This window comes from Salmo trutta, chromosome 19 (genome assembly GCF_901001165.1).
Source record: "Salmo trutta chromosome 19, fSalTru1.1, whole genome shotgun sequence".
Taxonomy (NCBI): Eukaryota; Metazoa; Chordata; class Actinopteri; order Salmoniformes; family Salmonidae; genus Salmo; species Salmo trutta.
This window is the reverse complement of record NC_042975.1, coordinates 36,753,168-37,878,973: the sequence shown is the minus strand read 5'-3', so window position 1 is coordinate 37,878,973 and position 1,125,806 is coordinate 36,753,168. Positions and strand designations below refer to the sequence as shown.

At 42.0% G+C, this 1,125,806-nt stretch overlaps 37 protein-coding genes, 2 long non-coding RNA genes and 1 other non-coding gene across 74 annotated transcripts; 22 read left to right on the top strand and 18 right to left on the bottom strand.

Annotated features, from left to right (window-relative positions):
- Positions 1-28,511: 28,511 nt before the first annotated feature.
- On the bottom strand, positions 28,512-29,736 carry LOC115153753 (extensin-like). The gene is made up of 2 exons (XM_029699336.1): positions 29,693-29,736; positions 28,512-29,181 (listed from the first exon to the last, which is right to left on the bottom strand). The coding sequence occupies exons 1-2, from the start codon at positions 29,734-29,736 to the stop codon at positions 28,512-28,514; spliced, it is 714 nt and encodes a 237-aa protein (XP_029555196.1).
- Positions 29,737-45,042: 15,306 nt separating this feature from the next.
- On the top strand, positions 45,043-55,263 carry LOC115154539 (tumor necrosis factor receptor superfamily member 19). Its single transcript, XM_029700846.1, has 9 exons — positions 45,043-45,376; positions 45,950-46,046; positions 48,772-48,950; positions 49,144-49,232; positions 49,590-49,754; positions 49,954-50,055; positions 52,699-53,291; positions 53,658-53,706; positions 54,428-55,263. Exons 2-9 carry the CDS (start codon positions 45,963-45,965, stop codon positions 54,736-54,738), a joined length of 1,572 nt encoding a protein of 523 aa, XP_029556706.1. The 5' UTR covers positions 45,043-45,376; positions 45,950-45,962; the 3' UTR covers positions 54,739-55,263.
- An 11,790-nt stretch (positions 55,264-67,053) lies between these two features.
- On the bottom strand, positions 67,054-67,920 carry LOC115154538 (uncharacterized). The gene is made up of 2 exons (XR_003867911.1): positions 67,787-67,920; positions 67,054-67,426 (listed from the first exon to the last, which is right to left on the bottom strand). It is a non-coding gene; the product is annotated as an uncharacterized LOC115154538 (long non-coding RNA).
- A 20,599-nt stretch (positions 67,921-88,519) lies between these two features.
- On the top strand, positions 88,520-123,512 carry arhgap20b (Rho GTPase activating protein 20b). The gene is made up of 15 exons (XM_029700845.1): positions 88,520-88,840; positions 94,450-94,532; positions 104,445-104,609; positions 104,856-105,005; positions 105,103-105,144; positions 105,239-105,323; positions 105,522-105,596; positions 106,002-106,068; positions 107,377-107,562; positions 116,592-116,764; positions 116,949-117,110; positions 117,299-117,405; positions 118,700-118,889; positions 120,955-121,069; positions 121,172-123,512. The coding sequence occupies exons 1-15, from the start codon at positions 88,766-88,768 to the stop codon at positions 122,812-122,814; spliced, it is 3,318 nt and encodes a 1,105-aa protein (XP_029556705.1). The 5' UTR covers positions 88,520-88,765; the 3' UTR covers positions 122,815-123,512.
- A 3,364-nt stretch (positions 123,513-126,876) lies between these two features.
- Positions 126,877-128,360, bottom strand: fdx1b (ferredoxin 1b). The gene is made up of 4 exons (XM_029700844.1): positions 128,087-128,360; positions 127,608-127,735; positions 127,323-127,452; positions 126,877-127,044 (listed from the first exon to the last, which is right to left on the bottom strand). The coding sequence occupies exons 1-4, from the start codon at positions 128,311-128,313 to the stop codon at positions 126,939-126,941; spliced, it is 591 nt and encodes a 196-aa protein (XP_029556704.1). The 5' UTR covers positions 128,314-128,360; the 3' UTR covers positions 126,877-126,938.
- Positions 128,361-148,232: 19,872 nt separating this feature from the next.
- LOC115154535 (moesin) lies at positions 148,233-182,987 on the bottom strand. Its single transcript, XM_029700843.1, has 13 exons — positions 182,693-182,987; positions 168,820-168,903; positions 164,621-164,716; positions 164,234-164,508; positions 164,045-164,128; positions 157,862-158,008; positions 157,607-157,703; positions 155,116-155,279; positions 154,559-154,689; positions 154,110-154,270; positions 153,673-153,765; positions 149,524-149,754; positions 148,233-149,328 (listed from the first exon to the last, which is right to left on the bottom strand). Exons 1-13 carry the CDS (start codon positions 182,702-182,704, stop codon positions 149,164-149,166), a joined length of 1,740 nt encoding a protein of 579 aa, XP_029556703.1. The 5' UTR covers positions 182,705-182,987; the 3' UTR covers positions 148,233-149,163.
- A 17,030-nt stretch (positions 182,988-200,017) lies between these two features.
- On the bottom strand, positions 200,018-219,475 carry zc3h12b (zinc finger CCCH-type containing 12B). The gene is made up of 6 exons (XM_029700841.1): positions 218,964-219,475; positions 205,740-206,530; positions 205,448-205,587; positions 204,836-205,070; positions 204,644-204,750; positions 200,018-204,544 (listed from the first exon to the last, which is right to left on the bottom strand). The coding sequence occupies exons 1-6, from the start codon at positions 219,159-219,161 to the stop codon at positions 203,100-203,102; spliced, it is 2,916 nt and encodes a 971-aa protein (XP_029556701.1). The 5' UTR covers positions 219,162-219,475; the 3' UTR covers positions 200,018-203,099.
- Positions 219,476-231,008: 11,533 nt separating this feature from the next.
- mtmr8 (myotubularin related protein 8) lies at positions 231,009-236,734 on the top strand. Of its 2 annotated transcripts, none has more exons than XM_029700839.1 (14): positions 231,009-231,372; positions 231,842-231,964; positions 232,271-232,433; positions 232,549-232,706; positions 232,883-233,011; positions 234,079-234,213; positions 234,308-234,440; positions 234,625-234,734; positions 234,921-235,046; positions 235,181-235,230; positions 235,419-235,619; positions 235,743-235,871; positions 236,023-236,149; positions 236,240-236,734. In XM_029700839.1, the coding sequence occupies exons 1-14, from the start codon at positions 231,349-231,351 to the stop codon at positions 236,447-236,449; spliced, it is 1,818 nt and encodes a 605-aa protein (XP_029556699.1). In that variant the 5' UTR covers positions 231,009-231,348; the 3' UTR covers positions 236,450-236,734. The 2 variants fall into 2 exon arrangements, with proteins under 2 accessions (XP_029556699.1, XP_029556700.1); XM_029700840.1 differs by having other exon boundaries at positions 231,349-231,372; positions 236,243-236,734.
- A 9,338-nt stretch (positions 236,735-246,072) lies between these two features.
- Positions 246,073-248,479, top strand: asb12a (ankyrin repeat and SOCS box-containing 12a). The gene is made up of 3 exons (XM_029700838.1): positions 246,073-246,173; positions 247,018-247,789; positions 248,040-248,479. The coding sequence occupies exons 2-3, from the start codon at positions 247,024-247,026 to the stop codon at positions 248,195-248,197; spliced, it is 924 nt and encodes a 307-aa protein (XP_029556698.1). The 5' UTR covers positions 246,073-246,173; positions 247,018-247,023; the 3' UTR covers positions 248,198-248,479.
- A 2,456-nt stretch (positions 248,480-250,935) lies between these two features.
- amer1 (APC membrane recruitment protein 1) lies at positions 250,936-255,526 on the top strand. Of its 2 annotated transcripts, none has more exons than XM_029700837.1 (2): positions 250,936-251,142; positions 252,014-255,526. In XM_029700837.1, the coding sequence occupies exon 2, from the start codon at positions 252,023-252,025 to the stop codon at positions 254,795-254,797; it is 2,775 nt and encodes a 924-aa protein (XP_029556697.1). In that variant the 5' UTR covers positions 250,936-251,142; positions 252,014-252,022; the 3' UTR covers positions 254,798-255,526. The 2 variants fall into 2 exon arrangements, with proteins under 2 accessions (XP_029556697.1, XP_029556696.1); XM_029700836.1 differs by having other exon boundaries at positions 250,937-251,142; positions 251,913-255,526.
- Positions 255,527-272,568: 17,042 nt separating this feature from the next.
- LOC115154529 (rho guanine nucleotide exchange factor 9) lies at positions 272,569-293,273 on the top strand. 4 transcript variants are annotated; one of them, XM_029700833.1, is made up of 12 exons: positions 272,569-272,740; positions 272,999-273,164; positions 276,296-276,475; positions 277,394-277,483; positions 284,393-284,611; positions 285,909-286,088; positions 286,343-286,575; positions 286,907-287,036; positions 287,740-287,871; positions 290,580-290,823; positions 290,911-290,979; positions 291,079-293,273. In XM_029700833.1, exons 2-12 carry the CDS (start codon positions 273,156-273,158, stop codon positions 291,246-291,248), a joined length of 1,656 nt encoding a protein of 551 aa, XP_029556693.1. In that variant the 5' UTR covers positions 272,569-272,740; positions 272,999-273,155; the 3' UTR covers positions 291,249-293,273. The 4 variants fall into 4 exon arrangements, with proteins under 4 accessions (XP_029556693.1, XP_029556692.1, XP_029556694.1 ...); XM_029700832.1 differs by lacking the exon at positions 272,999-273,164; XM_029700834.1 differs by lacking the exon at positions 272,999-273,164 and having other exon boundaries at positions 272,569-272,757.
- A 275-nt stretch (positions 293,274-293,548) lies between these two features.
- gab3 (GRB2 associated binding protein 3) lies at positions 293,549-311,199 on the bottom strand. Of its 2 annotated transcripts, none has more exons than XM_029700831.1 (10): positions 310,866-311,199; positions 307,073-307,382; positions 298,477-298,678; positions 297,921-298,369; positions 297,660-297,712; positions 297,173-297,422; positions 296,718-296,808; positions 296,517-296,598; positions 296,017-296,136; positions 293,549-294,742 (listed from the first exon to the last, which is right to left on the bottom strand). In XM_029700831.1, exons 1-10 carry the CDS (start codon positions 310,935-310,937, stop codon positions 294,626-294,628), a joined length of 1,746 nt encoding a protein of 581 aa, XP_029556691.1. In that variant the 5' UTR covers positions 310,938-311,199; the 3' UTR covers positions 293,549-294,625. The 2 variants fall into 2 exon arrangements, with proteins under 2 accessions (XP_029556691.1, XP_029556690.1); XM_029700830.1 differs by having other exon boundaries at positions 297,660-297,715; positions 310,866-311,198.
- An 8,056-nt stretch (positions 311,200-319,255) lies between these two features.
- Positions 319,256-343,068, top strand: LOC115154527 (SWI/SNF-related matrix-associated actin-dependent regulator of chromatin subfamily A member 5). Its single transcript, XM_029700828.1, has 24 exons — positions 319,256-319,425; positions 320,300-320,389; positions 320,749-320,915; positions 321,120-321,220; positions 321,507-321,607; positions 329,596-329,775; positions 329,901-330,056; positions 330,189-330,320; positions 330,880-330,948; positions 331,806-331,915; positions 332,048-332,274; positions 333,473-333,594; positions 333,873-334,025; positions 335,547-335,679; positions 336,643-336,788; positions 337,449-337,577; positions 338,024-338,134; positions 339,859-339,972; positions 340,598-340,720; positions 340,855-340,987; positions 341,159-341,277; positions 341,531-341,743; positions 342,377-342,487; positions 342,713-343,068. The coding sequence occupies exons 1-24, from the start codon at positions 319,369-319,371 to the stop codon at positions 342,779-342,781; spliced, it is 3,066 nt and encodes a 1,021-aa protein (XP_029556688.1). The 5' UTR covers positions 319,256-319,368; the 3' UTR covers positions 342,782-343,068.
- A 143,641-nt stretch (positions 343,069-486,709) lies between these two features.
- LOC115154524 (teneurin-1) lies at positions 486,710-671,648 on the top strand. 8 transcript variants are annotated; one of them, XM_029700822.1, is made up of 32 exons: positions 486,710-487,082; positions 537,484-537,757; positions 551,586-551,831; positions 587,555-587,798; positions 593,089-593,327; positions 604,554-604,700; positions 607,952-608,160; positions 610,385-610,598; positions 613,752-613,853; positions 620,845-621,039; positions 622,377-622,577; positions 627,244-627,429; positions 628,467-628,493; positions 628,828-628,974; positions 633,459-633,675; positions 633,927-634,046; positions 634,155-634,416; positions 635,228-635,495; positions 636,954-637,097; positions 637,351-637,600; positions 637,962-637,982; positions 640,260-640,492; positions 650,283-650,437; positions 654,650-655,016; positions 655,421-655,931; positions 656,793-656,968; positions 657,726-657,961; positions 661,567-661,860; positions 661,991-662,381; positions 665,305-666,525; positions 668,152-668,294; positions 668,425-671,648. In XM_029700822.1, the coding sequence occupies exons 2-32, from the start codon at positions 537,541-537,543 to the stop codon at positions 669,178-669,180; spliced, it is 8,139 nt and encodes a 2,712-aa protein (XP_029556682.1). In that variant the 5' UTR covers positions 486,710-487,082; positions 537,484-537,540; the 3' UTR covers positions 669,181-671,648. The 8 variants fall into 8 exon arrangements, with proteins under 8 accessions (XP_029556682.1, XP_029556681.1, XP_029556679.1 ...); XM_029700821.1 differs by having other exon boundaries at positions 604,551-604,700; positions 656,793-656,965; XM_029700819.1 differs by having other exon boundaries at positions 604,551-604,700.
- An 838-nt stretch (positions 671,649-672,486) lies between these two features.
- agtr2 (angiotensin II receptor, type 2) lies at positions 672,487-678,090 on the bottom strand. The gene is made up of 2 exons (XM_029700827.1): positions 677,927-678,090; positions 672,487-675,420 (listed from the first exon to the last, which is right to left on the bottom strand). The coding sequence occupies exon 2, from the start codon at positions 675,370-675,372 to the stop codon at positions 674,263-674,265; it is 1,110 nt and encodes a 369-aa protein (XP_029556687.1). The 5' UTR covers positions 675,373-675,420; positions 677,927-678,090; the 3' UTR covers positions 672,487-674,262.
- A 12,523-nt stretch (positions 678,091-690,613) lies between these two features.
- On the bottom strand, positions 690,614-697,647 carry apool (apolipoprotein O-like). 3 transcript variants are annotated; one of them, XM_029700817.1, is made up of 10 exons: positions 697,593-697,647; positions 695,169-695,273; positions 694,796-694,915; positions 694,414-694,468; positions 694,228-694,326; positions 693,809-693,900; positions 691,975-692,082; positions 691,311-691,748; positions 691,070-691,274; positions 690,614-690,791 (listed from the first exon to the last, which is right to left on the bottom strand). In XM_029700817.1, exons 1-10 carry the CDS (start codon positions 697,602-697,604, stop codon positions 690,703-690,705), a joined length of 1,323 nt encoding a protein of 440 aa, XP_029556677.1. In that variant the 5' UTR covers positions 697,605-697,647; the 3' UTR covers positions 690,614-690,702. The 3 variants fall into 3 exon arrangements, with proteins under 3 accessions (XP_029556677.1, XP_029556676.1, XP_029556678.1); XM_029700816.1 differs by having other exon boundaries at positions 691,070-691,748; XM_029700818.1 differs by lacking the exon at positions 697,593-697,647 and adding an exon at positions 697,513-697,579 and having other exon boundaries at positions 691,070-691,748.
- Positions 697,648-697,922: 275 nt separating this feature from the next.
- Positions 697,923-764,912, bottom strand: LOC115154522 (connector enhancer of kinase suppressor of ras 2). 3 transcript variants are annotated; one of them, XM_029700812.1, is made up of 24 exons: positions 764,507-764,912; positions 753,840-754,003; positions 748,021-748,223; positions 747,669-747,756; positions 747,323-747,364; positions 734,909-735,028; positions 734,599-734,658; positions 731,634-731,702; positions 715,526-715,672; positions 709,605-709,738; positions 709,295-709,509; positions 707,574-707,660; positions 706,375-706,622; positions 705,955-705,989; positions 704,386-704,434; positions 704,208-704,283; positions 703,888-704,060; positions 703,537-703,610; positions 702,622-702,693; positions 701,864-701,934; positions 701,558-701,658; positions 700,883-701,432; positions 700,471-700,682; positions 697,923-700,278 (listed from the first exon to the last, which is right to left on the bottom strand). In XM_029700812.1, exons 1-24 carry the CDS (start codon positions 764,571-764,573, stop codon positions 700,057-700,059), a joined length of 3,279 nt encoding a protein of 1,092 aa, XP_029556672.1. In that variant the 5' UTR covers positions 764,574-764,912; the 3' UTR covers positions 697,923-700,056. The 3 variants fall into 3 exon arrangements, with proteins under 3 accessions (XP_029556672.1, XP_029556673.1, XP_029556674.1); XM_029700813.1 differs by having other exon boundaries at positions 704,235-704,283; positions 764,507-764,910; XM_029700814.1 differs by lacking the exon at positions 707,574-707,660 and having other exon boundaries at positions 764,507-764,911.
- Positions 764,913-766,789: 1,877 nt separating this feature from the next.
- On the bottom strand, positions 766,790-769,014 carry LOC115154518 (uncharacterized protein CXorf21 homolog). 2 transcript variants are annotated; one of them, XM_029700804.1, is made up of 3 exons: positions 768,732-769,014; positions 768,339-768,476; positions 766,790-768,177 (listed from the first exon to the last, which is right to left on the bottom strand). In XM_029700804.1, the coding sequence occupies exons 2-3, from the start codon at positions 768,466-768,468 to the stop codon at positions 767,501-767,503; spliced, it is 807 nt and encodes a 268-aa protein (XP_029556664.1). In that variant the 5' UTR covers positions 768,469-768,476; positions 768,732-769,014; the 3' UTR covers positions 766,790-767,500. The 2 variants fall into 2 exon arrangements, with proteins under 2 accessions (XP_029556664.1, XP_029556663.1); XM_029700803.1 differs by having other exon boundaries at positions 766,796-768,177; positions 768,916-769,008.
- A 60-nt stretch (positions 769,015-769,074) lies between these two features.
- On the bottom strand, positions 769,075-785,111 carry LOC115154519 (SH3 domain-binding glutamic acid-rich-like protein). Of its 5 annotated transcripts, XM_029700805.1 has the most exons (5): positions 776,609-776,756; positions 776,307-776,460; positions 772,871-773,056; positions 769,824-769,904; positions 769,075-769,491 (listed from the first exon to the last, which is right to left on the bottom strand). In XM_029700805.1, exons 2-5 carry the CDS (start codon positions 776,349-776,351, stop codon positions 769,456-769,458), a joined length of 348 nt encoding a protein of 115 aa, XP_029556665.1. In that variant the 5' UTR covers positions 776,352-776,460; positions 776,609-776,756; the 3' UTR covers positions 769,075-769,455. The 5 variants fall into 5 exon arrangements, with proteins under 5 accessions (XP_029556665.1, XP_029556668.1, XP_029556669.1 ...); XM_029700808.1 differs by lacking the exons at positions 776,307-776,460; positions 776,609-776,756 and adding an exon at positions 784,526-785,111; XM_029700809.1 differs by lacking the exons at positions 776,307-776,460; positions 776,609-776,756 and adding an exon at positions 778,877-778,968.
- Positions 776,796-780,382, top strand: LOC115154521 (uncharacterized). The gene is made up of 2 exons (XR_003867910.1): positions 776,796-778,215; positions 779,181-780,382. It is a non-coding gene; the product is annotated as an uncharacterized LOC115154521 (long non-coding RNA).
- A 263-nt stretch (positions 785,112-785,374) lies between the features above and the next one.
- LOC115154520 (non-histone chromosomal protein HMG-14A) lies at positions 785,375-788,359 on the top strand. The gene is made up of 6 exons (XM_029700811.1): positions 785,375-785,549; positions 786,379-786,405; positions 786,693-786,722; positions 786,887-786,934; positions 787,121-787,219; positions 787,415-788,359. Exons 1-6 carry the CDS (start codon positions 785,535-785,537, stop codon positions 787,442-787,444), a joined length of 249 nt encoding a protein of 82 aa, XP_029556671.1. The 5' UTR covers positions 785,375-785,534; the 3' UTR covers positions 787,445-788,359.
- Positions 788,360-792,300: 3,941 nt separating this feature from the next.
- Positions 792,301-823,654, top strand: LOC115154511 (bromodomain and WD repeat-containing protein 3). Of its 2 annotated transcripts, none has more exons than XM_029700793.1 (40): positions 792,301-792,521; positions 792,684-792,742; positions 792,843-792,872; positions 793,053-793,112; positions 796,007-796,157; positions 796,321-796,419; positions 796,795-796,955; positions 797,072-797,293; positions 797,467-797,567; positions 797,703-797,773; positions 797,961-798,061; positions 798,239-798,279; positions 798,366-798,470; positions 798,595-798,745; positions 803,188-803,322; positions 803,409-803,537; positions 803,668-803,893; positions 804,004-804,150; positions 804,804-804,984; positions 805,158-805,251; positions 807,108-807,275; positions 807,372-807,445; positions 808,051-808,243; positions 808,453-808,569; positions 808,752-808,859; positions 809,012-809,136; positions 809,207-809,289; positions 809,545-809,656; positions 809,848-809,909; positions 810,165-810,320; positions 810,951-811,071; positions 811,299-811,424; positions 811,526-811,598; positions 811,701-811,754; positions 811,893-812,036; positions 817,088-817,240; positions 819,606-819,778; positions 819,914-820,002; positions 820,113-820,250; positions 820,498-823,654. In XM_029700793.1, exons 1-40 carry the CDS (start codon positions 792,488-792,490, stop codon positions 821,235-821,237), a joined length of 5,307 nt encoding a protein of 1,768 aa, XP_029556653.1. In that variant the 5' UTR covers positions 792,301-792,487; the 3' UTR covers positions 821,238-823,654. The 2 variants fall into 2 exon arrangements, with proteins under 2 accessions (XP_029556653.1, XP_029556652.1); XM_029700792.1 differs by having other exon boundaries at positions 811,526-811,613.
- A 2,790-nt stretch (positions 823,655-826,444) lies between these two features.
- On the bottom strand, positions 826,445-830,504 carry LOC115154513 (uncharacterized). Its single transcript, XM_029700794.1, has 2 exons — positions 830,335-830,504; positions 826,445-828,875 (listed from the first exon to the last, which is right to left on the bottom strand). Exon 2 carries the CDS (start codon positions 828,847-828,849, stop codon positions 826,519-826,521), a length of 2,331 nt encoding a protein of 776 aa, XP_029556654.1. The 5' UTR covers positions 828,850-828,875; positions 830,335-830,504; the 3' UTR covers positions 826,445-826,518.
- Positions 830,505-832,773: 2,269 nt separating this feature from the next.
- Positions 832,774-835,972, top strand: LOC115154517 (charged multivesicular body protein 1b). The gene is made up of 8 exons (XM_029700802.1): positions 832,774-832,948; positions 833,769-833,866; positions 833,971-834,117; positions 834,329-834,397; positions 834,556-834,663; positions 834,856-834,899; positions 834,989-835,061; positions 835,313-835,972. Exons 1-8 carry the CDS (start codon positions 832,933-832,935, stop codon positions 835,355-835,357), a joined length of 600 nt encoding a protein of 199 aa, XP_029556662.1. The 5' UTR covers positions 832,774-832,932; the 3' UTR covers positions 835,358-835,972.
- A 16,541-nt stretch (positions 835,973-852,513) lies between these two features.
- Positions 852,514-877,007, bottom strand: nup62l (nucleoporin 62 like). Of its 3 annotated transcripts, none has more exons than XM_029700799.1 (13): positions 876,974-877,007; positions 857,152-857,407; positions 856,258-856,649; positions 856,054-856,137; positions 855,788-855,886; positions 855,532-855,651; positions 855,261-855,357; positions 854,968-855,112; positions 854,772-854,821; positions 854,539-854,673; positions 854,322-854,433; positions 853,800-853,866; positions 852,514-853,670 (listed from the first exon to the last, which is right to left on the bottom strand). In XM_029700799.1, exons 1-13 carry the CDS (start codon positions 876,990-876,992, stop codon positions 853,579-853,581), a joined length of 1,668 nt encoding a protein of 555 aa, XP_029556659.1. In that variant the 5' UTR covers positions 876,993-877,007; the 3' UTR covers positions 852,514-853,578. The 3 variants fall into 3 exon arrangements, with proteins under 3 accessions (XP_029556659.1, XP_029556661.1, XP_029556660.1); XM_029700801.1 differs by lacking the exon at positions 876,974-877,007 and adding an exon at positions 864,511-864,600; XM_029700800.1 differs by lacking the exon at positions 876,974-877,007 and adding an exon at positions 857,852-857,952.
- A 5,509-nt stretch (positions 877,008-882,516) lies between these two features.
- On the bottom strand, positions 882,517-898,458 carry LOC115154514 (cyclic nucleotide-gated cation channel-like). Its single transcript, XM_029700795.1, has 7 exons — positions 898,051-898,458; positions 885,790-885,912; positions 885,415-885,534; positions 884,971-885,147; positions 884,559-884,666; positions 884,288-884,394; positions 882,517-884,109 (listed from the first exon to the last, which is right to left on the bottom strand). Exons 2-7 carry the CDS (start codon positions 885,894-885,896, stop codon positions 882,623-882,625), a joined length of 2,106 nt encoding a protein of 701 aa, XP_029556655.1. The 5' UTR covers positions 885,897-885,912; positions 898,051-898,458; the 3' UTR covers positions 882,517-882,622.
- A 3,271-nt stretch (positions 898,459-901,729) lies between these two features.
- Positions 901,730-917,019, bottom strand: LOC115154515 (plastin-3). Of its 2 annotated transcripts, XM_029700798.1 has the most exons (17): positions 916,910-917,019; positions 915,912-916,056; positions 910,728-910,832; positions 910,292-910,443; positions 908,853-908,982; positions 907,897-908,029; positions 907,655-907,736; positions 907,123-907,288; positions 906,730-906,872; positions 906,105-906,200; positions 905,758-905,953; positions 905,571-905,649; positions 905,328-905,445; positions 905,023-905,156; positions 902,993-903,116; positions 902,635-902,759; positions 901,730-902,379 (listed from the first exon to the last, which is right to left on the bottom strand). In XM_029700798.1, exons 3-17 carry the CDS (start codon positions 910,786-910,788, stop codon positions 902,247-902,249), a joined length of 1,872 nt encoding a protein of 623 aa, XP_029556658.1. In that variant the 5' UTR covers positions 910,789-910,832; positions 915,912-916,056; positions 916,910-917,019; the 3' UTR covers positions 901,730-902,246. The 2 variants fall into 2 exon arrangements, with proteins under 2 accessions (XP_029556658.1, XP_029556656.1); XM_029700796.1 differs by lacking the exon at positions 915,912-916,056 and having other exon boundaries at positions 916,910-917,018.
- A 15,261-nt stretch (positions 917,020-932,280) lies between these two features.
- Positions 932,281-980,599, top strand: LOC115154510 (transcriptional regulator ATRX). Its single transcript, XM_029700791.1, has 35 exons — positions 932,281-932,481; positions 943,360-943,469; positions 943,555-943,610; positions 943,717-943,760; positions 944,069-944,190; positions 944,325-944,441; positions 954,285-954,394; positions 956,945-957,012; positions 957,131-958,947; positions 959,096-959,162; positions 961,857-962,008; positions 962,244-962,408; positions 962,529-962,643; positions 962,771-962,870; positions 963,103-963,285; positions 963,446-963,590; positions 963,699-963,808; positions 965,726-965,869; positions 966,444-966,621; positions 966,730-966,867; positions 967,062-967,237; positions 967,374-967,491; positions 967,613-967,743; positions 967,854-967,891; positions 972,151-972,296; positions 972,458-972,614; positions 972,746-972,846; positions 972,961-973,069; positions 973,276-973,453; positions 975,608-975,802; positions 978,263-978,406; positions 978,646-978,768; positions 978,900-978,995; positions 979,123-979,251; positions 979,357-980,599. The coding sequence occupies exons 1-35, from the start codon at positions 932,462-932,464 to the stop codon at positions 979,471-979,473; spliced, it is 5,919 nt and encodes a 1,972-aa protein (XP_029556651.1). The 5' UTR covers positions 932,281-932,461; the 3' UTR covers positions 979,474-980,599.
- A 4,826-nt stretch (positions 980,600-985,425) lies between these two features.
- On the top strand, positions 985,426-987,439 carry LOC115154509 (cysteinyl leukotriene receptor 2-like). The gene is made up of 2 exons (XM_029700790.1): positions 985,426-985,686; positions 986,057-987,439. Exons 1-2 carry the CDS (start codon positions 985,650-985,652, stop codon positions 987,109-987,111), a joined length of 1,092 nt encoding a protein of 363 aa, XP_029556650.1. The 5' UTR covers positions 985,426-985,649; the 3' UTR covers positions 987,112-987,439.
- Positions 987,440-992,136: 4,697 nt separating this feature from the next.
- On the top strand, positions 992,137-1,005,602 carry ccdc61 (coiled-coil domain containing 61). Of its 3 annotated transcripts, none has more exons than XM_029700786.1 (13): positions 992,137-992,308; positions 998,707-998,884; positions 998,976-999,058; positions 999,486-999,646; positions 999,745-999,897; positions 1,001,403-1,001,610; positions 1,001,864-1,001,964; positions 1,002,081-1,002,310; positions 1,002,586-1,002,664; positions 1,002,909-1,003,112; positions 1,003,400-1,003,433; positions 1,003,517-1,003,586; positions 1,003,750-1,005,602. In XM_029700786.1, the coding sequence occupies exons 2-13, from the start codon at positions 998,737-998,739 to the stop codon at positions 1,003,839-1,003,841; spliced, it is 1,563 nt and encodes a 520-aa protein (XP_029556646.1). In that variant the 5' UTR covers positions 992,137-992,308; positions 998,707-998,736; the 3' UTR covers positions 1,003,842-1,005,602. The 3 variants fall into 3 exon arrangements, with proteins under 3 accessions (XP_029556646.1, XP_029556647.1, XP_029556644.1); XM_029700787.1 differs by lacking the exon at positions 992,137-992,308 and adding an exon at positions 998,092-998,261 and having other exon boundaries at positions 1,001,864-1,001,946; XM_029700784.1 differs by lacking the exon at positions 992,137-992,308 and adding an exon at positions 998,092-998,261.
- Positions 1,005,603-1,006,647: 1,045 nt separating this feature from the next.
- Positions 1,006,648-1,026,444, top strand: itpkca (inositol-trisphosphate 3-kinase Ca). Of its 2 annotated transcripts, none has more exons than XM_029700788.1 (7): positions 1,006,648-1,007,569; positions 1,009,894-1,009,993; positions 1,010,417-1,010,630; positions 1,013,564-1,013,768; positions 1,025,101-1,025,202; positions 1,025,550-1,025,621; positions 1,025,722-1,026,444. In XM_029700788.1, exons 1-7 carry the CDS (start codon positions 1,007,204-1,007,206, stop codon positions 1,025,926-1,025,928), a joined length of 1,266 nt encoding a protein of 421 aa, XP_029556648.1. In that variant the 5' UTR covers positions 1,006,648-1,007,203; the 3' UTR covers positions 1,025,929-1,026,444. The 2 variants fall into 2 exon arrangements, with proteins under 2 accessions (XP_029556648.1, XP_029556649.1); XM_029700789.1 differs by having other exon boundaries at positions 1,006,650-1,007,563.
- Positions 1,026,445-1,033,475: 7,031 nt separating this feature from the next.
- On the top strand, positions 1,033,476-1,041,903 carry LOC115154506 (signal-induced proliferation-associated 1-like protein 3). 3 transcript variants are annotated; one of them, XM_029700782.1, is made up of 8 exons: positions 1,033,476-1,033,538; positions 1,034,610-1,035,044; positions 1,035,568-1,035,876; positions 1,036,132-1,036,291; positions 1,039,626-1,039,854; positions 1,040,005-1,040,131; positions 1,040,400-1,040,475; positions 1,040,591-1,041,903. In XM_029700782.1, exons 2-8 carry the CDS (start codon positions 1,034,713-1,034,715, stop codon positions 1,040,747-1,040,749), a joined length of 1,392 nt encoding a protein of 463 aa, XP_029556642.1. In that variant the 5' UTR covers positions 1,033,476-1,033,538; positions 1,034,610-1,034,712; the 3' UTR covers positions 1,040,750-1,041,903. The 3 variants fall into 3 exon arrangements, with proteins under 3 accessions (XP_029556642.1, XP_029556641.1, XP_029556643.1); XM_029700781.1 differs by having other exon boundaries at positions 1,033,509-1,033,538; positions 1,034,587-1,035,044; XM_029700783.1 differs by lacking the exons at positions 1,033,476-1,033,538; positions 1,034,610-1,035,044 and adding an exon at positions 1,035,117-1,035,365.
- Positions 1,041,904-1,043,282: 1,379 nt separating this feature from the next.
- meiosin (meiosis initiator) lies at positions 1,043,283-1,050,779 on the bottom strand. Of its 2 annotated transcripts, XM_029699305.1 has the most exons (13): positions 1,050,725-1,050,779; positions 1,050,573-1,050,603; positions 1,050,248-1,050,299; positions 1,050,025-1,050,127; positions 1,049,750-1,049,861; positions 1,049,543-1,049,656; positions 1,049,122-1,049,364; positions 1,048,883-1,049,015; positions 1,046,915-1,047,144; positions 1,046,532-1,046,614; positions 1,043,731-1,043,987; positions 1,043,543-1,043,632; positions 1,043,283-1,043,456 (listed from the first exon to the last, which is right to left on the bottom strand). In XM_029699305.1, exons 3-13 carry the CDS (start codon positions 1,050,289-1,050,291, stop codon positions 1,043,303-1,043,305), a joined length of 1,563 nt encoding a protein of 520 aa, XP_029555165.1. In that variant the 5' UTR covers positions 1,050,292-1,050,299; positions 1,050,573-1,050,603; positions 1,050,725-1,050,779; the 3' UTR covers positions 1,043,283-1,043,302. The 2 variants fall into 2 exon arrangements, with proteins under 2 accessions (XP_029555165.1, XP_029555166.1); XM_029699306.1 differs by lacking the exons at positions 1,050,573-1,050,603; positions 1,050,725-1,050,779 and having other exon boundaries at positions 1,050,248-1,050,416.
- A 358-nt stretch (positions 1,050,780-1,051,137) lies between these two features.
- LOC115154504 (glutaminyl-peptide cyclotransferase-like) lies at positions 1,051,138-1,057,438 on the top strand. Of its 3 annotated transcripts, none has more exons than XM_029700779.1 (7): positions 1,051,138-1,051,939; positions 1,052,243-1,052,389; positions 1,052,563-1,052,865; positions 1,053,362-1,053,523; positions 1,053,626-1,053,725; positions 1,054,130-1,054,246; positions 1,056,854-1,057,438. In XM_029700779.1, exons 1-7 carry the CDS (start codon positions 1,051,706-1,051,708, stop codon positions 1,056,997-1,056,999), a joined length of 1,209 nt encoding a protein of 402 aa, XP_029556639.1. In that variant the 5' UTR covers positions 1,051,138-1,051,705; the 3' UTR covers positions 1,057,000-1,057,438. The 3 variants fall into 3 exon arrangements, 2 of the variants coding, with proteins under 2 accessions (XP_029556639.1, XP_029556640.1); XM_029700780.1 differs by having other exon boundaries at positions 1,054,130-1,054,176; positions 1,056,854-1,056,973; XR_003867909.1 differs by having other exon boundaries at positions 1,053,626-1,054,176; positions 1,056,854-1,056,876.
- Positions 1,057,439-1,061,411: 3,973 nt separating this feature from the next.
- Positions 1,061,412-1,062,939, top strand: sdhaf1 (succinate dehydrogenase complex assembly factor 1). The gene is made up of 2 exons (XM_029700778.1): positions 1,061,412-1,061,661; positions 1,062,070-1,062,939. Exon 2 carries the CDS (start codon positions 1,062,102-1,062,104, stop codon positions 1,062,441-1,062,443), a length of 342 nt encoding a protein of 113 aa, XP_029556638.1. The 5' UTR covers positions 1,061,412-1,061,661; positions 1,062,070-1,062,101; the 3' UTR covers positions 1,062,444-1,062,939.
- Positions 1,062,940-1,068,060: 5,121 nt separating this feature from the next.
- On the top strand, positions 1,068,061-1,070,216 carry kcnk12l (potassium channel, subfamily K, member 12 like). Its single transcript, XM_029699335.1, has 3 exons — positions 1,068,061-1,068,397; positions 1,069,016-1,069,617; positions 1,069,684-1,070,216. The coding sequence occupies exons 1-3, from the start codon at positions 1,068,061-1,068,063 to the stop codon at positions 1,070,029-1,070,031; spliced, it is 1,287 nt and encodes a 428-aa protein (XP_029555195.1). The 3' UTR covers positions 1,070,032-1,070,216.
- A 1,213-nt stretch (positions 1,070,217-1,071,429) lies between these two features.
- On the bottom strand, positions 1,071,430-1,088,378 carry ppm1nb (protein phosphatase, Mg2+/Mn2+ dependent, 1Nb (putative)). Its single transcript, XM_029700777.1, has 6 exons — positions 1,087,564-1,088,378; positions 1,086,403-1,086,974; positions 1,073,578-1,073,695; positions 1,072,543-1,072,657; positions 1,072,348-1,072,411; positions 1,071,430-1,072,172 (listed from the first exon to the last, which is right to left on the bottom strand). The coding sequence occupies exons 1-6, from the start codon at positions 1,087,958-1,087,960 to the stop codon at positions 1,072,143-1,072,145; spliced, it is 1,296 nt and encodes a 431-aa protein (XP_029556637.1). The 5' UTR covers positions 1,087,961-1,088,378; the 3' UTR covers positions 1,071,430-1,072,142.
- A 1,260-nt stretch (positions 1,088,379-1,089,638) lies between these two features.
- On the top strand, positions 1,089,639-1,100,543 carry rtn2b (reticulon 2b). Its single transcript, XM_029699304.1, has 7 exons — positions 1,089,639-1,089,745; positions 1,097,702-1,097,912; positions 1,098,299-1,098,437; positions 1,098,729-1,098,798; positions 1,099,036-1,099,082; positions 1,099,948-1,100,006; positions 1,100,226-1,100,543. Exons 1-7 carry the CDS (start codon positions 1,089,733-1,089,735, stop codon positions 1,100,332-1,100,334), a joined length of 648 nt encoding a protein of 215 aa, XP_029555164.1. The 5' UTR covers positions 1,089,639-1,089,732; the 3' UTR covers positions 1,100,335-1,100,543.
- Positions 1,100,544-1,101,645: 1,102 nt separating this feature from the next.
- LOC115154501 (ras-related protein Rab-4B) lies at positions 1,101,646-1,112,282 on the top strand. Its single transcript, XM_029700775.1, has 8 exons — positions 1,101,646-1,101,799; positions 1,102,136-1,102,216; positions 1,102,734-1,102,848; positions 1,107,791-1,107,853; positions 1,107,961-1,108,115; positions 1,108,212-1,108,307; positions 1,108,431-1,108,597; positions 1,111,553-1,112,282. Exons 1-7 carry the CDS (start codon positions 1,101,784-1,101,786, stop codon positions 1,108,547-1,108,549), a joined length of 645 nt encoding a protein of 214 aa, XP_029556635.1. The 5' UTR covers positions 1,101,646-1,101,783; the 3' UTR covers positions 1,108,550-1,108,597; positions 1,111,553-1,112,282.
- On the bottom strand, positions 1,107,397-1,107,472 carry trnat-ugu (transfer RNA threonine (anticodon UGU)). Its single transcript has one exon. It is a non-coding gene; the product is annotated as a tRNA-Thr (tRNA).
- Positions 1,112,283-1,125,806: the final 13,524 nt, after the last annotated feature.

Genomic DNA, 1,125,806 nt, shown 5'->3' with positions numbered 1-1,125,806 from the left:
TGAGACTTGTCCCAAAGCCACTCCTGCGTTGTCTTGGCTGTGTGCTTAGGGTCGTTGTCCTGTTGGAAGGTGAACCTTCGCCCTAGTCTGAGGTCCTGAGCGCTCTGGAGCAGGTTATCATCAAGGATCTCTCTGTAATTTGCTCCGTTCATATTTCCCTCAATCCTGACTAGTCTCCCAGTCCCTGGGAGAGGTTCTTCCATCTCCTCAGAAGAACTCTGGAGTTCTGTCAGAGTGACCATCGGGTTCTTGGTCACCTCCCTGACCAAGGCCCTTCTCCCCCGATTGCTCAGTTTGGCTGTGCGGCCAGCTCTAGGAAGAGTCTTGTTCGTTCCAAACTTCTTCCATTTAAGAATGATGGATCCCACCTGTATTTTTATTTATTCTTATTTCACCTTTATTTAACCAGGTAGGCCAGTTCTCATTTACAACTGCGACCTGGCCAAGATAAAGCAAAGCAGTGCGACAAAAGCAACAAGATCAGAGTTACACATGGGATAAACAAAAGTACAGTCATTAACACAATAGAAAAATCTGTATACAGTGTGTGCAAATGATGTAAGGAGGCAAGGCAATAAATAGGCCAATAGTGGCGAAGTAATTACTATTTAGCAATTTACACTAGCATTGGTAGCATTGCCTTTAAATTGTTAAACTTGGGTCAAACGTTTCGGGTAGCCTTCCACAAGCTTCCCAGAATAAGTTGGGTAAATTTTGGCCCATTCCTTCTGACAGAGCTGGTGTAGCTGAGTACGGATTTTAGGCCTCATTGATCGCGCACACTTTTTCAGTTCTTCCCTCAAATTTTCAATGGGATTGAGGTCAGTGCTTTGTGATGACCACTCCAATACCTTGAATTTGTTGTCCTTAAGCCATTTTGCCACAACTTTGGAAGTATGCTTGGGGTCATTGTCCATTTGGAAGACCCATTTGCGACCAAGCTTTAACTTCCTGACTGATGTCTTGAGATGTTGCTTCAATATACCCACATAAATTTCCTACCTCATGATGCCATCTATTTTGTGAAGTGCACCAGTCCCTCCTGCAGCAAAGCACCACCACAACATGATGCTGCCACCCCCTTGCTTCATGGTTGGGATGGTGTACTTCAGCTTGCAAGCCTTCCCCTTTTTCCTCCAAACATAACGATGGTCATTATGGCCAAACAGTTCTGTTTTTTTTTTTTCATCAGACCAGGGAACATTTCTCCAAAAAGTACCATCTTTGTCCTCATGTGCAGTTGCAAACCGTAATCTGGTTTCTTTATTATGGTTTTGGAGCAGTGGCTTCTTCCTTGCTGAGCGGCCTCGATATAGGACTCGTTTTACTGTGGAAATAGGTACTTTTGTACCCGTTTCCTCCAGCATCTTCACAAGGTCCTTTGCTGTTGTTCTGGGATTGATTAGCACTTTTCGCAACAAAGTACATTCATCTCTAGGAGACAGAACTCGTCTCCTTCCTGAGCGGTATGACAGCTGCGTGGGTCCATGGTGTTTATACTTGTGTACTATTGTTTGTACAGATGAACGTGGTATCTTCAGGCGTTTGGAAATTGCTCCCAAGGATGAACCAGTCATGTGGAGGTCTACAAATCTTGGCTGATTTATTTTTATTTTCCCATAATGTCAAGCAAAGAGGCACTGAGTTTGAAGGTATGCATTGAAATACATTCACAGGTACACCTCCAATTGACTCAAATTATGTTAATTAGCCTATCAGAAGCTTCTAAAGCCATGACATCATTATATGGTATTTTCTAAGCTCTTTAAAGGCACAGTCAACTTAGTGTATGTAAACCTCTGACCCACTGGAATTGTGATACAGTGAATTATAAGTGAAATAATCTGCTTGTTAACAAATGTTGGAAAAATGACTTGTGTCATGCACAAAGTAGATGTCCTAACCAACTTGCCAAAACTATAGTTTGTTAAAAATTTATTTGTGGAGTGGTTGAAAAACAAGTTTCAATGACTCCAACCTAAGTGTATGTAAACCTCTGACTTCAACTGGTTTTGTCTTGTCTTCCATCACACCTGTTTCCAATCCCATGAATTACTTGTGTATTCAACCCTCTGTTTCCCCTCATGTCCTTGTCGGTGATTGTTTGATGTTATGTTACGTGGGTTTGTGTATAGGTGTGCGACGGGTATCCTTTACCCATTTTATTTTGTATTTTGTTTTGTGTTTTTGGAGTGTGTTTTTTATTTAAATACTCCATATTTAACCAACTTGGTTTCTCCTGCGCCTGACTTCCCTGCCACCTACATACACGAATATGACAGAATCACCGACCCGAATATTGAAGTCAGCAGGAGATGATACCCCGGACATGGAGGTGGAGGAGCGCGTCCAGGAGCAAGCGAAGAAGCTTCACCATCTGTGCGCTGCCATGGATCGCGTTGTCCAGAAGATGGACCGCTTGGAGAGACAGGGAGTTCTTCCAGCACCTCCACCAGCCCAACCTGGGCAGAGATAGCTCAGAATTCGCTCCGCCACTCCGCCACTCCTCCACTAACCTCTCTCCCTTTCAGTGCGTGTTGGGGTATCAGCCGGTTCTGGCCCCTTGGCATCAGAGTCAGACTGAGGCTCCTGCGGTGGACTATTGGTTCCACCTTCAGCATGCCGTTCGACGCCAGAAAATTGGTGCAGACCGTCACCGCAGTGAGGCGGACAGGGTCTGACTCTCGACCAGAAACCTGCCCCTCCGCCTGCCCTGCCGGAAGCTGAGTCCGCGGTTTGTGGGGCCGTTTAAAGTCCTGAGGAGTGTGAACGAGGTATGTTATAGGTTAAAGCTTCCCCCCAATTACCGCATTAACCCCTCGTTCCATGTGTCTCTCCTCAGGCCGGTGGTGGCTGGTCCGCTCCAAGAGAATGAGGTGCGGGAGGTTCCTCTGCCCCCTCAATGTTGAGGGGGCCCCGGCGTACTCCGGGGCCCCCTCGTACTCCGTTCGATCCATCCTGGATTCGAGACGTCGGGCGAGGGGCCTTCAGTACCTCGTGGACTGGGAGGGGTACGGTCCGGAGGAGAGATGCTGGGTTCCGGTGGAGGATGTGTTAGATCCTTCCCTGCTACAAGTTCCATCGTCTCCATCCGGATCGCCCTGCACCTCGTCCTCCGGGTCGTCCCTGAGGCCGGTGTCGACGCGCGGCTACCGAAGTCGATGCCCCTCCTTGCACGGGTGGTCTTCTAGCCAGCATTGATCAGTTTTTCATTATCCATTGGTTTTGCCTTGTCTTCCATCACACCTGTTTCCAATCCCATGAATTACTTGTGTATTTAACCCTCTGTTTCCCCTCATGTCCTTGTCGGTGATTGTTTGATGTTATGTTACGTGGGTTTGTGTATAGGTGTTCGACGGGTATCCTTTACCCATTTTATTTTGTATTTTGTATTTTGGTTTTGGAGTTTGTTTTTTAATTAAATACTCCATATTTAACCAACTTGGTTTCTCTGGCGCCTGACTTCCCTGCCACCTACATACACGAATATGACACTGTCAGGAAGAATGGGCCAAAATTCACCCAACTTATTGTGGGAAGCTTGTGGAAGGCTACCCGGAACGTTTGACCCAAGTTAAATAATTTAAAGGCAATGCTACCAAATACTAATTGAGTGTATGCAAACTTCTGACCCACTGGGAATGTGATGAAAGAAATTATTATTCTGACATTTCACATTCTTAAAGTAAATTGGCGATCCTAACTGACCTAAGACACAGAATTTTTACTAGGATTAAATGTCAGGAATTGTGAAAAACTGAGTTTAAATGTATTTGGCTAAGGTGTATGTAAACCTCCAACTTCAATTGTATAACTGACATACTTAGGCCATAATTTTGGGTTATCCTTGTTATAATACACATTTTAAGCCATTATTGGTCTTATTACACCAATTATTTATTCTGTTATGGACATGCAAATTCAATGCAGTTCCTTCCCATTGAATTTAATGGTGGCCATCTTGAAAATAGGCTGTTGGGACTGATTATTGACAAAATCTATGACGACTCTATATAGCTAAAAGTTCTTGGGTCTCCCAAATGGGTCTCCTTATTCTGTAAAATTTGGTGTATTTAGCAGGGTACAATGTGATAATAGAGCACATCCCAATACTGCCCACAATGGCGCGATATACCCCAAAATGCATGCATGTATGACCTTTGACACCCCAAGGTGGGCCCATAGATGTCATTACCATTCCAGTTGTTTCATACCTTAATGTGTTGCATTATGAAGTTCTTAACATATCAAATAGCCTTAGCTTGAGAAAAGTGTTCCCTGATAATACAAAATTACATTTCATACCCTGATCCTGTTGACCCAACTAACCGCATCAGGGTCATAACATATAATGCAGTCATAGCCACATTTATCTACCTCCGATAAATTTAATTTTTTAATTTTAATTTAACTAGGTAAGTCAGTTAAGAACAAATTCTTATTTTCAATGACGGCCAAGTGGGTTAACTGCCTTGTTCAGGGGCAGAACGACAGATTTTTTTTACCTTGTCAGCTCGGGGATTCAATCTTGCAACCTTTCAGTTACTAGTCCAACGCTCTAACCAATAGGCTACCTGCTGCCCCGGCATTCCATTTTGGAATGGCTATCATTCCAAAATATAATCCACAGACATGGACCTTAATGAAAACCATCATTAGACTTTGCCACCCCAAAGTGGACAAGTATGTGAAATTTAGCCCTCTGGTCAATGCAATACATAGGGTATTTTTGAATAGCAAACGGAGTTCATTGTCTAAATTCTGAATATTTACAGAAGTACTAATGTAACGTCCGTCGTTAGGAATGGACCAAGGCGCAGCGGGATTGTGGACACTCATGTTTATTTAAATAAAAAACACGTAAAGCATCCACTTGAAAAAACAATAAACAGAACTTATGACAGCAACAGACTTGCAGGCTCCTACAACGCAGTGTAAGGACAACCACCCACAACCCCAAAGAAAAACACACACACCTATATAGGACTTCCAATCAAAGGCAACTCAACACACCTGCCTTCAATTGGAAGTCCCAATCACCAACACAACATTTAACAAACACAAACCACCTGCCACATCCTGACCAAGACTAACACAATTATGCCCTCTGCTGGTCAGGACGGGACAATAACCCCCCCCCTCAAGGTGCAGACCCCGGGATGCACCTAAAAAAAAGAAAACACAAGAAAATCCCCAATACCCCAACAAAACCAACAAACAATAACCCCTAAACAATAAGGGAGGGAAGGGAGGGTGGCTGCCGTCACCGACGGCACTGTGCTACACCCTCCCTCCCCAACCCACCTATCCTGGAGGTGGCTCAGGTGCAGGACGTGGACCTCGCTCCACCTTCGGTGTCGCCCACTTCGGTGGCGCCGCTAGCTGCGCCGGGCAGACGGGCCACTTGGGCTGACCCTGGCAGACGGACCACTCGGGCTGGGCCGGAGGACAGGAGGGCCACTCGGGCTGGGCCGGAGGACTGGAGGGCCACTCGGGCTGGGCCGGAGGGCAGGAGGGCCACTCGGGCTGGGCCGGAGGGCAGGAGGGCAACTCGGGCTGGGCCGGAGGGCAGGAGGGCAACTCGGGCTGGGCCGGAGGGCAGGAGGGCCACTCGGGCTGGACCGGAGGGCAGGAGGGCCACTCGGGCTGGACCGGAGGGCAGGTGGGCCAGTCAGGCTGGGCCGGAGGACAGGAGGGCCACTCGGGCTGGGCCGGAGGACAGGAGGGCCACTCGGGCTGGGCCGGAGGACAGGAGGGCCACTCGGGCTGGGCCGGAGGGCAGGCGGGCCACTCGGGCTGGGCCGGAGGACAGGTGGGCCACTCGGGCTGGGCCGGAGGACAGGCAGGGCACCCTGGCAGATCCGGGCAGTCGGGCCACTCTGGCAGACCCGGGCAGTCGGGCCACTCTGGCAGACCCGGGCAGTCGGGCCACTCGGGCTGGGCCGGAGGACAGGAGGGCCACTCGGGCTGGGCCGGAGGGCAGGAGGGCCACTCGGGCTGGGCCGGAGGGCAGGAGGGCCACTCGGGCTGGGCCGGAGGGCAGGAGGGCCACTCGGGCTGGACCGGAGGGCAGGAGGGCCACTCGGGCTGGACCGGAGGGCAGGAGGGCCACTCGGGCTGGGCCGGAGGACAGGAGGGCCACTCGGGCTGGGCCGGAGGGCAGGCGGGCCACTCGGGCTGGGCCGGAGGATAGGCGGGCCACTCGGGCTGGGCCGGAGGACAGGCAGGGCACCCTGGCAGATCCGGGCAGTCGGGCCACTCTGGCAGACCCGGGCAGTCGGGCCACTCTGGCAGACCCGGGCAGTCGGGCCACTCTGGCAGACCCGGGCAGTCGGGCCACTCTGGCAGACCCGGGCAGTCAGGCAGCTCTGGCGACTCCTGACTGGCAGGCAGCTCTGGCGACTCCTGACTGGCAGGCAGCTCTGGCGACTTCTGACTGGCAGGCAGCTCTGGCGACTCCTGACTGGCAGGCAGCTCTGGCGACTCCTGACTGGCAGGCAGCTCTGGCGACTCCTGACTGGCGAGGCTGGGCTGACACACTAGACGCCTGATGCGTGGGGCTGGTACTGGACGTGCCAGCCTGGAGACACGCACCTCCATGCTAGTGCGTATGGCGGGAAACACCGGACAGTAGAGGCACACTGGCGGTCTTGAGCGCAGGGTTGGCATCACCCCTTCCGGCTCAATGCCTACTTCGCCCTGGCACATGCGGGGCGCTGGTACTGTGCCTACCGGCCTGAAAATCCCAGGCCTCACCACAGCCCCAACCCCAAAGCACGGGACCTGTCCAGTCTGCCCTAGAAGGGTACGGGGAGCTGGCTTGGGGCTCCAATCTCGCCCCGCCAAACAGCCCTTGTGCCCCCCCCAAAAAAAATATTGGGGCTGCCTCTCGGGTTCCCTTAGCTCCCTTAACTTGTCCTCCCAGAATCGTCTTTCGTCCTGCCATGTCCATTCATCCACCCTGTTCTCCTGTGGCTTCCTCCTCTTCCGCTGCTTGGTCCTTTGGTGGTGGGTGGTTCTGTAACGTCCGTCGTTAGGAATGGACCAAGGCGCAGCGGGATTGTGGACACTCATGTTTATTTAAATAAAAAACACGTAAAGCATCCACTTGAAAAAACAATAAACAGAACTTACGACAGCAACAGACTTGCAGGCTCCTACAACGCAGTGCAAGGACAACCACCCACAACCCCAAAGAAAAACACACACACCTATATAGGACTTCCAATCAAAGGCAACTCAACACACCTGCCTTCAATTGGAAGTCCCAATCACCAACACAACATTTAACAAACACAAACCACCTGCCACATCCTGACCAAGACTAACACAATTACGCCCTCTGCTGGTCAGGACGTGACAACTAAAATATGTATCATCATATTTATCAACTCCATTAACTTTCTATACAACATCACAACCCCACCCATCCATAGACGCGGGAAGTAATTTTGGGGTAGGGGAAGGGAGGGCTGGACAAAAGCTTCGCTGCAGATGGCTATATCGGTCCGCTAATACAGGACTATTAAAGGCTCAGTATTATCTTTTTATTTTTTATTAATATTTGTTATTTATTTTCCTATTTTTCAGGGGGTGTTGCAGCACCCTCAGCACCCCTACTTCCCACAGCTATGCACCCATCTATTCTAGGCTAGGTCAAAATCTCTAATTATCTTTCTGATTATTTGTCCTATGTATGTACTGTATAAGGATAATGAAACCTTAAACTAACATATTTCTCAACATGCTCACAACCTGCCATTGGATACAAATTATTTCTTTTTTTAAAACGGCATGTCAAGTTATAGACAAATACTCTATGGACAATTATATTTATTATCTCCAATTCTTTCTATTCAGCAATTCAAAAATAACAGTTTTGAAATGTGTATCTTGTAGTTTTTGCTATTGGATTAAATGGAAGTTAAAATGCCTAAATGATGAGCCTATCATTATCTGAATATTGGGAGCTAAACTAAATGTTCTTATGGTGTTTCAAGGAAAATGTTGATTTTGCCTGAATGACTCAGGGGTGAAAGATGTTTGAATGCACAATCAAAAGATTCTGAACATGGACATTACATGTGTTATCAGTTTAGAGTTTTGTACTTAGAGTTTAGAAAATATATCATTTACATCTGAACATTTTGCAAAAGTGATTGAAAGAAAAACTGTCATTAGATAATATTGCTCCAGTTTATACCTAAACTGACTGTTCAAATATGTATAGTCCTCCACCATTTCTTGCCTGAGAGGTAAGAACAGGGAGTTCTATTATGTGCAAAATATAAAACATGCAGGCAATAACCCAACAGGGAGTACTGATTAAGTCAGTGAATCAAGAAGAGCTTTCATCTATGAATTACAATTATATGATTGAAAAACTATTAAAATAATCATATTTTGTTTCTCCAGCTGAGTCCATGGACTATCCAAACCACCCTGAAAAATACACAATATAACCAGCTACAATGCATGCACTATAATTTGTAATTAATTATGTGATTGACTTCAAAGAACTATATTTCATCATGTCTGCTGTATGATGTCCACAGCTTTGTCCCGACACCATATGTAGTATTTGTTTAATGAGATGTTCTGAATTTTGTGCCGGTACATGTACATTATTTTCCATTTAAAAGTCCTCTTTTCACAAAAGTCCCCTTTTCATATACTGTGAATAATTAAAATCAACTGTGGTATTCTCACACAAGTCATTGAAAAATACCATCCCACGCACAGTATACGAGCTCCTGTATCATTCTGTGTATTATGTTCTAAAAGGCTATATAAACGGTTGATGTTCTTTGTCAATTTAACCCAGTAAGTACACATGGATTATGGTATTGATTCTGGTAAGTATTGGTAAATATAGATAAGTATATAAAAATGGTATTTGATAGTGGTAGGTATCTCAAAATATAGCGCATCATGGTAATTGGTGAATAGAGGATAGCTAGCTATAATTCAAACGGTTTGGCTGATAATATGAAAAGAAGAGCAAAGGCTAAAGGAGAAATATTACCATATTTATTGTCTATTGGAAACTCATTAATTTTCTTAGGACGAAGTGGCCAGGAAAAAAGAGTGGGATGGTAATAAATTCAAAATGTTAAGAAATTAAAATGGTGTCATCATCCTAATCAAAATCAATTTAGATCTTGAGGTGCAATCAATTAAAATATATCCTCAAGGAAGATAATCTATCTTGAATATATGGACCGAATAATGACGACTCAAACTTCTTAGAAAATATTTGTAATAATTGTATTAGTCTCCAAGATATAAATAATTATATTGTAATGGTAGGGGACTACAACACAGTATTAAGTACATCTATAGACTGTAAAGGTAATCATACTACCAACTATCACCCTCAGGCGCTCAAAATGATCGCAAATATGATGAAAACATTGGAACTAGTTGATATAAGAACGCTTAAAAACCCGGACCTTGTAAGATATACTTCAAGGGCCTCCCGAGTGACACAGTGGTCTAAGGCACTGCATGGCAGTGCTAGCTGTGCCACTAAAGATTCTGGGTTTGAGTCCAGGCTCTGTCGCAGCTGGACGTGACCGGGAGACCCATGGGGCGGCGCACAATTGGCCCAGTGTCGTCTGGGTTAGGGGAGGGTTTGGCCGGCAGGGATATCCTTATCCCATTGCACACTAGCGACTCCTGTGGTGGGCTGGGCGCAGTGCACACTGACACAGTTGCCAGGTGTATGGTGTTTCCTCCGACACATTGGTGTGGCTGGCTTCCGGGCTAAGTGTGCATTGTGTCAAGAGGCATTGCGGCTTGGCTTGGATGGGTTGTGTTTCGGAGGATGCATGGCTCTCGACCTTTGCCTCTCCCGAGTCCGGGCGAGAGTTGCAGTGATGAAACAAGACTGTTACTACCAATTGGATACCATGAATCTGGGGAGAAAAGGGGGTAAAAAAAAAGAAAAAGCTAGTCAGATTGATTATTGTCTGGTATCTTTTTCTATTGTGTTGAAAGTTTTAAAGTATTGATGGAAGGTCAAATGTGATCGGACAATCAGCTTTCTGTCATAGTTATACATGTAACTATGACACATTTTTCATGAGGACAGGGATATTGGAAATTGACTGAGAGTATATTCTTAACAAAACTAAATCATTTTTTCTTGCAAAATATAGGTTCAGCGGATCCACTTATCGTATGGGATGCTTCTAAGTGTGTCTTTACAGGCCATTCAATTACATTTTTATCCCATTGTATTTGTCACAAGCGCCGAATATAACACACCTTACAGTGAAATGCTTACTTACAAGCCCTTAACCAACAACGCAATTTTAAGAAAATCCCCTGAAAAAGTAAGACATAAGAATAACAAATAATTAAAGAGCAGCAGTAAATTACAATACCGATCACATTTGAAAGTGTTGTGGTCAGATGAGACCAAAATGGAGCTCTTTGGCATCAACTCAACTCGCCGTGTTTGGAGGTTGAGGAATGCTGCCTATGACCCCAAGAACACCATCTCCACCATCAAACATGGAGGTGGAAACATTATGCTTTGTGTGTGTTTTTCTGCTAAGGGGACAGGACAACTTCACCGCATCAAAGGGACGATGGACGGGGCCATGTACCATCAACTCTTGGGTGAGAACCTCCTTCCCTCAGCCAGGGCATTGAAAATGGGTCGTGGATGGGTATTCCAGCATGACAATGACCCAAAACACACGGCCAAGGCAACAAAGGAGTGGCTCAAGAAGAAGCACATTAAGGTCCTGGAGTGGCCTAGCCAGTCTCCAGACCTTAATCCCATAGAAAATCTGTGGAGGGAGCTGAAGGTTCGAGTTGCCAAACGTCAGCCTCGAAACCTTAATGACTTGGAGAAGATCTGCAAAGAGGAGTGGGACAAAATCCCTCCCGAGATGTGTGCAAACCTGGTGGCCAACTACAAGAAACGTCTGACCTCTGTGATTGCCAACAAGGGTTTTGCCACCAAGTACTAAGTCATGTTTGGCAGAGGAGTCAAATACTTATTTCCCTCATTAAAATGCTAATCGTTTTATAACATTTTTGACATGCGTTTTTCTGGATTTTTGTTGTTATTCTGTCTCTCACTGTTCAAATAAACCTACCATCAACAGGGGATCAAATACTTTTTCCCCCCACTGTAGGTTGGAGTCATTAAAACTTCCACAAATTTCTTGTTAACAAACAAGACCTCAGAAAAACAATCGGAGACCTCAACAAGTCTGGTTCATCCTTGGGAGCAATTTCCAAATGCCTGAAGGTATCACGTTCATCTGTACAAACAATAGTACGCAAGTATAAACACCATGGGACCACGCAGCCATCATACCGTTCAGGAAGGAGATGCGTTCTGTCTCCTAAAGATTAACGTACTTTGGTGCGAAAAGTGCAAATCAATCCCAGAACAACAGCAAAGGACCTTGTGAAGATGCTGGAGGAAACAGGTACAAAAGTATCTGTATCCACAGTAAAACGAGTCCTATATCGACATAACCTGAAAGGCCGCTCAGCAAGGAAGAAGCCACTGCTCCAATAACGCCATACAAAAGCCTGACTATGGTTTGCAACTGCACATGGGGACAAAGATAGTACTTTTTGGAGAAATGTCCTCTGGTCTGATGAAACAAAAACAGAACTGTTTGGCCATAATGACCATCGTTATATTTGGAGGAAACAGGGGGAGGTTTGCAAGCTGAAGAACACCATCCCAACCGTGAAGCACGGGGGTGTCAGCATCATGTTGTGGGGGTGCTTTGCTGCAGGAGGGACTGGTGTACTTCACAAAATAGATGGCATCATGAGGTAGGACAATTCCACATAATTTGTGGATATATTGAAGCAACATCTCAAGACATCAGTCAGGAAGTTAAAGCTTGGTCGCAAATGGGTCTTCCAAATGGACAATGACCCCAAGCATACTTCCAAAGTTGTGGCAAACAACTATGATAGTTTGTTGGTGATGTGGACATCAAGGAACTTGAAGCTCTCAACCTGCTTCACTACCGCCTGACGATCAGAATGGGGTCGTGCTCGGTCCTCCTTTTCCTGGAGTCCACAATCATCTCCTTTGTCTTGATCATGTTGAGGGAGAGGTTGCTATTCTGGCACCACTCTGCCAGGTCTCTGACCTCATCCCTATAGGCTGCCTCATCGTTGTCGGTGATCAGGCCTACCACTGTTGTGTCGTCGGCAAACTTAAGGATGGTGTTGGAGTCATGCCTGGCCATGCAGTCATGGGTGAACACAGAGTACAGAAGGGGTCTGAATACGCACTCCTGAGGGTCCCCCGTGTTGAGGATCAGTGCGGCAGATGTGTTGTTACCTACCCTTACCACCTGGGGGCGGCCCATCAGGAAGTCCAGGATCCAGTTGCAGAGGGAGGTGTTTAGTCCCAGGATACTTAGCTTTGTGGGCGCTATGGTGCTGAATGCTGAGCTGTAGTCAATGAATAGCATTCTCACATAGGTGTTCCTTTTGTCCAGGTGGGAAAGGGCAGTGTGGAGTGCAATAGAGATTGCATCATCTGTGGATCTGTTGGGGCAGTATGCAAATTGGAGTGGGTCTAGGGTTTCTGGGATAATGGTGTTGATTTGAGCCATGACCAGCCTTTTAATGCACTTCATGGCGACAGCCGTGAGTGCTTCGGGTCGGTAGTCATTTAGGCAGGTTACGTTAGTGTTCTTGGGCACAGGGACTATGGTGGTCTGCTTGAGAAATGTTGGTATTAGAGACTCGGGTCAGGGACAGGTTGAAAATGTCATTAAAGACACTTGCCAGTTGGTCAGCGCATGCTCGGAATACATGTCCATCCATCTGGCACTGCGGCCTTGTGAATGTTGACCTGTTTAAAGGTCTTGCTCACATCGGCTACGGAGAGCGGGACCTCACAGTCGTCCAGGAACTGATGATGTTCTCATGCATGCTTTAGTATTGTTTGCCTCTAAGGGAGCATAGAAGTTATTTAGCTCGTCTGGTAGGCTTGAGTCACTGGGCAGCTCGTGGCTATCCTTCATCTGCAGCCCCCATACTGCAGAACGAACAATGTCGAAGTGTATCACGAGTGGGGTAAACTTCTCAAAAACAAGTAAAATTGCTAAAAAAGTGTCTGTAGCATGCCATTTAGATTTTTTTTTAATATAAATTGGTTAGAATACCACTCCTTGAAAGCGGTAGCTCTACTCTTTAGCTCAGTGTGGATGTTGCCTGTAATCCATGGGTTCTGATCGGGGTATGTACATACGGTCACTGTAGGGACGACGTCATCGATGCACTTATTGATGAAGCCTGTGACTGTGTTGTACTCATCAATGCCATCGGGAGAATTTCAGTCTGTATTTCAGTCTGTGCTAGCAAAACAGTTCTGTAGCTTAGCATCTGTCATCTGACCACTTCCGTATTGAGCGAGTCACTGGTACTTCCTGCTTTAGTTTTTGCTTGTAAGCAGGAATCAGGAGTATAGAGTTATGGTCAGATTTGCCAAATGGAGGGCGAGGGAGAGCTTTGTACACATCTTGGTTTGTGGAGTAAAGGTGGTCTAGAGTTGTTTTCTTCTGGTTGCACATATAACATGCTGGTAGAAATGAGGTAAAACGGATTTAAGTTTCCCTGCATTAAAGTCCCTGGCCACTAGGATGTGTCCCCGGCCACTAGGAGTATCGCCTCTGGATGAGCATTTTCTTGTTTGCTTATGGCCTTATACAACTTGTTGAGTGTGTGCGGTCTTAGTGCCAGCAATGGTTTCTTGTGGTATGTAGACAGCTACAAAAATTATAGATGAAAACTCTCTTGGTAAATCGTGTGGTCTACAGCTTATCATGAGATACTCTACCTCAGGCGAGCAAAACCTTGAGACGTCCTTAATATTTGATTTCGTGCACCAGCTGTTATTTACAAATAGACACAGACCGCCACCCCTTGTCTTAGCAGAGGCAGCTGTATGTTATCCATGTTGTCGTTCAGCCACGACTCCGTGAAACATAAGATATTACAGTTTTTAATGTCCCGTTGGTAGGATAGTCTTGATCAGAGCTCCTCCATTTTATTATCCAATGATTGCACGTTTGCTAATATGAATGATGGTAGAGACGGATTACGCACTCCCTGAAGATGTACAAGCTCACCACAATCCATAGACATCATTCTCTTTATAGCGTCATTTGTGAGTACACATTGATTATCATGATTTGAACATTTACATGTTGTCATTTAGTCAACATTTTTACTTTTACTGGAATTAGAAGATCGTTATTTATGATTGGAGTAGCACTCCATTCAAATTAATGGTGTGTAGCTAGGAAGTTGGTTTTCCAAATAAAATTAATGCAGTTGTGCTAGCTTGTATGATTATGAGTGTGCATGAATACAAATGTGTTTTTACTTACCTCTGGTTGATTTTCATTCAATACACTTCTCTCTGAGTTGTCTGCTTGTCTTAATTGTGAAATGTTTCCACTTTAAAAAAAGTAGATTACTTTATTATATTGCACTGCAATAAACTTGAAAGTATTTGGTATTTACCTAGTAAAAGAAACAGCTTCCTTTTACAGCCTTCATACCCGTACCTACCCTGTAAGTGTAAAGGTGGCATCATGTACACTGAACAAAAATAAACACAACATGCAATCATTTCTAAGATTTTGCTGAGTTACAGTTCATATAAGGAAATCAGTATATCAAAATAAATACATTTCTATCGATTTCACATGACTGGGAATACAGATATTTATCTGTTGGTCACCGATACCTTTTTAAAAAAGGTTGGGCTGTGGATCAGAAAACCAGTCCACCATTTGACCACCATTTGCCTCATGCAGAGAGACACATCTCCTTCGCATAAAGTTAATCAGGCTATTGATTGTGGCCTGTGGAAATGTGCCCCACTCCTCTTCAATGGCTGTGGGAAGTTGCTGGATATTGGCGGGAATTGGAACACACTTTCGTACACGTCGATTCAGAGCATCCCAAACATGCTCAATGGGTGACATGTCTGAGTATCCAGGCCATGGAAGAACTGGGACATTTTCAGGAATTGTGTACAGATCCTTGCAACATGGGGCTGTGCATTATCATGCTGAAACACGAGGTGATGGCGGCGGATGAATGGCACGACAACGGGCCTCAGGATCTCGTCACAGTATCTCTGTCATTCAAATTGCTATCGATAAAATGCAATTGTAATTGTATTACCTTCTGCCTACCTTACCTTCTGCCTAACAATATCATAACCCACCACCACCATGGGGCACTCTGTTCACATTGTTGACATCAGCAAACTGCCATCTGCCCAGTATAGTTGAAACCGCGATTCATCTGTGAAAATCACACTTCTCCAGCTTGCCAGTAGCAATCGAAGGTGAACATTTGCCCACTGAAGTCGGTTACGATGCCGATCTGCCGTCAGGTCAAGACCCTGGTGAGAATGACAAGCACGCAGATGTGCTTCCCTGAGACGGTTTCTGCAGAAATTCTTCGGTTGCGCAAACCCACCGTTTTATCAGCTGTCTGAGTGGCTGGTCTCAGACCAGGTGAAGAAGCCAGATGTGGAGGTCCTGGGCTAGCGTGGTTACACGTGATCTGCAGTTGTGAGGCTGGTTGGACGAACTGCCAAATTCTCTAAGACGATATTGGTAGAGAAATTAACATTCAACTCTCTGGCAGCACTGGTGGACATTCCTGTAGTCAGCATGCCAACTGCATGCTCCCTCAAAACTTGAGACATATCTGGCATTGTGTTGTGTGAGAAATCTGCACTTTTTAGAGTGGCCTTTTATTGTCCCCAGCACAAGGTGCACCTGTGTAATGATCATGCTGTTTAATCTGCTTCTTGATATGCCACACCTGTCAGGTGGATGGATTATCTTTGGCAAAGGAGGGGTTGTAAACACATTTGTGCACAAAATTTGAACAAAATAAGCTCGCATTTCTGGGATCTTTTATTTCAGCTCATGAAACATGGGACCAACACTTTACATGTTGCATTTATATTTGTGTTGCAAGCAACAAATTATGTAAGCAATGCTATCTGATATAATTTCAATTGTACATATCTGCCCATTTCAGAGCTGATCTATCCCCTACATATTCTTTTTTTTAAAGGACAGTAAGTAAAGTTTCACTTAGCAAACTGTTGCTGAAGATGTACTTTTTCAGATGCTTTTCCCCTAGGTGGATAACCCCAACTGTTCCAATGCCAAATGTTTGATGCACTTAAAAAGTCATAAATATATCAGATTGTCTGTGATCTCACATCGTAAGTCATTATATATTTTTTGCTCAACTTCAGATCAGTTTTGCTCATACTGTGAGCATCATTGGGAAAATCTTCTTACATCACTCTGACCATCAAATCATTAAAGCATTGTTTCATTTCTGTTACATTAAAAATTTAAGTCAAATAGACCCAGAACTTCAAATGTGTCACTTTTTAACTGTTTTTGTACAGGTTATATATACAGTGCATTGGGAAAGTATTCAGACCACTTGACTTTTCCCACATTTTGTTACGTTACAGCCTTATTCAAAAATGTATTAAATCGTTTTTTTCCCTCATCAATCTACACACAATACCCAAAAATGACAAAACAAAAACAGGTTTTAAGAAATTATTGCAAATGTATATAAAAACCCTGGAAATATTACATTTACATAAGTATTCAGACCATTTACTCAGCACTTTGTTGACGCACCTTTGGCAAGGATTACAGCCTCGAGTCTTCTTGGGTATGACGCTACAAACTTGGAGATTTTGGTGGTTCCAAACTTATTCCATTTAAGAATAATGGAGGCCACCGTGTTTTGGGGACCTTCAATGCTGTAGACATTTTTTGGTACCCATCCCAAGATCTGTGCCTCGACAAAATTCTGTCTCGGAGCTCTACAGACAGTTCCTTTGACCTCATGGCTTGGGTTTTGCTTTGAAATGCACTGCCAATCAATTTAATTTACCACAGGTAAACTCTAATCAAGTTGTAGAAACACCTCAAGGATGGTCAATGGAAATGGGATACCCCTGAGCTCAATTTCGAGTCTCATAGCAAAGGGTCTGAATATAAATAAGGTATTTCTGTTTTTTATTTTGAATACATTAGCAAAAATTTCCAAAAAACAGTTTTTGCTTTGTTGTTATGGGGTATTGTGTGTAGATTGATGAGGGAAAAAAACAATTTAATACATTTTTGAATAAGGCTGTAACGTAACAAAATGTGGGAAAAGTCAAGTGGTCTGAATACTTTCCCAATGCACAGTATATGTAATAATTAATTTATATATATGTATATGTAATAATTAATTTATATATATATATATATATACATACTGCTAAAAAAAATTATGGGAACACTTAAACAACACAATGTAACTCCAAGTCAATCACATTCTGTGAAATCAAACTGTACACTTAGGAAGCAACACTGATTGACAATAAATTTCACATGCTGTTGTGCAAATGGAATTGACAACAGGTGGAAATTATAGGCAATTAGCAAGACACCCCCAATAAAGGAGTGGTTCTGCAGGTGGGGACCACAGACCACTTCTAAGTTCCTATGCTTCCTGGCTGATGTTTTGGTCACTTTTGAATGCTGGCGTTTCTTTCACTCTAGTGGTAGCATGAGACGGAGTCTACAACCCACACAAGTGGCTCAGGTAGTGCAGCTCATCCAGGATGGCACATCAATGCGAGCTGTGGCAAGAAGGTTTGCTGTGTCTGTCAGCGTAGTGTCCAGAGCATGGAGGCGCTACCAGGAGACAGGCCAGTACATCAGGAGATGTGGAGGAGGCCGTAGGAGGGCAACAACCCAGCAGCAGGACCGCTACCTCCGCCTTTGTGCAAGGAGGAGAAGGAGGAGCACTGCCAGAGCCCTGCAAAATGACCTCCAGCAGGCCACAAATGTGCATGTGTCTGCTCAAATGGTCAGAAACAGACTCCATGAGGGTGGTATGAGGGCCCGACGTCCACAGGTGGGGGTTGTGCTTACAGCCCAACACCGTGCAGGACATTTGGCATTTGCCAGAGAACACCAAGATTGGCAAATTCGCCACTGGCGCCCTGTGCTCTTCACAGATGAAAGCAGATTCATACTGAGCACGTGACAGACGTGACAGAGTCTGGAGACGTTGTGGAGAACTTTCTGCTGCCTGCAACATCCTCCAGCATGACCGGTTTGGCGGTGGGTCAGTCATGGTGTGGGGTGGCATTTCTTTGGGGGGCCGCACAGCGACCTCGCCTGAGATCGCCTGACTGCCATTAGGTACTGAGATGAGATCCTCAGACCCCTTGTGAGACCATATGCTGGTGCGGTTGGCCCTGGGTTCCTCCTAATGCAAGACAATGCTAGATCTCATGTGGCTGGTGTGTGTCAGCAGTTCCTGCAAGAGGATGGCATTGATGCTATGGACTGGCCCGCCCGTTCCCCAGACCTGAATCCAATTGAGCACATCTGGGACATCATGTCTCGCTCCATCCACCAACGCCACGTTGCACCACAGACTGTCCAGGAGTTGGCGGATGCTTTATTCTAGGTCTGGGAGGAGATCCCTCAGGAGACCATCCGCCACCTCATCAGGAGCATGCCCAGGCGTTGTAGGGAGGTCATACAGGCACGTGGCGGCCACACACACTACTGAGCCTCATTTTGACTTGTTTTAAGGACATTACATCAAAGTTGGATCAGCCTGTAGTGTGGTTTTCCACTTTAATTTTGAGTGTGACTCCAAATCCAGACCTCCATGGGTTGATAAATTGAATTTCCATTGATTATTTTTGTGTGATTTTGTTGTCAGCACATTCAACTATGTAAAGAAAAAAGTATTTAATAAGATTTTCATTCATTCAGATCTAGGATGTGTTATTTTAGTGTTCCCTTTATTTTTTTGAGCAGTATAAAAATATATATATATATACAGTTGAAGTCGGAAGTTTACATACACTTAGGTTGGAGTCATTAAAACTCGTATTTTCAACCACTCCACAAATTTCTTGTTAACAAACTATAGTTTTGGCAAGTCGGTTAGGACATCTACTTTGTGTATGACACAAGTCATTTTTCCAACAATTGTTTACAGATTGTTTCACTTATAATTCACTGTATCACAATTCCAGTGGGTCAGAAGTTTCCATACACTAAGTTGACTGTGCCTTTAAACAGCTCTAAAATTCCAGAAAATGATGTCATGGCTTTAGAAGCTTCTGATAGGCTAATTTACATTATTTGAGTCAATTGGAGGTGTACCTTTGGATGTATTTCAAGGCCTACCTTCAAACTCAGTGCCTCTTTGCTTGAAATCATGGGAAAATCAAAATAAATCAGCCAAGACCTCAGAAAACAAATTGTAGACCTCAAGAAGTCTGGTTCATCCTTGGGAGCAATTTCCAAACGCCTGAAAGTACCACGTTCATCTGTACAAACAATTGTATGCAAGTATAAACACCATGGGACTACGCAGCCGTCATACCGTTCAGGAAGGAGATGCGTTCTGTCTCCTAAAGATGAATTTACTTTGGTGCGAAAAGTGCAAATCAATCTCAGAACAACAGCAAAGGTCCTTGTGACGATGCTGGAGGAAACAGGTACAAAAGTATCTATATCCACAGTAAAACGAGTCCTATATCGACATAACCTGAAAGGCCGCTCAGCAAGGAAGAAGCCACTGCTCAAAAACCGCCATAAAAAAGCCCGACTACGGTTTGCATCTGCACATGGGGACAAAGATGATACTTTTTGGAGAAATGTCCTCTGGTCTGATGAAACAAAAATAGAACTGTTTGGCCAAAACGACCATCATTATGTTAGGAGGAAAAAGGGTGAAGAAAAAACCGAAAGCAGCATCATGTTGTGTGGTGCTTTGCTGCAGGAGGGACTGGTGCACTTCACAAAATAGATGGCATCATGAGGTAGGACAATTCTGTGGATATATTGAAGCAACATCTCAAGACATCAGTCAGGAAGTTAAAGCTTGGTCGCAAATGGGTCTTCCAAATGGACAATGACCCCAAGCATACTTCCAAAGTTGTGGCAAAATGGCTTAAGGACAACAAAGTCAAGGTATTGGAGTGGCCATCACAAAGCCCTGACCTCAATCCCGTATAAAAATTTGTGGGCAGAACTGAAAAAGCGCAAGGAGGCCTACAAACCTTACTCGGTTACACCAGCTCTGTCAGGAGGAATGGGCCAAGATTCACCCAAATTATTGTGGGAAGCTTGTGGAAGGCTACCCAAAACATTTGACCCAAGTTCAACAATTTAACTTCTCTAGGGTAGGTGGGACGGTAGCGTCCCACCTGGCTAACATCCGGTGACATTGCAGAGCGCTAAATTTCTAAATACACCATTCGTAACATTAAACATTCTTGTAAATACATGTATCTTACATCATTTAAAAGATTAACTTCTTGTTAATCCAGCCACTGTGTCAGATTTCAAAATGGCTTTAAGGCGAAAGCAAACCATGTGATTATCTGAGGACAGCGCTCAGCACACAAAAGTATTACTAGCATTTTCCAACCAAGCATTAGCGTCACAAAAGTCAGAAATAACAATAAAGTAAATCGCTTACCTTTGAAGACCTTCCTCTGTTGGCAATGCCAAGTGTCCTAGCTACAGAGTGAATGTTTGATAAAATACATTTTTATAGCCTAACACGAAACATTTGTAAACCACTTGCGTCGTGATTTCCGTGTCATTCAACTTTGGACGAAACATTTGTGGTAATTACACACACTAAACAAATGTTTATCAAGTCATGGTTTGTTTCTTTGCAACCCTCTGGGTGTTAGCAACATAACCAAACTTAATGGTTATTTTCCCGGGGCGTATTGACCGAAACAAACCGATTTGAAGACACGAATCAATGACCTCATTGCGCACCAATGGTAGGACCGGTCTATCATTGATTGACTGTATTTTGGCCCAATGACCACTGATCATCTTGAAATCTAGCTTGGAAGATAGCCAATGAGCTGAGGTAAACGGCAATAGGTAATGTTTATACGTTCGAAGACCAGCCATTGTCGTAAACTCTGGCGTAAAAGAGGTTCATTCGCCATTGCAAATCCTACTTGACGGAGCCACGAGTGTTACGCATAGCAGTACATAGTCAACAGCATTTTCAGCAATTTTATATATTTATATTATGGCGAATAAATCAGGAAAATCTACAACAAGGTCTAGGTATACAGATTTAACCCAAATTATATAGGAAATTGATAGAGAAAGCGAGACCGAGTTGCTTCAGGAAGATGAATCTTTCAGCGAGGCTAGTTTTGACTCACAAGCGGAAGACATGTTTCTCCACGGAGAGGATGCTATTTTGGACTGGTAAGAGTTATTCTCATGCTAATGCCGTTTTTTGACATTAATAATATCAAAAATTATTCATTTGAGATTTTTTTTGTTGATTTTCTTATTTTATTTGCAATATATTAAAATATCATTAGTAATGAAAACGTGTAAAGTACACTTTGGCTATACATTGTGGATGAGTGTGTGATATATTCTTTACATTTATTTTATATAAACATGGAATGGAACAGCACTTCACCATAGTGATTATGTTCCCTGTACTCTATATATATAATACATCTGTTAATTTTACGTGTTGATACAGGGCTCATACGTGAAAGTATTCTTACTGTTTTTTTTTCTTTCTTTCACAGTGGCAGTGACTCTGATTATGAGCCTCCAATGTCTAGGTGTCCATCCCCCTCTGAAGCTGGTTCATCCAGCCAGACCCCTGCTGTCTCCGGCTCCAGCCGGACCCCTGCTGTCTCCGGCTCCACACCTACCCGGCCATCTAGAGGTGTGAAGACAGTTACAAAGAAGCGGAGGTGGGGAAGAGAGAAACCTGCAGACAGAGGGGCAGAGGGTCGTTGGCACTCTGTGCTAGAAGATGATGTGGAACCAATTCCACCAGTATTTAGACCAAAAAGGCAGCCAAGACCTCAACTAGACATGACTGCAAAGTAAAGCCCCCTTCAACTTTTTCAACTGTTTTTCACCTCGTCTGTTATTGATTCCCTGGTGTCTAACACGAATATGTATGGTGCTAAGAAGCAGGCAGGAAAGAAAGAGGTATGGAAGACCATTTCCATGTCAGATCTTTCCTGCTACCTTTCACTGGTCATTTACATGGGCCTGCTGAAGTTGAAAACTCTGAGGGACTACTGGAAAACGTCAGCTCTCTATCAACTGCCTTTCCCCATCACTGTCATGTCTTGTAAAAGATTTCTGGCTATCTCACGGGCGCTTGACATCAGTGACTCAGAAGTTGATGGGGAGAATGACAAGAAGAGTGGCACACCAAGGTTTGATAGGCTCTGCAAAATCAAACCTCTCTACACCAACATCGTTGAGGCCTGCAAGACCTAAGAACCTGTCCATAGATGAGAGGATGGTAGCCTCAAAGGCCAGAATTAGTCTCAAACAATACATGCATAACAAACCAACAAAATGGGGTTACAAATTGTTTGTTTTGGCTGACTCTGTGTGTGCCTACACTTGCAATTTTTTGGTTTATGAGGGGAAAAACTGTTTTGCTACCGGTAATGGACTTAGTTATGATTCCGTTATGGAGTTATTGGATTTTCAACTGCTGGGGAAGGGCTACAAACTGTTTGTAGACAACTGCTAAATAAGCCCTACCCTGTTCACAGACCTGAGGAAGCGGGATGTGTGGGCTTGTGGCACCATTCGGACCAACAGAGTGGGTTTTCCAAAAACAAAGGTGAACGACATGCCTAAGCGGGCTGAGCGGGGTACCATGCGACGGATTCGTGAAGATGGCCTGCTCTTTGTAAAGTGGATGGATACCAGAGAGGTGGTCATGTGCACAACCATCCACAAGTCCTTCAGTGGCGATCACGTCGTCAGGCGTGTGAAGGACGATACCGGGGCATGGACCACAAAAAAATGTCCTCATTCCAGCTGCTGTAAAGGACTACAGCAAGTGCATGGGAGGTGTGGACCTGTCAGACGCACTGATAGGATACTACAATGTTCTCCACAAGACAACGAAATGGTACAAGACATTTTTCTATCATTTCATCGACATTGCTGTGGTGAATGCATTCATCCTCCAGAACGAAATGGCTAAGAGCTGTGGACAGCCCCCCATCTCACAGCTAGCCTTCAGGGAGCTGCTCACCCAGGAGCTTGCTAGCTACAGCAAGTCCACTGCATCACCTTCTGTCCCCTCTACCTCTGTCCCTTCTGCTTCTTCAACCAGTGGTGTTCACCTGCCCAAATTAATCTCTGCAGGCATGAATGTGCCTCAGGGCAAAAAGGGCACAGTAGGGAGGCGTCGTTGTGCGCTTTGTCACAGGAAATGCCCCATCACCTGCACCACTTGTTCAGTAACCCTCTGCTTTACAGCAGAAAGAGACTGCTATGGACCGTGGCATCAGCAGCACAATTTTGTGTAGAGGACTGAGGGTCTCCACAATATTGTAAATAGAAAGTGTGTAAATAGTTACCCTTATTATTTTTTGATTTACATTTGTTTGGGGGGGGGGGTGTTAGAATAGCATTTATGTATTTTGTATATAGCTATTTGCTTCAAAATGTATCACTGTACAAATTCGGCCACTTGGGTACATTTGTGTGGGACAACTGGGTGACTTCATGCTCAATGTCATGTAGCTCGCTCATTCTTGAAGTTATCTGTATGAAAATTGCTCAACTATTGTTGCCCTCTTATGTTCTTCATTCAAATTATCCCCTGCATCCTATCTGAATGTTTGGCTGTTATTGTTCCTTTGAAAGATGATGCAACAACAAAAAACAGAAATCGTATGTTTTTTCCTTGTACTATCTTCTACCAGATCTATTGTGTTATATTCTCCTACATTCAATTAACATTTCCACAAAATTCAGAGTGTTTCCTTTCAAATGATACCAAGAATATGCATATCCTTGCTTTTGGGCCTGAGCTACAGGCAGTTAGATTAGGGTATGTCTTCAGGCGGAGATTCAGAGGAACGGGGGCTACCCCAAAGAAGTTAAAGGCAATGCTACCATTGTATGTGTATGTAAACTTCTGACCCACTGGGAATGTGATGAAAGAAATAAAAGCTGAAATCATTATCTCTACTATTATTCTGACATCTCATATTCTTAAAATAAAGTGGTGATCCTAACTGACCTAAGACAGGGAATTTTTACTAGGATTAAATGTCAGGAATTGTGAAACTGAGTTTAAATGTATTTGGCTAAGGTGTATGTAAACTTCCGACTTCAACTGTATATATACAGTACCAGACAAAAGTTAGGACACACCTACTAACAATTTTCTACATTGTAGAATATTAGTGAAGACAAAACTATGAAATAACACATATGGTAGCATGTAGTAACCAAAAAAGTGTTAAACAAATCAAAATATATTTGATATTTTAGATTCTTCAAAGTTGCCACCTGTCACGTCCTGACCAGTGAAAGGGGTAATTTGCCATAGTAGAATGGTCAGTGCGTGGCAGGGGGGGTTGTTTTGTGTGTTTTGGGGTTTTGTGCTTCTAGGGGAATTTGTTCTAGTTTCTATTTCTATGTTTCGTTTTCCATGTTTGGCCGAGTATGGTTTCCAATCAGAGGCATGTGTCTTTTGTTGTCTCTGATTAGAAGCCATACTTAGGCAGCCTGTTTTCCTTTGGGTTTTGTGGGTGGTTATTTTCCGTTTAGTTGTTGTACCTGACGGAACTGTTGGTCATTTTGTTAATTTTGTAAAGTGTTACTCATGAAAGAATTTAGAATGAGCACTACTCACGCTGCGCCTTGGTCAATTCAATACGACGCCTGTGACACCACCCTTTGCCTTGATGATAGCTTTGCATACTCTTTGCATTCTCTCAACCAGCTTTGAGGTAGTCACCTGGAATGCATTTCAATTAACAGGTGTGCCTTGTTAAAAGTTAATTTGTGGATTTTCTTTCCTTCTTAATGCATTTGAGCCAATAAGTTGTGTTGTGACAAGATAGGGTTGTTATACAGAAGATAGCCCTATTTGGTAAAAGACCAAGTCCATATTATGGCAAGAACAGCTCAAATAAGCAAAGAGAAATGACAGTCCATCATTACTTTAAATATTATTTAAATATTTATTTTTTTATTAAATAACTTTGAACGTTTTTTCAAGTGCAGTCACAAAAACCATGAAGCACTAGGATGAAACTGGCTCTCATGAGCACCACCACAGAAAAGGAAGACCCATGGTTACCTCTGCTGCATAGTTTAAGTTCATGAGAGTTACCAGCCTCAGAAATAGTGGTTAGAGTGTTGGGCCAATAAGGTGGGTGAATTTTGGCCCATTCCTCCTGACATAGCTGGTGTAACAGCCAGGTTTGTAGGCCTCCATGCTCGCACACACTTTTTCAGTTCTGCCCACAAATATTCTATAGGATTGAGGTCAGTGCTTTGTGATACCTTGACTTTGTTGTCCTTAAGCCATTGTCCATTTGGAAGACCTATTTGCGACCAAGCTTTAACTTCCTGACTGATGTCTTGAGATGTTGCTTCATATTATCCACATAATTTTCCTTCCTCGTGATGGCATCTATTTTGTGATGTGCACCAGTCCCTCCTGCAGCAAAGCACCCCCACAACATGATGCTGCCACCTCCGTGCTTCACGGTTGGGATGGTGTTCTTCGGCTTGCAAGCATCCCCCTTTTTTCCTCAAAACATAATGATGGTCATTATGGCCAAACATTTCTATTTTTGTTTCATCAGACCAGAGGACATTTCTCCAAAAAGCACAATCTTTGTCCCCATGTGCAGTTGCAAACCATAGTCTGGCTTTTTATGGCGGTTTTGGAGCAGTGGCTTCTTCCTTGCTGAGCGGCCTTTCAGGTTATATCGATATAGGACTAGTTATACTTGCGTACAATTGTTTGTACGTACAGATGAACGTGGTACCTTCAGGCGTTTGGAAATTGCTCCCAAGGATAAACTGGACATGTGGAGGTCTACGAAAACATTTCTGAGGTCTTGGCTTATTTCTTTTGATTTTCCCATAATGTCAAGCAAAGAGGCACTGAGTTTGAAGGTAGGCATTGAAATACATCCACAGGTACACCTCCAACTGACTCAAATTATGTTAATTAGCCTATCAGAAGCTTCTAAAGCCATGACATCATTTTCTGGTATTTTTTAAGCTGTTTAAAGGCCCAGTCAACTTAGTGTCTGTAAACTTCTGACCCACTGGAATTGTGATACAGTGAAATAATCTGTCTGTAAACAATTGTTGGACAAATGACTTGTGTCATGCACAAAGTAGATGTCCTAACCGACTTGCCAAAACTATAGTTTGTTAACAAGACATTTGTGGAGTGGTTGAAAATACGAGTTTTAATGACTCAAACCGAAGTGTATGTAAACTTCAACTGTATATGTATATATATAACTCAGCAAAAAAAAGAAATGTCTCTTTTTCAGGACTCTGTCTTTCAAAGAGAATTCGTAAAAATGAAAATAACTTCATTGTAAAGGGTTTAAACACTGTTTTCCATGCTTGTTCAATGAACCATAAACAATTAATGAACATGCACCTGTGGAACGGTCGTTACAACCTAACAGCTTACAGAGGGCAGGCAATTAAGGTCACAGTTATGAAAACTTAGGACACCAAAGAGGCCTTTCTACTGACTACTGACTCTGAAAAACACCAAAGAAAGATGCCCAGGGTCCCTGCTCATCTGCGTGAATGTGCCTTAGGCATGCTGCAAGGAGGCATGAGGACTGCAGATGTGGCCAAGGCAATAAATTGCAATGTCCATACTGTGAGATGCCTAAGACAGCGCTACATGGATACAGGACGAACAGCTGATCGTCCTCGCAGTGGCAAACCACGTGTAACAACACCTGCACAGGATCGGTACATCCGAACATCACACCTGCGGGACAGGTACAGGATGGCAACAACAACTGCCCAAATTACACCAGGAACGCACAATCCTTCCATCAGTGTTTAGACTGTCCGCAATAGGCCGAGAGAGGCTGTACTGAGGGCTTGTAGGCCTGTTGTAAGGCAGGTCATCACCAGACACTATCGGCAACAACGTCGCCTATGGGCACAAACCCACCGTCGCTGGACCAGATAGGACTGGCAAAAAGTGCTCTTCCCTGATGAGTCGCAGTTTTGTCTCACCAGGGGTGATGGTCGGATTCGTGTTCATCATCGAAGGAATGAGTGTTACATCGAGGCCTGTACTCTGGAGCGGGATTGATTTGGAGGTGGAGGGTACGTCATGGTCTGGTGCAGTGTGTCACAGCATCATCTGACTGAGCTTGTTGTCATTGAAGGCAATCGCAACGCTATGCGTTACAGGGAATACATCCTCCTCCCTCATGTGGTACCCTTACTGCAGGCTCATACTGACATGACTCTCCAGCATGACAATGCCACCAGCCATTCTGCTCATTCTGTGCGTGATTTCCTGCAAGACAGGAATGTCAGTGTTCTGCCATGGCCAGCGAAGAGACCGGCTCTCAATCCCATTGAGCACGTCTGGGACCTGTTGGATCGGAGGGTGAGGGCTAGGGCAACTCTGGTATTTCTGAAACATTCCTCACCTCAAGTTCAACTATCGAAGTCAGTTGGAGCACCTGTGCACACTACCTTCATATCATTGGCTTGCAGTAGCTAATGCCTAACAATACCCACACCAAACTTTCTAAACGTTATTAGGGTAATATCAAAAGTATGTCAAGCCATTGTTTATAGGGAAAATATGAGGAGGCAAACACAGTATTACAGTTGGAACTGTCACTCCTGCTCCCCCTCTCTGGCGCCCGAGGGTGCCAGGCTGCCCATCATTACGCACACTTGTCACCGTCGTTACGCACATCAGCGCTTCATTGGACTCACCTGGACTCCATCACTTAATTAATTGCCTCTTTATCTGTCCATTCCTCAGTTTGGTGTTAGCATTTAATGTCGTTTTGTTCCCCCTGTCCAGACGCTGTCTGTAACAGCTGTCTGTAACGATTGTCGTGTGTGGAGGACCAAGACGCAACAGGGAGGTGCATACTCATCTTCTCTTTTTAATATATAAGAAGGAGAAACAAAATAAACACGTATACAATTAACAGAAACAACACTAACAGTTCTGTCAGGTGACAAGCACAAAACAGAATACAATTACCCACAATCCACAAACACACCCCTAATTATAGGACCTTCAATCAGAGGTAACGATAGACAGCTGCCTCCAACTGAAGGCTCCTAATAAATCAAATACCCCTCTCTACATGGACACATACACACAACCACCCTGAACCACATAAAACAAATACCCCTGCCACGTCCTGACCAAACTAAACACTAACAAATAACACCTTTACAGGTCAGAACGTGACAGTACCCCCCCCAAAGGTGCAAACCCGGATGCACCTAACAAAAAGAAAATACAAAAATAAACCCCCCCCAAAGAAATTCCCAGCTTATATGGGAGGGAAGTGAGGGCGGCCACCGTCACCGATGATGCCTCTGCAACGCTCCCCCCTTCCCGCATACTAGTCCCTACGGAGGTGGCTCTGGAGTGGGACGTATCCCTCGCTCCGCCACTTGCTCACCCCTCTTCTTTGCAGACTCTGGGGCGAGGTCCCTCTTTGTCAACCTCAGACTTGGGATCCTCGCTACGGGCGACTCTGGCTGCGTCGGACTGGAGGGCGACTCTCTCTCGGGCATAGGTGCCGGACACTCGGGCTGAGGCACTGTCGTCGGGCACTCTGGGTTAGGTGCTGTCGCTGGGCACTCTGGGCGAGACGCTGTCGCTGTGCCATCTGGGCGAGGCGCATGCACTGAAGGCCTGGTTCGTGGGGCTGGCGTAGAGGACGCCGGACTAGGCCCACGTACGTCAGGGCTAGTGCTAGGGGCAAGAGTAGGATGAGTTGGGCTGGGCTGCCGCACTGGGAGCCTGGTGCGTGGTGCTGGCTTCGGGGGAGTCAGACTAGAGACACGCACCTGTAGGCTTGTGCTGGGAGCAGGGGTAGGTCGAGCTGGACTAGGCTGCCGCTCGGGATGCCTGGTGCACGGTGCTGGCTTCGAAAGAGCCAGACTGGATACACGCACCTGTAGGCTTGTGCGTGGCTCAGGAATAGGTCGAGCTGGACTGAGCTGCCGCTCGGGAAGCCTGGTGTGCGGTGCTGGCTTTGGAGGAGTCAGACTGGAGACACGCACCTGTGGGCTTCTACGAGGAGCAGGAGTAGGATACACCGGGCCTTGAGTGAGTACTGGAAGTCTCGAGCTCACCTTCTGCACAACCCATCCTGGCTGGATGGCAGTAGTAGCCCTGTACGTTCGGGGTGCTGGTACAGGGCGGACTGGGCTATGCAGGGGCCTGATGGTCGCCGTGCGTAGAGGAGGTGTCCTGTAGCCTGGACTTCGGAGGCGTACCGGTGGCCAGACGTATTGGGCTGGCATCCTCCTTCCAGGCTGGATGCACACTCTAGCACGGCCTTTGCTTGGGGCTGAGATCATACGCACCGGACTGTGCGTGCGCATGGGTGAGATCTTGCGTACCTCTTCGTACTTCGGCGCTCTCCACTCCTTGTGCTCCCCATAATAACCACGAGGTGTTGGCTTCAGGGGCATCCTTTGCCCAGCCACCCACCCTGTGTGCCCCCCCAAAAACATTTCTTGGGGCTGCCTCTCATGCTACCTTGCTAGCCTCGTGCCAACGTACTTCTCCCGGTCCTCACCGTTCCTTCGCCACGGACCTTCTCCCGCCAGGATTTCCTCCCATGACCACGATTGCCTGTAGTCCTCCTGCTTCCTTGGCTGCTTCCTCTTCTGTTGCTTGGTCCGGTTGTGGTGGGTAGTTCTGTAACGATTGTTGTGTGTGGAGGACCAAGACGCAACAGGGAAGTGTATACTCATCTTCTCTTTTTAATATATAAGAAGGAGAAACAAAATAAACACATATACAATTAACAGAAACGACACTAACAGTTCTGTCATGTGACAAGCACAAAACAGAATACAACTACCCACAATACAAACACACCCCTAATTATAGGACCTTAAATCAGAGGCAACGATAGACAGCTGCCTCCAACTGAAGGCCCCAACACCAATTAACTAAACATAGAAATACAAATGACTAGACAGAACATAGAAATAAACTAACGTAGAACAATAACCAAAACCCTGGACTAATAAATCAAATACCCCTCTCTACATGGACACATACACACAACCACCCTGAACCACATAAAACAAATACCCCCTGCCACGTCCTGACCAAACTAAACACTAACAAATAACACCTTTACAGGTCAGAACGCGACACAGTCCTTGTTTTGTTTCATGTCGGTTATTTATTAAATATTCACTCCCTGTACTTGTTTCTCATCTCCCAGCATCTGTCCTCACAGGAACTTAATTTGGCCAAAGAAAATGGCTCAACAGAATGAAACAAAGCAGTTATGAACTGGTTGAAACCTTCACAAAAGTTTTGTACAGGCTATATTGCAGCAATTACCAGTAAAGGCAAGTGCCTACCATACCCAACAAATGACAGAAATAGGCTAATGTTGTTTATTTTCGATAGACCTACTTGTAACCTAGAGTATCTTAAACTAAATAAGGTAGCCTGTATTCTTCTCATTTTAGTCCACTACAATATTAAAACTTCCCCTTGCAGGCTTTTCACTACAGGCATACTCTTTTTCTCTAACTTTTGTTTTTCTTTAATGAAAAATGCCTCCATCATCGCAATCAACGGTAACCTTGGCCAAGGCTCCTCTGTTGCTCTTCTAAGCAGGCACACCTGCATGCAAGGCACACCTGCATGCAAGACTTGAGAGAATGGTTCTGAAGTGCAAAGTTGGGGTGTAGGCTATGATAGACAGCCTTTCCTGGACAATTTGGCCCGCTACAATTTAATTTCATTGCTTTAAAAAGAATTATCAGCCACCTGGCAATTACCAGCTAGGGGAAACCATGGGACGTTTTCCCATTGGAGTCGTTTCCATCAAATTGACTTGTAGCAGATAAAAGTCTGTGCGTAAATACATAGTACACATAAAACTAACTTGAGGTTATTCCCATGTAACGAATAAAATGAACTAATTAAATGGGTTTCCATCACATTTTCAACTCTAGGCCTACTGATGGTTTTGTCACTTTTTTTTTGCATAGGTATAGCGAATATGCCAACTCTGGTATTGCCATGTGTGCTCTATGGACAAAACTGCAAGAGTATTTTTATTTGTCAAATGGCAGCCTAGCATCGATCATCGCATCACCAGAATTAGACCCTCGATATTGCTTGAAAGGAGCATCAACCTCATCACTGTGCACAACTTATTTCATCTGTAGCTGAATAAACTGCATGCTTTCCCATGTGGTGACATTTTTTATCAGACATGTAGGCTACTTTACTTGCATAAAAAGGTTGGAGGGGAAACCTGGTTAATGTCAAGCTAATTTGAGGATGCTGGAATTATATTTTTGGATGAATATTGCACATTACTACAGGAGACTTTTGAAGTAGCCCAATGCTTGACTTGGGCAGAAGCTCACCTGAGCTGAGTACCTGCACTTCAAATGTTCTACTGCTTGAGCTCCTGTTCCTCTTCTAGATTATTAGCTAAAATGTATTGTGGAGCTCCTGCCCCTAAATATAAACAGCACCGGCACCCAAAATGAGTACCAAAACCTATTTCAGTCCAGGTAAAGCACTGAAGTAGCCTAATCAGATTAAAGCACTGTGACTGTGTTTATGCCACATATAAAAAGTAATTCATTAGATAAATGATAAATATTTAGGCTATATTGAAGCGTTCGAATCTAGGTGCCTGAGGAATAGCCGTTCGGATTGGAGAGGAGGCAGAGCATGTGTTAATCTTTCCTGAATAACTGGGCCTGTCAGGAGCATATGTGGCCACATTATTATACCACGACTTGGGAGAATGATGATCTGCAACAGACAGCGTATTCAGTATCAGAGGATACTAGGTCTTATAAACTGTTGAGAGTAGATCCACAACTGATCCAAATTGAATGAAACATTCAAATCACTGGGCTTTTGCGCTGTTTTTACAGCAGCCTATAGTAGAATGTTGTACTCACTTGAAAACAATAATGCAATTACTCATTGCATTGTGGTGTTGTAGGCTAGTCTATGTAGGATACTTGTATTGTCCCTAAACAACTGTTCTTATATAAGAGCCATGATGCTCCTGTCCTCTCTAATGCCTATCAGCAATTCCTATTTGTTCTTGTCAATTCATATAAAAAATGTACGCAGCTTTGAATGTTTTTGTGTGGTAGTTTGACAACCATCCCCTATTTTACACAACCCTTCCCTATTTTGGAAGCCCCCACTCCCCCCCCCCCCCCCCATCCCTCAGCTCCTCTTATTTACTCTCTGACCACATCTCCATGGGGACAGTCCAGTTTCCTAGCAAATATGTGTGACTGAGGTCTGTGCTCATTAGGCTGCCAGTAGCATGCTGGATAATATATTAGGTTTACTTTTAATTCTGTTTTTAAAAGGGAACCCTCTGGAGGCAACAACCTTCTTCCTCTTGTACCACACAGCTGAAAAGTGAATGGATAAGATGTACAATCAAGAAGCAGGTGGCAAGACATTGGTTTGACATATCTGTAATTTGATCATTGCAGAACCAGAGCCACAAGTTCTGTTGCTAACCAAGCTATTTCTATTAGTACATTCGTTTTTACCAATTTAGAATAGGGAACAAAATGCCCAGATTTACACTAGGGCTGTTCCACGAATAGAGTGTTTTTGTGTCCCTTTAAAATGTTAAGTTGAAATTGTGCACTAAATATCTAATTTTAAAAGCCTATTATATTAAAGGAAGTACCCTTTAATATAGACCACATGGAAAAGTCAATAAATCTGATGTTTAATATGAATTAAGACTCGATAAAGTGTTAGGGAGTGTTTTACGACTTGTAGCAAGATTTTAAACATTAACCCAACAACTTCCTCAAGTTTTCACCATCATTGTAAAGCCCTAGTTACTTTGTTGCTTCGACAAAGTCATTTCTGAGGATTAGTGATTCATTTACATTTGTCTACCCTGTTACATGAACTGAAGTCTCGTTTTAATATGGTGAAACTATTCCTTTTTAAATTATTTTTTCAAAAGGAACATTGAACATCTAATAGTCAAATTATAGGGTAAAAGCAGGTGAGCTACTTCTAATATTTTTGGCTATTGTCTGGTGTTTTGTGGTGGAAAACTAAACGGGTCAAGCACAACACGTCAATCCTGTTACCAATAGATAGATAGGTAGGAAATGTTTTAACAATTAAAACATTTTGTGAAGCTTGCATTCAATCGCCCCTCGCTGTTATACTCAACAAGCTTCCATTTAACCTTTTGAAATAGGAAAAGGTGTTTTTGTGAAGTTGAATGTGCTCTTTATGACAAAATGTAAAAATTAAGTGAAATAAATATATATTTATTTTTTACCAAATTACACTACCCAAAAGGCACTATATTGGTGGAATGGCCCACTAGACATTATTTTGACACCCACATTCACTTAAATTGTACTTTTCATTTTGACTTACACCTGAATTTTCCTAAATATTCAGTCACTCTAACACCTAAATGAATGCCTTTTTCTGGAGGGAACTGTTATTTATTGCTCTTAACTGGAGACAAAGGTGTTCATCCATTTCTTGATTCACTTATAATAGGCTACTTTGCCACAAATACTCACCCTTAAGTACCCAGATGAAACAGACCATTGAAGTTAAGTTAATATCAAATAAAATGTTATTTGTCACATGCTTCATAAATAACAGGCGTAGACTAACAATGAAATGCTTACTTTATGGTAATTTTCCAACAATGCAGAGTTAAAGATAAAGATGAAAAAAATCTAGAAATAGTTACACGAGGAATAAATACGCAGTGAATAACGGACAACAATAAAGATTACATGGTTATATACAGGCGTACCAGTACCGAGTCGGTATGCAGGGGTACGAGGTAATTGAGGAAGCTACAGTGACTGGACTTTTTCTACATTTTGTTGTGTTACAGCCTGAATTTAAAATGGATTACATTTAGACTGTTTTGTCACTGGCCTACACATAATACCCCATAATGTCAAAGTGGAATCATGTTTTTCTAAATGTTTACAAATTAATTCAAAATGAAAAGCTGAAATTTCTTGTGTCAATAAGTATTCAACCCCTTATGTTATGGCAAGTCTAAAAAAGTTCAGGAGTAAAAATGAGCGTAACAAGTCACATAATAAGTTGCATGGACTTACTCTGTGTACAATAATAGTGTTGAACATGTTTTGTTATGACTTCCTCATCTATGCATCCCACACATACAACATCTGTAAGGTCCTCAGTCGAGCAGTGCATTTCAAACACAGATTCAACCACAAAGACCAGGGATGTTTTCCAATGCCTTGCAAAGAAGGGCACCTATTGATAGACATTGAATATCCCTTTGAGCATTGTTGAAGTTATCAATTACACTTTGGATGGTGTGTCAATAAACCCAGTCAATACAGTGATTTCCCCATAAAGCCTATGGTGACTTTAAAACAGTTAGAGAGTATAATGGCTGTGACAGGAGAAAGCTGAGGATGGCTCAACAACATTGTAGGTACTCCACAATACTAACCTAGTTGGCAGCGTGAAAAGAAGGAAGCTTGTACAGAATACAAATATTCCAAAGCATGCATCCTGTTTGCAACATGGCACTAAAGTAATACTGCAAAAGATTTGGCAAAGCAGTTAACGTTTTGTCCTGAATACAAAGTGTTGTGTTTGGGGCAAATCCAATACAACACATTACTAAGTACCACTCTCCATATTTTCAAGAATAGCGGTGTCTGCATCATGTTATGGGTATGTTGTAATCGTTAAGGGCTGTAGAGTTTTTCAAGATAAAAAAATAAACGGAATAGAGCTAAGCACAGGAAAAATCCTAGAGGAAAACCTTGTTCAGTCTGCTTTCCACCAGACACTGGGAGATTAATTCACCTTTCAGCAGGACAATAAACTAAAACACAAGGCCAAATCTACACTGGCGTTGTTTACCAAGAAGACAGTGAATGTTCCTGAGTGTCCGACTTACAGTTTTGACTTAAATCTACTTGAAAATCTATGACATAAACTGAAAATGGTTGTCTAGCAATGATCAACAACCAATTTAACAGAGTTTGAAGAATTTAAAAAATAATAATTGACAAATGTTACACAATCCAGGTATGGAAGTCTCTTAGACAATTACCCAGAAAGACACTGCCAAAGGTGCTTCTACAAATGATTGACTCAGGGGTGTGAATACTTACACGACCGTTCAAAAATTTGGGGTCACTTAAAAATGTCCTTGTTTTGAAAGAAAAGCAAATTTGTTGTCCATTAAAACAACATCAAATTGATCAGAAATACAGTGTAGACATTGTTAATGTTGTAAATTACTATTGTAGCTGGAAACGTCTGATTTGTTATGGAATATCTACATAAGCGTATAGAGGCCCATCATCAACAACCATCACTCCTGTGTTCCAATGGCACGTTGTGTTAGCTAATCCAAGTTTATCATTTTAAAAGGCTTATTGATCCTTAGAAAACCCTTTTGCAATTGTTAGCACAGTTGAAAACTGTCGTCCTGTTTTAAAGAAGCAATAAAACTGGCCTTCTTTAGACCAGTTGAGTATCTGGAGCATCAGCATTTGTGCGTTCGATTACAGGCTCAAAATGTCCAGAAACAAAGAACTTTCTTCTGAAACTTGTCAGTCTATTCTTGTTGAAGGCTAATGAAGGCTATTCCATGTGAGAAATTGCCAAGAAACTGAAGATCTCGAACAACGCTGTGCACTACTTCCTTCACAGAACAGTGCAAACTGGCTCTAACCAGAATAGAAAGAGGAGTGGCAGGCCCCGGTGCACAACTGACCAAAAAGGACAAGAACATTAGAGTGTCTAGCTTGAGAAACATACGCCTCACAAGTCCTCAACTGGCAGATTCATGAAATAGTACCCGCAAAACACCAGTCTCAACGTCAACAGTGAAGAGGCAACTCCGGGATGCTGGCCTTCTAGGCAGAGTTGCAAAGAAAAAGCCATATCTCAGACTGGCCAATAAAAAGAAAAGATGAAAAAGAAAGAACACAGACACAGAAGTATTGCTTCTCAAACTAGACACTCTAATGTACTTGTCCTCTTGCTCAGTTATGCACCGGGGCCTCCCACTCTTTCTATTCTGGTTAGAGCCAGTTTGCACAGTTCTGTAAAGGGAGTAGTACACAGTGTTGTACGAGATCTTTCTTGGCAATTTCTCTCATGGAATAGCCTTCAAATCAAATCAAATCAAATTTATTTATATAGCCCTTCTTACATCAGCTGATATCTCAAAGTGCTGTACAGAAACCCAGCCTAAAACCCCAAACAGCAAGCAATGCAGGTGTAGAAGCACGGTGGCTAGGAAAAACTCCCTAGAGTTTTCTCAGAACAAGAATAGACTGACGAGTTTCAGTAGAAAGTTATTTGTTTCTGGCCATTTTGATCCTGTAATCAAACCAACAAATGCTGATGCTCCAGATACTTAACTAGTTTAAAGGCCAGTTGTATTACTTCTTTAATCAGCACAACAGTTTTCAGCTGTGCTAACATAAGGATCAATTAGCCTTTTAAAATGATAAACTTGGATTAGCTAACACAACGTGCCATTGTAACACAGGAGTGATGGTTGCTGATAATAGGTCTATGTACGCCCATGTAGATATTCCATTAAAAATGAAGGCTACATTAACATTGTCGACACAGTATTTCTGATACATTTTATGTTATTTTAATGGACAAAAAAAAAGTGCTTTTCTTTCAAAAACAAGGACATTTCTAAGTGACCCCAAACTTTTGAACGGTAGTGTACGTAAATGACATATTGTTGTATTTTGAATTCAGGCTGTGACACAACAAAATGTGGAATAAGTCAAAGGGTAAGAATACTTTCTAAAGGCACTGTACAGTACATACTGTATAGGTAGTGGTAAAGTGACTAGTTAACAGGATAGATAATAGTAGCACCGTGTGTGTGTGTGTGTGTGGGGGGGGGGGGGACCTGAATGCTGAATGTGGTAATTCTGACATAGTATTTAGGGACCTGAATGTGGTAATTCTGACATCATAGTATTTAGGGATTACCATGTGGTAATTTCCATAAAGAAATCACTGGTGCTTTTTACCTCATGTGACCATTTTCTCATTGGCAAAATACATTTCTAGAAACTTCACCGCTTCAGTGGTTGTTTTATATTTGAAACTATCCAAGTGGAACATGGGAACTATGGAGCACAATTCACATGTTGAAGATAAGGTGACAGCAATCTGGTTTCCTCCTTTCTAAAAATGCTCATTGAGACTGACCGCTTTTCTATTCCCCAATCCAAAATATGTTACTGTCTGTAGTAAAAAAGTGAATTTAAATTGCACTTTGTCTTGCTCCGCTGGCATACTTATGCACTGGTTAGAATGTCAGCTCCAGCGAAGTATCTAGATTTCTGTGGATCCCTACACTAATAGGCTATAAAGACATTGTTATTCACACATTTAATCAAAAACAGTGTGTCAACGGAAATGCCTTCTCTCTGTACCCTTTAAATGTATTTATGGATTCATCTCACTTCTCTCAATTTAGCTCAGTATGATGTATCTGACAGGAAAAAGAGTAATGTATTTTCTCATGTGTCAGTGATTTTTGTTCTTCACTGTAAGGCTGGCCAGCTGAAATGGGGTGAAGGGAAAGGAGTGAATGTGTGGGAGCGGGAGAGAGGAAAAAGGCAAGGTTTCCAAGAGGAGAAATGCCAAGGCTAAAGCATTACGCTCCTTTTTTTATTTTCAAAATTCAAGGTTACAAACAGAGAACAGAGTAATAAATTGTTTTTCCATACAGTCGTACCACTGAAATAGGTTTACTGGAAAATATCAGGGCTTCGCATATTATGAAATATCAAAGATAAAACAAACAGTAAGTGACAGCTAGATATTCAGAGTTAACTGGAGTTAACCAGAGTTATACTGTAATACATGTACAGCATTCCACATTATCCAACCTGATTCACAGAGGATGTTGGCCAAATGCCTGTAGGCTATTTAGACATAACCATTGAAAAATAGGACAGAAGAAAGCTCACGTTAAATGTATTTTCTTCCCCTGTTTCTATTCTAATATTTGTGAGTAATAAGACTACGAGGCTTCCATACTCTACTCCTTTTTAATAAGCTCCACCTAGTTTGGGATTGTCCAACTATGTGGTAGAATTTCCAAGCCAACATCTGTCTGTGATGCTGGTTTTGTACATATTTACAAAATGTCAACAAGCCACTAGCATGTTTGAATATGGATAAACATTTTAATCAATCTATTTTTACTACGAGATTACCAAGTATTTACAGTTCATGAGCTGATGATTTTGAGATACCTTACTCTTTTTTTCCCCCAAAACTATTCACTTTACTATCCATTACTCACATGTCATTTCCTACTCAATTTCTGTTGTTTCTTTTCATAAACAAATGCACATTTCTTGTGACTGCTCTCATAAAGGATTGTGATTATATGTTGCATAACACCTGGCAGGTAGCTTTTGGCGAAGGGACGTTGGGATTTGGGATTTGTTGTCTGATATCATTAAAAGCTTGGCTTCATAAACTTCTTAAAAGATAAGCAGGATTCTGCTGAACGTCAACGATTTTGCTCAGTTCAGCCTGTTATAAGCAGGAACAGTGTAATTCCATTGTTTTAGGCAAAATATCCTCCACCAACCCATGATGGAGGCTACTGAGAACTCTTCAGTTTGGTTCTGGTATTGCATGTCACCAGCGCCAGCAACAGAGGTAACTTGTGTTTGTGAAATGTTAAAGGGCAGTGCATTGAGCTATTGGTAACCAGTGGCTTACTGCCACCCTTCCTGTAAGCAGTGGTTTCCAAACATGGGGTCGCTTGAAATTGAAATAGTGTCACCTGAGAAAATCTGTAATTTTATCAAACAAATTAAGAACTTTTTTTTAATCTTCAAATGGGTATAGAATACAACATTTTAGTGTCAACTAAGGACCTCTTACACTATTAGAATGTGCTTTCATGACATTATTATGTGTCAAGACAGCCTGCAGGACCTAAAATTGACTGAATATGAACACACAACATTAACTAGGGAATATAATTTTTCCAAGTGGGGCCCCCTGCATTTTCTGGTGTCAATCTGTGGTTGTGTTGTGCCATACTCTGAGGCTACCCACAGATTAAATATTAACATCATCGGTACGGTAGCCATCCACCATACACTCCTTTCAAAAGAGAAGAAGTCTGATATTCCACTGAACTTTTGGCCATTCCTGCCAAGCCACGTCAAACATGTCTGGTTTGTAAGAACTGTGGACCTTTTGTGTAAATACCCTTGTGCCAATCATTGTCTGCAATGGGCCTATGAGAATAAAGGAGATGCAGTCAGATGGAACACGAGAATTTATCAACAGTTTCTGGTTAGTGTTCACTGTGCCAGTGGATGATCTACAGTTAGTCACATACAGTATCTCAGAGATTTGATGTGGTAAAAGCAGAAATGAAGTAGACAATATCTTTAATGGATTTGTACAACATTAACCACTAACTCTGCAGTGACAGGCATGCTGCAACAAAGGAGTATAAATCCACCCAGGGGTAACGTTAAATTCCTGTATGTCTTGTTATAGTACATTTCAAAGACACTGGTGCCCTTTATTATGCACTGTCTGCTGACAGTCCAGACACTAAAAGGCCCTTCATTCAACCAAAACGAAGACAACATAGGCATCTTTTCTTTGTTAAAGTAATAAGGATGGACAAGTACAGTACTAGTCAAAAGTTTGGACATACCTACTCATTCAAGGGTTTTTGTTTACTTTGTTTACATTGTAGAATAATAGTGAAGGCATCAGAACTATGAAATAAAACATGGAATCATGTAGTAACCAGAAAAGTGTCAAACAAATCAAAATATATTTTAGATTCTTCAAAGTAGCCACCATTTGCCTTGATGACAGCTTTGCACACTTGGCTTTCTCTCATCCAGCTTCACCTGGAATGCATTTGCAACAGTCTTGAAGGAGTTCGCACATATGCTGAGCACTTGTTGGCTGCTTTTCCTTCACTCTGCGGTCCAACTCATCCCAAACCATCTCAATTAGGTTGAGGTTGGGTGATTGTGGAGGCCAGGTCATCTGATGCAGCACTCCATCACTTTCCTTCTTGATCAAATAGCCCTTACACAGCCTGGAGGTGTATTGGGTCATTGTCCTGTTGAAAAACAAATGATAGACCCACTAAGCGCAAACCTGATGGGATGGTGTATCGCTGCAGAATGCTGTCGTAGCCATACTGGTTAACTGTGCCTTGAATTCTAAATAAATCAACAACAGTTTCACCAGCAAAACACCCCAAAACCATCACACCTCCTCCTCCATGCTTCATGGTGGGAACCACACATGCGGAGATCATCTGTTCACCTACTCTCACAAAGACAAGGCGGTTGGAACCAAAAATCTCACATTTTGACTCATCAGACCAAAGGACAGATTTCCACTGGTCTAATGTCCATTGCTCGTGTTTCTTGGTCCAAGTAAGTCTCTTATTATTATTGGTGTCCTTTAGTTGTGGTTTCTTTGCAGCAATTCGACCATGAAGGCCTGATTCACGCAGTCTCCTCTGAACAGTTGATGTTGAGATGTGTCTGTTACTTGAACTCTGTGAAGCATTTATTTGGGCTACAATTTCTGAGGCTGGTAACTCTAATGAACTCATCCTCTGCAGCAGAGGTAACTCTGGGTCTTCCTTTCTTGTGGCGGTCCTCACGAGAGCCAGTTTCATCATTGCGCTTGATGGATTTTGCGACTGCACCTGAAGAAACTTTCAAAGTTCTTGAAATTTTCTGCATTGACTGACCTTAATGATGGACTGTCATTTCTCTTTGTTTATTTGAGCTGTTCTTGCCATAATATGGACTTGGTCTTTTATCAAATAGGGCTATCTTCTGTATACCACCCTTACCTTGACACAACACAACTGATTGACTCAAACGCATTAAGCAGGAAAGAAATTCCACAAATTAACGTTTAACAAGGCACAGCGGTTAATTGAAATGCATTCCAGGTGACTACTTCATGAAGCTCCCGAGTGCTGCAGCGGTCTAAGGCACTGCATCTCAGTGCTTGAGGTGTCACTACAGACACCCTGATTCGATTCCAGGCTGTATCACAACCGGCCGTGATTGGGAGTCCCATAGGGTGGCGCACAATTGGCCCAGCGTCGCCCAGGTTTGGCCTGTGTCTGTCGTCATTGTAAATAAGAATTTGTTCTTAACTGACTGGCTACTTTGAAGAATATCAAATATCAAATATATTTTGATTTGTTTAACACTTTTTTGGTTACAATATGATTCCATATGTGTTATTTCATAGTTTTGAAGTCTTCACTATTATTCTACTATGTAGAAAATAGTAAAATAAAGAAAAACCCTTGAATGAGTAGGTGTGTCCAAACTTTTGACTGATACTGTATATCAGACAATAGCACATCCTATCTTACTTGTATAAAACACATTCTGTGACGTGCTCAGTTTTTTGCCGGCATGAAGCTTTCATTAGACCAATGAAATTGCCGAACGGGTTAAGGTCAAACAACTTTTTTGTTTACTGTTTAGATTAAATCGAGCGCTCTCAAACTTCCCATCATTCTGATTACGGTAGTCATTTTGTCACCCTCATCATGGCAAAGACACAGAGAAATACATATGATGCAGCTTTCAAGTTGAAGGCGATTGATCTGGCTGTTGGAAAAGGAAATAGAGCTGCTGCACGGGAGTTTGGTCTTAATGAGTCGATGATAAGACATTGGAAACAGCAGCGTGAGGAATTGACTCAGTGCAAAAAGACAACTAAAGCTTACTGCTAATTTTTTGTTACAAGCCGTGTTTCGTTAAAGCCTATTTATTTTTGTTACAAGCCGTGTTTCGTTAAAGCCTGTGTAAAGTTCATTTGTTTCAATGTACCGGTAGGCACCTGCGGCTTATAGACAATACCTGTCCTTTGGCGGGAAACAAAATAAAATAATCCATTCTTAACACCACATGACAGTAGACTAGACATAAACTTGTTGGTGAGCACTGGGTGACAGTCTGGGTTGTAGTAGGTTGAGCCACTGACGTGGTCTTCCTGTCTGGGTTGGCGCCCCCCCCTTGGGTTGTGCCGTGGCGGACATCTTTGTGGGCTATACTCGGCCTTGTCTTCGGACGGTAAGTTGGTGGTTGTAGATATCCCTCTAGTGGTGTGGGGGGCTGTGCTTTGGCAAAGTGGGTGGGGTTATATCCTGCCTGTTTGGCCCTGTCCGGGGGTATCATCGGATGGGGCCACAGTGTCTTCTGATCCCTCCTGTCTCAGCCTCCAGTATTTATGCTGCAGTAGTTTATGTGTCGGGGGGCTAGGGTCAGTCTGTTACATCTGGAGTATTCTCTTGTCTTATCCGGTGTCCTGTGTGAATGTAAATATGCTCTCTCTAATTCTCTCTTTCTTTCTTTCTTTCTTTCTCTCGGAGGACCTGAGCCCTAGGACTACCTGGCATGATGACTCCTTGCTGTCCCCAGTCCACCTGGCCATGCTGCTGCTCCAGTTTCAACTGTTCTGCCTGCGGCTACGGAACCCTGACCTGTTCACCGGACGTGCTTGTTGCACCCTCGACAATTACTATGATTATTATTATTTGACCATGCTGGTCATTTACGAACATTTTAACATCTTGACTATGTTCTGTTATAATATCCACCCGGCACAGCCAGAAGAGGACTGGCCACCCCTCATAGCCTGGTTCCTCTCTAGGTTTCTTCCTAGGTTTTTGGCCTTTCTCAGGAGTTTTTCCTAGGGAGTTTTTCCCAGCCACCGTGCTTCTTTCACATGCATTGCTTGCTGTTTGGGGTTTTAGGCTGGGTTTCTGTACAGCACTTTGAGATTTCAGCTGATGTACGAAGGGCTATATAAATAAATTTGATTTGATTTGATTTGATTTAGAAATAATGTCTTAAAGTATTTCCTGACACCAAAAGAAAATTGTGTGTTTAGAAAATGTTTTCCCCACTAAACTCTTGAGTCAAATTATTTAAAACATTGTTGAAGTTGGGAAGAAAAATGCTTATTATTAACAACAGCAATATTTGAAAACCAAAATAAACTAATTGGCTACAAAATAACATTCCACACTATACAAAGTCTGCCACTCCATTTATTAGCTGGTCTGAATGCTTCTTCAGAATAAGAGAAGCACAGTGAATGAGCCAGTCTCCCGGCTGGGTTAAAGGGAGACATTGCAGACACTCTGAAACAGTGGCAAGAGCTGCTTTCCATAGTAGGATACAGTGGTAGAAAGTAACATCACTTACATAATCAAACTAGTTGCATACATTCACACACAAAATTTCAATCAGCATATGAGGAAAATGTATCATAATTTGTGTTTTGCATTCTTATTAAAAGACAAAATGTTATGGAAGGAAAATGATGTTGCAATGAGCACGAAAGTGTAATATCAACGTCACAACATTCACTGCAAATTGTTGAGATTATGAATGTGAGTGAATTCACTATCTTGCTGTCTACTTGAATAGAGAAGGCTGCTCCAACTGTAATGACGACGTCTAAGTCTGGGGTGGACTGTCTTGTGCATTGACCTCTGTTTCCTCGTCCAATGGAATTCTCTAGTTCTCACAAAACATAACAACACCTGTTCAACAGCTAAAACATACATATCGGCAACAAACAAAACTTTGCTTCCCATAACTTCCTTGAAAAGATACGTCTAAAAACGAAAGATTATGCAAGGCATATTCAACAATCAGACATGTCTATGTCATCCATGTCAAACAATGGAATTTGTTGGCTTTTCAGACAAACATTTTGTCATGTCTATTGAACCCAAACCCTATAGCAGCTGTGGTGTAACTGACCCGATATTTGAAGAAGGTTATCTACTTGACTTACATAATGTTGTGTTAGCCGACTGCTCTGCCTAGTTGCTGCTCTAAGGAGATGACGGGAGTCTTCAGGTCTAAAGTAAAGATTACTCATTACACCAACACAGTTCACCTCCATCACCACTCTGACCTGCTCTGCTCCTCTCCACATCGCCCTCCACAACTGATAAACATCAACTGGGCTACAGTATGTGATATGAGTCACTTCAACATTGTCTGGCACCTTTAAAATAAAGGATTTAGTCTACAGGTAAAATGAGAGGATTGAGCATTTTGATTTCCTCTTACAATAGGATATTGATGTATTCTCTGTACCCCAAAGGTTAGTTTGAGGGATTTATGAAAACTGTGTGAAAGCTGATGTAATATGAATCAACCCAAACTCTAATGTTTGATTACTCCCTGTCCTTTGTGATGATAAGTATGTAGACTGAACAGTGCTTTGCTTGGAAAAAGATAATATGTTACAAGCAGTAATCAGGTCAGCCTGGCACAGCATGGAAGAATGTAGTAGTAAACAATGGAGATGGCACATATTGAAAGTACACTACTGAGAGAAGTATCAAACATTGACAGAGGTTTAGGCTACTCTGGATAAAGGTAAAACACTTTGTCCCAAATTGGCCTACATGCTGGTGTGTTTTGTTGTAAATGTATGAGGAAAGGGTATTATGTCACAACAGTTTTGATCCTACTGAAAAGTACATCTTAACCTCTTTTAAAAATGGTAGGTTTAGTTTTAATTCTGTGACAACAAGATCAAAATAAAATAAAAATTTGCCATAATTCTCTAATAGAGATAAAAATGCAAATGTATTAATTGTTGTCACAAAAACAATTTAATAGAATTATTTTTGATTATTTAAATACACAGTAAAATAAAGTAGAATGCGTAAAATAAGTGATTACACAGAGCCAGCTCTTAAACTACTAGCCTACACAAATCATATCTATTACACATATTAGTATAGGCCTACTACATTGCAGTTTATTACATTGCTATTACACAGACATACATAACAGGCAGGCATAGACATGGAGGCTACACAGAAAGATAGGCTACTGTAGGCAGACAGACAATCAGTCTACTACCATGTGTTTATTCTCTGTAATTAGCCAATATCCAGGACCACTAAAACAATAGTACTGGGCCATATTCCATATCCGATAATTGCAAGCACAATTTCAGAAGTTACCTAATTAGTGCGCACTGATCCTGGTTTTGGCAACCAGACGCGCAGCCCGTGAGGCATGTCAGGGCATGTCCAGATCGGATGAAGTGGCACTGCAAAGACTATCGATAGCGTGCACAAGTATAGACCCGTGAAAACGATAGAAAAAGGTGCCCTTAAGTATCTTCGCCAAACTTATGGATTGAGGTAATATTTTTTTAAACTTTGAATCATTTGATGTGATACTCAGGGTGGGAAATTCTTATTGGCTCGTAATGCGGTGCGCACTGCTGGTCATGAATCATCTTTCCAGTTGCTAATGTCTGAGTTGTCCAACCTTGGTGTTTTTGCTTTGTGGTATTTCATAAAACATTTTAGTAATTCTTCGTCAATATTAGTAGCAGTGTTGTAAGTTAAAGTAGAGGACAAGTTATGCTAAAAGCTCAGCATGTATTTTTTCTCAATGTTATTATTTAGGTTTTTACCCCTCAACAACACAGGCTCCATCCATCATCTCTATCTGATTTAAGATTTAGAAATCCTTTGCCTGTAACAGTATATCCTCTTGTTGTGTTGTGTCTACATTTTTTGTGTTCTTTAGTGACATCAAGTGATAGGATATTGGTTCAACATGTGCACAAGCAATATATTTGATTCAATATTCAATGCAGTGGCTGAGAAACAGCATTATATTCATTTTGTTTCCATTTTAATCACTGTTCATTATAAAGATTTCAAAATGGGCTAACTACTGAGCTATTATACATATTTTTATTTTAGTTACATTGCTGTCATGGATTGTTCTGAAACCCAGTACTACTTGAATGGGGACTGCCACCCTTGTCTGCAATGTGGACCAGGACAAGAGCTGTCAGAGGTGGGTATTATAAAACTATACAGGAATATTGAAAGAGAAATTACTGGATTTTTACGAAGGTCAAAATATAGATAGGCCTGGGGCTGGCTACACAGACACTGATTCATCTCCTTTCCACTGCAGCGATGTCCAGTAGCCTATCAGCTCATCTGAGCAACAACAGAAATTACTGCAGAACTGGGATTTGTAATTAACATTACTATGAAACCACAAAGAGTTTGGTTTGTCTGTGGCAATCTCTCACTCTAAAAGAATCCCACTGGAAAGAGAACTTTGTTCCAAGTTTACAAGTCCACTTGGCAGGCCTGCTAACCCAGCTACAAGATAACGTTCTGAGAACCATATGTTTCTTAGAGCTTGGTGAGAGAGTGGTTCTCCTATGTATTTTTCTTTTGCATACAACCTTCCCACAACTTTCTGGAAATGGTGTAGGATAGTTGCTTGGCTTTGGAACATTCTCAGCACATTAAGAAATTTGACAACAAAACTAGATTTACTTGGTATTTCATTACTTTAACAGAACGTTTCCTAAAAGTTCAAACATGGTTACATTTAATTTAAATTTTGCTAATGTTCTAGAAACGTTCTCCAACAGGTTTGACATTGGGAATGTTCTCATAGTTCAGAGAAAGTTACGGAACAATGTTCTTCTGTGGGAATTGCAGTACTTTAGCGTAACATTTCTTACAGATTTCCTCACGGTTCCATTTAAAGTCATGTTCTCAAATTGTTCCAAGAACGTTAAGAAAACTTTCTATAAAAACCACAAGAAAAAGTTTAGCAATGTTTAAATCGTATTTTATTTGTCACATGCACCAAATACAACAGGTGTAGACTTTACCGTGAAATGCTTACTTATGAGCCCTTTCTCAACAATGCAGAGTTTAAAAGAAAGAAAAGATTAGCAAAAATAATTATACAAAAAACAGTAACACAATAAAACAACAATAATGAGGCTATATACAAGGAGTCATCTTTTCAGCCTCCTGAGGGGAAAGAGGCGTTGTCGTGCCCTCTTCACAACTATGTTGTTGTGTTTGGACCATGATAGATCCTTAGTGATGTAGACACCGAGGAACTTGAAGCTCTCAACCTGCTACACTTCAGCCCTGTTGATGTGAATGGGGGCGTGCACAGCCCTCCGTTTCCTGTAGTCCACGATCAGCTCCTTTGTCTTGGTGACATTGAGGGAGAAGTTTTTGTCTGACCTCCTTCCTATAGGCTGTCTGATCATCGTAGGTGATAAGGCCTACCACCGTTGTGTCGTCGGCAAACTTAATGATGGTGTTGGAGTTATGCGCGGTCACGCAGTTGTGGGTGAACAGAGAGTACAGGAGGGGACTAAGCACACACCACTGAGGGGCCCCTGTGTTGAGGGTCAGCGTGGCGGATGTATTGTTGCCTACCCTCCCACCTGGGGGTGGCCCGTCTGGAAAACCAGGATCTAGTTGCAGAGGGAGGTGTTTAGTCCCAGGGTCCTTAGTTTATTGATGAGCTTTGAGGGCGCTATGGTGTTGAACGCTGAGCTGTAGTCAATGAACAGCATTCTCACGTAGGTGTTCCTTTTGTCCAGGTGGGAAAGGGTAGTGTGGAGTGTAATAGAGGTTACGTCATTTGTGAATCTGTTGGGGTGGTATGCGAATTGGAGTGGGTCTAGTGTGTCTGGGATGATAGTGTTAATGTGAGCCATGACCAGTCTTTCAAAGTATTTCATGGCTACAGATGTGAGTGCAACAGGGCAATAGTAATTCAGACAGGTTACCTTGGTGTTCTTGGGCACAGGGACTATGGTGGTCTGCTTGAAACATATAGGTATTACAGACTGTTCAGAGAACATTCTAAGAATGTTATTTAAAAACATTTACATTCCGTTCTCAGCATCAACAAAACTCTCTATCCTCTATTTTAAGATTGTAAAGGTGTGTTGGCCGCGCCCACAAATTGGCCACACCTGATCTTAATGAGTGCTTGTTTCCTCAGAAATGGGGTCTGTTTGAATAGACTAAAATGAACAGCTTTGTAAGGGTAAAAAAACATGGCTTGCTATCTCCATCCTGGTGTTGCCTAAGACTAATTCCATGGATAGAGAAGAGAAGATTATAGGTTTGAATCTCACTGATGCCTTGTCATAATAAAAAAGAAATGTGTTTGCATGATTAATGCCTAAAGAAATTAATTTGCATGTGTCCTATCTGTGCTTACAGTTAAAGTGTACCCAAAATAAGATAGCAGTGTTATTAAAAGTTTATTGAAACATTCAGTGAAAGTTAAGGAATAAAAAAAAAAAACTCAAAATAACCTAGAATTTCTGTTCTCAGAGCGTTAATAAAACGTTCAAGAACCAGAGTAAAACACTCTCAAAACTTCAAAATAAACATTCCCAGAACAGGCTAAATGTTCACTTCTGGTCTCGGGGCGTTTAAAAACATTTAATTTTACCTCAACCAATGTGAAACTGAAATCATACGTTCCCACAACTTCCAAGGAACCAAATTTGCTAGCTGGGAAGATCTTACCAATGGAGGTTTACCCATGACCTAAAATAACCCCATGTGGTCATTGAAAGGGGAAACTGTCATGTACTTTGTAATCTAGACCTCTAATCATCATATTAATTTATATTTCTGTTTTGCAACTGTCTCCTTAACAAATTTACTTCAGTGAAATCCTTAGCTGTAAACAGGTCTAATGTGTACTGTATATTTTGATTATTATTTCCCGCCAGGACTGTGGTTATGGAAGTGGATGGTCGGCTTCTTGCATCCCCTGTAGTGTCAAGACTTATAAAGAGGGCCGGGGTTACCACAACTGCAAATTCTGCCAGTCGTGTAAACGCATAAACAGGCACCAGAAGTCACTGTGCACCTCTAAGAGCAATGCTATCTGTGGGGAGTGCTTGCCAGGGTTTGTACCTGTACATGATCTAATTGCATTCTTACGTATAGTATCTACAGATCTTTACTTAAGACGTAGCTGTGCTTTTAAGTCATAAAAGCTTTCCATCCAGAACATGTGGACTTTGAGTTTTATAAGCTTGTTTACTTGAAATACAACTATTTCCAACTTTTCTTTCTGCTTTAATTTGATCTAATTGCAGATTCTACAGTAAGACACGGATGGATGGCTTGCAGGAATTGGAATGCATGCCGTGTGGTCCCTCCTCCACTACTGAGCAGCAGTGCAGCCGTAAGTCTCAGAAAAGCTTGGCCCAAGACTCTGAGAAAGAAAAACCACTTCAGAACCGCTCATTATTGTATGAGTCAGTTGTGTGGCCTACTGTTATATTTCAAAATTTCCTCCATGTACTGGAAACATAATTACCCATGTTTTTATTTTGAGATTTGTTGCCGTAGAGAATGCATTGTTTGGGTTACGAGATATTCAATAATTAGAACACTGTTGTAATATTCTATTAATAGAATAGTGTTACTGTCATTATTTGCCAATGGATCAAAGTCAGAAATGTAAAACATAAAATAAATGCTGTGTGTAAGCATGCGCTCAACCTTGCGCAGCACCGACCTCAATCCTTCTATTTTGCAGGAAGCAGAAGAGTTGATGTGGGAAAAGTCTGGAGCCCAGAAGGCCCAGCCCAGAATGCTGCTGTCATCACTACCATTTCTTTCGCCTTGGTTACCATGACAATCTTCCTCTCAGCTGCCTTGTTTATATACTTCAGACATACCTTACTAAAGAAAATATTTAAAGGTATCTCATGATCTGCATACATATCTCCTTTAATGAAGTGTTTGTTGCATGAGATTTTCACACAACTACTGATCAAGCTGCAATAATGTGGGTTCTGTCAATGTGTTTGTTAGAATCGCTTTTATAGTAACATGCAGGGTACAGGTAATCCTCAAACTGTGCCTCGTCTAGCTCATGAATGATATTCTCTCTCTGAAAGGATGCCTGGCTCCTCAAAGCACAAGTCAGAGTGACATGGAGTGTGCAGCATCCCCAGTGAACGTGGTCACGCTGAATCTGGAGCAGCAAAGCCAGGACTCGGGTAACTATAAGAGTAGAACAGCACCCACCATGATGTATTGAACAGCACATTATTTACACTGAGTATACCAAACATTAGGAATACCTTCAGTTGTGTCAAGTTGGCTGAATGTCCTTTGGGTAGTGGACCATTCTTGATACACACGGGAAACTGTTGAACAGGAAAAACCCAGCAGCGTTGCAGTTCTTGACTCAAACCGGTGCTCCTGGCACCTACTGCCATACCCCGTTCAATGGCACTTCAATATTTTGTCTTGCCCATTCACCCTACGAATGGCACACATAAACAATCCATGTCTCAATTGTCTCAAGGCTTAAAAATCCTTCTTCAACTTGTCTCCTCCCCTTCAGCTACATTGATTAAAGTAGATTTAACAAGTGACACGTAAGTACGCTCTGGATAAGAGCGTCTGCTAAATGACTTAAATGTAAATGTAAATGTAATGACACCAATAATGGATCATAGCTTTCACCTGGTCAGTCTACTGTACGTCATGGAAAGAGCAGATGTTCTTAATGTTTTGTGTATATAGTGTATATATTGCTACAACAGACAAAACACATGATGAATAAGGGCTTTAACCCTTTCCACTCACAGCCCTTGTCATCCCGTATATGTGTTGAATATGGCAGATTTTGTCATTGATAAGCGCCTAAATTGGAATGCAGTGGCTGTACAGTAACATGCTATACATGACGTCAGACCTCAGGTTCTCCACTTCACAGCGCTGTGTGGGTTCTTCTGTTAAAATAATTTCAATTTGGCTCTATGGGTCCCTTGTAGCTCAGTTGGTAGAGCATGGCGCTTGTAATGCCAAGGTAGTGGGTTTGATTCCGGGCAGTGGTGGAAAAAGTACCCAATTAGTAAAGTAAAGCACAAATACCTAAAAAAAACAACCTACTTAAGTAGTACTTCAACCTGTTGAGGACAGACGTTCCGCCAGCGGAACCCCGTTCCGCCTGCGGAACACCTAGCCAACAGCCAATGCCATCGCACATCGCGAAATACAAAACCAACTAAAATACCACAATTCAATTTTCTCAAACAATCAACTATTTTACACCATTTTAAAGATAAGACTCTCGTTAATCTAACCACATTGTCCGATATCAAAAAGGCTTTACAGCGAAAGCAAAACATTAGATTATGTTAGGAGAGTACATAGACACAAATAATCACAGAGCCATTTTCCAAGCAAGCATATATGTCACATAAACCCAAACCACAGCTAAATGCAGCACTAACCTTTGATGATCTTCATCAGAATGACACTCCTAGGACATTATGTTATACAATACATGCATGTTTTGTTCAATCAAGTTCATATTTATATAAAAAAACAGCTTTTTACATTAGCATGTGATGTTCAGAACTAGCATAGCCACCGAAAACTTCCGGTGAATTTACTAAATTACTCATGATAAACGTTGACAAAATACATAACAATTATTTTAAGAATTATAGATACAGAACTCCTTCATGCAAACGCTATGTCAGATTTTAAAATAGCTTTTCGGCGAAAGCACATTTTGCAATATTCTGAGTACATAGCTCGGCCATCACAGGCTAGCTAATTTGACACCCACCAAGTTTGGGACTCACTAAACTCAGAATTACTATTAGAAAAATTGGATTACCTTTGCTGTTCTTCGTCAGAATGCACTCCCAGGACTTCTACTTCAACAACAAATGTTGTTTTGGTTCCAAATAATCCATAGTTATATCCAAATACCTCCGTTTTGTTCATGCGTTCAGGTCACTATCCGAAGGGTAACGCGCGAGCGCATTTCGTGACAAAAGAATTCAAAATATTCCATTACCGTACTTAGAAGCATGTCAAACGCTGTTTAAAATCAATTTTTATGCTATTTTTCTCGTAAAAAAGCGATAATATTCCTACCGGGCAACGTTGTATTCATTCAAAGGCTGAAAGAAAAAAAATTGAGAAGTCTCGTCAACGCGCATCTCAGTCTCACTGTCCCCAGGCTGACCACTTACAAACTCTGCTGCTGTACTTTGCCCAGAGACAGCAGACACCCCATTCCACTTTCTGGCGGCTTTAGAGAGCCAATGGAAGCCTTAGAAAGTGTCACGTTACAACACAGATGCTGTAATGTCGATAGAGATGCAACAGAAGGACAACAAATTGTCAGACAGGGCTCTTCCTGTATGGAATCTTCTCAGGTGTTGGCCTGCCATATGAGTTCTGTTATACTCACAGACACCATTCAAACAGTTTTAGAAACTTTAGAGTGTTTTCTATCCAAATCTACTAATTATATGCATATTCTAGTTTCTGGGCAGGAGTAGTAACCAGATTAAATCGGGTACGTTTTTTATCCGGCCGTGAAAATACTGCCCCCTATCCCAAAGAAGTGAAAGTATTTTTTACTTAAGTACTTTACACCACTGATTCTGTGGACCACCCATATGTAAAATGTATGCACGCATGACTGTCAGTCACTTTGGCTAAAACCGTCTGTTAAATGGCATATTATTTCATCCATATAGGCTAATTTCCACTAGCGCAGCGGGTTAAACATTCCCTAATTGACTCATATTATAGTAAATTTGCGAATGCACGGTTCATTTGGGGTTTGTTGGGGTACTAATGTAACCATCTGATGACGTGTCTTCTTACAGGTGCGTGTGATAACTCTACCACCACTGCAGACACGTTGGCCAGACTGCAGTCCAATGTGGACATGACTGTCCCTCTGGGGTTCATTCTACTAAACCCTGACCTTAAAACTCAGGACCAAATCAACCTGCTGGAGACCCAGCCACTGGTGCGTAACTCCACCTGCAGTAACTGCTCCTCTGGGTTTGTCTCTCAGATATCCTCTGAGCCATCCTCAATCAGCAGTGATGTCTCACTCACAATGGAGACCCCTGTGGGTCCAGTAGACAGTGGGGAGTCTGAGGCAGGGTCCTTTTTCCTGCCCCTGCAGAGCAGTGAAGGCTACAATGCTTCTGAGCTGCAGGATAGCCCTCCCCATCGGCATGTACCAGTGGAGTGCACTGAGCTAGACTTCCACAGCACTGCAGCCCTCCACAGTGCCACAGACCCAGACTGTAGCTCTGTGAGCCTGGGGATTACTGCGATATCCGAGATTAAGGATGGCCCCTCCGGAGACGGGTCAGGAGGAAGACAACTGAGGAGTCCATCTGCCTGCCGAGAGGAGCAAACTGACAGCTGTTGGAGCAGCCATCAACCCTGCTACAGCAGTAATGCGGTAATTACCCTTAGGAAAGACAGGGCTGTGTCACCAAGGACCTTATACTCAGCAGTAGAGAGTTGGAGTAACCAGTCACTAGACTTAGCTGTCTTTTATGCTCATACAGCAAATGTTAAAAGTAAATGTCACCTTTAATTTTACTCTTTAAGGTGTGGCACACGCACACTAATCTCATAAAATATGACTTGTGATATCCTCTTAGTATAGGCAAGATAATGGATGCCTTTTAAAGATATTTTTCACACTTGTCATTTCACACATAATTAGCTAGATGTGCCAAATTAAGTTTACAGCTTCACTCATTTACTAGAGGATGTTTCCCTGAACAAAGCAACAATGTACTCATAATATTTCTATTTGTAGATGGAAGAAACACTGAGCCTGCTGAAGAAGTGTATCCGAATCATGCAAGGTGGGATATTCTTCAGTTGACTATCTGAAGCCTATTTTAATGCTGGAGCACATCCAACAGAAACAAAATGAAACATTGGGGATTGTCAAAAGACCAGAATACACATATTTGTATTAGGTGAAGTTCTGTTGTTGTTGTTGTGGCTAGGGATTCAGTAGAGATACATATTCACAGAACCACAATTTTGTTCTGGATGATTCCGGATTTTAATGTAGCCATTTCTAACAGGACTGGTTTTTAAAAGTTGTTTTTCATTAAGTCTTGCTAGTTTTAAAACTTTTCTTTGTCTTGGCCAAGAGGTATAGTCCAATATACATTGTCTTACTGTTTCACAAGCCACATGGAAAAATAGACAATCACTGTACCAAGAGACTTAGCTGCATACTTGGCACCAATGGCAAAGTTTTCAAGAAGAGAACATTTTTCCCTTTACAGCAGGGATGGGCAACTGACCCCTTTTGAAGGCTCTCAGATACATTTGTATGAATTATTTTGGAACTCAGTCGGAGTCTCAACTACTGTTGCAAGTTAGAATAGTAGAATACATTTGCACACTGTCACTGTCCACGAGACATTCTCAAATGTTGAATGTAGAAACAGAATAGTTCACCTCTGGTGGGAGGTTAAACAGTTGTAGGTGGGCAGTGGGATCTGTACTGTGTCATAGCTCTGCTTTTTTAATGCCATAATTTCCCCATTGGCCTGTGTATCTTCTGTCCAGGTGTCCATCTAGGCAGGCTGCCACAGGCCTTGGTGGATTCTCTGGCTTTGAAGCTGGACCCAACATTCCCAGGAGTACAGAACTACCAGCAGGTGGCGCTGAAGATGGGCGTACCTCATGAGTTGCTCAAAGGCCTGTGCGGGTTTGATCACGTCTTTCGGTACCTTTCCTCCTGCACTCTGCTAACAGTACCAGACCTGCTCCACACGTTCTACCTGCTGCAGCGGCTCGACACTCTGCTCCTGCTGTGTGAATATGCCACGCAGAGCCAGACTCAGCGCCAGGTCACAGGATGCACATTTTACTGTTAATGCTAACACTTCTGCCAACACAGCCCAGAGGACTGACATAATCAGTATGCGTACTACTGAACTAGAACCCACCTGGAACAACGAAATTGCTCAAACTCTCGGGTGGGGATGTGTAAATATTTGTTTTTAATTCTGAATGGATTATATTTTATTTTTTACCTGGTTTCATATGTAGTGTATGTGAATATTAATGTGATATAAGCCACTGTACGTTTCAATTATTTTGTCATGCAGCAAATGCTATGCTGAAGAATTATGCATTCATATTTGAAAAGTTGTCAGAAGATACATTTTAAATGCATAAGTACTGTACTAACAGTGTTAATTTGTCTACTGAATTAATCAAGTTATATTAGTGTTACTTTTTATACATGTCTTGGACTTTTATAAACAAAATAAAAATGACATTCAGATTCATGGTTATTTTGTTATGATGTAGTTTGTCAGGAGCAGATGATTTCAGTAAGTAATCGCATTTACTGTACATAATAAAGAATATGGTCATAGACACATTTCAACAAAAAACAGGGCCAGTTACTGTATTTCTGCAAGGCAAAATTGAAAAGCAGGACTAATGCCACACTACTGACATTTCTACTAAACTTAATTCTAGCAAGGTATCTACATTGTTTAACAATATCAAATATTTTTGTTATGAAATGAAACATTGTTTTTTCCCAGCAATGTTCATTTACTTTCAAAACAAGTATAACATACAAGTTACAAGAAATAGATCGGAAGACATCACAATCCACAGTCAAAAATAAGAAAAAGTACAATAATTGTACATCTGAAGGAGACAGGATATTGATTTATTTTAAATTGAAATGATGTTTATGACATAGTTACTATGCATTTCCTGTCTGGTCAAATAAAGCTATATTATGCTCATAAACAAGCTTATGCAGCCCTCTGATGTTCTCTATTTGAATTACATTAAATATCATGTTTTCAGACACGTCAATGAGACAACCAATTTGTATTTGCAACCAAAATAATTATTTGTTTACCATGCTAATATCAATGGCTTATATACAGTATCTTGTGTTCTTTGTTACAGTACAAATTGTAAACTACTACAAAGCTGACTTCCAAGTAAAATCATCTAATTTCAGATTGAGAAACATGCTATATGATACAAAATAAGGCTGTCTTAATTTGTGACATGACATTTCTAGTTGGTGCTCCAATGAAAAATATTCAAACTATTCTGTCTCTTTAACTCATAATATTGTAGCAAATTTTGGGCTAACCCAAGACAACACCTTAACCATTACACCAAGAGGTTCGAACCTCTTGATGAGGTTACGTTAAGGTCACTACTCTTCTTTTGGGAGAATGTGCCCCAAGCTTTTCTATACCAAGTCTTTCACGTGTACATGCCACTCCAATGGCCTCATGGGTGCCATCACACTTCTGACAACAATGTTTGTCAGAAGTGTGATATTTTTGGAGTTGAAACCTTTTGCTGTTGAAAACCATTATCTCAAGTTTAAATACAGTAATGTACACACATTTAAGGGTAAAAAAATATATTAATTGGAAGCAAAATTGTGTTTTTTAGACAACTGTACATTTCAAGGATAGTGCCATTAGAGTTGGTCAAATGTCATCCTCAGTGGCGCAGTGGTCTAAGGCACTGCATCTCAGTGCTAGAGGTGTTACTGCAGAACCTGATTCGATTCCAGGCTGTATCACAACTGGCTGTGATTGGGAGTCCCATAGGGCGGTACACAATTGGCCCATTATTGTTAGGGTTTGGCTGGGGTAGGCTGTCATTGTAAATAAGAATTTGTTCTTAACTGGCTTGCCTAGTTAAATAAAAATAAATGGGCCTTCACCCTTACTTGTGGGAACAAAAGAGGACAAAAGAGCAAAGGTCCACCCCGCACACTTGTGCCATGTCATACTTACACCATCTATTGACATGTGCCTTTTGTTAAGTAAATAAATGAGGTGAAAGGAGACTGGAGTAGGACTTAATGTCCCTACCATGGTGAAAATATGATAAATTCAAATGTGAGGTAGTTCACAATATTATGCACCAGGTGGCATGAGTAAGATGAGTTTTTCTCAGCTGCTTGAAAACATTTATTGGAACAATGTATATGTTTTAAACAGTGTAATGCAAACAGTAAATCCATTTTCAAAATGTAGATTCCTTTTCAAAACAGCAAATACTTTCAGCAAAACTATATGATACCCTCAAAACTGTAAATACATTCACATTCTGCCCCCCCAAAAATCCATAAAATCAGATTCTTTGTATTCACTTGATAACAATCCAAATAGTAATTACTATCCACATCAAAGAAAATATTTTTCTTGATGAAATAACATGGGAAATAAGCATTTTTTGGCAGGATTCATTCCTTTTACCATCATTACAAACCACTTCATAAAATGTACGCTATTACTGTATTGTAGCCAACATAGGCTGGTCAGGTAGGTTTGTACATGTAGGCCTAGACCTTTCATCACCAATCAGAAAAACAATGTACGCCTACAATGTAGTAATTGTGTACATCAAGACATGATGTGGTTTGTGATGTTAAAAAGAATGAACCACAGACCATAGAAAATCGTAAATGCACAGCAAGCATTTATCAATAATCTACAATTGACATGTGAGGTGAAAAGATATTACAGTTTTTTTCTCAATCAATTTGGTGCCATTTGGTGCTAAGTATGTGGTACATTTTCACAAATCTAAGCACAAAAGTCATCAATATGGCTCATCTTTCAAAACTCTAAGCACGTTTTCAATTGAGTACAACACTCTTAAGAAAAAAAGGAGCTATCTAGGGTTATTCGGAGGTAAAAGGGTTATTCGGATGTCCCTTTGAAGAACCCTTTCTGGTTCCATGTAGAACCCTTTTAGTTCCAGGTAGAACCTTTTTGGGTTCCTGTGGGGACAGCCGAAGAACCCTTTTTTCTAAGCGTGAACAAACAAATTCACAAAGTCACTTGTTCACTGCACCAAATCACACTTTCAATTTGGATACATATTCAAGCTAAGTAGCTGCTTTTCAAAATGCGATATTCATTGCACTTTTGATATGATTGTCATTTTTTAACAATGCAGTTAATAATCACTTAATCAAACTTCTCAAAAATGATGAATCAAATCAAACTATATTTGTCACATGCGCCGAATACAACAAGTGTCGACTTTAACGTGAAATGCTTACTTACAAGCCCTTAACCAACAGTGCAGTTCAAGAAGAAGAAAATATTTACCAAGTAGGCTAAAATAAAAAGTAATAATAAAAAGTAACACAATAAGAATAACAATAACGAGGCTATATACAGGGGGCACCGGTACCGAGTCAGTGTGCAGGGGTACAGGCTAGTTGAGGTAATCTGTACATGTAGGTGGGGGCGAAGTGACTATGCATAGGTAACAAACAAACAGCGAGTAGCAGCAGTGTACGGGGGTGGGGGTAAATTTGGGTGGGGGTAAAATGTAAATTGTCCGGTGGCGAAATTTATGAATTGTTCAACAGTCTAATGGCTTGGGTGTAGAAGCTGTTGAGGAGCCTTTTGGTCCTAGACTTGCAATGCGGTAGCAGAGAAAACAGTCTATAACTTGGGTGACTAGAGTCTCCGACAATTTTCTGGGCTTTCCTCTGACACCGCCTATTATACAGTGGGGGGGGAAAGTATTTGATCCCCTGCTGATTTTGTACGTTTGCCCACTGACAAAGAAAGGATCAGTCTATAATTCAATGGTAGGTTTATTTGAACAGTGAGAGACAGAATAACAACAAAAATATCCAGAAAAACACGTCAGAAATGTTATAAATTGATTTGCATTTTAATGAGGGAAATAAGTATTTGACCCCTCTACAAAACATGACTTAGTACTTGGTGGCAAAACCCTTGTTGGCAATCACAGAGGTCAGACGTTTCTTGTAGTTGGCCACCAGGTTTGCACACATCTCAGGAGGGATTTTTGTCCCACTCCTCTTTGCAGATCTTCTCCAAGTCATTAATGTTTCGAGGCTGACGTTTGGCAACTTGAACCTTCAGCTCCCTTCACAGATTTTCTATGGGATTAAGGTCTGGAGACTCATGTGGTACCCTTCCTGCAGGCTCATCCTGACATGACCCTCCAGCATGACAATGGCACCAGCCATACTGCTCGTTCTGTGCGTGATTTCCTGCAAGACAGGAATGTCAGTGTTCTGCCATGGCCAGCGAAGACCCGGGAACTCAATTACCTTTGAGCACGTCTGGGACCTGTTGGATCAGAGGGTGAGGGCTAGGGCCATTCCCCCCAGAAATGTCCGGGAACTTGCACGTGCCTTGGTGGAAGAGTGGGGTAACGTCTCACAGCAAGAACTGGCAAATCTGGTGCAGTCCATGAGGAGGAGATGCACTGCAGTACTTAACGCAGCTGGTGGCCACACCAGATACTGACTGTTATTTTTTATTTTGACCCCCCCCCCCCTTTGTTCAGGGACACATTATTCAATTTCTGTTAGTCACATGTCTGTAGAACTTGTTCAGTTTGGGTCTCAGTTGTTGGATCTTGTTATGTTCATACAAATATTTACACATGTTAAGTTTGCTGAAAATAAACACAGTTGACAGTGAGAGGATGTTTCTTTTTTTGCTGAGTTTACATTTACATTTTAGTCATTTAGCAGACGCTCTTATCCAGAGCGACTTACAGTAGTGAATGCATATTTTTCATTTGATCTGATTCCAAGATGGCGTAGCAGTTCAGACGTCCTTTACCCTCCTCTTGTCGTGTCCCGTGTATATATATATTTACATATTTTTCTTCACATATCTTTTTACATTTTTTCTTCTAAAAACTCAACCTCAAAGCACTCTCCTGCAACCCGCCTCACCAATTTAAAAAATAAAGTATTATTTACCTCATCTGAAATCCACAACAGAAGCTAGCCAGAGGTTAGCCATTTTCGCTGGCTAACGTTGGAGTTCAGCTAGCCACGGTTAGTTGTCCTCAGCTATCCATTAGCTCGAAAAGCTATCGCCAGTTTTTGTACAGCGCGACTCAGACAAGAGCATACCGGACCTATTCTCTCTCCTTTCCCCGATTTCTACCACAGGCTCTGGACATTTACACCTGGATCTTGCAGCTAACTAGCTGCTACCTGAGTGACTATTGGCAACGTCGGTCCCGGAATTAACACACATTATTCCGGAGCTAGCCAGCTGAAGAGTTCCGTCAGCCACTCGTGGGCTTTTCCTGAGCTAGCCAGCTGAAGTGTCTCCTGGGCTACAATCACCTATCCTGACCCGTTTTACTGCCGATGTGGAGCCCCATCGGGCCTTCACGACTGGACCACCGACGTTATCTGCCCGAGGGAGTTATCCAATTGGCCCCTCCATCGCGACGTAACCTGATCGCCCATCTGCGGCCGGCTAATCATTAGCTGTCTTATCGGCTGCGATCTGAATAGGTCTATCGGACACTTTTCTTGGGCCACTATACCTAACTATTTTGCCAACTTGGACAGGTCCCCCCTTCCACACGGAACCCCACTAACCCACAGACGGAAACGCACGAGGTGGCTAAAAACAGACCTCCCTCCATCTTCCACCAGCTTGCTACCTATGGCCCGGCTAACTGTCTGAATCTCACTGGACCCTTTGATCACTCGGCTAAGCATGCCTCTCCTTAATGTCAATATGCAATGTCCATTGCTGTTCTGGTTAGTTTTTATTGGCTTATTTCACTGTAGAGCCTCTAGCCCTGCTCATTATACCTTATCCAACCTCTCAGTTCCTCCACCCACACATGCTATGACATCTTCTGGTTTCAATGATGTTTCTAGAGACAATATCTCTCTCATCATCACTAAATGCCTAGGTTTACCTCCTCTGTATTCACATCCCACCATACCTTTGTCTGTACATTATACCTTGAAGCTATTTTATCGCCCCCAGAAACCTGCTCCTTTTTCTCTCTATTCTGGACGTCACAGACGACCAATTCTTATAGCTTTTAGCCGTACCCTCATACTCATTCTTCTCTGCTCCTCTGCGGATGTAGAGGTGAATCTGCCCACTGCACTGAGGATAGGAAACTCTGTCACCACCGATAAGCCCACTATAATTGAGAATTTCAATAAGCATTTTTCTACGGCTGGCCATGCTTTCCACCTAACTACTCCTACTGCATTCAACAGCACTGCAACCCCCACAGCTACTCACCCAAGTCTCCCCCATTTCTCCTTCTCCCAAATCCATTCAGCTGATGTTCTGAAAGAGCTGCAAAATCTGGACCCCTACAAATCAGCTGGGCTTGACAATCTGGACCCTTTCTTTCTAAAATTATCTGCCGAAATTATTGCAACTCCTATTACTAGCCTGTTCAACCTCTCTTTCGTGTCGTCTGAGATTCCCATAGATTGGAAAGCAGCTGCTGTCATCCCCCTCTTCAAAGGAGGTGACACTCTTGACCCAAATTGCTACAGACCTATATCCATCCTACCCTGCCTTTCTAAGGTCTTCGAAAGCCAAGCCAACAAACAGATTACCGACCATTTTGAATCCCACCGCACCCTCTCCGCTATGCAATCTGGTTTCAGAGCTGGTCATGGGTGCACCTCAGCCACGCTCAAGGTCCTAAACGACATCGTAACCACCATCGATAAGAAACAATACTGTGCTGCCGTTTTCATTGACCTGGCCAAAGCTTTTGACTCTGTTAATCACCACATCCTCATCGGCAGACTCAGTAGCCTTGGTTTCTCAAACGATTGCGTCGCGTGGTTCACCAACTACTTCTCTGACAGAGTTCAGTGTGTCAAATCGGAGGGCCTGCTGTCCGGACCTCTGGCAGTCTCTATGGGGGTACCACAGGGTTCAATTCTTGGGCCAACTCTTTTCTCTGTATACATCAATGATGTCGCTCTTGCTGCTGGTGAATCTCTGATCCACCTCTACGCAGACGACACCATTCTGTATACTTCTGGCCCTTCTTTGGACACTGTGTTAACAACCCTCCAGACGAGCTTCAATGCTATTCAACTCTCCTTCCGTGGTCTCCAACTGCTCCTAAACACAAGTAAAACTAAATGCATGCTCTTCAATCGCTGCCTGCACCTGCCCGCCTGTCCAGCATCACTTCTCTGGATGGTTCTGACTTAGAATTTGTGGACAACTACAAATACCTAGGTGTCTGGTTAGACTGTAAACTCTCCTTCCAGACTCACATCAATCATCTCCAATCCAAAGTTAAATCTAGAATTGGCTTCCTATTTCGCAACAAAGCATCCTTCACTCATGCTGCCAAACATACCCTCGTAAAACTGACCATCCTACCAATCCTCGACTTCGGCGATGTCATTTACAAAATAGCCTCCAATACCCTACTCAAGAAGCTGGATGCAGTCTATCACAGTGCCATCCGTTTTGTCACCAAAGCCCCATATACTACCCACCACTGCGACCTGTACACGCTCGTTGGCTGGCCTTCGCTTCATATCGTCGCCAAACACATTGGCTCCAGGTCATCTACAAGACCCTGCTAGGTAAAGTCCCCCCTTATCTCCGCTCACTGGTCACCATAGCAGCACCCACCTGTAGCACGCGCTCCAGCAGGTATATCTCTCTGGTCACCCCTAAAGCCAACTCCTCCTTTGGTCATCTCTCCTTCCAGTTCTCTGCTGCCAATGACTGGAACGAACTACAAAAATCTCTGAAACTGGAAACACTTATCTCCCTCACTAGCTTAAAGCACCAGCTATCAGAGCAGCTCCCAGATCATTGCACCTGTACATAGCCCATCTATAATTTAGCCCAAACTACTACCTCTTCCCCTTCTGTATTTATTTATTTTATTTATTTTGCTCCTTTGCACCATATTATTTATATTTTAACTTTGAACTTTCTTCAAACTACAAATCTACCATTCCAGTGTTTTACTTGCTATACTGTATTTACTTTGCCACCATGGCCTTTTTTGCCTTTACCTCCCTAATCTCACATAATTTGCTCACATTGTATATAGTCTTATTTTTTTCTACTGCATCATTGATTGTATGTTGTTTTACTCCATGTGTAACTCTGTGTTTTTGTATGTTGTCGAACTGCTTTGCTTTATCTTGGCCAGGTCGCAATTGTAAATGAGAACTTGTTCTCAACTTGCCTACCTGGTTAAATAAAGGTGAAATAAAATAAAAAAATAAAAAATTTCACAGATTTTATTTTTTATATATATATATATATATATTTTTGTACTGTTTTCTACTCATTAAAATCGCATTTTCAATGATATAATGACTGATAAAGTGTTTTTTGTGAGGGAATGAAATGGTATGGGGATTTTAAAGTAATTGTTAATCAATATGATCACTTAGTACCAACATTTTAAAACAGCCCCAGCTGGGTTTTGAACTCGTAAACCTCTGGATTTATGGTATACTGCTCTTTCTGCTGCGCCACATAGTCTATAGCATTCCTCCACACATTTATAACTTATAATACATCACTGCACTTAGCAAAAAGTTTGCCATCTGCACTGTTATTTTTGTTATCTGTTATTATGACTATTCTCTCATGGATTTCATTTAGTTGTTTCAGAAATGTTTTTCGGTATAGTTGCCTAATGTTGGTTGGGCCTATTCTTTTGGTTTAATGGTACTTCTGAATCAGTATAATATAATAGTTTGTTTTGAGTGTGTTTTCAACAAAGCTGAAATCTACTTTGAAGTCCATAGTGTAGGAATACGGGTGAAATCGCTCATTGAAAAAGACATGGTGGCGAAGCAGGAAGATCGGAATGCCGTTGTGAGTTCAAATCCCAGGAGGAAGGGAAGCGCTGCTAAAGTATACAATAGTTGATTTTGGTAAGTGAGGACATGTTGAATAATAATTACTGTATAAATAAACATACACAATGTGTATCAAATATGCAAGTTGAAAAAACACTGTGTATCCTACCTGTGAAATCTCATGAAAAATATTCAGGTGAAAATTTGAATGAATATGGGAAAGGTTGTGATCACAAAATATTATCACGTGAAGTGTTCCAAAAACACATTGTAATCCCTACAGTACATGGAGCTATCACCCATCATTATCATTTGTCATCAACACTGAATATCTGTCATAGGCGTCGTATGGAGTGGACCAAAACGCAGCGGGTAAAGTGCTCATCTTCTTATTTATTAAAGAAAACACTTAATCAAAATAAACAGACGACGAAAAACAGTCCACTAAGGTGCACAGACTATACTGGAAACAACCACCCACAAACACAAGTGAAAACGAACACACTTAAATATGGTCTCCAATTAGAGACAACGACAACCAGCTGCCTCTAATTGGAGGTCATTGAAAAAACACAACATAGAATTAGAAAACTAGAATTAAACATAGAAATAGAAAATATAGAACATAAATCAAAAAACCCGAAACACACAAAACAAACACCCCCTGCCACGCCCTGACCAAACTACAATGACAATTAACCCCTTTTACTTTTTTTACTTTTACTTAATAATAATTAACCCCTTTTACTGGTCAGGACGTGACAATATCATTGTAATCTACCGACATGGTAGTGATTTTCCATGTGAAAATCATGTGGCTCTTTTGTAAAAGAAGAAAGTAAGCATATACAGCAAGTTAGTTACTTGATATCTGTCTAGGGCAAATGACACTAGGGACAGCACTGACACATGAACAGAGCAGTACTGCATGAATCGGCTGACATGACGTATGGTCTTTCCCAAAGACCCATGTGCTTTTCACAAATCTGGCCTGAAAAACAGAACATATGTTACAGTAACACAAAACAATCCGAGTTTTCCTAAAGTAAACATTTCCTTATAAATATATAAAACAAGTGGTAGCCAACACTTACAATTATGCCAATTTGGATGATCATCCGATGAAAAACAAATGTCAAACATAATCAAGTGCGCAGACATATTTTAATAATAAGTCAATTAGATCATCTGGCCACAGTAGCCGCACACCCCCAGGGCACAGATGCCATGCTGATCATTATGCAGTTGATTTGCATTTAATCAAAGACTAATTCATCACCTCTATGAGAAAGATACAAGTGGTGATAGAGTTTAACAGGAGAGAGTGAAAGCTGTAAGGGGGACTGAACTGAATCCCCTACGGTGCAGAGATGAGTGCCTAACAGTCTGTAGCCTACCACAAAAACCTGGACCTCTGTGAGGCAGTACAACATTCAAATACTGTGCACCTGTTACAGTATTCCCCCTCTTTGGAGAAGAGTCCTCAAGCATAAAACCTACCTTTGAACCGGAGAACACTTCCCTGATGCCTGAGACAGGACAAATCCCAACTCTGCCACCGGTGTAACAGTAGAGAGTGAGAGCTATAACAGGGACTCAAATTGAGAGCTGTAACAGGGACTTCTTGATGATATATGTGTGAAGAAATTCTCCAGTGACAACAAAAATAAGAACAAGTTGAGGTTCTAGGTCCTTAGAATTTTGGTAAGGTAAGACAGTTGTAGGTTACTAATCTTAATAAGGTCTTTATAAGTCAAAGCCTACTCTGCAAAATCTAAATATATTTCATTATTTATAATTACAGAAAAATACAGACTGTGGCTTTAAGGACTGCACAGAAATTATGCACTAAAAAACAACTAACAGTCATAAACAGGTAAAGCCCATATCTGTGACATTTTCTATTTAGCTGAGTTAACTTACCAGAATAAAAGGAGTGTTGAGTAGAGTAATCACTAAATCAGCAACTGACAAATTAATAATAAACAAACATGTGACAGAATGCATCTGCTTCTTTGTCACAATGTGGCAAGCAACACTATTCCCATTTAAAGTGAAATTATGATCATGACTGAACAAGCTATAATGAGTAAAGTCGTGGTTGTTGAATTTTGTGACTCAGTCCCATATTTGGTTTTGTTTAATGTTTTTTCCTCTCATACAGGAGTAGTAAAGCCCTAGTTCACACAGGATTCCTCAGAACAGCTTCAATTAGTCGGGGAATGGACACTTCAAGATGTTGAAAGCGTTCCACAAGTTGGCTTGATGTCCTTTGGGTGGTGGACCATTCTTGATACACATGGCAAACTGTTAGGTGTGAAAAACCCAGCAGCATTACATTTCTTGACACAATCCGGTGAGCCTGGCATCTACTACCATACCCTGCTCAAAGGCACTTATATTTTTCTTGCCCATTCACCCTATAAATGGCACGCATACACAATCCAAGTCTCAATTGTCTCAAGGCTTAAAAATCCTTCTTCAACCTGTCTCCTTCCCTTCATCTACACTGATTGTGTTCATAATGTTTTGTACACTCAGTGTAGTGATACTGGGTTGTTTTGGTACCATGTCGGTAGATTACAATGATATTCAGTGTTGATGACAAATGATAATGATGGGTGATAGATAGCTCCACGTACTGTAGGGATTACTATTTTTACAAAAAAAATTTGGTGCTTTATCTGCATTTTGTATATTCCATCAGGGACCACGTTGGAAACAAGTTAATTTTGCTTTAATGTGTTATCCCCTGGGTTGCATCTTTTTGCCCAATAAATCAGTCAATCGATCTGTTGCCGTTGCTATGCAGTATGTGAGTCAAACACTGCTATCTAATCACAAGATAGTACAGATATCCGCTCTTACTCAAGCGTATGTGGCTTTGTGAGCACAGGAAGGCATGTGGGTCTGACAGATAAAGGGTGGTATTTTACAGAATTATCCAAAGGCAGGTTATTGAACATAATAATAGGCCTTGTAAAAGCATAGATTGCAAGATAAATAATAATTTGGTGCGTGCTTATATTTGTCCTATTTCACACGTTAATAAGCATGTGTGAATTGTAAATGTGCATATACCATCTGTCCCTGAGACACCCTCAGAGTGTGGTCACAGCCAAGGTCTGCCATTATCAAAAGCAGCCCTGGAGCATTTAGGGTTAAGTGCCTTGACGTCGACAGAATTTTCACCTCGTTGGCTCAGGTCTAAGGCTCTAATCGTAGGATACCTGCCGCCCTATAAATAAGTGATATATCTCCAACTGCTCTATATCTCCCTTAATTGAAAGCAACGTTTTGTTTCATATTAGAAGAAACTCTCCTTTAATTTCTTCCATGATAACCAATTTGTGCTGAGCATTGTAGAGCAATGTGCCATCGCTCGCCGTGCCAGTGTGTCACCCAGTGATTACTTGACATTGGTAGTGGGTCAGTCACTTAATACTTGTACTTAATTTAGGCCTACAAAAAATGTATTATAAACCTGATGAAAAGTTATCTCTATTCCATTTCTATGTATTTGTCTAAACACATCGTCTTTACATATGCTAGGGACCTCAAGTTTACCCAGTACTTATGCAGTATTTAATACAGGGACACACACATTTGTTACACAGTGTACCAAGTGTCATCATACAAACTTACACGAATACATGAGACATTAGTGACCGTGCAGGATCATGTACACTATCACAGTACATTTTCACACAATCAAATGTTTTGCCTGAGAAAGTCTAACGGGGTAACAGTGAAAGTCACTTGAAGGTTTATGAAGTGATCTTCTTTGAAGCCAGTCTGGTGGGAGATGCTCAGCAGACAAGTGACCCCTCACTTGGGGTATTTGACAAACTGACACCCTGTCATACTGAGTGTCCAACTCAGCTTGTCAAATACACTAAGTGGGGGGCCTTCTCTCACAGTTGCAGATGATGAGCCTGTAGTAAGGAAATAATGGACATTTGTGTAATGTTTAAACATTAAAATATTCCCTGACCAAACATTTACCTCCAGGCTCCAGGTGATGTTTTGTCCTGATTACCTTTTTTGTTTTGGTGTACTTTACTGTAACCAGTGGAGTATCCAGGACCTCCACTATCAAATGTTTGTTTAGGGTAGATAACAGTTCCATTGATATTTTTGGTGAAACCATAAATCCAATAGAAACAATAACCAAGACCCATTACGTTTGGAAATATCAATACATTATACTATACGATGTATTCCAAAGTTGTACAGATTTGTTATGTCAATTGAATGAATTATCAATAAAACCATGAAACAATATCATGTCATACCTTTGTGATCGGACCTCTAGTTGAAAAGGTGGATGTATAGTGCATGCCCCAATGATTCCTTCGTCGAGTTCTCTCCTTTGACCAAACAGGGACAGAGACGCTGATGATACTGTGCATCTGACAAAACATCTGATCGTTAATAACTAAGCCTTGACACAAAGAGGAAGCTAAAATGAGGAAGATAGCGGCAAGGCTAGCTAGCAGGAAATATCTGAAACCAAAGTGACAACATGTCACGGTTGTGAAACGCTTCAGTTGGCAGTTAGAAATTTAGTTAAGGCCAATTGCATAGTTTGACAAAGTATTCCATTATTTCAGTCACTTTGTCAATTCAGTTTCAGAGATCCATGCATATAGCGTGGAAAGAGAATTATCTCTTGATGAAAGTAAAAGCACACTGTTTGTTTTTCATTCTCCTGTGTCCACTGTTCAGTCCACAGCTATTGTGACAAACAATAGATTGCTTATTCGTTTGCAGTCATTGAAGTACTATTTGTCAATGCAATGCAATAACATTACAGGGACTCAATACTATGGTGATAGAGTGTGGGTCGTGTTTGTGTCAACATGTCAGCCATATCAGATTCAACACAACACAAGTCATTTTCTTGGTACTTAATTATACTAAACACAAATATGAACACAACACGTAAAGTGTTGGTCCCATGTTTCATGAGCTGAAATAAAAGATCCCAGAAATGCTCCATACGTTCAAGAAACTTATTTCTCTCAAATTGTGTGCACAAATTTGTTTACATCCCCGTTAGTGAGCATTTCTCCTTTGCCAAGATAACCCCTCCACCTGACAGGTGTGGCATATCAAGAAGTTGATTGAACAGTGTGATCATTACACAGGTGCACCTTGTGCTGGGGACAATAAAAGGCCACTCTAAAATGTGGATTTTTGCCACACAACACAATGCCACATATGTCTCAAGTTTTGAGGGAGCGTGCAATTGGCATACTAACTGCAGGAATGTTAATTTCTCTACCATAAGCTGCCTCCAACGTGTTTTTAGAGAATTTGGCAGTACGTCCAACCGGCCTCACATCCGTAGACCACATGTAACCACGGCAGCCCAGGACCTCCACATCCGGCTTCTTCACCTGTGGGATCATCTGAGACAAGCCACCCAGACAGCTGATGAAACTGAGGAGTATTTCTCTGTAATAAAGGCCTTTTGCACGGAAAAACAGATTCTGATCGGCTGGGCCTGGCTCCCAAGTGGGTGAGCCTGCCCTCCAATGCTCACCCATGGCTGCACCCCTGCCCAGTCATGGGAAAAAGTTGTCGCAATTGTTGCATGTTGCGTTTTATATTAATTGTGTTCAGTGTACCGTATAGCAAGCCACGGCCACGTGACTCGCTGTCTGTAGGAGTGAATGGGGTGGTGTACATAATAAACTGGCCGTACCATGACATTCATGCAAGTAATATAATATACACTGAACAAAAATATAAGCACAACATGCAACATTTTTTAAGATTTTATTGAGTTACAGTTTGTAAAAGCCAGTCAATTGAAATACAATCAATAGGCGCTAATCTATGGATTTCACATGACTGGAAATACAGATATGCATCTGTTGGTCACAGATACCTTTAGGGGCGTGGTTCAGAAAACCAGTCAGTAACTTGTGTGACCACCATTGACTAAAGGGTCTGAATTTTATATTTAACCTTTATTTAACTAGGCAAGTCAGTTAAGAACAAATTCTTATTTACAATGATGGCCTATACCAGCCAAATCCGGACAATGCTGGGCCAATTGTGCGCCGCCCTATGGGACTCCCAATCACAGCTGGTTGTGATACAGCCTGGATTCAAACCAGGGTGTCTTCAGTGGCACCTCTAGCACTGTGATGCAGTGCCTTAGACCGCTGCGCCACTCAGGAGCCCCCTGAATACTTATGTAAATGTAATATTTCAGATTTTATTTTTAATACATTTGCAAAACAGTCTAAAAACCTGTTTTTGCTTTGTAATTATGGGGTATTGTGTGTATTTTCTATATCCTTTTTAGAATAAAGCTGTAACGTAACAAAATGTGAAAATTACTTTTCGATTGCACTGCATATTGAACCATAGAAGGCCACAATAGCTACAGAATTACCCTGCTTATTATCCTGGTGATTTTTTAAATCAATGGTACCGCAATCATATAACTGTCAAAACGAATGTGTAGTCAGGCACAGCTTAGCAGCTTCTACTGTAGTATCTTTCAGTTGCCTGCTTTTTAACTTATATCATTTGTAGGTTTTAATGTGTCAGAGATACATAAATAAACTCACAGCTTCATTTCACAGGGTGTGTGAGTGTGAACAGTCAGTTAACATCTAAAAGAAAAAACACTTCCTCAGAACATTCACTTCCCTCTCTTAAAACACTGTTTGGTTGAAGTGAATAGGGCAACGCCTCCACTTTTAACATTTGGGTTGTTATAAAGTATTTAGTGATGTCCTACACCATTTTAGTGTAATTTTAGGATTTCATTTCTATTGACTGCTTAGGGATGAGCAAAACCAGAAATTGCTTCTCTGTGACATTTTCAAGTAGGATCCCTGAGATGACTAACAAGAAATTTGGACAGTCATTTACAGCTAACTATATAACCCGTCTGTAGTTTTCTGATCAACTCCCTGCTATACGTTTCTCTGGTTGTCTTTGTCTAATAACATCTGTAAATATTTTTAAACCTATGATATTTATAGTCAGCTTGCTCCAATATTTTTCTGTTGTTCAAGGCTCAAACTACCATGATTCCATTCAGCAAAACCACTCCCACCGAAGTTGCAGCTCCGGCAGCAATTGTGTCCTTTCCCAAATAGCCTAAATTTCATATTGAAATACTTGTAAATGTCATGCTTTTTATTAGTTCCAATAGGCCTTCAATGTTGTTGGATGGTTGCTTGGACAGTCGCTGTGGTTGTATTTGTCTGGTATCATTGAAAACACTTTATTTCAGATGCAGCCAGTTTAGCTACTTAGCTAGCTAGCAATGCTAACGTGAGCGCCAAAGGCAATTAAACAGGCTGAGAGACTAGAATTCCGACTGGCATGTACATTTCATAATAAATGTTGTGTTCTTCTAACAGACCTAGACGTTGTTTGAGTCTCTAAGATGAAACTTGGCTGTTATTAGTGCAAGCACTATTGTTTTGAATGTTGCAGTCGGACTAGCTAGCATGATAACTAGAAGGGAAGGGCTACATGGACACGCCTGGTGGCAAAAATGTATTTTGTATGTCGTACAGTGAGTTGAGTTGGGATGAACGGATTCAGTTCAGTCAGTCGTTCTCATGAGCCCTCCCCATGTAGTTTGATTATGCTTGTGGCTAGAAACTAACGCAAGACTTTTCAGAATCATTCAGTAATGGTTAGTATTTTCTTTTATATAAAACTGGTAGACGTTAATGCCGTAGTTGTACATTTTTGGTGAAAATCACTACAATAACCCACTAAAGTCGATTGACGCACCAGTCACTTTAAACTAGAGATATATCTTTTTCACGTTGGATGCGTCTCAAATCAAAATCAAATCAAATTTATTTATATAGCCCTTCGTACATCAGCTGAAATCTCAAAGTGCTGTACAGAAACCCAGCCTAAAACCCCAAACAGCAAGCAATGCATGTGAAAGAAGCACGGTGGCTAGGAAAAACTCCCTAGGAAAAACTCCCTAGAATGGCCAAAAACCTAGGAAGAAACCTAGAGAGGAACCAGGCTACGAGGGGTGGCCAGTCCTCTTCTGGCTGTGCCGGGTGGATATTATAACAGAACATGGTCAAGATGTTAAAATGTTCATAAATGACCAGCATGGTCAAATAATAATAATCATAGTAGTTGTCGAGGGTGCAACAAGCACGTCCGGGGAACAGGTCAGGGTTCCATAGCCGCAGGCAGAACAGTTGAAACTGGAGCAGCAGCATGGCCAGGTGGACTGGGGACAGCAAGGAGTCATCATGCCAGGTAGTCCTGAGGCATGGTCCTAGGGCTCAGGTCCTCCGAGAGAAAGAAAGAAAGAGAGAATTAGAGAGAGCATATTTAAATTCACACAGGACACCGGATAAGACAAGAGAAATACTCCAGATGTAACAGACTGACCCTAGCCCCCCGACACATAAACTACTGCAGCATAAATACTGGAGGCTGAGACAGGAGGGATCAGAAGACACTGTGGCCCCGTCCGATGATACCCCCGGACAGGGCCAAACAGGCAGGATATAACCCCACCCACTTTGCCAAAGCACAGCCCCCACACCACTAGAGGGATGTCTACAACCACCAACTTACCGTCCTAAGACAAGGCCGAGTATAGCCCACAAAGATCTCCGCCATGGCACAACCCAAGGGGGGGGCGCCAACCCAGACAGGAAGACCACGTCAGTGACTCAACCCACTCAAGTGACGCACCCCTCCCATGGACGGCATGGAAGAACACCAGTAAGCCAGTGACTCAGCCCCTGTAATAGGGTTAGAGGCAGAGAATCCCAGTGGAAAGAGGGGAACCAGCAAGGCAGAGACAGCAAGGGCGGTTCGTTGCTCCAGCCTTTCCGTTCACCTTCACACTCCTGGGCCGGACTATACTTAATCATAGGACCTACTGAAGAGAAGTCTTCAGTAAAGACTTAAAGGTTGAGACTGAGTCTGCGTCTCTCACATGGGTAGGCAGACCATTCCATAAAAATGGAGCTCTATACGAGAAAGCCCTACCTCCAGCCGTTTGCTTAGAAATTCTAGGGACAATTAGGAGGCCTGCGTCTTGTGACCGTAGCGTACGTGTAGGTATGTACGGCAGGACCAAATCGGAAAGATAGGTAGGAGCAACCCCATGTAATGCTTTGTAGGTTAGCAGTAAAACCTTGAAATCAGCCCTTGCCTTAACAGGAAGCCAGTGTAGGGAGGCTAGCACTGGAGTAATATGATCCAATTTTTTTGGTTCTAGTCAGGATTCTAGCAGCCGTATTTAGCACTGAAGTTTGTTTAGTGCTTTATCCACCGCATCAGCCTATGTCGCACTTCCGAAAATGAACTTATTTTCTTTGCATTATTCGAGGTCTGACAACACCGCTCTTTTTTGCTATTTTGACCAGTTGTGATTTTCTGTAAAGAAATGCTCTAAATGACAATATTTTTATTGGGAATTTGGGAGAAATGTCAGTAGTTTATAGAATAAAACCAACATTTTCATTTTACCCAGCATACCTATAAAAAGTAAAACCAGAGAAACTGATAACTTTGCAGTGGTCTCTTAATTTTTTTCCAGAGCTGTATATATTTCCTTTCTTATATCTCCTAAATATAGGACAGACACTTTAAAACTGTGTTTCTTATGATTTAACTGTCTGTTTTGCCATTTATGAATGTGATACTCAAATACTCAGTGGCGCAGCGGTCTAAGGCACTGCATCTCAGTGCTTGAGGCGTCACTACAGACAACGTGGTTCATTTCCATGCTGTATCATTACCGGCCGTGATTGGGAGTCCCATAGGGCAGCGCACATTTGGCCCAGCGTCGTCTGGGTTTGGCCGGTGTAGGTCGTCATTGTAAATAGAATTTGTTCTTAACTGACTTAACCAGTTAAATAAAAGGTAAAAAGTAAAATAACAAATCTGGGCTATAGAAGTAAAGGCCACATTTTATTCCCCAAAAAATTATACCAAAGGGGTCCTAAAATTCAAAATCAAACAGATAAATGATCCGTGGTATGACCATCTTAAAACAATTCCATATGTCAGCAAACTCTCCCCGTTGAGCAGTAGACTATCACAGGGACATCCAGATGTTTATTTACTACCAATATTACAAGTTATTTTTGTGTAGGCTTTTATTCTACTCAAAATATAATCAAGTGGGATGGAACAAATTGGCCACGTTAGCTACTGTCAACGACGTGATACATCTGCCCGGTGAAGCAACTGCTGCCCAGTGGAAAGCACCAGGGGAAGCACCTCCATACAACACCGTTGCACACTGGTCATTCACACCAGCTTGTCATTACATTAGCTAATTCGCATGTCCAGGTGAAATCCAGATGGTGACCAATGGTACAAGTTATGCCCATTGAAATAAACATAACTTTCTTTTACAAGTTTTAACTAGCGCATTGCTGCTGTTGTTGCCCGCAAGCCAGCATAAACTAGGCTTATCAGGATGACTGACGGAAGAACTGTTAGTGTCTAAATTCGAATTATGTTTGAGTGTATTGCAATTACTTGGTGACAATTACATGAACATAACTTATGATATGTTGCTTGGACTGTGGTTCAAGACAGTCACGAAGATGAAACTCGACTGTTATTGTTGCAAACACTTTACTTTGGATGTATTGTTCGCAGTTGGGCTATCTAGCATGCTAACTAAATACTGTAACTCTGTGTTATGGTTAGCATAGCTAGTTAGCATCTGAATTGAATTGATTGCAGTTGATTGAATTGATTGCAGGTGATTGGTGACAATGACATGAACATACACTCAATGTATTAGGTACACCCATCTAGTACCGGTCAGACCCCCCTTTGCCTCCAGAACAGCCTGAATTCTTCAGGCCATGGAAACGTTGCTCAATTGGTATCAAGGGACCTAACGTGTGCCAGGAAAACATTCCCCACACCATTACACCTCCACCAGGCAGGATTGGGCCATGGACTCATTCTACTGTACGCCAAATCCTGATTCAGCATCAGCAAGGATTTGTCGGACCAGGCAATGTTTTTCCACTCCTCAATTGTCTAGTGTTGGTGATCAGATGCCCACTAGAGCTGCTTCTTCTTGGTTTGAGCTGATAGGAGTGGAACCCAACGTAGTCGTCTGCTGCAATAGCCCATCTGTGGCAAAGACTGATGAGTTGTGTATTCCAAGATGCCGTTCTACACACCACTGTAGTACTGCACCCTGATTTGCCTGTTGTGGCCCGCCAGTTAGCTTGCACGATTCTTGCCATTCTCATTCGGCCTCTTATCAACGAGCTGTTTACGCACACAGGACTGCTGCTGCCTATATGTTTTTAGTTTGTAACACCAGTCTTGGTAAACCCTAGACCAGGGGTCTCCAACCTTTTCTAGCATGAGAGCTGCTTTAAAAAAAATAATACATGTCATGAGCTACAATTTATTTCCCAGCTTTCAAATAGGCACATTCTTTTTTTCTCCTCTCCCCTGCAACTCTTCCCCTGGTCCTTAGTGTAGCCTACAAGAGAAAGTAGTGCACTGTTTTCTGTCAATATACTTAGTAAAATAATGGTTAATAAACAACTCTTACCAAATAGCTTTCTCAGTTTTCTTTTTCCTGGTTTTAGATTTTGTTCTTCACTCTCAAAATTACAATTGTTCATAGAGAAACAACCAAATTGGATGTTCTGAGTCCATGTCAAATCTTAAATCACATCAGAAGAACATTCTTTTTTGGTCTGGAAGAAAAACAAATGTAGATTTTTTAGGGGAATTTCCTTTATTTGTGTATCTGGCCCTTTAATTGTGCTTCTAGACCAGGCCTGGGCAATTTTCCATGGAGGGCGTCAATAGAACATATTTTTGCCATTGCGGGCCAGAATCAAATTACAGGGTTATACATAATGAGTATGACTGTGTTGACAGATACAGTTGAAGTCGGAAGTTTACATACACCTTAGCCAAATACATTTAAACTCAGATGGTTTTGGAGCAGTGGCTTCTTCCTTGCTGAGAGGCCTTTCAGGTTATGTCGATATAGGACTCGTTTTTCTATGGATATAGATACTTTTGTACCTGTTTCCTCCAGCATCTTCACAAGGTCCTTTGCTGTTGTTCTGGGATTGATTTGCACTTTTCGCACCAAAGTACATTAATCTCTAGGAGACAGAACGCGTCTCCTTCCTAAGTGGTATGACGGCTGCATGGTCCCATGGTGTTTATACTTGCGTACAATTGTTTGTACAGATGAACGTGGTACCTTCAAGTGTTTGGAAATTGCTCCCAAAGATGAACCAGACCTGTGGAGGTCTACAATTATTTTTCTGAAATCTTGGTTGATTTATTTTTATTTTCTCATGATGTCAAGCAAAGAGGCACTGAGTTTGAAGGTAGGCCTAAAAATACATCCACAGGTACACCTCCAATTGACTCAAATTATGTAAATTAGCCTATCAGAAGCTTCTAAAGCCATGACATAATTTTCTGGAATATTCCAAGCTGTTTAAAGGCACAGTCAATTTACTGTATGTAAACTTCTGACCCACTGGAATTGTGATACAGTGAATTATAAGTGAAATAATCTGTCTGTAAACAATTGTTGGAAAAATGACTTGTGTCATGCACAAAGTAGATGTCCTAACCGACTTGCCAAAACTATAGTTTGTTAACAAGAAATTTGTGGAGTGGTTGAAAAACGAGTTTTAAGGACTCCAACCCAAGTGTATGTAAACTTACGACTTCAACTGTGTCTACTGTAAATCACGTCCAGATTTGCTACTTATTTTACTTTTTTAACATGCACAGAAATAAACCACATCAATGTTCTCCTTTTGGTAGGTATTTTCATTATTAAACATGCAATGAACTACACAGAGGGAAAAGTACACTGTGCATTCAGCACCACGGACAGAACTCTTGTTAGCGGGTATGCACAAAAACACAAGAAAGAGAGAGAGCTCGACATTACATTTAAACTATTCAATCAGTGTGAGGAGTGAAGTCTCTGTTGGGCATTGACTAGAGCAGTGAAGTCAGGTATAGTTTCTGATGTTGCTATTCGCAGGATTGCTGAGAGGTGAGAGTCTGTAAGAGATGATCTGTGCCTTGACTTGTTATATTTCATCACTGAACATGTCTGTTCACCACACTATCTACCTAGAGAGTTTTCATCTGTATTTTTCGTAGCTGTCTACATACCACCACAGACCGATGCTGGCACTAAAACCGCACTCAATGAGCTGTATACCGCCATAAGCAAACAGGAAAACGCTCATCCAGAGGCGGCGCTCCTAGTGGCCGGAGACTTTAATGCAGGGAAATTTAAATCTGTTTTACCTCATTTCTACCAGCATGTTCAATGTGCAACCAGAGGGAAAAGAATTCTAGACCACCTTTACTCCACACGCAAAGACACATATAAAGCTCTCCCTCGCCCTCCATTTAGAAAATCTGACCATAATTATATCCTGACTCGCTCTATAAAAAAGTGGTGAGATGAAGCAGATTGTCACGACTCCCGCCGAAGTTGGCCCTTCTCCTTGTTCGGGCGGCGTTCGGCGGTTGACGTCACCGGCTTACTAGTTTTCACCGATCGATGTTTCACTGTTCGTTTGGTTTTGTCTTTATTGTGTACACCTGTTTTTCATTTCGCTAATCATGTTCATTATTTAACCTCTGCATTTCCTGTCTGTCTTGTCGGTGATTGTTTGTCTGTTTTGTGTAGTTGGAGGTGTTTCTCCAAACTATGTATTTTTCTATGAGAAGATTTATTGATATTTTTAGTAAACACGTTTGTTTACCTTTATCCCTGTGTCCTGCGCCTGACTCCTCCACTTCTCTAAGAAAACCATTACAGAATCACCGACCACACAATGGAGTCAGCAGGAGCAGCCAGCCCTCCTATTCATATAGAGGAGCGCGTTCAGCAGCAGGCGAGTATGATCCAGAATCTTATGACTGCCATGGATTGCGTGCTGCTGACCGTGGAGAGTAAAGGATGTCCCGTCGACCCAGCCACACCACCGCCCGTCGCACCTCTGGATCATACCCAACCGCCGTCTATATCCGGTGGGATTCTGCTCTCGCTCCCGGGAGCGTATGACGGAGCAGCTGCCGGGTGTCAGGGGTTCCTACTCCAGCTGGAGCTCTACCTGGCGGCTGTCCAGCCGCCGCCCTCGGGACGCGAGAGAGTGAGCGCCCTCATCTCCTGTTTGTCTGGTAAAGCCCTGGAGTGGGCCAACGCCATCTGGGAGGTGGAAGACCCGACTCGGGATAACTACGAGGACTACTTCTCAGTATTTGATCATCCACCAGAAGGAAGAGCGGCGGGAGAGCGCTTGTTACATTTAAGGCAGGAGATGAGGAGCGCTCGGGAGTTTGCACTGGATTTTAGAACTCTGGCGGCTGGTGCGGGATGGAATGAGCGGGCCCTGATCGATCACTACAGGTGTGGTTTGCGAGAGGACGTTCGTGGGGAGCTAGCCTGCAGGGACACCACCCTCCACCTGGACCAGCTGGTGGACTTATCTATCCAGCTGGATAACCTGCTGGCTTCCCGCGGACGTCCGTATCGGGGTCCGTTGGTTCCATCCTCCAGTCCCTTAGACCCAACACCGATGGAGTTGGGCGGGGCTGCTACTAGGGAGACCGGAGGGGAAACCGTTCCATGCACCAGAGGTGACCGCAGAGGACACACTGCTGGTCGGTGCTGGGGAGGTTTTCCAGGTAGTCGAGGTGGTAGACGGAACACTGGTGGTTCATCTCAGGTGAGTAGGCACACGACTCACCCAGACCCCCCTGTTGCTCACATGTGGTTATCTATAAGATTTCCGGGGTTTGCCCCGCATTCCCAGCATAAGGCGCTAGTAGATTCAGGCGCAGCTGGGAACTTTATTGATCGTTCCTTGGCCAATAGATTAGGGATTCCTATTGTTCCCGTTGATGTTCCCTTCCCTATACATGCCCTAGATAGTCGTCCTTTGGGGTCGGGGCTGATTAGGGAGGTCACAGTTCCCATTGCTATGGTAACGCAGGGGAGTCATGAAGAGAGTATTGGTCTCTTTCTGATTGACGGTCCTGCGTTTCCCGTTGTGTTGGGGCTTCCCTGGTTGGCTTCTCATGATCCTATTATTTCGTGGCAACAGAGGGTTCTCAAGGGATGATCCTGTCAGTGTTCAGGGAGGTGTTTAGGTGTTTCCTTAGGTGCCACTATGGTGGAAAGTCCAAACCAGGTTTCCACCATGCACATTCCTCCCGAATATGCCGATTTGGCAATCGCCTTCTGTAAAAGGAAGGCGACTCAATTACCACCCCATCGACCGGGGGATTGTGCGATAAATCTCCTGGAGGGTGCTGCACTTCCCAGGAGTCACGTGTATCCTCTGTCACAGGAGGAGACGGCGGCTATGGAAACATATGTCGCTGAATCTCTGGGACAGGGATACATTCGGCACTCCATTTCACCGGTCTCCTCGAGCTTCTCTTTTGTGAAGAAGAAGGATGGAGGTTTACGCCCGTGCATTGACTATCGAGGTTTGAACCAGATTACTGTTAAATACAGTTACCCGCTGCCTCTGATCGCCAGTATGACAGAGTCATTGCTCGGGGCCCGCTTCTTCACAAAATTGGACCTCAGGAGCGCGTACAACCTGGTGCGTATCAGGGGAGGGGATGAGTGGAAGACGGCATTTAGCACTACTTCTGGGCACTATGAGTACCTCGTCATGCCGTATGGGTTAATGAATGCTCCATCCGTCTTCCAATCATTTGTGGATGAGATCTTTAGGGACCTGCACAGGCGGGTTGTAGTGGTGTATATAGATGATATTCTCATATACTCCACCACCCGCGCTGAGCATGTGTCCCTTGTGCGTACGGTGCTTGGTCGACTGTTGGAGCATGACCTTTACGTCAAGGCGGAGAAATGTCTGTTCTTTCAACAGTCCGTCTCCTTCCTTGGGTACCGTTTGTCCGCGTCAGGGGTGGAGATGGAGACTGACCGCATTTCAGCCGTGCGTAATTGGCCGACTCCAACCACGGTAAAGGAGGTGCAGCAGTTTTTAGGGTTTGTCAACTACTACCGGAGGTTTATCCGGGGCTTTGGCCAGGTGGCGGCTCCCATTACCTCCTTACTGAAGGGGGGACCGGTGCGATTGAGGCGGTCGGCTGAGGCGGACAGAGCTTTTGGTAACCTGAAGGCTCTGTTTACCACGGCTCCAGTGTTGGCGCATCCTGATCCCTCCTTAGCATTCATAGTTGAGGTGGATGCATCCGAGGCTGGAATAGGGGCTGTGCTATCTCAGCGCTCGGGTAAACCACCAAAACTCCGCCCCTGTGCTTTCTTTTCGAAGAGGCTCAGCCCGGCGGAGCGAAACTATGACGTGGGGGATAGGGAGTTGTTAGCTGTTGTCAGGGCTCTGAAAGCGTGGAGACATTGGCTTGAGGGGGCTAGACCCCCTTTACTCATTTGGACTGACCACCGAAATCTGGAGTATATTCGAGCAGCGAGGAGACTGAACCCTCGCCAGGCTATGTTTTTCACACGCTTTTCTTTCACTCTTTCCTATAAACCAGGTTCCCAGAACGTCAAGGCAGACGCACTGTCCCGGCTGTATGATACAGAGGAGCGGTCCACAGAGCCCACTCCCATAATTCCAGCCTCATGCCTGGTGGCACCGGTGGTATGGGAGGTGGACGCGGACATCGAACGGGCGTCACGTGCAGAACCCACTCCCTCCCAGTGTCCTGTTGGGCGCGTGTACGTGCCGTTTGATGTTCGCGATCGTTTGATCTGTTGGGCCCACACATCACCCTCCTCTGGTCATCCTGGTATAGGTCGGATGGTGCGCTGCCTTACGGGGAAGTACTGGTGGCCCACGTTAGCCAAGGACGTGAGGGTTTATGTCTCCTCCTGTTCGGTATGCGCACAGTGCAAGGCACCTAGACATCTGCCCAGAGGGAAATTACAACCCCTTCCCGTTCCGCAACGACCGTGGTCACACCTATCGGTGGATTTCGTGACGGATCTTCCCCCGTCACGGGGTAACACCACGATCCTGGTCGTTGTGGATCGGTTTTCTAAGTCCTGCCGTCTCCTTCCTTTGCCCGGTCTCCCTACGGCTCTACAGACTGCGGAGGCCCTATTCACCCATGTATTCAGGCACTACGGGGTGCCTGAGGATAGAGTCTCTGATCGGGGTCCCCAATTTACGTCTAGAGTCTGGAGGGCGTTTATGGAACGCCTGGGGGCCTCGGTCAGCCTTACCTCAGGGTTCCACCCCGAGAGTAACGGGCAGGTGGAAAGAGTCAACCAAGAGGTGGGTAGGTTTCTGCGGTCCTATTGCCAGGACCGGCCGGGAGAGTGGGCATCATTTATCCCTTGGGCGGAGATGGCCCAAAATTCCCTACGCCACTCTTCCACTAACCTTACCCCTTTTCAGTGTGTGCTAGGGTATCAGCCGGTCCTGGCACCATGGCATCAGAGCCAGATCGAGGCTCCTGCGGTGGATGAATGGTTTCGGCACTCGGAGGAGACATGGAATGCTGCCCATGTACGTCTTCAACGAGCCATCAGGCGGCAAAAGGCGAGTGCCGACAGCCACCGCAGTGAGGCCCCGGTTTATGCACCTGGGGATCGGGTCTGGCTCTCGACACGAAACCTGCCCCTTCACCTGCCCTGCTGGAAGCTGGGTCCGCGGTTTGTGGGGCCATTTAAAGTCCTGAGGAGATTGAACGAGGTTTGTTATAGGTTACAACTTCCCCCTGATTATCATATTAACCCCTCGTTCCATGTGTCTCTCCTCAGGCCGGTGGTGACTGGTCCGCTCCAGCAGTCTGAGGTACGGAGGTTCCTCCGCCCCCTCTGGACATCGAGGGGGCCCCGGCATATACCGTACGAGCCATTATGGACTCCAGACGTCGGGCGAGGGGCCTTCAGTACCTCGTGGAGTGGGAGGGGTATGGCCCGGAGGAGCGAAGCTGGGTACCGGCGGAAGACATCCTGGATCCGTCGTTAATCCAGGATTTTCACCGCTTCCGTCCGGATCGCCCTGCTCCCTGTCCTCCGGGTCGTCCCCGAGGCCGGTGTCGGCGCGCTGCTGGAGCCGCGCGTCAGGAGGGGGGTACTGTCACGACTCCCGCCGAAGTCGGCCCCTCTCCTTGTTCGGGCGGCGTTCGGCGGTCGACGTCACCGGCTTACTAGTTTTCACCGATCGATGTTTCACTGTTCGTTTGGTTTTGTCTTTATTGTGTACACCTGTTTTTCATTTCGCTAATCATGTTCATTATTTAACCTCTGCATTTCCTGTCTGTCTTGTCGGAGATTGTTTGTCTGTTTTGTGTAGTTGGAGGTATTTCTCCAAACTATGTATTTTTCTATGAGAAGATTTATTGATATTTTTAGTAAACACGTTTGTTTACCTTTATCCCTGTGTCCTGCGCCTGACTCCTCCACTTCTCTAAGAAAACCATTACACAGATGCTAAACTACAGGACTGTTTTGCTAGCACAGACTGGAATATCTTCCAGGATTCTTCCGATGGCATTTTCGGAGTTATCACATCATTCACTGACTTAATCAATAAGTGCATCAAGGACATCGTCCCCACTGTGACTGTACGTATATACCCCAACCAGAAGCCATAGATTACAGGCAACATTAGTATTGAGCTAAAGGATAGAGCTACCGATTTCAAGGAGCGGGACTCTAACAAGGAAGCTTATAAGAAATCCTGCTATGCCCTTTGACGAACCATCAAACAATACAGGAGTAAGATCGAATCGTACTACACTGGCTCCGACGCTCGTCGGATAAGGCAGGGCTTGCAAACTATTGTAGACTACAAAGGGAAGCACAGCCGAGAGCTGCCCAGTGACAAGAGCCTACAAGACGAGCTAAATGACTTCTATGCTCACTTCAAGGCAAATAACACTGAAACAAGAATGAGAGCATCAGCTGTTCTGGACGACTGTGTGATCACGCTCTCCGCAGCCGATGTGAGTAAGACCTTTAAACAGGTCAACAGTCACAAGGCCGCTGGGCCAGATGGATTACCAGGACGTGTTCTCCGAGCATGCGCTGACCAACTGGCAAGTGTCTTCACTAACATTTTCAACCTCTCCCTGTCTGAGTCTAATATTTCAAGCAGACTAGCATAGTGTTTCAAGCAGACCACCATAGTCCCTGTGCCCAAGAACACTAAGGTAACCTTCCTAAATGACTACCGACCCGTAGCACTCACGTCTGTAGCCATGAAATGCTTTGAAAAGTGGGTCATGGCTCACATCAACACCATTATTCCAGAAACCCTAGACCCACTCCAATTTTTCTCACTGTTGGATACCGCACCAACAGATCCATAGATGATGAAATCTCTATTGCACTCCACATTGCCCTTTCACAGATCTGCATGACCCTCTTCATTGACTGCACTGAAGTAAGCTCCTCTGTAATGTCAAAGTCTGGGGTTATGCCTCGTTAGAATATCAACAACTGTGCCATGTCACATGCATCACTACTCTCATCCAGGGCCAAGGAGAAATAGGTGAAATCCTTTACCTTGTCTTTCAGCTGTTGTTCCATATTCCCTGCGATGTCCTCAACACGCCGTGTCACTGTTTGTCTTGACAGGTAAACATTTTCAAACAGCTCTTTCTTGTCAGGGCAAAGTATTGGTGCAGAGTCAGCGAATGGCTTGCTATGTTTATCAATTTTGTGGGACAGTACATAGCCAGCTCTCGCAATTCCGTCATTTGCTGAATGCAGTTTTGTGAAAAGTCCTTGCTGCTCTTGCAGCTGAGAAAGCAACTCTTTCAATACACTTGCCTTCTGCTTAGAAGACATATTCCTAGATTTCTCTACATGCTGTCTGGAAGTGTCGGGACAAGTTGTAGTCTTTCAAGACAGTGATGCTCTCTTTGCACACTAAGCACACAGCTTTCACTGATACCGCAATAAATAAATATTTCGATGTCCACTCTTGCTGGAACACCCTACATTCATCATCTACTTTCCTTTTCTTTGAAAAACAAATTTTTGCGCAGTTTCTTGCTAGCTACTATTTGTAACTGTGACATGTGTCAGCCTGTGCCTTCAAAATAAATCTCTCAGAAGCACTAGCGGTTCTGGGGGGGGGGGGGGGACCAGGGGGGGCCAGTGCCCCTGTGACAACAATTTTGGACCCCCTTGTGGGCCCCCTGGAGTATGAAATAATCTTTACATCACTCATTTTTTTTTACATCCGTTATTAGACAGAAAATGAAAATAAATTGTTGAATGATTATGAACATGGTCTTTTGCCTGCTAATGCCTGCAATGCAGTGAAGAAAACGATATGACAACAATAACATCTAATGTAACTGGCCCCTCTAACAGTACAACTGGCCCCAGCTTGGCCCCCCCAGTTGAAATGGTCTAGAACCGCCACTGCCCACAAGCGGTGGGAGTTAAATCATTACACAAAGGCGAGTATTCATTGGCCTTTAATTTGAATAACATACGTTTATCAAAACGTTACTATTGGAAATTCTTTATGTGATCTGAGCATGATTCTGTGGGCCGTATTAGATCAGATTGGATTTCACTGCTATGTGGATGACACACAGCTGTACATTTCAATGAAACATGGTGAAGCCCCAAAATTGCCCTCGCTAGAAGCCCGTCACAGACATAAGGAAGTGGATGGCTGCAAACTTTCTACTCTTAAACTCGGACAAAACAGAGATGCTTGTTCTAGGTCCCAAGAAACAAAGAGATCTTCTGTTGAATCTGACAATTAATCTGGATGGTTGTACAGTCGTCTCAAATAAAACTGTGAAGGACCTCGGCGTTACTCTGGACCCTGATCTCTCTTTTGAAGAACATATCAAGACTGTTTCAAGGACAGCTTTTTTCCATCTACGTAACATTGGAAAAATCAGAAACTTTCTGTCCAAAAATGACGCAGAAAAATTAATCCATGCCTTTGTTACTTCAAGGTTAGACTACTGCAATGCTCTACTTTCCGGCTACCCGGATAAAGCACTAAATAAACTTCAGTTAGTGCTAAATACGGCTGTTAGAATCCTGACTAGAATCAAAAAATTTGATCATATTACCCCAGTGCTAGCCTCCCTACACTGGCTTCCTGTTAAGGCAAGGGCTGATTTCAAGGTTTTACTGCTAACCTACAAAGCATTACATGGGCTTGCTCCTACCTATCTTTCCAATTTGGTCCTGCCGTACATACCTACACGTACGCTACGGTCACAAGACGCGGGCCTCCTAATTGTTCCTAGAATTTCTAAGCAAACAGCTGGAGGCAGGGCTTTCTCGTATAGAGCTCCATTTTTATGGAATAGTCTGCCTACCCATGTCAGAGACGCAGACTCAGTCTCAACCTTTAAGTCTTTACTGAAGACATATCTCTTCAGTAGGTCCTATGATTAAGTGTAGTCTGGCCCAGGGGTGTGAAGGTGAACGGAAAGGCTGGAGCAACGAACCGCCCTTGCTGTCTCTGCCTGGCCAGTTTCCCCTCTTTGCACTGGGATTCTCTGCCTCTACCCCTGTTACGGGGGCTGAGTCACTGGCTTACTGGTGTTCTTCCATGCCGTCCCTGGGAGGGGTGCGTCACTTGAGTGGGTTGAGTCACTGACGTGGTCTTCCTGTCTGTGTTGGTGCCCCCCCTTGGGCTGTGCCATGGCGGAGATCTTTGTGGGCTATACTCGGCCTTGTCCCGGGATGGTATGTTGGTGGTTGGAGATATCCCTCCAGTGGTGTGGAGGCTGTGCTTTGGCAAAGTGGGTGGGGTTATATCCTACCTGTTTGGCCCTGTCCGGGGGTTTCATCGGATGGGGCCACAGTGTCTCCTGACCCCTCCTGTCTCAGCCTCCAGTATTTATGCTGCAGTAGTTTATGTGTCGGGGGGCTAGGGTCAGTCTGTCACATCTGGAGTATTTCTCTTGTCTTTTCCGGTGTCCTGTGTGAATTTAAATATGCTCTCTCTAATTCTCTCTTTCTCTTTCTTTCTTTCTTTCTCTCTCTCTCTCGGAGGACCTGAGCCCTAGGACCATGCCTCAGGACTACCTGGCTTGATGACTCCTTGCTGTCCCCAGTTCACCTGGCCGTGCTGCTCCAGTTCCAACTGTTCTGCCTGCAGCTACGGAACCCTGACCTGTTCACCGGACGTGCTACCTGTCCCAGACCTGTTGTCCCAGACCTGCTGGAACCCTGACCTATTCACCGGACGTGCTACCTGTCCCAGACCTGCTGTTTTCAACTCTCTAGAGACAGCAGGAGGAGTAGAGATACTCTCAAAGATCGGCTATGAAAAAGCCAACTGACACTTACTCTTGTGTTGCTGACTTGTTGCACCCTCAACAACTACTATGATTATTATTATTTGACAATGCTGGTCATTTATGAACATTTGAACATCTAGGCCATGTGCTGTTATAATCTCCACCCGGCACAGCCAGAAGAGGACTGGCCACCCCTCATAGCCTGGTTCCTCTCTAGGTTTCGGCCTTTCTAGGGAGTTTTTCCTAGCCACCGTGCTTCTACACCTGCATTGCTTGCTGTTCGAACCCACAACCCTGGCGTTGCACACACCATGCTGGCGTTGCAAACACCATGCTCTACCAACTGAGCCACTGGGAAGGCTATGCTTTGGGGGTGTTTTTCTGCTAAGGGGACAGGACAACTTCACCGCAACAAAGGGACGATGGATGGGGCCATGTACCGTCAAACTTGGGTGAGAACCTCCTTCCCTCAGCCAGGGCATTGAAAATGGGTCGTGGATGGGTATTCCAGCATAACAATGACCCAAAACACACGGCCAAGGCAACAAAGCAGTGGCTCAAGAAGAAGCACATTAAGGTCCTGGAGTGGCCTAACCAGTCTCCAGACCTTAATCCCATAGAAAATCTGTGGAGGGAGCTGAAGGTTCGAGTTGCCAAACGTCAGCCTCAAAACATTAATGACTTGGAGAAGATCTGCAAAGAGGAGTGGGACAAAAATCCCTCCTGAGATGTGTGCAAACCTGGTGGCCAACTACAAGAAACGTCTGACCTCTGTGATTGCCAACAAGGGTTTTGCCACCAAGTACTAAGTCATGTTTTGCAGAGGGGTCAAATACTTATTTTCCTCATTAAAATGCAAATCAATTGATAACATTTTTAACATGCGTTTGTCTGGATTTTTTTGTTGTTATTCTGTCTCTCACTGTTCAAATAAACCTACCAATAACATTATAGACTGATCATTTCTTTGTCAGTGGGCAAACGTACAAAATCAGCAGGGGATCAAATACTTTTTTCCCTCACTGTATAGTGAATTGTTGTGCCTGCACATGTGAATTGAGCATGTAATTGTTGATTCCTGACCTGTGCTATTTAGAATATGATGGTGACTGTTAAGTGTCAGATAGTCAAACCAGGGCAACCATATTGTGTGCAATTTAAGTTTTAACACAAGTTTGGGGTCCCTCCCTCATATCATAAGGGAAGTATCAAACCACTACCTCTCTTTAGTGTTGTTTGAAGGGTTGTTGGTTTGTTGCTTCAGAGATGCAGGTGGTTATTTTCCATTATGTACTTCATTAACAATGAACTTCCTATAACACTAATGTACTGTACTTTTGATTTTCAGGTCTTAGGTATCCTGAGTGTTAGCATTTTTCAAAAATGTGCTAACACACTACCGGTCAAAAGTTTTAGAACACCTACTCATTCAAGGGTTTTTTTTTATTTTGACTATTTTCTACATTGTAGAATAATAGTGAAGACATCAAAACTATGAAATAACACATATGGAATCATGTAGTAACCAAAAAAGTTTTTAACAAATCAAAATATATTTTATATTTGAGATTCTTCAAATAGTCACCCTCTGCCTAGATGACAGTTTTGCACACTCTTGGCATCAAAAGTACAGTACATTAGTGTTATAGGAAGTTCATAGTGCAATTGTCAAATCATTGAATAAATTGCTAAATGAAAGCTTCTAAACTGTGGACATATGGATGGAGAGTTAATCCATGAAAATGTCATTGTTCATGTTTGGTTGGAGAAGCACATCTGTTGTGGTAATTAAATCCATATCAATATTTGCCTGGCTACCCAAACTCCTAGCTCCAGCCAAACACAACGCCACTCCCACGGTCGTTAGTTTCTACTCCGCAATGAGGGGGTTCGATTAATCTCGCTCAGGTGCCTGGGTTAGGCCTATGCCAGAACACACGTGGGTAAAGCTACATTTTGAAAATGAATCTCTTATTGGTTAGAGATGATCCAGTCACTGATTACTTTGTTTTGTACAACCACCCTCATTTTGACATCACCACCACAAACAACTTCAACAATGGCAGTAGGAGACTGAAATATTTAAAAAACATAGAGCAGTGGAAGGATTCAGTTTCAGAGTCGTCAGGCAATATCAATATACCCTCTCTCATTAGTACACAGAACACAAACAGGATTGTATTCCAGCAAATTCACTAACTGATTCTCATCAGCTGTAACTGTAGTTTGCCTAAGGTTTACTTGGAAAGTTTAGTTCGTTGTTAAAATTGAATTTACTGTTAATTTTGGCTTTAGTGTAAACTTAAATTGGGAATAAATTATTTGATCCTTTATGGAAAAAACACTGGAATTTCTGGTGACCACATGTGAAGTGTTCCAAAAACACATGGTTTCACATGTGATTTTCCACATGTGAAATCATGTGGTTTTTCTGTAAGGGATACCAAGCTACAATATATTTTCTATATTTCTATATTTCAATTGATGCATTGATGAAGGGCAAAGGTAGGCCTAACGTTAGTACAATCACAAGTCGTTTAGGTGCCAAACAACCTTAATGGACTGTACTAGTGTAACACAATGAGCTGTACCTGTTGCATTAGGAAGAGGTTGAGAGCACTGTGCAGCCTCAACTCACCACAACTCCCTCCTTAGTGCCCCCTGGGTGAAGGCTGGATAATAAAGTGTAACCTGAGAAGGTCCTCCTGACCGACTGTCTGCCCCATCCTCAGTGAGTTGCACACTGGCTACTGTGTGAGGAGACTGGGATGGGATATCCTTATTTAGTCAGTGAGGAGGAAAGAGGGAGGCCCAGCTCAGAAAGCAGTGAGATTTCGGAAAGGGCAGGAAAAGGGTGCCTCTTACGGTACCACTGTAGAGGGCTCTCAGCACAAGCAAATTATTTTGTCAAACAAATTGTGACTATGATTTTTTGCTACCTTTAAAAACGTTCCTCTGTAGTGAACGGCAGCATCGAAGTGCACCGGGACATTACACTGTGACTGCGTTTGTGACCTGCTGGGCTTAAAAAGATGACCCCTCAACAAAGCATTGGCTCACACTCCGAAGTAAACTGCAATGAGTCAAGGATTCCAGAGAAGGAGAAGGTAAGTTCTTCTTACTTCATTTTCTTTCACTTTCTACATTAGGTACTGTGCAATCTCAAATCATTGTGTGTGTGTGTGTGTGTGTGTGTGTGTGTGTGTGTGTGTGTGTGTGTGTGTGTGTGTGTGTGTGTGTGTGTGTGTGTGTGTGTGTGTGTGTGTGTGTGTGTGTGTGTGTGTGTTAGGGTGCACGTACATCGTCAAAGTTATTTGTCAAAGAGTTGATGAATATTTAGAATGTAGATGAATGTTTTGTATTAATTTCTGTAAATCAGGCTTTTATATAACAAGTCCTACAATGTAGACTTACAGTGCCTTCACACCTCTTGACTTTTTACACATTTTGTTTTATTACAGCCTGAATTTAAAATTGATTAAATTGAGATTTTGTGTCACTGGCCTACACACTATACCCCAAAATGCGAAAGTGGAATTGTATTTTTAGAAATGTTTACAAATGAATTCAAAATGTAAAGCTGAAATGTCTTGAGTCAATGAGTATTCAAGCCCTTTGTTATGGCAAGCCTAAATAAGTTCAGGTGTAAAAATCAGCTTAACAAGTCACATAATAAGTAGCATGGACTCACTCTGCGTGCAATGACAGTGTTTAACTAATTTCTGTACTCCACACATACAAATAATTGTAAGGTCCCTCAGTTGAGCAGTGAATTTCAAACACAGATTCAACCACAAAGACCAGGGAGGTTGCTATGCAAAGAAGGTCAGCTATTGGTATATGGGTAAAAAAATAAAAGCTGACATTGACTATTCCACTTTGGATGGTGTACCTCTACACCTAGTCACTACAAAGATAGAGGCGTCCTTCCTAACTCAGTTGCCGGAGAAGAAGGGAACCGCTCAGGGATTTCACCACGAAAGAGTTTAATGGCTGTGATAGGAGAAAACGGAAGATGGATCAACAACATTGTAGTTACTCCGCAATACTAAACTAAATGACAGAGTGAAAAGAAGGAAGCCTGTCCAGAATTTTTTATATTCCAGAACACGCATCCTGTTTCCAATAAGGCACTAAAGTAAAACTGCAAAAAACGTGGCAAAGAAATTAATTTATGTCCTGAATACAAAGCGTTATGTTTGGGGAAAATCCAACACAACACATCACTAAGTACAACTCTTCATATTTTCAAGCATGGTGGTGTCTGCATCATGTTATGGGTATGCTTGTCATTGGCAAGGACTAGGGAGTGTTTTTTAGGATAAAAATTAACTGAAAAGAAGTAAGATAAGGAAAAGTCCTAGAAGAAAACCTGGTTCAGTCTGCTTTCCACCAGACACTGGGAGACAAATTTACCTTTCAGCAGGACAATAACCTAAAACACAAGGCCAAATATACACTGGAGTTGGTTACCAAGATGACATTGAATGTTCCTGAGTGGCCTAGTTACATTTCTGACTTAAATCAGCTTGAAAATCTATGACAAGACTTGAAAATGGCTGTCTAGCAATGATCAACAACCAACTTGACAGAGCTTGAAGAATTTTTTAAAGAAAAATGGGCAAATATTTTACAATCCAGGTGTGCAAAGCTCAGAGACTTACCCAGAAATACTCACAGCTGTAATCACTGCCAAAGGTGATTCAAACATGTATTGACTCACTGGTGTGAATACTTATGTAAATCAGATATTCTGTATTTCATCTTCCCTAAATTTGCTAAAATTCCAACAACAACAAGAAATTCACGTTGTCATTATGGGGTATTGTGTGTAGATGGATAAGAAATATAAATGTAATCAATTTTGAATTCAGGCTGTAACACAACAAAATGTGGAATAAGTCAAGGGGTGTGAACACTTTCTGAAAGCACCATATCAACAATGGCAGTCTCAATGTATTATCCTCACTTACTTAACATGTTAATGGATTTGTTTGTGGTCTCTTTTCATCACTCGGCTTGAAAATCCAAGGTTGAAATTGTATGCACCACCCTACACAATACTGTATATACAGTGGCTTGCAAAAGTATTCTCCCCTTTGGCATTTTTCCTATTTTGTTGCCTTACAACCTGGAATTAAAATTGAGTTTTTGGGGGGTTTGTATCATTTGATTTACACAACATGCCTACCACTTTGAAGATGCAAAATATTTTTAATTGTGGAACAAACAAGAAATAATAAGGAAAGGAAACAGAAAACTTGAGCGTGCATAACTCTTCACCCCCCCAAAGTCAATACTTTGTAGAGCCACCTTTTGCAGCAATTACAGATGCATGTCTCTATAAGCTTGGCACATCTAGCCACTGGGATTTTTGCCTGTTCTTCAAGGCAAAACTGCTCCAGCTCCTTCAAGTTGGATGGGTTCCGCTGGTGTACAGCAATCTTTAAGTCATACCACAGATTCTCAATTGGATTGAGGTCTGGGCTTTGACTAGGCCATTCCAAGACATTTCAATGTTTCCCCTTAAACCACTCAAGTGTTGCTTTAGCAGTATGCTTAGGGTCATTGTCCTGCTGGAAGATGAACCTCTGTCCCAGTCTCAAATCTCTGGAAGACTGAAACAGGTTTCCCCTCAACAATTTCCCTGTATTTTGCACCATCCATCATTCCTTCAATTCTGACCAGTTTCCCAGTCCCTGCCGATGAAAAACATCCCCACAGCATGATAGTGCCACCACCATGCTTCATGGTGGTGGCATGAAGGGATGGTGTGCTCGGGGTGATGAGAGGTGTTGGGTTTAGGCCAGACATAGCGTTTTCCTTGATGACCAAAAAGCTACATTTTAGTCTCATCTCCCCAGAGTACCTCCATCCATATGTTTGGGGAGTCTCTCACATGCCTTTTGGCAAACACCAAACGTGTTTGCTTATTTTTTCTTTAAGCAATGGCTTTTTCTGGCCACTCTTCCATAAAGCCCAGCTCTGTGGAGTTTACGGCTTAAAGTGGTCCTATGGACAGATACTATGCAACTCGAAATTGAGCTCAGGTGCGTACTGTTTCCATTGATCATCCTTGAGATGTATCTACAACTTGATTGGAGTCCACCTGTGGTAAATTCAATTGATTGGTCATGATTTGGAAAGGCACCAACCTGTCTATGTAAGGTCCCTCAGTTGACAGTGCATGTCAGAGCAAAACCAAGACATGAGGTCGAAGGAATTGTCCGTAAAGCACCGAGACAGTATTGTGTCACAGATCTGGGGAAGAGTACCAAACATTTCTGCAGCATTGAAGGTTCCTCAAGAACACAGTGGCCTCCATCTTTCTTAAATGTAAGAAGTTTGGACTCTTCCTAGAGCTGGCTGTCCGACCAAACCAAGCAATTAGGGAAGAAGGGCCTTGGTCAGGGAGGTGACCAAGAATCCGATGATCACTCTGACAAAGCTCCAGAGTTCCTCTGTGGAGATGGGAGAACCTTTCAGAACGACAACCATCTCTGCAGCACTCCACCAATCAGGCCTTTATGATAGAGTGGCCAGACAGAAGCCACTCCTCAGTAAAAGGCACATGACAGCCGCTTGGAGTTTGCCAAAAGGCACCTAAAGGACTCTCAGACCATGAGAAACAAGATTCTCTGGTCTGATGAAACCAAGATTCAACTCTTTCACCTGAATGTCAAGTGTCACGTCTGGAGGAAACCTGGCACCATACCTACGGTAAAGCATGGTAGTGGCAGCATCATGCTGTGGGGATGTTTTCAGCGGCAGCGACTGGGAGACTAGTCAGAATTGAGGGACAAATAAACGGAGCAAACTACAGAGAGATCCTTGATGAAAACCTGTCCTAGAGCGCTCAGGACCTCAGACTGGGGCGACTTTCCAACAGGACAATGACCCTAAGCACACAGCCAAGACAATGCAGGAGTGGCTTCGGGACAAGTTTCTGAATGTTCTTGAGTGGGCCAGCCAGACTTGAACCCGTTCTAACATCTCTGGAGAGACCTGAAAACAGCTGTGCAGTCCCCATCCAAACTGACAGAGGTTGAGAGGATCTTCAGAGAAGAATGGGAGAAACTCCCCAAATACACGGGTGCCAAGCTTGTTGCGTCATACCCAAGAAGACTCAAGGCTGTAATCACTACCAAAGGTGTGTCAACAAAGTACATAGTAAAGGGTCTGAATACTTATGTGAATGAAATATTTCCTTTTTTTAATATAAATTTGCAATAAATTATAAAAAAACTTTTTTTGCTTTGTCATTATGAGGTATTGTGTGTAGACTGATGAGAAAACAAATCTATTTTATACATTTTAGAATTAGGCTGTAATGTAACAAAATGTGGAAAAAGTCAAGGGGTCTGAATACTTTCCGAATGCACTGTATATATAAAAGGTTGGAGAAGACACTATGAAAACCCTACACAAACGTTACCCAATTAATTCTTCTATATAACAATCCATGTGCACTTATACCGCATACCGAGCTGGATTGTAAAGTAGGAAATGTTTAAATTGCACATGGTAATCATGCAGATGGACGAACCAACTGAGGAAATATTGGACTTCCGCTTTCATTTAAGAATAGAAAAAGAAAATGAAGGTGAATAAATCAAATGTAAATAGATTTGCAATACCATAGAAAATACTTGCACATCCCATAACACAATATCTCAACCACACAGATTCAATATTGAGGAGTTTAGAACCTCCCTGCAGCATTGTGTAGCTCTACCCCAATGGGCTAATAATACTGGCATGGTGGAGAGGGCTTCCTTCACCCCACAGCTGCCTAGCAGAGGCAGGAAACAGATGCAACTATACCACATTCTGCTTTCCATCACTTATGGAAAAAACATGTAATTTTTTTTATTTATGCAGTGCTACAATTATATTGTATTGTATTTTATGAGACGCAGTAGCCTACATGGATGATGAGAAAAATATATGACTAACCATGTACCGAGTAGGCCTACAGATATCAATTCCTGGTACTAACTATTTTACAAGAGCTCTACCCAGTGGGCAAAATTTGTTGAAAAGACATCAGGCTTAGCATGACTGCTGGACTTCACTAGAAATTACATCAGTATGATGTCTCATGTGTACATTTTCTCAATTCTAGCCAGGAGAGAACGTAGTCTGCAGATCATATTTCTTTACTTCTCTGCCACTGACATCCACGTCTTCGGCACCTGGGGAACAGTGTGGCTCAGTTGGTAGAGCATGGTGTTTGCAACGCCAGGGTTGTGGGTTAGATTCCCACGGGGGACCAGTACGGGGGAAAAACATTTATGAAATGTATGTATACACTACTGTAAGTCGCTCTGGATAAGAGCGTCTGCTAAATGACTAAAATGTAATAAATTACAGTACATGGTCAAATCAAGGCTCTCCTTGGTAAAATTAGATAGATGAAGGTCATTGCAAACCAAGTCATTATGAAACACAACCCAATGCTTTGAAGGTTGGTCATGTGTAATGAAATAATAACAAAATGCACTAACTGTAAATCGCTCTGGATAAGAGCATCTGCTAAATGACTAAAATGTAAATGTAAACGGTCTCTCCTGTTCCATAGACTACGTTCACAGTAGGGAATCATCTCTTGTTGTTAATTTGGAGGAACTACCCCTTTACCAAGCCACTTTTGGCTCCATGAATGAACAATCTGTTTATTTCATCCCTGATTGGAAAATCTATGTTTTTCTCACAGAAAATGAGGACAGCACTTCAGCGAAGACATTCTGGCCAATCAGCCATCACGAAGGCATTCAGCAAACCAAAGGGCCACAGCAGGTCAGCCATATTAATAATGCCAAACCGTCTGTCTGTCTGTCTGTCTGTCTGTCTGTCTGTCTGTCTGTCTGTCTGTCTGTCTGTCTGTCTGTCTGTCTGTCTGTCTGCACACTTGTCTCCAGACTTGTTTTCCCTTTTTACTCATGCTACACTACATGACCAAATGTATATGAACTCCTGCTTGTCGAACATCTCATTCCAAAATCATGGGCATTAATATGGAGTTGGTCCCCCCTTTGCTGCTACAACAGCTTCCACTGTTCTGGGAAGGCTTTCCACTAGATGCTGGAACATTGCTGCAGGGACTTGCTTCCATTCAGCCACAAGAGCATTAGGGAGGTAAGGCACTGAGGTTGGGCGATTAGGCCTGGCTCGCAGTCGTCGTTACAATTCATCCCAAAGTTGTTCGATGGGGTAGAGGTGAGGGCTCTGTGCAGGCCAGTCAAGTTCTTCCACACCGATCTCGACAAACCATTTCTGTATGGACCTCGCTTTGTGCACGGGGGGCATTGTAATACTGAAACAGGAAAGGGCCTTCCCCAAACAGTTACCACAAAATTGGAAGCACAGAATCGTCTAGAATGTCATTGTATGCTGTAGCGTTAAAATTTCCCTTCACTGGAACTAACGGGCCTAGCCTGAACCATGAAAACATCCCCAGACCATTTGGGGCAGGTAGCATTCTCCTGGCATCCGCCAAACACAGATTCGTCCATCAGACTGCCAGATGGTGAATCGTTGGTTCATCACTCCAGAGTCCAGTGGCGGTGACCTTTACACCACTCCAGCCGACGCTTGGCATTGTGCATGGTGATCTTAGGTTTGTGTGCGGCTGCTCGGCCATGGGAACCCATTTCATGAAGCTCCCGATGAACAGTTATTGTGCTGAAGTTTCTTCCAGAGGCAGTTTGGAACTCAGTAGTGAGTCTTGCAACCGAGGACAGACGGTTTTTACACGCTACGCACTTCAGCACTTTATATAATGTTTACATACCCTACATTACTCATCTCATATGTATATACTGTACTCTATACCATCTACTGCATCTTGCCTATGCCGTTCGGCCATCATTCATTCATATATTTTTATGTACATATTCTTATTCATTCCTTTACACTTTACACTAAGGTAGTTGTTGTGAAATTGTTAGGTTAGATTACTTGTTAGATATTACTGCATGGTCAGAACTAGAAGCACAAGCATTTCGCTACACTCGCATTAACATCTACTAACCATGTGTATGTGACAAATAAAGTTTGATTTGATTTGAGCACTCGGCGGTCCCATACTGTGAGCTTGTGTGGCCTATCACTTCCCAGCTGAGCTGTTGTTTATCCTAGACCTTTACACTTCACAATAACAGCACTTACAGTTGACCGTGGCAGCTCTAGCAAGGCAAACATTTTACAAACTGACTTGTTGGAAAGGTGGCCTCCTATGACGGTGCCACGTTGAAAGTCACTGAGCTCTTCAATAAGGCCATTTTACTGCCAATATTTGTCTATGGTGATTGAATTTCTGTGTGCTCAATTTTATACACCTGTCAGCAACGGGTGTGGCTGAAATAGCCGAATCCACTAATTTGAAGGGGTGTCCACATACTTTTGTATATATAATGTATTTGTTTTCATAGCTCCATTTTTTCTCATGTCAGTGACTGATTGTATTTCCTCATGGTTCAGCCATAATAACTGTCTCATCTGACAGGAAAATGTAAGTTTTTCCAGCCATTGTAATTGCTCAGTGATACAATATTTGTATTACTGTCAACTTTGCACAGGCCCCGTCGCTGCATTTATCAAGAAAGCAAACTAGAAGCAGACTGGTGATAGGCTTATGTTGCCATGAGTTATTGAATGACATTATGCCATACTGGATATGATATGGTACAGTATATTTGTTAGTGTACAGCATAAGAATGCATATGCTCCATATGACCATAGCCACGGGAAGTAGGGGTGCTGAGGGTGCTGCAGTACCCCCTAAAACATGCAATTATTATTATTATTTTTTTATTTATTTTCTCCAAAATGTAGTGCACTGGGCCTTTACTAGTCCTGTATTAGTGGACTGATATAAATGTCTGTAGCACCGGCAAACATTTTTTAAATCCCCCCCCACAGCTATTTCCAGCGGCTATACAACCTATGGATAGCCTATGGATGTGGTTTTCTATTCTCTCATTTTAATCCATTTAATTTTTCCAATGACGTTTGTACTGCTCTTGAGCTGTGGAAGGGCTAACATTTTGTTTCCATGTTTGAACCTCTCTTCTCCAAGCCCTGCTCTAGCTCACTGTCTCAATGACGCATAACGACACGGCACTCCACAGTCCCAAGGTCTTTAGCGCTGCCATCTGCAAAGAATTCCTGCCTTTATTTGGTCAGAGCTTCTCTATCATGGTAACAGCAGCTAAATAGTGAGGAGTAACAAAAACAACCCCTGTGAAATACGGCCTGTGGGGCTCTTGCCATCACGGATTAGCTCCTACAAAAAAATGAAGATAATTTAGTCTCTATCTACCTTTTGGTTGGCTTTGTTTACAAAAGATCACTATTAATTGACACTTAATTCTGTAGACATCTAGATTCCCTCCCTCGCTAGGCCTTTTTTTGTGTCATAGTCATGAACACTGTAGTACATGCTTCTGTATTTGCAGCAACGATCATAAAGATTTCAACATTGATACTATCTTAATCATTGCCATTTGACACCTTTGTGTATGTGCTGGTAGTCCCAGGTGGTACTGGTAGCTCCGTTGTAGTCACTGGCACACCCCGCACAAGCTTTTGGGGGCCCAGATAGCATATGAACACATCATAAACCATGAAACATTTTTTAGAATGACAGGAAATTAGCTTAGGGATTCTTTAAAGTCTGGACAATCCTTGTCCGGTAGGAGAACTTTATTTGTATAATTGAAAAAATATTTTGCATTATTTGAGCTTAACATTTACAGTTAGGGGAATTTTATATTGAAAATATTTGTTTTGGGAATTTTCAAAATACTTTCAATATTATTAATTTCCTTGTCAGCTTCATGCTTGGAATTGCCCTTGTCCGGAGCAAAGGATCCAAATTTCGCTCTTCAAAAAAGTGTTAAAGTGTCGTTTCTTGCAATAGCCATCTGTGACTTTAAAGAAGATTTCTCTTAAAACTGTGATTCCTAAAAGATTTGTCCAGAGATTTGGTCAACTCAATATATTAAATTAATAATTTAACAGTATATGCATTGATTTTAATCTGACTAAATTGATCTCAAAACCCACATCGCTAAATGTGAAAAATCCTGTTAACTGATTGATTTCCTTTTTACTAATAACCCCCATAAATATTTGTCTCGTGGAGTATTTGCATATGATCTCAGTGATCATTGTCCCATTGTATGTATTAGAGTTACAAAACAGCAAAATACTAATCATCATTTAATTAAGAAGATACATATTAAAAAGTTTGTTCAACTGATTTAGCCACTATTTCCTGTATTCCTGACCCTGAGTTGGCTCTAGAAAATGTATCCTCCATATTTATTCATCTGGCAGATAAACACACCCCTTTGAAACAATTCAGAGTCAAAGATAGATCGAACCCTTGGTTTTCTTCTGAATTATCTGAGCTCATTCAGAGGAGAAATCAGGCCTGGGCCATAGAAAAAAAAACGGACTGTAGTGTATACCTAGTCAGTTGTACAACTGAATGCCTTCCACTGAAATGCGTCTTCCGCCTTAATCGACATCCACGTCTTCGGCGCCTGGGGAACAGTGGGTTAACTGCCTTGCTTAGGGGCAGAATGACAGATTTTTACCTTGTCAGCTCAGGGATTCGATCCAGCAACCTTTCGCTTACAGGCCCAACAGGCCCAACGCTCGCTTTTGGAAAACAGTAAATGCACTTTAATGTACAAATTCCTCTTCTTCCCTGCCTAAGCAAGTTCTGTCTGACTCTGGCATCATAACTGAGTTGAATGGGATAAGTGTTGCTTTTAATCATTTTTTTATCTCGGCAGGCTTTTTATTTTGTCAGTCAATCGACTGCTCTTCCCTCTGCCAGCCTCTAGCTGACTCGATGGTTAACCTGTCAACTTCTAGCGAATCTCTGTTTTTATTTCAACAATTTACTATCTGTGATGTGCTAGATGCGAGAGCTGATATGCTTGGTCCATTTTTTCTGCAGCTCTCTGCCTCCCTTATTGCTGAATCATTAACCCATATTTTTAACCTGACGATTATATCTGGTACTGTCGCCAAGGTTTGGAAGGTGGCCCGTGTACTCCCCCTTCACAAAGAAAAGGTTGTGTCCTAAATAATTATCAGCCTATTTCTAAACGTTCTTGCCTAGCTAAAATATTTGTGTTCTTAATTCATTCTCAGCTAAGATCTTTATCTTTGAAATGTATTCTAAATGTACATCAGTCGGGTTTTAAACCAGGTCATAGCCCTATCTCTGTTGCATCCTTAGTTATTGTCACATGGAATGATGCTGGAGAGACGAAGCAGGTACGAGGAGTCAAACATTGAATAAATAACGGACATGGAACGAGACAGGAACAGCATCAGCAAACAAGTAACACAAACAAAAGACAATCAATGCAGAAGCGGGGAACAGAGCTGGGGAACTGACAAATATAGGGGAGGTCAGCCTGGCGCCATCTGCGGGAGCGGACGTGACAGTTATAAATTATGAGGTTAACTGTATGGATAAAAGGCTACATTGTGCTGTTCTCTTCATTGACCTGTCAAAGGCTTTAGATACTGTTGATCACTCACTGCTAATTCAGAGGCTTTTCTCAATTGGCCTAGGCTCTATCTAACTACAGTCTGCCTTCACTGTATACAGAAAAACTTTATTGACCTGAAATTAGTTCTGAATGCAGGTAATACTAAGTATATGTTGTTCTCTAGAGCACATAATAAGTCTGATTTAAGCATACTGTACTTTGGATGGTGTCCATACAGTGCATTTGGAAAGTGTTCAGACCCTTTGACTTCTTCCACATTTTGTTACGTTAAAGCCCTGTTCTAAAATGGATTACATGTATAAAAAATTTAAAACTGAAATATCATATTTACATAAATATTCAGACCCTTTACTCAGTACTTTGTTGAAGCACCTTTGGCAGCGATTACAGCCTTGAGTCTTCAGGGAAATGACGCTACAAGCTTGGCACCACTGTATTTGGGGAGTTTCTCCCATTCTTCTCTGCAGATCCACTCAAGATCTGTCAGGTTGGATTGGGAGCAATGCTCCACAATGATTTTCAAGTCTGTCCAGAGATGCCACTCCTGCATTGTATTGGCTGTGTGCTTAGGGTTGTTGTCCTGTTGGAAGGTGAATCTTTGCCCCAGTCTGAGATCCTGAGCTCTCTGGAGCAGATTTTCATCAAGGATCTCTCTGTACTTTGCTCCGTTCATTTTTCCCTCGATCCTGACTAGTATTCCAGTCTCTGCCGCTGAAAAACATCCCCACAGCATGATGCTGCCACCACCATGCTTCAAGGTAAGGATGGTGCCAGGTTACCTCCAGACGTGACGCTTGGCATTCAGGCAAAAGAGTTGAATCTTGGTTTCATCAGACCAGAGTGACCATCGGGAACTCTGGAGCTCTGTCAGAGTGACCATTGGGTTCTTCTCCCCCAATTGCTCAGTTTAGCCAGGCAGCCAGCTCTAGGAAGAGTCTTGGTGAGAGTCACTGTGTTCTTGGGGACCTTCAATGCTAAATAAATGTTTTAGTACCCTTCCCCAGATCTGTGGCTCGACACAATCCTGTCTCGGAGCTCTACTGACAATTCCTTCGACCTCATGGCTTGACTTTTGCTCTGACATGCACTGTCAACTGTGGGACCTTATATAGACAGATCTGTGCCTTTCCAAATCATGTCCAATCAATTGAATTTACCACAGGTGGACTCCAGTCAAGTTGTAGAAACATCTCAAGAATGATTCATGGAAACAGGATGCACCTGAGCTCAATTTTGAGTCTCATAGCAATGAGTCTGAGTACTTATGTAAAAAAATTTTTTTTTTTTTTTTATACATTTGCAAACATTTCTAAAAACCTGTTTTTCCTTTGTCATTATGGGGTATTGCATGTATATTGATGCGGAAAAATATTTATTTGATCAATTTTAGAATAAGGCTGTAACATAACAAAATGTGGGAAAAGTAAAGGGGTCTGAATACTTTCCGAATGCACTGTATATACAGTACCAGCCAAAAGTTTGGACACACCTTCTCATTCAAGTTTTTTTCTTTATTTTTACTATTTTCTACATTGTAAAATAATAGTGAAGATATCAAAACTATGAAATAACACATGAAATTATGTAGTAACCAAAAAAGTGTGAAACAAATCAAAATATACTTTATTTTAGATTCTTCAAAGTAGCCACCCTTTGCCTTGATGACAGCTTTCCACACTCTCGCTCTAGCCTACACCCGCAGTAACATCTGCTAAATATGTGTATGTGACCAATGAAATTGTATTTTATTTGGTACTGTATATCGTGTCCACGCTTACAAATATCTGGATAGTACTGTATATTGTTGAGTTAGTTAAGAAGCTGAGAATAAAAATGGGCTTCTTCTATAGAAACAGGTCCTGCCTCTCGCTAAATAGTAGAAAGCAGATTATTTAGTCAACGTTCCTATCACTCCTAGACTATGGCAACATCATCTATATGAATGTAGTGCGCTGTGCTTTATTACGGAAGACAATTTTAGTACTCATCACTGCATTTTCAAACAGAAAGTTGGATGGCTGTCTTTGATGTCACGTACATTGCTATGTTTTCATTTATAAAGCCCTTTTTCATAAAGCCCCACTGCACCTAACATCATAACTAAACTTTAGACATATGAATTACCACGCTCTGGAAATTCCTTTGGTCTTTACCGAGTTAGGTAAATCAGCTTTTAGTTTTCATTCACCTTATTTATGGAACAATCTTCCAAATGTTCTTAAATGTGATGTTCTGGTGCCACTAGGGCAATTCAGAAAGCTGATTGAGGAACTTATTACTGATGAATTTGTTTGTATTTCACTTTTTTTGTGTTTTACTTTCTTTCTATGTATTTATATGTTGATGTGTGTATGTTCTGTAATTTATGTAATTCAGGGCTCATCTGTAAAAGAGACATTAGTCTGAGTATGACTCCCTGATAAAATAAAGGTTAAAATAAAATAAAACATTTAAAATAAAAAAAGCTAATTTGTCCTATTTAGCAAGCTTGCTGTTGCTAGCTTGCCTTAATCAATATCCATGTCTTTGGCATCCAGGGAACAGTGGGTTAACTGCCTTGCTCCTGGGGCAGAAAGACAGGTTTTTACCTTGTCAGCTCAGGGATTCAACCCAGCAACCTTCCGGTTACTGGCCCAACGCTCTAACCACTAGGCTACCTGCCACCCGGGGAAGCTCTAACCACTAGGAAGCTCTAACCACTGGCAGATAGCCAGTCACAAAAAAAAAGGGGGGGGGTGGAAAGGATTTAAATATAAAAATCTATATAAAAATAAGACTCATAAATATCAAAAATAAGAAACAAAGACAAATAGAAACAAATTGTACTATATAAACACAAATGAAAAAGATAATCAAATTATTACACTATTACCCTATTGCTAACAAAAAAACACACAAATAAAACTAAATTGCACAAATCGTATATCACTCAAATACACAAATAGAATAACACACTTATAAAGAAGAGAACCTGATTATTACACTATTACACTATTACACAGAAACAAAAACTAAATTGCACAACTAATTGCATTAGTACTGTACAAAGTTAGAGGTGTGCTATTTGATAGATTCCCCCGCTCCCCCTACCTGGGCTTCCAGTGGGGAGACCTGAGGTCAACCTACCCCACCCCCCTCCCCATCTTGTACTTCTGAGTAGTAGACCTTCCCAGGCAGTAGCCTGCCTAGCTTACAAACTAGAATCAGGGTTCCCACTCCGACAAGGTTAATTGAAAGGTTAATTGACCCACAGTCCCACACAGTGACATGATATCATTGACGTGACGTGCAAATCAGCGATAGAAAACCGATCGCGCAAATGTCACCATTTCGAATATTATTATTATTTTTAATGCGGGCGTTCGTTCTGTGCCGCCCCCGGCAAGATGCCACCCTGGGCGGTTGCCCATGTCGCCTATACCTAAATCCGCCACTGAGTGTAGGTGCAATGTTTGAATCAGCATGTTAGACCGCTGCGCCACTCAGGATCCCGAGTGTAGTGCACATGTGACAAACTCTTTCCATGGAGGGCTGTGTTTGCAGGTTTTTAGCTCCTTCCTTATACTTGATTGATAAATTAAGGTCACTAATTAGTAAAGAACTCCCCTCATCTACAAAGTAAAATGCATTCATACCCCTTGACTTTTTCAAAATGTTGCTGTGTTACAGACTGAATTTAAAATTACATTGAGATTTTGTGTCACTGGCCTACAAACAATACCCCATAATGTCAAAGTGGAATTATGTTTTTAGAAATATTTCTCCAAATTAATAAAAAATGAAAAGCTGAAATGTCTTGAGTCAGTAAGTATTATTCATGCTTGTTATGGCAAGCATGAATAAATTCAGGAGTAAAAATTGCTTAACAAGTCACATGATAAGTTGCATGGACTCACTCTGTGCGCAATAATAGTGTTTAAGATGATGATTTTTTAATGACTACCTCACCTCTGTACCCCACACAATTATCTCTAATAAGACCAGGGAGGTTTTCCAATGACTCACAAAGAGCACCTATTGGTAGATACGTTTTTTTTTAAATGCAGACATTGAAAATCCTTTTGAGCATTGTGAAAATTATTAATTATACTTTGGATAGTATAACTAACTCAGTTGCCGGAGAGGAAGGAAACCGCTCAGGGATTTCACCATGAGGCCAATGGTGACTTTAAAACAGTTACATAGTTTAATGGCTGTGATAGGAGAAAACTGAGGATGGATTAACAGCATACTCCACAATACTAAATGACAGAGTGAAAAGAAGGAAGCCTGTACAGAATAAAAAATATTCCAAAACATGCATCCTGTGTGCAATAAGGCACTTAAGTAAAACTGCAAAACACGTGTGTCCTTTATGTCCTGAATACAAAGCCAACACATCATTGAGTACCACTTCATATTTTCAAGCATTGTGGTGGCTGCATCATGTTATGGGTATGCTTGTCATTGGCAAGGACTAGGGAGTTTTTAGGGTAAAAAGAAATTAATGGAGAAGAGAATGGAGAATGGAGCTAAGCACAGCCAAAATCTTGGAGGAAAACCTGGTTAGTCCGCTTTTCAACAGACACTGGGAGACGAATTCACCTTTCAGCAGAACAATAACCTAAAACACAAGGCCAAATATACACTGAAGTTGATTACCAAGACGACATTGAATGTTCCTGCGTGGCTTAGTTACAATTTTGACTTAAATTGACGGCAAGACTTGAAAATGTCTGCCTAGCAATGATCGACAACCAACATGACAGATTTTTTTTTTAAGAATACTGTGCAAGTATTGTACAATCCATGTGAGCAAAGCTTACCCAGAAAGACTCACAGCTGTAATCGCTGCCAAAGGTGATTCTAACAAGTATTGACTCAGGGATGTGAATACTTATGTAAATTAGATATTTCGACGGGTGAGAAAAAAAAATGTCATCCCTTTTGAATTCAGGCTGTACTGTAACACAACAAAATGTGTAAAAAGGGAAGGGGTCTGAATACTTTCCGAATGCACTGTAAGTCAAGGGGTATGAATACTTTCTGAAGGTACTGTATGTAACCCCTGTGTGTTTTTTGTGTGATGTGATGAATGTATTGCAAATGCCTGTTTGATGGGAAACAACGTCCAGTATCATGTCTCATTGCCAGAGACATGATACCCCCTTTACAGAGTGTTTTTTGTCTTTAGGGATGCCGTCCCAGTCCCATCACCAAGAGCAGCGCTGATCCAGAGCCTAACGTCCCAGAGTGCAGAGTTTGTGATGGAAGAGCACGTGCAGCTCAGCACTGGACTGCAGACCCAGGAGAGACACTTGTTCCTCTTCAGTGACACACTCATCATTGCTAAATCAAAGTTAGTCCTCAGCATATAAAAATAATGTTCACTTACTGAACAAGATGAATAGAATAGATGAGAACTAACAATGACTTAATAGAAGTTATCATTTTCTCCATTATGTAAATTGTACAGATGTATCTTAGGACGAGAGGGGCACTTTAAAAAAAATGAAAATATAAAGGGGAATTGATGATTGCAATTACTGTTGTATTTGTCCTGATAGATTGCTGATATCGTTGTATTTACCCTGTTGTCTTGCAGGTCTTCCACAAGCCGCAAACGGAAGGAGAGAGTGAGGCTGTGTGAGATGTGGTTGGCTTCCTGCATGGAAGAGGTTGCAGAGAGAAAACTGTGCTCAAAGAACTCCTTTGTCATTGGTTGGCCTACCACCAATTACGTGGTAACTCTCAGGTAGGCTACTCCAATCTAATCATTTTTGGTTAGTACTTGACATTTAATAAAATTCCTATTTTGGGGAAATAAAGATGACATTTGTTTTCCCTATCAGTTCATCGGAGTCAAAGGAGAAGTGGCTTTCCACTTTACAATGGTAAGGAAATACTCACAAACCCCAGATGTACAATATAGAAAATGACTTCTGAAATAAAATGTATAGGATTATGTACTGTACCTATTTGGCACAGGCACATCACCAAATCCAAGGAAGTGGAATATCTCAGTAATCTCACCATGAAGGTTGTTCTCATGGACATTGGAAATAGTGCAATGGTAAGACAATTCACTCATCTACAACTACTGCTACTTCTCGGATAATTATTGATTATTTTCCCCAAATGTTCACATTCTAAATGAAATATGATTACATGTATGACTATTTCTAGTTAACATAACATTTATTCAAGTAACCTCAGAAAATATTGTTCAATTCTATAAGATTATGAAGGAATTATTTGTGTTTTAATCTAGACGACTGTGAATGTGGACAATACATGTGACGTTGACAAAGTCATCAGAATCCTCACCCAACAATTTAGACTCACTGTGAGTTGTTGCCACCAATTTCGTCTTTGTTCTATTATTAGAAGTAATCCAAATGTTCTGTTTGGATTATGTATGGATAAACATTTTACCATAATTATAGAGTAATATATCATTATTATTATTACTATTACCAAGTTCTGCAATATTACACCTGTTGTAAATCATTTGTTTTGTTTTTTTATGGTTTACTCTTTAGAATTTAGATCAAATTCTGCTACCACTAGCTTACATGTTTACTCATAAATCTTTAGAAAAGACAGGAAGAGTATCAGAAAAGGAACACAAGTATCATTGACAACATTTTATGCTTTACAATGGCATTTCCTGTCTCTGACCATGCCTGGGCTTATAGATTACTCTGAGTTTCCTTTCTTCATTCTAAACATAATTGTTCTACTCCCATAGGGCAGACCCACTGACTACCGCCTCTGGGTAGTCTCAGGGAGAGAGGAAGCCCCATATCCTCTTATCGGTGAGGAAATGTGATAGTACTATCACTATGCACTGAAACACGCCTCCAAAAACAGTCAGGATGAAGGCACACTTGGCTTGGATTTTAGACCATAGTTTCTGTCTAGTCAAAGGATTACCCAAACCAATATTTCAGTCGGGCAGGTTCTGTCTGTACTCATCTTAGTGTGTTCACATGGAGCGTTTGTGACTTGAAACTGTAATCTGGCGACCTGGCTACAGGAGCCCTTCACAAAGCCAAGGCATATTAGGAATCCTGGGGATCGGAAAAGGGATTCATGAGGGCCTTTGTGTGTCTGGAATTAATGTCTCATACAACCGCATGCTATTCTGTCTAAAGGGCAGATACCTATTTTTCTCAAGTCAATGCTGGTAGAAAATATATAATTTAGTCAATGCTCATTTTTAGATTGTAGCAGACACTCTTATCCAGAGCAACTTACAGTAGTGAGTGTATACATTTTCATACTGGTGACCTGTGAGAATCAAACCCACAACCCTGGTGTTGCAAGCACCATGCTCTACCAACTGAGATACACTGGACTACATTTAAATCAGCAGCAACAAAATAAATGTAGGTGATCTCAGTTTACATTTTTTTTGCTTAGGACTGGTACTACAAGCATTTTTATCTAACATTTGCTTTGTCTTTAAGCCCATGTAATTATAAGGAGGTTGTGATTCATCATGTATCTCCCATATAATTTAATCACTCCTTTCGATTTTTGTCTCCTTGCCTCTTGACTCCTTTCCACTCCTTTCGATTTTTGGGGTTTATTTGAACAGATAGTTCAAGCTAATGACAGATTACCAGGAAAGATAAAATGATAATGGGTCACAGAGCAGTATAGGCCCAGATTCAGTCCTACTGTGACAGCGGTATGTACGTGTACCAGGAGCAGCAGCACTAATCACTTGACTATCCAGGTCATATCATCAATCATTCATGATTATAAACTGGGTGATTCAAGCCCTGAATGCTGATTGGCTGACATTCCCGTATACCACGGGTATGACAAAACATTTATTTTTACTGCTCTAATTACGTTAGTAACCAGTTTATAATGGCAATAAGGCACCTTGAGGGTTTGTGGCATATGGCCAATATACCACGGCTAAGGGCTGTATCCAGGCACTCCACGTTGCGTTGTGCATAAGAACAAACCTTAGCCGTAGTATATTGGCCATTACCACACCCCTTTGTGCCTTATTCCTTAACTAAACAGAAATGGTAGCAGCAGGGAGTGAATGCATTTTCCAATTCTATACAAAAAAAACTGATCTGATCTACATGTGTCATGTCTGACAGGTCATGAGCATCCCTTCAGTATTATCCTGAACTCCTTGAGGGAAATGGACCGCCAAGCCTCGGCAGTCACCAACAACATTCTGACTGTAGATGGGAGCCTCTACCTTGATCACCTTCTTAAAGACGCTTCCGGCCCTCGCTTCATCCTTAGGCTAAAGGCTGAAGGGGGAGGACATGGTCGAGCAGGTGAATCATTCATTAACTTTCACAGAGAGAGAAAGATGCTGGCATGTATTGATTTTTAAGTTCCACCGATATACACCACGGGTAAACAATGTAATTTTCTTTAGTGCATTTTGTTTCTACTTTCTACACGTCAATTATCTAGCCCTCTTTACGGAAGTGGTTTATTCATAATGGAGATAGTAAATAACTTCCTGTCACGCTAGCACATGTAGTTCTACAGATGTTATCAGAATCTCCATCCTGTAATTAGAATAATTACAGTGTTCTAAATGTTCCATTGCTTGTTGGAGGCATAGCATACAGTCTCTCTGTCATAGCATACTGTCTCTCTGTCATAGCATTCTGTCTCTCTGTCATAGCATTCTGTCTCTCTGTCATAGCATAAAATTGTGAGAAATAAATTATACAAATTATTTTATAACTGACCTTTTTGCTGCTCTTTATAATGAATCATGTATTCTCAAATGCCAATTGAATTGTTTTGCACAGTCATTTCTATGCGCAAATGCGGAAAGTATATCTGAAAAACCATGCATGCCGATTTCTCTGCATGATGCCTTATTAAGGGTGTTTTCAGCAGCTGTCTTGTAATATCAACATTTTCTACTGAACAATTTATGGCAAGACTCATGTATTTAACTTTTTCCACCATACATCAGTGCTCACATCTCAGGAACGATAAAATGATAATGGGTCACAGAGCAGTATAGGCCCAGATTCAGTCCTACTGTGACAGCGGTATGTACGTGTACCAGGAGCAGCAGCACTAACCACTTGACTATCCAGGTCATATCATCAATCATTCATGATTATAAACTGGGTGATTCAAGCCCTGAATGCTGATTGGCCAACATTCAAGTATACCACAGGTATGACAAAACATTTATTTTTGCTGCTCTAATTATGTTAGTAACCAGTTTATAATGGCAGTAAGGCACCTCAAGGGTTTGTGGTATATGGCCAATATACCACGTCTAAGGGCTGTATCCACACATCAGTTCCTCACATCCCTGTCTTTTCATGTATGCCTTTGTGGCTGTATTGTCCCTGTCTGTGTCTGCATACTTAGAAAACAAGGTTCTTCAAGAGTTAATTGGTAAGGGTGATGGTTCTATGTGCAACCATAATGACTCTTTAAGTGGTAATTTAGCTGTGCGACCTGGAGTTTCATTTTGGGAGCACCAGTGGGAAAAAAAATACTCTTCTCTACACTGCTCAAACAAGACAGGATGTCTCCCGCGGTCGCTTGCTTTATGCTCCTCGGCCACACACAGCAAGCGCCACCCTCTGTCACTCATGCAGGTAGCACACAATTCCTCCAGAGAAGGGTGCAATTGCGACCGGAAATTCAGGGCATTCCTACATGTGGGCATTCCTGCATCTGCAGGAACCCCTCTTTATACTTATATTGGTAGATGTTTTATTTTGGACAGACATAGGCAGGGGCACTCCAGTAGAGTAGGTGGCATAATGCACAATAACGTTGGATTCAAGTTGCCGATAAACCCCACAGAAGAAGGGGAGGGGGCGACAACGGTAGCTAGCTAGCCATATACCAGTAGACAGTGTTTGCGGTCCAAACATTTAAAAGACACACCCTCGTCCACTTACCCTCGCCTTATGCCCTTGGAGGAATCCCCGTCGCCATCTTGGAGGGTGGTCCAAATGATGAGCCAAGCAAGGGAAGTTTGCAACGTAAGCCCCTCAGCCCTCGTATTTAGTCGTCTTTGCGAGTGTACAAATATGTTCACTCCGGGGCCTGAAACTCCCCATAATTCAATTCGCAACGATTGTACATCCGCTAAGAAAAGTCAGCAAAAACTTAAAAACCACATCAATGGAGAAGTCACCATACAAGTGTAAGTAAAAACGAATGCAAATAAGTTAGAAATGATGCTACTAATGAACATGACGGCCCAAACACGTCACGTAAATATGTTTTTGTTTGGTTTGGAAATTGTAGAAATTATACATTTTCCTTCTTCAGAAGTTCCAGCTAGGCAGGCTAAAGTTAGTTAGCTAATTAATTTACTAGCTATCATACAGTAGGCATATATTAATAATTATATATACACTGCTCAAAAAAATAAAGGGAACACTTAAACAACACAATGTAACTCCAAGTCAATTACACTTCTGTGAAATCAAACTGTCCACTTAGGAAGCAACACTGATTGACAATAAATTTCACATGCTGTTGTGCAAATGGAATAGACAACAGGTGGAAATTATAGGCAATTAGCAAGACACCCCCAATAAAGGAGTGGTTCTGCAGGTGGGGACCACAGACCACTTCCCAGTTCCTATGCTTCCTGGCTGATGTTTTGGTCACTTTTGAATGCTGGCGGTGCGTTCACTCTCGTGGTAGCATGAGACGGAGTCTACAACCCACACAAGTTGCTCAGGTAGTGCAGCTCATCCAGGATGGCACATCAATGCGAGCTGTGGCAAGAAGGTTTGCTGTGTCTGTCAGCGTAGTGTCCAGAGCATGGAGGCGCTACCAGGAGACAGGCCAGTACATCAGGAGACGTGGAGGAGGCCGTAGGAGGGCAACAACCCAGCAGCAGGACCGCTACCTCCGCCTTTGTGCAAGGGGGAGCAGGAGGAGCACTGCCAGAGCCCTGCAAAATGACCTCCAGCAGGCCACAAATGTGAATGTGTCTGCTCAAACGGTCAGAAACAGACTCCATGAGGGTGGTAGGAGGGCCCGACGTCCACAGGTGGGGGTTGTGCTTACAGCCCAACACCGTGCAGGACGTTTGGCATTTGCCAGAGAACACCAAGATTGGCAAATTCGCCACTGGCGCCCTGTGCTCTTCACAGATGAAAGCAGGTTCACACTGAGCACATGTGACAGACGTGACAGAGTCTGGAGACGCCGTGGAGAACGTTCTGCTGCCTGCAACATCCTCCAGCATGACCGGTTTGGCGGTGGGTCAGTCATGGTGTGGGGTGGCATTTCTTTGGGGGGCCGCCCTCCATGTGCTTGCCAGAGGTAGCCCGACTGCCATTAGGTACCGAGATGAGATCCTCAGACCCCTTGTGAGACCATATGCTGGTGCGGTTGGCCTTGGGTTCCTCCTAATGCAAGACAATGCTAGACCTCATGTGGCTGGAGTGTGTCAGCAGTTCCTGTAAGAGGAAGGCATTGATGCTATGGACTGGCCCGCCCGTTCCCCAGACCTGAATCCAATTGAGCACATCTGGGACATCATGTCTCGCTCCATCCACCAACGCCACGTTGCACCACAGACTGTCAAGGAGTTGGCGGATGCTTTAGTCGATGTCTGGGAGGAGATCCCTCAGGAGACCATCCGCCACCTCATCAGGGGCATGCCCAGGCGTTGTAGGGAGGTCATACAGGCACATGGAGGCCACACACACTACTGAGCCTCATTTTGACTTGTTTTAAGGACATTACATCAAAGTTGGATCAGCCTGTAGTGTGGTTTTACACTTTAATTTTGAATGTGACTCCAAATCCCGACCTCCATGGGTTGATAAATTGGATTTCCATTGATTATTTTTGTGTTATTTTGTTGTCAGCACATTCAACTATGTAAAGAAAAAAGTATTTAATAAGATTATTTCTTTCATTCAGATCTAGGATGTGTTGTTTAAGTGTTCCCTTTATTTTTTTGAGCAGTATATTTAATATAAGTAGACATGCACTCATAATTGACTGTAGCGCATATAAAGCACCCACAAGCTACCGGTGGCTGAAAACACAATCATCGCAGGATGAACGAGTGACGAATTTCTGGCCAATTTCCATTTAAAAATCCTTCCTTCTTCCCTTGCCCTGCAAGTGTATACTGATCAGATGTCATGATACGTCATCAGAAGTGTCCACCTAATTTGACAGTGTCCTACGCCCCTGGCTATCGGGCACTGTTTTTCTACAGTTCTATTAACAATGACAAGGGCAGGTGTTTGTCAGGTGGGAGTGACAGACACACTGATTGCTTAGCCAGCTAGTCCTAAGGAGGACTACGGTACACAGTAAGTGGGAGGCTAAATAGCAAGCTAGCACACCGTGTTGCTAACTATCAAGCTAGCTAGCACACTGTGTCGCTAACTATCAAGCTAGCTAGTACACGTGTTGCCCTAGCCTCCTGTCTGCTGTGCTATCGGGAGGTGGGGATGACCGGTAGACAGTGTAATTTGCCCCTGCCTGTCAGGCACAGTTTTCTCCGGTACACAGCAGGCAGGAGGCTCGAGCAACACTGTGCTAGCAAACTAGCAAGTTAGTACACGGTGTCGGTAACTAGCAAGCTCTGTGATAAGAGTCACTGACTCAAAGCCACAAGAGGGTAGAACATATTTCAAACATTACATGTTAGGGGAGGTAGTTGCAAAAACGTTGGAATGGTTTAGTTCAATTCCTCAATAGTTGGTCCAGATGATCCACTGCCTCCAATGCTAGCGGGGAGACCGGTAGACCGTGTCCTTCGACCCCACTGTTTTCCCGCTGCTCTGTTAATGACGCTGAGAGCAGGTGTTCAGCAGGCAGAGAGCGAAGAACGCTGTTTATCGGTGTCATTCCCGCTAGCAAATATTTTTATTTATTTCCCTTTTGACCAACATTCAAAAGTGTCACACAAGCATGAAAATGTCTTGCTCTCAGCATTCTGTAAATTCATGCATATGTTCATGCTACAGTATATAGCATGAACATGAGATATATATATATATATCAAAACATAACAATGCTGCTTTCCATGTTGCTTCTAAATATGAATCCACATGTTTTCTCTATTATACTATTAGCTTGTGTATCTTACCCTCTCTAAAACGTGATTTAGTTAGTCTAAGGAAGCTTGCAAACACGTTTGGTGTTTGCCAAAAGGCATGTGGGAGACTCCCCAAACATATGGAAGAAGGTACTCTGGGCAGATGAGACTAAAATGTTGCTTTTTGGCCATCAAGGAAAACTCTGTCTGGTCCAAACCCAACACCTCTCATCACCCCGAGAACACCATCCTCACAGTGAAGCATGGTGGTGGCAGTATCATGCTGTGGGGATGTTTTTCATCGGCAGGGACTTGGAAACTGGTCAGAATTGAAGCAATGATGGATGGTGCAAAATACAGGGAAATTCATGAGGAGAAACCTGTTTCAGTCTTCCAGAGATTTGAGACTGAGACAGAGGTCCATCTTCCAGCAGGACAATGATCCTAAACATACTGCTAAAGCAACACTTGAGTGGTTTAAGGAGAAACATTGAAATGTCTTGGAATGGCCTAGTCAAAGCCCAGACCTCAATCCAATTGAGAATCTGTGGTATGACTTAAAGATTGCTGTACACCAGCGGAACCCATCCAACTTGAAGGAGCTGGAGCAGTTTTGCCTTGAAGAACAAGCAAAAATCCCAGTGGCTAGATGTGCCAAGCTTATAGAGACATACCCCAAGAGACTTGCATCTTTAATTGCTGCAAAAGGTGGCTCTACAAAGTATTGACTTTGGGGGGGTGAAGAGTTATGCGCGCTCAAGTTTTCTTTTTTTTTCTTTTTTTTCACAATTAAAAATATTTTGCATCTTCAAAGTGGTAGGCATGTTGTGTAAATCAGATGATACAAACCCCCCAAAAACTCAATTTTAATTCCAGGTTGTAAGGCAACAAAATAGGAAAAATGCGAAAGGGGGGGTGAATACTTTCGCAAGCCACTGTACTGGTGCTTTGCTTGTTTGATGGGCGTAGCGGGATTTCTTGTAAGTGCCGGGTTAGTGTCCCGTTCCTTGAACGAGGCAGCTCTAGCCTTTAGCTCAGTGCGGATGTTGCCTGTAACCCATGGCTTATGGTTGGGATATGTATGTACATATGGTCACTTGGGGGATGACGTGGTCGATGCACTGATTAATGAAGCCAGTGACTGATGTGGTAAACTCCTCAAAGCCATCAGATGAGTTCCGAGAACATTTTTCAGTCCATGCTAGCGAAACAGTCCTGTAGCTTGCTATCCACTTCATCAGACCATTTCCGTATAGAGCGCATCACTAGTACTTCCTGTTTGAGTTTTTGCTTGTAATCATGAATTAAGAGGATAGAGTTATGGTCAGATTTGCCAAAAGGAGGGCGCGGGAGAGCTTTGTAAGCATATCTGTGTGAAGAGTAAAAGTGATCTAGAGTTTTTTCACCTCTAGCTGCACAGGTGACACGCTGGTAGAAATTTGGTAAAATGGATTTCAGTTTTCCTGCATTAAAATCACCGGCCACTAGGAGCACCACCTCTGGATGAGCATTTTCTTGTTTCCTTATGGCCTCATACAGCTTGTTGAATGCGGTCTTAGTACCAGCATCGGTTTGTGGTGGTAAATAGACAGCTACCAAAAATGTAGATGAGAACTCTTAGTATGGTGTACAGCTTATCATGAGGTATTCTAACTCAGGCGAGCAGAACATCAAGTCTTCCTTAATATTAGAGATTGCGTGCCAGATGATGTTAACAAAGAGACACACACCATCCCCATGAGCTTACCCGACGCTGCCGTTCTGTGCTGCCGACGCACAGAAAAACAAGCTATTATCCATGTCCTTGTTCAGCTAAGTTTCAGAGAAATTGTAGGCTATTAAAGTTCTTCAAAACCTCTCCTCGGCGACAGATTGCCATTCAATGTATTTGATCTATTCCAGTGCTAGCACACCTGATTCAACTTGTCAACCAACACAAAAATAACATCTAAGGATTTTTTATTCAACACAAAACAATATTATATGGCAAAAACGTTTTTATAGAACCTTTGAAATTGAGAATAGTTCTTTAGAGAACCTTAATAAGAATGTGTACTTTACAGCACCATACAACTTATATATTTAAAAAAATACATTAAAAAAGGCTATTTGTAGTACCAGAATAAGGTTGTAACAACAGAACAACAAAAATATAAACACAACATGCAACAATTTAAAAGATTTTACTGAATTACAGTTCATATAAGACCTCAGTCAATTGAAATATATAAGTATATTAGTCCCTAATCTATGAATTTCACATGACTGGGAATGCAGATATGAATCTCTTGGTCCCAGATACCTTTAAAAAAAGGTAGGGTCATGGATCAGAAAACCAGTCAGTATCTGGTGTGAACACTATTTCCCTCATGCAGCGAGACACATCTCCTTTGCATAGAGTTGATCAGGCTGTTGATTGTGGTCTGTACAATGTTGTCCCACTCCTCTTCAATGGCTGTGGGAAGTTGCTGGATATTGGTGGGAACTGGAACACGCTGTCGCACACGTCGATCCTGGGCAATCCCAAACATGCTCAATGGGTGACATGTCTGGCGAGTATGCAGGCCATGGAAGAACTGGGACATTTTTAGCTTCCAGGAATTGTGTTCAGGTCCTTGTGACAGTGCATTAACATTCTGAAACATGAGATGATGGAGGCGGATGAAAGGCATGACAATGGGACTCTCATCATGATATCTCTGTGCATTCAAATTGCCGTTGATAAAATGCTATTGTATTCGTTGTCTTTAGCCCACCGCCACCATGGAGCACTCTGTTCACTACGTTGACGTCAGCAAACCGCTCGCCCACATGACTCCATACACGCTTTCTGCCATCTGCCCTGTACAGTTGAAACCGGGATTCATCCGTGAAAAACACACTTCTCCAGCATGCCAATGGCCATCGAAGGTGAGCGTTTGCCCACTGATGTTGGTTACGATGCTGAACTGCAGTCAGGTCCAAACCCTGGTGAGGATGACAAGCACGCAGATGAGCTTCCCTGAGACAGTTTCTGACAATATGTACAGAAATTCTTCAGTTGTGCACACCCACAGTTTCATCAGCTGTCCGGGTGGCTGGTCCCAGATGATCCCGCAGGTGAAGAAGCCGGATGTGAAGGTCCTGGGCTGGCGTGGTTACACGTGGTTTGTGGTTGTGAGGCCGGTTGGACGTACTATCAAATTCTCTAACACAACGTTGGAGGCGGCTTATGGTAGAGAAATTAACATTCAATTCTCTGGCAAAAGCTCTGGTAGAGATTCCTGTGGTAAGCATGCCAACTGTACACTCCCTCAAAACTTTAGACATCTGTGGCATTGTGTTGTGTGACAAAACTGCATATTTTACAGTGGCCTTTTATTGTCCCTGTTTAATCAGCTTCTTGATATGCCACACTTGTCAGGTGGATGGATTATCTTGTCAAAGAAAGGCACACGAACAGGGATGTAAACTAATTTGTGCGCTATGGAACATTTCTGGGATGTTTTATATCAGCTTGTGAAACATGGGATCAACACTTTACATGTTGCGTTTATATTTTTGTTCAGTATAGAAACTTTTGGTAATGGTTCTTTATAGAACCTTAGGAAAGAGTTCTTTACATCACAAAAAAAGGTTACATATAGAACCTTATGAACATGGTTGTCACGTCCTGACCAGTAAAGGGGTCATTTTGGTATTGTAGTTAGGTCAGGACGTGGCAGGGGTGTGTTTGTTTTGTGTGTTTCGGGGTTTTGTTGTATGTTCTATATTTTCTATTTCTATGTTCCATTCTATGTTGTGTATTTCTTTGTGTTGGCCTGGTATGGCTCTCAATCAGGGACAGCTGTACATCGTTGTCACTGATTGGGAGCCATACTTAGGTAGCCCTTTTTCCAACTGTCTTTTGTGGGAAGTTGATTTTGCATTGCTGTGTGTGTAGCCTGCAAAACTGTCTAGTTGTCGTTCGGCTTTTTGTTTAGTGTTCAATAAAAGTTAAAGATGAGCACTCAACCCGCTGCGCCTTGGTCCATTCACTACGACGGCCGTTACAATGGTTCTTTTCAGATTCTTTGAAAAGGGTTCGACAGTATATACAGTATATACACCAAAAAGGGTTCCGCTATCGTTACGAGCCAAATAATCCTTATTTGGCATTATATGTCATTTTTTTTGTGTGTTCCCCTCTGTTGATTCGTTACTCAAAATGACATTTTAATATTTTTGTTTGGCTGAAAGCAGGTTTGATTGAATGACAACCACATATCTGTCACTCAAAGAGTTTCTAAAGAATGCGCTGTTCATAATTTCCAACAGATTCCTTTCAGAAACACATAAAGAGAAAGAAGTCTCTTTTAGACTGGGCTCTGAGAAGAGGACATGGCAGCCAAGGAGGTGGATATCCTGAATCCCCCACAACTCCTCACAAGCTCTTTGGTCTTTCATTGTCCTCCATCTGTCATCATGGAAACCTACCCAGACCCATCATGGTGAGTTGTGATCCCCTCAAATATGAAAAATTATAAAGTATTCATCTCTACTGCTGGGAAAGCAGTGAGGATAATTCCGATCATGATGGGCAAATTAGGATAATATCAGTCATGGTGGGCAAATTATTCACAGCTTGTAATTGCGCCTGCAAACTACTACATGTCTGGTCTATTCTTCATACAGGACATGCTGTATCTGTTGTATCATGAGGGCCCCACCACCACAGGGATCTTCCGGCGCTCAGCCAATGCTAAGACATGCCGGGAACTGAAGGAAAGACTGAACTCTGGCAACAGTGTTCAGCTGGAGGGGGAGTCTGTGTTTGTTGCTGCATCAGTCATCACTGTAATTGCTTTCTGAAGTCTCACTTGTGTTTTAGATTATTTACTAGCCTGCATTGGATTTTAAACTGAAATATTATGGCCAGCAGTAACAGTAACATGTTAAAATGGAGGAACAAAAGTAAAAAAATAACTATTTTCATACTGTACTGTATAGATTTTGATTGCTAGGACTTATATTTGAATGAACAGGACTTTCTGCGCAACATCCCTGGCAGTGTGCTAAGTACTGGTCTGTATGAGAAGTGGATGGAGGTCATGGCGGCTGATATTGAAGACAAGATTGAGTTGATAAAAGGGTGAGAGATTCATACATCTGTTTATTTGTTACCAACAATAGATTAGTGGCTAAAATAAATGAGTTGTCATATGGTCCTTGATAAACTGAGACAATTGTGTTAGAGCAGGAATGAAACAAAATACTCCACCCTCTGCACCCACCTCTGATATAATGGATCTGCTTACAGTTGTTTTATTGAGATTTTCCCGCTTGAATGATTGTCCGGTGTCTACCTATTCTATGGGATTTGGAGCCTCCTGAGAGGCACAGTGGTCTAAGGGACTGTATCACAGTGCCACTAGAGATTCAGCTGTGCCACTAGAGATTCTGGGTTCGAGTCCAGGCTCTGTCGCAGCCGGCTGCGACCGGGAGACCCATGGGGTGGTGCACAATTGGCCCAGTGTCGTCCGGGTTAGGGGAGGGTTTGGCCAGCAGGGATGTCCTGGTCCCATCGCGCACTAGAGACTCCTGTGGCGGGCCGGGCGCAGTGCACGCTGACACGGCCGCCAGGTGCACAGTGTTTCCTCCGACACATTGGTGCGACTGGCTTCCGGGTTAAGTGGGCACTGTGTCAAGAAGCAGTGCGTCTTGGTTGTGTTTCGGAGAACGCACGGCTCTCAACCTTCGCCTCTCCAGAGTCCGTATGGGAGTTGCAGTGATGAGACAAGACTGTAACTACCAATTGGATACCATGAAATTGGGAAGAAAACCGGTCAAAAATGAATAAAAAATAAATAGATGTGAGCAGAAACAGAACAATATTGAAAATTGTACAACAGAATAACATCCAGTTATGTGTTCTGTCCTGTTCATATACCATTCTTTAGTCTGTCTCTGTCTTTAGTAAATTCCACTTCTGCACAGTACATACAGTAAATTTCCTTGGAAGAACACATCAATAAATGTATCTCTTCAAATTGTTGAAATTGCTCTAATGTGCCTAATGTGTGTTTTTCATAGGTATTAAGATAAAAAAACAGATATTGAATGACTTTGAAACAGGACATGAAGTGCTGAGAAGGCTATTGGAATGGAAAAACAAGCAATACAGTTCTGTGTGTTATTCTAGATTTACAAAACGATTTAATGAATTTAGCTGAATTGCAAACTACTGCTCTTCTATTCTATTGAGGGCATTTAACCTCTATTAAAGACTATTCTTTGATATGTCCTTTTATTTAACTTTTCTGCCAGTCACAGGTTTCAAGGTTTGAATCATTGTGTGCATCAGCCACTCACCCATTCCTCTCTACATTACTGGCCTCAATTAGCCGTTCGGGTATTAATGGTACTCCATTTTCTGTCCCCTTCAGGCTATTGAGCCAGCTTCCAGAGGATAATGTTACCTTGCTCCGCTACCTGTTCGCCCTTCTCTATCACATCCAGGAGAGCTCGCAGGAGAACCAGATGAACGCTTTAAACCTGGCTCTCTGTATCGCTCCCAACATGCTGTGGCTGCCCGTGCCTACTGGGCCAGAGGAGGAGAGTCAGTCCACTAAAAAGGTAGATCTACTTAGGGATCCCCTGCCCAACAACAATATTACCCTATAGACATTTTATAAGTACCATAAATAATCTTCAATAATTCATGTATTCTTTTATTTCTCTGTATTTCTTACACAGATAACTAAATGAATTATTGAAGATTATTTATTGTGTGCTGACCATCTCTATTGCTATGGACTATGAGAATCTAGCACCTGACAAGTTCTGAAAAATAATATGAGAGTGAGCATGTTATCTATTATTCTATTTTATAAATATAGTCAAAGATATAATATTTTATTAAGGCTTCAATGAAACACACAAATGCAGTAATAAATCCCTAGTGAATTGCTGAGTTTATGTATTAATACAAAATATAATGATTATTCAAAATATACAATTCAATGTATATATGCTGAAATTGTCAGTTCCCACTGGGCACAGATGTCAATTCAACATTTATTCCATGTTGGTTCAATGTCATTTCATTGAAATTAAATGAAAACAACTTTGATTCAACCAGTGTGTCCAGTGGTTTCGTATTTGGTACAGCTTTTGGAATAGGCATCATCACATTTTGGAATAGGCATCATCACATTTTGGAATAGGCATCATCACATTTTGGAATAGGCATCATCACATTTTGGAATAGGCATCATCACATTTTGGAATAGGCATCATCTCTTCAGTAGCTTATTGCTAAAATAATCATTTTAAAAGGCAACATGATGTCAAGGTTAAGAAATCAATTAAGTTTAATTTGCAGAGGATCAAAAAAAGTCTAACTGGTATATTTTTGTCTGCGACACAATTTGGCCAATGCGATTCTTATGCCAATTAAACGTCAGAACATTGATCTACTGTTTGACGTTTGTGTTGCTGTGAAACATCACAAAGATAAAAACAGTTCTCAAGAGTTCTTAAAACATCAAAGTGTAATTTATAAACTACAGTGAGCTCCAAAAGTATTGGGACAGTGACCATTTTGTTGTTGTTTTGGCTCTGAGGACTATGAGGTTAAAGTGCAGACTGTCAGCTTGAATTTTCATCCCCCATTTTAGGGGACCAAAAGTATTGGGACAAGTTCACTTATATGTGTATTAAAGTAGTAAAAAGTTAGGTATTTGGTCCCATATTCCAAGCACGCAATGATTGCATTAAGCTTGTGACTGTACAAACGTGTTGGATGCATTTGCTGTTTGATTTGGTTGTGTTTCATATGATTTTGTGCCCAATAGAAATGAATGGTAAATAATGTATTGTGTCATTTTGGAGTCACTTTTCCGTAAATAAGAATATAATGTTTCTCAACACTTCTACATTAATGTGGATGCTACCATGATTCCGCAAAATCCTGAATGAATCGTGAACAATTATGAGTGAGAAAGTTACAGATGCACAAATATCACATGATATCATTCACGATTCATTCAGGATTATCCGTAATCGTGGTAGCATCCACATTAATGTAGAAATGTTCTATTCTTATTTACAATAGAAGTGACTCCAATATGACACAATACATTATTTACTATTCCTTTCTATCGGGCACAAAACAATCTGAAACACAACCAAAACAAACAGCAAATGCATCCAACAAGTTTGTACAGTCATAAGTTGATGTAGTCATTGCGTGCTATGAATATGGGACCAAATACGTAACATTTTACTACTTTAATAATGCACATAATGTAGATTTGTCCCAATACTTTTGGTCCTCTAAAATGGGGGGACTATCTACAAAAAGTGCTCTAATTTCTAAACGGTTCACCCGATATGGATTACAATACACTCAAATTAAAGCTGACAGTCTGCACTTTAACCTCATAATCATTGAATCATTTCAAATCTGAAGCCAAAACAACAACAAATATTTGTTGTCCAATACTTTTGGAGCTCACTGTATAAGTAGTTTTTTTCTGTGTAAATTGGAATAATACACTGAATTGAAAGTAATTTTCATTGGACCCCATTAATGACTCTGGTGTTGTAGTTAGCATGAGCAGATACTGTATGTTCATCTCCTGTATCTCCTATTTGTTAACGGTTTCTGTCTCAATGTGTTTTCATGTCTCCATTGCAGGTTGCAGCTCTCATCCAACTACTCATTGAAAACACCCCAGCCATTTTTGGTAAAGATGTTGAGTGCATTTTTACTGAGACAAATTGTGAACAAGGAACTGTAGAGGATGTGATGGGTGAGATCTTTGTTAGATAACATATGGTTGATTTTTTTTTTTTTTGCATTTTCATGGTAACCATGTGGTCTCGCTTTGATCTTTTCGTGTTTTTTCTTTCAGTGGAGTCTTACCAGCAGCTCTACTTGTCTGATGATTGGGACTGGGAGAAGCAAGGAGGAATTCACTCTCCTAACAGGGAACCTTTATTCCTGTCTCCAGGGAAACTGGTCTTGAAAGAGGATAAAGAGATTTTGGGCCTTCTGAATGAGGTTGACTCCTTGAAAAAGCAACATGTGAGTGAGGAAAGTGCTTATAGCTGTGGAAATCTAGACTTCATGTCTTCACTCTCCAGTGGGTCTATATGCTCCCTGATGGGGACCCAGAGTCTTCGCTCAGCCCGCTGCTCCTCAGAACCCAGTGTGTCTCTGGCTTCTCCCCAGTCAGGGTCCCAAAGCCAGATCCACACTCCTGTTGCCCGTCAGTCCAGCTGCGATGCGGCAGTGATGTGTGGCTGTGCAGACCACTCCCAACACACACACAAACCCCACGCTAAGGGACTACTAAAGGGGGACAGCAGCCCCAGGGTAGGTGGCAGCAGATCTAGGTATGCCTTCTGGAGGTCCCCTCAGGTAGCTTCTAGGTTCTGGCACCCTGCCCAGAGGCTGGCCATGTCCAACAGGTCCAGTTTCTCCAGCCTGTCCTCCACAGCCACCTCCCCGTCTGCCTCCTCTCTGAGCTCCATAGACAGTGCCTTTTCCTTCTGCTCTGACTCTGTGTCCTCTCCCAACGAGCCCAGCTCCCTACCCTTCCTGTTCGGCACGTCGGCACGGTTACGCCCTCTCACCCCAGACACCCCGAAGAAATTCCCAAAAGACTGGAGCATGACATTCCCAGTGGCAGTTGCTCAGGCACCCGAGGTTTTGGACTTGTATAATAAGTATGATGAGAGAGAGGAAGACAAGGAGCATTACCGTTCTATTAGCATTCAGAATAGAGAAGACTACCAGTTGAGTACGCAAAGCCTCTGTAGTTTTAAAGGTGAGAATAGTCAAAGCCCTGTCTCTCAACCAGATGACAGTGAGAATTTTATCTCTGATTGGAGTGGGGAGCAGGTGCACCAGAGCCAGAAGGATAAAGTGTTTGAGACGTCAGAGTCAAAAGGCCAGACCAAAGAAATATCCATTACACACATACAGCTGAGAAAAACAAACAACCAGGCTGTCAACAAAGAAGAGGTGAAGAGGACAAAAATTACATTTTACACCTCCTCTAACAGAATGCTGGTGAAGAAACAGTCTGATCAACCTGTGGAAGAGTGTGGAGTCTCTCTGGTGTCTGACACACGGAGAGAACATCAGGAAAACGAGGAACTGCTCGGTCAGAGTGTGCAGGTCCACATACCCCAGACAGTGTTCTATGGTCAAAACACTCCACTGGTCCTTCAGTCTGTGTCAATCAGACAATCTGTAAACAACAAGGAGAAAGGAGAAAAGACTAAAACAGAGATTGACTGTGGTGAGGTGGTCCCTGAACAGTTGGGTGGTGGATGCACCCCTCTCTCCCAGGCATCATCTAAAACCAATGCCAAAACTGCAAGCACAATCAGCCACAAGACTGCAACCACAATCAGCCACACTATAAGAATAAAACTGCCAGCAACTGTCAGAAACACTGTGAGAGAATACTTCAGCTCAAGTGATAACAAGAATGGCAACTCGGATGCAAAAGCAATTGAAAAAAAACGTGTAAGTAAACTCCAGTAGCAAAGTAAAATGGCTGAACCAACAGAAAATGCCACAAAGCTATCACATGGTGAGTAATCAGATGTCTGATTGTACAAATGCTCATCATTTGGTGTTTTATAATGGGTTATCAGAATGTGGATAATCATGGGTTACTTTACCTCCCTCTTTGTGTGTAAATATCTATGTATTTCTTGCTAAATTCTAAATTAAGAATGGTGCAGATTAAATGCAGGAATTAGGATTAGTGATGAATGCAGATAAATGTATGACGAATGTTTAATGAAAGTTAAGCAAGGGAGTAAGACCGTGTCAGATGGTAAAGACTCAATGGGTTAGTACTTGCAGTTCATTTTGTCAAACTAGTCAGCTTGATAAGCAATTTCAACAGTCTCTGCAATGTCCTGTGGGTTGTTGCTTAGAGGAAATGAATGGTATTTATGCAAACCACTCAGACAGAGCACCTCCTCCAACTGAATGGGGATGCTTAATGCTTTTGTATAGCAAATGACTGAAGCTATGAATAAGGACCAGACATCTTGCCTTCATTGTCATGTGTGTGTTTACTGGAGGGACTGTGACATGTTCAAGAAGATGATAGGGATAATATGTCAGGGGAAGAAAATAAAAGTGAGGCAAATTAGGTATAACATGCACAATTTGTATACGAGCAAACACTTATACAAATATAGTTCAGCTAACACACAAAAAAAAAAAAAGCCGTACAAAATGTAAATACATGAGATGGAATATTATCCAAACTGAGTCCAAATACTGTTAAGCGATTACATGGTGTTCACATTTTCCTGATTCAAACTTTTATCGTTAAAGAAGAATTACAACATAAATCGCATTGAATAGTAGTGAGTTAAAAAAAAATGTTGATGTTGTTTTTGAAAATTTCACTGCCATTTTGCATGTGCAAAATGGAGCACCTTATGTGTGTGTGTGTATGTATGTATGTGTGTATGTATGTGTGTATGTATCTGTGTATATATATATATATATATATATATATATATATATATATGTATATGTGTATATGTGTATGCATTGACTTTTCCACGTATTGTTATGTTACAGCCTTATTCTAAAATTGATTAAATTAGTATTTTTCTCATCAATCAACACAAAATAACCCATAATGACAAAGCAAAAATAGCTTTTTAGACATTTTTGCAGATGTATTCAAAATAAAAACAGAAGCACCTTATTTACATAAGTATTCAGACCCTTTGCTATGAGACTTGAAATTGAGCTCAGGTGCATCCTGTTTCCATTAATTATCCTTGAGCTGTTTCTACAACTTGGTTGTGGTAAATTCAATTGATTGGACATGATTTGGAAAGGCAGACATCTGTCTATATAAGGTGCAACAGTTGACCGTGCATGTCAGAGCAAAACCAAGACATGACGTCGAAGGAATTGTTCGTGGGGCTCCGAAACAGGATTGTGTCTAGGCACAGATCTGGGGGTCGGTACCAAGAAATGTCTTCAGTATTGAAAGTCTCCAAGAACACAGTGGCTTCCATCATTCTTAAATGGAATAAGTTTGGAACTACCAAGACTCTTCCTAGAGCTGGCCGCCCAGCCAAACTGAGCAATCGGGGGAGAAGGGCCTTGGTCAGCGAGGTGACCAAGAACCCGATGGTCACTCTGACAGAGCTCCAGAGTTCCTCTGTGGAGATGGGAGAACCTTCCAGAAGGACAACCATCTCTGCAGCCCTCCACCAATCAGGCCTTTATGGTAGAGAGGCCAGACAGAAGCCACTCCTCATTAAAAGGCACATTGAAAACCCACTTGGAGTTTGCCAAAAGGCACCTAAAGGACTCTGACCATGAGAAACAAGATTCTTTGGTCTGATGACACCAAGATTGAATTTTTTGTGTTAAGTCTGGAGGAAACCTGGCACCATCCCTACGGTGAAAAATGGTTGTGGCAGCATCATGCTGTGGGGATGTTTTTTAGTGGCAGGGACTGGGAGACTAGTCAGGATCGTTGACAGAGACCCTAAGCACACAGCCAAGACAACACAAGAGTGGCTTAGGGAGAAGCCTCTGAATGTCCTTGAGTGGCCCAGCCAGGGCCCAGACTTGAACCCGATCGAACATCTCTGGAGAGACCTGAAAACAGCTGTACAGCGACACTCCCCATCCAACCTGCCAGAGCTTGAGAGGATCTGCAGAGAAGAATGGGAGAAACTCCCCAAATACAGTGGTGCCAAGCTTGTAGCGTCATTTCCCTGAATACTCAAAGCTGTAATTGCTGCCAAAGGTGCTTCAACAAAGTACTGAGTAAAGCGTCTGAATACTTATGTGAATATGATATTTCAGTTTTTTTATCTGTTATGCATTTGCAAAGAATTCAAAAAAACTGTTTTTGCTTAGTCATTATGGGGTATTGTGTGAAGATTGAGGGGGGAAAAAATGATTTAATCAATTTTAGAATACAGCTGTAACGTCACAAAATGTGTAAAAAGTCAAGGAGTCTAAGTACTTTCCGAATGCACTGTATAACAGCCTTAAACACATACAGTAATAACTAGGACCCTGTGTTATGTGCAATCATGTGACATGCCTGGATTTTAACCTTTATTTATAATGCATGTATACTGCACCACTTTAATCACTGTCTGTTTTTATGCATAGAAGTTTCACAATGTATTTGGATGAAAACACATTTGTTTTACTTATTTAAAGGGAATTTTATGTGGTTTAGAAAGTGCCTTCAGAAAGTATTCATACCCCTTGACTTAGTCCAGATTTTGTTGCGTTACAGCCTGAATTAAAAAAGGAATTAAAAATAATAATTCTCACCCATCTACACACAATACACCATAAGGACAAATTGAAAGCATGTTTTAATTTTTTAACATTTATTGAAGATGAAATACAGAAATATCGCATTTACTTAATTGCTTTGCCACATTTTTTTACAGTATTACTTTAGAACTTGTCGCAAACAGAATGCATATTTTGGATTATTTTTATTCTGTACAAGCTTACTTCCTTTCTCTTTGTCAATTAGGTTAGTTTTGTTGAGTAACGAGAATGTTGTTCATCCATCCTCAGTTTTCTCCTATCACAGCCATTAAACTCTGTAATTGTTTTAAAGTCACAATTTACCCCCTGGTGAAATCCCTGAGCAGTTTCCTTCCTCTCCGGCAACTGAGTTAGGAATGACGCGTGTATCTTTGTAGCAACTGGGTGTATTGATACAACAGTGTAATTCATAACTTCACCATACTCAAAGGGATATTCAATGTTTGCTTTTTACATTTTTACCCATCTACCTATAGGTGCCCTTCTTTGCGGGGGATTCAAAAACCACCCTGTTTTTTTTGGTTGAATCTGTGTTTGACATTCACTGCTCGACTGAGGGACCTTACAGATAACTGTATGTGTGGGGTACAAAGATGAGGAAGTGATTCAAAAATCATGTTAAACACTATTGTTGAACACAGAGTGAATCCATGCTACTTATTATGTGACTTGGTAAGCAAACATTTACTCCTGAACTTATTTAGGCTTGCCATAACAAAGGATTTGAAATACTTATTGACTCATTTCACTTTTAAAAAATGTATTAATTTGTACAAATTAAAAAATAAATAAAATAACATAATGCCACTTTGACATTCTGGGTTATTGTGTGTAGGCCAGTGACAAAACATCTCAATTGAATCAATTTTAAATTCAGGCTGTAACACAACACATTTAGGAAAAAGTCAAGGAGTGTGAATACTTTCTGAAGGCACTTTGCAGAGAACTGCTGAATAAAGATGGTCCACTTTAATGTGCTTCCATATTTCCAATGGTTTCCTTTTATAAAGCCAGCATGCTAGGTGACATGTCATAGAGCTACAGGCAATGTTTGTAACATTTAATAACTTACTATTTATAATTACAGGAATGCCTTCTTAACGCATGCCACTTTAGGCCATTTTGTATGCTATGTTCCGGTAATATGTAGTTGCGACAACCGATTCTCCAACAGAAGCTAGTTGATTGGTAGGGCAAAGGGTAAATACATGTCAGAGTGGTCCTTAGTGATATGTTTCTGGAGATGTTTGATAAAGATTATGATGATGATGATGATTAGACTTGGTACAGTAGGTGAGAGGTGTAGCAGGTTGCATGAAGGATCACTGGCTGCCTTTAGATCCCACAGCATCCCTCACGTCTTGGGGCACTTGGACAGTCATACCATCCATCCACTTCTGCACTGTCACCTGGCAACCAAGACGGGACCTGTCAATCAGAAGCAGATTAGAGGCAGACAGATGATTTCAGAGCATTTATATAAACTACTCCAGATTTGTTTTACTGAATTACAGAATTTCCTGCACTTTGTTGTGTCTATGTCAGTTCAGCAGTGAGGCCGTTCCACTTGTTTCTGTTTTGACCGGATTAAATCAATTTATTGTGTGTGCCTGTTTAGATTGAGCTGGGATTGCGTATGTAAATCATAACATTTCCACAAGCGAAGGAGAGCGAAGGACACTTTATCTTTTCAAAATGAAACTCACGTCTTGGTAAGCCCGTAAGCTAGATCTAGCATATCCATCTCCTCATCCACCATTGGTTCCATCTTCTCATAAAATGTCTTGTCAAAAATGAGATGACAGGTGGAGCATGCTAATGTCCCCTCACATGCACCTGAAGAACAACAGACGAGACAATAAAGGGACATATGTGAAAATCCTTAGACACCTGGATAGTAGATGGCTTTTATACTGTAAATGCAACATACAGTGATACATATTTGCTAAAGATATTCATATTTTACTTGTCTATTTTTCCTGTTTACATACCAAAACCACTTATGTCCAAGTTTTTGTTTACGACAACATCCAACAGGGTCTGTCCTTCAGTAACAGCAGTGGTGGTTTTGATGCCATCTTGGTTAATAAAGTGTATTATGACTTTTTCCTCCGACAAGCTGTAAAAATCAGAGCTTGTTATAAACCATGACTTTCCAGATAAAGAGTACATATTATTTATCTTAATCAATATGTTTGAAAAGGTCGAACATTTAGCGGTCTTTCTGGATGTATTGTATCAAAGCCTATTAAAAGATTTTCATCTTCAGCGAACTGAATTAACATTTATCAGCAGTTTTTATATTATCACCCATTGTAGAGGTACTCACTATAATATGGCTCTGGGTAAGAACAGAGAAAGAAGAGTATGAATACATAATTAAAATGTACAGCAGATTATAAAATATATGGTTTAAAGAGACCTATAAACTAACCTTAGCAGATAATGTTAGAAATTTCAAATCACCTACCTGTTATTTTCAGAGTCGGAGTGTATGGCCGAGTGGATGCTGATTGCTTTGCCTTGGCTGTGTGGGGTCCAGGTTTTAATGAGGCAAGTTTTGACTCCCATTGAGATACGGGGTGTATTGACCATCTTAGTGAAAAGGAAGGAGCCGAGATGCAAACACCTTGCCATGTTGGCCTGTGGCGTGTCGATTGTGGACTGAGTGGTAAGGGGGCCTCTGGTGAATACCATCAGCCTTGAGTAGAACTCAGCCCACAAGAAGGGCCAAGGCCTAGCATAGATAACCTAACGTCAGTTCTGCAGGTGACAGAGAATGGTTTAACTAACATCTATAAGAATTATACATCTCATCAACCCTAAGTTCAAACTGTAAGGCATCGTAGATCTTCAAGTATGCATCCTCAATGGCTTCCTACACTGTTTACACACAATTAACACATTTTGACTTCTGATGAGAGCTATTTGTTCCTCATAAGAATATGCTGTTGTTTTTCATTGAAAAAAGAATGCGATCTCTGTCCAGAAAACTTAGTCATAGACCTCATTTAATTGCATTAGGAGCAGCCACCTGTTATGTGACTATATGGATAACCTATAAGACTTTATTACCTACAAGATGTTGAACATCTGTCTCATCTACTGTCTGTATGATGATGTGTGGGCATTGTAAACCTGCTTTAAGTTTTAGAATGTCTTACAAAAAGGTAACGTTTTATAATTTCATTTAGTTCTACTCTTGTTGCTGGAGGTAACACATTTTTACAGGAGCGCACAGAAAACTGGCCCACATATCATCCTCTAGGAATGTATATATAAGTACATTATGTGCACATTAGGTTGTACAATGGTCAGGGTTAGCTCTTAATGTTTGTTAAGAGAATAATGGGAGGAACTCCAAAAATTCAGGTGTGCCAAGTTTGTAGTGTCATACTCAAAAAGACTCGAGGCTGTAATCGCTGTCAAAGGTGCTACAAAGTACTGAGTAAAGGGTCTGAATACTTACAGTACCAGTCAAAAGTTCGGACACACCTACTCATTCAAGGGTTTTTCTTTATTCGTACTATTTTCTACAATAGAATAATATTGAAGACATCAAAACTATGAAATAACACAAATGGAATAATTTATTAACCAACACTAGTGTTAAACAAATCAAAAGATATTTATTTTTGAGATTCTTCAAAGTAGCCACCCTTTGCCTTGATGACAGCTTTGCACACTCTTGGCATTCTCTCAACCAGCTTCATGAGGAATGCTTTTCCAACAGTCTTGAAGGAGTTCCCACATATGCTGAGCACTTGTTGGCTGCTTTTCCTTCACTCTGCAGTCTAACTCATCCCAAACCATCTCAATTGAGTTGAGGTTGGGTGATTGTGGAGGCCAGGTCATCTGATGCAGCACTCCATCACTCTCCTTCTTGGTCAAATAGCCCTTACAAAGCCTGGAGGTGTGTTTTGGGTCATTGTCCTGTTGAAAAACAAATGATAGTCCCACTATGCGCAAACCAGGTGGGATGGTGTATCGCTGCAGAATGCTGTGGTAGCCATGCTGGTTGAGTGTGCCTTGAATTCTAAATAAATCACAGACAGTGTCACCAGCAAAGTACCCCCACACCATCACACCTCCTCCTCCATGCTTCACGGTGGGAACCACACATGTGAAGATCCTCCGTTCGCCTACAAAGACACTACGGTGGAACCAAAAATCTCAAATTTGGACTCATCAGACCAAAAAACTGATTTCCACCGGTCTAATGTCCATTGCTCATGTTTCTTGGCCCAAGCAAGTTTCTTCTTATTATTGGTGTCCTTTAGTAGTGGTTTCTTTGCAGCAATAGACCATGAAAGCCTGATTCATGCAGTCTCCTCTGAACAATTGATGTTGTGATGTGTCTGTTACTTGAACTCGAAGCATTTATTTGGGCTGCAATTTCTGAGGCTAGTAACTCTAATGAACTTATCCTCTGCAGTAGAGATAACTGACCTTCATATCTTAAAGTAATGATGGACTGCCGTTTCTCTTTCTTTATTTGAGCTGTTCTTGCCTTAATATGGACTTGGTCTTTTACCAAATAGGGTTATCTTCTGTATATCACCCCTACCTTGTCACAACACAACTGATTGGCTCAAACACATTAAAAAGGAAAGAAATTCCACAAATTAACTTTGAACAAGGCACACCTGTTAATTGAAATGCATTCCAGGTGACTACCTCATGAAGCTGGTTGAGAGAATGTCAAGAGTGTGCAAAGCTGTCATCAAGGCAAAGGGTGGCTACTTAAAATAATATATTTTGATTTGTTTAACACTTTTTTGGTTACTACATGATTCCATATGTGTTATTTCATAGTTGTGACGTCTTCACTATTATTCTACAATGTAGAAAATAGTCCAAATAAAGAAAAACCCTTGAATGAGTAGGTGTGTCCTAACTTTTGACTGGTACTGTCTATAAATCCTTGATGGCAACTGGTGTCCTTGTTACCATGCAACCCTGTCCTTCATGACCAAGGTCTCTGGAGTTCTCTCCCTGACAAACTTGCTCAATGATAACAACATGCTAACAAAACATTGATTTTACCCTTCATTAGGTAATTATAGTTGAGTACAGTCTTTATATTTTGACTTTGCGGGACATCAACTGTAGGCGGTGATTTTAATAAATTGGCATAGCATTTAATAGAAGTATGTTTATGTTTTCACCTCTCCCCTCTCATAAATAGGAGACTCATTACAGAAAGATTTGCTAAAGGTTAACAACACGAGGCAGCATAAGCAAAACATAATTTACGTACAAATTACAGCTGTGTCTATGTGATGCCCAATGACGTGTGGAAATATGCACATGCTACCATATATGCACAATGACATTTGTGTGGGTAACTACAACAGGCTGCGATGCAGGACATTGAATGCAATAACCTTCAAAGACAGACATCAGATAACACAGCCCTGTGTTTCAGCTTGTTGAACAATGATCTCCAGTTATGTTTTTCCATTCAACTCACTGCAAAACAAAAAATAACTACAGGAGAGTATCTTCCTGGGTGCAGATCTAATGCACACATCTTATGCACCCATATACCAGTGTCTGTAACACTGGATCAACTACTCTCATCCAACCAGGTAAAGATGCATGATTGAATCAACATTCTCTATGTGTGATATTTCATTTCCCCCCCAACATACTGATGTTTACCATCCATTGAAGAAGTAGTAAACGTACATAGTTGGTGTTGTTATGTTGCTTTGATGATAACACTTTATATGTAGGGTATCCATAAGTTATTCATAATATTTTTAGAAAACCGGTCATGATACTGTACCTTTATGAATGTTGCAGTGTCATTCATGCAACATTCATAACACATTTATTCAACATAATTCATAAGCGGCCTTTAAAATAAAAGTCCCTTTTCATTATAGTACAACAACAAAAAACCTGGTTAATGGTGGTACAGTAGATGGTTGCTAGGTTACTGACTAGGTGGGTTCAAGCTCAGTTCTTCTGCATACCACAAGACTGTGTTAGCCGGCTGAGCTAGGGGCTAGGCGTTCGTTTGTGGAGCTAGTGTATGTCTTCAGGTCTCAGCTAAGGTTGTATACTACTACACTACAATGGCAAATAATTGCTCTGTTGCCACCCAGACCTGGGTTCAAATAGTACTTGACATTTTTCAAATACTTTTAGCGTTTGCTTGAGCCTGCCTGGATTGCCAGATGGGCGGGTGGGGTTTGCACTTTTGGGACTTATCAATTGATCCATTGTGCCAAGCAAGCTCAATCAAGCCCAGCTAGCTTATGTATGTAAAATATCTACACCCAGGGCTGGTGCCATTCCATACCACTCTTGTGGCCTTGAGCAAGGCATTTAACACCTACACTACTACAAGGGTTATGCTATAAGGCCTACCCTGTGCTTCTCCCAGCCTGATGAGTTAATAGTGTATCAGGAGGTTGGGTACAAAGGATGAATACAATTTAATTCAAGGGAACTTAAAAATAAAAAAATATGAATGATGTTGAATAAATGGGTTGGGAAGGTTGTTACGAATGATACTGCAACACTCATAAAAGTGGTATGACTGGTATCATAAAGGTGTTATGTACTGTATTCCCCCTTCATATAAAGTGTTACCGATTTTATATTTCGTAAAGATTTTGCCTGGAGAGATCTCTTTATGCTGCAGAAAATAGTGTCCTAAATATATGTTGCCCTATTTGGTTTGATGTGAGAATACTTTAGATGCATGATGTATTTGGCCACTGCTGGAAGAAAAGGAAGTCGTTCTTAATTAATACAAATCATTATATTGAGCTGAACCGTAAGTCAACAAGTCATCTGTCCAAGTGTTAAAACAGGATTTGATTTAGGGGTTTAACATATTCTGGTAGCCTACATGCAAACAAGAGAAGACTTTTCTGAGATTCTAGTGTGCTGAGAATTAAACACTTTCTGAAGTTTTGAATACAATTCTTGGTCAACCAAGGACCTCTAGTGTCCCTACAGGATATTGCATTCCTTGAAGTATATTGCATCTACACTGAACAAAAATATAAATTGAACATGTAAAGTGTTGGTCCCATGTTTCATGAGCTGAAATCAAAATTGTCATAAATGTTCCATAAGCACAAAAAGCTTATTTCTCTCAAATGTTGTGCACAAATTTGTTTACGTCCTTGTTAGTGAACATTTCTCCTTTGCCAAGATAATCCATGTGCTGGGGACAATAAAAGACCACGCTTAAACGTGTGTTTTGTCACACAAAACAATGCCACAGATGTCTCAAATTTTGAGGGAGCGTGCAAATTGCTATGCTGACTGCAGGAATGTCCACCAGAGCTGTTGCCAGATAATTTAATTTCTCTACCATATGCTGTCTCCAATTTAGTTTTAGAGAATTTGGCAGTACATCCAACCAGCCTCACAACTGCAGACTACATGTATGGCGTTGTGTGGACGAGCAGTTTGCTGATGTCAAAGTTGTGAACAGAGTGCCCCATGGTGGATGTGGGGTTATGGTATGGGCAGGTATAAGCTACGGACAACGAACACAATTGCATTTTATCGATGGCAATTTGAATGCACAAAAATACCGCAATGAGATCCTGAGGCCCATTGTATTCCCAGTCATGTGAAATCCATAGATTAAGGCCTAATTAATTGACAGATTGACAGATTTCCTCATATCAACTGTAACTCAGTAAAATCTTTGAAATTGTTGCATTGCGTTTATATTTTTGTTCAGTTTATTTCAAGGGCTTTCTTACATGCAGGCCAAAATGAAAGCAGACAGGGACGGACTGGGACCAGAAATTGGTCCAGACATTTCTAAGGGCATTTTCAATCATAGTTCTGAGCTATAATTCAAATCAGAGTTTGATAATATGTTACATTGTATTGGTTTCACATTGCCATTGATTCAACCAAAACCCCAACTCCACACTACTTAAACACACAGGCAGTAATGCTACTGACACATAACATAGGCAGTACACTATAGTACAGCGTTTATCAACTTTTACTGTACCAGGGACCGGTGAAACATAGTCCTCCTCCTTTTTTAACCACTTATTTTTGACCAGCTCCTGGTTTAAGACAAATACAACAGATAAAAACACAGCTGGAGATACAACTTACAACTATAATGGTGCCTCTGTTGCCTCCCTGTAGTGTAGTCTGTCTCTGCATCTTCTCTGCAGTCACTCTGTCTCTATCTGTCTGTGCTTCTCCTTCTGCTCTTCTGTTGTCACTCTTTGACACTGTGTCATGCTGTCTGTCTCACTCTGTCTGTCACTCCTAAGTGTTCATTGCTATTACATATAGAGCCAACATTTTAAGGAACTGGCAGTACATCTGTGTCTGTGTTTTTTCCTACACTCTTAGAAAAAAAGGGTTTCAAAAAGGTTCTTCATAGGAGAACTCGTTTTTTGGTTCCAGATAGAACTCTCCATGGAAAGGTTCTCCATAGAACCCAAAAGGGTTCTACCTGGAACCAAAAATGGCTCTTCAAAGGGTTATCCTATGGGGACAGCCAAATAACCCTTTTAGGTTCTAGATAGCACCTTTTTTTCTAAGAGTGTGCCCCCACTGCACTCATCTCTGAGCTGTCTCTGCTAAGTCTAACATCTTTTCCCACAGAACTGGTGCCAGAAGACCAGGGACCACAAGGTGTCGAAAGCGTTCCACAGGGATACTGGCCCGTTTTCACTCCATATCTCTCCAGTTGTGTCAAGTTGGCCAGATGTCCATTTGGTGGTGGACCGTTCTTGATACACACGGGAAACTGTTGAGCGTAAAAAAAACACCAACGTTGCAGTTCTTGACACAAACCGGTGGCACCTACTACCATACCCAGTTGAAAGGCACTTAAATATTGTGTCTTGTCCATTCACCCTCTGAATGATGCACATGCACAATCCATTTCTCAGTTGTCTCAAGGCTTAAAAATCATCAATAAGGGATCATAGCTTTCACCTGGACTCACCTGGTCAGTCTGTCATGGAATGAGCAGGTGTCCTTAATGTTTTGTATACTCACTGTGTATTTTCCTTAAACATCATGTGTTGTGTGCTTATTCTTTTACCAGGTACTGCAGGATTTGGTTACCAATGGCATGCCCATCTTTTTGTGAGAAATTAAACTGGTCAATCAAAACATTTATAAAATATAAAAAGCACTCACTTTAGACTAGGGACTGGTAAATGGTATATTAATGTGGGAGTAATAATTAATAAATGATGAACACACAATTTATAAATGCCTTATGAATGGTTATAACGTAGCCTTAAAATAAAGTATTACCCATCCTAGTATAAAGTATTACCCATCGTAGTATAAAGTACTACCCATCCTAGTATAAAGTATTACTCAACCTAGTATAAAGTATTACCCATCCTAGTATAAAGCATTACCCTTCCTAGTATAAAGCATTACTCTTCCTAGTATAAAGTATTACACATCCAATTAGTGAATGAATGAACACATAGAAGAAAGCAGAACATCAATGAATAAATTACTAATAGATGATTACTTGTCGTGTGTATGTACTGAATGTGTAACTGATAGATGCACACACACACTACATGTTAATGTTCTTAAAAGTATGTAAATTGTAAAGTATTTTGTCTGTAATGTATTTTTATGTGTCGGACCCCAGTAAGACTAGCTGTCGCCATTGGCGTCAGCTAATGGGGATCCTAATAAATAAAAATACATCAAAATCACCGCCCACTTACAGTGCATTTGGAAATTATTCAGACCCCTTGACTTTTCCACATTTGTTACGTTACAGTCTTATTCTAAAATTGATCAAATAATTGTTTTCCATCATGAATCTCCACACGATACCCCATAATGACAAAGCGAAAACAGGTTTTTAGAAATGTTTACACATTTATTAAAAATACAAAACAGAAATGCCTTATTTACGTAAGTATTCAGACCCTTTGCTATGAGACTCGAAATTGAGATCAGGTGCGTACTGTTTCCATTGATCATCCTTGAGGTGTTTCTACAACTTAATTGCAGTTCACCTGTGGTAAGTTCAATTGATTGGACATGATTTGGATAGGCACACGCCTGTTTATATAAGGTCCCACAGTTGACAGTGCATGTCAGAGCAAAAACCAAGTCATCAGGTCGAAGGAATTGTTCGTAGAGCTCCGAGACAGGATTGTGATTGGGGGAAGGGTACCAAAAACAATGTCTGCAACATTGAAGGTCCGCAAGAACACAGTGGCCTCCATCATTCTTAAATGGAAGAAGTTTGGAACCACCAAGACTCTTCCTAGAGCTGGCCGCCAGCCAAACTGAGGAATCGGAGGACAAGGGCCTTAGTCAGGGAGGTGACCAGGAACCCGATGGTCACTCTGACAGAGCTCCGGAGTTCTTCTGAGGAGATCGGAGAGCCTTCCAGAAGGACACCCATCTCTGCAGCACTCCACCTATCAGGCCTTATGCTAGAGTGGCCAAACAGAAGCCACTCCTCAGTAAAAGGCACATGACAGTCCGCTTGGAGTTTGCCAAAAGGCACCTAAAGGACTCTCAGACCATGAGAAACAACATTCTCTTGTCTGATGAAACCAAGATTGAACTCGTTGGCCTGAATGCCAAGCGTCACGTCTGGAGGAAACCTGGCACCATCCCTACGGTGAAGCATGGAGGCAGCATCATGCTGTGGGAGTGTTTCTCAGTGGCAGGGACTGGGAGACTAGACAGGATCGAGGGAAAGATGAATGGAGCAAAGTACAGAGAGATCCTTGATGAAAACCTGCTCCAGAGTGCTCAGGACCTCGGACTGGGGCGAAGGTTCACCTTCCAACAGGACACCGACCCTAAGCACATAGCCAAAACAACACAGGAGAGGCTTTGGGACAAGTCTCTGAATATACTTGAGTGGCCCAGCCAGAGCCCGGACTTGAACCCAATCGAACATCTCTGGAGAGACCTGAAAATAGCTGTGCAGCGACTCTCCCCATCCAACCTGACAAAGCTTGAGAGGATCTGCAGAGAAGAATGGGAGAAACTCCCCAAATACAGGTGTGCCAAGCTTGTAGCGTCATACCCAAGAAGACTGTAATTGCTGTAATTGCTGCCAAAGGTGCTTCAACAAAGTACTGAATAAAGGGTCTGATACTTATGTAAATGTGATATTTCAGTGTTTTATTTTTAATACATTTGCAAAAATTCCTAAAAAGCTGATTTTGCTTTGTCATTATGGAGTATTGTGTGTAGATTGATGAGAAAAAAACGATTTAATACATTTTAGAATAAGGCTGTAACGTAACAAAATGTGGAAAAATCAAGGAGTCTGAATACTTTCCGAATGCACTGTACTTCCATGGCATAAGGGAATGATGAGCGGATAAGAGGCTATCCGTAATTTCAATTAAGACATTAATGAGCCAGCTAGGACAGACGTAGGAAATATAACTATTTGTGTAGCACTTTTGAAATGTACAGTGAAAGAATTCCGAACATGGGCCATTCTTACAGTATTCTCCATCCACATCAAGTCATAACCGTAGGATAAATAAAGGGGTCATGTAAGCAGACAATAAAAGCTCTCAATGATTACATTTCTCTGAAACAGGCTATAGACTACATGTGCACCACCAAGTCAGAACAGTAGGCTAAGTTAAGAGGGGGAAAGGGATCAAATGATTAGGGTGAGGCACATGGGTTACTAACAGCTTACTACACAACATACTTAGTATTACTTTCTTAGCTACAGAATACATATCTCCCTGGCATATTACATAATTTATGCAGCAGAATACAATACCTTTTTGGTCTCACCTTGTTGTGCTGTGCTCACTTGACTAGGAAGTTGGTGCGGCGGTCCTTCGTGGGCAAACTTTGTCTTCAAAGTCTGGCATTCTCAATATTTATGATGCTTTCAAGAAAACTGGGAATTATGAAAAAACAAGGTCAAATCATGACATCAGTGATCTTCAGGCCTGAGATCTAGAAAGAGGCCAAAATTCACAACTTGGAATTCTGAGCTGGATGACCATTCAAAACGTATTTTCCCAGTTGGAGCTAATTTTTTTCTGAGTTCCTAGTTGTCTTGAACTAACTGAAGTCTGAAATTTCGCAGTTCCGAATTTTCTGTTGTTTTGAACGCTGCAGAAGTCATGCTGGATTGACAGCATGCCCAATGTATTCAACCTTTTCTGACCCAAGGCATTGCATGTGAATGTTTATCCTTTAAAGCTTGGAAACTCAGACTTGGACCACACACCCACTCCACTGAATAGCAGGCTAGTGATTGCTTTGCCACACTTGCAGTTAGCCACTGATTCCTTCCAAACCACTCATTGCTGAATTTGCGATTTCCAACTTGTTGTGCAATGTTTATGTCCAACGGCCGATGAGCACTGATACGTTTTATCTATAATTTCTCGTCATATGACAAGGATTGACAATTTGATTCATGATGATGACTGGTTGTCTAGCTTGCTAGCTAAGATTTTGAAAGTATGATGTTGACATGATCAGTCCAAGCAAAGCTACGGTAGATATAACGTGATTTGACGTCATTTTATCTGTGGCCAATGACCTTGAGCCTTCTTGTATGGGCATTTCTAATGTAAATCTATGGCAGCACCCAAGGGAGTTACATTTTTTTGCTATCCCCGTAGATTTTGCGGTGACGTAGTGTCCCCATGAGTGACAGAACACTGAGCCAATCACGGCGCAACTAGAGAACATTACCAACCCTTATGCTCCGTATTTTCCGCTGCTGCCCCACCACCACAGAAAGCACTGAACTAGGCTGAAACACCTGCATTTCGGAGCTGCCTTACTCAAGAAAGTAAAAAAGAGACCATGTTTGTATTCGGCTTTATTAACTCCATTTTTTTACATTGTTTGCAAACTGATATGTGAAATGTATGAATGCCAAAATAACATGCAAAACAGGCAACAAAAAAATAAAAAACAGGCTCTGCCCCACCTGTCCTGAATGATGGGTTGCCACTGCTTGTATTTAATAAAAAAGCAGTAGCACCGTATATAATGTATAAAAGATGGCTTATGGCTTATGTGTTATAAAAGTATATCTAACAACTTTTTATGCTATTGCAAGTTGGGGCGGCAGGGTAGCCTCGTGGTTAGAGCGTTGGGCTTGTAACCGAAAGGTTTGAATCCCCAAGCTGACAAGGTAGAAATCTGTCGTTCTGCCCCTAAACAAGGCATAACCCACTGTTCCTAGGCCGTCATTGAAAATAACAATTTGTTCTTAACTGACTTGCCTAGTTAAATAAAGGTAAAATAAAAAAGTTGATTGTCTGTCATATGTGTTCTCCCAAATCCCCTGTTCCCTAATTAGGCCTACGTGTTAATTAGCCTACTATTTCATACAATATACAGCAAAAATATCAACACTGACACAAGCTTAATCTGTGTCAGTGTGTGTGTCTTTCTGTTTTTTCCCTACCTCAACTGCATGGTCTTTTGCAGCAGCCGCTGATCAGTCACTGCTAAACCTAGCATAATTTCTCAGCACAGACACAGTCACAGCACTTGGACCAGCAGAATCTTTTGATACGGTAGACCATTCCATTCTTGTGGGCCGGCTAACAAGTATTGGTGTCTCTGAGGGGTCTTTGGCCTGATTTGCTAACAACCTTTCTCAAAGAGTGCAGTGTATAAAGTCAGAACATCTACTGTCTCAGCCACTGCCTGCACCAAGGGAGTACCCGAAGACTCGATCAACAACACAGCTCAGGCAATAGGAAGCTCTCTAATCCATTTATATGCAGATGATAGTCTTATACTCAGCTGGCACCTCCCCTGATTTTGTGTTAAACGCTCTACAACAAAGCTTTCTTAGTGTCCAACAAGCTTTCTCTGCCCTTAACCTTGTTCTGAACACCTCCAAAACAAAGGTCATGTGGTTTGGTAAGAAGAATCCCCCTCTCCCCACCGGTGTGATTACTACCTCTGAAGGTTTAGAGCTTGAGGTAGTCACCTCATACAAGTACTTGGGATTGTAGCTAGATGGCACACTGTCCTTCTTTCAGCATATATCAAAGCTGCAGGCTAAAATTAAATCTAGACTTGGTTTCCTCTATCTTAATCGTTCCTCTTTCACCCCAGCTGCCAAACTAACCCTGATTCAAATGACCATCCTACCCATGTTAGATTACGGAGATGTAATTTATAGATCGCCAGGTAAGGGTGCTCTCGAGGGCTAGATGTTCTTTACCATTCAGCCATCAGATTTGCCACCAATGCTACTTGTAGGACACATCACTGCACTCTACTCCTCTGCAAACTGGTCATACGTGGTCTTACGTCTCTCTTTATGTAGTGTTGTGGTGTCTCTCTTGTCGTGATGTGTGTTTTGTCCTATTTTTATTTATTTATTATCCCAGCCCCCGTCCCCGCAGGAGGCCTTTTGGTAGGCCATCATTGTAAATAAGAATTTGTTCTTAACTGACTTGCCTAGTTAAATTAAGATTAAATAAAAAAATATAAGAACTTTTAGAAGAAAAAAAGTGTCACATATTTAGCAGCGTCGGCCTCAAGAAAATGCACCACCTTTACGTGTTTCATGATCCATTATCTGACTATGAATGTGAATTTTTTGCGCATCCTCAGCTCAGCCAATCGGAAAACCGAGCCGGCCCATCTGATCAGGCAAATGTTCAAAATACATATATTATTATGACAGAGAGAACCACGCAAATATAATAATAAAAAATAACTTTTTGTTTTTTGGACGTTTTTTATTTTTTTTGACCTGCCCACCAAACAAAAAGATGGTCCATCTTGGATTTGCCAGATGGCCAATCCGCCCATACAGTAACGTATATCCCGGTATAGCTCCCATCTCCCCTAATCTACATCAGATGCACTCATATATGCCCTGCTTTTTACAGTCTATGGCTGCTACTCACAGAATGTTTCAGTGCAGGCAGAGGCAAGAGTGACTTTGAAATTGGAGGTCTATCCATGTCCCGAGGACGTCGGGAAATACCTTCAAAACCGGTCAATAGGGGCAACTGTGAGCGCTATTACCATCAAGTAGGCTTGACTGCAGGGGCGAAAATCTGATATCAACTTTGGAGGGGACAATTACATGAAATTTTCTCAAGAGCAATTCCTGAGGGGGACACCAAAAGTAGTGCTGTAACACATAGCCTACATTGTAATATGGTAAATGTATATTGAGGAACCAAAGAAATAAGGTGTTTGCCGTACTCCTAACTACCGGTACCCAAAACTACACAACTAATCACAACAGCAATACCATTGCCTTTAACAAATCTTAGTTCAGTCACCAGTTTAAGTTGAGAGTGGCATTTTCCAATTATGTTCCTATTTTACAAGTCAAAAAAATGGAGAATCAAATCAAATCAAATCAAATTTATTTATATAGCCCTTCGTACATCAGCTGAAATCTCAAAGTGCTGTACAGAAACCCAGCCTAAAACCCCAAACAGCAAGCAATGCATGTGAAAGAAGCACGGTGGCTGGGAAAAACTCCCTAGGAAAAACTCCTGAGAAAGGCCAAAAACCTAGGAAGAAACCTAGAGAGGAACCAGGCTATGAGGGGTGGCCAGTCCTCTTCTGGCTGTGCCGGGTGGATATTATAACAGAACATGGTCAAGATGTTAAAATGTTCGTAAATGACCAGCATGGTCAAATAATAATAATCATAGTAATTGTCGAGGGTGCAACAAGCACGTCCGGTGAACAGGTCAGGGTTCCGTAGCCGCAGGCAGAACAGTTGAAACTGGAGCAGCAGCATGGCCAGGTGGACTGGGGACAGCAAGGAGTCATCATGCCAGGTAGTCCTAGGGCTCAGGTCCTCCGAGAGAAAGAAAGAAAGAGAGAATTAGAGAGAGCATATTTACATTCACACAGGACACCGGATAAGACAAGAGAATACTCCAGATGTAACAGACTGACCCTAGCCCCCCGACACATAAACTACTGCAGCATAAATACTGGAGGCTGAGACAGGAGGGATCAGAAGACACTGTGGCCCCATCCGATGATACCCCCGGACAGGGCCAAACAGGCAGGATATAACCCCACCCACTTTGCCAAAGCACAGCCCCCACACCACTAGAGGGATATCTACAACCACCAACTTACCGTCCGAAGACAAGGCCGAGTATAGCCCACAAAGATGTCCGCCACGGCACAACCCAAGGGGGGGGCGCCAACCCAGACAGGAAGACCACGTCAGTGGCTCAACCTACTCAAGTGACGCACCCCTCCCATGGACGGCATGGAAGAACACCAGTAAGTCAGTGACTCAGCCCCTGTAAAAGGGTTAGAGGCAGAGAATCCCAGTGGGAAGAGGGGAACCGACAAGGCAGAGACAGCAAGGGCGGTTCGTTGCTCCAGCCTTTCCGTTCACCTTCACACTCCTGGGCCAGACTATACTTAATCATAGGACCTACTGAAGAGATAAGTCTTCAGTAAAGACTTAAAGGTTGAGACTGAGTCTGCGTCTCTCACATGGGTAGGCAGACCATTCCATAAAAATGGAGCTCTATAGGAGAAAGCCCTACCTCCAGCCGTTTGCTTAGAAATTCTAGGGACAATTAGGAGGCCTGCGTCTTGTGACCGTAGCGTACGTGTAGGTATGTACGGCAGGACCAAATCGGAAAGATAGGTAGGAGCAAGCCCATGTAATGCTTTGTAGGTTAGCAGTAAAACCTTGAAATCAGCCCTTGCCTTAACAGGAAGCCAGTGTAGGGAAGCTAGCACTGGAGTAATATGATCAAATTTTTTGGTTCTAGTCAAGATTCTAGCAGCCGTATTTAGCACTAACTGAAGTTTGTTTAGTGCTTTATCCGGGTAGCCGGAAAGTAGAGCATTGCAGTAGTCGAGCCTAGAAGTAACAAAAGCATGGATTAATTTTTCTGCGTCATTTTTGGACAGAAAGTTTCTGATTTTTGCAATGTTACGTAGATGGAAAAAAGCTGTCCTTGAAGCAGTCTTGATATGTTCTTCAAAAGAGAGATCAGGGTCCAGAGTAACGCCGAGGTCCTTCACAGTTTTATTTGAGACGACTGTACAACCATCCAGATTAATTGTCAGATTCAACAGAAGATCTCTTTGTTTCTTGGGACCTAGGACAAGCATCTCTGTTTTGTCCGAGTTTAAAAGTAGAAAATTTGCAGCCATCCACTTCCTTATGTCTGAAACACAGGCTTCTAGCGAGAGCAATTTTGGGGCTTCACCGTGTTTCATTGAAATGTACAGCTGTGTGTCGTCCGCATAGCAGTGAAATTTAACATTATGTTTTCGAATGACATCCCCAAGAGGTAAAATATATAGTGAAAACAATAGTGGTCCTAGAACGGAACCTTGAGGAACACCGAAATTTACAATTGATTTGTCAGAGGACGAACCATTCACAGAGACAAACTGATATCTTTCCGACAGATAAGATCTAAACCAGGCCAGAACTTGTCCATGTAGACCAATTTGGGTTTCCAATCTCTCCAAAAGAATGTGGTGATCGATGGTATCAAAAGCGGCACTAAGATCTAGGAGCATGAGGACAGATGCAGAGCCTCGGTCTGACGTCATTAAAAGGTCATTTACCACCTTCACAAGTGCAGTCTCAGTGCTATGATGGGGTCTAAAACCAGACTGAAGCGTTTCGTATACATTGTTTGTCTTCAGGAAGGCAGTGAGTTGCTGCGCAACAACTTTTTCTAAAATTTTTGAGAGGAATGGAAGATTCGATATAGGCCGATAGTTTTTTATAATTTCTGGGTCAAGATTCGGCTTTTTCAAGAGAGGCTTTATTACTGCCACTTTTAGTGAGCTTGGTACACATCCGGTGGATAGAGAGCCGTTTATTATGTTCAACATAGGAGGGCCAAGCACAGGAAGCAGCTCTTTCAGTAGTTTAGTTGGAATAGGGTCCAGTATGCAGCTTGAGGGTTTGGAGGCCATGATTATTTTCATCATTGTGTCAAGAGATATAGTACTAAAACACTTTAGTATCTCCCTTGAGCCAAGGTCCTGGCAGAGTTGTGCAGACTCTGGACAATGAAGCCCTGGAGGAATAATGATCATGATCTTTTCCTCAAAAAAGTTCATAAATTTATTACTGCTGAAGTGAAAGCCATCCTCCATTTGCGAATGCTGCTTTTTAGTTAGCTTTGCGACAGTGTCAAAAAGAAATTTCGGATTGTTCTTATTTTCCTCAATTAAGTTGGAAAAATAGGATGATCGTGCAGCAGTGAGGGCTCTTCGATACTGCACGGTACTGTCTTTCCACGCTAGTCGGATGACTTCCAGTTTAGTGTGGCGCCATTTCCGTTCCAATTTTCTGGAAGCTTGCTTCAGAGCTCGTGTATTTTCTGTATACCAGGGAGCTAGTTTCTTATGACAGATGTTTTTAATTTTTAGGGGTGCAACTGCATCTAGGGTATTGCGCAAGGTTGAATTGAGTTCCTCGGTTAGGTGGTTAACTGATTCTTGTCCTCTGACGTCCTTGGGTAGGCAGAGGGAGTCTGGAAGGGCATCAAGGAATCTTTGGGTTGTCTGAGAATTTATAGCATGACTTTTAATCTTCCTTGGTTGGGGTCTGAGCAGATTATTTGTCGCAATTGTAAACGCAATAAAATGGTGGTCCGATAATCCAGGATTATGAGGAAAAACATTAAGATCCACAACATTTATTCCATGGGACAAAACTAGGTCCAGAGTATGACTGTGGCAGTGAGTAGGTCCAGAGACATGTTGGACAAAACCCACTGAGTCGATGATGGCTCCGAAAGCCTTTTGGAGTGGGTCTGTGGACTTTTCCATGTGAATGTTAAAGTCACCAAAAATTAGAATATTATCTGCTATGACTACAAGATCCGATAGGAATTCAGGGAACTCAGTAAGGAACACTGCATATGGCCCAGGAGGCCTGTAAACAGTAGCTATAAAAAGTGATTGAGTAGGCTGCATAGATTTCATGACTAGAAGCTCAAAAGACGAAAACGTCATTGTTTTTTTTTTTTGTAAATTGAAATTTGCTATCGTAAATGTTAGCAACACCTCCGCCTTTGCCGGATGCACGGGGGGTTTGGTCACTAGTGTAACCAGGGGGTGAGGCCTCATTTAACACAGTAAATTCATCAGGCTTAAGCCATGTTTCAGTCAGGCCAATCACATCAAGATTATGATCAGTGATTAGTTCATTGACTATAACTGCCTTGGAAGTGAGGGATCTAACATTAAGTAACCCAATTTTGAGATGTGAAGTATCACAATCTCTTTCAATAATGGCAGGAATGGAGGAGGTCTTTATACTAGTAAGATTACTGAAGCGAACACCGCCATTTTTAATTTTGCCCAACCAAGATCGAGGCACAGACACGGTCTCAATGGGGAAAGCTGAGCTGACTACGCTAACTGTGCTCGTGGCAGACTCCACTAAGCTGGCAGGCTGGCTAACAGCCTGTTGCCTGGCCTGCACCCTATTTCATTGTGGAGCTAGAGGAGTTAGAGCCCTGTCTATGTTCGTAGATAAGATGAGAGCACCCCTCCAGCTAGGATGGAGTCCGTCACTCCTCAGCAGGCCAGGCTTGGTCCTGTTTGTGGGTGAATCCCAGAAAGAGGGCCAGTTATCTACAAATTCTATCTTTTGGGAGGGGCAGAAAACAGTTTTCATCCAGCGATTGAGTTGTGAGACTCTGCTGTAGAGCTCATCACTCCCCCTAACTGGGAGGGGGCCAGAGACAATTACTCGATGCCGACACATCTTTCTAGCTGATTTACACGCTGAAGCTATATTGCGCTTGGTGACCTCTGACTGTTTCATCCTAACATCGTTGGTGCCGACGTGGATAACAATATCTCTATACTCTCTACACTCGCCAGTTTTAGCTTTAGCCAGCACCGTCTTTAGATTAGCCTTAACGTCGGTAGCCCTGCCCCCTGGTAAACAGTGTATGATCGCTGGATGATTAGTTTTAAGTCTAATACTGCGGGTAATGGAGTCGCCAATGACTAGGGTTTTCAATTTGTCAGAGCTAATGGTGGGAGCCGTCGGCGTCTCAGACCCCACAACGGGAGGAGCAGAGACCAGAGAAGTCTCCAGAGAACCTTTCATAATGTTGCCAAACAAAGACTCAACAAACTTACCTGAGACTCCCTGTCTCTGCCAGTCTGTCCCTGCATATCTGTCCCCAACTCTGCTGTCTGTGTGCCATCTGTTGCCTGCTCTGCCTAATGACATCATTGTGAAACATTTCCATTAGAATTTAATTTCTTTCTTATGAACATTTTATCAACTAGTCTTTGAGATATTAGGCTACTAGGGTTCTTACTTTGCGTTTTGGTGTACTGAAAAATACTCTGATGTCCGTCTTTTATTTTTCTGCCATTTTTCTACCTGGCTGGCTGGCTACACACACACACAGTGTGTAGGTTATTTACAGTAGGAGATGGGCTTCTATAATCTTATCTTTTATCATTCTATTTGGGCTTCGATCTAAAAGGTAGCTAGCAAATGTGAAACGGATTAAAATGACAAGAGTTGACAGCTGTATGAGTTCACCATTTACACAACATATGCTGCAACCTTTTGTAATTTTAATAGTTTGTTTCATATTGGCTGGCTTCCAACAATAGCTGAATTTGCAAAGCTAGCGAGCACCAATTCCGTTTCAGTGGTGTTTGCTATAATCTTTGCTACTTGGGTTAAATAAAGGTGAAATAAAATAAATAAATAAAAGTTCCCTTGCGACAATTTAGCTTTTGCAACGAGACCATTAAATATATTTAAGACAATGGTAGAAGAGAGTGTAGTTCTGTTCAGTTTGGACTTCAGTTTATCGCTAACCTTATCACAGGGACTTTGAAGCACTAACTTACATCATATGCATGCTGATCTTGGAATAAATTGACGATAGCAAAGATTCCATCTTTGATGAGGCCACATAAATGGAATAGGTACTAGCTAGCTTAATAGTTCATATTTGCGCGCTAGCTCTGCATATTCAGCTAGTGTGTGTGCGCGATTGACTGGATTAACCTCACGTCAGTTACGTTCATTGAGTGCCTTTCAGACAGTGGATACGACCCCTCTGTTACCTTGCCAACTAAGGAACTGGCAGTGGATCAAACCATTGTGAGGCAAAGGGTGGGTGGCTCGCAATCTTTTGAAACTTAAAAACGTGCTATTAAGTGTCTATAATCAGCACAATTGCTTTCATTGTGTATTATTAATATTATTTAAATTACATAGTTATGTTTCAGTGATATATAGGGGGGGACAAATCATATTTTTCCCAGGATGTGGGGGTCGTGTCCCCCCCGTGATTTCCGCCCCTGCTTGACTGGATCTGAAGGTTGCTTGTTTGATCCCAGAGGTTAACACTAGTTTATTTTTTTACCCTATCCAAAACCTTAACCCATAACCTTTTAAATTCGATGGTTGGACCAACTCAAAAAATGGATGTTTGGAAAAATGGAATGATACTGAGCAGGAGTCAACCCACGGTGTCAAAAACACGTTGAAATTCGACATTTGGAGTAACCTAGAAATTTGACATACAAACCATTTTTCTTTTCTTTGAGACCCAATTATCAGCCAAATAAAGATACATCTGCACAAAAACACATATTTGGACATTCCCACTAGCTAAAGATGGACCAGCCCATCCGGCATTTGCCCAAAATTCCTGTTTCTGAGATCATAAAAAAAAATGGAAAAGGGAAAACATAACACATAAAACTGTGTAGTTTCTGCTTTTAATGACAGTTGAAATGAAGACTATCAGCAAATGTCTGCTGAAGACAAAGCACTGCCTTGTACTTTAACATCCTTGTTTTGATTCTGGCTGGTGGCTTCCAGTCATGCATATAATTGAATTGACAAAAGGCTAGCGGGACACTTAAGACATCTGCATACTAGGTTCGGATCGCTCCAAGGCGAAGTGAACGTCTGTGCCTCGCATACTCCCTTTAAAAGACATTCGCTTGAAAAATGAGAACGTAGCGGCAATATGGGCACGTGACATGTGAGCGCGTTCCTATCTCACGTTGAGTCGCAAACTAGCGCGAGGACGCGCTCTTTGAAAGGTGGAAGTAGTGTAACGACCCTGGGTTTATAATGTAATGAAACTGCCAGGGAGCAGGTCTCGAACCCTCGACCTTCCAGCCCGAAGTCCAGCGCGCTATCGACTGTGGCGCAAAAGCATGCTCAAGCGGCAGAGTCGATTTCCCCTCTTATAAAGCCAGGGTCGTTACACTACTCTTTGTCCCCCTTGGGCGCCGTAGCCAGTGTACAATTTCTCAAAATAATCTGAATTAATCTTAAGGTTTTAGTGGCGAGGAGGTCTTAGTGGCGCAATTTTACATCTAAGATGTTTGTTGTAGTATTTCTCAAGTGATTTTGTTTTGCATGAAAACGAGTTGTCTCACGCTGACTGCAAACAAACACTTGATTGAAGAATCCCTACTGTTGACCAATGATGAAGGCGCATAGACTTCAGTTACGGAATTTCAGTTTACCTCAAGAAACTAAAATTGTGTGCACGAACTGCCCCCCAAAAAATATTGCAGAAGACCAAAACGTCACAACATGTCGTCATAATATATACACAAACTATTTTGAACTGTTTCGGGATGGGAAGCATGCAGACAACTTTACATTTCATAAGACATCCATCTTTTTGCACATCATAACCTGTTTTATTGAAAAATCCAAATTACAAAATAAATCCTTCAAGGCAGGCCTTAGAATCATATTTCTTCAAATGCCATATAATAAAATATTTAGCAAAGGATTGATATACAAAAAGAAACTCCTAATCATGGTAGCTACTAGTGTGCATGGCTATATGTCATAGCAGATACACTTGGTCTATAAAGAGTCATTCAGAGGTATGCGTCTCTCTGAAAATGGAAAATGTGGTATTCCAGCGCTTATTTCATATGGACTTAATAAAATCTTATGTAAAAGTAATACTGTTGAGAGTTTCCAAACAAAGATGTCCTTCTCTTAGAAAGACAACAATCTCTTTAAATGCCTAAAATTAGAATATAATAAAAAACTAAAATCTAATTACAGTTTGATGTTTTCTCTTAATTTGTGGAAAATGCTTACAGTAATAGGTCCACTTCAAAACAAACAAGCCTGCTCTGAAATAATGACACCTAAAATGTGGCCAACCATAACGTAATTGCAGCTGTCCTGCATTGAGTTGTTTTGTTCATTTTTAGTTTAAAACAGTGTGAGAGATGAATCACTTAAAAATAACTAAATTATAATCAATAAAAACACCCAACTATAACCCAAATTCAAAGGCTGGAAAAATGTATAATCAAATTTTATTCACTTTAAACCATTCTTCTATAAAAAATGTCCCTGATGCATCCACTTATTTCATCATTCTGAATAACATTACTTGTAATGTGATTTGTGCACTATTATTCATATACATTTTGCTGTACTTTTTTTGTGCTTTTTGATATGTATTCTGGTCTTGTTTGGGTAAAAGGCACTGCACTGTAGCTTGTGTGAGGCAGGTCTGCAGTCTAGAATGAATGGACCAAGTATGGCACCGCTGTGGGGGTTATAGTAGTTGCAAACAAGATACATCACATACACTCAAACTCGTCTATACGCTGCTTGGTGTTGCCCGACCGAATCTGCCGGAGGGTCTTGTACTTGTCCCGTCCCGCTTTCACATTATCCGCATGGATGATGTCATTTGCGGTTTTCTTGGTCTCATCCCGAGCGATGGCCAACTCCGAGCTCAAAGCCTGGTAGAGGAAAGATAACATTATTGCCAAGTCTCACTACGGCTCACACAACAACACAGGCATCCAGGACATGTTTATAGGCCCCATTCTTGTAATCTCTACAATATCATAAAGAGTGATGCAACCCCTATAAACAGCTGTGTCTCTAGTGCTGGAGGTGTTTGATGTAGACAGCAGCCACAGTTGGTCACTCACCAGCAGGTGTTGCTGCACACGCTCGTTCTTCTCGGCTTCGGTCATACGCTCCTCCTCGCTGCGGTCTTTGTAGGAGATGCCGCCCGTGAACTCGGCACTGGCCTGGTCGCTGGTCTCGTCGTTCTCGTCATGCTCGTTCTCGGCCTGCATTGGCTCCTGTATGTGTGATGCCATGATTTTGCTGTTCAGCTCCTCTTTGGTCTTCTCCAGGTCCTCCTGCACCATGCAGGCCTAAGGGGGCAGCCACTAATGTTAATGACTCATGGTATGAACTGATTCAGGAGAAGGAATATCAATCAATAGGTTATGTGATACAAACAAACATAGGGGTGAACTTCAGGTGAACTACAGTGTTAGCTAATGGTTTAGCCGAGTCCAGTATAATCTAATATATCCATAAAGGATTTTGTGTCACCACAACACAGTATTAGCCAATCTTTCACCTGTCTGATTCTGTTAAAATCAAATCAAATGTTATTGGTCAAATACACTTGGTTTGTAGATGTTATTGCGAGTGTAGCAAAATGCTTGTGCTTCTAGTTCCGACAGTGCAGTAATATCTAACAGTATTCTAACAATTCCACAACAACTACCTAATACACACAAATCTAAGTAAAGGCGTGGAATAATAATATATACATATAAATATATGGATGAGCGATGACCAAGCGGCATAGGCAAGATGCAATAGATGGTATAAAATACAGTATATACATATGAGATGAGTAATGCAAGATATGTAAACATTATTAAAAGTGGCATTATTAAAGTGACTAGTGATCCATTCATTAAAGTGGCCAATGATTTCCAGTCTGTATTTAGGCAGCAACCTCTCTGTGTTAGTGATGGCTGTTTAACAGTCTGATGGCCTTGAGATAGAAGCTGTTTTTCAGTCTCTCGGTCCCAGCTTTGATGCACCTGTACTGACCTCGCCTTCTGGATGATAGTGGGGTGAACAGGCAGTGGCTCGTGTGGTTGTTGTTCTTGATGATCTTTTTGGCCTTCCTGTGACATCGATGCTGTAGGTGTTATGGAGGGCAGGTAGTTTGCCCCTGGTGATGCGTTGCGTAGACCGCACCACCCCCTGGAGAGCCTTGCGTTTGTGAGTGGTGCAGTTGCCGTACCAGGCGGTGATAGGATGCTCTTAATTGAGCATTATGTAAACGTTTGGGAGGGTTTTAGCTGACAAGCCAAAAAGGGGGGTAGGGGGGTGCTCCCTCTGCTGTTTCCTGAAGTCCACAATCATTTCCTTTGTTTTGTTGACGTTGAGAGGTTGTTTTCCTGACACCACACTCTGAGTGCCCTCACCTCCTCCCTGTAGGCTGTCTCGTCGTTCTTGGTAATCAAGCCCACTACTGATGTGTTGTCTGCAAACTTGATGATTGAGTTGGAGGCGTGCATGGCCACGCAGTCATGGGTGAACAGGGAGTACAGGAGGGGGCTGAGCACGCACCCTTGTGGGGCCCCAGTGTTGAGGATCAGCAAAGTGGAGATGTTGCTTACTACCTTCACCACCTGGGGGCGGCCCGTCATGGAAGTCCAGGACCCAATTGCACAAGGCGAGGTTGAAACCCAGTGCCTCAAGCTTAATGATAAGCTTGGAGGGTACTATGGTGTTGAATGCTGTAGTCAATGAACAGCATTCTTACATAGGTATTCCTCTTGTCCAGATGGGATAGGGCAGCGTTATGTGTGATGGCGATTGCATCGTCTGTGGACATATTGGGGCGCTATGCAAATGGAGGTGGGTCTAGGGTGGCAGGTAAGGTGGACGTGATATGATCCTTGACTAGTCTCTCAAAGCATTTCATGATGACAGAAGTGAGTGCTACAGGGTGATAGTCATTTAGTTCAGTTACCTTTGCCTTCTTTGGTACAGGAACAATGGTGGCTATCTTGAAGCATATGGGGACAGCAGACTGGGATAGGGAGAGATTGAATATGTCCGTAACCACACCAGCCAGCTGGTCTGCACATGCTCTGAGGACACGGCTAGGGATGCCGTCTGGGCCGGCAGCCTTGCGAGGTTTAACACTTCTAAATGTCTTATGTCAGCCACGGAGAAGGAGAGCCCGCAGTCCTTGGTAGTGGGCCGCGTCGGTGGCACTGTATTATCCTCAAAGCAGGCAAAGGTGTTTAGCTTGTCTAGAAGCAAGACGTCAGTGTCCGTGACGGGGATGGTTTTCTTTTTGTAGTCTGTGACTGCCTGTAGACCCTGCCACATACGTCTCGTGTCTGAGCCGTTGAATTGCGACTCCACTTTGTCCCTATACCGACATTTCACTTGTTTGATTGCCTTTTGGAGGGAATAACTACACTGTTTGTATTCAGCCATATTCCCAGTCATCTTTCCATGGTTAAATGCGGTGGTTCACGCTTTCAGTTTTGCGCGAATGCCGCCATCTATCCACGGTTTCTGGTTAGGGTAGGTTTTAATAGTTACTGTGGGTACAACATCTCCAATGCACTTCCTTATAAACTCACTCACCGAATCAGTGTATAAATCAATATTATTCTCGGAGGCTGCCCGGAACATTTCCCAGTCTGTGTGATCAAAACAATCTTGAAGCGTGGATTCCGATTGGTCAGACCAGCATTGAATAGTTCTTGTCACGGGTACATCCTGTTTGAGTTTCTGCTTATAGGACAGGAGGAGCAAAATGGAGTTGTGGTCAGATTTGCTGAAGGGAGGGCGGGGGAGGGCCTTGTATGCGCCGCGGAAGTTAAGGTAGCAGTGATCCAGTGTATTGCCCTCATGAGTGCTAGAATCAATATGCTGGTAGAATTTATGGAGCCTTGTTCTCAAATTTGCTTTGTTAAAATCCCCAGCTACAATAAATGCAGCCTCAGGATATGGTTTAGAGTCCAGTGAAGTTCCATGAGGGCCGTCGTGGTATCGGCTTGAGGGGGGATATACACGGCTGTGACAATAACCAACGAGAATTCTCTTGGGAGATAATATGGTCGGCATTTGATTCTGAGGAATTCTAGGTTAGGTGAACAAAAGGACTTGAGTTCCTGTATGTTGTTATGATTACACCATGAGTCGTTAATCATGAAGCATACACCCCCGCCCTTCTTCCCAGAGGGATCTTTATTTTTGTCGGTGCAACGCATAAAGAATCTCGGTGGCTGTACCGACTTCGACAGTATATCCCGAGAGAGCCATGTTTCCGTGAAACAGAGTATGTTACAATCCCTGATGTCTCTCTGGAAAGCAACCCTTGTCCTAATTTCGTCCACCTTGTTATCTAGAGACTGGACATTGGCGAGTAGTATACCCGGAAGCGGTGGGTGGAGTGCACACCTCCGAAGTCTGACCAGGAGGCCGTTCAGTTTACCTCTTCTGCGGCAACATTGTTTTGGGTCAGCCTCTGGGATCACATCAAATGCCCTGGGTGGTGGTGCGAACAAAGGATCCGCTTTGGGATAGTCATATTCCTGGTCGTAATGTTGGTAAGTTGACGTCGCTTTGATATCAAATAGTTCTTCCCGGCTGTATGTAATAACACTTACAATATTCTGGGCTAACAATGTAAGAAATAATACATTAAAAACAAAATACTGCATAGTTTCGTAAGGACTAGAAGCGAGGCGACCCTCTCTGTCGGCGCCATCTTGCTGTTGCCCCCTGGCAGAAGAAATATGAGGTCTATAAGATTCTACAGTCCTAATGGACCCAAAATATACATTCATTCCCTGGGTGACAGGTGCACCAATCAGTGACAGTCTAAGCTCATTAATCCATCGCATGAAAATGGGTTTGTTCTAGACAGCACAATCACAGGACATTTGGGACCTGCCATTTAGATTTGCATTCTTTCAAATGCTAAAATAGGGAAAATAGCACAATGGGGTGAAAGATATCCTCCCAGGCAAACAGGATTTCCTTAACGTAAAGACAGAGAACCCTCCCCTTACAGCCAGGCCCACACCACAGCATGAGTCACCATGCTCACAGGGAGGAGAGGAGGGGCCCTTCCTATGGAGCAATGCCCTGCACCAGAGGGAGTCTAAGTATGGTATCTTAAAACAAACAGTGCCCAACTGCTATAACATTGACTATAGTTTAATGACACATGGGACTAAACCACTTGAGAAGGTGGGGGAGGTCAGAGTGAATGAAGAGAGCAGTAGCTGAGACCACACCTTCTGTTGCCACTGCGTTGCCTCATCCTCCTTTTTCTGCTTGGCGTCTTCCAGTAGGGAGATCTTTGAGGTCAGCTCAGCCAGTTCCGTGGCCTGTGGAAACAATTTTTTTATTTTCACTTTCTTTCCATGAATTTGGATTTGAAAGTTTCAACAGATGTTTGCTTACTTTCATTTCCAAACCATGTGAAGACTACCACAGTTAGAAAACTAGAAGTTAAACAATGATTTCCGTACATGTCACAATTTCTAGAATAATATTAACTATCATGATAATAGATGTTTCTATACAATACAAATAATAATTGATGTGTTATATTCCAATGAATGAACTACAGTAATTAATAATCATCACTTTAATCAGCTCATCACTTTGTAGCACAATGCTACGTGCTGACACTGCGTGTGCTGTTCATTAATGTGTGTGTGTAACTCACCAAGTGTTCCTGGTTCTTCATCTGGTTCTCAGACTGCTGGAGCAGGGCGGTCTTGGCCTCCTCAGCCATCCTGCGTTCCTTCTCCAGACGCTCTGCCTCCTCCTGAGCACGCTTCCTCTCCTGCTCCAACTCCAGGGCCCTCCGTGTCTGCTCCTCCAACTCTGCACACACAGTAATGATGATAATAGACAGAATGAATTACGTGTACTGTAGCTAGGGCTTCATTAATCTCTCTTGCAAAATATGTTTTACCTCAACAAGACTAACTTGCATAAATAAAGGTTAAATTAGGCCTTACAGTGCTTTACATTGTATGAGGTGAACACACACAACTTATGCATATTTAGACAACAATCAATAAAAAGCCATGAACAACCACACTTAAGACTCCCAGATTTAAGAGTAAAGATAATAGTTTGTTCATACTACAGAAATAGGGTATTTCCAACCTTGCTGAGCTTTTTTTGTCTGTTCCTCAATCTGTTTCAATCTCTCCATAAGCTCCTCCTTCTCCTTTTCAATCTTTTCCTTTTCTTTTTCAGCAAGTTCTCTCTTCTTCTTTTCGTTCTCCAGCAGTGCCCTGGTGGACAGAGGCCATAGAGTAAACAGGGATATAGAAGGGAGGGAACATGGACAACTTCCTAACATTGTCAAGCCTTCTTTATCAGACAATAGGCCAACCTAAACATTAGCTAAATAGATCTGTCATTGTTCTGATGGCTACTGAAGTTAGAGGGAATTTCTTAAGAAAAATCCTCTCATAACAAAGACCCTCATGTGTGGCCAGTGGCCACCAGTTGACACCCACAACAGTCTGCTGATTTTAATGTTATAAACTATCAATTGATGCACAAATGCCCTTCATGTTCAGCTTTCTTTTTGAGCATTGCTGTTGGGCCTGTACAAGGACGACACAAATACAGAGGCAGGAGTAACCAAAGGTCTGACGTCTTGAAATAGACTCATGTTAGCAGTAGCTTGAGTGTGTGGTGGTGGCGACACTGACTTCTCCATCTTCTTGTGGTTCTTCTCCTCTCTGGCCTGGGCCTTCATCTGCTGTACCTCGATGGTGTCTGGTTTGCGGCGACGCATATACAGCTCATGGTTGCCCATGCAAAGTGCCAGGATGCGCTTGTTGATACGCAGTCGTGGAGCATAGAATACAAAGTCCTAGAAGAGAAAGCATGTTTGACTATCCAACGTGGTCTCAGAGCATTTCGTATTATTTTATACATAAATCTCAGACACTCCATTTAGTATGAATTGTTACGTTTCGTACGGTATGTATTAAATTGTGGATGTCCATCATCCATTTTGTATAATATGTAACGAATTGCAATTCGTACAATATGTTACAAATTTCTAAAACGTACAATATGTTATACATTTGCAAAATGTACACTGCTCAAAAAAATAAAGGGAACACTTAAACAACACAATGTAACTCCAAGTCAATCACACTTCTGTGAAATCAAACTATCAACTTAGGAAGCAACACTGATTGACAATACATTTCACATGCTGTTGTGCAAATGGAATAGACAACAGGTGGAAATTATAGGCAATTAGCAAGACACCCCCAATAAAGGAGTGGTTCTGCAGGTGGGGACCACAGACCACTTCTCAGATCCTATGCTTCCTGGCTGATGTTTTGGTCACTTTTGAATGCTGGCGGTGCTTTCACTCTAGTGGTAGCATGAGACGGAGTCTACAACCCACACAAGTGGCTCAGGTAGTGCAGCTCATCCAGGATGGCACATCAATGCGAGCTGTGGCAAGAATGTTTGCTGTGTCTGTCAGCGTAGTGTCCAGAGCATGGAATCGCTACCAGGAGACAGGCCAGTACATCAGGAGATGTGGAGGAGGTCGTAGGAGGGCAACAACCCAGCAGCAGGTCCGCTACCTCCACCTTTGTGCAAGGAGGAGCAGGAGGAGCACTGCCAGAGCCCTGCAAAATGACCTCCAGCAGGCCACAAATGTGCATGTGTCTGCTCAAACGGTCAGAAACAGACTCCATGAGGGTGGTATGAGGGCCCGACGTCCACAGGTGGGGGTTGTGCTTACAGCCCAACACCGTGCAGGACGTTTGGCATTTGCCAGAGAACACCAAGATTGGCAAATTCGCCACTGGCGCCCTGTGCTCTTTACAGATGAAAGCAGGTTCACACTGAGCACGTGACAGACGTGACAGAGTCTGGAGACGCCGTGGAGAACGTTCTGCTGCCTGCAACATCCTCCAGCATGACCGGTTTGGCGGTGGGTCAGTCATGGTGTGGGGTGGCATTTCTTTGGGGGGCCGCACAGCCCTCCATGTGCTCACCAGAGGTAGCCTGACTGCCATTAGGTACCGAGATGAGATCCTCAGACCCCTTGTGAGACCATATGCTGGTTCGGTTGGCCCTGGGTTCCTCCTAATGCAAGACAATGCTAGACCTCATGTGGCTGGAGTGTGTCAGCAGTTCCTGCAAGAGGAAGGCATTGATGCTATGGACTGGCCCGCCCGTTCCCCAGACCTGAATCCAATTGAGCACATCTGGGACATCATGTCTCGCTCCATCTACCAACGCCATGTTGCACCACAGACTGTCCAGGAGTTGGCAGATGCTTTAGTCCAGGTCTGGGAGGAGATCCCTCAGGAGACCATCCACCACCTCATCAGGAGCATGCCCAGGCGTTGTAGGGAGGTCATACAGGCACGTGGAGGCCACACACACTACTGAGCCTCATTTTGACTTGTTTTAAGGACATTACATCAAAGTTGGATCAGCCTGTAGTGTGGTTTTCCACTTTAATTTTGAGTGTGACTCCAAATCCAGACCTCCATGGGTTGATAAATTGGATTTCCATTGATTATTTTTGTGTGATTTTGTTGTCAGCACATTCAACTATGTAAAGAAAAAAGTATTTAATAAGATTATTTCTTTCATTCAGATCTAGGATGTGTTGTTTAAGTGTTCCCTTTATTTTTTTGAGCAGTATATATGTTAAGAATTCCAATTTGTTGTGGCCAATGTTAGCTAGGTGGCTAACATTAGCTAGCTCCAGGCTAGGGGTTAGGGGTAGGAGTTAGGTTAAGGTTAGGGTAAGGGTTAGCTAAAAGGGTTAAGATTAGGGGTAGGGTTAGCTAACATGCTAAGTAGTTGCTAAGTAGCTAAAAAGTAGTAGCTAAGTAGCTAAAATGCTAAAGTTGTCTTTGATGAGATTCGAACATGCAACCTTTGGGTTGCTAGACATTCGTTTTTGCCTCAAGTAACTTATGTAACCATACCAAATGTAACTTATGTAACCATACCAAATGTAACATATACTAATTACAGTGTCCGAGATGTATGTTTACTACGTTATGTCTGATCTATGAGACCAGTCCATACCAGTAATCTTTCTAAAAAGAATTATGGCAACAATAATTATTTTTTTGTCTCTAGGAGATACTGTATAATACTGTATAACCTTATAAACTATGGATGAGTACAGAGAGGGCATTGGTGGTTACATACTGGTGCTTTCTTGTCAATGGGTTTGATGACAAATTTCTTGTCGTTGAAGGAAATATTCCTGATTTCACTCCATGGGAATCCAATTTTAGGTGTCATCCTGTTGAGGCAAAAATAACATATAAACAGTGATATTTGCACTTAGTCATAATCAGAAAACAACCATTGTACCTAAGTTTGTACAGCATATGTTTAATATATTTCAGTCCCATATGTGTGAGTACCCCTGTGGTGTATATTTCGACATTAATCACTCACTTATCATTTTGTTCGTAAATGTTGAGTCCCAGGGCGTCTACTCCTAACCACAGCTCTGATCCTTTCTTGTTCTTGATGCTGAAGTAGTTGACACCGTACATCTCCAGGTCCTGGGCGATCTTCAGGTACTCCATCATTGAATCCTCTCTGTGGAAGTATTACAAATTACATTAAATCCTTTCTTTTTTTTTCAATGACTGGTGCAATGTTCACAAGTATGTGGTACATTTTCACAACGGTAAGCACAAAAAATCAAAACAGATGTTTCAAAAACTAAGTACATTTTCAATTGACTGAGTACAAAAAAACTAAGTCAAAGTAATTTGTTCACTGCACCAAATCACCCTTTCAATTTGCATACATATTCAATCTAGGTATCTGCTTTTCAAAATGTAATATTCACATTACTTTTGATATAATTTGTTTGTCATTTGTTAACAATACATTTAACTATCACTTAATCAAACTGTTCAAAACTGATAACTACTGAACCAAAATTATGTAGTGCCTAGTTTACGTACATGTACATAGTTTGATAACTGCTGAACACTGTAAAATAACTATCAATTTGACGTCAATTTATGTTGGAAAGTAAAACCAAATCATATATGGGTGTGGCTGTAAATACTACATCATAATTATCCATCAGCCAGTGTGTTTCAATAGGACAAAGTGGAACGAGTCACTGTATGTGCTAGCATTTGGAATTATAGTGTGGTGTACAATGTACTGCTGAAATAAATGGTTGTATATAGCAATATATTCCACTCATCTGAATTTCATTGATGAATCAGTTAGAGAGAAAGGCGATACTGTATCTATCAGTTGTCAAGTCATGTAGAAAAGGTTCTTGTACAATGTTGCATGGGGCAGAAATAGCATTCAACACCATGCTACACAAACATACATTTTTAAAATCACTTATTTAAGTTTTCACATTTTACAATCATAATAGGCTAGTTCATATACATACAATTTAGCTTTCACATCAATACATGCGTTCATAATTACATTACATGGTTTACATATTTAATAGTGTCCATGGAAGTTTCTGTAGGCCAGCTTTCTTCTTTTTAGTTTACATTTAAATCATTTAGCAGATGCTCTTATCCAGAGCAACTTACAGGAGCAATTAGGGTTAAGTTCCTTGCTCAACGGGACATCGACAGATGTCGGCTCAGGGATTCGAACCAGCAACTTTCCGGTTACTGGCCCAACGCTCTTAACCGCTAGGCTACCTGCCACCCTAGTTCTGTGTTGATTTGTTTAAAAATAGAGTTCGAGGGAACAAAAAGTTGTTTTATAGTCAATGCATCTTGTCTTCCAAATCTTATTGTTCACAATGCATATTATTGTCCACCATCATTCTTTAGTATTGTCATCTATGAGTATCGAAGACACCTACATCAAAATCAAAACTTGTCATCAGATCCCATATTTCTTTAGTTCTGTAGCAGTTGCATAAAAAGTGTTCTAAACTCTCTTCATCAAGACAATTAGGCATAAGACAAAATGTACTTTTAGCAAAACAGCTCCACTTTACTACAGCCCGCACTGGTAAACGTTGTACAGAAATCAACCATGCAGTATCTCTGTCAATTGTGTACTGAGTAGATTTTGAATGCACTCTTTAGTTTCTGCAGGGATCAGGGTTGCGGTATGCAACTTCACCACCATACATTTAATCAGATATCACTTTATAAATAGTTTTGTTCGAGTCACTGTTCCAGAATCCTTAAGAGTCTATTGACGCACCCGTGTCACGGGACTTGTCTGAAGGTAAACGGTACCAGTTTAAAAAAATGAATGGACGTACAATGCCTTCGGAAAGTATTCAGACCCCTTGACTTTTTCAACATTTTGTTACATTACAGCCTTATTCAAAAAAAAAAGTGTTTATCCTCATTAATCTACACACAATACCCCATAATGACAAAGCGAAAACAGGTTTTTAGAAATGTTTGCATAAAAATATAAACTAAAAAACTAAAACAGAAATACCTTATTTATATACAGTGAGAAGAAAAAGAATGTGAAACCTTTGGAATGACCTGAATTTCTCCATAAATTGGTCATAAAATTTGATCTGAACTTAATTTATTTTTAATTGAACCTTTATTTAACTAGGCAAGCCAGTTAAGAACAAATTCTTAATTACAAACCCGGACGACGCTGGGCCAATTGTGCGCCGCCCTATGGGACTCCCAATCACGACTGGATGTGATGCAGCCTGGATTCAGCACTGTTGCTACTCTCCGTAGGAGTGGCCGTCCTGCAAAGATGACTGCAAGAGCACAGCGCAGAATGCTCAATGAGGTTAAGAAGAATCCTAGAGTGTCAGCTAAAGACTTACAGAATTCTATGGAAAATGCTAACATCTCTGTTGACGAGTCTACAATACGTAAAACACTAAACAAGAATGGTGTTCATGGGAGGACACCACGGAAGAAGCCACTGCTGTCTAAAAAAAACATTGCTGCACATCTGAAGTTTGCAAAAGTGCACCTGGATGTTCCACAGCGCTACTGGCAAAATATTCTGTGGACAGATGAAACTACAGTTCAGTTGTTTGGAAGGAACACACAACACTATGTGTGGATAAAAAAAGGCACAACACACCAAAATCAAAACCTTATCCCAACTGTAAAGTATGGTGGAGGGAGCGGCATGGTGTGGGGCTGCTTTGCTGCCTCAAGGCCTGGACAGCTTGCTATCATCGACAGAAAAATGAATTCCCAAGTTTATAAAGACATTTGACAGGAGAATGTTAGACTATCTGTCCTGACCTCAACCCGATTGAGATGCTGTGGCATGACCTCAAGAGAGCAGTTCACACCAGACATCCCAAGAATATTGCTGAACTGAAACAGTTTTGTAAAGAGGAACGGTCCAAAATTTCTCCTGACCGTTGTGCAGGTCTAATCCGCAACTACAGAAAACGTTTGGTTGAGGTTATTGCTGCCAAAGGAGGGTCAACCTGTTATTAAATCCAAGGGTTCACATACTTTTTCCACCCTACACTGTGAATGTTTACACGGTGTGTTCAATAAAGACATGAACACGTATAATTGTTTGTGTGTTGTTAGTTTAAGCAGACTGTGTTTGTCTATTGTTGTGACCTAGATGAAGATCAGATCAAATTTTATGACCAATTTACGCAGAAATCCAGGTATTTCCAAAGGGTTCACATACTTTTTTTTGCTTCTGTAGGTATTCAGACCCTTTGCTGAGACTCGAAATTGAGCTCAGGTGCATCCTGTTTTCATTGATCATCCTTGAAATGTTTCTACAACTTGATTGGAGTCCACCTGTGGTAAATTCAATTGATTGGAAATTATTTGGATAGGCACACACCTGTCTAAATAAGGTCTCACAGTTGACAGTGCATGTCAGAACAAAAACCATGCCATGAGGTCGAAGGAATTATCCGTAGAGTTCTGAGACAGGATTGTGTCTAGGAACAGACCTGGGGAAGACCAGGATTGTGTCTAGGAACAGACCTGGCCACCTGGCCAAACTGAGCAATCGGGGGAGAAGGGCCTTGGTCAAGGAGGTGACTGCAGGGGCAGGGGAAGGGAGGCTTTGGGACAAGTCTCTGAATATAGTTGAGTGGCCCAGCCGGAGCCCGGACTTAAACCAGATCAAACATCTCTGGGGGGGGGGGGGGGGGGGGGGGGGGGGATCGCTAAAACTGTTTTTCTTTTGTCATTATGGGGTACTGTGTGTAGAATGAGGGGGAAAAAAATACATTTTAATCAATTTTACAATCAGGCTGTAACCTAACAAAATGTGAAAAAAGTCAAGGGGTCTGAATACTTTCCGAAGGCATTGCATATAGATCCCGAGTAATTTCATTTCATATTTAATTTCTATATGGATGGGAGGTTTAGAAAGCTCATCAGTCATCCAAACTCCTGTTTTTACCATAGCCAACTACTTAACAATACCCCTAGTAGGATAATGAAACTGTATTTTTCAACATGCTCACAACATGTCATTGGATTAAAATGATAAAAATTGTGGTTTGCAAACAAATAACTGTGCATGTCAAGTTATGGTAAAATGCTCTCATGGTATTTCACAAAAGATTCACAAAAACCTAGATTTTGCATGAATGACTCAGGGGTGAAAGATGTATTAAACGCCAATGAATACACAATCAAATGTTTTGAACATAACATAGGGGGCATTACAAGTGTTATCAGTTTAGAGTAGTGATTGGACGATTGATACCAGAGCTCCGACGCTCCGATGCAGTTTTCAAAGCACTACTGATTGGACACAATGTAGCGATGCTTGTATCAAAGTAACAATACCACATGATGATACTGATACACTACTGATTTATTACTCGTTTCGAAGCATATACCAATGATGGATAGTTTCAAAATAACATTACCACATGATCAATGGCATCCGAAGCTTCGGTTGATCACATGCTTTTTCGAAACAGGTGTTGCAAAATGCGAGATTCCACTGATTTCGCTGTGGTGCTTTCTTTGATGCAAAGTTGCTTTCAAACACCAACCTCTACTGGACACCTTATTTACCAATTTACTTAGATATTTTTCCGTTTACAGCACCTAAACGGTAGCTCAGCAGGTAGGGATGGAGATTTGGGATAAGACATCAGCATAGGTACAAGATTGAATCTTGGCTATAGTTAAAAAAGAATTTACTGTGAACCATCTTCCCACTGTTGTTCAAATAATTTGTTTTATTTAGTGTAGCCTATGATCATCTTCTGTCTTCAGCATCCTAAATAATACCACGGATGCACAGTTTTGGAAAACATAGAGTACCAGGAGGCAAAAAGGGTAAGTAGAATGTGGGATGCAAACCCCATATTCTAACTAAATTTAGTTTACCAACACTCACACCTATCCATTGTGCCACAAAGTTTTGATAGATGCAATGGGAAAACAAGTCTATATAAACATAAAAAAACACTAATTTATTCCTGTTCAGCAGATGTCAATAATGTGTTAAAAGATCAGTGTAATAAAAGAAAATGTCACTACAATTTGGTGAAAGCCCCAAAAGGGTTTAGAAAGCCTTGATTTCCCATCACTAGTTTAGGGTTTTTAAAGGTCCAATGCAGACGCTTTGATCTCAATATCAATGTCACGACCTGACCATAGAGAGCCTTTTTTTCTCTATGTTGGTTAGGTCGGGGTGTGACTAGGGTGGGTTATCTAGGTTGTTTTATGTCTATGTTGGCCTGGTATGGTCCCAATCAGAGGCAGCTGTTTATCGTTGTCTCTAATTGGGGATCATATTTAGGCAGCCATTTCCCCACTGTGTTTTGTGGGACCTTGTTTTGAGTTAGTGCATGTAGCACTGCTGTCGTTACGGTTAGTTGTTTGTTTCCTTTTTTGTTTTGTGAGTTTCATTAAATAAAAGATGTGGAACTCAGAGCACGCTGCGCCTTGGTCCGTCTCTCCATACAACCGTAACAATCAAATCATTTCCAGGTAACAATTAAGTACATTACTGTGATTGATTTCAATTAAAATGGTAAAAATAATTTACAAAATCTGAGAGTGGTCTAAGTGGGGAGGGAAAAAGTGAAATCTAGCTATTATTGGCAAAGAGATTTGGAACACTCTTTCTTATTGGTCTATTAACTAATTTACCACCTGGTGATGTCACCAGGCAGGCCAAAACTCCATCCCACCAAAACAGGCTGAAATTTCAGCCGGTCTTTTCTAACAGCTCTTACACAAAAAGGGCATTATCATTATTTTCACAACCTCATAGTGTGGAAATATACTGTACATATAACACAGGAATATCACGTTATTGACTGCACTGGGCCTTCAAGAGTTTAGAAAATATGCCACTTACATCTAAAAAAATGCACCAAAGTAAGCACAGAAGGAACACAAGCAGTTAAGTTATTTGAAGACTACCAGCTAGGTAGCTGCCATAGTTGTTAATAGGAGTTGATGGTCAAGATGCTTCAAAACATCACAGCACATGCTTTCACATAATCAAGCTCTCAGAGTGAATAGATTTGCACTCTATGAGAGAAGCTTAAGCAATTTTCACCATGATGTGGTATGTCCTACTGTGCAGACATACTCAACTTTCAATTGAAACCAATAGAGATGTTTCTCAGGCCAGGGACAACAGAGCTAGGAGGGGTGAGTAAGTAATGTCTGTGTGTGTGTGATTCAGTACCTGAGCATGCCCTTGTGTTCCTCATGCCACACCTGGATTCTCTCCTCCCACTGCTCCTTGTTGAGCTTGTGCTGGTCCAGGACCCTAAAAACACAAAGACAAAATTATATGACACCATAAAAACATGAGAGAGTACGAAGGTGCAATCAAAAAGTGTTATGTAGACTCTATAGATGGTGGAGGCCTCACCTCTGAGGCAGCAGTTTTTCACTGGACAGGTATCCTGGCAAGTGAATGTCCTTGTTGTAATCGGCGTACTTGGCCTGCACGGCGTAGGAGGCCAGCAGCACAGCCGTCTCCGGGGGGCAGTAGATGTCATCGTTGAGGATCCCTTCCTTTACCTGCAGGAAGAACAGCCTCTGGGTGGCCTCCTGGATCAGCTCCTCTGACACATCCTCAGGGAAGAACTTGGCCCGGAACTTGAACAGCAGTGGGCTCTCCTTCCTTACATCCTGGGCTGTCACCTAGGGTCAGGGGTCATAAAGATGAGTGGAGGCGCCAGGAGCAGTTTCTCTTTTACTTAAGGTGGCATGGAAGCCTTGTTCACTATATCCTTGTTTAAATGGAGGCGCTCACCTTCTTATTGAGCTTGAGCCATGTCGAGAAACCCTTTGTATCCTGGTACTGCAGACCAAAGAACCACACCTCCCGCAGTCCGATTGTCTTCACAACCTTAGGGCACACCATTTTTTTTAAATGTAACCCAACTCTTAACAGGGGTTAACTGTGTTAAATTGTTTGTGAAAACAGTGTTACATGACATTCTTGTTTCAGGTCAGGTTTTAACTTAGGTAATGGTGCATGATGGTTGAGTCATTAATTTAAAATAATCGAAAGATTTAATCCTCTCAAGTTTAGTCTTTCTATACAGTTATATCAAATTATACTGAGGAAATGAATACAGAAGCATCTTAGCTTAGTACTTAGATATTCAACTTATCTTTCAAATTAATACCGTGCTTGATTTCATTTTCAGATGAAAACAAAAATACAGAATCAAATACCCATTTCAAAGCTAAACCTATCAACAATGCTAAAATAGTAAGCTAACTGCTTGAATTTTTAAACACACTGAACTCATTCACAAAATTGGATATAAATGATTAAATGCTGGCCTGAGGGATAATGCAGTTGCCAGCCATTTCCTAAGAGTAATTGCTTGGACCTACATGGTTAACAACAGTTTAAGCTCAACATAACTTAACTCCTCATGTTCTACCCTAGACATTGGTACTCTTTGTTATATCAGTAGATCGTCTCTCTCTCTCACACACACACACACACACACACAAACAAACAGAAGATTTGGATCCATTAGGCTAACTAGTGAAAGGCACCCATTGTCTGTATTATCAAAACTAGATTGAAATAAGAATTAAGTCACACGTTAAACTTCGTGCTCCAGCATTTCTCCCCTTACAGCTCTCTGTCTGATAGACCGAGTAAAAATACAGTGGAAACTCTTATCTAATGGCTGTGGAGGGAGTCATCTAGTCCCCTGCCCAGATTGCCCACTACACCAACTGCCACTTACAGGGAGGGGTCTGTAGGCCGTCCTGACACAGATATGTCAGGACAGCAAAGTCCACACTTCATTTAAAAATCTCTCATAATAAAAGTAAGAGAAACAAAAAAAATCTGATTATAAGCATGAAGTGAAATAGGGATGACACAACAGCCATAATAAGATTGGTGATGGATGCCTTGGGGGTGATTCGAGAGTCTGGCCCTTCTGCTAAAACAATAGAGACATTCTCTGAGGCCAGGCTGGCCTGCCATATAGCCATGACATATTTCTGTCTGAGAGAGCCACTGTAAAACTGGTGGGACCAAAACCTCTCCTCTCCTCACACAAACCGGCATGGCAGAAAAGTTTGAGACGGTTAGGGACTGATAACCACCCATGCATTACATTCCTTGGAGAAAGGAAAGGGAAAGGGGGATACCTAGTCAGTTGTACAACTGACTGCCTTCAAGACACATCTGCTGTGTTTACATTGGCTGTGTAAACAGCCTGGTAGGGATGTTTCCCATTAAGAAGACAATGTTTATACACACTACCACTGCCTGCACATCACACCATCACCAAAACTCAGTCAAGGCAGTTTAGAATCACGATGTACAATATATATACTAAAGTATGTGGACACCCCTTCAAATGATTGGATTTGGCAATTTCAGCCACATCCGTTGCTGGAAGGTTTATAAAATTGAGCACAAAGCCATGCAATCTCCATAGACAACTATTGGCAGAAGAATGGCCTTACTGAAGAGCTTAGTGACTTTAAACGTGGCACCGTCATAGGATGCCACCTTTCCAACAGGTCAGTTCGTCAAATTTCTGCCCTGGTCAACTGTAAGTGCTGTTATTGTGAAGTGGAAACGTCTAGGAGCAACAATGGCTCAGCTGCGAAGTGGTAGGCCATACAAGCTCACAGAACGGGACCGCTGAGTGCTGAAGCACGTAACAATTGTCTGTCCTCGGTTGCAACACTCACTACGTTCGTGGGCAATGAATAATAAATTACATCATCTCCCCCCCTCAACCAGTATTCTACAAGAAAACAGACACAAGGGACAACAGACACACCGGTCTCTACATTGCAGATGAGCTGAAGGCAGTCATCAATGACCTTGGACCACAGAAGGTATTTTCACTGGTGACAGACAATGCTGTGAATATGAAGGCTGCTTGGTCTAAAGTGGAGGAGCCCTACCCTCACATCACACCTATTGGCTGTGCTGCTCATGCATTGAATCTGCTCCTCAAGGACATCATGACACTGAAAACAATGGATACACTCTACAAGAGAGCCAAGGAAATGGTTAGGTATGTGAAGGGTCATCAAGTTATAGCAGCAATCTACCTCACCAAGCAAAGTGAGAAGAATAAGAGCACCACATTGAAGCTGCCCAGCAACATCCGTTGGGGTGGTGTTGTCATCATGTTTGACAGTCTCCTGGAGGGGAAGGAGTCTCTCCAAGAAATGGCCATATCATAGTCTGCCAATATGGACAGCCCCATCAAGAGGATCTTCCTGGATTATGTATTTTGGGAGAGTGATAAGCAGCCTGAAACTCCTGAAACCTATAGCAGTAGCCATTGTACGGATTGAGGGAGACAATGCCATCCTGTCTGATGTTCAAAATCTGCTTGTAAGAGAAGAAATCCGTAGTGCCCTGCCCACTGTTGCCCCAAGCAGAGGAAACTGCAGTTCTGAAATACATCAAAAAGACTTCTGCCTGAAGCCCATACACGACGCAGCGTACATGTTGGACCCCAAGTATGCTGGCAAGAGCATCCTGTCTGGTGCAGAAATCAACAAGGCCTATGGTGTCATCACTACTGTGTCTCGCCACCTTGGCCTGGATGAGGGCAAGGTTCTTGGCAGTCTGGAGAAGTACACTTCCAAGCAAGGGCTTTGTGATGGAGATGCAATATGGCAGTCGTGCCAACATATCTCATCAGCCACCTGGTGAAAGCGACTGTGGATCTGAGGCTCTTTCTCCTGTTGCCTCCATTCATCCTCCAAATCCCACCAACATCAGCTGCCTCAGAGCGCAACTGGTCCTTGTTTCAGGTGCCCATCCAGGCAAATTTGAGGCTTTTTGAGCCTGACAACGAGCCATCCTCAACAAGGTTGGAAAGTGACAGTGAACATGAGGCCTCAGAGTCTGATGTTCAAGAGGTGGACATTGAAGAGGTCCAGGGAGAAGACATGAGAGGAAGACAACCAAAGCCTTAGTTTCTAGACTATCATTTTACAGATGTATGTTGAAAACCTTTTTGGGAGATACAATGGATCATTGGGGATCATTCAATATTCTCTTTCTTTTGTTGTTCAGTGAAATCATCCCATGTGAAGAGTCAACTCACTTAATTAAAGTTTAATTCGTAACTAAAATGTTTTTTTTTATTTCTATTGGAAGGATTTCATAATTTGCAATTATGTCTACTTATGATAAGCTAAAAGGTTTATGTTTCTGTCTCTATATGATATGATAAATATATCCAATGCAAAAGAACATCTACATTTAAATGGTATTGATATTAATTTGCATATATTTCCTATTAATTCCCATATATTCCCGTTACTTCCATATATTCCCGTTAATTCACAGGGAAATTTTCCACCTCTGAATATTCCCCAAAATGTGCAACCCTAGGCGTGACACTAATTCTCGTGGCTGAACGGAAGCAAGTCGCTGCAGCAATGATCCAACATCTAGTGGAAAGCCTCCCAGAAGAGTGGAGGCTGTTATAGCTGCAAAGGGTGTACTGTATTGTAAAATAAGAATTTGTTCTTAACTGACTTGCCAAGTTAAAGGTTAAGTAAAAAAATACAAATAAATAAAAGAGGGGACCATATTAATGCCCATGAAGCATATTTCTAATGGTGTAATTTCAATGAGAGAGCACATGTTCACCAGGGGAGATTACTCCGCCCACATGGAAAGCAAGTGCAAATGAAAAGTTAACAGGACAAAGCGTGCCTTTATTGTCTTGGAAATGGAGTTCCTTTGTGCTGCCAGTGGATTCTATGACTAACATTCTGTCTGCAGCTGAAGAGAGACCAGAGCCTACGCCATAGAGCACAGCTTGACTCAATGAAAGGAACAGTGAGAGAGTGAGAGTTCCTCTTAAAATAGACCACTCCAGTCCCCCCACTGGGCTCCCATTCCCCTGCTTGCAATTTACACTGATTGGCAATGAATGAAAGCACAGCAAGAACATGTAATTTGCCTTGTTTCAGTAGAGCAAGCAATGTTCTTACCTGGTCGAAGAGTTGCTTTCCCGTTGTGTTGGCCTGGATGGCAAACTCCAACTCTGCATCCATTGTGGTAACTCGCACACTAATCTGTTGAGGAAACCAAAATAATAGTTAGTACGCTATGACTGACAACCAATGAATTCTGTCAAAATAAATGTTTCTTTTTACATGTGATGGTATAACTGATTTACAACAAATTTGCTTATAAATTTGATGCCGCCGACTGAGAATTTGAGATTGATTTGAGAATCAATCTACATTATAGAGACTGTTATAGAGTTCCTTACAGTGATTTATGCAAATACAAAAGTACTTTTTTGATTGATCAATGGGGAATAGGCCTTATAGGCATTAGCATGAACCATCACCTGCCTATGACCCCAGGCATTAGGGTTTTTACAGCAGGTCAGGAGTGGACCTACATGACAATACAGGGCCAGGAAAATAAGCACACTAACTTCGCAAAAACTATTTTTGATTAAACATTTTGTCAGAGTAACTTATAACATCTCTTGAAAGATTTACAGTTATAGCAGGGTGGATACACATAGTTCCAGAATAAATGGTGTCCAAAATATCACAGTGGAACAGATTAATGAGCAGGCAGCTAATGCATCATAGTACATCAGTTAGGTTCCAAATACCACTTCGACGGCGGTAACCAAAAGCCATAATACAACCATAACAGATCATACAGATATCCCTCTAGTGGTGTGGGGGCTGTGCTTTGACAAAGTGGGTGGGGTTATATCCTGCCTGTTTGGCCCTGTCCGGGTGTATCGTCGGATGAGGCCACAGTGGCCCTGTTGGTCATCTATGAACATTTGAACATCTTGGCCATGTTCTGTTATAATCTCCACTCGGCACAGCTAGAAGAGGACTGGCCACCCCTCATAGCCTGGTTCCTCTCTAGGTTTCTTCCTAGGTTCTGGCCTTTCTAGGGAGTTTTTCCTAGCCACCGTGCTTCTACTCCTGCATTGCTTGCTGTTTGGGGTTTTAGGCTGGGTTTCTGTACAGCACTTTGAGATATCAGCTGATGTAAGAAGGGCTTTATAAATAAATTTGATTTGATACGATTTAGGCTGATATTCAACCACAACTTTAATCAAAGCAGCATGTAACATTTGTCTTAATTCGAGATACTTTTTGCATGTTCATACTATTCCATTAAATACTCTTTGCATGTTAATTTACACTCCCTTACTCACTAGAGAGGGGAGGGTGGGGCAGACAATAACAATGTTTCAAAGGCATGGGAGAGAGGAGATTGCACTAAAATTATTGATCAGCCTCAAACCCCCCAAAAATGTTATAATAATAATGTCAGGAAATCTACTGAGGGAGGTATTATCAGCTTATATTAGAAAAAGAGGCACACTGACTCCACAGAAACCAAAGGGAAAATATATCAGTCTTTTCTCTTAATAATTAAAACTTGTCCACTAACAGAAATTTGATAACAGAACATTGAACAGAATTTATTGGGAGAAGATTTTACACAGAAGTAAAAACAATCTCTATATAGCTACTATACTGACACTGTGTCAAATGAAAGAGTTTAGCCACTGAGTATACCTCTCCGAATGAGTAGCTTCAGCAGAAAAACATTTTTGGTTTTAGCATACTAAGGAGACATGTTTTCCCCCAGCTCTCTTTCTCTACCAAGCTGCTCCACTACAGGAAGTAACCACATCCTCTGGTAGCTGGGCCTCGCAAGGCGAGAGCAAGCCACCCAACATGGAGCTCACTGAGACTGCATCCTGTAATTCATCACATTTCTGCTTGCCTGCCTGCCTCTCAAGAGATCACTTGTGCTCAGTGATTACACCAGCACAATTTCTCTTTTAGATTTTTTTAACACCCACACACACGTACATGCATGCAAAGAGGATAGCTCTCTATCTCACGGTTCTGCCCTCATTCGATATTTACTGTAGACTAATATGTGATTATGAAAAAACGTTGCTCTAATACCTGTGCAGTAACACAGTAATAATATGATACTTTTTGTAACAGCAAGCTGTACCATTTCTGTAATTACACAAGCATTATAAGGAATAGTAGCCTATTTAAAGACTGTTTTTACCTCTGGAATGTTGAAACACATGATGAAAGACTATCTACAGAGTCATATAAATGAGCAAAGTAACAAAAAAACACTTATACTAGCTTTGGGTCATTCAACACATATATTAGTATTGGGTTATCTTAATCATGACACCAAAACTGGAATTTAAAAAATGAACAAATTTGACCATATTTCTAGAATGATTCATATAACAGCAGGCATACAAAACCTGATGAGTTAGCCATCATGGATACCTCGATCCAGACAACTACAGTGCATTTGGAAAGTGTGCAGAACCTTTGACTTTTTCAAAATGTTGTTACGTTACAGCCTTATTCAAAAATGTATTAAAACAAAATTTTCCTCATCAATCTACATACAATACCGCCTAATGATACAATACCCCAAAGCAAAGCAAAATACCAAAGTAATTTTTTTGCAAATATATATAAAAAAAAGAAATCAGCATCCAAAAAACTGTTAGACAAACCAAAATATATTTTATATTTGAGATTTTTCAAAGTTGCCACCCTTTGCCTTGATCACAGCTTTGCACACACTTGGCATTTTCTCAACCAACTTTTTTTAACCTTTATTTATCTAGGCAAGTCAGTTAAATTAAGAACAAATTCTTATTTACAATGATGGCCTACCCCGGCCAAACCCAGACGACGCAGGGCCAATTTTGCCCCGCCGTACGGGGCTCCCAATCACGGCCGGATGTGATACAGCCTGGAATCGAACCAGGGACTGTAGTGACGCCTCTTGCACTGAGATGCAGTGCCTTAGACCGCTGCGCCACTCAGGAGCACTGAGGTTCATGAGGTAGTCACCTGGAATGCATTTCAATTAACAGGTGTGCCTTGTTAAAAGTTCATTTGTGGAATTTCTTTCCTTAATGCTTAGAGCCAATCAGTTGTGTTCTGACAAGGTAGGGGTGGTATACAGAAGATAGCCCTATTTGGTAAAAGACCAAGTCCATATTAAGGCAAGAACAGCTCAAATAAGCAAAGAGAAACGACAGTCCATCATCACTTTAAGACATGAATGTCAGTCAATACGGAACATTTCAAGAACTTTGAAAGTTTTTTCAAGTGCAGTCGCAAAAACCATCAAGCGCTATGATGAAACTGCCGCTCATGAGGACAGCCACAAAAAAGGAAGACCCAGAGTTACCTCTGCTGCAGAGGATAAGTTCATTAGAGTTACCAGCACCTCAGATTGCAGCCCAAATAAATGCTTCACAGAGTTCAAGTAACAGACACATCTCAACATCAACTGTTCAGAGGAGACTGCGTGAATCAGGCCTTCAAGGTCGAATTGCTGCAAAGAAACCACTACTAAACAACACCAAAAAGAAGAAGAGACTTGCTTGGGCCAAGAAACACGAGCCATGGACATTAGACCGGTGGAAATCTGGTGCTTTGCTGGTGACACTGTCAGCGATTTATTTAGAATTCAGGGCACATCACAGCATTCTGCAGCGATACACCATCCCATCTGGTTTGCTCTTAGTCCCACTATCATTTGTTTTTCAACAGGACAATTACCCAACACACCTCCAGGTTGTGTAAGAGCTATTTGACCAAGGAGCAGAGTGATGGAGTGCTGCATCAGATGACCTGGCCTCCACAATCACCTGACCTTAACCAAATTGAGATGGTTTGGGATGAGTTGGACCACAGAGTGAAGGAAAAGCAGCCAACAAGTGCTCAGCATATGTGGGAACTCCTTCAAGACTGTTGGAAAAGCATTCCTCATGAAGCTGGTTGAGAGAATGCCAAGAGTGTGCAAAGCTGTCATCAAGGCAAAGGGTGGCTACTTTGAAGAATCTCAAAAATAAATATTTTGATTTGTTAACTGATTCCATTTGTGTTATTTCATAGTTTTGATGTCTTCAATATTATTCTATTGTAGAAAATAGTATGAATAAAGAAAAACCCTTGAATGAGTAGGTGTGTCCAAACTGTTGACTGGTACTGTAAGTATTCAGACCCTTTACTCAGTACTTTGTAGCACCTTTGACAGTGATTACAGCCTCGAGTCTTCTTGGGTATGACACTACAAACTTGGCACACCTGTATTTTTGGAGTTCCTCCCATTATTCTCTGCAGATCTTCTCAAGCTATATCAGATTGGATGGGGAGCGTCGCTGCACAGCTATTTTCAGGTCTCTCCAGAGATTTTCGATCGGTTTCAAGTCCAGGCTTTGGCTGGGCCACTCAAGGACATTCAGAGACTGGTCCCAAAGCCACTCCTGCGTTGTCTTGGATGTGTGCTTAGGGTCATTGTCCTGTTGGAAGGTGAACATTTGCCACAGTCTGATGTCCTGAGCGCTCTGGAGCAAGTTTTCATCAAGGATCTCTCTGTACTTTGCCCCGTTGATCTTCCCTCGATTCTGACTAGTCTCCCAGGCACTGCCGCTGAGAAACATCCCCACCTCATGATGCTGCCACCACCATGCTTCACCGTAGGGATGGTGCCAGGTTCTCTCTAGATGTGACGCTTGGAATTCAATCTTGGTTTCATCAGACCAGAGAATCTTGTTTCTCATGGTCTGAGAATCCTTTAGGTGCCTTTTGGCAAACTCCAAGCAGGCTGTGATGTGCTTTTAACTGAGGAGTGGCTTCTGTCTGGCCACTCTACCATGAAGGCCTGATTGGTGGAGTGCTGCAGAGATGGTTGTCATTCTGGAAGGTTCTCCCATCTCCTCAGAGGAACTCTGGAGCTCTGTCAGAGTGACCATCAGGTTCTTGGCCACCTCCCTGACCAAGGCCCTTCTCCCCCGATTGCTCAGTTTGGCCGGGCAGCCAGCTCTAGGAAGAGTCGTGGTTGTTCCAAGCTTCTTCCATTTAAGAATGATGGAGGCCACTGTGTTCTTGGGGACCTTCAATGCTGTAGACATTTATTGATACCCCTTCCCCAAGATCTATGCCTCAACACAATCCTGTCTTGGAGCTCTACAGACAATTTCTTCGACCTCATGGCTTGGTTTTTGGTCTGACATGCACTGTCAACTGTGGGACCTTATATAGACAGGTTGGTGCCTTTCCAAGTCATGACCAATCAATTGAATTTACCACAGGTGGACTCCAATCAAGTTGTAGAAACATCTGAAGGATGATCAATGGAAACAGGATGCACCTGAGCTCAATTTCGAGTCTCATAGCAAAGGGTCTGAATACTTACGTAAATAAGATATGTTTTTTTATTTGTAATATATTAGCAAAAATGTCTAAAAACCTGTTTTTGCTTTGACATTATGGGGTATTGTGTGTAAATTGACAAGGATTCTTTGTATCCACTTTAGAATAAGGCTGTAACGTAACAAAATGTGGAAAAAGTAAAGGGGTCTGAATATTTTCCGAATGCGCTGTACATCATAGCCCAACACTCACAGAAGACTTAACCAGTATGCCCATAAAAGGAATGCAAAAAAGTGTGTAAGTCTTATGTCTGTTTTATGGTATTCAAGCTTTCTCCTGCTGTGTATCCTAAACATATTTCCTATGCTGTGAGAGTGATTAATACAGCTATATTGACAAGGCTCCACGTTCTCTTTCCTCTCAAAAATGTAAATGCACAATCAGCCAGCCTGTATTTCAGTGTGTGGGGGGACGGGACAGTACGCCTGAGCTGAGCCACAACAGCATGCCTTATTTTCCAGTTGTGTGGCTGATTAGTGCTGCGTTCTTTCCCCTCTGTGTCAGCAGGCCCCGATTCGCTGGTCAGGCCACTTGTCACCCTGCCACTTCCTGTCATCACCGGCGGGCCGGTGGGACAGAGCAGAGGGCTGGAGAGGGTAAAGCTTTGGCTGGAATGAGGCCTGGCGGTGTCATACAGACAAGAGGGCTGTATAGTAGAGCTGTGACTGGGCCAAGGTCTGTAGGAGCAGGAACTAACTAGGACCCAGACACATTCAGCCATCTACAAGTGAATAGTACAAACCCTTGACATGGTTGGTTTTCAAACAAATACAACTCTACTTCAGCAGTGCATATTTGAATTCCTTGTTTTCTTCAAATGTATGATTTAACAATATCTGGGACACATTTCTCATAAAGGTTTTACCTAACTTTGTAGGGGGAGAGATGAATAAAGCAACTGTGTATTTCTGACAAAGTCAGAGCCCAGTTTTCTATGGAGTGGTTAGCCTGAGGATGTTTCATAATTTCCTCTACCATGTCTTGGCAACATGAACATAACATTTGCCAGTGAAATTAAGCTTTAAGTGCATTTGCAGCGCACTGGGAAATATTTCACCATGATTAAGATACAAGGCTATTCCATGAGTGATAACATATTTATAAACAAGTTAGGGCCTATAACTATCTATTACCATAGCCATTTATTTTACAGTATAAACTATGAACTGAGTCACACCACAAATGTGAGTTGAATCTAAATTCAGTGATTCTTTGAACTTTGTTAATTGCCCTACAAGATCCAGTAAAACATTGATAAAAGTAGATTGCATGTAAGACCTACATTGTGTCCCACTCACTATGTTAAAAATGGATTTGTATTCATGATTTGATGAATCACCTAAATCATACACGATACTGTCTATTTTCCCAGCCAACCAGACAGACTGCTTAACATGACATAGCCTACTGATTAGACATCATTTCATTGTGTAGTTCAGGCCAACAGGTTCTTGGCTGCCAGTCATTGTTAAGAAGTGACTTTTCTGGGTAAAAATAGTTCATCTCTCAAGTGAAAAAGGAACTAAGAATGTGCAGTTCTGCCTGGTAAGGGTGGGTCTCACATGGCCAGAGTTCAGAAAACTTCTCACACACTATTATTAGAACAGCAGCAAAACATCACTCATCATAAGAGGACCAAGGATACACGTTAATGTTTCCATTTTGCCCTTCGGAACATTCAATGCCTTTTCTGTCTTGTAAAGGGAGTTTGATCATACTGAGCAGAAAACAAAGCTATAACAAACCTTAGCTATAGACTGTATTTCAGTAAAGTATGCACACTTTATGATAGCAAATTATTATAAACTGGGACACCAATCACTAGAAAAAAATAAAACATTTCTTTCCAACATTTCGGAATGCCTCCTCCTTTTAACTATCTCCTCGAGACATCTGTCTTTTTCAATTCGGCAAAGCCAAAAAGCCAACTATTTCACTGATATGATGATTGAAATACAAACAAATAAACTTCGAATGGGATTTTAAAAATCCTAAATATGTGGAAGTCAGGAACTGATGGATAATCCCTATACAGTACTATGTGGTTAGATTCTTGGTAACATATACTTTTATCTGTTTTGGGGTGAATTTTAACCATTCACAAAGTAGAAGCTAAAAGCTCACTCTAATTCCACGAAATTCTGAGATTTAGGTTAGCCTCAAACTATTACCTCTCTTCTCCATAGAGCAAACATGTTCTAAACTACTACTAAAGTCAGTTTTACAGAATCAATACATTTTCAATGATGTAGATTTTTTTCAGGTTTAATGTGTGAGTCTCTATTAGATTCAAGTTTGTTAAACTCACTGTACTATGACTTATCCTTTTTCCAAAACAGGTTCATGAATCACAGATAATGCCATCTCCTGTGTATTCAAACATCTTAAAAGCAACTACTTCAGCACATATTGATAAGGTCATTATCAGAATCATTATTGTTCACTTACTAAGCAATAATGCAGTGCTTTATGCTAACCAAGGGTGAGATCCTATGTAAAACATGAGGTTTGTTAGAAACAAAACTACATCTAAATCAACAAAAAACACAAAAAACAACAAAAGACAACTCACTGGTTGGTTTTCTGCAGCCAGGAAGAGAAGTTTCAGACCTGCCACACAGTTACTCTCCATTTACAGGCTAAAGCCCCCCAAAGGTTTGCATAATTTCTGCCTTTCACACACTCTACCGCCTGTGGCTTAGTTTATTACAAATTGTTAATCTCAACTCTGCTATGTGCGTTTACAGAGCTGCTTAATCTCTTTCTTACATAGCACTGGTCTTTCCACTTCATTTGTTTCTGTTTCTTGTTATTTGTGAAGAACTAACACTTCAGCTAACACAATTATACTCAAGCCAATATAGTAGTTCACTTCATGGATGGTAAGAAGTAGAAATGGCTGTTGATTAGAATATCATATTTCTGAAGGAAAGTAACCTCATAGAATACCAACACATTTCTTAGTGATGTGTAGAGTTATAGAGTCTAAAGGTACATCAAAAGGAAAGTTAACCAGAGTGCAAGTCACTTTTTATTGATGAAAGGGTCTTATGAATGTAATAAGATGTTTTATTTGATGTAAAATAGCATATTATAACATATGTACTATAACATTATCTGGGTAATCTGTTAACGAGACAGGAGTCAATTTGGTTTCTGACATGGGGTGACCTGTAGAAGTGCTTAAAAACATTAAGGGTCATTCCACATCAAAAAGCACAAGAAAGAGGCTTGACACCAACCACCTCAGATTGTGCTGAAATCGTTTCTGTAGTTAGAGACAAATAAGATTAGCATTTTATTTAAATATAATTTGATCTCTGAGAAATTAAGCTAATTGATTTGCACCTAGGGATGCACGGTAGTGCATATCGGAATCGGCCGATATTATTTAAAAATGCCAACATTGGTATTGGCAGATGTCTAGTTTAATGCCCTGATGTGCAAAACCGATGTCAAATCTGACGTGCATACCTATATAACGTCGGTGCATGACGTAATGATGCCACGTAAAATGTTGCGCTATACGTGCAACACAGCATTCCTAAACTAGCCCACAATGTCTGCTGTGTGGATCGAGCAGTCATTTGAAAGAGTAACAAAATTTCAGCGAGACAACTCAAAGGCGAAACCCATTAAAGCCAAGATATTGTCCTTCACAATCAACCGTTCTCTGTCGTGGGTGATGTTGGCTTTCACCGACTGGTCGAGCACCGGTACACAGGTGTGCTATTTTTCAGATGTTGCCCTACCGGAGTTACACAGTAATGGCGTCACTGCTATTAGCTTCACGACATACACACTACGGAACGCCGTTTGGGTCTTTGCGTGTCAAAAAAGATACTGTAGCACTGTCAAAGCTGTACAAAAAAGTCTGCAAACAAGCAAACACCGGCCACGATGTGTTTACAATACCCTGTTGGTAATAAAGAATAATTTGTTCAACCGCAACTTCTGGGGTAGCTAGCTTTAGCTTGGTACCTAGCTAGCACCAATACAACCAGCCTGAAAACAATGACCAGTGATTTAGGAATCCTTGTGAGTAAGTATTAGCTAGGTTCCCACTTGTTGTTCGCCAATTGAAATTGAACTTCAGTTCATGAAAATAAATAGCTAGTCAGCAACTTAACTCTGTTGCCCAAAGCTAACGTTATAAGCAGCCAGCTAGCTTCATCTGGCTAGTGAGGCTTGACCGCACCAGGTTATGTGTTGTGAAGCTAGCCACAATAAGGATTAGGCACAACAGTGGAATTTGCGGTTTGCCTTCCAAGTAAAAGTATGTCATTGACAGTAATGCAAATGAATACAAATAGTAGAATTATGCCATACTTTTATTTTGAAGTCCACTATTGTGTCTAATCATTATTGTGGCTAGCTTCACATAGATGGGTCCGACCACCATTAATCTAATAAGAACTCTCTTATAAACTAGGGTTATTTTAGATGACACCTAGCTAAATAGTTAGCTAGCTAACTATAGCTATTGAAAGCGATGTTGCGTTATTTGACACGTGAAAGTGTTATTTGACGTGTATCGTTTTTGACATGCAAAGACCCAAACGGCATTCCATAGAAATCCTTGTTGAGAATGAAACAACTGAACAAATGAACAACGAAACAGCACAGCAAGTAAGTGAAAGAAATAGGTTTGGATTATGGTTTACTGGTAATGGGGACATACGTAAATGCCAACAAAATAACTTTTTGGCCAGTGTGTGTGTAAACTTTATTTAACTAGGCAAGTCAGTTAAGAACAAATTCTTATTTACAATGACAGCCCGGACGACGCTGGGCCAATTGTGCGCCGCACTATGGAACTCCCAATCACGGCCGGATGTGATACAGCCTGGATTCGAACCAGGGACTGTAGTGACGCCTCTTGCACTGAGATGCAGCGCCTTAGACCGCTGTGTCCATGTGTTAACTATTTAACTGTACTAGAATGCTTAAAAGGCCGCTAAAATTGTAAATATCGGTTATCGGTATCGAGGTTTTTTGTCAAGGAAAATATCGGATATCGGTATCGGCCAAAAATGTAATATCAGTGCACCTCTATTTGCACCCAAATTGTCCTTTTAATTTATAGGATTCTTAAGTAATCTTAAACAAATATAGTACCTAACATCTGATTCTCAACAAAGAATAAGACTTGAGGAAGCCAATAAAATTACCAAAAACCAACCCCGGACACACCACACCACATGCCAAACCCACCACAACAACCAGTATACAGTATCAGTTCGCTATGTCTAACAAATAGTATAGAGCTGTGGCTTGAAGGATTGGTCTTCATCTTATGTAATGTATTTCCTGTGAATCTGGTGATGGTTTCATGGAGGACTGGCTTGACTTGTGAGGATGACTACACAATTTATTTTCATCATTAGCAAAAGCTATTTGTTTTCTACCCAAAGTCGCAAAGAAAATGTTGTGTTCCATCTAATAAACACAAAAGACCAGCAACATTGATAAAATTATGTAGCGGTAGCAGGAACAGCGGCACCTAGCGGGAAAAAAATGGGTGCTTTCACACTAATGCGAATACAATGGCTAATCTCTTTTAACAGGAGAAAAAAACAACACCAGATTCAAAGGAAATACATTTCATAGGATGAAGAAGTAATACTCCAAGCTGCAGCTCCATTCTACTTGTCAGACATAGAGACCTTATACTGTAAACTGGTTGTTGGGGTGGGATAGCAGTGGGGTGTGGGTGGTCCACTGGTGGCCATTTTATTGTATTCCTCGTGTCTTACTCAATAGTAGGAAGAAGTTTGATCTAGTACTATAATTATTAAATATTATGGGAATATTATGGGAATCACACCCGTTGTGCGGGCGTGATTTAAGACTTTTAACAACATTTTTAACATTGTGTGTTTGAGCTACAGACTTATTGGTTGTACAATTGGATTCATCTTTTTCTTCTGTATCCATTGGGGGCTGAGATAGAGAGGTGTTTGTGAGACAAGGGCTGATCCCGAAGGGGCCCGAGTCTTTGAGCTAAAAACTATTACGCTATCTATGAAAAGCTGAGACTCTCACGAACACGTACGTGTAACATGTTTGCTCTATGACGCTCACAAGCTACACAAGAATTATTACAAGGTAAGGGGTTCTTCTACATAGAACACCATAGGAAACCTCAGGACATAGTGTCATAATACTGTAATAAGCTCACATAGTTGCTGTCATAAACTCCACACAGTTGTCACTGACTAGTTGGATATTCATTTCCCACTGAGCAAACAATTTCTGTACTTACAGCATTCATATTAATGTATTTTATCAGGTTTTTGCTTTGGCAGACCATGACTGCAACTGTTTATGTCAAATTGTTTTGCGTTCTACTAGTAACCCAATCTTATCTCAATCTCTTCATTCAAAGACTCAGTCATGGACACTCTTACTGACAGCTGTGGCTGCTTTGCGTGATGTATTGGTGTCTCTACCTTCTTGCCCTTTGTGCTGTTGTCTGTGCCCAACAATGTTTGTACCATGTTGTGCTGCTGCCATGTTGTGTTGCTACCATGTTGTGTTATCATGTGTTGCTGCCAAGTTATGTTGTCATCTTAGGTCTCTCTTTATGTAGTGTTGTGTTGTCTCTTGTTATGATGTGTGTTTTGTCCCATATTTTTATTTAATTTATTTGTATTTTTAATCCCAGCCCCCATCCCCGCAGGAGGCCTTTTGCCTTTTGGTAGGCCGTCATTCGAAATAAGAATTTGTTCTTAACTGACTTGCCTAGTTAAATAAAGGTTAAATAAAATTAAAAATTAAAAACCCTGGCTGTCCTAGAAAGAAAATGGTAAAACACTTCAGTGTGAGGCTAAATATAAGGGCTGCAGATAAATGAAAAGCCTGGGTTTTGCTGGGGTATCGGGACTGATATGGCTAAAAGTGCCAATTCGGGGACAATCAACTACCTTAAAGTTATGGTAAATAATGCAATACATAATGTTGCAGAAATACCAATCTTATCTGTTTCTAACTACAGAAGCAATTTCAGAACAATCTGAGATGGTGGGCGTCATGGCTTGCTGAAATTACATGGAACGACTCAAGTGCTGAAACGATGGCTGAGGACCGCGCAGTTGCAGTTGTGCAGGGCGGAGAAGGGGGAGTCTGTGCTGTGAAACACCAAATAAGGCTTTCAGTGGCAGTGTCAAGAGACTGCAGGCCAGGAAATAGCTAAAAAGGAACTGACGTAATCTCAGAAACCTTGAGTCACTAGATTACAGTTCCTTGGGAAACTAACAATGCCAAAAGAAGCAAAGCCTACACTAATGGTAGGGGGACACATGAATGACTGGTGTGAAAAGACATGTTAATACAAATACAAAGATAAAAAATAAATAAAACTATAATCTTCTCATGAGTTAAAGTCTTATAAGCTAATTGTCACAACACCACACTTTATTTTACTGTCATTACCTGAGGTGCATTTGATCGCAGTGATTCTTTTTAAATCCTGGTGTCTTACTTTTCTGTCTTCTGAATCATGTAGTAGGCCTATGCTATGATGCTACACATAATGGCATATTCAATGTTCCTAATTTGATGTAAATACTTGATAAAGATAATGTAGAAATTATATCAATTACAGATGCAATGCAATGTTACATCAATAGAACTGATTCAGTGGATTCTACATTGAACTAAATTTCCCTGGGCTGGGCTATGTAGGAAAAACCTAATCACACAGGCCTGGTAAACTTAACAAAGGTTTGCCATAGATCAAACTTTAAGTACTATTAGATTCTGTATAGACTACATTTTGATAGAGCAGATTGCATGTGACCTGACCTGCATCATTCAATAGCAATCCTATAGGACAGACTACCATAGGAGTTCACTGTTGAAGAGTGCATCTGTCAGGCCAGCTGTTGTACTACTGGGTACCACAAAGACAAACACAACGTCAACGAATGGGCCATGGGAACCTCCGGTAAACACACAGCAAACAAAACCTAAACTAATAGGCCGCATTGATATGAATAATAACGTAAAGAATGTCTGACATAATTGTTTATGAACAGGGATAGAGTCGATATGAACACAACGAAGCGTCATTGAACTTCTTTTAAAGTTCATTCGGAAGCCAATCACGTTCCAGGAAGAGGGGGATTGTCGATAGCGCATAGGTTGACACAAAATAACGGTTAATAGAATTGACACAAACATAGGTTAACAAAAAATAACTCTGGGCAACACTGTAAGCTATCAATTCATTGAAATCGTTAATAAAACAAGTTTTGGAGATGCTGCAGGGAAAATATAGCTAACAGCGATATAGACAATAAACGTTTCATTCATTTGATGCGCGCGAAACTTTTTCAGAACCTATAGCCCGAGGTTTCTTTAGGATACAAAGTCAGACAAATTCAGTATCCTAACTTAGTTTATTGCGTCGAATAGATGCTTATGAAGACATATAGTGTAGTCAATCCAAACATTTCACCTTCTATCATGGGTTAAATTATCTTTCTCGACCTAACAAGACCGGAATACATTTTGACCAGAGTTGGCGTTTTAAATAACGCCTATGTATATGTAAACGTTGGAAATAAACTGTTCCCAAACTCTAAAAAAAAATACTCACCGTCTTTGGCATTTTTGCAGTTCTCGGTCTTTAGTCACTGATGTCAGGAATTGGATGAAGGCAACAATGGAGTCAACTAAAACGTTTGTCCATTAGATAAGGTGCGCAATCTGAAATAGCGTCAGTTCAGTTAATCTTTGATTTCAAACTTTTCCCACAACCTGAAGAAGGCTACTCGTATTTTACTATTTCTTTGTTTCGCCTCAAAGTCGTGGTCCAGAGCTTGATTTCCTGCTAATAGCACTGTGACTGAAAAACCACACCCAACGCAATGAAGACATACTAAAAGTAGTTTTCAGCAGACTCCGCCTGTATTCCCATGACCCGTTATGCCTTTGTAAAACTCCTGTTAAACGTAAACATTTTAACTCTACTGAACAAAAATATAAGCGCAACTTGCAACAATTAACGATTTTACTGAGTTACAGTTCATATAAGGAAATCGGTCAATTGAAATAAATAAATTATGGATCTATGGATTACGGATTAAATAAAGGTTAAATAAAATATATATAATAATCTATGGATTTCACATAACTGGCAGTGGTGTAAAGTACTTACGTACTTATTTTTGACAACTTTTACTTTACTACATTCCTAAAGAAAATAATGTACTTTTTACTCCATACATTTCCCCTGACACCTAAAAGTACTCGTTTCATTTTGAATGCTTAGCAGTGCAGGAAAATGGTCTAATTCACACACTTCTCAAGAGAACATCCCTGGTCATCCACTGCCTCTGATCTGGCGGACTCACTAAACACAAATGCTTTGTAAATTATGTCTGAGTTGTGGCGTGTGCCCCTGGCTATCCGTTAATAAAAAATTTTAAACTAGAAAATGGTGCCATCTGGTTGGCTTAATATAAAGGATTTGAAATGATTTATACTTTTACTTTTGATACTTAACTACATTTTATCAATTACATTTACTTTTGATACTTAAGTATATCTAAAACCAAATACCTTTAGACTTTTACTCGAGTAGTATTTTACAGGGTGACTTTCACTTTTACTTGAGTCATTTTATAATAACATATGTTTACTTTTACTCAAGTATGATAATGGGGTACTTTCCCCCCCACTTATAACTGGGCAGGAGCACAGAAATACTCCTCAGTTTCATCAGCTGTCCGGGTGGCTGGTCTCAGATCATCCTGAAGGTGAAGAAGCCGGATGTGGAGGTCCTGGGCTGGTGTGGTTACACATGGTCGGTTGTGAGGCCAATTGGACATACTGCCAAATTCTCTAAAACGATGTTTGAGGTGGCATATGGTAGAGAAATGAACATTCAATTATTTGGCAACAATTCTGGTGGACATTCCTGCAGTCAGCAGGAACCCTCCCTCAACACTTGAGACATCTGTGGCATTGTGTTGTGTGACAAAACTGCACATTTTAGAGTGGCCTTTTATTGTCCCCAGCACAAGGTCGTGCTGCTTAATAAGCTTCTTGATATGCCACACCTGGTCAGGTGGATGGATTATCTTGGCAAATGAGAAATGTTCACTAACAGGGATGTAAACAAATTTGTGCACAGAATTTGAGAGAAATAAGCTTTTTGTGCGTATGGAAAAATGTTGGAATCTTTTATTTCAGCTCATGAAACATGGGATCACTTAACATGTTGCGTTTATATTTTTGTTCAGTATAAATTCCTGGACTATAAATTAAAGCCAGGATATCCCTCCGAATTCTGATTGATGTAATTTCCCACATACCCTAAAACTAGGCAGCTAGACTACTAAGTAGCCATTTAATTTGGCTTAGTTTATCAAGCTATAATAATGCAATTTTTAAAGTCACCTACGCGACACTAATGCCAATTGCTTATTCTTTTCAACAAACACCTAGAGCTCTATTTCTATAATGGATTGAATATAAAGAACAGATTTACAAAAATGATTCAACCTCAGAGGAGTTTTGTCTTGTGACACATAGTCAGGACTACACATGTGTACCACCCATATGAAAAACAGGCCTATTGAAGTCGACTTTCAAGCAATACAAACATCTGAATTTCATATGAAGTGAATTTTTGTGTATGCAAATACCTCATTGCATCCAGCCTCATTCCTCTTCCCCATTGTCACAACGTCCACAGGTGGCGCCTCTCCCCGTTCGGGCGGTGCTCGGCGGTCGTCGTCGCCGGCCTACTAGCTGACACCGATCTACGTTTCTGTTTCGTTTGGTAATGTCTGGTTAGAGTAGCACCTGTTTTGTGTTTAGTAATTAGTTGGGGTATTTAGTCTGTCTGTTTGTGTTTGGGGTTGTGCGGGATTGTTTTGTGTCTGTTGCTGTAGGTTTGGGGGAATTTATGTTACTGTTCCTGAGTTACGTTACGCGTTTTGGGAATTAGGTTGCTGGGCTGCGTCCCGCGTCTTTCTTGTTCGTGTTGGACTTGCCTTCTTTATTAAACACGTTAAACGTACCTGAGTCTCCTGCGCCTGACTTCACCCCTCCTGCAGAACTATTTTTATGACAGAATCCCACACCACATTTGGAGTCAGCAGGAGCCGAAGCGCCAGCCCCCTCCGTGGAGGAACAAGTCAACCAACACGCCAACATCCTTCATCGGTTGGGGACAGCGATGGATCAGGTGTTGGCGCGCCTGGAGAATTGGGAGAGACGTGCTCCTCCACCTACTGCAGCTACTGTCCACCACCCTGAGCCCCCCTCAGCGCCGACGGAGTCCAGCCCGAGTGGGATTAAGCTCGCGCCCCCGAGGGAGTTCGATGGGACAGCCGCTGGGTGTAAGGGGTTCCTACTCCAGCTGGAGCTGTACCTGGCGACCGTTCGCCCCCTCCCTCTGGAGAGGAGAGGGTGAGTGCCCTCGTCTCTTGTCTCACAGGTAGAGCCCTGGAGTGGGCCAACGCCGTCTGGGAGGGTCCAGATTCAGCCAGGGACGACTACGCGGAGTTTGCCCGCCGCTTCCGGGCGGTATTCGATCATCCCCCGGAGGGCAAGGCGGCGGGTGAGCGACTGTTCCACCTGAGACAGGAGACGAGGAGCGCCCAGGACTTCGCATGGGAGTTCCGGACCCTAGCCGCTGGAGCGGGGTGGAACGAGAGGGCCCTCATCGACCACTACCGCTGTAGCCTGAGGGAGGACGTCCGTCGGGAGCTGGTATGTCGGGACACTGCCATCACCCTGGACCAGCTCGTCGATCTGTCCATCAGACTGGACAACCTGCTGGCTGCCCATGGGCATTCTCCTCGGGCCCTTTTCGTTCCACCTCACAGTCCTCCTGCTCCAACGCACATGGAGATAGGAGGGGCTGCAGCTAGGAGGACCGGAGGGGAGGGCCTCTCCTGTGCCCACTGTGGTCGCAGAGGGCACACGGCCGATCGGTGCTGGAGAGGCTCGCCCGGGAGTTCAGAGGGCAGGCAGAATACCACGTCGACACCCCAGGTGAGTCAGCACCAGTCTCACCCAGAGCCCCCTGTCGGCCACATGCATGCCTTAGTTTCTTTCCCAGAGTTTTCCCCGCACTCCCAGTATAAGGCGCTAGTCGATTCAGACGCGGCTGGGAGTTTATGGACCGTGCACACCCTAGACAGTCGACCACTTGGGTCGGGCCTGGTTAGGGAAGTTACAGCGCCACTGGTTATGGTGATGCGGGGGGGTCATGAGGAGCGTATCAGCCTCTTCCTCATTGACTCCCCGGCATTTCCGGTGGTACTGGGAATTCCCTGGCTAGCCATTCACAATCCCAACATTTCGTGGAGACAGAGGGCTCTTAAGGGGTGGTCGAGGGAGTGCTCGGGCAGGTGTATAGGGGTTTCCATCGGTGCTACTATGGTGGAGAGTCCAGACCAAGTCTCTCCCGTGCACATTCCCTCAGAGTATGCCGATTTGGCTATCTCAATTACCACCTCATCGACGAGGAGATTGTGCGATAAACCTCCAGGTTAACGCTGCATATCCCAGGAGTCGCGTGTATCCTCTGTCTCAGGAGGAGACAGTGGCTATGGAGACATACGTCACTGAGTCCTTGAGGCAGGGATACATTCGGCCATACAAATCACCTGTCTCCTCGAGTTTCTTTTTTGTGAAGAGGAAGGAGGGAGGTTTGCGTCCGTGCATTGACTATAGAGGTCTAAATGCCATCATGGTGGGTTTCAGTTACCAGTTACCTCTCATCGCTACAGCGGTGGAGTCATTTCACATGGCGCGCTTCTTCACAAAATTGGATCTCAGGACCGCGTACAATTTGGTCCGTATCTGAGATGGGGACGAGTGGAAAACCGCATTTAGTACTACATCTGGCCATTATGAGTACCCCGTCATTCCATATGGGTTAAAGAATGCTCCAGCCGTCTTCCAATCCTTTGTGGATGAGATTCTCCGGGACCTGCTTGGTCAGGGTGTGGTGGTGTACATCGACGACATTCTGATCTACTCCGCCACACGCGCCAAGCATGTGTCTCTGGTGCGTAAGGTGCTTGGGCGACTGGTGGAGCATGACTTGTACGTCAAGGCTGAGAAGTGTGAGTTCTCCAAACGAGCCGTCTCTTTTCTGGGGTATCGCACTTCCACATCCGGGGTGGTGATGGAATGTGACCGCATTTCGGCCGTGCGTAATTGGCCGACTCAGACTACGGTTAAGGAGGTGCAGCGGTTCTTAGGGTTTGCCAATTACTACCGGAGGTTTATCTGGGGCTTTGGGCAGGTGGTGGCTCCCATTACCTCACTGGTGAAGGGGGGCACGGTGCGGCTGCAGTGGTCGGCAGAGGCGAACAGAGCCTTTTGTCGGCTTAAGGCCCTGTTTACCGACGCTCCGGTGCTGGCTCACCCGGACCCCTCTTTGCCATTCATAGTGGAGGTGGACGCGTCCGAGGCAGGGGTTGGAGCTGTGCTGTCACAGCGTTCGGGCGCGCCCCCCAAGCTTCGCCCCTGTGCTTTCTTTTCAAAGAAGCTGAGTCCGGCGGAGCGAAACTATGATGTGGGGGACAGGGAGTTGCTTGCTGTGGTCAGAGCCCTGAAGGTGTGGAGACATTGGCTAGAGGGGGCGAAACACCCTTTCCTCATCTGGACTGATCACCGTAATCTGGAGTACATCAGGGCGGCGAGGAGACTGAACCCACGCCAGCTATGTTTTTTAATAGATTCCAGTTTACTATCTCGTACCTCCCAGGTTGCCGGAACGTCGAGGCTGACACACTATCTAGCCTCCACGACGCCGAGAAGCGGTCCATCGACCCCACTCCCAAACTTCCAGCCTCCTGTCTGATGGCACCGGTGGTCTGGGAGGTGGATGCGGACATCGAGCGGGCAGTGCGGTCAGAACCCACTCAGTCTCAGTGTCCCACAGGGCGGAAGTACGTTCCGCTCGGTGTCCGCGATCGCCTGATCCGGTGGGCGCACACGCTACCCTCCTCGGGTCATCCTGGGGTTGAGCGGACAGTTTGGGGTCTTAGAGAGAGGTACTGGTGGCCCACTTTGGTGAAGGACGTGAGGCTCTATGTGTATTCCTGTTCGGTGTGCGCCCAGTGTAAGGCGCCTAGACACCTGCCTAGAGGGAAATTAAAGCCCCTCCCCGTTCCACAGCGGCCATGGTCCCACCTATCGGTGGATTTCCTCACGGATCTCCCACCATCTCAGGGGAACACCACGATCCTGGTCGTTATGGATCGGTTCTCTAAGTTCTGCCGTCTACTCCCTTTGCCCGGTCTTCCTACGGCCCTACAGACCGGAGGCCCTATTTACGCATGTCTTTCGGCACTACGGGGTGCCTGAGGACATCGTCTCTGATCGAGGTCCCCAGTTCACGTCCCGAGTGTGGAGGGCGTTTATGGAGCGACTGGGGGTTTTGGTCAGTTTGACCTCGGGTTTTCACCCCGAGAGTAATGGGCAGGTGGAGAGAATTAACCAGGATGTGGGCAGGTTTCTGCGGTCCTATTGCCGGGACCGGCCGGGAGAGTGGGCGAGGTTTGTACCATGGGCTGAGATGGCGCAGAACTCTCTTCGCCACTCCTCCACTAACCTGTCGCTCTTTCAGATGGTGTTGGGGTACCAGCCGGTCCTGGTGCCCTGGCATCAGAGCCAGACTGAAGCTCCTGGGTACAGCGCTCTAAGGAGACCTGGAGTGCCTCCAGGAATCCCTTAAACAGGCTGTGGGACGGCACAAGGAGAGCGCTGACCGCCGCCGCAGTGAGCCCCCGTGTTCACTCCGGGGGACAGGGTCTGGCTCTCGACTCAGAACCTGCCCCTCCGCCTGCCCTGCCGGAAGTTGGGTCCGCAATTTGTGGGGCTGTTCAAAGTCCTGAGGAGAATAAACGAGGTGTGTTATAGGTTGCAACTCCCTTCATATTACCGTATTAACCCCTCGTTTCATGTGTCTCTCCTCAGGCCGGTGGTAGCTGGTCCACTGCAGGACGCTGAGGTGCGGGAGGTCCCTCCGCCCCCCCTGGACATCGGGGGGGGCCCCGGCGTACACAGTCCGGTCCATCTTGGACTCCAGGCGTCGGGTAAGGGGCCTGCAGTACCTCGTGGACTGGGAGGGGTATGGTCCGGAGGAGAGGTGCTGGGTACCGGTGGAGGACATCTTGGATCCTGCAATGTTGCGGGAGTTCCACAGCCTCCATCTGGATCGCCCTGCACCTTGCCCTCCTGGTCATCCTCGAGGCTGGCGTCAACGCGCTGCGGGAGCCGCGCATCAGGGGGGTACTGTCACAACATCCACAGGTGGCGCCTCTCCCCGTTCGGGCGGTGCTCGGCGGTTGTCGTCGCCGGCCTACTAGCTGACACCGATCTATGTTTCTGTTTCGTTTGGTAATGTCTGGTTAGAGTAGCACCTGTTTTGTGTTTAGTAATTAGTGGGGGTATTTAGTTTGTCTGTTTTGTGTTTGGGGTTGTGCGGGATTGTATCGTGTCTTTTGCTGTAGGTTTGGGGGAATTTATGTTACTGTTCCTGAGTTACGTTACGCGTTTTGGGAATTAGGTTGCTGGGCTGCGTCCCGCGTCTTTCTTGTTCGTGTTGGACTTGCCTTCTTTATTAAACACGTTAAACGTACCTGAGTCTCCTGCGCCTGACTTCACCCCTCCTGCAGAACTATTTTTATGACACCCATGGACAAATATGGACACCTACTGAAATAATTACAGAAATAGGATAGGCCAAGGCCTAATATAAAGGCCAGTAACCACTCATGCAAATATGGGCCAAATGTCGATACCAGTAAGATAGACTGTACTGTACAAAAGCTATAATAATAGTAGCCTACAATATATTTGATTTCCTGTATAGGCCTATAATCCACAACAGCCAGCAGGCGTATGAGAATAAATTACACCTCATTACTGTATGATTGAATAGCAGACTAGACATTACATGTTATATTTGCTTATTATTTCTGGGGTTTTATTCAAAATTCAAGAAATATTAGAATTGGGGACTACATAGTGGACTACATTTTGTAGACTTTACCCAAACGTTTAAAAAAATGCAGTTTAGAAGGAGTGGTAAAGGCAAATTGAGTTATTGCACACGCGCACCTCACATAGTAGGCGTTCCCTAACGGAAATATGTAAATGATTGCTAGAATGTGCCAATAGGATCTCGCAAATTCAGGCTTGACTCTGTCCACCTCCTTGCTTGTTCTGCCCAATATGACTCATGTGTTCCCACTGGAAACAACAGGCTGTGGTCTATCTTGGGTTCGTTATAAAAGTATTTGGTAAAGTATGAAGCTAAAACTGCTTCTCCAATAGAAATCCCTGATCACACTTGTAGGTGATGTCATGGCGACATTGGCTAGCAAAGCTCATGTGTAGATTTTGAGGACATTAACAACTAAGGAAGAATTTTTCAATTCTCTCATTGACTTCTCAAACCCCGGCCTGGTCTGTGGCAAGCATTCCCGGAAGTCTCGCAATGTTGTGCCTCTGGGTTTAGAAACTCTGTAGTGTTAGCACAGCCAGTCACCCAGTACCGGCTGGCCCGCCAGATAGCTAGTTCCTGCCGTCCGTCCGGCCAGACACCTAGTTCTGACCAGATAGCTAGTTCCTGCCGTCCGGCCGGCCAGACACCTAGTTCTGACCAGATAGCTAGGTCCGTCCAGCCGGCCGGCCAGATAGCTAGTTCCTGCCGTCTGGGCCGGCCAGACACCTAGTTCTGACCAGATAGCTGGGTCCGTCCGGCCGGCCAGACACCTAGTTCTGACCAGATAGCTAGGTCCGTCCAGCCGGCCGGCCAGATAGCTAGTTCCTGCCGTCCGGGCCAGCCAGACACCTAGTTCTGACCAGATAGCTGGGTCCGTCCGGCCGGCCAGCCAGATAGCTAGGTCCTGCCGGCCGGCATGCCAGAAAGCTAGGTCCGGCTGGCCGGGCATATAGAGGTCAGACACCTAGTTCCGGCTGGCCGGTCAGCTACATATCAAGGTCCAGCATATCAGAAATCTAGATCCGGCCGGCCGGCTAGATAGCAAGGTCTGGCTAGGTAAGGGATACACGTATTTGATCTTCAGATAATGTTATCCTGTTGCAAAATTACTATTTTGTTAGATAATCACAGAATAGTTGATCTGTGTTAGCTTAGCTTGTAGCTAGCTTGTGTTCAGGTGAGGTTGCACTGCTGTTTTCCAGTGAACAAACAGCAGTTCCTTAATGTAAAATATTATCACATCATTTAATTTATTTTGTCAGGTATGCTGACAACACCCACATCAATCTAGAAAGCACAGCAGACCTGGTCAGATGTCAGATACTTGACAGATCAGGATAACTTCACACTGGTGACCTGGTTTTGCTTTATCGAACAGCGCTCGTGAGGTAGGAATCGCCATAGTGTCCTAATTCTATGTGAATCGCTTTGTTAAATTGTTTCAATATTCAAATGTTACATTATGTAACATGACAGGTTGGCGGCTGTATTGTTTGCAATCGTTGTTACAAATAATACTCACACAATCAACAATGTAGGGTGATTGCAGGGCCGGAGGCAGAAATAATCAGCTGGATGTGCATTTGATTTCCATAGGGGGGGAACGTTTTTTTCACGGGGCCTCTTATTTGTACACTGCACAATAAAAAAATAAAAATAAACTAGAACCGCCCCTTCAAGCTAATTCTAACAGTGTAATTAATACATGTGATATTTGCTAAAGCAAAAATAACTATTTGGTTGTGTTTGTGAAGGTCTTAGGTAACAGTAGAATACGATTTTTTACACAAATAACACAAAAGCATTTTTATTAGTTTACGTTACTGTAAGATATGTAAAAACAAAAACACAAATTAAAGTGTTCAATACATTTTAGTGACTTTTGTTAATACTATCAAACAGAAAGCATATGTGTTGAAACACCAACCACCAAGAAATATGGTCAGCAAGATGCTCGGTCAAATGATGAAAACATCAGTAGCCGAAACATCATTACAGTATAAGTGCCAAGTGTGCTTGATTAATAGTGAAAATCATCACAAAAGCAATAATGGCATTATAATGAATATAAGTGTCAATATGACACGACAGCAGTTATTGTCAGATTGTGTCTTCACGCAATGGTATCAGTTGGAGCATGTGCATGATACAAACAACAAAATCTGGTGAGTGCATTGCTGATGTTGTTTTTTTGCTTTATATGTAGGGCCTGCTCTCTCTTTTGAATAAAAGTGTGTGCTAAATGGCGTATACTATCCAGTGATTACATTTTGTGTTTATAATCCTGATAATCCAAACGGTGCCACAGTTTAATTTGTTGGTGGCACAAGGAGTGCGCACCGTTATGTCTTTTTTGTGCTAAGGCCTCGGAGGTGTATTTTATTTATTTATTTTTATTTAACCTTTATTTAACTAGGCAAGTCAATTAAGAACAAATTCTTATTTACAATGATGGCCTACCCCGGCCAAATCACGTCCGGATGTGATACAGCCTGGATAGGTTTAGGCTGAGGCTCAGAAAAAGAATCATCAGAGATATGATTATTAAGTATTCAGACCCCTTTTTCCACATTTTGTTACGTTACAGCCTTATTCTAAAATGGATTAAATAAATAAAAATACTCAAATCTACACACAATACCCCATAATGACAAAGCGAAAACAGATTTTTTGAATTTTTGCAAATATACTGCTCAAAAAAATAAAGGGAACACTTAAAAAACACAATGTAACTCCAAGTCAATCACACTTCTGTGAAATCAAACTGTCCACTTAGGAAGCAACACTGATTGACAATAAATTTCACATGCTGTTGTGCAAATGGAATAAACAACAGGTGGAAATTATAGGCAATAAGCAAGACACCCCCAATAAAGGAGTGGTTCTGCAGGTGGAGACCACAGACCACTTCTCAGTTCCTATGCTTCCTGGCTGATGTTTTGGTCACTTTTGAATGCTGGCGGTGCTTTCACTCTAGTGGTAGGATGAGACAGAGTCTACAACCCACACAAGTGGCTCAGGTAGTGCAGCTCATCCAGGATGGCACATCAATGCGAGCTGTGGCAAGAAGGTTTGCTGTGTCTGTCAGCGTAGTGTCCAGAGCATGGAGGCGCTACCAGGAGACAGGCCAGTACATCAGGAGACGTGGAGGAGGCCGTAGGAGGGCAACAACCCAGCAGCAGGACCGCTACCTCCGCCTTTGTGCAAGGAGGAGCAGGAGGAGCACTGCCAGAGCCCTGCAAAATGACCTCCAGCAGGCCACAAATGTGCATGTGTCTGCTCAAACGGTCAGAAACAGACTCCATGAGGGTGGTATGAGGGCCCGACGTCCACAGGTGGGGGTTGTGCTTACAGCCCAACACCGTGCAGGACGTTTGGCATTTGCCAGAGAACACCAAGATTGGCAAATTCGCCACTGGCGCCCTGTGCTCTTCACAGATGAAAGCAGGTTCACACTGAGCACATGTGACAGACGTGACAGAGTCTGGAGACGCCGTGGAGAACGTTCTGCTGCCTGCAACATACTCCAGCATGACCGGTTTGGCGGTGGGTCAGTCATGGTGTGGGGTGGCATTTCTTTGGGGGGCCGCACAGCCCTCCATGTGCTCGCCAGAGGTAGCCTGACTGCCATTAGGTACCGAGATGAGATCCTCAGACCCCTTGTGAGACCATATGCTGGTGCGGTTGGCCCTGGGTTCCTCCTAATGCAAGAGGAAGGTATTGATGCTATGGACTGGCCCGCCCGTTCCCCAGACCTGAATCCAATTGAGCACATCTGGGACATCATGTCTCGCTCCATCCACCAACGCCACGTTGCACCACAGACTGTCCAGGAGTTGGCGGATGCTTTAGTCCAGGTCTGGGAGGAGATCCCTCAGGAGACCATCCGCCACCTCATCAGGAGCATGCCCAGGCGTTGTAGGGAGGTCATACAGGCACGTGGAGGCCACACACACTACTGAGCCTCATTTTGACTTGTTTTAAGGACATTACATCAAAGTTGGATCAGCCTGTAGTGTGGTTTTCCACTTTAATTTTGAGTGTGACTCCTAATCCAGACCTCCATGGGTTGATAAATTGGATTTCCATTGATTATTTTTGTGTGATTTTGTTGTCAGCACATTCAACTATGTAAAGAAAAAAGTATTTAATAAGATTATTTCTTTCATTCAGATCTAGGATGTGTTATTTTAGTGTTCCCTTTATTATTTTGAGCAGTGTATATTAAAAATGAAAAAACATACCTTATTTACATAAGTATTGAGACTTGATGAAAAAACCTGTTCCAGAGCACTCAGGACCTCAGACTGGGGCAAAGGTTCACCTTCCAACAGGACAATGACCCTAAGCACACATCCAAGACAACGCAGGAGTGGCTTCGGGACAAGTCTCTGAATGTCCTTGAGGGGCCCCGCCAAAGCCTGGACTTGAACCCGATTTAAAATTTCTGGAGAGACCTGAAAATATCTATGCTGCGACACTCCCCATCCAACCTGACAGAGCTTGAGAGGATCTGCAGAGAAAAATTGGAGAAACTCCACAAATACATGTGTGCCAAGCTTATAGCATCATACCCAAGAAGACTCGAGGCTGTAATCGCTGCCAAAGGTGCTTCAACAAAGTATTGAGTAAAAAGAGATTGAAATCTTATGTAAATGTGATTTTTAAAAACCTGTTTTTCCTTTGTCATTATGGGGTATTGTGTGTATATTTATGAGGGGGAAAAAAACTATTTAATCCATTTTAGAAGAAGGCTGTAATGCACTGTGCCTTCAGAAAGTATTCACACCATTTTAAGTTTTCTACATTTTGTTGTGTTACAGCCTGAATTTAAAATGTTTATTTTGTGTCACTGATCTACACACAATACCCCATAATGTCAAAGTGGAATTTTTGAAATTAACAAACAGTTCAAAGCCTTTGTTATGGCAAGCCTAAATAAATTCAGGAGTAAATATGTGCTTAACAAAGTTGCATGGACTCATTCCATGTTCAATAATAGTGGTTAACATGATTTTAGAAGGACTACCCCATCTCTGTACCCCACACATATCTGTAAGGTCCCTCAATTGAATAGTGTATTTTAAGCACAGATTCAACCACAATGACAAGGAAGGTTTTTGAAAGAACATTTAAAAAATAAATGCTGAATATCCCTTTGAGCATGGTGAAGTTATTAATTAGGCATGGTATGGTGTATCAATACACTCAGTCACTAAAAAGGTACAGGCATCCTTCCTAACTCAGTTGTCGGAGAGGAAGGAAACTGCTAAGGGATTTCACCATGAGGTTAATGGGGGTTTTAAAACAGTTACAGAGTTTAATAGTTGTGATATGATAACTGAGGATGGATCAACAACATTGTTGTTACTCCATAATACTAACCTAAATGACAGATGGAAAAGGAAGTGTCACGCCCTGACCATAGAGAGCCTTTTATTCTCTATGTTGGTTAGGTCGGGGTGTGACTAGGGTGGTTATCTAGGTTGTTTTATGTCTATGTTGGCCTGGTATGGTTCCCAATCAGAGGCAGCTGTTTATCGTTGTCTCTGATTGGGGATCATATTTAGGCAGCCATTTCCCCACTGGTTTTTGGGGGATCTTGTTTTGAGTTAGTGCACGTAGCACCGCCGATGTTACGGTTAGTTTTTTGTTTCCTTTTGTTTTGTAAGTTTCACAAAATAAATATGTGGAACTCAGAGCACGCTGCGCCTTGGTCTGTCTCTATACACTACCGTAACAGGAAGCCTTTACAGAAGGAAAATATTCCAAAACATGCATCCTGTTTGCAACAAGGCACTTAAGTAATACTGCAAAAAATGTGGCAAAGAAATTAACTTTTTGTCCTGAATACAAAGCGTTATGTTTGGGGCAAATCCAACACAACACATCACTGAGTACCACTTCATATTTTCAAGTATAGTGGTGGCTACATCATGTTATGGGTAGGCTTGTCATCGGTACGGAGTAGGGAGTTTTTTAGGATACAAATAAACGGAATACAGCTTTAAGCACAGGCAAAATCCTAGAGTAAAACCTGTTTGTCTGCTTTCCAACAGACACTGGGAGACGAATTTACCTTTCAGCAGGATAATAACCTAAAACACAAGGCCAAATCCACACTGCAGTTGCTTACCAAGACGACATTGAATGTTGTAGTTCTAGCCTAGTTACAGTTTTGACTTAAATTAGCTTGAAAATCTATGACAATTCAGGTGTGCAAAGCTGTTAGAGACTTATCCAAAGACACTGATATAATCACCACCAAAGGTGCTTCTATAAAGTATTGCTTCAATGGTGTGAATACTTATGCAAATTAGATATTTCATTTTCAATACATTTGCTAAAATTTCTAAAAACATGTTTTCACTTTGTCATTTTGGGGTATTGTGTGTAGATGGGTGAGGAACAATCTATTTAATCCATTTTGAATTCAGGCTCTACACAAAAAATGTGGAATAAGTCAAGGGGTACGAATACTATATTTATATTCCAGATTCTGACATTTCTCATTCTAATATTTCTATATTTCTTTATTCCTTTCTTTTTATTTTTGGGATTTGTATGTATATTTTTTATTTAACCTTTATTTAACTAGGCAAGTCAGTTAAGAACAAATTCTTATTTACAATGACGGCCGACCCCAGCCAAACCTGGACGACGCTGGGCCAATTGTGCGCCGCCCTATGGGACTCCCAATCACAGCCGGATGTGATTCAGCCTGGTATTACTGTACTTTTGGAGCTAAGAACATAAGCATTTCACTATACCCATGATAACATCTGCAAAATATGTGTACGTGACCAATAAAATGTCATTCATTTATAACCACATGCACTCAACTCAATATACTATATTAATAGAGGGTCAAGACGTTCTGTCTGTTCTCTAGTCGTCACAGCATCTCCTCTCCCCCATCTATACACAAGGGCCTCTCAAGAGAGACATTTTGTTATTAACATCACTCTAGAGTAATTTTTATAGCATATGGTTGCATCCCAGCCTTTCACTGTGATGCCATTAAGTTGTGTTGAGGGGTAGGGTGGGTACAATAAACAGGTGGCATGTGTGTGTTTCGGTTGTGACGCAATAGGGCTCAAAGCAATCGTAGACTATACTTCTCTTTTCAATTCTATGATCTATACATTCAGTCCCAGAACATGAATTGTGAGCTTGGTCATCATTGCTGTGTTATTTTGTTGTGTAGACGTTTGAAGGATTTCTAGAGGAAGACAAACCGAAGAGCTTGTGGCCAGCACCCTCTGCAGACATGAGCTGGATCCTTGCCCAGATCAAGCACTTTGCACTCGAGTCTGGGTCAGTTAACACATTCATTGGTATTGTAGTGATTATGTCAACTCGACAAACTGCATCAGATTGTATTGAAATGGAAAAGCTCCAGGCCCTCATTGTTCTTTTTCCCACATAGTGAAATACTAATATATGCATTGATGGAGGATGGAGTCATGGTTCCAACCATTGAACAGCTGGAGTCACTTGGTGTTGACCCCTCAGGTAAGACTGGGATTAGGTTGTTTCCCCCAATAAAGTTCTTAAAATAAATCTGTGTAAATTCTATGATGAATTTATTGATTAATGGATGTTGTAGTAATACTGGGGTCATGTCAACAATAGTATAAGCCATACACACTTACCTTACTAAGAGAAGAATGCCTTCGTTTTTTAAGAAAATGCCTACCCCACTGCTCCCGGCCTTCCTCGAGTCGTCCTGCATTTATGGCTGCTCCTCCTGAAGGCTCTCAACTCTCAGCTCTTTATTCACCTCCTCCTGGAGAAACTGTTTGTGGAGCTGCAGCAGCTCTCTGAAGAAGTCCAGAAACACAGATCCTTCTATATTGCTGGGTGGATCTCTGAGGTCATCCTCTGCAACGCCAACTGTACAATCATGTTCTACCACAATAATAAACTAACTCCATTTAAAGACAAAACAGTGCCCGATTTACCTGATAACATTATGAATCAAAAAGCCAAAGGAATGCCAGACTGGAGGACAAGATCTTCATGAATCGTATCCAGCTGAGGTGGCAGCAACTCCTTGCAGCATGTCTGAACGCTCCGTGTGGCCATGCCTCACCTGCTCCAGCAGTAACTGACTTAATTATGTACACACATCACTTATTGTATTCTCTACTGCGCTGTACCAGTTTATGAAAAATATTTTCTGCCATTATGTTTGAAAATGACTTACTGTTTGAACTTCTGGTATCCTGGTGGACATGGAGCACCTGATGCCTTTGGACACCTGACAGAAGCTACTCAGACTGAGTAGTATCTACACCCAGGGAGCAGACTCAGGGTATGATCCTTCCATCAGCCTAGCTGCATCTCTGCCTGGCCTAGCTGCATCTCTGCCTGGCCTAGCTGCATCTCTGCCTGGCCTAGCTGCATCTCTGCCTGGCCTAGCTCTATCTCTGCCTGGCCTAGCTCTATCTCTGCCTGGCCTAGCTCTATCTCTGCCTGGCCTATCTCTATCTCTGCCTGGCCTATCTCTATCTCAGCCTGGCCTAGCTCTATCTCTGCCTGGCCTAGCTCTATCTCTGCCTGGCCTAGCTCTATCTCTGCCTAGCTGTATCTACACCCTGAAGAGCCTGCATGAGAGGCTGCGGCTGCAGTCCAGACACCAGGTTCACATGATGTGTCCAGGCACCGTGTCTGACCCATGCAAGGCCCAGCCAGAGAGGATGGAGGACGTCCAAGAGTACTTGAGCCCATTTGTCCTGGCCGAGAGGGCCGCGGAACTCAGGGGATCTCCCTGGCAACTTTGCAAAGGTCAGTTCAGTTGTCATGCCAATTTGCAGAACATGAATGTGATTGGATATTCTGATTCCATGTTATTTCATTATATCTAGATAGGATTGTATTAATAAGCAATAATCAACTTACAATGCATTTTGTGTTCTCCCCTCTTTAGACAAAGTCCAGTGAAAGAACACTTGGGAAAGTCCCAGGCCAGTCCGAGGACCCTTCTTGCCTGATGGTGAATAACTTCTCTACCATGACCGTGTTTGACCATCAGGTGGAGATGGAGAATACCAGTCAGCACAATGCACATGCAGGCTAAGAAACAACAAAACAATATCAGTTATACTCTAAATCAGTTGGCTTCCATAGAAATATAACTAGAAATATAGATGGGTTGGTTGTTTAACAACAAAAACATTGCGTGCTTCCATGGGGCAAAACAGATGAGGTTGGCTGGCTTACATTGTTGACAACATGTAAGCTATAGTTCATCTCCACAGTTTATTGAAAACAAATACATTTGCACAATGACCACTTGTCTCTCAAATACATCGTTACAGTTGTTGGTTCGCTAGCTAGCGAATTTTAACATTGACATGAAATCACTCAACACCTCAAAACAAGACATGGTAATAATAAGATGAAACAAGCTGAAACGAGTCACTTACGATTGCACACATTGCAGTTTTTTGTCATTATTGCTATCAATCTGGCCAGTCAAATCACAGCCAGCTGACCTCTGCCCCATGGAAGCACGCACATCGTTTGTGACGTTTTCAACCAACCCATCTATGAGTAAGCAATAGATCAATGCAAACATAAGGCTCCCCTCATCGCTTTTATGCCACTAATATGTATCAGAATTACAATTGACAAATTCTTATGAATTATAGTCAGTCCGAACACAGTTTATTTTAATCTAGTGGCATATAAATCAAAGTTAATTTGTCATAAGCACAGGATACAGAGGAGTGTACACAGTACACTACTTTGCAGACACGAGCTGGATACTTGCAAGCTCTCCTCAGTGATTATACAATGGTGACTATTTTCAGCAGCCATCCTGCACCCCTCTGCTGGCCCTTGGATGAGGGAATGCTGTAGAATATCAAAATGCTGTTAAAAATGTGACATCTGAAAGAAGATCATGCTTGATAGGGCCAACAAAATAACACTGTATAAACATAGTTTTGCTTTATTTGAGGAAACAAACACTCTTGGTCATAGAGACTTACATTTTGTTTGAGCCAACAGACCCAAAGAGTTCAGTGTTTTTGTCTTTTTGTAATTGTTTTCTTACTTAAAACAATTTTAAAGCAATGCGTTTCATTCAACATAGAATAGAACAAACTACTGCAGCTCATAACACATGACCTAGTTGTCAACTCACTCTTATAACCCTTTTACATTGCAAAACCACAATACAAGACAGTTCAATTTAGCTTTAGGACATGAGACCTGAACTAATTCACAAATCTGACTTTGTAAGCGCATTTATCATTTATAGTAATAGCACACATCAATAATATTGTTTCTGAAGTAATTCATAGTAAATCTCATAGTACCTGAGAATTGCTATTGTGGTGTATAAGAGAATTTACAATTTCAGGTGAGCTGGTCTATTTAGAACATTGATTCAAGGTTAATCTACACATTGAAAATATCTGTAGCTTTTCAACCCTATCTGCTGTGTTCAATTCCAACAATAAAATCAACCGCAAGCCTAGTTGCTGAGACCACCAATATGAAGATAAAGAAGAGTGAAATCAGTCATCACAAACATAGGCCTATCTTTTAAATTCAAATGTAAAATGCTCAGGGCTAAAATAACATTTCTCATTTGAAACATATTATAACTAAAACCAATATAATCTCACATGCTTTAAAATACTTGAGGCTAGATCAAGTGCCATTTGTGAGAATGACAGATTTACCAAAGTAAACCATAAATCAATAAAGATATAATCTTGTTACCAAAAAAAGGTTATTCATCAAATCCCTTTCCACACGTTTTACCCTTGTCCAATCAGAGGTAATACAAATTACCTATCTCATAAATACTCACTTAATCATACTGACACACAGTCACTTGACTTTACTGTGTCAGTAGACTAAGAGTTGAATGTAGTATTATCTGGGTAAAATCCTTTTTTCTTTATAGAATTTAACAAATAACCCCCGAAGTTTCGTAACCCAAGCAATTATGACTGGCATTTCAATCTATTCAATTTTCTGTGAAGCAACTAAAATGTAACCAGATTTGGCATGTTTTTCAATGTCTACATGTCAATACGGATGGTATCAATGCAGGAAAAGAGCAGAAAATATATATTTTTTTATCATGCTGCTTGGGTTACAACACAGCAAAAAACTTTAATAGCACATTAAAACTGTACATAGAGTGGTAATTTCAGTATATATATATATATAAAAATATGAGAGAGAGAACACAATGCTTACAGCTACACACAGGGTATCTGTGCACTTCTATGTAGCACGTAAGTGTCCTTGTAAATAAACTACTGTACCCAGTAAGAAATAATACATACCAATGGGCTACTCCCAGTGACACATAGTGTCACAAACATTATGGCATTGTATTTTTTTCTTCTTAAATAAAACTATTTTTTTATAATATACTATACATTTCATAAATATATTTTACAATCAAGAAATAGATACAATTTGTATCAACAAACAAATGTCATTTCTAGACATTTTAAGCTTTGACGTTTGCGGCACTTCAAAAGGCGAGGGTGGGGGGGGGCTTTCTGCGATCATCAAAAGTATGAAACATGCACATGCCATGTCAAAATAAACTAAAAACTAATGTGCATTGGATATGGCCCAAGACCTTGATTTCAGATCATGATATTTTACTCACTGAGAAAAGAAACATGATTCCGTGACAGATTACATTATAACCAACACATTTCACATTTCAGTAGTCTATTCCCACTTTTATGTCACTTAGTGTAAGTGTGGGGGGGTCTTTATTACTTTACCATTATGAAGCCTTTCAAACTTGAGGGAAGGTAGTGAGGGGAAAGGTAGGCACGCAAACTTAAGCCAAATGCCAGAAACAACCCTGACGGCAGCCTCGCTTTCTGAGTGTTTCACAGGAAGAAACATTTAGGCAGTGTGTCACACCTTCTCATGAAGAGACAAGAGGCCCAACATGGCCTGCTCTTAGTTCATGAAAAAACAAACTCAACAAAGCCCGAAAAATATTTTGGGCAAATAACATTCAGAGATGTTTTCGTTTTCTTTACGTGTTCATTTACATGGCTCGTCTCTCAGCATAAATAAGGAAACGGATGCTTTTCTTTAAAGCATTTTGCAGATGAGACTTCACCAGTTCCTTAGTAATTACAAATATAAGTCACGTTAAACACTGGATGTGCCATCAAGTCACATGCCAGGTCCCAAGGTGCAAGACAAGGATATATACACGCTCAAAAGTGTTCCCAATCATTTCCATGTAACAGTTACATTAAGGTAACTAATCATCACAGCCAGCCATACAATACATCAACGGTTAAGTCTTACAGCACTGATGTGATGTTACACTACTACCCAATCAATTGTCTGGATCAAAACTACGATCGCTTTATAATGACAAGGTTCATTCTCAAAATTTTTGGCATTATTTCAGCAGCTTTGAAATGTCTTTTAAATGGCTTTCATGTGTTTTATATGTGCACAAATGTTTTAAGTATAATCTTTCCCAGTTGTAGTTTGGCTTGCTTATGTACGTGCACTCGCAAGTTCTACCAAAATAGTAGCTTTGTAAAGTGAGATTGAGAAAATATATATCATTCTAAATACTTAGTGCTTAACATTTAAAACACAAAGGAGACTGAACTTAACTACATTAGGATATTAATTGAAACCCGTTAAACAATGACTGGAGCAGTGAGGTCATTCAGATATAAGGCCATTAAACGTGAAAGTTCATGCTCTGAGGTATGCTTGCACTCACTTCCCTCTGTCTTTTACCCCAAAATAATAATTGCACAATAAACAACAAAGTCACGTAGTATTTACAGCAATGTCAGATATGCACAATATGATCTACGTATAGTGAAATAATTCTGCTCTGTATTAAAATGGACGACTTCGGTCAAATTCTTAAGTTTTCGCTTACATTAGTGAATTTCATGAGGACAAATTGTTTGGATGACAATCAAATAACTTACTTCAAATGTAGAGTACTAATACTATTCAGACAATTGTAGATTCAAAAATAAAATGAAAATACTCAATGGCAAGACCTCAGCTTCGTGACAATGATGGCAGCGAGTTGTTGTGGGTCTGTCAGATGAGGGTTTTTCTCCATGACAGAGTGCACCACGAAAGCGGGGAAGATGTTGCAGAGGTTACGGTATGTTTGGTAAAGGTGCTCTGGGATGACATGGCGCTCCTGGTGCTCGGCTTGAGGCGGGTTCTCCCAAGGATACCTCCAGATCTGCTCCATCTTGTCAGGCATGCTGCGGACCATCACCCGCTCACAACACGGCTGCATCAGGCTGTTACTCAGGGGGTACGAACGGTATCCATAGGACTCACTGCCACAGGGCAGCGGGTCCCAGCTGGCGTGCTGCTCGCGGCACAGTGGGGGTCTGCGCTGCCTCATGGGGTTACTCTCGTACAGCCTGGAGTCTGAGATGCTGTCCATACGTGTCATGCCCAGGGAGCGTCCCGGCTGCGAGGACTGTGATGGGAGGACATTCTGAGGTAAGGGGTAGTCCCCTGGGCAGCTGGACCTGGCCCCAACAACAGGGTGCTGGACATGAGGTGCCAGGTGGGATATGGACTGCTTCCTGCATGGACCTTGCTTGGGCTCCTCATGGCCATAGCTCTGCACCCGGGTCAGGGCCTCATGGTGGAACCCCCCATGGGAGAAGGCCTGGAGTCTGCTCTGTGCAGGAGACTGCTGTCCCTTCATGCTCTCATCCAGGCTACTGTCCACTGAGCTCATGTATAATTCCCCATAAGAGGAAAAGGAGTCACTGTTAGAGTGGCTGAGGCAGGGCTCAGGGCAATGCTGGCTGGGATTTCTCAGATAAACCCCGTGCTCATGCTCCATGCTACAGAAGCTGTCCACGTTGTGCATGCTGCTCATGCTCATGTTAGAAAAATCACTAAGCATAGAGTAGTATCCGTGGTCTGTGCTCACAGAATCGTACTTAGGAAACTGTTCACCGTAAGTGACAGAAGCGCCATGGCTGTTGGTGACTAGGATGGGTGGATGTGGGTACTGTACACTAGACATGTGCTCCAGAGAGCTGTGGGTGAACTGGAGAGAGCCGGGTACTGGGCTGCTGGCTGATCGTGTGTTCAAGGCACCAGCCGCGTGGCTCTTTGCAGGCTGCATGGTGGGCACGCTGAGGGCAGACACAAGGGAAGGCACAGAATTTGCCTCAGGCTTACGGACAGCAGACAGTCTCTCCTCTGGCTCGCAGGCGACTGAGCGGATGCTGGGGTCAGACTGGCGCTTCGGGGTCACACGTTTAGCCTCAGAGCCACTCTCCCCCTTAGCTGTGGCGGGTCCAGTGCCACACTTGGCCAGGGCCCCCTCGCTCATTGTCTTCACAGCAGACAACTTGGCAAACGCCCTCAGTTCATCAGCCACTGACCGTTGGGGCTGGTTTGCACGCTCTGGGTGGTAGTACTTGCACTTATGTCCATAAGTGCATTTTTTCCCTGTTTAAGGTGATATAAAAGAGAGCACAAATTAAACAATATATACATCAGCAGTACAACCACAAAAATACAATATAATTATTTGTTGAGACTACCTACCATATGGACAAGGTTGCTTTTTGTGCTCTGGAACAACAGGACGCTTGCGGAGAAAATTCTCTAAACTTGGACCGTGTCTTCCCAAAGGATCATCAGGTGGCATGAATCTAAAACATAAAACGGGAATATGCTTAGTTATTGTGTAGTTAATTAAACTCATTACCCAAGTAACTAAGGGCTTTGATGACTTACTTATCATTGACAAACGAGTACATCAGCAGCCGCTCCTCTATGAACTTCTTCCACTCCGGCTTCTCGTTCTGTAAGTCCCTGTAGTTGTCATTTGACACAATTATGCCATCAGAGTCACAGGCCAGTTTCACTATAAAGCGATCATCATAGCACACCACTCTCCTCCCCTGGACTCTTCTAGATGGGGTGAACACTAGGATCTTTTCTTTCTCCAGCTTCCGCAAAATGTCTTGGTCTGTGAAATGAAAGTTAAAACATCAGTCAAGAACAGCAGTGTACAAATTGTTACACAGAACTCTGTAGGCCTATGTACCTGTGGTTTGCGTGATTACACATTGAGATTTTCATATCCATTACATTTGTAAACAAATGAATTGCAGTCCAACGTAATCCAAACTCAAATAATTGTTCATTTAAAATTATCTATTTAAAATGGTAACAATAATCTCACTGTGGGTGCTTTTTTTGCACTGGAAAATTGAGCTCAACGTTCACACACACACACACACACACACACCCACCCTCCTTCCCCCCAAAACATAGACAACCTTTTTAGAAAATATCTCGGGCTTGTACGTCTAAATGTGGCTAACTGAAGTAGAGTTTTAGTACCTGTAATGGGGGCGTCAGGTCTCGACTGCTCTTTCCTCCAGGCAGGAACAAACACTGTGATGTCTTTGTGCCCTTTCTCCACAAACCAATCAACAGCCAATTGGATACCAAGGCAAGAGAAAACCTCTTTGTTTCCATGGCTACAAAACAAAACAACCACATAGTAAAAAGGTCTGCTTGTAAAGTTAATTCAAGTACAGCCGTTCAAAAACAGATGGTTCAGAACACATTTTGCACGAGGTAAGGTACAAAATGAGACTTACCTCATTGCCACATTCTAATAGAGACTTACCTCATTGCCACATTCGATCCATCAATGACAATAGGCCTGAGATTATCATAAGGATCCACGGAATCATCTTCAAGTGACACCTCCGGACTGACAGCCTCTTTGACACAGGGGCCTCCACGGGAGACTAACGTGCCTGTGTTACTGCTGGCTTGAACTTCCAGTTCACCTTTATTACCAAGCCTCACAAGCTCAGCAAGAATATCATTGATGAGGGCAGCAGCCCCTAACTTGTTCAGCACTGTCTCCACCTGTTCACCGGAGTATCCCAGCTTCAAGGCAAACTCCATCTTGGTTTGGTACACCTTGTCGCTGGCCTGTTTGAGGACTGCGGCGGCCTTGGTGTCGTCAGGGCGGAGCTCTGGTAGAGTACTGCTCTGGGAGAAGCTGGGCCGGTCCAGGCATGGAGAGCGACAGAGCTGACGGTGAGGCTTTGTGGCACTGAAGAGCTCCGTCCTCTTACAGCTGCCACTGTTCACTTGCAGCTGATGCTCTGACTCACTCTCTGAACTGTTCCCCTCCTCCGACTCCCCACTGGGCTGCTGGGCCTCAGTCAGCTCAGAGGCCTCTTCCCTGCAAGGGTGTTTCTCCATTTTGATCTTCTCCACCATCGACCATGCCGTCATCACGTTCCTCTCGCCACCGGAGATGTCCACCACATGCTCCCTCACCTCCACCACAGCCTGAGAGTCATACTCAATGGCTGGCTTCAGTGCAACCAGCTGTTTGTGTTGAGCCAACGTTAGATGCTCTCTCTTTCGGTGAGCTGGCGAAGTTAAGGAAACTATGTAATCCTGGAAAAAAACAAAGGGTGATTGTCGATAAAAACGCCAAACGTCATCCCTGCCTACATGTAAAAAATTCAATGCATGTCTAATAGGGCTGGGAATTGCCAGGGACCTCACGATATGATATTATCACGATACTTAGGTGCCGATGCGATATGTATTGCGATTCCGTCCTGCGATTTTATTGCGATTTGAATTTTGAAACATATTGCTCGCTATATGTCTGCTGCAGAGACAAGAGAGAGCATTATAGTTTATCAGTCATGGAAATAAAAGTGTTGAAAACATGATGGCTCACCATTTAAAAAAGAAGATCAAGAACAAGATATAGAATGACAAATACAGTAGTTTTGTCCCAGGTACAGCTGACTAGCGCTAGCTAACATTACCTAGCCAAAAAGTGGAGTCAAAGTATCGAAACAAAGTATCGTCCAAAATAATATTGTGATATGTAACCGAAATAGATTTTTCCCCCCCATCGCTAATGTCTAATGCATGTATAAATGTTAAGAAAGAGCTGGGACGATAAAATGAAAAATTACATACACTGACATCACCTTCCTCTTTACCAAAGCATATATTGCGCAGGTCGGTAATTTCCGGTGATTAGGCTACACAACGTTCCTGCATATTTTTGGGTTCTAAAACCCTTATTTGGTGAACAGTAATGCCTATTATCCTGATTCTTGCAATGAAAGTATCTGCAAAGTAGGGCTCTCTGTTTTACTGCCAGCTCTCACTCCCTCTCTCCACTGTGAGTTTAGGACTGAACAGAGACACGGGAGAGGTGGTAGAACTGTATACATGTATTAATGCACACCATTACATGTCCTCCTTTTTGTGAAGACGGATTTAAATCAAGACACTTTTTAGGAACTCTTGAGATAAAAATGTTTTTACAGGGCAGATACATTGGGCTCCCGAGTGGCGCAGCGGTCTAAGGCACTGCATCTCAGTGCTAGAGGCATCACTACAGACACCCTGGTTCGAATCCAGGCTGTATCACAACTGGCCGTGATTGGGAGTCCCATAGGGCGGGGCACAATTGGCCCAGTTGTCGTCCGGGTTTGGCCGGTGTAGGCCATCAGTGTAAATAAGAATGTGTTCTTAACTGACTTGCCTAGTTAAATAAAGGTTCAATTAAAAAATACATTTTTAAAAAAGGTGCACTATGCAGAAATCGCTCTACCATTTCTTGGTTGCTAAAATTCTAATATTTTGACCAATTTCATTTTGTGACAAAACAAGCAAGTACCACTGTGAAATATATTTTCAATAACCAAAAATATTGTATTTTCAGCTGTTTGAAGCTGGTGTACAAAACCCAAAGTAAACTTAAGAATGGAAGCATAGAAATAGCGCACATAAAATAGATCTATCGCTTCTTAGACTCACTTTCAATGAGAATGACATCTCTATAACTCACATTTCTATGTGAATTTGGTCAGGTCACCCAAAATGTTACATATTGCAGCTTTAACCAATTTATTTTTCAGGAGCTCTTTTCTTTTCAGAAGCCAGGGTAGACTACCTGAAACTCTAAGCTGTGGTAGGGGGTTATTCTGGCCCTCATTTGTCTCTATAAGTTCATCCTCAAAGGAGGTCTTATGATGCAACCAGAACTTGTGGTCGTGGGGTTGTCTGGTAGGACGCTCTGTGGGATGACATGTAGCTGAGACCTGTTTCTTCTCAGGCTGCCTGTTGGCATCTCGATGTTGTAGGATTTTAGAGTCTGCCGAGCTGCTGACCATGTCAATGCTGGGGACCTTCTTGATACAGACTCGTTGGAACAAGATTTGGTAGTTCCTGCGCTCTCCGTTGTCTGTTGAACCAGGCGGCTTGTTTGTCCTTCATATCCCTATCCTTCCTCTCAAAGGACTTGAGGTCTGGCCACTCAGGTTTGAGTTGAGATGGACTGACTGGCAAAAGAGTGCTGATGTTGCGCCACATTAGCAGCTGAGCAGGGGATGCACCATGAGCCAGAGGGGTGGCATGGTACGCCATGAACGCTTTGTGAGGATCATCTCAATTTTTATCAAGGCCTTCACAGTTCTCACCGTCCGCTCTGCAATTGCTCTGGGGGGTAACGTGGACTACTTGTCACATGAGAATTGGGGTCCATTGTCTGTCACTATGGTCTCAGGGACCCCATGTCTCCCAAAGATTGCTTTCACCCTCTCTGTAACAGTTGTGGTCAGAGTGGCTACCTCAATGTAGCGAGAGAAGTAGTCCACCACTACTTCTTCAATTGGAAGTTATTTTCTGTCGTGGTCGTGAGGGTAGAGCCAGTGTTGGGCCAGCAACCAAAAGGTTGCTAGTCCGAATCTCCGAGCTGACAAGGTGAAAAATCTGTCAGCAAGGCACTTAAGGTTAATTGCACCAGGGTCACCGTTGATCATGGCTGAACCTGGTCGTGACCCTTCTCTCCGAGGATGTCTCAGGGAGAGTTGGGAATTACATTTCCAATTCACACACGCGTATAATACACAATACATGTGTCTAATAGGACAAATATAAGCACCCACCAAATTATTATTATTATTTAGAGGCGCATCAGAGGTTCTGCCGCATTGTAAATTTCCTTTGCACAAGTTTTACATTGGCTCAGTCTCCTTTATCGGTTTAGACAGGCTTGGCCACCAAACTGACTGCCGTGCATTCCTTGTTGTCCTTGCTCCAGAGTTTCCTGTTGCACTGTTGACTATTCTGTTGCCCTTCATTAGCAAGCCATCCGCCATCAAGAGGTCTTGTCTGTGTTGCTAGCATGGTTGAAGTTGGGGTGGGGCTGCTTTTCTGTTTGTCCACCTTGTCTGTATTTTTTTTTTTTTTTTTAACATTTACACACCTCATCCTCTTCTTGGGTTCTCTGTAGTTCACTCCGATTTGTGTCTGTTGCAGGTAACTATTGGATAATGTGGTTGATGTAGGTTTGACGTCCTTCTCCAGTGTCATGTCTTCCTTAGTAAATGCCCCCGGGAGTGGAGCTCGAGAGAGCATCGGCCTGCACCAAATTCTTGCCTGGGATGTGCATGATCTGATACGGGAAGCGTATTAGCCTGGGTCAGAATCACAGTACGCAAGGAGGTAGATCATCCAGATCTATGTATGCAAGGAGGTAGATCATCCAGATACGCACAAATTCAGCGTATCTGCACTCCGTCTCTATCATAATGCATGATATGAAGGCCACGGGCTTCCACTCAACCGACTGTTGCAGTTGGGAAACTAAGGACTCCGTCCAGTCCATATGAGGGTACATCTAGACACTTGTCTGCTTGTCAGGGCAGTATTGTGCAAGAACTGCAGGAGAACTCTGTTATGTTTTCACTTTCTCAAACACTGTTTGCTGTGCACAGTCCCACATCCAGTTCTTGTCAGCTTTTAGGAGGTCCCTAATTGGGTTTGTCAGCTCTGCAATGTTTGGAGAGAACATCCTGACGTAGTTTACCATGCCCATGAAGCATTGAACATCTGCGATGTCTTTTGGCACTGGCATCTCAGCGATGGCTTGGATTTTCGGCCTGTATGCCCTTGGCACTGATGACATGATCCAGAAACTTTACCTGCTCCACTGCAAACTGACATTTTTTTACTGAGTGTGTGGGGTCACCGTTTGCCCATTCTCTGGAATCTCAATCTATTCATCTTTGCCTCTTATGTCTGAACTCAGTGCTACACAGTATTGGCTGCTGCTTTTTGATTTTGTCCAGTCGTCTTCTTTTTGTGATGGCTTTTGTGAGAGTCAACTGAGTTTAGCTACAATCTGACAGCTCATGATCCATTATGCCTACTAACAGTCTGCCTCTGATCATCGCCTCTTGTAGTATCCCCCCATATTGGCAGTGCTCTGCTAGTTTATGAACTGCAGTGATAAATGTCTCAGCTGACTCACCTGGCTCGACGCCATGTGTTGAATCTAGCCCTCTCAGATTGTGTTTGCACACAAAATTATTCTCAGAAGATCTTTTTGTCTTCACTAGTTAAGGCTAACGTTGACAGAATCTTTTTTCAGGTGAACTTTTTCATTTACTAGCTTAGCTGTTATTGTCAGCTTCTCCCAGGGGAGAATGACTGCCCCCTCTCATTGAAGCCACGGAAGTTCAAGGCCAACCGTGTTACTGCAGGCATTGTTCGTAGAAAACAGAATCCCCAATATTTGTGGTCAATCTTCATGTAAAAAATAACATTTTTGAAGACAATCCTGGTAGCAATAATTGCTTTAAATACACCAGATGTAGGTCCTTGAACCAATTATATTAAAAGCACACAGAGAAAACATTAAGGATAATTTAGTTGCTAATGGCAGTAAACCGGTCGGCCTTCAACTTGAGTTACTCAATGTGAGGGGGCAGCACAGCTAGCCTGCAATGTCACTTCCTGGAGTAGCTCAAACTGCGCACGTTATGTCACCATGACACGCCATCTTAACCAACTTAATTTGCGCTATTGAGTCTTCGCCTATTTATATATGAATGGTATCACATGATAGATGGCTTTGTCCATTCATATATATATACATACATACATACATACATACATACATACATACATACATACATACATACATACATACATACATACATACATACACATACACACATTACCAATCAAAAGTTTGGACACCTACTTATTCAAGGGTTTTTCTAGATTTGTACTCTTTTCTACATTGTAAAATAATAGTGGAAGCATCAAAACTATGAAATAACACATATGTAACCATGTACTAACCCAAAACACTATTAAGCAAATCAAAATATATTTTAGATTCTTCAAAGTAGCCACCCTTTGCCTTGATGACAGCTTTGCACACTCTTGGCATTTTCTCAACCAGCTTCACCTGGAATGCTTTTCCAACGGTCTTGAAGGAGTTCCCACATATGCTGAGCACTTGTTGGCTGCTTTTCCTTCACTCTGCGGTCCAACTCATCCCAAAAATCTCAAATTCAGACTGAAGGACAGACTTCCACCAGTCTAATGTCCATTGCTTGTGTTTCTTGGCCCAAGCAAGTCTTCTTCGTGTCCTTTAGTAGGGGTTTCTTTGCAGCAATTCAACAATGAAGGCCTGATTCAGTCTCCTCTGAACAGTTCCTGTTGAGATGTGTTTGTTACTTTAACTCTGAAGCATTTATTTGGCCTGCAATTTCTGAGGCTGGTAACTCTAATGAACTTATCCTCTGTAGCAGAGGTAACCCTGTGGTGGTCCTCATAAGAGTTTTATCATAGCACATGATGGTTTTTGCAACGTACTTGAAGAAACTTTAAAAGTTCTTAAATGTTTTGCGTTGCCTGACCATGTCTCAAAGTAATGATGGACTGTCATTTCTCTTTGCTTAATTGAGCTGTTCTTGCCATAATATTGACTTTTACCAAATAGGGCTATCTTCTGTATACCACAACTAATTGGCTCAAATGCATTAAGGAAAGACATTCCACAAATGAACTTAACAAGGCACACCTGTTAATTGAGTCAAATCAAAAAAAAATATTTGTCATACGCGCCGAATACAACAGACCTTACAGAGAAATGCTTACTTACAAGCCCTTAACCAACAATGCAGTTAAGAAATGTATGTGTCAAGAAAAAACACAAGTAAAAAAATATAATTAGCAAATAGTTAAAGAGCACAAGTAAAATAACAGTAGCGAGGCTATATACAGGGGGTACCGGTACAGAGTCATTGTGCACGGGCATAGGTTAGTCGAGGTAATATGTACATGTACGTAGAGTTAAGTGACTATGCATAGATAATAACCAGAGAATAGCAGCAGCGTAAAGGGGGGGCGACAAAGCAAATAGTCCATTTGATTAGCCGTTCAAGAGTCTTAGGGCTTGGATGTAGAAGCTGTTAAGAAGTCTTTTGGACCTAGACTTGGCGCTCCAGTACCGCTTGCTGTGCGGTAGCAGAAAGAACAGTCTATGACTAGGGTGGCTGGAGTCTTTGACAATTTGTAGGGCCTTCCTCTGACACTACCTGGTATAGAGGTCTTGGATGGCAGGAAGCTTGGCCCCAGTGATGTACTGGGCCGTACACCCTACCCTCTGTAGTGCCTTGCGGTCGGAGGCCGAGCAGTTGCCATACCAGGTAATAAATGCATTCCAGGTGACTACCTCACAAAGCTGGTTGAGAGAATGCCAAGAGTGTGCAAAGCTGTCATCAAGGCAAAGGATGTTTACTTTATAGAATCTCAAATATAATATGCTTTGATTTGTTTAACACATTTTTGGTTATTACATGATTACATTTGTTATTTCATAATTTTGATGTCTTCAATAGTATTCTACAATGTAGAAAATATTTAAAATAAAGAAAAACCTTTGAATGACTAGGTGTGTCCAAACTTTTGGTACTGTACGTACATTGATGACGACTTCAAAATGCACATCAGAATGAAAAGGGGCACCTTCCAAACCCTCTGCGAGGAAACAGCTACCCAAATAACCAACCAGGCAGTCTGTTTGCCATTCATTCTAGCAGACAAGCAGCTCATGATTGTGCTGTGGTTAGTAGGAAATCAGGACTCATTCAGGTGAATATTGTTGTGCCGTTTTAAAATAATCATGAATGTGGCAGAGGCTCCCGAGTGGCGCAGCGGTCTAAGGCATTGCATCTCAGTGCTAAAGGCGGCACTACAGACCCTGGTTCGATCCCGGGCTGTATCTCAAGGCGCACAATTGGCCTAATGTCGTCCGGGTTAGGGGAGGGTTTGGCCAGGGTAGGCAGTTATTGTAAAATAAGAATTTGTTCTTAACTGACTTGCCTAGTTAAATAAAGGTTACATTTTTTTTTAAAAGGTACAGAACTTGACAAAGTTGTCAATCTACAGTACCACACCATTGATAAGCAACATAACTAACATAACCATCAGAGCTAGCCACTGTAGTCCATACACGTGCACAGACCAACAACATACAATTAGACCTACAGTTGAAGTCGGAAGTTAAGTTTACATACACCTTAGCCAAATACATTTCAACTCAGTTTTTCACAATTCCTGACATTTAATCCTAGTAAAAATTCCCTGTCTTAGGTCAGTTAGGATCACCACTTTATTTTAAGAATGTGAAATGTCAGAATAATAGTAGAGAGAATGATTTATTTCAGCTTTTGTTTCTTTCATCACATTCCCAGTGGGTCAGAAGTTTACATACACTCAATTAGTATTTGGTAGCATTGCATTTAAATTGTTGAACTTGGGTCAAACGTTTCAGGTAGCCTTCCACAAACTTCCCACAATAAATTGGGTGAATTTTGGCCCATTCCTCCTGACAGCTGGTGTAACTGAGTCAGGTTTGTAGGCCTCCTTGCTCGCACACGCTTTTTCAGTTCTGCCCACAAATGTTCTATATGATTGAGGTCAGGGCTTTGTGATGGCCACTCCAATACCTTGACTTTGTCCTTAAGCCATTTTGCCACAACTTTGAAAATATGCTTGGGGTCATTGTCCATTTGGAAGATCCATTTGCGACCAAGCTTTAACTTCCTGACTGATGTCTTGAGCTGTTGCTTCAATATATCCCCATCATTTTCCTACCTCATGATGCCATCTATTTTGTGAAGTGCACCAGTCCCTCCTGCAGCAAAGCACCCCCACTACATGACGCTGCCACCCCCATGCTTCACGGTTGGGATGGTGTTCTTCGGCTTGCAAGCCTCCCCCTGTTTCCTCCAAACATAACGATGATCATTATGGCCAAACAGTTCTATTTTTGTTTCATCAGACCAGAGGACATTTCTCCAAAAAGGACAATCTTTGTCCCCATGTGCAGTTGCAAATCGTAGTCTGGCTTTTTTATGACGGTTTTGGAGCAGTGGCTTCTTCCTTGCTGAGCAGCCTTTCAGGGTATGACGATATAGGACTCGTTTTACTGTGGATATAGATACTTTTGTACCCGTTTCCTCCAGCGTCCTCACAAGGTCCTTTGCTGTTGTTCTGGGATTGATTAGCACTTTTCGCACCAAAGTACGTTCATCTCTAGGAGACAGAACACGTCTCCTTCCTGAGCGGTATGACGGCTGCATGGTCCCATGGTGTTTATACTTACGTACTATTGTTTGTACAGATGAACGTGGTACCTTCAGGCGTTTGGAAATTGCTCCCAAGGATGAACCAGACTTGTGGAGGTCTACCATTTTTTTTCTGGGGTCTTGGCTGATTTATTTTGATTTTGTCAAGCAAAGAGGCATTGAGTTTGAAGGTAGGCCTTGAAATACATCCACAGGTACACCTCCAATTGACTCAAATGATGTCAAGTAGCCTATCAGAAGCTTCTAAGGCCATGACATCATTTTCTGGAATTTTCCAAGCTGTTTAAAGGCACAGTCAACTTAGTGTATGTAAACTTCTGACCCACTGGAATTGTGATACAGTGAATTATAAGTGAAAATCTGTCTGTAAACAATTGTTGGAAAAATTACTTGTGTCATGCACAAAGTAGATGTCCTAACCGACTTGCCAAAACTATAGTTTGTTAGCAAGAAATGTGTGGAGTGGTTGAAAAACTAGTTTTAATGACTCCAACCTAAGTGAACTTCCGACTTCAACTGTAGATACTTCAAACACTTTAATAAAGTTGTCATAATGCTCAGACAACAGGTTAACAGGGCCAGACTATTACTCAAAATATTTTATAAAATAAACAGCAAGCGATCTGCAATAAAACTCACCAGAAATCCATCCTGCTAAATGGTCAATCGGTCTTGTTTACATTATATTGACATGACCTTTCAACTGTCATAAAGCGCTGTAGTAAAAGGCACATGGTAGCGCTGACGCCTTATGGTGGTAATGACAAACTGCATGTTACTGCAGCATCATTTGGATTTGATCTCAAATCATGACTGATAGGCCTAGTTGGCAAAGATTGAATTGCTTCAGCGTTATGTTATTATAACAGTTACATCATAATGTATATAATATCATAATATACATTATATTCCTTTGTGCAGGGGACTCGGCAACAGGTTTGATGTCTCTAAATCTACGGTTGAAGCCTGCTTGCAAAAGGTGATCGTAGCTGTATCTCATCTCTCAAGGGCCAGAGCATGAGAAGTCATCAGTGGCATCACAAAGGCAGCTAAGTTCCCTGGGGTGATCGGAGTCATTGCGGAACACACATTGTCATCAAGGCCACCCGAGAATACCCTGAGACAAACTGCATCGTCGTTCCATTCTATGCGACAACAAAATGCTTTTCACCAGTGTATTTAGTGCCTATCCCAGCACAGTGCATGATGCAAGGGTCTACCGGAACTCAGAACTGCACCAGATGATTACCGCCAACCCTCAGTCTATGTTGCCCAACGCCTCTCAAGAGGAAATCTAAGGCCCCTGAACTCCCCCTGAAAAGTAAAAACTGAAATATAATAATCAAATAAAATTGTTACATGTGCCGAATAAACAGTCAAATACTTACATGCCCTTAACCAACAATGCAGTTAAGAAAAATACCTAAAAAAAATAAGAAATAAAAGTAACAAAAAAATTTAAGATCAGCAGTAAAATAACAATAGTGAGGCTATATACAGGTGGCACTGGTTAGTTGAGGTAATATGTACATGTAGGTAGAGTTATTAAAGTTACTATGCATAGATAATAACAGAGAGTAGCAGCAGCGTAAGGGGGGGGGGGGGCAATGCGAATAGTCTGGGTGCGTCTTTCTTTTTCCCTACGCAGTTAAGCCAAAACCACGCCCCGGGGCGTTCTACTGCGCTCCCATTGGCTAGCTAGCGTTGTCTCACTCACAGGCGATCAGCACAGAGACAGTGGCCTTCCAAGGTAAGGATGGAAAGTGTAATTTAACAATTAGCTGCCTACCGTAATGCAGCCCTATTATTATCATGTTTGGCAACATTTGCCCATGTATTTATTTTAAGAGTTTCAATGAGTTGTAAAAATGTCTCAGAACTCTGCTGGATCAGTGCAAGCTAATGCATGATGGTGCCAATGTTGCAATTGTATAAAATAAAAGATTGAAATGTATATTTTTTTATTTATTTAAATAGGCAAGTCAGTTAAGAACAAATTCTTATTTACAATGACGGCATACACTGGCCAAACCCTAACCAGGACGACGCTGGGCCAATTGTGTGCCGCCCTTAGGGCTCCCTATTACAGCCCGGGATCGAACCAGGGTCTGTTGTGACGCCTCTAGCATTGTGATGCAGTGACCGCTGCGCCACTCGAGAGACCCTAAATGAAACAATGAATAGCTCAATCTTATCCATTGTAAATCAACAGAATATAAAGGCTGAAATGCATTTGAGATTACATGAGCATTTAAAAACCTTTATTAATTTGTATCCAAATATGCATACAGATCCAATTGCTTAAATAAGAAAAAATGGACACCAAATGAATGTGCTACTGAAAGCAGTACTTCCCCAGGTCTTGCAGATAGTAGATAGCTACTTCCATTCGTGCTTCAAGAGGCTCAGCCCATGACATTGGTTGCCTAGCAACGCAGCCCTGTCATCAGCTAACTGCTTTTTAGCAGTCACGACTAACACAAAACAGAGCCCATCTTTCTCTAGGCAGCCTGGCAAACACGATTAACGTAGCGTGCCTCAAAATATGAGAATTACAATGTTAAACAGAGGTAATAATTTGCACACAAGAAACAAACAATTCAGTTCATAGCTACATCATTCCCCAGTTTTGTACAGATTGCATCATCCTATTTTCAGATTTAACCTCCACATTATGAACAGGTATTTGATAACCACTTAACAGGAAATGTCCATCTCTAGTAGTCTTTCTATGGAAAGGAACATGGTATTTTATTCTGTGCTTTTCTATCAATGGGTAAAAATCATGGATTTAGTAATATGATGAGCCTTATGCAGCTAACGTCCTAATGAACATGTGCACAACAGCTTAAAACCTTGGATAGCCTAAATAATACTTATTTAGATAGCCTACTTATTTCCCCACCTCTTATTATAGAAAGTGAGAGTCAGGACACTACACAAAACCTAAGATAATGGAGTAGATCTGGCTTGAGAAAATTGAATGAATGAAACTACAGTACTTCATCCTAAGGACAAAGTAGTTTATTTCCATAAGAATAACTAGGCTATACATTATATAAAAAGACAACATATTGGGAAGAGGCTAACCCATTCTATAACAAAAGTGGCAAATATTGTATAGGTGTCCTCACAAAGTCAACACAGACATTTGTGTATTTGCAGGAAACCCGGTAGCTACCTCACAACAATACTGATGTGTTGGAATTTCCTGGAACAAAATGACATAACTGTCGAGGAGCAGAGCAGCATGAAACAACAAAGAAGCCCCATCTTTTTTTCCCTCCACCTCCACATCACAGGCTGAGACACAGCAAGGCCACTCAAGCACTGCACATGCACAGGCTTGTGCAGCCCTGTATCATAGCAACAAGTGGAGCATGTGCATTCAGAAGGACTAAGATGCTTGGCCAAGCTGAGGCCCCACAGCAAGGATGCAAAGTACAGATATGCTGCAGTAATGGAGGTACACACCTGAACATTGTTCTGAAGCACACAACATTAACGGTTCAACACCATGAGTAGCCTAAGTCCTGGAAGTCAAACCCCATAAAAGGTCAAATAAGGGGTATTTTGAAGTAGCTATTAGGTGTGCGGAATTTGTTAGAAGTGTTCATAGTGCTGATTACATAGACACCAACTATTAATAATAATATAAGATTAGATAACTACCTAGCTAACGTTGGATTCGAATAGTTTATTTTGCATAAGCTATGTTTCAGCAACATTTCTGCAAAAGGTAGCTAGGCTAACGTTAACTCACAATCATAGTTTATCATACAAACACAAATATACCTAGTTAAACAGTATTAACGTTAATTATTCATTCTGATTACATTGGCTAGTAGCTGAGACATGTAAAGACTAGCTTAGCCAGTTAGTTTGCTGGAAAGCTTCCAACAGAAACATTATTTCAGCTCTGTAAAAACATTTTTTTATTTAAAAAAAATACTCAAACAAGTTAACTTAGCTAGCTAGCACTTGTTATAGCACAAAACAATTAATGTTGCGCCTCATGAAAGTAACGTTAGCTAAGAATGTTGTTGGCAGTAACGTTAGTTAAACTTAGTAGCTAGCTACCTACCTACCAGAAAACAATAACTAACGTGAACGTACATGTAAACATGAAGCTCTAGTCATACATTACCAAATCCACCACAAGCGAAATAACGTTAGTTTAATATTAGCCTAGCGAATCTAGTAGGGGGCTAGCTAGTTAACAGCAAACACTAGCCTGCAGTGAAAGCTAACTACACCAGTCCAGAGTAGATAAACTAACGTTAGCTTGCTAGCTGACTTATCTAGCTAACTAGTTGACCGCTTCTATGCGGCTAACGCGTTGCCGGTAACGTTAGCTAGCTAAAAAACACGAAGCAAACATTAACAGTAGCGTTCCAGCAAAGTTATCTTACTTTTGCCTTGGTGCAGTCATCTTCCTTGCCCTCCGCGACACGTACTATTATGATATTGCTGGTGCTGACATTTGCGCTGTCGCAGCTTGACTCCGCGGATCCGTAGCTGACCCTCACCCGGAAAATACGCTCAATGTGGTGGATGGAGCGGTGAAGCAAAGGGCCTGCATTTGCGGGCACTGCCAGCTCCAAAACCATTTATTTATGGTAAATCAACGATCCACGAATATAATACACTCAGCCGTCAAACGAATTTATTAACCTTAGCTATGATGTCTTGTTCAGAAAGTTCAAAATTGAGCTAGCTATTATAGTCTATCTACGAGCATTACAGCAAATAATAAACACAGCTAGCAAGCTACTATAGCTAAATATCATTCATCATCCCCTCCCTTCATCATTTTTGTCTGCCTCCCACAGACTGTATCTTAGCAACAAGTCATACACCCGGGCAGGCCAGTGAAACGGAAAAGAAATAATCTGGTGCCGTTCCAGGTCGTCTTTTTACTATCCCGCTGTGCAGACGATCAGATTTGACAATGCCTGGAGAAGGAATTGATCATCACTACCGCCTCATATAGCCAGGCTACTTTGATCAACATAGACAGTTTCAACTGCATGTTGAAGTTGGTTATTTATGTATTTATTTATTTTCAGCAAAATGAAAAAAAGTAAGCTATGACTTGGCTGACTCATGTGTGGCATCAAAGTATATTACAATAACTGAGTTTGGTGGGCATTGTATCTAAAGACTGTTCTCAGCTGAGATGTGCATGCTGAACTAAAATGTTTTTCCATGTCTCACATAACAGAAATAATGTGAACACTAAATACTACCCCCACCCATTATATAGGCTATAGGCCTACTGTATCACAACTACAGTCCTATGTAAAAAGTGTTATTGTCTCAACAACACTAATGACTGTCATAAGGTAGTTGATTATGTGTGCATCCTTTTAGCCCCCAGCTGTGCCCTCTTATGCTATTTACTTATTCCTCATTTGCCCAAACAAATTTTCAAGAGACAAGGCCTACCAATCTATTAGTAGGCTAAGAGACTTGCCTAGATAAATAAAGGTTAAATAAAAAATACAAATAAAAAAAAAATCTCCTCTGTGTGAAGAGATTGTCCTTCCCTCCCACACACCAGCAAGGACACTATTTTTAAAACATATAGGATAGTATACATCACAAAATCCTTCAACTCCAAATCTCCTGGCTATCCTGAAGATATAGCTTGTTTGCAGCCCAAAACATGGGAAGGCTATTGTTCTAGCATTCTACCATGGCATTAATTTTACAATGTCATGAGTCATTTTGTCAATATAGGCCTATGGGATGATTGTCACACTATGTATTAGTCACCTTTATTACGGTGGGATTTTAGACAGTTTGGAATCATTATTATAGGATCAGTTAGGACAAAAATGCTGAAAATAATTTTATTTACACATAAATATGCACTGAAATCAGTGGATAATAAACATGTTACCAAAATGTACTGTATGTACTCTCTACATAGATAACTCTTAGTACAACAAGTGGGGATTCACAAATGACTGTACGATGCAGTGTCCACCAATATGATCAACTATGTTTTTTTTCTTCCAAATACCATTTTAGTCTTGCTCGTTTCTGTGTCATGTGGCAAAAAATGTGTCTATAGAGGTGTAATCGCATCATATCGTGACACCTGTGTACAACTGTTCTGTGTGCATTGGAGACTGAGGGATGGAATGGACCAGTTGGTGTCTGTACATGTAGCGGCTATCTAAGACTGTTGGACCATTAGCATTGTGTGCTCTGGAGGCATCAAATAGTTTACATATGGCTGATAGACTGGACCAGGTGGCTGCGTGTGAGGCACATATTGGTTAGACTGTGTACATTTTTATAATTTAATTTAGGCAAATTAGCTGGCTAACTCGTTGAACCTGCTTTGTAGAATACCCCTCTCCATTCAGTGCAAACAAAAATTGTGAGGAGGAGTTTAGGGAGGATGTGTTTAATGCTACAATGTAGACTTTCTTTCAATCTGCGATTGTTACATCCATTTTGTTACTTTTAAATTAATGATATGTACCCATTGATTCTTGAAGAATACAACTTATTAATGCTTCACGAGCTGAGTTCAACTGTCTTACATCATCAAAACACAAAATATAACCTTGTTTTACTCTGTTCTTGCATCCAGAGATCGAGAGTGGTTACATTTCTCCAGCTCCATCCCTCAACTGTTTACTGAAAACAGTGCTTGGGTGGGGTGGTGGCACTTTGTTATAGTTTGAACTGCAGATTGCTTCTTTAATATTGATCCAATTTACTATGGTGGTTGCTTGCACAGTTTAGGTTTTCATGGACTGGCCATGTCAATGTAGGCCTATGCTTGGTCTGTCTGATTACTATACTAACTGGATAGCATAAGATAAAGGAGTGTAATCACTAGGCAGGATAAATGCTGATTACATTTAGTCATTTAACCCTCCAACCCCCAACCAACCGGGTAGAGTAAACAAACTCTGCAAACAGCATGCTTGTCAGAGGTCAGGAGCCGACTGGGGTGGTGATAATGAGTCTGTTCATCTTACCACACATTTTTCAGTCAAGGTTTAGGAGGTCAACCACAATCTGTAGGCTGCCACACCAGGAGAAGTGCTGCATTCCCATGGACCCAATTCCACATTAAAAAATATTATAGTATGGTATAAATACTATATTATTCACTGTAGTGTTTTTGCAGAATTCACTTTAGTATTCACTGTAGTGTTTTTAAGGGCTAAAGTCAGCAAAAACACTACAGTGAATAGTGTAGTATTTACTGTAGTACTGCAATTAATGTTGTGTTTTTGCGGATTGCAGTATGCTTTGGTATTTACGGTAGTGCTTTTGGACTGTAGTATACTGTAGTGTTTTGTGGACTGTAGTATACGGTAGTATTTACTGTAGTATTTCTGCAGAAAATACTGTAGTATTTACCATAGTGTTTTAGTTGTATTATCTTTTACATAGAAGTGGAGGCTTTCTACTTGAGGAAACCTACTGGGTAAATACTAAAATATCAAATTTTCCATAACCTGTAGGTTGGTAGGACTGGGGTCTGAATGGATAGTTCAAAGCTTTTGATCTTTTCTATAACCTGTAGGGAACAAAATATATGATCTATACTTAGCATGTAGGTTTCTCACTTATGGGTGGCACAAATTGGCATACGGGGAGGGGAATGGGCAGATAAAAACAATTTAGTGTTTTTGTGGACATTACTGTAGTATTTACTACATAGTTTTTTGCAGATAATACTGTAGTATTAGTATTTTACAGTATACTACAACTTTTTATAGTAAGTACTACACATGATCAAGTGATACTACAGTGTGTAGTATAGTATTCTACAGTTTACTACAGAATTCTATATTAAGTACTGTAGTATATTTTCATGTGGGATGAGCTGAAGAAAAGTGACATTGTTTTGTGTATGCTTTCTATATCATAAACACCTAACTAACCTAATCAAATGTTGTTGCAGTATTGTAATAATAGTGTTTCAGAGAGATTTCTTCTTGATAGCAGTCAAGATACAATATATTTTCTATGCCCTTATAGGATTACTACTATAGAAATAAGAATGAATAGAATGGGTTTGGAACCTCTAACCCTTGTAATTTGTCAGTGATGTAATAATTTCTATGGTACTGTAGAATGTTCATTCAAATTATGCTAACTGATTTGGCTCATGCAATGGAATGTATTTTTTTTCATGTAATTTGAGCTGATTCAACAAATCACAGCACAGATTGATGGTTACACTTCCTGCTTTTACTTCATGCTTTGCTCTAATGGATACACTCGCAATGGCCGCCAGTCCACCCATTATGCCATCATTCACTTAAATGGAGACACCTGTTATATTCATTCTTATTTCTATGATCACTACCCTCTACATTTAAATGTATCATACAGCAGGGAAAAATAATACATATTCTATATGCCCCATCCGAGAAATCCATTGCAATGTTAAGGGACATTACTAGCAAGTCAGCCTCAGTAAAATCAAGTTTGCAAATTATAATCCAAAATCCTATACTGGCTAGCATTGTTAGTTGAATGCTAATGGTTTGCAATTTAATCTATTTGTGCTATACCAAATCTCTGCTAATAACATGGTGACCAATGTTCCCTGTAATTTCTTTTGGCACTGAGCAAATTTCTGGTCCCCTGAGCGCAAGCTTGAACGTTGTGAGAATTCTGTGCAACTGCCAGCATGTGTTTACTGTGAACACTGAGGCTGTACCAGCTTTATGTACCAGCTTTACAGTTTTAACAGTGGCCATTTCATCATAATGTAGGCCTACCAGTGGCCTACCATCAAAAACAATGGAGAAAATGCATCCCATAACATTTTACCATGAAAATAGCTATTCTATCATTCAGCCTACAGTAGCAGCGAATGTGTAGTGTTCAACGTAGGCCTACATTCCATGAGACTTTTGAAAAAAACATGGAGGGCTTGACATTAACCTGTTTATCCACTTGTCCTTTAGACAAGGAGGTGACTGAAAATGTTATTGTATTGATGCAAGAAAACACTTTACAAAATAAAATACATTATTATTCCAATACCATTATTACATATAATCGGACAAATTATGCTACCCTCTGCCTTTTGGCTACTTAGCTTATTCAAGCCTGTCTCAAAATACAACACTGCCCAGTTAAGATTTAAAAAAAGCTCTTTACCTGACTTGCTTTTCAAAGACGTCTAGAAATGTACACATTTTGTGCTCTTGTAGGAAGCAATCATTCCCCTATTGCTGACTACAAATGATCTATAACTCGGCTAATAAATCACTAGCAGTCACTCCCCTGTTGCTGACTACAAATTATCTATAACTGGGTTAATAACTCAATAACTAGCAAAGGATATGATCAAAATGTGCACACGTGGCTACATGCAGCTCTCGCTTTGATTTCAAAACAAGCATCTACTCACGACCGCTCATGCTGTAAACACAGTTCAGTTCAAAGTAAATGGCACAGATCCATATATGGCAATGGTCTATTTGCATATAGGTCTACTGCAGCTCTGATTGTTTATGCCGCGCTGGTCTATGTAGAGTATGAGCTGAGTAGTGTGTGTCAATGCAATAGAATCCTAATCCGATGCTTTCTGCCTACAACAAAATCTCTTGCATAGTTTGTTTTGTTTCGGTATGTTGCATTGAAAATATTGTGTTGCTAATATATAATATTGTGTTGATTCGATCACAATTGCCACAGTAAAGGGAAACGTTGATAGTATTAACAGGAAAACTCTAGAACAGTGGCCACCAACCTTTTTTGTCAAAATGCAAGCCGAGATCTACCGCTCAGATTTTTTTTAACATTACTTTAAAAACACTTAAGCCGTTGCAACATTAACCAATTAAAAACAGTACTGTAGCAATGAGGTTTGTGCAGTAAGCCATAAGCCCAATACATTATCACAGTATGTCTGGAGGGTGAAAATCCAGAAACATTCTCTTTTGCTCAGAGTATTATTAATATCACCTCCCCTGTCTGATATCTTGACTTTCTCTATGCCACAAAATCTAAAGGTAGAAATGTCATGTTTTAGGTCATTAAAGTGTACTGCGACTGGATAATCCCTGTCGTTTCGCCTGATTGAATTTTTATGTTCACTAATTCTCTGTTTGAGAGAGCGGGAGGTTTTACCGACATAGCAGAGCCCACATGGACATTTAATAATAAAAAAAAAAAGTTAAATCAGGAGAAACGACAGGGATTATCCAGTCGCAGTACATTTTAATGACCTAAAACATTACATTTCTACCTTTAGATTTTGTGGCATAGAGAAAGTCAAGATATCAGACAGGGGTGGTGATATTAATAATGAGCAAAAGAGAATGTTTTTGGATTTTCACCCTCCAGACATTATTTCCTAAAGGACTTAATGATGAAATGCCTATGTATGTTATGTTGTGAATTTGAACATGAATTATGTGCCTATTTAAGATTGCTCAGATGTTTTTCGTGCGATGTGCCCAATGATTGATGAAGGCTTGCTATGTCCTCATTGTGGTTTTATGGACGTGTTTAATGCGTCTTATTTATACACTTTGTGGTGTTTGTGAAATGCATATTGTTATGTTTGGTAGCACTTATTTATTTTTCCTTTGCCTCCAACCCCTTTCCATGCGTGGAACGGATGTGGGTGGGGCTAGGTCTACATAGGGGTGCTGATTTAAAAAAATTCACAAAAGTTCTGACGACGGCCGTGAGGCCGATATCAGTGATACTATCAAGAGCAGTGTGCGGTTTCCTTTATCCTTTAAATTAGATTTCAAAATTTGTGGTAGGCTATATGATCACACCGGTAATAGATCCGTTGTTGTATTACTTGTGATGCACAGCTGAGTTAGCATACATTTAAATAATTTGCTTTTTATTGTTATTTTACTGGGCTGATGGTGCATGCATCTCAGTAGTGTAAAGTACTTAAGAAAAAATACTTTAAAGTACTACTTATCAGGTTTCAGGTAAGACCCAAGTGCAGACTGTGTTGAAGTAACAATGTTTATCGCAACAACAGGGGCAGGCCAACGACAGGTCAAGGCAGGCAGGGGTCAATAATCCAGAGTAGTGGGGCCAAGGTACAGGACAGCAGGCAGGCCCAGGTCAGGCAGAAGTCGGTAATCCAGATTAGGGGCAAAGGACGGCAGGCAGACTCGACTCAGGCGGAGTGGTCAGGCAGGTGGGCTCAGAGACAGGACAGGGTCAAAACCAAGAGGAAGAGGGAAAAGCAGGAGCTGAAACAAACCCCTGGTTGACTTGAATAAACCAGACGAACTGGCAACAGACAAACAGTGACACACAGGTATAAGTACCCAGGGGATAATGGGGAAGATGGGCGACACCTGGACAGGTGAAACAGATCAGGACGTGACATACTTAAATCGTTTTTTGGGGTATGTGTCCTTTACATTACTATTTATATTTTTGGCAACTTTTACTTTTACTTCACAACTTTCCTAAATAATGTAATGTACTTTACTCCATACATCTTCCCTGACACCCAAAAGTACTTGTTACATTTTGACAGGAAAATGGTCCAATTCACACACTTATCAAGAGAACATCCCTCGTCATCCCAACTGCCTCTGATCTGGCGGACTCACTAAACACAAATGCTTAGTTTTTAAATTATGTCTGAGTGTTGGAGTGTGCCCCTGGCTATCCGTCAATAAAAAATAAAAAAATAGAACATTTTGCCGTCTGGTTTGAACTTGAAATTATTCCTACTTTTACATTTACTTTTGATACTTAAGTACATTTTAGCAATTCCATTTACTTTTGATACTTAAGTATATTTAAAACCAAATACTTTTAGACTTTACTCAAGTAGTTTTTTACTGGGTGACTCACTTTTACTTGAGTCATTTTCTGTTAAGGTTTCTTTACTTTTAGGGAGAGAGCAGCAGACTGAGGGTCCGCCTCGCAACATCCCTCCACTCTCCCTTTCCTCCACTGACACTGACCAAAAAGGGACACCGTTTTCCAGCTGATGGGGCGACTCGAGTCTCATCGAGTCTTGCCGCATTATTTTTGCCTCGTGTACAAATTCATGTTGTTATTCATATGAACAGAGAAAGTGAAATATTTCTCCATATTAAAAAAGACCCAAGCCGCTAATAATAACAACAGCTCAAGCCTGCAGATACACTCACCTACTCAATCATTACTGCTGCACTGCTTGTTGTAGCGCTGAGTGGAAATAGGAAGAATGCACATTTTATGGCTTATAAAAGTGTTGAATACATGCACATTTTATGGCTTATAAAAGTGTTGAATAAAAAGTGTTGACAGTGCTGAGTAAGAATTTAAACATGAACTCACTCATAAAAACAGCAGCTCTTTGCTGTATTCGTTGACAGTCTCTCAAGTCATGGTTTTAAACCTTTTGAAATATCACAGTATCAATTTTGCGTAGTTTTCTCTTACGCCTGCTACATTACAGCAGACACGGTAATCTGAGCAATTCGATTGGCCAGCGGTAGAATTGTAGTGCACTTGATTTGCTCTCTGGGCCCGCCGGGAAGGCAGAGTTTATACCTTCAGACACATGAAATGGTTCAAAATGACAACAGTTTGCCTTCCTGGCGCGCAGGACAGTTGAATCAGGTGCATCTACCCACAACAGCCCAACACGAATAAACCAAATAGGAAAACAAGGCTTTATCGTTGGGTTTTTTACAGAAATGTTTTGGAGATCGACCGGTTGGTGACCACTGCTCTAGAAAAAGTTGCGTGAAGTTCAATCTCGTGCTTCTCTCTGTGGGCTGATATTTCTGCGCGGCAGTCCCAGTCATGATTAGCTGATACAGTAGCCTATGTAAAATATACTATCCAGGCGCTGTAAAATCTGGCATGCATCAGTAACGCCTGGGCAGAGGAACACGCCCAATATAAATATCCATCTTGATATTCCAGAGCAATAGTAATGGTGTCTTTTTTAGGGACTAATGGCCCATGGCTCGTTGGCCAAAGCCGATGGGGAAATGAATGGTCTGTTTGTACTGTTTTTGGATAAACACCGAAAATAAGGTCTGTGGTAAACACAGGTTTAGGAGATTTTATACATTTTGTTCTATGAGATTATCTTAATATGCAACATCACTTTTTGTGAATGTTTAAGCATTTAATCAAAACAAGCACATAAAGCACACAAAGGCTTAATAATTCATGAAAGTAATTTTAACTGACTTCTATTATCTCATAGAACAAAAAGGTATACGATCTCCTAAACCTGTGTTAACCTCGGACCTTATTTTCAGTGTATATCCCCAAATCCCCATTCACTTCCCCCATAGGAATGGCCAACTAACCAGAGCTAGAAAATGCTAACTAATTTCCGTTTTTTTAGGACTACAAACTGGCAAGTTCTATAGACCCCTTTCTGTGTTTGCAAACCTTGCCGCATGAGAGCGATGCGCGCAATACCCTGGGCAAGTAACATGTTCATAATTCTGTGTTCATGTCCCTGGTATTTTGAATGGATTTGACGGTTATGTCATCAAATTCACGAAAACGTGGTCATATAATATATATATATATATATATATATATATATATATATATATATATAAATATATATCCAGACCTCCATGGGTTGATAAATTGGATTTCCATTGATTATTTTTGTGTGATTTTGTTGTCAGCACATTCAACTATGTAAAGAAAAAAGTATTTCATAAGATTATTTCATTCATTCAGATCTAGGATGTGTTATTTTAGTGTTCCCTTTATTTTTTTGAGCAGTATATATATATATATATATATATATATATATATATATATATATATATATATATATATATATATATATATATATATAAAAATATATAAATATATATAAATATATATTCAAGGAGCAACAGCGTAGCGCAATGGCATTATATATATATACACTGCTCAAAAAAATAAAGGGAATAATCAATGGAAAATAATCAATGGAAATCCAATTTATCAACCCATGGAGGTCTGGATTTGGAGTCACACTCAAAATTAAAGTCTAAAACCACACTACAGGCTGATCCAACTTTGATGTAATGTCCTTAAAACAAGTCAAAAGGAGGCTCAGTAGTGTGTGTGGCCTCCACGTGCCTGTATGACCTCCCTACAACGCCTGGGCATGCTCCTGATGAGGTGGTGGATGGTCTCCTGAGGGATCTCCTCCCAGACCTGGACTAAAGCTTTCGCCACCTCCTGGACAGTCTGTGGTGCAACGTGGTGTTGGTGGATGGAGCGAGACATGATGTCCCAGATGTGCTCAATTGGATTCAGGTCTGGGGAACGGGCGGGCCAGTCCATAGCATCAATGCCTTCCTCTTGCAGGAACTGCTGACACACTCCAGCCACATGAGATCTAGCATTGTCTTGCATTAGGAGGAACCCAGGGCCAACCGCACCAGCATATGGTCTCACAAGGGGTCTGAGGATCTCATCTCGGTACCTAATGGCAGTCAGGCTACCTCTGGCGAGCACATGGAGGGCTGTGCGGCCCCCCAAAGAAATGCCACCCCACACCATGACTGACCGACCGCCAAACCGGTCATGCTGGAGGATGTTGCAGGCAGCAGAACGTTCTCCACGACATCTCCAGACTCTGTCACGTCTGTCACATGTGCTCAGTGTGAACCTGCTTTCATCTGTGAAGAGCACAGGGTGCCAGTGGCGAATTTGCCAATCTTGGTGTTCTCTGGCAAATGCCAAACGTCCTGCACGGTGTTGGGCTGTAAGCACAACCCCCACCTGTGGACGTCGGGCCCTCCTACCACTCTCATGGAGTCTGTTTCTGACCGTTTGAGCAGACACATGCACATTTGTGGCCTGCTGGAGGTCATTTTGCAGGACTCTGGCAGTGCTCCTCCTGCTCCTCCTTGCACAAAGGCGGAGGTAGCGGTCCTGCTGCTGGGTTGTTGCCCTCCTACGGCCTCCTCCACGTCTCCTGATGTACTGGCCTGTCTCCTGGTAGCGCCTCCATGCTCTGGACATTACGCTGACAGACACAGCAAACATTCTTGCCACAGCTCGTATTGATGTGCCATCCTGGATGAGCTGCACTACCTGAGCCACTTGTGTGGGTTGTAGACTCCGTCTCATGCTACCACTAGAGTGAAAGAAACGCCAGCATTCAAAAGTGACCAAAACATCAGCCAGGAAGCATAGGAACTGAGAAGTGGTCTGTGGTCCCCACCTGCAGAACCACTCCTTTATTGGGGGTGTCTTGCTAATTGCCTATAATTTCCACCTGTTGTCTATTCCATTTGCACAACAGCATGTGAAATTTATTGTCAATCAGTGTTGCTTCCTAAGTGGACAGTTTGATTTCACAGAAGTGTGATTGACTTGGAGTTACATTGTGTTGTTTAAGTGTTCCCTTTATTTTTTTGAGCAGTGTATATATATATATATATATATATATATAAAATGGTGGATCAATTTACTTCTACCAGATGCCTTTTCATTAAGTTTATGCGCTGAAGACCATTGCGCTATGTTTTTGCTCCTTGAAGACCATTCAAAAAGTCTACAAAACTACAGGCTACTTGATCCATCAGTTGCAAAACATATTTTGCATAGTTTATTTGCTTGCAGAAAACAAGGAGTTCTCATAGACCACCAGGGTAAAAAAAAAAACGACATTTACATGTTGCTTATGAGTGCATTCCACAATACTTTTAGATAATAATTAGGTTTTAAGATTTGTATGAATGTCCTACTTAATATACTGTTTGTGTCATCATCGCAAATCAACTGTGTTTTACAAAAACATATATTTTTAAATAAACCAGTATAATGGCTCTTTGGCTAGCTTTGCTTCCAGCCTATGTCAATGAGCGTTAGCATTCAAACTAACAACTGCTGCATCCAAAATAGGTATTTTGCAAAGATCACAACCAAATATAATCTGAGCAACTGTTCCATCAATAATCAAAATAACATTGCAAGCGTATTACAACCCCAAAACATTTTTGTTGTTTATAAGTAATAACTACGTAAATATAGGCTATACATAACGAGTACAGATGGTGATGGCTTTCTTTCTGCATCCTAAAGTCCCGTGCTTTTGTGCGTGACGTAGTTTGTGTCATATACTGAAAAGGGCTGAGTGATATTCCTTGAAAGCATTCATAACCTTTTCTAAACATAATTAATTAACGCTTTAGGTTATATTATTTTTTAAAACAACATCGAGATTACAACAAAAGCATAAACAAGAATAGTATGTTCTTATGATTTAACCAAGGGTTGTATTTCATATAATTGAAAGTACCAATTTTGCAGCTGTACAATAATATATCACATCAGCACAACTTTGGTATTTTACCCTTGCTAAAATCAGAGCAAACTGACAAAAATGGAACAGTGATGAGGGTGTGTTTGAAAAAGCCAATAAGCTGTCTCAGCAAATGCATGTAAGTGATGTCCAGACATGTTGTACACATACACATGCTGTACAAAGGCACACTAAGTCATGCATGTGTCTGGTAGGCATTTCTTTCCTATGCAAATGGTCCTACTGTAGCACAAATGACACATGTCTACATTGATTTGAAAACTGCTACACTGTATAATTTTACTAACTTTGTAACATTTCGCTTGAAACAGGACCCTGCTAAAAGTTCAGAATATAGAGGAAGTTCCTTACAAATTAGGCGACCTTGAACGCACCAACATTTTATTGCTAGGCTGGCTGGCGCTAGGTAGGAAGGCAGAATTACAGAATGTGCAAAGTTTCGTCGGGAAATAGCAACCGACAATAAGAAAAAAGTCGCTTTTAAAAAATGATTCTTGTTTAGACCAGCACCCATTTCTTGGCATTGGACGATGGAGCACATTTTAACGCCAAAGGTAGGTGGCCACTAGCTAACTAGCTAACGTTAGCCAGTGATGCTAACTGGCAATAACTAACGTTAGTTAGCTAGCAACTACGCTAACATTACCTGACTTCGTTATTTAGCCTGTTACGTTTCATAGGATAGTTTTAAAACTGAATCATCTGCTTGCTCTCTGACTTAGCTACATAACACTGTTAATTTAGTAATGTTTGATTGTTAGCTAGCTAGCTACTATAGTTGTCATGAGACTGACAGTCACAACAAGCAACAGCAAGTAAGCTAGCTAACTACAGTTACATTCTTGCATGTCAGCACACCTGTGTTGGAACCTCTAGGTCTCCAGGATTTCCTGGTGTTGGTTTTAGTAAGAGCGCTTGGAAATTATTTCTCAGCCATTCATTCACCTGTTGATATTTGTTATTCAGAGAATGGCATGTGGTGACTCAAATCTGTCCTAATGTCGTTTTTATTTGAAATGACAGGTGGAAGAAGTGAAATTGTTGGATCGATACACTGCAAAGAAGCCAGCCATTGGCACTCTCTATCTAACAGCAACCCATCTAATCTTTGTGGAGACCTCCTGTAACACTCGCAAGGAAACCTGGGTATGACACTTGCTCAGAGAGCATGACAAGGGTTAAGTGCCAAAGGGGTGTAATTGCCTGGTATGAAAGCAACCCATGGCCCTTTCCCGTACTATGTACACCTTCACTGTTCACATATATGAAGGCACTGGATAGGATGTAGGCTAAGTTGGTGTGTAAGCAACTATATGCCCCTTGGTAGCAGGGGTGGTGCCACAAATATTAGGCCTACACCTATCTGGGTTTATACCAATATTGAAGTGGTAGGGAACTTAAAAGCCAGGACTCAAGATTAATAGTTTTTGGTTTCACTCTCATCTTCACCAGATGTTACACCATCTCATAGCCACAGTAGAGAAACTCCCTCTTACAGCCATGGGATGCCCACTTCACATTTCCTGCAAGAATTTCCATGTGGCTCACTTTGTCATTTCCAGTGAGAGGGACTGCCAAAATGTTCATCAGTCCCTGGTCAGACTCTCCCAACCAGGTACTTACAGTAGCATTCCAGATCAACCCTCCACCCTTTCGGGGAAAAACAAAATTATGATCCATTGAATATTTATAGAATTTGTCCTTACAGTAACATTGGACATTTTTTATAGGGAAAGTGGAAGAATTGTATGCTTTTCTTTACAACCCAAAACAAGATGAAGATGAGAGAAGAAATGGTTGGGGCTTTATTGACTCAGCCATGGATTTCAAAAGAATGGGATTGCCCAATGAGTTTTGGGAAATGACGGACCTCAACAAGAACTATGAGGTAAGTTAAGCAATCATATGCCTTTCAGACTCTGTTTTGGATTTGTTTTTTTGTCAAACAAATGCTGTCTTGCCTCCCCCATGCAATTCTTTAGTTTTGCATTAGCTTTTTCATCAAGCAAAGGCATTTGCAACTAATGCATGCACATGTTGTTTTGTTCCCTCTGGATTGCTTAGCTTTGCAGCACATATCACTCAGAACTGGGCATTCCTAAAACTGCAAGCAAGGGCACAGTCTTTGGGAGTGCCAAATTCAGGAGCAGGGGGCGCATTCCTACTCTTTCCTACTACCATAAGGAAAGTAATGTAAGTTCAGACTCTCCCTTATTTAATGAAAGGGTCAGTCTCATCTCTGCTCATGCTATACTTACTGGATCTGTTAACCCTCCTGTTGTGTTCGTTTCATGTTAATTAATTCTGTGTTCCCGGTCCAAAATGACCGTCCCATTATAGCTGATTATAAATCCATAATAATACATATATTATCACCTTGTTAGATCTTTTAATCAACTTAAGTTCTTGTGAACATTACACGTTTTGAACTTCTATTTGCGGCCTGTAGGCCTCATTGACCTGAGCTCATACAACTAGTTTTTGAGTAAAAAAAAGCATAATGTATGGATTATTTTGACTACAAATACTCAGATGAAACATATTGTTCTATTTATCACAGACTAATTTGTGTCAAAGTTTAACAAGGACTCCTCCTCACCAGTGCCATGATCAAAGATATGATCAAGAGCCTCACATACAGTATATATCGTTTGGTCATTGTGCTGCCACAGAATGACTCGTGAGCAAGGTCTCAAAAAAGCTTTATGTACCAGAGCGGCAAGAAAAGTTGTATATATTATTGAGACAATGTTGCGATTGTTTGTGAGAATGCCAACAGGTGTGGTTCCCGTGGGGGGAAGATTCTATTGGGGGAAAGGTTGCCATGGAAGCCAATATGTGTGTGTGTGTGTGTGCGCGCGCGCTCAAACACACATGCATGTGGGGGTCTGGGAGAGGAAGTGTGTCCATCTGATGAATGTGCATGTGCCTGAACTCAATTTTATACATTAATTGTAGTCTCACCCATTCATTTCTAATGACTGGTTATTTTTGACCGGGAACACCACAGGTGTACAAAAGTTAAATAAAACACACAAAATGTAATGAAAATGATCCAAATGTATTTTGTATGTTCAGATGCCCGGTGTGGACAAAGTCATGGAACCTTATGACAATCAGATTAAATTAACTACATTTTTCAGAGAGAACTTGTAAATCGGTCGAATTTGACCGGAACACAGCAGGAGGGTTAAAGATTACAATGGCATTCCAAATGCACTTCATGGTGAAGCTGTTTTGGTTTCCCACTCATCTACCAGGCTGCCATTTGCCGCTGTAGCCAGCCCCTGTCCGGGTTAAGTGCTCGATGTGTAGAAGATGAGGAGATGCTACAGGCAATCAGCCGGGCTAATCCCAAAAGCACCTTCATGTATGTGGTGGATACCAGGCCTAAGGTAATAAACACGCTTTCAGATAATTGTATTGCTAATTTCCCCTGTATGTTTCATTTGCCCCATCCTAATCCGAACCATCCTGTGTTTTTCCTAGTTGAATGCCATGGCCAATAGAGCAGCAGGGAAGGGATACGAGAATGAGGACAACTACTCAAACATCCGCTTTCAGTTTGTGGGCATTGAGAATATCCATGTCATGAGGAACAGTCTGCAGAAGCTTCTGGAAGGTTACTGTCATTGCTCTCACATTAAAACGATGAACCATAATCATCGAATGGAATGGGTTATACTTATTAATCATTTACTAAAGTGAAAAGTAATTTTGCAGCATGGGCTAAAGACCAGGCAAAGTTCATGCTCGACAAAGTCAAGTTTATAAGGTGCTTAGTTGTCATCTTCTTCTGTTTTCAGTGTGTGCTATGAAGTCTCCAACAATGAGTGACTACTTGACGGGACTGGAGAATTCGGGTTGGCTGCGTCACATCAAGGCTGTGATGGATGCTGGAGTATTTCTGGCTAAGGTAATAGACATCCTGCCATGTAGTGATCTTCTTAGTTCAACATAAACACAGTAACACACTCTTATTTACTACTAATAACCTTAGAAATGTATAAAAACAAATGATCCTTTTTTTGCTTTGTATCCATCTAGTTTTTTAAACTAGCGTGTATGATGTGGTTCTGAGCTATCCTTTGTCTCTGCTAAGGCTGTGGCTGAGGATAAGGCTAGTGTGCTTGTACACTGCTCAGATGGCTGGGATCGCACAGCCCAGGTGTGTTCTCTGGCCAGCATCCTCTTGGACCCCTTCTATCGTACCATCAAGGGACTCATGGTGTGAACAGAGTGGTTTGCTTACAGTATCTTGACAATATGAGTATTTGTGTGCTGGACAGCCAAGTTATTGTCTACAAAATTGAATGATTTGAACACTATTTAAACTCCCGTTCTGTTTATTTCTTATTTTAGGTTTTGATAGAAAAAGAATGGATATCTATGGGTCATAAATTCACGCAAAGGTATTAACATCTAATATATTTGGAACAAGGCTAATCATCTAACCATGTTGGTGTCTGCTAAATTACACAACTTTGAGATGAAAACAACTGAACTATCGGACAAGCTAAAACCCAGATAAGTCTTAACATAAGATCTTCATGATGTACATAGGACATAAGAAGATAACAGATATAATATTGAGTTGCAGGTGTGGGCATGTGGATGGGGATCCCAAGGAGGTGTCCCCTGTTTTCACCCAGTTCATTGAATGTGTTTGGAATCTCATGGAGCAGTACCCCTGTGGCTTTGAGTACAATGAGAAGTACCTTTTGGAAATCCACAACCATGTTTACTCCTGCCAGTTTGGAAATTTCATTGGCAACTGCCAAAGAGAGCGAGAGGAGATGCGGTGAGGAGTCTCTGAAATAAACTGCAGTGCCTATGCAGACATCTGATTTCCTTTTCTGAAATAGTCATTTCCAATTTGGAGGTTTTAATCTGTCCGTGAACAATTTATCCTTTCAATTTTCAGACTTTATGAGAGGACCTTCTCCGTTTGGCCATTTCTCTGGGAAAACCGCCATCAGTACAGAAATCCTCTGCACAAATGCTCATTAGGGAAGGAGGTTCTGAGGCCAAGCACATTGCCATTGAATTTCAAGTAAGTTCTCATTGGTTTCCTGAGTTTTCCACTATGAGCAAATCAATATATTGTCAATGTACATGAGCAATAGCTGTACAGAGTATTTTTTTCAAACATTTGAATTTGTGTTAAATTTGATAGAATACCAATTGCATTATTTATTTGACAGGTTTTGGTGTGGCATGTATAATCATTTTGACAAGGGCATGCAGCCAAAGCAGTCCATTCTGGATCACCTGTTAACCATAACACAGAAAAAGGCAGAGGGTGAGAAGAAAATGACAGATCTCCAGAGAGTAAGTGGATATAGATTTTTCTAATGGCACATGTAAAAGCTTTCTCGGGTGGCTTGAATACATTTCTCCAATGTTTTCATTCCTCTGTAGCAGTTGGCAGTCATGGATGGGGTTCTGGCAGATCAGGGCAGTCCAACAGGCACGCCACCTGAACAAACCTCTTTGTCTCCTGTATCGGTTAGCCACACAGACGAAAATGCTAAACCACTCATGAATGGCGCTGCAGTGGAGGAGGCTGAAATAGAGTTGGTGCCTACTGCAGGGAGCGAGAAGATGGAACCAGTAGCTATAGAAAATTGAGTTACTGCCACAAAGGGCACAGTTGTTTCCATGGAGATCAAAGATGTCAGAGGAGGGACAAAGTTCCTCTGAAATAACCACTGAAGCAGTTAAGCTTGTGGCCTGATTATCCAATCTGTTAGTTGACTAAGCAAATTACAGCCTTATTGATAAAACCAGAGGGAATTGGATGAAACAAATTCTGATCCAAATCTTTAGCAGCCATAGAAGTTGAACATTTGTTTAACAATTTTAAGAAGAGGTCAACCTTTTTTGGGGGGATAAATGCAGTGTCTTTGGAAAGTATTCAGACCGCTTGACTTATTCCACAGTTTGTTACATTACAGCCTTATTACATTTTTTTACATAAGTATTCAGACCCTTTACTCAGTACTTTGTTGAAGCACCTTTGGCAACGATTACAGCCTCGAGCTACACACTTGGTACACCTGTATTTGGGGAGTTTCTCCCATTCTTCTCTGCAGATCCTCTCAAGCTCTGTCAGGTTGGATGGGGAGCGTCGCTGCACAACTATTTTCTCTCTAGAGATGTTCAATCGGGTTCAAGTCCGGGCTCTGGCTGGGCCACTCAAGGACATTCAGAGACTTGTCCCGAAGCCACTCCTGCATTGTCTTGGCAGTATGCTTAGGGTTGAAGGTCAACCGAGTCTGAGGTCCTGAGTGCTCTGGAGCAGGTGTTCATCAAGGATCTCTTTGTACCTTGCTCCGTTCATCTTTCCCTCGATCCTGACTAGTCTCCCAGTCCCTGCCGCTGAAAAACATGCGAACAGCATGATGCTGCCACCACCATACCTCACTGTAGGGATGGTACCAGGTTTCCTCTCAGACGTGATGCTTGGCATTCAGGCCAAAGAGTTCAATCTTGGTTTCATCAGACCAGAGAATCTTGTTTCTCATGTTCTGAGATTCCTTTAGGTGCCTTTTGGCAAACTCCAAGTGGCCTGTCGTGTGCCTTTTACTGAGGAGTGGCTTCCGTCTGGCCGGGCGGACAGCTCTAGGAAGATTCTTGGTTGTTCCAAACTTCTTCCGTTTAAGAATGATGGAGGCCCTTCAATGCAGCAGAATTTATTTTGTACCTTCCCCCAGATCTGTGACTCGACACAATTCTGTCTCGGAGGTCTACGGACAATTCCTTCGACCTCATGGCTTGGTTTTTGCTCTGAAATGCCCCGTCAACTATGGGACCTTTATATAGACAGGTGTGTTCCTTTGCAAATTATTTTCAGTCAATTGAATTTACCACAGGTGGTCTCCAAGTTGTAGAAACATCTCAAGGATGATCAATGAAACAGGATGCACCTGAGCTCAATTTCGAGTCTCATAGCTTAATACTTATGTAAATAAGGTATTTCTCTTTATTTTTTTATTCATTTGCAAAAATGTCTAGAATCCTGTTTTTTCACTTTGTCATATTGTGTGTAGATTAGGGGGAATTAAAAAAAATCAAATTTAGAATAAGGCTGTAATGTAACAAAATGTGGAGAAAGTCAAGAAGTACCAGTAAAAAGTTTGTACACACTTACTCATTCAAGGGTTTTTCTTAATTTGTTTTCTACTTTGTAGAATAATAGTGAAGACAAACTAATAACACATATGGAATCGGGTAGTAACAAAGTATATTTTTATATGGGGCGGCAGGTAGCCTAGTGGTTAGAGCGTTGGACTAGTAACCGAAAGGTTGCAAGATCGAATCCCCGAGCTGACAAAGTAAAAATCTGTCGTTCTGCCCCTGAACAAGGCAGTTAACCCACTGTTCCTGGGCCGTCATTGAAATAAGAATTTGTTCTTAACTGACTTGCCTAGTTAAATAAAGGAAAAATAAATATTTGAGATTCTTCGAAGTAGCTACCCTTTGCCTTGACAGCTTTGCATGGTCTTGGCATTCTCTTAACCAGCTTCATGAGGTAGTCACTTGGAATGCATTTCAGTTAAAAGTGAATTTGTGGAATTTCTTTCCTTAATGCGTTTGAGCCGGTTGTGTTGTGACAAGGTAGGGTTGGTATACAGAAGATAGCCCTATTTGGTAAAATACCAAGTCCATTTTATGCCAAGAATAGCTCAAATAAGCAAAGAGAAATGACAGTCCATCATTACTTTAAGACATGAAGGTCTGTCAATGCAGTTTCTTCAAGTGCAGTTGCAAAAACCAAGTTCTATGATGTAACTGGCTCTCATGAGTAGGACTGCCACAGGAAAGGAAGACCCCGAGTTACCTTCATTAGATTTAACTGCACCTCAGATTGCAGCCCAAATAAATGCTTCACAGAGTTCACGTAACAGACACATCTCAACATCAACTGTTCAGAGGAGACGGCGTGAATCAGGCCTTCATGGTCAAATTGCTGCAAAGAAACCACTACTAAAGGACACCAATAATAAGAAGAGACTTGCTTGGGCCAAGAAACACAAGCAATGGATATTAGACCGGTGGAAATCTGTCTTTTGGTCTGATGAGTCCAAATTTGAGATTTTTGGTTCCAACCGCCGTGTCTTTGTGAGACGCAGAGTAGGTGAACGGATGATCTCCGCGTGTGTGGTTCCCACCGTTAAGCTTGGAGGAGGAGAAGTGGGGGTGCTTTGCTGGTGACACTGTCAGCGATTTATTTAGAATTCAGGGCACATCACAGCATTCTGCAGCGATACACCATCCCATCTGGTTTGCTCTTAGTCCCACTATCATTTGTTTTTCAACAGGACAATGACCCAAAACACACCTCCAGGTTGTGTAAGGGCTATTTGACCAAGAAGCAGAGTGATGGAGTGCTGAATCAGATGACCTGGCCTCCACAATCACCTGACCTTAACCAAATTGAGATGTTTTGTGATGAGTTGGACCGCAGAGTAAAGGAATAGCAGCCAACAATGCTCAGCATATGTGGGAACTCCTTCAAGACTGTTGAAAAAGCATTCCAGGTGAAGCTGGTTGAGAGAATGCCAAGCGTGTGCAATGCTTTCATCAAGGCAAAGGGTGGCTACTTTGAAGAATCTCAAATATAAAATATATTTTGATTTGTTTAACACTTTTAGGTTACTACATGATTCCATATGTGTTATTTCATAGTTTTGATGTCTTCACCATTGTTCTACAATGTAGAAAATAGTAAAAATGAAGAAAAACCTTTGAATGAGTAGGTGTGTCCAAACTTTTGACAGGCACTAAAATATATATATTTGTTTGTTTTATTTAACCTTTTATTTAGCTAGGCAAGTCAGTTAAGAACAAATTATAATTTACAATGACAGCCTACCCTGGCCAAACCCTAACCCGAAGACACTGGGCCAGTTGTCCGCCGCCCTATGGGACTCATAATCACGGCCGGTTGTGATTCAGCCTGGAATCGAACCAGGTTCTGTAGTGATGCCTCTAGCACTGAGGTGCAGTGCCTTAGACCGCTGTGCCACTCGGGAGCTTTTATATAAATCTCGTATAAAAATCTGCATTGTTACATAGTTATTTCACCGGCAGCAGACAACAATGTTTGGCAAAGTTGTACAGTTGAAGTCGGAAGTTTACACACACCTTAGCCAGATACATTTAAACTCCAGTTTTTCACAATTCCTGACATTTAATCCTAGTAAAAATTCCCTGTCTTAGGTCAGTTAGAATCACCACTTTTATTTTAAGAATGTGAATTGTCAGAATAATAGTAAAGTGATTTATTTCAGCTTTTATTTCTTTCATCACATTCCCAGTGGGTCAAAAGTTTACATACACTCAATTAGTATTTGGTAACATTGCCTTTAAACTGTTGAACTTGGGTCAAACGTTTCAGGTAGCCTTCCACAAGCTTCCCACAATAAGTTGGGTGAATTTCGGCCCATTCTTCCTGACAGAGCTGGTGTAACTGAGTCAGGTTTGTAGGCCGCCTTGCTTGCACACACTTTTTCAGTTCTGCCCACAAATTGCCTATAGGATTGAGGTCAAGGCTTTGTGATGGCCACTCCAATACCTTGACTTTGTTGTTCTTAAGCCATTTTGCCACAACTTTGGAAGTATGCTTGGGGTCATTGTCCATTTTGGAAGACCCATTTGCGACCAAGCTTTAACTTCCTGACTGATGTCTTGAGATGTTGCTTCAATATATCCCCATAATTTTCCTGTCTCATGATGCCATCTATTTTCTGAAGTGCACCAGTCCCTCCTGCAGCAAAGCACCCCCACAACATGATGCTGCCACTCCCGTGCTTCACAGTTGGGATGGTGTTCTTCGGCTTGCAAGCCTCCCCCTTTTTCTTCCAAACATAACGATGGTCATTATGGCCAAACAGTTCTATTTTTGTTTCATCAGACCAGAGGACATTTCTCCAAAAAGTACGATTTTTGTTCCCAAGTGCAGTTGCAATCTGTAGTCTGGCTTCCTTGCTGAGCGCCCCTCCAGGTTATGTCGATATAGGACTTGTTTTACTATGGATATAGATACTTTTGTACCTGTTTCCTCCAGCATCTTCACAAGGTCCTTTGCTGTTTTTCTGGGATTGATTTGCACTTTTCGCACCAGAGTATGTTAATCTCTAGGAGACAGAACGCATCTCCTTCCTGAGCGGTATGATGGCTGTGTGGTCCCATGATGTTTATACTTGCATACTATTGTTTGTACAGATGAACGTGGTACCTTCAGGCGTTTGGAAATTGCTCCCAAGGATGAACCAGACTTGTGGAGGTCTAAAAAAAAAAAAAAAAATTCTGATGTCTTGGCTGATTTCTCTTGATTTTCCCATGATGTCAAGCAAAGAGGCACTGAGTTTGAAGGTAGGCCTTGAAATACATCCACAGGTACACCTCCAATTGACTCAAATTATGTCAGTTAGCCTATCAGAAGCTTCTAAAGCCGTGACATTTTTTTGAATTTTCCAAGCTGTTTAAAGGCACAGTCAACTTAGTGCATGTAGACCTCTGACCCACTGGAATTGTGATACAGTGAATTATAAGTGAAAATCTGTCTGTAAACAATTGTTGGGAAAATTACTTGTGTCATGCACAAATAGATGTCCTAACCGACTTGCCAAAACTATAGTTTGTTAGCAAGAGATTTGTAGAGTGGTTGAAAAACTAGTTTTATTGACTCCAACATAAGTGAATGTAAACTTCAACTGTATTTAGTATCCCATAGAAACCAACTCTATGGCATAATAAATGTTGAGGCTGTATATGAATCAAGGATACTGAAATACTCCCCTAACAAAGGGAATATGCTGTAAAAGTATAGACCAAAGTTTGGTTTGCGATGTAATGATTGTTAAAGGTGTAATATGCTGAAATCACTGTCATTTCCTGGTTGCTAAAATTCAAATAGTTTGCCTAATCAGTTTCACAAAACAAGCAGTCATTGTGTAGAGAATCATTGCACCATCTATCCCGCTAGAAAAATATGTTTTCCATAACCAAAAATATTGTATTTTCAGCTGTTTTGAAGCTGGTGTACCAAAACGAAAGTGAAAGACTCAAACAAAACTTAAGAATGGGAAGCATAGAAGTAGAACAGATATACCGCTTCTTAGACTTGCTTTTAATGAGAATGACAGATCTGTAACTCACTTTTCTTTGTGAATTTGGTCAGGTTGCCCAAAAAGTTACATATTGCAGTTTTAATGAGAGAGAATCACTGAAAATAGTTGTTTTTATGCATTTTATAATGCCTTTTCATTGTACTGCAACAATACTGAATATGCTCTACATGTGTCTTTGTTATTTGCAACAACATTTTAATGAATTGATATCTGCCTTTTTCTGTCACTTTCTTGAAATGCTATTTTGTAAAAAGGGACCAAATAAATTCAAAACTATCTGTTTATGTAGAAAGAATAGCACACGCTGAACAAACTGCAATGCATGGGTCTTTTTCAAACATGTCAGAGTACAAAAGAAGCTGTACCAGAGATGAGGCATGTGTGAATTTAAAAGCAATGATCAAATGTGTTCTTTATATTTTTTTAGCAGGTTTTTCTAGAATATTGAGGCCAGTAATATAAAGTGTTCTCTCTCATCTGTGATTTCAAGGTTGTGATAATGCATAGTTTGTGATCAACTGCAACAAATGATTTCCAACAAAATGATTGCACTTTTATTTGTTTGAATTGCCATACCACATGTTTAAGGCAATATAGTGTATCTGAATGGACTGTGTGTCATTGCAAATTACATTCTGTTTACATTCTCCAAGCCAAAATCAAGTGCAACCTGTGAGATGCAGCAAGAAAAAAACATCAGCCAGAGGGCGCAACCATTTCCATTATTTCAGGGGGCTTTGAATGTGAGAAGTTCATTCTAGTGTATAAAGGGAATTTGTAAGCAGTTAAATTGATATAATGTAATGGAAATGTGTAGGATATTAAATGTAAAGGGAATTTAATATACTGCGATGTCACTGCAGGAAGAGCAATCAATTTTCAATCAAAAGTTGAGCAATGAACACAACGCTGATGGGAACCGTTTTTGTACAATATAATCTTCAGAATATGATTAAATGTATACCCAAAATGTGTGTGTGTGTGTGATGGGATTTGTTTTGAGCTAGAGAATCATGTGTTGGACTCCTAATTGAATCCCTTTGCTTAATGATGGGCATTTTGTCTTTTCCGTTGACCCTTTTGTAAATGATCAGAAGATAGTGACTTTTTTTCTCTCCTATGTTGTTGCATTTACAACATGTGATTTGGATTTCATGTAATGGTGTTACACAAAATAGTCCAAATTAGTCAAATGAAAAATAGCTTGTTTCAAAAAATAAAAAATGTAAAAGTGGGGCGTACATATGTATTCACCCCCTTTGCTATGAAGCCCCTTAATAAGATCTGGTGCAACCAATTACCGTCAGAAGTCACATAATTTGTTAATGTCCACCTGTGTGCAATCTAAGTGTCACATGGTCTGGCACATGATCTCAGTATATATACACCTGTTCTGAAAGGCCCCAGAGTCTGCAACACAACTAAGCAAGGGGCACCACCAAGCAAGTGGCACCATGAAGACCACAGGTCAGGGACAAAGTTGTGGAGAAGTACAGATCAGGGTTGGCTCATAAAAGAAAAATACTGAAATGTTGAACATCCCAAGGAGCACAATTAAATCCATTATTAAAAAATGGAAGGAATATGGCACCACCCACAAACCTGCAACACAGAGGGCAGCCCACCAAAATTCATGGACCAGGCAAGGAGGGCATTAATCAGAGAGGCAACAAAGATAACCCTGAAGGAGCTGCGAAGCTCCACAGCGGAGATTGGGGTATCTGTCCATAGGACCACTTTAAGCCGTACACTCCACAGAGTTGGGCTTCATGGAAGAGTGTCCAGAAAAATGTGCTAGAATATTTTCTTGCAGAGAAAAATACACTGCGTGTACAAAACATTTGTATTTATTAAGGATCCCCATGGCAGCAGCTATTCTTCCTGGGGTCCTGCAACATTAAGGCAGTTATATACAATACAAATATGACATAACATTTCATAACACTTTTCACAACACATTAAGTGTTCCCCCAGGCCACTACTCTACTACCACATATCTACAATACAAAATCCATGTGTGTGTAGAGTGTGCGTGTTATGTGTAAGTGTGTGTCGCTTAAGTCACTGCAGTTTCATAAGGTGTATTCTTAAAATATTTATTAAATCTGTTTCTACTACTAGCTTCAGTTACCTGATGTGGAATAGAGTTCCATGTAACAATAGAGTTCCATTATAATGCATGGACTGATGTCGCAAGGATATGTACACAATTTCCGGAATCAGAGCATTTCCCAGTTCTTCCATGGCCTGCATACTCACCAGAATTGTCACCCATTGAGAATGTTTGGGTTGCTCTGGATCGACTAGCCAATATACAGCAACTTTGCACAACCTTTGAAAAGGCCACAATCAACAGCCTGATCAACTCCATGCGAAATAAATGTGTTGCGCTGCATGAGGCAAATGGTGGTCACACCAGATACTGACTGGATTTCTGATCCACTCCACTCCACTACTTAAAAAAAAATGTTTTAAGGTATCTTTGACCAACAGATGCATATCTGTATTCCCAGTCATGTGAAATTCATAGATTAGGGCCTAATGAATTAATTTAAATTGACTGATTTCCTTATGTGAACTGTAACTCAGTAAAATCTTTGAAATTGTTGCATTTTAATATTTTTATTCAGTATAAATCAACTGAGGTGAATGAAGCCACAGCAACCAATGTGCTCTTCTCCAAATAGCTTTTTAGAGTTTTTAAATTGCATAGAGCGCAGTAGATGAGCTTCAACGTTCTTAACATTTCCAAGAGGATAGCCCAAGGATACGTGATTCAACTGAATGAGTGTGCCTGAATAGAGACATCCAGAGAGGATGGGCTTTAGTAAGCTAGCTAGAAACACAAGAAATCATATGGTTATTAATGGTACTCCACTGATGGCACAAAACTCCCAGAAAATAGATGTGGCAGCAGCAGAGACATTTTTGGGTGTACAAGATTTTAGTGCAGATCTACAGGGGCATTAAGAGAATTGGTTCCATCCTCCCAGGCTGTTGGCCTGGACTAGGATCTGGTAGGAATAGTTTTTGTTTGTTATAGTGTTGATATGTGTAGGGTTAGATGGTGGTAGAGGTCTTCACGGGTCCACCAGACTCAGAATTCTGAGATCTGACCTGGGATCCGAGCAGGTCCGGGTCCTAAATTCTGACTTTTGTCTCGGATCTGGGCCGGGTCTGTTATAACGGGTCTTGGGTATGTTCAATTAAAACTGATTTACTGACTGGACCAGTCCTTTTGTTAATATAATGTGTGAGGACTCATGAGAACTGTGTGAGCTTGTTATGTGTCAGCCAATTGCAGCTCAACAAAACATATAGCTTATGAACAAGTATAGTGAAAAGAAGCCGACAAGGAGAATGTCCTCGAGACAAGTTTTAATATTGTAGTGGACAAAGATGAGAACAGTGGTGAGGCCAAATGGACTATGTGCAACTCTTTTCAGGTTTGATGCAATTTTCTGACTTAAAATAATGTATTTATGTATATTTATTAGGGGGGGTAGAATACATTTTTGCTGTATCGGTCTGCTAATAGAGGACTAACAAATGCCCAGTGTACTAGTTTTGTGAAAGGGGGGCGGGGAGTTATATTCTTTTATGTTTTTATTCCTAATTTTTCAGGCGGTGCTGCATCACCCTCAGCACCCCTACTTCCTTCGGCTCTGCTGCCCAGGACACTGCCCTGAACTTTAGTCACTGTTACTAGCTGGCTACCACCCTGTACTCAATCATGCACTTTAGAAACTGTTGACCTATGTGCAATACATAGTCATTGAACACTTTTCACTTTAATAATGTTTACATACTGTTTTACCCATTTCATATGTATATACTGTATTCTAGTCAAGGCCTCTATCCTTTATAACTACGGCGGTACGCATCTTTTTTTATTCATATACTGCCCATAATGTCTATACACACCATCATATACATATATTTATATTCCGGACTCTGACATTGTTCGTTCGTATATTTCTTAATTCCATTATTTTTATTTATGGGATTTGCATGTATTGTCAGGTATTACTGCACTGTTGGAGTTTGGAACATAAACATTTAGCTCCACCCGAAATAAAATGTACTAAATATGTGTACGCGACGCGTCCAATAAAATTTCCTTTGATTTGAATGCGCGCGCTCACTGCGCGCGCTCACTGCTGTCACCGCAACACGGCCCGGCCCAGCACTACATCGACTGTTGTTCATCTGTCAAGGTAACAAATGTTTGCCCGTTAGATAGTCATGTCACTGTTTGAAAATGGTCTCGTCTTACAAGTATTGACAAGGACAATATGAGTTTCTTTGTTGTTGACTTGTCCCTAGCTAGCTAGATAACACAGCTGCATCGATTAGCATAGGCATGTATTAGTTAGCTAGCTAACTTAGCTAGTAAGCTCGCAAAGCTTGGTGATGGACGGTTTTCACTGGTCTCTTCTTAAAATGTGATTTTAAACCTAATCTTATGCTTAACCTTAAATTAATACCAAAAAGCTATTTTTTGTTTTCATGAATTTTTACGATGTAGACCATTTTGACTTTGTGGCTGTGGTAACTAGTGGACACCGTTCTGACTAGGTGGAAGACAGCTACGACCGGAAGTTACTTTTTCGTAGTCGGTTAGAAGAATTTACGCAGCAGGTTAGGATAATAAGGTTAGGAAAAGGGTTCGTGTTAGGCTTAAAATGATCTCTACGCACAGAATAATCGGATATGGATTGTTAGTCAGGAAGTCAACTACTAACGTTAGCTTCTTCAGCAGTTCGTGTTTATAGTTATTTGATAGCAAACATACTAATCTTTAGTTATTGTCAAAGATTATTCCATCTATTGTTGTACATAACGTTAACTAGCTTGATTGCCTTTGGTGCAAATGTTTGCCGTATACTTCGTCATAGAAAAATAGCTAGCTAGGTAATGTTAGCTAGCTATCAACAGCCTTTAAACAACAACAAATGTTACCAGTATAACTAGTTAATGCTCATCATTTTGTATAACCAACAGTGTGTGTATTATGGATATTATTGCTTTAATTATGGTGTTTTTCTTGTTTCGAAACAGATTTCTATGATCCAGTTAAAAAACATTCTAGAAGAAAAGGACAACAACGGTGAAGGTCAACTGCTCCATCAGGCAGTGTCCAACAATGATGACAGACTCCTTGATGAGCTGCTCTCTCAAGAAAAGTATAGAAAGTTCATCAACTGTAGGAGCGGCTGGGGTATCCCAAGAACACCTTTACGAATGGCTGCATCTAAAGGTCATCTCAGGTGTCTGCAGGTTCTGCTGGCCCACGGAGCAGAGGTGGACTGTCTAGATGTGAAGGCTCAGACCCCACTTTTCACAGCTGTCTGTGGGAAATACTTCAACTGTGTTTTAGCCCTCCTCAGGGCAGGTGCTAACCCCAATGGCAGCTTGTATAACAACTGCTCTCCGGTCCTGACTGCAGCCAGGGAAGGGGATGTTGAGATTTTGAAGCAACTTCTTAAACATGGTGCTGAGGTCAACTCCAGATCCAAAGTCTTGCTGTTTACTTCAAGTGCCAGTGTTTCTAGTGGTCCCCTCTATCTGTCTGCTGTGTATGGACACTTAGACTGCTTTAAAGTATTGCTTCTCTATGGGGCTGATCCAAATTACAACTGCACAGATGCAAAACTACTGAGTAAAATCAAGCAGCCTAAGACCGTGCTTGAAATGTGCCTCAGACATGGCTGTGGGGTGGAGTACATCCAACTTTTGATTGACTTTGGTGCAAATGTCTACCTCCCCACTCTCATCATAGAAAAGTCCACAAAGCAGAATGAGGCAGTGGAGCTGCTGCTGCAAGAAAGAGGTAATGCAGGAGTTATGCTGTTGATTAACGTTGGTTTTCTCCTATTGATTTCTGGTAAGGCTTTTATTGACATTAAACAAGCATCTGTTTTTTTTGTTTGTTGAATTGCTACTTGATAGTACAATACAGTACTGAACTGCTTTGCTGACAGAGCAGCATTTGACTATTTTAATAGACTATTGAATCTATGTATGTGTAATAACCAGGTATTTTTTTATTAACTAACTCATTCAGTTGTTATTTTTGCTAGGTTTTCCCAAGTCCCTTGTATCACAGTGCCGACTTGCCATCCGAGGATACCTCAGGAAGATCAACAGAATCCAGTCCATTGACCATCTGGAAATGCCATCAAGCATGATAAACTTCTTGCAATACAAATCAGTCCCAACAATTGCTATGCATCTCTGAGAAAGCATATATTGTCCCTATGCTTTTGCTACATGAAACATAATGCTTACTTTTTGCAAAACATTTCATAGTGATGTTGAAATAGTACACATTTGTCCTGAATTTGAGAATAGTTGTGTAATGTTTATTCTCAATGTTTTTTCAATCAATTATGCAATCATGTTTTTCATTTTCTTGTTTTATCCCTCTTCCATAATGTGTGGAATTTTTTGTAATACTGCAATGTCAGCATAAAATAGAATGTGCAGTAGAAATGACAACCATTAAAATGTCTTGAACTAATTTTGCATCAGAAAATATGTATTTTATTTTTAAACATTATGAATGTATGATAAAGTATTATATAATTACATTCAAGGTGCTTTACACTTATATACAAATATCTGTGTACAAAACATTAGGAACACCTTCCTAATATTCAGTTGCACCCCCCTTTGCCTTCAGAACAGCCTCAATTTGTCAGGGCATGGACTATACAAGGTGTCAAGCTTCCACAGGGATGCTGGCCCATGTTGACTCCAATGCTTCCCACAGTTGTGTCAAGTTGACTGGGTGTCCTTTGGGTGGTGGACCATTTTTGATACACACAGGAAACTGTTGCGTGTGAAAACCCTAGTTCTGCAGTTCTTTACACTCAAACCAGTGCTCCTGGCATCCACCATACCCTGTTCAAAGGCACTTACACCTTTTGTCTTGACCATTCACCCTCTGAATGGCAGAAATACACAATTGTATACATTTGGCAGGCGCTCTTACAGGAGCAATTGGGGATAAGTGCCTTGCTCAAGGGCACATCGACAGATTTTTCACCTAGTTAGCTCAGGGTTTATAAACAGCTTATTTTCCCAACGTGCTTAACCACTAGGCTACCTGCAGCCCTTAGGAACAATCCATGTCTCAATTGTCTCGAGGGCTAAAAATCCTTTAACCAGTCTCCTCCCCTTCATCTACACTGATTTGAAGTGAATTTAACAGGTGCCATCGATAAGGGATCATAGCTGTAAAGATGGCGGAAGCGGATGATGAAGTGGATCCTGAATCTAATGGCCTAGAATCAAGGAGAATTGGAATATTGTCCAAAAGAAAGGAAAACGGAGAAAAGTAGAGTACAGTGAGAATGTCACTTCATATATTGTAGTAGTACGGTTTGTAAATGGGGAGCAGCTGATCGAATTACCAAGCTTGAATCCATTTGAGATATCCAAACTGGTGGGTAGAGTTAAGGCTGTGAGGATCCCGAGACGCGGGCTGGTTTTGATTTGTTTGTGTTTCTGAGGATCAGAAGAAACGTGTGCTGCGTCTCACCCAATTTGATAAGTTTGAAGTGTTGTGTGTATCTCTTAGGAACAGGGCACCCCTCAAGGGGATTATGTCTGGTGTCTTGTAGGACGTAGATTTTGAAGAGAGAAAAAATATTCCTGGAGTGATTGATGTACGTCGGATGAATTGTGTGGTGAATAAAGAAAAAGTTAAACCTATCTGTTTTTTGATATGGAGTGTCTCCCTACTCAAGTGCAGTTAGTGTATGTTAACTACAGAGTTAGAGCATTTATCCCAAAACCAATGCAGTGTGATCATTGTAAAGCTTTTGGTCATGTGTCAAGTGTTTGCAGAAGGGAGAAGCTGAGATGTCCAAGTTGTGGAAAAGATCATATGTGTTATAAAAGTGATGAAAATGTGACTTTGTAATTGTGGGAACCATGAAGCCACATCTTTCAAATGCCCCACAAGGGTGAAAGAGAACGAGGTGGCCAAAGTCAGGGCTGTCCAGAGCATATAATATGCAGCTGCTGTTAAAAGGGTTGAGGGTGTGAATGGTGCACTTGAAGAGTCCATGGTGGTGGATACTGCTGGCTGCAGGGGTTGACTTTCACCAGCAGGATCCTGACCTTTTTAAAGGTTAATAAGGTGGACTTTGTGGTCTTTATAGCTATGGTGATAAATGGCACTGCCAAGGTGGAGAGAAGGTCCAGGAAGATAGAAATCATTGTGGAAGAGGCAGAGCGGTTCCTGGGGCTGAAAGATTTCTCGGCAAAGGAGTTACATGGAATATTGTCACAAGCCGTACTCTAGAACCTGAGAAGGGAGATATGGAGAATTGAAATAAGGATGAAGTGGGAGTTTTGTTTTGTCAATGTACATTTTTATTTGGGTGGATTAAGTTAGTTTCCATATCACATATGGGTTTTCTTTTTACCTTGTTTTGATTTCAACCCGTCCAGTTGGTGGCAGCAATACATGTTTTTGGTTTGTAGTCTGCCATAAAACCCACAGAAGAAGAAGGGATCTTAGTGTTCACCTGTTCAGTCTGTAATGTAAAATGCAGGTGTTCCTAATGTTTTGTGCACTCGGTGTGTATGATATATATATATGTCATGCTCTATATAGCTTCAGTTACACCCTCAGTCTATATATATATATATATATATATATATATATATATATATATATATATATATATACTGAGGGTGTAACTGAAGCTATATAGAGCATGACATATTCCAGTACTAACAATTCAATTGAGCTATATTAGCCATGTAGTCTGAGCCATGTAGTCTGACAATGTCAAAGGTAAGTCGCTCTGGATAAGACCGTCTGCTAAATGACTTAAATGAAAGACATTGTCAGTCAGGAAAGTATTTACTAAATGTTTTGTTGGGGAAATGATTCTAGATTGAGCACCCTCTTTGAATGAATTTGAAAGGTATAAATGGTCTTTAGCAATCTAGAACTACCGGTAAAAGATAAATCAGAGAGAAAGAGGCAAAACCGCTCAATACATACTCTGGATCCTCTTTGGACCCCAGGACACACCCCGCTCTCACTACAACTACCAGAATTCAATGCGTACATTAACAAGAGGCTCAAGACTGTTTGTGTTGCACGACTGAAGAAAGTGATTCGGATTTATTGTCTGTTATTCTGGCGTGTAGGAGCCCAACAAGGTCGGTTCATTTATATATCCACCCACCCCGTAAACCCTTATTGGAAATATAGCAAATATTCCCTTCAATTTAATGCTTGCAGACAATGCTTGTCTCCTAGGCTAGTCAACGTGTATTTTCCAGCCATGCATTGCCATTGTTGCTAGCGAGCTAAGGGTGTAAAATGTTATTTAATTGAAGAAGTTAGCTAGGTAGAAAACGGAGTTGGTTGTGTTAACCTAGTTTTCTAAATATTGCTAGCGAGGTAGATAAATTGCTGGTAGCTAGCCTAGGCAGCCGATAGTGCTACATCCTTTTAGATTTGCGGGATAGGCACAAGGTAACGTTCGTTAGCTGCCACTGCTAGCGACACATTGCTTTGTGGTCCCAACCTGACGACTTCTTGGTAAACGTCACGCATCTCGGTTTACTCGTGTAGTGTATTGCATAAACAATTAGTCTACATAATGATTTTGCTTCCAAAACAGGTGATTAATTGAAAGCTATCCCAAGCTAAAACAATTTAGGTAATGTCCTGCTGTCTATTGTTTATTTCTCTGTTCCTGTTGCACGTATGTCAATGGACAGTTTGCTTTACACTTTCTATGCAGATAGCATAACACTTGTTCTGAACGCTTTGCCAGGTAGATAATTACCTATACATGTGTTATTTCATCTGATGTAAAGAAAACCACCGTAAATAAGGCCAAAATGATTCACGTAGGCCCATCACTGTATAACACAGAATCTAATCCTTCTATGCCTAATCCTTTGTTTGTCCTACATTTCAGAAAAATGGAAGCAAATGGTTTTGGAAGATTGATTGCCAGCAGTCTTTGCACCTGATGGTGATACCATCATGCTCATATCTGTTCACTTCACCTTCCTGTAGATTGTTGCCATGGAGCACTGCGACGGAAATGAGCCAGCAAGTGATACAAAGCATTTGTCTGCTGGCTGTGAGCAGACGGCCATGGGTGACCAGGATTCACAGACTGAAGTAAAGCCTCCATCTGACATTTCTGATGCTGTACCCCCTGAGCATCAGCCATCAGGGAAACTGAGGAGGACTGCCTTAAGATTCTTTGGAGGACGCAAAAGCATCTGTGTTTTACCCAACTTCTTTGGGGGAAGGAACAAAAATCTGAACAAGTGGTCCTCTAAGAAGGGAGTCAGCAAGAGTAAAACTCATGATGGACTTAGCAAGGCAGACTGGGAGGACAGTCTGGGAATTGGATATGTCCCAGCAGGATATTTTGAGTACCACAGCCAGAAAGATACTGCTGGAAAGCCTGGTAGGGAATTTGGTCACCCTACTGGTGATCAGAAGTCATTCTCTCTCCCCCGGCAGAAAAAGGGTTTGAGAGAACTTTTTAACAGCATCAGGCGTCGTAGAAAGAATAGAAATTGTGATTTTGAAAAAAATGAAATGGTTGCGAATTCTCATGTCTGCAACAAAGAGGTGCCTATTGCCCAGACTATCATTGACCAAAATGACACGGAGTGCCTGGGCAGTTGGTCTGAATCCAATGTGTCTGTTTCGGCAAATGTTGACGATTGTTTGACAATTGCTCCTGAATGTATTAATGTTGATGTCATAGTGTCTGAGAAAGACATGGTGAAACAAGGGAGTCTGTATTCTCTGATAGGGGACCTGAAGAAAGGTGAGGATATTGTAGAGACACTCCATATAAACACAGAACCAGATTCTTTCCCGAAGAATAACCTAGAGTCTACTGTGAACGTCCAACTGCCAACTGGCTCATCTCAGATGAGCTTGATGTTTGCTGATGTGGCCTCTCTAAAGAGTTTTGACTCGCTCACTGGTTGTGGTGACATAATAGCTGATCAAGATGACGACAGTATTGCAGATTCTCAGGGCACAGTCTCGGGGGAAAGGAGTCGAAATGCAGGCAAAAGGAGTTCCTGTTATGTTACGTACCAGGGTGGAGGAGAAGAAATGGCCACCCCTGTTAAGGTGGATGGGGATTATCTCCATGACCTCTGGGAAAATGAGGACGCTTGCTATACCCACAGCCAGGAAGAAGACTTTCTAGAGCACAGTGAAAGTCCTAGGATGACACCTGAAGAGCCATCTAGCTCCTGTACCATGGACATCAGCAGCAACAGTAATGGTGGTCTTGGAGTTACAGAGACCACCCTTACATCTTCGGATGTCATGACCCCACAGAGCGAAAATCAAGTGTCAGTTCCTAACAGCGATGAGGGTTACTATGACTCTACCACCCCAGGACAAGATGAAGACGTACGTGAGAAAGTTGACAGGATCAGGACCGATAGCCTACCAAGGGACAGTTATAGTGGCGATGCACTGTATGAGCTTTTTGAACCTGATGACAGTCTTATCAGTCCACCTTTTGAAAAAGCTAAGCTGCCCGTCTCTGATCCACTTGAGTTTTTAGACATGTCAGCTCAGTGTGGTGAGGAAGATGTAAATGCTGTGTTTGCTCCTGAAACTGGTCTAATTGAAGAGGACAGGCTAACTGGGAGTAGGGAGAAAATGCTTGGCAACCCTAAATTGTCAGATGCAGTTGTTGGCACCTTTACCTCAACATGTCAATCACAAGAAATTGACTTTGAGCAAAACAAGCCACAGTCCCCACAGTTAAGAGGAAATCATGATCTATCTAAAGAAACAAATAATGACTTGGAGGATGACCAGACAGTTTGCTTCTCCCAAGCCCTAGTGGACTTCACAAAACAATCACATGTTTATAGTAATTCAACTGAAAGCATGGGAGGCTCTGAGTCAAAATCTCCCTTTGCCCAAAACATGCAAGCCCTCCCAGCCATTGTCACATTTGATGTCGTGGACATGGATAACGAGGGGGAATATGACCAGCAGATGGATATGGTAATGGAGGAAGAATACATCACGTCGCCTTATGAAGTGTTTGAAGAAAGCTACCTGCAAAAGGATGCATTTGCTGAATGTGACTTACGAATGTTTGACCTCTATGAACAGAGTCTCCTCAGTAATACTTGGGGAATCGCCAGCCTGCCACGTCACCTTAGCCTTACACAAGTCAATCGGTCGAGTCCACTGGCTCCTCTGCCGAGTCCTCTGGCCTTAAACAGGAAGAGTAGATCCCTGGACACGGAGAGCTTGGAGTTAGAGATGACTGACATGTATTTAGGGAGTGGGGCAGCACTAGCGTTTTGCCCTAGAACTGAAAGCGACTCAAAGAGAGTGTCCTCGCTTCACCGCAAAAATAATGGACACATTTCCACTTCGGAAAACAGGGATAATAGACAGATCATGTTTCCGTCATGGCAACCAGAGACTGAGGGGACTGTAACGCACCCACGAGCAGATGGGAAAAGAACAGAGCAGACGCACAGTCTCTATCAAACTCAAAACAGACACATGGTATCATTCAGTCAGCCTGTCAGTCGAGTCCCAAACTGTAAATCTCAACAGTTCTCAGCTAGCAAAATGACTGAGAGAGTATCATGTAATTATATCTCTCAGATTACAGGACCGTTACATAGGCCATCTCATCTTCCTTTGCAATCAGAATCCTGTCGGCCCCATGCCCCCTATGGGAGATCAGTTAAGGCATCAGATGGTGGTGGTGAGGCCCTTTTTTACACATCGACCGTTAGCTCTCATCCTTACAATCAACACAATAAGATGCCTCAACCTTGGTTGTGAGTCTGGCAGTTCTGTAAGCAGGGCTCTAAGCTAACTTTAAAAAATGTAGGAGCACCACATAAAATGTAGGAACACCAGAAAAGTGATTTTTAAAATTGGTTAAGATACAGTATAGCCTAGCTACTTCTAAAGCACATGTTGTGCCCTAGAAATGACTATGAAACCCTGTAAACACATTTGTTTATTATAAAAAGCAAAAATGTTGATATAAATACTTCATTAAAATTAAGTCATTTGTGGAATATTAGGTCTCTACATGTAAATTCACTTTTTTAACATTTAACGTTGTACACCGTCTCTTTAAGAGCATCAAGTTTGTGATGACATGCAAGACGTCATTCGTTCATTGCTATGATCATGGATCTCCTGAAGAAGCTATCCCTTTTCCTTTCTTTCTGTGCCCCCAAATGTTTGGATATACTGTTATCAGGTTGTTAGCTAGCTAGCTAATGATGTATCAAACATGACTGAACAAGGTGTAAAAACAAATGCGGTGAGCAAGTAGTTTTAGAACGTCCCGCGACATGGTTTATGAATGTAAAATGTGGCCTCCCAATCTGTGACAAAAAAACAACAAACTTGGCACTGATAATATGGGTCAGCTCTTTTGAACTGTTTGGGCTAGAAACAAGCAGTTTTTGCTGTATTAATGGTGCAAGCATGACGCTAATGAATCTGGGCTTGGGGAAACGATGGTACAGCGAAGCCTTATTACAAAAATTATACAAATAAAATGAAATTATATTTATTTTGTTGCACTGGTGCTCCCAAATTAAAACTCCATGTTGAGGTCGCACAGCAAAATATTTAGTCGCAAATGTGCACTTTAAAGCCCTGCCTGTAAAGCCAGTGGACTATGAGCAGCAGACAGATTTCACCATTAAAGGAAGAAAAACTGGATATGGTTCGCCCTGTTGAATGTAACAAACACACAGTGCCTTCGGAAAGTATTCAGACCCCTTGACTTTTTCTACATTTTATTACGTTACAGCCTTATTCTAAAATTGATTAAATCGTTTTTTTCCCTTTATCAATCTACACACGATACCCCATAATGACAAAGCAAAAGCAGGTTTTTAGACATTTTTGCAGATTTATGAAAATATCACATTTACAAAAGTATTCAGACCCTTTACTCAGTACTTCGTTGAAGCACCTTTGGCAGCGATTACAGCCTCGAGTCTTGGGTATGACGCTACAAGCTTGGCACACCTGTATTTGGGGAGTTTCTCCCATTCTGCTCTGCAGATCCTCTCAAGCTCTGTCAGGTTGGATGGGGAGCGTCGCTGCACAGCTCTTTTCATGTGTCTTCAGGGATGTTCGATCGGGTTCAAGTCCAGACTATGGCTGGGCCACTCAAGGACATTCAGAGACTTGTCCCGAAGCCACTCCTGCGGTGTTTTGGTTGTGTGCTTAGAATCGTTGTCCTGTTGGAAGGTGTATGTTCGCCCCAGTCTGAGGTCCTGAGCTCTCTGGTTCAGGTTTTCATAAAGGATCTCTGTACTTTGCTCCATTCATCTTTTCCTCGATCCTGACTAGTCTCCCAGTCCCTGTTGCTGAAAAACATCCCCACAGCATGATGCTGTCACCACCATGCTTCACCGTAGGCATGGTGTCCGGTTTCCTCCAGACATGCCGCTTGGCATTCAGGCCAAAGAGTTTAGTCTGAGTTTCATCAGAACAGAGAATCTTGTTTCTCATGGTCTGAGAGTCTTTAGGTGCTTTTTGGCAAACTCCAAGCGGGCTGTCATGTGTCTTTTTTACTGAGGTGTGGTTTCTGTCTGGCCACTACCATAAAGGCCTGATTGGTGGAGTGCTGCAGAGATGATTGTCCTTCTGGAAGGTTTTTCCATCTCTAAAGAGGAGCTCTGTCTGTGACCATTGGGTTCTTGGTCACCTCCATGACCAAGAACCTTCTCCCCCTATTGCTCAGTTTGACCGGGAGGCCAGTTCTAGGAAGAGTTTTGGTGGTTCCAAACATCTTCCATTTAAGAATAATGAAGGCCACTGTGTTCTTGGGGACCTTCAATACTGCAGACATTTTTTTGGTATACTTCCCCATATCTGTGCCCCGACACAATCCTGTCTTGGAGCTCTACGGACAATTCCTTCGACCTGGTTTTTTGCTCTGATATGCACTGTCAACTGTGGGACCTTTTAATATAGACGGGTGTGGTCCCGTGTGGCTCAGTTGGTAGAGCATGGTGTTTGCAACGCCAGGGTTGTGGGTTTGATTCCCACGGGGGACCAGTACGGGGAGAAAAAAAATGTATGAAATGTATGCATTCACTACTGTAAGTCGCTCTGGATAAGAGCATCTGCTAAATGACTAAAATGTAAAATGGGTGTGTGAATTTCAGTCACGTACAATCAATTGAATTTAGCACAGGTGGACTACAATCAAGTTGTAGAAACATATCAAGGATGGTCAATGGAACAGGATGCACCTGAGCTTTATTTAGTCTCATAGCAAAAGGTCTGATTACTTATGTAAATAAAGTTTTTTTAAATACCTTCTAAAAACCTGTTTTTGTTTTGTCATTATAGGGTATTGTTTGTAGATTGAGTAAAACATTGAATTTAATAAATTGTAGAATAAGGCTGTAACGGAACAACGTGGAAAAAAGTCAAGGGGTCTGAATACTTTCCGAAGCAAATTCCCAAAAATGTAACGAACCTCTTCTACACTTAGTATTGAAATGTGGTATGCATGTTATGTGCCACCAAAGACACCATCTACTATGTTTACATAACTGAAAATAGAATGATTGTCTGTTACTGCCAGTATGTTGTTTTTATTGATAAGCTATTGTATTTCACTGTGTTGTATAAGCCTTATTTGTGTTGCTGTTCTATCATGCTGTGTTATCTTGTGAACAGGCTCTCCCATGCAGTCTTTCATTAAAATGTTCAGGCCTGAGTATGCCTTGCATTTGCTCAGCCCAGAGTTATGCCACACACAACACTTATTACACACATTGGTAGGTACTGTAAACTACGTGGTCCATTTAAAATCAAATGTAATTTGTCACATGCGCAGAATACCTCTTGTGTAGACTTTACTGTGAAATACTTCCGTAAGAGCCCTTTCCAACAATGCAGAGTTTAAAAATAAAATGTCACTGATGAAAGTTGTATCTAGCCTTTTAAAGTCTTTTTTTTTATCTTTCTTTACAGAAAGTTCTTGACTACAGTCTAGGACGGTGCTTGTAAACTCTTATGATGGTATTATGATGTAATTGTAAGATGCAGCCTCGACATGCAGATTTGGATCGCAGGTCAATTAACCTTTTTAGATACCATATGTATAGAGAACAGCATTGATAATGTCTTACATTTTTGTAAAGACAAATGGTAAGCTATTAACTATTACAATATACTGTATGTGTTTTAGGCTACATTTTAGAATATATTTCATTATGCATTGTACATTTCTTTTTTGTGGTTAGGCCATTTGTCACCTGTCATTCTTTTTGGGAGGTTGACAGAATTTGATGTCAAAGTAATTATTTGTTCAATAGATTTGTATTCTGTAGTACCTCTGCAAGTATTCAAAAAAGTGAGGTTGAAATTGTATTCACAACCAATCCATCTGCTGAGAACAGATATACAGCAATAGTCAAAAGTTTGGGTTTTTCTTTATTTTTACACCAAATCTATGAAATAACACATATGGAATCATGTGTAACCAAAAAAGTGTTAATCAAATCAAAATATATTTTAGATTCTTCAAAGTAGCCACCCTTTGCCTTGATGACAGCTTTGCACACTCTTGGCATTCTCTCAACCAGCTTCACCTGGAATGCTTTTCCAACGGTCTTGAAGAAGTTTCCACATATGCTGAGCACTTGCTTTTCCTTCCCTCTGCTGTCCAACTCATCCCAAACCGTTTCCATTGGGTTGAGGTCTGTTGATTGTGGAGGCCAGGCCATCTGATGCAGCACTCCATCACTCTCCATCTTGGTCAAATAGCCCTTACACAGCCTAGAGGTGTGTTAGGTTATTGTCCTGTTGAAAAACAAATGATAGTCCCACTAAGCGCAAACCAGATGGGATGGCGTATCGCTGCAGAACGCTGTTGTATCCATGCTGGTTAAGTGGGCCTTGAATTCTAAATAAATCAGTGTCGCCAGCAAAGCACCATCATACCACCTCCTCCATGCTTCACACTGGGAACTACACATGCGGAGATCATCTGTTCACATACTCTGCGTCTCTCAGACACGGCGGTTGAAACCAAAAATTGCACATTTGGACTTATCAGACCAAAGGACAGATTTCCACAGGTCTAATGTCCATTGCTCGTGTTTCTTCTTATTGGTGTCCTTTAGTAGTGGTTTCTTTGCAGCAATTCGACCATGCAGGCCTGATTCATGCAGTCTCCTCTGAACAGTTGATGTTGAGATGTGTCTGTTACTTGAACTCTGTGAAGCATTTATTTTGGCTGCAATTTCTGAGGCTGTTAACTAATGAACTTATCTTCTGCAGCAGAGGTAACTGCGTCTTTCTGTCCTGTGGCGGTCCTCATGAGAGCCAGTTTCATCATAACGCCTGATGGTTTTTGCGACTTCACTTGAAGAAACTTTCAAAGTTCTTGAAATTTTCCGGATTGACTGACCTTCATGTCTTAAAGTAATGATGGACTGTCATTTCTCTTGGCTTATTTGAGCTGTACTTGCCATAATTTGGACTTGGTCTTTTACCAAATAGGGCTATCTTCTGTATACCACCCCTACCTTGTCAGAACACAACTGATTGGCTCAAATGCATTAAGAAGGAAAGAAATTCCACAAATGAACTTTTAACAAGGCACACCTGTTAATTGAAATGCACTCCAGGTTACTACCTCATGAAGATGGTTGAGAGAATGCCGAGAGTGTGGAAAGCTGTCATCAAGGCAAAGGGTGGCTACTTTTTTTTTTGGTTACAACATTCCAAATGTGTTACTTCAAAGTTTTGATGTCTTCACTATTATTGTACAATGTAGAAAATAGTCAAATAAAGAAAAAACAACTCAATGCCACAGATGTCTGATGTTTTGAGGGACTGTTCAATTAGCATGCTGACTGCAGGAATGTCCACCAGAGCTCTTTCCAGAGAATTTAATGTTCATTTCTCTACATCAATCCACCTCCAATGTCTTTTTAGAGAATTTTGCAGTACATCCAACCGGCCTCACAATCGCAGACCATGTGTAACCAAGGCAGCCCAGGACCTCCACATCATCTGATACCGGCCACCCGGACAGCTGATGAAACTGTGGGTTTGCACAACTGAAGAATTTCTTCACAAACTGTCAGAAACCGCCTCAGGGAAGCTCATCTGCGTTCTCGTCATCCTCATCAGGATCTTGACCTGACTGCAGTTTGGCGTCGTAAACGACTTCAGTGGTTAAATGCTCACCTTCAATGGTCACTGGCACGCTGGAGGAGTGTGCTCTTCACAGATGAATCCGGTTTCAACTTTACCGGGTAGATTACAGACCGCGTGTATGGCGTTGTGTGGTTGAGCTGTTTGCTGATGTCAATGTTGTGAACAGAGTACCCCATGGTGGATGTGGGGTTATGGTATGGGCAGCTATAAGCTACGGACAACAAACAAAATCGCATTTTATTGATGACAATTTGAATGCACAGAGATACCGTGACGAGATCCTGAGGCCCATTGTCGTGCCATTCATCCGCCGCCATCACCTCATGTTTCAGCACGATAATGCGCAGCCCCATGTCGCAAGGATCTGTACACAATTCCTGGATGCTGAAAAGGTCCCAGTTCTTTCATGGCCTGCATATTTACCAGACATGGCCCCCATTGAGCTCGTTTAGGATGCTCTGGATCGTCGTGTACGACCGCAATTCTCAGTTCCCGCCAATATCCAACAACTTCACACAGCCATTGAAGGGGAGTGGGACAACAATCAACAGCTTTATCAATGGATTGTTTTTTTTATTTAAATTGACTGATTTCTATGAACAGTAACTCAGTGCTTTGAAATTGTTACATGTTGCATTTATATTTTTGTTCAGTGTAGATAGATTCTAATTAAATAATCTGTCTGTGAACATTTATTTTATGTTAATGTCAATATGCTGTTTGGCATTTTGGGATATTGCCCCGTCACCATTTTGTCTATCACTGCGAAGAATAGCATGCTGCCTTGCACTTAAATCATCTATACATTTGTTTTGTTTGTAGAAAAAGATTAAAAACAATGGGATAATTGGGAGACTTTTTATATTATTTCTGGTCTGTTTTTGTAGATTCATCATAAGTTTTCCTTATTTCTGGAATTATATTACTACTGTAAAACCTTTCCCATATTTTACACTCAGTGGTCACATCTGTAGTTTGTTCAACTCAGTTTTTCAATAATAAGGAATATAAATGTATATTGGTGACAAATTCTGACTTGTCACATACATTTAAGCAGACACTCTGAGCAACTTTCAGTGGTGAGTTCATACATCTTCAAACTGGAACCCCGCGAAACTCAAACCCACAACCCTGCTGTTGCAAGTGCCGTGCTCTGCCAACTGAGCCACACGGGACCATATACACATCAAAGTGGTGTCAAAGTTCATATACATTAAATCAAATAATAAAAACTGAAAATTCTGTCACGTTGTTATGCCTACATCTATACTGAACAAAAATATAAATGCAACATGCAACAATTTTAAAGATTTTACTGAGTTACAGTTCACATGAGGAAATAAGTCAATTGAAATAAATTCATTAGGCCCTAATCTATGGATTTCACATGACTGGGAATATCGATGGGTCTCACAATGGGCTTCAGGATCTCATCATGGTATTTCTGTGCATTCAAATTGCATCAATAAAAAGCAATTGTGTTCGTTGTCTGTAGTTTATGCCTGCCCATACAATAACCCCACCGCCCACATGGGGCAGGCACTCTGTTCACAACATTGACATCCGCAAACCACTCGCCCACACGACGCCATACATGTGGTTTGCGGTTGTGAGCCGGTTGGACATACTGCCAAATTCTCTGAAACAACTTTGGAGGTGGCTTATGGTAGAGAAATTAACATTAAATTATCTGGCAACAGCTCTGGTGGAATGTCCAGCAGTCAGCATGCAAATTACACCCTCCCTCAAAACTTGATACATCTGTGTCATTGTGTTGTATGACAAAACTGCACATTTTAGAGCAGTGGTTCTTAACCTGGGTTCGATCGAACCCCAGGGGTTCGGTGAGTCAGTCTCAGGGGTTCGGCGGAGGTCAAGACACACACCCGACTCATATGATTCGTGATGACACGCCCCGCTTGGCCATCATTGGCTGCAGGTGATCACGCAACATCGCTTGGCCTATCTGTGCTGCAGGGAATTTGGCGCGCTCAGTAGTCGAATTGTGACTGTCGTGATGGTACGTCGTGTGATTTCTTTCTTAATATTTTAATCCCTTCATACTAACTATGTCGAGCAAAAAAAGAAAGTGGTCGGACGAATATGTACAATATGGATTCACATGTATAACAGAACGTGATGAGAGTCAGCGTCCTAACTGCATGATTTGCAATGCCAAGTTGAGCAATTCTAGTCTAGCACCGGCAAAACTAAGAGAACACTTCCTTAAGCTGCATGGAGATGGACAATACAAGAACACAACGCTCGCTGAATTCAAGGGGAAGAGAGCCATTTTTCCAATTAAGAAGGGTTCGGTGAATGCGCATATGAAACTGGTGGGGGTCAGTACCTCCAACAAGGTTAAGAACCACTGTTTTAGAGTGACCTTTTCTTATCCCCAGCACAAGGGTCACCTGTGTAATGATCATGCTGTTTAATAAGCTTCTTGATATGCCACACCTGTCAGGTGGATGGATTATCTTGGCAAATGAGAAATGCTCACTGACAGTGATGTAAACTAATTTTTGCAAAAATATTGAGAGAAATACACTTTTTGTGCATATGAATTTAAAAAATATATTTTATTTCAGCTCATGAAACATGGGGATGTTGCATTTATATTTGTGTTAGTGTAGTATATACAGTGCCGTGCAAAAGTATTCAGACCCATTAGATTTCTTCACATTTTAGTGTGTTACAAAGTGGGATTAAAATGGATTTAATTGTCATTTTCTGTCAACACTCTACACAAAATACTCTGTCAAAGTGGAAGAAAAGATACATAAATTAATAACTAAAATATAGTCATTGCATAAGCATAAAGCCCCTTTATTTAAGCAAACCTAAATTAGTTCACAAGTAAAAATTTGGCTGAATAAATCACATATGAAGTTACATGGACTCACTCTGTGTGAGATAATAAGCGTTGACATGATTTTTGAATGATTAACCCTTCCTCTGTCCCCCATACATAATACATCTTTAAGGTCCCTCAAGCACAGATTCAACTACAAAGACCAGGGAGCTTTTCAAAAGCCTCATAAAGAAGGGCAGTGATTGGTAAATGGGTAACAATAACCAAATCAGACATTGAATATCTCTTTAAGCATGGTCAAGTTAATTATGCTGTGGATTATGCATTAAACCTCCCAGACACATCAAAGATACAGTCATTTTTCTGAACTGAGTTGCAGGACAGGAAGGAAACTACTCAGGGATGTTACAAGGAGGCCACTGGTGATTATTTTAAAACAGCTACAGTACATTGGCTGTGATGGGAGAAAACTGAGGATGGATCAACAACATTCTAGTAACTCCACAATAATGACCTAAATGATTGTGGGGAAAAAAATGTGTGTGGGAAAAAATGTATGAAACATCCATCTTGTATGCAACAAGGCACTAAAGTAATACACGTTTTGGCCTAAATGCAAAGCCTTATGAGTAACTGCCTCCTTATTTTCAAGCATGGTGGTGATTTGCATCATGGTATGAGTATGCTTGACATTGGCAAATACTGGGGAGTTTTTCAGGATAAAAAGAAACAGGGTGAAGCTAAGCACAGGCATAATCTTGGAGGAAAACCTGTTTCAGTCTGCTTTACACTAGACTGGAAGAGGAATTCACCATCCTGCAGGACAATAACCTACAACACATGGCTAAATCTACACTGGAGTTGCTTACCAAGAACATAGTGAATGTGGCCAAGTTACAGTTTTGACTTAAAACTGCTTGAAAATGTATGGCAAGACTTGAAAATTGCTGTCTAACCATGATCCCCAATGTCTTGACAGAGCTTGAAGAATTTTGAACTAATACCACAGTAGCTGATCTATTGTCAATGAAGAATGCAACAAAATTAAAGTTTGGCATTTACTGTTATTTATCAATTAGTTTGGTGAACAGCAGGGTTGGGGTCAATTCCATTTCAATTCAGGAACTACACTGAAATTCAAATCCTCTTCAATGCTTTTCTATGAGGAAATTGTCGAATTGGAATTTTGTTTGCTTTCTGAATTGACTGGAATTAAAACGGAATTGACCCCAACCCTGGTAAACAGTGATGCATAGAGAGAAGGTTGCACATTGTGTATGTTCCCTCATGTCCCTCATTCCCCCAAATCCATTCAGCTGATGTTCTGAAAGAGCTGCAAAGTCTGGACCCCTACAAATCAGCCGGGCTAGACAATCTGGACCCTTTCTATCTAAAATTATCTGCCGAAATTATTGCAACCCCTATCACTAGCCTGTTCAACCTCGTCTGAGATTCCCATAGATTGGAAAGCGGCTGCTGTCATCCCCCTCTTCAAAGGAGGGGACACTCCTGACCCAAATTGCTATAGACCTATATCCATCCTACCCTGCCTTTCTAAGGTCTTCGAAAGCCAAGTCAACAAACAGATTACCGACCATTTCGAATCCCACCGCACCTTCTCCGCTATGCAATCTGGTTTCAGAGCTGGTCATGGGTGCACCTCAGCCACGCTCAAGGTCCTAAACGATATCGTAACCGCCATCGATAAGAAACAATACTGTGCTGCCGTATTCATTGACCTGGCCAAAGCTTTCGACTCTGTCAATCATCACATCCTCATCGGCAGACTCAATAGCCTTGGTTTCTCAAATGATTGCATCGCCTGGTTCACCAACTACTTCTCTGATAGAGTTCAGTGTGTCAAATCGGAGGGCCTGTTGTCCGGACCTCTGGCAGTCTCTATGGGGGTGCCACAGGGTTCAATTCTTGGGCCAACTCTTTTCTCTGTATACATCAATGATGTCGCTCTTGCTGCTGGTGAGTCTCTGATCCACCTCAACGCAGACGACACCATTCTGTATACTTCTGGCCCTTCTTTGGACATTGTGTTAACAACCCTCCAGACGAGCTTCAATGCCATACAACTCTCCTTCTGTGGCCTCCAACTGCTCCTAAATACAAGTAAAACTAAATGCATGCTCTTCAACCGATCGCTGCCTGCACCTGCCCGCCTGTCCAGCATCACTACTCTGGAAGGTTCTGACTTAGAATATGTGGACAACTACAAATACCTAGGTGTCTGGTTAGACTGTAAACTCTCCTTCCAGACTCACATCAAACATCTCCAATCCAAAGTTAAATCTAGAATTGGCTTCCTATTTCGCAACAAAGCATCCTTCACTCATGCTGCCAAACATACCCTCGTAAAACTGACCATCCTACCAATCCTCGACTTCGGCGGTGTCATTTACAAAATAGCCTCCAATACCCTACTCAACAAACTGAATGCAGTCTATCACAGTGCCATCCGTTTTTTCACCAAAGCCCCATATACTACCCACCACTGCGACCTGTACGCTCTCGTTGTAACGGCCGTCGTTGAAGAGAGTAGACCAAGGTGCAGCGTGGTTAGTGCTCATCATGAATTTATTAAAGATAGAACACTTTAAAAAAAAAAAATAAGAAACCGACAGCCAAACAGTTCTGTCAGGTGCAAAATACTAAACAGAAATGAACTACCCACAAACCCCAAAGGAAAACAGGCTGCCTAAGTATGACTCCCAATCAGCGACAACGATGAGCTGTCCCTGATTGAGAGCCATACCAGGCCAAAACAAAGAAATACAAAGCATAGAAAAAAGGACATGGAATGCCCACCCAAATCACACCCTGACCAAACCTAAATAGAGACATAAAAAACGCTCTCTCAGGTCAGGGTGTGACACTCGTTGGCTGGCCTTCATAATCGTCGCCAAACCCACTGGCTCCAGGTCATCTACAAGACCCTGCTAGATAAAGTCCCCCCTTATCTCCGCTCACTGGTCACCATAGCAGCACCCACCTGTAGCACTCGCTCCAGCAGGTATATCTCTCTGGTCACCCCCAAAGCCAATTCCTCCTTTGGCCGTCTCTCCTTCCAGTTCTCTGCTGCCAATGACTAGAACGAACTACAAAAAACTCTGAAACTGGAAACACTTATCTCCCTCACTAGCTTTAAGCACCAGCTGTCAGAGCAGCTCACAGATCACTGCACCTGTACGTAGCCCATCTATAATTTAGCCCAAACAACTACCTCTTCCCCTACTGTATTTATTTATTTTATTTATTTTTCTCCTTTGCACCCCATTATTTATTTCTACTTTGCACTTTCTTCTACTACAAATCTACCATTCCAGTGTTTTAGTTGCTATATTGTATTTACTTTGCCACCATGGCCTTTTTTGCCTTTACCTCCCTTATCTCACCTCATTTGCTCACATTGTATATAGACTTATTTTTCTACTGTATTATTGACTGTATGTTTGTTTTACTCCATGTGTAACTCTGTGTTGTTGTATGTTGTCGAACTGCTTTGCTTTATCTTGGCCAGGTCGCAATTGTAAATGAGAACTTGTTCTCAACTTGCCTACCTGGTTAAATAAAGGTAAAAAAAAATGTAGGCCTATAGCAGTGGAGGCTGCTGAGGGGAGGACAGCTCATAATCATTTCTGGAATTTAGTATAATGGTTGGAATGGAGTGAATGGAATGTTATCAAGCACAAGAAAACCATATGTTTGACACCATTCTATTCATTCCATTCCCGCCATTATTATGAGCCGTCCTCCCCTCAGCAGCCTCCACTGGCCTGTAGTATCTACATTATAAGGATTGCCTATGTTCTCCTAGCCTCGCAAGCCAGTCTGATCTCATGAGCTTACACAGATGTTCAAATATGTTTTCTATTTATTTATTTTATTTTTTAGAACAAGAGACACTACCGGACAAATAACTGTACAACAGCAAATGAGACAACAATCCAGCAGCATACAATCCTGGACCATTTCATGGCATTTTGGGGTTGGAGCTGGCCAGTGCTGAAATAGAAGAGCATCAAGGTCAGTTTGCAGTCTCATCTGTTGTAAGCAAGCCTCCAAATTCCTCCCCATTTGCTGTACAACCATGTAGGCTATTGTGCTCAATTGATTTACAGTGGCACGTGGTAGCAATGTGAGACGGAGGAGCAGATTTAATAATATGGCATAACGAGGATTGTTTGAAGCCTACTTCACAAATAGTATGTCAGAGTCAGAGTGGTTGTTGACAAAACACCTGGAACTACAAGATAAGGCATCAAATCTGTTGCCACTGGAAAAATGCTCAGAAATTCATCAAGTGAAATGTCAGAACCTGACCACAATTCAGTAGGCTATGTCATAAAGCTTGAGTATGATTACATTACAGGTATTCATCTGAGCATATTTATCTGAAACTGTCTTTTGTGTCCAGACCATGAGAGCAGAGCTATTTTCCTGAGTTCTGTAATTTCTTGTGTTCCCTGAACTGTAAACACATTATGATGAGGGGAAATGCTACTCTTATGGTTGCCTGGCCATCATCCAAGACCTTTTGTGGCCAACTACTGTGCTCAACCTCGCAGGCTCCAGAGGAGCAAACAGGAACTATTCTTGTTGTCCTCTGGATTTAGATAAGTGTGTATAGGCCTATGTGGATATCAAATCAAATGTTATTCGTCACATGCGCTGAGTACAACAGGTGTAGACCTTACAGTGAAATGCTTACTTAACCAACAATGTAATTTTAAGAAAAATAAGTGTTAAGTAAAAAATAAAAGTTACAAATAATTAAACAGCAGCAGTAAAATAACAATAGCAAGGCAATATACAGGGGGTACGGCTGCAGAGTCAATGTGCCGGTTAGTTGAGGTAATTGAGGTAACATGTACATGTAGGTGGAGTTAAAGTGACTATGCATAGATAATAAACAGAGAGTAGCAGCAGTGGAAAAGAGGGGTCTGGGTAACCCTTTGATAAGCTGTTCATGAGTCTTATGGCTTGGGGGTAGAAGCTGTTAAGAAGCCTTTTGGACCTAGACTTGGAGCTTCGGTACCGTTTGCCATGCGGTAGCAGAGAGAACAGTTTATGACTAGGGTGGCTGGAGTCTTTTACAATTTTTAGGGCCTTCCTCTGACACCGCCTGGTATAGAGTTCCTGGATGGGAGGAAGCTTGGCCCCAGTGATGTACTGGGACGTACTCACTACCCTCTGTAGTGCCTTGTGGTGAGAGACCGAGCAGTTGCCATACCAGGCAGTGATGAAACCAGTCAGGATGCTCTCGATGGTGCAGCTGTAGAAACTTTTGAGGATCTGAGGACACATGCCAAATCTTTTAAGTCTCCTGGGGAATAGGCTTTGTCGTGCCCTCTTCACGACTGTCTTAGTGTGTTTGAACCATGATAGTTTGTTGGTGATGTGGACACCAAGGAACTTGAAGCTCTCAACCTGCTCCACTACAGCCTAGTCGATGAGAATGGGGGCGTGCTCGGTCCTCCTTTTCCTGTAGTCCACAATCATCTCCTTTGTCTTGATCACGTTAAGGGAGAGGTTGTTGTCCTGGCACCACACGGCAAGGTCTCCTCCCTATAGGCTGTCTCATCTTTGTCGGTGATCACTGTTGTGTCATCGGCAAACTTGATCATGGTGTTGGAGTCGTGCCTGGCCATGCAGTCCTGAGTGAACAGGGAGTACAGGAGGGGACTGAGCCCACACCCCTGAGGGGCCCACGTGTTGAGGATCAGCGTGGCAGATGATTTGTTCCCTACCCTTACCACCTTGGGGCAGCCCGTCAGGAAGTCCAGGATCCAGTTGCAGAGGGAGTTGTTTAGTCCCAGGGTCCTTAGCTTAGGGATGAGCTTTGAGGGTACAATGGTGTTGAACGTTGAGCTGTAGTCAATGAACAGCATTCTCACATAGGTGTTCCTTTTGTCCAAGTGGGAATGGGCAGTGTTGTGTGCAATAGAGATTGCATCATCTGTGGATCTGTTGGGGCGGTATGCAAATTGGAGTGGGTCTAGGGTTTCTGGGATAATGGTGTTGATGTGAGCCATGACCAGCGTTTCAAAGCACTTCATGTCTACAGACGTGAGTGCTACGGGTCGGTAGTCATTTAGGCAGGTTACCTTAGTGTTCTTGGGCACAGGGACTATGCTGGTCTGCTTGAAACATGTTGGTATTGCAGACTCAGTCATGGACAGGTTGAAAATGTCAGTGAAGACACTTGCCAGTTGGTCAGTGCATGCTTGGAGTACACGTCCTGGTAATCCGTCTGGCCCTGCGGCCTTGTGAATGTTGAGCTTTTTAAAGATCTCACATCGGCTACGGAGAGCGTGATCACACAGTCGTCCGGAACAGCTGATGCTCTCATGCATGTTTTAGTGTTACTTGCCTCGAAGCGAGCATAGAAGTAATTTAGCTCGTCTGGTATGCTCATGTCACTGGGCAGCTCGCAGCTGTGCTTACCTTTGTAGTCTGTAATAGTTTGCAAGCCCTGCCACATCCGACGAGCGTCGGAGCCAGTGTTGTACGATTCAATCTTAGTCCTGTATTGACGTTTTGCCTGCTTGATGGTTCGCCGGAGGGTATAGCAGAATTTCTTATAAGCTTCCGGGTTAGAGTCCCGCTCCTTGAAAACGGCAGCTCTACCCTTTAGCTCAGTATGGATATTGCCTGTAATCCATGGCTTCTGGTTGGGGTATGTACGTACGAAAACTGTTGGGATGATGTCATCAATGCACTTATTGATGAAGCCAGTTTGAGTTTCCCTGCATTAAAGTCCCCGGCCACTCGGAGCTTCACCTCTGGATGAGCGTTTTCCTGTTTGCTTATGGCCGTATACAGCTCATTGAGTGCGGTCTTAGTGCCAGCATTGGTTTGTGATGGTAAAGCGACAGCTACGAAGAAAGTAGATGAAAACTCTCTAGGTAAATAGTATGGTCTACAGCTTCTCATGAGGTACTCTACCTCAGGCGGGCAAAACCTCGAGACTTCCTTAGATTCCGTGCACCAGCTGTTGTTTACAAATATACATACACCGCCACACCTTGTCACCAGAGGCCGCTGTTCTATCCTGCCGAAAAAGTGTAAAACCCGCCAGCTGTATGTTATTCATGTGGTCGTTCAGCCACGACTCGGTGAAAATAAGATATTCAAGTTTTTAATGTCCCGCTGGTAGGATATACGTGATCGTAATTCGTCTATATTATTTTCCATTGATTGTACGTTGGCTAATAGGATTGATGGTAAAGGGAGATTACCCGCTCGGCGTCAGATCCTTACAAGGCACCCAGATCCCCGATATCTCCGTCTCTTTCTCCTGCGAATGACGGGGAAGAGGGCCTTGTCAGGTGTCTGAAGTAAATCCTTCCCGTCCGACTTGTTAAAGAAAAAGTATTCCTCCTGTTCGGGGTGAGTAATCGCTGTCCTGATATCTAGAAGCTCTTTTCGGTCATAAGACACGGAGGCAGAAACATTATGTACAAAACAAGTTACAAATAACGTGAAAAAAACACACAATAGCACAATTGGTTAGGGGATCGGAAAACGGCAGCCATCTCCTCCAGCGCCATTACTTATACACCGAGTATACATTAAGACCACCTTCTCTTTCTTTGACATAGAATGACCAGGTGAATCCAGGTGAAAGCTATGATCCCTTATTGATGTCACTTGTTAAATCCACTTCAATCAGTGTAGATAAAAGGGAGGAGACAGGTTCTAGAATAATTTTTAAGTCAATGGAGACATGGATTGTGTATTTGTGCCATTCAGAGGATGAATAGTCAAGACAAAAGATTTAAGTACCTTTGGACAGGGTATGGTATTAGGTGCCAGGCGCACCGGTTTGTGTCAAGAACTGCAACGCTGCTGGGTTTTTCACTCAACAGTTTTAAAGATTTAATGTCACATGCACAAGTACAGTGAAATGCCTTTATTGCAAGCTCTAACCCCAACAATGCAGTACTGTATATTAATACATTTTTATTTATCAGGGGGTGCTGCAGCACCCTCAGCACCCCTACTTCCTGTGGCTATGTGTAGTAGAGGTATGTAGATTTTCCACTGCAGTGGTTTAGCCCCTCTGTAATGCAGCAGTCTCCCTGGTTTAATATTTCACTGGACTTCTACAGTACCCCTCCACTCCATCCCCCTACCCAGACCTCCTCTTTCTGTTACACAGTATTTTGTGAAAGCTTATTCTAAAAGCATATTCTACCATTGTGGGATAGTAAAAATAGCAAGTTCTCACTTATTACGTTTGTTTCATTTTTAAACTGTACAAAAATGTTACATCTGTGCTGTCATTGTCACTGGGCCTCAGTGAAGTGAATGTATCTAGTTTCAGATAATGAGCTTCTACCATTTGAAAGGTACAGGCACATAGTCATCCGAGGGCAGCGGAGACTCCTCTGATTCTAATATGAAACGTTTCCTATCCTCAGATGAGTTGCAAAGACAGACAGAAGCCTAGTATTGAGGTCAAAACAATATTATGTTTCCCCCCCTTTTTTAATAGCTGCCAACAAAGAGCTATTGATTGAAAAGTCTTGTCTGTGGACTAAATACCGTATGTCTGTGCTTTTCTTAAAGCCATCCCATGTCACCCCTTTCTTCATCTCTCCAGACAAGCTCCCAGTTATTGTTGGCTTCTGATTCAAATCCCTTGTGCTTGCCTCTGAGGCAGTCGGTAACCACTCCTGTCTACCTGCTGGCATTGATAAGACCACACAACCAACCAGGCCAGTGCTCTGTTACCGCTAGTCTCCTGGAATCTCCCCCATGAGGACTTAGTCTGTGTTCCACCAGGTCACTCAGTGGTAGAAAGAAATGTACGGGTGTGTTGTAACAGCAAAGCTGCTGGTTATCCTCAATCACTTGTCCTATAAGCCTAAAGCATATTTTCTCCTCATCCTGTGCTGTGTTGCTTTAATTGATTTAATTTAATTTATTGGATTATTGTTCAATTGAATTATTATTCTTGTGAGTTTTTTCAACTGAAGTTTATGTGTTGGTGGAAGTCTGAGACTTCCAAGGTTGATAGTGCTAATATTCACCTCTCTCATCATGCTTCTGAGAGTTACAGAAGTGACAGCTATGGGTCCAGTGAACACTCGAGCTCAGAGTCCATGGAGATTGGGAGTGACAGGTGCACAGGAGCGACGAGGAGAGATGAATCTCCAATTATTTATCATACTGTTAAGACCTTTCAATGATTTCTGTGGAATGGTTCAAGTGGGTGGATGTCAACATTTCTTTTGACAAATACCTACTATTATCAATTATTACAGTAGCCTAGGCCTATAATGAAATTATGACATTTGAATTGCAAATTGACACAATCCAATAGTCCAATAGAACAACCATCGCAACCCGAACGCAGTGTCTGTTTATGTTCCTGTTGTTGAGTATTTCAGGGCTGTGATTGTAACTATGTTTTGATGAGCAAGCGTCACGAGGTTAGGACACCCATTTTAAAGCATAGATAGGAACAATAAATGATGAGCCCCCAATTTGCGTCTGTGGTATATTCTTCTATGCATGAAGCACCGCCCAGGTTTTTGCTCCCCACTACGCAGGGAGAGATGCAGCAGTAGCATTCTACAGTGGCTACGTTACCGTCACAATTGTAGTGCATGCAAAGACCCTATCTGCTAATGCAAGACGGCGCTCAAATCGTCAAATCGGGAAACTAGCAGACTACGGGTGTCAGAGTGGAAAGGGAACTAACGGTGGAGACTCTGATGATGATGAGGATGATGATGGTGAGGGTGATGATTCTGTAAGAGTTATAAACATGAATACAATATTATGTGAAAGAGGAGATAATTAGAGATGTATATATTTTTCCTTGCATTTGGATAAAATTATGAACAGTCACACAAAATGTTGCTGTACAATAATCTGCACCTTAACCGATTGCATTTTGTTGCGCTCATGTACTGCATTATGACCTTGGATATGAAAGTTATAATTTGCATGATCGTAATCATCGTATATGATGCTTATGTTTGTGTGGTTAGTGGTTGCTGATACTGTGCCTCAGTGTGCGTATGGATAATCGCAGCCCGCACGCAAGTTTAGCCTACGCACGGCGTGCAGTGGAGGCAAGGAAGTGGGAGCGAATGCGCGTTCTTATGGAGGGACACAGGGCTTCAACATGGCCTCATCACGATATGAATGGCGCTGGTATATTCTATTTTTTCTTATCTTGTTTTGTGGTTTACCTTTTCTTTAACATGTCGACCATCAGTAGAATATGGCAGTCACGGAGCGCTAGATTGGTTATATAGATTTTAAGGAAAGGTTCCTTGGCCTCTGTTCCCTCGTAAATCATTTTTTATTGGCATGTTGTAAAACATCCCGCATGTGGGTTCTGTTGATTAGCCTACTTGGCAGTGGTGCTCGGTTGAAATAAATGAGGTCTTATCACATCATTATCTTGATCTGGTTGGATTGAAAGAACGCGATTTAATAATAGAATAGAATATATTAGAATAATGTCATTATTCAGCATGTAAACTCTAAATGGCTGTGTAGAAAACATTTTGGACTGACCAACATGTCATGTCTTAGAGCTAGTGGGCGCAATGCAAACAAACAGTATCATCTAGCATACTGTAAACAAACTAGCATATAGCCTAATAATGTTATTATTTGTTATCGAATGTAGAGTTGTCTGTCTTTAAAAAAATATATGGATCCTGTTTTAATGGTTTTACGTTGATATTGAAGTAGTTTTTATGTCTATTCTTCCATGCTTCTACTATATCTCACTGTAGGCCCCGTGGTGCCACATAGGCCTATGGTTGTATTTCCATTGCTTTTAGTGAATGACAGTGGTTAGGCCTAAATAGTATGCGTATATGCATCATGTTTTGTAATGTAGGCCAAATATAATGCAGTTTTCCTTTTCATAGTGACACTTCTACAGATGCTATGAATATGATTGCATGTTTTTGTTGTGTGTGTGTTTGCAACCTAATTCAAGATAGACCTACTGTTTCTCTGCTGTATGGAATGATTACAGTGCTGTTCATATTGCAGGGTCCCAGTAAAAAAAATGGTGATGCAATGAGTCTCACAGGAGATAAAATAGCTGTATTGCAAAAAGGCAATGCTCTGGTTGTGTAATAACACTAATACTGTCAGTATGCAGACATTCCTTAAAAAAATACAGGATTATTTATTAGTTGTATTATGAGGAAGCCAAAGGTAGGTTGTCATATCAAAACATGGGGGTGCATATTTAATGCAGGCAGGGGGGAATTCACATGGAGATGCATGTGGAGCAGAAATACCTCTTTTATATTCTTCAGCTTGTGAGTTATAGTGGAGAGTGAGCACTCTTGCCACATTTATCAGGGGACATGTTGACTTGTTCATTTGTATATTACTGTGAGGGCTTGTCTGTTTTCATTCTGTTGTATCCCTCATTGTTTGGGCTATCACCTTTTTTTGTTTCACTCATGATGTTATTAGGATTTCAGAGCTCAGACAAGGGCATCTGTGGTCTATTGCATAAATCTTTGTTTAAAGAAATGTTAATTATGTTAATAGCCTACATAAAGTCAGTTGGCCCTCTGTAACCTGGAATAGGTCATGACATTAACATGTGAATGGAGGGTAGGTTTTTCTCTGCATTATATATTAGAGAAACGTTGTTGAGTAAAACACAAATTATGGCAAAGTTTGTTGCTTGTTTTGGGATTATGAGAAAAACAGTCACTCCAAGCAGAGCCACTACAGCTATGTTTTAGGGATTTATTGACCATAACAGCTTGGCTGTGTAATTCGGATCAATGCACAAATGTAGTATCTACCAGCCTGCACCCTGTTTCAGCTCCCTTTAGCCTGCATTGCATTCCAGCCAACTACACAAAGCTCTAGCCAACTACACAAAGCTCTAGCCAACTACACAAAGCTCTCTAGAGCAATAGGCTATCCTTTATGTTTATATTCAACTTTTTACACTATACTGTAGATTGTTGAGTTTTGAGACAAGAAGAAATTTGGTTGATTTTTCTATTTTCTGGGCATATTTAACTGCTTTTCTTAGTAGTTTGACTCAACCGTGTACTACTGATCATCTTATGTAACATGTATATTTTACACTGGGGAGAAGTGTATTATGTACAGTAAATCTGTTTTAGACAGAATAAGGCCAATTACAGATTTTGCCGACAAACCCAGAGCCATTTTGTGAGAGGGAGTGGAAAGAAGAAAAGTGGCATAGGTGTAATAAAATATTTGAACCATTGTGGGTGATACAATTAATAGGGTCGTCAAACTGAATTTGTTTTGTTTGACCTGGCTTATACTGTGGCAATACGGATGGGGAAATATTAACACAATCATTCCTCTTCATGAGACTTGATTTGAGCGGTTTTAGATCTCCCCACTTTAATGTCTAAAGCCCATATTAAGATTGATCATCTGTAGAAGGAAGTATTCCCTCAGGGTGGACACACACAGGCATGTATCTGTTAGGGTATCATCCCTGAGCCATCTCTACCCACTACTCGATCTTATACTTTATCATATTGCAGTGTCCATCGGTGGTATGATTGATGGTGGAACGAAACTTTGGTGTCTTTTAGTTAGTTGGTTGTGTTTATCTGGGCACTTATGGTGGATTTAATATTGGAGAAGATTAGAGCAAATCTGAACCAATGGGAAAGAAGTCATCCACCATTGTTTTATCTCTTTGGCATTAATTATAACGCATCATTTGTTAGGTTAATCTCACTGAATCAAAGATGTTTAAATCTTCATAATACTGGTAATTTGTAATTTTTTTTTTTTTTAAGTAAAAAAAATAAAGTATATATATTTACATACCAGTCAAAAGTTTGGACACACCTACTCATTCAAGGGTTTTTCTTTATTTTGACTGTTTTCTACATTGTAGAATAATAGTGAAGATGTCACAACTATGAAATAACATATATGGAATCATGTAGTAACCAAAAAAGTGTTAAACAAATCAAAATGTAGTTTATATTTTATATTCTTCAAAGTAGCAACCCTTTGCCTTGACAGCTTTGCACACTCTATGAGTAGGTATATAAGTTGGTTAAAAACTTTGATATGGTCGCCAAGACTTGACAGTGCCCTTCTGCCCTTTTGCTAGAAGTTGAATGAGAACTAGAGTACTAATGAGCCCTTACACTCCTCTCTCACCATTTCCCCCCCATTTTCCCTCTTCCCCCTCTCTCCCCTCACCCCAATATCCCATTTTCCCTCTCCTCTCTTCTTTTTTTCTTCTCTCTTCTCTTTCCCATCTCACTTCCCTTCTCTCCTCTCCCCTATCCTCACAGTTGATCAGTGGAGGCTCCATCGCCAGTGCTGAGGCAGTATGGGATCATGTCACCATGGCCGACAGGGAGTTGGCATTTAAGGCGGGGGATGTAATCAAGGTCCTCGATGCATCAAATAAGGACTGGTGGTGGGGACAGATTGACGATGAAGAAGGATGGTTCCCAGCCAGCTTTGTGAGGGTGAGTGGAGCCATCAACAATTTTCTCATTCTGTGCTGCACAATGTCTTGCCTCTCAACCAGTACACAAGGGTTCACCACCTATTCACAATGGTGTGATGGATTATCAGTGTTGGGGAGTAGTAAACTACACAGAGTTCAACTAGTAATTTAACTACATTTTGCTGTAGCTTGGTAGTAGTTAAACTAAATTCAAATCTATGTAGTTTTTTCAGTAGATAATAAAAGTTGTTTTTGCCTTGTAGCGGTGTAGCTAACTACTGGAACAACACACTATCTTTTTTGGGGCAAAAATAAGTAGGCAATAATTTATTTTCTTTTTCGGCATCAGACCTGCCTAATTGTAACATCAAACATAATTTTTGTGTTTAATAGGCTAAAAACAAATTCTGTTAATGTATGTCCCCAAAGTGAGCTGTTCTTGCAGTTTGTAGAAATTTCAGATCTTTCTTTATAATAATTTTTCACAAAGTAGTTTGGATGAAGTGAACTATTTTTTCAAAGTAACTTTTTAGTTAAGTAAACTATATTTTTCTTAAGGGTAGCTTCAGTGTAGCTTAACTTCTTTCACTGCGAAGTAATAGGTAGCTTGGTAAACCATATTTTCAGAGTAGCTTCCCCACTACTCATTTGACACTACCTTATCATTGATAATTATTGATCGACTGCCCCGTTTTGAATGCAGATATTTTAGGCTTGGATGATGATGATGATGATAAATTGATATTGATAAAAATATGATTATGCCATGGTAATCTCACAGCAACTAAACATTTTTACTAGTCTCCAAATTAAATACTGTGAAAACAAGAAGACATCAGAAAACCACAAAGTATTAACTCCTCACGTATCACTACTAGCCTTCTCACTCTGCTACAAATGAGTCTGAACGAGGTATGTCATGTTTTTCTCTCCAAAGGTTGAACCCCACCTACCACAACCTCAAACAAAACAGGTTTTCTATATCAACCCTATAGCAGCTCCAAGGTTCCAAAACACGACTACCAAGGTGCGTTTAATAGTTTCAGCAAGAATTTCAAAGCGTCTGTTTTAACTAGCATCTCACTGCACATTGGACCACCCCATATCTAACATCCTGTAGCTTTGATACTACTGCTTCCATTTGCCAACAACACCATGCTTCAAGTGTCAAGCTTGTAATGGCATTAAGGTTAAACTATGGTATCTCAAACAAATATAGAGAATAGTTATTGTTAATTCTTAATTGATAAAGTGCTTCCATCACAATCTAAACAAACAAATAGAAATGTGTTCATTTCCATCTTGGGAAAAGTGTAGGAAACCTTGAAAGTGAGTGGTGGGCTCTGCTTTGCTCTCCACTCCCTCTCACACACTCTATGTATCTCTCCCCACTCAATCTCTTTCTTTCATTCTCCTTTCACTCTTATTCTCACTATCTGCTCTCTCACTAAACTGAGAAGCGAGCACTGAGGCACTGATTCATCTCAGATCTGAATGATGAAACATGTATGACCACCCTTTTAGCAGAGGACAGGGCATATCAAACAGGTGGATAAAAAGAGCAAGGATTGATGAGTGACTCAAATAAAAGCTATTTAATGGTTATTTTATATAACTGGTTTGTTGGCATGTTAAAGTTATTTTCAGTACATTTTCTAAAATCTTAAGAGCATTTCTGGATTATTGCACCAATCCTATGAATTTACCATACAGCTTTTGTCCACTGGTCCAAGGAAACAGAGAGAGTGGGCCCTAAATAGACACCCATGGACAATGAACTCAGGCTGAGATAAACCGTGTACACAGAGTACCATCAAGCACTGAGACAGACCCAGCGGCAGGATAAAGTGACTTAGGGGGCACTTGAAATCGCCAAGGGGGAAATATTTTTTGGGGTTCTTGCATTGGAATTATATTGAATTATGCCTATATAAGCATGCTATACCACAATAAACATCAAGTTCAAATTCTGAGATCATTGAGTGATTTTGAAGTCTGTAGCCTATCTCTGCTGCGCTGTATCAGCACAATGGACAGCACCCTACAGCTAGGCCATTTTGGTAATGAGTATAGGCTAGAAGATAGATAGGCTGTTTGAAAAGATGAATTTCTCTATCTGAATGCAGCCGTACACACAGCTGTCTTACCCAAATAATGCAAACTAAATGATGAAACTAGTAGCCTAGTTATTCATGCATGCAAACAAAAATACTGAATAGCACACTCTTAGAAAAAAGGGTTCCAAAAGGTTTTTTTGGCTGTCCCATAGGAGAACCCTTTGAAGAACCCTTTTTGGTTCCAGGTAGAACCCTTTTTGGTTCCAGATAGAACCCTTTTGGGGTCCAATTACAACCGTCTGTGGAAATGGTTCTACATGGAACCAAAAGAGTTCTACCCAGGACAAAAAGTGGTCTTCAAAGGGTTCTCCTATGGGGACAGCTGAAAAACCCATTTAGGTTCTAGATAGCACCTTTGTGCAGTTTGGCTTGGAATACCGACACAACTGCGAATGCGAATAAATGTGAACAGACCAAAACAGCAGGAAACCAAGTACTAGGCCTAGTAAACAAAATATCTGATCAATAAAAGCTTGACACAATTTATATTTAGGCTAGTTACATTAACAGTAAACAAACGCAGTAAACAAAAGGCAAATGGAGATCCAAATAACTAAGGCCTACAGCCTAATACAGTGAGATGCAGCCGTGCACAGCTGTCTTGCCAAATAAATAGGCCTATAGGGCCGCTTCAAACATGGAAAATCATGGCACAATACACTTCTGTGAATCAAATTCGACCCATGTAATCATTTAAGCAATGACAGCCTACCATGAACACGTTTCTAATAAGTACAGTTCCATTTACAGCAACGCAAACCAATAGGCTACCAAGAAAACCACAATAGAATGTATCTATTTCTATGATGAAACATACCCATATGTAGCTTTACCCAGCGGCGTCATTTGGGTTCTTACATTGGAATTATATTGAATTCTGCTTATATCCCGCTATACCACAATAAACATAAAAGTTACAAAAAAGAAGTGACAGATTCAATGGCACAAAATCTTGCTGCTCTCTATCAGCACCATGGGCAGCGCCCTACACACTAAAGCAAGATTTTAATAAAAACCAAACAGCTAGATTGTTTCAATCTTACCTTTGCAAAAGAGCTGCATCTTCCTTGATGCTCTGTGGAACTTGAGTAATCGATCATTCCATTCTCCCCAAAATCTTCTTGACATTTGGATGAGTTGAGCTTTTCTCGGATGTTGCATGCTTCTTCTGTGCTGACTGAACTCGTTTGTCAAAGTGGAAAATGAGTTCTCGCATGTAGCTGTGGACGCCTCAAAAGTCAGTCCATGTTTCAGTGCAGTAAGCACGGTCAGCATAACGGAGAGAGGCTCGGAGAATCATTGCAGAATATCAAGTGGGCTCCATTTGTCCTCATTGGAGCCAGAGTGGGCGATTTCAGTCTGCAAAAACTGGCAAGCAACACTAAACTAAGCTACCACCAAATCTGTTTTGCCTAGATCCAGCAGTGGTTTCCCCTTTTTCAGATCTAGAAAGTCTTTGCTCCCTGGGTTAAGGACACACAGGGCCTCCCTGTTGGCTGTTGCGTTCGCTAAATCGTTCTGACATTTCTGACTCGTGCTGAAGAACAGTCTTTTACACTCAGTCTCTTCTCCTCTGTTCTGCTGGCCTACTGTACTGTCCACCAGATATTGCTGGAGATTTGTACTTACCTAACTTTGTCATTTGCTTGGAGCTGGTGGTGGTGCATCATATCCTTTGGTATTATCAATAGAATTCTTCCAGTTAGAATACCCAGCTTGGGTGAAGGCCTTGTCTGCGTTGTTTGGGAAACAAAATGCAGCATCTGCAGTAACCGAGTATTCCAGCCACTCTCTTCCTATGAACCAGATGCTATTAAATGAAAGTTTTTGGGACAGAACTTGCGACTAGGGTAAGATTCTAGGCTAACCTGGGCCGGCTCCTTTGCTCCAAGATCACCAGGAACAGTGGAGGTGGCTGTGGTGGAGCCATTATCCTAGCGACGTTTGATGCTAGCTACAGCTAACTAAGAGTAAAGCAGCTTCAATGGTAAACTTGACCCCAATAAATCAAAATCAAATATTACAGACGGAGGCGTATCACGGTCACTTAGCCTACCACAAAGATGAGAGATGAGAAGCGTTTTCCCCCGCTTTTTATGTAAACCCAAAGGAGTCACGCCTAACCACCCTGTGCTTTCCACACACTGCAGTGCGCCCCGTCCATTGTGCTGACACAGCGCAGCAGAGATACAGATTTTTTTCCCCTGCTAACCTGTCACTCAATCATTTGAACTTTTTTTGCTATTTTTATATAGGGACTTAACTTAAACTGAGGGGGCTAAAGTTTGAACTGAGGGGGCTAACTCTTCGAACCGGCCCGCACTGAGACGAGATGTCTGGAAAAGTTGACTTACAACAGAGGCCATTTGTGACTCTTGTATGGCCACATCAAAAGGGTCCCGTGACTACATATATTAGGGCAGGGTCTAGTGTTTGTAACATATATTGGCATATGCTTTATACCCATCTTCTTTATGTGCAGTCTTTCAAAGTGTGGTTGGTTACCCAAGTAGTGGTGAAGGACAAAACAGCACAACCAATAACTAACTTACAGTAGCTGGTCTCATAGGGTTAATGACCACCATCAAAGTTAAACAACTACCTCGTATTTGCAAACAAACAGATATCAGATATGTCAGGACGATTGAGCAAAACACTCTGGAGTAGATGTTTCAGCCTCGTCTTTTTTTAAATTTGACTGAATCTACCCACTGATCTCATCTCATTTCATGTGTTGATTTTCTTTGTGTGACAAAAAATAGTAAGATAATTCTATGGGAACATAGTACCCTCAAATCCTAGATGGCAATGTGCCCATTAACAACACAGTTGCTTCATGGCTGGCTTTGAAATGTGTATTCTCCTGAAAAACATCATGATTATGTAGATCTGCATTAGGAGTCAGCTACCTACCCTGTGTTCTCTGGCAAGGATGCTAAAATTAGTTCCCTTTGAGGATTACAGAAAGTGACAGCTCATTCTTTGAGATGCCTTCAAGCAACCGATGCACAAATGCGCCCACAACTCCTTCAACTAGGAGGTATCAGATTGTAATCAAACAATGAATACTGCGTAGAAGGACATCATATTAATTGTTTCATGGTTTTATCCCTTTTGTAATGCAATGTTATTTCTTATCTGTGTGTGTTAACCAACGCTTAATTTCTTTCCAAGAACACACAAATCCATGTCCAAAAGATCCACCTTCAGTCTGTAATATCATAATATGACAATTAAAAAGAAAGGTGGAATTCCATATCACTTTCAGTTTAATAACCACGGCAACATCATATAAAGGTTCTGCATTGTACAGCTTCCTACTCGACATAAGTCACAGCACTTTATGAAGAAAAAAAAAATGTTTTTGCCAAGTTGGGTGTTTCACTGTGAGTGTTCCTCAGTTACTCTAGTGCAGGGATGGGTAACTTTGATGGGGGTGGGGGCCACCAAAAAATCTAACTCATCTTGAGGGGCCGCACTGGCTCGCAGGTCTGCCTACCTACATCCATACACACACATGCAGTCAGAGTTGGCCCTAGCCTTATGGGGGCCCTAAGCAAATGTTTTTAGTAATTTGGTAATTCGACCATGATTAGTACATCTTTAGATAGCTGGCCGCTACACTAATTCACCCATCTAAAAAAAAAAAAATGCTGACATGGGCTAATGGAGTGACTGTCAGTGACTGAGATAACAAGAGACAAACTGCTGATGCACAACCACATTTCTAAATTGCACCGTATTCTACTATTGATCCGTGGGCCTAAAAAAGGCGTGTCACGACCAGCTGTCATCCCTGCTCTATTGAGTCCTGATATTTGTGTTCGATGTTAACATAGGCAAACTGTTAATTTACAGAACTACAGTGCCTTCTGAAAGTATTCATACCCATTAACTTATTCAACATTTTGTTGTGTTACAGCCTGAATTCAAAATTGATTAAATATATTTTTTTCTAACCCAAGTGAAAAAATGTTTTTATACATTTTTTTCTCAGATATATTGAAAATTAAATGCAGAAATATCTAATTTACATACTGTAAGTATTCACATCCCTTTGCTATGACAGTTCAAATTGAGCTCAGGTGCATCCAATTTCCGTTGATCATCCTTAAGACGTCATCTAATAGTTTGGACATAATTTAGAAAGAAACACACGTCATTGTAAGGTTTCACAGTTGACAGTGCATGTCAGAGCAGAAACTATACCATGAAGTCCAAGGAACTGTCTGTAGAGGCATATATCTGGGGAAGCGTATAAAAACATTTCTAGAGTGTTGAACGTTTCCAAGAGCACAGTGCTTTCCATCATTGGGAAATTTAAAGAATATGGAACTACCCAGACTCTATCTAGAGCTGGCCGTCCAACCAAACTGAGCAACCGGAAAATAATGCAAACCATTCTGTGGTCTGATGAGACAAAAAATGTAACTTTTTGGCCTGAATGCAAAGCGCTATGTCTGGAGAAAACAAGGCACAGCTCATCACTCGTCTAACACCTGATGCTTTTTAGCAGCAGGGACTGAGAGACTGGTAAGGATAGAGGGAGGAATGAATGAAGCCAAATACAGGCAAATCCTGGATGAGAACCTGCTTCAGAGTGCGAACTACCTCAGACCGGGGCTCAGGCAGTTTGTTCCAACAGGACAATGGTCCTAAGCATACAGCCAAAGCAACGCTGGATTGGCTTCAGAACAAGAATGTGAAAGTCTTTGAGTGGCCCAGCCAAAGGCCAGACTTGAATCCCATTGAAATCTGTGGTAAGACTTGAAGATTGCTGTTCACCGCCGCTCCCCATCTAACTTTTAACAGAGCTTGAAAAAGTCTGCAAGGAAGAATGGGAGAAAATCTCAAACTCCAGATGTGCAAAGCTGATGCAGACATACCCAAGACGATTCAAAGCTGTAATCACTGCCAAAGGTGCTTCTACGAAGTATTGACTCAGGGGTTTGAATACGTATGTAAATTAGATATTTCTCTATTTCATTTTCAAGAAATGTGCAACAATTTCTAAAACATGTTTTCACTTTGTCATTAAGGGGTATCGTGTGTAGATGGGTGAGGAAAAAAATATTCAGTCGGTAACACAACAAAATGTGGAATAAGTCAAGGGGAATTCATATTTTTTTAAAGGCACTGCATGTGGTGTATATTTATATTGTTCATTAGGTTAAGTTATAACATGGTCTATCACTATCGATTTGAACATGGCTCCAATGGGAAACAGACTTTCAGGAGCCACTGTTGAAACACAGGGATTATACAGTGCAGTCTATCAACTGTCCCATTTATCAGTAGCAAAACTCTGTTTTAAATTCCCCTTATCGCTGCCTTACATCGTGTGAGCGCTCTTGCTTAAGGCTCTATTGTTCAGTCACAGTGATGTACTCAGCCTAACCTGCAATTTCATGCTTGTTTATTTTTCTAGTTTCGATGCATACTGTTGCTTTAGCTCCACCTATTCGATGTAAAGGCTTTTTCCCCTTGCTATGTGTTCGCTACAATTCAAGACAGGTACCTCTTTTACAGGTGCATCAGAGGAATGAAGACCTGATGTACACTATATGTATATTTGTTTACTTGTATTTTTGTAACAGGTGTTGTGTCAAATCTAATTATGATGCACAGTGTTAAACTGAAGGAGTGGCATTGAACATTTATTTAAATTGGGAGAAAAAAGTCCCATGGCTTTGTAATTAGTATGGAGTTGTTTTTTGTATTTTAATTATATTTTAGATCATATACTTACAACCCAACCCTGATTGTTGATGCTACTGAATATTTGTCCAGGCTGACATTTTGTGTTTGGCTGTCCTCAGCTGTGGGTGAACCAGGAGGAGAACACGGCGGTAGAGACAGTTGAAGGGGCTAGCCCCAGCCCCAGTGAGGTCCAGAACGGCCATGCGGATGCCAGCCCCAGCAGCAGCGACTGCCTGGGCCAGCCCGCCCAGGACAGAGACCAGATGAGGGCCAACATAATCAATGAGATTATGAGCACAGAGCGTCACTACATCAAACACCTGAAGGACATATGTGAGGTAGGCTTGGCTGGCTAGAGGACATCTTCCAGAGACTGAAGGGCATATGTGAGGCAGACGTTATAGACAATTACCTTGTTTTGGATCATTATCCAACTACAATTCAAAGCATGATAAGCCAGGTTACTAGTGATGATTCAAAGTGAAATATAAGATATTTCATGAGCATGAAGGTTGAAGAAGTTTCTTTAAATATATCTAAGTACCCAGTAAACTGTGTATCCAATATCTCCACAGTGCTATATCAGCGTTTGTACACTACAGTGATTAGATTATGCAGTACAGTGCTTCCCGTGTCCCTCAGAGGCAAACTTAAATCAATGGTGTTCTAGCCTAACGTAGCAGGGCAGGCGTAAAATAAACACCTGAGCGGTGTTTCTTTCTTTCTGGTCCTGATGAGAGAAGAAAAACTGTCAGGGAGGTTCTCTTCTGCACTGTTGAACCAATCCAGTAAATGCGGAGGAGGAGTTAAGGTGGAGTGTCGCCTTTTTATCAACCAATAGCGGAAGTCGCGTCACAGGCTCTCTTTCCATTTCCCCTGAAAACCGGAAGCATCCAGTGGGTCCGACCCCGCAGAGGGTGATGGTGTTCCAAGGAGTAGTGACAGGGCTACAGTGTTTTAGTGAGAGATTAGAAGTGATGACTGGGGGTGTTGACCTGTAAGTGCTGGGCTCAGAAATGGTATCCCTCCCATCACGCTGCACTCTTCCCCTGCATATATAGTAAAAAGCACGCCATATCTTTCATGCTCCGCCTGTCTCTGTCAAACAATGCACCCAGTAGAGTACATGAAAAAGTACCCAAAAATGCTCCTATCTGATCTATTAATTTTTAAATCAGTTTTCCCTCTGTTCCCACAGGAATATTACATAATCTGGAAATTATGCAGAGAAAAAAAAGACTTTAATCAACATCACATGGGAAATTGTAATGTGTAGGTGACTGGGTATTGAAGCGTGATGGTCTCTTAAGTGTGAAACTATTTGATTTTTCATGAATTATTTGAAATGTTATCTGAGAAATAAGCTCCCACAGAGGGGATGAGTTACCTAACAGAGACTCCTGCTTATAGAGCTGTAGCCATTTTCACTGCCTTTATTTCTCCCCAGGTCTAATCTGGGAAGAATTTGAATAAATAATGACTATGATGCAATCTTTGGCACTGATGCCTTTTTTTAATGCTAAGACAAAACTGTTTAAATGCCCTGCAGTTAAAAAACAAATTCAGATGCCATGAAACATCCTGCAATAGCTAATATTGGATCGAAACTATTATTTTTTTTCTTTGCTGCGCCAGGGTTACTTCCGGCAATGTAAAAAAAGAAGAGACATGTTCAACGACGACCAGTTGAGGGTCATATTTGGGAACATTGAAGATATCTATAGATTTCAAATGGGCTTTGTCAGAGACCTGGAGAAGCAGTACAATACAGAAGAACCTCATCTCAGTGAAATAGGTCCCTGCTTCCTAGAGCATGTAAGCATTTTTGTATCTCTCAGAATTCCAAGTGTTTTTTAAATGTAATCCCTCACAATAGATTTGAGTAAACCTTGTGTATCATACATACATGCCCATTTTCTAATCCTTTGTCTTACATATGAGAACCTTGATGATGGCAGTTCCCTTTGGTTATTAGTTTCAATGGCAAACGTTTGTGAAATCCCCCAAAATAAAAACATTTAGCTTGTTTCAGCATTTTAGACATACTGTACACATTTATCTGTTTACAGCAAGATGGCTTTTGGATCTACTCGGAGTACTGTAACAACCACGTGGATGCCTGCATGGAGCTCTCTCGGCTGATGAAGGATGGCCGCTATCAGCAATTCTTCGAGGCGTGTCGCCTGGTGCAGCAGATGATTGACATAGCCATTGACGGTTTCCTGCTCACGCCCGTCCAGAAGATCTGCAAGTACCCTCTGCAGCTGGCAGAGCTGCTCAAGTACACTGTCCAGGAGCACAGGTACCTGTCCCTCAGCCTCAATGTCACATCAAAGATTTACATTCACCTCTGTGTCGTGATGAAGGATGTTTCTACTGATAAAGATCCTTCTGGAATTAATGTTCCTTTATGCTCTCAGGCTAATTGTATGAGACATGAGGGTGTCATGAGGGTGTGAGGATCCTAGACGTGGATACTAAGCTAAAAGTATTTTGTGAAGTGAAGTCTATGATAGAGATGTGGCACGGTTTGAATGCCTGACTATTTACAGTACTATGGTTGGCCTTGTATTCCTTCTTTTTCTTAAGTCTCCACCACTGTAATATTGTGTCATCATCTCCTCTTCTTGTAGTGACTACCGTTATGTCGCGGCAGCGCTGGCCGTAATGAGGAATGTCACTCAGCAGATTAACGAGCGGAAACGTCGCCTGGAAAACATTGACAAGATAGCACAGTGGCAGGCGTCTGTGCTGGACTGGGAGGTAGGACTGAGACAGGGTGACAGGAATGAGGAACAAACAAGTACTGTGGGACAAACATACACCAAGCTGTTTTAGTTGAATGTTTTGCTCTGTCAACTTACTCCTTTGCTACTGCACTAGTTTGTGTTGGTCAGAGTTTGTATTTTGCAATGCACTTCTTTTGATAAGCTGTCAAGTAGAGCCTATTTGAAGGCTTGGAGAGGCAAGAAGCTGTTTATTCTTTTAAAGGAAAATATATCTCTCCAATCTCTCCTTTTGGAGCATGTGTTCTTTTGATGAAATAAGAAAACACAGACTGTCAAATGCAGTGCATTTTGAAGCACTCCATTTAATCAGGATGAAACTAGTCAGGAGTGAGAAGAGGAAGTGGATGAATCTGTTTTGCTAGACTTGAACCTGTATTTGATACGAGAGAGAGCTAGCGTTATCAGGTCACTCTGACCTAGTTGAAGAGAGTTTTTCCAGAGTTGCGCAGTCACTGAGGTACTGTAATTATGTCAAGTAAAAAATGTTGTATTTGATTCTTCTCTCAAGATCTAAAGAGTCAATGTTAATGAGATGAAGCCTGTCTTACCAGCCTGTATCTTATCAGCCACTTTTCTAATTTCATAAGCATAAAAGGATTTGGTTTTGATGACTATGTATCACAGATACATTATTGATCCTGTTTAAAGATCTGAACGTCTTGTATTTCTCTGTGCAGGGGGATGATATTCTAGACAGGAGTTCAGAGCTGGTCTACACTGGGGAGATGTCATGGATCTACCAGCCGTACGGGCGGAGTCAGACTAGGGTCTTCTTCCTGTTCGACCATCAGATGGTTCTGTGTAAAAAGGTAAGGTCTGGGTCACAAATACTATTTAATTGATCGGAACCAGTCTTGGCGCACCCAGGTGCTTAGTTAACTCCTCTCTTTTGCAGACAGAGTTGTCATGAATTTGCTAAAATGTGATCCATTGGTCAATTTGTTTGTGAATAAAACATGGGAACAAAGTCAGTAGGTGTTGTCATGACGTTGGCCTGTGGGTAAGGTTTATGACCCCCCCCCATATATACCTTTCTCCCTTCCCTCTCTCTCTGACTCTACTGAAGGACTCTTGAATAGCCTTTGTTAAACATAGAGAGTCTGGGAACATCAAACAAGTGGGGGGAAAGGAACCATATTTCGGTAATAGAACCAGTTGAAAATATGCGTTGGTACTTAATGAATATGATGTCAGTTCGGTTGTCATCTGAGACATGACTGATGACAGGACGACATAAACTGTATCTGGGAAAGTCTACACATTGTAGTTATCAGATTCACATGGAATTGTTGTGCAATTTAAATGTTTAAATATGACACTATTTGTGAAAAGATGGAATGTAATTTTAGCTTCCAAATGAGAGAATTGGGTTTTCATAAGGTTAGAGTCCTGCTCAATCAGTGGCCCGCCCCTGTGAAGAGACATGGGTTATAAACTATGAAAGCCCTTGACGAAAATGTAATTTCCTGTTCCGAGGACGATAGGGCGACGGTCCATACGTTAAAAAGGACTAACATGTCAACTACAGAACTAAGCCAACCTCAGCGTGAGCTTTGGTTGTGAATGGTATGAACTTTGAACTCTAATTCACTAAAGAAGTGAGACCTCCTAGCCGTTGAGTTAGCAACAGCAGCTGTAAACGTGGGCTAGGAAAGGACGGACGACGTATCCAGTCTAACACACAACGAAGATTCTACAACGTAACCAATTTACCACCAGACATTCTTCAGAGGACAGGAAGATCTCTGTTGGCCAACACGGCCAGCATCTACGACCAACCTACCGAAGCGCAGCTCAGAGTAAATATTTATTGCATTTTCCTTTTCCAAATGGGTGGTAATTTAGAATGCATAAGATACTGTATTTATGAAAGCTTAGCTTCTCCCTTTGTTCCTCAGTCTTCCCGCTCTTTCATTCAAGCCCAACCCCCTCTCTTTGTGTAACAAGCCATCATACAGGTTCCGTCCACCAGGGACGTTTTCTGTATGACATAATTTGCATTCTGTGTATATGTAATTCTGTGTGATTAGTTAGGTATTTAGTAAATAAATAATTAAACCCAATTTTGTATTGCTGATTCAACTTGTTAGCCAGGGTTCTTTAAGATAACCAAGAATTTACAACTTTCAGATGAGACTGAAATAAGGTGACGATTAATATTGACTGCTATTAATGTAAAATATTACTAGGTCTTTAAGAGTTTATGCGGAAGATAACGAGCTCTATAAATACTCTTTCGTGGTGCCCCAACTTTCTAGTTAATTACATTTACATGATTAGCTCAATCAGGTAATATTAATTACAGAGAAAGGATTTTATAGAATAGCATGTCATATCACTTAAACCGGCATAGCCAAAGACACGACAGTGTGTTTGTACCTCCCAGGATCAAGGCGAATGAAGGTCACGGCTTGAAAAAGAGAATCACGTCACCAGCTTGGTGTGCCTAAGGGGTAATGATTTATTGTGCAAAACAGAAAGTCACAGGATTGTAAGAGAAAATGCTTAGCCTCAGCAGTGTGGTGACAGAGACAGAGCTTTAGGACAGTATGACTGCAGTTTTTATGACCAAACATGCTTGTTAGATAGTTTATATGAAAGCAATTCTTATTTACTCCCCAATACCAACAAGACATTTGAGTCATATTCACAAATCTCTACAACTATAAAAAAAAAAGAAGCATCTCAAGAAAAAAAGTTCTTAAATGCATCCAATAGCTCAAAATGTCTTGAGAGAGTCTGAAATGCCATGTTAAGAAATTCTCAATTAATGAAGTGCTTAGCTCTTAAACACTCAATCAATCCAATTCTTTAGGTAAGAGTCTTTATAAAAGCTTAATCATTCAAATATGATGGTAGCTCTCACAAACTTGTAGCTTGAAATGAAAATGGTCAGGAACACAATTCTTTCATTCAGCTCCTGAAATGGAATGAACCTTGTGGTACAGAATATTATGTCCCTTGAAGTAACAGAACTTGATGGATATACTGTACATCCCGAGTCACATCTGCTTGTCTATGAGATCTTATCTTTCATCTCCATCGCCTCAGAACTGTGATTGATTCCTGCTTCTGACGTGGATGACAACAGTGTTGTTACATAAGAGAGGCCGTCATGTCCATAGAGAAGTGAGGGGTAGCTTACAGTACAGGACACAGGGCTGTTGTGTCCCTCAGAGTTTACCACTGGCAGCTGCGACAAGTGTGACGCAAGCTCTCAGAGGGGAAAGTAATACAGGAGTACACAGCAGCAGCATCACTAATGGGGACGGGATGCCTGGAATCTGGAGCAGCTGCTTACAGCATGGACCCCTGTCTGTCACAGGGAAATTGATAGGGTGCAATTATTTCTTCCTGGCTGTCAGGAATTCAAGCCTTTTCATTTCCTGTCTGTCACCTGGGTTTCGCAGTACCTTGCTAGTGTTCAAAGCACTAGTGTAGATGATTCAAAGTAAATTAGAATCGGCTCTCTACTTAATTTTCCCTTCCACTCCTCCCTCCCTTCCTTTTCCTTCAGGACTTGATACGACGAGACATTCTGTACTACAAGGGCCGCATCAATATGGACAGGTACAATGTAGTTGATGCTGTAGATGGGCGGGATGATGACTTCAACGTGAGTGTGAAGAACGCGTTCAAGCTGAGTAATAAGGACTCAGACGAGATCCACATTTTCCTGGCCAAGAAGCTGGAGGAGAAACTTCGCTGGCTCAGAGGTTTCCATGAGGAACGCAAGATGGTGCAAGAGGATGAAAAAATAGGTGTGTATGTGAAAGAAATGGTAATTTGCACAACATCAATTAAAATGGTAAATGAAAATAACAATAACAATAATTTCTATTTTTCAGGGTTTGAGATATCAGAGTATCAGAAGCGGCAAGCGGCAATGACAGTGCGAAGAATGACCAAACAGAAAGGTAAATACACACTTAACCAAGTTTTACTAACTGTCTGTTTCTAGTCTATCTGTAGTGCATCTCTCTCCTCCTTAATATCTCTCTCCTCCCAAATTTTAGGCCATAGGTCTGTGCCCCCTGGATACCCCCCTCCTATGGACCCCATGAATCCAGGACAGTACTTAGTAGGAGACGGCATGGAACAATCAGAATTTCAATTCCCTGAACCTGAAAGGTGCAAGTCTCCCTTCTGGCAGAGCTTCAGCAGGTTAACCCCCTTTAGGAAATAGAGACGAGATAGTTTAGAAAGACTACCTTATTTTTTTTAGAAGGTGACGATTAATTCTAATTCAATTGTGACTTTTTTAAAGGGAAATCTGAACACAAATAGTATTTGGACCCAAGAGTATTTGGATTGTCAAACATTTAGCTTGTGAGCATCTCATTAATGACTGTACTGTTATAATCACTTTACCTGTATGAGCGCAATGACAACTAGCAACACAACTACCACAGTGAACCACACCTTTGGAACCTGAGAAACCATAACACCTTCCTATCTCCTGAACTGTGAGAATATTTTTGTGACCTCTACTAATCCTTGGACAATGGAAAAGGGAATCGCAGGTTTCAAGAAAGAACAAACTGAACATTCATTTTGTGTCCACATTTAAAAATGAGGAAGCGCTAGTCATACATTGATCTTTATGCCAAATCTGGTTGTGTCCTACAGTTCACTGTGACCTTAATGGGCATTTTATAGGTTTCTCTTCTTTTATTTTCATGTTTTTGTTAAAATGTAAAATGCTGGCCAAATGCATCAATCTTGTATTGTTTTTGTTATTATTTATTAACATTTTATTTGTGTTAATTTGTAATGCATGATGAAGTCCAATACAGGTGTTCTATGTGCAATTATATTCTTACGGGTCAAAGGAAAAGAGAATCAGCATCATCAACTTCAATGTCACTCATTTATATACTTTACATGTTGTTGTTTCATCTAGGATCTTCAGTCTGGTAGGAATACCATCTTGAGTTGTTCTCTTAAATGGTCATTCACACTGATTTTACATAACCAGGATAGAAGTTTGAGACCTGATATTACAGTATATTCAGCTATCACATAGTACATTGCATATTGCTTTCTTTACCACCTTACAGTTATTGTATAATACTATGTGGTTATAGTTGCACTTACATAAGATGCACCTGTGATTTCTTCAGGTGGAAGAGTCTGCTAGAATGCTCTTCAACCAAGTCATCCAACAAAGATTGCGATCTCATAAGAGTCGAACATAGGCTTACCATTCAATTTGACGATAGTTCCAGGAAATAACCATGGTTAAAGCCATATCCATTGGATTTATTTTCATGTGATGTTCATTCTTCATAGTGAGAGCTTTATTGCTTAGGACAAGAAAAGAATAGCACTTTGTTTAAAAGGTAGCCAAACTACAGTAAAAACATATTGGGAATCATTTTCCTGGGGTGGCTTTCATAGTGCCAGCACAATGTTATGATATTACTGATTTTACACCTGTTATTTCAGGTTCAAGCCTTCACTTCTGCCACCAGGATTAGATGAAGCAGGAGATGAGGGATGTTTCAGGGGGCTTCAAGTGGGTTTTCTAGGCATTATGATGGCAACTTCAATCAAAATGTTTTGCCAAAATGCGAAGGGAAGGCTGGTGGTCAAGCTTGTTGTCTATATTTATTTTTAAAGGGTAAAAACAATTTTTAAAGGGATATTTATATGCCGAAAAAATTAACTAGTATTTAATACATTGCACTAAATACAGTGTAAAAGTGCAATATGAAAGTGTGCAGTAATATTGAAAGACAAAATGCTTTTAATATTAAGGCGTTTATCTTGATGATCTATGTATGGAACATTCATACATTTTTAATAAAGTGCATTATAATGAAAACAAACGCTTAAATATCGAATTATTAAGTTGTTTTTATTTCATTTTTTGTTTTTATTAATAATTATGAATGATTTATCATTCATTCTGTGACTATGTCTTGGAATAAATCCAAATGTGTCAACATGACTGTTTCTTTCATAGCTTAAGTTGTAATGAACCCTGTTTGTTGTAAACAGATGTGCATTAACATAAACTCCAATGCAATGGATAAACACCAACATCTGATTTAATTTATCTAAATGCCAGGTGTTGATATTTACTATTTCCTCAAAGAATCACCATCTCTCCTTACCCTTTCCTCATGATGTACCAAAAGACAAGCACACCAACTTGTAAGATAAATAATGTATAAGATCTACTATTAAAGAATAACCATTGTGTGAAGAAATCAATTTATTGTCTATTGCAGGTATGTATGTTGAAAGACTATATGAAGACATTAGACTTTCTGAGTAAAATTATGTTTGGAACTGTGCAACTTCAGGATAAGCTACAGTATAATTGCACTATGGCCCCCAGCTAGCTACTTAGGGAAGTGGTAGACTTGGTAGCCTGCTGGTTGTGTGTAACATATTTTCAGTTGTTTACACTAATCAGTGATGTAGTATAGCCTGCTACTGCAGCTGTGGATGACTTAATAAAGACAAATGTACTGTATGTCAGGTAAAAGGGATTTATTAAAGCATGAAAACATTCTTGGATGTGCATCTTTGCATACATTACATGGACATGTTAAAGCATACATTAAAACAATAAAGCTCACAACCTGAAGATGGTACCGCTTGTGCTAAAGTAATGGGTTCATCTCCATCTTTAGAAACATCTAGTTAAGACTGTATGGCTTTTCCGACATTTGTGAAGAGACTGTTTATTGTAAGGTAGTTCTCCACCCTCACCAAGTTTAGGATAGGCACACAGTGATTTGTGCTTTCGTCTGTAGATTGACCTATCGAGATGGTGCTAAGTATTGTGGTTTGAGTCATTGGTACCCTCTTACACAGTAATAACACAGTACTGTTACACAATATCAGGTCTGAGATGTTCGTCCTGTTCATCTGACTTATTTGAATGATACCACTCCATTTAATCCCAATGTACATGATTACAGATGGCATTGCGCTTTTCCTACTGGCTGCCAATCCAAGGCATCAGAACTTAAAAAAACAACAACAAATGCAATGTGCAGGGCAGAAGCATTAATTCATGTCTTTGTCTTTAGGATTCCAGCTCTACATTTGCACTTCTACATATACACCTGTACTTAGACACCTGCTCATTTGGTTTAACATACTCTTATGCTCAGACCATTGTTCATCTAAAAACAGAATACTTGAATTCCTGTGTATTGAGAATCCATACAATCTGTTTCAGCAAAATAATGAGAAATGAGCAGTGTCCTTTTTATTGCGTAACATTGAATACTAAAACAGCATTGTGACACAGTGCATGGTAAAGTGACGTTCACAGTGTAACTTTGATGTCATATTTGTACAGTGAATTTTGATGCCCCCAAACCACAAACCAGTTATTTAAACTGTCTTTGACAACACTGTCTACTTTCTTCTCTCATAGATGTTTATATCTGATGCATTTCAAAGTGCTTTTATTTTGTACATGAAAGAAGAACTGCTCTCTTTGAGGCAAGTTACCATCTCTTATGACAGATTTTGTATGTGATGTTGCATTTGCTCCACTTGTTTTGTGAAATGGAAAGTCGTGTTTTTTTCCCACCTGATCTACACTTTAGACTGCCGGACATCCTTCCACTCCATTTTAGTGTTCTGCAGGGCCTGAGTCTTCTTCTCATCCACCTGCACATAGTCCACCCTGTGTTCATCAGCAAGGAGGGGCTTCTGGAAGACATCCCAGCAGAGTTGGTGTACAGTAAACTAAGGTATTTACATTATTCAATCAAAACCTGAATCCAGAATGGAACTACCAGTCTTACATTTGGGGTCCCGTGCGGCTCAGTTGGTGGAGCATAGTACTTTGTGGGTTTGATTCTCACGGGGACCAGTATGAAAAAGTACTTAAGGTATGCACTCACTGTAAGTTGCTCTGAAAAAGAGCATCTGCTAAATGACTAAAATGTAAATGTACATAGATTACCTTTCTCCCCTTCCCATAAAGTGAAAATCTATTTTAAATTGATGCTGTTTTGTCAGTTATTCAGTGGCTATAATGCAGTCTTATAGTTGCATGTAATATGTCCCCTATGCTTCAGACTGAAGGAAAGCATTAGTATTCCTTTCGCTATGTCTTTTGCAGATTGAGAGTGAATGACTTGTCACCAAAACAATGAGTCACTGACATTATTGTCTCACAGTATGCAGCTGCCTGATTCATTACCATGGAAATGGACACAGCTACACCCTGCAAGTGCTATTTCATTCTTATCACACATTTGCTTGAATTTGAGCCAAAACCACAATGTAATGTATTGTTTACTTCTGGGCTATTGAATCCAGATGGAAGATGGGACAATAAAGCCAAACAAATGAAATGATACATACAATGTATGTATGTTGTTCACTGTTTTAAAGTCTGACCAGTATGTGTGGTTTCAAATACTATTTAAATGAAAACCTATTTTGCACCCCTGCTCAGATGGTGACAGACCAATAATTTGGCTTGATTTCTAACATACGAGTCAATGCAAAAGTGGCACTTCAAGAAAATGTCACATACAGAATACAGATAAGGAATCACCCAAGGACCCGTTGCCTAGATACAGGCGCATGGCACATTCAATTGGAGATTGAACGATAAGAGTGAGCAAAGCAACAAATGTCAGATTATTCCCCTAGATTGGTAATAGTAGCAATAATGAAAATGTAGGACACCAATCTGTCTACTATCATGTGTATCAATTAACCATGCAGAGACAAAGTTGTATTACTGTACAGGGGATTTTCCAATTAAAAAGTAATTGCCCACACACTAGAATGACCAGAGGGAATTGCAGTGGATGATGACTGTAATTTGAAGTCCTTAAAGCTGCCAGTGGCAGCTCAAAGTGAAAGACAGGCACTTCTAATGCCGTTAAATGGTTGAATTGATTCCATGTCTTGCTTTGGAGACAAACCCATTTCCACCATTTGACCTCTATTTATTCAATCAAGCTTACCTTTTGCACAGGAGACGGGGATGCGGAATTGAAATCCAGTGAAAGGTAGTCCAGGTTTGATCTCCTAAGCCACGGCTGGGTGGCTCCCTCGTTTGTAGAGAAGAACAGCTGCCTTGACTCCTGAAATTAAAGTAATCTCACTTACAATGAGGCTCACTTCATATTCATCTCTGAATATGTTGTCATATGGTCCACCAATACTGAACACTTTCCATTTGTATCGCTAGTTTCAGGTGAAGATCAATTGTCATATTTTAAGCCTTTCTTGGTACTGCAAACATTAATTCATAAGTGTGATGATCAAACCTTTATTCCTTTGCGTTAGGCAGTTTGGAACTCTGAGTTTAGACACAACTGCTGAATTAGTCATGGTAGGGGAGAAAAGCAGTCTACCGATACAGTGACTAAGGTACTTTTTTCTCTCTCTGAAGATTGTGGAAATGAAAGTGTATATGTATAACTATTTGTGATGTCAATATACATGCAGAAGGTAACTTTACTGTTGGAATGCTGCTGGCTTCTTGGTCTCCTTTAATTCCCAGTTGTCCTTGTCTTCTCTCCAGTAGGACTTGCAGTGAATTTCTGGGAACAACACAAACAAACATACCAACACACACAAACAAATTAATCCATTTTTTCCTCCTTTTTTCATTTTAGAGAGCTAAGAGTTCAGGGTAGATATAGTTATATCTCTGACTCACCCTGGCTCTGTCATGGTTCTGATCAGAGGCATATGAGTTGGACATTCTCTTATAGTGGACAGGCCCCTCAGGTCTAGTGGTGGAGGCCGGGCTGCGAACCAGAGAAACAACATGGTGAGATGAGGCAAGCAACCCTCAAATTCTCTATTGGACAATAATGATCAGGTCTACTTTTCTCCAAACAAAGGGCATTTGTGTTGAAATAGCAATATTTCAAAAAGAGCCATGCTGCAAATACTGTCTCAAAAGAAGACTTTCACAGAAAAAAACATGTATCCAATAGTGGGTCTTGTGGGAGTCACAAGGTTCAATAGAATGTAAAACCTTATTAATTTTGCTTTCAGCAAAATAGATGCTTATGAAAGCATTTTTTATGCTTCCTCTACTGAGTACGATAATTGAATAGATTATGTAGCCCTTTAGACAGGACTTTTTCCTTCCTTTTTGCTCATTACCTCTCCTGCGTGGTTTGAGATCCCTGTTGATTGGAGGTGGTTCTAAATCCCCAGGTAGACCTGCAGTGGGAAAGGGGGTGGGAGCGAGAGGGGCCTCTGTTTTGCCATTAGCCTTGAGGAAGCTGATTGTAGTGGGGCTCATAGGGATGTAGCCGTCTGATACACCTTCACCAACACAGACAGGTGGAGAGGCCATAGGCACGTACGAGTCCTCGTGGCAGTTTGGACTTTGAGTGGCAATGAAACGTGGCTGCAAAAAGACAACAAGACCAGACCAACTTGGAAATGTGTCGTAGACCATGGCTTATAATGATGTAGAAAGGTCTCTTGTAAATCCTGTATTGTTGTTTGACATTCAAGAAGGCAAAAAATGACAGTTAACAATTATTACCTGCTATGAACTGTCCAACAACATTATGTCCAAAACATTTTGTAGTATTGAAAATGCCCATCAATTCCCATCAATTGCAAGTACATGTGTTCTTACCAAATTAAGACTGAGCCTTTTGTTCCTGCTCCTCAGTGCACTCCCCTCAATGTCTTCTAGATTAGACAGAAATATCGCTGATGAAGGCGGTTGTGATGTTATATAACAGAATAAATGACACTGTGTGGTTGGAAATATGATTGGTCAGAATCAATACATGTGCTGACTGTATATATTACATATACCGTATAATATATACCAGTTTATGGAGCCAGGTATGAAGGGCCTAGACTGAAGGACTCTGCTGGTTATATACTGTACCTCTTCTGAAGTGGTCTGGCAGGCCTGACAGAGAGATCCTCCGGGGGATGAGTGCAGGTTGGCCTGTGAGCTGCTGCCCAATCCCATCCAGAGGCCTATGGGAGCCCTCATCAATAAGATGCTCGGAGAGGTGGATAGACTTGGGGGGCAGAGGAGGGGGAGTTAGTCCATCAGTAGTTACCTCCAATATGGCAGAAGAATATGGCTTGTCAAACTGGAAGATGTCGGGTGTACGGTTGAGATTTCGAGGAGAGGAAGAGGATGACGTGGGGCCACATGGGGCGCTGAAAGGAGGATCATGCATCCTTATGTGGGGGAAGGGGGATGGAGATGGTCCAGTGTGGGGAAAGGGAGACCGAGAAGGATCAGGTGAAGAGAAGACATCTTCTGTAGTAGCGTCTGATGAATTCTGTTCCAGAGATCGCTCAGAGTTTGAAAAGCTGTCACATCTATAAAAGAAAGAAAAAGGAAAATACAGTGCCTATCGTTTATCATCATTAAAACAATGTGTGGATATGGTGTCCAGTTTCAGGTTTGAGAGGTATAGGCTACATACCTAAAGATTCTGAACCTCCCTGTCTCACACTGTGAGAGGAAGAGGTAGTCCATTGGATGGTTGGGATTCATCAGGCTGGGCATCTCAACTCTGCTGTTGCCATAGGCCATGAAGTCATGGTTGGAAGTGAATGACATATTTCGGGAGAGAGCAGGTGAAGGCTGCTGGGAGGTTGGGTTGTGCGAAAAACCTTCCTCTGATTCTGAAAAAACAGATATGTGGGGAGAGAGCAAGAGAGAGAGAATATAAGGAATAGAGAGAAAAGAGAGAAGAAATTTCTACATTAGTTCTTAGCTGGCTCAGGATAATGTTACATTCACTAGGCCAGAGTCAAACAGGAATCCTGATCTCTCTTGACAAATGTGATCTCTGAGACGTAGTTGTCAATGATCTCCAGCAGGTGGCGGTGGAATGAATTTGAGCAGTGCTTTAAATGCTTTTGCTCTTGTCCATGCCCCTTTACCGTAAACAAAGCCCCTACCATATAGCAATTCAGACTGAGCAACCCCCTAAAACATCCACTATGGTACAATATAATCACAACACCTGTGTATGTAAAAACATGTTATACGTTGTATAAACATGTGACATGTATATAAACATTATCTCACCAGCACCATAAAACATAAGAATGAGAAGAAAAAAGACCAGGCAGTTTAAATATGGAAAAAAAGAAAGACCATTCTTAACTTCTCCAAACCATATACAGTACATATTTTGCATCTGTGTGTGCTGCCCATGTGTGTACAGCGCATTCGGAAAGTACTCAGACCCTTAACTTTTTCCACATTTTGTTAGTTTACAGCCTTATTCTAAAATGGCTTAAATATAAATGTCCTCATCAATTTACACACAATAGTCCATAATGCCGAAGCGAAAACAGGTTTTTGAATTTTTAGCAAATTTACAAAAAATTAGAAACAGAAATAGCTTATTTACATAAGTATTCAGACCCTTTATTATGAGACTCAAAATTGAGCTCAGGTGCATCCTGTTTCCATGTATCATCCTTGAGATGTTTCTTAAACTTGATTGGAGTCCACATGTGGTAAATTCAATTTATTGGACATGATTTGGAAGGCCACACCTGTCTATATAAGGTCCCACAGTTGACAGTGGATGTCAGAGCAAAAACCAAACCATGAGGTAGAAGAAATTGTCTGTAGAGCTCCGAAACAGGATTGTGTCGAGGCACAAATCTGGGGAAGGGTACCAAAAAATGTCGGCAGCATTGAAGGTCCCCAAGAACACAGTGGCCTCCATCGTTCTTAAATTAAAGAAGTTTGGAACCACCAAGACTCTTCCTAAAGCTGGCCGCCTGGCCAAACTGAGCAATCGAGGGAGAAGGGTCTTGGTCAAGGAGGTACCAAGAACCTGATGGTCACTCTGACAGAGCTCCAGAGTTCCTCTGTGGAGATGGGATAACTTTCCAGAAGGACAACCATCTCTGCAGCACTCCACCAATCAGGCCTTCATGGTAGAGTGGCCAGCCGGAAGCCACTCCTCAGTAAAAGGCACATGACAGCCTGCTTGGAGTTTGCCAAAAAGCACCTAAAGGACTCGCAGACCATGAAAAACAAGATTCTCTGGTCTGATGAAACCAAGATTGAACTCTTTCGCCTGAATGCTAAGCATCATGTCTGGAGGAAACCTGATACCATCCCTATGGGGAAGCATCGTGTTTGCAGCATCATGCTGTGGAGATGTTTTTCAAATGCAGGGACTGGGAGACTAGTCAGGATCGAGGGAAAGATGAACGGAGAAAAGTACAGAGAGATCCTTGATGAAAACCTGTTCCAGCTCGCTCAGGACCTCAGACTGGGGTGAATGTTCACCTTCCAACAGGACAATGACCCTAAGCACACATCCAAGACAATGCAGGAGTGGCTTCGGGACAAGTCTCTGAATGTCCTCGAGTGGCCTAGCCAGAGACCGGACTTGAACCTGATCGAACATCTCTGGAGAGACCTGAAAATAGCTGTGCAGCGACGCTCCCCATCCAACCTGACAGAGATTGAGAGGATCTGCAGAGAATAATGGGAGAAACTCCCCAAATACAGGTGTGCCAAGCTTGTAGCATCATGCCCAAGAAGACTCAAAGCTGTAATCGCTGCCAAAGGTGCTTCAACAAAGTACTGAGTAAAGGGTCTGAATACTTATGTAAATGTGATATTTCAAAATGTCTAAAAAACAGTTTTTGCTTTGTCATTATGGGGTATTGTGTGTAGATTGATGAGGGGGGAAAAACTATTTAATCAATTTTAGAACAAGGCTGTAAAGTAACAAAATGTGGAAATTGTCAAGGGGTCTGAATCATTTCCGAATGCACTGTATAGTTGTATTTTTGAGTTTTCTACTGAAAATGTTTGAGGCAAGGTGCTGATTAGTGGAACACAGCTATAACTATTTGTTTTCTTATAAAATTATTTTTGTTGAGCAGTGAGACATGCAGACAGGAGCGTGAGATCTATATGGTCAGGATATAAGAGGAAACATCCATGTTATCATCATTCACATGTTGCTTAAGTAGTATTTCACTTAATCATTGGCAATCATCTCTGCTTGGCTTTCAGTAACTGAGTTCATTATCGTTATAAAGACCTAGTATGGGTGTCAGTATGGGGGAGATAACATGGGCTTGATCTATAAATGCTTTGTATATTTATATTTCTACAGACAATGAGATACACTGTGAAAAAATGAATACTGAATGCTCTAATTAGTTATGTATTTATAAGACTCATACTGTAACATCAGGCAGAGCCTAAACTTCTTATTTTTTCAGCACATGAAACAGCAGATAAAAATTAACAATCTCTTGTGTGTTTCTTTCACAATGGATTTACCACAGTGTGTGGATTGAATTACGTTCACATTCATACATTTAAGATTTTATTCTTTTTTTGTGTAATGAATAGTCAACAAGTTCAGAATTTCATTGACTTAATGTCTCACGTTGTGTTATCTTTCCCAGTTATGTGTAAACCTGGGGTTTGCTACTGTTCCTCTGGGCTATAATCTCTTATCTTTGTCTGGATATCATGTAGTCTGCCCTATCTGCTCCACACAGGCAACAATGTTTTACTAAATGTTCCAACTGCCAACTCTTATTAACTCCAAACCAGGGGGAGAGCTGTGGAAAAGACATGAAGGCAAGAGAGCATGGTTTCTAAGTGTTCCAGCATCACCCTGGCTGAATTTGCATGCCTGTAGAGAGTTGTAATGTCTATGGCACTGTAAGTTATAAGTAACCGAATTGGGTAAAATAAATCAGATTTTACGGCAGCTCTGTCCACCGCTTTACTATATGTTTGTAATATATATTTTTTTTTAATATGTCACTTTGGCACGTTTTTCAGATGTAAGTAGTGTCTTTTCAAAATGTTGTAGTTAATCTCAAACCATTTTTTGTTAAATATAAGTAGTAAAACGTTATGGGTGTATATCACCTTGTCACACCTGTCTTTGTGATTGTCTCCACCCCCCTCCAGGTGCCTTTTTTTTCTAAATCTAAATGCCTGTAGCTCAGGACCTGAAGCAAGGATATGCATATTATTACATTTACATGACATTTTTTTTTACATTTACGTCATTTAGCAGACGCTCTTATCCAGAGCGACTTACAAATTGGTGCATTTACCTTATGATATCCAGTGGAACAACCACTTTACAATAGTACATCTATATCATTTTTTTTTTGGGGGGGGGGGTTAGTAGGATTACTTTATCCTATCCCAGGTATTCCTTAAAGAGGTGGGGTTTCAGGTGTCTCCGGAAGGTGGTGATTGACTCCGCTGTCCTGGCGTCGTGAGGGTGCTTGTTCCACCATTGGGGTGCCAGAGCAGCGAACAATTTTGACTGGGCTGAGTGGGAACTGTGTTTCCGCAGAGGTAGGGAGGCGAGCAGGCCAGAGGTGGAGAACGCAGTGCCCTTCTTTGGGTGTAGGGACTGATCAGAGCCTGAAGGTACGGAGGTGCCGTTCCCCTCACAGCTCCGTAGGCAAGCACCATGGTCTTGTTGCAGTTATTGATATCATTTGAAAGGAAACACTTTGAAGTTTGTGGAAATGTGAAATTAATGTAGGAGAATATAACACATTAGATCTGGTAAAAGATAATACAAAGAAAAAAACAGGCTGAAGAAATTCGGCTTGTCACCAAAAACACTCACAAACTTTTACAGATGCACAATCGTGAGCATCCTGTCGGGCTGTATCACCGCCTGGTACAGTAGCTGCTCCGCCCATAACCGTAAGGCCGGGTGCAAACTACCTGCCCTCCAGGACACCTACACCACCCAATGTCACAGGAAGGCCAAAAAGATCATCAAGGACAACAACCACCCGAGCCACTGCTTGTTTACCCCGCTATCAACATACTGACTCAACTCTAGCCACTTTAATAATTTAAAAATTGATGTAATCAATTTATCACTAGCCACTTTATATAATGCTTACATACCCTACATTACTCATCTCATATGTATATACTGTACTCTATACCATCTACTGCATCTTGCCCATGCCGTTCGGGCATCACTCACTCATATATTTTTATGTACATATTCGTATTCATTCCTTTACACTTGTGTGTACAAGGTAGTTGTTGTGGAATTGTTAGGTTATATTACTTGTTAGATATTACTGCATGGTCGGAACTAGAAGCACAAGCATTTCGCTACACTCGCATTAACATCTGCTAACCATGTGTATGTGACAAATAAATTTGATTTGATACCATAAACCTATCTCCATCATGGGGCAATCTGTTCACAACGTTGACATCAGCAAATAGCTCTGCCACACGAGGCCATACAAGCTCTCTGCCATCTGCCAGGTACAGTTGAAACCAGGATTCATCCGTGAAGAGCACACTTCTCCAGTGTGTCAGTGGCCATCTAAGATGAGAATTTGCCCACTGAAGTCGGTTACGACACCAAACTGCAGTCAGGTCAAAACCCTGGTGAGGACGACGAGCACGCAGATGAGCTTCCCTGAGACGGCTTCTGACAGTTGATGCAGAAATTCTTCGGTTGTGCAAACCCACAGTTTCATCAGCTGTCTGGTTGGCTAGTCTCAAACGATCTTACAGGGGAAGAAGCTGGATGTGGAGGTCCTGGGCTGGCGTGGTTACACGTGGTCTGTGGTGGTGAGCTGGTTGGACGTACTGCCAAATTCTCTAAATCGATGTTAGAGGCGGCTTATGGTAAAGAAATTAACATTCAATTCTTTGGCAACAGCTCTGGTGGACATTCCTGCAGTCAGCAGACCCTTAACTTTTCCCACATTTTGTTAGTTTACATCCTTATTCTAAAATGGATTAAATAAAAATGTCCTCATCAATCTACATACAATAGTCCATAATGACAAAGCAACGTTTTTTCAGACTGCTATGAGACTCGAAATTGAGCTCAGGTGCATCCTGTTTCCATTGATCATCCTTGACAGTGGTGACGTGTCATTCATGGCAGGTAGGGCAGAACCCCACCTGTTTTGAGCCACACCTGTTTAGCTATAAAAACATATATATCATTTATTTTTGTGTGCCTGTTTTGCATGTTATTTTGGCATTAAAAACATGTCACATGTCAGTTTGCATAATTGAGTTAATAAAGCCACGGACAAACGTCTCTTTTTTGCTTTCTTGAGACACTACGTCACTGCAAAATGTACGGTTAGAGCTCGAACATTCAAGCCCCTTGGGTGCTGGCATAGGCATAAATTAGAAGTGCCCATCCAAGAAAGCTCAAAGTCATTGGCCACAGATATATCTACCACAGCTTTGATTAGACTGATCATGTCAATATCATACTTTCAAAAAGGAGTCATCATCATGCATCAGGTTGGCAATCTACTGGCAAATCCTTTTCAATCCTTGTCATATGAAGAGAAAATATAGATAAAACGTTTCAGTGCTCATCGGCCATTGGACATAAACATTACACAACAAATTGGAAATCACAAATTAAACAATGAGTGCTAAGGCGCCACTGCAGCCCCGGGTTCGATCCCAGGCTATGTCACAGCCGGCTGTGACCGGGAGACCCATGAAGCGGCACACAATTGGCCCAGCGACGTCCGGGTTAGGGGAGGGTTTGGTCCCTTTCCCCATCATAATTTAGCCTACTATTCTGATTTGGTGGTACACATGTAGCCTATAGCCTGTTTTAGAGAAATGTAATCATTGAATATTGTAAGAGCTTTCATTGTCTGCTTATATGCCCACTTTATTTATCCTACGGTTCTGACTTGGTGTACAGGGAGAATACTGTAAGAATGGGCCACGTTCTGAATTCTGTCGCTGTACATTTCAAAAGTGCTGAATTTTTAAAAATATTGACTACGTTCGTCCTAGCTCGCTCATTAATGTCTTAATCCAAATTACAGATTCACTCTTATCTGCTCCTCGTCCCCTTATGCCATAGTTTGTACATCTCAATTGTCGGTAGAAACCACATTTGTTTAAGCAAATCAGTCATATCAGCTATGTTTTTTTTTAATACTGTAAATTAATCTGAATTAACTGTTTCGCTGCCAGAAAAGGCTCCGATGATAGCCAGGTGTAGCAGTGGTAAGGATTCACTACATGGTGCTGAAAAGATTGGGACATCTTTATGTAGGCCCTAACAGTTTGTTGGCACCATTTGTCACTTTATAGTGCAATTAATCTATTGTTTAGTGTTGTCTTGTGCTGTGTAGTGGCTTTGCTGGCAATGTGGGGAGTTTGCCCCACCAAGATATACATGCTAAAATCGCCACTGATCCATGAGATGTTTCTACAACTTGATTGGAGTCTACCTGATGTAAATTCCATTGATTGGACATGATTTGGAATGGGACACACCTGTCTATATAAGGTCTTACAGATGACAGTGCATGCAGAGCAAAAACCAAGCCATGAGGTCAAAGGGATTGTCTGTAGAGCTCCGTGACAGGATTGTGTCAAGGCAGAGATCTGGGAAAGGGTACCAAAAAATCTCTGCATCATTGAAGGTCCGCAAGAACACAGTGGCCTCCAATGGAAGAAGTTTGGAACCACCATACCTGCCAAACTGAGCAATCGAGGGAGAAGGGCCTTGGTCAATGAGGTGACCAAGAACCCGATGGTCACTCTGACAGAGCTCCGGAGTTCCTCTGTGGAGATGGGAGAACCTTCCAGAATGACAACCGTCTCTGCAGCATTCCACCATTCAGGACTTTATGGTAGAGTGGCCAGACGGAAGCCACTCCTCAGTAAAAGGCACATGACAGCCTGCTTGGATTTTGCAAAAAGGCACTTTAAGGACTCTCAGACCATGACAAACAAGATTCTCTGGTCTGATGAAACCAAGATTAAACTCTTTGGCCTGAATGCCAAGCGTCACATCTGGAGGAAACCTGGCACCATCCCTATGGCGAAGCATGGTCGTGGCAGCATCATGCTGTGAGGATGTTTTTCAGCAGCAGGGACTTGGAGACTAGTCAGGATCGACGGACAGATGAACGAAGCAAAGTACAGAGAGATCCTTGATGAAAACCTGCTCCAGAGCGCTCAGGACCTCAGCCTCGGGCGAAAGTTCACCTACCAACAGGACAACAACCCTAAACACACAGCCAAGACAACCTAGGAGTGGCTTCTGGACAAGTCTCTGAATGTCCATGAGTGGCCCAGCCAGAGCCCAGACTTTAACCCGATCGAGCATCTCTGGAGCGACCTGAAAATAGCTGTGCAGCGATGCTCCACATCCAACCTGACAGCGCTTGAAAGGATCTGCAAAGAAGAATGGGAGAAACTCCCCAAATATAGAAGTGCCAAGCTTGTAGCGTCATACCCCAAAGGACCTGAGGCTTTAATCAATGCCAAAGGTGCTTCAACAAAGTACTGAGTAAAGGGTCTGAATACTTATGTAAATGCAATATTTCCGTTTTTATTTTTAATACATTTGCAAAAATTTATAAAAAACAGTTTTTCTTTGTCATTATGGGGTATTGCGTTCAGATTTATGAGGGTAAAAAACGATTTAATCTGAATACTTTCCAAATGCACTGTACATCGGGGTCCCTTTGCAAAACAGGTTATAACCTCCAGAGCCTTTCCCGGTTAAATAAAATATATTCTGCTCACACTATTCATAAAATTGTTTACCATCAATAAATCCTATGTATTTCAATGTCATTGCATAAGTGACATCAGTACATTTCTTGAGCCCAATAACTTTATCGGCCCAAAACTTTAGAGGCCGTATAACACTTGTCCTGCAGCAGTAATGATTGAAACATCTCCTTTAAATGCAATGCAAAACGGCACATGACAAATTAATATTGTCCACTCATTGATTTACCAGTCATCATCAGATTACCACCTAAATGGTATGTTATCTCAGTCTTGAATTTATATTGCCTTCCTTAAACATACCTACATGACTACTCTGTCATAGGATGAAAGCCTCCAACAATAGTTGAATACCAAACTATGTTTCTCTATATTCTTTGTTGAAATTGAACACATAAATGTGATTTTGTAACTAATACTAATAATTAATTTAATTTGTAAAGCGCATTTCTCACACCCAAGGCGCTTAAACTGTAATGAACTGTGTCTCTGTGCGAGTTCCTTACCTGTCCCATCATCCATTCTCAGAGGTCCAAAGTGACAGATCTCCCTGATCTGACTGACCCAACTGTTCATCTCCTCCTCAGTCTTGGCCACCAGGTAGAACATGCGAGACGAAGTCTTGACAACAAAGAGGTGCTGGTTCTGGAACTCCCTTTTGACCAGGCGTTGCTCCGTCTGCATCTGAACCTCACACTCTCTCAGGTCGATGGTGCGGATGGGCTTCTTTGAGGTCTTGTTTCGGTAGTACTCCAACACATCTGGGTTCCCACTCATACGTCCTCTTTGAAGAACAAACCAACGTCTCCTCCATGCCTAGGGGACAGGGAACTCCGCAGATTAACATACTGTACTGTTGCACCTTGTACTTATAGACAAATCAATATAATACAATTATTCTGCACACATATGTAGACTAGTTGCCTTAGTTGGTTAGTAACCTTAGAAATATTTGGTTGGTAATAAAGGTTGGTGTATTTTTATGTGACTTAAGGTTCAACCATGACCTCAGCAATAGAATGTTGTTGTTCTATATCAATGTTTATTTCATAGTTTATCAACAGAACCATCAGTGAAACATTTTAACATGGTAGCTCAATACAGAAAAATGGGAACTATTTTATGTCCCTGACTGTGGCTAAAGATTCTTTGTACAAAGCACTGTCTTTATCCTCATTTTGTTTCCAGCATTGTGACCTGTGTCAATCAGTTTATGTCACACACAATGCATCGGGGAACATACATTTTTAGTCATGGAAAATGTATCACTGCTCTTCTGACCACGTTCATTTAGCAACACAACCTTAATTTACCACAGCTATAGACAACACCCTTTTTCTTGCTTTTGGTACGGTTGTTGTGAGGAACTGACAACAACGTTTCCCAGAAGTGCTGAGAAGAGGAAGTTAATTCTATGTAGAAGAGAAGGTCTGACACGAACAAAAAGCTAATTGTACTGCAGTGTGGGTCACTAACGTATTGGGGAAGATTAAAAAGGCAACCTCTTTTTCTGCTGAAGTTTTTCATGCCAAAATGGATACCGATTAGTATAGGAGGGGTTTTGTTTTCAGTAATGCTATGAGAATTTAATGCTTAACTGTCTCTCTTCATTTTGATACTGAATAAGTAGGCCTATCTGAAGTACTTAAAAATGTTGGTCATGATCGTGATGACCTCATGGTCACTCACATGGGCTATGAGTCATATGTCCATCTATATACTAACCGTCAAATATTCATGACTGACTTCCATAGGCCTACTACGTCTGTTCTTCAAACTTCACCCATGTACTATTTAAAGCCATTTCCAATACCAACTTTTTAGCAGTAGTTGTATATTTTATACCGTTGACTAATAAATTCAGTATTCAGGTGATTCATGCATTATTCTACCTGTCATACATCTGTTGTCATGGAACACTGGATTGTCTGAAATGAAATCATAGCTGTTTTTGAGATATGAGAGTAAATTTGATGAAACAACCTACCATAAAGATGAAATGGGATTTGTTTTGAAGAGGCAGTGGTATTAGCACACGTTTTGTAGTTGTCTGTGTTACACTATTATTCCTATCTCAGTTGACTAAGGAAGTGTGTGCTATAACCCACCAGCCGCCAGTCTCAGGAATATATTGTTTATCTTTGTGATGATCTTACAAGAGAGTTATGAACATGCTCAGAACGTTTGTCTGAAAACAAAACTCTGTCTTGTTGTGCCCACACTCATATTCAAATCAATCATAAACAGTGAACAAGTTGTAAATCCTCATTTGCATCACACAGTGCTAGGAAAGAGGACAGGGATACAGAGAGTAGGGCAGCTCATGTTCATCATCAGTGCTGCATGTTCAGTATGTCAAAGCATATTTTAAACGCATGATGTGAGAATAATTAACACATGCATACGCATGCACACACTGGCACACGCACTCTACACACACGTACATTGTAATATTGTTGTTTGGGGGTGTTATACATTTTGTATTCTAGATATGTAGTGGTGTAATAATGTTATATGATGTACCGTTTTATCTTTGGTTTTATTTGTGATGTAAGTGCCTTAATGTGTTTGGACCCCAGGAAGAGTAGCTGCTGCCTTGGCTGCAGCTAATGGGGATCCCTAATAAAAACAATACAAAAAACCCCTAACGGGAAATATCCTCACACTCCAGAAACCTCTACAGAATCATGCGTAAAAACACTTCCTTGTTGTGGTGATAATGGCATTATTGAGTGCGAACTCAACTCTGCTGGAAAATAAACTAGGCCTATTCTATTGAGAGTGATGTTTTTAAACCATACCATTTTTGTTTGGAACATGTTTCCCCATGATATTTTTTATAAAATGTCACACAATTATTGTGTTATGTAGAAAATTAAAACATTGAACTATTTTACCTCTACAGATCCTTTAATTTGTTTTGTTTACCCTTACGTGGGCATTGTCTTTTTTTTAATTTAAATGTGGTTAAGTTATGTACTTATGTATGTTAACTTATGGGCCACTGGCAATGCTAGCTGTGACCTCTGTGTGTTGGAGAATTGAAACTGTCTGTGACTTTCACTCTCTGAGTCTCATCATTAGTGTTTCTAAAAGCTAGCTGCTCTGGGCCTTCACTTGCTATGTGTAGGGAGTGATGAGTCCAATGTATGCCCACACACTTTTCTCTTGTGTATGGTTAGTCTGGTCCTTGCAAAGGGAAACATTGTCCTTCCTGTTTGTCTGTGTCCTCCACAAAGCCCTCAAACTATTTTCCACCAAATAGTATTTCTGATGTGACTCTCTTTCCAGTGAATTACCACTGCCCCCTTAATCTGTGCTAGTTTTCAGAAAAGCCAGCTACTCTGTAGAGAGGAAGTGCAAACAGCCATCATAAAGCCTGGTAATTTCTGCCTGTCGGGTCATTTTGTACTGCTTGGCAGCGACAGTACTTCCCATGTTTTGCAATACACACCCAAATTTCACAGAATGAGAGGCCAACAGTCTCAACACACATCCCAGAATGGGTGGCCTCCCCCTTTCCTCCCTACACAACAACATTCTCACATGACCCCTACAGAAACATTGCAGATTGCCAGGCACTTGTCCCAGTTCACTTTTGGTCAAACATGCTAATCCAGACATGTTAACATTACAGTATAATACACTTGAATTATTAATAAGAGGTAAACCCATCTGCAAAAAATATAAAATTCTAAACAAAGTAAAAAATTGTAAACATTATGGTTTATAAGCAGTTTGATATGTTTAAAATACATGTGCATTTACTGAAGGAAATTCAAATGCTATTTTCACAGTGCATTAATGATTCGCATCAGCATGACCAGCAGTTATAACAGCATGTCCTACAGTATGTAATGGCCACTACTATAATGAGGAGGAAGACACTGGCGAGGTTGCATGAAAACACTGTTTACAAAAAAGGCATACAATGGTCATTATTCTACATGCCTCTGCAAGCTTCACCTACAATATCTTGTGAACTAGCGGCATAGCAGTGCAGCTGTGTTGATGACTGAGAATCAAATCAAATCAAATCAAATTTATTTATATAGCCCTTCGTACATCAGCTGAAATCTCAAAGTGCTGTACAGAAACCCAGCCTAAAACCCCAAACAGCAAGCAATGCATGTGAAAGAAGCACACACACACACACACACACACACACACACACACACACACACACACACACACACACACTGTTTTGTCTGCAGCAGGAACTGGTACTACTACTGCTTGGCTATAATGCATCACAATAGCACAGAAGCCAGCAACCGCCCAGCCTGTTCCCCTACTCACGTATCTCTTTAGTTTCTTCTCAGGGGGAGATTTGATGAGCCAGCCAGTGCAGACCACATCCCCTGCACTCATCTTGACTGCAGAGGGAATCCGGCGTGTTTTCTGGATATAATTGTCTTTAGCACTGATGGCTGCTGCTGCTGTGAAACTGTGAGCAGCACCAGGCGATTCCTGTGTTCTTGTATACAGCCTACAGCCGTACCAAAAGGAGGAAGTCAAGCCATTGATCACGCTGACAGACAAGGGGAGATGGAGAGAGAGAGAGGGAGGGAGGGAGGAAGAAAAAGGAGGGGAAGAGAGAGAGGGGGGAGATGTGTGTATGCTTGTCTATAGATGTGTGTGGGTCTGCAGATAGTGTGGGTCTGACAGAGAGAGTGAGTAAGTGAGAGAGAGAGAGAGAGAGAAAGAGAGAGAGAGAGAGGAACATGTGTGTGAGTGTGTGTGTGTGTGCGTGTGCGTGTGTGTCTGTCTGTCTGTGTGTGTTAACAGAGAAAATACCAGCACATGAGAATATTTTTTTCTAAACAGAGCAGCACTCATGTGGATGAGCTGTAGTTGAACTGTGTCTGGCTGAAAAGTGCTGTGGAGGGAGTTTCATGAGCCATCTGTCACATCAGCCCTCGCAATGTTCAATGTCTTAGTGTCAGAATACCGGTGTGTACCAAAATAACAACCTCAGTCCTAGAACAACAACCATATCTACATGTGCATACTACCTCAATCAGCCTCACTAACCGGTGTCTGTATGTAGCCTCACTACTTTTATAGCCTCGCTACTGTTATATAGCCTGTCTTTTTACTGTTGTTTTATTTCTTTACCTACCTATTGTTCACCTAATACCTTTTTTGCACTATTGGTTAGAGCCTGTAAGTAAGCATTTCACTGTAAGGTCTACACCTGTTGTATTCGGCGCACGTGACAAATAAACTTTGATTTGATTTGAAATAAATAACAAAATACAATTGATTTGTTATTTTGTTTGTGCATGCTAAATGCACTAACAGAAGAAAAATATTATAGCAAACCTTGGTATTGCATTTTTCATGTAAATTCTACAAAAACCTTTCGACTTTGAAACAGAACTGATTACAATAGGCTACTTGTAGGGGAAATGAAATAACTAGGGTTATCGATGTAGGATAATTTAGTGAAGGAGACATCATGCTTTGGTTTAGAATGCCTCTCCCTGATAAAAATAAAAACAAAACAACAACAACTAAAACTGCGCTGTTGGTCTAAGGCCAAATGATTTAGGGCTCAACATGATTGTAAAAAATAAATACAGTGCCTTCAGAAAGTATTCACACCACTTGACTTCCACATTTTGTTGAGTTACAGCCTGCATTTAAAATGGATTCAATTGAGATTGTTTGTCACTGGCCTCCACACAATACCCCATAATGTCAAAGTGGAATTATATGTGTATAAATTGTACAAATTAAAAATGAAAAGATGAAATGTCTTAAAAGTCAATAAGTATTCAACCCCTTTGTTATGGCAAGCCTAAATAAGTTCAGGAGTAAAAATGTGCTTAACAAATCACATAATAAGTTGCATGGACTTACTGTGTGCAATAATAGTGTTTAACATGATTTTTGAATAACTACCTAATCTCTGTACCCCACACAGATTCAACCACAAAGACCAGGGAGGTTTTCCAGTGCCTCGCAAAGAAAGGAACCTATTGGTAGATAGGCAAAAAAAAGCTAACATTAAATATCCCTTTGAGCATGGTGAAGTCATTAATTACATGCTGGATGGTGATTCAAAACATCCCGTTACTACAAAGATACAGACGTCCTTCCTAACTCAATTGCCAGAAAGGAAGAAAACCGCTCAGGGATTTCACCATGAGGCCAATGGTGACTTAGGGATAGCCCCCTTTATTCAATTTTCGCCTAAATGACATACCCAAATCTAACTGCCTGTAGCTCAGGCCCTGAAGCAAGGATATGCACATTCTTGGTACCACCTGAATGTAGGAGAATATAACACAATAGATCTGGTAGAAGAAAATACAAAGAAAAAAAACAAACGTTTTTTTTCTACAACCATCTTTGAAATGCAAGAGAAAGGTACCAGTTCTAGCCATCACTCTGGTTCCGATAGTGTCCACAAGATAGCAGATGGCAGCGGTGTATGTGCAAAGTTTCAGACGGATAACTTGAAGAATGAGTGAACTACAAGACTTTTAGTGTGAAGTCCCCAGGTACATTTGGGCAAATCGTGAAGGAGACATTCGCATTCATATTACATTTTTCTGCAAGAATATCGTAAAATCTGTATACTTGGACTTTGATTTAGCTTTCCAAGTATTAGTAGCCATATTATAAGTTCAACATTTGCAAAACAACAAGTTTTCATAACTTCATAACTCTGAATATTCTTATAATTTCTGTCCAAAATGAAAAGGCATACTGTCGTACAAGGTTAGTAGCTTCATTTTACGACATATACATGCTTTCCGGATACCGTAAAGCCCAGCTCATTGACTATTTAGCTAGCTTTGTTTGACATTGGTGCTTATTTGACAAAGATAGAGTCGTTCAAGTGATGACTGGCCGCGTCATCGGTGTGCCATGAAGGCGTCGCTCTCTGACCAAATACAGTGTCCTATAGGATATACTATACCCCTAATGATATAGTGAAGTCCTGTTACCTTCTAGGATCTCTGAGGAATACATACGAATGTGATTTGACTCGTTGAAACAACGTTCAGGGCGAGATTTTCACAGATTCCTTTCTTTGCAAATTGAACGAGTGGAAATACAAAATCGATTGTGCATACTATATGGACCTTTTTAGGATATGAAAAAGGATTATATCTAAAAAAAAGACACTTCATGTTATCTCCGGGACCCTTTGGATGTTAAATCAGAGCAGGATTTCATAATGTAAGTACACATTTCACCTTCAGAGGTGAATTTATCAAATCTATCGCGTGAAAAAAGTGTTTTGTTGTTAGGAGCTCTCCTCAAACAATAGCATGGCATTTTTTCGCAGTAATAGCTACTGTAAATTGGACAGTGCAGTTATATTAACAAGAATTTAAGCTTTCAGCCGATATAAGACACTTATATGTACCGACATTTGTTGTTTCTCTAAAATCTGCGTTCTTGACATAAGGCGCTGCATGATTTACAACTGTCCCGTTGACGGGACGCTGATCCTTAAGAAGATTTATTAAAACAGTTACAGAGTTTAATGGCTGTGACAGGAGAAAACCGAGGATGGATCAACACCATTGTATTTACTCCACAATACTAACCTAATTTAGGGTGGCAGGTAGCCTAGCGGTTAGAGTGTTGGGCCAATAACAGTAAAGGTTGCTAGTTCAAATCCTAGCTGAGAGGTGAACAATTGGTTGACGTGCCCTTGAGCAAGACTCTTACCCTAGTTGCTCTGGATAATAGCACCTGCTAAATGACTACAATTTTAATTGACAGAGTGAAAAGAAGGAAGCCTGTACAGAAGAAAAATGTTCCTGTTTGCAATAAGGCACTAAACTTGTAACTTTTTTCTTGAATACAAAGTGATTTATGTTTGGGGCAAATCCAATACAACACATTACTGAGTATCACTCTCCATATTTTCAAGCATAATGGTGGCTGCATCATGTTATAGGTATGCTTGTAATCGTTAAGGACTGGGGAGTTTTTCAGGATAAAAAAAATAAACTGAATGTGGCTAAGCACAGGCAAAATCCTAGAGGAAAACCATTCCACCAGACACTGGGAGATCAATTCACATTTCAGCAGGACATAACTTAAAATACAAGTCTAAGTCTACCCTGGAGTTACTTAACAAGAAGACAGTGAAAGTTCCTGAGTGCCGAATTACAGTTTTGACTTAAATCTACTTGAAGATCTATGACAAGACCTGAAAATGGTTGTCTAGCGATGATCAACAACCAATTTGACAGAGTTTGAAGAATTTTAAAAATAATAATGGGCAACTGTTGCACAATGCAGGTGTGGAAAGCTCTTAGAGACTTACCCAGAAAGACTCACAGCTGTAATCACTGCCAAAGGTGCTCCTACAAAATATTGACTCGGGGGTGTGAATACTTATATAAATGTCTTTAGTTATTTTTCAATAAATTTGCAAACATTTCTAAAAACATGTTTTCACTTTGTCATTATGAGGTATTGTGTGTAATCTACACAGAATACCCCATAATGACAAATCAAAAACAGGTCAATTTGGTTTTTAGAAAATGTATATAAAAAAAATACAGAAATACCTTATTTACATAAGTATTCAGACCCTTTGCTATGAGACTCGAAATTGAGCTTAGGTGCATCCTGTTTCCATTGATAATAATTGAGATGTTTCTACAACTTCATTGGAGTCCACATGTGGTAAATTCAATTGAATGAACATGATTTGGAAAGGCACACACCTGTCTATATAGGTTCCACAGTTGACAGTGCATGTCAGAGCAAAAACCAAGCCATGAGGTCAAAGGAATTGTCCGTGAAGTTCAGAGACAGGATTGTGTCCAGGCACAGATCTGGGGAAGGGTACCAAAAAATGTCTGCAGCATTGAAGGCCCCCAAGAACACAGTGGTCTCCATCATTCTTAAATGGAAGAAGTTTGGAACCACCAAGACTCTTCCTAGAGCTGGCCGCCAGGCCAAACTGAGCAATTAGGGGAGAAGGGCCTTAGTCAGGGAGGTGACCAAGAACCTGATGGTCACTCTGACAGAGCTCCAGAGGTCCTTTGTGGAGATGGGAGAACTTTCCAGAAGGACAACCATCTGTGCAGCACTCCACCAATCAGGCCTTTATGGTAGAGTGGCCAGACGGAAGCCACTCCTAAAAGGCACATGACAGCTCGCTTGGAGTTTTCCAAAAGGCACTTAAAGACTCTCAGACGATGAGAAACAATATTCTCTGGTCTGATGAAACCAAGATTCAACTCCTTGGCCTGAATGCCAAGAGTCACCTCTGGAGGAAACCTGGCACCCTCCCTAAGGTTAAGCATGGTAGTGGCAGCATCATGCTGTGAGGATGTTTTTCAGAGTCAGGGACTGGGAGACTAATCAGGATCGAGGGAAAGATGAACAGAGCAAGTACAGAGAGATTCTTGATGAAAACCTGCTCCAGAATGCTCAGGTCCTCAGACTGGGGCGAAGGTTCACCTTCCAACAGGACAACAACCCTAAGCACACAGCCAAGACAACGCAGGAGTGGCTTCAGGACAAGTTTTTGAATGCTCTTGAGTGGCCCAGCTATGGACTTGAACCCAATCAAACATATCTGGAGTGACCTGAAAATATCTGTGCAGCGATGCTCCCCATCCAACCTGACAGAGGATCTGCAGAGAAGAATGGGAGAAACTCCCGAATTACAGGTGTGCCACGCTTGTAGCGTCATACTCAAGAAGACTTGAGGCTGTAATTACTGCCAAAGGTGCTTCAACAAAGTGCTGAGTATCACTAGGATCACTAGTAACTTTAAACAATGCCACTTTAAATAATGCCACTTTAATAATGTTTACCTATCTTACATTACTCATATCACATGTATATACTGTATTTTATACCATCTACTGCACCTTGCCTATGCAGCTCGGCCATCGCTCATCCATATACATATATGTACATATTCTCATTTACCCCTTTAGATTTGTGTGTATTAGGTAGTTGTTGGGAATTGTTAGATTACTTGTTAGATATTCCTGCACTGTTGGAACTAGAAGCACAAGCATTTCGCTACACGAGCATTAACATCTGCTGACCATGTGTATGTGACCAATAAAAATGCATTTGATTTGATTTGAAAGTAAAGGGTCTGACTACTTACGAAAATGTGATATTTCAGTAGTTTTTTCTTTATAAATTTGCCAAAAAAATGATAAAAACCTGTTTTTTCTTTGTCATTATTGGGTATTGTGTGTAGATTGATGAGGGAAAAAACAATTGAATCCATTTTAGAATAAGGCTGTAACGTAACAAAATATGGAAAAAGTCAAGGGGTCTGAAAACTTTCAGAATGACCTGTATATTGTTAATTAAATGGTCTAGCTTGTCGTGCTGAACAAGATACATGGCTGGTGAACGAGACAGTAAAGATGTATCCCTGATTGCCATCTTGTGGTAGATACTGTATCTAGCAGGCCTAATTTCAATGAAATACAGCCTTAATTTCTAAGAATATGGTTTATAAACTGTATTGAGGATTAACTCTCTTATTTTATTTATTTCAAACAAAAACAAAAATACTAAATTTTTTAAATACTTTTGTTCCCAAAGGATAGCCTACCTTATAAACAAATGATGTATAGCTCCAAATTATGTTGGATTGTTATTCTTTGTGAATTAGATGTGTTATAGAAATCACCAAGTGCTGTGCATGTGAACATATGATGGGATGCACCATAGTTTTTGTTGATGCCCACTATTTTAAGATTTGCACACATTATAGAAAAAAACAAAATGTGTTACTATCTCAATTATATTAATTTCCAAGGTTATTATCATCATGTATAAATTATATCAATATTATTGAGAACGTTCTAGTGGGTAAATTGTGTTATCGCGGTATTTCACTACTGTAAACCAGCGAGAAATTACGAAAGGGGCGTATACTCTCGTGTACATTCTATTTAATAGCTACGTGAAATCAGCGACATTAAGCCCCACTAAGCGACACTAACGGGTCCCAAATCGCGCAAAAAGCTTCTCAACAAAATCATAGATTTACCTGAACACTATTACAAATTGTATTATACTTTGTCTGTTTCAAGATATGTTCTGTTTTTCTGATCCTACCCTCATCTTTTCGTATTATTTTAATAGATATTAAGGCTCATAGTTACGTTCTAGAGGTTATTTGTAAATATTCTGCCAAGGTGGGTAAATAAACAAAAAAAATGCAATCATTCTATTTAAATAAGAGGACATATTTATTTAACATCAATGTTACATGTACATGGGTTGAAAACGAATTAATGATTGAAAATATTCTAATATTAGCTTAATTTCCATTCCACTGGATGGCACTGTCCCCCATGCTGCTCCACATCAGGGGTCTGAGGATTAAACTAGTCAAACACATGCATTGGTAGATGTGGTGTGCATGGTTATAAACTTTGCAATTATTACACTGTTATTGACTGTTATAAACACATATTACATTGTACATTGTTAAAAAAACAAACCTACATTGTGAAGAGTGGGTGTTTTCATAAAGGGTTTACAGAAACACATGAGCTGAAGGGGGCAAGTTGTCCATATAAAATAAGTTACAAGAGGAGAACCAATAAATAACCCACAGACAGACAGACAGACAGACAGACAGACAGACAGACAGACAGACAGACAGACAGACAGACAGACAGACAGACAGACAGACAGACAGACAGACATGTAACCACTTATCTGTAGCGGATGAGGTTGTTGTAGATGAGACTGAGTTTCAAGTAACCAATAGGATTTGATATGCTGTATTCATGTACATTATTCTCAGTAGCCCCTACTAACTCTGCTCTCACCTAGATATTCCCGCTCCTCACATCACCTCTCATATACACCAAAGCCATTCCCTGCTCACTCAGCTCCTGAAACTGGTCACACTCTGCCCTTCCAAACACCCACCTTCCTACACCATCCACTGACACCTCCTCCTCCTTCAGGCATACTAAGGGGTAAATATCCCTCCCTACGTCGACTCCTCCCATACCTTCCACCACAAGATTCTTGCCATCATACTGAATACCAGAGTGGGGTCCAAGGCAGAATCATTCCCTGTGGCTACAATAATCCTGGTCCCTCGGCCATCATTCAGGCACACCAGCTCTTTCACCTCTATCAAAGTGGCCCATGTGCCCCTGCCAGGGTGTGTTGCGTGAATTAAAATCGCCACACCACATTATTTTGTATAGTGTTGTCATAGAGGACTTAAATACAATTAAAATAAATGTCAGCAGTGGAAGTAGATTTCTGCTGAAAAAAATAGCCTGATAACGCAAACTTTGATGGTATAACACTGGATCCTATTAGTGTCTGAGGATTCCAAATCCCCCCCTTTATTGGATACAACTTGTATTGTTCCAATAGTACAGTAACAAAATGCTGTAAAGTGCTGTAATGAAAATACGGTTTTGGTAACAGCTGACAGTAGGTTTTCCTCAAATAAACTATCGAATGACGCAAATATAGCCGTCAAAATGATCAATGCTTTGTAGTTATGTAACTTTTGTAATGTTATTTTATTTTCTGAGCTGCAGCCCATAGGTACAATGTATGAAATAATGAATTTAAATGTTTAAGTAACTTTAAACTATAACCGTTCTGATTTTAAATTTAAAAAAACGTACTGTAAGTCTAGTAAACATTTTTTGAAGGGACTTTTATTATGAAATTTAGCCGTTTGATAATGTGACCTTAATGTCGCTAGGTTCACAATGCTCTATCTAATGACGTACCAAGCCTATTTGCTGTATAATAACTTACACAGTCTGGTCTAAAAACTCATGATAAAAACAAAGTCCACAGAATGTCAGATGAAGAGATTCCGTCAACTTCCAGAGAGCATTTACCCGAAGACGAAGAGGTGAGCATTTGAAAGCAGACATCTTCTTTTCCAGAAATAAGAGATAGAGTGTTAGTAGCTAGCTAGAAGTTTGCAGTATTGTTGATTTGGGGGGGAACATGGCGGGAAGGAGGCTTGCACATCTGCATAGCTGTCTACAGATGCTAGCTAACTAGATACCACCAGGTCAAACGCTGACCAGAAAACATTAGCTACAATGCTTGTCGTCGTGCAGTTGAGAGAAATGTAGCCAATATTCCCGTAGACTTTTAAATCCTGCCAATTTCAGTCTGACAAGCCTTGGAGTCCCAGAGCAACACAACTGCCTGTATCTGTAGCTTGTCGTCTGTTTCACTTAGCCCCAGGCAGCACACCGCACAGTCGCATGCAGCAAGACCAGCCCAGAGCAAATCAGCTGTCTACTTTCAACACTAGCTGCTTGTTGCGCTCTGGGGACTGTTATTGGCTACAGTAGCTAACAATTTCATGTTTATGTTTGTGAAAAACAGGCGTGGTGAGGTGTACCTAACTGCTTGAACTTTAACATCGGTTCAATTGAAGGCAGAACTTATTGCACATTTTATAATAAATAATATGTGAACGTGCTCAAAATGTATTATAATTGATTGTGCAACAAGCATCACATGTAGCAAACTTTCTCGACCTTCAACCATAAATCTATATTGATTAAACGTATTATAGAATAATGTTGCATGAATTCACAGGAAATTGTATACAATACACAGCACATTCCCGTATAAGATCACTGAAATAGCCATACAAAATAGTTTTCAATTGCACGTTACATTGATTAAATGTTAGTGAATCATATGCCAAATAAATATGTACAATTCAGTGAGCATGTCATAAAGTAGTCTACTGTGTTTGTGCTCAGGCAAAAGACCCCCCATTTCAGCTGAAGCCACCTCCGAAGGCTTTGCTTAAGGCGGAGGGAGCGGTGGATCCAGAATACGAAGAGAAAAGGGTGAGACAAATTGCTTTGTCACAAACTCTCTCTGTGGATTCATTTGAGATTTTAAAATGCAATTGCAAGTTGAATGATTACATTAGGAAGTATCACGTGACACCGATTAGTCACAGCATTGGTTGAATTCTGTGCCAGATATTTGAGAAAAACATAACATTTTTTTCCCAACTTTTGCAATGGGCTCCCCACTGTGGTAAATGTGTGGAATTGCAGTGTGTAGTGAGACTGCAGTGTACAGGGAGAATGTGAGTGGCAAAATTACAGTTAAGCATGACATTGATCTCATATCCTTACTAGTCAAAAACAACTTGTTGGTGTATTTCTGTATTTTTTTCCCCCCTGTCTTTTTACCATAGAAAACAGATAGAGCGAACCGGTTTGAGTTTCTGCTCAAGCAAACAGAACTCTTTGCCCACTTCATCCAGCCTGCGTCTCAGAAGTCTCCTACTTCGCCCCTGAAAGTGAAACTTGGACGACCTCGCGTTAAACAGGACGAGAAACAAAATCTCCTCTCCGTTGGAGAGTATGTGGCTGCTGACTTGTTTTAAGAGTCTTGCCTTTATTTACAATTTTCTAAATGTCAGGTCTATGTTATTGTAAATAAACACGCTATATTGGTGAATAATCCATGAATAATAAACAATACAATCTGTTTACCATTGTAGCAAAGCATACTATTTGTCCGCCACCTGTGTTTTTACAGTAACCGCCACCTGTGTTTTTACAGTAACCGCCACCGACGCACAGAACAAGAAGAAGATGAGGAGTTGTTATCTGAGAGCAGGAAGGCAGCTAACGTCTTGGTTCGCTTTGAAGAGTCCCCATCCTGTACGATGTTTTCATATAGCTTTTAAATGCTCATTTTAATAGTCAGCCCTCCATGTAAATTAACTGTAGCAGGTGTAACTCAGTGTTGTATTCTAGCAGGTGTAACTCAGTGTTGTATTCTAGCAGGTGTAACTCAGTGTTGTATTCTAGCAGGTGTAACTCAGTGTTGTATTCTAGCAGGTGTAACTCAGTGTTGTATTCTAGCAGGTGTATACCTTTAATACTAATTAGCTCCCATTTGAGAACTGCTGATGATTTGTTTTTTTTCCTCCTTGTCTTTTTCCAGATGTAAAAAATGGAGAGCTGAGAGATTACCAAATCAGAGGTCTCAACTGGATGATCTCCCTTTATGAAAATGGCATTAATGGCATCTTGGCTGATGAAATGGTAATAATGACTGTACCTTAAACATAGAATTAACAATAGTTGATGTTTACTTGCCTCCATTAAGTGCCAGAGCCATATATTGATATCCAAGTGTAAAGGGACATCCACGCCAAGGATGATAAAGATAGACTATACATAACTATAAAACGTTGGCAAGCATCCACACTAGAGGAAGGTTTATAGTTCTGCAGTAGGGGTAAGCAAACTTTTTGGCTTTAGGGCCACATCAGGATTTTGAAATTCAACAGAGGGCCAGAGAAAGAGCAGTTATTTTAAAATATATAGGTCCATTATAAAATCGACATACTTTCTATCTAGTTTTAGACGTTCGAGTGTGGCCTGGGGTTTAATTTTTTCCCCAAAACAATCATTTCCCAGGTCATTATTTTTACTCAAACCTCCCGCCTGTGTGGGCTGTAGTTTGCCAACCCCTGTTCTACACTCTAGGCTACACCTGTCAATCAACTGATCAACGCATCCTACTGAACGCTGTAGGCTTATTAATGTAACACAGACCATTCACTATTTTCATGGTGTGTTCATTTTCATAGTGACTACTGCAAATAATACTTCAATGTAGATAATAATATAGAAACACATATTTAAATGTAGCAATTCAACAACAAACGCTGTTTAGCCTGTGCATCTTCATGTCATGCTTGCCTCGTTGTTCTAGTCGTTTGCGAGTGATTTCCATTTTTCTAATAGTTGTCAAATCTTATTTTTTGCTGTGCTCATCTGTCTGTTCTGTGCACCATTTGCAATGCAACAATGTTATCACCAGCTAAAGTAATCACACCAACACTCTTTCTCCTCAACACAATTGGCCCAGCGTAGTCCGGGTTAGGCAGTCATTGTAAATAAGAATTTGTTCTTAACTGACTTTCCTAGTTAAATAAAGGTTAAATATATATTTTTTTAAATACTGTGAAATGCTTATGTACAAGCCCTTAACCAACAAACATGTTTTATAAACTAAAGTAAGAAAAAAAACAATACAATAAAGTTACAATAACGAGGCTTTATACAACAGGTGGGTCTAATCCTCAATGCTGATTGGTTTAAACTGCATTCCAGCCCGTGTCTATTCCACGAGTTACCACCGGCTAAATCTATGAAGTTAAAATGCCTATTTACTCTGTTCCATCTGACTGTGCAGTCCACTTTCTCATCAGCCCAGGCAGGGAAGTTATAAACTTGATCTCCACTATAAAAAGCATCTAGACATTATCTCACATTTCTTTTAGACTAATATTTCGTTTTCAACAGCAGAGATTTGTATAAACCTTGCTGTCTGTCTTTCCAACATTTGCAACATTGTTTAAAAATTAAAATTCGATCTCCAGCTGTCCCATAGTAATGAACGTGTTGAGACGAGACATACACGCAGGCAGCGTTTCACAGCCAGTCGAAATCATGAGTCAGCTTTCATAATGACTCCAACACCATCATTAAGTTTGCTGACGACACAACATTGGTAGGCTTGATCACCGACAATGATGAGACAGCCTATAGGTCAGAGACCTGGCAGTGGTGCCAGGACAACAGCCTCTCCCTCAACGTGAGCAAGACAAAGGAGCTGATCGTGGACTACAGGAAAAGGAGGGCCGAACACGCCTCCATTAACATCGACGGGGCTTTAGTGGAGCGGGTCGAGTGTTTCAAGTTCCTTGGTGTCCACACCAACAACAAACTATCACGGTCCAAACACACCAAGCCAGTCGTGAAGGCACGACAAAACCTCTTCCCCCTCAGGAGACTGAAAAGAATTGGCATGGGTCCCCAAGATCCTCAAAAAGTTCTACAGCTGCACCATCGAGACCATCCAGACCTGTTGCCTCACTGCTTGGTTTGGCAACTGCTAGGCATCCGACTATAAGGCGCTACAGAGGGTAGTGCGTATGGCCCAGTACATCACTGGGGCCAAGATTTCTGCCATCCAGGACCTATACACTAGGCAGTGTCAGAGGAAGGCCCAACAAATTGTCAAAGACTCCAGCCACCCTAGTCATAGATTGTTCTCCCTGCTACCGCACAGCAAGCGGTACCGAAGTCTAGGTCCAAAAGGCTCCTTAACAGATTCTACCCCCCAAGCCATAAGACTGCTGAACAGGTAACCAAATGGTTACCCGGACTATTTACATTTACATTTTAGTCATTTTGCATTGTGTGCCCCCCCAACCCCTCTTTTACGCTGCTGCTACTCTCTGTTTATTATATACGCATAGTCACTTTAACCATACCCACATGTACATACTACCTCAATAAGCCTGACTAACCGGTGTCTGTATATAGCCTTGCTACTCTTATTTTTCAAGTCTTTCTACTGTTGTTTTATTTCTTTACTTACCTACACACACACATACCTTTTTTTCCCTTTGCACTATTGGTTAGAGCCTGTAAGTAAGCATTTCACTGTAAGGTCTACACCTGCTGTATTCGGCGCACGTGACAAATAAACTTTGATTTGATTTACCCCAATCTACAGTACATGTACAAATTACCTCGACTAACCTGTGTCCCTCACATTGACTCGGTACCGGTACCCCCTCTATATACCCTCGATATTGTTATTTTATTGTGTTACTTTTTTATTGTATTTTTTATTTTAGTTAATTAAGTAAATATTTTCTTACCTCTATTTCTTGAGATTGTTGGTTAAGGGCTTGTAAGTAAGCATTTCACGGTAAGGTGTTACCGTTGTATTTGGCGCATGTGACAAATAACATTTGATTTTTATCATTTTTAAGGATATATACAAAGAAATGTCAATTGAAAAAAGGTCAAACGAAACGAAGTGCAGCTAGTTTGCAGTCTTTCCAGCTTCAGTTTGACATGATTGTGTTAGCTCTGTTGTTGGCTAGCTCCTAGAATAACAGTGTCCTAACTAGAGAGCACATTTTCTATGCCCGGCGAAACCGTGCCTCATAAGCTCATTGGATGTATCCAACTAAATGACTCTAGAAAACAGCTTACACAAATGCAAATGCAGCTACTGTTGGGATAAAGCAAGGGATAAAAAGTTGCCAGCCAGTATAGCAATGGAACATTTTAGAATAAATGACTGGGTTGCGTCCATAGATGCAGAACAAAAAGACTGAACGACTGGGTTGTGTCTCTGGTAGGGTTGCAAAATTCTGGGAACTTTCAATAAATTCCCTGGTTTTCCCAAAATCCCGGATGGAGGATTCCTGGAATCAGGAGGGAATAAACATGAAACCTGGAATCTTCCAACAAGGATTTCTGGATAACCAGGGAATTTATTGAAAGTTCCCAGGAATTTTGCAACCCTTGTCTCTGGCAACTGAATCGATAGAATGAACGACCAGCCGGCTTGGTAGATTTGTGTCGGGAATATAGCTTGTGGAATGATGAAATAGTATGAATAAATTCATCTAAATAACGTAAATCATTATTTGAATATGTTTGTAACCCATTGTATAAAGTGATAATCCCCCTAGGCCGGTGTTGGGAGGATACATTGGCACGGTTTGCCGGCCATCGACTTCGGCTCGGGCCTAACAACACCCGTGCCAATATATCCTCCAAACACCGGCTTATTGGGCATTATCACTTAAATATACAGGGGGTACCGGTACCGGTACCGGGGTACAGGTTAGTCGAGGTAATTAAGGTAATAATAAACAGCGAGTAGCAGCAGCTTAAAAAAGGGGGTCAATGCAAATATAGTAGTCCGGGTAGCCATTTGATTAACTGTTCAGCAGTCTTATGGCTTGGGGGTAGAAGCTGTTAAGGAGCCTTTTGGACCTAGACTTGGCACTCTGGTACCGCTTGCCGTATGGTAGCAGAGAGAACAGTCAATAACTAGGGTGGCTGGAGTCTTTGACACATTTTAGGGCCTGGTATAGAGGTCCTGGATGGCAGGAAGCTTGCCCCCAGTGATGTACTGGGCGATATGCACTAACCTCTGTAGCGCCTTGCGGTTAGGCCATTCATTACAGGTGTAGGATCTTAATTTGAGCCAATTTGCTACAGCAGTAAAATAATCCTGCATAACCAGGAAATGTGGATTATAATGAATTTACATTTTTGTAGGGGTTGATGCATTATTTATGAGGGAAAATCAAGTCTGAAATGTCAAATCGGAAATTGCAAACTTCAGAAGCCTTTTTAACCTTTACGGGTTGGGTCCTAAACTGGGAAGGTTGTCGCTAACGTGCGCTAATGTGACTAGAATGACGTTGTATGCAACAGCCAACTTTCCGGGACATAAACATGTCTTATATGAGCAGAAAGCTTACATTCTTGTTAATCTAAATGCACTGTCTAATTTACAGTAGCTATTACAGTGAAAAAATGCCATGCTATTGTTTTTTTAACCTTTATTTAACTAGGCAAGTCAGTTAAGAACAAAATCTTATTTACAATGACGGCCTAGGGACAGTGGGTTTACTGCCTGACACTGTAAAGTCCATGGAGAATAAGAGCACCTCCTCCCAGCTGCCCACTGCACTGAGGCTAGGAAACACTGTCACCGCTGATAAATCCACGATAATCGAGAATTTCAATAAGCATTTCTCTACGGCTGGCCATGCTTTCCACCTGGCTACCCCAACCCTGGCCAACAGCTCTGCATCCCCGCAGCAACTGGCCCAAGCCCCCCCCCCCCCCGATTCTCCTTCACCCAAATCCAGACAGCTGATGATCTGATAGAGCTGAAAAATCTGGATCCCTACAAATCAACTGGGCTAAACAATCTGGACCCTCTCTTCCTAAAATTATCTGCCGCCATTGTTGCAACACCTATTACTAGTATGTTCAACCTCTTTTTCGTATCGTCTGAGATTCCTAAAGATTGGAAAGCGGCCACGGTCATCCCCCTCTTCAAAGGGGAGACACTCTAGACCCATCCTGCCCTGCCTTTCTAAAGTCTTCGAAAGCCAAGTGAACAAACAGATCACCGACCATTTTGAATCCCACCGTACCTTCTCTGCAATGCAATCCGGTTTCCGAGCTGGTCACGGGTGCACCTGAGCCACGCTCAAGGTCCTAAACAATATCATAACCGCCATCGATAAAAGACATTACTGTGCAGCCATCTTCATCGACCTGGCCAAAGCTTTCGACTCTGTCAATCACTGTATTCTTATCGGCAGACTCAACAGCCTTGGTTTCTCGAATGACTGCCTCGCCTGACTCGCTAACTACTTCTCAGATAGAGTTCAGTGTGTTAAATCGGAGGGCCTTTTGTCCGGACCTCTGGCAGTCTCTATGGGGGTGCCACAGGGTTCAAACTCGGGCCGACTCTTTTTTCTGTATATATCAATCATGTCGCTCTTGCTGCGGGTGATTCTTTGATCCACTTCTACACAGACGACACTATTCTGTATGCATCTGGCCCTTCTTTGGACACTGTGTTAACAAACCTCCAAACGAGCTTCAATGCCATACAATACTCTTTCCGTGGCCTCCAACTGATCTTAAATGCAAGTAAAACTAAATGCATGCTCTTCAACCGATCGCTGCTCGCACCCGCCCGCCCGACTAGCATCACTACTCTGGACAGTTCTGACTTAGAATATGTGGACAACTATAAATACCTAGGTGTCTGGCTAGACTGTAAACTCTCCTTCCAGACTCATATTAAGCATCTCCAATCCAAATAAAATCTAGAATCGGCTTCCTATTTTGCAGCAAAGCCTCCTTCACTCATGCTGCCAAACATACCCTCCTAAAACTGACTTTCCTACCGATCCTTGACCTTCGGCCATGTCATTTACAAAATAGCCTCCAACACTTTACTCAGCAAATTGGATGGAGTCTATCACAGTGCCATCTGTTTTGTCACCAAAGCCCCATATACTACCCACCACTGCGACCTGTATGCTCTCATTGGCTGGTCCTCGCTTCATATTCGTCGCCAAACCCACTGGCTCCAGGTCATCTATAAGTCTTTGCTAGGTAAAGCTCCACCTTATCTCAGCTCACTGGTCACCATAGAAACACGCACCCATAGCACGCGCTCCAGCAGGTATATTTCACTGGTCATCCCCAAAGCCAACACCTGCTTTGGCCGCCTTTCCTTCCAGTTCTCTGCTGCCAATGACTGGAACAAATTGCAAAAATCACTGAAGTTGGAGACTTATATCTCCCTCACTAACTTGAAGCATCAGCTGTCAGAGCAGCTTACCCATCGCTGCAGCTGTACACAGCCCATCTGTAAATAGCCCATCCAACCAACTACCTACCTCATAACATATTTGTTTTTGTTTTTCTGCTCTTTTGCATACCAGTATTTCTACTTGCACATCCTCATCTGCACATCTATCACTCCAGTGTTAATTGCTAAATTGTAATTACTTTATTTGCACACACTGTATAGAGATTTTTTTATTGTGTTATTGACTGTATGTTTGTTTATCCCATGTGTAACTCTGTATTGTTGTTTTTGTCGCACTGCTTTTGCTTTATCTTGGCCAGGTCGCAGTTGTAAATGAGAACTTGTTCTCAACTGGCCTACCTGGTTAAATAAAGGTTATTTAAAAAATTACAGCCTCCACTCTTCTGGGAAGGCTTTCCAATAGATCCTGGAACATTTCTGCAGGGACTTTCTTCCATTCAGCCACAAGAGCATTAGTTAAGTTGGGCACTGATGTTGGGCAATTAGGCCTGGCTCGCAGTCGCGTTCCAATTCATCCTAAAGGTGTTCGATGGGGTTGAGGTCAGGGCTTTGTGCAGGCTAGTCAATTTCTTCTACGCCGATCTCGACAAACCATTTCTGTATGGACCTCGCTTTGTGCATGGGGGCATTGTCATGCTGAAACAGGAATAGGCCTTCCCCAAACTGTTGCCACAAAGTTGGAAGGACAGAAACATTTAAAATGTAATTGTATGCTGTAACGTTAAGGTTTGGGGTAGGTAGCGTTCTCCTGGCATCCGCCAAACCCAGATTCGTCTGACGGACTGACAGATGGTGAAGAGTGCTTCATCATTCCAGAGAACGAGTTTCCATTGCTCCCGAGTCCAATGGCGGCAAGCTTTACACCTCTTCAGCCAACACTTGGCATTGCACGTGGTGATCTTAGGCTGCTCGGCGATGGAAACCCATTTCATGAAGCTCCCAACGAACAGTTCTTGTGCTGACTGATGTTGCTTCCAGAGGCAGTTTGGAACTTGGCAGTGAGTGTTGCTACCGAGGACAGATGATTTTTACACGCTACGCGCTTCAGCACTCGGTGGTCCCATTCTCTGCGCTTGTGTGGCCTACCACTTCACGACTGAGCAGTTGTTGCTCCTAGATGTTTCCACTTCACAATAACAGCACTTACAGTTGACCGGGGCAGCTTGTTGGAACTGACTTGTTGGAAAGGTAGCATCCTATGACGGTGCGACGTTGAGAGTCACTGAGCTCTTCAGTAAGGCCATTCTACTGGCAATGTTTGTCAATGGAGATTGCATGGCTGCGTGCTCGATTTTATACACCTGTCAGCAACTGGTGTGGCTGAAATAGCTGAATCCACTAATTTGAAGGGGTGTCCACATACTTTTCTATATGGTGTACATAGGAAAATATGGGCTTCTTCTGACATTGAGATGCGCTGTCTGTCGTGGATCATCAGTCTTCAAAGTCTTCCTATAATTCATGTGGATACCAATATGCTTACATGCCCATTTATTGAGAAAAGCTCACCACACACTCTGCCTCTCCCCTCCGAGCGGCTATTCCTTGCGCACCTAGAACCTAGAACGCTTTAATGGAACGTATTTTGGATTGGTTTTTGACGTTGTACTGTTGGGGAGAGAGGGATAAAATCGCACAAAGTTATCCCAACGATAGCTATTGTTATTGTTCTCCACTGTTTTTATAGTTATTGTTGTAGTGTGGACGCTGCTGTTCACTTTTATTTTTTTTATTGTTATTGTCCTTGGTGTGGATGGCCCTTAAGTCTCTGGTAAGTGCCACTAGTTGTGAGTCAAGCTTATGCGATGTATGTATGACAGGTTGTTTATTTGTTTATTGACCACAGGGCTTGGGGAAGACCCTCCAAACCATTGCATTGCTGGGATACCTGAAGCATTACAGGAACATTCCTGGCCCCCACATGGTTCTGGTTCCCAAATCAACGCTACACAACTGGATGAATGAGTTCAAACGCTGGGTACCAACCCTTAAGGCAGTCTGTCTCATCGGGGACAAGGATGCAAGAGTATGTCCTGTTCTTTTCTCTTGATTGACACTGATTAAACATCCCCTTTCATAACACATTATCAGGTGGGTAGGTAACCAAGACCACTAATGACTCCTTTGACAAATGTTCTCCTTATTCACCAGGCGGCTTTCATCCGTGATGTTATGATGCCAGGGGAATGGGATGTTTGTGTCACATCCTATGAGATGGTCATCAGAGAGAAATCTGTCTTCAAGAAGTTCAACTGGAGATACCTTGTCATTGACGAAGCTCATAGGATAAAAAATGAGAAGTCAAAGGTATGAACTCAAATTCAAATAATTTAGGGATAAAACGTTTCTTTTTCTACTTTCAATTAATGAAGTTTGGCCTATACACAATTATTTTTTTATGATTTTTATGTAATCTTTACATTAATCCTGTGTTGTCAGCTCTCAGAGATTGTCCGTGAGTTCAAAACCACCAACCGTCTCCTCCTGACTGGAACACCTCTGCAGAACAACCTCCATGAGCTGTGGTCACTCCTTAACTTCCTGCTACCTGATGTCTTCAACTCTGCCAACGTGAGTCCTGCCTCTGTTTGTTCTCTCCATGTATTCCTCTTGTAGTGATATTCTTCCTTTAGATTCATGTGACTGGAATACCAAATCGAGGAAGAAAATAAATTCATATATCGCTCCAGGCAAAAGGAACTGCATTCTTTTGTTGTTTTGTATCAAAAGACCCTCCAGCAGTATCTTAATGTTTTTTGTTGTTCCATTTATATCATCTAGTTTGAATTCGCTTCAGTCAATCACTGAGCTCAGCCCCACCTGACATGCTTCTTGTCTTTCCATGATGTGTCAGAGGGAAAGGTAGCCCCGAGCATAGGCTTCCCCCCTCAGGCACTGCTCTGTTCTATTGTCAGTTCCTCCCAGTTTGTCTGGGATCCCTCCCCCCAGTTACCCCCAGAGGCAGTAGCTGATCATATGTATCCTGTCCTTTTCTCTAACACAATCCCCTCTACAACTGAAGCCAAAGCAGAATCATCTTTACTTTTTTTTCCTCTCTAAAATAACTTTTGCACTTTCATGGAAAATGTATGTGTTAAAAACAAAAGGAACATTTTTCTTTAATTCTCAGGACTTTGATTCTTGGTTTGACACCAACAACTGTCTTGGGGACCAGAAGCTGGTGGAGCGTCTGCATGCGGTAAGCTGTGTTTCACACTTCCATTACGTTCCGAGTTCACTGCAGATTCCTTCTTATCTATATTTATTTTTAGTATACATAATACATCCCGAGTGGCACAGCGGTCTAAGGCACTGCATCTCAGTGCAAGAGGCGTCACTACAGTCCCTGGTTTGATTCCAGGCTGTATCACATCCGGCCGTGATTGGGAGTCCCATAGGGCGGCGCACAATTGTCCCAACGTCGTCCGGGTTTGGCCGGGGTAGGCCATCATAGTAAATAAGAATTTATTCTTAACTGACTTGCCTAGTTAAATAAAGGTTAAATAAAATAAATAAAACAATTATATACACTGAGTGTACAAAACATTAAGAACACCTTTCTACTATTGAGTGGCACCCCCTTTTGCCCTCAGAACAGCCTCAATTTGTCAGGGCAAGGACTCTACAAGAAAGCATTCCACGGGGATGCTCGCTCATGTTGACTCCAATGCTTCCCACAGTTGTGTCAAGTTGGCTGGATGTCCTTTGGGTGGTGGACCATTCTTGATACACATGGGAAACTGTTGAGTGTGAAAAACCCAGCAGCGTTGCAGTTCTTAACACAAATTGTGTACTTGGTACCTACTATATGCCCTGTTCAAAGGCACTTAAATATTTTGCCTTGCCCATTCACCTTCTGAATGGCACACATACACAATCCATGTCTCAAGGCTTAAAAATCCTTCTTTAACCAGTCTCCTCCCCTTCATCTACACTGATTGTGTATATCATGGAAAGAGCAGGTGTTCTTAATGTTTTGTACACTCAGTGTATGTAAAGATATACATGTAACACATGGGTAAAAAATAGATGAATTAAAGCATTTGCCTTGTTCAGGTGCTGAGGCCTTTCCTTCTACGTCGCATTAAAGCTGAAGTGGAGAAAAACCTGCCTCCCAAAAAAGAGGTGAAGATTTACCTCGGGCTGAGTAAGATGCAGCGAGAATGGTATGTGTTTTTTTCAAATACTTAGTACTTCCCAGTGTTGGCAATAGCTTTTGTTGGTTCAATGTTTCTACCTATGAAATTCAAGAACAAAATTATTTCAAATGAAACAACATTTTGTTCTATTTTTGTTAGGTACACACGGATTCTGATGAAGGACATTGACATCCTCAATTCTTCTGGAAAAACTGACAAGATGCGTCTCTTGAACATCCTGATGCAGCTGCGGAAGTGCTGCAACCACCCATACCTGTTTGATGGGGCCGAGCCTGGACCCCCCTACACCACCGACACTCACCTGGTAACCAACAGCGGCAAAATGGTTGCCCTGGACAAACTGCTGCCCAAAGTCCAGGAGCAAGGTGCTACATTCTCTCTGATCATTAAATGCTTTTACTGTAGTTTATCCCAACAATTAATTAGAGGGGTTAAACAAAGAATACATTATTCATGTAAATTTGATGTCTTTATCTCAGAGTTTTGATCTGTGGTTGTTACTGTACATTTTCAGTTGTAACAGACTGTGCAATAGGTTGTATATACAAACTCTGATAGATTGAAGTACATAATGGTTCTTTAAAACCTATTAAGCATCGTATTCTTTTTTTTCAATTTTTGCCTAAAATGACACCCAAATCTAACTGCCTGTAGCTCAGGACCTGATGCAACGATATGCATATTCTTGATACTGTTTGAAAGGAAAAACTTTGTGAAAATGTTATATTAATATAACACATTAGATCTGGTAAAGATAATACAAACAAAAACATATTTGAAATGCAAGAGAAAAGCCATACTTTCAGATAGGAGTCTAGGTGTAATTTATATTTTGGCCACCAGATGATAGCAGTGTTTGTGCAAATTCAGACTGATCCAGTGAATAATTACATTACTGCACAATATTTTGTATCAAGTCTGCCAGGAGTTTGCCCAAATGTGCTGAATTGGTCAATTGATAGGTTTTCAAGTACATAACTATAGAGAACATTCAAAAATGCTATGGTAAAAAACGAATTAAAGTTTACAGACTCCCAGGAATGTCATACATGATGGATCATTAGCTTATACACTAACTTTCACATCTAGGCGGGGTGAGTGTGGAGCCAGAGACAGCAGTGGGGTCAAACTGTAGACCCCAGTTCCTACATTTGAACATAAAAAAGTATTTTATCAAACAAAATGATGCTACATTTTATCTCTGGGACCCTCAGGATGACAAATCAGACACCCATCTCGTAGAGGTTAAAAGGGCAAGGACAACCTCATAGGATGCAGGCTCAAAGGTTTGCATTTTGTTGAAGGATATCAGGATTCACATGTAGAATTTAAAAAATTTTCATGAAGCTTTCATGATGAGAAGTTCATTTGACAATCAAATTAGCCATGCTCATTTAGAATTAATCAAACCTTGCTGCCATGCAAGAAACCTCATTAATCATTTTCTGCCATGTTTTTTTTCCCTTTGTGGAGATTGCTTTTGAACTAGAGCTATGTGACCTGATATTGTATGCTGTTCTGTTCCCTAATGGAATGACTGCGTTTTGTCTCATTGGTTGCCAGGGTCTAGAGTCCTCATCTTCAGCCAGATGACCAGGGTCCTTGACATTCTTGAGGACTACTGCATGTGGAGAGGTTATGAGTACTGCCGTCTAGATGGGAACACTCCACACGAAGCCAGACAGGTACGGGGCATGACTTCAGCTGATGAGGCCTCATTGACCACAATCACAGGTTCCCATGGAAACCATAAGGAGCTGTATTGGAACAGTTCAATCTAACCTACTATGTTCGTGTTTTTGTAGTATCTTCACTTCAAAACACTGTACTTTGCCTATTGTGCTCGTACTGACTGTGCTTGTAAAATTTGTGTAAAGTGTAATTACTTTAACTTCATGAAACAAAACTGATATTTTAGATATTGTGTCTAACTAATGTATGAGCTTTATGGCCATGTTTCAAGGAAGCCATAGAGGCCTACAATGCTGACAACAGCAGCAAGTTCATTTTCATGTTGAGCACCAGAGCTGGAGGTCTGGGCATTAACCTGGCAACTGCAGACGTCGTCATCCTGTATGACTCCGACTGGAACCCTCAAGTGGACCTGCAAGCAATGGTTAGAAACATTTCAGTTGTGGCTTCCTTGGAAACACTTATATGTATGTGAACACTTTCTGAATGCACTGATATATATAATATATATTAGTGCATTCAGGAAGTATTCCCACCGCTTCACTTCTTCCACATTTTGTTACGTTACAGCCTTTTTTTTCTCATCAATCTACACAATACCCCATAATATCAAAGCAAAAACAGGTTTTTAGAATTTTTTTGCAAATGTATTAAGAATATAACTTAAATATGGCATTTACATTAGTATTCAGACCCTTCACTCAGTACATTGTTGAAGCACCTTTGACAGCGATTACAGACTTGAGTCTTCTTGGGTGTGATGCTACAAGCTTGGTACACCTATATTTGGGGAGTTTCTCCCATTTTTCTCTGCAGATCTTCTCAAGCTCTGTCATGTTGAATGGGTAGCTTCACTGCACAGCTATTTTCAGGTCTCTCCAGAGATGTTCGATCGGGTTCAAGTCCGGGCTCTGGCTAGGCCACTCAAGGACATTCAGAGACTTGTCCCGAAGCCACTCCTGCATTGTCTTGGATGTGTGTTTCGGGTTGTTGTCCTGTTGGAAGGTGAACCTTCACCCCAATCTAAGGTCCTGAGCGCTCTGAAGCAGGTTTTCATCAAGGATCTCTTTGTAGTTTGCTTCGTTCATCTTTCCCTCGATCCTGACTAGTCTCCTAGTCGCTGCTACTGAAAAACATCCCCACAGCATGATGCTGCCACCACCATGCTTCACCGTAGGGATGGTGCCAGGTTTCCTCCAGACGTGAAGCTTGGCATTCAGGCCAAAGAGTTCAATTTTGGTTTCATCAGACCAGAGAATCTTGTTTCTCATGTTCTGAGAGTCCGTTGGGTGCCTTTTGGCAAACTCCAAGCAGGCTGTGATGTGCCTTTTACTGACAGGTGTGTGCCTTTCCAAATCATGTCCAATCAAGTGAATTTACGACAGGTGGACTCCAATTAAGTTGTAAAAACAGCTCAAGGAGGATTAATGGAAACACTTGAGCTCAATTTCAAGTCTCATAGCAAAGGGTCTGAATACTTATGTAAATAAGGTATTTCAACTTTTTTTTAATACATTTTCAAAAATGTCTTATCCTGTTTTCACTTTGTCATTTTTGGGTATTGTGTGTAGATTGGTGAGGGATTTTAGTTTTTTACTTCCATTTTAGAATAAGGCTGTAACATAACAAATGTGGAAAAAGGGAAGGGGTCTGAACTTTTTGAATGCACTGTATATTAAGCATTTGGAAAAGTAATTATTAGTCGGTAGTAAGTAGAAGTAATTATTATTCAGTATTAAATAAAAGCAAATATGACTTAGTAGTTATTAGTTAGAATTTCACACATAAGTGACTAATACTATGTCATGCATACAAAAATACTAGTAATGTTAGTTTGTAACACTGGCTTGTATCTTGTCTTTTACTTTTAAAAAGTGTCTTGTTTCAAAGAAATAGACACCTCCATACACTGAGGCAATCAGTGTGTTTGTTTTTGCCTCTCTAGGACAGGGCTCATAGAATTGGTCAGAAGAAACCAGTGCGTGTGTTCCGCCTCATCACTGATAATACAGTCGAAGAGAGGATTGTAGAGAGAGCTGAGATGAAGTTGAGGCTAGACTCCATTGTTATACAACAAGGTATTCAGCATGGTTTTAATTTGCAACTTCGTGGTTTGTCATTCCATGGCTTTCAAATCCATGTAGATCATATAAAATTACTAGAGGGGTTATGTCATAAACCCTCAAAGTTCCATAATGGGGTGAAATTTGCAGCCAGCTTGGTCAGGAAGAAATCCAAAACCAGTCTAATTGAATGGCAGTCGAGGCATAATGTAGGTGATGCATTTCCTGCTTTTACTTACACAGGAAAATAAAAGTAAGGCATGTGATGTATCAAAAATGATGTAACGGAATTATAGTCAACATAAAATATTGTCATATTATAATTACAGTATGGATTTATACACATTTTCTGGATAAACAGCATCTAAAATATATGTAAACAGACCATAAATGTCTCATATTTTGTTTTCTTGGAAAGCTGAGTGCTATTATATGATACAATATCAGTACCTGCTGCATTTATAACTCAGCCAAGTCCTATTCAGTGCATTGAATGGAATGTTGGCATATTGAACTGCCTGGCTAGCTAGTTAACACACAGTGCAGATACTTTCTTCACATTCATTGTTTTTCACAATATCTTATCACAGCACTGACAAACTGTGGTTGACCAACTCCCTGACCAACATGGCTGACCTTTGGACCATCATAAGAAGGTTCATGTCCATTATAGTATTCTAATTCCTAATTCTATGTTCAAGTCCCTTAAATGTGTCCTTACCTTTTTTTTTTCAAATGGTCTGACTCAGCAGACAGTAAATCAGACTTGGATTTGTTATTGGGACAGGCAAGACAGACCTTGGTTAGGCTTGAGACAAAATTAGACCACACATATATGCTGTACATGCATGCATACATATACTTTAGTACTTTATAGAATGATCTAGACCCTGAGACATGGATGTAAGTGCCTGCTGCAGGGTCTTGTACATTCAGTCCCACACCCCAACTACTTTTCACATCTTTTCAACTTTCCAGGGAGGCTGATGGAGCAGTCCAACAAGCTGGGGAAAGATGAGATGCTGCAGATGATCAGGCATGGGGCCACTCACGTCTTCGCCTCCAAAGACAATGAGCTCACGGAAGAAGACATCAACACCATCTTAGAGAGGGGGGCAAAGAAGGTGAGTGAGGACCATGTGAAGGATCAGTACACAGTGTTTGGTTGACAGACTGGCTGCTTGGTTTTCTGTGCTCACCTGTCCTCACCTGTACCCAATTGTCATACTTGAGTAAAAGTAAAGATACCTTAATAGAAAATGACTCAAATAAAAGTGAAAGTCACCCAGTAAAATACTACTTGGGTAAAAGTCTGAAAGTATTTGGTTTTAAATATACTTAAGCATCAAAAGTAAATGTAATTGCGAAAATGTACTTCAATATCAAAAGTAGAAGTATAAATCATTTCACATTCCTTATATTAAGAAAACCAGATCAGCACGATTTTCTTGTTTTAATTTTAAGGATAGCCAGGGGCATGCTCCAACACTCAGACATCATTTACAAACGAATCATCTGTTTAGTGAGTCCGCCAGATCAGAGGTAGTAGGTATGACCAGGGATGTTCTCTTGATAAGTGTCTGAATTGGACCATTTTCCTGTCTTGCTAAGCATTTGAAATGTATGAAAAAAGTACATTATTTTATTTGGGAATGTAGTGGAGTAAAAGCAAAAGTAGTCAAACATATAAATAGTAAAGTACAGACCCCCAAAAACGACTTTAGTAGTACTTTAAAGTATTTTTACTTAAGTACTTTACACCACTGCCTTTTGACTTATCCTAGACAGCTGAGATGAACGAGCGCATGGAGTCTCTGGGAGAGAGCTCCCTCAGGAACTTCACTGTGGACACCGGAGGAGCAGAGACCAGCCTCTACAACTTTGAAGGGGAAGACTACAGAGAGAAGCAAAAGGTATCAAATTACTACATGTTTTGTCATGACTCAAGGTTAATAGCATCAAAGAGCATTTTGCATTGACATTTTTGTCATTTAGCAGACTCTCTTATCCAAGAGCGACTTACAGTAGTGAGTGCATTCTTTTTCATTCTGGTCCTCCGTGGGAATCATACCCACAACCCTGGCATTGCAAGTGCTATGCTCAACCAACTGAGCAGCTTGATATGGTACTGTACTTTGATTAGCTAAGTCCCTTGTGCCTCAGGTTGAATTTCATCTTAGATATTGAACTTTGTGAATACTGTGTGATAGAGGTAAAGATGGCATACAGAGTATACTATTCATAGATGCTTATGAAATAAACTTTCTGAAACCACCGTAACCATGAAATAAGGTGTGCATCATATACCGTATACTGAGTTGGTTCACCTTGTGAGGGATGGACTGGTCTTTTTTTGTAGCTGAGTATGATGGAATGGATTGAGCCTCCTAAAAGAGAGAGGAAAGCCAACTATGCGGTGGATGCCTACTTCAGAGAGGCCCTGCGTGTCAGTGAACCTCGAGCCCCCAAGGTAACGCCCCCGTCACAGATCAATCACACAGAAACCGCCAACCGCCTTGCTTTGCATCCCTGCTTATAAATTACATGCTTATTCATGTGCTGTCCCAATCAAGGTTATTATACTAAACGAAACTGAAACTAAAATAAAAACAAAATTGGAAAAACAATTTAGTTAAATAAAACATTTCTGAAAAATGTTTGACAAACTAAAACTATACTGAAACTATTATATTTGACTACAAAATTAACTTAAAGGAAAAACCATAAAATTATATTTAGTTATTTTTTTCTTGGACAAGGTTTTCAAGCTTCTAATGGGGTTTTCGAGCTTCTGAATCTGGCAGGTAAATGCTGCTAGTAGATGCCGATGTTTCAAATAGGCCTAGCTTGTGCATCACTATCATTAGCTAACAGGGAAGAAATCCAAAGGTGAGCACTGAGTATGTCTGGGCCAAGCTAGAACAGCTTGTGAAGTTGCTGGAGCCGTTCACAATCTACACCGACCAACTTCAAACTGACAGCCAGTCGTAGTCTGATGTGGTGCCGTGCTTTCTCAACCTTGAGGCACACTTGCAGTCAATTACTATTGCAAAACATTTGGCACAGGTTCTCCTGAAGTCAGTGTGAGCACTTCGCATGCATACTGAATCTTCTGGCAGCCAATTCCGATCCATCCCCTGCAGCAGCTTGCTTGATGGACCCAAGTGTCTCTCTGTCACTTCGCTCAACAGACGGAGCCACTGATGAGGGAAGCAGAGTCTTTTGTACTTCAGCAAATCAGAGAGTACAGCCATGGGGCAGGAGTACCCCAAGAAGATACCAGCAAGATAAATCCAGCAAGCGTCTCGACCACAGTGCTTCATAAATATAGCTTCCTCGCATCGAGGATTGTGTCAGAGTACACTGTCCCAAGAGTCAACCTGGCAGGGCATTAAGTGCCCTGTGTGAGCTGAGGAAATACCTGGAAGAGGTGAAGGGGGGCATGTTTAGAGTCACCTCTCCAGTTCTGGCAGGCAGGGATCGCTGTTTATCCAAAGCTGTACCCTGTGGCACTGGATCTGGTTTCTGCCCCTGCATCCCAAGCGTTCGTGGAGAGAATATTCTCTGTCTGTGGACAACTGTCATCAGGCTTGAGAAACCGAACAACCACCTCACAAAATTTTCGAATAAAAATCTAAAAACTAATAGAAATAAAACCAATATTAAATCACAAACTACAGTAACCGTGGTCCTCATGTTCAATCATTCGTAGGGTTGCAAAGTAAACTACCAGAAATTTGGTAACATTCAAACTTTGTTAACTTCAAACTGGTGGAAGTTCTGAAAAAAAGTCAATACTTGGAATAATTGAGGAGTTAATTGAAAAGAATGCCTTTGTTGATTATATACTTTTTATGTTAATTAGGCTATTTTCTCTTTAACCATATGGTCTATCCACTAGAAACTCATGGGCAATATGGACACAGATATAATAAATTAATACTATATATGAATAAAAAAAAGTGAGTTATTTAAGTATAAATGACCTAAATTGCCATAGATTACCTGTTCATTACCAAAATTATAGAATATTCCGGTAACTTTGGTATATTACCGGTAGCTTTGCAACCCTAATCATTCCTCTTGTTTCCCACTTCTTCCAATTAATGATGGTCAAGAAGTCAGAATGATGAAGAGGTATACATGTTAATCTTGCTCACCAGAACATGATTAATAATGAGGAATGTATTTCAGGCCCCACGTCCCCCCAAACAGCCCAACATCCAGGACTTCCAGTTCTTTCCCCCTCGCCTGTTTGAACTGCTAGAGATGGAGATCCTTTTCTACAGGAATACTATAGGCTACAAGGTAAGACAGCTGTAGTTAAGTTCATTGTCTGATGGATAAATAAAGTGTGCCCATGTTGATATAGGTAGCATTAAGCTTAGCCATTTATAGTCATGTTTTATTGTTTCCTGCACATGGTATTTTGACTTTGATGTCCCTTCTTGCTGGTTCTACTCTACTGAAACAATTTACAAAGTTGAATATTTAAAAACAATATTTTGAAATCTGTTGGCTTGGGCTTTCACAGAGCCAACATATTAGTTGTGGGATGGTGAATAGAGCCCATAGAAGTGTGTCTCAACTCTGACATTTGTGAGCAGCATCCCAAGTGCTTAACTGTGCCAAGGCACTTGCTGCCAAGGCAGACTGCTGAACTGAGACAGATTGGAGCTTTTACTCCTCCATGGTGCCAGAACCACAGAACACAAATACACACACATTCCCCCTATGCCACCTGATCCCAGGGTACATCTGCTCAGTTCTGCCCAGTTAGCCTGGTTCCCCAACAGGCCTGTCTATCGCTTCACCCAGCCTTAGGGGTCTCTCGTCCAGCTTAATAGCGAGAGACAGAGCCGTTCAGTGTTATGTCTCATCAGAGGTTTATTTAATATGAGCTGTGTCCGTCCTCTCCTCTGTTCTGCTGCAGGTGCCCAGGAGCCCTGACATTTCTAACTCTGCTCAGGTGCAGAAGGAGGAGCAGAGGAAGATCGACGAGGCAGGGCCCCTCAGTCCTGAGGAGACTGAGGAGAAGGAGAAGCTTCTTACTCAGGTAATGGAGGGTGCTAAGCTAGACACAACTGTCTAAGATCCCTATAGTGTTTGTCACAAAAAGTGACACATTATTGGACATTCTAAAGCTTGTATCTAACAAGTGCTGTGTTTATGGTGAATGTTATTTTGCAGGGGTTCACAAGTTGGAACAAGCGAGATTTCAATCAGTTCATTAAAGCCAATGAGAAATATGGCCGTGATGACATCGACAACATCGCTCGGGAAGTCGAGGGGAAAAACCCTGAAGAAGTAATTGAATATTCTGGTAAGATACCGGAGGTCCTCATCATCATAATTATCATCATCTATTATTCCATTACAGTTGTTTACTAAAGACCCATTCTTGTATCTGTTTCAAATAACCATGGTTATTACAGCTTATTATCATTTTATATGCTCCACGCTAGTCTTTTCATACTCTTGTTTTATTTTCAAGCCATTTTCTGGGAGCGGTGCAATGAACTCCAGGATATTGAGAAAATCATGGCTCAGATCGAGCGGGGTGAGGCCCGCATCCAGAGGAGGATCAGCATTAAGAAGGCACTGGATGCTAAGGTGAGCTACTTTACATAAGTTGTTTAGATTTTCTAAGTAAGTGCTCATGTATGTTGGATAGTGGCTGATAAGTATTTTTGTATTGATCTTTAAAATGAAATGATTGCCTCTCTAAAACATATTTTCCCTTGTAAATACTGTGGAAATTACTTATTTGAATGTGATACTAGCAACCTTTTATTTTGAGTATGCTCCAAGATTAATTCAAATTTTCAAATTGACGAAATGGAAATGTTGTCTTGATTCATTTCAGGTTGCGAGATACAAGGCCCCATTCCACCAGTTGAGGATTCAGTATGGCACCAATAAAGGGAAGAACTACACGGAGGAGGAGGACAGGTTTCTGATCTGTATGCTTCACAAGATGGGCTTCGACAAGGAGAATGTTTATGAGGAACTCCGACAGTGTGTCCGGAACGCTCCCCAGTTCAGATTTGACTGGTTCATCAAGTCCCGAACTGCCATGGTACAGTATTCCCTGAACAGTTTGACTATGTTATAGCTGTTAGAAGGGTTAGGTGAGCCAACATGGGGACAGGTATTTGATATGACACCTGGACTGCCTCAGGGATAGTCAATAAACCCAGTTACAGTGTCTTAGTGGCCTACTTCTTTGCTTTCTCTGGACCCATCATAAAAACCTGTTTTATTACTTTTATTATAGAAAATAGTACATTTGTAGTGAATTCAGAGATCATCTTGTTTGCTTGCCTCACATTTATAGTAGGTATGGCGGAATATAGAATTGAAATTGTTTCAATGTGTTCCTCCTTTACAAGTTGAGATGGATGAGAATTCATGGGAAAAAAGACTCCTATAGATTCAGTTTCATGCATCACTTGAATACAGAGACACTTACCTCTCTGGAGTTATTTTTCATTACTTTGTGCTTTTGACAAAGTGGTATGTTACATGAACTGTTTTGGTTATTGAAATGTCAATATTATGAACAAAAACTGTAATAACCACACGAGCATATTGAATGAATATATATTTTTGTTGTTGCTACAAACAGACTGGCTAACAGAGAGGAACAGCAGACATACATTGTACTATTGTTTTCTTGTTCTCTGCTAACAGCTGTCTCTTGTTCCCCCAGGAACTCCAGCGACGTTGTAACACTCTCATCTCCCTCATCGAAAAAGAAAATATGGAGATTGAGGAAAAGGAGCGTGCTGAAAAGAAGAAAAGGACACCAAAAAGCCAGACGGTAGTTGATCTTACCATTTCAAAAGAATAATATACAGATTTAAACAATTTTAATGTCCAAAGTCCAACAGGTGTATTGGCTGACCATCTTGAGGATTCTGAACCATGTTACCATGACAAATGGATCAATACTCAAGTGTTAGAATATTAATATTTCATACATACATTGTAACATTTACACATAGACATGCAATTGACTTGATTCTAATGTCATTTTTATTCTAAGGCTCACAAAAGGAAGGCAGATGCGTCATCAGAAGGCACAGGACGCAAAGAGAAGAAAGCGAGAGCCTGAAGATGTCATGTAATTAATGTAGCTCCCAGCAGGCCCAATCCTAACTTGAAAGATAAGTAATTTGATCATTTGATTTACGCACACAGTTCTCAAGTTAGGATTTGGCCCATCAAAAACAAACAGCATTAATCACCCACACAAAAAATACAAACACAACCTTCAATAGTTTTAGTAATTTCTGTGGAAGTGTGGCTTCAAATTTTTAAGACATTTTGTATTACTCTTTTTTGCAATTGTTTGATGACCTTTGAAACTCAGCATGCTATATGTAAACTCAGCAAAAAAAAGAAACGTCCTCTCACTGTCAAATGCGTTTATTCAGCAACATGTGTAAATATTTGTATGAGCATAACAAGATTCAACAACTGAGACATATACTGAACAAGTTCCACAGACATGTGACTAACAAAAATGGAATAATGTGTCCCTGAACAAAGGGGGGTCAAAATCAAAAGTAACAGTCAGTATCTGGTGTGGCCACCAGCTGCATTAAGTACTGCAGTGCATCTCCTCATGGACTGCACCAGATTAGCCAGTTCTTGCTGTGAGATGTTACCCCACTCTTCCACCAAGGCACCTGCAAGTTCCTGGACATTTCTGGGGGGGAATGGCCCTAGTCCTCACCCTCTGATCCAACAGGTCTCAGACGTGCTCAATGGGATTGAGATCCGGGCTCTTCGCTGGCCATGGCAGAACACTGACATTCCTGTCTTGCAGGAAATCACGCACAGAACAAGCAGAATGGCTGGTGGCATTGTCATGCTGGAGGGTCATGTCAGGATGAGCCTGCAGGAAGGGTACCACATGAGGGAGGAGGATGTCTTCCCTGTAACGCACAGCGTTGAGATTGCCTGCAATGACAACAAGCTCAGTCCGATGATGCTGTGACACACTGCCCCAGACCATGATGGACCCTCCATCTCCAAATCAATCCCGCTCCAGAGTACAGGCCTCGGTGTAACGCTCATTCCTTCGACGATAAACGCGAATCCGACCATCACCCCTGGTGAGACAAAACCTCGACTCGTCAGTGAAGAGCACTTTTTGCCAGTCCTGTCTGGTCCAGCGATGTTGTTGCCGGTGATGTCTGGTGAGGACCTGCCTTACAACAGGCCTACAAGCCATCAGTCCAGCATCTCTCAGCCTATTGCGAACAGTCTGAGCACTGATGGAGGGAATTGTGCGTTCCTGGTGTAACTCAGGCAGTTGTTGTTGCCATCCTGTACCTGTCCCGCAGGTGTGATGTTTGGATGTACCAATCCTGTGCAGGTGTTGTTACACGTGGTCTGCCACTGCGAGGACAATCAGGTGTCCGTCCTGTCTCCCTGTAGCGCTGTCTTAGGCGTCTCACAGTACGGACATTGCAATTTATTGCCCTGGCCACATCTGCAGTCCTCATGCCTCATTGCAGCATGCCTAAGGCAGGTTCACGCAGATGAGCAGGTACCCTGGGCATCTTTCTTTTGGTGTTGTTCAGAGTCAGTAGAAAGGCCTCTTTAGTGTCCTCAGTTTTCATAATTGGGACCTTAATTGCCTATCGTCTGTAAGCTGTTAGTGTCTTAACGACCGTTCCACAGGTGCATGTTCATTAATTGTTTATGGTTTATTGAACAAGCATGGGAAACAGTGTTTTAAACCCTTTACAATGAAGATCTGTGAAGTTATTTGGATTTTTACAAATTATCTTTGAAAGACAGGGACTGAAAAAGGGCCATTTCTTTTTTTTTTGCTGAGTTTATCTACGGATGTGTTTTGATGTTTCATTTCTTGTGTAGTTGGTGTGGTGGTGAAATAGCAACCTTTGTCTGTTTGTTTGACACATTGTTATTATGTTACATCAAGCGCTTCCCTGTATGCACCTTATATAACCTGTTGCTTTGCACATATCCTCAGCTCATTTTATATTGAGTTTAATTCCATTGATCCTTTTAAACTATTTTAAGTGTTGGTATCTGAACAAAAAGTACCTGTTGTATTTTGCTTTTCCTGTTAATTTTTTAAATGTATGAGTTCATTAAACAAAATCCAACCTTAGTTATACTGTACTTTACCTTTTTTTGAGTGTAACTTTTATGTCACACAAAATCCCAGTTCACATTATATTAAACTCGTCAAACTAAACTAAAGAAAGCTGTGAACCCAACAGTAGCAGATAGTATTACATAAGATATGTGTGTGTGTATGTATGTGTAAGTACAAATCTGGGTTTGGCGGATGCCAGGAGAACACTACCTGCCCCCAATGCATAGTGCCAACTGTAAAGTTTGGTGGAGGAGGAGTAATGGTCTGGAGCCGTATCTCATGGTTCAGGCTAGGCCCCTTAGTTCCAGTTAAGGGAAATCTTAATGCTACAGCATACAATGACATACTAGATTATTCTGTGCTTCCAACTTTGTGGCAACAGTTTGGGGAAGGCCCTTTCCTGTTTCAGCATGACAATACCCCAGTGCACAAAGCCAGGTCCATACAGAAATGGTTTGTTGAGATCGGTGTGAGCCCGGAGCCCTGACCTTAACCCCATTGAACACCTTTGGGATGAATTGGAACACTGACTGCGAGTCAGGCCTAATTGTCAAACATAAGTGCCAGACCTTACTAATGTTTTTGTGGCTGAATTGAAGCAAGACCCCGCAGCAATGTTCCAAAAAATTAGTGGCAAGCCCTCCCAGAAGAGTGGAGGCTGTTATAGCAGCAAAGTGTGGGACTCCATATTAATGCCCATGATTTTGGAATGAGATGTTCGACGAACAGGTGTCCACATACTTTTGGTCATGTGGTATATATTGTATTGACACTGACTGCTGTAACATGTTGGACCCCCATTTTTGTTGGCATAAAATGTGTGTGGTTCCCCTTTTACAAATTCTAGAGCAATAATATGCTTCACTGAGCAATGATTAATCTAAGCTGCTCATTTATTATTGGGAGGGAACTCTTCGTGCTTCATGGAGGATGCAGTTACACTATATGTCCACATGGGGGCATTTTAACGCTGTCCTAGAATAAGAGGCAGCTTCACCAGTCTTGAACCAGGTGGCTAGTCTGAGAATATACTATAGTATATTCATCATGTCATTTATAACCTGTTAAGAAACCAATGATATTGCAAACCACCATTCAGTATGTGGATATTCGCCTTGAATCCAACTCAACTCGTTTTTATATTCTGTTTTCAAAAAGCAGTAATTCAAATCACACATACTTTACCTTTAATCTAATTGAAATAGAATCACTGCTTCAGAGCTGTGAGCTTACTTCAAGCTGTGAGACTGTGTTAGCATGATCTGATTGAGACCGTGATATTAGGCCCTGCAATTTATACTGTAACTAATACTTACAAACATCTGTAGAAAAACTGTAAGTGAATCCGGTAGCATGCAGATCTTTAAGGTGTCTTCTGCCAGAGCTTTAAAAAGTCTAGAGCTACATGCAGCCTAGTTCTAATTAACACATACAGTAGCTGTGATTACTCAGGTGTGATAAATGTTAACAATGTTACATCCTTCCTAATGCATGGATTATCTAATTATCAGTTAATAGGGAGGTTCTCATTTGTCGCTTTTCAAATAGTCTAATTGGTGTGAATCACTAGGAGCTTTAGTTTGGGTCACTTAGTTGATACACAATTTAAATTCGGACAGGTGACAACAATACGCCTATTTAAGCAGACTCAATTACATACGATGCATAATGCAGAGTTAAAATATTGTTGTTAGATGTATTATGTTTGTGTACATTGTCAATCAGGAACATCTTATACTGTGGGCTACTGCATCATCTGAAAGACAACATTGTGTGATACACTGACACTGCGTCAAATAGTTTTTTCTTTGTGCTGATGAATATGATTCCCTTACTTTAAGAGTGAGATTCATGCCATTGTCCTCCTAGAGAATATCCCAAGGTGAACTGTTGTCTTATAAATGCTCTGTGAGAAGAAGGGAGCCATGATGCATGACAGCCCTCATAAAACTCTGGTCCCAAGTCGTAGAGCCAGCCTATCTATAATTAAGAAATAATGAGGCCCTCAGAGATTGGCATCAATTGATTAGAGGAAAGAAAAAAGCAAAAAGTAAAAGAAAGGAAAGCAACAACAGCCTCTGACAGAGGAGGATCAGCATCCCTCCATTCAATGTGTTTGCCTTTGATTTTCAAGTGATCTCAGTCCCAGGTGAGACTGGGCTGATGAAACACAACTTAGACAAGTTAGAAAGGTGATGTTTTCAAGTTTACTTGTTTCTTGTCCCTGTGTAGATGGTACACAGAGATAATTCTCGGTCACAAAGATAATTTGTCTGTTGACATTAACACAATATTGACTCTGTAATGGAGTTTGTAATTGATTTCTCCAAACATAGACTTCGTTTTTTTTTCATTTAATTACTATCTTCCCCTTGTGATATTGCTGGAAACTATGGTGTATCAAAGTGTGAACTTCCATCTGAAATTACTCAATAGAAAATACATTGTGTGAAATGGCCAAATTTGAATTGGAGTTGCCTTTTGGTGGTTTTAGAATAATTTAAATTATGAGTGAAGAGATAACATCTCTCATTGTACCTGTAACAATTGTTGATATTCATACAAAATAGACAGAGTTACATTTAGATACATTTCTTGATTCACTACACTGATGTGAAAAATCCATGTCTTTGTAATTGTATTTTTAAATCATCACGATATGTCTAATAAATCAATGTGTGTTTATTTAATGAAAATAATATTTTTTATAAATTATTTCCCTGAGAATCCTTTGGCCCTTGAAATGCTCAGTCTGATCGTGTTGGCGTTAGGAAAGAAATTTGAAGATATCTACATACACAGCCCTGATTGGCTGATAGGATGGTCTAGAGCCCACCCCCTTACCCAAATGAAAAGGCATTGGTCGATTATAATCAGATCACATCGTGACTTCATGATGTGGGCTAAATGTTCCATCTCACCTTTTTTTTCAAACAGCTCATACACAAAAAGGGCATTATCATCATTGTCACAATTTCATTGTGTTATTTCAACCTGTTATTCAACCAAAAATCATTTTAAAAAATGAAGAACTGCACAGTTTTTTACTGCACTGCCCCTTTACCACTATTTTCTCAGTTTATATATGTGAACCAGTCAAAATGGCATCAGCTCTGTCTGCGAGGAAGACACAATGTTGCCCCTGAGACTATTTGGCCAACTAAACACCCTGTGAACAGTACATGATAATAACTGCTATTCTCGCTGTCAGGCCCAGCAATAGAGGGGTGAGGAAACCTTGGCCTGTCTCCAAGTCATTTTCCATCGCTTGATGGCTGCCAATCAGGTTATGAGATATGACACCCTGCACATTTACAGCACTAACTGCTGTCTGGTGAGAGCAATATTCTACATATGGCAAGATGACTATTCTGTCTGACAAACCAACTAACAATGCTAATGATGGGGTGTTTCATGATTTGTCTTATCTTTCAGTAAGTACCAGTGTTTTCTGCAGAACCTGTTCAGGACTAAAGTGACCTACTTGTTGGACCAAATCAACTCACCAATCACTCTAAATGAACAACAATCACAATTTTTTTATGAATATTGTTTATAGTTGTAATTATGCACCTCATTAGGTTGCTGTAAGAAGAGCTATATGCAGTCCACAATATCGGTATGACCTCCCAGTCTAATATCACTTCACAGTAGCGTTCTGATGCATGATAGGTGCCAAAGCCCTGTGTAGTGGTTTACAGATTTACATTCACACATGACCCGATCACAATGTCCCAAGGTGACAGGCTGTTTATTCCTTGTGGGGGAAGGAAACTATTGTGCACAGCTCTGTGTAGGCCTACTCTAACCAAGGTGCTGTTTGTGGCAGAACGGTATGGCATGTGCAGTGCTAACATAATTACTTGATTTCCAAGTTTTTTTAACAGTATATTGTTTCTATGTATATCACTTTGCCAATCATACGTATAATTCATATAATTTCCACAGGTGACATCAACATGACAGCAAGCCAGCTGAACTACATATAATGTTAAATGATAGTCAGCATACATCATAAAGAAGAAGAGTCTTACTTTGAAAGCCTGTAATTAATTCAGCTTACCATTCCTCCTACTTTTGACACCCAGTCCTAATATCCTGGGGCCTCCTCTGCTGCTGGCTTGTCTCCCAGTGCCTTGCCACTATGCCTTAGTGTAACTGTTAGTTCTGCTGTCAGAACTGCCTGCTGCTGCCTTTCTTTTGTATTGTTCAGCCAACGCCAAGTACTTTTTCATAATCTCCATCTGCTTTCCCACCTACCCATGTGCCATTCTTCCATACCCTCCTGCATCTTGTGATTCATTTGTTCCCCGAATAGAAATAGCACATACACCCTGTGGTACAGCCCGTACTGTCTTTTATCAAGCACAGCAGGTCATTCTAACAGTAAACCTGTTGACCAGCTCCTAAAACCCAGACCTTTAATAAGCCCCCCGCTGTCCTTCTCCGTCCACGCACATCTGGACACCGCTGCTGATTGGAAATCAATATGGCTTCATGAGACCTGTGTATGTTTCACCTCTCATACACTGTTAAAAAGTCAGACAAGCTCTGCTGGACCTCTGTTTTTTATAGGCACAGCGACATGGCACCACCCTTAAAGATAAAACGTGGAAAGAACACCTGTGAAAAAACGGGGTTTTGAAAACGTGTGACGTTTGATATTGTCACAAGTCAGACGTGTTTATCGGACACGTGTGACGTTTCACATGGATTTTTCACCTGTACGTTTTTCACATGACTCAGACACGTTTTTCCCCAACATTTCACATGTGATATAAGCTTGTTTGTAACTGGCGGGATTAGAACCCAGGTCTCAGCCAACGTCTTCACCATTAGACCAAGAGGGGCAACACTTATTTTGAAGTCGCAGGCAAGGCTACCTCATCACATGACCATGAGCAACCATGACTGACTCATGTCACCTACACTTTCACATGTGCATTTTCATATTTTAAAGTCAACTTGGGCTGTCAAACAATTCAACAATGTAATCGTGTATATCGCAGGATTGCGCTGTAATTTCAGATTTTTTTATACAAAGAGCATTACAAGAATATTGACGTCTTGATTTTGTCCAAAGTAACGATTAGCAAAATCAGGTAAATTGATAAACACTTTCTTTAACCTCAGAGTCAATGTGTTTTGACTTCGTATTGTTGTTTTTAGCTGTACAGATGACGCATTTTGCATGTTTTCAGTTTATTTTGAACGCTTTCACTAAATTTTCAAACAATTAACTGATTAATGACTGGCAGCGCTAATTTTAACATGTTGAACAGGATAAATAAGGAGACAGAGCGCTAGCTTCTCTGTTCTTTTCACTGGGCTTCTTCCAATGGTCACTAACCAACATATGAAGAGAGGCGTGCGCCTGCAGCAGTAACATTCTGAATGGATGGCTCCCCATTTTTAATTGAGTTGAATTATTATACTCAGGTAGGCTTTTACAGAATTGCATTACAGAATTTGCAATTGCATATGTGGAAACATTACTACTGCAACGTGTTAACACCACCTTTTCAGATGTGAGGAGAATAACACTTTTTTCCCACGTTACATTTTCACATGCGAATGTTTCTTACATGTGAAACTCCAAATTAGATTTCACAACTTGCAATTCCACATGAGAAATGTTTTCACATAGGAAACTGCATATCAGATTTTCACGTGAAAGTTTTGACCATGTAGTGGAATTCACATGAGGTGAAAGCATGTTTTTTTCCTCACATGTGAAAAGGTGGTGTGAACAACTCTAAATGTAACACATACGAAAACATGGTTTCACATGTGTAATTTAAGCTCAACATGTGCAAACAGCTATTTCACATTTGAAAATGTGATTTTCACATGTGGAAATGCAAATTTGACATGTGTTTTTTTTTGTAAGGGCAAACTGGGTCACCTGTCACTTTATTTAAAAGAGAGAGCCCTGCATCCAATCTCACAGCAGATGTGTTCTGATCTGAGGAAAGGGACTACTGTATTACAGAGGCAGCGGAGCTCTGATTTTCCCCAACACCTGTAGAGGTGCTTGAATTAACCTCTGTATTCAGTCACACAGTGATTCCACTACCCGGGGCAGGACATGGCCCAGATTACTCATTACAATCTGAATTACTCCCAGTCCAAGAGCCAGAATGCCATTCGCACTTTTTCTGCCTGTTAAATGAGCTGGAAATCCAATCTCACAATGTATTTTTGAGGTGGGAGGAAGAATGTAGCATAACTCACTGTTCATTTCCTCCGAAAATAAGACCGAAAACAAAAGTATATCAATATACAGTAGAAATAAAATGTTCTTTGATTTTCAGTTTTATGTAGAAATAGAAACCCATGGGCAGTAATTTCTCAGTCTTATAAATAATGTGTGCTTTTTTACCTTTACCATTACTTCACTGTTTACTTGTAACGATCTAGCCTGGCTGACGCGACACGTGTGGTACACAGCGAGGGAGAGCTGTGACACACTGGTCTGGACAGGCGAGCACTATTCGCTGTTAGTGTGGTATTCAAACAGAAGTTGAGGCTTAAGCTTTGATTGGTTCTCTCAACAACAACAAAAGGATCTGGGGGTTGAGACCTCCAGTTATTTGGATTTGAAAATCCAACAGTTGTATTGGAATGGGGCGACGCTCGGGGGCTGTGTGTGGCTGTTCATGTGGATGTTTGAGTGAGAAAGACACAGAGGAGAACCAGTCGGTAAAAAAGCACTGCCCCCTTCATTATCGACACATCTTGCCTACAACATCATGGAGCCTTTCCAGACTAGTAATGATCAGTATTTTTGTAAACAGTTTGAAATGTGTATTCACGGGCTCTAAAGTGGTTTGTCTCAGAGCAGGGGTGGAAGACACACACACCAAAAAATTATAGACAATGTAGATGCATTTTATTATACACCCTTTGTATTTACGTGATAGAACCTATGTTTTGGCACACTAAATTTACTTCAGGGTGAATGTGCAACTTTCCCCCTCTCTTAAAGTGGTTGATCTGCCCAACCAACCCTGGGGAGGTATAGGCATATTCTTTTGTAGTCCCCCTTTAATATCATGCAAATGCTAAGAAATGGATTCCAATTTGATATTCATGAGAAAATGCTTTGTATTGAATTTCATTTTCAACACCCTGCAATATTTCATTAATGTAGCCCAATACAAGGTTAATAATAATGTTTTGTCAAAATGTCACTTTTGATTTCAGTTTTCCGATTCTCTTTGTGAATGGTCATTGACAGACGAAAGGCACATTGTCTAGCTGTCTTGATTCTAACAGAAACATCTAGACTAGAGCTTGAAATTGTGCAGTGGTCCTATTCTTTGAGATTAAAAGTAAATATCAATCTTGGTTTTTCTCTCAATTGTATTGTATTTGATCTATTTGGACATGCCATTTATATTTTGTTTTAAATGTGGCATCCATAATAATCATCGTCATATAAATCAAGATCTGTATGTGGGCTGTTTTTTCTCTGTCAGTCTAGTATATGCCTCATTGGATTTGACAGCAGTAAGTATTCTGGCATGCACTGCTGCACATTTAGTTTCTTAGCAACAGGTCTCCAAATAATACTGTACAAGAGTGATTTGTGATGGCTAGTTCCAGGCAAAGTGATTGAAATAATAATATTTCAATAAAAAATGCTTAGGAATAATAAATGACTATATTTTCTTATCCGAAAGCACTAGAATGTTGTTACACTAAAAAAATCTCACCCTTTCAACTAAAAAAGATTACCCCTCTGACTTAAAATGTTAAGCATCAACTAAGGTTACATTTTGTTAACTCAACTTAATCTAGTTAATAGACAAAGCATTTAAATTACAGGGGTAGCATAATAAAGTGAAGGACAGTAGCTAGCTGTGATATATTACTTTGAGCAGTGCAAATCTATATGTCTAGAAATTGTTTTCCTTCAGATTATTGCACATTTCAAATCGCCATGGAGAAGTGCTGTGGCTGAAATTACCCCCCCCCCCCACTGCTATCTCTTTAGCATTCAGGCTGGTCTGGCCTGAAGTACAGACAAACTGAAATTATCCCAGCTCAGCTACTCCAGAACCATTAGTGAGCTGTAACTACTGCATGAAAGCAGGAAATACCAAGCATTAAGAAATATGAAGGCAGTGACATTTCCGGCTTAAGGGTACTACCAAAAGTAACCCTTTCTATGCTCATGGGAGCTGTATGTCTTTTCTCTAGGTCAATAAGTCATAGTAGACCTCTAAAATGATACAATGGAATTAATTGAACTATTTAAGTCCATCCAGGGATGAGAATACTTTGACGCCTTCTAGGCTGCTATGTACAGACTGGAAGCAGTCAAAACCACCCACACTTGAGGTGAAGTTATTGACATGGTCTGGTAATAAAAGGATGGCCTGTTGTAAATATCAACATCAATAATTCAACCATGGTAAACGGTGGCCACGGCAATAGATCATACTACAATGCACAGAGCTTATTTGGGGAGAAACTCGGGAGTAAGAAAGTCCATATTTTCTCCACTGACAATGGTCCTGTGCCAAAGGCACAAGGCACTTTCTTTTAAGCAAAGCCATGTTTTGCATCCATCATTCTGTCCATTAGATTTTTTAAGGGAACTCTCAATGAAAGACTACCATGCCCCAATCCCTACTGAGTAACACTCCCTATCTGTGGGGTAATGAAATATTTGTATCTATCTTTTTAAAATTGTGTAGATTCGGTATGTACTGTATGGCTATACTGCATATGGGAAACCATACAACAATTTATATTCATGCAATAGCTTTAATGTAAGCATGAATAATTCATGCTGAAAACCTGTTTCAGAGAATGATACAAAGTTTACATGTAAAATCTATGCCATATTATGATATTATAAAAAAAAAGATATAAAAAAAAGAAGTAACATGCGGTATTTCTTTGTGCAAAAGTGTCAATGTCAATGTCACCCTGGGGTGAATAGTGTTGAGTGAACATGTATCATGGGAGATTCAATTCATGCCTATCTTATGCCTATCGTACTTCATCTAATTCCTGACACGGTAGTGTGTATCACCATGATACAGTATGTGATGTTCGGAGGTCACTTTGTGCTAACGACATATATTTTTTTTCCATTTTACCCCAATCATGGTGAGCAGCAGGACATTAAATGATAAACAATGGTAAACACATCATTTGGATAAATAAAACAATTGAATTGCTGTTGACTTTCTTCGGGACTAAATTTGTCTTTATTAGGATTCTGCCCAGATGATGAATTCAGGGTGTCAGGTCTTTCTCTACCTGCCAGTTGATGAAATGAATCTCTTTAGGATTGATTTGCTAACTTCCCTTTTTTCTAAGGGTGTGGGCTTGACAGAGGGTCAGTGAAGACTGCCAGAAGAGAGAATAATCTGTCCATACAAGATGGAAATGGAGATAAGCGCAAGATACATCTTTAGTGAGCCATGGAGACTTTGTGTGTCCCTCACTCTGCTTTTCAGCATTGTGTTGTTGTTGATTTTTGGTAGGCCTACTATGAGCTAGTACATAGTACTGACATAGACAGTACATTTATTGTGAAAGAACATTATTACTGCATTTGAAAGATTATTATCATTATTATGTTGCCAGTTTGAGCCCAAATAACCACATATTTGGCACAATCTGTTGTCCATTAATTTGTTGAAGACTTCATCAGGATCATGTTGTTGAGAATTATTGAAACTTTTAAACCCCTTACCTAAATTCCAGAGTGAATTTCTGAATAAATATGTGATCATTTCAACTGTCTAGCACCTCAACAAGAAGATCTGACATCTCAAATGAGCTTCAGAAACAGCTCATCAAGGCTTCCTTTATGCATGCTTTACAAGGCATCAGGAAAAGTAAATCTCTTTCATCCCTTGTGAGCATAGGTTTGAAATCCACTACAAAGAGATCAACACTTAGACATTTTTTTTTAACGTATGAAAGGTAAAGGCCTGGAGTTGAAAGGAAACCAGACTTGTTTTTAACTGTCATACGTTTTTAAGAAATAAGCAAGAATTTGAATGTAACTAAAGCATGCAGTACGGTTATATTTCATTCTTTGCACATAAACTTTTCTTTCTGTTCAGTCTCCTACCTCCAGTCAGTGTATGTACAGTAGCTATAATAACATGGTATAATAATATGGTATAATAATATGGTTAGTAAAGTTGAAGCAGTAAGCAGTCACTAACTAAGCATCTAGGAAATAAAATGCATACATCAAATAAAGGGAGGGTCTTTGAAAACTAATTATACTAATACCACTTTAAGTTTTTTACAAAATGTACTTTTCCCAGCCAACTCCACTTATGTTAAAATAGCTCATTGGAAATGAGCACGGTGGCCTCAACAGAGCATTTAATTTATAGATTTATCTTTTGTTAGATTGTTATATATTTATTATATTCACTCGCTTATTTTGTTGGGTACAATGAATGTTGCTGGTTAAAAAAGACTGATTTCAAGACAAACATATTTTTGCTTAATTGAGTTTGAGTTTATTTTATTTTTACAGGGACAGTGCACATTAATCAACGTTTCAGTAAAAGTGCCGGTTTTAGCCAGCCGGCTAATTTTCAACCGCAGTCCCTGGGCAGGTTATTAAAAACAATTACACTACAGACAATCAATGAGCAGTGAGCACACGCAGAGCAGCATAGGACAAGCAAGACATAGCATGCAGACAGAGCAACATAGCACAAAAAGCAACATGCACCATGCAAAAGCAACAAAACGGTTTGACCTTATGAGGTTATTGATAGTGGAGATTAGGGTATGAACCAGAAAATCCCACCTGCCCTTCTGGGTTGTAATTGAGAGAATGGTGTTGGACGAAGACACCAGTCTCTTAGGACTCCTCTAGTGATAGATTGAATTAGCACTACTCTCGGTAATTTGAGCACAAACATGTGCACTCACATAATGCTGATGCAACAAAATACAACCTTGTTCAAGTATTAGCTCGATAAAAGGAGAGGAGAAAGACCAGAAAGACAATGTCTAATCTAGTTATTTGTGTACCTATCTTTTCGATTTAGATGGGATTGAGGCATATAGCTGGATCAACACAACAGATACCACAGGACATGAAACCATCTCAACATAACACTTTTGATGTCTAAAAACATCTGACAAATATGAGTTTTAGAGTGAGCTATCACTTTAAATGTTAACTGCACCAGAGATTTGGGACTTAATGAGTAATTATAAATAATTGAAAATGAAGTTCTCATCGCTGCGTCTTGGTAATAATTTAATTAGAGATAGTTAATGATATAGTATTTCTACATAGTATACCTATGGTGAATAAGCACAGTAGAAAGAAGTGTGACCTGCAAGAGGCAGTGTCTCTTGTGATTTATATGTCATTATTGGGAAATAAACGGGAGACAGCTTGTTTATATATTAGCAATTCCAAAGGCCAATGACAGTTTCTCAGTTCAGAGGCTGGGGCAGCTGTGTTATACAGCATTTATCTGGCCCAGCAGGCCTGTAGATATAACTATTACAGGTCTCTATATATCTGATCAGACATGTAGCACTAACTGACCCAATTGCAATTAACAGTCCCTGGATTTTACAGGTTTCTCCCCGGCAGTTTACTCACTCACTTTACAGCTCCCTCAAGGTAACATGTTTTATTTTCTAACATCAAAATGTTTGTGAGGATAAAAGCCACTGACATGTTTGCATTAGGGTCTGAAATATAGCAGCTGGGGTGATGATTCATACCGAAATGTCATATCAATTTCCTTTCATACTTTTGCAGGAAAACCAAACCATTTACATTGTGTGGGACATGCGGACTTAAACAACCTCAATATTCATGGTATTGTATAAAGAAATGCCACCAGAAGTCCAATGATAGACACAGCAAGCACCCAGTGACCTTAAAGGAGAAATAGAAAAGCAACAATATGAAGGTGCCAGAGAAATGCCAGGGCAAAACACACTTCTGTTCCCTGTCCTTCTGTGACCCATTCTTCGACAAAACCACCTTTAGATCATAGGGTCAGATGCAGGTCGTCTGTTTTTGGAATCAGTAGATAACGGAATCCAAAATTGAATGAAATATTCTTGATAAAAATGTGACAGAAACAGGAAATTCTCTGGGGAATGGGGAGGAATAAAATATTGATAAAAAGCTATAAAATGTGTTCTGTACTTGCATTGTAACCTCATGAGTCAACTGAAATCTTGAGTTCACCTCAGCTAGTTGTGCTCAGTATAAACAACCTTTACCTATAGACCTCTTCCCAGGTAGGTAGACCAGTCATTAATCATGATAGCATAGTGGTACACCCCTTCAGGGCACTTATAAAGGTTTACACTTTTGCATTACCAACAAATACAGCACAAAATATGCAATGAAGGAAATCCAAAAGCCCTCTCTCTTCTTAATTCTTACTTTAAAGCAGGAGTCTAACAGGATGCAGTATCGGTTTTCTTAATCTATTTAGGCATTCGATGTGGTTCAAGAATAATCTTTCTAAGCCTTGGACGTGACATGGCAGAATCTCAGCCTTATTTGTATTGGGGGATTAGGGCATGCATTTCCAGGCTGCATGACAGTAATATGCGACTGATTCGCCTGTTTAGGCACAAGGCTTTGAAACAATTTCACCCTTTACATAAAAGTTGAAATATCCTTTAATTTATTGTTTCTCAACCATCTCCTTGAATAGAACATTGTTGTGAGGTCAAAACTTACTGTTTTCCTCTGAATAAAACATGAGTGTCATAACTGCCACCCTTCAGCCCTCTGATTTCCTGTGTTGGAAGTTAACCAGGGTGGGGCCTTTTTGAAACCTGGATGGGAGACCATAAGACTCGGGAAGAGTGCTGTTGTCCGGATGGGACGCTAAATGGACGTAGTGACTCTCAATGGTCATTCAAAGATCGTATATCACTTGTCACAAGACAATGGGTGTTAACCCCAGTGTCCTGTCTGAATTCCCAACCTGACTGCCCATGCTACCATGACCACCTGAACACCCTGGCCTCAGATTGGCTCATTCAACTCTTCCCTGGGTCATTATTAAAAAAGAGAATGTGTTCTCAACTTCTTCATCTACTTACCTGGTCAAATAAAGGTAAATAATGTTAATTTTACATACCTTTAATGAATAAATTCAACAACAAAAAGGATATTGCTAAACATGTTCTATCCTATGCAAAGAGGTGGACGGGCTGTCCATCAGCCTCCTGTCCATAGACATGTTTAGATTAGCTTTAAGTGATAAGGGAGTGCTGGAATAATTATTGGTTGGCGGTAATCCTGAAGGGATTCATAAAAATCCTTTGTTTGTCTTCTTGAGGGCAGAGAGGTCTTTGGAGACAAACTGTGGAAAGTGTGGATTACTGTGGAGGTAAGGTCTGCATACAGATAGTATATGTTGTCAAGGACTTTGCTGCAGACTCTTTTAATAGCAAGAGCAAACGTACAATGCTTATGAGGTCACAGAGTTATAGTTATAACATCCTACTCATCAAGAGCTGTAAACACTTCTAACATTATAAATGATAGGAAAGTAAAAAGAGAAAATCTGCATAAACTCTGACAAAATTCAAACCTTTCATCTTTTCATGTTCTATCAAATCTATAGGGGAGAGCAGGGCTGGTTCTCACATTTTTATCTATATATTACTCAGCAATGATTTTAAACATTAACAATAAGACATAACATTTTTTATTTTGGTGGTGAAAAACACCCTCCAGGTTTTTAGTTATGAGCACTGTGACCAGAAACAACCAGTGTGAGCACCAGCTGCATTCTCCTCTTCTACTAGATGGTGCCTCGCTCTTCACAGCTCTGTATACATTATTCATTTTCATTTTATTATCTTCACATCATCTTACAATCTAGTACAATGTTCAGTTCTGTGACTGAACCTGACTGAAGACCAGGGCTGCGGTTAACGTCAACCAAATCAAATTCTTACAGTGCAACTTTCCTTGCTACTGCACTATGACATGTTGAGGGTAGCCTACGGTCACCAAGTGACAAAATATCACCCCACCTTTTAAAACACCCTAACTGGTTTGACATTCCTAATTAGAAGTTTTCAGAGTGAATTTACCCCCAGCTGGGGTGACATGACTTAGTAAGAGTTTTACAACCTCCTTCATTGATTTGCAGATTATCTCACACACTGGAGCCTGTCCTCCCTTCGGGAATAAATGTGGGAAAGAGGCTGGAAATATCCCTGTCCTCTCCAGGGTGTGAGAGATCAAGAAGGAGAAGTAAGTAGACTGAAGCCAGCCCCAGCCCCTGACTCTTCTCTTTGTTCTTCTCTTAAGGTTAACCCTTTGCTATTCTGTCTTCCACACTGATTCTGGAGATCCACTAGAGCACGTCTGCAGTCATAATACAACCATACCCTATGATATTTTGACCTGGCTATAAAATAATTAAGTTAGAGGAAGTATGTAATAGGATTACTGGACTATTTTTTGTGACCACATTTTATTTGGTCATTTTCTTTGTCAGGGAGGGGGTGGGGGTGGGGTGGGGGGGGGGGGTGGGGGGTTACAAGTACAATAGATACATTCTGTGGGCTGCCACTCAAAAAAGGTACAGGAGTACAACGTATTGAATCATTTCACTTTGGAAACATAATTTTTTGCATCCACACCCAACCTGCTATCCCATTCCCCCAACCCCACCCATCCAACATGTCTCCATTTAACCTCAACCAACCACTACCCTTCCCTCCCCCCCACCACGTATTGACTATGTCCCCCTCCCCTCTACCCCCTAAACATCCAATGTTGCTTGTCAACCGAGGATGCTTTTACGTCCACCCTCCTGCCCCCTCTCCCGGAAACCAGAGAAAACCCTCCCCCATACCAACCCTTCCCTGTGGGCCTGAAAGTAAAGAAAGTACAAAAAGATGAAAATATTTATCTATACTGAACAAAAATATAAAAAATGCATGCAAAGTGTTGGTCCCTTGTTTCATGAGCTGAAATAAAAGCTTATTTCTCTCAAATATTGCACAAATGTATTTACATCCATGTTAATCAGCATTTCTAATTTACCAAGAAAATCCATCCACCTAACAGATTTGGCATGTCAAGAAACTGATTAAACAGCATGATCATTACACAGGTGCACCTTATGCCGGGGACAAAAAAAGGCCACTATAAAATGTGCAGTTTTGTCACACAACACAATGCCACAGATGTCTCAAGTTTTGAGGGATCGTGCAATTGGCATGCTGACTTGACGAATGTCCATCAGTGCTGTTGCCAGAGAATTGAATGTTCATTTCTCTACCCAATGTTGTTTTAGAGAATTTGGCAGTACGTCCAACTGGACTCACAACCACAGACCACATGTAACCACGCCAGCCCAGGACCTCCACATCCGGCTTCTTCACCTGCGGGATCATCTGACACCAGCCACCCGGACAGTTGATTAAACTGAGGAGTATTTTTGTCTGTAATAAAGCCCTTTTGTGGGGAAAAACGAATTCTGATTGGCTTGGCCTGGCTTCTCAGTGGGTTGGCCTGGCGCCCAAGTGGGTGGACATTTGCCGTCCCAGGCCCACCCATGACTGCGCCCATGCCCAGTCATGTGAAATCCATAGATTACGGCCTAATGAATTTATTTCAGTTGACTGATTTCTTTATATGAACTGTAACTCAGTAAAATCATTGAAATTGTTGCATGTTGCATTTATATTTTTGTTCAGTGTATAAATACTGAGTGTACAAAACATTAAAGACACCTTCTCTTTCCATGACAGAGTGACTGACCATGTGAATCCAGGTGAAAGCTATGACCCCTTATTGATGGGGGTGCAACTCAATATTAGGAAGGTGTTCCTAATGTTTGGTATAGTCACATATGATGTTTTAATTTTTTAAATAAAGTTCTCATTTGCAACTGCGACCTGGCCAAGATAAAGCATTGCAATTTGACGCTTACGACAACACAGAGTTACACATGGAATAAACAAAATATACAGTCAATAATACAGTAGAACAAAAGAAAACAAAAAGTCTATATACAGTGAGTGCAAATGAGGTAAGTTAAGGCAATAAATAGGCCATGGTGGCGAAGTAATTACAATATAGCAATTAAACACTGGAATGGTAGATGTGCAGAAGATGAATGTGCAAGTAGAGATACTGGGGTGCAAAGGAGCAAGATAAATAAATAAATACAGTATGGGGATTACATTTACATTTACGTCATTTAGCAGACGCTCTTATCCAGAGTGACTTACAAATTGGTGCATTCACCTTATGATATCCAGTGGAACAACCACTTTACAATAGTACATCTATATCTTTTTTGGGGGGGAGGGTGGGGGGTGGGGTGGGTTAGAAGGATTACTTTATCCTATCCCAGGTATTCCTTAAAGAGGTGGGGTTTCAGGTGTCTCCGGAAGGTGGTGATTGACTCCGCTGTCCTGGCGTCGTGAGGGAGCTTGTTCCACCATTGGGGTACCAGAGCAGCGAACAGTTTTGACTGGGCTGAGCGGGAACTGTGCTTCCGCAGAGGTAGGGGGGCCAGCAGGCAAGAGGTGGATGAACGCAGTGCCCTTTTTTGGGTGTAGGGACTGATCAGAGCCTGAAGGTACGGAGGTGCCGTTCCCCTCACAGCTCCGTAGGCAAGCACCATGGTCTTGTAGCAGATGCGAGCTTCAACTGGAAGCCATTGGAGTGTGCGGAGGAGCGGGGTGATGTGAGAGAACTTGGGAAGGTTGAACACCAGACGGGCTGCGGTGTTCTGGATGAGTTGTAGGGGTTTAATGGCGCAGGCAGGGAGCCCCGCCAACAGCGAGTTGCAGTAATCCAGACGGGAGATGACAAGTGCCTGGATTAGGACCTGCGCCGCTTCCTGTGTGAGGCAGAGTCGTACTCTGCGAATGTTGTAGAGCATGAACCTACAGGATCGGGTCACCGCCTTGATGTTAGTGGAGAACGACAGGGTGTTGTCCAGGGTCACGCCAAGGCTCTTAGCACTCTGGGAGGAGGACACAATGGAGTTGTCAACCGTGATGGCGAGATCATGGAACGGGCAGTCCTTCCCCCGGGAGGAAGAGCAGCTCCGTCTTGCCGAGGTTCAGCTTGAGATGATGATCCGTCATCCACACTGATATGTCTGCCAGACATGCAGAGATGCGATTTGCCACCTGGTTATCAGAAGGGGGAAAGGAGAAGATTAGTTGTGTGTCGTCTGCGTAGCAGTGATAGGAGAGACCATGTGAGGATATGACAGAGCCAAGTGACTTGGTGTATAGCGAGAATAGGAGAGGGCCTAGAACTGAGCCCTGGGGGACACGTGGTGAGAGCACGTGGTGCGGAGACGGATTCTCGCCACGCCACCTGGTAGGAGCGACCTGTCAGGTAGGAGTGAGCCGCGCCGGAGATGCCCAACTCGGAGGTAGGTAGATAGATGGGCTGTTTACAGATGGGTTATGTACAGGTGCAGTGATCTGTGAGCTGCTCTGACAGCTGGTGCTTAAAGCTAGTGAGGGAGATATCAGTCTCCAGCTTCAGAGATTTTTGCAGTCCGTTCCAGTCATTGGCAGCAGAGAACTGGAAGGAAAGACGACCAAAGGAGGAATTGGCTTTGGGGGTGACCAGTGAGATATACCTGCTGGAGCGCGTGCTACGAGTGGGTGCTGCTATGGTGACCAGTGAGCTGAGATAAGGCGGGGCTTTACCTAGCAGAGACTTGTAGATAACCTGTAGCCAGTGGGTTTGGCGACGAGTATGAAGCGAGGGCCAACCAACGAGAGTGTACGGTGGGTAGTGTATGGGCTTTGGTGACAAAACAAATGGCACTGTGATTGACTGCATCCAGTTTGTTGAGTGGAGTGTTGGAGGCTATTTTATAGATGACATCACCGAAGTCGAGGATCAGTAGGATGGTCAGTTTTACGAGGGTATGTTTGGCAGCATGAGTGAAGGATGCTTTGTTGCGATATAGGAAGCCGATTCTAGATTTAATTTGGGATTGGAGATGCTTAATGTGAGTCTGGAAGGAGGGTTTACAGTCTAACCAGACACCCAGGTATTTGTAGTTGTCCACGTATTCTAAGTCAGAGCCGTCCAGAGTAGTGATGCTGGACGGGCGAGCAGGTGCAGGCAGTGATCGATTGAATAGCATGCATTTAGTTTTACTTGCGTTTAAGAGCAGTTGGAGGCCACGGAAGGAGAGATGTATGGCATTGAAGCTCGTCTGGAGGTTAGTTAACACAGTGTCCAAAGAGGGGCCAGAAGTATACAGAATGGTGCCGTCTGCGTAGAGGTGGATCAGAGAATCACCAGCAGTAAGAGCAACATCATTGATGTATACAGAGAAGAGATCCGGCCCGAGATTTGAACCCTGTGGCACACCCATAGAGACTGCCAGAGGTCCGGACAACAGGCCCTCTGATTTGACACACTGAACTCTATCAGAAAAGTAGTTGGTAAACCAGGCGAGGCAATCATTTGAGAAACCAAGGCTGTCGAGTCTGCCAATAAGAATGTGGTGATTGACAGAGTCGAAAGCCTTGACCAGGTCGATGAATACGGCAGCACAGTAATGTCTCTTATCGATGGCGGTTATGATGTCATTTAGGACCTTGAGCGTGGCTGAGGTGCACCCATGACCAGCTCTGAAACCAGATTGCATAGCGGAGAAGGTACGGTGGGATTCAAAATGGTCGGTGATCTGTTTGTTAACTTGGCTTTCGAAGACCTTAGAAAGACAGCGTAGGATAGATATAGGTCTGTAGCAGTTTGGGTCTAGAGTGTCACCCCCTTTGAAGAGGGGGATGACCGCGGCAGTTTTCCAATCTTTGGGAATCTCAGATGATACGAAAGAGAGGTTGAACAGGCTAGTAATAGGGGTTGCAACAATTTCGGCAGATAATTTTAGAAAGAGAGGGTCCAGATTGTCTAGCCCGGATGATTTGTATGGGTCCAGATTTTTCAGCTCTTTCAGAACATCAGCTATCTGGATTTGGGTGAAGGAGAAATGGTGGGGGCTTTGGCGGGTTGCTGTGGAGGGTGCCGGGCAGTTGACCGGGGTAGGGGTAGCCAGGTGGAAAGCATGGCCAGCTGTAAAGAAATGCTTATTGAAATTCTCAATTATAGTGGATTTATCAGTGGTAACAGTGTTTCCTAGCCTCAGAGCAGTGGGCAGCTGGGAGGAGGTGCTCTTATTCTCCATGGACTTTACAGTGTCCCAGAACTTTTTTGAGTTAGTACTACAGGATGCAAATTTCTGTTTGAAAAAGCTAGCCTTGGCTTTTCTATCTGCCTGTATATATTTGCTCCTAACTTCCCTGAAAAGTTGCATATCACGGGGGCTATTTGATCCTAATGCAGAACGCCACAGGATGTGCTGGTCAAGGGCAAACAGGTCTGCAGTGAACCAAGGACTATATCTATTCCTAGTTCTACATTTTTGGAGTGGGGAATGCTTATTTAAGATGGTGAGGAAGGCACTTTTAAAGAATAGCCAGGCATCATCTACTGACGGGATGAGGTCAATGTCATTCCAGGATACCCCGGCCAGGTCGTTTAGAAAGGCCTGCTCGCAGAAGTGTTTTAGGGAGCGTTTGACAGTGATGAGGGGTGGTCGTTTGGTCGCAGACCCATTACGGAGGCAGGCAATGAGGCAGTGATCGCTGAGATCTTGATTGAAAACAGCAGAGGTGTATTTGGAGGGCGAGTTAGTTAGGATGACATCTATGAGGGTGCCCGTGTTTACGGATTTGGGGTTGTACCTGGTAGGTCCGTTGATAATTTGTGTGAGATTGGGGGCATCAAGCTTAGATTGTAGGATGGCCGGGGTGTTAAGCATGTCCCAGTTTAGGTCACCTAGTAGCACGAGCTCAGAAGATAGATGGGGGCCAATCAATTCACATATGGTATCGAGGGCACAGCTGGGGGCAGAGGAAGGTCTATAGCAAGCAGCAACAGTGAGAGACTTGTTTCTGGAAAGGTGAATTTTTAGAAGTGGAAGCTCGAATTGTTTGGGTACAGACTTGGATAGTAATACAGAACTCTGCAGGCTATCTTTGCAGTAGATTGCAACACCGCCCCCTTTGGCAGTTCTATCTTGGCGGAAAATGTTATAGTTAGCGATGGAGATTTCAGGGTTTTTGGTGGTTTTCCTAAGCCAGGATTCAGACACGGCTAAGACATCCGGGTTGGCAGAGTGTGCTAAAGCAGTGAGTAAAACATACTTAGGGAGTGGGCTTCTAATGTTGAAACCAAGGCTTTTACGGTTACAGAAGTCAACAAATGAGAGCACCTGGGGAGTGGGAGTGGAGCTAGGCACTGCAGGACCTGGATTAACCTCCACATCACCAGAGGAACAGAGGAGAAGTAGGATAAGGGTGCGGCTAAAGGCTATACGAACTGGCCGTCTAGCACGTTCGGAACAGAGAGTAAAAGGAGCAGGTTTCTGGGCACGATAGCATAGATTCAAGGCATAGTGTACAGACAAAGGTAAGGTAGGATGAGAGTACATTGGAGGTAAACCTAGGCATTGAGTAATGATGAGAGAGATATAGTCTCTAGAGACGTTTAAACCAGGTGATGTCATCGAATATGTAGGAGGTGGAACAACATGGTTGGTTAAGGCATATTGAGCAGGGCTAGAGGCTCTACAGTGAAATAAGACAGTAATCACTAACCAGGACAGTAATGGACGAGGCATATTGATATTAGAGAGAGGCATGCGTAGCCAAGTGAACATATGGGTCCAGTGAGTGGTTGGGCTGACTGGTGACACGGCTATTCAGACAGTTAGCAGGCCGATGCTAACAAGCTAACAGTTAGTAGGCCGGGGCTAAACAAGCTAGCAGTTAGCAGACCGGGGCTGGCAAGCTAGCAGTTAGCAGACTGGGGCAAGCAAGCTAGCAGTTAACAGACCGGGGCTAGCAAGTTAGCCTTTGGGGGACGTCGCGATGGAGGCAAGTCTGTTTTTGCCTCTTCGTGCCGTGACGTCGATAGACCAGTCGTGGAATTAGTAGGGTTCCATGTAGCTCTAGGTAGCTAGTAGGCCGCGGTTAGCAGAATGGGCCTTCAGCGGACATCGCGCCTGAGGGGCCTGTTGGAATCCTCGGGCAGATTATGTCGGTATTCCAGTCGTAGAGGATCGGCGGGGTTCCGTGCCCCGTACCGGCAGTAGAAGGGGTCCGGATATTGTGGCCCAGGAGTGGGCTTCGGTGGTAGCACAGGAGCCCTGGCCGGGCTAGCTTCAGGCTAATTGGTGCTTGCTCCGGGATGGATACGCTAGCCAGGAGTAGTCACCCGGGATTGCGGTTAGCTAGTTGCGAAGATCCAGATGAAAATGTTCAGAGTTTGCGGTAGGAATCCAGGGATATGGGGGGAAAAAACAATAATAACAATAGGTCCGTTATGCTCTGGTTTGAGTCACATTGTTCGAACTGGTGAGAAATTTCCGAGCTAAAGGTTAGCTGATGACCGCTAGCAATGGTTTGCTGATTTATAGCTGGTAGGTAGTTAGCTGGCTAGCTTCAGTTGAGGGATTCCAGATCCGAAGTAAATAGACATACTTTAGAAAAAAAACAGATCCACGCCACATTGGGTGAGGCGGGTTGCAGGAGAGTATTTAGAAGTTGAGGTTTAGGAAAATATTTTTAAAAGATATGCGAAGAAAAATATGTAAAAATATATATACAAGGGACATGACAGGACAAAGACAAAAACGTCTGACTGCTACGCCGTCTTGGATATACGATATATACAGTATATTGTATGTGTTAGGCTTTATAGATTGTTTATTTGTATGTGTTGGGCTTTAGCTAAGATTATTCTTAACAGTGTCAAGTATATTTGTCCAGGTCTCAATTGTTCCTTGACCAGCATCATTCATTCTAGCTGTCGATAATTATAATGTTATAACTTCTAATAGTAACTGTATCTACTGGTGAATCGGGAGAGAGTTAGGTGATTGTCATCTAAGAGCCAACATCTTTTTTTGTTGCAGTGCTGCCTGCCAGCAGTAATCGTCTCTGATTGATTGAGAGATTCAAGGAGCTATTATCGTTAAGTAACATAATAGATGCAAAGCATTCAATATATTGAATACATACTCCCACATCCTATAAAGGAATGTGCATACCTGATTTAGAGGGCACAGTGAACAGTTGGGAGTTGGGGCCAATTTCATGGATTATTGGACTATTGAAAGTTTGCAAGGGGGGGTGAATTCCTTTTGGATTTTGTCTTCCCTTACCACTTACCAGTGATGCAATGGTGATAAAATGTGAGGAAACATCCTGAAAAATTGATGCAGCAGTTCCAGTCTTTCATACTAATGGGTTCTGAGTCTGAACCGGCTGGTTCAGTCATACCTTGGGAGAGAGATCTTTATCTTAATTTACTTTACTGACACACAACTGGGTTACACCTTATTTTGCAATCTGCTACATACCAGATATTCGATTAATTCGAGTTAAATTGTAACAACCTTACTATTGTATTATTGCTATATTCTTTAAAACTAGAAACTTTACGTATCATTTGGTAGCAGGTACCATTACTTAAAGTAAGCAACAGAAGTACACATTGTTATTACATTGTTATTACATATATAGTACCAGTCAAAAGTTTGGACACACCTACTCATTCAAGAGTTGTTCTTTATTTTTTACTATTTTCTACATTGTAGAATAACAGTGAAGACATCAAAACTATTAAATAACACATATGGAATCATATAGTAACCAAAAAAGTGTTAAACAAATCAAAATGTACACTGCTCAAAAAAATAAAGGGAACACTAAAATAACACATCCTAGATCTGAATGAATGAAATAATGTTATTAAATACTTTTTTCTTTACATAGTTGAATGTGCTGACAACAAAATCACACAAAAAGAATCAATGGAAATCCAATTTATCAACCCATGGAGGTCTGGATTTGGAGTCACACTCAAAATTAAAGTGGAAAACCATAACTACAGGCTGATCCAACTTTGATGTAATGTCCTTAAAACAAGTCAAAATGAGGCTCAGTAGTGTGTGTGGCCTCCACGTGCCTGTATGACCTCCCTACAACGCCTGGGCATGCTCCTGATGAGGTGGTGGATGGTCTCCTGAGGGATCTCCTCCCAGACCTGGACTAAAGCATCCGCCAACTCCTGGACAGTCTGTGGTGCAACGTGGCATTGGTGGAGGAACGAGACATGATGTCCCAGATGTGCTCAATTGGATTCAGGTCTGGGGAACGGGCGGGCCAGTCCATAGCATCAATGCCTTCCTCTTGCAGGAACTGCTGACACACTCCAGCCACATGAGGTCTAGCATTGTCTTGCATTAGGAGGAACCCAGGGCCAACCGCACCAGCATATGGTCTCACAAGGGGTCTGAGGATCTCATCTCGGTACCTAATGGCAGTCAGGCTACCTCTGGCGAGCACATGGAGGGCTGTGCAGCCCCCCAAAGAAATGCCACCCCACACCATGACTGACCCACCGCCAAACCGGTCATGATGGAGGATGTTGTAGGCAGCAGAACGTTCTCCACGGCATCTCCAGACTCTGTCACGTCTGTCACATGTGCTCAGTGTGAACCTGCTTTCATCTGTGAAGAGCACAGGGCGCCAGTGGCGAATTTGCCAATCTTGGTATTCTCTGGCAAATGCCAAACGTCCTGCAAGGTGTTGGGCTATAAGCACAACCCCCACCTGTGGACGTCGGGCCCTCATACCACCCTCATGGAGTCTGTTTCTGACCGTTTGAGCAGACACATGCACATTTGTGGCCTGCTGGAGGTCATTTTGCAGGGCTCTGGCAGTGCTCCTCCTGCTCCTCCTTGCACAAAGGCGGAGGTAGCGGTCCTGCTGCTGGGTTGTTGCCCTCCTACGGCCTCCTCCACGTCTCCTGATGTACTGGCCTGTCTCCTGGTAGCGCCTCCATGCTCTGGACACTACGCTGACAGACACAGCAAACCTTCTTGCCACAGCTCGCATTGATGTGCCATCCTGGATGAGCTGCACTACCTGAGCCACTTGTGTGGGTTGTAGACTCCGTCTCATGCTACCACTAGAGTGAAAGCAACGCCAACATTCAAAAGTGACCAAAACATCAGCCAGGAAGCATAGGAACTGAGAAGTGGTCTGTGGTCACCACCTGCAGAACCACTCCTTTATTGGGGGTGTCTTGCTAATTGCCTATAATTCGCACCTGTTGTCTATTCCATTTGCACAACAGCATGTGAAATGTATTGTCAATCAGTGTTGCTTCCTAAGTGGACAGTTTGATTTCACAGAAGTGTGATTGACTTGGAGTTACATTGTGTTGTTTAAGTGTTCCCTTTATTTTTTTGAGCAGTGTATTTTATATTTTATATTCTTTAAAGTACCACCCTTTTCTTTGATGACAGCTTTGCACACTCTTGGCATTCTCTCAACCAGCTTCATGAAGAATGCTTTTCCACAGTCTTGAAGGAGTTCCCACATATGCTGAGCACTTGTTGGCTGCTTTTAGACTCTGCGGTCTAACTCATCCCAAACCATCTCAAGTGGGTTGAGGTCAGATGATTGTGGAGGCCAGGTCATCTGATGCAACACTCCATCACTCTCTTTCTTGATCAAATAGCCCTTACACAGCCTGGAGGTGTGTTTTGGGTCATTGTCCTTTTGAAAAACAAATGATAGTCCCACTAAGCGTAAACCAGATGGGATGGTGTATCGCTACAAAATGCTGTGGTAGCATGCTGGTTAAGTATGCCTTGAATTCTAAATAAATCACTGACAGTGTCACCAGTAAAGCACCCCCAGACCATCACACCTCCTCCTCCAAGCTTCACGGTGGGAACCACACATGCGGAGATCATCCATTTACATATGCTGCGTCTCACAGGTATCCTTTAGTAGTGGTTTCTTTGCAGCAATTCGACCATGAAGGCCTGATTCACACAGTCTCCTCTGAACAGTTGATGATGAGATGTGTCTGTTACTTGAACTCTGTGAAGCATTTATTTGGGCTGCAATCTGAGGTGCAGTTAACTCTAATGAACTTATCCTCTGCAGCAGAGGTAACTCTGCGTCTTCCTTCCCTGTGGCGGTCGTCATAAGAGACAGTTTCATCATTGCACTTGATGGTTTTGCGACTGCACTTGAAGAAACTTTCAAAGTTCTTGAAATGTTCCGGATTGACTGACCTTCATGTCTTAAAGTAAGGATGGAGTGTCGTTTCTCTTTGCTTATTTGAGCTGTACTTGCCATAATATGGACTTGGTCTTTTACAAATAGGGCTATCTTCTGTATACCTCCCCTGCCTTGTCACAACACAACTGATTGGCTCAAACGCATTAATAAGAAGGAAATAAATTCCACAAATTCACTTCTAACAAGGCACAACTGTTAATTGAAATGCATTCCAGGTGACTACCTCATGAAGCTGGTTGAGAGAATGCCAAGAGTGTGCAAAGCTGTCATCAAGGCAAAGGGTGGCTACTTTGAAGAATCTCAAATATAAAATATATTTACTACATACTACATTACTCATTACTACATGATTCCATATGTGTTAGTTCATAGTTTTGATGTCTTCACTATTATTCTACAATGTAGAAAATAGTAAAAATAAAGAAAAACCCTTGAATGAGTAGGTGTGTCCAAACTTTTTACTGGTAGTAGTGTGTTACCATATTTTATTGTGGTATTCTTACAGTACGTATACCATTCCCTTATTTAGCAATAAGGCTACACACAAATTAAACTATTTTTAATCACTTCACTAATATGGACTCTTAATTATGGATGTGATCAAATCGATGAGCATACAGGTTCTCCTCCATGAGAAACAAGTCTCTAACTTTTGGCTCTAATCAATCTGTATCGCTGAACCATTGCAGATCGTGCGATAGAAATGTAAAGGTCATTTCCAATAGAGCCGACATATGCAGCGTTTACCCTGAATGCAGTCTCTGCTTACTTAGGAACGTTGCCTTTAAATTTGAATCATACTGTAATGCTGAACTTCAACGATACGGTTGAATAGAGCCATTTTTTTGCCCTCCAATGTTACTTTGACCCTTAGATAGCCATTGGTTTTATTAAGATGACTTTTTGTTTTCACCATTCAAGGCATTTCTGTCAACAGCAGAAATCTTGAATCTGGGAACAATGTGAGCTAGAGGTAAATATCTATTTGCCAATAGCTAATCTTTATCATTCACCTGCCTCACCACTTTCTGCCTGGTCTTTAGGGGCTGATCCATCCCCTGCCTGCTACTGAGTTGGTCAGAAAATCCAATAAACCTGGGATTCGTTTTTCAAGTTCAACCCCCTCAACACAGGCTTCCCTGGTCTGATCTATTGGTAATGCCTCCCTTTTAAGGTGCCCTTTATGCTTAGTTCTTATTTTCATCTGAAATCCCACATAAACTTTGCCCATTGTGCAATCAATCCTGGAGCATCTTCACAGTTAGATTCTTGTACTCACAGCAGGACAGTTGTTAACTGTAGTGTAGGTTTGGCAGCACATCAAATATTTGTTACATCATGCCAACTTTATTGTCCACTTGGACTTGGACAAACTCTCAACGAACTGCTTATATATGAGATTAGTTCCATTATAAAGGTTAGAAAACTGCTGTATTCAGAAAGTGTCAACTGGGAATTGAATTGTAAACAGTGTAGACCAGTAAACCAATATTGGTTCTGTGAAAATTCCCAGAACATTCGTTAGATTGCGGCAAATGTTCTCATAACTGAAAAACTGTCCAGTTGTGCTGCTGATTATACAATGTTTGAATAAAACATTTGCCTGACATTGTAAGAACGTTTCCAGAAAACGTTTAGTCTGTTCTTGTCACGTCCTGACCAGTATGAGGGGTTATTTGTTATTGTAGTTTGGTCAGGGCGTGGCAGGGGTGTGTTTGTTTTGTGTTATCGGGGTTTTTGGGTATGGTTCTATGTTTTTGTATTTCTATGTTTTTTCTATGTTGTGTATTTCTTTGTGTTGGCCTGGTATGGCTCTCAATCAGGAACAGCAGCTGTACATCGTTGTTGCTGATTGGGAGTCATACTTAGGTAGCCCTTTTTTCACCTGTCTTTTGTGGGAAGTTGGTTTTGTATTGTTAGTTGTGAGCCTGTAAACTGTCAAGCTGGATTTCTTTTTCTTGTTTTTTCGTTGTGTTCAATAAAAGTTTAAGATGAGCACTCAACCCGCTGCACTTTGGTCTACTCCCTTCAATGGCCGTTACAGTTCTTTAAAGGTTCCCAGAATGTTTCATTAGGTTGTGGAAACAGTCTGGTGGGAACATTATAAGAACATCACAAAAGATATGTTCCCAAAACACAAAAACTGTCCAGTCATGTGAATGATTATACAATGTTTATTTTAGGGTGCAAAAAGCATTCACCTGATGTTGCAAGAACGTTCTCAGAACAAATGTTTTATGTTCTTTAAAAGTTCCTAAAACATTTCTTTAGATTGTGGTAACATTGTGGGGACATGACAAGCGATAAGACCCAGAACACAAAAAATGGCCAGTTGTGCTGATGATTCCAATGTTTCTACTAGGTTGAAAAAACATCTGCCTGATGTTGCAAGAACAATCCTAGAACACATTTGTTATGTTCAATAAAAGTTCAAATGTTGTTGTTGTTTTTTAGGTTGTGTTAACATTGTGGGGATATGACAAGAGATAGGTTCCCAAAACACAAAATCTGTCCAGTTGTGATGACATTCTTACAATGTTTGTCCACTGCACCCCTGGGATCTGACTTACACAAGTATAAAGCTGTTTACACCTTTACTCTGACTTCCAGGTTGTGGTCTTTGTCTTTGCAATAGAGAGGATAACTAAATCTAGAAAAATAAGTATCCTCTTGTCGTGACTTTACTTTCATTAATCTGATGACTGCTATTTATCGAATTAACTATGTTTAATTGTTACCCAATGAATCATGTAACAATTAACTCATTCGGAATTTGGGCCTAATTTACCATCTCCCAAATTAAACTCTAAAGGTCTTTACCTATCACATCCATAAAACAGTCGACGTATTAATGATACCCTCTTATCATATCATAATTCTGAACAGTCGTAACCTTCTTGGATCTGAAAAAACCACAGCCTTACTTATGATTCAGTACTACACAAATTGGTTTAATTATGTATTTACTAGCTAAATAAATAATAACACATAATAAACATACACACTTAATACATGAGAAAAAGGTCCCTAGCGGACTGACACAATATGGTGGCTTTTTACACAACGACATGGAGAAGGAGAGAAAGAGAGAGAGCGAGAGAGAGAGAGAAAGAAAGAAAGACACTTGTCGTTGATACATTTTAGAAACAATTCTCACAGTTTTCATATAGTTTTCACACGAACCGAATTAAGAAATCATGAATGTATTTAACGTTACGTGTGAATGACTTCGTTCGCCATTTTTCTCTGTTGGAACCAGCCCTCCTTAGAAAGGTTGTTGGCCTTTCAGCGGCACGCTTGAATGGCTCTGATTGTCCGAAACTCAGGGCATGGCTACTTACTATGCACAGTTTATAGGAGATATATTCTCTTATCTCATATACAACGTAGAGGATGGAGACTTGACACATAAAGGAGATATACTTTCCAAGATACAGTAATTCCTTTATAACCTTTTTAATTACATCACAAAATTAAAACCAATATGACATTAGTTTTCTATAGATCACCTCTGACCATTCCCCACGTTGTTATGTTAGAATTATTGTTCCAGTATTCACTTTAGAAACTGTAAGAGTTTTGGCAGGAAAAAGTCTGTTAAAAAAGACATTCCTTTGGTTAATACTGGAGGGGGAGAGAGAGTCATCTTCTCCTGTAATTTACAACAGGGTGTGAACTGTCAACTCCCCCCCCCCCCCTCACCTCTGTGGGTAAGAGAGGGCCTGGCTACTTTCATCCACCACCAAGCTGATCTGACCCATTCTGATCCTCACAGGACAGTCATGACACTCTATTATTTCGTACTCTACCAATCTTCTTCACTTACTGTAAAGTTGGGATGTTTTGACTTTTATTTTCCCTACAGATTGTGGTGAGGTGTATGTACATAGATGTGCATATGTACTACAGTGGAGGCTGCTGAGAGGCTCATAATAATAGCTGGAATGGCGTTAATGGAATGGCATCAAACACATGGAAACCATGGAAACCATGTGTTTGACGTATTTGATACCATTCCACCAATTCCGCTCCAGTCATTACCATGAGCCCGTCCTCCCCAATTAAGGCGCAACCAACCTCCTGTGATGAACTAAGAAATACTGAATAGCCATAGTTTGGATCATAATTTAAGGATTTCAGTACAAAGGAAAATCCACTAGAACCATTAGGATCCTGGTGGTGCAGCATACTAAGTAGCCTACATGGCTTGAATATGGGAAGTTGCAGGTTAAAATCTACTTGATTTGAACAATACCCTAAAAAAATATAAGTATGTAAAAATATTGAAATGCCATTTCTTTAAAAGTTTGGCAACTTCATATAATAATGTGACATTACATATCAATATTAGCAGAACATTGTAACAATGTTTTCAGAACTACTTCCATTATCGTTGTTATTAGAACAATTCTGGTTCAACATGTCATAACCTTACAGAAATGGAAAAAAATGTTTTTGGTTTGTTGTTATGTGCGTTTTGAATAACATATCCATCAGCATTAGCATAACATTCCTGTAATGTTTCCTTAGAACCACTCCTATTGCTCTCAAATTCTGTTGCTGCAGTATGTTCTAAGAACCTTACCGGAACACATTGTGTTATTACATTTTCTGGCAACCTAATGAGAACCTTGGGGGAATGTTTTGTGGTAGTTTGTACAGATGTTGTGAACAACATTTTAGTGAATAATAGGAAAACATTCCAATGATATTTATTTTCAAACACTGACTTAGAAAAAAAGTATTTTGTGATAAAAAACTTGACTAATGTAAATATTCTAGTCTAAAACAGAGTTTTGAACCTCAGTGCGTTACAAAAAGGAAGGTTGGATTTGGCTTACAATTATGTCAACAAATCATGCCCCTTTTTGCCAAGCTCCACGTGCAAATCGCCCTTCCTCTCATGCAATACATGCTTCCAGCAGGATTCACAACCAACAACTATGGTTTGCATGCTCTGCCGAAGGACCCTATCATCATGCGGAATAGATGGTTGGACTTCGTTGCTCCCCAGTGTTGGGGAGTATACAGCTAGCTAGACCATAGACTGCTGGTTATGTATCTGGTTATGTATATTTTGATAAGCATTATCACTATCATTGCTAACATAGCTGACGTAAGCTGCCAACTAGATAGCTAGCTAACGTTAGCCTACCTCAATACAATTTGGATTTGGCTTGGAAACACAATAACAATTCAAAAAAAGGCAAATCATTTGTAGGAAACAGCTTGACTTTAGATGCAGTATAACTTTAGCCAGCCAACTAAGATTGAGGGAACCACTGTATATTAGCCAGCTAACATTAGCATTGCTAACTGTTTTTGACAAATTTTGCTAGTATCAGTAATGGCAACATTGACATCTCTCTAAAGTAAATGTGATGACATCATAATATGACAAAGTTGTTTCCTGCTAATGATTTGCCTACCTTAGCAATGTCAACGTATTTCAATGCCACTATAAGTTAGTGTAATTTAGACAAAACAGTCACTAGCCTCCAAAGTGCAACCCATGTCTAGGGCACAAATACATATTGGATGCAGCTATGGTGGTACTAGCTAACTCATGTCTAACTACAACAGTGTACTAACTAGCACCAACAAACCCAAACATATCCAGGGCAATAGCAAAACATGTCGCAGTTGGTTGCAGGGAGTCACTGGCCTGAATCTAATCCAATCTGGAGCCAGTCAGTCTACATCTGTGAAGCATAGAATTAGCTTCCAAATGAGATTATGTTAGTTCTTGAGCTATGTTTATAATTGAGGGATGATGACAGTCATTGACCCTGTTTTTCTGTTAGACAAAGTGCACAGTTGGGTGCCAGACTAATCCCCTGGTCATGAATGGATGCCGGGACCTACCAGAACGAGAAAAGGTGGGTATCATGTCCAGCAATGGGATTGCAATGGTTTAGCGACCTCCAGAAATATTTGTATTCACTGGTCACTTGTTGTTTTGACAGCTTGTCAGGCAGACCTCAGAATAAAAGTGTGTAGCGTGACACAAGTACCCTTGTGACACCTGCATTGTTGCCAGTCTCCCTCAACCTCTATGAAAAGGACACACCATCATGAGGTCTCTGATAAAAATCGAATCAAATTTTGACCTGTTCAAACTTCAGCATAGTACTCTGTTTGTGTGTCAGATATCACCTATCCTAACTGCCATTCGTAATAGAACAGTGTCTATGTGTGTTTGTGTTCACAGAAACATGTATGGAGCCAGTTCATGGAGACTTGCAAGATGATGTGATGAAGTCCAGACTGGCAGACAAGCTTGATACTGATGTCTCTGAATAGAGAGAGACCTGGCACTCGGCATAAACATTTTACTCGACAACAACTTTTACATGTGTTGTCTTTTTTTATTAATGAATTGAATGGTACCAGTCAATATGGGGAGGGAGAACCCTGTTGTATTCTGCACCAGGATCAGGGAACTCCTGTTGTATACTGTCCTGATCCTGGTGCAGAATACAACACAGGAAGGTATGACCACTCTGACATGTTTGTCAAGGTAGCCACATTACCACCAGAATTACTAGTACACTGTGGTTTTACTTTACCTGGAAACCTAATGAGAACGTTTGGGGAATGCTCTGTGGTGGTTGTTACAGATGTTGTGCACAATATTTTAGTGAACATTAAGAGAACATTCTAAGGATAACTTATCTGAAGAAAAAAAATATATAAATTTTTTTATTTTGGGATGATATCATCCTAATGTTAGATAAAACCCCAACTAGAACTTAATGGGAATCTTAGCTAATGTTCTGGGAATGTTCTCGGTTTGCTGGGAGGTGTGTAAAATATGTTATTTTAGCAGGCTTTACCAAGCACTCGCTTTCTCTCCCTCTTTCTTTCTCATGCCAATAAAACAAACAATGATTTGACAGAGTGCAGCAGAGTATCCCCAGTTGAAATTCAAGAGGTAGATGCTAAATACCAATGTGCTTGACTGTGTGCCCCTTGATTAGCTCTACTTTAGACAAGCCAGCTTTGATTGTGTCAAGATAGTCTTTCGGGGAGGATTACTTTGAGTACACCCCTGAACTACATTGACATACTGAGGATTTCAAGTATGTCAGGAAGAAAAGCATTAATTGGCATAGAAGTACAGATAGAAGTGATTCAAGAGTTTACTCCATGAGCTACTTTTGCAGGTGCTGTGGAAACTTTCAGAATGATGCCAAATTGAATAAGACCGAGATGAGTGAATATACATTGTTAAAATTAAGTGCTTTGTTAAACCAAAACTATTGGCAATTGAGCTGCCACCAATGTGAAGGGGACGAAACCTTAACTTGGAGTATTGAAACACATCCTGATATGTTTTGAAACATTACATAGTGTGCTGTAACACCATTTAATCAAGTGTTGTGCAACACCTTGCCAGGAACTGGGAGCACTACCAGAAAAGGTTGAAAACACACGTTTGGAGTTCTGTGTAGTGCATAATTAGTTCCCTTCTCTTTTGGTGCCGTTTCCTCCCTATAAAGCTTCTAAACACTATTATGGTGTTTCAAATCCTGCAGAATTAGATACATTCTTTTGGTGTATTTTAATGTTGAACATTGATTTATGTATCTGATTATTTGCAAGTTTAATACATTTTGGGAGGCATTGTTGAGCACAGGGCTCAATCCACCAGCAGTTTATTTTATTTTATTTCACCTTTATTTAACCAGGTAGGCCAGTTGAGAACAACTTCTCATTTACAACTGCAACCTGGCCAAGATAAAGCAAAGCAGTGTGACACAAACAACAACACAGAGTTACACATGGAATAAACAAACGTACAGTCAATAACACAATAGAAAAAAAGTCTATATACAGTGTGTGCATATGGCGTGAGGTGGTAAGGCAATAAATAGGCCATAGTAGTGAAGTAATTACAATTTAGCAAATTAACACTGGAGTGATAGATGTGCAGTTGATGATGTGCAAGTAGAAATACTGGTGTGCAAAAGAGCAAAAAAGTTAAAAACAATATGGGAATGAGGTAGGTAGATTGGATGGGCTATTTACAGATGGGCTGTGTACAGCTGCAGCGATCGGTTAGCTGCTCAGATAGCTGATGTTTAAAGTCAGTGAGGGAGATATAAGTCTCCAACTTCAGTGATTTTTGCAATTCGTTCCAGTCATTGGCAGCGGAGAACTGGAAGGAAAGTCGGCCAAAGGAGGTGTTGGCTTTGGGGATGACCAGTGAGATATATCTGCTGGAGCGCGTGCTATGGGTGGGTGTTGTTATCGTGACCAGTGAGCTGAGATAAGGCGGAGCTTTACCTAGCAAAGACTTACAGATGACCTGGAGCCAGTGGGTCTGGCGACGAATATGTAGCGAGGGCCAGCCGACGAGAGCATATAGGTCGCAGTGGTGGGTGGTATATGGGGCTTTGGTGACAAAACGGATGGCACTGTGATAGACTGCATCCAGTTTGCTGAGTAGAGTGTTGGAGGCTATTTTGTAAATGACATCGCCGAAGTCGACGATCGGTAGGGTAGTCAGTTTTACGAGGGTATGTTTGGAGGCTTTGTTGCGAAATAGGAAGCCGATTCTAGATTTAATTTTGGATTGGAGATGTTTAATATGAGTCTGGAAGGAGAGTTTACAGTCTAGCCAGACACCTAGGTATTTGTAGTTGTCCACATATTCTAAGTCAGAACTGTCCAGAGTAGTGATGCTAGTCGGGCTTGCGGGTGCGAGCAGCGATCGGTTGAAAAGCATGCATTTAGTTTTACTAGCATTTAAGAGCAGTTGGAGGCCACGGAAGGAGTGTTGTATGGCATTGAAGCTCGTAACTAGCAGTAACTAGAGGTTTTACAGAAAGCATTACAGGGCACTGTATTTTCCTCTACAATTAAAAGTAGGAAATGTGGGAACGTAATTTTGGCTGACGGTTTTTATATCCATTCATCATGATCCATTACACCTGATGGCAAGCTGCTTTATACTAATATAGAAGTATACTTTTATTTTTTCAAACATGCATACAACATTGTGTAAAATAATAATAAAGTAAAAAAATGAACCACAATTGTCACGCCCTGACCATAGAGAGCCCTTGGTTCTCTATGGTGTTGTAGGTCAGGGCGTAACTAGGGGGTGTTCTAGTCTTTTCATTTCTATATTGGTACTCTTGGTATGGTTCCCAATTAGGCACAGCGGATGTTCATTGTCTCTAATTGGGGATCATACTTAAGGTGTCCCTGTTCCCACCTGCTTTGTGGGATATTGTTTTGTGTATGTGCTTGTTTCACCAGTTGTTTGTTTATTGTTTTGTGGAAGTTTCACTGTTTATTAAAAGATGTGGAACTCAACACACGCTGTGCCTTGGTCCGTTATTCAAAACGATCGTGACAGAATATCCCACCAAGCAAGGACCAAGCAGCGTGTGACGGAGGTAAAGGAGTTTTGGACCTGGGAAGAAATCATGGGAAGATGCGAGACCCTTCCTTGGCGGGAGTTGCAGAGGACTCAGGAAGGACAGCGACGACGCCGGGGACCACAGCCACAGAAACCCCAATACTTTTTTTTTTGGGGGGGGGGCACGGGGGTGGTCGGCCCGAGCCAAGGAGAGAGCCAGAGCCCGCCTGGGAGTCGATGGAGCAGTGTGAGGAGGGATATCAGAGAATGACTTTGGCGAGGAGTATGCTGCAGCGCAGGCGTGCTTAAGAGCGTGACACCAGTCCGGTGCCATCTGTGCCAGCTCCCCGCACTCGTCCTGAAAAGCCAGAGACCGTCAGGGAGGCGATGGAGAAGTTGGGAGAGAGAGAGAGGAGAGAGATGTTGGTCAAGTGCGTTCTGCTCAACATTCGACCTGAAGAGCCTGTCAGCAGTCTGGTGAAGTCTGTGCCGGTTTCACGCATCTGGCCTCCAGTGCTCCCCGCACTCGCCCTGAAGTGTGTGTCGTCAGTCCGGTGAAACCTGTACCGGCAGCACACACCAGGCCTCCAGTGCGCCTCCCCAGTCCGGTACGTCCTGTGCCAGCTCCCCGCACTCGCCCTGAAGTGCGTGTCACCAGTCCGGTGCCACCTGTGCCGGCTCCACGCACCAGGCCACCAGTGCGCCTCCCCAGTCTGGTACGTCCTGTGCCAGCTCCCCGCACTCGCCCTGAAGTGCGTGTCACCAGTCCGGTGCCACCTGTGCCGGCTCCACGCACCAGGCCTCCAGTGCGCCTCCCCAGTCTGATACGTCCTGTGCCAGCTCCCCGCACTTGCCCTGAAGTGCGTGTCACCAGTCCGGTGCCACCTGTGCCGGCTCCATGCACCAGGCTTCCAGTGCGCCTCCCCAGTCCGGTACATCCTGTGCCAGCTCCCCGCACTCGCCCTGAAGTGCGTATCACCAGTCAGTGCCACCTGTGCCGGCTCTACGCATCAGGCCTCCAGTGCGCCTCCCCAGTCCAGGCATGGTGTCCAGTCCCGCTCCATGGCAGGAGCCTTCCTCTGCGCCGGTGCCCAGTCTAGGCATGGCGTCCAGCCCGCTCCATGGCAGGAGCCTTCCTCTGCGCCGGGGGCCAGTCCAGGCACGGCGTCCAGTCCCGCTCCAAGACCAGAGTCTTCCTCTGCGCCGGTGCCCAGTCCAGGCACGGTGTCCAGTCCCACTCCATTGCAGGAGCCTTCCTCTGCTCCAGTGCCCAGTCCAGGCACGGCGTCCAGTCCCGCTCCATGGCAGGAGCCTTCCTCTGTGCCGGTGCCCAGTCCAGGCATGGTGTCCAGTCCCGCTCCAAGGCCGGAGCATTCCTCTGCGCCGGTGCCCAGTCCAGGCACGGCGGCCAACCCAGCTCCATGGCCGGAGCCTTCCTCTGCGCCGGTGCCCAGTCCAGGCACAACGTCCAACCCAGCTCCATGGCCGGAGCCCTCCTCTGCGCCAGTGCCCAGTCCAGACACGGAGGCCAACCGAGCTCCATGGCCGGAGCCTTCCTCTGTGCCGATACCCAGTCCAGGCACGGCGTTCAGCCCGGCACCATTGTCGGATCCGGGGTCTGGGCGGGGGCGGCGACCCGCACCGGAGCCGCCACCGACACTGTCACGCCCTGACCTTGGTTCTCTATGGTGCTGTAGGTCAGGGCGTAACTAGGGGGTGTTCTAGTCTTTTCATTTCTATGTTGGTGCTCTTGGTATGGTTCCCAATTAGAGGCAGCTGATGTTCATTGTCTCTAATTGGGGATCATACTTAAGGTGTCCCTGTTCCCACCTGCTTTGTAGGATATTGTTTTGTGTATGTGCTTGTTGCATCAATTAGGTCACGTTTCGTTGTTTGTTTATTGTTTTGTGGAAGTTTCACTGTTTATTAAAAGATGTGGAACTTAACACACGCTGCGCCTTGGTCCGTCTTTCAAAACGATCGTGAAAACAATCCTCAATAAATACAGCCACGTACAAGATAGGAAGTGCAAGGAGATTAAAACCAGACTTCCAATGATTTAAATCACAACATTTTCTCTATCTTTGGTTATCCTCATAAAATATACTTACAAGTTGTGCAACATATTAAGCTGGGTTGAAACGACTTACATTCTTTTTTATTAAGTATATGTTGGTTGTTTTTGTTTGGAGTCAATTTCAATTCACACTAGAATAAGGTTTTACAGTGTGGCTGTGAAGTTGAGTGTGTAATATTCCGATGAAATTCCAATGAAATGTGCCATATTACTGTTCCAGAAGTTGGGTGTTGAATTCCTGCTTCCACCCAACAACTCCTTCGCTGTCTTTTCTTGTTTCTGAAGTCTAAAAATCTTGAAAAATGAAGGTGGAATTTCACAAAAATATTTTACATAGCCCTTATCGTCAATCAATATTTAGGCTATAAACCATTTGCATTTCTTAACCATTTGATTGTATGAGTGTCACACCCTGATCTGGTTCACCTGTCCTTGTGATTGTCTCCACCCCCTCCAGGTGTCGCTTATTATCCCCGGTGTATTTATCCCTGTGTTTCCTGTCTCTCTGTGCCAGTTCGTCTTGTTTGCCAAGTCAACCAGTGGTTTTCCTTGCTCCTATTTTTCCCCAGTCTCTGTTTGTTTCGAGTCCTCCTGATTTCGACGCTTGTCTGTCCTGACTCCGAACCCGCCTGCTTGACCACTCTGCCTGTTCTGACTACCAGTCTGCCTATCCCCTTGTACTGTTTAGACTCGGATCTGGTTTCTGACCACTGCCTGGCCTGACCTCGAGATTGCCTTGTCTGGTACTGTTTGGACTCTGACCTGGTTTATGAACTCTCGCCTGTCCCCGACCTGCCTTTGCCTACTCCCTTTGTTATAATAAATATCAGAGCTCTACCATCTGCCTCCTGTGTCTGCATTTGGGTCTCGCCTTGTGCCCTTTTAATGAGAGACACAGTGTTTTGATGCTGCCTTTTACATGCACTGAAACCCCAAAAAGTCCACAGCACTCTTTTAAAAACACCAATATTCAGATTGAAGAACCACTTTGGGTGTTTCAGAGTACTTCTATTTTGTTTTAAAACACTTTCTGTGTAATAACACTTGCAATGGGTTTACTGTAGAGTCAAACACCCTCCAAACACCAGATCTCCGGTTACGTGCACTCCTTTCCATGGTTTTATTACACAATCATGGTGTTTTAAATGTCTATTTTTACAGTGTAGCTATACATAACTGCACATAACAGGAGTTTGGTTATGTACATTTTTTTGCCACCTCTCTTGCTATATACTGTATGTATTCACATAAGATTTGTCTTTGATTTGTATTCACATATAGTCTTTACTTCACAAGCATCTTTTCAAAACAAAATCAAGTTACGAGTGCAAATCGAATTCGACCCTGGGTCGAATTCCATTGGGACGAAAAATCCATTGTATATAAAGCCATTGTATATTTTGTATTTTATTCTCTACACACGACTACACTGTCAGCCTTGGTATCCAGGCTATTTAGATACTTTTCAGATAACAGTAGGTCCTTGTACAATAATAAATATGACTATGAAATGCGAAAAGTGTCCCAAAATTTCATTTGTCAATCAGATTATTAAAGCTTCACTGTGATTGATAATTAATATTTTTCATAGGAAGCACATGCTCTGAAAGTTTAAAAACATCTTGTTAATTACCCCCTCAGAACATCTGTCCTGCTTTATTTGCCTTTAGCTTTTTGACCGGTGGTGGACCTGCAAACATAAGTCTTCCTCCACGGGATTGTCTGCTGTTAGTGTGGGGGTTAATTTGATAATAAGCTAGATGGACACAAAATAACTGCAAATAAGCTGCAGTCAGTGAGCAGACCACTGAGAAGCAACTACGCATCTGCTCAAGGTTTTTAAATATAGATTTCACCCTGGAGGGTATAACTAATAAATGTGACCTTGAATGAGTCATTAATTAGATTAATTTCTCTCCAATCATGTCCTTTTGCAGACAGGACTGGCACAGGAGCAGCCCAGGAGTCAGGACTCTGCTCCGCTCGGCTGCTACACTACTTTCCTGTGGGGACAGGATGGGTGCAGTAGAAAACACTACACAGCTCATTTCAGAGAGCGGTCTTAGGCCTTGGAGGAATGTCAAGTTTAAGTACAAAATAACAGTAATAATGTGATCTAATGTGCTGAGACAGATGAGATCACCACAAATCTGCTGAGATTTACTAATCTTGAAGCAACATTGGTATACGACAATCATTAAGACGCATGAATACACAACTTCACAATGGATGTCAAAATAGAGTTTTCTAAGTTATTTTAAATGTCAATGTCATCCTTTCAGTATTGTATGCAGTGCCATCAGAAAGTATTCATACTCCTTGACTTATTCCACATTTTGTTGTGTTACAGCCTGATTTCAAAATTGATTTTGTCACCCATCTACACACACATAAAGAAAAATGTAAAATATGTTTAAAGAAATTCCAGCAAATGTTTTGAAAATTAAATACAGAAATATCTAATTTACATAAGTATTCATACACCTGAGTCAATATATGCTAGAATCACCTTTGGCAGCGATTACAGATTTGAGTCTTTCTGGGTATGTCTCTAAGAGCTTTGCACACCTGTATTGTACAAACATCTTCAAGCTTTGGTGATCATTGCTAGACAAATGATATTTTTTCAACTTGAAATTTGATGACTTTTCCAAGAGTGACCCCAACATTAGAAAAAGTGAAACATCGCCTTTGTTCATATTTCCATGAAAGCTGTACACCACCAGGGTACAAAGATTGTCTTAGGGTAATTTTTGACCCGGCAGTTATAAAATCGTTTATACACCACAAAACCGCAAAGACACACACACAAACTCACAATGAGAAATTGAGATTATGTGTGCTACTGATTGAACTCAGACAAAACTAAAACTTTCTTGTGCATGTGCAGCTACTTCTCTCCACGACCCCACACGTGACTCAAGTTCACAGACAAAATAAACAACATTTCAGACAAAATAAACAAAATTATAGACAAAATAAAAATGTATTGAAAGCATTGTTTACTAATGGGGAATGCAGTCAGAGGCTATAAAGGTGCTGCAGATGACAGTCCCCCCAGTAGTCTCTTTGCTGAAGCCATGAATGCACGTTTCTGTGCCCAACAGGTCGTAGATCAGATTTTTTCAGATATCCAGGAGGAGCAAGAGAACATTGATTTAGAAGAGGAGGAGGTATCTGAAGAAGAAGATGGAGAAGAATACAACCCAGAGCACAATGCATCATCTTCAGATGAAGAAGAAATCCCCAAGCTGAAAGTGAGACATTTAATATGGTCCTTGTCACCATATGACAACCAGGGCATAAGGTCATAAGTCATAAGGATGACCCCAGGGCCCACAAGACATGCAGTTGCCATGCCCAGGACATCACCTCAACATTCTACATGTTCATCACACCAGCAATCAAAAAAATCATCCTGGAGATGACAAATTTAGAGGGTTTCTGTAAATATGGAGACAACTGGAAAAGGATGGATGAGATTGACCTGCGTGCCTACATAGGGCTGCTAATCTTAGCGGGTGTGTACAGGTCCCGAGGCAAGGCTACATGTAGTCTCTGGGATGCAGAGAGTGGAAGGGTGATTTTCCGTGCCACGATGCCACTAAAAGTCTTTCACACTTTCTCAAGAATGCTACGATTTGAAACCATGAGTCAAGACCTGCAAGACGTGTGAGAGACAAACTGGCGGCCATAAGAGAGGTCTGAGAGAAGTGGGTGGAGCATCTGCCATACCTCTACAACCCTGGGCCTGAAGTAACAGTGGATGAGCAACTTGTTCCATTCAGAAATAAATTTGTATTTTCATATCTGTAATGTAAGTGATTTTCACAGTTAATTGAATTATGTATTGCTGTAATATCATTGATTTATGTGATTGTTTTCTGTGACATTGATACTAATTACTGATAGTAATCTCTTTTGTCAAAAGGTCTCTGTCCTTTCCGACAGTATATTACCAGCAAGTCAGCAAAGTATGGCATCAAGGTATGGGTGGCCTGTGACGCACAATCCAGCTACGCTTGGAAGATGCAAGTCTACACAGGGAAGCCGACCAGTGGAGGCCCGGAGAAGAACCAGGGGATGCGGGTTGTGCTTGATGTGACAGATGGACTGAGGGGGCACAATGTCACATGTGACAGTTGCTTTACCTCTTATGAACTCAGCCAGCAGCTCCTGAAGAGGAAGATCACCATGTTTGGCACAGTTAGAAAGAACAAGCCTGAGCTCCCCCTTCCACTCCTCGCAACAAGGGGGAGAGAGGCATTCTCATCAAAGTTTGCCTTCACCCCCAACACCACTCTAGTTTCTTACCTCCTAAAGAGGAACAAGAATGTGGTCCTCGTGAGGACAGGAAGCCAGCCATCATCCTGGACTACAACCACAACAAAGGACGCGTGGACAACCTGGACAAGGCGATTAGAACTTACAGCTGCAGGAGGACGACTGCCCGCTGGCCCCTGGTCATCTTCCATAACATCATTGATGTGTCCTCATACAATGCCTTCATGATATGAAACAAGATCAACCCTACCTGGATGCCTGATAAGCGGAACAAGGGGAGGCTGTTCCTGGAGCAGCTGGGAAAGGCACTTGTAACCCCACACAATCAAAGAAGTGAGTGCCTCCCCCACACAGCAGCCTCTGCAGCACTTGTGAAAGCTGTTCAGGGGGCTGAATCTTGTCCTGATCCACCTGAGGCTGCAGCTGGGGCAGGCAAGAGGAGCAAATGCCAATTCTGCCCCCCAAAGAAGGACTGTAAAACAATACTATGTGCTGCACATGTGAGAAATACATCTGCAAAGTCCATGCACACACAATTGCATACTGTCCTACATGTGCTAATTAGAGTTGATTGATTTATGTTCTTCACGTTTTGTTTTGTATCTATTATCTTATTTTATTCTTATTTATTGTTGTTGTTCATACACCTTGTGGGTGGGGGCAATGGTTAAGAAATAGGAGAAGACTAGTATTTTGTAGTTGAGTTCCTCATTGTACAATATTTAAGAATATATCAATATGTTGCCAAAAAGTTCAAGACTGTTATTGTTTCCCTTCTATAAAATGCATTCAAAACTCCTTTCTGCACATTTCTGCTACTTTCTTAGGCTATACAAGTGCTATCTCTTGTTTAAAAAATTATGTTTACACCAATGCAGTACCTTTAGCAAAATAAATAAATAAACCTCTACTTTAGTAAAGAAAACAATTATGACAGGTGTGTTGTAATAAAAACGAGTGGTGGCCACTGATTAAATGCAGTCGTTCTGCATTATGAAGAGGGAAAATCCAGATATTCACAAAGTTTGTGATGAATGACAAAATAGTTTTTGGGGTTTAAAATTCAATTAAGCTGCTTTATTTTAGGGGTTTAGTGAAGGCGGGTCATTTTGTACCCTCAGGACAACGGGAGTATACAGAATGCTAAGACTACACAAGGGTTAAGACAAAACTGTAACTCGGTCACTCAGGAACATTCACTGTAGTCTTGGTAAGCAGCTGGTCCTGTGTTTAAGGTTATTGTCCAGCTGAAAGGTGAATACGTCTCCCAGTGTGTGTTGAAAAACAGACTGAACCAGGTTTTCCTCTAGAATTTTGGCCGTTTCATTTTATCATAAAAAACTCCCTAGTCCTTGCCGATGACAAGAATACCAATAACATGATGCAGACATCACTATGCTTGAAAATATGAAGAGCAGTACTCAGTGATGTGTTGTGTTGGATTTCCCGCAATCATAATGCTTTGTATTCAGGACATAAAGTTAATGTCTTTGCCACATTTGTTTTGCAGTTTTACTTTAGTGCCTCATTGCAAACAGGATGTATGTTTTGGAATATTTTTATTCTGTACAGGCTTCCTTCTTTTCACTCTGTCATTTAGGTTAGTATTGTTGAGTACTTACAACAGTGTTGATCCATCCTCAGTTTTCACCTAGCTCAGCCATTAAACTCTGTAACTGTTTTAATATCACCATTAGCTTCTTGGTGAAATCCCTGCAACTGAGTTAGGAACGACGCCTGTATCTTTGTAGTGACTGGGTGTATTGATACACCATCCAAAGTGTAATTAATAACTTCACCATGCTCAAAGGGATATTCAATGTCAGTTTATTTAATTTTTACCCATGTACCAACAGGTGCCCTTCTTTGCGAGGCATTGGAAAACATTCCTGGTCTTTGTGGTTGAACCTGTGTTTGAAATGTACTGCTTGACTGAGGGAACTTACAGATAATTGTATGTGTGGGGTTCAGAGATGAGGTAGTCATTAAAAAAATCATGTTAAAACGTATTATTTCACACAGGGTGAGTCCATGCAACTTATTATGTGATTTGTTATTAAGCAAATGTTTACTCCTAGACTTATTTAGGCTTGCCATATTAAAGGGGTTGAATACTTATTGACTAAGAACATTTCAGCTTTTCGTTTTTAATACATTTGTATACATTTTGAAAAACATAATAATGACATTATGGGGTATTGTGTGTAGGGGAGTAACACAACAATATTTGGAAAAAGTCAAGGGGTGTGAATACTTTCTGAAGGCACTGTACACTCTTAAAAAAAGGTGCTATCTAGAACCTTAAAGGGTTCCTCGGCTGTTCCCATAGGATAACACTTTGAAGAACACTTTTTGGTTGCAGGTAGAACCCTTTTAGGTTCTATGTAGAACCTTTTGTACAGAGGGTTTTACATGGAACCCAAAAGGGTTCTACCTAGAACCAAAAAGGGTTTTACCTGGAACCAAAAAGGTTCTCCTATTGGCACAGCCGAATAACTATTTTTTTTAAGAGCATAAATATAACCTTGTGTAATAATAGCCATGGTCACAGGTTCTTGGTACATTATGTATCTATCCTGTTATATGATAGCCCTGTGAATGACATGACATGTCATTAAATAAGAAATAAGTGCTGTCTTGGGGTAGACATTGGGGTGACACTTGGTTGTTAAATGAAAAAGAATAAACATGCAGTATTCTGTCAGATACAGTAATGTAAAGCATTGCCCACAGCAAGGTAGCAACATTGCCAAAAAACATGTTTTATTTAGCTGAAGAACAAACTATTGTCTGTTGATTGACAGCTGTCATATGAGCTGAATATTCCAAATGGAATGCTGAAGTTTTCATGTCTTTGGTCTCCTTGGAGACGGTGTTGAAAAGTGCTGTCTTCCTTGAAGGCAATTAAACAGTTGTACTTGATTTCCCATGTCACTTTACAATCTGGGGATCCAGATGTTGGGCAGAGTCTCTGTTGCAAAATCTGAAACAAAATAAATATTTACCATATCTAAACACTTGCTGCAGATGATGCCACATGTTAAAATGTCTGCTGGCTGTTGCAAAGTATGGGGGTGTGGTACAGTATGCTGTATAGAACTGACCTTGACCTCGCCTGTAGACCTTATTTACAACATTGTAGATCATGTTGTTTGCACAGGCATTTACAATGTAAAGCTGTCCATTGCTTAATCAATCGTTCCAACAATGTAAGATTACATAAATTGTCTCAGCTCTGTTTATCACGCTCCCCCTCCTCCGTGTAAGCCTTCTTTTATCCTTGGCTTGATTCTTTTTATCCTCAGCCTCTGTACCTCCCAGCGGAGGTAAATCGACCATCATACAGCATGCACAGGTATAGGTTATTCCATTCATCAAAATGTCACTGCTGATGGCATGTTAAATTATCCATGCATTTTCTTCTCCGGTCCTTTTGCTAACAAAGCTACCTCAGGCGGAAGCCAGAGTTTCTGAGGTTGACTCGATGCAGCCACCCCGGGGAGCTCATGTTGTAAGGCCTCTTGTTAATTTGTCGTTTTATCACATGACATAACTGAATCTGATACATGTGAAGGAAACGATTTACACTTTCTTCCGAAAGTATTCATACCCCTTTAATTATTCCACATTTTGTTGTGTTACAGCCTGAATTAAAAATGTATTAAATATTTTTTTTCTCTCACCGATCTACACAATACCCCATAATGACAAAGTGAAAACAAGTTTTAAAAATACTAAAATATCTAATTTGCATAAGTATTCACACACGAGTCAATACTTTGTAGAAGCACCTTTGCCGGTAATTATAGCTTTGAGTCATCTTAGGTATGTTTGTATCAGCTTTGCACATCTGGATTTGGGGATTTTCTCACATTCTTCCTTGCAGATCTTCAAAAGCTCTGTTAAATTAGATGGGGAGCGGCAGTGAACCGAAATCTTCAACTCTTTCCACATATTTTCAATGGGATTCAAGTCTGGGCTTTGGCTGGGCCACTCAAGGACTTTCATATTTCAGTATTGCTTTGGCTGTATGCTTGGGGTCATTGTCCTGTTGGAACATAAATATTCACCCTCCGTGTCTAAGGTTGTTTGCACAATGAAGCAGGGATTTTCCTGTATTTGGCTTAATTCATTGTTCCCTCTATCCTTACCTGTCTTCCAGTCCCTGCTGCCGAAAAGCATCCCCATAGCATGATGCTGCCACCACAATGCTTCACGGTAGGGATGATGTTAGATGGGTGATGAGCTGTGCCTATAAGGGCACAAGGCGAGACACAGATGCAGACACAGGAGGCAGATGGTTGGAGTCTTAGATGTTTATTAATCCAGAAAGGGGTAGGCAAGAGAATAGTAGTGTACAGGCAAAAGGTCAAAACCAGTTCAGAGTCCAGTAGGTACTGAAGGGCAGGCAGGCTCAAGGTCAGGGCAGGCAGAATGGTCAAGCAGGCGGGAATGGAGTCTAGAAAACAGGCAACGGTCAAAACCGGGAGGACTAGCAAAGAGAAGAGAAAAAGGAGTACAGAAAAAACAAGCTGGTTGACTTGACTAACATACAAGACAAACTGGCACAGAGAGACAGGAAACACAGGGATAAATACACTGGGGAAAATAAGTGACACCTGGAGGGGGTGGAGACAATCACAAGGACAGGTGAAACAGATCAGGGTGTGACAGTGCCTGGTTTTTCTCCAGACATAACACTTTGCATTTAGGCCAAATAGTTACATTTTTGTCTCATCAGACCACAGAATATATTGCCTTATGATCGCAGAGTCTTTCACGTGCCTTTTTTCAAACTCCAGGCATCCTGTCACGTGCCTTTTTCTCAGGAGTGGCTTCCACCTGGCCACTCTCCCAGACTGTTGTCCTTCTGGCAGGTGTTCCAATCTCAGCCAAGGAACTCTGTAATTCTGTCAGCGTGGTCATTGAGTTCTTGGTCATCTCCCTGACCAATGTCCTTCTTGCCAGTATGCTCAGTTTGGTCGGACGGCCAGCTGTAGGTAGAGTCTAGGTAGTTCCACATTTTTGTTATTTCCCAATGATAGAGACCACTGTGCTCTTGAAAACTTTTAACACTCTAGAAATCGTTTTATACCCTTCCCCAGATATATGCCTCATTACAATTCTATCCTGGTGATCTACGGACAGTTCCTTGGGCTTCATGGTATAATTTCTGCTCTGACATGCACTGTCAAGTGTGGGACCATATGTAGACAGGTGTGTTTCTTTCTTAATCATGTCCAAACAATTGGCCACATGTCACGTCCTGACCAGTAAAAGGGGTTATTTGTTATTGTAGTTTGGTCAGGGCGTGGCAAGGGGTGTTTGTTTTGTGTGTTTCGGGGTTTTTGGTTTATATTCTAGGTTATCTATTTCTATGTGTTAACTATCTTTTCTATTTCTATGTTAGTTTTGTCAATGACCTCCAATTAGAGGCAGCTGGTTGTTGTTGTCTCTAATTGGAGGCCATATTTAGATGTGTTTTTCACTTGTGTTTGTGGGTGGTTGTTTCCTGTATAGTCAGTGCACCTTACGGGACTGTTTTTGTCATTTGTTTTGTTTAAGTGTTTTTCCTTCAATAAAGAAGAAGATGATAAATATACCCGCTGCATTTTGGTCCAATCCTTACGACGCCCGTGACAGGACCGCCCACCAAAAGAGGACCAAGCAGTGGAAGAAGGAGCAGCAGGATAAATATTTGGAGTCGTGGACATGGGAGGAAATATTAGATGGAAAGGGACCTTGGAGGCAGGCTGGAGAGGCAGGCTGGGGAGTCCCGGAGACCGAAGGAGGAACTGGAGGCAGCAAAGGGAGAATGACGGAGGTATGAGGCATTATATTCTCCATTTCAGGAGGTGAGGAGGCAGCCCCAAAACATTTTTGGGGGGGGGCACACGGGGAGTTGGGGTAAGTCAGGCAAGAGACCTGAGCCAACTCCTCGTGCTTATTATGGGGAGAGTTTGGCGTGGAGAGCACCGCGCTATGCGGAAGTGCGCACGGTCTCGCCCATCCGTACGCACAGTCCGGTGCGGTCGATACCAGCCCCCCGCAAGTGCCGTGCTAGAGTGGGCATCCAGCCAGGAAGGAGTATGCCTGCTCAGCATATCTGGCCACCAGTGCGTCTCCTAGGCCCGGGCTACCCTGCGCCTGCTCTACTCACGGCAGCCATCATTCCTCAGCACAGCCCAGTTCGCCCTATGCCAGCACTCCGCCCGTGCAGGGCTACAGTGACAACTCAGCCAGGACGGGTTGTGCAGGCTGTGCGCTCCAGACCTCCAGTGCATCTTCAAGACCCAGTGTATCCTGTTCCTGCTCCTCACACTAGCCCTGTGGTGCGTGTTACTGTTCTGGCGCCTCCAAAGCCAGCCCCACGCATCAGGCCTTTAGTGCGCCTGCGCAGTCCAGTATGTCCTGTTCCTGCTCCTCGCACTAGCTCTGAGATGCGTATCAATAGTCTGGCGCCTCCAAAGCCAGCCCCACGCATCAGGTCTCTAGTGCGCCTGCCCATTCCAGTACGTCCTGTTCCTGCTCCTCGCACTATCCCTGAGGTGCATGTCAATAGTCTGGTGCCTCCAAAGCCAGCTCCACGCATCAGGCCTTCAGTGCACAGTCCCAGTCCAGAGCTTCCGGCGACAGTTCCCCGTCCAGTGCTTCCGGCGATGTCCTACAGTCCGGAACCGACAGAGACTGCCTACAGTCCGGAACCGGCAGAGACGGCCCACAGTCCGGAGCCTGCAGAGACGGCCCACAGTCCGGAGCCTGCAGAGACGGCCCACAGTCCGGAGCCTGCAGAGACGGCCCACAGTCCGGAGCCTGCAGAGACGGCCCACAGTCCGGAGCCTGCAGAGACGGCCCACAGTCCGTAGCCTGCAGACACGCTCCTCAGTCCGGAGCCTGCAGAGACGCTCCTCAGCCCGAGGTCTCCAGCGACGCTCCTCAGCCCGAGGTCTCCAGCGACGCTCCTCAGCCCGAGGTCTCCAGCGACGCACCTCAGCCCGAGGTCTCCAGCGACGCACCTCAGCCCGAGGTCTCCAGCGACGCGCCTCAGCCCAGAGCCTTCAGCAGTGGTCTACAGCCCTGAGCCTTCAGCGGGGGTGGGCAGGTTAGAATGGGGACTAAGGCCGGAGCCAGAGCCACCTCCGTAGTTGGAGGATTGGGGGGGTGTAGCACGGGAGCCGTCGTTGACGGTGGCCACCCTCCCTTCCCTCCCTTTAAGTTTGGGGTTAATTTCTGTGGGGTTTTTGTTTTGAGGTGTATTCGGGGTCTGCACCTTTGGGGGGGGGGGGGGGGGGGGGGTACTGTCACGCGTCCTGACCAGTAAAAGGGGTAATTTGTTATTGTAGTTTGGTCAGGGCATGGCAGGGGGTGTTTGTTTTGTGTGTTTCGGGGTTTTTGGTTTATGTTCTAGGTTATCTATTTCTATGTGTTTATCTAGCTTTTCTATTTCTATGTTAGTTTTGTCAAAGACCTCCAATTAGAGGCAGCTGGTTGTTGTTGTCTCTAATTGGAGGCCATATTTAGTTGTGTTTGTTTTCACTTGTGTTTGTGGGTGGTTGTTTCCTGTATAGTCAGTGCACCTTACGCGACTGGTTTCGTCATTTGTTATGTTTAAGTGTTCTTCCTTCAATAAAGAAGATGATAAATATACCCGCTGCATTTTGGTCCAATCCTTACGACGACCGTGACACCACAGGTGGACTCTGATCATCCTTTCAAGTTGTAGTGACATCTCAAGGAAGATAAAAGAAAATTGGATGCACCTGAGCTCAATTTGGAGTGTCATAGCAAAGGGGTGTGCATACTTATGTAAATTAGATATTTCTGTATTTCACTTTCAATACATTTGCAAACATTTCTAAAAACATGTTTTCACTTTGTCATCATGGGGTATTGTGTGTAGATGGGTGAGAAAAAAAAAGATTTAATACATTTTGAGTTCAGGTTGTAACACAACAAAATGTGGAAGTCAAGGGGGTGTAAGGCACTGTATATCAGAGGCTTTGTTGGTTATACATAGGATGTGAGCTAAGTGTGTGTTACAACAAGTTATAGGGTTTATAAATTGGCTAGAATGACTGTATCAAATCTTATTTTTATTAGCACCCTTATGAATATCACAAAGATGAATTGATGACTAAATCAAAGCTTGAAGCTCAAAATGGGAACCTTATGTGCAAAACAAATGCTTTCAACCAGTTCTGTTGTTGCAATTTTTTTTACTTGAATCATGTAGCCTTTAAATTGGTGGAGGGTCAAAATAAACATTTCTTTTGAAGTTTAATTAAGTCAGTTCCCAGGACAAATTGACTGGATGACTGACAGGCTGGGGCTACTTGGCTACAGGCAAAAGTAATTGGAGGAGAATGGTAGAAAGAAAGCTTTTTGAATGCGTCAGTCAAAATTCCTTTTAGACACAGCAACTGGATATGCACATATTTATTAGCAGATGTTGACTGTGCACTTCTAATTCAATGAATTTACAATTTTATGTACAATTTACCCTGTCACAACTTAACACCTGCAGGCACTAGACAGCATTGTACGGGTTTGCAATGTATTGCTTTGATGCATCTGGAAATCTATAGCAGCTGCAGAATTATATGTTAATATCCAATGTTGTTGTCACCATGCTCATTGACAACACAATTTCACACCGTAATTTATTCAAAGCAAGTGCTATACAACTCACTGTATGGTACGCAACACACTATGCTGATGTATCCATTATGCATGAATGTAAAGGATGCGCCTGCCAGATATTGTAGGTGTAAAATTGTCTTTGAACACCACCAGATAGACATTCATAGGTTTCATAATGGAATAATTAATTGGTCTATAAGTTAAAAATAACTTTATGCTAAGCATTGTAATGATACAATACTGCAGAAACATTACTGGCCTACTGCATTCAGACCAATGAAAGCTTTGATGTTGTACATGATTTTTTCATACCACAGAACGTTTAAAAAAACATTTCATCCAAGAATATTCCTGCCTTTTGTATTGTACGCTAAAGATTGTTTCGAATAATTTAGAACAAAAAGTGTATGAATATAACATCAATATATCCAAAGATCTAAAAGATACAAAATGCCTAAAATCTTGCCAGCTGGGTGATTTTACTTCATTGACATATACTTCAGAAAGTTCAGGTACATTTCTAATATTCATTCCTTCAGAGTTAGAGAATAGTGATTGTGCTATTCACACCCCCTCACATGACAGTCACAATATTACAGGATAAATGCATGGTAATAACATATGTAATTATTTTGTTCTTTCCACAATATTTTCCACATAAATACATACAAATGGCAGCATGACCGTACACAACCGTACAATCATCAAGTTTGCAGACGACTCAACAGTAGTAGGCCTGATTACCAACAATGACGAGACAGCCTACAGGGAGGTGGTAAGGGCCCTGGGAGAGTGGTGCCAGGAAAATAACCTCTCACTCAACATAATCAAAACAAAGGAGGTGATCGTGGACTTTAGGAAACAGCAGAGGGAGCACGCCCCTATCCACATCGACGGGACCGCAGTGGAGAAGGTACACATCACTGACAAACTGAAATGGTCCACCAACACAGACAGTGTGGTGAAGAAGGCTCAACAGCGCCTCTTCAACCTCAGGAGGCTGAAGAAATTTTTACAGATGCACAATTGAGAGCATCCTGTCGAGCTGTATCCCCGCCTGGTACTGCAACTGCACAGCCCGCAACCGCAGGGCTCTCCAGAGGGTGGTGCAGTCTGTCTAACGCATCACCGGGGGCAAACTACCTGCCCTCCAGGACACCTACAGCACCCGATGTCACAGGAAGGCCAAAAAGATCATGAAGGACATCAACCACCCGAGCCACGGCCTGTTCACCCTGCTATCATCCAGAAGGTGAGGTCAGTACAAGTACATCAAAGTTGGGACCAGGAGACTGAAAAACAGCTTCTATGTCAAGGCCATCAGACTGTTAAATAGCCATCACTAGCCGGCTTCCACCCGGTTACGCAACCCTGCACCTTAGAGGTTGCTGCCCTATATACATAGACTTGTAATCACTGGCCACTAATAATGGAACACTAGTCACTTTAATAATGTTTAAATAATCTTTACATACTGCTTTACTCATTTCATATGTATATAGTGTATTCTATTCTACTGTATTTTAGTCAATGCCACTCCGACATGGCTCGATTTAATATTTATATATTTATTCATTCCATTCTTTTACTTTAAGATGTGTGTGTATTGTAGTGTATTGTAAGATATTACAGCACTGTTGGAGCTAGGAACACAAGCCTTTCTTTACACCCGCAATAACATCTACTAATATGTGTATGAGACTAATAAAATTAGATTAGATTTATTTGAACTAGTTTGTTACATTGTAATTACTCTGGTCTAAGCCCTGTGTAATGTAGCGTGTGGCCATGTTTTTGATTCTGGTCATACATGACAATTCTTCATCTGTCTGCTCCAGCAGTGCTGTGAGCCAGCTGGAAGTAGCCAGGGACTTGGCTGAGTGCTGTTACCACATGGAGGACAGGAGTGGATTGGACTTGCCCACCTGTGTCTCTGAGGCAGCCACGTCATCTTCACTGTACAGCCAACAGATGAGACATATCGATTAAGACCTTCAAACCTTCTCATACTTCTGCCTTTTATGATTGCATTGCTGCAAGATTTCAATCTTTTAGCGCTTTCTCTTCAAAAGCAGCGATACTTTTTTGTCTACATATCATCGTGCGAGGCTGGATCTCGACATGGCAGCGGTGGACTGGAGTTGAGTGTTCTATGTTCACAGCTGTAAATTGTGACTGTGTGTGAGCAGTAGCCCACCATTATAACCTCTCATGCTGTCATTTTCTGTTACTCATGACAGATAACCTTTTAGGATCATTCAATCGAATTTAGAAAATGCAAAAAGCGACATTAGTATCAAAAGTGTATGTGTTGCAAGATTTGTTTCAAAACTTGGAGCAATAATTTATTCTGCATTAAACCTAAACAGTGTGCATACTCAAACACTATTAGATGCAGCATGTTTTGACTTAAGTTCCACAGTATTTAAGCAATATGGCAAGTTTGACAACAGCATGATGTTTTTCTGTGTGCAAAATGACAACATGCCACCCAAGAAAAAGATTTTGATTGAACATTTAAATGACTCATTGCAGGACCAATGATGACTATAATTGGCACAACCAGATGCACATCACAGTGCCACGCATCTACTAGGACACAGTAACAGTACAACTCATTTGATGTTGTCAGCAAAAACACAATTGACAGGGAATTGCTGCTTGTAATACAGTCTCTGGTACCATCGCAGCAACTGTGCAACACACATACTGTTATAAGTGTTTACTTGTGTTGTAACCAGGGGTGAAAGTAGATTTAATTTCTTACCGGTACTGGACACCCAAGTGCGCACACACATTTTTTTTATACTACCAAAATGACAGGGTTGCCTACTCTGCTGACACTGACAAGCAGATGAATAAAAACTGTATTGTCTGATCCATATAATCGGCCTACGAATAGAGGAGACACAAATACAATACGACGTCCATCTAACCTGGAGGAGAAAATGATTGTCCAAAAACAAACAAGTGTCACTGACCCAATGATAAAGACAATGAATATACACACTCACCGGGGATATGGCCAATGTTCTTCACTGGTGCCAATAAGATAGGCTACTGTTCACTCAATTAAGTTAAGATTTTTGATAACTAACGACAGATTGGAGTCTTTTCATTTTCATCTCTTTACAGCAATAGCCATTTGCTTTCCAAACAGTTTTCCGCGATTGTATTTTTAAATATTGTGATATGCCTGGCTGGGTCTCTGCTTTTCACTGACAGTCGCAACTCAACAATCATCTATTGGTATTTGCAGCGTGTGCAGCCCAAATTGTAGGCCCTTCCGACTGTAGGCTATACTATTTAAAACAATCCACATATTTATTTTAAAGAAGCTAATGATCCTCTGTGGCTAAATCATGCTTTCTGGTGTAGTGGCCTATTTTGAATGATTTTATTTATTTCTGTATAGACAGGAGTAAGCTAATTAGGCTATATAATTGTGTCAATTTTATTGAATTTACTTTAGGGAAAGCTTAGCTTCCCCTAGCCTTATGCACATGCCGCCTATGCCTTTTAATGTGGCATAAACACAACCGGTCATGATGTTTTCATCTGATTGTCAAACAATCACTTAACAAAGGTGCTCATGTAGGCTGCCAGAGCATATTCGTCCACTCACAAAGTAATTTCAGCATCCAAACCCCAACAGTGCACTGTGAACCCGCAATTTGTTGAATGGAAAGAGACATCTGTTACTAAACACCTACTTGTATTGTAATGACATTCTGCAATTGTCATTAGGCCTACAAATGTAGCCTGAATTGATGCATCCACTGTTGTCCACGTGTGCCTTTTTCATGCGACTGACATGCAGTAATGTTAAGTAATGGTGTAATTGCCTATATTTTTGATGGCATATTGTATTATTAGTTGTGATAGGCTCAAGTTTTACCTGTACGGAGTATTTATTTTGCCCGTACACCATACCGGACCGTACCGGGTTACTTTCTTTCACCCCTGGTTGTAGCCCACAAAATTCTATAGTTTCTTGATATGTGTATAGGCTGTGGGCTCCACCCTGGTCACTCCCTAGACAAACCCATTGTCACTTCATGGTTTAAAGTGCTATAGGAAATGGGTGTGTCCATCACCCATTTCATATGATATGTTACAAATTACAATTCATATTAAATGTTACGAATCTGCAAAATGTATGATTTGTTACAAATTTCAGCTAGGTAGCTAATGTTCGCTAGCTCACTAATGTTAGCTAGGCTAGGGTTTAGAATTAGGAGTTAAGGTTACGTTTAAGAGTTAGGTTGACGGGTTAAGGTTAGGGGAAGGGTTAGCTAAAAGAGTTAAGGTTAGAGTAAGGGGAAGGGTTAGCTAACATGCTAAGTAGTGGCAAATTAGCTAAAAAGTAGTAAGTAGTTGAAAAGTTGCTAATAAGCTTAAATGCTAAAGTTGTTTGTGATGAGATTTGAACTTGCAACCTATGGGTTATTCGCCCACCCATCCACCCCGACTAACCACACTCCTTTCATTTTTGCTTTAAGTAACCTTCCTTGTTGTGTAACCATACCAAATGTAACATATCATACTAAATGGAGAATCTCGGATTTAAGTACAGAATAACAACAAATGCTCTGAGACCAGGTTGTTTTGGTTGATTATCCCACTCTGTCCAAAGGACAATGTTTTGGAAGGCTATTTCTAAGGCCGACTTTACCTTTTGAGGTTTTGCTTTGTTTTTGTACTGCCAAGGTAGCAGCTACTCTTCCTGGGGTCAAGCAAATTTAAGGCATTTATACAATAAAAAAAAAAGTAAAAAAAAAAATATATATATATATATATATATATATATATATATATATATATATATATATATATATATATATATATATATTACCTAAAATGTATATTTATTGTCATTTCCTCCCATCTGTACTTATTGGAGTTTTTCTTATGTTTTTTTTAATATCTTACCTGGACTTGAAACTGAAGTGTATTGACTTTCATTGAACAACACAGACTGTATTTTGCATTGTTATTTGTGAGTTTATTTTGGGATGTTCTGATTTGATTTTGCATGCCATCTGCTTTATTTGTGAAATACACATCTTCATTTCATGACATACGTGCCCTCCCTTATTCTTCTATTCGCGCCGTTGGGTTTAATTCTTACCGACCATTATATTGTATCAAGTGGATAAACAAAAAAGCCAACTGTGCATATATTTGAATTACACCAAGTAGAGATTTAGTGGATTCCACTATTTTAATGATTTACTAGTCAGCGCTACTGTATGCCATAATGTGAAGCAAATAACTCAGCTCACCTGTTAAATGAGTTTGGATGCACGTTAAATGACTATTTCGAGACTCTACTAAGAGGTCATGACAAATACATTTGTGCCCAAAGACCTGATCTATAACAGTGCCTCTCTCAGCTTATCCCTCTGCATGTTAGTCAAAAGAAAATAATCATGGTATCATAGCCCTCCCTTCCCTTGACAAACACCTTTATAACAAAATATGTATTAATGGCTGAAAAGATCTACAGAGAGACATTTTCAGAGTTGTTAGTATTTCATTGTCTTCTGAATGTTCCTACAGAGTTCCAGCCGGTGTCTACCATCTGCATTTTGATCAGGCTGGCATCCTAATGGTGGGAGGAAAAGAAAAGTTACTTCCAAGTTTCCATGGAGGCGCAAACTGTACCATCCATCTGCCGGTTTTGTTGAAATTTTTTACAAAATACCCTAATTGCCACATTTCAAAATGAAAGTCTGCTGATCTTGACTGTCTCCAATCTGGTAGAGTACATCACCCTGAGAATGTATGTAAGAGAGCATGCTCCTGCTCTCTTTTGAGAAATACATTGTACACAAGCAATGATTTAGATCTACAGTCAGCAGGACAAATATGTTCTAAATAATTCATCTTTTTGAAAGTATATTTATGTCAATTTAAGTTTGAATAAATGAGAAAACAATCCAATAGTTCATTTCACTCTTACGCCATCAAGTTGTCTTTGGAAGAGCCGTGTCTGCGTCGTTGAATGGACATCAACCGTCTGTTATCTGTCAAAAACGCTCATGCTGTTACAAGTTCTCTGTTTCTATGACAACTGTGTATGCACACAAGCCATCCACACATGCACCAATGTCAAAGCTAAATTCCAACTGTATCATCCCTGCTCTCCATCAGCGGGATGTCTCACCAAAGGGCTGAAAACACTAAAATTGTTATCTCACAAATGTTGACTGTTATCCCATGGTGTGATACACAAAATTCTGGAGACAAAGCTACTTCTTTATCACTACTTTTCCATCAAATGGAACAGCTTGCAACTGCAAAGCACTGGGACCGTTGAAGAAGAGGATTGTGAATTTCCTACATGTTTAGAAGAATCATGAAGTTAAGATGTGTCAGGAGAGAAAAGATTAAAGGCTATTTACCAATGGAGGGATTCCAAACGGTGACAGAGAGTGATTTTTCTTTATATGGTTTTACTCTTTTTATAACAGCAGAAGATAGTATCTTCATCAAGGGATTACATAGCCTGATGATGCTGTATTACCCCTGTGACTGAGTAATAGAGCCGCCACGCTGAGCCAGGGCCATTATAATTATACAGCTATTGTTAAATGGTAATTAAGGTGTTTAGTTTAATTGTGTGTTTTACAAGAGATGGAGATTTGATTATTCAGCCAAGTATATGATGGCTAAGAATTGAACACTCAAACATTATTTCATTAATTGTCAATGATTAAAGTCTATTTTCCTTAACACTTTCCAGGTGTAAACAGCAGTGGTGCATTGGTTCAGACTAATACAGATTTGGATCTAGGACATGTTAAAGAGGTCCAGTACAGGGGTATTCAACTCAATACAGGATCCGGAGCCTGCTGGTTTTCTGTTCAACCTGATAATGAATTGCACCCACCTGGTGTCCCAGGTCTGAATCAGTCCCTGATTAGAGGGGAACATTGAAAAAACACAGTGGAACTGGCTTTGAAGTCCAGAGTTGAGTTTGAGGGGTATAGATTATATCAGGAAATGACCGATTTGATCCTAGTTTTGATTTTCACATAACAATATCCTCAGCCTTTTTGTTGTTGTTAGTACAATCAATTTACAGAACACACCCATATGTTCGTTTTGTTTTATAGAATTCAATTCTCAACAAAAAAACATTGACATATTTGCGTTATTCCCTGATATGATATATGGAGTTGCAAATCTTACTGTTTCAGGGTTTCCTTTCTAAAGAGAAGCTATGATCCTTCTGTTGTCTTTTCACCCTTCCTTCATACATCATTGATTTATAGGTTAGCTCAGTGTAAAGGATTGGTTGTTGGACTCAGACTAGCCATGTGGGAGACGCCTCTTACTGGCTTCTACAGATACTATTGTGATACACTAAAATTGATGAGCACAGCCAAGTATTGACATTCCTCTGAGTTATATCGATATTTTCTGCAGTAAGTCCTCTGATATGTTCAACTATGGACCACAATGTACCCAAGCCAAAGGATCTTATGTGCAGTGGGTTTAGTCTCTATGGTAACACTGTCATAGTATGGGGATATTGCCATGTCGCTGCTTGATCTCAGAACATCTTCATATTCCTGACCACTTTTTAAATAGCAACATACAGGTATGCACACTGGAGGTGCTATCTAAATGTACGTCAAATCAAATCAAATGTTATTTGTCACATGCGCCGAATACAACAGGTGTAGACCTGACAGCGAAATGCTTACTTACAAGCCCTTAACCAACAATGTAATTTTAAGAAAAAATAAGTGTTAAGTCAGGAAGTCCAGGATCCAGTTGCAGTGTGGAGTGCAATAGAGATTGCATCATCAGTGGATCTGTTGGGGCGGTATGTCATTTGTAGTGGGTCTAGGGTTTCTGGGATAATGGTGTTGATGTGAGCCATGACCAGCCCTTCAAAGCACTTCATGGCTACAGACGTGAATGCTACGGGTCGGTAGTCACTTAGGCAGGTTACCTTAGTGTTCTTGGGCACAGGGACTATGGTGGTCGGCTTGAAACATGTTGGTATTACTGACTCAGTCAGGGACAGGTTGAAAATGTCAGTGAAGACACCTGCCAGTTGGTCAGCGCATGCTCGGAGTACACGTCCTAGTAATCTGTCTGGCCCTGCGGCCTTGTGAATGTTGACCTGTTTAAAGGTCTTATTCACATCGGCTACGGAGAGCGTGATCACACAGTCGTCCAGAACAGCTGATGCTCTCAATCATGTTTCAGTGTTACTTGCCTCGAAGCGAGCATAGAAGTAATTTAGCATGTCTGGTTTGGCTCGTGTCACTGGGCAGCTCACGGCTGTGCTTCCCTTTGTAGTCTGTAATAGTTTGCAAACTCTGCCACACCCGACGAGTGTCGGAGCCGGTGTAGTACGATTCAATCTTTGTCCTGTATTGATGCTTTGCCTGTTTGATGGTTCGTCAAAGGGCATAGCGGGATTTCTTATACGCTTCCGGGTTAGAAAGTGGCAGCTCTACCCTTTAGCTCAGTACGGAATTTGCCTGTAATCCATCGCTTCTGGTTGGGGTATGTACGAACAGTCACTGTGGGGACGACGTCATTGGTGCACTTATTGATGAAGCCAGTGACTGATGTGGTGTACTCCTCAATGCAATCGGAAAAATCCTGGAACATATTCCAGTCTGTGCTAGCAAAACAGTCCTGTAGCTTAGCACCTGCTTCATCTGACCACTTTTTTATTGACTGAGTCAATGGTACAGTACTTCAGGAATCAGGAGGATAGAATTATGGTCAGATTTGCCAAATGGAGGACGAGGGAGAGCTTTGTGCGCATCTCTGTGTGTGGAGTAAAGGTGGTCTAGAGTTTTTTTCCCTTTGGTTGCACATTTAACATGCTGGTAGAAATGAGGTGAAACGGATTTAAGTTTCCCTGCATTAAAGTCCCAGCCACTAGGAGCGCCGTCTCTGGATGAACGTCTTCCTGTTTGCTTATGGCCTTCTACAGCTCGTTGAGTGCGGTCTTAGAGCCAGCATTGGTTTGTGGTGGTAAATAGACAGCTATGAAGAATATAGATGAAAACTCTCTTTGGTAAATTGTGTGATCCACAGCTTATCATGAGATGCTCTGCCTCATGCGATGCTCTGCCTCTTTAGATTTAGTGCCGACACCCCTTGTTTTACCAGAGGTGGCTGTTTTATCCTGCCAAAAAAGTGTAAAACCCACCAGCTGTATGTTATTCATGTCATCGTTCAGCCACAACTCGGTGAAACATAAGTTATTACAGTTTTTAATTTCCCGTTGGTAGGATATACGTGCTCGTAGTTATACGTGCTCATCTATTTTATTATCCAGTGATTGTACGTTGGCTAATAGGATTGATGGTAAAGGCAGATTACCCACTTGCTGTCAGATCCTTACAAGGCAGCCAGACCTACGCCCCCAATATCTTCCTCTCGTTCTCCTGCGAATGACGGGGATGAGGCCCTTGTCGGGTGTCTGGAGTAAATCCTTTGCGTCCGACTCATTAAAAGAAAAAAAGTTTTCTTCCAGCATGGGGTAAGTAATCGCCGTCCTGATATCTAGAAGTGCTTTTCGGTCATGAGAGATGGTGGCAGAAACATTATGTACAAAATAAGTCACAAAAAACACACACAATAGCACAATTGGTTAGAGGACCATAAAACGGCAGCCATCTCCTCCGGCGCCATTATTCCAGCTAGTGAGCTTTAGCCATGACCCAACCTTTAAAAATAATTTGGTGTGGAACACATCAGACTAATTAACATGTGGATCTAGGACATGTAATAGAGGTCCATTTGTATTCAAAACAAAGCATATGTGTTCCCAGGCTGCACATATATATTAGGCAGTGTGGTGTGTGGGAGCTTTTGGAGTCCAGGGAGCTGTGAAACATTATGGCTGTGTTGCCATTTGAGATGGCCAAGAATACCAATGAATACAAATTAAATTATCTCCTCCTCACAAGATGTGAGAAAATCTCCTCAAAATTATACATGGTTTTCATTTGCATTCTCCATGTATAGTGTACTGTCGGTACAAATAACGATGTTTTCCTCTGAACCTGCTGACCACTAATGACATTCTGATAGTTATTCTCCAAAATAATTTCAATTACATTATTTGTTATCATTCATAAGTAAATCATGAGTCTAATTATCTTATCTGCTTGTTAGTTTGTTTATCTTACAATTCCTCTATCACACAGGTTAGGTAAGCTACAGAGCAAAGATTTAAACATGGATTTAAGTAAAGGTTTGTTCAATCACACTTCAGTCAGAAACCACAAGCAGAATATCTCCTCTTTGATTTGACATTTCACGATCACTATATGGGAATATGACATGGGTGCAGAAAATTGTGGCGTTTGAAATCAAAACTAGACATTCTGACAGTGCCAACCAAAAAGACTGTGAATATGTGTTCTGATGCCGGGTAAAAATTAACGCTCGTCAAGGGAAACATAATTAGCCTCCTCCAAAACGGAGGCAGCGTCAGGTGTGAGGGCGTCTTTGAAGACAAACAAAGAGCCTCTTCCCCTGACATTTATCAGCAGTGAAACCCCCAGGGTGTCACCAAAAATGATCTGAGTCTATACGCACCGCCTCGGAATCTTATGGAGAAATGCGGCGGAAACGCGTGGGTTGGTGATGAAACGACATCCTGACTGAAACACAAAGATGAAAGATCTGAAACAGAGTTGTATATAGGGCTACAATAACATAAAAAGACCTGAATGGTTTGTTAACATACAGTAGCGCTCTTGTAAATTGTTTTTGAAAGAAACATGTTTAAGATGAGGTTGTGTTTGAAATATAAATGAGCTTCTTAACTCTAATAACTTAAAGGCTTCTGACACTCCTTAGCACCCAGCCGAACCTAGACTAAAGTCTAAAGAAAATGTGAACAAATCAATGCAACCACAGTAAGTTTCAAGTTTTAATGTCACGTGCACAAGTACAGTGAAATGCTTTTCTTGCAAGCTCCAAACCAAAAAAATGCAGTAATCAATATCAATGTAGCACTAAAAATAACATAAGGTAGAACAAAAACACACAAGAAATAGAAATAAGAAGTAAGAAGAACATGAGAAAGTAAGAAGCGATATACATGGTCAGTGTATATCCTGTGTATCAGCACATCTGGTTGTCTCAAGATTGTGGGTCTGTATTACAGTCAATAAACTGTTTATTATCCTCTGTACTAACAGGACAATGTTGTCTAAACCTTTTTATCACCTGGCTGGTTGAGATAGTCCACCTTTTACTCTCTCTTTCTCTATACACACATCCCAGATGGTCCACATATCAATTATTTATGAATCAGGGTCAGAGCACTTGTGGCTCAAAATACTTCAATCAGTGAACCACAGCAATGCAATAGCTGCTGAGAAAATAGTCAGGAAAAGTCAGACAAAATGCATTCAAGAATTAGTTTGAAGGCCGTTAGAACAAATTGTCACCTTGCTACAATTATTTAACTATGTTCACTGATTTCATAAAATATCTATGATGTATCCAAAGAAATACCTACTGTATATAAATTATTCAAGCACAATACCTTTCAGCAGTGTAAGCCACTCACCCCATCATGATTTGCCAGTTTGAAGTATTTAATTATAACAGTTTTGCATTAAATTGCACTTCATTTTGTGTAGGTTTTTTGCCAGTTGTCATTCATTGGCCTATTTTGCTAGCACACAATGATTACCTCAACACAGTGGAAAGACCCCAGACTTCGGCGATTTGCCTACTTTTTAGCAGAGTAATTATCTCTGTAGAGGTGCCATGCTGGCGCAATAATGAATGCTCCTGCAGCTTCATCTGATTTGAGAGGCCAGCCAATTAGGCAATCACAGTGACAGGTTGGAACAGTATTTCAGCAGGCTGTCACATCGCCTTTGGTGTGTCCAGATACAGCTGGAACTGCTGTCCTAATGAATCCTTCATCACCATGAGGACACCAACTAGGCATTGGGATATATCTCCTATACTATCAACAACTTGTCTAATGCTGGTGTAATGCTTTATTTAGATTTGTTCTATACTTTCTTGCAGTTGTAAGACAATCAAGGACATGCAAAGCGTGCTAAAGTAGTGTCAAAGACTTAAATTATTATTTTTAAGTCCCTAGTGGTAACTTTCTAATATCAGCCACACATGATGAAGACATTAACCATGCTCTACAAGTCTACCTTCATTCAACAAGCTTTCAGTGATAATATTCTTTGCATTATAGTAATGGTATGCAATAATCTATGCTCTTATGTTTACTGACCCAGAAGTATGACGTTTACATTTGCATACTGCATCAATTCAATTGTAGGTTTCAAGTTGCAATGTTTAGCTCTGCAACTTAACATTTAGTCCAGAGTTTGTCCCTTTGAGAGACCATAAATGATGAAGTGAGCTGCCGGGGCATTCTATGTACAGTAATTGGCCTCTACTCTCCTTAGCCAAGTCAGCAAGCCATAAAGAACACTGAAATGTTAAGGGAGGTGGGAAGGTACCTGCTTACAGGCCCACTTAAGATTATGGAATAATGACTTCACCCATTTAATATTCCCGGTCATCACATTCATGCATTTAATAGTGAGACATTTCAGAGAGTTACTAGAGCAAAACTCCAATTATTCAGGTGAAATCATCTCCCTATAATCAGACTTGATTAATGGGATTGTCATGCTGAGAAATCTGAGACGTTTGACAAACAACTCAAAGGCAAGCAGACAGGAAAATCCTATCAATTTCTCTAAGCCGGATAGAAGGTTAGAACTATTACCCTGAGTCGTCACATGATCGCTCTGTCTTCAGCAAGGATTGGTTAGAGACATTGGCCAGCAATTGAAGCGGCAAAACCTTAATATCTCCAGAGCTCATCTGACCAAGTGGTCATGTGTTCCTCTGGTCATTGAGCAGTAATTATAAGCTGACTGCACAGTCCGTACGCACTAGTGGTGGTCAGAGGAGTCAGACCTCACATGGATTAGAAGTGGAAGGCTTAGCATAGTGTTGTCAGCACTTCTCAAAGTCCCCAACTGGTCAAATCACTCACCGTGCATGGCCCTACCCTTGAGAGAGTGTGAGTAAGTGCCAAAGATGTCAATGAAGTCTACATCTCTACATCATATGTGTGCACGTTTGAGTACCTATCCATTTTTGGGATGAGAACTGAAGGGGATGAGGTAGTGATATCTCCCGGCTCCTTAAGAAAGTCAAGATAAAGAAAAGATAAAGAAAACATATTCAAAAGTAAGTATGGTAAGGATCACTGCATGATATACATTAGCTCCTACACTGATTGAACATAATAGAACACTCCAACTGATGGTTCTGGTATTGTAATGGAATCTATGTGGTAAACTCGTAAACACCATGTACAGATGAAGGATCTTAATTTGATCACTCTTTTGTTGCTGAACATTTTCCTGCACCACAGGAAATGCAGATGAGCTTCATGACTTACATAAATGTACTGAAAATTCGCACTAACACACAGTTATATTAACAGTATTGCACTTTTCATGAAGCCTAATTTTGGCCAGCTAATAGCCTAACCACCAATCAAGCTACATTATGGGCTAAATGTTCAAATCCTGTTGGTGCAGGATTATTTTGCTGTGACACTGGTCAAATTAAGATCCGTATAGCGTATAGCTGTAAAGCATTAATTCACTGAAAATGTAAATGATGAAATGTCTTGAGAAAGAGAGCTAAGAGAGAAGGAAAGAGAGAGATAAGAGAGACCGAGAGAGAGAGAGAGAGAGAGAGACAGAGAGAGAGAGAGAGAGAGAGAGAGAGAGGAGCCGTTGTGTAGCATCCATGGGCTGAGTGAGAGGAGACAATTCTCACAGGCTAGACAGGAAGAGAGCTATACAATAGCCTGAGAGGCAGAGTGGTGGTAACCATGGAAACAGCACTGAGAGTTTCAACAGCGAAGGTTGCAATATCAAAACTCCTGAGAAATAATGGCACTGCAGCGGTTCGTTAATACCATTGCTGGATATCTCACAATTGGGAAGTTAACCATTGCGGTTGATAATAGTGGCAATGTCAAGAATGTAAACGTAAAAAGTACAGAAATCTCAGGAGATATGGAGCGTAAGTGAGAATATCATTATGTGGTATTGATGTATAGGCTACAGTATATTTCTGACTCACTACACTAATAAGTTTGTGTATTTTTTTCTCAAGGATGTCAGGTTGCTACAGTTCTTAGCAGTTGCACCAATCACTGTATTTCTAGTGTGTTAGGCAATGTTGAGTTCGAGACCATCTAAAGCGAGACCGATTCAAGATCAAATCCCCACCATAACAAGAGTTCAAAATGTCCATTATTCCTGTGTTCATATTTCAGAACAACAAATGGATTCTTTAGACATTCAGAGTAGTGAGAAAATGCTGCTGAGGAAAAATAGAGCCACTATGAATTATTACTAACCCAAACACAGTGGGGAACAATGGGCCTTCTGCACCATCAGAGAGGGGCTAAGGATTTATATAATAATGATTCTAATAATATAATAATAATAATGATAATTATATTATTATTTTCAATGATTTTCTGATTTAATCTCTTACATTTTTGTTGGAAAGGAAAGGGTTAACATCGAAGAGAAAAAAATAACCAATCAGGATTTTCTTTGCTGGTTTCTGGGGGAGAAATCTAGCAACTAAGTCAGCCATTGGCTAGTCCACCAGAAGCTAGATAAAGGCATCTGCCATTCAAATGTATAAGGGCAACATTTTGGAGTGACAGTGGAATCAACCAATCACATTTTGACTTAATGAGCGGGCCCAAATCTTATTCATATCTGTTCAAATACAACCCCAGAAAGAACATGACATTTAAAAAAAAGCGACCACTTAGATATGGTCATTTTCACGTTTTCCTAAATTCTTAGAATGTTTGGTAATTATGTATACTAAGGCATTTGTGAAAATCCTATAGCAATATAGAGTGGGAAATTGGCCGTGCATTTGGACAACTAATATACTGTACACTGCAGTAAATAAAACCGAATAAAAACATTTGTCTTGTCCAGGACCGGAGTCTACACAGACCGGTGCGCTATAGCCAATCAGAGCTACAGTAGAGTTATCTAATTGGGAAAAAAAGTTAAATACATTTTTTTAAATAAAAAGAGCTACAGTAGACCTTTATACAAACAAGTTATTTGCCACACGGGCCTGCCATCATTCACTTTGAACTAGCCATGTTATGACTGACTTGTGATCATTTCCCTTGCTAGTTAGATTGTATTGACATTCCCAGCTTTAGTTACATTCCTCCGTTTATTATTTTTTTTACATTCGTCCAGAATACTGAGTCATTGAAACTGAAACAAGGCATCCCGAATGCAGAAAACAATATACCAGGGCAGCTGTGATTTACAGCCTGATAGACATATTTTTGGACTACCAAGAAATGTATTGGTGAATTATAATGTATTGGTGAATTATAATTATAAATACAATGCCTTAGTGTACGTCATGGAACGTTGAGTCAAATAGAACCTATTTTTAAAACCTCTTATAAACTTAGTTTTGTAGTATAAACTGGGAATGTTATATGTTGACTGATATTATGACTGTCTTTTTGTTTCATATCTGCAAAGTAGTTAAAACTCTGTCAGTTCCACTTTGTGTGCTAAATGTGAAATGTTTTTTGCAATGGGGAATAATAGTAGTACAGTTTGATTAGGAAATGCTTAATGGTTGGGTTTTTGTATTCTTAGGATTGGGACCAATTGGCTCATTATGTCCGAGTTTATTTGCATACCCACTGTTGCTTTAGTTAGCATTTACTGGTAGATATCATAAGTTGAAACGTTTTTCCTACCCTACCGGCTACCGATGTCATTCTTCTGTGAGCTGCTCCATGCCAAAACCAGCTGAGAGCTGCATACTCTTGCTGCCTGCTGATGATATTCCACTAAAACTAGGTTGTGTCCAGCGCGCATGTGAATATATTTCACGTGCTTTGCGATTGTGTCGGCTACTTTGTGCATAATTTCTCTATTGTACAACATAATTGATAAGTCGTATACCTCCGCTACACTACGTTGATACGCATATATAGGGATTAAGAAGTGAGTATAAGCAATGCCCACTGAAAATAAATGGGTATACGTTTTATACCTGCATATACCCTCCTCTACACCACTGGCCCTTTGTGTTTAACAAAAAATGCACTCTCCTACACGAGTGTGCTGAGTGTGCTGGTATTATGGCTGTTGTCCTTTCAGAATCACAGACCTGTCACACACTGAAGGCCTATTGGTTCGCTACTGCGCAAACATGTCTATAATAGATATAAAGGCTGTTAAGATATTAACATTTCAAGAAAGGAGTGTATATATTTGGCCTGGCGAAGAGGTTTTATGCACTGACTGAATGGAAGCTGATAAATAATTTTTTACTCTGCTGGTCTCGACTGGTCTCAGGAAGAAATTTTGAGTCCTCACTGTCCGAGACAGAGTACAACTGTATCCAACACAAAGAATACACTCAATATGTGGTCTCGAGACAGGACTCGAGTACTGCAACACTGGGGTTAGGTAACATTTGGCTGCAGATTCACAAACTGAGGTTTGTTGACCACTGATGATTCGTGAGATGTTCCCTAGAGGTCCACAGGAGACTTTGAATTAGCCTACAAAACCAAATCATATTTTTTATGATCTACAGTGATTGCATTATTACAAAGGCCGTCATAAAAGTACAAAGGTAGTGAGACTACAGAAATCTGCTTCATATCAAATAAAGGGAATTGAGGATTCTAATAAAACAGCACAGCAGGTGTTCTCCAACACATCTGTTTTCAAATAACAACATTATGATGCCAGGGTCGCTTTTAAACAGGGAGGAATTAGCCCTTTGGCCCATGGGAATGGTTCATACACCATTGGTTTCTGGGCCTCATGCCAGTCCCCGAGGTCCCTGTCTGTTTCCAAACAAAAAGCTCTCAAATGACACAATCAATTGTAGGCTATCCCTGCGTAATCAACACCCACTGTGATGTCAACTTGAAGTGTAGTTTACCATTTGTTTTGAAGATGTTGTGCGTACAGACATTTACTGTCTAGGTCACATCATATCTGACTCCTTACAACTCTCTCACAATGCTACTGAGTATGAAGATGCTTTTGTCTGTTTCATACAGTATTTAAAAAAGTGTATTGCAGGGTTAGTTCATGAAGCATGTGTGACATGACATTTGTAACTGTTCTGATATTGCTGAAAATAAATAAACCGATTGAAAGAGTTAGAGTTCCCACTCTCCTGGATTTTTTTACGATAGTCTTTTCCACTCTCTTTGACACATGCTGGGTGCTTCGAGCTGTAAAGCCAAAATGATTGCATCCACTGTGCTCTGTACAAAAAGCAATTGTGCGCTAGTAAAGTATTTGCTCAATGTAAGAGAAGGCATACATACCAAGTGCCTGGATATTTAAAATAAAAAGTGACTGTCTCCTGGGCTTCCGAGAGGGACCTATAGGATTTTAGTATGCATTGGGGAGCACAGTGGATCCTCACACATCTTGTTTGATAGTGTGTATTCCAGACACAAGGTGTCAGCTCTTGTTAAAGCGGGAAGGACACCAAGCGATTGGCAGAGAGGCCTCTCGCTCTGTCTACCTTATGCTTACCTTTAAACACATCACTGGGGTTACTGAGTGACATGGCATCTTCTCTGTGGTGACAGACATAATTATTTGGTAAAACAGGCTCCTTTTTTATCAGTTGTCTTTCAAAGTGACGGGATGCCTTGTCAAGAGTAGACCCAGGTAGCCCCTGGAGTCTGATAAAGGTCTGAATTATACAAACAAATCAAGGATTTCCCCCGACACTAAAGGAGTAAACTGCTAATAATTATCTTATTATTTTACTGGAAGTACACCCTGATGCAACAGAATGCACTGAGTGAAATCAAAGTCACGCGGAGCGGAACAGGTGAACCCAAGAGCAGACTCGGACGAGGAGACTGGGATGACGTAACCAGAGGCTGAGGCTGGAGCGAGAGGTGTGGGGACAGGGTAAGCAGGTCCGGAGGGGAATCCAAGGGAGCGTAGAGTGGGGAATCCAGGACAGAGTAGCAGGACTGACGAGAAGTCGGACTGGAGACAGGGACCAAAGTCAGAGCTGGCAGAACTATAGCGGAGAGGAAAACAGCATCAGGCAAGGGAAGATAGGCACAACAGGAACAAATGGCTAGAAACATGGACTGGCTGGGCAGAAATTACGATCTGGCAGTGTTGAAGTGGCAGGACTGAGTATTTGTAGAGGTCTTGATTATGGAACAGGTTGCAGATGGTGGGGATCTGCTCTGACTCCAGCACACCTGTCTTCGCCCGCACAATCACACACACACACACACAGAGAGAGAAAAAGAGGGAGGGAGAGGGAGAGAGCACTGGGGGAGTGGCAGCAGGTCAAGGAGACACCGGATGAGCACTAGAGGGCGTGGCAGTAGCAGATGTGACAGCAGGTCTTTATTTCAGTATTTTATGAGGTTCCCGAATCTGTAATCCTTAACACTCCCTAATGCTTAAAAAGTCAGATACAGTTGCCAAGACTTTGCAATAATTATTGCCCAATTATTTGATGACGACTCACGAGAAGTCTACTGGAAGTCAATAGCCAGAATAATAACACAGTTATTCCTATGAGTGAATCATGTAATATCTACAAAATGTAGCCTATTATTATTTTAAAATTAGGAGTTTTCTGTAATGAGAGCTTTTTGTAGATTCACAGTGGACAATGTTTTCATCCACTTCCATTAGAGCAGTGGTTCCAAAACTTTTTATAGTCCGTACCCCTTCAAACATTCAACCTCCAGCTGTTTACCCCCTCTAGCACCAGGGTCAGGGCACTCTCAAATGTTGTTTTTCGCCATCATTGTAAGCCTGCCACTCACACACTATACAATACATTTATTAAACATAAGAATGAGTGTGAGTTTTTGTCACAACCTGGCTCGTGGGAAGTGACAAAGAGCTCTTATAGGACCAGGGCACAAAAAATAATATAATAATAATCAATAATTTTGCTCTTTATTTAACCATCTTACATATAAAAGCTTATTTGTTCATCAAAAATTGTGAATATCTCACCACAGGTTAATGAGAAGGGTGTGCTTGAAAGGATGCACATAACTCTGCAATGTTGGATTGTTTTGGAGACAGTCTCAGTCTTAAATCATTTTCCACACACAGTCTGTGCCTGTATTTAGTTTTCATGCTAGTGACGGCCGAGAATCCACTCTCACATAGGTACGTGGTTGCAAAAGGCATCAGTGACTTAAAGCGCAATTTGCCAAGGCAGGATACTCTGAGCGCAGCCCAATCCAGAAATCTGGCAGTGGCTTCTGATTAAATTACATTTTCACAGAACCGCTTGTTGCAATTTCGATGAGGCTCTCTTGTTCAGATATCCATAAGTGGACTGGAGGCAGGGCATGAAAGGGATAACTAATCCAGTTGTTTGTGTCATCCGTTTCGGGAAAGTACCTGCGTAATTGTACACCCAACTCACTCAGGTGCATCGCTATATCACATTTGCATTGTCCGTAAGCTTGAGTTCATTTGCACACAAAAAAAAATACAAAAAATGAGACTGTGTGTTGTCGTTGTTAATGCAGACAGAGAAGAGCTCCAACTTCTTAATCATAGCCTCAGTTTTGTCCCGAACATTGAATATAGATGCGGAGAGTCCCTGTAATCCTAGATTCAGATCACTCAGAAGAGAAAAAACATCACCCAGAAAGGCCAGTCATGTGAGAAACTCATCATCATGCAAGAGGTCAGACAAGTGAAAATTATGGTGAGTAAAGAAAACTTTAAGCTCGTGTCAATACTTTGCCCCTTGATAACCAGCGTACTTCTGTATGTTGTAAAAGCGTTACATGGTCGCTGCCCATATCATTGCATAGTGTAGAAAATACACGAGAGTTCAGACGCCTTGCTTTAACAAAGGTAACCATTTTCACTGTAGTGTCCAAAACATCTTTCAAGCTGTCAGGCATTCCCTTGGCAGCAAGAGCCTGCTTGCACACGCGTTACCACTCTACTATGTTTCCCTGTCATGGCTTTTGTGCCATCAGTACAGATACCAACACATCTTGACCACCAAAGTCCATTTGATGTCACAAAGCTGTCCAGTACTTTAAAAACATCCTCTCCTGTTGTCCTGGTTTCCAGTGGTTTGCAGAAGAGGATGTTTTCCTGAATTGACCCCCCATAAATGTAACAGACATATACCAGGAGCTGTGCCAGGCCCACATCGCCTGTTGACTCATCCAGCTGTAACGCATAGAATTCACTGGCTTGTATGCAAAGCAGTAATTGTTTCAAAACATCTCCTTCCATGTCACTGATGCGTCGTGAAGCAGTGTTGTTCGGTATTGTCTGTATAGTTTTTGGATGGTGTTTTTTTTATGGTATCTGTTGCTTTTATACATGTCTTACTACTCGGAAGTCATCTTAATTCTCGCTCAAAAAAACTCCTGTGGCTTATTTTTCAAATTGGCATGTTTTGTTTCTAAATGTCTGCGCAAGAGTGAAGGTTTCATCAAGTTGTGAGATAGTACTTTTGCATATATAACACACTGTGGCTGAGGAAAGGCACTACTCCCAATATAAGTGAACCCCAAATGAATGTAGTTCTCATCATATTTGCGCCTCTTTGATGGTCCAACATCCCCGTCTGTTGTTCGGTGCTTTCCCGGGTAAGGGGGCAGTAGCTCTTCGGCTGCATCAGATTCACAACTGTCAGTGTCCATGCTAGCTGGGCTAACAACAAATGTAGAATTACTGATGCTAGCATTGGATGTGCTCGTGGAAGCAGAACAACTTGTGTCATTGACAGGTGCAGGTGTAGTACTGCTGGAAGTAGCAGTACTACCAGTAGAGCTGGTATGTGACTCTATAGACGCGGGCCTTACTTTTTTAAACCATTTATCAATTTTCGAGCAAACCGAATGAGCAGCAGCTATGTTTGGCTACATATGGACCGTTAGTGGAATTCCCTAGAGAGAGTAACGGTTAATGTGATTGGATGTTAACTATTTGACTAGGCTACCTCTATTTGACATTGTGTTGTTATTTCGCTGAACACTAGATGGTTTAATTTTATTTTTGGCATTGAAACGAGGCTATTCAGGTGAGAAAAAAAACTCACCTAAATGTATAGCCCCGTTGGAAAATATAAATGGACTGTTATTTTTTTATTTTTTTATGTGAATCACCTTTGTATTTGGTGTACCCCGACAGCATTGCGCGTACCCCTGGGTGGGAATACCTGCATTAGAGTAATGGCTTAACTGGGGAACACCACTGCTACGGAGACGTCTCTTACTGTTACAGATATACCTGATAAGGGAGTGGGTATTAACATAGTGTTTCACACAATTTCTCACAATTTCTCTCATTATTTATTACACTGTATTTACGCTGTACTTACTATGGGTTAGGTTAAGGTTAAAGTTACTGCTTTAAATACAGTGTGAGTACAGTGTAATAATGAGCCATTACAATACTTGTTACATTGTAATTACATGGTAGTTACACAGTAATAAGGGCACTGTACTGAATTGGTGACAGATAGGAATTTTAAAAAATCACATGGCAATAGTCCCATAACTGCTGCATTGCGCAAACAGTGAATAAAATATACATTTAATTTATAGCATAGATAATGTTACTCAATATACTTTTTTAACACATTCAGATGTGCATCATATCAGCTAAGTAGGACATTCTGGTTTGTGGTGTGACGTCCATGTTTCTGTCAGAGTGCTAGCTAGCTGCCCACGTATTGTCTCTTTGTCAATAAGCCTGTGTCCCCAGTGATCGCACACTGATTGAATTGTTGCCTGGACTTGGCATGTGTCAGACATTCAGTGTTTAGAGAACACTCAGGTTCTGGCACCAAAGCTGACAATGCTGATCAAGCAGGGATGCCTTTATCGTGGGATAACTATGGCGATTAGAACAGATAGATGCTGGCTAGGATTTCCAGTTCCGTGTACGAGGGCAAACTGGCCAAAAAAAAAGTATCAATTTCCCTCATCAATCCACACAATACCCCATAGTGACAAAGTAAAAACTGTTATTTTAATTTACTTTTGAAAATGTATAAAAACGGAATTATTACATTTACATAGGTATTCAGACCCTTAACTCAGTACTTTGTTGAAGCACCTTTGGCAGCGATTACAGCCCCGAGTCTTCTTAGGTATGACGCTACAAGCTTGGCACACCTGTATTTGAAGAGTTTCTCCTATTCTTCTCTGCAGATCTTCTCAAGTTCTGTCAGGTTGAATGGGGAGCATTGCTGCACAGCTATTTTCAGGTCTCTCCAGAGATGTTCGATTGGGTTCAAGTCCGGGGTCTGGCTGGGCCACTCAAGGACATACAGAGACTTGTCCCGAAGCCACTCCTGTGTTGTCTTGGCTGGGTGCTTAGGGTTGTCCTGTTGGAAGGTGAACCGTTGCCCCAGTCTGAGGTCCTGCGCGCTCTGGAGCAGGTTTTCATCAGTCATCTCTCTGTACTTTGCTCCGTTAATCTTTCCCTCGATGCTCACCAGTCTCCCAGTCCCTGCCACTGAAAAAAATCCCCACAGCATGATGCTGCCACCACCATGCTTCACCGTAGGCATGGTGAAAGGTTTCCTCCAGATGTGACACTTAGCATTCAGGCCAAGGAGTTCAATCTTGGTTACATCAGACCAGAGAATTTTGTTTCTCATTGCCTGAGAGTCCTTCAGGTGCCTTTTGGCAAACTCCAAGTGGGCTGTCATGTACCTTTTACTGAGGAGTGGCTTCCATCTGGCCACTCTTCCATAAAGGCCTGATTGGTGGAGTGCTAGAGATGGTTGTCCTTCTGAAAGATTCTCCCATCTCCACAGAGGACCTCTGGAGCTCTGTCAGAGTGACCATCGGGTTCTTGGTCACCTCCCTGATCAAGGCCCTTCTCCCCCGATTGCTCAGTTTGGCAGGACTCTAGGAAGAGTCTTGGTGTTTCCAATCTTCTTCCATTTAAGAATGATGGATGCCACTGTGTTCTTGGGGACCTTCAATGCTGCAGATATTTCTTGGCACCCTTCCCCAAATCTGTGCCTCGACACAATCCTGGCTTGTAGCTCTACGGACAATTCCTTCAACCTCATGGCTTGGTTCTTGCTCTGACATGCACTGTCAACTGTGTGACCTTATATAGACAGGTGTGTGCCTTTCCAATTCATGTTCAATCAACTGAATTTACCACAGGTGGAATCCAATCAAGTTGTAGAAACATCTCAAGGATGATCAATGGAAACAGGATGCACCTGAGCTCAATTTCGAGTCACATAGCAAAGGGTCTGCATACTTACAGTTGAAGTCGGAAGTTTACATACACTTTAGCCAAATGCATTTTAACTCAGTTTTTCACAATTCCTGACATTTAATCCTAGTAAAGATTCCCTGTTTTAGGTCAGTTAGAATCACCAGCTAATTTTAAGAATGTGAAATGTCAGAATAATAGTAGAGAGAATGATTTATTTCAGCTTTTGTTTCTTTCATCACATTCCCAGTGGGTCAGAAGTTTACATACACTCAATTAGTATTTAGTAGCATTGCCTTTAAATTGATTAACTTGGGTCAAACGTTTCGGGTAGCTTCCCACAATAAGTTGGGGGAATTTTGGCCCATTCCTCCTGACAGAGCTGGTGTAACTGAGTCAGGTTTGTATGCCTCCTTGCTCACACACGCTTTTTCAGTTCTGCCCACAAATTCTCTATGGGATTGAGTTCAGGGCTTTGTGATAGCCACTCCAATACCTTGACTTTGTTGTCCTTAAGCCATTTTGCCACAACTTTAGAAGTATGCTTGGGGTGATTGTCCATTTGGAAGACCCATTTGCGACCATGCCTTAACTTCCTGAATTGATGTCTTGAGATGCTGCTTCAATATATCTACATAATTGTCCTCCCTCATGATGCCATCCATTTTGTGAAGTGCACCTGTCCCTCCTGCAGCAAAGCACCCCCACAACATGACGCTTCCACCCCCGTGCATCATGGTTGGGATGGCGTTTTTCGACTTGCAAGCATCCCCCTTTTTCCTCCAAACATAATGATGGTCATTATGGCCAAACAGTTCTGGTCTGTCTGTAAACAATTTTTAGAAAAATGACTTGTGTCATGCACAAAGTCGATGTCCTAACCGACTTGCCAAATCTATAGTTTGTTAACAAGAAATTTGTGGAGTGATTGAAAAACGAGTTTTAATGACTCCAATCTAAGTGTATGTAAACTTCCGACTTCAACTGTATGTAAAGAAGTTACTTCTGTTTTTTATTGTTAATACATTTGCAAACATTTCTAAACACCTGTTTTCGCTTTGTCATTATGGGGTATTTTGTGTAGGTTGATGAGGGAAATGTTTTATTTAATCAATGTTAGAATAAGGCTGTAACGTAACAAAATGTGGAAATAGTCAAGGGGTCTGAATACTTTCCGAATGCACTGTATACAGTGTACTATTGTAACTCACAAGGTTCCTTGAGATGTGTATTAGGATGTGGGTTCCAGTCACTCCCTAAACACAACTATAGTCACTTTCTGGTGTGAGTAAAATAGGAAGCAGGTGTGCCAGGAAGCCATCTTGAATATGTCTGTTTTCTCACTCCATACATGTGGTAACATTCTGAAAGAATTGTTGAAGGGATATTTAGTGATTTTTAAGAGACATTTCCTCTGTGGACGATTGCGTCTAAGGACCAAAGTTCTGAAGGCTATTTCTAAGGCCTACTGACTATATATATTGCAGGGGTTTCTTCTGGACACCACTTCCTTTGGATTTTTCAACGTAGTCTCATTTCATATAATGCTGTGCATAAATCTGTGACACTCCATTTAGTATGATATGTTACTTTACATTTGTTTACTTTATGAATGGAATAACGGTCGTACAATGGCATACAAATTGGATGATGTTACGTTGGTGGTTATGTGAACTAATGACAAAGGTTAGGATACTTTATGTGAAAGGTTAGGGGAACTAAAATTATAAAGATTAGGTGAATTTACTTAGCAGGTTAGGTGAATGGGGTTAAGTTTAGAATAAGGATTAATGGAAGGGTTTGCTAAAACGCTATAGTTGTCCCCGACACAACTCAAACACGCAACCTTTGGATTGTAGTCGCAGATTATGCCCATCCTTCCTGACCAATCTTCCTACCTCCCTACTTTTGTTTCTGTCTAAAGTATCTAGACCATTAGTAGACATCATATGTCTTGGAGGTGCTCAGAAATCCTATGTCTCTAAAGCCAGGCTGGATTATTACACAGATTTACAATTGAGCTGGTAAAATCAATTTTCATTTCATTTCTTGCAGCTGAATTATTTTAATTTCTTGGATTATATACTTTTTTGGGGGAACAAAAGCATTGTTGCTCAACTAAAACACTGATTTGTGTCATGTCCTAACCAGTAAAGAGCTTATTTGTTATTGTAGTTTGGTCAGGACGTGGCAGGGTGTGTTTGTTTAATGTGTTTCGGGGTTTGTTGGGCAATGTTCTGTGTTAGTCTATTTCTATGTCTGTGTCTAGTTTATCTATTTCTATGCTTAGTTTATTGGTTTGACCTTCAATTGGAGGCAGCTGTTTCTCGTTGCCTCTAATTGAAGGTCCTATTTAGTAGGGGTGTTTTTTCATGGGTTTTTGTGGGTAGATGCTCCATGTGTAGCTGTGTGTCTCACAGGACTGGTTTTTCATCGTTGTTGTTTTGATTAAGTGTTTTGTTTCGTTTTCTTCTCAATAAACAAGAAGATGAGCATACACATTCCCGCTGCGCCTTGGTCCCATCTTTACAACGAACGTGACAATTTGACTTAGCATTTTCATTTGTGATTCAGAGACTGAGCCTTTATACATTTTGAGTAGATTTTTGTTTGATTCTTTGTGCCAGCTGATTCATTTGTGAATACACACAGTTCTTTAAATTACATTTGTTTTGTTTTTCTATTAGCGGCATTGGGTTTAGTGCTAACTGACCGTTATACTTTGCATTACACCATTTATGGTATGTGTTCCCTCCATTGGAGGCCTTAAACTACTGTAAACAGGGCCTTCAAGAAGCTGCATGCGGTAATTTTAGTAATATGATTTGATTGTTATATGTGTAGTGTTATTTCTGAGAGGCTAATGCAATGAGGGAGGTCCTCCACTGCAGTCTGCCTTGAGAGATATTCAGCCAAATATCATATCCATTAGGGGTGTACTGTTAATCACTAAGTAGGTCTATCAGGGTAAAATACTTTCCACCTAGTGGACCTCTACTGGTGGGAGATGCAGGGATACAGTCAGAGAAACAGCCACCAGTAATGTTCATGCTGTGGATGTTAATGTTTTTATTTGGTGCAAATAAAATCCCACATCTAATAAAGAGGCTCAAAGCAGATGAGCAGAGTTTAGCATAATTACTGTAGCAATCATAAGGCAAAACAACTCTCCATTCCTTGGTCAGATGGTAGCGGTGAATGGGAGCTAATTATTTGACAGTTCACCTACTGAGCCAATAGAGTCAACATGGGCCTTCACTACATCCTCCAACACCTCAACAACCCAAGGACATATGCGAGGATATTGTTTGTGGACTTAGCTGAGCGTTCAACACAATCATTCCAGTTTAGACACACCTACTTATTCAAGGGTTTTTCTTTATTTTTACTATTTTCTACATTGTAGAATAATAGTGAAGACATCAAAACTATGAAATAACACATATGGAATCATATAGTAACCAAAAAAGTGTTAAACAAATCAAAAAATATATTTTACATTTGAGTTTCTTCAAAGTAACCACCCTTTGCCTTGATGACAGCTTTGCACACTCTTGGCTTGGCATTCTCTCAACCAGCTTCATGAGGTAGTCACCTGGAATGCATTTCAATGAACAGGTGGGCCTTGTTGAAAGTGAATTTGTGGAATTTCCTTCCTTCTTAATGCGTTTCAGCCAATCAGTTGTGTTGTGACAAGGTAGGGGTGGTATACAAAAGATAGTCCTGTTTGGTAAAAGAACAAGTCCATATTATGGCAAGAACAGCTCAAATAAGCAGAGAGGATAAACACTCCATCATTCCTTTAAGACATGAAGGTCAGTCAATGCGGAAAATGTCAAGAACTTTGAACATTTCTTCAAGTGCTATGATGAACCTGGCTCTCATGAGGACCACCACAGAAAAGGAAGACCCAGAGTTACCTCTGCTGCAGAGGATAAGTTCATTAGAAATTCAGAAATTGCAGCCCAAATAAATGCTTCACAGAGTTCAAGTAACAGACACATCTCAATATCAACTGTTCAGAGGAGACTGCATGAATCAGCCCTTCATTGGCGAATTACTGCAAAGAAACCATTACTAAAGGACACCAATAATTCAAAGCACACTTAACCAGCATGGCTACCACAGCATTCTGCAACGATACACCATCCCATCTGGTTTGCGCTTAGTGGGACTACTGTAGCGTTTGTTTTTCAACAGGACATTGACCCAACACACCTCCAGGCTGTGTAAGGGCTATTTGACCAAGGAGAGGGATGGAGTGCTGCATCAGATGACCTTGCCTCCACAGTCACCCGACCTCAACCCAATTGAGATGGTTTGGGATGAGTTGGACCGCAGAGTGATGGTAAAGCAGCCAAACAGATGTGGGAACACCTTCAAGACTGTTTGGAAAGCATTCCAGGTGAAGCTGGTTGAGAGAATGCCAAGAGTGTGCAAAGCTGTCATCAAGGCAAAGGGTGGCTACTTATATTTTTAGTTACTACATGACTCCATATGTGTTATTTCATAGTTTTGTTGTCTTCAGTAGTAATATTCTACAATTTTCCAGCACGGGGGCACCTTGCAGTCATTGGCGTACTCACTTTACACCAATGACTGCACCTCCAACGACTCATCTGTCAAACTACTAAAGTTTGCTCATGACACCACCCTGGTCTGTCCCATCTACGATGGCGACAAGTCCAATTAGTATGGAGAGGTTGACCGCCTGGTAGCCTTGTTCAGTTGCAATAACAGTCAAAACCTTGGATATGGTGGTTGACTTCAGGAAATGCCCCCACCATCATCTTCCACAACCTCAAGTGGAGGGACAACATCACAGCTGTACCAAGAAGGATCGACAAGGCATGTAAACTCAGCAAAGAAAGAAACATCCCTTTTTCAGGACCCTGTCTTTCGAAGATAATTCGTAAAACTCCAAATAACTTCACAGATCTTCATTGTAAAGGGTTTAAACACTGTTTTCCATGCTTGTTCGATAAACCATGAACAATTAATGAACATGCACCTGTGGAACGGTCGTTAAGACACCAACAGCTTACAGACGGTAGGTAATTATAAGGTCACAGTTATGAAAACTTAGGACACTAAAGAGGCCTTACTACTGACTCTGAAAAACACCAAAAGAAAGATGCCAGGGTCCCTGCTCATCTGCGTGAACGTGCCTTAGGCATGCTGCAAGGAGGCATGAGGACTGCAGATGTGGCCAGGGCAGTAAATTGCAATGTCCGTACTGTGAAACGCCTAAGACAGCACTACAGGGAGACAGGACGGACAGCTGATCGTCAGGAATGCACAATCCCTCCATCAGTGCTCAGACTGTCCGCAATAGGCTGAGTGAGGCAGGACTGAGGGCTTGTAGGCCTGTTGTAAGGCAGGTCATCACCAGACATCACCGGCAACAACATCGCCTATGGGCACAAACCCACCGTCGCTGAACCAAGACAGAACTGGCAAAATGTGCTCTTCACTGATGTGTTGCGGTTTTGTCTCACCAGGGGTGATGGTCGGATTCGCGTTTATCGTCGAAGGAATGAGCGTCACACCGAGTCCTGTACTCTGGAGCGGGATCGATTTGGAGGTGGAGGTTCTGTCATGGTTTGGGGCAGTGTGTCACAGCATCATTGGATTGAGCTTGTTGTTATTGGAGGCAATCTCAACGCTGTGCGTTACAGGGAAGACATCCTCCTCCCTCATGTGGTACCCTTCTTGCAGGCTCATCCTGACATGACCATCCAGCATGACAATGCCACCAGCCATACTGCTTGTTCTGTGAGTGATTTCCTGCAAGACAGGAATGTCAGTGTTCTGTCATGGCCAGCGAAGAGCCCGGATCTCAATCCATTGAGCACATCTGGGACCTGTTGGATTGGAGGGTGAGGGCTAGGGCCATTCCCCCCAGAAATGTTCAGGAACTTACAGGTGCCTTGGTGGAAGAGTGGGGTAACATCTCACAGCAAGAACTGGCTAATCTGGTGCAGTCCATGAGGAGATGCAATGCAGTACATACTGCAACTGGTGGCCACACCAGATACTGACTGTTAGTTTTGATTTTGACCCCCACCCCCTTTGTTCAGGGACACATTATTCCATTTCTGTTAGTCACATGTCTGTGGAACTTGTTCAGTTTATGTCTAAGTTGTTGAATCTTGTTACTGTATGTTTATACAAATATTTACAAATGTTAAGTTTGCTGAAAATAAACGCAGTTGACAGTGAGAGAACGTTTCTTTTTTTGCTGAGTTTACTATCTGTGCCAGCTGAGGAAACTCAAACTCTCTCAGACAATTCTGGTTCGGTTCTACACGTCCATCACTGAGTCCATCCTCTCCTCTTCTGTCACATCTGGTTTGGATCTGCGTCTGCCCACTGCAAAGGCAAAGTGCAGCGCATTGTCCGGTCTGCGAAGTAGGTCATTGGCTGACACCTGCCCTCCATCAAGGACCTGCACGCTTCCAGGACAAAGAAGTGTGCAGGTAAGATCATCACTGACCCTGCCCACCCCGGACACCCCATCTTTCAAAGTATCCCCTCTGGCAGACGGCTTAGGTCAATCATGACCAAAACCAACCGCCACCACGTGAATAGTTCTTCCCCCATGCTGTGACCTTTGTCATCCGGCCACCGCACTCTTAGGGATTAAGTGACTTTGCATTGAGCCGATTACTGCACCTTGTCATTAATGACCTCTAACACAAATCTGCGCTGTACTGTACACCTCCACACAACACTGTATATATTCACCATAGCAGCATCTGCTTATATACACTGAACAAAAATATAAACACAACATGTAAAGTGTTGTTCCCATGTTTCATGTGCTGAAATAAAAAATCCCATATATTTTCCATACACTCAAAAAGCGTATTTCTCTAAAATGTTGTGCATAAATTTCTTTACATCCCTGTTCGTGAGTATTTCTTCTTTGCCAAGATAATCCATCCACCTGACAGGTGTGGCATATCAAGAAGCTGATTAAACAGCATGATCATCATTACACAGGTGCACCTTGTGCTGGGGACAATTAAAGGCCACTTTAAAATGTGCAATTATGTCACACAACACAATGCCACAAATGTCTCAAGTTTTAAGGGAGCGTGCAATTGGCATGCTGACTGCAGGATTGTCCATCAGAGCTGTTGCAAGATAATAAATTAATTAATTTCTCTACCATAAAATGCCTCCAATGTCGTTTTAGAGAATTTGAAAGTATGTCCAACCGGCCTCTGCACCCTGCCCAGTCATGTGTAATCCATAGATTAGGGCCTAATGATTTTCTTTATATTGACTGATTTCTTTATATGAACTGTAACTCAGTAAAATCTTTGAAATTGTTGCATTTTGCATTTGTATTTTTGTTCAGTATACAGTGCATTCGGCAAGTATTCTGAACCGTTGACTTTTTCCACATTTTGCTATGTTACAGCCTTATTCTAAAATGGATTAAATATATGTTTTCCTCATCAATCTACACACAATACCCTATAATGGCAAAACAAAAACAGGTTTAAAAAAAAATATATATATAAAAAATCGGAAGTATCACATTTACGTAAGTATTCAGACCCTTCACTCAGTACTTTGTTGAAGCACCTTTGGCAGCAATTACAGCCTTGAGCCTTCTTGGGTATGACGGTACAAGCTTGGCACACCTGTATTTGGGGAGTTTCTCCCATTAATCTCTGCAGATGTCACGTTCGTCATAATAATGATCGGACCAAGGCGCAGCGTGAGTAGCGTTCCACATAATTTATTAGAAAGTGAAACTTTAGAAAAATGCAAAACAAATAAAGAATAAACAAACTGTGACTAACAATGCAACTACACATAAACAATATCCCATAACCCACAAGTGAAAAACAAGCTACTTAAGTATGATCCCCAATTAGAGACAATGATTACCAGCTGCCTCTAATTGGGAATCATACAAATCACCCAAAAACTAAACTAGAACCCCACATAGAAAGTAATAACAAGAAAACCCCCCAGTCACGCCCTGACCTACTCTATCATAGAAAATAAGAGCTTTCTATGGTCAGGACGTGACAGCAGATCCTCTCAAGCTCTGTCAGGTTGGATGGGGAGCGTCGCTGCACAGATATTTTCAGGTCACTCCAGAGATGTTCGATCGGGTTCAAGTCTGGGCTGTGGCTGGGCCACTCAAGGACATTCAGAGACTTGTCCCGAAGCAACTCATGCATTGTCTTGGCTGTGTGCTTAGGGTCGTTGTCCTGTTGGAAGGTGAACCTTTGCCCCAGTCTGAGGTGCTGAGCACTCTGGAGCAGGTTTTCATCAAGGATCTCTCTGCATTTGCTCCATTCATCTTTCCCTTGATCCCGACTAGTCTCCCAGTCCCTGCCGCTGAAAAACATCCCCACTGCATGATGCTGCCACCACCATGCTTCACCGTAGGGATGGTGCAAGGTTTCCTCCAGACGTGACGCTTGGCATTCAGGCCAAAGAGTTCAATCTTGGTTTCATTAGACCAGAGAATCTTGTTTCTCATTGTCTAAGAGTCTTTAGGTGCCTATTGGCAAACTCCAAGCGGGCTGTCATGTGCATTTTATGAAGGAGTGGCTGTCTGGCCACTCCACCATATAGGCCTGAATGTTCTTCTGGAAGGTTTTCCTTCTGGAAGGTTCTCCCATCTCCACAGAGGAACTCTGGAGCTATGTCAGAGTGTTCATCGGGTTCTTGGTCACCTCCCTGACCAAGGCCCTTCTCCCCCGATTGCTCAGTTTGGCCAGGCGGCCAGCTCTACGATGAGTCTTGGTGGTTCCAAACTTCCTTCCATTTAAGAATGATGGAGGCCACTGTGTTCTTGGGGACCTTCAATGCTGCAGGCATCTTTGGTACCCTTCCCCAGATCTGTGCCTCGACAAAATCCTGTCTCGGAGCTCTAATGACAATTCCTTCAACCTCATGGCGTCGTTTTTGCTCTGACATGCACTGTCAACTGTGGGACCTTATATAGACAGGTGTGTGCCTTTCCAAATCATGTCCAAGCAATTTAATTTACCACAGGTGGACACCAATCACATTGTAGAAAGGTTGATCAATGGAAACATGATGCACCTGAACTCAATTTTGAGTCTTATAGCAAAGGGTCTGAATACTTCCGTAAATATTTTTTTTTTATTTTTATTGTTAATACATTTGCAAACATTTCTAAAAAACGGTTTTCGCTTTGTCATTATGGGGTATTGTGTGTAGAGTGATGAGGGATATGTTTTATTTAATCCATTTTAGAATAAGGCTGTAACGTAATGTGGAAAAAGTCAAGGGTCTGAATACTTTCCGAATGCACTGTAGATATATCCCCTCTGTAAATTGTATATTCCCACTGTTATCAGCCTATAATACTCCAGAGTTTTATGTTTACCATTCTGGTATTGTATATTCTGTAGGATGTCTATGTGGACTTGTGTCTGTATTCTGTTTGTATATTGTCTATTGCTGGCAGCACTTACTCACTAAGGCAATTCTGGGTATGTGTAAATTTACTTGGGGAATAAAGGTGATTCTAATTCTGACATATCCCTGACCTCCACATCTTTTGAAATGCACCATTTATCTTATATGTATTTTAAACTGTACTGTTATGACTAATTGGCATTCACAAATCTCCAAGTATTTTCACTTCTTCCATGTTAGTTTGGAGAATCAATCAAGGAAATTCCACCAGGTGAGATTAGCGGAGTTCTCCCATTCCTGTTTATTTTTATTTTTAAATGTAACCTTTAATTTAACTAGGCAAGTCAGTTTAAGAACATATTCTTATTTACAATGACAGCCTACACCGGCCAAATCCAAACGACACTGGGCCAATTGTGTGCCGCCCTATGGGACTCCCAATCACAGCCGGTTGTGATACAGCCTGGATTTGAACCAGGGTGTCTGTAGTGACGCCTCTAGCACAGAGATGCAGTGCCTTAGACCGCTGCACCACTCTGGTTAATCTACACAGACACAGTGATTCCTGCCTGCCCCTCTATCTGCACAGCCTCCATAGCCTGCAAATAAATAAATAAGATAGTATGAAAGACAGGGGAATAGGAAGCTGTAATGACGTTTTTGAAGCTGCACAACAGGGATGATACATTTTTGTAGCTTACATCTTTAATTAGTTTTATGGTATAAGGCACTGGGAATTGTTACCCCAGCAGAAAATCAAGTTTTCCACTCCGCTGCTTAGCCCTGTTATAGTGGCAAACAAACCTGCGTCATCAGCAGTGTTTCAACTTGTACACGAAGACATGGAGGGATCAGCTTTGGATGATTTCTCCTCTGAAATTGAATACAAGAGGTGGGCCCACGCACAAAATACTACTCTACATTGTCTCTGGGAAGGGAAAGACTAGAAGAACACAGAAAACATCCATTGACGTACGATATACATGCCTCTTGGTAATACTCAGACATAATACAAAGGTAATAGGATGCATCCTTTTTTATTTGAAGTCGGTTGGTTATATGCATAGGGATATCAACAGAGTCGGTTGATTATATGCATAGGGATATCAACAGAGTCGGTTGGTTATATGCATAGGGACATCAACAGAGTCGGTTGGTTATATGCATAGGGATATCAACAGAGTCGGTTGATTATATGCATAGGGATATCAAGAGAGATGGTTGGTTATATGCATAGGGATATCAACAGAGATGGTTGGTTATATGCATAGGGATATCAACAGAGTCGGTTGATTATATGCATAGGGATATCAACAGAGATGGTTGGTTATATGCACAGGGATATCAACAGAGATGGTTGGTTATATGCATAGGGATATCAACAGAGTCGGTTGGTTATATGCATAGGGATATCAACAGAGTTGGTTGGTTATATGCATAAGGATATCAACTGAGTTGGTTGGTTATATGCATAGGGATATCAAAAGAGTTGGTTGGTTATATGCATAGGGATATCAACAGAGTCGGTTGATTATATGCATAGGGATATCAACAGAGTTGGTTATATGCATAGGGATATCAACAGAGTCGGTTGAATATATGCATAGGGATATCAACAGAGTCGATTGGTTATATGCATAGGGATATCAACAGAGTTGATTGGTTATGTGCATAGGGATATCAACAGAGTTGATATGGCTACTAAGCAATCCTAAAGTCATAATGAATTCTGAGTTTCCATTCAGATAAAATACCCTTTAGAAAACAAATTGACATTGTCTAGGACGATCTGATTCTGTTTGCCCACAGTGGTACAAAAGGAGAAAACATTCTGTCTTCTCAATATTTTATTTTTGCTCTTGTCATGTACTTTGAATAACCCCTGTGTTGAACCCTGCTGTAGAAATGTGATATCAATCTAGTGAATCTTTAATCCATTTACATGTACTGTGAATGTCAGCAGGTTTGTCAACAGTAGGCAGATTGACGTAAACAGCAGGACCAGAATGGATTATGGGAATTAATCCACAGAGAAACACAGATCTTTGAAACCCAAGGGCATTCTAGCAACTCAGCACTTGAGAAAGGACCCTCTACGTTGAGAAACCTACAGTAGATAGAGCTGACATTTCTTTACGTCCAGAAACCTACAGTAGATAGAGCTGACATTTCTTTACGTCCAGAAATCTACAGTAGGTAGAGCTGACATTTCTTTATGTCCAGAAATCTACAGTAGGTAGAGCTGACATTTCTTTATGTCCAGAAACCTACAGTAGGTAGAGCTGACATTTCTTTATGTCCAGAAACCTACAGTAGATAGAGCTGACATTTCTTTACGTCCAGAAACCTACAGTAGATAGAGCTGCATTTCTTTATGTCCAGAAACCTACAGTAGATAGAGCTGACATTTCTTTACGTCCAGAAACCTATAGTAGGTAGAGAGCTGCATTTCTGCCTATTATATCTAACATTTGTTTGTAGACAGGATGCTTTTAAATGTACATCTGGCATGAATAAAGAATACAGTTGTATACAACTCATCAATTATGTAGTGAGAGTGAGATATTCAACTATTGCGCTATCAACCAGAGAAACCCACCAGTGTGATTTTCTTGTCATGTTCAGCCAGTGTGGCAGCCATGTTACACCATGTTCAGCCATGTTCAGCCCGTGTGGCAGCCATGTTCAGCCAGTTTGGCAGCCATGTTCAGCCAGTATTTCACAGAATAGCAGACCATTAATAACTAAACTCATTCCAATATTTAGGCCACTGTCACCACTGTTGATAAATGCAAAATAGATGTTCAAATACATTTGACTATAAGTGTTAGCGAGACAAGGATACAGGGTCCAAAATGTTATTCAGAAGTATTGGTTGTTTGGTTTGGAGAACGTTTACCATCTCATTACAATATGCTAGTCTGTTCCTTTCTCTTTAGTTCAGCTATTCACAAAGCACCAATACCATGGCCTGTAAGTATGGCAGTAGTGTAAACAACAGACCAACATAAATTTCACCTCTGTGTATGCACACATGCTGAATTTTTACTAATTTCAATTATTGCCCACATACTAAACGTGCCTCACATGTTATCATCGTAAAAAGGTATAATAATACTATGAATCCACCCATTACCGTTAGAGAAAACAGATTTATTTTTCATGTGTATTTTAAATATTGCAAATGCACAGGGTTATGAAAAGTCGCAGGGCCCAAAGCTATCTATGTAACGGGGGGGGGGAAGTGATATCATGTTACACAATGCATGACTAATGAATGTTGCACTTAGTTTCCACTCCTCTCCCACGTACCAGTCCCCCATGTTATCAGGCAGAAGGAATCACTGAGACGTGGAACAATGGTCCAGGGGATATGTCACCTCTGTGCTCAATGAGGTCCCCTTTTCTTCTACCATCTAGCTATGATCAACTGGGTCTGTTCTGTTCTCAACCTCACTGCTAAATATATTATTACAGTGCGAATGGATCCTGCATGAATATGCCTCGTCTTGGGGTAGCATGTGGTATATGGAGATTTGTCATTATTGAAGTGGATGACTAGAATGTCTGTGTCTTGGTTATCAGAATAGCCTTTTGTGTAGGCATATGTGCAAGGGTCTCCAAACACTCTGAGAATATGCCATTATAGATAAAATAGCCAGGTGATTCACAAGTAGGGAAATATACTGAAAATACAATGAGTGTGACAGAATGTGTGACTTGATAATTACCCAAGTAAGGTTACTCTCAAACGTGAACGGCAAGGTAACTCTGTGATGCAAATTCACCCTTGGCGGTAGCATGGAATGTATGTATATTTAATTAAGTCTAATGCGTTTTCAATATCTGACACTGGTTTTCTACCCTGCTGTAAACACCATTGTCCTGTATCAGTTGCTTAACCTCTACGGGATCGGTGTGCACCACCCCCCCCCCTCCCCCTCCCCCGCAGAATGGCTGAGCTAACGTGCGCTAATGTGATTAGCATGACTTTGTAAGTAACAAGGACATTTCCCAGGACATAGACATATCTGATATGGGCAGAAAGCTTACATTCTTGTTAATCTAACTGCACTGTCCAATTTACAGTAGCCATTACAGTGAAATAATACCATGCTATTGTTTGAGGAGAGTGCACAGTTATGTACTTGAAAATGTATCAATAAACCAATTAGGCACATTTGGGCAGTAATGCAATGGTTCATTGGATCAATCTATAACTTTGCACATACACTGCTTTGCAGTGCATACACAAAATCAAAATTGCGCCTGAATGCCAAGAGTGTGTAAAGCTGACATCAAGGCAAAGGGTTGCTACTTAGAAGAATCTCAAATATATAATATATTTTGATTTGATTAACACCTTTTTGGTTATTACATTTACATTTACATTTACATTTACGTCATTTAGCAGACGCTCTTATCCAGAGCGACTTACAAGTGATTCCATACGTGTTATTTCATAGTTTTTATGTCTTCACTATTATTCTACAATGTAGAAAATAGTCAAATAAAGAAAAACCCTTCAATGAGTAGGTGTGTCCAAACTTTTGACTGGTACTGTACATTTGTTCTTATGGAACCTATAGGCAAAGCCAAATTGAGGTGTGAGCATGCGTGCTTGCACGTGTGTGTGTGTGTGTGTGTGTGTGTGTGTGTGTGTGTGTTTGTGTGTGTGTGTGTGTGTGTGTGTGTGTATGTGTGTGTGTGTGTGTGTGTGTGTGTGTGTGTGTGTGTGTGTGTGTGTGTGTGTGTGTGTGTGTGTGTATGTGTGTGTGTGTGTGTGTGTGTGTGTGTGTGTGTGTGTGTGTGTGTGTGTGTGTGTGTGTGCAGTAGTAACTAACTTGTCAAATTCTTTTCCTGAAATTGCATAATATGTGAATAAGCAGAGCAGCCACCCCTTCACACTGTCTGTCAGTTACCTTTCATTAAATGTGACACCGTACTCATTGAATGTTGACAACCTGTCTGTCTGACTGGGCTTGTCACTCTCATCTGATCTGATGCATAATGAAAGGCTCTGACAGTTTTGACCCTGCATGAGACCCTTTCTGTAGGTAAACTCCTCTTAGCAATGACGATGCTAATAGCATCCGATCTCTTCATCCTCGGTACCTGTGGATTGGTGTTCCACTCAGTCAGGACTAACATGCAGTCAACCGTTTTACCCTACCCTACCCTACCCTACCCGCACACACACACACACACACACACACACACACACACACACACACACACACACACACACACACATAATGATGGATGAACTTCACTCTAGTTTTGCTCATTGCTGATGCATCTTGGAGTGGTGATCAGGGCACTCCTGGAGGTCTTTCAGCCCCCCTCTTGGAGTCCACAGCCTTCAAACCTGCTAGTTAATAAGGGTTGCACTGCAATTAGCCCACAGCATTCCCAGCTCTGCCTTGGGGAGAGATATGTGCCATAGAAAACAAGATAAATGTCCTTGGATTTCAACATTGGGGAGCATCTCAAGGCAACTATAAGGCGTGACTGTTCCTGTTAATGCCATGGTGGCCGAGGTGGCTGTGATTTCAGCCCATGCTGTCACTGATGAATGAGGGACCATGGGGACCGTCTCAAAGAAAATAGCTTCCCTGTGCAGGAGCAGGTGCATGGTACACGTGGAGATCTAAGCCTTATTCTCCTCAGCTTTAAAGCTTTGTGATAGGTGGGCTTGGTCACCCTCGACGATAAGGAGACGACATTGTCCTTTGTGCACATTTCCTGTCTCAGAGGTCTGTGTGATTGTTTGCATCTAAGTGATTGGTTTGGTTGGAGATACTTTTTTTTATCTAAGTCATGTGCAGCTTGGTAGAATACATTTTGTTAGTATTCTGTTCACTCTGGATATTTTGTTTAAAAAATGCAAATAATACTTGTATCCATTTATTAGATAAGCATGTTTTGTTGGGTTACAAATGCCAAGCCAAAGAATATCCTGAAATGTTTTAATTGCTAATTTGGGTATAACAATTTAATTATTGTTACATGCAAATGATTCCATGGTCAGTGTTAAGTGTATTGTATCTTATTTGAGAATTGAAATTGTTTTTTCATAAAATAGGAATAAGTTAACTTCCTGCAAATGCCTGGATGATGACAGTGAATAACATCAGTAATGCATAACATTATAAGGGAGATATGGTAGGAAAGTATAAGCTTCAGTTATTCATGTGAAGCTGTAATATGCATTTGGCTCTTTATGTACAATAAGTCAGAGTTCTGAGACCAAGCCCAGGGCTTTCCTTTGATTTATCTCTGTATCACTGACCTTATAGCAAGGTGCTAAAATTCTATGAGCTGCCATAAGGAAAAGATTCTCACAGTCATCTAGTTCAAGCACACACACTTACACACGCATGCACACACGCACACACAGACACACACACACGATTACATGCACAAGACAACACACACTCAACTGTACATTCTCTGAAAATGTCATTCACACTTTAGTTAACTATGGTTTCTATTTTTTGTACCATTATTTATTTACACACACAAACAAAAACAAAACAATATGATGAAGGTTTAAAAGGTAAACAAAAAGAACATGCGCAGGACAGGTGAGTAAGAAACCCAGAGGGACTTGTACTGTAGGCACCTGTCCCTTCAATAAAACAAAAACGTACAAAAAACGTCTGATTTTTAAGAGAGATAAACAAATAATTACGGATTTACATGAAGAAAACGGAACACAGATGGTTAAATAAGGTATAGAAGAAACAAAATGGAAATTCAAGTACAATACATAAAATAAAAGGCTGCTAGGCAGATAAGTTATTGGGATGAGACAGTAAGTGGAATGTCCTCTAGATATTTGTTTTATTTTGTATTTGAAGTAGTTGAAGCTGATGTAGTGCTTGAGGTGGTCCGGGAGACTGTCCCAAAAAACTGACCTCTGTAGAAGATAGAAAAATTGATATTCGTCTACCACCAAAAAGGAATTAATAAAACTCATTCCTCCAATAATAACTAGTCTTTGTGTGAGTGAGTGAGTGAGTGAGTGAGTGAGTGAGTGAGTGAGTGAGTGAGAGAGAGAGAGAGAGAGACTGCATAAAGCCATCTTTGCCATTGCACTATGCCTATTCAAGTGAGAAATTATCCCTTTAAGAGACCTCTGAATCCTGAGTGACATTTTTACTGCTGTCCCATCACTATTGGAATTACATTTCTTTGCAAAAGAAAAAGTGCACCTTGCAATTATCCAATTCAGTTTGAATTGTGACCAGACATCTCCTCTACTGCAAGCTAAAAGAGTCAAACTGAAGGTCAGAACTATTGTTATGCAGACAATGACCATGAGACAATAACAGGCAAGGATATTGTGGGATATGTGTGTCATGTGATTCTGTACCACTAGAATGCTCTTATAAAATACTGATTTATTATCTGATGGTGTTTCCCCTAGAAAAGTATGTGGTAACATATACAGCTGCTAAGGCCATGTTTATTTAGTGGAAGAATCCTCACGTGAGCAGTCTTCTTTCAGCATTTCTTGATAGTGTCATTCTAGTATTTCAATATTTTTCAGACAGTTCACAAAAACAAGACTGTTTCCTTAGTGTAACAGCAGGTATTATAAGATAGGCCTTGGTATAAATTATTCCATGGAGATTCCTCATTTGGAACAACTGAATACCTGCTGTTGCCTCTAGAGTGGGCTATACCGTCATGGCCAAGTGTCACTGTAATATGTTTAGGTAGGTGTTGTTGAGGTATTTGTGTTTGTTTTGCCAAAAACAGCTACAGTAGATGGCAGGGGGAATACTAAATACTCAGATTGTGTCATTTCTGACAGTTTAGTGAATTCCTCAGAGTGGTACTGTCTTTCATAAACCTCCTGCTTTCTTCTTGTTAAATATCAAATGCCTTTTATGACCAATATGCTTCTGGTATAGATTGCTGCGGTTGTGCTTACAAGATCCAAAAGCATGCATTTGATGTTGGATTTTAAATGCCTGGATCAATGACAGTAAAAGCTATATTTCCAAGAGCTTATACTGAGCTAGTATCTGTACAAATGGTTCTCACGAGGGAGAGGTGGAGAGAAAGGAAGACATTGTTCTGATAAATACTTGATGAATCTTCCTGAATATATGTATGTGGATGCGTTAGAAAGAGCCAACGTTTTCTTGTTAGCCACAGTCCAAGCAGCTGTGGATCTGCTCCAGGGAGCCCTAATGGGAAGACTTTGAGAACAATGAGTTCAGAGAGGGGGAGAGACCAGAGAGAGATAGAGAGAGAGAGAGAGAGAGAGAGAGAGAGAGAGAGAGAGAGAGAGAGAGAGAGAGAGACCAGAGAGCGAGAGAGAGAGGCAGAGAGAGAGACCAGAAAGAGAGAGAGAGGCAGAGAGAAAAACAAGAGAGAGAGAAAGAGGGAGAGAGAGGGAGAGAGAGAGAGAAAGGGGGCAGAGAGAGAGAGGCACAAAGAAAGAGAGGCAGAAAGAAAGGCAGAGAGATGGAGGCAGAGAGCAGAGCTGTTTCGCCTAAAGTTTTTTTGTTCCCTCTAAGGATCCTAAAAAAATGCACATACAATATCATCAAAATGCAAATTCGAGGCAAGAGAGCAGTGTTTCGTTTTACCACACTGGAAAGATTCCTAAAGATTGATTGGGATAACGCTTTATAACAAATATTCTCTACAAACAAATATATTGATACATGTCTGAGGGTTAGTGCATATCATTATATCAAAACAGTAACACAAACTCTCATGAGTTTACCTTCAACAAGAAAAAGCCTACAGTACAAACATCAAATGTGTTTTTAACAGTTGATACACAGTATGGCATTTCTTCTAGGTGCTAATTAATTTCTACCACGTGCTATTTTAGGTATGCAAAGGGTACCTTTGTTCCTCCATAGAATTTTGTTTCAAGCCATTGTCCATTCTATTGCATTTTTATAATCTGCCTGAAAGTAGTGCAAACAATGCCCTCCCACAGCCCCCTCCATCCTCCTACCTGCCAGACAACTGGGCTCAAACACCTTGGCTGCATCATTTGTTGTGCAATCAACTGCCTGAGGCTTGTTGGCAGTGAGTCTATGCACAATACTGTACAGTGTGATCGATAAATCAAATATTTTTTTTAAGTCTCAGGACTGTTTCAGACAAATACTTCACTTTTCCTCCCGTTGATCAGTGCAGGTTTCAGTCCATGTCCACTGGGCACAAACTGGTTGAATCAATGTTGTTTCCACAAAATAGAAAATGAAATATAAATCTATGTGATGATGTTGAATCATCGGGAAAAACTGAATGGATTTGCAAAAAGTCATCAACATAAAGGAATTTTGGTATTGTTTGTAGTTTTTTCACCAAACCTTTACATTTACATTTTACATTTTAGTCATTTAGCAGACACTCTTATCCAGAGAGACTTACAGTAGTGAGTGCATACATTTCATACTTTTTTTTCATACAACCTTTACCTAAATCCAATGACATGGCTCACATTTTTGTTGCTTTCACATTGAATTCACATTAGTTGACAACTAAATCAGATGTAAATCAAAACTAGATGTTGAACTGATGTCTGTGTCCAGTGGGTGGTCCATCAGCTACAAGCCTGATTGATCAAATGTAAGATTAAGATGAAGATAACTTTATTGGTCAGTTGCACACAAGGTAAGCTACATTTGACTTCCTCTTTTAACCCAGCCCCTACGACAAACCCACATACACTAAGCTCCAAAAGTATTGGGACATTGACAGTTTGTAGTTGAATTGGCTTTGAAATGATACAATTGAGGTTAAAGTGCTGTCAGCTTCAATTTGAGGGTATTTTTGTCGATATTGGGTGAACTGTTTAGAAATTACAACACCTTTTGTACCGCAAGGCTCTCCAGAGGGTGGTGCGGTCTGCCCGACGCATTACCGGAGGCAAACTATCCACCCTCCAGGACACCTAGAGCACCCGATGTCACAGGAAGGCCAAAAAGATAATCAAGGACATTAACCACCCGAGCCACTACCTGTTCACCCCGTTATCATCCAGAAGGCGAGGTCAGTACAGGTGCATCAAAGCTGGGACCGAGAGACTGAAAAACAGCTTCGATCTTAAGGCCATCAGACTTCAACAGCCATCACTAGCGCATGTTTTTTCTCCCCCCCTCCCTTTATTTAACTTGGCAAGTCAGTTAAGAAAAAAGTGTAATTTTCAATGACAGCCTAGGAACAGTGCCTTGTTCAGGGGCAGAACAACAGATTTTTACCTTGTCAGCTCTGGGATTCAATCTTGCAACCTTCAGGTTACTAGTTCAATGCTCTAACCACTAGGCTACCTGCCACCCCATTATAGGCTGCTACCTATAGGCATAGACAAGGAATCACTGGCCACTCTAAGGAATGGAACACTAGTCACTTTAATAATGTTTACATATCTGGCATTACTCATCTCATATGTATTTACTGTATTCTATACTATTCTACAGTATCTTAGTCACTTAATAATGTTTACATATCTTGCATTACTCATCTCATATGTATTTACTGTATTCTATACTATTCTATGATATCTTGGTCACTTAATAATGTTTACATATCTGGCATTATTCATCTCATATGTATATACTGTATTCTATACTATTCTACAGTATCTTGGTCACTTAATAATGTTTACATATCTGGCATTATTCATCTCATATGTATATACTGTATTCTATACTATTCGATGATATCTTGGTCACTTAATAATGTTTACATATCTGGTATTACTTATCTCATATGTATTTACTGTATTCTATACTATTCTACGGTATCTTAGTCCATTCCGCTCTGACATCACTCTTCCATATGCATATAGTCTTAATTCATTCCTACTGAGATTTGTGTGTATTGGGTATATGTTCTGTAATTTGTTAGATATGACTTGTTAGATATTACTGCACTCTCAGAGCTAGAAACACAAGCATTTCACTACAACCGCAATAACATATGCAAATCACGTGTATGTGACCAATAACATTTGATTTGATTTGATTTACAATAAAAGTGACTCCAAAATGACACAATACATTATTTACCATTCATTTCTATTGGACACCAAATAATCTGAAACACAACCAAAACAAACAGCAAATGCATCCAACAAATGTGTAGTCACAAGCTTGACATAGTCATTGTGTGCTATGAATACTTAACTTTTCTACTTTAATACGCATATAAGTGAATTTGTCCCAAAACTTTTAGTCCCCTAAAATGGGGGGACAATGCACAAAAGGTGCTGTAATTTCTAAACAGTTCACCTGATATGGATGAAAATACACACAAATTAAAGCTGAAAGTCTGCACTTCAACCTCATAGTCATTGTATCATTTCAATCAAAGGGCTGAGCCAAAACCCCAAAATATGCCACCGTCCCGGTACTTTTGGAGCTCACCGTACATACAAGTGCATTCAGAAAGTATTCAGACCCCTTCCCTTTTCCACGTTTTGTTACGTTACAGCCTTATTCTAACATGGATTAAATAAAACATTTTCCTCATTAATCTACACACATTTTTTTTTGCAAATGTATTAAAAATAGCAAACAGAAATACCTTATTTACTTAAGTACTCAGACCCTTTGCTATGAGACTCGAAATTGAGCTCAGATGCATCCTGTTTCCATTGATCATCCTTGAGATGTTTTTACAACTTGGAGTCCACCTGTGGTAAATTCAATTGATTGGACATGATTTTGAAAGGCACACACCTGTTTATATAAGGTCCCACAGTTGACAGTGCATGTCAGCGCAAGAACCAAGCCATGAGGTTGAAGGAATTGTCAATAGAGCTTCGAGACAGGATTGTGTCGAGGCACAGATCTAGGGAAGGGTACCAAAACATTTCTGCAGCATTGAAGGTCCCAAAGAACACAGTGGACACATTGGTTCCAAGTTTAGAACCACCAAGACTCTTCCTAGAGCTGGCCGCCCAGTCAAACTGAGTAAACGTGGAAGAAGGGCCTTGGTCAGGGAGGTGACCAAGAACCTGATTGTCACTCTGACAGAGCTCTAGAGTTCCTCTGTGGAGATGGGAGAAGCTTCCAGATGGACAACCATCTCTGCAGCACTCCACCAATCAGACCTTTATGGTAGAGTGGCCAGATGGAAGCCACTCCTCAGTAAAAGGCACATAAAAGCCTGCTCGGAGTTTGCCAAAAGGCACCTAAAGGACTCATAGACTATGAGAAACAAGATTCTCTGGCCTGATGAAACCAAGACTGAAGTCTTTGGCCTGAATGCCAAGCGTCATGTCTGGAGGAAACTTGGCACCATCCCTACGGTGAAGCATGGTGGTGGCAGCATCATGCTGTGGCGATGTTTTTCAGTGGCATTGACTTGTAGCCTAGTCAGGATTGAGGAAAGGTGAACGGACCAAAGTACAGAGAGGTACTTGATGAAAACCTACTCCAGAGCACTCAGGATTTCAGACTGGGGTGAATAGGACAACGACTAAGCAGGACAACGACTAAGCACACAGCTATGACAATGCAGGAGTGGCTTCGGGACAAGTCTCTGTATGTCCTTGAGTGGCCCAGCCAGAACGCGGACTTGAACCCGATCGAACATCTCTGGAGAGACCTGAAAATAGTTACGCAGCAACACTCCCCATCCAACCTGACAGAGCTTGAGAGGATTTTCAGAGAAGAATGGGAGAAACTCCCCAAATACAGGTGTGCCAAGCTTGTAGCGTCATACCCAAGACGACTCGAAGCTGTAATCGCTGCCAAAGTTGCTTCAACAAAGTACTGAGTGTCTGAATACTTATATAAATGTGATATTTCAGTTTTTTATTGTGTGTAGATTGATGAGGATAAAAAAATTATCGTATCCATTTTAGAATAAGGCAGTAACGTAAAAAAAAAGCCAAGGGGTCTGAATACTTCCCGAAGGCACTGTACACATACAGGTTTTGGAGAGGTGTGGCGTGTGCCACACTAGGGGCCCGGAGAGCTGTTGTTTTGGGGGGTTAAGTGACATCTAGGATTTGATACCAGCAACCCTCCGGTTGGCAGCTCACTTCCCATCAGATTTTTCCCATCAGACCCGGAATTCTAACACACAATTCCAGTTGCTGGCTCACCTCTCTAACCACTAGTCCACCTGCATCATACAACAAACAAGCTAGATTTATTAGACCTTTCCCCTCTCCCTGGTGTCAACATGCACCTCTACAAGTCAACTACTATATTGCTCTCAGTGAAAACCTAATTACCACATAATGTGTCAGTGGAAACCCATTATTGGCTATATATCTAGATCTGCCCTTCATCCAGCAGATGCTGTATGCTAAAATGAACACAACGTAAGCGTCTCATTTGGATTCAGCTCCTGCTGCAGTGGTGACCTCTATAGGCAAACTTTCTTGGCTTGGAAATCTTAGTGTATTTGGAAAGCAAATGATCTGTGCTCAGTGTTCAACAAGTCTATTTTCATTTCTCTGAGAATTATACTATTTGTTTAATTCATTCAATCCGGAAGTGGTTTTTGCTGTTGTTGGAAAAGGGTAGCCTTTAAAACGTTTGACATTTTGTATCTGAAGTGAACCATGTCAGTCAATTAATGAACGTTAGCATGCAATTCACCAGTTTGGGTGAATAAACTGTAGGTATTTCTCAACATACAATTTTGGAATAGGCTATTGTAAAATGTAAATCTAGGGATAGTAATAATGTCACTGGTAATTCAACTGAAATGAATAGAGACAGAATGCCATGGTACACAGAGGCATAAATCGGCAAGCTATCTTATTTGAAAAACACTGAAGAATGCCAAGACATTATTTCCAAAACAAAAAACTTGCTAATTAGAAAGCAGAGATTAAAATCATTCTCCATGAAGGTCACCTCGCTGTTTGTTCAAATTTGTTTTCACATTTCACATTCCATCCTATTCCAGGAATGCTACTGTGTAAAATCAACTTAACACACAAATCAAGAGAATAATGACTGCATTAGACATGCTGCTCAATCAAAATAAAGGATGAGCATGTTGTGTTATGAAATCAAATGTATGGCATTGTAGTATCAGGGAAAAAATAGTTTTGATCATACATTGATGAGGAATTCTAAAGCAGTTCAATCAAGCCAGGCATACTAAAGTCCATTCTTTCATATGTTCATATGCACCTGATTTATGTGTAAAACACATACATTTCATATAATAACATTTATTTGATGCCACTTTTGTGGGGTGTTTCTTTAATTTCAAGCTTGGCAGCCACTCATCTATATTCCACATCTATAGGTCTCTCCCCATGAGTTTGGTTGCCTCAAGGTATTTCAATAGCCAGCCAGTATCGCTGGATTTTCTGACCTTGGGTTTTTGTCTGGTTGCTGTCCAAGGTTCTGAAACAGCAGTGAGCAGTTCACATACTGAAAAATCTGTACGAACATACAATCTTGTATAACTTTTTTATATTAACATAATGTATTTTCCATTTCTCAATAATGCTCTAGCCTTATTTTCTCCCTAACTGTGTATCTGAGTTAGGATGACGTCAGATACAATCCTCACTATGGCTGCAAGATCAGGTCCAGACAACTATTTCTATAGGCTAAACGAACATGCCTACAATCTTCTGACAAGATTGAACCTCTAAAGTATATCTTTCTAAGGACAGAACTTAGAAACCTCAACTCAGACAGGAGTAACTTTGAAGTTACATTGTGGACCAAAGCCATATCGGATATAAGAAGTTGAAAAGAGCAGTTTATAAAAACAGTGTCTTACGTAATGATGTCAATAAAATATTTTATTCACAGGCAATGGTAAAGTTACCCCAGTCATTTCATGAAGATATAATTGAATTTGTGTAGCTATGTGTTAGACAGATGGGTTTAAAAGTATACTTTTTCACAAGGTTCCATTTGAAACCCTTGTTATTTGAAACACCAATTGATTTGAATTCACGCCCTTTTCCTAATTAGCATGAAAACTGAAGTGGTTTCAATAGTTTCCCTTTTCATAACCAGAGGAAAACAATGCAATGAGTAATCACTCTTTCATGTTTTATCAAATCCACTTAACAGACTCCAGTGAAGGACATGAGAGCTCTTACAGATGGATTTATATGGTCACTCACTGAGTCATGACTGACCAGCACAACGAGTTTGCACCATTGTGCCACACCATTATGTTCATTATTAGTGTAAACAAACCAAAATGACAAACACTTGCGCATTAGTGGAGCACTTTAAAGTAATACAACAGTGAATTGCAGGCTTCATCATAATAGTCTACTATGTTTGGATATTTTTGGACAGCAGGTGTGTAGATTTGTATTCTGCCTGTGTCGTCTGGCTGAAGTTCAGCTTAGTAGGCTACATAAAACTGATGAAGCAATTAAAAAGGTACATCCACAATCAACAGAGTCAACATTCTGTGCTAATCAGTGAATCAGGTAGTGTATAATTTCACTTGTCTGATAAACGTGGTGTTTAGCTGTAATTGTGAGAGTGTACTGTAGCTAGGTGGGTCGTTCCTCGAAATAAGTGCCTTTGATATTTTAAGTCAAAATTGTGCACAAATATAGAATTTGAAAAGCCTTTTTTACATGAATTAAGACTTGCTAAAGTGGCAAACTCAGCATTTTGACATGTCCCTCTGTGCATCATCTGTAACTTATAGGAAGATTTTAACCCACTTAACCCCAACATTTTCTCAAGTATCACCATCATTCTAAAGCCATAGTTAGTTTATTACTTTGAAAAAGTAATTTCTGAAGATTATGTGATTAGTGATTCATTTTCAGGTAACAAAACAACAACCACAACCTGTCTCTCATTTTAAGGTCAACATGAACTCTCCTTTTAATAAGGTGAAACTATTCCTTTCTTTTTTCATTTTTACATTGAACATCTAATCGTCATATCATAGTGTAAAATCAGGTGAGCTGGTCTACTCTTTTGGGCCATTTTCTGGGCATTTTGTGGTGGAAAACTGAGCAGGTCGAGTATAACACCTCAACCCTTTTACCAATAGATACACAGGCTAGAATTTTATTTTTTATGAAGCTTGCGTTCAATTGCCCTTCACTGTTACACACAACAAACTTCCATTCCCCCTGTCACAAGATGATTATGGTTGATTTAGGATGAAATTGTCAACCCTGTTACTTTAATTGGCACTTAATAGGCATTTACTTAATAGTCACTTACAATAGTCATATTAATAGGCAATTACTAGAGTTCTTTTTTCTCTTGAGATGGGAAAACAAGTTTTGTATTAAGTTGAACATGTGCTCTTTATGACAGAATGTAACATTTTTGTGAAATAAAAATGTCAACAAGTTACACTCCTCAAAAGGCACCTAATTGGTGGAACGACACAGCTGTGATGTATTCTGTGGACATGCTCTACTGTGTCAGTCTGAGCAGATGAGACGGAGGCTTTTCTACTCTAATTCAATCTCAGTGCTTCAAGTACAATAATGTCACTATATTCCCTGGCTTTCTCTTCCTAAATCTCTAGTATGGTGTCTGAGTAAATGAGCTTGAAATTGCAAATCATCTTTGTTTTCAACAAAGCTTATTGTTTAATTGTATTGTTGTCATGTACAGTGTTGAGGAGAATTTGTTGTTGCTGTCATGGTGAGCCATATAGTTTATTTTTGTGTTTTGCTTTTTGTTTTTCTACACAGGCTGTAGGTAACATACAGTACCCCATCCTCACTCTGAAATACTGTATACAGGATAAGGAGATGTTTAATTGGATCGGTCAACTTTTAAATACATCTCTTATAAATAAATCTATTGTCTCAGTATGAGGTCTCAGTGAATCCGGGCCTACTGGTATCTCTATCATGCAGTATTTTACTTCACGAGGTAATGAAAATATCTAAAAAGGTTATTGTAGAGTTATGGCAGGACTCCCTATTTTACCATAAGTTTTTACTGCTCACTGATTAGGTTTGGTCTGCCTGCTAAACTGGGAATAAATAATGCATGTAAATAGTTTAATTCTCTTCTTGCCTTAGTATTCCAACAGCACCGGGTAGCCTGTAGTCCTGGAGGGATTTGCTGCACGTAGGCGATTACATGTTTGGGTGGAGATGTCCTCGATTCCCTAAAGGCGTAGTTTTAGAGGAATTGTTGCGTTGGAGGATGGCCCAGGATCGTTTTTCCGCTTCATTTCCACCATGTCTCTCCTCTCAGGCTGCGCCCTGCTCCGCTCTGCTATGAGACTGAGCCACATGGTAGTGCAGGGAGCAGGGACAGTACTGGAGTCACCCTGCTTGGTAACCACACGGAACCCCCTCTTCTCCCTCTCAAACAAACCTGAGTATAAATAAAAGATGCAGGCGAAGAAACAGACCAGAAAAAGATATAAAAGCAGGGTTATGCCCAAAGCCTAGGGACATTGTATCTCACATTCATAAGGTTGTGTTTATTCTAATTTTCAGAATGAGCTGTGACTCAACAACGAAATAATCATGTTTAAATGATATTATACCGGTACTTATTTTGGCCTGCATGGTTAATATTAGCAGCAATAGGCCAGCATTTTTATTAGTTGCTGGAAGAGCACTTTCCCCATTATACTGTAGAGCAGAATGTAGTATACGTAGAGGACAGGATGTGCTCTAGATATATGCTCATGGTGGATTTGACCTACTGTATGGTGTCAGGGCTTCCATCTTATACAACATCAGCAGCAGTGCTGCAGCCCACTGAGCATCTTTGTGAAGGTAGCTTCCTTTCAACCCTTTGACTCAGCCACAGTATTGTTTTCCCTCTGCATGCTAATGTGCTGGAGAAGATGTTATTGATCACTTTAAAATCTTTAAAAACCTCCTTTTCCTCAGCAAATCGTGTTAGCGGACCATTTGTGCAAGCACTGAGCAGTACAGACTCATTCTTTTACTGTAGCTCCAAACCCCTTGCAAGAAATAAGCCTTTTTCTTAACATGCCACATACAGTAGAGTAAAGCAGGATCAATGGACCTCCAGCAACACACTGCCTTCACATGACTCCATAATACCTACCCGAATCAGCACTGCCCACCTTAACCTCACAGAGCACTGCAACCCACTACAATTCAATCAACTGCTATTACACTTAAAATATCTATGATGGACCATGACTCTGAGCTGACTTACCATGACCGTTATGCGAACTATGAACTCTTGCCCCTACGCTTTATATTCTATCTATATTTATTTTCATGATCTTTATACTTTAAGAGTCTGGGTGGGCACATCACCCTCATAGCCCTTGAGTTTTAGCTGAGTGAATATCATGCTCATGTGTGTATTCCAGGGGGGTGCAGTAAGAGGAGGTAGATTTACCCCTTTCACGGCTTGTTCCCTCTAGAAAGGTTTGTTCCCCCTAATGCCCAGCCATCCTCATAATGGCCTCTCTGTTTAATACAATTAATAGCCATTAGTGTTTTTCCAGTTTTGTTTTCAGTTGAGAAACTTTGTACAAATAAAACTGGTCAGGAGTAACTAACAGCCCTGAGTGGATTTTGTTTTATGTTCCTAGCGATGGGAATAGTACCTCAGCAGACAATTATATACCAGGTAATAGCACTGAAATGAAGTACCCGTTTGATGATCTGGCACCGTGTAACTTTGTGAAGAGAAAAAGAAGACATCCGATATGTGGAAGACATCAAGACATGACCACAAAACAAAGCCTATTAGCATATTTATTTGTGGTTGAGATACTGTATGCAGTGTGGATTGCAGATTTGCAGCATGCACAGCTTTTTAGTTTATACTATAACTGGGTGTGTGGTGTATAATGATGGAAAATAAAGTATGATAAGGCCACAGTTCTATGGCCTTATGAAAGCAGTACAATAGCTATGATACACATTAAAGACACATCCTTAAGTATGGGTGCCCTAGAGCCCCATGGAAACAGACCATGCCCCCAAACATGCAATTTTTGAGAGAGAGAGAGAGAAAATTGAAATTGTAAACACAATGTGTCCCCCCAGTATGTACACAATGCCTCTCTCCCTGACAGTGTTTACTACTGTGGCACAGATTCATTGTTCTCATCAAACATTGTTGTGTGCGATCTTATTAAAATCAGTAATGTTTTCTACCCATCACCAGGAAAGCACTCTGTCTCCACTCTGAATGCCATTAATGCAAGGTGCAAGAGGAAGAGGCAAGGGAGGACAATGTGGTGTGGGAAAAGGCTCCAGTTTTCATCCCATCCAGATGCCTTTCCATACCCCTGGGGAGAGAGAAGCATGTATTTAAGCAGGATACGACCCTAGCCTGAGGAAAACGCATGGTGTCACAGTGGGAGAGACAGTCAAGTTAATATGATACAGACCACAGCACTCCAAAGCAGGGTAAGACTAGCATCAGTAGTAGTGTGAATACTATTACTTTTTTTTCTGTGACATTTTATTATTTTAGCAGACACTCTTATCCAGAGCAACTTACAGTTAGTGCATTCATCTTAAGATATCTAGGTGAGACAACAACATGTCACAATCGTATCAAGTACATTTTCCCTCAACAAAGTATTTATCAGCTAAGTCATTGATAGTAGGAAATGACAAGTGCCATTTTTTTAAGTCCCTGAGGAGGCGCAAGTCTACAGTGCATTTGGAAAGTATTCAGTATTTTGTTACGTTACAGCCTTATTCTAACATGGATTAAATTCATACAAAATTATCATTAATCTACACACAATACTCCATAATGATCAAGCGAAAAAAGGTTTTAGAAATGCCTTATTTACTTAAGTATTCAGACCCTTTGCTATGAGACTTGAAATTGAGCTCAGGTCCATCCTGTTTCCATTGATCATCCTTGAGATGTTTCTACAACTTGATAAGAGTCTACCTGTGGTCAATTCAATTGATTGGACATGATTTGTAAAGGCACACACCTGTCAATATAAGGTCTCACAGTTGACAGTGCATGTCAGAGAAAAAAACCAAGCCATGAGGTCGAAGGAATTGTCCGTAGAGCTCCCAGGCAAGATTGTGTCGAGGCACAGATCTGGTGAAGGTTACCCAAACATTTCTGCAGAATTGAAGGTCTCCAAAAACACAATGGCCTCTGTCATTCTTAAATGGAAGAAGTTTGGAACCACCAAGACTCTTCCTAGAGTTGGCCGCCCAGCCAAACTGAGCAATTGGGGGAGAAAGGCCTTGTTCAGGGAGGTGACTAAGAACCCGATGGTCAACCTGACAGAGCTCCAGAGTTCCTCTGTGGAGATGGGAGACCCTTCCAGAAGGACAACCATCTATGCAGCACTCCACCAATCAGGCCTATATGGTAGAGTGGCCAGACGGAAGCCACTCCTCAGTAAAAGGGAGTGGCTTCCATCTGGAGTATGACAAAGGCACCTAAAGACTCTTAGACCATGAGAAACAAGATTCTCTGATCTGATGAAACAAAGACTGAACTCTTTGGCCTGAATGCCAAGCGTCACGTCTGGAGGAAAACTTGCACCATCCCTACGGTGAAGCATGGTGGTGGCAGCATCATGCTGTGGGGATGTTTTTCAGCGGCAGAGACTGCAAGACCAGTCAAGATTGAGGGAAAGATAAACAGACCAAAGTACAGAAAGATCCTTGATGAAAACCTGCTCCAGAGCGCTCAGGACCTCAGACTGGTGCAAAGGATCACCTTCCAACAGTACAATGACCCTAAGCACACAGCCAAGACAACACAGGAGTGGCTTCGGGACAAGTCTCTGTATGTCCTTGAGTGGCCCAGCCAGTGCCCGGACCAGAACCCGATCGAACATCTCTGGAGAAACTTGAAAATAGCTGTGCTGCGACGCTCCCCATCCAACCAGACAGAGAGGATCTGCAGAGAAGAATGGGAGAAACTCCCCAAATACAGATGTGCCAATCTTGTAGCGTCCTACCCAAGAAGACTTGAGGCTATAACCGCTGCCAAAGGTGCTTCAACAAGATACTGAGTAGAGGGTCTGAATACTTATGTAAATGTAATATTTCAGTTGTTAATTTTTTATAAATTAGCCAACATCTCTAAAAACCTGTTTTTGCTTTGTCATTATGGGTAGATTGATAAGGGAAAAAAACAATTTCATGAATTTTAGAATAAAGCTGTAACGTAACAAATCTGAATACTTTCCCAATGCCCTGTTGTCTAATGGGCCTACCTCTAGTGATGCTGTATGAATCCTATCACTCTGAGGCACTGTACCACTAATACCACTAGTAATACTATGAATACAGTACTATCACATTTATTTAGTGTGAGGAGGCATGTAAAACTTTTGTCTCTTCATGTTCATGCCAACTTGCCAAGTAGTCCTTATCTGTCATTTCTTCATCTAGTTGACAGACAGTCATAGTGCTACACCAGCATATATAATGTAAAAAAAAGCCAACTTAACCAATTGCTTAGGCAAATCAAAATCAAATCAAACAAAAATGCGCCAAATACAACAGGTGTAGTAGACCTTACAGTGAAATGCTTACTTACAAGCCCAACAATGCAGTTTTAAGAAAACACATTAGAAAAAGCTAAGTAAGAGATAAGAATAACAAACGATTAAAGAGCAGCAGTAAATAACAATAGTGGGGCTATATTCAGGGGGTACAGGTACAGAGTCAATGTGCGGGGGCACCGGTGTCAAGGTAATAGAGGTAATATGTACATATAGGTAGAGTTATTAAAGTGACTATGCATAGATAATAGCAGAGAGTAGCAGCAGCGTTCCAGAGGGGGTTGGGGGCAATGCAAATAGTCTGGGTAGCCATTTGATTAGCTGTTAGGAGTCTTATGGCTTGGAGGTAGAAGCTATTTAGGAGCCTCTTGGACCTAGACTTGGCGCTCCGGTACAGCTTGCCGTGCGGTAGAAGAGAGAACAGTCTATGACTAAGGTGGCTGGAGTCTTTGACAATTTTTTAGGGCCTTCCTCTGACACTGCCTGGTATAGAGGTCCTGGATGTCAGGAAGCTTGGTCCCGGTGATGTACTGGGCCGTACACATTACCCTCTGTAGTGCCTTGCGGTCGGAGGCCAAGCAATTGCCATACCAGGAGGTGATGCAACCTGTCAGGATGCTCTCAATGGTGCAGCTGTAAAACCTTTTGAGGATCTAAGGACCAATGCCAAATGTTTCCAATCTCCTAGGGGGGGAAAAGGTTTTGTTGTACCATCTTCACGACTGTCTTGGTGTGCTTGGACCATGTTAGTTTGTTGGTGATATGGACGGCAAGGAACTTGAAGCTCTCAACCTGCTCCACTACAGCCCCGTCAATGAGAATGGGGGTGTGCTCGGTCCTCCTTTTCCTGTTGTCCACAATCATCTCCTTTGTCTTGATCATGTTGAGGGAGAGGTTGTTGTCCTTGCACCACACTTTCAGGTCTCTGACCTCCTCCGTATAGGCTGTCTCATCGTTGTCGGTGATCAGGCCTACCACAGTTGTGTCATCGGCAAACTTAATGATGGTGTTGGAGTCATGCTTGGCCGTGCAGTTATGAGTGAACAGGGAGTATAGGAGGGGACTGAGCATGCACCCCTGAGGGGCCCCCGTGTTGAGGATCAGCATGGCGGATGTGTTGTTACCTACCCTTGCCACCTGGGGACAGACCGTCTGGAAGTCCAGGATCCAGTTTCAGAGGGAGGTGTTTAGTCACAAGGTTCTTAGCTTAGTGATGAGCTTTGAGGGCACTATGGTGTTTAACGCTGAGCTGTAGTCAATGAATAGCATTCTCACATAGGTGTTCCTTTTGTCCAGGTGTGAAAGGGCGGTGTGGAGTGCAATAGAGATTACATCATCTGTGGATCTGTTGGTGCGGTATGCAAATTGGAGTGGGTCTGGGGTTTCTGGGATAATGGTGTTGATGTGAGCCATGACCAGCCTTTCAAAGCATTTCATGGCTTCAGACGTGAGTGCTACGGGTCGGTAGTCATTTAGACAGGTTACCTTAGTGTTCTTGGGCACAGGGGCTATGGTGGTCTGCTTGAAACATGTTGGTATTACAGACTCAGACAGGGAGAGGTTGAAAATATCAGTGAAGACACTTGCCAGTTGGTCAACGCATGCTCGGAGTACACGTCCTGGTAATTTGTATGGCCCTGCAGCCTTGTGAATGTTGACCTGTTTAAAGGTCTTACTCACATTGGCTGAGGAGAGTGTGATCTCAGTCATCAGGAACAGCTGTTGCTCTCATCCATGCTTCAGTGTTACTTGCCCCGAAGCGAGCATAGAAGTTATTTAGCTCGTCTGGTAAGCTCGTGTCACTGGGCAGCTCTCGGCTGTGCTTCCCTTTGTAGTCTGTGATAGTTTGCAGGCCCTGCCACAGCCGACAAGCATCGTAGCCGGTGTACTACGATTCGATCTTAGATCTTTATTGACGCTTTGCCTGTTTGATGGTTCGTCGGAGGGCATAGCGGGATTTCTTAAAAGCTTCCTGGTTAGAGTTCCGCTCCTTGAAAGTGCCAGCTCGACCTTTAGGTCAGTGCGAATGTTGCCTGTAATCCATGGCTTCTGGTTGGGGTATGTATGTACAGTCACTGTGGGGACGATGTCCTCGATGCACTTATTGATAAAGCCAGTGACTGATATGGTGTACTCCCCAATACCATTGGAAGAATCCCGGAACATATTCCAGTCTGTGCTAGCAAAACAGTCCTGTAGTTTAGCATCTGCTTCATCTGACCACTTTTTTATAGAGCGAGTCACTGGTGCTTCCTGCTTAAATTTTTGCTTGTAAGCAGGAATGAGGAGGATAGAATTATGGTCAGATTTGCCAAATGGAGGGCGACGGAGAGCTTTGTACGTGTCTATGTGTGTGGAATAAAAGTGGTCTAGAATGTTTTTCCCTCTTGTTTCACATTTAACGTGCTGATAGAAATGAGGTAAAACTGATTTAAGTTTCCCTGCATTAAATCCCCGGGTGCTAGGAGTGCCGCCTCTGGATGAGCGTTTTCCTGTTTGGGTATGGAGGTATACAGCTCATTGAGTGCGGTTTCAGTGCCAGCATCGGTCTGTGGTGGTATGTAGACTGCTACGAAAAATACAGATGAAAACTCTCTAGGTAGATAATGTGGTCTACAACTTATCATGAGATTATCTACCTCAGGCGAGCAAAACCTTGAGACTTCCTTAGATATCGTGCACCAGCTGTTGTTTACATAAATGCATAGGCCCCCGCCCCGTGTCTTACCAGCGGCTGCTGTTCTGTCCTGCCGATAGAGTGTATAACCCACCAGCTGTATTTTTTCAATGTCGTCGTTCAGCCACAACTCGGTGAAACATAAGATATTACAGTTTTTAATGTCCCGTTGGTAGGATATACGCGCTTTCAGTTCGTCCCATTTATTTTCCAGCGATTGAACGTTAGCTAACAGGATGGAGGGCTAGGGCAGGTTAGCCAATCGTCGCCTGATCCTCACAAGTCACCCTGATCTTTTGCCTCGAAATCTCTGATTCCTTCTTCAGCAAATCACAGGGATCTGGGTCTGGTCAGGTGTCTGTAGTATATCCCTCCTTTCCGACTCATTGAAGAAAAACTCTTTGTCCAGTTTGAAGTGAGCAATCGCAGTTTTGATGTCCACAAGCTCTTTTCGGTCATAAGAGACGGAAGCAGCAACATTATGTACAAAGCAAGTTACGAACAATGCGAAAAAAAGCAAAAAAAAAGCATGGTTGGTTAAGAGCCGATAAGACGGCAGCCCTCCCCTCCGGCGCCATCACTATTATTATGTGAGTTATGTGAGTGTGTGAGTTAAGTGAACTTCAAAAGGACACACATTTTAGCTAATGTGTTAAAGTTTGTTTACTCAACAAGTTCTGCTCGAAGTGATCTGAATTTGCACAAGCTTGTTGAGTAAAATTACAAATTCATGTTTGCTCAGAACCACTCAAAATCAAAATCATAATCAAAATCATCATTATATTTCCCATTATGCTCTATTGCAGATTGATTTTGTGCAATTGTTTGTTTCAATACCTGTGTTTTTGTATATACATCGGTTGGATGGATGTTCCCAGTTTACATTCTTTAGGTACTCTAAATAATCAATCTTCCCTACCACAGCAGTCATTCTCAATCCAGGTTGTGGGTGATTAAAAGTTCCAATTGTTGGATGTCCTCAATCTGGCTAGATTCCAATAGGAATTACACATCACTTTGCAAGTCACGTTTAAGGCTACATGAATGACAGCCATTAAATACAACAACCATGTCTATGTCACTAACAAATACAGTTATGGGTGGTAACTACAATTCACTCAAAAGGCAAGGCACAGTGGTAAATATGCAAATATTTTAGAATAAATTCTGAACTTGAATTGTACTAGTTGAATTGTAGTATTCACTCAGCCAAAAGTTGAATGAACATATAATTACATTTGAGAATGTATGTTGGTTCAGCTACTGTGTATGTCCGAATGTTGAGTAAACTCACAATCCTATTGCAGCTGGTTGCCTTACAATTGTACATTGAATCAACATATTTTTTTTATACAGTGTACTGATGTTTAGACTTTGCAGTCAAATAAGACCAATGTCCATAAGAGGCCATTATTAACAGCATTTTCTCACTTAAATCCTACGTTTGACCTTGATCTTACAGCAGCTGACATGTGACCTTTATTTTCAACCCAGAAATATAAATACATTAGATGCTGTAAAACGCTTTGGTGCTGTATTCCATATGTATAGCTATGCATAAAGCGATCATTGCAATTACTGTATGTGCATGCAGACAGGTGAGACCTTGATCCTATCATGTGGCCTTACGCTCTTAGGTCCCACATGGATCAGAGCACGTCATAAGGATGAGATAGATTCCCTTTGACGCAGTTCATTATAAAAACTTCATTTAGCTTAGAGTATTTCATCAGATCACCAGGGATGGCACCTATACCTCTTGTAACACAGTTACATATTGCAGCCACACGCTGTATATTACCCTGCCGCTTCCAGCCAGTATTGTTGGCTTGATTTACAACGGGTGTAGACTGTTAATTACCAGGTGACATTGAAAAGCACAGAGGATTTATGATATTCAGCGACCCCCCTTGTGGCAGCTACAGGAGATGAGCATCACAATGGTGAACATCAATGTGTGAGAGGAAGAAAAAAGCATTTCCCTGTTTCTCACAGCAAGGCTTTAAAAGCCACAGGCCTAAACATATTAAGCCTTGTTCCAGGAAGCAAAAAGGCAAAGACCATTCCTCCCTCATAGACATAATAGCCCCACAGACCAATAATAATTGTTTGTCCCTCTTAACCATAGTTTTACCCTTGCAAACCATACTGAATACCCACAGATAATTTAGACCCAATAAATCACATATTTACTTTGATGTGATATTAATGCATTTTCTCATTTGGGGGCTGGCTAGTGGCTCCTCGTCACAATCCTGTCAATGGAATAATACAGGATGCAATCCAAGGACATATTCCCCTCGCTTGCTATTGGGGGTGTATTTCTACACCATGTTTCTGTGGTCATTGCAGCTGAAAGACATATGAACATGAAGTAGGCTGAAGTTTATTTTTATCAGGAGTTGCCATAATGAAAATGTTACTTAATAATGTCGTCACTCGATTTGTAGTTTCTCCGTGACTCCTCCGGTATTCACAATGGCTGCCAGTTCCATTGGCATGGTGGGTCTGTATTTTCCTTCCCAAGATGGCAGGCTTTCACAATGATACTAATTTGTCGGAAGCTATTAAGCATGCTTTTAGCTTTATTGCCTCTCATTATAACACATAATAACAAGATGTCCAGACATGACTGCCTAATTGCTTTGGAGCATATTCATTATTCACTTATCCATTCAAATGAGTGCTTCTGTAGGGCACTATGAAATCCTCTTTGACAATACTTAAATGCTACAGCACGGGTGGATGATATAGAACCGAATCACATGATTCAGACATGCTATGACAGGATTAATAATGTAAAGTAAGGGAGCACAACAGTATTTAAAAAAACAATGTGTCTATAAGAGGTATTAGCTGTCTCAGAAATAGCTGCTTAAGGGCAACAAAGGGTGAGATCTGCGTGGATGCAAAGTCATGTAGGTTGAAGAAGAGCACTGTTGTCAGTTATGATATGTTTATGTTTGCTGTTCACCAAAGCAATTGTTAAGAAAGCATAAAACATCAGTCTAAGTATTTTAACACAAATACCATCATATCTGTTGTATCGTCCTGTGCCATAACTCAAGGATTTGGAACTATAATGGAAGGGTTAATAATCAGATATCAGATTGTTATTTGTTATTTATTTTTATTGGAAGTATTTGAAAGTACATTTGAAAATATAGACCTGGGTTCAAATGCATGGGCGTGTATTTGAGTATTTTCAAATAATGTATATACCAATACTTTCAGCATATTTCCAAATACATTCCAACATTCAAATACTTGTATTTTTCAATTAAAAAATATCGAAATACTTACTTCCAAATGTCTTTGAAAGTAATTAAAATACCCTAAATAGTTTTTGAAAAGAGGTCTGTAATTCATGTACCACATTCAGTTAGTTACCTGACATTGCATGTTCCTGTAGATGGGGAAGGATGGCATCAGAGATGAGGCTTCTCAGACAATGACAGATGGAGTGGTTGGCATTGAGTCCTGATTTAAAATCGGGTACCTTCTGTATTTTCTACCATACATCTGCTCACTGTTTACAGACCTCCAACAACAATGGATGTATTCCTCCATTCTTTCGAAATTCAATGAAATGTGTTTTCATGAAAGGAGCCAGGGCTGCAAAAGGAGAACAAGACGAGAGAGCAGTGAGAGTAAACAATGATGAGCCATGAAAGGGTCAGAGTTGGGATGCCTACACAGCGTAGATGACATTTAAGACTTTATCTGCAGTTTCTGCATGGGCAAAAAAGGGACAGGGACGTGGAATATAAACCCTTTCATCTGAAGTTTGATCTTTCCCTGAATATAGTCATCTTACAAGTAGAAAGGCTGGCCAAAAGGTTTTCTTGATACCTGAGAAAGTCAGATACTGCAAATAAGGAAGTGGATTATACTTCCGAACATAAAGGAGAAGGGGACAGGGGAAAAAAACTATTTTATTTTCTACCAAGCTGTTATAGGCTTTGATCAGAGGATGAACCCTCTCTTTGAAGCACAAATACATTCTTACAAAACCATATCTATCAGTTACACAAGCAACTGCTAGTCCTAATTTTAGTTTTTTATCAAAACCAACAAATGTCCAACGTGTCCCAGTAGTTCCCTTTGTAGATCGATACTTATTGTGCCACTGGAAATGCAAAGGCAGACTAAAAACTACAAAAGTACTCAGGCATACTAAGGGATGAGACAAATAAACCACCCCTGCACTATAGATGTAAAAATAAAGCAGTATAACTGCTATCTTTACATGGGGTTTGGGTTGTTTGGTGGATGTTGTAGTAAAAAGACTATATGGCCCCACAATGTCATATAAAAATGAAAAATGTGTAACTGTCCCTATGTCCCTTTGATCTAATCTATGTCTATAAAGCATTACTACATAAAGGATAAGGCTCCCTGTGTTAAAGATAACAGAAAGATGAGATAATCATATTAATAAGACAGAGGTCACTTTCCAAGGACACTGATACTAAAGTAGACGCTGGTTGAATGTATGGGGAACTCACTGTCACAGTTAGATTAAAGACAAATACAGATCAGTATCAAGGGACATGTTGGAAAATTAACTTGCCAACTTTCAGAACAGTTGTAATTTGAATATAGCCATTTTATATGCAGGAACAATAAGCAATTCAAAACAAACACCATCTCCAACAATTAACCTATCGTCCTTTGGGACTCATAGCTGGCGGGAATATGTTGATTTTAATGATGAAAAACCTCTCTGTGGCCCTCTGTCATAGTCCCATTGTATAAATTGTGCATTTTATTAGTAAATTGTGCATTAAATTGATGGTCAAAGATTTTTGACTGCTTCTATGTGAGAATATTGTTCTGCACCCGTGTGCTAGTAGGACCTCGATGCTCGTTAAGTAACTCAGACTCTCCTTGTCATAAACTTTCATTTTAATCATAGGCTTCAATGATTTAGAAAATGTCCCCCCTCCTTTTACCATAGCAATGGAGCAATGTATAATTTGTGCCTTAACGAAGGAGCTGAGAATTATCTACACTATCCGGAATTTACTCCATTTCAACACCAATCGCTTTACCTGAAAATACCATGTACTCTAGAGAATGTCACTGTGCCTGCTAGATACCGCATCCAACAAAGGGACTTTAAATATGAAGCAGATATGGTTAGATATGTACAGTACCTTCAGAAAGTATTCACACCCCTTGACTTTTTCCACATTTTGATGTGTTACAGCCTTAATTTAAAATGGATTACATTTAGATTTTGTCTCACATTTTTACCAATTAATTAAAAATGAAAAGGTCAAATGTCTTGAGTCAATAAGTATTCAACACCTTTGTTATGGCAAGCCTAAATAATTTCAGGAGTAAAAATGTGCTTAACAAGTCACATAATAAGTTGCATGGACTCACTATGTGTGCAATAATAGTGTTTAGCATGATTTTTGACTGACTACCTCATCTCTGTACCCCACAGATACAATTATCTGTAAGATTCCCTCAGTCGAGCAGTGAATTTCAAACACAGATTCAATCACAAAAACCAGGGTGGTTTTCCAATGTGTTGTTATGGGTGAAAATAAAAACAAGCAGACATTGAATATCCCTTTGAGCATGGTTAATTACACTTTGGATGGTGTATCAATACACCCAGTCACTACAAAGATACAGGTATCCTTCCTAACTCAGTTGCCGGAGAGAAAGAAAACTGCTCATGGATTTCACCATCAGGCCAATGGTGACTTTAAAACAGTTCCAGAGTTTAATGGCGGTGATAGGAGAAAACTGAGGGTGGATTAATAACATTGCAGTTACTCCACAATACTAACTTAAATGACAGAAGCCTGTACAGAATAAAAATATTTCAAAACATTTAGCCTTTTTTAAATATTTCTTAATATTCTTAATTTTTTTTCCCCCACACCAGAAGTAAACATATACATACAAACAACAGTTTAGAGACGCACATAAACAACGACTACATCTCATCTGCCTAGACCGACAGGCTCACACTCCCCATCTCTTGTGCCTACATTATTGTTTACCACATGGCCTTAAATTGTACCAATTTGTTATTCTTGATCACCCATGCTATTTCAAAATTTTTAAAATAAATCATTTGATTTTTCCATTGTGTTAATGATGGTGGATTGATTGATTTCCAAGTTTTTAGTATACGTTTTTTCAAGATGAGTGATGAGAAGAGAATCGTCTAGCCCATTGGGAATGTCATTACACCCCCCACATGCCATGTCTTCAAATATGCAGACAGACGGATTAAAAGTAAGTTTACATTGTAATACCTCTGACCAGTGGCGATTTTAACATTCAAATCTTGGTGGGGCAAACTCCCCATAACATTTTTAGATGCATGCCAGCAGAGCCACTACACAACACTAAACAATACATTAATTGCACTATAACGGTGACAAACAGCGCCGACAAACTGTTAGGGCCTACATAAAGCTGTCCCAACATCAGAGTCCCAACAGCAAAACAGTTCATTCAGCCTCATTTACTGCCTTTAATAAAAACATAACTGATATGGCTGACTTGCTTAAACAAATGTGTTTTCTTTTGACAATTAAGATGTACAAACTATGGCATAAGGGGACGACGAGCAAATACAAGGCAATCTGTAATTTCGATTAAGACATTGATGAGCGAGTTAGGATGGATGTAGTCAATATCACTATTTGTTCAGCACTTTTGAAAAGTACAGCGATAGAATTCAGAACATGGGCCGTTCTTACAGTATTCTCCCTGTACACCAAGTCAGAACCGTAGGATAAATAAAGGGGGCATGTAAGCGGACAATGAAAGCTTTTACAATATTCGATGATGACATTTCTCTAAAACAGGCTATAGGCTAAATGTGCACCACCAAGTCAGAACAGTAGGCTAAGTTATGAGGTAAAAAGGGAGAAAATTATTAGGGTGAAACACATGGTCTAATAACAGCTTACTACACAACATACACTTAGTATTACTGTCTTAGCTACTGTATACATATCTCCCTGGCATATTCCATCATTTATGCAGCAGCATACAAGACATTGGACTCACCTTGTTGTGCTGTGCTCACCTGAACAGGAAGGTGGCACAGCATACCTTCTTGTGGGTTCTAGAAAGAGGCCCAAAATCCCAACTTGGAATTCAGAGTTGGATTTTCTGTATATTCCCAGTTGGAGCTAGTTTTATCCAAGTTCCTAGTTGTCTTGAACTCACTGAAGCCTGAGATTTCCCAAATCCAAATTTGCAGTTGTTTTGAACGCGGCAGAAGTCATGCTGGACTGACAGCATAGCTAATGTATTCAAACTCTTTTGGCCCATGGCGTTCCACTATTTTTCGTGATATGCAATTGGTTGTTACGATCTTGTCTCAGCATTGCAATTCCCCTACGGACTCGGCGAAGCTGCCCTATTTTTTGACACACTGCTTTCTTAACCTGGAAGCCAGCCGCACCAATGTGTCGGAGGAAACACTGTAGAACTGACGATCGAAGTCGACCGACTGGCCCGCCACAAGGAGTCATCAGAGCACGATGAGACAAGGACATCTCAGCCGGCCAAACCCTCCCCTAACCCGGACGACTCTGGGCAAATTGTGCGCCATCTCATGGGTCTCCCGGTCACGGCCCGGCTGGGACACAGCCTGGGATCGAACCCGGGGCTGCAGTGGCGCCTTAGCACTCATTGTTGAATTTGCGATTTCCAACTTGTTTTGTAATGTTTATGTCTCTAATTTCTCTTCATATGACAAGGATTGAAAAAGATTTGCCAGTAGATTGCTGACTTGATGCATGATGATGACTGCTTGTCTAGCTTCCTAGCTAAGATTTTGAAAGTATGATGTTGACATGATCAGTCCAATCAAAGCTAAGGTAGATATTACGAGATTTGACATTGTTTTATCTGTAGCCAATGACTTTGAGCCTTCTTGGATGGGCACTTCTAATGTAACTCTATGGTACCATCCAAGGGGCTTGTATTTTCGAGTGACAGAACACTGAGCCAATCACGGCGCAACTAGAGAACATTACCAACCCCTGCGCTACGTATTTTTCACTAGCTGCCCCACCACAGAAACCACTTAGCAAGTGCAAGTCCTGTTAATACATTTTTTATTATTATTTTTTATCTAAATATCTTTTTTTGGGGGGGGGTCGAGGTGAGGAGGAGGATTATTTAAGATACTGTTTGAAGAGGTAGGGTTTCAGATGTTTTCGGAAGATGGGCAGGGACTCTGCTGTCCTAGCTTCAGGGGGAAGCTGGTTCCACCATTGGGGTGCCAGGACAGAGAAGAGCTTGGACTGGACTGAGTGTGAGCTGCCCTACTGTAGGGGTGGGAGGGCCTAGAGGCCTGAGGTGGAAGAACGGAGTGCTCGGGTTGGGGTGTAGTGTTTGAGCATAGCCTGAAGGTAGAGAGGGGCAGTTCCTCTTGCTGTTCCGTAGGTAAGCACCGTGGTCTTGTAGTGGATGCGAGCTTCGACTGGAAGCCAGTGGAGTGTGCAGAGGAGCGGGTTTACATGAGAGAACTTGGGAAGGTTGAAAACCAGACGGGCTGCTGTGTTCTGGATAAATTGCAGGGGTTTGATGGCACAAGCGGGGAGCCCAGCCAACAGCGAGTTGCAGTAGTCCAGACGGGAGAGGACAAGTGCCTGAATTAGGACCTGTGCCGCTTCCTGTGTGAGATAGGGTTGTCATGACGTTGGCCTCTTTGGGTACAGGAAGGACAGTTGACCCCCTCCCCTTTGTACCATCGCCCAACCTACCTTCCCCCCAACCCAGGGTTGTAAAAATTCCAAGAGGAGAATCTACTACAACATGTTTCATAGAGAGACAAAGGAAATTCTTCCAACTCATAGAATTGGAGAACCTAGCGACATGTGTGTTCTGGAGAAGATATGGAAGATTGATGAAGACTCCAGCTACGAACTGATCCGCTTGGTACAATTTTGTGATACTCAGAAGAGACAATATAGCCATGTTACCCTAAAACGGTCTACAAGATAGCCTCAGCGATGAGACTGAATCCACATGGTTGTATACAATGTATTATTAAGGATAAAGCTATTTGTAATACATTGAGATGCTATGTACTGATGTTAATGTGATAGAATTATATTTCTGTAACCAAGTCTAGCTCAGTCATAGGCACGCCCCCAGGGACACATACAGGACCAGGCGTCATTTGACAAGCCTGTTCTATGGGCACTATAAAATACCCCCTGATTTACATTTCTACAGACCAGGCCTCCACTCCATCGTGAGTTTGGCCCATAGGTTTGACCAGCCAAGTACTCTACTGAAAGTGAACCATACCACGTGGTTAACTTTTAGACTATCGATATCGACAGAATAAGAACAAGTCTTTGATATTAATTATTAGTCTGCAGCTAAGTAAATTATATCATCGAACGCGAAAAGACCAACCACATCCATTCTATGATGTCGCTCTGACAGATCCATTCTAACCGAGAGAGAGAGAGAACGCTGACAAACTCTCCATCAGAACAAAACTCTCCAACAAGAATCCCGACTACACATGAGCGTAAATATATATTGATTGCAAATGTTCCCGAATGAGTGAGCCTTCAATTGTCAATTGTTAATATTAATGAACTCTGTGTAACTTCTCAGCTTACCGTTTTATGATCCATTGTCTAACAGACCAGCCATGCTTGTTAGCCATTAGGGCACATTCCTCTACCCATCATTTGTGACGATAGTTGCTGTTTGTATGTTTTCTGTTAATTACTTAGTGTAGTAAATAAATGATTTTAAGACAATTGATGTATGGATGATTTTAGTAAAGACTGGGTTCGTGCAGATAACCAAGAATTTACAACTTTCATGATGAGACTGAAACAACATACGGGTTAAGATTGACTGCTATCGATGTAAAATATTACTAAGTATTTTAAGAGTTTATTCAGAGGATAACAGCTCTATAAACGTTCTTCTGTGGTGCCCCGACTTTCTAGTTAATTACATTTACATGATTAGCTTAATCAGGTAATATTAATTACAGAGAAATAATTTTATAAGTTAGCATGTCATATCACTTAATCCGGCATAGCCAAAGACACGACAGGGTCGTACTCTATGGATGTTGTAGAGCATGAACCTGCAGGAGCAGGTCACTGCTTTGATGTTTGCAGAGAACAACAGGGTGTTGTCCAGGGTCACGGCAAGATTCTTTGCACTCTGGGAGGGCGACACTGTGGAGTTGGCAACCGTGATGGAGAGGTCTTTGAGCGGGCAGGCCTTCCCCGGGAGGAAGAGCAGTTCCATCCAGGTTGCGCTTGAGGTGGTGGGTTGGCATCCAAGTTGAGATATCTGCCAGGCACGCAGATATGCGTGTCACCACCTAGGTGTCAGAAGGGGGAAGGAGAAAAGTAGATGAGTATCATCCGCATAGCAATGATGGTAGAGACCATGTGAGGATATGACGGAGCCGAGTGACTTAGTGTGTAGCGAGAAGAGTAGAGGGCCTAGAACCAAGCCCTGAGGGACCAGTAGTGAAAGTACATGGTGCAGACACAGATCCTCTCCACGTCACCTGGTAGGAGCAGCCTGCCAGGTAGGATGCGATCCAAGAGATGCCCAGCCCTGAGAGGGTGGACAGGAGGATCTGATGGTTCACGGTGTCAAAGGCAGTGGATAGATCTAGTAGGATGAGAACAGAGGAGAGAGAGTCAGCTTTGGCAGTGCGGAGAGCCTTTGTGTCATAGAGAAGAAAGGGAAAAGGAAAGAGGGATACCTAGTCTGTTGTACAACTGAACGCCTTCAACTGAAATGTGTCTTCCGCATTTAACCCAACCCCTCTGAATAAGAGAGATGATTGACATTCACATCTTCGGTTTGTCAGCTTGGGGATTTGATCCAGCAACATTTCGGTTGCTGGCCCAACACTCTAACCACTAGGCTACCTGCCGCCCCGAAGAGCTGTCTCAGATAAGTGACCCGTCATGAAGCTTGACTGGTTAGGGTCAAGAAGATTGTTCTGAGAGAGATAATGACAAAGTTGATCAGAGAAAAAGTGTTTTGGAAAGAAAAGAAAGAAGGGATACAAGTCTATCATTTTTGACGTCAGATTAAGTCGAGTGTTGGTTTCTTGAGGAGGGGGTCGAGCAGGCAGGATGTCGGGTGGCCAGACCTCACTAGTCGCAGGATGTCATCTGGAGAGAGAGTGGAGAAAGAGGTCAAGGCATAGGGTACTTCTGTGTGAGTGAGACCAGTGGACCCAATAATCTGAGTGAATGAGTAGCGAATGTCGTTAACCTTTTTTTCAAAGTGGTTGACAAAGTCATCCGCAGAGACGGAGGAGGGAGGGGAGGGGTTGGGGGATTAAAGACAGAGGAGATGTTGGAAAAGAGTTTCCTATGGTTAGAGGCTTGAAATTTAGAGTGGTAGAAAGTGGCTTTAGCAGCGGATACAGAGGAAGAGAAGGTAGAGAGGAGGCAGTAAAAGGATGATAAGTCCTCCGGAAGTTTAGTTCTCCTCCATTTTCGCTCAGCTGCCCACAGCCCTGTTCTGCAAGCTCCCAATGAGTCACTCAGCCACGGAGCAGGAGCAGCGGGCCGAGCCGGCCGAGAGGAAAGTGCACAGTGCAAGTCATAGGATGCAGAAAGTGAGGAGAGTAGGCTCAAAGAGGCAGAATCAGGAGACAGAAGGGAGAAGGATTCAGCAGAAGGGAGAGATGTTACGATAGAAGTGGAGAGAGTAGTGGGAGAGAGAGAGTGAAGATTGCCACGGCGCATGACCATCTAGGCAGGGGCTGAGTGGTTAGGGTAGGAGGAAAGGGTTCCTCATTTAAAAGTTTCAAGCATATGCCGTGACCGTTTGTGGTAGATGGTGGCAGATTGTGATAAATTGTGTAATTCTGTCATTACACTACACTATCACAAGGGGGAGTTAGAACGCTGATCTATTGGTAGACTAAACTGTAGCACAAATTGACTATCTTTTCATAAATTAATGGAGGTGTGAATGTTTAAAGTCCAAGAGTCTCTCTTCTCTGGCACTAGAGTCCTGCATCAGGCAAAACATTTGTATGCTGGCTGGTGGTCCTGGAGTTGAGAGAGAACTTAGGTAAATACAATGGCGCAATTACACTTGACAGGTGGACTGACAATTTTCGAAAAATAGGCACGGTGGGCTTTTGGTTTCTCTTGCTCTAAAAAACAGAAAGAAATCATTGTAATTAACTGTCTTTATTTACCACAGTGTGAAAGAGTGATAGCCCCTCTATATAAAGTGAGTTTCTGAAACACGGAGTCCTTCTTTGCTGATGTGAAGAAGAAACCAGCGAGGATAGGGAGGGGAAAAGGTTGCCCATATTTTCAAACCTTTGCTACTTCATTTATTTATGACAATTTAAGCAATTTAATATATTTGTTTAAGCTTGGCCTATTTAGTAGGCTATTTCGCAGCATAAAGCTATATTTGTCAGCATAAAGCTGCGTGACTTACTCATTCATGGCTTTGAATCAAAAATAAAATAAGTACCAACATGATTTCTGATAGTCTTTCATAAAGAAATGTTTTGACTAAGTTAATCTGTTCATGTTGTGTGTTTTCAATTATTTGTGACATTGTGGTTACAATGAAGAATGTAAATAAATCAAATAAATCCTATTCATAATTAATCTTTTTTTTTGTCATTTAGCAGACGCTCTTATCCAGAGCGACTTACAGTAGTGAATGCATACATTTCATAGAATTATTTTCCTGTGCGTGTTGTAAGATTTTATTTGATATTTTCAGACAATACAAAACATACACATTCAAACTACAACTACATCACGCCTGCCCAGACCCACCTGCTCACACCCGCATCTCCAGCGCACGCATCACTATCCAACAAATTGCCTCAAACTGCACCATTTTGTTTCTCTCTGTCGCCCACACAAACTTTCAACATTTGGATAATAACTAATTTAAAGGCTGACCTTGGTTGATTTTCAGTTTTTAAGTATACGTTTTTCAAGATGATTGATAACAAAAAGACCAGCCCATAGGTATCTCACTGTCACGCTCTGACCTTGGAGAGCTATGTTTTCTCTGTTTAGTTAGGTCAGGGTGTGATAGGTGGGTGGGCATTCTATGTTTTGTTTTCTATGTTTTGGCCGGGTATGGTTTCCAATCAGAGGCAGCTGTCTATCATTGTCTCTGATTGGAAGCCATACTTAGGCAGCCTGTTTTTCCCTTTGTTTTTGTGGGATCTTGTTTTTGTGCAGCTGTGTGTGAGCAGCCCCAGAATGTCACGTTTGTTTCAGTTTCACCTGTTTATTGTTTTTGTTCAAGTTCACAAATAAAATATGTGGAACTACCGGCATGCTGCGCCTTGGCTAATTTATGACGGGGAATACGAAGACAGCACTCGTGGCACTCACTGCAACCTTATATGCCATGTCTTGAAATATGCAGACAGATGGATTAAAAGTGAATTTCCATTGTAATACTTCTGACAGCAAAATTTCTAACTCCACCCATAACTTTTGGACTTTATAACATTCCCAGAAGGCATGGATTATTCATGAAAAAATGAATCTGGTAATCTAATTTAATTTACTGCGGCCCTAAGACCTGTGGGTCTATTGAAGATAGAAGCCGCCTCTTAATAAGTTCCGAGAGCCAATCCGTTACCCTACAAAATAATATCAATTTATTTAGCCTAATTGTTTTTATGACTACAGACAGTAGACTATTATTACTATTTTATTGCGTTAATTAATTTGTGTGCATGTCTATACAACATTTGGCTAAAAATAAACCATGCCATGAATTAAGAACAGATTATTTTTTGCACAATCCAAAGCGGCACATTGACAACTCAAATCGCTTTAAAGAGCCTTCTAATATTAGACAACAAATAAATATACTAAAACAACACCGGGACCACCCGCAAGCTGATTTTTTTTCCTGATGCAGGACTGTAGTGCGATAGGAGAGAGCCTGACTGAAACATTCACACCTCCATTAATTTACAAAAGGATAGTCTAAAAGCTTGGCAAGATGTGAAAAATCCCCAATTTGTTCCACAGTTTAGACTACCAATAGATGATGCGATCAGTCAGAGTTGAGTCCTATTGTAAAGTGTAGTTTAATGGCCAAAAATGGGCAAACTTACAATGTATTCAATGCTTAAGTACTCTAGACTGCATGCTAAAGACAATCAGAAAGAATGTGTCTTTAACCCTGCATTATAATAAAACTTATTTTGAACGAAAGCCAAGAATGAGTGAGTCACTCAGCCATATGCTGTTCCTGTTTCCGTAGCCTATTTGAGTGTTTGTTTAATATCCTACTGATTCTGTGATCACCAAGCCTCATGCTACCGCAAAATGTCGGATAAAGCAATTTCACAAATCCGTCTGTTTTTAAACTTTCATATGCTGTATTAAAGGCTTTACAATTTTGTTTTCATTAGAACATACTCTCTGGTATTACTTATACTTTATTTGGTATTGTTTACACTGTTCCAAACTGGCAGATAAATTATATTGTAACCTAAGAGCACCTGTTTGTCATGCAACAGTATCTCTTGACAATGATTTTACATGAAGCCTAATTCACATGACATTCCAAAAATACTTATATCCACTAGGCTAATAAATAATCACATTTTTCCTTTGGATTACTTAATTAACCTATATCATGTTATTTCAAGTTATCCTTTTGGAGCACATGCAAAAGCAATTTGGAGTTGTTGAACGGGAGTGACAAAATGTACTACAATTTAATTTGAATTAACTGAATGATGAAGATGAAGAAGATAGTGATTGAATTTAGAACAATAGTGTAAGAATTACTCTTCCTCTGTCCCGCGTGCACACAAAAAAAATGTTGTTTCTACTTTGCAGAAGAAGCTGTAACTGGACCGTAGCTTATTACTTACTAAAACTGTTGTTACACTGTAAGGTTTTTATTCTGAGAAATGAAAAGGGTCTGTTATGTTCCATTATGCTCTTAAAATACACTGCTCAAAAAAATAAAGGGAACACTAAAATAACACATCCTAGATCTGAATGAATTAAATCTTATTAAATACTTTTTTCTTTACATAGTTGAATGTGCTGACAACAAAATCACACAAAAATAATCAATGGAAATCCAGTTTATCAACCCATGGAGGTCTGGATTTGGAGTCACACTCAAAACTAAAGTGGAAAACCACACTACAGGCTGATCCAACTTTGATGTAATGTCCTGAAAACAAGTCAAAATGAGGCTCAGTAGTGTGTGTGGCCTCCACGTGCCTGTATGACCTCCCTACAACGCCTGGGCATGCTCCTGATGAGGTGGCAGATGGTCTCCTGAGGGATCTCCTCCCAGACCTGGACTAAAGCATCCGCCAATGCCTGGACAGTCTGTGGTGCAACGTGGCGTTGATGGATGGAGCGAGACATGATGTCCCAGACGTGCTCAATTGGATTCAGGTCTGGGGAACGGGCGGGCCAGTCCATAGCATCAATGCCTTCCTCTTGCAGGAACTGCTGACACACTCCAGCCACATGAGGTCTAGCATTGTCTTACATTAGGAGGAACCCAGGGCCAACCGCACCAGCATATGGTCTCACAAGGGGTCTGAGGATCTCATCTCGGTACCTAATGGCAGTCAGGCTACCTCTGGCGAGCAGATGGCGGGCTGTGCGGCCCCCCCAAAGAAATGCCACCCCACACCATGACTGACCCACCGCCAAACCGGTCATGCTGGAGGATGTTGCAGGCAGCAGAACGTTCTCCACGGCGTCTCCAGACTCTGTCACGTCTGTCACGTGCTCAGTGTGAACCTGTGAAGAGCACAGGGCGCCAGTGGCGAATTTGCCAATCTTGGTGTTCTCTGGCAAATGCCAAACGTCCTGCACGGTGTTGGGCTGTAAGCACAACCCCCACCTGTGGATGACGGGCCCTCATACCACCCTCATGGAGTCTGTTTCTGACCGTTTGAGCAGGCACATTCACATTTGTGGCCTGCTGGAGGTCATTTTGCAGGGCTCTGGCAGTGCTCCTCCTGCTCCTCTTTGCACAAAGGCGGAGGTAGCGGTCCTGCTGCTGGGTTGTTGCCCTCCTACGGCCTCCTCCACGTCTCCTGATGTACTGGCCTGTCTCCTGGTAGCGCCTCCATGCTCTGGACACTACGCTGACAGACACAGCAAACCTTCTTGCCACAGCTCGCATTGATGTGCCATCCTGGATGAGCTGCACTACCTGAGCCACTTGTGTGGGTTGTAGACTCCGTCTCATGCTACCACTAGAGAGAAAGCACCGCCAGCATTCAAAAGTGACCAAAACATCAGCCAGGAAGCATAGGAACTGAGAAGTGGTCTGTGGTCACCACCTGCAGAACCACTCCTTTATTGGGGGTGTCTTGCTAATTGCCTATAATTTCCACCTGTTGTCTATTCCATTTGCACAACAGCATGTGACATTTATTGTCAATCAGTGTTGCTTCCTAAGTGGACATTTTGATTTCACAGAAGTGTGATTGACTTGGAGTTACATTGTGTTGTTTAAGTGTTCCCTTAATTTTTTTCAGCAGTGTATATGTATTGACTGAATATATGCAAGTGATGTCTGCTAAATTAACAAGTTGATGGCATAGCCATAAAGCCTCCGCTACAGATCACAGACCTCCTCCCCCCCCCCCCCAAAAAAAAAGATTTCTCATATTTTCAAGACCTGAGCTATTAAATGTAGGTGTTTTATTTATTACGTTTACTTGTGGAATGTTCTTTTTTATTTATTTAACTAGGCAAGTCAGTTAAGAAAAAAATCTTATTTTCAATGACAGTCCAGGAACAGTGGGTTAAGAGTCTTGTTCAGGGTCAGAACAACAGATTTTTTCCTTGTCAACTCAGGGATTTGATCTTGCCTATCAGTTACTAGTCCAATGCTCCAACCACTAGGCTACCTGCTGCCCTGCCGTTACCGAAAATATAACAATAGAAAGAATAATCTGGTGGCATTGGTAGAGTCAGGCGGAGAATGGAGTGAAAGTGCACTGTACTGGAAGTACGCAACAACGCTGTGGGCCATGGGTAAATGGTTTAGCAGCCTTTCCAATAAATTGGAATACAAAAGAAGCCATCCACCCTTGATGGGCTATCAGCAGGACAATAGACTCTTGCCAAGTTTAGGGACTTTAAATGTATTAATGGATGTTTGCGAGGCATGTCACTTCACCCATCTCTTTGCATAGCCCACCACATGCACTGTTTTCTAACCACATCTGGATGGACCCATAATGAATAGCTATGGGAATAAATATCACTGAATGACAGAAATATTGGAATTAAGTAGGCTAATGCAATTGAAAGCAACAAATTGTTGCTTACTGAAAACCCAAAATTCATCCAATTGTTATAATAGGATTTGAAGCAATAACCTACCTGCATGTGGTCAACTATTTCAGCACTGTTTCGTGCTGCTTTGAGACAAGCATGGGGAATGGTCTTGATGAATCAATTATATTTTTATTTTCACTGAATCTCCTTTTAGGTATTGTTAGGTATTGTTAGCCTAAAATGAGGATGTGTAAATGTTAGGATTATTTTGCTCTTCACACTTAGTAGCCTAGCCTAGACCTTCCCTGTAGCTCAGTTGGTAGAGCATGGTGTTTGCAACGCATGGTGTTTGCAATGCCAGGGTTGTGGGTTCGATTCCCACGGGGGGCCATGTATGAAATGTATGCATTCACTTCTGTAAGTCGCTCTGGATAAGAGCGTCAGCTAAATGACTAAAATGTACTCCCGACCGGTCACGTTGTACAGTGCCATAATTTCCAAGAAACCCTGAGGCCTACATAGGCTACTGTAAAATGCATTTTTGTTTTTCTTGAAATAACATTTCAGGCTTGAACAAATCTTGTGTTGCAATTCTGACGTACAATAATACCTTTCAGAGTTTTGTCAGTTTCATCTCACCAACAAAACTTACACCAAGCAGCCTGTGAGGAGTGCTACATGAACAAGCATAACACAGAATAAAAAAAACAGAAGTTCGGAGAACCGGAAAGAAGTATCCTGCACATTTTAAAGTTATAAGTCTCCATTCGCTGTTACTCCTCAGCTGAGTTTACGTCACATTTAGGTAGCTAATGTGATGGATTTGTTTGCCAGCGCAAGTCTAGATAACATGAGCTGTATTATGCCTACAACAGGGAAGTTTCAGTCTGCTAGGTGTATCTCTACAGCATGGGCATATCTCTGGGTGACGTGGACATCCCCATGCATGCACCTTATCAAAATATGACAAATTCAATATTGCACCATCCCATTCTCTGGACTATGTCTGCAATCATAACCAGTAGTATCTACCAGGAATAATGAATCATATAATTATAATAGATGTTTGGTGAATATATGAATTATATATAACCAATGGAGTATTTTCAAATGTATTTAATCACTGAAAATCTTTCCAAAGCTTATTCTGTAGTAGGGGTTAATATGAATGTACAATAATTTGACATGATTTATATGAACATATGGACTTTGAAATGAACAAGGGAGAAGTTAAACATAGGCTAAGTCTGGCATAAACTTATTCCCACACTTTACAATAACTCTGTTGCAGTGGTCTTAGATAGTCTCTGTATAGGCTATTCCCTCCATCACAACACTGCTGCCCAGTTGAAGAGCTTGTGATCTCCATGCAGCACCACAGCACCATGCGCCTTTGGAAAAGCACCCCTCAGCCTCAGAAGATACCCTTCTGGTAGCATGCAGCCATAGTCATACCCTAATGTACTAGCCAAATAAATTGCAGAGCATGCATGATGTGTGCAACTCATCATTCCAACATATTTGAACATCTATTCTGTCATTTGTCTGAGTTGTAATAGGAACTAAATTGAGAATGGAACAGTCTTATCCATTTGTTTATAGAAATTCATGTGTGTATTCAAAATGATCTACTTTCTCCAATGTTCTTTAGCCTATCTCTTTAATAATTCAATGTTTAATTTGGGGCTTTCCAAATAAAAAAAATAGACCTTCAAATTGTAGGCATTAAAATTTAGGCTAACATTTTGGGTACTTGTCACAGGTTCCAACGAGAGTGGCGCCCCTCCTCGGTCGGGCGGCGCTCGGCGGTCGTCGTCGCCGGCCTATTAGCTGCCACCGATCGTTGTTTCTGTGTCGTTTAGTTTTGTCTGTCTGTTCCGCACCTGTTTTGTGTATGTCATTAGTGGGGACTTATTTAATGTGTGTTTTCAGTTGGGCTTTTGTGCGGGATTGTTTATTGTCTACGTTGTGTTACCGACAGTTTTGTCGAGGGATTTACCGGGCTGCGCTCCTTGCCTTTTTGCGCCTTGGAATTATATTTTGTGTTTTATGGGCGCAGTTAAAAATACGTGAACTTTGTATAGCGCCCTGTGCTTTTCGGTGTTTGTGTGTGTCAGTTGTATTAAAAGACACTCACCTCCAGCACCTCTGTCTCCTGCATTTGATTCCGCCTATCCGCCAGTCCAAATCAGACGTGACAGTACTGGTGTCTTGCGGAAAAATTGTATAACTCTGTTTGTGTTTTATAACTATTTTGATTATAGGACTCCCCTTAAAAAGATACCCTAGCTCACAGGCCTCTAAATATAGCCTCTAAATCCATTTGAAACAAGTTGAAGAAGCACACGCAGTGGCTGATAGGGAAAACAGATCTGGCAATAAGAATAGGCTATAGATAGTTATAGCCAAGACTTAATCAATATTTTGTTTTGTCACATTTATTGATATGGGTAAAGCCTCTGTGTGATGGGGTTGTGCAACGCAAATGGCAATAACAAGTCTACATACAGAGTGGAATTCACTAAAACAACAGTCAAAATGCCTAATATAAGACCTACAGTCCGTGCGCCCAAATACTAGAAAAAGTGTGATTCATTAGGTTACATGATCACCACAGTAGCCCCACACGGCTATAAAAATAAATTATGCAATTATATGGTCATTAAATAACACAACAGCATGGCATATTTAGATAGCGGAATAGGCCTAGCCTAAATCATATTTACTTTCTATTTTGCAGCTCAGGCGGTTGTACTTGGCTCTTCTGTGTCTTTATATTATCATTCTCACACAAGTCATTTGCTGAAGGCCCAAGCATATGCTATGCCATCTACTGGTATAAAGTCGTTATCGAATGCCGTTCTAAAACAAGCTCTAGACTTCTATTTTGGAAATGAAACCAGAAGCTCTAGCCTCTAGACTCTAATGTCTGGGCTAGAGTTGGGTGATTGACTAGCTAACTTGGACTAGCTACGCTCGGTTCATGTCCATTGAGAACTACAACAATTTTCATATTTCCACTCAGCGCTACAACAAGCACTGCAGCAGTAATGAATGAGTAGGAAAATGTATCTATAGGCTTGTGTTGTTGTTATTATCGGTGGCTTGGGTATTTTTTTATATTGAGGAATATTTCACTTTCTCTGTTCATAGGAGTAACAACATTAATTTGTGCATGAGGCAGAAATAATGAGATGAGACTTAAGTTTTGCCATCAGCTGGAAGACGGTCTCCCCTTTGGTCAGTGTCAGTGGAGGAAAGGGAGAGCGGAGTGATGCTGAGAGACGGACCCTCAGTCTGCTGCTCTCTCCCTCCGCTTACACTGACCATCAGATGCAGACACCATCAGCCCAGTAAAATAAAAATAAAAAGCGAATTATTTAAATGTATGGTCACTCAACTGTGCTTCACTAGAAAAAAAACAGATCTATTACCGGTGTGATCATATAGCCTACCTCAAATGTTTAAATATATATTTTTGAAATGGCTGAAAAACAATGCATTGGCAGGGCAATTCAAGCAAAGCCAATATGCGCTGATAATGTATTGGGCCTATAGCTTAAAGCACAAACCTCATTGCTACAGTACTGTTTTTAATTGGTTAATGTTGCATAGACTTACGTTTTTTAAGCGGTATATCTCGGCTTGCTTTTTGATTCAAAGTGATCGTGACTCAGAAAAGGTTCGTGACCACTGTTCTAGAGTTTCCCTGTTGACACTATCAACGTTTCCCTTTACTGTGGCAATTGTGATCGAATCAGCGCAATATTAGCAACATACCGAAACAAAACAAACTACTGTATACAAGAGATTTTGATGTGGGCAACATCAATGCAACATACCGAAACAAAACAAACTACTGTATACAAGAGATTTTGATGTGGGCAGAATGCATCGGAGTAGGACTCTACTGCATTTACACACACTACTCAGCCTGTGAAACGAATGTGAAATGTCAGAATAATAGTAGAGAGAATGATTTATTTCAGCTTTTGTTTCTTTCATCACATTCCCAGTGGGTCAGAAGTTTACATACACTCAATTAGTATTTGGTAGCATTGCCTTTAAATTGTTTAACTTGGGTCAAACGTTCCGGGTAGCCTTCCACAAGCTTCCCACAATAAGTTGGATGAATTTTGGCCTATTCCTCCTGACAGAGCTGGTGTAACTGAGTCAGGTTTGTAGGCCTACTTACTCCCACACGTTTTTTCAGTTCTGCCCACAAATGATCTATGGGATTGAGGTCAGGGCTTTGTGATAGCCACTCCAATACCTTGACTTTGTTGTCCTCAAGCCATTTTGCCACAACTTTGAAAGTATGCTTGGGGTCATTGTCCATTTGGAAGACCCATTTGCGACCAAGCATTAACTTCCTGACTGATGTCTTGAGATGTTGCTTCAATATATCTACATAATTTTCCTCCCTCAAGATGCCATCCATTTTGTGAAGTGCACCTGTCCCTCCTGCAGCAAAGCACCCCCCCAACATGATGCTGCCACCCCCGTGCTTCACGGTTGGGATTGTGTTCTACGGCTTGCAGCCTCCCCCTTTTTCCTCCAAACATAACGATGGTCATTATGGCCAAACAGTTCTATTTTGTTTCATCAGACCAGAGGACATTTCACGAAAAAGTACCATCTTTGTCCCCATGTGCAGTTGCAAACCGTAGTCTGGCTTTTTTATGGCGGTCTTGGAGCAGGGGCTTCTTCCTTGCTGAGCGGCCTTTCAGGTTATGTCGATATAGGACTCGTTTTACTGTGGATATAGATACTTTTGTACCCGTTTCCTCCAGCATCTTCACAAGGTCCTTTGCTGTTGTTCTGGGATTGATTTGCACTTTTCGCACCAAAGTACGTTCATCTCTAGGAGACAGAATGCGTCTCCTTCCTGAGCGGTATGATGGCTGCGAGGTCCCATGGTGTTTATACTTGCATACTATTGTTTGTACAGATGAACGTGGCACTTTCAGGCGTTTGGAAATTGCTCCCATGGATGAACCAGACTTGTGGAGGTCTACAATTATTGGCTGATTTCTTTTGATTTTCCCATGATGTCAAGCAAAGAGGCACTGAGTTTGAAGGTAGGCCTTGAATTACATCCACAAGTACACCTCCAATTGACTGAAATTATGTCAATTAGCCTATCAGAAGCTTCTAAAGACATCATTTTCTGGAATTTTCCAAGCTGTTTAAAGGCACAGTCAACTTAGTGTATGTAAACTTCTGACATACTGGAATTGTGATACAGTGAATTATAAGTGAAATAATCTGTCTGTAAACAATTGTTGGAAAAATGACTTGTGTGATGCACAAAGTAGATGTCCTAACCGACTTGCCAAAACTATAGTTAGTTAACAAGAAATTTGTGGAGTGGTTGAAAAATGAGTTTTAATGACTCCAACCTAAGTGTATGTAAACTTCCGACTTCAACTGTAAGTAGCCAATAGGCAGAGAGTAGCATAATTTGTCTGATTCTCTGTTATAATGGTATGGGAATAATACTTTATTTTAGATGGCTTAGTGGTTTCTTGCATCAAACAACATTTTCAGTCACCTCTTTGTTTGAAGAACAAGTGGATAAACAGGTTAATGTCAATCCCTACATGTTTTTTCCAAAGTCTCTTGGAATGTAGGTCTACATTGAACACCAGACATTGGCTGCTACTGTAAACTGAATGATAGAACAGCTAGTTCCATGTTCAAATGTTATGAGATGGGTCTCCCGAGTGGCGCAGCGGTCTAAGGCACTGCATTGCAGTGCTAGACGTGTTACTACAGACCTGGGTTTATTCCCATAGGACTGCACATAACTGGCCCAGTGTCGTCCGGGTTAGGCAGGGGGGCTTTATTTGACTCAACGCGCTTTAGCAACTCCTTGTGGTGGGCTGGGTGCCTGCAGGCTGACCCCAGTCGCCAGTTGAACGGTGTTTCCTCTGACACATTGGTGCGGCTGGCTTCTGGGTCAAACTGGCGTGTGTTAAGGAGCACGGTTAGGCGGGTCATGATTTGGAGGACGCATGACTCCACCTTCGCCTTTCCCAAGCTGGTTGGGGAGTTGAAGTGATGAAACAAGATCGAAAAAAGGGGGTAAAATACTCAAAATAATAATAATAAAAAAATACTACAACACAGTTATGGGAAGCACAAATAAAACATCACAAATCACCCAGAAAAACTGTTGCATTCCTTCAAAAAAAAGTCCATAATCAATACCTTAAACTGCATGAACAGCACCAGAACATCAAGATGAAATGCATGTTGAATTTTGTTGCAGCAATACGGTGCATTAAAACTAAAAGCAGATTTACCTTACTCAGTGGAACCTCGAATTAACCAATCCTGTAAATGGATTAGGCAACTCAGGTGTCTATACTTCAACAGCAAAGTTACAGTAGACGGAAGTTTATGACGTAGGGCCTTGTAAACAAAAAGGGAGTAATGTAGAGATCTACGGGTCTTTAGGGAAGTCCAGTCTTTAGATACAGGATGCAGTGATGAGTGTCAAAACTGACACCTGTAACTAAACGAAGGGCACTATGGTAGATGGCATCCAAAGATTTAAGAGTAGTAGCAGCTGCACCTTGATAAATAATATAGTAATAATCAAGAACAGATAAAAAGGTTGACTGAATAATCTACTTCCTACTGCTTAAAGAAAGGCACAATATATTTCTGTAGAAAAAGCCAACTTAAAGTGTTAGCTTCTTAACCAGCTCATCTACATGTTTTTTTAAAGTAAAATCCATATAAATCCAAATGCCTATTTATATGCGGGAACACGGTCGATTGGAGAACCATCTAATGAGTGAACATATAATTAATCTCAAACATTCTTACAAGAGAATGTATTTTGTTTTGCCCCTATTTAGCACAAGTTTTAATCACCAAGGGAATCCTGCAAGCTATAAAATCTAACTGTAGTTTTGAGACAACAGTCAGGGCAATAGCATACATAATAGTATCATCCACATGTAGATGATCCGCATTTTTAACAGGCTAACCAATGGTGTTTATATACAGTTGAAGTTGGAAGTTTACATACACTTAGGTTGGATTCATTACAACTCATTTTTCAACCACTCCACAAATTTCTTGTTAACAAACTATAATTTTGGCAAATTGTTTAGGACATCTACTTTGTGCATGACACAAGTAATTTTTCCAACAATTGTTTACAGACAGATTATTTCACTTATAATTCACTGTATCACAATTCCAGTATGTCAGAAGTTTACATACACTAAGTTGACTGTGCCTTTAAACAGCTTGGAATATTCCAGAAAATGATGTCATGGCTTTAGAAGGTTCAGTAGACATAATTTGAGTCAATTGGAGTCAATTGGAGGTGTACCTGTGGATGTATTTCAAGGCCTACCTTCAAACTCAGTGCCTATTTGCTTGACATCATGGGAAAACCAAAAGATGGCAGCATCATGTTGTGGGGGTGCTTTGCTGCAGGAGGGACTGTGGACTTCACAAAAAAGATGGCATCATGAGTGAGGAAAATTATGTGGATATATTGAAGCAACATCTCAAGACATCAATCAGGAAGTTAAAGCTTGGTCGCAAATGGGTCTTCCAAATGGACAATGACCCCAAGCATACTTCCAAAGTTGTGGCAAAATGGCTTAAGGATAACAAAGTCAAGGTATTGGAGTGGACATCACAAAGCCCTGACCTCAATCCTATAGAAAATGTGTGGGCAGAACTGAAAAAGCGTGTGCGAGCAAGGAGGCCTACAAACCTGACTCAGTTACACCAGCTCTGTCAGGAGGAGTGGGCCAAAATGTACCCAACTTATTGTGGGAAGCTTGTGGAAGGCTACCCGAAACGTTTGACCCGAGTTAAACAATTTAAAGGCAATGCTACCAAATACTAATTGAGTGTATGTAAACTTCTGACCCACTGGGAATGTGATGAAAGAAATAAAAGCTGAAATAAATCATTCTCTTTCCTATTATTCTGACATTTCACATTCTTAAAATAAAGTGGTGATCCTAACTGACCTAAGACAGGGAATCTTTACAAGGATTAAATGTCAGGAATTGTGAAAAACTGAGTTTAAATGTATTTGGCTAAGGTGTACGTAAACTTCAAACTTCAACTGTAAATAGTGAAGAGAATACAATACGTCCCAAAATCAACCCCTTTATGTACTTCAAGAAATTCAGACTTAACCCCATGAATCACGATGGCCTAAATTCTGTCACTAAGATAATCATGAACAGGGGTCAGAACTTAGGCACATCGAGGACAACTTATTTTTTTTAAATAGCGTGATTAATAGTATCAAAGGCTTTTGACAGGTCCACAAACAAAGCAGCACATTTCACTTTAGTGTCTAAAGCGTTGATAAGAGCATTAACAACTAAAATGGATGCTTTAATAGTGCTATGCCCAGGCCTAAACCCTGATTGGTTTACAATCAAAATTCATTTATCAGATAAAAAAGAGCAAGGTTATACATTTACCTAAGATTCAAGAAACTTATCTAGACAAGAAAGCCTTTAAATTGGGCGATAAATGTTAAGATCACTACTATCCACACCCTTATTGAGTGGCAGCACAAAAGCTGATTCCCATACTTTTGGAATATTTCCAGATAACAATGTTAAATAAAAATGGGGGTTATTGAGCCAACAATGATGGGCGCTGCATACAGACCGGGATCCAATTGGATGGCCCCTGTGGATTTCTTGTTGTCTATTGCTAGCAAAGCATCCAGGACTTATTTTTCAGTAAATAGCCTAAAAGAAAAACTTTGACTATGTGAGGCGGTTTGTTTTGGAAACATGCATGCTTACAGTAGCCTACTTTGCCCTTGAGCGAAGCATTGTGTGATCCCCTCAGTACTAGCATGACTGTCCCATACTGACCAGCGCAAGATGTGGGCAGTTGTAATTTGAACTATGAGATATAGGCCTATCATTTGGCCCGTGTTTCTATTTTCTAGATGAGTGAGCTAAAGGCTGTCTAAGCACCCTCTGATTGATCTCACAGTGTCCAGTCTGATCCATTGAAATGAATTACTTTCTGATATGTAGTACACCGCCCTTAGATAGCTGTATCTCTTTAACTAAAGAGATCTTTGTGTATTCCACATGTAATGCTAGTGTTATGAGATGAACATTATCAATGTATTATTTGATTTGACATCAGTCTTTCATTTTGGCATGGAGACATGGGCTGTAGTTAAAATGCCATCTAGTGCTTTCAGTGTGACCCAGTACTGTGTTTGTAGAATGATAGATAGGCTGATCCATTCCTCTGTGAGATAAATGAACAAGCTGCTATGCATTGGGATTAGTAGTCCTTCCACAGACTCCCAGATCAAAGCCTGCGTAAGCTCACTCTCTTGGCTGGAACTGCAACAAAAGTGTTGAAAGCTGTCTGAGAAAGAGAGATGCAGCAAAATATTACATGTCTCCCTTGGCTTAAATAAGTATGTAAAGATTTCAGTCTCAGTGGCTGGCTGCTGGTTTCTCTTTAAGCTACCCAGCCACTATGTGTCGGATGCAATTGTGATATGTCCTCTGACACAAGGACAAATAAAATGTCATCTAAAAGTACTTCTTTGTCTGTGTGTTCCATAGAAAGGCCTTGGCATTTATAACCACAGACTAAGCCTACTCCCTACTGGGCAATGACGTCAGATCAACATCCAATTTTGATTGGATTGTCAACAAACATGGATTTGGTTTTGAATTGACCAAACCCTTGAAACCCTGTTGTTGATTTTTGTTTGAAGATGTGGTTCAGTTGAGAATAAAACTTTGTAAATTGATGACATTGTAAATTGATGTTAATTGTTTAAAAAAAAAGACTTTTATACATTGATATGGTATGGTGAAAGTTTAAACAACGTTTCACATTTATTTTTGATTGATGGGTTGATAGCTACAGTACTTGAATGAGCCTTCGGTCAACCTTCCTAGCCAGACCAACGAAATCCTGCTTATTTTCCTGTTTCCATTAGTCTATTTTTGTGTTGAAGCACTAACTGTGAGTGTCTAGTATTGTAAAGGAGCTGCACAAAATTAGATTTCCCATCAAAACAGTGTTAAAAATGCACTCACCGAGAGATTATTTCTCATGTTCCCTGGGGACGGTCGTATGAAAGCTATAATTTATTTTTCTCACTCTGATCTTCTAGATGTTGCCACTTACCCTGCAAGATGATAATAAGACAAGATTAAAAATGTAAAAAAAAAAAATGAAAACAAAAGATTATCATTACATGGGACCCTCACAATGTGAAAGCTTTGAACAGCGTTTTATGTTAAGAAAGGTTTAGTTTTCATTTATATTTCACAGATGTTTTAATAGGTTGCACCATATCCTTCCAAAAGTCACGATCCTCCCAGAGAGGAAATCCTTGAATGATTCTGAAACCTACTGTGTCATCTGTACACCACTGTGCAGCTCATTAGGCTGCACTAGATTAATCAGAATAGACACTGACTGCAAGTTCAGCCTGCTACATGACATCATCTCACCCCTCTGCCAAAACCTAGTGAAAGCAATCTATCATCTATCACTATACTGTGGCTTGACTGGTCAATCACCTCTACTGTACTGTAGTGGGCCCTCATAGTGGTCTGACTCATGAATAGAGCCCACTCATTTCCAGGGGCTAATGGCAAACTATGGTGTTAAGGAGATGTTCAGTGAATGTACAGCAACTATACATTACATACAGTATAATTTGCTTGAACAGCATTCAACTTACAAGGGGCCACATGCCCTCAGTTGTAATGGGTGTACGCCTCTGCTGATGAGCATGTGCTTTGTCTGTACATTTGCTTTAGCCTATATTTATTGTTTTAATGTCATAACACAGGAACTCTTTCTTACACCATTGAAATTAGTCCTTGATAAAGCCCAATGATTGGGTGAGGCGGTAGGTATTTAAATCTTCTGTATTGATTAATCTTGTTGCCTTGGTGCACAGCAGAGGCAGAGCTGTGGCCTCCCAGAGTTTATAAGACTCAGTCCTTGGTTCCCTCTGGCAGCAGCCTCACGCAAACAGATTGCAATTCAAATTAGCCATGATAAGCTAGCAACCTTGAATACTAATGGGAGAAAGCAGCCAGTTCACAGGCAGGGATTGCACTCAACTCACCTCCCTATTTGGATCTGTCTACATCCATTATTGTCCCTGTTGCATGTTGTCTACCATAACATATCTGCTGAAGAAAATGGCTTGTAAAAAATAAAGCACCACCAACTGGTGATGGACTCTGAAAAGTGAAGTGCCGGTTCAGATAAGGGATGGTTGCGCTGGGTACCCGGTTAAAGGTACAATGACGAACAGGACACAAACTCAATTTGAACATTGTATTATGCTTCAGACACACATAGATTTACATTTAACATTTACATTTACATTTATGGTGAATTAATTATTTTTTTCTTCACAACACACCAGGGAGTTCAGATTTTGTAATCCAGTTCTTGTAGAAATGAGTCCATGGAAAAAATCAAGCTCTTTGTGATGTAATCCTTTCTCTGGAAAAGTGAGACTGACCTGACCCCGGCTTGGGTCGGCTGACCCCTTATATATCCGTCCCGGCCTAATGTTCTGATATGCCCAGGCCAGGGTCAGGGGTGATGATTGGCGGGTCAAAGGGCCCATGAGAGATCAGAGGTGTATCATGTAAACAGATACTTCACACCTCTGAGGAGGGGTTGGAGCACTCCCCCCCTGCAGCAGACCTGCATCCAAAACAAGACAGAATCTGGAGGGAGTGAGGTATTCTACAGCTTGAGCTAAGAGTTGGGCAATACACAAACAGAGGGACACATTATTTTAATTGTAGTATTTTGCCATACAACACAATAATAACATTTAAGTAGACACTCTTATCCAGTGAGTGCATACAACTTCATACTGGTTCTCCATGGGAATCAAACCCACAACCCTAGCATTGCAAGCACCATGATCTACCAACTGAGATACAAGGGACCAACACCTAACAATAGTAATACTACAGTATTAAAGCCCATGTTTCACCCCCCAAAAAATATAAAAAAATGCGTTATTAAATAAATAATAATAATAATTAAATAATAAATACTAAAATATGATATATAAAATGAGTAGTACATATATGTATGAATCTGGTATGCCACTTTTTTTTTCTTTTCAATCAGACATTGTAAATTGGAGATACACTCTATATACAAAAGTATGTGGACACCCCTTCAAATTAGTGGATTCGGTTATTCAGTAGCAGTATAATAGACTTACTGAAGACCTCAGTGACTTTCAATATTTAAAAGGTCTAAAATAAAGTCTCATGTCCAGAGTGAATACATTTTCATTAGTGTATGTCATACAGGTATCTCAACTAAAACATACACAGAGTATATAAAACATTAAGAACGCCTGCTCTTTCAACATGGACTGACCAGGTGAATCCAGGTGAAAGCTATGATTCCTTATTGATGTCACTTGTTAAATCCACTTCAATCAGTGTAGATGAAGGGAAGGAGACAGGTTAAATAAGGATTTTTATGCCTTGAGACATGGATTGTGCCATTCAGAAGATGAATAGGCAAGACAAAAGATTTAAGTGTCTTTGAGCGGGGTATGGCAGTCTCACCGGTTTGTGTTAAGAACGTACACCCTGCTGGGTTGTTTCCCGTGTGTATCAGTTTCTCGTGTGTATCAAGAATGGTCCACTCACCAAATGACATCCAGCCAACTTGACACAACTGTGGGATCATTTGGAGTCAACATGGGCCAGCATCCCCGTGGAATGCTTTCGACACTTTGTAGAGTCCATACCCCAATGAATTGAGTCTGTTCTGAGGGCAAAATGGGGGGGATGCAACTCAATATTTGGAAGGAGTTGCTAATGTTTGTTATACTCGGTGTGTATCCCAGACAAGATTGAAGAATCGGACAAAGTGAATATAAGTCAGTGCTCACATTCCGTAGAGGTTTGCATGAATTTGAGAGGTTACATACAATACATGTTGACAGAATGGCTGTGAGACAGAAAGAGACTGTAGCTGTACTCCCAGGTAAGGGCCTTGCTTCTGGAACCACTGAAGACCCCAGTATTCAATCAGGAAGTTTGAAGAAGGTGTGTCACCATCCAGTCCATGTCACAGCATGCAGTGGCCTGATAGGGAGATGACAATAAATGCATTATGTCTCTTTCATCACCAAAGCCATGTTCACTGCACATGTTGCGGAACATTTCAACCCTTTTGTTAGTGTCATTGATACTGTGCATTTGGAAAGTATTCAGACCCCTTTACATTTTGTTATGTTACAACCTTATTCTAAAACGTATTAAATAAATTAAAAAGATAATCAATCTACACACAATACCACATAATGACAAAGCGAAAACAGGTTTCTAGACATTTTTGCAAATGTATACAAATAAAAAACAGAAATACCTTATTTACATAAGTATTTAGACCCTTTGCTATGAGACTCGAAATTGAGCTCAGGTGCATCCTGTTTCCATTGATCATCCTTGAGATGTTTCTACAACTTGATTGGAGTCCACCTGTATTAAATTCAATTGATTGGACATGATGTGGAAAGGCACACACACACCTGTCTATATAAGGTCCCACAGATGACAGTGCATGTCAGAGCAAAAACCAAGCCACGAGGTCGAAAGAATTGTCCGTAGAGCTCAGAAACAGGATTGTGTCGAGGCCCAGATCTGGGGATGGGTACTCAAAAATTTCTGCAGCATTGAAAGTCCCCAAGAACACAGTGGCCTCCATCATTCTTAAATGGAAGAAGTTTGGAAACACCAAGACTCTTCCTAGAGCTGGCCGCCCGGCCAAACTGCGCAATCGGGGGAGAAGGGCCTTAGTCAGAGAGGTGACCAAGAACTTGATGGTCAACCTGACAGAGCTCCAGAGTTCCTCTGTGGAGATGGGAGAACCTTCCAGAAAGACAAGCATCTCTGCAGCACTCCACCAATCAGGCCTGCAGAGCGGCCAGGGAAGCTACTCCTCAGTAAAAGGCACATAACAGCCCACTTGGAGTTTGCCAAAAGGCACCTAAAGGACTCTCAGACCATGAGAAACAAGATTCTCTGGTCTGATGAAACCAACATTGAACTCTTTGGCCTGAATGCCAATTGTCATGTCTGGAGGTAACCTGGAACCATCCCTACAGTGAAGCATGGTGGTGGCAGCATCATGCAGTGGGGATGTTTTTCAGCGGCAGGGACTGGGAGATTAGTCAGGATCGAGGGAAAGTTGAACAGAGCAAAGTACAGAGAGAGATCCTTGATGAAAACCTGCTCCAGAGCACTCAAGACTGAGCGCGAAGGTTCACCTTCCAACAGGACAACCACCCTAAGCACACAGCCAAGACAACATAGGAGTGGCTTCGGTACAGGTCTCTGAATGTCCTTGAGTGGCCCAGCCAGGGGCCGGACCTGAACCCGATCGAACATCTCTGGAAAGACCTGAAAATAGCTGTGTAACAACACTCCCCATCCAACCTGACAGAGCTTGAGAGAATCTGCAGAGAAGAATGGGAGAAACTCCCCAAATATAAGTATGCCAAGCTAGTAGTGTCATACCCAAGAAGAATCAAGGCTGTAATCACTGCCAAAGGTGCTTCAACAAAGTACTGAGTTAAGTGTCTGAATACGTATGTAAATGTGATATCTGTTTTTATTTTTAATACATTTGCTAAAATTTCTTCAAATGTGTTTTTACTTTGTCATTATGGGGTATTGTGTGTAGATTTGAGATACAAAAACAATACATTTTAGAGTAAGGCTTTAATGTAACCAAGTCAAGGTGTCTGAATACTTTCTGAAATTCACATACAAATATTAGGATCATAAGCATTGACTGTAATACGTCTAGTGTCCTGTGGTGAAAGACTGCTGTGTAAGGTATTGGGCAACAGCTTTCTTCCCTGGCCCGTATTCACAAAGCATCTTCAGAGTAGAAATACTGATCTAGGACTAGCGCCCCCTTGTCAATGTAATCATTTATTGTGATATAAAAGTCAAAACTGATCCTAAATCAGTACTCCTTTTCTGAGAAGCTTTGTGAATACGGGTCCTGGTCTGTCTGGATGCTGCTTTTCTAGTGAGCTAACTCCCTCTTTGTCCGAAATTAAATATCACCAAAAACATGATTAAGAATTAGCCTAGTCAGTCAGTAAATTGTTAACTAATGAAACACTAATTTAAACTTACACAAGCCTTTTGAGCCTAATTATACCAAAGCAACACAGCCATTTGCTGTGAAATCAAGAGGGTATTTTTCTTGCCAACTTTTTCAGTCACCAGTGCATCAATAAAAAAGCAGGGGAATGAAAAAGTGTTCACAATAGTCAGTATTATAGCTAGCAAATATATAGTTCTTAATTTCTACAAATCTAGCTACAGGCCAATTAGCTAGCTAAAGTGGTGAACTCAGACTGGTGGTGGGAGTTCGGTAACGTTAACTTTCCTCCAGCAGTTTCAGTCTAGCTAGCTAGCTAATGACATTTTTATCAACTGTATCAATCAGATGGATAGCTTAGCAAATATAGCTATTCATTTTCCCCTCGCATGTAAATTTGCCTGATACAGCCTGCCAGTTGCTATTAAGTACCATGAATAAATCATAAGCCAGCTAGCAATGCCAAGCTCATGCCTTTTACCCAGGATTGAAAGTAGATTTAATTTCTTACCGGTATGGGAAACCCAAGTGCTCTCATGCCTTTTTTTTAATACTACAAAAATGACAGGGTAGCCTAATCTGCTGACACTGATAAATATAACCAGCCTACAAATAGGGGAGACACAAATACAATACGAAGTCCAGCTGTCCTGTGTAGCTCAGTTGGTAGAGCATGGTGTTTGCAATGCCAGGGTTGTGGGTTTGATTCCCATGGGGGACCAGTACGGAGAGAAAAACATTTATGAAATGTATGCATTCACTACTGTAAGTCGCTCTGGATAAGAGTGTCTGCTAAATGACTAAAATGTCAAATGTAAATCTAACCTGGAGGAGAAAATTATTGTCCAAAAACAAACAAGTGTCACTGACCCAATGATAAGGACAATGAATATACACACTCACCGGGGATATGGCCGATGTTCTTCACTGGTGCCAATAAGATAGGCTACTGTTCACTCAATTAAGTTAAGATTTTTGATAACTAACGACAGATTGGAGTCTTTTCATTTTCATCTCTTTACAGCAATAGCCATTTGCTTTCCAAACAGTTTTCCGCGATTCTGACTGTAGACTGTGATTTAAAACAATCCACAGCTTTTTTTTTTTAAGAAGCTAATGATCCTCTGTGGTCAAATCATGCTTTCTGGTGTAGTAGCCTATTTTGAAGGATTTTATTTATTTGTGTATAGACAGGAGTAAGCTAATTAGGCTAAATATTCAAATTTACTTTAAGGAAAGCTTAGCTTCCCTAGACTAATGGACACACTGCCTATGCCTTTTAATGTGGCATAAACACAACCAGTCATGATGTTTTCATCTGATTATCAAACAATCACTTAACAAAGGTGCTCATGTAGGCTACCAGAGCATATTCGTCCACTCACAAAGTAATTTCAGGATCCGAACCCCAACAGTGCACTGTCAACCCACAATTTGATGAATGGAAAGAGACATCTGTTACTAAACACCTACTTGTATGTAATGACATTCTGCAATTGTCATTAGGCCTACAAATGTAGCCTGAATTGATGCATCCACTGTTGTCCACGCGCCCAGTGGTGGAAAAGTACCCAATTGTCATACCTGAGTAGAAGTATAGATACCTTAAAGGAAAATGACTCAAGTAAAAGTGAAAGTCACCCAGTAAAATATTACTTGAGTAAAAGTCTAAAAGTATTTGGTTTTAAATATACTTAAGTATCAAATGTAAATGTAATTACTAAAATATACGTAAGTATCAAAAGTAAAAGTATAAATCATTTCAAATTCTCTTGATAAGTGCGTGAATTTCTGTCCTGCTAAGCATTCAAAATGTAATGAGTACTTTTGGGTGTGAGGGAAGATATAAGGAGTAAAAAGTACATTATTTTCTTTAGGAATGTAGTGGAATAAAACTAAAAGTCGTAAAAAATATAAATAGTAAAGGAAAGTTCAGATACCCCCAAAAAACTACTGAAGTAGTACTTTAAAGTATTTTTACTTAAGTACTTTACACCACCGCTCGCGGCTCGGTCTTGGCCACTCATCTCCGGCTTGACAAAATGTAAGTGTTCTGCTCAAACCACAATGCAATTTGTAATATATACCACCTGGTTTCTAGTCAATTCACACATTTTTCATGCGGCTGACATGCAGTAATTTTAAATAATGGTGTAATAGCCTATAGTTTCTGCGCATGTTGTATTAATTGTGATAGGCTTACGTTTTACAAGTATGGCGTACCCCTGCTATTTATTTTGCCGGGATGCTGTACCTGATCCTACCACCTTACTTTCACCCCTGCTTTTACCAACAAAAATCATGTACACTTCTAAAAGAGACAATTGCCTTCAAGCAGATCATTTTTATTTTATTCGAGGACTTCAGGCCGAGGAGTAATAGCTTGTTTGTGGAACCGGCATCTTCACTTGAACAAATGTCACAGGCAAAATTACAGGCTGCGTCCTGCACTCGAGGGGGCGTTGCTTACCAATGCACGTGCTTCACCATTTTTTTTCTTTAGAAAACCCCAAAAAAGAAACTTTTAATTGTATTGCTATTTACAAAGGGGTGTATATTCTATTTATATTGGCAAATTTAACTTGCAACATGGCCTTTAATAGCCTACTAATAACAACAACCATAATAATAGTAAAGGTCATGATTATCATCATCATCATCATTAATTGGACAATTATACAACATTTAAAAGCTTGTTTTTGCATAACACTACACAAGCCTACTATTATAAGGGAGGGAGAACTACCTTTGCAATGTTCAACAATATCTATTCAAGCTGAAACACTCATTTTATTCCAATTTTAAGCACCTTGGCCCCCAACCAAATGAACTGCCAATAAGCCAACATTCCATTCAAACAATGCAGTCAATCCATAGCCATACGGTATACTTACTGAAATCAGTAGACCAGAGGACTAAAACAAGTTGTAAATGCAACAAGTACTGAAATTAGCTTTTAAACAGCAACATTTTCTCTCAGCCTCATTGCAAAATGTGTAGAATTGTCGGATGCGTAGCACTGTTTCCCCCCAGAAAAGGGGCTCTTGCTCAGACCTTGCGGACGCCCCGCGAAACTGCGGTACGCCACTGACCTTACCTCGTCAGGCTGGCTGTGTTGGATGGTGAAATTATTGCTCACCGGTGCCACACCCCCTTCTTCTCTGTAGCGTATGGTATATTCCAATGATGCTGAGTTGGTGATTGTGTCCACCAGGGAAGATTTTTTTTTAAAGATGAACAGTTGAATCCTAACCATTAGAAAAAAGCTAATCACACGCGTTCCGCTCTACATATCAAACGCTGTCTTGCCATTCTCTTCGACACATTCACCGGAGCATCATAGCCTATTCAGCTGAAGCGAGCGTAGCTCAACCGTCATCATTGCGTTATTTGCCAAGGATACACGAGGATACAGCATATAATAATGTGAACAGTCTTCTTATTTCTAATGAAGTGAAACTATGGCATGGGAATAAGCCTCCGGTATGGTCACATCACGAAAAGGTGAGCCATTTGTCTACTAGCTACTGCTTTCAGCCTGTGTCTATCGTAGAATTGCTACGTGGCGCGCTATATTCTACTGTATCGCTCCTGAATCGTGGTATCCTCAGGTGCAAAAACATTCGAGAAAGGGATTGTAGGCTATAGTGAGTGCAGTGATAGCCCCGTATCAATACACAAGGTGCCGTCTAGGCTATGGGATATTCCCATTCGGTGGGCCCGTGGTGCTAATGGACATTATCTTTATGTTCCTAGCTGGTGATACCAACTCTGAGGAAAGGACATTCTGTCGTAGCCTACCTAAACGTGACCATTTCGCTAACGGCTACAGACTCCACCTGTCCCGTAAACTTTACAGACAGCAAGGTAATTGGAGTTGCCATGTTGGTCAGCAATGAACCAGTGCATTACAATATATTTATTAGGCTTACATTGTACGTTAAGGTTAGGCTATAATGTAGCTTAACTTGTGTATCGTATTGTTAGTAGTGTGTAACCTAGTATTAGTAGTAGTATTATACATTCAGTAATGTCGGCAGTTCTGCGAATATAGACTTATCAGTATCAGTCGATCAGCTTTCTCGGGTAAAGATGCAGACAAGTAGCCTATGTAAAATGTTATACTAATGCACTTGGCTTGATGACATGACCAGAAACAAAATATATTTGACAACTTTCAAAGATGAAACAAACATACAATTCAGATATTATTATAAAAATGATTTTATCTATGACAGTTTGTAAAATTGCTGCTATCTGTTGACAACCTTGTGCAAGACTGGCAACTGACATATTTCTTACTCAGCCGTGTAATAGCTTTAATAACATGTTTAATTGAAAACAACTGTTACATATATGTTACCTGCAATTATGATTTTTTTTTTTTTTTTACATGATAACGCTACTGAGTATGATGGCATTTATTGGCATTCATTTGCTCTCAGGAGCCACCTGAAACACACAGGCTCTGGGCTATTATAGTCAGAGGCAATGCTGAGCTTCCATTACTGCATTTTTGGAAAATGTTAATTATATTAATCTGCATTGAGTAGGCTAGATTAAACCACTGCAGATGTGCTATGCGAAAGCCATATTCATGTACCGTTATGTAAGCCTACCTCATGTAGTGTAATGGATGATATTCTTGATATTCTTATCAAATGCTATGAACCTCTTGAATAGATCAATCCGAATATCATCTGAATAAAACAGCTCTAAAATCTAAATACCAGTAGGCCTATTGGATTGATAAACAGTGTGACCACAGTTAATTTTCTAGATAAAAGGACAGTCATTTTGTTTTAGAGTTATTGAGTTTAAAATCTATATAAGCAAGTCCCAGTGTGTTTTGAGAAGTCATGTACTGTACCCTGAATTCAGTGTGGTTTACATTGGCTGCTTGATGATGTACAATCTTCCCTTGCCTTATTTCTCACCCATTTCAATTTAATCACTGGGTTTAGCTGTAGAGAAATATTGGGGAAAAAATAGATACTGTTACATATCGCAATATTATATTGGATGATATTATATCAATACTTAGACTTTTTGTTGTTGTTGCTAGGTAGCGTTAGCTAACGCTAGTCGGCTGTACCAGTGCCAAAACTACAGTATTTTTCATCTTATAGCTTGTTATCCATCTTCTTTTGAAATAGTGAGTCAATATGTTTTCAGCACTTTTATTTTCAAGACTGATCAAAACACATTTTCTCGTGCTGTGCTATCTCCTGTCTCTCTGCTGTAGACATAAAGTGAGCAATATGTTTGGAACATCAGATCACAATAAAATTGCAGTAACAAATCGCAATACATATAGAATCGTGAGAATTGGGAGAATTGAAATACATATTGTACCGGCACCTGCTTCATTCCGCCAATTAGGTTCCTTTTTAATAAGTAGTGTAACTTGGTGCAAAAAAACATTCTGTCATAAAGGGCACTTCATCAAAAACATGTTTTCCCATCTCAAGAGGTTCAATTATAAAAACACTATAGTAAGTGCCTATTAAGTGTCAAATAAAGTAAGAGTTGATGACTTCATCTCAAATCAGCCATAAATTCCCTTTTGACAGGGGGAATGGAAGCTTGTTGTGTGAAACAGGGAGGGGCAATTGATTGCAAGCTTGACATTCTTTTAATTGTTAAAACATTTCTAGCCTGTCTATCTATGTGCCATCAAACACCTGCAGCATATCCAGAATGCTGCAGCCTACCTGGTGTTTAACCTTCCCAAGTTCTCCCATGTCACCCCGCTCCTCTGCACACTCCACTGGCTTCCAGTCGAAGCTCGCATCCACTACAAGACCATGGTACTTGCCTATGGAACAGCAAGAGGAACTGCCCCTCCCAACCTTCAGGCTATGCTCAAACCCTACACCTTAACCAGAGCACTCCATTCTGGCTCCTCTGGTCTTTTGGCCCTCCCACCACTACTGGAGAGCACCTCCTGCTCAGCCCAGTCCAAGCTCTTCTCTGTCCAGGCACCCTAATGGTGAAACCAGCTTCCCCCTGAAGCTAGGACAGCAGAGCCCCTGCCTATCTTCCAAAAACATCTGAAACCCTACCTCTTCAAAGAGTATCTTAAATAATCCCCCTTAGTAGCTCTGACTTTGCTGACAGCTACTTTATTGAGGAGAAATGTACTTTCTATGCCTGTGATATGTGGTTGTCCCACCTAGCTATCTTAAGATGAATGCACTCACTTTAAGTCACTCTGAATAAGGGTGTATACTAAATGACAAACATTTTAATGTAACAGGGTTGACCTTTTATGCTCAACCCGCTTAGTTTCACATCACAAAACACCAGAACATGTCCAAAAAGAGTACAAGCAGCTCACCTGCTTTTACACTATGATTTGACCGTTCAATGTTTCTTTAGAAAAAAAATATTTTGAAAGGAATAGTTTCACCATATTAAAATGAGAGTTTTGTGTCCGTAACAGGGTTGACCTTAAAATTAGGGACAGGGTTTTTGTTAAACTTAAAATTAATCACATTAAATAAATAATCATCTTCAGAAATTACTTTGTCAAAGCAACAAAATAACAAGGGCTTTACAATGATCGTGAACACTGCATTTTGGCACTTTAGCAAGTCTTTATTCATATAAAAAATATAAATTATTGAAAACTCAGGGTTTCAAGCTTTTAAAATTCAATATTTGTGCACAATTTATACTTAATTAAAATATCAAAGGGACGCAAAAGACACTCCTTTCGTGGAATGACCCACCTAAGTATCGTGATAATATCGTATTTTGAGGTCCCTGGTCATTTCCAGCCCTAGAGAAACGCACAAATGCAAGTTTTGAAATGATTAGGACATAAAAAGCTTGCTTATGTTATTCTGCATTTATGGCTAAGCACATCAGCTAAGATTCAGAATAGGTCTTACAGATTGTACAGAAACACAGTTTGATTTGTATGATGCTAAAGCAAGACCTGCCCATCTTACGTATCAAAACAAGTCATTGCACTTGGTTAGTCTTCTGCATAATCTATCTTTAATATATATTTAATAACGCCAACAGTGCTTTTGTTTCTAGACCTTCATTTCACAAAAGAAACCTTCAGTTATTATACTGAACAAAAATATAAATGCAACATACATTTTTTTAAAAGATTTTACTGAGTTACAGTTCATATAAGGAACTCAGTCAATTGAAATCAGTTAATTAGGCCCTAATCTATGGATTTCACATGACTGGGAATACAGATATGCATCTGTTGGTCAAAGATACCTTAAAATAAAAGGTACGAGCATAGATCAGAATACCAGTCAGTATCTGGTGTGACCACCATTTGCTTCATGCAGCGTGACACATCTCCTTCGCATAGAGTTGATCAGGCTGTTGATTGTGGCCTGTTGAATGTTGTCCCACTCCCCTTCAATGTCTGTGCAAAGTTGCTGGATATTGTCGGGAACTACAGTCGTGGCCAAAGGTTTTGAGAATGACACATATTCATTTTTACAAAAAATCTGCTGCCTCAGTTTGTATGATGGCAATTTGCATATACTCCAGAATGTTATGAAGAGTGATTAGATGAATTGCAATTAATTGCAAAGTCCCTCTTTGCCATGCAAATGAACTGAAATCCCAAAAACATTTCCACTGCATTTCAGCCCTGCCACAAAAGGACCAGCTGACAGCATGTCAGTGATTCTTGCATTAACATACGTGTGAGTGTTGACGAAGACAAGGCTGGAGATCACTCTGTCATGCTGATTGAGTTCGATTAACCTCTCTAGTACATGTGGGACGAACTCGTCCCACCTACGTAACAGCCACTGAAATCCAGTGGCGCGATTTTTGAATCGTTAGAAATGCTATAACTTCAATTTCTCAAACATATGACTATTTCACAGCTATTTAAAGACAAGAATCTCGTTAATCTAACCCCACTGTCCGATTTCAAAAAGGCTTTACAACAAAAGCAAAACATTAGATTATGTTAGCAGAGTACCCAGCCAGAAAAAATCAGACACCCATTTTTCAAGCTAGCATATCATGTCACATAAACCCAAACCACAGCTAAATGCAGCACTAACCTTTTATAATCTTCATCAGATGACACACCTAGGACATTGTGTTATACAATACATGCATGTCTGTTCAATCAAGTTCATATTTATATCAAAAACCAGCTTTTTACATTAGCATGTGACGTTCAGAAAAAGCATAACCACCGCAAACTTCCGGTGAATTTACTAACAGTTTGCTAAATTACTCACGATAAACGTTCACAAAAAGCATAACAATTATTTTAAGAATTATAGATACATTACCCCTCTATGCACTCGATATGTCCGATTTTAAAATAGCTTTTCGGATGAAGCACATTTTGCAATAATCTAAGTACATAGCCCGGCATTACAGGGCTAGCTATTTAGATACCCACCCAGGTCAGCATCCACCAAAATCACATTTCCTATAAGAAAGATGTTCTTACCTTGCTTGTTCTTCATCAGAATACACTGCCAGGACTTCTACTTCAATAACAAATGTTGGTTTGGTCCCAAATAATCCATCGTTATATCCAAACAGCGACGTTTTGTTCGTGAGTTCTAGAATGCTTCTTCGCGGTGTCGCGCATGGCGCATTGGCGTGTCAAAAATGTCTAAATATTCCATTACCGTACTTCGAAGCATGTCAACCGCTGTTTAAAACCAATTTTTATGCCATTTATGTCGTAGAGAAGTGATAATATTCCGACCGGGAGTATGCATTGAGCCTAAACAGCCGAATAAAATTTCTCCTCAGAAGCGACTCATGCACGCGCATCATTGAAAGGTCCTCCGAGCATCCACTTACAAAAGGCGATAATATGTTTCAACCTGAGGTTCCCTCGTAAACCTTCAGTTATTTCGCGGGCTCTGAGAGCCTATTGGAGCCCTGGGAATTGTCACGTTACAGCTAAGATCCTTACTTTTCAATAAAAAGAGGTAAGACGCACGACTCCTTGTCAGACAGGGTACTTCCTGCTTGAAACCTTGTCAGGTTTTTGCCTGCCATAGGAGTTCTGTTATACTCACAGACACCATTCAAACAGTTTTAGAAAATTCAGAGTGTTTGCATATTCTAGCTTCTGAGTTGGTGTAGGAGGCAGTTAAAAATGGGAACATATTTTTTCCAAAATTCTCAATACTGCCCCCTATACCAAACAGGTTAACACACTGGAAGCTTCAAAAGGAGGGTGGTGCTTGGAATCATTGTTCTTCCTCTGTCAAACATGGTTACCTGCAAGGAAACACGTACCATCATTGTTTTGCCTAAAAAGGGCTTCACAGGTAACCAATCAACCATTTATCGGATCATCAAGAACTTCAAGGAGAGCAGTTCAATTGTTGTGAAGAAGGCTTCAGGGCGCCCAAGAAAGTCCAGCAAGCGCCAGGACCGTCTCCTAAAGTTGATTTAGCTGCGGGATCGGGGCACCACCAGTACAGAGCTTGCTCAGGAATGGCAGCAGACAGGTGTGCGGGCATCTGCCTGCACAGTGAGGCGAAGACTTTTGGAGGATGGCCTGGTGTCAAGAAGGGCAGCAAAGAAGCCACTTCTCTCCAGGAAAAACATCAGGGACAGACTGATATTCTGCAAAAGGTACAGGGATTGGACTGCTGAGGACTGGGGTAAAGTAATTTTCTCTGATGAATCCCCTTTCCGATTGTTTGGGGCATCCGGAAAAAAGCTTGTCCGGAGAAGACAAGGTGAGCGCTACCATCAGTCCTGTGTCATGCCAACAGTAAAGCATCCTGAGACCATTCATGTGTGGGGTTGCTTCTCAGCCAAGGGAGTGGGCTCACTCACAATTTTGCCTAAGAACACAGCCTTGAATAAAGAATGGTACCAACACATCCTCCGACAGCAACTTCTCCCAACCATCCAGGAACAGTTTGGTGACGAACAATGCTTTTTCCAGCATGATGGAGCACCTTGCCATAAGGCAAAAGTGATAGCTAAGTGGCTCGGGGAACAAAACATTGATATTTTGGGTCCATGGACCTTAATCCCATTGAGAACTTGTGGTCAATTCTCAAGAGGCGGGTGGACAAACAAAAACCCACAAATTCTGACAAACTCCAAGCATTAATTATGCAAGAATGGGCTGCCATCAGTCAGGATGTGGCTCAGAAGTTAATTGACAGCATGCTAGGGCGTATTACAGAGGTCTTGAAAAAGAAGGGTCAGCACTGCAAATATTGACTCTTTGCATCAACTTCATGTAATTTTCAATAAAAGCCTTTGACACTTATGAAATGCTTGTAAATATACTTCAGTATTCCATAGTAACATCTGACTAAAATACCTAAAGACACTGAAGCAGCAAACTTTGTGGAAATTAATATTTGTGTCATTCTCAAAACTTTTGGCCACGACTGTAGAACATGCTGTTGTACACATTGATCCAGAGCATCCCATACATGCTCAATGTCTGGTGAGTATGCAGGCCATGGAAGAACTGGGACATTTTCAGCTTCCAGGAATTGTGTACAGATTTTTACAACATGGGGCCGTGCATTACAATCCTTAAACTTGAGGGGATGGCCGCGGATGAATGGCACGACAATGGGCCTCAGGATCTTGTCACGTTATCTTTGTGCATTCAAATTGCCATGGATAAAATGTATTTGTGTTTGTTGTCTGTAGCTTATGCCTACCCATACATAACCCTATCGCCATCATGGGGCACTCTGTTCACAATGTTGACGTCAACAAACCGCTCGCCCACATGATGCCATACACGTGGTCTGCGGTTGTTAGGACAAATTCTCTAAAACGACATTGGATGCGGCTTATGGTAGAGAAATGAACATTCAATTCTCTAGCAACAGCTCTGGAGGACATTCCTGCAGTCAGCTTGTCAATAGCACACTCCTTCAAGACTGTTGGAAAAACATTCCAGGTGAAGCTGGTTGAGAGAATGTCAAGTGTGTGCAAAGGGTGGCTACTTTGAAGAATCTCAAAAAGAAAATATATTTAGATTTGTTTAACACTTCTTTGGTTACTACATGATTCCATATGTGTTATTTCATAGTTTTGATGTCTTCACTATTATTCTGCAATAATACCCTAACCCTAACCCATGGTCAAAATAAAGAAAAACCCTTGAATGAGTAGATGTCCAAACTTTAGACTGGTACTGTATATTCCCATGGGGTCCCGTGTATCTCAGTTGGTAGAGCATGGAGCTTGCAACGCCAGGGTTGTGGGTTAGATTCCCATGCAGAACCAGTATGAAAAATGTATGCACTTACTACTGTAAGTTTCTCTGGATAAGACCATCTGCTAAATTAATAAAATGTAAAAAATATTAAACTAATGGGAGATGCCGTTGGGTTATTCTTTCTTTTAATGTCCAAGGAAATATGTAAACATATTGGTGGGACATTTGATGTCTAAAGGTGGCGAAAACAAGAGTATTAGTATGCATATTTGCAATTCCTAAATGGAAGTAATGTGATGTTGACCTCCTCACTGACCACCCCTAGGCATATCTTCTCAATGTATGAGACACAAGACTACTGTATGTGTCATTGTCGAGTATGGCCTGCTTTTTTGCAGAAAAGTACAAGGTGACACTTTATTTACAAGTCTGGTTATGAATTCCTAATACATTATCACATAGTTTCAGAACCATTAAATTAAGTAAATACATATGGCCTGTTCACTTGCCCTGGTAATATATGGTTTAGTGTCAGTATTGGTGGTGGTACTGTTGGTAGCGCTGGTATTTGTAGTTATATCACTACTTACTAGTTGCATCAAATATGAACTCTCCCTCTCTCCCATTGGCATTGAAACAACCAATTGTTTTCATGTCTGCCTAACCTTATTCTGAGTTATTTATGTTCACTTTGTATTCAACTGATAAAATAAAAACTGAATTTGAATTGAAGTTTGAGTAATATTTCCCATAGTTTATAATATTTTGTTTTCTCCCCGTATCATGTGGTTGTATAAGCAGGATTTTATTTTCCCAAACAGCCTTTTCTGCCCAACGTCAACTGCCTATTTTCTATTCAATTATTTGTCTCCACCTCTTCCACCCATGCTTGTCTGTTGATCGCTGTACATTTTTCTTCTCAAATTATGCCATTGGCATACCCTGTAGTCAAAGGGATTGTAGTCTTTACAGCAAAGGTAATAATTTCACCCCCCCCCCCCCCCCCCCCACCATCCTCTCCATAGCCTCCCACTTCAGCGGTGGCTTTCTCTACCTACAGTACCTCTCCATACAGTAACCATCCCATACAACTACTGTATTATGCCTCTCATCTTTCCTAATTTTACGGTCTGATGGGTGAAAATATATTTGTTTAAATTTATCTTGTACATGGTGTTATGTCCCCATATTAACCTATATAATTTGGGTCATGTTAGTTTGGCTTCATGCATTTCTAGATTTAGTTTTTATCAGGAAGGTACTGATCATATAGTAGTTGAGACTAAACAATTACTGTTTTTTGAGTCTCTAAATGGTATTGATAGAAATGATCCAGTTTAAAAACAAATTACACTGAACAGAAATATAAACTCAACATGTAAAGTATTTGTCCTGTGTTTCATGAGCTGAAATAAAAGATACCAGAAATATTTCATGCAAACAAAAAGCTTATTTCTCTCATTCTGTGTACAAATTTGTTTACGTCTCTGTTAGGGAGCGTTTCTTCTTTGCCAAGATAATCCATCAACCTGACAGGTGTGGCATATCAAAAAGCTGATTAAACAGCGTGATCATTACACAGGTGCACCTTGTGCTGCGGACAATAAAAAGTGCAGTTTTGTCACAGATGTGTTGACTGCAGGCATGTCCACCAGAGCTGATGCCAGAGAATTAAATGTTAATTTCTCTACCATAAGTCGCTTCCAACGTCGTTTTAGAGAATTTGGCAGTATGTCCTACCGGCCTCACAACTGCAGACCACGTGGTACACACCAGCCCAGGACCTGCACATCCGTCAAGTCTCTCTTGACTTCAGAGGATATAGTCATAAAGTGAATATCAGTACTACACCATAACTTGTATCATGCCATACAGTAGAGTGACACACTACATCTCTTATGGGTGGCAGGTAGCCTAGTTGGGCCAGTAACTGAAAGGTCGCTGGTTCGAATCCCTGAGTTGACTAGGTGAAAAACATATGCCCTTGAGCAAGGCACTTAACCCTAATTGCTCTTGTAAGTCGCTCTGGATAAGAGTGTCAGTTAAATTACTATATGAAAATGATATACAGTACTTGGCTTAGGCAGGAGCTCCTTTCTTCATTCATTGAACCATGATTTACTGTACTTTGAAAAAGCACCTGTGTTGAATACAGCAACATGTGTAGGCTAGAGGTTAAAAGAGATTTTGAAGAGCTCTTGATACCAGAGATATCTTTGAGTTCTGTGTATGGAAAACCCGATGTCGTATTTGTTTGCACTTGTATAACCTATCCAAAAAGTGTTTGCTCAAATATATTAATTGGACTCTAGGGAGAAAGTTGATCAGCTTCTGTTGTTCTCTTTAAATGCTAATGAGGAGGAATTAAACTTTTCCTTTAAATTATTTTGCTTACCTTTCCCATTCGATTTACATTATGTATAAACTGAGACTAATGACTCTAGGTTTGAATAAAGTGGAGCTGGTATCAGACAAAACAAAATAGTGTTTGTTTTGAACAACTGAAGATTTTCAAAGTTTACCTCGCCACTAGAGACCAATGAACAAAGGGAGTGCATCTGGTCCACTGGAGTCTTACAACAGAAGAGCTAAAGTAACAACATCTACAAATATTGACTCACAAAAGAACTCAGTGATATCTATTAAGATCTCTGGTTCTTATCACAGAGGGATCAGAACAAAGGACCAGACAAGATGCTTTCTGATGATTAGATGATTCAGAAGAACGTGCAAGGATAAGGAAGCTCTGCTGTGGAGATTATTCAAGTAAACTACAGTAACGCACCAAAGTGAAATAAACGAATGATGATGACGAAGAGGAAATGACAGTCTTATATTTTTTCTAATGAGTTTTGACTGGTGTGTGATTTAGTGTGTTCAGTACATGGCACATATATTCCATGTCTAGCACAGATGATTGGTTTGAGGGACGGGCTTTGGAAGGGCCGGCCTAGCAGAGTGGATGGAAGACTGGGAGCAGCCAGCTGCGATGCATGGGGGAACGCACAGTGGAGAGAGGTGCTTGACAGACGTGCCGGTAAGGATAGTGAATGTGTTGTATCTAAGGGCTTGTCCATGAGGGAAGGATGGAGCCAAAGTTGAATGTCAAATGGTAGACTGTTGAGAGATGACTAAAGCGTGAGTGTCATACAGACATTTGACATTGGAAGATTCTGAGTGACACCTTCTTACACTCTAAATGGCCGATTTGCAGCTGCAGCACAATGTAATGAGGACCCTGAAAGTGGAAGCTGTGGGTCATACAATAAATTGTTAGCTGGTGCCTGGCAAAAGCGCACGTGTCAGAGTAATGCCTCTGTACATTCCTCCATTTGATACATGGCTTGGGAATAAAGTGGATGTATGCCTTTTTATAGGAGTGATCTATTCATCCTTACAATAAGATGCCATTCTCATAAGAGATCCCTCTACTTTACTGATAACCCTGGTGCCCCAAACTAGGCTTGTAATGTGAGCGAACATCAAGAAAAACATTAGTGCTTCTGTTGTAATCCATCTTGAGATCCATGTTGTGTGCGTTGCACACGACTCATTTCACTGGTACCACGCAACCATGTGTTCGTTCTTTTTTCCATCTATGGCATACCATTTGATTATTTGACATACAGGTTTTACTCTCTCAATGATTTGTATTTAAACATTGAAACAGTGTTGTCAAGAGTGATCATGTCCTCTGATATAAACAGCGGTACCACCCACAGACTCTAGCAAGAACTCTCCAGGTGTTTTCAAATCATAGTTCTAGTGCTTTCAGTTCAAGTCCATTATGTTTCAATGTCTACTGGCAGTTTAGAGCATAAGAACAGAGATTGCTTGTGTAATTTGCTCTGAACTTCAGGACCAGAAATGGTGGGGAGCACCCTTAAAACCAAGTTGTACCATTCGTCAAACTGCAAATTAAACCAGCCAATAAAAGGCTTGTACTAGTTCCCATAAACCACCAAGCATTTCTGCATAGGGTGATACATGCCATGCTTCTAAGCCTAGCACACTGAATTTCATGTTGAGCTAGATCTGCCCACATTCTGGGTGGGTTGCCATGGGGCTTGCTGATAAAAAAAGGTTACTGTCAGGTTGCTTAACGAATCACACCATTAGATGTTTGTATAAGGGAGGAGCTCCCCTGAGTTAGAGGCTGCCTACAATAGCCTACAAGGAGCAGAAGAAATCAATTGCTACTACTCAGATTACAGGAAATATTAGGGTGTCATCTCATTCGTAACAGATAATCGTAACAGACATTGTTCCGTAAATAGGTACGGTAGACAGCTGGTGGACAAGACTATTGTATCGCCCATGGTTTTCCTCGGTAATATTGAATTATGCATACATGTACTCACCATCAAGCACACCATAGGCTTTCATTTTAGTTTTTTGTAGTTATTGTCTAATACATGTTATATACTTTATATGTTATATACTTTAATTCCTACCAATACATCTTTGTAGAGTATTAGGTTTATAATTTTAGGGAATCCAATCTTCTATGAACAGCAGGCTGATGCATTGGGCCTCTTTTGAGCCCCAGAAACAAACATGTATCTTTAAAGGAGATAAATCAATGCCTTCAGCACTTAATTTGATAGCCTCATGTAGCTAACAGTCCATTAGGCGCTGTGACAACCCAGAGCACCCTGTGAATGTTTACGATCCGTAGGTGTCAAAGCACAACGGGAAAGTCACAGTGAAACATGCTGCCTGTCAGGTCGTAACCTCAAATATTCTGCAAAGCTGCAAAAGTTGAACCTGTGTCAATGGATTACTTTCTCAGGAGATGCGGCTTGTGCTAGATTCTGAAAATGGTTATTGCATTAGGAAGTCCGTCACCTTTCATTTGCGCATAACAGTGTAGGAAAGAAGATTTCAGTGCCTCCACTTGCCTCCTCCATTCCTGGGCCTGCTTCATTAGAACTGGTGTTCGGGTGGAGAGAGAGAGTGATATCTTCACAGTCCACAGGCCTGCCTGCCCTGTGACAAGGTGAAAGATGATGATCGAGTACGAGACCCCAGAGTTGTAGAAGAGCAAAGGACGAGGCGACAGTCAAGTGCAGTGGGTCCCGGCATCCAAAACAGTGCTGTGGGTGTACGTGTGTCTCTAGTTGTAGACGTCCATTAGATGTTGGCTGTGAATGATTACTTGGAGAACAGTGCTACATTTGATGAGAGCGTAACAGTAACTACACATTTTTTTTTATAGTCAAAACAAGAACTGACAGTTGATCAATCAGCAACGAAGCACGTAAAAAGTTATTTACTGATGTGTGGGTCCAGTTTATCGCTCTGAAGGCCATGCTATACAATTCCAATTCACCTACTGTATGCAATCAAAGAGGAGAGGAGAAGAACCATATAGTTGTATGCTGTGAATGTACAACAGTGTGATGTAAAGAGGCTAGCAAGCAAGAAACATCGAGAGGGAACGAGAGGTCTACTCTACGTGTTATTAAGCTGTAATCCATTATTATAGTACATCCAGTCCCCCACTCTGCTCCGCTCTGCAAGCTGTGACAACTCCATGTGAAGGGACAGGTGTCACTCAGGGTCAAAACAATCCTAGCACTCTCACTTAATTGGACTCCTGTCTTCCCTGGTGGAATGGACAGAGCAGAGCTGGTGTACTGGGAATAACCTAGTATTGGATCATCTCTATACTATACAGTAAGGGAAAAAAGTATTTGATCCCCTGCTGATTTTGTACGTTTGCCCACTGACAAAAAAATGATCAGTCATCATTTTAATGGTAGGTTTATTTGAACAGTGAGAGACAGAATAACAACAAAAAAATCCTGAAAAACACATGTCAAAAATGTTATACATTTATTTGCATTTTAATGAGGGAAATAAGTATTTGACCCCTCTGCAAAACATGAGTTAGTACTTGGTGGCAAAACCCTTGTTGGCAATCACAGAGGTCAGACGTTTGTTGTAGTTGGCCACCAGGTTTGCACACATCTCAGGAGGGATTTTGTCCCACTCCTCTTTGCAGATCTTCTCCAAGTCATTAAGGTTTCGAGGCTGACGTTTGGCAACTCGAACCTTCAGCTCCCTCCACAGATTTTCTATGGGATTAAGGTCTGGAGACTGGCTAGGCCACTCCAGGACCTTAATGTGCTTCTTCTTGAGCCACTCCTTTGTTGCCTTGGCCATGTGTTTTGGGTCATTGTCATGCTGGAATACGTATCTACAACCCATTTTCAATGCCCTGGCTGAGGGAAGGAGGTTCTCACCCAAGATTTGACTACATCACCCCGTCCATCGTCCCTTTGATGCGGTGAAGTTGTCCTGTCCCCTTAGCAGAAAAACACCCCCAAAGCATACTGTTTCCACCTCCATGTTTGACGGTAGGGATGGTGTTCTTGGGGTCATAGGCAGCATTCCTCCTCCTCCAAACACGGCGAGTTGAGTTGATGCCAAAGAGCTCCATTTTGGTCTCATCTGACCACAACACTTTCACCCAATTGTCCTCTGAATCATTCAGATGTTCATTAGCAAACTTCAGATGGGCATGTATATGTGCTTTCTTGAGCAGGGGGACCTTGCGGGCGCTGCAGGATTTCAGTCCTTCACGGCATAGTGTGTTACCAATTGTTTTCTTGGTGACTATGGTCCCAGCTGCCTTGAGATCATTGACAAGATCCTCCCGTGTAGTTCTGAGCTGATTCCTCACCGCTCTCATGATCATTGCAACTCCACGAGGTGAGATCTTGCATGGAGCCCCAGGCCGAGGGAGATTCACAGTTCTTTTGTGTTTCTTCCATTTGCGAATAATCGCACCAACTGTTGTCACCTTCTCACCAAGCTGCTTGGCGAGGGTCTTGTAGCCCATTCCAGCCTTGTGTAGGTCTACAATCTTGTCCCTGACATCCTTGGAGAGCTCTTTGGTCTTGGCCATGGTGGAGAGTTTTGAATCTGATTGACTTGATTGATTCTGTGGACAGGTGTCTTTTTATACAGGTAACAAGCTGAGATTAGGAGCACTCTCTTTAAGAGTGTGCTCCTAATCTCAGCTCGTTACCTGTATAAAAAGACACCTGGGAGCCATAAATCTTTCTGATTGAGAGGGGGTTAAATACTTATTTCCCTCATTTATGCAAATCAATTTATAACATTTTTGACATGTGTTTTTCTGGATTTTTTTGTTGTTATTCTGTCTCTCACTGTTCAAATAAACCTACCATTGAAATTATAGACTGATAATTTCTTTGTCAGTGGGCAAACGTACAAAATCAGCAGGGGATCAAATACTTTTTTCCCTCACTGTAGTTCACGCTTCCTGGGTTTCCATACAAAAAAATGGATAGTCCCGTACCCCTTCAAACATTCACCAGGGTCAGCGCACTCTCAAATGTTGTTTTTTGCCATCATTGTAAGCCTGACACGCACACACACACACACACACACACACACACACACACACACACACACACACACACACTATACAATACATTTATTAAACATAAGAATGAGTGTGAGTTTTTGTCACAACCTGGCTCGTGGGAAGTGACAAAGAGCTCTTTATAGGACCAGGGCGCAAATAATAATAATCAATAATTTTGCTCTTTATTTAGCCATCTTACATATAAAACCTTATTTGTTCATCAAAAATTGTGAATAACTCACCAATTTCGATGAGGCTCTCTTGTTCAGATATCGGTAAGTGGACTGGAGGCAGGGCAGGAAAGGGATAACAAATCCAGTTTGTGTTGTCCGTTTTGGGAAAGTACCTGTGTAATTGCGCACCCAGCTTAGGTGCTTCGCTATATTACATTTGACATTGTCCGTAAGCTTGAGTTCATTTGCACACAGAAAATCATACAATGATGGAAAGAGCTGTGTGTTGTCCTTGTTAATGCAGACAGAGAAGAGCTCCAACTTCTTAATCATAGCCTCAATTTTGTCCCTCACATTGAATATAGTTGCGGAGTCCCTGTAATCCTAGAGTCAGATCATTCAGGTGAGAAAAAACATCACCCAGGTAGGCCAGTCGTGTGAAACTCGTCATTATGCAAGCATTCAGACAAGTGAAAATGATGGTCAGTAAAGAACTTTAAGCTGGTCTCTCAATAATAAAAGAAAAAAAGTGTCAATACTTTGCCCCTTGATAACCAGCACACTTCTGTATGCTGTAAAAGTGTTACATGGTCGCTGCCCATATCATTGCATAATGCGAAAATACATGAGAGTTCAGGGGCCTTGCTTTAACAAAGTTAACCATTTTCACTGTAGTGTCCAAAATGTATTTCAAGCTGTCAGGCATTCCCTTGGCAGCAAGGGCCTCTTGGTGGATGCTATAGTGTACCCAAGTGGCATTGGGAGCAACTGCTTGCACGGGCATTACCACTCCGCTATGTCTCCCTGTCATGGCTTTTGCGCCATCAGTAAAGATACCAACACATCTTGACCACCAAAGTCCATTTGATGTCACAAAGCTATCCAGTACTTAAAAAATACCCTCTCCTGTTGTCCCGGTTTCCAGAAGAGGATGTCTTCCTTAATTGACCCCCAATAAACATAACGAACATATACCAGCAGCTGTGCCAGGCCGCCACGTCTGTTGACTCATCCAGCTGTAATGCACAGAATTCACTGGCTTGTATGCGAAGAATCACAACTGTCAGTGTCCACGCTAGCTGGGCTAGCAACAAATGTAGAATTACTGATGCTAGCATTGGATGTGCTCGTGGAAGCAGAACAACTTGTGTCGTTGACAGGTGCAGGTGTAGTACTGCTGGTAGTAGCAGTACTACCAGTAGAGCTGATATGTGACTCTATGGACACGTGCCTTACTTTTTTTTTAACCATTTATCCATTTTTGAGCAAACAGAATGAGCAGCAGCTTTGTTTGGCTACATATGGACTGTTAGTGGAATTCCCGCGAGAGAGTAATGGTTAATGCGATTGGATGTTAATTATTTTACTAGGCTACCTCTATTTGACATTGTTATTTTGCTGAACACTAGATGGTTGAATTTTATTTTGGGCTGTGAAACGAGGCTACTCAGGCGAGGAAAAAAAACATCGCCCAAATGTATAGCCCTGTTGGACAATCTAAATGGACTGTTTGAAAATGTGAATCACATTTTTATTTGGCGTACACCCGACAGCATTGCGCGTACCCCCCCAGTTTGGGTATAGCCGTTCTAGAATATTGGGTTTCTTACCTTACATATGACCCAGGCAAAAACAATGTCTCTGTCTCTTACTAGTTTTTGTACCTGCTACTTGAATGAAGCCACATCCACCTGCAGAGCTGCATTGGTGAGACATTTATGAGATGTGCTGAAGGCATCATAAATCTATCAGAATGAGCTGGGGGGCCCTTACGGCTCTTCGGACATGTAAGTATGAATTGGCCTTTACTTAGCGATGGGTCGTGGTGAGGCAGTGTTTGATTAGTGTTGTCACATGGTTGAGCTGCAGTAATGGACCGAGTGGGGCTGCTGCTGCTGCTTGTCACTGTATCCAGACACTGCTTATGACACACTGTTGTTTTATAGCCCCAGAGGATTGCCACTTAAAATGCATATCTTATTTTCACTATTTAAATGTTCTACTTTTTATTCTCTAGTGCTGTTTTTTCCATAAGGAAAAAAGATAGAGTATTAGACTTTGAAAAACATGAGTCTGTTCACTTAAAACAAGGAAACCCCTTAAATACAATAGTCATTTCTATAAGCACAGGATAATATAATGCATAAAATTGCAAATATATTCAAGGCTTATTCTTATCAATTATTTATGGGAATATATCTTCTATTGCACATTTTATGTCCCACAAATGTGCTAATTTCTGAATAAGCTTACAGTATATTAATGATTTATGATAATAACTCTTTTATGTTGAAAAAAAAATGCTATTAGACATTTAAATTAGTGGTGGTGATTTTGCCTCTGGAGAGAAAGGAAGCATGGCAACCTTGGGTAGGACTTGCCAGAATTGGGTCAACAATTTATTTGGTTGTGTGTGTGTGTGTGTGTGTGTGTGTGTGTGTACACTTGTGTGTGTGTATGCATAGTTGTTTGTGTCTGGCTGTGCGTGTTTACGTGTGTGTGTTCTTATCTGCAGTACCAGTCAAAAGTTTGGAGACACCTACTCATTCAAGGGTTTTTCTTTATTTTTACTATTTTGTACATTGTAGAATATTGGTGAAGACATAAAAACTATGAAATAACAGATATGGAATCATGTAGTAACCAAAAAAGTGTCAAACAAATTAAAATATATTTGAGATTCTTCAAAGTAGCCACCTTTTGCCTTGATGACTGCTTTGCACACTCTTGGCATTCTCTCAGCTTCATGAGGTAGTCACCTGGAATGCATTTCAATGAACAGGCGTGCCTTGTTAAATGTTCATTTGTGGAATTTCTTTCCTTCTTAATCCGTTTGAGCCAATCACTTGTGTTGTGACCAGTGGTGGAAAAAGTACCCAATTGTCGTACCTTAATAAAAAAATGACTCAAGTGAAAGTCACCAAGTAAAATCCTACTTGAGTAAAAGCATTTGGTTTTAAATGTAATTAGTATCAAAAGTAAATGTTATTGATAAAATATACTTAAGTATCAAAAGTAAAAGTATAAATAATTTAAAATGTCCTTATATTAAGAAAACCAGACGGCACCATTTTCTTTTTTTTAATTTACGGATATCTAGGGGCACGCTCCAACACTCAGACATCATTTACAAACGGAGCATGTGTTTAGTTAGTCCGCCAGATCAGAGGCAGTAGGGATGACCAGGGATGTTCTCTTGATACATGCGTGAATTAGACCATTTACCTGTCCTGCTAAGCAGTCAGGCAAAAAATAGGGAGTAAAAAGTACATCATTTTCTTTGGGAATGTAGTGAAGTAAAAGTTGTCAAAACTATAAATGGTAAAGTACAGATACTACTCAAGTAGTACTTTCAAGTATTTTTACTTAAATACTTTACACCACTCGTTGTGATAAGGTAGGGGTGGTATACAGAATATAGCCATATTTGGTAAAAGACCAAGTCCATATTATGGCAAGAACAGCTCAAATAAGCAAAGAGAAATGACAGTCCATCATAACTTTAAGACATGAAGGTCAGTCAATAATACAGAACATTTCAAGAACTTTGAAAGTTTTTCATGTACATTCGCAAAATCCATCAAGCGCTATGGTCCAAGCACACCACGCCAGTCGTGAAGAGGGCACGACAAAACCTATTCCCCCTCAGGAGACTGAAAAGATTTGGCATGGGTCCTCAGATCCTCAAAAGGTTCTACAGCTGCACCATCGAGAGCATCCTAACTGGTTGCATCACTGCCTGGTATGGCAACTGCTCAGCCTTCGACAACAAGGCACTAGAGAGGGTAGTGCGAATGGCCCAGTACATCACTGGGGCCAAGCTTCCTGCCATCCAGGACCTCTATACCAAGCGTTGTCAGAGGAAGACCCTAGAAATTGTCAAAGACTCCAGCCACCCTAGTCATAGACTGTTCTCTCTTCTACCGCACAGCAAGCGGTACCAGAGCGCCAAGTCTAGGTCCAAGAGGCTTCTTAACAGCTTCTACCACCAAGCCATAAGACTCCTGAAAACCTAATCAAATGGCTACCCTGACTATTTGCATTGCCCCCCCTCTCTTTTACACCGCTGCTACTCTCTGTTGTTATCATCTATGCATAGTCACTTTAATAACTCTAGCTACATGTACATATTACCTCAACTAACCTGTACCCCCGCACATTGACTCTGTACCGGTACCCCCCGTATATAGTCTCGCTATTGTTATTTTACTGTTGTTCTTTAATTACTTGTTACTTTTATTTCTTATTCTTATCTGTATTTTTTTAAACTGCATTGTTGGTTAGGGGCTCATAAGTTAGCATTTCACTGTAAGGTCTACACCTGTTGTATTTGGCGCATGTGACTAATACAATTTGATTTGATGAAACTGGCTCATGAGGACCACCACAGGAAAGGAAGACCCAGAGTTACCTCTGCTGCAGAGGATAAGTTCATTAGTTAACTTCACCTCAGATTGCAGCCCAAATAAATGCTTCACAGAGTTCAAGTAACAGACAAATCTCAACATCAACTGTTCAGAGGAGACTACGTGAATCAGGCCTTCATGGTTGAATTGCTGCAAAGAAATCAATACTAAAGGACACCAATAATAAGAAGAGACTTGCTTGGGACAAGAAACACAAGCAATGGAAATCTGCCCTTTGGTCTGATGAGTCCAAATTTGAGATTTTTCTCCAACAGCCCTGTCCTTGTGAGACGCAGAGTAGGTGAACAGATGATCTCCGCATGTGTTGTTCCCACCGTGAAGCATGAAGGAGGAGTTGTGATGGTGTGGGGCTGCTTTGCTGGTGACACTGTCGGTGATTTATGTAGAATTCAAGGCACACTTAACCAGTATGGCAACCACAGCATTCTTCAGTGATACACCATCCCATCTGGTTTGCGCTTAGTGGGACTATCATTTGTTTTTCAACAGGACAATGACCCAAAACACACCTCCAGGCTGTTTAAGGGCTATTTGACCAAGAAGGAGAGTGATTGAGTGCTGCATCAGATGACCTGGCCTCCACAATCACTTGACCTCAACCCAATTGAGATGGTTTGGGATGAATCGAGTTAAATAAAAGCAGCCAACAAGTGCTCAGCATATGTGGGAACTCCTTCAAGTCTGTTGGAAAAGCATTTGTCATGAAGCTGGATGAGGGAATGCCAAGAGTGTGCAAAGCTGTTATCAAGGCAAAACAATTTTTAAGCTACTTTATTAACCGGAGTTGATAGAGTGATAGGTGCCACTCTAGCCGGCGGGGGAGGGGCTATTCCTTGAGCAAGTGACACAGGGAGCAGGGAGGAGGGAGGGAGAGACGAGAGACCGCAACCAACCAAACCGACTTGCGCAATAGTAGACTAATAGCTGCCATAGCTAGGTTATCTATCATCAAATATGATTACGTAGTACCTGTCTTGACTGCATCAAACCGGGATAAGCTAGTTAAGCTAGCTAATGTTACGCTGCAGTGCATGCGCTTTCCCATCCACAGTTACAAATAACAACAACTCCATTCAGAATATTAAGTAGCAGCCTACCTGTTGGCTCCTGGTTGTTGTTGCCTATCCTTCTCCTTTAACTTTTAATTCCATCATTTTAATTCCATCTTCCATTGATTTTAGATATCTCCTAACTTTTTCCACACACAATGGCTCTATGACTGTATCCTATTGCCACTTTGACTTATGATTGGTCAACAACAACAACAAGCTTCACACGCCACGCGCCACTCTCCACTCTCGTGAAAAGCAAGAGCAGCAGCATAAATGATACAATTGCTCTCTCTAGTGCAGGAGTCACATTCGGATCTGTACGGGTCCTTCCGGACAAGTCAGTTAAAATTACACATACCCGAGACCTGTGACAGTCATTTCAGATCTGACCCAGACCCGTGATGTTATTTTGAATTCTTGATCCAGACCCTTGGGTACTCAGGTACAGGTGGATCCGTGAAGACCTCTACGCTCAACCTAAAATTCATAGTTTAGTGAACATACAATTCAACTTGAGAATGTATGTTGTTTCAGCAGCTATGCACAAATGTTGAGCAAACTAGAAATCCTACTGTAGCTGTTTGCCTTGATATTTTAAAGGTTGACTTTGGGCACAAAAAACTGTCAAACTCCGCCTATTTCTCAATTTGAAAACAGAAATGGGGTGTGCCTTTAGTAGTTCATCGATGCCGACAATAAGTTACACCCACTCGCCAGAAAAAGTAACTGATTTTAGTTGACACCGGAGGTTTTCTATCGTAGCTGGTTCATTAGCTAAGATAGCCAGTGTAGCTAACGTAAGCTAGCTTAACGCTAGTTGCTAGATCTTCGAAGATGAGGTTACCTTAGCTGATTGGAGAGGGAGACAGTCAGATTCAGGTCTCCCTCTTTTCAAGGTCTACAGCGCTCGCTCTTCCGGTATTTGTTTATGTCACTTCAGAGGATTTATATTTGGCAGAAAAGATAGCTAAGAAATGGCACTTTTGTTGCCAAATAACTTATTCGTATTTAAGCATTATTTTTTTATTTTTTTTAAGCAATATTATTTTGTATGCATTATTTTAAGCAAACATGGTATAAGGGTTCATTGATCAGTTATACAGTTTACATTATACATTTTTATCCCAAAGTCTAACTTTAAGTTTGATCTTTTTCTTTTTACAGTGCATTAAAATCAATAGGATTAGCTCTCACCACACTATCAGACCCAGTTATTTATTTCCAACCTGGTGTCAGTCATGTATCTGCATAATGACAGACAGGAGGAGGTGGGGCGCACAACCTGGTAAAGTCATGTATACGTTTTCTCTAAATCATATTTTAATGAGGTGTTGTTTTGCTGTGCTTCATGGAGACCATCGTCGTTAAATTGACACACTACATTACCAAAAATATGTGGACACCTGCTCGTCAAACATCTCATTCCAAAATCATGGGCATTAATATGGAGTTGGTCCCACTCCCTTGTTGCTATAACAGCCTCCACTCTTTTGAGAAGGCTTTCCACTAGATGTTGGAACATTGCTGAGGGTGACTTGCTTCCATTCAGCCACATGAGCATCAGTGAGGTCAGGCACTGATGTTGGGCGATTATGCCTGGCTCGCAGTCGGTATCCCAATTCATCCCAAAGGTGTTCGATGGGGTTGAGGTCAGGGATCTATGCAGGCCAGTCAAGTTCTTCCACTCCGATCATGACAAGCCATTTCTGTATGGACCTCGCTTTGTGCACTGGGGCATTGTCATGCTGAAACAGGAAAGGGCCTTTGAAGCTCCCGATGAACAGTTCTTGTGCTGATGTTGCTTCCAGGGCAGAAATTTGGCGAAATAGCCGAATCCTTTAATTTCAAGGGGTGTCCACATAATTTTCTATATGTATTGTATGAATACAATAAAGTAGAAATACAGTATATTTAAGCACTGACAACATTTTTGGAAACTATGGGCTGGATACTACCTCTACCAGGAAAAATGTTTTGTATAACTTGTTGTTAATTAATGTTATTAAAGTGTATAAAATACACTATCCACTAGTTATTGTACAGTGCATTCGTAAAGTATTCAGACCCCTTCACTTTTTCCACATTTTGTACCCAAGTGTACCCAAGTCTTTTTGGGTACACCTGTATTTGGGGAGTTTCTCCCATTCTTCTCTGCAGATCCTCTCAAGCTCTGTCAGGTTGGATGGGGAGCGTCGCTGCACAGCTATTTTTAGGTTCTCTCCAGAGATGTTAGATTGGGTTCAAGTCCATGCTCTGGCTGGGCCACACAAGGACATTCAGAGACTTGTCCAGAAGCCGCTCCGGTCATCTTTCCCTCGATCCTGACTAGTCTCCCAGTCCCTGCTGCTAAAAAACATCCCCACAGCATGATGCTGCCACCACCATGCTTCACCGTAGGGATGGTGCCAGGTTTCCTCCAGACGTGACGCTTGGCATTCAGGCTAAAGAGTTAAATTTTGGTTTCATCAGACCAGAGAATCTTCTTTCTCATGGTCCGAGAGTCCTTTAAGTGCCTTTTGGCATACTCCATTCAGGCTGTAATGTGCCTTTTACTGAGTGGCTTCCGTCTGGCCACTCTACCACAAAGGCCTGATTGTTGGAATGCTGCAGAGATGGTTGTCCTTCTGGAAGGCTCTCATCTCCACAGAGGAACTCTGCAGCTTTTTCAGAGTGACCTTCAGGTTCTTGGTCACCTCCCTGACCAAGGCCCTTCTCCCCCGATTGCTCAGTTTGCTGGGCGACCAGAGTCTTGGTGGTTCCAAACTTCCATTTAAGAACGATGGAGACCACTGTGTTCTTGGGGACCTTCAATGCTGCAGAAATGTTTGGGTACCCTTCCCCCGATCTGTGCCTCGACACAATCCAGTCTCGGAGCTCTACAGACAATTTCTTCAACCTCATGGCTTGGTTTTTGCTCTGACATGCACTGTCAACTATGGGACCTTATATAGACAGGTGTGTGCCTCTCCAAATCATGTCATTTGAATTTACCACAGGTGGACTCCAATCAAGTTGTAGAAACATCTCAAGGATGATCAATGGAAACAGGATGCACCTGAGCTCAATTTCAAGTCTCATAGCAAAGGGTCTGAATACTTATGTAAATAAGAAATTACATTTTTTTATAAATTAGCTAACATTTCACAGCTGTTTTTGCTTCATATTCATGGGGTATTGTGTGTAGATTGATGATAAATGTTTTATTAAATCAATTTTAGAATAAGGCTGTAATGTAGCGAAATATGGAAATAGTGAAGGGGTCTGAATATTTTCAGAATCCACAAGCAATGTTTTTGAAGATGGTGGGGTGATCACAACAGTAGTTGATGCAATGCCATAGACACACACAGAGGTGCCCACTACAAACCAACACTGTTTGTGGGACTTGTAGCATCTCCTAGGTTTATGTTCAGTAATTTCAAAGCACCAATGTGAATTTGAATGTGGTTTTTCATCAAATCAAATCAAATCAAATTTATTTATATAGCCCTTCGTACATCAGCTGAAATCTCAAAGTGCTGTACAGAAACCCAGCCTAAAACCCCAAACAGCAAGCAATGCATGTGAAAGAAGCACGGTGGCTGGGAAAAACTCCCTAGGAAAAACTCCTGAGAAAGGCCAAAAACCTAGGAAGAAACCTAGAGAGGAACCAGGCTATGAGGGGTGGCCAGTCCTCTTCTGGCTGTGCCGGGTGGATATTATAACAGAACATAGTCAAGATGTTAAAATGTTCGTAAATGACCAGCATGGTCAAATAATAATAATCATAGTAATTGTCGAGGGTGCAACAAGCACGTCCGGTGAACAGGTCAGGGTTCCGTAGCCGCAGGCAGAACAGTTGAAACTGGAGCAGCAGCATGGCCAGGTGGACTGGGGACAGCAAGGAGTCATCATGCCAGGTAGTCCTAGGGCTCAGGTCCTCCGAGAGAAAGAAAGAAAGAAAGAAAGAGAGAATTAGAGAGAGCATATTTACATTCACACAGGACACCGGATAAGACAAGAGAATACTCCAGATGTAACAGACTGACCCTAGCCCCCCGACACATAAACTACTGCAGCATAAATACTGGAGGCTGAGACAGGAGGGATCAGAAGACACTGTGGCCCCATCCGATGATACCCCCGGACAGGGCCATCAGGTGCATACCTCCAGTGCACAGTATGGTGTGTTTTTAGATGTTCCTGGCAGGTTATATATAATTGCGCTTTGTGCGGTCACCAATGAGGCTGGTGATACTCTTTAATCATAATTGATTATTGTATATGCCCAATTTACAGACCATGTTATTTTGGTTCTGTAAAAAAACATACAAATAAATAGCTAAACAACAGAGACCGTTTGAGAGAATCTGTCATATTGCCCCTGGTCATGGTGGCACTTCACTAGAGGCTGATGCGGAAAACTACTTTGATGTGCACAGTTAAGAGAAGATTAAAGACATGGAATTATGGTAATAATTTGGTAGCCTGTAGGTTCTTTACAGTGTGTCCAAAATCATTGGAAAAAAACTTTGATCATCCCGGCTAACAAGGTAAGGATTCCCTCTTTGGAACACAGTCAGTGAGTAGTAATTGTTTTTTTTAAAAAGGCAGATCTCTGCAGTCATGGAGCTATAGGTTTGCTACTAATATTCTTGGGGAGGCAGTGATATTGCTGGTGCTGTTACCTAAAGCAGAGTTTCCCAAACTCGGTCCCGGGGCTCCCCTGGGTGCACGTTTAGTTTTTTGCCCTAGCATTACACAGCTGATTCAAATAAGCTTGATGATGAGTTGATTATTTGAATCAGCTGTGTAGTGCTAGGGGAAAAAAACAAAATGTGCACCCAAGCTTGGCATGTGACCGAGTTTAGGAAATCCTGATCTATGGAAGGGTGTGTATTGTAAGTCAAAAACACTGACAGTAAATGTGAAGGTATTTGACAGTCCTGCTTTTGGAGATATGTGAACAGAACAGATTTGCTTCATAATGAATAATCCAACATGTCTTCCTGTTTTAGGTTATAATCCTGCTGAAAGGTGAATTAATCTCAGTGTCTGGTGGAAAGCAGACTTAACCAGGTTTTCCTCTATAATTTTTCCTGTGCTTAGCTCCATTATGTTTCTCTTTTATCCTGAATAACTCCCCTGTCCTTAACGATTACAAGCATACCCATAACATGATGCAGCCACCACAATGCTTGAATATATGGAGAGTGGTACTCAGTAATGTGTTGTAATGGATTTGCCCCGAATAACACTTTGTATTCAGGAAACAAATGTAATGGTTATGCCACATTTTTTGCAGTATTACTTAAGTGCCTTGTAAACAGGATGCATGTTTTCTTCTGTACAGACTTCCTTCTATTCACTCTGTCAGTTAGGTTAGTATTGTGGAGTAACTACGATGTTGTTGATCCATCTTCAGTTTTCTCCTATTACAGCCATTCAATTCTGTAATTGTTTTAAAGTCACCATTGGCCTCATGGTGAAATCCCTGAGCGGTTTCCTTCCATTCCGGCAACTGCGTTAAGAAGGTCGCCTGTATCTTTGTAGTGACTGGGTGTAATGAATAACTTCACCATGGTCAAAGGGATATTCAATGTCAATATATATATATTTTTTTTACCAATGTACCAATAGGTGCCCTTCTTTGCGAGGCATTGGAAAACCTCCTTTGTCTTTGTGGTTGAATCTGTGTTTTAAATTCACTGCTCGACTGAGGGACCTTACAGATGTTGTATGTGTACTGTAGAAGATGGGGGCCGAAGAACATGGCTGACGTTTTACATTCTCCCAACCAATTGTGCAATTTTGTAATTTTTGTTTTGTGTAACATATTTTTTAACTTATTGTGTACATAATGTTGCTGCTCCTCATTATTGTTATTGTGTTACTTTTGATTTATTTTAGCCTACATGGTAAATATTTTCTTCTTGAACTGCACTGTTGGTTAAGAGCTTGTAAGTAAGCATTTCACGGTAAAGTCGGCGCATGTGGCAAATACAGTTTGATTTGATGTGTGGGGTACAGAGATGAGTTAGTCATTCAAAAATCATGTTAAACACTATTATTGCACACACAGACAAAAAATAACATAATTCCACTTTGACATTATGGGGCATTGTGTGTAGGCCAGTGATGACGAATCTCAATTGAATCCATTTTAAATTTAGGCTGTAACTCAACAACAAAAATAAGAATGTGCAGTGGAGGAAAACAACGTGTAATTTCTGCATTGATAATTAAAGGCTTTGAAAAAGAAAGATTTTAACCTCACTACTTTAACATGCAAAAACAAACATCAAATGATAAAAACAGAAAAAACATGCTGTAAAATGTATTTATTTCAGTGCAGATAAATCACCACAGACTGCATCATAGTGAACTGATCCAACCTGAGGCTGTCTATTAAAAACATTAGCATTTTTAGTGAAGGGCAGGCTTTCAAGGCACATCTCAACGAGAAACATCAAGCCACCAAATGGGCTTGGTGCAGATGGACAAGAATGAGCAGATCGACACAACTTGGCCTGGAAAACCAAAGGGAGAGTATTGTGAAGAACAGTCAGGAAAGAGAGGAATCACAACATTAGTTTGTAAATAACACAGCCTCTGTACACTCTTAGAAGAAAAAGTGCTATCTAGAACCAAAAAGGTAAATCGGCTGTCCCTATAGGAGAAGCCTTTGAAGAACCCCAGGTAGAGAACCCTTTTGGGTTACATGTAGAACCCTTTCCACAGAGGGTTCTACATGGAACCCAAAAGAGTTTAACCTGGAACCAAAAAGGGTTATCCTATGGGGACAGCCACAGGACCCTTTTCGAACCCTTTTTTTCTAAGAGTGTAGAGTGTGTAATGTTCCCAATGTACTGTGTGATGTTATGGTTTGCCCTTATAGTTCCAATTAGAGTATTTATTAGAAAACTGAAACCACAGCTGTTTATTTCATCACTTTGATTCTGAAATGCAAAATCGTGAACTAATTGGAGAAATAGATAGCTCCCAGGCAGCATCTTGGTGAAGCATGCTTAAAGTAGTTGGCATTAGACTGGGCCTTAGGAAATACACAATGCCTAAGGAAATACTTGCAACTGTTTTGAAACAGAGAACAATTGATGAATAAATATGTGAGTATTTGTTTCAGACCTAGACAATGTGGTGCATTATTTAGGGCCCTATAAAATCAGTTTTTATTATTTGCGTGATTCCGATTTTGTTTTTTCAAATAATAGAAAAACAACAAAATTGTATTCCACCACATCAGGAGACCACATTTGAGGTCTGGGAAAGATCTAAGATATTTTCATTTTTGGGTGTAGATACTAATTCAAGTGTGCACCAGCCAGAGACTTGTTTGGTTAGCAGTGTTTTTATAGCGCACATGAGATTGCAGAGTTTGCTAAACAAATTGCCACTGGATTAATGCAAATAATCATGATATCATTCTGCCAGGTAGGAATAGACTACTTTTTAGTGAAGATTTAGTTGAGAAGGTTTTTGGGAAAGCCTTTCCATCTACCAGAAGACGGTTGTCATTGGTAACGGCTACACAAAGTGGTAAATAAACACACACAGACGGGCATTCCTGTGCCATTGCCACTTTAGAAATTTAAAGGAAAATATGAATCACTGATGCATTTTGTACATGTCTTATGATAATCTTGGGCAAATTCATTCATTTTCTAATAAGTTCAATACATTTAGTTGATTTTCTACTAAGTTAAAACATTTTTGGAATATTGTTGAATTCAATGTCTGTATTCTGTGATTCCATCCGCGTTCTCTGAATTGTGGATTTTTTAAGGCCCTAATTAATTGAAAAGTCCCAAAATGTGACACACATTATGCCAGATTTGTTAAAAATTGGAGTACCGGCGAGCATGGAAAGCAATATACAGGTAGTTACATTTCCTCTCCTCATTCCCTGAGGCTGTGTTTTGCTCTCTGGCCCGGCTGTCATATCCTTTGCATGATATCACATACAAATTCTACTGCTTGTTGCAAGTTAAAAAGAGAGATTTTGAGGCACTTGCTCTTCAGCACAATGGAAAATTGCCAAGAGCAAAGAGGTATTCTTAGTTGACCCCGAGCTCAGCTTTTGTGTTTACTGGTATTTACTGCTTCTCTCTGTGTGTGTGTGTGTGTGTGTGTGTGTGTGTGTGTGTGTGTGTGTGTGTGTGTGTGTGTGTGTGTGTGTGTGTGTGTGTGTGTGTGTGTGTTATTGTCAGGGGATTTTCTCTGCCATCATGTTTTTCCTGTAGTGTGATCCTTTTAATGGATGTTTGGAACTGCCCAAAGCATGCTCAGAATATCTGCTCCTCAGATGGCTGGCTTTCCAGTTTCATCTATGAATTAACACTAGAAGAGCAGAGTGAGTCATTTTGAGTCAAATGTCTGCCATTTTTAAAGTCATGCTCCCTCCGTCCTTAACATATGTATGCTCTAAGAACTTTGATATCACAAACAATTTGTGTTCTAAGCAGTTTTAGGAGGACAGCGTAACATGCAGGTAATAATATAATTTTTCTCCCTGTAAGGCATTGTTGTATATCTGAGTACTAAACCTAGAAGTCTGAGATGAGGGGTTGTGTTTGGCCATCACCCCAACAACAGAGTGATGGTCTGGTCTGAGTTGTTATACATGTTGTTTACCAGTACAGTATGAGTGGGAGAGGAAGCCAATCTTCTGTTTGCAGAGGTTTCAAAATGCGTTTTAGCCTATTCTTACAGTTGAGAACATTTAAGAACCATTATTGTCTATGGTTTGTCTTTCTGAACTATACCAAGGCTTACGAAAGGGAGCATAAGGATATTCATTGTTGTAGTAGTGGCTTTGTCATATGAAAATGCATTTGTTTTCCCTTGGGGAGGTCAAGAGGTATAGCTCAGGGTTATTCAACTGGGGGTATTGCAGGAGGTCCGTGGAAATGTATATAGCATGTTTTATTGTATTCTATGAATATTGCTGGAATCAACAGTATAAAAGAAGACTATCTTATTTCTAATAATGTGAACTTTATTTCTCAACTCATAATATTGAACAAATTACACTCAGTGGAGTATCTGAAATAGGCTTTAAAAAAAACACCCGCAAATAGGCTAGCCGTGTGGCAGGTGTCGCTGGCTGCTGGTAAGCTTTCTTGACATGGACATACATTTTTGCCAACACATGTCTAACCTTCGTTTAAAGGTCCAATGCAGCTGTTTTTATCTCAATATCAAATCATTACTGGGTAACAATTAAGTACCTTACTGTGATTGTTTTCAATTAAAATGGTAAAAAGAAGAACGAAATAGCTTCTTAGCAAAGAGCATTTTCTCAAAAAAGAATTTAGCTTGGACTGTCTGGGAGTGGTCTGAGTGGGGAGGGGAAACTGGAAAATTAGCTGTTATTGGCAGAGAGGTCTGTAACTTTCTTTCTTTCTTATTGGTCTATTAGCTAATTTACCGCATGTTGATGTCACCATGGAAGGCCAAAGTCTCCATCCCACCAAAAGAGGCTGAAATTTCAGGTGGTCTTTTCAAACAACTCTTACACTAAAAGGGCATTATCACCATTTTCACAGTTTTATTCCAACCTCATAGTGGGGAGATATATATATATATATATATATATATATATATATATATATATATATAACACAGGAAAATCACATTTTTGACTGCACTGGGCCTTTAACCAGCTAAACTGCTGCTCTTAGCAAAAATGTGTTTGGAGTTTCTAGCTAATAGGCTATGTTAGAGTTTACACTTCCTCTTCCAATTATAATGTGGGAAGGTCAAAGTTTTTCATTATCTACCAAATCTATTCATTTTAAAATGTTGATTACTTCACCTTGCCATTATCATTCACCTGATGATAAGACAAGACATGTGAAGCATTATTTTTGATGACTTATGATGGGGGTCTCTGGATCACCGGTTTGCCTGAGAGGGGGTCCTTGGGCAAGAAAAGGTTGAAGACCCCGGTATACTATAGATGATCACATTAGTCAGGATCCTTCTCTGTGGTCAATGCCAAGCTCTATGAACGTGTTTGAGTCGTTAAATCAGTCATTTCTATTTAGAGGCACAGGGGAAGAGAGTTTAGTCTGAACCTCATTTCCATTTCAGTCAGAGCTCTGCTTTTGTTTTCTGTGTGTGATCAGCTAGTCTTACCAAGGCCCACTATTACAGTAAGTGTTTTCAGTTGTCATATGACTCCACGAAAGGTACAGGATATGACATTTCATAAATAAATATCTATGAATAATTTAAACGGTTTACATTTTAGTGGGATTACTGCCAGCAACACAGATACACTGTGGAAGACCATTTTTTTTGGTAAATTTGTCAGTCTTCTATGAGTAATCTTTTAAATGGAAAGCATTGCCTTTTAAGTTACTTTTTACAGTCCGCTGTCACTAAGTGTCACTGGCTTGGGGCGGTGGATGGATGGGGTGGACCATGGCAGCTAGTGCTTCCCCAGAAGAGTGTCTATGTGGGCCATGTAAAGTGGAATGGAGGTAGCTAGCCATAAGGCCTGTAGTTAATTCTGGGCCTGTCTGTCACCTGCTGGAAGTACATTTTGAATAATGATATTACTCTGCTGATTTTCCTCTCATCACTGAGCTGGGGGAGAAAATCAATGATCTTGGATCATTACCTTGCAGTATGACAGATAGCAGCAGGCAATGGGAGGATATTTGATCATCCTATAAAGATATAAATAAATAACTGTTTTTGAATGTATTTTATTGTGCTACACAAACTTGGAAGGAAAATGTTAATATCAAAAACCTTATGACGTACCCCTTTTGATATGTACATTTGAACTCAGCAAAAAAAGAAACGTCCCCTTTTCAGCATCCTGTATTTCAAAGATAATTCGTAAAAGTCCAAGTAACTTCACAGATCTTCATTGTAAAGGGTTTTAACACTGTTTCCCATGCTTGTTCAATGAACCATAAACAATTAATGAACATGCACCTGTGGAACGGTCGTTAAGACACTAACAGCTTACAGACGGTAGGCAATTAAGGTCACAGTTATGAACATTTAGGACACTAAAGAGGCCTTTCTACTGACTCTGAAAAACACCAAAAGAAAGATGCCCAGGGTCCCTGCTCATCTGCGTGAACGTGCCTTAGGCATGCTGCAAGGAGGCATGAGGACTGCAGATGTGGCCAGGGCAATAAATTGCAATGTCCGTACTGTGAGACGCCTAAGACAGTGCTACAGGACGGACAGCTGATCGTCCTCGTAGTGGCAGACCACGTGTAACAACACCTGCACAGGATTGGTACATCCAAACATCACACCTGCGGGACAGGTACAGGATGGCAACAACAACTGCCCGAGTTACACCAGGAACACACAATCCCTCCATCAGTGCTCAGACTGTCTGGACTGAGGCTGGACTGAGGGCTTGTAGGCCTGTTGTAAGGCAGGTCCTCACCAAACATCACCGGCAACAACGTCGCCTATCGGCACAAACCCATCGTCGCTTGACCAGACAGGACAGGCAAAAAGTGCTCTTCACTGACGAGCCCGTCTCACTAGGGGTGATGGTCGGATTCGCGTTTATCGTCAAAGGAATGAGCGTCACACCGAGGCCTGTATTCTAGAGCGGGATCGATTTGGAGGTGGAGGGTCCGTCATGGTGTGGGGCGGTGTGTCACAGCATCATCGGACTGAGCTTGTTGTCATTGCAGGCAATCTCAACGCTGTGTGTTACAGGGAAGACATCCTCCTCCCTCATGTGGTACCCTTCCTGCAGGCTCATCCTGACATGACACTCCAGCATGACAATGCCACCAGCCATACTGCTCGTTCTGTGCGTGATTTCCTGCAAAACAGGAATGTCAGTGTTCTGTCATGGCCAGCAAAGAGCCCGGATCTCAATCCCATTGAGCACATCTGGGACCTGTTGGATCGGAGGGTGAGGGCTAGGGCCATTCCCCCCAGAAATGTCCGGGAACTTGTATGTGCCTTGGTGGAAGAGTGGGGTAACATCTCATAGCAAGAACTGGCAAATCTGGTGCAGTCCATGAGGAGGAGATGCACTGCAGTACTTAATGCAGCTGGTGACCACACCAGATACTGACTGTTACTTTTGATTTTGACCCCGCCTTTGTTCAGGGACACATTATTCAATTTCTGTTAGTCACATGTCTGTGGAACTTGTTCAGTTTGTCTCAGTTGTTGAATCTTATGTTCATACAAATATTTACACATGTTAAGTTTGCTGAAAAATAAACGCAGTTGACAGTGAGAGGACGTTTCTTTTTTTTCTGAGTTTATATAATAATAGTGATATGACGAATAAATAGACAGTGAATAACTAACAATAATGAGTAAAAATAACATGGCTATATACAGGGAGTACCAGTACCAAGTCAGTATACAGGGGTACGAGGTAATAACATGGCAATATACAGGGAGTACCAGTACCAAGTCAGTGTGCAGGGGTACGCGGTAATAACATGGCTATATACAGGGAGAACCAGTACCAAGTCAGTGTACAGGGGTACGAGGTAATAACATGGCTATATACAGGGAGTACCAGTACCTAGTCAATGTGCAGGGGTACGAGGTAATAACATGGCTATATACAGTCGTGGCCAAAAGTTTTGAGAATGACACAAGTAAAATTTTCACAGTCTGCTGCCTCAGTTTGTATGATGGCAATTTGCATATACTCCAGAATGTTATGAAGAGTGATCAGATGAATTGCAATTAATTGCAAAGTCCCTCTTTGCCATGCAAATGAACTGAATCCCAAAAAATCATTTCCACTGCATTTCAGCCCTGCCACAAAAGGACCAGATGACATCGTCTCAGTCATTCTCTCATTAACACAGGTGTTTGAGTGTTGACGAGGACAAGGCTGGAGATCACTCTGTCATGCTGATTGAGTTCGAATAACAGACTGGAAGCTTCAAAAGGAGGGTGGTGCTTGGAATCATTGTTCTTCCTCAGTCATCCATGGTTACCTGCAAGGAAACGCGTGCCATCATCATTGCTTTGCACAAAAAGGGCTTCCCAGGCAAGGATATTGCTGCCAGTAAGATTGCACCTAAATCAACCATTTATCGGATCATCAACAACTTCAAGGACAGCAGTTCAATTGTTGTGAAGAAGGCTTCAGGGCGCCCAAGGAAGTCCAGCAAGCACCAGGACCGTCTCCTAAAGTTGATTCAGCTGCGGGATCGGGGCACCACCAGTACAGAGCTTGCTCAGGAATGCCAGCAGGCAGGTGTGAGTGCATCTGCATGCACAGTGAGGCGAAGACTTTTGGAGGATGGCCTAGTGTCAAGAAGGGCAGCAAAGAAGCCACTTCTCTCCAGGAAAAACATCAGGGACAGACTGATATTCTGCCAAAGGTACAGGGATTGGACTGCTGAGGACTGGGGTAAAGTCATTTTTGGGGCATCCGGAAAAAAACTTGTCCGGAGAAGACATGGTGAGCGCTACCATCAGTCCTGTGTCATGCCAACAGTAAAGCATCCTGAGACCATTCATGTGTGGGGTTGCTTCTCAGCCAAGGGAGTGGGCTCACTCAAGAACACAGCCTTGAATAAAGAATGGTACCAACACATCCTCCGAGAGCAACTTCTCCCAACCATCCAGGAACAGTTTGGTGACGAACAATGCCTTTTCCAGCATGATGGAGCACCTTGCCATAAGGCAAAAGTGATAACTAAGTGGCTCAGTGAACAAAACATCGATATTTTGGGTCCATGGCCAGGAAACTCCCCAGACCTTAATCCCATTGAGAACTTGTGGTCATCCTCAAGAGGCGGGTGGACAAACAAAATCCCGCAAATTCTGACAAACTCCAAGCATTGATGATGCAAGAATGGGCTGCCATCAGTCAGGATGTGGCACAGAAGTTAATTGACAGCATGCCAGGGTGGATTGCTGAGGTGTTGAAAAAGAAGGGTCAACACTGCAAATATTGACTCTTTGCATCATCTTCATGAAATTGTCAATAAAAGCCTTTGACACTTACGAAATGCTTGTAATTATACTAAATTATTGCATAGTAACATCTGACAAAAATATCTAAAGACACTGAGGCAGCAGACTATGAAAATTTAATATTTGTGTCATTCTCAACTTTTGGCCACGACTGTACAGGGAGTACCAGTACCAAGTCAATGTGCAGGTGTACGAGGTAATAACATGGCTATATACAGGGAGTACAAGTACCGAGTCAATGTGCAGGGGTACAAGGTAATTGAGGTAGCTATGTACATATAGGTAGGGGTAACGGGATAGGCAACAGGATAGATAATAGACAGTAGCAGCAGTGTATGTGATGTGAGTGTATGGCATCAGTATGCGTGTGTTATGTGGGTGTGTGTGTGTGTGTGTGTGTTGGGGTGTCAGTGTAAGTATGTGTGAGTGTGTGTGTGTGTGTGTGTGTGTGCATAGAGTTATTGCTGGTAGTCCAGGTAGCTATTTGTAGGTCCCTATAAAATCAATTTCATTTTTTGCCTGATTCAATTTAGTTTTCCCTTGTTTTTTGGGGCATTTGCTCTCAAAATCCCACTTTTTGATAGAACATCCAATTTCTTAGTTTTTCTGAAGTCCACAACAGTGATTAAACCACATCAGGAGACCACTCTTGGAAAAATAGAAGAAATGTGTAAGTGCCCTCCAGCAAGAGACCGTTGATTGGTCAGCGACGTTTCTGTTGCCCTCATGTGATTGCAGAGTTTGGAAAACAAATGGCCACTGGATTGATGCAAATAATCGTGCAATCATTCTGCCAGTACCTCGGATTAGGGCCTTGTCCGGAGTAAGCAGAATGTCCAGAGCTACCGACTCGTTGAAGTAGAAATGCTAATCCATCGCTATTCTGAAGGCTAGAAGCTGTTTTCGGTCATAGTTTTTTGTACATTATGTCTTCGCCATCATTTCCTATTTGATCAGGGGAAAGAACACAAAATAGCAAAAATGGTCAGGACCCCGTAAGACTACTGCTATCCACTGCAGCTGAGCTGCCACTGTTGTTGGGTTTACGCTTTACTTCGTACTAACAGTGTTGTGGGGTTTACTGTTTACTTCTAACACTGTTGTGATCAAAGGCGGTAGACAACATTTTTATCTTAATTGGTGCATTTCAAACTACCCTTTTATGAGGCATAGCCGGGAACTAGTTCTGTACGATGGCTAATGGCAGTGGTGGAAAAGTACTCAATTGTCATAGTTGAGTAAAAGTATACAGTGGGGGGAAAAAGTATTTGATCCCCTGCTGATTTTGTACGTTTGCCCACGTACAAAGAAAGGATCAGTCTATAATTGTAATGGTAGGTTTATTTGAACAGTGAGAGACAGAATAACAACAAAAATATCCAGAAAAACGCTTGTCAAAAATGTTATAAATTGATTTGCATTTTAATGAGGGAAATAAGTATTTGACCCCCTCTCAATCAGAAAGATTTCTGGCTCCCAGGTGTCTTTTTATACAGGTAATGAGCTGAGATTAGGAGCACACTCTTAATGGGAGTGCTCCTAACCGCAGCTTGTTACCTGTATAAAAGACACCTGTCCACAGAAGCAATCAATCAGATTCCAAACTCTCCACCATGGCCAAGACCAAAGAGCTCTCCAAGGATGTCAGGGACAAGATTGTAGACCTACACAAGGCTGGAATGGGCTACTAGACCATCGCCAAGCAGCTTGGTGAGAAGGTGACAACATTTGGTGCGATTTAATGGAAGAAACACAAAAGAACTGTCAATATCCCTCGGCCTGGGGCTCCATGCAAGATCTCACCTCGTGGAGTTGCAATGATCATTTGAACGGTGATGAATCAGCCCAGAACTACACGGGAGGATCTTGTCAATGATCTCAAGGCAGCTGGGACCATAGTCACCGAGAAAACAATTGGTAACACACTACGCCGTGAAGGACTGAAATCCTGCAGCGCCCGCAAGGTCCCCCTGCTCAAGAATATATATATATATATATATGTGTATGTGTATATATGTGTGTGTGTATGTGTGTGTATATGTGTATATATATATATATATATATATATATATATATATATATATATATATATATATATATATATATATATATATATATATATATATATATATATATATATAATGAACATCTGAATGACTCAGAGGACAACTGGTGAAAGTGTTGTGGTCAGATGAGACCAAAATGAAGCTCTTTGACATTAACTCAACTCGCCGTGTTTGGAGGAGGAATGCTGCCTATGACCCCAAGAACACCATCTCCACCGTCAAACATGGAGGTGGAAACATTATGCTTTGGGGGTGTTTTTCTGCTAAGGGGACAGGACAACTTCACCGCATCAAAGGGACGATGGACGGGGCCATGTACCGTCTTGGGTGAGAACCTCCTTCCCTCAGCCAGGGCATTGAAAATGGGTCGTGGATGGGTATTCCAGCATGACAATGACCCAAAACACACGGCTAAGGCAACAAAAGAGTGGCTCAAGAAGAAGCACATTAAGGTCCTGGAGTGGTCTAGCCAGTCTCCAGACCTTAATCCCATAGATAATCTGTGGAGGGAGCTGAAGGTTCGAGTAGCCAAACGTCAGCCTCAAAACCTTAATGACTTGGAGAAGATCTGCAAAGAGGAGTGGGACAAAATCCCTCCTGAGATGTGTGCAAACCTGGTGGCCAACTACAAGAAACGTCTGACCTCTGTGATTGCCAACAAGGGTTTTGCCACCAAGTACTAAGTCATGTTTTGCAGAGGGGTCAAATACTTATTTCCCTCATTAAAATGCAAATAATTTTATAACATTTTTGACAAGCGTTTTTCTGGATTTGTTTGTTGTTATTCTGTCTTTCACTGTTCAAATAAACCTACTATTAAAATTATAGACTGATCATTTCTTTGTAAGTGGGCAAACGTACAAAATCAGCAGGGGATCAAATCCTTTTTTCCCTCCCTGTAGATACTTTAATAGGAAGTTACTTTAGTAAAAGTCACCCAGTAAATTACTACTTGTGTAAACGTCAAAGTATTTGTTTCTGAATATAAGTATCAAAAGTAAATGTAATTTCTAAAATATACTTAAGTTTCAAAAGTAGATGTATGAATCATTTAAAATTATTTATTTTAAGCAAAGCAGACGGCACCATGTTCTTGTTTTTAAAATGTATGGATAGCCAGTGGCACACTCCAACACTCACTCAGACTTTATTTACAAAAGATGCATTTGTGTTTAGTGAGTCTGCCAGATCAGAGGCAGAAGGGATGACCATGTGTTGTCTTGATAAGTGCGTGAATTGGACCATTTCCTGTCCTGCTAAGCATTCAAAATGTAACGTGTACTTTTGGGTGTAAGGTAAAATGTATGGAGTAAAAAGTACATTGTTTTTTTAGGAATGTATTAAAGTAAAACTTGTCAAAAATATAAATAGTAAAGTACAGATTAGAGGTCGACCGGCATGGGCGATTTCAAGTTTTCATAACAATCGGTAATCGGCATTTTTGGACACCAATTATGGCCAATTACATTGCACTCCATGAGGAGACTGCGTGGCAGGCTGACCACCTGTTACGCGAGTGCAGCAAGGAGCCAAGGTAAGTTGCTAGCTAGCATTAAACTTATCTTATAAAAAACAGTAAACCTTAACATAATCACTAGTTAACTAGACATGGTTGATGATATTACTAGTTTAACTAGTGCCTGTTAATTTATCATCGAATCACAGCCTACTTCGCCAAATGGGTGATGATTTAACAAGCGCATTCGCAAAAAAAGCACTGTCGTTGCACCAATGTACCTAACTATAAACATCAATGCCTTTCTTAAAATCAATACACAAGTACATTTTTTTTAAACCTGCATATTTAAGAAAATCATGTTAGCAGGCAATATTAACTAGGGACATTGTGTCACTTCTGTTACGTTTTGTGCAAGCAGAGTCAGGGTATATGCAGCAGTTTGGGCCGCCTGGCTCGTTGCGAACTGTGTGAAGACCATTTCTTCCTAAGAAAGTCCGGAATTAATTTGCCAGAATTTTATATAATTATGACATAAACCTGAAGGCTGTGCAATGTAACAGCAATATTTAAACTTATGGATGCCACCCGTTAGATAAAATACGTAACGGTTCCGTATTTCACTGAAAGAATAAACGTTTTGTTTTTGAAATGATAGTTTCCGAATTGTATCATATTAATGACCTAAGGCTCGTATTTCTGTGTGTTTATTATATCATAATTAAGTCTATGATTTGATAGAGCAATCTGACTGAGTGTTGGTAGGCAGCAGCAGGCTCGTAGGCATTCATTCAAACATCACTTTCCTGCGTTTGCCAGCAGCTCTTCGCAATGCTAGAAGCACAGCTCTGTTTATGACTTCAAGCCTATCAACTCCCGAGATTAGGCTGGCAATACTATAGTGCCTATAAGAACATCCAATAGTCAAAGGTATATGAAATACAAATGGTATAGAGAGAAATAGTCCTATAATAACTACAACCTAAAACTTCTTAACTGGGAATATTGAAGACACATGTTAAAAGGAACCACCAGCTTTCATATGTTCTCATGTTCTGAGCAAGGAACTTAAACGTTAGCTTTTTTACATGGCACATATTGCACTTTTACTTTCTTCTCCAACACTGTTTTTGCATTATTTAAACCAAATTGAACATGTTTCATTATTTATTTCAGACTAAATAGATTTTTATTTATGTATTATATTAAGTTAAAATAAGTGTTCAGTCAGTATGTTGTAATTGTCATTATTACAAATGTGTGTGTGTGTGTGTGTGTGTGTGTGTGTGTGTGTGTGTGTGTGTGTGTGTGTGTGTGTGCTCAAAAAAATAAAGGGAACACTTCAACAACACAATGTAACTCCAAGTCAATCACACTTCTGTGAAATCAAACTGTCCACTTAGGAAGCAACACTGATTGACAATAAATGTCACATGCTGTTGTGCAAATGGAATAGACAACAGGTGGAAATTATAGGCAATTAGCAAGACACCCCCAATAAAGGAGTGGTTCTGCAGGTGGTGACCACAGACCACTTCTCAGTTCCTATGCTTCCTGGCTGATGTTTTGGTCACTTTTGAATGCTGGCGGTGCTTTCTCTCTAGTGGTAGCATGAGACGGAGTCTACAACCCACACAAGTGGCTCAGGTAGTGCAGCTCATCCAGGATGGCACATCAATGCGAGCTGTGGCAAGAAGGTTTGCTGTGTCTGTCAGCGTAGTGTCCAGAGCATGGAGGCGCTACCAGGAGACAGGCCAGTACATCAGGAGACGTGGAGGAGGCCGTAGGAGGGCAACAACCCAGCAGCAGGACCACTACCTCCGCCTTTGTGCAAGGAGGAGCAGGAGGTGCACTGCCAGAGCCCTGCAAAATGATCTCCAGCAGGCCACAAATGTGCATGTGTCTGCTCAAACGGTCAGAAAGACTCCATGAGGGTGGTATGAGCGCCCGACGTCCACTGGTGGGGTTGTGCTTACAGCCCAACACCGTGCAGGACGTTTGGCATTTGCCAGAGAACACCAAGATTGGCAAATTCGCCACTGGCGCCCTGTGCTCTTCACAGATGAAAGCAGGTTCACACTGAGCACATGTGACAGACGTGACAGAGTCTGGAGACGCCGTGGAGAACGTTCTGCTGCCTGCAACATCCTCCAGCATGACCGGTTTGGCGGTGGGTCAGTCATGGTGTGGGGTGGCATTTCTTTTGGGGGGCCGCACAGCCCTCCATGTGCTCGCCAGAGGTAGCCTGACTGCCATTAGGTACCGAGATGAGATCCTCAGACCCCTTGTGAGACCATATGCTGGTGCGGTTGGCCCTGGGTTCCTCCTAATGCAAGACAATGCTAGACCTCATGTGGCTGGAGTGTGTTAGCAGTTCCTACAAGAGGAAGGCATTGATGCTATGGACTGGCCCACCCGTTCCCCAGACCTGAATCCAATTGAGCACATCTGGGACATCATGTCTCGCTCCATCCACCAACGCCACGTTGCACCACAGACTGTCCAGGAGTTGGCGGATGCTTTAGTCCAGGTCTGGGAGGAGATCCCTCAGGAGACCATCCGCCACCTCATCAGGAGCAGGCGTTGTAGGGAGGTCATACAGGCACGTGGAGGCCACACACACTACTGAGCCTCATTTTGACTTGTTTTAAGAACATTACATCAAAGTTGGATCAGCCTGTAGTGTGGTTTTCCACTTTAATTTTGAGTGTGACTCCAAATCCAGACCTCCATGGGTTGATAAATTGGATTTCCATTGATTATTTTTGTGATTTTTGTTGTCAGCACATTCAACTATGTAAAGAAAAAAGTATTTAATAAGATTATTTAATTCATTCAGATCTAGGATGTGTTATTTTAGTGTTCCCTTTATTTTTTTGAGCAGTGTATAAATATAAATCGTCCGATTTAATCGGTATCAGCTTTTTTGGTCCTTCAATAATCGGTATCGGCGTTGAAAAATCATAATCGGTTGACCTCTAGTACAGATACCCCAAAAAACTACTTAAGTAGTTCTTTAAAGTATTTTTACTAAAGGTACATTACACCACTGGTGAGTGGTGGGGGCGATAAACCAGAATTGGAAGATCCTCCATCATAATTTAAATGTCCAGTTTGGGAAAATGTTGGCTTCCCAGTAAATTACAACGGCGTTGGACAGAGAGTTGTTGATAAAACGTTAACAGTATGATGCTACGCTCAACGAGAATAGCCTATGCAGCTGTCAACACCTCAAATATGTTGACAATTTTACACTGATATCAACCCTATATAACGGAGCAAGACGGAAACAACACATCGTCTCCCCTCTGCAGTCAAGCAGCCCTTGGCAGCTGATTCAGAAAGAAATTACAAAAGCAATAGGTAGTCTATGTTTGTAAGAAATATAGTCGTTGGTTTATACCTGCGGATATGCACCCATTCACGGTGGTTGAGAAATGGGGGTTTCAGTAGTGGAAGTGCTCAAGCCATGTTACAAACTTCCCTCTTGCCCCCATTTTAGCAATCAGGTAGTACCCTCTCTATATAAGCAAACCAAAGCCAAAGTTTTCAAATGAATTAGCCAATGCACCCTGTGTTGCCCTTACTTAACAGTGACAGCCCATCACATTACCCCGGAGTGGGAGATGTACCGTGCTACAAACGCACATCTGGCAGTGAAGGAGGCAGTGTCATGGTGCGTTCATAACCAAGTGGGAGTTTATCACATACAACTGGGAAAAATCCACTTGAACAGCCCTCAAACTGATAATTACTAGTGGGAAACTCGTCTATCATCCTGAACACCCACTTCTCCCACATGATGACCTCTGATGTCACCTACTAAGGAAATGGCCTCTGTAACAACAGCATTTTTGGCAGTTAAATGCAACAGCAAAACATTATTTATAAAATATATCTATTAATGTCATTTTTTTTAATCTGTAATTTGTTTGCAAGCATGATAGCTTTACTTGTAGTTTATGGTTGACATAGCTTGTTGGTCATTATCCAATCGGCTTTTCTCAACGAGTTCAAATCACATGAATGCATCCAACTGGTATTTACGACATCACAACTGGTAAATTCCCACCTCCCACATGGTTACAAATGCAGCATCAGAGTGGAAACTTGAGAGGCCCAACATAACAATCCGATCACAACAGACAATGCAAGAAACATTGTGAATGGCATTTCATTTTCCCACTGTACCGAAACCGATCCGAACTGTGACCCCAAAACTGCAATACATACTGAACAATGGGTTTGGTGAACCGTTAGGTATTGTGCCTTCAGGAAGTTTTTTCCCCCCATTTTGTTGTGTTATAGCCTGAATTAAAAATGTATTACATTTAGATTTTTGTCACTGGCTTACACACAATACCCCATAACATCAAATGAATACAAAATGAAAAGCTGAAATGTCTTGAGTCAATAAGTATCCAACCCCTTTATTATGGCAAGCCTAAATAAGTTCAGGAGTAATTTTGCTGTAAGTGTAACCGATGTGAAATGGCTAGTTAGTTAGCGGTGGTGCGCGCTAATAGCGTTTCAATCGGTGACGTCACTCGCTCTGAGACTTGAAGTAGGGTTTCCCCTTCCACGTTGCAAGGGCCGCGGCTTTTGTGGTGCGATGGGTAACGATGCTTCGTGGGGTGTCAGTTGTTGATGTGTGCAAGGGTCCCTGGTTCGAGCCCGGGTTGGGGCAAAGAGAGGGACGGAACATACACTGTTACATAAGGTCCCTCAGTTGAGCAGAGAATTTCAAACAAAGATTCAAGAACAAAGACCAGGAAGGTTTTTTGGTAGATGGGTAAAAAAAAAATAAAAAAAAAATTACATTGAATATCCCTTTGAGCATGGTGAAGTTATTACACTTTGGATGGTATATCAATAGACCTATCACGTTTTAGGGAAGATCCAGATGCAGACAGTGTCGAAGTAACAAAAGTTTATTACTAGAACAGGCGTCAGGCAAAACGACAGGTCAAGGGCAGGCAGAGGTCGGTAATCTAGATCAGATTCCAATAGGTACAGAACGGCAGGCAGTCTCAGAGTCAGGGCAGGCAGAGGTCACACCACACTGGATTATTGACCTCTGCCTGCCCTGAACCTGAGACTGCCTGCCGTTCTGTACCTTGTCACACCACACTGGATTATTGACAAGTGACAGAACGGCAGTCAGGGTCAGGGCAGGCTGAATGGTCAAAACCGGGAAAACTAGAAACGGATAGGAGCAAGGGGGAAAACACTGGTAGGCTTGACGAACATAACGAACTGGCAACAGACAAACAGAGAACACAGGTATTAATTCACTGGGTATAATGGGGAAGATGGGCGACACCTGGAGGGGGGTGGAGACAAGCACAAAGACAGGTGAAACAGATCAGGGTGTGACAACACCCAGTCACTACAAAGATCCTTCCTAACTCCGTTGCCGGAGAGGAAGGAACCCGCTCAGGGATTTCACCATGAGGCCAGTGGGGACTTTAAAACAGTTAGAGTTTAATAGCTGTGATAGGAGACAACTGAGGATGGATCAACAACATTGTAGTTACTCCACAATACTAACTGACAGAGTGAAAAGAAAGAAGCCTGTGCAGAATACAAATATTCAAAAACATGCATCCTATTTTCAACAAGGCACTAAAGTAATACTGCCAAAAAAATTGGCTAAAATGTTTGAGGCAAATCCAATACAACACGTTACTGAGTACCACTCTACATATTTTCAAGCAGAAGTGGTGGCTGCATCAATCGTTAAGGACTGGGACTTTTTCTCGATAAAAAATAAATGGAATGGAGCTAAGCACAGGCAAGAGGGAAACCTGGTTCAGTCTGCTTTCCACCAGACACTGAGAGATGAATTTAGCTTTCAGCAGGAAAATAACCTAAAGCACAAAACCAAATCTATACTGTAGTTGTTTACCAAGAAGACAGTGAATGTGGCGGAGTTACAGTTCAGACTTAAATCTACTTAAATCTATGGCAAGACCTGAAAATGGTTGTCTAGCAATGATCAACAACCAATTTAACAAAGCTTGGAAGAATTATGAAAAGATAAATGGGCAAATGTTGCACAATCCAGGTGTGGAAAGCTCTTAGATACTTATCCAGAAAGACTCACAGCTGTAATTTCTGCCAAAAATGCTTCTACAAAGTATTGACTTACTGGTGTGAATACTTATGTAAATGAGAGATTTACGTATTTCATTCTACAGGGATGTTATCACTTTGCCATTTTGGGGTCTTGTGTGTAGGTAGGTGAGAAAAAAATGATTTAATCCATTTTTAATAAGTTGAGGGATATGAACACTTTCGGAAGGCACTATGAAGACATCTTCAGTTCACACAAGAATCAGTTACATCACACAGTCTAAGTGATCTGTTTTTGTGCTCGAGGCACTCAAGCTGATCCCTTTGGGTACATACTAACCCTGACCTAGGAACAGTGCTTACGTGAGGGATTGAATGAGCTGGGGTGAAAATACAGTCGGGTAGAAAACACTAGATGTATACTATAGAGAAATGACAATGACATATCTCTCAGTAGGAGGAATAGCTCCAGAGAAGTGGAGCTCCATGACAGAGATGGAGGCAGGGAGTGCCTGCGGCATGCCTGTAGCACTGTAATGAAGTTTGTGGCTCGTGTGCCCATGCTGGGCCGATGGGCCAGACTCTCCCAGACTCGACGGGGGACGTTCATCTGAATATTCTTTCCCCCCATGTAGCTACCCAATTAACACCAAGCACTTTACCCTGCCGAGTCCCAGGAAGGCTCAGCCAGCATCATGGAGCTTGGCGAACTGGCACCGAACGACCAAACAGCCTTTGATTTATGGACTTAATACTGTAGTGTACTACACCAAGGCAGGGTATTGTATTTCATACAGAAAAGATCAGAAATCTAATATTTTCCTCTTTCTTTCTCGTAAAAGTATTCTCCTCTCTCTCTCTTTTCTACAGTTGTACAGACTCTTTTGTCATGCAGCTTTGGAAGGTTAAGAGTGTTCCGGAATGCTACTGGCTTTTCATTCTAAGGTCCAGTGGTGATTTTAGCATGTAAATCTTGGTGGGGCAAAAAAAAAATAATGTAGGATGCATGTCAGCAAAGCCACTACATGATACAACACTAAACAATACATTAATTGCACTATAACGATGACAAATGGTGCCCAAAAACTGTTAGGGCCTACATAACGCTGTGCCAACATCAGTCCCAACACCTTAGCACTGCTACACCTGGCTTTCAGTAGAGCCTTGTCTGGCAGCAAAACAGTTCATTCAGCCTCATTTACTGCCTTTCAAAAAAACATAGCTGATATGGCAGACTTGCTTCAACTGACAATTGAGATGTAAAAATTATGGCATAAGGGGCTGACGAGGCAATCCGTAATTTTGATTAAGACATAAATGAGCAAGCGACGATAGACTTAATCAGTATAACTATTTGTTCAGCACTTTTGAAATGTACAGCGACAGAATTCCGAACATGGGCCTTTCTTAGTGTACTCCCTGTACACCAAGTCAGAACCGTGGGATACATAAATGGGGCATATAAGCAGACAATGAAAGCTCTTACAATATTTGATGATTCCATTTCTCTAAAACAGGTTAGAGGCTATTTGTGCACCACCAAGTTAGAACAGTGGGCGAAATTAAGAGGTGAAAATAGACCAAATTATTAGGGTGAGGCACATTGAACTCCGTTTGGGTCTTTGCGTGTCAAAAAAGGTACACGTCATATAGCGCTCTTTGACACATTAAATAAGCTTTTAATTTGACACGTCAAATAACACAATTCTATTATAGAATGCTGTGTGTGCTGAATTTGCACGTGCAAGCCAAGCACCACAACTACTAACGTTATGTGTTTACAATGCCGCGTTGGTGAAAATAGACCAAATTATTAGGGTGAGGCACATGGGCTACTAACAGCTTACTACACAACATACACTTAGTATTACGTTCTTAGCTACAGTATACATTTGTCACTTGCATATTACATCATTTATACAGCAGCATACAAGACATTTTTGGACTCACTTTGTGAAGGAGGCGCAGCGGTCCTTTGTGGGGAAAAAAACACAGCCACTCCATTGAATAGCAGGCTAACGTTAGTAGTTTCTTTGCAACGCTTGCAGTTAGCCACTGATTCCTTCCAAACAACTCATTGTTGAATTTGCGATTTCCAACTTATTGTGTAATCTTTATGTACAAGGGCCGATGAACACCGATACGTTCTATCTATAATTTCCCTTCATTATTTCTCTTCGTATGACAAGGATTAAAAAGGATTTGCCAGTAGAATGTCGACTTGATGACAACTGATGATGACTGCTAGCTAAGACTTTGAAAGTCTATTCAAAGCTACTGTAGATAGAACGTGATTTGATGTCATTCTATCTGTGGCCAATGACCTTGCCTTCTTGGATGGGCACTTCTAAAATAACTCTATGGCAGAACCCAAGGGGCTAACATTTTCGAGCTCTAACCTTAGAATTGGGGATGACATACTGTCCCATGAGTGACAGAAAACTGATTCAATCATGACAGAAAACTTAGCCAGTCTGGCTCAACACTTTGTATTTTCCGCTGGCTGCCCCACCACCACAGAAAGCACTGTACTAGGCTGAAACACCTGGATTTTGGAGCTGCCTCACTCAAGAAAGCAAAAGAGACCATGTTTATATGCAGCTTTATTAACTCAATTACAATTTTTTTTGTTACATTGTTTGCAAACTGATGTGACACGTATAATGTCAAAATAACAAGCACAACAGGCAAGCCCCCCCAAAAATATGTTTTTTTATCTTTTTTATTATATACATTTTTTACCTAAAAGTGTGGTGCTCAAAACAGGTGGGGCTCTGCCCCACCCTATCCTGAATGACGGGTCGCCGTTGCTAAGGTCATGGACCACGAAAAGATGTACAGCAACATTCATCCTGTTAAAGCCCATGGATTACGAGCAAATTACCATGTGTTGTGCTGGCTGGTGTTACTCTGAATGATTTGTGTGTCCACTTGGCAGTTTATTTACAAACACCGTAATCATCTCATTAAAAGCTACTTGGTGCTCATCAGAAGACACTGCCTTAGCCCCAATGTGCTCCCATTAAACCTCTGCATTCAAAACATATTTTGATAAGCACCAGAGTGGTAGAACTAAGCCGTTTTAACCAAGCAGACAGATGGTATACTGTAGTTTGCATTTATGGTGCAACTATAACCCAATATAATTTTGGAGCTTTAGGAGGAAAATGATATTTACTGTAACAGAAATAAGACTGATCGTATCCCAAATGGAACATGATTAACATTCATAAAATGCTAGGGTTGTATAATATTAACACAAGGTTATTTTAGGAATGCGTAGTTAAATTGCAACTTGCTCAGAGGAAAGATAAAATGTTACATTTTCCCAGTGCTACATTATGCATGTGCCCTTTTAGAGATGGGGAAATGTATATATTCTATTTCTTCCTATTTTATTACGTTAATGACATTTACAGAGTAATATTAGTTTTTGAGTGGGGAAAATAAGTTATGAATATCAACCTTATTGATTGGATTTGTTGTGCCTTTTATGAACCTTTCACTGGCTATTGTTGTCCCTGGTTCACTAAGAGTCATTTTAATACATTTAACTCTGAGATGTAAGATGTTTGTGGTATTGATCATATTGAGAACACTGTCAATCTCACTATGAAGATGTTCTTGGGATTTTCAAGCTGCATATTCAACACATGTTGGTTGTAGCTACAGTGTATTACTCTATCCCCTAAGTATTTGTTAGACGTTTAAACAAATACATATCAACGTTAAGAAGGTACACAAATAAATTATTGCATGCGGTAGCCACTATTCATTCGTTTTTGCATCAGAGGAAGTGGTAATTCAATTAGTTTTTGCAACAGAGGAAGTGGTACATGAGAGTACCTCTTGTAAGACAGTGTGTACACAATAACCTCATGATAGAGAACCCGGCAGCCTAATTAGTTTGTGTGGAGCCGGAGTCAGAGGATCAGGTTAAAATATTGGTGGTACAGTAGGCCTATTAAGTTAGTGGTAGAAGACTGGTGGTAGAACTGGTAGAAGACTGGATCTAGATATGTATTTACAAAATATAGAAATGGTGAAAAATTATGAAAATAGTTCATGACAAAAAATACTTAACTATTACCTCAACTGAAGGACAAAGGCAAAAGTGCCTCAAACAGGCTAAACACCCATAAACTCAAGCATCTGAGTATGGCATAGCTAAAGTAACAGCATGTTACCAAGACAATGATCTATTCCTGAATGAGGAGAAAGTGACTAAATGGTAGAAGCAACGGACAGAAGTTACTTTTCGTAGCAGGTTAGGAGAACTTTCTAAAATTCTCCCGACGCGACTAAAACCTTTTTACAATAGCTTTACACAATCTAGCCCCAATGATGCTAAAAGGACATGCCCTAACCTATTATTAGCATTTCTGATAAACAATGAAAACACCCCCACAGCAGGAGAAACCAAACACAGAGAGGTGGACAACCTGTTTCTGATGCTGCGTTCATAACATTTAGTAAATTCGTTAATACCAGCATACCACTGGGGAATAACGTGTTGCTCCCAGTTTAAAAATAGTATTTTCTGAGTTCCCCACTTGTAATGAACGCAGCATGAAGCCCTGAACCGACCTGGGCGTGCTCCCCTTGGAGCCAGTTCAACACAGCAATGGTGAGTAGAACATGTTGACAATTGGAACAAAGAAATTAAAACATTTCAACAACAATTAAAGGTAGTGTATGTAACCAGATTCTGCTGTTTATACATACTGTTTAAAGGGACTAGTGATAGCATAGTTAGGGAAATGTCCATGTGACAATAGCTCTCAGGCACAAATCCCATATACCTACCTACATGTCAAATAAAATAACATTTTATTGGTCACATACACATTTAGCAGATGTTATTGCGCGTGTAGCGAAATGCTTGTGTTTCTAGCTCCAAAAGTACAGTAATATCTAACACATTTAAAGTATGTTAAAAGGGTACAAAAATCTACAAAAAGGAACTACAACTGTATATTCATGAGCTAGCTACTCATGTTTTTGCATCAAAAGGAGTACTGAGAGCACCTCTTGTAGACAGTGTAGACAGTGTGGACTGTGTATGCTAAAATAGGTGCCTTACCTAGGCTCCCTGCCTCAGAGTTTATACAGTAACCTCACCAAAAACAGCCTTGTTTCAACTAGTGGTGTTGACTCCCCACTCATCATTTTCCAGCCACACCTACCCTGAGTAATTACCTTTACACGCACAGACAGCCTCGTCCAGCCAGGGGGCTGGCTGCGGCACAGAATACAAATGGCCCATAAAAATGCCTTCAACTGCCAATTAGTCAAGCAAGATATGTACTGAGTTTGCTATTAATAACCTATTACCACAAGCCGGACAAAGATGGCACAGCCTAATGAGCATTTGATTGTCATATTTGTCTTGAATCCTGTTAAAGATTACAAATGTCAGAGGGCAAACATTGTCAGGAGCCTCTTCTGATTTCTTACTGAAGTTTGTATTATGGGGAGTTTTTTCCCCCCTCCGTTCCCAAAGTATAGAAGGACAGTGGGGTGTGAAGGCAATCCTCTCTGCTACAGGGTCGAGTGTTTGGGTCAAGGCCATGGCCAAGGTTTAGTGGCTGTCAGGCGGCAATGATAGAAAGGTCAGCCCAAGCAGAGCTCAGGGCAGAACAGACGGGTTCATATCAAGGTTATAGTGTGCTTTATGCTACACAGCAAAACACTACTGGGCTGTGATGAACTGCAGCCTTATACAAGGACACAGATGCAAAATAACAGTATTCATCATTGTGCTACTGTTATATTACTACTGAGTAATGCTAATGGTAAATAAAAAAATAACTGCCTCTGTAGCTCTGGGGATAAAATACATTGTTCGCCACATGATTTCTGTCATTGTTTCATAGCAGTCCATCAGATTCTGCTGTAAATTAAAGTTATCTCTCAATCTGTTCCTACAAGGGCTCCTCCTCCCCTGTGTCTATAAAGCAACTCAATCTTCTAACACCACCACCCAGCAGCAACCCCTAAGAACAAGGACACGCTGATTAAAGACACTAATATCCAAATAATTACTTTTTACTTGATTTATATATTTTTCGCACAATACTGGGACACAACATTAGCAATGTGTGAGGTAAATTCATTGTTCTAAGTCTTTATTCTGTCTCCACTTCCTCCAGATTGGTCTTGCATTTTGGATCCAATGACTGAATGAGCTTGGTTCAGTGTTGCCAGGCATGGAGCAGATGGATTGTAAGCCTTACCAGTCATTGTCCAAGGCCCGGAATGAGATGGAGCTCGCCTACACCAGCTCCTCAGACGAAAGCGAGGACGGCAGGAACCTTTGCAAATCCTACACATCCCGTGAGACCCTGCCCGACTACGGCCAGGAGATGAGACTAAACTACAACAGCCACAGAGCCAAGCGGAAAACAGTGGAGGAACACCCTGGAGGTACGCTATAACCACACACCACAAACTAGTTTAGCCAGTCACAATGAGATTGTTAAATAGTAATTCTTTTTGATTGGTAACTGTGCTGGGGGCATTTATACGCTAAATGCCCATTACATTTTGTAGTTATTGATAAACGCACAGGTTCCAGGTTAATCAGTTTTCCTTGCACAGGTTATGGTCAGTTATGATGTCAAAATGGCAGAGAGGTTGCAGGGGGAGACAGGCAAATGCAGTGTGATTGTATGCATGGTAAGACTTATCATGACATTGCAGCTAGCCAAATGAATTTTATAATCTCATGTCCCCCGTATCCACATATCCCCTGGTAAATTTATGAAAACTCTACTCTGCTGCTACCTGCAGTGACTATGGAAGGATTGCATGCTAATGTGGAAGGTAGACTCGGTTGAATGTTGTTGTGAAAAATGTGAATTACAGAGGTAATGCAGTTATTCCATAAATTGTTTCCTAGTCTAGCTAGTCACACATAGGAGCTTTTTAACACCTTAGGGCTGTGTTGGGGTTTGGGGGGTGGGATGGGATAGGGATGGGGGGGGAGTGTATAATTATGTTTGAATTGACTTTTTCTCTGTACAATATAACACAATCACACCTCTATTCTAACCACTCTAAACAATGATTGTTAGGAAATGAGAATAGGAAATGAGTGTTACAGGGAAAACACAAAACTCACTTATCGAATTATGAATGGTTTTAGTGGTGATGTTTCTGCTCAGTTTTTCATTGCACAGTCTATATTGTTATCTACCTTATTCACTGAACACATAGTGCTGTATGCCATCACTGTCTCTTGAAGGTTCCTCATACAAAAATGTCACACGGTCTGGTCTGCTTCAGGAAGACATAAAATACCACTATGGAGGTTATTTCAGGTCCCATCTAAACCACTGGTTGACTGTTTACCTTTCACAATATACAGTTGAAGTCAGAAGTTTACATACACTTAGGTTGGAGTCATTTAAACTTGTTTTTCAACCACTCCACAAATTTCTTGTTAACAAACTATAGTTTTGGCAAGTCGGTTAGGACATCTACTTTGTGCATGACACAAGTCATTTGTCCAACAATTGTTTACAGACAGATTATTTCACTTATAATTCACTGCATCACAATTTCAGTGGGTCAGACGTTTACATACACAAAGTTGACTGTGCCTTTAAACAGCTCGGAAAATTCCAGAAAATGATGTCATGGCTTTAGAAGCTTCTGATAGGCTAATTTACATAATTTGAGTCAATTGGAGGTGTACCTGTGGATGTATTTCAAGGCCTACCTTCAAACTCGGTGCCTCTTTGCTTGACATCATGGGAAAATCAAGAGAAATCAGCCAAAAATTGGAGACCTCCACAAGTCTGGTTCATCCATGGGAGCAATTTCCAAACGCCTGAAGATGCCACGTTCATCTGTACAAACAATAGTACGCAAGTATTAACACCATGGGACCACGCAGCTGTCATACAGCTCAGGAAGGAGACGCATTCTGTCTCCTAGAGATTAACGTACTTTGGCGCCAAAAGTGAAAATCAATCCCAGAACAACAGCAAAGGACCTTGTGAAGATGCTGGAGGAAACGGGTACAAAAGTATCTATATCCACAGTAAAACGAGTCCTATATCGACATAACCTGAAAGGCCGCTCAGCAAGGAAGAAGCCCCTGCTCAAAACCGCCATTAAAAAGCCAGACTACGGTTTGCAACTGCACTTTTTGGAGAAATGTCCTCTGGTCTGATGAAACAAAAACAGAACTGTTTGACCATAATGACCATCATTATGTTTGGAGGTAAAAGGGGGAGGCTTGCAAGCCAAAGAACACAATCCCAACCGTGAAGCACGGGGGTGGCAGCACCATGTTGTGGGGGTGCTTTGCTGCAGGAGGGACTGGTGCACTTCACAAAATAGATGGCATCATGAGGGAGGAAAATTATGTGGATATATTGAAGCAACATCTCAAGACATCAGTCAGGAAGTTAAAGCTTGGACGCAAATGGGTCTTCCAAATGGACAATGACCTCAAGTATACTTCCAAAGTTGTGGCAAAATGGCTTAAGGACAACAAAGTCAAGGTATTGGAGTGGCCATCACAAAGCCCTGACCTCAATCCTATAGAAAATGTGTGGGCAGAACTGAAAAAGCGTATGCAAGAAACGAGGCCTTCAAACCTGACTCAGTTACACCAGCTCTGTCAGGAGGAATGGGCCAAAATTCACCCAACTTATTGTGGGAAATTTGTGGAAGGCTGCACGAAATGTTTGACCAAAGTTAAACAATTTAAAGGCATTGCTACCAAATACTAATTGAGTGTATGTAAACTTCTGACCCACTGGGAATGTGATAAAATAAATAAAAGCTGAAATAAATCATTCTCTCTACTATTATTCTGACATTTCACATTCTTAAAATAAAGTGGTGATCCTAAGACAGGGAATTTTTACTAGGATTAAATGTCAGGAATTGTGAAAAACTGAGTTTAAATATATTTGGCTAAGGTGTATGTAAACTTCCGACTTCAACTGTATCAGGGGGAAACGAGCACTTGTAAGATTGGGGGAACAACACAATCACAAACTGCAGTGTCATTGTAAAAGGATGATTTCTAGGAGCTACTGTAAGGTTTCCTCACTACAGTTGTAGTTTATGATGTCAATTCTACATAGGACCTATACGAAATATATTTGTAAGGTTATTGTGCGTAAGTATGTACAGGCACAGAACATGGACGTAAATAGAAGATTATGACATTATCTTAATAGTGATAGTACATGTGTACCGCAGTAGTTAAACTTTGATCAGTGTTGCTGTTTTCATTGTTTTACATGGAAATTCTTCTAACCCTATTCTGTCTCTTTATGCAGTCCTGGAATAATTTCAGTTCTGAAATATAGTTGACATGACATATTCCTTGATCATTGTAAGTTAATTTGAGTCATTTGATGTTAAGAATTGAAGAACAAAGTCATGCTGAAAATGTCTTCAGTATTATGACTATTATTTCTATAATAATAATTTATATGAGGATAATTTCTTATAATGCCCATCAGTAGTTGATCATCTGATGATTAGAGTAGGTATTTCTAAGTCAAATGATGATTTACACTTTCTAAAGATATAACACAACAATTATTTGTGCATATGCATAACACCTGAACAGCATCTCCCTCACATTGATATGATTAACAGTGCTATATTTCTAATCACATGATCATTTAGATACTGTAGTATCTTATTTTCCTTAGATTTACCTTAACATTTATGCGAATGATGGAAGATGCATATTCTTGTCTTAACTGCAAATGTGAGCTTAAATCGGCTTTCAGCTCCCATGTATTAGGGTATTCAAATGATACACCGAACAAAACATTTTGTTCTGGTTACCTTGGAAACTGCATAAAATGAACAAATGACATTTGCTTGGAGCAGCATCTTTTTCAACCTGAACAGATTCATTGCAAAACAATATGCACATGATTTCAGCCCCTATCGTGGAGAGGACAACATTATCAGGAGTGATTGGGAAAAAATCGATACAGTTACATATCGCAATATTTAGGATGATATTATATTGATACTTTGACACCAAGTATCGATTTGTAAAATAAATTTAAAAAATACATACTGTATACAGTGAGCTCAAAGTATTGGGACAGTGACATTTTGGGGGGGGGGGGGGGGGGGGGCTCTGTACTCCAGCACTTTGGATTTGAAATTATACAATGAGTATGAGGTTAAAGTGCAGACTGTCAGCTTGAATTTGAGGGTCGAATCCACGTTAATGTAGAAGTGTTTAGAAACATATTTTATTTTTGTATTTTAACCCCTTTTTCTTCCCAATTACGATCTTGTCTCATGTCTGCAACTCCCCAACGGGCTCGGAGAGGTGAAGGTCAAGTCATGCATCCTCCGAAATATGACCTGCCAAACCGCACACCCACCCGCTTAACCCAGAAGCCAGCCGCACCAACGTGTCAGAGGAAACACCGCTCAACTGACGACCGAAGTCAGCCTGCAGGCGCCCGGCCCGCCACAAGGAGTCGCTAGAGCGCGATGAGCCCCCGGCCAAACCCTCCCCTAACCCGGACAATTGTGCGCTGCCCTATGTCTTACTTCAATTAGCCACGAAATCCCTAGTTTGAAAGCGAATGTTTTCCAGAAGCTGTGCAGTGCCATTTCACCTGAATTTACCCATACGTGGGCTAGCTGCCTAGCAGAGTTTCAGCCAATGAGCTTCAGCCCCTCGCCATTTGAGTTACAGCTAGCAAGACACACACACACACACACACACACACACACACACACACACACACACACACACACACACACACACACACAGTAGAGCGAGAGAGAGCAATGACGTAGTTCACATATCTGCACATTTGTGACATAGTACACAATTTTCAGGGACCACTTCTGGCTTGGGGCGCTACCTTCCAAACTACTGGTGAAAAAGTATACAAAGGTACCAGAGAATATCTTTAAATAGTGAGTCAACATGTTTTCAGCACTTTTATTTCCATGACTGATCAAAACTTGGTTTTATTATGGCTCTCTCTTGTCTCTCTGCAGCAGACATATTTTGAGCAATATGTTTAGAACATCAAATCGCAATACATATAGAATGGTAAGAATCGCAATGCATATCGTTTCAGCACCTAAGTATCGTGATAATATTGTAACATGAGGTCCCTGGCAATTCCCATCCCTAGTTTTCAGTGCTCATTTGTGTTCATTTTTTTGCTGTTGCCTCCATTTCGCGGCTGTGATTTTAAGGGGCAGGAGGTTGGAGAGAGGTATTCACTGACAAGAAATTGGTCAAGGACATGGGTTCCTGACTGGCATAATTAGTGTAGAGATTATTACTTGAGAGTGAGGTCAGGCAAGTCACCTTGGTGAGGGATTCTCAAGAGCAGTTTAAAGAAAGACGACCCCTCTCCATATGCAAGCCGCACCGCAGTGTTGAGTACAGACCATGGCCACAGACTGATATTACGGAGTCTAGTCACACAGGATTTTGATCTACGCCAGATTATTGTGCAGCCCAGACAAACCCATTGAAACTGTTGCTAAAACAATTTAACTAAAATGTTTTTTTTTATGATCAATAAATTAATGAAATACTTTTTATCACTATACAGTATAACAGGCCTCGGTAATCTGCAATCATTTACTCTCAGTGCTCAGTTTATTAGGTACACCCACCTAGGACCGAGTCAGACCCCCTTTTCCTCAGGAAATGGAAATGTTTCTCAGTTGGTGTCAAGGGACCTAACGTGTGCCTGGATAGTTCCGCACACCATTATACCACCACCATCAGCCTGTACCGTTGACACCAGGCAGGATGGGGCCATGGACTCATGCTGCTTACGCCAAATCCTGACTCTGCCATCAGCATGACACAACAGGATCCGGGATTTGTCGGACCAGGAAATATTTTGTGACTGCTCAATTGTCCAGTGTTGGTGATCACGTGCCCACTGGAGCCGATTCTTCACGTTTTTAGCTGACAGGAGTGGAACCCTGTTGGTCGTCTGCTGCAATAGCCCATCCGTGACAAGGACCGACGAGTTGTGTATTCTGAGATGCCGTTCTTCACACCACTGTTGTACTGTGCCGTTATTTGCCTGTTTGTGGCACGCCTTTTGGCTTGAACGATTATTGCCATTCTCCTTCGACCTCTCATCAACGAGCTGTTTTCGCCCATAGGACTGAAGCCGACTGGATGTTTTTTGTTTTTTGCACCAGTCTTTGTATACCCTACACACTGTCGTGCGTGGAAAGCGCAGGAGGCCGGCCATTTCTGATCATACCATGCTCAAAGTTGCTTAGGTCACTAGTTTTTCCCATTCTAACGTTCAATCGAACAGTAACTGAATGCCTTGATGCCTGTCTGCCTGCTTTATATAGCAAGTCATGACCAAGTGACTCACTGTCTGTAGGAACAAACTATTTTCGTTAATGGGGTGGTGTACCTAAAAAACTGGCCACTGAGTGTATATCACACTTATCTAGTTTTGATAAGAAAATGTAATTAGATAATGTACAGTTAATGTCTGTGTGTAATGGTAAAGTGACGGTACTCTGTTATATTTCATTCTTGTTTAGTTATGTGACCCAGACTTTATCACAAATATCTCTAAGGTGAAGTCAATTCGCTCTCAGCAGTGTAAATGTTGATAAAGATTGATCCGCTACTGTTGGAAGTTATGATTTGACCAAACTGTGCAGAACAGATTAGGAATAAAATAGGATGCGTCATCCTCTTTGGTGTAATTGAATTTATTGTTGAAAAGGATGTACATAGACACTTTTCACAGCTGGTATGTAGGTACAAAACTGACGTGGAAGAAGTGTATCTAATTTTCCCAGGTAAGTGCTTCGTTAAATATTTTTGCTGCTCTTTCAAGTGAAAACAAAACTCGCCTAATTATGTCCCTCCAACAATGACCTAGAAATCGGAAAGTGTTTTTAGTTTCCACGCTTGCGAGTTAAGATTAGTATTCTTAGTTCTGAATTATTTGAAGGATATCGTATTGTTTTCCGTCTTGAAAGGTAACTGGAGGAATCACTGTTCAGCCATCCCTGATCTGGAGGTGGTGAAAACAGATGGTGCTCCCAACGCCTCATTCTGTGAGAATACTCACAGCATCCACACACTTCCACAATGCCTCTCCAATTTCTGAACATCCAATGGAGAGAGAAAAATAGATGTTAGTTTTTCTTCTATTCTGAGTGGATCTATACTTATGAACTCTTGCTTAGACTTTTTTTCCCCCCTGAAAATGCTATGTTAGCTTTTCCCCTGAGATTACATGGCACACATAGCCCTAAGCTAACATGACCAGCGTGATTATTTGTGTAACAAATTCCACAACAGCCAAATAAAAAAATTCACGTATTTGGATGTGATCAAACACTTTTTCATGAAATTGTTGTTAACAGATGTAAAAAAAAAAAACACGTTCTGCTAATCAAAGTTACTAAAATCACATGTTTGAGTGACTGGTCAAATAGCTCTCAGTGTAGTGAGCCTAGCACCTGACAATTAGATGGGTTTTTTTCTTTGTAATGTGGAATTACATTTATTGTGTTACTTTGTTAAGAATACATTAAATGAGGAGCTGCGTCTTTCTTCAGCCTTGTAGACAAACACACTGCTAATAATCATGTATTACATATATTGCATATATGTACATTTAACTGTACAACATTGTTCATGCATTATTCAAATTATCTACTTTGTCACATATGTGTTATTTGAATCGAGGACCAGCAGGAGAAAGTTTTTTTCTATAAGTAAAGAGTGCCTAAGCTACTTTTTAATGTACCATTTTGTAATTTTTTAAATAGTAATTAGAATTAAAAAACAACTTAATAAACCCTTAATAAAAAAAGTTTCCAAGCACACCGCATTGCCACCTGGCAATGATAACAAATTACAGTACATTACTGCTGTCTGACAATACCATGAGCCTATCTGAATTAGTTTTGATGATGTTCTATAAACATCCTATATCTTTTTTTCCATAAAAGCACATGGATGTGTGTGAAATAGATAAGCAAAAACGTGGAATTTTGTCATATATGAGAGAACGTTACTTTAGAATTTTGTCTAACGTTAGTAGCCTAGTCAAGGATGCATCATGTAGGCTTGGGCGGTATCCAGATTTTCATACCTTTGTGCCATCCCGGGGTACACAGTATTACCAGCATTGAACATAAGGGGTGCTATTTTCAAATGCAGAATACCCCACTGTAATCTGAAGGTTAGCAATGCATGTAAATACCCATAGCGGATGCTAGCTAAATGCTAACAAGTGCATGCGAACATTGTATACGGTCTCTGACAAATTATTTGCAGGACAGACAGCTCATAAAGTTATACAAATAACAAACAAATGTTACTCACAGTTTTCTGCACACACAAAACATTAGACAGAATGGTCTTAATCCAGGGTGGAATTCTCATCAGTTACCAAGAGAAGCTTGATTTTGCAAGAAGCTAACCACTTTGATAACTAGCGACTAATACCTTTTACAGAAGCCAATTCATACAGTCCCATTTTCACCACATTCTTGCCAGGATAAGCATTTTATATCTCCCGTGCACTTATAGGCAAGTTTAGGAGCGGAGTTAGATGTGGGCCGATGTGGTTGGACGTCTATTTGAATAAATCCATTGAATATAAACCATCACAAAGAAATATTTTTTTTATTTATTTTAGGCAGGTCCTAAGAAACATTGTAAGACTAAAGTTATTTCAAAATAATATGGCATATTTTGAGTTTAATGATGTTACTGGTCTGGGCAGCCTAAAGGCTATATGGGTGCGCCATGCACATGAAATCAATAGTATTTTGTTAATTAAACAGACAAAACACTTAGACTACCCTGATCACAGTCAACACACATATATTTTATAGTTGGCTAAGAATGTAATGACATATAACAATATAACTTGCGTCACGGCAACGTGTGGAACCGCAAAATAATAGGCCTACATGTCATGTGACTCCAACATGCAGGAGGGGTGAAGTCAGGCGCAGGAGACTCAGGTACGTGGGAAAATACGTTTTAATGAACACAGTCCAAAAGTGCCGTAAAACAAGGCAGGGTACAGAACTCAAGCGACAGGTAAGAACCCTAAATCGAGTCGGGACGAAGCCCAGCAAACCCTATAGCCTAATAACGAACGGCAGAGGAAAATCAAATCCCCAACCTACAATACAATGACACAAAATAATCCTGCACAATCCCAAACCAAAACACAGACTAAATACCCCCACTAATAACTAACTCAAAACAGGTGCTAACATAAAACAGACATCACCAAATGAAAATGAAAAGGAGATCGGTGGCAGCTAGTAGGCCGGTGACTACGACCGCCGAGCGCCGCCCGAACGGGGAGAGGCGCCACCTTCTGTAGACGTTGTGACACTACACTTGATTTAGGCTACATTATTGCATGCAAAATGTTTCTAATCAGTGATCGATTTGCAAACAAATAGATGAGCTATACCATCTCCACTTAGTTGCCCAGCCAGAGAAGTCACAAATAGACAGATGGAGATTCAGTAAAACAAAATTGATTTGATTAAGACAAGTCGCAAGCTTTTGGTCGGCCTAGGCTACTAGGCGACTGCGAGTGAACAGCAAAATAATCCACTTGTTTGGCCTAAACTAAAGTGTATTCGGAAAGTATTCAGACCCCTTGACTTTTTCCACATTTTGTTACGTTACAGCCTTATTCTAAAATTGATTATATTTTATAAAATGACTCGTCAATCTACACACAATACCCCATAATGACAAAGGGAAAATAGATTTTTAGAAATTTTAGCAACTGTATAAAAAAAAAATGAAATACCTTATTTACATAAGTATTCAGACCCTTTGCTATGAGACACGAAATTGAGCTCAGGTGCATCCTGTCTCTACAGCTTGAGTCCACCTGTGGTAAATTCAATTGATTGAACATGATTTGGAAAGTCACACACCTGTCTATATAAGGTCTCACAGTTGACAGTGCATGTCAGAGAAAAAAACCAAGCCATGAGGTCGAAGGAATTGTCCGTAGAGCCCTGAGACAGGACTGTGTCGAGGCAAAGATCTGGGGAAGGGTGCCAAAATATGTCTGCAGCATTGAAAGCCCCCAAGAACACAGTGGCCTCCATCATTCTTAAATGGAAGAAGTTTGGAACCACCAAGACTCTTCCAAGAGCTGGCCGCCCAGCCAAACGGAGCAATCGGGGGAGAAGGGCCTTGGTCAGGGAGGTGACCAAGGACCCGATGGTCAACCTGACAGAGCTCCAGAGTTCCGTTGTGGAGATGGGAGAACCTTCCAGAAGGACAACCGTCTCTGCAGCACTCCACCAATCAGGCTTTTATGGTAGACTGGCCAGACAGAAGCCACTCCTCAGTAAAAGGCACATGACAGCCCTCTTTGAGTTTGCCAAAAGGTACCTAAAGACTCAGACCATGAGAAACAAGATTCTCTGGTCTGATGAAACAAAGATTGAACTATTTGGCCTGAATGTCAAGCATCATGTCTGGAGTAATCCTGGGGGATGTATTAAAAATGTGCAAAAATGTCCAAAAATATGTTTTTGTTTTGTCATTATGGGGTATTATGTGTAGATTGATGAGGGAAAAAAATCAGTTTAATCTATTTTAGAATAAGGCTGTAATTTAACAAAATGCAAATGCTTTGTACATACGCGAACATGCTGGCAAAATGTTCTGATTGTCGCTAATAAATGAGCAAACTAGACAAGATTATCATGAGCAGCACTCACCTCAATTTAGCTAACATTTCCACAGCCTAGTTGTAGCCTAACCAATAACCCAAACGGAGATTTAGTGAGAAAAAAAATCTGGAATTGATTGATTTATCAAGACGAGTCCCCACGAAACGGTGCTGAAATAGTTGAAAGTTGACCACACGCAGGTAGGCTATTGCTTCAATTGTATTATAACAATTTGATCTCTTCAATTTCGTTAGCCTACTTTAGTAAAAATGTTCGTTATTCAGTGATATTTATTCCCACAGTAATTCTCTATGGATCCATCCAGTCGCGGTTAAGAAAACAGTGCATGTGGTGGGCTATGCAAAGAGATCGGTGAAGTGACATACCTCTCAAAGTTTACAACTGCCAGGGGGATAGTGGTAATGGGCACCGCTTAGCAACCATCAAGAGCTTAAGAGCGTAATGCGTATTATTGCCGCCTCAGCATTATGGCTACATTTCATAATAAGGCAGAACTTTACCGCAATCATTACTAGGGTCGGTTGGCGGAAATAAAAGTATCGGCTTTGTCACCAGCAATACCTTTCATGTATAAAAAACAATTGGCAAGAAGTTGGCTGGATGCTAAAGTTGACAGGAAAAGGTGTTGGTTTAAAAAGTGTGTAAGTTAGCTAACCAAATTCACAAGTGCAGAGTATTTAGCACATTGTAGTCAGTTAATTTAATAGTTATTCTAAGATACAGTATATAGCAGGCAAATATATAGTTGTGTGTTACTAGATTACCTGGTGCGTGCTGAAAAACACAGAGTGACTCACAAGGCTCCGGTCTCGTCGCTGTGCACTTGTTAACGTTGCATTTTCAGAAAATAAGTTTACGTTTAAGCAATAGTTCAATAAGTTTAGGAAAGAAGAAATAGTGCCAGCAAAGTTCAGGAGAGGATATGCCAGAAAAGTTCACTGAACTAATGTAAATATTGCAACAGAAAATGGTAGACAGAATGTTCCGGATTTAGCCTGGCCCCAGATCTGTTTGAGTTTTTGCCTACTCCATTGTCAAGCCAAACATAATTGTTATTGGTACGTTTGGCATGACAATTCCATAAGGAGTTGGCAAGAAAGCAGGAAAACAGGAAAACAGACTGTCACCCAGGCTATACCAGATTATCCTTATGTAAGGGATATGAAGACACAGTGTAGGTCAATGTACAGTACAATCCAGTATACTGATAAATGTACATTACCATTCATAAGTTTGGACATACCTACTCATTCAAGGGTTTTTCTTTTATTTTTACTATTTTCTACATTGTAGAATAATAGTGAAGACATCAAAACTATGAAATAACACAAATGGAATCATGTAGTAACCAAACAAGTGTTAAACAGATTCTTCAAAGTAGCAACCCTTTGCCTTCATGACAGCTTTGCACACTCTTGGCATTCTCTCAACCAACTTCATGAGGTAGTCACCTGCAATCCGTTTCAATTAACAGTTGTGCCTTGTTAAAAGTTAATTTGTGGAATTTCTTAATGCGTTTGAGCCAATCACTCGTAGGGTTGTATACAGAAGATAGTCCTATTTGGTAAAATACCATATTATAGCAAGAACAGCTCAAACAAGCAAAGAGAAATGACAGTCCATCATTCTTGAAGTGCAGTCGCAAAAACCATCAAGCACTATGATAAAACTGTCTCTCATGAGGACCGCCACAGGAAAGGAAGACCCAGAGTTACCTCTGCTGAAGAGGATAAGTTCATTAGAGTTACCAGCCTCAGAAATTGCAGCCCAAATAAATGCTTCGCAGAGTTCAAGTAACAGACACATCTCAACATCAACTGTTCAGAGGAGACTGCGTGAATCAGGCCTTCATGTTTGAATTGCTGCAAAGAAACCACTACTAAAGGAAACCAATGAGAAGAAGAGACTTGCTTGGGGCAAGAAACACGAACAATGGACATTAGACTGGTGGAAATCTGTCCTTTGGTCTGGTGAGTCCAAATTTGAGATTTGTGGTTCTAACCCCCGTGTCTTTGTGAGACGCAGAGTAGGTGAATGGATAACCTTCGCATGTGTACATCCAACCGTGAAGCATGGAGGAGGAGGTGTGGTGGTGCTTTGCTGGTGACGCTGTCAGTGATTTATTTAGAATTCAAGGCACACTTAACCACCATGGCTACTACAGCATTCTGTAGCAATACGCCATCCCATCTGGCTTGCGCTTAGTGGGACTATCATTTGTTTTTCGACAGGACAATGACCCAACACACCTCCAGGCTGTGTAAGGGCTTTTTCACCAAGAACGAGAGTGATGGAGTGCTGCATCAGATGACCTGGCCTCCACAATCACCCAACCTCAACCCAATTGAGATGGTTTGGGATGAGTTGGACCTCAGTGATGGAAAAGCAGCCAACAAGGGCTCAGCATATGTGGGAACTCCTTCAAGACTGTTGGAAAAGCATTCCAGGTGAAGCTTGGTGAGGGAATTCCAAGAGTGTACAAAGCTGTCATCAAGTCAAAGGGTGGCTACTTTGAAGAATCTCAAATGTAAAATGTATTTGTATGGTTACTACATGATTCCATATGTGTTATTTCATAGTTTTGAGATCTTCTCTACATTGTAGAATAATAGTGAATAGTAAAAATAAAGAAAAACCCTTGTCCAAACTTTTGACTGGTACTGTAGGTAGCAATGTGCAGTAGTAAAAGATCTCTATTCTAAAATAGCTCTGTTCCCCAAGATCTTTATGTAATCGTTACATTTCTCAGGAAAATGTGGACCTAACATTGTTTCGAAAATGATGCACTGATGTGTACTGACAACAATATGACATGTTGCACTCCAGAACAGCCTTTGCAGATTTGCTTTCAATGCTACCAGCTGCCTTTGAATTGATAGAGTATGACAACATAGGGGATACTGTGATACCTATAGAGTGTATTCTTTGAAAAGAAATCGGACTCTTAGAAACAATTTTTGTGTTGTGAGCACTTTCCCATGGGATATGTAAGTGAGCACCAAAAATATATCTTTCCGCTGCCTTATTTGGGAGATCTTAGCACGAGAAAAACTCACTTTACTTCACAGCATCTCCTCCCTGAAACGATATGTCACTATGAATTATCTCATGGTTTTATTAGAATTGAAACAGTCTTTGTTTCTCATTTAGTTGGAATGTTCTTTAGATGGTTGTTCAAAGATTGATGTTTAAAGTTGAGCCATTCAGAGGTCTTTTGTGAATTTTAATGAATTGCCGAATGGTTGAAATAAAGACAAAGTATTACATTCTAAAGTATTATCTAGTCTACTATTTGTATAATTCCACCAGTTATACAAGGTACTGTAGCTTACAAAGTCGTTTTCTCTTGGCTCTTGCTGTGCCTGCTTATTTAAAATGTTATGAGTTTAGTGTAGTGTATAATACTGTAGTGTATAATAGCTTGTTTTGATACATGATATTATGTAACACCATAAAACACTCACAGAGATATGAAAATAAGTAAGTAAATATTGCTATTACAGTATGTGCCTTGATTTTTTTTTATTCCCTTCATCTCTCCTAGACCTGGACCAGCTAGCACGGCCCAGTTACCAGGCGGAACTGCGCTCTGCCCCCCAGCACGGCTACCCGCTGGGCATGGGCTCTGATGTGGAAACAGAGACGGAGGGTGGGCCCTCGCCAGACCACACCCTCAGACTGTGGATGCAGGAGATCAAATCAGAGCACAGCTCCTGTCTGTCCAGCAGAGCCAACTCTGTCCTGTCGCTCACCGACACTGAGCAGGAGAGGAAGTCAGATGGAGAAAACGGTAAGACCACCCGGCCTGGGGAATGCAACAACAAGGGGTTATACATCACTTACCTACATATGCCACTGTCTGTGTGTTCTTACCATTTAATCAAAATGTCTTAGACAAGTAGCTCATCTTTTGTTTATGACCAGTTCTATGCTGTACTGTACATAGCATTGAGCTTTGCTCAATAGGTACCTATACATCTGACTAATTTCCATCACTTTGCCATGAAAATAATGATAATGGGTCCAGCTGAAGTAAAGCTAAACACTTTCAGCCAAATGGCATATTGTCCACCAAATCTGTCCATGATGTCAACCCAAGAACTCCATAGTGACCACTATTGCAGGTGTTAGGTGTAACCTTTTGCAAGGTCCTTAAGGCATTGGGAACTACACTACTACAGTACGACAGTGTGTACTGCAGTCTGTGCTTTATTCACATCATCACAGAAAAGGTTGTTATTCTGAGAAAACATTATTGCTCCTGATCATTGCATGCTCCTTAGCAACAAGAGGAATAGAATGATTTTGGGGGTATGTATTTATCTAGGAGACCCAGGGATTCATTCAGCGGGTAATAAAAGCAAGCAAAGAGCAGGCTCAGTCTATTGATCGTCAAGAGAAGTGATATTTGTATCAGGGATGTCACGCTCTTAATTCAGTATGCACACTCTTCAGTGAGAGGCATACAGTTAGTGTGAAATTAAGTTTGTTGTTTGTGTGAGGCACCTTTTCCAGGGTCAAGTCTAATGAGAGAAAAAGGGGTGAGTCTGTAGCAGCCTCGTTTTTCTTGTTGAGGTCTATTCAGAATACCAAATGAGACAGCAGCGTTAGTTACCCATTTCAGGGCTTCAATATCTGTGAAAACTAAATCTACCTATTTGGATGAGAGCACACATCAATTTAATGATATGATTTCTATCATCTTGCTATGTTGAAGGTTTGTCTAAAACTGCTCTTGTATGAGATTCGTGCAGTATGTCATTTTGTGGGAACATTTGAAGAAATACAGCATCACCAGAGAACATTATTAAAAAGCTGGTGCAGATTTGAATGTTTTTCAGGGTGCGAGCTGTGGACTGGAGGGGACTGTCCCCTGTGATGCAATGTTACTGCCATTCATATTTACTCCTCAGCCTTCATATTAACTATTTATCCTGCTAGAAATGGGCATTTGTGAATATTATATATCTGTTGGGAGGCATGACCACATTAATCTCAGAGGTCGTTTGTTGTTGCCTTATTATCTTTATCTGGAAGAATGTCCCTCAGCATTTATTTATTCTCTGTCAGAAGGATTATCACTCTGGGGAATACAATTGCTGTGAGATGGCTGTGTTTGTAGCGGGAAAATGGTGGGCCTTGTCTCTCTCTTACCGTCCCTGTCTCCTGCTGATCTGTTAAGACTGACAGTCCAATGGAAAGGAAGAGCAGGCTGGTGTTTTGAACTGGCATGGCACTGATGAGGGATGTGATCTGCAATTTTAATGAGCGTCAGCGCAGAGGGAAGTTCAGAAGCAGTTTACCTCCCTCCCTCAGTAAATATCTTGGCTCCTCGCTATTAAAGTATCTTATGCTATTCCTCCCCCATGTAGAAAAAAACATTATCACTGTTTCTTAATGCAGTATTTATCAGTACTCTGAGCTGACCGCAATACTCCCTTGGAAGAAACCAATTGCTCTTCTTATTTTGTTGGCTACTTGCTGTCACAGTTCTCTGTTCTCTCCTGGTATTTCACAGTTTATGTAAAAACTACTATTGTTCTCTAAAGGATTACCATGGATGTAAAACCACTGTGGATGAGTGTAGAAATTGATGCTACAGTATGCACCATAGACAAGCATGAAGGCTAAGGATGAATGTCATTGCAACTGAATGACAAGGCTTCTTGTTTTTCTTTGATTTGAGATGGAGTGAATTAATATAGGGAGGCAGTTTCATTGTGTAGAAAGTCCTAAATAATTATGGAACATCTCCAGTATACAGTACAGGTCGTAAATGTGTCATTCTATAACCGCATGTTCATATGGCCTCACATAAAGATCTATAAATTAGATTATTGTTGAAATGTGCCCCTAGTGTTTATTTGCTAGTAGTGCTTTGCCCAGTTCCTTCAGGGTTTGGAAGTGAGATTTGAAAATCTGCTATGGTCAGGCTACACGATGTATTTGCATATTCCGGTCATATATCATGCAGCACCTTTGGTTGATTGCCATAAAACCTCCCCTTCGTTCTAGGCTTATGTTCCCCTTCAGAAAAAAAACAAAACAATATCTAATGTCAGCCATTGATGGATGAGGCCACATTGTGGCTGTCACATGCCTGTGTGAGGTTGTCCTCTCCTTATGTTGAGGTTATACCCTAGAGAACTTGGCCAGCAGTGTTAGAAATCAGAACATACCTTAGTAATGGAGAAGTAGTAGTACATGGACACTTTCATGTTATGAACAGTATGTCTCTCTGATGGATGGCTAACTACATGACAGGCACACCCTATGAAATATTGAGAATGTGAAGCAACTAAAATAGCTGTACAAAAAGTCCATCTTTAGTCATATTCACTGTGTATCTATTACCTTGCATGAACCCAGATTTCCACAGGTGTCAGTCATAGCAGTCACACCAATCTATATGCTCTCCCTGTCCCATGAACTACCATAATGTTTAGTATTTTTTACGTTTCTGGAAAATTCAGAGCTGAAGCCAAAACTCTGTGCAAACAGAATTAGTGAAAGGAAAGGTTCCCATCCGATCAATACCTCCTTGTTTGGAAAGTGAGACTTTGTGACAGATTACACATTAATGCATCTCCTGGATTCAGCTCCCAGTAGCAAAACTCACTCAGTCATTCATGGATTGAAAAGGAATGATTTGCCAACAACAATTTTACCCCATGTTTCAAAAGTTTGAGTTGTATAATCTGGCCTTATGTATATTTTTGTACTTATCTATTCATTAATTCCTCTTTTATCAATACAGTTCATGCATTATAAGTACTTATGTTTATTCATGTTAACTGAATGTTTCGATGTGATTGGTTAAATAGCTGGAGGCTAACAGACAGTATAAATATTGTAAAACCATCACCCGTTAATGGATGATGCACATGTACAGTTGAAGTCGGAAGTTTACATACACCTTAGCCAAATACATTTAAACTCAGTTTTTCACAATTCCTGACATTTAAGGTCAGGAATTAGGTCAGTTAGGATCACCACTTTATTTTAAGAATGTGAAATGTCAGAATAATAGTAGAGAGATTTATTTCAGCTGTTATTTCTTTCATCACATTCCCAGTGGGTCAGAAGTTTACATACACTCAATTAGTATTTGGTAGCATTGCCTTTAAATTGTTTAACCCGGGTTAAACGTTTCGGGTAGCCTTTCACAAGCTTCCCACAATAAGTTGGGTGAATTTTGGCCCATTCCTACCTGACAGAGCTGGTGTAACTGAGTCAGGTTTGTAGGCCTCCTTGCTCGCACACGGGTTTTCAGTTCTGCCCACACATTTTCTGTAGGATTGAGGTCAGGGCTTTGTGGTGTCCACTCCAATACTTTGCCTTTGTTGTCCTTAAGCCATTTTGCCACAACTTTGGAAGTATGCTTGGGGTCATTGTCCATTTGGAAGACCCATTTGTGAAGAAAACTTTAACTTCCTGACTGATGTCTTGAGATGGCCAAACAGTTCTATTTTTGTTTCATCAGACCAGAGGACATTTCTCCAAAAACTACCATCTTTGTCCCCATGTGCAGTTGCAAACTGTAGTCTGGCTTTTTTATGGCGGTTTTGGAGCAGGGGCTTCTTCCTTGCTGAGCGGCCTTTCAGGTTACGTCGATATAGGGCTCGTTTTACTGTGGATATAGATACTTTTGTACCTGTTTCTTCCAGCATCTTCACAAGGTCCATTGCTGCTGTTCTGGGATTGATTTGCACTTTTTGCACCAAAGCACGTTCATCTCTAGGAGACAGAACGCGTCTCCTTCCTGAGCGGTATGATGGCTGTGTGGTCCCATGGTGTTTATACTTGCGTACTATTGTTTGTACAGATGAACGTACCTTCAGGCGTTTGGAAATTGCTCCCAAGGATGAACCAGACTTGTGGAGGTCTACAATGTTTCTTCTGAGGTCTTGGCTGATTTCTGTTGATTTTCCCATGATGTCAAGCAAAGAGGCACTGAGTTTGATGGTAGGCCTTGAAATAAATCCACAGGTACACCTCCAATTGACTCAAATGATGTCAATTAGCCTAGCAGAAGCTTCTAAAGCCATGACATCATTTTCTGGAATATTCCAAGCTATTTAAATGCACAGTCAACTTAGTGTATGTAAACTTCTCACCCACTGGAATTGTGATACAGTGAATTATAAGTGAAATAATCTGTCTTTAAACAATTGTTGGACAAATGACTTGTGTCATGCACAAAGTAGATGTCCTTACCGACTTGCCAAAACTATAGTTTGTTAACAAGAAATTTGTGGAGTGGTTGAAAAATGACTTTTAATGACTCGTTTAATTACATACACAACCTAAATGTATGTAAACCTCTGACTTGAACTGTATACTTCATTTGCTGGATGAGGCCTATATATGTTGACGGTAGGTGGAGCAATATTCTTTACAAGACAAAATGTTGTAGAATTGGTCGATATCATAAATGTCTTCTGTTGAGGAAACTTGGCTCTATTCCAATCCATGTAATGCAGTATATTGTATTTATCTTACACCGATACTGCAAATGTAGCTCAGAGCTGTTTTGCCATCTAAAGTTGGAATATTTTTTTTGTCTTTATGTTTTATTTAGTGAAATACTTTATCAGAACTGGAGCAATTGTAACCATGTGTGTGTGTGTGTGTGTGTGTGTGTGTGTGTGTGTGTATAATCAAATATAGCTGGGTGCTTATCCAGAAATGAATATGCAACATTATTTTCAGAGACAAATGTATTACTGCTAAATCGTTATTCTTTTCAATAATTCAGTAATCCTAAGGTATCTCATATATTCAATTGCGGTTGTATTCAATTGTTTACAACTACTCAGAACGAAACCTATGGCCGTAGGCATTTTTTTGAGGGGGTTTAATTTCCTATCTAAGTGGAACCACTTTGTGCACAATGTCTGATTCTTCGCTAATCACGTGAGGACTTCCTTGTAGCAACAGAAATGGTGAACGATGTGCAGGTGTCCACAATTCACCTATTAACAGTTCTATTTGACTAAAACAGTAGCTCCAAACACAGTCACAAAACATCCCACATTAATTATTCTGTGAGTAATACAGGACACGTCTGGATAGAGCAGCAGCCATTGAATAACAAGGCAACATTAAACATGTCGTCCCCAACGAATGATGTGGGGACAGACGAGACAGTTATACAAAGGAGTCTCTATAGACTATACTGATAGTAACATAATGATCAATGTCAATGAATTGACTGTGAAATATTCAGATCAATCCACTGTTGTCTATAAATTACACGTATGCAAACAGTAAGATGCTACTAGGGCATTTGATATGATTTCACTGTTTGAGTACTCACCTTAAATGATTATCAAGTACTTGCATAAAAAACTACACTGTGTGTATATATATATATATATATATATATATATATATACACAAAAGTATGTGAACACCCCTTCAAATGACTGGATTTGGCTATTTCATCCACACCCGTTGCTGACTGGTGTATAAAATCGAGCACAGAGCCATGGAATCTCCATAGACAGACATTGGCAGTAGAATGGCCTTACTGAAGAGCTCAGTGACTTTCAACGTGGCACCGTCATTGGATGTCACCTTAGCAACAAGTCAGTTCGTCACATTTCTGAACTGTAAGTGCCGTTATTGTGAAGTGAAACGTCTAGAAGCAACAACGGCTCAGCTGCGAAGAGGCAGGCCACACAAGCTCACAGAACGGAACCGCCGAGTACTGAAGCGCGTAGCCTGTAAAAATCGCTTGTCCTCGGTTGCAACGCTCATTACCGAGTTCCAAACTGCCTCTGGAAGCAACGTCAGCACACAGACTGTTTGTCGGGAGCTTCATGAAATGAGTTTCCATGGCCTAGAAGCCGCACACAAGCCTAAGATGACCATGCGCAATTCCAAGCGTCGGTAAAAGTTGCCGCCATTGGACTCAGTGGAAACGCGTTCTCTGGAGTGGCTTCACCATCTAGCAGTATGACGGACGAATCTGAGTTTGGTGGATGCCAGGAACCCGCTACCTTCCCCAATGCATAGTGCCAACTGTAAAGTTTGGTGGAGAAGGTATAAGGGTCTGGGGCTGTTTTTCATGGTTTGGCCTGCACAGAGCCCTGACCTCAATCCCATCAAACACCTTTGGGATGAATTGGAACATTGACTGCGAGCCAGGCCTAATCGCCCATCATCAATGCCCAACCTCACTAATGCTCCTGTGGCTGAATGGAAGCAAGTCCCCACAGCAATGTTCTAACATCTAGTTGAAAGCCTTCCTAGAAGAGTGGAGGTTGTTATAGCAGCAAGCAGGGGGACCAACTCCATATTAATGCCCATGATTTTGGAATGAGATGTTCGACGAGCAAGTGTCCATATATTTTTGGTCATGTAGTTTAACTTGAGAATATCTAATGCCTGCACATTTATGTTAATTTGCCTCACGCTAGCCATGACATCTGTCAGTCTTTTTAACCATTAACCAAGGTTTCTGAGTCAACAATTAAAAGAAGTGTGATTTGAAATCAAAGATGCACTCTGGGATCCAAATCCGTAACATATTGCACAAATTGGATTCGTTACATATCACATTAATTTCAAAATTTGTATGATAACATACAAATTGCAAAATACAAGTTGCAAAACATATCGCCTGAAATGGATCACGTAGTACAAAATTGGATGAAGTAGTACACAAAAAACAGGGACCAACTTTGGCTCATGAGCACCTCTTTCAAAACTACTGGCTGATATTATACAAAAGTTTGAGAATGCATATTTAATTCATTGAAAATGAGCTATTCTTGTTCAAACTTTGGTGGCAGACAAAAAGTCTAATTTGCTGAAAATTTGATGTGCAGAGCTTATCGGTCGTTACGGTAAATATGTTGCTCATGAGCGGCTGCATATATAGTACCAGTCAAAAGTTTGGACACACCTACTCATTCAAGGGTTTGTCTTTATTTTTACTATTTTCTGCATTGTAGAATAATAGTGAAGACATCAAAACTATGAAACAACACATATGGAATCATGTAGTAACCAAAAAAAGTGTTAAACAAATCAAAATATATTTTATATTTGAGACTCTTCGAAGTAGCCACCCTTTGCCTTGATGACAGCTTTGCACACTCTTGGCATTCTCTCAACCAGCTTCACGAAGAATGCTTTTCCAACAGTCTTGAAGAAGCCCACATATGCTGAGCACTTGTTGGCTGCTTTTCCATCACTCTGCGGTTCAACTCATCCCGAACCATCTCAATTGGGTTGAGGTCGGGTGATTGTGGAGGCCAGGTCATCTGATGCAGCACTCCATCACTCTCCTTCGTCAAATAGCCCTTAAACAGCCTGGAGGTGTGTTTTGGGTCATTGTCCTGTTGAAAAACAAATGATAGTCCCACTAAGCGCAAGCCAGATGGGATAGCGTATCGCTGCAGAATGCTGTGTTAGCCATGCTGGTTAAGTGTGCCTTGAATTCTAAATAAATCACTGACAGTGTCACCAGCAAAGCACCCCCACCCCATCACACCATCATCCGTTCACCTACTCTGCGTGTCACAAAGACACGGTGGTTGGAACCAATAGTCTTAAGTTTGGACTCACCAGGACAAAAGACAGATTTCCACATGTCTAATGTCCATTGGTCGTGTTTCTTGACCCAAGCAAGTCTCTTCTTGTTTTTGGTGTCGTTTAGTGTTTTTTTTTTCAGCAGTTCGACCATGAAGGCCTGATTCATGCAGTTTCCTCTGAACAGTTGATGTTGAGAAATGTCTGTTACTTGAACTCTGTGAAGCGTTTATTTGGGTTGTAATCTGAGGGGCAGTTAACTCTAATGAACTTATCCTCTGCATCTTCCTTTCCTGTGGCGGTCCTCCTCATATCGCTTGATGGTTTTTGCTACTGCATTTGAAACTTTCAAAGTTCTTGAAATTTTCCGCATTGACTGACCTTCATGTCTTAATGTAATGATGGAGTGTTGTTTCTCTTTGCTTATTTGAGGTGTTTTTTGCCATAATATGGACTTGGTCTTTTACCAAATAGGTCTATATACTGTATACGACCCAACCTTGTCACAACACAACTGATTGGCTGAAACGCATTAAGAAGGAAAGAAATTCCACAAATTAGCTTTTAACAAAGCACACCTGTTAATTGAAATGCATTGCAGGTGACTACCTCATGAAGTTGGTTGAGAGAATGCCAAGAGTGTGCAAAGCTGTCATGAAGGCAAAGGGTGGCTACTTTGAAGAATCTGTTTAACAATTGTTTGGTTACTCCATGATTCCATTTGTGTTATTTCATAGTTTTGTTTTCTTCACTATTATTCTACAATGTAGAATATAGTAAAATTAAAGAAAAACCCTTGAGTGAGTAGGTGTGTCCAAACTTTTGACTGGTACTGTATGTACAAAATGTAATGGCTGTAGCTCGAATGGGACAGTAGTAATGCTTGTTTTAAGTTTTCAGTTGATTTACTTTATTGCCCCTCAGGCCAATTTGTGTAATTTTTTACATTTTGGATCTACATGGCGAGACGCATCATTCACCCAAGTTTCGTCAAAATCGGGTCTGTGGTGTCTGAGATGTCATGTGACTAACGTACGTATGAATGGAGGGAGACCGCTCCATAATGGGGCAGCGCACAATTTTACTATAGTTCTTTAGTGGTATTATCAACTCCACTATGTACACAAATAACACAGGGTTACACAATCTCTTGCTCCCCTGTTTTGATACACATTGATGCAAAATCTATTTGATTAAATCATGTACACGTTGTTCATGCCAATGTGTACAGAGTAAGTACTACACTGTACACGACCAATAAAGTTTGTTTCCTCTCCTAGTGCAATGCCACATAACAAACAGGTGTGGATCTGTTCCAGGAGTGGTCTTTGGGGATTCGGTGTGAGATTAGGCCGTGTTCTGCAGTCCCCTGGATGTCTTTTGGCTTTTAGCTCCTGAAGTCCAGCCTCTGGTGAATTATCGACCATTTCATTCGTCACCTCAGAGGGTCTTTAGCTGATCTGGTACTACAACATGTCCCTAGGCAATTCAATAGAAATATAAGGCAGCGATCAGGACCACATTTGTCTGTGTGTCTGAAGGGCTCCAGAAACAACCTTAAGTAGTCATGGGCTGGTTACTATGTTTTCCCTGTGCAAAAGAAAGTAAATACAGGGACTCTTTGCAGGTTTCAAATGTGACTTTAACTGCCTTTATATAATATTATTATTTACACTTGGATCGGATTTCCGGGAGCCAATGACAGAAGCATACAAATATGGCCATACGTCTTTCTTCTAAAGCATAATAAAGAATCCACACACGTCTGGGTTTCATCCCACTGCACTGTCAAAGATATCTCATTTATATGAATTATGCTCTATAAAATGTGTATTCAAGCTGTGGTGATAACTTTTTTATCTCCCAAACTTTCCATCATGTAATTTAATATAAGTATAATAGGTGACAAGCCTTAATCTAAAATTCATAGCAAAAAGGTATTATTTGTTCAATTTGTTTTCTCCCCCTTCCATTTCATGCCGGGAAATTGGCAGGAGTGAAAATGAGAAAATTATAACCTGAGCTCTGCAGTGGTTCAATAACATGATTCTATTAATTATTAATATTTTAAGGCACCCCATATGCCAGGACTGATATTGTGTGATGGATTCACATCTTTGAATTAATTTCATCAGTTTAATTTAAAGTGTCGACATCAGAGCCATCCTCCTCTCCCTCTGCCTACTCTGAGACGAGATGATTGGGGGCTGTGAGACACACAAACCCTCGGAGGACGGACATATCAAATACCCTCCTAACGATGGACTGAGACTCCTTTATTGAAACGTACGAGCCATATCAGTCTAAATAAAACAGATGAGCTTGAATCATTTCACCAGGAAAACATCAAAGGGAAGGATTAATCCAAACTATTAAATATGAGAGGAATTAAGACCATTACACATATTCCTCTTAGGTTGCTAGCTTGTTGTTGATCATTAGATATTAGCTTGTGTTCTTTTACTTTTCCTTAATGTTTTTTGGCCATAATAATGATGTTTTTAATGATCAGTGAAGATACCCACTGTCACGGCAGGGCTGGCTGAATATGTAGTCTGATGATAGGGGTCATTATTTAAAGAGACTACCTTGTCTAGCTCTCTGACAGATGTGGGCTTTGATGTTTTGGGGCGTATGTCTGTATTTAGAGTAAACAGTATATCTGATTGGGCTATGCTCAAGTCAACACTGTCTGTCTGTCTGCCTGCATCAAAGTGACATCCTTCTTATGCATTGTGGACCTTATCATCTTGGATTTAGGATATTTCCGGTTGTGATTTGAATTGTGTTATTACAATTTGTATATTTTTTTCAGCGGAACGGGTTCTTTGACTGATTCCCTCTCATTGTTTTCTCTTTGGCATCCGAAACCCTTCTGCCTTCAACCCCCCCGTGCAGAAATGAAACAAATAGTTTATTATTCTGCAGAATTACCATGTCATTCTTGTTGAATCAGACCTGACTTTGTTCGCCCCAGATTAGAGACATCAGAGCAGGCAGCTCCAGTGATGGTGAGCCTGATGAATGCTAAAGGTAACAACAAAGAGAGATCCCTCATACGCATCTGCCTCAGCTGTCTGACTGCTGGAACAGCCTGCATGTCAAAGCTGAGGTTTCTACGTCTGCCGCCTGACGCTTTATCTGTGACCTAGAGCAGCCGGTCTGTCCTGACTATGACTGATATACTGTTGAGTGCAATTGATCTGTAGATCCAATTTATCCTGAATATCCTTCATTGGGAAGAAAAGACAGATGGATAGATAAAAATAGAAGATGAATGGATGAAAATGTGTAAATTTTATAGTGCCCTTTTGCTGTTTTATTATTGTAAAACATGATTTGCCTACTCCTTTTTAATGAATTCTTAATACATTCCAGTATTAATATTTCATTTTCAATATCTAAATCCTAATCCAAATAAGCCAGAGAACAGGAAATGAGGGTCTATTTAAGATAAGTGCCATCATTACAACATCTGCCTTAAAATTGGAGGAAATGGTTCAAATGAAAAAATGGGCGAAATGTGCTAGCTAGTGCAGTTTCCCAACCGCAAAGGCCCAGCTTCAACAGTAGCTAGTGTGTTTGTTTGCTGGAAATTGACATGTGTGCTGACTGCGGCACTATCAGTGTCCTGCTGAACAGACGTGAGGAGGTCGTCCTCCTGCCAGTACAGGCCACCAGGCTGGGGAGAGAGGATGAAGTCCTTTACTACAGTGTTCTACGTTGATCCTCCTAGAGACACACTGCGCAGGCTGGATTTATCTCCAACTGAGTATCAATTAGACACTCATTAGTACATCTGATTGGCTAAGGCCAACCAATTAGCTGGAATCGCAGACATTGATATAGTGTACATATTCCCGGATTTTCATTACACCACCCTGGGTTGGTCAATGTTATTCATTTGAGCAAATGACTTGTGATTGAGCATTGTGAGCCTTGAGGAAATAATGTTTTTTCTCCCATTTATGCAATGGTTGGTTGACTGAAGAACATGCTAAAGCCATGTGTAGGAGCTGCTATGGTTTCCCTTGATTTTAAGAATATACTGGAATATGGTCTTGTATTGCAAGTTTGAACTAAAAGGCAGTCATCCCACTCAATGCCAAGCTGAGAAATGACAGTCGGCTTTTCCTGCTCACTTATATGGCCCTCTTCCTGCTGAAACTGCTCTTTTTTTAGCATTTCACTCTGAAATCGTCTTCCTCTTCTGAAGAGTCACCCATCACAACTGTGCCCTTTCTACCCCTCCAAATGTCCTTCTTTCCAACACTATGAAAATCCTAACATGGCTGAGCCTCTCACATGAAACGACTGTCTTTCCTATAGTTTTTTGTCTTGCCAAGATAGTGGTGCCACACTAAACCATGTGGCACAGACGGGGGGGTCACACCGAAGATTCTTTACTTGGTCGTGAGGATTCTCAATACCACGCTGTCTTCCGAAAACAATGATGTGATGAGATTGTTAAACAGCTAGAACGAGATGTGGCTCCAAGTAGCCTCATAAATGTTTTCAGTCAGACATTCACGCTTGCCATACATCAGGGGTCACCAACTGGCCGTTCTTCAAGGCATTCCTAGTCCATCACCAAACATTTCTGTAGGAAAGCCAATGATAAAGTCTTGCCAGGTAGGCAAAGTGTTGCTATTTTGAACCATTTCATTTGTCTGAAAGGACAAACTTGGCCTACTCGGGGTACAACGAGAGCTGTGACTGGCCAATTGGATAGCTCAATTCACTGTGCCTACAGCTTCCACAACCCCACAGCAAAGATTAACACTAGCCTAGGTGAGATTCATAACTTTTAAAACCATTACCAAAGAGAGACTGTCAAAGAATACAGCAAAGAGCTGCTGTTTTTACGAGTGAGTTCATGTTTACATTTTTATTCAGCACTGTCAACACTGTTTTTATTCACCACTTTGTAAAACAAAAAATGCACTTCTCCCACTGCACTGAATGAGTAGCCAAGTGTATCGATAGCCCTGAATTTTTATCATACCTTTATTTAACTAGGCAAGTCAGTTAAGAACAAAATCCTATTTTCAACTCGTGGATTCGGTCTTGCAACCTTTCGGTTACTAGTCCAACGCTCTAACCACTAGGCTACCTGCCTAGTCCAACACTCTAACCACTAGGCTACCTCATTAGCAGCTTGTCATGTCTATTTTAATATCGAGGATTATTTCACTTTCTCTGGTCATAGGAACATGAATTTGTCCATGAGGCAGATGTGGATGCGGTGCGACTTGAGTTTCGCCATCAGGTGGAAGACTGTCCCCTCTCTCTGGTCAGTCTCACCGGAGGAATGTGGACACCGACGCTCGTCTTATGTGGCAGGGCTTGCAAACTATTACAGACTACAAAGGGAAGCACAGCTGCGAGCTGCCCAGTGACACGAGCCTACCAGACGAGCTAAATCACTTCTATGCTCGCTTCGAGGCAAGCAACACTGAGGCATGCATGAGAGAATCAGCTGTTCCGGACGACTGTGATCACGCTCTCCGTAGCCGACGTGAGTAAGACCTTTAAACAGGTCAACATACACAAGGCTGCGGGGCCAGACGGATTACCAGGATGTGTGCTCCGGGCATGTGCTGACCAACTGGCAGGTGTCTTCACTGACATTTTCAACATGTCCCTGATTGAGTCTGTAATACCATCATGTTTCAAGCAGGCCACCATAGTCCCTGTGCCCAAGAACACAAAGGCAACCTGCCTAAATGACTACAGACCCGTAGCACTCACGTCCGTAGCCATGAAGTACTTTGAAAGGTTGGTAATGGCTCACATCAACACCATTATCCCAGAAACCCTAGACCCACTCCAATTTGCATACCGCCCAAACAGATCCACAGATGATGCAATCTCTATTGCACTCTACACTGCCCTTTCCCACCTGGACAAAAGGAACACTTATGTGAGAATGCTATTCATTGACTACAGCTCAGCGTTCAACACCACACCATAGTACCCTCAAAGCTCATCAATAAGCTAAGGATCCTGGGACTAAACACCTCCCTCTGTAACTGGATCCTGGACTTCCTGACGGGCCGCCCCCAGGTGGTGAGGGTAGGTAGGTGTAGTCAACGGGGCTGTAATGGAGCAGGTTGAGAGCTTCAAGTTCCTCGGTGTCCACATCAACAACATACTAGAATGGTCCAAACACACCAAGACAGTCGTGAAGAGGGCACGACAAAGCCTATTCCCCTTCAGGAAACTAAAAAGATTTGGCATCGGTCCTGAGATCCTGAAAATGTTCTACAGCTACAACATCGAGAGCATCCTGACTGGTTGTATCACTGCCTGGTACGGCAATTGCTCGGCCTCTGACCGCAAGGCACTACAGAGGGTAGTGCGTATGGCCCAGTACATCACTGGGGCTAAGCTGCCTGCCATCCAGGACCTCTACACCAGGCGGTGTCAGAGGAAGGCCCTAAAAATTGTCAAAGACCCCAGCCACCCCAGTCATAGACTGTTCTCTCTACTACCACATGGCAAGCGGTACCCGAGTGCCAAGTCTAGGACAAAAAGGCTTCTCAACAGTTTTTACCCCCAAGCCATAAGACTCCTGAACAGGTAATCAAATGGCTACCCGGACTATTTGCATTGTGTGCCCCCCACAAACCCTCCCACACCCTCTTTTTACGCTACTGCTACTCTCTGTTAATCATATATGCATAGTCACTTTAACCATATCTACATGTACACACCGGTTAGTCAGGCTGATTGAGGTAGTGTCTGTATGTAGCCTCGCTACTTTTATAGCCTCGCTACTGTATATAGCCTGTCTTTTTACTGTTGTTTTATTTCTTTACTTACCTATTGTTCACCTAACACCTTTTTTGCACTATTGGTTAGAGCCTGTAAGTAAGCATTTTACTGTAAGGTAAATACCTGTTGTATTCGGCGCACGTGACAAATAAACTTTGATTTGATTTGAAGAGGCGGACCCTCTGCTGCTCTCTCGCTTCCTCTGCTGAGACAGATGCAGGTACCATCAGTCCAGTAAAATAAAAAAGCAAATTATTTGCAAATTATTTCCATTTATGCATCGTAAGTCATACACCAACTGATCTATTTTCTTATCAAAACTCGAGTTTTGAAATATAATATGGCCTGAGAAGAACACTATAGGCAGGCCAAGCCCATAGTCAATATGCGTGATAATGTATTAGGCCTACTGCACAAACCTTATTCCTACAGAACTGTTTTTATTAGGTTAATGTTAAATGTTTTAAGTGATTCTTTATTTTTATTTATCTGAGCGGTAGGTTTTTGGCTTGCTTTTTGACTGCAAAAGTGATCTTGACTCAGAAAAGGTTGGTGACCACTGCCATACAGAGTTGAAATATCTAGCCAATACATTTTGGATTGAATTGCTTGTGAACTTCAGAGATGTAATGATTTGACACTGGCTTTGGTTAAAGGCAAGTACAAACGCAGACTAGTAGTAGTCATGGAGAGTCTACATATTCTGGGTGACGTGAAACAACGTCAGCATGTCACTGGCTTCTTCTCTGGTGATCTCTCATTGGCTATTGCTGATCACCGTTCTCAAAACGTGTTGTTGCACATCTTACACTACAAGAGCATTGCAAAGTTTGTGCCAATAAAATCAAACACGTTTGAAAATATCGGGACATCTGGGACGGCTCAAATACGGGATTCGTAGCCCTCAGATTGCCTCTCGGACCCGCTCATGTTAAATGAGCATCAGTGACGGCCGGTTGAATAAGCAACAAAATAGGGATTTTTTCTTCGAAATCCAAAACTTGTCTGGGACAGCTAAATCGGGGCCAAAATGGTGTGGTGTACGCCCGGCTTAAGTAGGAAACAGCTTGCAGACAGACACAATGGAAGAGATCCAGACCAACATATCAAGCTGCATCTTAGAGCTCCCAATCTTGTATATATTATTCTCTTCCACAGAAAGCTCCTCCATCTGCAATCTGTCACTGGGTATGCTTGTTAACAATGCCTGCCCTGCCTGTGTCTTTTCACTCAGAAATTCCCTCTTGCCACTTCTTTGCCATCATTACTCCTAGATGATGACTCTTGCCAACCCCCACACTCCCCAAATTCCTGGCAGTCATGGACTTATTCTTATTACTCCTCTTTCATCAGTCATCCACCGCTCCAAACACGATCACCCTTCTCCAGTAAATCTCATACTGACCCTCCCCTCCTGGACCCCCCTCTCGCCATTTCTTCCTCCCTTCTCTTCCCTCTGTTCTTTTCTCAAGAGCTGTTCTCTTTGGTTTAAAGCCACCTCTATCTATATTCCTGCTTCACTCCCTCTCACACTATGAAATATGAAAAGGACTCAAAAGGAACATAAATTAGTGATGATCAGACCAAGTTAACAGACCTCATATGGCTCTTAGAGCAGTTACAAGTCTAAGCAGGGTTTTTCATTCAGGAGTTGGAACTCAAATTGGAAAGTCAGCTTAATGACCATAAAAAGCAATTGCCTATTCTCTTTTTCTGGGTCATCCATACAACATGAAAATGGCAGCTCTATTGACCCTCATTAAATAGACATGGTTGGTATTTTCTGACTCCCTAGCTTGCACAGTGCCTTTCAAAATGTAATTATGAAATGTATAATATTTTTCATCTCAATCCGACACCACCAAGACCTACTTTTATGAGCTGCACCAACTTTATATTCATAGATCTTTCCAGAGGTGACAGCCCCACCAAATCATAATGATCATTGTTTTGATTCTCATCATACAGTACTCAGGAAATACAGTGAGACAAATAAATTAAGTGTGGAGTTTTTAAACTAAGTTTTGGGGTGAAAATGAACCTTTCACAAAAATTCCTACCCTCTTCAGTTGCAATCTTATTGAAGAGGATTTGCTACACTTTTATGTCTCCCAGCTTCTCTCTGCTCATTCGTTGGACTGAGGTCGTCTTCTCCTGGGTTCTCTTAGAATAGATAGATTTATAATCATTATTTATAGTCAGAGTTATAATCAATCATCACAATGACTTTTTGTTCTGTGCATAGCTGCATCTGTGGCAGTAGTTTATCTTCAGCTTGGTTGACAGGCTTTATGCCTTCCTCCCTCCTACTCATAAGGCTAGATGATGATGCTGCTGCCGCACAGAGCCACAGCACAACTCTCCCAGTAAGCGTCTGCAAGAGCGGGCAATAATGTGGCTCGCTTTAGGAAGAAAGCATAAGGCTTTAGACACATCGTAAATGGAGGCATCACTCCGGGGAACAGACATCTTTTCTAAAAGACTGACACATCTGTCTCTCCCGGCTCCACAGGAGACTTTCATTCTGCTGCTTGTTTGTGTAATTAGTGAGGTTAACTTTCAACACTCAAACAGTCTCAGGAGCAGCAAAAATCTCCTCCAGAAACACAGAAAATGGATTCACCATATTTCATGTTTAAATTGTTTATTTCAATTGCGTATTAGATCCATGTCAGTCTCCTCTACTGGTTCCATTGCAGTCAGGGGGAAAGCAAAACGGATAGATTTTTCTCCAACACTCAAAATGATCAGCTTTTGTTTGCTGCCACTTAGAACTAGGTCTGTCTACGAGATTTCTTTGTACTTCATTGAGAACCTTGATAACAGTGATAGATACATTGTGTGTGTGTGTGTGCGCGTGCGAGCACACTCCCACTTGGCCCAAATGCTGAAAATGTTCCCCTCCCGTGCAGATGCTCATTGCTATGGTCTGCCCTGGAAAACACAGAACAACACCTGTTTCATTTGTTTGGTCAACAGCCCTTTGATAACATTTTCTTATGGAACTTTCTGTCTTAATCCGCCAAAGTCAAACATCTATTTGCAATGTCCCCAAATTCCATTATGATTTCAGTAACAGAATGGCAGCGGTGGGCTTTTATCTGTTTGAAAAAGTCAGGAATGATAATGGATTGTCCTCCGACAGAATGCGTAATGCTGGGAAACTGGGCCTGGCTCTTGCTGTTTTCACACACATACACGTTATATATATATATATATATATATATACACACACACACACACACACACACACACACACACACACACACACACACACACACACACACCAGTCTTATGCCTGCATTGTCTCTCCTTCTCTATGGTTGGGCAAAGCATGGGGGGTTTGAGCTTCTATGGCTCTCTAAATGCAAATTACATGTGCCATGTGATAGAAAATGATAATAACAGGTTTGGTAGAAACGGCCGTAAACAGTTCATACAATGTTAATTATCAGTCATTTGTAGTCGGCTGATTGCGGAATTTAATTGAAAAATGAATCGGTTGAATCACCTCTAGTCCTCTTATGAAATATATGCTCGGTTATTTGTTTGCTCTTGTTATGTGTCCGTGGGTGCACATATTCAGTGTTTTGGTGTAATGACTGCATGAATGGCATGGTGGTGGTATAAAACAGCATCTGATTCAGGCAGGAACATCTGTACTGGTCCCCTGGGATGCAGAGACAGGCGGATGGAATGCTAAGACCACAGAAAGCTAATACATCACACTGGATCCCTTTGGTATTCAACCTGCGTATGTGAATGCAGTGTCCAGGTCCATGTTGATGTTTGTTTTATGGAAACTTAAAACCATTAAAGGGCCTCCGCACTATCCTATAATCCTAGACCAAGACCTTCGATAAAAACGCCTCAAATAAAACAAATAGTCGCGGTCCATGGATTTGTATGGCTTTATACAGTAGCAGGATTGCAACTGCTTTGTTTATAACTGTGCCATTCAAATTGAATTAAACATTACAGTAACTAAATCTACATGAACAAGTGGAGCTCCAAAAGTATTGGGACTGTGACAAAAGTTTTGTTGTTTTGGGGTCTGTACTCCAGCACTTTGGATTTGAAATGATACAATGACTATGAGGTTTAAATGCTTTAATTTGAGGTTATTTCATCATTGATTTTCATCCATGTCAGGTGAACCGTTTAGAAATTACAGCACTTTTTGTACATGGTCCACCTATTTTAGGGGACCAAAAGTAGCAGGATGGCAACTGTAATTCACTAATGTGTATCAAAGTAGTCAAAAGTGTAGTATTTTTGTCCCATATTCCTAGCACACAATGACTCTACAAACTTGTTAGATGCATTTGCTGTTTGTTTTGGTTGTGTTTCATAATAGTTCAGGTTAATGGTGGTCGTCGTAGCATACAGATGCAACGTGGTCATCTCCGGTCCTCCCCCATTAGATTCCAATGTCAGGACTCATAATTATTTGACATGATGAGAATTCACCTGCTGAACGTTTACATACGCTTATCACACTGATAAGCTGATATCCTCTTTGATACTTCATGAAATGTTTGATATGCGCATATCTGATAAAGGTAGAGGAGAAACGTGTGCCTCCATATTCATGTTAATTGACATAAACCCTCACCGCAGGCCTACTAATTGTCTTAATTGATTGAACTCATGATTAATTGATCATGTTAAGGATTTTCTGACAGAACGAGCCCTCTGGCTAACATGGCTTTCTCCTGTTGATGGCAGTGGGTATTCAGAGCTTCTCTTGAGACCCAGAAAAAGGAATGCATCATTGGTGTTATCATTAGGCTGGTAGAACCCTCAGGTTTGCAGATGAGGAATGCAAATGTCCAATATTTTCCTAATACCTTGTCCAAACACATTTTCGAAAAACACATTTGTAATGTCTGAGAGAGCAGTAATCACTGCTGTGGTTACTCAAAAACCCTCGCTGACCTGAAAGAGCATTCCAAGTAGTAGAAGATTCCAAGAGTGTCCTCACTCAGCCAATTCAGTCCCTTCTTATACTGTATGTGTCTGTCACATGAAATAAAACATTAGAATGGCACAGGAGCAACATCTGAAATATTGACACTAGCAGAGACCTTTCCACCCTTCATGCAGGCCCCCAGAAAGGGATATGTGTCGCTGCTCTGAGCAAACACACAGCCGTGTCTCAGGCAGCAGGCAGTTCTGAGGAGTTGAATTGAAAACCCACATAATAGGTGCTTTTCCCTTTGCTGCGAGTAAAGCTTATCGCAGAGTGCACACTAAACACCCTGGGAATTAGCCTTTCTCACCCACTATTGTGTCAGGAATACGAATGATGACCCATCTAAATAAAGATTGTCTCTGTCGCCATGATGTAGGCTTATGGCTAAATGTACTTCTCTTGAAGAGAGACGATTGTGCACAGGTGTGTCTAAAAAGTCACACAGTGCCCTCTTTGGGTGAGAGTGTGTGCAGTCATGAACCAAATCAGACAGGAAAAACCAGACAGGAAAAACCAATCTCTATTTATTTTAACCATTTCCACAAGTGTTTTGAAAATAAAAATCTGTAAACATACTATTTTATAGACCTAGAGTCATTTTCATGTCAAGCACCTCTGAAATGCCAATTATTTTGTATAGAGCATTTTTTTTAATTGCCTACTACTACAGGACAGAGATTAAACTTGTTCAAAAACAACAACAGCTCCGATTAGGGCATCCCCTCCGATCAGAGCCAGAGCTGCCTGGTAAACTGTGAAGAGAGATTGCATGATGTGGGTAATCTTGTTATGGAGCCCTTAATGAGAATGGGAGTCAGGGCAGCAGGTGTTATAGTAATCAGCGCTCTGAGCTGAGCCCCAAACCTGCTGCGGATTTACACACCATGTTGCGCGTCCTCCCATAATCCAGCCAGTGCACACCAATCACAACATATACCAGGATCTGAGTTGACTATGAGATCCAAGTGTGTTGTTTTATATAGACTTTTTATAATACAGGAGTTGAAGCACAAATACCTTTTAGTGGCCTTTCGCAACAGAAGTGTCTAGTGGTAGAATAAGTATAAATTATAAATTCAATCTTGATTTATGGGCCAGGTCGGACTACAAGCTCCATGATTCTACTGTCCTGATCAATTTAGCTTCCGTATTGTAATTCTGTTGGCTGTCATTGCAAACATCTAGCAGTACTGATACAGATTGAGTGGTTGATTGTATTCCTTGACATGGCTCTCTTTATATTCTCCTCTCCCTGCCTGTATTCTCCTCCCCCTTCCCACCAGGCAAAGACATAAAGAATGATCAACATCCAGTTTTGTTAGATTTTTTGATTGAGCTGTCAACAAACATGAATTAGATTCAAATCTAACAACCATGAAACCTTGTCTATTTTTGGATTGAATTGAGAGAGAAATTGTAAACATGAAAAGTTATGGAGAAATAACAATGAAACAATGTTGACTCAACCCATTGTACCCCATTTGGTATTTCATGAGATTAGTATTTACATAAGCACTACAACCTAAAAAAGTATTACTTTCTAATATCCTTGATTAGATATTTTGTATCAATGTATTTCCAGTGTGAAGTCATAGTAAACAGATTATTATTTTGAAGAAAAACACTTTTTATGCTGTTATACCTTAATGTACTTTTAGATTTAAGGTGACGATGCTACAGTAGTTTAATTGGTATACTGACTGCAAACGTTTACATAGCACAAATGGTGTTTGCTGAGAGGGATACTGTCATAGTTGTTGGTCTAATAGCTGATACCATTCAATTGGAATATCTCCTTCTGCATTCAGATTCTTAAACTGCAGTCACTGAGACAAAGTGCAGTCGCGGAAACCACTGTGGTTTCACACTATGATGAGAGCAATAGTCTTCATCCTAGATTACCATAACCCATTTCCCCATGTAGAATGGATGTTACCATCAAATGGTGTAAGACTTTAAAATCAAAGTAAACATTTGGGGGACTTGAGCGCGAGCGCGGTCATCTCATGAAAATCCAATCGACTGCTGTGAGGAGTGTGACTGTGAGGCGAGTACACGCTAATGCGTTTTCGCCCCAGCCCAAGGACTCCTAGGAGCTTTGTAAAAGCTTAGCACAGCGGGGCTCGGGGACTGGGGGGCTCCCTCGACTGACGGATGTGAGATTTGCTTATTACCCTGCGCCGTGACGAAGCCATGACTCCCAGTCCATTAATCCTGCCCCAGCACACGGCTCCCTGACCAGGGGTACAGCCCAGCCTTCCTCCCCGCAAAGAGGAATCGCTCCCAGCAATTAGGCCTGATAGGTAGGGGCCTCCAGATGACCTCCTGGGGGGGGCATGATAGATCTCTTCTTTTAGACTTAATCTATGAACCTGTTCCTCTCTGTCTTCTGCATCCAAAGGGTTCTCTCCTGTCTCCACTCAAGGTTGGGTCCACCATTCTCTGTGTTCTAACCAGGAACTTAATTTTCACTCTGTTTCTTAAGTCGTTCTAAAGGTCAACAACCGCTCCTCTAATTTGATGTATTGGATTTTAGAGAGTGGAGGTCACCTCAGAATTCACATATGCATACCATGTAGTGTGTCTGAAGGTGGAATGCAGTCCATTGAGTCTTGGTGTTGTGTCCTCATGGTCTGATGTGTTTCACGCTCTGACTACAAATGATGCTGTTTGGTATTCTGTCACTTCCATCCAGACGTTATTTTATCGGGTGGAATTGCGCTTATATTAAATCTCTTCTTGCTATATGTATAACAAGACATCCACATTATATCTTATACATTTTTCTCATATAGTGAAAGTGTAGGTAGGTCTTCCTCTAAGTGGTTTATTGAATACTGTGAAGACAACAGTGTCTCCAGCTATTACTGCATAGACAAATATTATTTTGTGTGGAAGTAAATATAGCTTTGAAAATGGCATGAGATATGGAGAAATGTTTTCGTCTCTTGTTTCTATTCCGTCTCCCACTGATTTCTGAGACTTTGATACTAGAAAGGTTATCCAAATTGGGATACGTTTGATGCATTTCTTTAAGACACAGACACACCCAGGGGCGTCATGCCTACAGGGGCACGTGCCCCCTCAGTTTTATTTATTTTATTTTATTTATACTTAAAAATATAAGGCCACAAAAGGGCTTTATTACAGACAGAAATACTCCTCCGTTTCATCAGCTGTCCGGGTGCTTGGTCTCAGACGATCCCTCAGGTGAAGAAGCCGGGTTGTGGAAGTCCTGGGCTGGCGTGGTTACACGCGGTCTGCAGCTTTTAGTCCGGTTGAACGTACTGCCAAACTCTCTAAAACGGCGTTGGAGGCAGCTTATTGTAGAGAATTTAACATTCAATTCTCTGGCAGCAGCTCTGGTGGACATTCCTGCAGTCAACATGCCAATTGCATACTCCCTAAACTTGAGACATCTGTGGCATTGTGTTGTGTGACATAACTGCACATTTTAGAGTGGCCTTTTATTCTCCCTGAGCACAAGGTGCACCTGTGTAATGATCATGCTGTTTAATCAACTTCATATGCCACACCTGTCAGGTAGATGGATTATCTTGGAAAAGTAGAAATGCTCACTAACAGAGATGTAAACACATTTGTGCACAACATTTTAAGAGAAATAAGCGTTTTGTTCATATGGGAACATTTCTGTGATCTTTTATTTCAGCTCATGAAACATGGGACCAACACTTTACATGTTGCATTTACATTTTTGTTCAGTATAAAATGTTTTGTTGTTTCTCTGTAATACTACTAGCCACTTATCTATTTTATGAAGTTGGCTTTAGCTAGCCCAGATAGGTTCCCAATCTACCAACCTCATAACTAGCTACCAAGTTAGAGTATCTATCATGTCCAACTATCTTTGCTGGCATACCTACTGGCAAGGTTGGTAGACTTTAGAAAAGCAAGCAATAACTAAATGTGCTGAATAAGACTCAGTTAGGACTGTATCACTACATCAAACTCAGCAAAAAAACACCTTTTTGAAATAGTCAGGAAAAAAATACTGTTGGGTTATTCTGAAGCACAATGAACCAAAGCAGTCTGGAACACCTGCATAGATTTAATTTAGCAGAGCATACAACAAACCCTATTAGAATAAACTGTCATGGACATAATACCACAGATTACCTGTTATTGTTCATTTGATCAGTCCTCCTGTCCAGTACATGGATAATGCTCACACCCACATGCTCTTATGACTGGTGTAAGCTACTGCACAACAATAGTTAGCTGACTTGCATTACTTCCAACTCATTGTCCTCTGGCTACCACTGTTCTACTCCCATCCACATTCTGCATTCATTATCTCTAATAAATTGCCACATTTAGAATCACAAAAGGTTTGCATTGTTTACTGCTCAAAATGTGCTCGCACAGTACGATCTGGAAAAATCTGCTTCCAGAATCCATCTTCTACATGGCATGAAAAGGTGTTGCTGGTCTCTGAAGGTATCAGCAGAACAACTCCCTTGTGTCATGTCAAAAATATGTATTTAGCACATGCTGTGGAATCGCTCAGTGCTTGTCCCGATAACTTTCCTGTCTTATGTGACACATTTGATATTGAAGGGAAAAGAAGTTCTGCACAACCTGATGCCTTCTTCAGTGGGATACCAACACAGTTGCTAAACCGCGGCCCCATGGGGACATCATTTCAGATAAGACGGATTTGGGTAGACAGGAAATGTAGCTCAGCAACACTAGAAAGCTGCAGGTTAAAAGGAAGTATGGAAACCAGAGAGAGGTTTGATATGTTCAAGCATTTTCAAAAAGGCCACTGAATGTTTCAGGGAATTGTTTCTCAAATTGAGATGTTTGTTTATTGTATTTAGTTTATTGTTTGATACTTCATATTCAGATATGGCAGGGCCAATTGTAAATTGAGCAATGAATCTGGAAGGAAAACAATATTTCCGGTCTTTTAATATTTTCCTACTGATGGCCAACAATTGTTTTCAGAGTTTTGTTTCGATTTTAGATTCATGTAAACTGTATTGGTGTTTCATGGAAACACCCCCTATTATTTTGCGAAAATCCCACCTTACTGGTGTAACTCTCACAGAGGACCTTGGGTTAAGATTTGTGCTCATGAAGGCAGATTAGGATTATAATTAATTGATTGGTGTTCAGAATACCAGCCAATCAAAACATAGGAAAATGCACATCTTTACCTGAATCGATCAAATCAAGGAAACGTTGATATGTATTGTAAAGGCCACAATAGAATGAGCAGCATGAGTATTTAAATGTTATGATCTCTCTGGCATTACAGATATTTCTAGTTACCTTACCCAAACCAAATCCAACTGATAGAAACAAAGGCACACACTTTTTCATGGAATTACTTGAGGACTCTTGAACTGAAAAACGGACAAATTCTGCCAACTCGAGTGGAGCTCTTTAATCATCTGAATAAGTGTGTATTCGGAATAGCACTTCACAGGTGAGGTGAGCAGATATTTCTAGTCTGAAGAGGCCCCTTATTGTCTTCCATATTTCTCTGTTGTGGCCATCACTGCAGCCACCCTTGCTGGAATTCTAAGGGAAACTGTCCTCAGTAATATCAAAGATATCCCAGATTGTTCCATGGTTGTGTCTCCATTCTCAACAGAGCATCACCAGAAGAAAACACTTAGCACTCTGTGTCAGTAAGGTCCCTGTGTGACAGCACCGACCGATCGCGCGGTGGCTCTCTGATCCAGAAGGTGTTAAAACAGACAACACAGTGCATTGTCTCAATCAATCAAACAACCTGTTACATTTGTGTTGCACTTCTTGCAGTTTGTTTGTCACCAAGCACTTTAATCTAAGACTTCAAAAAATAAATTCTGAGACATGTTCCCAGTAGGGAACTTATAAGAGGAAAGCTTTCTATTCTAGATGACGAAAGGCGGAATGCAGTTCAGCCGCAAATTGTTTTGAAATGCACTTTCAGGTAATTGCTCGCCATGAAAATGACAGGAAGTAAGCCTTGTTTTTGAATTGTGTTTTTCACAATTGTCTTTCATAAGGCTCTTTACATAATTATCATCAGTCTCTTTCATTTGATTGTTGACGTCCGTAGAGATTTAGTTAATGTACATTATTGGGGAACTGTTTATTGAAAATATTGTGCAACAACCATCTCCTGGCAACACACACACTTTTAAATCAGTTAATCACAGGTGACGTGGGTAGACTGAGTGTATAAATGTACCGGTTGAACTGTGCTGACCCTTTGTTAGCACTGTGATAATGAATGCATGCTGGCACATGCTGATTCTCAATCTTGTAACATCCCCATTCTTATGTCACCTCATTTTGATGAAACTGGATTGCATAAGCATAAGGCTTATACAATACCCCAGGTCCATATATTGGGACCTAGATCATGTGTAGCCAGTCTAACAGCTGTTCTACGATCCCCAGCACTCTTAAACTGTGCTTACACTGGGGATGGCCTCCCTGTCGCATGGTGTCATGCCAGGAAGCATGTGTCCATTGTGAGTCCGACTCATTATCCTCTGCTACATATCTGTCCTGCTGTCTATTCCCATTCGAAAAGCATGCATGATCCCTACTACTGTATATAGCCTATCTGTTCTGCTGTCCACTCTCCTTTAAGAAGCATGGAGGGCCACAAGCCCTAAGAGAGATGTGGCAGAGTTTCAGCTGCTGACAGCTCTGCCCTTCAACAGCAAGGTTGTCATCTCTCGCCATGGATGGCTGTCACTTCTGTAGGGGCCTCGTGGGAAGTCAGTTAAGTTCTCTCTTTTAATGGAGGGTGAATAATGGTTTGATAAAGTAATATATGGTGTCAACTTCTGTCAGGCGTGCCGTGAGGCCTGCCAATCCCTTCGGACATAGAGGAGACCAATTGAGTCTGCCCTGTCAGGGACACTTGGTACACGCACAGTTAGGCAGACCGCTACAGAGCAGGCAACACCGATCAATACCGCTTTTAATTGCCTGAATCACAGCCTCTTTTTTTTTTCTTGTTATCTCCTTGTTTTTTGAAGATACATCAAGGATGTGACTAAGAAGAAGTTCTATTTTTGTCCTACAGTACACGCTACCTCATGGGCAGACCAAAACTACTGATGGACAATCGACCATGTATTTTGGTTGCTTTCTCACAATGTTTTCTTATTTCCACAGAGCAAAGGGATAGTGGAGTGTGTTTCCGTCCTCATTGGAGGCTATTCAGAAACCTTCTGAAGACATAGAGAAGAAAATGTATGAGCTGATTATATAAAGTCAAATAAACTGAGGAAATAAATAAGTGTTGAGATGACAGACCCTGTGGAAACAACAGCTGTGTACATGTTGGTAACAGCTAGAAACTGTCAGAAGCTGTCGTATTGCTGGGGGTTTTGAAGCTCTCTAGTGCAGTGTTTCTTCTTGAATTAACGATGAGGCTAAGGTATGGAGAAAATTGAATTAATTACCAGGCTGTGGTGTGGTGTGGTTTGTACAGTTTGTACAATGCACTTTCTCTCTATTGTACTCCTTCTACAAATAAAGCTGCAGCCACCCGTGTGGACACATAACCTTCAGACTCTTCCTGACTGGCATTTGAGAGATGGGAGCCATGAGTGTCTAATCAAAATCTCAAATGCTAATCTGGGATGCAAGCTTGTGGAGCGTGCACTTCTGTCTCAAAACAGTATCTATCTCAAGTCATTCCTTCCCAAGCGAATCCTTTAATTAGCTGCATGGCTAGCTTGCTAACCTCAAAAGTAACCAAATGTAAGACTGGTAATGTGTTTGTATCTTGAATATCTCATTAGGTGTAAGAACCACAGTGACATTCTCCTGGCAAGCACTTTGCATTTTTAACTATCTTAGCGATAGAGAGAGAGAGAGAGACTGACATTTGTTGATAGTTCAATGAAGTATTTTCTTCCATTTCTTCTCCATCCATTTTGCAAATGCTCGTGTTCGGTAATGACATTGGATCCAGTAGTCAAGGTTAACCTGGCTGTTTCACCCATATGCTCCTCAGAAGAGATGTATGGATCAATCTTATGACGTTTTGAATGATTCCTGTTGATTACTCAGATTGGTCTTTGATAGAGTTTGCTAGGGTTTGTTAGGATTTGATAGGGTTTGATGGGGTTTGTTAGGGTTTGATAGGATTTGATATAGTTTGATGGGGTTTGCTAGGGTTTGTTAGGATTTGCTAGGGTTTGTTAGGATTTGCTAGGGTTTGTTAGGATTTAGGGTTTGTTAGGATTTGATAGGGTTTGTTAGGATTTGATAGCTTGATAGGGTTTGATAGGATTTGATAGGATTTGATAGGATTTGATAGGATTTGATAGGATTTGATAGGATTTGATAAGAGTTTGTTAGGATTTGATAGTTTGGTAGGGTTTTATAGGGTTTGATTGGGTTTGTTAGGGTTTTATAGGATTTGATATAGTTTGATAGGGTTTGTTAGGATTTGATAGGGTTTGTTAGGATTTCATAGAGTTTGATAGGGTTTGATATGGTTTGTTAGGATTTGATAGAGTTTGCTAGGGTTTTATAGGATTTGATATAGTTTGATAGGGTTTGTTAGGATTTCATAGTTTGCTAGGGTTTGCTAGGGTTTGTTAGGGTTTGATAGGGTTTGTTAGGATTTCATAGAGTTTGATAGGGTTTGATAGGGTTTGTTAGGATTTGATAGAGTTTGATAGGGTTTGCTAGGGTTTTATAGGATTTGATATAGTTTGATAGGGTTTGATAGGGTTTGTTAGGATTTCATAGTTTGATAGGGTTTGCTAGGGTTTGTTAGGGTTTGATAGGGTTTGTTAGGATTTCATAGAGTTTGATAGGGTTTGTTAGGGTTTGTTAGGATTTCATAGAGTTTTATAGGGTTTGTTAGGATTTGATAGGGTTTGTTAGGGTTTGCTAGGGTTTGATAGGGTTTGTTAGGGTTTGATAGGGTTTGTTAGGATTTCATAGAGTTTGATAGGGTTTGTTAGGATTTCATAGAGTTTGATAGGGTTTGATAGGGTTGATAGGGTTTGTTAGGATTTCATAGAGTTTGTTAGGGTTTGATAGGGTTTGTTAGGATTTCATAGTTTGATAGGGTTTGATAGGATTTGATAGGGTTTGATAGAGTTTGATAGGGTTTGCAAGGGTTTTATAGGATTTGATATAGTTTGATAGGGTTTGTTAGGATTTCATAGAGTTTGTTAGGGTTTGATAGGGTTTGTTAGGATTTCATAGTTTGATAGAGTTTGATAGGATTTGCTAGGGTTTGCTAGGGTTTGTTAGGGTTTGTTAGGGTTTTATAGGATTTGTTAGGGTTTGATAGGGTTTGTTAGGGTTTCATAGAGTTTTATAGGGTTTGTTAGGATTTGTTAGGGTTTGTTAGGATTTCATAGAGTTTGATAGGGTTTGTTAGGATTTCATAGTTTGATAGGGTTTGATAGGGTTGATAGGATTTGATATAGTTTGATAGGGTTTGTTAGGATTTGATAGAGTTTGTTAGGGTTTGATAGGGTTTGTTAGGATTTCATAGTTTTATAGGGTTGATAGGATTTGATAGAGTTTGATAGGGTTTGTTAGGATTTGATAGAGTTTGTTAGGGTTTGATAGGGTTTGTTAGGATTTCATAGTTTTATAGGGTTGATAGGATTTGATAGAGTTTGATAGGGTTTGATAGGGTTTGATAGGGTTTGTTAGGGTTTGATAGGGTTTGTTAGGGTTTGATAGGGTTTGTTAGGGTTTGTGTCATTGCAGTTGACTGATTTTATGATCCCTCCTAGTCATGCTTTTCTTTAACGTGTGAAAAGTGCAGGGTTTGTGCGTGTGTACCGCCCAGATAAGCTGGCTCAGTAAGTAATGCATGTCAGATCAGATAAGTATACAGAAAGGGTTGCCCATAAAACGAGGCTATGAATCTAAGAAAGGAGAATTTACTGGCCACACAACAACATGGTACAACAATTCATGTCAAATGGGCTTCCACACAATGGCTTCTGTGTCTGCCAATCTATCCGTGCTAAGGGTAAATGGATAGACTTCCTCTGACCTTTGTATATCGTTTTATAAAAGAGGATCAATACCCGAGCCGCCAGCGTTGACACTTTATCACCATTGCACCATCTGGTACGAACCACATTTTTCTCACCTGAATTATTACAACCGTGTCTACAATCGGATCCATAGACAATAACCGGGGACTATTTCAATGTTGGCTCTGTTCTGTATTGCCTTTATTGCATTAGGAATAAGTCCCTGATGTAAAGAGATTATGTGAGCCACGATGAAGCTGAATGACAGCCTCCTGGTTGTAAAAGATCTGATGTTAGTTTGCTGTAAGATTTATGACTATGTGCTGGGTGCTATCATTCACAATCACAGATCATCTGTGAATATCCCTGTCATAGCTCCAAATAGAATCACAGTGTGTGTCTGGTCAGTGAACTAGCCAGATATCGTGGCATACTCATTTAAAAAAGCTACTATATGTGAAACATGATGATTTAAGTAATTATTGTCCATTTCCCTCCAATAGCGGGTTATCTTTTGACATGTTGCACCATAAAGCATTAAACCATGTCATGGTGCCCACAGGCCTTCAGCAAATCACTACCGGTCCTCAGTGGTATACGCTTAAAACAAACAGTCAGGTTTTAAATTATAATAAATACTTATTTAATGATATTGAAAATATGACTTTTCAGATTTTTCTAAGACCTACAACTGCATTTCTTCCTATATGAATTGCATTGGACACAGTGCTTTCAGTGATTCCATGTGATAGCCCCATATTGTTGAGTGAAGTCATGGTTCAGAATGATTCAAATATCACAAAACATCATTTTTGGAGTTCAGCCCCGGAATGTTAAGTTGCCATGTTGTCTCGTTAGATTGAAGTGCCCGAGGTTGATTCAAGAAGATGGGTCATGTGTTTAATCTCATGGAATGCCATTACCCTTGTGTAGCGTGTAAAATCATGTAGCGCTTTCTACAATGGGACCATATTAAAGCGCTTAAAGATTCCATTCACGCACCAGGCCACAACAAATGCATTTTCAAGCCCAAGCTAGAAGAGACAAGGTCAAATTGGGGGAATAAAATAGTATTTGCCTCTCTTCCTCTTGTGTATTATCCACCATGAATAACTATGCCAGAGAATAAATATATTTATGCCTGAAGTGGATAGTCCTATTTTCTTGGCAGAGGTGCTTGAGAGTGTCGTATAAGGACCCTGTTGGCAAATACGTGCTGTCAACTGAGAGATTACACAAGTATGTGGACCAACATTTCAGTTATTTTATGTATAAAACAGGCCAACCGTGCTCTTGTCAATCTGCTGCCCAGTTGAACATACTGTACAAACCTGCCCGGTCTGTAAAAAACAGAAGGCCTTTTCCTTCCTCATGTCTTGTGTCTCACCCAGGCTAGACAGGAGTTACATTGATTCACTTGACCTCCAATCCAGTCAACAGTCTGAGTGGTAAGACTCCCCTTTACCATATGGTTCCCATACAATGCATACAAGTCCTCATCCACAGTGTCTATACGGTGGTTCATCATATCTTGGAGTGGAAGTTTAGGTTTATGAGCTGTGAAGGACAGCTGCTGTAAATAAACATGTATTAATGAAGAGATTGGATACGGCACAGTGTACCCTTCAGGTACGTTCCACTTGTTTTCTGAAGGGAGCCAAGCCATGGGGAAGGACTGTGCAGAAGAAAATGTTCCTCACAAGCATTAATGATGAACGTTGTCATTGTGCAAGGGGTACTGTATGGTACAACTGTTGCCAAAAGCAAAAATAGTTGATGTGTGAGATGAATAGGCTACTCCAAATTCTCAACCTTTGGAAGTAATTGCGGTAGTACTTTATACATGGGGTTTTATTTTCAGAGATTATTGCAGTAGCCTCTGAGGGGTAGGGGAATGGGAGCCTCTCTTCTAGAGTGCCTGAGTGCTGTGTGTGTTTAGCCTCGGTGGTGTTACTCAACACCAGGCATTTTCATTGTGGCTGGCTGATATACCTTTCTATATGCTGAGAGCAATTTCAATAATAGAAGGTCCTGCTGTGAAAGAAATTGTGTTAAAGCCTTTGGCATTAAGAGCTTTCTCATGTGTTTTGCAAAGTCCCAGTCTGATACCGTATATGTGCTAGCTGAACATCTCTTAAGCTCCAGTGTTACGGTTATGTGGCTGGTGCCAGCAGGTTTGTTGTGCACCATTGTTGAATCACTTCAATTCACATTTTTACTTAACGCTCTATTTTTATAAGTGGTTCGGCAGCTAAAAACCCCCGGAAAAGATAACCGTTGTCAATAATTACTGTAGCTATCGTAAAGCCATAACAGAGACTTACATTGTGTAAGGGTGAGGAGACGGGTAAAAGGCCACATTTATGTTGTTTCGCAATAAAACTACGTTTTTTTTATATTCAATTGAATTACTTTTCTATCAACTTTTTCTTGATACCGCTATGATCTTTTTAGAACGTTGCCTTTTTGTCTGGTGTCACATCAACATCAAACGAAAGGTGATGAATGAAATATGCAGTATTATCCTCCTAGATTGTGGATAATACTACAGTACTCATCTGTAGCCATGCAAAACCAGGACACACTAAACTGAATCTTCAAATTGCCCAAAGTCGGGGTTTGCTTTATGTAGGGAGATGACAGAAAGTACACCACGGAAATGTACACTCGCTCTTTCTCTAGCTCCAGCTGGCTAGTCCAGCTTTTGCACTCCACGTAATCCATTTTCATTTAAGGCCTTTCTCTGAATCGAAAAACTTTCTGATAGGCCATGTGTTTAGAGACATTCCTACGAAATGTCAGGTGCACTGCCAAACCTCACGCCGACCCTCACACCAACACACGCTCAGACAGAGAGGAATGATTTGTCTGCTGAAAATGCCAGCATTACTTGCGCTTATATAGCTCCGTTCCCATCTCTCTCCATATGCAGAAGGAATGTGAGTTTCGAAGTAGAAATGTCAATAGTACGGAAGACATGCATAATGCACTATGTCCAGCACTTGAAAGCAGTGGGGTGAGGGGGACTGCAGGGCCAGCCCCTTTGTTCTGTACTCTCCCATGTCTAGTGAGACACTGAGCCATGCTCTCTCCCCTCTCCAGGTGAAGCTAATGTGCTTCCCCTCGCAACTCAGGTTCCCTTTTAGAAATAGAATGGGTATAACGCAGTCAGGGCTCTTTGCACGCATTTTTCCATTTTTTGAAATCAGAAGCATTTGTGTTGTTAAAAATAAACAGTGATCCATTGACATTGCAAGTCGACGTGATCATGTTTTGTATTGACAAAATGAAAGGGAAAAGAGTTTTTGTTTGTTTGTGCATCTCATTGCTGTGGGAGGAATCAGGCTGGCAATAACACTTGTAGACACATGCTCTGGAGCCAAGGTCATCAATAAACTGCTCTTTTGCCTGGACCAGGGCCTAAGTGGGTCAGCCTCACACCTCAGTGTCCCTGACACCGCAGACAAGATGCATCTCCACTCAGATCTGTAGCCCAATGTCCCGCTGGCCTGATTTAATCTAACCTGATGTAGTGTTTTTAATGCAGCGATCTTGTTCATGCAGCCAGTTCTATCATCTTCAATCTGGCTCTCTTAACTGCACATAGTTGTTATTCAATCTAAACCATCCAAAACTGTTCAACTATATTATTTGACTGACATGAAAGATGTTTATGTTGCTGTGTAAATCCTGCAGTGCGGTTGTGATTGAATGTGGCCTCTTTTCAAGACACTGCAGCGGCTTCTTTATGGTACCATAATGTTGTAAAGTATTACGTTGTCCCACCTCTTCTTTGAATCGACAGCCTGTCATGAGGTTATCATAAACAATTAATAAGGAAGGGCGTCTGTAAAACGTCAAACTATGTCAACTTCCAAGCAGGCTGACGGAGTTGAAGGAGCTGCCCTGGAAGTGTATTTCTAATGTGCCTCTCTTGTGTTGTATTGTTGTCGAACTCTGAGTGGCTGCAGTCAGGCAGCGCTTATAGCAGCTAGCTTATCTAAGAGAGGATCAGTGAATGACCTAGTCTTAATAATGCACGTGTAAGTGTGTACCCAGTATATTTACATTTTTCAAGGATAAAGCATCTCTGCGGGAGGTCAGGTGTACTTTTAAGACACTTTCAATCCCGCCAGGGGTTTTGTCTTGAAAGCACGCGCTCGGAAGGAAATTCCTGGAAATTGAGTTTAAGCCACTTGTGGTAAATTGAGGCCATGTTATGGCCTGGCTTTGGAACATACTGGATGATTAGAGAGCAATCTCAAAAAGAAGGCTTTTTCTGAAGAACCTTTCAGAAGTGTACGTACTGTTCCTCTGAGTACTCAAAGACTCATGTTTACACCTCAAAGGCTTGGTTTTCTGTAACAAGCGCGAAAAGAACAAGTAAGTGGTAGCGCCAAACAAGAGACATTGAACATAATGCTTTGGAAACATGTGCATGGGGTTTTTAGGGTAATGTTGGAGACAAATATTGTATTTCAAACACTTTTCTATTTGTTTGAGTCTGTTTAGATTTTGGCATACATTCTGGAAACGGTGATGTTCTCCTCGTTAGCCCCTTACAGGTTTAGAAGCATAGACTTGGTTCTTAATCTTCTCATAGCATTCAGTCATATTTTTTCTGGTCATGTGTGTGGTCTACAAAGCATTCTTCAGATCATAGATCACAACATATTATGTTTTAAGTTTTAGATTGATCAAATGTTATTTGATCCTTTTAATAATTAGCCATTTGAGCCTTGGATTCTTTTGTGGGAAAACTACCCTCCCAAACAACTTACCCTTCATACATCTACAATAATCATTTCCCCTTATCTGATGGAGTTCAACCTGCAGAATTATGTTAGATGTTACCTGGTAAATATCAATACTCTGGAAAGGGAAATGATGGAAGAATTGAACAATTAAACTGAATGAATGGCCATTAGATCAATGGAGAGGAGTGCTCTTATCAGATTACTGCAGGTCCAGACTCCAATCTGCATTATTCTATAATGCTTTAGAAGTGGTCCTTGGCATCTAAACGCTGATGTATAATAAGCAGGAGTAAAACGTATCACACAGACAAACAAAATCAATACAATTCAATTCAACCTCTTAGGCCAAACGCAGGACTCTGTCATTAGTCTCTTCGTACACAACCGAGAAGAGTTAATGCAGACTTGTCTCTCTAATTGGGAGGAAACTCAATCATGATAACAAAGTTGGTAACACTTCCTATGAATACACTCTGCAAAGGTACCCTCTACATAGACACTAATAACTACTCACATAACTATGGAGTAAAGCAGGGTTTCCCAAACTCGGTCCTGGAGCCCCCCCGGGTGCACGTTTTGGTTTTCCCCGTTCACTACACAGCGGCTTCAAATAAACAAAACTTGATGAGTTGGTTATTTTAATCAGCTGTGCAGTGCTAGGGCATCGTACACAGGCTCTATAATGCCGTATGAAGCGAGGTGGTACAGTTCCCCATGTGAAGTGCTTGTGTTACCATGAAGTGTAGTTATACAGGAATATGTCAGGATGGTTTTGTAACTCACATTAAAAGTGTTTTTTTATGGGATTAAATATCATTTTTACATTTTGTCATTTAATCCATCTAAATATATTTTACCTCGTTGTTTTATCAAATGATTCAATACATTTTTGATAGTATAGTATGGATCCATTGATTCTAGTTTGACTTTGAAACCACTCCAGACATCATGAGAAGGATAGCCATGCATCTTCTAATCTAGAACAAGCCTTGATGAGACACCTGCATCCTCCAAGATTTGGAAATTCTGTTGCTTTGGAAATTTTTACTAAAACCGTTCCATCACACAAGCAACCAGCAATAGCGGGGAAAGCATTTCATTGGCTTTAGAAATATAGATTGATTTAATGCAATCATGGCTATCTTTTAATTTCATTAAGAAAGCTTTGATTTGATTTTGGTACTCCTTGTATATAGCTTTATTCTTGTATTGGTTGATCTTATTGCAAAATTAGATTTTTTTCAAAATTGTACTTTGGAATGATAACCTTGTTTCATGTGCTAATTAAACTTAAAAAATCCCCCAGGCTCTCTCCAAATTGAGGAAAAGTGAACGGTAAGTGCTTTCGGAACGTCACAAAACTCTCAGACACTTATCAAGCCACTCAGAAAAGACTCAACTCTCTCTCGCTTTCTCTCTCACTTTCTCTCATGCTTTTTCTCACGCTTTCTCTCTCCTTTTCTCCCCACAGAGCTCCCCAGCAGTCCACCAGCTCAGTTCACCTTCAGACCCCTCCCCCCACCTCCACCCCCTCCCCACGCGTGCACATGTGCCCGCCCAGCCCCTCACGCTCACGTTTCTGAGGCACTGCAGAGGAACACCCTGCCGGCTCGGAGCCAGGCGATGGACGGAGATCCCACTCAGCCGGCCGACAGAGACAGAGGCCAGCTCCACAACAGCTGGGCCCTCAACAGCAACATCCCCCTGGAGACCAGGTAGGCCTCAGCACCTCCACTCTCACCTGCCTAGTAATGGGGTCAGTGCAGTGTGGCAGACACCATAACAGCTCTGTGGCCGTACTTTCCCCAGTATTGAGTCATTCAGGTCTCTTGGTCTCTTTCCCTCCGTGTTCTTAATCACCGTGTCACTGCGGTACCAGTAACTTGGATCCACAAAATAGCGCTAGCTTTGAGAAAGGTCGACTGAATGGATATGTTGTTGGCCTGAGTTAAGTGTTGCAGAGAAGACCCCTGTGACTTCAGTCACAGACCTCTCAGACTTCTTTAATGATTCACACTTGATAGAGATGAATCATGGTGTACATTTATAATGAGGGGTTGGCGGTGCGTAACTAAATCATATTGCTTTGATGAGATTCAGGGCTAAGGCTTTTGAGAAGTGAAGTGGTGTACAAATCCAAATAACATAAATAGATGCATTGTTAACGGAACATATTCAAGATCAAGGCCTTTCCAAACCTTTTCACGGCAAAAGCCTGTTCACAATTAGCGTTTAAAGAAATGTATCAGATGTAAATATAAAAACTGCTGCTGTAGTTGTAAAAGAAAGGTTGTCTACAACTGACTAGCTGTTTGCATAGCCACACGTGACAATTCATGAAAGAACAACTTTTTTGGAAGTGTATCCGTTCATCCCAAAGAGGGTTTTTAATTTTTAAACGGACCTCCAAAGAGAAAACCACTTCAAGCGGTCACCCTTTATGAACAGGCTTGTCTTCTTGTGATCACTTCCCCAGAATTTAAAACTGTGCCTGTCTCTGCCAGGCTAGATCATTTGTGTGAATTCCAAGCTTCCAAAATGTGAACTTGATCCCTTTTAGCGTAAGAATTATCTTTATCCTGCATTAAAACCAGTCTGCCAGATGAGATTATTTGTTTATTTTTCTTCTATTTGGTCTGGTAGATTATGGGAGATGAAAGCAGTTGAAACAGAACAGACTGTGACAGGTTAGTAGCTAGACCAAAGATTGTCTATTATATTGACAAGATAGACATGTGACCGCTCTAACAATGGAAGGCAGGTGGGAAGAGGCAAGATCAGGTGGGAACATTCTAGCCAATGAGAGGGCAGATACGCATATGAACAGGCCAGAGAGATAGATCGAGGACTCATCTTTGTGTCTGTGCCATTATAGCATCTGTGACGGCATTGGCAGCGCCGTTGGGGCTATCTCCATTTAAAAGTAGTCAATTTTCTTCTTCTTCATTGGCTAATTGCTTCCAACTCATAGGAATCCCCACCCAATTGACTACTTTAAAATGATGGAAGACCTCAATGGTAATGTCCAGGGCTAAAACGAGTTATATCCATGATGAGTCCTCTATGTATCTTTATGACCACAGGCACAACGCTGATATAGAGTCGTTCTATCAGTGGATTCGTAACAACCTAACCATTATGAAACTTCTATTTGATCAAATAAGCCTCACGTAGCAGTTAGCAATTACATTTTGATGACCAAATTCGACCCTCTCATTGACCTCCATACAAAATTCCTCACTTCGTGGCCTTATTTTCTTGAGCAGAGTAAAACCTCTCGCTTCGCCTCTTCCTCTCTGTCTACACTCCTAATTGATAGGAAGAAACGATGGCTGCCAACAGCTGTCAGATCAAAGGTGAAAATACAGAAATACAACATTTCAATCCATTAGATTTACTGTAATGGAGAAAGTCATTGTGGGTAGTTCAGAGGTTGAAAAACTCTATTATTAACTTAAAATGAGTTGAGCTCTCTATACGCTTCTTCCATTTTCATGCTTAGAAAATGGCAAATTCAATTACTGTACACCACAAGTAACCAGGTAAATCTCCCCCTCTTCATTTGATGTGGAACACAAAACCAATCAAAGAATTTCCCGCTTGTTATTAATGACAAGCTTTGTTTGGCTTTGTATGGAGGAAAGGGCTTTAACATGCAAAGAGAGACCACTATGACAGGAAAACTATGGAAAAGTAAATTAATCATATGAAGTAGAGAGCCTTTGTCAAGATTGACAATTATGCTGTCTGCTTTTTGAGATAGTTTTTTATTTAAAGGGTTGTCTGTGAAATGTGAAATGAGTCGCTGGCCTATTTTTCTATTTCCCATTTGTTTGGTAAACCCAACAGTGCTTGGTGCTTCATAAATGTCTTGTAAATTGAAAATAAGCAATCCTATCAGAGGTAAACAACTTCTTTCTGTTGACTAAAATAAGTTGACATGTCGTCTTCAGAAAAACAATGAAGCATGGGGTAGCGGCATCAGTAGGGCGAACACTACATCATAGAGCTACCTGAATTCACAAGTTAAAGGATTTGATGTTTGGGGTATGTTTTCCAAAAACAAATGAAATCACCAAAAAGGTGTAACATGTTATTTACATAAAACAATATATTTGGTTGTAAAAAAAGAAAGCTTCTCCTTTAATTGAGTTTCCTGGCCATTGTGGGTAGATTCAGTGGACTGAAGCAATCAAATGAATGGATGCAGGAGCTCCATGGTTGATAATACCTCCTCAAGGAAGCCATTACTCAGTTGGCATGAGAGGGTGTTAGTAAGAGACTAGAAAACAAGGGTCTACCTTAGGCATGTTTTCACCCCCACGCTTTGTGTTCAAAACATCCATAACGTCTCATAGGTCTATCTAATGTACAACAGTGACAATAATGACAAATGAACACAATTAGGTCTGCAGGAGGGGTAGTGGTACTTGAACATCTTAAATTTGATGGAGTAGGTAGATCCTCCTTCCCTTATGGTAGATCTCATTGACTGCTCATTTAGGCCCCAAACGTATGTAGAGGTCACCCACTCTGCATAGAAGATGAGGAAGCCACCATGCTTGATGTGGCTATATGCTGACTTTCTGTTCTCACCTAAATGAACCTTGTTGATTAACCTGTGGTCGATATTCAACCTAATACAATGCCACCATTCATGTAGATCAGCAGATTGCTATCCAATACCTCCTCTTGGCCTTGTTTATCTCATCATTGTCAATTGTAATGAGATTGAAAGTTTGATGTGATGGCCAGATATTAATAACACCACCACATTTGATATTTTGTCTTTACATTTAGACAATGGTAACAACTGTTATTACTGCACATTCGCTCTACAGGCTGGGTGATGTGCTGTTGACATAGTTGTAACACTTTGCGCTCGCCTTCGCCCAAATAAACCAAAATACTGAATATTTATCATATTTTTGTTGATTTCAGATTTCTGTGTTGTCAATTCTCACCGGCAGACGTTACCAATTATGCATAGCTGCCTTCCAATTAACACTGTATACTGTAGCATCAAGTGTTTTTCAGACTGCTAAAATGACTAGAAATGAGGTGCTCTGTATCACCCACCTCCATAAACACCTTCAGATTGCTATTATGAAGAAACGTTCCCTATGACATCTGGCCAACGCACATAGAGGCATACTGTACCTTCACAAAATGGCAGTTTAACATAAGATACTACCTCATCAATAGAAAATACAGACAACAGAAGAAAAGTAATCAATTATAAAGATCAGTGATCAATAGTGATCCTCAGATCATCATTACAGACGTCTTGGGGGTGAAACAAGTATTTTAATGATCCAATTTCTTAGTTCCTCCTCCTGAACACCTTCCTCAAAGCAGCAAAAAGTATGGGATAAAAGCAGTTAATTTCTTTTGTCTAAATGACATCAGCCGAGTCGATACACTGTTGAGAACACAAAGACACTGATGATATGGCACTGACACAACATCAATGCAATTCCAGATTTCTGTCACATCAGCATAATGACCATATTCAAGACCACAAGCATATTCTTCCTAATTTCTTTCAATTACACAAAGACATGAATTGATTGGTCCTCTATTGACTGTTTTCTTGCTCTTAATAATGTATTTTTCAAGTGTCAGCTACAGCACTACAACAGACTCAATATCCCAGACAGTCTGGAGCTCAGTGCTGATCCAAAATGGATGTCCGCTGCAGGGACTCAATATCCCAGACAGTCTGGAGCTCAGTGCTGATCCAAAATGGATGTCCGCTGCAGGGACTCAAGATCCCAGACAGTCTGGAGCTCAGTGCTGATCCAAAATGGATGTCCGCTGCAGGGACTCAATATCCCAGACAGTCTGGAGCTCAGTGCTGATCCAAAATGGATGTCCGCTGCAGGGACTCAATATCCCAGACAGTCTGGAGCTCAGTGCTGATCCAAAATGGATGTCCGCTGCAGGGACTCAATATCCCAGAAAGTCTGGAGCTCAGTCCTGATCCAAAATGGATGTCCGCTGTCCATGACTGAACGATACAATTCAGTCAGTTTTCATGAGTGTTTCCGCAGACCGTGAGGAGGATTACCCAACACCACGGGATGCTGCGTTTACAGTGGCTTGGACAACAAAAACAAACATGTCTCAGATAACTTTATCCCTTTGTGAACCATACTTAAACTTAATTACGCTGTCTATGAAAATTGGCCCAGCAATTAAGCCCTGTGATATAATCTTCTATAAAACTGACCTTTGTACTCTCCCATCTTTAATTGGGCACATTAAAGATAGCGGCTAATGGTATTAAAACCTTTTCTAATTAAGGACCTGAGCAATGAGGGTTATTTTTCCCCCTTGTGTTCTTCTGTTCCGCCGGTCGGTCTATTCCCTCCCTGTACACTGCCGCCTACAGCTTGTTAGATAAAGGCAGTGGTTCCAAGGTCAAGTTCACAGTGAGGAGGAATTGGCCACCCTTCAGCATTAGCATAAATCAATGTAAGCACAGCATTCAGCATCACTGTCAGCTGTAAGAATTTAATAATAAATGTCTTAGACTCTCTCTCTCCCTCTCTCTCCCTCTCTCTCCCCCTCTCTCCCCCTCTCTCCCTCTCCCTATCTCTCTCTCCCTCTCCCAGGAGTGAACATATTAAGGCAGTTTGCCTGTTGGGAGCATTCATTAATTAGATTTAGGATGTATATCATTTGGCCAGGGAGGGAAATGGGATTGCATTCTGAGATTTGATTTTAATGATGTGCATTTCTTGCAGTTTACCAATAACTTAGAAGTACACAAGTAACTAACAGAAGTATATTCTGTTTTGTATTCTATTTAAGTACTACGCAGATGGAAAGGGTATTAATCTATGCATATTTATTCATGTCATATCTACACCATTTTTTATTGGTGCACAAAGGTGTAAATGTTCACACATAAGTGTTTAACAATGAAATAGTAATGTATGGTAATGTGCTATGTTGTGTATATTCTCATTAATGTCAACCTCTTCTGTTGGTGTGTTGCAGGCATTTCCTGTTCAAACATGGCTCAGGTTCCTCTGCCCTGTTCAGCGCTGCCAGTCAGAACTACCCTCTGACATCTAACACAGTGTACTCCCCACCCCCACGGCCCCTACCCAGGAGCACCTTCTCCAGACCCATGTTCACCTTCAACAAGCCCTACAAGTGCTGCAACTGGAAATGCACTGCCTTAAGCGCCACCGCTATCACCGTAACCCTCGCCCTCCTGCTCACATACGTCATTGGTAAGTTGGGTATTTCTCCCTATCTATATTATCTATATTTATTGAACAATTCAGTATAGTACAAAAGCATAACATTTCCGTATGGAGTGATTTCAATGCCAACAGAAACTGTATTTGAATTCAATATTTTTGAATATGTATTTTAGATTTTTAATTCAATATTTCTGAATGTGTAATGCACAAAATGTAATATTTGAATTAGTAAATTGAACTTGTATTTCATCATTTGAAACTGAATTAAATTAATATTGCATTCAGTTTTTAAATTAAATGTAAATTTAAGTGAATATTCAAATTCAATATTTATTTATTCAGTTTAAATATGGTGCATATTGCATTAATTGTCTGTGTATCAAGTTTACAAACTATATTTTAAAGTTGACCAAAGTTTCATATATTTAACTTCTCAGATGCATTCAGATTCAGTTTTAAAATTCAGTTCTCTAAATTCAGATTCAAAACCATAGACATCCTGGTACTTTTCCAGCAAGGAAAGGTAGAAGATAATATTTTTTATTATTTAACTGGGCAAGTCAGTTAAAAACAGCTTCTTATTTACAATGACGGCCTACCCCGGCCAAACCTGGACAACGCTGGGCCAATTGTGCGATGCCCTACGGGACTTCCAAACACGTCCAGATGTGATGCAGCCTGGATTCAAACCAGGGACTACAGTGATGCCTCTTGCACTGAGATGCAGTGCCTTAGACCGCTGCGCCAGTCGGGAGCCGAGAGAACAGATAGAATTTTTGTGTTTTTTGTGCCCTTTGTGTTAATCAGGTTTCTGACGGTTTCTGAAGCCAATGTGGCATGTTGAATTTATTTTCTTCTCATGAATTTGGCTCTAGCGTTTGAACCATTATGACCCTATTCCCAAAAGTTAAGACCCTCTGGAACATGGTCGTGCTTTCTGTTCCCCTCTATGATGCTCAGAGGATGCACAGGAGACCTGAAGACGTGTTAGTTTGACATGTGTTGGTTTGTGTTAGACATGTAATAGTTTCAAGCCTCCTGCAAGGGTGCTCATTATAAGGGTGACTGACTGGGTTAAGACTTTGTTAGCCTCCTGAGCTAAAGCCTAAGTTCTGTTACTTGGATGGGTCTCGAGGAGGAGGTCAAAGTTGAGTGAAGTGTAACACAGGTGGTTCGGGGAACACGCTTACATGATGAGTAACTTGTCAGAGACCTGAAAAGTGACATTGTCTAGTGCACTGGAGGCCTGGTTTAGAACCCCATCAGTCAAACTAACACGTCTTCAGGTCTCAGGCAAGGTCGCATGTATGAGGTCAAAAGGGGGTGAAATATAACTAAGGCCCATGCTCTTTTGATGAGTAACCTTGCTGGAGACTTGAAGACTTGTGTTAGCTTCCTGAACTCATCCCTATGGGCTTTAGCTAAGTGGGCTCTAACACAGTCTTGTAACACGCAGTAGATCCGGTTCAAACCCAGTCAGTCAAAAGAGAAAGATTAAATAGGGAGTGGAAAAGCTTTCCTTGGAAGGGCTATGACAGGGCTATTCAACTATATTTTTATGGGGGCCAAATTGTGTTTTTTGTCACACTCCCTTCTAATGTGTCTAATGTTCCAGAGAGTCTTAGCTTTCAGGAATGGGGTCATAATAGCTCAGAGCCCAAACGGTTCAAACGCAAAAATTCATAGGAAGAAAATGAATTCAACATGCCACATTGGTTTCAGAAACCGTCAGAAACCTGATTAACATGGCGAGCGTTTGATTCTATCTGTTCTCTTCTACCATTCCTTGCTGGCAAAGTACCAGGATGATGTCTCTGGTTTTGAATCTGAATTTAGAGAACCACATTTGAAAACTGAATCTGAATACATCCGAAAAGTTGAATATATGAAACTTTGGTAAACTTGAAATTGTCATTTGTAAACAAAGACAATGAATGCAATATCTACCATATTGACAATGAGTATATAAATACAGAATTTTAATATTCAATTAAATTGAAATTGAATTTTAGAACATGTGATTCAATTTGACCATTACAAATGCTAAAATATATAGTATTTAAATTCAATGTCTTAATATAAATTCCAAAATATAGAATTTAAATTCAATGTCTTAATACAAATTCCAAAATATAGAATTTAAATTCAATGTCTTAATACAAATTAAAAAAAATGCATATACAGATACTATTGGCACTGAAATCGCTCTATATTTCCACTTGTATTTACTTTCTTTGTCTCATTCTCCAACTATTTCCCAGTGTCATTCTTATTTTATTTCATGCACTAGGATAAATGGATAGTTTCGTTGAAAATCCATCCAAAAGTTGTTTGTGTCTGTAAGATACAGGAAGCAAACATTCCTTAAGTTCTATCTGAGGGTAATTATTTATTTCCACGGTTTTTAATCCCATTGAACCTGTACTGGCCGTTGGATTTGTATCGTCATGTCATTTTGGTATTGTAACTGTCATATTGGTTGTGTTCTTGTCCTTTATAACTGTAAACAACAGTATTTGGAGAAGAGACATACAGAAAAGGACAGGTAGACTGTTGCATAACACTTTACATTAGGTAGCTATTGTTCAGCCTTTATTCTACAGTATGAAAGGATGTCATGTACCAGGTAGGTGCTCCAGTAGAGATAGTTATTTATACTTCCCACTGTTTCCTAGAAGAAGAAAATACAAAAACAGGTCCATGCCAAGGTGGTAATGTAAGTAGGCCTACTCCATAACTACATGGACTTACTAGTGTACATTAAGTACGATGTAGTTGCAGTACATATGATATTACACTGGTAGTTAATCTATATGGCCTCTATAATATCAATTATAGATACATATTGATAGTATTTAATTAAGAGAACGCGTTACTTTGTTGCAACCTTGTTTTCATCAGTATCCATTTTAGATTCAGATATCAATGAGGTCATATTGCCTACTATTTTCACTAAGATTATCAATAAACCTAGTGATCAAAGAGCAACAACAGATTGATCGTTTAAGGTCCGTAGCCATGAGTATGATGTCTAAGGCATTGTCTTTCAGTCTGGCATAGTGTTGTCTCTAGGACTGACTGATATTAATATGAGGGCATTGTAACCTTCATGTGCCATGTCTATGGATGGCTCTGACCCAGAGACGTCTGTGTGTTTTTCCTAATTGAGATGATGCCCTTAAGCTTCCAACACTAGATCGATAAAGATCTTAGGAAATGCAACACAGAGCAAGATGGAAGACTTTAGACCTCCAATTTTGATCCTCAGACCTGCAATTTACTAAACTGCATGACCGTGCATGAACACCCCTTTAATAAGGCCATTTCAAAGGTAGCCATCAGCCCGTTTGGTGTGCAGGCGAGGGATAGGGATTGTAAATCCTCCGCTGTCTAACAAACGTTGACTGCATCTTAACAGCTCTCTGCTTTATTATTCATTTGTCTACTATAAATGCTACATTACCAATTTTGAATTGACCAAAAAATCTATATGGCTACGGTAGTAGGCTACATGAATAAAATGCTGATTACATTCCTGAGTTTGAAATACAGTTGCAAACAGCTTTGAAATTAGCAGCTAAATGTTTATTCCCTCTAGTTATTAGGCACTCAGTCCAAATCATAAATGAACAGATGTACTGTCATCACAAATAATGTTGGTACTGTAAATAAAAATGTCAAATAAATAACAAAGGTGGAAAATCTATTACCCACAAGTCTCTCCTCGGGGGTGACACATCACAAATCTCAATGAACATGGAAGGTACCAGTCATCACAAATCACAGATTTGTGTCAAGGCTCTCTCTGTGCCTTGACACAGGCCTTTATGGCTTTGCTTGATGTCACCATTGGTGTGATCAACCCTGCTATTTATTTATATACTGTATTTACTCTATCTGTTTTGGTTCATGCTAGTCTGGACCCCAGAATAGACATTACCATGGCATTTGTTTGCTGTAGTTGCAGCAGGACCGCAGGGGCTGGGCTGGAGCAGCCAGTTGTAACATTTGCATTGCAGCGATTTGCTGAGCATGCATCCATCTCTTCAAGCATGTTTTAAATGGACAGTATTTGTCTTCATAAGACTCCATCAAAAGCACATGTATGCACATTTAGCCATATCAGAAGTAGAATGTATCATACTGTGTAACTGATTTGCAAATCGTTGTGATGTGTTCCAGTTCTAGCACAACAACAAAGGAAACACACTGGCGCATGGGAAGGGCACGTTCCACTTTATTCTCCACTTGCGGAAGTTCTCTTTCAAATAACTAAACAAACTTTTCTGATGAGAATGCATTGCTGTTTGTGTAGAGCATCCTTGAAACTCCAGGAGGTGGTGGGGCCAGTGAAAGGTTAAGATGTAAGGACAATCTGTGTTTGACACTTTGTAGACCCCCCACCATACAGCTATTTTGACTCCACACAACACAAGAAGAGGAATGCCTCAAAGACAACGGTGACATGTCATTGTGTCATACTTAGAGGAGGTGCACAAGCCCCAGGGCGGTTAATGAATGATGAAAATGTTATGGAGAGGCAGAAATAGAAGAACATGCAGGCATACTGCTGATATAGCACAGTAAGCCACACTGTCTGACTCCGACTGGGAGTAAGTACCTACTACTCCATTCTCCTCAGAAACACTCTTCATTCACTAAGGGGACAACCTGGTGCTAATTAAAATGCTCCAAAATGTCACCCACATACCCAGAGGTGATATAAGCAGAACAGGAAGTTACAGTTGCCTGTTTTCAAAGTCAGAACGCTGTCAACACAGGAAGGAACAATGTCTCCCCTGCCACCTCCACCACCTCCTTCACCCCTTTCTCTCTCCTCCTTCATCTCTGTGATTGAGTAGTCCCACAGCGGTTCTTTCAACTGCAACACTTCACCTGCAAAATGACTGCCAATTCATTACTTTTCCAATTATGTTTATTAGTGCAATAACTTATAAGCAATTAAACTCCTCTACCTTTTGAGGAGTGTTTTTGGTATTGAGTAAAAGAAAAGCCTTAATGAAGTTTAGATATCTCTTTCCAATGTGTATTGAAAGGCTGTGACTCAGAGAGGAGAACAATATTCCTTGGAGAAAATGAAATGTTTAGATTTTTCAGTTCATTAGGGCACTGTAAAGGATAGCTGTCAGCTGTGGTATTGGTTTAACAGACGGAAAAGTGTTAGGATCAATAAGACTGAGTAATGTCAAAGTGTCCGAGTCAGAGTCTCTGTGAAAGGGAACTGGGCAGCCAAGGAATTTATGATTCCAGGCGACTTGCCTTGAAGGTAGCAGACCTTTCATGCCTCATTGTGATCGTATTGATCGATCCATTTTCTCTTCAGTGTCTCATTAGTATTCTGGTCGTGACTCTATAAACCAAACAATGCCCTTTTTGAAGAGAGAGGAGGCTGGGGTGCAGGGGGCAGTCAGTGAATTATTTCACCCAGTACAGGGAAGTTTAGATCAAGTGCCAATCTCTACTGGAACTGACACCTCTCCTGAAGCTCAGAATGGACTTTGAGCACAGTAGCTGTGGGACTAATACCAATAGCACTGGTATTAGGAAGTATCTTTTCCCCATACTCAACCATGGTTAATGAACCTCTTCCTGTTATTGGCAACAATAGAGAACGTAGCGTAGGCAGAGGCTATGTGTCATACTGAAACATGCTCTGGGAATGATCAACATAATAATCTATCTGCCATGATAGTGTGGTAAGAATAACCTTTAGTGTGTTTTGCCACTATGCCCGCCATCTCTCTCTCTCTCTCTCTCTCTCTCTCTCTCTGTCTCTCTGTCTCTCTTTCTCTAGTGCCTCTTCTATTCTTAAAGAGCTGATTGGCTCTGGTTCAGTCCCTTAGAGAACATCTTTTTAACAGTACAAAGTGTCACCCGTCTGCATACTGGCAGCCATTTTGACAAAGAGCCAAGTATGACTTACCTTTCATGTTTTGTCCTCTGGTGCCACTGTGCCAATGTGAAGTCTCACCTGACTAAGCAGGTCTTTACTTTCAGATGACTTGCTGCTAGTGTTACAGTAGGTGACTGTGTCCCACATCTTTAATGGAACTCTATTGCAATATTCCATCGTTTAAATTATGGGGCAGAACAATTTTCGGTTCTGGTGCCTTCAGAAAGTATTCACACCCCTTGACTTTTTCCACACTTTGTTGTGTTACAAAGTGTTATTAAAATTGAATTAATTGTAATTTTTTGTTAACAATCTACACAAAATACTAAATACAAAAATTATGGAAAATAAACCACTAATAAATCTTGATTAGATGATAAGTATTCAACCCCCAAAGTCAATACATGTTAGAATCACATTTGGCAGCGATTACAGCTGTGAGTATTTCTGGGTCAGTCTCCAAGAGCTTTGCACACCAGGATTGTACAATATTTTCCCATTATTCTTTAAAAGATTATTCACGATCTGTCAAGTTGGTTGTTGATTATTGCTAGACAGCCATTTTCTAGTCTTGCCATAGCTTTTCAAGCTGATTTAAGTCAAAACTGTCGTTCTGCCCCTGAACAAGGCAGGTAACCCACTGTTCCTAGGCCGTCATTGAAAATAAGAATTTGTTCTTAACTGATGTGCCTAGTTAAATAAAGGTACAAAAAATAAAAAGTGTAACTAGGCCACTCAGGAACATTCAATGTTGTTTTGGTAAGCATCTCCAGTGTATATTTGGCCTTGTGTTTTAGGAAATTGTCCTGCTGAAAGGTGAATTTGTCTCCCAGTGTCTGTTTGAAAGCAGACTGGACCAAGTTTTCCTCTAGGATTTTGCCTATGCTTAGCTGTATTCCGTTTCTTTTTATCCTAAAAAACTCCCTAGTCCTTGCCGATGACAAGCATACCAATAACATGATGCAGCCACCACCATGCTTGAAAATATGAAGAGTTGTTCTCAGTGATGTGTTGGATTTGCCCCAAACATAATGCTTTGTATTCAGGACAAGGGCGCATGTATCTTTGTAGTGACTGGGTGTAAGTGTCTGGATAAGAGTGTCTGCTAAAATGACTAAAATGTATTGATACACCATCCAAACTGTAATTAGTAACTTCACCATGCTTAAAGGGATATTCAATGTCTGTTGTTTTTTTTACCAATAGGTGCCCTTCTTTTTTTTGAACCATCGGAAAACCTACCTGGTTTTTGTGGTTGAATCTCTGCTTGAAATGTGATGCTCAACTGAGGAACCTTACAGATAATTGTATGTGTGGGGTACAGAGATGGGGTAGTCATTCAAAAATCATTTTAAACACTATTATTGCACACACAGTGAGTCCATGCAACTTATTATGTGACTTGTTCAGCACATTTTTACTCCTGAACTTATTTAGGCTTGCCATAACAAAAGGGTTGAATACTTATTGACTCAAGACATTTCAGATTTTCATTTTTTTTTTTTTTCATTTCTAAAGATTGCTAAGAACATAATTCCACTTTGACATTATGGGGTATTGTGTATAGGTCAGTGACACAAAATTTAAATGTAAATCAATTTTAAATTCAGGATGTAACACAACAAACGTGGAAAAAGTAAAGGGGTGTGAATACTTTCTGAAGGCACTGTGCCATCACAACAGTATTGCTGTATCATTAATATTAATTAATTGATTGATAATTTGTAAGATGATAGTTGTAGAAATTACTACCGTAGTACCAAATATGTAATTGTAAGTTACTTTACCCAGCTTGAACTTTTACTACTGCAACTGCTCAGTAGTACCCCTGCTAGTAGTACCACTACTGGTAGTACTACTATTAACTTGCGAGCTAATATGACGTGGGAGGCAACCAGTTCCATGTGGTGCAATGCTTTCAGTCTGTGAACTGAACTGCATTTAGGAAAATCCTCCTTGGATTCCCGATCTGTGGAAACAAGTGGTGTTGGATCCTACACATCCAGCCACCTGCTGAGAATCCAATCCAGTGCTTGCTCTTCATTACCCCTCCCCAAAGTCTTCCCACAGAACTCTGCAGGGCACCAATACATAGTAATGCAAACTGATGCCCCCAGTAATCTCACTATCACATGGATAAAGCCCTGATTTGTAGCTACTTCAACTAGGTGGGGGCCTGGTGTTGTAGGTCAACTAATTTTGCCCTCCAAACACTCAGTTCATGTGTTGTGATTTAGTTATTTCTGGGCACATTTACTGACTAGTTTACAGCGTTGCCTGGAGGGCCTTTCAGGGGGCAGGTGCTCAAAATGTACAACTTTTTTTTTTAGCGTAGGTCTATTTATTTCTGCAACAACATACTCACTCATCATCACACATTGTAATCAAGCTAGTTACAGTGCCTCCTAAAGACATGATTGACATCGGGAAAAGAGGGTGGGCTATCAGCCGATCATTGATGTTGAGGTTTGATGTAAATCTCTAGTTAGCTAGCTCGATGTCTTTTACTCTTGTCTTTCTGCCTCTCTCTGCTGCGCTTAGCCAACAAGACCGAATATTGATGATGTAGGCTATATCAAGTGTTCTTAAGTATTCATTCAATGGTATGCTGCTGTGGCAGTACTGATGATATTTAAACGAGGTAGCTAACAACACACACTCGACCGGTGACCGCATCTCTCAAGCCATGTATGTTTGGATACCGGAGGCACGCAATCTCCGTACAGGACAGACTAGGGAAAAGGCGCAACTGGGCGCGCGCAATCTCCGTACGGGACAGATCAGCAGGCGCAACCAACGGACTGGCATGTGCTCTGCACAGATAGAGATAGAGCCCTATCTGTTTCCGTTTCAAGTTTTAATGTCACGTGCACAAGTACACTAAAATGCCATTCTTGCGAGCTCTAAACTCAACAATGCAGTAATCAATATCAATGTAGCACTAAAAATAACATAAGGTAGAACAAAAACACGCGAGAAATAGAAATAAGAAGTAAGAAGAACACGAGAAAGTAAGTAAGCTAAACAGGGTCAGTTCCAATACCATATTTACAATGTGCAGGGTTACTGGATCAATAAAGGTAGATATGTATAGGGGTATGGTGACTAGGCATCAGAATCTAGGATGATTGCACTGTGTGTGTGAGCAAATGACGTGTGCTCGTGTGCATGCTTGTGCGTGTGCGTGCATGCTTTTGTGTGTTTGTTGGAGTGTCAGTGAGTGTGTAGAGTCCTGTGAGTGTGCATAGAAAAGGTGCAAAACAAATACAAGGGTCAACTCAGATAGTCCGTGCAGCCATTTATTTTGCTGGTTGCCTGTGAAATTAACAGCTATGGATGAAACGTAATTGACTTTATGCCTCTAAATTGGAATTAGAGTCATTATAAATGTGTGGAGTAAAGGCTGAAGGTGCAAGTAGCTATTTAGGTTTGTGGTCCATTAAAGGGCACATCTCATACTATCATGTCTTCGTGGGGAACACTGACTTGAGCTCTAAAATGTGCATGTTTTACTCCAGACCTAATCGTTTTGGATCATGTTGTTGAGAATACAGGGTGAACTTTGATGATTCATAATTCTGATTTCCATTTATTTTCCTGTAGAGCAAAAACAATTGTATGGGGATTATTATTTATTTTTATTAGCAACAAGATGATCATAATGTGATTAAACAGTTTGGCCTGAATCAATTAACAAGTTACAAGACAATAGTTCAATGTGGCAGTTGCCTCCTGAGCCAAACATTCCCTCTCTTTCTTATTTAGAGAGAACATCTAATCAAATCTTCTCTTCCTCATTATTGGTAAACCCCAAACAAAACTCTTATCTGTTATTGAGGCGATATGTTTCTCTCTCAATTTCATTACAACTTTACAGCTGTCTGTTTCTCGGGTCTACCCAAGTAGTAGAGGACAAGGGCTTAATCTAATTCTTCCCTCTAAACTGCATAATCAGAATATGCATTATACATTTTAAAAGCAGATAGCATCAATTATTCCTCCACTGACTATGTAAAACAGATGCAAATTCGCATGAACTACTTTCACTCTAATTAGGCTTTCCCACTCAGCTGTCTGCAAAAACAAAAAAAAAACATTTCAACAGGCATTCTTTAAGACCTTCCTGCAATATGACTGCCCTAGCTGCGGTTTAAAGACAGATGAAAAAGAAAACACTTTGAAGTGATCAGGGGTGAATTACGTTGATCTGAGTATCTAAATGCTGCGCTAGTGAGGGGACGGCTGTTATGCAGAGCAGCACCTTTCTCAAATACAATGTCTGTCTCCACCATGTCTAATCAGTGCAGAGGCGTCCTGCTGGGTTTGGGATTGGTTAAGGCTCATGAGTCAGGTGGTATACATAGTAGTTAACTGCTGCTTATCCTGCTATCCTCCCTCATTTTGGTTGTTAGGTGTTTGTGTTTTCCTCTGCAATGAGTTAGTGCATGTCTCTGTTTGTGTTTCGCCTTTGTTCACCTTTGTTTAACCACTCCTACGTTGTTATGGGGCATTGTGTTGTTGTGGATCGTAATGCAGTGATTCACCTATTGCAGATTGAGAAACCATGAGAGGTGTGATGTGTTTGTCAAGTGCACGATTGTCTGGAGCTTTTTTAAATATTTAAATAGCTTCCAAATTATCTCAGAAAATATTTTCCCTAATAGATTTGAATGCTTACCCTGCCAGTGGGTAACTGGCTCTGCCATTCTTAGAAATGCTCTCTGGATTACTGGGAAAGGAACTACATAATGTGAGGAATCTCTGTTTCTCAATTAATTCCATTCCGTAGTCTCACATTAAATAAATATTTAATTTTGACCATATTGGTTTTCTTTAATCCATTACTTAGAAAGTCACATACTTTATCCTCCCTTTCTTTGGAGATTAGACAGCTACTTATCAATATTCCATTAAATAGATTTCATGAACCTCATACTGTAACCTACCACCCTTACATCTAGTTAAAAAAGTATACTTTTTTTATTTGTTTAATTACATTGGTATGTAGTAGATGAGATATCAGCGAAGTTGACAGGAGAAAAATTGCTTTTCGGTGTTGTAATAAGCATAGGAGCAGCAGGATGTCTTACAATCAGTATGTTAGTGTGTCTCGCTCCTAGCACTAATGACTAGTCCTCTGTCAAATAACTACAATTGTAATATACAGCCAAAGTGCAGGAACCTTGTAGCACATCCACCCTGTAGTTAGTTACTGTTTGCTGCAGACAGGTTTAATCAGATGTCTTACTCTTAGGTTTTGAATGATTAATGCCCTGGGGTTCTCTTTCTAGCACTAATCCTCCCGCCCCATGCTAAACCATGGCTCTCCCCTACAGCAGTGCACTTGTTTGGGCTGACCTGGCACCTGCAGCCAGCAGATGGGCAGCTCTATGAGAATGGACTCAGCAAACTGGACAGAGACTCAGAGAGCATAGACATAACCTTCACGCCCTTCGGTCTGCCCGGCCTCAATAACACCAACAAAGGTAAGCGGTGGTGGGCAAAGATTGATGTTATGAAGCCTACAGGTTTTGATTCACATTGTCAGACCACACAACAAAAGCTAGAGCAAGGGGTGATCCATGGGCTCTCTCCTCCTATTTGTCTTCCTCTGTGTTTACATAAGAAACCTGTTGTTTCATAACCAGCGTGTTGGATGCAATATGTTTCGACAGGGAGAATGATTTCCTTCTTGTGCGATGCTTATTGCGGGTCAGATAAAAGAGCCGGTAGGAAGGTGGGTGGGTGACGCAGAGGTCATCCTCCAGTTAATACTCCTCGTGTTCACAGGGCATCCTCCAGTTAAAACTCCTCGTGTTCACAGGGCATCCTCCAGTTAAAACGTCTCATGTGTTCACAGGGCATCCTCGAGTTAAAACGTCTCATGTGTTCACAGGGCATCCTCGAGTTAAAACTGCTCATGTGTTCACAGGGCATCCTCGAGTTAAAACTGCTCATGTGTTCACAGGGCATCCTCGAGTTAAAACTCCTCATGTGTTCACAGGGCATACTCGAATTAAAACTCCTCGTGTTCACAGGGCATCCTCCAGTTAAAACGTCTCATGTGTTCACAGGGCATCCTCCAGTTAAAACGTCTCATGTGTTCACAGGGCATCCTCGAGTTAAAATGCCTCATGTGTTCACAGGGCATTGCCTCCATTAGCACGATAAAGATCTGATTATATACATTTCCCACTTCCGAAAAAAATAATAACCTCATAGAATCTTCGAGATAGAGATATAGCATTATTCCAATAACACCAGACCAACCCTGGGGTCCCAAATACCGCAGACGTACAATTCCATTGCGGCAATGAGTGAAATAATTCAGTTCCATTCCACATAATTCAATTCCATTTCTATAAGCACGTGAACCAGAAAATGTTCTCTGCAACTAGGGCAATGTTGAAGAGTAGATTAAAATCAAATCAGTTATGAAAATATTGGATTGCCCCTGCATAAGCACATAATGGATCTCAGTAAAAGCTTGGTGTCTGAGTTTCAATATTCCCATATCATAGCCCTCTGACACATCCATCCTTTCTCCTCAAAGGGGAGGAATAGGAAACTACAGGTAGTACTGCTAGATTGAGACAGTATGTAAGGCTGTGTACACTCTGTGGCTAGTACAATGTAGCGCAGCTGTGCTGGGTTACATTAGCATGCATTGACTATGAAGTAATCATGAGGAGCTTCATGTGCAGTTAATTAAAGTAAGAGAGTGTGGATTAATCCCCTAGCAGGCTACAGCCCACAGCGTCATCCTTAACTCTTTCAGACCAGAGGTCCTCCAGCAAGCTCCACTTCTGAACCTCCCTGTTCTACGAAACAAATTAGAATGACGTGACAGTTTATCCACTTTAGGCCATAGTATACAACGCCTTACAGAATTATTATGTATATTTTTTTATCGTACTTATCTTTCATTGGCATTTCTCACTTGTAGTTCTGGGAATTTTCTTAGAGCTTCAGACTTTTTTGTTATTGGATCTTCCCATAGGATGATGTGTTGGCCCAGTCCCTATAATTGAGCCTCTGTATTTGGTCTAAGTATGTACATTTTCTTTAGAGTAGCAATCAGATTTGTATTTTTATTTAACTTGTATTTTTTATCCCAGCCCACGTCCCCTCAGGAGGCCTTTTGCTTTTTGGTAGGCCGTCATTGTAAATAAGCATTTGTTCATAAACTGGCTTGCCTAGTTAAATAAAGGTTAAAGAAAATACAAATATTATTATCAGCATAGATCTGATGGATGAAAGGGAATAGAATAGTCTCAATCAACAGACAGTCCCAAGTATTAAAATCTTGTTCTATTCAGCTGTCCAATTGTGAGGGAAAATTATAACTAATTGGAAAGACGGTTTCATTTCATTGTAAATAGATTACTGGAATAATTGTTTTATCAGGGTAACCCTTAGGCTATGAGAATTAATTTGCTTGTATGCCAGACTATTTTGAAGCGCTTTTCTAATTTACCTCTCCCCACCCCCACCCTCTGAACCCAGTTTAAGTGACAGGTGAGATGGCCTGCAGGAGAGGCACCAGCTAGATATGCCTTCATTACCCTGTAATGAGTTCTGTGGTGGCAGTGGCACAGACCAAACACCACCTCTCCTAAACAGCGTAACACAGCTATACACAGTGATTGAGTTAGTAAATGCATTCTGGTAGCACAAAGTAACACTGCCATTACCTTGTCCACCTGCTCCGGTCTGGTGGTGTTTTCTTGACAAAAAATGCTCTCCGTTTCTATGATAACCAAACCAATCTTTTTCACAAGGTTGTCGAGGCTAATGTGTGACCAATCCATGTCATCGATGTCTAGACATGTATGTGTATTTAGATGGGGTTTAAAAACATGTGGTTTCCAGAGCTCTGTACAGTGAGAAATGTGAAGATAAGAAGACACCAAACAGATAGAATTACACTCTTAGAACAAAGGGTTCCAACAGGATTCTTCAGCTGTCCCCATAGGACAACCCTTTTTGGTTCCAGGTAGAACCCTTTCTGGTTACATGTAGAACCCTCTGCATGGAACCCAAAATAGTTCTACCTGGAACCAAAAGGGTTCAACCTGCAATCAAAAAGGGTTCTTCAGCTTTCCCCATAGGAGAACCCTTTGAAGAACCCTTTAAGGTTCTAGATAGCACCTTTTTTCTAAGAGTGTCGCTTAATGTGTACAGTAGAGCTGAACTGATCTTATGTTACCCGCCAGGAGAGAGAGAATCAATAATGTGACACCCTGGTATGTTGGCGTACCTGCCAGAGAGCAGACACCAGGGGTTACCAGCACAGAGTAATTAGATCACGCCTGGATGTGGGAGGTGTTTGCTCAAGCATCCGGTTGCTCGCTGGTCTTCTCCTTCCTCACCATAGTATAACACCATATTAGATATGGTTGTTTTTCCTTTCTGTTCACAGTTGTGTAGCACCAGTTTGAACAGATGCAGGGTTTCATCTGACAATGAGGATAGAACGTTTCCTAAAAGGACCGAGGAGGATTTATTAGTCGAGGCAATGAAATGAAACGGATTAAAGTCTGCCTGTATTTTCTCTCATTATCTGATAGAGGCAGAGGGAGTGCCAATATCGAGGTGCAGCAACGAACGCTGTTCTCATTTGTGTTTATACCCATTTGTGCATCTATTTTCATTTGGTGCAAATTCTCTCTCTCTGTGTGTGTGTGTGTGTGTGTGTGTGTGTGTGTGTGTGTGTGTGTGTGTACACACCATATAGATAAGGAGCTATTCCAGAGGGGGAAAGCGATAGACCGAGGGGAGGTGGACATTGGTACCCAGGTGATGCAGGTCATTCCCCCAGGTCTGTTTTGGCGTTTCCACATCACCATCCACCACCCAGAGTATGTCAAGTTCAACGTCTCCCTGGCACGGGACGCCCTCTTAGGGATCTATGGGCGTAGGAACATCCCCCCTACACACACACAGGTACTGTACCCGCTACCTCCCTCATACACACAGGAGCACCACACCCACTCCCATGTAAACGGTCATACTGTAGACTCTTATGTATTCCCACTCCTGCATACGTAATGACTGAAACACCCCAATACACACAAGTAACTAAATAAACACCTGGTTCATCTACACACATGCACAGATACACACCCACACATGCACAGATACACATGCACAGATACACATGCACAGATACACACCAACCTCGATGCTAATGAGTGTACCCCAAGTCCCTACGCACAACTTCCTTTCCTCCATCCATCTGTCATCCTTCCGTCTCACTCTTCACCCACATGGAAACCCACGATAAAAAGCTGGACCAGGCAGATGCTGTGCCTCTATGTCAAGTTTGATCACTTCACCAATCAGTGAATTAGCTACAGTACTGTTGGCTACATACAGTACCAGTACTTTTGTCAGATCATAATGAGCTTCAATGTATGTAGTTTATTGTTATGGAATGAATGCAATTAAGGAAATATCTAGTGGAACTAATGTGATGTCAGTAAAATGCCTAAACTCCCCAATCACTGCGTGTTACCAAAGATATTATCTAAGATTAACAGTTCCAATCATTCAAGAAATTGTGATCTGTCGTAATTAAATTAAATACTCCTTATTTATGGCTCATTTGTATACTAATTTGCATATGTAGGTGCACGGATACAGACAATTAATTAATGCTAATTGAAAGTTTCCTTTCAAACACAGATGTCCTTTTTGTTCTGTAAGGATGCTCATAATCATTATAGTAATCACACACACAGTACCAGTCAAACGTTTGGACACACCTACTCATTCCAGGATTTTTCTGTATTTTTACTATTTTCTACATTGTAGAATAATAGTGAAGACATCAAAACTATGAAATAACACATGGAATCATGTAGTAGCCAAAAAAGTGTTAAACAAATCAAAATATATTTTATATTTGAGATTCTTCAAAGTAGCCACCCTTTGCCTTGGCAGCAGCAAATGGGGATCCATAATAAACACAAAGTCCTGTCTCGGTGGGGCTGGCTAATCCCACACCATCGTTAGATGTCTCTGTCAGCCAGGTCGGCTGATTCGGCTGATCCCAGTTCAGTTTTTTGCGCCTGCACGCAGTCACACATATGTTGCCTCGGACCATCCCTCATTACATCTGCTGATAGAATACCCAGCAGGTCATGGGGCTGAGCACTCAGGGTCACGGCGAGACCGCCACACAAGCGACTCATCTGTCACAAGGCTGTTTCAGCGGCCTCAGCAAACCCAGCAGGCTTCCGGATGATGAATCCTAATAGGATGTTTTTAGTCATTAATCTGAGTCAGTCCCCTTGGCGGCACGCACAGTTCAGACTTTTCTTTCAAGGAGATTTTGTCACTATTGGCCATTTCCGCTTCAGTGTGATATCATTTGCCGATCCCCAGCTGAAAGTGAATAATGGAGGGACTGCAATCGCCTCTTCTGCCTCCTCTTCTGCTGCTTTGCGTCACTGATGAGTTGAAATGCAGGGGCCCGATGGCTATGGTGCCCCAGCGGTTCTACTGAATTACAAACATCGTTTTCCTTTTGTTCCGTAGGGGAGCATTTGTCTCTCATAAGAGAACCTGAGTCATAGAGTGATTCTTAGGCTTGGGGGCATGTCATTGGAGTTACGGACCTGGCCTCACCAAGCCCTGGGTTTATTATTTAGGACGGGTGGAGGAGTGAAGACAGACCTCCCTCTGAGCCCGGCAGGCGGAAAGGCTTTGCTGCATGCAGTCACCAGCCGACTGCAGTGTAATACCAGCCCTGGCCCCTGCTTATCTCCAAGAGCACACACAAACATGAGTGACTCTAGCGCAGCTACGGCACTATGTCCCGCTCCATTCTACTGTCATATCCTACTCATCTGGTAATACAGCATGGGGGCCTGTCTCTTTATTACGCTCATTAAGGGCAAAGTCAAAAGGTGGCTCGGGAGCTTTTGCATATAGTTAAGTTCAAGTTATTTTAAGATGGATGACAGGATACGATACAGCACATTATGATTTCTGGTTTTGGCCCGTTCCCAGAGATAGATATGTGTGCTGTGATGTTGGAGGAACCATCATACACCTGTCAGTCAGGGCACGTCAGTATGCCCAACCAGGAACTTGTGATGTCCCAGTTTTTGACTCTCAAACCATGGCTACATATTTAATCTGATGTTTTCTCTTCCTCCTGCAGTTTGACTTTGTCAAGCTCCTGGACGGGAAGCAGCTGATCAAACAGGAGGTTCAGATGGTAACGGAGGATTCGAACGCGTCTCCCAGGAATCTGATCCTCTCCTCCCTCCAGGAGACGGGCTTCATAGAGTACATGGACGCTGGAACCTGGTACCTGGCTTTCTACAACGACGGAAAAAAAATGGAGCAAGTTTTTGTTCTGAGCACTGCCATCGGTAATTGGCTTCTCGTTATGTAAAAAGTAGAATAGGTGCTCCACATTGTCAGACACTAATGAAAATTGCATCGCCATGCAATCATGTTTGGGAGCAGTAATGAAGTCTTATAATTACTGCAGATGTACAGAAAAATACAGTGCATGTGACATTATTTCCAGGAAATATGTTTGTGAAACAAGCTGCCATTTTAACATCAAAATGGTTGAGTTATGTTGCTCATTGCAAGGAGCTGCAGTCTGTCATCCTTAATTGATTGACCTTTTGTCAACTGTCTGTAAGCCTCTGCTGAGAGACGAGACAATGCATTCCTCCTAATGCTCTCTCTCACCAGCGTCTCCTGAAAATGCTTTTGCTCTGTCTTTTAAAACGCATTGTTGTCTGAAAGGCAGTTCAAGAATGGTACTGCAGTGTATTTCTGGAAATGTCAGTTTCCATTTTCTTCATAATTATGTAGAATATCTGAAGAGTTTTTTTCCAAACGCTATATCCACCAATATTTCACATTTGTGTTTTTTCATTAGAAATGATTGCTTATGGGTACCTTCATGTGTGTGTACATTTTTTGTGTTCTCAAATGTTTTATTCATCCATTTTAGAGGTCTTTGAAAAGTAGTTTTTTTGCAAAACGCAAGACATCTATTGTTTAGCTTCAATGGAAGGTTTTTGTATCCTGTATATATGACTGTGATATGTGGTTAACCCCCCCATAGCCTTCTTAACATGAATGCACTTACTGTAAGTTGCTCTGCAATAGAGCATCTGCTAAATGACTAAAATGTAAATACTTTACGTACACATCTCATATTATTTATTGAGTTCATTTTGTCACAAATTTATAATTTGTACATTTCTTTATAAAAAGCATAGTTATTTGTTACATTTGACTGTGTGAAACCTAGCAGTACTACTTACAGGGTTGTATTTCTTTGAGAGTGAGGCGGATATATAGCATTTATATATAGCATTTATATATAGGATATATAGTGCATTCGGAAAGTATTCAGACCCCTTGACTTTAACATTTTGTTACATTACAGCCTTATTCTAAAATTGATTTAATTATTTATTTTTCTCATCGATCTACACACGATACCCCATAATGACAAAGCGAAACTAGGTTTTTAGACATTTTTGCTAATTTATTAAAAATAAAAAACCAAAATACCTTATTTACGTAAGTATTCAGAACCTTTACTATGAGACTTGAAATTGAGCTCAGGTCCATCCTGTTTCCATTGATCAGTCATGAGATGTTTCTACAACTTGATTATCCACCTGTGGTAAATTCAATTGATTGGACAGGATTTTGAAAGGCACACACCTATCTATATAGGTCCCAAAGTTGACAGTGCATGTCAGAGCAAAAACCAAGCCATGAGGTTGAAGGAATTGTCCGTAGAGCTCCGAGACAGGACTGTGTCGAGGCACAGATCTGGGTAAGGGTAACAAAAAATGTCTGCAGCATTGAAGGTCCCCAAGAACACAGTGGCCTCCATCATTCTTAAATGGAAGAAGTTTGGAACTACCAAGACTTTTCCTAGAGCTGGCCACCTGACCAAACTGAGCAATCAGGGGAGAAGGGCCTTGGTCAGGGAGGTGACCAAGAACCCGATGGTCACTCTGACAGAGCTCCAGAGTTCCTCTTTGGAGATGAGAGAACCTTCCAGAAGGACAAGCATCTCTGCAGCACTCCACCAATCAGGCCTTTATGGTAGAGTGGCCAGACGGAAGCCACTCCTCAGTAAAAGGCACATGACAGCCCGCTTGGAGTTTGCCAAAAGGCACCTAAAGGACTCTCAGACCATGAGAAACAAGATGCTCTGATCTGATGAAACCAAGATTGAACTCTTTGGCCTGAATGCCAAGCGTCACGTCTGGAGGAAACCTGGCACCATCCCTACGGTGAAGCATGGGGGTGGCAGCATCATGCTGTGGGGATGTTTTTCAGCAGCAGGTACTGGGAGACTAGTCAGGATTGAGGGTAATATGAATGGAGCAAAATATAGAGAGATCCTTGATGAAAACCTGCTCCAGAGCGCTCAGGACCTCAGACTGGGGTGAAGGTTCACCTTACAACAGGACATGGACCCTAAGCACACAGCCAAGACAATGCAGGAGTGGCTTCGGGACAAGTCTCAATGTCCTTGACTGGCCCAGCCAGAGCCCAGACTTGAACCCGAACGAACACCTCTGGAGAGACCTAAAAATAGCTGTACACCGACGCTCTCCATCCAACCTGACAGAGCTTGAGAGGATCTGCAGAGAAGAATGGGAGAATCCCTAACTACAGACAGGTGTGCCAAGCTTGTAGCATCATACCCAAGAAGACTCAAGACTGTAATCGCTGTCAAAGGTGCTTCAACAAAGTCCTGATTAAAGGGTCTGAATACTTAAGAAAATGTGATATTTCAGTTTTTTTATTGTGATAAATTGGCAACATTTCTAAAAACCTGTTTTTGCTTTATCATTATGGGGTGTTGTGTGTAGATTGATGAGGTAAAAAACTATTCCATTAATTTTAGAATAAGGCTGTAACGTAACATAATGTGGAAAAAGTCAAAGGGTCTGAAAACTTTCCGAATGCACTGTATAGCAAAAAAATTGAATATTTTTCTTTCTGAAATGAAACCATCAAGTGATAGATTTTAAACAAATGCATTTCTGTCATTGAACAACCCCATGCCATAATTAGATAGTGAAAAAACACACCAATCTTATTAATAATTGTTTTAAACAATAAAAGCTCATTTACAAACATTTTTGAAAAATGGATATATAGTGTTTTGGAATGAAACTCTTAATCTGTCACCTTATTGTCACTCATTCAACATGTTAGATTATAATATGCCGTCAAGTGTGGTCAAACACAAATCCTTTAGTAGAATCAGGGCCCCAATAAGTTGGTATGAAAGAAATAGAGCTCCACTACGTACCTTTATTAATAAACACACGTTTGGATACCAACCAGGATCTTTGTCAGATCATTTGTGGTATCGAAATGATGTTTGTTTATTAATAAAGATTATTATATGTCTCAACGGATGCACAAAGTAAGTAATAGTCTTCATTATACCATGAGTTGGCACCATTGTTCTCCTTTGTGTTTCTGCCTAGCCCATGTGTTGTTTACTACTTTCTCTGTGTCTGTAGAAACCATGGGCGGCTGCTCCACCAACTGTAAGGGCAACGGCGAATGTGTAGCAGGCCACTGCCACTGCTTCACCGGCTTTCTGGGACCAGACTGCTCAAAAGGTATATTAAAGAGATTGAACAGGATCTTAAGCACTTACAAATTCGTAACATGTCATATGAATTGCACACAAACAAATTGCAGGACGTAAGAGGTCATACTGGCTTTGTACACAATTGTGCAACATTTTCAGGGACCAGTTTTGGCTTGTGAGTGCTACTTTTAAAACTACTAGTTGAAATTATACAAAACCTTTTTACGCATCTAAGTGAGTCATGTTGGATATATGCGTAGTATTCCAATGAATTCATACACATTTCAATTATATTATTCTGCATTTTTGGTCAGATGGACCAGGGTTTCCCAAACTCGGTCCTGGGCCCCCCCACTCTGGGTGCACGTTTTGTTTTTTGCACTAGCACTACACACCTGATTCAAAGCTTTATAATGAGTTGATTATTTGAATCAGTTATGTAGTGCTAGGGCAAAATCCGAAATGTGCCCCCGGGGGGGACTGAGTTAGGGAAACTCTGAGATAGACCATCATTCATATTTTCTATTCTGTAAATCTACCAAATCAAATGTTATTTGTCACATGCGCCGAATACAACAGGTGTAGACCTTACAGTGAGATGCTTACTTACAAGCCCTTAACCAACAATGCTTTAAGAAGTTTAAGGGGAAAAAAGTGTTAAGTAAAAAAAATTGAAAATAAAAGCAACAAATAATTAAACAGCAGCAGTAAAATAACAATAGCGAGGCTGTTTACAGGGGGTGCCGCTACAGAATCAATGTGCATGGGCACCGGTTAGTCGAGGTAATATGTACATGTAGGTAGAGTTAAAGGGACTATGCATAGATAATAAACTGAGAGTAGCAGCAGCATAAAGAGGGGTCTGGGTAGCCCTTTGATTAGCTGTTTAGGAATCTTAGGGCTTCAGGGCTGTTAAGAAGCCTTTTGGACCTAGACTCGGCGCTCCGGTACTGCTTGCCTTGCAGTAGCAGAGAGAACAGTACATGACTAGGGTGGCTGGAATCTTTGACAATTTTTAGGACCTTCCTCTGACACTGCCTGGTATAGAGGTCCTGGATGGCAGGAAGCTTGGTCCCAGTGATGTACTGGGCCGTACACACTACCCTTTGTAGTGTCTTGCGGTCGGAGGCCGAGCAGTTGCCATACCAGGCAGGATGCTCTCGATGGTGCAGCTGTAGAACCTTTTGAGGATCTGAGGACCCATGCCAAATCTTTTCAGTCTCCTGAGGGGTAATAGACTTTGTCGTGGCCCTCTTCACAACTTTCTTAGTGTGTTTGGACCATGATAGTTTGTTGGTGATGTGGACACCAAGGAACTTGAAGCTCTCAACCTGCTCCACTGCAGCCCATCGATGAAAATGGGGGCATGCTCGTTACTCCTTTTCCTGTAGTCCACAATCATCTCCTTTGTCTTGATCACATTGTGGGAGAGGTTGTTGTCCTGGCACCACACGGCCAGGTCTCTGACCTCCTCCCTATAGGCTGTCTCATCATTATTGGTGATCAGGCCTACCACTGTTGTGTCATCGGGAAACTTGATGATGGTCTTGGAGTTGTGCCTGGCCAGGCAGTCATGAGTGAACGGGGAGTACAGGAGGGGACTGAACACGCACCCCTGAGGGGCCCCTGATGTGTTGTTACCTTCCCTTACCACCTGCGGGTGGCCCGTCAGGAAGTCCAGGATCCAGTTGCAGAGGGAGGTGTTTAGTCCCAGGGTCCTTAGCTTAGTGATGAGCTTTGTGGGCACTATGGTGTTGAACGCTGAGCTGTAGTCAATGAATAGCATTCTCGCATAGGTGTTCCTTTTGTCCAGGTGGGAAAGGGCAGTGTGGAGTGTAATAGAGATGGCATCATCTGTGGATCTGTTAGGGCGGTATGCAAATTGGAATGGGTCTAGGGTTTCTGGGATTATGGTGTTGATGTGAGCCATGACCAGCCTTTCAAAGCACTTCATGGCTACAGACGTGAGTGCTACGGGTCGGTAGTCATTTAGGCAGGTTACCTTAGTGTTCTTGGGCACAGGGACTATGGTGGTCTGCTTGAAACATGTTGGTATTGTATACTCAGTCAGGGACAGGTTGAAAATGTCAGTGAAGACACTTGCCAGTTGGTCAGTGCATGCTCGGAGTACACGTCCTGGTAATCCGACTGGCCCTGTGGCCTTGTGAACCTGTTTAAAGGTCTTACTCACATCGGCTACGGAGAGTGTGATCACACAGTCATCCGGAACAGCTGATGCTCTCATGCATGCTTCAGTGTTACATACCTCGAAGCGAGCATAGAAATAATTTAGCTCATCTGGTATGCTCGTGTCACTTGGCAGATCACGGCTGTGCTTCCCTTTGTAGTCTGTAATAGTTTCCAAGCCCTGCCACATCCGAAAAGCGTCGGAGCCGGTGTAGTACGATTCAATCTTAGTCCTGTATTGACGCTTTACCTGTTTAATGCATAATTTAGTACGGTCACTGTGGGGACGACATCATCAATGCACTTATTGATGAAGCCAGTGACTGATGTGGTGTACTCCTCGATGCCATCGGAAGAATCCCGGAACATATTCCAGTCTGTGCTAGCAAAACAGTCCTGTAGCTTAGCATCTGCTCCATCTGACCACTTTCTTATTGACCGAGTCACTGGTGCTTCCTGCTTTAGTTTTTGCTTGTAAGCAGGAATCAGGAGGATAGAATTATGGTCAGATTTACCAAATGGAGGGCGAGGGAGAGCTTTGTACGCATCTCTGTGTGTGGAGTAAAGGTGGTCTAGAGTTTTTTCCCTCTGGTTGCACATTTAAAATGCTGGTTGAAATTAGGTAAAACGGATTTGAGTTTCCCTGCATTAAAGTCCCCGGCCACTAGGAGCGCCGCCTCTGGATGAGTGTTTTCATGTTTGCTTGTGGCCATATACAGCTCATTGAGTGCGGTCTTAGTGTCAGCATCGGTTTGTGGTGGTATATAGACAGCTACGAAAAATACAGATGAAAACTCTCTTGGTAAATAGTGTGGTCTACAGCTTATCATGAGATACTCTACCTCAGGCGAGCACCTAGATTTTGTGCACCAGCTGTTGTTTACAAATATACATAGACCCCAACCCCTTGTCTTACCAGAGGCCACTGTTCTATCCTGCCGAAAAAGCTTAAAACCCACCAGCTGTATGTTATTCATGTCGTCGTTCAGCCACGACTTGGTGAAACATAAAATATTACGTTTTTTAATGTCCCATTGGTAGGATATACATGATCGTAGTTCGTCTATTTTATTATCGATTGATTGTACGTTGGCTAATAGGACCGATGGTAAAGGTAGATTACCCTCTCGGAGACGGATCCTTACAAGGCACCCGTGTCAAATTATTCTGCAAAGTAAAGTCCAATCAATCATATAACATTGGCTACCCTTATAGAAATTATTTCAATTTTCTTTCACATGTAAAACCATGTGTTTTTGGAACACTTTATGCAATGATATTTCACATGAAGTTTCACATGTGAATTTTCACGTGATGACATTACCTTTCACAGGTGATGCCCTGCAAACAAAAATGTATTGTTAGGATACACACACAAACAGTGCTTTTAACAGTGTTTTTTCAACTTAAATATTTTATATACATGATTACATTTATTTATACAGTATTATTCAACATGTACTCACCTGGGATGTGAATTCACAACCGCATTCCGATCTACCTGCTATGCCACCATGTCTGTGTCAATGACTGATTTCACGTGTATGCCTACACTCTTATATTTTATACAAAGTAAATCTCAGCTTTGTTATAAATACACTCAAGAAAAAATATTATATTTATCATAGTGATTCAGGTGTAACATTTAAATAGAGTAATATGCCCCACCAACATTAGACAACTATACAGAAAACCCTCAAATTGCTGAAATAAGTCAATTAAATCATTGATGAGACAATAGTCATATTAACTGATAACTAAAATAGCAGTGCAGATGGCAGTGATGTATTGTATGGGGGAATGCTATACACTTTGTGGTGCAGCAGAAAGGTCAGCGTACCGCAAATGTCACTGATTAAAGATTTGTTTTGTATTTCAGCTGTACAGTGTACCACTTACTGTAAAACCCCATGTCATTGCATTTTCAAGTGAAAAACGTTCACATGTTAAAATAAGTGCTGAGCAATTACCCGAAATGTCGGTTAGTTTTTGTTTTTTAAACAACTAATTGACCAAAGGCTGTTCAATTATTTGAATTCCATTTAGTTCTTATTTTTTCTGGGAGCTCAATGCTCACATTGCACAGTTTCTCTAGATATAAATCAGGTCAAGCCTAAACTGTGGGATGTAGTAGGGAGTTGTAGTTTTGAACAGGCAAATATTCTACATAGTTTAGGGCAGGTGGTAACATGGTAATTAACTACAATGACCGTAATCCATTGTGCACCTACTTGTCCAGTCTCTTTCTTTTTTTACCTTTATTTTATTTAACTAGGCAAGTCAGTTAAGAACAAATTGTTATTTTCAATGACGGCCTAGGAACAGTGGGTTAACTGCCTTGTTCAGGGGAAGAACAACAGATTTTTACCTTGTCAGCTCAAGGATTCGATCTTGCAACCTTTCGGTTACTATTCCAACGCTCTAACCACTAGGCTACCCGCCGCCCCCTTCTACACCTGCTACGTTAGGTTAGTGTGGGGCAGATACTGAGAGGGAGAAAAGAGACAGAATAATGCGCGATCGAGAGGGATAGAGAGCAGTTGCTTCGCAAGGTATTTCTACCTGAAAATACATGGTTTAAGTGATTGATAGTTGGTATTTAGCAGTCATAAAAGTTGCTTTATTTATTTTGAAGAACTCCTAAAGTAGTGATTTTGTCAGACAGCATAGGCAGCAGCTCTATAGAGGTGAGATGATGACTTGGAATTAAATAATAAAGTAAAAAATAAATGTAATATACACAATAACTGAAATATTTTATGAATAAATGATGGTTAATAAGTGATAAGCAGTCACTGCCATCATGGGACTTTTATTAATTGTTTTGTTCTCTGTAACAGCATTCAAGCCACATAATACATAGTACATTTAATGTATTTATTCAACTAGGCAAGTCAGTTAAGAACAAATTCTTATTTAAAATGACAGCCTACCCCGGCCAAACCCGGACGACACTGGGCCAATTGTGCACCGCCCTATGGGACTCCCAATCACAGCCGGTTGTGATTCATCCTGGAATCGAACCAGGGCCTGTAGTGACACCTCTAGATGGAGTGCCTTAGACCGCTGAGCCACTCGGGAGCACAAATAAATGAACAAAAAACGAAAATGAAAACTGTGATAATTTTTTTATAATCTAACTGAAACCGAACCGACCTCAAATCAACACTACTTAAAATCTGTATCTCAAATGTGGAATGACATTCTCACATGTGAAAAATGTTTGCATCCTCATGTTGTCGCATTTATTTCACATGAAAGCATGTTTTCACATGTGCAGTTTCATGTTATCACATGTTGCTTTTACATGTTGTCACGTTATCACATTAACTTGACATAAGATCACATGTGATTACTTGAAATTCATGTTTTTTTCTGTGTGGGTACTGTTTTATTAAGCCTGGTGCTTCATAATGCATACTGCCAAGAGCCATTCTGAATGAGAGTATTTTGATTGTCTCTGAGGATTATTTACAATCTTTGCATTAATTGAGGAAAGCAAGTGGTAATTTCAGATCCACTTTGTGGTCAAAGTGGTCTCTCTTGGCCCAGGCCGACCTGCTCTGGTCGAAATCCTTAATCTGTCTCTGCCTAAATCTGTGGTCAGGGAGTCACTGTAGCAAGCATAATGTGTCTATTACTGTTCCCGGTGTGGAACTGTGACATATTATGGAGACTAATGGACAGGGTCTGTAAGGCATAACTTCCACACTGCAACAGTACATAAACAGACGGACAGACCGGAGGCATGAGAGATCAGAGGAGAGGAGAGGAGAGGAGATCAGATCAGAGGAGAGGAGAGGAGATCAGAGGAGAGGAGAGGAGATCAGAGGAGAGGAGAGGAGATCAGAGGAGATCAGAGGAGAGGAGAGGAGATCAGAGGAGAGGAGAGCAGAGCAGAGCAGAGCAGAGGAGAGGAGAGGAGAGGAGATCAGAGGAGAGCAGATCAGAGGAGAGGAGATCAGAGGAGAGGAGAGCAGATCAGAGGAGAGGAGAGGAGAAGAGAATGGAGTCGTTCTCTCACATAGGTTTTAAAGACACTGGAAAATGGTTCACTATGAGTGCCTAATACAGTACATGTAGCATAGGAATGAAAGACAATGTGCAAATGCAATATGTTAGTGATATGAGTTGTGTTTAGACTACACCCCAAAGGGTTAACGGCATGTGAACAAGGATCTCTATTGAATCTATTTATACAGCACAGTATGTTCTGCTCTGGTGTTTATCAAGTGTCTCCATGCTTCAGCCTCTGAGCTCTAAGCTTCTTCCTCGTTTTGTAAATATCCATTTTCATGCTAAGGCACCAAGTGGTGGATGGAGGGGCCTTGGGAAATAGAGGGGGGTGTTGGAGGGAGACACAGCCGCTGCAGCGCCACACAGCAGCTACTGGAGTTTGACTCAGGTGCCACTTGAGCAAAATTGAAGTGCTTGAGAGATTAGGTGGATTTCACGGGAAGAGGGTCTGAGTGGGGGTGCGTGGCCTGTGCCCAGCGGAGGGAAGAGTACTTACAGCACTATCATCAGGGGGAGAGGATTAGGTGAATTCAGCTGCATGCTTATTAGTAAGATATTGGTGATGGGTGAAACCTGTATATGGCTCGTGGGGAGATCACCACTGGGATCTCAGGGTGAGTGCTAACTAGTACCTTCCTGTGCTGGAATGACACAAAGCTTTATAATTCACATCCTAGACAGCAACCTGTTTTGAGTGAAGGTTTTGAATGTGAACACGTCAATGCACTAATGCATATACAGTACAGTATTAGATGTATTTTCTTTACACCACAGTATTTCTTGAGGGCTACTGTCTTCATGTGCTTCCCTTGCAGACTCCTGTCCTGTCCTGTGCAGTGGGAATGGAGATTATGAGAAAGGTTACTGCCAGTGTCACCCGGGCTGGAAGGGCCCAGAGTGTGACATCCAGGAGGACCAGTGCATCGATCCCACCTGCTCCAACCACGGCACCTGTGTCAACGGCATCTGTATGTGCAGCCCCGCCTACAAGGGCAACAACTGTGAACAAGGCAAGGATCCTGTCCTAATAATAATCATTATCGCTGTTGACACAGGCATAGGGATAGGATACAGTTGTATTTAGCCTAGCCAAAGAGCTTTGGTTTGGTGCATCCCTTATCACAAAGTGCAATAACAGAGGCATGCCGAAAAGCCACTAGTTGTTAGTTCAGGGCTCTAACCACTAGCCTAACCAGTGTTCTGTTTGTTATTGGGTTTTGCACAAGGACACACACCAAAGTGTTTTATAGACTGTCTGATTAGGCCTACTATTTAACCACAGCAACAATACATCCAGTATCCTCCTTTCACATCATTTTAATTATGGAGAGAGTTTTTGTGTGCAAAATCAGATTGACCAAATAGATTATCCTCTGCACACACACACACACACACACACACACACACACACACACACACACACACACACAAACAGCCGCTCCCCGCTTTTCATGCACGTCATGAAGAATGCTTAGGATGAAACAGCCAAATCAATTGATTGTCCTTAGGTAGTTGTATCCAGTGGGGTAATTATTGGCTTTGTCTGAGATATCCGTGCTAGAGAATAACCTTGAGCCAATGAGCCTGTGACTAGGATCCAGCCTGCAAGCCTTGTGGTAATTACTGTGGTTAACACTGCATAGATTTTTCTTTTTTCTTTTTTGTAGTGTGCATTAGTTGGGTGGGTGGGGTTGTTCTGAAGTGTATCACGACTAAATGTGATCAATTAGCTCCAGACATGGATTGAAGCTGTTTATTGTTAATTCTTTATGAGAATCTTGTGTAAAAGCTGCAGATGTTTCCATGTTCTTGTTGTAGATGGCCATGTTTTCCTCATGGTGTGACGTGTTCTCAGTAATAAACCATTCACTGCTAGGACACGCTGTTCTCACAGGGTTACAGTGACACTGTTAGAATGAACACCACTGAAGTACACAGACAATGTGATGAATCAGCAAGGTGTGATGGGGGTGTTTTGTGTCAGCCCCTACCCATAGAGGAAAGATGTGATGGAGGTGTTTTGTGTCAGCCCCTACCCATAGAGGAAAGATGTGATGGAGGTGTTTTGTGTCAGTACCTACCCATAGAGGAAAGATGTGATGGAGGTGTTTTGTGTCAGTACCTACCCATAGAGGAAAGATGTGATGGAGGTGTTTTGTGTCAGTACCTACCCATAGAGGACAGAAAATTCAGAAGCTGAGATGATTCAAACAATATACAGATGGTCAGGGAGGGGCATGAAATATTTACTCTGACACTTTCTCTCTCACGCTCTCTTTCTTACTGTCTCGCTCGCTCCCTCCCTCCACGCCCCCTCTCTCTCACCTCCCTGGTTCTGCATGGCCAGTGGACTGCCTGGACCCTCAGTGTTCTGGCCATGGTGTGTGTGTGAAGGGGGAGTGCTTGTGTTCAACGGGGTGGGGAGGCCCAGACTGTGAGAGCCCCCTGCCAGCATGCCAGGAGCAGTGTTCAGGCCATGGGAAATACCTTCCAGACTCTGGCAGCTGTACCTGTGATTCCAGCTGGACTGGCTCTGACTGCTCCACCGGTGAGTACAAGAACCATGACGTACATGCAGAGCCATATATAGAGAAAAACACGTCTCTACTCTCTATCTCTATACGGTAGGTTTTTTCCTACATACAGACACACACTCGAATAAGGTGCTTTCAGACTGTTACCTCACTTAAACCATTACCTCACATTCGGAGTCGGAATGTCCACTCCCAGACACTTAGAGGGGAGCCTTTGGAGTTCAATCACGTCCTTAACCCCCAATAAAAGGTTTACGTGTAGTCAGGCCCCCACTCTTTTCTGTCTGGCTGTGATTTAAATGACTAGATTGCATCTGCTGTACATGACTCTAACTTTTGGTCTTACCTCTGACTGAGTAACACAGACCCTGGCAATGTGTTTTTCTGCTTGTAATGATCTGCCAGCTCCTAGCAGAAGGAAACCTTCACACACCCAGCAGCCTATCAGACAAATTAGCAATCATTTCTCTGACACGCTGTGTGTAAATTGGACTGCGCTCCATGGCTCCCAATTCAGCCAAATGCACTTCTTGTTTCTTTATCAATATATGCATATGCATTGTTGCATACTAATGATTGTTTTAAAACGATTCATTTTTTAATATGCCTCCTCCAGGGAACAATAATGCCATGGTTGGGATTCATCCTGAGATATGCTCCTTTGTACAATTTAAATCTGTTATTTTTAGCATAGGCGTTATCTGTTCATCTGATCTTTGTATTTGAATTTAGGTCACCTTTCTGTCTGTTTATACAGAACGAATTAAAGTTTTTTTCATTGCATTGGATTAACATTCACTTCGCTGCTACACTTGAAAAAGTATAATGCATTTATTTTGACTGTCTGCCTCCAGATGAAAAGTCTACACTTCATTTGACGTGGGAATTTGTTCATATTTATTCATGGTGAACGGCTGTCTCTTACTGAAATGTTTAATTAATTTATTTTAGTCAGAGGACGTTGATAACAAGAGTTGCCACCAATGACTGTATGGTTCCTACTGATAACAGACAGCGTTGACACAGTGGTTGTAAAAACATCTCAGGGAAGCTGTTCTGACTGAGGCTGTAGGAGATGATGCTGGATATTCCTCTGTGTTGTTTGTCATCTTTGTCTAAAAGTTGTTGTTTTGGTTTTGTTCAGCCAGTGATACAAATGTAGATCTCATTATAGGGCTGTGACGGTCAATGTTTTTTTGGTAGCACATTTTCTCCTCCGCTCCTGACTGCATGTGCTGCCATAGAAATAGAATGAATAGAACGGACATCACCATTCAAGTCAATGATGGCATAATGGATGGACTGGCAGCCTTTGTGAGTGTACCCATAGGAGCAAAGCAGGAAGTAAAATATGTGCTAAAATATGTGCTGTGATTTGTTGATTCAACTCAACTGATATTACAAAAACTACATTCCATTTCATGAGCCACATCAGTTAACATCATTTGAATGAACATTCTACATTACCATGGAAATGATTACATCACAATACCACGCATCCATTGCGAGTGTACCCATGAGTTTACCAGTCAAATTGCCAGGGCAAGCTCGTTTTAGTCATTCTGTATCTATGTGTGCCATAGCCGCGGCAAGATGTTTGGAGTTGGGGGTGCTGACCACGGTGGGCTGGACAGCAACATAATAAAGTAAAGCACTGCTCATTGGGAATGAGCTCAGAGTGCTAAGGCTTTATCCATCAATTAAATCAGTAAATAGGTAGCCTAGCCTAGCCTACAAAACGGTCCCCGGTGCCGACACATTCAGTAATCAAAAGATGGTTTAGTATTTAGTTAAGGCCAAGAGAACACAAAACACTTTTCAGTGAGAAAACAGAAATCCACTTCGTGTAAAAAAAATAATAATGTAAAATGCATCATATTGGCTGTATTTTAAAAGTTATATATCTTGAAAACTTGATTGCTGACATGGAAAAAGATTTTGGGACTATCAACAATGGACAAATGGAAAATGCCATAAGATAGTTTTTGAGTAGTTTTCCTTTAAGCTCACAAATCAAACACAGGGCAAAAAGAAAACAACTGCAAAATGTGGTTGTCTAAAAAGAGAACAATTTTAGTAATATGAAAAAAAAGTCTGTGATATTGATGAGAAAGACTCACCTGTTTTGGTAGAGCGATTCGCGGCTCAAATGGCGCTTGCAGTCCTTCAGTTAGCAAATTAGGTAGGCTACCTAATAACTGAAGATGCTCAATTATATTGCTCAGCTCAGTCGCGACTCGCAACATTTGCAGGTGTTTCTGATTAATAAACAAACCATCAAAATAAAACCAAGCCCTGAAACAAAACGTAGGCAAAAAATTATTTGCATATCATTTCATAGGAAAAAACACGTCATTGTCACTAATTTGCACAAAGCGGGCAGTTCAGTTTTGTCACTTCAACCCCAAATATATCATACTTTGACTTAAACAATTATTTATTACTGACCGTGGTCTTTCAGCTCGAGAAAGTGGATTTCTACTAGTGTGGGCGTTTAAGAGTCCAAAACAGACTCAACTGCACGAATGTCCGACCATCCCGTCTTCAGTCAGCTGTTTGTTGCACACCATTTTTTTTATTATTCTTATTTTGAACAGTTATGACTTATTTTATTTTCATGACGGTCTTCATCGATAACCGTCGGTTATACTGTACTTGTGCCAAATCAAATCAAATGTATTTATATAGCCCTTCTTACATCAGCTGATATCTCAAAGTGCTGTACAGAAACCCAGCCTAAAACCCCAAACAGCAAGCAATGCAGGTGTAGAAGCATGGTGGCTAGGAAAAACTCCCTAGAAAGGCCAAAACCTAGGAAGAAACCTAGAGAGGAACCAGGCTATGAGGGGTGGCCAGTCCTCCTCTGGCTGTGCCGGGTGGCGATTATAACAGAACATGGCCAAGATGTTCAAATGTTCATAAATGACCAGCATGGTCAAATAATAATAATCACAGTAGTTGTCGAGGGTGCAACAAGTCAGCATCTCAAGAGTAAATGTTAGTTGGCTTTTCATAGCCAATCATTGAGAGTATCTCTACCGCTCCTGCTGTCTCTAGAGAGTGGAAAACAGCAGGTCTGGGACAGGTAGCATGTCCGGTGAACAGGTCAGGGTTCCATAGCCGCAGGCAGAACAGTTGAAACTGGAGCAGCAGCACGGCCAGGTGGACTGGGGACAGCAAGGAGTCATCATGCCAGGTAGTCCTGAGGCATGGTCCTAGGGCTCAGGTCCTCCGAGAGAGAGAAAGAGAGAATTAGAGAATTAGCCAACCTAGATCAAGAAGGATATCAGGTTCCTCAGTAGCCCAGGGACAGGTCTACAGATTAGCTGCCTGCTGCTAGCTGCCACACAACAACACACTAATACACCCTACTGCTGATGTCACTGCTTATTATATATATGGAGAAGAATGGAAACACATTGCCAACAAAATATTATGGAAGCCTCCACCCTTTAGAATAAAGCCTGCCGGTCATATCAATGTCTGCTCATCTTCATATTATTAATGTTTCTGTTCCTAGAGTCCTGTATTTAGGTTGGGTGAAACCCTGAGAGGTGGGCTGCATATTAAGACATTCCTCAAAACGAAAAGTAGTCCCTCTTTCTTCATTACTTTTCCTATCAATTATGTTTTCAGTGATGGCCAAAAGGGAAAATGGCACGTGTGGAGGTTATTTCGCTTTCCAATGAATTGAATCTTGGAGCAGTGTGGTGCCTCGGTTTCCATAACCATGAAAGAAATGTGTATTCACTCAACCCACACTTTTTTTCTAGCCTTCCAAAGCAAAGTTCAGTATTTCGATCCAAAAGTGGAAATTGATTTTGTGTTCACTCAAGTGTATGCAGAATTACTTGAAACGTTGACTGTGTGTGGCTGTACTGCCTATATCATTACCATGGAGTAAACCTACTGTAACCTGATTGTAACACACTGAAGTAGCCTATATGTATCAATGTGTTTGTGATTATTTTTACATAGAAATCCAAGCGCATCGAGGATAATGGCAACATTCAACCGTTACTATAAAATTGTGTTAGACAGCAAACATGTTGAATTCCATTGCAAGCAGATGCAGAGACAAAATGAATAGAAATGTCATATACTTAATGGTAGAAAAATCGAGATTAATAAAATGCAAATGAAGTGGTTATGGCATGATTAAATATGATGGATATTTAAATGTGAATGCCGTTTTCATGTGTGGGGATAAGTGGCCTTTCTGCGCCCGCAGCTCTTTCTTCTCTCTGCTGATTGGCTACTTGCTGATAGGATGTACTCTCCATATTCCACAGAAATTATTCATTGAATATCATTAAACCTCTAAAACTTTAAGCATTGAATGTTTTATAACTGCACCTGCAGCACTCGACATAGTTAGAAAGTATTATAACAAACAAAATTTGAGTTTTATGTCATGAATAGGTAGGTAGAGATAAGAATAAAAAGGGGTTTTATAATATTCTTTTTAAAAATATAAAAATTTTGAGTTCTATTAGATGAACTTGCAAGACAAGATTAGTGTCGAGGATCCTGAATTAATTCATCGGAAATGATCACAAGTATTTTGGGAGCAATGATGCAGCTGGCCTTTGACATGTCCATCTGGCCTGTGTAGAGGTGTACTGTCTGTTGCCCAAAGCAGTAAGACCTGTGCCTGTCTCTCTCTGTGTCCGTGTGCAGAGGTGTGTCCGGTGCCCTGCAGTGCCCACAGTGTGTGTGTGGGAGGGAAGTGCCAGTGTGAGGAGGGCTGGGACGGGCCAGGCTGTGACCTGCAGGACTGCCACCCCCGCTGCAAGGAGCATGGCCAGTGTAAGAACGGACAGTGTGAGTGCCACCCCGGCTGGGAGGGAGAACACTGCAGCATCGGTGAGTCGCCCCCCCCCCCCCCCACCACCACCACAGGAGGTTAACAAACAGACCGTGTAACGTGACTCTAGTAGCTATTGCTCTGTTTAGAAACCATGGGGCTGATTCCCTTTACTAAGGCTTGATGGTGTTTTAGCATGTCTTAAAACTGTCACCACTAATGCACAGATGTGTGAACCACAGATCTTTGCAGATACACATCATTGAATATGCTATCCATTTGAGTGCATCTTTTCTAGCACCACACATTGTAAACAGTGTAGCAGTTTAGCAGACCATTAGCTATCCCAGTGAACCATTCATCTGCTGTATCATTTAGACACACAGTTGTCAGATGGAACACACTCATTCTTGCCCGGTTATTCAATTCATCTGCTAGAAGAAAACAGGTACCAAACCTTGCAAGGCATTTAGAGGGACCGAGGCAGGGGGTTTAAGAGGGTAACATATTACCATGTGTCTTAGAGACACTGGCTGGGGTTCAATGATGTCAGTGCCCTGCCTGTCTGTTATACAATTTATCCACTTCATTGCTGTTATTTGAGAATGAAAACTCAGAGTAACAATGAAACTGTTTGTTGCCGCCAGGCTAATTTTCCATCAGCCATGGCCTCTTCCCTAGAGTGGAGGCATTTTTAGTTTCTTGCAACTGAATAATTTGCTCCCCAAGTTCGAACGCACTCAATTAATGTGGCTACACCTTGATAGAACACTGCAGTTTGTCATCTGGGACTAACAGAATTGGGAACTGCCAAGTACATTTTATAAAAGAACCAGAAGATATTTTTTTCACTTCAGAAATGCAAGAAAACAATCCTGTGAAATCGTTTCACTTGCCTTTAGAGATGCGGAATTGGAGATGGGCTCTGTGTCTCTGTGGATGTGTGAATCAAATCATAAAGCTTAGCTCCTGGCACATTAATAGGCTGTAATTATCTCTTCATGTGCCTTGGTGCTAGCATATTATCTCTGAGGCTCAGTAATCTAATCTCACACACTTTTTTTCTTCCTTCCTTTTATCTTCCTATGGTATATAGCGCATTACCTGGATCTCGTTGTTAAAGGTAAGATGCCTTCTCATTCTCTAGGATGGAATTGTTTCAAAGCAGCAGGGGTTTTTGAATGGTATTCCTACTACCAAAGCACATTCATTGAAATGTTAATTAATTTTGAGGAGAAAGTATGATGCCCAACCAATGGCAGATCATTCACCATATTCAATTTAATGTGAGATGGAATATAACAAAATATGTAACAAATGTTTTCGAATGGCCAGACATCTGGATTTTATGTAAATGAAAAGCGTAGCAGCATTTGTCCCCATCTCCTTAATCATGAGGAATGACTGGCAGTGTTCTGATACACAGACTCTGTCTTTTCCTCTCTCTCTCCATCCAGACGGCTGTCCAGGCCTGTGCAATGGCCACGGTCGCTGCACCCTGGAACAGAGCGGGTGGCACTGTGTGTGCCAGGCGAGCTGGAGCGGCATGGGATGCAATGTTGTCATGGAGACAGAGTGTGATGACAACGCCGACAACGACGGAGGTAAGGTCCCTGTGGACTGTGGTCTGTCTGTGGCTCAATAATGATTAATGACTTGACCTCCATCGCAGGTGAAGGTCAGGAGGAGGAAATATGTAGGACTCCACTTCTCCTTCCTGACATCTGAGCCAACAAGCATTTCCCACTCTCTTCCTTTTCATTTTCCTTTTGTTAAATCTCACTACAGCAGTCGACATGGCTCACTACAGCAGTCGACATGGCTCACTACAGCAGTCGACATGGCTCACTACAGCAGTCGACATGGCTCACTACAGCAGTCGTCATGGCTCACTACAGCAGTCGACATGGCTCACTACAGCAGTCGACATGGCTCACTACAGCAGTCGACATGGCTCACTACAGCAGTCGTCATGGCTCACTACAGCAGTCGACATGGCTCACTACAGCAGTCGACATGGCTCACTACAGCAGTCGACATGGCTCACTACAGCAGTCGTCATGGCTCACTACAGCAGTCGACATGGCTCACTACAGCAGTCGTCAAGGCTCACTACAGCAGTCGACATGGCTCACTACAGCAGTCGACATGGCTCACTACAGCAGTCGACATGGCTCACTACAGCAGTCGACATGGCTCACTACAGCAGTCGACATGGCTCACTACAGCAGTCGACATGGCTCACTACAGCAGTCGACATGGCTCACTACAGCAGTCGACATGGCTCACTACAGCAGTCGTCATGGCTCACTACAGCAGTCGACATGGCTCACTACAGCAGTCGACATGGCTCACTACAGCAGTCGACATGGCTCACTACAGCAGTCGACATGGCTCACTACAGCAGTCGACATGGCTCACTACAGCAGTCGACATGGCTCACTACAGCAGTCGACATGGCTCACAACAGCAGTCGACATGGCTCACTACAGCAGTCGACATGGCTCACTACAGCAGTCGACATGGCTCACTACAGCAGTCGTCATGGCTCTCAGACCAAGGAGACCTCTAAGTAATTAGCTGGTGGTATGCTACCTGCTGCTTGGCTCCTCTAAAACATTCATGCTTGAGTGTAGCCCCTGGTGTTCCAGTGAACAGGGAACCAGACCTGGTGTTCCAGTGAACAGGGAACCAGACCTGGTGTTCCAGTGAACAGGGAACCAGACCTGGTGTTCCAGTGAACAGGGAACCAGACCTGGTGTTCCAGTGAACAGGGAACCAGACCTGGTGTTCCAGTGAACAGGGAACCAGACCTGGTGTTCCAGTGAACAGGGAACCAGACCTGGTGTTCCAGTGAACAGGGAACCAGACCTGGTGTTCCAGTGAACAGGGAACCAGACCTGGTGTTCCAGTGAACAGGGAACCAGACCTGGTGTTCCAGTGAACAGGGAACCAGACCTGGTGTTCCAGTGAACAGGGAACCAGACCTGGTGTTCCAGTGAACAGGGAACCAGACCTGGTGTTCCAGTGAACAGGGAACCAGACCTGGTGTTCCAGTGAACAGGGAGCTCCGGTTCAATGCCCATGTCTTTGAGGGGAAAGATGCCCTACAGTAGAAGCCATTTGTGCACTGACTTACATCACGTTCTTGATGTTTCAAAGTTTAAAAAGTTTACAATGATGTAATGTGAAGTGTAATACATGTAATGTCATAGTTACTGTAGTTTAGTATGATACATGAACTATGATTGACAGGTTAGAAAACATACTGCTTCTGTATGAGCACCATGTATCTTCTCATGTAGTGCATGAGTTAGCTTCTTAATGTAAATGTATATTTTATATGAGGTGTACATTTCCTTTGTGTGTGGCAAAGGAGATAAAAACATAATTCTGTGTACTGTATAGTCAAGCTACCATCTGGAAAAAGGGATGTGGTTTGGAACGCTTAATGTTCTTCTTTACCTAAAACAATTATGCAATTTCAGGTGAAGAAATTGAGAGTAATTATGAATACCGTACATTCATTTAAAGTGACAGGCTACAAAATGTCCTGAATCTGTGTGAGTTCTATGTCTCATCCAATTCCTCTACATGAGTCAGATGTTTTAAAGGTGCAATATGCAAAAATCTCTCCACCATTTCCTGGTAACTAAAATTCAAATAGTTCGCCTAATATCAGTTTATGTGACAAAACAGAGAATCATTTTACCATCTAAACCACTGTGAAATGTATTTTCATTAACCAAAAATATTGTATTTTGAGCTGTTTGAAGCTGGTTTACAAAACCCAAAGTAATAGAGCAAAAATAAAACTTAAGAACAGGAAGTATAGAAATAGCGCACGTGAAATAGATCTACCGCTTCTTAGACTTTCTTTCAATGAGAATGACAGATCTATAACATTTTTTTATGTGAATTCGGTCAGGTAGCCCAAAAATGTACATATTGCAGCTTTAAAATAAACTTCTTTGCATAGGGTGCTAATTAGCTACATTAGACAGTGTTTGGTTCCTTGGTATGTGCAGACAGAAGTGGTAGAGAAGGTAAGAGCATAATATTGTGTACAGTCTGGTAGTCTAGAGATGTGTTTGGAGCATGAACTCTCTACCTCACCCACTCCACATGTTTTCTCAGCTCTGGCTGGCAGCACTTAAAAGAAACACCATTATCTCTTACCTTCAGAGTCCTTAATCAGGTGCTTTATCCCAGTAAGCCTCTATATAGAAGCATGCCAGCTGCTTCACTTTTACAAGTCTTCCTTCTTTGATAATTTTCCCAGTTGCTCTAGCCGTGTTTGTGTGATAATGTGTTAATGTATCTTTATTTGTTTGTAGATCATAAATCATTCACTGTATTTTCTTTTCTAACCCAATACAATAGAAAACAAATTCACAATTCAGTTCAGTAATGTGCCGGCAGCCTGGGCAGTAAACCTTTCCTCTATTATTCTACAACCTAATTTAGTTTACTCACGGCAGCTATGTCTCTCCCTTCAAAGATGTGACCTCCGCATTGTGTGTGAGTTCTTATGACTGATGAGAATCTTGGATGATGTACATTCATTTTGGCCCTCCTTTAATGTAGAGGGAAATTGTAGGAGGCTCAAATTGGCCCGACACTCCAACAAAGGAGAGGAGGAAATAATCACCCCATGTCAGTTAGTTTCCCAAGCCAATATATATACGTCAGAATCCCAGAACATATTCCTATTTTCATCTCATCTCAACTCCATTAGAAATGCCATTTATATTCCAAATGAGGCCTCGTCAAAGGCATTGGTTGGAAAAAGCTAATGGCAAATGATCACCTGAAAAAGAGCAGTGATTAAGAGAAAAGATCAGGACTTTTCCAACCAGCTATAAATGAGTCACTATAACCACACAATTGACCATCCAGTGCTTTGTTTTACATTTGCAGCTGTGGACGATATTCATTGTACAACATTAGTTCACAAACATGGATAGCAATTCTCCCCCAAATAATCGTTTTCTTCATTATTTTATTGCATTGTTTGTTGATTATGGAAATATGGTGGCAATGGCAGGTACAGTACAACTGTCATTGTTCTCAGATACATTATTTTAGTGAGATGTTCTATACAGTATTGTAACCAGCAAAATGAATGCATTGTGGTCATGACCGATGGAGTTAGAGCTGACCCTGCCAACCAGCTTATAGCTGGGCACCATGCCTCCTTTACTTTGGCAGCCCAGCACTGAATGGGGATGTTATGGCTCTTGGCCCAGTACTTATTCTGTTGTGTTGGTCAGTCGTTTACTGAATACATTTTCTTTGGCACATACTGTATATAATTACACGTTATTATTTTCTGTTAGCATACTTAAAATTGTATTCTGAATTAATTCCACATTGCACATATTTGCCGTCTGTGGTATAAGTAACCATACTTTTAAAACGTGTTATGAGAAAGCGTTGCTGAAGGCGTGTACTAAAGACCAAGATACATTATTCTGCTTTTAATTACCAAGTAAGTACTTTTAAGTACTTTTGCTGTTGTGTGGCATTCAATGCCAGCAATCTTGATGAATGTCAGCATTCACTTCAGCACTATTGAAAGTGTTTGCCTGAGAGGAGTCTATGGATTTAATGGACCCAACGTGCTGCCGTTGCTCAGACCCACACATTTTAGACATTGAAGAGAACATAATTAAGAAGGCACTGTACTGCAATTATAGAGCAGCAAGTAAGTACAGTATTAAGACTGTATAAATCAGATCGGCATTTTGCTCCTTGTCAGGCATGAACTAGATATATTGTTAACCATCAGCTTCTCCACATTGTTCAAATCATCACAGCTAAGCCATGTCTAACTGATCTTCATTACTGTGTGTTAAAGGATAGGGTGGATGTAGTCCCACTTAGGAGAAACATTATCGATTTATTCTATATCATTCGGAAATGTGATTTACAGTTTCAAACCACTTGAGAGATGTCATCTCAATTTCACAAGGTCCTCTGTGCTTTGAATGTTATTTAACTCTCCCACCTGTGTAACATTGGGAGCCTGAGATACTGTACAGTGTAGACTTAGCTGTGATGATGTTGTGTTATCGTGTTGTTGTAGATGGCCTGACGGACTGTGTGGACCCGGACTGCTGCCAGCAGCCGAGCTGTCACAGTGGGCCTCTGTGCCAGGGCTCCCCAGACCCCCTGGACCTGATCCAGCAGAACCAGACCCCCTATGCCTCGCTCCTCTCACGCCTCTTCTACGACCGCGTACGCTTCCTGGTTGGAAAGGACAGCACCCATGTCTTCCCTGGAGACATCCCATTCGACAGCAGGTAGAATAGATAATATAGCCGATATAATTTACCTCTGGTACCGCATGAATGAACAGGAATAGCTTGTTATATACTGTAGAATTATAATTGCCACTGAAGTACAGGTCCTTTTATACACAGCTATTTGTAGGCTACCACAATACTCTGTATGGATATAGCACATTTGCCTTTGTCAACTGAACTGGAAAACAATGTAACTTGTTATAGTATAATTAAAATACCCAGTGAACTAAAACGTTGCTCTCTCCTAGCCGAGCCTCAGTGATCCGGGGCCAGGTGGTGGCACTAGACAGGACCCCACTGGTGGGAGTGAACATCAGCTTCCAGCAGTACCCTGAATTTGGCTTCTCTGTCAGTCGCCAGGATGGCAGGTAAGTAGACAGTGGTCTAGTATTGTATTGTAGATACTATAGTAAATTGGCTTAATATGATGCTTTGCCGCTACTGATTGTGTGTTTGTGTGGATTCTGTTCCTGTAGTTTTGACCTGGTGGCTGCAGGGGGCATCTCAGTCTCCCTGATCTTCCAGAGGGCTCCCTTCCTCATGCAGAAACGCACCATCTGGTTACCGTGGAACCAGTTTGTGGTTGTAGAGAAGGTCACCATGGCGAGGGTTGAGTCTCGCCCCCCTGTGTGTAACCTGAAGAACCTGGTCAGTCCGTACCCCATCGTCCTCCCCTCCCCTCTCATCCGCTTTGCCAGAACCTGTGAGGAGCGAGGCCCAGCCATCCCTGAGCTGCAGGTACAGTAGCTGGCCCACTCACCAGCCAGTAATATACATAATATATACAGTCCCAGGGATGCTCACTCAGTTTTCAATTACCACCTATACTAAACCATTTCCATAATGCATACATCTCTAATCACAATATCATTTTATGACTTCCAGGTGTATATTATAAATGGTTGTTTCTATTCCAATTCCTGCATTTTTCTTTATTCTGGGTCCTGTCTAATTTTCACCTGGCTCATATTGTACCTGTGAAATCATCTTAGAATCTCACACTAATCAGTTGCCGGGGCGCTTTATTCCCAGCGCTGCTCGCTATCTTCTCCCCCGATCCCACTGATATTCCTACCTCAGCTTTGGAACTGTGATTTGCAGATTGTAGACATCCTAGTTTGTTGTGAGCGATAATGAAACTGATAGTGATTTTAATGAGGACCCAGTTCAGAGTGATTGAAGCTGTGAGCAATGAAGGGTGGGAGTGGGGTTTAGATCGTCAGCAGTAATTAAAATGTCCTCCTGTACGCTGCTAATGATATAGAATATAGATGTAATTTAGTATTCCAGGGGAATCGTGTATGTAGAATAATGTTCAAAGTGTAAAACAGAGTGTTATTTTGATTGGATTTTAAGAAAGTGACATATAGTACTAGCTAGTATATCTTGGAACGAGAACAAACACCAGGTGATCAAAGATACTTTACTGAAAGACTTTTAAGATGTTTTTATACATAGTTTGTATCCTCTGGCTTGTGAAGTTTTTCCAACTCCTGGTAACCAATAGTACATAATAACAGCAGCCAAAATGCTTTTTCCTCCTCCTCAGGCTGTCCAAGAGGAGATCGCCATCCCTGGCAGTTTCTTAAAGCTCAGCTACCTGAGCACCCGCTCCCCTGGCTACAAGGCTCTGTTCCGCATCATCTTAACCCACTCCATCATCCCCACTGGCCTGGCTAAGGTGCATGTGTCCACCGCCATCGAGGGACGACTCTTTCAGAAGTGGTTCCCTGCCGCCCCCAACCTGGTCTATGTCCTGGCCTGGAACAAGACTGATGTCTATGGGCAGAAAGTGGTGGGCCTGGCCCAAGCTCTGGGTAAGATCATATGCAGCATTTCAATCATGTCCTGTCATGTACATTCAGATTCCCTGTAGAACAAATATAATGTGCTGTATTTCACTCCTTTGACAATTTTCACCCAAGGGATGACAGCAAGCAACATGCTCCATGGGTAACTGGGAGAGACAATCTGTAGCTAATGGCAAATAAAAATCTATAAAGACAGTATTACATTCAGCAGTGCAACAGCAGAACAGCATGTTACCTTTGTTCTACTTTATCGTTAGATAATAAAATCACACAGAGCTCTAAAGACATTGTCGGTGTGTTAATGGTCAGCAGTATGAAAGACTGACAGATTTTTCAAGGGCCACACATAAGCTTTGTTTTTATCAGTGGTTGATTTAGTGTGCTGGCTGCCTATTGGGAACTACAGCTCTGATGCATTGTTGCAATTTGTCGTAATGGAGAGAGTGTTACAAATCTAACTGGAGCAGAAAGCAGGGGCCACTCTTATCTCTTTCACACACTATGAGGACGTCTCCCTGGATTGCTCTCCATGCCTTGTATTACTGTCAGATAGCAGAGTGTTTCTTGATTGCCTAGCTGGTGTGCATGTGTTGGAATCCTTTCTCACTGAATACACAGTTTAATCTGTGCGTATCCAGCTCCTTGATGGTGGATATGAGGCACTGGTTAATAGTCTGTGATATAAATAGGAAGTCCTGGAGATGTTATGGCCCGTTTATCTATAAATAACATCGAACACATGGCACAATTAGAAACGACATCCAAACTAAATTGAAATTCAAAACACATTTTGTTATGGTGCAAACATATTTTCCTCCACACTAAATAAACCCGAGGAAGAGATAAGGAGATGAAAAAGGCTCTAATTTATTCATTTATCTTTATGTACCAGTGGGAATTGAGCTCAACCTCAAACCTCATCCACTCTCTCTCCTCCTTACTCACCCTCTCTCTCTTCGTTGCCGATAGTAACAGGCTGATCTATCATGGTGAGACAAGCAGGAGCCTGTAGCTACTCTGTGTGTAACTGACTATGTCCTGTGTGTGTGTGTGTGTGTGTGTGTGTGTGTGTGTGTGTGTGTGTGTGTGGGTGAGAGAGGGGAAGAGAGACGGTGAGCCGGAGCAAGGAAATAGGGTGAGCGTGCACACATACTGGGTGGATGCAGCAGAGCATGATGGTATCAGTGATGCATTAAAAAGTCTCTGGAGAATCGCAGACTGTTAGCACACACCCAGGCTGCTCTATAACCACCATAATGCCTCGTTCCAGCCGCTGCCCGGACCACGGCAACTCTAGGTTCACTGCAATTGTACACTGTGCAGGAGCTAGTCACACCATCACAAAAGCATTAGGGGTTGTTGTTTTCCAGGTGTGTCTCATTGTAATTGCAGTAACAACAGGGTAATGAATGCATGACAATTGGCGGCGTCCCATTAACAGCCCAGTGGTCCCTTTTGTTCCAGTCTCTGTAGGCTATGAGTATGAGTCATGTGCTGACTACATTGTGTGGGAGAGAAGGATGGCTCAGCTGCAGGGCTTTGAGATGATTGCCTCCAACCTGGGGGGATGGTCCCTGGACAAGCACCACATCCTTAACCTACAAAGTGGTGAGGGCTCTACCTGTTCCTCTGTGTCCCACTTCCATTCAGCAGTACTGTACCCTCAGCCCACCTGACCTGACACTATTTCATACCTGGTTATCCAGTAGGAATATTGTCAAGACATTCTTGCCAAACTATTATTGTTTTAACTTCCATTTCAAATGACTTCAGACAGACAGACAGACAGACAGACAGACAGACAGACAGACAGACATCCTTCTGGATATGATTGTAATTGCTAGTTGTCCTTCAACTCCAGGTGTTCTACACAAAGGGAATGGAGAGAACATCTTCATCTCCCAGCAACCTCCAGTCATTTACACAGTGATGGGGACGGGGTACTTGCGCACAATCCCCTGCCCCAACTGTAACGGCCCTGCCCTGGGTAGAAAGCTCTACGCTCCTGTCGCTATCACCTGTGGCTCTGACGGCAGCATCTACGTTGGCGACTTCAACTTCATCAGAAGGATTCTTCCCAATGGATTCGTCATCAGCGTTTTAGAATTGAGGTGACACTCCCGAGCAGTAGTTAAAGATGCTTTTCAGTGTTTTTCTGTGATTATGTATTTGTACATTATCTCAAGGACTGAGGTTGAAGCATTCAAAATATATACTGTAATGAAAGTTGTTGTAGTGCTAGTTGCCAAGCTATTTTGCTGTTGCTGCTGCTGTTATGATTATTACATTTTTAATGTGAAATGGAAAAAGATGGGAAAATTAGTCATCTATTGTATACACAGCACATGAACGAATTGAGCTGAGAAGTTTCATTGAAATGCTTTCATAAGTATAATCATGGATCGAAGAGAAGATATTTCTCCAAGGATAAGAACTAATACTCTTTCTCTCTCTTTAATACAACGCTGCTAGGAATCGAGATATCAGGCACAGGTACGTTTTCAATACCGTACTCAGTCAGACTCAGAACATAATGTATTTTCCTGAAAACAGTTTTTTATGACACTGCAGCATGAAAAGAGCGGTGCTTCAGTTGCAAACCGGCAGCCTACCTTTCATGGATGATGTTCTTATTTGGTTACAGAATACAGGATTTGAAGTGAGGAGACAGTCAGTCAATATGGAAGTGTATTGACCTGGATTTAAAGCAGTTCAATGTTGGTCCTGGAGGGCCAAAATACTTCTGGTTTTCATCCTCTCCGTCTAATAAGGGACTAATTCAGACCTGGGACACCAGGTTAGTGCTATTAACTACCAGGTAGAAACAAAAACCAGAAATGTTTTGGCCCTCCAGGACTGGAATTGAACAGCCCTGATTTAAAGGGAGCAAGGATTAGAAATGGGCTATCTTTACAGAAATACAGATGGTCTTTAAAGGGTTCCTCTCATCATAGACAAGCCCCAGCCTTTCATGTGTGTTTAGATGGGGGAGCGCCCCGCTGAAGGCCAGTGTAACACTGTTGTGTTGGGATAGGCTTCTCATACTCTCTCCCCCAAACAAACAGGCTCTCATGTCTCCCAGAGATATGATTCATCTTTTCATGCAGCGGTCATGTTCACAATTGATTATTTCTCAATCAAAGCCTGTAAAAGAAACTTACTGAACTAGCTTTGCTTTTTCCCTCACTGCATGTATGGCATGGCACACCCAACTAAAGCCTGAGATGAGTAATTTTCCTCTGCGAATAGCCTAATGTTTACAGAGAGGGTTTCCTGGTGATGGTAGTAGATGGCATCGTTCACTGGGAGGCACGCCTTCACACATACAGTAGCTCTGACTTAGACTCTCTGTCAGGGCTCTCATTACACAGGCCCTTAGGTTGCCTGCATCATTTTCAGTGGTAGAAAATGTACTAAATTGTTATACTTGAGTAAAAGTAAAGGTACCTTAATAGAAAATGACTGAAGTAAAAGTGAAAGTCACCCAGTAAAATACTACTTGTCTAAAAGTATCTGATTTTAAATGTACTTAGGTACAGTGGTGGGAAAAGTACTCAATTGTCATACTTAAGTAAATGCTTTACATCAAATTTCTTATATTAAGCAAACCAGATGGCACAATGTTATTTTTTATAATTTTTTTTACTGATAGCCAGGGGCGTACTCCAACACTCTGACATAATTTACAAATGCAGTATTTGTGTTTAGTGAGTCCGCCAGATCAGAGGCAGTAGGAATGTACATGTGTTATATTGATAGCATGAATTGGACAATAATTGTGTCCTGTCTGTCCTGTCTAATTTGTGTCCTGTCTACTTTTGGGTGTCAGGGAAAATGTATGTGAGTAAAAAGTACATCATTTTCTTTAGGAATATAGTGGAGTAAAAGTATATAAATAGTCAAATAAAGTGCAAATACCCCCCAAAAACAACTTATTAAGTTGTACTTTATACTTAAGTACTTTACACCACTGATCTTTTTGTCATGATTTCAGTCCCCTTTCAGTTGCAGTGTAATTACTGTAAAGATGATACAGCTGTCAGAATTAGAGCTGCATGGATTTTAATCATATCTTCAGGTGAAAAGACTGAGTTTGTCTGTGGTTGGCAGATGTTTGTTTCACGTCAGTGAAATGTTAATGTTGGAACCTACAATATGATGTGGTTCCTCTTGAGCAACCATTTAAGATGAAAGACTGTGAAGGAAACTGAACTGGTGTTTAGTGAGAAAACCAGCTCTTTGGGGATTGATCAGTAAATGTGTATTTCATATATACAGTACCAGGGATGGGCAACTTTGATGGGGGTGGGGGCCGCAAAAAAATGGAAATCATCATGAGGGCCGCAGTGCCTCGTGGGTCTGCTTACCCAATTCTTCATATTTTGCCGTAGGGTGGAGGCAAATGTTTGCAGTTTTTTATTTGATAACTGATGGTCAGTGGGCCCCACCCTGGTCGGTAATTTGACCATGCTTAGTACCAGTTTAGATAGCTGGCTGCTAGACTACCGATCTAATGTAGCTGACATGGGCTAATTGAGCGACTGCTGATGCACAACCACATTTCGAAACCTTGTGTAGTCTATTATTCTAACTCTCAACAGTAATTTGAGACCCGACTGTGTTCCCCCGCAAAAAATATATAGATGTATTATTCTTTTTTATTGGTCCACGAGCCTACAGAAGGGTCGCCCATCCCTGATATATACAAACAGTACATTGTTTATGTTTTTTTGAAGTGTAGACCTAAGTGATAGGGTCTTTTCTTTGCAGCTCCAGCCCAGCCCATAAGTACTACTTGGCCATGGACCCAGTAAGGGAGGCCCTCTACTTGTCTGACACCAGCAGCAGGAGGGTCTACAGACTCAGGACCCTCACAGAGCCCAAGGACCTAGCCAAAAACATGGAGGTGGTGGCAGGGACGGGAGACCAGTGCACCCCCTTCGATCAAGGCCACTGTGGAGACGGGGGCAAAGCCATCGATGCCTCCCTCAACAACCCCAGAGGTACAGCATCATCACTACCTTAATATGGCAATTAGTCTATAACCCTGAAAATAGTAAAGGGCTACCTTATTGCTTTCAATCGGAAATTACAGAATTAACCATCTAGTGTGCAGGGAGACATTTAAAAGGACATATATTTATACGCTCTTGGGAAAAAAGCTTTCAAAAGGGTTCTTCAGCTGTTCCCATAGGAGAACCGTTTTTGGTTCCAGGGAGAACCCTTTTTGATTTCAGGTAGAACCCTTTTGATTCCACGGAAAACCCTTTTGGTTACAGGTAGAACCCTCTGTAGAAAAGGTTCTACATGTAACCCAAAAGGGCTCTACGTTGAACTAAAAGGGTTCTACTTGGAACCAAAAAGGGTTCTCCTATGCAGACAGCTGAAGAACCCTTTTAGGTTCTAGATAGCACCTTTTTGTCTAAGTGTGTATGCAGAGACCAGTCCCTTTCCTGAACCTGAGAAGTATTATGATTCAGGGTCTGAATATTGACATGTGTTATTAGCAGAGGTTAAATGTGCTTCTGTCTTGTCAATAGAAAATCCTTGAAATTGGTTGAAGGTGAGGCTTTGTCCACCAATGATGATCCCATTCATTTTCTGTTCTCAAACACCAGCGGCTTTGAAGTTCAAACAGAGTGTCTCTCCTTCTTGCCAGGGTTGAAAATTCCTGTCTCCCCTCTACAGCTAATATGTGTAGGAGCCAAATGAGGGTCAGAGCAATGTGGGCACATCATTTAGACTGGCTACAGCCCGGGCATGATGTTCTGGATCCAGCGCTGAGACGCTATTAATTCTAACTATGTGCCCGCCCCTCCTCTCTCTCTCTCCCCCCCGGTCTCTCTCAGCCTCCCCTTCAGCCTTATCGAATGGGCTGGGAGCAGCTTAGTTAGACCACACAGCACAGTATGGCAGCAATGGAAATGAATTTCGCTGCTCCTCCAACACACAATACCAGGGATCCCATGGCCCCGTAGGCGCCAGAGTAATGCCTTTATCAGGTGATAACACACAGTCCCAATAACTGACTCTCCCCTTCACAGGACAGGCCTTTATAGTGCTGCTGCAGCAACATGTGACACGGTCCAATGCAGCCAGTTGATCCACCCAGCCCGGTCAGGAGTAAAGATGGCAGCCAAATCAAAATCAAGATGTTATTGTAAAACCATGACTAGTGATGAAACTGTTCCTAAATCAGTGAGCCCAGGCCGGGAGGGAGCAGGATTGTGTATTGCTAACAGGATTTAAGTGTGGCTGACAGATCTGCAAAGGAGGGCAAGAGGAGGAGAGGCTGCCGTACTCCACGACGTGGCGTTAACCTTCAGGAATAATGAGTATTACTGGCTGTCACAGATGCAGATGCAGTCTTTGTGAAGCAACTGCAGTCCATACGCGCACTACTGTTTGGGCCTTCATTGATATTGATGTTGTATTGACACATTCCTCAGTCCCACGTTTTTTTCAAGTGTCCCCAGCAGCACATAACGCATTACAACTATTAATTATAATAGCTCCCTGAACCAGGAAACCACAACATCAGTTCATCACTGTCACCAGCCAGCTTTGGATGTATCCTCATTTTGTAGTTCCTGCTGCATTCTGTTGTGTTGTATAAATAGGACACTAAGAGAAAGGCTTTGGATTATGCGTTTTTCTGCGAACTGTGCTCTTAACTAGGTTTCTATACTATTAAGAGACAGGATTGCACTTAGCAAATTGTGTTGGGTTGTTTTTTTGGGGTTTAACAATCCCTAATATGTCATATTCATAGGGGTCTTGTTTTATTGATCCAGTTTTGAGGACAAGATGTAAAGGTGTGATTACATCAGTGAAAACAATTTGTACGGGCATGATCAAATCAGGGAAACTGCGAAGTCAATTACAATGTGCAAAAACAGGGGTAGTAATAGGCTAGCACCAGGTGGTTCTCTGAAAGAGGTGTTTTACAGACTACGCCACATTATTACATGATGCCATACAGTAAGGGTTTGTTTTAATATAGTAACGTAATATAGTAACGTGAGGCTGATAGATGGCTCAGCCACGGTGACACTCCAGACAGGGGTAGATTAGATCGTCTTTCGCTCATAACAACAGTGAAATTGAGATCAATCCATTTCCCCTGGTGGATTGATTCCCGTGTTGTTACAGTAACTGCAAATACTACATTGTTCCACCTGCAAGCGACTGTGTACTGTACCAGCGAATGGTCCACTTGGCCTGAATTTGTTCAGTATATGTATGAGTTGTATAGAAATACACTGTATTCATCTGTGGATTTTGTGATTAGTCATTTGTATGCTTTTGTTGGTGATGGTTGACAGGGTTGTTGTGACTAGGACTAGATGCTGTTAGCATCCTTTCCTCTTTATGACAGATCTATCTGTTCTCATGTTGATCTATTAAACACACGTTACCAGAGCACTTCACACAGTAGGACTATATTCTTATTATTTGGAACAATGCTTTAAGGTAACCCTGACCTTTAGCCCAGCACTTGTGAAGGGAGAGTTTTTTTTAGCTCCTTAAGGCAGCCTGAGGGAGAAGCTTGATTATGAAAGATGACATCGGCGCACTTTTTGCTAAATCCAGCAGTGAATCAATTAGGTGTGTTGGCGGGTCTTTAGCTGATGCTCTGTCACTGTCACACAGATTGTGAGTCTTCTTTCATCAGCTTGTCAGCCTTTCTGATTGACAGGAGAGGGTGTGAATAATGTAGGCAGATGCCTTTGAATTTTCTCCCCCTTCATGCTTCAGTTTGACACACACAGAGACTTTTGTTTTCTAATTAGTATATGGGTTTATGTTATTGCTTTAGGCATGTTTTAGTAACAGACCTGGGTTCAAATACGTACATCTTTTCAATGCATTTGACTATTTTCAAATAATGAGGCCCGAATCAACTACTTCTATTTGAAGTATTTTAAAGTATTTTAAAATAAATTCCTATAAATAGTCTACTATTTGAAATTATTCAGAAATACTTATTTAAAATACTATTTTCAAATACCTGGATTAAATGCATGGCAGTGTATATTCCAATATTCAACTACTTGTCATTTCATATAAAAATTCATACTTCCAAATGTATTTGAAAGTAATTGAAATACCCTAAATAGTATTTTAACCCAGGTCTGATTAGTAATATGCATGGGCCTTGTGGTCTTGTGTACATCATCTTTTTTATAAGGAGATTGAAATGTTGTTTAAATATGTGCCTATTCCATTACATCTAAAAGCCCAAATCTTCCTTCCTTCTAAAAATGTTGTGACCCTGAAGCAACTTTTATCAGTTGATGTTTCTAATCGAACCAGACTGAGCCCAGGTGTGAAAGGAAGGAAGTGCCAAAAGCTCTTGAAACCAAGAGAGCATCTGATCTGCTGTTTTTAGACAAAACTCAAGAGGGCATGAACAGCAACAGTTAGGAGTCATTTAAACATGGGTTAAAAGTTCTGAGGGTGTTGATTAGTGGTACACATTAAAGTGCAAGCCAACTGAGATTCTCAAACAGGAAGCCAACAGACTGAATAAGGATGAGGTAGTGGCTGACTGTTGTGGTTGGAACTTGAACATAGATACGTAGCACTTTAAGGCTACTTCTTAAACAGTTCAAGTCTATCCATTAGATAATGCATATCCAATGATACCAAGTCTAGGTAAGAAAGCTGTCGCTTGATGCATCTTAGTAAGGAGAAGGCAGAATAAGTGGATTATTCCAACAATTTCACAGCTTGAAATTTCACAGACTGGGGCTCTTAAGGATGAAAATATGCTTTTAAGGAAAGATAAGAGCATTGGCAGACTGATTCAAATGTGTGATAACCTGACACCAGGTCCACATGCTTTCTAATAGTCTACTCAGAACAAAAATGTGCTTTTAGAAAGTCTTGCCCCAACAAAATGTGGCACACAAATATATTTTCAATCAATACACTCCTGACCTAAGAGCAGTCAATAATCCTCACCCCACGGAAATCTGGGGGATTTCACTCTAAATTCTTACCACAAAATACTGTAGCACACAACAAAGTAACAAATACCATCATATCCAGACATGTATATATTATATCATTAAGCAATAAGGCCCATGGGGTCTGGTATGTTGGCCATACACCACAAACCCCCGAGGTGCCTTATTGGCTTGAAGGGCATTCTGGAGTGTGCATTATTTCTCTATAATGCACAGTATAATCGAATGGCTATGAAATTAATTCTTACATGTGTTATGTTTGACCTGCTTTTAAAAAGCAAAAGTCAAATTGAAAAACATTAGCATTGTTGAATTCAATTTTCATAATAGCAAGCTAGCAAGTCTGTTTGTTTGGCTAACAAGGCAACTACTGTAGCTATGTAGTAAACTTGCTATTTTAGTGGATGTTGAACAGCTGTTCTACAGGCAAATGAACACATTTCTAGTGGCAAATGTGTTAAATTATAGTTTTGGTATAAAAGGGATAATCAACTCGGGGCTCTATGCGTTCTCTGGAAAATAATGCAACTCCATGGAAGGTTAGATCCACTCTGCTAGCGCATAGCACCTTCCACGTCGTTCATTATTTTTCTATACAACACAGAGGCCCTCGTTGACTATCCCTTACATGTACACGTGGCTGACTTGCTGTTTCAGACAATCAGCATCCAGGAGCCAAACTACCCGCTTTCTAATTGCTTTTAACCGATTGTTACAGGAGTATTTCACCATGTTAAAGATAATTGTTAAAATCCCAGGTCTACTGGTTTGTTTACTTACTGTAATATCAGCTAGATGCGGCGTAGAGGATCTGTAATGTCAGCTAGAAATCTATCTGATTTTAACAGTGTATCAAGCAGTAGCTATAATGTGGTTGAACAAACTTTCAGTGGATTCATATTGACTGGAAATATGGCGACGAATCGATTATAAACAAAAAATAAAAGCAACACATTGCACATTGATTAAGTATTTTCACGACTTAGTAGGAGAGAGTGCTTGGCCTTGAAATGGATGTTGAAGCGTTTGCTTTTTGATTAACCATAAAAAGGTCTCCCAGAAGTAGGTCAACCACTAGGTTCCATCGAGTATCTGCCAACACGCTGCTTCAAGTGGGACACAATGTACTGTAAACAAATTAGTATCAATAATGCACCCTCTTTGTTTTCTTTGGTACAATAGCAGTGGCGGTAGTAGTAGTGTGTCAGGTGATATACCAATGTACAGTTTCTCCCCTCCCAATCTCAGAACACCCCTCAATTTATCCCCCGGGCTTATGCAGCCCCCCCCAAAAAAATCCACACCCTCTTTGTACCCACACTTTGAAAGCCACACTGGATTTCAATATTTTTCAATGATAAAGGTGGGCGCTTGCTATACCAGATACACAGGTCCCGTGGTTTAGTTTCAATGTGGCAGTGTTTCAAAGAAAATCTAAACCATTTTCAGCCACGTTTGTGGCAGTTCTCAGCTCAAACATACATGGCCAATTATCGACCTCACGTGTGGTGCAGGAATCAATCTTGCCACACACAAAAGTCCTCTCCAGAGAGAACAAGAGCTGACGGGCAATCATTTCATAGGCCGTGTACACTTGCCGTTATCAGTGTGAGACGGCATAGAGGCCGCCAGTGCCTCTTTAATGAGGAGGCGTGCGTGAAAGTGGCAGGAGCAGTCATCTGTAAACACATGTACGATCAGGCAGAACCCACAGATCAGTCTCTCTGATGTGGAGCAACTGGCTGTGGAAGCCAGGGAGCGACACCAGGCACCCAATCATCCCAGGCAGGCGGCTTCCCCCACCCAGCACTGCCCAGACTAGGCTAGGCTGGCCTGGATACGCATCTCCTCGCCCCAGTGGCAGGGACCAGGGATGGATCAGGGTCAAGAGCTTCTCCTCAAAATTAATGTTTTCCCTTCTTTATTTTATTAAATACATTGGGCAAGGTATTAATGCTGGGTCAGACCTGGTGACTGGTCAATTTATCATCTCATTTCCCACCTTTTCCCCAGGGCATCCACCTAAGCTTGTGCTGTGAAATTTTACATGATACCCAGGGTAATAGCTTTGTACTACTGGCATCTGAAGTAGTATTATTTTGTCTGTGCCATCAATTATTTGGTCTCTCTCGTTCAGCAGTGACTGTACCTCACCAGGCCAATGTTTGGGGGTTGGGGGATTCATTGAGGTAGCCTAGACATGATTAATTTACAGAGGGCTTAATCAATCATCTCTGGACAATTAATCTATTTAGTGCTACTTTTAGACCTCTCATATGCATAGGTATCATATAACTACCATAGAACATGTATATTTGCATTTCAAATGATGTTTTGAATGTATTTCATTATGACTATATTATAAACCTAACAACTACTACTACATAGATTAGGTCTACTACTGTATAGGAGAACTTGACATATTGGACACAGTAGAAATCCTCCGAACAGTGTAATCCTCACATTTCTCTCAATATGTGGAAACTGGAGAAGACCGCAGTCTGAGGTAGTAGTGGTCAATAATTCCATCAACAGTTTCCCTCAAATGAAAAGACGTGATTAGATCTGCTTCAACCCAGCGTTCCTGCCTGTAAGACTGGAACTAATCCTCAGATCCAAGAAGTAAACATGTTGCCCAGCGTATTAACAGCTTCACCCCCAAGGTTACAGATATTTACATTGAGCTGTTTTGTATTTTGGAATTTTAATTAGACCAAACGAATAAGTTGAAACATGTTTTTCATTTTATTAATTTAGGAGTGTTTTGCTTACCATGGGGGGTTTCTGCTCTGCTCTCTCTTTCAATACTATCTCTGTTATTTGGAACACTCTGAAGGGTATGAGGGGAACACTTATCATCCCACATCATGCATAATTAACTAAATGATGAGGGTGATATGTCATGCAATTAAGCTCAATGATGAGGTATGTCTGTAAACAAGCAGTATTGACACCGGTGTTGTTCGAACTTGTGAGTATTTTGGTTGAAAAATATATATTTTTTCAAATTATGCATTTGGATTTCTATTATTCATGGGCACATGTCTGGCAATCAGTTAAAAATATATTCCTCAGTATCTCTGTGTCTTAAATGAAATTAGCCTACCAATCATTACATAATCATGTGCAGAGTTTGTTCAGACTGCTCGAATAGATTATTAAGATTTTCCAGGAAAGCTTAACCACACACGGTATCTTTAGGATCTCAGTATCATCTTATGTACACTATGTTGAAATAAATTACTATTAATTGATTGGTTTCATCATTGATTGGTCAGAGGAGTGAGTCTACTCTCCTGGTTTCTCTGGCCCTGACCAGTGGCTGAATGAGAGATAACTGGCAGCAGGCAGACAGACATACAGCACCCCTAGATGAGTTGGCTGGCCAGCCCTGATGTAAACACTGTGTGGACATGGACACAAAGCCAATAGGTCCAAGGCTAGTCCCAGAGAAGCAGCCAACGTGATGCCATTCAGCCCACTAGGCGACTGACTCAACAGGATATCTCAACCTGACCTTGAGTGGTACAAGCAGAGGCGCAACTTTGGTTTTAGAAGTGGGGGGGGGCATTATTTTAAATTTGAGTTAATCCAGTCGCATCAACTTACCCGACCGCTCGGAGGCGTCCGCATGGTCCTAAAGCACACCATTGCCTCGTTTTGTATCATATTCTAATTATAAAACAGGGGGGGGGCAAAAATACAATTTCAGAATGTGGGGGGGACATGTCCCTAGTGAAAGTTGCGCCCCTGGGTACAACGATCAATGGCAGAATTGTGTTGTCTGATTGTTCACAAGGACAAAGTAAAGAAGTCCATTCTATAGGATTTCCAAGGCCTCTCCATGGCAATCCATTTACTGCACTGTACCTCAGAATTGTCCATTCCTGATAAACATGAAATGCACAAACATTGTGCTGTTGTGTAATTCCACAGTTGGATGTCACTCAGCTGTTCTCTTCAGCTCCCACGTTGACGGTCTTAGTTGAAAACCTACATAGTACAGTGTATATGTAGAGTGTGTAAAGCTGTCATCAAGGCAAAGGGTGGCTATTTGAAGAATCTCAAATATAAAATATATTTGGATTTGTTTAACACTTTTTTGGTTACTACATGATTCCATGTGTTATTTCATAGTTTTGATGTCTTCCCTATTATTCTACAATGCAGAAAATAGTAAAAAATTAAGAAAAACCCTTGAATGAGTAGGTGTTCTAAAACTATTGACCGGTAGTGTATATCAGGCAGTAGTTATGGAAAAGAATGAAACCATATTGAAACTTATTATTTATTACATACATTGTATTTTTTGGGCACTGGTCAGTGGGTTAAAAACGCAAGCTTCATAACACCCTTTGAAACCTCAAAAGCATATACTTCTATCTATTAACATTTTACTCAGACATCTTTTCATTCGCAGAGAAGGGACTCCGTAGGCTATCATCCACTGTTGCTGTGTTGACTATTTTGTCATCTTTTTCAATGAACACAATAAGAAGATGCTGCTCCATGCATACTGCAACTAGCCAAATCGTTGCCTTGAACCTCTTTCAAACTGAAATGTTAGAATTGGTTTTAAGGATGTAAGCTCCTCTAAGACGATTAAAGCTGCCTCATTCATTGGGATCGGAGAACGTTAGAGAAGCCAGCAGCATGCGATCTGGAATCTGCATTGCTTTGTGAGCTCTAGAGGCTCCCAACTTGCAGTGCACATTTCATCAGATAATATCCAGACACTTGATTAAATGAATTGGCTATATTATCATGCAGCACACATCTCTGTGGGGAGAAGGGGGCTGATGACGGGGATAAAAGTAGTCGCATGCTCCTCACTCTACCATGAAGGATCACTCTTTGAACAAACATGCTTCAGACTCACTGTTGTCTAATGAAGGGTTTCCCAAACTCAGTCCTGCCCCCCCGGGGGGGCAGGACCGGGGGGGCAGGACTTATCCTAGCACTACATAACTGAATCAAATAACCAACTCATCATCAAGCTTTGATTATTTAAATCAGCTGTGTAGTGCCAGGGCAAAAGGTTTGATTATTTGAATCAGCTGTGTAGTGCCAGGGCAAAATGTTTGATTATTTAAATCAGCTGTGTAGTGCCAGGGCAAAATGTTTGATTATTTAAATCAGCTGTGTAGTGCCAGGGCAAAAGGTTTGATTATTTAAATCAGCTGTGTAGTGCCAGGGCAAAAGGTTTGATTATTTAAATCAGCTGTGTAGTGCCAGGGCAAAATGTTTGATTGTTTAAATCAGCTGTGTAGTGCCAGGGCAAAAGGTTTGATTATTTAAATCAGCTGTGTAGAGCCAGGGCAAAATGTTTGATTGTTTAAATCAGCTGTGTAGTGCCAGGGCAAAAGGTTTGATTATTTAAATCAGCTGTGTAGTGCCAGGGCAAAAGGTTTGATTATTTAAATCAGCTGTGTAGTGCCAGGGCAAAAGGTTTGATTGTTTAAATCAGCTGTGTAGTGCCAGGGCAAAAGGTTTGGGAAACCCTGGTGTAATGTAGGCTACACTATATGTGTATTGTCCAATAAGGAATGACTGAGAGTGTTAAGATGACATACAGTATTTCATCCTTTAAAGGGAGTTCAGTAATAATATACCTGTATGGTTGTTATAAACAGCCTGTGTCACATGACTGGTCTCTTGACCGTGAATGTAATATCAAACTTCTAATATTGTCATTATAATCACATCTACTGTATGACTACCTTGTTTAGACATCTAACTGAACATTCAAACAACGTTTTACTGCTGTTTCTTTGATACTGAGCTGTGCAGTAAAGAATTGTCTCTCCTTCCCCTCCGACAGGGATTGCAGTGGACAAGCAAGGATTAGTCTACTTTGTTGATGGAACCATGATTCGCAAGATCAATGGGAAAGGAATGATATCAACTGTCATTGGTTCCAACGGCTTGATGTCCACTCAACCGCTAAGCTGTGACGCCCGCATGGATATTTCACAGGTGAGACGGCTAATACACACACACACACACACACACACACACACACACACACACACACACACACACACACACAGAGCTAGGAATGTCAGGTTTTCCAAGCCCAACGTTTACTTAGAGCAGTACTGGTAGACTAAACAGACAGAATGGTATTTCAAAAGCTATTCTTTACCCCTTATCTAATATGTATATCCTCTTTTAGTTCCAAGGATCTAATCATGCAACAATTCCATTTTAACCTATATGCAGTCATCTATAAGTAACAGAGTTAAGTCATCAATCAGTCATCAAAGCATTAAAACTGATATTAGTGATCAGCAATTAGACTTTAATGTCCAAGAGGTTTATAAAAAAAGAAAGAAAAAATCGACAGATCTTATATATCTATCTGACCTATAAAAATGGAGAGGCCTGATAGAGGACATTTCCTTTGAGACGTTCCTGCCATGATTAACTGGCCTCAGCCCCTGAATGCTCCCTCTCAATGGTGAATTATATTCTTGCTTCTGTCTCTGCTCTCACGGGCAGCTGAGGCCCAGACCAGCACGGGATGCACCCTGACTCAGAGAGCAATTATTCTCAGCCCCCCGGACCTTGCCATAGGAAACCACCTTATTAAGTTCTCACCAAAAGTTGTAAAAATGCTGAGGCTGGCTAACCTTCAGAGAGGGCTGCAGATATATGCCCTACAGTCACACTCTCTCTCTCTTTATCTCTCTACCCCTCTCCCTCTAAAAAAGGGTTCCAAAAGGGTTCTTCAGCTGTCCCCATAGGAGAACCATTTTTGTTTCCAGGTAAATCCCCTTTGGGTTTCATGTAGAACCCTCTGTAGAAAGGGTTCTACATGAAACTGAAAATGGTTCTACCTGGAACCAAAAGGGTTCTACTTAGAACAAAAACAAGGTATTCAAAGGGTTCTCCTATGGGGACAGCCAAAGAACCCTTTTAGGTTCTACATAGCACCTTTTTTCCCCTGAGTGTACCACTCTCTCTCTCTGCCTTTCTCGCTACCCTTTTATCTCTCTCTCTTCTTCACAGCAACATTGACCCACATCTGAGTGGGTTGCACAGCTCTGAATAGGGAACAGGGAAATTAACTGCTGTGCCCCCATAAGGGCTTATCACATAAGAAGCGCGCAATTCTCCTCTTATGCCCAGATTTACTCCTGTAGAATGCTACTCCTGTAGAATGATTATCCATGCGCATCACTGGGCTGGATCACGTGCTGATGAACCCATCAAAGTGCTCATGAAAAGCGACAAAACTATATTAGATCGTAATGGGTGTGGGTTTCCTCCAGAGCATTCGCATGATCTGAGGCTGAGATTGTGATGCTGTAGAGAGAGGCAACAGGGACATTGCGTACTGTACCGTCTCAATTAAACCTGTATATAGGAGGATACTGTATGCTTGTGAGAAAGAAAGCCTATTTTGCATCACAATAATCCGGCCATTGACACTCCCTATTATTCCCATAGACATTTGACATTTGAGAAGCAACATGATGAAGCATTAAATTAAATGCTTGAAATTCAGATGATATCTTGCATACAGCTATTCATTTTCCTGTCCATGTTTCAGGATTTGCGCTCCTGGCTTTCATTTTCTGACAATTCCTTTTGTTGGTTTTCTGAATGAGCCCTTTTACGCGGATGTATTATGCAGTGGAGTGATTTCAAGCAACTTCGTCCTCAAGATGCTAATTTGCAAGTTGGCGCTCTCCCTCCTCCTCGGGTATCTCACATGCAAAGCTCGATGTTTTACAATCAGATGTCCAAACTATCAGACCACAGCCTCGAATCACAGTAATGGCCAGTATCGCAGTGAGTTGGCCATTTTTAATATGATGTGTGGGGGTGGTTAATACATAGGTTTGGCAATGGTATTCCTTTTTCTCCAGAGTTCTCCATGCATATTTGTTGATGTGTGCAAGGCCTAAGGCCTCTCAGCATGCACAGCCCAACAAATACTTTCAACTGTGACCCCAGATTGGACCAAAGCTGATTTCTGTGCAGGAGGCAAATGAGAGTTATTTAGTTGTTGAATCACACTGGAAGATAAACACTGTCTCATCTCAAGAGCAATGTGTTTCTCCCCCAAGCCATTCTGAAAACAATAGAAGGATGGAGCGATCTAAGAAACAAAGGGAGTCCAATACTCCATTCAATCCACCACTCCAGGCGTTTACAGTGCAGTAAGGCATAACTCTCTGGTTCCCCTCCCCTAGCAAATGAGACCCCTGCAAGTGAATAATAAAGCACTTTATTTATAAGGGTTAGGAGAGAGTTGTATTGAGTCACTGCAAACAGATTAGCATTGTGTGGGTACAAAGTGAATTGAAATAATGGAAAAGTTCAGTGATAGTGTATTATATGTGACAGAGCCTATCACACTATTCCAGATTTTCAGGCAAACAAAATGCAAGAATATCACATCTTTTAGGTGGAGCAGGTTGCATTGATTTTGTTTTTTCAAACGCAGGAGAGAAAAATGCATGATGTCAATTAGCGTTGTTTTTGGGGGGGAGCTGCCAGGCTTCTCTCACAACACAGATGTGCTTTGAAACGATGGCTGCAGTGGGAAAACTCACCTCCAATCTGAATGCGTGGACACTATGCTGTCAGTATATTTTGTTACCAGTGTAGAGAAGTGTCAAATTATTCCTGAACAGATTCCGTTCATTCACGCACAATTGACTTGCATTTATACAGTCCCTTTCATCAGATCATCTCAGAGTGCTTGAAGGTGAGATGGCAACTAATTTTATCCTCCACCAATCTGAATCATTCACCCCTATTGTGCAGGAACACTTACCACCCATTATTTGTGGTGGAAGAATGGTTTTTCATGATCCGATTAAACACAGGGGTGATTATATGGGCACATTTCTTTATTAGGACTGTCCAGCACCCTTAAGTATCCCACTCACGCTTAGTGAGCTGTACCATGGAGCTTTTTATTTCAAATGTGTGTCCTTAGCTGAGTCTCAGGGGAATACAGTGTGAGCACACGTATAAAAAATGACCTTAGTTACCACTTGTACAATTGTACAATAGTCGCATGCTATTATACGGCTTTCACAATATGTCCTCTATTTGAAATGGCCTACTTGACATTGCTGAATGTATGACGCTCACAGACTTTGCCTAAGAAGTCTACACAGCATACAGTGCCTTCAGAAATAATTCACTGGATTAAATAGAGATTTTTTTGTCACTGGCCTACACACAATACCCAATAATGTCAAAGTGGAATTATGCTTTTTGAAATGTTTTTAAAAAATTATAAAAGATGAAAAGCTGAAATGTCTTGAGTCTATAAGTATTCAACCCCTTTGTTATGGCAAGCCTAAATAAGTTCAGGAATAAAAATGTGCTTAACAAGTCACATGCTCACTGTCTGCAATAATAGTGTTTAACATGATTTTTTAATGACTACCTCATCTCTGTACCCCACACATACAATTATCTGTAAGGTCCCTTAGTCGAGCAGGGAATTTCAACCACAGATTCAGTCTGCTTTACACCAGACACTGGGAGATGAATTCACCTTTCAGCAGGACAATAACCTAAAACACAAGGCCAATTCTACACTGGAGTTACCAAGAAGACAGTGAATGTTTCTGAATGGCCGAGTTACAGTTTTGACTTAAATCTGCTTATAAAGCTATGGCAAGACCTGAAAATGGTTGTATAGCAATAACCAACAACCAATTTGACAGTTTGAAGAATTTTGAAAAGAATAATGGGAAAATGTTGCACAATTCAGGTGTGGAAATCTCTTAGAGACTTACCCAGAAAAACTCACAGCTGTAATCGCTGCCAAAGGTGATTCTAACATGTATTGAATCAGGGGGTTGAATACTTATCTAATCAGTATTTTTGTATAAATATTTTACAAATGTTAGAATTTTTCTCCCACTTCGACATTACAGATTATTTTGTGTAGATCGTAAAAAAAAAACGGAGAAATCAATTTTAATAACACTTTGTAACACAACAAAATGTGGAAAAAGTCAAGGGGTGTGAATACTTTCTGAAGGTCCTGTCTGTGCTATTCTTACTACTTATTTTACATAACATTGCATAATATTCATTACAATATAATGCAATTTAGATCATCAAAGACAGTGGAAAAACTGTAAAGGAAATGTTTCAGGAGAAACTTTGTGGCACCCATCAATGTACACTTGTTAAACTGTTTCCCTGCTCTAGGTTCGTCTAGAATGGCCCACCTACCTGGCTGTCAACCCCATGGACAACTCCCTGTACATCCTGGACAACAACATAGTGATCCAGATGTCAGAGAGCAGCCAGGTGAGGATCGTAGCGGGCCGGCCCATCCACTGCCAGGTCCCTGGGATCGACCACTACCTGGTCAGCAAGGCAGCCGTCCACTCCACCCTGGAGGCAGCCAAAGCCATCGCAGTTTCCCACCAGGGCACACTCTACATCGCTGAGACGGACGAGAGGAAGATCAACCGCATCCAGCAGGTCACCACCAACGGGGAGATCTCTGTGGTGGCCGGGGCGCCCACCGAGTGTGACTGCAAGATCGACCCCAACTGTGACTGCTTCTCCGGTGGGTTCCCTGTTGTGAACGCCATTATGCCTCAGACTAACTTCAGTGGTCTATCAGAGACCTGTGGAGAGGCTCTCTGGATGGACATGCAATGATTTGGAACTATTGTAACCCGCCCACATGATGTTTATGGTGGCATCAGTCTAGCTTGACAAAACAAACATACTTTAATGTGTGAAGTAGCTCAGTAGAGGGCTGGGATGAACTGCAACTTTATTTTGCTTTTGCTCAACACTCCTCAGTTTGTCTATGATGTTGTATTATTCATATACATTTTATTTGACATCGCAACTTGTCAAACACCACATTATTATTCAATAAAGTATAAATACATAAATAGTTTTTCAATGTATTCTACCTTTGCTGGTTGAGTGTTCAATCTCTGCATTGTCCTTTTTCCACAGGCGATGGTGGATATGCCCGTGATGCCAAGCTGAAGGCTCCCTCCTCCCTGGCTGTGTCCCCTAACGGGACTCTGTACATCTCTGACCTGGGGAACATCCGTATCAGGGCCCTGTCCCCCAACAGGCCCCAGCTCAACCAGAACAGCATGTATGAGATCACCTCTGTGGTGGACCAGGAGCTCTATCTGTTCAGCGTGAACGGCACCCACCTCCACACCCGCAGCCTGGTCACCGGAGACTACGTCTATAACTTCACCTACTCAGGAGAGGGCGATGTGAGCGCCGTGGTCTCCAGCGACGACACCGCAGTCCACGTGCGCCGTGATGCCAATGGCGTGCCCCTCTGGCTGCTGGTGCCCGGGGGTCAGGTCTATTGGCTCACTATCAGCAACGGGGGCGTCCTCAAGAAAGTCTCCGCCCTGGCGCATGACCTAGCGCAGATCAGCTACCATGGCAACTCAGGTCTCCTGGCAACCATGAGCAATGAGATTGCCTGGACAACGGTCTATCAGTGAGTATTCCGCAGCACTTCTTCCCGTCTGTCTATTGACGTCAATGACAATTATACTTAAGAATATACTCTATTAGCATCCTGCATATCACAGCCAAAGTCTTGTTCCTGTCTGCCTCTATGTGAAGCTGTAAGAGCTTCACCACCTACACTCCCATTATACAGTAACATTTTGCTGCAGTATTGCAGTTTTTCAGAGATAGTTTGGAATGTGTGAAATGTCAAAGGTATTTAAATAAGATTGTCAGAAAAAAAGGAAATATAAATGGATTTTCTAATAGAAGATTATTTCCTAAATTATGTTTTTCTCTAATTGGGGCAATTCCACAGGCTGTCCTGCGGAAATTGTCTTCTTTTTGTTGGTGAATCAAAGCCTGAAAGAGAAGTGGGAATAGTGTGATTATGTAAAATGTTTGCGTAGGCATTTTGAGGGATTTGTTCAGGGGCGCATTGGGTTTAAAATCTGTTCGGATGTCAGGGGCAAAGAATCCTTTTCACTGCCTCTTTATTTTCCTCCCTTTAATTTAGTTTGATCGGCAATACAAACTTCCCTTTATTGTGTCCCTGTGAAAAAGCCGAAATCCACTCAAACTCCATTCTAACACTGTCCTCAGTGTCCTGCAGTGACTGCCGTTGGAGGTCAAACCTCATTGGCTCCTTTGTTCCAGCAGCATTGTCATACTGTCACCCAGTGGTGAAACTATGGAACTACAGGAAGGCACTCAGCTCCTTCCAAAATTAGAATATTCTGGAATCCACAGTAAATTATTCCATTTTACTATACAAGGTTGTCACAATATTTTAAGACCCACATTTCAGACCTTGTTAGGATGTTATATGACTGGGTGTGTCCTTGACCAGGTATAATTCTGATGGTCATCTCATCAATGTCACCTTGCCAACGGGAGAGGTCAGCAGTTTCTACGGCAATATGGAGAAATCAGTGCGGGTGGAAGCAGACACTTCAAATCGGGAGAAATTCATCACAGCCACAAACTTCTCTGCTGCCAGCACTATCTATACATTACGCCAAGGTAGTAGTAAGGTTTCGCATCAGTTTCTCATCTCTGTTTCTTTTTCATTATCATACCGCACTGTCACTGGGGAGAGGCCATGTGAAGTCAGGCATGTCACCAGCAATGATGAAGCAAATGCATTCCTTTCTATTTCTAAGTTATTTCAGTCTCCTTAACGCATTGTTCACATGCATGTCTTTACAAGGTTAACAGTTTTAATGACGGCCCAACAGCTATTTAATAGAGCATTAAAATAAAAATGAGATGACAGGTCTGACAAAGGTGTGAAGAGTTGGTGAGGAAGTTAACACTGACTTTCCTACAAACAGCAAAGAGAGAAGTGAGAGAGCTGCTGAGAGCAGAGTTTAATCCATGTCTCACAATCTCCTATCACACGGTCACACCTCTGTTCTCACAGACACACAAGTGGTTTGTAGAAATATAGTGACTCAAGGAGATACCAATGAAATGTCACATGGCACGTGCAATAATATACCATTCTGTTATCTCTTCAATAAAAGTGGTGAATAATATTATTCATGTCTTTTATTGAAGAGATAACACAGTTGTATTACTGAAAGCCATATGCATATTCAACAGTCAGTATAATTATAATACTTTTCCCCCTGACTGCTGCCATTTACGGTATGTAGGCTACAGTGGAACCAGTCTTCTGTGGTAGTATGAGTTGGCTGTTCCTGTTGTAGTACTGCATGAGTTAACCTCTCCCTCTCTCTCCCACTCACTCTCTGTTACTCTGTCCCATGTCCCCACACAGAGCATGCTCAAAACACATACCGTGTGAGTTCGGACGGCTCTCTGTGGGTGACGTTCGCCAGCGGCATGGAGGTGACCCTGAACACGGAACCCCACATCTCGGCGGGCGTGGTCAACCCCACGGTGGGCAAGTGTAACATCACCCTTCCGGGCGAGAATGCTCACAGCGTCATCGAGTGGAGGCAGAGAAGAGACCAGGCTAAAGGGAACTACACAGCCTACGAACGCAGGCTCAGGGTAAGGAAGAGACAGAACAGACTGTGTGAGCACAATACCCCTCACCATATGTTTTGTGTGGGAGGAATGTCTACATGTGGTACAACACAACAGTGTGTTGAAGGTGTTACTTACAGTACAACAGACCGATTGTCTCCCTATGGGACTTTGATGACTATTCCATAACACTATAGGTCATGGTAAATGGAAGATATACAGTGCCTTCAAAAAGTATTCATACCCCTTTTTTTCTCACCCATCTACACACAATACCCCATAATGACAAAGTGAAACACATTTTTGTAAATATTTGCACATTATTCTTTTTAAAATTCTTCAAGCTCTGTCAAGTTGGTTGTTGGTCATTGCTAGACAGCCATTCAAGTCTTGACATAGATTTTCAAGACAATTTAAGTCAAAACTGTAACTAGGCAACTCAGGAACATTCAATGTCAACTTGGTAAGCATCTCCAGTGTATATTTGGCCTTGTGTTTTAGGTTGAAAGGTGAATTTGTCCTCAGTGTATGTTGGAAAGCAGACTGAACCAGGCTTTCCTCTAGGATTTTTCCTGTGCTTAGCTCCATTCCATTTATTTTTATCCTAAAAAACTCCCTAGTCCTTGCTGATGACAAGCATACCCATAACATGATGCAGCCACCACCATACTTGAAAATATGAAAAGTGGTACTCAGTGATGTGTTGTGTTGTATTTGTCCCAAGCAGAATGCTTCGTATTCAGGACATAAAGTACATTTATTTGCCATGTTTTTTGCAGTTTTACTTTAGTGCCTTATTGCAAACAAGATGGAATATTTTTTCTGTACAGACTTCCTTCTTTTCACTGTCATTTAGGTTAGTATTGTGGAGTAACTACAATGTTGATGATCCATCCTCAGTGAAATAGTGAAATCCCTGAACGTTTTCCTTCCTCTTCGGCAACTGAGTTAGGAAGGACGCCTATATCGTTGTAGTGACTGGGTGTATTGATACACCATCCAAAGTATAATTAATTACTTCACCATACTGAAAAGGATTTATTCAATGTCTGATTTATTTTATTTTACCCATCTACCAAAAGGTGCCCTTCTTTGCGAGGCATTGGAAAACCTTCCTAGTCTTTGTGGTTGAATCTGTTTTTGAAATGCACTGCTTGACTAAGGGACCTTACAGATAATTGTATGTGTGGCATACAGAGAGGAGGGTAGTCATTCAAAAATCATGTTAAACCCTATTATTGCACACAGAGTGAGTCCATGCTACTTATTCCTCCTGAATTTATTTAGGCTTGCCTCAAGACAGCTTTTCATTTGTAATGAATTAGTAAAAAATAAATAAACTTAATTCCACTTTCACGTTATGGGGTACTGTGTGTAAGCCGGTGATGAAAAACTACATTTAATCCATTTTAAATTCAGGCTGTAACGCAACAAAATTTGGAAAAAGTCAAGGGGTGTGAAAACTTTCTGAAGGCACTGTACGTACAGTTGAAGTCGGAAGTTTACATACAGTTAGGTTGGAGTCATTAAAACTTGTTTTTCAACCACTCCACACATTTCTTGTGAACAAATTATAGTTTTGGCTAGTCGCTTAGGACATTTACTTTGTGCATGACACAAGTACATTTTCCAACAATTGTTTACAGACAGATTAATTCACTTATAATTCACTGTATCACAATTCCAGTGGGTCAGAAATTACATACACTAAGTTGACTTTGCCTTTAAACAGCTTGGACAATTCCAGAAAATTATGTCATAGCTTTAGAAGCTTCTGATAGGCTAATTGACATAATTTGAGTCAATTGGAGGTGTAACTGTGGATGTATTTCAAGGCCTACCTTCAAACTCAGTGCCTCTTTGCTTGACATCATGGGAAAATCAAAAGAAATCAGCCAAGACCTCAGAAAAAAATAGACCTTCACAAGTCTGGTTCATCCTTGGAAGCAATTTCCAAACGCCTGAAGGTACAACGTTCATCTATAAAAAACAATAGTACGCAAGTGTGAACACAATGCACAGCCGTCATACCGCTCAGGAAGGAGTCTCGTTCTGTCTCCTAGAGATTCATGTATTTTGGTGCTAAAAGTGCAAATCAATCCCAGAACAACAGCAAAGGACCTTGTGAAGATGCTGGAGGAAACCTATACAAAAGTATCTATATCCACAGTAAAACGAGTCCTATATCGACATAACCTGCTCAGGAAAGAAGAAGCCACTGCTCCAAAACCGCCATAAAAAAGCCAGACTACGGATTGCAACTGCACATGGGGACAAAGATGGTACTTTTTGGAGAAATGTCATCTGGTCTGATGAAACAAAAATAGAACTGTTTGACCATAATGACCATCGTTATGTTTGGAAGAAATAGAAGGAGACTTGCAAGCCGAAGAACACAATCCCAACCATGAAGCACTGGGGTGGAAGCATCATGTTGTGGGAGTGCTTTGCTGCAGGAGGGACTGGTGCACTTCACAAAATAGATGGTATCATGAGGGAGGAAAATTATGTGGATATATTGAAGCAACATCTCAAGACATCAGTCAGGAAGTTAAAGCTTGGTCGCAAATGGGTCATCCAAATGGACAATGACTCCAAGCATACTTCAAGAGTTGTGGCAAAATGGCTTAAGTACAACAAAATCAAGGTATGGGAGCGGCCATCACAAAGCCCTGACCTCAATCCTGTAGAAAATTTGTGGGCAGAACTGAAAAAGTGTGTGCGGGCAAAGAGGCCTACAAACCTGATTCAGTTACAACAGCCATGTCAGGAGGAATGGGTCAAAATTCACCCAACTTATTGTGGGAAGCTTGTGGGAGGCTACCCAAAACGTTTGACCCAAGTTAAACAATTTAAAGGCAATGTTACCAAATACTAATTAAGTGTATGTAAACTTCTGACCCACTGGGAATGTGATGAAAGTAATAAAAGCTGAAATAAATCATTCTCTCTACTATTATTATGACATTTCACATTCTTAAAATAAAGTGGTAATCCTAACTGACCTAATACAGGGATTTTTTACTAAGATTAAATGTCAGGAATTGTGAAAAACTGAGTTTAAATGTATTTGGCTAAGGTGTATGTAAACTTCCGACTTCAACTGTATTGACATGACTTGCTCAAATATTATGGATCCCTAGAACTTTTTGGTGGAATATTTTTAGATTCAGACAGTGAAATTGGGAAATCAATTGTATCCCAGACTTCATAGAACATGCACAGAGGGAGATACGATGATGACTGTCAGAGAAAGGAGGATAACGAGGGAAAGACTGTGCAGAATGTTTGACTTATTCCTCCTACCAATTAGGATGAAATGAAATAAAAGCATTTAGGGCCCATTTCTAGTTGAGCTGAGGCAGAGAGGGAACATTCAGCTCCATTACTGCCTGTCTTAATCGCTATTTCTAGTGATGGTGAAAACACTCATTTACCATCACACTAAAGTCTTTAAAAGCTCGGTGTCGAATCAGCCTCACAGATCTGTTTTTTAAACATAACATAGATTGTATCACTCTTATCTCTGGGGATAGAACCGTTTTCCAGTCAACAGATCTAGTTTTGTTACTCGGAGGAACGACTGTACCACTCACTCACCTATCATTCTTGTCTCTCACCATCCCCAGGCTCACAACAGAAACGTGCTGTCCATAGACTTTAACCAAGCCACACGAGTAGGCAAGATCTATGACGACCACCGCAAGTTCACCCTGCGGATCCTCTATGACCAGATGGGTCGTCCCATCGTCTGGTCCCCCAGCAGCAAGTACAATGAGGTGAATGTGACCTACTCTCCAGCGGGCCTGGTGACCAGCATCCAGAGGGGCAACTGGTCAGAGAAACTGGAGTATGAGAATGGGAGGGTGGTCTCCAGGACATGGACCAATGGGAAGATATGGAGCTACACTTTCCTGGAGAAGGTATTCAGTTATTTGCTAGACGTGATTTATCCGGGAACAAATTGTTTTAGTTTGTTCTCTGTATGGATATGAATGAAGTGGCAGTCTGTAGCTCAGAGCATTAATCTACTTCTGTTTGTGTGTTCTGCAGTCGGTCATGCTGCTGTTGCACAGCCAGCGGCGGTACACCTTTGAGTATGACCACACAGACTACCTGATGTCTGTGACCATGCCCAGTATGGTGCGTCACAGCCTGCAGTCTATGCTGTCAGTGGGCTACTACAGGAACACCTACAGCCCTCCAGACAGCAGCGGAGCCTCTGTGATCCAGGACTACAGCCATGATGGCCGTCTGCTCCAGACTCTGTACCTGGGCACGGGCCGCCGTATCCTCTACCGCTACACCCGCCAGTCCCGCCTGGCAGAGATCCTGTACGACACCACCCTGGTCACCTACACCTACGAGGAGACCTCCGGGGGGGTGAAGACCATCCACCTCATGAACCAGGGCTTCATGTGCACCATCCGCTACAGACAGACAGGTACCGCAATACAGACCAACCTTCTGGCTAAGTAGAAGGGGAATAGCATGTAATGACTATACAAACGAAGACAAGTCGGTTAAACCTCAGTAATAAAGTATGATCCTCACATAACAAAAAGAAGATGATAAGATGGATTCTAAATGATTGGGATGCCATAAAGGAGCTTATTGATTTTAATAATGTAATGTATTATGACAGGTTAATGTAAGAAATAAAACCACAAATGGTTGTGCCTCTGCAGGAGTTTAAGACAATAAGCCATATAAGCTATATGAGATGAGGAGGCCTTTAGGCATAGCTGAAGATGATCCTTCATTGTGAGCTCTAATCACTATAAGCAATTCTGATAATGCTTTATGTCAGACTAGACTTACAGTTTGACATATAAGTCTGCTTTGAGAGATTGAGTATACCACCATGAAATACACTATTAGCACCTCTTGAAATATATCCTCTGGCATATGGCCCCAATAATTAACCCATGAGAATGATATATCCTATTCAGCCTGCTAAGTTTAAATCTATTTTTGGGAGCAAAATCCATGAATGTCTCCAGAACTCAGTAGGGATTTGAAATCCCTATAAAGCCAATGTGGAATGGCACACTGATTATATAGGGCACCAAATCAGAACCCATTCTGAAGAGATGGAGATTGGGAGTGCTGCTGTGCACTGATGAGCAATTTCCTCAGCTTCACAGACTTCTATTCTGTCCTTTTTTTAGACGTACATGTCTCGCTGTTGGGGGTCACCAGACTCTGCCAGTCTCTCCCAGTCTCCATGCTCGGCCCCCTGCACAAATCCACCTCGATTTCCTTCTAACGAATTGACGTGAACATGTTCTTAATAGCATCCCAGGTCCTCCACTGGCTGGCCACAATAAGTCTGATTTGAAGCTGAAATAAGCAATCAGGGACAGCAGAGAGAGAGGGATGATGGTAGACGAGAGCATGAATGAGAATCCTTGAGAATATATAGCCTGGCTGGTTGATTTGGCGTGCTCAATTATGGACTTTTACATGCTGGTTTTGATATGGTGTACACTACATTGCCAAAAGTAGGTGGACACCCCTTCAAATTAGTGGATTCAGCTATTTCAGCCACACCCGTTGCTGACTGGTGTATAAAATCGAGCACACAGCCATGCAATCTCGATAGTCGGACATTGGCAGTAGAATGGCCCGTACTGAAGAGCTCAGTTACTTTCAACGTGGCACCTTCATAGGATGCCACATTTCCAACAAGTCAGTTCATCAAATTTGTGCCCTGCTAGAGCTGCCCCAGTCAGCTGTAAGCGATGTTATTGTGAAGTGGAAACGTCTAGGAGCAACAATGGCTCAGCCGCGAAGTGGTAGGCCACACAAGCTCACAGAACGTGATCGCCGAGTGCTAAAGCGCGTAGTGCGTAAAAATCGTCTGTCCTCGTTTGCAACACTCACTACCGAGTTCCAAACTGCCTCTGGAAGCAACGTCAGTCAGCACAAGAACTGTTCATCTGGAGCTTCATGAAATGGGTTTCAATGGCCGAGCAGCCGGACACAAGCCTAAGATCACCATGCGCAATGACAAGTGTCAGCTGGAGTGGTGTAAAGCTCGCCGCCATTGGACTCCGGAGCAGTGAAAACGCTTTGAATCACCCTTCACCATCTGGCAGTAAGACGGACAAATCTAGGTTTGGCGGATGCCAGGAGAACGCTACCTGTCCAATGCATAGTGCCAACTGTAAAGTTTGGTGGAGGAGGAACAATGGTCTGGGGCTATTTTTCATGGTTCGGGCTTGGCCCCATAGTTCCAGTGAAGGAAAATCTTAACACTACTGCATACAATGACATTCTAGACGATTCTGTGCTTCCAACTTCGGGGCAACAGTTTGGGGAAGGCCCTTTCCTGTTTCAGCATGACAATGCCCCTGTGCACAAAGCGAGGTCCATACAGAAATGGTTCGTCGAGATCAGTGTGGAAAACTTGACTGGCCTGCACAGAGCTCTGACCTCAACCCCATTGAACACCTTTGGGATGAATTGGAACACTGACTGCGAGCCAGGCCTAATCGCCCAATGTCAGTGCCCGACCTCACTAATGCTCTTGTGGCTGAATGGAAGCAAGTCCCTACAGCAATGTTCCAACATCTAGTAGAAAGCCTTCCCAGAAGAGTGGAGGCTGTTCTCGCAGCAAAGAGGGGACCAACTCCATATTAATGCCCATTATTTTGGAATGAGATGTTTGACGAGCAGGTGTCCACATACTTTTGGTAATATAGTTGTATGTACTGTATACCTTCATTAAAACGAATTGCTTATATTTCACCTACTTTGATGTTATATACATTACACACTTTATCACTTCAGTAGTGTAGATAACAATTAATTAACCTTGTGCACACCTACACTAAGTATCAGACTGTAGGCCTTTTTTTTGTTGCCCTGTGAGTTCCTGAGCAGCTTTGAGATCCAAATGAAGGTATTGAGCATGTTGTTAGAGGCCTTTACAGAGCTGACTGGGAGAATGAATAAGCCCACATTAATTAACTGCCATTCAATTGCTTTGTCATTCAATCTGCAATTTCAAGCATGACAGGTCAACAGCCTCCAACTTAATTTGCAGTCACATAATACTATCACCATGTAATATTCATCTCCTAAGGACAGAAGTAATTAAAATGTCTTTCATTCTGCTTTAGTTAGTTCAGTCTAAGCAGTCATACAAATACTATGTGCAACCCATATGGGTGTGAACAAAGCAGTTTGATAACCTGGATTAGTATTGGTAGTCTTCAGGCATCTCTGCTCTGCTATTGAAGATATGTATGGCTTCAAACTTTGAAGAGCTGCTAGAGTCATGAACATGTATTTTATAATTACTCAGATATGACGTTTCATTGTTTTTTAAAGGATAATTAAATGGATTATTCTCCCCACAGGTCCTCTGGTTGGGAGACAGATCTACAGGTTTAGTGTGGAGGGCCTGGTGAATGCCAGATTTGACTACAGCTATAATAACTTCCGGGTCACCAGCATGCAGGCCATGATTAATGAAACCCCTCTTCCCATTGACCTTTACCGTTATGTTGACGTGTCAGGAAGAATTGAACAGTTTGGGAAATTCAGTGTCATAAACTATGACCTCAATCAAGTGATCACTACACACATCATGAAGCACACGAAGATATTTAATGCCAACGGACAAGTGATCGAGGTCCAGTACGAGATCCTGAAGTCTATTGCCTACTGGATGACAGTGCAGTATGACAACATGGGCCGCATCACTATCTGTGACATCAGAATTGGTGTGGATAACAACATCACACGCTACTCATACGAGTATGATGCTGATAGTCAGCTCCAGGCTGTGTCGGTGAATGATAGGCCACAGTGGCGCTATAGTTACGACCTCAACGGCAACATTAATTTACTGAGTCATGGCAACAGTGCCAGACTAACGCCGCTGCGCTACGACTTACGAGACCGCATAACAAGACTCGGAGAAATTCAGTACAAAATGGATGAAGATGGCTTTCTTCGCCTGCGGGGCAATGTCATGTTTGATTACAACTCCAACGGGCTGCTTGCCAAAGCGTTTGACAAAGTGTCAGAGAGGAGTGTTCACTACCGCTACGATGGCCTGGGCAGGCGGGTGGCCAGCAGGACCAGTGACGGCCAGCAGCAGCAGTACTTCTATGCTGACCTGACCAAACCCACCAGGGTGACCCACATGTACAACCACTCCAGCTCTGAGATCACCTCGCTCTACTACGACCTGCAGGGACACCTGATCGCCATGGAGCTGAGCAGCGGGGAGGAGTACTACGTAGCCTGTGATAACTCTGGCACGCCACTGGCCATCTTCAGCAGCCAAGGACACATCGTCAAGGAGATGCTCTACACCCCTTACGGAGACATCTACCAAGACTCAAACCCTTCCTTTCTGCTGATCATCGGGTTCCAGGGCGGTCTCTATGACGCGCTGACCAAGCTGGTCCACCTGGGGAGGAGGGACTATGATGTGGTGGCTGGGAGGTGGACCACTCCCAACCATAACCTGTGGACGGAGCTCAGCATCAACCCCAAGCCTTTCAACCTCTACTCCTTCAAAAACAACTACCCTGTTGCAGAGTTACAGGATGTCACCAAGTTCACTACAGGTAAGACTAATGTTGATGAGATCCACTATATGTTCCTTAGGAGATATACACTGCATGCACAATTATTAGGCGTATTCCTCAGGATTCATTTTATTGTTGAAGAAATACAATGCTCTCAGTCAATCCAAAATGTTATTGAACCTCAAACCTGAATGTTTAACAAAGGAAAGGTGAGTTTTGTCTGTCTCTGGGGAATATATGTGTACACAATTATTAGGCAACTAAATAAAAAATAAAAAAAAATTGAGTAATTGTAACAAATAAGTAACACAAAATGACAATTAAATAACATTTTTGGCCAAAATACTCAGTGACCAATGTAGCCACCCTTCTTTTCAATAACTGCCATGAGCCTTCTATCCATGGAGTGTCAGTTTTTTGATCTGTTCACGATCAACTTTCGCTGAAGCAGCAACCACAGCCTCCCAAATGCTGTTAAGAGGTGTATTGTCTTCCATCACTGTAAATCTCACGTTTGAGAAGGGCCCACACGTTCTCAATAGGATTTAAGTCAGGTGAGGAAGGGGGCCAGGTCATTATTCTGGCATCTTTGAGGCCCTTGCTGGCTAGCCAAGCAGTGGAGTACTTGGATGCATGTGATGGAGCATTGTCCTGCATAAAGATCATGGCCTTCCTGAATGCTGAGGACTTCTTCCTGTACCACTGATTGAATAAAGAATGTTCCAGAAACTGGCAGTAGATTTGGGAGTTGAGTTTCAGTCCATCTTCAACCCGAAAAGGTCCAACTACCTCATCCTTAATAATAGCAGCCATACCAGTACCCCCTCCTCCACCTTGCTGGCGCCTGACTCAAAGTAGTGCCCCGTGTCCATTACTGATCCAGCCATGGGCCCATCCATCTGGTCCATCAAGAGTCACTCTCATTTCATCTGTCCATAAAACCTTTGAAAAATCTGTCTTCAGGTATTTCTTTACCCAATCTTGATGCTTCAACTTGTGAATCTTATTCAGTGGTGGTCATGTTTCAGCCTTCTTGACGTTGGCCATGTCTCTGAGCACTTGACACCTTGTACTTCTGGACACTCCAGATAGGTTGCAGTTCTGGAATATGCTGGCACTGGAGGATAATGGGTTCCTGGTAGCTTGACATTTAAGTCTTTTGCAGTTCATTTGCACCTTTTCTTCTCCATGCATTTTTTGCGCCCCAGTTGACTATTCGCAACAAAATGTTTGATTGTCCGGTGGTCACGCATCAATAGTTTAGCTATTTCAAGAGTGTTGCATCCGTCTGAAAGGCATTGTACAATTTTTTACTTTTCAGTCTCAGTTAAATCTCTTTTTTGGCCCATTTTACCTGAGGTAATGAAGCTGCCTAATAATTATGCACATCTGGATATATGGTGTAATTCACTTTTGCCACACCCTCCCTCATTACACAAATACATATCACCTGAAAATGATTAAATCCGATAAGCATTCAAGTTTATATGGGTTGGAGTTGGAAAATGTGCATAGAAATAATGATAAGAACAGAATACTCACTTTTTGAATAATTGTTCATGCAGTGTAGACAGATATTTAGACAGGATGGTTTCAATTGTGTTGCATGACAAAAGCTCAAATCCAATGCCCTGTCATTGACTCCTCCATACCTTCTGTCTCCAGACATCAGCAGCTGGTTGCAACTATTTGGGTTCCAGCTCCACAACGTTGTCCCTGGTTACCCCAAGCCGGAGGTAGAGAGCATGGAGCAAACCTACGAAATGATGAAGACTCAAACCAAGACACAAGACTGGGACCCTAGCAAGGTGAGCTAAACTTAGACTAGGCCTAGTCTAACAGAGCCTAATCTCCAGCCATGTATGGTCCTTAGATATTAGATGACCTGAAAGTCCTTATTATCATTAGATAACCATCCCATGTGTGTTTGTCTGCCAGGTTCTGTTGGGTATCCAGTGTGAGCTGCAGAAACACCTAAAGAACTTCATCTCTCTGGACCGACTGCCTATGAGTAAGGTGACTGGTCAGCTGGGGACGTGGCATGGCCGGAGGCCCCGCTTCTCAGCCATCTCCTCCATCTTTGGAAAGGGTGTCAAGTTCGCCATCAGAGATAATGTTGTCACCACCGAAATCATTGGGGTTGCAAGCGAGGACAGCCGGCGTGTGGCAGCAGTCCTAAACCACGCGCTCTACCTATCCGGCCTGCACTTCACGGTGAACGGTCTGGACACTCACTACTTTGTCAAGCCCGGCCTGCTGGAGGGGGATCTGGGAGTGGTTGGCCACAACGGAGCGGGTCGCGTCCTGGAGAACGGCGTCAACGTGACCGTGTCCCAGATGACGACGGTGGTGGATGGGAGGACTAGGCGCTTCGCTGACATCCAGATGCAGCACGGGACTCTGTGCTTCAACATCCGCTACGGGGCCACAGAGGAAGAGGAGCGGGAGCATGTTCTGGAGGTGGCCCGGCAGAGGGCGGTGGAGCAGGCCTGGGTCATCGAGCAGAGGAGGCTGGAGGAAGGAGAGGAGGGCTCCAGGCTCTGGACAGAAGGAGAGAGGCAGCAGTTGCTCACCACTGGACAGGTTCCCGGCTACGGCGGCTACTTCGTGCTCCCCGTGGAGCAGTACCTGGAGCTCTCTGACAGTGCCAACAACATTCACTTCATGAGGCAAAGTGAAATAGGGAGGAGGTAACAGCGGCATCGTGCTTCACTACTGCCGTGGGTTCCCCTTCACCAAAGACAGTCTGTTTTTAGACACAATGATTTGTTGTACCGTTTTTTCTAGAATGATGACGATAAATATAAAAAAAAAGACAACTGCCTTTAAGTGACAAATGATGGTATTTTGTTTCACCTGTGTTCTGATTTTGTTTCTTCTGAGAATGAATTGATCAGTTGAAACTCTTAACTGTCTTTCATTTTGGAGTTACTTGGCTAGCTTATGTAATTTGACCTACTTTGTAAGCTGTTAGATATGCTGAATCTGAGATGACAGACTCCGTATCAAGTTCATTACCATATAATTAATCTTTATACATACTGTATCTATAACAGTGTAGTGAATTGCTGTCATTTCAGTTTATACAGTGCATATCTGTCTGCGATCTCTTGAGAAATAGAAGTGACAGCTACTGTCTTCTTTTGTGACTGAGACTCACTGGCATCGGGAATTTTGCTGCTTTCTGCGTATTTAAAGTTCTGGTGGTACAATGGAGTAGATTGTGTGGGTTTAGACACATGACATTGTATATAGCGAGTGCTTTAGCGAGATACAAGTGCTTAACTTAATAATGTGTTGTTACTGATTATTAATCGTTAATCCTATCAATAGAATTGATCACTGGAGTTACACAGAGCAACAGGAAAAAGTATTCATGCTGAAAACCTGTACAGTACAGTTTACTTTTTTACAAATTGCTTATTGTAAAATATAATGTATTATCTGGGTGGAGCTTGTGCCTTTCTGCTCTTAAAAAAACTTTGAAGGATGACAATTTAATCAAAACATCTCCTTCCATACCATGAAAAGTGTTATTATTTATGTACTGGACTAGAATCCTTATGGAGTGGAGCTTGCAGGGCAGACTATAGTGCCCTATGCAAAGTGCTAAATCATAGTGTAAATGTTACAGAAAACCTCATATTGTAATTCACAGATATTACATTCATTGTACCTTACTTATTCTGATGCCATTACAAGGCAAACCTTCCCAGTCCCTGATCAGTTATATCTGAGCTAGTAAGTCAATTGGCAGACAGTGCAGTAGATAAGTCTCTGCCGCCAATGTGAAATCAAAACATCACAAATTAGTTGTGTAAGAATTGTACTGAAACGATGATACGTTTGTAAAAAATGTCCATACATGTAGGAGAAGGCCCACTTACAGTTATCAAGTGGGTAGTATAGACTTTACATATCAGAACGGGGTGAAAAGCAGAAAGAGAATAGAACAAATTCACAGTGGGTAGCTTACAAGAGCCTGACTGTGTACTAGTTACGGGTCAAACGTAGTGAATGTGGAGGAGGATTTTTCAGAGAGAAATGCACACATTGAGTAGCTGTTTAAAACAGATAAAACGGTCTGGAAACATCAATTTTTTAAATATTTACTCAACATGTATTTTGTCTGATTAATTTACTACAACGAAGTCACATTGTGTTTCAGCATGTCATTCTTCTGTAAAAAGATTGCAAGTACTGTATGCCGTATGCCTCGGCGTCTAGTATTCCACCAAAAATTAGAGGAAATTAGATGTGCATAACATTACACCATCTTCACAACAGCTGAAATATTTTGAATGCAGCCCCAATTAAACAAGTCTTAGTTCATCAATAGTTTACTCAGTCCTTTGAAACATCTAAGAATCCTCATTATTTCCTATTTCCAAAGACAAACTTTCAAGTCTGGGATGATATTGAACTATTTATTATTTATTAACTTTTGGCTCAGAGTATGACATGTTTGGAGCTGGAGAAGAGGGATTTAAAAAGTGAAAGGTTGTCCAGTTATCCACCCTCACACATTACCCATATCCACAATTTGGTTGTATTGTTAAGGATTTTTTATAATTGGGCTGTGTATGGTTTGTGTAGTGACATTGGTTTTCCATGCTTCTCATACAGAAATGAAACATTAACACTGTGGAAAAGGCTGAACCAAAAGCATGGAGTACACCCTATATTCTGATAATCACTTTAATACTGTCCTGTTCATCAAAAATAGAATTCTGTGCAACCTAATCTGTTGTTTTTACTTTCATTTTCATTGGGTTGTATTGCAAAAATGAATTGTATAAAATATAGGCTATATGGTATACTACATAACATATTTTGGGTAAATTAATTGATAGTACTCCATATAATAAATAATGCTCTGCCCATTGGTGTTCATATTGATGATACTGTCTCAGTTGGGTAACTCCGAGAGCGAAGACAGTGTGATTGCCAAGATACATTTGTATGGTATGAAAACACTGATATCGCTTGATTGCATTTTCTACTCTGGGCTTTGACCAAGAGGCATGTATTTTCTGCAAGCGCTCCAGGAAGTGGGTGTAAATAATGAGAAGTTAATATATTGGGTGTGGAAAGTTCATATTCAAAACAAGGTACTTTGAAGGTTTGACTTTTAATAAATAAATGTGCAAATTCTTTATCCATATGTTTTGATGTTGTTTCTTTCATTGTATTATGAAATAATATGAGTGTATTCAGTGGTTTAAATTGATAGTTGTACCATGAAAATAATCAAACACAGAAATTGTTTAAATTGAATCGTTTCACCATTTTATATATATATATATATATATATATATATATATTGTTGTCAAAGTTTGTATCTTTGATGAGGAGCCATCATCTCATAGGTACTGCTGGTCAGTGTTAGTGTGTTGGTTTTCCACAGGGTATAGGGGCATCGCCAGATGGATTTCCAAAGGCAGCTATCAGATTCCTTATCGTCCCGAATAATCGTGTCTGTACTCTACACTCCGTCTGAAACACAGAAACGCCTTATCTGTTCATTCAGGTCAAGTCAGAATAGTTTGCTATTTCCAAAATAACTACGAGGTTTTGTCACTAATACCACATTAACATGTTATAATTGTGTATGTTCTGTAGCGTTTTGAGGCCATACATCCTAAGGGATGTGCTTTCTATAATTGGAATGTAAGAAAATGTGTATGAATGTACAGTATATTGTTGTAATTCATGTGTTCCCAGGTGGTAATTACTGTTAACCAATGGATATTGATATGTTTATTATTTCTCTATTCTCATCACAACTGTCCAGGGCGCCTCCTTGATTTGGAACACTGTAGGTATAGACATCATCTTTCTGTGAAAATAGCTGAAAAATATAACAGCAATTCAATGAAAAGTGATTAAGTGTAATCGTACTGTACAGTACATTACAGTCCAATATTTATGGTATTCGGTGCAAATTGGACTCAAATTAAATGGAACAACCCGTCTGTATGAGCATGAATCAGAAAGATGGAAACGCAGGTGTGTATTTGTCATACAAAAAGGCATGTCATATCATCCATCTGTTGTTTTCATTCTGTAAAGTTGTTATCCACCGCCTTGCTGAGAAATGATGCGTTTTCGTCACAACAGCATTGATGCAAATGTGAATTTATAGCTAAAGTCAATCAAAATTGCAATAACTAAAGCTACAATGGATCAACAATACTGTTCAAGAACTCACAGAACACATAGGCAGTAGGTATTGGCCTCACTCTCACTGTCTCGGAGAAGATGTCTCCCATCTCTCCTCACAGCACCCAGGTTCCTCCCAGTAGTGGCCTTGCTGATAGAGCATGAGTCCGTTTACCATGGAGCTATCACACTGAAGCCTGCCATCACTATGAATGAATAGCACTGACACACAATCGGTATGGTAGTATTTACAGTACAGTAGCATCTACAGGAAATCATATATCCTAAGAGGAAAGAAAAGATCACACATAGGCTTACAGATGTAGGATCTTAATTTGAGCCAGTTTGCTGCAACAGGAAATGTGAATTCTAATTAATGAAAAGAAGATTTTAGGGGTTGACACATTTTTCGAAAGAGAAAATCAATCTGAAATTTCAAAGTGGAAATTACAAACTTCATAAGCCTTCTTAAACCTCAAATATGTCCAATACACTATACATTCTCATGCAACACAGTAATCCAATTAAGATCCTACATCTGTACTCTCTGGTCATTAGGAAAACACTGCAGGAAACAGTATTGAAGTATAGTACCAGTATTTACATGTATGTCACCTTGATTTGTTTTTCACTATTCTGTTCATTGTAATGTTCAGACCATATTAGTTGATAATATGATGGGTCTGGGTGAGTTTTAATAACTAAAACTACAATTTTAAGTAAAAACTACACAATTATCAGAGAGAATTCTCTTCCACCTGCAGTTATCAAACCCAGCCACAGAGTGGCAGTAAAACGGCCTATATTAATGCTTGTTACTCAGTCTATGTCCCTGTCTCCATTACTGTTGCGAACAGAAATGTCAGGAGAAAAAAAACAGCAAGTTTTGATTGTATGACAAACAAGCAAATGCATGTTCAAATTGTTACAATGTGATGCGAACTCGACTCCTGGCTTTCCCATGTTCAACTTAAGCATTGACCTTAACTGAATATATGTTTTGTTTTCACACCAAGAAGACTGCCATTACTGTCTGGCTTTCATTATTCTGTTATATTAAATGAAGAGTGACTGGAAAACAGAATTCATAGCGTATCCTGATAAGGGTTGTACATTTGACACAATACAATGTAAATTATGGTTCAAGAGACAAATTATACAATTCACAGTAGATGTTTGCATGGACCTTTTCCTGCTCTGTGTTCACTGACATTTTTGTTACTTATATACAATAAAAACAACATACACATATCACATTATTGTAACTAGGACAAAGGCACATACACTAGTTGTATATTTCACACACTTATTATCACACTGGCCTGTGTATCTCAGAAAACATGACAGGTTTACTCAGCACATATACTGTAGATTTGGTGATATAATATCCCTTCCCCCTAACATGAGCTTGGTGGCATGCGATGTTAAACTGACATTTAAATCTATGTTTATATTCCCTCTGTCCAGCCTGCAGGTTGTCCCTAATTAGAAATAGATAGGGGGGGTTAACGTCCCCTGGAGACTAGGCCTGGTGGTCATTCAGGATCCCCGGTGTCAACTGTTACACATTTGACAGACAGGCCTCTCATAGTCCTGCCATGTAACCTCTCTGCACTAGGGGCCCCTACTGTGTTGGTCCAGAGTCTCCAGTGGCCCTGTGTCCTTGAGGTCACTGAGCTTCCTGGAGAAGGAGCTGAGCCTGGTGCTGATGGAGTCTCTCTTTTGGGACAGCCTGGGAGCCTTCTCCTCGTACAGCCGCCACAGCTGCTCCCGAAAGTGGTTCCCCACAAAGCAGTAGAGGAAGGGGTTGATGGCGCTGTTGGAGAAGCCCAGGCAGAGGGTGAAGGGCATCAGGGTAATGATGGTCTGGCGCACCCAACAGCTGTGCATCACCCCCAGGGTGCTCAGGACATCCAGGAAGGTCAGCACATGGAAGGGGAACCAGCAGACGAAGAAGGCCAGCACCACAGCCACCACCATCTTCATTACGCGGTCCAGGTTGCTGGAACTCTTGTCCAAGCTGGGCTGTCCCCCCAGGAGGTGCTTCGCGATGCGGCAGTAGCAGCTGGCGATGACTGTGAAGGGCACCAAGAAGGCCAGGATGTTCTTGGTCAGGGCCAGGCCTGGGAACCAGTAGGGCTGGGTAGGTGGGTAGATGAGGACGCAGGCCGTGACCCCCAGCTCCTTCAGGTGGTAGGTGTCTCGGAAGGCCATGGTGGGGATGGTCATGAGGCCGGCGATGGTCCAGATCACACCGCTGACCACTCGCGCCCGACACAGGTTCCTGCTGCACTGAGACTGGAGGGGATAGACAATGGCTCTGTATCGGTCCACACTCATACAGGTGATGAAGTAGATGCTGGCGTAGACGTTCAGGGAGAGGAGGCAGCCACACAGCTTACACATCAGCCCACCAAACATCCAGTTGTAGTCAAAGGAGTAGTAGATTGCCCAGAAAGGCAGGCTGATCAGGAACAACAGATCTGAGAGGGCCAAGTTTACAATGTAAGTGTTGGCCACTGTTTTACGGTTGGACTTTTGACATAACACGAACACCACCAAGATATTGCCCACGAAACCAAGGACAAAGATAACACTGTAGATGGTGGGGATCAGCTTGTTCTGATGCAGAGAGGGGGAGATGGAATCACATGAGGAAGAATTGCTCATTAGATCTTCTGACGAGTTGGTGGCCATTGAGAGGTTAGAGTGTGTTGATGCCATGGGTACTCTGTGTCCGTGATTGCTTCTACAGCCAACTCCCACTAAGGCCTGTAAGATTAATATAAAATCAGCAACATTTTAAATTAGAGAAACAAGGTCTCCTAACAAAATCAAATATCTGTAACCTAAAATACATGCACTAGTTAGTTGCAATACGTCAGTAACTAAAAAACAATGAGACAGTTTTGGCAAACATGGTAAGAAATTGCTCAATGTTAGTAGACACATACAGGGTGGGCCAACTGAAGAATGAGGTGTTCTCAGCCAAGACTGAATATATTACATTCTGATGACAGCCAAATATCTTTGTGATAACAGCCGTATGTAAAATAATCGTATTATAGGGTGTTATTCTGTATTTTTCTAGCCCCTCTAACAGCAGATGTAAGAATCCCCAAACACTTTTCATTGTCATTTTGTCCTGAACCTAACGGAAAAAGAAATACATTTGTACAGCCCATTTGGGACTTGCTATTTGGACTGTGTTGTTTTGAGAATATGTATTGGATAGTCCTCCTCTGTGCAGGCTCCAGGCTGGAGTCCATCTGGATAGTGTTATATAGGAGGAGACAGAGGGAACATGTGGTTGGTTGTTTTAGATGGCTCTTGGGGTTCTGGGGTTGGACATAATCCCCTCTCCAGTGTCCATTTGCATGAGAAACTCCCCTACGTGCAGTAGTCTGCCAATGGTTCCCAAACTGTGAGGAACTCAGTCCGGCTTTAAACTCACTCTTGAAAGTTGTATTAGTAGAACGGTAGAAGGTCCAATTTTGAAATTAGGTAGAGGATCATCAGTTCCTCTTGTCATGTTTGTCATTGCATACCTTATAGAGCTATTTATACCTTGTCAGATGTCCAGAACAACTAGCCCATGTCAGCTAACGTTTTTTATTTAGGTTATTTTGATCCTTCGGGAGATCTTTTAAGATCTTCCTTATTATAAAAAAAACATTTTGTATTTGAAGGTGTGATAAAAGTAGAGCAACATTAATGATAAGGTGGATTGGATGGATTTTCATTACCTTCATTCTATCTGAAAGTATTGTACATGTATGTAATATATTTACATTTATACCTCAATATTTATTACATACCTAATACACAGTGTACAAAACATTAGGAACACCTTCGTAATATTGAGTTACACCCACTTTTGCCCTCAGCTTCAATTCGTCGGGGCATGGACTCTACAAGGTGTCGAAAGCGTTCCACACGGATGCTGGCTCATGTTGACTCCAATGCTTCCCAAAGTTGTGTCAAGTTGGCTGGATGTCCTTTGGGTGGTGGACCATTCTTGATACAAATGGGAAACTGTTGAGAGTGGAAAAACCCAGCAGCGTTGCAGTTCTTGAGGCACTCAAACCGGTGTGCCCGGCACCTACTGCCATACCCCGTTCAAAAGGCACTTAAATCTTTTGTCTTGCCCATTCACCCTCTGAACGACACACACACACAATCCATGTAAAAAAAACTAAACTCTCCTCCCCTTCATCTACACTGATTGAAGTGGATTTAACAGGTGACATCAATAAGGGGTCATAGCTTTCACCTGGTCAGTCTGTGTCATGGAAAGAGCAGGTGTTCCTAATGTTTTATACACTGAGTGTCAATTGAAACTAATATAATTGGAGGAGGTAATGTAGATTAAATGTATCACCAAATATAAATAGTCACATTGGGTATAGAAAATCTAATACTTTTGGTGTGTTATGTATCATTAGTTTTTACAACGTGCTACCTGTCCCAGACCTGCTATTGTCAACTCTCTAGAGACAGCAGGAGCGGTAGAGATACTATCAATGATCGGCTATGAAAAGCCAACTAACATTTACTCTTGAGGTGCTGACTTGTTGCACCCTCGACAACTGTGATTATTATTATTTGACCATGCTGGTCATTTATGAACATTTGAACATCTTGGCCATGTTCTGTTATAATCTCCACCCGGCACAGCCAGAAGAGGACTGGCCACCCCTCATAGCCTGGTTCCTCTCTAGGTTTCTTCCTAGGTTATTGCCTTTCTAGGGAGTTTTTCCTAACCACCGTGCTTCTACACCTGCATTGCTTGCTGTTTGGGGTTTTAGGCTGGGTTTCTGTACAGCACTTTGAGATATCAGCTGATGTAAGAAGGGCTATATAAATAAATTTGATTTGACATATTGAAAACCATTAATGGATGTTATTTAAGTAATATCACAGTGCTACTGTATCAACTTTTGTGTGACAAAACGTTCTAGCAATATGTTAAACTTAAACCTGTGAAATTAGTTCTTAACAGAGTACAGTTCAGCTCTTGAAATTGAGAAAAATACAAAAATATTCTCTGTAGGGTTATTTTAAAATACTCTGCACTAATAATGAGGCTAATAACTTAAAGTATAATAGAGAGCATCATTTTGAATACTGATTACATACAATTTTCCTCTGCAATAAAATTATAATGTACAATTTTAATTAATCCCTTTGATATAATTAAACTTTCTTCCAAGATAACATAAAAATAACTATTTAAAAATCTCAAAGCCCCTATAACGTTCACATAAAGTCGAGTTACCTTAGATCTTCTGCTGTTCAGTGAAAGTTAGTCCCGTGATGCGTTTGCCTGAACACTGGATGTATGAAGACTTGGTTCTGTGTTTTTTTTGTCTTCACCGGCCCATAGGGAGTCATCCATGTCTATGAAAAGAGGAACTTGACCACATGCCAGCATTATGGGCCAGGCCAGGCATTCGTCACTCCTCTATGTCCCGCTCCCCTCATAAAAACAAGCTGACGTCTAGAGGCATAGTACAGGGGCGCTTAAAGGGACAATATGCAGTTACTACATCAATTTTTGGACTTAATGATATAGACCCATTGATTCTTGAAGAATATAACTTATGAGCTTAGCTCCACTGTCGTACCCCATGAGAACCTAAAATATAAACTTGTTTTACTCCAATGTTTGCAAACAATGTAAATGTAAACAAACACCGTATAGCCTCAAATCATGATTAAAACTATACTTTTGATATCATGGATGGTCAGTCCTTCTATCCATTGGGAGTGGTTACATTTCTCCAGCCCCATGCCTCAGCTATTTACCAAGTCAGTGGTGGAGTGCCTACTTTGTTATTGTTCGAACTGCAGATTGCCCCTATAAATACCATGACATGGTTTTAGTTTGGATTATCACCTCATACACAGGCTCAGTCCAAAACTTTTCCATCAGAGTTCAAGAGAATCTTACTGGGGGTGCAGAGTGGACGGTGAAAATCTTACACATTATATAAAATAACAGTTAGAGATGTTCTCCTCAATGTACACAACACACCATGTGCTGCTGATTTGATTTCCCTAAAAGAGGCCAGTCCAGAATTGAACTGCATGATGAAGGATGACGTCAATTGCCAATCATCTTGATTGCTGTAAATCATATTGATTGCTGTAAATCATATTGACTGCATCTTGAGTGTTATGGTGTCAAAAGCTTAATAGAAATTACAGAAATTACAGCTCTGAAATTACAGAAAATTGAGCATTATGATTATTTGATTTGTAACAATACACAAGAACCCTCTCAAAGGTGAGCGGTGATTGGGTAAGGTGCTGCCAGACGAGATAACATTGTGCGATCAGTAAGGAGATTAATCATCCAGGTCTACTGTTGAACGTGTAGTGCGGCAGCCTGGTCTCACAGACTAGACGTAACATAGTATATGTAAATCCTGGACACTGAAATTAGTATGATTTGTTACGTTGGTATGGTTACATAAAACAGAAGGTTACTTAAGGCAAAAATGAAAGTTGGGTGGTTGGTCAGGGTGGATGGGTTTATAACACCAACGTCTAGCAACCCCAAGGTCATCAATGACAATTTTATCTAATTAGCAACTTTTCAACAACTTACTTTTATTTTGCTCTTTTGCAACTACATAGAATGTTAACTAACCCTTCCCTAACCCTTTAACCTAACTCTTAACCCATAGTCTAGCGCATGTTAGCATTAGCCACCTAGCTAACGTTAGCCATAAATTGTCATTTGTAACATATGATAATTTGCTAAATGTATATTGTACGAATTGCAATTCGTAACATCATACAAATTGTAATTAGTAACATATACAAAACGGATGATGAACATCCACAAATTAATTCATACCATACGAAACGGAACATATTACACTAATTGGAGTGTCCCGGATTTACATTTACTATACGACATCTACCCCTGAGTCCAGGTTGAGTGCGGTGGCTGAGGTATGGAGGGAGAGTAGTGACCTGGTGTCAGGGTAACAGGGAGGATATCTGTCCTGTAGATCTCATTACAGCCATCTCTCATTAGGAATAGGGAGGATGTAGACATTACTCACCTCCCTCTCAGCCAGCCAGAGTCAACAAGTTCATGTTGCACTTCAAAGAGGATGGAATTCCAAACCTCCTAGTATGCATGAGAAACTAGCCGAGCCAGATGCAAGTGAGGTGGTGGTATCTTTAAATATCCAAGTAGCCTACTGGAGATTAGGTAGAAATTCTCAGAAAGATCCACATTTGTGGACCTAAATTATATGATCATCTGGCCTAAGGTTTTGCTACAGTAAACTCAGTGTCCACTACCAAAATATCCATGATGAAAAAGAAATCCTCTATTGCTTATGTAGCCACTACTCACTATGGGCCCAATTTAGACTTAGGAAATGTACGCCTTTCCTACGCAGTCAGATTTATGTCCTGTACACATTGCAGTACATCTTCACTGAGTCTTGCCCCGCTACTGAACGGACAAGTGTAGTGTTTGTAACGCAAGATAGAGGACAACCTGTCTCTCATAAGTGATTGCAAAATATGAACTTTTCATTCAAGCCAGGATAAATATATTGCTTCAGGTGATAATAAAACAGGTTTTGTTTAGTTACTTTTTCCTTAACTTGTTTCTCTAACTCTATAGCAAGTCAAACTAGCTTCGGTTGAAGATACCATTGTAGCTAGCAACCTCCACCTAATAATTATCATCAAAAACAAATAACATAACTATCCCAATAACCTTAAAACGGGAGCCAACAGTCATAATATAATTGGCTTAACAGCCAATATGTATTATTTAACATTACTATTAAAATAGTACTCTTTTGGGAATTGGTAACTGTTTACAAGTTGCTAGCTATCCCATAAAGCCATCACCGAAAACCACATCTTTTCAAATTTTTTGTTGGTTTGGTAACTTCCTGTTCTTTGACGGACTCTGGCAGGACTGTAGACGACACAAAATTTTGAAAATGTCAAAGTACGTAGCGTCCATGAAGGGGGCATTCCACTCCGTTGTGGACATCCCCATTGAAATGCATGACATAAACAGAGTGCAACGTAACAGAATGCTTATGGGTAATGTGAACGAGGCTTTACCTTATGCAGTTGGGTAACTAATTTACAACTGCCAGGTCGCAGCTGTATGTAAATGAAAACTTGTTCTCAATTGGCCTACCTGGTTAAACAAAGGTGAAATAAATAAAATACAAATGGGCTTTGCAGGCATGGTTCCCTTGCGCGCACAGAATACATTTTATTAAACTGCTGAAAACCCTCCCACTTGCTGGCCAACAGATTTTCTCGTGGAGTTTTCATTCAATAATATTTAATACATTTATCTAAAGCCATCCCTTTAAAATTTGGTGTACCTTTAATTCTCGAAAGACACTTTTTTTTACCTTTATTAAAGCAGGGAGTCACCATTGAGACAAGGGTCTCTTTCACAAGGGAACCCTGCTTATACAATTTCATAAGAAACTCAAAAATAATATCAACTATAATATAAAAAACAAGTCAAATACAGCACAACACAAATATTCAAGAGAAACAATTTCATTGCTCAGTAAGGTCCCCAATCAATATCTTTAATTGCCTCAGCGGCACAAGAACATCCAATTCTAATGGGCTTTGTAGTTGGTTGCAGCAGAGTTGATGTTTCAGTTTGCTGCCATATGACTGGTTTCACATTTGTCACCAGCGATCATAGAGTAAAATATCTAAAACAATTGTCATTTCTATTTCCAATCCCCTTATCCAAATGGCTTACTCATTTACCTAGCTCTTATCAACAGCTCTTTTCAATTTGTAAATTACAGTGTGGTGTTGGAGAATGGTGTTATTTCTATCAGGAAAAAATAAACTAGATGTTTCACTTGGAACCGAAAGGTTGCTCGACCTTATCGTTTCATCACACGTAAAGATGGTGGCATTAAGTTGAGGTCAGAATACGGCGTATCTGTAGACACACCTCCGCCACACGTTCATTTATTTGATCTCCACCCCAAACGAATAGCAAGTGATTAGCATGCTATTCTCATGATTAAGCTCAAGGTCATAAAACGTGTAGAGAGAAAAGTGCATGAAAATGGAATTACGTTCCATTTAGGCACACTTAACTCCGGTCGGAATTCCCCCCTACATGGTTATCAACTAAAACAAACTTCACCCAAATGTGTTATCCAACAAAATATTAGTAAAAAAAACAATATTCCCTCATTGTGATCAACATGACTTATTTATCTTATTATCATGACATAACAAAAGTTGTTTTGTCGAGATCACGAGATAAGCTCTATAAATAGGAGTGGACTCATTGATATATTTACAGTATGGCTGAGGAGGCAGAGCCTACGGTGGATCAGTGCATATGTTTTTATTGACTGCTATACTAAGGGATGGTACATTTCATGCTTCATTTGTGTTTGAAGCTCATTATCAGTTTATAAGTTAGAACGTTAGCAAGATAAATGTCCCTTACCTTGAGCTAAGAATTCTTGGTGCAGCTAAGTCCTCGTGGGGCATTTAAACCCTGAATGATGCCTGACAAAGAGCCCTGTCTCCCAGACTGTGTGCCAAAGCCAATCGCAAGCATGCTAACTTGGCTAGTCTTGTGTGCGAGCTAGCTAGCAAGGTAGTCTTGTTAGCTAGCTATCTAGCTTGTTATCTATGCTGGTTGTTACAATTATACACATCAGTTATACAAGGTAAGGGATACTTATATGGATAATATTTGGATAATAGGCTGAAATCGAATCTAATCAGCCTGTCAGGAATGGAGCTCGCCCACTGTAAACGTAAATATTATACACAAAACATGAAGTGTCCCTTATAAACTGATCAAAAATATAAACGCATGAGACAACACATTAAACAATTTCAAAGATTTTGCCGAGTTACAGTTCATATAAGGAAATCAGTCGATTTGGATAAAGAGTTACTTGTCTAACAGAACACAGTTCTTTAATAGAAGCCTCTCCAACATAATCCAGTTTGAGTCAGGAATTCCCCAGGGCAGCTGTCTAGAACCCTTACTTTCTTCAGTCTTTACGAATGACATGCCACTGGCTTTGAGTAAAACCAGTGTGTCTATGTATGCGGATGACTCAATACTATACACGTGAGCTACTACAACAATTGACATTACTGCAACACTTAAGAGGTTTTAAGGATCAAACACCTTTTTTAAATTTTCGACTAAAATGACACCCAAATCTGCCTGTAGCTCAGGACCTGAAGCAAGGATATGCATATTCTTGATACCATTTGAAAGAAAACACTTTGAAGTTTGTGGAAATGTGAAATTAATGACGGAGATTATAACACATTAGATCTGGTCAAAGATAATATAAAGAAAAAAACATGCGTTTTTTTGTTCCATCATCTTTGAAATGCAAGAGAAAGGCCATTATATGACTTAGGACTCTAGGCGCAATTTAGATTTTGGCCACTAGATGGAAGCATTGTATGTGCAACGTTTTAGACTGATCAAATCAAATGTTATTTGTCACATACACATGGTTAGCAGATGTCAATGCGAGTGTAGAGAAACGCTTGTGCTTCTAGTTCCGACAGTGCAGTAATATCTAACAAGTAATCTAAAAATTCCCCAACAACTACCTAATACACACAAATCTAAAGGGGTGAATGAGACTATGTAAATGTTAGTATATGGACGAGACTGATCCAATTAACCATTGCATTACTGTTCAAAATATTGTATCGTCTGCCCAAATGTGCCTAATTGGTACCTTATCAAGTACATAACTGTGCACTCTCCACAAACAATAGCATGGTATTTTTTCGCTGTAATAGCAACTGTAAATTGGACAGTGCAGTTAGATTAACAAGAATTTAAGCTTTCTCCCATAAAACATGTCTATGTCCTGGGAAATGTTCTTGTTACTTTCAACGTCATGCTAATCACATTGGTGCACATTAGCTCAACCATCCCGCGGGGGGTGGGGGTGGGGGCGTGATGACACCAATCCCGTAGAGGTTTGACAAAGAGCCGCAGTTAGTTTCAGAATGGGTGGCAAGGAATAAGTTAGTCCTAAATATTTCAAAAACAAAAAGCATTGTATTTGTGACAAAAAAAAACTTATCACGGCAACTGGTTTGATACATTCACCTCTGAAGTACTTACATTCAGTAATCTTGCTCTGATTTGTCATCCTGAGGGTTCCAGAGATAAAATGTAGCATAGTTTTGTTTGATAAAATCAATTTTTATATTAAAATGTAGGAACTGGGTTTACACCTTTCCAACAAGTTAGTTCGACAAATGTCTGCCTTGCTAGAGCTGCCCCGGTCAACTGTGCTGTTATTGTGAAGTGGAAACGTCTAGAAGCAACAATGGCTCAGCCGCGAAGTGGTAGGCCACACAAGCTCACAGAACGGGACTGCCGAGTGCTGAAGTGTAAAGATCATCTGTCCTCGGTTGCAACACTCACCACAGTGTGACAAACTGCCTTTGGAAGCATTGCCAGCACGATAACTGTTCGTCAGGAGCGTCAACAAACAAATCTTGGTTTAGCGGATGCCAGGAGAAAGCTAGATGCCTGAATGCATAGTGCCAACTGTAAAGTTTGGTGTAGGAGGAATAATGGCCTGGGGCTGTTTTTCATGGTTTGGGCTAGGCCCCTCAGTTCCAGTGAAGGGAAATCTTAACGCTACATCATACAATGACATTGTAGACGATTCTGTGCTTCCAACTTAGGTGGCAACAGTTTGGGGAAGGCTCTTCCCTGTCTCAGCATGACAATTCCCCCGTGCACAAAGCGAGGTCCATACAGAAATGGTTTGTCAAGATCAGTGTGGAAGAACTTGACTGGGCTGCACAGAGCCCTGACCTCAACCCCTTCAAACATCTTTGGGATGAATTGGAACACCTAATGCAAAGCCAGGCCTAATCGCCCAACATCAGTGCCCGACCTCACTAATGTTCGTGGCTGAATGGAAGCAAGTCCACACAGAAATGTTCCAACATCTAGTGGAAAGCCTTCCCAGAAGAGTGGAAGCTGTTATAGCAGCAAAAGGGGGGACAACTCCATATTAATGCCCATGATTTTGGAATGAAATTTCAACGAGCAGGTGTCCACATACTTTCGATTTGATGTTTTGAAAATGTCTTATATTCTACAGAAATTCTATCAATATTGCTGTTTCCATTCGAAACATAAGACAAATAGTATAGAAAAATAATGTAGCACTAATATTTGTACCTTTATTTTTATATAATATCAACCAGAGCATACTGTATCAATTACATGGTTAACAGTAAACAGCAAAAGGTCTCATGACTGTTCCTTCCTCCCCCTATACCCTGTTGAACACAATGACCTGAGGGGTTTGGAGGTTCTCAGGTTCAGAATTAAAACCATGTAGACCGTGGGTTGTAACTCACCACTTAGGCTCTCCGAGCATATTTTGGCAGCACTGAAAACACAGCATGTCCAATACTTGCATAATCCACCACATGTCTGTATTGGATTAAGATGGGGAGGGTGGAGAAGGAGATTCCTGGTTGTTTCTCACGTTTAGGGAGAGCAGCAGTTTTTACCCCCAGCATCTGGAGGGGCCCCATTCAATAGAGCATGCTGAAATTAACGGGGCAATCTGGCCCGGGGTTCATTGTCCAATGAGGAGCTGGGTGAGAATCAGTGTTTGTTCTAAACACAGCGATGCTCACAGGTCAAACTCTCTTCTCGTAACCTCTTGCTAAGAGCAACACATTCCACAAATAGCCCACAAGAACATGTCTGTTTGGACTAATTTCACCAGAGTGGAGAATATGTACCACTGACTGTGAAAGATGCAAATTGTGTGTCCTCTATGTCCTATTCAAACATGTTATAGCCCTGAAAAACAAAGAGACGCTATTTGTTTGTTTTTATATTACATAGTTTGTATGTTTTTACAAGCTCATAATGGAAATGGTGTAGCTGTGTGTCATATACAGATTATGTAATTCAATACTTTATTTTTTTCCCCTTTAATTAACTAGGCAAGTCAGTTAAAAACAAATTCTTATTTTCAATGACGGCCTAGGAACAGTGGGTTAACTGCCTTGTTCAGTGGCTTATACAAAAATTTAGCATACGCCAAACAGTCAGATACATTTCACAGCTTCCTTAATTAACTGGAAGAGTTCACTGCAGCAGCTGTGGGAAACCTTAGCCATGACACCCAAAGCTAACCGACTGTCTTATCTCTCATATAATGAGAGTGACTGATGGAGCCAAGGGAAAACACACATCAGTTATCTTGTTTGACAACAGTCCATGATGCATGACCATGTATGCAAGAGATTTGCACTTGCACTCACCAAAGCCAAACAAAATCATTTTACAGTGTATCCACATCAACAGCCTACAGTCAAAGACCCATGTGGATGTGAGTTTCTCCAATATGGGGTGGAGGAGGAAAATGCCCCTGAGAATGTGCCTGTATCCGGGAGAAAAAAAAAGACATGACTGTGGGACCAGAAAAGGCACAGGATGCAAATATGGGGGAGCAAGAGCCTGGGGAGCGATAAAACTGTGACATGATGTCAAAGGGGAGACAAATGCTTTTGCTCCATGTACTGTGAACCCAGTGGTGGCTCAGAAAGGAGGAGGAGGAGGAATGTCCTGTTACTATGTAAATGACACAGACTCATCTGAAGCTATGTATAGATAAATGTCAGAAAGAATTAGGATAGAGGTATCTTCATCCGTTCTCACATGTTAATGTCCATTGGGAGCATCTGGCAATGACTAAGGCCTAAGAGTCTTTAGATAGACCTGCGGTCCTCAAACTAGCCTCAGTTGACAGCTATTCACATGTAATGTCAAATTATAGATTATAGAAAATAGACCTTTAAATACTTTATAATGTATCATTGTTTGTAACAGCTACCACTAGTCATAACAATCTTCCCATTGTATTTTTTAAAATTCTTGTAAAAGAGTTAAGGGGCACAAGTAAATTCCTGTAGAATCTTCATGTGTGAACTGTGAGCCTCACGGCTATCCAAGAGAAACAGATGTCTCCCCTGTGAGTATAGACCCAGATGGATGGAAGTACTTGGGAATGTTTAAGCAATCTTGAGATTTCCATAAAAATACAAAAATCATAAATCATTGGGGTTTTTCTGGCTTTACAAAACTGTGATGCATTGCAGACCAGGGAACCAATCCCCTACAGAGATCAAAACACCACTGTTTTTCTCAATATTCATAAGTACCCTCAAAGTAATTGATACATTAGCAGTTAAAGGAAACGCTAACATAAGATTCTCTTTGGCCATTCTGGCATTGGTGTATACAGCATAGTAACGTGTTGAACATGTAATAATCAAAACCAGGAGAGGGGATCTTGTTGTTTACCAGGGTCTAATATTCCAGTTCCTAGTGCCTCAGACTGGCCAGGGTCAGACCAGGGTCACATTCCATAAGCAACCTTCATGCTGTGTTTATGGATGGTGTATCTGGGAGGGTATCAGCTTCAGAGACCAATTAGATTGAGGCTCGCCTGGAATACGCCATGGAGCCAACGATAATGAAACACAGGCTATGAAGGCACACTCACTGCAGTCTATCAAGTCCCAACGACACCAGTCAAATTAGTAGTCAGTAGGCCTACTACTGCGTAAATGTTAGTTTTGATATGAAAGAAAATCAAGTGTCTCTCCTTTCCATACCCCTATTTTTCTTCATTTTAAACCACTTCCTCTAAACATGGACATGATTCATAAAAATGCTGGTTTTGCCTGAATGGCAAACACTGTCTCCCTCTAGTGTTTCATACCAAATACTCCTCTTAAATCATCCACACGTCTTTGCATGACTATCACGACGCTTTTCCATTTGCACGGTTTCACTGCTCGGATTAAAATGTGAGGAGAGTGGAGATCGAGAAAAATGCCTTTATTCCATATTTGGCTATTCTAAATGCACAAAAGAAAACTTTATCATAGTGAAGATTGATATCCAACAGCTGAATTCAGGGAAGTGTTAAAACATATAAATTGTAAAATATGTTCTATCTGTAAAATACAAAAAAAATGAAATTACGTTGATAGCTCTATTCAAAAAAAAAAAAAAAAAATGTATTTTCAAACTGACATCAAGTACTAAGACATTCAAATGATTTCAACACACATACACTACATGACCAAAAGTATGCGGACACCTGCTTGTCGAACATCTCATTCCAAAATCATTAATATGGACTTGGTACCCCTTTGCTGCTAGAACAGCCTACACACTTCTGGGAAGGCTTTCCACTAGATGTTGGAAAATTGCTGCAGGGACTTTCTTCCATTCAGCCACAAGAGTATTAGTGAGGTCAGACACCGATGTTGGGCAATTAGGTCTGGCTCACAGTCTGCATTCCAATTCATCCCAAAGGTGTTCGATGGGGTTGAAGTCAGAGCTTTGTGCAGGCCACACCGATCTCAACAAACCATTTCTGTATGGTTCTCGCTTTGTGCACAGGGGCATTGTCATGCTGAGACAGGGAAGGGCCTTCCCCAAACTGTTGCCACAAAGTTGGAGGCACAGAATCATCTAGAATGTCATTGTATGTTGTAGCGTTAAGATTTTCCACTGGAACTAAGGGGCCTAGCCCGAACCATAAAAAACAGCCCTAGACCCTTATTCCTCCTCCACCAAACCTTACAGTTGGCACTATGCATTGGGGAAAGTAGCGTTCTCCTGGCATCAGCCAAATCCAAATTTGTCCGTGGGACTGCCAGATGGTGAAGCGTGATTAATCACTCCAGAGAACGTGTTTCTACTGCTCCAGAGTTCAATGGAGGCAAGCTTTACACCACTCCAGCCGACGCTTGGCATTGCGCATGTTGATCTTAAGCTTGTATACAGCTGCTCAGCCATGGAAACCCATTTCATGAAGCTCCAAACTAACAGTTCTTGTGCTGATGTTACTTCCAGAGGCAGTTTGGAACTCGGTAGGGAGTGTTGCAACCCAAGGACAGGTGATTTTTACAGGCTACGCACTTCAGCACTCGGTGGTCCCGTTCTCTGAGCTTGTGTGGCCTACCACTTGGCGGCTGAGACGTTGTTGCTCCTAGACATTTCCACTTCACAATAACAGCACTTACAGTTGACCGGGGCAGCTCTAGCAGGGCAGAAATTTGACGAACTGACTTGTTGGAAAGGTAGCATCTTATGAGGGTGCTATTTTGAAAGTCACTGAGCTCTTAAGTAAGGCCATTGTACTGCCAATGTTTGTGTATGGAGATTGCATGGGTGTGTGCTCGATTTTATACACCTGTCAGCAACTGGTGTGGCTGAAATAGCCAAATCCACTTTTGGTCATGTAGTGTATCAAACCAGTCAGTCCATAACATGACATGTCCTCCAGGTGCCTCTAGTATGTGGGCTTGTTGGGAAGTGTCCATCTTGCGCAAGAACTGCACACATCCATATACGTTGTGTTTTTACAAATTAAAAAGGTTCAACTCCAGTTCTACGGTGCTAGCAGGTCTTACAAATGCTATAAAAACATGGACGTGTTTTAAAACGGCTCACTTGACAAAATGCCACATGGAAAATATTTGCAGACTGACCTGACTAATACGAGAAGATAAATTCGCAAGACAGAAAAACCGACAGCGTAGCAGTGACCTAAGTAAATGACAAGTCCCTAGTAAAAAAAAAAAGCCTATTATGAATTCTTATTGTATAATGGTCCAGTTTGGTTAGCAACGGAATTTGTTTGAGTAACTTCTTTCACATTATAACAGTGTTAACGAGCTCCACAAATATACATTCAGTGACCAGTTTATTAGGTACACCACCCAGTTCACGAAAATGGTTGGCTCTTACAGACAAGACAGTGAGTCACGTGGCCATGGCTTGCTATATAAAACAGGCAGTAAAGCGTTCAGTTGCTGTTCGATTGAACGTTAGAATGGGCAAAACGAGTGACCTAAGAGACTTTGAGCATGGTATGATTCCAATATCTCAGAAACAGCCAAGCTCCTGGGCTTTTCACAAATTACAGTGTCTAGGGTTTACCGAGAATGGTGCGACAAACAAAAAACATCCAGTCAGCAGCAGTCCTGTGGGTGAAAACAGCTCGTTGATGAGAGGTCGAAGGAGAATGGCAAGAATCGTGCAAGCTAACAGGCGGGCCACAAACAGGAAAATAACGACACAGTACAACAGTGGTGTGCAGAACTGCATCTCAGAACACACAACTCATCAGTCCTTGTCATGATGGGCTATTGCAGCAGACGACCACACAGGGTTCTACTCCTCTCAGCTAATAACAAGAAGCGGCTCCAGTGAGCACGCGATCACCAACAATGGACAATTGAAGAGCGGAAAAACATTGCCTGGTCCTGCAAATCCCGGTTCCTGTCACGTCATGCTGATAGCAGAGTCAGGATTTGGCGCAAACAGCATGAGTCCATGGCCCCATCCTGCCTGGTGTCAGTGGTGGTGTAATGGTGTGTGGAATGTTTTCCTGGCACACGTTAGGTCCCTTGATACCAACTGAGCAACGTGTCCATGCCCCCGAACGATTCAGGCTGTTCTGGAAACAAAGGCTGGTCTGACCCAGTACTAGATGGGTGTACCTAATAAACTGACCACTGAGTAAGTATTGGTAAGTAAACCTTGTGTAGTGGCTCTGGAAGTTGGGTGTAAAGATGTCTGTTTGTTCCTGTGGATGCAGATGATGGCCTGCACCCTGTTCCCTGTGGATGTCTACATGTAAACTGCAGGCCACGCAAAGAAACAGATGACACCAGAGGTCAAAATTCCAACACACTATGGCTGCAACCTGATTCTCAATCCTCCTCCCTGCCATGGATTCAAATGGTTAAATCCATGACCAGAAGTGTGCAATTGCACATTTGGGGAGAAGGGTGGATAATCGGGACACAGCCTGTATAGATCTAACTGTTCCCTATCACTGAGGTAAAGAGAGAAATAGGCACCTGAAAAAAGTGTTGCTTGATTATTTTTTAATTTCTGGAGATTACCCTTAACCTTCCCCTCCCTCCCACATATCCCCCACCTTCTCCTCCTGTCATTCTTCATCCACGCGTGCTGTACAGGTCCGCATCCTCAGGGCTGGCCTGGCCAAGGTCAATTAGCTTAGGGTCTGGTGCAAATTTGGGTTTCCCTGGAAATACAAAAAATATTATTTTATAGTGGACATCAATATCTGATAAAGAAGATTAAGCCAACTGTTTAGATGAAGATATTTTCTGAGAGGCAGCTGGTAGGAGGAGCTGTAGGAGGACGAGCTCATTGTAATGGCTGTAATGGAATAAATGGAACGATATCATGCATACAGAAACCACGTTGGACTCTGTTCCATTCAATCCATTACAATGAGCCCATCCTCCTATAGCACCTCCCACCAGCCTCTACTGCTTCACATTGATTTGTGTGACTCACCAGCAGTTTTTGTTACAAACACAGATGGCTCCTCTGTTGTAGCTGGAGGAATAGCCTCGTCAACAGGAGCAGGTGTAGTCTCTTCAGCTACAGGTGGTGGGTCAGCAACCCCCTCTATAGGTGCAGGGGCAGCCTCTTTTGCTGCAGGGGGTGAAGGCGCAGCTTCCTCCTCAACAGGTGCAGGGGGTGAAGGAGCAGCTTCCTCCTCAACAGGTGCAGGGGGTGAAGGAGCAGCTTCCTCCTCAACAGGTGCAGGGGGTGGAAGCACTGTCTCTTCAGCAGGAGGTGGGAGAGGAATAACTTCCTCTGCTGGGGGAGGTGCAGGGACAGCCTCAACAGGGGCAGGTGCAGGAATCTCTTCAGCAGGTGAAGCAGCAGCTTCCTCAACAGGAGGTGCAGGCACAAGGGCCGTCTGAACAGCCCCTTGCTCCACCACTGTGACTACCTCAGGTTCAGCAGGCTCAGTGTCAATAGAATCCTCTGCAGGGGCCACCTCTGTGGTGGGCTGAGGGGCAGACTCAACCACAGATGGAGCACCCTCTACGGGGCCTGAGGTAAAACTAGGTTCAGTGGGGGAAGCCTTGTCAACAGCAGGCATGTCTGGTTCAGATGATTCAGCTTCAGGGAGGGGCTTTGCCTCTGACACTTCTGGCTCAGGGATGGTAGCTTGCGGGGCTTGCTGCTTGTAAACAGGAAAACGTTGGTCAAGTTCTGTTTAATCCATAAAAATATGCTGTTCAAACTCAAGTTTTCAACTCCTGAGAGAGCTTTAAACAGTTTGTTAGATCTATAAATCATTGACCTAGCTAGAACGCTGGTACTCAAGTTTTCCACAGTGAAAACCATTTAGATATAAGAACAGACTAGATGAAAAAAGCATCAATAATGTCAATAGTCTGTTGTACCTCAAGACTAACAGTTGGAGGAGTTACTTCTTTGGGCTTTGATTTAAATATTGATGCCACAGATGATGTAGTGTACTGGCTTGCTGCATACATCTTCTGCCCCGTCATCTGCAGAAGAACAGAAACACATTTTTAGGCACCTACTGTCAAAAGACAAAGAATCCACAAGTTTCAGCTACAGTTTTAGCTCATATGCACATGAATGTTACAAAAATGTACATACAGTTGAAGTCGGACGTTTACATACACCTTAGCCAAATACATTTCAACTCAGTTTTTCACAATTCCTGACATTTAATCCTAGTAAAAATTCCCTGTTTTAGGTCAGTTAGGATCACCACTTTATTTTAAGAGTGTGAAATGTCAGAAGAAAAGTAGGGAGAATGATTTATTTCAGCTTTTATTTCTTTCATCACATTCCCAGTGGGTCAGAAGTTTACATACACTTAATTAGTATTTGGTAGCATTGCCTTTAAATTGTTTAACTTGGGTCAAATGTTTTGGGTAGCCTTCCACAAGTTTCCCACAATAAGTTGGGTGAATTTTGGCCCCTTCCTCCTGACAGAGCTGGTGTAACTGAGTCAGGTTTGCAGGCCTCCTTGCTCACACATGCTTTTTCAGTTCTGCCCACAAATTTTCTATGGGATTGAGGTCAGGGCTTTGTGATGGCCACTCCAATACCTTGATTTTGTTGTCCTTAAGACATTTTGCCACAACTTTTGAAGTATGCTTGGGGTCATTGTCCATTTGGATGACCCATTTGCGACTAAGCTTTAACTTCCTGACTGATGTCTTGAGATGTTTCTTCAATATATCCACATAATTTTCCTCCCTCATGATGCCATCTATTTTGTGAAGTGCACCAGTCCCTCCTGCAGCAAAGCACCCCCACAACATGATGCTTCCACCCCCATGCTTCACGGTTGGGATGGTGTTCTTCATCTTGCAAGCATCCCCCTTTTTCCTCCAAACATAACGATGGTCATTATGGCCAAACAGTTCTATTTTTGTTTCATCAGACCAGAGGACATTTCTCCAAAAGTACAATCTTCGTCCACATGTGCAGTTGCAAACCGTAGTCTGTCTTTTCTGGCGGTTTTGGAGCAGTGGCTTCTTCCTTACTGAGCGGTGTTTATACTTGCATACTATTGTTTGTACAGATGAACGTGGTACCTTCAGGCGTTTGGAAATTGCTTCCAAGGATGAACCAGACTTGTGGAGGTCTACAATTGTTTTTCTGAGGTCTTGGTTGATTTCTTTTGATTTCCCCATGATGTCAAGCAAAGAGGCACTGAGTTTGAAGGTAGGCCTTGAAATACATCCACAGATACACCTCCAATTGACTCAAATTATGTCAATTAGCCTGTCAGAAGCTTCTAAAGCCATGACATCATTTTCTGGAATTTTCCAAGCCGTTAAAGGCACAGTCAACTTAGTATATGTAAACTTCTGAGTCACTGGAATTGTGATACAGTGAATTATAAGTTAAATAATCTGTCTGTAAACAATTGTTGTAAAAATGACTTGTGTCATGCAAAGTAGATGTCCTAACGTCATGCCAAAACTATAGTTTGTTAACAAGAAATTTGTGGAGTGGTTGAAAAACGAGTTTTAATGACTAACCTAAGTGTATGTAAACTTCCGACTTCAACTGTACACCTGCATAAAAAATAAAAAATAAATTATATTGCGCAATAATACAAAAGGTGTCTAAACAGTCTAAAGTATTGGATCTCATTGTATTTATATAATAGTGTGTAAAAAGATCTTAGTGACACTCAAAAGGAAGCTGGGGCAAAAGTGTCCTGTACATTAATCTGTGGAATTGCTATACCTTTACAACACCCACTGTTTGAGTGGGGTAGCACACGGCCATGCCAACAGTGGCCATACCCAGAGGAACCCCCAGCCTCATCAGACGTGACCCTGCAGAGAAATAACCAGTCAGCTACTGTACATAGTGGAACATGATACCGAAGAGACATTTGGCAACCTGCTTTTCAGACATTCTACTGCAATGTGTACATTTCAGATCATCTATAATAATGGTCAATAATCTGGGCCGTATTCAGAGATGTGAAACGTTCTGTACATTGCATAGATGTAGAATGATTCAATCAGACACAATGCCCTATTCTATCGGAGACAATCATATCGGTTTTACACAACACATTTCTTTCTGAACTATCTGTAATGTTACATCCTCCTGAACAGCGGACTTCCCACAATATCTTTAATGCAGCAACTCATTACCTTTCCTTGCCAGGATCAGACCCGCTAACCCAGAGACTGTGATTACACCGACCCTCGGCATAAAACCAGGAGGAGGATCACTCAGGAACTCATATGCATCTAGGTAAAATAAACATGGAAAAAAGGTTTTGCAGAGATAGCAGAACAGACCTACTCATGTGTCAACAGAACTCCCCCACTCCTCACCGTGTCCAGCAGTATAGACTGTTACAGCTCCGACCTTGACAGAGGTATAAGCATTCTGGAAAAATAATGGTAAAAAATTTGCACAAAATACAACTTGTTTGCAAAACAAACCAACTGAGCTGAGATATTACATAAGTTATACCACAAAAGCAGCCATTTTGATAAAGTCCCTCACCTTCTATCGATCTCATGGCTTCTAACACAAAATTAGAGTTCTCAGTAAGAGTCGATTTTTACAATAACTGTACTAAAGAGCCATTCCAAAACTTCCTGCATGTCATTCTTAAAAACGTATTTTGATGAATATTCAACATCAGCCGACACAACCAGTCAGTCAGTCACCAGTGATAGAGGTCATCAGAACCAGTAAGTGTTTCTATACCTTAACGGCTCTAACGTATGGCTGCAGCCCCACCCGGACCACGCCCAGCCCGTTCTGCAGAGCTCCAGGCTGCTCATCCATGTAGTGCGTTGCTGGAGGGTCTGGAGCATAGATGGACAACTGAGGACAGTACAATAGATCAATAGGATCATCATTGGTGGCAATAGTCACATACATCAGGTTTCAAGTTCATTGTCACGTGCACAAGCACAGCGAAATGCCCTTCTTGCTTGCTCTTTCCCAACAATGCAGTAATGAATATCAGTAGTATTATAAAACATGTATAAAAAAAGTAAAGTACAACAAAAACACATGAGAAATAGAAATAAGTAACTGTTCTTGAGTAAATTCTACATCTTGGTTCTTAGATTACCTCTCTAGGGGAGAGCAGCACAGTCTCTGTTTTGTCCTGACTCATGGCATAAACTCGAAACGAGGCCAATCCCATTGCTGCTGGGATCACCGCCAGCTTCACTACCTGCAGATAGACACACACACAAACAATACAGACCTTTGTCAGGATAGGCCTAAAGTGGTTTTCCAGTCTGAAATTCACATCAACAGTTATTGATGAAGCACAGTTGAATCCAGTAAAATATAGACTTACACCCGTTTTGTGCATTTTTACATTTTAGTCATTTTAGCAGACGCTCTTATCCAGAGCGACTTACAGTAGTGAATACATTGCATACATTTTTTTATTTTTTCGTACTGGTCCCCCATGGGAATCGAACCCACAACCCTGGCGTTTCAAACACCATGCTCTACCAACTGAGGCAGCCAGTCCTACTTTGGACCTATATTGGACAATATTTTACTGTAACTGATGTTGAAAATGATAGGCCTAAAGATAATTATTCAAATGGCAATTATGATACTGCATCGTCATTAGTGATTATTATATCGATATTTGAATCCAATTATCGATTTGTATAATTTTTTTACTACTATAGGTAGCACTTTATTTCCCTGACTGATCAAAACTCGTTTTCTTTCTCTTTCGTCTCTTTGCAGCAGGCATATAGTTAGACCATTCATACACACTAACTACCGTAACATGCAGACCAGACCGCTCGCGTGCATGCTGACTTTGTTCACCCCAGCCGCGATCAGGACATGCAGGTTGAAATATCAAAACAAACTCTGAACCAACTATATTAATTTGGGGACAGGTCGAAAAGCATTAAACATGTATGGCAATTTAGCTAGCTAGCTTGCTGTTGCTAGTTAATTTGTCCTGGGATAAGCATTGGGTTGTTATTTTACCTGAAATGCACAAGGTCCTCTAAGACAATTAATTCACAGATAAAAGGTTAAAAGTTAATTTCTAGTAATCTCTCCTCCTTCAGGCGTCGTCTTCTTCGGACTTTATATGGCGGTTGGCAACCAACTTTAAGCCCTATACAGGTGTGTAGTAAGTGAACCTATTGTTTTGGGGAAATCATTTCTTATTGATATGAAGGATACATTCCTTCTACAAAACCATACCACAAGCGAGGCTTTGGTAACTTTCAGGGCTCTTAACAAAAGTCCCCCAGAAGATGTCGTTGTCAATAGGTGCTAACATGCTGACCACACCGCCCATGTGTGCACGAGCGTTGCAAAATAAATGTACACATGTTATTAAATCGTTGCACCCACACTGCTCGCTAGCGTCTGTGTAGCCAGGCGCTAAAATAGAACTTGGTTGTATTTGTGACTCTTGAAGTGCTGCGTGGGTGATTGAAAGATGAACTGAGGTCCACACTCCAGTCTAGTTGGTAATGCACCTTAGTGTTCCCACATGGCCATATCTCCATGTTACAGCGCTTGTTTACTGAAGACAGGGACTACAACCTATGTTAATTAGCTAGGCTATCTGTGTAAGCGTAACTGGTTGGAGGCACACATTGTATGATCTGTGCAAATCTGCAGCAGTAAGTATCTTTTTTATTTGAAATATTCATTCTCACTGATATAAGGGCTATATGTTTCAAACCGGCGACATAATGATTATTGATGTTTCTAACCTTTAAAACACAGCAACATGATTGTCGTTCACATGGAGCCAGCCGCGGGCGAAGCTAACCATTGAAAACCCTACAGAGAAGTTATATAGTGAGCAATATGTTTGGAACATCAAATCGCAATTAAAATCTCAGTATGGAATCGAAATAGGTCTATAGCTAGAATCGTAACACATATCGGCACCCACGTATGGTGATAATATCATGAGGTCTCTGGCAAGTCACAGCCCTAATTGTCATGAATAGTATTAGTTATCAGAACAGTATTTTCTTCTTAAATCATTGCATTTTTTTTTTTACCAACAATGCAATATTAATTTGATCCTGATCAGAGATAAGACATTGACCTTGTTGAGCAGGATCTTCTAGAGTGAAATAATGAACGTTAAATGGATACAATTAAGCTAGCTAACAAGTTTAGGACAGATTTCGAAGGTCACCTTAATCTTCTTTAATCATATTTAAAGAGTAGGCTATCTACAATGTTAATCCTGAAATACAGAGAAACACTGGGCTACATTACTATACAATTTTAGATCTACTTCAAATTCCACATTCGTAGATAGCTAGAACATAGACATAGTCCTACCACAATAATTTGCGTTTGTACAACATGTTCTAAAAGGGGCGTGTAGCAAACTGCATGTTATATTGACGCTATTCTGGTCAATTTATACACATAGCTAAATACACAAATGTAAATTATTCGACCTTTTTAAAAGACCTTAGAGTCCCAGCTCAAACTCGAGGAAAACATGGTTTAGGCTCGGTTTGCATGGTAGAAAACTTACCGTGGCAGCCATGATGGTACCTCCCCCTCAGTCTTACCGGTGTCGATAAGGGACCAACTTTATCATAGGAAAACGCGTTAAATCCTGTTTGACTGTTTCTGACGCTAAATTCATTTTACTGGTCAGTGTATATGACGTCGAAAGTAACAATGCTATACAGAAAGCAATGTTAATAATCAGTTCTCTTCTTTATTTAAAGAGTAGTGTTCTTCATTCCTTGTCCTATCCTCGAAAAAGCCTGCACATGTCACTGCAGGGTCCCTGTTCAGTTCAGAGTAGCCTCATTTTGTAACGTTTTATTATCGAAATAAATACACAGAAATGCATTAATTTGTGCGGTAATTCAGTTTATTGGTTTTACAACTTAAATTTTACAACCTTGTACTATATATATTTCTGAGAAACAAAAGCTACTTTTGATTCATAGGAAGAATAAATGTATTTCTCTTTCTCAAGAACAACGTTTTTATAAGTTAATGTACAGATAAACAGATAATAATATACTTCCAAAAAAGAGCAATATGTTCCTTTTTTAATGTCGCAGTGCAACTTACATCTTAGCTACACACCTGCGCAGTTGTACGATGAGGTGCACACCTCCAAAATAACACAGTGGAACCCTGGACAGATTGGACAGATTTCATGTACAATGTTTTAAAACATTGTGAGAACAATTACATTCTGGTTAAATGAAATACATTCTACAATACATGTACTGCTCTTCATAAAATTTGAGAATTTAGAGCAACAACTGCGGACGTTTTAGAAGTGTTAGTAGCCTATATGTCTATTATGACATGTAGCCGGGCCAGTGTAGTTATTCTGTATAACAAATGTACTGACACCTAAAAGCCTTTTAAGTACCAGGACACAACACTGGATGATAATTGCAGGTGAATTGAAGCAATGTCAATATCCTGCCAGGAATAGGGTACTAAGTATTAAGCGGCGCGAAGAAAAACATTATCATTGAAATTTGATAGAAGTAAAATAGAAACAAGTAAAAGAAAGTCAAGTAAATAGGCCTAGAAAAGAAACAACCAACTGTGTCAAAATGTGTTATGAGTTCTTGATCATGTATTTTGCGCAGAATGCAGTCACATTGGAGTACTACAGTACTACTTCTCAACCTGTAGAAATAAACAACTTAAGCAGATACATATACGTTGACAATTTCCGGGATCCTTTTTAAAATAAACCAGTACATTCACATATAAAATCAACAGAGACACAGAAAGGGAACAGAATACATGAGCAGAACTCAGGACCTGAATCAATCCTGAAGATCAGGAGGTAATTTCTGTAACAGCTGGAGTGAAGCAAAAACAGTCATTCAGGAGACGCAATGCTTTTTGTGTTTTATATCATTTTTCTAAGAAAAATATAAGTAAAAAGATTCTGTGGTCACAGAATCTAAAGATTGCATTCACAAGTATATAGTTCACAGTTTTAAATAGAGGGTGCTGCTATGCAAACAATATAATATTTTTCGTTAACACATTTCTCAACCCCAATGCCCACATGTACATGTTTACTACCATGCAGATGTTTGATTTCAAAAATCAATTTCACCAACAAATTCTATAATGATGGCCAAAATCATAATAGCTACAAAGAGATATCAATAAATGTAAAAGTTTCATTCCGGTGAGCTGTGTTTGGCTAAACTACTTTGTTTAAATTTCAAACAAAATCTACATAATTATACATACATGATAAACATGCAACATCCGTACATACAACAGAAATGCATTATAAAACCCTACTGAGCCTCATACACTAAAAGCCCAAATACCTCTGTCTCTCTCTCTCTTTCTCTCTCTTTCTCTTTCTTTCTTCCTCACACACCCCTCTTCTCTCCACACTTATACATACAGTACATACTTTTACATCGATTGGGTCTTTCTTTCCGGGGGTTTCAGGGTCACACAGTACCATGGTGCCCCAGTAGGGGGTGCATTGTTGTAATCAGAATGATGCCTATTAGCCAGTCGCTACATAGCTCTCTCTTAAAGCAGCTTTAAAGGGGAAATAAAAAAATGAAATAAAAACTAAACTCCCTTCCTCTTAAGCAAGCAATGAAATAAGAAAAAATACAATAGAAGAAAAAAATGCATTGCATCAGCCAAAAACAGTTATTGTCTTTTTATTTGTTAAGTTCTCTTTCAATCTATCATTTGTTGCATTTTCTGTTTTAAAGATAATGAATGATAGTTTCTCTTCAGGCATGCAGAATGGCACCCCGTGGGGGCCTTATTTTATCCAATATACAGTATATACACCAACCGTTACTCTTGTGTTTGACCTCAGTGCAGTATGTACACATATTACAGTGATTGGTTTGTCAGTTAGTTTGCTGTGAATGGTGATGGTAGACCCTGGCTGCATGAACGATTGCGGGGGAAGAGATAATGGCATGATTCCACAGTGTCTCCTTGTTACTTTGTCTCTGAGCACTCGTGTCTCAAACGTGAGTTTCGATGAAGGAGTGGGTGTGCATCATCAGTGGTGGGGACAGAGGTGAGAGGTCGGATCCCTCGGGGTGGGGCTCTGTCGGGACGGAGCTGAACTCACAGATGTCCACAAACAGCTCATGGTGCTGCTGCTTCCACTGCTGGAACTTCTGGGAGTTTAGACCGGAGTCATCCAGCACTTGGCTGATAATGGCCAGATCACCCTCTTTGGCCTGTGGGAAAACATCAGTTAGTGTTTGGCTTACATACTACCCCAATGACCCCACTCATATGCCATCTCACTCTCATCACCATAGACAGCCACCTACTGGACCTGTACCATCCTCTGTACCTCCATAAGACTCCACCCTGCCATATGACTGGGCCACAGCCTGCCCTGTGGCTGTGTCCCGCCCTCTCCGTACCTTGAGTGTGCTGCGAAGGGCACGAATGCGGTGCAGCTTGTCGTTGATGACAGGGTCGTTGCAGCGCTTGACAAAGGAGCGTCTGAAATCCTGTTTAGTGGAGGGCCTCTGCTCCCCCAGGGCAGACAGGCTGGCCCGCTCTATGGAGCGATACAGCTCCTGGAAGCCATCCACTCCCTCATGATCATGACCTCGCTCTTTAGACTGAGAATCTGAAGGGGGGAAAGTAGGACAGGATTTCAAAGCTCCATGCTAAACCTAATTCAACCAACTTGGATAAAAGCTTTACAATGTACCTTGTCATCAAATAAATATATAATCAAGGCATAACAAGGTATATGTGTAACTTGAAGTCTGAGGAGTCCTAAAGAGAAGCCTGGCGAGAGCAGGAAGTGCTAGAGTGCATCCTTACCTTGGTGTTTCTTGGAGTTGTGCTTTCTGAATGGCACCTCGTCGTCCTCACTCCTCTCCTCTGAGGGTCCTGCTGAGTGCAAGCTTTCCTTGGTGCCCTGCACGTCCCTGTTCCGGGGCAGGCTCTGGCTGCGCTGCTTGTGGGCACAGTGAAGGCGCTGCTCACGCTCCTCTATGTCCACCAATGGGAAGGGCCCATCTCTGTCAGGTTGTCGGCGCCTCTGGGCGGGCAGTGTGGCCTGGCGACGGCGCTCAGGGGACATAAGCAGCTGACCCATTCCCATGTGGCCACTGCCGTAGCCCCCGTCACCCCTGTCACCCTCCCCTGGCACGGTCTGCAGAAAGTGGAGGCCCGAGCTGGTGAGGGGCGTCTCAATCAGGTCCTGCCAGGAGCGGCGTTGGGTGTCACGGAGGGTGGGGCGGAGGGTGGGGCGGCAGCCGGAGGGCTGTGTGCTCCCAGGGATGTCCGGACGGGATTCCTCAGCTGAGGAGTGGGAGTACGTGGACTCACTGGAGAAGTGGCGCTCAGGGAATGGACTGGAGGAGTTCACCTGGAAGGGGGCCAGTGGACAGAGGTATTTCATGATATTGATAGAACCAGTGTGTGTGTGTGTGTGTGTGTGTGTGTGTGTGCGCAGTGTACATGTGAGTGTGTGAACCAGTGGCCTGCACTCACAGATGGGGTGCGGTGGTAGGTGTCACAGCGAGATGACATGCCCTCTTGTTTCAGAGTCATAGAACCATCCATCTCATCCTGGTCACTCTCACTCCAATAATCTGAAACATCAAAGTTAAACATCAATAAACTTAACAGCTTGGGTGACCTCATCCATACCAATACTGTATGTCTTGCACTACAGTACAATAGGCATTGATCTAATACAATTACCTAACATTTCACTTCAATGTCCTTAAATCAATTGATTTACACATCACAACAATGTTGTTTGATGTCACTAAATATGTAGTCAGATTGTCCTACCTTCATCAGGGCGTGGAACCTTATCGTCGGGTGTGTAGCCAATCGCCGCCAGCCCCAGCCGGTTCATCCATCTAAATGGGTAACAGGACAGGGTGCAGATACACAACATGAGATGGTTAACTGACTAACTGATACCATACTGGGTGTGGTAGGAGGTTTGATGTGTTATGTTGCACTTTAGTCTATATTTCTTAAGAATATTCATTATTAACAGTTTGCATTGAAGAGAAGAAAGTACATCAGTGTTATGATATGCAGTCTTTCTGAATCCTCTCAAATCCTTTATTTAGCTAATGCTACTCAATCAATAAAGGGCATTTGTGATCAACACTGCCACATAATTACAAAGAAAAAAGCCAGAGATAATAACAAGTCAATCAGTCACAACCCAAGGGAAAGATGAAACTGTTTCTGATAAACAAAGCAGTAGCTGCTGACCCAGAGGGCTCTTTGAAACAAGAGACTTACTGCTCTTTATCATCTTACTCTATCTCAGTAGAAAAAAATACAAAAATAAAGTCTCAGTAGAACAACACTACAGACACCTAAAGTATATTTTCTTATTCCTCATGTTTGAGAACGAAAGGAGAACTATGTCACAGCTCCAGCTATGAATTCTCTGAAACTGAGAATGTTCTTAGATAATATGTAAGCTAAAGTACATGCTGTTACAATCAAGAGAGCATTTTATGAAATAAGCACACTAACTAACCCTACCATCAAAGTACAGGTAGTAATGCTAGGAAAAATGGTGTTACCTGTTCATCTCCTCCAAACAGTCTGTGGCGAAAAAGAAACTCTTGATTTTGGGATGGCAGGCTTTGAAGGCACTGTAGCAGGAACAGAAACAACATCTAATTAGTCTGTACAGTCTTGTAGATCATCTGATGCTTAAACATCTCCATTTTGCATTACTTCATTCTGTTAGCCTGAGATCCAGACCATGTGGTACAATGGCCAGGTAGATGTACTGTATACTGTTCCTATAGCCCTTTCCTGCAGTCAAATGACCTAGGGGCTCCCGGCACTGCATCTCAGTGCAAGAGGCATCACTGCAGTCCCTGGTTCGAATCCAGGCTGCATCACATCCGGCCGTGATTAGGACTCCCATAGGGCGGTGCACAATTGGCCCAGCGTCGTCCGGGTTTGGCCGGGGTAGACCGTCATTGTAAATAAGAATTTGTTCTTAACTGACTTGCCTAATTAAATTTTAAAAAGTGGCCTCATGGGTGGAATGTTTTTAATATTTTCATAATTAGATCATTAATAAACATTATTTTAAAAAACAGAACATCTGGTGTTTCTATATCAAACGGTTTAATATTGGGATGCAAACTCAAAATGTAATACACTTCAACATGGTACAGATGTCTTCTTTTCTTAAAGCCCATAACTATGTGTGTGAGGTGTTTACTTTTGTTTCAAAGTGGATTTGTTTAAGACTACCAAGAAACACTGTGTGACCCTTCTCAGGTGGAAATAGACACCTATTAATTACTTCTGCCACTTTGTGCCACGGCTATTTAAAGCCCTCGTTATTCAAATCAAATAATTATGCCACGCAACGACATCATCTGTTTTTGTGTTTCATTTAGACTTTGTGTTTTCTTTTAAATCCCCAGGTTCACTAACAGATTGAGAGACAAAAAAACATGAATCACAAAAACACTCACTGTTTCCTTCTGCATTCAATCGCTCTATCTATTCGGAACTCAGGTAGGCTGATGAAACCTTCAGCCTTCTCATCCTAGGAAGGGAGAGGTAAGGGAAATGAGAAGCAATACATTCCAGTATGTCTGTAGAGATGACACACCTCATTAAGGATATCAGACATACTGGAATGTACTGTACACTACATGATACTGCAACATAAATGGTTCAGTGTCTGGAATATGGCTATGTTTGTGTGAGTTACCAAGACAACTCTGCAGATAGTGTTGGTAAACAGCAAGCCTGTTGTGGCAGATAAGAGAAAATAAAGTCTTGTTTGACAGCTGTAATGTACTTGTCAGAGAGCAGCTTACATTCTGGTTGGTGTACCAGTAGAGCGAGGAGTCCTTGAGGATGAACCAGTACTTCTTCCACTTCTGGGTGAAGTAGCCCTTGGCATCCTTCTTCTTCCACAGCCAGCCCTCACAGTCCCCATGGCCCAGGTCCTTACAGGAGATACGCCTACGGCTAGCGCTAGTCAGAGAACCTGGGTGGAGAGCAGGATATCACAGGGAATTCTCATAGACACATGAACACACTAAACATTCCCGGGATGATATCCTCAGTACTAGCATAATTTCAAACCCATCACAAATCCTAATATAAAATGATTGACCACCAAAAGAAACCTCACAGTGAATGGATTTATCCCACGTCTCACCTTTGGTCCTCTTTTTGGTCTTAGTCCTTAAAGACGCATAGTGAAATGACTGCAAGGAGAGGGAAGAGGAGAGGGTTTGATTAGAAGAGGTGTCTAAAGTACAGGAGTCATACCAGGGGAGTAACAGTAGTATTTAAATCTTTGACTTTACCTTCCTCATGGATGAGCCTCCTTGTCTTTCGATGCCAAAACTAGCATACCTGAGGAGAGGGGAGATCAGGTTTGTAAGCCTACAACAAAATGGATGCTAATCCTCTTTATCTGGGGATGAGATCATCCTGTACTGGTATCAAACTAATCCTTACATGGATATTATTCATCATAAAAAGCAGAATCGTAACTTGATATCTACTGTATGCGAGTAAAATATGAATGTATATTCCATTGACATGAATGCATAAGTTACATGGAGTGCATTAAACATTGATTTGTTTGAGTCTATCTCATGCTAGAATTCATCCCAAAGAACTTAGTATCTGTATCATTCCCATGGCTGGCCTGAATGCCCATCTGGAAATGGTTCTACTGACGGGTGGTACCGTGGTACTGAAACATGGACACTGACTGAAGAAATGGACATCACATAGCATTCTCAATATAAGTCTCACTACTTACTTTTGTAATACACTCAGATCCAGCTTTCCTACTGTCAATCACAGTGTATTAGGTACAGAAACATCTCTTTTGGCTGTGTAACATGCAGTGGACTGGATGTCAAACACATAGAGGTATCTGACCATCATACTGACACCTTGGCTTGAACATAATTGCTCTTCACCTACCCATATACTCGGTGTACAAACTGAGCACCAGTGCATCCATTCTACCAAAGAGAATGATCTAAACTAAGGCCTGATACATTTGGACAAGTACTGTATTGTTTCCAGCAAGTGAAAGAAGTGAGCTAAACCACAGAGCAGGTGGCAGGAAATCCAATTCAGCCAGTCTCTGTGTCTCAGTAGAGCTCAGCACAGCACAACGGAAACCGCTGAGGGGATGTGCTGCGCATGTCGGCCATTTATGAACACCTTAATCAGCACTCATCACTGTAAAAATGGCTGAGAGGACTTCTCTACTGCCAGATCTACTGTACTATTTTATAACTACATGGTTGGAGCACCCACTGAACATTGACTGTGGGGAAGATGTTGAATTGGGTTGGATTGTAGCATCAATTGGAACAAAGCACAGTGTTTCTTAAATCGAATCAGAAAATATGATTTAGGTCAGTGAAGGGTAAAGAGGAAATATTGCCTGCTTGGCAACCCTCATGATGTATGTTTAAATGTCATTCCCTTGAGGTCATTTCAATTAAGTTAATCAATTGTAACAACACACTGAAGGCAAAAAATAATCTCAACTAGGATAATTCATATGATGGTATGCAGGATGACAGCAATTTACTTTACTCAAAAGAATCATTGGTTGAATAAAAATAATTTGCAGAAGTGGGTAACTAATATACTGTAAATCCAATATCAAAACATTCACAATATAAAGTACCGTATATATCAGTGAAATGTTGATAGTTGATAAAAAGCTTTCAATTTACTGATAGCAGTATGATACAAACCAAATTGGAAGGTACACAACTAGCCTCCATAGTTTAGGCAAAAACCAAGTTCCACACATCTTTTTTTTTTTTAAATCATTAAATAAATCAATGTTTTGCACACCTAGATTGTCCCCTTGACCCCATGGAGAAGAAATGCTCACTTACCTGTCAGTGTCAGCTCTCAGTGTGTCTCCAGCTCTCTGCAGAAAGGTAAAGAGCAGATTAGCGCATCAGAGAGAAAGAGAGAGAGAGATATGAGAGAGAGATCATAGCACACTGTCATCTCAGAGGGTGGACTGTGTTTCCAGTTGTGACCAGGCAGGCAGATCAGAAGATCAGGGGAAGGAATCATGGGGTGTCTGGGGTTGTTGAAGTATGGGTGGCAGTGTAGCAAACTTCTGACTCACTTATCTAATAGTGTGACCTCAAAAAGGCTTTAACCACAAAAACATCACTGCTCTGTGACACAAATATGTTGAATCTGCATTGCCAAACCACTATGCCACTATGTCTGACTGCGTTAATAGCCATAATGTCATTCTTGATGCAGGTTGACAAATAAAAACAGTAGCTGTGATGACTCACGTGGTACATTGGCACAGTGTTGCTCTCAGGCAGTGAGAAGGACAGGCCCTCTGGGGGTCCTGAGTCCAGTCTGATGGGTGGGGCCAGCATGGATGGGCTGATGGGATAGCTGGGGCTGCTGGGGTTGTGGCTCTTCTTGCGGGAACGCCGCCCAGTGTCCCGCTTGCATTCCCTGGAAACATCTGGCTCCTCCTGGATCACCAGGATCTTGTCGTCGCTCAGGTAACGTAGCAGGGAGTTGTCTGAGTCTAGCAGAGGTCAGGGAAGGAGGGAAAGGGGGTGCAAAGTTGTGTCATTTGGAAGCCCAGAGAGGTTGGTATTTGTTCATTAGGAGTCCTAGAGTGCCTATCACATTCAAATGCTTGATGGTAAAACAAACTCTTACCAAAGGTATAATGAAGCATCATTTGAAAGGAAAATAAACTTTCAGAAGATTTCTGGTTCGATACTTGCGTTCTGACGTTGAGTCAAAGTGTGAGCAGCCCTGAGGTAATGTTTAATGTTGTTTCCATAGCTTTAGTCCATAGCGCTTCATTAACCTCACAGACCTGCATGTTTCCACAGAAACCAACCTCTGTCACGTTACCTTCCATCAGTGAGGGCAGGCCTTCAACAGTGTGTGGTTTCAGAGCAGAGGGAGGCAGATATGTTCTTTATATCAGCACTCGCTATTTATAACACAAGTCGTGGGAGTGAGATGCTCTCACTACAGCTCACTCAACATAACTGCTATACATAGTCTCACAAAGCTAACCACCACTGAAATCAGTGCAAAACAAATATTAGGTTTTCAACTCAATTAATGCCTGACATGAACATGTTGTCTATATGTAATAGATTGAATCTCATTTTGTTAAAAAAAAAATGGCTGAGCTTCTTGTGATAGCTTCATCTTTATACAGTACAGTTTAAAAAGAGTTCTAAATGTGCATTCATGTTTCTGTCAAGATTCCCTGGTTATATGTGAAGTCTAAAGAAACCATTGTGCTCTATGCCAGTACGTGTGGCAGTTCCAGTTAAATGGATAAAAGGTTGCCAAAGAAGCAGATGATTAGTCATGTTGTTGACAGTGGGGACTGTGATTGGTCCTCATTAGGAGTCTGTACTTTGCAGAAGCAGTGAAACAAAAGCTACTTCCTTCTCCTATTCAAGGCATTTAAGGGGGGTACTGAGGAGACTACCTGAACTTAAGGACCCACCTCTGCTACCTCTCTTGTACATATTTGGCTCCTTTGTCTCTGCCATCCAGTTGTAATCCGTTGGCATGGAAACTGGCCTGAGGTCACCTGGAAAGAAGTCCAAGTAGCATGTCAGCTGAGGTGTGAGTGGAGGGAGAGTTAGGAGCTGAGGGAAGAGTGGAGGGAGAGTTAGGAGCTGAGGGAAGAGTGGAGGGAGAGTTAGGAGCTGAGGGAAGAGTGGAGGGAGAGTTAGGAGCTGAGGGAAGAGTGGAGGGAGAGTTAGGAGCTGAGGGAAGAGTGGAGGGAGAGTTAGGAGCTGAGGTGTGAGTGGAGGGAGAGTTAGGAGCTGAGGGAAGAGTGGAGGGAGAGTTAGGAGCTAAGGGAAGAGTGGAGGGAGAGTTAGGAGCTGAGGTGTGAGTGGAGGGAGAGTTAGAAGCTGAGGGAAGAGCGGAGAGAGAGTTAGGAGCTGAGGGAAGAGCGGAGGGAGAGCTAGGAGCTGAGGGAAGAGTGGAGGGAGAGTTAGGAGCTGAGGTGTGAGTGGAGGGAGAGTCAGGAGCTGAAGTGTGAGTGGAGGGAGAGTTAGGAGCTGAGGGACGAGTGGAGGGAGAGTTAGGATCTGAGGGAAGAGCGGAGGGAGAGCTAGGAGCTGAGGGAAGAGTGGAGGGAGAGTTAGGAGCTGAGGGAAGAGCGGAGGGAGAGCTAGGAGCTGAGGGAAGAGTGGGGGCTGTCTCACTGAGAGGGTGAGAGATGGTGAGAGAGGAGTGGCTGTGTGTGGGTGGATGTCTGCCTGACAGTGTTTAAAGTGCAGGCAGGAAAGTAAGGGGTATAAGAGGAGTAGGTTATAGCATGGGAATCCAGTTGAAAAGAAGTGAGCTTTAGAGTGAAGGGAAACGGTAGACCTGCTGCACGTGTGTGAATGTGTGAGCATGAGAGAGACTGTGATGGGCCTTATCATGACACATGGTGCCTCCACAGACTGGGATGAGCAGATCGTACCCTGCTTGGAGCCATTATGGGCTTGGAAGGAATCCACTGTCACTTCCCTGGCAGACTGTTAACATGAAAAACACTCCGTCTGGCAGAGCCAAAGGGATTTATCTCTGCACCACTACACACTGTACAATACACGGAAAACTGAGCCTCAACAGAGCCTCAACAGCCATTTCTGTCTGATGGACGGATAGAATACTGTACATTGTCAAGGGCTGGCAAAGACCTCCTTTCCTTGTCCCAGTGTTTACAGACAGTGTGTCACTCACTAAATATTCCAGAGTTGTCCCGTGGAGTAATGTGAATGAGCTCATCATGTAAAGTGCAGACAGAGGTGGCATGTAGAATAGTCAGGCTGATCTTAGGTGATGTCATCCTGACGCTGGCCATCCTACTGCTGCAGTGCTGCTGCTGATGAAGGGGCAATGACAGGGGATGTCTGACTGTGGGCGTGGGGGGTGGTGCTGGGCTGTGAGAGGGAGGGGTTTCTGTGAAACATGAATACGCTGGGGTGCATAATAATAATCTCTACTCTGCATAGCAATTGCCATGGGGCTTCACTGTACGTTCTCCACGTGCCATTTACAGCTGGAAACACTGTAGGAGAATGAGCTTAAATGAGGGCAGGAGAGGAGAGCTACCCACCTCGCCTGATAATTCCACTCTTCAATGCTCCTTTAACATTACACTACTGCCCAGAGAGAAGAGGGTGGTTGGTTGGTAGTGCTACCAATCTGGGCTGGGTGACTCACCATGGGTGGGTGTCCTGTCCCTCCGCCTGACCCCCGTGGAGCGACCCCTAGTCTCGTACTCCTGCCCCAGGGCCAGACAATCCTCCTCCACCAACGTGAAGTACTTGCCCCCATCGTGGTCCAGGTAGAAGCTGGGAGACTCCGAGCCCTTCATACCCATCTTCTCCATGCTGTACTTGCTGATGTCATCGCAGGACATGATGCCTATCTCGTCTCTGTGATTAACAGGTAGGGTATGGAGAAGATCAGGCAGGCGCAACAGGACTAAACAGTACAGTAAACAGTAGCTGTATGGGTTTGGTAGGCTCACCTGTGTCCATAGAGGCCAGAGACTGGGGACAGGATGAAGACGTCATGGCCACTGTCCAGCGTAGAGGACATCCCCATGGTCCCCATGCTGTTGGGCGGGGTGTTGGACTCACTGTTGGGACTGGTGGGGATGGGCTGTAGGGACAAGGGTGGACTCATGTAGACAGCAAGACCGAGCAGGATAGCAGGATGCAGAAGTATTAAACAATTTCCTAAATGCAATCATTTCTAATTCATAACATTTTATGACATGATCCTATAGAATAGAGTTCTCCATGTTTGAGTTACTAGAGGATTAGGGTGCAATGTTGTGAGCTTGTGTGCTAGTCAGACAGTTCTCATAGCCCTCTACACATGTACCCATTCACAGGTTGTAAATGGCAGATTTGGGCACTGATAAACATCTAGATTGGAACACAGTGGATGTACAGTAACATGCTATTCATGACTTCAGAGCATTGGCTTTGCGCTTCACAGTGCTGTGTGGGTTTTGACTGACAGTCATTATAAACCTGTGCACCTCGCAGCGGTGCAAAGCGACTTACCCCTCCTGCTAATTGGGCAACCTTTGCAAATGTTTTGTTGTCTGAGTGAGGGAAATGCTGTACATTAAGAGGACTCTACGTATTTAGAAAGATGAGACGATGAGGATTAGAATAAATATCGCTTTGATGTCACAAGCAAGCCAAACACCTGCCAGTCCAAATGTGCCCTTCACATTTCCATAATATAAAACTCATGTCATATTCAATGTCAATGTTTATGATCATCATGTTTGATGTACAGTTACCAGATGACATGACGTCATACCCTGACCAGAATGAGCCTGTTGGTCTATTGTGTCGTCACACGCACCTGAATGCTCTCATGACTCCTTAACTATGTGAACAAAAATTACCATCGGTTTCTCTGAATTGCATTGTGAAAGCCTAACACGGTAATATCGTATTTTATAATTTAGCTAGTCATGTTGGCAATAGAACAAGCTTTCAAATGATGCCTACCTGACCTACATTGCGATTTATAATGGAATGTTTTTGGATTAGGTAAACAACAGTAATTGTGTGATGGTGGGGATGCAGGGCTGTGTTCCAACCCAAAAAAACTACAAGTGTGCTTGCTCTAGTTCCTCAGTGGCACAGCTAGGAGAGATCAAAAAGCATCTTATAGGTGAAGACTTCTTTGAATTTTTTTGTTTTATGTTGCACCTACCCCACATTTTCCAGGAATATTCTTATCATGTTACTCAATGCATCCAGAGTATTTTCAGATTTCTTTATCAACAAATGTGGCAAAAAGTTCAGTAAATGAGAGGTTTTTGGCAACTAATAGAGGGGATAACGACAGGACCCCTAACAAGAAGGGATTCTGGAATCACGACTATATACAGTTGAAGTCGGAAGTTTACATACACCTTAGCCAAATATATTTAAACTCAGTTTTTCACAATTCTTGACATTTACTCCTAGTAAAAATTCCCTGTATTAGGTCAGTTAGGATCACCACTTTATTTTAAGAATGTGAAGTCAGAATAATAGTAGAGAGAATGATTTATTTCAGCTTTTATTTCTTTCATCACATTCCCAGTGGGTCAGAAGTTTACATACACTCAATTAGTATTTGGTAGCATTGCCTTTAAATTGTTTAACATGGGTCAAACGTTTTGGGTAGCCTTCCACAAGCTTCCCACAATAAGTTGGGCGAATTTTGGCCCATTCCTCCTGACAGAGCTGGTGTAACTGAGTCAGGTTTGTAGGCCTCCTTGCTCGCATACACTTTTTCAGTTCTGCCCACAAATATTCTATAGGATTAAGGTCAGGGCTTTGTGATGGCTGCTCCAATGCCTTGACTTTGTTGTCCTTAAGCCATTTTGCCACAATTTTGGAAGTATGCTTGGGGTCATTGTCCATTTGGAAGACCCATTTGCGACCAAGCTTTAACTTCCTGACTGATGTCTTGAGATGTTTCTTCAATATATCCACATAATTTTCCTCCCTCGTGATGCCATCTATTTTGTGAAGTGCACCAGTCCCTCCTGCAGCAAAGCACCACCACAACACGATGCTGCCACCCCCGTGCTTCACGGTTGGAATGGTGTTCTTTGGCTTGCAAGCCTCCCCCTTTTTCCTCCAAACATAACGATGGTCATTATGGCCAAACAGTTCTGTTTTTGTTTCATCAGACCAGAGGACATTTCTTCAAGTTGTGTCAAGTGTGGTGAGGATGAGCCCTCTCTCCCCAGGAGATACACTAGGAAGTCTAACCTACTGTGATGACTCAACCCCGTGCCCAATAACATCTGATTGGTAAAGGTCCTGTGAAAATCACATTACAACGTAAAGCAAAAAACTAAATGTTCATATATTTTCCTTTTACTCTTTTGAGTCCACTTCTACGATAAATTATCATTGCTCTGTCATTTTCCTTGAACTCCTATCAATGAAATCAGAGCCATTTTTCTTCCTGATAAGTATGTATGACCACGGAGGCTTCGGAACATCTAGAGCTCACTCCTTCTCCTGGACTTGTGTAATTAATAATAAATACCACTCAAAATAGAAATCCATTTTATGTACTTCTTCATTATTAATACATCACTACAAGAAACGTTAAAATGATGGTGTAAATGTGTTGGCTCAGTGCTGTCAAAAGAAAATACCCCAACTGTTAGATTTTTCATGTCTCAGACCAAAACAGGGGAAAAAAACAAAAAATAAGGAAATATGAAGCAGTGGCTTATGAATAGGTTAGGAAACAAAACAAGATCTTCTGGTCTTCTGTAGCTCAGTTGGTAGAGCATGGCACCAGGATAGTGGGTTTGATTCCCGGGACCAGCCATATGTAAAATGTATGCACGCAATATTGTTAATCGCTTTGGAAAAAATCGTCTGCTAAATGGCATTTACAGTGCATTCGGTAAGTATTCAGACCCCTTAAATTTTTCCACATTTTGTTATGTTACAGCCTTATTCCAAAATGGATTTTAATTCATTTTTTCCTTCATCAATCTACACAAAATACCACATGATGACAAAGCGAAAACAGGTTTACATTTTTTTGCAAATATATTACAAATAAAAAACAGAAACACCTTATTTACATAAGTATTTAGACCCTTTGCTCTGAGACTCGAAAATTGAGCTCAGATGCATCCTGTTCCCATTGATCATCCTTGAGATGTTTCTTCAACTTGATTGGAGTCCACGTGTTGTAAATTCAATTGATTGGATATCATTTGGAAAGGCTCACACCTGTCTATAAAAGGTCCCACAGGTGACAGTGCATGTCAGAGCAAAAACCAAGCCATAAGGTCGAAGGAATTGTCCATAGAGCTCCGAGACAGGATTGTGTCAAGGAACAGATCTGCGGAAGAGTAGAAAAAAATGTCTGCAGCATTTAAGGCCCCAAAGAACACAGTGGCCTCCATCATTCTTAAATGGAAGAAGTTTGGAGTCTTCCTAGAGCTGGCCACCCGGCCAAACTGAACAATTAGAGGAGAAGGGCCTTGGTCAGGGAGGTGACCAATAACCTGATGGTCACTCTGACAGAGCTCCTGAGTTCCTCTGTGGAGATGGGAGAACCTTCCAGAAGGACAACCATCTCTGCAGCATACCACCAATCAGGCTTTTATGGTAGAGTTGCCAGACGGAAGCCACTCCTCAGTAAAAGGCACATGACAGCCCTGCTTGGAGTTTGCCAAAAGGCACCTAAAGGACTCAGACCATGAGAAACAAGATTCCCTATGCCAAGTGTCATGTCTGGAGGAAGATTCCCTATGCCAAGTGTCATGTCTGGAGGAAACCTGGCACGATCCCTACGGTGAAGAATAGTGGTGGCAACGTCATGCTGTGGGGATGTTTTTCCGTGGTAGGAAATGGGAGATTAGTCAGGATCGAGGGAAAGATGAATGGAGCAAAGTACAGAGATATCCTTGAAGGCTCGAGGCTGTAATCGCTGCCAAAGGTGCTTCAACAAAGTACTGAGTAAAGGGTCTGAATACTTATGTAAATATGTTCTTTCAAATTTGTATTTTTAATGTGCAAAATGTTATATTACGGGGTATTGTGTGTAGATTGATGATAATTTTAGAATAAGGCTGTAATGTAAGAAAATGTGGAAAAGGTCAAGGAGTACTTGAATACTTGAATACTTTCCAACTGCACTGTATTATTATTAAAAGACAACCCTGCACAAAATAATGATTACAGCTGGTAGTGCTCCCACTATGAGCAGCCACATTAACCTCAGCATTAACCTCTGTCCTTGGTTCTGTCTGTGTCCTATCAGTCTATCCAGTGCAGCTGACTGAGAGTACTACTGTATGACACTGGATGAACAGATGGCTAGGTTCACTCTTCATTGACTCTTATCCACAATGGGAAACACTGAGTGCTTGATGGTGGTTCATTGAAGATTCATTTCAAATTCATCTCACATTGTCTTTGTCCTCTACTACCTGGATTTTCCATAGGCTTCTCTGTCATCATCTATTTGGTAACGAGTTAATTTAAAAATAGAACAGTATACCTTTTCTCTAAGCCGTGTTGAGCTCCGGTGGTCTGACTCTTTTTGACTGACACATCCATCATAAACAGTCCTGGGAGACAAAGTCACTCTAACAGTGTTCGTACCATATATCAACTGCTCCTACAGTCATCCGGCATGCTGTCATTTAACTCTGAGGTGCTTCATTAACCAAACACTGGGTGAATTCTACTGTTCCTGACTGATTGGTAACCTTTGTGTGTATTTGTTTGTTTAACCTGTAAGACTGCCAACAATAACCTCCCTGGAAGGCAATCCAATACTCCATTTTTTTTATATTTTATTCAGCCACAATAATGAAGCATAGCTCAAGCAGAACCCTTTTCATTTCAGACTGAAAAACATGCCACTGTGCCAAATAATCAATCCATCATTATTTCCCTGACATGACTGCAGTACATATGCACACCCTCATCACAGTCCCATACAGGAGCAACCATTCTGGCTCCACATATTGAGATATGATGATGATGTGCTGATTATCTGAACGCATTAACTGATTTCACTGCAGATGCCAAAGACATGTAACCACAGAAACGGTCCTGGGCATCATCAAGGCAACCCATGCAGCATGAAAATGAGTAAGCCTAGTGCAGACCTAAAAATAGCTCTCACGCAGTACAGGGCTCCCGAAGAAAAACCATCCAGGCAGTTATGAAGTAAACCCCCAACCCCCAACCCCCAACCCCCTCTACCGTCATCCTCCCCAGCTAGCGTTCTGTCTTTGTTCCTCCTCCTCAGGCAGCCCCTGTTTCCCCCAGCCAGTCCCCATACTGTACTGTCTGTACTACATCCACACTGAGCAGCACAATGGATTCACTATCTCCTTCACTGACGCGCCACCAATGATGTATATAAACCCTGGATTGCTGATGCTTTGTATTGGCCGATTTGAAGCCACCGGTCTGCCATATTGGCTTTCGACAGAAGAAGCAGTCCTCCATAGGAATGAATGGAATTCTACAGAATTTCAATTAAATGTTTAAAGTACAAAATTACATGTACCAAAATTGAGGTGCGGGGTCTTCAAAATAGCACCCCCCTGTCAGTCATCTAGTGTATATATAAATCATTACACTCCACACAATCCATTAGAACTCAATTAAAGAGTGACCAGATATGAGTTATAAGTTAAGTGCTTACTCACAGATAATTACCCTTTAATTCATCATGTATCGTAATGTAATTTATTAACATTGCGGCACTCATAAGGAACTTCTAGGCCAGTTGGTCATCATCAATAATGAGCGCTTTGTTCCTTATCGCTAAAATGAAACAGCAACCAGATGAATTGGTGAAATAATTGCTATTCATATCTACCAGAAGGAATCCTCAACAGATATTCAAACAAAACCAATCACATCATAATATAATTACCTGGAGTGCAAGGGGTTTCCATCGTACATTCTTGAGCAGTGCAGGGGCAGATGTGAGAGTGTTCTGAGGTCTCTTCTTCAGGGTGAGGATGACTCCATTGGGGTCTTCTCTGAGGGCATTCACCAGGTTCTTCAGCTGCCAGCCCACCTGCACAGATACACCACAGAGGAGAGAGACAATTCAACACTCTCAGTGAGGCTGAAGAAATACTCAACCAATCATGACAATAGAGCTAGTAAATTACAGTAGCTACTGTGGTTCTGAACATCTCTTCAACCAATTATTCCTAAGAGGAACACCGGAGATAATGACGGTGAAAACAACTGCAAAACCATTCCAATACACTACAGCCCATTCCCACAAATTACAGTGCTTGGATAAGAATGGCCTTTTGCACAAAAACAGTTAACTAAACAGCATGTGCTAGAAAGTGTTGCAGACAATGTAGACAAAATGTTGTTCCTTTTATTTATTTTCTTGACTGAACATAACCATTTTCAAAATTCTGTCCCATCTGTTGTACAATGTTAAACAACGTTTAACAGAAGTTAAACAAACTGATAGTGTTGCACCTCGTGCCGACCTATAATGTATCGCAAGGCATCAGCGCCAAGCCCTACTGGGCTCTGACCCGCAACAGACAGTGTGCAGCTGTGCTACAGTGAGCTTGGATCTACTGATGGCGGTGTGCTCCCAGGCAGGCTTCAGTAGAGGCAGGGGAGCAGAAAAAGCAGGTCACGTCCCCCTCCCTCCCTCTCCCTTCCTCCCTCTCTCTCTACGCCACGCTGAGCACCTCTCTCTACCTCTGTGCTCTGTAGAGTGCCAATGTTAATAATGCAACTTATCTGTAAACAGGTTACATTATTCAACTCAGGGACTGGCATGGCAACATAGTCAAACTATAAAAACACACACACACACACATCACTGTTTGGCTGAGACACTGTCTCTGTGTTCACAACAGCTTCTATGCCGACTGGCAATGGCCCATTTCACTCCCACAAAGACTACAAACATCGCCTGTCTTAAAAAGACACAGACAGACACAATTACTGTACATACAGTACAATACACACACACACTCTATACACAGTACCAGTCAAAAGACTGGACACACCTACTCATTCTTAATTTTTTTTCTACATTGTAGAATAATAGTGAAGACATCAGCACTATGAAATAACACATATGGAATCATGTAGTAACCAAAAAAGTGTTAAACAAATCAAAATATATTTTAGGTTTTAGATTCTTTGGGTAGCCACCCTTTGCCTTGAAGACAGCTTTGCACACTCTTGCAATTCTCTCAACCAGCTTCACGAGGTAGTCACCTGGAATGCATTTCAATTAGCAGGTGTGCCTTGTTAAAAGTTAATTTCTGGAATTTCTTTCCTTAAAGCAAGCTATACAGTTATCCGCCAAGTTCTTGAGTCATCTAAACTCAGAATTAGTATTATAAATCTTTACTTACCTTTGCTGATCTTCATCGGAATGCACTGCCAGGACTCCCACTTCCACAAGAAATGTTTGTTATGTTCGATAAACTCCATATTTATGTCCAAAATACCTCCGTTTTGTTCGCGCGTTCAGATCACTAATCCAAAGGCATAATGGGTGAGCGCAAAACCAGAGACGAAAAGTGAAATAGTTCCATTACCGTTCGTAGAAACATGTCAAACGATGTTTACAATCAATCCTTAGGGTCTTTTTAACATAAATCTTTGATAATATTCCAACCGGACAATAGCGTATTCATTACAGAGGAAAAAGAAAGAGCGGCGTGCCTGTGTACTTGCGCAGTAAACAACTCGTTGGTCCCAGGCTTGAGTCAGCTCCTATTCTCTGCCCAGTAACAGTAGAAGCAAAAATCAAGGTTCTAAAGACTTTTGACATCTAGGGAAGCCTTAGGAAGTGCAAAATGACCCCACAGACACTGTAGTTTGAATAGGGATTAGATAGAAAAACTACAAGCCACTTCCTGGTTGGATTTTTTCTCAGGTTTTTGCCTGCCATATGAGTTCTGTTATACTCACAGACATCATTCAAAGAGTTTTAGAAACTTCAGAGTGTTTTCTATAATATGCATATCCTACCTTCTGGGCCCGAGTAGCAGGCAGTTTAATTTGTGCACGTTATTCATCTGAATTTCTGAATACTGCCCCCTGTCACCAAGAAGTTAAGACATGAAGGTCAGTCAATCTGGAACGTTTCAAGAACTTTGAAAGTTTCTTCAGGTGCAGTCGCAAAAACCATCAAGGGCTATGATGAAGATGGCTCTCATGAGGACCGCCACAGGAAAGGAAGACCCAGAGTTACCTTTGCTGAAGAGGATAAGTTCATTAGAGTTACAAGCCTCAGAAATTGCAGCCCAAATAAATGCTTCACAGAATTCAAGTAACAGACAAATCTCATCATCAGCTGTTCAGAAGAGACTGCATGAATCAGGCCTTCATGGTTGAATTGCTGCAAAGAAACCACTATTAAAGGACACCAATAAGAAGAGACTTGCTTGGGTCAAGAAACACGAGCAATGGACATTAGACGGGTGGAAATCTGTACTTTGGTCTGATGAGTCCAAATTTTAGATTTTTGGTTCCAACCGCCGTGTCATTGTGAGACACAGAGTACGTGAACGGATAATCTCTTCATGTGTAGTTCCCACCGTGAAGCATGGAGGAGGAGGTGTGACGCAACTGGTGACACTCAGTGATTTATTTAGAATTCAAGCACACTTAACCAGCATGGCTACCACAGCATTCTGCAGATATGCGCCATCCCATCTGTTTTGCGCTTAGTGGGACTATCATTTGTTTTTCAACAGGACAATGACCCAACACACCTCCAGGCTGTGTAAGGGCTATTTCACCAAGAAGGAGAGTGATGGAGTGCTGCATCAAATGACCTGGCCTCCAATCACCCAACCTCAACCCAATTGACATGGTTTGGGATGAGTTGGACCGCAAAGTTTTTTTAAATTTAAAAAAAAATATATATATTTCACCAGGTAGGCCAGTTGAGAACAAGTTCTCATTTACAACAGCAACCTGGCCAACATAAAGCAAAGCAGTTCGACACAAACAACAACACAGAGTTACACATGGAATAAACAAACATACAGTCAATAACACAATAGAAAACTCTATATACAGTGTGTGCAAATGAAGTTAGATAAGGGAGGTAAGGCAATAAATAGGCCATAGCGGCAAAATAATTACAATTTAGCAATTAAACACTGGAGAGATGAATGTGCAAGTAGAGATACTGGGGTGCAAAGTAGCAAAACAATAAATAACAGTATGGGGAGGAGGTAGCTGGATGGGTTATTTACAGTTGGGCTATGTACAGGTGCAATGATCTGTGAGCTGCTCTGACAGCTGGTGCTTAAAGTTAGAGAGGGAGATATGAGTCTTCAGCTTCAGTGATTTTTGCAATTCGTTCCAGTCATTGGCAGCAGAGAACTGGAAGGAAAGGCGGCCAAAGGTGGAATTAGCTTTGGGGGTGACCAGTGAAATATACCTGCTGGAGCGCCTGCTACGGGTGGGTGCTGCTATGGTGACCAGTGAGCTGAGATAAGGCGGGGCTTTACCTAGCAAAGACTTATAGACAACCTGGAGCCAGTGGGTTTGGCGACAAATATGAAGCGAGGGCCAGCCAATGAGAGCATACAGGCCGCAGTGGTGGGTAGTATACGGGGCTTTGGTGACAAAACGGATGGCACTGTGATAGACTACATCCAATTTGCTGAGTAGAGTGTTGGAGGCTATTTTGTAAATGACATCGCCATAGTCAAGGATCAGTAAGATAGTCACTTTTACGAGGGTATGTTTGGCAGCATGGGTGAAGGATGCTTTGTTGCAAAATAGGAAGCCGATTCTAGATTTAATTTTGGATTGGAGATGCTTAATGTGAGTATGGAAGGAGAGTTTACAATCTAACCAGACACCTAGGTATTTGTAGTTGTCCACATATTGTAAGTCAGAACCGTCCAGAGTAGCGATGCTGGATGGGCGGGCAGGTGCGGGCAGCAATCGGTTGAAGAGCATGCATTTAGTTTTACTTGCATTTAAGAGCAGTTGGAGGCCAAGGAAGGAGAGTTATATGGCATTAAAGCTCATCTGCAGGTTAGTTAACACAGTGTCCAAAGAAAGCCCAGAAGTATACAGAATGGTGTCGTCTGCGTAGAGGTGGATCAGAGAATCACCAGCAGCAAGAGCAACATCATTGATGTATACAGAGAAAAGAGTCGGCCAGAGAATTGAACCCTGTGGCACACCCATAGAGATTGCCAGAGGTCCGGACAACAGACCCTCCGATTTGACACACTGAACTCTGTCTGAGAAGTAGTTGGTGAACCAGGGGAGGCAGTCATTTGAGAAACCAAGGCTGTTGAGTCTGCCGATAAGAATGTGGTGATTGACAGAGTCGAAAGCCTTGGCCAGGTCGGTGAATACAGCTGCACAGTATTGTCTCTTATCGATGGAGATTATGATATCGTTTAGGACCTTGAGCGTGGCTGAGGTTCACCCATGACCAGCTCAGAAACCAGATTGCATAGTGGAGAAGATACGGTGGGATTCGAAATGGTCGGTGATCTGTTTGTTAACTTGGCTTTCGAAGACCTTAGAAAGGCAGGGTAGAATAGATATAGGTATGTAACAGTTTGGGTCTAGAGTGTCTCCCCCTTTGAAGAGAGGGATGACCGCGGCAGCTTTCCAATCTTTGGGGATCTCAGACGATACGAAAGAGAGGTTGAACAGGCTAGTAATAGGGGTTGCAACAATTGCAATTTTAGAAAAAGAGGGTCCAGATTGTCTAGCCCAGCTGATTTGTATGGCTCCAGATTTTTCAGCTCATTCAGTACATCTGTTATCTGGATTTGGTTGAAGGAAAAATGGGGGAGGCTTGGGCAAGTTGCTGTGGGGGGTGCAGGGCTGTTGACCGGGGTAGGGGTAGCCAGGTGGAAAGCATGGCCAGCCGTAGAAAAATGCTTATTGAAATTCTCAATTATCATGGATTTATCGGTGGTGACAGTGTTTCCTAGCCTCAGTGCAGTGGGCAGCTGGGAGGAGGTGCTCTTATTCTCCATGGACTTTACAGTGTCCCAGAATGTTTTGGAGTTTGTGCTACAGGATGCAAATTTCTGTTTGAAAAAGCTAGCGTTTGCTTTCCTAACTGCCTGTGTATATTGGTTCCTAACTTCCCTGAAAAGTTGCATATCGCGGGGAGTATTCGATGCTAATGCAGTATGCCACAGGAAGTTTTTGTGTTGGTCAAAGGCAGTCAGGTCTGGAGTGAACCAAGGGCTATATCTGTTCCTGGTTCTACATTTTTTGAATGGGGCATGCTTCTTTAAGATGGTGAGGAAAACACTTTTAAAGAATAACCAGGCATCCTCTACTGATGGAATGAGGTCAATATCCTTCCAGGATACCTGAGCCAGGTCGATTAGAAAGGCCTGCTCGCCGAAGTGTTTTAGGGAGCGTTTGACAATGATGAGGGGTGGTTGTTTGACCGCGGACCCATTACGGACGCAGGCAATGAGGCAGTGATCGCTGAGATCCTGGTTGAAGACAGCAGAGGTGTATTTGGAGGGCAGGTTGGTTAGGATGATATCTATGAGGGTGCCCGTGTTTACGGATTTGGGGTTGTACCTGGTAGGTTCATTGATAATTTGTGTGAGATTGAGGGCATCTAGTTTAGATTGTAGGACAGCCGGGGTGTTAAGTATGTCCCAGTTTAGGTCACATTAACAGTACGAGCTCTGACGATAGATGGGGGCAATCAATTCACATATGGTGTCCGTGGCACAGCTGGGGGCAGAAGGTGGTCTATAGCAAGCAGCAATGGTGAGAGACTTGTTTCTGGAAAGGTGGATTTTTAAAAGTAGAAGCTCAAATTGTTTGGGCACAGACCTGGATGGTATGACAGAACTCTGCAGGCTATCTGCAGTAGATTGCAACTCCACCCCCTTTGGCAGTTCTATCTTGTCGGAAAATGTTATAGTTAGGGATGGAAATGTCAGGGGTTTTGGTGGCCTTCCTAAGCCAGGATTTAGACACAGCAAGTACATCCAGGTTGGCAGAGTGTGCTAAAGCAGTAAATAAAACAAACTTAGGGAGGAAGCTTCTAATGTTAACATGCATGAAACCAAGGCTTTTACGGTTACAGAAGTCAACAAATGAGATTGCCTGGGGAATGGGAGCGGAGCTAGGCACTGCAGGGCCTGGATTAACATATACATCACCAGAGGAACAGAGGAGGAGTATGTTAAGGGTATGGCAAAAGGCTATAAGAACTGGTCGTATAGTGCATTCGGAACAAAGAGTAAAAGGAGCTGGTTTCTGGGCATGGAAGAATAGATTCAAGGCATAATGTACAGACAAGGGTATAGTAGGATGTGAATATAGTGAAGGTAAACCTAGGCATTGAGTGACGATGAGAGAGGTATTGTCTCTAGAGACAGCATTTAAACCAGGTGAGGTCACCGCATATGTGGGAGGTGGAACAAAAGGGTTAGCTAAGGCATATTGAGCAGGGCTGGAGGCTCTACAATGAAATAAGACAATAATCACTAACCAAAACAACAATGGACAAGGCATATTGACATAGGGAGAGGCATGCGTAGCCGAGTGATCATGGGGTCTAGTGAGTAGCTAAGCGTGCTGGAGACACAGCGATTCAGACAGCTAGCAGGCCTGGGCTAGCAGGCTAGCAGAAGGGCCTTAGAGGGACGTCGGAATGGAAGAAGTCAGTTGTAGCCCCTCGGGCGGTTACGTTGGCAGACCAGTCGTGAAGGATCGGCAGGGCTCCATATCGGCAGTAAAAGGGGTCCAGGCCAATTGGCAAAATAGGTATTGTAGCCCAAGGAGTGATGGACCTCTTCAGCTATGAGATGGGCCTAGCATAAGCTAGCTCCAGGCAAATTGGTGCTTGCTTCGGGACAGATACGTTAGCCAGGAGTAGCCACTCGGATAGCAGCTAGAAAGCTGCGATGATCCAGTTGAAAAGGTTTAGAGCTTGCAGTAGGAATCCGGAGATGTGGGGAAAAGAGTCCGGTATGCTCTGGGATGAATCACGCTGTGCAGACAGGCAGGAGTTGTCCAGGCTAAAGGTTAGCTGATGAGCTAGCAGTGGCTAGCTGACTACTAGCTAGTAGCTAGTTAGCTGGCTAGCCACAGTTGGGGCTTCCAGTTCTAAATTAAAGAAAATAGCAGATCCATACTAGCAGATCCATACCACATTGGGTGAGGCTGGTTGCAGGAGAGAATGTTGGAGTTGAGGTTAAAAAATATTTAGAAAATATATACTAAATATATGCAAAGAAAAAAGATATATACACGGGACATGACAAGACGAAGACCAGACGAAGAGGAAGATGCCTGACTGCTACGCCATCTTGGAATGTTGTAAAACATACAAATGTTGTAAAAGCAGCCAACAAGTGCTCAGCATATGTTAGAATTCCTTCAAGACTGTTGGAAAAGCTTTCCAGGTGAAGCTGGTTGAGAGAATGTCAAGAGTGTGTAAAGCTGTCATCAAGGCAAAGGGTGGCAACTTTGAAGAATCTCAAATATAAAACACTTTTTTGTTTACATGATTCCATGTGTGTTATTTCATAGTTGAGGTCTTACTATTATTCTATAATGTAGAAAATTGTAAAAATAAAGAAAAACCTTTGAATAAGTACAGTTGAAGTCAGAAGTCTACATTCACCTTAGCCAAAATACATTTCAACTCAGTTTTTCACAATTCCTGACATTTAATCCTAGCACAAATTCCCTGTTTTAGGTCAGTTAGGATCACCACTTTATTTTAAGAATGTGACATGTCAGAATAATAGTTGAGAGAATTATTTATTTCAGCTTTTATTTCTTTCATCACATTCCCAGTGGGTTAGAAGTTTACATACACTCAATTAGTATTTGGTAGCGTTTCCTTTAAATTGTTTAACTTGGGTCATACGTTTCAGGTAGCCTTCCACATGCTTCCCACAATAAGTTGGGTGAATTTTGGCCCATTCCACCTGACAGAGCTGGTGTAACTGAGTCAGGTTTGTAGGCCTCCTTGCTCGCACACACTTTTTCAGTTCTGCCCACAAATTGTCTATAGGATTGAGGTCAGGGCTTTTCCTATACTTTGACTTTGTTGTCCTTAAGCCATTTTGCCACAACTTTGGAAGTATGCTTGAGGTCATTGTCCATTTGGAAGACCCATTTGCAACCAAGCTTTAACTTCCTGACTGATGTCTTGAGATGTTTCTTCAATATATCCACATAATTTTCCTCCCTCATGATGCCATCTATTTTGTGAAGTCCACCAGTCCCTCCTAGAGCAAAGCACCCCCACAACATGATGCTGCCATCCCCGTGCTTCATGGTTGGAATGGTGTTCTTCGGCTTGCAAGCCTCCCCATGTGCAGTTGCAAACAATGTCTGGCTTTTTTTGGCTGTTTTTGAGCAGTGGCTTCTTCCTTGCTGAGCGGCCTTTCAGGTTAAGTCGATATAGGACTCGTTTCACTGTGGATATAGATACTGTTGTACCTGTTTCCTCCAGCATCTTCACAAGGTCCTTTGCTGTTGTTCTGGGATTGATTTGCACTTTTCGCACCAAAGTACATTCATCTCTAGGTGACAGAACACGTCTTCTTCCTGAGCAGTGTGACGGCTGCGTGGTCCCATGGTGTTTATACTTGCGTACTATTGTTTCTACAGATGAACGTGATACTTTCAGGCCTTTGGAAATTTCTCCAAATGATGAACCAGACTTGTGGAGGTCTACAATTTTTTTTCTGAGGTCTTGGCTAATTTCTTTTGATAATCCCATGATGTCAAGCAAAGAGGCACTGAGTTTGAAAGTAGGCCTTGAAATACATCCACAGGTATATCTCCAATTGACTCAAATTATGTCAATTAGCCTATCAGAAGCTTCTAAAGCCATGATATCATTTTCTGGAATTTTCCAAGCTGTTTAAAGGCACAGTCAACTTAGTGTATGTAAACTTCTGACCCACTGGAATTGTGATACTCTGAATTATGAGTGAAATAATCTGTCTGTAAACAATTGTTGGAAAAATGACTTGTGTCATGCACAAAGTAGATGTCCTAACCGACTTGCCAAAACCATAGTTTGTTAACAAGAAATTTGTGGAGTGGTTGAAAAACGAGTTTGAATGACTCCAACCTAAGTGTATGTAAACTTCCGACTTCAAATGTAGGTGTCCAAACTTTTCACTGGTACTGTACATGCAGATGCATCTAGAAGAAAAAAAATACAGGCGGTGACACACATGCATATTCACTGCCTGCAGTGGCAGATCACACCCCAGCTAGCACATTTGGTTCCTTAGAAGTTATGGGAACGTATGTTTTTTGTTTCATATTGGTTGTGGTGAACGAAGCCATGTGTTTTTCAGACCGGATAATACTGAAAGTTTTTTAAATGTTCTGAGAACAGAAGTGATAATTTCACATGTTCTGGGAGCATTTGAAGTGAGGTTTTACGAAAGTTTTACTCTGGTTCCTTTTAAGTTTTCCTGGGAGGTTTTATTTCCATTGTTGGTAATTTTGAGTTTTTTGTATAACTTCCTTCAAACTTTCACTGAAAGTTTCAATAATACTTTTAATAACACTGCTACCTTATTTTGGGTTTACTTTTTTGAACTCCAAGCACAGGTAGGACACATGGAAATTATTTTCCTTCAGCATTAATCATGCAAATGTATTTATTTTTTAATGTGACACGGCAAAAGTGAGATTAAAACAAAACCGATGCGTGGGCAACTATGGGGCAAAACTGACAGGGTTGGTTCAGATTGTTGGCAACATTTAAAACTATATTTAATCTCCAATGTTTATTGAAAACAAATATATTTGCACAATGTGCACTTGTTGTCTATCAATTACATTGTTACAGTTATTGGTTAACTAGCTAGCAAATTTAAGCCATACTAGCATAGACATGACATGAGTCAAAAAAACACACCAGAACACACTTAACAAGATAGAGGATAGAAATAGTTTTGTTTGACGCTGAGAACAAAACGTATATGTTTTAAATAACATTCTTAGAATGTTCTCTGAATGCTACTAAAGTTTTCTTGCGTTATTTGTGGATAGCTTTCTTAACGTTCTCTGAACAATTTGAGAACATGGCTTTAAATAGAACCATGAGGAAACCTTTAGGAAACATGCTGAAGCACTGAAATTCCCACAGAATAAATATTTGAGAACATTCCCAATGTCAAACCAGTTGGAGAATGTTTCTAGAACATTAACAAAATTGAAATTAAATGTAACCATGGTTGAACTTTTAGGAAACATGACTTTAAATAGAACCAGGAGGAAACCTTTTGGAAACATTTTGCTGAAGTACTGAAATTCCCACATAAGAACATTGTTTCTTAACTTTCTCTTAACTAATTGAGAACATTCCCAATGTCAAATCAGTTGGAGAACAAACCAAAATTGTTACTAAATGTAATCATGTTGTAACTTTTAGGATATGTTCTGTTTAAAGTAACGAAACACCATAAAATCAACTTTTTTTGTGAGGGTCATTTAATGTGCTGAGAATGTTCCAAAGCCAAGCAACAATACTGCACCATGCCCAGAAAGTTGTAGGAAGGTTGTATGCAAAAATAACCATAGGACAACCATGTTCTCACCAAGCTCTAAGAAACATATGGTTCTCATAAACGTATGTGCTAGCTGGGACAAAGCATGTAATAAGCTAGCTAGCCTCTGGCCAACAGGACAGGTTTGCCAGTTGTAAACCTCTATTGGATGTTTGCCAAGGCATGTGACCATTCAGTTAATATTATGAAAGTTCATTGGCACAACCACTGTCTCATGTTTCTGGACACAGCGTCATGTCATAAAACGTATAATCTATGTGATTGGCTGATCATACAGTAAATTAGTTCTCTTCTAAACACAGTAAAACAAGCTACCGCAACCACAACTTATTAGTGTATCTTTGTTAAGGTAGGAGGAAGTACTGTGCCCTTTACCTTTTAAAAATATATCACAAATGTGCAGTTAGGCCTACTAGTAATGGTCCCCTACCGAGCTAGGACACTGCCCCTGCTCAGTATGACAACATCACAAGCGGCCTGATTAATGCATCCACCATGGTGACACCAACCCAAACAAATTACAGAAAATACCACAGTCCTCCCAATCCATTGTTTATATTAGATGTTAGTTTATTATCTCCTGCCAGCTGTTTTCATACTACATCTCCAATTCCACTAGAATCATATTTACTGGACTTTAAATAGCCTGGAGGGCCTCTGCAGTAACAACAAGGAGAAACATACACAGACCTCAATGCAAAGTGACACAAACAGTAGGTCGTGACCTCTAAAGCTGCCACTGTTTCATCAGTGGATGACGTAGCTACTATGGCTTCTGTACATGTGTGCAGAAGCCACAGTCAGAAGCCACAGTAGGATAAACAAACATTTACTTCTGGCAAAAATAGAAGGAATGCTGAAAAGCTTTGATTTAGATTAGATTTTAATTAGGATCCCCATCAGCCAACGCCAATGGCGACAGCTAGTCTTAACGGGGTCCGACACATAACGAAAAATACATTACAGACTACTTTACAATTTACATACATTTAAAAACATTAACATGTTGGGTGTGTGTGTGAGCAGCTATCAGTTACATATACATGACTGTACATACACACAACAAGTAGGTCACATGGGGAGAGGAATTGTGAGGTGTTGCTTTATTTGCTTTTTGAAACCAGGTTTGCTGTTCACTTATGCTATATGAGATGGAAGGGTGTTCCATGCAATCATGGCTCTGTATAATACTGTAAGTTTCCTTGAATTTGTTCTGGACCCGGGACTGTGAAAAGACCCCTGGTGGCGTGTCTGATGGGTAAGTGTGTGTCAGTGCTGTGTGTAAGTTGACTATGCAAACAATTGGGAATTTCCAACACATTCATGTTTTTTATAAAAAGAAATGATGCAGCTAGTCTTTTCTCAACTCTTAGCCAAAGAGACTGGCATGTATAGTATTAATACAGTATTAGCCCTCTGATTACAATTCCCGCTCTTTTCTGGGCCGGCTGCAGCTTAACTATGTCCTTCTTTGCAGCACATGACCATATGACTGGACAATAATCAAGATAAAACTAGAGCCTGCTGGACTTTCTTTGTGGAGTGTAGTGTCAAAAAAGCAGAGCATCTCTTTATTACGGACAGACCTCTCCCCATCTTAACAACCATTACATCAATATGTTTTGACCATGACAGTTTACAATCTAAGGTAACACCAAGTAATTTTGTCTCCTCAACTTGCTTAACAGACACACCATTCATTCCCAGATTCAGCTGAGTTATTGAACTTATGGAATTATTTGTACTAAATACAATGCTCTTAGTTTTAGAGATGTTCAGGACCAGTTTATTACTGGCCACCCATTCTAAAACTGACGGCAACTCTTTGTTTAGGGTTGCAGTGATTTCACTAGCTGTGGTTGCTGACGTGTACAGGGTTGAAACATCATCATATATGAACATACAGGCTTTGTTTAATGCCAGTGTCTGGTCATTGGTAAAAATAGAAAAGAGTAAAGGGCCAAGTGAACTGCCCTGCGGTACACTAACTTTATATGTTTAACATTAGAGAAGCTTCCAATAAAGAAACCCCTTTGTATTCTATTAGATAGATAATGTAGCTCTGAATCCACGATATGGCAGAGGTTGAAAAGCCATAACACATGAAGTAAAAAAACAAAAAACAGGTGATGTCAATAAGATCAAAAGCCTGCCCTAACAGTACAGCTATCGCAATCTTATTATCAATTTCTTTCAACCAATCATCAGTCATTTGTGTCAGTGCAGTACATGTTGAGTGCCCTTCTCCATAAGCATGCTGAACGTCTGTTGTTCATTTGTTTACAGCAAGAGAGCATTGTATTTGGTCAAACACCATTTTTCCCAACATTTTGCTAAGAACTGGCAGCAAGCTGATTGGTCGGCTGTTGGAACCAGTAAAGGCCGCTTTACCATTATTGGGTAGCAGAATGACTTTAGCCTCCCTCCAGACCTGAGGACAAACACTTTTCTCTAGGCCCAGATTAAAGATATGACAGATAGGAGAGGCTATAGAGTCAGCTATTATCCTCAGTAGATTTCCATCTAAGTTGTCAATGCCAGGAGGTTTGTCATTATTAATCGATAACAAAAACACCTCTTCCACACTAACTTTACAAAATTGAAACTTACAATGCTTCGTTTTTTTATGCATGAATACGATGGCTAACTGTTCGTATTTGGCATTTCCTGCCTAAGATTGCACACTTTGCCGATGAAGTAATCATTAAAATAATTGGCAACATCAAATGGTTTGTAATAAATAAATTATCTTATTCGACGAAAGATGGAGTTGAATTTGAGTTTCTGCCCATAATTATTATTATAATTTTTTATTCCATCACTCTTTATATCATTGATTTTGGCTTCTTCTTCTTCTTTGTGATGGGTTTAGTCACATCATTTCTCAATTTGCAGTAAGTCAGCCAGTCAGATGTGCAGCCAGACTTATTTGCCACTCCTTTTGCCCCATCTCTGTCAACCATACATTTTACAATTGCTCATCAATCCATGGAGCCTTAACAGTTCTTAACTGGTGCATGATTTTGGAAACTTGGCTTTCCTGGATATAGCCCCTATATTGTAATCACTGCATCCAATGGGTACGGATACAGCTTTAGAACAAAGTTCTACAATATTAGCAAAGACGTGATCAATACATCCAGAGGGTCTTGTTTCTGTAGTGTTTGTAAACACCCTGGTATGTTGCTTAATAACCTGAACTAGATTACAGGCACTGGTTGCAGTGAGAAGCTTCCTCTTAAGCGAACAACTTGATGAAAACCAGTGAATATTCAAGTCCCAAAGAAAGTAGACTTCTGTTTACATCACATACACTATCAAGCATTTCACACACATTATTTAGATACTGACTGTTAGCACTTGGTGGCCTACAGCAGCACCCTAAAAAAATAGGCTTTAGATGAGGCAGATGAACCTGCAACCACAACATTTCAATAACATTTGACATGAGATCCTCTCTAAGCATTACAGGGATATGGCTCTGAATATATACAGCAACACCTCCCCATAAGCATTCCTGTCTTTTCTATAGATGTTATATCCTTGTATTGATACTGCTGTATCAAAGGAATTATCAGAAATGGCTAATATATGAAATGTAGCTGATGTTTAGCAAGTTATTGATTTCATTAACCTTATATTTTAAGGCTACATATATTAATATGGGCTATTTTTTGCCCTTTCCTGGGTAGCTTATCAGAGATAGACGTAATATGGAAAATAACAAACAAAGCAAGAAAAAACATTCAGGAGTCCTTCAATCAGTTGGTGGTGTGTGTGCTGTGGGATTGGAAATATGAACCCAAAGGCTTGGCTCTCTCATCCTTTCTAGGCTTTTGGGAGGGAGGGTGGACAATGAGCCTGTTATAGCAGATGTAAGCAATGTCCCCACGTGCTCCGGCAGTTTTCATGGCTGGGATCAGTTCTTTCCTCTTCTGGCGCATAGCTTCAGGATAGTCCTCGTTGTGGAAGATGTACGTTCCTCTTAAGTTATTTGCTCTTTCCTGAACATCTACCTGGGTTTTCCAGTTCTGTGTACGTGCTCCACTTCAATCTTGCTGTGGTCCATCTTCAGTTTCTCAATGATCATTTCCCTCACTTTATCCTCAGACTCCGTCCAGGTCTCGTGGAGATTCTGCGACTCCATCCACAACAGTGTTGTTCTGCCTTGATTGTCCCTCGAGATAATCGGAGTTCTCCGTCATTGTTATTGTGGATTCAAATACAGAACGGATGTCCTCTCTCAATGACTTACAGATTGCTATTATCTTGCTGTTCTCCTTTTTAAACTCATCGATCTGACCCTGGGAGAACTGCAAACTGTTCTTCAGGTCCTGGACCTCTCTGGTCAGATCATCCATTATTTTCTTAGTTGACTCCAGCAGTATTTGGACACAACACTTGAAACTTTTTCTTGTTGTAACAACTGCTTGTAGAACTATTTTTGTTTGTTTAAAAGATCCTTCACCTGTGATAGAGAGACACCACTGTCCTCAACGGTGCTCCCTCCGGCTTTGGTCTTTGTCATGGTAGAAATGTAGGCTATGCTGTTACTCCTCGCAGTTCCAGACCGGGCAGGTCACAGGACAGATATAAACAGCAACAAAGAGCAGGGATTCAAACAGTCACACTCCCGGGACAATCCGTGGTCCTAGCCACAAGGGCAGTAGGCGGTGTACAAGCTGCTAAGGAAACCTGGCTAGCTTGATAGCTAGCAAACGTTAGTTAGAAGCTACTGTAGGATAGCATCTGCGCCAACGTGGCTACTTCTCTGGAGTGAAATAGATATCCTATTGTTCCTTGTAATACAGTGAACGTCCCACACCTTAATGTGATGTTACATGTTGATAATTGTTTGAAAATAAATCAGTTAATTCATAGTTATTTTACAAAAGAAAGCCACAAGAAAGATATGTGTTTCAATACATCTACTAAAGAGGAGAAAACATTGATGTAGATAATTTGATTAACCATAAATAGGTATCTATTGATGAATATAGAGGAGTGATTTGACTGTCCTTTTTACTGTTTAAAGTGAGATCAGGTCAGATTAAATGGATTGTCCAGTGCTGCCAACCCCTGTGCGTTAAATGAACCGACTCGGTTACATTGGGAACTAAAAGCTCATTATCAATTAATGACTATCCAGACCCCTGTATCCTTACAAGTACATTAAATCCCTAACTACCAGATACTAAATGATTAATTGAGGACTAATTAGGTACTAGGAAGAACTAAATAAGCACCTTGTACTTGGCTTCCAAAGGCAAAGCGTTTAGTCCCCAGACAGGCTGGGCTAGAGGAGTAGAGTCTAGTAAAGCAGACGTTTCTCATTCATGATAGCTGACCTTTCCTGACCCAGACTGAACAGAATGTATTTCCCAGACCCTGAGAGAGATCCTGTAGGACTAAATGACATAACAGTACTCAGTGCTGTACTCAGTATCCACAGTGGAACACTTAGTCTGGACTCACCACAGTTTGGTGATTGACCTGAATAACCTCGTCTCCCGCATGGATCTTCTTGCACTGGTCAGCTGGAGACTGCAGAGACAGTGACAGACAGTATCCAAGTAAGACAAGTAGAGGTTAGGACACATCGACTGTGCCATCATGGCAATATAAACAGACAGATCATTGTCATCAGAGACCTTTGTCTATGGTTTGTCAGTATAGGTCATATACTAACTACAAGTATGCGCTTTGGCCAACTACTTTGAATTTATTTTCATGCCAAACATGACATACAGTGCCTTCGGAAAGTTTTCAGACCCCTTGACTTTTTCCACATTTTGTTACGTTATTCCAAAATTATAATTTTTTAAATGTAATCCTCACCAATCTACACAGAATACCCCATAATGACAAAGCAAAAACAGAAATACCTTATTTACATAAGTATTCAGACCCTTTGCGATGAGACTCAAAATTGAGCTCAGGTGCATCCTGCTTCCATTGATCATCCTTGAGATGTTTCTACAACTTGATTGGAGTCCACCTGTGGTAAATTCAATTGATTGGACATGATTTGGAAAGGCACACACCTGTCTATATAAGGTCCTACAGTTGACAGTGCATGTCAGAGCAAAAACCAAGCCATGAGGTCGAAGTAATTGTCTGTAGCGCTCCGAGACAGGATTGTGTCGAGGCACAGATCTGGGGAAGGGTACCAAAAAATGTCTGCAGCATTGAAGGTCCCCAAGAACACAGTGGCCTCCATCATTCTTAAATGAGCTGGCCGCCCGACTAAACTGAGCAATCGGGGGAGAAAGGCCTTGGTCAGGGAGGTGACTAAGAACCCAATGGTCACTCTGACAGAGCTATAGAGTTCCTCTGTGGAGATGGGAGAACCATCCAGAAGGACAACCATCTCCGCAGTACTCCACCAATCAGGCCTTTATGGTAGAGTGGCCAGACGGAAGCCACTCCTCAGTAAAAGGCACCTGACAGCCCTGCTTGGAGTTTGTCAAAAGACACCTAAAGACTCTCAGACCATGAGAAACAAGATTCTCTGGTCTGATGAAACCAAGATTGAACTCGTTGGCCAGAATGCCAAGCGTCACCTCTGGAGGAAACCTGGCACCATCCATACTGTGAAGCATGGTGGTGGCAGCATCATGCTGTTGGGATGTTTTTCAACAGGAGGGACTGGGAGACTAGTCAGGAGCGAGGCAAAGATGAACGGAGCAAAGTACAGAGAGATCCTTGATGAAAACCTGCTCCAGAGCGCTCAGGATCTCAGACTGGGGGCGAAGATTCATCTTCCAACAGGACAACGATCCTAAGCACACAGCCAAAACAACTCAGGAGTGGCTTAGGGACAAGTCTCTGAATGTCCTTGATTGGCCCAGCCAGAGCCCGGACTTGAGCCCAATCCAACATCTCTGGAGAGACCTAAAGATAACTTTGCAGCAACGCTTCTCATCAAACCTGACAGAGCTTGAGAGGATCTACAGAGAAGAATGGGAGAAACTCCCCAAATACAGGTGAGCCAAGCTTGTTGAGTCATACCCACGAAGACTCGAGGCTGTAATCACTGCCAAAGGTGCTTCAACAAAGTACTGAGTAAAGGATCTGAATACTTATGTAAATGTGATATTTCCGGTTTTTTTATGTCTATAAACCTTGCTTTGTGGTTATCGGTATTGTGTGTAAGTTGAAGTGGTGGGGGGGGACTATTTCATTAATTTTAGAATTAGGCTGTAACTTAACAAAATGTGGAAAAAGTCAAGGGGTTTGAAAACTTTCTGAATGCGCTGTACATGGCATGATAATGAACAGAACAAAGGAGTTGGCTAAAGCACAGACTGATCTGCAAGGGGAGGCTATGCTGGCACAGCTTTAGAAGACAGGTAAATTATGGTTTCCCCCAAAATGTCCATTAACAGTCTAAAGAGTGTTACATTTAAAAACATACATTTTAAAAAAATATGTAAAATGCTAAAAGTATTTTGTCTGTAATGTATTTTTCGTTATGTGTCGGACCCCAGTAAGACTAGCTGTTGCCATTGGCGTCGACTAATGGGGATCCTAATAAAATTAAATAAAAAATTAAAATCCCAGCCACCATTTAGCAGCAATTGAAAGTACCAGATGAGTCATATCACTTGGCAGAGACATCACCAGCCTCTATTCCTCCCTTCATACCGTGGTACTACGACAGCACACTTTGTACAATATCTCCAATATTTTCCTTCCATAGGGGCTCAGAAATAACAAAAATGATCAGTCACAGTATGTGTCTGAGTAAAACTTAAACATCACATTAAACAGCAGCACCCATTCCCTCTCCATCTCCTACAGAGAATCCTCCCCATACCAGTCCTGCTTTGAAAGTGTTGCTAATTAGAAGAGCTGTGGTTCTCTGTGCCATACTACCATCTGTAAGCCTCTGTCACCCCTCCTCTGTTTCACCCCCAATTAAACACCCAGATGTTAATTAGGGTGTTCACTAATTGAACAGTTATCCCAGAACCCCAACCAGAGGAGCTGATCTTTATAGCACTACAAGAAGCTCATGGGTCAAAGAAGCAAGCCAACGCTAGGAGACAAAAACAAAGGTATGGTAATCTCTCATGGATAGACTATAGTACGTAAACATAAATGGTACCGTAGATCTTTCATGATAGAATGGGATGCATGAGATAACGAGCAGCATTAGTTCCGGTGCTTTGGACAAATCACGATTTCGCAGCTGTTAGCATCTTTTCAATTTAAGAAGGGGAGGGGACATTTGGCCCATAGAGTTGCCGGTTCCGATCTCTTCTCAACACATATGGACCCAGAACTTAATCGAGCATCTGACCAATTACACAAGACTTTAGTTCTGGGTTAAACGAGATTAAAGGTATGGGGCAAGAGTGGGTATGGTTAGCAGAGAATGTTTAAAGTAAAACATTTGTTTTACTTCAGGGTAACAGGGTCCAGAAAGTAGACTTACGTTCTCAGTGGTCCCAGTGATGACATGAAGGCCGTCGTATGTAGATTTGATGTACATTCCCTAAATGAGAGGAAAAAGGCTGAACTTTATTAAACTTAACAGGAGAATAATGTAGTAATAATGATGAGACTTACACTTCCCAATATCTTGTTATGAAATTTGTAAGCAACAGCAAACAAGTAAAGTGAGCCTGTTTTCTCTGTTATAGAACTATCCTGTCAAAGAGTGAGTATCTTAGACAAACTCCTTGTTCAGCTCCTGTGGAGGTATGATTGAAGGCATCTACAGTGTAGTCAGAGTGAGTACTAACCAGGCCCTCGCTGGGCATGATGTTGGTCAGGTGCACCACCTCCAGATGGGCCGACTGGGACACCAGCGAATCAGAGGACAGCGAGATGATGTGGTCACAGATCCCAGACAATGTTTTACACTGCCGACAGAAGAAGACAGGAAGGGATCATTCTATATGCTGCATCTCACACTGACAACTGGGTAATATGAATTACTGCCTGAATAACTATCATTCTTTGGATGCCTAAATGATACAGGTAACACCAACATAGTGTCTTAATAGGGCGTTGGGCCACCACGAGCCGCCAGAACAGCTTCAATGCACCTTGACAGAACTCCATTGAAGGGATGCAAAACCATTCTTGCACAAGAAATTCCATCATTTGATGTTTTGTTGATGGTGGTGGAAAACACCGTCTCAAGCGCCGCTCCAGAATCTCCCATAAGTATTCAATTGGGTTGAGATCTGGTAACTGAGACACACACACACACCATTTAAACTCCATATACTCCTTTCCCAGCTAGCACATTTGGTACCTTGGAAGTTGTGGGAACTAATGTTTTTGATTTCACATTGGTTGTGAGAACGAAGCCATACGTTTCCGGACCGGTAAAACTGAACGTTTTCTAAACGTTCTAAGAACAGAAGTAAAAATTTCATCTGTTCTGGAAACGTTTAGTTTTAGGTTGCAGGGAGGTTCTGAGAACGTTTTACTCTGGTTCCTTGAAAGTTTTCCTGGGAGGTTTTATTAACGCACTTTTGTAACTTCCTTAAAACCTTCTCTGTTTCAATAACACTGCTAGCTTATTTTGGGTAAACATATACAGTTGAAGTCGGATGTTTACATACACCTTAGCAAAATATACTGCTCAAAAAAATAAAGGGAACACTTAAACAACACAATGTAACTCCAAGTCAATCATACTTCTGTGAAATCAAACTGTCCACTTAGGAAGCAACACTGATTGACAATAAATTTCACGTGCTGTTGTGCAGATGGAATAGACAACAGGTGGAAATTATAGGCAATTAGCAAGACACCCCCAATAAAGGAGTGGTTCTGCAGGTGGTAACCACAGACCACTTCTCAGTTCCTATGCTTCCTGGCTGATGTTTTGGTCACTTTTGAATGCTGGTGGTGCTTTCACTCTAGTGGTAGCATGAGACGGAGTCTACAACCCACACAAGTGGCTCAGGTAGTGCAGCTCATCCAGGATGGCACATCAATGCCAGCTGTGGCAAGAAGGTTTGCTGTGTCTGTCAGCGTAGTGTCCAGAGCATGGAGGCGCTACCAGGTGACAGGCCAGTACATCAGGAGACGTGGAGGAGGCCGTAGGAGGGCAACAACCCAGCAGCAGGACCGCTACCTCCGCCTTTGTGCAAGGAGGAGCAGGAGGAGCACTGCCAGAGCCCTGCAAAATGACCTCCAGCAGGCCACAAATGTGCATGTGTCTGCTCAAACGGTCAGAAACAGACTCCATGAGGGTGGTATGAGGGCCCGACGTCCACAGGTGGGGGTTGTGCTTACAGCCCAACACCGTGCAGGACGTTTGGCATTTGCCAGAGAACACCAAGATTGGCAAATTCGCCACTGGCGCCCTGTGCTCTTCACAGATGAAAGCAGGTTCACACTGAGCACATGTGACAGACGTGATAGTCTGGAGACGCCGTGGAGAACGTTCTGCTGCCTGCAACATCCTCCAGCATGACCGGTTTGGCGGTGGGTCAGTCATGGTGTAGGGTGGCATTTCTTTGGGGGGCCGCACAGCCCTCCATGTGCTCGCCAGAGGTAGCCTGACTGCCATTAGGTACCGAGATGAGATCCTCAGACCCCTTGTGAGACCATATGCTGGTGCGGTTGGCCCTGGGTTCCTCCTCATGTGGCTGGAGTGTGTCAGCAGTTCCTGCAAGAGGATGGCATTGATGCTATGGACTGGCCCGCCTGTTCCCCAGACCTGAATCCAATTGAGCACATCTGGGACATCATGTCTCGCTCCATCCACCAACGCCACGTTGCACCACAGACTGTCCAGGAGTTGGCGGATGCTTTAGTCCAGGTCTGGGAGGAGATCCCTCAGGAGACCATCCGCCACCTCATCAGGAGCATACCCAGGCGTTGTAGGGAGGTCATACAGGCACGTGGAGGCCACACACACTACTGAGCCTCATTTTGACTTGTTTTAAGGACATTACATCAAAGTTGGATCAGCCTGTAGTGTGGTTTTCCACTTTAATTTAGAGTGTGACTCCAAATCCAGACCTCCATGGGTTGATAAATTGGATTTCCATTGATTATTTTTGTGTGATTTTGTTGTCAGCACATTCAACTATGTAAAGAAAAAAGTATTTAATAAGATTATTTCATTCATTCAGATCTAGGATGTGTTATTTTAGTGTTCCCTTTATTTTTTTGAGCAGTGTACATTTCAACTCAGTTTTTCACAATTCCTGACATTTAATCAAAGTAAAAATTCCCTGTCTTAAGTCAGTTAGGATCACCACTTTATTTTAAGAATGTGAAATGTCAGAATAATAGTAGAGAGAATGATTTATTTCAGCTTTTATTTCTTTCATCACAGTCCTAGTGGGTCAGAAGTTGACATACACTCAATTAGTATTTGGTAGCATTACCTTTAAATTGTTTAACTTGGGTCAAATGTTTCGGGTAGCCTTCCACAAGCTTCCCACAATAAGTTGGGTGAATTTTGCCCTCCTTGCTCGCATACGCTTTTTCAGTTCTGCCCACAAATGTTCTACAGGATTGAGGTCAGGGCTTTGTGATGGCCGCTCCAATACCTTGACTCTGTTGTCCTTAAGCCATTTTGCCACAATTTTGGAAGTATGCTTGGGGTCATTGTCCATTTGGAAGACCCATTTTCGTCCACTTCCTGACTGATGTCTTGAGTTGTTGCTTCAATATATCCACATAATTTTCTTTCCTCATGATGCCATCTATTTTGTGAAGTGCACCAGTCCTTCCTGCAGCAAAGCACCTCCACAACATGATGCTGCCACCCCGGTGCTTCATGGTTGGGATGGTGTTCTTCAGCTTGCAAGTCTCCTCCTATTTCTTCCAAACATAACGATGGTCATTATGGTCAAACAGTTCTATTTTTGTTTCATCAGACCAGATGACATTTCTCCAAAAAGTACCATCTTTGTCCCCATGTGCAGTTGCAATCCGTAGTCTAGTTTTTTGGCAGTTTTGGAGCAGTGGCTTCTTCCTTGCTGAGCGACCTTTCAGGTTATGTCGATATAGGACTTGTTTTACTGTGGATATAGATACTTTTGTACCTGTTTCTTCCAGCATCTTCACGAGGTCCATTGCTGTTGTTCTGGGATTGATTTGCACTTTTCGCACCAAAGTACATTCATCTCTAGGAGACAGAACGCGTCTCCTTCCTGAGCGGTATGATGGCTGTGTGGTCCCATGGTGTTTACACTTGCATAATATTGTTTGTACAGATGAACGTGGTACTTTCAGGCATTTGGAAATTGCTCCCAAGGATGAACCAGACTTGTGGAGGTCTACAATTGTTTTTCTGAGGTCTTGGCTGATTTCTTTTGATTTTCCCATGATGTCAAGCAAAGAGGCACTGAGTTTGAAGGTAGGCCTTGAAATACATCAACAGGTACACCTCCAATTGACTCAAATTATGTCAATTAGCCTGTCAGAAGCTTCTAAAGCCATGACATCATTTTCTGGAATTTTCCAAGCTGTTTAAAGGCACAGTCAACTTGTATGTAAACTTCTGACCCACTGGAATTGTGATACTCTGAATTATAAGTGAAATAATCTGTCTGTAAACAATTGTTGGAAAAATTACTTGTGTCATTGTCACAGGATCCAACGAAAGTGGCGCCCCTCCTCGGTCGGGCAGCGCTCGGCGGTCGTCGTCGCCGGCCTATTAGCTGCCATCGATCGTTGTTTCTGTCGTTTAGTTTTGTCTGTCTGTTCCGCACCTGTTTTGTGTTGTCATTAGTGGGGATTTATTTAAGGTGTGTTTTCAGTTGGGATTTTGTGCGGGATTGTTGATTGTCCACTCAGGACGGTGGTCCGTGTTTTTATTACGGGTTGTTATCTGACAGTTTAAGGAGGAGAGAATTTACCGGGCTGCGCCCCGTGCCTTTTTGTGCCGCTAATATTTATAGTTTGTTCGCCATATCGGGAATGCGTTTTTCCCAGGCAGTCTGTCTGTAGCGCCCTGTGCCTCGGGGTTTTGTTTTTTGTGTGTCAAATTATTAAAAGGACACTCAACTCCAGCACCTGCCTCCTGCATCTGATTCCGCCTTACACCAGTCCAAGTCAACTGTGACAGAATCCCGCACCCACAACCTATGGAGTCAGCAGGAGCAGAAGCGCCATCCATGGCTGAGCAGGTCTCCCAACATGCCGGCCTCCTCCACCGCCTAGGCTCGGCCATGGATCAGGTGTTGGCCCGGTTGGAGAGCTGGGAGAGAGGGGCCTCCCCAGCCAGACCAGCTCCGGTCCCTCACCCTGCGCCCCTACCCACACCCACTGAAGCGGGTGCCGGCGGGATCCGGATTTCACCGCCCAGGGAGTTCGATGGGACGGCCGCTGGGTGCAAGGGGTTCTTGCTCCAACTGGAACTGTACCTGGCGACCGTCCGCCCCCCTCCCTCCGACGAAGAGAGGGTGAGCGTCCTCGTCTCGTGTCTCACGGGTCGAGCCCTGGAATGGGCCAATACGGTCTGGGATAGTCCAGACTCGGCCCGGGGTGACTACCCGGAGTTCACCCGCCGCTTCCGGGCGGTTTTCGATCATCCCCCGGAGGGCAGGGCGGCGGGTGAGCTACTATTCCATTTGAGACAGGAGACGAGGACCGCTCAGGATTTCGCATTGGAATTCCGGACTCTCGCCGCTGGATCGGGGTGGAACGAGCGGGCCCTGATAGACCACTATAGGTGCAGCCTTCGCGAGGACGTCCGCCGGGAGCTGGCATGTAGGGACAACACCTCCACTCTGGACCAACTGGTGGATTTGTCCATTAGATTGGACAACCTGCTGGCTGCCCGGGGACGTTCCAGTCGGGGCCTGTTCGTTCCGCCTACCAGTCCTCCCGCTCCACAGCCCATGGAGATAGGGGGGGCTGCACCGAGGAGGACCGGAGGGAGGGGTCTCTCTTGCACCCGATGTGGACACAGAGGACACACTGTGGACCGGTGCTGGAGAGGTCCCTCCGGGAGTTCGGAGGGCAGGCAGAGCACTGCTTCGGCCCCCCAGGTGAGTCCGCACCAGCCACACCCAGAGCCCCCTGTCGACCACTTGTACACCTCCGTTTGTTTTCCTAATTTTTCCCCTCACTTCCAGTATAAGGCGCTAGTCGATTCAGGTGCAGCTGGGAGTTTTATGGACCATGGGTTAGCGAAGAGGTTAGGGATTCCCCTGGTTCAGCTGGACCACCCCTTCCCCGTGCACGCCCTAGATAGTCGACCGCTAGGGTCAGGCCAAGTAGGGGAGATCACAGTGCCACTGGTTATGCAGACGTGGGGGGGTCATGTGGAGCGTATCAGCCTGTTCATCATTGACTCCCCAGCGTTCCCAGTGGTACTGGGAATCCCCTAGCTAGCCACACACAACCCCCAGATTTCGTGGGGGCAGAGGGCTCTAACGGGGTGGTCGGGGGAGTGCTCAGGTAGGTGCATAGGAGTTTCCATCGGTGCGACTACGGTGGAGAGTCCAGACCAAGTCTCCACCGTGCAAATTCCCTCAGAGTATGCCGATTTGGCTATCGCTTTCAGTAAGACGAAGGCGACTCTATTACCACCCCATCGACGAGAGGATTGTGCGATAAACCTCCAGGCTGACGCGGTTCTTCCTAGGAGTCACGTGTATCCTTTGTCTCAGGAGGAGACAGTGGCTATGGATACATACGTCACTGAGTCCTTGAGACAGGGATACATTCGGCCCTCTAAATCCCCCGTCTCCTCGAGCTTCTTTTTTGTGAAGAAGAAGGAGGGAGGTCTGCGCCCGTGCATTGACTATAGAGGTCTAAATGCTATCACAGTGGGTTTCAGTTACCCGCTACCTCTCATTGCTACGGCAGTGGAGTCATTTCACGGGGCGCGCTTCTTCACGAAATTGGATCTCAGGAGTGCGTATAACTTGGTGCGTATCCGAGATGGAGACGAGTGGAAAACCGCATTTAGTACCACATCTGGCCATTATGAGTACCTCGTCATGCCGTATGGGTTAAAGAATGCTCCCGCCGTCTTCCAATCCTTTGTGGACGAGGTCCTTAGGGACATGCTCGGGCAGGGTGTGGTGGTGTACATCGATGACATCCTGATCTGCTCCGCCACACGCGCCGAGCATGTGTCCCTGGTGCGTAAAGTGCTTGGGCGGCTGCTGGAGCATAACCTATACGTCAAGGCTGAGAAATGTGAGTTCTTCAAAAGAGCCGTCTCATTTCTAGGATATCGCATTTCCACCTCGGGGGTGGAGGTGGAGTGTGACCGCGTGACGGCTGTGCGTAATTGGCCAACCCCAGCTACTGTGAAGGAGGTGCAGCGGTTCTTGGGGTTCGCTAATTATTATCGGAGGTTTATCCGGGGTTTTGGCCAGGTGGCAGCTCCCATTACCTCACTGATGAAGGGGGGGCCGGTGCGGCTACGATGGTCAGCAGAGGCGGACAGAGCCTTCCATCGTCTGAAGGTTCTGTTTACCAATGCACCTGTCCTGGCGCATCCGGACCCCTCTTTGCCATTCATAGTGGAGGTGGACGCGTCCGAGGCTGGGGTAGGAGCTGTGCTATCGCAGCGCTCGGGCGTTCCTCCGAAGCTCCGCCCATGCGCGTTCTTTTCTAAGAAGCTGAGCCCGGCGGAGCGCAATTATGATGTGGGGGACCGGGAGCTGTTAGCCGTGGTCAGGGCTTTGACGGTGTGGAGACATTGGCTTGAGGGGGCACGTCACCCTTTTCTCATCTGGACCGACCACCGTAACCTGGAGTATATTCGGGCAGCGAGGAGGCTTAATCCCCGTTAGGCGAGGTGGGCCATGTTTTTTACGAGGTTTAACTTCACTCTCTCGTACATTCCAGGTTCCCGGAACCGGAAGGCTGACGCACTGTCACGTCTCTACGACACCGAGGAGCGGACCATCGATCCTACTCCCATACTTCCCGCCTCCTGTCTGGTGGCACCGGTGGTATGGGAGGTGGATGCGGACATCGAGCGGGCGGGTCGGTCAGAACCTACTCCGCCGCAGTGTCCCGTGGGCCTGAAATACGTTCCGCTTGATGTTCGCGATCGCCTGATCCGATGGTCCCATACTCTACCCTCCTCGGGTCATCCTGGGGTGGAACGGACAGTGCGGGGCCTGAAGGGGAGGTACTGGTGGCCCACCTTGGCTGAGGATGTCCGGCGTTATGTCTCGTCCTGTTCAGTATGCGCTCAGTGTAAGGCTCCTAGGCACCTACCTCGAGGGAAATTACAGCCCCTCCCTGTTCCACAGCGGCCCTGGACTCACCTCTCGGTGGATTTCCTTACGGATCTCCCGCCGTCTCAGGGGAACACGGCGATCCTGGTCGTTGTGGACAGGTTCTCTAAGTCCTGCCGTCTGCTCCCTTTGCCCGGTCTTCCTACGGCCCTGCAAACCGCGGAGGCCCTGTTCACTCACGTCTTCCGGCACTATGGGGTGCCCGAGGACATCGTATCTGATCGGGGTCCCCAGTTTACGTCCAGGGTGTGGAAATCGTTTATGGAGAGGCTGGGGGTCTCGATCAGCCTGACCTCGGGGTTCCACCCCGAGAGTAATGGGCAGGTAGAGCGCATTAACCAGGATGTGGGCAGGTTCCTGCGGTCGTATTGCCAGGACCGGCCAGGGGAGTGGGCGCAGTTCGTGCCATGGGCCGAGATGGCCCAGAACTCTCAGCGCCACTCCTCCACTAATCTGTCACCCTTCCAGGTGGTGCTGGGGTATCAGCCGGTCCTGGTGCCATGGCAACAGAGCCAGACGGAGGCTCCTGCGGTGGAGGCATGGGTCAAGCGCTCTCAGGAGACCTGGAACGCGGTCCAGGAATGTTTAAAGAGGGCGAGCGAACGGCACAAGGAGAGCGCTGACCGCCACCGCAGTGACGCCCCCGTGTTTAACCCGGGGGATAGAGTCTGGCTCTCGACCCGGAACCTGCCTCTCCGCCTGCCCTGCCGGAAGCTGGGTCCGCGGTTTGTGGGGCCGTTTAAAGTCCTGAGGAGGATAAACGAGGTGTGTTACAGGTTACAACTTCCTTCGTATTACCGTATTCACCCCTCGTTTCATGTGTCTCTCCTCAGGCCGGTGGTAGCTGGTCCGCTGCAGGACAGTGAGGTGCTGGAGGCCCCCCCGCCCCCCCTGGACATCGGGGGGAGCCCGGCGTACACAGTCCGAGCCATCCTGGACTCCCGACGTCGGGTAGGGGGCCTGCAGTACCTCGTGGACTGGGAGGGGTACGGTCCGGAGGAGAGGTGCTGGGTTCCGGCGGCAGACGTTCTGGACCCCTCTATGCTGCTGGACTTCCACCGTCGCCGAACGGATCGGCCGGCGCCTCGCCCTCCGGGCCGTCCCCGAGGGGAGGGCCGTCAGGGGAGGGGTACTGTCACAGGATCCAACGAAAGTGGCGCCCCTCCTCGGTCGGGCGGCGCTCGGCGGTCGTCGTCGCCGGCCTATTAGCTGCCATCGATCGTCGTTTCTGTCGTTTAGTTTTGTCTGTCTGTTCCGCACCTGTTTTGTGTTGTCATTAGTGGGGATTTATTTAAGGTGTGTTTTCAGTTGGGATTTTGTGCGGGATTGTTGATTGTCCACTCAGGACGGTGGTCCGTGTTTTTATTACGGGTTGTTATCTGACAGTTTAAGGAGGAGAGAATTTTACCGGGCTGCGCCCCGTGCCTTTTTGTGCCGCTAATATTTATAGTTTGTTCGCCATATCGGGAATGCGTTTTTCCCAGGCAGTCTGTCTGTAGCGCCCTGTGCCTCGGGGTTTTGTTTTTTGTGTGTCAAATTATTAAAAGGACACTCAACTCCAGCACCTGTCTCCTGCATCTGATTCCGCCTTACACCAGTCCAAGTCAACTGTGACAGTCATGCACAAAGTAGATGTCCTAACCGACTTGCCAAAACTATAGTTTGTTAACAAGAAATTTGTGGTTGAAAAACGAGTTTTAATGACTCCAACCTAAGTGTATGTAAACTTCCGACTTCATCTGTATTTTTTAACTCCAAGCACAGATAGGACACATGGAAAATAATTTCCTTAGCTATTAATCATGCCAACACATTTCTTTTTCAACCTATAATCTTCTGTTCTCTATCCATGGAATTAGTCTTAGGCAACACTAGGAAGGAGCTAGCAAGCCATGTTTTTTTACGCAAACAAATCTGTTAATTTCAAAGGAAAAAAGCACTCATTAAGATCAGGTTTGGCCAATTAGTGGACGCGGCCAACACACCTGACCACACTTAACAAGATATAAGATAGAAAGAGTTTTGTTGATGCTGAGAACAGAATGGATTTATTTTTTTATAACATTACTAAACATTTTCAGAACATTACTAAAGTTTACTTGTGGTTTTTATGGAAAGTTTTCTTAACGTTATGCGAACAACTTGGGAACATTACTTTAAATAGAACCTTTTTTTTTTTTACTTAATTTAACTAGGCAAGTCAGTTAAGAACAAATTCTTATTTTCAATGACAGCCTAGGAACCTTGTCAGCTCGAAGATTCGATCTTGCAACCTTCCAGTTACTAGTCCAACACTCTAACCACTAGGCTACCTGCCGCCCCAACCATGAGGAAATCTGTAGGAAATGATATGCTGAAGTACTGAATTTCCCACAGAAGAAAGTTCCCTCTTAACCTACAGTTGATTAGCATTTTAAAAAAAATCCCCATAAAAATGTATCCCGTTTCAGCTAGAGATGTTTTTTTGCATGGACTGCGTCTCAATCCACCGCATTCGTCGATGTCGCCCTTCCGCATCTGGGGTAGAAGGTGGCAGAGCTGCAGCCGTGTTTGTCAGACCAGGAGATCCCAAAAATTGGTCTTATCACGAAAATGTCTGAAGTGTCTTCCCCTCTATGGAAAGATGAGACTCTCACAATGGTCTTTTCCATTTAGCTCTACGAGTGTCAGGGGACTCGTCTGAAGCCGGTACTGCCGATCTGCCAGTAGTGTCTGAACAGTTTGGGCTACACACTAATATGACCACACCATCAAAAGGTGAGACTCATGTTTTGCTCTAGGATGCCCACAAGTCTCACAACACTCATCTGAAGGTAACCCTGTACCAGTTTTCTTTTATTATGAAAGTACTTTAGTGCCAAAAAGGGGATAAATATGGGTAAAACAATATAAATAATTTTCTGAACTTATCTCTCAGACATAGGAGACATAGGACAAGCACTTCAAAATAAATAAAAATGATCTGTTTTGACATGATGAATATGTTATTCAATGTGTTTCTATAGGCTAATAGCAGTAAAGCCAAATTCAATGTTTCATCAAACAAAACTCTAAATCAAATAGCTAAATGATCCTTGGTATGACCTTCTTAAAACAATTCCATATGTTAGCTTAGTAGAAATCCAGCCCCGGGCCCTTAGACCTTCTATTAACGTTCTTGGAACAATTTGAGAGCATGACTTTAAATAGAACCATGAGAAAACTTGTAGAAAATCATTATGCTAAAGTACTGAAATTCCCACAGAATATTTTTTTTACGTTCTCTGAACTATTTGAGAACATTCCCCATGACAAACCAGTTGGAGAACGTTCCTAGAACATTACCAACATTTAAATTTGAACTTTTAGGAAACATTCAGTTAAAGTAATGAAATACCAAGAAAACAATGTTTTCTTGTCATGTTCCTTAAATGTTCCAAAGCCAAGCAACTATCCTACACCATTCCAAGAAAGTTGTGGGAAGGTTATATGCAAAATAACCATAGGACACAAAAATCACCTCAGAATGTTATGTGCTAGCTGGGTTGAGACCCCTCTTTCAGAGTCACTGAGATCTCTTCTTCTAGCCATGGTAGCCAAAATAATGGGCAACTGAGCATTTGTATACATGGAACCACACCTGTGTGGAAGTACCAGCTTACAATATACTATGTAATCCTCATTTAATCAAGTGTTTCCTTTATTTTGGCAGTTACCTGGAAAAGAAGCCACACAGTGTAAGGTATTACTACTACACTGTCTGCTACATTGTCTATTGTGAGCATCGGCATCGTGCATCACTTCCTGGAGTTCAACAGTATCACTTTGTTGGAGAAGGACAAAGAGCCAACTGGGGATGACAAGAGCATGGAGTCACTTTCTTCTTCTCCTGCCTGCATTTTTAGAGAAACAAGAATGAAGCACTGTATGCAATTATCTGAGAATCTGACCCGTTTTTTTAATGAGCAATTCTTCGGTTTATTCATCATCTGAGACACACAAGGCCTTCTTCAAAGGTAAGCTACGGTCTCCTTCCCAGGTTTAACAAGTTAAGGAAAAAGAGGTCTCTCATTGGTCTATGCAGCACTGTATGAACACTGCTGGATACTGTCATGTCCTTCAGATGTCATGTCAAATGTACTGTACGTAGGTTTCTGTTACTGCCAAAAGTAGCACAGTGATCAGAACTTGCTGGCAGTGAACAGCATAGATACAGTGACACAGCCATGACCTTCCATCTATTCCCTTAGTCTCCAGTTGGGCTCTCTCTCCATTGCTCTCTCTCACTTTCTCTCTTGCTCTCTCTCGGACACACACACACACACACACACACACACACACACACACACACACACACACACACACACACACACACACACACACACACAAACAAACAATTCAAAACAAACAAACAAACAAACAAACACGTCTGGCCTGTACATAGTTTGTCCTAGCTTCTCCTTTATTATTGCCTCACCATCTCTCTCCCTGTCTAATTGCTGTAGGCAGGAATGCCCGCGGGAGCAGCAGGGAGGTTCTGCATTATTCAACACAGACTGCCAACCAAAGGCCTTAAAACTGCGGCTTTTGAGAAATACACAGGCAGACTCACACACTCTTATTAATAATCTAAACCCTTTTCTTCCATAGTGCTTCCTGCCTGGTCGATGAGGAGGACGCGTGTGACTGTATTATCACATGTTCAAGTGTGGGCATGTGCCCCAATTCAAGTTGTGTGTGTGTGTGTGTGTGTGTGTGTGTGTGTGTGTGTGTGTGTGGTGTGTAAAAACAATGTGTAAAGATTCATGAGTGTTTTAAATCATTGTCCCACATAATGTTGGATGATTCACATGCCACTTATTGTGAAAACATTTGATCATTTTTACTGACTACTGTTGCTTATGTTATGACTGTTAGGTGGCAGTTAATGATTGGTCATAAGATTTGTAGGTCCTTGTGGGCATTCAACCCCATAGAAGGAAACTCAAAACTCACCACATGAAGAATTTTGTTTTCTGTCTCATACACCGTGCAGTCCTGCAAGACAATTAAAACCAGTTAGAGAACTAATGTTAGAGAACATTAAAATAAAACTGAGCCCCTATCAGATGAGACAGATGCAAGTATCCCAAGTGCAGTGAAATGAATTTAGCTGGCAGACTGTCTCTTGAGAGTATTTAAAACAGGAAAGTTATTTTCAGTCGGCCTTCATCTATTCCCGACAAAACTAACAGAATTATAAAATGGAGGCATATAGCCAAGTGTTCTGTCAGAGACATATTGATGCACTTGTAACTAGTTAATTAATTCCCTAACCTTTACCAACCCCTGGACATCTCACCTGCTGTACTATGGTGGTTAACTCCAGGCACAGTTGAACAATATTGTTCTTCAGCAAGGAGTACTCTGTCACACTGACAAATGGGGATCTGGCAAGAGGGAAGAAAGTACAATATGCAGGGGTCAGACAGAGGATGGGAGAGGGCAGAACAGTCAGTGAGATATAAAAAAGAAACATCTTAAGACAGTATTTGCCTTCCCCAACAACTTTACAATGAAAGAGAACCATATATAAACTATTAGGCATACGCAAATGAAGTTCCTCTGGGGAAAATAAGCTACTCTAAGTCTAACAAAACTGGGATGTTCCAATGCATAAATCTCAACCCCCGAAGCTGATATGTAACACCCACCTGTCCAGCCAGGCCAGCAGGTTCTTGGCTGCTCCGATGAGGTCCACCACAGAGGTGAGGAAGTCGTTGGGCAGCCTGCGTGAGGCCCGGCCATCATAATGGCCACCTCGACGCCTCCCTGTGATGAAGTTCTGCAGGTTCTTGGCTGAGGCATTGAGCTTGTGGGATAGGGTACGCAGGTTCTCAGTCTCCAAACCGTAGTTCTGGAACAGAACGCACAGTACCCTTAGACCATGGTCCATTATGCTCCCAGAAGTGTTTGACTTTAAAGTTCAAATGTGGATACATTAAGTTCACGTGGAGAAATAACAGTAACTTGCATTGACAGTGTGGTGCGAGTAACATATAGTACTTGTATTAGAAAGCTCATTCAGAACAGTGCTGCAGCAAATGTATAGTGCATATAAGATCTAAATGCCAGATATATATAAAGACAAATCCCTTCAGTCACATAATCTCAGATAATCTCAGATTTCCCTCTTAATTTATCTACCAAACCAGGTGGGCAGCTTTATCCTTTGGATCTAGAGTTATTCAAGTTAACATAAAGGGATGCTTGCCTCATCAGAGACACAATGAAGACCACTCATCTGTCATACTCGTTGTCACAATAGTGTGTCTGTTAGAGATGTGTGCCTGTGTGTGAATAGCTGTCTCTGATTCTCCACGTCTAGTCAACATTAGTCACTGTCACCATGGAGAAATACCTCCTTCCTGTCTAACCCACAACAATGTAGCTAAGCCCAGCCCAGCCCAGTTGCCATGGTGACTCCTGGCTTTGTCACTCTTAATTACAACAAGCCCAGTGTTTCCATAGCTTCTTCTTCCCTTATTGATTTTCCTCTTTCATTCAAAATATCAAAGTAATGTGCTGCTGTCTGTTCAGGCTGCTCTTTATAGGGGCTTCTCCATCGCTAGTCACCTATTACGTCAATGCAGAGGATGACAAGAGATAAAAGGCGGGGGAGAATTAAATATGTTATATTGTACATCCATGCAACTAAGCTAAGCAACACAATAATAAGGCCTTGTTCTTGGCAGTCGACCCACTGTAGAGGAAACGCACCATTATGCTGCTAGGTGGTGGTGAGTACTGACCAGCTCAGCCATTTCCCTGCTACCTTCCTTCCAGTGAGCCATTCAGGCAGAGAGAGGCGTCACTGCATGGAGGGGACACTTTCCTCTGATGGCTGTAATGTCTTTTGTAATTTGGTGGGAGCAAAATCCCTATTACATCAACAACTTAGCAGCAGAGCCCTGTCTGTCTGTCTGTCTGTCTGTCTGTCTGTCTGTCTGTCTGTCTGTCTGTCTGTCTGTCTGTCTGTCTGTCTGTCTGTCTGTCTGTCTGTCTGTCTGGTCACTGCCGACTGATGAACAATGATCTAACTCCCAGCAACAACCGACCCTCGGTTTGATGTCAAAGTGAGTCAGCGGTCACACTGACACTAAGCCTGCATTGCCTTTCAATCCATCACACTCACATAATCAACCCAGGAAAGATAAATTCATTTAAAAAATGGATCTGCAGAGAGTCTTGTCTTACACAAGCAGAGCAGAGGGACAGACCTATCAGGCCACTAATAAGGCAGTGTGTGTGTGTGTGTGCGTGTGTGTGTGCGTGACCACGTCCGTGTCCTGTCTTTCCTGTCCCCTCCACCTGTAGGCCTCCTCCAGTACAGTCATTACTCATGTCAGCCTCCTCTCAGCAGAGTGACGCAATGTTCAGCTCTAGTGCACTTTGCCAGGATCAATGGGGACATGTCCCAGCATCCAATGATAATCACAGCACATCACTATAATGGAGATGGGACGCAGAACACACACTATACTGTCTTAGCACATATGCACATGTTCACAGACTCACACAGTCGCAAACGTATATACTATAGCCCCCTATGTGAACATAAAGGAGGAACATTCTGCTCAACATTCACACACATTCTGACACACACACCCAGGCAGCCCCCACCGGACCATCTAACAGACACAGATTTCATGTGTGTGGTTGTCTGTGTGGAGATGTTGATCAGACAGGGTCTCAGGCAGTCCAGGCACTCTAATGATGCTCTGCTGCAGGCCGCTCTGTCACAGGGAATCACACACAAGCACACACACACTCCCTCCCAGCTGCTGCTGTCTAGGCCTATGGATCTATTATCAGACACTTCCCCAGCCCATCAGAGAGGACGTGTGCTGTGTGGCCCCTCTCTGAATCAGTCAAGTTAATACAGAGCTCTTAGCTCGCTCTAACAGGGCTCTTCCCATGCCCACGCCTGATTCTCTCTGTATGAGTCATCATACACCAAGACTAACGACACCCATTACATGCCACCCTTACTGATGCACACAGCACAGGCTCCTCCCGCTCCACCTCTATCAGCACAGGCTCCACCCGCTCCACCTCTATCAGCACTGGCTCTTCCCGCTCCACCTCTATCAGCGCAGGCTCCACCCGCTCCACCTCTATCAGCACAGGCTCCTCCCGCTCCCCCTCTATCAGCACAGGTTCCGCCCGCTCCACCTCTATCAGCGCAGGCTCCTCCCGCTCCACCTCTAATCAGCACAGTCTCCTCCCGCTCCACCTCTATCAGCACAGTCTCCTCCCACTCCACCTCTAATCAGCACAGTCTCCTCCCGGTCCACCTCTATCAGCACCGGCTCCTCCCGCTCCACCTCTATCAGCACAGTCTCCTCCCACTCCACGTCTAATCAGCACAGTCTCCTCCCGCTCCACCTCTAATCAGCAGAGGCTTCTCCCGCTCCACCTCTATCAGCACAGTCTCCTCCCGCTCCATCTCTAATCAGCACAGTCTACTCCCGGTCCACCTCTATCAGCACCGGCTCCTCCCGCGCTCCACCTCTAATCAGCACAGCCACCCCCCGCTCCACCTCTATCAGCACAGTCTCCTCCCGCTCCACCTCTAATCAGCACAGGCTCCTCCCGCTCCACCTCTATCAGCACAGTCTCCTCCCGCTCCACCTCTAATCAGCACAGTCTCCTCCCGCTCCACCTCTATCAGCACCGGCTCCTCCCGCTCCACCTCTATCAGCACAGTCTCCTCCCGCTCCACCTCTATCAGCACAGTCTACTCCCGCTCCACCTCTATCAGCACAGTCTCCTCCCGCTCCACCTCTAATCAGCACAGGCTCCTCCCACTCCACCTCTAATCAGCACAGGCTCCGCCCGCTCCACCTCTAATCAGCACAGTCTCCTCCCGCTCCACCTCTATCAGCACAGTCTCCCCCCGCTCCACCTCTATCAGCACAGGCTTCTCCCGCTCCACCTCTAATCAGCACAGGCTCCTCCCACTCCACCTCTATCAGCACAGTCTCCCCCCGCTCCACCTCTATCAGCACAGTCTCCTCCCGCTCCACCTCTATCAGCACAGGCTCCCCCTGCTCCACCTCTAATCAGCACAGGCTCCTCCCACTCCACCTCTATCAGCACAGTCTCCCCCCGCTCCACCTCTATCAGCACAGTCTCCCCCCGCTCCACCTCTAATCAGCACAGTCTCCTCCCACTCCACCTCTAATCAGCACAGGCTCCTCCCACTCCACCTCTAATCAGCACAGGCTCCTCCCACTCCACCTCTAATCAGCACAGTCTCCTCCCACTCCACCTCTAATCAGCACAGCCACCTCCCGAACCCACCTCTAATCAGCACAGTCTCCTCCCACTCCACCTCTAATCAGCACAGTCTCCTCCCTCTCCACCTCTATCAGCACAGTCTCCACCCGCTCCACCTCTATCAGCACAGGCTCCACCTGCTCCACCTCTAATCAGCACAGTCTCCTCCCACTCCACCTCTAATCAGCACAGCCACCTCCCGCTCCACCTCTAATCAGCACAGTCTCCTCCCACTCCACCTCTAATCAGCACAGTCTCCTCCCTCTCCACCTCTATCAGCACAGTCTCCTCCCGCTCCACCTCTAATCAGCACAGTCTCCTCCCGCTCCACCTCTAATCAGCACAGGCTCCTCCCACTCCACCTCTATCAGCACAGTCTCCCCCCGCTCCACCTCTATCAGCACAGTCTCCCCCCGCTCCACCTCTAATCAGCACAGTCTCCTCCCACTCCACCTCTAATCAGCACAGGCTCCTCCCACTCCACCTCTAATCAGCACAGGCTCCTCCCACTCCACCTCTAATCAGCACAGTCTCCTCCCACTCCACCTCTAATCAGCACAGCCACCTCCCGCTCCACCTCTAATCAGCACAGTCTCCTCCCACTCCACCTCTAATCAGCACAGTCTCCTCCCTCTCCACCTCTATCAGCACAGTCTCCACCCGCTCCACCTCTATCAGCACAGGCTCCACCTGCTCCACCTCTAATCAGCACAGTCTCCCCCTGCTCCACCTCTAATCAGCACAGTGTCCTCCTGCTCCACCTCTAATCAGCACAGGCTCCGCCCGCTCCATCTCTAATCAGCACAGCCTCCTCCCGCTCCACCTCTAATCAGCACAGTCTCCTCCCACTCCACCTCTATCAGCAAAGTCTCCTCCCGCTCCACCTCTATCAGCACAGTCTCCACCCGCTCCACCTCTATCAGCACAGGCTCCACCCGCTCCACCTCTAATCAGCACAGTCTCCGCCCGCTCCACCTCTAATCAGCACAGTCTCCTCCCGCTCCACCTCTATCAGCACAGTCTCCACCCGCTCCACCTCTATCAGCGCAGGCTCCACCCGCTCCACCTCTATCAGCACAGGCTCCTCCCACTCCCCCTCTATCAGCACAGGTTCCGCCCACTCCACCTCTATCAGCGCAGGCTCCTCCCGCTCCACCTCTAATCAGCACAGTCTCCTCCCGCTCCACCTCTATCAGCACAGTCTCGACCCGCTCCACCTCTATCAGCACATTCTCCGCCCGCTCCACCTCTATCAGCACAGTCTCCCCCCGCTCCACCTCTATCAGCACAGTCTCCTTCCGCTCCACCTCTATCAGCACAGTCTCCACCCGCTCCACCTCTATCAGCACAGGCTCCACCTGCTCCACCTCTATCAGCACAGTCTCCGCCCGCTCCACCTCTATCAGCACAGTCTCCTCCCGCTCCACCTCTATCAGCAGTCTCCTCCCGCTCCACCTCTATCAGCACAGTCTCCTCCCGCTCCACCTCTATCAGCACAGTCTCCTCCCACTCCACCTCTATCAGCACAGTCTCCTCCCACTCCACCTCTATCAGCACAGTCTCCTCCCGCTCCACCTCTATCAGCACAGTCTCCTCCCGCTCCACCTCTAATCAGCACAGTCTCCTCCCGCTCCACCTCTATCAGCACAGTCTCCTCCCGCTCCACCTCTATCAGCACAGTCTCCTCCCACTCCACCTCTATCTAGGATATAAGGATACAATTCACCAATGAATCTGAATTAGCCTTTAGCTCCAACGGACACAAATCATTGCCGTGACTCTGGCCCTAGCCTCAGCTCTACCTCTCTAGCCCTGTTCACTGAGCACTGCTGCTGCCTCTCTCCTCTTCTGCTTGTTACTCAGCAGATAACACTGATGACGGCTGTAGATAATAAAGTGACACTTTCTACTGACCTTTTATTGTCTTCAATCTTGTCTGTCATGCCTTGCCATGCCTTGTCTCTCAAACGGTGCACAAACAGATCTAGTATCTAGGCTAGCTGGACATCTCCTGCACGTCCACCGTGTTTCTCTAGTTGGAGCACTTTGACTGCACTGGCTTGGTTGCACTAGAAGGCATCTTTAGTAAAGTGATTCTGTCGTGTCTACAAACAAGAGGACTAACTCTACAGCCCTTTGCCCTGACCATCCCTCCTGACTCCAGCCCTGCATGTCTTGATGAACTCCTCACCAGGGCACAGAGTAGGTCCACAGCCTCCAGGATGAGCTCCTGGTGTCCGATGCGGGTGACCCCCAGCTCCTCCAGCTCCTGGTGGGTGATGTGGAGAAGCTGCTCCCCGTTGATCTTCTCCCTCTCAAAGTTTTTAATGTACTGCTGTAGACAGTCATCCAGGCCTGCATGGGGGACACACAACGAGGCGGGAAACTATGTTAGGCACACCTTTGTTCTAATAGTATGTCTTTGTCTTCTTTACTGTCAACATCTAACTCATTCACTAGGTGTATGGAATGCAGATTGTGCTGATTTATTTAGAATTATTTACGTTTGAAATATACCATGAAAGCTATAAATATAACAGTTGTATAAAGTGCTGTGTGATTGGCAGATTCAGACTAATTGCTGTTAAAAAAGATTTGTAACCCCTACCAGGCTACTTTGACTCTAAAAACTCATTTTCCATTTCAGTCATTTTTTGTGTTAATTCCTACATAATACCAGGAGCATGCTTTCAACCATTCACGTTTCAACTCCAGAGAACTGAACAGAACCAGTCTACCAGTTGAGCTGCTCTTTGTGTAGAGCAGAACAGAACGGGGGCAGAGAGAAACGGGACTAGTCTAGGAGATAAACCCCTCTCACCACAGTGTATTAAAGCCATCCTTATCAGAGCACAGCAGAGCCACACAGACACACAGAGTCCACTGCAGCATTCTGTGTTGGAGCCATGTACAGCTGGCCAGGCGGCACAGAGAGAGAGAGAGAGGAGCCCAGAAAGCAGCAGAGCAGACTAGCAGAGTCGGGAGATGAGTCATCTCCAGCCACAGAGCATAGTGGAGCAGAGCAGGCCACAGCACAGAGCTGACCCACATTGCACACACCGGCTGGGCCATGTCAACACACCAAAGCCCAGCACACACACATCCATGGCCACAGGCATTCAACAGGGGCCAAATTAGCCAGCTTGATGTTGCCTAGGTAGATCAAAGGATGATACATTCAGAGCCATATACAGATGACTCAGGGTACATCTATTCAATACCGACCTCGATCTATACAGTCTGTATAGTCAGGCAAATCATCTGAACTAAGTTCCCCATTTGTATGTGGCGAACACTTGTCTTGCCGTCTTGTGTGCTGCTGCACCGACCTCATTCTAAGTAACTGAATCGAGGCTCAATACGGGTCCTAAGAAATGTTTCTCTGAGCACACAGTGGCCTTGACATAAAAATTGATGGCCTTGTGTGTGGGTGTGTTTGTGTCTCCACAGTACGTTCGTGGGAGTGAAATTTGTGAAAGCATGTGCGTATGTGTGTGCGTGTGGGGGGGGGGGTTGTTTCTGTATGCATGTGCATTTTTGTGTGTGGTGCACACACGTTTATGCATCCATATACAATAATGATCATGTCATGTCATGTCTTGTTTGCAGTTTCACATGTGGAATAGCTGTTTTCACATGTTGAGCTTAAATTTCACATGTGAAGTCATATTTTCACATGTATTAAATTTAAAGGTCACATGTTAACACCACCTCTTCACATGTGAGAAAAAAAAGTTCTCACCTCACATGTGAATTACAGTTGCACATGTGAAATTCTCACTTTCACATATGGAATTGCATTTTAACAAGTAGAAAACAATCACGTGAAAATCTAATTTGTTGTTTCACATGTGAAAAACATTCACATGTGAAAATCAAATTTGCAGTTTCGCATGTAAGAAACAGGCACATGTGAAAATCTAACTTCTACATTTGGAATTTTAATTTTTTAATTTTTTTTATTTCACCTTTATTTAACCAGGTAGGCAAGTTGAGAACAAGTTCTCATTTACAATTGCGACCTGGCCAAGATAAAGCAAAGCAGTTCGACAACATACAACAACACAGAGTTACACATGGAGTAAAACAACATACAATCAATGATGCAGTAGAAAAAAAATAAGACTATATACAATTTGAGCAAATGATGTGAGATAAGGGAGGTAAAGGCAAAAAAGGCCATGGTGGCAAAGTAAATAAAGTATAGCAAGTAATTGCAAGTTAACATGTGGTGTTGAAATAGTGTTACTCACCAAACATGAAAAGGTGGTGTAGCAATGTTTCCACATATGGAATTGAAAATTATGTAATGCCATTCTGTAAAAAGTTAACTTAGCCTACCTGAGTATAACAATTGAAGTGCGTTAAAAACATTTTTTTATAATGATTTCTGAGCCATTCATTTGGAGTGTTACTGTTGCAGCCGCACGCCACTCTTCTTCATACCTTGGTTAGTGACTGTTAGAAGAAGCCTAGAGAAATGAACAGAGTGGCTAGCGCTCTGCCTCCTTATCTATCCTGTTTAACCCTTTACACTCGTTGGAATTGGCCTATATGGATAGGACTAAACTGAAATGATTCTTCACAGAAGAAATCTGAAAAGCATTTGCATAAGCATGGTAGCAACAGCGGAGGTACATAAAGATGGAGGCCCACATGTATTTACCACACATATCTTCGTTAACAAAACTCAGCGGATACCGACAAAACAATGACGTCATATCTGAATTCTGAAATCTATATGCACTTTTGCCATTGAAACGGAACAGCTTGGAGATTATTGGAAAATTATTAGACCAAAGTTGAGGACCCAACGGTTCACCTGAAACAAGACTGAATCCAAACATTACACTGTTGATTATATTATACTGTACATTCACTCTACTTTTATAACGAATTCTGAAAATACTCTGGATACATTCAATAACATGATAAGAATATTCCTGGAAAATGTGGGATAGGTGCAACATAAGACAAAAAAATGACAAGGATTTGAGTGAGAGGACTAACTGGTATCTCCAAGTGGCCACACACCTCTCCAAAGTGTGCACAGTTCCTAAGTCATTTCAATGCACTTTTATGACTTAAAGAAGAGTCTTCAACTATAAGGTGCTGTTTTGAGCTCTCCTAGCTGTACCGTTGCGGAACTAGGGCAAGCACACTTGTAGTTGTTTTGTTTGGAACACAACGCTGCATGCCCGCGATCATACAATTACTTTTGTTGTTTACACAACCCACAAATGGCCCATTATAAATCGCAATCTGGGTCAAGTGGGCATCATTTGAAAGCTTATTACATTGCCAAAATGACTAGCTAAGTTATAAAATACGACCTTGCAGTGTTGCTCTTTCACAAGGCAATTGAGAGAAATATCGTAATTTTGGTGCGTGTTGAAAAGAGTCATGAGTGAATTCAGGTGTGTTCCGCTGCGAATGTTCTTGACAATAGACAAACATACGCTAATTCTGTTCAAAACAAGCCAGGGTACGACGCCATGTCACCTTGTAACTTTACATCAAAAATAGTGATCAGAAACGTTGATCAAAAATGACATCGACATTTTACCCAAAGGAATAATCCAGAGTCCTCAATGCCCTCAAAAACAGGTCAGTCCCTCCCTCTTACTCTCATTGGCATTGAACCTATTCTCACACACAGATAATTGTGGTTATGAAATAGATGAGATACAGTTCAATTAGTGTGCCAACTGCCCTACCCTGATCCACAAAGTTGGAGCGTAGTATGAATGCAAGGCACACATTACCAAGGCAGGTTCACTGTCCATGGTGCTAGTTTTTCATGAACGCCTCAACTGGTGCATTGGTGTGTGTGTGCCTACCTGTGTGTGTAGTGTGTAATATATAGACAATGTTCTTTGTAACAACAAGTGTAAAGCCCTAATCATAGAATATCATAATCACAATGACATGAATTTAATTATATGGAAATGTGAAGTGCACATTTAGACAGGTGTTTGGCTGCTTGTATGACATCAAAGCGGTATTTATTATAATCCTCACCGTATCATCTTTCAAAATACATCGAGTCCTATTAATTTACAACATTTCCCTCACTCAGACAACAAAACATTTACTAAAGTTGCCCAATTAGTGGGAGGGATAGGGGTTACTTCTTGTCGTGTGCGATGCTCAAATTCAGAACAGCTGTCAGTCAAAACCAATGATGTATATAAACCCTGGATGACTAACAGGGGGCGCTGTATTGAAATCACTGCGCAGCCACATTGGTACTCCTCCTCCGTTGTAAAAAAGATTTAGGAAACTACACTGCTCAAAAAAATAAAGGGAACACTTAAACAACACAATGTAACTCCAAGTCAATCACACTTCTGTGAAATCAAACTGTCCACTTAGGAAGCAACACTGATTGACAATAAATTTCACATGCTGTTGTGCAAATGGAATAGACAACAGGTGGAAATTATAGGCAATTAGCAAGACACCCCCAATAAAGGAGTGGTTCTGCAGGTGGGGACCACAGACCACTTCTCAATTCCTATGCTTCCTGGCTGATGTTTTGGTCACTTTTGAATGCTGGCAGTGCTTTCACTCTAATGGTAGCATGAGACAGAGTCTACAACCCACACAAGTGTCTCAGGTAGTGCAGCTCATCCAGGATGGCACATCAATGCGAGCTATGGCAAGAAGGTTTGCTGTGTCTGTCAGCGTAGTGTCCAGAGCATGGAGGCGCTACCAGGAGACAGGCCAGTACATCAGGAGACGTGGAGGAGGCCGTAGGAGGGCAACAACCCAGCAGCAGGACCGCTACCTCCGCCTTTGTGCAAGGAGGAGCAGGAGGAGCACTGCCAGAGCCCTGCAAAATGATCTCCAGCAGGCCACAAATGTGCATGTGTCTGCTCAAACGGTCAGAAACAGACTCCATGAGGGTGGTATGAGGGCCCGACGTCCACAGGTGGGGGTTGTGCTTACAGCTCAACACCGTGCAGGACGTTTGCCATTTGCCAGAGAACACCAAGATTGGCAAATTCGCCACTGGCGCCCTGTGCTCTTCACAGATGAAAGCAGGTTCACACTGAGCACGTGACAGACGTGACAGAGTCTGGAGACGCAGTGGAGAACGTTCTGCTGCCTGCAACATCCTCCAGCATGACCGGTTTGGCGGTGGGTCAGTCATGGTGTGGGGTGGCATTTCTTTGGGGGGCCGCACAGCCCTCCATGTGCTCGCCAGAGGTAGCCTGACTGCCATTAGGTACCGAGATGAGATCCTCAGACCCCTTGTGAGACCATATGCTGGTGCGGTTGGCCCTGGGTTCCTCCTAATGCAAGACAATGCTAGACTTCATGTGGCTGGAGTGTGTCAGCAGTTCCTGCAAGAGGAAGGCATTGATGCTATGGACTGGCCCGCCCGTTCCCCTGACCTGAATCCAATTGAGCACATCTGGGACATCATGTCTCACTTCATCCACCAACGCCACGTTGCACCACAGACTGTCAAGGAGTTGGCGGATGCTTTAGTCCAGGTCTGGGAGGAGATCCCTCAGGAGACCATCCGCCACCTCATCAGGAGCATGCCCAGGCGTTGTAGGGAGGTCATACAGGCACGTGGAGGCCACACACACTACTGAGCCTCATTTTGGCTTGTTTTAAGGACATTACATCAAAGTTGGATCAGCCTGTAGTGTGGTTTTCCACTTTAATTTTGAGTGTGACTCCAAATCCAGACCTCCATGGATTGATAAATTGGATTGCCATTGATTATTTTTGTGTGATTTTGTTGTCAGCACATTCAACTATGTAAAGAAAAAGTATTTAATAAGATTATTTCTTTCATTCAGATCTAGGATGTGTTGTTTAAGTGTTCCCTTTATTTTTTTGAGCAGTATATATAAATGCATTTATGAATGTCTACATTCATTTGACACATGTATTCTATTACAGAAAACGTAATGCATACTTTTCATTTATATTATGTTAGCTAAACATAAAAAATAAAAAATGACATTCCTTAATTTTTTTGGAGAGTACTAATGTTACTGTCCCCAGTACAGCAAGTAAATACTTAAATACATGTAATTCCATTCATTCCTATGGAGGACTGCTTTTACTGGGGAGTACCAATATGGCCGACTTGCGTCTTCAGCGTCTCTCAATTGCCAATACATAGCAAGGCAATCTAGCGTTCATACACATCATTAGTCAAAACCCATAGAGCGCTGTGAAGTAAAGAGCCTGAACTCTGACGTAATTTAAAGCGTGTTACTGTACAGCAACTGCGTTTATCAGTGCTCATATCTGCCATTTTCAACCCGTATATAGGTGTAAAGGGCTACCATGTTAAAACTAGTGCTATCTTGACAGTAAACTCAAGTTCACTTTCTGTCATTTTTGTGCACTTTTTTATTGCATTGTCTGAAAGCTTTCAAAATTCACTGAAAACATCCAAGATACATAACCTATACAACTAAAAAAACTATGCGATGTCAAAACAAACTGACTTTGAGGTTAAAGAAAGTGTGTTTACCAATTAAACTGATTTTGCTTACTGTTACTTTGGACAAATCAAATATGTCAATATGCAATTAGTCATGATTAATCACATCAAATACTGCAATAACTCAATTACATTTTGTATCAATTGACAGCCCTACTTGACATTAAAATGTGAAAATGCACATGAAAGAGTAGTGGTTTCTCATGGCGACTTCAAAATGAGTGTTGTCCCTATTGGTCTAATGGACAACATGTTGGCTTCTCCCATGGGACATCGGGGCACTAATGTCACACCAGCTGAAAAAGAATATTTGATATAGATAATATCACAGGTCTCCCATGGGAGAAGCCAACAACCTGACCACTACAGTGCATTCGGAAAGTATTCAGACTTCTTCCCTTTTCCACATTTTGTTACATTTACAGCCTTGTTCAGGTGCATCGTGCTTCCATTGATCTTCCTTGATATGTTTCTACAAATTGATTGGAGATCACCTGTGGTAAATTCAATTGATTGGGCATGATTTGGAAAGGCGCACACCTGTCAATGGTCCCACAGTTGACAGTGCATGTCAGAGCAAAAACCAAGCCATGAGGTCGAAGGAATTGTCCTTAGAGCTCTGAGACAGGATTGTGTCGAGCCACAGATCTGGGGAAGGGTACCAAAAAATGTCTGCAGCATTGAAAGTTCCCAAGAAAACAGTGGCCTCCATCATTCTTAAATGGAAGAAGTTTGGAACCACCAAGACTCTTCCTAGAGCTGGCCGCCCAGCCAAACTTAGTAATCGGGGGAGAAGGGCCTTGGTCAGCGAGGTGACCAAGAACTTGATGGTCACTCTAACAGAGCTCCAGAGTTCTTCTGTGGAGATGGGAGAACCTTCTAGATGGACAACCATCTCTGCAGCACATCACCAATCAGGCATTTATGGTAGAGTGGCCAGATGGAAGCCATTTCTCAGTAAAAGGCACATGTGAGCCCGCTTGGAATTTGCCAAAAGGCACCTAAAGGACTCTCAGACCATGAGAAACAAGATTTTCTGGTCTGATGAAACCAAAATTAAACTATTTGGCCTGAATGCCAAGCGTCACATCTGGAGGAAACCTGACACCATCCCTATGGTGAAGCATGGTGGTGGCAGCATCATGCTGCGGGGATGTTTTTCAGCGACAGGGACTGGGAGACTAGTCAGGTTTGATGGACAAATGAACGGAGCAAAGTACAGAGAGACCCATGATGAAAACCTGCTCCAGAGCGCTCAGGATCTCAGAGAGGGGTGAAGGTTCACCTTCCAACAGGACAACGATCCTAAGCACACAGCCAAGACAATGCAGGAGTGGCTTTGGGACAAGTCTCTGAATGTCCTTGAGTGGCCCAGCCAGAATCCGGACTTGAAACTAATCGAATCATCTCTGGAGAGACCTGAAAATAGCTGTGCAGCAATGCTCCCCATCCAACCTGACAGAGCTTGAGAGGATCTGCAGAGAAGAATGTGAGAAACTCCCCAATACAGGTGTGCCAAGGTTGTAGCGTCATACCCAAGAAGATTCAAGGCTGTAATCGCTGCCAAAGGTGCTTCAACAAAGTACTGAGTAAAGGGTCTGAATACTTGAAGAAATTTGAAGAAAAAAAATAGAAACCTGTTTTTGCTTTGTCATTATGGGGTCTTGTGTGTAGGTTAATGAGGGGGGAAAACGATTTAATCAATTTTTGAATAACAAATGTGGAAAAAGTCAAGGGGTCTGAATACTTTTCGAGTGCACTGTATGTGAAACATCATACGTAGGCTATGTTTTTCCTACTTGACATTTTTTCCATGTGATTTGTTCAGGTGAAAATTCATGTGAAACGTTGTTTTCTGAAAACCCCGTGTCTGACTTGTGAAACTTTCACATCATTTTTTTCCCACATGTGAATTTTTTTCATGCTTTTCTTGTAAGGGTGCTGTTATTTGATAGCTTGCCGCATGTGGGATATCCATTCTGTTGCCTTCCTTTAGCTATCAAGGCTCCATGGCAACAGTTTCCTGGTGACCAAGAGGCAAGCCCCTTTGAAGAAGTTAATTATTCGCAGTATATTTCTTAATTGTTGCCCTCAGACCTATCACAGAATGAAATACAACAGGTATATAATATTCATTCTAAATGATATCGACATTTTACCCAAAGGAATAATCCAGAGTCCTCAATGCCCTCAAAAACAGGTCAGTCCCTCTTACTCTCTCTTACTCCCTCTTACTCTCATTGGCATTGAACCTATTCTCACACACAGATAATTGTGGTTATGAAATAGATGAGGTACAGTTCAATTAGTGTGCCAACTGCCCTACCCTGATCCACAAAGTTGGAGCGTAGTATGAATGCAAGGCACGCATTACCAAGGCAAGTTCGCTGTCCATGGTGCTAGTTTTTCATGAACGCCTCAACTGGTGCATTGGTGTGTGTCTGTGTGTGTGTGTGTGTGTGCATGTCATGCTGTGCCTACTTGTGTGTGTAGTGTCTAATATTTAGACAATGTTCTTTGTAACAAGGAGTGTAAAGCCCTTATTATAGAATTACATAATTACAATTATAGAATCTCTATTGCCCTAATGATCATTATATTAGGAAAATCAGGTGAGAGTTCCCCCTCACGACTGTGTCCACTGGCCACCTTTCAAAAACCACTCAAGAACAAGAGATTAAAAGCAACCAATAACACACAGTTAACAGTGTGGAGAGGGTGTGGATATTCTTTGCAGCTGTGGCAGCACAAAGACATTTATCAACTTGCATATCAGCATTCTTTGTGTCTCAGATTGCACATCAGCAACCATTCTGTCTCAAATGACCTTAGGATAGATATTAGACCGGCTCTGTTCTTTATGTCAGTTGTATTCTACCAGTCTTATAGACTGTCAAGATGTTGCTGTGTATTGGCGTCATCCGTTGGCCTACAGCATTGAATAAAACAGATGACAAAGATGTCACTTTGCCTATGCACTTTCCATGGTGTTTGGGGTGGAGAATTTGAGGCTGAACTGAAGTTCTTCTAGTTGTGTTGTGTATCAGCTGTACAGAAGTTGTGCCGTAGGCGAGCCCTGCCCTGCTGCGAAGGCTGTAAACACATCTGTGACAGCAGCGCCAGAAGCAAGCACGGTTATGCACTTCTGGACTGACACTTGGCTGGCAGAAACTACTGTATGTGGGAAAACATATCCCATGTCTGGGTTGACATCACAGCTTCTTTAGTTGGATGACAGTAAATCCTTGTACCCTGGTGAGAGAGAACGTGATCAGATCTATCTCACTTGTGTTTGGTTGTTACAGTAACTAATAGGTGTTTCTTTTGATCGTCATTCAACCATTTGGATGTATACGCATGGAGTTTCTCATGCTCACCTTTCTTTCCAATGAAGGCTTGTTGTCAATTAGTGTTTCACCTCCAGAATGACAGAAGTCTGCCACTACTAACATAACACTGCACACAATCTTATTATGGCAGGTAATGTAGCGCAACAATTGTTTTGTCATTTGGTCTTACCTAAGGGGTACTTTACCTCTGCTGTACTCTTAGCCCACACTATATAATAAAAGCAACTATAGGTAGGTATATTTTCTCTCATAAAAATATGAATGTTATGGCAGATAGTGGAGAACTCTTCAAAACACACTGAACATGCCAACCATTTTGAGTTCAGTTAACAGCATATCTTAAAGGTAAAATTGACTATTGTGGTTGCAAAAGCTGCTGTCCAGTTCGATTAGCTTGCAACCTGCAATGTGTTCCTTATCACTACCTACAATGGTGGATTTTTGTAGCAATGTAACAATGTAAATCATAGTCCCTGTCAACGCATTATCAAATAAGGTAGGTTTGCTGTCCATGGTGCTAGTTTACCAAACGCCTCAATTGATGCCAACACTTATTCAATCTGTGTGTGTGTGTGTGTGTGTGTGTGTGTGTGTGTGTGTGTGTGTGTGTGTGTGTGTGTGTGTGTGTGTGTGTGTTAGAGGGGGGGGGGGGGCACGCAGTCTTTATGGTATGAGGTAATCTACATGTGAACCTTATATAGGTAAACTGATTGTTGATCACCTTTACACGTAACATAATAAGTTGGTCTGAGTATCTGGTTGGTGTTCTACAAATGCGTAGCCTACATCAGGCCAGGGCGATAATTAGGCAACACTGAATAGCGCGCTTCTACATCAGGGTCGGATACACAAAATGGCACACGATCAATATTTCAATGCAAAGAATAGCAGCGTTTTAGCTCAAATCAGCCCCAATTTATTAAACCACGTATTCAGATAAAAGATAACAAATGTACACCTATACATGTTAGTCGCTTCAAACTGTATTATGTCAGTATCATGCAAATGAAAAGAAACATGTTTTATAATCATTACCTTTCATCCAATCCAGCACTTGCTTAGGTGTCCATTTGCTTATAGGTTCCATCACGAGGGCCATCATCGATGTCTTCAAATCCTTCAAACAAGGACTTGATCGAGCATGAAAATCGGGTGTCGCAAATCAGAAATGTTGCATCGGTATACCAGAGATCAAATAACATAGGTGCACCTTCTTGGGTAAAGGCATGGCTGGTGACAGTATCCTGGGTACGGAATGCTATGGTGCAGTCCACGCGCTCACAGAAACGACTCAGCCGCCTCTCTCTCTCTCTTTCTCTCTCTCTCTCTCTCTCTCTCTCGCTCTCTCTCTCATACACACACACACACACACACACTCAACAGTAGCCTACCTGCCGACCCCACTGTACTGTGTAGAGAAGCGAGTCTCTGAGTGAGAAAGTCTTGCAACCCCTCCCTCCCCTGCACACCGCAGCATCACATGCTTCATTCCAGAGACACAGGGAATGGTGCAATAATATAGAATTACCTGATGCCTTTATACAGAAACATTGGCAGCTGAACGTAAGGCATAACAATTAAGTATATTCTTATATTTTTTACCTTTTGTATCAGGAATATGTTCACCCCCTTAACTGTTTCAAGTTCCAGCCAATATGAATAGGAACAGAACCGAAGCCATTGTGTTTTAACCAATAGAAACCTAGTGATGCTTGCATCAATGCCTGTATGGGGGGGCTATACAGTATGGGGGGAAACCATATTAAAACTGGGTCACCCTGCAATTTACATTGAAGTAATGACTCAAACAAATCATGTAAGATACAATTGAATGACAGAGTCAAATGCTGGGGTATGTGCTTATCACTTCTTTCTGATGTTCCCATGTTTTATTATATGGAAAAGACACATTTTGTAGATACTTATCAACCTATAGCCAAAATAACTACTACAACTACAATCAACTATATGTGGTGTGTGAGCACACTACATGATTATGTTCCACAACACATCACAACAATCTCTACAGGTCCTCAAAATTCATTCCACTGAGTCCCACCAGGATATGGTTAATAATTCAGTCCTCACTGTGCTGGGTGATGATGACACATCTTTACCTGCTAAGCCTATTACCGACTCTTTGGAGATCTGCCCATTTCTTGTATCTTTATTGAAGTCTCCCCATATGTCTCACTATATGGTGTAAAATGGCATCAAACTTCCAAAACTTGAACATTTGGTTCTGGTAAATTATCAGAGGCATGGGCACCACAATCCCTGACCATTACCCACTCCTATGCTGCTCTAACAGTGCCATGCTAATAGTCCTTGGCTTGGCTGGTGTATGACCCAGTGGCTCCCGACAGGGTGTGAAGTGGTGGCATTGGCACTTTCTCCCCACACACACAGGTTTACTGTTAATCCTCTCCCAAGCAGCATATACTAACCGTGCTTAAAGTCACTCGATACTGGTTTTCACATTAGATGCACCCATCTAAAAGAAAAATGCATGCATATCTAGCACATGCTATCATATAGTCACACCCACATAAACCTTACCAGTCATAAATCCCTGCCTTTGATGCCTAAGAGGGGGATTTCTGAAATGAAGCTACCCACCTGAGTCATGACATTCACTTGATATGATTGACAGTGATCTAGATGGATAGGCCTCCTCAGAGGTAAAATAACAATCTGTCATGGCTAAACCAGAAAGTGTCTGATATGCACCTTATGTTTAGTATACTTTTATACACTGAGTGGACAAAACATTAAGAACACCTGCTCTTTCCATGACATAGACTGACCAGGTGAATCCAGGTGAAAGCTATGATCCCTTATTAGTATCACCTGTTAAATCCGCTTCAGTCAGTGTAGATGAAGGGGAGGAGACCGGTTAAAGAAGGATTTTTAAGCCTTGAGACAATTGAGACATGGCTTGTGTATGTGTGCCATTCAGAGGGTGAATGGGTAAGACAAAATATTTTAGTGCCTTGGAATGGGGTATGGTAGTAGGTGCCAGGCGCACCTGCTTGTGTTAAGAACTGCAACGCTGCTGGGTTTTCACACTCAACAGTTTCCTGTGTGTTTCAAGAATGGTCCACCATCCAATGGACATTCAGCCAACTTGACACAACTGTGGGAAGCACTGGAGTCAACATGGGTTAGCATCCCTGTGGAACGCATTCGACACCTTGTAGAGTCCATGCCCCAATGAATTGTAGCTGTTCTTAGGGCAAAGGGGGGTGGAGGGTGCAACTGAATAGTAGGAAGGTGTTCTTAATGTTTTGTACACTGTGTAGTCCATTTCACTACCCATTCCAATGGCCAGTTTATTCTCCACAAGACATGATGGCAATAGCTCAGTGCTTTAGCATATTCATGTATTCAATTCAGTCAGTTGCATCTAAGATTAAAAAGCGTTTCAAATTTGGCAGAGCTTGATATGTTGATCTGATAACGATGTTGTGTAATGTGCTTTCTTGTCAAAATGTTATGTGACACTTGCAGTTAACATGCAATGTTAGTGTATGACAGCAGGTGTCAATATTTTCCAACTTCTTCTGACAACCAAGATAGCAAAATAGCTATTTTTTACTGTTTTGTAATAGTCTGTGGTTATGACAATATAATTTCAGATCTGCAATATCTGTGAGGAATAATTTCTCAGAAACAAGAACCAAGATGCTAAGTTATCCCTCACCTTACAGTTTGTCTCCTCTTTGTCCTTCAACTTGAAAGCTTGGGATTGTCTCAGGCTCCCAAGTATTACATTATAGGAACTGGTCGCATTTATGAAGTAGATATTATGGACATTGTGGCATTTTCTAAAGACATTTCTTCTAACAATTCAACAAAATGAACGGATCTCCATCCCAAACGATCAATTTAATTTACCTATTGAACCCAATGCAATACAACTGACCACTAAGTATACAGATTCAGTACAGAGAAAACGAAACTAAAACTGTAGACCATTCTCAAGGATGTTACAGTCGGAGGACACAGTGAAACTACTGCTGGTTTCAGTCAGGTGGGTTTTCTTCTAGGCTCAGGGTTGGAGATGCGCAGGTTGGGGGAGCTGAAGTGGGAGCTAGCCACGTTGCAGGTGCTAAGGTAGTGGATGACGATGCTCTGGGCCGTATTGGAGTCCAGGCCGTGGTCCTGACAGAGATGCAGGCTGAGCTGCATTACTGGGGCTGGTATCAAGCCCTGGGGAGGTGTCTGGACCAGGGGAGAGCTGCCCCGGGCCAGGCTGTCCTGCATGTGCTGTCTGTACACCTCCAGCAGCTTACTCTCCAGATAGCCATTCAGCATGGAATTGGACAGAGGCTCCCTGTTCAGGGCGATGATGCTGCTGTCCATGACCAGGCAACCCTCATCCTGCAGGGGCTGGGACTCCACCTGTACCCTAGGCTCCACAGGCCCTGTGGGTTCCAAGGCCTCCAGCTCTCCCAGGTCCTGAGACTGAAGAAGTGGTCCTTCGAACCCCTCATTTTCCAGCCGCGGGCTCTCTGAGCTCCTGTTTCCCACATGGTCCCCTCTGAGCTGCAGGTCGGGGTAGTCTTTGCAGAAGGTGGTGCAGCACCAGGAGCGATAGAGCTCCAGGTCACCATAGTCGTCACAGTGGCTATTTGGGATGGTGAGGGCATCACTGAGCCTGGTTGTCACTCTAGGATCAGACTGCACCCGACCTTCCATGTTTCCTATGCAGTCCACACACCAGAAGCACATTTAAAAATATGGCAATAAAAAATGAAAACAATTATTAAACATCATACTCATCATATATGAACATTGTAAGATCAAGCATATTCTACTGATTCAGAAAGACATGCAGCATTTCAGACAAATCCAAAATGCTTACCTGACATTGAACCTGGGGTCAGAAGGATATTGGGGGCAGGATGTGGTGGACGTTCCTGAGCCTTTGTGGAATGGGGGTCACAATCCTCTTCCCTGTACCTGAAGACTCTGATGAAGGCTTCTCCCAACATGACAACCACTACATAACAGTGCAAATTGTCTCAATACAACATAGCAGTAAACCACACCAACTAGCACTTTCAATTGTGATTCTCCATAGATTTTATTCCAGGACTAGCATTAATGTGGTTCCAGGAAACCACCCCAAATAATCATGTTAGCATGACATAGCCTATCAGGTTCCAAAGATAAATAAATATTTAGATTCTCTTGCCAGGTCACATAAAACATAAAATAGTATAAAACACATGACAGATAGTGACAATATCCCTACCTCTGTTTTTAGAATAGATAGTGTTCCTTTAGTCTGTCCACTAATACAAGGTTTACAAGTTAGCTACAGATTTCTCTAACTGGTGAGCAGCCACGGTAATGTGCTGTCCCAAATTGTACTGAGCTTCTGAGTAGCAAATGTCAAAAACAGGAAGCATTGTTAGAAATAAAATTAGAACACTCACTGCCCCTGCATTTCAGCTTCTGCCTTCTGTTGTGTGACATTCCATTTAGAATGGAAGGAGAACTGAAACAATTATGTGACAACAGTATTCTTTGCAATGTTAATTTGAGCTAAACAAGAACAACAAGGAAAGTGGGTAAGAATAAGAGAGACTGAGTAGTAAAGTAACACTATTTTATTATCAAACATGAAAAATATCTCATTGAATTAAATATTCTCATATGTGCAAAGCATGTCTTTATAATCTACTATATGCCTAGTATTTGGGCACTCATTCTGCCTTGATTTCAATATGATATTGAACATGGGATACTGCCCAGCATTGACTATTGTAACAGTACAAGGTCACCACTTTAAAGGTATTGTCAAAAAACACAACATTTGGTCAATTTGATACCATTCTGATTACCTTTCACAACAAAATAAAGCGCTATGATTGGTCTGAGAAGACGTTTTCCAGACGAGCAGTGGCAAGCTGCTGTAGAGCTGAATGGAGGATGACAGGAGAGGGCACTGTGGTCTGCTAATCAAAACCATACGGCTACTGTTGCTCCAGTCCAGCCAAGGCCTCTGCTTCCTGTGGGCGGTATGAAAACAGTGCTAAGAAAATGATACAACACCAGGGTTGAGACCAATTGTAATTATGCTTCCACCAAAAGGTGTATGTAACTTCACGAGAACAATTTTGTGTAAGTATTGTAATGATATAGTACAGTTGCCAACAGAACAGTCTGGACCTGCAGGTCATCCGTCATTGCCTCAATGTTGGGCAACAGAGCTGTGAAATACATGGTAGTAGAGGAAACAAGCAATCATTCAAAATAGATGGACTGGTAACTTGCACATGAGTATGGTCCTCTGTGAGTGGTTTTGACAGACTGAGTATGTCCATAAGGTCTTGGTCTTTACCTTGGAGCCTGGAGGGGCTGTTAGGCCCAAGAATGCATACACTGCATGCTCCTCACGGGCATCAAAGAAGGCCTCATAATTCTGCAACGACAATACAAAAGGCAGCTGTCTCACTAGTATGTTTCAGAAGGTTATTACAACAGAGATCATGCTCATGGACCTCAACTCCGTCATCAAGAGACTGGGTCAACTCAACATGACAATAGACAGCTGCACAATCCACTCCAACTCCACTGTCAGGAACCTTCAGCCTTCTTCCACCTCAAAACATCTCACGACTCAGATCTTCTCTCACTGACCTCGCTGCTGAAACCCTCATTCACGCCTTTGTTTTATCACACCTGGACAGACTTCAACATATTAAAAATTCAGCTGCATGAGTCCTCACACACCAAACCTGGGGACCACATCCCCCCCACCCTCATCAAACTCCACTGGCTCCCAGTTCAATATAGGATCATCTTCAAGTTGCTCATGCTCACCTACAAAGTACTCAATGGACTGGCACCAACATACCTTACTGGCCTCCTGCAGCCCTACACTCCCAACCTGTTCACTGCGCTCCTCTGACACCGGCCTCCTCAGCATCCCTGCAACCAGGATCCGCTCCATGGGAGACCGGTGTCATGACGTTGGCCTGTGGGTAAGGTTTATGACCCCCCCCCATAAATACCTTTCTCCCTTCCCCTCTCTTACTGACCCTACTGAAGGACTGCTGTCCTGTTAAATATAGAGAGTCTGGGAACATCAAACAAATGGGGAAAGGAACCATATTTTGGTAATAAAACCAGTTGGAAATATGCTTGATAACGTAATGAGTATGGATGTCAGCTCATTGTCATCTGAGACATTATGACTGATGACAGGACGACATAAACTGTACCTGAGAAAGTATACACCCTCTAGTTATCAGAGTAACATGGAATTGTTATGCAATTGAAATGTTTGATATTGAAATTGTTTGTTAGGAGATTAAATGTAATTTTAGCTTCCAAATGAGAGATTTGGGTTTTCATAAGGAAAGTGCCCTGCTTGATCAGTGGCCCACCCCTGTGAAGAGGAGGAGTTATAAACGATGAAACACATCCTTCCCCCCTCTCTACTATATAAGCCTTTGACGAAAAGATAACCACGTTGTTCCAGTACGTGAGGTCTGCAGCCTCTACGTTAGAAGGACACACATGTCAAGAACAGAACTAAGCCAACCTTGGCGTGAGCTATGGTATGAACTGGTATGAACTTTGAGTTTATTCACTACAGAAGTGATACTTCCTAGCCGTTGAGTTAGCAGCGGCCGCTGTCGACGTGGGCTAGGAAAGGACGGACGACGGATCCATTCTAACAAACAGACGAAGATACCACCACGTATCCAATTTACCACCAGAGACATTGTTCCGAGTACAGGAAGATCTGTTGGCCAACCCGGCCAGCATCTACGACCAATCTACCGAAGCGCAGCTCAGAGTAAATATTTATTGCATTTTCCTTTTCCAAATGGGCGGTAATTTAGAATGCATAAGATAATGTATTTACGATAGCATAGCGGCTGTTTGTGGTTCCTAAGTCTTCCCGCTATTTCATTCAAGCCCAACCCCCCTTTCCTTTGTGTAACCAGGATCCGTCCACCGGGACGTTTTCTGTATGACATCATTTGTAATTCTGTGTGATTAGTTTAGGTATTTAGTAAATAAATAATTAAACCCAATTTTGTATTGCTGATTCAACTTGTTAGCCAGGGTTCGTGAAGATAGCCAAGAATTTACAACTTTCATTATGAGACTGAAAATAAGATACGGGTTAATATTGACTGCTATCGATGTAAAATATTACTAAGTATTTTAAGAGTTTATTTGGAAGATAACAGCTCTATAAACGTTCTTCCGTGGTGCCCCGACTTTCTAGTTAATTACATTTACATGATTAGCTTAATCAGGTAATATTAATTAGAGAAAGAATTTTATAGGTTAGCATGTCATATCACTTAATCCGGCATAGCCAAAGACACGACACCGGGCTTTTAGCAGGGCAGCTCCCCAACTCTGGAACTCCCTCCCTCTCCATGTCAGAACTTCACAATCCATACACATATTCAAGTCCACACCTCTTCACACAGGCTTACCCGGACACTCTAGTTCACCTCCCTGGTTAGTCTGTGCTTATGTTTAGTATACGTTTATACACTGAGTGTACAAAACATTATGAGTACCTACTATTTCCATGACATAGACTGACCAGGTGAATCCAGGTGAAAGCTATGTTCCCTTATTGATGTTACTTGCTAAATCCACTTCAATCAGTGTAGATGAAGGGGAGGAGACAGGTTAAAGAAGGATTTTTAAGCCTTGAGACAATTGAGACATGGCATGTGTATGTGTTCCATTCATAGGGTAAATGGGCAAGACAAAATATGTAAGTGCCTTTGAACGGGGTATGGTAGTAGGTGCCAGGCACACCGGTTTGTGTCAAGAGCTGCAACCCTGCTGAGTTTTTCACACTCAACAGTTTCCCATGTGTATCAAGAATGGTCCACCACCCCAAGGACATCCAGCCAACTTGACACAACTGTGGGAAGCATTGGAGTCAACATGGGCCAGCATCCCTGTGGAATACTTTCGACACCTTGTAGAGTCCATGCCCCAACGAATTGAGGCTGTTCTGAGCAAAAAAGAGGAGGGGGGCACCTTAATATTACGAAGGTATATTCATATTCTTACTTATTTTAATACATGATTTTATAGCTTTTTACCCTGCTGATGTTCTTGTGTTTGTAAAGTAACTTTGGATGTCGTGAAAAGCGCTTAAAATAAAATGTATTATTATTTATCATTATTACACAAATTGCCACAAATTGCTACAAATTTGTGAGAATATTGCTGCAATATCTACGTAAAATTTGAACAGAAAAACTATAAACCAGGCACTTTTGGTTATCAAAGCATACTTTTCTTTACTATGCATTTGCTAGCATACTGTCCTTTGACCTCTCATCAGCTTCAGACAGTAAGCTTCACTTCACTGTGAAGGGGTCAGTACAGTACAACACTCACCCCACAGTAATGTTCTTCATTAAATATCTGTGGAGGCAGGGGGACCCCCGTCATTGGTCGGAAGTCCTCAGGTACGTTCTCCCTCATCCACTTCCTGTTTTCTTCACTAGTTACGATGTCACACTCCTTAAAGTCAATCTTGTTGACAGTTAGGAAACCCATGATGTCTTGCTGCTGCTTCTTAATCTACAGGCAGAAAGGGGATGAGATATTTAATTAGGTAATGTAATAAATAGGGATGCACGGTATATCAGTGAGCATATCGGAATCGGACAATATTAGCTAAAAATGGCAACATCGGCCCGATGTCTAGTTTAACGCCGAGGTGCAAAACCGATGTCAAAGCTGACGTGCACACCTATAGAACGTAGGTAGATGACGTAATGACGCCACAAAATTACAGTGCTACACAGAACATGGTGTGTACCGGGGCTTGACCAGTCAAAAAGCAGAAAAATACTAAGCGCACACTTCCAACAACTAAACAAGTTCAAGTTGAGCAGTCATTTTGAAAGAATAAGAAAATTTCAGCGAGACAATTCAAAGGTGAAATCCATTAACGGCAAGATAATGGAATTCATTGCCCTTGACAATCAATCGTTCTCTGTCGTGGATGATGTAGGCTTTCACTGACTGGTCAAGCCCCGGTACACACCATTTTTCAGATGTTGCCCTACCGGAGTTACACAGTATTGTTGCAATGCACATCTATGAGCTACTTGCTATGGGCGTCACTGCTATTAGCTTCACGACTGACATTTGGACCAGCAATGTCAGCCCCATGAGCATGCTGAGTCTGACAGCACAGTGGGTGGATAAGGATTTCGTACTGAGGAAAGCCGTATTGCATGCTCAAGAATGTGCTGGTTCTCATACCGGCGCTGTCATTTCAATGGCATTTGAGAACATGTTTGAAACTTAGAAACATGAACACTCCTAGCGCCATTCGAACAACTGACTCGAGAAATAAGCTAATCAACTGCATCTGCAGCAGACGTGATATCCTCTGTCATGGCATTGAAACGCCTGCTCAACAAAACCGTGGAGTTAAAACTTGCAAAGTACTCAAGGCTGTGAACAAGCGATTCGGTGGCATTCTCTCTGAGCCTCTTTACTGTGTCACCACTATGCTCAATGCTAGGTACAAGGACCGCTACTTCGATGCAGACAAGAAACAGGGTTTACGTGAAATGTTACATACACAGCTGGACAATATGGAAACGGACACAGTGACAGTGCGCACCGAGGAAGAGAGGCCATGGACAGACAGAGCTGAAACTTTACTGCTTGACATGTATGATGAAATCCTGGTTGAGAATGAAACGACTGAACAAATGAACAATGAAACAGCACAGCAAGTAAGTGAAAGAAATAGGTTTTGATTATGTTTTACTTGTAATGGGGACATATGTAAATGCCAAGAAAATAACTTTTTGGTCAGTGTGGTGTGTGTGTAACCTTTATTTAACTAGGCAAATCAGTTAAGAACAAATTGTTATTTACAATGACGGCCTACCCCGGCCAGCGCTGCGCGCCGCCCTTTGGGACTCCCAATCTCGGCCGGATGTGATAGAGCCTGGATCTGAACCAGGGACTGTAGTGATGCCTCTCGCACTGAGATGCAGTGCCTTAGACCACTGCGTCCATGTGTGTGGCCTTCCCTGTAGCTCAGTTGGTAGAGCATGGTGTTTGCAACGCCAGGGTTGTGGGTTCGATTCCCACGGGGGGCCAGCCCAGAAAAAAAATGTATGAAATGTAAGTCGCTCTGGATAAGAGCGTCTGCTAAATGACTAAAATGTAAATGTAATGTGTGTGTGTAACTATTTAACTGTACTAGAATGCTTAAAAGACCGCTAAAATTGTAAATATTGGTTATCGGTATCGTTTTTTGGCAAGGAAAATATTGGATATCGGCCAAAAATGCCATATCGGTGCATCCCTAGTAATAATGATACAATAATAATATTGTTTTGATAAAGGGTGGAGTATGGGGAGATAAGCCTCTATTCACTTTGCAGAGCCTCTGCAGCTGGGCTGCATTCTACAGGAGAGCCTGGGGACTGAGACGGACCCAATAAGGCCTCTGTGCAACCAGGATCAGCTCAGAAGACAGGCACAGACCAAATATGGCAGTAGGAGGAGAGCCCAGTGTTCCCATGCAACTACTTCTGTTCTGTCTAAACTTTGCACTGCACATAGAAGCCTGTCTAGAAAATCCTGTATAGACAACATTTCTGTATAGTCATGGTTTTGACTTGCAAATTCACAGTAAGCAATAATATCCGTTGTTTCAGACCAGATAATTCAGAGGTTAGCTGAGGCAGTCGTTCTGTAGCCATTGTGCTCTTTGACTGATTCTTTAGAGAGTGATGTAATTGGGTGAGGTATGAAGTTCAGATGTCCAAAGACTGATCCTGTCCAGCTGTTCTGGCACAGAACACCATTGGCAATGGTCCTTTAGTCTAGGCGTGTTGTTCTGCAGTATGTAGGGAAGGAGTGGTGGCACACAGGAAACAGGAAAATGGAGGAAGGTTGTGGTGGGGGAGTCAACATCTGATGGTAGAGTCTAGTTAAGTTTGACCCCTCACCCTCACCACAAGGCCATTTGGACGAAAACAGTTGCTTGAAAAAATCTGATCTGTTTAACCAAGTGCTTTACCTAAACATTCTTGTCTGCATGCTCACTCATAAAAACCGTCCTACACAGAGGGGGTTGAGCAGGAGTAAGAGACTGCTATTCTTACAGACAATGAATATGTGATTATGTATCCTCTTCCGATGTTATACTGTGCTGTAAATGCATTTTAGATACAATACAATCATAGTTTTGTGTTAATACTAAATTAACAATATATACAAATTAATAGAATAATAGTCATATAATAAATCAATATCTCCCAAATTGAAGGCCCTCTTTATCAAATCATTGTTTTAGGTTCATTACAATAGCCTATGCATTGTCATGCATGGGGCGGCAGGGTAGCCTAGTGGTTAGAGTGTTGGACTAGTTGCAAGTTCAAATCCCCGAGCTGACAAGGTACAAATCTGTCGTTCTGCCCCTGAACAAGGCAGTTAACCCACTGTTCCTAGGCCATCATTGAAAATAAGAATTTGTTCTTAACTGACTTGCCTAGTTAAATAAAGGTAAAATAAAAAAATGAGAAACCTATAGAATCTAATGTATTTGTGCAGCTGTCAGTCACAGCTTCTACTCTATTGCTCGGGACATCCCATGCACAACTTGCAGAATTTTTAAAAGCAAGTTCATGTCCATTGAGTTTAATACATTTAATTTGATAGAATCTGCGCAGCTACAACACAATAGCTCATTTGTATGAGCCAGAAACACCTAATGCAAATACTTTGAATTTGCCAAGAAAATGAACATAAACAGTCAATATGCTATAAGGCTTACTCAATACTCAAGATTTCTTACCGCTGTCGATCCAGAGGATGATGCTATAAAGACTTTTATAACCATGGCTGTTTGGTTCACTCCCCAAAACCCAAGTGAGCAGAGCACCAACGTCTCCAAATGATCTCTCTCTCGCTCTCTCTCTTTTTCTCTCTCTCTCGCTCTCTCTCTAACACTGTAACAACAGATGGAAATCAGATCTCTGAAAACAACTAGGAACACTTCAAACTATATATTGTAGTGCTTTCTAAATGCATTTTCAAATGCATTTGACTATGTTAATATTTTGTTCTCCTTATAAATAAGTAATAAATGCTCCTCACATATTTTTCAAGAATTTCAATTCAAATAATTGAAATAAAGCTAATAGATGTGCTCAGACATAAGGAAAATATAGTAATAGGCTCATAACCTTCTAACTACACAACGCAATATACTGTCTGAAAAGAGAATAAGCCTATGAAAAATCCGGGTGATTATACCCTATGAACGTCCCCACTACTTCCTGGTGTAAAACTGTTTTTGCATGGGCGTCATGCTTATATAATCAAATTCATGAAAATATGGTCATTTAAGATATATGTAACATGATATTCATATTCGTGGATTAATTTACACCCAATGGCTTTCACGAAGGATTTCGATTTTGAAAACGCAATCGAAAACCTTCATTAAAGGCATCAGGTCCACGAATTAATCCACGAATATAATTTTACAAATATCGTAAATGACCACGTTTTAATGAATTTGATTATAGAAATGTGAAACTCGTTCAAAAACACTACCGAATCTGCAACAGAAAGTAGGCGGGACTTTCATAGGGTATTTGGCAGCGTTATTGAGTACCACAGTATGAGTCATAATACCCATGAAACCTAGCGGCAAAACTCGGAAATGGTTCCAATCGTTTTTTAACCATTCGGTTGAGAGTCGGAGATTTTAGAACTACTTCATATAAGGTCTGTGTTTCATGTAGGCTTCCCCTAGCGAGGCGTTTTGATAACCGTGCAAGTCTCTCTCGGACAAGGTAACTTTTATCAATATTCGCCTGTAAACGAAATGCCCATTAGGTGCTAATGTGGCTATCATACAGAACTAAACATCTTGCAAGCTTAGACATCCCTCAATGAATAAATTGGCAAAATGTATTTAAATGTACAATTCTGTGAACTGTCTTGTGCAAGTTTTAAATTGACACAATACCTGTTTAGCAAAGGTTTCAGCTAGAGATGGCTTGCAGGGATTTGTAGTCTTGCATAATGTCTACTTTGATGCTAATTAGCATTTTCCAATATGAGAGCAAATGGAGCCAAATAAATTGATAAGTCACCTTGTCCTAGAGAGATTTACATGGTTATCATGCCTTGTTCAAAACAACAACAGGGAACTCGGAAAACACGAGGTCAAATCATGACGTCAGTGATCTTCAGGTCGGAGCTCTAGAAAGAAGCCCGAGTTCCCGAGTTGAATGACCGTTCAAATCGGTCAGAGATCGTTATTATTTTTCAAAGTTCCCGATCGTCTTGAAAGCGCTTAAATCGGAAGCCAGATTTCCGAGTTTCCAGTTGCATTGAACGCGGCAACATTTCTCCATGCGAACTCAGAAAAGTAACGATAACAAGTAGCGTAGATATGATAGCCTTTTTAGTTTCTCGTGTGTATTCTTGTTAGCATTTTCCAAATTAGCTAGCTAACATAGAATTTTTGAATTACCCTCTGCCTTTGTAGCGAACTAGCTAATTTAGGTATCTCCGTCGATCAGAAGCAAGGATGATTCTTGAAAAAGGTTCAAGGTTACATTTAAAAATACAAATCTGTGCTATGTAAGTTACCTGATTGTAACCACACTAACTTTACCCCGATAAACACACGTGCATTTGATCGTTTTCCAACCTCTAATCGAGAGGCGTCGCTGGATCCGTGTGTTATGGTAAGCCGTGTTTACTAGCTGCTAAAAAGCTATTTTGGTCAGGTTTAAGATCTGTGGTTAACTAGGCACTTGTGAAAATTAGCTAGATAACCGCCGGTCCTTACAAGTAAAAAGAAAACCAGCATAGGCTAGCATAATGACTGTTGTGACCTTTTTATTGACGAGTATTTCGTGAACTAGTTAGGTAGGTAATTTACCGTTTGTGTAGTAAGACTTGCTAGCTAACGTTGGGCCGGCACAATGGCAATGCTAGTTATCATGTCACCACATACTTTTGTATGTTTACACGAACTGTGAGCTAATGTTATCTAGCTAACTAAATATCGCCTGGTAGGCTAACGTTAGCTATCTACATTAGCTGAAGTTGGCTAGCTAGCGCACAAAGGACTTGTGGGCTTAATGTTGTCCCCTTACAAAACACAACTGTTTTGTTCCACTAGTGCATCTTTTGTACATAACTAATCAAATGACATGTGAAGTCTTTTAAATGTCAGCAGGGATGGAAATGAAGCTAGCCCGAGGCTAGTACTTTTCAGACTGGGCTAGTAGAAAACTAGCCTGACACAGCAGTGAAATTGTGCCTTTACAAACATTGCATGCCACAGATTTAGGACCTGAATGTTACCCAGGCTAGTAGAAATTGTGGTCTGCTGGCCCCTACCGAAAGTCCTTATGTTCCATCCCTGCACGTCAGGCCCTTTCAGACGGTCCTCCGGCTGAGGGTTTTAACTTTCCTCTTGAGAATTAGAATCATGAGTACAGCCGTATAGCTCATGCAATAGCCTAGACTGTCCTGATTATCTAGTTGAGCATCCAGTGGCTTTGACATCACAAGTCATGAAAACCTTTGGGCGGGGTTTAATACCCGTATTCAGAGTTGAGGTGGCAGCCTATCTGGATCCTTTGCAATTTGCCTACCACCCAAAAACTGATGTTGAAGATGCTCTGCTCGATCTCCTCCACAGCGTATGTGAGCAAATGAAGAAACCTGGCTGTGTGGTCAGAACAATGTTCTTCCACCTCTCCGGTGCTTTCAATACCATACAACCCCACCTGATGGCCCAACAGATAAAGGACATTCACGTAAATCAACACACTCAAATGGATTGTGAACTACCTGACCAATAGACCACAGTTCGTAAGACTGAATCAGGCAGTATCAGATCGGATATGTACAAACACGGAAGCAGCGCAGGTGACGGTACTGTCACCTTTTCTGTTTCCCCTTTACACAAATGACTTCACACACAACAATGAACTGAGCCACTTACAGAAATTCTCTGACTCTGCTATAGTAAGCTGTGCCATGTGAGGAGACAATGCTCATCACAGGGATATAAGAGTCCTTTGTGAAATGGTGTGAGGCCAATTTTTTTGGACCTGACTGGACTGAAGACCAAGGAGCTAGTGGTAGATTTTAGGGAAGAGACTGCCACTGTTGACTCTCTTTTATAAGTACTTGGGTGTAATAGTGGACAACAAACTGAACTGGAAGGAGAATTCTCAGTGTCAATTAAAAAAAAAAAAGCCCCATTCCAGACTGTACTTTTTAAGGAAGCTTGGATATCTTTATGTATGTGACAAAATACTTTTTATGTTCTATAGCAGTGTCATCACGAGTGTAGTGACCTATGCAATTGTGTGCTGGAATTTAGCTAAGGAAGAATTAAACAAGCTTGACAAAATCATTATAGCCAGTGCTACAATTGGCTGCAGCCTGGAATCAATGCAAGACATTTTCATAAAAAGGCTGCATGTAAAAACACACATGATCATGGACAATGACACACACCCACTCCACAGCATTCTAATGCAACACAGGAGCAGCTTCAGTAGCAGGTCCATCCTGCCCAGATGTTCCACAGAGGTTTAGATGGTCATTTTTTACCCACAGCCATGAGGCTTTTTAATGAGTGTAATGGACTAACTGTTTTGGAAAATGTTGTTTGTTTTCCTCAGAGTAGGATAGAAAACAGCACTTGAACCAGATTATTATTTTAAGGATACTATGGTTGGTGCATGTGCCTTTGTCTTAATGTGTTTTAAAAAATGTTTAAAAAAAAAAGTATCATGTTTGTCATTGTTGCCTGTTCTGTCAGTGATGATGCATGCTGTGATAAAACAATTTCCCAAATTGGGATTAATAAAGTAATTCTCTACTCTCTCATTCCAGGTAATTCCTCTATCCCATCCACATAGTCGTTTTTTAGATGTCAAGTCTGGGGTTAGTCAAGTCTGGGGTTATGGTATTTAAATATAATGTTACCATTTTAGTGGTCTTTCAGACAGGTGGACTGGCACCCCAGTGACACTCGGGTCTGCAGCTACCATTTTCCATTGAGAAATGGCCCTGTATTTACAAGAAAAGGTAGCTCATCCACCATCACAGATGAGGAAGATCCAGACTCATCCACCATGGCAGAAGAGAGGAAGATCCAGATACTCATCACAGTCTGATATCTGGGGTAATGTGGTTAATGATTATATAATTGATGATAATTAAGTGGCTCTTTGTAGAATGTTGACAGCTGTAACTTAACTTAATTACTACACTCACCGACACAGGATAAAATGTATCCCTCGTGCTGGCCCTGACCAAACCGGTAAGTTACCCCTAACTATAGCTGCACTTCTCCACTTGGCCAGACTTATAGTGGTCTTCTCCCCTTTTAATGCTCTTATGCTCATCCTTGAAAAATACCCTGATGTCTGAAATGGACATATTGTACAAACAATTATCTAGGCCAAGTAAAACAAATATATTTGTATCTATTGCTCTGCTAACTAGCTAAAGTGTAGTCAATGGCTAGCTAAGACAAAGGAGACGTAAGAAGTTATCGGATCGCGCTGGTGAACGGTAGCTGACAGTGTTGGCTAGCGATGAATTTGTAGTCTTGCTGAGGTCTTAACTGTTGCTAACTAGAATTTTTAGTTTGGGAGTAAATTTATGCAAATATATTGAGAACTCACACTGTCCGAGAGGGAATTGCACGGTTATCAAAACGTCACCCCAAGGTAAGCCTACTTTTACCCCTTTTTCTCCCCAATTTCATGATATCCAACTGGTAGTCTTGTCCCATCGCTGCAACTCCAGTACAGATTCGAGGAGAGGCGAAGGTCGAGAGCCATGCGTCCTCTGAAACACGACCCTGCCAAGCCGCACTGATTCTTGGCACACTGCTTGCTTAACCCGGAAGCCAGCCGCATCAATGTGTCGGAGGAAACACTGTACAACTGGCGACCGAAGTCAGTTTGCAGGCGCCTGGCCCGCCACAATGAATTGCTAGACGCGATGAGACAAGGACATCCCTGCCGGCCAAACCCTCCCCTTACCCCGACGATGCTGGGCCAATTGTGCGCCGCCTCATGGGTCTCCCGATCACAGCCGGCTGTGACACAGCGTGGGATTGAACCCATGTCTGTAGTGACGCCTTGGACCGCTGCGCCACTCGGGAGGCCTTGGAGGGTGGACAAGGTGACTTATCAATATATTCATCTGTATTTACCCTCCAAAAATAAAATGCTAATGTCGCTATCATAAAGAACTACAAATACCACGGTGATTTGGAAGAGACTGCCGAATCGAGGCAAATGTAATAATCTCTGGATTAACTATCTAATGTTAGCTAAATGTAGTAATGAAATTAATTGGCTAAATTGCTTTAAATTGACAATTCTATTAACTGTCTTGTGCAAGTTTTAAATTGACACAATACCTGTTTAGCAAAGGTTTCAGCTAGCCATGACTTGCAGGAGCCTGCTGAGGTTTGTAGTCTTGCATAATGTCTACTTTGATGCTAATTAGCATTTTTGAATATGAGCGCAAATGGAGCCAAATAAATAATGTGACCTTGTCCGAGAGAGATTTACATGGTTATCAAAACATCATGTCAGGGTAAGCCTATACGAAACAGCCCTTATTTTAAGTGTTTCTAAAATCCCCTATGGGTAAAATGAACGGTGTAAAAATGATTGGAACCATTTCCCTGTTTGACCGCTGGGTTTAATGGGTATTATGACACCTCCACTGTAGGACTCTATTTGGTCCCGTCTTCCAATGTTTTAATGTTAAGAGCAGTGTTGTGTTCGAGACTGATTTTAAGGCGAAGAACGGAGGTGGGGCGAGACCGAGACCAGAAAAAATGCGAGTCCAATTCAAGACCTTGATTGTAATTTTGTCAAATCACCACCATAATAAGAGTTCTGAAATATGAACATTTTGAACAATTCTTTAGACATTCAGAATAGTGAGAAAATGCATGCTGGGTGACAAATCCAATCTACTAATTTACTAACTCAAACACAGTGGGGAACAATGGGCCTTCTACGCCTTCGGAGAAGGGCTAAGATTTATAAAATGACAATTATATTATTTTCAATGATCTGATTTAATCTCTTCAATATTTGTTTGGAAGGGTTAACACTAAAGAAGAAGAAAAAAGATCCAATCAAGATTTTTCTTTTGCTGGTCTCCGGGGGAGAAATCTAGCTAGCTACGTCAGCCATTGGCTAGGCCACTATAAGCTAGATAAAGGCATCTGCCATTCAACTGTATTAGGGCAACAATTTGGAGTGGCAGTGGAATCAACCAATCACATTTTGACTTAATGAGTGGGACCGTTTTTTACAAAAACGTATGGTAACTTATGCTGCCTTTAAGGCCAACAGGTCACAATAGAGAGCAGTAGTTTTCCCATGGTCTAGCTAGCTAGCTTTTGTTGTCGGCTGGTTTGCACTGGCTGCAGCGGGTGTTATCAAAGAGGATTGTTGGTAATTTGTTAGCTTTTCCCTTTTCAAGGATGACTTTCAACAATAAATTAGATTTCAAATGATCATCTGGTGAGTGGAACTGTGATTATTGCAGTGTGCTTTCTGTTAGCCATCTCTTTTAAAATAACTTGTGTGTGTATGAAACATTGCCGTCAGTTCCACTTTAAATGCCAATCTTATTAATCTGTTCATATACACCTCCAGGAAGAATAACACTTACATTTCTGACAACCGACGACTTAGATATGGTCATTTTCCTAAATTCTTTGAATGTTTGGGAATTATGGAATTTGTGAAAATTCTATAGCAGTATAGAGTGAAAAGCAGCTGTGCGTTTGGACAATTAATTGACACTGCAGTGAATAAAACCAAACTACCAGAGTCTACACAGACCGGTGCGCTATAGCCAATCAGAGGTACAGTAGACCTTTATACGAACAAGCCATTTGCCACATGGGCCTGCCATCATTCACTTTGAATTGGAATGTGTTTACAGTCAGTTGCAACAGCGTAACTTTAGATCATCCGAATGCATTCGCCAAAAGCCACAAAATCAACCTGAATGGATATATGTAAGCACCACGGGAGTCCTCTTACGTTTGGTAACTTTACAGTCCTATTGATCATACAACCATGAAAAAGTAGGTGCTCTCTCCCTTAGTTATACACATCAACAACTAATGCTAGCCAGAGCAAGATGAGCTCAAATCTATGGAAGGAACATTAGATAAACCCTCAAACTTTTTAAGCTAGTTTGTCAATAAAATTGCGCTGATAAACGATGGGGAACTGTAGCCTCTTCTTCTTTCTGCAGCTTGGGTGCTTGGTTGGGACAAGCATGCAAACTGGCTAAAGTTGGAAAGCTAGCTACTTCCAGACACAAATGAGAGAACACGTCACTGACCATTTTACTTGCAGAGCTGGTTGGGCTGTTCACATGTAATCTAGAACTTTCTTGATTAACTTTTTTCCCCAATGTTTACTGACACCTGTCATTCAGCAGGTGTTGCATGTTCGTAAATTCATCAGTTCTGTGCTCTGGCACACACACACGAGAGTGCTCTGAAATCGGAGTAGATGGCCAGTCGTTCTTGCTAGCTAACAAAATGACACATCTGTATCTCTAGCTTTGTATAGCCACCGAAAAAAAGATGAGGGGAAGTCATTAACACCCACTCCTATAATGGCATGAAATGACATCTTCCTAGCAGCTATCTAACGTTAGGCTCTGTGTTGGGCTAGCATAGCTCTCAAAATCATACTTTTTGTTGAGGGAAAACAAACAAAAAATGTGAAATCCACATCAATCTGGTAGTCCTGTCAGGGCCTGGCTCCCCGGTGGGTGGGCCTCTGTCCACCCAGGCCCATCCATGTCCAAGACCCTGATGCAAACAAGCATGATGACAATTGCGCATCATAAATAGCCTACTAACCAACACTTTGGACTAAACTTTTTCAATACCTGATTTGCATACCCATTGTTGCTTTAGTTAGCATTTACTGGTAGATATCACAAGTTGAAACGTCTTTCGTACCCTACCTGCTACCGATGTCATTCATCTGTCAGCTGCTCCATTCCAAAACCAGCTGAGAGCTGCATACTCTTGCTGCCTGCAGATGATATTCCGCAGAAACTAGGCTGTGTCCAGCGCGCATGTGACTATATTTTACGTGCTTTGCGATTGTGTAGGCTACTTTGTGAATGATTTCGCTCTTGTACAACATAATTGATAAATCGTATACCTACACTACGTTGATACGCATTAATAGGGATTAAGAAGTGAGTATAAGCAATGCCCACTGGAGAAGGAAAAAAAAGGTTTATACCTGCTGCGTATACCCTCCACTACAACACTGGCCCTTTACAAAAAGTGAACTATCCTACTTGAGTGCGCTGGTGTTACGGTTGCTGTCCTAACAGAATCACGAACCTGTCACACACTGAAGGCCTATAGGTTCGCCACAGCGCAAACATGTCTATAATAGATAAAGGCTGTTAAGATATTAACGTTTCAAGAAAGGAGTGTATATATTAGGCCTGGCGAAGCGGTTTATGCGCTGGTTGAATAGACGCTGATAATTCCGTTTTTACTCGGCTGGTCTCGGGAAGAAATTACGTGTCCTCATTGTCCAAGACCGAGACACTCAATATGTGGTCTCGAATACTACAACACTGGTTAAGCGCACGAATGCTTGCACAATTACAACATTATAACGTATGTTATTGTTTATTTTCATGCGCCAGTCAGTGGATACTGTTACAAAACATGAATACATCATTCACGTTCACTAGGAATTTGGCGCGTAAATTAACTACGTTAAAAATATTTATTTTTGGGGACACCTTATGCCATCCTTTGATTGGCCAAGCATAACATCAGTCACCATTTAACCGCACCTATCCCCACCCCCATCCAACCACTGGGTTGAATGTGCTATATGTTTACTACAGTATTAGTAATAAGAGAACGCCACTCTCTGCAAACTGTGAACTCAATCACAAAATATAGCTCTTTAGTTTCATTAAAGAAGAGAACCTACATTCCAACATGCCCAAGAGAAAGGTATGTAGAGCTTAGATTAGTATGCGGATATACTTTTTGGCCGTATAAATCAGTCTGATATTATGAAGCCTTCGAGGCAACGGATATTTAATACAAATCTGCCATAGGAATGTATGTTAACTCTTGTAAAAAAAACAATTTGAAATAATTATTAGATTTTTTTGGTTTGCAAATATCGCCATATTTTCCAGAATTTAGAATGTTTTTAGCGATTTATTTAGAGGCGTAAACAATCTTGTTTGAAGCCATACGGGATCTCCATGCTATTGAAACCACAAGCAGCCATGCTTTGCAGTTCCCATCCCATCCATCTCGAACACAGCGAAACAAAACGGATGCCTTTTGACAGTTAGATCGTGTAAATCTGCATTGAGGGGGGTATAGTTTTTACTTAATTTTCATTTTTTTTCCTCGATAATTTCATTTTAAGACCGTCGCAAATATTAATTATTTGAATGATTTCTTTGTTCATCGCGTTAAATGGGTGCTATTGCCCCTTATCACCAGATGGCGGAACACAATTGATTCTGCCCCTCCCCCTTATACATTTGGCGAAAACCGATGAAGACTAATGCCCCACTGAAAAAAAGTAATGGTGCAACTTCTTCTGCTTTTCAACGCATAGAATTTGAAGCGCTTGTCTAGAATGAGTAGAGGCGGTCTGTATGGGCAAAGTGTAGGCTATTGCCTATGTTTGCAAGGGGCTAAGTAAGTTTGTCAACTTGCAGTTACTCATTTTAGACAATAGGTAAATATTCAGCGATATTATGTTGGGAAACAAAAGCATGCTTATCTATCATAAATAATTTATTTTTCATCAATTTTGCAGGGAGCTGATGGCGATGTCAAGGAGGAGGTAAGTTATATACACACACTTGAATATCACCCTTGTTGAATAGGCTACAGGTTGTAATCTTCACCATGATTAAAATCCTCAATAGTGATCACTGGTAATTTTATCAAATTATTTGGTCGCAAAAAAACAGAAAATACTCCCAATAGTTAAAAGATAATGCATTCTTAAAATAGGGAAATATTCAATTGTCTGCATTATGAAAATACATCAAGCATCCTCATTCAATTATTTTAGAAATGTTGTCGTCACACACCTTTGAGTAGTATGGTTATTTTTCGTTACATTAGCCTTCAAGGAGATCTGCACGGTTGTCATCAGTGAGTAAATTCTTTTCTTTCCTTTTTCTTTTCTTTAAAGCTTCCTTTTGGAATTGTGATTCTTGATAAAGGGCAGAAGCACAATTTTATCTGTGTTTTTTGTCCTGTTTCATGGTATGCAAGTCATTGCTTTGACAACCAATATAGTCTTCTGTATTTTTCAGAAACCAGTACCTTCAAAACCATCACCAAATCCAAAAAAGCCAGCTAAGGTAATATTTACCTGCCTTCAATATCTACTAATTTACATGATTAAGTATAATTATGCCTATCATGTGTTTAATATGTCATTGTTCTCTTTCTGTCACATTTCTATATGAAATGTTTAGACAATTTCATGATTTGGAGGTGCCAGGCAGAGAAAATTTGACATATATGCATGTAAATTGACCCCACAGAAAGAAAAAGTAAATAACAAGAAGAAGGCGAAGGCAGCAGCGGTCGAGGAGCCTAAAGAGGAGACCCAGACTGAAAATGGCGAGATCAAGACAGATGAAGTATGTCATGCCATATTAGTGATACACGGTCTCTTTTCTATTACCAATTATTTTTACTTTAAATATTATCTTGAAGGTTGATGTTTTTAGTTAGTTGTTGTATCTTACTATTTCTGGAGGCAAATCCATCTAAAAGCATTAATCATTCAAGATTCTCAGTGTCTCACAGTGAATGGCTCTTTTGTCGTCTAACAGGTAGAGACTCCAGAAGAGAAGACTGAGTAGCACTGCTCCCGTCCATCCAATCCCCTGCCTTGTATGGCCCCCAAGTCTCATGTTTTCCCTAAAACCTCCATTACCTTAACAGAGGAATATTTTTATCAACAATTTTGTAATTATTGGTACAGGGTTTTAGCACAACACAGCTAAATATGGAGGATTGTTCTGTTGTGCAGTGGTCATAAAGTGTTTTTAAGCAAACGCAATTATGGTTTCGTTTTTTTATTAGTGTTGGGACTTTAAAAAATAATGCTGGATGGCAGACTAATTGCAGGTGGTATAGTGTCACATTGTAGGTTTGCCAACTCAGAACATTTCACTTTTGTAGTTGGTTGTTTTTTTACCCTTTATGTACAGTGATTTTTCTTTGGGAGGGGTTTACTTCTTTTCAACTTGATTGTCTGTAAGCAATTTTGGAAACATTTTAAACATTCCAGGCTTAAAGGACAATTTCTCAACTTCATATTCATAATCTCCAGCACCACCGCAACATCAACATGTGAAAATTGCTAGTTTGATTTGTTGTAAAAAAAAAAGAGGAATATTTTCAATGCATGGTGTGATTAACAAATGACTTGCCATTAGCTACTAATTGGACACTTCCTCTGTTTTTTTTTTAAACCACAAACATAGAAACGCCCCATTTTCACATATGTTGATGTTGTGCTAGAGATTAAGCAGAATTTTTTTTAAATTTCCCGAATGTGGACATACATGCTTTTTAAATAATCTTGCTCTGAATTATTTTGACACAAATTATTTTAACGGAGGAAGAGGCTTGTTGGAAGTTGCTTATGCATTTTGAAAGAAATGTTGGGATTTTAACACTGAAAATTAATCTATTGAAATATGCAGCTGTGTTCCCACTGAAGTTCAGGATATTTAATTGGAATTTAATAAAATAGTAATTGGAATTTCTCATGAGGTTGCGATGGTCTCATTACTTTACGTGTCATTGTTACTGTATCATTACCATATCTAAACTCACAATAGTAGACCATCTAGCCAACCAGTTGTTCTGATTGTTATTGTAGTATGTATATATATTGTAATACTAATATATGGGAAACATTTTTATAACAGATTCTGGTCAAAGGTAGCATTTTACAACCTACTGGATTTGGCGACATATTTGCTGACCAAAATAAAAAATGAGACTGAAAGGATCCTAGGTATCGTGCCAGTCTACTTGCAAGCACAAATAACCACAAAGACATTATCTGTCTTGCAAAAGCATGACACTTTTCAGATCTATACATTATGATTGTTTGACATGCAAAGTTGTAATCATGCTCTAACTATGCCTAAGTAGTGTTTGGCAGTTCCCATTGCAGGGAGCTTTATGGTAAGTGTTATGCTTGTCTGAAAAGAACCCTGTACTGCTGCTTGCAAGTTGCAACTATATTTTAATATTTTGACGTATATGCTAAACCAGTTCAGCTTGTGTCATGTAGTGAAGGCAAGAAAATAGAATTTACTTATCACAAGAAAAGTATAATTGACCTTAATTGTTTATTTGAAAATTTACTGAACAAAAAGTGTTTTCGGAAAGTATTCAGACCCCTTGACTTTTTCTATAGCCTTATTATAAAATTGATTTTAAATTCCCTCCATATACACGCAATTCCCCATAATGACCAAGCGAAAAGAGGTTTAGAATTGTTAGCAAATTTATATAAGTATTCAGACCTTTGCTATGAGTCAAAACTGAGCTCAGGTGCATCCTGTTTCCATTAATCATCCTTGATAAGTTTCTACAACTTGGAGTCCACTTGTGGTAAATTCATGTGATTGATGTCCAATCAAATTTATTTATAAAGCCCTTTTTACATCAGCCGATATCACAAAGTGCTATACACAAACCCAGCCTAAAACCCCAAACAGCAAGCAATGCAGATGTAGAAGCATGGTGGCTAGGAAAAACTCCCTAGAAAGGCAGAAACCTAGAGAGGAACCAGGGGTGGCCAGTCCTCTTCTGGCTGTGCCGGGTTGAGATTATAACACTACATGGCCAAGATGTTCAAAAGTTCATAGATGGACAGCAGGGTCAAATAATAATCACAGTGGTTGTAGAGGGTGCCAGTTGGCTTTTCAGTTGGCTTTTCATAGCCAAGCATTCATAGTTAGAGACAGCAGGTGCGGAAGAGAGTCGAAAACAGCAGGTCCAGGACATGATTTGGAAAGGCACATACCTGTCTATATAAAGGTCCCACAGTTGACAGTGCATGTCAGAGCAAAAACCAAGCCATGAGGTCGAAGGAATTGTCCGTAGAGCTCTGAGACAGGATTGTGTCAAGGCACAGATCTGGGCAAGGGTACCAAAAAATGTCTCAAGCATTGAAGGTCCCCAAGAACACAGTGGCCTCCGTCATTCTTCAATGGAAGAAGAGTGGAACCACCAAGACTCTTCCTAGAGCTGGCCCGCCTGGCCAAACTGAGCAATCGGTGGAGAAGGGCCTTTGTCAGGGAGGTACCCAAGAACCCGATGGTCACTGACAGCTCTCCAGAGTGGCTCTGTGGAGATGTGAGAACTTTCTCGAAGGACAACTATCTCTGCAGCACTCCAATCAGGCCTTTATGGTAGAGTGGCTAGACGGAAGCCACTCCTCAGTAAAAGGCACATGACAGCCCACTTGGAGTTTGCCAAAAGGCACCTAAAGGACTCTCCAGACCATGAGAAACAAGATTTTCTGGTCATATGAAACAAAAATTGAACTATTTGGCCTGAATGCCAAGCGTCACATCTGGGGGAAACCTGACACCATCCCTATGGTAAAGTATGGTGGTGGCAGCATCATGCTGTGGGGATGTTTTCAGCAGCAGGGACTGGGAGACTAGTCAGGATCGAGGGAAAGATAAACAGACCAAAGTACAGAAAAATCCCTGATGAAAACCTGCTCCAGAGTGCTCAGGACCTCAGACTGGGGCAAAGGTTCACCTTTCAACAGTACAACTATCCTAAGCACACAGCCAAGACAACTCAGGAGTGGCTTCGGGACAAGTCTCAATGTCCTTGAATGGTCCAGGCAGAGCCCGGAGTTGAACCCAATCGAAAATAGCTGTGCAGCGAAGCTCCCCATCCAACCTGAAGCTTGAGAGGATCTGCAAAGAATGGGAGAAACTCCTCAAATACAAGTGTGTCAAGCTTGTAGCGTCATACCCAAGAAGACTTGAGGCTGTAATCCCTGCCAAATGTGCTTCAACAAAGTACTGAGTAAAGGGTCTGAATACTTAGGTAAATGATATTTCAGTTCTTTATTTTTAATACATTTGCAATACCCTGTTTTTGCTTTTCATTATGAAGTATTGTGTGTAGATTGAGGGGGGGAAAACAATTTAATCAATTTTAGAATAAGGCTATAACTTAACAAAACGGGTCTGAATACTTTCCGAATGCACTGTATAAACGCAACATGTAAAGTGTTGATTTCATGAGCTGAAGTAAAAGATCCCAGAAATGTTCCATACACACAAAAAGCGTATTTCTCTCAAATGATGTACACAAATTTGTTTATATCACTGTTAGTGAGCATTTCTATCACTGTTAGGGAGCAATTGGCATATTGATTGCAGGAATGTCCACTAGAGCTGTTGCCAGATAATTTAATGTTCATGTCTCTACCATAAGCTGCCTCCAACGTTGTTTTAGAGAATTTGGCAGTACGTCCAACCTGCCTCACAACTGCAGACCACGTGTAACCACTCCAGTCCAGGACCTCCACATCCGGCTTCTTCATCTGCAGGATCATCTGAGACCAGCCACCCGGAAAGCTGATGAAACTGTGGGTAACCGTCTCAGAGAAGATTAGCTGCGTGCTTGTCATCTTCACCAGGGTCTTGACCTGACTGAAGTTCGGCGTCGTAACAGACTTCAGTGGGCAAATGCTCAACTTCGATGGCCACTGGCATGCTGGAGAAATGTGCTCTTTACGGATGAATCCCGGTTTCAACTGTACAGGGCAGATGGTGTCGTGTTGGCGAGCGGTTTGCTGACGTCAACAATGTAAACAGTGTGCCCCATGGTGATGGTGGGGTTATGGTATGGGCAGGCATAAGCTACAGACAACGAACACAATTGCATTTTATCAATGGCAATTTGAATGCACAGACGTTCCGTGACGAGATCCTGAGGCCCATTGTCGCCCCATTCATCCACCACCATCACCTCATGTTTCAGCATGATAATGCGCAGCCCCATGTCGCAAGGATCTGTACACAATTCCTGGATGCTGAAAATGTCCCAGTTCTTTCATGGCCTGAATACTCACCAGACATGTCACCCATTGAGCATGTTTGGGATGCTCTGGATCGACGTGTAAGCCAGCGTGTTCCAGTACCAACTATATATCCAGCAACTTCGCACCATTGAAGAGTGGAACAACATTCAACAGGCCACAATTAACAGCCTGATCAACTCTATGTGAGGGAGATGTGTCACCCTGCATGAGGCAAATGGTGGTCACACCAAGTACTGACTGGTTTTCTAATCCACACCCTACTAGTCATTTTTTAAGGTATCTGTGACCAACAGATACATATCTGTATTCCCAGTCATGTGAAATCAATAGATTTGGGCCTAATTAGTTTATTTCAATTGACTGATTTCCTTAAATGAACTGTATGTAACTCAGTAAAATCTTAGACATTTCTTCTTACCACAAGCGATACGCGTTAATGTTCAGAATGTGCGGCGGGGCTCTTAACGAAACTCCCCCATACAGAAGAGGCCTTCATCGAATGACTTTTAATCTTATTTGTAATCTAATGGAACTGAGCGTAAGCATGATCAAGGGCTAAGTACTGTATGACCTGCCCTCCAAAACCAGGTGGTATGGACACCAAGTGGCTCGTGCTGGAATTGCAGATTTGCTCTCATTGGTCGCGGGAGGGCGCTAACAAAGCATAAGGCGGTGAGATAGATAGCTAGCTAGCTAGCTAGCTTGAGAAAGGAAAAGGCCGAACGCTGCCTGCTGTGGAAATAATTATTGTGGCTATTCTACAAATACACCTACACATTAATGAATCAAATGTCGGTGTTCTTATCAAGTGATGGCAGAAGAACAGTGTTCAGAAATCGAAGCTGGTGGGTGCTGAGTGTTTATTTCTCTATTAAAATATGAACGCAAACAGTTTAGGGCTTGTATCAGTTAGCCTAGCTAACTAGTTAGCTAATGTTAGCTGGCTAGTTAGCTACCTGGATAGCTTAGCTATTGAATGGCTAATTAATGCGCCTCTGCATTTTCAGAATTGTATTACCTCATTGCTAGATTTCTCCAGTCGGGACCGTGTAAAAAATCGGCACAGGTACAAGTTATATCAAGAACTTTGATAGCTACAATTGCTAACTTGCTAAATAGGGCTGAATGTGTGCTAAATAACGTTACTGGCAACTGTCTCTCCATAGATACTGGTTGAGGAACTAGAAGAGTATGAGGTAAGCTGCGCCGCTCTCGTCTGTATTAGCTTGTTCTCACGTCCCGTTTCCGCGATATTGACTGCTTTCTATTTTTATTGGCATGGTATACTTTTATCGATAGAGGCATTAACAGTATATCAACTACATGATTGTATTTGTGGTTTGATGCAATTATTTAACCGCGTGTCTCCCTTCTAGTTGATCCCGAAACGATGGAGTTGGGACGGCAAACAATATAAACGAAACTTCCAAGACTGGGTGAGTGTTATTATAATAAGTTCTTAACCGGCTATCTAATCAGTCCAGTAACCGTTTTCAATAATATAGGCAGGTTTTTATATCAATATTTCCCGGCTTTTAAATCTTTTGATTTAATTGATGGATGATGGTGTGAAAATAACACACCAACTGTGCGTTGTAGTAATAGCCGACATTTGATTACTTAATTTCTGACCAAATATATCAATTTTATTGCCGTTTTGTGTGTGTGCAAAGAGGAGGGGTTAAACGAGGGCAAACAGAACGTGGCTGTACAAAGGCTTGGAGAACGTCAATCTTCACATACAGCCAATGAAATCGCAGTTACTATTTGAGCCAGCCGGGGAGAAGAGAAGGAGGGTGATTCTGATTGGCCTTGGCTGTCGAGATTGCTGACCTGTTTGACTGTGTGTACTAAATAAATTCATACCTGTTTAAAACTGTATGACTTGTTATAGAGGGCATATTAATGTCATGTTTCACCCCAGGATTTTTTGCATTCTTTGGGGAGAACCCTGATTCCAAAATGCGAAAACAACTGCACTTTTAAAGTGAAGATCAAATCAAATGTTATTTGTCACATGCACCGAATACAACAGATGTAGACCTTACCGTGAAATGCTTACTACAAGCCCTTAACCAACAATGCAGTTAAGAAATTGAGTTAAGAAAACATTTACGAAATAAACCAAAGTACATTTTTTAAATAAAAAGTAACATGATACAATAACAGAGGCTATATACAGGGGGTACCAGTACTGAGTCAATGTGTGGGGGTACAGGTTAGTCAAGGTAATTTGTACCTTTAGGTAGGTGTAAAGTGACTATGCATAGATAATAAACAGTGAGTAGCAGTAGTGTAAAAACAAAGGGGGGGTTGTCAATGTAAACAGTCCAGGTGGCCATTTGATGAATTGTTCAGCAGATCTATCTCTCTTCAATATCAGATGTACAACTTTTCTGTTTAGACTATCCTTACGTTAGCTACGTTAGCCTTTTATGTGGTGTGACCAAACCACATTCCTGGGGTGCGTTCAGTACGACAAAACGGGGTTCAGTGTTTAATTCAATGGAAACGGTACTGAACGACCAGTTGAACGGTGCAATTATGGTGGCCCAGAGGGAGATTGATTGTATGGTGTGTGTGTGTTGCACGAGTTTTGCGATTTCAAATGGTCACACCCATATTAATCAGGCCACACCCACCAAACAGAAGCAAATGTACCTCAAAAAGGCTGTTGAAGAATGATGCACACCGTCTTTGGGAAACGTGGTATTCAGTACAAACTGTCACGCAATGTAGCAAATGTTGAATTGAACTATACTCAACAAAAATATAAATGCAACGATTTCAGAGTTACAGTTCATATAAGGAAATCAGTCAATTGAAATAAATAAATTTGGCCCTAATCTATAGGTTTCACATGACTGGGCAGGGGTGCAGCCATGGGTGGGCCTGGAAGGGTATAGGCCCACTCACTAGGGATTATTATTACAGACAGAAATACTCCTCAGTTTCATCAGCTGTCCGGGTGACTGGTCTCAGACGATCCCGCAGGTGAAGAAGCCGGACGTGGAGGTCCTGGGCTGGCGTGGTTACATGTGGTCTGTGGTTCTGAGGCCAGTTGGACGTACTGCCAAATTCTCTAAAACAACGTTGGAGGCGGCTTATGGTAGAGAAACTAACATTAAATTATCTGGCAACACCTCTGGTGGACATCCGTTCAGTCAGCATGCCAATTGCACATCTGTGGTGTTGTGACAAAACTGCACATTTTAGTGGCCTTTTATTGTCCCCAGCACAAGGTGCACTTGTGTAATGATCATGCTGTTTAATCAGCTTCTTGATATGCCACACCTGTCAGGTGGATGGATTATCTTGGCAAAGGATAAAATGCACACTAACAGGGATATAAACAAATGTGTGCACAACATTTTAGAGAAATAAGCTTTTTGGTATGAAACATTTCTGGGATCTTTTATTTCAGCTCATGAAACATGGGACCAACACTTTACATGTTGTTTATATTTTTGTTAAGTATAAATGCACCCCTGCTTCGTGTGTGCACCTATTAGCGTACCGTAAATACCACAGTATATAGACAAACAAAATAAGGATAGAAATTCAAACTATACAGGAATTTCTCATCTAAACCAAGATTCACATGTGGTTATTTGAAAAGCCTTTACTTTTCACTTTGGCTAACAGAGCAAAAATACTGGTATTAAGGTAATAAAGGTCATTCTTGCAGGGTCATTCTTGGTGAGGGAGAGCCGTTGTCTTTACACTATACAACTCACGGGGTGGGTATATGGTGTAGATGTCCGGAGGTAGTATGGGAGACATCTCTCGAGATTTGAATTTAGCTCTGTCTCTTTACACTACGAAAGTATTGCTGGAACTAGTATGTGTCATCAAAGTAGTGAAGTGTAAAGCAGGACTGGGGTCCATTCGAAGGTAGGAAGTGATTTTAATTTAAAAATCCAAAATTGAAAACCTTTTGAAATAAATGGCTTTTTACTCCTCCATTTATTGAAGTAATTTAAAATAGATGGCGTTTTTTCGCATTTTGAATTATTTAAGTTTACTTCCTAAAAATTGACTGCTTTCCATTCGAATTGACCCCATCCATGGTGTAAAGAGGCCTTAATTTGGAGTTGCGTATTTTGTGCTCACACTGCACTTTCTGACCTACCGTGTGAATGTTTTACTGACAGAACATAACATCAAACTTATGATGACGAGTCTTCACTGTATTGACATGTAGGTTGTAAATGTAAGATATCTAAGTGGCTAGGGATATGGTCACATATATTGGATGTTGCTTTGATGACGTTTCTCTACTGATTCCACTCACACAGGTCTATATGACTGTTTTCCCTCGTGTCCACAGGTGATCTTGAACCAGCACATCCCTGCAGACTACCTGCTGAGAGTATGCCAGCAGATAGGTCCTCTCATAGACAAGGAGGCCCCACCTAGTGTCCCTGGGGTCCAAACCCTCCTGGGCTTGGGAAGGCAGTCTTTGCTTCGCACAGCTAAAAGTGAGCCCTCGTCTCTTCAATGTTTCTCTCTCTCTCTCACCATCAAAGACTAACTAATGTCATACTCCCTACATAGGTATTTGGTTACACAGATGCAGAATAAATGTCCCAGGTCATGCAGTCTGTAATGCTTTAGAACCATGCCTTCTTTTTTGTCTGTTAGGTTGTAGCCACACAGAATGGAGCGGAACTGCTGTTGCTGCGCTCCACCGGGGTCGCCCCCCAGAACCACCAGTCAGCTTTGGGAAGCCCCCCAGCATCGGTAAGCTGTGCTTTCAAAAGGAAAATTGTGAAATTCTGGCAATTAAGCCTGAGTCAGATGAACCTGTAGACACCATTTTTATGTCTCTGTGTGCAGTATGAAGGAAGTTAGAGGTAGTTTCACAAGCCAATGTTAACTACCGTTAGCACAATGACTAGAAGTCTACAGGTACGCTAGCAACTTCCTTCATACCGAGACGAAATGAGTGTCCACGAGTTCATCTGACTCTGGGTAAGTAGATTAATTGAATCTCACAGTATCCCTTTAATAAACATATATCCCTGAAACACGTGAACTATTGGTAGCAATACATATTTAAGTGTTTGTAAATAATTTTAGCTCCGCTCAACTGACCTCTACTCTCTCGCCGTCTAGTGTCCATCATGGGTGCTCGCCAGGCTACTGGCACTGCCCGCTTCGGCCATGCTCTGCCATCCTACACCTATCAGCATGTGAAGATGCACAGGCGCATCCTGGGTCACCTGTCCTCTGTGTACTGTGTGGCTTTCGACCGCAGTGGCAGACGGATATTTACAGTAAGAGTCTGATAAAAGAGGAGAGAAGGAATACCAAAGACAGTTGTTGTCAGTTCCCTCTGAAGTGTGTCAGTCTCTATGCTGCCGATGTCTCATCGTGACCCCTCTCCTTCCAGGGTTCTGATGACTGTCTGGTAAAGATATGGTCTACAGATGATGGCCGGCTGCTGTCCACCCTGCGTGGCCACGCGGCCGAGATCTCCGACATGGCGGTGAACTACGACAACACGCTAATCGCCTCAGCCAGCTGTGACAAGGTCATCAGAGTGTGGTGCCTGCGCACCTGCGCCCCCATCACTGTGCTGCAGGGCCATGCAGCCTCCATCACCTCCATACAGGTCAGGACAGCCCTCAGGACTAAGCAATAAGAACCTAGTTACACCTTTCAATAGCCAGGAATTTACCAAATGTCATGTAAAATAACTTGCATGAAACCTGTTGGTTTTTGACTATGTCATTTTGTGACCCTTTCTGCCTGAGAAATGTGTGTGACACCCCCTGTCCTCCTCAGTTTTGTCCGGCGGTTAAAGGACCAATGCGGTACCTGGCCTCCACCGGAGCAGACGGCATGGTGTGTTTCTGGCAATGGCACTCGCTCAGCATGAAGTTCGTGTAAGTGTTGGACAGCAGAGTTTGTCTGAGGCAAAACGATGGGATGAGAATGCGATGGTTTCTTTATTTTCAACAGATCAGTTGTTTTGTGGTCTAGGTGAACCTAACCTGTATTGCGTTCTGATTCCTCCTCAGTGACCGGCCAGTCAAGTTCATTGAGCGGTCAAGGCCTGGGGTCCAGATCTCCACCTCCTCCTTCAGCTGTGGTAGGTGGCCACTAATAAACAACATGCTTTGCATTACATTTATTCCACTTCACCTTTTCACTGAATTATGGAGTTAATTAATCAATTCAAATGACTGTTTGAGCAAGGCAAGTTTTCAAAGCCACAGAACTAGATCTGTTTGTTAATTTAATGTACTTACGTGTTGTTCCGTTGCTCTTTGAATCAGGTGGGATGTTCCTGGCCACAGGCAGCACGGATCATGTAATCAGGGTGTATTACCTTGGCTCTGAAACACCCATGAAGCTCTCTGAGTTGGACTCTCACATGGTAAGACACAGAGAAGAGAAGAACAGAGATGGAGAGCGACAGACATAAGAGCGGAAGAGAGAGGGCGCGAGAGAGAGAGGAGACGGAAGAATCAATGGAGCTAGATCACAGAGCACTTGCACTGTTCATAGTTTGTTTCTCACTACTCCTTTTGTTAACTCCTACCTCTTCTTCCAGGACAAAGTTGTGGTGGTCCAGTTTTGTAATAACAGTTACAGGTTAGTGTGTGCAATTGTCTCTTTACTTAGATCAAACTATTTTGATTTGTTGCTGTGTGGCCTCTAACTGCTGTGTCTGGCCCCAGCCTAAGGTTTGTGAGTGGTAGTCGTGACGGCACAGCCAGGATATGGCATTACCAGCAGCAGGAGTGGAAGAGCATTACTCTGGACATAGCCACTAGACTGCCAGGGTAAGACAATGCTGTCCAGCTGCAATGGTGTCCAGAATTGACAACTGTGCAGCAGCAAATGGGTTTATGTTTCTGTCTCATTAGTAAGTGGTTAGCATGTATTTAACGTGTGCGATTCTCACAGGACTGCTGTTGTGAATGGCGAGGACAAGACCAAGCTGGTGCCGACAATGGTGGCCTGGGACCGTGGTGACCGCACTGTTGTCACAGCGGTCTCTAACTACCTACTCAAAGTGTGGAGCTCCACCACCGGCCAGCTGCTGCATGTGCTGTCTGTGAGTAGATGTCTATCTCCTATTTTTACTATTTTCTACATTGTAGAATAATAGTGACGACATCAAAACTATGAAATAACACATATGGAATCATGAAGTAACCAAAAAATATATTTTATATTTGAGGTTCTTCAAAGTAGCCACACTTTGCCTTGATGACAGCTTTGCACACTCTTGGCATTCTCTCAACCAGCTTCACCTGGAATGCTTTTCCAACAGAGTTCCAACATACGCTGAGCAATTGTTGGCTGCTTTTCCTTCACTCTGTGGTCCGACTCATCCCAAACCATCTCAATTTGGTTGGGGGATTGTGGAGGCCAGGTCATCTGATGCAGATCACTTTCCATCTCGGTAAAATAGCCCTTACACAGCCTGGAGGTGTGTTGGGTCATTGTCCTGTTGAAAAACAAATGATAGTCCCACTAAACCAGCTGGGATAGCGTATTGCTGCATAATGCTGTGGTAGCCATGCTGGTTAAGTGTGCCTTGAATTCTAAGTAAATCACAGACGGTGTCATCAGCAAAGCACCCCCACACCATAACACCTCCTCCTCTATGCTTTACGGTGGGAAATACACATGCGGAGATCATCCGTTCACACACCGCATCTCACAAAGACACGGCGGTTGGATCCAAAAATCTCCAATTTTGACTCCAGATTTCCAACGGTCTGATGTCCATTGCTGGTGTTTCTTGGCCCAAGCATGGCTCTTCTTATTATTGGTGTCCTTTAGTAGTGGTTTGCAGCAATTCGACCATGAAGGCCTGATTTACACAGAACCCTTGTTAACGGATATGCACAAAAACACAAAGAGAGCTCAACATTACATTTAAACTACTCAATCAGTAGGAGGAGTGAAGTCTCTGATGGGCATTGACTAGAGCAGGGAAGTCAGGTATAGTTTCTGATGTCGCTATGCGCAGGATTGCTGAGAGGTTGAGAGTCAGTAAGAGATGATCTGTGCCTTGACTTGTTATGTTTCATCACTGAAAATGTCTGTTCACATACCAATGTTGACCCAAACAGCGCAAACATCTTCTGAGCATGACTCCTAATCTTTGGAGCATTTTGTTCGTCGAGAGATGCATAGAACCTTGTCAGTGACATTGTTTTGAATAGTTCTCCAATCACATCAGACTGAAGATCTATAAGCTCAATTTGCAGGTCAATGGGAGCGTTATCCACATTGAAGGTGAAAGGAGAGGAAACCAACAGCATGTCATTTTCCAACACTTTGAAAACTCACCGTTCAAACCACGCAGCAGTGATGTATACATCTCCCGCTGGTCATCTGATAGGGAACAGACTAGTAGTGTCGGAAGGTGGGTGAGGTTGTTGGCTTCTACTTGGCGGGTGAGGAGGAGTAATTTTCCCTTGAAGGCTTTGACAAGGCTGTACATCTGATGTGCAAGAAGGACCTTCCCTTGTAGTTTGGAATTCAGTTCATTTATGAAGGCCATGATGTACACGGTGAAGGCAAAATCAGCCAACCATTCTTTATCTTGCAGTTGAGGGAAATCCACATTTTCCTTTCATTTGAAAAAACTCAGCAATCTCCGACTTCAGGTCCTACACCCTTTTAAGCTCCTTCCCCAAACTCATCCATCTCACGTTTGTGTGGTAGGGGAGATCTGCATGACCCCACTCTCTCTTCCAGCAGTGAGACAAACTGCCTATGGCTTAAACATTTTGCTCTATTGAAGTTTACCACTTTAGTGACAGTATCCACAACATGGCTCATTTTCAGTGCACCTCCTGAAGAATAATGCAATGCAGGAAAATAATTTTCTGATCTGGGTTCAGCTCAGCTACTTGATCTTGTATCCTTTTCAAAAGGCCAATGTTTTTTCCTGTCAAGTTTGGGTTAGGGTTAACTCCCAGCTTTGCCACAGACTTATTATTTTTCCTCCAATAAATCTTTCCCTGTGGTTGTGCTCTTCATTGATTGCGCTGAAGCAAGCGCCTCTGTAATTTCAACGTTTGGGGTTATGCCTCGTAAGAATATCAACTGCACCGTGTCACGTGCATCACTGCTCTCATCCAGGGCCAAGGAGAAATAGGTGAAATCCTTCACTTTGTCTTTCAATTGTTGTTCCAGATTCTCTGCGATGTCCTCAACACGCCGTGTCACTGTTCGTCTTGACAGGGAAACATTTTCAAACAGCACTTTCTTGTCGGGGCAAAGGGCTGCTGCAGAGTCAATTAAACATTCTTTAATGAATTCGCCCACAGCAAATGGCTTGCTATATTTAGCAATTTTGTGGGACAGTACATAGCTAGCTCTCGCAATTCTGTCGTTTGCTGAATGCAGTTTTGTGTGAAGTCCTTGCTGCTTTTGCAACTGAGAAAGCAACTCTTTCGATGCACTTGCCCTCTGCTCAGAAGACATTCTTACATTTCTCTGCATGAAAGACAGCAATGCTTTCTTTGCACACTAAGCACACAGCTTTCCCTGATACCTCAATAAATACATATTTCAATGTCCAGCCTACATTCATTGTCTGCTTTCCTTTTCTTTGAAAAACTAACTTTTGCGCAATTTCTAGCTAGCTACTATTTGTAACTGTGACGTGTGTGTGTCAGCCAGTCAGTCACTGTCTGTCCTCGTGCAGTTGTTATTTATACGTGTCTTCAAAATAAATGTCCCACAAGCGGTGGGAGTTAAATCATTACACAAAGGCGAGTATTCATTGTGCTTTTAATTTGAATAACAAATATGTTTTTCTAAACTTTACTATCGCAAATTCTTTGATCTGAGCATGATTCCGCATGCCGTATTAAATCAGGTCACGGGCCGCATACGGCCCCTGAGCTGGCCTTTGCCCAGGCCTGCTTTAAGACATGAAGGTCAGTAAACCAGAACATTTCAAGAACTTTGAAAGTTTCTTCAAGTGCAGTCGCAAAAACCATCAAGCGTTATGATGTAACTGTCTCTCATGAGGACCGCCACAGGAAAGGAAGACCCAGAGTTACCTCTGCTGCAGATGATAAGTTCATTAGAGTTACAAGCCTCAGAAATTGCAGCCCAAATAAATGCTTCACAGAGTTCAAGTAACAGACACATCTCAATATCAACTGTACAGAGGAGACTGAATCAGGCCTTCATGTTCGAATTGCTGCAAAGAAACCACAACTAAAGGACACCAATAAGAAGAAGAGACTTGCTTGGGCCAAGAAACACGAGCAATGGACATTAGACCGGTGGAAATCTGTCCTTTGGTCTGATGAGTCCAAATTTGAGATTTTTGGTTCCAACCGCTGTGTCTTTGTGACACGCTGGGTAGGTGAACAGATGATCTCTGCATGTGTGGTTCCCACGGTGAAGCATGGAGGAGGAGGTGTGAGGGTGCTTTGCTGGTGGCACCCAGTGATTTATTTAGAATTCAAGACACACTTAGCCAGCATGGCTACCACAGCATTCTGTAGCAATACGCCATCCCATCTGGTTTGCACTTAGTGGGACTATCATTTGTTTTTCAACAGGACAATGACCCAACATACCTCCAGGCTGTGTAAGGACTATTTGACCAAGGAGAGTGATGGAGTGCTACATCAGATGACCTGGCCTCCACAATCACCTGACCTTAACCCAATTTGAGATGGTTTGGAATTTGTTGGAGAGTGAAGGAAAAGCAGCCAACAAGTGCTCAGCATATGTGGGAACTCCTTCAAGACTGTTGGAAAAGCATTCCAGTTGAAGCTGGTTGAGAGAATTCCAAGAGTGTGCAAAGCTGTCGTCGAAGCAAAGGGTGGCTACTTTGAAGAATCTAAAATGTATTTTTTTTGTTTAACACTTTTTGGTTACTACATGTGTTATTTCATAGTTTTGATGTCTTCGCTATTATTCTACAATGTAGAAAAAAGTAAAAAAATTAAGAAAAACCCTTGAATGAGTAGGTGTGTCCAAACTTTTGACTGGTACTGTACATACAAGAAAAAAAATCAAACACTAGATACAGGATCTGCCAAAATAAAGGAAACACCAACATAGTATCTTAATAGGGCATTGGGCCACCATGAGCTGCCAGAACACCTTCAATGCGCCTTGGCATAGATTCTACAAGTGTCTGGAACTCTCTTAAAGGAATGCTACACTCTTCTTCCACAAGAAATTCCATAATTTGGTGTTTTGATGATGGTGGTGGAAAATGTTGTCTCAGGCGCCACTCCAGAATCTCTTTCAAAGTCACTGAGATCACTTCTAGCCATGGTTGCCAAAATAATGGGCAACTGGGAAATGTATCACATGACCATAAGCATGATGGGATGTTCATTGCTTAATTAACTCAGGAACCACACCTGTTTGGAAGCACCTGCTTTCAATATACTTTGTATCCCTCATTTACTCAAGTATTTCTTTTGTTTTGGCAGTTACCTGTATGTTTCTGGTCTCTTCAGTGAGTGAGACCTGTTATGACTGAATGTGCTGTTCCTCCTCCAGGGTCATGATGATGAGGTGTTTGTCCTGGAGGCCCACCCCTTTGACCACCGCATCATGCTCTCTGCCGGCCACGACGGCAACATCTACATGTGGGACCTCTCCAAGGGATCCAAGATCCGCAACTTCTTCAACATGGTGGAGATTGATTACATGGTGACTGTGTTGGTGGCTGTGTTTTACCCTGGCAGACATTCATACAAGCCTTTCTCTCTCTGTCTCAGATTGAGGGCCAAGGTCACGGAGCTGTATTTGACTGTAAGTTCTCAGCTGATGGACAACATTTTGCCTGCACTGACTCCCATGGCCACCTGCTCATCTTTGGCTTCGGCTGCAGCAGACCCTATGAGAAGGTGAGTCTCTGGCCTCTCCACGTGGCTCATTTGGATTAAGATGTGTAAGTTACATGTTATCGTATCGCTTGTAAAGAGAAAATGTTACACAGAATAACACATCTCCTCTTCCTCCATATCCTTCCTCTAGATTCCTGACCAAATGTTCTTCCACACTGACTTCAGGCCGCTAATCCGAGATGCCAATAACTTTGTCCTGGACGAGCAGACCCAGCAGGCGCCCCACCTTATGCCCCCTCCCTTCCTTGTGGATGTGGACGGTAACCCCCACCCCACCCACTACCAGCGCCTGGTGCCCGGCAGGGAGAGCTGCAAGGATGAGCATCTGGTGCCCCAGCTTGGCTACATGGCGAATGGTAAACCTCCTTACCAATGCTTCTTAGTGGTTTCAACAATAATTCTTTACCAGGCTCTGAAATCAAAATGTGAGTAACGTTGGGATTTCTAACATTCTTCTCTTGCTTAGGTGATGGTGAGGTGGTGGAGCAGGTGATCGGCCAGCAAACGGCGGAGGAGGGTCACGGAGAAAGCCCTTTGGATGTCCTGATCAGACAGTTGCAGAACCAACCGGATGAGAGGCGGGACCAAGATGGACTGCCTGAAGGAGAGGGTGGTACGTGTCAGTCTCATGTAACCATATTTATACTGAACAAAAATATAAACGCAACATGTAAAGTGTTGGTCCCATGTTTCATGAACTGAAATAAAATATCACAGAAATTGTCCATACGCACAAAAAGCTTATTTCTCTCAAATATTGGGCACAAATATGTTTACCTCCTTGTTTGTGCTGGGGACAATAAAACACCACTCCAAAATGTGCAGTTTTGTCACACAACACAATGCCACAGATGTCTCAAGTTTTGAGGGAGCGTGCAATTGGCATGCTGACTGCAGGACTGCTGTTTCCAGGATTGCTGTTGCCAGATAATTGAATGTTCATTGGCCTACCATAAGTCGCCTCCAACGTCGTTTTAGAGAATTTGGCAGTACGTCCAACTGACCTCACAAATGCAGACCACGTGTACCCACGCCAAGCCAGGACCTCCACAACTTCTTTACCTGCAGGATAGTCAATTGATTTATTTCCTTATATGAACTGTAACTCAGTAAAATCTTTGAAATTGTTGCATTTCATTTTTTATTTTTTTTTTTCAGTGTACATACGGGGGTGCCCCTTGAATCTTCTTATTGGATTGAATCTGCATATTGGATTTCAGATGTTGTAGTCATGAATTAAAGTTGAATGGTTTCCCTCGTTTGCAGCTGTTGAGGGAGCAGAGGTAGTGGGATCGCCCCCTAACGTGGGCCTGAGGAGGAGTGGTCAGGTGGAGGGAGTGCGTCAAATGCACCACAACGCCCCTCGCAGTCAGATGGCCACGGAGAGGGACCTGCTGGCCTGGAGCAGGAGGGTGGTTGTCAACGAAGTCCAGCAAGGGGTCCTCCGGTGAGACTGACTGACTGGCTAACTAACCAGAGAGCCTACCTGAGATGGCCTTGAACCTTCTGTTCTAACCATTCCTGTCCATCCTCTTAAATTTGTGCCTAGGACTGTTTGTAAGATTGCCTAGGTAGATATCCCCCAGTGGCTGACTGAAGCTGTGTGTTTGTGTTGTGTAGGGTGATGGAGGAGACCAGGCGGGCCAAAGGTGAGGTGGAGTGTTCCCTCTACAACACAGAGAGGAGGAAGAAACCTGTACTCAGTGCTCCCAAGGTGAGTCTCTACACTACTGTCCCACAGCTCTCTATCTCTTTCAGAACAAATGTCCCCCTTCCCTTTGTTGATTTATACCAGGTATTCCCAAACTGGGGTACGCGCAATGCCGTCAGTACGCCAAATAAAAATGTGATTCGCATTATTATTATTTTTAAATAATAATACTAATATTCCTTTTTTAAATAAATAAATATATTCACATTTTCAATCAGTCCATTTATATTTTCCAAAGGGGCTATACATTTAGGTGAGTTTTGATCTCGCCTGAGTAGCTTTGTTTCAATGCCAAAAATAAAATAAAATTAAACCATCTAGTGTTCAGCGAAATAACAACACAATGTCAAATAGAGGTAGCCTAGTCAAATAATTAACATCCAATCACATTAACCGTTACTCTCTCTTGGGAATTCCACTAACGGTCCATATGTAGCCAAACGTAGTTGCTGTTCATTCCGCAGTACTACACCTGCACCTGTTGACGACACAAGTTGTTCTGCTGCCACAAGCACATCCAATGCTAGCATCAGTAATTCCACATTTGTTGTTAGCCCAGCTATCAAGGACACTGACAGTTGTGAATCTGATGCAGCCGAAGAGCTATTGCCCCCTTACCCGGGAAAGCACTGAACAACAGACGGGGATGTTGGACCATCGAAGAGGCGCAAATATGATGAGAACTACATTCATTTGGGGTTCACTTATATTGGGAGTAGTGCCTTTCCTCAGCCACAGTGTGTTATATATGAAAAAGTACTATCTCACAACTTGATGAAACCTTCACTCTTGCGCAGACATTTAGAAACGAAACATTCCAATTTGAAAAATAAGCCACGGAAGTTTTTTGAGCGAGAGTTAAGATGACTTTCGAGTAGTAATTCATGTATAAAAGCAACAGATACCATTAATAAGAAGGGGCTAGAAGCGTCTTATATGATGAGCTACCAAGTAGCTAGGACAGGCCAGCCCCATACTATTGGACTTAATTCTTCCTGCTGCCGCGGCTATGGGTGGGACAATTCTGGGGGAAAAGGCCAAAAAGACTATACAGACAATTCCTTCATCAAACAACAGTTTTACTTTCCTGAAACGGATGACACAAACAACTGGATAAGTTATCCCTTTCATGCCCTGCCTCCAGTCCACTTATGGATATCTGAACAAGAGAGCCGAAATTGCAACAAGCGGTTCTGTGAAAGTTTTATCAAGCCAGTGCCGGATTTCTGGATTGGGCTGCGCTCAGAGTATCCTGCCTTGGCAAATCGCGCTGTTAAGACACTGATGCCTTTTGCAACCATGTACCTATGTGAGAGTGGATTCTCGGCCGTCACTAGCATGAAAACTAAATACAGGCACAGACTGTGTGTGTAAAATGATTTAAGACTGAGACTCTCCAATACAACCCAACATTGCAGAGTTATGTGCATCCTTTCAAGCACACCCTTTTCATTAAACTGTGGTGAGTTATTCACAATTTTCAATGAACAAATAAAGTTTTATATGTAAGATGGCTAAATAAAGAGCAAATAATTGATTATTATTATTATTTGTGCCCTGGTCCTATAAGAGCTCTTTGTCGTTCCCACGAGCCGGGTTGTGACAAAAACTCACTCATGTTTAATAAATGTATCGTATAATGTGTGTGTGTGTGTGTGTGTGTGTGGCTGGCTTACAATGATGGCAAAAACAACATTTGAAAGTGTGCTGACCCTGGTGCTAGAGGGGGTACGCAGCTGGAGGTTGAATGTTTGAAGGGGTACGGGACTATTAAAAAGATTGTGAACCACTGGTTTATACCAATAGCTTTACTTTATTTTCTATCATTTAACGACTTCTCACCCCTTCCCACCCTGTAGACTGAGGAGCAGGCTCCATGCAAGCGCTCCCTGCGGCGAACCCAGAGGAAGAAGAAGAAGCAGACCAGACCTGCACCAGCGTACCAGACCCGCTCAGCACGAGATCGCCGCCCTGTGGATAGGGGGAGGAACTCTGACAGCCAGATGGACTCCGACAGCGATGGAGAGGTGGGGGGGGGTTGTAGTCTGTTGTTCTTGGAAGTAGCAGAGGCCTTGGTGTTGTCATGTTAGAGGAGGTCTGATCATGTTTCCATGTGTCTACAGGCAGAGGAGCAGGCAGAGGCCAGTGATGCTTCCTCTGATGGGGAAGCACAGTGGCAGAGTGACAGCAGTTCCAGGTAAATGTCTACCATCTCCTAAACAGTCAAAGTTCAACCATAAACACTTTCCCAGGCGTTTCTTTAGATAACAGCAAATACTAGCCAGTTATGCTAACGTTAGCCAGCTATTTAACCAAATGAGAATGTGTAGAATTCCATGGCTGAATGCCTTTACTCTAGATTCAACACAATTTTTTTTAAGTCATTCCAATTAGCTACTGTTTTTGTTGTAGTTCTCAGGTCAAAAGATTAAAGCAAATGATCCCAATTCTAATACAGTAGCAGCTTGTGACTAGTTCATGTTGAACATGTATTAGAAGTAGGTTAGATCTGATAGCTGTAAGATTTTTTTTACGTGAACTTTAATATCCGACCTGACTGAGATGTTATTGTCTCAGTTTATTTGGTGTTTTCTTCCCCTCTAATCAAAATATGGTATACCTACAACCAAATGGAATGGGTTTTAAATTGAAACATCTTTAATTAGGGTCAAATTTGAATAATTTCTAAATTTGAGATTAATCGTAGTTAACTACAGAACCATGCGATTTAACCAACAACAAAAAAATCCTTTGGACAGCACTACAAGATAGACATTTCCATACACCTCTTCTCCCCCTCAGTGTCTCCTCCAGTGACTACTCTGATTGGACAGCTGATGCGGGGATCAACCTCCAGCCCCCCAAGCGTACCAGCAGAAGGCAGGTGCGGCCGCCCGGTGGCTCCAGCAGCTCGGAGGAGGCGGAGGGCCAGGGAGAGGAGGCCAGGAGGAAGCAGGCGGAGGAGAAGAAGAAGCCCAAGCAGACCAAACAGAAGGTGAGCTCACAGAATGTAAAGTAGAGACACTGGGCAGGGAATGGTGCAGCCAACGGGCTGCTTGAAAATGGTGTATCTCAGTTACTGGCTATACAGACTATAGTGCCTGTAGCTAGTTTATGAGCTGAGGCCTAATGACAGAGGGAATGTTTCATTACCTTAGCATGTGTGAAAATGCGGACTGTTTAACCCAGCCTCTTTGTGCTCAGAAACCCAGTTCGTCTCTGTCTCTGGCTGGCTGTGACGCGGAGGAATGGCTTCCCCCTTCCTGGATCATGGAGACCATCCCCCGCCGCTCGCCTTTTGTGCCACAGATGGGTGATGAGGTGAGGAACCCTACTGCCTGATGGGCCATATGAGGTTCAGCAGAGTACCCAACAAAATATCTTCACATTTTGACATTTGCGCTTAATCTCTACCGCATTTTATACGATAGTGCAAGGTTTGTGTCCTAGTTGATAGACATTGTAGCCTGTATGATGACCCTTATCTTCCTATTGCTCACCAGCTGATGTACTTCAGGCAGGGCCACCAGGCCTATGTCAGGGCGGTGCGCAGAGCCAAGGCCTACAGCATCAACCCTCAGAAACAGTCCTGGAACAAGCTGAACCTCAGGGTAAGACCAACCCTCAACACTTACTCACACTGCTTCCTTTGTCTACTATATGTATTTTGTATGTCCTTCATGGATTCCATATCTTTAATGTGGCCTCGTGTTTTTTTCCTCTTATCACCCCCTCTCTCTTTGTCTGTTTTCTCGTCGTTCAGGACCAGGAGTCTGTGAAGGTAGTTGGTATCAAGTATGAAGTGGGCCCCCCCACCCTCTGTTGCCTAAAACTGGCCTTCCTGCACCCCATCTCAGGCAAAATGACCAATGAGTCGTTCTCCCTAAAGTGAGTCATCCATCTTATTTTCTTGTGTGAAAAGAATATGGCAATGAATGACATGTCCTTGTTCTCTCAGGTACCATGACATGCCGGATGTCATCGATTTCCTGGTGCTTCAGCAGTTCTATGACGAAGCTAAAGAGCACAACTGGCAGACAGGTTAGTGTTGCTTCCCTCTGCCAGCCTCTCTCCAGCATGCAGAACACAAGCCTGTTAGAGGATGTGCCCAGTTCACTCCCCTACCTGTTTATCTCCTACACTCCTCTATGTTTGTGTGCCATGTGAGCAATGTGGTGCATTCTTCCACATGTTTGTGTTCTGTGGGATGTATATTTTCAGTTCATGCTCCCATACATCCGTGTGGTGATTCACGGACCAGCATGTACTGAAACAAGCATGATTTGTCCCTGCAAGGTATGCGCTTCCGGAGCATCATCGATGACGCCTGGTGGTTTGGCTCAGTGGAGGACCAACAGCCACTCCAGCCAGAGTACCCAGACAGCCTGTTCCAGTGCTACACTGTCAAGTGAGTCAATGTGTACCCTGCATCTCACTGGGTTAAATAGATAGAGATGATACTGTAGACCTCAGCTTACACAGTCTGGAGGGGTACGTCAGTGTTTGCCTCAATAGCTCATACTGTAGCTTACACCCAATAGGAGGAAAATATAAATGTCTTATGATACTGAATGTTAAGTTGTGATTTCTCTTGACTAGGTGGGATAATAGCGAGAGGGAGAAGATGAGCCCTTGGGACATGGAGCCCATTCCTGATGAAGGTTAGTATCACTGCTTCTATCAGTGGCTCCTCACCCGTCTCAGATCATCTACTGGAATAATGCAGTTTGAGTTTGCAGCCAGAATTTTACACATTCAAATATCCCTCTAGCTAGCACACTCAATCACTTAACGTAACACATGCAGTCTTTTTATTTAGTATAATACTTAAGATCAGGTTATTGATAGTGAGACTGAGCAGCCAGCCAATGACGCAATATGGTCTCTCTGACTGGCATGTTGTGTTCCTCCCCCAGCGGAGTTGCCAGAGGATGTTGGTGACGGGGTGGTGGTGACGGAGGAGGAGGTGAAGGCTCGCCTCTACAGCCCCCAGGAGGGGGAGTGGGGGGCTCACACACGGGACGAGGACTGCCAGAGGGTCATCTTTGGCATCGACGAGCTGCTCACACTGGGTATGTCACCGGTACCACAAAGGAAATCCTGTTTGTCATATTGGATGAATTGAGCCAAGGGTGACTGATTTTAAGTCTAAGTCGATTGTAGTCGGAAGTGGTCTTGGATATATATTTATTTATTTATTACCGTTATTTTACCAGGTAAGTTGACTGAGAACACATTCTCATTTACAGCAACGTCCTGGGGAATAGTTTCAGGGGATAGGAGGGGGATGAATGAGCCAATTGTAAGCTGGGGTTGATTAGGTTGCCGTGATGGTATGAGGGACAGCTTGGAAATGTAGCCAGGACACCAGGGTAAACACCCCTACTCTTACAATAAGTGCAATGGGATCTTTAATGACCTCAGAGAGTCAGGACACTTGTTTAATGTCCCATCCGAAAGACGGCACCCTACACAGGGCAGTGTCCCCAATCACAGCCCTGGGGCATTGGGATATTTTTTAGACCAGAGGAAAGAGTGCCTCTTACTGGCCCTCCAACACCACTTCCAGCAGCATCTGGTCTCCCATCCAGGGACTGACCAGGACCAACCCTGCTTAGCTTCAGAAGCAAGCCAGCAATGCTGGCTATAATATGATATGGCGTGGTATTGATTCATGCGTGTGACGTGTTGTGTTTGGGTAGACTTGGCCAAGGCGTTTGCGTCACCAGTGGACCTGCGGGACTACCCTCTCTACTGCACTGTGGTGGCCTACCCCACTGACCTCAGCACCATCCGCAGACGGCTGGAGAACCGCTTCTACAGGTCAGCACTGGCCTCTCAGCCTGCACCCTGACACACTGCAGTGCTTCAGCACCCACTCAGACCTACCACTCACACTGGAATAATCCTTCAAGCCTATTGTAGTTGTTGCTAATCCTCCAGTCAGCCCCATTGTATCTCAGCTGTAATTTGGACTTGGGTATGTTCCAGTTTGAGGAGATCAGTGACTCTCACTCAGCTTATCCCCTCGGGATGTTCATTTCTCCTAGGAGGATCTCGGCTCTGATGTGGGAGGTGCGCTACATCGAGCACAACGCCCGCACTTTCAACGAGCCCCAGAGCCCCATCGTGGCAGCAGCCAAGGTGGTGACTGACGTGCTCCTCCGCTACATTGGGTATGAATGGTGTAGATTTCCCCTTTGTGAAATGGTGACTCATTAAGAACCTAGTTTTGACTGTAAATAAGACCAGCTGTTTTGTTGTGTGTTTTTGTCAGGGACCAGAGCTGCACAGACATCTTAGATCTGTACCACAAGGTGAAGACGGAGCTGAGCAGTGGAGAGGATGAGGTGAAACATAAAGATGTGTGTGTATACATGAGTTCATAGTGATATTTGAATTGTCTTGGTGGTGTATTACGCAGTACTAAGAGTACATGTGTTGGTGTGCAGACTGCTGAGGTGGACATGGACTCTGACACTCCAGGGACCTCCACAGGACAACAGGTAAGGGAAGGATTCATCTCAAACATGGAATATCCATTGCTGTTGCAATGACTGGAATTCCTGTTCCCCATTATCTCACTTTTCCAATGTTTTTCTGTATCAACCTAACTGGACACCTTCACGCTCTCCCACTATCAGCGGGCCAATCCCAGTCCTAAGAAGCGTGGGGTGGTGTTAGATGTGCGTGCTTGGCGGGGCCAGTGTCGGGAACTGCTGCGGCGTATGATGGACGGCCCTGACTCTGAGCCCTTCAGACAGCCTGTGGACCTCTTCACCTACCAAGTAAGTCTCTCCTCCTCTCCTTGTTATCATAATCCCTACCAATTATATAACCCCTCACACACAGAAAGGATAACAGCCTGCTGCAGGATTAGTGCCTTAGGATCTGAGTGTTTAACAATCTGACATGTTCCCCCACAGTGACATGTTAAAGCTGGAGTCAGTAATGGTGTAACTGACACGTTTGTCATATTACAACAAAGATATTACTTTAAACAAACAATGTTTTTTTCCCCCTTGGAAATCATTGCACGCGCGATAGAGTATGTATTACAATTTTTTGCAAGGTGCCGGGGGCGAACAGTGGCGCTGTTTCTTCTAATGCGGATTCTAACATTAAAGGAAAATTCCTTTAACTATCTTTTGATATAGTCCCAAAATGTTTTGCATGTCAGCGATCACGTTTTATATATATATATATATATATATATATACATACATACACAGCCGGTATGATGCATTTTGCATAATATGATGCTAAATGCATCATACCGGCTGTATTTCTGTATTTTGAAAACTTGATTGGTGACATGCATAACATTTTGGGACTATATCAACAATAAACTAATACCAAAATAGTTTTTGGGTGGAGTTTTCCTTTTAAGGCCTGTTTTCTCCGAGCAAAATAAAACCTGAACTAAAAAGCAATGGTGCTTCTCCTCTGAAGATACTTTTTACTCCAGGTTTTACTCCAGGATTAGGCTCAATGTGTGTCTGGGAAACCAGCCCACTATGTTTAATTTCCATCAGAGGAACTGAGGGTCTCATCAGTCTGACTGTAGTGGTTCAGAAGTATTACAAACTACCTGTCCTCAATTCTGAGTAACTGTCCAGTGAAAATGTAACTTTTAAAAGTTAATATCCTGTTAACTGATACCCAAATAATGTTGTTGACTAGTATTTGTGGCCAGACCCCACCAACAACAACTTGTATCACTGACAGTTTAAAAATGCTTGCCGTTTCCTCATAGAACATGTCATGTTGACTGAACTGGCCAATCAGTGGTCTACTCACATGAATATTTTTAATGACCAGTAGATGCCCACACCATTGTTGTTGGACTGTGCCCACATCATTCCAACACAGAAAATTGTATTTAATTAACATCATTTTTGGAAGGAAAACTTTTACACTTATTGTAATTAATTGTAGGCAAATATCAGCCCCTGCAGAGAAGCACGAGAATGAAACTTCACTCAACTTTGTAGTCTTTTCCCCTATCAATGTTTCCCTTTACTGTAGGAATTGTGATGGAATCAATGCAACATACCAAAACAAACTATGCATGACTTAATATGCAAAACTATGTAAGATATTTTGTTGTAGGCAGAACGCATCGGAGTAAGATTCCATTGCATTGACACTCATGACTCAGCCCGTACTCTACACAGACCAGTGCGCCATAACCACTCAGAGTTCAAGTAGGCCTATTTTTACATTTTAGCACACTCTTATCCAGAGATATTTAGTGCATTCATCTTAAGATAGCTAGGTGGGATGACCACATATCACAGGCATAGAAAGTACATTTTTCCTCAATGTAGTTATTAGTAGAGTCAGAGCTGTGCAAGCGCATAATTTTTTTTGGGGGGGGGAGTGTATGGTCGGGGAGGATTATTGAAGATACTGTTTGAAAAGGTAGGGTTTCAGATGTTTTCGGAAGATTGGCAGGGACTCTGCTGACCTAGCTTTAGGGGGAAGCTGGTTCCACATTCAGGGTGCCAGAACAGAGAAGAGATTGGACTGGGCTGAGCAGGAGCTGGCCTCCCATAGGGGTGGGAGAGCCAAGAGACCTGAGGTGGCAGAACAGAGGGCTCGAGTTGGGGTGTAGGGTTTGAGCATAGCCTGAAGGTAGGGAGGGGCAAATCCTCTTGCTGTTCCGTAGGTAAGCACCATGTTCTTGTAGCGGATGCGAGCTTCGACTGGAAGCCAGTGGAGTGTGCGGAGGAGTGGGGTGACAACCAGGCGGGCTGCAGCATTCTGGATAAGTTTTAGGGCTTTGATGGCACAAGCGGGGAGTCTAGCCAACAATGAGTTGCAGTCGTCCAGACGGGAGAGGACAAGTGCCTGGATTAAGACCTGCGCTGCTTCCTGTGTGAGGTGGGGTTGTAATCTATGGATGTTGTAGAGCAGGAGCACCTGACTGCTTTGATGTTTACAGAGAACGACAGGGTGTTGTCCAGGGTCAGGGCAACACAGGAGTTGTCAACCTTGATGGAGAGGTCTTTGAGCAGGCAGGACTTCCCGAGGAGCAAGAGCAGTTCCATCTTGTTGAGTTTGAGGTGGTGGGCCGACATCTAAGTTGAGATATCTGCCAAGCACGCAGAGATGCGTGTTGCCACCTGGGTGTCGGGGGGGGGGGGGGTAAATGAGTGTCATCCGCATAGCAATGTCAGGGGAGTACGTGGTGCTACACCAGTGCTGACCGATCCTCTTCACGTCACCTGGTTGGAGCGGCCTGCCACGTAGGATGCAATCCAAGAGTGTGCAGAGCCTGAGATGCTGAGCCCTGAGAGGGTGGAGAGGAGGATCTGATGGTTCAGTGTCGAAGGCATCTAGGAGTATGAGAACAGAGGAGAGAGAGTCAGCTTTGGCAGTGCAAAGAGCCTCCATGACACAGAAGAGCAGTCTTGGTTTAGTGACCCGTCTTGAAACCTGACTGGTTAGGGTCAAGGAGATCGTTCTGTGTGAGATAATGAAAAAGTTGATCAGAGACAGCACGCTCAATTGTTTTGGAAAGAAGGGATACAGGTCTATAGTTTTTCACGTCAGATGAGTCGAGTGTTGGTTTCTTGAGGAGGGGAGCAACTCTGGACAATTTAAAGTCAGAGGGGATGCACCCAGTGGTCAGGGATGAGTTGATGAGGGAAGTGAAGTTCTCCAGAGATGTCGCAGGATGTCATCTGGAGAAAGCGGGGAGAAGAGGTCAAGGCGTAGGGGTAGTTTTGTGAGAGTGAGACCAGTGGACTCAATAGGCTGAGTGAATGAGTAGCGGATGTCGTCACCACTTAGTGGTTGACGAAGTCGTACGAAGAGAGGGAGGAAAAGAGATTCCTAGGGTTAGTCAGAAGCTTGAAATTTAGTGGTAGAAAGTGACTTTAGCAGCAGATACAGAGGAAGAGAAGGTAGAGAGGAGGGAGTGAAAGGATGATAATTTTTGCTCAGCTGCCCGTAGCTCTGTTCTGTAAGCTCGCAATGAGTCACTCAGCCACAGAGCAGGCGGGGAGAGCTGAGCTGTCTTGGAGGAAAGGGGACAGTGCGAGTCATAGGATGCGGAAAGGGAGGAGAGTAGGGTCGAAGAGGCAGAATCAGAAGGGAGAGATGGGAGAGAGAGAGACGAAGATTGATTGAGATTGAGGCGGCATGACCCTCTGGGTAGGGGCTGCGTGGGTAGGGTTGGAGGAGAGGGAGACAGAAAAAGGAAACGGTAGTGATCAGAGACATGGGGGGGTTGCAGTGAAATTAGTAGGCAAACAACGACTAGTAAAGGTAAGGTCGAGCGTATTACCTGCCTTGTGAGTTGGAGTTGATTGGGAAAGGGTGAGGTCAAGAGGCAAGGAGGTGAATGAGAGTTGGAAAGAAATTAAAGGCAAACGTCAGGAGGTTGAAGTTACCAAGTACAAAGAGCGGTGAGCCCTCGTCCAGGGACCGCATGGAATTCAAATGAGGAGCTGGACAGGTGAGAGAGAAAAGAGAAAATCTCCACTTAGGAGAAATGAGTAGACCTGTGCCACCACCGCGACGACCAGATGCTCTTGGACTATGAGAGAAAACAGTCAGATGAAGAAAGAGCAGCTGGAGTAGCAGTGTTCTCTGGGGTGGTCCATGTGTCCGTCAGGGCTGAAAAGTAAAGGGACTGAAGGGCAGCGTAGGCTGAGATGAACTCTGTGTTCTTGACCGCAGTCCCAAACACTGCCAGAGACCCAGAATTCCACATGGGTTGTGCGCGCAGGGTACATTAAATTAGAAGGGTTGCAGCCAAGGGGTGATGAGCGTCTGTAAAGCCTACAGGGAGGTTTGAACAGGTACAGAAAACACACACATACTTGACAAAGCTACAAAAGAGCAAAATGAGAATCTGTAAATAACTAGTTCAGATACTCAAGTAAGAGAGTGGTGTGGAGCCTTCCTCTCTTTCCTTCCTCAAATGACTCAGCAGAACAACTCTACAGCACCTTTGTTTCAGCGACGGTCCTAGTTTTGCAACAAAACCGCCACTTACACAGCTGCCACTGAGAAACCAGAGGAGACTGAAGAACTAACACTAATTGCTAATTGCCTAGCAGAGGTGGGGAGAGCACCTACCTGTACTAATTGCTGATTGCCTAGGAGAACAATTATACTTATTACTCCTGGAGATATCAGGACTCCTCTAGCTATATGCAAATATACCATTGCCATATATAGATCTGTGCCAATGACCTTGAACTGGACTGTGTTTACAGCATGAGTAGATGCGCTTGTTTTGAGATCAAAGTGAGGGCTGCATGTAGCCACATTGTGCACATTTGTTCATATCCTTTGCTAGTTAGTGAGTTATTAGCCCAGTTCTATATAATTTGTAGTCAGCAATGGGGGGCACAAAATGTGTACATTTCTAGACCTTTGAAAAGCGAGTCAGGTAAAGAGCTTTTTCTTGTCTTAAAGGGTCAGTGTTGTATTTTGAGACCGGAAGCCAATAGGCAGAGGCTAACATAATTTGTCTTATTCTCTGTAATAATGGTATGGGAATAGTAATGCATTTTATTTTGTAAAGTGGTTTCTTACATCAAACAACACACCGTTTTCAGTCACCTTGTCTGAAGGACAAGTGGATAAACAGGTTAATGTCAAGCCCTGCATATTCTTTTTCCTAAAATCTCATGGAATGTAGGCCTACATTGAACATCATACATTGGCTGCTACTGTAGGCCGAATGATAGAACAGCTAGCTGGAAAAAAAGAACTTGAGGGAACTTTGATTATAGGTCATATTTCATAGACATCTGGAAACACTGGGCAGTTACTTTGTGGTTTCAGATGTCCTAAACACTGCACTCTCTCCCTCTCCCAGGACTATCGAGACATCATAGACACTCCCATGGACCTGGGGACTGTAACAGAGACTCTGATCATCGGGAACTACGAGAACCCCATGGAGTTTGCCAAAGATGTCCGCCTCATTTTCAGCAACTCCAAGGCCTACACGCCCAACAAGAAGTCACAGGTTAGTGTGCTGATTCTGATAAGATTTTCAATGAGGATACATTTTTTGGGTTGCACCTCAACTAACTTTGATTGGTTGAGTGCCCTTGAGTTCTTTCCAAGATTCAAGGGGGGAAAGAAATGCGGTGGGTCAACTGTATCTCAACAATTTATAACCCTGACCCTTATACAGTGCCTTCAGAAAGTATTCACACCCCTTAACTTTTTCCACATTTTCTTGTTACAGCCTGAATTTAAAATTGATACAATTGAGATGTCACTGGCCTACACACAATACCCCATAATGTCAAAGTAGAATCAGGTTTTTATACATTTTTACAAATTAATTAAAAATGAAAAGCTGAAATGTCTTGAATCAATAAGTATTCAACACCTTTGCATCGCAGTGCTAGCTGTGCCACTAGAGATTCTGGGTTCGAGTCCAGGCTCTGTCGCAGTCGGCCGCGACCGGGGGACCCATGGGGCGGCAAACAATTGGCCCAGCGTCTTCCGGGTTAGGGGAGGGTTTGGCCAGCAGGGATGTCCTTGTCCAATCGCGCACTGCGACTCCGGTGGCGGGCCTGGGCGCAGTGCACGCTGACATGGTCGCTAGGTGCACTGTGTTTTCTCCGACACATTGGTGTGGCTGGCTTCCGTGTTAAGTAGGCATTGTGTCAAGAAGCAGTGTGACTTGGTTGGCTTGTGTTTCGGAGGACGCACGGCTCTCGACCTTCGCCTCTCCCGAGTCCGTACGGGAGTTTCAGTGATGAGACAAGACTGTAACTATGAATTGGATGCCACGAAATTGGGGAGAAAAAGGGGGTAATTTTTTAAATAAAATCTAACAAAAAATTAGAGCTTTTTTTCTTTCTTTTTAAAAAAGGTATTCAACCCCTTTTGTTATGGCAAGCCTAAATAAGTTCAGGAGTACAAATGTGCTTAATAAGTTGCATGGACTTATTTTGTGTGCAATAATAATGTTTAACATGATTTTAGAATGACTACCTCATCTCTGTACCCCACACATACAATTATCTGTAAGGTCCCTTAGTCGAGCAGTGAATTTCAAACACTGATTCATCCACAAAGATCAGGGAGGTTTTACAATGGCTCGCAAAAAATGGCACCTATTGGTAGATGGGTAAACATTTTTTTTAAAGCAGACATTGAATTTCCGTTTGAGCATGGTGAAGTTATTACACTTTGGACGGTGTATTAATACACCCAATCACCACAAATACAGTTGAAGTCGGAAGTTTACATACACTTAGGTTGGAGTCATTAAAACTTGTTTATCAACCACTCCACAGATTTCTTGATAACAAACTATAGTTTTGACAAGTCGGTTAGGACATCTACTTTGTGCATGACACAAGTAATTTTTCCAACAATTGTTTACAGACAGATTATTTCACTTATAATTCACTGTATGACAATTCCAGTGGGTCGGAAATTTACATACACTAAGTTGACTGTGCCTTTAAACAGCTTGGAAAATTCCAGAAAATGATGTCATGGCTTTTCATAGGCTAATTGACATAATTTGAGTCAATTGGAGGTGTACCTGTGGATGTATTTCAAGGCCTACTTTCAAACTCAGTGCCTCTTTGCTTGACATCATGAGAAAATCAAAAGAAATCAGACGACCTGAGAAAAAAAATTGTAGACCTCCACAAGTCTGGTTCATCCTTGGGAGCAATTTCCAAACACCTGAAGGTACCACGTTAATCTGTACAAACAATAGTATGCAAGTATAAACACCACGTTCTGTCTCCTAGAGATGAACGTACTTTGGTGCGAAATACATCCACAGGTACACCTCCAATTGACTCAAATGATGTCAATTAGCCTATCAGAAGCTTCTAAAGCCATGACATCATTTTCTGGAATTTTACAAGCTGTTTAAAGGTACAGTCAACTTAGTGTATGTAAACTTCTGACCCACTGGAATTGTGATACAGTGAATTATAAGTGAAATAGTGTCTGTAAACAATTGTGTCATGCACAAAGTAGATGTCCTAACCGACTTGCCAAAACTATAGTTTCTTAACAAGACATTTGTGGAGTGGTTGATACACTTAGGTTGGAGTCATTAAAACTTGTTTATGTAAACTTCCGACTTCAACTGTACTTACCCAGAAAGGTGATTCTGACATGTATTGACTCAGGGGTGTGAATACTTATGTAAATTAGATTGCTGTATTTCATTTTCAATACATTTGCAAAAATTTCTCAAAATATGTTTTCACTTTGTCATTATGGGGTATTGTGTATAGCATTTTGAATTCAGGCTGTAACAACAACATGTGGAATAATTAATACTTTCTGAAGGCACACTGTGTTCTGTGAGAGAATGGTATTTTTGATCTTCATTGTTTCATCTCCAGATCTACACCATGACCCTGAGCCTATCAGCCTTCTTTGAAAGACAAATCATCTCCATCATCTCGGATTACAAGTCTGCAGTCCAGAACCAGCGGAGGAAGAGTCGCCAGAGTGTCAGCTACAGGAAGAGACTGCACAGTGGAGGCAGCTCCCCTCCCACCAGCCGACCCTCCAGGTACTGGCCTGGCTGGAACCCCTCTCTACAACTCTTAAATCCACTGTGATAACCCCAACTATTATGTACCACTCCTTGTAGGATCTATTCAGATTCCACCTAAAACACTCTGTCTTGGTGTCTCTTTAACTCTAGTCCTAAAGGGAAGCACAAGTCAAGGAAGAAACCTACACCAAAAGAATTACAGACCTCATCCAAGAAGCGGTCTCGCAGGCCATCTCAAGGTAACACTCTTGTCGTGAGTGTATGTTTGTGTCGCTGTGTGGCGGTATGTGTTGTAGAGAAGTGTGAAATGTGGGTTGGGTGGTTACGTGACGTGCTGCTGTTGTTGCAGCGTCAGAGACGAGCAGCGTGATAGTGGATGAGGACAGCCAACCCTCGTCATCGTCTAACTCAGGGACAGGAAGCCACAGTGGGGGTCCAGGGGCTGACCGTGTCACCCGCAGCCAAACCACTCCCGTCAAGAACTCAGGTATTACTACACAGGGTAACCAACACCAGCAGGCAGTGGATAAATAGTCCTTCATAGAGCTGTTTCACCAAGCTATCTCGACAAATGTATGATTTTGCCAACTGCTTGAAAGTTTGGAGTCAGCCTGGTTAAATCGCAGCAGTTAATGACATCATTACTCCAGCAGGTACTGGAGGCTACTTTAGTAGGTGTTGCTGTGCTATGTTTAACAGGGAGGCATTGTGTGCCTCTCTCTCTCTCCCCCCAGACGGTAACAGACCTCTCACTAACGGCACCAGACAGAGCCACAGGAGACGAGTGCTGCAGGAGGATGAGGGAGAGGGATCTGGAGGATCCAATAGCTCATCTTCGTCATCGTCTTCCTCGTCTTCCTCATCATCCTCCTCCTCCTCCTCCTCATCAGACAGTGAGTCGGACAGTGAGTCGGAGGTTGGAAAGTTTGTGGACGGGGGAGATCACGACTACAGCAAAGCTCCCCGCTTAAAAACGGGCCACAAAGTCAAGGGCAAGATGGCCGTCTCTGGGAAGAGGATGCTGGAAGAAGAGGAGGCTCCAGAAAGAGCCAAGAGAGCACGAGTCCAGGCAGAGGAGCAGGAAGAGGAGGATGAAGACGAACAAGGTGAAGACGAGGAAGAGGGGGAGCAGCCACAGCCGCCGCAGCAAGAGGAAGGGGGGGAGCCTGAGGACGAAGAGGAGGAGCCTGAGGACGAAGAGGAGCCTGAGGAAAAGGAGGAATCAGAAGAGGAGGAGGACTCAGAGCAGGGTGAGGGTGGGGCAGAGGGCGGTCAAAAAAGCAGCAGCCGCAGTAAGTCTGGTCAGGTGAACACTCGGAACCAGGGCCGCAGGACAGTGTTGTACAACGACGAGTCAGACGACGAGTCAGGGACCACAGAGGACCCACTCAACCTAGGCATGTCCCGCTCAGGACGGGTACGGCGCATGACCGAAAAGGCCCGGGTCAGCCACCTTATGGGCTGGAAACACTGACACACACAGCCCCCTCAAACCACCTTAAACTGGGCCTTCTAACCCCTACCAACCACCTATCTACCTTACCCACCAGGCGTGAGACTGTACAATTGACTAAATTAATACTTCAGGGATTTTGCTTTAATTTTTTAATTGATTTTTGTATCATTTTGCTTTGTGTACGAGACTGTTTACGACTCTACTGGCAGTGGTGCTCCTTATCTTGCCAAGGAATCTCCCTCCCTGGTCTTCAAAGCTACTCATCAATATGGACCCACAAGTCAACTCACTCACCTCCGCCTTACTTACTGCTCTCCTGGGCCTTAAAGACTCCTCTTACTCCTCCTCTTCTATCCACTCATAACTCTTCTCCTTCTCATCCTCACTTTTCCTCCCCCATCTTTCTCTTACCCTCCTTCTCACCTCCGATCTTCCTGATCATATAACAACAAAGGTTCAAGAGATGCCAAAAACTGGTGCTCATATGTTATAGCTCAAGGAGACTAAGCTCTGCTGTCCTCTACATCTGGATGACAGACAGACTGATGCTCCCTTTACTTCTCTCTGTTTGTGTTCTGTCTGAACAGTACAGTACATCTCTCCCTAAATGACCCTCTTCCACATGACCCCCTCTCAGTGTTGGGTTGTCTGATTGACGCTAACCCTCCCACTATGCTTCATCCTCCCCAACCCCCATCCTTCACTTTGGGAGGTCAACTCTGGTGTGCTCATTCACCGCATTAATTAATCTATTTTTAGGCATCCAGGCTAGGTCTTAGAGGACTGCTGTGTCTGTGGGTTTTAGTTCTCAGACTTTATCTTTGCGTGGGAACTTATTGATTCTAATTAGTTGAGGTGGTGACTTCTTTCATCATTAATTATGTCTACTAATAAAATGCTGCATGCCTACAGTACAATGTTCCGCCATTGAATCAGAGGCAGACGTACCTCCTTAGTTAACTCCTGGGCCACTGAATGTTTTCAATGCTATATCCCCCGTAATCCTTATCAATTCTGTAGAATTTGTATATTTGCACATACAATAGGTTAATAGAGGCTTTGCCGTATCCTCTTCCTGTAGCGTGTGGTTGTTATGGTTGAGTGATGTCTAGTGTGGTAGCTAGTGTGGGTAATTGGAAAGGAGAAATGCAAAGCGATTGTATAAGGGTCTACCATTGAGTTCTATTTCTGTTGGTCGGAACATACTTTCATTGATCTAAATCAAATGCACACATTAATTTATAACTTCCAGGGCACTGTGCTTCAACCCAGCATGTTCAAACCAGTCATTGGTTCAAACACAAACCAAAGTGCATCATGGTACTTTGAGGAGAGGCTCGCCCATAGCCACCACTCACTTCCACCTCATACTGAAAAGGACATTTTTTTACTACAGAAATATTTATATTTTTTCACTGTATTATACACTTTGCAATTATTCCTTAGCTAATATTAATGATGGTGAAATGTTTGCACATGTATCTATTGTATGTGGCAGCTGAATTTGAGATTGCTTCTGTTGGGCTGACTGCCCTCTGATTTTACTCTTAATCACAATATTGGATGACCAGACAAGCCACAAAGAGCAAAGGATAGATTTCGCTTCATGCCGTTCTAAACAACGAAGGACTTTTTGTTTGTGTGTACAAAGCGCAGATAAATTGTGCCAATAATATTCAACACATTTGCATACAAATACACCTGTTCTGGGCTGTTTTGTGATAGGTTGTTTTGTTATGAGCATTCTTGAACCAGAGGGTTGTGTTTGCTTGGTCAAAGGTTGGAGGGTCCGACACAGCTGAGCCACTTGGCAACGTTGCCTAAGAAACAGAAACCAAGGCTACAGACAGCCAGGTTCTCTTCTCTCCTTCCACTTCCTAACATAAGGTGCTCTGTGTGTGTCATACGCTAAGTGTTCCAGGACTCAGCCCTCCTCTGCTCCCCATGCCCCCAGGATCCACCCGGCTCCACTACCCCATGATTCCCCTACTACACTCTGGTTTAGGGTCTCTGAAATACCCCTTAGGTGTCATCTGATGGGCCACGCTACTGTTAGTCATGTCGCCACACTAGGGAACGAGATGGGACTGCAAAATCAATCAAGGTTTTCATTAGTTAATTGCGAGACAACGGTAACTGTCGTCTGCAAACTGTGTGGGTATAGTTTGAAAACACATCACTTGGGCCAATGGATAAATCCCTACTCAACAATTTGTGAACATGTTCTCTTAATATTAAATAAAGGTGAAATAAATAAATAAAAAAATATAATAGATGGTAAATGGACTTGCCTTTAAGCAGCAGATTAGTAATTTCTGAATCCAGCAATGATGACATTCTAGGTGTAATAATAAACGTGACTTTTTTTTCTACACAATATTTTTGATTGTGTGTTTGTTTTTTTAAATAAAGGAGCGACATAGATTTTCTCCCAACTTGGTGCCCCTGGTATTTGGCTCATTCCGTCACATTCTTTAAACACAATACAAACATGCCCACTTTAATCACCATAGAAAAACATGATATATAATGTTCTGTCACTTCTCATGGCAAAATGGTACTGTGAATTCACACTTCCTCTATGTGTTCCAGCCATTTTCTCCTGTACCTCATTTGTTTTCCCAGACCCCATGCTGTTGAAGTGTTATTGTTTGAGTCATCACGGCAGGATTTTCACATCCTGCCAGTCAACACACTTGGCACAAGCTGAGCTGCCACTCTTCACCAGGCCCTGTGTATTCCACAATAGCCACTCTTGTCTGGCTGTTTAAAACCCATCCCTGGCTTGGTGAGTCATCTCTGGCTGCCCCCTCAAAGAGCCATGATGATGAGTCATAAAGATGCACCATGGGCCATATCTCTGCAGTGATGTCAGTCCCACCCGCCTCTGCCCCTGACTACCCCACACCACTGTCCCACAGTTACCTGCTCTATCTCAGAGAGAGTGAGGAGGAGTAGAAGCAGCCTATGTGTTGGATAGGGTATGGAGTCTGGTGGTATGGTTGGTTGGTTATCAGCCAGTTAGCCTTGTGATGGAGGTACCTCCACTAGATAATGCACTGAAGACTGGAGAGATGAGTCAGACACTCGGCTAGCAACAATACTTAACACTCCTCTGACGCATGGCGCTTCAGCACGCCCAGAAAGACTGCAGTGATGTTGAGGGTCTCTGGATGGAAACAGGCAAATGTATAAATTTGGGCTGTTATAAAACAAACAAAAAAACTAGAAAGTGTGTTACTTCCTCTGGAATGCTGAAGTCACCTCCTGTCAGAAAGCCATGATAATTACATTCAGCATCAACCAGATACTTTTCACTCCAGGGCAATCAGCATCACTGTCTTGAGGCTGTATGCAAGTAATCTGAGGATGTTTAAATGTATGAGGTTTATTATCAAAATGACCATACTAATTGAGCAAATATTTGAATATGGATGGGGTTACAGAGATCATGAAAATGCATGATGTTTCTCTACCGATACATGACAGTAGCTCCAGATAAAGTTCCCATAATGAGACAAAATGATTATACCTAAAGAATCCCAACATAGATTACTGTATTACAATTTACAATCAACGCTATGGTATATGAGAAGTACCAGATTACTGCACAGTTACATTTACATTAGACTTTCATCTATATTGAATTGGTGAATCACACATACATCCGATACATCTATAGTTCACTAATTAACAACAAGGTTGCGTACGTTTACATTGTGCTTCAGATTCAATTGTCCGTTAGGGTAACTCACCTACTGCCACGCCTGTGCTGAAAATACATTTTGTGGGTCTTTTACAAATTACCTCTTGGTTATCTTTTACAATGAAATGGCACACTGAGAAATAAGTAACAGTGAATCTACTTTTGCTGTGAGTGTCATTCTGTCTCACAGTTACAACTTAGATGTCTAACTGTTAGTTCTAAATACTACCACATAACGAAACTGAGGGGTGATTAGTTTAAAACACTTTGGAATCTGTCTTTCATCTTAACAACCCTGATTTCGCCCTGATAAATTCATGTAGTCACTCATTAGACACTCAAACATTTACCAAGGATGCAATCAGACATTAACACCCAGAAAACAAATCAATATGTACTCTACGCCACATTTTCCCAAGACCTAAGCACAGTTGATGATGTCATATCAAGATTTGTGACGTTACAATACAATATTAAAGGTAGACTCAGCGATATGACAGCATAGTGGGTCAATTTCCCGCAAGAACTAAGCGCATTAAAGCTTGAGGCTCAACTTCTCTGGTGTTTCAGTGCCCTGGCTACAATGCTGTGAACAGCTTAAAGCGAACATGTGCAAATACTGTAGTCTTGCATCTCAATATTTTTTGGGGGACAATGTTTTAAATTGAACCTTTATATAAATAGGCAAGTCAGTTAAGAACAAATTCTTATTTACAATGATGGCCTGCCGGGGAACAATGGGTTACCTGCCTTGTTCAGGGGCAGAATGACAGCTTTCTACCTTGTCAGCTCAGGGAATGGATCCAGCAACCTTTCGGTTACTGGCCCAATGCTCTAACCACTAGGCTACCTGCTGTCCCTGTGGTGCTGCTCGTGGCAACGTCATTTCGCTGAGTCTACCTTTAAACACAAGTATGATCACTTCAAGAAAGTTAATTCACTTACATTCGTGAAGAACAACTCATCAGGTTTTCTCTAAAACACAGCACAGTAGTTTGGCTTGATCAGATACTGTCTAATTTGAACATGTGTTGTGATTTTGGTCTACATCAACTATGGTATGTCTAATTATTTTGAAGTGTTTATACCTTCATCCACTGCAGCATACTTGCCCGTCCTCTACCTCACTATAGTATATGATAAGAAACGTTCAGTCAACTGTTCATACAGTATTTCTGTCATGTTTGAACAACTTTGTCATTAATTGACAGTACAGGATCCCCGTGTTACAGGAAGGTAACAAAGACAAAGCCTAGCCTGCTGTAGCAGCTGAAACAGCCACGTAAACTGTAATTTTCCTCTGTGACATTTTCCCTTGCAGCTTGCTCTCAGTGAGTAATCAGCTATTCTCTCTCCCATTCAAAACATTTTTCATTTGAAAAGAGTGACGTGGTGGCCTTTATCCAAAGATAAAGCTCCAACTCTCCCCCATTTTGTGTCCGCTGTCTCACGTCATAGGCAGCGTCTTTTCAAAGCATTGAACAAATTGCGCTCATGCCTCTTTTCTTTTTAAAATCAATTTTGTGCCTCTGGTTACAGAGTAGAACCATATAGAACGCAGCCCGCATGCTCTCCCCCACTCACATGCTGGGGCTACACCAGGCCGGTCTGCATGTGGACATGTAAAGGGTAGGGGTGGTAAAGCAGGGGTGGCTGTGCTGCCTGGGGAATGTAGTAGCTGCTGAATATGGGGTCAGCCATGTATGGCGCAGGCTGGTAGAAGCAGGTGACGTTGGCAGTGTTGGGGATGGCGTTCTGTTCCCCCAGCACCCTCAGGGCCAGGACAGTGATCATATTGAGTGTCTGCCTCCTCTCATGTCCCATCAGACACACTGTACTCTCATCTATCACCCGACGCAGGGTCATCAGATAGTCATATTTGCTCGTCTCCTCGTCGCCAACAAAGTGGCAGCGCAGGTAGGCCTCGATCTTGCGCTGCTGCTCGCTAACGTCAGGAAAGTCAATAAAGAAGCGGGAGCACATATAGCGCTCTAGGGACTTGATCTCTGTCTCGCTGGCTGGCCTGAAGTTCCTCACCAGCAGGTCACTATACTTCAGAAGCCCACCTCCTCTGATCTCCTCTGGGTTATGGGTGGCAATCAGTCGGAAACGCAGATGATCCATGGCTTGCTCAAAGTCCCCGTACATGCACTCTGCTACCACAGTGATGCTGGCCTTGTCCCTTGGGGCCGAACTTGCCCCTGCCCGTGGACAGACCGTGGTTGCCTCTGGTGGTGCTAGTTCCTGAGTAGCAGCAGGTTCAGTCTCTGGGACTCGGTTCCCTGTTGTTTGAAGGGACAATGATTCCTCAGAAGCTTCTGAGTCCGGAGGCTTTTTGGAATATTTCACCCTAACTATTTGTTCTACGGTACGGGGTGAGATGGTTTTATCCTGGGATGAAACGGCTGGAGTAAGGTGGTCTGTGAATGTTTTAGTGCTTTCTGAGTTCCTCTGTCTGGACCCTGAGGAAGATGAATAATGGCCTTGATCAGTGTCTAATAAAGAGGGATTTGGTTGAGGTGTTGGAAGTATTTCTATAGGCTCAAACAGCTGTGTTGTAAGATCGGACAAATCTTTTAACAAAGACCATTTTTCAGGGAGTGATGAGATGCTGCTCATCTTCCGTGACATCTTCCTTGGTGGTTTAGGTGAGGGGCAATAGTCAGGGACAATTCCCTGGGATGTGTTACAGGTTTTCTTGGCTGGCGGAGGGAATAAATGTTCAAGGTGTACGTTTTGTGTGACAGCAGTGCAGGCTTGGGATGTGGATTGAGGCATCACTTGAAGTTGCTCTTGCACTGAGTTCTCTGTGAGCAACACTGGGGATGGCTTGATGTCTTTTGACTCAGAGATCAGTGACTCCTCTATGTTACTTTGAGGGTTTACAGATATATTTGACACCAGAGGTTCCATCACGTCTGTCAATATTTTGGAGGAGGATATAAGTGAGGGATAATCTGTATTCTGAACAAATGGCATTTTTTCCTCTACTCTTATCTCAAGTACTGTATCAACCTTTACCACCTCCTCCTCTTCTACCTCTTCCTCATTCTCCAGAGTTCCCAGGTCTAGCTCTGCTCTCTCTATCTCTAACACTTCCAGTGGCTCTTGTTTTCCAGTTGCATGCACATTCATCGGATGTGATGATTCTTCCTCTTGAACAACAACCTGTTCACTGTGGCACGGACTGTCAGCGAAGCGAGTCATCATTGAATCTTTGTCTTTATCCTCTTTTAGATTCTTAGAGGTGGAAGAATACTGGGGTACCATTATAGTTTTCTCTGCCCCTCTATCCGGATGTAACACAATGCCATTGTGTGACTCCAATCCCTCACACTGAACTCCTTGCCTCCTCTCAGTCTCCCAGTATGACTCCAGCATACGGTCCAATATAATCTGGAAGGAGTCCACACTGAACTCAAACTGGCGTCGCAGGGAACTTACAAACCTGAGCCCCACTGTTTTACCCCTGTTATTGGACAGTGAGATAAGGCTCCAGCGGTCGTGCTCATTGAAGACCTTGACCATCTTCTGCACATAGGCCTCCTTCATGGTGAGGCAGGTGATCTTGCGTCTGTTAACCCCACGGGGAAGGAGGTCACGCAGGCTGCCCAGCACCACCTCCTTGATGACCTGGAAGTCCTCCTGTCTGGGCAGCTCCACTCCAAAGATGATGTCCAGGTCTCTGTAGCCTGTGCCGTTGTCCCTGACCATCACATGGCTGGCGGTTGAGCCATTGAGGCGAATGTCCCTGACCCTGATCTCCCTCTCCAACAGCCGGTCCTTCACTACGTGGATGATGTCCTTGGGTCTCACCTCCAGGGTGGGGAAGTTCCCTCTGCCGTGGATGGGTATCACCTCTGTCAACACCTGGTCCAAAGTCTGGACTTGCTCCAGAGTCAAGTTGTGGAATCTTCTATCCATTTGGAAATCAATTATCTTGGGTTTAACTGCAAAAGGAGACAATATTGTATTTGGAAGAAGCTGGGTAATTTCATGCAACAAAATGTGTGTTCAATGGGAAACATTGTAATGTGTTTTTGACATGTGAAGAAATACTACTAAGTAATTCATAGTATCATTCATTCACATTGAGTTCAGGGGTGTCTGAAACACAAGAGATACCAAAGGCAGAGATTGCACAATTAAAAACTAAAAAAAGATGTATTGTTACTACTAAGCATAAGAGTGGTACAGGCACACAGATACACACAACACATGCACACAGGGGGGTGGAAGATGTAAAATAAAAAATTCAACAGGAAGGTGACCAGCTTGGAACTTTCTCTGAGGATAAGTAATATGACTGAGCATACCTTGACCTTGTTTGCACTTGATCCTGTGATTTGAGGATATAATGGTTTTATTGTCAACTTAGTAATTGATAAATGAACCCATTGAATAATACTCTTGTGTATAAACAAATCAATAAGGCTATGTAAACATTTTAAGACGATATCCCACAAATCAGGTTAGCTTACTTTTACATGTTTAACTTGCACAGTGGTGGGAGGTCAACACCGGGGTATGTATAGTCTACTCTCCCTCATGTTCCAAAAGTTTGCACGGACAGTTCTTATGGAATCCATCATGTACTAGAATAATAGTCGCATGCTGCAGAATTTTGGTCTCATGTGCAACCCCATCTCGCGCGCCCGCCTGCTCCCACTCTTTAGATAAGACCGTATGAGTCATACAGTCACTGAGTAAAGCACCTCTCGCTCGCTGCGTCTTCTCCTGGATTTTCTGCATGCGTGTAAAAAAACATCATCGCCACTTCTCACATATTCACAATTTGTCGTTGTTGTATATTTGAGACTTTTTCTATACAAATATTGTATAAAGGCTAATGCCGGGAGTGTTGTTCTTGATAATCAGATTCGATCTAGTAACATATTGTGTAGGCTAGCCTATCAATCAGTTCTCTTGAGTTTTTATTTTATTTTACAGTCATTTTTAGCCTATACTCATCGAAATGATGCTGCGTGTGCACAGTCTATGCAATTTACCAAAATAATATTTACAAACCCATTATTAGTCTAGTAAACACTCACAGACCACGTAGGCTATATACAAATTATTAACAAATATTTTATTGAACAGAAACTAATAAAATAGCCTATTTAAAATAAAAAATTAAACATGTTGAGTTTAGCCTACACCTATTCTTCCACGTCTTCACCTGATGCAATATTGTAAGGTATAATTTACACACTGGCCAACACTGTTTGCTATTGTTTATTCAATCCGCGGGCAATGCATTTCATTAGCCTACCAAATGTGCATTTGATTGATATTGACATTAAAAAAATAATAAAGCACAAACCTTATGCATTTCGAAATGATTCCTGTATCAAATGTAGCACGACAATGATTATACAATTAAATAATATACTTTAGCCTACTCACCTGACTGCTGAGGAAAGGGTAGAACTTAGCCAAAGTATAGTAAGCAAAACAACAATAAGTGATATCCAACAGGTTTAATTGGGATCTCCGACTCGTAGACACCGTGCACAGTGCGCTATTATCTTTAGAAGATGTAGGTTCGTGCTTGATCGCTGTCCAACCCAACACGACAGTGGCGTTTAAGGAAACAAACTGAAGTTCTACAGCGCACTGTTTTCTCTCAGCTGCGAGCGTAGTCTAGTTTCCATGGCAATCTGGCGTCACGACTTTAAGGTAACTCACGATGCTCTGTTTGTTCATTATGGGATTATCTATATATCAGATATCTACACAATGTATACAAAAGTATGTGGACACCGCTTCAAATTTGTGAATTTGGCTATTTCAGCCACACTTTGCTGACAGGTATGTAAAATCGAGCACACAGCCATGCAATCTCCGTAGACAAACATTGGCAGTAGAATGGCCTTACTGAAGAGCTCAGTGAATGACTTTCAATGTGGTACCGTCATAGGATGCCACCTTTCCAACAAGTCAGTTTGTCAAATTTCTGCCCTGCTAGAGCTGCCCCGGTCAACTGTAAGTGCCTGTTATTGTGAAGTGGATGCGTCTAGGAGCAACAAACAGTGCTGAAGCGTGTAGCGTGTAAAAATGATCTGTCCTCGGATGCAACACTCACTACTGAGTTCCAAACTGCCTCTGGAAGCAATGTCAGCACAATAACTGTTCGTTGGGAGTTTCATGAAATGAGTTTCCATGGCAGATCAGCCACACACAAGCCTAAGATCACCATTCGCAATGCCAAGTGTTGGCTTCAGGGGTGTAAAGCTTGCTCCTATTGGACACTGGAGCAGTGGAAACGCGTTCTCTGGAGTGAGGAATCACGCGTCACCATCTGACAGTCCGACGGACGAATCTGGGTTTGGCGGAAGCCAGGAGAAAACGCTACCTGCCCGAATGCATAGTGCCAACTGTAAGGTTTGGTGGAGGAATAATGGTTTGGGGCTGTTTTTCATGGTTCAGTCTAGGCCCCTTAGTTCCAGTGAAGGGAAACATTACAGCATACAATGACTTTCTAGACAATTCTGTGCTTCCAACTTTGTGGCAACAGTTTGGGGAAGGCCCTTTCCTGTTTCAGTATGACAATGCCCCCGTTTACAAAGCGAGGTCCATACCGAAATGGTTTGTTGAGATCGGTGTGGAAGAACTTGACTGGCCTACACAGAGCCCTGACCTCAACCCCATCGAACACCTTTGGGATGAATTGGAACGCCGACTGCAAACCACGCCTAATTGCCCAATATCAGTGCCCGACCTCACTAATGTTCTTGTGGCTGAATGGAAGCAAGTCCCCACAGCAATGTTCCAACATCTAGCGGAAAGCCTTCCCAGAAGAGCAGAGGCTGTTATAGCAGCAAAGGGTGGTAATAACTACATATTAAGGTTCATGATTTTGGAATGAGATGTTCGAGGAGCAGGTGTCCACATACTTTTGGTTATGTAGTGTATCTATCTATCTCGTCTGTCTGTCAAGTGATTAGTGATGCACTGGTGTGACATTTTATATTAGACAGATACACAGATTCAAGGAAATGTAAAACTGTGTAGGTAGCCCTATCCACACCACAAAGAATAATTATGTTTGCAATGTTTTCAACATTTGTAAATAGATGTGCTCTAATGTGAAGGGGTGAAACAATGTGCAAGTAGTCTACAACTCCACTCAGATGACAATTCAGAAAATTATTGTAGGAGTCTAGGATAGTGTTATAAGAGGGTTTGTGCCTGTTCAAGGTTAAATCATGATCTTAGTGATATTCAGGTCAGAAAGTCGGAACTCTAGAAAGATGCCCGAGTTCCCGACTTGGAATTCTGAGTTGGATGACCATTCAAAACTATTTTTCCCAGTCAGAGCTCGTTTTCTCCCCGAGTTCCCAGTTGTCTTGAACGCACTGAAGTCTGAGATTTCCGAGTTCCCAGTTGTTTTGAAAGCAGCATCAGTATCATTTAGGGGTGATTGAGCAGACCTTTACAGAGCACTGCAGGAGGAGCTTGGGAGGTATGCACTGGCTGAGCTGCTGCAAAGAGGGTGAATATCATATCAGACAGAGGGTGAGTCATCCTCTCGCTCACTGCCGTGATCCAGAGACGCAAACCTAAACATCAATCAAGCTCGCTCACCGCCCACACTTCAGTTACGCCACCGCCTGTCTGACGAGAACCCCCAGCCCCTAACCTGATTGGATTGTCTCTGCACTGACATACCACCAGAGATAAGGGATGGAGGGAGGAATATTCCTATATAAACTGTACACAATATATTGTAGACAATGTAACAATCCATCTTAGTATTCAATGTCAGAACTTTACACGTCCATTCAGTCATCCACTGACAAAAATAAGGTTGTTAGTGACGTCAATTGGAACGCACAGAACGCACCCTTGAACATGTGACCGTGACGTCTTATATTTGGGTAGTGTAGCCGGAAGTATCAACGAGAGGAATATCTGAAGAGGAAAGCTTTTGCATTACGTCTAAATCGAGAAGAAAAACAATAAAAATACATTCATTCTCGGACCATCAAGGAGCCTACCAGCATGTCGAATATGGAGAGTATCCTTTCGGAAATGTTTGCTAGCTTCTAGATGCGTTACCACCAGGAAATTTAGACAAAGTGAAAGGCCTGTTGTTTAGTCCGTGACTCGTCTGAATATGAATTTCAAAAGCCATATATCAGGTTTCGATTCGTATTTATGACTATAGTCTATACTTGGATGGCTTTGTGATAAAGAGAAACGCTTGTTTGCTGTTATTGGTATTGTGCATCTGCCATGGGCATAACAGTCAGTACAACACGTTTAGTAAACAAGTTTACTTTCGTCTGAAGACACCTATTGCCTGGTAGGATGGCTGGCATTTCCATTTTATTCGCATGATTACATCACAGGTATTTTAGTTCTGTGGTGGGAGCACACCATCGATTAAGGTTTGTAAAGAGGGTGCCGACAAGGGGCACAAATACTGGAAGCTTCCGTTATGTATTTATGGCATTTTTGAAACCGTCTTTAAATAGGCAATCAGCAGTCGCTACATCCATTTGTGGACTTATAAATCAATGATATTTACCCATTGATTCTTGAAGAATATAACTTATAAATGCCTCATGAGCTGAGTTCAATTTTCATACCCCATCAGAACCCAAAATATAACCTTGTTTTACTCCAATGTTTGTAAACAAACACTGTAAAGCCTCAAAACATGTTTAAAACAAACATTTTGATATGGATGGTCAGTCCTAGCATCCATAGCTGTGTCTATACATTTTAGTGGTTACATTTCTCCAGGCCCATCCCTCAGCTTTTTACCGAAACAGTGGCAGAGAACCCTTTGTTATTTTTGAACTGCTGATTGGCCCTTTAACTTCCCATCCCAGAGCATCTCTTCAATCTCAAGTTTGCAGCCAAAGAACTGCAACGAAGCTCTAAAAAATGTGACAAAGAGGAAAAGGCAGAGAAGGCCAAAGTCAAAAAAGTAAGTAGGCCTTTTACCTCATTAGTCAAGCCTCCTATCACCTCATCATAGCTCTGAACATCTCAACTGAGAATGAAGTGACTGAACCTTTATCCTCACCGTAGGCTATCCAAAAAGGAAATGTGGAAGTGGCACGGATCCATGCGGAAAACGCCATCAGACAGAAGAACCAGTCGGTCAACTTCCTAAGGATGAGTGCTAGGATTGATGCAGTGGCCGCCAGGGTCCAAACAGCAGTCACAATGAACAAGGTGCAGTTGTTTTACATACCTACAAGACTTCATACATCGACATTCTTGGTTTGAGACATTGATTCTGCTTAAGATGGGCCCACTTTTACTTTGGAGGGAAAATTTTGTGCAATATCTGTAAAAGAGTGCTAGGTTACTACTGCAACAATTGCTGGTTCCAACCACACAGCAAGGTACCTTTCTATTTTAGTAATGTTCGTTCATTCTACAGGTCACTAAATCTATGGCTGGAGTGGTGAAAGGCATGGATGCCACACTGAAGAGTATGAACCTGGAGAAGGTAGAGTGTGTGTGTGTGTGTGTGTGTGTGTGTGTGTGTGCCCTCTTGCTCCTAGTCAAATACATCAATTTGATAGTTGTCACACTTATGACGGTATACATGTTATGTTTTTCACCATCTGAAAGGGAAATTTGGTAATGAATGTCTCATCTCTCTAGATCTCCGGCCTCATGGACAAGTTTGAGCATCAATTTGAGACGTTAGATGTACAGACCGCTCAAATGGAGGACACCATGAGTAGCACAACCACACTAACCACCCCACAGGTAATGATGCTTTTCTGGGCTCCTGCTAGACACACCTTTGGTCTTTGACCAGATCTGTGGCCTTTGATCTTCAAGTCTGTAACAGTAAATGCATACAAGTGCAGATCATGACAAGATACATTGACTGTGATTCGTTTATTCTGCTCTGTTCACAATCAATGGAGACTTAACAGTCAGCGACGTGTGTTTCAGAATCAAGTGGATTCACTGATGCACGAATTGGCTGATGAAGCAGGGTAAGAATTCCTTATTTTGTGGTTCTCTATTGTTGAAAAAAAAATGTCTTTAAAAGTGAGAAAATGAATGCATCTCAATTTGTGTGTAGGTTGGACCTGAACATGGAACTCCCACAGGGACAGACTGGATCAGTGGGCACCAGTGTAGCGTCAGCAGAGCAGGTACAGGAACAGGCCCCGAACAAGAGCTATTATAAACCCTACCACACTTTCAATTGTCTACTAAACACAATCTTTCAAATAAATGATTGGGATAATAGAGCAATGATAACAATGCTGATATGATTATAGTAGCTGTGTCTCAGGCTTGCAAAAAATGGTCCTTAGCCCCAACCCCTGCCCCTTCTCACACAAGAATGAAAATGGTGAGTTTTTAGAGATCTGCAACATTGTCTGTTATCTTTTGTTCTCAGGATGAGCTGTCTTCAAGGCTTGCCAAACTCCGAGACCAAATGTAAAGGAAGAACTCAGTCTGAGACCTCAAGTGCAGAGCTTCAGGTTACAAGACCTGCTCTGTTCTTTTCATAATGTCTTTGTCTCACTCCTTTAGTTTTTCTCTTTGATGATCCTACTGTATCCTGTTTGAGAGGCTTGCACTTGGGTCCTTATTGGTGTTCTTAATTTACTGTTGTATATAGAGTATCAAGTTACAGGAATATTAGCCACCCGCCTACGAACACTAAAACAAAGACTTATTGGTTATGGAAAATTAATTCAATCTTTGAAATAATATATATTATAACTGGGATGGTTGCATCTGCGACTGATGCTTTTTGTATGTCCATTTTTTTGTGTGTGTTGTAGTTTGGCAGGCCTCTTGTCTTAAGAGGAAACTGCAATGTTATATTTGTTTCTTTCTGGTGTCCCTCCTTTTAGACATTTTCTCATACAATAATTTATTCACGTGAAAAATTATGTTTCAAAAATCTCATATCCTGTATCAGAACGGCATTGTTTTAAGGAGAGGTTGATTCTTACATTTGATAACTCTGAGTCTTGGGATCTCATTTTTTTGTCCACACTGATTAGGTTATTAGATGATAATAATACAATTTTATAACACTTTTAACCTCTGACCATTATCTTTTTCAGTCTCATTTCCATGTGTCTCACCTTGTGTGTATGCAACCAATGTTGAAAATAACAGGGTTTAAAGATGAAAATATTGAATGCATGTCTGACATGTCAACATTGCATACATTACAAAAACCATCCCCCAGATTTGACACTCTGAACTGACTGGAACACACCCACTTTTCCCCCCATGGCATCTTTCACCCACGCGTTTCCATTGTTTGGGTTGAATTCTATTGACCTCTTTATTGCATCTATTCTTGGGCCACGCGAAGTGGCCCCTCCCCGCTGGTAGTCACGTGAAATATGTTGAAGAAGCTTTAGAAAAAAAGTACAGTATGAAGATGGGCATAAACTGCTTCTCCAATAAAAATCCCAGATCACGCTTGTAGGTGACGTTGGCTAGCTAAGCACATGTGCATTAACGTCATCGGGTCTAACGGGCGTCTGGCGCCAAACTGAACATGTGCAGGCCGTCAAACCAAAGACACTCCTTCGATATAAAGTTGTTTTTGATTAAATAAAAACATGTAAGTTTGTCACTTTAAAAAGGTTGAAGTAATAACATGTTCAACTACTTAAGACATTGGCGCGAATCTAGGTTGTGCCAACTAAAAAAGAATTGGTCACTTCTCTCATTGACTTCTCAAACCTCAGCCTGCTTCGCAATCATTCCCGGAAGTCTCGCGATGTTTGCAAACTGTTGCTGTAGCTAGCTACTCAAGTAACCAAATATTTACAACTTTTTTTCTGTTTTATTTTACGGGCCTCAACCAGTCCTTTCAGGTGATAAAGCATCAGTTGACCAGTCGGTTGTATAATTAAGGAATTAGGCCCGAGGGGTTGAATGCTGATTGGCTGACCGCCATGGTTTATCAGACTGTATACCACGTGTATGACTAATTACATTGGTAACCAGTTTATAATGGCAGTAAGGCACCTTGAGGGTTTGTGGTATATGGCCAATATACCACGGCTAAGGGCTGTATCCAGGCACCCTGCATTGCGTTGTGCATAAGAACAGCCCTTAGCTGCCAGTTGAGAGCAAGTTCTCATTTACGACCTGGCCAAGATAAAGCAAACCAGTGCGACAAAAAACAACACAGTTACACATAGGAAAAACAAAAGTACAGTCAATAACACAATAGAAAAATTGATATACAGTGTGTGCAAATGGAGTAAGGAGGAAAGGCAATAAATAGGCCATAGTAGCAAAGTAATTACAATTTAGCAAATGAACACTGAAGTGATAGATGTGCAAGTAGAAATACTGGTGTGCAAAAAAGTAAATAAAAACAATATGGGGATGAGGTAGGTAGTTGGGTGGGCTATTTACAGATGGGCTATGTACAGCTGCAGCGATCAGTAAGCTGCTCAGATAGCTGATGCTTACAGTTAGTGAGGGAGATATGTTTCCAACTTCAGCGATTTTTGCAATTCGTTCCAGTCATTGGCAGCAGAGAACTGTGAGGAAAGGAGGCCAAAGTGGGTGTTGGCTTTGGGGATGACCAGTGAGATATACCTGCTGGAGCACGTGCTACCGGTGGGTGTCATGGTGACCAGTGAGCTGAGATAAGGGGATTCCTATCTCCTCCTTTTTCTAAAAGAGTACCACAGTATGAGTCATAATAGCTACAGTGAGGGAAAAAGTATTTGATCCCCTGCTGATTTTGTACATTTGCCTACTGACAAAGAAATGATCAGTCTATAATTTTAATGGTAGATTTATTTGAACAGTGAGAGACAGAATAACAACAAAAAAATCCAGAAAAACGCATGTCAAAAATGTTATAAATTGATTTTTATTTTAATGAGGGAAATAAGTATTTGACCCCCTCTCAATCAGAAAGATTTCTGGCTCCCAGGTGTCTTTTATACAGGTAACGAGCTGAGATTAGGAGCACACTCTTAAAGGGAGCGCTCCTAATGTCAGTTTGTTACCTTTATAAAAGACACCTGTCCACAGAAGCAATCAATCAATCAGATTCCAAACTCTCCAACATGACAAAGACCAAAGAGCTCTCCAAGGATGTCAGGGACAGGATTGTAGACCTACACAAGGCTGGAATGGGCTACAAGACCATCGCCAAGCAGCTTGGTGAGAAGGTGACAACAATTGGTGCGATTATTCGCAAATGGAAGAAACACAAAAGAACTGTGAATCTCCCTCGGCCTGGGACTCCATGCAAGATCTCACCTCGTGGGGTTGCAATGATCATGAGAACGGTGAGGAATCAGCCCAGAACTACACGGGAGCATCTTGTCAATGATCTCAAGGCAGCTGGGACCATAGTCACTAAGAAAACAATTGGTAACACACTACACCGTGAAGGACTGAAATCCTGCAGTGCCCACAAGGTCCCCCTGCTCAAGAAAGCACATATACATGCCCGTCTGAAGTTTGCTAATGAACATCTGAATGATTCAGAGGACAACTGGGTGAAAGTGTTGTGGTCAGATGAGACCAAAATGGAGCTCTTTGGCATCAACTCACCTCGCCGTGTTTGAAGGAGGAGGAATGCTGCCTATGACCCCAAGAACACCATCCCCACCGTCAAACATGGAGGTGGAAACATTATGCTTTGGGGGTGTTTTTCTGCTAAGGGACAGGACAACTTCACCGCATCAAAGAGACGATGGACGGGTCCATGTACCGTCAAATCTTGGGTGAGGACCTCCTTCCCTCAGCCAGGGCATTGAAAATGGGTCATGGATGGGTATTCTAGCATGTCAATGACCCAAAACACACAGCCAAGGCAACAAAGGAGTGGCTCAAGAAGAAGCACATTAAGATCCTGGAGTGGCCTAGTCAGTCTCCAGACCTTAATCCGATAGAAAATCTGTGGAGGGAGCTGAAGGTTCGAGTTTCCAAACGTCAGCCTCGAAACTTTAATGACTTGGAGAAGATCTGCAAAGAGGAGTTTGACAAAATCCCTCCTGAGATGTGTGCAAACCTGGTGGCCAACTACAAGAAACGTCTGACCTCTGTGATTGCCAACAAGGGTTTTGCCACCAAGTACTAAGTCATGTTTTGCAGAGGGGTCAAATACTTATTTCCCTCATTAAAATGCAAATCAATTTCTAACATTTTTGATGTGCTTTTCTGGATTTTTTTGTTGTCATTCTGTCTCTCACTGTTCAAATAAACCTACCATTAAAATTATAGACTGATCATTTCTTTGTCAGTGGGCAAACGTACAAAATCAGCAGTGGATCAAATACTTTTTTCCCTCACTGTATTTCGCTTGTAGTGCTCAGAGTCATGGCATATATTTATCTACATTTAGTTCAATGGAGATTGCTGCCGTTTTACGGGCTCCTAACCATTTGTGCTATTGTGTGTTTTTTTGCGTTATTTGTAACATAATGTTTCTGCCACTGTCTCTTATGACTGAAAAGAGCTTCTGGATATCAGAACAGCGATTACTCACCTCGTACTGGACAAAGATTTTTTCTTTAACGAGTCGGACACAAAGGATTTACTTCAGACACCGGACGAGGCCCAAATCCCCGTCATTCGCATGAAGAAGAGACAAGATATAGGGGTCGTAGGTCGGATGCCTTGTAAGAATCCGACAGTGAGTGGGTAACCCACCTCTAGAATCAGTCCTATTATCCAACGTGCAATCATTGGATAATAAACAGGATGAGCTCTGATACAAGACTATCCTACCAACGGGACATTAAAAACTGTAATATCTTATGTTTCACAGTCGTGGCTGAAAGACAACATGGATAACACACAGCTGGCTGGGTTTTCCGTGCATTGGCAAGAAAGAACAGCTGCCTCCAGTAAGATAAGGGGTGGCAGTCGGTGTCTATTTGACAATAACAGCTGGTGCACGAAATCTAATATTAATGAAGTCTCAAGGTTTTGCTCGCCTGAGGTAGAGTATCTCATGATAAACTGTATTTTTCGTAGCTGTCTATTTACCACCACAAACCGATGCTGGCACTAAGACCGCACTCAATGAGCTGTATAAGGCCATAAGCAAACAAAATGTTCATCCAGAGGCGGCGCTCTTAGTGGCTGTCACGAGAATTTTAAATCCCAATGATGATAATAACAATCACTATAGCTTTGACCAATTATCCAGTGGTTGTAAGGCCCTGGTTAATAGAAAAAATTGACAAAGTCCCAGAATTCTGCAAAAGGTTAGTTCTTTATTCAGAGAGCTCTGAAAATCATACAAGCACATAGCCTTTTATGCCTCACATTTGGTCATACCATATGTCATACCCCTTATAAATGCCCCTCCTCTTCTTTAACACTGTCAATGCTTATTTACAAGTCTTCTCCAACACATACATTGCTTATCATATCCTGCAACATGTTTCCTAATCTACTGCAAGCCTAACAGTTTCTCCCCTCCCTGGGTGGGGAGACCTCCTTCCTGTTGTCAGTTTCACAGTGGTCCCAAGTTGTCTGTCACAAGTTCCTTTTTTCCTATGCACACACTGTCTCGCCTATATTGTTAAATAGTAACATACGGTCTAGTCTCAGCTTGTCCTACATACACACCTGATAGAATTATAGTCTTGTAATTCTGATACATTTAACATAAACATATAGTATCTTGGTGGAATCCTTTAGTCATTATCTTTAACATAGGAATTACTCTATCAGTGGCCGTGGACTTTAATGCAGGGAAACTTAAATCTGTTTTAGCTAATTTCTACCAGCATGTTACATGTGCAACCAGAGGAAAAATAACTCTAGACCACCTTTAATCCACACACAGAGATGCGTACAAAGCTTTCCCTCTCCCTCCATTTGGCAAATCTGACTATAACTCTATCCTCCTGATTCCTGCTTACAAGCAAAAACTAAAGCAGGATGTACCAGTGACTCACTCAATACGGAAGTGGTCAGATGATGCAGACGATAAGCTACAGGACTGTTTTGCTAGCACAGACCGGAATATGTTCCGGGATTCTTCTGATGGCATTGGGGAGTACACCACATCAGTCACTGGCTTCATCAGTAAGTGCATCGATGACGTCGTCCCCACAGTAACCGTACATTCATACCCCAACCAGAAGCCATGGATTATAAGCAACATCCGCACTGAGCTAAAGAGTAGAGCTGCCGCTTTCAAGGAGCGGGACTCTAACCTGGATGCTTATAAAAAATCCCACAATGCCCTCCGATGAACCATCAAACAGGCAAAGCGTCAATACAGGACTAAGATTGAATCCAAATACACCGGCTCCGACAATCAAATCAAATCAAATCAAATGTATTTTTTTAAAAAAAAAATTTATATAGCCCTTCGTACATCAGCTGAAATCTCAGCTGACAATCGTCGGATTGGCAGGGCTTGCAAACTATTACGGACTACAAAGGGAAGAACAGACGCGAGCAAAATTACTTCTACAGTGGGGGAAAAAGTATTTGATCCCCTGCTGATTTTGTAGGTTTGCCCACTGATAAAGGATCAGTCTACAATTTTAATGGTAGGTTTATTTGAACAGTGAGAGACAGAATAACAACAAAAATATCCAGAAAACGCATGTCAAAAATTGATTTGCATTTTAATGAGGGAAATAAGTACATCAAGGACAAGGACATCCCTGCCAGCCAAACCCTCCCTAACCCGGATGACGCTGGACCAATTGTGCATCGCCCCATGGACCTCCCGGTCGCGGCCGGCTTCAACAGAGCCTGGGCTCAAACCCAGAATCTTTGGTGGCACAGCTAGCACTGTGACACAGTGCCTTAGACCACTGCACCACCCAGGAGGCTGGAAAAAGTCTATAATCATTCTATCTGAAGTTAATACCCTAGTTGTCATCACCCTAGATAATTTACAATAGGGATTCTTATTGGAGATGTCCTTCTGACCTAACATCCCATGCTGTTGAGATAATCTACGTAAGTTAATATAGTGAGAGTCAAATTCGAGCCTGGTGAGAGGGTTACACAAGCAACACTGAAGCATGCATGAGAGCACCAGCTTTTCTCAGCGACTGTGTGATCACGCACTCCATAGCCGATGTGAGTAAGACCTTTAAACACATCAACATTTACAAGGCCGCAGGGCTAGACGGATTACCAGGACGTGTACTCCGAGCATGCGCTGACCAACTGGCAAGTGTCTTTACTGACATTTTCAACCTGTCCCTGACCTAGTCTGTAATACCAACATGTTTCAAGCAGACCACCATATGGGAAAAATGAATGATGTGAAAACAATTGTAACCATTTCCTTGTTTGACTGTAATGTGTTATGGGTATTATGACTCATACTGTGGTACTCTACTATATATCTCCGGCATCCCCTCTTGCACTGGTGGTACAAATGCTTTCATTAAAATGTTTCACATAGCCCAGATATATCTGGCCCGCTTGTCATATAATCTTGCTATCTATACTAAACATAAATATAAAAGCAACATGCAACAATTTCAAAGATTTTACTCAGTTACAGTTCATATAAGAAATCAGTCAATTGAAAAAAATGAATGAGGCCCAAACCTATGGATTTCACATGATTGGGAATACAGATATGCATCTGTTGGTCACAGATACTGTACCTTTAAAATAAGAGTAGGGGCCAGGATCAGAAAACCAGCCAGTATCTAGTGTGACCACCATTTTCCTCATGCAGCACGACACATCTCCTTCACATAGAGTTGATCAGGCTGTTGCTTGTGACCTGTGGTATGTTGTCTCACTCCTCTTCAATGGCTGTGCAAAGTTGCTGGATATTGGCGGGAAACTGGAACACGCTGTCGTACACATCGATCCAGAGCATTCCAAACATGCTCAATGGGTGACATGTCTAGTGAATATGCAGGCCATGGAAGAACTGGGACATTTTCAGCTCCAGGAATTGTGTACAGATCCTAGCGACATGGGGCCGTGCATTATCATGCTGAAACATGAGGTGATAGCGGCGGATGAATGGCACGACAATGGACCTCGTGATTTCGTCAAGGTATCTCTGTGCATTCTAATTGCCATCGATAAAATGCAATTGTGTTAGTTGTCCGTAGCTTATGCCTGCCCATAACATAACACCCCAGCCACCATGGGGGCCGGTTGGAAGCACTGCCAAATTTTCTAAAATGATGTGAGATATAAGCATTTAAGCAACAGTTCTGGTGGCCTTTCCTGCAGTCAGCATGCCATTTGCACGCTCCCTCAACTTGACACATCTGTGGCATTATATTGTGTGACAAAACTGCACATTTTACAGTGGCCTTTTATTGTCCCCAGCACAAGGGGCAACTGTGTAATGATCATGATGTTTAATCAGCTTCTTGATATGCCACACCTGTCAGGTGGATGAATTATCTTGGCAGAGGATAAAATTCTCACTAACAGGGATGTAAACCAATTTGTGCACAAAATGTGAGAGAAATGTGAGAAAACATTTCTGGTGTCTTTTATTTCAGCTCATGAAACATGGGACCAAAACATTACATGTTGCATTTATATTTTTGTTCAGTGTAGATAATTGACTGGTATCATATAGCTAATATCATATGTTTTCTACCTTAGTGTTTAGTTTGGGTGATACTTACTAGCTACACCGGCTAATAAGAAACATTCCCACAACTTTAGGTCATTAACTAACGTTTTCCTAGGAATGTTCACGTGACCTACAAGGAATATTTTCAAGAGATCATCCCCTTAATGTCAAATAGAATTTACCCAGAACATGACTACCATGTTCTCAGAATTTAAGATACTAATGTTCTAGACAATTTTCATGGGAAATTTGCAAGAACATTCATATGTCCAGTTTTCTGTGGGTTAGAAGAATATTCCATCAATGTCACACAAAACATACACATAACATTATTGCCCTTTTCTCAGAATATAAAATATGAATAATCTAGACCAGTGGCCACCAATAGGGTTGGGCGGAATGACACATCGTCCCATCGACCTGGGGCAGGGGGATCGCGTCGTTGAGTTGCCTAGCAATGCAGTAAATTATCTGTAATGCAGCCTGTGTCATGCACAGTGTCGACCCATCATTCAGGGCCTCATTTGAGCCCCAGCTGTTAAGCAAAATTTTTTGCATTTTTTATAATATAATAGACAGTACCAGTCAAAGGTTTGGACACACCGACACAGTCAAGGGTTTTTCATTATTTTGTACTATTTTCTACATTGTAGAATAATAGTGAAGACATCAAAACTATGAAATAACACAAATGGAATCATGTAGTAACCAAAAAAGTGTAAAACAAATCAAAATATACACTTCGAAATAGCCACCCTTTGCCTTCATGACAGCTTTGCACACTCTTGGCATTCTCTTAACCAGCTTCATGAGGTAGTCAAAAGCGGGCCTTGTTAAAAGTTAATTTGTGGTATTTCTTTCCTTCTTAATGCGTTTGAGCCAATCAGTTGTGTTTTGACAAGGTAGGGGTGGTATACAGAAGATAGCCCTATTTGGTAAAAGACCAAGTCCATATTATGGCAAGAACAGCTCAAATAAGCAAAGAGAAATGACAGTCCATCATTACTTTAACACATGAAGGTCAATCCAGCCATAAAATTTCAAGAACGTTTTAAGTTTCTTCAAGTGCAGTCGCAAAAACCATCAAGCGCTATGATAAAACTGGCTCTCATGAGGACCGCCACAGGAAAGGAAGACCCAGAGTTACCTCTGCTGCAGAGGATAAGTTCATTAGAGTTAACTGTACCTCAGATTGCAGCCCAAATGAATGCTTCACAGAGTTCAAGTAACAGACATATCTCAACATCAACGGTTCAGAGGAGACTACGTGAATCAGGCCTTTGTGGTCAAATTGCTGCAAAGAAACCACTACTAAAGGACACCAATAAGAAGAAGAGACTTGCTTGGGCCAAGAAACACGAGCAATGGACATTAGACCGGTGGAAATCTGTCCTTTGGTCTGATGAGACCTCCATGTCTTTGTGAGAAGCAGAGTAGGTGAAAGGATGATCGCCGTGTGGTCCCCACTGAGAAGCATGGAGGAGGAGGTGTGATGGTGTGGGGGTGCTTTGCTGTTGACACTGTCTGTGATTTATTTATAAAATAAAGAAAAACCCTTGAATGAGTAGGTGTGTCCAAACTTTTGACTGGGACTGCACATATATTTGTTTTGGTGGGGGGCCTGTTTTGCATGTTATTTTGGTATTAATACGTGTCACATATCAGTTTGAAAAGAACGTTAAAAAAATATATGTATCATTGAGTTAATACAGCCGCATACAAAAATTGATTTTTTTGCTTTCTTGAGTAAGGCAGCTCCAAAATGCAGGTGTTTCAGCCTAGCTCAGTGGTTTCTGTGGTGGTGGGGCAGTCAGTGGAAATACGGAGCGTAGGAGTTGGTAATCTTCTCTAGTTGTGCTGTGATTGGAACAATGTTCTGTCACTCATGACACTACGTCACCGCAAAATCTATAGGGAGCGCTCGAAAATTCAAGCCCCTTGGGTGCTGCCATAGTTACATTAGAAGTGCCCATCCAAGAAGGATCAAGGTCATTGGCCACAAATAAAATGACGTCAAATCACGTTATATCTACCGTAGCTTTGATTGGACTGATCATGTCAACATCATACTTTCAAAATCTTAGCTAGCAAGCTAGCAGTCATCATCATGAATCAAGTCGACAATCTACTGGCTAATCCTTTTCAATTCTTGTCATATGAAGATCAATTATGAAGAGAAATTATAGATAAAACGTATCGGTGCTCATCGGCCATTGAACATAAACATTACACAACAAGTTGGAAATCACAAATTCAACAATGAGTGGTTTGGAAGGAATCAGTAGCTAACTGCAAGCATTGCAAAGCAATCACTAGCCTGCTATTCAGTGGAGTCAGTTTGTGCTCCAATTATGGGTTTAAGGGTCTCTTTTCCAGGCTTAAAAGGATAAACGTTCAACATTGACCAGCTGTTAATATAGCGTGACTTCTGCCCCATTCAAAACAACTTGAAACTCGGAACTGGGAAATCTCAGACCTCAGTGTGTTCAAGACAACTGGGAACTCTGAAAAAAACGAGCTCTGACTGGGAAAATATGTTTTGAACGGTCATTCAACTCGAATTCCAAGTCGGGAACTCGGGCCTCTTTCTAGAGCTCTGACCTGAAGATCACTGATGACATCCTTTTAAGCCTGGAAAAGAGACCCTTAAACCCATAATTGGAGCACAAACCGATGTCATGATTCAACTTTTTTCTTTTTTTCTCGAGTTCCCAGTTGTCTTGAAAGCACCATAAATCCAGAGAATGCCAGACTTTGATGACAAAGATTGTGCACAAAGGACCACCATGCCACCTTCCTGTTCAAGTGAGCAAAGCACAAGGTGAGTCCAAAAATGTATTGTATGCTGCTGCATAAATTATGTAATATCCCAGGTATGTATACTGTAGCTAAGAAAGTAATATGTTGAGTGTATGTTTAGTAAGCTGTTAGCTGTTGGTGGTGCACATGTAACCTATATCCGGTTTTAGAGAAATGTCATCAGCGAATATTATAAGAGCTTTCATTGTCTGCTTATATGCCCCCTTTATTTATCTTATGGCTCTGACTTGGTGTACAGGGAGAATCCTGTAAGAACAGCCCATGTTCTGAATTCTGTCACTGTACCTTTCAAAAGTGCTAACCAAATAGTTATATTGACTATATCTGTCTTAGCTCGCTCATTAATGTCTTAATCGAAATTACGCCTCTTATCTGCTAGTCATCACCATATGACATAGTTTGTACATCTTAATTGTCAGTAGAAACCACATTTGTTTAAGGAAGTCAGCCATATCAGCTATAATTTTTTAAAAGGCAGTAAATGAGGCTGAATGAACTGTTTCCATGCCAGATAAGGCTCTGTTGATAGCCAGGTGTAGCAGTGGTAAGGAGTCACTCCATGGTGCTGAAAAGAAAGCTCTGCTGTTGAGACATCTTTTTGTAGCCCCTAACAGTTTGTGGGCACCGTTTGTCACCGTTGTAGTGCAATTCATGTATTGTTTAGTGTTGTGTTGTGTAGTGTAGTGGCTTTGCTGGCATGCATCTCCCATTTTTATTATTTTTGCCCCAACAAGATTTACAAGCTAAAATCGCCACTGGTCATGCAAAAACCACCGATTTAAAGTCTAATCTTTAGAGTACAATATGGAAATCATCTTACCAATATTGTATTTTCATATGGTGATATGCGGTACCAATAACTTTGAATGGTGCTTTGGAACCAAACCTTGTATGCCTACAGTGTGATATGAGACCCTTTTAATGGTGATTTCGGACAATTTCAACTGCGATCGAGTGTGCTTGTTCACCATAAAATACATTATTGGGCGGTCTTCTTGGGAGAGCTAACCAAACAGTCACAATCAGTGTGCAACAGCTGGCCAGCGCAGAGCTCTGTTCCATTCCATCTGAACTTGTCTTCAGTAGGCCAACAGTAGGCAATATTGTTATCCTACTCTGCAGTCTATTAAAGCCAGAAAAGGTGAACATGCTTGTGTTCCTTGACAGAAACCTTTAGGTTCTTCATTGCACTTTTTATTTGTTTAATTTTCAAAGCCCATATTCACAGATGCATCTTAACCAAAATAAATGTAGCCTAGGCTAGAATATTCTGTTGTGTGCCTTAAATTTATTTGCACTGCAGTTTTTTTGATTAATTTCGTGCTTACTTGTTTACTTTATTTATTTAGTAATTTGTAGCCTTTCCAGGTTTGTTTAAACTTCCCATTCGATTATTCTATCTTGTAATTGTTGGCTCTCTCTCTCTTGCTCTCTCTCTCTCATATTAATTTCAAGGTTGATCATGAAAGATATGCTTAGACCAACAAGTCACTTGCCAAAACAAGTGAAATAGATAAACAAAAGTGAAATAAACAATAAAACATTTACAGTAAACATTACACTCACAAAAGTTCCATAATATGACATTTCAAATATCATATTATGGCTATATACAGAGTTGTAACGGTGTGCAAGTAGTTACAAGTACAAAACTGAACATCAAGGGGCTTTGAAAAAGCAGAGGTTGCCAATGAATTCAACTCTTTTTTTTACTTCTGTTACCAGCAAGCTGGTTAGCAAGCTGCCCACCAGTTCTGGTTTGTATGGAAGCAACCAAGTCAAGAAGTATTATGTAGAGTTAGGGGTTCAGCCAAACTCTTTTTCTTTTGCAAAAGTAGCAACAGCCAAAATAGTCAGTATGCTGGCAGAGCTTAAATGCTCCAAAGCCACAGGCCTGGATAATATTCCTGCAAGGTTTCTTATAGATTCTGCTGAGCAAATTGGCCCTGTACTATGCATATCGTTAATCTATCTCTTGAACAAGGTACCTTTCCCAGGGACATGAAACAAGCTAAAGTTATACCTCTGTATAAGAAGGGGATAAAGTCTGACCCTGGGAATTATAGGCCTGTATCTATCCTCTATGTAACATCAAAGATCCTGGAGAGAGTTGTACATGAGCGAATGTATGAATATGTTAACAAACAGGGTCTAATGTATGATTTTCAGTCGGGTTTTAGAAAAACATACTCCACTGATTCATGTCTACTTTACTTGACTGACTTCATCAGGAAAGAGATTGATGAGGGAAATCTTTGTGGAATGGTACTGCTTGACCTACAGAAGGACTTTGATACAGTTAACCATTGCCTCCTAATCTCCAAACTGGAGGCACTGGGGTTTAGCAGTATCCCTCTAGGCTGGGTAAAGTCCTATTTATCAGGAAGGGAGCAAGTAGTAGAGGTTAATGGTTCACTGTCTCAGGCAAAATCAATGAGTTGTGGCGTTCCGCAGGGGAGCGTGCTTGGGCCTCTGCTGTTTTTATTATATATTAACGATATGAAAGATGCGTGTTTTTGCCATCTTTTTCTTTATGCGGATGACTCTACACTTCTGGTCTCACAAAAATAAAACAATGTTGGAGAGCATACTTAGCACAGAGCTTACTAACATTAGCAAATGGCTTGGAGATAATAAGCTATTTCTGCACTTAGGGAAAACTGAAGCAATTATTTTTGGATCCATACCTAAATTGTGTAGGTTGTCTGAAATCAGAGTGGAATTAGGGGGTGAGGTGCTGACTACTAAAACCTCTATTAGCTACTTGGGATGTATCCTTGATGGAAGCTTGGGAGGTGTGAGCCTGGCCAATAAAGTGCTAGGGAAGGTTAATGCCAGGACTAAGTGCCAGGACTAAGGTTAAAGCCAGGACTAAGTCCAAGCTGCTTGATAAGGACTCCATGAAAGTGCTAGCTACTGCCCTCATTCAATGCCATTTTGACTATGCTAGTACTTCTTGATTTGGGGGCTTATCTAAACTTATGAAGGGGAAGCTCCAGATAGCCCAGAATAAGCTAATCAGGGTAGTATTGAAGGTGAGTCCACGTACTCACATAGGCAGGAGCTGCTTCAGGAACTAAACTGGCTGCCTGTTGAGGGTGTCCCAGATTAGACTAGGTTTGGTTGACACGAGTATTTATGGTCCTGCGCCGAGATATCTAAGTGATCACTTTCCTCGTGTTCGGGATGCACACAATCACAGCACCAGATCAGGTGTTGCTGATGTGTGCTTATAAAGGTTCAGGAGTAATGCTGGGAAAGGTACTTTCTTGTATACTGGAGCTTCAGAATGGAATGAGTTGCATCTGCCTATAAAAACAAAGTCCTCTCTGGGCAGCTTTAAAAATAAAGTAAAAATATGTTTGATGTCTTCTGTGCCCATATGAATAACCCCTATGATGTAACTGCAATGATGAGATAGATGTTCTTCTTCTCTGTTATTGTTATTATTTCACTGCCATACTGTGTTCAATCTTGTCTAGTCATCCTGTCTCAAGAGGACCACAATGGAAATAAGTCCAAGACTTTGTGTGTTATCCTCAATGATTTTATTCATGTGCATGTATGGCTTTTTCAAGTTTTATGTGTGCTTGTTTTTTTTAAATGGTCGAATTAATAAACTAAATTTACAACAACAACAAAAAAGGGGGAAAAAGGGAAAAGTACAAAAGGGAAAATAAATAAACATAATTATACGTTGTATTTACAATGGTGTTTGTTCTTCACTGGTTGCCCTTTTCTTGTGGCAAAAGGTCACAAATATTGCTGCTGTGATGGCACACTGTAGTATTTCACCCAATAGATATGGGATTTGTTTTCAAATTTTTTGTGGGTCTGTGTAATCTGAGGGAAATATGTGTCTCTAATATGGTCATACATTTGGCAGGAGGTTAGGAAGTGCAGCTCAGTTTCCACCTCATTTTGTGGGCAGTCTTCTCTTGATAGCGAGGTCTGCCTATGGCAGCCTCTCTCAATAGCAAGCTATGCTTACTGAGTCTGTATAGTCAAAGCTTTACTTAATTTTGGGTTTGTCACAGTGGTCAGGTATTCTGCCACTGTGTACTCTCTGTTTAGGGCAAAATAGCATTCTAGTTTGATCAGTTTTTTTGTTAATTCTTTCCAACGTGTCAAGTAATTATATTTTTGTTTTCTAATTTTTTGGTTGGGTCTAACTGTGTTGTTGTCCTGGAGCTCTGTTTGTGAATAGAGCCCCAGGACCAGCTTGCTTAGCAGACTCTTCTCCAGGTTCATCTCTCTGTAGGTGATGGCTTTGCTATGGACGGTTTGATTGTAGAATTTAACAGCTCTTTTCTGAATTTTGATAATTAGCGGGTACAGGCCTAATTCTGCTCTGCATGCATTATTTGGTGTTTTGCGTTGTACACAGAGGATTTATTTTGCAGAATTCTACATGCGGATTCCATTTTGTGAATTCTTGGTTGGTGAGCGGACCACAGACCTCACAACCATAAAGGGCAATGGGTTCTATAACTGATTCAAGTATTTTTTGCCAGATCCTAATTGGTATGTTGAATTTTATGTTCCTTCTGATGGCGTAGAAGGCCCTTTTTGCCTTGTCTCTCAGATTGTTCACAGCTTTGTGGAAGTTACCTGTGGCGCTGATATTTAGGCCAAGGTACGTATAGTTTTTTTGTGTGCTCTAGGGCAACGGTGTCTAGATGGAATTTGGATTTGTGGTCCTGGCAACTGGACCTTTTTGGGAACACCATTATTTTTGTCTTACTGAGATTTACTGACAGGGCCTAGATTTGACAGAATCTTTGCAGAAGATCTAGGTGCTGCTGTAGTACCTCCTTGGTTGGGAACAGACGCACCAGATCATCAGCTAACCGTAGAAATTTGACTTCAAATTCTAGTAGGGTGAGGTGGGTGCTGCAGACTTTTCTTGTGCCCTCACCCATTCGTTGATATATATGTTGAAGAGGGTGGGGCTTAAGCTGCATCCTTGTCTCACCCTGTGGAAATATGTTTTTGGCCAATTTTAACCACGTTTGTGTACATGGATTTTATAATGTCGTATGTTTTTCCCTCAACACCGCTGTCCATCAATTTGTAGAGCAGACCCTCATGCCAAATAGATTTTTTAAAATCAAAGCATGAGAAGACTTTGCCTTTGTTTTGGTTTGTTTGTCAATTAAGGTGTGCAGGGTGAATACGTGGTCTGTCGTATAGTAATTTGGTAAAAAGTCTGCGGTTAATGATAATGCGTAGGATTTTCCCAAGGTTGCTGTTGACACATATCACATGGTAGTTATTGGGGTCAAATTAGTCTCCACTTTTGATTGGCTCTTTCCTTCTTTTCCTACGGAAAGACTGACCAGAGGCGACACGTCTTCCACCTGATGGCAAAACTCAAGTCGCACCACATCTGCCTAATGCACATATTCATGTTGCTCCTATGACCAAAGGAAGTGAAATATTCCTTGATATTTAAATAGATGCGACGAGCTGCTAATCATAAAAACACTGGACTATAAATAGACTTTGCTACTCATTCATTGTAGCGCAAGTAAAAGTTGGGAGAAGCGTGTTTAATGTTCTGTAATAGGGTTGACAGTGCTGAAAAAAACTAAGACGTGAACTCTCTCATAAAGAATACAGCAAAGAGCTGCTGTTTTTGACAGTCTCTCTGGTCATGGTTTTGAAACTTATGAAATCTCACATAGGCTAGTATCAAACTTTGCTGTGGCCGAGGCCGTGATTTGAGCTAACCAATTGGTCAGCGCAGTAGGCACACTCAATTTAGCAACAGATCTCCCGGTCCACCAGTTGGACGGAGTTTGTATTTGCAGACAAATTAACTTGTTAAAAATGGGAACACTTTGCCCACCAAGTGCACAGGGCTTCTGAATCAAATGCACCTAACACCAACAGTGCAACACAAATATAAAAAAGGAGTGCAAGCCTTTATGCCTTTTTTTAGTTAACATTTCTGTAGAAAAGCTAGGTGATCAACTAGAAATGCCTTGAAGATCGACCAGTCGTTCGCAATCGACCGGTTGGTGACTACTGTTCTAGACAAATTTCATGGGAACGTTGCAGGGACATTTCTACGCATTAGTTGTCAGGCCGGAGAAGGACATGCATTACTACCAGTTCTGTCTGGGGGGGATCCTCCAGAACTCCCGACACCAAGGTCTGCTGCATGGTGCACTAAATGTATCTGGTTCAGGAGGGCCAGAGAGACGTGGTGAGCTGGGGTTCACACAAACACCAGCCAATTGGACACTTAACATTTTAATGCATATACTCATTCACACATTGCATTTTAAGACAAATTGTTACTGTCCCCACTAAAACAAATACTTAACATGTAATCTTTGAAATATTGAATTACTGTGGAATTCTATTCATTCCTATGAAAGACTGCCAATACGGCCAACCAGTAGCTTAAACCTCTCATTGGCCACCAGTACATAGCATCAGAAATCCAGGGTTTATATACATCATTGGGCTACCCCTGACCAACGCATACGAGCAGCACTGCTACCCTGTATAACACATTTTCTTATAGAATAATCTATTTTCCTTAAGACTGACAGTTGTCTGATTTTAAAAAGATATAGAAAAATCTATGAAATGCTAATTTTACTGTTAGGGGACACCAACACCATTTTGGTTTGTCACAAAATGATATGCACAGTATTTAGATTAGGAAAAAAACTAATTATGTTCTGCTTTGCATAGTCACTTGACTATCTTTACAATGATCTGCCATTGTCGAGGCTAGTGTACATTTCTATATGGAGTTAATGTAGTCAAGGCTTTGATGCTGAATTCTATAAACGCTTTGGAGGTGATAACGGGTGGAGGGATATGGTCGAAACTCAACAAATACAGTGTCTCACACTGAACAAAACATGGAATTGTGCATTCATTCCTTTTTTTAACTGCCAAATGAATAGATCTGGTGTTGTGTTCAGCAACACGTGTTGGTTAATTGAAGCTCAATTTAATCCGTAGCACTAAAGACCTGTGCTACAGCGGTCGCGGAGACTGCGTTCACGGTAAATGTATGTCAACTCAATCCGAAATTACATTTCTACAGTGCTGAGCTTAAACATTACAGAATGAATGGAGCCCTAAAGCATCTGAGCACAATATGTGCCGAATTGTTCCTTTACTCATAGAATGTATTATTTGCCCGTCACCGGTGTGGAAGTTCATATCTAAAACCCTAGCTTGGAGTAGGTTTCTATAAAATTCACAATTGATGCATTAAGCACATCTTTATCATAATTCCTCTCAAAAATATCTTATTTTCTGAGACATTACAATTCTCTAAGTTAACCAAATGTTATGCGAAAAGTCTTCTCCTGCTCTTTGCGTCGGTTGTCGCAGAGTTTGGACACATCCTCCACCCTTCTCTGTAGAAGCACTGAGGAAAGACAGGGAGATATTAGAGTTAATATGGATTGAAGGAAGTCTTGACTCCGTATCAGAAAGGTCAAGTTAGTTGTGGAAGTAGTTTACTCAAGCTTCTCTGGACCATAGGTTAAATACTGACCCGAGTTCTGGTCAATCCATTGAAGAGAGTCCATGTGGGCATTGAGAATTTTACAGATCTGCTGAAGCTAAGAGGAAAAGTGTCAGCATAACTAATTATTCAGTTCCTCCTACCTAAAATAAACTATACAAGGGTGTATTCATTACAGGTACAAACAGTTATGAAAAATGCTGTATTTGCCAATAAAAAAAATATTCCTAGTTATACAGATCTACTTAAATTAAATCATACCCCTGCACATCGACTGTATTAATGAGCACATTGTACTGGTATCCCTTGTATAGTCAAGTCACTGTTACTTATTGTATATTATTACATGTTTTACTTATTGTATCATTACGTTTTACTTTTCTATTATTTCTCCATTTTCTTTCTCTGCATTGTTGAAGGGCCCATAAGTAAGCATTTCTCTGTTACTCCACACCTGTTTACAACGTATGTGACATAACATTTGATTTAGAATAACTGTAGCAATATAGAAGCAGCCAGGTATTCAGTAGACCATCTGTTTTTCTTTCTCACCGGGTCACTGGTATCAGCTGGCCCACAGGATGTGTTCAGGTGTTCAATTATTTCCTTTAGATCTTGGGACATCCTCTTCAGCTGGGCGTCCACGTTCTCTGCAAGCTTGTACCTTCAGAAAGAGAATGCATAAAGATGAAATATCACAACCATATAGTCATGAATCAGTTTTCACTGTGCACTGGTTTTCACTCAAAGCCCTTTGTTAAAACCTTACGTTCTCTCGCGTTCCTCGTCTGCATTCTGCATGTAGATGGTTCCACTCTGTTCTTTGACAGACTCCTCCAGCGGGGACAGCAGGTCCTCCAGTTCCTTCTGTTGTGACAGGATGAAGTCTAGCTCCTGGTCCAGCCTGGGATGGGTTAGAGAGCAGAAACACAAGGTCATCCAATAACTTTGACACAATAGTAACACAATTACTCCATTAGACATAAACCGGTTAACTCCCACCTTCTTTGGTCCAGTTTCACCTTCTCCATCTCCCTGTGCAGTGATGTGATCTGTAACAACGAGATGAACATCCTCTTAAAATCTGCCATGAAGACACCCCAAAGTTCAATTGAAGGCCATTTCATGAGATTACAACAAATAGCATGGCCTAGATTCTAGTGGTGCAGTTACTACGAGAAGTGCCATGTCTGTTTACCTTCTCTCCGTTCTCCACCAGCGTGCGGTCCCAGGCGTTGACCTGGGTAGCCTGCTGTAAGAAGTGCCTCTCCTGGTCCTCCAACTCAAGACTCCACTTGTTGATGAGACCCTCTAGTTGGGCGTAGGACATCACTGGAGGAGCACTGTAGAGGGGGAGTAAATGGACAGGGTCACACTGAAACGACTAGGACTAAGAGTGGATAAGGATGTATTTAGAGAAATGCAAAAAAGGTTGAGGATACAGAAGCAGTGAGACACGTAATGAACTGGGCTGGCTAAACCCTGCAGTACCTTGCTGTAACAGTAGTGATGGTTGTGGCTACTCCAGTGATTGGGGCCGTTGCGCCGATGCCAGTGGCACCCGCAGGTTTCATACCCAGTGAAAAACCTGTTGTTGAGCCAGTGGTAGCGAAAACATAAAATCCACTACAGTGATGAATTCCTCAATATGACCAGAATTCATCAACGACAAACAAGCCCAGTTACAGAATTTTGCATAAACGAGCAACAATATCAAGCTTTAGTTATTCCAATAACCCTGTATGATGAAACAGTACGGTACCTGTGCCAGCTGGTGCTGTGGTGGTGGCAGTGACTGCACCCAGGGGTTTGAGCATGAAGCCCAGGGTACTTCCTGCTGCCGATGTGGCAGCCGGGGCGGCTGAGGTGGGGGCAGCACCCACTGATCAGGAGAGAGTACGGGTAACAGACAAGAAAATTAATGCCACCACAGAATGTCAGAAAGACCATTTAACCTAAGTTATGAGTTATTTGCTGACATTTGATTTCTCAGGCAAGAGTTAAAGGATAAAACTCACAAAAACCTGTGACTGCTGCCGTTGATGCTGGTACTGCAAAGAGAGAAGAACCTAATGAGGCCTGGGTAGCCGGGGCAGTTACAGCAGGGGCTGGAGTAGCTTTAGAGAAAGAAAAATAAATCAACTTGATATCAGTTGAAAAACAGGCACACACACACACGTCTATTCAAAGATAAAACACTTTGAGACAGTTTCAAACATGTATTTTCCTCCAATTTGTCAGCTATTTATTTGATAAATGACATACGCCAAACGTCTCCATTTACCTGAAGGTTTGACACCAAAAGCAAATCCTCCACCCTGGGTTGTGGTTGGTGCAGCTGTTGAGGCCGGGGCCACAGAGTTCAGACCTGAGGGAAATAAAATACACTCATTCAGGATGCAGAAAACACGTTAATGTAAGCATGTCATTTACTGTACATTACCCATGATCTGATCAACTGAGCTGACTAGAAGCTCAGAAAACTCACCTGTGGACTGGTTCCCCATGGAAAGGGTGGCAGGGGCGCTGTTCCCAAATGAGAAGCCCCCTCCTGCGGTTACGGTAGGGGCTGCCTGGACCTTGGCGGCACCAAAACTAAACCCACCTCCCATCATTTGAGCGGTTGCAGCAGGAGTTCCTAAAGAGAGCCCACCAGCTGCTGCTGGTTGAGCCGGAGTTTGGGCAACAGGGGCTCCAAGCCCCCCTGTGGTCCCAAAGCTGAACCCCCCTCCTGTGGGAACAGCAGTGGTTTGTGTGGCGAAACCCCCACCAAGTCCAAAGCCTGCCCCAGAAGTGGGGGTTGCCATCCCCATAGTTAGCCCTGTCGGTGCTGGTTGAGAGGCAGCTGGTGTGCCCAGATTGAGTTTAGCAGTAGGAGTCCTAGAGATAAAAGTAAAGAGAAAAGAATGCATTAGAAAATCTACATTACAATCCTACTAAAAGCTTGCCTTGCTAGCCAGATTCCTTGTTCCAGCCAAATGCTACGCCCACGGATGTCAGTTTCTTCTCTGCAATAAGTCGATCTGAGAACCTCCCTGACCCATCATTGAATGCGAACACATTCAAGGCAGTCTGAATGGTCCAAAAACAGATTGGTTGGGCTAGAGATCAGGAACATATGTCATTATCTTTGATTGGTTAGCGACAAGCCAAACACTGATAACTGTTTTGTTTAACACCCCTTGTTCCCCTCGTCCCCAAAAACGACTTTAATGATGGCAGTCTCAGACTAAAAGTATGAAATGAACAACAGAGCAGCCGAAGAATTGTGTGAGTCGTCAGGCTAACTAAAAGCTAAAACAGGTAACAACCTACCCAAGATTAACATAAGTGCTATAACTATCCAAACATCCATGTAAATTACATCATCCAATGCACCCACCCAATAGAGAAGCCTCCTCCTGCTGGAGTACTGTTCTGTGTAGGGTTCCCAAAGCTGAATCCTCCAGTTGAGTTTGTACTGTTCGGGGGCTGGGCAGGATTGGGGGGTCCAAAAGAGAAGCCACCACCTGGAGCTGTAGGTGCAGCACTGGCATTCCCAAAGCCTGTGGCTGGCGCAGCTGTGGTTTTTGGAGCTCCAAAGCTGAATCCAGTATTGGACGTTTGTCCAAAGTTGAATCCTCCACTCATTGTCCTATCTAGGAAGGAGGACACAAGGTAGAGATGAATACAATGACATTACATCGTACCGATGTCATAGTCCCTTCAACGTCTTCACCCACTAGCACAATTTAGCTAGCCACATAATAAGATATGTAGATTTATACAGGTCAACCCCATGTCACTTCTTTGACTTGTCTATTTTTTACACTGACAGTATTTGTAAATAGACATTCTGGGAGAACGGTTGCTATACTATAGCAAGTTAGCGTACTTACTTAGCTAACGTTAGTGTTCTAGCTAGTAAGGTAGTTAATTAACGTTAGCTAGCTCGCTACTAAAATACGAACGAGAGTTAACATTAGCTAGTGAACAAAACGCCATAAATTAACGTTGTATTGCAATACCACCAGCTAAACAACAGTATACATGTTCATACACTGACAAGGAACAAATCCTGTCAATTGATAAAATTACCATACCTCCCCTCTTCTACCGACAAGAGATGAAATTGAACGAATGCTATCTGCGCGCACTATGAACGCGTTTGATTGCGTTAACGACATCGCTATGTAACTAAGTACTTCCGGGACAAGGATTTTATCCTTCACAAGAGTCCCGTCCTGCATACTTTGTAAATGAAATAGGGCGAAAATTGAATAATTAAAATTATTTCTGAGATATGTGATTTGTTTATTTCTTATCTAAAAATGGTCAATGTTTGTACTATCATTTTTTTGCACCACACAGACCCTTGTATGTACGTTGTCGCAGTAAAGGGGGTCCATACTATTCAGGAGCACTTGTAGTTTCCAAATCCAGAATTTACACCCAGAGAAGCGTTGGTGCTCATTTTGCCAACCGTAAAGAGTGACCAAGCAGCTTAAATGCACTTCGTTTTTTCATATTGGACATGCATATTGCAGCATACATAATTCCTTGTAAATTGTGTCGCAGTAAAAGGGGGTTCATTCTTCTCCGGAGCACCTTTAGTTTCCAAAGCCACAGTTTACAGGAGCGTCGCTGATCATTCTACAAACAATGTTTGTTTATGAAGTCAATAGATGCAATTTGGTCAAACATACTTTATTCATAAAAAATATCACGATGAAGTTAAACAAATGCTTTATGAAATTCATCAACAGTAACACTGAAGTATCAAATGACATGCAAGATCCTGGTCATCTCATTGGTTGAGTCAGCACCGGGCACAAACTGGTTGAATACAGCCGTTTAAGCACTCTTTAAGGTCCGCAGAATGAGCAGTGAAGCTCATTGAGCTGTAAATTCCAGAATGTAAAGTAAAAGTAGAATGGACCCCTTTAACTGCGATATAACATACAGAAAAGTGTACAGTGCAATATGTCTAATATGAAAAAACTATTGGATTTAAGCTCATTGGACATGTAAGGGCCAAACAAGCTTTGAGTGTGCCATTGTAGATTTACCCCCATTTACCACCAGTAATACATGGCTTCTGCTTCAGCTGATTGAGGTAATATTGAACCTCTTCTAATGTCAGCCCTGTCATATCAGGATATCTCCGAGCTGCTTTCACAATTAGCTGTATTCTGACTGTGTTAAACTTTTTCAGCACAGCTATTAATTACTCCTGCTATGAACGTCACCAGTTCTCTTCGTCTCCACCCACCTGCTCAGTGGTCCCCGGTCTATACCCTACTCTCCCTTGCAACTGCGTCTCCCTGGGCCTGGACCACCCTCACTGCCTCAGCATGACACCCTTCTCTCCACTCTCACTTGTTGCACCTCCACTGCCTGGTTCACTGAGCACCCCCACAACTGCAGCACTTTGGTTGTACACCGTCCCCACACTTCCCATACTCATGCTTTCCTCCACACCTGGCACACCTCTTTCGCCTTACAGGCTGCTGCCACATGCCAAAAGCTCTGGCAGTTATATTTAAAAGGTGTCAGTACACAAACCCTCACATAACTCATATCCTATGGCACATGTCACTCATTCCACAGAGGGTCGAGTGTCAGCAGGTTTTCACTCAACCCTTGTACTTGATTGATGAATTAAGGTCACTAATTAGGCATGAACTCCCCTCACCTGGTTGTCTAGGTATTAATTGAAAGGAAAAAACAACCTGCAGACACAGCCTTCTGTGGAATGAGTTTGACACACCTGTCCTATGGTTACTTTGTTTGGGAGTACCCTGTACTCGAAGTGTAACAGAAAAGGTAGATAAGGGAGTGAAGAGTGGTTAAGTTTGATAGTTTGTGGCTCAGTTGGTAGAGCATGGTGTTTGCAACACCAGGGTTGTGGGTTTGATTCCCACGGGGGACCAGTATGAAAAAATATATATATAATAATAATAATAATAATAATGTATGAAATGTATGCATTCACTACTGTAAGTCGCTCTGGATAAGAGCGTCTGCTAAATGACTAAAATGTCAAAAAAATATTTGCTATTCGAAAAACGCGCCTTCCAGATCCAACTTGATAACCTACAACTGTAAACTTCAACTCTTTAAAACATCAATGGAGCCACAACCAATGGCTTAGATCATTGGCTGCAACAATGCTGCCCTTAAAAAAGGATGGACATTTTGAAAACTGCAGTATATATTTTGGACACAGTAGTTGCAATATTACTGCAGTAAAAAGGTGTTATTTTGGACAGTACTTGCAGCATACTGCAGTTATACTAGTATACTGTGGTTATACTGCATTCAACAAGTAGAAGTATCATTTTATTTTGTAGTAGTACATGCAGTGGATTATTTATGGTTTCAAACAAGTAAATAAGCATTCAAATAAGAATTTCTTGGAGCAAACAAGATTCTAGAAAAGCCCCCTTCAATTTAGACTTTTACAGATGGAGAAAAATTGCATGTCAGAAAATGCAGGTACTAAGGTTCAAGGCCACCACACAGACAAGGTTTTCAAAATGTAGTTTCTTTAAATTTTGTTCAAGGACTAAAGAGTGAACACATTAACAAACACAGATACATAAACAAGAACAGTCCATCCTGGTAGAAGACATATTTGCACTGTGTTTTGAGTCCATTTGGGGATTGGTCACTGTCGCACAGTTGCTGGACTCCATTGCACGCCACTCTAGCACAGGCCACAATGAGGGGTAGAACAGAGCAAGGGTGAGGGGATCATTCTCATGGAGCATCTCAAAATCACTCACATGGGTTTGGAAAGTCATTCCATATCTGGGAAATTGCAGAACGTGTGTGCATTATTGAGCTCCTCCAATGCAGTTTTTAAACACTACTGATCGTTTCAAAGTAACATTATGTGATCAATGACTTCTGAAGCTCCTGCTGCCTCTTGTTCTTCTATATAATGGCGGTCCGCAAACAAACAAAGGTGCATGCCGCTACCTACTGTGCGGTCAATCACAGTTTATAACATTATCTCCCCATTTCTAAATCCTCCTACCTAACTCAGTACTTCTGAGAAAATAAGAGCCCTAACTTAAGACTCTGCTCCACTGTTTCATCAACCATACACTCCAGACACAAACCATTCACATGCTTGCAAACCAGATGAAATGACGAGTTGAATGTACAATGCCCTAGGCGCAATCTAGCAAACACCACCTCTTCCTTCCTAATCTGACCTTTGAATCTTGGTCAACAACCTTTCTTTGGAGGGCATATAAATGACAGCCCTTGGGCTCAGAGTCCAATCTCTTCTGCCACACATCTATCAAAATGACTCTGATCTTACATTTGGCCGCACCTCTACCCAGTGGAACATTAATATCAATTATATCTTGTTTCAAAGCTCTTTTGGCTAACTGGTCTACAATTTAATTCCATTCCACACCCAAATGTGCTAGCACCAAGTAGAATCTCACTACTACACCCAGTCTCTCAATTCTCCATAATAACATGAACACCTCCAATAGGTCACTCATTTTAAATTTGACAGATTATTATTATTGTTTTAATTTAGCTAGGCAAGTCAGTTAAGAACAAATTCTTATTTACAATGACGGCCTACCCCGGCCAAACCCTAACAACGCTGGGCCAATTGTGCGCCGTCCTATGGGACTGCCAATCACGGCTGGTTGTGATACAGCCTGGAATCTAACCAGGGTCTGTAGTGACACCTTTAGCACTGAGATGCAGTGCCTTACACCGCTGCACCACTCGGGAGCCCAATGATAAACAATTCAATACAGACAGGGAATATGAACATACTATAATTCCTGCAGGTTGAGAAACTATCGCCAACAGCTCACCTGTTCCTATTCTCTACATCTGCGCCCACTATCTGGGTCCTTGGAACAATCTGTGAAAAGCAATACAAATGCATTGAAACTTCTAATTTAATTGTCAACCAGTTTCCCTATAGCATTGACTTCTGACCAATCTTTTCTTTACCAAGGTTAGATCAGTAACCACAGAGAAACATCTATCACCACAGAAGGGCCAACCTCTAACTCCCTCAAACCACTCATCAGCAAGCTTTCCAACCAAAACCACTGCCTTGTCTACTAGTATATTCCCAACAGTCATCTAGAACAGTAGCAGTGGGATGCTCAACCTCACAGCCTTTCAACCTAACGACATTTTACACCCTATATCCAAAGGATTCTCACCTGCCACCACTATTAAGGAACATAGAGATGTTGATTTAAATGCACCAATACATATCCTTGAAGCTATAATACTGGATTCTGTCCAGCCTCTGAAGCCAAGTCTTTGGCGCTGTTCTATACTATACAACCGTAATCAATTGTTGTCCTGATCAGAACTCTATAAATATCCATCAATGATTGTCTGTCAGCACCCCATTCATAACCAGAGACCGAGCGCATAAGATTCACCACCTTCTTACACTTCGTTTCAACATTTATAACATGATCTTTTCATGTATAATTGCTCATTGAACCATAAATCCAAATATTTGTATTTAGAAACCCTCCCCATAGGCTGTCCATACAGAAACTGTATATTATAATCAACTTTCTTCAACATGCAGCAAGACTTCGCCACTGACAATTTAAAAACGCTAGTCAATCGACCATCTTTCAACATCCACTATAGCTTGAACAGATTTTCACGAGACTTTCTTCCAAATAGCTCCATCGTCAGCATATAGGGAAGCTCCAATGCCACTGCCTACATTTAAAAAACATTGTTAATCATAATATTGAACAAAATAGGACTGAGATCACTGCCTTGAGGAATACCATTGTCAACTCCATAGGCATCAGATAAAATAGGATCCATTGTAACTCAAAAAGAGCGATTTAAATAAGGCCAAACCCCAATTATAAAATCTCCCACCAATTCCTCTTTTCATCTTAATCAGAAGGCCTTCTCTGCACATAGGGTCTTATGCCTTTTCAATGTCAAAAATGACAGCAGCCATTACTTTTCATGACCAGAGTTTTTTCATTGCTCACCTTTAATAATGCATCCAAAATTAGATCTACCTTTACGAAATCTACTTTGACTCAATAAACCACTATGTTCCAGGAACATCTGACAATCAGTTGACTATCATCTTTTCCATTAGTTTACACAAGTTATAGGTCAGTGCTATTGGTCTAACTATCAGCACATGAAGGGTCCTTAACAGGCTTTACAAAAAGGTAATATTACTGCACGTTTCCAACTAGAAGGTATAACCCCCTCACTCCAAATCTTATGGGCATCTTTCTTTTGGTGTTTTTCAGAGTCAGTAGAAAGGCCTCTTTAGTGTCCTCAGTTTTCATAACTGTGACCTTAATTGCCTACCATCTGTAAGCTGTTAGTGTCTTAACAACCATTCCCCAGGTGCATGTTCATTAATTGTTTATGGTTCATTGAACAAGCATGGGAAACAGTGTATAAACCCTTTACAATGATCTGTGAAGTTATTTGAATTTTTACAAATTATCTTTGAAAGACAGGGTCCTGAAAAAAAGACTTTTTGTTTTTTCGTGAGTTTACATCAACTGGCCTCTCTAAAGAGAACTTTCCAACAGACTCAAACTTTTCCCAGTCTGCTTTATGAAAGCCCCATCTTCTGAATGGTAGTCTATCTGGAATAGTAACATCACAGTTCATGGTACACCAAATCAGGAAATGATCACTTCCAATAGTAGAATCATCCATTACATTCCATTCACACATAGATGCAATAGAGTTAGAAGCCAGTGTGAGGCCCAGGCAAGATGTAACCCCTCCAACAACTACTGTACCACATCCATCGTTAAGACATACCAATGCTCATTTCCATCATACCTTCCACAATAGTACCATTAGCAGCTGTGCATTAAAGTCGCCTCACAATCTCTAGAGCCCAATTCTCGTGATATTTCAGACGTCGCTACAGTTAGTTGACAACAAGGGTTGTAAAAATGTTGCAACTTAATATTACTACCTGCACTGTAGATTTCCACCACACATTGACATTCAGATGGGACAGGTATATTACGATATACAAGACCTTCTCTTATGAACATAGGTCAACTGGACAGGGTGGTGGTTGTGCTATCAGATCTGATCTAATAATAACCAGGAATAATAAAATCAAGATGTGGTCTAAGCCATGTTCCTTGAACACATCAGGGTTGATCTCTAAATCTATTACACATTTCTTAAACTCCTGACCATTAGCAATAAGGCTTCTGGCATTCCATTGAAGGATGACAAAAACCATAACTCTGCCTATCATACTGAGACATTCCATCATTAGGACTCAACATATCACCAATCATTGTGACAATAACATTTATTCTTTCCATCAATGCAGTAAAGTTGATAACCTTTCTAATGAAGGCTATAAAGTCAATCTGATTAACTATCAACGTGTCCTTTGACAACACATTTGTGAGAAAAAGGATTTCTGAACGGGTCTCCTATCCGTGTCAGGACTAACATACGCAACATTCGACAGGAGGTCCACTTATTCCAGGACTGACCCTATTACCTCCAGCATTCTTCTTAATAGTTCCACTAATCTGCCTTGCAGCCTCTGCATAAGAGAAATTAGTGAATTAGTGATTATTTTTCCGTTTCAGCACACACCATCCAGGTCCTTGACTTATCCCCACCCATATCATCAGAACAATTATCCATGTCGACCATGGTCCAGCACATCTGTTGCTAAACCGCCTACCACAATATAGAACGATAGATTCTGTTTCGCTTATCCACCGACCTGTTTCTGGCCGTAACTAATCTTGTCGCACAACAAAGGGTTTGACTGCGGCCTGAAATTCCCATCCGAAGGTCCGTTTGATCACGTAGTTTCGCAAAATGCAAGATCCCACTTGTTTCGCCATCGTTCCGGTGCCTTCTATTACAAGCCGTTTTCAAATCCAATGTTGTGTACAAATCCTGGATGGCTGACAGGGGGCACTATATTTAAGTCAAGGCGCAGTCATGTTGGTACTCCTCAATTGTAAGAAAGACATTGGAAGCTATAGAAATGCATTTATTAATTTCTACATTTGTTTGACACGTTTATTCTATTTGACACTAATGCATACTTGTAAAATATATACACAAGCAAAAAACATTTTTTTGCGAGTACTAATGTTACTGCCACCACAACAAAACAATATTTTTAAAATACACGCAATTTTGTCCTTGAAACATCTCATTGAAATACTGTGGAATTTCATTCATTCCTATGGAGGACTGCTGCACTAGGGAGTGCCAATATGGGCGACAGGTGGCTTCAAATCCTCTGAATAGCGTTGAACAACCTGCTAAATCTTTGCTGTCAAGGACGGGGGCTTTGCCAAATATGAAGAAAGTGGGAGGGGGGGCAGTGGTGTGAAGTACTTAAGTGGTACTAGAAAATACTTTGGGTCATCTGTACTTTACTATTTGAGACAACTTTTACTTCACTACATTCCTTAAGAAAATAATGTACTTTCTACTCCATATATTTTCCTTGACACCCAAAAGTACATTATATTTTGAATGCTTAGCAGGACAGGAAAAGGGTCCAATTCACACTATTATCAAGAGAAAATCCCTGGTCATCCCTTCTGCCTCTGATCTGGCAGACTCACTAAACACATGGTTCATTTGTAAATGTCTGAGTGTTGGAGTGTGCCCCTGGCTTTCCGTAAAAAAAATTTTCAAAATGGTACCGTCTGGTTTGCTTAATATAAGGAATTTGAAACGATTTCTACTTTTACTAAGGTATATTTAAAACCAAATGCTTTCACTCAAGTAGTATTTTACTGGGTGACTGATTTTTACTTGGGGGACAATGAGCAAGAACACACCCATTCAAATGTAAACAATGCATAACAAAGTAGCCATGTGCTATGTTGTCCTAATCTTTAAATTAATTATAAAAATAAAAAGTGCAGAGACAATAAAACCAGTGTTCTGTGTTCTCCATTTAGTCTTGGTCAGTACCCGTGCTGCAGCATTCTGTATGTTTGCAGTTGACCAATGGCTTTCTTGGGTAGACCAGACAGGAGAGTATTACAGTAATCCAGTCTACTTGCATAAAAGCATGGATGAGTCTCTCTGTAACTGCCTGACAGAGAAACGGCCACACATTTTCCTCAAATGGTAAAAAGCTGTCACATTCCTAATGTGCGATTGGAAATAGAGTTCAGAATCTAAAATAACACCTAGGTTTTCATAACGTCATTGACCGTGAATTAAAATGTGTGGTCAGACTATCACTCCGTGCCTTGGCTCCAGTACCTCGGTCTTGTCTAGATTTAGTTGGAGGAAGTTGAGGCATCCAAGTATTTAAAAATCACTAATACAGTCCCAATCATTTATCCGTGGAGCTAAAATCCTCCGGTGACACAGAAATGTAAAGTTGTGTCTGCGTAGCCGTGAAAAATCAATGCTGTGCTTTCTGATAACATATATAAAGTGAACAGTGCCGGACCAAAAATCTAACCTTTCACAATGCAAAATGTGATATGTATACTGAAAAAATATACAGTTGAAGTTGGAAGTTTACATACACCTTAGCCAAATACATTTAAACTCAGTTTCACAATTCCTGACATTTAATCCTAGTAATAATTCCCTGTTTTAGGTCAGTTAGGATCACCACTTTATTTTAAGAATGTGAAATGTCAGAATAATAGTAGAGTGAATGATTTATTTCAGCTTTTATTTCTTTCATAACATTCCCAGTGGGTCAGAAGTTTACATACACTCAATTAGTATTTGTTAGAATTGACTTTAAATTGTTTAACTTGGGTCAAACGTTTTGGGTAGCCTTCCACAAGCTTCCCACAATAAGTTGGGTGAATTATGGCCCATTCCTCCTGACAGAGCTGGGGTAACGGAGTCAGGTTTGTAGGCCTCCTTGCTCGCACACACTTTTTCAGTTCTGCCCACAGATTTTCTATAGGATTGAGGTCAAGGCTTTGTGATGGCCACTCCAATACCTTGACTTTGTTGTCCTTAAGCCACAACTTTGGAAGTATGCTTGGAGTCATTGTCCATTTGGAAGACCCATTTGCGACCAAGCTTTAACTCCCTGACTGATGTCTTGAGATGTTGCTTCAATATATCCACATAATTTTCTCTGAGCAGTTGATGTGTCTGTTACTTGAACTCTGAAGCATTTATTTCGGCTGCAATTTCTGAGGCTGTTAACTAATGAACTTATTATCTGCAGCAGAGGTAACTCTGGGTCTTCCTTTCCTGTGGTGGCCCTCATGAGTGCCAGTTTCATCATAGCGCTTGATGGTTTTTGTGACTGCACTTGAAGAAACTTGAAGTTCTTTTAATTTTCCGGATTGACTGACCTTCATTTCTTACAGTAATGATGGACTGTAATTTCTCTTTGCTTATTTGCGCTGTTCCTGCCATAATATGGACTTGGTCTTTTACCAAATAAGGCTATCTTCTGTATACCACCCCTACCTTGTCACAACACAACTGATTGGCTCAAACGTGTTATTATGGAGGAAAGAAATTGCACATATTAAACAAGGCACACCTGTTAATTTTAAAGCATTCCACATAACTTCCTCGTGAAGCTGGTTGAGAGAATGCCAAGAGTGTGCAAAGCTGTGATCGAGGCACAGGGTGGCTACTTTGAACAATCTCAAATATATTTTGATTTGTTTAACACTTGGTTACTACATGAGTCCATGTGTGTTATTTCATAGTTTTGATGTCTTCACTATTATTCTACAATGTAGAAAAAAGTAAAATCCAAGAAAATCCCTTGAATGAGTAGGTGTGTTCAAAGTTTTGACTGGTACTGTATAAGCTAAGACATGACTGATACATGTTGAACAAATCTTTGACATGCACTGGAACCTAAAATAAACTACTGTAGCATGCTAACGTTAATGTACTGAATGTGCACGTTAATGTGCACACGATTTCACAACTTCAGACATCTACCATACAACAAAGCATGAATTTTAGTATAATTTGTTTTGCTACGATTGTAAATGTATTGAAAATGCAGGCAAGTGCTGGCTGATTCTCCTGATGCCGAAACCAATGCTACGTGCATTGTAAGTAGATGACAAATCGCACTGTATATTAACATTTACAGTTCTCTTTTCCATTCTTACAACTTCACTTCGCAGTAACCTTCATCGTTTTCATGCAATATACATTTTTAAAAATACTTAAAGCTCTGTGTGATGTAAACAATTGATGCTGTGTCAAGGCCGCAGTATGTTTGTTGAAATTTAGAGTTGGGGCGGGGCTCAAGTCAAAGGACGAATATGATTGGACAACACGTCAAACTGGCGATTATGGTTGGATTAATTTAGTTGAGCTTTTCTCGCATTTCCATTGGTGGCTTTTTTCTAGTTGAGACTGGCTAGACATTGGATTGGCTGACAGTGTCAGTCATTTCATGAGACAGAAATGTAAATCAAATTTAAATTGGTCACAAATATATTTAGCAGATGATATTGCGGGTGTAGCAAAATGCTTGTGTTCCTAGTGTAACCGATGTGAAATGGCTAGTTAGTTAGCGGTGGTGCGCGCTAATAGCGTTTCAGTCAGTGACGTCACTCGCTCTGAGACTTGAAGTAGGGTTTCCCCTTGCATCGCAAGGGCTGTGGCTTTTGTGGCGCGATGGGTAACGACGCTTCGTGGGGTGTCAGTTGTTGATGTGTGCAAGGGTCCCTGGTTCGAGCCCGGGTTGGGGCGAAGAGAGGGACTGAACCTACACTGTTACACTAGCTCCAACAATGCAGTAATATCTAACAATTCACACAAACCTAAAGTAAAAGAATGGAGTTAAGAAATATATAAATATTACAAGGAGCAATGTGCTCCAAAAGGAGTCGGGATCTCGGGGACCAGAACACTCAGATGACAGAGGAATGGGGTCGACTCCAGGAGAAGGCATATTAATTAGAAAATCGTGGTGAAACCGTACATTTTTTAAACAATTAGTTGAGTAAAGTTTTAGCTTCTGTCTTAAGCATCCTAAATAATGCCATAGATTCAGTTTCTCAAAAAGAGAATCACATAATTAAGGGAAGCATGGTGGAAGGGGCAAACCTGCAATGGTAAGTGATTGTTGTCTACGAAGACTGGAGACAAACCGCTGAGCCATGGCGATTTTAAATAGTGGCAAAAACACACAAATAAAACTCAAATGCTGCTTTTCATTGCTGACGAGCAGATGTCACTAATAAGCATTGTTAAAAGCTTTAATAATATAACATTTTAGGCACAATTTGGTCCCAAAGGCTTCAGAAAACCTCGGTTTCCCATCACTAGCGTACATTGCATGAGCAGTCATCTGAGCACTGTAGCGCCATTGATTCTGCGCCACTCCACCCTCTTGGACCAGGAAGTAACAACTGCAGGAGTAGTGGGTGCGGCAGCAATCTGTCCATTTGCACGGTTCCCGAGCGGGAGGCCCACTTCGCAGGTTTTTTGCGTCGGTTCGCGGCCTTTGCGTCTGGTCCCGGATATAGTAAAGCTTAGCTTTTCCTATTCATTATCTGTTCAATATTACCACCATAGTGATTACTTATGGCCACAGGTTTGTTTTGTGGCGCTATTCCACATCCCATAGGCCACTATAATGTTAGCTACCTCACGGAGGGAACAACCATCAGAGTCACTGTAGACACAGACCGACCTGGCATTTCTCTATCTGAAAATTAGTTCTTTCAATGACTGCAATTATTCTCTGATTTATGTCCAAGATAGCTACAAAGCTATCTTCAGCTGCCTCTAGATCCAGTTCACTTTGAATAGTCTCAAATTGTTTGCCATGCTGTCACTAGCTACATATATTTAGCAAAAAAGACTCGATGAAATTGATTGTTTTCTTTGTAGCTTGCTTATATACACACTACAGTAGGCTAGTACAGGAGCTAGCAACAGTACACCTTTACTGAATGACAACAATGTAGCCTGAACACTTCGGTCTAGCTAGTTGGCCTTAGACATTGATAAATTAACATATGGAGAGAGAACAAATTCATGCAGCTGTGGTCGTGTCACTTGTTAGCCATTTACCTGCTTTAAAAATACTCAAGCCTTCAGCCATATCAGCAGGTCTCCCATGAAAAAGTGATGTTGACTTCAGTGGGATAACCAGGTAATTAAAGCGAAAATGTTCTGTTCACTCAATAGATAGAACTGTGTGTGTGGTTCAGTGGCAGATTTTCCTAAAGAAAATAGACGAAGATAGTATCAGCAGTTCTCAATCAGATGACACACCTGGTCTCATTCATTTATAGATTTTACTTATATTGAGAATGATTTCCATATCCGTTATTGTTCATGGTGTGATTATGTGCTATTTTTAAAACACACAGTGAACAAAAAGCTGCCACCATTGTGGGTGCCATATAATTTGTGTGCATATCTTTAAGTTATGCACATTTCATGTTAATATTCCATTACCCTAAGTCCTCCATTCCCGAACATGAAGCTGCCTGACCCTAGCAGGAAGGACCAGAGAAGTGTTAGCTTAAGGTATGAATTCATATTGAGTAAAATTAAGTTCACTCAAGTTCTTATTTAGTGACTGACACGAATTGGAGCATGAACAGGCTTAGTCTACACTCCGGTGGAACGGCCATGTAATCCATTTGTCAACAGCGGTTGTGCCAATTAATGCATATCACAACTGTCGAGAGGTGTGTACACACTAAGCCTTAGAGGTTTTGTAACTTCACATGATTAGGCCTATGTAAATACAGATCTGAATGTTTGATATCCTTTCTACTGTAAACTGTTGATTGTAGTTGATGCCAAAGTTAATCATTTAATATTCTACTAAAAGGACTCTGTCAGCTTTTAGATGTGTGCATTGTTAGATACTACAACACTGTAGGAGCTAGGAACACAAGCCTTTCACTACACCCGCAATAACATCTGTTAAATATGTGTATGCAACCAATAAAATGTCATGAGGCTGAAAAGTAGAGATGGATGCTGGAGAAGGGGGAGTGACTACAGACAGAAATAAGTGCTGAAAATCTATTTCCATTGATGGAAGTGGTTTGGACTCATTTGATGTATATTTATTTCACAGGTACTGTGCATCCATTATTGTTCATTACTATTGCGTTAATTTGGTGAATGGCTTGTATTAAACGAACTTCGATAGTTAGTTCATTGTACAAAGGATTGTGCTCCAACAATCATAAATATGGCTTTGATTTCATTAAAGTAAACCTCAACGTAAAGCAATCGGTTTAATATGTTGTCTTTATATGCATTACAATGGCAAATGAAATGTCCTCCCGATGCAATACGTCCTCCAACAATGGCTGAAATTTTACTTTTGAAAAGCGATATCCCAACTACAAGCACAGTACACACACTGAAGGGTAAAAAAAACACATTAGCAAGTGGTTTTTAGACAACTTTTTAGTCATTCAAGACATTGGTCTGATGGGAATTGGATGTCATCATGCTTGAGGAACAATACAGAACAAGAAGAGGAAAGCCCCCACTTGTGCCATGTTATGACTTTAAACCTGTTGGGGCTAGAGGGCAGTATTTGCACGGCCGGATAAAAAACGTACCCGATTTAAACTGGTTAATATGCATATAATTAGTAGAATTGGATAGAAAACACTCTAAAGTTTCTAAAACTGTTTGAATGGTGTCTGTGAGTATAACATAACTCATATGGCAGGCCAAAACCTGAGAAGATTCCATACAGGAAGTGCCCTGTCTGACAATTTGTTCTCCTTCTGTGGAATCTCTATGAAAAATACAGCATCTCTGCTGTAATGTGACATTTTCTAAGGCTTCCATTGGCTCTCAGAAGGCGCCAGAAAGTGGAATGACGTCTCTGCAGTCTCTTGGCGGAAAACAGCAGGAGTTTTTGTGAGTGGTCAGGCAGGGAACAATGACACTGGAGATGCGCGTCCACGAGACTACTCCATGTTTTTCTTTCAGTCTTTGAATGAATACAACGTCGCCCGGTTGGAATATTATCGCTATTTTACGAGAAAAATAGCATACAAATTGATTTTAAACAGCGTTTGACATGCTTCGAAGTACGGTAATGGAATATTTTAAAATGTTTTGTCACGAAATGCGCTCGCGCGTCACCCTTCGGATACTGACCTGAACGCACGACCAAAGCGAAGGTATTTGAATATAACTATGGATTATTTGGAACCAAAACAACATTTGTTGTTGAAGTAGAAGTCCTGGGAGTGCATTCTAACGAAGAACAGCAAAGGTAATCCAATTTTTCTTATAGTAAATCTGAGTTTGGTGAGGGCCAAACTTGGTGGGTGTCAAATTAGCTAGCCGTGATATCTACTCAGAATATTGCAAAATGTGCTTTTGCCGAAAAGCTATTATAAAATCTGACACCGCGATTGCATAAAGGAGTTCTGTATCTATAATTCTTAAAATAATTGTTATGTATTTTGTGAACGTTAATCGTGAGTAATTTAGTAAATTCACCGGAAGTTTGCGGTGGGTATGCTAGTTCTGAACATCACATGCTAATGTAAAAAGCTGGTTTTTGATATAAATATGAACTTGATTGAACAAAACATGCATGTATTGTATAACATAATGTCCTAGGAGTGTCATCTGATGAAGATCATCAAAGGTTAGTGCTGCATTTAGCTGTGGTTGGTTTTTGTGACATATATGCTTGCTTTGAAAATGGCTGTGTGATTATTTTTGGCAGGGTACTCTCCTGACATAATCTAATGTTTTGCTTTCGCTGTAAAGCCTTTTTGAAATCGGACAATGTGGTTAGATTAACGAGAGTCTTGTCTTTAAAATGGTGTAAAATAGTCATATGTTTGAGAAATTGAAGTTATAGCATTTTTGAGGTATTTGTATTTCAAGCGTCCCACCTTGCCCAGGGAGGTTAACTGGACCACCTATTGAGATGTGCCTCTTGTTAAGTAAACCAGGTGTTACATTAGGTGAAAGGAGACAAGTACCATTTAAAAAAAATAAAAAGCAGTGTATTTACATACTTTTTCCACTAAACAGACCTAAAACATCTAGGTTTGTTGCATGAAGAAATTAATAAATAGGTGTTGATGATTTAGAATGTAACTGCCGAGGTAGAATATTGAAAGTGGAACATTCCATTTCGTGTGTTAAGATTCTTTTTTATTTTTTTTATTTAAAAAAAAAAACATTTCACAGGATATGCCTTGCTCTAAAGAAGCACTCAGTTAATCACAGTGGGTTCTCTCCTCTCCTGTAAAACTATTTGGTCTGAGGGAATAAAAGCTATTATAATAAAGACAAATTCCATAAACTGATTTTTTTTTAAATTATGCTATGGTATCTACCTAGCACCTCTGCACATCACCGTGTATATAGCCAGGTTATTAATCATTGTGTATTTATTCCCTGTTATTTTTTCTATAATTTCTCTGCATTGTTGGGAAGGGCCTGTAAATAAGCAGTTCACCGTTTGTAAACAACAGGTGTACTAAGCATGTGACAAATACAATTTGATCTGTATAATACAATTCCCATGGTGCAAAATGTACCCTCTAGACTTAGGGTCTATACTACTGTTGGTTATGGTCATTGTGTAACACAATTAGAGGAATCATTTGGAACAGCATTGTGTACACCTTTCTCCAAGTAAAAACGTATGCAAACATCTTGCAGATTCACACCTATACAAACCTTTGTTACAGTTTTAGAAGATGCTGCTTCAAACACTCGATCAGACGACCTCAATCTCAAAAAAAAATTCCAATACTGTGACGACCCTGGGTTTATAAGCTCGGAAATCGACTCTGCCGCTCAAGCATGCTTTTGCGGCACAGTCGATAGCGCGCTGGACTTCGGGCTTGAAGGTCGAGACCTGCTCCCTGCCTGTTTCATTACAATACCATCACTTGTCGTAGTACTAGTGGCGTCACTCAAATGACCATCTCCACTAGTTTAAGGAGAAATGTCAGAGGTTCAATATCACAAGACTCGCCAAAGCTAAAACATTCGCATGGAATTTACGACACCCTTTGTAATAAGTCATATCTAAATTGCAGTAGTCCAACAAACAATCAAACAAACTCCTATTTGCATTTATAGGTGACAAAATAATTGTCTTACCTCTTCATCGATTGTCTTCTTCTCCACAGGGATTGAAATTGGTTGTGCTCTGTATTAATTACCATAGGCTACCCATACTAATAAGGCAATCAGGTCAATCGGGTGACCGAGGTAAAGACAGTTTCAAGTTGGATATTCAACGGATATTCGCGCTTTCAAACCACTGGAGCCACAGACTCCAAATAAGTGTCATGATGTTGGAAAAATTGCGCACAACATTGCACAGGTCTTATTTTCACGATTTGGACATTAATTCGCTTTCCAAAGCTAATAAACATGTGTAAATGTGAGCAGCATTTTGTATTCCTAGTTGAATTAGTAAACAAAGTACCATTTTTTTTACGTTCGAATTTCAATAGCTCCTTGGTCATGTGACCTACTTGACTCAAACAAGGTCCAGAATGTCCACTGACTACCCTTCTCAAATTGCACACCTTTAGTTTGTCCATTTTCATCTCACAAGATTTTACATGAATTTCTCAAAATGTAAAATTTCAATAGCTCCTTGGTCATGTGACTTCAAACAAGGTTCAGAATGTCCACTCAGTGGGCTAACACATTGCACACCCTTTAGTTTGTCCATTTTCATCGCACAAGATTTTACATGCATTTTTCAAAATGTAAAATTTCAACAGCTCCTTGGTCATGTGACCTACTGACCTAAAACAAGGTTCAGAATGTCCACTGACTATACCATCATATCGCACACTGATGTTTTTCTACTTTCATATCATGCTATTAGACTTAAATCTGTAAGCTTTGCAGGCCTTCATTTCACATGGGTGTTAAAAAAATTAAGTTAACAAATGTTCCAGCCTCACAATAACTATCTTTCACATGGACACTGAAAAGATCCGCAAATGGCTGTATGTGGTATGGATCAAGGACATGAGAGGTGTTCGAACAGAGATGCTTAAAGGAAGGTGCACAGGTAGGCCTCATGAAAAACAATGTTTCATATGCTCTTTTTAATCACAGTAATAGGCAGTGATTTGTCAGTCACAGTGAGCTTGATAACGTGATAGAATCCTTTTCATAGCATCACTTTCATATACTGTACATTAAGACAAATCCTTCTACTGTGAGTATTAGAACGCAGTTTACATAACCTGATAATGACTTGATATTTGAGTGCATTCACAAGCCATCTGCAGACAACTTACAAAATGCAATAGCGCATTTGAGGGTTAGTTTTTCTGATGAAAATAGTTATTTGATGCATGGCCTACTATTTCTAACTGGATAAAGTATTTTGTGAGTAAAATCCTTTTTCCAAAATTGATTTGGGTACATTTTTGTGAAAAGGTATGAGGGTTGTGATATGGGTCATTTAATAGTAAAATAATTTAAGGGATCAATACATTTCTATATTGCTTCCCCAGTATCTGCATGAACCATCAGGCCAAGTGTTTTTGGTTGACCCTGCTGGACAGAAAGAGAAGGAGGAATCGGAACACGCTGCATTCAAATTCAGGTCTTAGTTATTCCATTGTACTGGATCTAATATATATTAGCATTTTACATACATTCAAAAAGAAAAACTCTTGGCTGCTGGCTCTGTCAGACATGCGCAGAGCAGACTGAAAGGGGAAGGGTAGCTCTTGACTTGAACCACAGGGGTTCTCTGTAAATAGAGAATAATCCAAAAGGCACAGACACACCCCTTGACTTTCAAATGGCACCGTTGACCTGTATGTATTCTCTCCTTATTGGCTCTGTGGTGCAGTCTGGCAGTCTGACTATAGTGCCAGAGGTATGAGGAGAGACATCCTCCTTTGTATTTATGGGAACAAATATTTCCTAACACTTTGGATCCTATTCTTGGACAGTTAGAAAACACAATGCATCAATGCAAAAAAATATATAATTACTAATTACTGTCCATGAGAAACCTCAACCTTGTGGGTTTGTGGGTGTTTGGACCAATAAAGTGCCAACTCAATTCTACCAGTGACGAGTCTCTCATGCCCCTATGAACGGGGACACAGGGCAATAGTCTTTAATCTAAACCAGCCCTTTTTTACTGCAGTACACTAACCCCTAATTGGGGCTCTTTTCTTGACACACAGTAACAGTTTACCAGATAAGAAGTCAAGAAGATCAAAAAGTAGATTGTTGTAAGGGTGTATTACATCCTGTGCTGGCCCATTGTCATATCCATTCTGGATTCTGAGTGGTAAAATCACAGCTGAAAAATGCCTCTTATGTATGTGTATACATTTTCCTCCAGACAATCTACTGCAGAGTTCTGTCATGCTATCCAGGTCTATGCCCAAACAGTTTGAGCTTCTACTTTTAAAAATCAACCTTTCCAGAAATAAGTCTCTCACTGTTGCCGCTTGTTACAGACCCCCCACAGCCCCCAGCTGCGCCCTGGACACCATATGTCAATTAATTGCCCCCCATTTATCTTCAGAGTTTGTACTGTTAGGTGACCTAAACTGGGATATGCTTAACACCCCGGCCGTCCTACAATCTAAGCTACAGTTGGGGAAAAAATTATTTGATCCCCTGCGATTTTGTACGTTTGCCCACTGATAAAGAAAGGATCAGTCTATAACTTTAATGGTAGGTTTATTTGAACAGTGAGACAGAATAACAACAAAAATACCAAGAAAAACGCATGTCAAAAATGTTATAAATTGATTTCCATTTTAATGAGGGAAATAAGCAGTCCAAACACTTAAGACACACTCATCCCCTCAGCCCTCAAATTAAGTGGACACTTCTGATGACGTTCATGCCGTCTGACGAGTATACACTTGCAGGGCGAGGAAGGAATGACTTTTAAATGGATTGCCCTTGCCCAGAAATTCATCACTCGTTCATCCCGCGATGATTGTGTTTTCGGTAGCTTGTGGGTGCTTTATATGCGGTACAGTCAATAATTATTGCATGTCTACTTACATGAAATATAATTATTAATATACGCCGACTGTATGATAGCTAGCAAATTAATTTGCTAACTAACATTAGCCTGCCTAGCTGGAACTTCTGAAGAAGGAAAATGTTTTATTTCTACAATTTCCAAAAGCTAACCAAACAAAAACATCATTACTTTTACGAGAGGTATTTGTGCCGTTATGTGCATCAGTAGCACAATTTATAATTTCTTAAAATTAGTTTTTACTTACACTTGTATGTTGACTCCATACTGACGTTGAGGTTTTAATTTTTCGCAGACTTTTCTTAGCGGATGTACAATCATCGCAAAATGAATTATGGGGAGTTTCAGGCCCGAAGTTAACATAATCGCAAACTCGACTAAAAACGAGGGCTGATGGGCTTACGTTGCAAACTTCTCTTGCTTAGCTAATCATTTGGACCACCCTCCAAGATGGTGTGGGGATTCCCCCAAGGGCATAAGGCGAGGGTAAGTGGACATGGATGTGTCTTTTATGAGTTTCAACTGCAGCCTCAATCTCACTTCTTCTTCTATGATATAATGGCGGTCCGCAAACCAATGTTAAAGGTGCATGCTGCCACCTACTGTGCTGGAGTGTGTGGTCAATCACAGTTTACAACATTTCTAAATCCTCCTACCTAAAATATAAAAGAGCCCTACTAACTTCTAATAGACCCACCCCCATCCCCAAAATCCCTTCCAAACCCCCCCAACCCCGTCCAACCTCAATGACCCTACACTTCAATCTTTCCCTCTCTTCAACATACAACAATATAACAGCACATGCTCCACCATTTCATCGACCACACACTCCAGACCCAAACCATTCACATGCTTGCCAACCAGATGTAATGAAGAGTCAATGTGCAATGTCCTAAGCGCAATCAAGCAAACACCTCCTCTTCCTTCCTAATCTGACTTTTGAATCTTAGTCCACCGACCTTTCTTTGGAGGGCATATAAATGCCGGCCCTTGGGCTTAGAGTCCTATCTTTTCTGCCACACATCTATCAAAATGGCTCTGATCTTACGTTTGGCCTTACTTCTACATAGTGGAAAATTAATATAAATTATATCTAGTTTTAAAGCTCTTTTGGCTATCTGGTCTAGAATTTCATTCCCTTCCACACCTGAATCATGGTCATGGCTCACATCAACACCATTATCCCAGAAACCCTAGACCCACTCAATTTGCGAACTGCCCCAACAGATCCACAGATGCAATCTCTATTGCACTCCACACTGCCCTTTCACACCTGGACAAAAGGAACACTTATGTGAGAATGCTATTCATTGACTACAGCTCAATGTTCAACAACATAGTGCCCTTAAAGCTCATCACTAAGCTTAGGACTCTGGGACTTAACACCTCCCTCTGCAACTGGATTCTGGACTTCCTGACGGGCCACCCCCCAGGTGATAAGAGTAGGTAACAGCACATCCGCCATGCTGATCCTCAACACAGGGGCCCCTTAGGCGTGTGTGCTCAATCCCATCCTGTACTCCCTGTTCACTCATGACTGCATGGTCAAGCACGACTCCAACACTATCATTAGGCTTGCTGACGACACAACAGTGGTTGGGCTGTCACAGACAACGACGAGACAGCCTATAGGGAGGAGGTCAGAGACCTGACCGTGTGGTGCAAGGACAGCAACGTCTCCCTCAACGTGATCAAGACAAAGGAGATGATTGTGGACTACAGGAAAAGGAGGACCGAGCACGCCCCCATTCTCATCGATGGGGTTTTAGTGGAGCAGGTTGAGAGCTTCAAGTTCCTTGGCGTCCACATCACCAACAAACTAACATGGTCCAAGCACACCAAGATAGTCGTGAAGAGGGCACAACAAAATATATTCCCCCTCAGGAGACTGAAAAGATTTGACATGGGTCCTCAGATCCTCAAAAGGTTCTACAGCTGCACCATCGAGAGCATCCTGACAGGTTGCATCACTGCCTGGTATGGCAACTGCTCAGCCTCCGACCGCAAGGCACTACAGAGGGTAGTGCGTACTGCCCAGTACATCACTGGGGCCAAGGTTCGTGCCATCCAGGACCTCTATACCAGGCGGTGTCAGAGGAAGGCCCTAGAAAGTGTCAAAGACTCCAGCCACCCTAGTCATAGACTGTTGTCTCTGCTACCGCACGGCAAGCGGTACCGGAGTGCCAAGTGTAGGTTCAAAAGGTTTCTAAACAGCTTCTGCCATAAGACTCCTGAACATCTAATCAAACGTCTACCAAGATTATTTGCATTCCCCCCCTCTTTTACGCTGCTGCTACTCTCTTTTATTATCCATGCATAGTCACTTTAATAGCTCTACCTACATGTACATATTACCTCAATTACCTCAACTAACCGGTGACCCTGCACATTGACTCTGTACCGGTACCCCCTGTATATAGCCACGCTATTGTTATTTTACTGCTGCTCTTTATTTGTTACTTTTATTCCTTTTCTTTTTTTATGTATTTTTCTTAAAACTGTTGGTAAAGGGCTTGTAAGTAAGCATTTCACTGTAAGGTCTACACCTGTTATATTCAGCGCATGTGATTTTGACCCAGCAGAATCTCACTACTACACCCAGTCTATCAATTCTCCATAATAACATTAATACCTCCAATAGTAGGTCACTCCTATTATATTTACCAGATGATAAACTATTTAATACAGACAGAGAATCTGAGCATACTATAATTCTAACAGGTTGTACGTCCTCCACTCACTGGAGGGCAACTTATCACCAACAGTTCAACTGAGTATACTGACAGTTCATCTGTTAGTCTTCTACATGTCTGCACATGAAATTCAGGAAAGTAATTGACTGCTCCTGTGTACCCGCTCTGGGTCCTTCGATCCATATGTGAAAAGCGGTAAAAAAAGCATAAATACTTCTACCAATGTAATTGTCAACCAGTTTCCCTATATCACTGACTTCAGACCAATACTCACTCTCACTGTATTACATTACCCCTCATACACCAGTAGGGAGTCACTGTTTAGGCAGGAATTGTTGGACTGTGGCTTCAGATTTTATTTAAATATAGGTGTCTCTTTATTTAGGTTGATGGCATGACATTGAAAAAATGACGTTGAATCAAACATACCATTTCATTATCAACTTTGAAACAAGGTAAAATACATTTTCTTTATCAAATATGAAATTCAACATAATTTCAACCACCCAATTGAATATAGGATGAAAAACAGACATTGATTAAATAGTAAGAATATGCAAAAATGTCAACATCTAAAATATGATGAAAATGTGACCTGGATCTGGTGTTGCATGTTCAAACGTATTTACAACACCACATTAAATACATTTAGTTGCAATTTCCATGTAGATTCTACGTGAGATTTTTAACCATTCTGCGAGGAATAGTCAACACAATTTCAATGTATAGATAGTTTTGAGGATTATGTTGAAATGAGATTGATGTAACAACCTGTTAGTCAGGTAAAGTCATTGTATTTAAGTTGAAGTTTTACCATCATTTCGATGTTTGCAATGCTGGTTGAAATGATATGAAAACAGTACTGGTTCATGACTTTTTGCAAATCCAGATGTTTCAAACATAGATTCAACGGCACAATACGTTGACAAATTATGTTGAAACAACGTTGATTCAACCAGATTGTGTCCAGTGGGTTATGAGTAACCTTAGAGTAAGCCCTATTGGGCTGCAAACATTTTAATTCACATTAGAACACATATGCCATGAATTAGTTAACTGTGTTCAAAGACTTGGTAGGTCATACAACTATTAGCTGTAAAGACAATATTTTCATGATTACTAAACACATTACAGGCCACAGTATGGTAATCAAATTGTGTCAAAATACCAAATGTTTTCAGGGTATACAACAAATCTCCAAGACCATGAAATCCACCAGACACTGTTCTAGGGGCTGCTGATTGCTCTGTTGTTGGCCCACTTCATCATTAGGTAAGAGTTATATGAGGTTGGTTGAGGGCACTTTCCAGGATCGGAGTCTTACCCTCTGTGCTGCTTATCTGTTCTCATGTAACCTACCTTTGGGGTTAAGGATGTGGAAAATGACTGCATGTGACTTGTGTGTATACGCCTGCAACTCATTGCTCTACCCTATATTCTTCTTATTATTCTACTTAAAGAACTCTACATCTTATCTTGGCATTGAACTCAAAGAAAATACTTGATATTCACAGTTATGTTTGTTACATACAGAGCCTTCAGAAAGTGTTCGTACCCCTTGACTTATTCCACATTTTGTTGTGTTACAGCCTGAATTCAAAATGGATTAAATAGATTTTTTCTCTCAGTGATCTACACACAATACCACATAATGACAAATTGAAAACATGTTTTTAGAATATTTTGCAAATTTATTGAAAATGAAATACGTAAATATCTAATTTACGTAAGTATTCACACCTTTGGCTGCAATTACAGCTGTGAGTCTTTCTGGGTAAGTCTCTAAGAGCTTTGCACACCTGAATTGTACAATATTTGCACATTATTCTTTAAAAATTCTTCAACCTCTGTGAAGTTGGTTGTTTATTATTGCAAGACATCCGTCTTGCCATAGATTTTCAAGCCAATTTAAATCAGAACTACAACTAGATGACTCAGGAACATTCAATGTCGTCTTGGTTAGTAACTCCAGTGTATATTTGGCCTTGTGTTTTAGGTTATTGTCCTGCTGAAATGTGAATTTGTCTCTCAGTGTCTGTTGAAAAGCAGACTGAACCAGGTTTTCCTCTAGGATTTTGCTTGTGCTTAGCTCCATTCTTTTTATCCTAAAAAACTCCCTAGTCCTTGCTGATGGCAGACATTACCCATAACATGATGCAGCCACCACCATGATTGAAAATATGACGAGTGGTACTCAGTGATGTGTTGTGTTGGATTTGCCCCAAACATAACGCTTTGTATTCAGGACATAAAGTGATTTTGTTTGCCACGTCTTTTGCAGTTTTACATTGGTTTCTTATTGCAAACAAGATGCATGTTTTGGAATTGTTTTATTCTGTACAGGTTTCCTTTTCCCTTTGTCATTTAGGTTAGTACTGTGGCGTAACTACATTGTTGTTGATCCATCCTCAGTTTTCTCCTATCACAGCCATTAAACTCTGTAACTGTTTTTAAGTCACCATTGGCCTCATGGTGAAATCCCTGAGCGGTTTCATTCCTCTCTGACAACTGAGTTAGGAAGGATACCTGTATCTTTGTAGTGACTGGGTGTATTGATGCACCATCCAAAGTGTAATTATAACTTCACCATACTCAAAGCGATATGCAATGTCTGTTTTTTATGTTATTTATCTACCAAAAGGAGCCCTTATTTTCGAGGCATTGGAAAACCTTGGTCGTTGTGGATGAATCTGTGTTTGAAAATCACTGCTCGACTGATGGACCTTACAGATAATTGTATGTGTGCGGTACAGAGATGAGGTAGTCATTCAAAAATCATGTTAAACACTATTATTGCACACATAATGAGTCCATGCACATTTTTACTCCTGAACCTATTTAGGCTTGCCATAACAAAGGGGTTGAATACTTACAGACATTTCAGCTTTTCATTTTAAATTGATTTGTAAAAATTGCAAAAAAACTTTTCCGGTTAGTCATTATGGGGTATTGTGTGCAGGCCAGTGACACGAAATCAAAATTTTATCAATTTCATATTCAGGCTGTAACAAAACAAAATATGGAACAAGTCAAGGGGTGTGAATACTTTCTGAAGGCACAGCCTCTTAATGCAACAGTCATAAAGTTAATATGAAAATGATTTTCTTATCAGGAAGGACATTTATTGTAAATTTGTGCATAACCTTGTGAGTTTGAAAGTGCTTAGAAAGTGCTAGGCCTAGAGCCATGGTCTCAGGCAGCTTTCAAGTTTGAACAGTGGATTCAGTCGGCTCATCATTTCCATGGTCACCCTGCTCAACGGTATTGGCAGCAGCCAGAGTGTCTGCCTCTGCCTCAGAAGCTGAGTCTTCGTCAGAGAGGTCTGCGTCTGAGAGGATCCCGCAGCCCGTGTGGCACAGCTGGCGCTCCAGGTTGGTGATGCGCCGCTTCAGCCGCTGCTGTGTGGCCGTGTACTCGCTGAGTAGGCGGGCGAAGCGCGTCTGCAGGGTGTCCAGAGAGGACTCCAGCCTCTCCACCTTCTCCTCAGTGTCCTCTCCACCCAGTCTGCCAGCCTCTGCATTCTCATCTAGGAGGCCCTCCTTCATAAGGATCTCCTTCCCCCTCTCCTCCAGCACCTTCTTAGCATCAGGGTACTCGGTCACTGCTTCCATCAGGTCGTCCTTAGAGAGGCAGAAGAGGTCAGAATAGCCGATGCTGCGGATATTGGCCGTCCTGCGGTTTCCCATTTTGCTGCCCTGGATGTTGAGGATACTTATCTCCCCAAAGCAGCTGCCGGCGGTGAGGAGGGCGTACTGTGTGACTCCGTCATTTGCCACCACTGCCAGCTTCCCCTCTTTGATGATGTACATCTCCTTCCCTATGTCCCCTTTGCGGCAGATGTAGTCCCCTGGGCTATAGACCTGTGGCCGGAGTTTCAGCACCAGCTCCACCAACAGTCCAGCCTCACAGTCCTGAAAGATACGGACTTTCTTCAGGGTCTCCAGGTGCACATTGATGGCGATCTCAGCCCGCAATTTGTTAGGCAAGTTCTTCAATACCTCCTGCTCATCCACTGCTTTCTTATTAGTCCAGAGGTAGTCAAACCACTTAATGACGCGTGCTTCCAGCTCCTTGCTGACCCGGCGGAAGTGCATGTAGTGTTTGATGGCATCAATACGGGCCTGAAACTCTGCACGTGTGGCATTCATGTTGGAAATCATGGAGCCAACATTACCCACAATCGTGGCAAAGATCAGCACCCCAACGAGGAAGTCAAAGACCACAAAAAGATACTCCTCATCCCGTACAGGTGCAGGCATCTCTCCAATAGTGGTGAGGGTGAGGGTGGACCAGTACAGGCAGTAGACATAGCCCCGGGTTAGGGAGCCATACTCAGGGTTGGAGATGTTGGGGTACACCCAGGTATCAGAGCCAAACCCTAGAGATTTGGAAATAGCAAAGTAGATGCAGGCGTTCCAGTGGATGATGACCAGGATGTAGAGCACCAAGTTGCAGATGCGGAAGATGTTGGGGTAGTTTGTGCGTGTCTCAGTGCGGTCAAAGAACTCAAACATGCGTGGGAAGCGCAGCAGGCGATTGAATCTGAGCTCTGGGGTGTGGATTCCTGTGGATATGTAGGCCAGATCAGTGGGTAGGATGGACACGACATCCAGCTTGAACTGAAATGTGCGGACGTAGCTGTCTCTCAGCTTGGAGAGGTCCTTCACCAGCAGACCCTGCTCCAGAAACCCTGTTGTATTTAGAAGGTGTTGCCATTAGCAGGAAAATATCTACCCAGGTTATCAATCATCTCTCACATCTCTTTGTTTTGATCAGTAAATAATAAATACAGCTATACATAATATAACAAAAGTGTGTTTAGTCTCAAGCTAGGACATGTTTTAAGGGTGTATTCGATGGTGATGTACCTGTGCGGAGTCGGACACATGTGTCCAAGATGTACACAGCGTCTGAAAGGTAGTCCAGCACCAACCAGCAGATGTAATTGCTTGTCTGCAGTTTGTCAAAGCACGCCCTACACATAGAAGGGAAAAAGAGAATACTTAACTCCAGCATCAAACGTCCATCTATCAATCCAACATTATATCGTTTCATTTTACTGATGAATAAACATCCCCTCTGGTGTTGTGCTATGTGTGGACTGTGGACCAAACAGAAAATGTCTGTGTTCTCAACTACCTAGCCACAATGAGGATCCAGTTGTAGAGCACAGCTATAGCAATCACAAACAGCCAACGGTAGTACATGTCGTCTGATGGGGACACAACGAACACACCCCATTTGTTCCTGAGGAATAAAAGAGAATGGTTCATGTCAAATAAGGTTACACAGACTTTTTTTGTTTCTGCAGGTAGACATGGGTGGGTCTGATCTTCAAGGGCCATGTGTCTGAAAGACTAACCACTGAACATATATCAGCTTTAATAATGATTACATTATTATGATGAGGCTGTAGACTGTATCAAATGGGGTCCATTTAAGGTAAGAAACCAGACGATGGATTTTTATTAAACTGAGGTAGATACATGTTACATTGTAAATCAGAACAGTTTATAGCGTATTTAGAGAATCATCACAGAGGCAGACATACCTAAATCTCCCTTTGGTATTGTTGCCATTGGCATCAGGCTGCGTATTGCTGATGCGACTAGGGGCAGTCCTTAGCTCAGGGCCACGGAAGCGTTCCAAGAAAGAGTCTGGCCGCTCCTCCTCCTCTAGAAGGCTCCTGTGTGCCCACTCCCTCAGAATCACCACCAAATTCACTAATCTGAGAGAGAGAGAGAGAGAGAGAGAAAAAGAGAAAGAGCGAGAAAGAGAGAGAAAGAGAGAGAGAGAAAGAGAGCGAGAGAGAGGGAATGGAAAGAGACAGAGCTATTCAGAGATACCTGTAAAGAGTAGCAGAGTTTGTATAAAATAACTATATTAAGCAGAGTAAATTGGGACAGATTAGCATATGGGTGAGGCAATTTCAACATCACACTATCTATCAGTTGTGAGCTTTGGAAACTACCATTGCTGAGGAACCAGAATTTACCTAGACAGAGCTCCCTGTCCTTGAAAAGAGTTCCTTGAGTTGTTTCCACCATCGAGAGCGGCCACCCGTGCCAGCTCTGAGGATGTGTCATCATTATCATGATCACATTCTGATGGCACTCTAAGAGAAGAGAAGACAGAGGCAGATGCAGTGAAGATGCACTCTTGAGCAGGGGTAGGTATACATTTGGATGCACAAACAATGACCATTTGAGTCTCTGATTAGCAGTTGAAAAAGGGAGGCAGGGTCAAATACTGTACATGGTGGTACATTGTGTAAAACAGGAAGAGTTGTATATAAGCATAAAGGATGCATGCAGCAAAGAAATATAATTCTAGAACTAGAACCCTATGCAGGCCTCTCTGTGTAACCCACCTGCTGAGAGTACTCTCAGCTCTCTCCCTCTCTGGCTCCTCCTCCACAGTGGTCTTCACTGAGAGACGATGGGGGGACAAGTCTCTGTCGGCCACCTGGCCTGTCATCTTCAGCTGAAATGAGCTTTCAATTCATACAGAGAAACATTAAGAGTCTTTCCATTCCATCTGATACGCCCAAAAACTGTCCACTACTTGACCACAAGTATGAGCTTTTCATACAGTATGTAACCAACATCTGCATGGCACAATGGTATTTAGTCATATAATCATGAAATGTGGCTGGTGTTTTGCCATGGTCAGGGCCGGATTAATGCAGGGGCTTACCGGGGCGGAAGCCCCTGGGCCCAAGAGGAAGTAAAATGTTTTTAATAAAATCATACACTGAGTACAGTCGTGGCCAAAAGTTTTGAGAATGACACAAATATTAATTTTCACAAAGTTTGCTGCTTCAGTGTCTTTAGGTATTTTTGTCAGATGTTACTATGGAATACTAAAGTATATTTACAAACATTTTATAAGTGTAAAAGGCTTTTATTGACAATTACATGAAGTTGATGCAAAGAGTCAATATTTGCAGTGTTGACCCTTCTTTTTCAAGACCTCTGCAATCCGCCCTGGCATGCTGTCAATTAACTTCTGGGCCACATCCTGACTGATGGCAGCCCATTCTTGCATAATCAATGCTTGGAGTTTGTCAGAATTTGTGGGTTTTTGTTTGTCCACCCGCCTCTTGAGGATTGACCACAAGTTCTCAATGGGATTAAGGTCTGGGGAGTTTCCTGTCCATGGACCCAAAATATCAATGTTTTGTTCCCTGAGCCACTTAGTTATCACTTTTGCCTTATGGCAAGGTGCTCCATCATGCTGGAAAAGGCATTGTTTGTCACCAAACTGTTCCTGGATGGTTGGGAGAAGTTGCTCTCGGAGGATGTGTTAGTACCATTCTTTATTCATGGCTGTGTTCTTAGGCAAAATTGTGAGTGAGCCCACTCCCTTGGCTGAGAAGGGAAACTTTTGGCCACGACTATAGAAAACATTAAGGAAAACATTTCCATGACATAGACTGACCAGGTGAATCCAGGTGAAATCTATGATGCCTTATTGATGTCACTTGTTAAATCCACTTCAATCAGTGTAGATCAAGGGGAGGAGACAGGTTAAAGAAAGATTTTTAAGCCTTGAAACAATTGAGACATGGATTGTGTATGTGTGCCATTCAGAGGGGGAAGGGCCAAGACAAAATATTTAAGTGCCTTTGAAAGGGGTATGGTAGTAGGTACGAGGCACACAGGTTTGTGTCAAGAACTGCAACACTGCAGGATTTTTCACGCTCAACAGTTTCCCGTATTTATCAAGAATGGTCTACCACCCAAAGGACATCCAAACAGCTTGACACAACTGTGGGAAGCATTTGGTGTCAACAAGGGCCAGCCTCCCTGTGGAACGCTTTCGACACCTTGTAGAGTCCATGCCCTGACGAATTGAGGCTGTTCTGAGGGCAAAGGAGGGTGGGGTGCAAACTCAATACTAGAAAGTTTCCTTAAAGTGGAATTGACAGCATTTTAGCAACATGAAATCTTATTAAAATCTGATCATATACACCCACAGGAAGAATATGACTCATTTTTTTTTACAATTTCTGACAAGCGAGCACTTTGATATGGTCATTTTCAAATTTTCATAAATTCTTAAAATGGTTGGGAATTACGTATACTTAGGCATTTGTGAAAATTCTATAGCAATATACAAAGTGAGTGTCAGTGCGTTTCGACAATTAATAGAACCTGCAGTAAATAAAATCTAACAAAAAAATATGTCTCATCCAGGACCAGAGTCTACGCAGACCTTAGCCAATCAGATTTACAGTAGGCCTTTATGCAAACAAGTCATTTGCCACACGAGCCTGCCATCATTCATTTGAATTGGTCTCTGTGTGTTTACAAGCAGTAGCACCAACGCGGCTTTAGATCATTAGAATGCATTTGGCAAAAGCCAAAAAATACACCTGAGTGGATTTCTGCAAATACGTAAATACCTCGGGAGTGTTCTTACATTTGGGAACTTTACAGTCCTATTGATCACACAACCATGAAAAGGTAGGCTGTATTTCCCTACACATCAACAAGATCACCATCTAAAGCTAGCCAGAGTAAGCTGAGCTAAAATCTAACGAAGGAACATTAGATAAACCCTCTCAAACTTTTTCAGCCAGTTGGCCGTAAGTAGCCTGCTCGTCCTTCTGCAGCTTGCCTGCCAATGCATGCTTGTCCCAACCAAGCACCCAAGCTAACTGGCTAAAGTTGGCTAGCTTGCTAGCTAGCTACCTCCAGACACAGATAAGAACACACCTCACTCTGATCATTTTACTCGCCCTAGCAGAGCTGGTTAAGCTGTTTACATGCTATCTAGCGCGTTCGTGACTAACATACTTTTTTTGCTGACGTTTACTGACACCTTTCATATTCAGCGGGTGTTGCGTGTTCGTAATTTATCAGTTATTCTGCGCTCTGGCACACTCAGACGAGGGTGCTCTGAAATCATAGTAGATAGCCAGAGTGAATTTGCGAACGCAAGAGATATGCTAACTGGATAACAGTCGTTCAAGTTCAGCATAGCTAGCTAGCTAGCTAGCTAGCAAAGTGATTCACATTTCTTGCTAGCTAACCAAATGACACCTGCATCTCTGGCTGTGTAGCCACCGAAAAACAATATGAGAGAAAAGTCAGTCACTCACTAACTCCTCCAATGACGTGACATCCTCCTAGCAACTCGCTATCTAGCTAACGTTAGGCTCTGTGTTTTTAGCTATCTACATAAATAGATGCGCTAGCCTATTAGCCACGTTATAACTGACTTGTGATCATTTCTCTTGCTAGTTACAGTCGTCTGTTTTTGTCAGAAATATTTAGTCATTTAAACTGAAACAGTGCATCCCGAATGGAGGCAGCAAACAATGTACCAGGCCAGCTGTGATTTACGTGATAGCAATATTTTTGGGACTACCAAGAAATGTATTGGTGAATTATACACTGCTCAAAAAAATAAAGGGAACACTTAAACAACACAATGTAACTCCAAGTCAATCACACTTCTGTGAAATCAAACTGTCCACTTAGGAAGCAACACTGATTGACAATACATTTCACATGCTGTTGTGCAAATGGAATAGACAACAGGTGGAAATTATAGGCAATTAGCAAGACACCCCCAATAAAGGAGTGGTTCTGTAGGTGGGGACCACAGACCACTTCTCAGTTCCTATGCTTCCTGGCTGATGTTTTGGTCACTTTTTAATGCTGGCGGTGCTTTCACTCTAGTGGTAGCATGAGACGGAGTCTACAACCCACACAAGTGGCTCAGGTAGTGCAGCTCATCCAGGATGGTACATCAATGCGAGCTGTGGCAAGAAGGTTTGCTGTGTCTGTCAGCGTAGTGTCCAGAGCATGGAGGCGCTACCAGGAGACAGGCCAGTACATCAGGAGACGTGGAGGAGGCCGTAGGAGGGCAACAACCCAGCAGCAGGACCGCTGGGATTCTCTGCCTCTAACCCTATTACAGGGGCTGAGTCACTGGCTTACTGGTGTTCTTCCATGCCGTCCATGGGAGGGGTGCGTCACTTGAGTGGGTTGAGTCACTGACGTGGTCTTCCTGTCTGGGTTGGCGCCCCCCCTTGGGTTGTGCCATGGCGGAGATCTTTGTGGGCTATACTCGGCCTTGTCTTAGGACGGTAAGTTGGTGGTTGTAGACATCCCTCTAGTGGTGTGGGGGCTGTGCTTTGGCAAAGTGGGTGGGGTTATATCCTGCCTGTTTGGCCCTGTCCGGGGGTATCATCGGATGGGGCCACAGTGTCTTCTGATCCCTCCTGTCTCAGCCTCCAGTATTTATGCTGCAGTAGTTTATGTGTCGGGGGGCTAGGGTCAGTCTGTTACATCTGGAGTATTTCTCTTGTCTTATCCGGTGTCCTGTGTGAATTTATATATGCTCTCTCTAATTCTCTCATTCTTTCTTTCTCTCGGAGGACCTGAGCCCTTGGACCATGCCTCAGGACTACCTGGCATGATGACTCCTTGCTGTCCCCAGTCCACCTGGCCATGTTCTGTTATAATATCCACCCGGCACAGCCAGAAGAGGACTGGCCACCCCTCATAGCCTGGTTCCTCTCTAGGTTTCTTCCTAGGTTTTTTGCCTTTCTAGGGAGTTTTTCCTAGGGAGTTTTTCCTAGCCACCGTGCTTCTTTCACATGCATTGCTTGCTGTTTGGGGTTTTAGGCTGGGTTTCTGTACAGCACTTTGAGATTTCAGCTGATGTACGAAGGGCTATATAAATAAATTTGATTTGATTTGATTTGATTTACCCCCGCCTTTGTGCAAGGAGGAGCAGGAGAAGCACTGCCAGAGCCCTGCAAAATGACCTCCAGCAGGCCACAAATGTGCATGTGTCTGCTCAAACGGTCAGAAACAGACTCCATGAGGGTGGTATGAGGGCCCGACGTCCACAGTGGGGGTTGTGCTTACAGCCCAACACCGTGCAGGACGTTTGGCATTTGCCAGAGAACACCAAGATTGGAAAATTCGCCACTGGCGCCCTGTGCTCTTCACAGATGAAAGCAGGTTCACACTGAGCACGTGACAGACGTGACAGAGTCTGGAGACGCCGTGGAGAACGTTCTGCTGCCTGCAACATCCTCCAGCATGACCGGTTTGGCGGTGGGTCAGTCATGGTGTGGGGTGGCATTTCTTTGGGGGGCCGCACAGCCCTCCATGTGCTCGCCAGAGGTAGCCTGACTGCCATTAGGTACCGAGATGAGATCCTCAGACCCCTTGTGAGACCATATGCTGGTGCGGTTGACCCTGGGTTCCTCCTAATGCAAGACAATGCTAGACCTCATGTGGCTGGAGTGTGTCAGCAGTTCCTGCAAGAGGAAGGCATTGATGCTATGGACTGGCCCGCCCGTTCCCCAGACCTGAATCCAATTGAGCACATCTGGGACATCATGTCTCGCTCCATCCACCAACGCCACGTTGCACCACAGACTGTCCAGGAGTTGGCGGATGCTTTAGTCCAGGTCTGGGAGGAGATCCCTCAGGAGACCATCCGCCACCTCATCAGGAGCATGCCCAGGCGTTATAGGGAGGTCATATAGGCACATGGAGGCCACACACACTACTGAGCCTCATTTTGACTTGTTTTAAGGACATTACATCAAAGTTGGATCAGCCTGTAGTGTGGTTTTCCACTTTAATTTTGAGTGTGACTCCAAATCCAGACCTCCATGGGTTGATAAATTGGATTTCCATTGATTATTTTTGTGTGATTTTGTTGTCAGCACATTCAACTATGTAAAGAAAAAAGTATTTAATAAGATTATTTCTTTCATTCGGATCTAGGATGTGTTGTTTAAGTGTTCCCTTTATTTTTTTGAGCAGTATATTAATCATGCATTGAACTGCATCCATCTATTCTGCCAACAATGCCTGGAATGTTAAGTCAAATAGAACCTATTTTTAAACCTCCTTTAAAGTTAGTTTTGTAGCATAAACTGGGAATTTGATATTTTTGACTGATATTATGATTGTCTTTTTGATTCATATCTGCAAAGTAGTTAAAACGCTGTCAGTTCGACTTTAATGTTTTGTACACTCAATGTACAAAACATTAAAGCAATATAAACAGTATACACTCAATGTACAAAACATTAAAACAGTATAAACAGAATACACTGAGTGTACAAAACATTAAGAACACCTTCCTAATATTTTGCCCTCAGAACAGCCTCAATTCGTCGGGGCATGGACTCTACAAGGTTTTGAAAGCGTTCCACGGGGATGCTGGCCCATGTTGACTCCAGTGCTTCCTACAGTTGTCAAGTAGCCTGGATGTCCTTTGGGTGGTGGACCATTCTTGATACACACGGGAAACTGTTGAGTTGAAAAACAAAGCAGCGTTGCAGTTCTCGACACACTCAAACCAGCGCGCCTGGCATCTACTACCATACTCTGTCAAAGGCACTTAAATCTTTTGTCTTGCCCATTCAACCTATGAATGACACACATACACGAATCAATGTCTCAATTTTTTTCTCAAGGCTTAAAAATCCTTCTTTAACCTGTCTCCTCCCCTTCATCTACACTGATTGAAGTGGATTTAACAAGTTAGGGATCATAGCTTTCACCTGGATTCACCTGGTCAGTCTACGTCATGGAAAGAGTTCTTAAAGTTTTGTACACTCAGCATATATTATACAGTTTACACAGTATATATATATATATTGTCTTCCCTGTGGCTCAGTTGGTAGAGCATGGTGTTTGTAATGCCAGCATGGTGTGTGCAACACCAGGGTTCTGGGTTCGATTCCCACGGGGGGCCAGTACAAAAAAAATATTTACAATTATTTATTTTTTAAATGTATGAAATGTATGCACTCACTACTGTAAGTCGCTCTGGATAAGAGCGTCTGCTAAATGACTAAAATGTCAATGTAAAAAATATATATATGATATAAATATATTTACTGCAACCGCCAACAAGAGGATCCACAGGAGGATTCAGGAGCCCGCTCTCAGTGAGTGTACAGTAGATAGCCTGCTGCGGTCTACTGCTGCTCTGCTAATCGTCAGATGGGGGAGGAGAGGAGGTAGGGGGCCCACGTGGGTAACTGGGGGGCCCTGTCTCGGTTAATAAAAATACAAAAAATTAACTACATAATAAATAAATGTGACTGGTCAATTGTGTGCTGCCCAAGCCCATAGTGGGCGCAAGAGGGAAAAAAACAACAAAAACTATTTCGTTATTGTTTTTATTATTTTATCCAACCACAGGCGCCCGCTCTCAATGTTCAAAATACACCAGAGAGCATAATTTAGACACAGAGGACCAATTGTAAAAAAAATACCTGTGGATTACATTTTATCACAAGCACATACAGGTAATAACCAAAATAAAGGAAACACCAACATAAAGTGTCTTAAAATGGTGTTGGGCCACCACAAGCTGCCAGAACAGCTTCAATGCGCCTTGGCATAGATTCATCAAGTGGACCTAAATCATGCCAGGAAAATATACCCCACACCATAACATAAACGTTGTATCAGTCATTTACTAAAGTGTTTCCTTTCTTTTGTCAGTTACCGGTTGCCTACTGTCGGGAAGGCCGCAATTTGAGCAGCTTGTTGCGTTGTCGCCGTAGACATACACTACCGGTCAAAGGTTTTAGAACACCTACTCATTCAAGGGTTTTTCTTTATTTTGTACTATTTTCTTCATTGTCGAATAATAGTGAAGACATCAAAACTATGAAATAACATATATGGAATCATGTAGTAACCAAAAAAGTGTTAAACAAATCAAAATATATTTTATATTTGAGATTCTTCAAATAGCCACAATTTGCCTTGATGACAGTTTTGCACATGCTTGACAGTCTCTCAACCAGCTTCATGAGGTAGTCACCTGGAATGCATTTCAATTGGTGTGCCTTCTTAAAAGTTAATTTGTGGAATTTTTTTCCTTCTTAATGTGTTTGGGCCAATCAGTTATCTTGTGACAAGGTAGGTGGGTATACAGAAGATCCATATAAATCCATATTATGGCAGGAATAGCTCAAATAAGCAAAGAGAAACGACAGTCCATCATAAAATATATTTGTTTAACACTTTTTTGGTTACTACATGGTTCCATGTGTGTTATTTCATAGTTCTACAATGTAGAAAATAGTAAAAAATAAAGAAAAACCCTTGAATGAGTAGGTGTTCTAAAACTTTTGACCGGTAGTGTATAATCCATAGAAGGGCTTCAGAACCTCTCACCCTGGAAATTATAGTGTTAAACTCATGGATACCCTAGCAATGGCTGCCAGTCCTGACTTGAATGGGAACTGCCATCTATGGATTATATTGCTATGGTTAGTTGTGGCTGTCTGTTTGCCTTTTGCCATTAAAAAATAGAATCGCAGGAAAAACTTTGTTTGGAAAGCAAATGCCTACCGCTGAAAAGAGAAGACTAATCTGTCTGTAGAACCAATATAAAAAAGTTTTCTTATAAAAAAAACAAAGCCTAGGATTTCTTAATCTGGCCCTGGCCATGCTTCAGGGGTGTACTGTATGTGGAAGATAAGGGCTATAGTCATGGTTTGGTACAGATGTAGGATCTTCATTTGAGCTAGTCTGCTACAGCAGGAAAATAATCCTTCAGCAACAGGAAATGTTAATTATTAGTGTATGCGGATTATACTTAATGGACATTTTTGTAGGGGTTGATACATTTTTCATGAGGGAAAATAAAGTATGAAATGGAAATGACAAACTTCAGAAGCCTTTTAAAACCTCAAATACACTACAAGTTTTACATTTCCTGCATTGTCCTGCAAAAGGTTGATCAAATTAAGATCCTACATCTGTAACTCTCTCTTCAGTGTTTAGGGAGTGTGTGACAGATAGAGCAGAGGGACAGAACACGACTGGGACTGCCGGCCACATTCCCTCATCTGGGGCCTCCAAAACAGGCTGTGGTCGCCGTGGTGACTATTTTGGCATCCACAGCAACCAGGGTTGTCAGCCAATACTACCTCCTGCTCCTCTCACTCGTCAGGGGTTGGGAAAATATGTATAGTCTATTATAAAGTGTATGTTGACGGTATATGAGGATAAACATTGTTTGAGAGCAATGATACATGTTAAATACTATGTTAAATATGGTCTCTATGTTGTAGGCTTCTGAGTAAACATCCTAGTCACAACCTTCTGTTCTGAGAAAGATACTTTTTTTCTGAGAAAGAAATGTGGTAGCCTAAGCCATATTGAGCACATAATCCTTTAATGTTTCACTAATTACAGATTGCAGTGGCATAACTATCTGTCTGATCTGGCAGAAGTTCACTAAACAAAGATTTACAAACCTATCACAAGCTTTGGGTTCCCCCTACGACCTCCAGATAGCATATGTACATGTCATAAACCACTATTTTTTTTGGGGGGGGGGGGTGGGGGGTATTACAGGAAATTTGCTTTTAAACTGAAAAAAAAGAAATCTGCATCATAGGAAAATGTGAAGAAGTTGCATTATTTCAGCTTAAAAATGTACATTTAGGGGAATTTTATAAAGGAAAAGATTTGTTTATGACATTTTGTAAATACTTTCAATATTATTAATTTCCAAGTTGGCTCTATGCCCTTGTCCGGAGCAAAGGATCCCAATTTCAAACTCTACATAAAAGTGTTTCAAATTCAAAAAACTGGCAAAAAATGATATTAATTGAAAAATTATTGTATGTCGTTTCTTGAAATAGCCCTCAGTGACTTTAAATAATATTTATTTCAAAACTTTGATTCCTAAAAGATGTGTCTGACGATTTGGTTAACGCCGTCAGATTTGTCAAAAATTCTAAAGCTATACCATAAGGAGCCCTTATTCATGTCCTACATGAATGTAATGTGGTGCAGCAAGACAACTCATGGTCTGTAAAGTTCTATACTAGAACTAAACAAACAATATTGGAATCACCATGGTCACAACCATAAACTGTCAACTCCATCTGCCTGATAGATTAAAATAGAATATGAAATTTGGTTCCAATATGTTACATGTAATTAGATTTTAGAGTCATACTGTAAGTTAATTCGGGAAGTATTCAGACCCCTGGACTTTTTCCACCTTTTGTTATGTTAATGACTAAACAAAAACAGGTTTTCTGAAATTTGTGCTAATTTCTACCCAAAAAATTATAGAAATATCACATTTACATAAGTATTCAGACCCTTTACTCAGTACTTTGTTGAAGCACCTTTCGCCGCAATTACAGCCTTGAGTCTTCTTGGGTATGACGCTACAAGCTTGGCACACCTGTATTTGGGGAGTTTCTCCCATTCTTCTCTGCAGATCCTCTCAAGCTCTGTCAGGTTGGATGGGGAGCATCACTGCCCTCAAGGACATTCAGAGACTTGTCCTGAAGCCACTCCTATGTTGTCTTGGCTGTGCGCTTATGGTCGTTGTCCTGTTTGAAGGTGAACCTTCGCCTCAGTCTGAGGTCCTGAGCACTCGGGAGCAGGTTTTCATTAAGGATCTCTCTGTACTTTGCTCTGTTCATCTTTCCCTCAATCCTGACTAGTCTCCTAGTCCCTGCCGCTGAAAAAAATCCCCACAGCATGATGCTGCCACCACCATGCTTCACCGTAGGGATGGTGCCAGGTTTCCTCCAGATGTGACGCTTGGCATTCAGGCCAAAGAGTTCAATCTTGGTTTCATCAGACCAGAGAATCTTGTTTCTCATGGTCTGAGCGTCCTTTAGGTGCCTTTTGGCAAACTCCAAGTGGGCTATCATGTGCCTTTTACTGAGGAGTGGCTTCCATCTGGCCACTCTACCATAAAGGCCTGATAAGTGGAGTGCTGCAGAGATGGTTGTACTTCTGGAAGGTTCTCCCATCTCCACAGAGGAACTATGCAGCTATGTCAGAGTGACCATTGGCCACCACCCTAACCAAGGCCCTTCTCCCCTGATTGCTCAGTTTGGCCGGGCGGCCAGCTCTAGGAAGAGTCTTGGTGGTTCCAAACATCTTCCATTTAAGAATGATGGAGGTCACTGTGTTCTTGGGGACCTTCAATGCTGCAGAAATTCTACAGACAATCCTTTCAACCTCAAGGCTTGGTTTTTCTCACATGCACTGTCAATTGTGGGACCTTATATAGACAGGTGTGTGCCTTTCCAAGTTATGTCCAATCAATTGAGTTTACTACAGGTGGACTCCAAGTTGTAGAAACATCTCAAGGATGATCAATGGAAACAGGATGCACCTGAGCTCAATTTTGAGTCTCACAGCAAAGGATCTGAATACTTATGTAAATAAGGTATTTCTGTTTTGAATTAATACCTTTGCCCGGACTTAAACCCAATTGAACATCTCTTTTAGAGACTTGAAAATAGCTGCGCAGCAACCCTCCCCATCCAACCTGACAGAGCTTGAGAGGATCTGCAGAGAACAATGGGAGAAACTCCCCAAATACAGGTGTGCCAAGCTTGTAGCATCATGCCTAAGAAGACTCGAGGCTGTAATTGCTGCCAAAGGTGCTTCAACAAAGTACTGAGTAAAGGGTCTGAATAGTTATGTAAATGTGATATTTTAATAATTTTGGGGGGTAGAAATTAGCAAAAATTTCAGAAAACCTGCTTTTGCTTTGTCATAATGGGGTATTGTGTGTAGATTGATGAGCAAAAAAATACATTTTAATCCCCTTTAGAGTAAAGCTGTAACCAAACAAAATTTGGAAAACATCAAAGGGTCTGAACACATTCCGAAGGCACTGTATATATACGTTTGGAGATTTGTATGACATATTTGAATAATATAATGTTAGAATTAAACAATCAAGGCCTTCAAACACCTATTGGACAATAATTCTAAAAATGTAATGTATTTTTATAGTGTCTGACGGAGTTGACATAAATCCGATTAGTGAGCATTTTATGAATAAAATAAAAATAAATAGGTTGTTCCTTTACATGCTGTGATAGCTGATACTTAGTCTATCAAAATATATATTTCACTTTTTTGTTTAAAAATATATATATTTTTAAAGTGAGATTGCCCTGTCTTTCAAGAATCCTGAGCTCTAAAATAGCAACATTTTCTCTCAGCCTAGAATAAGATTAGCTATACAACTGCACATTTTTCTCTCTGGCCTTTGCTCGGAACTTACGGGGGCCTCGCGAAACTGTGCTATGCCACTGACCTACCTCTAAATTGTCATTACGTTCTGACACGTGGAAGCACTGAAAGTATTGAGAAGGGTGGTGTTAGGGCCATGACTGGCTCATGGAAGTTGAAGCAGACAAATGATGGTGGTGTTTAGACAACTGTTTCCAATGTTTTACTAATTGGTGGATCATTAGGGGAAACAGTCAGCCTGAGGCATAGTACTCTGTTCAGTGAGCCAATCTAACTGCTCCCACAGGACCAAGCTCTCCACATCATAGCTGACAACAGGTGCGTTTCATCACTTGAGGCAGCGAAGGTAGTGACTGTCTATATGCCCAGTGTATCATGTGTGTCTCATGACTGTGACTAAGTTGCTACAGTAACATAGTGATAAATGCAGGCAACAAGTGTCTGTTGGCCATATGTCATTTCCAATGGCAATGGGAAAGTGCCACATACTACATAAGAACACAGACCAAAATAACAATGAATGCGATAAACACATAGTATAAACACATAGTACAGTGCCGTTTCGCTAAAAGATAAATGTTTTTAGGGAGGTGGTCACTCACCAGCTTGTTTCTATACCCTGCTTGCCTCCAATCACTCCAGTAAAATCCTTATGGCCATTTCAAAGACAACCAGAGCTCCTTCCCAGCTATTGTTTCCATTGCGGAGAAGATGGAACTGCAGGAGCATGCATTAATGAAGGAGCACCAAGCCAACACATTTCATACCTCTTCCTTGCTTCGTCAACATGTCACGTCCTCTAATTGTGTCAGGTTTTTGAAGTGGTTCCTCTTTCTTCCTCTGGGGTCTCCTCCTTTCTTCACTTGTGGAAAGCATAGGCACTGCTTGTCAACATGTCTAAGTCAACAGGACTTCCAATAGACTGACTGTAGGCAGAGCAGGATGGGTGGAGGGGAAGAGGAGGGGCAGAGAGAAAAAGAGGGCGGGGACGTGGAGAGCTTTCAGGGGTAAAAAGGCGTGCTTAGCTTCTCTGTCATAATGAGAAGAACAAGCACCAAGAGAGTAAAGTCCGATCAGCAAGTCACATCAAGTGGGTGACAGACACTTCATCCCCCGTGTAGAGAATTGACTCTGGTTAGCTTCTGTGCTGTTAATTCAGTCACTAATGAACACTAACATTGAAAAAAAGTAGACACTCCCCTATGTAGCATTCAGTGCCTGTAAATCCAGATAATGAAGCCCACGAGAGCCAAAGCAGTCTGTCATCTCATCTCATCTTTCACCCTCATAGAGCTCTCTGACAGACTGTGGCAGACAGTCTCCACTTAGTAAACAGTATGAGACAGAGAGGACTTAGAAAGCCTGAGGGGGCTTGTGGTTTAGAGCAGTCTCAGCATCTGTTCAGGATTCAGACCAGTGAACAACGTCCAACAATCTGTTATCTGGGTTCCCCACGGTTTAATCACTACTCCACCGAAACTAAAGAACCTCCTATATGGACAAGAGAACACATCCATCCAACGAACACTGAAGTTAGTGCCATTATGTACCCCAGTTTACAGAGTTGCACTTAAGTACAGCAGCCTACTGTTACTTTATGGATTGAAACTGTTGTGAATGCAAACAAGTAGAGCATGCAGGTTTCTGGAGAAAATAAACAATGCATTTGGGTAAATAGGTGAACTGCACTGTAGGCGGTGCAACCGCCTCACCTGTTCCCTCCACAGACTGTAGAGATTAACCTGCAGGCAGACAGTCCACAGAGCATACGTCCCTTCAGACCTCCCACAGAATACAGGGAAACACAACCACCAATCACTATGCATACCTTTTGTTGTCTGCTTGCCAAGGGACAGAAAATACTATATGTCCACAGCTGAGAAGGTTCCACAATGTATTGTATATGTAGGCCTATGTATAAATAACAAGCACATTCTTACACATTGTTCATTTTCTTATTTATTATTTGTATAAAGCACTTCAGAGTAAACATGTACACATGAGACCAAAATGCAATGGTACGGTAACTATGGAATATAATGAAGCTATCTGCAAGGCAGAAATAGTTTAGGCTATTTTTTTTGGTAATGTTGAATACAAAAGAAAAGAGGAAACTAATGCGCATCAGAAGTTGGCATTAAAAGATACTGCACAACCAGGAAAACAGAACTGTCAAGTGAGCTCCCTTGGTTTCTTCCAGAGTAATAAGACATACCAATAACACAACAGAAAAAAGCCAGGCAGACACCCAGCTGCTCTCAGCTTACTAGCTAGCTACCATAATCCCCCCAAAATAAAGTAAATACAGGAATACACAGAGAATACCCTTCAGGTTTGGTCATTACTAAGGTTTGACCTTATGGCTTCCGTAGAGATATGCAGCTGTTGACAAGACTAGCTGGTAAAATACGCATGCATTTCAATAAGGGAGAGGAGAAAGTTCAGGTGCAACACCTAAACCGCCACCATTTCAGTTTGTCCAAGTTAAATATTGTTATCCACTGTGTAAGGGATGATATGATTATGTATTATATAGTGTACACATCAAGGATATAATTGTAACATAATCAACCGGAGTAGAACTACTCAGAAACAACCTGTTAACTGGAAAAATACATACATACTTATACCATACAGCATTCTGAAACATGAATTGAGATAGTGTTGCATATCGAAAAGTAACATAGGAAGTTGTCCTCTGTAACATAAGGCATAGTGTTCTTCAGTAACTTTATGTTATGGGCTTACCTAAAATAAGACTGCACAATATTTTGTAGTATAGATACCTCCGTTCAAAACGAGGTTGAAATTTTAGGTTTTGATTGCGGAGTCTTGCAGTTTTTTTTCAATCACTTTGGTGCAATTTTCACAAGTATGTGATACATTTTCACAACGCTTAGTACAAAACAGATTATCAAAAAGGCAGTTTCTAAACTACGCACATATTCAATTGACTAAGTACAACACACAAAATCATTCACCTTTTCATAAAACTTAAATCAGTGTTTCATCTAGAAATAAATAAGTCCTACATTGCAATACGTTCAAATAAAGTAAATGCTTTTCACAATACAATGCTCACGTTACTTTTGATATGATTGTATTTTTTACTATTACCTAATCCAAATGGTCTAAATTGATAATCACTTAACCATTTGGTAAACCTGTAGATGTTAAACTGGTTTGTCTACTACAGATTGAGAACTACACCATGAACATGTATGTTTGTAAAAGTATGAACATAAAGTATGATATATACTGTATTATAAACTGGGTGGTGAATGCTGATTGGCTGACAGCCGTGGTATCAGACCTCATACCACAAGTATGACAAAACATTTATTTTTACTGCTCTAAAATACGTTGGTAACCAGTTTATAATAGCATTAAGGCACCTCGGGGGTTTGTGGTATTTGGCCAATATACCACGGCTAGGGGCTGTGTCCAGGCACTCCGCGATGTGTCGTGCATAAGAACAGCCCTTAGCTGTGGTATATTGGCCATATACCACATCTGTTCGTGCCTTATTGCTTAAATATACTATGATGGTGACCATTTATTTTACTTCACAGTAAGTAAAAAAACAGATATACAAGACCAGATATGTACTGTTTGTAACAATTGAATGCCCTAAATAATTGTCTCGAGGGCCATATTGAGATTTTAAAAAATTCAGCGGAATGCCACACAGATTTTTCCCCCCAGGACCTATTTGTTTGTCGAAAGCTATTTGCTGGCCAGAAAAAGGTCCATTATTTCCCACAGGCCGTATGTTGCTCACCACTGCCCTAAACATGTACCCAAAATTACAGGTGTCTTTTTGATTGGGGGGGGGGGTTACACTGCTTTACTGTAATTGCATTGGTCAATACAGTACTGTAATTCATAATATGCCATTTAGGTAGAGCAGGCACTTTTATCCAAAGTGGCAACAGTGAGTCAACACATTTTCCTGTGTGACCCCAGTAGGAATTGAACCACGCTCTTAGTGCCACGCTCTTACTGAACCACATAGGGCCAATACAACACATAAGTACAAAACAATATTAGAATTCAGGTGGAAGGTGTATGATTGTAATCCCCATGAGTGTGCCACCCTCCTTCAGGCCATGGATGAGGCATGCAATGACATCAATCAGGATCTATGTCAGGCTTGGATTCACCATGTCAAAAGGTTTTTCCCCAGGTGCATGAACAATGAGGACATTTACTGTGTTGATGAGAACCTATGGTAAAATGCTTAAAACTGTCTTGATGCAAACTAGTGCTTGCGAAACGTTATGTTTCTTTCTTTTCATTTAATTTGTTTCATTTGATTACAGTACACCTATAGTGTAATTATATCTGAACAATACATTTATATTTTGCATCAATGACTGAAAGAATGAACACATATGGGATAGAAATGAGATTCAGTAAATGTTGATGGGTAGTGTAAGTGTATTCCCTAATGTGAAAACAGTAATGTACTGTAATTTACAGTCCTGTAGCATACTATATTTAAAGGGCCATTTTGAAACATGTATCTTGCATGTTTGCTAATAGATTAAATGGTTGTTAAAATAACAAAATTGAGAAGATATCATGATGCTGTGTTTAGAGTTTTGTACAAAGAGTTTTGAAAATGTACCACACACAAACGTGAAAACAGCACCAAACCAATTGGAAAAAAAATAAAAGAAATGTCTATTGGTAACAATTTTCTTCCACATGTCTTCATTCCCGGGTGGCCCTTAATAAAGCAAAAGGCTTGTGGGTAGTTGTGTGGTGGCAATGCCAAAGTGGCACAACCAGTCCATTAAGCCCTCTTCATCCCCCGGCCCATCAAGCAGGCGAACACGGTCATCACCATCTTGGGCTTGACCTCCACCAGGTCGTCTGGGAGAGCGTAGACACGCGCGCCGATCTTCCTCGCCATAGAGACGGCATATCTAAGAGGGGAAATGGGTTGTTTCATTTAATATTGATCAGCACTTTCTTCTATGACTCGACATCTCAAGACACATTCCTATTTGTTTAATACTCATTCGTATGACTTATGAATATACTTCACAACCCCTCAATATTTCAAATTTTTAATAGATAGTATAGCAAAAACCAGGAAGTAATTGAAGCTTGAGTTCTTCTTACAGGTCAATATCCCATATCAATGATCATCAGGACAGGTATATCAGTGAAAGTCTTACTTGGCGTTCTCCAGCTTGTCCTCGGCTGAGAGGCTACCAGTCTTGACCAGGTCGTAGCTGATGCTGCCAGGTTGGATGGCATCAATCAGGTCCACCACTGGTAAACTAGTGCTGATCTCCTTGTCCTGATAATCAAGGGCAGAGGACACAGTCTCAAATACCTGCTTCACAAATCAGCTCAAGTACAGTGTCAGAATTTGTGGCATGCCACAGATTAGGTCTGCTGATTGGAGGATTCAATGTAGTGACTGCATTATCACTACAGAACATAGTTGTATGACAAAGTTGTATGCATCTAACATATAAACAAATGTATTAAAAATTAATAACTTAAATATATCAATAAAGCTTTACAAACCTTGAAGCTTGAGATCTTGGTTGTTTTCCCTGCCTCTGACAAGGTTGTATTGACCCATTTAACAATGATGTCATCATTAGCTTTTTGTCCATCTCCTAAGTCCTCCAGTACATTCAGCGTATATCTAGGAGATGTCAAGAGTTAGCTCACATATTGATCAGTTTCTTGGGCACTCGGCAGTGTGCAATGGTCAGCATGTAATCATTGAAGGCCAGTCAAAAGTAAACCAAAAACAATCCACTTATTTATCAAGTTCTGCTTAAGAATGAACAATCCACTGTTTAAATGTTCCAGTACAGTTGCCTGAAAGCCAGGTTTACAAAACATTTGCCCCTATGCTGCCTTACCTCTTCTTTTACGACCCTAATTTACTGAGAAATAATCGTGTGAGAGCACGTCATAAATATTGTTGACAGTGACGCCACAGATACTAGCACTGCACCAGGACAAACTGGCAATTCTAGTTAATCTACACGCACCACCCACTTCAACACCTGGCTCCGCCTAGCTGAACCATTGAGAAAACAACTTGTTGGTATTTAAGTAACAATGCAAAGCTACATTGGAGCTGCATATTTTGGGTTTCAGGAAACAACAAATAAAACAGTCAAAATATTTTGTCAGAATATGAAAACAAGACAATTGCCCCTTTGCTAAGTCCTGCCCCAGATCGCTCCAATGGATAGCAACTGTCGTTGAGTTCGAACACCTCGGACAAGCTCACGTTTCAAACGCATGAAAGCCAATGAGCTATGGCAAAACAGTTTATTAAAAAGTAGCTAAATAACAGTGCACGAGGGGTACTTGCTACTGTGATTTCTGAAATGCAGAGCCTGTTGAAGTATTTTTAGAATCTGAAATTAGACTTTTGTTACTTTGTATGCTAGCGCTTTCTCAATGACCACCAAACCTTGCTAAAGCTAGCTAGCCAGTTAAAACATTCTCAAAATGCATGTAAGCTAGCTATATTATGAATACAACCATCATCTGCTGTTGACATCAGGATACCACTTGAGAGAACTAATTAGCTCCAAGTGGTTAGTAGTAATGTTTACTGCGTGCATTCAGAGCCATCCAGTGGCTAGCCACACTACAAACTTCATCGTAATAGGTTCCCCTGAAGCAATTGTAATGACAGTCCACCACAACATACCCAATAGTATCCTAATTATCAAGGGATAGTCTGTGTTTAATTGTATTGTGTATTAAAAACACAGTTTGGCCTCCTGTGTGGTGCAGTGGTCTAAGGCGCTGCATCGCAGTGCTAGCTGTGCCATTAGTTTCTGGGTTCGAGTCCAGGCTCTGTCGCAGCCGGCTGCGACCGGGAGACCCATGGGGCGGCACACAATTGGCCCAGTGTCGTCCAGGTTCGGGGAGGGTTTGGCCGGCAGGGATGTCCTTGTCCCATTGCACACTAGCGACTCCTGTGGCAGGCCGGGCGCAGTGCACGCTGACACTGTTGACAGGTGCACAGCGTTTCCTCTGACACATTGGCGCGGCTGGCTTCCAGGTTAAGTGGGCATCATTGTCAAGAAGCAGTGCGGCTTGGTTGGGTTGTGTTTTTGGAGGACGCACGACTCTCGACCTACGCCTCTCCCGAGTCCGTACCGGAGTTGCAGCGACGAGACTAACTACCAATTGGGTACCACGAAATTAGGGAGAAAACAGGGCAAAAATGTTTTGGGGGAGATTGTTGTGAGGGGTTTTCTCCAGAAGTTTGAATGGGGAATGGAGCTTCCTGGGAAAATGTTGTCCAAGTGGCAGAAGATCAATAACTTCAGCTCCGACATCAAGGTAGGGATGTACGGTCCATGTATCTGTTTGGTTTATGTTCACTGTGGTCAGCGAAGGGTAAATTGGAGTCAAATTTCCTTCAGCGCTTATCCCCTCTTTATTTACCTGTGCGCTCATGTTTTTCCATAAACATCTTAAAGTAACAGCAAAATATTGTGCAGTGGTGAAAACAGAAAATGTGTCCCTGGTTATGAAAGGTATGTTACATATTGATCTAAGCATGTGCCAGGACTCACCTCCTCATCAGCTGCCACACCAGGGCCAGCGTCAGGGTGGCATTGCCATCGTTCAGGTCCTGCCCACCGATGCCAACGAGAGAGAACTTCGCCGTCGTCTTCCCCAGCTCCACCGCATAGTTGCAGTTCTCCAACTGAGCAGAGAAAACATAGTAGTTGTCAAGAGAAACACACCTTTAGTCTCTCTCCAGAACTGGAGCTGTGTTCTTTTGATCTATGAGCTTCTGAATAGTTGAAGAAAAAAAAACAGTCAATTCTGCCAAATGATCAGTATTTAGCATTTTTTCTAAGTGAAAATTAGTTACCTTTTTCATATTGGTCCCAATCTTGGGATATGGTGGTTTGTTGACTTTGTTGGTCCAGTCGACGGGCACTTTGATCTTTTCATAAAGTTGGAGGATGACCAAGGCGTCCGCTAGGTCTCTATAGAGGAAAGATAATCGTTATATAGGTTACCTGACCCTGTGTATGAATACCACTGGTAGGGAGCAGTAAGGTATTGGCATGTTCATTTTCAATGTAAACAATTAGCTGCATTTGGTACATACCCATACAGATGATTGACATGTGGGTTCACACCAAGGGAATTCATCCAGTTCCGGAATGTTCTTTCTTCTCGTGTCTCACCTAAACAGAAAATATGTTGGGTGATTTTATGGTCTCAGGGAGTACAATGTACACTGGACAAAATCCACCCAGCAATCATAACCAACAGATGTGTAGCTCAGCACCCACCTTCCAGCAGCCCCCAGTCGATGTCCTCTCCCTCAGGCTTGGTAAGAGATGGGTACTTGTTGAAGAGATTAGCCACAAAGGCCAGGTTGAGTTTGGGGTTGCCGGCAACGACGTCGGCTGGGGTGACAAACTGTCGACAGCCCAGCCTGTCAGCCTGCTGAAGCATGTTCTCTGCCCTTTTCAGGTCATCCTTCTCCTGCAGGTCATAGACACACCACAGGTTCATACCAGGGACGTATTTTATTTATCCCTTCTGAATATTATACTGAATATCCCTTCTGTATATTAACTGAACACAATTGATTCTCTGTATATGAAATGTGTATATTCTCCATGAAGGTGCTTACACTGAAGCCTGCCATGCTGATGTCTATGCGTGGTTGATCTTCCTCTGTGCCTTTGGGGGAGATTTGGTTGAGAAGGTGGAAATAGGCTCTGGAGTCCTGAAACAGAGACAGACATCTCGTTTGAACCTCAGCATTGGAAAGATATACAAGAACACTGGGATACAAGGTTGTGCAGGCCACATGGGAACAAGACAACAAAGGACACAATGGATAGGTATGCAATGACCACGACGAACAATGGAAATATTAATACTGTACAATGATCTTGATGACACATGTATGAAGCTATTGTCAATTCCTATACATTATGGAAGTTGATCTATGAAGTACCTTTACAGGTTGAAAGGTCTGTCAGCTGAAGAAAAGATACAGTCAGTCAGAAATATCATAAAGCACGGGCATAAAAACCAAAGATATCATCAGAGCAAAGAATTGTTTGCTTTGAAAGAATAGAATTAAGAGTCCAGATTTGGTTGAAGCCTTGATTGTCTAATCAATTTTATTTAGCAATACTTCCACCACTTCTTTGTGAGGACAACATAAAACTATTTCACTTTTCACCTTCATTAACCATACAGCCACAGTGAACACAAACCAAACAGATACATGGACCGTACATCCCTACCTTGATGTCGGAGCTGAAGTTATTGATCTTCTGCCAGCCAGCGTTCTCCAGGTGAAAGTTAGCCCAGCGCAACAGCAGCTCCTCTGGAGACAGCTTCATCAGGTCCTCCAGGGTCTCTCCATCTCTCAGCAGAGCAGCCAGGGCTGGGGGGGGTCACAGGACATTCGCTCAGCTACAGCACCTCAACACTCACTGACCAAAGAGTTCTTTAACCAGGAAAAGCCACTCCAACACTGAGGACAAACTGGCTGGCCGTCATAATGGTGTGATACAAAAGGAAAGAGACCATTGCTCCTTGTAATGGGTAAATGTACCATGATGAGGAATAAGACGACGGTTAGATACAGGTTCATGAGTCGCCAAGACAGTGATTGTGCTGTGAAAGTCCCTCACCTTCATTTCTGCTGAGCTCAATGTCAGCAAAAAGGCCGATCTTGATGATTTGCCACAGCAGGCCCAGCACCAGGTGGGGCTTCCCCTCCCTTAGGTCCAGAGCCCCGATGTTCACCACATGGCAGCCAATGGCAGAGGCCGAGTTCAGAGCCAGGTTCAGATTCTCCTGCAGGACGTAGAAACAAAAAAAGCTTTGAAGTCCCTTGCAGGAAAGAGAGAAAAACAAACAGGTCCTCCCACATTCGTACATGAAACATAAATAGAGATGACAGAAATTCTCTGTTGGCTAAATCGCTAACAAATCACTACATCTCTAAGGCTGCGTTTACATAGGCAGCCCAAATCTCATATTTTCCCCCCACAAATTGGTCCTTTGACCAATCACATATGATCTTTTTCAGAGCTGATCTGATTGGTCAAAAGACCAATTAATGATAGAAATATCAGAATTGGGCTGTGTTTCTAGGCAGCCTAAGAATCCCCAGTCAGTGTAACTACAGTATGTGACTAGTCTGGTTGAGTTTGTACAGACCTGTATTGTGAACGGTGTCAGCTTCTTCTTGTTTATGGTCCTCTCGTCAATCGTGTCTGGCACCGACAGGTTGATCATTTTACTACAGAAGCACATAAACAGCTGGTTTATGAGGGGTCCTAATGTTGGGAGATGCAGATATGCCCCATTTCAACCAACCACGTGTAAGGAAAATTAGCTGTGTAAGGGGCTGTAAGGGCAGAATTACACAGAACATAGCGATTTATATAATTATGTCTCACCAGAGAACGATGCCGTCGCCCATAGCCTTGAAGAGGGAGTCTGAGTTGGGGTCCATGGGCAGGGCGTGCTTGCAGTCAGGGTCATTCTCCAGCGCTGTGTTGAGCCAGTTAACAAACGCGTACCGCTCCTCCTCTGCACAGGGCAGCACAGGGAAACTCTCAGCCAACACAACCAGCACCACTTTATACACCTTCTCTCACTACACGGGAATAATGTTATGTTTAACATCCAAGGAAACCCAGTTATTGGTTTTGATTGTCTAGGGCCCGTAGCGTAGAGTATGTATGAGATGAGAGACATACAGAGCATCTACCAAAACTCATGAGAAAGGTTCCCTTAAATTAGATCAAAAGGCCTATACACTGAGTGTACAAAACATTAGGAACACCTTCCTAATATTGAGTTGCACCCCCTCAGAACAGCCTCAATTCGTCAGGGCATGGATTCTACAAGTTGTTGAAAGAATTTCACAGGGAGGCTGACCCATGTTGACTCCAATGCTTCTCACAGTTGTGTCAAGTCAGCTGGATGTCCTTTGGGTGGTGGACCATTGTTGATATACACAGAAAACTATTGAGCACAAAAAAACCCAGCAGTGTTGCAGTTCTTGGCACAAACCGGTGTGCCTGGCACCTACCACCATACCTCATCCAAAAGCACTTAAATATTTAGTCTTGGCCATTCACTCTATGAAAGGCACACATACACAAGCCATGTTTCAATTGTCTCAAGGCTTAAAAATCCTTTAACCTGTCTCCTCCCCTTCATCTACACTGATTGAAGTGGATTTAACAAGTGACATCAATAAGGGATCATACCTTTAACCTGTATTCACCAGGTCAGTCTCATGGAAAGAGCACGTGTTCTTAATATTTTGTACACTGTGTATATACACAGTACAGCATAGTGTAATGCAATCCCATCAACATTAGTAGAAGGAGACTGAGCAGCTCACCAGAGAAGGAGTGTTGCGTGCCCTCGCTGGACTGCGTAGATGTCCCCCCAATGGCCAGGATCCCCTCCTTCCTGTTAATGGCCTTGCGGAAGCTTTTGGCAATGTCACTGCTCTTCAACTCCTGGAATATCTGCAGTAGAGGGGGCAAAGGGCATTTTAGCTTCAACGGCCAACCTCTTCAAGATCCTAATACATTTCTGCTTACATTCGGCTCAGTTATTATAATAAGCATTATTACAAGATAAATCAGTGTAAGCCTGCAATGGTATTCATTAAGGTTCTCACTGGGGAGGGGCAGTAAAGCAACAAAAACACTGGTGTTTACCAGGAATCCAAGCGCCTCTGAACCAAACGTTTTTATCCTCCTTTCTAATTCAACATGTTACAGGATACTGTACAAAGTCTACACCAGACCACAAACATAGGATCACGTGGTGTTAGCCTACACTGCCCATGCACTGTAGATAGAGGTCCATGGAAAACACAATAGTATGCATTTTTTATTATTTAACTAGGCAAGTCTGTAAATAAGAATTTGTTCTTAACTATGACGGCCTACACCGGCCAATCCCGGACGACGCAGGGTCAACTGTGCGCCACCCTATGGGACTCCCAATCACGGCCGGTTGTGATACTGCTTGGATTCGAACCAGGGTGTCTGTAGTGACGCCTCTTGAACTGAGATGCAGTGCCTTAGACCGCCACTTGGGAGCCCAAAATGTACCTTCATAAGTAATGACTGTTGTGATTTCATTTACTTTCAATTAAACGGATATGGTTTACTATTATCTTAATCTCATACTGTACCCACCATATTTTAAATGAAAAACAGAGACATGGACTTTCTCCATTTAATTTTTTTTTAATAAATTATAGCAACTGTAGAAATAATGGCACGACACATACAAAAAAACACAACTGAGGCTAACCCATACAAAAAAGGCTGATATAAAAATGCCCCCCCCCACACACAAAAACGTTCCTCTCGTCAGTGAGCTATGAGAAATGGCCTAAAATAGAGATACTAGTAATAATTATTTTATGATCCCATTGGTCAAATCATTACTCTAAATGGAGACTGGCACAGGCCAATAAATTACTGTTCTCTGATCATGGGTGAAACGAAATACAGGAACTCACCATTTGACCTCATTTCCTCATTCCTGTGTGTGCTTAAGTGGACACTCAATTGACACGTTAAAGAGCTAGTTCACAAGAATTTCAAAAGGGAACTTGATTTCACAAAGGAGACAAAAGATTGTCCCCTTAGTCAGACAGGGATAGGCAGAAGTCCCAACAACAAATCCCTCATTAACTGGAACAAACTCGCCAAACCTGACTTGCTGACACCAACTCCCTGAGGATGACTGGCCAAACCTGACTTGCTGAAACCCGACTCCCTTAGGATGACTAACACACAACTGTCAAACATGACTCACCGACAGAAACTCATCAAAGCTGATCTTGTTGTCCTTGTTGCGATCCAGTTTCTGAATGATCTCCCTGACTTTGTAACCAGGCAGGGGAAGGTTGGCCTCCTTGAACAGTTCATGGAGCTCATAGTCGCAGATGGACCCATTGCCATCGAGGTCTACAAAAGCACAGACAGACCGCAGTTTGAGCATATTTTCTAAATACATTTCAGCTAACAATTCTTTTTTGCTAGAATCCTTTGGCTGGTTCGCAAACAATAGAAAAAAGCAGGCAAGGGACGAGAAGGGAACATCAATAACTAAAAAGTCAGGGACAGTACAATGAAGCAGTTGTAGACTTGTAGCCTATGTGTAATGTAACATGTATTATGAAACAAGCCATACTGCTCGTACTAATGTAGCAAATCAATCAACTGTAAAATCACAGATGCAGCCAACTCACCAATTTTGCCAAACGCCTCTCGCAGCTCCTCCAGCTCGTCTTTGGAGATCTTTCCTGCCATGTTGATGGAAATGACCGAAGGTGGTCAGTCAAGAGAGGTGGGTCCTGTGCAGACAAACAGGTATGTACATTAGAGTGAGACAGGGAACAGACGTCCTGAACCGGTCAGATCTTGAGAGGCAGAAGGGGAAATGACAGTAAGGGTATACCATTACACTACTTCCCTTATAAGCAACCCTCTCTGTAACAATACGACCCTCCATGACCTCTTAGCGGGTCTGGAGGAGAAGAGGAAACCAGTATTAGTCCTGTCAATCTAGGCCTTGTCCTGCCTGCTGAGCATTTGAATCCTTGTTGCAGTGGGAGGGAACGGAAGATAGTGTCACTTTAGCGTGACAGATGACTTATTCTGTGGCTCACTTGGCTGGGGGTTGTGAAAGGCGACAGCGGTGAGAGGTCACAACTCAGGAATGAGCCAGCCGTAAATATTTTGCCGATAGTCACCCTTCACATTGAAATATTTGTCTCACTATTCAAGGGCACCAACAAATACCAACCAGAGATAACAGAATACCAGCAACCCATTCCACACACTTTCATGTTTCCGTCACCAACGTTTGTTGATATGTAGGCCCTAGTGATCTCTATTCTTCTCATGGATAAGTACTTAGTTTAGGCACCGCCACCCCTCCCATGTTGAAGTGGTAGAGAAATGCAGTAAACAGTTCTGTCTATAAAAATAGGCTATATCAGCTGCATACATGTACATTTTGGTCATTTAGCAGACACTTATCCAGAGCGACTTACAGCATCAATTAGGTTTAAGTGCTTTGCTCAAGGGCACAGACAGAATTTCCAACTTGTAGGCTTGGGGATTTGACCCTGCGATCTTTCAGTTACTGGCTTAACTCTTAACCGCTAGGCTACCTGCCGCCCTGTACTGTTCCCACTCTGCGCCATCCAAAGCTAAACCGGAATAAGCACATTCTCCTTCCATAAAGAGTTCACCCATGAAGGCTTGCACTGACAAAATACTCACAAGTATGAATGCAATTACAATGTTATTTTTTAACAAATTATTGCTCCTGAAGGCTTGGGAATCTGGATTCCACACAATCATGCTTGCAGAACATAATTAATAGACTTGGGTAGTATACCGTATATACTTTGGGAAAAGCCACAGGATGGCTCTTCAATACCCCAGAGTGCTGAAGCGTGTAAATATCGTATGTCCTCGGTTGCAACACTCACTACCTAGTTCCAAACGGTCTCTGAAGCACTGTCAGCACAATAACTGTTAGTTGGGAGCTTCATGAAATGGGTTTCTGTGGCCGAGCAGCCGCACACAAGGCTAAGATCACCATGTGCAATGCCAAGCATTGGCTGGAGTGGTGTAAAGCTCATCGCCATTGGACTCTGGAGCAGTGGAATGAGTTCTCTGGAGTAATGAATCACTCTTCACCATCGGGCAGTCCAATGGACAAATCAGGGTTTGGCGGATGCCAAGAGAACGCTACCTGCCCCATGCATAGTGCCAACTGTAAAGTTTTGTGGAGGAGGAATAAATGGTATGGGGCTTAAAACCTCTCTTCATGGTTCGGCCTAGGCCCTTAGTTCCAGTGAAGGGAAACACTACAGCATACAATGACATTCTAAACAATTCTGTGCTTCCAACTTAGGGGCAACAGTTTGGGAAGACCCTTTCCTGTTTCAGCATGACAACGCCCCTGTGCACAAAGCGAGGTCCATACAGAAATGGTTTGTTGAGGTCGGTGTGAAAGAACTTGACTGGCCTACACAGAGCCCTGACCTCAACCCCATTGGGATGAATTGGAACGCCGACTAAATCGCCCAACATCAGTGCCCGACCTCACTAGTGCTCGTGGCTGAATGGAAGCAAGTCCCTGCAGCAATGTTCCAACATCTAGTGGAAAGCCTTCCCAGAAGAGTGGAGGCTGTTGTAGCAGTAAAGGGGGACCAACTCCATATTAATGCCCATGATTTTTGAATGAGATGTTCGACAAGCAGGTGTCCACATACACTACATGACCAAAAGTATCAAGATCAAGCAGCAGAGACAATCCCCTCCTGGATTAAGATCCCTGCTGCCTAATATTTGTTTTGTCTGTGCTGCAAACTATGTTTTGAGATACTTTCATAACTTTATGGGCTGGGATGTCTGTCCTAGAGGTAAATGTTTGCATGTGCTCGTTAGCATTTACCTAGCATGCGATATGAGAAGTCCTTAGTACTTGTTAGCATTCTGGTAAGTGTTGGTTTTTGGCCTTTTAGTATTACATATTTTTTTTTTTAATTTTTTTTTTTTTAAATCAGGCCCCTTGTGTGTACTACTGATAAAACTGTATATCCCGGGATGGCACAGGCACGGTATGTAGATCTGGACACAGCACAACCGTAACAACTAACATGTCGAATGGGCTATACAATACAGTGAGTCAGTGCATAACAAGCTTTCCTTTCTAAATATAAGTACTGGGTATGAAGAAATGACCTATGACAATAGATCAATTGATTAGAGAGGCCTAAATCATGAGTCATGACCATAACTAAGATGGCAATATCAGTCAGTTCAGTTCAGGCACACATTCAACAGGACGAACAAAGGACAAAAGACAAAACAGAATGTGTAATCACTGCCATGAATGAAGATCATTGATTGCCTTGACACTCACATAAACTAAGGGGGCAAAGAGGTGCTTTGGTTTCTGCTTATGACACTCACACTCCTTATCAAGCAGCTGGAAATGAAATTCAGTCAAAACCATACTAGGCAATCATTTTCCCCCCAGAGAGTAGCAATTTCCTATGTGAGTCATGTAGGGGCATTTCCCCAATAATCAAACCATCTCATTCTGCAAGTTGAAATTCAAAATTACACAGCGCAAAACAGCTAGAAAAGTCCTACAACATGAGGGCAAAAAATGTAGCTTAGCCTGATCAAAATTCACACATCCTCACACCCATACCTCTCATTTATTTTGTATTGTTTAGCAATTGAAAGACTATAACACGAGAGAAAACATACAACCCTAAGTAAACCTTTGTATTATCATTAGGAAAATTACCAACCATGTGAATAACTATTACTGTGTAACTGTATTTGAGCCTCGCCTGGATGTGAAATGAGGCCACTGGAGTCAGACCAGCCATAATAAGGGACTCCAAACATGACCTCATATGCCAACCCCTGTCACACCCCAGACAGAAAGAGAGGGGGAGAGAAAGTGAACGAAAGAGAGGGGGTGGGGTTACATACACAGAGCAAAAATGGAGGCGGTAGAGAAGTAGTGTGCACACTGTAGAGTATAATCATTACTGGTATAGAAGAATAAGGACATTGTAATGTGAACCATCATGTCTAGACATTGGGATAAACGTTAAGAAAAACATCTCTGTCAACAGCCAAAAATAGCGGGCCTCAATGGCAGTTGACAGAACAAGCTGTTTTTGGACGGGTGACAAAGTTAAATACATTGGACGGATACAGGTAACAATGTTCTCTGAATAGAAGTACATTTGCATAATAGCATGATCACAGAATGCGATATGATTCAAATGCATTATTCAAATTCACAGTGCTTTGCTTAGCAGCAAGTCAACACCACAATTTACACATAATTATAACATCTTGACATATGGCTAGGCACTCTAAAGAATAGTACAAGACCAGAGGATTTATAGAAAAGTTATTCTGCGACTAATACTGGCCCCACCGCCACGACAATTAGACACTTTGCAGCAGCCGGCGACAGCTGTTAATTGCCACAACATAAAAAACATTTACAAGTTTGAACTGATCTTTCTGACAGTTGAGTCAGATCAGGGGAGGGTTCCCAGATGGTAGAGACAACAGGGTAGAGCCAAGACCACACCTTGCCAGTGCTTCACCCGCCCCGTCCGTGACATGGGAAATTTAAGGCACATAAATAGAATGGGCACCCCTCCCAAGTGTGGTCAAGTTCATGTGCACACACCCAGCGAGCTCCTACAGGAACATGAGAATGTTCTGCACCGTCAGCTTTCCACTTACATGCGATATCTTGAGCCTATTCTAAACTACATGTTCTTTATGACATTATAGTTCAACTTCCTGTCAGCTTGTGTGGGTACAAGATAAGCATAATTATGTTTGCTGACAGGTGACTCACTGACAGATCCTAAAGATCAACAAACCACAAGAGTGTGACCTATTCCAACATGGTTAGAAAGAACAGCTTTCTGCCCACGAAAAACAGCTGACACATTGCTGATGTGCCAATGCTAAAACCAAACTTTGGGCTTAAAGCTGCACTATGCAGAAATCGCTTCGTCATTTCCTTTTCCAAAATTCTAAATAAATTTCAGTTTATGTGACAAAACAAGCACGTATAGCATAGATAATCATTGTACCATCTAAACAGCTGTGAAATATATTTTTCATAACCAAACATATTGTATTTTCAGCTGTTTAAAGCTGGTTTACAAAACTGAAAGTAAAACAAAACTTAACAGGAAGCAGACATAGCCCACACAGAACAGATATACCACTTCTTAGACTTGCTTTCAAAGTGAATGACCGATCTATAACTAACATTTCTATGTGAATTTGGAAGCATAGCCCAAAAAGTTACTTAATGCAGCTTTAACTGGCCAAGGCAAAGCTATGCGATTACTCATTTTATGAATAAGGACAACAAAAATCAGACCATACTAAGACAGAGAAGAATGAGCCAGCTATAATGCATTCACTCACAGAGAAAGGAACTAGACTAGCCAGGAAAAGATCTTAACCAAAGATTATTTATATACACTACTATACTTAACCTCTTCCTCTCGGTCTTCACTGCACTATAAATAGGTCTAAACATGTCATGCCTAACTTATGTTTACTCCACCACAGAAAATGCACACATTTGTACAACTGTATGCACAAAGTATTGTCTATGAGGGTTGTTACTAGCAAATGGATATAAGATATGCACTGTGGAATGACTGACCTTGCATCCTTAGCTATGTCTATGAATGTGAGTGATTAGCCTACATTTATTTCCCTGGCTCCATCCCTCAGCTTCATACTAAACCAAGTGCTGAGGATGACTTGGGCTTAGACACAATCAAGATTGTGGCTTTAACTCACACACATGCATTGGATGAAAAACAATTGTGTGAACAGTGTGGCATTACCTCCCACAAAGTAAAAAAGTAGGCAACAGGTATCCTGCATGCATGGAAAGAATGTCATCAGACTGGTGACTGAATTCTTGAAGCAGCCAGTTATTTGGTCTATGCATAGCAAGCAGCAAGACATCACCATGGTTGAGAATGCTGCCTACATGGGAGAGAGGATATGTATGATTGCATTAAAGTCAGTCATGTAACAATGATGTCCTCATTTTTTTACATTCCTAACCAGCATCAGTCAGCACCAATATTTAGGACATTTTTCAAATCCCCTATAATATTGAAATATTGCTTCAAAATAAATAGTATAGGTCAAGGTGTAATATTTCTGAGGATAAAAGTTACTTCGAATGTAATTCAAAACATTGCCAATAGAGTCTGGCTGGTATGTACTTATTTGGGTAGGCTACGAACAAAAAAAAGTCAGTTTTTGAGGGCGCAGTAGACTATGTGGCACGAGTCTACTCCCTGTTTGACTTTACGGCGGGCTACTAGGTTAGGTCGTACAAACATATCGGCACTTTAATAGGCGCGAGACAGAAGAATACTCATCAAATATCCTGTCATGTTGGCAGAAAACCAACTGCAGCTGCCACTTTTCATGGGAGACGCAATTAACGTTAGCTAGCTAACGCTACTGATTGTTCTTCCAGGTGCAATGAGTGGGTGGTAAAATGGATGCAAAATGGTATTCCCCGTCGTCCTTTCCCGACATATATTTTTTAATATATTGCAATTTTAATGATCTTAACGTAACCAATCACGTATTAACCCTACAAACCCATTTCCCAAAGTAAAGTTGGGACGATTAACGAATAACGTAGCTGGCTAGCTTGGGTTGCTAGCTAAATGGCTAACAGATGCGAACGTAATGCAAGCTAAAAAATAAATTTAAAAAAAGCTAACAGGCAAACTAATACTGTAATGGATGAACAATTCGAACGTTTTTAACAAGTTTCAACAAACCATGATGTAATTTTTGAATCTTAAGAATAACTTACTTTAGCTAGCTAGATGCCCCCAAAATTCCACAAAACGTCCAGCTCGAGCCCAGAGACTTCCTCCCTCATCCAGCAATGCACGGAAAAGTGAGCGGGTGGAATGTTATCCCCGCCCGCTGACGACCCATTAGGTGTTCAGAGTAGCCAGAACATTCCAACCCTACCGTTACACTTGTTTACACTGGGCTGCACTGGGGTCGGAACGCAATCATGGTTAGATTAAGAGAGCTGAGCCAGCATGAGATATTGTTCGGAGAACGTTCCTCAATGCATGGATGGGATATGCTACTGTACTCCAAATGTTACCTTTATCCAAACTGATACATTGAGAAGATTGAAATACTGATGGTTTTCAAGAAAATTGTTGTTTTTGTCCTCATGCTAGCTAGTAGCAGCCACCGCAGCCATTTTGGCTGTGTCAGCCAATTAGCTCTTTTGTTGTTCAACACAACATGCCATTCGATAATAGAGTCCCACAGTGAAGGTGTCATAATACCCCTCAAACCTAGAGGTCAAACAGGGAAATGGTTCCAATCATTTTTACACACCATTCATTTTTCCCATAGGGGATTTTAGAAACACTTAAAATAAGGGCTGTGTTTCATGTAGGCTTACCCTGTTATGATGTTTTGATAACCATGTAAATCTCTCTCAAGGACAAGGTGACTTTTATCAATATATTCAGCTCTATTTATTCTCATATTCCAAAATGCAAATTAGCATCAAAGAAGACATCCTGCAAGACTAAAAATCCATGCAAGCTCCTGCACATCATCTCTAAATGAAACCTTTGCTAAACAGGTATTGTGTCAATTTAAAACTTGCACAAGATAGTTCACAGAATTGTCAATTTAAAGACATTTAACCAATTTATTCATTACTACATTTAGCTAACATTAGATAGTTAATCCAGAGATTTTTACCTTTGCCTCGATTCGATAGTCTCGTCCAGATCACCGTGGTATTTGTAGTTCTTTATGATAGCCACATTAGCAGCTAATTAGAATTTAAAAAATTTAGGATAAATACAGGCGAATATATTGATAAAGCACCTTGTCCTAGAGAGGTCATCAAAACGTCACACCAGGGTAAGCCTACACGAAACACAGCCCTTATTTTAAGTTTCTAAAATCCCCTATGGGAAAAATGAACGGTGGAAAAATTATTAGAACGATTTCCCTGTTTGATTGCTAGGCTTTATGGGTATTATGACTCATACTGTGGCACTCTATTGCTGTTGTGGGTACTGCTAGCTAGCACACTTGGGACTTTTGATATCAATACCATTTATAAATAGACTGGGTTCTATTCTAAGTGTATCCTGAAAACACATTACTTTTCATTACCTGGGAAATACCTGTTATATTTGATTCAATAAATACATATAAAAAACTGTTAGCTTGCACGAGGACAAAAAGTGCAGGGTCAGAAACTCGGGACCTCTGAGTTAAAATTAACGTAAATTATTTGCGTATAGCTTCCTATTTGTTGATTTTGGAACCTTCTAAGTAGGTTTTCTGTTAGCCGGTAATAGCCGGCTTTTGTCCAATAAAAAATTTGAAAAGCTGTAATAATGTCTGGCTCATAATAATGTCTGGAACGGAGGAAATGGAAAAGCATCAAACACATGGAAACCATGTTTTTGATGTCTTTGATACCATTCCACCTATTCCGCTCCAGCCATTACCACAAGCGCATCCTCCCAATTGAAGGTGCCACCAACCTTCTGTGATGTTAATACAATTGACTGGTCATGGTTATTGGTCTATAGATTAATTTGCATAATTTAGTGGAATGAAATTGGCACATGTGTACAGTATATTCATTATGTATCTTATTTATCACAAGCGTACAGAATACAGATAGAGAGCCCTTTGAGCAGAAAATGTGTCAGACAAAGCAAGAGCTGATGCTGGAGTATTTTGTGGGGCTTTCAAGGCAACTGGGAACTTGGAAAAATACGAGGTCAAATCACAGTGATCTTCAGGTCGAAAAGTTGGAGCTCTAGAAAGAGTCAGAGATTTCCGAGTTCCCAGTTGTTAACTCAGCATCAAACGGCAACGGAAGGAAGGCTTCATCAGCGTGTTACACACCACTTTGCAATGAGCTGGAGGCAGTACTACTCATTTTGAAAACATATAATTATATAATTGTTTGAAACCTGAACGTTTGAATACATATTATGAGGCATGTCTTACCTTGCTTCAAAGTAGCCTATTAGAACTCCTCTCCTTCTAAATTTCTAACAGTTATTTTAATCTCTGTCACATGAAACTGCTCGCATGTGCAGTGCCCTTTTGAAAATGCTGTTTTCCTGCTAACTACATTATGGAACGAATATTCGGGCATAGCCTACTGCCTTGTGTGCATTGCTGCGCTTATGTGAAAAAAGTATAGTTTATCAACATTTAAAGCTAAACGTTCTGATCTGTTGCATCAAACTCATTGCTTTAAAAAAAAAATGTATGTAGCATAAGTTGTACGAATTTGGGATCTATCGCCGGACAACTGTCCCAGAGTCGGTTTGGAATAGGCTAGTTCTTTCTCAACAAGCTGACCAATAAAGTAGGTAGCCTAAACTTTTCTACTATAATAGATTGATATAGGCTAATGATTTTGCTGTTTGTTACTCATCTTATTTGCTGATGAAAAGTAAGTGTGGGCAGTTATTCTAACATGTTTAAAGTACACATTACAATTCAGTAAGAAGGACAGCAGATCATTGCATCCTTGACTTGCATGTTCTGTTAATATGAATTACCATATTCTAAATGTGATTTTTGTCATTCTTAGCACCGTTGATGGACGCCCTAATCAGGTTACGCACCCAATGCATATGGCTGTGGTAAATTTCTCAAATGTCTGGTAAATTAAAATGTTACTGCTCAAATGTCCGACGCCACATTTTCCTAATTGAAACCCTGCTCCCAAGTGGGAAACTCAGGATCCGACTTCCGCCTAGGTTAGCAAGTCTGACATTTTTTCAGAGTTTCCGACATGACGTGAACTCGGCATCAATCTAACCATCATGGCTGTCCGACCCCAGAGCAGCTCAGTGTAAACAAGCGTAATGGTAGGGTCCAAATCTTCTGGCTAGTGAGAGCAAATTAATGGCAATCTGCCCATCACATAGAAGTCATGTTCCCCTGCTCAGGCCAGGCAAGGCCCCGGGCAAAGATGGTGGATAAATGAATTTCACTCAGGCCGTTTACCTTTTTTTTACGGTAAATTCCGGTCTACTTAAATGGGTGTGTCTCCCATAGACACCAAAGCAATCAAGGGGTTGGTTGTTCAGCAACAAAATCGATGCCTGCACAACTATAGGTCAAAAATACGGGGTTGGCTTCGATTGTTGACATGTAAACTATATTTCATCGCCAATGTTTATAGAAAACATAAATACATTTGCACAATGAGCAATTGTCTCTCAAATACATCATTACAGTTGTTGGTTAGTTAGCTAGCGAATTTTAGCCATATTTGTATAGACATGACATCAGTCAACACTCCTCAAAACAAGACATGGTATCAAGAACAAAATATATTACGCGTGTTTTCCATATTTTTTTTGGAACCCCACTCACACTAATTCTGTTCATTTCAGTGCTTTGGCCATTCCTGGCTAAATATAATGTTATTAGCGATATTTAGGCATATGCTGGTGGCTATGTTAATTAAAAGACGACTTGGGATAGATGATCCACGACAAACAGCACATCTCAGTGTCATAGGCCTATTTTTCTAAGGTAGACCTATCTGTAAACGACGATACATCATAACAAAATACACCATATGAGTGGCCTAATGTAATTTTCTGGACCTTCTAAACTGTCGAGAATAAACCCATAACTGATACAAATGGTTGTATTATCAGGGCTTTATTTCGGCGTGAAACACAAAAGGCAGTTTGAGTGGTTATTCAAATTAGCCTAAATCGCTGCAGTTTACAGCCTAGACAATAATTGTGTACTAAACGCTCAAAACGTCATGATTGGGTTTGATTCCCGGGTGAACGGAAAATGAATGCATGCATACTGTCGCTTAGGATACAAGCGTCTGTTGATGTCACATTTATTATTTTTGCACACCTCATATTTGTGATGCATCGAACATTTACCTGCATGGAACTATTGACATTCTGCACATTCTGAAATGAGAAATTCTCATGTATTGTTTATGTTTATGTTCATACTTCGGTTGATAGCTGCAATATTACTACCTACGTTTAATATAATGTTACTACCTACATTTAATATTCATATTTGGGGGGGGGCTGATTCTGTCCCTAAAATTGCAGCTTTGGCTCAGTTCAGGCTGCCAGATCCGGGCCTAGTCTGTACTGTATTTCATTTCGGACTCGGGCTAGCAGTTTTAGATCTGGCATGCCGGAATCAGGCCAGACCTTCTGTGCTACCTGGGACGTTTCCTGACTGCAACCCCACTTTCCTAAACAACAAAGGCTATCCCAGTCCGACCGGTCCTTGGGTCTTTTGATCCATCTGTGTATATGGGCATAAAATCCTGATATACAGTATCCAGTCATCTTTTAAATAACTTGGATGGATCAAACCCCTCCCTGTCTTTCGGTAATCTCTCCAACACTTGTAAATCAACTACTGGAGGTGGGAGTAGCCATGGTGGTGGACTCACAGGGATAGGTACCATGGGGCTGAACTCCCTGCCAAACAGTCCCATCTGCCTTGCCTGGGTATCAGCCACCCATCCAAAGCTTGTATTCTGTCCACAACCCATGTCCCTGTAAGTTAACCCAATAGTTAATTGCCAGCTGTTGTTTTCTAATATGTAATGGCGTCTCCCCCATCCCCACCTGTAGAGCTGACTCTGGAGAGTTCTGAAAGGCCTCACTACATATTCTGAATCCTTGCGTCTGTGTGACATCAAGCCTTTTCAGTGATGTCCAGGCTGCCGAATCATACACTATACTTCCTTACAGTCTATTACAGATTGAATCAAAGCAACATACATGGTCCTCAGTGAGAAATGCCCAGCCACTAACTCCATCCCTGTCAGACAGTGCATCACATTTAGAACATTTTTTTACATTTTCCTACTACTCCCTCAATGTGTTCTGCCTACGTCCCGGTTTCCCGATAGCGATGGAATTTAGGCTTAAGAGTGTTTTAAAGAGGCATATTTCCTACAACTGCTGACGAAATAACATGCATTTATGTCCCAAAACACCACAGAGAGCAGCCTGGTTTCATAGACTAAACGTAACATAGTAGATGTAAATCCAAAACAATCACATTAGTATGATATGTTACGTTTGGGATGGTTACATAAGACTGAGATTTACTCAGGATGGAGGGGTGGGTGTATAACTAATGCAAATGTCCAACAACCCAAAGGTTGTGAGTTCAAATCTCATCATGGACAACTTTAGCATTTTAGCTAATTAGCAACTTTTCAACTACTTACTACTTTCTAGCTACTTTGTAACTACTTAGCATGTTAGCTAACCCTAATCCTAACTCTAACACCTAACCCTAACTTTAACCCCTAACCCTAACCTCTAGCCTAGCTAATGTTAGCCAGCTAGCTAGTATTCGTAACATATTATATGTTTTGCAAATTCGTAACATATAGTACATTTTGCACATTCATATCATACGAAATGAGTGATGAACATCCGCAAATTAATACATACCAGACGAAACATAACATATCATACAAAATGGAGTGTCACGGATTTACATACAGAATAATACTGTAACGACCCGGTATTGTGTTCTGTGTTTGTGGGTGTGTTATGGTTCTCATGGCTACTAGCTGGGGTTAAATATGTCAGGACAGAGGGAAAGGTTGGGGGGGTATGATGGGTAATCCCGCGGGATTTGGGAATGCATAAATAGGGATTACTGTCTCATCTTTCTCTCTCTCTTTCTGTTCGGGCCTTGATCTGTTCCTAGGGGAGTGACCCTGAACTCGACATGGTATAATTGTGTACGTTCGGTATTTAGCGGCGTGGGCTGTGGCCAGAACAATAGCCCAGTTTAGGAATAAACCTGTGTTCTGACCTGCACACCTAGAGTCCGTCTCTTTTCCTTTTATGACCCAGACGGGTCATTACAATACGAAATGCTCTGAGACCATTGTACATTTTGTTAATTCATAACATATAATATGAATTGTAATTTGTAACATATTATAACAAATTGTTGATGGACAACCACAAATTAATACATACCAATAAGAAACGCAACATATCATACTAAATGATGGATCTCTGATTTATGTACAGAATGATAGGAAATGCTCTGAGACCAGTGTTGTGCAGAGAGAACGTTCGCTAAGTGCGTCGTTGATGCATGATGCGCCGATACTGATAGGATCGAAAGAAGGGCAGCTCTGGTCTCAGCTTTCTCATTTCAAATTTTACTTAACATTAGAATTATTCCACAATACTGAGGGCGGATCAGCGCCTACCTGGAGAGATATTATCACCTATGGCTGCAAATATTGTGGCAGCTTATTCTATTGCTTACTCTATAATAATGCACTAAATCAAGGTTTAGCACATCATTGCGCCGACTTTTTCCACCCATATCGACTTTCGGTGGCTACAGCAAAGATGCAGATGTCATTTGGTTAGCTAGCAAGAAATGTAAATCACTTTGCTAGATAGCTATGCTGAACTTCGATCGACTATCCACAGTTAGCGTATTTCTTAGTTGTCAATCAAATGTATTTGGCATCGATTAAATGGCTGTTCAGGCAGGCAAGTTCCCACTCCGTTGTCAAAATCTGGGATGGGAAAAACATGCATTGGCAGACAAGCTGCAGAAGAGTGAGCAGGCTACTATTCCCCATCGTCTATCTGTGCAATTTTGACTGCCAACGACAAACTGAAACAGTTTGAGAGGGGTTATCTACTGTTCCCTCGTTAGATTACTGTGGTCATGCCACCCACTTACGTTTCCTTCAGAATTTTGACATTTTTTTAATCAAAATAATATTTTCGTTTTTTTTGTCTCCTGAATTTAGTGAGCGAATACACAACACCTTACGGTATCGCGTGTTTTCTGGTAGGGAAACTGAGTCGGATGCACGCAGAGATAGAGTAGACAGCTACAAATCATTCGAAGCAAACAGTTTGAATCACACTTATTCAATCATCCATAATAAAAACTATTCTAAATCGTTTATTTCAGCCTAACGGGGGTCCCTTTCAGCAAATGTTAAATTCTTAAAGCAAGATGTAAATGCAGTCATGACATACAAACACTACAAACAGTACACAAAGTAGATTTGTTTAAGACTACGAAAAAACACTGTGTGACCCTCATTTAGCCCACTGCAGTAAAAAGGTAATGGATTTTATTGTCATTGTTTGTCAACACTCTACACTTCAAAAATCTTCAAACTCTGCCAAATTGACAGCAGCATATCACCCTGCTGGCTTGCCTCTTAACCTAATCAGGGTTGCTCCTGGTCAGTTGCTGGATGGGAGACCAGCTGCTGCTGGAAGTGGTGTTGGAGGGCCAGTAGGAGGCACTCTTTCCTCTGGTCAAAATAATACAATTACAATATCTGCCCCAGGGCAGTGATTGGGGACATTGCCCTGTGTTGCGGGATATCTTTCGGATGGGAAGTTAAATGGGTTTCCTGACTCTCTGTGGTTGCTAAAGATCCCATGTCACTTATTGTAAGAATAGAGATGTTAACCCTGGTGTCCTGGCTAAATTCCTAATCTGTCCCTCATACCATCATGGCCACCTAATCATCCCCAGCTTCCAATTGGCTCATTCATCGTTGTAACTATTCCCCAAGTCATTGCTATAAATTAGATTGTGCTCTCAGTCAACTTACCTGGTAAAAAAAATGGTCGTTGATCATGGCTAGACAACCATTTTCAAGTCTTGCCATAGATTTTCAAGCAGATTTAAGTCAAAACTGTAACTCGGCCACCACTATGCTTGAAAATATGGAGAGTTGTACTCAGTAATGTGTTGTATTGGATTTGCCCCAAACATAACACTTGCATGAGGACAAAAGTGAATTTGTTTGCTTTACCACATTTATTTGCAGTATTATTATCATTCAATCAATCACATTTATTTACATCAGCCGATGTCACAAAGTGCTATATAGAAACCCAGCATAAAACCCCAAACAGCAAGCAATGCAGATGTAGAAGCACAGTGGTTAGGACAAACTCCCTAGAAAGGAGGAAACCTAGGAAGGAACCTAGAGAGGAAGCAGGCTCTGAGGGGTGGCCAGTCCTATTCTGGCTGTGCCAGGTTGAGATTATAACAGTACATGGCCAAGATGTTCAAACGTTCATAGATGACCAGCAGGGTCAAATAATAATAGTAATCACAATGGTTGTAGAGGGTGCAACAGGTCAGCACCTCAGGAGTAAATGTCAATTGGCTTTTCATAGCCAAGCATTCAGAGTTAGAGACAGCAGGTGCGGTAGAGAGAGAGAGTTTGCCTTGTTGCAAACAGGATGCATGTTTTGGAATATTTTTATTCTGTTACAGGCTTCCTTCTTTTCACTCTGTCAATTAGTTTAGTATTGTGGAGTAACTACAATGTTGTTGATCCATCCTCAGTTTTCTTCTATCACAGACATCAATCTCTGTAACTGTTTTAAAGTCACTATTGGTCTCATGGTGAAATCCTTGAGCAGTTTCCTTCCTCTCCAGCAACTGAGTTAGGAAGGATGCCTGTATCTTTGTTGTGACTGGGTGTATTGGTACACCATCCAACGTGTAAAGGGATATTCAATGTCTGCTTTTTTATTTTTACCCATCTACCAATATGTTCCCTTCTTTGCATGGCATTGGAAAACCTCCCTGGTCTTTGTAGTTGAATCTGTGTTTGAAAATCACTGCTCAACTGAGGGTCCTTAGTCATTCAAAAATCATGTTAAACACTATTATTGCACACAGTGTGAGTTCATGCAACTTATGTGACTTGTTAAGCACATTTTTACTCCTGAACTTACCATAAGTGTTTGATTACTTATTGACTCAAGACGTTTCAGCTTTTCATTTTTTTATAATAAAAAATTATAATAAAACATAATTCCACTTTTATATTATGGGATATTATGTGTATAGGCCAGTGACAAAAAATATAAATGTAATGAATTTGAATACAGATTTAACACAGTAAAATAGGATGGTAAACACTCCCACTAGTACATCACAGTGAACTTTGAGTGATTTTAATTAATGCATTCATTCATGCAGACATGTGACAATGTTTACCATCCAATTTTACTGTGTTAAAATTAAAATGATAGTCCATCAAATTGCACCGTAATATAAAGTAAACTAGTGTTTTTTCTATCTTGTAGCTGGCATTTGGATTAGTGACAATGGATTAGTGATCTACTAGTGGAAGACGTGTGACCAATTGTTTAACATCCATTTTTACTGTTTTAAAATTGAATTATGTTCCCTCAAAGTTCTCTGTAATATACTGTAAACTAGTGTTTTTCCAATGTTGAAGCTGTCCTAGTATGGGCATGTTATACTGAATCAATAAGGCAGGAGGAGGTGTGATATATGGCCAATATACCAAGGCCAAGGGCTGTTCTTATTCACGATGCAATGCGGAGTGCTTGGACACAGCCCTTAGCCGTGGCATATTGACCACAAATCACAAACACCCGAGGTGCCTTATTGCTATTATAAACTGGTTGCCAACGTAATTTGATCAGTAAAAACAAATATTTTGTCACACCCATGGTTTACGGTCTGAAATACCATGGCTGTCAGCCAATCAGCATTCAGGTCTCAAACCACCCAGTTTATAATTTGCAATGTTAATGTCAATGGATTAGTGATGTACTAGTGGCAGACGTGACAAAATGTTTACCATCCATTTGTACTGTTTTCGAATGTAATTGAAATCACTGAAAGTTCACTATAATATACAGTAAACTAGTGTTTTTCCAATGTTGTAGCTGGCATAATATGGGTATGTTATGCTTTGCATAAAAAATGACAATGGATTAGTGATCTACTAGCGGCAGACACAGGGATTGGAACCAAAATTATTTTCCAATCGTTTCGTTCTAAACAGAACCATTATTGTTTTTGTTCCATTCCACTGTTCCAGCAAAATAATTTTCTGAACCGGTTCGAAACCCCCAAAAAGTATCAGTTTATATTGTTCCTTTTTAAACCTGAAATATATTCTTTGACATTAAGCTCAATATTAAATTACTTCACTAATCAGTGCAGATAGAGCAGCTTGCTGTGGCGCGGGTAACCAATTTAATCTGTATAGGAAAGTCATTAAGAACAAATTGTATTTTGCAGTAACTGCATGATTTAATCATAATGAAAGACAAACAATTTTGAGGGTGAGGAGAGAGCGAGTGAGAATGGGGGAAGCTTGAGTTGCAGTGCTGGACATCTTGTTATGACATGCATTATTTGAATTAGGCCCCAAAAATTATACCTACGGCGGAGCGGCTTCTATGGAGGAACTTTTAATGTCTATGAACTTCCGAGTTGGTTAAACATTGCACTAGAGAAAATGTTAGCTAGCTAGCGAGCTAACAAGCTTGTGTGTTCAGAGTAGTGCTAGAATAAAAAAAACGTCTTACTAATAAATCCATGTGAACCGTGATAACTATAGGACCCTTAACTTGCATTGAAAAAGTAAATCCATTCTTCTGTAATCTCTCCCTAATTTCTGAATTACGCTTTTAACATCCTCAGGAGGCTACAGTAACATATGGTTCAGAGGGGAGGGGCAGGTAGCCTGCTCACATGCACACCCACTGGCAAAGATTTCGGGCTGGAAAGCAGACACAGTTGTGGGTGAACAGGGCGTACAGGAGGGGACTAAGCATGCACCCCTGAGGGGCCCTGTGTTGAGGGTCAGCGTGGCGGATGTGTTGTTGCCTAACCTCGCCACCTGGGGGTGGCCTGTCAGGAAGTCCAGGATCCAATTGCAGAGGGAGGTGTTTAATCCCAGGGTCCTTAGTTTAGTGATGAGCTTGGAGGGCACAATGGTGTTGAACGCTGAGCTGTAGTCAATGAACAGCATTCTCACGTATGTTCCTTTTGTCTTAGTGGGAGAGGGCAATGTGGAGTGCAATTGAGATTGTGTCATCTGTGGATCTGTTGGGTTGGTGTGCTAACTGGGAGGGGGGGGGGGGGGGTCCAGTGTGTCTGGGAAGGTTGTGTTGTGAGCCATGACCAGCCTTTCAAAGCTTTTCATGGCTACAGATGTGAGTGCAAGGGGGCGATAGTCATTTAGACAGGTTATCATGGCGTTCTCGGGCACAGGGGCTATGGTGGCCTGCTTGAAACATGTAGGTATTACAGACTGGGTCAGAGAGATGTTGAAATTGTCAGTGAAGACACTTGCCAGCTGGTCAGCCCATGCTCTGAGTACGCTTCCTGGTAATCAGTTTTACCCTGCAGCCTTTTGAATGTTACCTGTTTAAAGGTCTTACATCGGCTATGGAGAGCGTGATCACACAGTCATCCGGAACAGCTGGTGAACTCATGCATAGTTCAGTGTTGCTCGCCTCGAAGCGCACATAGAAGGTATTCAATCAAATCAATAAAATGTATTTATAAAGCCCTTTTTCCATCAGCAGATGTCACAAAGTGTTATACAGAAACCCAGCCTAAAACACCAAACAGCAAGCAATGCAGATGTAGAAGCATGGTGGCTAGGAAAAAGTCCCCAGGAAGGCAGGAACCTAGGAAAAAAACCTAGAGAGGAACCAGGCTCTGAGGGGTGGCCAGTCCTCTTCTGGCTGTGCCAGATGGAGATGATAAGAGTACATGGCCATTTAAGGCCAAATTGTTCAAATGTTCATAGACGACCAGCAGGGTCAAATAACAATCAGTGGTTGTAGAGGGTGCAACAGGTCAGTACCTCAGGAGTAAATGTCAGTTGGCTTTCCATAGCCAAGCATTCAGAGGTCAAGACAGCAGGTGCGGTAGAGAGAGAAAGAGAGTTGAAAACAGCAGGTCCGGAACAAGGTAGCACATCCGGTGAAGAGGTCAGGGTTCCATAGCCACAAGCAGAACAGTTGAAACTGGAGCAGCAGCACAACCAGGTGGACTGGGGACAACCAGGAGTCATCAGTCCAGGTAGTCCTGAGGCATGATCCTAGGGCTCAGGTCCTCCGGGAAGGAGGGAGAGTGGGAGAGCGAGAGAATTAGAGGGAGCATACTTAAATTCACACAGGACACCAGATAAGGCAGGAGAATTACACCAGATAACAGATTTTAGCTCGTCTGGTAGGCTCCCGTCACTGGACAGATCGCGGCTGGGTTTCCCTTTGTAATCCGTAATAGTTTGCAAGCCCTGCCACATCCGACGAGCATCAGAGACGGTGTAGTAGGATTTGATCTTTGTCCTGTATTGACCAGGTCTAACCTTTAGCTCAGTGTGGGTGTTGCCTGTAATCCATGGCTTCTGGTTGGGATATGATGTACGTATGGTCACTGTAGGGACAATGTCATCTATGCACTTATTAATGAAGCCAATGACTGATGTGGTAAACTCCTCAATGCCATCGGATGAGTTCTGGAACATATTCCAGTCTGTGCTAGCAAAACGGTCCAGTAGCTTAGCATCCGCTTCTTGAGCGCGTCACTGGTACTTCCTGATAGAGTTTTTGCTTGTAAGCGGGAATCAGGAGGATAGAGTTATGGTCAGATTTGCCTAATGGAGGGAGAGGGCGAGCTTTTTATGCGTCTCTGTGTGTGGAGTAAAAGTGATCTAGAGTTTTTTTGCCTCTAGTTCACAGGTGACATGCTGGTAGAAATGAGGTTGAACAGATTTCAGTTTTCCTGCGTTAAAGTCAGTCACCGGCCATTAGGATTGCCACCTGTTGGTTATCATTTTCTTGTTTGCTAATGGCCCTATCACAGCTCTTTGAGTGCAGTCTTAGTGCCAGCATCGGTTTGTGGTGGTAAATAGTCAGCTACAAAAAATATAAACTCTCTTGGTAAATAGTGTGGTTACAATTTATCATGAGGTATTCTAACTCAGGCGAGCAAAACCGCAAGACTTCCTTAATATTAGAGATTGCGCACAAGTTGTTGTTAACAAAGAGACACACACCACCTCTGACCTTCTCCGATGCAGCCGTTCTGTCCTGCTGATATATAGGAAAACCATCTAAATTTACATTTACCATGTACTTGTTCAGCCACGACTCTGAGAAACATAGGATATTACAGTTCTTCACATCACATCGATAGGATAGTCTCAAACCGAGCTCATGCAGTTTATTCTCCAGTGGTTGCACAGGTGACATGCCAATAGATCGAAGGGTAGAGGCGATTTATCCACTCTCCAACATAGTCTTTTCAGGTATCCCGCACACCGGCCTCTATAGGCCCGCCTCATCCATCCTTCTTTGAGTGTCGGGATTTGGGCCTGGTCCACAATAATCAATATGTCTCTGACTCATTGAATTAGAACTCTTTGTCCAAATGGAGGTCAGTGATAGCTGTTCTGATGTCCAGAAGCTCTTTTCGATCATAGGAAACGATGACAGAAACATTATGTAGAAACAGGAAAAAGTCTCTGCACACTTCCAGTCAGATGCAAATGTTTTTAATTATAGCTGAGCTTTCGGTCAGTCGACCTTCATCAGAGCATATCTCCACAAACAATAGTGGGACAGATAAGGCCACACAGCGAGCCAGAGGTAATTGCAGACACCTGTGGTAATTTAAAGTACCCAAAAGGTCCACAAGGTGTCATAATATCACATACAGGATAAAATAGAACATGTTATAGATGTATTTCTACTAGAACAAAAACATATGTACACAGGGAATGTGGTTAGTATAATTAATCCATACTCTCAAAGATAGCAATAAAGGTGAAAAACGACAAAAAATAAAGAAAAGGAAAACATATACAACACTATATACATATGCAGAACCAGGAGAAATCTAGAAAACAACCAGATAAAGGTGAAGGTAACCTGTCGGGGAAGTATCGGGCCACTAGGGCTGTCATGAATACAGGACACCCTAATACCAGGGAGGGTGTGTGTGTGAAGCTAAGATGATGTAAAGATTATGTACAAAAAAGTTAAGATCAGCCCAACACAAAACACAGAAACCAGGCCCTAATCGTGTGCAAGTTAGTAAATTTACATACACAAGCCCATCCCCTTACCAAGATGAACAGTCATTGGTCTATTACAATCAAATCATGTTGTGGGCCAATAGTTCCATCCCACCTGAAATTCCCTTTAAGTGTAGTTTAGTAATTGGTAGCTTGGAAGACTATATTTTCAGAGTAGCTTCCCCAGTGCTAACCACTGCTCCTATAGGGTTAACCCACTTGGGGGAGATTGTAACCCTAGGCACGGATTGTTACTTGTTCCATTACCTACCCTCTTCATTCAGGAAAGCGTGGATGTGGCCACAAACGCCTTTCCAATGGCACCATCCTACTTATGATACCAGTGCAGTGAACAAAGACGGTGCACTGCCTCTTTCGGGTATTGAACTTGGGTCACCCAGAGGTTAACCTTAGGTTGTTGCTAACGTGCGCTAATGTGACTAGAATGACGTTGTAAGTAACATTAAACTTTCCAGGACATAGACATGTCTTATATGGGCAGAAAGCTTAAATTCTTGTTAATCTAACTGAAGTGTCTAATTTACAGTAGCTATTTCAGTGAAAAAAGACCATGCTATTGTTTGAGGAGAGTGCATAACAACAACTTTTATCACGGCAACTGGTTTGATACATTCACCTCTGAAGGTAAATAATGTACTTACATTCAGTAATCTTGCTCTGATTAATAGCATAGTTTTGTTTGATAAAATCCATTTTTATATTCAAATGTAGGAACTGGGTTCTACAGTTTGAACCCCTGCACATACACTGCTGCCATCTGGTGGCCAAAATCTAAATTGCCCCTAAACTCCTATGTGATTTAATGGCCTTTCTCTTGCATTTCAAAGATAATGGAACAAAAACAATATAGAAAACGCATGTTTTTTTGTTTGTATTATCTTTTACCAGATCTAATGTATTATATTCTCCAATCTTAATTTCACATTTCCACAAACTTCAGTGTTTCCTTTCAAATGGTATCAAGAACATGCATATCCTTGCTTCAGGTCCTGAGCTACAGGCAGTTCGATTTGGGTGTCATTTTAGTCGATCATTGAAAACAGGGTTCCGATCCTTATTAACCCACTTAGGATGACCCAAGGGTCTTTACAATACTAATGTGGCTCCCAGGCGTTGTGACTGTGAGATCATCTGCGCAACTCGAGTAGCCTACTATAAAAAGATGTCCAGGAAGCAGCCAAATTAACATTTGAACTCAAAATGACTGCAGCTCCGACCACACAGGACAGACTGGAACGCGCCCATTTTCAAATTTGCGCAGTCGCAATGATGAAAGCATTCGAGAAACACCGCCATTATTGCGTAGCTAGTGTGACTATTGCATTGTGTTGGCGACCTAAACAAAAATTACCTGCAATAATGAGGGCAATTGTGGAATTTGGTGGGAGTAAGACCATATAGTGCGCGCCGTTTGCATAGGGTGCCCTTGACCAGCTCAAGATGTCCGCAGAGATGCTCAGGTAACAAACATATCGACCGTTCAGCTTCCTGAGCAAGCTACTGTAGCTAGTAGGGCAAGCCGTAGATCGCTAACCTTAACTAGCTAGCTTATTTGCTGCCTGCTAGCTTCCTAAACTCCTAAAGTAGTCAGTCCTCACATTCAAGCTACTAGTCCGACTTGAACTTCTGACATTTACATAATTAGTACATCAAGCGAGACCTAGCTATGTTTGCCCAACGTTATTGTTTGATATTTATCTAGCTAGGTAACAAACTTTACTGCTAGCTATAAATTAGTTGAATGACGTACATTAACGTTAGCGAGTTAGCTAGCTAATTGATTTGTCAATGATCTGAGCCCGGTTTCCCAAAGGCATCTTAAGGCTAAGTTCAACGTTAGGAAAATATGGTGAACTTAGTCTTAAGATACCTTTGGGAAAACAGGCCATAGCTCTCATGAAAACCTTAAGGGTTTAAATGCAATAATTTCAAAAATGTTACTAAGTTACAGTTCATATAAGGAAATCAGTATGGTGAGTTAAATTCATTAGGCCCTGGATTTCATATGACAGGGCAGGGATGGAAGTCATGGGCTGGCGTGGTTGCACATAGTCTGCGGTTGAGGCTGGGTGGATGTACTGTCAAATTCTCTGAAATGAAGTTGGAGGTGGCTTATGGTAGAGAACTTAACATTCAATTCTCTAGCAACAGTTCTGTTGGACATTCCTGCAGTCAGCATGCCAATTGCACGCTCCCTCAAAGCATGAGATGTCTGTGGCGTTGTGACAACTGCACATTTTAGAGTGCCCTTTTAGTCCCCAGCACAAGGTGCACCAGTGTATTGATCATGTTGTTTAATCATCTATTTGATATGCCACACCAGTCAGGTGGATGGATTATCTTGGAAAATAAGGAATGTAAACTAATTTGTGCACCAAATTTGAAAGAAATAAGCTGTGTGTGTATTGAACATTTCTGGGATCTTATTTCAGCAGATGAAACATGGGACCAACACTTTGCATGTTGAGTTTTATTTTTGTTCAGTATACAATTCCGACACTGTTTTAACGTTTAGAAAAGTCAATCATCGCTTGCGAAACTATTTTCGAAAATGCGTAACCCTTCCATATCAGCCAGAAAGAAACTTTCAAATAAAAATATACACTTACCGTAGCAGATTTGTACAGATCATATGCTGTGTGCCTCCAGTTGGAAAACTACACTTCCTCCCCATTTACTTACACACAGGTGTTTGAGCAGATATCTAATTGGCACAGGTGGTCGCCTCTGTGTACCTTCTCTAAACAAGTGCTGTAGCATGGACATTAGTCTGGTTAATCAGGCTGTAATACACAATTAATTGGTATATCGCCTGAAGCTAATGCTTGCAGCAACATGTTACTGTTCCTTACAAGCCAGTATGATTAATAAAATGAAATTCAAACTTAATTGGTTGTGCATGCTCAGACATGTCACCCATTGAGCATGTTTGGGATGCTCTGGATCGACTAGTACGACAGCGTGTTCCTGTCAATATCCAGCAACTTCGCACAGCCATTGAAGAGGAGTGGGACAACATTCCACAATCAACAGCCTGATCAACTTTATGCGAAGGAGATGTCACTCTAATGAGGCAAATGTGCTAATGAGGCAAATGGTGGTCACACCAGATACTGAGTGGTTTTCTGATCCACTCACCTACCTTTGATTTTAAGGTATCTATTCCCAGTCGTTTGAAATCTGTAGATTAGGACCTAATGAATTCATTTAAATTGACTATTTTCCTTATGAACAGTAACTCAGTAAAATCTTTGAGATTGTTGCATGTTGTGTTATTTTTGCTCAGTGTAATTAAAATGACACATATCAAAGCAAAAATTCAACCAATGCTAGAGCACCAGCCTCTGCCACATTGATACATTGGCTGTTAAATAGCCTAAATGAGCGCAGGGAACTCCGAGATGGCCAATGCAGCTGTTGGCCTATAACTTCCATTATCAACTAATTAAAATGGATAAAGCCAACAAATAAAACAGTATAAAATATACTGATAAATTCTGTTTCTTTCATTCACATCTCTACTCAGCCTGTTGGCCTTCCTTTCGGTAATAAAGTGCAACATTTGTATCAAATGAATCAACTGGATCTTGCATGAAGTTGTCTCTGAACTTGCAACATTTTATCAACTAGCCTATTCCAGGCGCTCAGCTTCCTACACCAGTGAGCTCAGGACAGACGGCGGTTTTTGTGCAAGGGAAAGGTATTTTATGACGTTTCAACTGGATATATCCAATCATCGGATGATGATATTTTGCTCTTTCACACCAGGCTTGGTGATTATCGAGGGGGAGAGGTTAGTGGAAAGATTTTTCAGATAGGCCTACTGTGAGGAACCATAATTTGCAATGGAGCTGAAATGAAAGATCCCAAACATTTTCCAAACGCACAAAAATCTTAATTCTCTAAAATGTTGTTCACACCCCTGTTACTGAGCATTTCTCCTTTGCCAAAATCATATATTCACTTGACAGGTGTGGCATATCAAGAAGCTGATTAAACAGCATGATCATTACACAGGTGCACCTTGTGCTGGGGACAATAAAAGGCTACTCTAAAATGTGCACTTATGTCACACAACGCCACAGATGTCTCGTGTTTTGAGGGAGCATGCAATTGGAATGCTGACTGCAGGAATGTCCATCAGAGCTTTTGCCAGATAATTGAATGTTAATTTCTCTACCATAAGCCTCAGTTGTTTTAGAGAATTTGACAGTACTTCCAACCGGCCTCAACTGTGGACTATGTGACCATGCCAGGTCAGGACCTCCACATCCGGCTTCTTCACCTGCAGGATTTTCTGAGACCAGCCACCTGGACATTTGATGAAACTGTGGAGTATTTCAGTCTTTTAATAAAGCCCTTTTGTGGGGAATAACTCATTCTGATTGGCTGGTCCTGGCTACCCAGTGGGTGGGCCCATGTCCTCCCAAGCCCACCCATGGCTGCGCCCCTGCCCAGTCATGTGAAATCCATAGATCAGTGCCTAATTTATTTAAATTGACTGATTTCCTTATGAACTGTAACTCAGTAAAATAGTCATTAAAACTCGTTTTTAACCACCACCAATTTCTTGTTAACAAACTTTAGTTTTGGCAAGTCAGTTAGGACATCTACTTTGTGCATAGCACAAGTAATTTTTCCAACAATTATTTACAGACAGATTTCACTTATAACTCACTATCACAATTCCAGTGGGTCAGAAGTTAACATACACTAAGTTGACTGTGCCTTTAAACAGCTTGGAAAATTCCAGAAAATGATGTCATGGCTTTAGAAGCTTCTGATAGGCTAATTGACATAATTTGAGTCAATTGGAGGTGTACCTGTGGATATATTTCAAGGCCTACTTTCAAACTCAGTGCCTCTTTGCTTGACATCATGGGAAAATCCAAATAAATTGTAGACCTCCAAGTCTGCTTCATCCTTGGGAGCAATTTCCAAATGCCTGGAGGTACCATGTTCATCTGTAAAAACAATAGTACGCAAGTATAAACACCATGGGACCACGCAGGTGTCATATCGCTCAGGTAGAGATGAATGTACTTTGTCGCAAAAAGGGGAAATCAATCCCAGAACAACTGCAAAGGACCTTGTGAAGATGCTGGAGGAAACAGATACAAAGTATCTATGTCCACAGTAAAATGAGTCCTATATCGACATAAGAAGCCACTGCTCCAGAACTGCCATAAAAAAGCCAGACTACAGTTTGCAACTGCACATGAGGACAAAGTTTGTATTTTTTGTAGAAATGTCCTCTGGTCTGATGAAACAAAAATAGAACTGTTTGGCGATAATGTCTATCGTTATGTTTGGAGTAAGGGGGGGGGGGGGCTTGCAAGCTGAAGAACACCATCCCAATCGTGAAGCACGGGGGTGGCAGCGTCATGTTGTGAGGGTGCTTTGCTGCAGGAGGGACTGGTGCACTTCACAAAATAGATGGCATCATGAGGCAGGAAAATTATGTGGATATATTGAAGCAACATCTCAAGACATCAGTCAGTAAGTTAAAGCTTGGTCGGAAATGGGTCTTCCAAATGGACAATGACCTCAAGCATACTTCCAAAGTTGTGGCAAAATGGCTTAAGGACAACAAAGTCAAGGTATTGGAGTGGCCATCACAAAGCCCTGACCTCAATCCTGTAGAAAATCTGTGGGCAGAACAAAAGGTGTGTGCAAGCAAGGAGGCCTACAAACCTGACTCAGTTACACCAGCTCTGTCAGGAGGAATGGGCCAAAATTCACACAACTTATTGTGGGAAGCTTGTGGAAGGCTACCCAAAACATTTGACCCAAGTTCAACAATTTAAAGACAATGCTACCAAATACTAATTGAGTGTATGTAAACTTCTGACACACTGGGAATGTGTTGAAAGAAATAAAAGCTCAAATAATTCATTCTCTCTACTATTATCCTGACATGTCACATTCTTAAAATAAAATGGTGATCCTAACTGACCTAAGACAGGGAATTTTTACTCTGATTAAATGTCAGGAATTGTGAAAAACTGAGTTTAAATGTATTTGGCTAAGGTGTATGTAAACTGCCGACTTCAACTGTATGGCTGTGTGGAAACGCTAACCCTATAAAGGTGCTACACAGGATGTTTTTGAATATTTGCATTTTAATTTCAGAATTTACATATCTGGCACTAATAGTGGAATGATAGTGTTTCACAGTATTACTTACCCACAATAGTTGTGATATTCGCCTATTGATTTCTCCCTATGGAGCGGCATCTGTTGTCAAACTGGGAAAGCTGTTTTGACTTTGGCTGTGTTATCTAGTGGAAAACTCACGTTTTCTGGTTTCTAAAATTCTACGCTGTTAGTTCAATTTCAGTTAGAGAACAAGCACTGGGTAATGTAGAGAATCATTGTATCATCTAAATCGCTGTGAAATACACTACATGACCAAAAGTATGTGGACACCTGCTCGTCAACATCTCATTTTAAAATCATGGGCATTAATATAGAGTTGATCCCTTTTGCTGCTATAATAGCTTCAACTCTTCTGGGAAGGCTTTCCCGTAGATGTTGGAACATTGCTGTGGGGACTTGCTTCCATTCAGCCACGAGCGTTAGTGAGGTTGGGCACTGATGTTGGGCAATTAGGCGTGGCTTGCAGTCGGTGTTCCAATTCATCCCAAAGGTTTTCAAAGGGGTTGAGGTCAGGGCTCTGTGCAGGCCAGTCAAGTTCTTCCACGCCGATCTTGACAAACCATTTCTGTATGGACCTCGCTTTGTGCACGGGGGCATTGTCATGCTGAAACAGGAAAGGGCCTTCCCCAAACTGTTGCCACTAAGTGGGAAGCACAGCCGCTTCTAGAATGTAATTGTATGCTGTAGCATTTCCCTTCACTGGAACTACGGGGCCTACGACCCATGAAAAATAGCCCCAGTCCATTATTCCTCCTCCACTTTACATTTGGCTCTATGCATTGGTGCAGGTAGCATTCTCCTTGTATCCGCCAAACCTAGATTTGTCCATCGGACTGCAAGATAGTGAAGCCAGATGGTGAAGCTTGTTTTTGTCACTCCAGAGAACACATTTCTACTGCTCCAGAGTCCAATGGCGGCGAGCTTTAACCTCTCCAGCCGACGCTTGGCATTGCACAAGGTGATCTTAGGCATTGCACAAGGTGATCTTAGGCTTGTGTGCAGCTGCTCGGCCATGTTCTTGTGCTGACTTTGCTTCCAGAGGTAGTTTGGAACTCCGTAGTGAGTGTTGCAACTGAGGACAGAGACAATTTTTGCGCGCTTCAGCACTCGGTGATCCCATTCTGTAAGCTTGTGTGGCCTACCACTTCGCAGCTGAACTGTTGTTGTTCCTTGACATTTCCACTTCACAGTAACATCACCGCCTGGTATGGCAACTGCTTGGCATCTGACCGTAAGGCGCTACAGAGGGTAGTGCGAACGGCCCAGTACCTCACTGGGGCCAAGCTTCCTGCCATCCAGGACAAATATAATAGGCGGTGTCAGAGGAAAGCCCATAAAATTGTCAGACTCCAGTCACACCCAAGTTATAGACTGTTTTCTCTGCTACCGCACGGCAAGCGGTACCGGAGCGCCAAGTCTAGGACTAAAAGGCTCCTCAACAGCTTCTACCCCCAATCCATTAGACTGCTGAACAATTCAAAAAATTTGCCACCGGGCAATTTACATTGACCCCCCCCCTCCCTTTTTGTACACTGCTGCTACTTGCTGTTTGTTTGTTAACTATGCATAGTAGAGGTCGACCGATTATGGTTTTCCAATACCGATTATTGGAGGACCCCCAAAAAAAAGCCGATACCGATTAATCGGCGGGTATTTATTTATTTGTAATAATGACAATTACAACAATACTGAATGAACGCATATTTTAACTTAATATAATACATCAAAATCAATTTAGCCTCAAATAAATAATGAACCATGTTCAATTTGGTTTAAATAATGCAAAAAAATGTGTTGGAGAAGAAAGTAAAAGTGCAATATGTGCCATGTAAAAAAGCTAATGTTTAAGTGCCTTGCTCAGAACATGGGAACATATGAAAGCTGATGGTTCCTTTTAACATAATTATTCAATATTCCCAGGTAAGAAGTTTTAGGTTGTAGTTATTATAGGACTATTTCTCTCTATACGATTTGTATTTCATATACCTTTCACTATTGGATGTTGTTATAGGCACTTTAGTATTGCCAGTGTAACAGTATAGCTTCCGTCCCTCTTCTCGCTCCTACCTGGGCTCGAACCAGGAACACATCGACAACAGCAACCCTCGAAGCAGCGTTACCCATGTAGAGCAAGGGGAACAACTACTCCAAGTCTCAGAGCGAGTGACGTTTGAAACGCTATTAGCGCGCACCCGCTAACTAGCTAGCCAATTCACATCGGTTACACCAGCCTAATCTTGGGAGTTGACAGGCTTGAAGTCATAAACAGCGCAATGCATTGCGAAGAGCTGCTGGCAAAACGCACGAAAGTGCTGTTTGAATGAATGCTTACGAGCCTGCTGGTGCCTACCACCGCTCAGTCAGACTGCTCTATCAAATCATAGACTTAATTATAATATAATAAACACACAAATACGAGCCTTAGGTTATTAATATAGTCGAATCCGGAAACTGTCATCTCGAAAACAAAACGTTTTTTTCTTTCAGTGAAATACGGAACTGGTCTGTATTTTATCTAACGGGTGGCATCCCTGTCTAAATATTCCTGTTACATTGCACAACCTTCAATGGTATGTCATAATTACGTAAAATTCTGGCAAATTAGTTCGCAATGAGCCAGGCAATGAACGCAAGAGCAGTGACACAATTTCATGTTAGCAGGCAATATTAACTAAATATGCAGATTTAAAAATATATACTTGTGTATTGATTTTAAAGAAAGGCATTGATGTTTATGGTTAGGTACATTGGTGCAACGACAGTGCTTTTTTTGCAAATGCTCTTGTTAAATCATCACCCGTTTGTCGAAGTAGGCTGTGATTTGATGAGAAATTAACAGGCACCGCATCGATTATATGCAACGCAGGACACGTTAGATGACTACATATGGTTGATGATATTACTAGATTAACTAGTGATTATGTTAAGATTGATAGTTTTTTATGAGATAAGTTTAATGCTAGCTAGCAACTTACCTTGGCTAGCTAGCATTAAACAGGTAGTCAGGCTCCTCATGGAGTGCAATGTAAGGCAGGTGGTTAGAGCGTTGGACTAGTAACCAGAAGGTTGCAAAAACGAATCCCCCCTGAACAAGGCAGTTAACCCCCGTTCCTAGGCCGTCATTGAAAATAAGAATGTGTTCTTAATCTGACTTGCCTAGTTAAATAAAGGTGTAAAAAAAAAAAAAAAAAAATCGGCAAATCGGTGGCCAAAAATACCGATTGTTATGAAACCGTGAAATCGGCCCTAATTAATCGTCCATTCCGATTAATCGGTCGACCTCTAATGCATAGTCACTTCGCCCCCACCTACATGTACAGATTACCTCAACTAGCCTGCACACTGACTCGGTACTGGTGCACCCTGTATATAGCCTCGTTATTGTTATTTTTATTGTTATACTTTATTACTTTTTATTTTAGTCTACTTGATAAATATTTTCTTGAACTGCACTGTTGGTTAAGGGCTTGTAAGTCAGAATTTCACGGTAAAGTCTACACTTGTTGTATTCGGCGCATGTGACAAAGTTTGATTTGACTTACAATTGACTTGGGCAGCTCTAACAGGGCAGAAATTCGACAAACTGACTTGTTGGAAAGGTGGCATTCTACGAGGGTGCCATGTTGAAAGTCGCTAAGCTCCTCAGTGAGGCCAATCTACTGGCAATGTTTGTCTATGGAGATTGCATGGCTGTGTGCTCAGCAACGGGTTTGGCTGAAATAGCTGACTCCACTAATTTGAAGGGGTGTCCAGATGCTTTTGTATATAAAGTTTATTCGGAAAGTATTCAGACCCTTTGACTTTTTCCACATTTTGTTACGTTACAGCCTTATTTTAAAATGTATTAAATTGCTTTTTCCCCTCATCAATCTAAACACAATACCCCATAATAACAAAGCAAAAATAGTTTTTTATCATTTTTTGAAAATGTATAGAAAATAAAAAATGAAATATTACATTTACATAAGTATTGAGACCCTTTACTCAGTACTTTGAAGCACCTTTGGCAACGATTACAGCCTCAAGTCTTTTTGGGTATGACACTACAAGCTCTATTTGTGGAGTTTCTCCCATTCTTCTCTGCAGATCCTCTCAAGCTGTCTCAGTTTAGATGGGGAGCGTCACTGCACAGCTATTTGCAGGTCTCTCCAGAGCTGTTTGATCGGGTTCATGTCTAGGCTCTGGCTGAGCCACTCAAGGACATTGAGACTTGTCCCGAAGCCACTCCTGTGTTGTCTTGGCTGTGTGCTTGGTGTCGTTGTCCTGTTGGAAGGTGAACAGTCGCCCCAGTCTGAGGTCCTGAGCACTCTGGATTAGGTTTTCACCAAGGATCTCTCTGTACTTTGCACCGTCCATCTTTCCCTCAATCCTGACTAGTCTACCAGTCCCTGCCACTGAAAAACATGATGCTGCCACCATGCTTCATTGTAGGGATGGTGCAAGTTTTCCTCCAGACATGACGCTTGGCATTCAGGCCAAAGAGTTCAATCTTGGTTTCATCAGACCAGAGAATCTTGTTTCTCATGATCTGAGAGTCTTTGGTTGCCTTTTGGCAAACTCCAAGTGGGCGGTTATGTGCCTTGTACTGAGGAGTGGCTTCCGTCTGGCCACTTCACCATAAAGGCCTAATTGGTGGAGTGCTGCGGAGAGGGTTGTCCTTCTGGAAGGTTCTCCCATCTCCACAGAAGAACTCTGGAGCTCTTTCATTGACCATTGGGTTCTTGGTCACCTCCCTAACCAAGGCCCTTCTCCCCCGATTGCTCAGTTTGGCCAGGCGGCCAGCTCTAAGAAGAGTCTTGGTGGTTCCAAACTTCTTCCATTGAAGAATGATGGAGGCCACTGTTCTTGGGTATCTTCAATGCTGCAGAAATGTTTTGGTACTCTTCCCCAGATCTGTGCCTCGACACAATCCTGTCTAGGGGTTCTACGGACAATTCCTTCGACCTCATGGCTTTCTTTTTGCTCTGACATGCACTGTCAACTGTGGGACCTTACATAAACACTTGTGTGCCTTTCGAAATCATGTCCAATCAATTGAATTTACCACACGTGGACTCCAAGTTGTAGAAACATCTCCAGGATGATCATTGGAAACAACATGATGCACTTGAGCTCAGTTTCGAGTCTCATAGCAAAGGGTCTGAATACTTATGTAAATAAGGTATTTATGTTTTGAATTAATAAATTAGCAAACATTTGTAAACCTGTTTTTGCTTTGTCTTTATGGGGTACTGTGTGTAGATTGGTATTTTTTTTAAAGTCCATTTTAGAATAAGGCTGTAACATAACAAAATGTGGAAAAAGTCAAGGAGTCTTAATACTTTCCGACTAAACTGTATAGTTTGTTATTGATAAGATACACTATCGTTTTTACAGCTGTTTGAAGCTGGTGGAACAACAAAGTAACCAGCATCAAACAGCTGTAAAACTTCTTTTTTTTGTTATTTGTAAGATATTTCACAGCGATTTAGATGGTACAATGATTCACTACACTATTCATTGCTTGTTTACACATATACTGAAATTTAGTAGACAATGTAGAATTTTAGCAACCAGGTAATGACAGTGCGATTTCCACTAGATAACGCGGCCACAAAGCCAGAACAGCTTCCCATTTTGACAATAGGTGCTGTTCCGGCGGGAGAAATCAGTTGGCGAATATCACAGCTAATCACAACACGTGATTTAAGTAATACTTTGAAATACTAGCGCAAGATATATATTTGGACATTTTCTGAAATTACAATGCCAAAAGGCAAACTAATCCTACTGTATGTGTTGCACCTTTAAAAAATATATATTTGTCACTGATATGAAATGCGTTCCTTATGTTTCCAAAACGCGTATTGCTTGCGGTTCGCTTAACGTTTAGAGCAAGCGTTGGAGCTCTTAACAAAATTCTTCCAGCAAGAAGATGCCTTCATCAATAGGCACTTAAAGTAGTTAACGTTTATGAATGGGCTAGCATTAGGGTAAAATAGCTAGCTAGCCTATTGAATCGTGACTGTTTCTGAAGTAAAGGGACAGAGCAGGACAAGGACATATGTTCACATCTTACCGGTAGCTATGGCATAATCCACATACTTTGGTTAGGAATTTAAACAAAGGTTTATAGCTTTCTAGAAAGAAACTCATGATGTATGCTGGATTGTTATTAATTTGGCTGTCATTCATCTTAGCATTCCTCTTGGCACGAGCAAGCTCAATGTGTTGGTGACCAAACTGCATGGGTTCTTGGCTCATGCTCCAGAGGAGGAAGATGACACACTGGTGACTGAAAGTCCTGAGGGTGAGAACTGTAATAAGTGCACCTTTAACTCAGTTGGTATAGTGGTGTTGTCTGGCCATTATTGTCTGCTGATTTTAATTCACAGGTATAACAAACAAGGACTGTGTGGAGCCACACTCAACAGACCGAAACTCCCTTGAGGTATTGACATGAAAAATATCAGTATTGGCTGTTCTAGACCAAAGAGTATTTAGTATTGATGCAGATCTAGAAGATGTAGTTATTACATATTTCTTGTTGAATACAGACCTCAACAGACACCTTGAAGCAGTCCAGATGTGGTTCCAGGAGGTGGGCTTTCTTCTGATATGTGATAGTTTATGTACATGTTGTTTATGGACAGGAAACACATAAAAACGTTATTTATCCTCTAATGCAGAGGTTTTCAAACTTTTCGACTGGGACCCCAAGCCATTCCATATATTTGAACTATTCCTGAGTTAGCATGCCCAATTCAACTTGTCGAGTAAATACACACCATTATTGAGGTCAATCAGGTGAGCTTGTTCAGGGCTACAACAAAATTGTGAAATGTCTGGGGGTCACTGAGGAGGTTTGAAAAACCACTGCTCTAATCAATGTCACTTGTTGTATTACAGAAAACCTTCCGTTGTGATTAAACACAGTGGAGTGGATGAATCTGGTGCTTCAAATGAAAGTGATGATGACTGCTTGATCGTCAACTCAAACGGTTATCCTGATGTAACAAGATTGCCTAAAGGTTCGTTTTTCTGCTACTTCTTTCAATACTGTAACGGGATATTAACACTGGAAATGCATAATGTATGACTGGATTTATAAACAGAAAATGCCTTTGTTTCCATGTGTGTGTTTTTACATGTCTTATGCACAAAGGTACTGCACTGGTGAGGCCTGAGCCGGTGGATAATGTCAGAGATGACTTCCGAGGTACAGAATTCCATTGTGGAAAATCTGGTAATCTGAGGAGAGTTTTTTCCAGGAGACGTGGAGGTGAGCTTTCATGAATTAATATGAAAATGCATATCCTTTACCCTAAAATAGTGTGCCGCAGAATGACAATGAATTAAGGTTTGTAATCAATCAAATCAAATTTGTACATGAGCAGATGTCATGAAGTGCTATACAGAAACCCAGCCTAAAACAGCAAGCAATGCAGATGTAGAAGCACGGTGGATAAGAAAAACTCCCTAGGAAGGCAGGAACCTAGGAAAAAACCTAGAGAGGAACCAGGCTCTGAGGGGTGGCCAGTCCTCTTCTGGCTGTGCCAGGTGGAGATTATAAGAGTACATGGCCATTAACCTGTTGAGGACAGACGTTCCGCTAGCGGAACCCCGTTCCGCCTGCGGAACCCCTAGCCAACAGCCAATGGCATCGCACGGTGCGAAATACAAAACCAACTAAAATACCACAATTCAATTTTCTCAAATGATCAACTATTTTACACCATTTTAAAGATAAGACTCTCGTTAATCTAACCACATTGTCCAATTTCAAAAAGGCTTTACAGCGAAAGCAGAACATTAGATTATGTTAGGAGAGTACATAGACACAAATAATCACACAGCCATTTTCCAAGCAAGCATATATGCCACATAAACCCAAACCACAGCTAAATGCAGCACTAACCTTTGATCTTCATCAGATGACACTCCTAGGACATTATGTTATACAATACATGCATGTTTTGTTCAATCAAGTTCATATTTATATCAAAACCAGCTTTTTACATTAGCATGTGATGTTCAGAACTAGCATTCCCACCGAAGTCTTCCGGTGAATTTACTAAATTACTCATGATAAACGTTCACAAAATACATAACAATTATTTTAAGAATTATAGCTACAGAACTCTTTTATGCAATTGCGGTGTCAGATTTTAAAATAGCTTTTCGGGGAAAGCACATTTTGCAATATTCTGAGTAGATAGCCCGGCCATCACGGCTAGCTATTTTGACACCCACCAAGTTTGGGGCTCACTAAACTCAGAATTACTATTAGACAAATTGGATTACCTTTGCTGTTCTTTGTCAGAATGCACTCCCAGGACTTCTACTTCAACAACAAATGTTGTTTTGGTTCCAAATAATCCATAGTTATATTCAAATAGCTCCGTTTTGTTCGTGTGTTCAGGTCACTATCCGAAGGGTGACGCGCGAGCGCATTTCGTGACAAAAAAAATCAAAATATTAGAAGCATGTCAAACGCTGTTTAAAATCAATTTTTATGCTATTTTTCTCGTAAAATAGCGTTAATATTCCAACGGGCAACGTTGTATTCATTCAAAGGCTGAAAGAAAAAAATGGAGTAGTCTCGTGAACACGCATCTCAGTCTCACTGTCCCCAGGCTGACCACTTACAAACAGAGCTGTTGTACTTTGCCCAGAGACAGCAGACACCCCATTCCACTTTCTGGCGGCTTTAGAGAGCCAATGGAAGCCTTAGAAAATGTCACGTTTCAGCACAGATGCTGTATTTTCGATAGAGATGCAACAGAAGGACAACAAATTGTCAGACAGGGCACTTCCTGTATGGAATCTTCTCAGGTTTTGGCCTGTCATATGAGTTCTGTTATACTCACAGACACCAATAAAACAGTTTTAGAAACTTTGGAGTGTTTTCTATCAAAATCGACTAATTATTTGCATATTCTAGTTTCTGGGCAGGAGTAGGAACCAGATTAAATCGGGTACGTTTTTTTATCCGGCCGTGAAAATACTGCCCCCTATCCCAAAGAAGTTAAGGCCAGATTGTTCTTCAAAATGTTAATCGATGACCAGCAGGGTCAAATAATAATCAGTGGTTGTAGAGGGTGCAACAGGTCGGTACCTCAGGAGTAAATGTCAGTTGGCTTTTCATAGCCAAGCATTCAGAGGTTGAGACAGCAGGTGCAGTAGAGGGCAAGAAAGTTAAAAAATATATATATTAAAAAAAAAACTGCAGGTCTGGGACAAGGTAGCACGTCCTGTGAAGAGGTCAGGGTTCCATAGCCTCAGGCAGAACAGTTGGAACTGGAGCTGCAGTACGACCAGGTGGACTGGGGACAGCTAGTAGTCATCAGTCCAGGTAGTCCTGAGCCATGGTCCTAGGGCTCAGGTCCTCCAGGAGGGGGGGGGGGGAGAATTAGAGGGAGCGTACTTAATTTCACACAGGACACTAGATGATAAGACAGGAGAATTACACCAGATATAACCCTGCCCCCCCCCCCCAGCACATAGACTATTGCAGCATAGATACTGGAGGCTGAGACAGCGGGAAGTCGTCCAACAATACCCCAGGGCCAACCAGGCAGGATATAACCTCACCCACTTTGCCAAAGCACAGCCCCACACCACTAGAGGGATATCAACAGACCACTGACTTACTACCCTGAGACAAGGCTGAGTATAGCCCACAAAGATCTCCACCACACAAGTCTGAGGGGATGCAAAGCCCAGACAGGAAGATCACATCAGTGACTCAACCCACTCAAGTGATGCACCTCTCCTAGGGACTGCATGGAAGTGCACTAGTGACTCAGCCTCCGTAATAGGGTCAGAGAATCCCAATGGAGAGAAGGGCGCCGGCCAGGCAGAGACGGCAAGGGCGGTTCGTCGCTCCAGTATCTTGCCATTCACCTTCGGATCCCTGGGCCAGGTTAGCTTTGTAGGTTAGTAGTAAAACCTTTAAAATCAGCCCTTGCCTTAACAGGAAGTCAGTGTAGAGAGGAAGTTCTAGTCAAGATACTAGCAGCTGTGTTTAGCACTAACGGAAGTTTATTTAGTCCTTTAGCCGGGTAACCGGAGAGTAGAGCTTTACAGTCATTTAATCTAGAAGTGACAAAAGCATGGATTAGCTTTTTCTGCATAATCTTTTGACAAAAAGTTATATTTTTGCAATATTACGAAGATGGAAAAAGCTGTCCTATAAATATTCTTGATATGTTTGTCAAAAGAGAGATCAGGTTCTAGAGTAACGCTGAGGTCCTTCAGTTTTAATTGAGACGACTGTACAACCATCAAGATTAATTGTCTCTTTGTTTCTTGGGATCTAGAACAAGCATCTCTGTTTTGTCAGAGTTTTAAAGTAAAACATTTGCCACCATCCACTTCCTTATGTCTAAAACACAGGCTTTCAGGGTAGGCAATTTTGGGGCTTCACCATGTTCCCTCGAAATGTACAGCTGTGTGTTGTCTGCATTGCAGTGAATGTTGACATTGGGTGCATCTCCAAGAGGTAGGGTGTGTGTGTGTGTGTGTGTGTGTGTGTGTATACAGTTGAAGTCGGAAGTTTACATACACCTTAGCCAAATACATTTAAACTCAGTTTTTCACAATTCCTGACATTTAATCCTAGTAAAAAGACTTGTCTTAGGTCAGTTAGGATCACCACTTTATTTGAAGAATGTGAAATGTCAGAATGGTAGAGAGAATTATTTATTTCAGCTTTTATTTCTTTCATCACATTCCCAGTGGGTCAGAAGTTTGCATACACTCAATTAGTATTTGGTAGCATTGCCTTTAAATTGTTTAACTTGGGTCAAATGTTTTGGGTAGCCTTCCACAAATTTCCCACAATAAGTTGGGTGAATTTTGGCCCATTCCTCCTGACAGAGCTGGTGTAACTGAGTCAGGTTTGTAGACCTCCTTGCTCGCACACGCTTTTTCAGTTCTGCCCACAAGTGTTCTATAGGATCGAGGTCAGGGCTTTGTGATGGCCACTCCAATACCTTGACTTTGTTGTCCTTAAGCCATTTTGCCACAACTTTGTAAGTGTGCCTGGGGTCATTGTCCATTTGCGACCAAGCTTTAACTTCCTGACTGATGTCTTGAGATGTTGCTTCAATATATCCACATAATTTTCCTGCCTCATGATGCCATCTATTTTGTGAAGTGCACCAGTCCCTCCTGCAGCAAAGCACCCCCACAACATGATGCTGCCACCCACGTGCTTCATGGTTGGGATGGTGTTCTTTGGCTTGCAAGCCTCCCCCTTTTTCCTACCCTTTTCGCACCAAAGTACGAGGAGACACGCATCTCCTTCCAGAGCGGTATGACAGCTGCATGGTCCCGTGGTGTTTATACTTGCGTACTATTGTTTGTACAGATGAACGTGGTACGTTCAGGCATTTGGAAATTGCTCCCAAGGATGAAGCAGACTTGTGGAGATCTACAATTTTTTTTCTGAGGTCTTGGTTGATTTCTTTTGATTTTCCAATGATGACAAGCAAAGAGGCACTGAGTTTGAAGGTAGGCCTTGAAATACATCCACAGGTACACCTCCAATTGACTCAAATTATGTCAATTAGCCTATCAGAAGCTTCTAAAGCTGTGACATAATTTTCTGGAATTTTCCAAGCTGTCTAAACAATTGTTGAAAAAATTACTTGTCATGCACAAAGTAGATGTCCTAACCGACTTGCCAAAACTATAGTTTGTTTACAAGAAAGTTGTGGAGTGGTTGAAAAACAAATTTTAATGACTCCAACCTAAGTGTATGTAAACTTCCAACTTCAACTATATGTTTGTGTGCGTGTATGTGGTCCTAAAACAGAACCTTGAGGAACACCGACACGTACAATTGATTTGTCAGAGGACAAACCATTAATAGAGACTGATATCTCTCCGACAAATAAGATCTAAACCTGGCAAGAACTTGTCAGTGTAGACCAATTAGGGTTTTCAATCTCTCAAAAAGAATGTGGTGATCGATGGTGTCAAAAGCAGCACTAAGGTCTAGGAGCACGTGGACAGATGCTATTTAAAGGTAATTTACCACCTTCACGAGTGCAGTCTCAGTGCTTTGATTGGGTCGAAAACCAGACTGAAGCGTTTCCAAGATGGCGTAGCAGTCAGGCGTCGTCTTGTCGTGTTTCGTGTATATATCTTTTTTCTTTGCGTATATTTTTCTTAACCCCAACTTCAACGTACTCTCTTGCAACCCGCCTCACCCAATGTGGTATGGATCTGCTATTTTCTTTACTTCAGAACCGGAACCCCCAACAGAAGCTAGCCAGCTAACTAGCTAGTAGTCAGCTAGCCACTGCTAGCGGTCATCAGCTAAACTTTAGCCCGGACACCTCCTACCAGTCTGCACAACGTGATTCAACCCAGAGCGTATCGGACTTCTTACTCTCCATATCCCTGGATTCCTACTGCAAGCTCTGAACCTCTTCACCTGGATCATCATAGCTAGCGATTGGCTTCTCCTGGCTAACGTCTCTGTCCCAAAGAAAGCACCAATTAGCCTGGAGCTAGCCTATGCTAGGCCCATCTCCTGGCTAGCTGAAGAGGTCCATCAGCCACTCCTTGGGCTACAATACCTATTTTGCCAATTGGCCTGGACCCCTTTTATTGCTGATACGGAGCCCCGCCAATCCATCACGACTGGACTACCAACGTAATCTGCCCGAAGGGATTTTTCAACTGGCTCCCCCATCATGACGTCCCCTCAATGCCCATCTGCTAGCCTGCTAGCCGTGGCCCACTAGCTCTCTAGAGCACACCGGACTGTTAGCTGAAGAGGTCCAAAAGGCAATTTTCTTGGGCTACAATACCTATTTTGCCAATTGGCCAGGACCCTTTTACTACACGGAGCCCTGCTGATCCATCACGACGGATCTTGCTGACGTAACCACTTGAAGGGGCTACAACTGACTTCTTCCGTACCGACATCCCTCTTAGGCCCTTCTGCTAGCCCCAGCCCGCTAGCTGTCTGAATCGCTGTGTCTCCTGCTCGCCCAGTTAGTCACTGGACCTAATGATCACTCCGCTACGCATTCCTCTCCCTAATGTCAATATGCCTCATCCATTGCTGTTTTGGTTAGTTATTATTGCCTTATTTCACTGTGTAGCCTCTAGCCCTGCTCTATGCCTTAGATAACCCTTTAGTTCCACCTCCCACACTTGTGGTGACCTCACCTGGTTTAAATGATGTTTCTAGAGACACTCTCATCGTCACTCAATGCCTAGGTTTACCTTCACTGTATTCACATCCTACCATACCCTTGTCTGTACATTATGCCTTGAATCTATTCTACTGTGCCCAGAAACCTGCTCCTTTTACTCTCTGTTCCGAACATACTAGACAACCAGTTCTTATAGCCTTTAGCCGTACCCTTATCCTACTCCTCCTCCTTTGTTCCTCTGGTGATGTAGAGGTTAATCCAGGCCCCGCAGTGACTAGCTCCACTCCCATTCCCAAGGTGCTCTCACTTCTGTAACCATAAAAGCCTTGGTTTCATGCATGTTTACATTAGAAGCCTCCTCTCTAAGTTTGTTTTATTCACTGCTTTAGCACACTCTGCCAACCCGAATGTCCTAGCCATGTCTAAATTCTGGCTTAGGAAGACCACCAAAAACCCTGAAATTTCCATCCCTAACTATAACATTTTCCGACAAGATAGAACTGCCAGAGTTCTGTCTTACTATCCAGGTCTGTGCCCAAACAATTTGAGCTTCTACTTTTAAAAAATTCACCTTTCCAGAAACAAGTCTCTCTCTGTTGCCCCCTGCTGTGCCCTGGACACCATATGTGAATTGATTGGCCCCCCATCTATGATCAGAGCTCGTACTATTAGGTGACCTAAACTGTGACATGCTTAACACCCCGGCCATCCTACAATCTATGCTTGATGCCCTCAATCTCACACAAATTATCAATGAACCTACCAGGTACAACCCCAAATCCGTAAACATGGGCACCCTCATATCATCCTAACCAACCTGCCTTCCAAATATACCCCTGCTCTCTTCAACCAGGATCTCAGCGATCACTGCCTCATTGCCTGCGTCCGTGATGGGTCTGCAGTCAAACGACCACCCCTCATCACTGTCAAACGCTCCCTAAAACACTTCAGCGAACAGGCCTTTCTAATCGACCTGGCCCGGGTATCCTGGAAGGATATTGACCTCATTCCGTCAGTAGACGATGCCTGGTTACTCTTTAAAAGTGCTTTCCTCACCATCTTAAATAAGCATGCCCCATTCAATTATATATATTTTTTTACCAGGAACAGATATAGCCCTTGGTTCACTCCAGACCTGACTGCCCTTGACCAGCACCAAAACATCCTGTGGCGTACTGCATTAGCATCAAAAAGCCCCCAGCAATATGCAACTTTTCAGGAAGTTAGGAACCAATATAAACAGGCAGTTAGGAAAGCAAACGCTAGCTTTTTCAAACAAATTTGCATCCTGTAGCACAAACTCCAAAAAGTTCTGGGACACTAAAGTCTACGGTAATTGAGAATTTCAATAAGCATTTTTCTACGGCTGGCCATGCTTTCCACCTGGCTACCCCTATCCCGGTCAACAGCCCTGCACCCCCCACAGCAACTTGCCCAAGCCTCCCCATTTTCTCTTTCACCCAAATCCAGACAGCTGATGTTCTGAAAGAGCTGCAAAATCTGGGTCCCAACAAATCAGCCGGGCTAGACAATCTGGACCTTCTCTTTCTAAAATTATCTGCCGAAATTGTTGCAACCCCTATTACTAGCCTATTCAACCTCTCTTTCGTATCGTCTGAGATCCCCAAAGATTGGAATGCTGCCACGGTCATCCCCCTCTTCAAAGGGGGAGACACTCTAGACCCAAACTGTTACCTATATCTATCCTACCCTGCCTTTCTAAGGTCTTCGAAAGCCAAGTTAACAAACAGATCACCGACCATTTCGAATCCCACTGTACCTTCTCCGCTATGCAATCTGATTTCTGAGCTGGTCATGGGTGCAGCCACGCTCAAGGTCCTAAACGACATCATAACCACCATTGATAAGAGACAATACTGTGCAGCTGTATTCATTGACTTGGCCAAGGCTTTCGACTCTGTCAATCACCACATTCTTATCGGCAGACTCGACAGCCTTGGTTTCTCAAATGACTGCCTCCCCTGGTTCACCAACTACTTCTCAGACAGAATTCAGAGTGTCAAATCGGAGGGCCTGTTTTCCGAACCTCTGGCAGTCTCTATGGGGGTGCCACAGGGTTCAATTCTTAGGCCGACTCTTTTCTCTGTATACATCAATGATGTCGCTCTTGCTGCTGGTGATTTTCTGATCCACCTCTACACAGACGACACCATTTTGTATACTTCTGGCCCTTCTTTGGACACTGTGTTAACTAACCTCCAGACGAGCTTCAATGCCATACAACTCTCCTTCTGTGGCCTCCAACTGCTCTTAAATGCAAGTAAAACTAAATGCATGCTCTTCAACCGATCGCTGCCCACACCCGCCCGACTAGCATCACTACTCTGGACAGTTCTGACTTAGAATATGTGGACAACTACAAATACCTAGGTGTCTGGTTAGACTGTAAACTCTCCTTCCAGATTCACATTAAGCATCTCCAATCCAAAATGAAATCTAGAATCGGCTTCCTATTTCGCAACACAGCATCCTTCACTCATGCTGCCAAACATACCCTCGTAAAGCTGACTATCCTACCGATCCTTGACTTCGGCGATGTCATTTACAAAATAGCCTCCAACACTCTACTCAGCAAATTGGATGCAGTCTATCACAGTGCCATCCGTTTTGTCACCAAAGCCCCATATACTACCCACCACTGCGACCTGTATGCTCTCGTTGGCTGGCCCTCGCTTCATATTCGTTGCCAAACCCACTGGCTCCAGGTCATCTATAAGTCTTTGCTAGGTAAAGCCCCGCCTTATCTCAGCTCACTGGTCACCATAGCAACACCCATCCGTAGCACGTGCTCCAGCAGGTATATCTCACTGGTCACCCCCAAAGCAACTCCCCCTTTGGCCGCCTTTCCTTCCAGTTCTCTGCTGCCAATGACTGGAACGAACTGCAAAAATCGCTGAAGCTGGAGACTCATATCTCCCTCACTAACTTTAAGCTCCAGCTGTCAGAGCAGCTCACAGATCACTGCACCTGTAAATAGCCATCCAACTACCTCATCCCCCATACTGTTTTTTATTTGGCTTTTTTGCACCCCAGTATCTCTGCTTGCACACTCATCTTCTGCACATCCATCTCTCCAGTGTTTAATTGACATTTTGTAAAAAAAAAAATTGCCACCATGCCCTATTTATTGCCTTACCTCTCTTATCCTACCTCATTTGCACACACTCTATATAGACTTTTTCTATTGTATTATTGACTGCATGTTTGTTTATTCCATGTGTAACGCTGTTGTTTTTGTTGCACTGCTTTGCTTTATCTTGGCCAGGTCACAGTTGTAAATGAGAACTTGTTCTCAACTAGCCTACCTGGTTAAATAAAGGTGAAATAAATAGAAATTCATTAGTTGTCTTCAGGAAGGCAGTGAGTTGCTGCCAACAGCTTTCTCAATCTTTATTTTGAGGAATCGGAGATATAGGCCAATTATTTTATTTTTGTTTTCGTGTCAAGATTTGGCTTTTTGTGGAGAGGCTTTATTACTGCCACTTTAAGTGAGTTTGGTACACATTTGGAGGATAGGGTGCAATTTACTATGTTCAACATAGGAGGGCCAAGCTCAGGAAGTAGCTCTTAGTAGTTTAGTTGGAATAGGGTCCAGTATGCAGCTTGATGGTTTAGAGGCCGTTACTATTTTCATGAATGTGTCAAGAGATACAGGATTAAAAAACCTTGAGTGTCTCCTTGATCCTAGGTCCTGGCAGTTCTGTGCAAACAACTGAGCATTGGAGAAATATGCAGATTCAAAGAGGAGTCCATGATTTTCTTTCTAATGATCATGATCTTTTCATGAAAGAAGTTCATGAATTCATCACTGCTGAAGTTGAAAGCCATCCTCTCTTGGGGAATGATGCTTTTTCTTAGCCAGCCTAAAACCCCAAAGAGCAAGCAAAGCAGATTTAGAAGCATTGATTGATCGGTTGTGTGTTTTGTAGGAGGTGAACACTTGGAGATTGTCAGCTGTACAGCCTGTGGCCAGCAAGTTAACCACTTCCAGAGGGACTCCTTCAATCAGCATCCGGTACTCAAAGTACTTATTTGCAAGGTGAGGTGATCCTGGGTCTGTCAAAGATTGGGACAATTATAGTGAACACAAATATAAACGCAACATGCAACAATGTCAAAGATTTTACTGCGCTACAGTTCATATAAGGAAATAAGTCAATTTAAATAAATTCATTAAGCCCTAATTTATGGATTTCACATGACTGGGAGTCCATATGTTGGTCAGAGATACCTTAAAAGAAAATCATGGATTATAAAACCAGTCAGTATCTGGTGTGACCACCACTTTGCGTCATGTAGCGCGACACATCTCCTTCACGTAGAGTTTTATCAGGCTGTTGATTTTGGCCTGTGGAATGTTGTCCCACTCCTCTTTAATAGCTGTGTGAAGTTCCTGGATATTGGCGTGAAATGGGACACACTGTCAAACACGTCAATCCAGAGCATCCCAAACATGCCCAATGTCTGGTGATTATGCAGGCCATGGAAGAACTGGGTCATTTTCAGCTTGCAGGAATCAGGAGCAGATCCTTATGACATGGGGCTGTGCATTATCATGCACGACAGTGGCCCTCAGAATCTTGTCATGATATCTCTGCATTTAAATTGCTGTCTATAAAATGCTATTGTGTGATGTCCGTAGCTTATACTGCCCATACCATAACGCCACCATGGGGCACTCTGTTCACAACGTTGACATCAGCAAACCGCTCACCCACACAACGCCGTACACGGGGTCTGTGGTTGTGAGCCAGTTGGACGTAATGCCAAATTCTCTAAAACCACATTGGAGGAGGCTTATGGTAGCGAAATTAACATTCAATTCTCTGGCAACATCTGTTGGACATTCCTGCAGTCAGCATGCCAATTGCACACTCCAACTCGAGACATCTGTGGCATTGTGTTGTGTGATAAAACTGCACATTTTAGAGTGGGTTAACTGCCTTGTTCAGGGGCAGAATGACAAATTTGTACCTTTGTCAGCTTGGGGATTTGATCTTGCAACCTTTCGGTTACTAGTCCAATGCTCTAACCACTAGGCTACGCTGCCGCCCCAATATTTCAGTCCAAGTCCAGCACTGACATTTCCACTGGATCACATTTTTCCCTTTCACGCTGAGTGGTTATCGAAAGGGAGAGCACTGGAAAGATTTTCAAATATATTGAGGAACTATTGTCATTCTCAATGGATAGAAAAATTGACTTTGCTTGCTGTTTGAGGTGAAGAAAACATTACTTTGAGGAGCTCCGCAGGTCATTAGTGGTGGCGCGTTAAGCCAATCATAAATGTGCCCGTTTGGGGATCCGATAGTATTTCTATACCTGCATTTGTGCGCAGGCCATTTGTGCGCAGGCCACTTCTATGTGTATGCGTCCTTACTCAACATTGACAGGGGTGCTCCAAACAAAAGACGACGACTAAATTGACAGAACTCATAAATGGAATTAAATAAACCAAAAGTTGTTTCTCACAAGTATAGCATAGGTTGTGGACTTTGTATACAATGTGTCCACTCCTACAATTAGAACAAGACTGGAATAATATTGAATGCATTAAAAGAAGTGACCGTAACCAAAGTAACAAACATTAGATTAGGAATTAACGGGAAATTTACTACTGGTGATATGTCATGGGGAATTGATATACACTAATAATCAAACGCAAACAATTCACACAATGAATTTATGAAACAATGAATGTGCACAAATTGGTGGGAGAGAGTGAATTTTGGAGGGAGAGAAGTGCATTGTGCATCTGGGTGCATGGTCAGTCACACGTCTGCATTGGCCATGCAGGATTTATGGTGATATGGCCTCAGCAGACGTCAGGGCATTCATACTTCTTGCGCTTTGCGGAGCAGGATGTGCCCCCTTCACCTACCGTCAACCCATCATGTCAATGGGGAGCTATACAGAGCCCTCCGCATTGTTAAAACATTTGGGAGGCGCATGGCGACGTGGTACAGAGCTCGATTTGGCCTCTGCATGCCTCTGGAGGCTCCGCAATTGCGTCACACCCGCAATATGGAGCCGCCGACCACATTTTTGAATCGAGTATAAATGGGCTTTTAGTCTAAGACTCCAATGGATTAGTTCACTGAGATGGGTGCATATATACATGTGTTACTGCTCGACTAAAACGCAAACAACCAACAGGGGATGATTATGAAGACTAAATACACAATGTAAATGTTTGAGGACAGGGTTTTGTTCTCTCTGGATTCCATTAGTCGACCAACAGCCTAGCGGCCAAACAATCAACCAGTCGACTAGTTGGGGTCAACCCTAGTAATGATCATGCTGTTTAATCAGCTTCTTCATATGCCACACGTGTCAAGTGGATGGATTATCTTGGCAAAGGGGAAATGGTCACTAAATGTAAACACATTTGTGCACAACATTTTATGGAAATAAGCTTTTTGTGTGTGTGGAACATTTCTGGGATATTTTATTTCAGCTCATAAAACATGGGACCAACACTACATGTTGCGTTTAATATTTTTGTTCAGTGTGTGTCATTTTCCAATAATATTTTGTTGAGCTCAGCTACATTTTTGGAGGCTCTGTCCTTATTGTCTTATTTTCTCAGTCTTGTTTTAAGTATTACTCAAGTGATGACATCAGCAAGGATTGTGATGGCATGGACGAACAGTGCAGGTACGATGGGGTGGTTCTCCTATACAACAAGATGCTGCAAGCAAATCCTGAAACGTTAAGAAACATACAGGTTGTTACGTTAATCATTACTTCAAACTATTATATTTGCTTCTTACAGATGGTGTGCAGAGGGGGGAAACCTGATCTGCTGTGACTTTTGTCCCAACGCCTTCTGTAAGAAATGCATTTTGCGCAATCTGGGGCGAAAGGAGCTGTCTGCCATCCTGGATGAGGAGAGTAAGTGGTACTGCTACGTATGCAGCCCAGAGCCTCTTCTGGACCTGGTTGTCGCCTGTGACAACGTCCTTGACAACCTGGGGAGTTTGTGGCAAGACCACCGCAAGAGGGGCAGAGGTGATGACAAATCTGGACATTGTGACTCCCATCCCAGGCATTCTCAAAACATTCCCACGGGTCATTGGAACCATAGTGGCATGGATGGTCATGTGGTGTTCAACTACAACACCCTTCAAATTCCAGAGGAGATGGCCAAAAAGGCAAAAAACCTTGTGGACTCTACAAACACTGTAAACACAACTTTCGTGAAGTTCATTCAAGGTGGAATGGATTTTAAGCGACAATACTTGAAGACTTTCCAGTCAGTACTGAAGGGTCTAAAGCAGTCCCACACAGCTCTGGAGGAAGCCCTTTGGGAGGAGTTCAAGGAGATTGGTCTGCCAAATGATGGCGGAAACCCCACTTTTGATACTGATGCACCTCAACAAGCACAAGAGGGTTGTGTGGAAATGGACATTGTTGATAAAAATTGCCTGCATTACTTAAAGAAAATTGCAGCTGAACATTTGGAAGAGAACGATTCAGACTCTAAGGGCTTTACGGATGATGAACGGCCTTCGTCCTCAAGTGAAATGAAAGGTGTCCTTGGCACAGAAATAATGCCCCGTCGAGGTAGAGGCAGGCCACGGAAAAACTCCAAACCCGGAGAAGATCCTTCCAACATGACAAAACAACTGGTGGTGCAACTTACACCTGTCCCTGTTGAAAAACAGCCACCCTCTGGCCCCCCAGAGTTGGAGGTGGAGTTGGAGGAGAAAAAGGAGTTGCAGGAAGAAATAAAAGAAAAAGTGGATGAACGGAAGGGAGACTGTGATTCTATTGAACCTGCAACAGAAGGGGAGTATGAATCTGCTGAGGAGGGAAACGAATCTCTGGAACTGGAAGATGAACCAGAGAATAGACGCTCACCTCGGGTAAAGACCACACCCTTACGGAGGCCAGGTGAGGGCAATACCAAGCCTACCCCCTCAGGCGCTGACAGTGAGGGTGACTCCGACCCTGACACCAGCCCCAATGTTGAAGTCCCTCAAGGAGCTGATGAGGGAGGGCTTGGGAGAGGAATTGAAGACTCGGACTCCGATGAGGTCCCTGCTGTCCTTCAGCGGGCAGCCATGGCTCGCAGTTCAGACGAAGCCGGGAGTGACGATGGAGACCATCGGAGCGTGACCAAGAAATGCCTATTCGCCCTGAAGAAGAACACGCCCCTCTCTCCAGAAAGAGTGGTCCGCAAACGCAAGGTGCAAGACCGCTCCTCTGACTCTGACTCCTCCAGTTACAATCCAGACCTGCAGAAGGAGATCAAGATTATGAGCAGGCCCAGGGGGAGGCCTCGGAAGGTTAAGAGAGAGGATGAACCTACCCCCAGCAAGGATAGTCCACAACATAGGCCCCCGGGCAGACCTCGGAAGGTCAAGAAAGAGAATGAATCCGCATCCAGCAAGGAGGGTAATACCCAGATAACCAAGCCTAAAAGCACACCTCGGTCCCAGCAGAGAACAAAGCAGTCGCCATCCTCTTCCAGTCAAGAAGAGGGAGACCAGGATTCTGAGTCTAGCGACGACAGTGGTGACCAGAAGATTAAGCCCATCACTGAGGAGATGGCCTTACTGGGGTCAGCAGCTTTCCACCAGTCGTCTGGTGAGTTGGTCTCTCACTTTCTCTGCACTTTTGAGGTAAACCACTGCATTCATGAGCTGTATTTCAACCCTTTTCAGGTAGCCATGTAGATTTCCTCATTGGCAAATGTTGAACTAACCTTTGTTTTTTTTGTACTCTTACCCTGTAGGCGATGAAGAGCAGACCCGGTCTGGGCCTTCTTGGGAAGCAGAAGATGATGACGATCCAGAAAATAGGTATGGTTCCGAACGAACGGACTTAGCGTTTGTAACACACCCTAGGCGCGGGAGAAAGGCCACGCCACGGAACTCTAAGTCGGGTGCTAATAGTGGTGACTCCTCCGTTGTCAAGACCCCTTCACAATCAATCCCGTCTCGTCCAACCCGCAGCTGCAGTAAACCAGCAGCTATCCCATACAATTTCTAGTGTAGAGCAGAGGTACCGTGTCAAGCACAGGGAGAAACCCCTCTCACACCCTGCTAAGGCTGTGTTATGAATGATAGGCTACTTATGCCACTGTTTTCATTTACCTTTTTCTTAATTTTTTTTTGAAAATGTAATTTAAAGTTAAATGTGAGTTGTCTATTAGTAGAATGTGGCATAATTTGTCCATGTCTGTGCATTTCAAGGTGATTAAGAGGGGAAAATGCTGGTTATCGTATTAGTTTGCTCAAAAGCCTGATGCACTTATTAAAACGGATTAAACAAATTATTTTATACCTCATAGTTTCTCATTGGTCAACAATACTGTAAGTCATCCTTATTTCTTCCACATATAGTATTCTAGTTTTTACCAAAAATAACAGTACACTGTATATTAAGTATTTTAAGCCATGTTAAAGGTATTGATTGCGTTATTTGTTAATAGTGTGATTATACTTTTCTTTAAATAAAAGCTAATGAACCACACCAGGGTACTGAATACACATCTGAATGTACCCTTAGACTTAATTTACAGGTCTGGATATATTTATCTTTCACTATACTAGGGGTGAATTACATTCCTGTCACTGGGAATTGGTCATCATGGAGTTTGATGTCATTTCTTAAGTGACTGGAATTTGGACCCCAACCCTCATATTATACATCCCCTAATGGTCAGTTCATGATCAGGCTTTCTTTAGGGTGACTGTATTGTACATGACTGCACCCTTGTGGCTGCTGGATGTTGCCCATTTCTCTAAGGCACTGTAAACGCATACACATTACTGCTAGTATTAGGTAATTGTGTTGGTGTATGGTTACTGTATGGAAGATTTTTTTTCTTGATATATTTGAAGTGCATGTGCAATATGCCAGTGGTGTAGTGGCTGTATTTAGCACTGCTATTCTGACACAGTTGAGTACTAATACAATGGGTTGACTATCCAATGATTCTCTGAACAGACTGGAAAACTCTCTATTCTGTTTGATTGAATCTTTAACATTTATATGATTTATTGCTTCTGACCAGGTTGAGGGCTTAGCCGAGAAAGGGGACTTGTGATGCTAAACAGCAGTATACCAAAGACACTGATTATAAGACTGTACTGTATTTGACATACTTTCTTTGTGCCTTTTTTCACCACAGGCACCTAGCTGAATTTCTTGTATGCTTTGTTTGTGATACTAATTGCACAATCATATTTAGAGTATTTTCATGTTTGTTTTGCATGCAAGGCCATATTTATTGGCCATTTACCTAGATTTTAAATGATTTAAAAACTGCTAATTTTAATGCATTTGCATTTTACTTTGGAGGAGCTCGATGCCTAAAGGCAACCGCTCTTCAAGCTGGTCCGGTAGAAGGGTTGTAATGCATTTTATTCAACTACCACTTTGTCCTCTTGTGACCTCGGAGGTCAGCCTTACAACATTGCTGTGAGACGAGGAGGCATGTTGTCTTATGTAGTGAGGTGTCTCTTTTTTCTTCCATTTTCTCTCTTCCTAGTTTAAACACTTGCGGTAAGGCCTCAGGCCCAGGCTGTCGCCGGCCACTGCTGTTCGATACTGCCTCATATGAGGGGCCCTCCTCATGTACACTTATTTCTGAGGCTTCATCCGAGGCTTCATTCAACTATTATTATCTGCCAAAAGGATTGTTTCTTAAAAACATATTCATGTGTAAGTAGATACATGTATTTCACCGAATATTGAACTTCGTAAAAAGCCCAACAAAACCTTTTTGACTTTTTTTTTTTACCCTTCACAAACTGTTTTCAAATTGAACTAATAATTATGCTGTCATTAGCTCTAAGGTGCTGTAGTGTTAGCCTTGTTAAAGGCCTGTTGTAGAGCATGCGTTAAACCAAGGATATGTTCTTACTTTTGTCATTGACTGAACTCTGTAAGAGAAACTATCCGTTGTAATAAATGAATACCCTTTATAATGTCTCGTATGTCTTCATTATTCTATATAGGACCAGCTTTGTTCATCTTGTGAGTGATACGTCTTAGATGTTTGTTATGGAGGGGTTGATTCAAATGTGCTTACAAAGTCGTTAGGTTATCTGGCCTTTGACTCCTCAATGTGTTGCGTTTTTAAGATTAAATTAAGTGAAACGGTCTTTGACAGAGCATTTCAGCTGTCTATTTGGTCATATAACAGATATTTACATCAGTAAAGAAAGAAAAACATTCAACCGCTTAATGCAATGGCCTGTTCCCCCTCATAATTACTTTAAAACTGTATTGTCGGTTGTTTACAGGTCAAGAAATGCAAAGCGGTATTAGAATAGCTAGCATTATCATTTTCATAAATTTTTGAGGAAATGTATCTCCTGGTGATATTGCTACGTTTAAGGTGATATCCTGCGTCTTGATTGTAAATTCCTATGTAAGACAAGTTCCTTTAGAGAATAAACCTATTAAGCAGGGCTTGTTGGATTTGATGTGATGATCATTAAAATGATCCTCCGGTCCCTTTTCCCTCTCTCCCTTGCTTCTGAAAGAATCGCTAAGAAAATGCTCTTGGCCCAAATCAAAGCCAACTACTCATCGGGGGAGGATTTCTCTTCAGACGAGGAGTCATCACAGGATGATGAATCTGACAGGGAAGAGAAGGCGCAGGAAGATGGGAAAGATGAAAGCTCAGATGAGAATGGTAAGTGATCCCTCCTTTCCTCCACTACAATTTTTTTTTTTTTTGTCATTAAGCTGAAATACTGTCCTGACATGACCTGTTTCTTATTAACTGGGCATTTTAAAGTAGGCCCATATTGTAATTGTGGTGATCTAAGACATCGCCATGTGTCACTGCTTATTAGTGTACAGGTTGAATTAACATTTGCTATAGGAATATGATGTCCTCCTAACATTATACCATGTTTCTGCTGCAGGGGAGACCTCCAGTTTGACCTCTGACTCTGAGTCCAGTAAAACTCGTCACAGACACTGTCTGCTACGCCACAAGCTCAGCCTTGACGATGGAAATCCAAGTGATCAGAAAAGAGCTGAAGAAAATGGGAACGCGCTGAAAGTCAAGAAGTCTAGAAGAGCCGAAGGTCTGTGTGGGATGGGTTCTGTGGATGACTTTATGATTGGATACCATCAGTGCCCTAGACTAGTTTTGGAGTTGGTCCAAATACTCTGAACATATTTTCTGCTTTCTTCCATCGCCTCAGGTGAGACATTGGAGAGCCAGAGTAGTGATGATAGCCAATCAGAACAGGAAGAGTCTGGTATGAGTGAAGAGCTGAGCCAATCTGAGAACGAGGGCAATGAACAGAAGCCCAAAAGGTAAGAAGACTCATTTGTTTTGTCAATGCTGCTAACCAGGAAGGAAACCATGTTTTCTGTCATCGTTACATGTAATTGTGGTTGCATTCTTTATTTGTGAAATATCTTTGCTCTTTTGTCTCCTTAGCTCATCTACCTCTAGAGTCGAGAGGGAATCAGTCCGTAGTTATCTACAGAAGAAGCAGCAACCCTCATATATTGTGCTGTCTGACTCCAGCATCGATAAGGTAATAACGAGTGGATGTCACCATCTCATGTTACCTTTGCATTGTCAGTCGCCCTTTTATATTTTTCTTAATAACTTCATGAAGTGCAACTATTTGATTTCTGAGAGGTATGATCATCATTCTGCTATTCTTGTTTACTGTTTATGTATCAGGTGCTAAATGTTAAATTGTATGTTTTTACTGGTAAAAGCGTTGTTGTGCTGGTGACCTCCGGATCTGTCTATCTAAACAGAGTGAAGATGACGAGAAGGACAACGAGGAAGGCGACAACAAAGGTACACCTAAGGGCCGCAAGAAGATCCGCAGAATCATCATAGATGAGCACCTTCGCTCAGAGACCCAGAGAGCCCTGAAGGACGAGGAGGATAGATGCAGACGCCTGGCAGAAAGAGAGCAGAGGGAGGACTTCAGAGAGGTACACTACACACAGCTGACCCTCTCATTCACACTCACTGTAGAAACCATGCTCTCTCAGAAATGTCATACTGTTAGTCTATTTTATTTGAATACGTTATATATTATACCTATATATGGTTTATATGATCAGTTTTGGTCTAATGGTGGTTTCCTTGCAGGTGATTGTTATTGACGATGAGGTGTCTCAAGTGGCCTGTCCAATCACCACTAAGCTGGTCTTGGATCAGGATGAGGGGACCAGGGAGCCACTCATTCAGGTGCACAGGAACCTGGTGACCAGGCTCAAGCCTCACCAGGTGGATGGTAAGTCTTGGTTTTTATTTCAGTTGTACAAGTCCAATACATACAATAATTAACAGAGTGGCAAATACAGCAAATCGAAGGGACACTGCTGTATTTATTGTTTGATAGGTGTGCAGTTTATCTGGGACTGTTGTTGTGAGTCTGTGAAGAAGGCCAATTCAACCCCTGGATCAGGTTGCTTACTGGCCCACTGCATGGGCCTAGGGAAGACACTGCAGGTAAGAGGAAGGGAAGAGAGAACAAAATGAGTGTTTAGGATTTTATATGGATCCCCATTAGCTGTTGCAAAAGCAGCAGCTACTCTTCCTGGGGTCCAAAAATAATAATAAAACATGGCATAATACAGAATAATAATAGACATGATCAGCTCAAGAACAGCGCAACGTACCAGTCGTTTGGACACACCTACTCATTCAAGGGTTTTTCTTTATTTTTACATTTTTTTACATTGTAGAATAATAGTGAAGACATCAAAACTATGAAATAACACATATGGAATCACGTAGTAACCAAAAAAGTGTTAAATATATTTTAGATTCTTCAAATTAGCCACCCTTTGCCTTGACAGCTTTGCACACTCTTGGCATTCTTTCAACCAGTCTTGAAGGAGTTCCCACATATACTGAGCACTTGTTGGCTGCTTTTCCTTCACTCTGTGGTCTAACTCATCCCAAACCATCTCATTTGGGTTGAGGTCGGGTGATTGTGGAGACCAGGTAATCTGATGTAGCACTCCATCACTCTCCTTGGTCAAATAGCCCATATATAGCCTGGAGGTGTGTTCGGTCATTGTCCTGTTGAAAAACGAATGATGGTCCCACTAAGCGCCAACCAGAGGGGATGGCGTATTTCTGCAGAATGCTGTGGTGGCCATACTGGTTAAGTGTGCTTTGAATTCTAAATAAACCACAGACAGTGTCACCAGCAAAGCACCATCACACCTCATTGTCCTTGCTACACTCTGCGTCTCACAAAGATGCGGTGGTTGGAACCCAAAATCTCGAATTTGAACAGATTTCCACCGGTCTAATGTCCATTGCTCGTGTTTCTTGGCCCAAGCAAGTCTCTTCTTATTGGTGTCCTTTAGTCGTGGTTTCTTTGCAGTAATTCGACCATGAAGGCCTGATTCATGCAGTCTCCTCTGAACCGTTGATGTGTCTGTTACTTGAGCTCTGAAGCATTTATTTGGGCAGCAATTTCTGAGGCTAGTAACTCTAATGAACTTATCCTCTACAGCAGAGGTAACTCTGGATTTTCCGTTCCTGTGGCGGTCTTCATGAGAGCCAGTTGCATCATAGCGCTTGATGGTTTTTGCGACTGCACTTGAAGAAACGTTCAAAGTTTTTCATATTCCGGATTGACTGACCTTCATGTCTTAAAGTAATGAACTGTCGTTTCTTTTTGCTTATTTGATCTGTTCTTACCGTAATATGGACTTGGTCCATATAGGGCTGTCTTCTGTATACCACCCCTACCTTGTCACAACACAACTGATTGGCTAAAATGCATTAGGAAGGAAAGAAATTCAACAAATTAACTTTTAACTAGGCACACGTTAATTGAAATGCATTCCAGGTGACTACCTCGTGAAGCTAGCTGAGAGAATGCCAAGAGTGTGCAATGCTGTCATCAAGGCAAAGGGTGGCTACTTTGAAGAAACTCAATATAAAATATATTTTGATTTAACACTTTTTTTGGTTACTACATGATTCCATGTGTTATTTCATAGTTTTGATGTCTTTGCTATTATTCTATTCAAAATAATGAAAAACCCTTGTATAGCAAAAGTTTGGACAACGTCATTCAAGTTATTTAGGTATGGGCGTTGTGCTGTGAGATGTTTTATTCGTTTTAAATATATATATATATATATATATATATATATTTAGCTGTTTGCTTTGGTAATTTGAGATGGAAGGGCGTTCCATGTAACCGTGGCTCTGTACAATACTTTGCGTTGCTTTAAATTTGTTTTGGACTTGGGGATTGTGAAGAGACCCTTGGTGGCATGTCTGGCAGGGTATCTATGTCTGTCAGAGCTGTGACAGAGGTGTTGTCATATGCATGTGCCATTAACAAAACAGTATATTTTGTTAATGATACTAGTCTCTTGCTGAAACATTTTTCTCATTTAGGTGGTGACATTCCTCCACACAATGCTGCAGTCAAGGTGCCTGAACTTCAGGACTGCCTTGGTGGTGTGTCCACTCAACACTATCCTTAACTGGGTCAACGAGTTTGACAAGTGGCAAGTTAACATGGGAGCTGACAAAGTCAAGGTAGTTGGAGATTAGATTTTTTTCTTTGAAGGTAAATACATGCAGAGGTTATTCATATACAATGTAGTATCAAGAAATAGCAATGCCGTCTTTTTGTAGGCACTAACTCTGCCATGGTTCGTTGGACAAAGCCTATGTGGAAATAAATTGTGTTTTTGGATAAACACCAACAATAAGGCTTCAGCGATTTTAGACGTTTTGTTCTATGAGATCAGCTAATGTCACTTTTTGTGAATTTTGAGCACATAAAAAAAGTACAAATGCGTCGTAATTCATGAAGGCCATGTTGACTGACTGACATCTCATAGAACAAAACATATAAGATCTCGTAAGCTTGTGTTGACCTCAGACCTTGTTTTCGGCGTTTATCCCAAAACCCTGTTCTTTCCCCGTTAATTGTCGCCATAGGAATGGCTGAATGAACCAGAGGTAACTAATTTCCGTTTTTTTGGACTACAAGCTGGCGAGCTCTATATTCAAAGTATTTAATGTTTCTTTCATCTCCCTGTCTCGACCTCTTCATTTCTATCACCATTTTTCTCTCGGTCTCTATACACTAACATGCACCTCGTAGGTGACAGAGTTGGCAACACTGAAGCGACCTCAGGAGCGTTATATTGCCCTGCAGAAATGGCAGAAGGATGGTGGTGTTATGATCATGGGCTATGAGATGTACCGCAACCTCACACTAGGCCTCAAAGTCACCCACAGACAATTCAAAAAGACCTTTAACAGCACACTGGTCGATCCAGGTACATCCTCTACTAAATCTATGCATGTAGTGTTGAGAGGTATGCACCATTTAATTTGTTTATTGTGTTGAAACTCTAATACACTCCACTACATTTGTTGTACTCCAGGTCCAGACTTTGTGATCTGCGATGAGGGGCACATCCTTAAGAACGAGGCGTCCAACATCTCCAAAGCTATGAGTGCCATTAAGACCAAACGGAGAGTGGTACTGACAGGCACACCACTGCAGAACAACCTCAATGAGTGTAAGGAGGCCTGTTTCAGTCTATGACAACCTTTCCATTTAAAACTGTACTCTGACCAGTATCCCAACATTTGGCCAAGTTAATTCATATTTCAGTTTTAATATATCTCAAAACTGATTTTAGGAGAACATAATTTGCATGATCATTTCCTTGTTAATGTTCAAGTCTAGTCATATATGTTTTGGTTCTTTCAGACCACTGCATGGTGAACTTCATCAAGGAGAACCTTCTGGGTTCAATCAAGGAGTTCCGAAATCGGTTTATCAACCCCATTCAGAATGGCCAGTGTGCAGACTCCACCCCCAGAGATGTCCGCATCATGAAGAATCGTGCCCATGTCCTTCATGCAATGTTGGCGGGATGTGTACAGGTGAGATGGCTCAATTACTAGGAGTGTATGGCACTTTCATTTGTAGTTTATACGAACCACTGACTACTTTTTGCAAGTGTTTGTTATTCTTTGTCAGTCTCCAGTGGATACACTTAGTGTGTTTTTCCTTTCTTAGAGGAGAGACTACTCAGCCTTGACCAAGTTCCTGCCCCCTAAACATGAGTATGTTATGGCGGTGAGGGTGACCCCCCTACAGTACAGACTGTATCGCTACTACCTGGACAACTTCACTGGTAAGAACCTCCATCTTTAGCCAGTTAGCTCAGAAAGCTCTCTAATGAAATGTGTATGATATTTAGAGACATTTTGGCTTTTACTGAGAATATAGGGGAAAAAAGCTGTGTGTTTCTGTAGGAGCAGGATCCGTAGTTGAGGGAGCCAGGGGCAAAACTGGAACCAGCCTCTTTAAGGACTTCCAGATTCTCAGCCGAATCTGGACGCATCCCTGGTGTCTGCAGCTCAACTATATCAGTAAAGAAAATAAGGTAAAGACCCATCAGATGCAGATTTGACCAAAAGTACTATTTTCTCATCACCAGACAGATCCTGATGCATCAGTCAAACTGTCACCAACTGAGATTCTCTTTGTTTTCAGGGCCATTTTGATGGAAAGCACCAGGGGAAAGCTGAGAGGTGTGTAAGCATGAATATTCAGGCTACCCCTTGTCACTCTAAAGTAGGCTTGCACCGTATCCGTATTGTCATACCTTCATACTTAACTTGGCCCATACTCCGTAATACCAGCACTGAACACAAGGGGTGCTATTTTCAAATCCCACTGGGCCTCTGTAATCCGGAGGTTAGCAATGCTAACAAGTAAATGTGAAGTCCCATAGAGAATGCTAACTAAATGCTAATGAGTGCATTGCTAACATTTTATACAGTCTCTGACCTAAACTACTTGTAGGACAGACATCCCTGCTCATAAAGATATACAAGTAACAAAAAAATACTACTTACAGTTTGCTGCACGCACAAAATAAATATTAGACAGCGAGGCTCTTGATCCAGGCAGGGATTCTCTGCTGTTACCAAGTGAAGCTTGATTTAGGAAAAAACTAACCACTTATCTAACTAGCTACTAAGTTAGCAAATCAAATGGCCAACTGCAGAGCATTAGAGCATTTGACAGTTAACTCATTTGTTATAAGATATCTAGCTGGAAAACATTTACCGTAATTTCCGGACTATTAAGCGCACCTGAATAATAGCCGCACCCACTGAATTTAGAAAAATATATTATTTTGAACATAAATAAGCCGCACATGTCTATAAGCCGCAGGTGCCTACCGGTACATTGAAAAAATTAACTTTACACAGGCTTTAACGAAACACGGCTTGTAACAAAAATAAATAGGCTTTAACGAAACACGGCTTGTAACAAAAATAAATAGGCTTTAACGAAACACAGCTTGTAACAAAAAATAAAAAATTAGCAGTAAGCTTTAGTTGTCTTTTTGCACTGAGTCAATTCCTCACGCTGCTGTTTCCAACGTCTTATCATCGACTCTTTAAGACCAAGCTCCCGTGCAGCAGCTCTATTTCCTTTTCCAACAGCCAGATCAATCGCCTTCAACTTGAAAGCTGCATCATATGCATTTCTCCGTGTCTTTGCCATGATAAGGGTGACAAAATGACTACCGTAATCAGAATGATGGGAAGTTTGAGAGCGCTCGATTTAATTACATTTTTTTATTTTTTTATTTACACTCTTATCCAGAGAGACTTACAGTAGTGAATGCATACATTTCATACAATTTCATACATATCATACTTTTTTTTTTCTGTGCTGGCCCCCCGTGGGAATCGAACCCACAACCCTGGCGTTGCAAACACCATGCTCTACCAACTGAGCTACAGGGAAGGCCTAAACAGTAAACAAAAAAGTTGTTTGACCTTAACCCGTTCGGCAATTTCATTGGTCTAATGAAAGCTTCATGCCGCCAAAAAACTGAGCACGTCACAGAATGTGTTGTTTTTTTTAGAGAAAAAAATTGAAAGCAGGAAAAATCCATATATTAGCCGCGTCATTGTTTAAGCCGCGAGGTTCAAAGCCTGGGAAAAAAGTTGCGGCTTATAGTCCGGAATTTACGGTAGTTATGAATTCCATACTGTATCTAGATCACCTGTCACATGCTTCACAATAGTAAGTGACTCAAGGCTACGGTCTCTTGACTGGGAACTACTATGTGACTGGGAACTACTGGTAAGCGCTTGATAATGAAAAATGTATGTGACAGGTGAAATGAACACGGTTTCTTTATCTCCTAATGTATTGCGCAAGTTGACTGCAGGTAAAACTTAAACCGTTTCAATGGTATCGACGGTACTGGAAAAACCATCCTGTGGCTATTTCCAAATAGCCCAGTATACGGTATATATGGTATACTGCTAAAGCCTACTCTTAAGCGGTCCTCAAAGTTCATGCGTGTCTATGTACGCTTGGGTGGAGTCCGATTTTTATTTCACTTTTATTTATTTTTTAGCAATGCACACCTTTTGGTAACATAATACCTCGCCTGTCCATTAGTTTCTAGACTCCCAAAAAGCAAACTTCACAAGAAGGCGATAGCAGAGGTTTTCTTTTTGTGGTGAAGGAAAAGAAGAATCACATTGAAAACATCACCACCGCAAGCTAATTTGAATGAAAACCAACTACATATTTAAATAATACCTACATGTAATTATTTTTATTTTTTTTTATTTTTTTAATTCAACCTTTATTTAACTAGGCAAGTCAGTTAAGAACAAATTCTTATTTACAATGACGGCCTAGGAATAGTGGGTTAACTGCCTTGTTCGGGTAGAACGACAGAGTTTTACCTTGTCAGCTCAGGGATTTGATCTAGCAACATTTCGGTTACAGGCCCAACGCTCTAACCACCTGCTGTTTTACATTTACTTAGTTTTGTGCCTTCCAGTAGACTACATCTTGCTAGCTACACTACATGACCAATAGTATGTGGACATCTGCTCGTCAAATCTCATTCCAAAATCATGGGCATTAATATGACATTGGTCCCCCCTTTGCTGCTATAACAGCTTCCACTCTTCTGTGAAGGCTTTCCACTAGATGTTGGAACATTGCTGCGGGGACTTGCTTCCATTCAGCCACAAGAGCATTAGTGAGGTCGGGCACTGATGTTGGCCATTAGGCCTGGCTCGCAGTCTCTGTTCCATTTCACCCCAAAGGTGTTCGATGGGGTTGAGGTCCGGGCTCTGTGCATGCCAGTCCAGTTCTTCCACACCGATCTTGACAAACCATTTCGGTATGGACCTCGCTTTGTAAACGGGGGCATTGTCATACTGAAACAGGAAAGGGCCTTCCCCAAACTGTTGTCATTAAGTTGGAAGCACAGAATTGTCTAGAATGTCATTGTGTGCTGTAGCGTTAAGATTTTCCTTCACTGGAACGAAGGGGCCTAGCCCGAACCATGAAAAACAGCCCCAGACTATTATTCCTCCACCAAACGTTAGTTGGAACTATGCATTGGGGCAGGTAGCGTTCTTCTGGCATCTGTCAAACCCAGATTCATCCGTTGGACTGCCAGATTGTGAAGCGTGATTCATCACTCCAGAGAATGCATTTTCACTGCTCCAGAGTCGAATGGCGGGGACCTTTACACCACTCCAGCTGACACTTGGCATTGCATATGGTGATCTTAGGCTTGTGTGTGGCTGCTCGCCCATGGAAACTCATTTCATGAAGCTCCCAATGAACAGTTCTTGTGCTGATGTTCTTTTAGAGGCAGTTTAGAACTCGGTAGTGAGTGTTGCAACCGAGGACAGATTTATATGCTACGCGCTTCAGCACTCGGCAATCCCGTTCTGTGCGCTTGTGTGGCCTATCATCTCGCGGTGAACCGTTGTTGCTCCTAGACGTTTCCACTTCACAATAACAGCACTTATAGCTGCCCCGGTCAACTGTATCAGGGCAGAAATTTGACGATCTGACTTGTTGGAAAGGTGGCATCCTATGACAGTACCACGTTGAAAGTCCCTGAGCTCTTCAGTAAGGCCATTCTACTGCCTATGTTTGTCTATGGAGATTGCATGGCGGTGTGCTCAATTTTATACACCTGTCATCAACGGGTGTGGCTGAAATAGCCAAATCCACTAATTTGAAGGGGTATATATATTACACACACACACACACGTATCTGGCTAAAAACAGCAAGCAAGCAAGCTAGCCTTTTAGCTCCCCACATCAATGTCATGTGAAATAATCTGATTTATAAATAATATGCCCTGGCATATACTTGCCAGTATAATTTATACCAGTTTGATATGCTGCTTGAATGTATTCGCTCCCTTATCAGATAAGCATAGAATGTGCCTATTTACTCCATGAGGAAAAAAATACATGGCTACAACTGTTTTCACTGTTTCAAAATGGCCTACAATCACGTAGGTGTTACTTCTAAACAAAATACATTTTGCAGGTGTTTCTAATAAGGCTACATCGTTTGAACTGTCGCTGAGATTATATTTGGTTATCGTTGCAAAATAGACTGCTTATTTATTTTTGATGCATAGCCTATTGATCAGCTCAGGAACTAAGCAAGTTGGTTCAGCCTCATCTACACAACACTGCCACCAGCGCAACGTAAGGAATAATACATTGCGTTTAAAAATTAGCGTTGCATAAATGTGCGTATCTGGCAACATAGGCGCCAGGACTTCATACTACAAGGAGCTGTTCATTTTGTGACAAAAAAACAGAATTCACGTACAGCATTGCTTAGCGTTTGCGTTAACTGCGTAAACGTCTGCCGAGCTCTTTAATTACTACGACAGTGTGATGCTTGAAGTGGGTTATCTAGCACCATCAAAAGGTAATCTCATGCAAATAATAGATTGTTGCCTTTCATCCTTTCCTTTGTCCCACTCAGTAAAGAGAAGGAGAACAAGGGAAAATTGCGTAATGCTGATGAAAAAAGCAATGATGTGGAAGTGATCGTGGTGTGGAACAGCTCATCAAAGGGTGTTAATGTGGAAGGAGACCAGCGAGCAGGTCCACTGGTTCCAGTGGTAGATGGTAGTAGTCTCTCTTAAATTAAGGAAATTACTTTACCATGTATTTTACTTTAGTGTCTTGTGTTACAATTGAACATTTTAAATGATTTACAATGAAGTCATTAATATAAGGTGAACATATTCATGTGAGCTCAATGGTGATATTGTATGCTCTGTGTTCAGCGGTGAGAGCGTCCACCAGTTTCAGGCCTGACAGTCCGGCTGCAGACTGGTACAAGGATATGCTGAGTGATTCTGACGCCACCATCCTGGGACACTCAGGGAAGATGGTGCTGCTGTTTGAGATTCTCCGAATGGCAGAGGAACTGGACGACAAACTGTAAGTGTGCTTGAGAAATGCATTCAGGCACCGGGGGATATTTCAAAAAAGGATTGAGTTAGCCAGAGGTTTATAGAGCAGATTTGTTGAATTAACCTTTTCTTCGTCCATTTTTGTTTGTATATTCACAGGTTGGTGTTCAGTCAATCCTTGATCTCATTAGACATGATTGAAGATTTCTTAGACCTCGCTAACAAAGCCAAAGACAACGGACAATCATCCCTATACAAAGGTACCGTTCCCATTGGCTTTTCACATATTCAAACATATGTTATAGTATTACAAAACAATTGTTTTCTTCAGAGAGCCTATAATTGTGTCATTTGTTTCCTTTCCCAAACTGTAGGTGATGGCAGCTGGATCAGAAACATTGACTATTACCGTATTGATGGGTCCACCAGTGCCACATCCAGGAAGAAATGGGCTGAAGAGTTCAATGATGCCACCAATGAGCGGTACGTCTCTGACTGCTGTACTATTCTACATCTCAAATTTCACTGTGCCAAACCTCAACACAGTATGTAGCATAACACTTAGTATTGTATTATTATTCATGACAAAGCATCAGTAATTGTAGACCGTGTGATTTCTTGAGATGGTCTGTTTAAGATTCTACTCACACTCACTCCTTTGATTTCATTTCTTACCAATTTACTTTCAGAGGTCGTCTATTTCTCATCTCGACAAGAGCTGGGTCCCTTGGGATCAACCTGGTAGCAGCTAACAGGGTCATAATTTTTGACGCTTCGTGGAACCCCTCCTATGACATCCAGAGCATCTTCAGGGTGTACCGTTTTGGCCAGCTGAAGGCAGTGTTTGTCTACCGCTTCTTGGCACAGGTAATGACATCTCGTATGCACCCCATCTTCTGTAATATGATTGTGGGACACATTTTGTGTTTTTTACATATACAGTCACATCCAAAATTGTTGATAAGATTAGCAAAAAATACTATTAAATAAGTACAAATACGAGCTATATTGTATGCAAAACATTTGACAAAATAGCTGAGATTCTGTTAATAAAAAAAGGTAAATTATTGGCATCCCTAATGATTCTTATAAATATAATCAAACAATGTGATCTGCATTAACATTCTACTATTTAAAGTTAAAGGCCAGGCACCACACCCTAATGGGGGATTTTTTCCCCCCTTAATCATATCACAGTCAACTTTTACCAGTTGAATGTAGATATGCATAATACTTTAAAAATATATATGCAAATGAGGTGATATTTCATTAAATATGCGCATTTTGCATATCCCGCCAAAAAAAAAATGTTTCACTGGATTAAGTCGGCGTAAATACTTAAAATGAACAGTTGGATAGAAAGATCGTGGGACTGACAATGCTCTCTGGCACATGCTCAGTTATGTATGACAAGTCAACAGGAAATGGGTGGATAATGTGCAATAAGCAATGAATTATGAATAGCATGAGGACCGAGGTGATGGAGAGTTACTATGGTCATGGCTAATGGCTGTATTCGCCATACAACCAATGAATTAAGTGCCACATTTTAATGTTATTTAACAAAGTTTTTTGTATTATAATAATTAGTTGGTCCTGAAACCTTCATACACACGTGAAGGGGAACCAATAGTATCGATTTGCATATCCCGCAAATCCATTTTTCAGGACACTGGATTAAGTCTGCATAAATATTTTAGTTTCATTTTGTTAAGACACTCCGGTACATAAAATACATTTTTGGCAAATTTTTCTAAACAAAATGTTACCTAGAATAACAAATTGACAACATATCAACAATAACATCTGGGAAAGTCTTGAATATATCCAAGGATAACCACACAATCTGGTGAATGTAGATTCTTCTGAAACTGAGGAAAATAAGTTGGCATGTGGGAAGAGTCTTACTTTCGGTAAATGGCAGTTAAAGACAAGTACACTGAATTTAGACGACCAAACATCTATTTAGATCCAATCACTATCTCTTCAAAGTAAGTTACTACATATAGTCCAGTTTGTTACATTCTCTATTCTCTAAAATAAAATATAAATTTTCATCAAGATTTTGACATTTTTATGTTCACTTTTTGAAAATACTAATATTTATGGGCCAAAATACCAACAAATCTAAAAATTGATAGGTACTGTAGATGCAAAAATGTCATTTCAGTCTGTGGTGCAAGTTCCTTGCGTCAAGGAACTTTATTGTGGCCTTTCATGGCTTCCTGTTTCACTGGGTATAAAAATGTGGTAACATGCATGTTGTTAGTTTTTACTCTGTTTGTTCAGAACCTAAAACGGACGACTAGATAAAGCTCAAACCAAGTTTATTCACCCACTGGTTCATGCAGCTGCAAAGACGAAGCATGATTACACAAGCACATTTATTTATAACTTCCTCCTTGGCGGGGGTCAACTTCTACACCTCTAGACAGCCAATACATATCTGTTGCTAGGCAGGAACTTAATTGGTTCCTCTCACTGGTGTAGTCATGGCCCTGCCTGATGCTAGAACCTTTGTGGGCGTTGACGTGTACAGTGCATTCGGAAAGATTTCAGACCCCTTGACTTTTTCCTAATTTTGTTACGTTAGTCTCAATTGTTTTGCAAATGTAAAAAAAGAAAAAATGACATTTCACATAAGTATTCATATCCTTTGCTCAGTACATTGTTGAAGCACCTTTGGCAGCGATTACATCCTCGAGTCTTCTTGGGTATGACGCTACAAGCTTGGCACACCTGTATTTGGGGAGTTTCTCCCACTCAACTGCAATCCTCTCAAGCTCTGTCAGGTTTTGGGAGGGTGCACAAAGTATTTAAAATAGGAGTGGCAATAATTTTGACACTTTTTCTATTACTTGTTAAAGAAAATATTTTTCTCAGCAATTGTATTAGTACAATATCACTCAGTATTTGTATAATTTATATATCTATTTTTTTGTTCATCTTTATCAAGGGTGACAATTTTGGATGTGACTGTAATTCTGTAATCACTGATATTAAATTGATGTTTCTTTCCAGGGCACCATGGAGGAGAAGATCTACGACCGGCAGGTGGCCAAGCAATCTCTATCGTTCCGGGTGGTGGACCAGCAGCAGATACAGAGACACTTCACTCTGTTTGAACTGACAGAGCTTTACATGTTTGAGCCAGACCTGCTGGATGACCCCAACTCTGAGAAGAAGAGCAAGAGGATCACACCCCTGCTGCCCAAGGTGACCAAAGCTACAAATTAAACACACAAGACCATTACATTCTCAATTGACCCTTTGCTAAGCCCCGCCTCCCTTGGTTAATGTCGCAACCTCTGACAACATTTACCCGGGAAGCTCAATTCCCCATTCAAGAAATCACCTCACAATATTCCCCAACTGTGTTCCAAAAACACAATGAAATTTAACACAGACTACCCCTTGCTCATCAGGAGACATTGTGTATGTTGTGGTGAACTGTCATGGAAATTGCTTCACGGAAACCTGGTGAAATTATGCTTGTAGTGTAGCTAGCCACTGAATAGCTCTGAATTCACCATCAGCATATACTGCTACAGTTGAAGTCGGAAGTTTACATACACCTTAGCCAAATACATTTAAACTCGGTTTTTCACAATTCCTGACATTTAATCCTAGTAAAAATTCCCTGTCTTAGGTCAGTTAGGATCACCATTTTATTTTAAGAATGTGAAATGTCAGAATAATAGTAGAGTGATTTATTTCAGCTTTTATTTCTTTCATCACATTCCCAGTGGGTCAGAAGTTTACATACACTCAATTAGTATTTGGTAGCATTGCGTTTAAATTGTTTAACTTGGGTCAAACGTTTTGGGTAGCCTTCCACAAGCTTCCCACAATAAGTTGGGTGAATGTTTGCCCATTCCTCCTGACAGAGCTGGTGTAACTGAGTCAGGTTTGTAGGCCTCCTTGCTCGCATTTGCTTTTTCAGTTCTGCCCACAAATGTTCTATAGGATTTAGGTCAGGGCTTTGTGATGGACACTCCAATACCTTGACTTTGTTGTCTTTAAGCCATTTTGCAACAACTTTGTAAGTATGCTTGGGGTCATTGTCCATTTGGAAGACCCATTTGTGACCAAGCTTTAACTTCCTGACTGATGTCTTGAGATGTTGCTTCAATATATCCACATAATTTTCCTCCCTCGTGATGCCATCTATTTTGTGAAGTGCACCAGTCCCTCATGCAGCAAAGCACCCCCACAACATGATGCTTCCACCCCAGTGCTTCATGGTTGGGATGGTGTGCTTTGGCTTGCAAGCCTCCCCCTTTTTCCTCCAAACATAACGATGGTCATTATGGTCAAATAGTTCTATTTTTGTTTCATCAGACCAGAGGACATTTCTACAAAAAGAACAATCTTTGTCCCCATGTGCAGTTGCAAACCGTAGTCTGGCTTTTTTATGGTGGTTTTGGAGCAGTGGCTTCTTCCTTGCTGAGCGGCCTTTCAGGTTATGTTGATATAGGACTTTACTGTGCATATAGATACTTTTGTACCTGTTTCCTCCAGCATCTTCACAAGGTCCTTTGCTGTTGTTCTGGGATTGGTTTGCACTTTTCGCACCAAAGTACGTTCATCTCTAGGAGACAGAATGCGTCTCCTTCATGAGCGGTGTGACGGCTGCGTGGTCCAATGGTGTTTATACTTGCATACTATTGTTTGTACAGATGAACGTGGTACCTTAAGGCATTTGGAAATTGCTCCCAAGGATGAACCAGACTTGTGGAGGTCTACAATCTTTTTTCTGAGGTCTTGGCTGATTTCTTTTGATTTTCCCATGATGTCAAGCAAAGAGGCACTGAGTTTGAAGGTAGGCCTTGAAATACATCCACAGGTACACCTCCAATTGACTCAAATTATGTCAATTAGCCTATCAGAAGCTTCTAAAGCCATGACATCATTTTCTGGAATTTTCCAAGCTGTTTAAAGGCACAGTCAACTTAGTGTATGTAACTTCTGACCCACTGGAATTGTGATAGTGAAATAATCTGTCTGTAAACAATTGTTGGAAAAATTACTTGTAAAGTAGATGTCCTAACCGACTTGCCAGAACTATAGTTTGTTAACAAGAAATGTGTGGAGTGGTTGAAAAACACGTTTTATTGACTCCAACCTAAGTATGTAAACTTCCAACTTCAACTGTATATACACTTTTGGAGCTAACTAGTGCTCTCAAATTGTGTCCTGATGTCGATAGCAATGTTATGAATACCACTCATAACTTAGCTTGCTAACAAGGTGTATTAAGTGGCTAGCTAGCTAGCTAGCTAGCTAGCTAGCGTTTGAAACGTTTGGTAGTCAATGAGACTGAGAGCTAGCTAACCTGCTGAGCTATCAAACAATGTAACACAAGTATAATTTCGGATTCGAAAAATACTCCAACAGGCTCTGCATTTCAGAAATCACCTTACTAAGTACTCCTGGTAAATTGTTCAATTATTTAGCCATAAAAAGTAAATATATAAAAACTGTTTTTGCCATAGCCCTCATTGGCTTTCATGCGATTTAAACGTGAGCTTGTCTGAGGTGTTGGACACGACGACAGTTTCTGTCCATTGGAGCGCTGTGATTGGTTGACCAAAATTCTAGGGCTTGGCGAAGGGTGAATTAGTATTTTTACTTGAACAGTAGAGTAGGGATTGACATTGTGTGCCTGTTTCCCAGGACATGGTGCTGGCAGAGCTGCTGCAGATCTGTAAGGAGCAGATTGTCCGCTACCATGAACACGAGTCCCTGCTGGACCACAAAGAGGAGGAGGAGCTCAGTGAGGCTGACCGCAAAGCTGCCTGGGCTGAGTACGAGGCAGAGGTAAAGAGGAACTACTACACACATTCTCTGACAAAACAGCTAAATATGTTTTCATTGACCGTGGTGAGCAGCCTCTAGTAATCTCACTCTCTCCTGCTCTCGCCTATAAACACTGAGAAAGTATGGTTTTGAATCAATTCAACATCCTTACTTGAATTCTGGTTTATCAAGAAGTAAAGTAGTAATGATATATGCATGATGTGTAAACATACACCTGTTTTTATCTCTCCTCTACAAAGGGTGCATTCTTCTTGAATAAGGCAGCACACAACAGCACCAGCACCAACGTTCCCAGCTCCTCCACCTCTCGTATGGCCAACAGTCTGTCATCCCTGTACAAGAAGACTGATGAGCAGCTGAAGGTATTAGCCATGTCTCCCCACCAGACCTGTGTGGAAATCAGTTGCTTTTCTCTAAAGTTTGTTTGAGATTATCTCTCAATAGATATATGCCTCTCACATCAACATGTGAATGCGTCTCTCCTGAATGACAGAACATGATTAATGCCAGCCGTGACAAGGTCAGCGAGGCCATCAAGTCCCTGCATTCCTTAAAGAACCTCTCCATGGATGACTATGTGTTGCGCTTGGTTAGTCCCTCGTATTATATTACGTTAATATGATAGTAGTCTTTCAAATTACACTTATGTCTCCCTGAAGTAATGTGTGGAAAAAAATGTCATGTGCATTACGATGATATGTGACTTGTTTTTACAGTGGCACGATAACCCAAGTCTAGATGAGAAGCAGGTGAAAATCCTGGCCCAGACCTGGAAAACCAGCAATGACAAGGAGCGGGAGCGAAGACGCGCCTTATATCATGACCTTCTCTCAAAACAACAATCAGTAAGCTTCAATTGACAACAACAACATTGTTCTAATTTTCTTTCTGCTTTTGATATTCCTTTTTAACTACTTAACCCTGCATCTTTCCCTTACTCCCCTTGACAGCTTACAATCTGCATCCAGACCATTTTGACCAGTAGAAAAACTGAAGTGACACAGACTGCCACGGTCACCAATCAGTCACCAGCCTTGACAGACTCCGTTAAGATACCCATGCAGTGAGGCAGCAGAGACGTCTCTAGCCTCAGTCCCGTTCCACTAGAGGACACTCTAGTCTAACCGCAGTAACTATAGAGGGTACTTGATCCCCCCTAAGGGGTGATAGATGAAACATTTCCGTTATTTTACATTGAAAATGAATGTATGTGGCGGCAGGTAACCTAGTGGTTAGAGCGTTGGGCCAATAACCGAAAGGTTGCTGGTTCGAATCCCCGTCATCAATGGCTGATCCCTAGCTGTGAACCCACTCTCCGAGGGTGCCTTATGGGGAGTGGGATATGCAAAACAATTACTATGTACATGTGTGAAATAGGACAAATGTAAGCACCCACCCTATTATTATTATGTTCTATAGCAGGGGTGTTAAACCCTTACCCTACAAGGTCCAGAGCCTGCTGGTTTTCTGTTCTACCTGATAATTAATTGCCCGCACCTGGTGCGCCACGTTCTAAATCAGTCCCTGATTAGAGGAAACAATAAAAACAAGCAGTGGAACTGGCTTTGAGGTCCAGAGTTGAGTTTGAGGGTTCTATAGCAAAGATATTATGTTAAAGGGGCAGTGCAGTGAAAAATTTGATTTTCCAGTTTTTATGTATTTCCACACTGAGGTTGGAATAACACTCTGAAATTGTGAAAATTATGATAATGCCCTTATACTTTAGTTTAAGAGCTTTTTAAAAGAAAACGTCGAATTTCAGTCTGTTCAGGTGGGATTGAGTTTTTGGTCCACATCGTGACATCACGATCTGATTATTCTGCCAATGACCAGTCATCTTTGCATATGTATTCTCCTACTTTAAAAGGGTAAGCGGGGTAGGCTCCAGAATGTAGACGATCCTATCCGTCAATAAGGGCTGTGTATGTAAATATATTTATATTTGTATCAACACACCCACACGATCAGACTGAGCATTTCAATGGCAAAATGAGGCTCAGGGAAATAAATTATACAAAATATATTTTGGAGTTATTTTCGTGATAAACACAGTGATGATTTATTCCATTTAAAGACTGCATGGGTGCTTTAAATAAATATTCTGCCTTGGAAAAGGTTTTCCTATGTGATTAATGGTATAATTGTCTGTTTCTCTGATGCTATAATAAAAATCTGTTAATTCGTTTTGTCAAATGTTGTGTGGTTTTTGTTATGGTGAATTTTTTTGCTTTGGTTATTACACTTTATTTTATGGTTAGTCAGAAATTACCAGGCATATACTTTAAAATGAGATTGTACCAATGATTGGTAGTTTTTGGTACTACATTTAAGAAATTCAAAAAATACTTAATTTGTAACAGATTTGGGTTATAAAAATTGTTTCGGTTATAGAGTTGGAGAGATATTTTTCATGAGAATAAGTGTTTGCGCTCAGCAGTTTTTGTTACTTTAGTGCAGAGCGGAGGCTAAACTGATGCTCTAGAAAGGTTTCAAACGGAAGAAAACCGGTTAGAGCCTATAGATGGATATGTTTATTTACACAAATACATGTGCCACAATGGAGCACTTTGGCAGTTTACAATAACTAAAACTGAATTGCAGTGCATCTTACATAAGAACATTAAAAGAGAAACTCAATAAAAAACTACCCCATCTAGTGTCTGTTTTAAAAGCCTAAATAAGGATGGTTTTGTTTTGTAGCATTCAGTGTTACGTCTGATCTCCACTAGTTGCTCGTCCTGCCTTTTCCTTACTCCTGGTTGCTTATCCCTTGTAGGTGGCAGCCAGCTGGAGAATTTGTTTGAACCCTGCAGCTTGAGAGGACAATTTCAGACAAAGCTCATCTGTAGGGTTTGGCAGGCCACCGAGTATGTTGAATAGTCAGAACCTAGGATGAACTTGAGGGCCCTCTGGACTCTGTCTGGCAGCATACACACTTACACGCACCAACTTATTAATGGACTGCTGAATCGTTTTTCCTCTCGCGTTGTTTGCTCTTTTCCATATGTTTATCTCTAAGCTACCCAGGAAAGGGCAAAAAATAGCCCATTTTAATATATGTTGCCTTATAAATAAGGTTCATAAAATAAATAACTTGCTAACATCAGATTACATTCATATATTAGCCATTTCTGAGACTCGCTTATATAATTCCTTTGATACAGCAGTAGCAATACGAAGATATATAACATTTTCGACCAGGAAGGCCTGATTCCTTTGAACAGTTGATGTTGAGATGTCTGTTACTTAAACTCTAAAGCATTTATTTGGGCTTCTGAAGTGCAGTTACCTCTAATGAACTTATCCTCTGCAGTAGAGGTAACTCTGGGTCTTTCTTTCCTTTGGCGGTCCTCATGAGAGCATTGCTTGTGTTTCTTGGCCCAAGCAAGTCACTTCTTATTGGTGTCCTTTAGTCGTGGTTTCTTTGCAGCAATTCGACCATGAAGGCCTGATTCATGCAGTCTCCTCTGAACAGTTGATGTGTCTGTTACTTGAGCTCTGAAGCATTTATTTGGGCTGCAATTTTTGAGGCGAGTAACTCTAATGAACTTATCCTCTGCGGCAGAGGTAACTGGATTTTCCGTTCATGTGGCGGTCTTCATGAGAGCCAGTTACATCATTAGCGCTTGATGGTTTTTGCGACTGCACTTGAAGAAACTTTCAAAGTTCTTCATATTCCGGTTTGACTGACCTTCATGTCTTAAAGTAATAGGCTGTCGTTTCTCTTTGCTTATTTGTGCTGTTCTTGCCGTAATATGGACTTGGTCTTTTACCAAATAGGGCTATCTTCTGTATACCACCCCTACCTTGTCACAACACAACTGATTGGCTAAAACGCATTAGGAAGGAAAGAAATTCCACAAATTAACTTTTAACAAGGCACACGTTAATTGAAATCCATTCCAGGTGACTACCTCGTGAAGCTAGTTGAGAGAATGTCAAGAGCGTGCAATGCTGTCATCAAGGCAAAGGGTGGCTACTTTGAAGAATCTCAAATATAACATATTTTGATTTAACACTTCTTTGGTTACTACATGATTCCATGTGTTATTTCATAATTTTTGATGTCTTCACTATTATTCGACAATGTAGAAAATAGTATAAATAAAGAAAAGCCCTTGAATGAATAGGTGTGTCCAAACTTTAGTCAGACGAGTCCCAAGACCCTTGTGGGGGTCGTTGCAAAAACGGAGAACACCATTGTGTTCATGAGCGTCTCATCTTTCAATAGAGAGGTCATAATAGTTTTGTAGGCCAAACCGCTTAGACGATACAGACAGGATGTCTTACGGTATGATAAACACCATTCTAGCTCTGTCACCTTTCACCGCAGATGCAGAAGAGCGACATCGGCGGATGTGGTGGTTTGAAATGCATCCAATGCAACAAAAAAAACATTAAACTGACAGATTTTTATGGGGCTATTTTATTATTATGCTAATTATATTTTTACTTTTTACGGGGGGGGGCATCGAGTCTGGAAATTCCAAATTGTTTGCATAGTCAACTTACACACAGCACTGACACACACACTTACCCCACCAGACATGCCCCCAGGGGTCTTTTCAGATCAAATTCAAAGAAACGTACAGTATTTTACAGAGCCATGAGTGCATGGAACTCCCTTCCATCTCATACAGCGCAAGTGAACAGCAAACCTGGTTTCAAAAAACAAATAAAGCAACACCTCGCAGCACGCCTCTCCCCCATGGGACCTACTTGTTGTGTGTATGTACTGACATGTATGTGTAACTGACAGATGCACACACACGCACACTACATGTTTTTAAATGTATGTAAAGTATTTTGTCTGTAATGTATTTTTCATTATATGTCGGACCCCAGTCAGACTAGCTGTTGCCATTGGCGTCGTCTAATGGGGATCCTAATAAATCAAGTCACTGGGTAAAAACTGGTTGAATCAACCCACTGTTCACACACTGGTTAAATCAATGTTTCCACATCCTTTCAACAAAATTACATTGAAGCAACGTGGAATAGACATGGAACTGACGTATGCGCCAAGTAGGAACCTCATTTGAACCCAAAAAATCTATGAGATGACGTAAAATCAACCTGGGAAACTAATTGGATTTGCAAAAAGTCATCAACTTAAATGACCTGGTGATTTTGTTGTTGTTGAATTCACGTTTGTTGTTACCCTACCACTGGTTGGCTATTGAATGAGCGATGGATAAATGGTAGCCTAATATTTGCTGTGTAGCAGGAATAAATCAGTAATGTCAGATAACTGGCGCACGCAAGTTTTAGAGTATTTTGGATAAATGAGGCCCCAGGACATTTTAGCCCAAAACCTGGTTGCCTCTGCCAGGAGGATGAAACTTGGCTGAAAATAGATCTTCCAGCAAGACAATAACCCCAAGCACACATCAAAATCCACAAAGAAATGGGGAATTGACCACAAAATCAAAATTTTGCAATGGCCATCTCAGTTTCCGGACATTAACCCCATTGTAAACCTGTAGTTTGTATTGAAGAGGGCAGTCCATGTCCATAACCGCAGATGAAGGATATCAAGGATCTAGAAAGATTCTGTATGGAGGAATGGTCTAAGATCCCTCCCAATGTGTTCTCTAACCTCATAAAACATTTTAGAAAAAGGCTCTGTGTCGTTATCCTCGCAAGGGGAGGTGCTGGAATAGGGGATCTAATAATTTAGAACAACTTTTTAAAAATATTTTTATTTGTATTACTTGTTAAACTAAATCTCATTCTCTGAGCAATTGTATAAGTATTTTTATTTGTTGTTACAAACAATATATTTCAGTATTTGTATTATTTATTTTATGCAGTCTATTTTGTTTTATTTTTAGCACCTTACATGGATTAAATTAAGTATATTATTTTTGCATCTCGGCCTCTTTGGGCTAATCCTTTTCATTATTCCGTTTTATTATTCCTTTTCATGGTTTGTGCAAGTACCTTTTGAATTGTATTTTTCTCCTACGCACCGCCCACCTTTTCTTTTTAGCCTGAGCGCAAACCATCATACTGGCTTTCTACCAGTGGTGTAAAGTACTTAAGTAAAAATCTAGTACTACTTAAGTAGTTTTTAGGGTACAGTATCTGTACTCTACTTTACTATTTATATTTTTGCCAACTTTTACTTTTATTTACTTCACTACATTCTCAAAGAACATTATGTACTTTTTACTCCTACATTTTCCCTGACACCCAAAAGTATTCGTTACATTTTGAATGCTTAGCAGGACAGGAAAATTGTCTAATTTATCAAGAGAGCATCCCTGGTCATCCCTACTGCCTCTGATATGGCGGACTCACTAAACACATGCTTGGTTTGTAAATGAAGTCTGAGTGTTGGAGCATGCTCCTGGCTATCTGTAAATAAATAAAAAAATAGAAAATGTGGCTGTCTGCTTTGCTTAATATAAGGAATTTTGTATTATTTATACTTATATCTCTTTTGATACTTAAGTATATTTTAGCTTTTACATTTACTTTTGATACTTAAGTATATTTAAAACCAAATATTTTTTGACTTTTACTCAAGTAGTATTTTACTGAGTGACTTTCACTTTTACTCGAGTCCTTTTCTATTAAGGTATCTCTAGTTTATGTACTGATTGACTATTGGATAATTTATCCACCACTGCTTCATACAGTCTTTTTTTCTCATCTTTATCAAGGGATCCATTAATTGTGCACCTCACTGCAGGTCAGTATTTGTATCATGTATTTTATACAGTCTTTTTTTGGTCAGTTTTATCAAGGGGTCCAATAAATCCGGACCCCACTGTATTTAAAGGGAAGTGAGAAAAAGGGTAAACAATAAATGTGCACGAATTGGCGGGAGTCGGTGCGTAGTGGAGAGAGACCTTACTCAAGCATGTCTTCCCCACACAATGACAACTGTATAATCATTCCATTTATAAACAGTCTCAACCATGTATCAGATGTTATCTTAACTTCTCCAAAGCCACACAGCCTTGTCATAAAAACATAATTGAACAAAAAGTTGCATAGCAGTTGAATAGCCTCAGTGAAGTGTTTAAAATAGGAAATTAGGTACATTTGGACTTGGAGAGCAGCAGTGGTAGAATTGTGAACCAGCAGAGGAAGTCACGCCCTGAGTGAACACTGAAGGCATTGTAGAGGTAAATTGCACTCATTTCTCTTTGGCTTCCTCTAAACATAGCTCAAACACACATCTCTCAGTGGACACGGCCATCAGAAGACTGATTCAACAGGGTTCACTGGACTGATGACAAGTATGCAACAGTATTGGACCACAGAGAGAGGTACTGTCAACTTTCTCATGTTTATTTTTGTTCTACTATAAATTGAACATGGTAGCCACGGGACCAACACAGCGGAGAAGTTGAGCCTCACACTTAGTTGTTGTGGAAATTGACCTACTATGCTGTTTACTTTCTGCATCTACATTATATCGATGAGTCTACCTGTAATAAAATGTGAAAAATCCTTCCTGTAAAGTGGCTCTGGCTATTTTTGTTAGATTTTTACATGGATTGAAAATGACCCATTAATGAAATGCCTTAACATAATGTAGTGTTAGTTTTCCCTTTTCAGTCTCTCTATGCTGTCTTTTTACCTTCCAGCACATGCAGTACATTTTCCATACCTTTGTCTCCCTCCCTTTATTCAAAGGTCTAACTGGAGGCACAGACAATATGAGTCTGGAGTCAGGGATGAGTAATCTGGCATGTGATTGTCCCATCGACAGCTTCAAGCGCAGTGTGTTTCCTGCTGCATACCTGATCATCTTCTTCCTGGGCCTAATAGCCAACAGTGCCTCCCTCTGGGTCTTTCTGAGCATGTACAGGAGGAGGAGGAGCATCACCATGGTCAACCTGTACATGGTCAACCTGCTGATGTCTGACCTCATGCTGGTGTGCTCTCTGCCCCTCAGATCAGCATACTACCTGCTGGACTCCCATTGGCCGTTTGGGGACCTCACCTGCCGCCTGGTCTCCTACGTATTCTATATCAACATGTATGGCTCTGTCTACTTCCTGCTGGCCCTGAGTGTCCTCCGTTACCTGGCCGTATCACACCCCTACACCTTCATGAGTCTGGAGGGTGGATCCTGTGGTTGGGGAGGGTGTCTACTCATCTGGATCTTTGTGTCCCTGGCCTCTACACCCCTACTGAGTATTGGGACTATCCAGGAGGGGGAAGAGCAGACCCGCTGTCTGGAGCTGGGCAGCAGCTTGGGCACCATCATCCTTCTGAACCGTGCTGCCCTGGTGGTGGGCTTCGCCCTGCCCTTCACTGTCATCTCTGTTTGCTACATGTGTGTGCTGCTCAGCCTGAGGCAGTGTAGGGCTGGGGTGGAGGGGATGAGGAAGCCCTCTACAAGAAAGTCTTGTGCCCTTGTCATCCTCGGTCTCTGCATCTTCCTGATCTGCTTCCTGCCTTATCATGTGGTGCGAACCCTCTTCCTGGCAGCAGAGCGGAATGCTCAACTAAATGGCTGTGAGGATTCTTGCAGCTACCTCCAGGGGATTCGGAAGGCTGCCGTGGTAACGCTCTGTCTTGCAGCGGGTAACAGCTGCCTGGACCCGTTCCTTTTCTTCTTTGTGGGAGAAAATTTCAGAGATTTCTGCACGAAAAATTGTGGGAGGCAGAGGAGAGTTATTAACAACAAAGAGACACCAAGGATTCAAGAGCTGCAGCCCATAGAATTAACAGTCAATTTATAATAAACTTGACACTTTAAGCTTATCAAAAATGTTGCATTCACTTTCACATTCAAATAAAATGTACACCTAGTCTATGGATGGGTGATATGTAGTTCCTGTAGAGCCAAATTGTTTGTGGATTTATAATTATGGGACCATTGAAAATAGGTTTATGATGAGACTAGGCCTGGGTCTTCTTCAAAAATGGTGGCTTTTTGACCAGCCAACTTTTTAAAATGATTGAACTTATTTTTTTAGTTAAAACCCCTTAACATTATAAATCAACATATATTACAGCTTAATGTATTTGGATATTTTTACTACATTAAATAAAAAATGAATAAATAAATGCTTGCCTGCTGAAAATCTTTGCCAGTGCGTGTGTAGGCAACCTGCCCCTCCGAAGCATAATCTAGTACAGTGGTTCCCAGCCTTTTTCGTTTACTGTACCACCAACGGAATTTTGCTCTGCCTGGAGTACCCCTGAAGTACCCCCTAATGTGCATTTAACCAGTAAGTCTATAGTCTCATGAGTCTTCTCAAGTACCCCCTGTGGATAGGCCAAGTACGCCCAGGGGTCCTAGTACCCCTGGTTGGGAACCACTGGTTTAGTAGTATGATTCTGAAATTAGGGAGAGAGATTTTTTTAGAGAAAAATGGATTAACCTTTTCAAGTTAAGGAAACTATAGTTATCACGTTTCACATTGGATTTATTAACTACAAAAAGGTAAGACGTGTTTTTATTTTAATTCTGGTGCTGCTCTGCACACACATGCTTGTTAGCTAGCTGGTCCAACATTAAGCTAACTCTAGGAAGTTCAAAGACATTCAATGTTTTTTCATAGAAGCCGCTCTTCTGTAGGTATAATTCTGTGAGCCTAATTTAGATAATGCATGTCATAACAACAAGATGCCCAACGCTTCAAGCCAAGCCTCCTCTACCCTCTCTCTGTCTCTCCCAACCCGCAAAATGTCACTTGCATCTCGGACCCTACACTCGTCTGTCTAATTCATGTTAATAGCTTGCCTGCTTCATAGCAAGCTGCTCTATCTGAACTGATTGGTGAAGTAATTTAATGTTGAGCTCAATGTCATTTTTTAAAATTGATTTCAGAGATTTGAAAAGGAAGAGTTAGCAACGATATAAACCGTTACTTCTTTGGGGTTCAAACCGGTTCAGAACTTTATTTTGCTGGTCAGAACAGTGGAACAGAATAAAAATATATATATTTTCACAACGAAATGATTGGAAAATAACTTGGGTTCCAACCCATGAACACCAGTGACACATCTTAAGGCCTCATATGAAATGATCAAATGTATCATCAAATTGTTAACATTTGAAGAGAAAGTGCAGACTCTCCACGGGGTTTTCAAAACAGCCCCACCAACCTGGACTAACATAGTAAATGTAAATCCGTTGACACTCCAATTAGTCTGGTATGTTCGTTTCGTCAGTGGTGGAAAAAGCACTCAATTGTCATGCTTGAGTAAAAATAAAGATACCTTACTAGAAAATATATCCTGCCTATTGGTACGTTCCGTTGAGTTTTGGCATATGAGAAAAAAATAAGCAACTTTTTACCTTCAGCTAACCATCCTAAAATCTCATTAGAAATTAGGTGTAGACAAGCACCATTGTGAGAAGTGATAATCTATTTGTAATAATCATCATAATATGTGATCAGTATGACTATTAGACATAGGCAACAGATCTTGATGAGATCTGCGCCCTTCGTGGTGCTGAAAGGACAGCTCCAGGATCGTGCAATGATGTTAAAGAAATTCAATGGAACTGTAGGCTGTCCCAGTAGTCATAGGCCTGCATCTGTTTGCATTTGTTTCATTGGAGAATTATATGGAGAGTTGAACAAATTTCTCTCTTTAATACTAGACAAAAATATAAACGCAATAAGTAAAGTGTCGGTCCCATGTTTCATGAGCTGAAATAAAAGATCCCTGAAATGTTCCATACGCACAAAAAGCTTATTACTCCTAAAATGTGTTTACATCCCTGTTAGTGAGCACTTATCCTTTGTCAAGATAATCCATCCACCTGACAGGTGTGGCATATCAATAAGCTAATTAAACATTACACAGGTGCACCTATGGCACTGTGCTGGGGACAATAAAAGGACACTCCAAAATGTGTAGTTTTGCCACATAACACAATGCCACAGCTGCCTCAAGTTTTGAAGGAGCGTGCAATTGGCATGCTGACTGCAGGAATGTCCACCAGACCTGTTGCCAGATAATTTAATGTTAACTTCTCTACCATAAGTCGCCTCCAACATTGTTTTAGAGAATTTGGCAGTACGTCCAACTGGCCTCACAACCGCTGACCACGTGTAACCACGCCAGCCCAGGACCTTCGACATCCGGCTTCTTCACCTGCAGGATCGTCTGAGACATGCCACGCCAACAAGTGATGAAACTGTAGGTTTACATAACCGAATAATTTCTGCACAAACTGTCAGAAACCGTCTCAAGGAAGCTCATCTGCATGCTCATCACCCTCACCAGGTTTTTGCCCTGACTGCAGTTCGGCGTTGTAACCGACTTCAGTAGGCAAATGCTCACCTTCGATGGTCACTGGCAAGCTGGAGAAGTGTGCTCTTCATGGATTAATCCCAGTTTCAACTGTACCGAGCAAACGGCAGACCGCCTGTATGGCGTTGTGTGTGCGAGCGGTTTGCTGATGTCAAGGTTGTGAACAGAGTGCCCCATGGTGGCAGTGAGGTTATGGTATGGGCAGGCATAAGCTACGAACACAACTGCATTTTATCGATGGCAATTTTAATTAACAGAGATACCGTGTCGAGATCCTGAGGCCCATTGTTGTGTCATTCATCTGCCGCCATCACCTCATGTTTCAGCATGATAATGCACGGCCCCATGCCACAAGGATCTGTACACAATTCCTGGAAGCTGAAAACATCCCAGTTTTTCCATGGCCTCCATACTCACCAAACATATCAGGGCTGTGAGCTTTGTATCGAGCTTATAGTGCACTATGGTATTGAAGTCTGAGCTGTAGTCGATGAACAGCATCCTCACATATGCATTCCTTTTGTCCAGGTGGGTAAGGGCAGTGTGCATTGCAATGGCGATTGCGTAGTTCGTGGATCTGTCAGGGCGGTAGGCAAATTGGAGAGGGTGGAGTGTGTCGGGGAGGGAGGAGGTGATATGGTCTTTGATTAGCCTCTCGAAGCACTTCATGATGACTGAAGTGAGTGCCTCTGGTCAGTAGTCATTCAGTTCAGTTACTTTCCTTTTCTTGGGCACAGAGATGATAGTGGTGTGTATAGATGTGTGTATAGATGCCTGAGCTAGGGAGAGATTGAAAATGTCAGAGAACACAACAGCCAGCTGGTCTGCACATGCTGCTGCTTCTTTTTGTAATCCATGATCGTTAGGAGCCCCTGCCACATTCGCCTTGTGTCCTACCCGTTGAATTGCTCATCCACTTTGTCTCTGTACTTGTGTTTTGCCATCTTGATGGATCTGTGTAGTCATATTTGTACTGTTTAATTAAGGATGGGGCCCTTTTTTTCAATGTTTGCCTAAAATGACATACCCAAACTGCCTGTAGCGCAAGACCTTAAGCAAGGATATGCATATTCTTGATACCATATGAAAGGAAACACTTTGAAGTTTGTGGACATGTGAAATTAATGTAGAAAAAAATATAACACATTAGATCTGCTAAAAGATAATACAAAGAAAAAACTTTTTTTAAATCATCTTTGAAATGCAACAGAAAGGCCATAATGTACTATTCCAGGTTCGGTGCAATCTCGATTTTGGCCACTAGATGGCAGCAGTGTACGTGCAAAGTTAAAGACTGATTCAATGAACCATTGTATTTCTGTTCAAGATTTTGACCAAATGCCCAAATGTGCCTAATTGGTTTATTAATACATTTTCAGGTTCATAACTGTGCACTCTCCTCAAACAATAGCATGGTATTATTTCACTGTAATAGCTACTGTAAATTGGACAGTGCAGTTAGATTAACAAGAATTTAAGCTTTCTGCCCATATCAGATATGTCTATGTCCTGGGAAATGTTCTTGTTACTTACAACCTCATGCTAATAACATTAGCCTACGTTAGCTCAACCGTCCCGTGGAGTGGACACTGATCCTGTGGAGGTTACTATTGTCCTCGGTCTCCTTGCCCTGTCACTCTCTTTCAGTTTCCTACAAGGCTATTATTAATCCACGGTTAATTCACGGTTAATCCATTTTTTTATGAATCCGGTGACTGAGTCGACGTATTCATTGACATTTTCTCTAGAGGCAACATATTCCAGTCCATGTGATCAAAACAGTCTTAGAGCATGAATTCTGATTGGTCAGACCAATACCGTATAGCCCTGATCACCAGAACTTCCCACTTGAGTCTTTGTTTGTAGGCAGGGAGAAGCAAGATGGAGTCATGGTCGGATTTTCTGAAAGGAGGACAGGAGAGGGCCTTATACCTGTGTCAAAAAGGCATGTAGCAGTGGTCAAGAATAGAATTTCGATGTGTTGGCAATATTTTTGGAGCACAGTTCTCAAATTACTTATGTTGAAGTCCCCCGCAACAACGAATGCTGCTTCCGGGAATGCAGTCTCCAATTTGTTCAGGGTCCAATGAAGATCTTTGAGAGCCTTTGTGGTGTCTGTTTGGGGCGGGATGTACACAGCCATGGCGATAATCCCAGTGAACTCTCTCGGAAGGTAAAAAGGACAACATTTTATGACCAAGTATTCCAAGTCGGCAGAGCATGAACTCACAAGTTACTGTATGTTTCCCCTGTCACACCATGTATTGAAGTAGGGTCATGAAGTAAAGCCCCCCACCCTTGCTCTTGCCAGAGAGAGCCCACTTCCTAACCCACTGGTTGTATAAAATCCATCTGGATGTCGGAGGAATGCCAAGTCTCAGAAGAACAGAGTATGTTGCAGGATCTAATGTCCCTCTGGAAGGAGATCCTCGCTCTGAGTTCCTCAAGTTTGTTGATTAATGATTGAACATTGGCGAGTAGTATACTCGGTAGTGGAGGACGGGTCACCCGGCATCTTAATCTTACTAAGATCCCGCCACATCTGCTTCTCCATCTGCATCTTCGCTTCCTACTCTCCGGTAGGACTCCTAAGCAGCTCGGCTCCTCGTCGAAGAAGCTAGCCCATTGTTCTGCTGTCTCAGGGAATTTGGGGAGGTCGGGTGGACGGTGAGTACCCAGCGATTTGTATTCCAAAGGTTCTACCTGGGTGTATGTAGTAATGCAGGAAACAAACTGATTAAGAAAATGAGAGAAAAACACTAGAAAAAAACACTAGAAAAAATAGAAACCTGCAATGTTTTATCGGAGCTCAAGGTGAGGTCCCTCTGTCGGCGCCATCTTAGCTCATAGATCTGTTCCTATTCTTAAGTTTAGTTTCTGCATCTTTTGTACATCAGCTTCAAAATGATAAAAATATAATATTTGTGATTATTGAAAATATATTTCACAGCGGTTTAGATGGAACAATGATTCTCTACATTATACTTGCTTGTTTTGTCACATAAACTGAAATTAGGCAAACTATTAGAATTTTAGCAATCAGGAAACGGTGGAGAAATGTCTGCATATTGCATCTTTAAACACTTTTATATATAAGCACCATGGCATGAGATTGAGGTTCCATCTTGAAACAGGCATATATCTTAGTTTACATGAATGAAATCCAATATGCATTCATATCTATTCCTGTACTGCATGGAGAGTTGGCACTGAATGCATAACTGACACAGCAAAAGTACCTGAGCTCAGTATTCTCAAGACAATACAGCTCAGATTCATTGTATTTTATGAGCATGCATCCAATAGCTTATGTGACGAAAAAAAAGCTAATTACGTTGACATTTTGGTCATTTAGCAGAGACTCTTATTTTGAGCAACTTACTAGTCAGTGTGATATTGGTGATATGGATTTATCATTATTATATTATCATTATCCATTTTGACAGCTTATCAAATCAAGTCAAACTTTATTTGTCACATGCGCCGAATACAACAAGTGTAGACTTCACCGTGAAATGCTTACTTACAAGCCCTTAACCAACAGTACAGTTCAAGAAGTGTAACGGCTGTCTGAGGAAGAAGTGGACCAAAATGCGGCGGAGTTAGGGTTCGTCATATTTAATTAAACGAACACTATGCAATTTACAAAACAACAAAAACTGACAGCCAACACAGTCCTGTCAGGTACAAGCACAATGACATGAACAATTACCCACAACCCCACAAGGCAAAGTAGGCAACTTATGTGTGACTCCCAATCAACCACAACCCTCTACAGCTGTGCCTGATTGGAAGTCACACGGCCAAAATCAATGAAACAATAAAAAACACACACTCCCTTCTGCCACGTCCTGACCCAACTACCCCCTCTACTGGTCAGGACGTGACAAGAAGAAGAAAATATTTACCAAGTAGGCAAAAATAAAAAGTAATAATAAAAAGTAACACAATAAGAATAACAATAATGAGGCTATATACAGGGGGCACCGGTAACGAGTCAATGTAAATTGTCCGGTGGCGATTTTTATGAATTGTCCAGCAATCTAATGGATTGGGGGTAGAAGCTGTTGAGGAGCCTTTTGGTCCTAGACTTGGTGCGCCGGTACCGCTTGCCGTGAGGTAGCAGAGAAAAAAGTCTATAACTTGGGTGACTGGAGTATTATATAGGTCCTGGATGGCAGGAAGCTTGGCCCCAGTGATGTACTAGGCCATCCGCACTACCCTATGTAGCGCCTTACGGTCAGATGCTGAGCAGTTGCCATACCAGGCTGTGATGCAACCGGTCAAAATGCTCTGGATGGTGCAGCTTTTTCTCCAAAAAGAAGGCGACTCAATTAACACCCCATTGACAGGGCAGTTGTGCGATAAACTCCTGGTAGACGCTGCACTTCCCAAGAGTCACGTGTATCCCCTCTCACAGGCGGAGACGGCGGCTATGGAAACATATGTCTCCAAATCCCTGCGTCAGGGGTACATTCGGTCCTCCACTTCACCCGCCTCCTGAAGTTTATTTTTTGTGAAGAAGAAGGAGGGAGGTCTGCGCCCGTGTATTGACTACCAAGGCCTAAATCAGATCACGGTGAGGTACAGTTACCCGCTATCTCTTATCGCCAGTGCGATCGAGTCAATGCACGGGGCACGCTTCTTCACAAAATTGGATCTCAGGAGCGCTTACAACCTGGTGCGTATCCGAGAGAGGGACGAGTGGAAGACGGCACTATGAGTACCTCGTCATGCCGTACGGGTTGATGAATGCAACATCAGTCTTCCAGGCCTTTGTTGACGAGATTTTCCGGGACCTGCACGGGCAGGGGGTAGTGGTGTATATCGACGACATTCTGATATACTCCGCTACACGCGCCGAGCATGTGTCCCTGGTGTGCAGGGAGCTTGGTCGACTGTTGGAGCATGACCTGACCATCAAGGCTGAGAAATGTCTGTTCTTCCAACAGTCCGTCTCCTTCCTAGGGTACCGCATTTCCACGTCAGGGGTGGAAATGGAGAATGACCGCATTTCAGCCGTGCGTAATTGGCCAACTCCCACCACGGTAAAGGAAGTGCAGCGGTTTCTAGGGTTTGCCAACTACTACCGGAGGTTTATCCAGGGTTTTGGTCAGGTAGCAGCTCCCATTACCTCACTGCTGAAGGGGGGACCGGTGTGGCTGCAGTGGTCGGCTGAGGCGGACAGGGCTTTTGGTCACCTGAAGGCTCTGTTGACCTCGGCTCCCATGCTGGCTCATCCGGATCCCTTTTTGGTGTTCATAGTGGAGGTGGACGCGTCTGAGGCTGGGATAGGAGCCGTGCTCTCTCAGCCACCAAAGCTCCCCCCTGTGCTTTCTTTTCAAAGAAACTCAGCCCGGCGGAGCGTAACTATGATGTGGGGGACCGGGAGCTGTTGGCTGTTGTCAAGGCTCTGAAGGCTTGGAGACATTGGCTTGAGGGGGCTAAACACCCTTTTCTCATCTGGACTGACCACCGCAATCTGGAGTACATCTGGGTGGTGAGGAGACTGAACCCTCGCCAGGCAAGGTGGGCTATGTTCTTTACCCGTTTTATTTTCACTCTATCCTACAGACCAGGTTCCCAGAAAGCTAAGGCAGACGCACTGTCCCGGATGTATGACACAGAGGAGCGGCCCATGGATCAAACTCCCATACTTCCGGGTCTCTTGCCTGTTGGCACCGGAGGTGTGGGAGCTGGACGCGAACATCGAGCGGGCGTTACGCACAGAGCCCACTCCCCCCCAGTGTCCAGCTGGGCGCCTATACGTTCCGTCTGCTGTCCGCGACCGTTTGATCTATTGGGCCCATACGTCACCCTCCTCTGGTCATCCTGGCATCGGTCGGACGGTGCGTTGCCTTAGTGGGAAGTACTGGTGGCCCACCTTGGCCAAGGATGTGAGGGTTTATGTTTCCTCCTGCTCGGTGTGCGCCCAGTGCAAGGCTCCCAGGCACCTGCCCATAGGGAAATTACAACCCCTACCCGTTCCACAATGGCCGTGGTCGCACCTGTCGGTGGACTTCCTGACGGATCTTCCTCCCTCACAGGGTAACACCACGATCCTGGTCGTTGTGGATCGGTATTCTAAGTCCTGCCGTCTCCTCCCTTTGCCCGGTCTCCCTACGGCCCTACAGACTGCGGAGGCCCTGTTCACACACGTCTTCCGGCACTACGGGATGCCTGATGACATAGTTTCTGATCAGGGTCCCCAGTTCACATCCAGGGCCTGGAGAGCGTTCATGGAACGTCTGGGGGTCTCGGTCAGCCTCACCTCAGGTTTTTACCCCGAGAGTAACGGGCAGGTGGAGAGAGTTAACCAGGATGTGGGTAGGTTTCTGCGGTCATATTGCCAGGACCGGCCAGGGGAGTGGGCGGCATTCATCCCCTGGGCAGAGATGGCCCAAAACTCGCTCCGCCACTCCTCCACTAACCTCTCTCCTTTCCAGTGCGTACTGGGGTATCAGCCGGTTCTGGCACCGTGGAATCAGAGCCAGATTGAAGCTCCTGCGGTGGACGAATAGTTTAAGCGCTTGGAGGAGCCCTGGGACGCCGCCCATGTGCACCTACAACGGGCCGTGAGGCGGCAAAAAGTGAGCGCCGACCGCCACCGCAGCGAGGGTCTGGCTCTCGACCCGAAACCTGCCCCTCCGCCTGCCCTGCCGGAAGCTGGGTCCGCGGTTTGTGGGGCCATTTAAAGTCCTGAGGAGACTGAACGAGGTATGCTACAGGTTACAGCTTCCCCCAGATTATCGTATTAACCCCTCGTTCCATGTGCCTCTCCTCAGGCCGGTGGTGGCTGGTCCATTCCAGGAAGCTGAGGTGCGGGAGGTTCCTCCGCCCCCTGTGGACATTGAGGGGGCCCCGGCGTATGCTGTTCGAGCCATCCTGGACTCGAGGCGTCGGCAGAGGGGCCTTCAGTACCTCGTGGAGTGGGAGGGGTACGGCCCGGAGGAAAGATGCTGGGTGCCGGTGGAGGACGTCCTGGACCCTTCGTTGCTGCGGGATTTCCACCGTCTCCATCCGGATCGCCCTGCGCCTCGTCCTCCGGGTCGTCCCCGAGGTCGGTGTCGGCACGCTGCTGGAGCCGCGCGTCAAGGAGGGGGGGTACTGTCACGACTTCCGCCGAAGTCGGTCCCTCTCCTTGTTCGGGCGGCGTTCGGCGGTCGAAGGTCACCGGCTTTTCTAGCCGTCGCCAATCCATTTTTCATTTTCCATTTGTTCTGTCTTTGTCTTACACACCTGGCTTCACTCAACTAATTACTTGTTTATTATTTACCCTCTGTTCCCCATGTTGTGTTTGTGAGTGATTGTTCGTTGTATTCGGTCCATCTTTGTGGGCTCGTGATTTTCCTTGTATATTTGTCTTTTTTGAGTAAAGACTTTGATTACGCATATCTGCTGTCCTGAGCCTGACTCTCTACACCAGCTACACATAGGGCCATTACACAATGATAGATTCTTGCAATGCTTTTACTGTAATAGAGATGTTTCCACCCCTACTGTACTCTTGTCCACGCTGGTCTGCGAACCCACAATCTTCTGGCCCACAGGCCTGTGCGCTTTTAAAATGAATGCATTCCCATGTAATTCCTACAGGGCGAAAAACAGTTTCTAAAACTGCATAACTAAGGCTTCCGTCTGTCCAATAAGTGAGGGTAAATGGTAGACATGTTCTCTGCCATCCACTTTATGTTTTAGTTATTAGTAACCAAAAACCTGATCTAATTTGCATAGTCATACTGAGTTTGCAGCAAATTTGCAGCAAACAGTAGAATGTTCTCCACTAGTTTCCCAGAATTGTTTGCCAGAAGTTCACAAGTCGCTGCAAATCTGCCGCAACAGTTGGCAACAAAACTAATTTGCATGTGATAATATGAACTCGCAGCAAATTGGCCAAAGGTTGCCACAACTGTTTGCCAGAAGTCAGTTTTCTCTGCTCTAGGCCTACTTTAGTTCAAGGACAGCGTGCCTGCCTGGTGATCCAGATACACTCACTTTGGAGGACTGACTCATTCTAGTTCTGTGCTTGTATCACAGTATTAAACACACACAAATACAATAACAACTAAGGCACTCATGAATTATTAACATGTTTATTAATTCACTCTTCACTTCCCTGACATGAGCTGCAGGTATTACAGGGTTATAATAAGATGTGTGCGTGTTGCAATGAAGTAATTCCTACTGGCCAAAAGTGCCCCAACCGCTAACTGCATCTTTTCTGGTTCGTTGAGGATTTACATTCACAAAGCCGTGTCGTTACCATGGGGCTCAGCATCACATCCACTGAAGGGCCTCGGAAGCTGATGTTGAGCACGGGCGATACCGTCACAGCTTTTACATATTGACGGTAGCTCCACCCAATCAGACTTCCTTGTATCTTATTTTCGACCAATACATTCAGTTGACATTGTGTAGGGGGCGGTAGTTATAGATTCTCTGTTATTGAACCGCTACATTCAACAGTGGCGGCGGCTTCCAATCTGTCAGGTATCGAAAAGAAGTGTACTCGTTCATGTCAGAGACACGATTTGACTTCATTGGATATATTTTATTTTAAGAATTATAATGCTCTCCAAGGTGTAGGAATTGGGTTCCGTTTTCGAGCACATCACCACAGGTATGTCTCTAACCTTAGCAGAGTACTGTAAGCTAACGTTAACACGTTACTTAGCTAGCTACGTGATATAGAAGCTAGCTAGCTAACAAGCATTTACCAACACAGAATAGCCAAAGTGCCAGTTTGTAGTGGAATTATGCTATCATACGGTATGATAGTTAGCACTGCAGAAAACATAATTTTGTTTCCTAGCCATATCGCTAGCTAGTGTGTAGCTAACCAGATGTTGTTGGCTAGCTAAGGTCTTGCCGGCTAAACTAGCCATCGTTAATGCAAAGAGACACTATTATCTTCATCTGTGGTTTCAGTACCTGAAGCGCACTGATTATAGCTCAAGTTAGTTACTCAGTACTTACTAGGCCTACATTTAGTTTGTCGACATTGATGGCTGTGGTGTGCATGTGTAAGATGTTGTGATTGATGGACTGTCTCTCTTGTAACTTAGGTCTGTGGACATTGCGACCCAAGCAGAGAGATGGAGGCGGGCTCAGTGGTGCAGGAGGACATTACATTCCGAGGAGTGGAGTTTGCTGTGAAGATAGAACTAAAAGAAGGATTGCTAATAGTCGAGATCTCTGATGCAATGACAGCTGACCAGTGGAGGGGTGGGTTTGACCCAGCATGTAAGTGAAGCATTGTGAAATGACATAGTTAATTTACATGGATATTATAGACATTACTATTTATTATTATAATGTTTTCATTGTGTCCCAGACATCGAAGACCTAACTCGCAAAACAGGCAACTTCAAGCAGTTTCCCATCTTCTGCAGCATGTTGGAATCTGCTGTTAGTAAGGTTAGTCTGCGAGGCAGTAAAGGAAGCTAAAACATGTTTAAAAGTGTTCTGATTAGGGTGAGTATAATTTGTGGAACGTTTCAACAGGAATCGGTTCCAAAAACATTGTAAAGTACAAGATTGCCAACAAAATTTGCCTAGCTAACTAGCTGCCGAATAGGCATCAACTCACCACGTAGCTTATTCTTGATGTTTGTCCACCGGCTACCAGAGTGAGGACAGACATTTTTTGGGATAAACGTTGGGAGTGAAAAAAGTATTTAAATAGCCCACGCACTACCCGGTATCTTATTCTGCAGCTATACAACTTTGTATGCGTTGTTTGTTGGCAGCCTTGTTATTTACAACGTTTTTGCAACAGATTCCTGTTGGAACGTTCCACAAATTATACCCACCCTTCTGATTATGGTGCATGCTTTTTCTTCAGACTAGTGAGTCTGTTACCCTTGACCTCTTGACCTATGCTGACCTGGAGCTCTTGCGGAACCGGAAGGCTGGAGTCGTTGGTCGTCCCCGAGCCCAACAGCAATCTCCTAACCTCAGTGCCAAAAGATACCTAATTCTTATCTACACTGTGGAATTTGACAGGTTTGTCTCTCTTTTAGTGATATCACTACCATAAGCTTGACTCAAACTCTGCTTGAAATGTACAACTGCGAAATTGCCATGTTAACCTTTCCCTGCAGAATCCACTACCCCCTGCCCCTGCCCTACCATGGCAAGCCTGACCCTGCTGCCCTGCAGAAGGAGATCAGAGCCCTGAAGACTGAGCTAAACGCCCTGGCCAACCATGCAGGTCACAAACCAGCAGAGCCAGAGATACGCCGGCTACGGGCAGAGTAAGTTATGATTTATTACACTGTATCAATCAGGACAGTCTGTGTTGTTTTCTTCAGGTTGTGGATAGGGAGCAGTATTTTCACGGCCGGATAAAAAACGTACCCGATTTAATCTGGTTACTACTCTTGCCCAGAAACTAGAATATGCATATAATTAGTAGATTTGGATAGAAAACACTCTAAAGTTTCTAAAACTGTTTGAATGGTGTCTGTGAGTATAACAGAACTCATATGGCAGGCAAAAACATGAGAAGATTCCTTACAGGAAGTGGCCTGTCTGACAATTTGTAGTCCTTCTGTTGCATCTCTATCGAAATTACAGCATCTGTGCTGTTACGTGACACTTTCTAAGGCTTCCATTGGCTCTCTAAAGCCTTCAGAATGCGGAATGACGTGTCTCCTGTCTCTGGGCAAAGTACAGCAGCAGAGTTTGTAACTGGTCTGCCTGGGGACAGTGCGCGTTCACGAGACCTCGCCATTTTTTTCTTTCACTCTTTGAATGAATACAATGTTGTCCGGTTGGAATATTATCGCTATTGTACGAGAAAAATAGCATAAAAATTTATTTTAAACAGCGTTTGACATGCTTCTAAGTACGGTAATGGAGTATTTTGAATTTTTTTGTCACGAAATGCGCTCGCGCGTTACCCTTTGGATAGTGACCTGAACGCGCGAACAAAACGGAGGTATTTAGATATAACTATGGATTATTTGGATCCAAAACAACATTTGTTGTTGAAGTAGAAGTCCTGGGAGTGCATTCTGACGAAGAACAGCAAAGGTAATCCAATTTTTCTAATAGTAATTCTGAGTTTAGGCTGCCCCGACGTTGGCGGGTCTGAATAGCTAGCCTGTGATGGCTGAGCTATGCACTCAGAATATTGCAAAATGTGCTTTCGCCGAAAAGCTATTTTAAAATCTGACATAGCGTTTGCATAAAGGAGTTCTGTATCTATAATTCTTAAAATAATTGTTATGTATTTTGTCAACGTTTATCATGAGTAATTTAGTAAATTCACCAGAAGTTTTCGGTGGGTATGCTAGTTCTGAACATCACATGCTAATGTAAAAAGCTGGTTTTTGATATAAATATGAACTTGATTGAACAAAACATGCATGTATTGTATAACATAATGTCCTAGGAGTGTCATCTGATGAAGATCATCAAAGGTTAGTGCTGCATTTAGCTGTGGTTTTGGTTTTTGTGACATATATGCATGCTTTGAAAATGGCTGTGTGACTTTTTGGCTGGGTACTCTCCTGACATAATCTAATGTTTTGCCTTCGCTGTAAAGCCTTTTTGAAATCGGACAATGTGGTTGGATTAACGAGAGTCTTATCTTTCAAATGGTGTAAAATAGTCATATGTTTGAGAAATTGAAGTTATAGCATTTTTAAGGTTTTTGTATTTCGCGCCACGCTCTACCATTGGATATTTGGCGAGGCGTTCCGCTAGCGGAACGTCTGTCCTCATTAAGGGCCCTGACTGTTCTGTCTGTTGTTAGACTCACGTTGGTGAGAGAGGAGAAGGAGGCCCTGGCCAAGGCTCTGGAGCGTCTGCAGTTAGTGGGGTCTGGTTCCACCCCTGGAGGAGGGGCTCAGGGGCTGAGAGAGGTGGTCAGGAGTTTAGAGGACCAGCTCCTCAGAGAGAGGGCCAAGAGTCAGCGCTCAGCCAGCAAGAGGAGCCAGGAGCAGCACCTCCTACTGGAGCAGGTTGGTCCTTGTTTGCATCATATTTCAAATAAGTATGTACTCTAACTTTTATAACTTTGAATAATTTAGAATGCCTGGCCTTCAGTTGATTTAAATCATGTAGTAACATAGATTCCTGCATATCAAAAAAATGTATTGTGTGCATGTCAACACTTGGAAGTAGTCATTTTTGCGCCATTATAAGTAGGATTTCTTGGAGCTGATTCCATTGTTCAGCTGGTAGGCTAATTCTGACGTTTCCTGTCTCTCCTAGTTGGAGGAGCTAAGGGCATCGGAGCGAGCTCTACGGATTCGCGTTAAGAGTTTGACCAATGAACTGGCGTTGCTAAGACGAGGGTTAGTCAATCTAAGCATGTATGTCTTTCCTTTTTCTTTCTCTCTTTCACTTTCACTCACTCCCACTTACTCACTCACTCCTTACGACACTCTCCCTGTGGCTAATGTTGTATACTATGTGTGTCTGTTTTTAGTAGGGTGACCAGTGGGGTGACCCCTGCCCTCTCTGGGTGCAGTGCCTCACGGGGTGATGGGGAGATCAGGCGTTCACTGTCCCGGGAACGTTGTTTGGGACGTGTTGTAGTTCGGGCTCGCTCAGGGTCCAGAGAGAGGACAGAAGAGAGGGGTCGGAGGTCAGAAGGCCAGAGACCAGACTCCTCAGGGCCCCGCACGTATGTCTCCAGACCCTCACCTTCTCCCACAGGTATCTTGTTTTTTCTGTCTCTATAGGAGTTTGGAGTTGACTGGTAATTCAGCTTCATTGTATTGATTGTTTTGACTTGGTGTAAATTTGGTAATGAAAAGGATACAATTAAAGTTGACACCACCAAGTCTGAGTAAAGCTATCAGCTTGATTAACTGCTTGATCTGCTATCTTCAAGGAAAAATCCACTCAATCTTTTGGTAACAAAATATAGTTTGAGTGGATTTTCCCTTTAAGTATGAGCTCCCAGCCAATCCTGTCGTTCCTGTTTTCAGGTTCGCGGACGCCACGCTTTGACCCCACTGCATATATCCAGGACAGACAGCGCCGACTGAGAGAGGCGGAACTCAAAAAGTCAGCCTCATCTCCCTCTATCCATTTCATTGTCATAACTGTATCTGCAGTGCAAGCTTCTGCCAATTATAACAGTGTATTTTGCATGTGAGACACTGGTATAGTGATTTTCATGTGTTGAAATGCTCAAGGATTTCAAATGGCAACCCATTTTATCTTATGCTAATAGGAAAACCAATACTGAGTGAAATGTTTCCTGTAATCATGACTTAACTTGGCCTCCTGTGTTCTCTCTCTCCGTCAGCCAGAGAAAGGTCAGAAGAGAAATGTTAGCGTCACCTGTTCTGGAGAGGGGCCTAGAGAGGGGGCGGTCTCGGTCCAGGGAGGCTTATCCCCAGCTGACCAGGGCAGGCAGTGGGAGCAGAGGGAGGAGCTTATCAATTGAGAGTAGGAGAAGCAGACAGTCCTCTGAGAATTCATTGGTGGAGTTGGATGAGCTGACATTCAGGTAATTTATTACATTTTAGTCATTTAGCAGACGCTCTTATCCAGAGCGACTTACAGTAGTGAGTGCATACATTTCATACATTTTTCCCCGTACTGGTCCCCCGTGGGAATCGAAACCCACAACCCTCGCGTTGCAAACGCCATGCTCTACCAATTGAGCCACATGGGACCACTTATGCTTTATCACATGGTATTACAATCCAAACTGGGTTTGTTTAAGTAAGTGAGAGATGTTCTGTTGCTTTACTGCGTGTCACAGACAGTTCCTCATTTTGTTCTATGTTTCAGAGGAAGGAAGCAGACCTACAATGGTCCAACCATGGTGAGTGTGGTGTTATTTTTACAGCTTGTGATAGACCTTGATTTAACATATTTGTGTTGAGTGACAGTTATTTATTTTTGTAGCCCAGAGGAAGACATTTGACCAGGAAGCCCCATTGTAGCACTCCCACACACAGGATACGATCAGACAAAGGTAACCAATCAATGCCTACTCTTCAATCTAAAGTTTAATCAGAGTCAGTTAGCTAAAGAAATGAATGTACTTTTAATATGAGCCCTGGTGACACATTCTGTGTGTGAACCTTGCGGAAACCAATGATTTACCATTGTCTGTGCCATGCTTGTCCTTTACCCAGAAGGCTCCATAGATGGGGCTGACCTGTCAGAGATCGATGTCCGGCTGCAGGCCCTACAGGACTACATGAGGGACCTGGACACGGGACACTAAATCCTAGGCAGGAAAATTTGTTCAACGACTTCCCTGTGCTGCAAACTTAGACCAAGGACTACTACTATTGGAGTCGACACTGTGACTAAACAAGATCACTGCACTACACTGTGATATTTTAGCACACAAGCACACATTATCAGCCGATAGGCTTATGCAAGTGCAAACACAGATGAATGCACACACTGCTTATTTTGTCACCCTCTGGGAGACGGTGCCTGATCTGTGGATAAAGATACCACTGTGAAGGCTGTTAAGCCACTGTTAGTGTATTGAACTGAGGAGTGACTGGTTTTATACTATGGTTTTATAATTTATGCATTGTGTCTGTTGATGTGACTGTAATACCCCATTCCCCCCCCCCCTTTTTTTTACGAGTGATTGATGAATGTGATTTGAGATGTTTTAGTCTGTAAATATAACTTTATTTTAAACATTCTGGGGGGGTGGTTGCTTTTGGTGAGAAGTATCTTTTTTTGAAAAATGTTTTTATATATAAATGAAATCTTGTTTCTCATTTAATTTTATTGAAGAAATGTCCACCCATGTTCTATTATCATTACTTCCTGTCTAGCTGTGTGTTATGACTTGATGATGGGGGTAATGCTGAGTGTCTGTTCAAATGTTTTGGCCCATTGGATCAGAGATGGATTTTCACCAAGTGCTGCATGAGGATTTATTGCATTGTTTTTGTGCCATTACTTTTGTAATTGGTATTTAGCCAAAATCTTTGTATTTTTTTCTACTTTTACTAGACATATCATCTCTATTAATCATCACTGCAGCAGCTTTGTCTCAGTAATGTGGTGTGAGTGAGTGCACCGTGTCCTCCCCCTCTGCAGTAGAGTTGGTTGGTTGGTTGGGCTAAAGGTTCCTCCCTAGGGCTTTACTCAAAGGGCTGCAGCTCCACTACAGCTGACTGAGTCTCATTAATTAATAGCTAACCTACCCGGCCTGGACCCTTCCTCTCCGGGGTGAGCAACTGGGCTGCAGGAACAGCTGCTTCCATCTGCCCTACTGTAGGAGGATGAGAATACTGGAGGGAGCTGAGAGGCTTTTTGTGCCGTTTATAGATTTTTACCTCCGCTGCTAATAAAATGTAAGATGATTTCCACTTAACTAAACACCATCTATCAGAATTAAAGCCAGGCACCAGAGGCTGAAATGTACCTATCAGTTTTGGGATTTGTTGGTATTTTGTTACATTAATATTAGTATTTCCAAAATGTAAAAAACTTAATGTATATTTTCTTTAGATTATCAAACTGCTGTCAACAGTTTTATGAATTCTAACCACTTTGAAATGGACATGCATCAATACTTTCAAAGCTCACTATGTTGAATTACACATAATTTCAAAGTCCATTTCATAGAGAATTTACAAACTGGACTACATTTAGTAACTTACTTTGAAGAAATGAGGATGTGTCTACATAAGCTTTTAGTGTTTGGTAGGCATAATTCAGTGTACTTGTCTTTAACTGCCATTTCCCGAAAGTTAGACTTCCCACACGCCAACAAATTTTTCTCAGCTTCAGAAGCATCTGCTTTTACCAAATTTATATTGGGGGGTGTGTTTCCACAATCTGCTGAACAAGTCTGGTCCTGGAGTGTCTTAACAAAATGAAACAAATATAGTTAGGCTGCCTTCATCCAGTGTCCAGAAAAATGCATTTGTGTTGTTTGGAAATATGCACATATTTAATGAGATCGCCTCATTTGCATATTTTAATAAAAATTTTCTGAAATATTATACAAAAAGGTATTATACTTGTCTACATTCAACTGGGACAAGTTTGTGATATGATTGAGTGAAAAAAATCCCTATTAGGGTTTCGTGCCTGGCCTTAAAAGGATCAAATCACAACTTTACACTTTCAATCTGTCATAGTTACGAAGGCAAAATGTTGTGGTTGTGTAGCACTTGCTAAATACTTTATATTGTAACCAAAGATATACTAACCCAAGATAGTTGATCTGTGTCGTTTCGAATGGGAGCAAATTAAGCATAGTGGGCAGAACAAGCATGGAGGTGGGCAAAGCCAAACACGAGTTAGCGAGATCCTATTGGCGCGTTGTAGCATTATGATCACTTTCCGTTTTAAAAACTTTGGCAAAGCGTCATGTATATAAAACGTAGCTGTGTTCGTAACAGATTTTAGTTTTGGGAACAGAACATTTATTGAGATCCGATGTTTCATCGATGAGAAAATTAGCAGAATCTCGGCCCAGTTTCTCCCTCTCCAACTACCCGCGACTGGATTTCCTCTCGCTACCATATTTGGTGGTTCTAAACGCACGTTTCAGTTTATAGGCCCTGTGTCTCTGGGTTTCCCCTTTATGTCTGCTAAAATTGCTTCTCCAATAGAAATCCCCGATCACACTTGTAGGCGATGTCATGGCGAGGTGGGTTCGTTTAGCGCATGCGTAGAAACACGTATTGAGGTCTTACGTCATCTCGCGCCGAACTGCGCATGTGCAAACCGTCAAATCAGACACTCCGTATATCTAGTTGTTTTTTTTGAACGAAAATGAAAAATGTTTTGAGAGAAGTGAAACATTCTTCCTTAGTTGTTCATTTTCTCGAAATCTTAAAGCCCAACCTAGATTCGAGCAAATGTCTTAAGTAGTTGAACATTTTACTACTCCAACCTCATGAAAGTGACAAACTGACTCGTTCAACTATCGATGGCCTTTGATTTGACGGCGTGCACATGCGCAGTTCGGCGCAAGACGACCGTTATACCGGATGACCTTTCTGCCCATGAGCTTAGCTAGCCAACGTTGCCATGGCGTGATCGGGGATTTCTATTGGAAAAGCAGTTTCTGCCCATCTTCATACTGTACTGTCTTTGCTACAGCTACTCCTCGATGATTGACATATACATATTGATTAACGGACACAAATCGTTGTCGTTTATGGGTGGGGTTAACAATAACTAATGCAATTCTATCCCCCCCATGTGGTGAGGAAGTATTATTGCAAGCACCTGGTTGAAAATATTTGGTCGCGGTTTGGTGAATGGCGTTAGAAATTAAAACTTATCGGAGACTGGCATATCTGCATTATCGCACGAGCAAAAGGTAATGTAACTAGCTATTGGCTGCATTGGTGGTTAGACTGGTTTGAACGGTTAAAAAGGTGCATCAAGTTGCGCAGATCAACCAGGGTATTGTCCGTTCAATTATTGCTTCCATCCGAGATGAAATGTACCGTGGGCGTGGCTCCCTATTCTCGTTTGGACTAACTAACCTCGGCAGCAGCTAAATCAGGTGAGGCTGCACTCATTCACCACACAAATTCTGATGAGGATGACTAAAACTCCAGTGACCACAGTTCGAGCCCGAGGAGAAAGGGGGATATGAACCACAGTTGCGCAAACGCGTCGGAGGAGCCAGTGTGGTCGACGAACGGGAAGACAGACTCCGCAAAACATGCTGCTGATTTCTCCTCACATTGCGAAACCGTACACGAAAACGTCGCACAACTGGTGGTCACATGTGACTCGAGCCGAATTGAATTGGAGGCCATGAGGATTAGCGGGCTCTCTATTGGATCTCATCCCGACGAGGAGTCGATTTGCTCGGACAGTGGGTTCGGAGGCTCCCCCGCGTCTCTTCTCCTCAGAAAACTGTCAAACGCCTCATCGTCTGTGTTGTCACCAGCCTCGTCTTTTGAAGAAAATGAGGACGACCGCAGCTGTCTTGATGAGGTCCCCCGGGTGAGTGTAGGTTGTCATGATAATGATTATAATGCTCTATCAGCTGCCATATGATTGGACCAATCGGCCTGAGTCTATGTAACGTTCTGCTCAGGAAGATGCATGTGTCATTAGAATATATCATACCAAAACATCTTTGATTTGTATGATTACAACTGGTTTTGGTTCAACAGTTCTGCTTAGTTTAGTCTGAACTGATGGAAATGAGGGCAAAGTGTGTGACATCTGCAGTCCCAGTAAATTTCCATCTGTCATAATGCCTGTAAATCTTCTGTTTTTTTGTACTGCTGTGGAAGCACTAGTCCTGGGTGGATCTGTAAACACTGACACAGAAACTGTAAACACTTGTATCGCTACCCCCTCTCCTCATCCCTCTATACACAGACAGAGGCTCAAAGCCTGACACTGTATAGGCTGAGCTGGGGATAGGATAGGTTTACCCCAGAACAAGGAGCCACGGGCCTCCCGAGTGGAGCAGCGTTCTAAGGCACTGTTAGAGGCGTCACTACAGACCCGGGTTCGACCCAGGGCTGTGTCGCAGCCGGCCGCGACCGGGAGACCCATGAGGCGGCACACAATTGACCCAGCGTGGTGCGGCTGGCTTCCGGGTTAAGCGAGCAGTGTCAAGAAGCAGTGCGGCGTTTCAGGGGACGCATAGCTCTCGGCCTTTGCCTCTCCTGAGTCCGTACGGGAGTTGCAACGATGGGACAAGACTCTAACTACCAATTTGGTATCACAAAATTCGGGAGAAAAAGGGGTAAAAAAATAAATAACAATGAGCCAGATATTTCACTGGATGTGTAAGTGTGAAGCATCCGATTGGTGTTTCCACGGACTACCAGATATAGTGATGAGAGGAAGCCCAGTGGCGGCAGTGGGAGAAGATGGCGTGAGATGGATTTTTGGCTGACATTATTCTCATTTTCTCATTGATGAAACATTGGATCTCAGTTTTCTGTTCCCCGAACTATAATCTGTTAAGAACAGAGTAAATTTGTAGATTTGACCCCTTGCCCCAACATTTTTAAATTGCTTTGTTTAGAAGAAGCGCAAAGGGGAATTGAGTTACTGTTCACTTCACAGAGTAGGCGCCAATAGGCTCTTGCTAGCTCGTGCTTGGCTCTGCCTTTCTCCTTGCTTGTTCTGCCCACTGACTAATTTGTTCCTATTGGAAATGACGGTCTGTCTTGGGTTAGTTATAACACATCTTTGGTTTTGTCATGCTAGTAGGCCTTTTAGGGCATTAGAGTATTAGACTATATGGATAATATTAGAGACTGGACAAAGATGGGACAATCATTCTTTGGAATCTCATTGTATTTATATGGTAAACATGTAGTCTAGGCAACTAAGGTTTGAAGTCCAATAAGGTTTGTTCAACTCAACTTGAGGTGTAGCCTGTCCTTGCCAGGGGGCTTTGTAATGTTTAGTTTCAGGTGTAGCTGCAGGCCACTGCATACATAGAGAACAGGTCGAGCAAGTATTTCCACAGATCTCCATCTGTACATATTTCCAGGGGACATGTTTAGAGTATTGTCAAACTACAGAGACATAGAGCAGAAGAATATAAACTCAATAAGAGAGAGAGAGAGACACATGTTAGCACCTTAATGTTTTTTAAAAAGACAAAAAAAGACAACTTTGGTGACGTAATAATGCCAGAGTGCTGCTGACATTCCCTATGAAGTGACCTGCTGTAAAGAAGCAAACAATAACAGCAAATCTAACAGATGGTTTTATTGATTAGCGTTTAGGATAATGTTAATCCAAGTCTGTGTTGTGGTGTCTGCTTTTACTGGACATCTTCATAGGTTTTGAAAACCATGAGAAATAAGCAGCACAACGCGGAAGCGTCAATTATCACTTAGCAACGGCCATGGAGGAAAAAGTGACGCTCTCTGAACATTCAGACAGAAACAGCATTGGCCGGTCTGTCCTGTTTGTCTATCTGTGAATGACTCTGCACATACTCACTGGGGTACTTTAACGTGTGTTGTGGTCCAGACTTTTCTCAAGTTCATCACAGCTTTCAACAAAACAAGTCCAGCAGCCTGTAAATGATTGAATGTGTGCAGCTGTTACACAAGATCCCAGCCCAACCCCTCCTACATGTCTTGGCTCAGTCTGGTGGCCAATGGTTGTTTCCATAGAGACGCTCGGCCATAGGTCAGAAAGTTGTGTGATGGAGTTTGAGGTTGTCGCTCTCATGACAGTGTCTCAGTAAAGTCACAGGGGAGCAGGACAGACAGGAGTGAATGTAAGCTACAGGTGTTGTACTGTACACTAAGGAATGAGGTGTAATTGCACGATTGAATGCTCTCCCCATGCAGAGTGTCACATGGAAGAAACCCAGAAGCACAGGGACCTCGTCTCCCCTCTCAGTGCCCCCCAAGAAGCCACAGCCCTGGGTGCAAGTGGTCGGGCATGCAGGTTGGTTCTTTCTGTCTGACTTTTTCTTTAATTGATCAACTTTTTTTAACCATTATTTAACCAGGCAAGTCAGTTAAGAACAAATTCTTATTTTACGATGACGGCCTACCCCGGCCAAACCCTCCCCTAACCCGGATGACGCTGGGCCAATTGTGCGCCACCCCATGGGACTCCCGATCACGGCAGGTTGTGATACAGTCCGGGATCGAACCAGGCTCTTTAGTGACACCTGTAGCACTGAGATGCAGTGCCTTAGATTGCTGCGCCACTCGGGAGCTGACTTCTGCCTTTCTGTATAGTGAAGTTAGTCTTTCTTGCTGGCTTACTGCTAATAGAAGATGGCTGTGTAGTACCAATGTGTTGTGAGAGTATAACATGCCTCGCCCCTTGCCCCCCTCTCGTGGCTCGTGGCTCGTGGTCCAGGGAGCTTCCATGCAGGGGACTATGGGATGCTGTTGAAGCGCTACACTGAGGGAGAGCAAAAGTGCCTGCAGAGGCTAATGGAGGACTCTCTGAGACCCTTTGTGCCAGGCTACCATGGAGTGGTGCAGCGGGCCGAGCAGGACTACAACATGATGGACGACCTGCTCACACACTTCAACTCCCCCGCCATCATGGATTGCAAGATGGGCACCCGGTGAGTGAGACTGTGATTTAGAGACACTGGGAGCTGGAAATGTTTGCAAAAAAAACCAGATACCTTATTTACGTAAGTATTCAGACCCTTTGCTATGAGACTCGAAATTGAGCTCCGGTGCATCCTGTTTCCATTGATCATCCTTGAGATGTTTCTACAACTTGATTGGAGTCCACCTTTGGTAAGTTCAGTTGATTGAACATAATTTGGAAAGGCACACACACAGGTCCCACAGTTGACAGTGCATGTCAGAGCAAAAACGAGCCATGAGGTTGAAGGAATTGTCCGTAGAGTTCCGAGACAGGATTGTGTCGGCACAAATCTGGAAAAAGGTACAAAAAAATGTCTGCAGCGTTTAAGGGCCCCAGGAACACAGTGGCCTCCATCATTCTTAAATGAAGGAAGTTTGGAACAGAGAAGGTCCTTGGTCAGCCAGGTGGCCAAGAACCTGATGGTCACTCTGACAGAGCTCCTCTGTGGAGAGAGAACCTTCCAGAAGGACAACCATCTCTGCAGCACTCCACCAATCAGGCCTTATGGTAGAGTGGCCAGAGAAGTCACTCTTAGGTAAAAGGCACACGATAGCCCGCTTGGAGTTTGCCTAAAGGACTCTGACCATGAGAAACCAGATTCTCTGGTTTGATGAAACCAAAATTGAGCTCTTTGGCCTGAATGGGAAACATGAACGTACAAAGAGATCCTTAATGAAAACCTGTTCCAGAGTGCTCAGGACCTCAGACTGGGGCGAAGGTTCACCTTCCAACAGGACAACGACTCTGAGCACACAGCCAAGACAATGCAGGAGTGGCTTCGGGACAAGTCTCTGAATGTACTTGTGGCCCAGCCAGAGCCCGGAATAGAACCCAATCAAACATCTCTGGAGAGACCTGAGAATAGCTGTACAGCGACGCTCCCCATCCAACCTGACAGAGCTTGAGAGGATCTGCAGAGAAGAATGGGAGAAACTCCCCAAATACAGGTGTGCCAAGATTGTAGCGTCATACCCAAGAAGACTCGAGGCTGCAATCTCTGCCCGAAGATGCTTCAACAAAGTACTGAGTAAAGGGTCTGAATACTCATGTAAATGTGATATTTCAGTTTTTATTTTTTTAATTTGTAAATTTGTCTAAACCAGTTTTTGCTTTGTTGTTATTGGGTATTGTGTGTAGATTGATGAGAGGGGAAAAAACGATTTAATCAATTTTAGAATAAGGCTGTAATGTAACAAAATTTGGAAAAAGTCAAGGTGTCTGAATACTTTCCGAATGCACTGTATAAACCAAAACATATGATATTTTTAGAACTATTGTTTGATTGCATTTTCATGCAGGTCTGTAGGGAAGGCCTAATGTAATTTCTGGTAGTTAAAAAGGACACAAAATGCACATCAGGTCACCCTCCCAAATTAGTTAATTTGGACTGGACACTAGAAAAGTCCAGAAAAATAGGATGTGGAGATGTTTTCTTTTAATTCATTTTCTTAGTATCTCATGTGAGCTGCACTGCAACTCAGTTTTCTGTATTGTAAAGTGCACCAGTGTATAGGCCCTTAGTTGAGTCTAAAATGTAGTTCTCTAAACCCATTTAAAGAGAAACAAGTTATTCATGTGTTTGATAAGATTACAGATTCTCTCAGGGGACCCACATGGGTCCCTGTCCCCAAGTTTGGGAACCACTGCAATAACCTCTCTCTGCTTGCTTCCTCTCTCTGTGTATCTCCTTTGCCTCCTGCATTGCAGCCTGCCACTGGCTTTCTCACTACTCTCTGTAAAGAAAAGTTATTTTGTGAGAATTTATAGTAGCCTATTTTTTTAAAGATTATAGCTAGCTTAAATTCTGTCAACTGCTCCTGCTGAGGTCAGGCTCCGTTTAACGTTAACTTGTAACTTCATCCTTCTAGCCAGCTAGTTATACAGTGAACTATCTGGCTAACAGTAGCCAGGGCACCGTTAGCTAGCCGTCTGACTGAAATATCAGCGACTATTTACCACTCATTCCCTGAGAGTCAGGTTTTTTGTTTGTTTGGGGGATGTTTGTTGACACGCAGGAGTCAAGTGACGTTAAAAAAATCGCCTTAGATCGCTGCGCTACTTGGGAGGCTAAAGGTGCTTGAGACGTCACTGCAGACCCAGGTTCGATCTCGGGCTGTGTCGGCTGCAACCAGGAGACGGCACACAATTAGCCCAGCGTCGTCCGGGTTAGGGGGTTTTGGCCAGCCGGGATGTCCTTGTCACATCGTGCTCTAGTGACTCCTGTGGCGGGCCGGGCGCATGCACGCTGACCCGGTCGCCAGGTGTACGGTGTTTCCTCCAACACATTGGTGCGGCTGGCTTCCAGGTTTAGCGAGCAGTGTGTCAAGAAGCAGTGCGGCGTGGCAGAGTCGTGTTTCGGGGGACGCGTGGCTCTCGACCTTCGCCTCTCCCGAGTCCCATCGCTCCAACTTCCGTACGGACAAGACTAACTACCAATTGGGGAGGAAAAAATAAAATCTATTAAAAAAAACGTAATGTCCGGCATTTCGCAGACCATTGTCAGCAGCGTCTCGCTCTGCCACTTGCCAGCGTTGGTCTGGGCAGAGGTAGTTTGTTTCACATCTTGGCCTGTGCCTTGGGCAGAGTGGTAAATAAATGCGCTACTTACAAGGCACATCCTGGGGGAGCAGGCGACCATAACGAGCATACCTGAATTAGGATTTCACTCGTTCGCAGAGGCAGGCGCGCGCGGTTAGAATATTAGCGTTCTGAGCTTTGATCAACGCTGGGAACGCAATAATAATAATAAGTGGGTAAATTATAATCTACAAAATTAAAAGGTTAGTAAACACTTTCACAAATTAAAAAAAGTGCGGAAATGGTGATTACATGCGTTTACCCTCTAGTACATCCCTGCTTGTGATGAGTATGTATGTGATATTGAGCTGTCTGCTCTGTTAGGACATACTTGGAAGAGGAGCTGGTGAAGGCTCGGGAGCGGCCCCAGCCTCGTCAGGACATGTATGAGAAGATGGTGGACGTGGACCCAGAGGCCCCCACTGCAGAGGAGCGAGCACTACAGGCAGTACTCAAGACCAGATACATGCAGTGGAGAGAGACCCTAAGCTCCACCACCACTCTGGGCTTCCGCATCGAGGGACTCAAGGCACGGACACACGCACAGACACACACACACACACACACAGACACACAAACACAGACAGTCTGGGGCAAGTGAACTGAGCAAGTTGAGCCTGCTCTGAGGTTGCCCAGGTGTAAAAATCCCCATTGTTTAAGTCACATGTGTCAAACACAAGGACACATTTCTATCAGGCAGCAAGCACTGCCAACTGGCTGTGTGCCAAATGGCAGCGCATTGCCACACATGCCCCTCCTCCCAGACCCACACACACATGAGCCAGCCAGTGTGCCGTTTCATATCATTACTAATGACACAGACCGAATCTTCTACCGGCTAAATGTCAATGCTCTGTTTCATTTCCGTGTGAATAAAGGATTCACACGCTAGTATAAATTACTACTAAAGGATTCACACGCTAGTATAAATTACTACTAAAGGATTCACACGCTAGTATAAATTACTACTAAAGGATTCACACGCTAGTATAAATTACTACTAAAGGATTCACACGCTAGTATAAATTACTACTAAAGGATTCACACGCTAGCATAAATTACTACTAAAGGATTCACACGCTAGCATAAATTACTACTAAAGGATTCACACGCTAGCATAAATTACTACTAAAGGATTCACACGCTAGCATAAATTACTACTAAAGGATTCACACGCTAGTATAAATTACTACTAAAGGATTCACACGTTAGTATAAATTACTACTAAAGGATTCACACGCTAGTATAAATTACTACTAAAGGATTCACACGCTAGTATAAATTACTACTAAAGGATTCACACGCTAGTATAAATTACTACTAAAGGATTCACACGCTAGTATAAATTACTACTAAAGGATTCACACGCTAGTATAAATTACTACTAAAGGATTCACACGCTAGTATAAATTACTACTAAAGGATTCACACGCTAGCATAAATTACTACTAAATGACACACGCTAGTATAAATTACTACTTAAGGACACACGCTAGTATAAATTACACACACGCGAGTATTAAGGAGTCGTAAATTGTCATCTACTTTATGAAATTACAGCCTGAATTCAGCCTGAATTCAATGTGACTTTCACTCTCCGTGGAGCGGAAAGTGCACAGACATGCCACAGCCCTAGGCTACTAAAATGTTGGGGTCTGGTATCGGTTTCTAAAGCTTGACAATGAATAACCAAAAGAACAAACCTACAACAAAACACCATTGTGAAGGTGAAACATGTAGGCCTATTACAGCAACACTTGAGCAGTAGCCTAGGCTGACTACTGCAAGAAGTTGAGCTGACCATACAGCAGGGCTGCGTTCAAGTACACCATGATCCATGCAGTGCAAAAAACAATTAGAACATGTTTTAAGTTAATGTTATAACAACCTAGCTATGTTTTTATATCGAGTCCTTTTTAAATACATTTTGATTAGGGTCGCAGTATATTATGCAAAGCTAATATTTGTCCAGCCTTTGCAGCTAATCTCCTTTTTTAAAATGTATGTTAGGACACTGTATATAGCATTTTATGTACGTTTATAAGACATTGTAAAGGGGGATTTTTTACATTTTTATGAAACAATGGCCAGTTTGGGTAGCAGCTGTATGCACATTTATATGTCAAAACAAACTGGCTATGTCTGGCCAGCGAATTTGTAGTTTTTGTTCAATATGGCCTGATTTGAGTTTGACACCCCTGGTTTAAGTAAAGGATGGAAAAGTTGGGATGACTCTGTGGTTTCCCCCATTAGGCTGATGATTTCTTTTGAAACTGAAAACAACCAAACTGCAAAGAATTTCAGTAGCCTAACAGACTCACTCCCCTACGTATTTATTTAGATGGTGAAGCTAAAATGTTTAATTTGACTCTATACTGCAGAATTTTGGATTTGAGAATGTTTCATATTAGGCAACATTACAGAATGTCACCTTTTTTATTTGAGGGTATTTTCATACATATCCGTTTTACCGTTATATAAAATCTTTCATTTCTATACTAGCTACCATTTCTAAGGAGGAGACAGTACATGTACATCAAAGTTGGATCAAGAGACTGATAAACAGTTTTATCACCAGGCCGTCAGACTGTTAAACAGTCACCACTAGCCGGCCAACGCCCAGTACGCTGTCCTGAACCTTATTCACTGTTACTAGCCGGCTACCTCCCGGTACTCAACCCTGCACAGTAGACTGCTTTGCCCTATTTACATAGTCCTTGAACACTGGTCACTTTTAATAATGTTTACATACCGTTTTACCCACTTTATATGTATATATTGTATTCTAGTCATGGCTCACCCTATATAACTACTGCTGTACACACCTTTTCTGTTCATATACTGTCCATACTCTCTGTACAGTACCTTCAAAGTATAAATACCCCTTGACTTATAGCACATTTTGTTACAGCCTGAATTCAAAATTGCTTAAAATAAAATAAAGTAGCACCCATCTACACACAATACTCCATAATGACAAAAGTGAAAATATGTTTTTACAAATTTGATAAATCAAATACAGAAATATTTAATTTACGTAAGTATTCACACTGCCTGAGTCAATACATGTTAGAATCACCTTTGGCAGTGATTACAGCTCTGAGTCTTTCTGGGCAAATCTCTAAGCGCTTTGCACACCTGGACTGTACAATATTAGCCCATTTATCCTTAAAAAAAAATCTTCAAGCTCTGAAGTTGGTTGTTGATCATCACTAGACAGCCATTTTCAAGCCTTGTCATAGATTTTCAAGCAGATTTAAATAAACTGTAGCTAGGCCACTCGAACATTCAATGTTGTCTTGGTTAGCAACTCCAGTGTATATTTGGCCTTGTGTTTTAGGTTATTGTCCTGCTGAAAGGTGAATATGTCTTCAGACTGAACCAGGCTTTCCTCTAGGCCTTTTCCTGTGCTTAGCTCTAATCTGTTTCTTTTTATCCTAAAAAAAACTCCATAGTCCTTGCCGATGACAATCATACCCATAACATGATGCAGCCACCAACCACGTATGAAAATATGAAGTGGTACTCAGCGATGTGTGGTGTTGGATTTTCCCCAAACATAACGCTTTGTATTCAGGACATAATGTTCATTTTTTCGCCACATTTTTGCAGTTTATTTCAGTGCCTTATTGCAAACAGGATGCATGTTTTGGAATATTTTATTATTCTGTACAAGCTTCCTTTTAACTCTCTCATTTAGGTTAGTACTGTGGAGTATTCTGTTGATCTATCCTCTGTTTTCTCCTATCACAGCCATTAAACTCTGTAACTGTTTTAAATTCACCATTGGAAATCCCTGAGTGGTTTCCTTCCTCTCGGGCAACTGAGTTAGGAAGGACGCCTGTATCTTTGTAGTGACTAGGTGTGTTTATACACCATACAAAGTGTAATTAATAACTTCACCATGCTCAAAGGGATATTTAGTTATCTGCTTTTTTATTTTGACCCATCTACCAATGAGTGTCGTCCTTTGTGAAGGATTGGATTGGAAAACCACCCTGCTCTTTGTGGTTGAATCTGTGTTTGAAATTCACTGCTCGACTGAGGGACCTTACAGATATATTAATTGTATATGTGGGGTACAGAGATGCTGCAGACTTCCCCAGATCTGTGCCTCGACACAATCCTGTCTCTGTGCTCTACGGACAATTCCTTCGACCTCATGGCTTGGTTTTTGCTCTGACATGCACTGTCAACTTTGGGACCTTATATGGACAGGTTTGTATGCCTTTCCAAATCATGTCCAATCAATTTAATTTACCACAGGTGGACTCCAGGTTGTAGAAACATCTCAAGGATGAAAAATGGAAACAGAGCTCAATTTCGAGTCTGATAGCAACAGGTCTGAATACTTATGTAAATAAGGTATTTGTGTTTTTTATTTGTAAAACATTTGCACACATTTCTAAAAACCTGTTTTTGCTTTGTCATTGTGGGGTATTGTATGATTGAAGGGGGGGGGGAAATGATGTAATCAATTGTAGAATAAGGCTGTAACGTATCAAAATGTGGGGAAGGGGTCTGAATACCTTCCACATTTTGTGGTCACTGGCCTACACGCAATACCCCATATTGTCAAAGTGGAGTTATGTTTTTAGAAATTAAACATTTAAAAGCTGAAATATCAAGTATTCAACCCCTTTGTTATGGCAAGTCTAAATATGTTATAGAGAAAAAATGTGCTTAACAAATCACATAAGTTGTGTGGACTCACTCTGTGTGCAATATTACTGTTTAACATTTTTTTTTTTTGAATGACTCCCTTATCTCTGTACCCCAAACATATAATTATCTGTAAGGTCCCTCAGTCGAGCAGTGAATTTCAAACACCGATTCAACCACAGACCAGTGAGATTTTCCAATGCCTCGCAAAGAAGGGAACATATTGGTAGATGGGTAAAAATAAAAAAGCAGACATTGAATATCCCTTTGAGCATGGTGAAGTTATTAATTACATTTTGGATGGTGTACCAATACACCCAGTCACTACAAAGATACAGACGTCCTTCCTAACTCAGTTGCCGGACAGAAAGGAAACCACTCAGGGATTTCACCATGAGGCCAATGGTGACAGATTTTGAGTGTGTGAACAATACTCCACCTATTCTGCCTTCCTCTTGTGATGATTTAGTTGAACTTTAATAGCAAATTAAGGGTAACCATTGATGCCATAGCTCCAGTATAGTTGGGAAAAGGCCACATCCAAACAGAGGCCCTTGGATGAGTGAGGAAACTAGTACGTTAAAGAGCAATTGCAGAGATGAAGTGGAGAAAGGAAAAAGTTGCAGGTCCATTATGATATTCTGAGACAGCAACTTGGCATATATAACAAGACCATTAGAAATGCCAGACGGGCTCATTTTTCTCACTTGATCACTAATAATCAGAATAATATGAAAGTGCTTTTCTTGACCATTGGTCTGATAAATCCTACCCCCGCAAACCTATGTGAACTTTCCTCCACATCTGAATGTGATGAGTTAGCGGCATATTTCAGAGATAAGAAACATTAGGCTGGGTATCAGTCAAACAAGACCTGATGAGGAGTTTGACCTGTGCCCTACCCTACCACGCAAAGGCTCTATGGATTTATTTTCCCTGGTTGACACAGACATGCTCAGGAAAATGATATCACAATTTAAGCCTTTTACCTGCCTTCTCGATCCTATCCCCACCACCTTTAAAACAGTTCTTAATTGCATATCTGAAGAAATGCAAGCTTTTGTTAATCACTCCCTGTTCACAGGCCCTTTCCCCACTGCACTAAAAACTGCTATGGTGAAACCCCTTCTGAAGAAAATCTAAATTATCCAGCCTTAATGTGGTAAATGATCTTAGAGCCAACACAGATGCCAAACAGCTCTCTGTCCTTGTCCTCTTGGATTTATGTGCTGCATTCGACACTGTTGACCATGATGTCCTTCTGGACACTGGAGATGTGGGTTGGCTTCTCCGGTCCAGTTCTAAATTGTTTTAGGACCTATTTAACTGGTCAAAAGTTTTCTTTGTCACCAACATAACTCAGAAAATCCATATCGTGTGGCGTTCCACAAGGTTTGATTTTTGGTCCGGTACTGTTCAGTTTGTACATGTTACTTCTTGACAGCGTTATCAGACAGCACAGCACTGATTTTCACTGCTACGCTGATACACCGCTTTACAGTTCTGTGTTACCAGAGGATTTTAGCTCCACAGATAAATTATTAGACTGTATTATTAGTGATTTAAATACTTGGATGGCTCACAACTTCCTACAGCTAAATCTAGACAAGGCCGAGGTATATATTGTTGGAGCCAAAGCACAGCGAGATAATCTGTCTGCACATTTTAATTCATGGGCAATAAAGATAAAACCCCATGTAAAAAAAAAAAAAAACCCTAGGTGTAAATTTAATCACACATTAGGAAAATGACCAAAATAGCTTTTTACCACCTGAGGAACATTGCCAAGGTGTGTCCGTTTCTCTCTCAGGCTGATACAGAGAGACTCATCCATGCTTTTATTACAAGCAGGCTTGACTACTGTAATACTCTCCTGTCTGGTCTACCCACGAAAGCCATTGGTCAACTGCAAAACATACAGAATGCTGCAGCATGGGTACTGAGCAAGACCAGACGGAGTGTACACATCACACTGGTTTTAAGGTCTCTGCACTGACTGCTTGTGAGTTTTAGAATTAATTGTAAGATTCTTCTATTGATTTTTAAATCAATCCACGATTGGCACCCCAATATGTCAAACAGGCTTTTAAGTTATGTACCCAGTAGGTCCCACAGGTCCTCTGGCACTGGTCTTTTAACTATCCCAAAGCCTAGGACCAAGAGGCATGGAGAGGCAGCCTTTAGTTACTATGCCCCCAGCCTTTGGAATAGCCTGCCAGAGAACCTGAGGGGGGACGAAACTGTGGACATAGTTAAATGAGATCTTAAAACACCTTTTCTGCTTTGTTTTTCCTTAGGGTGCTTTTAGTTGTTCAGTTTGTATTATTGTTGTTTTTTTATCCTCATGTTTGTATAGTAAATATTTCAGTTTATTTTCATTGTTTTGTATTTGTTTTTTCCTGTGACGCACCTTTTGTTGCATTCCATGTCTGAAATTGGCTGTGTAAATAAAGCTTGATTTGACTTTAAAACCGTTAGTTTAATAGCTGTGATAGGAACACAGGATGGATCAACATTTTAGTTACTCCACAATACTAACCTAAATGACTGACAAGAAGGAAGCCTGTACAGAATACAAATATACTCAAATCCTGTTTACAGTAAGACACTAAAGTAAAACTGCAAGAAATGTGGTAAAGAAATTATATTTTTAGGATAAAAATAAACTTAATAGAGCTCAGCACAGGCAAAATCCTAGTGGAAACTTGGTTCAGTCTGCTTTCCACCAGCCACTGCGGAATTAATTTACCTTTCAGCAGGACAATAACCTAAAACACAAGGCCATGTGTTGCTTACCAAGATGACATTGAATGTTCCTGAGTGGCCTAGTTACAGTTTTGACTTAAATCATCTTGGAAAATCTGTCAAGACATGAAAATGGCTGTCTAGCAATGATCAACAAACAGCATGACAGAGCTTGGAGAATTTTAAAAGAATAATGTGCAAATATTGCACAATCTAGGTGAGCAAAGCTCTTAGAGACTTCCCCAGAAACAGTCACGGCTGTAAACCCTGCCAAAGGTGATTCTAACGTGTTGACTCAGGGGTGTGAATACTAATGTAAAGGAGATATTTCTGTATTTGATGTTCATTAAATTTGCAAAAATGTCTAAACATGTTTTCACTTTGTCATTATGGGGTGTTGTGTGTAGATGGGTGAGAGAAAAATCTATATGAATCCGTTTTGAATTCCGTCTGTAACACAGCAAAATATGGATTAAGTCTAGGGGTAGGAATACTTTCTGAAGGCACTGTAGAGATAATATGGACAGTATATTAATATAAAAGGTGTGCACTAGTTTTTAGAGTGAGTCACGACTAGAATACGGTATATACATATAAAGTGGGTAAAATGGTATGTAAACATTTATTAAAGTGACCAGTGTTCAATGACTATAGGGCATAGCCGTCTCTAAGGTGCAGGGTAAAGTACCGGGTGCTAGCAGGCTAGTAACAGTGACTAAGGTTCCGGGTAGTGTACTGGGCGTAGGCCCGGCTAGTGGTCAATGTTTAACAGTATGATCTCCTGAAGGTAGAAGCTGTTTATCAGTCTCTTGATCCCAACTTTGATGCACATGTAGTCTCCTCCTTCCTAGATGGTAGTGGGGTGAACAGGCCGTGGCTCTGGTGGCTGAGGTCTTTTGATGATCTTCTTGGCCTTCATGCGACACTGGGTGTTGTAGATGTCCTGGAGGGCAGGCAGTGTGCTTTGATGATGCTTTGGGCTGACCGCACCACACTCTGGAGAGCCCTGCGGTTGAAGACGGTGCAATTTGTATTTTTCTATTTAACTAGGCAAGTCAGTTAGGAACAAATTCTTATTTACAATGACGGCCTACACCGGCCAAACCCGGACGACGCTGGGCCAATGTTGTGCCGCCCTATGGGACTCCCAATCATGGCCGGTTGTGATACAGCCTGGAATCGAACCATGGTGTTTGTAGTGACGCCTCAAGCACTGAGATGCAGTGCCTTAGACCTTAGAATTGCAGCTCCTCAGGAAGTCCCTGGCCCAGTTTCACAAAACCTTCTTAAGAAGAAATGACTTCTTAACTGCAATTCTTTCCTTAACTATAGTTTTATGAAAGAAGTTAAGCAAAGTTGCTATACTTTAAAAAGGTTATTGGAAATGTTCTTGAACTATTTCATATGTTTCTCCTTAAGCAAGAAGTTAAGAAGTTAGATTCTTGAAAATAAAGTCATTGGATTTGTTCTTTATTCCAATATAGCTAAACCCTTAAACTCAGGGTCATAAGGTCATGAAAGCAATTGAACATGTTTAATTCACCCACAAACTTTGTCTGAAAGTTTCAGTATTGATTATTATAAACCCAAGAACATGTTTTAGAACAGTAATCTCAGTACAATATATGCTAAAATGATAGCTAGCAATGGCAAAGAAGATGGTTAAGAAGATATTTGAGAAGTTCATAAGAAAATCATTAAATCTTAGTTTAAGTGCAATTCATCAACAATATCCTATCTTTTTCTTAAGAAGCATCTTAAGTTTTTGGCCTAAAAAGTGTTTTCTGTGAGTCTGGGCCCAGGACCCAGTTCCACAGGGATGGGTTCAGACCCAGGCCCCTGAGCTTAGTGATGAGTTTGGAGGGAACTATGGTGATGAAGGTTGAGCTGTAGTCAATGAGCAGCATTATTACATAGGTATTTATATTGTCCAGGTGGGATAGAGCAGTGTGCTGTGCAGCGGCGATTGTGTCGTCCGTGGATCTGTTGAGGTGGTATGCGAATTGTAGGTTGTCGGGTAAGATGGAGGTGATATCCTTAACTAGCCTCTTGAAGCACTTCGTGATGACAGAAGTGAGTGCTACGGGGCGATAGTCATTTAGTTCAGTTACCTTCGCCTTCTTTGGTACAGGAACAATGGTGGACATCTTGAAGCAAGTGGGTACTACAGACTGGGATATGGAGATATTGAATATGTCTGTAAACACTCCAGCCAGCTGGACTGCACATGCTCTGAGGACGCAGCTTGAGATGCCGTCTGGGCCGGCAGTCTTGCGAGGGTTAAAATGCTTAAATGACTTACGTCGGGCAAGGAGAACGAGAGCACACCGTCCTCGTTAGTGGAGGGGGCCCGCGTTGGTGGCTCCATGTTTTCCTCGAAGCAGGCAAAGGTGTTTAGCTTATCCGGGAGCAAGGCGTCGGTGTCCGAGGTGGCTGGCTTTCCCTTTATAATCCATGATTGTCTGGAGTTCCTGCCACATGTCTCGTGTCATTTTGCCTCTGGATGGAATGCTGCCATCTGTCCAGGGTTGTTGGTTGGGATAAGTTGTAATCGTCACAGTAGCAACAACATCCTGTATGCACTTCCTGATGAACACAGTGTATACGTCGATACTATTCTCAGAGGCGACCCGGGAAAATGTTCCAGTCCGCGTGATCAAAACAATTTTGAAGCATAGATTCCAATTGGTCAGACCAATGTTAAACAGTCCTTACCACGGGTGCTTCCTGTTGGAAGTTTCTGCCTGTAGGTGTGATATGATTTTCCGAAGAGAGTGCGGGGGAGGGCCTTGTAGCTGTCTCGGAAGAGAGTAGCAATGATCATGAGTTTGTGAGTGTAGCCCATGAGATGTGTTGACAGAATTTTGGTAGCGTTTTCCTCAGATTTCCTTTGTTAAAGTCCCCAGCTGCGATATGCGGTTTCCAGACTTAAATGTCATTCCCTGAGGATGTGTAGCCTAAAGACTGGTGTATATAAAGTTACCCGTTTGGGCTAGAATGTCTAATCCAGTTTGCACATAGTCCAGTGTAGTTCCTTGAGAGCCGTCGGGGTGTCTGCTTGGGGGGGAATATACACCACAGTGATGATGACCAAAGAAAATGATCTCTGGAGGTAATGCGGTCGGCATTTGATGGTGAGATATTACAGATCGGGAGAACAAAAGGACTTGAGTCCCTGTATGTTGCCACAATGCTATTGGTCTTTCTCACTCATTATTCACGATTCATTCATGATTATCCGTAATCATGGTAGCATCCACATTAGTGTATGTGTTCAGAAACACATTCTATTGTTATTTACAATACAATTATCTCCAAAATGCCACAATACATTATTTACCATTCATTTCTATTGGGCACAAAATAATCTAAAACACAACCAAAACAAACTGCAAATGCATCCAAAACTTTGTAGAGTCACAATCTTGATGTAGCCATTGTGTGCTAGGAATATGTGACCAAATATTAAACTTTTGACTACTTTAATATACATTTTAGTGAATTTGTCCAAATACTTATGACAAATTCAAAATGCATTCATTTCTAAATGGTAAAACGTGTATGAAAATGCCCTCAAATAAAAAGTGACATTCTGTAATGTCGCCTCATATGGAAACATTTGAAACAACATCCAAAATGCTGTAGTATAGAGCTAAATTAAAAGTTTTAGCTGCACTTTTCAAATAAATATGTAGGGGAGTGTATCACAAAAGTTTTACCTGCTGTACTGGAAGTGTAACTTTTGTTCAGCGTGAGCCACTATCTTATTGCTCTCCAGCGTGAGCTGCTATCATTTCTCTCCAGCGTGAGCTGCTTACTTATTTCTCTCCAGCGTGAGCTGCTTACTTATTTCTCTCCAGCGTGAGCTGCTTACTTATTTCTCTCCAGCGTGAGCTGCTATCTTATTTCTCTCCAGCGTGAGCTGCTATCATTTTTCTCCAGCGTGAGCTGCTATCTTATTTCTCTCCAGCGTGAGCTGCTATCTTATTTCTCTCCAGCGTGAGCTGCTATCTTATTTCTCTCCAGCGTGAGCTGCTATCTTATTTCTCTCCAGCGTGAGCTGCGCGTCAGTCTTGAAAATGGAACCAGAGTTTAGTTATATGTTCGGGCAGCGGAAGTATTTTAGGATTTTATGGAGCTGACCTGCTCACCGCCAGGTTTCGTTGAAATTAATAAAAGCATCTCATGCGCTGCAAAAGTTGCAGGTCCAATGTTAGCAAGCCAGTAAAACTGTTTGTGACCGTGTTATGGTGTTTTTTTGCATGTAAACAACTATTTTCACATTTTGTGACTATAGTCTTCGGGCATCCCAAAAATACTCCGGACTTGCATGTTGGGCAAGTGCCTTTCAGACCTAAATGTCATTCCCTGAGGATGTGTAGCCAAAAGACTTGTGTATATAAAGTTACCCGTTTGTGCATGCATGTCTAAACCATTGTTAAATCCTTGTGTAGAAGGCTGATGGTGTGTGCAACACAAACTTTAAAAGGACCAAGAGCAGAGAAGAGGTGATGCAGGCACTGCAGGACTTTGTGGGTTGCAACGCTCTAATTCTGGTGAGTGTGTCTCTTTCTCTTAAAGCTGAAATGTGCTTAAGGTGAAACAGAGCCACTGTTCGCCCCAGGCGTCTATTTGTTTTTTTTGTTAATTAAACAGAAGAGCGGAACATCCAGCATTGTGGTCAAAAGTATTTGCAGTACCTTCTCTGTTGTTCTATTGTGCATATAATGATGTGCAGGGATGTCAACGGGGGAGAAAGTGTTTGTTGTTTGGAGTAACTTCTTTTTTGTAATATGGCAAATGGACGTGGCAGTTTTACCAAGTATATATTCCAGCTTTAATCTTACCCCCTTTATCCCCCTTCCTCTCTCAGGATTATAGTTGTCTTTCTCTTCTCTTTCAGAAGGGATATCTGAGACGAATGAAGGATCTTCGGCTGGTGTTGGAGACATCCATCTTCTTCAGAACACACGAGGTAAGCTGTTTTCCACTGCTTTCATGGTATAATGCTTTGCATGTCTTGATGCTGGTCTCTGAATGGCGAGGTGCACACTAACATCTGTTTCTCTCTGCAGGTGGTGGGCAGCTCCCTACTATTTGTGCATGACAGTACAGGGAAGACTGGAGTATGGATGATTGATTTTGGGAGGACTGTCCCCCTGCCGCCGCCTCTCACCCTGGACCACCGCACCCCCTGGATAGAGGGCAACCGAGAGGATGGGTACCTGTGGGGGCTGGATAACCTCATTGATATCCTGACCGATATGCTGCATCTCACCTGAACTGAACCTCACTCTTGAATGACTGACACAGGACCTCATCCCATCCAGAACACCCTTTCCCACCTGAACCAAATCCGAATGGCCATTTCAACTTTTACCTGAGAGGGTTGACAAACGAGACTGTTCACATATTGGACTCGGGTTGTGTGTTGGGGTTTAGGGGTTACTGGACTACCGTCTGTGGCTATAATGAAGGCAATGGGAGATGAACAGAGGTGTATGTGATGGACAAAGGAAAATAGTAGCACAAGTTCCTCAGAAGAACTAGACAACAGCAATGCAAAATGAAACACTGCCCTTTTATCATCTTCCACATAATCCCCCCCAAACAAATGCCGCCATTTTGTTCTATTACAATTGTACTTAATAATCATCAGCTCTAAGTGTTTCTTACTCCAGGTTTGAGGGCTGTAGGACCTAAACAGTTAATGTTGATACTATACTATTATGCTCCACATAATGGAGTGACCCTTAATAGAGGACTCATAAAACCTAGTAAAACATTTGCGAACTGTGTTAATGAACACTGCCTTCAAGTTTGTTTGTTAGTCATATACTCATGATATACAGTGCATTCGGGAAGTATGTAGACCGCTTGACCTTTTTCCACATTCTGTTACATTACAGCCTTATTCTAAGATGGATTAAATCTTTTTTTCCCGCATCAATCTACACACAATGCCCCCTAATGACAACAAAGCAAAAACAGGTTTTTAGAATTATTTGCAAATATATAAAAATAAAAACTGATATCACATTTACTCAGTACTTTGAAGTACCTTTGGCAGAGATTACAGCCTCGAGTCTTCTTGGGTGTGACGCTACAAGCTTGGCACACCTGTATTTGGGGAGTTTCTCCCATTCTTCTCCACAGATCCTCTTAAGCTCTGTCAGGTTGGATGGAGAGCATCGCTGCACAGATATTTTCAGGTCTCTCCAGAGATGTTCGATCAGGTTCAAGTCCGTGCTCTGGCTGGGCCACTCAAGGACTTTCAGAGACTTGTCCCGAAGCCACTCCTGCGTTGTCTTGGTTGTGTGTTTCGGGTCGTTGTCCTGTTGGAAGGTGAACCTTCGCCCCAGTCTGAGGTCCTGAGTGCTCTGTAGCAGGTTTTCATCAAGGATCTCTCTGTACTTTGCTCCGTTAATCTTTCCCTCGATCCTGACTAGTCTCCCAGTCCCTGCTGCTGAAAAACATCCCCACAGCATGATGCTGCCACTACCATGCTTCACCTTAGGGATGGTGCCAGGTTTCCACCAGACGTGACACTTGGCATTCAGGCCAAAGAGTTCAATCTTGGTTTCATCAGACTGGAGAATCTTGTTTCTCATGGTCTGAGAGTCCTTTAGGTGCCCTTTGGCCAACTCCAAGTGGGCTGTCATGTGCCTTTTACTGAGGAGTGACTTCGGTCAGGCCACTCTACCAAAAAGACCTGATTGGTTGAGTGCTGCGGAGATGGTTGTCCTTCTGGAAGTTTCTCACATCTCCACAGAGGAACTCTTGAGCTCTGTCAGAGTGACCATCGGGTTCTTGGGCACTTCCCTGAAAATTACTTCGACCTCATGGCTTGGTTTTTGCTCTGACATGCACTGTCAACTGTGGGACCTTATATAGACAGGTGTGAGCCTTTCCAAATAATTTCCAATCAATTGAATTTACCACAGGTGGACTTCAATCAAGTTGAAGAAACATCTCAAGGATGATCAATGGAAACAGGATGCACCTGAGCTCTATTTCGAGTCTCCTAGCAAAGGGTCTGAATACTTATGTGTATAAGGTATTTCTGTTTTTTATTTTTAGTAAATGTGTCGTCATGGGGTATAGCATGTAGATTAATGATGGAAAAACATTTTATTTAATACATTTTTGAATAATGCTGTAACGTAACAAAATGTGTAAAAAGGAAAGGGTTCTGAATATGTTCTGAATGCACCGTACATAGTGCAACGAAATACTTACTTGCAGGTTCAGCTCACGACAATAGAAAATGAAGTGAAGAAAAAAATTTGGGGCCATAAATATAATTCAAGGCGGCACTCAGACAATTTGTGAATTTACATGTGCCAGGGAATTGTGCAATAATAAATAGACATTATGCAGTAATATAAATAGGTGTGTGTGTGTGTGTGTGTGTGTGTGTGTGTGTGTGTGTGAGAGAGTCCATGTGTGGTAGGGTGCAGGGAGTCTGTTGTTCCGGCAGTCAGTCCCGGTTAAAGAGTTAAGTTGGCTTGTGGGTAAAAACTGTCTCTGAGATGGTGGTCTGGGAACAGAAGGTAACAGAGTGAGTAGTCCATGGCTGGGCTGAGCGGGGTCCTTGTCCTGTATGGTGGGGAGCACGGTTCCAGTGATGTACTGGGCCGTCTTCACCCCCCCCATCTGAAGGGCCTTGCGGTCGTGAATGGAGCAGTTTCTGTACCAAGCCGGGATGCAGCCAGTCAGGACGCTGTCGATGTTGCTGCGGTAGAATTAGGAGAGGACCCGGGGGAGCGTGCCGATTTTCTTCAGCCACCTGAGAAAGTAGACGCAGTTGCGCCTTCTTGACCAGGGCTGTGGTGTTGTCTGTCACTGTGAGGTTCTCTATGATGTAGATGCAGAGGAACCTGAAGCTGCTGACTCCACTGCAGTGTCGTTGACATGGATTGGGGCGTGATCCCTGCTTCCTGAAGTCGGCAATCAACTCCTTTGTTTTGCACCACACATTTATCCCCTTCTTTGAGAGAGAAACAGTCTAGTTATCCTATAATAATGTGTGACTTTAGAGGGCAATATAGGACCCAAACAACATGCTTCCAGGGATTGAGCCTAGTGGGGTATCCTGCAGGCTGAAACAATGACAGGATTTGTGAATCTTAAATATCCCAAATATAATCCGGCAAGGAGTTCTTCACTTGCACAAAGTGCCACTGCACAAATACTTTTCTATTGATGAGACTGTTATGATCCCCCCCACCTTTGCTATACAGTACAACTAAGATATGAAGGCAAAGGCCAACTGTACAACTATAAGTGTGTTGATGGATTTAGTAATATTATGTGAGTAGCAGTTCATCACATTGGCAGATTAAGATGTCCTGGAACTGAGTTGAACAACTGTGATATTAGTTTCTTAGACCAGGCCATTAAAATGTGGACCAACTCTTGTCTTGCGGTAATTTCTGTCCTGTGTTATTTGTCAGACTCACACCAGTTTCAGTCAGCTGCTATGACAAAGGCATACTGAAGAGGTTGCTGTACAACAATATTGTTGTTTGTAACTGGTGCTAAATGAAAAATAATGCTAGTTAACTTTGGTAAGAGATGAGGGCGTTGCTGCCGCTGAAGCCGGACAGGATGTCGCCCGCGCTTTAGCAAAACACCTGGCCAAGCCCAGCCTAATTTCACTCAGCATGTTGTCACAGCAGTCCCAGATCTCCACTTTCCTCCCAGGGCCATTGGCTCATTGGCTGGGCATGGGCCTCAAAACTTCTTTAGCAGGCTGCCTATGTCCCGGCTCCATGTCTACACGTAGCCTGTGGCTTTACCTGTGTAGTGGTAGCGTTGCAGCCAGCCTGTTGATACAGCGCAGCATAGCCCTGCTGCAGTCAGTCTTTTATGGTACAGCGCAGCATAGCCCTGCTGCAGTCAGTCTTTTATGGTACAGCGCAGCATAGCCCTGCTGCAGTCAGTCTTTTATGGTACAGCGCAGCATAGCCCTGCTGCAGTCAGTCTTTTATGGTACAGTGCAGCATAGCCCTGCTGCAGTCAGTCTTTTATGGTACAGTGCAGCATAGCCCTGCTGCAGTCAGTCTTTTATGGTACAGCGCAGCATAGCCCTGCTGCATGGTATAGTGCAGCATAGCCCTGCTGCAGTCAGTCTTTTATGGTATAGTGCAGCATAGCCCTGCTGCAGTCAGTCTTTTATGGTATAGTGCAGCATAGCCCTGCTGCAGTCAGTCTTTTATGGTACAGTGCAGCATAGCCCTACTGCAGCCGCTGAACTGTAGCAGCTCACGCTGGCCCGTGAGCTCAATGCTCTTGACGTGGCGGTTGCACAGGTCGTAGATGGAGGTCTGGCGCTATGTCACTAGGGCCCCACCTGGGTATCCTTATGCAGGGAGCAGCCGTTTCAGTCCAGCACTCTCACCAGCCCCAGGGGGGTCTGAGGGGACGTCCAGAAGCCCCAGAAGGCAATGAGGCCCATGCTTCTGGTCAGCAGCTCGTTGGTCTCGGGGCAGAAGTGCATGCAGACTCCATAAGCAGGGCAGGTGGCGCGGTGAATCACGGTCATCTCCTGGGGGGTGTCAGTGAAGACACACAGAGACAGATCACTGCAGGCCCCCACCAGAATACGCTGGGTCGGCACAAACACCAGGTGCTCTACCCGGTACATCAAATGTATTTATATAGCCCTTCGTATATCAGCTGAAATCTCAAAGTGCTGTACAGAAACCCAGCCTAAAACCCCAAACAGCAAGCAATGCATGTGAAAGAAGCACGGCTGGCCCTACCCATAGTCTCAGCAGGTGACTCACTTTATGTCTGAGCAGTGGTGGAAAAAGTACCCAATTGTCATACTTGAGTAAATGTACAGAACTTTATTTAAAATGACTCAAGTAAAAGTGAGTCACCCAGTAAAATACTACTTGAGTAAAAGTCTAAAAGTATTTGGTTTTAAAAGTAAGTATAATTGCTAAAATATCAAAAGTAAAAGTGTAAATAATTTCAAATTCCTTATATTAAGCAAATCATATGGCACCATTTCATTTATGGATAGCCAGGGGCACCCTCCAACTCTCAGACACCATTTACAAACCAAGCATGTGTTTAGTGAGTCTGCCAGATCAGAGGCAGTAGGGATGACCAGGGATGTTCTTTTGATCAGTGTGTGAATTGGACCATTTTCCTGTCCTGCTAAGCATTCAAAATGTAACGAGTACTTTTGGGTGTCAGGGAAAATGTATGTAAAAAGTACATTATTTTCTTTAGGAATGTAGTGAAGTAAAAGTTGTCAGAAATATAAATAGTAAAGTACAGATACCCCCCCAAGACAACTTAAATAGTACTTTAAAGTATTTTTACTTAAATACTTTACACCACTGCCTGAGCAGGGTGTGTCCCCACAAAAATCCCACCACTGTGCCACCTCACCCAGAGAAAGTTGTGAGGCAATGTAGGTAGTTAGGGGCACAGGTGTACTTGGAGATGCATCCAAGTACAGTGGAGCTTCTTGCTCCTCATCTTTAGATTAACCTACAAAATAGTACTGAGATTTCCTGACTCGCTGCTCTTTCTCCTTTAGAATTCAAATGGAATGGATGGTTTAAAACAAAATCGGAAATATGTCCTCAAATATATTTAAATATACAATCCTTAGTTGCTACATCCATTTTTGGACTTATAAATGAATGACATACTGAACAAAAATATAAATGCAACATGTAAAGTGTTGCATTTAAGATCCTAGAAATATTTCAGACGCAAAAAAACCTTAGTTCACTAAAAGTTTTTGCATTCATTTGTTTACATCTCTGTTAGTGAACATTCTCCTTTTCCAAGATAATCCATCCACCTGACAGGTGCCACATATCAAGAAGCTGATTAAACAGCATGATCATTACACAGGTGCACTTTGTGATGGGGACAATAAAAGACCACTCTAAAATGTGCAGTTTTGTCACACAACACAATGACACAGATGTATCAAGTTTTGAGGGAGCGTGCAATTGGCATGCTGACTGTAGGAATGTCCATCAGAGATGTTGCCAGAGAATTGAATGTTAATTTCTCTACCATAAGCCGCCTCCAATGTCGTTTTAGAGAATTTTGCAGTACATCCAACCGTCCTCACAAACGCAGACCATGTGTAACCACACTAGCCCAGGACCTCCAAATCTGGCTTATTCACCTGCGGAATCGTATGAGACCCGCCACCCGGACAGCTGGTGAAGCTGAGGAGTATTTCTGTCTGTAATAAAGCCCTTTTGTAGGGAAAACTCATTCTGAATGGCTGGGCCTGGCTCCCAAGTGAGTAGGTCTATGCCCTCCCAGGCCCACCCATGGCTGCACCCCTGCCCAGTCATGTGAAATCCATAGCTTAGGGCCTAATGAATTTATGTCAATTGACTAATTTCCTTATATGAACTGTAACTTAGTAAAATCATTGCATGTTGCATTTACATTTTTGTTCAGTATATTTACCCACTGATTCTTGAAGAATATCACTTATAAATGCCTCATAAGCATAGTCAAACTGTCATACCCCATCAGAACCCAAAATGTAAGCTTGTTTTACTCTGTAAACAATGTAACTGTAAACAAACACTTTATAGCCTCAAAACATTGTTAAAACTATCATTTTCATATCATGAATGGTCAGTCCGTATCCATAGCTCTGTCTATGAATTTGAGAGTGGTCACATTTCTCCAGGCCCATCCCATAGCTTTTTACCAAAATAGAGGTTGGGTGACCGCTTTGTTATTGTTTCAACTAAGGACTCTAGCTTTAAGCTTTCAACTTTTTACCTGTATGGTTTGTTTCAGTTGTGATATAAAGGTCTTCCAGTCTGGTATAATTATTTTAATTGATCCCATCAGAGGAGGCTAGTGGGAGGAGCTATAGGAGGACGGGCTCATTCTAATGCTGGAATGGGGTTTCTAGATGTTTGAATCCTTGCCATTTATTCCATTCCAGCCATTACAATCAGCCCGTCCTCCTATAGCGCATTCCCACCAGCCTCCTCTGCATCCCATATTTACTGTAATTTGAGCTCTCCTACGCATATCCTAAGCGACTAGTCACATGCTTTCCCATACAAAATGATGCTTTATCCACGTTCCTTTTCATGAATTGATACATTTTATCGCGTCATGATGGTCATACAGAATCATTGCGACAAAGAATGTAATTGGAACGCTATTGTTGTGGGTTTGATAGCATAGACAATGGATAGGTTTTGTGGATTAGTGAAGTAAACTGGATTGGAAGAGAGGAAGAAAATGAATGGACATTGCAAATTAAAACAACAGACAGATCTGTTTAATAGCTCTGCGCCAACAATCTTGTTTTTAAATAAATGGACTTCAAAGAATTTGATGCTACTATATGAATTTGAAATATTTTTTTTATTTTACAATGACGGCCTACCCCAGCCAAACCCTCCTCTAACCCGGACGACACTGGACCAATTGTGCGCTGTCCTATGGGACTCCCGATTACGGCCGGTTGTGATATAGCCCGGGATTGAACCAAGGTCTGTAGTGACGCCTCTAGCACTGAGATGCAGTGCCTTAGACCGCTGCACCACTCGGGAGCCCACTCGGGAATGAATACATGGTTTACTCAGCAAATATTTAGAGCCAAAATAACATGTCATGAAATGTCCAAAAATGAAATTCTATAGGAGCTTGTGTGACACGCGCTCACTCACGCACACACACACTCACTCACACACACACACACACACACACACACACACACACACACACACACACACACACACACACACACACACACACACACACACACACACACACACACACACTCACACACACTCTCACACAAACACACACACACACACAGAGCACTGTGAGCCCATTGAGGATATGTGAACTGGCTCATTGACACTGGGGAGAGGTAAGTATTCCGTTTTTCCTCTACAAGTTATACCCTGATTTCTTTGGAATGTATTTTAGCATGTGCAGGTGAGGGCTGACAAATTGTCTGTTGTATTTTGTTGCCTTGCATTCAACCGCAGATCATCAGTGGTGATTGATTACATAGTTTATGTACTTGACAATAGGGACAGATCACATAGTCTATGTACTTGACAATAGGGACAGATCACATAGTCTATGTACTTGACAATAGGGACAGATCACATAGTCTATGTACTTGACAATAAGGACAGATCACATAGTCTATGTACTTGACGAAAGGGACAGATCACATAGTCTATGTACTTGACGAAAGGGACTGATTACATAGTCTATGTACTTCACAAAAGCTATTCTGCTGTTTTGTGAGTGGTCATGATTGAGGGATGCTTTGGGGAATTTTGCTGATAGTCTTGACCACCTGCTATTTGTTATGTGCTGCCATCAGGCCTGTGGGCACTAACCTGTGGGGGTTAGTCAATACACTTTTGCAACAATAAGTTTTACAACCTGTTCTCTAAAAATGACCAGAAGAATGGTCATTGATTTGGTTGATACATGCTTTGTGGTAAAAAGTGTGATAATAATGCAAAATACAATGTTTTGCAGAAAAAAGCAATTGGTGACATTGTATGAACAAATTCCTTAAACATTGATTTGTTCAATCTGTGCTATTCAGTGCAATCCAGAGCTGTGAATCCAAGTGCAGTACAATGCAGCTTGGTGTGAACAAAGGGAGCACTGACTACACTCACATGAACAATCAGCCCTTTATTCCTCAGGCCCAGAGCATATAGCCGTGCCTTTTCTAGGGTGGCTCTGGACAGCCCCTCCTCTCATATAGCAAATGAGACGGCTATATGAGACTCCTAAAGACAGTACAAGGTCAGGGCTGAACAAGGGTGCTTCGTACTGGCACACACACACATTGTTACCGGTTATAATGTACATGCAGGTTTTACATTTTACCGTTGACTTTTGCTTATGTATTTCTCTTTCCCTCACTCTGTTTTACACTTTCAACCCAGTCTGGTCGTACATTCCCCCATAGGTGCTGTGGAACATACCAACCATTACCTCTGTCAAACACTCACTCTTTCTCAGTTGGAGGTGCTGTACTACCCCCACCCCCACCCAGCAGTGACTCTCTCTCCATGATGGCCTCCTATAGCCCTACCCACAAGGGCTGGTTTGGTGAGAGGGGGGTTCACCAGGGGATTGGGCTGGACATCCTCTTCAGTGGCAGAGACTTTGACACATCTAATCTGTACTCCCAAAATGACACTCAACAACTTCAGGAGGCCAAGTCCCATTATGCCTGTCCCAGGGCCCCCCAGAGGTCCCTGCATGGCTGGGGCACATACAGCCCCCCTCCACAGAGACCCAGCACTGGGAGCAGAGTGGGGACCAACCAGTGCCAGGGCTACCACGCCCATACCCTGCCCCTGCCCTTGCCCCACAGAGCACTGCCTGTCTTCAGACCCTGGTGAGTAACAGACGGGGGAGTGAGGGTGGGACACCCTGGTGGGTGAGACATGGGGAGTGAGAGATGGGAAGGGAGGGAGTGAGGAAAGGGACACATCGGTGGGAGACAGGCGTAGTGAGACAGAGATTTATAGATTTATATGTATAGATTTATATGTGTGCGGATTCCGGGTCAGCTGAGAGCCGCAGGGTCCCAGGGAGGGGAGGATTAGGGGAAATGTGAGACACACCCTCCCCTCCACCATCACCATGTGACACATAACTTATAAAAACACACTGGGTGGGGCATCGTGCAGAAATAAATTATTGGATTAATGCTTGGGTAAGTCTCAATGCTGTTGAAATTTGATTAGAAAATGTCTATGCATGCCATGTGTGAGTTTGCACATCTGCACTGTGTGTGCATTTATTTGGTGTGTGTGTGTCTGCTGTGTGTTTGTTTGTGGTGTGTTTTTGTATGTGCTGCTGTGTGTGTCTGTGCTGTACCCGTGGATATGGTACGTGTGTGTTTGTTTTGTCTTCAGTGTCTACAGCAGCCCTCGGGGATATAACACTACCACAGTGGACAAACCTCGCATGCTTAGAGCCACTATTACATCCAGCCCCTCGGATTCCAACCACCCTGTCCAGCACCAGAGCCAGCAACCCAGACCAAACCAGCAGCAGGTCATCAAGCAGCAGCACCAGCCAAGTCTCAGTCAAAAGCCTGTCTACCAGCCAAGCCTCAGTCCCACTCCAATCTATAGGAGACTCACAACCTGGCAGCACAAGGACAACACCAATACAGACAACACCATCAAGACTAACAGCCCTCACAGTAACAGAATCAAGAGGTGAGTGTTTGTGTAAGTTTGAGCATGAGGAGAGAGTTATTCTATATTAATGCAGTTGTTGTATAGTGCCTGTACCAAGTACTTCCTTAATGTGTAATTCATTGATTTAGAATAATTATAGTTCTGTAATATTTAGAGAAAAGGGTCTTTGAGATCTGAGTTGACAGGAGTATTTCTATTGAGTTGATCCAGACAGGATTTGCAGTGTGTTGAGAGTGATTACTGAGTAACTGTATGGTACCACTCTGTAATCAGACAGGTGGACATGACGTCCCAGAACGTGTTTGGTCAGCCGCGTGTCCTGGCCTCTCTGCGTGGCCCGCCCTCTCCACGACAGACCCACAAGACAACTAACCTAGAGGAGGAACTGAGGAGGCTCATCATACTGGACACAGAGGACTCAGGGAGGGATGCAGTGAGTTAGGCACACATCGGCTACGTTTACACAGGCTGTCCAATTCTGATATTTCTTCCACTAATTGGTCTTTTGACCAATCACGTCAGATCTTTTCACAGCCCAAAAAAATTCAGAGCTGACCTGATTGGTCAAAAGACCAATTAGTGAAAAAGATCAGAATTGGGCTGCCTGTGTAAAGGCAGCCATCTAGAAACATCATAGATGCACAAGTGAAGCGATAGCAAAATAAATGTAGCCAATTCTACACCACAGGTTTAGTTAAACAAGAGCATTGGGAGCTCTGCCTCCAATAAAGATGTCAACAGGTTTTATTTTCTCCTCCACCATTAGTCAAAACCACAGACTTCTCTTTAAAACCTAGTTAAAGGACAAGCACCACACAATGAAATATACAAACAAAAACAGGTTCTGGACTGGTGCAGGGTCGAGGGAGAACTACCTAAACATGAATTCATATTCAAATCAAGAATAATCAAATATATTTTCTCAACGTAGTCAGACAGTAAAAACGAACAACCAGCCACATGACAAGTCCCCCTCTTACCTGCACCTTCCCTGGTGGATGCACCTCAAACAAAAAATGAGACAGTATTTAAAGAAATAGAAATTACTTTATTTTTCCAGAAGGAACTTCAGTTGTGGCAAGTTGGAAAAGATAAAGATATACTGTATAGTAAACATATTAACAGCAACATTCACATACAAATGCTTACAAAGTACACTGCTCAAAAAAATAAAGGGAACACTAAAATAACACATCCTAGATCTGAATGAATGAAATAATCTTATTAAATACTTTTTTCTTTACATAGTTGAATGTGCTGACAACAAAATCACACAAAAATAATCAATGGAAATCCAATTTATCAACCCATGGAGGTCTGGATTTGGAGTCACACTCAAAATTAAAGTGGAAAACCACACTACAGGCTGATCCAACTTTGATGTAATGTCCTTAAAACAAGTCAAAATGAGGCTCAGTAGTGTGTGTGGCCTCCACGTGCCTGTATGACCTCCCTATAACGCCTGGGCATGCTCCTGATGAGGTGGCGGATGGTCTCCTGAGGGATCTCCTCCCAGACCTTGACTAAAGCATCCGCCAACTCCTGGACAGTCTGTGGTGCAACGTGACGTTGGTGGATGTAGCGAGACATGATGTCTCAGATGTGCTAAATTGGATTCAGGTCTGGGGAACGGGTGGGCCAGTCCATAGGATCAATGCCTTCCTCTTGCAGGAACTGCTGACACACTCCAGCCACATGAGGTCTAGCATTGTCTTGCATTAGGAGGAACCCAGGGCCAACCGCACCAGCATATGGTCTCACAAGGGGTCTGATGATCTCATCTCGGTACCTAATGGCAGTCAGGCTATCTCTGGCGAGCACATGGAGGGCTGTGCGGCCCCCCAAAGAAATGCCACCCCACACCATGACTGACCCACCGCCAAACCGGTCATGCTGGAGGATGTTGCAGGCAGCAGAACGTTCTCCACGGCGTCTCCAGACTGTCACGTCTGTCACATGTGCTCAGTGTGAACCTGCTTTCATCTGTGAAGAGCACAGGGCGCCAGTGGCGAATTTGCCAATCTTGGTGTTCTCTGGCAAATGCCAAACGTCCTGCACGGTGTTGGGCTGTAAGCACAACCCCCACCTGTGGACGTCGGGCCCTCATACCACCCTCATGGAGTCTGTTTCTGACCGTTTGAGCAGACACATGCACATTTGTGGCCTGCTGGAGGTCATTTTGCAGGGCTCTGGCAGTGCTCCTCCTGCTCCTCCTTGCACAAAGGCGGAGGTAGCGGTCCTGCTGCTGGGTTGTTGCCCTCCTACGGCCTCCTCCACGTCACCTGATGTACTGTCCTGTCTCTTGGTAGCGCCTCCATGCTCTGGACACTACGCTGACAGACACAGCAAACCTTCTTGCCACAGCTCGCATTGATGTGCCATCCTGGATGAGCTGCACTACCTGAGTGCAGAGTGAAAGCACCGCCAGCATTCAAAAGTGACCAAAACATCAGCCAGGAAGTATAGGAACTGAGAAGTGGTCTGTGGTCCCCACCTGCAGAACCACTCCTTTATTGGGGGTGTCTTGCTAATTGCCTATAATTTCCACCTGTTGTCTATTCCATTTGCACAACAGCATGTGAAATTTATTGTCAATCAGTGTTGCTTCCTAAGTGGACAGTTTGATTTCACAGAAGTGTGATTGACTTGGAGTTACATTGTGTTGTTTAAGTGTTCCCTTTATTTTTTTGAGCAGTATATATACACACACACACGCCTTCGGAAAGTATTCAGACCCCTTGACTTTTTCCACATTTTGTTACGTTACAGCCTTATTCTAAAATTGATTTCAATAGTTTTTCCCCCCTCATCAATCTACACACAATACCCCCTAATGACAAAGCAAAAACAGGTTTAGAAATGTTTGCCAATTCATTAAAAATAAAATACTTAAATATCACATTTACGTACGTTTTCAGACACTTTACTCAGTACTTTGTTGAAGCGCCTTTGCAGTGATTACTGCCTCAAGTCTTCTTTGGTATGACGCTACAAGCTTGGCACAATCATGTCTCTGAGCTCTACGGACAATGCTTGGTTTTTGCTCTGACATGCACTGTCAACTGTGGAACCTTATATAGACAGGTGTGTGCCTTTCCAAATCATGTGAAATCAATTGAATTTAACACAGGTGGACTCCAATCAAGTTGTAGAAACATCTCAAGGATGATCAATAGAAACAGGATGCACCTGAGCTCAATTTCGAGTCACATAGCAAAGGGTCTGAATACTTATGTAAATAAGGTATTTCTTCTTTTTATTTGAATAAATTTGCAAAAATGTATAAAAAACAGTTTTCACTTTGTCATTATATTGGTATTGTGTATAGATTGATGAGGAAAAATGTAATTTAATACATTTTAGAATAAGGCTGTAACGTAACAAATTGTGGAAAAAGTCAAGGTGTCTGAATACTTTCCGAACGCACCGTGTATGTGTATAATTATATATATACAAGATAAATGTAAGTCACAAAAATCTATTTTCATTTATGAGCTGTGCTGATGATGGTACAAAACCTTTAGTGGCTCTTGCTTTTTGGAGTCTGTACCCTCAGTCAGCCAATGAAATTACAGGATCAATCATTCAATTAGCCGTTTTTTTCTCAAAGCAAGGTAGGGTGCGCAAGAAAATAGAGGCTCATTGTCAGACCTGTGACACACAGATGTTGAATATTCTAACGTACTCATATTCAATATGAGTACTAACCTTAAAGTTACAGAGTATGTTCATATACTCATTTAACTGACCACAGCTCTGTCCCCTAGTCCTGCCGTCATAGCCTCTCTACAGAGATCAGCCTCGGCAGTGGTCCCCTGGACTCCAGTCTGGCATGTTCCCCAGTCTCTGACTGCACAGAGTTGGAGGGGCTAGAGGACCTGTCTGCCTCTGAGCTGTCCCTGACTGAGGGCTGGGACCCTGGACACATCCCCTTACTGGACCCTGCCTGGAGCCTGGAGTGGAGCAAACTTGTCAACGCTGCCAAGGCCAATGAAGGTAGGAGACTGTGTGTGCAAGAAGCACGTCTATGTGCCTGAGTTTGCCTATGAATGTTTGTGAGGAGCATGGCATTTTAGACCGAATTATAATATGCAATGATTTTTTGTGATGTCATTGTATGTTGTGTTAATTTTTTAATGCTTGTAGCAAAGAGGACAGTGGAGCCCATTCCTCCCAACAAGTCCAAGAAGCATGGATCAGAGGGTGGACCTGCTGCTTGCCCACCTAATCACTACCCTCCTCAGGGCTACAATGCCCCGCCCACATTAAGAAGGTACAGTACACACTCTCTCTCTCTCTCTCTCTCTCTCTCTCTCTCTGGTCCCATTCCCTTTACTGGACACACACTCATAATAGCTGTACTCCGACTTAATGACCCTAAGTCCTGTAAGATATTCATTCTCAAACAGACATGGATAAGTTTGGAGTGTGCCATTTATAGAGTTATGCATTTTAATTCAGCTTCAGCACATTTGTTTTTTCCCTCATGAAGTTTGTGTTGAAGTTATTCTTTATTAACAAGATGTTTTGCTTCTCTACAGTGAAGTGCCCAGTGATCTGTCTAGACTTCACCACCTGGAAGCGCTGCTGAGACACTTGGAGAGCAACCTGGAGAAGGTGCGACACTTCCGCCTCAGATACACAACCCCCATCTCTCATAATTAAATCAATTTCAACCACTTCACCATCTCTTTTTAAATAACCCCATGACCTCTCTCTCTGTGACGGTCAGGAAAGGGAGGATAAAGTAGCCCTGATGGAGGAAGTGACGATTCTGAGAGAGACCAACCAGCGCCTGTGGGAGGAGTCTCTTTCATCCAACGAACAGCTCCGTAAACTCAGCCTGTTGTTCAACATGGCCCCAGGAATGATGCCTAGAGAGAGAGAATGACCAGTGACACTAAGAGGAGAGAGAGATGATTTGAAAAGAGGAGTAGAGGAAAAAAGGGTTTCAACAAAGATAGTACCTTGAAACAGAGTTTTCAAATGTAAATTGTCTTCAAAATATGATCAGAGAAAGAGGACAGATCACGGCGAGTTACCAGAGTTTGCTTGTAGAGGTTACTTATGCTGGGACAGTGACATGTACAAGCTGGCTAAATGTTTGAGTTGTTAGCCAGTTCAGCTTTACACAGTTGGTACGTTTTAACTCCATGACATTGGAATATTTCAGTTGTGTAATCCTCACATCCTCTCACCTCTCCTGCTTGTCAAAACCCATTGGATGAGAAAACCAGAGGTCCTCTGACCTTCTCCACCAATGGGTACAATAAAATATTTAAGAATGCACTGCTGAGATTTGAACTCCGGATCTCTTGTTTACTAGACAGGTACTTTAACCAAGCTGGCTAAATGTTTGAGTTGTTTGCCAGTTCAACTTTACACAGTTGGTACGTTTTAACTCTTTCAAAAAGTGCCCTTTTTCGATGACATTGGAAAATCTCAATCGCATATTCCTCGCATCCTCTCCACTCTCGCCCTGCCTACTTCTCTAAACCCATTGGATGAGAAAACCAGAGATCCCTCCCCTCTGACCTTCTCCACCAATGGGTAAAAAGAAATGCAGGAAAAGGCACTGCTGCGATTTGAACTCCGGATCTCCTGTTTACTAGACCAGCTAAACTACAGCCCCACGCGGCGGAGATAGACGTTATTTCTATCGCGGGTATGAAAATCTGTCTAATTCATTTAACCCATATCTCTGTCTAGCGACATAACATGTCACAAAACAGATGTAATTTCCTAGTATTGGAATTGATACGACACCTTGAATTGACTAGCAACAGGGTTTCTTAATAAACTATGGTTTGGTACCCAAAGTGGGCCCCGAGCATAAGAGGTGGGTCGCAAGTTATGAATCAACATTTATAATCACACACTATTTCTTCTCAATTTGGGTCATTCGAGGACAGTACATTTGTCATTTGGGTCTCGAGTTTAGAAATCTTAAGAACCCCTGGGCTAGAGACCTGCTGCTCTGTACCTTGATAGATTGCCTGTTCACATTATTTCTCGTTTAATAAATTCTGCTATGAAAAAGGCTAAGTAATAACTACCTGATTGTATTACCAGCGCTTTGAGTATACTGAAACCTGAGATTCCCAAAGTCAAGCGATAATGACTTCTAAACGACTCCCATGTAGTTTGAGGGCACAGTGGTCTTGCCTTTAGATGAAAAACTGAGCTCTACAATGTGACTTTTAGTGTTGTTTTGTTTAAAGAATGATTGTTATATTTATAATAATCTAAAATACCATATTGTATGGTATCTAAAATAAATGTTCACTCGTTTCATTTGTCTCAAATAACTCAAAGTAGTAACAATTTAATAACTTTAATTTACAGAACATCTTAACATATTTTGACACCACACATAGAAACACTTCAGCAAACTTCCAATTGACAATTTGAATAACTCAATACAATGGTAAGACTTCAGTTCTTACCTGCCTTGTAAAAAATGAATTTACACAATGTGTAATAGAAACACATAGACATTCCACACATATTAATAAATGCAGTGTGTATAAATAGGTAATAAATAAAATGGTCAGTCCATGGGGCAAGTGATTTATGTGCTGCATACTGTGTAGCCTGGAATTTCTTTGGCCCTTATGATCATAAATATAGACTGATTGATGAAATAAACTTCAGGGTGACATGACTAGTAAAACACTGCCTTGGCATTATAACCCACGGGAAGACATCACTTAATGTAAATACAAAACTTCCTACTAAAATGGTTCTCAGTGATATCTGTAAAACCACGTTTGAACATGTTGTATAAATAACTTTAACATGAGGCAGAAAACTAAAAGTAACAGTTAAATGTGGCGTGCTAGACCAGGGGTTCCCAAACCTTTTCACTCAGGCCCCCCTTCCAGCATTGGGGAACAGCGTCTTTTTTTGCAATTCTATACATTTTGTCATGGGGTGCAAAGAAAATGTTGCAGTTTTAAAGCAAATGATCTTGCACTTCTATACATTTTGCCATGTATTGGAGTGACCAAAAAATTACAACAATATCTATGGGCTAAAAAACCTAAATAAAAAACGTTAGCTGACATGGGCTAGTTGTTCTGGACATCTGACAAGGTATAAATAGCTCTATAAGGTATGCAATGACTGACATGACAAGAGGAACTGATGATCCACTACCTAATTTCAGTACCTAATTCTACTACTACAACTTCAAGAGTGAGTTTAAAGTTGGACTGACTTCCTTTAAAACATTTATATAATTTGGGAACCACTGTGCTAGACAAAGAGATTAAGTGTCTGCGTTTGAGAATATAATTTAAACTACAAAGAACTTCATAATTAACTCATACGGTAAGTGTTTCTTAAATAAACAATCTTGTTGATTTGAATATGGACAGATACAGTATAAATATGGACATCCAATGCTAGATGCATATGGTCAGTGTGTGTGGAGGTAGCTACTCTAGGGGCCTCCTCTGGTTGCAGCACACAGGTCTCTCTGGGCCAGCAGCATGTGGAGGGGGCTGGGTACACAGTCCTCTTCCTCCCCGCCTCCCTCCACCAACTCACTCCTCACGTTACGGTTCTGCTGGCGGCTGAAGTGACGAGCCTTCAGACTGAGAGACATTACACAAGCTCCTCTGTAAAACTGAGAAATTCCAATTGTAAGTAAAGAGACAGACACAATAAGAAAGTTACTGACCAGTAGACATGCCTCTCCTGCTTGGGCATGACGTGCCACAGGCTGGCCAGCTCCTTGGTGACCACGGTAGACGGGGTGCCAGGGTGGGTACTGTTCAAAGACATGGCAGACATCTTAGTTACACACAGAGGTACAGCACATCAAGCTGAAACACAGGGTTATGGGGTTAAAGGTCAGGAGTCACTCACCGGAGGTAGGTCTTCCTGTTGATGCGGCAGAACATTATGAAGCCATTGACACACTTCTTCTTCAGGTTAAGAGGGGTGCGAGGGGGACCCTTGGTGGAGGCATTGGCTCTGCGGTGCCGTCCTGTGCTACTGGTCTTTAACTTCAGAGGGACTTGCTGTTGCTTGGGGGTCCAGGTGACGTCCCCTTCCTCCCCCTCACTCAGGGAGGACCGCCACCCTCCTCTGCCATGCCTGACTTCAGCTTCACCCTCTGACAGCTAGGGGGAATAGTGGCTTTATCATTAGGCTGAACATACCCATTTCCTTAATTGTTTTGCATGATATACCGACACTTATGGATAGTAGAACATGAAAAACAGTTCAGTGATATAATTTTCGTTCGGTTTCGGTACTGCTGTCAAATGTGTCTCACGGATTAAGCCTGTCTACTAGCACAGCCAACCCCTTATTATAGCGCGCACTATACCTGATCCACCTACTCACTGCTAGCCTGCACTGAGAGTCTGGGCTGCATCATGTTAGCTCCACCTACTCACTGCTAGCCTCCACAGGGAGTCTGGGCTGCATCATGTTAGCTCCACCTACTCACTGCTAGCCTGCACTGAGAGTCTGGGCTGCATCATGTTAGCTCCACCTACTCACTGCTAGCCTCCACAGGGAGTCTGGGCTGCATCATGTTAGCTCCACCTACTCACTGCTAGCCTGCACTGAGAGTCTGGGCTGCATCATGTTAGCTCCACCTACTCACTGCTAGCCTGCACTGGGAGTCTGGGCTGCATCATGTTAGCTCCACCTACTCACTGCTAGCCTCCACTGGGAGTCTGGGCTGCATCATGTTAGATCCACCTACTCACTGCTAGCCTGCACTGAGAGTCTGGGCTGCATCATGTTAGCTCCACCTACTCACTGCTAGCCTGCACTGAGAGTCTGGGCTGCATCATGTTAGCTCCACCTACTCACTGCTAGCCTGCACTGAGAGTCTGGGCTGCATCAGGTTAGCTCCACCTACTCACTGCTAGCCTGCACTGAGAGTCTGGGCTGCATCATGTTAGCTCCACCTACTCACTGCTAGCCTGCACTGAGAGTCTGGGCTGCATCATGTTAGATCCACCTACTCACTGCTAGCCTGCACTGGGAGTCTGGGCTGCATCATGTTAGATCCACCTACTCACTGCTAGCCTCCACTGAGAGTCTGGGCTGCATCATGTTAGATCCGCCTACTCACTACTAGCCTCCACTGGGAGTCTGGGCTGCATCATGTTAGCTCCACCTACTCACTGCTAGCCTGCACTGGGAGTCTGGGCTGCATCATGTTAGCTCCACCTACTCACTGCTAGCCTCCACTGGGAGTCTGGGCTGCATCATGTTAGATCCACCTACTCACTGCTAGCCTCCACTGAGAGTCTGGGCTGCATCATGTTAGATCCACCTACTCACTGCTAGCCTGCACTGAGAGTCTGGGCTGCATCATGTTAGCTCCACCTTCTCACTGCTAGCCTGCACTGAGAGTCTGGGCTGCATCATGTTAGCTCCACCTACTCACTGCTAGCCTCCACTGAGAGTCTGGGCTGCATCATGTTAGCTCCACCTACTCACTGCTAGCCTCCACTGAGAGTCTGGGCTGCATCATGTTAGCGCCACCTACTCACTGCTAGCCTGCACTGAGAGTCTGGGCTGCATCATGTTAGCTCCACCTACTCACTGCTAGCCTCCACTGGGAGTCTGGGCTGCATCATGTTAGCTCCACCTACTCACTACTAGCCTCCACTGAGAGTCTGGGCTGCATCATGTTAGCTCCACCTACTCACTGCTAGCCTCCACTGGGAGTCTGGGCTGCATCATGTTAGCTCCACCTACTCACTGCTAGCCTGCACTGGGAGTCTGGGCTGCATCATGTTAGCTCCACCTACTCACTGCTAGCCTGCACTGGGAGTCTGGGCTGAATCATGTTAGCTCCACCTACTCACTGCTAGCCTCCACTGGGAGTCTGGGCTGCATCATGTTAGCTCCGTTCGCAAAACAATGTCCATACAGGCAAGAACACTTTACAATGCAAGAAGATACCCGTAACTTCCAGCTTTGTAGGCTAACTTTCCTTGCTAGCTGACAGCTAAAGGTAACATCAATTCATTACCCTTGTACTTTGTTTGTGATAATATAGAAACAGTAACGCAAAAGCTGATTGCCACCAAAAACATTCATTCACTTATTCGGTCTCTCTCACATCTCTCCCAAAGATTATCTATTGCCTCAGCAAACTGACTGTGCTCCAAACCTCTTGCCTTGTGAATGACGCCTTTACTGGTTAAAGAGACAGCGCACATTTTTTTTTATAAAAGAAGCTACTTCTATGCAAATGTTGTTGATCAGTACAATAAAATAAGTCCCAAATGGAAGGGAACCAAATTGTTTTTCATCTGGAGCCCTATGAAATCAGCCAAAACAAGCTCAATAACTCAATGCATGGACACACTCCTATTGAATATGAATTCACCTGTATGGTGGATAGACCTAGGCTACATCCTGATTTACCCAGTTTATCAATAGAGATTTATCATTTATTGTGATATTGAACTCAAAAGATGCCCAACGATTGAACAGAGCAGTAGCTGAGTTTATCTGTCTGAATTAGGTGCCATTCTGTGACTGGCTAATATGCTTTCTTTTTTTGTACTGTTCTATCGTTTTGGTATCGAGTATTGTGATACTAAACCTGGTATCAATATCGAACACAACACTAGTACCTAACACACTATACAGTAAACATTTGTGTTGTGAAAACATGATTCTATGAGGCTTACTGAGTCATTGGGGTCATGGCTGGGCAGGCAGGAGACTTTGGTGTGGGTCGTTTTAGGGGTGACCCAAACATCCTCGAATAGCACTGCAAAAAGATGAGTGTGTGTTGGCTGTTGGCTATGTTTCACTCTCTCTCTCTCTCTCTCGCACCAGGAACTGAAGACGTAAGTAGGAATGTATATGATTAATAGCTGGAGGAATCCTTCCAATCGAGTTACAATTAGGTTTTGCAGACTGCACTACTTGGTAGACCACACTTCAAATATACTTCAATGGCAGGCAGGGTCTCTTTTGTACCCAACAACATAAAGCAGCAATACCCTGGTCATTAAGATGATATTAAATCAGCTTAATATTGAGCGTGTGTTATTAAAAGGAGTGTTACCATGGAGCTCCTCCTGGCCCTCAGGCAACAGGCAGTGGCTGAGGCCCCGGGCAGGGGATGTGAGGAGGGAAGGGCTGAGGTTTAGACTGTCCCCAGTCCCAAACAGCGGCAGCAAGGGGAGCAGGGTAGGGCGTTGGGGCGTGGCAGCAGGGCTGTGGAAGGTCTCCCTTTGCCCTCGCATGGGTGGGATTACCCCAAGCATTTGGTCCTTCAGGAAAAGTGATCCTGGCCTGGAAACACATACAGTTGAAGTCGAAACTTTACATACACTTAGGTTGGAATCATTAAAACTTGTTTTCCAAACACTCCACAAATTTCTTGTTAACAAACTATAGTTTTGGAAAGTCGGTTAGGACATCTACTTTGTTCATGTCACAAGTAATTTTTCCAACAATTGTTTACAGACAGATTATTTCACTTATAATTCACTGTATCACAATTCCAGTGGGTCAGAAGTTTACATACACTAAGTTGACTGTGCCTTTAAACAGCTTAGAAAATTTCAGAAAATGATGTCAATGCTTTAGAAGATTCTGATAGGCTAATTGACATAATTTGAGTCATTTGGAGGTGTACCTGTGGATGTATTTCAAGACCTACCTTCAAACTCAGTGCCTCTTTGCTTGACATCATGGGAAAATCAAAAGAAATCAGCCAAGACCTCAGAAAACAAATTGTAGACCTCCACAAGTCTGGTTCATCCTTGGGAGCAATTTCCAAATGCCTGAAGGTACCACGTTAATCTGTACAAACAATAGTACGCAAGTATAAACACCATGGGACCACGCAGCCGTCATACCGCTCAGGAAGGAGACGCGTTCTGTATCCTAGAGATGAACGTACTTTGGTGCAAAAAGTGCAAATCAATCCCAGAACAACAGCAAAGGACCTTGTGAAGACGCTGGAGGAAACAGTTACAAAAGTATCTATATCCACAGTAAAACGAGTCCTATATCGACATAACCTGAAAGGCCGCTCAGCAAGGAAGAAGCCACTGCTCCAAAACCGCCATAAAAAAGCCAGACTACGGTTTGCAACTGCACATGGGGACAAAGATAGTACTTTTTGGAGAAATGTCCTCTGGTCTGATGAAACAAAATAGAACTGTTTGACCATAATGACCATCGTTATGTTTGGAGGAAAAAGGGGGATGCTTGCAAGCCGAAGAACACCATCCCAACAGTGAAGCACGGGGGTGGCAGCATCATGTTGTGGGGGTGCTTTGCTGCAGGAGGGACTGGTGCACTTCACAAAATAGATGGAATCATGAGGCAGGAAAATTATGTGGATATATTGAAGCAACATTTCAAGACATCAGTCAGGAAGTTAAAGCTTGGTCACAAATGGGTCTTCCAAATGGACAATGACCCCAAGCATACTTCTAAAGTTGTGGCAAAATGGCTTAAGGACAACAAAGTCAAGGTATTGAAGGGGCCATCACAAAGCCCTGACCTCAATCCTATAGAAAATTTGTGGGCAGAACTAAAAACGTGTGTGCGAGCAAGGAGTCCTACAAACCTAACTCAGTTACATCAGCTCTGTCAGGAGGAATGGGCCAAAATTCACCCAACTTATTGTGGGAAGCTTGTGGAAGGCTACCTGAAACGTTTGACCCAAGTTAAACAATTTAAAGGCAATGCTACCAAATGCTAATTGAGTGTATGTAAACTTCTGACCCACTGGGAATGTGATGAAAGAAATAAAAGCTGAAATAAATCACTCTCTACTATTATTCTGACATTTCACACTCTTAAAATAAAGTGGTGATCCTAACTGACCTAAGACAGGGAATTTTTACTAGGATTAAATGTCAGAAATTGTGAAAAACTGAGTTTAAATGTATTTGGCTAAGGTGTATGCAAACTTCCGACTTCAACTGTACATATGGGTTGAAAACACATTCACATGAATACTATACTAAGTTACACTAAAAAGGGCAGGCATGCGGCTACAGGGATGTAAACCCACCCAGTAATTGGAGTAGTTGGAGCGTCTAGGACCCCGCTCCCTGATGGGATGCTCTCGCTGCCTGTGCGGTCCTCACAGACAAAGCAGTGGCCTCTCTGTGTTGGGGATGGAGTCCACAGAGTCCCACTGCTCCCTGTGGGAGACCGAAAGACAGAGGCATTAACTCAGTAACATTTGTCCCAAACACACCTGTCATGTAGCTCCCTGAGAACACTGAGGGACACTCAAGCCTAACTCACCCTCCAGAGGCGTGCTCAGGGGGAGCAGCTGATTTAGGCTGAAGCCTGAATCCAGGGAGCTCGGCTGGGAGTCGCTGTCATACACAGGCCACGCCCCATGGCTATCACTAGACTGGAGCTCTGACCAATCATAATGCACACCCCACATGGGGACAGAAACACCCTCCTCTGGGTAAACTATTTTTCCATTGGCTACAGCTTTGTACAACCTCCTTCTGTTCACCTGAAGGTCTGCCTTCACCTCTGAGTTAAGAAAACAGAAAAGCAACATTCTGGTTAGAGTGATGTTATTATACACAAAACTAGAGTTTGTAATCATACTTGATGTAACTAACAGAACTACTCTCGTCACCTTACAACAGTCTTTGACAATGTTGAACATAATGTCTTGGGTAGTTGAGGGGAGGTGTGAGTCTGGTACCTGAGGTGGGGGCAGGTCTCTTGCGGGAACGGCTGCAAACATATTTGCGCTTGGCCTTTAGAGTGTGAGGGGGGGTGCAGGGCTCAGAGAGGGTGTTCTCTTCACTCTCAGACCCTGTGCACGCACACACACATACAGTGTAAATGTATTGATATGAAAGTCAGGTATGTAGTCTGTACTTGTCTTGATGCTTGGCTGAGGTTGTACCTGTGTCGGGATCCTGTTTGGGGATGCAGTGTGGGGGCAAGCGGCTCTGCAGGGTCTGGATCCTACTCTGAAGAAAGTCAAAATAGCGCAGCATGTGGACCAGAGTCTCCTTCTGAAGATAGATTAGAGGTGAGACAACACACACAGAAACACCCACCCACATAATGTAACCGTAATGTATTCAGACATACTGTAGCCATGCACCACATACGGACACAAATACTCATACAGGGAATCCATTAATAGAATTAAATCAAGATCGTCCGTGCACAAACCTTGGTGAGTCCTCGGCCATTCCTAGGCTTAGATATGGGCAGGAGGCCTGCAATCTCTTTCAGACTGTTGCTCCAGCATGTGCTCCAGTCCAGCTGATCCTTACTGTAAGATAATGTACCCATTACTTAGCTACAGTAGATCATTTTAATGATGTCTTCAAGTCTCTTTTCTCATTATTTTTGACAGTGACGTGCAACAGGCCATTTAAGTAGCTAAAAGTACCTTTTCCTGCGAGTCGCGTCTCTGCCTGCGGGTCCTTGTGCCATGCTCAAATCTGCCACAGGGGGCGTCAAAGATGCAAAATGAACGTTCACAGTCCCTTGCGCGGTAACGTTAGTTTGCTAGCCAGTTAAGTTAGCCAGCTGAAGTTTGCCATCCATCAGTCTAGCTAATTATTATCACGCCTTTAACCAACGAGTGTCTATCTACATGCTTCGCCTCTTGCTCTCTGCTTGAACTAAAATATATTAACATAGTTACGTTGAGCTAATTGCATAGCAAAATTGATATAACGTTAGCTATCCAGCTAACTTTATGGGTAACTTACCAGTTTTTTGTTAACGAGGGCGAGCCAATGACTGTATATGAAGGGTGAACAGAGATAAGCAAGATAAATATACATTTGAATTATTAGCCACTATAAAAATATGACTATCTGTGGAAATAATTGTTAGTGATAATTTATGGCCAGTCACTTACCTAGAAGAAGTTTAGCAGCAAAGAGAATGTTGGCTATCTATTTTTTTAATTGTTCTCTAGCCAGCTAGTCATGTCACCTCATTGGTTAAGAAAAGACCAATCTCTTCGCACGAGGCAGGTCATTGGCTAGACACAGACCTATCCTAGCGAGTACATTGAACGTTCTAAGACTTTAAAGAAATGTGATTCTAATGCTACCATGCAGAAATATTTTTTCCTACATGACAAACCAATCAGTGGTTTGGTTCACTAGAAATCAATCAATCAATAAATAAATAAATTAATAATTGATTAATTCGTTCAGCAATGTACAATTATACAGATATAGACAAAACAATACACATATAAATTAATATTCATGTGACTTTTTTTCAATTCTAGTCTATTGTCATTTTTAGAATTTCTTCCAAATAAACAAGGCACATTTTTCAGTCTCATTTTTCCATCAATTGATAGCCTTCTCCTGAATCATTTTCGCGTACAATTTTCACAGCAGGCGGTCGGAGCTCTTGCACCAACTGCAGACACAGAACACCGCGTGTGCACTAAAAATGGGGCCATAACGAAACGACGACGATATAGCGGGGGTCAATATGCGATTAGTGCGGACGTTGATAGTTTATTATACCTCAGTGGTTGATAGATTTGATTGGATAGATCCGCCGCTGCATGTATGTCCCAACATGACTGCGTGAGTGCTCCATTCAGGTAAAATAGCCTGTATCTTGTTGTTAAATTGTAGCCTATCCTCATGAGATTGTGTTAAATGAAAATAATAGATGTCATAAATTGTTTCATGTTTATTTGCCCACGCTCGGCTTGAGTCTAAGCAGCCAGTGGCCTCATTAATTCAATCGGTCATGGACGCTATTCTCCATTGCCATACGCTAGCATGGAATCATAAGCACTATAACGCACATAGTTAAGAAAGGCTCTGTACCGGACTGAACTGATGTGTGAATCTAACGGTTCTTCCAAGTTATGAGAACCACCCGGAAGCACCGATCTTCTCCGGGCACCAAGCTGCTACTGGGACGCTGCTACCGGCTCCGGATGTCCCGAGTACGGGTGCTTCTCGTATGCCTATGTGGGATGCTGGCTATAGCTCTGACACTTGGATTTTCTTTCTCGAGTAATGATACAAGCGATGATGATGACAGTATTCATATGGACGATAACACACAATTTCGTGTGCCAGACCTAATAAGGGACAAGGTAGGCGATGGATCCTGCACTGCAGCCTCCGGTTTTCCAATATTGCACTAAGCCTAAGGAGTAGCCTACTTTTTAGGGGCTGCTGTCTTGCTACAGCCTACATACCCCAGCCAGCTGGAACACTTAACCCAGTCTGTTCAACTATATACACTTCACTGATGGCAGACAATTTACCTCAAGTCAGATCTTTGATTGCACAATAACAACAATATTTTCTGCCTGGTGACTGACGGTTTTCAAAATGCATATGTGAAAAAACTACTGCAATTGTCTCCTCTCTCCTGCTGTCCTCCCTTTCTGCAGTTGACCCATAACCCCCGTCGGGCCACTGTGGCCCAGATCAAGCGTCTGGTGGGCCAGGTGAATTCAGGTAGACTGTGGTACTCTCTCCTGAGGCCCATCCTGGTAGAGAGACTGCCAGGTACCAGGGGCAGCCGTAGGGTGCGTGAGGTTAGGAACTCTACTGACTCCAGCAAGAGACATCAGGGTAGAACGTCTGGAATTAAAGTGGAACTGGTGTCTCTTTATCCCAGTCTTACATGTTATTGTATCAATTAACATTTTGTTTTCTGAAATAATGTCCTTAGATTAAAATCACACTGTTTTTTCTGTGACTGCCACAGCACATCTACAGCCATCTCGAGTTCCTGTCAGCGGGTTGGTCATTGGAGGTCGACTCCTTCAACTCTGCTACCCCAAAGGGACTAATCACCTTCTCCAACCTGCTGGCAGTCCTGGACCCCTCGGCCCCGCGCCGTCTGCTGCTGGCCTGCCACTACGACTCCAAGGCTATGCTTCCAGCTTCCAAAACCCCCGACGGGCCTCTCAGGAGGTTCCTAGGGGCCAGCGACGCGGCCGTCCCCTGTGCCATGATACTGGAGCTGGTGACTGCTCTGGACTTCCACCTGAAAGTGCTAAAACAACAGGTAAATACTGTCTGCTCTGCTACTGTAGGACAAGGGTACGCTTCAGAGGGCAAGGATGAAAGTGATGACTTCACAGATCCTTTTAAGTTCCTGGTTGCACTGGGAATATAAGTTGTTGGATTTGCGGAAAACTGATGACAGGATGAGGCTTCAGTGTATGGTTGGGCTACCCTCTGACGTGTTTGCCTCTCTTCCGGGATGTCAGACTATTTATAGATCTGGAGTCTGACCCATGCACACACATCAATTATTCAAATATTTATATCCAAATTAAACTGTGCAGACATTTATGGGTTGAGGCACAGCCATCATTAACACTCACCGGACATCTCCCATGTTGGCATCAGAAGCAATGCACTTTAAAGGATATTGTATGATAGTCACATATTATTCGACCAATATATTTTTTTCTAAGCATATATGTTATATTACAAGAAAATGTATCACTCCAACCCCTGTATCATTCTTTCTTTCTGTCTGTTTTTCTCTCTGGTAGAAGTCACAGGTGACTTTACAGTTGGTCTTCTTTGATGGTAATGAGGCGTTTGAGCAGCCGAGCCCCTCCGACTCTCTGTACGGCTCACGTTACCTTGCTGACCAAATGTCCCGCACCCCTCACCCCCCCGGAGCCCAACATACCACCCTGTTACATGCTTTGGTGAGGCTTTGTTAGTGTTTGTTACAATGTTCCATTGCCAAGCCTTATGTAGTATGCAGTTAATGTTTTGCTTAGCTGAGTGTTCTGTATGTTGAATGGCAGGACCTGTTTGTTCTTTTGGATCTGATTGGTGCCCCTGACCCTATGTTTGTCAACCACTTTGACGACACTGTACGCTGGTTTGATGAGCTCATATATGCAGGTACGGCCCCCACCTCTCTTCTCAAAATGTATACTCCATATACTGTATCACAAAAATTGGCTATATTGCCAGGTAAATTAATGAATTATTATCACGCTCATTGCTCACTGTAATCGTAATGGGGCAAAAACGTATTGTAATGGAGATAGTGAGGTAGAGGGACACTAGAATGACAGAAAGAGCCAGGGAGCAAGGCAGAGAGAGATTGGTAGGTGGATGACTGACTCATGCTAATACAGGACCAGGCTCTGCAGTGCTGATGTGGCTATAATTCCACTCAGGCACAAGTAATAAGACACCTGAAATGAGCTGTTCTTCCTCCATCATTTTTTCTTTTCTCTCCTCTTTGCTTACCCCTCCTCCACCCCCCATGGCCCGCGGTGCCTGTCATGTCCGTCTGCTAGAGAGGAGGCTCCATAAGCTGGGTCTGCTGTCCTCCCACCCCAGAGAGGTGAGCTACTTCAGGAAGGACATAAACCTGGGCCCTGTGGAGGACGACCATGTGCCATTCCTCCAGCAGGGTGAGAGAGAACACCCACATAGATGGGCAGATGGTTAGAGGGCACATTTACTGAATAACAATGATGGACGTTTAACAGTACACCATGAATATATACAAGTGGAGGCTCCTCAGAGGAGGAAGGGGAGGACCATCCTACTCAGTGAATTTCAAATGTATTTTTATAGTGAAACATTAAAGATGCACTATGCGGAAATCGCTTGGCTATTTCCTGGTTGCTAAAATTTGAATAGTTCGCCTAATTTCAGTTTATGTGAAGTATAGTGTAGAGCCCTCAAAGCAATTTCCACTGCAATGTGCACTTAATTATCAGATAGAACAGAAAACCAGCAGGCTCCGGACCTCGTAGGGTAAGAGTTGAGTACCCCTGGTGTAGAGTTTCATTGTACCATCTAAACTGTGGTGAAACATATTTTACATAACCAAAAACATTGTATTTTCAACTGTTTAAAGATGGTGTACAAAACCGAAAGTTAAAGACTCAAAAAGCATAGAAATTGCGCATATAGAACAGATCTACCGCTTCTTAGAGTATGACAAATCTATAACTCACATTTCTATGACATTTTTGTCAAGTCACCCAAAAAGATACATATTGCAATTTCTCCTTTTTAGGTAAAACTATATTAAATATATTCACGTCACCAAATAACTGATTAAAACACAGTTTTGCAATGAAGGTCTACAGTAGCCTGTAGGGTAGCACCATGGTGTAGCAGAACAGCTAGCATCCGTCCTCCTCTGGGTACATTGACTTCAATACAAAACCTAGGAGGCTCATGGTTCTCACCCCCTTCCATACACTTATACAGTAATTATGACGACTTCCGGGGGACGTCCTCCAACCTATCAGAGCTCTTGCAGCATGAACTGACATGTCCATCCAATCAAAGGATCAGAGAATGAATCTAGTAGTGAAAGCATAAGCTACAGCTAGCTAGCACTGCAGTGCATAAAATGTGGTGAGTAGTTGCCTCAAAGAGAGAGAAAGACAATAGTTGAACAGTTTTGAACAAATTAATTTTGTACAAAATTAAGGAGAAGCAGCAGAGCGAAATATATTTTTTTCTTTCAGTTTCACTTTGACTTACACTAGCTAATGCAGGTAATTTAGCATCTTCAACAACCTGACTCAAACAGAGAGGAATGATATTTATGTTAGCTAGCTGGCTAAGGCTATCCGACACATCCAATTCAAGGTGAGCTTTCGGTTTTATAAGTGTATTGCCACTGGGGCCCGCCGGTGTAACTGCTAAACTGCTTGTTGTACACTACTGCGTGATTGTACACATAGATTGGATTGTGGGTTTACTAATGTGTTAGTTATAGTAGCTATATTGACTATGAAGTTAGATAATATGGTGACAACGATGTAAGCTGTGTGTAGCAGTTATGGTATGAAGGTTTGCCTTGGAGAGGTTTTTTTCACATGGGCACAGACAGCTGTTTTGTTGTGCACTGAACTCCACAAGCGAAGGGAAAATATGAGAAGAGAGCTGTAAATGTGATGATGCTGTTTGTATGGCTGCTATGAAAGTGAACTGTGTGCTTATAAGGGCACAAGGCGAGACCCAGATGCAGATGGTTTGAGTCCTTGATATTTATTATATCCAAAAGGGGTAGGCAAGAGAATGGTCATGGACAGGCAAAAGGTCAAAACCAGTTCAGAGTCCAGGAGGTACAGTGTAGCAGGCAGGCTCGAGGTCAGGGCAGGCAGAATGGTCAGGCAGGCAGGTACAGAGTCCAGAAAACAGGCAAAGGTCAAACCCGGGAGGACTAGTAAAAGAGAATAGAAAAGGCAGGAGCACGGGAAAAAACACTCTGGCTGACTTGGAACATACAAGACAAACTGTCACAGAGAGACAGGAAACACAGGGATAAATACACCAGGGATAACAAGCGACACCTGGAGGAGGTGGAGACAATAACAAGGACAGGTGAAACTGATCAGGCTGTGACAGTGTGGGTGAACAGGGGTGTATTTATTCCGCCAATTCTGTTGCAAGACGTTTCTTAAACGGAAGCAAACGGAATGAAACGGGGATGGACCTACCTGAATTTGTCCACTAGAAACTCTCGTTTTAGTTTTGCAGCTGTTTGGACTAATGATTACACTCTAGATCAGCAAGATGCAGGCATTGCTCCAATTTGTCCTTCGACCTTTGCACCTACGTTATAAACTTCATTTGTGGGCTAGGTTGTAACAACCTCATGATGGGTATAGGGAAGATTTGAGTATCATGTAGTAGCCTAAACCTATCAATGTTACATTGAGCTGGGTGAATGGAATATGAAAGACAGTCATCCAATATTCTGTAATAGAAATAAGGCCATGCTCATAAAAAAAAGAGTGTCCTCCTTAATCTTAAATGGCCACTGATATCTACACAGCTGATTAGACTATGACCTTATGACTGTACTGTGTCTGCAGAGAGTGGTGTCCTCCCTCTGCTTTAGTTTTATCCCTGTAGAACTTAATCTACCATCTGCCTTTTTTCTCTCTGCCTCTATTAACCTCTGTCATCCCCTACACTCTCCCCTATCTCATTGGTCTTCTCCTCTCCCCTGTCTTTCTGCCATTCCCACCCACTCCCCTCTATGCCTGCAGGGGTTCCAGTCCTACACATGATCACAACGCCCTTCCCTTCCTTTATGCACACTCTGGAGGACACAGCGGAACACATCCATTCTCAGACTATCGAGAACCTCACCAAGGTGCTAGTAGTGTTCCTGGCTGAATACATAGGACTCTGACTGATGTTTTCTCCTGTTACTGTTGCTCATAGACATGTGTCCTTTAGACTTTATGCCACAATCACCCAGCCGCATACCAGCTACTCTCCCACATAATCAATTTACAATCAAAGTCCTATCACACCATGCCTTTTTTCTACATCACCTATATCCCTTATTCTAGAATTGATACCCTAGTAGTCTTGGTGTTGTTTTTTCTATCCATTCTGGAGCCATACTAGAAAATGGTTGAAATTAGGATTGTGATTATAGAGGCCTTTTATATACCCTGTCCCTCTCATTCCCATAATCCACGTGGAACTCAGACTTATGCAAAAACAGAATGATAAACTTGATTAGGTGCCTTTTCTCAATACGTTCGGTAAATGAGGTTGTGAACACTAGAAGATATAGGGTTTCCCAATGAGGGAAGTTCAAGCTAGATCATGTGGATGAAAAAGATTCAAATGCTAAAAAAGAGGTGATATATAGACATTACTGTACATATTTGTTCCCCCAAAATCACTTATATGTTTAGGACAGACAGTCCAGTAATAATATAGCAATAAAGATGTGTTTGGGAAGTGCTAGATTATATGGGATATAATTGTGTATTAACAGTGCCTTCAGAAAGTATTCACACCCCTTGACTTTTTTCACATTTTGTTGTGTTACAGCCTGAATTTAAAATTGATTACATTTAGATTTTTTTTTGCCACTAGCCTACCTACAATACCCCATAATGTCAAAGTGGAATTATATATTTTTTTAAATGTTGCAAATGAATTACAAATGAAAAGCTGAAATATCTTGAGTCAATAAGTATTCAACTCTTTTGTTATGGCAAGCATATATGTCACATGGACACGCTCTGTGTGCAATAATAGTGTTTTACATGATTTTTGAATGACTACCTCATCTCTGTGTCCCACACATACAATTATCTGTAAGGTCCCTCAGTCAAGCAGTGAATTTCAGACACAGATTCAACCACAAAGACCAGGAGGTTTTCCAATGCCTCACAAAGAAGGGCACCTATTGATAGAAGGGAAAAATAAAATAAAAAAAGACATTGAATATCCCTTTAAGCATGGTGAAGTTATTAATTACACTTTGGGTGGTGTATCAATACACCCAGTCACTATAAAGATACAAGCTTCCTTCTTAACTCAGTTGCCAGAGAGGAAGGAAGCCGCTCAGGGATTTCAACATAAGACCAATGGGGACTTTAAAACAGTTACAGAGGTTTTTTAGGCTGTGATAGGATAAAACTGAGGATGGATGGATCAACAACGCTGTAGTTACTCCACAATACTAACCTAATTGACAGTAAAAATAAGGAAGCCTGTATAGAATAAAAATATTCCAAAACATGCATTCTGTTTGCAACGAGGCACTAAAGTAATAATGCAAAAAATGTGGCAAAGCAATTACCTCTTTGTACTGAATACAAAGTGTTATGTTTGGGGCAAATCCAATACACCACATTACTGAGTACCACTCGCCATATTTTCAAGCATAGTGGTGGCTGCATCATGTTATGGGTATGCATGTAATCGTTAAGGACAGGGGAGTTTTTCAGGATAAAAAGAAACAGAATGTAGCTAAGCACAGGCAAAATCCTAGATGAAAACCTGGTTCAGTCTGCTTTCCAACAGACACTGGGAGATTAATTCACCTTTCAGCAGGACAATAACCTAAAACACAAGGCCAAATCTACACAGGAGTTGCTTACCAAGATGACAGTGAATGTTCCTGAGTGGCCGAGTTACAGTTTTGACTTAAATTTACTTGGAAATCTATGGCAAGACTTGAAAATGGCTGTCTAGCAATGATCAACAACCAACTAGACAGAGCTTGAATAATTGTTTTAAGAATAATGTGAAAATATTGTACAATCCATGAGTGCAAAGCTCTTAGAGACTTACCCAGAAAGACTCACAGCTGTAATTGCTGCCAAAGGTGGTTCTGCAAAGTATTGACTCGGGTGTGAATTGTTATGTAAATTAGATCTTTCTCTATTTCATTTTCAATAAATTAGCAAAAATGTGTCATTATGGGGTATTGTGTGTAGATGGGTGAGAAAATCCCCCGATTTAATCCATATTGAATTCAGGCTGTAACACAACAAAACATGAAATAAGTCAAGGGGTATGAATACTTTCTGAAGTATCTTAAAGTAGCTTATGCAAGTAATACGAAGTTATGCTTCCGATATTACATAGAACCAACAGTTCCAGCTCTGTTTGTTGAAATACATGTACTATGTATTAGGATGAAGATAAAGATAAAGATGAATCAAATGTATTGGTATGACTTTGTATATTGAGCATTACGATATGTAGAGATATTTATCTAGAAGTAATACTAGGTTCAGTGCCAATGTGTCACATATTATTTGTATACTGAAAGAGTCGCATCCACCAGTTAACTGGTCAAAAAGCGATAATAACTCAATTAAAAAGTATGATTATTGTGAACTGTATGCATCCACCATTGTATCACAACAATGGCTTACACATGATAAGTTGTCAGCCAGCAGAATCTAATAATGCATAATAAGAAACTATTTTATGCGCAATACTTGCTACAGGGAACTCAGTGACAACATTATTATACTGAATGAACCAGACTGTGTGAATGGATGCTGTAACTGTCACAGTGTTGTTACATAGCCTGGCTGACAGTCTATTTCTGCTAGCCAACATGTCTTATAATTGTTTTGCCGAAAGAAACAAAGCACTCAGAATGGTTCATGCAGAACAGGCATGCACCCAGGCTTCCATTGGAGTCATGCCATCTCCTATGTGAAATATTGATTTGAGGCTATTCTGTACCTCAACCCTCAACCCAATATTGTATTGCACTACTATCTGACATCGCCTCATACTTTAATTATGTATGTATTATTATTGAACTGTATGAAAAATGTATATGAAATGAATGATAGCATAGAACTCCACACAGAATGTTTTCCTAAATAAAAAGTATAAACTTGTTTGATTTGTTTAATTTAATGTGTGAGAAATGTGTTGAAACATGTTAAGTTCACCCCAACATTTGATCCTGTACTGAGCTGACAGCAAAATTGTGAGGTGAGACATCCAAGCCAATAGAGGGCAGTGTAACTAACACCCAACGCAACAACTCCGTCGCCTTTGGCTTTCGTAACATAAACATTTTAAACACAGAGTTTCTAAACCCAGAGGCGCAACATGGAGAGACTTCCGGGAACGCTTGCGAAACAGACCAGGCCTGGCTTTCGTAGCACTAACCATCTTAATTACATTGAAGCGAAATATACTTTTAGTGCTACGATGCTTTTGGGAAAATCAGCCCAGTCCGGGGTTTGAGAAGTCAATGAGAGAAGTGAAAAATGGTTCCTTAGTTGTTCAATTTCTCGAAATCTAAAGGCACAACGTAGATTCGAGCCAATGCCTCAACGAGTTTAACATGTTATTACTCCAACACCGTGAAAGTGACAAACTGACACGTTTTCATCTTCGTCAAAAACAATTTTATATCGATGGAGTGCCTTTGAACTTACGGCCTGGGTCATTCCTACTTTTTGGTACCTTTTCTGTTTTACTTAGTGTAATGTGTGGATTCCAAAAGGCTTTAAATATAAGGTCAGGTGTCCTTTACCTTAAAAATATCAAAATATGGATCCTGAAAGGGAGTTATGCAAGTTTTTTTGTCCGTGGATGTTGGCGTTTTTGTCATGACCCCAGTTGTTATTTATCTACTTCCACAATAAATATGCCATAAAATGTTTAACATCTTTCTTCATTATTTTCTAGTCCTAGTTAAAGTATCTCTCATCAATAAAGTATTTTTCATAATTATTGTATTTATTATTTTATTTAAGATTTTCCCTGATCACTTTCCGCCCTGTTAGTTTGTTGTAATTCTCCATTTAAGAAAACAACCCCTTCCTACAATGACACCACATTTAGGAATTGTCGTAATTGCTTTGGTGGGAAAACTATTGTGCAAAGCTCAATAAATATAAAAACTCAGTTGTTAGTCTGTATGTCCCACTCATAAATGTCAAACATGTTAGGCTAAATTATGGAGAAAATGTAAATATGTTTGATAGAGAAGTTAAAATCCTGTTGAAGTGTTCACCATTTTGCTAGCTAGCTCAATCACAGAGCTATGGCTAATTTAGGCTCAAAATTCCCACCCTGTTAGGGTTATGCACCTAACAAATTGGAAAATGCACCCAATATTTTTGTAAATGCCTGAGCTTGACCAATTTGTTTTTCTGAAAGTCAAACATGTCCATTTTCTCTTAGAATACTATTTAATATATTATTATTTTTTCCTCTAAAAGTTTTGAGGTCCACATGGCATCTCAAGAATGGAATGACCCGCCTGCACATGACGTTATTATACGCATGAGTTTAGCGAGCAAACGTCGCGGTGGCATCGCCTAGAAGTCTGATATGGGGAAGCAGTTTTGGCCTATCTTCATACTGTACTGTCTTTGATACATAGCTAACATGAGTTATCATAAAGGTCGTGCTGTATTAGCTAGCTAGTCTTTTAGCAATATGTTCCTCAAACGGTTTAAGTGGTAAATGGGTTATTAATGTGAGGTTCACACTTGATATGAGACGCATTTCACTATCAAAGGCAGGCAAAGTTACTGTATTTTCGAAGTTGACACTGACTGTCAAGGTAGGTTAGTTGGTTGGTTAGCTAGCTAGCTAGCAGTTCTAGCCAAGTAAAGTCGACTAGCTAGCTTGTATCTAGCTACTTGACTTTAAACCATATTGTGGTGTTTTAGTATCAGCCTGTATGTGGAATGTCTTGTAAAGTGTTAAACTTTGTGGTTTGTGTAGGTTAGCCACTAGCTAGAAGTTTTATTGATGTGACTCACTAATATAATACTGTTCCTGTAACGTTACTGTCCACTGCCTGGGATATTGGTTTCATGGGCTGTCATCATGAGGCTAATGAATTATTTAGGACCGTATAGTGTTTCTTCAGCAACACACCTATAACCATAAGATAATATTTATAATGACAACTAACATGGCCAGATATCATTGTTTCACCAGCCACTGTGATGTCTTTCTCCCATAGGTGTAGGAGACACTTCATCTATACACTGATGCATGGGTTGTTATGGTGAGGCTGCTTCATTCTCTATCCTCTGGTCAGTCCTCTTCCCTGGTCATCTGTGTTGCTGGTGCCCTGTGTTCCACACCATGGTACGCCACAGTAAGCTGCAGAAACAGGTGTTGTCTCTGTACCGCCAGTTCCTGCGTGCTGGCCAGGACAAGCCAGGCTTTCTACCCAGGATCCAGGATGAGTTCCGAGAGAACTCCCACATCAAGAAGACTGATGTCATGCACATAGAATATCTTTACCGGCGTGGACAGAGACAGCTAGACCAGCTGAAAGATGTGAACACAAAGCAACTAGGAACTTTCTCCAAACCTAAAGCAGAGAGATGACCTAAACCATTTCCTTCTCTACAGCCTCTGTTGTAGCTAACTCTAGCTGGATACATCATCATCCGTTATGTAATTACAGTCGTTCACTAGTCAGATTACTACTCCTTTCAATCTGCAGCTGAGTGAGCGCAGTCATTGTCCTAAGCAATGGCCATGGATCTGAACTGTATGACAGCACTATTGTCCTCTGTTAGAGAGGTGGACACCACTGATGATGAGGATGAACATTTTAAAACAGTCTCTGGCCAGTGAGTTTGTTGGGTTGAGCAGACCAGTTGCTCTGGTCATTGTTGTAAAATACTCACTTTCATCTAGCTACATTAACCTGTTGAGTGTTTTGGATTAAAGATGATATCGTCAGTATGAGAAGTGAATTTGACTATTATTTTAAAGGTCTAGCTAATACTATTATATGCTTACGTGTCACAAGAGGTCAAGTAATGGCATTATATAATGCTCATGAAATGTACGGTAAATAAACATGTATTGTCACATATACCAGATAGGTGAAGTGAAATATGTTGTTTTATAGGGTCAGCCATAGTAGTATGGCGCCCCTGGAGCAAATTAGGGTTAAGTGCCTTGCTTAAGATTTTTCACCCTGTCGGCTTGGGTATTCAAACCAGCGATGTTTCAGTAGCTGGCCCAACGCTCTAACTGCTAGGCTACCTTCCACTCACAGGTGGCATCACACAAATTAGAAATGCCTGACTAATTTAGATATTCACTGTCAGAACCAGAAAGTAGCTCAAGCGAACAGCCCAATCCCAAATGGAACCCTTGACCATACTCCCTATGCACTTGTGGAAATCTGAAATTATTTGTTTGGTATAAGCAATATGGTGAAACTTCCACCTAGCATACGAGAGGGCAAGGTGCAGCTATTAGCATATTGGTTGCACCTGTCAAATCCTCTCAGGTGTGTAGGGTCTACTATAGAGGGATATCTCAATTGCATTTCCTTGACTCCTCGTGTCCTCTCTCCTCGCCTCATTCTCAAAAATCCATTGGAGGAGACGGTCAGAGGGGTGTGAGGAGAGAGGACATGAGGAGGAAATGCAATTCAGATTCTCCCTAGGGGTCCATTTGAGATTGGGTAATAATCTTGACGGCTCAATATGTAAGGCTCTCGCTTTAGCCACTAGGTGGCGGTAATATGGGTAGATCTCAGCACATGAACTAGAAGCAGAAGCAAAGATGGTGGATAAATGAAGATGCCGTTTACCATTGAAAAATTGGTCAGTTCCGGTCTGCTTAAAGGGTTGACTCTAGGCACCAATGCATTAGCAGCTGGCTCTGGTCAGCTTAGTTCAGGGATGGGCAACTGGTGGCCCCTTTAATGTCCCCCAGATCAACCCCCTCCCCCCCCCTAAACTTGTTATCATGGTTGAATTACTGGCCTAGGGGCCCCCATTGATTTTGTTAGTCAGTCTCACTCAGATATCATATTAAAAACTGCAAACATTTCTCTCCACCCTATGGAAAAATGTGTAGAATTGCAGGAAATTAGCTGTAAAACTGTGGCCCCTCATGATGAGTTCAGATTTTTGTGGCCCCCCACCCCCATCAAAGTTGCCCATCCCTGGATTTTTTCATTGACTGTGTAATACTGTATATGAACCTGCTCTTTTCATGACATAGACTGACCAGGTGAATCAAGGTGAAAGCTATGATCCCTTATTGATGTCACCTGTTAAATCCATTTCAATCAGTGTAGATGAAGGGGAGGAGACATGTTAAAAAATGATTTTTAAGCCTTGAGACATGGATTGTCTACGTGTGCCATTTAGAGGGTGAATGGGCAAGACAAAAGATTTAAGTGCCTTTGAACGGGTATGATAGTAGGTGCCAGGCGCACCGGTTTGATTGTGTCAAGAACAACAATGCTGCTTTGTTTTTCACACTCAACAGTTTCCTGTGTGTATCAAGAATCCAACCAACTTGACACAACTGTGGGAAGCATTGGGGTCAACATGGGCCAGCATTCCTGTGGAACGCTTTCGAAACCTTGTATAGTCCATGCCCTGATGAATTAAAGCTGTTCTGAAGGCAAAAGAGGGTGCAACTCAATATTAGGAAGGTGTTCCTAATGTTTTGTACACTCAGTGTATATAGTCTTATTTAAGGTAGATATAATTGTTGTCAATCCATTGTATGTTGCCTTTGTCTATTTTCTAATATGATACATATTGCCTTATTTTAATTATTGTAATGAATGTATATTAAAAGCAGTGGTGGAAAAAGTACCCAATTGTCATACTTGAGTAAAAGTAAAGAAATGACTCAAGTAAAAGTGAAACTCACTCAGTAAAATACTACTTGAGTAAAAGTAAAAAAAAAAGTGGTTTTAAATATACTTATGTTTTTTAAGTAAATGTAAATGCTGAAATATATTTAATTATCAAAAGTAAACGTATAATGATTTTAAATTCCTTATAAGGTTTCACAAACTCGGTCCTCGGGCCCCAAGGGGTGCACGTTTTGGTTTTTGCCCTAGCACCACACAGCTGATTCAAATAATCAACTAATCATCAAGCTTTGATCATTTGAATCAGCTGTGTAGTGTTAGGGAAAAAACCAAAATGTGCACATTAAAAACGCTGTATTAAGCATACCAGACTATGTGATTTTCTTGTGTTTTTTAATTTATGGATAGCCAGGGGCACACTGCAACACTCATCAGTTACAAACGAAGCATTTGACCAGAGATGTTCTCTTGATAAGTGCATGAATTGGACCATTTTCCTGTCCTGCTAAGTATTCAAAATGTAATGAGTATTGTTGGTTGTCAGGGAAAATGTATAGAGTAGAAAGTACATTATTTTCTTTAGGAATGTAGTGGAATAAAATTAGAAGTTCTTAAGAATATAAATAGTAAAGTAAAGTACAGATTAAGTATTTTTAAGTGCTTTATACCACTGACTTAAAGGGAAACTGTTCTGATGCTTTTTAGGCAACTTATTGAACACAAGATAACTCATGTCTTCATTCATATGACCTAGACTTCATACATCAGGTTTTTGCCAAAAGAAAAAGAGTGGCTTGTGATTTAGGGACATTGCCATGTTTCATTCTGTCCATAGCACAATGCATGATACGTGTGGTAAGTGCTACATGAAAAATAAAGACAGAAAAATAATGGATGCAAATAGAGCAACATGAACACAAGACTACAGCACTAAACATCATATTCTCTTAAAATAAGCTAATGAACACAAGACTACAGCACTAAACATCATGTGCTCTTAAAAAAGGCTTGACTACACACACTGATATATGATCTGAAATCACTAGAAGTGTCAGCTGAAGGATATTTTGCAGGTGTAAATGCAGGTGTCACTCTTTCATGCATGGCCTCTTTCTTCTGCACCTGGACACTCAGTGCTCCAGTGTCCTAGCATGAAGCCATGCCCCTCTAGTACCCCTCAGTCCTCATCCAAGATTAAAGGCAGATGGACAAACACAAAAGAGAACAAAGCCATCCTTCCCACACAACCTACAACAGAGAGGACTTGTACCTGAGGCATTTGGGACAGAAACGAAGAAGAGAGGAGAACATACATTGTATGTTGGTTGTCTGAAAAATATACTTAGTTAATCACTTGGTAAACTCCTGATAAGAGTATCATCAATGAGCTGTGAACCACTTCAAACGCCACATTTGCAATCAGATGTTGCAGGAATAAATACCATGCAAAACTTTCTCTAAAAGGAATAGAGCTGTTGAATAAGAAGTTGTTGTGTTTTAATCAGTTTACAGTCCAGATCCAGTGTTTTAATCAGTTTAGATATTTGCATATCAATAATATATTGAAGACCACCAGTCTCACTGCCCAGTGAGGAGGAAATGCTAGATTGAACGTTGATTACAGATTGGAGGACCTGAATAGAAAAGCTTCTAAAATCAAGAAATGATTATTACACCAATCAAGGTATGCTTGCATATATGGGTTTTATCCCTCTGATCTCTCCCTGCCTCTCCCTCTCTCTCCCTGTCTCTCCCTCTCTCCCTGTCTTTCTCTCTCTCTCTCCCTGTCTTTCTCTCTCTCTCTCCGTCTCTCTCTCTCTCTCTGCCTCTCTCTTTCTCCCTGTCTTTCTCTCTCTCTCTCCATCTCTCTCTCTCTCTCTCTGCCTCTCTCTCTCCCTGTCTCTCTCTCTGCCTCTCTCTCCATCTCTCTCTCTCTCCCTCTCTCTGCCTCTGTCTCTCTCTCTCCCTGTCTCTCTCTCTCTCTGCCTCTCTCTCTATCCCTGTCTTTCTCTCTCTCTCTCCGTCTCTCTCTCTCTCTGCCTCTCTCTCTCCCTGTCTCTCTCTCTCTCTCTCTCTCTGCCTCTCTCTCTCCGTCTCTCTCTCTCTCTGCCTCTCTCTCTCCCTGTCTCTCTCTCTCTGCCTCTCTCTCTCCCTGTCTCTCTCTCTCTCTCTCTCTCTCTCTCTCTCTCCCTCTCTCTCCCTGTCTCTCTCTCGCTCTCGCTCTCCCTGTCTCTCTCTCTCTGCCTCTCCCTCTTTCTCTCTCTCTCTCTCTCTCTCTCTCTCTCTCTCTCTCTCTCTCTCTCTCTCGCCCTCTCTCTCTCTCTGCTTCTCTCTCTCTCCCGTCTCTCTCTCTCTCTCTTCCTGCCTCTCTCTCTCTCACTTTCTCTCACACACACTTAAACAACGAATATATTTAAGTCTGTGATGGCAACATTTACGGATCAGATTGCTTCTCCACATCTCCCCCATCTCCATGGTCACTGATCATCAGATCCTCGGAAACGTGTACCCAGCGCAGGTAGGCTACCTCGAACCGCAGATCAAGTCTCACCATGACGACGGGCAAAAACTGTTTGAATAAATTGTGGAATCATCGGATTAATCAAGATATATAAAATCAGGTATGTTTGTCTCTATTTATATTTCAGATAATATATGATATTAATTATCAAAGAGCCTTATGAACATTTCATGTAACAAAAGAAAAATCTAAATTCTGAGAAGTGTAGGCTTTTGTGATGTTTTTGATTTTCAGGCATAGTAAAGAGCTCTAGAGGTTCATGATGGTTTTACTTTACACGACAGATGTCAGTAAATTTATATTCACATTTTGAGAAAAGATGGGAAAATGATTTGTACTTGTTGATTGAAAACAATGCCAATACCAAATGAATTGCCCACTGGTACCAATATCTTGTTCACAGACCAGTGCAGGATTCCAGAGTCATACACAGTGACCAAACAGTCAGGAGTTCTCTTCTATCAGTGGGCACATCATCACACAGCTGACAATCTGTGGAAGTGTTCATCAGATTCGGAACTCATAAGGGACGTGAATGACCACTCAGGACATTACTCCACATTGAGAGAGCTCTGGATGGACCAACCATCAACGTCCTCTGGCCTTGGGGGCCAGCTGTGTGTGTAGGTTCTCTGTGTGGGTACCCAGTTTGCTTTAGCACATTAGGGCTTGTTAAGCGTGTTGTGTGTGTGTGTGTTAGTGTGTGTGTGTGTGTGTGTGTGTGTGGTAGTTTGGTGTGTGTAATGTATGTGTAGTGAGTGATCTGAGTGGTGTTAACAAGGCAGGCTCAGACAGGCAGTGTATGTTAGTGCGGTGGTTGGTGTATCTGTGCCGGGCCAGCTGCACTCATGGCTCGTAAACGGGATGGTGGCTGCTGCCCTCTGCCCCTCAATGAGGACAATGCCCGCTTCTGCCTGCTGGCAGGGCTCATCTTGCTCTATCTGCTGTGTGGGGCAGCTGTGTTCTCCGCCCTGGAGCGCCCCTCCGAGCTCCGTGCCCGCCTCCTCTGGGACCAGCAGCTGGCCAACTTTACTCTGAGCCACCGGGTGAGCCTGGGAGCCCTGCACACGCTGCTGCGCCAGTATGAAGAGGCCAACGGGGCCGGGATCAGAGTGGATGCTCTTAGGCCCCGCTGGGACTTCTCTGGAGCCTTCTACTTTGTCGGCACGGTGGTGTCCACCATCGGTGAGTTGGACAGCTGCTCTCGTTGAGGGTCAGAGTCAGGGTATTTTAGATGCAGTTCTTTGTTGTCATGTAGATGCAAACATCCGAACACAACTGTCTCAACAGATACACAGTATAATGTAGAGGATGTATTGAGTAGATGATGGGGTGAAGAGAGAGGAGAGGAGGCTAAGGGTTGGTGCCATCGGTTAGACTCCGAGACACTATTGTCAAATTAGTTTAATTTCAATTAAATGTTGGCATGTGAGGTTGATTTGCTTTACTATGACTTTTTCACTGTGATCACTACTCATGACTGAACAATGCCCACATTTTTAACAGACAACAGGATTACCATCTCATCCCTTCTCTCCCTTAGCTCCTGTCTTCATGACTCATTCAGTCTCCCTTGTTTTTAGTTTATGTTAACATAATTTAGAAGTACCCAGTACTGTGAAATGGTTTTCCCTCACTAATATCAGCTACATTCATAGCATGAAGCCAAAATGATAATATCAATAGCCTCTCCACGTCTTTTGTCATCTCGACATGTAGTACTAATTAAGAACAACTATAGGGGAACTTAATTGACAAACAATTTTCACATTGACCCTTCTCTTTTGTACTCTTTCCCACCAGGCTTTGGTATGAACACCCCAGCTACCATCCCTGGTAAGATATTCCTGATCTTCTACGGCCTCATCGGCTGTGCCGCCACCATCCTCTTCTTCAACCTCTTCCTGGAGAGGATCATCACCATGCTGGCCTACATCATGCGTTGGTGCCACGAGCGGAGGATGAGGCGCTCAGGGTTGGGGGCTGTGTCAGGGGCCGAGGAGCCCCGCAGTGAGGAGGACAGTCTGGAGGGCTGGAAGCCCTCTGTCTACTACGTGATGCTGATCCTGGGGGTGGCGTCTGTGCTGATCGCCTGCAGCGCCTCCTCTCTGTACTGCTCCATGGAGGACTGGAGCTACATGGACTCCCTGTACTTCTGCTTCGTGGCCTTCAGCACCATCGGCTTCGGGGACCTGGTGAGCAGCCAGAGGGAGCACTATGAGGCCCAGGAAGCCTATCGCCTGGGCAACTGCCTCTTCATCCTCATGGGCGTGTGCTGCATCTACTCGCTCTTCAACGTCATCTCCATCATCATCAAACAGACTCTCAACTGGATCCTGGCCCGGTTGGCTTGTCCAGGCCGACGCTGTCCCTGCTCGTGCCCTAAGAGAGGCCTCCGCAGGCGAGTCTGCTGCCCCTGCCTCCATAAAAAACACTCTGGCTTGAGGCCTCCACCTGCACGACTCCGCCAGCAGCGCTTCAAACGCAACGCTGTGCAGCCCACCCCGTCCCAAGTCCCCACAGGGCGACATCGCTACACGGACGCCTCGGTGGAGACAGTGTGCGATAGCGAGACGGACGCCGGAGCAGGGGTGGACGGAGTCGCTGGGGGCCGGCGTCTCTCTGGGGAGATGATTTCGGTGAATGACTTCACAGCGTCCAATAAGGTGTCTTTGGCACTGCTGCAGAAGCAGCTGTGTGAGACGGCCCAGCAGGGCCCCAGGCAGAGCCACGTTCCTCGCCACAATGGCTTCTCTGGGGGTGTGGGTGCATTCGCCATTATGAACAATCGCCTGCAGGAGACCAGTGTGGACAGGTAGTCCCACCTGACCCCAACCAAACCTATTCACACCAACTCAGAAATAAAGCACTGTTTTGTTTGGGTTATTGAAATATTACTGGAGCTAGACTGGATGCTGGATCTTCTCCTGTTATGTCTAAAAAAAACTAGCAACGTTTCATCCTCAGAATGATCATTGTTTGTAGATCAAACAGTAGTGAAACAGAACAGTTGGATGCTACAGCTGGCCATACATATTTGCCAAATTTGTTTTCAATTTAAATCATATTGAGGTTAGCTAGATTTCTAGTTGTAGACATGATTATAGCCCACAGCATACCTCTGTTCTGTCTGACAGCTTCTCAGAATGCCAGACATTCATGACGATCACTGATCTCCTATTGAGACAGAATGATCCCGTTTGGTTCTGTGGGGAGATGCGGTGGACAGACACCTTCCATTTCAACAGCATATGTCTGGAGAGGGTTTGAGAGGCTCAAGTGATTGGCTGGAATGCAATGCTGAACGCAATCAGGCTTTGTGTGGAATATGGAGATGTGGAGGGGGTCTGGAGGAGACCCAGTGATTTATGAGAGCCTTTCAGATGTGTCCTGAGCTCCTCCACAACACAATGGATTTGCGTGGGGTGGCATCAGTGAACATAGAAATTTACCCATATTCTGTATTTGTATCCTCAGTCACCTAATGTCTAGGGCTCTGCTAGAGAACCTGTTGAATATGTATCACAGTTCAATTGTGTTGCGTTAATTAGATAGAAAGCCCTCAGACACACAGTATGGGAGCTGTAAAAGGAAGATAAAACCTCTTCATCTTCTGATGGCTGAGATGGAGGTCACATTAAAATGCAATGCAATCATCAAGATAACTCTGACAAATAGGATATTGAAATAAAGCACATTTAATCAAATATAGCGTTTGGAAAGGTATTTATGTCAATAAACGGTGTGAGAGTGTGACTATCTCATCCAATTTTTATGGATTGCCAATTTTCTGTGTTCATTTTAACAGTACCTAACTGATCAGGGCCCCTCACACCTATGCAGATATTTCCCTCAAGCGTCACCTTGATCATCCATACTTATCTCTTTACAACACGAACACCATGTACCATATTATCCTCACCAAAGGTGTTTCATAGCACACTTTTAAACAGGAAAGTAAAAAAATAAAAGGCTGAACACTTTTTTATTTAGAGACAACTCCTCCTGGTGGACATAAATGAAATTAAGTCTCTTCGTTGTCTGTGATTTACCATCCGCCAGTAATAATTGAAAACACAGTAAAACCTTTAATGATCTGGCATATTAGTTAACCACGTTAACTATCAAAATATTTGTCATTATAAATACGTAGTTGAAAGCCACTTGATGGAGATGTAAGTGGATGCTGTGGTGCTCTCCAGTAAATTCTCTGCAAGTTCTTATTCAGTCAAATCATCTTTATTTAGGCTAAAAACAGTCATGACTTTTAACATGTAGTGTCTATACACACTACACAGTATGTAAGTAAAGTACATACTCATTTAAATCCCATATGATAATACATTAACATGTTCATCAATCTACTGACCTTTCTTGGGTTTGTCTTGGTCATATCACTGTAACATGTTATTAAATCTACTGTCATCAAGGTCGGTAAGGCAGCACAGTACAGGTCATGCCAACCAGACCAAACACAGGACAGAGAGAGAGAGGTGTGATGACTCAACACTAAACATCAACCTGAAATGCATAACTATAGAAGTTGTGCAAAGAACACTGGTGCTAATTTTACCTCATTGAATTCAATTTTTAAAGAATATAACAGTTAGAATTTGACATTGATATCCATGTGGGATAAATATATGTTAGATGGGTTGTCAACTACTGAATCATATTGCTGAGCCAGAATCTCTGAGTTTAAAAATGTCAGGTCCTATAAAATAAAATGTTCCCTATATTGTAGAAATATAAAATCTATAGTTCACAAATTGCATTTTACTTGTCACATCAGGATGTTGCTTGGCAGGAGGGATGAGACAAAATTCCTTCCTCAGTTTCCCTTTTGTGATTGATTGAATTGCCACACAATGAAAACAGTTTTTATTTTGTCATTGGTTGTCTTCCTGAGACGTTTCCCAGACGACAGAGCCTAGACGAGCTTCTCAGAAACACCAAGCCCCTGGAGAAAGATATGGACTGCTGTTAACACTGTGAACTAACACTGTGAAACACCAAGCCCCTGGAGAAAGATATGGACTGCTGTTAAGTGATTGTGCATAAATACTGACCCGCTCAGAGATGACGTAGTATTGGTATAGTAACTGAGATAGTTTGATATATATACAAACACTTACATTAGGTGTAGTAGGATTGTGTGCCTCTTTCTTTTCGTAATAGGCGGAGATGATACAGTTCCTTCTGCAACACACAGGAAACAGGCTTGAGGACAAGCAGTGTCTCTCTACTCAGAGGATCCTTATTGCACTTTGTTATTTAGTACCTATTGCGCTGTAATTAACTTTTGGCACAATACACTCAGATTCACTAACTTGCTCTGCAGACCACCTCCAGGTGGTAAACCTGGGACATCAGTGTTTGCCAGCACAGTGAGGACAGACAGCAGGTCAGGATCCTCCCCCTGGGAACTCAGCTCCTCATAAATCTCTATCAAAAGGGAAGAGGGGAGCAGTTACAAGAAAAACAATGATTGAAATGATACATGTAGCGTACTTGACAATAGTGCACCTTCCCTCTCTGTGTCAATGAACTGCTTCACTCCACAAAATGAGTGCCTTTTGCATTCCTTTGATATTTGAAGTAGAAATTGTTATATTAAATGAAGTTGCCTTTAATATAGACCACATGGACAATTCAATAAATCAGATTTTTTATATTAATAAAGACTTGATAAACTGCCAAAAATGCAGCATTTTTACATGTCCTTTTAAGCATCCTCTGTGACTATTATAACCCCTTTAACCCCGATATTTCTCCAAGTTCTCACCATCACTGCAAAGCCCTAGTTATTTTGTTGCATTTTGTCAACACTGTTACTTGAACTGAACTCTCGTTTTAATATATTTTTCAAAAGAAGTATTGAACATCTAATAGTCAAATCACAGTGTAAAAGCAGGTGAGCTGGTTCTACTCTTTTTGGCCATTTTCTGATGTTTTGTGGTGGAAAACTGAGCGGGTCGATCACACCACGCCACAACCCTGTTAGCTATGAACAGACAGGCTAGACATTTTTTTACAGAACTGTTTTGGGGTGAAACTTGCATTCAATCGCCCCTCCTTGTTGTACACGACAGTACACGCTGATTTAAGAGTTTGCAGTTAATAGGCACTTACTATAGTATTTCTTTTATTTAACCTCTTGAGATGGGAAAACGTGTTTTTTATTAAGTTTAACGTGCTCTTTATGACAGAGTGTTGGTGTTTTTAGGTACTCAAAAGGCGCCTAATTTGTGGACTGGCCCAACTATAGTAATGTAAATCTTGTTGTAAACTGATTTGGGGTTAAATTGGATAAACTGAAGTGAGTGAATATAATTATCCCCACAACGACCCCCACAATACTGCACCTGCCACTTTAGACTTCAGCAGGTCTTCAAGCGCTGCCTCCTGGTGTAGTGCCTCTGCTGAGAGCTGGGGGGCGCCAGGGAAGCAGACCAAGATTATGCTGATGTTGTCCAGACTGCCCTGCAGAGGAGAACAAGCCAACCAGGGTTAGTACAGTCACAGTACACAGAGATAACCTCATGGTAGGATACAGTACAGACCTGACATAAGTACATCTCACGTTTGTAAAGAGGGTTGACTGTTAGCACATTTTAGTGATGTACGCTGTCCTCTGAACAGTGTGCGAGATAGGATAATCTTTCCCTCCATTATGTTAATGGTGAAAATGTATTGAGCTGTAGATATTGTTGTTGGTCAAGTGCCAAATCAGGTGAGTGCCAAACAAGTCTTACTAGAAGGCTACTAGCAGGATTACAACAGCCGCTAAGTAGTGACCTTTGACCTCCAACTACGACCACTTCTCTTCTGTGTTTGTCTGATCCTTACAAGATTAGGCCCCCTTTGTTCTAGAAGTTACCCCACTCTCAAATGATAGAGTACTGCCTGTCTTCCCTGTAGCGTACGTGGTGCATGAACTGCTGACTGCTATTCATTTGCAGATGATTGTTGACACCTCAACCAGGATTAATGGGCAGGGCAATTTGCGACTGTTGTTGTCTTCGTAATCAGTGGCTGTATTGGAGGGGGAGTGGTTTCTCCTCTCATAGGAAATCAGCAATTGGTATCATGGAGGTGTGCTCTTCACCTCTGCAAGGCAATTATTGCTAGTGCTTCAGTCTCCCATGTTTTCTCAGTGGCGGTCTCGTTGCAAATCTAAGACCGTCGCTGAAACAAAGAAGGTGCTGTAGAGTTGTTTTGCTGAGTTATTTGAGGAAGGAAAGAGAGCAAAGCTCCACACCACCCTCTTACTTGAGTATCTTACCTCCAACTATGACCACTTCTCTTCTGAAAAACAGCTTCTATCTCAATGACATCAGACTGTTAAATAGTCATCACTAACATAGAGAGGCTGCTGCCACATATACATAGACTTGAAATCACTGGCCACTTTAATAATGTTTACATATTTTTGCTTTACTGTACAGTACCAGTCAAATGTTTGGACACACCTACTCATTCAAGTGTTTTTCTTTATTTTTACTATTTTCTACATTGTAGACTAATAGTGAAGACATTAAAACTATGAAATAACATGGAATCATGTAGTAACCAAAAAAGTGTTAAACAAATCAAAATATATTTTATATTTGAGATTCTTCAGAGTAGCCACCCTTTGAATTGATGACAGCTTTGCACAATCTTGGCGTTCTCTCAACCAGCTTCATGAGGTAGTCACCTGGAATGCATTTCAATTTTTTTATTTTTTATTTCACCTTTATTTAACCAGGTAGGCCAGTTGAGAACAAGTTGTCATTTACAACTGCGACCTGGATAGATAAAACATAGCAGTGCGACAAAAACAACACAGAGTTACACATGGGATAAACAAACGTATAGTAAATAACACAATAGAAAAAAATCTATATACAGTGTGTGCAAATGTAGTAAGATTAGGGCGGTAAGGCAATAAATAGGCCATAGTGGCGAAATAATTACAATTTCGCATTAACACTGGAGTAATAGATGTGCAGATGATGATGTGCAAGTAGAGATTCTGGGGTGCAAAAGAGCAAGAGGGTAAGTAATAATATGGGGATGAGGAGGTCGGGTGTGCTATTTACAGATTGGCTGTGTACAGGTGCAATGATCGGTAAGCTGCTCTGACAGCTGATGCTTAAAGTTAGAGAGGGAGATATAAGACTCCAGCTTCAGTGATTTTTGCTGTTCGTTCCAGTCATTGGCAGCAGAGAACTGGAAGGAAAGGCGGCCAAAGGAAGTGTTGGTTTTGGGGATGACCAGTGAAATATACCTGCTGGAGTGCGTGCTACGGGTGGGTGTTGCTATGGTGACCAGTGAGCTGAGATAAGGCGTGGCTTTACCTAGAAAAGAGTTATAGATGACCTGGAGCCAGTGGGTTTGGCAATGAATATGTAGTGAGGCCAGCCAATGAGAGGACACAGGTTGCAGTGGTATATGGGGCTTTGGTGACAAAACGGGGGACCAGTACGGAGAATAATTTTTTTTAATGAAATGTATGCATTCACTACTGTAAGTCGCTCTGAATAAGAGCGTCTGCTAAATGACTAAAATGTAAATGTGAATGTAAAACGGATGGCACTGTGATAAACTACATCTAGTTTGCTGAGTAGAGTGTTGGAGGCTATTTTGTAAATGACATCGGCGAAGTCATGGATCGGTAGGATAGTCAGTTTTACGAGGATGTTTGGCAGCATGAGTGGAGGCTTTCTTGCGATATAGGAAGCCGATTCTAGATTAAATTTTGTATTGGAGATGCTTAATGTGAGTCTGGAAGGAGAGTTTGCAGTCTAACCAGACACCTAGGTATTTGTAGTTGTCCACATATTCTAAGTCAGAACCGTCCAGAGTAGTGATGCTAGTCGGGCGGGCGGGTGCGGGCAGCAATCGGTTGAAGAGCATGCATTTAGTTTTACTTGCATTTAAGAGCAGTTGGAGGCCACGGAAAGAGTGTTGTATGGCGTTGAAGCTTGTTTGGAGGTTTGTTAGTACAGTGTCCAAAGAAGGGCCAGATGTATACAGAATGGTGTCGTCTGCGTAGAGGTGGATCAGAGAATCACCAGCAGCAAGAGCGACATCATTGATATATGCATAGAAAAGAGTCACCTCAGAATTGAACCCTGTGGCACACCCAAGAGACTGCCATAGGCCTGGACAACAGGCCCTCCGATTTGACACACTGAACTCTATCTGAGAAGTAGTTGGTGAACCAGGCGAGGCAGTCATTTGAGAAGCCAATTAACATGTGTGCCTTGTTAAAAGTTAATTTATGGAAATTCTTTCCTTCTTAATGCATTTGAGCCAATCAGTTGTATTGTGACAGAATAGCCCTATTTGGTAAAAGACCAAGTCCATATTATGGCAAGAACAGATCAAATAAGCAAAGAGAAACAACAGTCAGTCATTACCTTAAGACATGAAGGTCAGTCAATCTGGAAAATTTCAAGAACTTTGAAAGTTTCTTCAAGTGCAGTTGCAAAAACCATCAAGCACTATGATGAAACTGTCTCTCATGAGGACAACCACAGGAAAGGAAGACCCAGAGTTACCTCTGCTGCAGAGGATAAGTTCATTAGAGTTACCAGCCTCAGAAATTGCAGCCCAAATAAATGCTTTGAGTTCAAGTAACAGACACATCAACTGTTCAGAGGAGACTGTGTGAATCAGGCCTTGCTTGGGCCAAGAAACATGAGCAATGGACATTAGACCGGTGGAAATCTGTTCTTTGGTCTGATGAGTCCAAATTTGAGATTTTTGGTTACATCTTTGTGAGACGCAGAGTGTAGCACAGAGGATGAGGTGTGATGGTGCTTTGCTGGTGACACTGTCCGTGATTTATTTAGAATTCAAAGCACACTTAACCAGCATGGCCACCACAGCATTCTGCAGAAATACGCAATCCCATCTGGTTGGCGCTTAGTGGGACAATCATTTGTTTTTCAACAGGACAATGACCCAAAACACACCTCCAGGCTGTGTAAGGGCTATTTGACAAGGAAGGAGGGTGATGGAGTGCTGCATCAGATGACCTGGCCTCCAAAGTCACCCGGCCTCAACCCAATTGAGGGGGTTTGGGATGAGTTGGACCACAGAGTGAAGGAAAAGCAGCCAACAAGTGCTCAGCATTTGTGGGGACTCCTTCAAGACTGGTGGAAAATAATTCCTCGTGAAGCTGGTTGAGAGAATCCCAAGAGTATGCAAAGCTGTCATCAAGGCAAAGGGTGGCTACTTTGAAGAATCTCTAATATAAAATATATTTTCTGTTATGTTATAGTTTTTGTCTTCACTATTATTCTACAACATAGAAAATAGTAAAGTAAAGAAAAACCCTTGATTGAGTAGGTGTGTCCAAACTTTTGACTGGTACTGTATATAATGTATTCTATTCTACTGTATTTAGTCTATGCCACTCTGACATTGCTCATCCTAATAATTATATATTCCTTAATTCCATTATTTTACTTTTAGGTTGTGTGTATTGTGTGTATTGTTGTGAATTTTAGATATTACTGCACTGTTGGAGCTAGAAACACAAGCATTTCGCTACACTCTCAATAACAGCCTGCTAAACGTGCACGTGACCAATAAAATTCCATTTGATTTTGTTATTTTCAGATGATCTCATTTTACTCTTTTGTAGCTTTGCCAACTATGTGTGTGTTTTCTATACCTGTTCGCTCCTCTCCTGTAGGCTTTACAGATGCTCCCCACCCCTTGGCTGCAACCCTTCTAATTTAGTGAACCCTGTGTGCAAAACAATGTGGAATTCCTGGTCTGTCTCTGGCAGCGTTTTGAACTCTTTCTTCCCCTCCTTCCCCTCCTTGCCTCTTTTGACCTCCCACTCACAAGGCAGGCAATATGCTTGACCTCATCTTACTAGAGGCTGTTCACCTACCTTCCATCACTGTAAATTTCAAGCTTCTGGCTCTTTTTGAGCTTCTCCTCCCTCCGTAGCCCTTTCCTGCAGTCAATGACCAAAACTACCCTATTTGGCCTCATTAATAATGATTATTTCAAAAACCTGCAGAAAGTCAGGTGTTTCTATGTCAAACAGGTGTTATATTCTGTGATGTACAGTATAATAAGTGTAATATTGGAATGCATTACATTTCAACTCTATTTGACACGGTACAGGTGTTTTCTTTTTTTTAAAGCCAATAACCAGATGTGTAAGGTGTATACTTCTGTTTCAAGGTAAATGTGTTAAAGACGACCAAGATACACTCTTTGTGACCCTGATTGAGCCCATTGCAGTAAAAGATCAATCCTCCCCTCCTCCTCTCGCTCTGAGGATTACTTTGTCAAACACTTTGAAAAGAAGGTTGACGACATCTCCTCCTCATTCCCTCAGCCTTTTGAGTCCACTGGTCCCACTCACACAGAACTACCCTACACCTTGACCTCTTTCTACCTCTCTCTTCAGATCAAATCCTGTGATTAGTGTGGTCCGGACGCATGACAACCTGCCCTCTTTAGTCCATCCCCTTCTCCAGACCATCTCTCATCCCATTCTTCATAAACTCATCCCTGACCACTGGCTGTGTCCCCCCTGACTTTATGAGTCGTTCCCCTCAAGAAACCAACACTTGACCCCTCTGACGCCAAAAATTACAGAACGGTATACCTTTCTTTTATTTCCAAAACTCTTGAGCATGCTGTCTCTGACCAACGCTCTCTCTATCTCTCTCAGAACAATCTTCTTGACCCTAACCAGTCAGTCTTCAAGACGGGTCACTCAACCGAGACTGCTCTTCTCTGTGTCACGTAGGCTCTCCGCACTGCCGAAGCTGACACTCTCTCCTTTGTTCCCTGTGGCTCAGTTGGTAGAGCATGGTGTTTGCAACGCCAGGGTTGTGGGTTCGATTCCCACGTGGGGCCAGTACAAAAAAAAATACATATTCTTTTTTTTTAAATGCATGAAATGAAAATGAAATGTATGTATTCACTACTGTAAGTCGCTCTGGATAAGAGCGTCTGCTAAATAACTAAAATGTAAAATATAAATGTTCTCATCCTCCTAGATCTATCCACTGCCTTCAACAATGTGAACCATCAGATTCTCCTCTCCACCCTCTCAGGGCTGGGTGTCTCAGGCTCTGCACACTCTTGGATTGCATCCTACCTGGCAGGCCACTCCTACCAGGTGACGTGGAGCGGATCAGTGTCTGCACCACATACATTTAATACAGGTGTCCCTCAGGGCTCAGTTCTAGGCCCTCTCTTCTTCTCTCTATACACCAAGTCACTTGGTTCTGTCATATCCTCGCATGGTCTCTCCTATTACTGCTATGCGGATGACACCCAGGTGGCGACACGCATCTCTGTGTGCCTGGCAGATACACTACATGACCAAAAGTATGTGGACACCTGCTCGTCGAACATCTCATTCCAAAATCATGTGCATTAATATGGAGTTGCTGCCTCCACTCTTCTGGTAAGGCTTTCCACTAAATGTTGGAACATTACTGTGGGGACCAGCTTCCATTCAGCCACAAGAGCATTAGTGAGGTCGGCACTGATGTTGAGCGATTAGGCCTGGTTTGCAGTTGGCGTTCCAATTCATCCTAAAGGTGTTCGATGGGGTTGAGGTCAAGGCTCTTTGCAGGCCAGTCAAGTTCTTCCACATCGACCTTGACAAACCATTTCTGTATGGACCTCGCTTTGTGCACAGGGGCATTGTCATGCTGAAACAGGAAAGGGCCTTCCTTAAACTGTTGCCACAAAGTTGGAAAAACAGAATAGTCTAGAATGTGATTGTATGCTGGAGCGTTAAAATTTCCCTTCACTTGAACTGAGGTGCCTAGCCCGAACCATGAAAAACAGCCCCAGACCATTATTCCTCCTACACCAACTTTACAATTGGCACTATGCATTAGGGAAGGTAGCGTTCTCTTGGCATCCGCCAAACCCAGGTTCGTCCGTCGGACTGCTAGATGGTGAATTGTGATTTATCACTCCAGAGAACGATTTTCCACTGCTCCAGAGTCCAAAGGCAGCGAGCTTTACACCACTCCAGCTGATGCTTGACATTGCGCATGGTGATCTTAGTCTTGTGGGGGGCTGCTTGGCCATGGAAACCCATTTCATGAAGCTCCTGACGAACAGTTATTGTGCTGACGTTGCTTCCAGAGGCAGTTTGGAACTCGGTAGTGAGTGTTGCAACTGAGAACAGACGATCTTTACACGCTTCAGCACTTGGCGGTCCCATTCTTTGAGCCACCACTATGCGGCTGAGCCGTTGTTGCTACTAGATGTTTCCACTTCACAATAACAGCACTTACAGTTGACCGGGGCAGCTCTAGCAGGGCAGCAATTTGACAAACTGACTTGTTGGAAAGGTGGAATCCTATGACGGTGCCACGTTGAAAATCACTGAGCTCTTCAGTAAGGCCATTCTACTACCAATGTTTGTCTGTGGGGGTTGCATGGCTGTGTGCTCGATTTTATACACCTGTCAGCAACGGTTGTGGCTGAAATAGCGGAATCTACTAATTTGAAGGGGTGTCCACATAATTTTGTATATATAGTGTGGCTCAGCTTGGATGTCAGCCCACCACCTCAAGCTCAACCTGGACAAGATGACACTGCTCTTCCTCCTGGGGAAAGCCTGCCCACTCCAAGACCTCTCCATCAAGGTTGACAACTCGAGTGTCCCCCTCCCAGAGTGCAAAGAACCTTGGCGTGACCCTGGACAACACCCTGTCGTTCTCTGTAAACATCAAAGCAGTGACTCGCTCTTGCAGGTTCCTGCTCTACAACATCCGTAAAGTACGACCCTATCTCACACAGGAAGCCGAGCAGGTCCTAATTCAGGCACTTGTCCTCTTCCGTCTGTATTACTGCAACTCGCTGTTGGATGGGCTCCCCGCTTGTGCCATCAAACCCCTGCAACTTATCCAGAATGCTGCAGCCCACCTGGTGTTCAAACTTCCCAAATTCCCCCATGTCACCACGCTCCTCCACACACTCCACTGGCTTCCAGTTGAAACTCGCATCCACTACAAGACCATGGTTCTTACCTATGAAGCAGCAAGAGGAACTGCCCCTCCCTACCTTCAGGCTATGCTCAAACCCTACACCCCAACCCAGCTATCCCCATTGATACCGTGTCTGTGCATCGACCTAGGTTGGGCAAAACTAAACATGGAGGTGTTCGCCTTAGCAATCTCACTAGAATAAAGACCTCCTCCATTCCTGCCATTATTGAAAGAGATCGTGATACCTCACATCTCAAAATAGGGCTACTTAATGTTCGATCCCTCACTTCAAAGGCAGTTATAGTCAATGAACTAATCACTGATCATAATCTTGATGTGATTGGCCTGACTGAAACATGGATTAAGCCTGATGAATTTACTGTGTTAAATGAGGCCTCACCTCCTGGTTACACTAGTGACCATATCCCCCGTGATTCCCGCAAAGGCGGAGGTGTTGCTAACATTTACGATAGCAAATTTCAATTAACAAAAAAAACAACAACGTTTTCGTCTTTTGAGCTTCTAGTCATGAAATCTATGCAGCCTACTCAATCACTTTTTATAGCTACTGTTTACAGGCCTCCTGGGCCATATACAGCGTTCCTCACTGAGTTCCCTGAATTCCTATCGGACATTGTAGTCACAGCAGATAATATTCACATTTTTGGTGACTTTAATATTCACATGGAAAAGTCCACAGACCCACTCCAAAAGGCTTTCGGAGCCATCATCGACTCAGTGGGTTTTGTCCAACATCTCTCTGGACCTACTCACTGCCACAGTCATACTCTGGACCTAGTTTTGTCCCGTGGAATAAATGTTGTGGATCTTAATGTTTATCCTCATAATCCTGGACTATCGGACCACCATTTTATTACGTTTGCAATCGCAACAAATAATCTGCTCAGACCCCAACCAAGGAGCATCAAAAGTCGTGCTATAAATTCTCAGACAACCCAAAGATTCCTTGATGCCCTTCCAGACTCCCTCTGCCTACCCAAGGACATCAGAGGACAAAAATCAGTTAACCACCTAACTGAGGAACTCAATTTAACTTTGCGCAATACCCTAGATGCAGCACCCCTAAAAACTAAAAACATTTGTCTTAAGAAACTAGCTCCCTGGTATACAGAAAATACACGAGCTCTGAAGCAAGCTTCCAGAAAATTGGAACGGAAATGGCGCCACACCAAACTGGAAGTCTTCCGATTAGCTTGGAAAGACAGTACCGTGCAGTATCGAAGAGCCCTCACTGCTGCTCGATCATCCTATTTTTCCAACTTAATTGAGGAAAATAAGAACAATCCTACATTTATTTTTGATACTGTTGCAAAGCTAACTAAAAATCAGCATTCCCCAAGAGAGGATGGCTTTCACTTCAGCAGTAATAAATTCATTAACTTCTTTGAGGAAAAGATCATGATCATTAGAAAGCAAATTACGGACTCCTCTTTAAATCTGCGTATTCCTCCAAAGCTCCCTTGTCCTGAGTCTACACAACTCTGCCAGGACCTAGGATCAAGGGAGACACTTAAGTGTTTTAGTACTATATCTCTTGACACAATGATGAAAATAATCATGGCCTCTAAACCTTCAAGCTGCATACTGGACCCTATTCCAACTAAACTACTGAAAGAGCTGCTTCCTGTGCTTGGCCCTCCTATGTTGAACATAATAAACGGTTCTCTATCCACCGGATGTGTACCAAACTCACTAAAAGTGGCAGGAATAAAGCCTCTCTTGAAAAAGCCAAACCTTGACCTAGAAAATATAAAAAACTATCGGCCTATATTGAATCTTCCATTCCTCTCAAAAATGTTAGAAAAAGCAGTTGCGCAGCAACTCACTGCCTTCCTGAAGACAAACAATGTATACGAAACGCTTCAGTCTGGTTTTAGACCCCATCATAGCACTGAGACTGCACTTGTGAAGGTGGTAAATGACCTTTTAATGATGTCAGACTGAGGCTCTGCATCTGTCCTCGTGCTCCTAGATCTTAGTGCTGCTTTTGATACCATCGATCACCACATTCTTTTGGAGAGATTGGAAACCCAAATTGGTCTACACGGACAAGTTCTGGCCTGGTTTAGATCTTATCTGTCAGAAAGATATCAGTTTGTCTCTGTGAATGGTTTGTCCTCTGACAAATCAACTGTAAATTTTGGTGTTCCTCAAGGTTCCGTTTTAGGACCACTATTGTTTTCACTGTATATTTTACCTCTTGGGGATGTCATTCAAAAACATAATGTTAAATTTCACTGCTATGCGGATGACACACAGCTGTACATTTCAATGAAACATGGTGAAGCTCCAAAATTGCCCTCGCTAGAAGCCTGTGTTTCAGACATAAGGAAGTGGATGGCTGCAAATGTTCTACTTTTAAACACACAAAACAGAGATGCTTGTTCTAGATTCCAAGAAACAAAGACATCTTCTGTTAAATCTGACAGTTAATCTTGATGGTTGTACAGTCGTCTCAAATAAAACTGTGAAGGACCTCGGCGTTACTCTGGACCCTGATCTCTCTTTTGAAGAACATATCAAGACTGTTTCAAGGGCAGCTTTTTTCCATCTACGTAACATTGCAAAAATCAGAAACTTTCTGTCCACAAATGATGCAGAAAAGTTAATCCATGCTACCCAGATAAAGCACTAAATAAACTTCAGTTAGTGCTAAATACGGCTGCTAGAATACTGACTAGAACCCCAAAATGTGATCATATCACTCCAGTGTTAGCCTCCCGACACTGGCTTCCTGTTAAGGCAAGGGCTGATTTCAAGATTTTACTGATAACCTACAAAGCATTACATGGGCTTGCTCCTACCTATCTTTCCGATTTGGTCCTGCCGTACATACCTACACGTACGCTACGGTCACAAGACGCAGGCCTCCTAATTGTCCCTAGAATTTCTAAGCAAACAGCTGGAGGCAGGGCTTTCTCCTATAGAGCTCCATTTTTATGGAATAGTCTGCCTACCCATGTGAGAGATGCAGACTCGGTCTCAAACTTTAAGTCTTTACTGAAGACTTATCTCTTCAGTGGGTCCTATGATTGAGTGTAGTCTGGCCCAGGAGTGTGAAGGTGAACGGAAAGGCTCTGGAGCAACGAACCGCCCATGCTGTCTCTGCCTGGCCGGTTCCCCTCTCTCCACTGGGATTCTCTGCCTCTAACCCTATTACATGGGCTGAGTCACTGGCTTATTGGTATTCTTCCATGCCGTCCCTAGGAGGGGTGCGTCACTTGAGTGGGTTGAGTCACTGACGTGGTCTTCCTGTCTGGGTTGGCGCCCCCCCTTGGGTTGTGCCGTGGAGGAGATCTTTGTGGGCTATACTCGGCCTTGTCTCAGGATGGTAAGTTGGTGGTTGAAGATATCCCTCTAGTGGTGTGGGGGCTGTGCTTTGACAAAGTGGGTGGGGTTATGTCCTTCCTGTTTGGCCCTGTCCAGGGGTGTCGTTGGATGGGGCCACAGTGTCTCCTGACCCCTCCTGTCTCAGCCTCCAGTATTTATGCTGCAGTAGTTTATGTGTCGGCGGGCTAGGGTCAGTCTGTTATATCTGGAGTATTTCTCCTGTCTTATCCGGTGTCCTGTGTGAATTTAAGTATGCTTTCTCTAATTCTCTCTTTCTCTCTTTCTCTCTTTCTCTCTCTCGGAGGACCTGAGCCCTAGGACCATGCCTCAGGACTACCTGACATGATGACTCCTTGCTGTCCCCAGTCCACCTGGCCATGCTGCTGCTCCAGTTTCAACTGTTCTGCCTGCGGCTATGGAACCCTGACCTGTTCACCGGACGTGCTACCTGTCCCAGACCTGCTGTTTTCAACTCTCTAGAGACAGCAGGAGCGGTAGAGAGAGCGGTAGAGACTCTATCGCTCTCTCTACTGCTCCTGCTGTCTCTAGAGAGCGGTAGAGACTCTCTACTCTAGAGCGGTAGAGACTCTCAATGATCGGCTATGAAAAGCCAACTGACATTTACTCTTGAGGTGCTGACTTGTTACACCCTCGACAACTGTGAATATTATTATTTGACCATGCTGGTCATTTATGAATATTTGAACATCTTGGCCATGTGCTGTTATAATCTCCACCCAGCACAGCCAGAAGAGGACTGGCCACCCCTCATAGCCTGGTTCCTCTCTCGGTTTCTTCCTAGGATCTGGCCTTTCTAGGGAGTTTTTCCTAGCCACCGTGCTTCTACACCTGCATTGCTTGCTGTTTAGGGTTTTAGGCTGGGTTTCTGTACAGCACTTTGAGATATCAGCTGATGTAAAAAGGGCTATATAAATAAATTTGATTTGATTTGAACCCAAGTACTCCGCTCTGCCACCTGTGGTCTCTTGGCCCAGAACCAGCTTCCCCCTGAAGCTAGGACAGCAGAATCCCTGCTCATCTTCCGAAAACATTTGAAATCCTACCTCTTCAAAGAGTATTTTATTTTAAATAATCCCCACGCACAACCCCCCCCCTCACGTCCGATCCTGATGTGACCTGGGTGGGCTAATAAAAGCAGAGTCTGATGTACAAATGCTGTATGCAACCTTATCCTTTGTATAAGACTGACCCTCCACACAGCAAAGCTAAAGCACTTTGTCTCCCTTCAGGAACATGAATAGCCTACTTCCTCCTTCATGCACAACTGAACTGACTCGCCCTTCGACTATGATGGTGAAGTGTGTGAGAGCATTAGAAACTGTGACATTTTCAGGTCGTTGAGCAGAATCTCTAAACTGGAACACTGTTATATAACCGCCAAGCCATACTAAGGTGAGGATATGGTAGTCAAAGCCAGCCCAGCTCAGCTCACAGAGTATGTGTTCAATAGGTGTGTGCTAGTGGGTATGTGTTTGTAAAGGTATTGTGGCGTCATACATTCTCATGTCCCAGTGGTCTGTCTAAGCCTTGCGAAGGTCAGAAGGTACTCTTTGAGTTCTGGTATATCCTCGATAATCTTATTTCATGGGATTATTATTATGTAATGGAAAATAAAGCCATAGCCTCTGCAAAAATAATCGTTTTATTAACTAATGTTCAGTCTGTGTGGCTCATGTTTAACCAGATCAGAAAATTTTGCCCTGTGTACATTGAGGATAGTGCATCCACATGTTGACAGCGAACTGATACACTTATGCACCAACATGTACATGAAGGGACTATTTTAACAGATCACTGATGTGGTCCACATGTACTGATCTACAGGTGACCTTGGGTACTGACCTTATAGAGGCAGAGGTCAATGACCTGGGAGCAAACGTCCCTGAGGTCAGTGCAGACGCGCAGACGGCTGCGGATGAAAGCACACAGCTCCTCGTTGGAGACCGTGTCCCACACCCCGTCACAGGCCAGCACCAGGAACTCATCCCCGGGCGACCGCTCCACCACACACACCTCTGGCTCCGGAGACACCATCTGCTGGGTGGGCGGCCGGTTCTCTGCCCCCTTGTAGCTGAAGTCCCCCAGGGCGCGGGACACAGCCAGGGAGCCGTTAATACGCTGCAGGGACACGGAGCCACCGGCGCTCTCGATGCGCTCCCTCTCCAGAGGGCTGTAGGGCTTGTGGTCCTCAGTGGAGAAGCACACTTGGCCTGCCCGGCACAGCATGGCACGCGAGTCTCCACAGTTGGCAAAGTAGAAGTATCGTGGTGAGATGAGAGTGGAGGTCACGGTGGTGCCACCCCGCTCCCAGCCCTCACGGCGGGCTGCAGTCAGCAGGTGTTTGTCTGTGTGTAGGAAGCCATCTGTGAAGCTCCCTCTCACCCGATCAGGGTGGTCCTCTGGCCCGATCCCTCCTACAGGACACACCCGTACAGTTAGTACACACAGGCCGTACAGTTAGTACACACAGGCCGTACAGTTAGTACACACAGGCCGTACAGTTAGTACACACAGGCCTTACAGTTAGTACACACAGGCTGTACAGTTAGTACACACAGGCCGTACAGTTAGTACACACAGGCCGTACAGTTAGTACACACAGGCCGTACAGCTAGTACACACAGGCCGTACAGTTAGTATACACAGGCCGTACAGTTAGTACACACAGGCCATACAGTACACAAGCATAACACTGCTACTTTATCTTGCTAATCTCCAGTAACCTAAAATGTAGTGATCATTTATATTTATTACCAGGTATAAACCTCTCTAACATAGGCTATTCAATACATCACTGAGGAGTCACATGCTTTACTCCGATGAGCTTAATGTTACATATAAATATCTGCTCTCGAATGAGTCATCAACTCAATATATGAAGATCTGTTCATGCATCTCTTTTGTATCAAGCATCTATTTAAACTATGAGATGAAACAGGCTGATAAGTAACATGAGAGGTATGTCAAATACAGATGATAACATTTTGTCTAAGTTTGTTTCACCTGTAGCTAGGACCTGATTCAGCAGGTGTTGTGAGGCGTACTGTGCCACTTGGTTGCCCGCATGCCCATCAAACACAGCAAAGAAGCTCCAGTCTGCCAGCCCTGCACCCAGCTGAGGAACACAGTTGTGATAGTCTTCCATGTTGGCCCTCCAGCCCTGCATGCTGCCCAGGGCGTAGGTCAGGCCCCAGCGGGAGCAGCCCTCCTCAGTCAGCTTGTCCAGGACTGGACGGTCCAGGTAGGGGCTGGGGATCACCTCCTCCCCCTCCCCCTGCATGTGCTCTGCCCCTCCACGCCCCCCTACCTTGAAGAAGGAGCTGACCCTCTTCTCTGTCTCCTTCACCAGCTGCCGGACAAATGCAGGCATCTCCACACTCCCCTTCCGTGTTGTCCTCATGGCTACAGCAGCTGACAGTGTGGTTCTGGGTGTCCTCTTTCCCTCTCCTCCCCGCTGTGGGCCTGTGGGCCTGTGGGCCAGTGGGCTGTTGGCTAGGCCTGTGCCGTGCCGTGTGCTGCCTGCGTAGCCCTGCTTCTCCAAGCCTTTCAGAGCATGGCTTCCCAGGCTGATGCTATTGGTCTGGCTGATTTTATTTCTCTGTGCTGCTGCTTGCTGTTTACCCCCCTCTCTCTGCCCATCTCCTTCCTTTCAGTCCTCTCTTCTCTCTTCCTGTTCTCTCTGGAGATCTCACTGATCTGCACTCTCTCCTGTATTCATCCCTGCTCTGTGTTTGTTATTTTTGCCTCTCCTCTGTAGTCCTGTGATTTCACCTTCTCCCTCCCTTTTTCATAGCACTTCCCTCTTTCTCCAGCTCTCCCCTAGTCTTGTTGTTTGCCTCATCTGTGATTGGTTGGCTATTTATGTAGACCAATCCCTGAGCAGCATAGCTCATCGCTGTCATGCATGCGCTGTCACTTCTCCCTCCCTCCCTCCCTGTCTTCCTATCTGTGCCTCTGTTTTCCATCCCTCCCCACCCAGCTCTCTGCTAATCTCGACCTTTGATGAGTCTGGATTATCAGGCGTCTACGCCTGCAGATTAGAGGAGCCAGAAGCATCAGTCTTTTATAACAGCAGCACAGGCAGCATGTGAGAGGAACAGACTGGGAGAGAAGGAAGGAGGGACTGAGCGGGAGGGAGGGGCTGCGAGTAATGGAGTAAAGGAGGGAGGGATGGAGGGAGGGAGGGAGAGAGAAAGAAAGAGAGAGAGAAGGCTCATCTATATTATGCACACTGATGCTCCCTTTGAAATCCACTATGAGTCATGTGGTGGTGCATTTGTAGTGTTTTACCTTGCCTTGAGCTGAATCTGTGCATGACGCACTTAGCTCTGGCCATGGCCAGTCTTTATTTAGAACAACCTGCCTGACACTATTCATACTCATAATTCATATGCAAATAAAAACGGAACAGATTTGAATGACTAGTTACAGTGATTTTAAGTGATTAGACTGTACTAAGCAGTAATTAGAGAGAGTTTTAAACTGACCTAAATCTACAGCACAACAATTTTTTGATTTGTGAGATTTATGTGAAAACGCATGATGATATAGCATTTATGATTTCATTTGTAATTTTATAATAGAACACAGTAATGATTGGGAACCTTATTTTGTGTCTTCATGCGAGTGCTTTTCTATATGAATGTAACATGAGGGATTTGTATTATTTGGGCTATGTATTCTTCAAATCCTAATCAATCAACCTGTAAGTCCTATAACGATTAAATGCCTATACATAAATACTAACCTCTGGTGTGATCTAATAGAGTGGTAGGCCTACTTCGAAAACCTGTTCATTTGATTGACTGAGGGGTTTTTGTTTTGCATAACAGACAGCCCAAGGAACCAAGGATCTCTCTGGAGACCAAGGAACTGTCTGCACTAAAACACATATTGACGTCTCAGGTTCCCCAAGTTACATGAATGTGTGTTAGTGTGTGTGAGTGTTTGTGTGTATCTGTGTGTGTCTGTGCGTGTGTGTGTGTGTGCCCTCAAAGAGGGGGTATCCAATTGGCAGGATAAAAGTAGGCCAGCCGGGCCCTGTTCTGCTGACAGGGATGGTAAGGACAAAAAAAGATCCTAGCGAGGGCCATAGGAGTGCAGGGGGTCTGGGAGATTAGTGAGCAGCAGAGTAAGCTAGTGGGGTGGTTTGCACAGTGATCCGCTGCCGAAATGGCCACCAAAGGTAAGACGGTGTAAATGTGTGACTTTGCCTTAGGTAGACTTGGCCTCTGTGTATGGGCTGATGTGACCAGCTGGCTGTGGGACCAGTGAGAGGGGAGAAGGACTCCTCTGTGATCCCATGCCCACCTCAGGGGCTTTGCTAATGGGCAGGTGGGCACGAAGATTAGTTCTAATCCGGTCACTGATATAGGCAAAGAGACCTACAGTTAGTGGAGAGAGGGATAGACAACAAAAACAAAACAAGTTGCTGACAGAATGGTGCTTAGCAAGCCTCTTTCTCCTGATCTGTCTTTGAGGAGTGATTACTCGTCAAATATTTCATCTGTCTTGGCCATGTTGGTGAATCATTATGGACACAGCTGCTGGGTATTTAGGGTTAAGGGTTGGGGTGTAGGAGGGAACTGGGCTCTATCTGTGAAAGATTCCTGGATGTTAGTTTAAATCAAATAATTTCCCCTCTAGATTTACACTTGTTAGTGTTAGTGAGCTCATTGGGAGTTTCAGCTGTTGCCGAAAGGACTCTTCAGCTTTACTGCTTTACTGCAGATCTGCTATGCATTTGCACAATCTACTTAATGCATTGTGTATGTGTGTGTGTGTGTGTGTGTGTGTGTGTGTGTGTGTCTCCTAACTACCCTAAGAGGTCATGTGTTGTGAACAGAACCATAAATACAGTACATGTCTCTGTAAGCTATGTGTTGTGAGAGAGACAGTTTATTTCTCTAGGTTGTTAGGTCAGGGTGTGGGGTGGGCATTCTATCCTTTATATTTCTTTGTGTTGAGCCGAGTATGGTTCCTAATCAGAGGCAGCTGTCTATCGTTGTCTCTGATTAGGAATCATACTTAGGCAGCCTTTTTTCCCCCCACCTTTAGTTCCCTGTGGCTCAGTTGGTAGAGCATGGTGTTTGCTACGCCAGCATGGTGTGTGCAACGCCAGGGTTGTGGGTTCGATTCCCACGGGGGGCCAGTACGGAAAAAATTAAATGTATGTATGCATTCACTACTGTAAGTCGCTCTGGATAAGAGTGTCTGCTAAATGACTAAAATGTAAAATAGCCTTGTGGGATCTTGTGTTTGTGTAGCTGCCTGTGAGCAGCCCAGAACGTCATGTTTCCTTTTCTTCTGTATTGTTTTTGGTGAGTTTCTTATTTATAAAACATGTGGAACTCTACGCACGCTGCGCCTTGGTCTACTCATTTTGACGAGCGTGACAAGACCATATATCTTCAACTCGCCATTTGACGTTTGTTAATTCAAGAAGCATATAGGCTACTGGTGCTGTAGGCATTAGGCACACAATAAACAAGCCATAAGTTCAAGTTCAAGTTTGTTTATTCATCACATACATGGAGTACACAGTGCAATGATTTACTCAACGAGCAATGATAACTTGGCTATATACACAGGGTATCTGTACCGAGTTGACTTGCAGGGGTACAAGGTAATTGAGGTAGATATGTACATACAGTGCCTTCAGAAAGTATTCAGACCTCTTGACATTTTTTGTTAGGTTACAGCCTTATTGTAAAATTGATTAAATAGTTTCCCCCCCCCTCATCAATCTACACACAATACCCCATAATGACAAAAACTGTTTTTTAGAAATCTTTGCTAACTTATAAAAACCAAAAAACTGAAATATCACATTTACATAAGTTTTCAGACCTTTTACTCAGTACTTTGTTGAAGCACCTTTGGCAGTGATTACAACCTCAAGTCTTCTTGCGTATGACGCTACAAGCTTGGCACACCTGTATTTGCGGAGTTTCTCCCATTCTTCTCTGAAAATCCTCTCAAGCTCTGTCAGGTTGGATGGGGAGCGTCGCTGCACAGCTATTTTCAGGTCTCTAGAGATGTTCGATCGGCTTCAAGTCCGGGCTCTGGCTGGGCCACTCAAGGACATTCAGAAACTTGTCCTGAAGCCGCTCCTGCATTGTCTTGGCTGTGTGCTTAGGGTTGTTGTCCTGTTGGAGATGAACCTTCGCCCCAGTCTGAGGTCCTGAGTGCTCTGGAGCAGGTTTTCATCAAGGATGTCTCTGTACTTTGCTCTGTTAATCTTTCCCTCAATCCTGACTTGTCTCCCAGTCCCTGCCGCTGAAAAAAATACCCACAGCCTGATGCTGCCACCACCGTAGGGATGGCCTTCCCTGTAGCTCAGTTGGTAGAGCATGGTGTTTGCAACACCAGGGTTGTGGGTTCGATTCCCACGGGGTGCCAGCACAGGAAAAAAAAAAAAAAAAATTAAAAAAAATGTATGAAATTGTATGAAATGTATGCATTCACTACTGTAAGTCGCACTGGATAAGAGCGTCTGCTAAATGACTAAAATGTAAAATGTATGAGGTCAGGTTTCTTCCAGGCGTGACGCTTGGCATTCAGGCCAAAGAGTTCAATCTTGGTTTCATCAGACCAGAGAATCTGGTTTCTCATGGTCTGAGAGTCTTTAGGTGCCTTTTGGCAAACTCCAAGCGGGCTGTCATGTGCCTTTTACTGAGGAGTGGCTTCCGTCTGGCCACTCTACCGTAAAGGCCTGATTGATGGAGTGCTGCAGCGATGGTTTGTCACGTCCTGACCAGCAGGTGGAGTAGGTGTTAAGTGTTGGTCAGGGCGTGGCAGAAGAAGTTGGGTTTTCTTTGTTCTGTGTTGAGCCTTAGGCTTTGCCAGACTGTTTGTTGTTCGTTCGTTAGTTCTCGTGTTTTGTTATTTTTGTATTCATTTTGAAAAAATAAATAATCATCAAGATGAGCATACACATACCTGCTGCGTTTTGGTCCTCCTTAACCGACGACGACCGTGACAGAATTCCCCACCACCAACACAGGACCAAGCAGCGGAAGAAGGCTGGCGAGGACTGAGAGACACGACGGGTAAGGGAGACCGAGAGGCACCCCCAAGAACTTTTTAGGGGGGGGCACAAGGGCTATTTGGCGGGGCGAGATTACAGCCCCAGGCCAGCTCCCCGTACCCTTGTAGGGCAGACTGGACAGGTCCCGTGCTTTGGGGTTGGGGCTGTGGTGAGGCCTGGGATTTTCAGGCCGGTAGGCAAGGTACCAGCGCCTCGCATGTGCCAGGGCGAAGTAGGCATCGAGCCGGAAGGGGTGATGCCAACCCTGCGCTCAAGACAGCCAGTGCGCCCTTTCGGTCCGGTGGATCCCGCTAGACGCACTAGCATGGAGGTGCGTGTTCCGAATCTGGTACGCCCAGTACCAGCACCACGCACCAGGCTTCAAGTGCGTAAACCCAGCCTCGCCAGTCAACAGTCACCAGAGCTGCCCGCCAGTCAACAGTCGTCGGAGCTGCCCGCCAGTCAACAGTCGTCGGAGCTGCCCGCCAGTCAACAGTCGTCGGAGCTGCCCGCCAGTCAACAGTCGTCGGAGCTGCCGCCAGTCAACAGTCGTCGGAGCTGCCCGCCAGTCAACAGTCGTCGGAGCTGCCCGCCAGTCAACAGTCGTCGGAGCTGCCGCCAGTCAACAGTCGTCGGAGCTGCCCGCCAGTCAACAGTTGTCGGAGCTGCCCGCCAGTCAACAGTCGCCGGAGTGGCCAGACTGCGCTGAACTGCCGGAGTGGCCAGACTGCCCTGAACTGCCGGAGTGGCCAGACTGCCCTGAACTGCCGGTGGCCAGACTGCCCTGAACTGCCGGAGTGGCCAGACTGCCCTGAACTGCCGGAGTGGCCAGACTGCCCTGAACTGCCGGAGTGGCCAGACTGCCCTGAACTGCCGGAGTTGCCAGACTGCCCAGACTGTCCCGAGTTGCCAGACTGCCCAGACTGTCCCGAGTTGCCAGACTGCCCAGACTGTCCCGAGTTGCCAGACTGCCCAGACTGTCCCGAGTTGCCCGACTGCCCAGACTGTCCCGAGTTGCCAGACTGCCCAGACTGTCCCGAGCTGCCAGACTGTCCCGAGCTGCCAGACTGCCCAGACTGCCCCGAGCTGCCAGACTGCACCGAGCTGCCAGACTGGCCGGACTGCCCCGAGCCGCCGGACTGCCCTGACTGCCTGGAACGGCCAGAACCTGAGCCGCCTCCAACATAGGTGGGTTGGGGAGGGGGGGTGTAGCACAGTGCCGTCGTTGACGGCAGCCACCTCCCTTCCCTCCCTGTAGTTAGGGGTAAATTTTCGGGTTGTTTTGGGTGTTTTGTGTTTTTGCTTTTGAAGGTGCATTCGGGGTCTGTACCTTTAGGGGGGGGTAATGTCACGTCCTGACCAGCAGGTGGAGTAGGTGTTAAGTGTTGGTCAGGGCGTGGCAGAAGAAGTTGGGTTTTCTTTGTTCTGTGTTGAGCCTTAGGCTTTGCCAGACTGTTTGTTGTTCGTTCGTTAGTTCTCGTGTTTTGTTATTTTTGTATTCATTTTGAAAAAATAAATAATCATCAAGATGAGCATACACATACCTGCTGCGTTTTGGTCCTCCTTAACCGACGACGACCGTGACATGGTTGTCCTTCTGGAAGTTTCTCCCATCTCCACAGAGGAAGTCTAGAGCTCTGTCAGAGTGACCATCGAGTTCTTGGTCACCTCCCTAAATAAGGCCCTTCTCACCCGATTGCTCAGTTTGGTAGGCCCGACAGCTCTAGGAAGAGTCTTGGGGGTTCCAAACTTCTTCCATTTAACAATGATGGAGGCCACTGTGTTCTTGGGCACCTTCAATTCTGCAGAAATGTTTTGGTACCCTTCCCCAGATCTGTGCCACGACACAATCCTGCCACAAGTCTTCTTTGGTATGACTCTACAAGCTTGGCACAATCCTGTCTCTGAGCTCTATGGACAATTCCTTCGACCTCATGGCTTGGTTTTTGCTCTGACATGCACCGTCAACTGTTAGACCTTATATAGACAGACTCCAATGAAGTTGTAGAAACATCTCAAGGATGATCAATGGAAACAGGATGCACCTGAGCTCAATTTCGAGTTTCATAACAAAGGGTTTGAATATTTAAGTAGATCAAAATAATCTAAAAACCTGTTTCCGCTTTGTCATTATGGGGTATTGTGTGTAGATGGCTGAGGATTTTTTTCTTTCATCCATTTTAGAATAAGTCTGTAATGTAAGAAAATGTGGAAAATGTTAAGGGGTCTTTGTCTTGCTGACGTTGAGGGAGGGGCTGTCTGATCGTCGTTGGTGATCAGGCCTACCACCGTTGTGTCCTTAGCAAACTTAATGATGGTGTTGGAGTCGTGTGCAGCCACACAGTCATGGGGTGAACAGGGAGTACAGGATGGGAATAAGCATGCACCCCTGAGGGGCCCCCCATGTCAGCGTGGCGGATGTGTTGTTGCCTACCCTCACCACCTGGGGGCGGGCCATCAGGAACTCCAAGATCCAATTGCAGAGGGAGGTGTTTAGTCCAAGGGTCCTTACCTTAGTAATGAGCTTGGATGGCATTAGGGTGTTGAACGCTGAGCTGTAGTCAATGAACAGCATTCTCACATAGGTGTTCCTCTTGTCCAGGTGGGAAAGGGCAGTATGGAGTGCAATAGATACTGCGTTATCTGTGGATGTGTTGGGGTGGTATGATAGTGTTGGAATGATGGTGTTGATGTGAGCCATGACCAGCCTTTCAAATCATTTCATGGCTACAGATGTGAGTGCTACGCTTGGCGTTCTTGGGCACAGAGACTATGGTGGTCTGCTTGAAACATGTAGGTATTATAGACTGGTTTAGGGAGAGGTTGAAAATGTTAGTGAAGACACTTGCCAGCTGGGTACGCATGCTCTGAGTACGCGTCCTGGTAACCTATCTGGCCCTGCAGTCTTGTGAATGTTAACCTAACATGTTAACCCTGAATGTTGACCTTTAAAGGTCTTACTCACATCGGCTACAGAGATGACACAGTCGTCCGGAACAGCTGGTAATCTCATGCAGGGTTCAGTGTTGCTTGCCTCGAAGCGAGCATAGAAGGCATTTAGCTTGTCTGGTTGGCTAGCGTCACTGGGAAGCTAGCGGCTGTGTTTCCATTTGTAATTCGTGATAGTTTGCAAGCCCTGCCACATCCGACAAGTGGCAGCTGGTGTAGTAAGATTTGATCTTAGTCCTGTATTGATGCTTTGCCTGTTTGATGGTTCATCGGAGGACGAAGCGGGATTTCTTATAAGCGTCCAGATCAGTTTCCCAGTCCTTGAAAGCGGCAACTCTAGCCTTTAGCTCAGTACAGATGTTGCCTGGAATCCATGGGTTCTGGTTGGGATATGGTACGCACGGTCACTGTGGGGACGACTTCGTTGATGCACTTATTAATGAAGCCGGTGACTGATGTGGTAAACTCCTGAATGCCTTCGGATGAATCACGGGAACATATTCCAGTCTACGCCAGCGAAACAGTCCTGTAGCTTATTGTGTGCATCACTGGTACGTCCTGTTTGAGTTTTTGCTTGTAAGCAGGAATCAGGAGGATAGAGAAAAATATGATAAAATCAAAACTCAGTGACATTAAATAGAATAGAATATAGGCTCGAGGGGGTATGGTGTATGGCCAGTATACTACGGCTAACGGCTGTTCTTATGCACAGCTCAATGCGGAATGCTTGGATACAGCCCTTAATTGTGCTATATTGGCCATACTGTATACCAAAAAGCCCCGAGGTGCCTTATTGCTTCATTATATTATTGATAAATTACTATTCTATTTGATCTCATTGAGTTTTTATTTTATCAAATAAACAGGTTACCAACGTAATTAGAACAGTAAACAAGCGTTTTGAGTCATACCCGTGGTATATTTAAACAATAAGGCCCGAGTAGGTGTGGTACATGGCCAATATATCAATGTCTCCAGCTAATCAGCATTCAGGGCTCGAACCACACAGTTTATAATGTCTGTTATAAACTGGGTGGTTTGAGTCCTGAAGGCTGATTGGCTGAAAGCTGTGGTATATCAGACCGTATACCACGAGTGACAAAACATTTATTTTTACTAGTCTAATTACATTGGTAACCAGCGTATAATAGCAATAGGGAACGTCGGGGATTTGTAGTATATGGCTAATATACCACGACTAAGGGCTGTATACAGGCACTCCGCGCTGTGTCGTACATAAGAACAGTCCTTAGCCGTGGTATATTGGCCATATACCACACCCCTCGGGCCTTATTGCTTAAATATACCATAGCTTTCAGACAATCAGCATCCAGGAGCCAAACTAGATAATATAATATAATACAAGAAGGCACTCAATGAATTAAGACGGCTATTAAAAAAATGTGCTGGGGATATCTCCCTTGTAACTCCCTTGTTGTCCTCATTTAATCCACACTGTCAGTGTTCAGCTAATGTAACTGACATATTTCAAACTTGTATTACCAACAGTCAGGGCTGAGGCAATGGTATCACTGCCCAATGATGTAACTTGTTACTTAATTATCAAAGACATGTTGCATTTATCCCTTGTTTGACCACAGCATTCACCACAGTTCCAATATTATAAGAGTGGTTTGAACTTCTCTGTCTCTTTTCCTTCCAGACATCAGATGAGCTCAATTGCTCTCCCAACAATTGTATGATCTTAATTTGAGCACTCTTTAGTTGCTGAGAATTTATCTGCACAGCAGGAAATACAAACGTGTAGTGCATTCAAAGTTTAAAAAGGCTTCTAAAGTTTGTAATTTCCACTTTAAAATATAAGACTTGATTTGCCCTAACGAAAAATGTCTCAACCACTACAAAAAATGTTCATTAAGTATAATCCACATAATAATTAACATTTCCTGTTGCTGCAAGATTATTTTCCTGCTGTTGCAAACTGGCTCAAATTAAGCTCCTACATCTGTAAATCGCTTATCCAGATCAGTCTGAATACCAGCCCCGACATCCACACTTATTCATCTGTACAACTCATCTATCTTTCCCTTCCATTCACTTGTTGTCCTCCACCACTTACTAATTAATTAATGAATTAATGGATGGATGAATGAATGTATGAATGATCTATACACACTCCATCCTCTCTCTGTCTCTCTGCAGTAGTGGATCTGATCTACTGGCGGGACGTGGGGAAGACAGGGCTGGTGTTCACAGGGCTGGTGATAGGCCTGGCCAGCCTGTTCCAGCTCAGTGCCATCACCGTGCTGTCCTACCTGTGTATGGCCATCATGTGTCTCACCTTCCCCCTACGCCTCTACTACAAACTCCTAGAGCTGATACGTAAGAACCCTGAAGGAGTGCACCCCTTCCAGTGAGTACAGTTTACAGCAGTTACCATGCTCTAGTTTATATATAGAGAGACATATCATATCACTCTAACAGCCATCTGTGTACACACACACACACACACACACGCACGCACGCACGCACGCACGCACACACGCACGCACACACAAACAGCCATCTGTGTACACGCACGCACGCACGCACACACACACACAAACAGCCATCTGTGTACATGCACGCACACACACACACACACACACACACACACACACACACACACACACACGCACACACACACACACACACGCACACACGCACACACAAACAGCCATCTGTGTATGGCTCTGTGCATCTGTTGGTAGAAAATGCTTCTTGTAAACTAGGGGTGTGTGTGTGTGTGTGTGGTATCAGGTCTTATATAGGAGACGACAGCTCTCTGACAGATGAGGAGACGGTGTTGGTGGTGGAGGAAGTGGTGCTGATGATTGCCTTTGCCGTCACAGAGCTCAAACGCCTGCTCTTCATCGGCAGCATCATGGACTCCATCAAGGTCAGGGGCCACTGTCAATGTCCCTCTGAAAACGCAAAAAAAAATCTGTATTACTGTAATTATGTACTGTAAATATGTGTAGGGATTGGGGAAGAAGCTAAAGGTTGAAGTCACACAATCACCAGCACTTGAGTCAGACAACATAACTGGTCCTCCTGAGGGCAATCAGCAATTGGACAGATGCAATATATACAATACATCAACAAAACATATACGTTGCTTCGTAAACTCACGTGCTATCTCTACCTATTCCAAACGATGACAATCTAAACAAATGTTTTCTGTTGTCAGTTTGTGTTGCTGCTGTGCGTCTTGGTCTATGTGGGCATCACGACCAACGGACTGACCCTGGTGATAGTTGGTGAGACCATTCTGATCCATGCAATACCTCTCTATCTTAGTGTTGTACACCACACTGTCCTATAGCACTACCCTCATACATGATTATGCTCTAATACCATAACATGCTACATTTCTCTCTCTGTTTCATTCATACTTCACTTTCACCCATCACCTCTGATCTGTCATAAAGCTATATGTAAATAATGATTGTGAACATAGTTTGTTGATCTGATTTCCTTCTATGTCTCTTTCGCAGGTGTCATCTGTGTTTTCTCTCTTCCTCTATTCTACAAACAAATGCAGGTGAGGCAGAGAGCTCCTGCTGTTCACAGACTCTGCTTGTAGATAATTATAATGTAATCCACATTACAGCAGCAACCAAAGGACTGTGTTTAATAAATCAAAATCAAATCAAATGTATTTATATAGCCCTTCGTACATCAGCTGATATCTCAAAGTGCTGTACAGAAACCCAGCCTAAAACCCCAAACAGCAAGCAATGCATGTGAAAGAAGCACGGTGGCTAGGAAAAACTCCCTAGGAAAAACTCCCTAGAAAGGCCAAAAACCTAGGAAGAAACCTAGAGGAACCAGGCTATGAGGGGTGGCCAGTCCTCTTCTGGCTGTGCCGGGTGGATATTATAACAGAACATGGTCAAGATGTTAAAATGTTCATAAATGACCAGCATGGTCAAATAATAATAATCATAGTAGTTGTCGAGGGTGCAGCAAGCACGTCCGGTGAACAGGTCAGGGTTCCATAGCCGCAGGCAGAACAGTTGAAACTGGAGCAGCAGCATGGCCAGGTGGACTGGGGACAGCAAGGAGTCCTCATGCCAGGTAGTCCTGAGGCATGGTCCTAGGGCTCAGGTCCTCCGAGAGAAAGAAAGAAAGAGAGAAAGAGAGAATTAGAGAGAGCATATTTAAGTTCACACAGGACACCGGATAAGACAAGAGAAATACTCCAGATGTAACAGACTGACCCTAGCCCCCGACACATAAACTACTGCAGCATAAATACTGAAGGCTGAGACAGGAGGGATCAGAAGACACTGTGGCCCCATCCGATGATACCCCCGGACAGGGCCAAACAGGCAGGATATAACCCCACCCACTTTGCCAAAGCACAGCCCCCACACCACTAATATGCACTTGTGTATCGGTGACAGGGTCGGATGAAGAGGATTGGCAAAGCGGTCAACGGCCTCCTGAGGAAAATCAAAAGCTTGTAAGTGCTGAACAAGCCTGTTGAAATGACTGATATGACTGTTTTCATTTTTCATATGGCTAATTTCCTCACTAAACCCTACAGGGACATTTAATATTATGTTCTTTAAAACATTCAGGTCACAATAACCCAGAAACTATGCTCAACACATTATAAATATCTCAACATTTTTGACGCAGTATAAAATAACTTTTGACACTGTCATTTTTGTCTCTGCAGGTTTAAGAGGTTGTGCAGTACGCTGAGACCCTCTACTGCGGCTAAACCTGCTCCAACCACCAACCTTGTGCCAGCCCTGGCCCCAAAACACAAACAAAAGTCAAAGTGATAAGAAAGAGAAAGGGGCATCTATGGGAAAAGAGGGGGGGTCATTCATAACGTCTTATCAGACCAGGGGCTGGGAAACTCTGACAAGGAACTCATGGGGGTGTGACGGGAGGGGGTACAAGGACCTCATGGGGGTGTGACGGGAGGGGGTACAAGGAACTCATGGGAGTGTGACGGGACGGGGTACAAGGACCTCATGGGGGTGTGATGGGAGGGGGTACAAGGACCTCATGGTGTGACGGGAGGAGGTACAAGGACCTCATGGGGGTGTGACGGGAGGGGGTACAAGGAACTCATGGGAGTGTGACGGGACGGGGTACAAGGACCTCATGGGGGTGTGATGGGAGGGGGTACAAGGACCTCATGGTGTGACGGGAGGGGGTACAAGGACCTCATGGGGGTGTGATGGGAGGGGGTATAAGGACCTCATGGTGTGACGGGAGGGGGTACAAGGACCTCATGGGGGTGTGACGGGAGGGGGTACAAGGACCTCATGGGGGTGTGACGGGAGGGGGTACAAGGACCTCATGGGGGTGTGACGGGAGGGGGTACAAGGACCTCATGGGGGTGTGACGGGAGGGGGTACAAGGACCTCATGGGGGTGTGAGTGTTCTTTGGAAGGGTACTTGTGTTTTATATTTCCATTTTCCCATTGTGGTGTCTGTGAATGGGAACAAGCTTTCAAATCCAGTGTTTGGTGTTGGTAACCTAAAGATGTTTACAGACAAATGCAATGTTTATATGGGAGGGAATTTTCAGTCAAATCTAAAAGACAACTAGTTCACCTTGGGGAGTTGGGGTGTGTGTGTGTGGGGGGGGGGTTATACCACAGAACACTTGCCATCTTAAGACCAAACATGGTGAACACTGGCCATCTGACCACATGCCTTATAATTTACTTTGGAAGTACACTCAAAGTGTAAGAATGGGTGCATATTCAATGATTGGTGCTTACTCAAAAGTGTAATTAAACTGAATTGTTCCCTTTTTCTTGATTCTTGTTTAAATTGTTGAATAAATGTTGAGGAAATGTTTCAACATTTCGAAACTGCTCCTATCAATGAATATTTTTTTGAAAGGAAGATGACAGACAGACACATTACATACTCAGGGCTATTACACTGATTATTCATCAAATGAAATAATTCTATAATTATATTTGCCTAAATAATTATCAGAAACATAACTGAATTCATGTTATCATCACACTGAGAATAAAATATTGATTAACATGCTACAAGCCTACAGTTCATGATGCGTGCCCTTCTACAAATAATTGTACGTAGCTAGAGCGTTGCAATTGTCGTCATCACGCGCGTCTGTCTTGGATGGCAAAACAATTTATGTGGATGAATCCGTCTGATTAAACGGGTTTGTGGCAATATTTGATAAGTCAATAAGTTACTTATTGACATTTCAGCACTTGAAGAGCTTGAATCCATCAAAGGAAATGACAGAAACATATGGTAAGCAAAGCAATACTTGGCGTCACTATATGCTATGCGGGTTGTTCTTTCGTCAGGGATAAGAAACAAGATGAAGCTTGTAGGCTAGACAGCCGCCTATAGCTAGCAACTTAGTAAACGTTACTTACAACTTGTCAGTCTATAAGATGGCTAGCTAGTTCTCTAGATCTGTAACACTCGTCGTCAGGAACCTTAACCACTGCTTCTGTTTGATTTGTGAGAAAAAGACGGCTTTCAACGTCTCTGCTCTTGGCTGCTTCCATGTGGTCAGTCTGTTGTAGTCGTGTGATGTAGTAAATGTGTAATCATTATTTATTCTCCTTCGTTCTTTTCCAGATTTCCTTTTTAAATTCTTGGTGATTGGAAGTGCGGGATCAGGGAAATCCTGTCTTCTCCATCAATTTATAGAAAACAAGTGTAAGTGAAAATGTTATTAAATTGATAACTTCCAGAAACAGCATATGCACGTCTTAAAGATCACTGCCCTCATGGAGATGGCACTGTAATGTTATAGTAGGGTACTGTAATGTTATAGTAGGGTACTGTAATGTTATAGTAGGGTACTGTAATGTTATAGTAGGGCACTGTAATGTTATAGTAGGGTACTGTAATGTTATAGTAGGGTACTGTAATGTTATAGTAGTGCACTGTAATGTTATAGTAGGGTACTGTAATGTTATAGTAGGGTACTGTAATGTTATAGTAGGGTACTGTAATGTTATAGTAGGGTACTGTAATGTTATAGTAGGGTACTGTAATGTTATAGTAGGGTACTGTAATGTTATTATGGTATCACTACCACGTTTTTGGATATGTTTACTCTACATTTACATTAGGCTGTATGAGACAACATTAAATATGCCAGCAAAGCTTCTCTACCACCACATGCAACAGAGTCTGTTTTGTTTTGTGTTGTCTGTTCTGTCCCATATAGTCAAGCAGGACTCCAGCCACACCATCGGGGTGGAGTTTGGCTCCCGGGTGGTAATGGTCGCTGGCAAGACAGTCAAGCTGCAGATCTGGGACACAGCTGGACAGGAGCGATTCCGGTAGGTAGCTCTAATTAACAGGATGCTTGTTATCTGATATCTCAGCAGGATGTTCATTTGATCAAATCAAATGTTATTAGTCACATGCGCCGAATACAACCTTACAGTGAAATGCTTAATTACAAGCCCCTAACCAACAACAAAAAACACAGCCTGGTATAGAGGTCCTGGATGGCAGGAAGCTTTGCCCCGGTGATGTACTGGACCGTACGCACTACCCTCTGTAGTGGCTTGCGGTCGGAGGCCGCGGAGGCCGAGCAGTTGCCATACCAGGGCGGTGAGGCAATCAGTCAGGATGCTCTCGATGGTGCAGCTGTAGAACCTTTTGAGGATCTGAGGACCCATGCCAAATCTTTTCAGTCTCCTGAGGGGAATAGGTTTTGTCGTGCCCTCTTCACGACTGTCTTGGTGTGCTTGGACCATGTTAGTGTGTTGAGGATCAGCGTGGCGGATGTGTTGTTACCTACCCTTACCACCTGGGGGCAGCCTGTCAGGAAGTCCAGGATCAAGTTGCAGAGGGAGGTGTTTAGTCCCAGGGTCCTTAGCGTAGTGATGAGCTTTGAGGGTACTATGGTGTTGAACGCTGAGCTGTAGTCAATGAATAGCATACTCACAATGGTGTTCCTTTTGTCCAGGTGGGAAAGGGCAGTGTGGAGTGCAATAGAAATTGCATAATCTGTGGATCTGTTAGGACGGTATGCAAGTTGGAGTGGGTCTAGGGTTTCTGGGATAATGGTGTTGATGTGAGCCATGACCAGCCTTTCAAGCACTTCATGGCTACAGAAGTGAGTGCTACGGGTCGGTAGTCATTTAGGCAGGTTACCTTAGTGTTCTTGGGCACAGGGACTATGGTGGTCTGCTTAAAACATATTGGTATTACAGACTCGGACAAGGAGATGTTGAAAATGTCATTGAAGACACCTGCCAGTTGGTCAGCGCATGCTCGCAGTACACGTCCTGTTAATCCGTTTGGACCTGCGGCCTTGTGAATGTTGACCTGTTTAAAGGTCTTACTCACATCGGCTGCAGAGAGCCTGATCACACAGTCTTCCGGAACAGCTGGTGCTCTCATGCATGTTTCAGTGTTATTTGCCTCGAAGCGAGCATAGAAGTAGTTTAGCTCGTCTGGTAGGCTCGTGTCACTGGGCAGTTCTCGGCTGTGCTTCCCTTTGTAGTCTGTAATTGGTTTGCAAGCCCTGCCACATCTGACGAGCGTCGGAGCCGGTGTAGTAAGATTCTTAGTCCTGTATTGACGCTTTGCCTGTTTGATGGTTTGTTGGACGGCATAGCGGGATTTCTTATAAGCTTCCGGGTTAGAGTCCTGCTCCTTGAAAGCGGCAGCTCTAGCCTTTAGCTTAGTGCTGATGTTGCCTGTAATCCATGGTTTCTGGTTGGGGTATGTACGTATGATCACTGTGGGGACAACGTCATCGATGCACTTATTGATGAAGCCAATGACTGATGTGGTGTACTCCTCAATGCAATCGAAGGAATCCCGAAACATATTCCAGTCTGTGCTAGCAAATCAGGCCTGTAGCTTAGCATCTGCTTCATCTGACCAGTTTTTTATTAATTGAGTCACTGGTGCTTATAGTTATAGTGAGGGAAATAAGTATTTGACCCGTCTGCAAAACATGACTTAGTACTTAGTGGCAAAACCCTTGTTGGCAATCACAGAGGTCAGATGTTTCTTGTAGTTGGCCACCAGGTTTGCACACATCTCAGGAGGGATTTTGTCCCACTCCTCTTTGCAGATCTTCTCCAAGTCATTAAGGTTTCGAGGCTGACGTTTGGCAACTCAAACCTTCAGCTCTCTCCACAGACTTTCTATGGGATTAAGGTCTGGAGACTGGCTAGGCCACTCCAGGACCTTAATGTGCTTCTTCTTGAGCCACTCCTTTGTTGCCTTGGCTGTGTGTTTTGGGTCATTGTCATGCAGGAATACCCATCCACGACCCATTTTCAATGCCCTGGCTGAGGGAAGGAGGTTCTCACCCAAGATTTGACGGTACATGGCCCATGTCCATCGTCCCTTTGATGCGGTGAAGTTGTCCTGTCCCCTTAGCAGAAAAACACCCCCAAAGCATAATGTTTCCACCTCCATGTTTGACGGTGGGGATGGTGTTCTTGGGGTCATAGGCAGCATTCCTCCTCCTCCAAACACGGCGAGTTGAGTTGATGCCAAAGAGCTCCATTTTGGTCTCATCTGACCACAACACTTTCACCCAGTTGTCCTCTGAATCAGATGTTCATTGGCAAACTTCAGACGGGCATGTATATGTGCTTTCTTGAGCAGGGGGACCTTGTGGGCGCTGCAGGATTTCAGTCCTTCATGGCGTAGTGTGTTACTAATTGTTTTCTTGGTGACTATGGTCCCAGCTGCCTTGAAATCATTGACAAGATCCTCACATGTAGTTCTGGGCTGATTCTTCACCGTTCATGATCATTGCAACTCCACGAGGTGAGATCTTGCATGGAGCCCCAGGCCAAGGGAGATTGACAGTTCTTTTGTGTTTCTTCCATTTGCGAATACTCGCACCAGCTGTTGTCACCTTCTCACCAAGCTGCTTGGCGATGGTCTTGTAGCCCATTCCAGCCTTGTGTAGGTCTACAATCTTGTCCCTGACATCCTTGGAGAGCTCTTTGGTAATGGCCATGGTGGAGAGTTTGGAATCTGATTGATTGCTTCTGTGGACAGGTGTCTTTTATACAGGTAACAAACTGAGATTAGGAGCACTCCCTTTAAGAGTGTGCTCCTAATCTCAGCTCGTTACCTGTATAAAAGACACCTGGGAGCCAGAAATCTTTCAGATTGAGAGGGGGGCAAATACTTATTTCCCTCATTAAAATGCAAATCATTTTATAACATTTTTGACATGTTTTTCTTGATTTGTTGTTGTTGTTATTCTGTCTCTCACTGTTCAAATAAACCTACCATTAAAATTATAGACTGATAATTTATTTGTCAGTGGGCAAACGTACAAAATCAGCAGGGGATCAAATACGTTTTTTCCCTTTTTTCCCCTGTCTAAGTCCAGAGTATAATGAATATAATACAGTGCCTTCGGAAAGTATTCCGATCCCTTGACTTATTCCACATTTTGTTACGTTACAGCCTTATTCTAAAATTGATTAAAACATTTTTTTACCCTCAATCTGCACATAATACCCCAGAAATGTTCGGTAATTTATTAAAAATAAAAATGGAAATATCACATTTACATAAGTATTCAGACCCTTTACTCAGTACTTTCTTGAACCACCTTTGGCAGCGATTACAGCCTCGAGTCTTTTGGGGTTTGACGCTACAAGCTTGGTTCACCTGTATTTGTGGAGTTTCTCATATTCTTCTCTGCAGATCCTCTCAAGCTCTGTCAGGTTGGATGGGGAGCGTTACTGGACAGCTATTTTCAGGTCTATTCAGAGATATTCCAGTCCAGGCTGGCTGGGCCACTCAAGGACATCCCAAAGTCACTCCTACGCTGTCTTGGCTGTGTGCTTAGGGTCGTTGGCCTGTTGGAAAGTGAACCTTCACCCCAGTCTGAGGTCCTGAGCGCTCTGGAGCAGTTTTTCATCAGGATCTCTCTTTGCTCCGTTCATCTTTGCCTTAATCCTGACTAGTCTCCCAGTCCCTGCCGCTGAAAAACAACCCCACATCATGATGCTGCCACCACCATGCTTCAAGGCAGGGATGGTGCCAGGTTTCCTCCAGATGTGATGCTTAGCATTCAGGCCAAAGAGCTGTCATGTGACTTTTACTGAGGAGTGATTTCCTGTCTGGCCACTCTACCATAAAGGCCTGATTGGTGGAGTGCTGCAGAGATGGTTGTCCTTCTGGAAGGTTCTCCCATCTCCACAGAGGAACTCTAGAGCTCTGTCAGAGTGACCATCAGGTTGTTCAGTCTCTCGGTTCCAGTTTTGATGCACCTGTACTGACCTTGCCTTCTGGATGATAGCGGGGTGAACAGGCTGTGGCTCGGATGGTTGTAGTCTTTGATATTTTTGGCCTTCCTGTGACTTCAGGTATTGTAGGTGTCCTGGGGGGCAGGTAGTGTGCCCCCTGTGATGCGTTGGGCAGACCGCACCACCCTCTGGAGAGCCCTGTGGTTGCGGGCGGTGCAGTTGCTGTACCGAGCGGTGAAACAGCCCGACAGGATGCTCTCAATGGTGCATCTGTAAAAGTTTGAGGGTCTTAGGAGCCAAATTTATTCTGCCTCCTGAGGCACTGTTGCGCTGCCTTCACCACACTGTCTGTGTGGATGGACCATTTCAGATTGTCAGTGATGTATACGCAGAGGAACTTGAAGCTTTCCACCTTCTCCACTGCAGCTCTGTGGATGGGGGTGTGCTCCCTCTGCTGTCTCCTGAAGTCCACAATCAGCTCCTTCACTTTGTTGGTGTTGAGGGAGAGGTTATTTTCTTGGATCCACTCATTTTTACATTTACATTTTTAGTCATTTAGCCGACGCTCTTATCCAGAGCGACTTACAGTAGTGAATGCATACATTTCATACAATTTCATACATTTCATAATTTTTTTTCTGTGCTGGCCCCCCGTGGGAATCGAACCCACAACCCTGGTGTTACAAACACCATGCTCTACCAACTGAGCTACAGGGAAGGCTCTCCACCAGGGCCCTCACCTCCTCCCTTTTCTTGTCATTATTGGTAATCAGGCCTACTACTGTTGTGTCGACTGCAAACTTGATGATTGAGTTGGAAGCGTGAGTGGCCACGCAGTCATGGGAGAACAAGGAGTACAGGAGGGGGCTAAGCATGCACCCTTGTGGGGCCCCTGTGTTGAGGATCAGCGTAATGGACTTGTTGTTTCCGACCTTTCCCTTTGACGTAAGTATTAGTGGATGCTACATAATGTTCTACATCATGATGTTGAAAAGAGACGGCTCCTCTGTCTGACACTCTTGTTTTCCCCTGACCTCAGATCAGTGACTCGCAGTTATTACAGAGGGGCAGCAGGGGCTCTCCTGGTTTATGACATCACCAGGTAAGACCCTGATTTACTCTAATCCCAAATTAACCCCATATTAGATGACAGTGGATCCATATAATATTTTACTTGAATATACTTCTGTGTCTCTCTGTGTATCCAAGTCGGGAAACGTACAATGCCCTGACCAACTGGTTGACAGACGCTCGGACACTGGCCAGTCCAAACATTGTCATTATCCTCTGTGGGAACAAGAAGGACCTGGAAGCTGACAGAGAGGTTACTTTCCTTGAGGCATCCCGTTTTGCCCAGGAGAATGGTAATGTAGCTTAATGACCCTGCATACTGAGTGATGGTTGTGACTATAGACAAAGGAGATTGATTACTTAATTAGTCCATGTTGTTATAAAAACAGAAGTGATGTTCCTGGAGACGAGCGCCCTCACCGGAGAGAACGTGGAGGAGGCCTTCCTCAAATGTGGTCGCACCATCCTCAACAAGATAGAGTCAGGTAATAACGCAGAGCAATGTAGTGCACTAGTGATATATAGGCATCCACATTAGCTGAAGTGCTAACTGTGTATCTTTGGATGAGTTTTCTCATGTTTAATATGTCGACGTGTCTCCTCTGTAGGTGAGTTAGACCCAGAGCGGATGGGCTCAGGAATCCAGTATGGTGATACGACGGTGAGGCAGCTTCGCCAGTCGCCACAGGCTGGCTCAGAACAGGGCAGAGATCAGTGCAACTGTTAAAGGCTAATGCTAACCCAGCTCTAAGACACACAGATCCCATGTCTCCAGGTAAGTAGTTTGTATTAAACCTACACTGATAAGTATGGCTCCTTACAAGTGTTTTGTATTTCTTCAATTGATAATCTATTAGTGTGATCATTTTAGGGCTGTCCCCAATTATTCGACTGGTCGATAGGCTGTTGGTCGACCAACATTTTCTTTAGTCGAGCAGTAGCATATGTACACTACCGTTCAAAAGTTTGGAGCCACTTAGAAATGTCCTTGTTTTCCATGTAAACATACATGAAATGAGTTCCATTGACAAGGTTATAAATAATGATTTTTAATTGAAATAATTGTGTCCTTCAAACTTTGCTTTCGTCAAAGAACCTCCATTTGCAGCCTTACAGATCTTTGACATTCTAGTTGTCAATTTGTTGAGGTAATCTGAAGAGATTTCACCCCATGCTTCCTGAAGCACCTCCCAGAAATTGGATTGGCTTGATGGGCACTTCTTACATTTACACTTTATACGGACAAGCTGCTCCCACAACAGCTCAATTTGGTTCAGATCTGGTGACTGTGCTGGCCACTCCATTATAGACAGAATATCAGCTGACTGCTTCTTCCCTAAATAGTTATTGCATAGTTTGGAGCTGTGCTTTCGGTCATTGTCCTGTTGTAGGAGGAAATTGGCTACAATTTAAGTGCCGTCCACAGGGTATGGCATGGCGTTGCAAAATGGAGTGATTGCCTTCCTTCTTCAAGATCCTTTTTACCCTGTACAAATCTCCCACTTTACCACCAAAGCACCCCCAGACCATCACATTGCCTCCACCATGCTTGACAGATGGCGTCAAACACTCCTCCAGCATATTTTCATTTTTTCTGCAACTTTTTTCCAATCTTCCTCTGTCCGGTGTCTGTGTTCTTTTGCCCATCTTTAATCTTTTTCTTTTTATTGGCCAGTCTGAGACATGGCTTTTTCTTTGCAACTCTGCCTAGAAGGCCAGCATCCCAGAGTCGCCTCTTCACTGTTGACGTTGAGACTGGTGTTTTGCGGGTAATATTTAATGAAGCTGCCAGTTGAGGACTTGTGAGGCGTCTGTTTCTCAAACTAGACACTCTAATGTACTTGTCCTCTTGCTCAGTTGTGCACCGGGGCCTCCCACTCCTGTTTCTATTCTGGTTCGAGCCAGTTTGCGCTGTTCTGTGAAGTGAGTAGTACACAGCGATGTGTGAGATCTTCAGTTTCTTGGCAATTTCTCACATGGAATAGCCTTCATTTCACAGAACAAGAATAGACTGAGTTTCAGAAGAAAGTTCTTTGTTTCTGGCCATTTTGAGCCTGTAATCGAACCCACAAATGCTGATGCTCCAGATACTTAACTAGTCTAAAGAAGGCCAGTTTTATTGCTTCTTTAATCAGAACAACAGTTTTTAGCTGGGCTAACATAATTGCAAAAGCGTTTTCTAATGATCAATTAACCTTATTAAAATGATAAACTTGGATTAGCTAACACAACGTGCCATTGGAACACATGAGTGATGGTTGCTGATAATGGGCCTCTGTATGCTTATGTAGATATTCCATAAAAAAATCAGCAGTTTCCAGCTACAATAGTCATTGACAACATTAACAATGTCTACACTGTATTTCTGATCAATTTGATGTCATTTTAATGGACAAAAAATCTGCTTTTCTTTCAAAAACAAGTACATTTCTAAGTGACCCCAAACTTTTGAACGTTAGTGTGTGCGTGCGTGTTATAATATATATTTTTTTGATGGCACGCGAGACACCTGTCTTATTCGCGGCCATCTCAGTGAACTAATCCATTGCAGAGACCGCGGGGATGGCACAGTCCAAGGGGAGTGTGGCTGCACAATGCACTTCTCTCTCCAGAAATCCAATTTGTGCATATTCATTGTTTCATAACTTCATAGATTTTTTTTTTGCGTTTGATTGTTAGTGTCTATCAATTCCCCATTACATACAGTACCAGTCAAGTTGAGACACACCTACTCATTCCAGGGTTTTTTATTTTTACTATTTTCTACATTGTAGAATAATAGTGAAAACCTCAATTATGAAATAACACATATGGAATCATGTAGTAATCAAAAAAGTGTTAAACAATTCAAAATATATTTTATATTTGAGATTTCTAAGTAGCCACCCTTTGCCTTGATGACAGCTTTGCACGCTCTTGACAATCAAAGTCTGTTTTTCTATCCATTGAGAATGACAGTAGTTCCTCAATATATTTGAAAATCTTTCCAGTGCTCTCCCTTTCGATAACCACTCAGCGTGAAAGGGAAAAATGTCATTCTCTGGTCATAAAATAGTTCTACCTGATTACTTCTTATTCCAAATAGCCTACAGCTGTGTCTGTCCTGAGCTCACTGGCATGGAATCTCTGAGGGCCCAGAATATTTGATACAATGTTGCGAGGACAGTTCGTTGCAGACAGGCAATGTGTGGCCATGCGTAGCCAATGTGATTTATAGGATATTTATTTTTATCAGGATATTTTCTACCTGCAGGCAGCAATATTTTTATTTGTTAGCTTTATAGGCTATTTTTACATATTTGGCAAAGGCAGTAGAAGTAACTTTAGGTTTGTATCATTTTCATTTGGATAGAATTTTGATTAACCACATGACAATGATTTTGAGATATGAAAAAGTTATTATAAATGAAATGAAACTGTTCTACGAAAATGTGCATATGAACTGCCACGCAAATCGGTCGAATAAATTGGGATTCCACATGAGAAAGTTTGCTGACTCCTCGTGTAGCCTATTACTGACAACTTCAGGAGAGTAATGACAGAATTTGTGAAAGCCAGTAGGAGAGGGAGGATGATCAAGGTTTTTTTTCTTATCTTGATATCTGGCTCCCTCTTTAGTCGGGACAGCCCTAGATCAGTTAGATTATTGGTATTTAGTGAACTGGGCTGAACTTGTTAAATCTCGCTTTGCCGGTGTACATCTTTCCTTTAACCGTCTCTGTACACTCAGGCTTTTAGAGGACTGCCCTGTGACTTTTGACCCCTGCCTCTGGAAAATTGCTGGAGAGACCCTGTGTGGAACTTAAGGCTGGGTTAGCGTCTTGATCAGGAACTGTGATGTGAGTATCTGGGTCCAGTCATTGAGCTACTCTTCTCCAGGCCTGTCTCTCTCTGACTACTGCTCCGCTGCGCATCGCCAGGGACTACAAGTGACATCAGCAGAGAGACCTGACCAATCAGAGCCAGGCCCATGGACACACACATCAGGATGTTTGTTTTTAATGTCTTTACTCAGAAGCAACAGCTACAGCAGCTCATACACCTCTCACTGTTCACTCTATTGATGTCTCTTGATGTAAAGCTGGTGAAAGTCCAGTTAAAGCTTGTAGACAGTGATGGGACTGACATGGTGTAAGGAGAACACAACACCAGACTTTTATTTGTGTTCGATCTCTGTAAAAGTTTAGCCTATTTATTGGTTGTGTTAAGCTGTTGTGAATATATCAAAAGGAAATAACATTTGTGACATTGGTGTACAATGTTTTGAGACTGTAAAAAAGCAGGGAACTTATGGTAGTCAGTGTACACATATAGTACTGTGTGAATGTTTGTGTACAATTTTGACAACGTTAATACACTTATATATACATACACAAAGTATGTGGACCCCCTCATATTAGTGGATTCAGCTATTTCAGACACAGGTGTATAAAGTCGTGCACACCTCCATGCAATCTCCATCGAGAAACATTAAAGGATTGGCCTTACTGAAGAGCTCAGTGACTTTCAACGTGACACCATCATAGGATGCCACCTTACCAACAAATCAGTTAATCAAATTTCTGCCCTGCTACAGCTGCCCCAGTCATTTGTAAGTGCTGTTATTGTGAAGTGGCAACAATTGCTCAGCCGTGAAGTGTTAGGCCACACAAGCTCACAGAATGGGACCACCGAGTGCTGAAGTGCTTAAAAAGAATCTGTCCTCGGTTGCAACACTCACTACCAAGTTCCAAACTGCCTCTGGAAGCAACGTCAGCACAAAAACTTCATCGGGAGCTTCATGAAATGGATTTCCATAGCTGAGCAGCCACACAAGCTGAAGATCACAATGCCAAGCATCGGCTGGAGTGGTGTAAAGCTCGCCGCTGTTGGACTCTGGAGCAGTGGAAACGCGTTCTCTGGAGTGATGAACCACGCTTCACCATCTGGCAGTCCGATGAACGACTCTGGGTTTGGCGGACGCCAGGAGAATGCTACCTGCCACAATGCATAGTGCCAACTGTAAAGTTGTTTCAGCATGACAATGCCCCCAAGCACAAAGTGAGGTCCATACAGAAATGGTTCGTCGAGATCTGTGTACAAGAACTTAACTGGCCTGCACAGAGCCCTGACCTCAACCACATCGGACACCTTTAGGATGTTTTGGAACGCCAACTGTGAGCCAGGCCTAATCGCCCAACATCAGTGCCCAACCTCACTAATACTCTTGTGGCTGAATGGAAGCAATGTCCCAACATCAATGGAAAACCTTCCCAGAAGAGTGGAGGCTGTTATAGCAGCAAAGGGGGGACCAACTCCATATTAATGCCCATGATTTTGGAATGAGATGTTTGACGAGCAGGTGTCCACATACTTTTGTTCATGTAGTTTAGGAGTTGGAGGCAAGCCCTACAGTCGTATGTATGCATGTATGTATGTATGTATGTATGTATGTATGTATGTATGTATGTATGCATGTATGTATGCATTGGTTCTGAATGACTATCAAACTTCAGGTTCGGGGGGAAACAAATATGATGTATTTTACATGTGAGGTATTGTGCAATGATTATGAAAGGATTGAGGCCGTATCTAAATCAAATCAAACCAGATTGTCATTGATGGACCGAAGTAAAGCACAAACGTGAGTATCTCAATTTTTAAAGTTGTTTGTGTGATTGTTTTTAGTAGATGCATATCTGGACTATGATCTTACATGTGACGTTTGTGTGCTAAATATAATTATTGAACTGAAGAACTGCCCCTCCTTTGCAAAGCCTGTATGAGCTTGAATTAATAAATAATTAAACCAAATTCATTACACTTTCTCATTCTATCACTTTTTATTTGTATGAGTGTGGCTAACACACATTTTACACCCCCCTGTTCCGGAGTCAGATCATACACGTCAACATAGGATGAATCATCTTCAGTGGTTAAATTGAGCCAGAGAGGCAAGCTCCAGCACCTTGGGTTAAAGGGAGAGGCATGCTCCAGCACCTTGGGTTAAAGGGAGAGGCGAGCTCCAGCACCTTGGGTTAAAGGGAGAGGCAAGCTCCAGCACCTTGGGTTAAAGGGAGAGGCAAGCTCCAGCACCTTGGGTTAAAGGGAGAGGCAAGCTCCAGCACCTTGGGTTAAAGGGAGAGGCAAGCTCCAGCACCTTGGGTTAAAGGGAGAGGCGAGCTCCAGCACCTTTCATGTTCAAAGAGAAAAGTTGGATAAAAGTTGCATAAATCAACATTAGGGTTGTGGTTGAGGTTTTTTCAAAATGGTATATATACTCACATTTGTTTTTCATGAAATTAATGCTTATAGGTGCCTTTTTGTGTGTGTAAAATATTACTGTTCTCAGATTTTAAATTAATAGAATCATCAGTGTGTATTACAATGGAGTTTGTTGCAAAACGCTATAAATATCATATCCTGTATATTTAACAAATTCCACCTATCATTAATCCAGCCTCATGCTATAGTGTTGTTACAGTTAGGTCTTGTCCCGAATGGCACTGCTTTTGACCAGAGAACAGATGTCTGATTACTGTTTTAATAGTCAAATGTATCATTTGTACAGTTCTTTATTAAAAATGTTATTTGTCATGTTTGACTGTAAAACCTTGAAGTGTTAAATAGATACAGACAAGGCGTATATTTCATTTTGCAACAAAATGTGATTATTTGTCTCTCTGAAATACATCCATCTAGTGATAGGTTTCAAACAAATACATACCATGATTGAATAGTGAAACACCAATCTCATAAGTTCATTAAACAATAAAAGTAAATTGATACTACAGTTAGGGTTGGGGTTGAGGCTAGGGTTAGGGTTGAACCGGATGTGGATATGAAGCTAGGGTTAGGGTTAGTACTACCCTAACCCTAGACTAGTAACACATTGTAATTACAGCAGTAGCCCTAACACAAGTTTAATGTCCACATCCCGGGTTCAATCCTAACCTTAGGTTTATGGTTGAGGCTAAGTTTGTTCAACCCTACCCCTCACCATAAATAGGGCTCCCCCACCTCTGAATTCCCAAATTAACCACTTGTCATATTGTTACACTTATCACCACAAGGTGGTGCTGCAGGACTACAAATGTCAATCAGCAAGCAACAGGTAAACAAAGCTGTATTCAGATGACATTGGTGTTACATTTTGATGTAAATCAGAACAAGTCATTTTTTTTATCAAATGCAATGCTTATTGCAATATGTATAATAAGTCGATTATACAGGCAGTAGTAATACCTATTAATGCTTTTGGCCCCATGCAGGCTCAAGCCAAACAATGAACAAAAGGCTGCTATGTGTATGTCTGTGTCCCCTTGAAGGGTACGGCCCAATGGGAGAGCCCAGGGCTGATATTATGACCTCTGACCTCTAGTGTTACAGATGAATGGGCCCGGCCTGTGACCAGACGACAGCTGGGCCACTGTTCTGCTGAGTCAGCCTCTGCTTCACAGACATACGCGCAAGCACACAGATGGAACGGGGCCATTTACTAAGACCACGTGTCCCCTTTAAGGCCTTATATTATCATTATATTAAATTACATGGATGGCCTTGTCTTTATGACTTGCTCATTCCTGGTTGAAATGAAAATGTATACACCAGCTGTATGCAAATGCACAGATCTTAAGTCCCTGTGTTTGTATAGTATACCTGTCTCCTTATGTGACCAATGACAGCTGCTCAGAGTAAGGCTGAGTGTGTTTATCAGAAACATGCAGACCGTAATTGGGAAAACGTTTGATAGAAGCAGAAAAAAACATGACTATTTCAGCGTTAAAGTCAAGGGCATGGCCGAGTTTAACACTTCACAGGCAGAGATTGATTCAAGCTTTCATGAACAACATATGTTGTCTGACTATATTAGAAAACCAAGACCAGATCATTTTACTAGTTTTACCCTGTCCTTCAGACCTTGACATCTCCTCTCCGTGAGCCTGGTTTTCCTCGGCTGTCCCCAGCCAGTCAGACACAGCTGGAAGCCATGAGAAGACTCAGTACTAAGGTTGGGTGGAAACCTACTAACCAAACAGAGGATGAGACACTAGACCTGTTAGTCCGTTTCTGGGTGTACAGTAGGTCTGGCAACATGGATACAGACAACCCGACTTGGTTTTGTTTCATAGTTCAAAGATTTTCACAGGGGAAATGTTGGGTGATATTCATGTGCAGTTTTCATTAGAAATGTTTCAGTGAAATTGAGAAGATTTTCGTGTTGGATTTGTTGATTCATTTTCATGGTTGTGTTTCGGTTGATCTTGCCAGCATTCATCATGCAGGCCCTGGGTCTCTGTTGGAGGAATGTTGGCTCGGTCCCAGACATGTCCCATAGAGAAACACTAATGATCAAAGAAGCTGTTCTGTGTTTATTTTCACAGTGTACCTGTTACTTTGTGAATGAGTTGTATTGCATTATGAAACACAGAACAGAATAAATACTGTCTGAAGTGCGTCAGTCTTGGCCACAAACATGCATACACCCTGCTTCACTCTCTACATTTACATCCACATTAACACACTAAAAAACTTGCAAATCAATAGACAGTCATCCACACCCCTCTTGAAACATGAGGGGTGTATGGAGATGTCTGAACAGAGCCCCACCAATCGTGCTTTAATTGCCACGCCACCACAGCCACGACAAAGAAGAGGGGAAAATGACAGCAGGCAGGCCGGTTCAGTGCAGTGCAGGCCTTGAAGTGTGGCTAGCCGCTCTGGCCCAGACAAAGAGATCGGCTCAACAGTCAAATACATATAAGCCCTCAAGAAAGGACAAATGGGTTGAGAAGGCAAGGATCCACATTCAGTATCTCCTCTATATTCTCTGGACTCTGTGGATGAGTTACTGAGTCTGAGTACATTGAGTATAGGAACAGTGTTACTTTGTGAATGCAAATAAAGAAGCACAGCAAACAACAGAAATGCCCAAAATACATTGGCTACAATAACTGATGATAGTGGATACAAAAGAAAGCAAATGGGGCCTTGTTTAAAGCGGATTTTCAATGTTTGTGAGAATACTTGGAATATCAATGGTGGGTTAGACCAGTGGAAGGGTAACTGGTGAATAGGGCAGTATGAGAAAGACAGAAGGGGAGAAGAGAGGGAACTGGGAGAGAAAGGGGTTCAAGGGAAACAGAGATGGAGATCAGATGAAGGTGATCGATGGAAGGGGTCAGTCCTTCATAGAGGCCATTTTGTCACCCTGGCACACATGCATAGATACGATCACAGGGCCTTTAAAGGGTGCGCTTAGAGCTGCCAAATGTCTAGACATACATTAACAAAGAATAATGGCTGCCATTTTTGTACGCTTGCAAAAAGGCAATTTTTTCTCACTGTACAGAATGAGACTGGGCTGAAACTCAGAAATAATTGTTAGGGAGAAAGGCAGGGGAAAATGTTTCATTCCAATACAGGGAGGGTCTGAAACATGTCTCTGTGCATTTTCCCTCCTACTGGAAGCATCCTAGAGAAGGAGAAAGGCTGTATGTCCTTAAACAACCAGCATGACCTTTCATACGGTGTATCATACACAAAACATACCTTTTTATCCCCATCAAAAGCACTACAGTATTTTACCCAACAATGACGTACACATTTATCCTCCTCTCATAGTGCCAGATACATATTTGGGTTTGTCGAAAAATACCATTGACTATGAGCGAGAGTTGCTCTGGTTTTGTTGTGCCTCTGTGTTAGTCTGGGTTTTATAGATAAGCTTTCAGAAACAATAGGCTGCTCTCCCGTTGAGATGTCATGAGCTGGACATATCTAGTGTGTCTCCCTGCTGGGTACTGCTCTGTAAACAATCTGCTGGCTGTTGTTCAGTGATAAACCACTGTTCTATAAGTGGACACAGATCAATACTGAGATGCATTCATAATTGATGTCACTTTTGTGTTCTTCTCAGTTTGATTTATAGGCGTTTCACATTGCTATAGAGAGCAGAGCTGGCTCTGAGTTCCACTGATTGAGCCATCCACGCAGAAACACACCAATGCAGCCGATTTCAACAGATGGCACATCACAAAGTACAGTGCCCGTGATCACCCTTGAATGGCTGTAAAGCCTTGCCACACTCATCTCCCCTCCCTCCCTTTTTCTCCACTGCTTCGCCACATAGCCATCCATTATTCCATGCCCATCTCCATGGCACTGTATTTCTTCATCCATGTTTTACAGACGTAAAATTAATGTGACTAAAGGCTCAGGGGAAGAAGAAAAGGCCCCTCCTCTTAACGGCAGTAAATTGTCAGTCTGGCCCCCTGTCCACCATCCCCCTGTCCACCACCCCCCCCACCCACTACCCTACACCCCCTCCCCTCCCCCTAACCCTCCACCCACTACCCTGCACACAGACTAATAGTCTGACGGGAGAGAAGGATGGCAGGTGGCCAGGCAAGCCTCTGAGGACAATGTCTCAGCCAAGAAGCATAGAGAGAGAGAGACAGAAAGAGAGAGATTTTACCAGGTTGTGAAAACTGCTGTATGACCGAATCGTCATGACCTGAAGCCATCACTGTGGCTGTCCAAAATGAAGCCATCATCACCTGCAGTCCAGCCGTTGGCACACAAAAATGTTGATAGTGTTAGTTTTACAACACCTCAATGGTTTTCCCACTGCTATGGGCAGGGTAGGTTACTTTCTAAAAGTAATCCGTTACAGTTACTAGTTACCTGTCCAAAATTGTAATCAGTAACGTAACTTTGGGATTGCCCAAAATTAGTAACGTAATCTGATTCAGTTACTTTTAGATTAGTTTCCCCTGAAGAGGCATTATTAGAAGACAAAAATGTATGTTACCAATTGAACGACATCTACTGCAGGATAAATCACTGTTAAAGTTTACATAGCTGGCCATATATGAATGTTCAGTATTACTTTATGGCTTGGTTATGTAGGCTTCTTCTAACCCATCTCTTTCTACTACATATAATAATACAATTAAATTATATCTTTATATTTAAAACCAAAGTCTATCAGAATTCCAGTCATTCCAATAAATGTTATACCAAGAATAGGACTTGGAAGTATAGATTAGCCAACTTGTTTTACCTGAGCATGACCCGAAAACGAAGGACTTATTAGCTAGCCCTACTCTGTTGTTTATGATTTTGTTGCCATAGAGGACTGATTGGGCTCATTGATTCAAGTTGAAAAATAAATGCTGCGCTCATGTAATGGCATGCTTTGAGCACTACTGTAAAGCGCTATTTACACCTGAAAAATGAATGCCATATACTGCATTTGCAATAGGCCTATTGTTTACCTTTTTGTTGGTGACACTTTGATATCTTGATATGCTGCAGCTGTTTAAAGGGCAAATCTACAGATGAAACAATAACAAAACGGCCGCCCCTCTGTTTTGGTAAAAAGCTGAGGGATGGGCCTGGAGAAATGTAACCACTCTCAGATTAATAGACAGAGTTATGGATGCAAGGACTGCCCCTCCATGATATCCAAATTATTGTTTTAACCATGTTATGAGGCTATATGAGGCTTGCAAACTATTACAGACTACAAGGGAAGTATAGCCACGAGCTGCCCCATGACACAAGCCTACCAGATGAGATCAATTACTTCTATGCTCGCTTCGAGGCAAGCAACACTGAAGCATGCATGAGAGCATCAGCTGTTCCGGAAGACTGTGTGATCACGCTCTCCGTAGCCGATGTGAGTAAGACCTTTAAACAGGTCAACATTCACAAGGCCGCAGGGCCAGACGGATTACCAGGGCATGTACTCCGAGCATGCGCTGACCAACTGGCAAGTATCTTCACTGACATTTTCAACTTGTCCCTGACTGAGTCTGTAATACCAACATGTTTCAAGCAGACCACCATAGTCCCTGTGCCCAAGAACACTAAGGTAACATGCCTAAATGACTACCGACCCATAGCACTCACGTCTGAAGCCATGAAGTGCTTTGAAAGGCTGGTCATGGCTCACATCAACACCATTATCCCAGAAACTCTAGACCCAATCCAACAAGGATAGTCGTAAAACTGACTATTCTACTAATATCCTCCAGCACTCTACTCAGCAAATTGGATGTAGTCTATCACACCGCCATCTGTTTTGTCACCAAAGCCCCATATACTACCCACCACTGTGACCTCTATGCTCTCATTGGCTGGCCCTCGCTTCATATTCGTCGCCAAACCCACTGGCTCCAGGTCATCTATAAGTCTTTGCTAGGTAAAGCCCCGCCTTATCTCAGCTCACTGGTCACCATAGCAACACCCACCCGTAGCATGCACTCCAGCAGGTATATTTCACTGGTCATCCCCAAAACCAACTCCTCTTTGGACGCCTTTCCTTTCAGTTCTCTGCTGCCAGTGACTGGAACGAATTGCAAAAATCACTGAAGCTGGAGTCTTATATCTCTCTCACTAACTTTAAGCATCAGCTGTCAGACCAGCTTACCGATCATTGCACCTGTACACAGCCCATCTGTAAATAGCCCACCCAACTACCTCATCCCCACATCGTTATTTATTTTTGCACCCCAGTATCTCTACTTGCACATCATCATCTGCACATCTATCACTCCAGTGTTAATGCTAAATTGTAATTATTTCGCCACTATGGCCTATTTATTGCCTTACCTCCCTAATCTTACTACATTTGCACACACTGTATATAGATTTTTTCTATTGTGTTATTGACTGTATGTTTGCTTATCCCATGTGTAACTCTGTGTTGTTTTTGTCGCACTGCTATGCTTTATCTTGGCCAGGTCGCAGTTATAAATGAGAACTTGTTCTCAATTGGCCTACCTGGTTAAATAAAGGTGAAATAAAAACTCCACCTTTGTGAGAATGCTATTCATTGACTACAGCTCAGCGTTCAACACCATAGTGTCCTCAAAGCTCATCAATAAGCTAAGGACCCTGGGACTAAACACCTCCATCTGCAACTGGATTCTGGACTTCCTGATGGGCTGCCCCCAGGTGGTAAGGTTAGGTAACAACACATCTGCCACGCTGATCTTCAACACGTGGGCCCCTCAGGAGTGTGTGCTCAGTCCCCTCCTGTACTCCCTGTTCACCCATGACTACATGGCCAGGCACGACTCCAACACCATCATTAAGTTTGCCAACGACAACAGTGGTAGGCCTGATCACCGACAGCGATGAGACAACCTATAGGGAGGAGGTCAGTGACCTGGCCGTGTGGTGACAGGACAACAACCTCTCCCTTACCGTGATCAAGACAAAGGAGATGATTGTGGACTACAGGAAAAGGAGGACCAAGGACGCCCCCATTCTCGTCGACGAGGCTGTAGTGGAGCAGGTTGAGAGCTTCAAGTTCCTTGGTGTCCACATCACCAACAAACTAGAATGGTCCAAACACACCAAGGCAGTCGTGAAGAGGGCACGACAAAACCTATTCCCCCTCAGGAGACTGATTAGATTTGGCATGGGTCCTCAGATCCTCAAAAAGCTGCACCATCGATAGCATCCTGACTGGTTGCATCACTGCCTGGTATGGCAACTGCTCGGCCTCTGACCGCAAGGCATGGCAGAGGGTAGTGCGTATGGCCCAGTACATCAATGGGGCCAAGCTTCCTGCCATCCAGGACCTCTATACCAGGTGGTGTCACAGGAAGGCCCTAAAAATTGTCAGACTCCAGCAACCCTAGTCATAGATCCTTCTCTCTGCTACCGCACGGCAAGCGGTACCGGAGCGCCAAGTCTAGGTCCAAAAGGCTTCTTAACAGCTTCTACCCCCAAGCCATAAGACTCCTGAACAGCTAATCAAATGGCTTCCCCGACTATTTGCGTTGTAAGTAAACATTTCACTGTAAGGTCTACTACACCTGTTGTATTCGGCGCGTGTGACACATTTTGTAATATTTGATATACAGTGTTAGTTTAAATTTACAATGTTTACAAACATTGGAGAAAAACAAGCTTATATTTTGGGTTCTGATGGAGTGTGACAGTTGAACTAAGCTCATGAGGCATTTACAAGTTATATTCTTCAAGAATCAATGGATACATATATATACACATATACACACACACACACACACACACACACACACACACACACACACACACACACACGACTTCGGAATGTATTCAAACCCCTTGACTTTTTCTACTTTGTTACGGCCTTATTCTAAAATGGATTAAATAAATAAAAATCCTCAGCAATCTACACACAATACCCCATAATGACAAAGCAAAAACAGGTTTCTACACATTTTAACACATTTATAAAAAAATAAGACAGAAATACCTTATTTACACAAGTATTCAGACCCTTTGCTATGAGACTCAAAATTGAGCTCAGATGCATCCTGTTTCCATTGATCGTCCTTAAGATGTTTCTACAACGTTGTTGGATTCCACCTGTGTTAAATTCAGTTGATTGGACATGATTTCGAAAGGCACACAAGTGTTTATGTAAGGTCCCACAGTTGACAGTGCATGTCAGTGCAAAAAGAAAGCCATGAGGTCGAAAGAATTGTCCGTAGAGCTCAGAGACAAGATTGTGTTTAGGCACAGATCTGGGGAAGGGTACCAACACATTTCTGCAGAATTGAAGGTCCCCAGGAACACAGTGGCCTCCATCATTCTTAAATGGAAGATGTTTGGAACCACCAAGACTCTTCCTAGAGCTGGCTGCAAGCTTGAGCGTCATAATTATACAATTTATAAGTCCAAAAATGGATGTATTAACTACAGATTGACCCTTTAAGTCTATCAAAAGTGTGTGAGTTTGAGCATGTGTCCATTAGGCCTATGGATTTATTTATTTATTATCATCATGAATTAGATTGAGCAATAAAACCCCACTTTAATTCCATAGGCTTGGATCCGCACTATGCAGCTGTTGCAAGAGGAGCATTTTTCACTGGCTGTCCACTGGTTTAAAAAACAATGATTGATAGGCAGTTTAAACTTCTTGAATTCAATCATTATTGGATTTAAATACGCATTTAGATTTGTGAACAGCCATCCACAACAACCACAATCCGTAAGGCGCAAATAGCTAAATGAGAGAGCAGCAGTGTGATTCACATCAATGCGCTAACGTTATGTAGATATCAATAATACGTGATATCCGTATCACCGTAGACTACACTACTACTGTCATCCTTACCTCCAAGTCGCACCATTGGAAGACATAGCTTGGACTGTAGCCTACAAAAGCTATTTTCCCGCGACCCATCAAACACGTTTGGTGTGTCATCGTAGTGGTCTCTGACTTGTGGTCAGACTCGCTCAGGTGGAACAAACTTCAACTTGTGTGAATGTCATTGAGAAAACAGAGACGTGTCAAAGATTTTTTTTTTTTTAAACATCCTTTCTGAATTAAAATAGAATCCTCAAAGAAATCATCTAGCCTTTCAAAAGTATCTGTAATCTGATTACAATATTTTTGCTGGTAAAGTAACGGATTACAGTTTGTTGCAATAATTTACATGTAACAGATTGTGTAATCTGTTGCTACCCAACCCTGGCTATGGGTCACATATGTCACTCTCACTGTCACCGTTTTACTGCTGTGTCTCTAACAGATGAGTTGGAGTCCCTCCATGGCCAGAAAATGTCCTGGATGGAAATGATGATGATGATGAGCCTTCACTGACCTGAACCAGATCTGTTCTCTTTCCATTGGACAGGGAGCTGGCTGCATTCTCCACACAGGGCTCCCTCAGGTGTCTCTGCAGACATAGGCTTTTAGAGACATATTTCCTGGCTGTAACTGCATGCGAGAAGTGCTCTATCCAGCCTGTACATCAAAACAAACACAGGAGCCCTCCTCATAAAACACATAGTGAAGATGACCTAAACACCACATTTTACAGGACGTCTGGAAGAGGCCATGACAGAGGATGGTTACTGGTCAGAAATAAAGATCCCTCTGTGAACAAACTAAGTAGACATTTATCCTCAAACTCTCAATCACTCACATCCACAAACTCACAGTGCAAAAGGCATGTTTAAAAACTAAGGCTTTCTTCTTTAGCCTCCATTCATAAACTCATATTTCATTTCTAAAATGTCTTGTCCTTTAAGACGTGAACCATTATATTTAAGTATGAATGAGCTGAGGATGAGGTCGGCCATTTAAAAATGTGCTGAGATCAGATCACAAAACACCAATGCTACTCTACACATACCATCACTTACAATCATAACGATACTTAAGTTGTACCGGAGAGCTACAAAAGTGTACTCCTCTCATCCCTCAACTTTTTTTTGCAGTCCAATCCCAAACCACCCTCCCTAACAAACCAATAGGCTACATGACATCACAGTCCAAAACAGTCCATAATATTCAGCCCCTCAGGATGGTCTGGTAAAACTTGCCCCATACATACTCTACTTCCAGCAGGCCAGTTTGTTAGTTTCCATCAGCTGAGGGAGGTTGTCCGGGAACTGACACATTTTTATATTTCAATAGTTAATGCATTCCTGAGAGCTTATTCACCAGTGGCAGGGAAACAAACAATGGCCTTATTGTGGGTTGGCTCAGCTAGAGTCCTGGTCCCTACCAGGACAGGAGAGGAGAGGCACGGAGGCCTAACTCATTAACACACTGCTATGTGGGGCTAACGTCCTTAGCAGATGCCTCTAAGGCTGCGACTGACCTTCCGAACGTTTGACCATATAACGACGTTGTCATATACACAGACTACCTATACTGTATAAATATGATGGATTAAAAAAATCTAGCCCTGACCAATGTGTAATAAACATCATGTTTAATATAAAAAAAACACTGCATATATTATCTGCTCACAATGGAAGAATGAGAGTACAAAATCCATCAACAGTTGAGAAGATCCCTTTCAAATATATAAATGGCGCAAGAAAGACCTCTACGAAATTGCAGCGAAATAACACAAATAGGATTTTTCCACTGACGTATGAATGATTCATGTTTCAATTCCAAGTGCGAAAGTTTCCTTTTTCTATGATTCAGTTAACTTCTCGAAGCATTAAACCACATTCATCTTTTCTCAACATTTAAATTACATGATAGAGTACAGCGAATTTCATTATATGTTACTATCTGGTATACTGTTGCTATCTGGTATGCTTGATCCTGATGTCCTGGTGCATGGTCCTTCAGACAATGTTACCATCTCTGTTCAGATCCTGATGTCCTGGTGCATGGGCCTTCAGACAATGTTACCATCTCTGTTCAGATCCTGATGTCCTGGTGCATGGTCCTTCAGACAATGTTACCATCTCTGTTCAGATCCTGATGTCCTGGTGCATGGGCCTTCAGACAATGTTACCATCTCTGTTCAGATCCTGATGTCCTGGTGCATGGTCCTTCAGACAATGTTACCATCTCTGTTCAGATCCTGATGTCCTGGTGCATGGGCCTTCAGACAATGTTACCATCTCTGTTCAGATCCTGATGTCCTGGTGCATGGGCCTTCAGACAATGTTACTATTTCTGTTCTTATACCATGAAGTTAAAATCCTACTAAATTGGCTGTGTGTTTACCAGAACGGTACAGAGATATGCCTGGTGTTTACTACAATCCTAAAAAAAGTATTAGTTGTAACTAATTCAAAGAGCATAACTGTACACAGGATTATCACATAGCCACAGTGACATAGTAACACATTCAACACCTATACATAAGAGAGCATAGTATGGTGTTTTCATATTATTACACTCCTATACAGTACAAAGCAGAGCTTAGTGTTCCATTTTAAATAGTTACTTTGTGGTACTGTAACAAATCTGTCTTCCTGCTCTTCCCTATGCTGTTGTCCTCTGTTCATTGATGTGGTTGGGAACAGAATAGGTGTGTGTGCGGTGGTTCGGAGAAGGGGAGTGGAGGTGGTGTTTGGCTTGTTGTTCCTCAGAGAAACTCAGCAGTTTATGCTTCGGCCTCATTAGTCTTGCTTCTTACAGGTGATAACTGCTGCTCTCAAATTATGTTAAATGTGGAGTAGACTCATCTATGAAGGCTTGGTCAAGTCAAACTATTTCGTTGCCTGGGTTCTTCACATTG

Bases quoted from the DNA above. Each gene is read 5' to 3' on its own strand.
- LOC115153753 (XM_029699336.1), bottom strand. From the start codon at position 29,736: ATGGGAGGAAATCCTGGCGGGAGAAGGTCCGTGGCGAAGGAACG. The intron at 29,182-29,692 runs GTGAGGACCGGG...TGCTCCTCGTAG, and splicing joins AGGTCCGTGGCGAAGGAACG to AAGCCCACAGGTGCGTGTCT.
- LOC115154539 (XM_029700846.1), top strand. From the start codon at position 45,963: ATGGATTGTTCTGAAACCCAGTACTACTTGAATGGGGACTGCCACCCT. The intron at 48,951-49,143 runs GTTTGTACCTGT...ATCTAATTGCAG, and splicing joins TGTGGGGAGTGCTTGCCAGG to ATTCTACAGTAAGACACGGA. The intron at 49,233-49,589 runs GTAAGTCTCAGA...TCTATTTTGCAG, and splicing joins TACTGAGCAGCAGTGCAGCC to GAAGCAGAAGAGTTGATGTG.
- arhgap20b (XM_029700845.1), top strand. From the start codon at position 88,766: ATGACCCCTCAACAAAGCATTGGCTCACACTCCGAAGTAAACTGCAAT. The intron at 88,841-94,449 runs GTAAGTTCTTCT...TTTTTCTCACAG, and splicing joins GGATTCCAGAGAAGGAGAAG to AAAATGAGGACAGCACTTCA. The intron at 121,070-121,171 runs GTGAGATCTTTG...TTTTTCTTTCAG, and splicing joins AACTGTAGAGGATGTGATGG to TGGAGTCTTACCAGCAGCTC.
- fdx1b (XM_029700844.1), bottom strand. From the start codon at position 128,313: ATGGTATTCACCAGAGGCCCCCTTACCACTCAGTCCACAATCGACACG. The intron at 127,736-128,086 runs GTAGGTGATTTG...TGATTTTTACAG, and splicing joins TCCGACTCTGAAAATAACAG to CTTGTCGGAGGAAAAAGTCA. The intron at 127,453-127,607 runs GTATGTAAACAG...GTTGTTCTTCAG, and splicing joins CTTGGACATAAGTGGTTTTG to GTGCATGTGAGGGGACATTA.
- LOC115154535 (XM_029700843.1), bottom strand. The intron at 164,129-164,233 runs GTGAGGCCTCCA...TTGTGTTTTTAG, and splicing joins GAAAAACTGCTGCCTCAGAG to GGTCCTGGACCAGCACAAGC. The intron at 154,271-154,558 runs GTTGGAAATACC...CTGTGTGTGCAG, and splicing joins GACAAAAAAAGCTCAGCAAG to AGTTGGAGGAGCAGACACGG.
- zc3h12b (XM_029700841.1), bottom strand. From the start codon at position 219,161: ATGGTTTTGGAGCTGGCAGTGCCCGCAAATGCAGGCCCTTTGCTTCAC. The intron at 206,531-218,963 runs GTAAGATAACTT...GTTTTTTTCCAG, and splicing joins ATGACTGCACCAAGGCAAAA to GATTACATAGTTTCCTTAAC. The intron at 204,751-204,835 runs GTAAGTCATCAA...TTTATGTTTTAG, and splicing joins TACTCGTTTGTCAATGATAA to ATTCATGCCACCTGATGATC.
- mtmr8 (XM_029700839.1), top strand. From the start codon at position 231,349: ATGGAGCACATTTTAACGCCAAAG. The intron at 232,707-232,882 runs GTAAGTTAAGCA...TGGATTGCTTAG, and splicing joins ACCTCAACAAGAACTATGAG to CTTTGCAGCACATATCACTC. The intron at 235,047-235,180 runs GTGTGAACAGAG...TTCTTATTTTAG, and splicing joins GTACCATCAAGGGACTCATG to GTTTTGATAGAAAAAGAATG.
- asb12a (XM_029700838.1), top strand. From the start codon at position 247,024: ATGATCCAGTTAAAAAACATTCTAGAAGAAAAGGACAACAACGGTGAA. The intron at 247,790-248,039 runs GTAATGCAGGAG...TATTTTTGCTAG, and splicing joins GCTGCTGCTGCAAGAAAGAG to GTTTTCCCAAGTCCCTTGTA.
- amer1 (XM_029700837.1), top strand. From the start codon at position 252,023: ATGGAGCACTGCGACGGAAATGAGCCAGCAAGTGATACAAAGCATTTG.
- LOC115154529 (XM_029700832.1), top strand. From the start codon at position 272,720: ATGATGATGAGGATGATGATG. The intron at 277,484-284,392 runs GTGCGTTTAATA...GGCTGTCCTCAG, and splicing joins TCCAAAACACGACTACCAAG to CTGTGGGTGAACCAGGAGGA. The intron at 286,576-286,906 runs GTACCTGTCCCT...CTCTTCTTGTAG, and splicing joins TACACTGTCCAGGAGCACAG to TGACTACCGTTATGTCGCGG.
- gab3 (XM_029700830.1), bottom strand. From the start codon at position 310,937: ATGAGTGCAGGGGATGTGGTCTGCACTGGCTGGCTCATCAAATCTCCC. The intron at 298,679-307,072 runs GTAAGGAACTCG...CTGTTTTTTCAG, and splicing joins GAGAATGGATGATGGGACAG to AATCAGAGGAAGGTTTTTCG. The intron at 298,370-298,476 runs GTATGTAGCCTA...TTTCTTTTATAG, and splicing joins GGGAGGTTCAGAATCTTTAG to ATGTGACAGCTTTTCAAACT.
- LOC115154527 (XM_029700828.1), top strand. From the start codon at position 319,369: ATGTCAGATGAAGAGATTCCGTCAACTTCCAGAGAGCATTTACCCGAA. The intron at 330,057-330,188 runs GTATGAACTCAA...CTGTGTTGTCAG, and splicing joins TAAAAAATGAGAAGTCAAAG to CTCTCAGAGATTGTCCGTGA. The intron at 340,988-341,158 runs GTAAGATACCGG...TTTATTTTCAAG, and splicing joins AGAAGTAATTGAATATTCTG to CCATTTTCTGGGAGCGGTGC.
- LOC115154524 (XM_029700819.1), top strand. From the start codon at position 537,541: ATGGAGCAGATGGATTGTAAGCCTTACCAGTCATTGTCCAAGGCCCGG. The intron at 593,328-604,550 runs GTAAGTTGGGTA...TCTCCCCTACAG, and splicing joins CCTGCTCACATACGTCATTG to CAGTGCACTTGTTTGGGCTG. The intron at 662,382-665,304 runs GTACCGCAATAC...TTCTCCCCACAG, and splicing joins CATCCGCTACAGACAGACAG to GTCCTCTGGTTGGGAGACAG.
- agtr2 (XM_029700827.1), bottom strand. From the start codon at position 675,372: ATGGCATCAACACACTCTAACCTCTCAATGGCCACCAACTCGTCAGAA.
- apool (XM_029700816.1), bottom strand. The intron at 694,916-695,168 runs GTAATCTAAGAA...TACTGTCCTCAG, and splicing joins TGCTGCTCTCCCCTAGAGAG to TTGTCCATCTATGCTCCAGA. The intron at 694,469-694,795 runs GTATAGAAACAC...TTATTTTTCCAG, and splicing joins CATACGTTAGAGCCGTTAAG to AATGCTTATACCTCTGTCAA.
- LOC115154522 (XM_029700812.1), bottom strand. From the start codon at position 764,573: ATGATGGCCCTCGTGATGGAACCTATAAGCAAATGGACACCTAAGCAA. The intron at 704,284-704,385 runs GTAAAGTCAAAG...CTCTCCTTGCAG, and splicing joins GAGGCTCATCCATGAGGAAG to TCATTTCACTATGCGTCTTT. The intron at 704,061-704,207 runs GTGAGGTTTCTT...CTCTCCACCCAG, and splicing joins GTGGGATAAATCCATTCACT to GTTCTCTGACTAGCGCTAGC.
- LOC115154518 (XM_029700803.1), bottom strand. From the start codon at position 768,955: ATGTCACACAACAGAAGGCAGAAGCTGAAATGCAGGGGCA. The intron at 768,477-768,915 runs GTGAGTGTTCTA...ACTGTTATGTAG, and splicing joins GAAGCTGAAATGCAGGGGCA to TGGTTGTCATGTTGGGAGAA. The intron at 768,178-768,338 runs GTAAGCATTTTG...TGGACTGCATAG, and splicing joins GACCCCAGGTTCAATGTCAG to GAAACATGGAAGGTCGGGTG.
- LOC115154519 (XM_029700805.1), bottom strand. From the start codon at position 776,351: ATGGTTATAAAAGTCTTTATAGCATCATCCTCTGGATCGACAGCG. The intron at 773,057-776,306 runs GTAAGAAATCTT...TTCTGCCTGTAG, and splicing joins CATCCTCTGGATCGACAGCG to ATTAAGAAGCAGCAGCAAGA. The intron at 769,492-769,823 runs GTAAAGACCAAG...TACCGCCCACAG, and splicing joins CAGCCCCTCCAGGCTCCAAG to GAAGCAGAGGCCTTGGCTGG.
- LOC115154520 (XM_029700811.1), top strand. The intron at 786,406-786,692 runs GTAAGTTATATA...TCGTTACATTAG, and splicing joins ATGGCGATGTCAAGGAGGAG to CCTTCAAGGAGATCTGCACG. The intron at 786,935-787,120 runs GTAATATTTACC...TTGACCCCACAG, and splicing joins ATCCAAAAAAGCCAGCTAAG to AAAGAAAAAGTAAATAACAA.
- LOC115154511 (XM_029700792.1), top strand. From the start codon at position 792,488: ATGGCAGAAGAACAGTGTTCAGAAATCGAAGCTG. The intron at 810,321-810,950 runs GTATGTCACCGG...GTGTTTGGGTAG, and splicing joins CGACGAGCTGCTCACACTGG to ACTTGGCCAAGGCGTTTGCG. The intron at 812,037-817,087 runs GTAAGTCTCTCC...TCCCTCTCCCAG, and splicing joins TGGACCTCTTCACCTACCAA to GACTATCGAGACATCATAGA.
- LOC115154513 (XM_029700794.1), bottom strand. From the start codon at position 828,849: ATGGATAGAAGATTCCACAACTTGACTCTGGAGCAAGTCCAGACTTTG.
- LOC115154517 (XM_029700802.1), top strand. The intron at 834,118-834,328 runs GTGCAGTTGTTT...TTCATTCTACAG, and splicing joins CAGCAGTCACAATGAACAAG to GTCACTAAATCTATGGCTGG. The intron at 835,062-835,312 runs GTACAGGAACAG...TTTTGTTCTCAG, and splicing joins GTGTAGCGTCAGCAGAGCAG to GATGAGCTGTCTTCAAGGCT.
- nup62l (XM_029700799.1), bottom strand. The intron at 854,822-854,967 runs GTAAACAGACAT...TCGTTGTTACAG, and splicing joins TGGTGGAGAACGGAGAGAAG to ATCACATCACTGCACAGGGA. The intron at 854,674-854,771 runs GTGGGAGTTAAC...AACCCATCCCAG, and splicing joins GTGAAACTGGACCAAAGAAG to GCTGGACCAGGAGCTAGACT.
- LOC115154514 (XM_029700795.1), bottom strand. From the start codon at position 885,896: ATGACAGGCCAGGTGGCCGACAGAGACTTGTCCCCCCATCGTCTCTCA. The intron at 885,535-885,789 runs GTGGGTTACACA...CTCTTCTCTTAG, and splicing joins GCTGAGAGTACTCTCAGCAG to AGTGCCATCAGAATGTGATC. The intron at 884,667-884,970 runs GTATGTCTGCCT...TTTATTCCTCAG, and splicing joins AATACCAAAGGGAGATTTAG to GAACAAATGGGGTGTGTTCG.
- LOC115154515 (XM_029700798.1), bottom strand. From the start codon at position 910,788: ATGGCAGGAAAGATCTCCAAAGACGAGCTGGAGGAGCTGCGAGAGGCG. The intron at 908,030-908,852 runs GTGAGCTGCTCA...TGCCCTGTGCAG, and splicing joins CACGCAACACTCCTTCTCTG to AGGAGGAGCGGTACGCGTTT. The intron at 906,201-906,729 runs GTAGGGATGTAC...TCTCTGTTTCAG, and splicing joins ACTTCAGCTCCGACATCAAG to GACTCCAGAGCCTATTTCCA.
- LOC115154510 (XM_029700791.1), top strand. From the start codon at position 932,462: ATGTCCGCAGAGATGCTCAG. The intron at 967,492-967,612 runs GTAAGAACCTCC...GTGTTTCTGTAG, and splicing joins CTACCTGGACAACTTCACTG to GAGCAGGATCCGTAGTTGAG. The intron at 973,454-975,607 runs GTAATGACATCT...GTTTCTTTCCAG, and splicing joins TCTACCGCTTCTTGGCACAG to GGCACCATGGAGGAGAAGAT.
- LOC115154509 (XM_029700790.1), top strand. From the start codon at position 985,650: ATGACAAGTATGCAACAGTATTGGACCACAGAGAGAG. The intron at 985,687-986,056 runs GTACTGTCAACT...CTTTATTCAAAG, and splicing joins GTATTGGACCACAGAGAGAG to GTCTAACTGGAGGCACAGAC.
- ccdc61 (XM_029700786.1), top strand. From the start codon at position 998,737: ATGGAGGCGGGCTCAGTGGTGCAGGAGGACATTACATTCCGAGGAGTG. The intron at 999,898-1,001,402 runs GTAAGTTATGAT...GTCTGTTGTTAG, and splicing joins ATACGCCGGCTACGGGCAGA to ACTCACGTTGGTGAGAGAGG. The intron at 1,003,113-1,003,399 runs GTAATTTATTAC...TCTATGTTTCAG, and splicing joins TTGGATGAGCTGACATTCAG to AGGAAGGAAGCAGACCTACA.
- itpkca (XM_029700788.1), top strand. From the start codon at position 1,007,204: ATGAACCACAGTTGCGCAAACGCGTCGGAGGAGCCAGTGTGGTCGACG. The intron at 1,010,631-1,013,563 runs GTGAGTGAGACT...CTGCTCTGTTAG, and splicing joins GATTGCAAGATGGGCACCCG to GACATACTTGGAAGAGGAGC. The intron at 1,013,769-1,025,100 runs GCACGGACACAC...ATCCTTGTGTAG, and splicing joins TCCGCATCGAGGGACTCAAG to AAGGCTGATGGTGTGTGCAA.
- LOC115154506 (XM_029700782.1), top strand. From the start codon at position 1,034,713: ATGATGGCCTCCTATAGCCCTACCCACAAGGGCTGGTTTGGTGAGAGG. The intron at 1,035,045-1,035,567 runs GTGAGTAACAGA...TTTTGTCTTCAG, and splicing joins CTGCCTGTCTTCAGACCCTG to TGTCTACAGCAGCCCTCGGG. The intron at 1,039,855-1,040,004 runs GTAGGAGACTGT...TAATGCTTGTAG, and splicing joins CGCTGCCAAGGCCAATGAAG to CAAAGAGGACAGTGGAGCCC.
- meiosin (XM_029699305.1), bottom strand. From the start codon at position 1,050,291: ATGGCACAAGGACCCGCAGGCAGAGACGCGACTCGCAGGAAAAG. The intron at 1,049,862-1,050,024 runs GTTTGTGCACGG...ATCTATCTTCAG, and splicing joins ATGGCCGAGGACTCACCAAG to AAGGAGACTCTGGTCCACAT. The intron at 1,047,145-1,048,882 runs GTGGGTTTACAT...ATGTGTTTCCAG, and splicing joins CCAACTACTCCAATTACTGG to GCCAGGATCACTTTTCCTGA.
- LOC115154504 (XM_029700779.1), top strand. From the start codon at position 1,051,706: ATGAGAACCACCCGGAAGCACCGATCTTCTCCGGGCACCAAGCTGCTA. The intron at 1,052,390-1,052,562 runs GTTAGGAACTCT...TGACTGCCACAG, and splicing joins GCAGCCGTAGGGTGCGTGAG to CACATCTACAGCCATCTCGA. The intron at 1,054,247-1,056,853 runs GTGAGAGAGAAC...CTATGCCTGCAG, and splicing joins TGTGCCATTCCTCCAGCAGG to GGGTTCCAGTCCTACACATG.
- sdhaf1 (XM_029700778.1), top strand. From the start codon at position 1,062,102: ATGGGTTGTTATGGTGAGGCTGCTTCATTCTCTATCCTCTGGTCAGTC.
- kcnk12l (XM_029699335.1), top strand. From the start codon at position 1,068,061: ATGGCTCGTAAACGGGATGGTGGCTGCTGCCCTCTGCCCCTCAATGAG. The intron at 1,068,398-1,069,015 runs GTGAGTTGGACA...CTTTCCCACCAG, and splicing joins CACGGTGGTGTCCACCATCG to GCTTTGGTATGAACACCCCA. The intron at 1,069,618-1,069,683 runs GTCTGCTGCCCC...CGACTCCGCCAG, and splicing joins AGAGAGGCCTCCGCAGGCGA to CAGCGCTTCAAACGCAACGC.
- ppm1nb (XM_029700777.1), bottom strand. From the start codon at position 1,087,960: ATGAGGACAACACGGAAGGGGAGTGTGGAGATGCCTGCATTTGTCCGG. The intron at 1,073,696-1,086,402 runs GTCAGTACCCAA...TCTCCTCTGCAG, and splicing joins TTGACCTCTGCCTCTATAAG to GGCAGTCTGGACAACATCAG. The intron at 1,072,173-1,072,347 runs GTAAGTGTTTGT...ATCTTTCTCCAG, and splicing joins ACAATCCTACTACACCTAAT to GGGCTTGGTGTTTCTGAGAA.
- rtn2b (XM_029699304.1), top strand. The intron at 1,099,083-1,099,947 runs GTGAGGCAGAGA...TATCGGTGACAG, and splicing joins TATTCTACAAACAAATGCAG to GGTCGGATGAAGAGGATTGG. The intron at 1,100,007-1,100,225 runs GTAAGTGCTGAA...TTGTCTCTGCAG, and splicing joins CTGAGGAAAATCAAAAGCTT to GTTTAAGAGGTTGTGCAGTA.
- LOC115154501 (XM_029700775.1), top strand. The intron at 1,107,854-1,107,960 runs GTAAGACCCTGA...TGTGTATCCAAG, and splicing joins CTGGTTTATGACATCACCAG to TCGGGAAACGTACAATGCCC. The intron at 1,108,308-1,108,430 runs GTAATAACGCAG...TCTCCTCTGTAG, and splicing joins CCTCAACAAGATAGAGTCAG to GTGAGTTAGACCCAGAGCGG.